A 1,052,962-nucleotide genomic window follows, 5' to 3' on the forward strand; every position below is an offset into this window, starting at 1 on the left:
TATAACTCTTCCATGTGTCTAGAAAAAGTATAATATACATATTGGTGTGAGTGCTAAGATTATCTACCATACCATGTTAACAAAAATTCTACTTTTGGGGTTAAAAGATACATATTGCAGGGCACCTGGGTGGCTCAGTCAGTTAAGCATCCAAATTGGGCTCAGGTCATGATCTCACAGTTCATGGGTTCAAGCCCCACATCGGGCTCTGTGCTGACAGCTCAGAGCCTGCAGCCTGCTTCAGATTCTGTCTCCATCTCTCTCTGTTCCTCCCCCACTTGTGCACATATTCTCTCTCTCTGTCTCTCAAAAATAAACATTAAAAAAAGATACATATTGCATTTTGTGATAGTTTACCATAGTTTTCAAAATTATTTTTTCAATGATATGTTAATTTTTAGTCTTAGTGCTAGAAATGTATTCTTTTACATTAACACTTGCTTTATTCCCAATGTTCCTCTTTTAAAAAGAACACTCTTGAAGTCTAAACTATTGACAACTCAAAAATCTTTTGGAGACAAAAAGATTATATATTATTGTGAAAATCTGTACTAAGCCCTGATTAAATTTCAGGCATCATATTTCCCTGTATCCATAGCTGAAAATACTTGAATCTTATGTTAGCTTAAGTTCAGTTTTGTCCTTAAAGCCAAAACTTCTCTGAGACAGAGTTTCCTAAATAACTGTAATCCAACATTCAATTATTAGAATTGAGTCACATGATGCTCTTTCATTGTCCTCTTTGCATCCTGGAAATGGTGACTGGATTTCCTTATTATGAGTTATTTTCAACTGTGGATTACTTTCATATAAACAAAAGTTTAAGTACCATGTGGGAGACCTGAGCAAACAAATTGCTTCACTGAAAAAAGATTTAGTGTATGTCATTTGTTAGACACTGTATTGCATACTAATTACTCTAAGGATAGAAAGGCTTATTCACGGCCTTTAAGGAGTTCAAAGTCTACGGGAGAGACTGTCTTGAAGAGTAAAATAATACCTGGCACTAAGAATAAAGTAGGTTTTAGAGGACCTCAGGATACCTAATAACCAAATCTTGATTGTTGGAATAGTCAGGAAAGGGTTCTTACGGGAGGTGATTTGAACCTGGATCTTTTGTGAATACATACTAACATTTTTTTTTATTTATTTATTTTTAATGTTTACTTATTTTTGAGAGAGAGAGAGAGAGAGAGAGAGAGAGCGCGAGCATGAGCAGGGGAGGGTCAGAGACAGAGGGAGGCACAGAATTTGAAGCAGGCTCCAGGCTCTGAGCTGTCAGCACAGAGCCTGACTTGGGGCTCTAACCATGAGCCGGGAGATCATGACCTGAGCTGAAGCTGGATGCTTAACTGACTAAGCCACCCAGGTGCCCCCTTACTCATACTTTTAGAAGTACACACTGTGTCCTTAATAACAATGTTGTTACATGGTATTTAAACTTTTGCTTACACGAATTTAATTTGCAAAATGATAAAATGGACATAATAATGATACACACACACGTGGGTGTATTAAACAAAATAATGCATGTTACATATTTAGTCCAGTGAAGGTTGTACCATGTTGGTAGTGACTTTTTTTTCCCCCAGTGTCACTTTCCTAGGCCTCAGCTCTAACCTTATTGATTACAAGCTCCATCAGACTCTCCAGGTTAAGGTTTATCCTTATTTTTCTACTTTTATTCCCAATGAAGAACTAAATTTGCCTTAACTTTAAGTCTAATAGATAAAATGCTGTTACCTTTTGGCCTGGTCATTATAAATTTCCTGGATGAAGGTTTCCCTATCTCTAGGTTCTCCCCACCTCATAGAAAATTCTCCATGGTCCTTTAATTTGAGCCTGATGACCTATGGCCTGCTTTAAGGAAAGTATCTCTTTCCATATCCTTTCATGTACAACTGGACTTAACTGACAAAAAATAAATTTGACGTTTTTCTGCATGACTGAAAATAGTTTTGGGGTTCTGTTCTCAGGTTTTCCTAATTATCACTGTCCACTGGAATTTTATGCAACCGAATGTTGTCACTTTCCAAGAAAGAGTCTACCAAAAGTTAACTTTAAAATTGCACCTAGGAGGCCTGGGTGGCTCAGTTGGTTGAGTGGCTGACTTCGGCTCAGGTCATGATCTCGCGGTCTGTGGGTTCGAGACCCACGTCGGGCTCTGTGCTGACAGCTCAGAGCCTGCAGCCTGTTTTGGATTCTGTGTCTCCCTCCCTCTCTCTCTCTGACCCTCCCCTGTTCATGCTCTGTCTCTCCCTGTCTCAAAAATAAATAAAACGTTAAAAAAATTAAAATTGCACCTAGGACTCACCATTATTCTTTACCTTTGACTAGATGGAGAAGCATATGAGAAGTGCACTGGTGTTTGAAGTGACTTTGAAGAAAAGGTAAAGAGCATGTGATTAATGAAGTGTCTAGTATTTCATTCAGGAAAGGACTGGAAACAGAAACAGGTAAGGACTAATTTCCTGGAATATACTAGCTCATGGAGCACTGGAGTGTGTCTGAATCATTGTATTAATGATTAATTAATCATTGTATTAAATGAATGACTTGGCTGAATAATTCATATCTATTAATGAAAGACAGCTAATTTTGATATACTATTCATATGAACTTTAAAAGAATTGGAACCAACATACTTGAGAACCTAACTAGATTACTTCCTAGACTAGGAGTTTTGAAATGAAGGAAAGGACTCTATAAGAAGATGCCTATGAGAATAGATACCTAACTTTCTCCACCCAGCAAGGAGAAACAACTATCAAATAAATATTTCCAGGACAACCCTCAGTTTCTTTTCCCTGGGTAAATAAGAAAGACAGAATTGTTCATAAGTAAACATAGCATCATTTCAGGGAAGTAACTCAATAAAAAAAAGGAAAAGACAAGAAAAAGAAAAGAAAAGAAGCTCTTCCCATGCTAGTTAAATAATCATATTAATTCACTTTAAAAAGAGAGAAGCCTTTTACATCACAAAGAAAAATGAGTTTTAAAAGAAAACACCAGTTAAAGTTAGCTTTACCCTAATGTAACCTGACATTCAACCAACAAAACAAACGATCTGAGAGCAAAATACTTTCCTGTTTGATGGACTCGTGATGGTGGAAAAGAAAGGAAATGGAATAACTTTTAATGTCATTAAGTGATTCTTTCATAGAGTACATAAAGCTCAATAAAAGGTATAATGAGTCAAAGGATTTGGAACTTTAGGAAATTAGGTCATGTTAAATTATTTTGAGAGCATATCTCAGTAACTAAAAAAACTCAACAAGATGGGGCGCCTGGGTGGCGTAGTCGGTTAAGCGTCCGACTTCAGCCAGGTCACGATCTCACGGTCCGTGAGTTCGAGCCCCGCGTCAGGCTCTGGGCTGATGGCTCGGAGCCTGGAGCCTGTTTCCAATTCTGTGTCTCCCTCTCTCTCTGCCCCTCCCCCGTTCATGCTCTGTCTCTCTCTGTCCCAAAAATAAATAAAAAACGTTGAAAAAAAAAAAAAATTAAAAAAAAAAAAAAAAACTCAACAAGAAAAATAATAATAGTAAGATATGATATTCATATGAAATTCAAACTAAAAAATAATTCTATCTAATTTAATCCTCAAAGCATCACTAAAATGTGTGGTGTAATTATATTGACTATAAACATGGGAAAACTTATAATCTAAGACTACTGATGCTTCTATAAGGATTGATTCTACACCCTAGTTTGCTCAGAAAGGTAGTGGTTTATGCTTATTTTTGTGAAATTATACAATAGGTATAAAATACTTAGGAAGTGGATGTTGGGCATCCCAGCTGTAGAAAGAAATATGAATGGCCTTGCCAAACTGCTTACCATTTTCTGTAATTCAAATGAGGGCATGGATCTAGGATTTATGATTTGAAATCTATAAAAATGATAGAGACTCTTTTAGAAATGTACAACATTATGAAAACAAAATAAGTACAAAATAAATAAATATAACATTTTCCCAAATCTAGAAAAATTGTGTAATACATTTATTAATTTACTGTGTGATATACTTTTAATGACTCATTTTGGATGCTAATGTAATCAGCAATTCTGAACGAAACATGCAAATGAACATACAAAGTTAATCTCAAATTATAGCATATACCAGAATAATTCAAATACATTTTTAAATTGCTACTATGTTGTTCTGAGCTGCATAACTGTTTATTCAATTAATCTTATGCTACCTACATTTACTTCTTGACAAACACATGTAGGAGACTTCTCGTTGGAGTACTTCTTTCTTCAAACCATAGTATCATACATGGTAGCATTTTGGCAGGTTGTTTGTCTGAAATAGACAGTCTTCATCACAAAGGATGCATTAGATGTACTAAGGCATGATCTGATGTGTTGAGATGAAAAATTCATGAAACTCAATGCACAGACAGGCTTGCTGTTTATAAACCCCTTCTGTTTTTTTCTTTAAAACACAATTCTGATAAGCTTTATTTTTTTCTAAGGGTGTATGTATATGTGTGTTTGTGACATTTATTGCTGCGTATTTTATATTAAGTGTATATTCCTATATTCCTCCCTGGAGAGAATTTCCATTATGACTAATGTCAATAAAAACTCCACTTACAGCTTTCCACATCTGAGGACTGGAAGAATTTTTCATAAATTAGTTTCTCATTCCTTACTTGTCAAATCTCATTTCTCCACTCCTCACATTATACTGATGCTTGGCTCGGCAGGTCCTGCTCAGGAATGTGGCCTTTGGTGCTTCACTTTTATGACGTGACATCAGGTATGTCTGAATAGTACGCAGCAGAGTTTCTATGATTTTATTCCTACACCATGAAAACACATAATAACTAAAATGTACACAAAAGGGACTCCAAATCATATGAATATAGCTCAGTACACCTTAACTAAATGTGCTTGCAATGAAAATTCTGCTAGTTTCCAGAAAAGCATGTAAGTTTTCTAACATCACCCAACAAGAGGAAAAAACTGGTAGAAGTGGGAATCAAAAAGAGAGTGATTTTAACATAGGGTGGTTAAAATACCCTACTTTTGCAACTTAAAAACTTTGTGAATACATCGCTAGAACTACTTCTAGGACATACAAATTGAAGAAATTTGAAGCTTACGCTTCATTTGCGTCATGGGGTTTTGCCACTGAAATAAATCTGCAATTCTTATTTCATTCTATATGCTGATAGCATTTTTATTTTTTTTTTTATTTTTTTTTTATTTTATTTATTTATTTATTTATTTTTTTTAATATATGAAATTTACTGTCAAATTGGTTTCCATACAACACCCAGTGCTCATCCCAAAAGGTGCCCTCCTCAATACCCATCACCCACCCTGCCCTCCCTCCCACCCCCCATCAACCCTCAGTTTGTTCTCAGTTTTTAACAGTCTCTAATGCTTTGGCTCTCTCCCACTCTAACCTCTTTTTTTTTTTTTTTTTTTTTTTTTTCCTTCCCCTCCCCCGCTGATAGCATTTTTAAATCTTTTTTATGTTACTTTCTTTTTTCAATGCTTCAAGTTTTTATTTAAATTCTAGATAATGTATAGTATAATATTGGTTTCAGGAGTAGAATTTAGTGATTCATCACTGATATATAATGCCCAGTGTTCACACTCTTTTGGAAGCAATGGAATAAAAAAAAAGAGTAAGTTTCATAATCAATTATGCACTAAATGTATTTTTCTTTACAAAAAAGAATGACCTATTCTGAAATATCAGTTGTACTGGGGTTGAGAAAACCTGATAAATCTAGAAACTGTAAGGGAATTGAGTAAAATTTGAGGACCATGATTTTTGAACCATCTAGTGAACATTCAAAAGAATCATACATAGATAACTTATTTCACAAATGTTACCCTATGAAAATATTTGTCAAAGACAAGTTTTCCAAATGGATAAAGGTAGTAGCTCTGAAAATACTTAACACTGAAATATTTACACATTCATATATAAAAATTAGAATTAATAACCCTGCCCACTTCTGTAGTAATTTCTTGAGTTTTATATGTTAGATTATCTCATTAGGAAATACACAGAATCTCAGAACCATAGAGTATGAACATGTGTAGGGCTCAATTTCACTTACATCCAGAGGTTTCTCTCAAGGGAAATAGGGTACTTAAACTGACATATTTTCCAAAGTAGCTTAGAGTCTGTCAAACAACTTTCTCTGTTTTATGACCACTCAGGAGTGTGCCTGGTTTACGCCTCCAAAGTTAAGTTTCTGAAACAAGACAGGGTTTCTAAACTCTAGTTTAACTCATTTTACTGACTCAGCATTTCTGCATCTGCTGCTGTGGAAATAAATTTAAAAAGTTAATTCCATTTAATTACTGGCTGCTTTGTTTTCATGACTATGTAAGAAAGCACTTTTTATGATACATGTTTATTCTACTGAAGAGTCTCTCCACCATAAAATAGTTTTAAAATCTTCCTTACAATATACCATTAGCATAACTGCTTCAAAGTACATTTTATATCATTTACATATATATATGTAACTGCTTCAAAATAACTGCTTCAAAGTACATTTTATATCATTTACATATATCTTTATTGACCCATTGAACCTGAAATGTCGAATACAGTAGCCACTAATTACATATTACTTTTGAGCACTTGAAATGTAGATAGTACAAACTGAGATATGAAGAAAAGAATATAAAATATCTCAGTAATTTTTATATTCATTACCTTTTGAAATAATATTTTGCCTATAGTAATAAATAATTCAAGTTGATTTACCTGTTTTACTTTTTGAAAGTTACCACTGGGAAACTTAAAATTACCTATGTGAAAAAAATAATAAAATAAAATATCTATGTTATTTTAATATATTTCTACTGAATAGTGATGCACTAAACTATGAAGTCTACAAAGTAGGGCCTAATTGTCTCAATAATCTTTGTGTTTCTCATACCTAGCACAGTAATCATCTAATTAATTTATATGTTAAATGAATTACATAGAGAATAATACTGATAGTAAAAGAATATTGATATAAAATATGTCATTCTACAGTGAAACACAAGTCAAGTTCCATGGGTTTGTTGAAATATGTGAATACTAAAAATAAGAAACTGGAGTGTAGATTCTTGAAAAAATAGTTTTGGAATTGTAAGGATAAAAATGGCTTAAAAAGAGAATGCAACATGCACAGAAGGAAAAGAAAAGCATTATAGTATATACTTTAAGATTCTTGGGATCAGACATTTTAGACCACATTCAGAACAAAAACAAATACTGCGACCCTTTAAAGATTAACTAAAAGTTACCTACTGTCTTGCAACCTTTTGACCATATTTATAATTTATAATATCAAGATGGGTAGCTTTCTATTTTTCGGATTATTTAACTGATAATATAGATCATCTCTATTCCAAATGATGGCCTTGATGAGGGTCATGAAGTTTCTTAGCTAGTGGGTTATCTCTGTAGTCTACATCCACTCATTTGCAGCCAACTTCGAATCAAGAAATAGAGAAGAAAATAAGATTCCCCATTGTCTTCCTCCCCAGTCTCCTTGGCTTCAGTTCAGGCATTTCATTTGTGGGAATGGATCCCAGTTGCCTCAAGGTAAGGACTATCTGTGGGCAACACAATAAATTGAACCGTATTGGATAAAGTCAGCATGCCATTAGCTTGCTTACTGCCTACAGAAATTGCAAGTTTTACTGAAAAGGAGATTTACATTTTAATTTGGAGTCTCTTGGTCCCAGAGCACACGCATACTTCCTGTCAGGAATCGTGGCTCTGCAAAGAGATATTAGGAAAAGCAGCAGATCACAAAAGACAAGAATGCTTAAAATTGTGGTTCAACTTAATATTCCTTGAGGGAAACCTGATACAGCTAACTTAATCCATAAGTGGAGGCTTTTATTTTGTTTCTGTGTAGAGGGGTTTGAGAAAGGAGAACAAAATAAAATTGCAGTTTGTATTATGTGTTACGTCTATCCTACATGTAATCGAAATTAATCTTTAGGACAATCCTGTGATGAATATATTATTTTAGGAAAAGCCATTGAGAAGACTTGACAGCCAGTTGACTGCTGAGCTGGACCCTGGCAATCAGAGATTTGTGACCTGTCCCAGGAATATGCATTCCACTTGCTTTTCCCGCTCGCAGGAGCTTCCCAAGAATACAGCCTTAAAATAGTGATGTGTTCTTAAGAACATCTGGAAGGCATTCATGACTTAACTCAGTTAAGTCCTCTATATAAACTTTTAAGATTTGGTGGGAAGGTGTGGAGATCTTTTCTTTTTGCAGCCGTCCAAGACAAGCTTCCTGTGTTAAGTTCCCTTGCTTCTTAAACCTGCCACTTACCAATCTTGTTCGGCCTCTTTCGTCTCCCCCTGCCTTTGCCCTGATTTCAGATTTCACCCAGGAAGCTCCAAAGGAGGTTATAAATCAATGATAGTGTTATCCCTATTTTAGATAAAATAAATGAGATCAACTTCATGCCTTGATTACCCTCCTATCTAATCTGAAACTTATTTTTCCTTTTACATCCCCATTTCTTTTAATAATAGTTTGTCTTCAGGATAAAATAGGCAGTGTGTCCCAAAACTGAAGGAATGTATTTAACAGAATAAACACCTTTTTTCTACAGTCCTGTGCTTGATTTATTTCATCTTTCAACCAGAGCAAATTGGACTGGCTTTCAGTGGAGACTCTCAGGGAAGGCTAACTGACCCATACATTTCTGCCGAATAACTTTTCCACTGAGGAGTTGGAGACAATGCTCCTATAACTCCAAACTCCTTAATAATATTATCATGCTTCATATATGGGGTTTATCTAGCACAAATATACCTACTTGGCCTGATTCCATTATTTAGTAACTTTGACAAAGATCAGCTTTAACTAATTCTGAGTAGTTTTCATCTTCTCTTTAGGAATTTATTAACTAAGCCCCCAAATAGATCAAGTTAACCAAATGGAATAAATTTGGCTTAAAAACACAATCAAAATGTGATAAATACAAAAGGATTGAACAGTAAAATAAGGGAAATGCACACTGAATCAAAGAACTGCATCACTAAGTGATATTGGGAAAACAGCTTATCACTGGTTTGGTGCTGGGAATGGCATTAGCCAAAATCATCAAACAATGAACCTCAACGGTGTTTATTTAAAACTGTCACCAGATGTTAGAATACAATTCTAGATGGCCTTCAAGTTTAACTGCAACAGGCATTTATATTTCTAACTAAAGTTCTCTTTCTTTCTTAGTTGATATTAATCTTTTACTCTGATGGTGAGCAAGATACCCAACATTGATGATTATCAGTTGTATTCTAAAACGGGAATAATAGTGACTTATGGGATTATTTGATAATTAATGTAAGAATGAACATGTAGAACCACAGTACTCTATCAGTAATTATTAGCTCTATTTCTCCATCAATATTAATTGTCATGGTTCCTCCATCCCTCAATTTCCAAGTGCTAATTTATATTCATTCTTCAATTTATACACAGGAGTACATGCATCTGTTTATAAGGTTATTATAAGGTTTCTCTCCAACATGAAATATTTAGCATGTGCTAGCAAAGGGACATTTCTCAAAATATGAAGATCACACCTTCTTATTTACATATAACTCTGATTAATATTTACTATACCCAAGATAGAGTATCAAGCCCCCCCCCCCCCATCTTCAGTCATATTCAGTAAATCACTCACTCTCTTTATATGGAGCATTTGAGTTTCTACATGGAAAAAGGATTAAAATATTAAAAATAATTGATAAAATTATATTAGATGTAGATATACCTATATGTATTGGATATTTGACAGTACAGCCATAGTATTTGAAAATGTGGTTCTGATTTCAGAAAGAAGACCTGGATCCAAATCCTTTATAATCGTTTTAGTAGCTATAGGATATTGACAAAATGCTATACATTTAAGCCTCAGTTTTCTGAACTATAAAATGGAGATAATTAACAACTATAATTTACAAATTGCTTATCATATGCAAATAACTCATTTAATCCTCACAACAGTCTTAATAGTACATATTATTACTTTCATGTTATTGATAACTAACACATAAAGTGGTAAATAAGATCACAAAGCTCATTATCGATTGGTAGAGCAAAAAATAGAGCATGTGCATCTGACTCTAAAGCCAATCTAATTAACTACTCTATTGATACCTATTGCATTAGCTTGGTTTGACTATAAAGTGAAATCATATATGTAAAGAACTTAGCATACTCTCTGGTACACAGTAAAAAACTGCAAGTACAATAATATAGATAACGGGGCACCTAGGTGGCTCAGTCAGTTAAGTGTCTGACTCTAGATTTCAGCTCAGGTCTCACAAACTGTGAGATCAAATCAGCACAGATTCTGCTTGGCATTCTCTCTCCATCTTTCTCTGCCTTTCCCCTGCTTGTTCTCTCCCCCGCTCTCTCTCAAAATAAATAGAGAAACATTAAAAAATAATAATAGCAATAACTATTGTAGTTATTATCAATATAGGATTGTGTTAAGAGCAAAATAAATCAAAAGTACAATGCTACATGTTTGTCACATCGGGAACACATCACAACAAGGCAAAGATGAATTTAGAATGGCATTTTACTAGATTATGTACGAATCATCTCTGAGTCTTTCCATTGAACTATATTGGGTTGCAAATTACAGACTATTTTGTAAGAATAATCACTGCTCTTCACACCCAGTCCTGAAAAATGCACCTTATACTTTTCCCCATATTATAGTTACTTAAGTAAGATTAGTCACAAAATATTTAATTATATTTCCAAAGTCTGAGAATAATTTAAGAAACTGTAATATTCCCTTGTTTTTTTAGTGTCAATAATATTACCTTCATGTTAGAATTTTTCCTGCCAAACTAACATTGAAATATGCAATTTACCTGAAAAAGAATTCTCAGAATGACAATTAAGTTATCCTGCAGATGCAAGAAATCCCCTTCTTCATTAACACACCAAAGAGAACACATAATCAGCTTCTGAGTGAACAACTCCAATAATATTAAATAATTCCCTGGCTCATAATTCAATGGAAGTACAATGGAACTATAATTCACATTTTAAAATCCCAAGTAGCCTTCTGCTTCTACATAAAAGTGTCATGTAAACCAGCATCATTGTTAATAAACGGCAAAGCCAGAGGTCCCTGACTGTGTGAGTGCTAGTCAGAGGCTCAGCCTCCCTGTATCATATTTCAAAATCAGTTCTTTTCATTTTTTCTTCTCTCAAGAAGCTTAACAATATAGAATGTGTGAAAATCATTCTCAGCTTCCACATGATGTTCTTTATTAATGTATTGTACACACACAATGGTTGGGCTCTGTTATAAAGCTGATGTCCAGGGACTAGCAAACTTCTGGTATACAGACATTCTCAAAAATATGGCAAGAATTTTTTTTATTACTTTAAACCCCATGCACAGAATTTCTACATCATCTGTCTTTACCTAAACTACCATCAAACCCTGGAAAGTAACGACATAATGGAGGTTTGCTACAATGAATGTTATTTGTGCAATTCTCCACACTCTTCCAGTTTGCAAGAAACAGAATCATTCAGTTTATATCTAGAAATGCAGGTTAATAATATGGATACATTTGGATATGAGGATAGCAGAAAACTTGACCCTGTGGCTAAGTTTCACAGTCTGCAATATCATTATAACACACAGGAGTAGTTCTAGAATGTTGATAACAATTCTACTGATTAACTTCTGGAGAACAATAGTTCCCACAGAAGATTGAAATTTTTATTGAAAACTTAGTACTCAAGCATTTCCCAACCTGCAAGACAATATGATTACCTAAATTTGGTTATTACCATCTTTTTGGGACAATTTTATTTAACCAGACCATTTCTTAGGCTAAGGCTAATGGCAAGTGTACACATGGATGCATACAAACATATACACCCACATTGTATATATACATGCAATCACTGCCTAGTTTTGGTGAAAACTAGCTGTGACCTGATAATAAAGTCATTCTAGAACCTAGTTACATGTATGTAAATACAAATAAACTACCACCTCTTGAGGATATTGTAAAAGCAGTTATTCTCAGAAAGAATGTGAAACCAAAGCACACAAATAAAACAAAATAGACTCTTTTAGACCATTGTCAGCTTCTGAAACCTAACTCTAAAATACTTTTTAAAATCTGTAATGTTCTAATATGATGTATGTGTCCATTCCAGTTCATTATTTTGTCTGTTCCTACACAGTAATTCTAGTAAATGAGAATTTTTAACTGTCTTTTGGTATAAAAATTAATGACCTCAAGGATTATCCCTCATTCATGAACAACAAGGCTGTTAAAATATAAAAGTGCCTTGTCAAAAGTTATGGAAATGCAGAAACAGTCTTCTTGGTGGTATGAAAATGTTCATTATTCCAGTTCATATTTGTTTTCCTCCACTATGAATCTTGCAGTTTTTATTTCCTTCTGCTTACTCTTTCCCTTTTCAATAAGCTAACAAAATATAATTGAAAAAAGCTGTAGCACTGAGTCTGAAAAGGTCTTCTATTTTATAGGTTCTTACGAAAAAATAAATTGAAGATACTTTAAATTGCTTCATTTAAGGAAAAGAAATATTTGCTTTGTCACCCACCATAGTTTTTACAGATCATATTAAATAAAATTATTCATTGATTCATTTTTATATTAAACACAATGAAATTACTCAGTTAATTAGAGGGAGAATTTAGATAATTCCTGCTATATTGCATCTAAACTTTAGTAAAGAATGTGTCAGGTTTTATTTTTTAATTCAGGGAAAATATTGTAGGTAAATGTATAACCAAAAATATGTTGTATTTTTCAAGGTATTATGTTTTTTTCTTGAACAAGAACTGTAAATTATCCTTTATAAATATATTTATATACATCAATTTATAAGAAATAAAAGTGATAGAAATTAATGGTCTGCAAAACATCATCTCTCTCAGTAACGGTGTGTAAATCATTTTAAGCTGATATCTCTCCTAAAAGACTGAGTTTTTTCGTTCAAGTTTTTCTTTGTTTAAAAGAGTCATCATCTCATTTTGAGTAATGTGGGGTTACCTGTTTTGACCCTGTGTCTCTTAGATCTTGTAGGTCTCATTTATTAGATATTTCTCAACTTTAGTTGGTGGCTAACCAGAAATGTAGAAAATAGAGTAAAAAACACCTCAGTTTAATTTTCTCTTGGACAATATTTGTATGCAAATTAGAGACCTAAATGTTGGGTATATGGCTCATTGTTCACTATGTGTATAGTGATGCATATAGTGTGATAGTTCTCAAATGTTAGGAGATGGGGAAGAAAAGGTAGGGAATTTCTCTCCAGAATATCTATGTTTATGCCTTTATGCCCACAGTGTATCTCATAATGTCATAATCATAATAGAAACTTGGGTCATGGGTATTTTGATGACACTTCCAAGGCGATGCAAAAATGCCGCCCACAGAACCTTTCTTGAGGACCACCAGCCTTGATTATGAATCGTATGATGAAACAATTATATAAGAACACTGTTAATAAACTCTGACAGCCATTGGTAGCGGCCTAGTCAAAATCTCATCTCCTACTTGGAGAAAGTAGTATGCCTACTTACTTCCAAGGCTATGCGATTGGCATAGCCATGTCACAGTCTTGCAAATGCCTTGTAAAAGAGTTGTGGGTATAAGCTTCAGGGAAAATCTTTGTGTTCCTGATAAAAAGGGGCAGATGCAACCAACACAGGATTACACTTTTGTTACTTTCTTTCTTTCTGATCTCTGAAATGCAGATAAGCTACCTGAAGGTGGAAAGCATCTTGTGATACACCTATGTATGGCAGAGGAGATAGAAGGAGCTATCAAGCCCACACCGAAGTTCCTACTTCCAGATTGCTTTTTAAGTAAGGAAACTAAGACTGTTATTTGTTTAAGACCTCATCAGGTTTCTGTTACATGCACTTAAATACATTCCTGAGTAGTACATCAACAAAATATTTTTGTTCTTTAAAGGATCACACCACAATTCTGCTTCATATCAAAATATGGGGAAAAAATCTGTTCCTCCTATATCTCCCTACTTGTCCTATTTTTAATATCCATTCCTCAAACCAGCTACATTTATCTTATTTTATTTCACTTAAGTCTTCCTTTGATATTTCTCTGTAACTAATAATTTGTACAATATTTTTAGGGGGCCAACTAAAGTGCACAGTGGTATTTAAGTCCTGTCTACACCTAAAATTAATATGAAAGAGTCAAGTTAGCCTGGGAAACCCCAGATTTCTGAAAATCTTTCTTTGATTGAAGCAGTAGAGTATTTAATTATCAATTATTTTTATTTTATTATCCTTGATTTCACTATCCATGATTTATCCATCATTTTAAATATAAATATATTTAATTATCCATGATCCAGCATTCTGGAAACACATGTATTTTGAGTATTTTTTGGTGGGGGAAGCAATATGCTGGATAAGAGCTCCTCAAAGATGCTCACATTCTAGTATCTGGAAACTGAATGAGTTAGCTCACTTATTAAAGGGGTGTTATAGGTGTGATTAATTTAAGAATTTTGAGATAAGTAGGCTGGATTATCCAGGTGGGCTCAGTGTACTTGTAAGGTCTTTGTAAGTGGGAAGGAGAAAGGAAATTGGAGTGGTGTGGCCAGGAGCCAAGGAATGCCAGCAACTTCTAGAAGCTAGAAGTAAGTAGTAGATTCTCTTGTAGAGCCTCCAGAAGGAATCAACTGTGCTGATACCTTGAGTTTAGCTCTTTAAGACTCAGTTTGGACTTCTGGCCTCCAGAACTGAAAGGTAATACTTTGTGTTGTTTAAGCCACTAAATTTATGGTGATTTGTTACAGCAGCTATTATAAACTAATATGGTGTGGGGTGGGGCAGGATGGAACACAGGAAGAACATTTTGTACCCCCAAACAGTGGATATTTTTCTATAGATGTAATTTTGTTCACAGGTGTTAATAGGTAACAAGAAAAACTATTTCTGAGCTATACAATATTTATTAGCTTATCCATACATCCATTTATTGGTTCAAACAGTGTTTGTTTTAAAACTTGTCTCCCAAAGAAGTCACTGAAATAAATATGTTTGGAAGGCATACTGGGAAAATCACTTTTGAGCCTTAATCTCATTTACCCATTTTTTTTTCTTTTCTTTTTTTCTTAATGTTTATTTTTGAGAGACAGAGAGAGGGAGTAGGGGAGGGTCAGAGAGAGAGAGAGGGAGACAGAGAATCCCAAGCAGACTCTGCGCTGTCAACACAGAGCCTGATGCTGGGCTTGAACCTGCATATCACGAGACCTGAGCCAAAATCAAGAGTCAGATGTTTAACCAACTGAACCCCTCATTTATCTTTTTTATACGTATTTATCAGACTTTTGTCTAAATTTGTAAAAATATCAGTGTTACAATATAACACATTTGTTACGCTATTCTAAGATTTTGTTTGACCATTGGCTACTTGCAATTGATTGATTAATATGAAGTGTGGCTATGAATCAACTGAGTCCATTTACTGGTACCTAACAAGAACCACTTTTATACACATAGAATTCTCAAGGCACATTGCTGTGATTTTATACTCTGACCAGAAAACTGAAAAGTTTTTCTGTAGGCAGATGACAGAAAAGTTGTATTTCTGCTGACTGGAGGAAAAGAAAAATTCTGAGATAAGCCTAGAGCAGTAAAATGAGCACCACTTTCCTTTTCTCTCTGTTACCACATCCCAGCTATTGTTAAATTAGACTGTGGAGCACACCCCTTCCCTGGGTCCTTACACTCAGTGCCTGCCCTCCAACACTCTTAACTAAACAGCTGAGTTGACATACAGGCATTCACACAAATTCACTTAAAGAGTCAAGTCAATCAACACGTACATGATAAAAGTATGAAAGAGACAAGAAAGAACACCTAATAAAGAAATGACTGGAACTACTCAGGAAATACGGCTTAAGAAAAGGTGATTATAGGTAGATTTTAACAGAGATAATGACATAGATCAGCAAGTACTGATCAGAAAGGTAATTGGTTATTTGGTGTTAACCAGAAGTAGAAAAATCATACATAAAGATAGAGAGAACAAAAATACAAGTCTCAAAAAATTTACTGCTTAAGAACTTTGCTTGTTTATTCTTTAAAAAGTTAATTTTATTTTTTGCTGTTAATTTTAATATCACCTCAATATTTGGGGGGGTGGATAATTGAGACAACAGAGATTAATAGTAAAGAATGAAGACTCTGGAAGCAGATTGCCTGGATTTGTATCCTAGTTCTACCCCTAAATAGCTATGTGTCCTTTGGCAATAACTTAATCTCTCTATGCCTCAATTTCCTCACCTATAATATAGGGATTCTAATAGTGTCTACCTCAAAAGATTGTTATGAAGATAACCTTAGTTAATATTTATAAAACACTTTAAATGTTACTGACACAGTGACTACTATTTCTCAAATAAATTTGTCAAATTTTTTGAACAATGATTTGAATGGGAAAAGTTACCTGACTTTTTTCTGATTAATATTGTATTTCTACTGGATTTATTAAGGTTTTCTCCAAATTAGATTTCTGTTTAAAAAGAGAAAATAAGAACCAATAAATGTATGTTATCCCTAAGCAAAATTCTAAATATCATTCATAACAAACTTTCATTATAAATTTAGCTAACCCTTAAAGTTATTAAGGGTTGTTCTATGATCTGTTATTAGAAGGAACTGGAGATAATACACTATAATCATATCCAAAACCAATCAATATCCATGAGTCCTTTCACTTAATAATGCATTTACATCAGTTTCTGATGCACACTTCTGTTCTGAATACCCTGCCAGTGTAGATTTTACTTAAAGGAACAAAGAACTCACAGGTTTATGGAGAAGCAGCAGCTGAGCATATTATTGCCTGTGAATTTCTTGAACTTGGTTAAAGTTTGTGCTCATTAACTGGAATGTGCTCTTCTACTTTGACTTTAAAAAGTATGACAGGTGGGAAATCCAAACTATTTAATTTATACCACAGTTTGAGATGCTGAAATGAGAAGTGACATTTGGAGTAAGTTCGGTGTCATGACCCCTTTCAGGATACAACTTATGGTTCTGCAAATGAACATGTGAATAATATTAAACAAGCTAAAACTATGCCTACATCCATATGTCTTATCCAGAAAATGAGGAGCAGTGGATAAAACTAGCATATCGTAATTCTTTATCTAGCTTATGTATGTATCTCAAAGGAATACTGGATGTACAGAAAAGTTGAATGAGCAAAAGTCAAATGAAGAAAAGCAATACGTTTGCCAAACTGAATAAAGCCAAGCATAATACATTAATACCAACTCTGTTTCAAATGTTTTGTCAAGAATACTATTGTTCAAGCATATATGTTTTGTAGGAAAAGCTTGCAAAGATATCAAAGTATAGTTACCTTAATAAGCAAATTGTGGAACAGGATGTAGAGATGACCCCATTAGCTTAGATGAAAGACCTATATGCTTGTATGTGAACAAATAGGATTTTCAAATGGATAAAATAGTTAAAACTTGCTAAGCCTATTAAAATGAAGGGACTGATGAATAAAAAACAAACAAACAACTTTAAACTTGGGGCCAGGGGAATGGGCATAGGCTTATGTACTTCTTGGATTGGGTAGCAAATTGATAGGTGTTGATTTATATTAACATATTTTAAATATTGCAGAGCTGTTACAGTATTATTTTGCATTTTTAAAATATTCTATGTTGTAGGTAAAAGAATTAACTTTTACCTCTGAAAAGATGGAGTAGATGAACTTTTCCCTTTTTGTCCTACTAAGTAGAGCTAACTCTCTGGGCATTATGCATAAAAGAGATAGCTTAAGACTCTGAAAGCTTAAAAAGAAGAAAGCATACCAGCTACGGACCTTGGGATCTGAGGAACAACACAATGGTTTGTCCCCTGGGTTTTCAGTTTTCTTCATATATCCTGGCCTTGATATTAAGGAAACCAGCAACCTGGGAATTCCAATGAGCTAAGAAAGTCCCCCAAAAGACTGGTCTGTTTATCCAAAGGAAAAACAAGAGCAGGTTTGACAAGACACAAAACTTCTAGACAATAATAATTCTGCTACAGGCAAACACCACAGTTCTCAGTAAAATCTATGCCCCCAGTTCTGTCAGCAAAGGTTGAGTAAAGAGCCTACACTTTATATCTTGCAAGATTGTAAAAGGCTTATCTCTCTTGTGCGCGCGCACACACACACACACACACACACACACACACACATACACACCACCTATGATGTCAGAGATGGACAAGTGTGGAGCTGGGACTCTTATCCCTGGTTTTTGGCAACAAACCTTCTTCTACTTTAAGTGTCCATGGATACCATGTGGGCATCCTGGAGCTCCACTCTCAACTGGAAGTAACAGTACTTGCTGGGTGTTACCAGAAGAGGCCTATGGTGAGTCAGAGCTTTCATCAAGGAGAGTAGCCCTCACCGTGTCAATGGAAATAGCAAAGGGAGCACTGAAAGGCACTCCTACCCTTCTCAGCCAAGATGATATCAACGGAAGCCAAGTTGAGACTCTCAATCAGCAGTAATGAGTTTAAGGAAGAAACTTGGACTTCAACCCTATCTATCAGTAATGGGATACATTTTGTGTACCAGAAAACTAAAATAACTGAAAATTTAAAAAAAAAATCAACAAATGTGCTGAACTTCTGAAGGAAGAAGAATCCGTGAACATGAATAGTGCACAATAGAAATTATATAATATGAACAACTGAGAGAAAACAGAATGAAAAAATTATGAACAGAGCTTCAGGGAAAAGTGGTACTGTAACAGAAGATCTAGCATTTATGTCATCATAGTTCAGAAAGAAATGAAAAAGATGGTGGGGTTATAAAATAAATATAAGGAAATCATGACCAAACCTCAAATCATGAAATATACAAAATTACAGACTCATGAAGTTGATTGAACCACAAAACAGAATAATCTCAAAGAAATTTACATTAAGACCCATCATAATCTAAAACTAAAAACAGAAACAAGTATCTTGAAAGTGAAAGAGAAATGACATCTTATAGAGAGAAATAATTTATGTGTCAGTAAAATTTTCATCAAAAACATGGAGGCCAATGAGAAGTGACATATTTTTCCAGTCATGAAGGATAATTGTCAATCCCGAACCGTATAACCGGCAAAAATATATTTCAGGAGTGAAGGGAAAATCAAAACCTCAAATGAAAGGAAAAGTGAATCTGTTGCTAGCAGACTGACCATCAAATACTTGCTAGAGGAAGTTCCCCAAACAAAGAAAATGATTTTTTAAAAAAAGAAATGTTACAAGGTCAGGAAAACAGTACCATTTACAGAGTAGAAATACAGATAAGTATAGTAGATTTTCCTCCTCTTCTAGAGTTTTCTAAGTTATGTTTTCTTGTCAAAACAAAAATTATAATGTTGTATTATGTAGTTGTAAATTATGAAAAGGAAATATTTAGGGCATTATAAAGAGGAAAGGTCAAGGAAGACAAAAAGACATAAGATTTCTACACTGCACTCAAATTGATAAATGGACACAGGTAGATTGTTTCTGTTATGAGCATGTAATATAACACATAGAACAATTATTTAAAAACTTTTACAAAAGGATACACTAAAAACACACTATAGATAATTCAAAATGAAATTCGAAAAATGTCAATCCATAGAAAGGCAAGGAAAAGAAACAGAAGAAACAAAAAATGAGACTCTAAAAAAATCAGCTAAAAACATTGGCAAAGTAGATTAAAAACTAAAAATGTAACTCAACTACATGCAGCAATAAAAAGAAACTATCAATACACCAGTTTGGATGGACCTTAAGAGCATTATCTGAGTGAAAAAAAAAAGCCAAAATCAAAAGGTTATAACATTCTAAAAATGACAAAATTTTAGAGCTAGAGAATAGATGAGTGGTTGCAGAGGTTAGGGAAGCAGGTGTAATAAAATATTTCTGAATCTTGACTGTGTGATGGTCATATACATCTACACATGTGATAAAATGCCATTGAACTACATATACACATTGTATCAGTGACAGTTTCCTGGTTTTTATATTATACTGCAGTTATATAAAACATCATAACTGGGGAGACTGAGCAAAGTTACATGGAACCCCTCTGTACTATCTTTGCAACAATTTCTGTGAATCTATCATTGTCTCAAAAAAAAGTTGATAAAAAGAGAAAAGATTATTTGAAAGCTACATAAGAAGTAGTAATAGAATGAAAAATGATAAATGTGTCAACAACATAAGAGCAGATACTGAGGGGCGCCTGGGTGGCTCAGTTGGTTAAACATCTGACTTGTTTTCAGTTCACGTCATGATCTCAGGCTTGTCATGAGATTGACAAATCCATGTTGTGTTGCAAATGCTTGAATAATACACATTAAAGTCTAATGTGAATGTGGCAGAGAATAAATGAATGTGTTCAAACTACTTAGCTTAATATTCACTATAGACTAATCTAGCATAACATTATAGAATATATAGTTAAATAAGTTACTAATTTTAAAGAGTACCTTTGATTTTTCTCTTAATCATTTCTTTCCCTTTTTAACATCTATACACTTGCCTTCCAAAGATCAGGAAAGTGCTTTTTTTAGTCGTGTGCTAAAAAGTGTGAAAACTCTGTGGCTATAAATTCAGCTATTTTAGTTTTGAAAGTCATTTTAAATGACTTTGGTGATGATAATGCCACACTAAGGAAGAAACCTGAGTTGTTAGTCAACTTTGTGCAGTGTATTAAAATGTCACTCTCCTAGGATGCAGACAATCAGATCAGAAAGAAAAAGTCTGCGTTGTTTACAATGATTGTTGCTCGAGATCACTGTTTAAGGAAGTTACATCTGTGTGCTAAATGATGTATCTGTAAAGAGCTTCTTTAACCTCTACTCTAAAATGTTTTAATCTTTTCTCCATAACAAGGATGCAAAATATCATAAGTAGAGATTTCAGTAATGATACTAATATTATTTTTCTTTACATTTCCACCCTAAATCATGCAAAAACAATCTCTATTTTACTTTGATGTTATTTTTGAGCATCATTGATTAAAGCCTGAAACCGTGAATTTGGATAGAGGTGAAACACAAAGATTGTGCATTTATTTGCTTTTTTTTCTTATACCAACAAAGCTTAACAGGAAAATAAAATCCTTTTTGCTCTATTTCTCCATTAGTGAAAAGTCCTTAAACTATTTGCTATATTTTTTATCGTACCAAGTCATTAACACACAATTTTGTGAATCTTTTACACATGAATTGTTCAATAGTTTTAAAAGAAAAAATTGAAATAAAATAGTTTCTTTATTTTTCTAATTTTATATTCTCACATCTTTTCACTTCTAGTTAAATTTGTTAGTAGGCTTTATTTGAGATAAATTATTCCGGGTAACCTATAATCAGTACAATAAATACTAGATGACCACAGGAATTTTTCATTAAACAAGTATAAATTGCTTTATGATTTTCGAATTGCAAGATTTATGGCATGTATTCATTTAAATCAAACTTGGCTTTGAGATTTTACTTGAAAAAGTTAGTGTAAAGTCTCCAATATGTACCCTTTTGGTATATTTTTACCCATTCTCCTAGGTTTAGGCGAAGACCCTGGGGCTTATCCCATAAAAAATAAAATGGAGGAGGAACTACTGGTGTGTAGTAACCATTAGTCACTGTTGAAACAGTTATTGTACAGGATCATATAGACTTTTCCATGAGAAGGACTCTGTTGGTGACATCCACTTCTCATACAGATTAGATTCACTGACCTTTACTATAGCTCATATAACAAAATAAAAAAGAATAATAACAAATGATGTTTAATTTAGTATTACTGGGATTTTGAATTAAAGACAACTACATACGTTTAACCATTTTTTTTCCTCCCACGCAGTTGACTCATGATACAGATGAATGCTGCCATAAACTCTTTGCTTACGTCATTCCTTAAAGTTCACAGCTATTTTGGAAGTTTGGAAGGAGTGTCAAATGACAAAAACTAATATTGGAATTAGAGTGGTTATTGTCTCTTTTTCCGCCTGTTGTCAAACATTTAACTTTGTTATATTTTCACATGCCTAGTATATACCAGGGGCAGGGTGGGAGAATCACAAATTGTGAAATTCAGGGCATGAACAAACAGGTGGAGTGCTCACTTCTGTTTCAAAATCAATTGGTCATCTGTACTTAGGTTTTCTTATTTGGGAATGCAGGCTTCTGCTGCATGTCCCATTTTTCATTAGCACAGCACTAAAGTAATATCCAAGTGATCTTACGGGATAATGAGAACCATCTTCTCTTGCCAATCTAATGGATTGTTTGTGAAATGTGTTCAATAAAGTTGTCCTTGACTTCCCTCACTAATTCTAATGCTTATAACCAGCTTTATGGTGAGGAGATATTGTAGATGAAATATATGTAGCAAATAATGCCACTTTTTCACAGTTGAATGAAGTTCTTAAGTAACAGAATTGCATTTAAGGATTTGCCAAGGAGATACCATACTTGTGTCCTCTCTTCTATGAACAAAATATCTGATCAATAGATTACCAGTTATACATATTCATATATATGCACTTATGTACTACACATATAATTGAAAACATACTTGCCTTTTAAAAAATTCACTGTCTCTCTCAAGGTATCACTATTTTTTCCCATAACCATTCTACCTCTTGCAATAAAGTCAATTTCTTGCTGCCTCTACTTCATTTACTATTACCTTACTTATGCCAGTAATGCCTGCTACCACTAGTTTGCCCATTGGGTGAGGTTAATGTAACATAATAAACATTCTTGGGAGATTCTGGCTTCAATTATTGTTATTGTCCACGTATCGAAAGGATTTCTAGATAAGAAAAACCCATTAGTCAACTGACAAGAAACCAGATCTCATCAAAATTAAGATCTTGGGAAATAACCTGTGAGCAGTCTTAAACAGGCCATTCCCCTTGGGTATTGTAGGTTTCTCATTTTAACACACATGAAAATCAGGCATCTGTCATGACCACACTAATGAAACTTTGTTATCAAAGGTATACATGATTTCCTAGATGCCAAACTAAATGAGCTCTGTAAGCCACTGCTTCCAATATCTACTTCCCTACAGTATCAACACCCCATTCACTGCTCCTATTCTTTGACCTTTCTGTTAAACATTTCTATTTTCTAAGGGTTTCCTTTTCAGTCTCATTTCTGTCTTCTCTAATTGAAATTAAACCAATTATATCAATCTCCTGTCTTCAGCTTCCACTGATGCCCTCATTATAACTAAGTTTATTTATAAAGCCTTCTACTCTTCCTCTGACCTAGTTCTTATGTCTCCTCCTCTCATTTTTCTTTTCCTCTACTTTTCTCTTCCTTATTTCTATGTTAAAATTTTTAATTCTGGTTATTTCATACTCATGTGATTCAAACTGTCCTTGTTATACATGGTATGAATAACTTTTTATGATTTTACCTTGCTTACTTCATCCCCTGTTTCTGCCCTTCCCCGTCCCTCTGCAAACACATGTTTTTAAGTTCTATTGACTTTGCATTATTGTATGTCCCCTAAATGCTGTATTAGATTAAGGTTTTGTCTTCTGTTCTTGTTTGTTCATTCATTCAAAAAACATTTTATAAGCACCAATTATATGTTGGGCATTTTTATTGTTGCTAAAGATATAGAAATAATTAAAATGAGGGAAAATATTCCCCTTAAAAGAGCATCCATTCCAGTGTTTGTCTATAAACAAAATGTATGCAATATTTTTATGGTAGAAGATATGAAATTCGACAAATAAAACAGGCAAGGGGAGCAAGACGGCTCAAGGGAGGGTTGCAATTTGTTTTTTTTAAATTTTTTAATGTTTATTTATTTTTGAGAGAGAGACAGAGTGTGAGCAGGGAAGGGGCAGAGAGGGAGGGAGGCACAGAACCTGAAGCAGGCTCCAGGCTCTGAGCTGCCAGCACAGAGCCGGATGCTGGGCTTGAACTCATGAACCACGGGATCATGACCTAAGCCAAAGCTGGATGCCCAACCGACTGAGCCACACAGGAGCCCCAGAAGGTTACAATTCAAATACAGTTATCAGGGAGAGTCTAATAGAGAAAGATGTGAGTAAAGGCATATGAGATATTATAAAGGCCATGTGGCTATCTATGTGAAGGAAGTTCAAGGTAGAAATAACAATGTGTTCCAGGGCCTTAATACAGCGTCATGTTTGGTTTCTTCAAATAACAGCATGAGATCATGCATGGCTGGATGAGAAGCAAGTGGAAGAATAGTAACAAAAGTAGTTACCCCAGATCCATATTGTGGGGTGGTAGGTTACTACCAAGACTCTGACTGATTCTTAATGAGATGTGGTACTATTATAAAAATTTTATAAGAAGATTACACAATCTAAATAACATTAAACAATTTTTTGTACCTACTTTTGTTAAAAATATGTTGAGATGGCACAAATGAACCAGAGAGACCAATTAAAAAGTTATTTCAATAATCCAAAAGAAGAATGATGAGCTGGATTTAAAGTGATACCATAAAAGATCAAAATCAGTCATTAATTTCTGGGTACATTTGACTACCTCTACTCCCACCCCACTTAAGTATTGTTCTCATCTTTTAGATACCCTTAAATTGTAATGCCACAAAAGAAGCCTACCAGAAGTTTACACTTTATATCTGAGTCACTGACGTTTTTCACATAGTTTATTATAGCTACAGTTACTTCATTTCCAAATTACAATATGGAAAATCATATCACACAATGTCTTGGTTCATATTAGGTATTCAACAAATATTAGTCTCTTTCCCATCACTGTCCATAATTAAAATAATCTTTACTTATCAAAGATTTTGAATTATATTTAATTTTAGAAATTGGCATTAATTGTAAATATAATATATCATATTAAATTTGAAGCCAGTCTCAAGCTTTCTAATCTCAAGAATATTTATGCTCTGAAAAATTGCCAAGGAATCCAAAGAGCTTTTGTCTATGTGGTATGTGGGTTATGTCAGTGGTGGCTGGTAAGCCAGATATCCGAAAAAAGTCCCACTTTCTAACCTCTGTGATTTGCCTGGAGTAAATCTTTGTATCATCTCAGATTTCTAGAGGCCAATAGTTTAAGAACTACCTCTTAAAATTTTGGAATATTAAGCAATTGGCTCTCATGTGTCAGTATGAGCCAACTCCAGTACATCATCGGCTATATCTACTGATATTTATATATTAAAGATAAAGACTGTGTTTAATTTATTAATTTATATGAAAATAACAGTAATACATCTATCATAAGTTGGTAAAAATGACATTAAAAAAACTACATTTTTGAAAGCAAAACATTTTTTAAGAGTGGCATTATTTTCCTTATTTGCAAACTTTTGAATGTCTGGCTTAAGAAGACATGAACAGACACTTTTCCAAAGAAGACATCTAGATGGCTTACAGACACATTAAAAGATGCTCAACATCACTCGTCATCAGGGAAATACAAATCAAAACCATGATGAAATATCACCTCACACCTGTCAAAATGACGAAAATTAACAATACCAGAAACAAAAGGTGTTGGTGAAAGGGGAACACCATTGCACTATTGGTGGGAATGCAAACTGGTGCAGCCACTCAAGAACAGTATGGAGGTTCTGCAAAAAAAACAATAGAACTACCCTATGATCCAACAATTGCACTATTAGGTAATAACCCAAAGGATACAGAAATACAGATTTGAAAGGGTACATGCACTCCAGGGTTTATATCAGCATTATCAACAATAGTCAAATTATAGAAGCAACCCAAATGTCCATTGACTGAATGGATAAAGATGTGGTATCTATATACAATGGAATGTTACTCAGCCATCAAAAAGAATGAAATCTTGCCATTTGCAACGATGCGGATGGGGTTAGAAAGTATTATGCTAAGCAAAAGAAGTCAAACAGAGAAAGACAAATACCATATGATTTTACTCATATGTGGAATTTAAGAAACAGAACAGATGAACATATGGGCAAGGGGGAAAATAGAAGAGAGGGAAACAAACCACAAGAGACTGTTAACAATAGAAAACAAACTGAAGCTTGATGGAGGGAGGTGAGTGAGAATATGGGTTAGATGGGTGTTAATGAGTACACTTGTGATGAGCAATGGGTGTTGTATGTAAGTGATGAATCACTGAATTCTACCCCTGAAACCAATACTGCACTGTATGTTAACTAAAATTTATATTAAAAAAAAAAAAACATATTCAGACAAAACAAACAAACAAAATGTCTGGCTTAATAAAGGAAAATTATGTTTTCATAACTTCATTCAATCTATACAGCATGTGCTCTTTTGTTGTTCTTGTTGTTGTTGATGATGATGCATATGAAGAAAATAACTCAGACATGTTACTTGAAATAGAAGTATTTTAGATAATGGTGGATATTGTTTTTGATGCTGTACCCCAACTTGGCAACTGCTAGCTTCTTAAAACCTAGTTGCAATGTGGATTATGAGTAAACTTTTGTTGTTGTTGTTCAGTTGTTAGGTTACATTAAAATCCATCGGCCTATCCTGCATTTGGAATGACTCATTTAGTATATGATTTTGTAGCATTAATCACCAGTGATTTTGAAAATACTGTTCATTGAGTTATTCATATCTTCTAAATGCTGACATATTTTGCTATAGAATACCAAAAATACCATATGGTGGTATCACTAGCAAGCTCATTAAAAAGGCATTTACATATTAGACAGTTCTCAAACTCAAGGTGCTAGATACATAGAAAATTTTAATTTTCACTTGAAGGCTCAAACTTTATCACTGGCAACAAATACTGCCAGGATTTTCCCTTGAAGTGACAAACTTTGTTTACTTTCAAAAACTTCTCAAATACCCAATTTTGAATAATACAATTTGTCTGATAGCCATTCTTATGAATATTGTATTTCAACAGAATAACACAGCTAGTTTAGCATGCAACTCAAACAACTGCACAAAATACTTTTTGTCAAATCAATCATCCTACTTTAATATACAACAGAAGTACTTTATGTACATTTCCATTTCAAAATACATATACCCAATGGTCACAGTTTAACATCATTAATAAATGTACTGCTTCATCAATGCATTCTTAAGTGAAACTGATTTTCTTTCTTCTTAGTGTGTATGGTAAAGAAGTATGAATGACTACCAGTTTTGTGCCCTTGCCTTTATTTGGACTAAGAGACCAAAATGTTTGTCTGCTATTGCCTTTTCACCATCAATGAAAATATTAAAATACTGAAAAATAAAAATACCATTCAGTATGATAATGACAATGGTATTAACATGCTGATCCCCTCAAAGTACATTGATGACCCTGGGAGCTAAATGGGCCACAGTTTGAGACCCACTGTTCTAAGTAATAATCCCAATTACTCATTGAAGATGACTCATTTTATGACAATAAACACAGTACATTTCCTTCCATAAACTAAATGGTTTAATCCTCAGTTTTTATTAGGTAGACAGTATGCTTATTTTCTCAGTGAGGAAACTCAGGCACAAAATATAAGGTAAACTGCTTAGTAAAAAAGATATAAGTGGTAGATCCAGGATTTGAACATATGAAGTTTGATTTAAAAGTCCCCTCTAAACCACTGTGTTATACCATCCCTCTAAATGTTTGTATGTCTGTTTCATAGTATTTCTTTGTAAATTAGGACCACATATTTCCTGCACCAACCTATTTGGTATATGCTGATGAATTACTTTTGAAGAAGTGCCTGAGATACTCTATGTTCATAATCCTTCTATTACTTTAAATGCACTTACCAAAATCATATAACTAAAAAAAAATCTGAGTCTTCCCAAGAAAATAGGAAAAAGGAAAGTGTGAAGCTCTAGACTAGAAAGATAATCCCACTGGAAGAAATATTACACATATAGTTGAAAATCTTGCTGCTATTTTAGCATTTATGACTTACTCTATCATCAAATGCTTTACTGTATTCTTCAGAAGGACATGGATCTATAGTGTTTTGTTTTGTTTTGCCTGACCACCTCTCAAAGCTTCTGAGAATAAAATTTTAGGAAGAATGAAATGTTTTAAAGGTAGCTTTGTCTTTTCACACACTTCTATACCAGTTTCTATAAAGATATGCTATGTAACAAGCCCCAAAAGATGAAAAACTAAGTAGTTCACATCAAAATTTACCATTTAGAGGTCTAATATTCAATATTAAATTTTAATTGCATCCGTTGTCTAGCTGTTACCTTTTAATTTATATGTAATATCTGTCCCATTTCCATGTAGTATCAAAAAGGTTAATGAGTGTTATAAAAATGTTTCTTTCTATGAAACCTCCCAAACTTGTGAGCAATTGAATTCAGGTAATCAGGTAAAGAAAAATATTTTAAGAGTGGAGATGATCAAGATGTGTTACAGCAATGAATATAATGTAATGTACACCATAGATACAATGCAAATATTTACCAAAAAAAAAAAAAAAAAAAGACAATAAGGAAAGCAAAGCGAAAGCATAGATACACAGTGGCAAAGGTATGAGAAGATAGCAGCTGTCATCAGTTTCATTAGCATTTCAATTATGCCCCATTATTTTAGGTAAAAGGTGGTAAGTTGTTCCCAATTATCCAACACATTTTACTTTATCCATTCCCCTTGTATTTGCCTAAGGAAATTCATGTTCGAAGTTACTAAATTTTAGTTGAGAATTTAGCGTTGCTAAGTAAATTAGTGAAATGAAGACAAATAGAAAGCGATAAACCATAAATACTTGTATGCAGTAGCTGCCATTAGAGCTTGTTCAACTATGCTCACATTAACTTCATATTTTATAGCAGTGCATGTTGGTGTACAACTGAGTGGCAATGCTGGGATTTATTCACTTTGAATGACAATAACAAAAAAGCAGAGATGTTTGAATAATAAGCAAGTCACCCTGAAATTAACTATCATATGCCAATTCTTCATGAGTTTAATTATCCATGCAGAAATCATTGTTTAAAACAGAAGATTTTGGAATCTGGAAGAACCTTGTGATTTATTTTTTACTATCCAAAGTTATTATATTTTAAGTATTAAATTATTCACAATAGGGGCACCTGGGTGGCTCAGTTGGTTAAGCATCTGACCCCCACTCAGGTCCTGATCTCACAGTTTTTTAGTTCAAGCCCCATGTCGGGCTCTGTGCTGACAGCTCAGAGCCTGGAGCCTGTTTCAGTTTCTGAGTCTCCCTCTCTCTCTGCCCCTCCTTGCTCATGCTCTGTCTGTCCTTCAAAAATAAATAAACAATAAAAAAAATTTAAAAATTACCCACAATAGGTTATACATCTCTAAATTAGTAGAAGAAAACATGAAAGTAAACAATGTTAGGCTAAAACAATAACGTGAGCCTACTTATTTGGGAGGCTATGGCACCTACCATAAATTAATAAGAAACCAGTTGTGCATGCTACCAAATGTCTTTACCTCAAGAAAAATTATCTCTATACTCTCTGATGCAGACATACATGCATTATTAAATCTAAAATGGAAAAGAATCAAAAGTTTACAAATCTCATTTACCACTCTACAACAATCAATTTAGGTATTTCAGTTACATAAGAGGAGGAATAAAAGAAGACATGTAGGAAAAGAGGTTATGTTTTCAGCAAACTGTATCATCAACTATGAAAGAATTAGAATAAATAAAACCTCAGACAAATGGAGGAATAAAGCCCTGAGTGGCACGTTCCACCCCTGCACTGGGGAACCGAACAGGAATGAACTTGAAAGCATGAGAGCAGAAGTGGCAGCCTTGAGAAAGCACAAATTTAGAGATGACAGAAGCAAGTTGAAAAAGACTATCTCTTGGAGGCTTACTCCTGACAAAAAAGGAGAGAAGAAGATGTGACGAAATTTGTGGATTCAACAGAAACAGTATCATCACACAAAAAGAACCTTCAATCCCTCCCCTCCTCTTCAATAAAGACATTATCTATTTAAGAAATTACACATGTCTATACCAACAGAAAAGTCTGCTGGGGGCGCCTGGGTTAAGCATCTGATTCTTGATTTTGGTTCAGGTGCATGATCTCATGGTTCATTAGTTAATGAAGAAAAAGAAGAAGAAGAGGAAGAGGAAGAGGAAGAGGAAGAAGAAGAAGAAGAAGAGGAGGAGGAGGAGGAGGAGGAGGAGGAGGAGGAGGAGGAGGAGGAGGAGGAGGAGAAGATGGAGAAAAAGAAGAAGGAGAAAGAGAAGGAGGTGGAGGAGAAGGAGGAGGAGGAGGAGGAAGAGGAGAAGGAGGAGGAGAAGAAAGACAAGTCTGCTAAGAAGTAAAAACAACCTAGTAAACCACCCAAAATCATTACTGCTGTCTGCTTCAAAACACCTGCTCTTACCGATACAGGGAGATTTTTCAACATTTACAAAGATAGCAGGTAACTTCTAAAGGAAAAAATCTAGGGGCGCCTGGGTCGCTCAGTTGGTTGAGTGACCAATTTTGGCTCAGGTCATGATCTCAGGGTTTGTGAGCTGGAGCTCCACATTGGGCTCTGTGCTGACAGCTCAGAGTCTGGAGCCTGCTTCTGATTTTGTGTCTCCCTCTCTCTCTGCCCCTCCCCCACTCATGCTCTGTCTCTCTCTGTCTCAGAAATAAATAAACATAAAAAATTTTTTTTTAAAGAAAAAAATCTATTTTAGAGGCACCGGGGTGGCTCAATTGGTTAAGCCTCTGACTTGGGCTCAGGTCATGATTTCACGGTTCATGGGTTCAAGCCCTGCATCGGGGTCTGTGTGGACAGCTCAGAGCCTGGAGCCTGCTTCGGATTCTGTCTCTCTCTCTCTCTCTCTCTCTCTCTCTCTCTCTCTCTGCCCCTCCCTGGCTTGTGCTCTGTCTCTGTCTCTCAAAAAATGAATAAACGTTAAAAAAATAAGAAAAGGTAACAAAACTATTTTAAAAAGAAAGGAAACATCAGAAGCAAATAAATTCTGCAACTGAAAATATTCCTCAAAAATGCCACCAAACTAAAGAAACCATAATACAATACTCTATGTAAACTATTCTTACATAATTGGATATAGGCAAATACACAAGATTATAAAGCTACACAATAATAGGAAAAAACCATAAAGTATCCAAACAGAATGAAAGAAATGAAAGTTGACAGATCTCAGAAATAAAATTTTTAAAGATTAAGATGAATTTATCTAAAAACTGAAAATTAATTTAAAATTTCCCCTAATGAGGAGAGGAGGACAATGGCCAGGATAAAAAACAAAAATGATGGAAACAGTCATAAAGATCCATCAATAAGTGGACCAAGACCCAACTATTGCATTATAGGAAGAAGAAGTAAAGGAAGAGGAGGGAGAGGGGGAGAAGGTAGGGGAAGAGAAGGAGGAAAGTGAAACAATGAGCCATAATCCCAAAAAGCTGCTAGTAATAGAAGAAAATCTGCATCTCCATATGTAAAGACTTAGTCATTTGCATGGAAATAAAAATAAACCAGTCAATTTTGAGTATATTCTAATAGAATCATTAAATTTTTAAGGCACAAAACTAAAAAAGATCCTTGAACTGACAATGAACAAAGGAAAATCATGAATTAAGGAATAAGTTTGACATGAAACTTCTTGATAGCAATAGAGAAATCATCAACAATGGAGCATCCTTTCAAAGAAAATCAAGAATGTTTGAGTCAAGGGTTTTATACCAGCTAAACTGTCTTTCAAGTATAATGGCTGCTGGAAAGTTTAAATGTGTAAGAATTTAGGGAATAGGGTAATAATTAGCTCTTTTTGAGAAATCTACTGGAATATAAACTTTATTCAATTAAGAAATGACCAAGGAAACTGGCACATAGACTGACTGTGAGTATTTTATATACTTAATTGGATTATACCATGGATTAATACCATGATGGGTATGGAGAGAGAGAATGACATGTGAGCATTATGTTCTCTAATAAAATAGAAAGTATATAGCTTAAACACGGGAGAAAAAGTAGAAAAATTCTAGTGAAGTAGCTGTATTGATTGCTGCATTGGGGATAGTAGGATTCAAAGCCGTTTTTTAAAGCTGGCAAAACAGCAATTAGAAATCTAGGTGGGTATTTAAGAGGGCACTTGTGTTGAGTACTGAGTATTAGATGTAAGTGATGAACCACTAAATTCTATTCCTGAAACCAATATTATACTATATGTTAACTAACTAGAATTTGAATAAACAACTGGAAAAAAAAAAAAAAAACCCTGGATGATGAAAGGACAAAGGCATTACAAAAGATACTGATACAAAGATAACCACAGGGGGAAAAAAAATCTTCCTTAAAAAACAACGGAATTCAGGGAAGAACAAAGAAAACAAAATTCATAGAGAAATACAGTAAATAACAATATATACCTAGTAAATATAAGACAAAATAATGTGACAAATTTGAAACATTTAAACATATCAGTGCTATCATAAATGTAAAAAAAATTGTGTGTATGTACACATATTCTTATTACAGTATGAAAGTGTATTAATATATATCACAAATGAAAGATCTTATAATATAAAACATTAATTGTGATTCTAAAATACCTAACATTGTTACAATGTACATGTTACATGTAAGGGTCAAAATGTGGTATAATATTTCTATCCTCTCTACAACAGGGACATAGAAATCTAATTAAACAGGGGGAGAAATAAACTCTGTTGTCTGAAAGCTGTCTTTTGATATAAACAGAATCAGAATATTCTGTTTTTTTCTACATTAATACCATTTATTTTTATAAAAGGAAAAAAATTAAGCAAAGTAACATATCTATCTACAGAAGTGAATACAGGATGCTACTTTAAATCCAGACTTGTGAACCTGGCAGGATATGGGTCAGGATGAGTACTGTGACTGCTTTAGAATAAATGGCACTCGACTTTGTGTGGAGCAGGGTCCTGGGGTCTCTCCTAACAGCTGCAGAAGTTTCCAAAGTAGACAGGTGGATAAACACATAGACCATACCTCTTATTATTTAAAAAGAATGTTCACTAGCTATGAGTAGATAGTCATGTATGAGGGTACTCAGAAGAATATATCCACTATATTCTCAGGTAACCCACAGAACAGAAAATAACACCCCCTTATTCAAAGTTAGGTCAATAAAAACATTTTAAAAGACAAAACATAAGAGACCAATGAGAAGAATCCATGTTGTTAAAAAAATAGAACATGCTCAGGATACTAAAAAGCAAAATATATTAGAAAAATGTACCATTAGTACTTACAGAAGGGACCTAATCTTTTTTCCCAGTGTGTATCCACAGAGCTTAGTGTTTCCCTAGAAGCTCAATAAGTATGTATTAAAGAAACAGCAAGGTGGATTTATCACTCTTTACTTTGTTATACTAGTTCTGCTTTAATATATTTGGGCCAGTAAAATACTGCCTTAATTTACTGTAGCATATAAAACATTTTAGTATCTGGTAGATCATTTCCCTCCAATTATTTTTCTTTAAAATTTTCCTTAGCTATCATTCTTCTAGATGATGTCAGAATAATTTTGTAAAGTTCCATTTTTTTATCAAAGTTTTAAATGGAATGAATTTAAATTTGTATGGAGTTTTATAGAAAATTAACGTCTTTACAATATTATGTCATCTAATTCAGGAACACAATATTCTATCAATTTCATATTGTCTTCTCATATGCGCTTAACTTGCTAGTCACCTATCAAGTGATAGAGGACACAAGAAAGGTCACACCCTTAAGACTTGGCTATGCAAGACATAAGAGGGAAACTATTTTTAAATGTTTCTTACCTGATGTTTCTAAAAATTTTTCCCCCTCCATATGAGTATTTCATAAATCTACTTATAATTGTATTTGGATAGTCTTATTAATTTTATGAATTGTATCTTTTATTATTTAATTTTAAAATATTTGTCAAGGACATTTATAAAAAAACTAATGATTTTAATAAAATATTTTTTTATTTTTTAAGCTTACATATTTATATTTGAGAGAGAGAGAGAGAGAGAGAGCGTGTGTGTGTGTGTATGTGTGTGTGTGTGTGTGTGAGCGCAGAGGAGGGGCAGAGAGAAAGAGAAAAAAAATTCCAAGCATGCTCTGCACTGTCAGTGCAGACCTTAAATGGGGCTCAAACTCACAAACTCTGAGATCATGACCTGAGCCTAAATCAAGAGTTGGATGCTTAACCGGCTGAGCCACCCAGACACCCCTATTTACTTTGAATTAAGGCATTTATCTGAAACATTTTCCTTATGGAAAACACCATTAGCTAGTGTTATGTGACATGAGTATTAATATCAGTATTAATGTTGACTAGAATTGGATCAAAATCTCCTGCCTTCTACTTACTATATAACCTTTGGCAAATAAATTAACTGGGACATAGCAGGAGAAATGGTTGAAGGACCAACTTGACTACCTCTTAGTAAACCCAATAGGATGATAACAGCAACTTAGCTCCATTTAGATGTGTATGTAATACCTATTGTCAACAGCGTATTAGGGTGAAATTCTTGAATAAGGAAAGGATACTCTCTTTAAATATTAAATTTAACTGTTTATAAATCATGCATTCCTTGATATACCTAGCTTAATCAAGTTCTATTATTCTTTTCTTAATCTATGTTGCTGGATTACATGTGATAACATTTTGATGAAGACTTTTCTGTAATCTTTCCTTTTTTGTGCTATACTTGTTAAATTTTTGTTAACAATTTATGCTTCTTTCATATAATATATATGAAATGTGTAGAGGTATTTCAAAGCTATATAATTATATACTTTAAAGCTTAAAAAAAGCCAGACAGTCCTCAAGTTTATATAAAGTACTCACATATCATCTATATTTGGTACTTCCTTTTTAATTTTTTTTTTAACTTTTATTGTTGAGAGACAGAGTGTGAGCAGGGGAGGGGTAGAGAGAGAGGGAGACACAGAATCTGAAGCAGGTTCCAGACTGTGGGCTGTCAGCACAGAGCCCGATGTGGGGCTTGAACTCACAAACTGTGAGATCATGACCTGAGCCAAAGTCAGACGCTCAACCAAATGAGCCACCAGGTGCCCCTGGTACCTCCTTTTTAAAAGAAATATATTTGTGACTTTCATGGCTACACACTTGTCTAACTTGTTTAAGTCCATTTAATTTTAATATCTGACTTCAAACATTGATCTGGGTTCCAGCAACGTAGTAATTCTTCATCTTCACCTCACATAGTTTCCCTTTCCTCCCTCCTGTATTAACTATTATATAAGGTTATGGTTATGGAGATGTTCATGAATATTAGTGACTCCAATCTTTGGCCATCATGATAAGGTTGCATATCCTCTTTCTTTTGATGTTAAATGAAGCCATGTTGTTTGTTTTCACCAGTAAAGTATGAATGAAATTGATGCATGAAATCCAGGCACAAGCTAAGAAAAGCCAACATGTGACTCTATGTTTCCAATCCTCTCTGTGTTCACCCTGCTGCGCCTTACTGATGATAATTTAGATAATTTTAAATGTTTCTTTCACTCTGGGTCCTTGTGTAAAAATAACATGGAAAAGAACCTTCTCCTGTTATAAAATAGGTATGTAGTGTGAATAAGAAATAAATTCTGACTGATAAGTTTATGTAGTTCTGATTTAAGAGAGGAATAACATAAAAAAGGTAGCACTCCTTCCAGAATCCTAATCCTCGATTTCCAAAACATCATTGAAAATATAAATCTACAGTTTTTAAATATTCAGTTAAATATTCATTTATACATAATGAATAGTATACTGATAGCATACTATCAGGAGATAGTACACTCTGCTATCTGTTTTCTAATAGGAATTATGTCAAAATACTATGGAATTACATCAGAGGAGATGTCCATTGTATGCACATTACAATGTTAACAGATCAATAATAACTTCCAAGGGGTATCTGAAGTAAATCTAAATGTCTAATATGTAATCAGGTAAAAGAGGTAAGGGAGAATTATTTCAAAGTGGGTTTGTGCAGTAGAGTAGTAATAAGGGTTTTACCAAAGTAATTATGATAATTGGTTAACTATATTTGATGGATGGATAGATGGATAGATAGATAGATAGATAGATAGATAGATAGATAGATGTCATTAGTATAATAGTATATAATTAGTATAAATATATATTAATATTTATATATTACATGAAGCTATAAAAGAACTAGATATTATACTTAAATAGTTGAGTCAATCATGCAAAAATCTTGGTGAGCATAAATGCTAAGAAAAAACATAAATGTAAATGGGAAAGACTTTTATACTTATAAGTTAACAGATTCTACAGTCCTTAAAATAACACAAACATAATTAAAAGTAAAATAACTAATTCAGAAAGTATATTTGTAATATATTATAGAGGATTAAAATCTATAAAATAGTGTATAAGTTGCTTTTTTAAAACTGACAAAGGACATGAATAGAAAATTTGCAAACTATATATACAAATATATATGTAGACATAGTTTAACTTTGCTAAAAATCAAAGAAATTAATTTTTCAAGAGTAATTTGCCTATGAATTTGACAAAGAGGAAAATATGTCATTTATGATGTTGAAGAAATGTGCCAAAATGGATATGTGGATCTTTTATGGGAGGGTATGTATGCAATCATTTAGAGAGAAGTATTGTAGTTCATAACAAAAATCTGAAACATATCCATATTATTTCACTCAATGATACCACTCCTTAGGATTCTACCCTTAAATAATTTGAGGGTATTCTCATAAATACCATTTTATTATTTTTTATCTTGTCTTTTATTATTATTATTATTATTATTATTATTTATGGAAGAAATTTGGAAATAAATTACACATAAAAATCAGAGGTATCAAAATTAATTTTGAAATATTCTAACCACAAAATGTTCTATAGCAAAGAAATACCATATACTGTAATTAATTTAAAAAAACCTGACAGATTTCCATGATGTAGAGCTTGGTGGAAAAGTAAAAAAAAAAAAAACAAGACTCTAAGCTGCCCATACTGTAGTTTGCTTATATTTTAAAAAATGGTGTAATCTATAGGATATATGCATAAATAAATTCCTATATATATCAATGCAATTTTAGAATATTTTTGATAAAGTTTATGTATTTATTTTGAGAAAGAGAGAGTATGAGAGCCAGGTAGGGGCAGAGAGTGTGTGGGGGGGAGACAAAGGGAGGGAGGGGGAGAGAGAGAGAGAGAGAGAGAGAGAGAGAGAGAATCCCAAGCAGGCTCCAAACTGTCACTGCAGAGCCCAACTCAGGGCTAGAAATCAGGAACCGCAAGATCATGACCTAAGCTGAAATCAAGAGTCTGATGCTTAATCCACTGAGCCACCCAGGTGTCCCACAATTTTAGAATATTAAACAAGATTCTATTCTATTACCTTTCACACATTTTCTTAGAACATTGTGATTTTTATCTATGAAGTCAAAGGCACGTATTTCCTCAGGAGAGGAAATACTCAGAACTCAGACATCAAAGATCTGATTTCTTTGTGTTTTACATACGAAATGGACTCTTGAAACTCATGATGATTTTGAGAAATTTCCCCCAATTTTTCATTAAAAATCTCATACATATAGAAATGTTGAGGGACACCCGGGTGGCTCAGTCAGTTAAGCGTTCGACTTCAGCTCAGGTAATTATCTCATAGGTCATGGGTTTGAACCTGCTTCAGATTCTGTGTCTCCTTCTCTGTCTCTGCCCCTCCCCCACTTGCACTCTATCTCTCTCTCAAAAATGAATAAACATTAAAAAAAATTTTTTAAAGAAATGTTGAAAAGTTTATTGGGAACACCTGCATCTACTCCTAGATTTTACCACTAATATTTCAATATATTTGCTTTATCACATATTTATCCATTTATATGTAACTCTATTCATTTTGCTTCTGGGTACTTTTGCAGGTAATTTGCAAACATCAACATACTTTATTATAGATACTTCAGCATGTGTATCACCAAGAAAAAACATTTTGAGTTTAAGGTCTAAGCTGTGGAAGATGCAGAGCCAGCTAAGCCATATCAGTACATTGGTAAGAGAACAGATGGGAGACTATAGTACTTAACCCTCCTTGATTATATAAATGTTAGCTAGGCAGATGAAGCAGATCCCTAAAGAGAGCAACAGAAGAAACATTGGTTTATTCTCAGTCCTTGTAAAGGTACCAAGCACTGATGCAGGAGAAAGCACGTGCAGTAGGAGCCCTGGATACAGGAAAGGATTTTAGGTCAAGTGGACTGCTTTGCTTTATTTCCTGTTGAGGCTTAGGGGAACTACAAACATCTGTACGAAGTTTGTTGTGCCAAGGTGATCACAGAGTCTTCTCTTTGCAGAGAAAAGTATGAGGGAGCATCTGAATGTTTCTAGTAGGGTGAAAAGTAACAAATGTAACAAGATAAGGAAAAGGAAGAGTTCATGGCTCAATGACCAAGGATGATGAGAAAACCAAGGATGGTTTTGGATCAGACACTCCTTCGCCACTGATGTATGGAATTCACATAGCTCTAATGTGCATGCCATCTTGGGAAGATAAGATAGTATGCGGAAATCTGGAATTGAATTCAATTAAACATGAAATGACTTAGAAAATACTGAATTGATCAAGTCCCTATAGAACTGACTCATTTGTGTTTTCTATTATCAGTGGGGACATAAATGTTTAAATGCAGAATAAGCCATAGAGAAAAAATTGTATATGTATTTCACGCCTGAGATTTTTTTTTGTCAGAAAATAATCTGAATAAGACCAGATTCTTAGATACATTGTGAAAACGTATTCCATAAAAGTATAAAAAAAATAAATATTAAGCTTGGGGATACATAGTTTTGCTCTTATTGATTCTTTATTTGTTGTTATTCTTATTGATTCTTTAGAAAAGAACCTCTTGGGGTCCAGCATATAGAAAATTGTTTATATTTGGGTATTTAGTTATGCAAAATTAAAGCCACTGTTGAATGAAGAGCAACAGGTGTTAAAATTCTTTGATAATAATAGTATCAGTGGAATGCTTTAAATTGTCGTTGTTTAGGGGCACCTGGGTGGCTCAGTTTGAACGTCTGACTTTGGCTCAGGTCATGGTTCCAGGGTTCGTGAATCTGAGCCCCGCATCAGGCTCTGTGCTGACAGCTCAGAGCCTGGAGCCTGCTTCAGATTCTGTGTCTTCCACTCTCTCTGCACCTCCCCTGCTTACAATCTGTCTGTCTGTCTCTCTTTCAAAAATAAATATACATTAAAAAAAGAAACCTTCAAGTTGTCTTTGTTTAAAGTTTCTCTTTTATACTCAAAGCCTTCAGGAACTTTGTTTCTTCAAGCGAAATAGTCTTGTGTTTGCTGTGTAATAAAGTATTAGGGGATAGGCCTGTATTCATGCTTGATATAAAAATCACAGGGGAGCAGCAGCTAGTTGAGTGGGCTAGATTAATGATTTAAGGAGGGAAGGAATCGAGTGCATGGCAAGGACTAATTTGTAGAATATCTAAGCATAAGCATTCTTTGACATTTCTCAAGGTTAAAGGAATAAAATAATCTTCTATAGTCAAGCAGGGTGCAAGCCTGCATAATATAAATGTGTGTATCCAAAGAAAGAAACGTGGTATTATTTTTGGCTTCAGAATAATACAACCTGTCTTCAAAAGATATTCTTCACAATAGCATTCTCAGATAATTTGATAGTGGGGGACACAGGTGATGTTTACTTTCTTGTTTTTGTTTCTTTGTTTTCAGATGATCTACAGTTAAATTGTGCTAATTTGCCATCCTCCAAAATTAAGGTAGAAGAATACCTTAAATAGTCTTTGGTAAGTTAATAACTTTACCTTTTTAATTATTTTGACCATAAGAGTTCCTGATAAGCATTATTTTAAGATAAAAAGATCCTATCAATAAGGATTTGTAGTTATATGACAACAAATAACCTCAAACTCTTAGTAACTTATATCAAAAATATTTATTTTTTTACTCAATCAACATGTCTATCCATATTAGCCTCACCCAGCTCCACTGAATCTTTATTTCATTCCCCAACCTCTGAGTACATTCAAAGTCACTGTGAATGAGTGAAAAAAGACATGGGAAATCACACAATGGCTTTAAAGCTTCTGCCAAGAAGTGACATATGGCACTTATATTCACATTTCATTGGCCAAGCCAAGTCAATCCTGAGGTCTCTAGGGCAAGCATATATTTTTCTGATTCAGAGAAGGGCACAACAGGAATAAAATTGAATATTTAGGAAACATTAATAAAATCTATCTCAACATATATTATAATTTAACATACAATAAATATGTTAACTTCACACTTAGGTAATTTTGCATTCTGTTAATATATATCATGCATATCCTTTTTTTTTCTAATTATGGAAATAGTTGTGAAATTTGGTTTCTGGTCAATTACCTCCATATCTTATTAAAGTGAACATATGCTGATTTTGCTCATCCAATAAGCATTCCATTTTCTACTAGTAAGAGTGCTTGAAATGTCTTTTAGGAATTACATCTTGCCCACTTAGGGTACATGTATTTTATTTACTATCTATAACTCTAAGTTTGGGATGTGTGACCCCACCTTGGGTCAAAGAGCACAACACTCCATAGTCACTGTGTGACACATGCCTGTCCAAACAGTGCAGTTTGATCACTCTGACCACATTGATTCATATCAGTTGATACATTACCATTAAAATGTTTCAATCAGAATGGATCCTGGACATTGTATGTAAAAGCCTGTCAGAAGAAAATAAAGTAAAACAAAACAAAAATTCTCCCCCTCCTTTTTTTTTCTTTCTTTTTTTTTTTTTTTTGTTGTTGTTGTTTTTGGACCTTGGGTCTTGGTCTACCAGCTAGCAGCCGTTTTCGTCATGCTCATGTAAGCGAATTAAGTCAAAAGATATAGACATGGTGAGACCTGATGATATGTAGAATTTTGAAGAAAAAGCTGTGTCTGAAGATGGAAAGAGGAAAAGGAGAAAGGAATAGGAAAATAGCAAGGACCCATTGTGGAATATGGAACCTATAAAATAAATTTGCTTTCCTTTTAATGTCAGAAGTAAGTTTTCTGGTTACCTGCAAACAAATGTCCCAACTGATTCAAATACTATTCCAAATAGCACATATGCTTACTAAGTGAGGTTTTACTGTTTCTGCAGCTGCTAATTTGCCATAATTGCCAAGCTCAGGCTTTTTTCATCTTGGAAAAGGCACAATAGACCTGGCTTCCATGAAATGAGACAAAAATTTTATTCATGTTGATGCTGGAGGTAGGACAACATAAATAGGCTTTCAAAGCTTTGTGAAGGGCCAACACCAATCTAATAGGATTCTAGAAGTTATGAGTAGAGAAAATTGAAGAGAATTATTATTTGAAGAGATAGCGTGCGTGGTTTTCCAAGTTAGTCTAAAGACATGAATCCTCAGATGTGAGAAACGCAGTGGATTCAAGCAAGAATAATTAAGCTTTAAATGGAAAACTCTGTCAATAAGAACCTATATTTTAATCAGGAGGATATCACTTTTTCTTTCCATAGAATGTGATAATGAAGAATGATGACCTCATGTCTAGACTTAAGCTTTTAACTCTGCTTCCGCTCAAGGGGTTCTAATGTGTTTCAAAAGCAATCAGTCATATGCCAAAAGCTGACTGAATAATTACCTGTGAGATTTTCTGAACATTTTTAATCTTTTTTGATTAGAATACAATTTCCATAAAATCATGTCATCCAGGCATACATCAGGTTTTGGGTAGCTGCCTTCTGTTCAATAATCTATAAAACCTTGTTGAGAGGGCAGTCTTTTTATTGTGATTTTCAAAAAAATTAATAATCAAATATATATTCTTAATCTTTAAACTCACATGTTCTTAAAAATCTACTGGGGACATGGTCACATCCTAAATCCAGTGAAATAAGATGTTAAACCAGTTTTAACACCTAAAATGCAACCAAGATTAACTAAAGTTTTTAAACTAATGCATTGCCCACAAAGTATTTCCTCACGGTTGGTGCATAATTAAAAAAAATATTCAAAATAAATCTGAGGACTATTATATTATCAGTGTGCGAGAAAACTAGTCAAAGCAGAATAGAATTCATATATAAAGTAAGTTTGCCTATAATGTAATGCAGTGTTACTCTGTATAAACAAAATTAGTGGAAATCAACTTGGGAGTGAAGTAAACCTCTGCCTACTTCATAAGCATGTTGGAATGTTGAACATAGCTCACCATTAAGTGGTATAGTGTATGATTTGCTGTTTTGATGATTTGGAGTAAAGGGAGGGATAGGAAAAAGGGAATGAAAGAAATAACAGGTCAAGGATTGTCATCCTGGCTTGAGAATTGTTAAAGCTAACCTTTAGTAAAATGTTTACGGATAATCTAAAATACTGAATTATAAAAGATAGAGTTTGATCTGTGCCACCAGAGATACTGAGTTGTAACTAGTAATACCGTATTTATAGTGAAAGACTGAGTACAGACTTAATCACACTTGTTAATGAATGGAATAAATGATAGACCTCACAAGTCCAAATTTATTTAACTTAGTTACTATCAAAGTTGTGATAATAAAATTGGTGCAACAGTTGCATTTTATCAGGAACCACAGACTAAGAATGGCTTATGTATGCCAGAATTTTAGCTATGTATTCTGCCGCTAAATCACACATTTAAAATTGGCGTCAGATCTTTGATGATAGATAAGAAGATATGCCATAGGTTTTTGCACTTCCTTATACTTAATTTCCACTTTACTACAATTAGTGTTAAGAAAAAATGGTTCTAAGTAGTGTTAATAGGTAAAGTTTACAAATGTTATTCCCAAAGTAGAAAAATATTTCTTTTTCAAATGATTGCCACTAAAACGTAAGCCATATTTTATTACAGGGTATCTCAGTTCTTTTAATGACCTACTATTTGTTGTGAATCTGCAAGATGAAAAATATAGAAGGGAAACACATATCAGCAATACTTTTACTTTGACCCTCAATTGTCAAACCCTCTGATAATATTGCTTAAAACTACCATCACTTAACTATGCCTTGAGCACCCTAGTTTATATCAATAACTTATCCCTAAATCATTTTGTGAGTTTTATAGTAATGTGTACGTTTTAGCCTCTTATTTATTAATCATTACTCAGTCCAGAATTATATAGCATAATCTCATTGAAAATACAAATACAATGTGAAAATATCACAAATAAATCACTGTAGTGATAATAAGATGATTATACAGAGTTTTTCTATTTCATCTTTCACAAATGTGTAGCTTTACATATCACTGGAACAGAGCATATCACACTTAAATCTAAAGAACATGCAGAGTGATTATATGGTAGATTATGTTTTTGAATTGCTAAATCTTGGTGAGAGGGAGGGGGTGCATGAAACTATATCTGGACCTTTTTAAAAAAATTACTTTACTTACTAAATACTTTATCATGTCCAAGAAGTCATCTTCTATTTCTTCCTGGATCCAAGCTTTCTCATTGGTACAATGAAAGCTGCACTCAAGTATCAGTTCAGATTATTTGAGGAACAGTCAAGTGCATAGCAAGAAAAATCAAAGGAGGCAAAGCAAAACAGGACAGAGGCTCTGGATTTCACAACCCAAGAGTTAGATACCCAATGCCCTTTTAGGATCAAGTAAAAAAAATAATCATTAACCTTTCATGCAGCCATGTAAATTCTGGTATCACGCCATTATATTCTCTGTATGAATATTTATCAAAAAATTTAAAGAAAATGTAGGGTTCTGAGCTCATCATTTTAAGCTAAACTGCAAATACATCTTCAGTATTCTTTGAACATGAACAAAATCAGCAAATGATTACAACTGGCACTTGTAATAAGCACTAGTTATGGTTGATGTATGAGATAATTACAATGCTTTGCTGGAAAATCTAATAAATCCCAGAATTGTTATTTTCTAAAATCTATTTTTATGGAAATTAGAACCCAAATATTCCATTTATTATAGCAAGAGAACTAAACAAGTTTTTCTGACAGACTCAATCAAAAGCTGTGTCAACTCATAAAAAGTAATTGTTTTTGAACACTGGGAAAAATACTTCATTTTCTAAAAGTGAATGGTTTAATATTAAAATGTAGTAAACTTTATAATTTTCAAAAAAAATGAATTTAATAAGTTTCAGACACCGTTGTGCCCTAGAACTGAGGGAAATAGTAAATATAACAACAATTTAAAATATATTTGACAAATTTTCAAAACATGATTCACTTACAGTATAATGTTTCTTGAAATAAAATCTTATATTCAAGTCAGATGGCTTATTGTTTTTTCCCCCAACATATCTAAATGCTTTGTGATTTTTTTCTAATTCCCTTTTACTGTTACTGAGTGGGTTATTCAAGCCTGTATAAAAGATTATTCAAGGTAAGATATTTTAGAAGTTTTCAGTGCCACATTAAGTCAATCTTTTTGTCTCAACCAAGTTGACAACCATGTAGCTACTTTATCATTAACTCAATTGAGCCATTTTTTTTCTCAAAATCACAATATTAGCTCAAATGAGGCCACATTTTTAAGTTAAATAACAAAAACTATATGCAAATAATATAGGTAAATGAAAATGTATTTATATGTCAAGCAAGTTGGGATTTTTTAGCTACACTGGATCTTGAAAAAGTTTTAATACATGTTAAAATGTGTTTAAATTTTAAGTAATACATGGATGAAAACAAAAAAAAGGAGAAGCTTTCATTTTTTGTCTTTTTGTTGAAGCATAGCTGACATACAACATTGTATTAGCTTCAGTGTACAACCGAATGATCTATGTGTATATTGCAACATTATTCTTCTTAAACTCTTTTAACTATAACAATGAATTTTATAAATCCATAAAATATTATCTTCTATCACTCCATAATAAGTGTTTAAGATAATGCCATGTCTTTTCATGAGTTAATAGCTCATTTGTTTTTAGCATTGACTAGTATTCCATTGTCTGGATGTGCCACAGATTATTTATTCAGTCACTTACTGAGGACATCTTGGTTACTTCCAATTTTTGGTTGTAAACATCCATGTGCAGATTTTTGTGTGGGCATATGTTCAACTCCTTTGTGTAAATATGAACTTGTGCCTTTGCTTGGTCATATGGTTATAGTATGTTTTGTTTTTTTAAGAAACCACCAACCTATCTTCCAAAGTGGCTATATCATTTTGCATCCCCACTAGCAACGAATGAGAGTTTCTGTTGTTCCACATCCTCTCCAGCATTTGGTGTGGTGTCAGTGTCCAAGATTTTGGTCATGCTAATAAATTTGTACTGGTATCTAAGCATTGTTTTAATTATCATTTCCCTGTTGACGTATGATATGGAGCATCTTTTCATCTGCTTATTTTCCATCTGTGTTTTTTCATGTGATAAGGTGTGTCTGTAATGACTTTGTCTCATTTTTTAATCAGGTTGTTTTCTTATTGAGTTTAAGATGTTTTTGTATATTTTACTTTGTTTTATTTTATTTTTATTTTAATGTTTATTTATTTATTTTGAGAAAGAGAGAGCAAACATGAGCAGGGGGTGCAGAGAGAGAGAGAGAGAGAGAGGGACAGAGAGAAAAAATCCCAACAAGGCTCCCCAGTACCAGTGAAGAGCCTGATGCTGGGCTTGAGCTCATGACCCATGAGATCATGACCTGATCCGAAATCAAGAGTCAGACACTTAACCAACTGAGCCACTCTTGTGCTCCAAGAGTTGTTTGTATATTTTAAATAACAGTCCCTCATTAGATGTATTTTTTTAACTGAGATATAATTGACATATAACATTGTATAAATTTAAGGTGTACAATATGTTAATTTGATACATTTATATATTGCAGCATGATTACAGCTGTAGCATTAGATAACACCTCTGTCACATTACAGAATGATCATGCCTTTTTTTGTGGTGAAAACAATTAGTATCTAGTCTCTCAGCAAATTGGGAGTTTAAAATACAGTATTGCTGATGATAATCCCTTGGCTGTGCATTACATCTCCACAACTTATTTATGCACTAGTTATAAGTTTTGACCTTTTAACATTTCCTCAATATCTCCAGCCTGCCAAGCCCATCATTCTACTCTGTTTCCATGAGTTCAGCTTTTTCAGATCCCACATATAAGTGGTGTCATGCAGTATGTCTTTCTCTGTCTACTACTCTCACTTAGCATAATGCCCTCAATGTCCATCCATATTGTTGCAAAATAGCAACAATTTCCTCTTTTACTTTATCATAGCTGACTAATATTCTTTTGTGTGTGTGTGTGTGTGTGTGTGTGTGTGCGCGCGTGTGTGTGTGTTTGGATCACATATTCTTTATCTATTCATCCACTGAAGGACACTTAATTCCCATTTCTTGGCTATTTTATATGATACTGCAAAAAACATGAGCGTGCAGATGTCTTTTTGATATATTGTTTTAATTTCCTTTGGATGTATACCCAGAAGTGGGACTATTGGATCATGTGGTAGTTGTATTTTTAATTGTTTGAGGAACCTTTATACTGTTTTCCATAGCAGCGGAACCAATTTACATTCTGACCAATAGTGCGCAAGAGTTCCCCTTTTTCCACATCTTTACCAACACTTATCTCTTGTCTCTTTGATGGTAGCCATTCTAACAGGTGTGAAATGATATATCCCTGTTGTTTATATTTGCATTTTTCCTTATGATTAGTGATATTAAGCATCTTTTCATGTACTTATTGGTCATTTGGGTGTCTTTGGCAAAACATCTATTCAGTTCCTCAGCCTGTGTTTTAATTGGACTCTTTCAATTTTTTTATTGAGTTGTATGAGTTTTTTTTTTTTTTTTTTTTTTTTTTTTATTTATTTTTGGGACAGAGAGAGACAGAGCATGAACGGGGGAGGGGCAGAGAGAGAGGGAGACACAGAATCGGAAACAGGCTCCAGGCTCCGAGCCATCAGCCCAGAGCCCGACGCGGGGCTCGAACTCACGGACCGCGAGATCGTGACCTGGCTGAAGTCGGACGCTTAACCGACTGCGCCACCCAGGCGCCCCGAGTTGTATGAGTTTTTTATTTTTGTGTGTGTATAATATATTTGAAAATATTTTCTCCCATTATGTAGTTTGCCTTTCCATTTTTCTTTGCTGTGCAGAAGCTCTTTAGTCTGATATAGTCCCATTTGTTGATTTTTCCTTTTGTCGCATGTGCTTAAGGTGCCATATTAAAAAAAAAAAAAAAAAAACAAAGACAAACAAACAAAAAACAAAAAACATTGCCAAGACCACTTTCAAGCATCTCATCTCTTTTCCCTCTAAAAGTGTTATGGTATCAGGTCTTATGCTTAAGTTTTTGGTCCATTTCAAGTTAATTTTTGTGGGTGGTGTGAGGTAAGGTTCCAACTTCATTTTTCTGCACATGATTATTCAATTTCCCCAACATTTGTTGAAAAGACTGTCCTCTCCCCATTGAGTGTTCTTGATAACTTTGACGAATATTAGTTGACCATACATGTGGGGAGTTATTTCTGGGCTCTCTATTCTCTTCCATTGGTCTATGTGTCTGTTCATGCCATTGCAATACTTTTAAAATTAATGTAGCCTTGTAGTATAGTTTGAAATAGGAAGGGTGGTGCCCCAGCTTTGTTTATTCTCAGGATTGGTTTGGCTATATGGGGTCTTTTGTAGCTCCATACAAATTTTAGAATTTCTTTGTCTCTGTGAGAAAGAAACTATAGACTAATATTCTTGATGAATTTGGATGCAAAATTTCTCAAAAAATTAGCAGTTAATTCAACAATAAACTAATAAAATCATACAACGCGAGCAAGTGGGATTTATCACTGGGATACAAGGGTGGTTCAACGTATGTAAATCAATAAATGTAGCATACCACATTAATAGAATGAAAGATAAAAATCATATGATCATCTCAATAGATGTATAAAAAGTATTTGAGAAGATATAACATTTAACACTTTTTCTGACAAAAACTCAATGAATTGGGTATAGAAGCAACATACCTCAACATAATAAAGGCCATATATGACAAACACACAGCTCACATCATTCACAACAGTGAAAGTTTGAAAGCTTTTCCTCTAAGATCAGGAACAAGACAAGTTACCCACTCTCACCACTCTGATGCAACATTGTGCTGAAAGTCCTAGCTAGAGCAATTAGGCAAGACAAAGAAATAAAAACATCCAAATTGGAAAGAAAGAAGTAAAATTGTCATTATTTGCAAATGATATGTTCCAATGTATAGAAAATCCTAAAAACTCAACCAAGAAATTATTGGAACTAATCAATGAATTCAGTACAGCTGCAAGATATAACATCAACATAGAGAAATCAGTTGCATTTCTATACACAATAATAAAATATCTGAAAAATAAATGAAGAAAACTATCCCATTCTCAGTGGTATCAAAATAATAAATTGGGAATAAATCAAACCAAGGAATTGAAAGATCCTTGCAATGAAAACTATATGACTTTAATGAAAGGAATTGAAGAAGACACAAACAAATGGAAAATTATCCCATGTTCATGGACTGTAAAAATGACTATTGTTAAAATGCCCATACTATCCAAAGTCATGCATTGATTTAATGCATGCATTGATTTAATTGATTTAATTTAATCCCTATCAAATTTCCAAAGGCATTTTTCACAGATGTATCTCATATAAATATTTTCTCCTACTCTGTGGCTTGTCTTCTAATTCTCTGAATATTGTCACAGAGCAGAAGTTTTTACTTTTAATGAAGTCCAGCGTAATAATTATTTCTGTCATGGATTGTGTCTTTAGTGTTGTATTGAAAATTTTGTTGCCATATTCAAGGTCATCTAGATTTTCTTTTGTTATTTTCTAGGCTTTTACCATTTACATTTTACATTTAGGTCTGTGGTCCACTTTGAGTTCAGTTTTGTGAGGAGTATAAGACCTTTATCCAGATTTTTTTTTTTTTGGAAAAATAAATATCCAGTTGCCCCAGTACCATTTGTTGAAATCATTTTTATTTTAAATTACCTTTATTGTGCTGGAAATTCTTTCTCCTAGAAACTTACATAATGGATGTAATATCAAAACAAACTAACAAAAAATCTGAGGTGACAACCAGAGATTTTTTGCATTAGTTTATTATTCTCCCATGTTCTTTAAATTATTTATATTTCCTAGGGAGTAATTTACTCAGTTTATTTTGCTTTTTTCCTCTTCCTGCTGCAAGCTTTACTCAGATGACTTGTGATTCTTGGTTTTCTTATTATAATTTAATATGAAATTAGTACAGTTAATTATAACTCAACATCTGATATATTTTCTAATAAATTAGAAAAGTAATTATTTGGCATAGTGCCCATAAATAAGTAAATTGGAAGATCTGTGCCCTGAATAATACCCACATTATCTGTGCATTTTTTTTCCTCAGAGAGTTTATTCTACTTCTGTAGAAATGAACCTCAGTGAATGGGCACTCATCTCATGATGCTGTTATGTGCGTATGATTGTAGTGATTGAGGTGATGCTCCATTTGTAGATCTTTAACTGCTATTTCAGAAGTATTTCATTCCTGCCATACTTTTAACCTTAGTTTTTTAATATGTAGGCTTCTTAAGATTCTTCAGGGCCAATGAGCTGCTTTTCACATAGATTTTGACCTCCTTACCTATGCTTCAAAGTTTACTCATCATGGTCTTCCATGTGCCTTTCATCTTACAAAATGGCTTTTGAAATATTTCATTCTATAATGGGCTTTTAAGTTCTTCTCATTCTTGAAACCTTTGTTAGAAGATTTATTTCTTTGAGAGAGAGAGAGAAAGAGAGAGTGGGAGGAGCAGAGAGAGAGGGAGAGAGAATCCCAAGCAGGCTCCACACTGTCAGCACAGAGCCCAGATGCGGGGCTTGGACTCATGAACCCTGAGATCATGACCTGAGCTGAAACCAAGAGTCGGACGCTTAACCAACTGAGCAGCCCAGGTGCCCCCATTCTTGCAACTTTTTATGATGTTTTCATCATTTTAATGTTATGTTTGTAAGGGAATGTGGATGAACACATGTCCATCATCCTAAACAAAAAAACACCATATGGCATTTATATCTTAATTATCTTTTAGATACCACTGTTACTGCTTATTTTCATGTCTACATTTAGTTTATTAGTTGCCTAATTTCATTCAGTCACACTTTAAATTCAGTAAATCCCTAATAGAATTCCTTTTATCCAAGTAGGTTCTTTGTTTTTATTCACGATGTATGCATGTGAAGCTACTCAATTTTAATCCTCTGCTTACCTCAATCTCTCTCTCATAAATATTTTTGTATCTCATTTATTCTCTCTTTAGTTTTGAATCCACAATCTCTTCATTAGAAACATATCTACAAATGCAGTAAATTGATCAATGGCACGGTTATCCTCTCATACAAAGGTAAAAAACAATTAAATATAAATGATTATGATGTAAATCACCAAATTACTGAGCCATCTTCATAAATACTCATAGATGTTGTGATGATAGAAATCGAATAGTTGTATAATCAGTGGGGGGATGTCAGGATAATAGAAATTATAATAAGTCTTCTGGTTTGTTTAGACTTCAATGTGCAGTGTTTTCATATTTATTCAATTTCAAGTACTTAATACTCTAAGGTTTAGTTTTTTAAAAAAGATATATTTTCCCCTAGAATGTTAATTAGTTGTTAAAAACTTCAAGTAGCTTTCAAAAACAATTCTCTTTTCTATTGCTTACCAACTAAGACAGAAGAGGATCACAGTGACAGATGTTTCATACTCCAGTGAGCACTCAACAAGAGTTGGAGTCTTTTAGTCCCATATTGATGGTTATTTATCCATTAACACTCTACTATAAGAGAATGTTAATGCTCTTGGCCATTTTAACTCAAACTTCAATATTTTATTTTACTGAATTTCTCAATTCAATTTACAAAGTTTAATTCCTCAGTTTCTCATAATGTGGTTTCAACATTTTTACTGATGCTGCCTCCCAGATCACTCCTGTCTTTGTATTCACTTGAATATCATCTCAGAGAAGCCTTCCTAGCTGTCTCTATCAAAAAAAAAATGTTCTCACTCTAAATATATGTTATTTTTTCTTATAGTAATTATTGCTGTGTGACATTATAGTATATATATTTTCCCTCCCTCCCTCTCACACTGAAAAGAAATGGTTTAACTCTGAGATTAGTTTTATAATAGTGCTTAAGTTCAAAAAAAATCATATATTGTATGACTCTAATTTAAGAATATGTTACAGTGAAGTGTGTGGAGAGGTGTGGGATGTAATCAATTCAATTTGTTGAATTTTTGTGTTTACTTGTGCAAAAATTTGACATGATTATAGCCATTTTAAAATGCAGCCTAAATGGTCACAGCAGAAAAACTGTCTTACCTGACTTGTTTGACTCAGGTCGAAACCTTTGGACTTAGCAAAACAGCAATTGTTTTGAGCAATTGCTTGAGAAATCAATGGGAAACCAGATATCCTAATAATAAGATTGATGGTTGTGGACTTTCTGAAGATAGAATACGTAGTCAATGAATGTAAAATCGTTGTTGTTAACATCCATAGAAAAATTTGTTATTTCCTTCAACCCATGTAATTGCTCCCTTCTTTTGCCCCATAAAATACCCATGGTTTCACCCTACAAGCAAGACACTATTTTGGTATATGCCTGGATTTGTTCTCCTTGGATTATAATTCCTTGATTCCAAATAAACACTCCATTGTCTCTCATTACACTTCTTATTTTCAGGTTGACACTTGTATAGAAGGAAATAACAGCACACAGTTGCATCTACTATACTTAATTTGCTTGGGTAATAGTTACAGATAAACAGATATACTAAATATAATTACTTATACTTTTTCATATAGTTCATATTTCAGTATACCAACACTGATGTGTTTTATTAACACTTGTATGAACATTAACATCTTTCTAAAGTCAGTGCATTTTCAACAAGTTTTATATAGTAATTTCTAAGGTAGGTATAGTTAACATCTAATAAATGTTCTGCTAATACGTGAATTAAAACATTAATTACATCCAATATAACAAACACAGATCAAATATTGATTGATTTTACTACCTGCTTAAATAAAGCATGAGAAAGGAAATTTGTTAAGAGCTTCCACTTTTTCATGGAACTAGTTCAGGTAGAAATGGATACATTATGTATACTAAAAAGGGTTGATAGACTATTCATTCTATAAATACGTGCCAGGCAGTATATTTCATCCGGTGATGTTGTGTTGAAAAGGAAAGGTCATTTCCTTATATACCCATTAGCTTACCAGGGAAGGAAAGTCCCTGTACAAATAATTTCATGATGGTTGATCATTTCTTATAAAAAGTACAAGGTAAAACTAAAATAAGATCATAAAAAACATTAATCTAAAGCCAAGTAGTACTCAAAAAATGATTACAAAGTAGTCAAAAGCAATGGTAGATAACACTCCAACAGAATAAAAGAGTATACATGTAAAGGAAAAATGTATAAAGTATATGAAGACTAAAAAGAAGTCCAATATGATTAGTGAATGAGGCTGAGTCTATCCAAATGAAAAAATATATAAATTTGTATCATGAAATGTCTTTCAGGATATATAATTATTTTGGAATTTTTTATTCAGGTGAAAATAGAAAGCATTGAAAGGTTTTGGTCAGAGTAGTGACATGGCAAGATAGATTTATTCACATTTATGTAAAATGTAAAAAGCATTAATTTTCTTCAAAGTAAATTATGGGCAATTATGATAAATTTAATTTATTGGTCATGATTCTTTACTCCTCTAAATAAGAATTGCATGTACCCACACTTGCCAAAATCTCATAGTGAAGTGTATTTTCCAGTCTCTTGACTTGGACCTGGATCATTTATCTTGTTTGGGATGATGGAATGTTAGTGGGCATGATATTTGTAGAGGTTTTCTCTGTGCTTGTATGATTGGCATTGCTCTCTTGAGCCTCTGCCATCTCAATAAGAAGGACACCATGGGTAGCAACTGGCTGCAATTTGCCCTCAAGAATAAAACGTGTATCCCAGAGCCCAGGGTAGAGTGGCACTAGCTGAACTACAGCTATGTTAGCAAGAAATAAGTGCTTATTGTGTTTATGTCACTGATTTTGCAGGTATTTGTATACAGTATTATTGAAGTAACGAAGTGATATAACATGGTGAAAAAAAAAGTTCTACTTGGACGAACTTAAAGTTAAAATAGAGATCCCGCCCCCCACAGTCCCAGATTCACTCTTCTGTTCCCAATGAGGCTCCTAGTATAGCTCCAAGTAACGTGTTTATGACTCTTTCATTATTTTGTCAACTCTAGATATTATTATTAATTCAGCAGTAAGATAGATATAAGTTTATCTTGCATAAGTTATACTCTCTCCATATTTTTGATAGTTATATTGTCTTGTTATTTTTAACTTTTTTGACACTTTATAATATATTGCAATTTCCATATTTTATTAGCTTCAGACACTATCTCTTACTCCCTTATCTATGATATATGGTTATTAGCATTTTAGATTTCCCTTCCCACTTTTACTTCATGGTTTTAGTTAACTATATTATTATTTTAATATTGATAATATAAACTATATATGCATTCAGTTCTGAAGACTGTTCCTACCATAAAGGTAGGGATGTCTGGGAATGAATGTTCAATTCACTTGGCCTCCATCTAGGTATTCATGAATATGCTGAGTTTAGTTTGTATTAATTATCTGACATTTAAGCAGACAGGTTGAGAATCTGCAAAACAGTCAGGATGGGCCAGGCAGATAGAAAAGGAAAACCTGAAAATGGCAAACCAGAGGTTTTCAAAGTATTTGAATGGTAATATTGTAATGTGAGGTCCCTTAATAGGTTTCAAGAACCATGGTAGTTTGTACCTTCAACTGAGAGTATGCACATTGTCTGGCTTTGTGTAATTGCTTCTGTACATATAGATGTTCATATCCTTTTGACTCTCATATTTTAATAAAAATACTTTCATAGACATCAATAACTTTGTCCTTTAAGTTCCTGTCATTGCTCTGTAACTGAATGCTTGCACAGTAATCATAATTAAATACATAATGATGTTTTCCTGTAGATTGTTTATAAAATCAAAATAATTATATGATTTTTATGATGTAAATACTGCACCCAAACCCAAGGCCATTATTCTGATTCAAAGCAAAAGAGAATGTTATCTGGATTAGCCTCTTTTATGTTCTGCCAATTGTGCAAAATCATGGCACATTCTAATTTTTTTTCCTATTTGGCCGTGATGCTTTTGTACATCTTTTAGTCTTATTTCTAAGTCATTTTATTTTTAAATTATATCGTTACTCATTTTTATTGCTGTTCACAAAAGATTGTCTTGGTCATAGCTTCAAGTTTATCAACATCATTAGTCTTATTCTCTGAATCAAAAGATCCATATTCTCACTGGAGTGTTCCTCCTTTTGGATACCTCTTGCTTTCTACTCCAATCTGGATCAGATATTAAAAAAGACTTCTTTCAGAATTCTACTTAATCTTGCCATTGCATTTTCCTACACTATAATACTGCATTAGATCTACTGTTTTCTAGATCTCATATTTCCCTTTTTCTTGTTGCATCTTCCATTTGATCCTTTCTTTATGAATTTCCAACTATTTGTATAGATGATCATACCTTTGAGAGATAATTTATATTTTAGAATTCTAGACAGAAAATAATTTCTATATGAGAAGGCCCATGTCAGTCTGAATCTTATTGTTTTATAGTAAATCCTTTTTTTTTCTTTGTTAACTTCTTTTTTTTGTCTTTTAAAAACTTTTAGAATTGTCTTCTTTATCCTTCAACTTTTGCAATTCCACCATAGTTTTATTTTTGTTAATTCACCCTAGTCAATGAATCGTTTTAATTTTAAAATTTGTTTCTTTCTTTAAAAAAATGTTTATTTATTTACCTTGAGAGAGAGATAGCATGCAGGCAGGGGAGGGACAGAGAAAGAGGGAGAGAGAATCCCAAGCAGTGCAGAGCTTATTAAATTCGGGGCTCGATCTCATCAACTGTGAGATCATTTAATGAGAAGTCAAGAGTCTGGCACTTAACCAGGCCACCTAACGGCCTCCCGAAATTTTTTTCCTTCTTTAGGTCAAAAGGACCTGTTTTTAACTGTTTCATTAATAACCTCCCTTTCTCAAATTAATTGTTTCATATTTCTTTGTTGAACTAATGGGAAATTTCTCTGTAACACTTGTTTTTCTCTTAAGTTTACCATTTCTTTCCTCGTTTGCTATATTCTAGACTCGTGAAGTCATTCTTCTAACCATTCTACCCAGTGTTTTATACTAAATACAAAATTACTGGGGCACCTGGATGGCTCAGTCAGTTGAGTGTTCAACCCTTGATGTCAGCTTAGGTCATGATCCCAGGGTCATGGGATTAGTTGAGTCCCATGCTGGGCTCTGCACTGAGCATGGAGCCTGCTTAAGATTCTCTCTCTCGCTCTCTCTGCCACTCCCCTACTCATGCTCGCTCTCTCTGTCTGTCTAAATACACACACACACACACACACACAACACACATATATATTATAATTTTTAAATACATAAATATTACTAATGTCAGATAGATCTTATTCTATTCTTTCTTCATAGTATCCCTATTTTGTTAACTTCTTTCTTGCTTGCTTTCTTGCTTTATTTCTTAATGTTTATTTATTTGAGAAAGAGAGAGAGCAAAGGAGAGTCAGAGTGAGAGGGAGATAGAATCCTAAGTAGGCTCCCCTCTGTCAGTGCAGAGCCCCACATGGGATTTAAACTTATGAACCATGAGTTCATAACTTGAGCCAAAATCAAGAGTCAGATGCTTAACCAATTGAGCCACCCAGTCATCTCTGAAGTTCATCTTTTAAAAAATTATTTAGGGATACTAATTCCTTTTGAAAAATTCTCAATTATTTCCCTGTTCATGTTGGTGTTTTCTTTTTAATGGATATTCCATGTATCTGTTCATGCTTATTTCATCATTTATTCTTGAAATGGAAAGAATAAGCTGGTTGGGATAGTGGAAAGCAGGAGTTCCCTTTGCTATTGTATTTACCAATGGTTTTGTTTTTTTTTTTAATTTTTTTCAATATATGAAATTTATTGTCAAATTGGTTTCCATACAACACCCAGTGCTCATCCCAAAAGGTGCCCTCCTCAATACCCATCGCCCACCCTCCCCTCCCTCCCACCCCCCATCAACCCTCAGTTTGTTCTCAGTTTTTAACAGTCTCTTATGCTTTGGCTCTCTCCCACTCTAACCTCTTTTTTTTTTCTTCCCCTCCCCCATGGGTTTCTGTTAAGTCTCTCAGGATCCACATAAGAGTGAAAACATATGGTATCTGTCTTTCTCTGTATGGCTTATTTCACTTAGCATCACACTCTCCAGTTCCATCCACGTTGCTACAAAGGGCCATATTTCGTTCTTTCTCATTGCCCTGTAGTACTCCATTGTGTATATAAACCACAATTTCTTTATCCATTCATCAGTTGATGGACATTTAGGCTCTTTCCATAATTTGGCTATTGTTGACAGTGCTGCTATAAACATTGGGGTACAAGTGCCCTTATGCATCAGTACTCCTGTATCCCTTGGGTAAATTCCTAGCAGTGCTATTGCTGGGTCATAGGGTAGGTCTATTTTTAATTTTCTGAGGAACCTCCACACTGCTTTCCAGAACGGCTGCACCAATTTGCATTCCCACCAACAGTGCAAGAGGGTTCCCGTTTCTCCACATCCTCGCCAGCATCTATAGTCTCCTGATTTGTTCATTTTGGCCACTCTGACTGGCATGAGGTGATATCTGAGTGTGGTTTTGATTTGTATTTCCCTGATAAGGAGCGATGTTGAGCATCTTTTCATGTGCCTGTTGGGCATCTGGATGTCTTCTTTAGAGAAGTGTCTATTCATGTTTTCTGCCCATTTCTTCAAAAGATTATATGTTTTTTGGTTGTGGAGTTTGGTGAGCTCTTTATAGATTTTGGATACTAGCCCTTTGTCCGATATGTCATTTGCAAATATCTTTTCCCATTCCATTGGTTGCCTTTTAGTTTTATTGGTTGTTTCCTTTGCTGTGCAGAAGCTTTTTATCTTCATAAGGTCCCAGTAGTTCATTTTTGCTTTTAATTCCCTTGCCTTTGGGGATGTGTCGAGTAAGAGACTGCTACGGCTGAGGTCAGAGAGGTCTTTTCCTGCTTTCTCCTCTAGGGTTTTGATGGTTTCCTGTCTCACATTCAGGTCCTTTATCCATTTTGAGTTTATTTTTGTGAATGGTGTGAGAAAGTGGTCTAGTTTCAACCTTCTGCATGTTGCTGTCCAATTCTCCCAGCACCATTTGTTAAAGAGACTTTTTTCCATTGGATGTTCTTTCCTGCTTTGTCAAAGATTAGTTGGCCATACGTTTGTGGGTCTAGTTCTGGGGTTTCTATTCTATTCCATTGGTCTATGTGTCTGTTTTTGTGCCAATACCATGCTCTCTTGATGATGACAGCTTTGTAGTAGAGGCTAAAGTCTGGGATTGTGATGCCTCTTACCAATGGTTTTTGAATGGGTAAATAGCTAGAAGTTTAATACCCATTTATAGTATTTTCCCCAGTAGGTTTTTCTTTATGACCTATGGGAATGTGGCCAAGGAAAAAACTGTACTCTCTAGAATGTAAAAACAGGGAGAACTTTACTCTGTAATACTCACACTAAAGTCCTTGCATCCCTGAAGTAGTTTGTTAGGTTTCCTGAGAATCTTGCCTAGAGATGAAGGAAGGTGGTAGTGCTGAGGGAGGAATGGGATAGAATAAAGATGAGGTTGATTCCGTACAGATCTTCAATTAATCACCCAATCTGCTGCCTTACTTTCAACTGTCTTTGTATCTCCTGACCCCATGCTTCTCCAGGATTATGAACAGACAGACTCCCAACTTTTGCCCTAACAAGTCCATCTTCTTTTTAGTTGTATGCCTTCAGTAAACATTGTTGATTGTTTGGACCATACTCTTCTTGAGTGTCACTTGCTTGATTTTTCTATTTGAACTATTAACAAATCACTTCTCTTTGGAATTCCAATACACAGATCAGTTTTTCCAGACTCCATTCTATTTACTTTTGCAATAGATATGGTAGGAAATGGTTATAAAAAATGGTATGATTACCATTTTACATTCTAGTTTGAAGTCAGTAGGAGTGGAGAAAAGTGGGCAGATTCAAAAGGTATTAAAGAATAAAATAAAAAAAAAGAATGTAAATGTAAACACATAGGATTGTTTTTCTAGGTAATAAAATTAAATGAATGGAACTATCATTTAACAACCTACAGAACATGATGAGTAGATTTGAAAGAGATATCATAAATCATTTTTGACCTTTTGTAGTTTGAATCCCTTGCAAGATATACATGAGGATGCAAATATAGATAATTTTACTTGTATGATGAGAATTTAGGACCTATGTATAGTGACTATAGTAAAATAAGGAATGTGTCATCTAGGAATAAAATATAGAAGGAGAAGAAAAGGTGGCTCAAGACAGGGATGGTATTGATAAAGTTCATCATCCATCATGTAATAGCCTACACAGAACCTAAGAACTCGGTAAAGGAGAATATTGGAGTATCAAAAGAAGAGGAAAAACAAAGCAGAATGTGTTTAGGGAGTTGCAGAAAGAACTCTAAGAAGCCTAAGAGTCTTAAGATCCATGTCCTGGCCAACAAAGAAAAGCATAGGCGATTTACTTAATCTATGAACATTGTTGGTCCCTACTATATTCTAGGCTTTGAATTCTAGACCCTGATAATACAGTGGAAAGAGAATAGTCCATGGTCTCAAAAACTTTAAAATGTGGCATGAAAAATGGCCATTGTGCAATTAAATGAAAGTGTGATACATACCAAAATGGACAAAAATAGTATGCTATTTATACAATGTATAAATGAGCATCGTTTGGGGTTCATATAAGCTATTTAAGAAAAAGTAATGCTTACGTTGTGGCTAAAAGGTGAATGATACATATTAGTCTAACAAAATTGGAATTTTAACAATAGTGTAGAGAAGTGGAAGACAAAAAGGAAAGTGGATGTGACCCCACAGAGAAAATCAGCTTTAGTGTGTCTATAGTTTATTAAATAAAGAAATGAAAAATGCATATTTCAAATGTCCTAGCAATCTTCATGCATAGGTGAAACTGTTTTTAATATGCTAAGGAGAAGGACAGAGCTGGAGAGGTATCGGACCAGTTTCTATAAAACTTATTGATTTGGGAACACATGCAATTATGCACTGCATGAAGAGAATCAGATGGATCACAGTCTGAAGCTTTTCAGTAGTTTAAAATTATTCATGGGTCACAATTTTGAAGATTTGATCATTAGATTTAAACTCTTACACTTTGGCACAGTATACAAATTTAAAACCCTGACAGTAAATAAAGGAGTGATTTATTTTTCAACTTTCCACTCCAATTTTAATGATAATTTATTATTCTTGCAGAAACACAGAGAATATTCAAATAACTCTGAAAAAGTCTCATTTTCTGTAAATTGAGGAATATGTATCATCTTAGATAGGTCATGTTCTTAATAACAGCTCTTTAAATTAAGTATCTAACCTATACAATTTCTTAAGTGATCTCCATAGTTTTCTTGACCTTTTAGTAGACAAAATTTGGGGGGAAAAGATCATCTTGGTAAGTTCTTAAAAGTCAAAAGGAAGTCTAAAGTCTATTTTTTAAGAATTGGAAAAGGCCAAAACACTTAAAATCTTGCAACATTGTGCTTTTTTTTTTTTTCACACTACAGAAATTATGTTCAAATGGCAGTTCAGAATGAAGTCATTTTAAATTTGTCACTATGTGGCAAGTTGCTTTCTTAAATTCTTAAGTAACTGCTTCTCTGTTAGTATGCTAGACATTTGAAAGAAATAATTTATTTCCGAGTCACCTAGCATATAGCCGACCACAAAGGGGTTAAATATTTATATATATAAAATACACATTATATACTATGTCACATGTAATCACTTATATAAATGTATGCAAAATATACACACATATGTGTTTATGTGTACACATATATGTATACATTCTCATACACACATACACACGCATTCAGAATACTAGCAAATAACTTCAGATATTTTTGCTATGGCAATTTGAATAACTAATGAAAAATTTTAAGAAAAGTTTTAAAAACTTAAGAGAAATTTCATATTTTATATTACAAAAAATAACATTATAAACAAAAATGAATTTTATCGAGAAGCCAAAAGGCTTTCTTTTGATACTTCTATAGGTCTTTTAAAGTTAAAAAAACTCGATTAGATTAGAACTTCAAGTCGTTTTCACCAAAGACTAGGATTTAATGGAGATATCATAGGGACTGCTTTAAAGGAGTGAAGGAAAAAAATAATAAATAAAAGAAAGATCAGGAGTTGTGAACATTTGTTTCTACTTTATCCAAAATAAGTAAGCTTCTTTTTATTAACATAATATACTGAGGCCCTGAGTTTCTTTTTTATCAAAAAGAAGCAGCAGCAAACAAATTCATGGAGAAAAAAGGAAAAAAGAAAACAAAATGACGTATCTATTCCAAATGTAGTCTAACATCACCACAAAATAAAAGCAAAAGCAAAAATTCCAAGAGGGTGGGACTTGAGCACCCAGAATCTTCTTGGTTATTTCACCTCTACACCTATTGCCCTATGTATTTTGATTTCCTTTTTAAGGGCAGAAAAGATGAGATGGAGGCAGGAATGGTACTTACATATGAGTACTTTTCTCTTATTAATCTTTTTAATCTGAGTGATAGAATAACCACCTGGTCAAATACCTTTGAGTTGTCCTACCTTGGTGAGGTAAATGGCCATTGATCTGATCGAAGAACAATAACTTCAATGAGGGACTCTTTCACACCTCAACCAACTGATATCTAAGACCATTTAAAACTCTGAAGTTCTGAAGGATGGGTTATCTAGATTTAGTTCAAACATTTACAAAGTTTTAAATGTAAAGGATTTAAAATGTGCAAAAGCAATAGGCGTATTTACAATGAGATTAATTCAAATTGGAATTTGCTTGACAGAATTGTAGATTAAATATTAGGACAACATAGAAGTGAGTTTACTTCTATCTAGGAAAAGGAAGATGAGAGAGAACATCATGGAGCAATCTTTTTTAAAGGCCAGTGAGTGTCCTTGACTTTTGCCCTGAAGAGACATTATCTTTATTATGATGCACCATAAACAAACATGCTCTTTGATCTGGAAGGACATACTGGGTCTATATTCCAAGGCTGTTTGTTATACAAACATCCTTGAAAAGATAATCTGGAACCAAGTTAGTCAGTATCTGTTCACAAGATGGGCAGAAATGTGAGGGACTGACGAGAGAGAATCGAGAATCATCTCCCAACAGAGGCATTGAAGCTATTGTAATAAGCCAGAGGAGAGATGCCTGGAATGAGGAAGCAACCATGGGAATTAAAGAAGAGGTGTAAAGCCCAAAACACCATATAAGTGGGTTAAAAGAACTGAATAGAGATAGTTTGGAAAAGGAAAAAGATGAATGTCTAAGGATTGGGATATGGAGAATGGATACATATACTTAATAGCAAGAATAATTACACTTGGGTAGATGCCATATATATATATACATATATATATGTATATATATATGGTTTTTTTTATTTTATTCAGGTAAAGTACATGTAACCTTTGTTATTTTAACCAATTTATTTTATTTTTATTTTTTTAAGCAATCTCTATATACAACATGGGGCTTGAACTCATGACCCCGAGATGAAGAGTCACATGCTCTACCAACTGAGCCAGCAAGGTGCTCCAAGTGGAGATGCTATCTTGATAATTAGTTGACAAATAAAAAATGGCCCAGAAATTCACAGGTAAATGATTCACAAAAATATTGTGTTTATAATCATTATTGGTTAAAATATTAAAGTTTTCTCTTAGAAACCAGATGCAGAAAATACTGTAACTGTGTACAGAATATTATCTCTGTTATTGCATCTTATATGTAGTAATTCATTTGCTTGACAATCAGTACCTTTGATGCTAAGTACATTTCAGTTGTTAGAAAAAAAGATGTTTAAAAACATTTTTTTAATGTTTATTAATTTTTGAGAGAGAGACCGAGTGCAAGTGGTGGTGGGGGGAGGGAGTGCGGTGCAGAGAGAGAAAGAGATACAGAATCTGAAGCAGCAGGCTCTATGCTCCAAGCTGTCAGCACAGAGTCCCATGGGGGCTCAAACTCATGAACTGCGAGATCATGACCTGAGGTGAAGTCGGATGCTTAACCCACTTAGCCACCCAGGCACCCTCCAAAAAAGATCTTTTCAGAGCTAAATGATAGTCAAGTGCATTTAAATAATAAATAACCTGTAATTTAGTATACATTCTAAGATATCTGGAAATAATGGTGAAAACTAATCACGATCATAAATATATTTCACTATGAGAAACTTACAATTTTTATTTACTTGTTATATATATATATGTATCTATGTATCTATGTTATATGTATATATGTATCTATATAGTGATAGATACATGATTTATTTTAGCTGCTGCAGTTGACAATTTAGTTATCAACAAGCGAATGAAATCCATTATTTTGTATATTAGTAATCTGAACTGTAAAAGCATGCTGAAGTTAACATAAAACTTTATTTGTACTTACAGAAACCCCAAACTGTGTGCCAAAGAAAAAACGTCAATACTAAGAGTGAAAATTTGGAGTGTGGTTTTGGACTGATAATTAAAATCAGTTTGAAAATATGCAATAGCAAATAAAACTTACCTATACTTTTTAAAGAATATTTACATGGCAAGTGCTTTATAGAGTAAGTCCCAGAACAAGCAGTGCTACAATAATTTTCACCTTTCCATGAAAGGTGGAGTAGTTGTAGCTCTACCTTATAACTCAAAGTGATATTGAAATATTTTACTTTAAATCGTCAATTGTTGCTCAGTTTTTTCCTTAATTTTGTGATGTTACATTTTATTTTTCCCAATTCATAATCAATAGCATTATTCCAAAATTCAGGCCAAATAACTGACATGGATATACTGTAATGGAGCTTTATCACACAAAATTCACTGAATAGGATCAAATGAACTTTCATCACCTTTAAGATGAAAGAAGCTGCCCGGTGGTACAGAGAGCTGTGCTCTATAAAATCAAGATTTCTGATGTCATGTCCAGTTTTATTATTTTTTGGTTTTGTATCTTTATCCCCTTTCCTACAGTCTGTTAGAAAATTTCATTTAGAGGGGTAGACAGAACATTAGGGCAGCAAAAGAGTTAAAAGAAGGAAGAACAAGAGGCAAGAAAGAAAACAAACCACTCTGTGCTGGTTTGCAAAAAGCTGCAGGCAACCCTAGAGCTGCCAGAGAGAGAATGAATGGGTAGGCTATGCCCTTCCCTCCTACCTTAGGACATGAAAATTCAAAATCCCAATCCTAAATAAACCTCAGAATTAAAAAACAAAAACAAAAACAAAAAAACAGTGAAAGTTGGGGTGCCTGGGTGGTTCAGCCGGTTAAGCATCTGACTTCCGCTCAGGTCACGATCTTGTGGTCCATGAATTCCAGCCCCATGTTGGGCTCTGTGCTGACAGCACAGAGCCTGGAGCCTGCTTGGGGAATCTGTGATTGATTCCCTCTCTCTCTGCCCCTCCTCTGCTCTTGCTTTGTCTCTCAAAAAATAAATAACTGTCAAAAACAATTTTTTTACACTTATGGTGAAACAAAGCTTCAGATGAAAAAACCTTAATGAGTATGATTGCCTAAGGATTATCACAACTATTTGCATTTTAGACCAATTCTCTGAATCAAATGATCAGAAAAGACATTTAAAACAAAGAAACAAAGATCTGAATGAGTCCATTGATAGTGTGTGACCAAAAAGGCCTTAAGTCATTCAAAAAGGAATGAAAAAAAAAATCCTTTTTAAGGGACAAGGATAATCCTAGTGGATAATTTACTTAAAGCAAGTTTGCAAAAATGCTTTTCTCTGTTTCGTTTCACTGTGCAGACACAGCCTCTGAGAAAGCTGAGCTTCTTTACTTCTTAAACTTTGTGGCTAGGGGCACCTGGGTGGCTCAGTTGGTTGAGCATCTGACTTTGGCTCAGGTCATGATCTCACAGTTGTTGAGTCTGAGCCCTGAGTTGAGCTCTGTGTTGATAGCTCAGAGCCTGGAACCTGCTTCAGATTCTGTGTCTTTCTCTCTCTCTCTCTCTGCCCTTCCTCCGCTTGTAGTTTGTCTCTCAAAAATAAATAAAAATATTAAAAAAAGAAATTCATGGCCAGAAGAGTTAGAAGAGGCATTGTTCCTGTACCTCCATCTTAAAGATATCTACTTATCACTTGTATCCTCCAAAGGCAAACTGTTTCTAAAAAATCTTCAGGATGCCCAACACGGCCTGCGCACTACTCCCCACTCCACAGTTAAACAAGAAGTATAAAGAGAAAAGTGTCTGTTGGGTTATTTATTTTGTTCCTTAGGAGTTAGTGCTATTCTTTTTTAAGCAAACTGGTGAATATTATTAAGAAATAAGTAGTTTCCACTCCTAAAATTGAAATTCCCAACGCCCCTTTCCTTCTGATCACATACTGAAAGTAATTAAAGATTAAAGTTTAAAAATAAACTTTAAAAATAAACTTAAAAAAAAATATTTTCCAAAAAAAAGGCAATTCTTTTATAGCTATTTCTTCTGATCTTAGACTATACTAATAATCAGAACTGAGTAATGTAACTGCCAATAATACATGCACAAAGAAGAATTTTCAACCAATGAACTGAAAGAGAAAAAAAAATGTAACTATAGCCAATTTTTGTGACACTTCCTTGGAACACCATCCTTACATGGTCAAACAAATATATTAAGCATTAAATGACAAATTTACTGTATTAAAATTAAAAGTAGGAAGTATGCATATAAATCTTATAAAGGGAATATATTTTTGACAATGGTTGGTAAAACTTGTATTTCTGAAGTAAGAAGTGTTTCTTGAAGTTTAATAATAACTTTCAAAGCACAGCACTAAGTTCCTGGAAGGTAAGTAGAGCCACTTGAAAATTTTTGTTTAAAGGATATTTTTGTTTTCTTTTGTAAGGAGATACATCCACATTGTCAATGTCAACACTGAGGAAGAAATGGAGCAGCCAACTGTTCAACTGATCAGAGTATTCAATCCACTAATCAAAGAGAGTGATACATTTAGGGGAGAGGATCTTCCTATTATAAATACCCTATATGCATTTTTGAAGGTGCTTAAATAATTTTATTTGAAGGATATATATATGAACATAAATTTTAGCCTATATGACTTGATGTGTGCCATATAAGTGCACACTGGAGATAATATACTCCCTATTATTTTTATATTTCTCTTCGCCTTAATAAAAAATATTTTCAGATGAAAAATAGAAAAGCAGATTCAGATGAAAAAGTGTTCTATTGAAAAAAGAAATACATTAAAATAATTCAATAATTCGCATAATTTATTTAATTTTGGTTTTTATACTTAACAAGTTTAAAATGCATTTTTGTCTTCCTTAAGAATGAAGCTACTTAATATATTCACCTTTAGTGTATGATTATTGTTAATCCAGTTGGTAAATTACTCATATCTATCCTCCATCTGTAATTCTGGCTTTCAACTGATCCAGCAGGTGATTATAAAGGGGTAACTGTCAAAAATGTAAATTAGAAAATAATTACTGTTTCCAGGATATTTAAATTAGTCAACTATAGGATTAAGTGTTCTACGGTTTTGCTAGTTTTTGTTAGTTTATTTTATAATACAGTTCTGGGCTAGATCAGTTATGTCCTGCAGTACCACTAAATTGGCCAAAAACCAATAACATCAAAATAAATTTAGAAATAACAAACTTAGCCATTGGTAATTTCTGTGTGATTACATTATTGACATATGATTTAAAACTATTTCCTAGAGAGGTAAGGGGAAAATGGACTTTATAAGTTTAAGGTTAAGCTTCAGGGACGATGTCAAATTTAACTATATATCTTGCTTGGGATTAGTAATGAAGATGATTTGGAAACTGTCTAAGAACAGAAAGCATGGTAGGAGTGTAAGAGAGCAGACACAGTCTATGTAATATCCTAGAATACTGGAGCATATAGAGAAAGATGATTGTTATAGTTTAGGCTTCTATAACAACATACCATAGACTAGTTGATTTAAACAACAAGAAAAACCCACACTTATTTATCACAATTCTTGATACAATTCTTAGGAATTCTAAGATTAAAGTGTTCACAGAATCAGTTTCTGGTAAGAGTCCTCTTCTTGATTTGCAAATGGCTACATGCTTGGTATACTCTCTCATGAGGGTGGTACTCTCTCCTGTACTCTCTCATGAGGGGGAAAGGGGACAAAGAGACAAACAAAAAGCTATCTCCTGTCTCTCTTTTCATAAGGTATTAATCCCATCACGAAGATCCCACCCTCATCACCTAATCTGATTACCTCTCAAAGGCACTATCTCCAAGTACCATCACACTTTTGGGGTTAAGGCCTAAACATATACTTGGAGGGAGGGGCACATTCAGTCCATAGCAATGACCAATAAATTCCATTGATGAAGGAACAAGGTGATTCAAGAATTTTTTACAAGCACTGATGGATAATATTCTATTTTTATTTGTTCCTTTTACTTCAGTATATATTCTGACTGCTAACACAATGTTATAGTAAATCCTGTTCCCTATGAATACCTCATAAGTCCCCCACTACCATGATCACCCAGTTGTAATGAAAAAAAGATGACATCTGAGTTTGTGCAGAGTAATGAAAAAATACCAGGGTGAGATAAACTCCATATCATAATAACATTCCATTAGAGCCAAGGATTGAAATCTTGGATGTTCAAGTAAAAATAATCATGAGTTTTCCTGAAAATTCCAGAAATTGTGGAGTGACTTTAAACTTCCTACAAGTAATTGGATAAAAAACTTAAATTTAGCTAAATCTCAGACTATCAAGCTAATATTTGGCTCACAGTATTTAGTTTATATTGATGTCTCCTTGTCGTTAAATTTTATAATATAAACTATTTTATAGTAACTTATAAACTGACTTACAGTAACCAACTTTTTAAAATCATTCTTAATACTTTTAAAATATAAAAAAATTCTATTACTTATTGAGGACAACACTATGCTTTGGGCACTTTTTTTTTTGCTATTTTTTTTTTTTTTTTAACAATTAGTCCAACATAGTAAAGAGTTTTTAATCCTTAACATAAATTCTTAGTTACTTAAATCTATTTAGGTACACTTAAATTTTTTTTTTATTATTTTCTTATTTTTGAGAGAGGGACAGAAAGAGCAAGCAAGGGAGGGGTAGACAGAGAGGGAGGCACAGAATCCGAAGCAGGCTCCAGTCTCCGGGCTGACAGAGCCCAAACTCAGGGCTCAAACTCACAACCCAGAGGTCATGATCTGAGCTGAAGTCACTCAACCAAATGAGCCACCCAGGCGCCCCTATTTAGGAACATTTACGATGGGAGATTTGAGGCAAGCTATAATGTGGTAGAGATAAGAAATATTTATGAGCATTTGGGTGCAAAAATCTAAATTTTGTAGGCAGATAGGGAGATCGTACTTGTAGAAATCTGGAAAGCTACCCAGATATATCCTCAGAGACATATTACCTCCTTGAATTCATTATAGTCTCAATTTTGATCCCAGACTTGTAGTTTTATAAATTCTTGTTGGAGTCTCAGAGAGTCTTTGAGAATGTGGATTCATATTAGCAAAACCCATAAGTGACTGACAGACCTATACCATACAGTATACTGCATATTTTTTATTTTTTTTTTTAATGTTTATTTTATTTTTGAGAGAGAGAGAGAGATAGCGTGAGCAGGGAAGGGGTGGATAGAGAGTGAGACAAAGAATGTGAAGCAGGCTCCAGGCTGTAAGCTGTCAGCACAGAGCCCTAGGTGGGGCTTGAACCCACAAACCTTGACACCATGACCCAAGCCAAAGTCAGAGGTTTATCTGACTGAGCCACCCAGGAGTCCCTAGTATACTGTATATTTTTTTTTTTTTTTTTTTTTTTTTATTTTTGGGACAGAGAGAGACAGAGCATGAATGGGGGAGGGGCAGAGACAGAGGGAGACACAGAATCGGAAACAGGCTCCAGGCTCCGAGCCATCAGCCCAGAGCCTGACGCGGGGCTCGAACTCACGGACCGCAAGATCGTGACCTGGCTGAAGTCGGACGCTTAACCGACTGCGCCACCCAGGCGCCCCTATACTGTATATTTTTAAGTTAAATTATGAATACAAGACCTAAGAAATTAGTTCTTTGACTATGCTTGAGTAGAATGTTTTCTGGATAGGTTACTTTATGTGAAAGGAAATTGTCAAAAAGTTTCTTAATGAGAAAGAACTTAGAATAAAAATATTAATTACTTGATTTAATTGTATATGACAATAAGATGTATCCATCTGTAAAATACAGGTAATCTTCAGATCTATCTGATAGATTCTCTATTCCTTAAAAATGATTAGAAGATATTTTTGCACTAAGACTCCTTTTGCTGCTTTGTGCTTGGAACCAGAATAGTACTGTCAAATATACAGATGGGAGAAGTAAAAAACAAAACAAAATGGGGTGGGGGCAGGCAGGGTTTTGTATGCAGTGGTCTCTTCCAGGGTTACAGAGTGGACCTATATCCATGGGCATAGATGAAACAAAGAACTATACTGTCAACACTTAGTAGATCAGCAGTGAAAAGGCATGAATTAGACCTCCCAGATCTACCTTAATTCTCACTGTAGCATGGAAGTAATGCATATGTTTCCCCAGGCTCCATAAAATTAAAGACAATGAAGCTGAGCTCCAGCACCATGCAAGAGAGTCTCTATGGCAAAGAAAAGGAAACAGACTGCAGCGGCTTTATGGGGACTGAGCTGCCCCATAGATCAAGTAGAGAATATGGCTGAAAGGCAATATGTCTACAGCACTGTGAGGCAACATCAAAGCAGCACAGACATGTTACAGAAGGACAGACACTGAGCCCTAAATAAGCCAAATAAACAAAACATGGGTTCAACACTTGAGATTTCAGTGGCAGATGCCAACAAACTATATAAAAACCTGAGCAAGGCACTAATGTAGAAGTCAGAAGGCAAAGAAGAAAGCAATTGATCCTCTGTGGATTCCAGGTATCCCCACTCCTTCCACTGCAATTTCATGCATGTGCTGAGTCTGCCAAATGTCTTTTTAGGGAACAAGAGAATATTCCAGAAGAATGGATTTTTATCTAAGTGAGTACCTAAAATAGACTATTTAAATGAGTAAAGATTGACACACTACAGTATTTTATCTAATATAAGAAACCATAATTTGCAAGATGCAATCTAATTTTAGAGATCTTAATTTGTTAAAAAAAAAAAAAAAAAAAAAAAAAGACTTTTAAGATTGAAGAAAAGACTATTAATAAATGTGCTTAAAATTGTCTGTCACCCTTTACCCTATCCTGCAGGGTATTATTCTTGGCTCTCTTGACTGGAATAAATCAAATTTAAATGAGACCTCTCAATGCTTAGAATAACGATCCATAAGCTTACCTGTCTGTTCGACCAGGAATTATTTCAGCAGTCTAAACAATTAACCTAAATTAAGTATTTTCATAGTTATTTTCTTATTACAGTTTTATTTTCTGAAATGCCCTGCTTCCCCTACCTCATATGTATCAGAAGTCAAAGACTACAGTGAAATTCTATTATGCAGTTTGTTCTAACTGCATGGAAAAGTGGCTCTTTCAACACTACTGAGGGTTTGGATATATCCATTAAGTGCACTTTAATTAACACCAGAGCATTTGCTAAGATAGTTATTTGGATTTATGATATAATTATCAATATGAGTCTAGAAATGTGTGTCAGGGAACATTTAGTAGCTTCTTTGTGAAGCTTTCCCTTTGAGATATATACTAATAATGGGAAGTTTTTCTGGGTTTATGTAGTTGGACTGCTAACTCAGATCATTTCCAATTAATCCCTATTTTCCACAGTTATCTTTCTGTTATCTAAGTTTTAAACTCATTGATGCATTCTCCTTTTATATTTGCGATACCCAGTATACCTGATGCTTGGAGGGCATTCTAGATTGTTCGCTCATTATGGAGATCCTTTGTACTCTATTTTTCAAATATTTAGAAATTGAGTTCCTCCTTTTATTATATTCTTAGGTTTACTAAACATTTAAATCTATGATTTTCATGTATGGTTTATATTGTCCACTAGGAAGACACTTTAAAGATTTGTAGAAGTGTTTTTGTTTGTCAGAATGGTTGTGAGTTCCTCTTTTATTCAATAACTGGGGAATAAAGATGATAAAAGTCTTGGTAGGTATCCAAACTGCTTACACAGATAAACACTATGCCACAGGACTTTCAAGTGACCTATAAAACATTGTGTGGGTGATAAACCTATGTATAATTTGTCCTAGCATAAGACTTACTCTGTTTCATATGTGAACGGAAAATATTTTCACATAATTTCAAAGACACTTATTTTTAAAAAAAAATTTTTTTTAACGTTTTTTATTTATTTTTGGGACAGAGAGAGAGACAGAGCATGAACGGGGGAGGGGCAGAGAGAGAGGGAGACACAGAATCAGAAACAGGCTCCAGGCTCCAAGCCATCAGCCCAGAGCCCGACGCGGGGCTTGAACTCACAGACCTCGAGATCGTGACCTGGCTGAAGTCGGACGCTTAACCGACTGCGCCACCCAGGCGCCCCTCAAAGACACTTATTAATGAAATTTCCATTTATTCATAGTATTTGTCAATTATTTCCCCAATGATGCTGCATTAGAACTCAGCCACAAATTCCATCGCACATAAATATTTCTATTAATTTTGGGGGTGCCTGAGTGGCTCAGTCGGTTAAGCACCCGACTTCAGTTCAGGTCATGATCTCACTGTTCCTGAGTTTGAGCCCCACATTGGGCTCTGGGCTGACCACTCAGAGCCTGGATCCTGCTTCGGATTCTGTGTCTCTTCCTCTCTGTTCCTCTCCCGCTTGTGTTCTCTCTCTCTCTCTCAAAAATAAATAAAGACTAAAATATATATATTTCTATTAATTTCTTACTTTTGTGTTAACTATTGAATAGTTCAGGTTTTGGATGACTTAGGGTAGACTTGTCTACAATCAGAAAATTGCAGTCAGGGCTGCTCCAACATCTTTCCTCCTTGGGCCAGAGACAATCTGAAACATATTCTTTTTGTTCAAATACAGGAGCATAAAGTATATAGCTCAAATGAATGAGCACAATTCAAATCTGTGTTCATATGGCATCTGTTAACATTAGTTCACCAAAGCAAGTCATATGACCAAACCAAAAAATCAAAGAGTGAGGATATACACACACTCATCATGAGTTCAAAGCAAGACACGTGACTATGTACAGCATTAATGCTATGGGAAAGTACATGTCTTCCATGGAAGTTGGTGGGGGGAAAGAGTAAATGTTTTCTGGAAAATAATCTAAAACAATAGGCATTATATTGATTTTTTTAAATTTGAGTGCAATATATAAATATAATAACATACAGTGTTATATTACTGTCAGGTGTACAATATAATGATTCAACAATTCTGTACTTTACTCAATGTTCATCATGGTTAAGTGTACTCTGAATCTCCTGCACATATTTCATCTATTTATTTCTTTTAATTAGATAGAGAATTAGATCATACTATTTATGACCTTAATTGAAGACAGTAGGGTGTTTAAAAAAAACTGTTGAGGTTCCTGGGTGGCTCAGTCAGTTAAGCATCCCACTCTTGATTTCAGCTCAAGTCATGACCCTAGAGTCGTGGGATTGAGCCCTGCCTTGGGCTTCATGCTTAGCGTGGATCTTAGTTGAGATGTTCTCTCTCTCTCCCCCTCTCTCTCTCTCTCTCTCTCTCTCTCTCCCCCTCTCCCCTGCTCATACTATCTCCGTCAAAACATAAAAATAAAAATAAGAAATGTTCTCACATCAAGTGCACATACATATTCAAGGTAGATTATTCACATTCAACGTGACCCATATCATGGGTTATAAAATAAACCTTTAAATTTTGAAATAATTGAAATCATATAAACTAGATTCTCTCACCATTTAGTATTCAGAAAAATGACCCTCCAATATATCCACATCCTAATCTCCTAAACCTTTTAATACGTTATCCTACACATCAAAAGGGACTGCTGATGTGACTAAGTTAAGGATTTTGAGATGGGAAGATTATTTTGGATTACCTGGATAGGCCCAAAAATCATTATAAGATAAGACAGTCAAAGTCAGAGAAAGATGTGTCTACAGAAGTAGATGTCAGTGTGGTGCCATTGCTGCAGGATGGCCACACGTTGTGGAATGTGAGCAGCCTCTAAAAGCTGGAAATAGCAAGGAAACAGAATCCTGGGAAACTTCAGAAGGAACATAGTTTTACCAAAATCTTAATTTTAACTAAGTAAGACTGATTTTGGGCTTTTGAATTGCAGAACTATACAATAATAGCTTAGGGATGCCCGGGTGGCTCAGTCAGTTAAGCATCCCACTCAGGTCATGATCTCACAGTTCATGAGTTCAAGCCCTGCATATGGCTCTGAGATGAGGTGTACAGCCTGCTTGGGATTTTGTGTCTCCCTCTCTCTCTCTGTCCTTTCTGCATTCAGTGTCTCTGTCTCTGTCTCTGTCTCTGTCTCTCTCTCTCTCTCAAAATATATACATAAACTTTACAAATATAACTTCTTATTGTTCTAAGCCACTAAATTTGTGCTATTTATCACAGCAATATAGGAAACTAATACACATCATTACCTGATTTTAAGACTTACCTTTAAGCTAGGAAAATAAGTAAGTGTGGTATTCACAAAGGCAAAGAGAAATCGATCAATGGAACAGAAGGTCCAAAAATAGACCCAGACAAACATGGCCATTTGACTTTTGAGAAGTGCAAAATAAATTTAAAAAAGAATAATCTTCTGAACAAGTGGTATAGGAATAATTTGTTATTATCATATACAAAAAAGAGAAAAAGCAAAAAGAACCTTGACCTGTGATATCTCATACAAAAATTAATTTAAAATGCATAATAAAATAAAATAAAATTAAATTAAATTAATAAAATAAAATGCATCATGCATATAATTGTATAAGAAAACAAAAAAGTTACAAAATTCTTAGGAGACCAATGTAGGAGGAAATCTTCATGACATGGACTAGGGAAACAGTTCATATACATGACACCCAAAGCACAATGCATAAAAGAAAAATGTATCAATTAAACTTTAACAAAGTTACAAATTTTTGCCACATGAAAGAGAAGAAAAAAACAGGTTTCAGACTGAGGAAGTATTTTCAATTCACATCTAAAGAAGGATTTATATAAATAATATGTAAAGAACTGTTAAAATTCAGCATGAAGAAAACAGGCAACCCAATTAAACATGGGCAAAAGTCTAAAAATACACTTTACCAAACAGGTATCAGAGATAAAAATAAGTACACAAAAGTAGGTTCAGAGGCATTAGCTATTAGATAAATACAAATGAAAACCATAAGGACACCACTACATAAATATTAGAATGGCTAAATACAAACAAGCAAACAAAACCCAAAACACAACAACAAAATTATCATCCCAACTGCTGGTGAAGATGTAGAACAATTACAACTCTTATACATTGATGGTAAGGATGCAAAATTTATATTTACGTGAAACGTTTACACAGATGTTCATGTCTATACATAATACCCCAACCCAGAAGGTATCCAAATGCCTTCCAAAGGATGAATGGATTAACAATGGTGGTACATCCATGCAATGGAATACTACTAAAAACATAAAAGTTACAGACTATTTTTACAACCAGTACTTTGGATGACTCTCAAAGGCATTATGTGAATGAAATAAGCTGGTTTCAAAAAGTACTGTTTGATTTCATACATTTTTTGACATTTTTTAAAGACAAAGCTCCAGTGATGGATAATTGATCAACAGTTACCAGGAGTTAAGTATGGTGATGGCTCTGACTGTAAAGGAGAATATTAGAGAATTTGGGGGGAATGATAGAACTCTTCTGTATTATTTGTTGTGACATTTACGCAAATCTATATGTATTAAATATCATAGAGGTTGTGGCAAGCAGTCTCTAAGATGGTCCCCAATTATCTCAGCTTCCAGGGATTCACACTCTGTGTAATACCCTTTCCTTGAATGGAGACTGGCCTAGTAAGTTGCTTCTAAATAATAGAATACAGCAAAAGTGTGAAATGTCACTTTCATGATTGAGTTATATAAGATTAGGAGTTTGTATTGATAGCATATTCTCTCCCTTGCTGACTTGAAGCCAGTTAACATATTGGTGAGGCCAGTTAATAATGAATTAGGGTAGTCTTTGGGGAATAGCCAGCTAGGAATTGAGGCCCATAGTGCAAAAGACCTGCAGGAACTGAAATTCTGCCAAACCACGTGAGTTTAAAAGTGGATCCTTCCCCAAGTGAGTGTTTCTCTCTCTTTCTCTAATATACACATATTTATGTATATATAAAGTGTTATTTTTTTTCTTGTAACAGTTTTTTTATTTAGTCTGTTAGTATAGTTTCCTCACTATCTCTTGCTTACTATTTGCATGGAATATCTTTTTTTCAATCTTTCACTCTCAGCCTATTTGAGTCTGATCTAAACTGAGTCTCTTATAGAAAGCATATAGTTATCTTTTGTTTTTCTAGTTCATTTTGCAAATCTTTGCCTTTTGATTGAAGAGTTTAAACCACTTACATTTAAAGTAATTGCTGATGAGGAAGGACTTATGTCTGCCATTTTTCTATTTATTTTTGTATTCCTTAATTACTTACATCTCTCATTCCCTCTATTACTGCCTTCTTCTGTGGTTAGTTGATTTTTATAGTGAAACATTTTGATTGCTATTTCATTTCCATTCATGTATATTCTTTAGATGTTTTCTTTATCATTGCTATGGTGACTACATTTAACATACTAAATTTATAACAATCTAATTTGGTATATACAAACTTAATTGCAATCACATATAAAAACTGTGCTCCTCTATAGCATCCATCTTTGTCTTACTGTCAAAAAGTACATCTTCTTTTGTACCTGAACAGCATAGACTGTTAATTGTATTTTATGAATTTTCTTTTTAAATCATGTAGGAAATAAAATTTCAGTTACAAGGAAAAATTATAATAATACTGGCTTTTACATTTGACCATATATTTACCATTACCAGAAATCTTTATTTCTTCATATAGCTTCACATTACTGTCTAGTGTTCTTTCATTTCAACTTAGAAAGATTCCTTTCAGAGTTCTTGTCTAGTGGTAATAAACTACTTCAGCTTCTGCTTATCTGGGAATATCGATAATTTCTCCCTAACTTATAAAGGACAGTTTTCCCAGATACAAAATTGTTTACCTTTATTTTCTTTCAGTGCTTTAAATGTGTCACATCACAGCCTCTTGCCTTCCAGGGTTTCTGATGAAAAATTGGCTATTAATTTTATTGTGCATTATGAGTTGCTTCTCTCCTGCTTCTTTCACTCTCCTCTCTTTGTAATTCCTTTTGACACTTTGATTGTAATTGGTCTAGGTAAAGACCTCTTTGAATTTATCGCACTTAGAGTTCATTGATCTTCTTAGACTTGTAAATTTATGTCCTTCACCTGATGTGAGACATATTTCTTCAAATATTTTCCCTCTTTTCCTATTTTCTTTCTGGGGCTTTCATACTATACATGTTGGTCTGATTATTGGTGTCCCATTGGTTCCTTAGGTTCTGTTTACTTTTCTTCCTTCATTTTTTTTTTCTTTCTGTTTCTCCAACTTAGCGAATTCAATTGTCCTATCTTCAAATTCACTGATTATTTCTTCTGCCTGCTCAAATCTGTTGTTGAACTCATTTACTAATTTTTTTCATCTCAGTTATTGCATTCTTTACCTCTAGAATTTCTGTTCAGTTTCTTTTTATAATTTCTATGTCTTTATTGATATTTTCATTTTGTGTATACGTTGTTTTCCTGATTTTCTTTTTTTCTTTCCTTTTCTTTCTTTCTCTCTTTCTCTTTTTTTTTTTTTTTTTTTTAGTTTTTTTTTTCCTTAGTCATTTGAACATAATTAAGACAGTTGTTTTAAAGTTGCTCCCCCCCACCGCCCCCTCAGTAGGTTTCATGTCTGGGCTTCTTCATGGATGATTTCTATCAATCTATTTTGTTCCCCAATTCTTTGTATGGCTTGTCATTTTTTTGTTGTTGAAAACTGGACATTTGTGTATAATATGGTAGCACTAGAAATAAAATTCTCTCTTTCTCATGATTTAGCTTATATAAAATATTGGAAGGCTAAGGTGGTCCATTTGTTTAGTGATTTTTCCAAACTGTTTTTTTGCAAAGACCGTATTCTTCGTCATTTGTTGTCAGTGAAGTCTAGGTTTCTTATGTTTAGCTAAGTGTTTTCACAGATATGTCTTTGACAGGAAAGAGCTTGAAAGCAAAAAAAAGAAAAAGAAAAAGAAAAAGAAAACAAAATTACCAGTGACAAAAAATTACAGAAAGTAACAAAACAAAATCAAACAACACAATAAAACAACAACAACAAAAAAACAAACTCATATCTCAGTCTGTGTAGATTACCTTTTTTTCTGGGGTATTTCTTCACCACTTATCCAGGTTCACATTGAGCCTCGGGCTCAGCACAGGTGAAAGCTTAATCTTCTCATGTCTTTTCTATGTACGAGTATTGCCCTGGGCAAGTATGTGGCTTTCTAAATTTCCCTATATACTCAGGTGTTTTTAAACATCCTAATTTTTCCAAGAATCTTCCCTGAACTTTCTTCCCAGATCTTAACTGTTCTAGTGTAAATCTTAATTTTAAACATTATGTAGGTTGTAAGATTTCCTGCCAGAATTTTATAAGCAATGCCTCTCACTTCTGGCTTGAGTTACAAGTTAGGCAAAACAAAGTTGGGTACCTTGCATTAGTCCTTCAGGTAGTTCTCAGACAGGTTAGCATAAGCATGTATAGTTATTTCTAAATAAAATATATTTACTCCAGCACCAGGAATCAGGGGTTGACACTGGGGACACAGTATGCAGCCAATTCAAGGCTGTTGTCATACTGGGAGTGGGATGAGCCAAGTACAAATGGAAATACCCACAACTTTCCTACAGTTTTCAAATTGTTTTTTTCTTGATTCAGTGTTTCACTGGTTATTGTAAATCTCTATCTTCCAGAATTCTCACAAAGTTGTTTCTGACAGTTTGTGCCTCTTTTAAAAAAATATTTTTGTGAGAAATGAGTTTTGAGCTGCCTACTCTATCAGTTTTCTGATGTTATTGTCCAAGATATTTATCTATTATATTGTTTAGGGCAAAATACCAGCCTCATACACAATAATTCCTTTACTTGGGGATGCTACTTTGGCAATTTCGTTACTATACAGTGAAGCTAATAACTTCTGGCATTTAATACTATCTTACTCTTCCTTATGCAAGCATCACAATTCTTCACACCTCCTGACATGTCGTATAAAATAATAACGGTTTTAAAAATATTTTTTCAAGTTTTTGTTTTTTATTTCAAGAGAGAGACAAGGAAAATAAGAGAGGGGAAGAGAGAGGGAGAGAATCCCAAGAAGGCTCCACACTGTCAGCCTGAAGCCCAATTCAGACCTTGAAATCATGACCCATGAGATCATGAATGACCTGAGTCAAAACCAATAGTCAGAAGCTGAACTGATTGAGCCACCCAGGTACCCTTAAAATAATGAATTTTTTAAAAATGGTGCAAATACCATTTTAAAATTTATAAACATGTTATGAACTTTTAATACATCTATTATGGTTGCTATAGCATTTGTGATTAGGTTTTACTCAGAAACGACTGACAAACACATACCTATTTTTTAATGCTTAATACCTCTAATGTAATGAATATAGAAGATAATTTTGAATATGTTATTTAAAACTTTTTGAGAAAACTGAATATGTAGATCAGCTGTATCTTTTTTTTAAAGGAAACATCATTGTTCACAACATAGTAATGATTTTTACTTAATTTGGATATTTCTACACATCTATCCTACTGAAGATAAGTTTTATTTTTAATCGTATTTTTGAACCAAACAAAAAAGAAAGGAAATGTGGTGAGTTCTTTGACTGAAAAGCACTCAGTTCTTTACTGCATCAGTCTAAAAGTATCAAAGGGGCAGGTGTTGGAGCATGATTTCAATAGGAAAAATAAAAATAGAGCCTAAGCCTTTGTGACAGATGTCAAGCATGCTGACAACTGTTAAAAGAAAAATCATTTTCCTGATCCTGTGCAAGGAGACAGCTTGTAAGATTAAAGATGTATCTCTTTATCTATGTTTTTGGCAGATCATTTCCACTGAATAGGACATGAAAGGTACTTCAGATGGAGAAAAGGACACTAGGAATTTTTATCATCTGAGCCACACAAAGGGTATAATGAAAAGTCAGAAAGTAAAGAAATATAAAAAATAAAAAAAAAACCTAATCTGACCAATATTTTCTATAAAGTTTTAAGCCCCTTATATTATAATGATAAATTCATCCTGGCTTAAAAATTCATAAAATACTCCAAGAGTAAAGATATAAATCACCAAATAATGAATGGCATATAGTAAATGTTTAATAAATAATTGCTAAATTACTACCTAAACAGTTGAATTTGATAATCTAACAATATTTGTTTATAGCTCATGGCTCACCTTTGTCTGTTTTGTCCTCCAAAACATAGTGATTGGTGGGATTCTATTAAATTCTAAATATGTACATTTAGTTAATTTAGTTATGCAAATAATTTTGTGTTTATTCAGCAACAAAAATTTATATTAGACTAAGATAAAGTTGGCAATGTCTTCTAACTCTGAATTGGACTCTCCTCCCTCTCCTATTTTCCTACATTTTTCTTTCCATTTATACAACTTTTGTATGTCCTAAAAAATACAAAATTAATACAATATTAGGTATAAGTTCGTTTAGTATGACTTTTCAATTTTAACAGTACATCTTAGCAATGTTTTTATAGTAGTACTCTTAAAGCTACACACATTTACATAGTATTCCATAGTATGAATTAATTAGAGCTTGTTTATCTATATCCCTACTGGTTGGCATTAAGTATTTACTCAATTTTTGTGGTGGTGCAAATCTGCTATATTAGACACCCTTGTATATTTCTCCTTGCAGTTGTTGGCTGTTTCCCTAACATATTAACTGACATGTAGAAATATTGGGCAACAACAAATACATATTTTAAACTTACCTCATTGTGTATGCATTTTGCCATGTATTTCATTTTTATTATTATTACTACTATTAACATGAAAACTTATCAGCTCTCTTGACATCCCATGTCTATTAAAAATGGACATGTTTTCAGATAAGAAGGTAGAGCATCAATAAACATTGATTCCCAACCTCTCTTCTCCCATGTTCTCTTACATAAATTCTGTAGCTCAGAAAGAAGTATCTACTAACTATACCTTGAATGATCTTTTGTAACTTTTTCTCCTGTGTAGTATTTTTCCTCTTCTCCACTCACATGCATCATATATTTTGTTAGGATCATTTTGAGGTTTCTAGCTTATCTGAAGCTATCTCAGTCCTATAAAAAAACATGGTCTTTTATCCTGAGATTTCTCTCTTCCAAGTGTGTAAATCTTGACTTCCTAAATATTAGGCATAGTGCTGTATTTATAATCAATATATTTTGACTTATTATACTTTAGTAAATATGTACTAAGCCAACGATATCTTTGAAAATGAGTGAATTTAGCTGGATTAGTTTTTATTAGTTTTACTGATAAATGAACCTGAAACTATTTAAAGATAGTTCAAGTTCATTTGATATTTTGGCAAGTCTATATTGAAAACATTTGAGAATATAGAAATTAATTATTTTCATAAATAACTTACAGAAAAAGATATTATTCAATTGTATCACCATGAAGGTGAATAAGTATTTTCAATGTTCATCTTCTTCCCAACTTAAATCCATCACTTCCTGTCTAAATGCCAGGGAGGACTTACGAAAGCCAGCTACTACTGTATATGTTCTATATTTGAAAAATGCTAAATATTTCCACCATTGCAGTTCCCAATCTTTTATCCTTTCAAGGTTGAGACTGTTCCCTATGCTGATCTTAAACCTTTCAGAATCATCATATACTATGTACAACAAACCAAACATCATAAACTCAATGGAAGTTAGCCTTTGTGAATCATACACTGCTTTTCTCAAAGTCAGCTATCATGTTTGCTTTGGGATTTAGCTATAGTGACCACTAATAGGCTTAAATTTGTTGTAAGTGAAATGGAACTCCTCAGTACACAGTTACTTCCCTCAATTATCCATTTTTTTTGATATTTTAAGCACAGAATACAATAACTAGAGACAATAACGATAGAGAATTATGCTGATGTAGATATATTAGAAAAGTTGTGTTTAAAAAGTCACATTAATAAAGTAGTTCTTTTGTGTTTGTTTAACCATTTTTTTTGTGGGCACAGATGTTTATTTATTCATTGGCAATGGACATATTCATCTGTACTCTCTTACCACATGAGAAGAACAGATTATATGTTTATTGAAGAAGAACCACATTATACTGGATTCTACACGTTCTATTTATCTGTTTTTTAGAAAACAGAGTTTTTATTCATGCACTGAGTCTCTAGTACCCTTATGACTTTGTAAGTTATACAATACCCAACAATGTCTTATAATCTTTAGGTATGTGGTAAAGGCCAAATTGTTTCCCACCCCTCCCCAAATTTATATGTTTAAGTTGTAACCCTTAGTACCTCAGAATGTGACTATATTTTGAGATAGGGTCTTTTAAGAGTAAATTACAATGAGGTTATCAGTGTGGGCCCTAATCCAATATGCCTGGTGTCCTCACTAGAAGAAATTAGGACACAGGCACAAACAGACGAAAGACATGTGAGGACACAAGAAGACAGCCATCTACAAGTCAAAGAAAGAGGTGTCAGTCTTGATGTCAGACTTCTATCCACCAGAATTATAAGAAAATAAACATTCACATCAGAGTACAAAAATGCTGTAAATTCTCACCTTAAAAAAACCTGCCCTTGACCCTAATATTTCTCCACATATTGCTCCTAAATATACACAAAGAGCTTTCCACACAAAAACTTCCACTTATTTATCTCCCACTATTTCTTGAACCCATTATCATCAGGATTTTTTTTTTTAGGTACAAAGCCCAACTTGGGGCTTGAACTCACAGCCCTGAGATCAAAACCAGAGCTGAGATCAAGAGTCGGATGCTTAACTAAATGAGCCACCCATGTGCCCTTATCATCAGGATTTTATGCCCATTAGAGAAACAACTCAGTTTTGTATTGAATATCTGCATTTATTCCTTAAACAAGCACTTATTCAGCATTCATTACTTGCAAAGAAACATTATGGACAATGAGGATAAGGCAGTAAACTAAATAGATCAAGTATCTGTCCTCCATGAGATGGATAATACATTTTTATTGTTATGAACAGAAATCAGACAGCAGGAAAAATAAGGGCTATAAAATCTGCTACCTCCAGTGTATTGTGTGACCCCTAGCATGGGCATCACTTGGAATCACTTGAGAAATGCAGAATATGAATCCTCACACCTTGTCTACAGAAACAGAACTTGCATTTTGTCAAGGTCCCCAGGTGATTGAAAAACACATAAATGTTTAAGAAGCGCTGGAAGGGGCGCCTGGGTGGCGCAGTCGGTTAAGCGTCCGACTTCAGCCAGGTCACGATCTCACGGTCCGTGAGTTCGAGCCCCGCGTCAGGCTCTGGGCTGATGGCTCGGAGCCTGGAGCCTGTTTCCGATTCTGTGTCTCCCTCTCTCTCTGTCCCTCCCCCGTTCATGCTCTGTCTTTCTCTGTCCCAAAAAATAAAATAAACGTTGAAAAAAAAAAAATTAAAAAAAAAAAAAAGAAGCGCTGGAAAACTAACAGAAGACACCCGCTGGGAAAATATGTAATAGACCTCTTTAATAACTTAAAGGTCAGTGTTTATCAATTATTTTAATCCATGATTGTTTCTATGCTATCTTGGCTTAGTGTTATTTCTGTGGTTTGCATTATAAATTCCTCAAGTAGTTAAGATTTCTTTCAGCTGCAAGAAACACAAAACTCAGCACCACAGATGCAAAAGTTATGCTGCTCTTTTATTTCCTCAACAACATCACTGATATTTCTCTGATTATCTTAAATATTCAGTAATGTTGCAAGGTGTTTTTCACCTTTAAGCTAGAAAAGAGAGAAGGGTCATTCATACCAGGCATGGCTTTCTTTTAACCAAAAAAGTAGAAGCTTCCCCCAAAGTTTATCTGTTATTTGTTATGTACTAAAACAGTAATTTTGCCACCACTATACGCAAGGGTGGCCAGGAAAGTGAGTATATATGGCTCTCTAGGTAATACAGAGGAGAGTAGTAGGAAACATGATTAGAAATGTCTTTAGAAAAGCAGCAGTGTCTGCCACAATATCATAGGTGGATTCAGTGTGTTTTTAAGGTTTAGATAATAACAATAGTTATCTTCCACTACAACTACCACCAACATACCTGATATCTCCACACTTTTTTCAAAATTGTCACTGTAGATTTTAAGTAGATAATCTCAGAAACTACTCAATATCTCCTAATGGATCTAGTGGTTTAGGTAATTCCTGCGAATTATTATCACATGCTAGTGGCACAAATTCCACGTAAACAATATGTTCTGCACATTTAAAGTCACATAAAAAGGAAAAGTATTTGTGGTGGACAGACTCCCCTTTCCTGTTTTTGAAGAAGGTTGCTGACATGTTTCGAGGTAGCTTAGGAAAAGATCTACATGGCAAAGGACTGGGAAAAGCCTCCAACTGATAGCCAGCAAGCAACTGAAGCCCTCAGTCTGAGACTGCAAGGCTAACACTTGGATTATGGCCCTGCAGGAGACCCAGCCAGAGTCACTGAATCAATGAGATAATAAATGTGTATTGTTTTAAGCTGTATGTTTGTGCTAATGTTTTATTACGCGGCAATAGATAACTAATACACACTTGTTGAATGCTTTAAAATTACACTTTGATATATTCCTTGTCTATAAATAACAACCGTGAAGACTTTTTTTATGAAAATACATTTATTTTGTCAATTACTTTGAAAATAGAATCACTCTATTACCACAATATGTCAACACTCACCCATAACTTTTCTGCTGTGGACAGAACCTTGTTACTGTCTCTAGAAGTGATTGTTTTACAAAGGAATTCACAAATTGGAACACCGCATATGGGTGTTTGTGTGCATTTGGAAGGTTTTTTCCAAACAAAGAGGCTTTCAAAAGCATGTCAGATGGCTCCTTATTTGGATATGTATCATCCTGGTGATATGCATTTTAATTCAAATCTAAAATTAATAGAAATTTGGAAATGTGGAATATATGCCTAATAATTAAAAGAGTAAGTTAAAAGAATTGTAAATATATCATGCCACATGGTCTAGAGTAAGTGAACATTTGGTAGATGATTTCCCCCAATAGTTGTTTCATTAAATTTGTGTTTATAGCTGATGATTCTATTTTTAATGTTCTATTAGTACTTTCAATTAGTAAGCCATTACAGTGAACCTGTCAATTTTATTTTTGTTCCACACAGAAAAGAGTTCATTCTCCTGTATCAACATTCAAAACACCTAAATTGCAAAGCTAAGTCTAACGTCTTTTAAAGTCACCTATTCTGATTAATTAAGTCCTTAGCATTATCACTGTTTACATTTACTCAGCAGAAAGCAGAGAGGAAATCTCAAAACAAAGAACTTTTGTGGCCTCAGGGAAGTGTGAACCATAAAGACAATGAAAATAAAAATAAACAAAATGTGCTCGGATTGTTATATTGTATCTATTTTAAAAGTGGCTATTGTGAGAAGAAACAAACTAACATTTTTGCATATGGACTATAATGTAGGAAATTGAATACATCTACAAGTTTTTCATGACCCCATTATTTTCTTTAAATTATTTTATGGCCAGAATTCACTATGCACACTCATGATGAATATCAGTGAAATACATTTTTGAGCAATGAATAAGTAGCTTTAGTTTATTAACCATTTAGTGTCATCTCTTTTATTTATTTATTTATTTATTTATTTATTTACTTACTTAAACATTTATTGTCAAAATGGCTAACATACAGTGTGTACGGTGTGCTCTTGGTTTTGGGGATAGATTCCCATGGTTCATCGCTTACATACAACACCCAGTGCTCATCCCAACAAGTGCCCTCCTCAATGCCCATCACCCATTCCCGTCTCCCCCACCCCTACCCCATCCACCCTCAGCTTGTTCTCTGTATTTAAGAGTCTCTTATGGTTTGCCTCCCTCCCTCCCTGTTTATTTATATCAAGAAGTTAGCTAGTTCTCACTAAAACTTAAAATGCAATCCTTCCATTGACATTATCTACATTTACAATTGTGGCACCAACATTTCTCATAAATAATATTCAAACCAGTAAGATTCTAAATGAGTACTTTCATCATAAATCTGAATTCACAAGTTATTAAATTGGTACTTTAGCTAATTATTTCTTTAGGTATCTAATTTAGCTTCCCCAAAAGGCTTACAGGCTTATGTATCATTCTATAATTAACATATAACCTTTTCCTTATGAATTTGGAAATTCATACTTTTTAAATGTGTCTTTATTTATTTTGAGAGGGAGAGAGAATGAGAGTGAGCAAGTGGCATAGAGGCAGAGTGAGAGAGGGAGTGAGAGAGTTCCAAGCAGGCTCCACTCTGTCAGCCCAGAGCCTGAGGGCAGTCTCGATTTCACAAACCATGAGGTCATGACCTGAGCCAAGATCATGATCACCTGAGCTAAGTTGTACAATCAACTTAATGATTTCAGTCTGCTTTTTATCATTGTCATGTGTTACCAATTCTAAACAAAGTTGATGATAAAGTCTTCTTCTCCCATATGGTAGATCACTTCTATAGCCCCTGACTTGGTAAGTCACTGAAGAAGATATCATTAAGGATTCTTGCATAGTTCATTTATGGAAACTTTCCAGAAGAAAAGTGTGAACTTTTCAATAAGGACAAACATGCATAATCTAAAATCATGAATAGTTTTAGTTAGGAAACTGTAACAAGATAAGATTTTAAAAAATGAAATAAATAGGAGTGAGTAATCAACAAGCAGCAATTTTGGAATGTAATTATTTGAAATTTAAAGAAAGAAAAGATGCAACTTTTATACAGCATATGCAATTTAATGGCTTGAGAATATTGTTACTATATGAATATTAAGCCTGATGTACTTGCTTGTAGTTTCATGGGTTACTTATTTATTTTTAACTATTGTTTTTTTTTAATGTTCATTTATTTTTGAGAGAGAAAGAGAAGAGAGAGAGAGAGAGAGAGAGAGAGAGAGAGAGAGAGAGAGAACAGTGGAGGATGGGCAGAGAGAGAGACTGAGACCCAATATCTGAAGCAGGCTGCAGGCTCTGAGCTGTCAGCACAGAGTCTGACATGGAGCTTGAACCCACGAACTGTGAGATCAATGACCTGAGCCAAGGTTGGAAGCTTAATCAACTGAGCCAATCAGGTGCCCCTAACTATTGGTTTTTACCCAGTGGTTAGTGGGTGTTGTTGTTGTTGTTGTTTTTGACTCAACTTGAAAAAATATTTTACTAAAAAATAACACATATCAAAGTATAAATATGAAGCATTAATAATAGTATACAACACTAGCTTTAGAATCTATTGAGTAGCTATTGGTTTTTTTTTAAATATCAATTTATTATCTTCCTGTATATGTTTTACCAGTTTTAACTATGATTATTTTTATCGTTCATATATACACCCATAGCACTGACTCATTTCCAACCTCATCAAAAGTTCTATTACATTTCTACATTACATACCTATCTTGTCACTTGGCCATAAACACACTGAGAATGTGTTTGTATTCTTCTTGAGGACTGGAATAGTGTAGTGCATATTGTTGAATAAATATTTACTGAATGATTGTAAAAATCAGTAACACATGCTCATAGTAAAAGCAGTAAAAGTAGAAAATAAAGGAAATAAAAATAAAGAAACTGAAAATCACAAAACCTCTCACTACATAGAAATACCTTTTTTATGCATGCCACTATGTATCATTCAGACATGATATCTTTATACATATGTTATAAAAGGAATCAGGATATGGATACTATTTTATAAACTTTAAAAATGTTAACATATTATTCCACGGGGAATAAAATTCTACAACAAACACATTTAATGACCACCTGTTATTGCATTATAAATATGAACTTTACACATTAAACTCACTTTAAGAAATAGATTTTTGCATTTATAAACAATACATGTTCTACAATAAGTATATTTGTCAGTGATTTATTATATTATTTATTTTCATTTTTACTATAAATTCCTATAGGTGGACTTTTCATAGCAAGGGTATATATGGTGCCATTTTATATATGAAATTTTATGGTCACCTCACACATATAGGCACCTAATACTCAAGACATTTTCAAGGCACTGGAAAAATACTTGAGTCACAAAAGAGTAAGGAGTTAGTTAAAAAATATTTAAGTAAAGCAACAAAATCAAAATTAATAATTGAAAGGTAACACTGTTACTTTATTGGTGATTGCATTTAATTTGTTAAAATATCACCTAGTAGACCCATTTTGTTGCTTAAAATTTCTTATGAAGTAAGAAATTTTATGTAGGCATAATTGTCGTATGAAAATCAGAAACAAACATATAATTACACTCCACATAGGCAAGCTATTTTATAAGCACTGTTTAAAATTATAGCAAAAATATAATTAAAATAAACAGATATATTTTAATTTATTTGATATATTATTGAATATATTTGATGTAGAGTGGGATCTTGAAAAATAAGATTGATTATGGTCTGCAAAGTTTTTATAGTAGCCCAGGGTATGTAGATTTTTAACACTGTGATATATATTGCTTTCAGAAGGTTGTATCAATTTGTAAGTATTTAAAAAAAAATGTTGACACACACAAATCAATGGGATGAATTTCAGGACTGCATTTTATCCAGATTTCTCTGAACTTTCCTGATGAAAACTCTGAAATTCACCTACATGCCAAGGAGCAATATCTTTTTAAGATAATATACTGTTGATAATGAAACAACATATTCTTTTTCAGAAGGATGATGATAGCTATCTAATAAAATATTAACACCTCATCTCACTGATTTATTTAAATGGGATTAAAAAACACCATGTGCAACTTCAAATAGCAAAGGGAATAAAAATGCAAGAGGATGGAGAGAAACTTTAACTTGTCTCCACTCCAATTTTTAAAGAGAGTATAATGTATTTGATTCAGTATAGTGTAATAGTGATTAGCATAAGATAATTATTAATTAATAATTAATTAACTGGTTAACCCATAATTAACTGGTTAATTTATCTGACTGATCGATTCTTTTCTTTCCTCTTCTATCAATGGTAGATCTGAGGAGATCTGGAAGAGAGTTGGTGCCAGCACCCTAATTCTGGAGTAGAAATGTCAAACCCGTATTCAGGAGGAAGGTAGTGGAGTGAACGAGAGAGGAGAACCTACCCAAAGTGCAAAACAACTCACCTCCTACATGTGAGGTGAGGGCTCGGGTAAAGAAAATTGCCAATTTACTTGAAATCAACCAGTGACTTTGTTTAATACTTTGAGTGAGATATAGATACTTTTCTCTGGTGCTGGCAATTTCTTCAATATCCACTGAAAGTACTCTGCTCAGCACATTCCAGCTACACTATGTTTCTTGCATCTTTGTCTTCATTACTGTATCCCTCACCTTTCCTACATAATGAATACTTTCCAATTACTTATTCCATGGATCACTGCCTAATAAAACCCTTAATATTTCTATATTCATTACTTTATTCCACTGCATCCAATACATATTTCAGTCAAAGCATCTAAGTCAGGGTTTCTCACCCTTAAAGCTATTGACAATTTAGACCAGATAAATCTTGTTTTGGACATTGTAATGTTTAGCAGCATCTCTGGCCCCTAGTAACTAGCATCCTAGTAGCATCCCACCAAGTTCCTGCAACCAAAAATATTTCCAGACTTTGTTAAATATTCCCAAGAGGCAAAATAATCTTGAATTTAAATAACTGATCTAGGCTTATTTTTTCCTATTGCACTTATTTTTCCTATTGCAAGTATGCCCTGAGGCATATCATTCCCTCATATCGTACCCTCTCATTGAGAGCAAACATCACCATGAGCACATGTGACTTGTCTCTATATCACCCATGCCTAACCCAGGACCAAACTCCTAGAAAACACTTGAGAGAAGAAAGTGTATATAATATCAAATGAATTTATCCTTAAATTGTATTGGCTATTGAAGGTGTCTAGTTAAATTCTTCCCTAGGAATTTCCCTGCCCGAAGGACACCCAAAATTATCCACTTTCCATGGGAGCAGCCTGCATCCCATGACTGGTTGATGTCCTTGTCCAAAGGCCTGGCCACTGGGACTCATTTCAGGACATGTCTCAGAGGGCATCTCAGCCTCTGAACTCTTCCTGCGGTTGGCTGGCACCTCTGTCACAGCTGAATCACAGTTCACCCTCTTTCTGCATAAGTCTGTGTTCCTATACCCTTACAGATGTTATTCTCAAGTGCATTCCCTGCTAAACCTCCTGCACACATGTACAGGGAACCCAGCCTACAAAGATGGCTCCTTTCATTGAAAGCTTACAGGGTCAGCTACTGTTTGCCCTCCTGAGTATGAAGGTGATTACTGAAAGAACACATTAGCAGCTAAGCCACTGATTGTCATATCAATAGATATATAAAATACTCTTCTTAGAAAAAATAATTGTATTGAATTAGGGTATTAGAATTTTCAGTATAAGGGAGAAATTATTAATTATTAGAAAGATGTAAACATTTCCCCCCTATTCACAGTTATGTCAAAGTAGTTAACTGCTTTAGAGTACAATATTTATTATATTAGCATGCGTTGCTTTTTTTCCAGTTGAATAATAATAAGTACATCTTAGTCTAAGATGACAATGAAGAAAGAAAGAAAGAAAGAAAGGAAAAGGGAAGAGAAGGGAAAGGAAGGGAAGGGAAAAAGAAAACAAAAAGATAAAGGGAAAAAAGTGCACCAGCCAAAATTTCTGAGTTTGGCCAAAATCCAACACAATAAGATATTTAAAGAAATAAAACTAATTCACAAATATTAATATCCATACTACACAGTCTGATTATATCTTAATCATCATCACACGTTGGTTTCAATGCTGTTTCTAACATAAAATCTCACTCCTGTGTTGCCTTCATTTCTTTTTCTAATTTTTGAATCATTTTTCGCAGTTTTGACGTTTATATTTTCACAATGCTTATTTTTAATTTTTAAAATATATCTTCTACAATGAAAAAAAGTTAATATCCCATCAATATTAAGCAATAAAATTAACATTAAAAATGCCACAGCGATTGCAAACCAGAAAAAGAGTACGGAGTTGGGAATCATCAAATCCAGTGGAACTTTGTTGTTGAATATTTCAGTGATGAGCTATTGCATGAATTCCTATTTCCTATTGTTCAAAGAGTACTCACACTCACAAAGCTAAATACAACAAAACGTGGGTAAAGGACAACCGACATAAGAAAATTAGATATATTTTTTATGATTTCATCTTTTAACTAATTTTGCTCCTATACCACTTATACACTGTATTGCAGCAAGAAACTGGCTCATTTAAAAAAAAAATGTTTATTTACTTTTGACAGAGAGAGAGAGAGAGAGAGAGAGAGAGCATGAGCGGGGGAGGGCAGAAAGAGAGGGAGACACAGAATCTGAAGCAGGCTCCAGGCTCTGAGCTGTCAGCACAGAGCCCAACATGGGACTCGAACTCCCAGACAGCGAGATTATGACCTGAGCCAAAGGCGGACGCTTAACCGATTGAGCAACCCAGGCACCCTGAAACTGGCTCATCTTTAGATATAATGATCTTTACTGAATTCTAATTTTATCACCTGTTATCAAGATAGTAAAAAAGGAGAAAAAAAATTCATCCAAATTTTGGTGGTAACATCCATGTGTAGTGTTTACACTGTACTTATACAGACACGTTTATTTCTCTTTAAATTTTAGTCTCAATGAGTCTCTCTCCATTGGGGAGGAGAATGACAGAATTAAATATATTTAGGCTTCTTGAAGAGAGATGAGTTTCTTTAGGTCTTTCTCCCAACTCCAGAGAGTAATTGTACTCATGCTTATTTTGATCCTCTAACCCTTCCCCATATACACCCACACCCACCCACTCTCTCTCTTACACAGACACACTCTGACAGGACTACATTTGCAGCTGGGTGTAGTCCTATATTTTCAGGACCACATTACATTTCATTAAATAAGAAATGTCCAAATAGACTCAAATTCTTTGTTCTCCACTAGACCATAGATTTCTCCTTGCCTCTCTCCCTCTGACACATTCTTTCCCTACTTTTCTCACACATACACACCACCTTTGATTTTCCGCACTCTCACTTGCTCTCACACTCCCTTCTCAGCTTCTTTCTTGCTTGCACACTGCCTCCTACTGGTGCTCTTTCTCTCACAGCCTTGGTGCTTCTCCACTGTGCCCTCTGGAATCTGCCTTTAGCCCCTTCTCCTCTGTCTGTCCTCCTACACATCCTTTCCTACTCTCAGGCCGCACTCTTGTAATCGCCTTCCTCTCTGATACCCTCTCCTTCCGCACTGTCTGCTCTCTAAGTCCTTCTGAACCTCCTTCACTTTCACTCTTGTGCTCTCAGATTCTCTCCTTAAGTCTTGCCTTCACTCCCACACCCTCTGCTGTCTCCTCTCTCCCCTTCTCTCTCTCCATCTCCTTCCTCCTTTTCTTCCCTGCCTCTTCCTTACTCCCATCCCCACTCTTCTGAGGCAAAAGAAGGGATGATCAGAACCTACTCCTCCTGTAAAAACCCTTCAGCTTTTTTTGTTTTCCCTGAGAGACATGTTTCATCTCTGCCAGCAAGCTGCAGGACAGAAAACACAATCACACTAATGATGAAGTAATAGTAGTATATACTATTTGTCTTGTTTTGTTTGTTTTGGGTGAATAAAGTTCCTGTGAACCACACTAATTTATGTATTATATACACTATATAATATATATTATTATATTAATACATTATTATTATATGTTATATAATATGATATATATAATTAATATAGAAAATATAATAACATAATATATAATATATTATTATATTATATTAAATATATATATACTAATTATTCTGGGGAAAGTAAATAATGCAAAACGTTTGAATCTCCATCATCTTATTATCATGATTTTTATATACATTTAACAAAAGCAGATCACCTTCAACGTCACAAGATTATGGTTGATAGAAAGAAAAAGAATACTTATGTAATTATTGATCTATCAAATGGCAGTGAAGAAAACCAAAACATAATTTCCATTAAAAGAGAGAAGAAAGTAATTTAGTTTTAATATTTCATGGACTCATTACTTGTTTTATTTGGTTAGCTGATGTTGGCATATTGGCTAATGGTATAGCTTCATCTATACTAAATCCACCAGCTTTTCTGATAGAATTAGTCAATTACATCCCAAGAAGTGGAATTTTACATATTTTGGGATTCTTCACATTATTTTAGATAAATTTGTATATAGGAAAGCTATTTTTTTTGCTTGCTCTCCTATTGTAATGACAAATTTGTGTTTTCTTAAAGATTGTCTATAGAACAAAAGTGTTTCATTAGAATGCTTGTTTATAATCCATTACATCTAAAAACAAAAATAGGAGTCTTTACAGGTGGTTATCCAGGAGGAAAAAAGCCAATAACTTTGCAGGAGGTCAGCGGTAGTAGTCCTAATGCTAACTACAGGCAACAGAGACTACTTATCTATGATAATTTTCATTTTATATCTCTCATACGTATGCTGCAAGTCCAATTTATTTTTTCCTAAATGTTTAAAATAAAGAATGACAGTGGTGCCTGAGTGGCTGTCGGTTAAGTGTCTGACTTCGGCTCAGAGCATGACTGCCTGCTTCGGTCTCTGTGCTGACAGCTTTGAGCCTGGAGCCTGCTTCAGATTCTGTGTATCCCTCTCTTTCTGCTCTCCCCCTTCTTGCACTTTAAATAAAAAAAGAATGACAACATTTTTCAAGGAAGTCAAAATGCATCTCCTTTATTTTATCTGGTTTAGAATTAATTCCTCATGGCATACCTTTTATAAAGTAGTATCTTTTATAAAGTAGTTTATGAATAAACAAAACACAAAATCAGACCTATAAATACAGAGAACTGACATTTGCCAGAGGAAAGGGGCGAGGACTAGACAAAATGGGTGAAGGGGAAGGGAAGATACAGGTTTCCACTCATGGAATGAATAAGTTATGGAAATAAAAGTTAAAGACTAGGGAAGATAGCCAATGATATTGCAATAGCCTTTGTATGGTGACAGATGGTAGCTACCCCTGTGGTGAGCATGGCATAAAGTGTGGAGATGTTGAATTACTATTTTGTATACCTGAAACTAAGGTAACATTGTGTGTCAACTACACTTAAATTTAAAAAAAATAAGTTTTAAAAAGTTTTGTTGATAGTAATCAATTTTGGTAATCTTATTTATTTATAGTTTTTTGTTTGTTTTTAAAGTTTATTTATTTATTTTGAAAGAGAGAGAGAGAGAGAGAGAGCAGAGTGCTTTCAAGCAGCTGCTCAGGGGAGGGGGAAGGGCAGAGATAGAGAAGGAGCAAGAGAGAATCCCAGGCAGGCTCTACACTGTCAGCATGGAGCCTAATGCGTGGCTGAAACTCACAAACCTTGAGATCATGACCAGAGCCAAAGTCAGATGCTTAACCAACTGAGCCACCCAGGTTCCCCTTCAGCCATTTTAAAACATGCTTCAGAAAGATCTAGTTAATGAATAAATTTTAAAGAAGAATTAATACGAGAACGTTTGATTGACTTGTTCAATGGCTTAGTTCTTCATCCAGTTGCATTCATTTGTTTCCTTTCTGTATCTAGGGGTGGTAAACCAAGAAGATGTGTTTGAATTAGACAGCATATCTATTTTAAAGGCTTGGCAATCTTCACAATTAGGTAGTTACCATTATACCCAGTGAAATCTCTCCTGTGCTAAAATATTTCCAAATGACTTTTTGATTCCAAAATTGATCATTGTGATAATACTGTGTTAAAAACACCCAAAATATATTTATTTGTGTCTATTATGTTGAAAAAAGAAACATGAGAGATATTTCCTAATCAAAGGGCTTGCTTTGCTGAGCCTTATAACCTATGTTGGATATAAAATGAAAGTATTCTACTTTATTAGAGAAGTGGTTTATGATAGCAATTCTAGATTTTTTTTAAAAATACATCAAAGATAGTCACAAATTCAGCTATCCATGTATAACAACTTTCTATATTACTTTGGTGATGTTCTGAGATATATCATAGTTACTGCAACAAGGGTGTAGTTTAGGTTACAGAGTCATGTCTGAATGAATTCCTCAACAGTTAATGTCTAAAAAGCACCATATTTGAACACAGTGGACTCTTTCTAAACCTGTGCATCCCAAGATGTAAAGATCTCTCTCTTTCTTTCTATCTCTCCGTCTTTCTGTCTCTCACTCTCCAAGTGATAAAGAAATCCTGATGAGAAAAATGGTGTAGATCTGGATTAAGATGGAAATTTTAGCAAAGTAAATGGCATATTCTTCCAGAAACATCAATGTTATATGCAGAATTTGTAAACAACTGATTTTTTTCTTTTTTATAATCTTGGTCAGCCTAATCAAAGACAGAACGCTCAGAGTGACTCCCAGATGACAGCTTTATTATTTACCACATTCCTAAATAATCAAAATTCAGTCTTTCCAAACCATTTGTGAATTTGTCATTTAATTTTGAATGCTTTTTATAAATCATATTTTGTCTTTGTTTTTCTGAAAATGTTCCATATATTAGTTTCCCTATTTATAGGTATAGGAGTCACATCAGCTGGTCTGTGGTAACCCAGAGCTTATCTCTGGTGATGCCTGAAGTCGTGGTGCTGATCTTAGCCAAACTTGATTGAAATGAACTAACCAACAATGATAATACTCCTGTACCTACTAAGGTCTGAGACAGGTTACAGAGCAGACTGAACTAGATTGTTAATGATGTTTACAGAAAATATACACATTCATGGGTTTTGCACGGTTTTCATTATGGTCTCTTGGTTTCTGTCATTGAGAATGGTTATGCAGCCTGAAGTTGGCTATATTACCAGAGGAGTCTAAAAAGGCATCATGCATGTGTCTTGGTGACTGGAAGACAGAGCACATTCTGTGTGATTGAGAACAGGCCCTGGTAACTTAACGGGAAATCTTAGATTTCTTAGCTATTTGTCTGTACTCTATTTCTCTTGCTGTACCACATTCTTTTTCTTCTTTATTAAAAAGTTTTTGAGTGTAGTTGACTCACAATGTTGCATTAGTTTCAGGTGTACAACATAGCAATTCAATATCTCTATATGCTATGCTATGCTCACCACAAGTGTAGCTACCATCTGTCACCATACAATGCTGTTACAACATTACTGACTATATTCCATATTGCCTATGCTATACCTGTTATTCTCATGACTTATTCATTCTATAACTGTATCTCCCACTCTCCTTCACCTGTTTTGCCCATACCTCCAACTCCTGTCCCTCTGGCAACCATTAGTTTGTTTCTGATGTTTATAGGTCTTTTTCTTTACAAAATCCCTACATGAGTATACTCTGTGGAACTCATGAGTTTTTTTCAATTATCTGACTGTGATAGTGGCCCCTTATATTTAAGTAGAATTTGCAGGATAATTAACTATATGTTTTCAAGTTATTCTTCTGCCTACTAACTCTTTTTCTGAACTGTGCTGATGTTTATAAATCACATTGTTGTTTTTTTGTGTGATGAGTCCCTCAGAAATGTCTGAGGGCAAAACCTATTAAAGAAAATTTTTTGTTTTGCAGAGGATTTTGACATCTATTGTAGTTGCCACCTTTATATCAAGAGGTTTCAAGAAAGAATTGGAAGATTTGTAAGGATCCTATTATAAAATAGCTGACAGATGAGGCTGGTGTCTTTGTTATAGGACATCTAAATCCTCATCACAAGTATTTTGATATTGCTGGTTATGGTAAAGATAATGCGTTTCTGTCCTGTGTGTCTTATGAGATTCTGGAAGAACATAATAAATATGTCAGCAGATGGTTTGCTGCATCCCAGATCAAACATCCCGTAATCACAGTTTTCTCCCAATTATGTGTTACCTTGGTTCAGGTAACATGTTGATTAGCTAGAGCCACTGCTGCCTTTCAGAGACATGAATGAGTCTGCTTATTTACAGTCGCCCTCTGACGCTTACAGCTTGTGGCTTTTATAAGAACACACGCCTGTTTTACATGTTATAAGCTTGTGACATAATGCAGTGATGTCTGAGGAAGAATACTATGGGCTTAAGAAATGCTCTCAACAGGCTGCTGGTACTAGAAAGCTCCAAGTTCGTGGCCCTCTGGATGAAGGCATATTCTCTTTTAAGAAAAATATTTATTTTAAGAAAATTTAAGCTAAAACAATGATGTCTTCAAGTTGATAGCTGTACTGCCTTCATAAACTCTGAATGCTTTAACTTTCTCTTTTTTGTTAATGGGATCTACGTAGCACCTGGTGTATTTCTGGGACGTGTCATGTTTTGTTCAATGTCAATGCTGGGTACCCAATGATTGGGTAGGTATGGCAGGATTTAATATCTCTCTGGCAAAAAGATATACAACCAGAACAGCCTGTTCCTAGGACAGCAGAAAATGACACTTGTTCCAGAATGTGTGGATGACCATGCCTTTGGCTGAAACTACAAAATAAAAATCATTTTAATACCATTATTACAATATTCCTGTGCCCATGAACTACTCTGTACAATTCACTCATAAATTAAACAAGGTCAGTTTGAGAGCTAACGCACATCTCAGAAATGGTCAAAAAATACAGAAACATTAGAGAAGCATAGTTTTGGCTACAAAGATTCGATGTGAATTAAAGCATAACACTGTTCTCTTACATTTGTGAAACAAGGTACCATCACTATCTGCCGGGAGTTGTACTAAAAGGTGGAGATCAAAACTGCCTTATGCCCCTTGAGGCTGAGTATTACTCTCCAGACAAAAGAAAGAATGCCTTTTGTTCCCACTAATTGTCAACCAAACCAATTTATTTTTCTTTTTCAAACATCATTAACAGGTCAGTATTCGTTTTCTCTATAAAATAGATTTTCTGAATATCGTTACTAGTTGCTTGTTTCAGAGTATATATGAGCTGATTAATATGTTGATGATTGATGATTTTTTTTTAAACATTTATTTATTTTTGAGACAGAGAGAGACAGAGCATGAACGGGGAAGGGTCAGAGAGAGAGGGAGACACAGAATCTGAAACAGGCTCCAGGCTCTGAGCTGTCAGCACAGAGCCTGACGCGGGGCTCGAACTCACAGACCACGAGATCATGACCTGAGCTGAAGTCGCCGCTTAACCGACTGAGCCACCCAGGCACCCCATGATGATTGATGATTTTAATACTGTGTCTGCCTCTTTAAAGATGTGTCTATTCATATCTTTTAAGATATCAATGATGATTAAAACTCCAATTTTATAATTTCACAAAAAAGTTGATGAGAAATTTACTTTCCTTTAAATCTTTGGATTTATCAGTTACCTAAAGCATCTCTTTTTTACTGTTTATCTTACCCAGATGTAAATACAGGGATGTCTTTTATTTCTTTTTAAATTTGAGTGACACAATATTCTTGTTTTCCTGTAATATCTGCAATTTTGTTTTATTTTTTCCCTTCAACTGCAAGCTCCTTTTTAACTAATATTGTTAACCAAAAGATCTAGTGAAGTTGCAAACTCATTCAATCATTTTCAGTACTCTCTCAAGACCCATGTAGCTAAGTAGAAATTCAGGACCTTCCTTGCTCTGATTAGTGTTAGTGATCATGTGATATAAAATATTTCATGGATCTGAATACTGACTAACTTTCCTATCTTATTGCTGGGCACTCTTTGACCCAGTCATATTGTATGTGCCTAATTCTTTAAAAACCACTAAGACCTTTTTTGTGCTATTTTAATTTTTGAAAATTATACACCCTTGAATACTTAGAAAATTTTATTACTCTTTTAAGTTCTTGGCAAATAAAAGCAAATTTTTGAGGCTCTCAGGATAATCATAAGGTACGTTTTCTGCATTTCCATAGCACATTAATCATGATTCTGGAAAATTATAGCTGATGCTAATACTAAAATAATAGCTAAAGTGTATTGAATACTTACTATTTGTTAAGCACAAAAGCATTATCTTTTTAAATTTTAAATACATTATTGAATAGGTAATATTACTAAATGTGTAAGCGGTGGTGCTACTGTTTTAATCAAGGTTTATCTGATTTTTAAGAACCTGATACACTATCCCTATGTAATAATTCCTATTATGATTAGTTTGAAAAATTTATTGTCTTGATTCCCTCAATAGAATGAAATAAACTAAAATCCTAGCAAGAAGCCTATCTATTATAGTTGACTACTAATTTCTAGACTATTGCCTGGCAGATACCTTACACTTAATAATTAATAAATGAATGCAAGAATAATATAATTGATTTCAGCACTGCCAGAAAATTGAGTATTTCATTTGTAAGAGTTCATTTCAAAAGGGGTTATTCATGGAAGCTTTAATTCTAACACTGAAGCCTACACATTACCTCATGTTCTTTCCTAGATATAAAATTCTACATTAATATACAAAATGAGAGGTATTATCTTAGGTAATCAATTTTTGACCACAAAGGATTTTTTAAATTGCTATTGAAACAATGAGTTATTTCAGTCACTTAACTGGAAGATTAGACAGACAAAGAAGCAGGGAAGCTGGATACTATATGTTTTGTGATATAAAATTGAGGTCTTAACCATTTATGGTCATTGACACTTTTTAAGGGAAAAAAACAAAAACAGTTTCAAAAGCTTATGTATATTCCAATTTGTGAAATTCCCTTCTCAACTAAATTTATCCTGAACTTTCAAGTCTTCAAATGGAATTTCTTCCTGTGCTCAGCTGTCGAGAAATTTGCAGTATGGCATTATACAGCTGTCAAATTCCACCCACGGGACCTGATTTGGCAGTTTACACAAGCAAAACTTCTACTGACACTAGGGACAGTTACCATTTTTAGCATTTGTTGGGAATGAAGAAAAAGAATTGCTTCATTTGGAAAAAGCTTCTTAGAAATTATACATAAAAAGAGAAAGTATAAAAAGAATCAATTAAGCTTTTCAAAATACATTTTTAAAAATCAAATCCCAGCACATATTTGTTTTAATTGCAAAAATTCATGAGCATAATAAAGATGTTTTCCTATTATATCTTATTGTCCAGGCAAAAGTGAATACTAAATTTCTTATTACATGCTTTAAATGTCTAAGATGTAGAGAAGGAATTGGCAAAATTAAGAATCAAACAAATAAGACGATAGAAAGTGAGTGAACTCAATGAATTAACTCTGAGTCTTGATACAAAACACAAACCAAAGCAATAACTTTTTAAATACATTCAGGAGGAAGAGTTAAAGAAATGGAAGGTTATAAAGCTATTGCAAGATTTTAAAAGGGAAATAAATGGTCAGTCAGCACCCTTGTAAGGAAGTCTCTACTCAAATGTATCACCACTATCTTTACATTTGAAATAACCTAAAGCAGGATTAGGAGACTAAATGTTGGCAATTGGGAAAATAACTTTTTAAGATGAAGTCTTCCCAGGTAAAGTCTCAATTCTGAAAGCAAAGCAGAGTGACTTTGTCACACAACAGTAGGGTTACAATGTTGGACTGAGAAGAATTAGTTGATGGAAAGTCAGGAGTGTCAGGATTCTTCTCCCCACTTCTTCTGTCTTGCGGGAGTAGTAGATCTGGCCCAAAACTGCAACTGAGCACATCATACATATCTAAAAGTACTGAACAATATATTGGGCAGGTTTCCCAGAGTGAAGATTGACTGGCCGGCATGGCCCATTCTTCCCTTTCATCGCATAATGTTAGGGAGGGGCAGACTCCCTGTTTGCTCTTTGCCAACACCCTGTTCAACGAGACCTTCAGTGTGGACTTGTCACCAACATCCATAGATCCAGTGGGCAGTCTTTTCTCACAATGAGATATGCTTAAACTGTCTATAGCAATTAATAATCATGTCCTTGAAATTTGAACATAAATCCAAGAACTGTCAGACATTTAAGGACAATCAGCACAAAAATCAGACTCAGGAATAAACACATAAAACTATGTTGGAACGCATAGTCCCTGCTTTGCCAATCACCTTTACAGTGGATGAACTGCACTTACACGTTCCCAAGTCCCAACCCCTCTAGTCCTGACCAGGATCCCAACTCTTTAATGTACTCAGAGATTTTGCTCTTGAAAGTGTCTCCTTTCACTCATGAATCCTTATTCCCCCCACCCCCCACACATGCTTACATTATTACCCTATACAAACATACTATATTTTATTGAAAAACAAAACAGAGACCTCCTGGACGTTTTATCCCTGCGTCTTCTGGGCAAGTACTAAGTTCCAGTGTAGAACCAAACTCCACAAAAGGCTTGCTTGCTTCCTGTTTCCTGGACATTCAGTCCAATCAGACTTTCCAATCACCACTTATCCAAGGTCATCAGTTAGTTCTGCATTACCAGACCCTAAAGCCAAATAGGACTTGGAGACTGGGAACTGTCTAGCCAAGCAGTGGGCACTAAGCATATGCCCATAGAGAGTAGAAGCAAGTGGTTGCCTGATCACGCCCTGTTCAATATGGCACTGTCTGCAAAGTTTCCCTGTGGTTTCAGGGGCAGCTGAAACTCTTACTTTCTCCAAGAGAACTTATCCCTCTGTCAATCACTGTAGCTAAAGCACAAAAGGAGAGATGTCACGTCTGGGAGGAAGAAACTTCTTTGACACCTACACCTTAGTGTGTTTACTATTTAACAGACAGAAATATATCTGCATTCGAGTAGATCATATATGACAACAACAATGTCATCCACAAAGATGTGATCACCAAAACGCAGCAGATGGCTTTTCAGAAAATGTCTGAGATTGCTGCTCTGGAAAAGGATATGATTATTTTGTAGAAGAGTAAGTTTTCAGCCCACAAAGCAGAAAATGAGAAAAAATAAAACTTGAATGATATTTGCTAAAACAGCAAGTAATGGATGAAGTGATCAAAGTCCAAATAGATGAAAATTAAACTTCAATCTAGGGGAAGAACAGCATTAAAAAGTATTATATTCACAGAATAAAGAGAAGCTATGTAAAATGAGGGCAAAAAAGGTAAGTTTGCACATCCAGCAAGATGGGGCTCTCACCTGGATGCCAAGGAGGAATGCATTGAGGATGCTGGACTTGGAGCCTTGTAGGAATCAAACAGACTTTATAATATTAGATATTTATCAGGGTCTGTGTTTACACCCACAACAGCTCTGGGATTGTATTGGCTAAGGATATAATAACTTTTCTATTTAAAGAATGTTTGCTTTCTTTTTACTAAAAAATAAAACATTGTCTTCCCGCCCCCCCTCCCCACTGCTTCCACTACCAAATTTTAACTTTGCTTTTGATTTTGTGCGTATTGTTTACTTGGTGCAAATTATACTTGTATAACCAATGTAAAGATGTCATGAACTTCATAACACTCCCTTTATCTTCTCTGTTGGGTTGACTTTTTATGCGGAATGTTGCTCAATAACGTGCACTCTGCTGGACCATGAACTTTGCCTCACCTGTGGTGTACAGTAATAGTAAATATCATATAATATCTACAATTTAAAATAATTTGTGTGTATAGGATTTGGATGCTCCATTTAAAAGGCAAATGTGTGCCAGCCAGAAAAACAAAATTAAGAATCATGTTGATGAAATATTACAATGTAATGGAGAATTTTTTTATTCATTTTAAAACACAAGATGTATTTCGCTACCTTGCCCATAGTTTTAGAGCAATATTTATTATCCATTGTGGAATTATCTGCTAGAAAATTTGTTAATCCTGCAAGATAGCTAAATAGAATATCAAAACTCTGGCTGAGCTACTCTACCTTACAAGGATTCAGATAATTTTAAACATCAGGCAACAGCACAGGGAAGGCAGGGGCGCCTGGGTGGCTCAGTTGGTTAAGCGTGACTTTGGCTCAGGCCATGATCTCATAGCTCATGAGTTCAAGCCCTCTTGGGGCTCTGTGCTGACAGCTCAGAGCCTGGAAACTGCTTTGGATTCTGTGACTCCCTTTCTCTGCCCCTCCCCTACTCACAATCTGTCTCTCTCTTTCTCTCTCAAAAATAAAATAAAAACACTACAATTAAAAAAAAATAGCACTTGGGAGGCAAAAGACAAAACATCTTCAGAATTTTCAGATAACAACTTTGGTCCTAAGACATGGGGAAATAAGCCATAGTTTGATATTCAAAATATATTTTTTTCTAGCACAAATGAAAACATCTTTGTCAAACACCTCAAACCATGTATCAAATAGCAAATTATTTGTATGTCCATTTCATCCAATAGTCATCCAGTTAATTCCTACTGAGGTCTCTTCTGTTACCCAACATTTCTCTTTCCCTAACTGCTAATCTCCTGATCAGTTCAAGCTGCCTGAGCACGTTCTAGAGCCTTACTGCTTAATTAACAAGCACCACCTATTTGGATGTATGGTCCTTTATAAGAATCACTAGTTTTGATTTTTGTGCTACTTTCATTATGTCGCACTGGTTTCTAGCTTAACACCTAGTAAAAGTGAAATCTGAATGTATTCATTTTTGTCCCATCAACTTGTGTTGAGAAATCACAAGTTCAAGAAGACTTGAGTCAAACCAGAAATGTTGCTGAAATATATATCTGAATCCCTTAAAACCAGACCCCTGATAATCAGGAGGTATAGTTTCTGTTACATAACAGATCGAAAGAGTTTCCTTCTAGGTAGTCACTTGGGTACCTCTTAACACCCTTTTACCTGATTTTGATGATAAATAGACAAGTTAGGCAGTCATGGCCTGAGAATATCACAACGCTCAATGGCAAACACCTCTCAGGGAAGAGTGTTTGAGGTTATTGCACCAAATACACCACACATACCCAGAGGTGCTGGCTGAGAATAAGGGGAATCTAAAATGGATACTAAAGATAGAGGAAGGGAAAGTCTAGTACTAACTGTGGTCTCAAGACCAGCTGGAATGACAGATGTTGTAGTTTGTCCCGCTAAACTCCCACTCATAAATTTCCCCCTGGGGGAAATAAAAAGCCCATTGGAATCCTATAGTTCTTCTTCTAGAAATTTTTATTAAAAAAATATGTCTAAGCAGGGCCTAGGGGGACTGCCATTGATGCTGTAATCCTTTCTCTAGATTTTCCCTCAGTAATTACCTGGAATTATTCCTGCCAGATACTAGGATACTCCAGGTTGACTGCCCTTGGCTGTTAGACTTTTCCATGAATTTTCCTCAGCTGAAGAGAGAAATCTAAATCTTGGTCATGCTCTGTTCCTAGGCAAAGGTTATATCCAATGACTGTTTGATGTGGACAGCACAGGAAAGTATACTATCAGAACTAAATGTAAATTTTTCTCTTTTTAATTTAGTGCATTAGTAACCTACAAAGATAGACAGGAGTTTGGAATTTGAAGTTGGAAATTTTAACCTATCTTCCCTTCCCCCAAATTCAAAACTGTGACTCTACAGAATCCTTATAAAATAACCTGAGAAAATATGATAAAAATATGCAACGTGATGATAAATAACATTTTATTTTATTTAACAAATGTTTATGTATTTACTTTGAGAGAGAGAGAGAGAGAGAGAGAGAATCCCAAGCAGGCTCTGACTGTGAATACGGAGCCCAACTTGGGGCTTGATCTCACAACCTGAGCCGAAATCAAGAGTCATATGCCAAACTGACTGAACCACCCAGATCACCCCAATGACAAATAATGTTTTTAAAACATGAGTAAATTTTAACTCTAGAAGGTATTAGGGAACTTGCCCCTCTTCTCTTACAAGATTATTTTACTTTATCTAACTCCAATAGAAAGAAACTGTAAACAGAAGTCAGTCATTTATAACTGTTTTTGCTATCATTCATGTAATAGGAGCATTCAATAAATAGGCACTTTGCTTTATGTAGGACTATGCTAGATTAAAACAAAATGGAGATTTGCTTTTAAATCTCACAGCTCTAGAAGTAGCATCAAAGTGTATCTGGAAGAATGGCTGGGAAAAAAATGCAGTTGAGCAAGCAAAGTGCAGGGAAAGCAAGGCGTAATCTCATATATACTCACCTGCCAACTAATGAGGGTGGAATTGCTCAGCCTGCCTTTCCTGGGTTAAAAGACAAAGAAATTGAGCTCCCAGTTAGGTGGAAGGCCACCCCACAGGAAGCCTGAAGCTGACAAGTACAATGTTACTTGAATGTAATGCAAAGGTAAAAAGTCAATCTATATATGAAACAATCCATTGATTAACCAACTTTTCTTCTTGAGTAAAAAATTTCAAGAAGTTGTATAAGGATGGTGTTTACAACGACCAATGATTCTGAACACTCCCCCTTATTTTAGTAAAATGTGGTCTAACCTCAACAGAAAGAAAAGTAACATACAAAGAGAAGGCAAAGTGAAGAACAATTCAACAACATAAGCATTAACTAGGGTCATAAGTAAGTTGTCGATATTAAAAGCAAACAAACACAATGATAGAAAAGAGCAGAAAACAATGATTTGCCACATTACACTCCCTACTTTCTATAAGGATATGAAATGCACTCCTGTGAAAAATTCACCATTCTTATACAAAGAAGATATAATGAGTTGTGCCCTCACTCTCCCCAACATTTTTGTAAATGTCATTAGTAGAAAGACACAGTGTATTTTTCCTCTGGTCCACAAAATACAAGATCCAAAGAAACCCTGTGAAAGAGAAAGTAGGAAAAATGGAGGCAACAAAGACTTTTGGCAAGAAAGGAAAGCTGGAATGTAGAGCTGAGACAGTCATAATCACAGGCTGTTAGAGCTGGAATGGTTTTTAGAGATAAACTTGTCCAAAGCACTAAATGTTTTTGTTAGCTCTAAGGAGCTGAAGTGATTTTCAAGGTGGCACAATTACTAAATGAAAGAAAGAGAATCTGAGTCCTTATCTCTTGATTCCTGACCCCTGCCCTGATCTCACATGACTTAGGGTCCAAATTGTTCCACTTGTTCTGCAGGGTTTATAGAAGAGTGGAAAACATATCTAACGCCCATGCATAAGACACTGTCCAGTGAGTCCTGACAGATTAGGCACATTATCCATTTCAATCTGATATTCTCTGTGTTTGCAATAGAGTTGCATAAAATGGCCACACACATATTCTAAGGGCCAATCTGAAGAGTTTTTACAGGTAGTGGAGGCACCTAAGTATAGCCCAGTTGGTTAAGCATTTGGCTCGTGATTTCAGCTCTCCCGGTTTGTGAGATAGGAGCCCTGTATGGGGCTCCGCGCTTGGGATTCTCAACCTCTCTCTGCGTCTCCCCTGACTTCTCTCTTTCTCCCAAAATAAATAAACATTCAAAAGGAGTTTTCTTACAGGTAAGGCCATTAACATGTTTATTCTTAAATGGAATTTAAAGAGTAACAGTAATCTACTGTCAGCATATGCACAATGTATTGGGAACTTCTTAATCTTCCCAAATACCCATTCTCTCTTCCTGCCTCTCTTTCCTTCACCTTGATTTTTAGCAGGGCACATTGCCTTCCTTCAAGCTGGTGATGCATCTTCCAGCCCTAGCAGTTACATATAACCATATGATTAAATTCAATCCAATCAAACTGAACAAAAGCAAAGTGTACAACTTCTAACTCACATCTTTAAAAACACAGTTATTTGCCTCACTCTCTCCTTCCCCTTTTGTTCTTTGAAAAAATGGATGCCACAGTAACATCCCATTTGATTGAGGAGATGAGACATATATTAAGAATGGCAGGGGCACCTGGGTGGCTCGGTTGTTTAAGCATCAGACTTTGGCTCAGGTCATGATCAGGTTTGTGGGTTTGAGCCCCAGGTCAAACTCTGTGCTGACAGCTTGGAGCCTGGAGGCTGCTTCGGATTCTGTCTCCCCTTCTCTCTGCCCCTTCCCCACTCGCACTCTGTCTCTGTCTCTCTCAAAAATAGAGAAACATTAAAAAAAAAGAACGGCTGACACTCTTTTAAGCTTAGACCACTAAGGATAATAGGGAAGTGTATTAGGAGAATTTTTTAAGTTCCCTTGTCAACAATGAAGGTGTATAAATTCAACATTTAGTTTTAGACATAGATACACATACTTTTAGTACCTAAGTGTTATACGTGACTTTTTTTTTTTCTTTTAAAATGTCTTTAAAAAGGATATAAGTCACAGATTTGTAGAAAAAGGTAATTCCGTGAATCTGTGAGGAATTCCAGTGGAAAAGTCAGGGACACTTCACTGACAAGAACAAATCTAAATGCTCTGAGGAGTGACCTCAGCAGTGAAATTAGAAGTGCCCCAGAGATGTTGGGCACTAAGGGATACCTTAGTTCAGGAACTCAGCAAATGCCCTTAGTGCAGGAACTCAGCAAATGCCCTTAGTGCAGGAACTCAGCAAATGCCCTTAGTGCAGGAACTCAGCAAATGCCCTTAGTGCAGGAACTCAGCAAATGTCCTCATTAAAAATCCATTTCTTTAGTCCAAGGAACTCAAATAAAGATGTTGATGCTTCAAAAGACTCAAAAGATCCAAAATAATCATTCATTTGGGATCATTCAACCAAACACAGTCAAAGGTATTTTGCAGTTTTCCCTTGTTTCACCTGTGGGAATATTGCTTCTAAGTTTAGATAATGATGTTGTCACATGGAGAACTTAGAATGGCATCAATAAAAATCTGCTAACATTTATTTTTAGAAGGAACGGGAATGATTTATAAGTTTCTTCCTACTTTTGAGTCATGTCATGAATCACTGTGTATGCCAGATCTGTTCTGTTTCACTTCATGCCTCTTTCTTCCATAATCACGCCCACAGACAGCAGCTGAGTAGAAGATCTGAATCCATATCTCTGTATTAAATTATAGTCAAACATATTTTATAAAATTTTGCATGCCAGATTATCTAGATGAGATCAGTGACTTTTCATAGTATAAATTATGGGGAATTATTAATATCTGGAATAGTAGTGTAGACTGATTTTAAAATGTGCTGATGAATGTTTATTAAAATATATGGAACAGATAGCATAACTGAGATATACTATTAAAAAACAAAAACAAAGGGAGAGAGAGAGAGAGTCTCTGAGTTAGGCCAGTGGATTGATTTTGATAAAGTCATTGCACCACTAAGTTCTTTTTTAAAAATGAAAAGCATGTGTAGCACCTGGGTGGCTCAGTTGGTTAAGCGTCCGACTTCGGCTCAGGTCATGATCTCACGGTCTGTGAGTTCGAGCCTCACGTCGGCCTCTGTGCTGACAGCTCAGAGCCTGGAGCCCGTTTCAGAGTCTGTGTCTCCCTCTCTCTCTGCCCCTCCTCTGTTCATGCTCTGTCTCTCTCTGTCTCAAAAATAAATAAACGTTAAAAAAAAATAAAAAAAAATGAAAAGGATGGCAGTGGTTGAATTTTTTTTCTACTTTTCTTTTTTTTACTGCAGTGATACTGAAAATATGTGCTTACTAAAATATAAAATTTATCTGTGAAAACTTGTAGAATGTTTAGAATTCTTACAGAATTATCAGTAGCAATATCATAGAATTTTTGTTACAGTTAAATGAATTAAATTATGCACATATTTTACCTGTGCATGGACTACTGTACATTTTATTCTCAACTGTATGTAACAGTTACTCTTATTAATGGAATTATTATCACATGACACTATTCAATTTGAACAATTCCAAAGAAAAAGTTATACATATTCTCTAATGTCTGGAAAACTTCTCTTTAATTTGCCTAAACCCTTTTCCTACCTGTTTAAGGCTTATGATTAGGGGCTCTGTGAAGTATAAAGGTCTATCTACGCTGTTTCTTCAACGGTAATGGATTCCCCATCTCATATGTAAGAGGAGAGTTGGTGCATAAAATTGACTTATTTTTCTCCTGTTTATTCTCTTTGCTCCTTCAGAACCATTGTGTACTTAGTCTTTGCCTTCCTCTGCTTTCATCATTTTCTGGGAGGCCACTCTCTGAGGGCTGTATCAGCAGTGTTCCCTTGCCATTTATCTTTCGGCTGAAATTAATCAAAGGGAAACACTACCAAGACACTAGAGAAGGGAGAAGGGAGAGGTCATGCTATTTATTCCTCAACTCTGCCCATTCCAGAATATCCTTTTTTGGAATGTTTGAATTATCTTGTATTTGGTCATACCTTCCGTGGTATTAAACCAGTTCAAGAGACATAAATATCCTTAAGGGGCAGGCCATAGTACTTTGAGAATGCACTCTCCAATGCAAACACTAAATGTACACTCTATTTCTTCCTTTTAGTCTAAGCTACCCTCAAATGGAGCATTGGCTATATATCAGGGTGACTCTTTACTCTGGAAAGGAAAATACTCAAAACTTTTGCCTCTGAAAATACTCAAAACTTCCTGTTTCTTGTAGAACCAAAATGCCACTATAGTCTTCTAGTTAAAAGTGTGGTTAATGGAATTCACATCTTACAAATGGTTTTGTGGAAATGTAGAAGTAAATTATAATTATTTTCTCATTACAAAATGTATAGTGATGATATGTACTTATTAACTGAGAGAGATCTCACAAGAATAGTCAAGGCTAATTTTGTAGGCAAGGTCAAGTAGAATTGCCTCCCATCTCTCACCAAAATAATAACCAAAAACATTACTATACATTTGAGAAAATTACAGATGTTAGTGCTATTACCAAAAATCTGAATGATGCCAGGGTAATAATTCCCATCATATCCCTATTTAATTTGCTTATTTGATCAGTGCAAAAATCAGATGGGTCTTGGATAATAACTGTGGGTTATTGTAAACTTATTCGGGTGGTGACATTAATCACAGCTGTGATTCCAGATTTGGTATAATAATTCTAGGAAAACAACATATCCTCTGTTTTGTACGTATTTAACTAGCAAAGGTTTTCAGTTCAATTCAAGAACTGAGGAGACAAATCTTCCATCTGTTAAACTTTTAGAATCTTGATTACAAGGAGACAAATGGAGACAAGGAGGACTATACTCAGGCCTTCAGGCATTCTCTGGCTGCCTGTTATTATTCTTGTCCCATTAAAGCATACCAAGTAAAAATTCCCAATACATCACGACGCTGAATGAGTATAAAAAACACGGAGTTCTGGTAGAAGGGCTGTGGGAATATCATCTTAGACTTGAAGACAAAGGACAGAAGTGAAGATTCTAACACTAATTATTTAGTATCTCCTGCTTTCCCCTACTACCTTATATGAAATCTTCTGGTGATTATTGAAATAAAACTTCCCTGCAAACATGCAGAGTCTAATGAGATTTTTATATTTCCTCTGGTTTGTTGACCTGATTTTTTTTTCTGTCTAAACAAAGGACAAGCACAGATTTTTATCTTTCAAATCCATAGTCCCCTACTCTCTGACCTGTTCTTTGCCTTGGGAAGTTCTCTATAAACTTTATCATTCAGAATCCTTTTTCCCTCTGACATATGGTTGGCTTTGACTAATGAGAGGCACAAGAATAAGATAGGGAGGAAGGAGGTGGAGGCAGTTATATGTCCCCACCTACATCCTTCTGTATGATTTGTTGTACTACCAAAGTCCATGTCAACCATTAAGTAGCTCCTCTCTCATTGATACAGTTCATTCTTGCCAGTGTTACCATCTAGGCTGAAGTACAATGAGAGGGACTATTGTTAAAAGTATTTGGATATTTCTGACCTTAAATACTTCAGTATTGTTGGTTCTCTTAACCTTGACTACAACAGATTAACCTTGACTGCCAGGTCTCTGACTGATACATTATTTGGGTAAGCAGAAATCAGCACTTCATTTAGAGACTACAGACTGTAATATTCAAGGAATTTTTGAGAAGTGTCAGATAAGATAGTGTATAAAACATGGTATAGAGATTGTATGTTTGAAGAGATACTAAAAAGTGTATGAAATGGCTGTCATTCTCAAATCTAAGAAAATGTGAGAAATGAATATGAAGCTAATATAAAACTTGTCAATATTATCGCCAGTGTAATTCTAATTACTTGAAAAAAACCTCTACAGAGAAATTTTAGGATATATTTTATGAAATAAATTAGTAAATAGAAAAAAATAGTAACAGAAAAACCTAATTTCTAATAGGTTATAAAGGCTTAATCTGAATTTTAATAAATTTAGTTTATGCACTATTAATCCAGTGTCTTTAAAAACTATAAATTTACCAGGGCACTGGGTGGCTCAGCTGGTTGAGCATCTGACTTCAGCTTAGGTCATGATCTCACAGTTTGTGAGTTCAAGCCCCGCATAGGGCTCTGTGCAGACAGCTCAGAGACTGGAGCCTGCCTTGGATTCTGTGTCCCCTTCTCTCTCCACCCCACCCCTGCTTGTGCTCTGTTTCTGTCTTTCAAAAATGAATAAACATAAAAAAATTTAAAAAAAACTATAAATTTACCATAAAACTCTGATAATACTATGCATATCTCTATGACAACCTCACAAACTGGAAAATAAAACAAACACATCATTTCCCCCTTTACCCTCATCAAGGGTACTAATTTTATCATTTTATTTTTATTTTTCTGTTACATAAGGATAGCTAAAATAATATGGCAATTTCCCCTTTTCTCAGTCTAGAGAATAATTATGCTGAAACGTTCATGTGTGTGTAACCACTTGAGGGAGCCACTCCAAAATGCTACTTCCTCGGCTTCACTCAGGAGATTCTGATATAATTGATCCTGATATGTGGCCAAAACAAAATCTGCCTTATTAAAATCATGTGACTTTAGACCACAAAAGTCCTATACAAGTAAGTATAAGAGTTCTGTCTCATTTGACACTAATGTATACTTCGCTTATTAATCACCTGCACATAGTAAGAGTGGTTATTATAAATAAGTCTTATTGTTGCTCCAGCAGTTAAGCAATAATAAAAAAATGACAAGTCCTATAAAGATAGCAAATCAATTGTCTAGAAAATAAAATAGAACAAAAAAGTCATAAAATTCTGAGTGGGTAAAAAGAAGATATAAAGGAGGTGAGAAGAAAAAATTGAGAAGACATTTAGTACCTACAAATGTTAAGAATTGGTGATCTTCTCTCCTTGAATTATATCCTAAGTGTACATGCAAGTAAAAACCACATTCATAGAGCTATAACCCAGACTGTTCCCTTAGTTTCCACAATTTACTACCTGGAGAAGAAAGATTACTATAGTTAAGATATTTCAGTATACAGAAATTTCCACCCATAATCTTCCCTTGAAAATATTTATTTTGCTGTCCTATGGATGAGTAACAACTTGTGGTTTTGTCAACATTTTAACTTAGAAGCTATAAAAAGTAGTTACAATAAAAGCAATAACACTATATTGCATCATTACAATATGATCCCTTCACTGTTTAAAAGATATTTTCATGTATGCTATTCCCCTTGAGACTAATATACACTTGGCATATCAATCATTTATCTGTACATAGTAAAAATTATTATTATAAATAAGTCTTATTGGTGTGCCAACAGTTAAGCAATAATTAAAAAAATAACAAGATAAACTAACAAAAAATTCTAGGGGAGACAGCAACAGATCAGTATTTAATCATTCATCTTTTCTTCCTAATTTTGTGAAAGGGATATATACCATGTCTATGTACAAATAGATCTATATCATTGAATTTTTACAATGGGTTTGAAAGAAGAAGGTTGTCACCTGCAGCATAGTGGTAACAAAATGACTAATGAAATTATCCTGAAAAATGTTGTATACTTCTACAGCGCTGTTTATCTTTCCAATATTGTCAGAGGCCCTACAGTCTCTAGCTTGCTTTTGTAGATTTTGTGCACTCATCAGCTGTCAGGATGAGGGCAAATCAATCTTTTCAAAGAGTTTAATCATATAGTCACTTGATTTCCTGACATAGAATATGGAAGAGACAAGCCTAACTGCTTAGCTTGGACAACAGTTGGCAGAGATGTAATGTAAAACACAAATTCCTATCTCTGAACATAGAGATCTCTGAACATAGAAGAGAACATAGAAGATAGAGGAAAGAGTGGATTCAGGGAGGTAAATAAAGAAAATATTTTTTTGAGGAGTAGACTCTATATAATTTGGAAGAACAAGTAGAAATTAAAGATGAAACAATGAGGATATACCTTCTGGAAGGAAGTAAATTGTATGAAAAACACTGACCCAGGTAGAAAATAAAAGAGATACAAGAAACGTTTTTAAAGAATGACAGTATTATAAACAGTTACCAGGAGATTATATACAATAGATTATTTTTAATTCTCTTTCTGATTATCTCAACTAAGGAGAAAATAAAGAACATAATCTGCTTATGAATTGCAGACACGATATAGCCTGATTTAAAGTGAATGCTTATTATGTATTTATACCTCTATGACAAACTTCCCCAAAACTTAGTCTTCAAAATATGAGATATTATTTCTCATTATTCTGTGGGTCAAGAATGAATGCAGCATTCTGCTCTACATGATTTGTCTTGGCCATGCATGAGGCTGAATTCAACATGGAACTTGCCTGGAGCTGAGTGCCCAGGAAGGCTTCATGCATTTGACTAGCAGTTGATGCTGGCTATGAGACTTGATTCCCTGGTCTTTCTTTAGCCAGTAGAAGCTACCAGACCTCATATAAGCTAGTCGTAGAATAGAAACAGTGTTACTTCAGGTTAAATCCAGACTGAAGAAAATAAGAAATGAAATCCATCTCTGGAACACAGATCATGTAAGCACAGGGAAGAGAGGAAATTTTAGCAGGTAACTTTGGAGAATATCTATCATAGCACACCTGAAATTCTGTGCTATAGATCTACTGCATGTTTTTTTACATAAAGTTTGAAATAATGCAAATCCAAAATTTATTAGAAAATCCATCTGTAATTGTATAAACTAAAAATGGGCAGATCAAATAATTGGAAGTTGCGTATATACACTATTGCCATATGAGAAGAGTCAACGTCAGCTGGAAAACATAAAATAGTAACCAAACTATGTAAATTTTTAGTTTGAAACAGGTTGTTGTTTATATGAATCAGAATTTCTACCATGATTTTAGCAAACATTTTTCTTATTTTAATATTCTTCCTTATAATTTAGATATGATGATACACTATGAAAAATTCAAATGAGCAGCATGATATGAGAGAATATTTGTGACAAAATAGCTAATTTTAATAAAATCAAAAACTTTAAAGCTAACAAAAATAATCTGCAGGGGCACCTGGGTGGCTCAGTTGGTTAAGTTTCTGTCTGACTCTTGATTTTGGCTCAGGTCATGATCTCATGTTTGGTGAGATCAAGTCCCTCATCAGGTTCTGTGCTGAAAGCCTGGAGCCTGCTTGGGGTTCTCTCTCCTCTCCCTGTCTCTCTGCCTCTCCCGCACTCACGCTGTCTCTCTCTCTCTCTCTCTCTCTCTCTCTCTCAAAAATAAACATTAAATTTTTTTTAAAAAGAATAATCTGCAATTATTTAAGATTTATGAATTCTAAGAATTCCATTTGCCCACCTCCCTGCACATATTTTAGTTGTTCCTGTGGGAAATTTTGAGTTGAAATAGAAACTAACCTATGTTCCTATCATACAAGTGAACACCCTGAACAGTAAGAAAAATCTGGATCCTCAACCTGGTCCACCAATATCAGTTACAAGATTATTCCATTTTCAAATTTTCGTAAGATTGTCTCATTACGCAATAAAGTTGAGAAAGTAAGAAATAAAACCCATGTAAAGAGTGTAAGCCTCAGGAATAAATAAGCAAATAAACCAATAATAAAGAAATTTTACTTCTTGGTCAGTCAGTGCACTGGGAAAAATGAGTTACCAATTTGGAAACAGTTTTATGATAGAAGATTGACTCCAGTAGTCATCTACACCTCGTGTGTTCAGGTGAAACCCTGAGACCTGACCAGAAATAACTTTTCACTCCTGAATTGTCTTATTCTAAAAATAAGAACCCTATACCAGTCAAAGCATGATCTAAGAGAATTCCCTAATGTTATATCTATTACCATATCTATTCTGCTTCCGATTGTAAAATCAACCTACCTTGGAACTAAAAGTAAGAGATCTGTGAGGGAATAGAAGGAGTAACATGCCTTTATGTCCATTACACACAAGTCAATATTTCTGTTTTCTTTATGAAAAAAAATATATATATACATAAATATATATATATTTTTTTGGAATGAACAACTTGATTAGTATACTTGAAACAGTTTATACAGTAGAAAAATAAAGAATATTATCTCAGGTTATACTAAGGAATTTAGATTTTAGCTTGATGGTAGTAGGGATTCATTGAACACTGTAAGAAGAAAAGTGACAAGATTTAGAGGGTAACTCTTGTAGCAGTGTGAAAAAATAAGTACAATGTATTCTGGATAACAATCTATTGCAAAATTTAAGGGGAAATAGAAAGGATTAGATGAAGGTGTTAACAGAGGATATAAAGAAGGAATGAAACTGATAAAAATATGGTAGAATAAAAAAGGAATCAATAATTTATTGAAATAGAAAGAATGAGAGGAAAGTTGAGTTTTTTAGATGTGGATGAAAGCAGCATTAATCAAGATTCATAAAACAGGAAGAATACTAGTCTTGGGGAAAATGAGCCCAAATTTGGATGTAATGAAATGTTGAAAGGAAAATGAGATGTCTTGTTAATATCCTTAGCAACAACAACAAAATTACTGTTTTCTTTTAAATAAAATAACATTAAAATACAAGATTTTGATAATTGCACAATTTCTTTAATGTTTGTTGTGGCAAAAGCAATTTATTCACTTAATAACACCTAGTGGTTACACACTGTGTGTTTTCATTGATTTATGTCTCCATCATTATAAGGTTGGCATGATTTCACTTGATTATAAGAAATTCCTGAGATTTTCAGCCTTATTTGTTTCTACAAATCTGGAAAAATACGTTGGTAATTCTAAGAGATTTTTTTTTTCTGAATATAAAACTAGGAATCTTATTTCTTCTACAAACTAATAACTCCTACTGAAAAAATAAATTTACTAACAAATTTTATTCTGTAAGTATTCGACTGAATATGATCTCATTGATTTTGTTTCAAATAACCTTACTAGTATATAAAATGCATAATTATCCTGGCTAGTCAAGAAAAATCTCACAGACTGCCATAAAAAAGAAGTGATAAAAATAAGCAACGCAATAAAATTACCCAACATGGAAATGAGGAGGAAAAATAATAGGTTTCTGATAAATAGCCAAAAATAGTCATGTATATTTTGCAACCTATCTTTTAGTAACTCTTCAATCAAAGACATATGTAAAATGTTCCTTGATTTTCTCAAGATAAAAATTATATTATTATAGTAATATTCTTATAATTAAGGGATAATGCAAATTTATATATTTCTCATTATACCCATTTTATGCTTTCTACATGAGAATGTAACTTAATTGAAGTTTGCACTTTAGGGCTCATGGGTACATGACAATTCATTTGTAGTTGTGAGCCATCATTCTGTATGAATCACATTTTGGTAAATGCTACTAAATTTAAATATCTATAAATAATCACATGAATTATTTGCAACAGCAAATCTTCAGATTATATCTTTAGAACTTCAAAAGCATCTGTTCTCCGGTGTGCATTACTTTCAACATTTGTTTGATGTACAATTATTTTTCAAAGATTTAAGATGGTCTTTGGAGATACTGTTCAAAAAAGGGTTTAATATTGTTTTAAGGACTGTAGGCTGCTGCTGTAAACAACAGTGTACAAGGGACCAATTGTTGCTTTCCCCAGAGATGAATGTGTTAACAAGAAAATGATGTTTTATGTGAGTTCCTAGGGTAGGAATTATATACAAAAAACTACTCAGAAAGAGTGATGAAGTTGTACAGGACAGGTGTGCTGAGACAGTAGAAAAAAGCGAGGTGAGATTTAGTTCCATGCAGGGTAAAGAGATGCAAAAGCTCAGAGGTAAGTGGAAATATGATGTATTCAAGGAATGACGAATTCAGCTTAGCTAGGCTTAGAGTATTAAAGGGAGTCAAATATGAAAGCAAAGGAGTGAATTAGACATGGAGGAAATTAGGAACCAGATTTTGGAAAACCTTGTAAAATAGTAAATGGGGTTTATTTTTGTCATAAGGGCAATAGAAGGTCCTCCAAAAGTTTTAAGCAGGGGAAAATATTTTCTAATTTGCATAACAGTAAGATAACTCTGACTACAGTGTGGAAGACAATTGACCACAATTAAAAGAATTGCAGATAGAAGGTCTTGTTTGTAGACCCTTAGTGGACAGAAAAAAGAAGACAGTGGCAGAAGTGGTATAAATAAAGGAATTAAATCAAAGAGAAATGAAAATAAGCAAAAATAAAACAGGATCAATGAATAGTTGTGAGGTTTAAAACTGGAAGTTTTATTCTGGATTTCTGCTTGTAGCAATACAATAGGAGTATTTCTTTCATAAAGGATAGTTTCCCATAAGTTACAAATTACAACAGGGTCACCTAAGTAGCTCAGTCAGTTAAGCATTTAACTCTTGATTTCAGCTCAGGTCATGATCTCACAGTTCATGGGATTGAACCCTGCCTCAGGCTTAGTGCTGGTATGAAGCCTGCTTAAGATTCTCTCTCTCCCTCTTCCTCTGCTCCTCCCCCACTTGTGCTTTCTCTCTCTCTCTCTCTCTCTCGCTCAAAAAAAAAAAAAACCTGTTTGAAAAATTACAAAAAACTCACCCTTGAGCCCTATCCTCACCATAGAAAGAGACAACTCTCAAGAAAACCAATCAAGTTTTCTCTCATATTGGAACAGATCGATACTTCAGTGAAAAATATGTACTCTAATCACTGGTTATTACAAGGAAAACCCAATAAGAAACAAAACAGGCCAAAAAAGAGTGGGATAATACATTAAAAATGCTCAAAGAAAAAACCTATCAATCAAGAATCCTGTGACTAGAAAAGCTACCTTTAAAAAATGAAAGCAAAATAAAAACTTTCCTAGGTGAATAAACACTGAGAGAATTATTTGGTCACAAAATTGCCTTACATGAAATACTAAAGGAAGTTTATAGGCAGAAAGCAAGTGGACCTATTATATTATTTATATTCTGATAGGATTATTGATTACTGATTATTGGGGATTATTGATTACATTATCTAAATTCATGAAATTTTACACTTAGTATTTATACTTTTCAATGTATACAGATGTACTGCAAAAATAGTAATTCAAACAACCAAATTATATGATAGGTATATTTTAAGATCGCTATGAAAATTGAATACTTAATTACATATAAAATATTTGGCAGACTAACCAAAACATAGTAAACAAGATATACTTTACATAAAAAGGAGAGATTTGATTATTTTATTTATATTTTCAAACTTTGAGATTGAACTTAGAATTAAGTGAAAAAGAATTATTTTCTAATAAAATCACAAATGAGAGAGAAAGAACAACAAACACCACAGAAATATAAACAATAATAAGAGAACATTATGAAAAGCTAAATGTGAACAAATTGGACAATCTGGAAGAAATGGATAAATTCCTACAAAATATAGACTACCAAAGAAATAGAAAACTTAACAGACCTATAATTGGCAAGAAATTTAATCAGTAATAAAAAATCCCCCAATAAAAAAAGTCCAGGGCCAGATGGCCTCACAGGTGAATTCTACCAAATACTCAAAGAAGCTATTCTTCTTTAAATTCTTCTCAAACTATCCCAAAAAGAAAAAAGGAAAAAAAATCTAGATTCAATCCATAAGGCCAGCATGACCCTGATACCAAAACCAGATAAAGATTCCACTAAAAAAGACAACGACAGGAAAATATCCTAGATGAATATGGTTAACAAAAATTCTTAATATAATACAATAAAAGCTTGGTTTGTGAGAATAATGTACTAGCAAGCCAAATCCAAGATTACATTAAAAGAATCATTCACCATGATCAAGTGGGATTTATTCCTGGGTTGCAAGGGTGCAAGTCAATCAACGTGATACACCACATAAATAAAAGAAAATATAAAAACCATATGAGCACTTCAATAGACGCAGAAAAAGCATTTGACAAAGCACATCTATTCATGATAAAAACCCTCAACAAAGTGGGTTTAGAGGGAACATTCATCAACATCATACAGGCCATTTATGAAAAACCGACAGCTAACATCATACTCAACAGAGAAAAACCGAGAGCTTTTTTTCTATGGTCAAGAGCAAGACAGCGATGTCCACTCTCACCACTGTTATTCAACATAGTACTGGAAGTCCTATCATAGCAATCAGACAACAAAAAGAAATAAAAGTCACCAAATCAGTAAAGAAGAAGTAAAACTTTCACTATTTGCAGATGACATGATACTCTATATAGGAAACCCAAAAGACTTCACCAAAAAATTCCCAGAATGGATACATGAAGTCAGTGAAGTTGAAGGATACAAAATCAACCTACAGAAATATGTGGCATTTCTATACACCAATAATGAAGCAACAGAAAGAGAAATTAAGGAATCAATCACATTTACAATTGTGCCAAAAACAAAAGATACCTAAGAATAAACCTAACCAGAGGGGAAAGACTTGTATTCTGAACACTATGAAACACTGATGAAAGAATTCAAAGAGGACACAAATGGAAAGACATTCCATGCTGATGAATCAGAAGAACACATATTGTTAAAATGTCTATACCACTCAAAGCAATCTACACATTGAATGCAATTCTTATCAACATACCACCAGCATTTTTCACAGAACTAGAACAAACAATCCTAAAATTTGTATGGAACAACAAAAGACCCCAAAGAGTCAAAGCAACCTTGAAAAAGAAAAGTTAGAGGTATCATAATTCTGGACTTCAAGTTACATTATAAAGTCATAGTGATCAAGATAGTGTGGTACTGGCACAAAAATAGACACACAGAAGAATTGAACAGACTAGAAAACCCAGAAATGGACCCATAACCATATGGTCAATTAATATTTGACAAAGCAGGAAAGAATATCCAATGGTCGGGGGGAAGTCTCTTCAACAAATGGTGTTGGGAAAATGACAGCAACATGTGAAAGAATGAAACTTGACCACTTTCTTACACCACACACAAAACTATATAAAAATGGATTAAAGACCTAAATATGAAACATGAAACCATCAAAATCCTAGAGAAGAACAGGCAGTAACCTATTTGACATAGGCCACAGCAACTTCTTACTATATATAGTCTCCTGAGGCAAGGGACACACAAGCAAAAATAAACCATTAAGACTATATAAAGATAAAAGCTTGTGCACAGTGAAGGAAATAATCAACAAAATTAAAAGACCACCCGTGGAATGGGATATTTGCAAAGATATTTGCAAACGACATATCTGATAAAGGGTTAGTATCCAAAATCTATCAAGAACTTATCAAATTCAACACCAAAAAATGAATATCCAACTAAAAACTGGGCAAAAGATGGGACGCCTGGGTGACTAAGTTGGTTAAGCATCTGACTTTTGATTTCCACTTAGGTCATGATCTCACACTTGGTGATTTCGAGCCCTGCATCTGGCTTTGTGCTGACAGCATTGAGCCTGCTTGGGATTTAGTCTCTCCCTTTCTGCCTCTCTCCCGGTCATGTTCTTGCTCTCTCTCTCTCTCTCAAAAATAAATAAACTTTAAGAAAAATGGACAGAAGACATTAACAGACATTTTTCCAAAGAAGACATACACATGGCCAACAGACACATGAAAAGATGTGCAACATCACTCATCATCAGGGAAATACAAATCAAAACTACAAGGAGATATCACTCACACCTGTCAAAATGGCTAAAGTTGACAACATAAGAAACAGCAGGTGTTGGCAAGGATGTGGAGAAAGGCGAACCCTCTTATAGTGCTGGTGGAAATGCAAACTGGTGCAGCCACTCTGGAAAATAGTATGGAGATTCCTCAAAAAGTTAAAAATAGAACTACCCTATGATCCAGGAACTGCAGTACTAGGTATTTACCCAATGAATACAAAAATGTTAATTCAAAGGGATAAATGCATTCCAACAGTTATAGCAGCCTTATCAGCAATACTCAAATTATGGAAAGAGCCCAAATGTTCATTGACTGATGAATGGATAAGGAAGAAATGGTGTGTGTGTGTGTGTGTGTGTGTGTGTGTGTGTGTGTGTGTGTGTGTGATGGAATATTACTCAACCAAAAAGAAGAATGAAATCTTGCCATTTGCAATTATGTGGATGGAACTAGAAAAGATTTTGCTAAGCAAAATAAATCAGCCAGAGAAAGACAAATACCATATGTTTTCACTCATGTGGAGTTAAAAGAAACAAAACAAACGAGCAGAAAGAGAAACCAAAGAGAAAGATAGGCAAACCAAGAAATAGACTCTTAACTGTAGAGAACAAACTGATGGTTATCAGAGGGTAGGTGTGTTGAGGGATGAATTAAATGGGTGATGGGGGGATTAAGGAGGGCATTTGTGTTGAGCACTGGGTGTTGTATGGAAATATTGAATCACTAAACTACACCTGAAACTAATAGTATACTGTATGTTAACTAACTGGAATTTAAATAAAAACTTTAAAAAATAATTATTTTCCCTGAAGGACAAATAAGTTGGCAGAAAAACTGCAAAAATGTAAAAACATTTAAAAAATCAGGTCAAATATATAAACAGCGTAATTTTCTTACGCTATATTTATTCTCTATTCCTCTTTGTAGTCCATTTCCTAATCAACACTAGTCATTGTAGAAATGCTAAATGCATTATTAATATGTCATTATTCCCAAATAAGTTTATTTTACAACAAAGTAATCATATGAGTCCCAATTTTAAACCATCTTAAGGAATTGAAACTCTGTAAACACTGTTTAACCAGTTCTAAAAATGGTCTTTTTTTTTGTGGAATTGATATCATCAACACTGTTTTAAAAAATAAAATAAATTTTCATATCTACATTTCAGAATATCCTTGTTGAAAGCAATTACATGTCTAAATTTTACAAGAAATACTATTTATACATGTATAGATGCCTTATAACAGTAACATATATTAAAGGGATTATATTCTGTCACTATTATTAGATATTTACTTTGAATTTTACAGACACTAGACTATGAAGAAAAGATTAGCTGCAAACTACAAAGATGGAACAAATATATAGGATCTTTCACGGCAAAAAGCAATATCATGATAAAATTATTTTGTGAGGGTATAAGATAAGTATATTAAACCCTACTCTGCCTAAAAGCAAGCCAACTCGCAGTGCCTGCATGGCTCAGTTAAGTTTTAGATTTTTGATTTTGGCTCAGATCATGATCCCAGGGACATGATATTTAATCCTGTGTCAGACTCTGTGCTGACTGTGGAACCTCCTTAAGATTCTCTCTCCATCTGCCCCTTCCCTACTCATGCTCTCTCTCTAAAAAATAAATAAAATCAACTAACAACAACAGCAAAAAAAGCCAACTCAGTCACTTGAAAGTCACCTTTATTTTAAACCTTACAAACTGTCATCTTTTTAGACTATAGTGGAAAATATATCTTCAGTGTTTGGCCATATCATCCTTTATGGACAAAACTGAAGGGGCTACTAAGAAGTGAATACGCCTATTGAAAAGTCTTCACAAAAAAACTCTTATATACTTGTATTATTAGAGAGATCAGAAGCAATGCTCTTGTATGAAGTGGCATTTTATTACTACTTCTAATACAAATAATAAAATTGAAGGAAAAGACTTTAAAAAGATCTAATTCATATAAAATGATAGGGCACCCAGAACAACAAAATTTTCTGGATTTGATACAGTGTTTTGAATTTCATTAGTACCATTCACACAAACTCAGTATCTACAGATTCTAAATAAGAAAAAGAAATACTGTTGTCAGTAACAATCAGCCGTTTACAATCCCTTCAAAACAGAGTCCACGACAGGTGGAAAATTACCAATGAATTTTCAGCAGATCTTGAACATCTGTTCAATGCTAAAGGTTTAAAAATTAACTGAAGTGATGAAAAAATATTTCTAAACTCTCAGATAAAAATAATTTTTCAAAGATTCTTTTATTTCTTTCACAAACCCTAAAAACATTCAGTGTTCAGATTAAGAGTTATCAGGACAATAGTAAGTATTAAGACAACTTATCTGCATAAGATATCAACTCACAATTAATTAGAAATTTGCCAAAGTTATTCTTCCTATAAATGGACTAAAAAAATGATTACAGAAATCACTTCAGTAGCTTGAGAGACAAGTTTGAGAAATTGAAACATTAATCCCCATGAATTACCAATGTTTCTTCAATTGACACCTCAAACCTAATGTTGTTTCTGTTTTACTTGTGTTGCAGCATTACTTGTGCCCTACCTCTGTCTCACTCTTGAGAGGGCTATTGGACGGTCTACAGGAGACTAATCTCTTCAAATATTCTTTTGCAGGTAACAGCTGTTCTGGCAATGCAAAAAAACATCTGTGAAAAGCATGAACAATTGTCATCATGCTGGGGTAATGAGAGTTTACAGCAATGTTCTAGAGAGTTACCAGCTGCGTCTTTGGGTGTCATAAGCTTCTCAAGTTTTCTGATATCTCTTCATCACCAGCCATTTTCTTATCATTTGATCTCATTTATAAGATGGGCTTTACTATGAATTCCTCTGAATTATAAGAGTTTTTAAAAATTGTCTTACATAGAATTGCAAAGAGGCAGAACAGGCTATATTTTTCTGGCGTTTCTCCCTTCTCGGGATAAGATCTCTAAATATTATAATCAACGAGACATTTTCAAATGCAAAATGCTGAACAGGAGTTTGTCTCATGACATAAACACATATACACACACAAGAACTTTTTGTTTAGTATACGTTTCTCATAAACTCTCACACATTCAAAGGCAATATTAGACAGTGGTAACTTCTTGCACATCTTTCCACCCCACATTTACTTTTCACTCAGTTTAGTTACTGGAAACTTTATCATCTTTTATGTACAAATTTACATATTTATATACACTTATGTTGCACTTGCAATAATTTGAACTAAAGGTTATCTATGTTTCTTTAATGTTTCTATTGTTTGAATTCTCTTCAATCCCCATAGAAATACGTCATCATCTTGTATTCATTTCATGTTGACTGAGTCACAATACTATGTCCTGTATTAGGCATTTAGATTGTGTATGTCTTTCACTGTATTAGTAATCAACATAAATAACCATCACATAGCATGACTTCCCAAGGTGAGAGGCGTAAGTAGAGAGTCACATTGTGGTTCAATTACAGTCTCCTTTGGGGTCCTTTGCAGTAGTTACAGGTAAAGTACATTATAGTAATAAAACTTAATGACATAAGGAACAGATAATTTTTCAATAGAAAAGGACACTCTGTTCTTTGCAGCAAAAATATATATAGGTACAGTTTGGGGTACCCAAAGATATATAGGAATCAAGTAGCCATTTGGGTATCTCATTTTGATATTCCAGGAAAATTCTTCATTCAGTTCCTGATACTCAACATAATTTTCAGTCAAATTCTAGAGTATCAGTGCAGGATTAGATTGAAAATCTACGGGCAATGGAAGGAAGGAAGTAGGAGCATCAGAGTTCTGTGATTTGTATGGCAAATTAATCACCATTAGTTGAATTTTTCTGTTGTAATAAGAAAGTATTCCAACTTGATGATTTTGCAGTTTGTCACTCGGTGACTTAGTGTGTGTGCACACCAGGAACTCAGAACATATGTCAGGTGAGAAAGGTAGACAAGTACAGTGTTTGACATCACAGAAGAAGCTTATTAAATAGATGCATACGTTCAATGAAAACATCAATTGTCAGTATTTGTGCACAAGTAGAATCTTCTATTTGGTAAGTGCATGTACAAATTTGATAGGTGTATCAAACATATAAAATTAAAATGATTTCAATGAATTTGCTGTATATTGTAGTTAGTGATTCAAGGTATAATTCATTTGTGTCTATTGTTGAAATTTAGTTTTTACATGCATTAATGTAATTGCAATATCAGTTTAGCTTTAGCACAAAATAGTAAAAATAATGAATTATTTGCATTATCAAACATCTATCAAAGTAAAGCATTTTCAACTTTTTATTAGAAGTATCATCATTCTCAGTTTACAGATAAGGCTATACTTTTATTAGCTTGTTATCACAGAATAATACGCAGAAGCCTGTGTTTATAAACCCTTAGCATTTTAAAAAGGAAAAAAAAATAATTCAAACAAGGAAGGTTTTCTCCCAGGCATTTGTCATTATATCCTTCCAGTTCTTATATCATTATCCTTCATCATTCACTGAAGAACATTATTTTACATGTTAAATTGAGTGATGCACTGAAATGACAAAGTTTTAATCTTCACTAAAATTTTAAAAGACGTACAGCTAGCTATATTTGGCTGGAGAAGTTGCCACTGATTCATTTATAGATTTTTTTTTCCCCAACTGCAGTAAAGTTGCAGCCTTTCTTACAAGCCTATCATACATTATAAAAGAACAGTGCTTCAATTAATTCAATTTCCAGTAGAAGGATCTGGAAATAAAATTACTTACTTGAGCAGGATGTGGTTTAGTCAGTTAAGGGAAAAATGACCTTTTAAAATTCAAAATTAAAAATATTCTATTTAAGATACAAAGTCTAATGATGGCACGTATAGTAAAATGTTACATCCATTTAGAAGTCAACATATTAAGTGTCATAAGCATGGAAATTGGAATGCACTGGTTCCAGTGGCAATGGTGCATTAGAAAGTAGACAAAATAAGTCATCTCCATATTCATAATTGACAAAGAAAAAAGAATACATTTCTCTATTCCTCTAATTTGAATACCATATACCTTCACCCCACAGGTACTCACAAATCCCATTCATGCATATAGTCTATCTTTTTTAAGCACTGAAGAAGAATTTTCACTTTCCAACTTAGGTGTAGGGCTTGCCTTCTACATATTTAAAACCAATTCAGAGAAATACGTTTTTATGTGAGTTTGTCATAACACAAAGAAGTATCACAGAGCTCAGGGAATGAGACACTAATGTCAGCCAGAGGAGGCTGGAAAAAACAAATCAGTGGACATAAACCTTTTATTGGCAGCTGATGGCCAAGTATGAGCATTAATATAAAGATCAAAAGGATAAAAACATTTCAGCATAGGCAATAATACAAAAAATGATTTTGAGTTCAGAGTGAGCATGAGATATTAAGGGTAAATGGGGACTGTTGTCTGAGAGGTGAGGAACATGTACTTGAGAACAGTGGAAATTGACACAGGAGCATCCCAACTTTGAACATAACAGATAAATCCATTATTTCCTTTGTGATGATTTAATACATTATAAAACAGCATGCACATCTTATCAGTTAAACACTATAAAAAGTTTTTGATGTCTGATTTGATTGCATACTAAATAGTAAAGTGATGTGCCAAGAAAGGCAGCATCAATTTAGTTGAAAAAGCTCTAAATTATCTCCTAGAATCGTAGGTAGTATAGTGAATTTCTCCATTGCCAATTCTAAGGAGCACACTTGTAACTGAGCTGCTTTATAAGAGGGAGAAAAGGGCTTTTTGTTTTTGTTTTGTTTTCTTTTCCAGCACGTGAAGCATAATGATCCCTTCCAATAGAAGACAGAAGAATGTGTTATGGAAAGTTGACTGACATGATGATGAGGCTTAGGTAAATGTACCATTAACAACAGAAATATAAGCAGGAGAAAAAAAATCTCATGGTGAAAAAGGTATTTTCCTCCTTATTTTTCTTACTTTCTAAATGCTTTTAATGTATTATAATTTCTTTATCAACCATTCCTACATATAATGGATTTGAAAATAACAAATATGAATGATATAACATATATTTAATTATAAGCTAAAATTGTGATGGGAAAAATTTTAATCCAATTTAAAATTATGGAGGGTTAAGCCCTCCATTTTACAGAAAAATAATATAAATAATATATAAAATATATATGATCATATAAATATAATAGAATGTTTTACATATGATATACTCATATACAAGAATATAATTGAGCAATTATTTTATGTTATTATATAAAATAAAATGTACTGTATAATTGTTAGATAGTATATTTCTAGTTAAGGGTAAAACTATTTTCCAAAAATTATCATAATTAAATTTGAAGGGACTCATTTTTTAGTTTAACAAATGAACATTAGCCTCTTTAAAAACAATGAATTCTGATCATCATTTAACCTGACTTTAAGCCATGCTCCACATTATAAGAAATTTTAAGGCTTGAAAAACTGCAAAACATTTATTTCATGTGAAATATGTTGTATTGTGTCAACTGTTACTAAAAAATAATTACTATCAGAAATTCTTATTCTAAATTTTAAATTATCTACCTTCTGAAAGTAAAGCATATATTGAACCACAGACAGAAATATATTGCCAAATCTATTCTTTAATAAATTGTGCTTTATTGGCATGCACCCATCTTTTATATTTATAATCAGTCTACTGAAACATTGAGAAAGTTACTTTTAATGTTCTTTGAAGTTGTTATTTACTGTATAAAATTACTCAGGCTTCCTCACACAATGCCAAGGAACTACATTAACTTGGAGGAAAAGTTTCCAAAACAATTTTATTATTGTTTGGATATTGGAAGTCTTTTTTTTGTTTTTTTTTTCCCCTTCAGAAGATTGCAAAGGCACTAGAATTTTAAAAATTCTATGAGGATTGCATGAAAAATCTAGTGTCCAAAGGAAATTGAAACGCTCCACTCAAGTAAAAAGATAAATGTTTCATTAATAGATATTATGCCACCTTTGAGTAAACAAAATTAAAACTTTGGAGAAAATAAGACACAAGAGCAATTATTTACAAATAGTAGGAAATGGTTTCAAAGACCCAGAAATGAATAATCACATTTACAGTAAATTAGAGTTATTCAATAAAAATAAAATTCATAGGTTGAGGGATATATAACTTAAGCAAAGAATTGTATTTATAGGTAGATGGGAAATGTAATATTGTCTGTGAAATGGTTTTACAGAATTCTATTTTGCTAAAAGAAAAATAATATTCAGTAATCAAATGTGCTTTATTTTAGTTATGATGACTTTTTCTCTGCAATGAAATCACAGAAATTTGGAATTCTTTCTCATAATAATGATATATTTATTGATTTATTGCTTTTTAAATGAAATTAGTTCCCAACATTTCTTCACATTTAAAAAGAAACAATGAAATTTGAGTGGAATTATTTTTATATCTACTTTGATATTGAAAATCTATCTACAAAGCATAAGAGACTGTTAAAAACTGAGAACAAACTGAGGGTTGATGGGGGGTGGGAGGGAGGGGAGGGTGGGTGATGGGTATTGAGGAGGGCACCTTTTGGGATGAGCACTGGGTGTTGTATGGAAACCAATTTGACAATAAATTTCATATATTGAAAAAAAAAGAAAATATATGTAGAAAATATGTTTAAAATAAAGCTTATTGCATAAATTTGTTTTCCTATTATTTTTAGGAAAGCTCAGCTTGCTTTACTTACAATGTATTACATACTGTCTTTTCTTTTTAAATTCTGCTACTGTCTTTTCTTTTTAAATTCTGCTTAAGCTACTCAAATTTATTAAACACACAAAAAAGCAGGTTTATCTTATCTGGTCATCTTTCTGAACTCTCTAACCCTAATTTTTGACATAGATTCCGTAAGATAGTTAAGGCTGATCATATGCCCATTCACTTACAGCAAGTTTTTTCAATCTTAATTCTTCTCATCTGTTTTACCTAGAACATTGGGTGTAATACTGAATAGAAGCAGGGATGGCTGGAAAACTTACACTTCTTTTTAATAAGGACAGTTTCTAAATTGATTCTTTTTATTTTTATTATTTTGAGAGAGAGAGAGAGAGAGAGAGAGAGAGAGTGTGTGTGTGTGTATGAGAGAGAGAGTAGAGGAGGGACAAAGAGAGAGAGAGAGGGAGAGAGAGAATCCCAAGCAGGCTCCACACTGTCAGCACAGAGCTTATCACAGGGCTTATCTCACGAGCCTTGAGATCATGATCTGAGCCAAAATCAAGAGTCATACGCTTTACTGACTGAGCCACCCAGGCACCCCTAAATTGATTCTTAATATTAGCAAATATCAGATTAACTTCTATTATTATCTTATTTATTTTCTTAGATGGTTTCTGTGACTCAGAATAAAACAAGTTCCATGTAATGAATTTGACTGGTGAATATTTAAAAACCTACTTCCCTCTTCACATTTATCTTTTTGCCATTTATTAGTAGAATGTCCTACATTCTGGATGTGATTGATTACCAGGCCATGGCATTGGTTCATATATGCCTCTATCCTCTATATTGCTGGTAAATTGGTATTTGGATCTAGAAATTCTATCAGATTCATTTTGGTGTTTGGAAAAAATAATTTATAGGCAATGCAGTGTATTATCTATTGTGATGTATAAGAAAGTATATGTGATGTCTGGTTACTTTTTTGTGTGTGTGATGTTGAGATTGAATAGTGAGTTCACATATTATTTGCTCTATCTACCTATTCTGAAGTTTTCCATAAACCTTCTCTATAATGATTTTTGCAACAAATGATAATTACTGTCTAAATCCATCATTTCCAAAGGACTGCAAAATGACAATGCTCAGGATTTATCACTTATTTTGTTTTCATTAGCTGGATTTTTTTTCTATATAGAAACACTTCCCCACATCAATTATTTGGTTACTATGAAGTACAATTCATACAAAGAAGATATAAATGTTGGGTTTTACTCCTTTATTCCCCCTCAGTGTTTAGACAGAATGGATGCAGCCCTAGCCATGCTTAATAGTGACCAATTGGATTATTTTGTTAGTATCATTATGAATGCATGAATTTTTGCAGCGTTGTTTTTATTCATTGCAGTATACTAAGCATTATAAAATATGTTGTAAAGCCTATTTGAATTTTCTGACAGATATTTGTTGAAAACTCATGATGATTTAGTAAAATATTAGATTTTTTTCTACTAATTTAAAAATATTTATTATTCTAGTAATACTAAATTTCTATCTGTGAAATGTTATTTTTCTCAGCTTGGCATTTATCTTTCAATCTACTTATAATCCATGTTTTGATGTTTGGCTTTTTTTTATGTGACTTTCAAATTACACTTAATTTTTTTTCTTTCCCAAATCTATGCTTTTGTTGTTGACTTTAGCATTTTTTTCCTTTTTCTGTCTAAATAACTTAATTTTATTTTATTTTAAAAGTTTATTTTTTTAATTCCAGTATAATTAACATAACATACATTATTATATTAGTTTCAGGTGGACAATACAATGACTCAATAATTGTGTACATTACTTAGTGTTTGTCTTCATAAGTGCATTCTTAATTCCCTTCACTTATTTCGCCCACCCCCTACTCACCTCCTCTCTGATAACCATCAGTTTGTGCTGTATAGTTCTGTTTTATTGTTTGACTCTTTTTCCTTTAATTGTTTGTGTTGTCTCTTAAATTCCATATATGAGTGAAATCATATGGTATATGCCCTTTTCTGGAAGTTATTTCACTTAGCATAATACACTCTAGATTTCATTTATATATGCTATTCTTTATCCATTCATCTATTGATGGACACTTGGGTTGCTTCCATAGTTTGGCTAATGTAAATAATGCTGCAATAAATATAGGGGTGCATATATCTTTTTGAATTAGTGTTTTTGTATTCTTTGGGTAAATGCCCAGTAGTGGAATTACTGGATCATATGGTAGTTCTATTTTTAATATTTTTAGGAGCCTCCATACTGTTTTTCACAGTGGCTGCACCAGTTTGTATTACCACCAACAGTGCACAACAACTACTTTTTCTCCACATTCTTGCCAACTCTTGTTGTTTCTTGTGTTTTTTATTTTAGCCATTCTGACACTTGGTGAAATGATGTCTCATTGTGGTCTTGATTTGCATTTCTCTGATGGTTAGTGATGTTGAGCCTCTTTTTACGTCTGTTGGCCATCTCTATGTCTTCTTTGGAAAACATCTATTAAGGTCTTCTGCCCAATTTTTGACTGCATTAGTTTTTTTGTTTTTTGTTTTTGTTTGGTGTTGAGTTATATAAGTTTTTTATATATTTTGGACACTAACCCTTTATATGATATGCCATTTGCAAATATCTTCTCTCATTCAATAGGCTGCCTTTTAGTTTTGTGGATTATTTCCTTTGCTGTGCAGAAGCATTTTATTTTGATGTATTCCCAATAATTGACTTTCCCTTGCCTCAGGAGCCATATATAGGAAAATGTTGCTATAGCCAATGTTAAGGAAATTACTACTTGCACTCTCTTATAAGATTTTCATGGTACCAGGTCTCACATTTAGGTCTTTAACCCATTTTTAGTTTATTTTGTGTATGGTGTAAGAAAGTGGTCTGGTTTCATTCTTTTAAATGTAGTTGTCCAGTTTTCCCAACACCACTTGTTGAAGAGACTGTTTTTTTCCCATGGCATAGTTTTGCCTTCTTTGTCAAAGATTAAGCATATACTTGTGGGTTTACTTCTGGACTCTATATTTTGTTCTATTGATCTATGTGTCTGTATTTGTGCCATTACCATACTGTTTTGATTACTACAGCTTTGTGGTATACCTTGAAATCTGGGGTGTGATACCTTCAGTTTTGTTCTTCTTTTTCAAGATTGCTTTGGCTATTTGCAGTCTTTTGTGTTTCCATACAAATTGAAGGATTTTTTATTCCAGTTATTTGATAAATTTTGTTTGTATTTTGATAAGGATTGCATTATATCTGTAGGTTGCTTTGGGTAGTATGGACATTTTAACAATATTTGTTCTCCCAGTCCATGAGCATGGAATATCTTTCCATTTGTTTGTGTCATCTTCAATTTCTTTCATTAATGTTTTATAGTTTTCAGAATACAGGGGTCTTAGTTAAGTTTATTCCCTCCTTGGTTAAGTTTTTTTTTTTTTTTTTTTTTTTTTTTTTTTTTTTTTTTTCTTTTTTTTTTTATTTATTTTTTTTTTTGTTTCACATTCATTTTTTTTTTTTATTTTTTTTTTATTTTTTAATATATGAAATTTACTGTCAAATTGGTTTCCATACAACACCCAGTGCTCATCCCAAAAGGTGCCCTCCTCAATACCCATCACCCACCCTGCCCTCCCTCCCACCCCCCATCAACCCTCAGTTTGTTCTCAGTTTTTAACAGTCTCTAATGCTTTGGCTCTCTCCCACTCTAACCTCTTTTTTTTTTTTTTTTTTTTCCTTCCCCTCCCCCATGGGTTTCTGTTATGTTTCTCAGGATCCACATAAGAGTGAAACCATATGGTATCTGTCTTTCTCTGTATGGCTTATTTCACTTAGCATCACACTCTCCAGTTCCATCCATGTTGCTACAAAAGGCCATATTTCATTTTTTCTCATTGCCACGTAGTATTCCATTGTGTATATAAACCACAATTTCTTTATCCATTCATCAGTTGATGGACATTTAGGCTCTTTCCATAATTTGGCTATTGTTGAGAGTGCCGCTATAAACATTGGGGTACAGGTGCCCCTATGCATCAGTACTCCTGTATCCCTTGGATAAATTCCTAGCAGTGCTATTGCTGGGTCATAGGGTAGGTCTATTTTTAATTTTCTGAGGAACCTCCACACTGCTTTCCAGAGCGGCTGCACCAATTTGCATTCCCACCAACAGTGCAAGAGGGTTCCTGTTTCTCCACATCCTCTCCAGCATCTATAGTCTCCTGATTTGTTCATTTTGGCCACTCTGACTGGCGTGAGGTGGTATCTGAGTGTGGTTTTGATTTGTATTTCCCTGATAAGGAGCGACGTTGAACATCTTTTCATGTGCCTGTTGGCCATCCGGATGTCTTCTTTAGAGAAGTGTCTATTCATGTTTTCTGCCCATTTCTTCACTGGGTTATTTGTTTTTCGGGTGTGGAGTTTGATGAGCTCTTTATAGATTTTGGATACTAGCCCTTTGTCCAATATGTCATTTGCAAGTATCTTTTCCCATTCCGTTGGTTGCCTTTTAGTTTTGTTGGTTGTTTCCTTTGCTGTGCAGAAGCTTTTTATCTTCATAAGGTCCCAGTAATTCACTTTTGCTTTTAATTCCCTTGCCTTTGGGGATGTGCCGAGTAAGAGATTGCTACGGCTGAGGTCAGAGAGGTCTTTTCCTGCTTTCTCCTCTAAGGTTTTGATGGTTTCCTGTCTCACATTCAGGTCCTTTATCCATTTTGAGTTTATTTTTGTGAATGGTGTGAGAAAGTGGTCTAGTTTCAACCTTCTGCATGTTGCTGTCCAGTTCTCCCAGCACCATTTGTTAAAGAGACTGTCTTTTTTCCATTGGATGTTCTTTCCTGCTTTGTCAAAGATGAGTTGGCCATACGTTTGTGGGTCTAGTTCTGGGGTTTCTATTCTATTCCATTGGTCTATGTGTCTGTTTTTATGCCAATACCATGCTGTCTTGATGATGACAGCTTTGTAGTAGAGGCTAAAGTCTGGGATTGTGATGCCTCCTGCTTTGGTCTTCTTCTTCAAAATTACTTTGGCTATTCGGGGCCTTTTGTGGTTCCATATGAATTTTAGGATTGCTTGTTCTAGTTTCAAGAAGAATGCTGGTGCAATTTTGATTGGGATTGCATTGAATGTGTAGATAGCTTTGGGTAGTATTGACATTTTGACAATATTTATTCTTCCAATCCATGAGCAGGGAATGTCTTTCCATCTCTTTATATCTTCTTCAATTACCTGCATAAGCTTTCTATAGTTTTCAGCATACAGATCTTTTACATCTTTGGTTAGATTTATTCCTAGGTATTTTATGCTTCTTGGTGCAATTGTGAATGGGATCAGTTTCTTCATTTGTCTTTCTGTTGCTTCATTGTTAGTGTATAAGAATGCAACTGATTTCTGTACATTGATTTTGTATCCTGCAACTTTGCTGAATTCATGTATCAGTTCTAGCAGACTTTTGGTGGAGTCTATCGGATTTTCCATGTATAATATCATGTCATCTGCAAAAAGCGAAAGCTTGACTTCATCTTTGCCAATTTTGATGCCTTTGATTTCCTTTTGTTGTCTGATTGCTGATGCTAGAACTTCCAGCACTATATTAAACAGCAGCGGTGACAGTGGGCATCCCTGTCGTGTTCCTGATCTCAGGGAAAAAGCTCTCAGTTTTTCCCCGTTGAGGATGATGTTAGCTGTGGGCTTTTCATAAATGGCCTTTATGATCTTTAAGTATGTTCCTTCTATCCCGACTTTCTCAAGGGTTTTTATTAAGAAAGGGTGCTGGATTTTGTCAAAGGCCTTTTCTGCATCGATTGACAGGATCATATGGTTCTTCTCTTTTTTTTTGTTAATGTGATGTATCACGTTGATCGATTTGCGAATGTTGAACCAGCCCTGCATCCCAGGAATGAATCCCACTTGATCATGGTGAATAATTCTTTTGATATGCTGTTGAATTCGATTTGCTAGTATCTTATTAAGAATTTTTGCATCCATATTCATCAGGGATATTGGCCTGTAGTTCTCTTTTTTTACTGGGTCTCTGTCTGGTTTAGGAATCAAAGTAATACTGGCTTCATAGAATGAGTCTGGAAGTTTTCCTTCCCTTTCTATTTCTTGGAATAGCTTGAGAAGGATAGGTATTATCTCTGCTTTAAATGTCTGGTAGAACTCCCCTGGGAAGCCATCTGGTCCTGGACTCTTATTTGTTGGGAGATTTTTGATAACCGATTCAATTTCTTCGCTGGTTATGGGTCTGTTCAAGCTTTCTATTTCCTCCTGATTGAGTTTTGGAAGAGTGTGGGTGTTTAGAAATTTGTCCATTTCTTCCAGGTTGTCCAATTTGCTGGCATATAATTTTTCATAGTATTCCCTGATAATTGTTTGTATCTCTGAGGGATTGGTTGTAATCATTCCATTTTCATTCATGATTTTATCTATTTGGGTCATCTCCCTTTTCTTTTTGAGAAGCCTGGCTAGAGGTTTGTCAATTTTGTTTATTTTTTCAAAAAACCAACTCTTGGTTTCGTTGATCTGCTCTACAGTTTTTTTAGATTCTATATTGTTTATTTCTGCTCTGATCTTTATTATTTCTCTTCTTCTGCTGGGTTTAGGCTGCCTTTGCTGTTCTGCTTCTATTTCCTTTAGGTGTGCTGTTAGATTTTGTATTTGGGATTTTTCTTGTTTCTTGAGATAGGCCTGGATTGCAATGTATTTTCCTCTCAGGACTGCCTTCGCTGCATCCCAGAGCGTTTGGATTGTTGTATTTTCATTTTCGTTTGTTTCCATATATGTTTTAATTTCTTCTCTAATTGCCTGGTTGACCCACTCATTCGTTAGTAGGGTGTTCTTTAACCTCCATGCTTTTGGAGGTTTTCCAGACTTTTTCCTGTGGTTGATTTCAAGCTTCATAGCATTGTGGTCTGAAAGTATGCATGGTATAATTTCAATTCTTGTAAACTTATGAAGGGCTGTTTTGTGACCCAGTATATGATCTATCTTGGAGAATGTTCCATGTGCACTCGAGAAGAAAGTATATTCTGTTGCTTTGGGATGCAGAGTTCTAAATATATCTGTCAAGTCCATCTGATCCAATGTATCATTCAGGGCCCTTGTTTCTTTATTGACTGTGTGTCTAGATGATCTATCCATTTCTGTAAGTGGGGTGTTAAAGTCCCCTGCAATGACCACATTCTTATCAATAAGGTTGCTTATGTTTATGAGTAATTGTTTTATATATCTGGGGGCTCGGGTATTTGGCGCATAGACATTTATAATTGTTAGCTCTTCCTGGTGGATAGACCCTGTGATTATTATATAATGCCCTTCTTCATCTCTTGTTACAGCCTTTAATTTAAAGTCTAGTTTGTCTGATATAAGTATGGCTACTCCAGCTTTCTTTTGGCTTCCAGGAGCATGATAAATAGTTCTCCATCCCCTCACTCTCAATCTAAAGGTGTCCTCAGATCTAAAATGAGTCTCTTGTAGACAGCAAATAGATGGGTCTTGTTTTTTTATCCATTCTGATACCCTATGTCTTTTGGTTGGCGCATTTAATCCATTTACATTCAGTGTTATTATAGAAAGATATGGGTTTAGAGTCATTGTGATGTCTGTATGTTTTATGCTTGTAGTGATGTCTCTGGTACTTTGTCTCACAGGATCCCCCTTAGGATCTCTTGTAGGGCTGGTTTCGTGGTGACAAATTCCTTCAGTTTTTGTTTGTTTGGGAAGACCTTTATCTCTCCTTCTATTCTAAATGACAGACTTGCTGGATACAGGATTCTCGGCTGCATATTTTTTCTGTTTAGCACACTGTAGATATCGTGCCAAGCCTTTCTGGCCTGCCAAGTTTCAAAGGAGAGATCAGTCGAGTCTTATAGGTCTCCCTTTATATGTGAGGGCACGTTTATCCCTTGCTGCTTTCAGAATTTTCTCTTTATCCTTGTATTTTGTCAGTTTCACTATGATATGTCGTGCAGAAGATCGATTCAAGTTACGTCTGAAGGGAGTTCTCTGTGCCTCTTGGATTTCAATGCCTTTTTCCTTCCCCAGTTCAGGGAAGTTCTCAGCTATAATTTGTTCAAGTACCCCTTCAGCACCCTTCCCTCTCTCTTCCTCCTCTGGGATACCAATTATGCGTATATTATTTTTTTTTAGTGTATCACTTAGTTCTCTAATTTTCCCCTCATACTCCTGGATTTTTTTATCTCTCTTTCTTTCAGCTTCCTCTTTCTCCATAACTTTATCTTCTAGTTCACCTATTCTCTCCTCTGCCTCTTCAAGCCGAGCCGTCGTGGATTCCATTTTGTTTTGCAATTCGTTTAAAGCGTTTTTCAACTCCTCGTGACTGTTCCTTAGTCCCTCGATCTTTGTGGCAAGAGATTCTCTGCTGTCCTGTATACTGTTTTCAAGCCCAGCGATTAATTTTATGACTATTATTCTAAATTCACTTTCTGTTATATTATTTAAATCCTTTTTGATCAGTTCATTAGCTGTTGTTATTTCCTGGAGATTCTTCTGAGGGGAATTCTTCCGTTTGGTCATTTTGGAGAGTCCCTGGCGTGGCGAGGACCTGCAGGGCACTTCCCCTGTGCTGTGGTGTATAACTGGAGTTAGTGGGCGGGGCCGCAGTCCAACCCGATGTCTGCCCCCAGCCCACTGCTGGGGCCACAGTCAGACTGGTGTGTGCCTTCTCTTCCCCTCTCCTAGGGGCGGGATTCACTGTGGGGTGGCGTGTCCCGTCTGGGCTACTTGCACACTGCCAGGCTTGTGGTGCTGGGGATCTGGAGTATTAGCTGGGGTGGGTAGGCAAGGTGCACGGGGGCTGGAGGGGCAGGCTTAGCTCGCTTCTCCTTAGGTGATCCACTTCAGGAGGAGCCCTGTGGCAGCGGGAGGGAGTCAGATCCGCTGCCGGAGGTTTGGCTCCGCAGAAGCACAGAGTTGGGTGTTTGCGCGGAGCGAGCAAGTTCCCTGGCAGGAACTGGATCCCTTTGGGATTTTGGCTGGGGGATGGGCGGGGGAGATGGCGCTGGCGCCTTTGTTCCCCGCCAAGCTGAGCTCTGCCGTCCGGGGGCTCAGCAGCTCTCCCTCCCTTTGTCCTCCAGCCTTCCCGCTTTCCGCGCAGAGCTGTTAACTTATGACCTCCCAGACGCTAAGTCGCGCTTGCTGTCGGAACACAGTCCGTCCGGCCCCTCCGCTTTTGCCAGCCAGACTCGGGGGCTCAGCTTGGCCGGCGAGCCGCCCCTCCGCCCCGGCTCCCTCCCGCCAGTCCGTGGAGCGCGCACCGCCTCGCCGCCCTTCCTACCCTCTTCCGTGGGCCTCTAGTCTGCGCTTGACTCCGGAGACTCCCTTCTGCTAATCCTCTGGCGGTTTTCTGGGTTCTTTAGGCAGGTGTAGGTGGAATCTAAGTGATCGGCAGGACGCGCGGTGAGCCCAGCGTCCTCCTACGCCGCCATCTTCCGGCACTCTGTCCCTCCTTGGTTAAGTTTATTCCTAGGTATTTTATTATTTTTGGTGTAATTGTAAATGGGACCATTTTCCTATTTTTCTTTCCATTTCTTCATTATTGTTGCATAGAAATGCAATAGTTTTCTGTATGTTGATTTTATATCCTACAAGTTTACGGAATTCATGTATCGGTTTAGTAATTTTTTTGGTGGAGTCTTTCAGGTTTCCTGTAAATAGTATCCTGTCATCTGCAGATTGTAAAACAAAAATTCTTCCTTACCATTTTGGATGACTTTTATTTATTTTTTCTTGTCTGATTGCTGTGGCTAGGACTTCCAGTTCTATGTTGAATAAAAATGGTGAGAACACTTGCACTTGTGCCTGACAGCACTCCTTGCCTTGTGCCTGACCTTAGAGGAAAATCTCTCACCTAGTATGATGTTAGCTGTGTGGCTATCATATATGGTCTTTATTATGTTGAGGTATGTTCCTTCTAAACTTACTTCATTGAGGATTTTTGTCATGAATGGATGTATTTTGTCAAATGCTTTTCCTGCATCTATTGAAATGATTATGTGTTTTCTTATTCTTTCTCTCATTGAAGTTACATATCACATGGATTGATTTGCAAATATTGAACCACCCTTGCATCCCAGCAATAATCTAATTTTATTGTGGTGAATGATTTTTTTTAATGTCAGTTAGATTTGACGTGCTACTATTTTGTTGAGATTGTTGGCTTTAACATTCTTGCATTATTTTTAGAGACATGATGTTCTGCTTTATGGAACTTGAATTTCTTAGTGGATTTCATGTGAATATCCTTCTTAGTTTGAAATTGTGTATTCTGAGTTATAATTTTCTATGTATGGTTGTTACATAATACTTGATCATTTTATATATATAAATTTTATGTATATATATTTTATGTCATTTATACATTATACCATTTATAATTACCTTTTTGTTGTTCAACTAATTTGTTGAATATTGCTATACTATTTTATCTGGTTAACCCATCCCTTAATTTAAAAAATATTTATATATTTTTATTTAAATTTTTATATTTTTTACTGTTTATTTTTGAAAGGGAGATAGACAAAGCATGAGCAGGTGAGGGACAGAGAGAGGGAGATACAGAATCTGAAAAGGGTCCAGACTCTGAGATGACAGTACAGAGTCCAACAGCACAGAGTCTGAAGCAGGGCTTGAACTCATGAACCATGAGATCATGACCTGAGCTAAAGTCAGATGCTTAACTGACTGAGCCACCCAGGCACCCCCCACTCCTTTATTTTTAGTCTTCCTTTATGATTGTGAAATCATAAAAATATCATGAAAGCCTTGAAAACATCCTATAGCTAGAATTAGTTTTCTTACCTAAACCTAGTGTGCCTTTGTGTTAATAAGGTTTTTAACTAATTTTTGCTTAATGTGATTAATGGATATCCTTGAAATTATTATTGTGTTCTTATTTTTATTACATGATAATTTCTGGTTACACACACACACACACACACACACACACACACACACTGCTCATTAGGAGAAATCTGTATAGTTCATGGTTTTATAATTAGTGCCAACTTGAGATATGTAAAACATTTCCATGTCTTATAGATAGTGTTAGGAAAGAAAGAAGTTCCTAGCAAAAGGCCATATTTGAATATATGGAAAGTGTAACATTTCTTGGCAAATTGCCTTAGAAAGTGGATTTTCCTTAAACACTTTTACAGTTTTCCCAACAACAGTCTAGGGGCACCTGAGTGGCTCAGTGGGTTAAGCACATGGGTCAGGTCATGACCTCACAGTCTGTGAATTCGAGCCCACATTGGGCTCTGTGCTGACAGCTCAGAGCCTGGAGCCTTATTCAGATTCTATCTCCCTCTCTCTTTGCTCCTCCCCCACTTGCACTCTGCCTCTCCCTCTCTCAAAAATGAATAAAAATTAAAAAAATAGTCTAATATATTCCTACAGAAGATTTCAATTGGGCAATTTGACTAGCAAATTGGTTGGAAATTAAAACCTTATTACATATTTGTGGCATAATGATTGACTAATTTTCTTCAATAACTATTGTTTATTTCCTGCCTCATTGCATGCCAATCGTGTTTTTTTTCCCATGAGGCCTTACAGAAAATTTCCCCTTTTATCTTTCTTTTCCCACAAGGAAAATCTAAGATAAATTAATTTCATAGATTTTTATTCCAGAAGGAAGCACTTTTTATACACAAACTATGGTACTGTTAAAATACTCTATTTGGGGACACTCCAAGAAAACAGTAGGATTGCCATACGATACTTAGAATTTCTATAGTTGATGTCTACAACCCATCCAAACCTTGGAAATCCATTCATCCCTCTACATAGAGAATTAAAATAAAGAACCATTTTGGCCAGGTGGGAGAAAAGGTATACAGTTCCCTCCAATGCTCTTGTGCCTACTACTTCTACATTAGCAAGCATACTTTTTCTTTTTTTTTTAAATTTCTTTAATGTTTATTTATTTTTGAGAGAGACAGAGATGGAGTGTGAGCATGGGAGGGGCAGAGAGAAAGGAAGACAGAATCCAGAGCAGCCTCCAGGCTCTGGGAAAGTTGTCAGCACAGAGCCTGATGTGGGGCTTGAACTCACAAACCATGAGATCATGACCTGAGCTGAAGTCAGACACTTAACCAACTGAGCCACCCAGGTGCCCCAACCATACTTTTCTCTTTATTCTTCAAAGTACAAATTTCTTACAATCCAATTAGCATTTGCACCTGAAAGCAGGAAGAGGCTACTTCCACCAAGAACTAGACTCAGATTTCCAGAATTTTATAGAACATTAACCTATATAAATTTGTCAATTGGAAGGATACTGCAGTATTATTGAATGAAGACACTGTCTTGGGTTGGAGTTGATTAGTTTCTGAAAGCATACACACACACATACCCATATATACATAACACATACATATACATAAACACACACACATACACACACATATGTAAGAAAAGTTGGAGATTTGAAGGAGAGAAATGAACAGAAAAAAACAAAACAAAACATGTTCTGATAATCACAAGACCTGAATTCTGGTCCTTACTCAGCATTTATTAGCCATGTGACCTTGCAAAAGTAAATTAAACCCATGTATGAATAAAAAGATAAAAATTAGATGAAATTTAAGTTCTATTCTAGTTCCACTAATAGAGACAATTTAATTTTTGAAGGAAAATATTGTTAAGCTTGCAATTTAGAAAGATCAATTAACCAAAGTTCTCTGGGGAAATATGCCACTGACACAAAAATTTCTGTGGTAATAAAGAATGGAAGTCTGTTTCCAGAACATTATAAGCAATGTTGAGCTTTAAGACATGTAGAGGTTTATTAATTTATAGGTTTAGAAAATTGATTTGAAAGCACAAAACTTTATACTCATATAAAACTATACACTTGGAATTGTTATAAAAGTTCTCCTAAGAAAATTTCGAATTAAAGGAATAAACTACATTTATACTCAGAGAAAAAGGTAAGACAACACTTCATATTAAAAAAATATGTCAGGCACCCAAAATAGGGATCATGATGCTCCCCATAGACATTAATTTAACTAGAACAAACTGAATATATACGCAGAGGTGATGAGTAACCTGTGGAACATTTTGAAATTTATCACTGATGCGCCCTCTGTCTTTTAACCTAGTTGCTGTTAAAGCTTGAACTAGCATCCTTTCATGATAAAAACCTGCATGAAAGTAGGAATAGAAGGAACATACTTCAACACCATAAGAGCCATATATAAAAGATCCACAACTAATATCATCCTCAGTGGGGGAAAATGGAGAGCTATCCCTGTAAGGTCAGGAACATGATAGGGATGTCCACTCTCACCACTGATATTCAACATAGTACTAAAGTCCTAACCTCAGAAAAAAAAGTATTCAAATTGTCAAGGGAAAAATCAAACTTTCACTCTTCACAGATGAGATGATACTCTACTGGGAAAACCCAAAAGACACCACCAAAAAATCTGCTAGAGCTGATACATGAATTCAGCAAAGTTTTAGGATATAAAATCAATGTACATAATCAGGTGCATTTCTATACACCAATAATGAAGCAGCAGAAAGAGAAATCAAGGAATCAATCCCACTAACTATGGTAACAAAAACCATAGGATACCTAGGAATAAACCTAACCAAAGAGGTAAAATATCTGTACACTCAGCACCATAGAAAGTTATGAAAGAAACTGAAGAAGACACAAAGAAATGGAGAAACATTCCATGCTCATGGATTGGAAAAATAAATATTGTTAAAATGTCTATACTATCTAAAGCAATCTACATATTCAATGCAATCCCCATCAAAATAACACCAGCATTCCTCACAGAGCTAGAACAAACAATCCTAAAATTTGTATGGAACCAGAACACACCCTGAATAGCCAAAGTGATGTTAAAACAGAAAACCAAAGCTGTCAACATCACTATTCCAGTCTTCAAGCTGTATTACAAAGCTGTAATAATCAACATAGTATGGTACTGGTATAAAAATAGATACATAGATCATTGGAACAGAATAATTAACCCAGAAATGGACCCACAAACATATGGCCAACTAATCTTTGACAAAGCAGGAAGGAATATCCAATGGAAAAAAGACAGTCTCTTCAGCAAATGGTGCTGGGAAAACTAGAAAGCAACACGCAGAAGAATAAACCTGGACCACTTTCTTATACCACACACAAAAAATAAATTTGAAATAGATGAGAGACCTAAATGTGAATCCATTAAACATCCCAGAGGAGAACACAGGCAGCAACCTCTTTGACCTCAGTTACAGCAACTTCTTACTAGATATGTCTTCAGAGGCAAGGGAAACAAAAGCAAAAATGCACTAGTAGGACCTCATCAAGATAAAAAGCTTCTGCACAGCAAAGGAAACAATAAAAGGCAACCTTTGGAATGGGAGAAGATATTTGCAAATAGCCTGTCAGATAAAGGGTTAGTATCCAAAATCTGTAAAGAACTTATCAAACTCAACACAAAAACAACCAAAAAATCCAGTGGAAATGGGCAGAAGACATGAATAGCCACTTTTCCAAAGAAGACATCCAGACGGCAAACAGACACATGAAAAGATGCTCAACATTACTCATCATCAGAGAAATACAAATCAAAACCATACTGAGATACCACCTCACACCTGTCAGAATGGCTAAAATCAACAACTCAGGCAACAACTGATGCTGCAGAAGATGCAAAGAAAGGGAAAAACTTCAGTACTGTTGGTCGGAATGAAAACTGGTACAGTCACTCTGGAAAGCAGTATGGAGGTTCCTCACAAAATTAAAAATATAACTAACCTATGACCCAACAATTGCATTAATAGGTATGGATTCAAAAGATACAAAAATGCTGATTTGATGGGACACATTCACCCCAATATTTATAGCAGCACTAGGAACAATTGCCAAATAATGGAAAGAGCCCAAATGTCCATCGACTGATGAATGGATAAAGATGTACACACACGCATGTACCCACACACACACACACACACACACACACACACACACGTGCGCGCGCATGCACATACAATGGAATACTACTTGGCAATGAAAATGAATGAAATCTTACAATTTGCAACAATGTGGATGGAACTAGAGTGTATTATACTAAGTGAAATAAGTCAGTTAAAGAAAGACATATATCATATGATTGAACTCATATATGGAATTTAAGAAACACAACAGATGAACATATGGGAAGGGAAGAAAAAATATGATAAAAACAGAAAGGAAGGCAAACCATAAAAGACTCTTAACTGTAGAGAATAACTGAGGGTTGCTGGAGGGGAGATGTATGGGGGATGGGCTAAATGGGTGATGGGCATTAAGAAGGGCACTTATGATGAGCACTGGGTGTTATATGGAAGTGATCAATCACTGGGTTCTACTCCCGAAACCAGTACTACACTGTATGTTAACTAATTTGAATTTATAAAACAAACGAAAAAACAACCCTTGAATGAAAGGAGGCTCCTTCATCTGTAATTGTTATAAATAATGCATTCATTCTATTTGTTTTCTGGGATTCCATACATTTCCACAACCTATCAGGAGAATATCCCAGGCCCATTGCAATTCAGTACAGCGTTGAGTCTTCTTTTGCAATTTCATGTACAGAATTATTATTAGGTACAGCTGATAAAACTTTTTAAAAGGTGAATGGTGGTTAAGTGAATATTTAAAACTTAAACTTCAATATAGAGAAAGAGAAGAACATCCTCTGACATTCAGGAGCTAGCCTGGTAATCACAGATAATGCGTGTGGTCTCTGTTGAGCACAAGAATTTCACAGAACTCTAGAATGCTAATATCAGAGAAACATCTATAAACAATAAAGCAAGGCTATAGCCATACCACCCATAGAGGTAAACTTCTGTGTCCCCAGTGAAGAACACTGAACATTGTACAAACCACAAAATAGCCAAAATAATTAACTGAATGGTGCCTGCTTCTTTACCATGACAACTTTAGCTCTTCTTTTGACTTTTGATTAAAATTTGGAATTAGATCCAATTCCTGACAGCATCCAATATATAGCAAGTTCCATTTCTATAAATGCTCATGAAAATTACCTTAACACAAGCACATATCCCGTAAGTCTTCTTACTGAGATATCTTATGGTATCTTCATGATGTACAGTCTCTACCTTTTCAATGATGCCCAAATTTGTCTGACCACAGTTATGTCCCTTGAGGTTTATGACAGAAGTGGCAGTTCCACCAAGACTCAGCTAAAGCCCTCACTGCCAAAGACAAATACTAATAATATATTGTGCACATGAGCAATCCCTGTGGATAGACCCAAATGAGATTAAGCCTGTAGTTGGATGGTAATCTGATGCTGATTGAGCACCAGTATTTTGCTAGGCTCTTCATTGTTGGATTTATTTTGTTTTGTTTGTTTGCCAAGAAATAAAGTCCTTTGGGAATTTTGGTTATCTGATATATATCTATGGCTTATAAATGATTTCTTTCCAGTCTTCTAACTTCTGTTATTATATTTTTTAAACTTGCCTTTTTTCTTGAGTGCTTTTTGTTTTGTTTTGTGTTGCAACTTTTAAAGAAAATAAAAATGGGAGAATGGATGGAGGTTTGATCAACTTCCTTGAACCAGCTCTGGGATTGAGAAGTTCTTAATTTCTCCTCACACCGGAGTTTGGAGATATTTGTCATCCACTCACCATTTGACACCTTACAAAGAACTTTCTCAGTCTTATCTGTATGTCTCTGAGAAATTCTTTGTTTAGGTTTACCTGCTCAAAATCAGAAGGCTTGCCAATTGGTCTTCGGTCAAGTTCCAGAGACACAAGTTTATAAAAGCATCATCCTTACAGATCATTGCAAATTTTATGTTTCCTTCTTAATATAAAGTGTAACTCTCTGAGGCCAAATATCCTCTTTATTCATGTCTATTTATTATATTGTTAAACTTTATGTTTATTTCTCGAATTGGCACAATTTCATCAAGACAATTTGAAATAGGGATTACATTTTGAAATTTGAGATGAGTAGAATTAATCTACTGAGAAGTGCTTAGAACAAACAAGAGATGAATAGCTTTGAAGCAGGAAAAAAACCATTTTGCTTACAGATGAAATGTTCCACTCATGTTTCTACTTTGGAGATTAATAAGCATTACAAAAAGTATACAGCTTGTTAAAATTTTCAAGGGACCAAGCTATTATTTCAACCATACTTTTTCCTTTCCTTTCCTTCCTTTCTCTCTTTCTTAATTTCACTCATTCTTTCTTTCTTTTATACATGTCAAAAGGCCTTTTACTGCTTCTAAACTTTCTGCTTTCTCTTAGTAGAGGAAAGAACATTAGCTTTTTTATAGTGATAATTTCATACATGTCTACGGTTGTCTCCATCCCCCTTCCTTTCTTTGTTTTACTTCTTCTTGTCCTCTTTCTGCTCACTTTTGAAATTTTAAAGATTGATGAGAGAAAAATAATTGCATTGGTATGTGCATACTCTAGGAATATCTGATTGAAAGGGCAGTCAAAAATGTCTAAAGGAAATTTGAAAGATTAGTAAATAAATTTTTTTCTTTCTTTTTTTTTTTATGACATTGCAAAATGTATTTGCATAATAGCCTTCATTCATATGGTTGCTAGATACAAAGAAAAGATCCCAAGACAGAAAAAGAACTTTTGGAATGATTTTTCAAGGTCTTTAAAATTTAGTTTACCATTTAAAAATGTCAGCACAATATTTAGCTTATACAAGATCAGTATTACCTATCTCAGGATTTAAGATTAAACTTCTTGAATTTCCTGCATTGAATTTATGAGTTAAGTAAATTATCAGGTTTCTATAACTAGTTCAAAATTATACATATGATTGAAAATAATATATAACAAAAATAAATACATTGTATGTGCAAAATATACAAATTAATATATGTAGCTAAATGGAATAGTAATGACTAATATATTTATAAGACTTTATTTCATACTATTCTTAACCAAAATGATTATGTTTATTAATATGTAAGAATTGTGTAATAGGATGATTTCTTAGTAGAAATAGATACTATAAACAATGATCACTAACATAATTGTAATTTACCTTATTTACCTGAATGGCTAAAATTAAAAAAACATGAAAAAGCCTCTCATTGTATTATATATATATTAATATATATTAATTAATAAATAATATTGTATATTATATATTTACATATATATTGTCACCTCAAAATCTGCTAAAGTAATATAAAACGAGTTCTCAGGAAGAAAATTAGTAGCTAAACAGTTTTCATTGTTTCATTTTTGTTTTTTGCGTGTGTTTTTTTCTTGTGCTGATAAAAAGGAAAATCATTACATTTGGCTGATCACTGTTTGATTTAAATTATTATATAGAGTTGATGGTAGTATAAATGAATGACACAACTAGGAAAAAAAATTACAGAGAGGTATGAATATGTAGAAAAGAAAATGGATATGATTTTCCTCTGTTTATTGGGAAAGTTTTCACAGTTGATCAAGAGGACAAATTTAATGATACATATATTATTTCATTTAATATATTGGTGGTTAGCTAAGAGCTTTCAATTTATTGTCTATTCGTATGTTTATATATCTCTGTATGTCTCAATACAGAGATATATAAACATATTAACAACCTAATAGAAATTGTTTCATAAGTAATGAATAACATATGTGTCTTTTATTTCCTATAAAATGTTATTTTCTGCCCATATGTAGAGCTTCATTTTTGTCATCAAAATGTTCTGTTAAATCTTTCTTTTAACATATTGTTAAACAGAACTGCGAAACATTTCTTACTTTTTAAAATGTTAAATTCCTAACAACCACTGTTGTTTATTACTTTATATTGTTACATTACTTTATAATGGTGTCTATAAAAGCTTTTCCCTTAAAATTTTTGTGCTTGTCTTGTCTAAAACCTATTATTAACTTTGCCTTTCTCATATTCAGACCCCAAATTATGAATAATACACATCATATATGCCTATACCTACTATGGTTTTCCTAAATTGGTCATTAGGAAACACAAAGATTTCCACATTGTTCCAGATTTTGGACATCCTAATAGGAATATAGCAGTATCTCATTATTGCTTTAACATGCATTTCCCTGATGACATATAATGTGAGCCATTCTTTCATATACTTATGCCATCTGTATCTCCTTTTGTGAAGCTCTGTTCAGATCTTCAGCTCAATTTTTAATTGGGTTGCTCTTTTTCATCTTGATTTTTAAGAATTTTTTGTGTATTTTGGATAACAGTCTTTTATCAGACGTGTCCTTTGCAAATATTTTCCTTTCAGTCTATAGCCTGTTCTCTTATTCTCTTGACATTGTCTTTCACAGAACAGCAGTGCTCAGGCACTTTTCAAGTTAAAAAAGGCATACTTATAATTGAATCCCAAAACTGGTAAATAAAGTCTACAAACTGACTTGTTTCCAGATTCTGTGTTCAATCAGTTTCTTTACGTTTTTGTTCATGAAATGTTTGGGCAGGCACTACTAAGACCCCTGACTATTACATGGAAATCATTAAAGAGCTGTCGTTTCAATTTTTCATTAAATCCAAGAGCCTAGGGCTATCCAGCTTGTATAAAAGCAGTAGCAACAAAAGTGATGAAAGCTTCAGTTGTTTTCATTTCATAATCTCCACTAAACTTAATGATACTCTATACACCCTTCTATTGACAGAAAACACATTCTTCATTAATTACGCTTCCTCCTATAGTATTGTTTCTCCTTCACACATAACTATCCATTGGTGCAACATTCTAAATAAAGCCACCTTCCTTCCCTGATAATGAAGAAAGATAAGCCAATAATTGCTTGACTATGTTTGACTACTATCCACATGATATACAACCTCTCTAAAAAATCCCATAGAAAAGCATTATTTAAAATTTTAAACTTGGGGTGACTTGGTGTCTCAGTTGGTTAAGTGTCTAACTCTTGATTTCAGCTCAGGTCATGATCTCACAGCTGGTGAGATGGAGCCTTGCATCAGGCTCTGCACTGACATCACAGGGCCTACTTGGGATTCTCTCTCTCCCTCTCTCTCTGCCTCTCCCCTACTCATGCTTGCTCTCTCTCAAAAATAAATGAATACAATTAAAAATTTTTTTAACTTAAAACAAAAACAACAAAACTAAAACTTACCAAGCAAGCTATGCTGTCACTGACATGAGTTTACTGTTAAAACATAAAATCACTCTAGAAATTAAATAATTTTGTAGTTGAATTCATTGCCCTCACCAAGATCTTCCAGCTGACAAATGACAGGAGAGAATATATTTATCCTAATAGTAGGCATGATTATGAGTTAGATGATGATATTAAGATACTTTGGAAGCAGATATTTCTTGCTATCTGTAGAAACCACCTACAGAGATCACAACAAATTGAAGAAATTTTATACAGTTGGCTATGGCTTAAGGAAATAGCCATAAGAAAATTGAAGTTGAGAAAAATGCTTGAAAATATCCACAATAGCAGACACAAATTGGCAATAATATTGAACCAAACTTGATGGAATAATATTAAGGGTATTTTTCAATGAATGTCCAATTTAGCAATTACATAATTTTGTTAAGAATTCAAGATAGGGCATAAATAAGAACCCAAATCTTAAGGCTCATTTGAAGACCTCCCAACAGATTATAACTGTCTATTGTTGATTCTTGTCGGGATGGTTTGAGGATTTTCCCTGCAGGAGAGCAATGTATTCTTTGTGTTGAGTATCCCATTCTGTATCACTACAGTAAGAGAGACACTTTCAAGTGGCATTGTTATCAAAAACTCCATAAATCTTTACCATTTACTTAGAAAGCTTTCTTTCCTTATTATTCACAAAGTTCAGTAATTGTAAAGGTAAGTAATGGAATTCTATAATTATAGAAATCATAAGTTTTAGAAGGCCTAATACTTATAAGCCCCAAAGTACTGACAGTATCCTTGATGGTAATATCAACTACATATAGGCCTCACAAATTTTCCTGAGTTAAGAGTATGTTGTCCCAAGGGGCTCCTGGGTGGCTCAGTTGGTTAAGCGTCCAACTAGTTCAGGTCATGATCTTACAGTCCATGAGTTCAAGCCCCACGTTGGACTCTGTGCTGACAGCTCAGAGCCTGAAGTCTGCTTCTCTCTGCCCTGTCCCCCCTCTCTCTGCCCCTCTCCCACTCACACTCTGTCTTGCTCTGTTTCTCAAAAATAAATAAATGTGAAAAAAATTTAAAAAAAGAATATGTTATCCCAAGAATCTGATAATTTTGAGACTTCATTCTATTACTAGTAATATGGCTAAACATGGTCAGAGATCCATATGAAACCTACAACTATAGTAAAATCATATTTAATTTGCATATCCAAAATTTGCACTTCAATAGCCTTAACATGATCTGAAAAAAGGACATTTGGTCTTCTGGGAAAAAAAAAAAAAAGCTATCAGGAAAACTGATCTTTCATGCAATGGAAAAGACCTTATAAGTTGTTATTAATAATTGACAAACAGTAAAACCCTGCACTGTTTATCCTTTGATTTATAATTTCCAGTTAAAAAAACATAAATAACTCTTTCTTGACTACCTTGTCTTTGCTATTAAGAAACCATAAATTTAGGATTGTTGGAAATTCACCAGAAACTAACTATGGAAGTAGGCTGTTTTTACCCAAGACACAGAATTAGGTTAATGACTCCAAAAGTAGACAACTTCTGCAAGATGAGAGAACAAGATGAAATTTCTAATTCTGCAGTAGCCTCTTTCTTCTTTTATTCTGTCATTAATCCTCCATATTATTACATTTTGACATGCTCTTTTTTAAAATACTTATTTATTTTGATTGAGAGTGAGAGAGAGAGAGGGAACATGCAAGCAGTGAAGGGACAGAGATAGAGGCGGAGAGAGAGAATCCCACGCAAGCTCCATGCTGTCAGTATGGAGACCGATGCAGGGCTCGATCCCACAAACCATGAGGTCTTGACATGAGCTGAAACCAAGAGTCTGACATTCAACTGACTGAATCACCTAGGTGCCCTGACATCACCCTGACATGTTCTTTCAATTAACAAAAGATATTCTTAATGTGCTCTTTTTTACCTTCATCTTGTTACCTTTTTTTAAAAAAGCTTATTTATTTATTTTGAGAGATAGAGAGTGAGAGAGCAGGGGAGGAGCAGCGAGAGAAGGCTCTGCCCAGTCAGGCTCTGTGTGGAGTATGATGTGGGGTTCTAACTGAGGAACTGAACTGTGAGATCATAACCTGAACTGAAACCAAGAGTCAGATGCTCAAAAGACTGACCTACCCAGGCAGCCCTTCTTGTTACTTTTTTTTTTTAAAGTTTATTTATTTGTGTGTGAGAGAGAGAGCACGTCACTAGGTGAGGGGCAGAGAGAGTGGGAGAGAGAGAATCCCAAGCAGGCTCCCTGCCGTCAGCGCAGAGCCACATGGGACTCAATCTCATGAACCATGAGAGCATAATCTGAGTCCAAATCAAGAGTTGGACGCTGAACTTACTAAGCCACACAGGTGCCCCTCATCTCGTTACTTTTAAACATGATGATTTGTGATTTCTCTGAATTTAACCAATTAATGTATGTGTCACTCCCTACCAAATCCTGCTGACAAAAACTTTAATAGCTGTCCTTTTAAACTTTTCAGGAGATAAACATCTTTTAAAGTTTTCTTCTGATACTAGTTTTCCTCATGTAATTAATTCCAAACTTTAATCTTGTTATTATTGAACTTTGAGCCCATATCAGCAGATATTTTTGTTGAAGAATTAAAACCCTATCAGCAAAACATAGCCCACAGCCAGGAATGGAAAAATATTGGGTTCATTCTTGCTGCAATAGTCAGTTTGTTCTCTTTAGAGATATTCCATCCCATTTTGCTAAAACTGCTTAATCCATCTTTTCCCACCTTAAGGAATGAATAATTGATTATCTCCTGATAAATATATTCCCAAAATTATTTTTCCTTATGAGAGCATAACTTCTACTCTGGGAGGCCAACAGACCAGTTTAAACTATTAGCCAAAGTTGTTATGAACAAGTACATAACCCTTGATTTCTGTTCATCTAGCCAGGGAGGAAGTTGTACTACAGCAACATTTCTTGCTGATTATATGTAAATACTGTATGTTGCATAGAATAGTCTGTGATTAGGCTAAAAGAAAAGCTTACAGGATATTTGGAACTAGCACAGCTGGATTTAGGACAGGTTTTGCTGTCTGAGTTTGGTAATTCAGGCTTCTATCTTCAAAATCTATTGCAAAGACTAAACCATTTTGTTGAAGTATCCTGTTCAGTATCTTAAATGCTCCTGTCATTTCAAATGCAACAAAAGGAATGGGAAAGACTAATTCTTTTTTTTTTTTTTTTTTTTTTTTTTTAATTTTTTTTTTTTAATGTTTATTTATTTTTGAGACAGAGAGAGACAGAGCATGAACGGGGGAGGGTCACAGAGAGAGGGAGACACAGAATCCGAAACAGGCTCCAGGCTCTGAACTGTCGCACAGAGCCCGACGCGGGGCTCGAACTCACGGACTGCAAGATCGTGACCTGAGCTGAAGTCAGACGCTCAACCAACCAAGCCACCCAGGTGCCCCGGGAAAGACTAATTCTATTCCAACAACAGACAACATTCTGGAAGCAACCTCCTGATGAGCAAAAGCTTGGCAACAGTGAAGACCTTAGATTAATACCCTAAGTCCTCACTTCATCTACCCATGGAAAAAAGCAGGAACTAAGAGAAAAGTAACACCTGAAATTTGGTGGCCTTGAGAGTTAAGACTTGGTGTTGCTGGAGTTAGTCTGATACTTGCAACTAAGCTCTGATGATCTCACGTTGAACATAAAAATTCCTGCAACCACAAACATAAGCAAGGCCACTTGTGATCATGATACAAAAAGAACAAAAGTGTAACAACTTAATAATCATGTCTAAGCACAGACAAAAGCAAAAGCATTGTACAAACTAAAATAATGGTTAAACACTCATTTTCTGACTAATATGTGACTGCTGCATTTTTATTAATTATAGCTTTATTTTATATAAGTGATGAATCACTGAATTCTACTTCTGACAGCAATATGGCACTGTATATTAACTAAAATATTTAAAAAATGAAAAAAAGAAATTATAGCTTTAACCCCAATTTGTTATTCATATCTTCTGGATGAAAATTAGGATCCTCAAAAATAAAATCACCCCCACTTTCTGAGAGCATCCAATCCAGAGCAAAATCCAGCTTCATTTACTTTTTCTCCAAATTACTTAATAGAAGCACAAATCCTATAAAACATTTTGTGGATACCCTCTTACTGAAAAACCCCATAGTTAAGCATTATATGTGGTTTCACTCAGAGCAAAATGCCAATTAATCTGACTTTTTTCAACTACAGGTGTTGTTCAACTACTTACTTGTCCTTGACTGGAGGACATCAATAAATACATACAAGGAAAGGCAATAGGCTTTCTCTTTATGGTGTGACTAAAATACTTATTTTTGTAATATAATTTACTGTCAGATTGGTTAACATACAGTTTGTAAAGTGTGCTCTTGGTTTTTGGACACCCGAAAAACAAATAACCCAGTGAAGACATGGGCAGAAGACATGAATAGACACTTTTCCAAAAAGACATCCAGATGGCCAACAGACACATGATAAAGTAATGTTAAAAATAAGTTTGTTTATATTTTTGTTTATAAAAATATAACATGTCCATTATATTAAACTTGAAAAAGTCTTACTACAATGAAAAAAAAAAAAAAAATCATGGACCAGGCTAAGGGCATCTATCTAGGACTTGCCCTTATTTTTCAACACCATCTACCACTTTAAGGAAAGTTTGTAAAGCTGAATAAATGAAGGGAATTGTTACCCTACACTATGGTAGGGTCTCAAGAATTTCCAGTTTTGTTTATTATATTAATATAACAACATTAAAACTAAAAATACTATATTTATATATAACTAATGATCCTCTCTTTTATTGAGAATCCCATACGATTTTGAATTAAATATATATGTGTAAGATTAGACTAAATCTGTTGTACCAATTAGACCATAATTGTTTAAACTCAATAAAAGTTTAATTTTCTCTGATGTGACATCCTAGATAGGTTTTCCAACAAAGTAGACCCAAAAAAGAGTGATAAGTTCCATACAGATATCAAAGGATCTGGAGAAAATATAGCTCTGCAACTCCAATGCATGACTTAATAAGGTTCTGGGTTATCATCACTGCACACCCAGGAAAGAAAAAAAAAGAATAGAGAAGAGCAGAAGCAAGGTGTTTTGAGCAGACCTGAAACTGGCCCATGTCACTTTCACTCACATTCCAGTTTGAGAACTGTTGTAGACTCTGGGTCTGGAGTTCTCTCTTGTCCAGCAAGAAAGTGGGACACGGGATTAAAAATGTAGACAGGGTAATGTCTGGTAGGAGACAAGAGACCTGAGTAAGGGTCCTTGCTCTGTTTTTATTAGGATCAAAAGGCTTACAAGCATGATGGGCGTGCACAGAGAGACAAAGAACCCATGAACTCATGGGCATGGGGGAAAGGGGGTTTTGGAGATATGTGCTGTTAGGGGTTTGGGTCAATACAAAATAAGATTCTGGTGCTGGGTGGAAGGTTGTCTGCAGCAAACATGAGGCCCCACCTCTGCTTACCTAAACTGGCATAGGGGACAAGAAAGACCTAGCATGTAACCTCAGGGTCAACAAGGCACTTTTGTTTTGTTAATTAGCTCTGCTATGGGCAACTTCTCCCTGCTGTGGTCTATAGCCCTGCTTACCTTTTTACCTAATTTGGTCCTTCCTTCCTGTGAAAGCAGCTTTCTGCTATTGTACTAAATTGGGGGGGCAGTTCTGAATATCTAATCTTGTTTACCTCATCTAGGATGTTTTCATCCTGAGATTCATTATTTCTATACCTTTGTTCTATACTGGGGGCCTTGCCCCTTTTACCTAATCTTATTTACCTAGTCTTGTTTACCCAAACTTGGGTGTGTACATCCTGTGGCTTTCTAATTCTTCATGCCTTGTTAACCCATCAGTGCAGGCTCAGGAAACTTCTAAGCTTATTCCTCACAGAGGACTTAGTCAAATAGCTACACTCAGTTGCAAAAGACTCACACCCAGAATTCTGTATCCGTAGAAGAGGTACATTGGTTTCTTCCCAACTATGTAAATAGTTATTGTCATCACATTGTCCCTACCTATCTTAATAAAACATATAATTACATAAAGTTTGTATATATGAGCTGTATATATATATATATATATATATATATATATATATATTTGATCTTTTAGAAAATAACCAGCATCTAAAGAAAACTGTTCATAGAAATGTGTTTCTGTTTCATATAAAAATAGTTATATACCCAGTCATTTGCTGAAGACTCACATATGGAATTGTCACATACTTTACATTTAAAATACTTTAAAGAATCTGTTTTTATAAAATAAAGTAACAAAATAAAGTACTACTGAAAATACAGCACAATTTAACAACAAAACAAAGGCATATTAATAAAACATGACTGAAATATTTCATTTTTAGAAAAATCCACAAATCTGTAAGTATCAACTATATACAAGACACTGCTAAACAAAATCTAGCATGTTATAAAAGAGGATGACAGGGCGCCTGGGTGGCGCAGTCGGTTAAGCGTCCGACTTCAGCCAGGTCACGATCTCGCGGTCCGTGAGTTCGAGCCCCGCGTCAGGCTCTGGGCTGATGGCTCGGAGCCTGGAGCCTGTTTCCGATTCTGTGTCTCCCTCTCTCTCTGCCCCTCCCCCATTCATGCTCTGTCTCTCTCTGTCCCAAAAATAAATAAAAAACGTTGAAAAAAAAAATTAAAAAAAAAAAAAAAAAAGAGGATGACAATATTCATTGTTAGCAGTTCAAAAGATGATTGAATTTTATCTTCTAAAGATTTCAATTTGGGAGAACACAGAGCTTTTGTCAATAGCATCTTAAATTGTGAGACTGGAAATACATCCAGCTTGAATATGTGTAGCCATAAGCCTAAAATATATTATAAAATGAGATAGATAATTATACCATTTAAAACTAGGGAAATGTTTACATTTGAGGAGATGTGAGATCAAATTAATAAATATGCGAAATCTTCATAAGCAAATATTTTCAATGGTCAAAGCGCTTTGGAGCAGACAATATTAATAAAAACTCCCATGGCATCCCTGCAGACTTATGGCTGTGGGAAATCTTTCCGTGGATTTGTTAAGCTGCTACAGATGGATAAATAACAGCATATATTTGCTGGAAATCATTCTACAAAGCCTGTAGTCTCCAGAGTGAGGATGTGATATAAAGTGGTTGAAGTTTCTTGAAAAAGACAAGTCAGTCATTATTAAAACAAACAAACAAACAAACAGATTTTTTAAAAATTAAATTAAAGAGATACAGGAGATAGCAATAATAAAATCCTTGAAAAATTTTCTAATTTAAAAGTAGATAAGCACATTGGGTTTCCCCTTGTGGTTGATGGAGTAGACACACATTTCTGTATTCTTTCCATTATTAATACAGCTAGCAAATGTCTACATTATTAAACAAACCTAAGATATCTCTGACAGGTGATGAGAAGAAGGTGGGTTGTTTAGGGACCTCAGGATGCAAGGAACAACATGGCTATGTATCCCATGGGTTTTCCTTTTGCCTCCTCTATCCCCAAAATACCAGTAGGCACAGACATATTGAGACCCAACAAACTTTAATCTGTCTAGCAAAAGTATTAGGGAAAAAGACAGTATAGCAAGTCAGAAACATTTTAAGCAACTATTCTAGTCACACACACACACACACACACACACACACTGTTCAACACCTGTGGCCCCACTTCTGTCCATGCCATCACAGGTCAACAAGGGTTTCTAGACTTTTGCCCTTCACAGATTGCAACCAGGAATCACAACAGTGGTCCCAATAGGGTCAAGTAGGAAGTAGAAAGTCAGGACTTTCATCCCCTCTGAAATGGGAGTAAAAAGTTCCACTCTCTGTATCAGTATTAGTGGAGACCACTAAGAAGCCTGGACTTACACCATTACCCAGCACTAGGGAGATGCTACTCCTTCTCCTTGGGGGTGGTGTCAGAAGGGACACAGTGTAGTGTAGGGATTTTTGCCTCCACTTGAGTAATGAGACCACTGCCACCTCCCCTCAGTGATGTCTAAGAAACAGTCATAATCAAGAACCAAGAAAAGCCTAATGAGATATAACTAATAAATGTAACATGTATATACTGAATGGAATATTGGATGAGAAACAAGACACTGAGTAAACTCTACCATGAATTGAATAAACTATGGGCTTTGGTTAATAATAATGTATCAATATTTGGTATATTACTTGTAAAAATGTATGCACCAACATAAGATAAAATATAGGGAAACCAGATGCAGGGTATAGGGGAACTCTCTGTAGTATCCTTTAAATTTTTCTCTAAATCTAAAACTGTTTGGGGTGCCTGGGTGGCTTAGTGAGTTAAACATCCATCTTTGGCTCAGGTCAAGATCTCAGGGTTACTGGTTCCGAGCCCCATGTCAGGCTCTGTGTGTACACCTTGGAGCCTGGAGCCTGGAGCCTGCCTTGGATTCTGTGTTCCCTCTCTCTCTCTCTGTCCCTCCCCTGCTTGTGTGTTTGCTCTCTCTCTCTCTCGCTCTCTTTCTCTCTCAAAATTAAACATTAAAAAAATAAAAGAAAATAATAAAATAAAATGAATCTAAAACTGTTCTAGAAAATTGTCTATAAAACACACAAACATGCACACATACACCTTAAAAGTGAAAAGGTAAGATACAGAGTGGAAGAAAATATCTGCTATACATCCATCCAACATAGGTCGTATGTACAAGATATTTAAAGCACTATTACAAAAGAGTAAGAAAAGGACAAATGGCCTATTTTTTTAAAGGCAAGAGACATGTTCGAATAAACCAAATGGCAATAACATAAGAAATAGTGCTCAATCTTATGAGCCAACAAGTAAATGCAGAATAAATCCACAATACTATCACAATCCCACAGAAATATAACAAATAAAAGACACCAAAGAAATGAAGTGTTTGAGAGGAGGTAAAACAACCAGGGTCTTCATATAATGCCAGCAGGATGATTCATTTGCTTAAACACTTAGAAAATAATTTGGCATTATCCGCTGAAGCTAAACAAATAAATATTCCAAAACCCACTAATTCTACCCTAACAGAAATATAAATGCGTATGTGTACATATGTATATTTGTGTGTGTGTGTATTTATGTCTCAGACACAAATATATTCATAGTAGCAGTTACTATTATTTCCAAACTAGAACCTATTCAAACTGCTATTAACAGTAGATTGTATAAGTAAATTATGGTGCAATCACACAAAGGAATACTAAGATAGTAATCAGAATATTCTACAATGATTCATAATAATATAAATTAATTTCACAAACATATAATTGAGCAAAAGAAGTCTGACACAAAAGACTTGAAATTTCAAAAACAGGAATTTTTACTATAAAGAAGCATGAGAAGGTGGAGTTTCCAAAGAGCTGTTAATTTTCTGTTTCTTGATTAGGGATCTGCTTACACTGAAAAGTTTGCTTTGTAAACATTCAGCTAGCTGTGCATTTATTTATATATGCACTTTCTGTATGCATATTATACTTAAACGCACTTTTTAAAAAGTGAAAAAAGGAGTCAGTTCTGTATATATTGATACAAAAGGATTCTATAATATATTGTAGAGGGAAAAGGAAGTTGTAATATACTATAAACCTATATGTATAATTTTTGAGACCATCAAAACAAATGAGTTTCAAATATGCAAATAACAAACACCTGAAAGTGGCAGAAATTACACTTTGCTATTGTATTTTCATTTTCATAATGAACTTAAATATTTTGTATTATTAATACTTTTTTATTTAACTAAATTAATACTTATTTGTTACATAATTTTGATGTTCTTCTTGCAATTTTATGTATCTCTATAAGCTGAGTTTTCCTCCTTGAAACAAGAAGGATTGTAAAAAATAATACACACCATGTTAGTCAGGGTCCTGCAGAGAAACAGAACCAAGAGGCTATTTGGACATATAGAAGAGGAGATTTATTACAGGAACTGGTTGTAGAGGCTGAGAAGTCCCACAGTCTGCTACCTTCAAGCTGGAGAACCAGAAAGTCAAGTGGCACAAACCCTTCCAAGTCAGAAGCCCTCAGAACCAGGAGCTCTGATGTCAACAGGAGAAGATGGATGCCCCAGTTCAAGAAGAGAAAGAATGTGCCCCTCCTCAACCTTTTTGTTCTATTTGAGCCCTTAACAAATGGATGATACTCACCCATATTCCTGAGGGCAATCGCTTTACTCTGTCTACTGAACCAAATGCTAATCTCTTCCAGAAACCCCTCACAGTCACACCCAAAAATAATGTTTTACCAGCTGTCTGGACATCTCTTAGGCCAGCTAAGTAGACATAAAATTAACCACAACACACATTAGATAAAATAAACAAACAAATCCTAGAGGATCCTCACTCTCTACTCAACAAATGTAAACTTCTTATTCTGGTATTATTGGACTAATAAAATAAACACACAAATCCTAGAGGATCCTCACTCTCTACTCAGCAGATGTAAACTTCTTATTCTGGTATTATTGGACTGATGTCTAAAATCCACTTTTCAAACTGTGACTCCCATTATTTCCTTACAGAATTGTCCTGATCAAGTCAGATCAACTGACTCACTCCTTCCCAGTGATATCCTGCTCTCCTGTCTCATAACTTTACATGCTCTAATTGTTTTGCAAGAAAACTCTCTCCTTTATCACCTTCCACCTCAGTTGGCTTAAATTCCTCTAAGGCCTTACCTAGGGCTACAGTAATTCCTACCAGAAATCTGATCTTCTCAATGGAATAGAATATTTGTTAACTGCTATGACACCTTAACTCAGATGATGGTATTATTGTATTCTTTATCGATATTTTCTTTTCACTTAAAAATATTATTTTATACACTTTTTTTACACTTAATTTAGGTATGATAGACATGCAAAAGCTATATGTATTTAATACATACAACCTGATGAGTTTGGGGATAACAATATGCCCATAAACCATCACCACTATCAATGTCATAAACATATCCATCACCTCCTAAAGTGTTACCCTATCCTCACTACTGTTATCAGTAGTAGTAGCAGCAGCAGCAGCAGCAGCAGAGTCTGTGTTAAGAACAATGAAAGTAAGAGCTATCCTCTTAGCAAATTTTCGGTATATGATACAGTACTGTTTGCTATAGGCACTAGCTGTGTAATAGGTCTCAGAACTTAATGATCTTGCATAACTGAAGATTTGTACCCTTTGACCATCACCTCCCCATGTTCTCCTTCCCCAGCTCCTGGCAACTACCATTCTAATGTCTGCTTTTATGAGTTGGACTAATTATATGCCTCATATAAGTGAGATCATACAGTATTTATCTTTCTGTGTCTGGCTTGTTTCACTTTTCCTTTTTGAAATCAATTAATTCATTATTTATTTATTTTATTTAGAGAGAGAAAGTGGGGGGGGGGGGTAGAGAAAGAATCCTTAGCAAGCTCCACTGTGTCAAGCTCTACCCCAACGTGGGGCTCAATCCCATGAACCATGAGATGACCTGAGCTGAAATCAAGAGTCAGACATCAACTGACAGAGTCACACGGGAGTCCCTCACTTTTTCATATCTCTTAAGATTTTATCTTATTTTGATAGGTTTATTTCATTTATTTATTTTTCCCTTTTTGTATTTTGACTTAACCCTTGAACGGTAAACAGGAAATGTTTGCATTTGAGACAAAGCATTCAGCAAGGGACAAAAGTGCTTTTATAACTAGTATAAACTCATCATGATTTCCTACTTGATTAAAAACTCAGAGTCCCAAATAAACCTTGAATTTTCCTACTGTTTCCTAAGCCTAGAATCTTCGTACATATCCTTTTTTGTCTACAGAAGTGTTATAAATCCCAATTAAAATGAGCTTTTTTCCTTTAAAATTGAGTTTTAAAATTTTCAGTCTTAAAATGTAAAGCACATATTCACTCTTTGTTTTTTAGATTACATTTCATTTGTTCAAAACATCTCAGATACTAAGATAAAAGCAGATGGAGAAAAGTGCCCAGTAATATGATCTTTGATATATTTTAGCAAATAAGATGAAATGCTTTCCATGGAATTTCGTAGAACCAATTTGAATGAAGAATTATGAATAAGTACTTAAATTTATTTTCATTTATTAAATACTTCCTTGAAATCAGTTTGTCCACGAGTATTAAATAAATAAATAAATATTTATTTTTAGTTAATTTTTTCTTTCAGTTTTATTGAGATATAATTGACATATAGCACTGTGTAAGTATACGGCATAATGACTTGATTTATATATTTTGAGAAATGAGTACCACAATGATTTTAGTTAACTTCCATTAACTCACACATTATCTTTAAAAAGAGAGAGAGAAAACTGTTTTTTTCTTGTGAGGAGAATGTCAAGGATTTACTATCTTAGCAACTTCCAAGTATGCCACCTACCTGTAGTCATCATGTTGCACCTTACATCTTCAATACTTATTTAACTTGTAATTGAAGTGTGTACCTTTTGACCACCTTCATCCATTTCTTCTCCCCACTCTGCCCCGCCATACCCACAAATCTGATATTTTTTCTTTTTCAGTCAGTTGTTGTCATTTTGGTTTCTACAGGTAAGTGAGAGCATAATACAATATTTGTTTATCTGACTTATTTCACTTAGCATAACGCCCTCAAATTTCATCCGTGTTGTTGCAAATGATAAGATTTCATTCTTTTTTATGGTTGAACAGTATTCCATTGTGTGCAACACTCTTCTTTATCCATTCATCCATTGATAGACTCTTAGGTTGTGTCTGTGTTTTGGCTATTGTAAATAAGCTGCAATTAGCATGGGAGCCAGCTATTTCTTTGACACAGTAATTTCTTCTCCTTCAGATACATACCCAGAAGTGAAATTTCTAGATCATATTGCTAGGTTTTTTAACTTTTTGAGAAACCGCCATGCTGTTTTCAATAGTGCCTGTGCCAATTTACATTCCTACCAAGAATTCACAAGTATTTCTCCACATCCTTACCAGAATTTGTTACCTCTTATCTTTTCTTGATAACCATTCTAAGAGGCTTGAGGTGATACCTCATTGTAGTTTTGATTTGTATTTCCCTAATGATTAGTGACATTGAGCACCTTTTCATGTTCCTGTTGACCATTTGGACCTACTTTGGAAAAATGTTTATTCAGGGTGCCTGGGTGACTCAGTTAAGCATCTGACTGTTGATTTCAGCTCAGGTCATGATCTCATGGTTCTTGAGATCGAGCCCCACATCAGGCTGCATGGTGAGCATGGAGCCTGATTTGGATTCTCTCTCTCTCTCTCTCTCTCTCTCTCTCTGCCTCTCCCTCACTCATACTCTCTCTCTCAAAATAAATAAATAAACTTTAAAAAAAAGTGTTATTCATTTCCTTTACCAATTTTTAATTGAATTATTATTATTATTTTTACTATCGAGTTATATGCGTTATTTATACATTTTGCATATATGATTTGCAAACATTTGCTCCCATTCTATAGGTTGCTTTTTAATTTTGTTGATCATTTTTTTTTCTGTGCAGAAGCTCTTTAATTTGGTGTAATCCCACTTGTTGAATTTTAATTTTGTCTCTTGTGCATTGTCATATCCAAAAATACATTGTCAAGACTAATATACAGAAGCTTTTTCCCTTTGTTTTCTTTTAAGACCATTGTGGTTTCAAGTCTCACATTGAAGTCTTTAATCCTTTTTGAGTTAATTTTTGTGAGTTACATAAGATAGGGGTCTAATATTATTCTTTTACATGTGAATATCCAATTTTCCCAGCACCATTTATTGAGGAGACTATCTTTTCTCCATTAAGTATTCTTGGTCTACTTGTCAAATATTAGTTGATAATATATATTAATTGAGTTAAGGTATATAAAATACTACAGGACAATTCTTTTTTTATATAGATATAATAAAGCAAACAGTAAAACATGTCTTACATTAAGGTTTATAGAAAACATAATGATGTGTACAATGTCATTGTTATAATGTGAAATTTATACATGTGACAATAAGAATTTCAGAACAAAATGGAAAAAAAAAGCTGTATCAGTGTTGGCAAATCATAGATAACATAATCTTTGATAATATTTGTGAGTATGTGTGTTAGAAATATATTCCAGTAAAAAATACAAAAGTTTATTGATATTGGGGTGCCTCAGTTGGTTAAGCATCTGACTTCGGCTCAGGTCATGATCTCATGGTTTGTGAGTTCGAGCTCCATGTCGGGCTCTGTGCTGACAGCTCAGAGCCTGAACCTGCTTCAGATTCTGTGTCTCTCTCTCCCTCTGCCCCTCCCTTGCTCACGCGTTGTCTCTCTCTCTCTCTTTCTCTCTCTCTCTCTCTCTCAAAAATAAACATTTTTAAAATTTTTTAAAAATAAAGTTTACTGATATTCATTGAAGAAAACCCCAACACAAAACTAGCCTATTACACTCACTGAATTTAAAAAACTCTGACCTGAGGGGCACCTGGGTGGCTCAGTGGGCTGAGCGGCTGACTTCAGCTCAGGTCATGATCTCACAGTTCGAGCCCTACATCATGCTCTGCCTTCAGCTCAGGTCATGATCTCACAGTTCGAGCCCTACATCATGCTCTGCCTTCAGCTCAGGTCATGATCTCACAGTTCGAGCCCTACATCATGCTCTGCTGTCAGAATGGAGCCTGCTTCAGATCCTCTGTCTCCCTCTCTCTCTGCTCCTCCCCTACCTGCACTATGTCTCTCAAAAATAAAAAATAAACATTAAAAAAAAGACATTTTCTCGTTCATGTTCTTTAAAAAAATTCTGACCTGAATAAAACCACTTTTTTTTAAACTATCAGAAGCTAGTTATGCAATATGACAAAGATATTTGCACTATTTGCACTATTCCTTAAGAAACTACAAGAGATAGAATACATAATCTTAAAAATAACTATATTAGTAATTAATAAAGTTTGCCTGGAGCTTCATGTCATAACATTTTCAGCCAATAAATTTCCCAATCAGCTTCACCTCATGCCTATTTCTTATTCTCAGTTGGACAGTTGCCTAATTAACAACTCTATTCTATGTAGATCAACTGGGACTTGCAAAGGTCAATATTTTACAAGTAACAGGATATTACTAACATGAATCTCTTAGAAATACAGAATGAACAGAAAAGAATAACAATTTTAAATTTTATTCATGGTATAAGGCCAACTAGTCACATCTGAGCACTTTATTTTCCTATGTCAAGCTTAGATCAGGTTTATAAAAGTTGCAAAATGGGGGCACCTGGGTGGCTCAGTCCACGAAGCATCCGACTCTTGGTTTTAGCTCGGGTCATGATCTCACAGTTCATGAGTTCGAATGCCACGTTGGGGTCCTCACTGACAGCTCAGGGCCTGCTTGGGATTCTCTTTCTCCCTCTCTCTCTCTATTCCCCTCCCACCTCACTCTCTCTTGCAAAATAAATAAATAAATAAACTTAAAAAGGACAGGCAAGTTGTGTCCCTGCAGTGTTGCACACTCCTCTCTCACTTCATCTCCTTTCCCTCCTCCCAAGGTGACAGATATCAATGCCTCAGCAACTCCAAAATCAGGAATATTATCAGAAAAATTGAGGAGTGGCTTTAATCTGAACCTTAAATCATTCAGATACACGGGATCTTGGGCTTTGCTCATGAGTCTAGGCATCTTAGGATATTTTATCTTTACCTATGATCACCAAAATATTTTCAATCAGATACTGAAGTGTTTTCAGATGGGTCTGGACTTTACTTGTTTATGACACCAAGGATATATTTTATATTTTTCTTCATGTCAAACATCTGCTCACTAGATCAAATTAATAAAACATTCCTTAATTATTAGATATTAAATGGATGACAGAACCAAGGAGAACTTTCTTTTTCTTTTTTGGAGTGCAAATAAACCCTCCTATTAAATATATAACATAATGGAAAGGTAAAGAATGTTAGATGCTGGAAAACAAAGAAGACATATTAAACAAAATGAATTTGACTTCAATTTGACTTTCATTGACCCCAAGTAAAAGTTAATAAAGAATAATTTTCCCAATTACATTATGGTTAAAAACACTGCATCAACACACAGTATTGTCATTTCCTTACCCATTTTAATTATCCTTCAACTCTTCTTCATATTACAATGTTTGTTCTTATCCCTTCCCCTCACACATAGTAATTCCGATTTCCTCCATCATATCATAACACCAACCTGTATCTCATTTTATACTATGATGACCTATTGTGGTAGAAAGAGTAATGCTCCCTTCCCCCCAAAAGATATCCACGTCCTACTCTTTAAATTTGGGAAAATGTGGTGTTGCATGGCAAAGGAGAACTAAAGCTGCTGCTGTTGTTTTCATTTGAATAAAATACTTATTATTTTTTTCTCAGGAAAAATAGGAAGTTAAGAAACACTGCATTGTGCAGCCAACATTTTTTGTAGTGGGCTCTAATCCTTCCTGGCTCCGCTGTCAATAGCATTAGCTGTTTAATCAGAACCAAGGTGTGTACCCCTGCTAGAAGCACATGGAGGACCCTGGAAGATTTCATGTTTTTCCTGAGAAACATAAGACAGAAGTTGGGAAGAAAGAGTGCCTCCCTTTCCATTTTAGAGGATTTGCCTGAAATACACAGCTGATCAGCACTTAGAACATTTGCTTCCTCTGCCTATAAAACTGCCCACCCTTCCCCCAAAGCACTTGGGCTTCCTACATGCTCATCGTCCCTAACCCAAAGGTTGCTAATCAATTGACTATGAAATAAATGATTGTCTCAGATTATGGTGGGTGTGGGGCAAATATTATCACAAGGGTCCTTTAGGTAAGTGAATAGGGAAGCAAATGGGGAGACTTGCAATGGCTTCAAAGAGAATGCAGTTGCTGACACCTTGATTTTAGCCCAATGAGACCCATTTAAGACTTCTGGTCTTTACCACTGTAAGATAATAAATTATCATGTGGTTCCAAAACACTAAGTTTTTGGCAGTACTTACAGTGATAACAGAAAACTATACACTGATTCGGACCCACCTATATTTACATGGACTAGATTAACTGGCCAACAGTTTTGCTATTCTACATGTAGCCTTTGGCCACACTTCACTCTAAATAAACGTGCTCATGTCCAAAGCTGTAGATACTTGTTATTCACTCAGTACTTATCAATCATCCAGCAAATATATGTCTGCATTTCTTTTTGCCTGGCTTGATTATTGCCTATTTGAATGTTTATTGTTATCATGGAAATTATTAGAAAAACATTTTTGCAACACTTTTTTTTTTATGATACTAGTGTTCATATAGAAAAAACAACAGTAAGCAAAACTATTAAATGGTCTCAATATAAATCTAAGGCTAGTTTATATTTATTCCTCTTTATGGTGCTAATGACAGAGTTAGAAAGATATATCTATTTTCTTAACTCACTTGGCCATCTTTTAATTTTTTTTTTTTTTTTTTTTTTTTTTTTTTTTACATTTCTTTACTTTTGAGAGACAGAATGAGATATAGCATAAGCAGGAGAGGGGGAGACAGAGAACGAAACACAAAATCCAAAGCAGGTTCCTGGCTCCGATCAGCACAGAGCCCGACGTGGGACTCGAACCCACCAACCGTGAGATCATGACCTGAGCCGAAGTCGAATGCTCAACCCACTGACCCACCCAGGCACCCCTTGCCTGGCCATCTTTTAAACTTTTGTAAGTAATTGTATGTATGAACTGGTTTCATAAGTATCTTACAGCTATAACAGATTAAAAGGCAATTAGTTTTTAATGTATAATAACACTTGATACCAAGTTTTCTGTGCAATGTTGCCAATGTTAAATGAATCCTAGATAAAAAATAAAATAAAATAAAATGAAATAAAATAAGTAAAATTTGCAAACTGTATTAAACCCATGGAGAGAAAATGGCAAATTTTAATAGAAAGAACTGCTAAAAAGTAGCAAATAAACCAATCATGACTTTGGAAAACTCAATAAACTGCTAATGACCTGGTCATATCATTTGGTGCTTAAGTATGAATATTTTAGTAGCAGCAAAATTAAAAGTATTTCAGCATTTTTTTGTAAAAACTTTTGGTATATATTGTTTGTTTAATCTGGTTGTGAAATATTGCTTGGAGCAGAAAATTTACAATATTATTGCCAAACAGCTTTATATATATTTTATACATTGCTAAATATTTAGACAAATCAGCAGACATTTTGTATATTATGTGCCTGAATTGTTCTATCATATTTCTAAAGGAAAGCAGCTTTCTGTATTCTAGAATTTTTAGCATTAAATTTAATGTCTGTACCAATAAATTTCTACTCTGCTTTTATTTTTCCAAATGTTTATTTATTTAGGGGCACCTGAGTGGCTCTGTCAGTTAAGCATCCAACTTCGGCTTGGTTCATGATCTCACAGTTTGTGAGTTCCAGCCCCACATCGGGCTCTGTGCTGACAGCTTAGAGCCTGGAGCCTACTTTGGATTCTGTGTCTCCCTCTCTCTCTGAACCTCCCCTGGTCACACTGTGTCTGTCTCTCAAAAATAAACATTAAAAAAAAAATTTTAATGTTTATTTATTTTGAGAGAGAGAGAGAGAGAGAGAATCAGTTGGGTAGAGACAGAGAGAGAGGAAGAGAGAATGCAAAGTAGTCTTCCTCAGCACAGAGCCCCAAAGCAGCTATCTCTCATGAACCCTGAGATCAAGACCTAATCAAAATCAAGAGTTGGATGCTCAACCAATGAGCCACCCCAGTGCCCCTCTACTCTGCTTTTAAAGAGAACTACCACTGACTAACAAATGGAGAAAAAAATAGGGAATAGAAAAGAAAGAATGAATAAATTTTCCTGTGGATATAAAGGTTGAAATTACTATTGTTGTAACACTTTCAATGATCCAGATAGAAAAAATTTTGTTTTTTTCATCAAAACAAAAAACTGAATTGCTTATACTTGCCATTACATCTACAGTGTGTGACATTTTTGTACCCTGTGTCAATACAGCAAATATGAAATAAGTGTAAAGTTTCTGAACTTTCATGAAATGCAGATAACCTTGCACAAGTTAGTAAGCTCGTTCTGATTTCTAGTAAACTACTGTCCCTCAGCTTCACAAAAATTTCCCAATTTATCATTGAAGAAAATTTAGCTAATTTGGAATAGAATCCCCTTTCTGATTTTATCAAAATCTTCCTAATGCCTCCAGATTTTTGAGAGAGAGTGTTCAAATTATAATGCTTGTAATTGTATAATGGATAACTGGTCCCAAATTTTGTATTAGTGGCAACCTCTGTATCTTGATCCTAAACAAACAAACAAACAAACAAACAAAAAGACTAATTGTGGGAACTTAGGTACGGAATGAGGATGCAAAGATTTGGATGGAGTTCTTGTTCCATACTCAGGCTTAATTAATGTAATAAGGGGAATGCCTGGCCTTATCCTTCCAGAGAGGTTATTTAAGTTTCCTTATCTATTAAATTATAGTATTACTTTAGAAATAAATAATAGTATTATAAATAAAAATGATCAATTTGAAGAGAGAGAAAAATCTCAGATTCAGATTTGAAAGCGAACTCTCATAAATATATATATATATTTTTTCTTTATGATCTTTGCATCATTTGTAATCAAGGCTCTGCTAAGCTAAGTTCTGTTTTGCACTTTATGTTTTATGTGTAAACATCAATTGCTGATGCCCAGGCTAATTCACATGAGGGTATTTGACCTATTCACAATGAATGCAATAACAAATCCTCATAAATAATACGCTCTCCTTTTACATTTATAAAATAACATAGGAAAACTGAAATTACATGATAAACATACATATATACTATCAAACACTGTTTTTGATAATAGAATACTCTATAAGATAGTCTACAAATATATACTATAAAGGACAATAATTCTGTAATAATTTAGAATAATTTTCTTAAAGAAAAGCATTTTATGAATCTAAAAATAAGAATTAAACCTAAGAAGGAATTACATTCATAAATGTATAAAATAAATGTTGTTATTATCCTTCCATTATTGTTGTTTGTTTTTAGAAAAGAATATAAACTCCCTTTTCTGTACATCCTCTCCAACACTTGGCATTTTTTGTCTGACAAAACTTTTCCTAACAGTTGTTAGGTGATGTCACTATGATTTTGATTTGCATTTTTCTGATGATTAGTGATCTTGAGCTCTTTTTCATGTACCTGTTGGCCATTTATATGTCTTTCTTGGGGGGTAAATGTCTATTCAGGTTTTCTGACCATTTTTTAGTTGGATTATTTGTTTTGCTATTGAGTTATAGTTCCTTATATTAATCCCTTATCAGATATTTGTATGGCAAATATTTTCTCCCATTCTGTATGTTGCTTTTTCATTTTGTTGATGGTTACCAGATACAAGTAGGTGGGGAAAATGGGAAGATGTTGATCAAAGGGTACAAAGTTGCAATAATGTAAAATTAATAAATTCTAGAGATCTAACGTATAGCATGGTTACTATAGTTATTAATAATATATTGTATATTGGAAATTTTTTAGAATAGATCTCAGATGTTCTCCCCACATACACACACCCATGACAGTAATTATGTGAGTAGATGGGTATGTTAATTACCTGATTGCAGTAATCATTTCACTTTGTATATGTATATCAAAACATCATATTGTACAACTTAAATATGTATAATTTTATTAAAAATAAATTATAAAATAAAAGAATATATAAACATCAAAATATTTATTTAGTATTTATTAATTATTGTTTATATTTTCGATAACTCTTTTTAACAATATTCAAAATCCTGTTAACTATGAGGATTTACATAATCTTTCAGAGGTAACCAAGCACGTTACCAAGCACGTTGTATCACGATAAACTCCAAGGAGATAATTTTTTATTTCTAAATATATTATAATTTTGAGGAGCTTAATGGATCACTAAGAACAAGATAATTATATTTTAAATATCATCCATTAAATAAATCTGTTATATAAAATTTTAAGATCTGTGCTTTAATCCATCATTTGCCAATGACTCCTGTTTTGTCAATTATAATAATTCAAGGATATTAACTTTAGTGAGTACTTACAAGCTAAACACTAAACTTTACAAATGCCTCATACTTCTCACAAAACCACAAAGTATTACCGTCTCTAGTGCATGTATTAGAAAACTAATTATCAACAGGTTATATAATTTGTCCAAAGTTAATAGTTCTTTAGTTAGGGCAAGTATTTCATCCTGGATTATTTTTTTGTTTTGGGGTGTAAATTCCTGAGGTACAAGCATGGCCACTGAGATTCACAATCTGAGTTAGAGAGACAGCCCTGAAATAATTTGTGGGGGGAAGGGTGAGACATAGCTGGCACCAAAAAATCATGTCCTGAAAAACTATCGTTCATAAAAGCTATTCAACTTTGCAGATTATTATTGGAGGCCCTATTTCCCAAACTATAATTCCATTGTCAAACACTAAACACATCTTAAGGTTCTTTCTAAATAAATTCCCAAAAGCTTTAAATATTAAACATTGGTAACTTATAAACTCTATTAAAATTTCCATTTAACTTTTTCTTGTCACCATTATTATTTTTATTTAGATAACATTAGTTTTTAGGTTTTTGTTTAAATCCCAGTTAGTTGACATACAGTGTAATATTAGTTACAGGTGTACAATTTAGTGATTGAACACTTCTCTACAACACCCAGTGCTCATCCTTAATCCCCATCACCTAGGTCACCCATCCCCCCACCCACCTCCCCCCTGGTAACCATTAGTTTCCCCTCTACAGTTAAGAGTCTATTTCTTGGTTTGCCTCTCTCTCTCTCTCTCTCTCTCTTTTAACCCCTTTGCACATTTTTTTTTTGGTTTCTTAATTCTTAGATAACTGTATTTTAGTGGTGAAAATTGTGTCTCCTGGCATAAATGTGAATGTAATGTATTTATATGACACTGATCAATTTTAAATATTCATGGACTATTGGACATGGATGTGTTTTATTTTAATATGAACTTACACGTCTAACATTTTTGTAATTAAATATTTTGAGATACAGTAATATAGGTCAAATAGGTGTTAGGTATAATAATTAATCTTAGTAAGAACATCAAAGTACATTAAAAGGAATATAAGAAAATAGATAAGTATTTAAAAACAATGTATTTTTGTATTTCTGAATTGATTATTTTCAAAAATATTTGTTCCAATCACTATTCAGTTGCTAACCCCAGGGAATAATAAGCTCATGTGTCTATCAAGATAGTCAAAATAACTAGAACTAGGTGAGACACTATGTTGGAATTTCTATATGCAGTTTTTTTTTCAATTTTTTTTAAGATGTATTTATTTTTGAGGGACAGAGAGAGGCAGAGTATGAGCAGGGGAGGGGCAGAGAGAGAGGGAGACACAGAATTCTAAGCAGGCTCCAGGCTCTGAGCTGTCAGCACAGAGCCCGACGTGGGGCCCAAACTCACAAATCACGAGATCATGACCTGAGCCAAAGTCGGACACTTAACCGATTGAGCCACCCAGGCACCCCTCTATGCAGTTTTATTTATTATTGAGGCATTGTTTGTTTTACCATAATCAAACAAATAGTCATGAATAATAAACATCTGATCTATCTGTATTTGCATGGAGTGAAATCCCGGTTTAGTAAAAGAGCATAGGCCTAGAATCTTGCAGACACATATTCAAATAATAGCTCCAGCACATACCCAAATTATTTCATTAGATGTGTTATTCACCTATTTACCTCTCTTTATTCATCAAACTTGAGTTAATATCTGCTTTTAAGATAATTAAATATATTAAAAAGATAGCTGCATAGAGCTTAGAAGCACTCAAGAAATGACAAAATTATTGTTTCATATGCCAAGAAAATTATTCTAAAAAAATGTCACATTTTACAAAACTATTCTTGGAATTTAGGATTTTGAAAAAAATAATAGAAACACATTTCTATTAATGGTAAATTTATAGTTAGAAATGATGCATTTGTATAGTTTTTTTGGTCTTGAATAAGTAAGATAACAATGATAGACTAAATTAGTTGAATACCAGATACTGTACTAAGTGCGTTATATTTATAATCTCATTTAAGGCTCATAAAACATTTAATGATACCATTTTTATTGAAATTTTACAGTTGTAGAAACTGTGACCCAGAATAGTCAAGGAATTTTTACCTAGAGTGCCCAGATAGTAAACAATAGGTCTAGAATTAAATTAATAGAAATTGAGATTTCATTCTCCTAAGCAAAATGCTACAGAACTTTCTACTAGAACTTAATATAAATTAAAAACAAATTCCCTCCCTCATTTGACAGTCAAGTCTTTCCCACCATGGTTGATGAATATTTACCAATAAGTTAATTATTTTCAGAATTATTTTCAGATTTATTTTGAATAATGTATAGTGAGTACAGTCTATTTACTATGGTCTGTATTCAGTTCTGGGGATGCGGTGATAAACGAGCCAGAGCCCCTGCTCCGATAAATCTTATAATCTCATGGAAATGGTGCTAAGGAAATGATTTTACTGTTAATTATTCAATCTCACTTTTAATAAGTGTGAAGTGACATAAAAGATTATGAGATGGGTAAAAGTGCAGTCAATCTAGTCCAGAAAGGTCACAGAGGGTGTACTTGACAATAATATGTTGGATTTTCTGAGCCAAGAACTAATGAACAATTAGGTAAACAGTGTTTAATTAAGTGGAGTTACTTCTAGATAGAGGGTAAAGGAGTACTACAACCTAACTGTGAAGGAGAAGGAAATATTAAAGAAACTGAGAGATGGCGAATTTGGACAGTAGAGAGAGAGATGTGAATGGCAAAATTGAGTGGGAGAGGTAAGCAGGGTCCATTTAATCAAATAGGTCCCATAAAGAATTTAAGCATTTCTCGATTAAATTAAAGAATAAGAAATAGCTTGTTCTGTAGGTCAGAAAATGGTTTGCTCTTAGAATTTTCATATGTTTCTACCTACAAAATAAAATGAAACACTTTGAAAACCTTTCATCATTTATAGGACATATTTGAAAGTGACAAAAAAGGAATTAGGAAAATCAGTCAGAGACTGTTAAGTATTCCATTCTCCCTCCCACCAGTCCCTGGAAACCTCCATTTTATTTTGCAATTATGGTTATTTTAGATCCCTCCTATGAATGGAATCATACACATTTGTCCTTCGAGAGGCTTGTTTTATTTAGTACAGTGTCTCGGGCTCATGCATGTTGTCTCTAATTTCAGTTATGTAAGGCGAATGAGTTCTAGAGATCCACGATGCACCATGGTGCCTGTACTTAAACAACATAGTATTGTGTGCTTCTATATGCTCAAAGGATAAATCTCATATTAAGCATTCTTACCACACACACATGCACACACAAGGAAATTTGTGAAGGTGATGGATATGTTTATTACCTTCATTGTGGTGATAGTGTCAAGTGTCGTGAATGTACGTATGCATTTGTCCAAACTCATAAAAGTGTATACATTAAAATTTTGCAGCTTTTTTAGTATATCAGTTATACCTCAAAAAAACTGTTAGGAAAAAAAAAGAGAGAGAGAGACTTTTAAATAGTTTAGAAAAATGAACCATGGATATAGTGTAGAGATACAAACAAGATCACTGACAGGGTTCTAACTTGGAAAATCTATTTTCCATTTAAAAGTAGGTTTATCATTTTCTGTGCTACTTGCTGTTTAACTGTTTCCATATATGTGTCTATTTTAGCTTGCTTTTTTATTCTTTCTGTTTCAGAAGTACATAAACAAAACGTGTCTGTCAATTAGTAAATCTATAGAATTTGTTCTATTTATTCTAACATTTTATATTGAGCCAGAATTGCTAAGTGATCTGTTTGAGCTTATTCTGTAATGTTAAAACTTGACTTGAAAGTTAATTTTAATTAGAACAGAGATGTTAGTTTTATTGACTCATTACAAAGAGCAACCAAAGGCACACATGATGTTTTGAAAATCTGATTCTTCTGAAAGATTTCCATCTTTAGGAATAAGCTTATAAAATTGAGAGAGAGAGAGAGAGGGAGAGAGAGAGAGAGTTTTAGCTACTCATGCAGTTATAACCACAACAATCAAAATATAAACAATACGAAAATGTGCTCAACATCACTCATCATCAGGGAAATACAAACCAAAACCACTATACTCCTTCACACCTGTCAGATTGGGTAAAATTAAAATCATAAGAAACAACCAGTGTTAGTGAGGATGTAGAGAAAGGGGAACCCTCTTGTACTGTTGGTGGGAATGCAACTGGTGAAGCCACTCTGGAAAACAGTTTGGAGCTTCCTTAAAACATTAAAAATACAACTACCCTACAATCCAGCAGTTACACTACTAGGTATTTCTCCAAAGGACCCAAAAATGTAATTCTAAGGGACACATGCACCCCAATGTTTATAGCAGTGCTATCAATAATAACCAAAGTATGGAAAGAGCCCAATATCCATTGACTGATTAATGGATAAAGAAGAGGTGGTGTATGTGCATATATATATATATATATATATATATATATATATATGTAGAGAGAGAGAGAGAGAGAGAGAGAGAGAGAATTACTCAGCAATCAAAAAGAATATTACTCGGCAATCAAAAAGAATGAAAGCATGGGGCGCCTGGGTGGCGCAGTCGGTTAAGCGTCCGACTTCAGCCAGGTCACGATCTCGCGGTCCGTGAGTTCAAGCCCCGCGTCAGGCTCTGGGCTGACGGCTCGGAGCCTGGAGCCTGTTTCCGATTCTGTGTCTCCCTCTCTCTCTGCCCCTCCCCCATTCATGCTCTGTCTCTCTCTGTCCCAAAAATAAATAAAAAACGTTGAAAAAAAAAAAAAAAAAAAAAAAGAATGAAAGCTTGTCATTTGCAACAATATGGATGGAGCTAGAATATATTATGCTAAGAGAAATAAATCAGTCAGAGAAAGGAAAGTACCATATGATTGCACTCATATGTGGAATTTAAGAACCAAAACAGATGAACATAGGGACAGAGAAGGGAAAATAAAATAAGATGAAAACAGAGAGGGAGGGAAACCATAAGATTCTTTAAAAACAGTATTTACTTACTTACTTACATATATATATATATTAATATATATATATAATATATATATTAATATATATATATTATATATATATAATATATTAATATATATATATATATTTATTTATTTATTTATTTAAGAGAGCACGAGTGGGAGAGGTGCAGAGAGGGAGAAAGAGAATTCCATGCAGGCTTTGCACGGTCTGTGCAGAGCCCGACTCAGAGCTCGAATTCACGAACCATGAGATCATGACCTGAACTGAAATCAAGAGTCGGAAGCTTATGGGGCGCCTGGGTGGCGCAGTCGGTTAAGCCTCCGACTTCAGCCAGGTCACGATCTCGCGGTCCGTGAGTTCGAGCCCCGCGTCAGGCTCTGGGCTGATGGCTCGGAGCCTGGAGCCTGTTTCCGATTCTGTGTCTCCCTCTCTCTCTGCCCCTCCCCCGTTCATGCTCTGTCTCTCTCTGTCCCAAAAATAAATAAAAAACATTGAAAAAAAAAATTTAAAAAAAAAAGAGTCGGAAGCTTAACCAACTGAACAACCCAGGCACCCCTACTTATTAATTTTTGGGAGAGAGAAGGAGGGGGAACAGACATAAAGGGTGAAAGGGAATCCCAGGCAGACTCTGCACTGTCCCAGCAGAGCCCGACTTGGTGCTCAATCTCACAAACCACATGATCATGACCTGAGTTGAAATCAAGAGTCAGTCAACTGACAGAGTCACCCAGGTGCCTGGAAAGACTCTTAAATATAGAGACCAACCTGAGGGTTGATGAAGGCGAGGTAGATGCGAGGATGGGCTAAATCAGTGAAGGGCATTGAAGAGGGCACTTGTTTGGGATGAGCACTGTGTCTTTTATGTTAAGTGATAAATTACTAAATTCTACTCCTGAAACCAGGAGTACACTATATGTTAACTAACTTGAATCTAAATTAATTAATTAATTAATTAGAAAACACCAATATTATCACCCCCAACAATTCCCAATGCCTTTTGTTAACATCCTAGCCCCTAGAAACCAGTGATCTGTTTTCTGACCTTATTTTCTTGTCTTTTCTAGAATGTCATCTAAATGGAATCATACAGCATATAACCTTTTGATTATGGCTGCTTTCATTTAACATCATTCATCTGATAGTGATTGATGTTATTGCATGCCTTAGTTGTCCACTTCCTTTTATTTTGTTATATAGAAGTAATGTAGTTTATCTATTCATCAGTTGAAGGATACCTGGATTGTTTTTAGTTTGGAAGATTGTGAATAAAATTTCTATAAACACTTCAAGTTTTTTGAGGTGAGAATACTTTTTTCATTTAATTTCGGTAAATGCCTAAAACTGGGATTGCTGCATTGCATAAATATATGTTTTACTTTATAAAACCTCCAAACATTTTTTCAGTGTTTTTCAATGCTGCTGTACCTTTATTACACAAAGTTAGTCAACTTAGCAGCATTTGATATTATTATTATTATTATTTATAAAGTATTATTCTGTAGTAATAACTCCAACTGGTTTTAATGTCCATTCATACATCTTCTTTAATAAAGTGTTCAAATAATTTGCCTGTCTTTCAGTGGGAATTCTCTTTTCTTACCTTTGAGACATGTTTATATACATATATAATATTAATATATTAGGGATAAAATATTTCTACAAGATATATATTTTGCAATTATTTTTCTCAGTGTGTAGCTTTTATTAACAGTGCATTCAATTAACAGTGCCTTTCAAAGAACAGAAATCCTTAACTTTAGTTAATTTTCAATTTTTAATTTTATGGAATGAACTTTCTGTTGTATCTAAGAAATCTTTGCCCATCTGAAGAAAAAACAAACACTTTTATTCTATGTTTTGTTCTAGATATCTAGATATTTTATATTTCACATTTAGATCAGTGATAATGTTAATGTTTATAAATGGTGAGATATAAGGATTGAGGCTTTTTTTTTTATAGGTGAATACCATTCACTTAGCATGACATTGAAAATGCTATTCTTTCTTCATTGAATTACTTTTCCGTAGTTGTTGCAAATTAATTGCAATCCATTGGAAAACCTATACTTTTAAATTTAAATCTGGAATCTTAATTAAATTTCAGTGTGTCTATCTTTGATTAATGTAGCTAAATCTTGGAGTTGAGTTGTTTGAAATATCCAACTTTATTTTTTTCCAAAAATTTTTTGGCTATTATAGTTCCTTTGTCTATCCATATAAATTTTAAGATTAGCTTATTAATTTCTACAAAATCACTAATAGACTTTGATAGAGATTGCATTGCACGTGTGTTTGGGAAAATTAACATTTGAGTTTCTCAAACTATAAGCATGGATAACCCTTCAATTATGTACATTTTCTTTAATTTTTCATTAGTGTTTTGCAATTTCTGGTAACAGAACTCTATACCCTTGATTGTATTCTAAGTGCTCTGTTTTATAAAATTTTAATTTCTAATTGACCATGAAAAATAGTAAAAAAATATGATTAATCTTCAAATATTGACCTGATATCCATCAACCTTCCTAAATACATTTATTAGTTCTAATGCCTTTGATTATTTGGGATTTTCTACATGGCAAACATGTTGTTTGCATATAGTTGCAGTTTTATTTTTTCCTGTCCTTTTGCAGTAGGTTGGACTTCCAGCACAATACAGAATAACAGCATTGAGAGAGGATATCTATACCATGTTTCTGACACTAGGAGGAAAATGCTCAGCCTTTCAACATTAGACTTGTTGCAAAATTAGGATATTGTTCATACCCTTATCTGGTACGTGATTTTTCCTTATAGTCCTAGCATTTTGAATGTGCTTATCATAAATGGATATTAAATTTTGTAAAATGTTTTTGCCTCATCTATTGAGATTATCATATGATTCTTCATCTTTAATATGCTGATGTGGGGAATTACTTGGATTGAAGTGAATACCTGTAATAATTTCCATTTGTTCACGATGCATCATATTTTAGATGTGGTTGGATTTAATATCTAGCGCTGTGTTGCATATTTGTGCATTTTTGTTCCTGGAGCATATTGGTCTCTAATTATATTGAATTGGCACGTTTTTTCTTTGTGAATCAAGGTGATTGCTATTTCTATAAAATGGCATGGAAAGGTTTGTCACTTCTATATTATGGAGAATTTGTGTAGAATCAGTACTACTTCCTTAATGTTTGCTAGTATTTTCAGGCGAACGCATTGCAACCTAAAATTATCTTTCTTGATATGTTTTTAATTATCAATTCAATTTATTTAACATATATAGGGCCATTTGTGCTGTTTAATTCTTCCTGATGAGCTTTGGACATTTTTGTCTTTCAACAAATTTGACCATTTAGCCTAGGCAGTCAAATATATTGGCATAGAATTATTTGTAGCATTCATTTAGTAACATTTTAATATGTGTAGCTTCTAGAGTAAGGTACCGGTTTCAATTCTAATACTTGTATATCATGCCTTGGTCAGTCTGGCTAGTGCTTTATCAGTTTTATTGATTTTCCTAAGAACTAACTTTGGCTTTTATTGTTTTTCTCTATTTTTTCCCATTCTCAATATGTTTTCTGCTTTTATTTTTATTATTTCCTTTTTGTCTTGCTTTGTGCTTAATTGATGTGCCTTTTTTTCTGATATGTTATGGTATATACTTAGGTAATTGATTAGAGTCCTTTCATATACTATAAACATGTAATACTATAATTGCCATCTACTTCTTTGAATCTAAAAAAAATTTAAGTTGTGTTTTATTTTAATTTAACTCAAAGTATTCTCTAATTTCCCTGTGATTTCCTCTTTAACCCATTGGTTATGATAGTCTACAACTGTGATTGTGTTTTTGTGTATTTGTTCTTTCTATTCTATCATTTATATTTAATATATTTTGAAGCTCTGTTCTTATGTGTATATGCATTTAGGTTTATTATGTTTCTTGGTGAATTAATCCTTTTATCATTATATAATATTTTCCTTTATTCCTGGAAATATTATTTTTGAATACACTCTGTCTGATGTTAATATAGTCACCCCACATTTCTATTGATTCATGTTTATATGTTTTATTATTCTACATCTTTTTACTTTTAACCTAACTATATTCTTATATTTAAAGTTAGTTTTTATAGATAGCTAATTATTGGATTTTGCTTTTTGATTCATTCTGATAATCTCTGCTGTTCAACAGGTATGCTTAGATTCCTTATATTTAACTATTGATATAATTGTATCACAGTTTGCCATCTAGGTAGTTATTTTTCTATCTGTTTCATTTGTTCTTTGTTTCTTGTTTTTCCTCTTTTTCTGTCCTTTTGGAATAATTGAAAAATTCTTATCATTTGATTTTACCTCCACTTTTCGCTTAATTTTTATACCCTTTTTAAAAAAGGTGTGAATATATAATATATACATATTAAGTTTTTTAATATTTATTTATTTTTGAGAGAGTGAGAGACAGAGCGTGAGTGGGGAAGGAGCAGAGAGAGGAGACACAGAATGTGAAGCAGACTCCAGCCTCTGAGCTGTCACCACAAGAGCCCCATGCAGGGCTTGAACTAATGAACCATGAGATCATGACCTGAGCCAAAGTTGGACGCTTAACCAACTGAATCACCCAGGCACCCCATATAATATATATATATATACACACATATGTATATATATATATATATTTTTTAATTAGTCCCAATCTAATTTCAAATGTTATGCTCACTTTACATGTTGTGTAAGGACCTCAAAACTGTATTTCCAATTGATTCTCTATCTTTTTGGCTATCTTATCACATACTTTACTTTTACAGATTATAAACACAAAATTCATTGCTACTATTTGTGCTTTAATCAGTCAATTATTTTAAAGCAATTAAAATATAAAAGAAAAATCAATTTTCCTTCACTAATACCATTTCTAAAGTTTTAATTTCTTTGTGTAGACCCAGGTTTGTTTCCTATGCCATTACTCCTCTGATCTACAGAATTCACTTCACTATACCTTTAGGATAACTCTACTTAATAAGTTCTCCCAGCTTTTGTATTTCTGAGGAAATCAGTACTTACCCTTCATTTCTGAAAGATATATTTAGTAAGTAAAGGGTTCTGGGTTAATCCATTTTGTGTGATTAGATAACTTTAAGAATGTTAGTGTTTACCCTCTGGATTGTATGGTTCTGGTGAGAAATGTGCTATAATTCTCATCTTTGACCTATGTGTAATGAATCTCTTTTTCTTGATAACTTCAAGACTTTCTCCTTCTCATTAATTTTCAGCTACTTAAATATAATGAGTCTAGGACCATTTTGTTTATTCGTTTTATCCCTTTTGATGTCTCTGAGTTCTCAGATCTTTGTTTTGATGCCTTTTATTATTTTTTAAAATTCTCAAACATAATCTCCAAATATTTATTCTTTCTCTCTTCTTCTGAGATTCAAACTAAGTTAGACCATTTGATATTGTCCCATCATTGTTGGGTTTTTTTCACTCTTTATTTAACTTTGTTTCAGCTTGATTACTTTGTATTGGCCCATATTGTTTCTCAATTGTTTTAACTTGAGAGTGAATTGAAAGCCATGCATCTCTTTTACTGTGTTTTCACTGATAGCATATCCATTTCCTCATTACTTTTCTCATCTCTCAGCTGAAATTAACCATTTTTCCAAGGATACTGTTTATTTTCTCCCCTATAACTCATAACATATTAATCATACTTGTTTTGAATCCCTTGTCTGAAAATGCTGACACCTGGTTCATTCTGGAATCTAATTCTGTCGATTGCTTTGTTTCTTGACAGTATAAGGATTTATTCTTGTTCCTATACAGGTCTCATTATTATTGGTTGAATGTCAGACATCTTTTGTATGACAGTAGAAAATGTTGTAAATATTATTCATTCCTGGAAATAAGCATTCATTTTCTTTCTACTGTGGGTTTTGAATCATTGACATCCTGAGTTGGATTTGGCATGTGTTTTCACTATAGTTACTCTCAGAGAACCATGACTTTAAATTCCTCTAGTGTTACTTTATGGGTACATTGAGGCTGATTTCCTATAGGATTTTTCTCAGTATTTTCTCCAAACTCAGTTTATGTCTCTCCTTGCTGTTCCCCCTCCTTCACATTCAATTGCAGTTCTTTTTCACTTAATTCTTGCTCGCTTTTCATTGGGAGTGCTGCTCTATAGCTATTGTTCATCATCAGTCTTGGGTAGGTGCTGGGTCCCTTTGTCTCATGAATGGGACTTCCTCAGTGATTTTGTCCTTCCTCTCCTAGCAGAAGGTGGTTCTTAGTGGTCTATGTCCTACTTCTGCCTGCAGTGGGTTACCTGTGTCCTGTTGGTAGTGAGGTTCAGCACCCTTCCCACTCAAGTTTAAGGTCTTTCTCCAGAAAGGGGGTAAAGGAGAAGAGGTGTACATGACTTCATGCTTTTTCGATAGCAGTTGCTCTTCTCCACCCTGAGGCTCGAACCACAAAGGTAACTTTCTTCAGTCTCTGGCTTTGACCCTCATCTTTTTGGTGTATGCCTCAAGAGTTTTGTAGAGAAGGGCCTGAGTACAGGTATGAATTCCTCTTGAGTATGCAGCTCATGAAGTTCTATACTCACATACTAGCCCAGATTCTGTCTTTAGCAATTGGTTAAACATTTTAGCTGAATTCTTCTAACCAGCTTTATTGACATCTGGTATAAATAGCTTATACATACTTTCTTATGGCTAGAATACACTTAAAATTATCTAGTTCCACCCCGTTATTTGATAAAAGAGAGCTTTGAATCTCTGAATGATAAACTGACTTAACTCTAGAATATAAGTCTAGCTGTAGTAACCCAAGTTCAGTGTTCTTTCCATGTTTTCCATGTCACAGATAGATGTTTCTATATAAAATGTGTCTATGTCTATTTTTTTTCCTATATTTGTATTCCCAGTGCCTGGAAATACACCATACACATAGTAGGTATTCAATTACCATTTACTTAATGAATGTTTAATTGTACCAAATATGCTTACTCATCAATCTAACCCCCCAAAACAAAACTTTATGGAACTCTGTGAATAAACTAAACTAAGTTAAAATGAAAAAGGAAAACATATAATGGATATAATTGTCTCAGTTATGAGCAGAATAAGGCAATTGTCTGCATATGTGATTAAATTAAGTACTAATGCCCCTATTCTTAAATCATCTGTTAACATCTCTATTCCATAAATGGACATTCATTTCTTTATTTTAATATGTCCCTTTGGACTTATTAAAACAAAAACAAAAATACCCCTAGATGAGGATGAATCATTAAAATCTAGGTTACACTAATTGGGTTTATTCAGTAGAAAAAAGGCAAGGGCCATGTGAGAGTATTGTTAGATGATGAAGTTTTGGGGTGATGGTGGGGTGGTCTGGAGCCGATGACCAGGAAAGAATTCTTGAAGATGTCTTTGATGCAAACAGATGATTTTATTAAAGCACGGGGGCATGACCCATGGCAGGAAAAGCTGCATTGGGGTTGTGCCGGGTAACTCATTATAAACCCTCAGGTTGGGAGGGGGTCAGGGATAGAGTAAGTCTCTAAGAAATTTTGGAAGCAATGTTTCTAGGACCTTGAGGGGCTGGCTGATGTTAGGGAAACACCATTATTACTGTCTAGTAAAACATTAGTCATGAGACCCTTCAGATGTATATTAGGGGGCCATAAGCTTGGAGTATGACTGCCAGCATATATCTTTGGGCAGTTGAGATAAAGGGACTTTCCAAAGGAATTTTTGTATGTTAAAATAGACTTACAGGATCCTGGGGGGTCAGTATAATGTTAAGCTAAGATTCTCTTTTGCCCCTAGCAAAGTGTCATCATGAAGGCAGATGAGCTCCTAGAGAGAGGTCACTCTGCCAGTTGCAAGGACTTGTCAGTGGGCTGTAGGCAGTAAGGGAATTTAGTTTTTCATTTGCCCTAGTTTCCCACAACACCATAGCAAGTACTTAAACCCTTTTCCTTTGTTCTTGAGTAGCCAGGAGTGTCCAAGGAGTATCACACATATTCCACCTGGGTGGGGGAGGCGGCAGCTTGCGCTTTGCCCTCAGCTGCCCCACACTCCCTCGCCATTAGGTATTGGGATTGGGTTTGGGGAAATGAGACTTGAATGAACATTCATGGAATGCATAATATGTAATTGCAGCTTTATAGGTGTTTTTTAATGTTAAAAATTTCTATATCCATCTTTTTCCAAAAGAAAAACATGGTACTCAGAAAATGTTTGGCAATTTGCCCTTCTTACTATATAGAACTAGAATTCATAGTTCCTTAAAATCCTGTATTCTTTTTCACGATTCTGAAAGGCCTTCTTGAGGTAAGGGAGATGAAAATGTAGAAGAGGAACTACAAAGACAAGATTTAGAATATTGTTCTCTGTGGTTGCGTTAGACGGGAATTTAAAAAGAAAAAAATAACTAGAGATAAATGAAGATATAAAGATACACCTTAGATTCTGACAGGTTGAGGCGTTTTTAATGTTCTTTGGACTAATTTGAAACAGAACAGTGAAAAGCAGGTTATCACCATTTTATTTAACTTTCAGGTATATTTTAACAGGGAAACACTGAAAATGTGTTTCAATAAACAATCGCTTTAATTTTTATGTGTTATTTCTTGTGACTGCAAAATATTTAGACTGGACACTTATCGGTTTTTAAGACCTTGATCGGGCATAATTTTAAAGAAATTCAAACTCTTTCCCTATTTTAACAAAATGCATATTCATAGAAAAAGAAAAGGAAACTACTTACAAAATGGGTTTTTAAAATCTGTCTGACAAAAATAGACCTTTCTCTTTTTTGATGTTTTGAATAAAGCAGCTTTGCTACTTTCCTCCTTTTTACATAAAAGGATGAGGTAGTATATTGTTAATCATTTTCATGCACTGTGACTATTAACATTCTTTAATTATCCTGTTAATCAGTGTAAATGTCACCTGTTACAATATTCATACACTGCATCTATGTCATCCATTAGTCCCATTAATTAAAAACTCAAAGTTATTTATTGATTCATAAAATAAGTGGATACAGTTCAGATACCTCCATAAAATTTGCTGAATGAAATGTCTGCATGTGAGCTACATTTATCTTTCATTTTCCCACCCTCGAGTCAGAAAATTCCAGGTTTTTTTAATATTCTTATTCCTTATTTTGCCATGCTAGCCATCACTTTGAAAAGCGTAATAGCCTTTTACTTTTGAAGTTAGGTAAAATAGGAAACAATCGTGAACAAAATAAAAGCTTGTCTTCACGGAACTTGCTTTTTAGTGGAGAAAGGCAGACTATTACAATAGACACAGCCAATGAGTAAATTATACAGTACGTTAGAAAGTAATAATTGATATGGTAAAACACAGAAGAGGTTGAGAAGGGAAACCATGAGAGCAATTTGAATACAATCGTCAGGAAAGACCTCATTAAGAAATAAAAATGAGACCTTAGACTATCGTTACCTTCAAAGGTTTTTGGAGAATCTACTCTCATCTCGATATCCAAATATTCTTTCACTCTCTCCCCCTATCTTTACTAACCAGAATCCCTTGCATATATTTAAGTATAAGAAAGAATCTATAGAGGCTTGGCTAATAACTGCTTCTGGTTTAAACCTATCCCCAATCCACAAAGCAAGGAATTATAATCCCCAGCACCCAGTTTAAACTAAAGGAGAATTACATGAGGGAGAAAACATATAATAATAGTTCAATAAATAATTATAACCCAAAAGTTTTTTACTCTCAAGGAGTTAATAAATCTAATGTGAAGTTAAGACATACACATGTAAAATAGCAATTACTATTCAATTGCAGAAAGTCTATAGATTTTATATGCCATTTAATATAGTACGTGGCAGATCAGCAAAAAAATGTGGATAATACTGATTTTATATGCTCTTTATTTCAAGCCAGGAGGAAGAAATCATGTGATTTGCCATGTTTTGGAGCCCTTCAATGATTCAATTTTAAGATTGTTGTTTCTACAAGCAGCTGTACTGTCCTAGAAATTAGACAGGCCATTTAAATAATTTGAATTTCAACTTCTTCAAAATTAAAATGGATAAAATCTACTTTCCCACATTTTACCTAAAATTGCATGGAAAATAAACTAATTTACAAAGTTATATTTTGTTTCTTACAATATGCTATATCTCTCTGAATGCCTTTTTAAATTTTATTTAAATTTATCAAGCTAGCATATTTTTATTACCTATAAAATAATATAGCATCTATATCTCATATAATTTCATCTAGCTCTCTTGTATTCAGATAAGTAAATATTGTTAAGTATGACAGTTGATTACATATTTTCTCCTTAAATTCATCCAGGGAATATTTTTATTTTTGAGAAATTAAGAGAGAAGTAGTCATATAGTTCTCTGGTTTCATAATAATACATTTTTCAATTACCTGTAAACTTTGGGCAGCTGGGGTGCCTTGGTGGCTCAGTTGGTTAAACACCTAACTTCAGTCAGATCATGATCTCGCGGTTCATGAGTTCAACCTCTGCGTCAGGCTCTGTGCTGACAGCTCAAAGCCTGGAGCCTGCTTCAGATTCTGTGTCCCCTCTCTCTTTGCCTCTCCCCCACTCATGCTCTGTCTCTGTCTCTCTCAAAAATAAACATTAAAAAATTTTAAAAATCTTGGACTACTATGAGACCATATTATATCATTTTAAAAAATGATTTTTTTACTTTTGTTAAAAAATTCACTTCGTTAAAAAATCACAATAATTAGAATTTTACATTTCCAGAATTTGAGCAAAGCAGGAATTTTGATTGTCTAAATTTTATTCAGATAGTCCATCTTTTCTAAAACATGACAAATTCACTTAAAAATACACAAACATCACTATGACATCACTAGTACTGTAAACTTTCTTCTGAAGTCTACTATGACTGTGTAAACAAGCTAGTTGAAATTGTTTTTATCATTTTGGGGAAAGGGCCATATGAGTACTGGAAATCCACTTTGCAGTCCTTGTTTTCCTGCATCTTACTGAGTACACCAAGAATACAAAGCTCTGACAGCTCTTAGCTTATGCCATTTCCTAGGTTCATGTTTGCAGTGAGCAACCTTGGGAGGTGAGGAATTAGGAAACAAATATTAGGTTTGCTTACTGCTTGCTACAAAAGCGGTAGATTCCCCAAGCTCAGTCCTCAACTATGAAGAAACCCACTGTGTATGCAGCATGAATGCTTCATTCATGGGCCCCTGGCCACTTCACATTGCCTTCATGAGCCTTGGGGGCACAGAGAAATGGCACAAATATGCTGATGGTCACACTGCTTGCTGTGCTATGGCTCTGACCCAGCACTTTCTTGTCTTCTAGCATACGTAACAATTAAGGTCCACTTATTGAGTTGTATGTAGAATAGACTCAAATCCCAAATCCAAAAATGAACAATACATAAATTACAGAAGAGAAACAGTATTACTTAAAAAAAAATCAGGGAGCAAATATGGTCCCTTTTCAGAATTTATTCATATAACTATCTATATGCAAAAATATACATTAGAGACAGAGAGAGAGAGAGAGAGAGAGAAACTGCCTCAAATCTTACATATCGTGACAAATGTATCTTATTAACTTAAAGTTCCACATATAATTTATTTGCCACTTAAAGTTTATCATGTTTTTGTCTTTTAGGTATATAAGATAATATCTCACATCTTTATAAATCTGTTTTCTTCTGTAGTGTTACTTTCAGATGGTACCATTCAGTGTAGGAATTCCACAGCATCTGAAAAATCACTCTCTAGAAAGCAATCTGTGGCACTATAAGCCTGTGATAACTTACATGGCCAATCTAATATAAATTTTTACTTTAAAAAGATGACAGTGTTTTACGTACTAGTCAGAAAATAATTTGAAATCAAGTTCGCTTTTTTTAAATGTTTATTTATTTTTTGAGAGAGAGAGAGCACAGGTTGGGGAAAGGGGTTGGGGAGAGAGAGAGGGAGACACAGAACCTGAAGCAGGCTCCAGGCTCCAAGCTGTCAGCACAGAGCCCGATGCAGGGCTTGAACCCATGAACCATCAGCTCATGACCTGAGTGGAAGTCAGATGCTCAACCAACAGAGTCACCCAGGCACCCCTGAAGTCAAGTTCTTAACTGCAAAAATAATTTCCAGGGAATGTTAATAAAACAAATTAAAATATTCACTTAGGTCTGCTGTTTGAGATATCTGAGATAACAAAGGGCGTTAGCTAATAAAGAAGAAATTAAATTTATTTTTACAAAAGGTATCTGGAGCATTTCTGTTTTTTCCTTAATCCATACTCCCTTAACTATTTTCTTTTGAAGATGCACTGAGCTATTGTAATTGGGAGACAGCCCATAGAGGCGGCTTGCTTTAAATTCAAGATGTTCTCTTTCTGCTAAATTGAATTTTGTTTTGGTATTTATAACCAGGGCCCATAATATTAGTCACCACAGACTGGCTTTAACTTTTTTATGGTCATTACGGTATTTTCTGTTTCTGTAATCATGATAAATATAGCAAAACCCACTTTTAATACTTTACTAGGGACACAGGGATCTCTTACAAAATAGGAGAAAATAAATTGGAGGGAATAAAAATCAATTAAAAAGGATGTTGCCTGAAAATTTTAATAGCATGGTAATAACATGTATTGAAACTAAAACTTATAATTTTAGTAAACAAAAACACAAACTCTCAAATTGTATAAACCCAAACGAAAGCAGGCATCTTCTAGCAAGAACATTCATGCCTTTAAAGGCTGATATTATGGTTAGAGGACAATTGAGTAACAATAACCAGCTATAGAAGAAAATGCTCTTGATCAATAAAGATAATCTTTGGGACAGCATGCAGCCAGGAAATTTTAACACTGCCCACATAAATTTCAAAAGGCCTATGAAATCATACTCCACCATCATTTAGGACTTATCACATTTCACTGGTATTTTCTCAGCTAAATGATGTATAATAGGGACAGAAATAAATACTAAGACTAGGTCATTAACAGTAAGTAGCACCAGCAGAAATGATAAGGTGGTGAGTTGGGAACCAGAAGCCTTTAGAAAATAACACAGATAGCTTGTGATTTCAGGCACAGTGGAAGGTTTACGCGTTGACATTCTAATACTACAGACAAAATGCCCGAGAACCAAACCCTTTTGTATGGATCAGAGTATGGGAAAAGCAGGTATGACATTTTCACATTCGGATGGATAGCTGGGAGAAGGGGAGCCAGCAAGAAAATGGCAGGGCTTTTCATAGTTAAACTGTAGATATGAAAAGAGAGCTATGGTAATAATAACAGACCTTCTTGGGGGGATTCCATGGTACTATTTTTAACCAGCTAATATTTTCTTTTCTTTTCTTTTCTTTTTTTTCCTAATTTATTTTTGGGACAGAGAGAGACAGAGAATGAATGGGGGAGGGGCAGAGAGAGAGGGAGACACAGAATCGGAAACAGACTCCAGGCTCCGAGCCATCAGCCCAGAGCCTGACACGGGGCTCGAACTCACGGACCGCGAGATCGTGACCTGGCTGACGTCGGACGCTTAACCGACTGCGCCACCCAGGCGCCCCAAACCAGCTAATATTTTCTTAACCTCAAGATTCACTTCTCACCTTTCCACGGACTTGTGATAACATCTGAAAGCAGGGGTAACTTTGTAGAGTGCCTCTGTATTTGAGACAAGTTATATTTGTAATAAGTTGATCATGTCTCAAGATATGCTGAAAGTGTATATAGATGTCAATACATGTGCATAGGACAAATATAAATTCTAAGTATTTAAGCCTACCTTTGTACATCCAATAATTTCTGCAAGTATCACATCAGTCAAGATACAAGAATGATATTTGGGGGTGATAGTTGTAGCCCTTGCTACAATCATAATAAAAAAATATTTAGGAGAATACATGTTTACTATTAGACATTGTGACTCCATGATGATACTACTTCTATCACTTTGACTGTTCAATAAAAAACTTGTAGAACAAATGTTGACTAATGAATCTGCATAGAGTGAAGAAGTCTACAAGGGGGCCCCCATGAAAGAAGAGTACAGAACCAGAGAATGAAGCTCTCAGTCCTAGGGTACTACCAGTGCTGCCTTATGGAAAGTTAAGTGATCCATAAAGTTGTTTGCTTTAGCTCGCAGTAGGCCGTATTTACCTGTTTTATATTCCTTGTCAAATTGTGTCATCTTCATGACTTCATTCATTGGGCATGTTAGCACTTTTCACTAATGCATAGCTGATTTTTAAATATAATTCCTGTCAGGATTTTAGAAGTACAGTTTGACGAAGTTTGGTAAAGTTTCATATAGACACTATAGTGCCAGTTGTTAACTTAAAAATATCAGGCCTGAAGCCACATTGCCTGGGTTCAAATGTCTTTCTGGTCTTGTTATTTCATGTTCTTGACAACTCTATGGATGTTGAAGCCCTCTGAATCCTCAGGCAAAGAACTCTTAGCATCACCAAAGAGTGCTAGATAGCCAGTGGGCTCTTCAAAACTCCATGACCATGTTTTAATGATGTATCCATCCAAGCCACATCAACACTTCACCTTATATATCATATAGCCTATACTATCACAGTTGAATAAACAACAACAACAAAAATGAGCCTAGGTAGTTTCTAATCTTTATAAATGCTGCTTAAAAAACAAACAAAACAAAACAAAACCAAAAAAATGTTTTTCAGAGGTTCCTGAGAGCAATCACATTAATAGTTCTGCCACTCATGGTCTCGAACTCACGACGTTGTCTTGTGTTTCCCCCTTCAGTTTACCCATACAGCAAGCTCCCCAGGGAATTCCCAAGCATAATCCCTCCAAGTATTATTATTTTGGGGGGCTCTTTTTTTGCTGGTAATAAAATGGTGACTCCCAAACTATTGTCATGAACTTGACCTTCAGTACCTGTGGTAAGCTGAATAACTACCCCAAAGATTTCCATATCCTAACCCCCAGAACCTGTGAATGTTGCTTTTCATAGCAAAGGGAACTTTGCAGTTGGGATTAAGAAAAAGATTTTGAGAGGCGCCTGGGTGCCTCAGTTGGTTAAGCAACAACTCTTGATTTTGGCTCAGGTCAAGATCTCACATCCGTGAGATCGGCCCGTATTAGTCTCCATGATGACACCAGAACCTGTTTAAGACTCTCTCTCTCTCCCTCTCTCTGCCCCTCCCCAGCTTGTGCTCTTTCTCCCTCAAAATAAATAAATAAACATTTGGGGAAAAAAAGAAGAAAAGAAAAAAAGATTTTGAGGTGAGAAGATATCTAGGTGGACCCAATTTATCACAGATGTGCTTATAAGAGACAAGTAGGAGATCAGAGAAAGAAAAAAGATGATATGATAATGGAAGCAGAGATTAAATGGTATTGCCTGGAGCCAAGGAGTATTCTTTAGAATCTAAGAAACAAGAAAGCATCATAATTGATGAAACTTTGATTCTGGCCTGGTCAGGTCCATGTCAGACAACTGATCTACAAAATTGTAAAAAAGAATCATTTTTCTTGTTTTAAGTCACAAAGTTTGTGGAAATTTGGTACATCAGCCAGTGGAAACTACAGGCATACCTCAGAGATGCTGTGGGTTCAATCTCAGACAACCACAATAAAATGAATATTGTAATAAAGCAAGTCAAATGAATTTTTTGGTTTCTTAGTACATGATAAACTTATGTTTACACTCTACTGTTCTGTATTAAGTGTGCAATAGCATTATGTTTTAAAAAACGATGTATATACCTTAATTAAAAAATATTTTATTTTAAGACTGTAACCATCATCTGAGATTTCATAATCATTGATCACAGATGACCATATGATATATAATAACAATGAAAATGTTTGCAATACTGTGAGAATTATGAAAATGTGACCCAGATATACAAAGTGAGCAACTGCTATTGGAAAAAATGGTGCCTGTAGACTTGTTTGACTCAGGGTTTGCCACGAACTTTCATTTGTAGAAAACATTATTTGCCAAGCACAATGAAACAAGGTATGCCTGTGATACAATATTACTCTTCATATATATATTTTTGAGAAAGGTAGGTGGAATAATGTTAAAGAGAAGAAGAATGAAGTATCTAAAACTTCTGTGAGGCTGATGTTGCCACATAGAAAAGCTCATGTGTTTCCTAATGTCAATTAAAATTCTCAAAGAGCTTTTGCCTAACATATGTGATGTTTGTAATAATTTTCCACCGTCTGTAGTCCTGTAGTTTCACATTCTGTAATCCCACTTGGAGATGCGCTAGAACAAGATCTTTTTGCCCTCAAATGCCTCTACAGAGGCACTTATCAAAGTTGTGAATATAGAATCTGCTTATCCTGGTTGACTCACAAAATCTTTCAAAGGGACGCAGTATGTACTGTAGGAGCTCGATATTCCCCAAGCGTCTGTACAGGAGAGATTTCGAGGGGGGCTAAAAGTGACATTGCTATGTGCAAGTTATAAATAGCTTAACGTGGGGATCTTTTTCAGTTTTTCAGAACTAACTTCACAGCAGAAATAGAAGCATTTATCAAACTTGAACAGTGAGTGTAAACTATACGAAGTATAATGCAAAATTCAGGAATTGAGGATATGTAGACACAGATATAACTTTTGAGAATAAGTACTATAATATTTGGTAAAATAATTTATTAAATATTGACAAGTAAATGGATTCCCTCAGTTCACAGAAAATGGGCATTCTCTCCATGTCAGAGAGGGATGCAAACATTTTCCTGTTTCTTCATAACTTTTAGGGAAAGAGAAACTCCCCGGAATAGAGCTTCTTAATCAATAATTTACTTACAGATATGAAACTGAATAGAGAATTTATCAGCTGGGAAGGAGTCACTACTGCAGGATATGTCAGTTTTCAGTTGAAGATTGAATGAAAGATATGATGGCTAGGACCATTTTAAAAGAATTAGCAATACTTAAAAGTACTAAAGATAGCTATATATATTTATTCCAGACACACATACAACACTACCTTTACGCGATAAAAAAAAAAAAAAAATGTGTTCACTTCCTCTAAAGTACAATTTTCTGGTAAGCAATATCATGAGTCAGATGAAAGCTGGATTCTAATGAATAAGGAAACCGCCACTAGGATGGGGCAGAATCAAGAAAGGGTATGAGAAAGACATCTAATCCCTCAGAAGACCAGCCTTCTAGGTTTTAGTCCACTACTGAAGCATCAACTCTTCTTGGGTTCATCAACTTGGTTGTATAGATGCTACTATTCCCCATTCTCAAGTGTACTTAATGATATTTCCTTAGGTTGAAAGACAAATCAATTGAAGTATACAAAAACGTATTTTAAAATTTTAGGTACTATATGAATTCTCACAATTAAAAAGTCCATTTGAAATCATGATTAGAAGAATGTTCATCCTAGATGATACTCAGAAAAGATGTTGAACACTTTGCTTCTAACCAAGTATTTTTTCTCTAAAATTCCTTTCCTTTCAGTGGGAGCACAGATGTAGTAGGTAGGTTTTACTATCATATTAGCCTCCAAATCTGTATCAGATAACACATATTTAAATTAAAAAATGAATACTTGCAATATGTATTAGTTTTCTATAGCTGTGTGACAAATTGTTTCATATTTACCAGCTTAAAAAAATACACCCATTTATTTTTTTATCAATTTCCCTGGGACAGGAGTCCAAGTACAGTTTAGCTGGTTCTTCTCTGGTCTTAGGAGATTGCAATCTAAGCATAAACTGAGACTTCAGCTCTTATTGGAAGGTCACAATCCTCTTCCAAGCTTCTGTGGTTATTGATAGAATTCATTTCCGTACCATTGTGAAACTGAGATTCTCAGATCCTGTGGTCATCTCTTTTCACAGGACATTCACAAAACGGTCATTTGCTGTCTCCCAGGTGACTAGGATGATGTCTCTGATGCTTCAGCATCAGAACTGCACCTGATTAGGGCAGGCCCACTAAGCATAATCTTTCTTTTTATTGACTCAAAGTCAACTGATTTGAGGCCTTAAATTCATATGTAAATGAGTTCACCCTTGCCATGTAATATAATCATGGGACTAACATCCATCAGATCCACAGATCCTGTTTACAGTCAAAGTGATTGAGTTATAGAGGCCACATACACCAGCAGTTAGGAATCTTGGGAGCCATCTTAGGATTCCAGCTACCACAGTGTACAATAGAATAAAAGTTCAAGCAAAGTCTCCTAACTCTTTTTCTGCAATCACCTCCTAACTCTGTCTTATTTCCAATAAGATTATTATTTTGAAATTCCCTTTCCCCACAATATAGAAATTCTGGAGTTGCAACTGCTACTACTGTGTTTAGCTTTCCTTCAAGTCGGCATTTCTCAACCTTCTTTTCTCTTTTTTCATTATCACTCTGATGGATCCTTTTTAGGCATTTGTTTTGTCTAATCATCTCACGTGAAATTTTAATATCACAGATCATATTTGTATATCTGTTTATGTACTGTATATATTCCATTCCTGTGCTTTATACCTAAAAATAAAACAAGTAAACATTCCCTCAAGAACTGGTTTGTGCTCTCGTGGGTGCAATATCGCTTCTGTTGAGAATGCACAGTCGAAGTAAAGGTCCTTAATTCTACTTGCTCTTCAGTAGAGGATACACCACTAATAACAATTTCATACCGCATAGTTCTTCGAAATGGATGGATGCCTGTGTGCTTTATAAAGCAAGCCCTGAACTTAGAGGCTGGCTATAGAATTTGTGAAAAGTGTTCTTTTCCTTTGATACCATTTCTTCTTCTTCATTACCCAAATTTGAATTATTTCATTTGTGGCAATATCCATATTCAGATATGACAGATGCAAGAACTAAAACTTAGAATATTCTGTCACTGTTTTCTGACTAGTAACAATCTAACACATGGTTGTATAGAATGTAACAACATCAGTGGAAAACAATTATTCATGCATCTCAATTATGCACAGTCTCCCTTTCTCCCAGGGTATGGATAATCACTATGTCTTCTTTATGTGAAGCACGGATTAAAAATAATAACTGAAATAGTACTTGAAAACAATTAAGACAATCATAATAATAATTTTAATCATTATTGTCATTTTCTTTACTAGAGTCTTTGACATAGTTAACTGCTATAAAAATGTCACATTGAGAACAACACTTGAAAATGCATGAGAGTATTCATGGAATGGACTGGATGGAGGAGCATAGGCTGAATGACAGAGAAAGCACTACTCTCATGCTGGTAGAGACACTGTGTTACATTGTGTTAAACTGAGCCACACAATACAAGCTCTGTCTCAGGTATATATATCTGGGTAGAGAGTGTACAGGATGTCCCTAATGTGGGGAAATATGGATTAGTCTCCGCAATGCTATCAAGAAGGAGATCAATATAAAATAATAATAATAATAATAATAATAATAATAATTAATAATACCTGTTTCCAGACTTTATGGACACCCTGTATAAATAAATTCTTAGTGCAAGATACTATATGGAACTTACATTATATGAACATATAATACATGGCTATAGTAGCCCAGAATAAAATTTCTGTGTCTTGTTTACTATCAATGTTTTGTTTTCCTCACAGTGATTGAAACATAGTATATGGCATTCTTTCCCTGTAATTATTTCTTTCAGGAAGTATTCACTGCTTGTCTACTATGTGGCAGGAACTCTCCTAGGTTTTAGAGACAAATGCTGAATAACATTGAAGTGTTTAGAATCTAGTACAACACTTCTAGAAATTTAATATCTATAACCTGTAAAGTTTGTTAAAACATAGATTCCTGGATCCTACCCTCAGAGATTCTCTTTCAGCAAATTTGAAAATGAGGCCCAGGATTCTACATGTCTAGTGGGCAAGCCAGAGTTATGTGGCTAGCCTACAAACTGCACTTACATTAGAGTTGATCAATGCCATAACATGACACATGTTTATGGCAAGTTTATTCTGCTTCATTCATTCATTCCAGGCACGCCCCTTTACTCAGATTTTTCACTACCCTGTTATTTCTACTACCTTTCCTTCATTCACAATTGCCTCTGGGGTGTTTGTCTTGGTACTTCTGAATTCTAGGATGACTTTTCAAAAACAAAACAAAACAAAACAAAGCATCTCTTCTTAATAGTAATATCTTTTCACTGACAGTGCTTTAAATACTCTGTTCTCCTTACTAGATTTATAACCAAAAAGGAAAGGAAATTTGTTATGAGAAAATGATAGATGATAAATAATGCAAGCAACAATTCAATAGAGAGCAAAGTATTTAGTCTGAGGAAGAATTCCTTGTCTTCTAAATATGTGAATTGAGGCAACCTTACCTAGGCAATAAACAGACTTTAATGTTGTTAAATAGGTAACACTTGCACCCAAAATAATCTGACATATTGGTATGCTTAATAATTATTGTAATATATGCTGTTTAGGCATGAGTACAAAGTAGTATATTTGTAATAATAAAGCTAATCCAGTATTTTTCTCCTTCTTGAATCAATGTTACTTCTTTAGAATCTATAAATAGCACCAACACAATACTTTTTCTAGTAACATGCACAATTTAATATTCCTTTCTTACCCATACATTAAAGAGACACACATTCTTACATAATATACCCATCTAATTAGGATTCTTTTTCTCATTTCTAGTCACCAATTGAACAAGTACTAGAAACATTTTTCATTATGTACATTATCTGTGTTTGTTTCTAAGAAAGAGGGGGACAGTGATGAAGGGCCATGAGGAGTCAAGCAGGAGGCATGGAGGAAAGAAAAAGAGAAGGGAAATAAAAAATAACGCCACAGTTTTCATCCACAAATAGAGTAAATCTCCATTAAGTAAACCAGAATTAACTGTATGACCAATTCACTCCTTTAATTTAAAATGCCTGATGACCCTTGCTTGTTACATACTCGTGATAAATATATTTTTTAAAGATTTGGACTCAACACAGAGACAATTTACTGAAAAAAAGTAAATCACTCAGAACATATGGTCAGTTGTTAATGAATAAGTAATAAAATGTGGAATTAATGGATTTGTAGGATAGAAGTTAGTGAGTAAACTGTTTGTATTGATGATTTTGACTCTTGTATTTCTACTGAACAGATTACATAATGTATTCTGATTACTGTAATAAATAAGTTTTAAAAACATTTTTTAATGTTTGTTTATTTTTGAGAGGGAGATACACAAATAGAGTGCGAGCAAAGAGAGAGATGGAGACACCGAATCCAAAGCAGCTTCCAGGCTCTGAGCTGTCAGCACAGAGCTCAACACAAGGCTTGAACTCATGAACGGTGAGATCATGACCTCAGCAGAAGTCAGATGTTTGACTGAGCCGCCCAGGTGCCCCAATGATGATCAAGTTTTTAAAATATTTATACCACAATGAATCTATCATGTATTTAAATTAGCACTAAGCAGGTTTCTTTAGTAAAATACTAAAATATAAGTTTCTTTCTAAAGATTACACATGCACACAAACATATAATACTTTGAAATTGTCAATTTCTTTCTTTTTCTTTGAGTACAAATCCCTAAGTCTAAAGCTAATTGCTACACATTCATATAGCACTAAGAAAGTCAAGGAATTTACAAAGTCTTGGACAGTGACTTCAAATCTTCAAAACCTCAGTATGAATAGATTAAGAAATACAATGCACTGTATATCCTTTCATTATGCTTTTATTTTATTTATCATAAAAAAATCAAGATTGTTCATTCTGTATACTGATGGAAAGGAAACTACTAACCCATGAAATACAGTTGGAATTGAATGCAGCAGTGAATGGATGAGCACTTGTCTCAATTTCAACTATAAATTAAAATGCATTAGCTCTTTCTGATGCTTGGGTCTCTTTTTTTATCTCATTTGGACAGGTGCACACAAAAATTAACACCATAGCTATCAGTGTTTAGCGTCTCACAGAATTTGTCTTACAGAAGTGTCTCTGATATATGGAGCACCTTGGTCTAGAGCAAAAGTCTCAAGTTTTGCTGTGCCCAAATACCATTTGGGAATTTCATTAAAATGCAGTCTCTGATCCAGATGTTGGGGGGTGGGGCTAGGAATTCTGCATATATAATAAGCTTAAAGTAATGCTGACACACTAGCTCTCCTAAGGGTGAAATGTGGATGAGAACTTCCTTGGGTCAGATCATGCTCCACTACTAAACTGTAGAGACCAGTTGAGGGTTTCCAGAGATTTCCTAGGAACATAATAGTGCCAGGTTTTCAGATGTGACAATAAAAACTCTCAGAGATTTTATTCGAAATAATATTTCAATCATTTTTTAGTCATGGAAAACAAATGTCCTACAATGCACACATACAACCATGCATGCTCACACACACGTATGTAAGCATGCATGCAAACATAAGCCAACAATAAAAAACAAAAGCCAACCAATTATGTAATATTATATTCAAAACCAATGCTTGCAATCTCTGGCCAACAACCTCTGTTCTATCACATGTAGTTATGGTCGAAAACAATGGAAATATTTGAGACCAGGAATTTTTGAAACCTGCTGATTGTAATTTACTGTTACTTCATTTCTTTTTACTAATTGTAGATTCAGTATATGAAAGCCTAAGCCATAATTATCTGAAAAGGGGAAAACGTTGTGCCTTTCTATATGTTGAAAAAGAGAGGTGGAAGTGGATTCAGGAGAGAGAGTCTACTTTCTATGTATGTTTTTCTATCTTCCTTCTGGTTCTGAGTTGTATAATTTTATACAAAAGCTTTTATTTCTGGTAACAACCTATCTGGAAAGGACCTTCAGCTAGTAGGCAAAGGAATAACGATTTTAGCATTTTCTTGTGAGTGGAGTGATGCCAGAAGCCATTATAACTGTAGTCAAGACAAACATTAATTGTGTTATTTTGATGGCCCATTTTCTGGCAATATTTTTAATGCAACCTGGAGGCAACGTTTAGGTCAAAAGATCAATTGAATAGTATTCAATGACTTTGCCTTCAATCCCTGGCTATTGAGAATAATTTGGGAAAGGGAAACTATGTATTGAGACATCTCAGGGGTATTCCAAACTCAAATCCAAAATTAAATGAATTAATCCTAACTCTCTCTCACTATGCAACCCAGAGTTCTCATCTCTGGCCTTGATCTCTGTTAATGACATTTTTGTTTATACATTAACCAATGTTAGAAGTCAAGAGTTTGACCCCCTTTCTTACTTGAAACAACAAAGCAATCTTCATATTGGCTTCTTAGATGTACTTTGAATAGATTTCTCCTTTCCCTGTCTACTGTCAACCACTTTCTTGGGTTCTCATCATCTTTCCTATGTATCTGGCCAGCGTCCTTCTACAAGGTTGCCTGTATTCAAGGTAAATACAGCACTGCTGCTTATCCCAGCCATCAATCAGCTCAGCCTATTTCTTTAAAAATATTTTTAACTTATATAGGAAAACAAAAAATTGATGAATTTGAAGGTTGTCTCATTTCTCTCTTTCCTCTGTTGAGAATAGTAGCAAGCAATTGAGACTGTCAAAGTACCACAGAAGGTAATAGGACGAGAGCATTGAGTCTAGGAATTCCCCAAACTCTACAAACCCCTACTAATCAAGAATTTGTTTTTCTCATGGCATTCATGTTTAAAATGTTGTTACTATTTTATATATAATTCAATCCTTCAGAATAAAGATCTTCCAATTACTATGGGTGGGTTATATGACAGAGTAGAAGTTTTTGAGTCTTTTAGTAAATAAGACCTTTATGAAACGAAAAGCATGGTCCATAACCATCATGAAGCAGCATGATATTTTCAGTTATCATTATTTCCTAATACGTATCTACTACATATTACTATGTTTAAAATTCTATCCCTATTCTTTGCAGCACATAATGAAATAAAAATAATAGTATAAATAAAATAAGGTATGGCTCAACACAGAAAGTTGCATTCTCCTGTGGTTCTATAATCTTAGGCCAAACGTCATTCCAGGGAGCACTCTAGAGGTATAAACACTATAGTTCATTCCTCAGGAAACTAGTTTCTTTGGAGTAACTATTGGATTATAATTCCCTTTACAGTAAGCATACTCAGCTAAGAAATGCATCTATTTCCAAAGATTTGGTGTCACTGAAGTGACCAGAAGTCAACCATCTGGGGTTATTCTGGACAAAGGCCATATCTGCAGCTTCAAACTGATGTTGTGTCATTTTAATTTTCCACCAAGGTTCAGACTAGGAGGATACAGGCTGTTTATAAAGAGATGTGATGCTAAATAACTTATATTCACTTTCTTTTAGTCAAATAATTTCCCATTGTTTTAAAAATGGGGCATTTGGGGGCGCCTGGGTGGCGCAGTCGGTTAAGCGTCCGACTTCAGCCAGGTCACGATCTCACGGTCCGTGAGTTTGAGCCCCGCGTCAGGCTCTGGGCTGATGGCTCAGAGCCTGGAGCCTGTTTCCGATTCTGTGTCTCCCTCTCTCTCTGTCCCTCCCCCGTTCATGCTCTGTCTCTCTCTGTCCCAAAAAATAAAAAAATAAACGTTGAAAAAAAAAAATAAATAAATAAAAATAAAAATGGGGCATTTGGAGGGCACCTGGGTGAGTCAGTCGGTTAAGCATCCGACTTCTGCTCTGGTCATGATCTCAGGATTTGTGGGTTCAAGCCCTACATCTGGCTCTGTGCTGACAGTTGGGAACCTAGAGCCTGTTTCAGATTCTGTGTGTCTCTCTCTGCCCCCCTGCCCCTGCTCAAAAATAAACATTAAATTTTTTTAAATAAAAATTTAAATAAATAAATAAAAATGGGGGCATTTGTAGAAATATGTTGACTTCCTACAATGAATATATTTTGAAGAACCATAATTACTGAAGATGGCAGAACAGCATAGAAGTTTTTTGTGTGTCTCAAGTCCATGAAATACAGCCAGGTCAACACTAAACCATCCTACACACCTAGAAAACTGATTAGAGGATTGACACAACAATCTGCATAACCTGAACCACAGAATTCAGCAGGTATAGGGTGCAGAGAGTTGAACTTGGGGAGAGAGAAGCCGGCAGCCGGCAGGGAACCGCTTTTGCGGGTGGAGAGAGGACAGAGACTGGGGACGGGGTGAGCATAAGGGAAAAGCACCCCTCCCCAAAAGCAGCTGGAGAGAAAGTGGAAAATTGGAAACAGCCACAGGGACTAAACTAAAAAGGGAGAAAGGAGAAAGGAGAGGGTTTAAATTCCATTAAGACTGTAAACAAGGGGAGCACAAAGGCTGCAACTCCGCAACTCCATACCTGGCGGTGCTCTGGTGGGAAGGGCGAATCCCCAGGAACAGAGTGGGGTCCGGGAGGTTCTCAGGCCACACGGGGAAAAGTGGTTCCACTGCTGGAAGGACATTTGGTAGAGACTATTGAAGCCACCTGGTCCCAGCAGACCCCAGAAAACGGCCACATTCGCTAGTGCTGGAACAAGGTCATTAAGGGTGAAGCCTGGTGCCAGGTGTTGTGATTTTCCATAATCCCTGAAACGCTGCTGCTACACTACCTCACGAACTTTTTCTGGGGCGGGCTGGCACCTGGCCATAGTCTCAGGGCATCGACAGCAGCAGGGTCCAGCAAGCATTCCTGGGTGCAGCCAGCATTCAGCCATTGCTCGGTGAGACCCTCCCTCAGAGGGGTGGAGTGGGTCAAAGCATCAGTCCTTCAGAAGTAAGGGGCCGTGGAAAACAGCCGAATCTGAGACAAAACTCGGGAGACAGGTACTGCCTGGGGCCTGGTCACGGAGAGTGAAAAAGCAGGGAGTGGGCAAAAGCTGAAGACAGAGGACAGGTGCGCGATTGCTGATCCTGGAGAACAGAGTGGGCAGCTGGGCAACACCATTTTCACCCCTCCCACGCATGCGTGTACGCACCTATGAGCGCCACAACAATCCACTCCAGTAGGCTAAGCAGCGCCATCTAGTGGAGAACGGAGCTATTACACTGAGCCCACCCAACTGGGCCAACTTCACTCTTCAAGAACACAAGTCTCACCGCCTGCTTAGTTTATGGACTATAAAGCGCTACATAGACTGACTTCTAGGGAAAAACGAAGTAACTTCAGTCTTACTTCAATCTGTTAGCAGGTCCATCTATTCAATTTTCTTTCTTTTTTCTCTTTTACACTACTTTTTCTTTAATGAAGAAAGAGAAAAACTTCATTTTTACTTTCAATTCCTATTAAAAATATTTTGCTTTACTTTTTTTACTATAATTTTTACTTTTATGCAAATTATTTTTCAAATTCTATTTTACTTCCATCATTTTATTTTAGGCTACAACAGTGTATTCAATTTTTCAAATTTTCAAACGATTTTTTTTATTTTTTCTTTTTCATTTCTTTCCTTTTTCTTGAATACAGAAAGAGAAAAATTCATTTTTATTTTTAAATGCATTAAAAATATTTTTCTTTAATTGTTTTACTATATTCTTTACTTTTGTAAAGAATAAGAATATTTTTGTAATTTTTGTAATTAAATTAAATTTTTGTAATTTTGTAAAGAATAAAGTAAAAATTCTATTTTACTCCTATCATCTCATTTTAGTCTACTTCAGTGTATTCAGTTTTTCAAATTCTCAAACGATTTCCTTTTCTCCCCCCCCCCCTTTTTTTCTCTAATCTGTCAAACCACTTTCAACACCCAGACCAAAACACACCTGGGATCTAGCATCATTTATTCAATTTGTGTGTGTGTGTGTGTGTGTAGTTTTTCAATTTTAATTTTTTAATTTTAATTTTATTTAATTTTAATTTTTCTACCTCTAATTCCTTTTGTCCCTTTAAAATGAAACAACGAAGGAATTCACCCCAAAAGAAAGAGCACGAAGAAATGACAGCCAGGGATTTAACCAACACAGATACAAGCAAGATGTCTGAACCAGAATTTAGAATCACGATAACAATACTAGCTGCAGCCGAAAATAGATTAGAATCCCTTTCTGCAGAGATAAAAGAAGTAAGAAATATTCAGAATGAAATTAAAAATGCTATAACTGAGCTGCAATCACAGATGGATGCAGCGGTGGCAAGGATGGATGAGGCAGAACAGAGAATCAGTGATATAGAGGACAAACCTATAGAGAATAATGAGGCAGAAAAAAAGAGGGAGATTAAGGCAAAAAGTATGATTTAAGAATTAGAGAAAGTAGTGACTCATTAAAACGGAACAACATCAGAAATATAGGGGTCCCAGAAGAGGAAGAGAGAGAAACAGGGGTAGAAGGGTTATGTGAGCAAATCATAGCAGAAAACTTTCCAAACCTGGGGAAAGACACAGACATCAAAATCCAGGAAGCACAGAGGACCTCCATTAGATTCAACAAAAACTAGCCATCAACAAATTCACAAAAGACTCAGGCAAGGAGAGAATCATGAAAGCAGCAAGGGAAAATAGTCTCTAACCTACAAGGGAAGACAGATCAGGTTTGCAGCAGACCTATCCACAGAAACTTGGCAGGCCAGAAAGGAGTGGTGGGATATATTCAGTGTGCTGAATCAGAAAAACATGCAGCCAAGAATTCTTTATCCAGCAAGGCTGTCATTCAAAATAGAAGGTGAGATTAGAAGTTTCCCAGACAAAAACTAAAGGAGTTTGTGACCACTAAACCAGCCCTGCAAGAAGTTGTAAGGGGACTCTCTGAGGGGAGAAAAGATGAAAGTATATATATATCAAAAGCAACAAAGATTAGAAAGGACCAGAGAACACCACCAGAAACTCCAACTGTACAAGCATTATAATGGTAATAAATTCATATCTTTCAGTACTCACTCTAAACGTCAATAGACTCAATGCTCCAATCAAAAGACATAGGGTAACAGAATGGATAAGAAAACAAGATCCATTGATATGCTTTTGACAAGAGATACACTTGAGACCTAAAGATACCTTCAGATTGAAAATAAGGGGATGGAGAACCATCTATCATGCTAATGGTCAACAAAAGAAAGCCAGAGTAGCCATACTTATATCAGACAATCTAGACTTTAAAATAAAGACTGTATCAAGAGATGCAGAAGGGCATTATATCATAATCAAGGGGCCTATAGACCAAGAAGACCTAACAGTTGTAAACATTTATTCGCCAAATGTGAGAGCACCCAAATATATAAATCAATTAATCACAAACATAAAGAAACTCACCAACAGCAATATGATAATAGTAGGAGACTTCAACACCCCACTCACAGCAATGGACAGATCATCTAATCATAAAATCAACAAGGAAACAATGACTTTGAATGACACACTGGACCAGATGGACTTAACAGATATTCAGAACATTTCATCCTAAAGCAGCAGAATATACATTCTTCTCCAGTGCACATGGAATGTTCTCCAGAATAGACCATATACTAGGACACAGATCAGCCCTGAGTAAGTACAAAAAGATTGAGATCATACCGTGCATATTTTCAGACCACAACACTATGAAACTCGAAATCAACCACAAAAAAAATTTTGGAAAGGTAAAAAATACTTGGAGACTGAAGAACATCCTACCAAAGAATGAATGGGCTAACCAAGAAGTTAAAGAGGAAATTAAAAAGTATATGGAAGTCAATGAAAATGATAACACCACAACTCAAAACCTCTGGGACACAACAAAGCCAGTCATAAGAGGAAAGTATATAGCAATCCAGGCCTTCCTAAAGAGGGAAGAAAGATCTCAGACACACAACCTAACCTCAGGTCTTAAGGATCTGGAAAAAGAACAGGAAATAAAACCCAAACCAGCAGAAGACAGGAAATAATAAGAGCAGAAATTAATGCTACTGAGACCAAACAAATGGTAGAACAGATTAATGAAACCAGATGATGGTTCTTTGAAAGAATTAACAAAATTGATAAACCACTAGGCAGTTTGATCAAAAAGAAAAAGGAAAGGACCCAAATAAATAAAATCAAGAATGAAAGAGGAGAGATCACAACCAACACAACAGAAATAAAAACAATAATAAGAGAATATTATGAGCAATTGTATGGCGATAAAATGGGCAATCTGGAAGAAATGGACAAATTCCTAGAAACATATACACTACCAAAACTGAAGCAGGAAGAAATAGAAAATTTGAACAGACCCATAAGCAGTAAGAAATCAAATTAGTAATCAAAAATCTGCAAAAAAACGAGTCCAGGGCCAGACAGATTTCTAGGGGAATTCTACCAAACATTTAAGGAAGAGGTAACACCTATTGTCTTGAAGCTGTTCCAAAAAATAGAAATGGAAGGAAAACTTCCAAACTCTTTCTATGAAGCCAGCATTACCTTGATTCCAAAACCAGACAGAAAGAGGTAACACCTATTGTCTTGAAGCTGTTCCAAAAAATAGAAATGGAAGGAAAACTTCCAAACTCTTTCTATGAAGCCAGCATTACCTTGATTCCAAAACCAGACAAAGACCCCACTAAAAAAGAGACCTTTAGACCAATTTCTCTGATGAACATGGATCCAAAAGATATTAGCCAACTGGATCCAACAATACATTAAAATTATTCACCACGACCAAGCAGGATTTATACCTGGGATGCAGGGCTGGTTCAATATCTGCAAAACAATTTACGTGATTCATCACATCAATAAATGAAAGACAAGAATCATACGATCTTCTCAAAAGATGCAGAGAAAGAATTTGACAAAATAAAGCATCCTTTCTTGATAAAAACCCTCAAGAAAGTAGGGATAGAAGGAGCATATCTCAAGATCATAAAAGCCATATAGACTGACCCAACGCTAATATCATCCTCAGTGGGGAAAAATTGAAAGCTTTCCCCCTGATGTCAGGAACAAGACAGGGATGTCCACTCTCGCTACTGTTATTCAACATAGTATTGGAAGTCTTAGTCTCAGCAATCAGACAACACAAAGAAATAAAAGGCATCCAAATCGGCCAGGAGGAGGTCAAACTTTCACTCTCACAGATGACATGATACTCTATATGGAAAACCCAAAAGATTCCACCAAAAAACTGCAAGAATTTATTCATGAATTCAGCAAAGTTGCAGGATATAAAATCAATGCACAGAAATCAGTTGCATTCCTATACACCAGCAGTGAAGTGACAGAAAGAGAAATCAAGGAATCATTCCCATTTACACTTGCACAAAAAGCCATAAAATACCTAGAAATAAATCTAACCAAAGAGGTGAAAAATCTATACACTGAAAACTATAGAAAGCTTATGAAAGAAATTAAAGAAGACACACAAAAAAAATGGAAAAAGATTCCATGCTCCTAGATAGGAAGAACAAATATTGTTAAAATGTTGATGCTACCCAAAGCAATCTACATATTTAATACAATCCCTATCAAAATAACACCAGCATTCTTCACAGAGCTAGAACAAATAATCCTAATATTTGTGTGGAACCACAAAACCCGCAAATAGCCAAAGCGATCTTGAAAAAGAAAACCAAAGCAGGTGGCATCACAATCCCAGGCTTCAAGCTATACTACAAAGCTATAATCATCAAGACAGTATGGTACTGGCAGAAGAACAGACACTCAGATCAATGGAACAGAATAGAGAACCCATAAATGGACCCACAAATGTATGGGCAACTAATCTTTGACAAAGCAGGAAAGAATATCCAGTGGAAAAAATACAGTCTCTTCAGCAAGTGGTGCTGGGATAACTGGACAGCGACATGCAGAAGAATTAACCTGGACCACTTTCTTACAGCAGACACAAAAACAAACTCAAAATGGATGAAAGACCTAAATGTAAGACAGGAAGCCATCAAAATCCTTGAGGCGAAAGCAGGCAAAAACCTCTTTGATCTTGGCTGCAGCAACTTCTTACTCAACACGTCTTCAGAGGCAAGGGAAACAGGCAAAAATGAACTACTGGGAACTCATCGAAATAAAAATCTTCTGCACAGTGAAGGAAACAATCAGCAAAACTAAAAGGCAACTGACAGAATAGGAAAAGATATTTGCAAATGACATCAGATAAAGGGTTAGTATCCAAAATCTACAAAGAACTTATCAAACTAAACACCCAAAAAACAAATAATCCAGTGAAGAAATAGGCAAAAGACATGAATAGATACTTCTCCAAAGAAGACATCCAGATGGCCAACTGACACATGAAAAAATGCTCCACATCACTCATCATCAGGGAAATACAAATCAAAACCACAATGAGATGCTACCTTACACCTGTCAGAATGGCTAACATGAACAACTCAGGCAACAACAGATGTTGACAAGGATGCAGAGAAAGAGGATCTCTTACGCATTGTTGGTGGGAATGCAAACTGGTGCAGTCACTCTGGAAAACAGTATGGAGGTTCCTCAAAAAAGCTTAAAATAGAACTACCCTATGACCCAGCAATGGCACTACTAGGCATTTTTCCACAGGATACAGGTGTGTTGTTTCGAAGGGATACATGCACCCCCATGTTTAGAGCAGCACTATCAACAATAGCCAAAATATGGAAAGAGCCCAAATGTCCATCGATGGATGAATGGAGAAAGAACATGTGGTATGTATATACAATGGAGTATTACTCATCAATCAAAAAGAATGAAATCTTGCCATTTGCAACTACATGGATGGAACTGGAGGGTATTATGCTAAGTGAAATTAGTCAGAGAAAGACAAAAATCGTATGACTTCACTCATATGAGGACTTTAAGAGACAAAACAGATGAACATAAGGGAAACAAAAATAATATAAAAACAGGGAGGGGGACAAAACAGAAGAGACTCATAAATATGGAGAACAAACTGAGGGTTGCTGGAGGGGTTGTGGGAGGGGGGATTGACTAAATGGATAAGGGGCACTAAGGAATCTACTCCTGAAATCATTGTTTCACTATATGCTAACTAATTTGGATGTAAATTTTAAAAAATAAAAAATAAAACAAGTTAAGAAAAAAAATAAAACCCCATAATTACTGACACTTTCCTGGGTTGGGATGGCAACATTTTCAAGATACATTGAAAATAATCTCTTTAACCTTCCCAGCAAAATTTCTCCAGGAAGAGAAAACCTTGTGTGATTTATCAAATAATGACCATATCAACCCCAAGACTGACAGCAAGGCTTAGAAACCTATCATTTTACTCAGCAGGATATGAGGCAAGTTTTATCTCTATAAGTCGGGGTATTAAGTTCTGAGTTTACTCCTAAAACTATCTCTTCTATATGACAAAATTCAAGATTTTCTCTGTCTGACACCATATCCTCAGTGAACCTGAGCTCCTGAATTATATACACTAGACCTAATATTCCATTTTCACCATTATCTGATACCAATTCCAACTTGTAAAAACCAAGAAAACTTATATGTATTTTATTTTTTTGTTAAGGTATAATTAATACACAGTGTTATAGTAGTCTAAGATATACAGCATAATTACTATAATGATAAATATATGTCTTTTTAACTGACCTTCTTGAACTTCCAACACATGGTTGGAAAAAATCAACGTGAAGAATAACAACAAACAGCAATAGGTAACAAGGGAAAGTGCATGTGGAATTAGCACAGTAAACATTCTCTCAATTCAACTATTATATAAAAGTAACTACTGGGATGCTTTGATCTGGTGTCATAAAGTCATATTATTTTGTGAAAGTGCTTTTATAATCTACTGGGTGGCTTGAGTAGCCAAGACAAAAATATTTATGTACAAATGAATCAGAGGTCAGCTGAAAATAAACTTGGAAAATACAGTAAGATCAAACAAATGTAGGAAGTGTGCATAAAACAGTATGTATAATTTATTTATTTTGGAGTATCAAATTATACATGAAATGAAAACTCTTCTACATGTTAGTGAGATAAGGAACATCGAAGTCTCCTAAATATGTACCATGGTATCTGAGGCAGAAATATTACTCGGTTCTAAAGAGCGAGTTCAAGTTAATTCTAACCACATCTTCTAGATGTGATTCAAGAAAGTAACTAAAAATTCTGAGTCAGGGCTAGAGCTATGCACAGAGGTAAAATAAAAATGTCACCGAACAAGTAAAATATATTCAAGTTTTCCCAGGAGGAAAAAAAAAATAGCCTCACCTGGGGAGAGGCCTGACTGCTCTAAAGAAATGTTACATAACACAGTATCCACAGAGGAACTAGCATAGATGATTTATGGAGCCTCAGGGAGATACAAAGTACACTGGAACATAAATATATGAGCAGGTGCGAAATCGTCCTGAATATGAAAATAGATGAGGGTGAATGGAAGTACGCCTTTCATTATGTATCACCAGTTATAATTTAATGGAAATGCAATACAGAATTTTCTTTAGATAGAACAGTAGAACTTTAAAACAGAACTTAAGACATGTAGAAAATAACTATTCATGTTAGGAGGAAAAAGACTCCCAAGAAGGCACTGCTGGTGAATAGCTTCAGATTTCGTTTTATGGTCATTAGTATATAAATATCTGTAATTAGAGGAAGAGACAGGTAAGTCAATAGCAAGATGTCATGTTTAATTTAGAGCTTTGACATTATCTAGCCTCACTCTAACTGTGAGCAGTTTTCCAGGGAATAGTTTTAGTTCTGCAAATACAAATGCTTCTGTATTTGGTATAATATGTGACAATTTTTCAAAAATAAAGAAGCGCTGCTGTTACCACTAAATGGCTTAAGATAGAATGTTTTAACTTGACTTTTTTAGTAGGTAAATAAATAAGACTTAAACATACTTCAACTGATAAACATCGTATTTTGGAAATATGAAAGGATCTCCTGGAGAATCTGACTAGTGGGTTAATATAGAATATGTGCCTTGGATAATTGATGAATATGCTCATATAACTTGGAGGACCATGGGACCATGGGGTCTAAGGGAATGGACATTTCCAAAATGTTCTAAATTCTCCAACTGGCATCAAAATACTTTATTTTTAATTTCTTACCCTGATTCTTCAGGGCAATTTAAAATGACAAGCGGACCTTTAAAAACTATTATTCTATATTTCCATAAACCCACATGTATCTTCTGATGCTGCTCTTTAAACAATTAGACCATTATAACAGAAAAGGTGTCAGTATCTGATCAAATTGAATTAAACTATGATATTCCATTGTTCTGAAAGCAGAACTGCTTGACAGTCAAGTAAAATTGCTTGATTGTACCTGACGAAGAAACTGATCAACAAATACCATATTAGTGCTGATACTGATATTTCTTTTTTAAAGATGTTTAACATATATACATTGCAAAAAAATTGTTATTCCTCTTAATGTATTTTAGTTCTGTAGCTTTTTGAGAAAAGACAGATCTGAATGTAATGAACCCTCACTCCCTGCCTCCTCCTCCTCCACACACACTAAAACTTTTTAGTACTTAGTAGAAAGTTGGTTCAGCTGGTCCCAGTTAGCTCAGTAGCACAGCCTGAATCTAGCTGCTAATTTTAGAGGCTCTTTGTCGAAAAGGCTCCCTCTTCTACCAGGGAGCCTCTATTGTTATGTAGTCACACAGAAGTTTCTCATCCACTGTTCCTATAAATATGGTGAGAATTATGGAGAAGGATTCCTCTTAGCTGAAAAGTTTGACTTTAATGCAGATAGTCCGTCAATCTCTGGAATAAGCTGTGTCAAAGTATAAGTTTGCTAAATTAGGTGCTTCATTACCTCTGTGCTAGTAAAATTTTTCCCAGTAAATCTTATTTTATATCTGGCTTATTTGCTTACTTACATCAAATCTTATTTGTACAGATGGCTTTAGTGGTGAGTGTTGGTTCGTTTGGGCTGCCATAACTAAAACACCATAGACTAAGTGGATTAAATAATAAATATTTATTTCTCACAGTTCTGGAGGCTGGAAAATCCAAGATCAAGGTACTAAAAGAGTCAGTGTCTGGTGAGAAAACTTCTGTGAGAGAAGCCATCTTCCTGCTGTATCCTCCCATGGAAAAACGAGAAGGGCATTAATTTCATTCATGAGGGCTCCATCCTCTTGACCTAATCACTCCCCCAAGGCCCCTAATACCATCATGCTAGAGGTTAGAATTTCAACTCAAGGAATTTGAGGGAACACAACATTCAGTCGGTAACATCTGAGTATCTGTAACTACTGTATAGGATGGGTATTGGCCATAAAAGGATGCACTCCAGTGGTATCAATGCTTTTGGATTTTAAAATAGTATCTGTCCAGCCCCCAAGGGTTACATCATAGTGGGAAACACCCCTTCTAGGGGCATTTGCAGGTCATATGGAATGCTGGTGGCCAAGTTCTGCAAGTATCCAAGTGGTAGGATGGTTATGAAGTGGCCCAGCCCAGCATCTTCCAAAAGAACCACTGAGAAAATTGTTCCAAACCCTATACAGAGAGCATAGGTGTGGTGGCTCCCAGCCCCAGAGCAAGTATGGAAGCAATAGGATGTGCTAACATAGGGCCATCAAACCTTCAGAAAGGTTTGCTCCAGACCCTAAGGGTGACAAAGCAGCAGCAGTCTGTCCCTCACCAAAATCCCCAAACAATAGGCAATTTGAAAGAGCATAAAAAATGTAAGGCAAATAATGTCCCTGAAACACTCAGATCATAAAAGAAAGGTTGATTTGCTATTAAAGGAAAACCTTGGGTAGTAAGATGAGTAACAGAGAAAAGGAGGCTGGATAATTTAGAGCTCAGAAAAACCCTGCAAAACACTTGCACTTTATGACAGAAGTCTGAGGGAAGGATAAGATCAAAGGGACCAACAGACTCACAGATATGAGGATTCAATGCACAACCAAGCCGATGATCTGATGCGAAAATTCAGAATGGATTTGGTTGAAGGATTTTTTACCTCAATACCTGGGGTTCGTTGTCTCGCCGCTTAGAAGAATGAAGAGGTGGACGCAAAATAAAATGAGCAGCAAGAAAAAGTTTATTAGAGTATAAGATTAGAAAGTAAGAATAGTAGGAAAGCTCTCTTTACAGAGAGGATGTATTTGAAAATGAATAACCCCAACTATGGGCAAGGGACTTTATTTTATAGGGTTTTCGTCTGTTCCCTCCTTTTCCCCCTTTGTGGGCCTGATAACTGTAGGTGCTGGGTTATTTATTTCTGTGGGAAACATGAGGGAGCAGTAGATAACGCTTGTTACATTCTTAAGAAAAGCTTTATTTCTGAGGAAGCTTATCTCATGGTCAGACCTGAGGGAGTTTTCTCCATGGTCAGACCTGAGGGAGTTTTACTCAGAAGTTCCCAGCGATGTTTTAAAATATGTGGTTTTGCTCCCAGGGACTTTCAAGCCCTAGCCTCTCCCTTTCTGGCTACTCTACCCTATCTTTCCCTATCATACTATGGAGCAACAATTACGTAAGTCAACCCTTCCCCTCGATTCTGGAGAATTAACAGGATAAGTGAGGAAGAGACAAGAACCAGGTCAGGGGATAGATCTCTGTTCTTCCTTTCAGGGGAGAGGGGGATGTTCGAAATATTCCTAAAGTAACTCGATATTGGGACTTACATGGTTCCTAGTTTACTCTTGTGTGAGGATTGTCTTTGTCTTTCTTTTGTTAAGTACTGAAATCATATAAATAGTCTAGGTGCAAGATTGCATGGACATGTTGCTTTGCTACAAGCCTTATAGGTTCTGTTTTTGGCAGCTATGAAAGTTGGAAAATTTATGAAACTAAGTGGTTTGTGTTCATAAAGTTTGCTAATAATGACAGTTATAACAATGTCTCATTCCAGAAGAAAATGTAATGGTCTCATTTTGGGTTGAATTTCCCACAAACATTTGAATTCCCACACAAATTTATATATTGAAGTTCTAACTTCCAGTACCTCAGAATGAAATCTGACCTTCAGATGGAGTCTTTCAGAGGTAATCAAGTTAAAATGAGATAATTAGTGAGACCCAAACTCAATATGACTGGTGTCATTTTAAAAGGAGGAAATTTGGACATAGGCACACAGGGAGAACACCATGTGAAGATGAATGCATAATGCTTTTGCAAGTCAGGGAACGTCAAAAATTTCCACCAACTCACTAAAAGCTAGAGGAAAGTCATGGAGCCTTTCTTCAAAAGAAACTAACCCTTCCAACACCGGGATCTTGTATTTCTAGCTTCTAGAACTGTGAGAAAATAAATGTTTGTTGTTTAAACCAACCAGTGTGTGGTATTTTGGTATGGCAGCTCTAGTAACTAATTTAGGTCTTCATCCACAAAATTCAGAATAGGAGAAAGTTCTGTGCAATGCTATCTCCAGCTTCAGAGCCCAGTCTGGCCAGTGGAAGTCCTGAGGACTAACAGGGCTTCAGTAGGAACATGGCCACCATTGCTCCTTTATAACTGAGAATTAGGACCGTTTGCCTGCAATGGCTGGAACTTGCTATGTAGCCTTGGACATTGCTAATGCGCTATGTCTTGTATCACTTATTCGGTGAGGAAAACCAAAACCAGCTTCCCTTCATCTAACAAGCCCTGTTGTATGACTTTACGCTCCTGAACTCATTAGTGATACATCACCAAAACAGTAGATAAACCGAAGTGCAGTATGTAGTGCTGGCCGATGTTCAGACAATCTGCTACAGTGATATCTACACTTTGGAATACACTGATGCTTTTTTTTCTAATAGAAACAAAAAGAAATGTGTAGGTCCTTCGTTAGCTGCTCCCACAAAATTCAGTTTTACTTTCAAAAGCATTCAGTTCTGAATATTTCATAATTTCCTTGGTGTTTCCATCTTTAATCCAGGAGTTAATTTGAGGTCTGTCACTCAGTTTAAATCCTTTGGGAATTTTCTAGGTACCTCATTGTTACTGTTTACTAATTTCATCCAGTGTGGTTACAGATCATACTCTGTATGACTTCAATCATTTAATGTTTGTTGAGGGAGGACTTTATAAATGTCAATTAGGTTAAATGGATTGATAGCATTCAGATTTTGTAGAAATTGTGCTGTGGATTATATCTTTTCCATCTTCTCATTTTCAACCCACTTATGTCCCTAAATTTCAAATTCATCTTTTGTAATTAGCATAACATTTCACTTATCTTAGGGGAAACTGACTGGCTCAGAAGGTTAAGTATCCGACTCTTGATTTTGGCTCAGGTCATGATCTCAGGTATTGTGGAATTGAGCCCTACATGAGACTCTGCCCTGACAGCATGGGGCCTACTTAGGATTCTCTCTCTCTCCATCTCTCTGTCTGCCCCTCCCCTATTTGCGTTTACTCTCTCTCCCTCTCTCAAAATAATAAATAAATAAATAATAGATAAATAAATAAATAATATAAATTTTGACTTATCCTAAAGTGTGTTTTTTTTTCCCCCACCTTCACTTTGAAGTATATATTCACTGGTTAGAGAATTCTTTATTAATAGTTTTTGTTTTTATTTTATCTTTTAGCAATTTAAGTTTTCTGTCCATTTCCTTTTGTCCTTTGTTCCTAAGTCACCTATTCTTTTTCTTTTCTTTTTTTCTTTTTCTTCTGTATGTGATAATCTTTTTATCTTGGGTTACTTTTGAGATTTAACATATAGTTTTTAGCAGTTGGAACAAAGTGTGATTTGGTATGATTTTCTTTTTAATTAATCTCTTTTGTGTTTTCTGAGCTTCCTAAATCTGTGAACTGTTTCTGAGCAATTTCTGCTAGCTTGGACCTACTTGATAGAGATCATCTCACAGAAAGAAAAGTCGTTACTCAAACATTCTCATTCTGCCACAGGTCTTTTCAGAAATAAATGCCCATAAAGTGAGACAAGTTTCACATAGTTCCATTATGAAATGGAAGCTATAACTCCAATGAAGTGCAAACCTTATAGTCCCAAGACTATAAACAGCCATTTCCAATTATACACTGGGAAGGCCTTTGTAATATAGTGATAATTTTAAAAAATTGATTCACGAAGATATTGCTTATGATACTCAGCACCTAAATTGATATCATGGTTAACTGGTATAATAGCCCACCTCTAAAGTTGTGATAAAACCAGTAGAATACTATAACCAATCATCCTAATGATGATAAATTGTTGATACCCCAATCTATTAAGTGCATTTTCTTCTAATTATCTTCCTAAAGATAGGGTAGAGTTATTCAACATGGGCACTATTGAAATTTTAGATCAGATCATTGTTTCTTTGGGGGCTATTATGGACATTGTAGTATGATTAGTAGCTTCTCTGGCCTCTAGTTACCAGGTACCAATAGCATCCCCTACCACTGCCAGTTGTGACAATTAAAAATGTCTCCAGACATTGCCGCACATGTCCTGCAGGGAAAATAACCTCCAGTTGAGAACTACTGCTATAGAGCATACCTCCCTTAAAGTAAGTCTTTATTCAGGATTTTTGGGAGAATGAGGGAAGGGAGGAGTCACTAATGGCCTATTTGAGTAGGAGTATTGGTCTGTATTCAGAACTGAATTAGTTAAAGCGTTGCTACCTTCTAGAAACACATACAACAGCTTATACATAAATTTGATCTTCACATAACACTTACAAATGCCTATGTGAATGACACATCTAGAGAAACCATCTGGACTTACAAAGCCAACTAAGCATGTTAGCCATCATCTATTCTACAGCCCACTAAACCCATGTTGTGACCCATCATAATAATGGAACCACCAGAAAGGATTAGAATGACCAGTGTGAAATTTTTCTGACTTACGTAATTGCCACTGTGACAGCCTTCTCAACGATAACTTCTATAGGACCAGCTAGTCCCATTCTAGTAAAGTGACACATGGGGGGTGCCTGGGTGGCTTAATCGGTTAAGTGTCTGACTCTTGATTTTGGCTCAGTTCATGATCTCATGATTCATGAGTTTGAGCCCAGCACCAGGCTCTGCACTGAAGGCAAGGAGCCTGCTTGGGACTCTCTATCTCCCTCTGTCTCTGCCCCTCCCCTGCTTACACTATTACTCTCTCTCTCTCTCTCTCTCTCTCTCAAAATAAATAAAATAAACATTAAAACAATTTTTAAGTGGACATGAACATACACACATGGCAGCCTTTTTATGCATCCAAGAGTCAGGGATAAAAAGATTGTGAGTGGAAACAATTAATTAAAGTGATTCTTGCACTTTTATACTGCCTTTTTTGACCTCAGCAAACAGGTAGATAATGTTGCTCAGATGACAGACACCTGATGAACATGAACAAGGACACAGGCTTTGCTTCAGATGATTCCACAGCCACTGTACTCTGCCTCCAGCTGTTATTCATAGTGACAAAAAGATAATTATTGGGTTTCTATGAAACTTATCACTCCAAAAAAGGGAATAGGAACAGTCTGTCTTACCCATGAGAAACCATGGCAGTCAATCTTGGAAAGAGTTAGGAGACCAGGGGAGTGTGGTAAATCTATCTCTCCCTTTTAACAGACAGGGACAGAAAGCTCCAATCAACCTCCCATGATTTTCCCAGGTAGTAGCTCATAAAGTAACTTCCTCATAATGTTGGCTATGTCACTTCCCTTCTGATGCCACTATATAACACCTTATTTACTCTCACATCCCAGAAAATATCTCAATTATCTCTATATTCTGAAGTGAAACAGAGATAAAAGGGAGAAAATGAAATAGTTCCATAAGTGAGTTTCCCATGAGGGCTACACTAGGAAGAGATGGATCTGGATTATGTTGGTGGCTAATTTCTTCCCTTCTTTTTGTAGATCAGTAAAGAGCCGACTTGGTAGGTTTGAGTTGGCACTAGAATGGTTTAATACCAGAAACTGCTGTTGGACATTTCTAATTTCTACCAGGCCTCCTTTACAACCAGAGAACTTCTAATTTTACATGTTTATACAACTGTTTCTAACAAGTTGGCCCAATAAATATAACTAATTAATTATAAGTAATTAATAAAGGGGGCATCTCTACTGAAAAGTTGGCCATGGTGGATACAGTCCATCTATATTAAGCCTAAACTGTGGGCTCAGGGTTAATCTTTTGATGTTATGATGTCCTTGTACTTAAACTTCATGTCAGTTTTTCCCCAATAAACCTTACTTTATATCCACACTATGTGCAATTAGTGTTGTCTGTCTGTAACACTTTCATACCATAATTTTATTCTAGAATGTCCTATAATGCTCATAATTATTATAAACACATATTAAAAAGAAATATTTAACATGTTAACATTATTTTAAGTAGTTAGTATGTTGGAACTCTCTAAAATAGCATTAATGCATTCAATCAAACTTTAAAATCCCTTGTGTAAGTACATGTAGAGTAATGAAAATATATTTCATGACATTTTGATTAAGTCTCAAAATGCTCACAGACTTTAATACTGGCATTATCATTAAATGCTTTTTTCTGTAGAGAAAAAGTCAAACTGATTTGCTAATATATTCTTGATAATCAAGGTTATTATACACAATAAAAAAATTAAAAAATGAAATGTCACCCAATATTGACTTGAAATTCAAATTCAGATTCCTTTTTCCTCATATAATCTTTACCATGTAAGAAAACTATTATTCCCAAAATTGTTTTTTAACTGATTTAATTTTAGTATATTTTATGTTCAAACCATTTTTAAGGTTTTTTTTCCCCTTAATATGCAAAGTATTGACAATGGAATGTAATGAGTTTTAATAAAACTTCCCCAAGTTTTATTATGGTCAGTCATGGGCCTAGTATGGGATCCCCAGCCACTTTTCAGATGGGGCTGTGTTTTCCCTGTCCTGGGGAGTCTGCACCTCCCTGGTCAGATCTGAAAGAAAAAAGAGCAAAGTTTGCAGAGGCTGCAGAGAGAAGACAGGAGGAGGCTGCATGTTGGGATATTTTGGATATTCAGGCTAAGGAAGTAGAGAAAGAAAAAGAAAAAAACATAGAAAACAAATTGCTGCATCTGGGCCCCTATCAGAAGGTGAACATGGGTGGACAGTTTCATAAGCATAACATGAGTGGAAAAGTCTACTGTTAATAACAAATATCTGCTACCAAGTGGACGTCTTCAACTTAATTTGTTCTCTTTGAATAAATGAAGATTCGGACTTTGTAATTTTAGTACAGTTAAATGCAATCAGTGCTTTTTCAATATGGATATATTGAAAATGCTTTTGATTTTCAAAAATAGAAAATGGACACACCTTTCATTAAATATTTATTTTCCTGCATTTGCTCTTCTGCAGGTAGTGGGTGATTTGCCATTTTTTAGTAGTTAAAACATGGACCTGAGTAGTGAATACATGAGTAGTGAATACATGTACAATGTCTGCATATATGAAAACATTCGAGTTTGCCATTGTATTTTCTCTCCTTTATAAATGACCTAGCAATCTATAGTTTTCTGCTTAGCCTAATATCTCTTTTTATTACATTATCTATGTAATATCTATGAAGGCTTTTGCTTAAACTTACGAACTTCATGCCTTTAAACTTATCATCAGGGAAAATCCTGAAAACTCACTTGAAGGGATTATGTGAAGGAACATTATAAATTTTTATAACTTACTAAGCAATATTTGTAGAAAATGTTGAATTTCTCCTAATTCATTTTCTATTTCTAAACATGGCTTACAAAATTAATTCTGTGTTTCCCTCTCTTTCTGCCCCTCCTCTGTTCACACTCTGTCCCTCTCTGTCTCTCAAAAATAAATAAAAATGTAAAAGAAATTATTTTTAAAAGGGGGAGGGGTTGCTGAGTGGCTCAGTTGGTTGGACGTCCAACATCAGCCTAGGTTATGATCTCACATTTGATGGGTTCAAGCCCCATGTCAGACTCCGTGTTGATAGCTCAGAGCCTGGAGCCTGCTTCGGATTCTGTGTCTCCCTCTCTCTCTACCCTTCTTCCTCCCATGATCTCTCTCTCTGTGTCTCAAAAATAAGTATGGCCAACTAATCTTTGACAAAGCAAGAAAGAATATCCAGTGGAAAAATACAGTCTCTTCAGCAAGTGGTGCTGGGAAAACTGGACAGCGACATGCAGAAAAATGAACCTGGACCACTTTCTTACACCAAACACAAAAATAAACTCAAAATGGATGAAAGACTTAAACATAAGACAGGAAGCCATCAAAATCCTTGAGCAGAAAGCAGGCAAAAACCTCTCTGACCTCGGCCGCAGCAACTTCTTACTCAACATGTCTCCATAGGCAAGGGAAGCAAAAGCAAAAATGAACTATTGGGAACTCATCAAAATAAAAATCTTCTGCACACCGAGGGAAACAATCAGCAAAACTAAAAGGCAACTGACAGAATGGGAAAAGATATTTGCAAATGACATCAGATAAAGGGTTAATATCCAAAATTATAAAGAAATTATCAAACTCAACCCCCCCCCCCAAAAAAAAAATAATCTGGTTTAGAAATGGGCAAAAGACATGAATAGACACTTCTCCAAAGGAGACATCCAGATGGCCAACTGACATGTGAAAAAATGCTCAACAGCCCTCATCATCCCGGAAATACAAATCAAAACCACAATGAGATACCACCTCACACCTCTCAGAATGGCTAACATGAACAACTCAGGCAACAATAGATACTGGCAAGACTAAGGAGAAAGAGGACCTCTTTTGCACTGCTGTTGTAAATGCAAACTGGTGCAGCCACTCTGGAAAACAATATGGAGGCTCCTCAAAAAAACTAAAAATAGAACTATCCTAGACCCAGCAATTGCACTACTAGGCATTTATCCACGGGATACAGGTGTGCTGTTTTGAAGAGACACATGCACCCCCATGTTTATAGCAGCACTATCAATAATAGCCAAAGTATGGAAAGAGCCCAAACGCCCATCGATAGATGAATGGATAAAGAAAATGTGGCATATATATACAATGGAGTATTACTCAGCAATCAAAAAGAATGAAATCTTGCCATTTGCAACTACGTGGTTGGAACTGGAGGGTATTATGCTAACTGAAATTAGTCAGTCAGAGAAAGACAGATACCATATGACTTCACTCATATGAGGACTTTAAGATACAAAATAGCTGAAAATAAGGCAAGGGAAACAAAACATCATATAAAATCAGGGAGGGGCACAAAACATAAGAAACTCATATACAGACAACAAACACAGGGTTACTGGAGGGGCTGCGGGAGGGGGGATGGACTAAATGGGTAAGGGGCATTAAGGAATCTACTCCTGAAATCATTGTTGCACCATGTGATAACTAACTTGAATGTAAAATACAAAAAATAAATTATAGAAAATAAAAAATAAAAGTATATCAAAATAAAAATTTAAGTACACCATATATAATCATAACCATTGAAGTTTAGAATTCAGCAAGAAGAAGTTTGGTAAATGGTAATCAGAATCAAATATTTTGTAGTTGAAGTCAGTCTAAAGGATAATATTTTACTGGAAGGTCATCATGGGAGACCTTAGAACCAGTTCTAATCTTAGAACTCAATCTGTTCACATATTGGAAAACCAGAAGAAGAAGACAAGTAGGAAGAAAATGAAATGGGATATTACTGGGGGTAAAATGAAGAACTGATCAGATGTGGTTAATAAAGCCAAGTATCAAGAACCATGATAGAACAAGGTGCATTAAATAACAGGGTGAGGGTGAGGCCCACAGACAAATTTGAAGAAATCAGTTTATGCCAACATAACGTCTGTTTTGTTTTGTTTTGTTTTGTTTTGTTTTGTTTTGTCTTTGGGTTTGTTTGCTTGTTTGTTTTTGTTTGTTTAGCCCTGAGTATCTTATCCTTTGTTGCTTTTTTGTCGGCCTTAAGGCAGATTAGTTTCAACAGTTTGTTTCGGATTTAAGGAAAATGACATAGTTTTATTCTATCTTGATTTCAGGAAGCCACTAGACACAATTTCTCATAATATCTTCAAGGGAATGATTGAATAACAAAATCTTGATGACAAACAGTTCAAATTATAACTATCTGTGTGATTAAAGTTTTTGAAGTTTATTATTATAGTGAAGTCAAGCTAGAGAAAAGATACTAGAGACAGTATCTAGCAAAGATGCAAAAGAAGACTCAAAGGGCCATATGATATTCACTATATGTTTAACTTAGATGATTACACAGAAAACATGATTAAAATTTGCAGGTGAAATTGAGTTGGTTATCTTAGTCAATGAAATGATTAATGTTAATATCTTTATCAAATAGAAAACTAATATGAAATGAACAATGAAATCATATGTATAAACCTGAACAAATATACTATCTTCCATCCAAGATGAGTGAGTTGGCTAATTTCAAAATACATTAACTGGGTTGATAAATAGTTTATGTAAAAAAGTTATCATGGTTTTTATCTCACTACATGACAATAAGACTCACATGACCTTGATGGAGGCAATCTGGATCATTCTTGTTTGTCTACAACTGACCATACCTGTGAGTCTGGGTAGCACACTTTAATAAGATTACTAAGAATTGTACTAAGTACTGGAATCAGGAAGGTAATAAAGAATGATGACAGGACTGTCAGCTATGTCCTATAAATAAAGGTTGTTGGAAGTAGAATCATTTAGCAAAGAGAAGAGAACCGTTCGGGTGAGGGAGAGACATAATCTCAGTCTTAATTTTCATACATTACTCAAGTTTATTAGCATGCAGTGAACCAATAACTATTTCTCTGATTACTTGACAACACATGTAGTCTTGTTGTTCAAGTTGTCTTAGAGTCATTGATCCCAACATCAAAGTGTAGATGGATTTGAAGGGCTGTCATGTGAAAGAAGTAGACTTCTCTTTTTACTCCAGAGTGCAAAAGTAGAATAAATGTATAGATAAATCAAGGAGATAGATATTTATCCCCATGTACTTAACAATTCTCTAACAATTCTGCCTCATCTCAGTAATATTTAAGTAAAGGCAACATACATAACTGTTTTTAATTGTATAATATAAAGTAGATTCTTTTTTAAAAAATATATTTATTTATTTATTTATTTTTGAAAGAGATGGAGGAAGACACAGAATTCGAAGCAGGCTGCAGGCTCTGAGTTGTCAGCACAGAGCTCAATGCAGGTCTTAAACCCACTAACTGTGAGATCACGACCTGAGCTTATGTCAGATGCTTAACCGACTGAGCCCACCAGGCACCCCTGTAGATTCTTGTTTTAAGAGGAAAGTAGTCTCACTAGGCACGATTAGTGTCCATTTCAAATCTAGATTGTAATTTGGTAAGAAAAAAACAAAAACAAAAACATTTTTCAGTTTTTCAGTTTCATTGAAATATTGCATATCAAATAATCACAATAATAGACTTTTTGATATTTACTATCAAATTTACAAATTACACACATGTGCCACCCTTATATTCCATACTACAGATTCTCATGCAAGTATGTCTAGAATGAGCCAAGAGCACATATTTTCTGAAAAGCTTTCCCAGAATTTCAAACTTATCGATGTATCACTTTGTTGAATTAGAGATGAAAAAAGAAACTTCATACCCTAAAATTAATCTACAATCCTAGAATTTTTACCAATAGCATCATTTTGAATAAGAAACTCCTGAAACAATAATGATACAGTACCTATTTCATTCAGAAAGAGAAGCACATGAACTCATTATACATAGGTTAATTCATCATCTGGCAGAAACTGGGCCCCGAGGAAGTTAAATTTGAGGGTTCTAGCATAGGAAGTATTACCTAAGGAAAGCAAGTTCAGTCATAGTGTTGGTATTAAGACTCACTCATTGGCTAACGTGTTGTTAAAGTTATGTATCTAGTAAAGAAAATTCAGGCAAACTATTTTTTCCACAATTTTGTCATAGTCTTGTTTCTAAAAATTAGCAAAAATAGTAACTTTTTTATTGTGGAAAGAACACTTAACATGGAATCTACTCTCTTAAATTTTAAATGCACATAAAAGTATTGTGATCTATACACACAAAGTTGTACAGGAGATCTATAGAATGTATCAATCTTGTATAAATGATACTTTATGCCCAATGAATAGCAACTCCCTATTTCCCTTTCCCCACTCCTAAAACCACCAGTCTATTCTCTGTTTCTATGAATTTGATTATTTTAGATATGTCATATAAGTGGAATCATGCTGCATTATACTTTTCTGTAATTGGCTTATTTCATTTAGCATAATGTTCTCCAGGTTCATTCATGTTGTCATATATGGCAGAATTTTCTCCTTTTTAAAGACTGAATGACATTCCATTGTGTGTATATACCACATTATTAAATCCATTCACCTATTGATGGACACATGTATGTTGCTCCTATATCTTGGCTATTGTGAATAATACTTTATTGAACATGAAAATGAAGCTATCCCTTTGAGATCCTGATTTCAGTTATTTTGGATATATACTCAGAAATGGAATTGTTGGATTACAAGGCAGTTTTTTTTTTTTTTTTTTTTTTTGAGAAACCTCCATATGTTTTCCGTAGTAACTATATCATTCAGCATTCCTACCAAAGGTACACAAAAGTTTCAATTTCTTCACCTCCTCACAAATTCTTATTATCTTTTGTTTTTTGAAGTAAACCCACATTTGTGCTGTCAACCAATATTCAACAAGTGTGTCAGAAATAAACCATGGGGAAAGTATAGCATCTTCAAAAAAATCGTGTTGGATAAAATGGATATTCATATAATAAAGAATGAAATTGGATCTTTACATTATACCATACATAAACATCAACTTAAAATAGATTATAAATGTAAACAGAAGACCCCAAACCACAAAACTCCAAGAAGATATGGGGGAAAGCTTCATGACGTTGGTCAAGGAAATGATTTCTTGTATAGACACCAAAAACATAAGCAACCAAAGTAAAAAACAGGCAAGTGGGAGGACATTAAACTAAAAATCTCTGCACACAGAAAAATTGTCAATAGAATGACATGTTTGAGATCCAACAGATTCTTTTTCCCACAAGTGCTTGGGAAGTCACAAAGCACATTGGCATATTGAAGTCTCTGAGAAGTCCCGAAATAAAGAAACCCTTTTACAGATGTCTATCTCTACATTTCCCAAACCTTATTTAATAAACTCCTAGAATCCTATCTACTAACTTTCTGAAAAATTAGCCACAAAGTCCATGAGTACACATGGGAGCATTCTACTCTATAAAAGAGCTAAGAAAATCTTTTGGAGTGAAGTCAGAACGTCTCATACAGCACTTCACAGGCAAAAAGCCTATGTAACCTATAAAAAATCTCATTGGAATAGCAATTTATAATTTTGCTAACCTTCAAGAAAATGATCCCCATTCTAAACCTGGGGGGAAAAACACTCTTTCTCTTTTTTATAGGTGAGACTATCATCTCAGAAAAATTTGGTGATGTAATCAGGGTCCTCCAACCTGTACACTGCTCATGCATCCATTAACTGTAATGTATAGTGCATCACCCGTAGAATTGTTATATTTCTGATTTATCTACTGTGAGGTACTGTTTTTTCCCTTTTAACCCAAACTCTCTTTCACAGAAGTGTTGACATTTTAAAGCTGCTCTAGTTCAATTGCATTTACTGCATCAGTGCCAAATTCTCCAATTAGTCTGACAACACATGTAGTCTCAGTAGTCAACTTGTCTTGGAATCATTGATCCCAAGACCAACGAATAAGTACTGCTGATCTTCAAACCAGTGATCAGAATGGCCTTCCTAATTATGGTTGTCCTCTTTCCTTTTTATCTGTATGACACAAGCATTCTTAACAGACTTGAGTCATCTGCCTAGAAGCTGTTGTCATTACTCATTAGAATTTCACATCCAAGAGGTGTAAACAAGTCTGGTTTCCATCTTTAGACTAAAAAGCCTTAGGAACAATTTCTTTTTTCACACTGCAAGATTAAAATTCTCTTTGTCATTTCATTTAATATTTCACAACATGTTTTTTGTTTCAAAGAGGAAATTAAAATCATTTCCTATAAAATTGTCTATGAATATAAAATTTCCTATAAAAATTTATCTTTGTCTATAAATTTACCAAGTATACTTTGGTCCCCCATCCATATATCATGGCACAATTAGAAATGATGATAATTTGACAATTAGTCTGCCAATAGATTTGTAATACCCCCATGTGCACTGTTGCAATATTATTTCTCTGGAGTTCTAAGCAGATAAAGATTGAAGAAATGTGTACTGAAATGGTATAGTTCTTTTGTTTATTTGCTCAGATTTAGTTACTTAATTGGACTTGGATATAACCACTTAGATTACTAGTTAGGTTAAAACCCAAACTCTAGGTATTCAAAATTCTCCAGTTCAATAGACTATCAAGATATTGTTATTTCTCTCTCTTTTTGCCTGACTTTTGGCCTCTTCAATGATCTTTCACACCACTAATAAAGGATGAACAGAAGATATTATAGTTAAATTAGTCTACTTGTTAGTCAGTCACTGAGTCAGCAAGGACCTGCTGGGAGTCCATAGCATACAAATTATAGCAATTTTCTCTTTGGTAATGGCTTAGTGAGAGGAAAGCTAATTTTTTTTTTTTTACAACTATACTATAATCATTATGGTTTTCATGAATTTCAGCTATGCATGTTCCCTCTATCCCAATGTGTATTGGTTGTTAATAATTTTTATCACTGTGTATAAGTGTAATTTTCTCTTAGAAAAAGGTATCACACTGTAAATTTTGAAATATAATAATTTAAGTTCTGTATAAAGATGGTACCAGACTACTACTCCTTTACAATACCCTAACTATTTTCTGTCAAAACACTGATAAGTGATTTTTAAAAATTTTATAACTTTAGTATAAAGAAAATAGTCAATATTTAGTCAATACAGAAATATTGTAGGGCTTCTGGTAACTACTGCAACCAGAAATACTGCGATTCAAAAAACATAATTGCTGACACACGCATTCTTCATTCTGGTGGACCGCAGTTTGGATTACTAGGAAATATATGGAGATGTCTGTTTATTGGCTTATCCACACCACCCTTCACCCCCATTTGCTCAGTCTCTTGAGGCATAAGCTCCAGTGACTAGAACAATCAACCCCTGAGCTTTATAAGGCTCCAGAGTTATGTGCTGTCCATTCTGTCAAATATGAATGGCTCTACCTCTACGTGTGATCAAAGATAACACAGTACAGCTCAGTAGAATGTGCAGTTCCCTAATATAAAAGACAAGAAGAGCCCCTGAAACAGAGTCTAGCCCTATATTCAATAAAAGAAGAAATTTCACCTGATCAAGAACAATTGGAGCAAAAATTACCCTTAGCCAGATACTAGGCAGGAGACAAGGTTTGAGAAAACCCGATTTCAGTTCAGCATAGTTCCACTAGTGAGTCATATACCAGACACTGGAAAATGCATGAGGACATCCTCTGGCAGCCACCTTTCAACTCTTATTCACAAAGAAAAATTCTTCTGTACCCACACAAACCATAAATATGGGCAAGAAATCTTCAAGGCATATTTGGCTACAAATGTAAAGTTTGGATGGAATTCATCTTGGTGGAAATACTAAGTTTTAAAACAAACAAAAATAATACTAGCCTATGGGTGAAAAAAACTTTCTTCCTCTTATCTCTCTCTGAATTTCTATATCAGTAAGATCTATATCCAAAGAATATAAATAGTGGTGCACCCTGAAGTGGTTAGGAAAAAAAAAGATTCTTACATTATTAAAAAACTCTCTTTTATGACCTCAGTAGGAAACAAAATGATATTTCTTTCATAGCTCAAGAACCGAAGTCTCAAAGGAAGGTTTAGGAGTTTGAAAGTTTAGGACGGAGAAAGTCTAAAAATAATAAAGTGCTTAATCTAGTCTGCAAGTAGGTTTTTGTTGCTGTTGTTTGTAAGAGGAAAGAGGTCATAAAACAATTTTGGACACATAAATTCCAAATATAGGTTGCAAAACTATATTCTAATATTTCACTTACAAGCTTTGTAATGTTGGCTAATGTTCTCTCAATGGTAAACAGTTCATTAAACTAGATGTCCCTACTGGGTGCCTTGAAGGAAGGTGCGTGTCTGCTGCAGCTCACACTAGTGTGTTTGTTTGTTTCTTGGTCAAAATATAAAAGCAGGGGATTTCATTTAAGATCCAGATTTTCCATCTCTCTTGAAAAATAAGAGTCTCTGGCAATGTCAATACTGGACCTGCATTGCCACAAGACAGCCATCTGTTTGAGGTGCCTGGTAATGGCTTTTTAGATGAGTCACACCCACCCTACTCATAACCACCACACCACCAGGTCTCTCACACTCAGATCGTTTTGCACATTACAAACCATCTAAATTTAAATTCTAATCTTTGCTCTAGTTTAGCATAACATATTTTCATGACAAATGCGTACACATTAATTAAAGCTACAGTTTTCATAGTTCCTATCATATTGCCATATATCTCCAATTCCTAAAAATAAATCAATAAATAGTTCAAAAAGTCATAAACTAAAGAATTTTTAACACACAACCTGTGTTAAGCAAGAATTAGGATTTCCAGAAATTTATTTTTTATTGTTCCAAGATTTCCTCAGAATACGATTACAATTAAGGCTGGAGGCAATCAAATTAACTCTGATGGATTTATATGAAAATAGCAAATGAAGTTAATAGTAGTTTACAACTGTATAGTGAATCCTGCATCCTATATTCTCATCCAGTTGAACACTGGCCTGAGGAAATCTGATTTACACTTGGTTAAGGATCAAACGTCCCATAAATTAACTGGCCAGAACATACTACCTATGCTGATAATCTTGATGTGATAGCTTATGGGTGATTTTGTTTCATTAGAAATGTCTGTATTTTGTGAATTTTCCCGCTGAGTATATATTCATCAAGTAACCATATGAAATAAACATTATTTCTTAATTTTATCTTTATGTGCCATACATTGAAACATCTCTATGTATAATTGCTTAATCAAATTTTATCACCTGAAAAGGCAGTAGTAGTACTTGCTTCATTTTTGATTTTAGAAGTTAGTTAAACTTAAATCTCACATGTTCATGATAATGTAATTAATCTGAACTCTTCTATTTTTTATTAATAAAAAATAATAACTAAAATAACTAAATAGAATTGTCTTAACTTCTAAAAGCAATCTTGCCACCAAAGTCAGAAACCAAAAGAACAGTTGGGATGTTAAGTGTTCTATCTGTTCTTTTGCTTTTATAGGTTGCTATAATGGAATAAAAATATATCCTTGTTAATAATAAGATTCAATAGAAGCTTTTTCTTCATCACTGACTCATCATTTTCAAGAGAAAATGTTTGATTTCCTTTTAACAACTGATTGGGTTTAACTTAAAACTTTATTCTAAAATAAAATAACTTTACTATTCATAAATAACAATATATTTAATTATATTATGGTTCAGGGTGAATAAATAGAATAAAAATTTCTAGGGGCGCTTGGACGGCTCCATTGGTTGAGCATCCAACTCTTGACTTCAGCTCAGGCCATGATTCCAGGGTGGTGGGATTGAGTCCCATGTTGGGCTCTGTGCTTGAGTCTGCAGCCTGCTTGCGATTCTCTCTCTCCCTCTCTCCCTCTCCCCTGCTTGCACTCTGTTTCTCTCTCTCTCTAAAAAAATAAAATAACATACAAAAATAAAACAAAATAAAAAAATAAAACAAAATAAAAAATAAAATAAAATAAAACCACCTACTAGTAATAAATAAAAAAGAACAAAAATGTCTAATTCCTTTATAATAAAATAAATTGTTTTAACTTAAAATACTGACTTTTAAATGTATAAAAGCTATTGACATAAAGTCTATTATCACTATAAAGTTTATACATTTTATAAATATATAAATGTGTACTTCATAAATATAAAATTGTAAATATTGAGAAATACATCAATACATAAAGAATGCAAAACATTAATTCCTAAATATATTAATAGAATTTTGTTAAAGTAAATCAATACTGAATGCGAAGAAACACCCTTCTTCACAACCATCAGTTGGCTTTGTGTTTAACAATGGCATTCCATGTTTTCTCCAACAATAATCATTTGTGTTAATGTGGCAGCATATGAGGACAGAAGGCCAGGTTGTCGTGCAATAACACCTGCCAGGATAAATAGGCTGTAGCAGATATCAGAATAGCTCTCTCTACCACCTGTCTCTGCTTACTTTTTTTCTCTTGTGTCCATAACTTGTGAGAAATGTCTTTCTTTTCTCTTTTTTTTCTTGATGGTCGTTACTGTACTTGGCCCCAAGATTTTATTCTTTAATGGTCAGCCTTGACTCTTGGATACAACTCTTTATTTAATTTTATTTTTAAACCCATTTAGGGTTTAGGCTCTTAAAAAATGAAGAACAATGCACAATTTTCTTGGTTTGAGTTGTCATTTGATACTTAATATATTAGAAATTATAACAGAACTTTGATATGTTCATTTAAATGTAATATGTTACATTTAAATGTAAATGTTATATATAAATATAACAGAACTTTGATATGTTCATTTAAAGGTAATACATGTTGATATACATAAGATAGTTTATAAAAAATAATTATGTTTTAAAAGAAAAACAGAAGAGTTGTGTTCAACATTTCTGCAAAACTCCTTTGTGTTGACTTTATAAACAACAGTTGGAATCTCATATCAGTGTCTGTGTTTTATCTGTTAAGATCTCGCATATCATGTAGTCCCTGGAGAAGATGACTGTACACTCATGAGAAAACAAAAGTGAAATTTTGGACATCTGGGTAGCATTATGAAAATAATTTGACCTTGCAAACCTCCTGAAGAGTCTGGGCACTCCTAGCTGTATCCACACCCTATTTGAGAACTACAGGCCTAGATAATTTGGTCTCAACAATGGTCAAAGGATCAAATTATACATATTATACTCTAACCATACAAATTAGACTCTTCAAGTTTCAGCTAGAGAAAATAGACTCATCCAAATCTCAGAGTAACATGAAGACGGAAGAGACAGCTCTGCAATTCCTGCAATATTCCCTAGGGTGATTTTTATATCACCATCAAAAGTATGTGAAATTGACTACTTGTTTGACAGTATGCAAACATAATATGTGAATTACTTGATAAGTGAATGACAACTATTAAAAATTGTTGTTCCTAACCATCTAAAATAGCAGCTTATTGTAAAGAAGGTAACATATTTAAAAATGAAGAATCTAAGAACTGGAGAAATGCTTACTGAGAGTAAGACTTACTCTTACTGACTTTTACTGAGTTAGATTGTCCTGACTCCAAACTTTGCCTTCCATTGAGGAGTGAACTATCTACCATCTACCATTTAGTCATATTTCATGACTACAACTGCTTGATGCTTGTAAAATAATAGCAATGACATAATTAATGAATATTCACTGAGTGTAATGCATATTAACAAGTCAGAATCTTTAAAAAAGAAGAAATATAATTATATTTAACAAGTACTCACAAGCTGTCAAGGAAGCTGATCATGTTGTTGTTGTTTTTGACGTTAGAGTACAGGTTTCTGTGTAAAATGGCAAAAAAAAACCAAACAAACATTGATCCTTAACACTAGGCATTGGCTTGAGACCTCCTTCTTTGTCGTTGGGTTTCAGAAAAACTACATAATTATGAACTGTTGGTGTTTCGCCCAGGCCTTGAAAGCCTGGGTCTTATGTAAAAATCCCATTTGATTTCATATCTGGATCTAGAAATTTCATTTTTTAAATATTTTTTATGGTTATTTATTTTTTTAGAGAGAGACAGAGACAGAGAGAGACAGAGAGTGAGTGGGGGAGAGGCAGAAAGAGGGAGACACAGAATCTGAAGCAAGCTGCAGCCTCTGAGCTGTCAGCACAGAGCCTGATGCAGGGCGTGAACTCATTAACCACAAGATCATGACCTGAGCCGAAGTCAGACGCTCAACCAACTGAGCCACCCAGGCGCCCCTAGAAATTTCATTTTCAATCAGACAAATATACAAGTATCAGGGAAATAGATTAATACAACCCAGGTAATAGTACACGTATTTTGAAAGTCTAATTATTTAATTGTAATAATTGAAAAATCTGCAACAAGTATCTTTAACCTCTGCAGATAAATTTGAAATGATTTTTATTTCATCTGGAATCATTTTTACAGCACATATTAATTCTATGACTATCAGTATATTACAATGTTGGTAAATTCATAATTTTTGAGGGAAGTATTTAATTTATCATGTATATTTTACAATTATAGCTTTTTAAAAATCTCTATGTAAAATTCAAAAGACGAAAAATGTGTTTGGAAAACTGTATAATGTAAAAGAAAATACCTCCTTGGTAGCACTATTGCATTTACGCTATGCTCCAATATGTACACATTAAAGGATTTTGTGCTTTCTTTTGAGCAAACATCTTTATAACTTGTAACATTAAGTGTATACAAACTAATTTATATTAATACTCAGAGATCTTATAAATATTTATAAATTTTAATTAATATTTTATAAATAATTATACCTCTGTTTATAAGATCTGTTTGCCCTTGGTCTCCTGTCTACCTTCACATACATACTTTACCTTATTTCATCATTATTGATATTGAAACAAATATGTGCTTCTATGCCTGCTTTATTTTTTTTTATTCAAAAATAGTTTTTGAAAGGAGGACAGTGAAAGTGGTTAAATTGTGGAAATATTCTATGAGCTTCAAAATGTAAAGATTGTGACTCATCATTTTTTCGGAGATTCCCTTTGTTTTACGATTCAAAGTTTACTTGAAAAGATAATTACATATACTAGCCTGTTTATTTTTTTTAAGTGATGTAGCATTCATCATGGAAAATGTTGAATATAAAGTCCTTTATGAATTCAATTTTAGTGGATTAAGTTTCTATATTCACTACTTATAACATTTTTTATTTAAAATTATTTTCTTTTATTTTTATTATTTTTTTTCTATTTTTTAAATTTTTAAAATTTACATCCAAGGTAGTTAGCATATAGTGCAACAATGATTTCAGGAGTAGATTCCTTAATGCCCCTTATCCATTTAGCCCATTCCCTCCCTCCCACAACCCCTCCAACAACCCTCTGTTTGTTCTCCATATTTAAGAGTCTCTTAGGTTTTGTCCCCCTCCTTGTTGTTATATTATTTTCGCTTCCCTTCCCTTATGTTCATCTGTTTGGTATCACTACTTACAACATTTTAATCCATTTTCTCAATCAGCTAGCTATAACTCAATAGTTGAAAGATATTTGAAAGATAAAAAATAATGTGATTTAAATCCACAGGGAACAGAAATGATACCATAATATGACATATTATTTTGGCCAACTGTTACTATAATACAAAATAAAACTAGAAAAAATTAATAGGATAGATGTTGAGTAAATAATTAATATATACTGTAACACATGTTATTAGATAAATCAAATACTTTGCAAATCCCTCATTGAATAAAGCACAATTTATACGAAGTCTGGGACTATTGGGAATGCAGGTCAAAGACATATAAAAGGTGGAAACTGAAAGCTGGGATCAGTTCTTCCTTGATTGTTCTGGCATTTATGTCCCTCCCTTCGCTAGAGAAATGAAGAACAGTTTCCGGAGATTATGATGACTACATCCATATTATTATTTCCCTTATAACTTGTGAAACAAATACAGCTAGGAAAATTGGATACACAGAATATTTTTCCACTGAATCATTACTTGAATTTAAACAATAGAAGACCTTAGTACATAATATGAAATAAGAATTTTACTAAAGTAGGCTTCTGAAACAATAAATTTAACCAACAACACAAGGATTACAAGAGAGAAGACAGTTATATTAAAACGTATTCACTGTCAGGGCGCCTGGGTGGCGCAGTCGGTTAAGCGTCCGACTTCAGCCAGGTCACGATCTCGCGGTCCGTGAGTTCGAGCCCCGCGTCAGGCTCTGGGCTGATGGCTCGGAGCCTGGAGCCTGTTTCCGATTCTGTGTCTCCCTCTCTCTCTGCCCCTCCCCCGTTCATGCTCTGTCTCTCTCTGTCCCAAAAATAAAAAATAAAAAACGTTGAAAAAAAAAATTTAAAAAAACGTATTCACTGTCCAAAAAAAGGTATGAGTCAAAATTAATAAGATGCAAATTAGACTTCAAGATAAAAAACAATTATTGGGGATAAAGAATTTTGTTGCCTAATATTTACCAGGAAGATATAAAAACCCTGGTTTGTTATAAATTTAACAATATACTTCTAAAATATACTTGTTACTGCATTATGGCAAAGTAAACATAAAAGTATATAAATAATGCTACACTTTTATGAACATATACATGTGCTCATAAGTATAAATGTGTTTCAATATTGAAAGTTAGCGAAGGAAAGGCAAAGCAGAATGTAGACTTTAGTGAAGACATTGAACTTAATTTAGGTCATGAAACTTAGATCTGGTTGTAGTAAAAAAAAAAAAAAGAGAGAGAGAGAAGGGAAGAAACTCTTATTTATTAATGTCTACAACATGGTAGTTAACTAATTTAATCACTAACAATTATTTCATGTGTTCTCAGTAATAAAGTTGTTCAAAACACTCTTTATGGAAGAGTTGCAATAAGCTTGAAAACAATCTTTATTATAATTTTACTGATAAGGAGATTGATACATAGCTAGGATAAAATGACTCATATTTCATACAATCATCACACCAGATCTTTAGAAAGACTGCTATTGGTCAGAAAGGTCAAACACATTGGCCAAAGACACATGCCTGGTAGGTAGTGGAGCCAAAATTTACTTTAGACTTTACTCAGTACAATATCTTGCCCTTTTTCCATTATGTTATGCTACATATATCATATATAAGTAATTCAGCATAAGTAAAAATGAGCATGATGAGTGAGGTCTCTAAGAGAATCATCTGTGATAAAAAGCCACCTTTGCTGGGAAGAAATTTAAGTCACACAATAATTGTGCATAGGAAATAAAAGATTTTGAAATCTCAGCTGAGTTTTTGTGTGTGCACTTTCAACTGTATTTCATTTTTTCTTAATTTTTTTAACGTTTATTTTGGAGAGAGAGAGAGAGAGAGAGAGACAGACAAGATGTCATGTGCAAGTCGGGGAGGGGCAGAGAGAGAGAGGGAGACAACAGAATCCGTAGCAGGCTCCAGGCTCTGAGCTGTCAGCCCAGAGCTCAACGCAGGGCTCAAACTCATGAACCATGAGATCATGACCTGAGCCAAAGCCAGATGCCCAACTGACTGAGCCACCCAGGATCCCCATCAATTGTATTTCATTTTTTTTTTCCAATTTACATTTTATTTATTTATTTTATTTATTTATTTTAATTTTTTAAATCTTAAAGCTCTAAAGTTTCATGTTAAAATTAAATGTTAATTTTGGAGTTAAAATAATAACTCCTAAGTTGTAATTAATTTATGAGATGACTTAGTGCTTAAACAAGTTTAAAAGGCAGAGATTCTTAAGTATTTTTATTTCAGGACTCCTTAATACTCTTAAAACTTGAGAACCACAAAGAGGTTTTGTTTGTGTGAGATTATAGATATAGATATAGATATATACATAATTGTTAAATATATAATTGTTAAATATATAATTGCTATATATTTGCACATAGATATTAAAATGATAAATTTTGGAAATATGTATTAATAATCATTAGTAAAGTAATAGTAATAAATCCATTATTTGTCATGTAATATATTTTTATAAAAATAACTTTACTTCCAAAACACACAAAAAATCTGATAATGAGTGCCATTTCTTACATTTTGCCAAAACTCTTTAATGTTGGCTTCATAGACCACAACTGAATTCTCCCCTTCTGCTATCAATCTCCTATTATATCAGATGTCATGCTGCCCTTAGAAAACTCCATAGTACATTTTTGAAGAATAAAAGTAAAAAATGATGAATAACAGTATAATTTAAAAATTATTTGACCTCATGGAGCCCTTAGAGTGTTCTGAGGATTGGCTCACTGAATGGGTGAATACTGATGAAAAGAGAAAAAATCCAGTCAGTAGGCTTCTCGGGATACACTCCCTGCGTTCAAATCCTGACCCATAAGTTACTAGTTGTGTGACCTTGGGCAAGGTATGTAACTTCTCTGTCTTCATTTTTCTCACCTGTAATATAGCCACAACAATAACTATACTTTACTCATAAGACCAGCATTTTGTGTTGCTATTTGATCACACACTTAAAGTAGTGCTTGGCACAGAACACTATATGGTGTTTGATAAATAAATGGAAAAAATCTAAAGCAGGGATGCATAGGGTCATAGCCCACGCACTCAGTGGAAAACAGGTCATAATATTCTCATATCCATATAGTTAGCTTGTAGATTTCATGGTAAAGAATCATTGCCCAAAGCAGTTTGACATCCAATATTTAAATAAAATTATTCATTTTAAAAATACCATTGATTAATCTTATTCTTTCATCAAACTTTCACTGAGACACATGAAAACTGGAATTTTTTTCTCCGAAAGTCAATCAAAACACAACAACATACCTTTAGATCTTGAGAAACACAACTGCCTAATGCTCTGAAAGAACTAAAAAAGAGGTGACAAGAACATCTTAAAATTAGCTATTAAAATAGCTAATTTAAATGATATCAAATATGACCAGTTGGTATGTGATATATTAAAAATAGTTATCCCAGAAATGTTTGCAGACCCAACTTATCCTTTGGGCCATATCTTATGTTGGCAAAATAGGAATTTAACTTCATCAATCCATTTAGGTAAATGCATCTTCATTCATTTGAATTGGGTAACACTGACAACAAGAACTAATTTGCATGACATCTGGTACACTAAGCCATTTTTTAAATTCAATTTTAAAAATTCCCTGACAAATGTTTTATTTTCTAAAAAATTGACCAGCAAAGCAATAGGAGATAAAATTGACAACAGCCTTTCAAAGCACCAGGAAAGATATACATTAATGAAACTTCCTATTTGAAGTTTTCTGATACCTCCACTTTATTTACCCTCCGTTGAAAGGGACTTTTTGCTCCTTAGTATTCTGATAATAGTTTATCTCACTATTTTTTCTGTGTGGAATTTATTTTAAACCTTGATATAAAATGTTTAAATGTAAAAATAATATATCTTCTACCACAAAGACTCATTGAGGTTTGGAAAAGGAATCCCCCGCAGGCCTCAGGCAGGGCTACACGCAAAGTGGGCACTTAATCTGTTCACAACAAGTAAATTAAAACCCTTATGGTAAAAATAGCTTCTACAAAGCTCCTGGAAAGAGTACTTGAGCAACAGTCATCATACTGTCCTCTAAGGAACATATTGTTGAGTAGAGAGAAAAAAGAATCATAAGTTTTCAGATAAATGCATTTTGCTCAGTTTTGATGTGATTTTTCCGTTCCTTTTGGAATTTCACCACATTACGCAAAATTCACATATTATAAATATCATACATTATACATAATGAAAAATATTTCATAATGAATGACAGATTTATTCTAATTTTACTTTATGTATTGGGATCATGTGCATTTCATTTAAAATGTAAGATTAGGGTGCCTGGTGGCTCAGTGAGTTAAGCATTCCACTTTGGCTCAGGTCATGATCTCACAGTTGATGAGTTCAAGCCCAAGTCAGGTGCTATGCTGACAACTCAGATCCTGGAGCTTGCCTCAAATTCTGTGTCTCCCTTTCTCTCTGACCCTCGCCTGTTCATTCTCTCTCTCTCTCTCTCTCTCTCTCTCTCAAAAATAAACTTAAAAAAATTTAATATAAATAAAATAAAATAAAATGTAAGATCATAAGTTTCAATGTGATTTTCTTTTCCTTAGAATGTTTTTTCTTATAGAAAACTAAATGCTCTTTTAAAATAGAAGCTCACAAAAAGGCTATTAGAAGTCAGCAGTAAAATTTGTTTTTCTTTAAAACAATGAGATCATAATCTAATATACATGAATTATTATACGTAACATGTAAAAGAACACACAGGTAAAATGTTAAACATTATTGAAATTATTTGAACATGTCTGGTTTATTTTTTGTTACAATACTTAAATATCAAGCATACCAATGATAAATACATTCTACATTATAATTAGAAAAAAATCTTAAAAATCTTAAAATTGACATACGGTATGTATACAACAGCCTGGTCTCCAGGCCTGCTTCTTTCACCCTTCCCCAATCAAAAGCCGTGCTCCCAGAGATAATGTTCTAATTAACCAAAATGAAGCCAACAGAGTGAACTCTGAGTTCGAATGCAAAGTGTCATAGCAACCAGCAGAAAAGAGTGTTTTTAGTGTGTGTTGATGTTAGTTAAAAATGAAAACTCATTGAGATAAAAATGAGAAAGAATGAAATATGGCCCTTTGTAGCAACATGGATGGAACTGGAGAGTGTTATGCTAAGTGAAATAAGCCATACAGAGAAAGACAGATACCATATGGTTTCACTCTTAGGTGGATCCTGAGAAACGTAACAGAAACCCATGGGGGAGGGGAAGGAAAAAAAAAGAAAAAAAAGAGGTTAAAGTGGGAGAGAGAGCCAAAGCATAAGAGACTCTTAAAAACTGAGAACAAACTGAGGGTTGATGGGTGGTGGGAGGGAGGGGAGGGTGGGTGATGGGTATTGAGGAGGGCACCTTTTGGGATGAGCATTGGGTGTTGTATGGGCACCAATTTGACAATAAACTTCATATACTGAAAAAAAATGAAATGGTAAATCCTCTTAAAACGGTAAAGCTTCAGCTTTTTCTGCTGCCTGACTTGATGATGAAAAAATAGATTGAACATTTTTGTTTCACTCTTTTCAGCATAAGTGATCATAATGATATATCCCCTGGGTTTCTTGGTTTCTTGGTTAGAAACAATACTCCTCCATGCCAGAGATTTACTGGAAATCACTGAATCTTCTTTTTTTTTTTACTTTTGTTGAAGTACACTTTATATGGTTAGCTCATTATTAAAAAGAATCATTGCCTTACCCATACATGATTGTTCATATATCACTATAATATGAATAAAAAAGAACTTGTCAAATCCTTTCCCAGCTTAACATTGTAGATAAAAGTCATCAATTAATACATAAGAAATAAAAAGAATATGTTTAAAAACATTTCTCATTTTTCAATGATTGTTTCTGAAGCAATTTTAAGTAAAATATAGCATCTTGCATTTTAGTGGAATCATTAGACGATTCATGAGTTACTTAACAATGTGACTCTGGAAATACAATACATTTGTAAATATAAGTGTGATAGTACTTATATTTTATGCTATCTTCTATGGTAATAATATATAATATATTAAATATATTTAATAAATAAAATATAAAATAATAAATAAAATATAAATAATAATAATACTGTATATTTTTTCTATATTTTATTTATTTTTTAAATTTTTTAAAGTTTATTTATTTTGAAAGAGAGCGTGCACTGATGTGACTGGGGGAGGGGCAGAAAGTGAGGGAGAGAGAATCCCAAGCAGGCTCCGCACTGTCAGTGTGAAACCTGATGCAGGGCTCAAACTCACAAACCCTGAGATCATGACCTGAGCCAAAATCAAGGGTCTGGCATTAACCTGACTGTGCCACCCAAGCACCACTATATATTCTAAGTAATATGTTTTAACCTGTAGAATTACTTTGTATGCTATTTTTCCTATGTGAATACATAACATGTTGATGTCAAATAGTCTAATTAAAATATAATATTTTTACTCTTAAGCATTATCTGATACTGAAAAAGTTATATTTCAGATTTGTATCACATATGTATGTATATATAAAAATATATATATATTGTATATTGTATAAAATATATATATATTGTATGTATATATAAAAAAATATATATATATATTGTATATGTGTGTATATGTACTTACCGCTGTAATATTTATTTTCAGGTAAGCATTATGCAATTCTTGTCCTGTAAGAAATACTATTTTCTAATACTATTAGAAATTTATGGTTAAATAATGCTTATATTGATAGAACATTTTTTTCTCTTTCCACATATTTAAAAGGTTGTTTTGTCTTTCCAAACACCCTGCAAAGCAAAGATAATGCATTATTAGTCCCCTTAAAAGATATAATATTCTAAGAAAAATATATATATATGTGACTATTCCAAACTAATCTAATTAATGGCAGAGACCAAAAAATGTACCTTCTGACTTCTAAAGCTAGGCGTTATGGGATTCATCATATAATTTCCAGGTATACACCAAATTTATTTCCAGGAATGCCATATCTGAAGAAAACAAATTATTTACCTCAACAGGAAAGAAAATGTAACACATGAAAATTTAAATAAATATTACATTAATGTGTAGAATAAAACTACTTGTGATATGAAAAAAAGCTGATAGTTGTTACAGTTGATGAACACATATTGATAACTAAAGTCCATGGTCTACATTAGGGTTAGCTCTTTGTATTGTACATACCATGGATTTTGACAAATGTGTAATAACATGTAACTCCCATTATAGTATTGTACAGAAAAATTTTACTGTTCTAAGAATCCCACCTATTTATCCCCTCTGTCCTTCCCCCTTGAACCCTTGAAAACCACTAATCTTTTTACTATCTCTATAGACTTCTCTAGAATGTCATATAGTTAGCATAATACAGTATGTAGTTTTTTCAGATTGTGTTGTTAGTAATATGCCTTTAAAGTCCTTCAGTGTCTCTTTGTGGCTTAACATTTCTTTTTCTTTTTTCTGGTATCACTGAGTAAATAGATGTGTGGATGTAGCACAGTTTCTTCATGCATTTACCTGTGCTGAAGGACATCTTGGTTGCTTCCAAATTTTTGACAATTATGAGTAGAACTGCTACAAATATTCATGTGCCGTGTTTTGTGTGGACCTGTTTTCAATTTGTTTGAGTAAATCCCAAAAATCTCAAAAGCTCACTTGCTATATCATACGGTAAGAGTTTGTTTACCTTTCTAAGAAACTGCCAGACACTGTTCAAATGATTATAAATTTTAATATCATTATTATAACTTTTCCCTTTCCCTTTATTTTTTTGTTTACCAAATTACTATAATTCCATTTCCCCATTAACCCTAATCAGGCACATATATTATTTATAAATAGAAAAGTGGATTTTTTCCACTGACACATCATTTATCTTACCATAATACCCCAATTTTTCCACATTTCTCTGCACTTTTCTCTCGGTAGTATAAGACTTTTTAATCTTCCCTACCACATGCCATTCCTCAAGTTCCCAATTCCCAAAGTCCTAAATGTTATGGCTATTTTATTAACTATAATCCCCCCTACAATATATTTGCTTTGGCTCAACTTTCAATATCCTATTTAGAAACATTACTTAGGTGGCTTAGTCAGTCGAGTGGCTGACTCTTGATTTTGGCTCAGGTCATGATCCCAGGGTTGGGCTTCATGCTTAGCTTAAGATTCTCTCTCCCTCTTCCTCTGCCCCTCTGCCCAACTTGTGCGCTCTCTCTCTCTCTCTCTCTCTAAAAAAAAAAAAAAATCCTATTTGGAAATCATTACATATTCTCATACAGTCTGCTTTTAACTATTACTCTCTATCCATTTCTCCCATCTCTCAAATGTGGTTTTGGAGTTTTTGCATATTTTCAAATATCTTTGTTTTACTCTGAATGACAATGTGGGTGGATAGAGGATCCCACTGCATTCAGGCTCCAGTGCTACATATCAGAAGTCTGATGCCAGTTGGACATCTTTGTTCTTTTTCTCTGTGAACTTGTAATATTTTTATCTTCTTATTTAGAGTTCAGCAATTTTAACATAATTTGCCTTCTCTGTGTGTTTTCTCATTAACTTACTCTGAGTAATGGTGACACCTTTCAATCTGTAGACTCAGATCTTTCCTACTAAAGGGAAATTTTATTCCCTAAATTGTTTAATTATTTCCTCTCCCACATCTGTTCTATTTCTTCTTTTCAGATCTATCTTTCGAAGTCTTTTTTTAAAAAATCATTTCCTTCATGATTATTTCACTTTAATGTTTTGCTTTGTGCTTTGAGATCTTCTTGCCCTTGATTTTCCAGAGCATTTATTTTAGCCTCAGAAAGGACCTACTAGTCATTTATTTCATCTACTTAATTTTAGCTTAAAAATTATTTAAGCTCTGAGGAATATTATTTTTGTTGTAGATAGTTCTGTGTGTGTGTGTGTGTGTGTGTGTGTGTGTGTGTGTGTCGAGGGTGGGGGAGAAACAGAGAGAGAGACAGAGACAGAGAAAAGCAGAGAAAGACAGAGATAGAGGGAGACAGAGAGACAGATCCATTCATTCCCTCTTTCTCCTGTTGCATTTCATTTGGCTTGCATTTTGGTTGTAATACTTCCCTGTCTGGTAGGCTATTATCTCTTTTTGTGAGCTATTTTTGTGATCTCCAATCCAATTATCTAAATATTTGTGATGGTGAATTCCTGTGGTAGGTGGGTGTAATGCAAGTGAGGTCTTAGCACAGTACTCTCTGGAAGTGCATAGAAAATGCCTATCTGCTTATTTATCTTCCTCACTATTCCAGACTCAAAGGTAGAGAAGATTCAGCCCGTATGTTCAATTCTTTCCTGAACTTTAAATGCCTGGAAACATACACACTTATGTGGCATTGATACTGAAGTTCCCCTCAGATCACTGAGAGAGTGTCAGGTTCTCCTAGGACTCTGCCATTGCCCTGCTGACCTGCCTGGGTCAGTTCATCTTCATGTATTGCAGGCACATGGGGGAAAGGAGTAAAGGCCATCCACAGAGCCAGAAGCCTATTGTCACTATTCATTCCAACAGCTGCCTGACTCAGAAAAGGCTTAGAGTTGGAAACAAAAGCAGTGGCTCTCTGAGAGTCTCTCTGAGAGAGTCAGGCATTAGGACATGAATGACATGGGAAGCGTGTGTGTTCCTCTCGCTGGTTTGTGCTCTGGGTGAACGTGGTCTGGAGCAAGAAAATATATTGATTTAGTGTAGTAATTATAGATAAGTATTTAATTTTGGATCTATATAATATCATTACTTTATTGCTATGGGATAAAAATGATAGCTAGACAATGTAGGAAATAATAATTGCAACATTTAAGTAGTGGAGGCTACTATGTATCCAACATTTCCCAAATATATATTTTTAGGACACATCATTTTCTCCATTTTACAGATAAAGGGCCAGAGAGTGAGAATCTTTAAATAACTCCAAAGTCACACCACTGATAATTTCTACACTCCACCTTTTTATTCACTGACACACTGCCCCATACCTCATATGTGTGAGAGAGCCTGACAAAAAAATCTGCCTTAATGCTTAACAAACACTCTTTCCCATATACTCCTATAATGCAAAGTCTACATTCAATTTGTCTTTCTGGTTTTCAGCTTGTTTAATTTGATTGATGCATGTGAAAATTATTTTTAACAGAAGGAGCTACAGCAATTTAAGCTTGTATTGAATGTTGAAAAACAACTCAGATTCTTGAGGTGATAAGAAATGAGACTTACTTCTAGATGCTTATATGTAGGAAAAGTCTTTTATATTATTCATACACTGCGGATATTCAAATAAATGTAGTTTTTTAAATATTTTTTAAGTTTATGCTTATTTATTTTTAAGAGAGAGAGACAAAGAGAAACTCGAGAGAGTGAGCGGGGGAGGGGCAGGGGGAGAGAGAGAGAGAGAGAGAGAGAGACAGAGACAGAGAGACAGAGACAGAGACAGAGACACAGAATCTGAAGAAGGCTCCAGGCTCTGAGCTGTCAGCACAGAGCCCAATATGGGGCTCAAACTCACAGATCGCGAGATCATGACCTGAGCTGAAGTCGGACACACAACCAACTGAGCCTCCCAAGCACCCCCAAATAAACATAGTTTTTTAATGAAAAAAGTAATCCACCTCTCTTTGGTCATTGGTACTTTAAACATTCAATAATTAGGCTCAAAAGAAATTTTTCTGAGGTCTCAGAAGCATGGAATTTTGCACTATTTTAATTTTTTATTCATTTTGGGATTTTATTACGTGAACAGGAGACTTGGGGCTGAGAGATAAGAAGAATATTTTTAGTTCACCCATTAATTTAATAATTCAGGAATATTTGAATATCTACCATCTTCCGGATTTTGTTTAGGTGATGCAGATGGAAGGAAGGACAGGAAAACATCTCCCTTACCTCAAGTAATTGACAATACTAACGTTATAGTTAGAATCATGTCTTCTCTTCCTTTTATCTTACTCTCCTAGATCCTCTCTTTAGTTATTAATGTAGAAATTAGGAATGGTTAATTTTTTACTTTGAAATATTAAAATGATAATTTACATGATTCTAATTAACTAAAATTCCAAATAGAATTCTTACTTAAAATTCAAATAGTTAACTTGGAATGTGAATAGATATTAGAATAATCTCCTTTGTAGAATTTTTAAAAAATGTTCATTCATTTTGAGAGGGAGAGGGTGAGAGAGAGTGCACTCGTGAGCTGGGGAGGGGCAGAGAGGAAGAGAGACAGTCCCAAGCCAACTCCACATTCAGCTCAGAGCCCAACAATGGGCTGGACCTCATGACCCTGAGATCATGACCGTGAGATCATGACTTGAGCTGAAATTAAGAGTCGACACTTAAGGGACTAAGCCACCCACTCCTCCTTTATAGGATTTTTTTAACACAATGATGTTAAAAAAAAATTAATGATAACAGTTGGAGAGAACCTTGATTGCAAAATCAAATCTGATAATTCTCCCTTATTACATTAGTCTTGTTGTTATCTTCATGTATTATATACTATGTTTAGTCTTTTGAACCTTTTATATTGTAGTGGTTATTATAATATTTAAGAAAAATTAACTACTGCTTTAAAAACATGAACACATGCTAGCCATCAGAATTTCTTTTTAAATCCCATCAATTCATAATCATGAATCCTGAGTGCAAACTTCTAAGCCTCAGGAAATCCAAAATGATCCTTGTAAATCTAAAATGTGGTTCCAAGTTTTGTTTGAATTAGCCCTTAAATAACAGGTCTTGTTAATCTGTAAACAGTTAAATAACTCTGTGTACTACTTATTGGTCTAAATCTTTGCTCTATTACCACCTGATCATATTTCATGTTGAAATAGAAAACTTAAAAACAATACTGTGAAAAAATTTTAGTTTTCTTAAAATCTGCACATGCCCACCTGGCAAGTAAGAAATATTAAGTTAGCAAATTCACCTATCTAAAGTAAATTTGGAGATTAAAGGTCTCATTTACTATCCCCCAACTTTTATATCTGAGGTGAGCAGCACCTCACCCACTTCCTCAGCCCTAATTTTCATCAATTTAACACTTAAGAATACCCCGTATTACTGAGAGACTGCTTTGGAATAAAAATAGAATAATTGCTGCAAATTTTGCAGGTGAATTTATAGAGCCTGATAGATTTTTAAAAATCAGTATAAATTGTCACTAATGATGTATTTTTTAAGTGTTTGAGATAAAAATGCTATGTCCACTGCTAAGAAATCATATTTTAACAGGCATTATTTTTTTTAATTAAAGATACCCATATTGATTTTTTTAAAGGCTTGCTATGAACACATATCATAAAGCAGTTAAGAAGTTATGATCAGAAAGAGTAAAGCCTGGGATTATAATTAAATATCTTAATTAAAATATGGTAGCATTTAAATAAGATGACTAAAATATAATGTATCATGATATCGAAATTTAGATATCCTCTTACTAAGGAACAGATAATGAATGTGTTTATAGTGAAAGATTTTTTAAAAATCTTAGTCATTGATTTTGTAAAAATAAATCTCAATCACATGAGAACTAGAGAATTATATAAATTGAACATATTTCAATGAGATTAAACAATTAATGAACATTTATTGAGTATGCAGAATCCTGCATTAGCAACTGCAGAGACATTTACAAATAAAAGAGGGCATTTGGGTGGCTCAGTCTTTAAGCATTCAACTCTTGGTTTGTGCTCAGGTCATGATCTCACGGTTTCAGGTGTTTGAGCCCTGCATCAGGCTCTGTGCTGGAGGCACGGATCCTGCTTGGGATTTTCTCTCTCTCCCTCTCTCTCTGTCCCTCCCCTACTCATGCTGTCTCTCTCTCTCAAAAATAAATAAACTTAAAAAATAATAAAAGAATGTGAGCTTCAAGTAGCTTACATTATAGCAGAAGAGTCACATATACACATAAGCATGCACAGACCACCTTGAAATCATTAATAAATATTTGCACACTTAATGTGACTTCATCAGGGGTGCCTGGGTGGCTCAGCCAGTTAAACGTCAGACTCTTAATTTTGGCCCAGGTCATGATCTCACGGTTCATGACATTGAACACCGTACTGCGGAGCCTGCTTAGGATCCCCTCTCTCCCTCCGTCTCTACCTCTCTCTCTCTCTCTCTCTCTCTTTCTCACTCTCTCTCTCTCTCAAACTAAATAAATAAAAACATTTAAATATAACTTGATCAAACACTGACAAACTAATGTTGGCAGGTTTTGGAGCTAGCAGGCCTGGTGCCAGTCATGGTTCTGCTACTGACTGGCTATCTGGAAGATCAATTAACAACCGGTCTAGAGCTGGGTTTCCTCTTTGCAGTATTAGGATAATTATCCCCAGGTCATAAGACTGTATAGAAGGTTAAATAAAACAAGATATGGGATATTATGTTTGTGCAGGTCAATAGCTAAGACGCTCAAACCCTACTAGCAATTATTTTTTTTATAGACACCTATGTAAAATATTTTATAAAGACTCTGTTCCTAGGTACATAGCAAAGAAGTCAACCATTGGAGAACTTTTCTTAGGAGAAATTAGTTTGCATCCAGAACATTGTAAGGTCCTGAAGGATATTAAATGCGTCAAAAGAGGAACTTCAGCTTGGAAAAGCAGCATACGCCTAGGCATGATAATAAATTATGTTTCTGGAATTATGGGAATATTATACAAGAAATTTGCTTGGGTTGATGTTGTTTCATTGTCTCAGCTGAGTGTTTGGGAAACATCTGTCTCACTATTCCCATACTCTTCATCTTCAATGAATCCATGTAAGTAATATTTTAAAAGCTACACTTTTAATCATTGTGACTCAAATGCTGGTTTAGAACAAGCTAGCTCATTATAACTGAAAGTCCAGTATTTCTTAATAACTTTATCTAGAAATTGAGATTAATTGGTCAAGTCTTACTACAAAGAAGCCTTTATGCAATATCAATGAAATGTCCCAGAACAGCATTAAAAACCACATTCTCTTCCATTTGAAAATGTTTTGAATTTGTCTTTTGGATTATGACTCTGATGTGATTGCACCATCTACTTTAAGTGAATTTTATTTCATTTTGGACTATCTTGATGATCAGTCTGTGAGTTTCCTGTGTTCATGAAAGGTCTTACTAATATTTATGTCCTGAGAACCTATAGTTGGTGTAAAATATAATTGAACAAATGAACAAATTAAAGTGTTAATGAATGTTATTTTTAATGTTTTTCCCAATATAATATCTCTATGCAACTTTTGATTTAAACCTCTGTCTTAAAGGCAGACAACCAATTACTTTCAAATTTTTTGTCCATTTTTACTAATTAACATGTAGGCATCCACATGGTCCAACATAATGCATATTTTACCGTGTGTTGTAGAGATTGTGGAAAAGAAAATTGAAAACAAAATATATTGTCTTTCACAGTAAGACAATTGCAGCTGAACACATAGCTGCTCAAGTAGAGACATTTTCAGCAACTTTTACCATTAAACGTGGCCATGGGATGAGGTTTTGCTAGCAGAATAAAGGAACATGGCAGGTACCACTTCCGTCAGGGGCCTTAAAACATTGCAATGCTCTCCCCCATGTTCTCCTTCTTCCTCCCTTACACAGGAAAGTGAATATGCTTATGTGTCATTCATATGAGGTCAACAACTTAGGAAAAGACAGAACAACCAGAAGAAAACACATTCCCAAATGACCAGGTGGAACAAAGCCATTCACGAACCATGACTGTCACTATAGATTTGTTACATGATAAGTTACATGTTACATGGTAAATATATGTTTTCTTTAAGACACTAAATTTGGAATCTCTGTTAAATCAGTTTAGCCTTCACCTTAACTAATATAAGTAGTTTGCACACACTTGGAAAAAAACAAATATTATAAATTTCTTGGTATTTTGCTGACATGTCGTACATCCATACAACAGCTTGTGAAGTAATCTCGTAGAAGATGGGGTGTAATTACAGCAAAAACTGTCATTTTTATCTTGCAAAGGAAAGGTTAGATGTTCGGCCTCAGTTAGCAGGTAAATAAACTTTGCTTAAATAAATGTAAATTCTTGTTTTTCACTATAGCATATAGATTATAAGGATAATATTCCAATAAGAAAATCAGGCAAATGATTCTTTGCTTATAGATTCTATTACAGAGGCTTCAAAACAATCCTAACTAAATGGGGTAATTTTTCTTTTGTGTCACCTCCGTGAATTCATATATTGTAATATAAGTATGCTTATTTGTATCTATAAGGCATAATATGTTTGCATATTCTGATATCCTAATTAAGAATATAATAAATGAAAGTATGTGGTAGACTGAATAATGACCCCCCCCCCCCCAAAGAAAGTCATGTCTTGATTTCTTCTGGACCCTGTGTTATCTTTGACAACAACAACAAAAAAGGGCTTCGCGGTGTGATTAGATGTAAGATCTTGAGATAGAAGATCATTCTGGATTACGTGGGTGCACCTTAAATGCACACATAGAAAGGGAGAGGCAGTGGGACCACAGACATGAAGACTGAAGTTAATGTGTCCACAAGCCAAGGTATACGGGCAGTCACCAGGAGCTGGTGAGGCAAGGGACTCATTCTTCTTAGGGCCTTTAGAGATAGTGTGGCTCTGCCTATACCTTGACCTCAGCCCAATGAAACTGATTTCAGATTTCTTGCCCCCACATAGTTATATATGATACATTTTTATAGTTATATTTTATATATACTTATCCTATAAATTTAGTAGATACATAAAAGTACTAATAACAATTATAAATTTAGAGATAAAATGCCAGCAAATGTAGTCCTGCTGAAACTAATTTTATTTTATATTATTTTTATAAAGTTTATACATTTATTTTGATAGGGGGGTGGCTAGGGGTAGAGAGAAGGAAAGAGAATCCCAAGCAGGCTCTGTTCTATCAGTACAGAGCCTGACGCAGGGCTTGAACTCATGAACCATGAGATCATGACATGAGCTGAAATCAAGAGTCAGATGCTCAACCAACCAAGCTACCCAGGTACCCCTAAAATTAATTTTGGAAGTTATAATATATGCAGGTGTCTATAATTTTCTCATATCTTAGAATATTCTTCATGTTAGAAACATAAAGGGATTATCCTGATTTTGGTCAGACTTAAAGTGGTGTGGTATTAAAAAACCCTTTGACAACCCCAGCAAAATTTACAACTAGTTTTAAATCATGGGCATTACCATTTTGATCTGGGAGTAGTAATTTACTAATCAATAAAACAGGAAAACTCTTGCTAGAGATAATGTTTATGTCAATCTCAATAAGTACAAAAAAAAAAAAAACAACTAAGCCTTATCTTCTCAAACAAGCATAGTCCTTTTTATATATTGTTTTAATTTTCTTCTCAAGAAACTACACTGCAATTTTTTTTTTGTTTTTGCTTTGCTTTACTTGCTTAATTAGATAAGAAGTATAAAAAGGAATCATTATAGGTTTGTGCCACCATAAATCTTATCCAGAGAGAGGTGTTACCTAAAGTAGAACGAAGGTAATATAATTTTTTTTCCACAAATAATGGGTAGTGTGCCTACAGGGCTTAGAGTATCAGTAATTAAGATGTTTTTCTCAATTTATTTTGGTTCATCACAAATTTTAATGTGATCTGCATAAAATATATATGTAGTGTTTCTAGGGTAATGAAAAACAAGCACCAGTGTATTGATCGTTAACTTCAAGTAATAAATTATTGCCATTATAGCAGGAGCCTCACAAGTATCGCTTTCTGAATGTGAATCCCCACATTTCCCAAAGGAACTATTCTGCTGATTTCTATTGCAACCCATGCCATGCTTTCAATTCTAGGTGTATACATTTATAAAGTATGTAAGCGTACTATTGTTTCTTTTCAAACTTTGTATAAATGTAATCATAGTGCATATATTTTCACTAAATATTATTTGAGCTTCATGTATATTGTCTACAGGTGTATCTCATTTAATTGTTATATTTTATTTTTATGTACTCTACCATGATCTATTTATCAATTTTTTTAATAATTTGTGTCAGATTTGGACAATAATAAACAATGTGTCTGTGAACATTTTTGTATATAATACTGGCACACATGTGTGGGTAGCTCAGTCCGTTTCAGCATCTGACTTTGGCTGAAGCATCTGACTTCGGGTCAGGTAATGATCTCAGGGTTTGTGAGTTTGAGCTCCACAAAGGGCTTGCTGCTGTCTGCACAGACCCCGCTTTGGATCCTGTCCTCTTCTCAATGACCCCCCCTGATTTGTACTCTCTCCAGAGTAAATGAACATTAAAAAAAAATGTTTAAAAAAAAAGAATTTATCTAGGTGTGTATCTAATAGTGGAATCACTGATCTGTAGAGTTTGTGTACTTTTCATTTTACTAGACAATGCCTAATAGTTTTTTAAAGACCTTGGACTAATCACACTCCCAGACAGTATGTTAACGTGCTTGTGTCACACTCCACTCCCCTGCTTAGCATTGCCATATGTGTTTTTGATAGTTGTTTCCTGCCAATATAGTCTCCCATTCTGTGGTTTGTCTTTTCATTTTCATTGTAGTGTCATTTGATCAACAGAACTTGTTTTTTAAATACAGTGGAATTTATGAGTCTATTTTAATATTTATGTTTAGTGTCTTGTTTAATGTATTGTTCTCTCTCTCAAGATTAAAAAAATACATACATTTTGTCTGAAAATTTAGTAATTTTTCTTTCACATTCCTTAATCTACTTGCATCTTTTGTATTATGGGAAGTAGTAGTACTATTTTATATTTTTCTATATGGATGCTCAATTTTCCCAGCCCTGTTATTAAAATAAAGCCTTTTAATTCACTTATCTGAAAAATATAGTATCTGTTCTATATCAAATTGACATAATAAGACCTTCTGGGGTTTTTGTTTTGTCAATTTATCTATATGTTGATGCTTGCAATGCAAGCCCAACTTTTTTTTTTTTTTTTGTCTTCTTTTCATCCCAAGACACATACACACATACATCTGGTGAGCCTTTGATTTGAACTGTGCTCAAAGATAAATTGGAAATATTGGACATCTCTGTTATAATTGCAACCTATGAATATGGCGGTGTATCTTGTCAGCTAGTCTTCTTTAATGTCTCTGAATAAAGTTGTACAATTCTCTTAATAGAAAATCCTACATTATTTGTTAGATTTATTACTAGTTATTTGACAGCTTTAGCTGTTTCTTGGTTGTTTCTGGAATCTTGAAATAAAAATAAATTACATTAGGATTAAAATGATAATTGAAGCCTTACTAACCCCCTTTATTAATTATGATAATTTATACACAGATGTTTGAATTTTGCATATTTTATATAATCTGTATGTAATTTTATTTGTACATTTTATATATGTATAATTTTAAATTATATGTATGTATGTAAAATCATAAATATATTTATAATATTTGTCATATATAATATAATCATTATATAATATAAACAAAATTGTATTATATATATTAAAATATGCTGTACTTACACATTTTTATATATTTAAAATTATATACTATAATATCATCTATTTTATTTATCATATAATATATTTTACTTAATATATAATATATATTATATATAATCATAGCCAACAGTAATAACTTTGAAACTTTTTATTTTGAGAGAGAGAAAGAGAGAGAGAGAGAGGGAGGGAGCATGACTGGGGGAGAGGAGCAGAAGAAGGAGCAGAGAGAGAATCTTAAGCAGGCTCTGTGTCTGTGAGGAGCCCACCTGGAGCTCTATCTCATGACCATGAGATCATGACACTTAACTGACTGAGCCTACCAAGAGTACCTTTTTCATACTTTTAATGCTGACACTATATATTATTTTTCCCTTTTTTTAGACTGTGAGCTAGAATTGCCGCATCATACACAGAAGTTGTGTTAATGAGCATTAATATCTTGCTCTTGTTATGAAAAGGTAAGATTGGAATGATCTTTTCCATGCTTATCAGCATGATTTCTTTACTTTTTCGAAGGTACTTTTGTAAGATAAAGGAGCTTCTCCATATCAATACTTTGCTTGGAGACATGTTTTAAATCAAGATGAGATTATGACTTTTATTATACATATTTTCTACATCTATTACAATAGATATATACATTTTTCCCTCTTTTGAGCTATATGGTAATTTAGATAAATTGATATTCTTTTAATGTGACTCAATCTTGAATCCTATGGCCAAATCCTATTAGTTGATAATATATTATCCTCTTTACATATTGCTGAGATTTGATAATATTTGTTGAGAATTTTTGTTCCTTTGCTCATAAGCAATAATGGTCTATAATTTCCCTTTCTCAAGCTGTCCAAGATGTTGGTATCAAAATTTTCCTACCCTGATTAAATGGGAAGTTTTCCCTCATTAGTATTTTATTTAAGGAACTGTGTTAGATTGGTATTAATTTTCTTTGAATGTTTGGTTGAATTCATTTGTGAAATTATATGTTTCTGTAATTTTCTATGCGAGGTGAATTTTTATCATTGTTGTATAATTTGGTATGTTTTGTAACATATTTTTCTAATATATATATTCTAATATATATCTAATCCTCAAATTAGTTATTCTTGTCCTTTTTCTTTTCTTTTTCCTTTATCATTCTTCCCAGAGGTTTGTCAACATACTAGTATTTTTAAAACTCTTTGGATTTTGTTCATCCTTCTAGTACTTGATCTCTTCTTATTATATTAATTTTGATTCATACTTGTGTTCCTTCCTTTCTTCTTCTCCCTTCAAATTTACTACACTCCATTTCATGCATCTTCATTGGATAGATGTTAAGCTCATTATTTTACCCTAAAATCTGCTTTTGAAAGTAGATATTTCTCTCTGATAATATTTAGATATAAACCACATTTTCAAATATGTATCATTTGCCATAAGAGGCAGGTACAAACTTTTTAATGTCCAATATTATTTCTTCTTTGCCCCTGTATATTTTTGTCTGGCTTTCCAGAAGAAAATGGTAGGCCTCCTGAAAGGCTCCAAACCAAGTAGCTATGGTTTAGGTTAATGCAAATCAGTTTAGGTCAACTACAAGAGTGGGACCAGAACCTTCTATCATTCCAGGGTAAGATTTGTAAACTCCCATAGAAAACGAACAAACACTTCTACTAACTTATCACAGTATGCAGTTGCAACTGGGAGCTTAGACTCTACCTGACTATGGCAGGGGTGGGGCTGATGCTCCCAACCATAAATGAGGAGCTGGCTGGACAAGCCTGCAGTTAAGTTTATAACATGTCTTATTGTTATCATATCTCAGCCTTGATTCCACCACCAAAGGCACCACCAAAGGAGGTGCTTGTAGTTCTCTAATTCTATACCTTAAAAGCCCCACTACTCAGTGGTCAGATTTTCTCTCTTGGGATCTAACACATAGTTCTACCAGATTGCTCTATATTGCTCTTGAGTGGGCAAGAGGTGGAGAGGGGTCCATGTACTCATTACTATTGCTGTTCTTGTGATTATCCCCAACAAGCATTGTTATAGCAGGTCTGGTGTATGATTTGCTGAAGCAATCACCTTTGGTATTTGGTTATATATATATATATATATATATATATTTTATTTTTGCCTTAAATACTGACTTGTTAATATCTAACAAATTTTTAATATTCATGGTTTGTTTACTTCCAAACTTTCTTCAATATTACATTTTAGATAGAGTTCTTGTGAATCACCTATTGACATTCTTTTCATTGAAAGACTCAAATTACATTTAATTAACATAAAAAGCACTGTGCTTTAAAATGAGTACTCAAGGGGTGCCTGGGTGACTCAGTCAGTTGAGAGTCTGACTTCGGCTCAGGTGATGATCTCACGGTCCGTGGGTTTGAGCCCCGCATCGGGCTCTGTGCTGACAGCTCAGAGCCTGGAGCCTGCTTCAGATTCTGTGTCTCTGTCTCTGTCTCTGTCTCTCTGTCTCTCTCTCTCTCTCTCTCTCTCCCCCTGCCCCTCCCCCGCTCACTCTCTCGAGTTTCTCTTTGTCTCTCTCTCTTAAAAATAAATAAGCATAAATTAAAAAAAAATATTTAAAAAACTACATATATTTGAATATCCGCAGTGTATGAATAATATTCTTTTTGTTTGTTTGTTTGTTTGTTTTTTCAAAGCTCACACTCTTAGTTGATACACTACCATATGCTAGAATATGTTACTTCTTTTATACATATTAGAGTGGAATTAAAAAGAAACCTATACTTAGCTACTAACTCAGAAATAAAATTTCTTTTCTTCTTCTAAGAAAGAAAAGTGACCTATTGAAGTTGAATTGTTCTATTCGAAAACTTTCTAGTGAATTGTTATCTTTAGAAGTATATTTTTATCTGTATCCATTTATAGTTTCAAGTCACTGACTACACCATTTTCCTGAAGATATTGATTTCAGAAACAAAGACAAAATAAAGATAATAATAAAAATCAATGAATTTGATATACTATCTTAGCAACTAGAGCAAATTGGGAATGAAATGAGCAGTTAATATGTATAGTTTGCTGCCTAACAGAAGCAGAGGGATGACCATTTGTCAGAAATATTATAAGAAGAATTCCATCCCACAGTGATAAACTGGGCTACATAATATCCAGGGGTCTAGGGTCATTTCTAGGATTTGCATTTTGTGATATCTGTATAGGGTCAATGTTTTGAAACTAAAATAAGTTAAGGGAAAGTTCCTATTGATGGATACACACACACATATATACATATGTACACACATATATACATATATACATACATATATATACATACATACATATACATATATATGTCCTTTAGCGATAGTTATCATCCTGGTAACCCCGTAACTTCAGTTTTAGTATCTATATGAAGGTAGTAGATCAAATCCCTGGGCTCTTGTGAGGCAGTGCTTTGGAATGAAATTCTACTGAAAACTGAACACTTGAAAGACTATACCCAGGATGAAACATTAAACTAAGCAAAATATTCCTTATCATTGTAAAGAGACAATTTAAAATCATTACTGATCTCTGTTTGAGCTGTAGGTTGAAAATGTTTGTCTCAGAACTAAATGTAATCAGACCCTGTGCTTCATTTGAGATTTGGTTTGAATTCCCATTGCCTCATAGTCCAGAAGCTTCAAAGTTGTCTTAGTTATATAATACAATGAGGAAATCTAAATAGGAAAGATTCTTAAAAGGCCTTATTTATCTTGTACTGTTGGTGGGAATGCAAACTGGTACAGCCACTCTGGAAATATACATATATATATATATATATATATATATATATATATATATGTATATATATATCTCCAGAATATATATATCCAGAATATATATATTCTGGATACACACACACACACACACACACACACACATACACACACACATACATACACATGCATACAGTGGAATAGTATATCTTGCCATTTGCAATGACATGATTAAGCCAGAATGTATTATACCAAACAAAATAAGTCAGAGAAAGACAAATACCATATAATTTCATTCATATGTGAGATTTCAGAAATGAAACAGATGAACATGGGGAAAAAAAGAGATGAGAAACCATAAAACAGACTCTTAACTATAGAGAACAAACTGAGCTGGAGGGAAGGTGGGGTGAGGGATAGGTTCAACGGGTGAGGGGTATTAAGAAGGGTACTTATTGTGATGAGCCACGGGTTTTGTATGTAGGTGATGAATCACAAAATTCTATTACTGAAACTAAAACTATACTACATATTAACTAACTGGAATTTAAATAAAAACTTAAAAAAAAAGAAAAAAAGAAAAAAAGAAAATCCCAGCCCAATTTTTAATGACACTTTAAATTCCCTCCTATTTACCAATTTCAAAAGAGCGTATGATCATATGTCTGGGATTTTATGAAAGTGATTTTTCTATCAAATAGAAATATCACAGTAGAAATAAATAGCTTTTATTTTTTAAAATTCCTTTTAAATGTTTATTTATTTTTGAGAGAGAGAGAGACGGAGTGCAATCAGGGAAGGGGCAGAGAGAGAGGAAGACACAGAATCCAAAGTAGGCTCCAGGCTCAGAGCTGTCAGCACAGATCCTGACCCAGGGCTTGAACTCATGAATTGTAAGATCATGACCTCAGCCAAAGTTGAACACTTAACTGATGAGCCACCCATGTCCCCAAGAAATAACTAACTTTTAAAAGCTTCTAGCACTCCTAGCTGGAGTCTAAATTTTGTAGTATGGACAACTAAATTTACAACATAAATTGCAAAATTATTTTCAAAAATAGCTCAAATTTTCAAGTAAAGACATGATATACAGATGGTCCCACACTTACGATGATTCCATTTTATTATGGTGTGAAAGTGACACTCATTCAGTAGAAATAATACTTTCAGTGATCTTTTCTCAGGCTAGCAATATGTGGTGTAATATTCTCTCGTGATGCTGGGCAGTGGCAACATACAGCTCCCAGTCAGCCACACAGTCACAGAGGTAAACAAGTGATACACTTGCAACCATTCTGTATTCACAGATCCTTTGTGTTTTTCACTTTCTGTACAGTATTTAACAAATCGCATTAGCTATTCAACACTTTGTTATAAAATAGGCTTTGCGTTAGGTGATTTTGCAAACAAAACTGTTCTGAGTACAGTTAAAGTACGCTAGGCTAAGCTGTGATGTTTGGTGGGGTAGGTGTATTAAATGCATTTTTGACACGATATATTTTTTTTAAATGTTTATTTTTTGAGGGAGAGAGAGAGAGCATGAGTGGCAGAAGGGCAGGGAGAGAGGGAGACAAAGAATCGGAAGCAGGCTCCAGGCTCTGAACTGTCAGCACAGAGTCCTACGCAGAGCTCAAATGCCTGGACCAGGAGATCGTGACCCAAGCCAAAGTTGGACGCTTAATGGACTGAACCACCTAGGTGCCCCTTGACACAATATTTATAACTTACAAGTTAAGTTATAACTTAAGTTAAGGATTATCTGTATTGTTTATATGAAATTACAGTTGTTGAAATGCTTTTATTTGGGAGGTTCTCTTTGTAAAGGACTCGAGAGCCATCAATGCCTCTCATGTTATAACTATTTGGAAAAAAATGAAGCAAAAATTTTATCTCTTTATTACAGAAAAAAACTTAGATGAACACAATATTTGTATGTAAAATTTTAATATATAAATATACAAGTGACAAAAAATATATGCATGAATATTTTTAAATTCTAAACACAGGAAATGTTTGGTGGAATTTGAAATAATATTAAAAAGCCACAAAGGTAAAGATTGATAGATGACTACATAGGATTTGTCAACTTCTGTTAAAATCTAAGAAAAAATAAATCAAGTCTACAGATAAAATAAAAATTGTAAAAATATGGGGCACGTGGGTGGCTCAGTTGGTTAAGCATCCGACTTAGTTGGTTAAGCATCGGCTCAGGTTATGATCTCATGGTTCATGGGTTTGAGTCCTGCATCAGGCTCTGCGCTGACAGCTCAGAGCCTGGAGCCTGCTTTGGATTCTGTGTCTCCCTCTGTCTCTGCTGCTCCCCCCACTTGACTCTCTCTCTCTCTCTCTCTCTCTCTCTCTCTCTCTCTCTCTCTTTAAAAATAAATAAACATTCTCTTGATGGGATCCCAATAGTTCATTTTTGCTTGCCTCTGGAGACATGTCAAGTAAGAAGTTGCTGCAGCCAAGGTCGAAGAGGTTGTTGCCTATTTTCTCCTCTAGGATTTTAATGGCTTTCTGTGTTACATTGAGGTCTTTCATCCATTTTGAGTTTATTTCTGTGTATGGTTAAGAAAGTGGTCCAGGTTCATTCTTCTGCATGTTTCTGTCCAGTTTTCCCAACACCATTTGCTGAAGAGACTTTTTTCCATTGGATATTCTTTCCTGCTTTGTCAAAGGTTAGTTGGCCATATGTTTGTGGGTACATTTCTGGGTTTTCCATTCTGTTCCATTGATCTACGTATTTGTTTTTGTGCCAGTACCACACAGTCTTAATGATTACAGCTTTGTAATACAGATTGAAGTTGGAATTGTAATGCCTCCAGCTTTGATTTTCTTTTTCAGGATTGCTTTGGCTTTTCAGGGACTTTTCTGCTTCCATACAAATTTTAGGATTGTTTGTTCTAGCTCTGTGAAAAATGCTGGTGTTATTTTGATAGGGATTGCCCTGAATATGTACATTGCTTTGGGTAGTATTGACATTTTAACATTATTTGTTCTTCCAATTCATGAGCATTGAATGTTTTTTTTTTTTCATTTTTGTGTGTGCCTTTTAAAATTTCTATCATAAGCTTTCTACCATTTTCAGTGTATAGATTTTTCACCTCCTTGGTTAGGTTTATTCCTAGGTATTTTATAGTTTTTGGTGTAATTGTAAATGGGATCGGTTCCTTGATTTCTCTTTTTGTTGCTTCATTATTGGTGTATAGAAATGCACCTGATTTCTGTACATAAATTTTATATCCTGTGACTTTGCTGAATTCCTGTATCAGTTCTAGAAGTTTCTTGGTGGTCTTTTGGGTTTTCCACATAGAGTATCATGTCATCTGCAAAGAGTGAGAATTTGACTTCCTCCTTGCTGATTTGGATGCCTCCTATTTCTTTGTGTTGTCTGATAGCTGAGGCTAGGACTTCCAACACTATTATGAATAACAGTGGTGAGAATGGACATCCTAGTTGTGTTCCTGACCTTATGGGGAAAGCTCTCAGTTTTTCTTTCATATATTGCTTTTAAGATCTTGAGGTATGATCCTTTTGTCACTACTTTCTTGAGGGTTTTTATCAAGAAAAAATGTTGTATTTTGTCAAATCTATTGAGAGATCAAAATCTTCTGCACAGTGAAGGAAACAATCACCAAAACTAAAAGGCAACCAATGGATTGGGAGAAGATATTCTCCCAATATGACATAATCAGATAAAGGGTTCGTATCCAAGATCTATAAAGATCTTGTCAAACTCAAAACCCAAAAATCAAATAATCCAGTGAAGAAATGGGCAAAAGACATGAATAGACATTTTTCCAAAGAAGACATCTAGATGGGTAATAGACATGTGAAAAAATGCTCAACATCACTCATCATCAGGAAAATAAAATCAAAACAACAATGAGATACCACCTCACACCTCTCAGAATGGCTAAAATTAACCACTCAGACAACAACAGATGTTGGCAAGAATGAGGAGAAAGAGGAACCTTTTTCACTGCTGGTGGGAATGCAAACCTGTCCAACCACTCTGGAAAACAGTGTGGAAGTTCCTCAAAAAATTAAAAATAGACCTACCCTATGACCCAGCAATTGTACTACTAGGTACTTATCTAAAGGATACAGGAGTGCTATTTTGAAGGGGCACATGCACCCCAATGTTTACAGCAGCATTATCAACAATAGCCAAAGTATGGAAAGAAACCAAATGTCCATCAATTGATGAATGGATAAAGAGGATATGGTGTATATACATATATATATGGATATATAATGGAATATTATCTGGCAATCAAAAAGAATGAAATCTTGCCATTTGCAACAACGTGGATGGAACTGGAATTATTATACTAAGCAAAATCAGTCAAAGAAAGACAAATATATGACTTCACTCATATGTGGAATTTAAGATACAAAACAGGTGAACATTAGGGAAGGGAAGCAAAAATAATATATAAAAAAGAAAGGGGGACAAACCATAGAGACTCTTAAATACAGAGAACCGAAGGTTTCAAGAAGGGTTATGGGTAGGGGGAATGGGCTAAATGGTCAAGGGGCATTAAGGAGAACACTTGTTGGGATGAGCACTAGGTGTTATATGTAAGTGATGAATCCGTATATTCCACTCCTGAAATCATTATTACACTACATGTTAACTAACTTGGATGTAAATTTAAAAAATAAAATGATTAATTAGAAAAAGAAAAAAAAGAAACATTAAAATTTTTAATTGGAAAAATATTATCAATAGTTTACCAATAACTTATTTTATTTATATAGAAAGACTTTCTAAAGATCAATAAAAAATAAAAGAAAAACCCAAAAGAAAAGTAGATAAAAAAAATATTCAGAGGTAGAGAAATCCTTATAGACAAGGAATACTTAATGAGCTATTACATAATCATTAATCAGAAAGAAATTGTTAGGAAGCCTAGGAGATGTGCTTTCAGAAATAAAACTGCTTTTATTATACTTATGTATTTAATTTTGAACCAGGGGTGTGTGTGTGGCTTTTATAATGTTAACACTGCAAATATATATGGTATAATATAAATTCTTAAAATCTGGATTTATTATCATTTTAAAACAGAGAATTTTATACAATACTGATAAAAGTGATTATCTCGATTGGAATTAACAAAAATTTTGGGAGGAATGCTCTTTTATTTTGTAAACTTTATGTTTAAAACAAGTACATACCAATTTTGAAATGTGAAATATATGTATATAGATGCAAATTCACGTGTTACCACTAAAAACTGTTGTCAACATAACTACAATCACTCTTTCCCAATCAAATATAAGTTCTTGAGCTACTGTCATAAATATTCATATTCAAAATATGTGCCTTCCAGTAAACTGCACAAGTGTCTTTTGTTCTCCCCCTTACACGGAAAGCATATAGATAACATTTTAATTAGAAAAAAATGATTGGCTATATTAATTAACTCCAGTAAATAATTATAAAGTCTCCTGAATGTGGTTCTGGAAAAAAATAAGTTTGAAATGTAATTTCCTTGGTCTTACTCATTTTTATAACTAATATAAATAATGCCCACGACAGAAGAAAATCATGCTATAAAAACAAAAGAAATATTTTTATATTTGAAGTACTCATGGGGCCTTCTAAATCTTGATGACATTTGTACTTCCCTTAGCTAATTCTCTTACTCTGCCATGCTAACACTGTCTTTGTTTCTCTATGTCCTACCACACCTCACGGCATTCTTCAAGATTTTTCATAAAGTTTCTCAATTCTGAAAGGGTATGAAGAACTGTTAACTTATTTATTTTCCTGGTAGTAACTGCTACAATAAAATCTAGTTCATGGATTCAATAGTTAAATGAATATGATTGGTTTTCCTCTACAAAATTGGCATAAAAGATTTTAGAGGAAGCATATACACAAATCTATAAATTAGACCTATTCAAAAAATCTCATAACATTTTAAGATATATTATATATACAAATATGTGTATATAAATTAAAATAATAAATATAAGAAAATCATCAGTGTATTTTTTCAAAAAGTCTATGCTTTTGAATAAATTATATATAATTATTAGTTATATATAAAAATTTATGGAAATTATTAAAACATCAATATTTTAAAAAATAGTTTATATCTTTTATTTATGTTTATGTAATTATATATTTATAAAATATATAAATACATATTTTCTTTTTATATATATTATGCTATATTATCATTTCTACACATAACAACTTCTTGATATAGTCTATACAAATAATTGAATCTCTGCATAGATAGTGTCATATCTCTTTATACCAGAACAGATTCCCTTTAAATGAAATGGTAACTCCTCCATCTGCTATGAACAAAACAATCTCTTGAACATATACCAAATTGGGCTAGCACTGCATCCTCTGAATAGGTTTATCAAATTCATAATGCTTGGCAATACATGTGAAATGTATTTACACATGAAATTGAAGGAAATCATGCAATATCTTACATTTGTTGATATTCACATATCTAGAGTTCCTTCTCAATTAATAAAGTAAGAATTCAAATAAAAATTATGTACATTAATTTCTTTTTTGTGTTTATTTATTGAGAGAAAGAAAGAGAGAGAGAGAGAATGAGCAGGAGAGGGGCAGAGAGAGGGAGAGAGAGAGACAGAAGATCTAAATCAGGCTCTGTTCTAACAGTAGAAAGCCTGATGCAGGGATCAAACTCACAAACTGCATGGTCATGACATGAGCTGAAGTCAGGTGCTTAACCAACTGAGTCACCCATGTGCCTCCATATCAGGTACTTTAATTTCTAAGAGATAAAGAGATACCACGGTAGAGAGGTCTGCCAACGAATAAAATCCAACTGTTTTAGAAACTGGACAACAGTGACATCTGACTCACAGCAACATAATGATGGGTATTCACCTTCTTTCTTACTTCAGTGAATCCGAGATTTATGAACAATATAAATAAAAATATGGTGAAACTCACATTACTACTTCAAGCTTGGAAGGGTATCTTAACAGACATCACCAGGGATTTCTGTTAAGTGCACTTAACAGGTGACAGACATCTGTCAGAGAAGAAGACACCTGATTTCATTTTGAATGTTCTATTCAAACACAGAATGCTTTATTTGAAAAAGAAGGCTATGCACTCATGAAGTAATCCTGATAAGCCCAAAGGAGGAGGACTGTGTATGGTCATTTTCTTAGCTCCAGGAGGGCTGAGAACATCTCCTTCCAAACACTATTTTCTAGCTATAGTTATGTTTCTCACATGATACAGGACATCACTAAATCTTCAAGGAATGAAAGATGTGACCCTAACACACAGAATATTTGGGTAGTAGGAATTCCTCTTAGACTAAGTAGCCACAACAAATTGAAAGCTCCTTGATCTTTGGCTGTTATAAACATGGAGAATATCAGTGGAGGTCTTTACCCAGAGTCAGCAGCTACTATAAGCAAAGAATTATTTATAGGGCTTTTACTAAATGACTACAAAAATGAAAACTATCACAATTATGTAAATACATAATAGGTGAAAAGTCAGATTCTTCTACTGTTAATCAAAGATACTACCATGAAAACATCTTGCTGCCATAACAAGAGTAAAACTTCAGAACATTTTTTATTTTGTCCTCCAGATTCAAGAGAATATATGTTGGCCAAAAAGCTAGACCAAGTAGTCATAAAGAGAAAATAGTGTAAAAATATGAAAACTTTTCTTTTTTAAAAAATTTGATAAACATGATCTTATCAGGGAAGTATCAAACAACTTATTGGAAATTGTGGAAAAATAAATTCATGATAATTGATAAATAATGAAAAAAGATAATTACAGGAAAATGTGAAAATTTGAAAGGTGAAGAGAATCCAATCTATGAACAAGATGCAACAGAAAATTAAAATTATTTATTACTCACATTAATAGAAGACTAATACGAGGTGTGCCTGGGTGGCTCAGTTGGTTGAACATTTGACTCTTAATTTCATCTCAGGTCATGATCTCATGGTTTGTGAGATTGAACCCTTTATTGGGCTCTGAGCTGACAGTGTGAGTCTGCTTGTGAATCTCTATCTTCCTCTCTTTCTGCCTCTCCTCTGCTCTCTCTTTTTCTCTCTCTCTCAAAATAAATAAACTTAAAAAAAAATAGAAGACTGACGAATCTGTGAGCAAACCCAAACTATTCTAATATCAGCTGTTATTTCATTGAAATATTTTAATTTCAAGTATTCAAAAATTTCATAAGCATACAAGTTATACAGAAAGGAAATGAGGGAAAACCACAGGGGAAAAAATGGGCTGGAAACATTAAAGGACTTTGATAATAAAGCTACAACCAAATAACTTTCTGGGGGATGGTAGGTAGGGAGTTACACAAAGAACACTAACAATTCAAGAATTTTCGACTCTGCCATACTTTTTATGCACTAAGCAAATAAATGGTCTTCTCTGATCTATAGTAGGTGCTTACAAATTATTCTTCAGTTAAAGTCATTGGAGCAAGGCTTCAGTAATTACATCACTAATGTACCTTCCTGAATAAATTATACAAGAATAATTTGTCTTTTAATAAAAAATAAAAGAAAATACAAACTTAAGAAAGAGAAAGACAATGCAAAAAGCTTAGTGTTGGCAATAAAACAAACTAAATGTAGAGTCAAGTCTACACAAGTATTATATATAGTAAGGCTATAAAATATACTGTGGGGGGGCCTGGGTGGTTCAGTTGGTAGAATCCCAATGTGAATAGGGTGAGGGTTAGGGGATCATTTATATAGGTGCACCACTACTTTTAAAATCACAGTCTCGGGGTGCCTGGGTGGCTCAGTCAGTTACGCATCTGACTTCAACTCAGGTCATGATCTCACAGTTCATGGGTTCAAGACCCGTGTTGGGCTCTGTGCTGACAGCTTGGAGCCTGGAGTCTGCTTTGGATTCTGTGTCTCCTTCTCTCTCTCTGCCCCTCCCCCACATTCTCTCTCTCTCTCAAAAATAAATAAGATTAACAAAAATTTTAAATCACAATCTAGCATATCACTTTATAATTTTGTATCCAATTTGTTTCAACAAATATTGACTTTTAAAATTAAGAGTATATACCACTAGATAGAATGCAAAATATACCCACTGTGAGACTGAATCTTGAAAATACTAGAGTTTTTTAAATTGAATAAAGGAATTCCAGTTCACTTGAGCAAAGAAGATAAGAAAACTTAAGTGAGAGTAAAAAACTAAAAAAACAAAAAAAAAAAACAAAAAACACACACAAAAATACTGAATTAATGACATAAAACAATAAGTTTTTTTTTTCCCTTTTCCTTCTCTCCTTTATTTCAGAGAGAGAGAATGTGTGTGCATGTGTGAGTGGAGGAGAGGGACAGTGGAAGATAGAACCTTAAGCAGGCTCTACGCTCAGTGCCAAGCCTGACTCTGGGCTCGATGTCATGCCCAAAAACCTTGAGATCATGACCTGAGCCAAAATCAAGAGTCAGGTGCTCAACCCACTGAGCCACCCAGGCGCCCCTAAATCACTAAGTATTTAAAACACACAAACAAAAAGATGATTGTTGTAGGACCAAGCATGTCATGAATCTCACCTTTCATCTTACTTTACTCAGTCCACTGGCCTCCTTGCTGATCCTCAGATACATCTGCCGTGCTTATTTCATTGTTACTTTGGCTGGAACAAATGAAGCTAAACCTTTTCCTAACCTCTGCTCACATGTTATTTTCCAATGAGGCTTAGTAGCACCCTCTTTGAAATTCCAGCCGAACACCATCTCCTACACTCTCAATTCCCTTCACCATGGTCTGTTCAATTTATTATCTTTAAAATCTGTCCCCTGTAACCAAATGTATAGTTCGCTATTTATGGTAATCATTTAGGGTGTGATTCTTGCCATCAAGCCATAAGAACCATATGGCAGAAATTCTATGTAAATTTGCTGATGGATGTTTACGTTGCAGTTAAAGTTGTAATTGCCACTTAGTAGACAATGTTTGTTTGTTTGTATGTTCGTTTTTGAATGGATTTTAAATAGAAAGATACCTGGCAAAGAACTTGTGTTATTATCCCCTTGCTATATACCATATAAGCAATAATCTGTACTGAACCTTAGAGTATATAAATAACTTTTTTAATAGCCTTCTTTTTTAGATCAGTTTCAGGTTCATAGTAATATCAAGCAGAAGGTACAGTGATTTCCCACATACCCCCTGCTTCCACACATGCATAGCCTTCCTCATTATCAACATCCCTCACCACAGTGGCACATTTGTTACAATTGATGAACCTACACTGACACATCATTATTACCTAAAATCCACAATTTACATTAGGGTTCACTCTTGGTCTATGGGTTTGGACAAATGTATAATGACATATTTAATGTATTCAGCCTTATAGTGTCATACAGAGTAGTCTCACTGCCTTAAAAGTCCTCTGTGCTCTGCCTATCCATCCCGCTCTCCCTTAAAGCCTGGTAACCACTAATCTTTTTACTGCTACTACAGTTTTGCTTTTTCCAGGATGTTGTATAGTTAGAAACATACAGTATGTAACGCTTTCAGATTGGCTTCTTCTACTTAGTAATATGCATTTAAATTCTCTTCATGGCTTTTCATGGTATGATAGCTCAATTATTTTTACTACTAAATAATATTCCATTGTCTGATATACCACAGTCATAAAACACCTTTTTATCCAATTGATAGTATCTTTACTATCTACTTTTTGTTCATTCACTAATTAAAACTGATAAAAATATGCTCATAACACCAAAATGTATACATCACTAATATGTGCACCTGCTACCAAAACCTCTTTTTTTAAAATCTTAAAATTTAAAAATAAATCCAAGTGGATTTTCAAATAGTAGTTTAATACATATCTAAAAATTAATTAAAAGTTTTCCACTCTGTGTCAGACCTCTTCCTCTCAATTTCCTAGCTCAAGCAGAGTATATCATATATGCAGTAATTGAAATCACAGGCAAGAGTTTCAATCATGACCTCTGTGTCCAACACTCCTCTTAACGAAGAATTTACTAAGTTGTGACAATCCTAACTACTTGGTTCTGGATCCACTGGCACTTACTCTCTGTCACTATCATCACTAAAGTAGACTAATACTCTAGCTTCCAACTAATACTTCTCTCTAATTTATTCACTTCTCAGAGCTACAACAATCTTGAAAATATATAACACTGATCTTTATGAATTCCAGGAATGGCTTCTTTTTAGCATTTCAATCCTCTTAATAAAAGATATAAATTTCTTGGCACAGACAATGAGCCACTGCAAGAGCTGACTCCTTACCTGTCCAGCATTGTTTTGGAACATCCTACAACTTCCCATAATACACTCAGGCCACACTTAATGCCTTACAGTTTCTAGCTCTTCTTTCAGAGTTTCTGCATGTGATATTTCCAGTGTCTGGAACATTCACCCTTCTACCCACTGCAACTTAATCTTGTCAAGAACTGCTCACCATTCATGTCTTACTGTGGGGGTCATTTTCTACCAAGAACTTCCTCTGGTTTTTCTTTGATTATACTGGATGGTAATTAGCAGCATGCCAGTACTTTACATATATTAACTTACTTGATCTTCCTAAATGAAATTCCCAGTGAGGGAGTGTGGCAGGTTGCTTTCATCTACAAGGAAGCCGACTTTGAGGTGCAGATTAGGATGGAGAAGATTTATTAATGTTTACTCCTGTGAACGCATCTGTGGAAGGAAAAGAAGGAAGTGAGATTAGGCAGAGGGAGAAATCAAGCTGTGAGGTAATCCCAAGAGACCCCTTAGCCTACCATATGGGGAGTTCTGAAACTAGGACAACTGTGAGAACTGTCTGAGTAGAGGTGACAGAGACAAGGGACTTAATTCCCTTGTGCCAATCAACCATGGGATGCCAGACTCCTCAGGGGAGGGGAATCGAGTGAAGCAGCTCTCTAAAGCTGAACCCCTCCCTGAACAGGCTGACAGATGAAGCAATCTGTTGACAATGGCCTCAGCAGTTGATAGAATAAGTGTTAGATAGTATTATTATCCCAACTTCACAGGTAAAGAACCTGAGGGCCAAGTGTGTTGAGTAATTCACCCTGTTTATACAGCAAATTTATTGGTTTAAGGATTAAAACCACAGAGTCTGGTCCTCTACTTCACAACATACACCAAATCAGTTCCAATGTATTAGAGGTAAATACAAAATGTAAAACCATGTTTTAAAATAACATACAGTAAAACCTTGGTTTGCAAGCATGATTCATTCTGGAAACATGCTTGTAATCCAAAGTACCTGTACATCAAAGTGAATTTCAATAACCATTGGGGGGAGGAGCCAAGATGGCAGAACAGCATAGAAATTTTTTTTGTTTGTTTGGTTGGTTGTTTTTTTTTTTTTGCGTCTGGCATCCATGAAGTACACCCAGATCAACACTAAACTATGCTGCACACCTAGAAAACTGATTTGAGGATTAGCAAAACAATCTACACAACCTGAACCACAGAACTCAGCAGGTACGCAGCGTGGAGAGGTGAACTGTGGGAGAAAGCTGCAGAGGGCAAAGAGCTGTTTTTTGCTTGCAGAGAGATGACAGAGACAAGGGAAGCACCTCCCCCAAAAGCACCTGGAGAGAAAGTGGCAAATGAAAACAGCCACAGGGACTGAAAAAAGGGGGAGAAAGGTGAGGGTTGAAATTCCATTAAGACTCTATAAACAGGGAGAGCACAGAGTCTGAAATTCTGCAGCTTGCTACATGGTGGTACTCTGGTGAGAAGGACGAATCCCGAGGAGCAGAGTGAAGTCTGGGGGGTGGTTCTTGGGCCACACAGGGAGAGGCAGTTCCCCTGCCACACAGGGAGAGGCAGTTCCCCTGCTAGGACAACATCTGGTAGAGGCTGTGAGATGACCTGGTCCCAGCAGACCCCAGAGAACAACTGCATTCACTGGTGCTGGAACAAGATCATTAAGGGTGAAGCCTGGTGCCTGATATGTGTTGTGATTTTCCATAATCCCTGAAACACTGCTGCTACACGATCGTGTGAACTTTTTCTGGGGCGGGCTGGCACCTAGCCACAGTCTCTGGGCATCAGCAGCATCATGGTTCTGCGAACGTTCCTGGGTGCAGTCAGCACCCAGCCACTGCTCAGTGAGACCCTCTCCCAGAGGATCTGAGCCTGTAAAGCCACAGTCCCTCAGAGTGAGGGGTCATGAAACAGCTGCATCTGAGATAAAACTCAGGAGGGAGGTGCTGCCCGGGGCTGGGTCATGGAAAGTGTAAAAGCAGGGAGTGGACAGAAGCCAGAGACAAAGGAGGGGTGCATGATTGCTGGTCAGCAAGAACAGAGCTCTGATACTAAAGACTGTGTAGCTGGTGACACCATTTTCATTCCTCCCATGCATGTGCATACACACCTACAAGTCCCACAACAATCCAACCCAGTAAGCTAAGCAGTGCCATCCAGTGGAGAATGGAGGCAACACTGAGCCCAGTCCAACCAAGCCAACCTCACTCTACAGGAACACCACAACTCTCTCTGACTTCTTAGTTTATAGATGATAAAGTACTTCATAGTTTGACTTATAAGGGAAAAAACTGTAATTTCAATCAAATTTCAGTCTGTTCGCTGGTCCATCTATTTAATTTACCTTTTTGTTTCTTTTTTGGTTCTTTTTCTTGAATACAGAAAGAGAAAAAAAATTTATTTTCAATTTTTATTAAAAATATTTTCCTTTAAATTTTTTCTACTATATTTTACTTTTTTGTAAATTTTTCAAATTCTATTTTACTTCCATCACTTCATTTTATTCTATTTCATTGTATTCACTCTTTCAAATTTACAAATGTTGTCCTTTTCCCCCCCATTTTTCTCCAATCTATCCAAGTCTTTTCAACACCCAGACCAAACACACCTAGGATCTAGAATCATTTATTTGATTTGTGTGTGTGTGTGTGTGTGTGTGTGTTGTTTTTAATTTTTTAATTTAATTTTTTTTACCTTATTAATTCCTTTTCTTCCTTGAAAATGACAAAATGAAGGAATTCACCCCAAAAGAAAGAGCAGGAAGAAATGATAGCCAGGGATTTAATCAACACAGATAGAAGCAAGATGTCTGAACCAGAATTTAGAATCACGATAATAAGAATACTAGCTGGGGTCAAAAATAGATCAGAATCCCTTTCTGTGGAGATAAAAGAAGTAAAAGCTAGTTGAATGAAATAACAAATTCTATAACTGAGCTGTAATCACGATGGATGCCATGGTGGCAAAGATGGATGAGGCAAGAAGGGACTCAGGGATATAGAGGACAAACTTGTGGAGAATAACGAAGCAGAAAAAACCACAGAGACTAAGGAAAAAGAGCACGATTTAAGAATTAGAGAAATCAGTGACTTATTAAAAAGGAACAACATCAGAATCATAGGGATCCCAGGAGATGAAGAGAGAGAAAAATACGTAGAGGTTATCTAAGCAAATCATAGCAGAAAATTTTCCTAACCTGGGGAAAGACACAGACATCAAAATCCAGGAAGCACAGAGGACTCCCATTAGATTCAACAAAAACCAACCATCAACAAGGCACATAACAGTCAAATTCACAAATTATTCAGGTAAGTAGAGAATCATGAAAGCAGCAAAGGAAAAGAGTTCTAAACCTACAAGGTAAGACAGATCAGGTTTGCAGCAGACCTATCCACAGAAACTTGGCAGGCCAGAAAGGAGTGGCAGGATATATAAAATGTGCTGAATCAGAAAAATATGCAGCCAAGAATTCTTTATCCAGCAAGGCTGTCATTCAAAATAGAAGGAGAGATAAAAAGTTTCCTAGACAAACAAAAATTAAAGTTCATGACCACTAAAGCAGCCCTGCAAGAAATTCTAAGGGGGACTCTCTGAGGGGAGAAAGAAAAAAACAAAAACAAAACAAAACAAAACAAAACAAAAACAAAGGTAACAAAGACTAGAAAGGACCAGAGAACACCGGAAACTCCAACTCTACAGGCAACATAATGGCAACAAAGTCATATCTTTCAGTACTCACTCTAAACGTCAGTGGATTAAATGCTCCAATCAAAAGACAGGGTACCAGAATAGATAAAAAAAGAAGATCCATCTATATGCTGTTTACAAGAGATCCACTTTAGACCTAAAAACACCTTCAGATTGAAAGAAAGGGGATGGAGAACCATCTATCATGCCAATGGTCGACAAAAGAAAGCCAGAATAGCCATACTTATATTAGACAATCTAGAGTTTAAAATAAAGGTTGTAACTAGAGATGAAGAAGGGCATCATATCATAATTAAGGGGGCTATCCACCAAGAAGATCTAACAACTGTAAATATTTATGCTCCAAATGTGGTAGCATCCAAATATATAAATAAATTAAACACATACATAAAGAAACTCGTTGCTAATGCTACCATCATAGTAGGGGATTGCAACACCACATTTACAGCAATCAACAGATCATCTAAAAAGAAAATCAACAAGGAAACATTGGCTTTAAATAATACACTGGACCGTATGGACTTAACAGATATATTCAGAGCATTTCATCCTAAAGCAGTGGAATACACATTCTTCTCCAGAGCACACGGTTAATTCTCCAGAACAGATCACATACTGGGACACAAATCAGTCCTCAACAAGTACAAAAGATTGAGATCATACCGTGCATATTTTCAGACCACAACACTATGAAACTTGAAATCAACCACAAGAAAAAATGTGGAAAGATAATAAATACTTAGAGACTAAAGACCATCCTAGTAAAGAATGAATGGGATAACCAAGAAGTTAAAGAGGAAATTAAAAGTACATAGAAGCCAATGAAAATGATAACACCACAGGCCAAAACCTTTGGGACACAGCAAAGGTGGTTATAAGAAGGAAGTATATAGCAATCCGAGCCTTCCTAAAGAAGGAAGAAAGGTCACAGACACACAACCCTACCTTACACCTTAAAGAGCTGAAAAAAGAACAACAAATAAAACCCCAAACCAGAAGACAGGAAATAATAAAGATTAGAGCAGAAATCAATGCTATCCAAACCAAAACAACAGTAGAACAGATCAATGATACCAGAAGTGGTTCTTTGAAAGAATTAACAAAACTGATAAATCCCTAGCCATTTTGATGAAAAAGAAAAAGGAAAGGACCCCATAAAATAAAATCAAGAATGAAAGAGGAGAGATAACAACCAACAAAGCAGAAATAAAAACAATAATAAGAAAATATTATGAAAAATTATATGCCAATAAAATCGGCAATCTGGAAGGAATTAACAAATTCCTAGAAACATATAAACTACCAAAACTGAAACAGAAAGAAACAGAAAATTTGAACAGACCCAAAACCAGTAAAGAAATTGAATTAGTAATCAAAAATTTGCCAAAAAACCAGAGTCCAGGGCCAGATGGCTTTCCAGGGGAATTCTACCAAACATTTAAGAAAGAATTAACACCTATTCTCTTGAAGCTATTCCAAAAAAATAGAAATGGAAAGAAAACTTCCAAACTCTTTCTATGAAGACAGCATTACCTTAATTCCAAAACCAAACAGAGACCCCACTAAAAAGGAGATATAGATCAACTCCCCTGATGAACAAGGATGCAAAAATCCTCAACAAGATATTAGCCAAACCAGATCCAACAATGCATTAAAAAAAATTCTTCACCACGGCCAAGGTAGGATTTATACCTGGGATGCAGGGCTGGTTCAGTATCCACAAAACAATTAACGTGATTCATCACATCAATAAAAGAAAGGACAAGAACCACATCATCCTCTCAATAGATGTAGAGAAAGCATTTGACAAAATACAGGATCCTTTCTTGATAAAAACCCTCTAAAAATAGGGATAGAAGGATCATACCTTGAGATCATAAAAGCCATATATGAAAAACCCAATGCTAATATCATCCTCAATGGGGAAAAAACTGAGAGCTTTCCCCCTAAGGTGAGAAACAAGACAGGGATGTCCACTCTCATCACTGTTATTGAACATAGTATTGGGAGTCTGAGCCTCAGTAATCAGACAACACAAAGAAAGTTATCCATATTGGCCAAGAGGAGGTCAAACTATCACTCTTCACAGATAACATGAAACTCTTTATGGAAAACCCAAAAGATCACACCAAAAAATGTCTACAACTGATCAATGAATTCAGCAAAATTGCAAGATATAAAATCAATGCACAGAAATCAGTTGCATTCCTACACACCAACAATGAAGCAACAGAAAGAGAAATCAAGGAATTGATCCCATTTATAATTGCACCAAAAACCATAAAATCCCTAGGAATAAATCTAACCAAAGAGGTGAAAAATCTATACACTGAAAACTATAGAAACCTTATGAAACAAATTGAAGAAAACACACACACACAAAAATAGAAACATATTCCATTATCCTGAGTAGGAAGAACAAATATTGTTAAAATGTGAATACTACCCAAAGCAATCTACATATTCAGTGCAATCCCTATCAAAATAACACCAGCATTCTTCACAGAGCTAGGACAAACAATCCTAAAATTTGTATGGAACCAGAAAAGACCCCGAATAGCCAAAGCAATCTTGAAAAAGAGAAACAAAGCTGGAGACATCATAATCCTGGACTTCAGCTGTATTACAAAGCTGTAATCATCAAGATAGTATGGTACTGGCACAAGAACAGACACTCAGATCAATGGAACAGAATAGAGAACCCAGAAATGGACCTACAAATGTATGGCAAACTAATCTTTGACAAAGCAGGAAAGAATATCCAGTGGAAAAAATACATCTCTTCAGCAAGTGGTGCTGGGAAAACTGGACAGTGACATGGAGAAGAATGAATCTGGACCAGTTTCTTACACCATACACAAAAATAAACTCAAAATGGATAAAAGACCTAAATGTAAGACAGGAAGCCATCAAAATCCTCGAGGAGAAATCAGGCTAAAACCTCTTTGACCTTGGCCGCAGCAAGTTCTTACTCAACACATCTCCAGAAGCAAGGGAAACCAAGCAAAAATGAACTATTGAAACCTCATCAAAATAAATAGCTTCTGCACAGTGAAGGAAACAATCAGCAAAACTAAAAGGTAACCAATAGAATGAAAGGAGAAATTTGCAAACTACATATCAGATAAAGATTACCCAAAATCTATAAAGAGCTTATCAAACTCAACACCCAAAAAACAAATAATCCAGTGAAGAAATGGGCAAAAGACATGAATAGAGACTTTTCCAAAAAAGACATCCAGATGGCCGATCAACACATGAAAAAATGGTCAACATCACTCACCATCAGAGAAATACAAATCAAAACTACACTGAGATATCACTTCACACCTGTCAAATGGCTAACATTAACAACTCAGGAAACAACAGATGTTGGCAAGGATGCAGAAAAAGAGTATTTCTTTTGCACTCCTGGTAGGAATGCAAACTGGTGCAGCCACTCTGGAAAGCACTATGGAGGTTCCTAAAAAATTAAAAATAGAACTACCTTACAACCCAGCAATTGCACTACTAGGTATTTATCCAAGAGATACAGGTATGCTGTTCCAAAGGGGCACATGCACCCCAATGTTTATAGCAGCACTATCAACAAGAGCCAAAGTATGGAAACAGCCCAAATGTCCATCAATGGATGAATGGATAAAGAGGATGTTGTATATATACACAATGGAGTATTACTCGGCAATCAAAAAGAATGAAATCCTGCCATTTGCAACTAGGTGGATGGAACTGGAGGGTATTATGTAAGTGAAATTAGTCAGAGAAAGACAAATATCATATGACTTCACTCATATGAGGACTTTAAGATTCAAAACAGATGAACATAAGGGAACACAAGCAAAAATCACATAAAAACAGGGGAGTGGACAAAACCTAAGAGACTCTTAAATTGGAGAACAACAGAAGGTTACTGGAGGGGTTGTGGGAGGGGGGATCGGCTAAATGGGTAAGGGGCACTAAGGAGTCTACTCCTGAAATCACTGTTGCACTATGTGCTAACTAACATGGATGCAAATTTTAAAAATAAAAAATAAATAAAAAAGATACAGGCAAATAAAAAAGAAGAACCATTGGCTAAGTTATGATCATGCAACATTGGGTGAAATACTATTGGTATTTCAAGACATCTCTCATTTATCAAGTTAAAATTTATTAAAAATATTCACTCATCTTGGGGAACGTTCACAGAACAAATTACTTGAAATCCAAGGATTTACTCTATAGGGAAACAACTTAATGCACTTGATGTATTGCAATATTTTTAAACACATGATGCTAAAGCAATAATCCGAAGGAAATACTTGATAATTTGGTCTATATTATGTAAAAATCATCAGAAGAAAGAGAGATTGACAAGACAAGCCACAGGTTGGGGCCTAATATTTAAAATAAATAGCTGAACAAAGTCTTTGCATGCAGAATACTGGTCAGAAAAATACTGAGATATCGATTTTTGAAAACTGTCAAAGATTTGAACAGAATCTTCACAAAAAGGATATCCAAATGGTCTATAAACATCTGAAAATGCTTCCACCTTCATAGGAATCAGAAAATGCAAAATAAAACTGGTCTGAAATGCTATACCCTAAGATGCTCCCCTTCCAAGGATTAAAAAGGAAACAAAACAACTAAAAGAAAACAAAGCAGAAATGCAGAAATAAAACAAATAAATTGTGGTAAGGATGTGGACCAAGTGCAAGTCTCATCCACTGCTGGGAGAGAGTGGAAATTAGTGCAGATGCTTGGGCAAATTATTCAGCAGTATCTACTGAAGACGGATGTAGAAAAATCAGCACTTCCATTTTTGTATAACCCAACAGAAATGCAGGTATGTTCACCAAAACAGTACAAGAATGTTTACAGGCAGCATTATTAAAAATGGACCCAAACTGAAACCTATCCAGTTGCTAATAAACAGAATGGATGCATAATTATTCATGGTGTATTTGCACAAGGACACACTATTTGTCTATGAGAAAGAATGGGATACCATTATACTCAACAATATGGACTGAACAGCAAATCCAAGCACAAATATATGTCCTATGATTCCAATATTATAAAATTTATAAACAGGCAAGACTAATCTATGAGATTAGAAATAAAGATAACAGTTGCTCTGGAGGTATGGTGACGTAATACTGGGAAAGAAGAGAAAACCCCTGTAGTTGCCAGTGATTTTCAGTTTCTCAATCTAGGTACTGGATACAAAGGTAGGTTCAATTTATGAGAATTCATCAAGCTGTACACTTATGATCTGTACACTTTTCTGAATGCACTTCAATTATGCACTTTAATTCAAAGGAAAAACAATCCCAGGCAGTCTGGCTACAGTGTTCAGAATCTTAAGGAAAATGTTCATTTGTCATTTTATATATGTTGCTGCTGGGAAGGTAAATTATTATAATGACTTCATTTAAAAAAAATACCTTTTTTCTTGGGCTTGTATTTTTTTTAAGTTTATTTATTTATTTAGAGAGAGAGAAAGAGAGAGTGAGAGCATGCAAGGGAGGGGCAGAGAGAGAGAGAGAGGGAGAGAGAACCCCAAGTAGGTTCTGTGCTGTTAGCATGGAGCCCAACACGGGGCTCGATCTCATAAACAGTGAGATCATGAACTGAGCTGAAATCAAGAGTCAGACGCTTAACCCACTGTGCCACCCAGGTGCCCCTGTTATAACCACTTTAGATCACAAAGTGAAATCATACAATGAAGTTGAAGGTTCAAATATGATGCATTACTTCTGTTCCTACATATGCATCTCAGAGAAATTCTTGTACCTGTGCAATGAAGACATATACAAGAATGCCCAGATCTACATTATTTGTTTAAAAAAGAAGATAAAGAAAGATGGAAAATATGGTAACTATTGATCAACAAGTTAACAAGTAAATAAATTGTAGTTATTAACACAGTAGAATGTTGTACATCAGTGAGGAACGAATGAACTACAATCACCCACAACAAAGTAGAATAATTTTAGAAATCAAAAGTTGATTTAAAAAAACAAGTTCCAGAAGTATAACAAAGCATAATAAAACTTTAACAAACCTTCAAACAGTAACAACTAAACACTATTATATTTAGGATTATACAAGAATGCAATGTAATTAATTTTCAAAACTGTAAGCTCCTGATAAACACCAAAACTAGAGGGAGGCTGTTCTTGCAAGGGAGGTAAGGATATAGAATGTAAAAGGATTACATGGTAGATAGAAAATATGAGTAATGTCCTAGTTCATGAGTTATGATTTCAGTTTACATTTGTCCATTTTACATTACGTCTATATCTCACATGGTTCATACATTTATATATGCATATATATTTGATATTTTATTTGGAAGATGTTGAAGTAGAAAACAATGTAGAATATCCTCCAAATACCTTGGCTGCGATGGGAAGGAGAAAGGTAAAATGTGAAAAGTTGGAAAATGGAGTTTAAAGAGACTTGTCTTTATATGGTTAAATAAAAGAGCCAACAGAAAGATAAAATAACAAAAGATGTTTTTATAGGTTCTTAGTGAGAGTTTCCTGGGTTCATCCAAGTGGATTGCTGAGGTAAGAACCAGACAAGCACATTAGATTTCTTCTCCTCTGAGCCCTACTTGCAGAATCCTCTGATTTAATTATATCCATTTCCTTTTTGGTGCTAGATCTGAATGTGTAGATGATTATAAAGATACTAAAGATAAAAATAAAACTTTTTTGCATTGTAACTTTGTTTATAGGACCATGTTCTCTTATCTGACCATGCTTGTCAGATGTGTTTTTAGATGTATGTTTTAGATACTCTTAATATCTAACATAATTCTTTACACACACTACATGCTTTTACAAATCTGGTAAACTGGGGCACCTGGGTGGCTCAGTCGGTTAACTGTCTGACTTTGGCTCAGGTCATGATCTCATGGTTCATGAGTTCGAGCCCCTAGTCGGGCTCTTTGCTGACAGCTAAGAGCCTCGAGCCTGCTTCAGATTCTGTGTCTCCCTCTGCCCCTCCCCCACTCTCACTTCATCTGTCTCTCAAAAATAAACAATAAAAAGTTTTTAAAAATAAAGCTAAAAAATCAAACTGATATCAGTTTAACTGATAAATTCCATGTTTATTATTAGGTTGAACCATAAGAAATTGTCGTGTTTAATAACTGATCTACTTAATGGCAAATTTATATGAATCATCCTATTATTAAGAGAATGTTATCTCTTTCTAAAAGTTGCTTTAGTTTCCAAGGCAATTACTTCAAGTTCTATTACAATGAAGACAGGGAGAACTGATGATAATAGTGAGTTAATACTGGAAGAGTGTCTGAGGATGAAAATATAAGCTCTAAGGCTATATTACAGTTTGGAATATTACAAATTAATCCTTCCAACACAATCTTGAACTTCTAACACTCTGCTAATATTGATACTCCTTAGAGGGGAATTTCTTGGTGTAGGCTATGAATAGATTACTCAAAGAAGTCAAGATCTGACCAGAAGTTAAATTATACACACACACACACAGTGTGTGTGTGTGTGTGTGTGTGTGTGTGTGTGTGTATAATGGAGATAGTATTTGAAATGTAATTTATTTCAAAAATATATAGAACTATGAGATTACTTTATTAATGCATAGGCATAATTTCAGCATGGAGAATTCTTAGTTTTGGGTTCAAACTTCCAGATCACTACTATTAAACTTTGTGTAGATAGATCGATTGACCAATAAACCAATCGACAGATAACATAATGGATCTTTTATTCCAAAAATGTTAAATAATACAGGCACTAAAACTAAAATCTCCATATATAATGGCATCTTTCTTTCTTAATCTCTATAGCATTAACTCATAAGTAAAGTTATTGGTATAACAGAGAGAATTAAACACAACTTAATGGGTGTCTTCTTTGTTTTAATAAATACTAGTTATAAAATAGAGTGACTTTATTAATTCTTTTTCTCTTCTTCAGATGCCATTGAATATTTTAATTTCTATTTTATGTAGAATTCAAATCATGATCCAGGTTTTGTGAAAGGAAATTGAAATCTTTTCACAAGGATGTATAGTTAGTAACAGTATACCAAATTCTTATAAACATCCAACTACTCAGCTAAGCAAGGGACTCCAGCTGCACATCAATTCTGATGCTTTTAATTGCAAGGTTTATACTTAAATAGCTGCTTAACGATCTGTGACCCTGGCTTGAAAACAGAAAACATTTCAGTGGTATCTGACTTCTTGATATTCATGAAATTTTCATGAATTCATGAATTACAACACCTTAAATCAAACTTTGCTTATTCTTCTATTCTTTGAGATCGATGCTACATCTGAGGCTTATTCAGAAAGTGTACATAGTGCTAGGCATTCATATTCAGTAAACTGATCGTTTGTCTCTGTGCTAGCTTGATTTCCGACTATAACTTTGGGTACTTCACTTTAACTCAGGACAGTTGGTAGTATGATACTCTGTGGTGTGTGTGTGTGTGTGTGTGTGTGTGTGTGTGTGTGTGTGTGTGTGTGTTTACCCTTTTATTCAAGAGATCTTTTCCCCCATTCCTTCTTAAATAAAGATCTACTCCCTCACAACCCAGTGTTTGAGTATAGATCAAATCAATGATCTATGATGAGGAAATCCTGTTGGGAGTTCTTTTCAAATTTTAGGAACTACATCAAGATCTCCATGGAAATGTGATACACACCAACAAAAACTAGATTCCTCTTTCTCTTACATTTCTCATATCGATGGATCATTATTGAACTAAAGTAGAAACAGCATGGAATTAATTTAAATTTCATTGAATCCATTCTTGTCCATGGGATACAGTTAATTAAATGTAATTCAATAAACAATTATATGTCATTTAACATGCAAAACACTAGTGATTCATTCAATATCTATTCAGTGATCAGCAGCAATGTACCTGCCAAATTGCTAAATGGCACATGAAGAATGAGAAGAAGAAGGAGGAGGAGGAGGAGGAAGAGGAGGAAGGGAGAAAGGGAGAAAGAAAGAAAGGAAAGAAAGAAAGCAAGCAAGAAAGAGACAAAGGGAGAAAGAAAGAAAGAAAGAAAGAAAGAAAGAAAGAAAGAAAGAAAGAAAAGAAAGGAAAGAAAAAGAAGAGGGGAGGAAAGGAGGAGGGAGGGAGGGAGAAAAGAAAGAAAACAAGAAAGAAAAATACAGGTAGGGTGTTTGTATACAGATTTGTTTTATATCCTTGGATCTTAAAATTTAGCATGCATCAGAATTACTTGGAGGGCTTATTAAAACACAGATGGTTAGGGATGCAGTCCCTTGAGTTTCAGATTCTTGATTTCAGCTCCGGTCTCTCCCTCTGCCCTTCCTCTGCTTGCATATGTGCTCTCTAAATAAATAAATAAATAAATAAATAAATAAATAAATAAATAAATAAAAATAAAAGATTTAAAAAATGCAGATGGCTCGGACCTTTCCCCAGAGTTTAAGATTCAGTTTTTCTGGGTGTATTACCCCCTGATGCTGATGCTGCTGGCCTAGGAGCCACACTTGGAAAAGCACTAATTTAGATAAATGACTGTATTCTAAATGAACTTTTCACTTATGGAATACAGTGGCAACATTGTCTGTCAAAGTATTCATTTCCTTTTCACTTTTATAGCTCTGTTACCTGTATTCACCCCAGTTATCACATTGCTCACTCGCTGAAACAGTAAGTAGGTGAGACAATTCTTTCTGGGTTGGAATGTTCAACACTTTCTTGGAGCATCACTTGTGACTATTTAAGATTATTAAAGTGCTTGCAAATTTTAATACTGCTAACTACTTATTGTATAATGTCAGGTGTACTGCATTTTTTTAATAAACTCTTTTGAAGTATAACATGCACACAGAACGATGCAAAAATCACTAGTATACAGCTTGATAAAGTTTCATAAATTTAGTACACACATTGTAACCACCATCCACATCCAGAAACAGAACATTATCAGCACCCCCCAGAAAGCTCCTTATGGACCCTTCTCGCCAGCGTCCCTTCTAAGAGTCATAATCATGCTTACTTCTGTTAACAGGTTGCTTGGTTCTTGTCCCAGACACACGGAAGTATTAGAGCCTGGGCACCAGAGTGGGGAAATAGTTTTATTGAGCAGGCCAGTATATAGGACACTTTGAAGAGTATAAGCTGGCCACTGCCAGAGCAAGAGTGGTAACAGCCCCTTTTAAGCCTGCTTTCTGCATATGTAAATTTGGCTTTGATTGACATTTTTTATTGAGAGCGGGGGGGGGGGGGTGGGGGTTGTATAACATTTTGGCTTTTGCACATGTGCCTACCCATGATGCAGTCTGTAATCATTCATTTATGCATTGTATATTTATGCCTCATGCACTTTGTTATGATGTTTGAGGTATGTTAAGGGCAAGTTGCACCTTTTGTGGGCATGTTCAGCTCTTGGAACCCCCCTTGTGGTTTTTGAGCGACTTAGTGGCTAAGCTTTTCTTGTTTTGTTAGCCCTTGAACATGGCTCTGAAGGTGTGGCTGTTAATTCTCCCTCAAAGGTGGCACCCAGGGTGTGGACAGCACCTGCTTTATCTCTTCTCCTCATGCCTAACTGCCTAACGCTTTTAGCACTGTCAATGAAGTAGACCTGCTTCCACACATAAATAAGTATAATCACAAATGTACTTTATGTGGCTGCTGGCATTTGGTGTTTGTTTCTGGATATCATTTTGGCAAGATTTATCCTATTATGCATTGGTAATAGTTTTGTGGGTTTCTTGGGTGTGTCTTCCACTGCCCTATGTAAATATGCCACAATATATGCATTCTTTTGTTGCACAGTTGTTTCCAATGTTTGGCTAGAGCTGTTATGGACATAATCGCTCATAATTTTTGATAATAATATGAATGCAATTTGATAAGGTATGTACCCAGAAGTGTGATGCTAGATAATAGGGAATGTACATTTTCAAGTTTAACAGCTACTGCCTAGCAATTTTCCAGAAGGATTTTAACAATTAATACTTTCACCAGCAGTAAATCAGGTTTGTAGTCAACATTTTGTTTAGGTGTTTTGTTTTGCTTTGTTTTTTATTTTAGCCATTCTGGTGGGTTTGTATGGAGTTCAGCCCCTTCCACATGTGTCCTGCAATGTAGGTAATAGGTATCCTCCTCTGTACAAAGCTTTTCAGTCTTGTGTTGTTTTTAGTGGTTTCCCTGCCTTCTTTTCTTACTGATTTATCAAAAAGTCCTTTGAAATATAAAAAGATGTCTTCTTCCATTTTGTGCCTTGCTTCTCTCCCTCATTTCTGTCTTGTGAAATACAAATTTCTTAATTTTAACATATTCTGTATTGTCATTTTTTTTCATTTTGGTTTTGGTTTACTGCTGTTGACACAGTAGACGGTAGCGGCCCCTCCTCAGTCCAGGGTCCAACCCTCCAGAGTTTCTAGTTTGGATCATGGCACACTTACAAATTTCCATCTCTCTTGGAGTCCTGAATCCTGGTCCTTATCTTCTCAGCACCGCAAGGCTGCCAGAAAGGTCTCCTCTCCTTTTTATTGACTTTCTGATTCATTTTTTTCAACCTCTACTTTGCACAGCTTTATAATTCAGCAAATTTGTTTCTTTAAGGGAAAAATATGCCCGTGGCCTTTAGACTCCTAAATTTCTCATTTGCCTCAACAGATTTTATAACAAGATAAACCTATTTTAAAAGGAGGAGGAGGAGGAATAGGAAGAAGAGGGGAAAGAGAAAGAGGAGGAGGAGGAGGAAGGGGGAGGGCGAGGAAGGAGAGGGGGATAAAATCAAGAACAAGAGCCAGCAGAAGCAGCATCTGGTTTCTGTCCAGCAGCAGCAGCAAAGCAAATATTCTTGGACTCTCGCCTGTCCTAAGAATCAGCAAATGCTCAGAGGGAAAGTGGTTTACCTTGTCAGCACCCATCTCTGCTTTCCAAAACCTTGGAGTCCCTTGTCCATCTTCCAGCAGTACCCTAATGTCTTTAAACTGATGATTTTTAGCTTTTATACAACTTTTCTAATTGCTTTTGGTGGGAGGGTTGGTTTGCTGCAATCTCAGACCTATATATTTCTCCCACAGGATTTTTCTTTTTACAAACAAATATTCTGTACTCGGTAAAACTATAAAGAAAAGGATGAATAAGAAATATTTGAGTCTATTAGAATTATATTTATGTCATGGTATTAAAATAAATAAAAATAGTATTTTAATATTAATACAGACTATATTTGTAAGTCACGTAATTTTTCTGTCAGGTTAAGTTGGCAATGAACTAAATCAAAAACAGCACACAAAATACTGAAAATCAGTAATAATAAGTAAATAGCAAGGAACTATTTCACATGGTAAACAAATATAGATAAATAATACCAGCAATCTACAAAGTAATTCCAATTATAAAGTGCATAGGTACATTTAAACTTTTCTATATTAGCTGAGAAGATCATGGGGCCATTGCTTACATAATCTTTCTGGGAGTAGTTTTTAAAAGCTTCAAGAGACAAAATACTTTTTTTTTTTTTTTGGTTAATAGGATTGGACCATTTTCACACCTCTGATTTTATGTAACTATTATCAATTATATAAAATTGGAAACAGAAGAAAATATATTTTAAGGATAAGTGCATGAATTCAAAGGGAATATGTAAATGTTTCGATATACTTGCTCAGATTAATGTCATTTTTGGAAGATTCACAAGAGGTCTCAGTATACATTCTGAATTATATATTACTTCTTTTTGCACAATATTATTTTTATAATATCTAATGAAATATTGGGCTTAGTATATAGTACTCAGAAATACTATACTTTCTGTATTTAATCTAAACAATTGCTAAAATGAAGCTTTTTTTTCTTAATAATTCTTAAACTGTGGCTCTTTATTGGGTCCATGATTGGGTTCTTTATTGTAAAGAAGAGTCATTGAATTTTTCCTGTCATATAGTTTTATGGCCCAGTTTTGAAAATGAAAATGTACCATTATTGAACCATAGTAGAAAAGAAGACTTTATAAGTTACCTGTGACTTGGTGTTGCTTTATTTTTCTCCAGATAAGTTTTTGGCCTTCAATTTAAAATAATTATATACTACAAAGGCAACTACAGAAAACTTACTTTAAAAAAACGTGAAACTTTGTACAAAAATGGAGAGTTTTCCAAATTTTCTAAGATCATTCCATTAATTGTTAAATATTCAAAATTAACCCCATCTCCTGAATTAGTTATGGTTTCCTTTCTATAATTTAATTGCCTTAATTTGTATGTTTTAATATTTAGTAATTAGCTTCCAACTTTCATTAATCACTAATATTTAAGAGAAAATTAAAAATAACTTAAAAGACATTGATTTTTAAAAATTATTTATGATAAAAATTATTAAAGCAAAATTATTGTACCATGTTATGCAAAATGAAGATAAAGTTACATTTCTAGAATCAGGTGTTCCAAAAAAATTATGAGAGAAGTTATTATTCAATTCTACTCTACTGAATAGTAGGTACCAAAAAATAAGGTAGAGTAATTTTCTGTTATCTTTACCACTCAGATGTTTCTTATTTTCTTTCAATGGCTTATCTAGTTCTACAAAAGAATCATATTATCTGATATGTTTTTATAAGAGTGGCTACTGTGCAGACTAAAGTGACAGACATTATATTATTCAGGATGACAACTTACACTATGATAGCAGAAATGAACTATGGATGTTTAAATGTAAACCTGAACATACTAGGTTTTTAAATACTTGAGTACACAGAGAGAATTAGTAACAGTCTCTGATGTGTTATGCAAAAAAAATAATACTTTGTAAGTAGAAATATATTTACTCAGTTATCTTTATATTTTAAGTATATTTAGTGTAAGAATGTAAGTACATGGGAGGGGAACTGTATCCTGGTATGGAGGTGAGTTGATTCACCAGTTTTTTCACTATTGTTTAAAAAAAATTAAATAGTTGTAACCATGAAGTATGTATAATAAATTCATAGCTTAATCAAATATCATCAGATGAAAAGCCAGGAAAATCTTGCTCTCATAGTTAAAAAAAAAAAAAGTGCCATGATCGAGAATCCACTTTCCATTATTTTCTACTTATTGTTATACATAGGGTGCTTTAATATTTAAAGCCCCAGTTGTCTGCAATTTCCTACTGCAATTCCTTCTAGGTCTCTTCTTCTTTTGATTGGAAGACAATGCTGAATTTGAAAGTCAAAAAAGCTTATTCTATCAAAAACCGTATTGTTTCCTAAAATGTATGTTTGGTTTTGGTTTCAGTTAATAAATATACTTCCTATTTTGCTCTAAATTCCACTGAAACCCCATTCAAATTAGAAGAGCCCAACATTAATCATTTTAGTACTCCTGGAAAAATATTTGGGTATAAATATAAAGTCATATGTTGGGAGAAGAAATGATAATGTGTTCTTTTGTCTTTATTCCAACTGCTTCCTGTGAAATACTTAATAACAAAATATATTAGTCAGGGTTCTTCAGAGAAGCAGAACCAATAGGATATACAGATATACCTCGGAGATAGTGCAGGTTCAGTTCCAGACCACAACAATAAAATGAATATTTCAATAAAGACATTACAATTAATTTTTGGTGTCCCAGCACATATAAAAGTTGTTTTTACACTATACTGTAGTCTATTAAGTGTGCAATAGTATTAGGTCTGAAAAAAGTACACACCTAATTGAAGATACTTTATTGCTCTGAAAAGGCTCAACATCATTTGAGCTTTCAGCTGGTGGAAGGTTTTGCCTGGATGTTGATGTCTGCTGACTAATCAGGTTGTTGAAGATTGGGGTGGCTGTGGCAATTTCCTAAAATAAGATAATAATAAAGTTTGTTGTATCCATTGGCTCTTCTTTTCACCAGTGATTTCTCTGTAGTATGTGATGCCATTTGATAGCAATTTACCCGAAGTAGAATTTATTTCAAAATTGGAGTCAAGGGGCGCCAGGGTGGCTCAGTAGATTAAGCTTTGGACTCTTGATTTCCCCTCAGGTGATGATCTCACAGTTCATGAGCTCTGCACTGACAGTAAGGGGCCTGCTCGGGATTCTCTCTCTGCCTCTCTCTCTGCCCCTCCCCTGCTTACACGTGCTCTCTTTCTCTATCTCTCTCTAAAAAAAAAAAAAAAAAAAAAAAATTTAAATTGAAGTCAGTCCTCTCATTTGGGTATAACTGCCATTGTTTTATCACCTAAGTGTATGTAATATTCTAAATCATTCGTTGTCATTTCAATAGTATTCTCAGCACCTACACCAGGAGTAGATTTTATCTCAAGAAACTCAGGAAATTTCTTAGCTCACCCATAAGAAGCAACTCTGCATTCATTAAACTTTTATCATGAGATTGCAGCCATTCAGTCATATCTTCAGTCTCCACTTCTAATTCTAGCTCTCACTATTTTCACCACATCTGCAGTTACTTCCTCCACTGAAGCCTTGAACCCCTCAAAGTCATCCATGAGGATTGGAATCAACTTCTTCCAAACTCCTGTTAATGTTGGCATTTTTCCTCTTTCCAGTTTGTAAAACACACAGTATTTGTGAAGTGCAATAAAACAAAGCACAATAAAATAAGGTATGTTTGCATATTATAGGACTTGGCTCACACCATTACAGAGGCCAAAAAGTCCCATGATCTGTTGTCTGAAAGCTAAAGGAGAAGGAAAGCCAGTGGTATAATTCAGTCTAAGTTTTGAGGCCAGAGAACCAGGAAATCTGATGGTGTACATTCCAGTCCTAAGCTCCAAGAATGGGGCATGAGGGTGATGATGTAATCCCAGTCTGAGACGAAAAGCCTGAGAACCAGGAGTGCCAATGTTGAGGGTAGGAGATGATGGACATCTCAGCTCCAGCAGAGAGAGTCAATTCACCCTTCTTTCACCATTTGTTTTACTCACGCCCTCAGTAGATTGGATAATGCCCACTTAGCACTGGTGATTGTAATCAGCTCTACTCAGAGTACTGATTCAAATGAAACTCTTTCATAGACACCCTCATGGACACACCCAGCAATAATATTTCACCAGCTATCTGGGCATCCCTAACCTCAGTTAAGTTGACACCTAAAATTAACCATTACACCATATAAAATTCTATAAAATCTTTCAAAAAATTAAGCCCACTTTATACTAAATACATTTACAAAGAAGCATGTAGGATTTGTATAACGAGTTAGAAAAACGTATACTAGTCACGTCAGAACTTTGAAAGTTTAAATAAAATTAAATTCTTTTGTCACCTTTTGCCCCACAATTATGTGTGAAGAGAGTTTCTACATGACTTGCAAACTCTAAGAGTTTCCGTTGGATATCATGTATATGCATGTACTACTTTATCCTGAGCACCATAATCCAGTGACATAGTGCTTCCTCTGTGTCATTTCACAGGCAAGTATGGCTCTTCTCTGTTCATGTGTAGTTTATACTTTTTCCTTTGGGTTTGATTTTAACTTACAGATTAATGGTCCCCCCCCCCCCATTTTTTTTTTTTTAATTTTTTTTTTTTTCAACGTTTTTTATTTATTTTTGGGACAGAGAGAGACAGAGCATGAACGGGGGAGGGGCAGAGAGAGAGGGAGACACAGAATTGGAAACAGGCTCCAGGCTCCGAGCCATCAGCCCAGAGCCTGATGCGGGGCTCGAACTCACGGACCGCGAGATCGTGACCTGGCTGAAGTCGGACGCTTAACCGACTGCGCCACCCAGGCGCCCCCCCCCCCCATTTTTATCCTAGCTAAGTTAATGACTTCTTGTAAATGTCAAATGTCTTCTGATTCCCTTTGTCCCTATTCTTCTGAACACAGGGATCAAAAGGACAAACAACCGCTGTGACCCATGTCGTGCTCTTCTGACTTCTACTCTGAGCCTTAACATGCCTTGGTGATGGAAGAACCCTGCTACAGATAGTGAGACAGTCCTTGTCCCTGCCTCATTTACTCTCAAAGGATCTGGGATCAGATGATACATCCTATGGTCACCTTACCTATGGTCACCTTACCTTACCTACCTGTGCCCAGCATATTTCTCCAATTCCTGGTAAGTGCATGAAATAAACGGTGTATCCTTTTTGTGTTTTGTAGCCAATCACTTTCCAACTTCAGGCTGAAACACATTCCAGAAATTATAAAATCAAGTTAGTGGGTCACAATTAGATACTCTTTCTATTTATTTATTATTAATTTTGATAGAGTCAGAAAAGCTAGATATAAAAGGATTATTGTTTCAAGAGCCAGATAGCCAGATTAAGTGTCCTATAATCTCTACCTGCCTTATTGAACCTATCTTTTTCCATACTTTAGACTCTCATCTTGGAAAAATGTTAATGTTTGGTATTAAATATCACCAATGCGGAATAAGAGGTAATTACATTACAAAGTGTTTTGAATATTTATAAGGGAGGGGAGAATCTAGTAAATGAAAATTATCTCTTTAAGACCTTTCCTAAAATTATCTTTTATAACTAACATTATGACATCCTAACTCCTTCTTCAGGAATTATCCTAGGCAGAAAGATCATGCCTTGAACAAGGTGACACATCCACTCCTCGGGCGGCCTATATCCAATGACTGTCTACTAAAGGGGTATAAAATCCTACCAATTTCGTCTCAATTATGATTTTTAAGATACGTTCCAACTCCCTGTAAGATTAATCGAGTCCCTTATTGGAACTACATCACAATTTGACTGCCCCCATTCCCAATTCTGAAATATTTTGCAATAAACCTCTTTTATGCAGATCTCAGAGTCTGTTTCCCAGGCACTTAAAGTAGATCTTTTTCTCTCCATGATTGGTGCAAATATGGGGCTTAGGAAGACAAAATAAGTAGAAAATCAAACATGCAAAGGTCATTTCTATACTATATATTCAGTACCTTTTAAGGATATTTCAAGCATTTTTTTTTTCATTTATTCATCAGATCTTTAATAGCGACTTCCTACGTGCCATATATCTCGCTAGACTTTGGGGAATGTGCAAACTGATGTCACTTTAAATTCATGTCCACAAACTTTAAGCGGATACTTGGTTCTGCCCTGCAATTAGTATAGTATATTACAGTATATTTTATGGGCTCACTCATTCCTCTACTCTCTTAGTCTATTTCACATTATATCCTCTGATATCAAATCTACAACATATCCCTTCCACTTTATCACTCTTCACTTGTGCCCATTTGTTGACCATTTCTCTTCTTTCTGACTCAGTCAGTAGAGCATACAATTCTTGGTCTCTGGGTTGTGAGTTCAAGCCCGACATTAGGCATGGAACCTACTTAAACATGCACACACATACAACACGCATGCCTTTTTTTTTTTTTTTTTGCTCTTCTTTCCCTCGTATTGCTATAAACAAACTCCTAGGACTCTTGCCTGAGACTCATCCCTTCATTTATGCATTGAATTCCATTGATTCTCATCTTGTTGAAATCTCCAGTCTGAATATCTTACCCAGTCCTATATCATTTTTTCTCACACATTTCCTATCAGCATGCAAATATGATGTCACTGCTTTTCCCATTAAAAATGAGGGGTGCCTGGGTGGCTCAGTAGGTCAAGCATCCAACTTTGGCTCAGGTCATGATCTCATGGTTTGTGAGTTCGAGCCCCGAGTTGGCTTGGAGCCTGGAGCCTGCTTCAGATTCTGTGTCTCCCTCTCTCTCTGCCCCTCCCCCACTCACGCTCTGACTCTTTCAAAAATAAATAAACATTTTTAAAAATTAAAAATGAAATCCCACTTGCATGGTATCCCCTGTCTCCAAATACTTTTCTACCATCTTTTCCCAAACTCATTCCAGGCAGGTTTTCACCCACAAAAGCAGTCTGTTAAAGTCATCAATATATTCCATGTTGCTAAATCAAGTACTCAGTTCTCAGTCATTCTGAAACTATCACTTATGTTTGCATATCTTTACACCTTTTCCACTCCTTTCTACTGGAAATATAATATAAGCTAAATACGGTACAATACAGTACAATAAATAAAATAATTCACTTGGCTCCCAGGACACCATACCCATTCTCTTTGTTCTATTCCTACCTTGGTCACTCTCTCAATCTCATATTCTCTCATATCTTCATCTCTCTAACTTTTCAAAGTTGGAGTTCTAAGGCTTAGGTTTTGCCTCCACATAGAGATTTTTAAAAAATCTTTAACATTGCACTCATTTCTTTGGGAAATGTATACTCTCTTATGGTTGTAAACACCATTGATAATCTAAATGGCTCCCAAGTTTATACTTCCAGCTCAGATGTATCACCCAAACTCCAGACTAGGATACCAGTTTTTGTGACTTTCTATTCACATATTTAAAAGACATCTTAAACTAATCATGTACACAATTAAATTTCTGACCCCCTTTTCAGATCTGTTTTAGCTGAAGTTTACTTCATCTCCATTGATGGCAAGTCCATACTTCCACTGTATCAGACCAAAATGCTTATACTCATTCTTGACTTCTCTTTCACCTCACATACAATTAATAAAGAAGTTCCTACTTTCAAAACATATACTAAGAGTCCTACTACTTCTCAATGGCAGCACTTTACCAACTGGATCTGAGCTTTCATCACCACTCTCCTGAATTATTGCAATTCGAAGTGTAGTTCGTTATCAAAACTAACAGCCAAAATAATCTTGTTAAAAATAACTCAGACGGGGTTAACTCAGTTGGTTGAGCATCCCACTTCAGCTCAGGTCATAAGCTCATGGTTCATGAGTTCAAGCCCACACGGGGCTCTCTGCTGTCAGTGTAGAGCCTGCTTTCACATCCTCTGTCCCCCTCTCTCTCTGCACCTTCTCCACTTGGGGTCTCTCTCTTTCTAAATAAATGAACATTAAAAAAAAAAAATAACTCAGACAACTCTGGCACCTGGGTGACTCAGTCAGTTAAGTTTCGACTGTTGATATCAGGTAAGGTGGAGATTTCACCGTTGTGAGATTGAGCCCTATGTAGGTCTCTGTGCTGAGCATGGAGCCTGCTTGGGATTCTCTCTCCCTCTCTCTTTGCCCCTCCCCCACTCTCTCTCTCTCTCTCTCTCTCTCTCTCTCTCTCTCCTTGTATCTCTCTCAAAATAAATAAACATTTAAAAAAATAACTCAGACAAGTCATTCCTTTGCTCCAAAAATTCCATTAAATTGATATTTTTAGTAAAAAAAATTGATATTTAGCAAAATGCCTGGTGGCCCTATGTGATCTTCTCCCATCTCCCCCGTCTCACCATTAATACATATCCCTCCAGCTTCATTTCTTGCCACCATTTCTCACTTCACTCTACAAACAATGTCCTCTTTTTTTCCCACGAACAGGCCTGGTAATTCCAACCCTAGAACCTTTGATACAGTTGTCCCCACAATGTACATTCCCTAGAAATCTGCAAGGTAACTCCCTCCCAGACGGAACTCTCCAGCCTATTGGATTTTCTCCTGGTATTCATTATCTTCTAACATATTACAACATTTCAGAATTATGTTTATTGTCTATAGACTGTTTCCCTTACTAGATAATTACTTCTTCTGTGGAAGTTTTGTAATTTTTACTCACAGATGCATCCCAAGAAACTAGAATAGAGCCTATAACTTAGTAGGCACTCCCTAAATGCTGTGGAATAAATTATTTAAATAAATAAATCATCTTATAAAAAGTAAGATTTCCATAGAGTCCCTCCATTCTCAAGATTATCACATAATAAGTTAATATATTGCATGTGACATAGGGGATATGTTATTTGTTAATATGTTATGTAACATATTAGAATATTCTTGATTATTTTAACCTATTACATTATACTTTACATCTAAAGGTGTCACCGTGTTTCATTATAATACATTCTTGTTAATGTCTTGAGATTAAAGGTCAATGTGTGGAATAATTGAAAGATAACTTCTAAATTCAGAATAAACATGAGTAAGAGCGATCTTCAAAGATTCATGCAATTTAAGGTTATAGAATAAAGAAAAGCATTCTTAACATATGTTAACAAATTAAAGGACTTTTTCCTGAGTGGAGGACAGTGTTCACTCAAAATTTTAAAATTCACTTTTATTTGAATGCTGTTTAAGAAAGAACAATTTTCCTATGAAGGGTTCTTATAAGACATACAGATTATTTAAATTGAGTTCCCATTTCCTATGTAAATCTGTTTTCCAGGAGGCCTAATGAAGCCACTAAGGCTAAGACCCCCAAAAGATGTTAAGCCAGCTGGGCAAATGTAAACTTTCAGTAAGAACAGATCTCATGCATATTTCATATGTAGAAGAAAACTATGCAAGGTAATCACTTGCCCTTTCCCTGATATTCAGGCAGTAGAATATAAAAAAAGGGAAAAGCATAAAAGAAGGGCCCCAAACAGCCCTTTGAAAGCACATCTGGTAAGACTGGAAGAATGCTGTGGTTGTTGAATCTTGTTTACATATTTATAAGCTGAATGTTTCTCAAGATGGTTCAAGTTACAAGATTCCACTTTTTTGTTATTCAGATATTCAGTCTTTGGGTCTAAACATTTCATACCTTGTAATATCAGTAAATTCTAAAACAAAACCCAAACACCCCACATTCTCTTCAAACAAGCTGTGAATGTTTTCATGGCAAACTGTGATTACTGCCATTCTTGGTACGCATGTACCTCCGACCTTCAAATACCATTATCCAAAATATATGCAGGACTAAGGAAAATATTAAGAATCATTATGGTGACCCAAGTACATATCACAACATTTATTTTTCCTTTTGGGAGCATGGTAGGGGACTCTAGATAAAACATCTAGATGAATGCTGTGCACTTAAGAAACATGTGTTTAATTGAATAAAAATGGAAAAATTGTATATTTGGTATATGATGACTAAAACAGAACAATAATCTGTGAAGGACTACTGAAAGTGAATCACTTTGTCCCTAAATATAAGACTGGTAAGCTCAGTTTCACCCAGAGTTGTAGTGCTAATTGCCATAAGCCTAGGAAGCACAAATTTTCCATTTTGTAATACCTTTAGACCCAATTTCATTTCTTAAGAAGAGGGTCATTTTGATTGAAAGCCTCAGAAGCCAAGGACAGAAGTAGAATGTTGTCTTTCAACTACCATGTCAATGAGAACCCTTAAAATTAGACCAGCAATGAAGGTTCTAAGAATTTTGAACAATTTGTAATTTTTTAGTTATCTCTTGTCTGATTTCCAAAAGTAAAACCCTCTCAATAGGTGTTTCTCTTAATTATTTATGGAAGCTGCCATGGGATTGGAGAGTTGGGGAAACACCATCTTGCACAAATTCGGGTTGGTATTGGAGAAGAGAGAGGAATCTCAAGGCATAAAATGATCAGTGACAAACACTTAAAAAAGGAAAAAAAAAAAAAAAAGAAAAGTAGACTGGGATTTATAGTCTTGCTATTAACAAACAAACAGAAACAAATAAATGTATCTGAGTATGAAAAAGGGTAATGGAACTGAACAGTGGAGAGAGCTACTAGTATTTCTCCCAAAACGTCTAAGCCCGTTTTCACATATATTACAAGGTCAATCAACAGCAGTGGCCTGCCCTGAAGACACGGCGGCAAAGTGAGGTTACTTGGTCTTGCAGCACTTCTTTTTAGGTCACTGTATTTGTTTCCTACTGTTGCTACAAACTACCACAAACTTAGTGGCTTAACACAACACAGATGTATATGATCTTATTTCTCCTGGAGGTCAGAAGTCTAAAATGGGTTGGCAAGGTTGTATTCCTCTAGATCCTCTAGGGATGAAACTATTTCCCTGCCTTTTCTGGCTTCTAGAGGCCACTACATCCTTTGGCTCTTGTCCCTGTGTCACTCCAAACTTTGCCACCATGATACATCTCCTTAGTTGATTCTGACTCCCCTGCAACTCTTTTATAAGGACTTTTGTGATTTCACTTAACGCACCTGGATAATCTAGAATAAACCCTCCATTTCAAGATCCTTCACTCAATTACATCTCTAATGCCCCTTTTGAAAGGTAAGTAACATATTCACAATTTTCAGTTATTATGGCGTGTCATCTTTGAGAGGCCATCATTCTACCTATCAGCCATTATGTTCATTACCCTCTTCTTTTCCTGCTTCATCAATCCCTTACTTATTTCCAATATGTTACTACAAATGTCATCCTTTATGCATTAAACTCCAGCAGTGGAGAGGAGGGGATCTTTGTCTCATTTTGTTTCTTAATTGGCCACGGACATGGAACTGTGCCTGAAACACAGAAATGCTTTCATTTGTTAGGATATAATGCTTTCAGTGAAACCCCAATCTTAGTGGTTCAATACAGTAAAAGTTTATCTTTTGCTCATGCAACAGGTTCTAAAAATGTGCTCCTGTCCGGGTTTATGGGGTACCCTGCTCTACACAGTGACCTTTAGTTGTACCAGCTGAAGTTCATGGTCTCCCCCACTCCTGAAGTAAAGAACAGAGGATCCTGTATAATTGTAAAGCATATTTTTATGGTCACAGAATAAAAATAGCATTTTCATCTTATTTCATATTTGATTGACCAGAACTAGTCACATGATCCTGATTGATTTCAAAGAAGGTGCAAAATGTATTTTCCTGCTAGCTCAGTAAGGAAAGAATAACAGGATATTGTAAACACTAGCACATACGATAAATATTTGTTGAATACTGAATGTGATGAGAATAGGGAACAGTAAGAGAACATAGTTATGCCATAAAAACTTCTTCCCTAAACAGACAAACCCCAGATACATAAGAAAACATTCTGTTTCTCAGACTAGAACTTTAGGGAGCTGGGGAGCATAAGGTAATATTTTTTTGTTATCACAAGATTTGTCTTAAAATGTATTACGGTGTTTTTAAGTCCTACTCTATAATGTATTTATGTCTGATTCAGTATAAAACCATGGCTCTTTTTTTTTTTTTTATTCAAGTTCCCAGGAAATGCATTATACTTATTCTACTCCTTGCATGAGTACCTAGTTTAAGAAGTGCAGATGAGCAGAAAGGGAAAACGGGCAATTAATTAATCATTATAGACAGTGAATTTCCAGTTTGGACAATTTAGGACTCAGGGTTCAGAAGGGATATATAAATTTAATGTAGAATGAGTTTAATTCACCAGCTTAAACTAAATAAAAACACCAGTTTAAATAAAATGCATTTTTTTTAACTTGACCTGTCTCTATAGGTAACAACCTATAGGTATTTCATCACTGAATCTTACTGATCCTTATTTACACATTCACTTGTACATGTCTCTTCTCTCAAATATGACTACTATGACCACCACTACCAAAATGAATTGTTCAAATTCATTTCCAGGAGTCAGAAAACTAGGATGAGATTATAGTGAATAATTCACACATTCTAGCTTTGTTCGTGAGGCTAGATCTAATTTCTATGTATTTCGGTCAAATTAGTCTAATAGTATCAATCTGTTTGTGACTGCTTTTACAATGTCTTATACTCTTGATAACATTTTAAAGTGAAATTTACCTATACATATTTAATTCAGTTCAGTCTTACGTTCCTCCTAAATAGATTTCCTTCTTCTTTTCTAGGATAATTGAAGCCATTCTCTTTCCAGCTCCAAACCACTCCCTATACTCTCATATATTCACTCTGTATTTCTAAATCAAATCTTCTTGGGGCATCATGTTCCATCTTTCATCTCCTCAGAGACATCTCTCCATATGATAAGATTAGGTGTCATGCAAAGAGAAAATGGTCATTGATGCAACTAGGCTGAGATGGATTTTAGCATATTTCCTGTCTTAGAAAAAGATAGAAAACTGGCTCTCAATTTGAAATGAGAAGACAAACATTCAACATGATGCCCAATTTGGCAATGGAGCAACTGTCAGCACAGAATTCTTGCTGTATTTCCATAAACTGAAGACAGCAGCAATTCATATCAATTTAATTTGTGTCACTAAGCTATAGGTATAAATGTGTACACATATATGCTTATGACTGAGGGAACACATGAACACAGAAGTCAAATACGTAAACACATATGGTTTAAGATTTTTATCATGCTTATGGGTACCTGGGTGGCTCAGCCAGTTGAGCATCCAACTTCAGCTCAGGTCATGAACTTGTGGCTCCTGAGTTCCAGCCCTGCATGGGTCTCTGTGCTGACAGCTCAGAACCTGGAGCCTGCTTCAGATTCTGTCTCCCTCTCTCTCTCTGTTCCTTCCCCACTTGCTCTCTCTTTCTCTCTCTCAAAAGTAAAGATAAAAAAAATTGCCATGCTTATCTAAATTTAATAAACTAATTAAAATGTATGTGTATACATATGTATTTTAATCATCAAATTTTTAATATATAAACATGCTAAGGATGTATAGTATGAGTCGCTTGAATATATATGTGTGAATATTCCATTTTAAAAATAAAATATTAGAAAAGGAAAGTAGAAAAGTTATCATTAATTCACATATAATGTTTAGTAATTAAGTTGACACACTAAAAGGAGAATGCCAATAGTATATCTTCTCTGAATCCACATAATATATAATTTACCTCAATTTATATTTTATTTTCAACTGATTCAATTAAGAAACTCATCACTAAGATACTTTATCTCTGTTTCTAATTGCTATCTCTGGGCTTCTAAGGATTTTTCCAAAAAATAAGTCCAAAATAACAACTAAGACCTGAAGTCTGTGTACTTAACCACAAAAAGTTAGTAAATGCAATTTCTTACCTTTTAATAATAAAAACATGTACGGAAATATGGTAAATGGATGTACCTATTTAGGATATGTTTTGGTATGCAAAAACTTGTCAATTAGATATTTTTTCATGCGGGTTATTAATATATCCTCAGTAATGCTAAAGGGAAGATGAATCTCTTTAGGTTATACATCTAAATAATATGTTCCTCCATCATATTATTGGATCAGTGGTTCCTTAGCTTCATATGAAACCTTCCTTATCCCTTTTCCCCTTTACTTACAACTACTTCTCTGTAAATCCATTAAACCCGCAGCAAAGTTGAATTTTATCAACCTTAGATTTCTCTTGTCCTTAGATTGTCCTGAAAGCCAGGATTGTCTGGAAGTAGGTGTTTCTTACAATGGGTTTCAGTCATGAAGTGATTGGTTCTAATTTTTATACGATCTACCACATTCAATATTTCACATTTATGAGCAAATCACTTAAAATTACTTTAAAAATTGTATCTAGTGTTCCTCTTGCTCATCTGTTTCTTGGTAAAAAAATTCAAATATTCAAAATGTAAGTGCTCAAAAATTTGGCTCTCCTTGTTATGCATCATTTCTATACAAGTAACCTCCCAATGTTCAGTTATATGGCATGAATGCTTTCAGATTTTAATACAATCTAGAATCTGAAATCTCATTGTAGTAACTCTGATTTATCATTTGGCATTAAATATGGTCTGTAGAGAAATGCAGAGAGACTTGGAATTTATTATGAAATAATACTTGATATCCTTGGTAAGTCAGCATCTCAAAGCCATATATTAACTTTCATCATTATACAGGATGATACATGGTGCTCACTTCTTCCCATTCATGTACCATTTTCAGTGTTGCACAAGTTAATGACCACTTTCATTTCTATCTCATCAATAAAAAGTACCATGGAGATTCTCAGGAGATCAAGAAATCATCTAAATCTTCAGGGCAAAATTCATAGTTTTGCACTATTTCTGAAATATAATTAAAACTTATTGGGGCGCCTGGGTGGCTCAGTCGGTTGAGCATCCGACTTCAGCTCAGGTCACGATCTCGCGGTCCGTGGGTTCGAGCCCCGCGTCGGGCTCTGGGCTGATGGCTCAGAGCCTGGAGCCTGCTTCCGATTCTGTGTCTCCCTCTCTCTCTGCCCCTTCCCCGTTCATGCTCTGTCTCTCTCTGTCTCAAAAATAAATAAATGTTAAAAAAAAATTAAAATAAAATAAAATAAAAACTTATTTACGTATGTAAAGGTCTTTATGTATGTATGAAAATGTCCACTCCTATGTAGCAACCTGTGGTTTATATTTTTTTGCTTAAATTCTGGTACTACTCTTTCCACAGGGAGTGAACTCTGACCACAAAGCTTTACTTCATGATCTAGACCCTATAGAAACGAGAAAAGCAGAGCTATAAATGAAGAAATCATTGTACCTTACTTACTAAATTGAACTGACTGACTTTTTTCTATTTTTTTTCTCATTCTGTAAGAAATATTGATATCTGAGTGAGGCAATGATATCTTGGAAATTAAACTGACCATATCTGGATGCAAACAGATTGTGTTATGGACCCTGAACTCTTCAGTCTCTCCAAATCACATCCAGTTGTGTTTCTTTTTTGTGAAAGTAATTGAAGATAATTGTAATTTTATAGTTCACTCACCATTACAAATAAACTGCAGGAAGATACAGGGGCATTTTTGAAAGTATTTGAATTGATACTGTATAAGCAATTCAGAACAGCAGCATATTAGATATGAATCAGTAAATAGAGTTCAAATTTTCCTCTCCACACATTCTTCAGAAGTGATATATATTGTAAAACAATGTCCTAAGTCTAAAGAAGTTATGTATTTATTTATCTAGCTTTGGATCAAGTTGAGCAATCAAAAGGTTATACACTTGAAGTGCATGATTTGGCTGCTAAAAAATTGTTTTTGTTTAATTTTTGATACCTCATAAGTATAGTGAGAGTTACCCAAAATGATTTGGAAAGAATATTTGCAGAGGATAAATTCCATGACATGTGAAAATCTGTAGTAATGAAAACAGCATACATTGAATATTGGCTTTTTGATGTTTACGCTTTCAAGTTGTTTTCATATAATATTGACTTTTTTTTCAATTAAGGATACAAGCTCAGAAATCTTATGTGAATGTTCTAAGGACACACAATATTTGAATCAAGTCTTGAGCCATAATACAAAGATTGCACCCATCTGACCCCAGAGACAAATCTCTTATCTCTTATAATATACTGCTTGTCATCTTGAACATATATTTTCTCTAGTTAAGAGTGGTTCCAAATCTTTGCGCAAGCACTATCTTGATGAACTAGGCATTGCTTCATACAAAATGTAAGACTTTCTCTCTTCTTCCTTCTTCTGAGCTCCATCATGATTCTCACTTAGTATTTTAAGTAGGGAGAGAGGAAGGAGGAAGAAATGGTATGTGACTCTTTCCAAATAGTAGGAGATCACAATTCTTTTATTGTATCTTCCACATGGCAAATTAAATTCAAGGACAATTTTGTTTTTCAAAAAAAAGGAAAAGAGGGCCACCTAGGTGGCTCGGTTGAGTGTCTGACTTTGGCTGAAATCATGATCTTAAGGTTCATGAGTTCAAGTCCCGCACTGGGCTGCTGGCTGCTGTCAGGGCAGAGTCCCCTTTGGATCCTCTGACCCCTTTTCTCTCTGCCCCTCCCCCAATTATGCTCTCTCTCCCAAAAATAAACATTAAAAAAAAAGAAAAAAATTGCTTCAGAATATCATTTTAATAATTTTTGATCATTTCTACTTCCTTAGTAGACATTACAGACCCTAGTTTTACACACACAAGCAAACAAACACAGACACACACACACACACACACACACACACACACACACACACACACACTTTAGCCAAAAGCAATTTAGTTGAAATAAATTGCAATAAATATAAACATATTCTTAGTAGCTAATACTTAGTTTAAGCCAACCACACACATATTAACTAGTGATGTTACAATAAAGTACTCAATTAGGTGTACCAATGGTAGGATAGTAGCAGCAAAAATCCCCTTATGCCGGCAATAAAAGAGTGTATGATCAGTTGAGAATATAAAAGCAATAATAAAACCAAACAAAGATGGTTTGCATTGAATGATCACCACACACCGGCCATTGTAAACAAAATCAATGAGAACTTCTCCTGGCAGAAGCAAACTTCGTACTGCCACCCAACTTATCCTTCACATGCACCCTCTTAAAAACAAAGAAACTAGAGAGAAGTGACCTCAGTATTATGGCGGCATAAGACAGCCTTCATTTTTGTGCCCCCTTGACATCTAAAATATACTTGTATTCGACATTCCTCACAGCTTCTATCAATTGCTACTACTCTACTTAAAATAATAGCTGATTGACTTGGGTCAAAGCTGTTGTGTGTAAGTACTTTTGGAGACAGTCATTGGAGCACAGGCACACAGTATGGATTCTCAAAAGATGTATTATCACTTTTTTACCTGTTATTTTGAAAAAAAAGATTATTAAAATGGAATGCAACAGCTGTTTTCAAGTTATGTTGTTATACTTAAAGTATATATAGAAGAAAGATTGTATCTATGGCAAAGTCTAGTTTACTGTTCACAAGAATTGTAAACGTGGGTTATCACCACAATTATTTTTCTGATGGTAGATTGAGGTCATTTTTTAAATTGTACTGACTAAACCTATTTAACATTTGGGTATATTTTAATGCCTCAAACACATTCAGCTCACGTACTCAACCCCATCAAGAGTGATCTTCCGGGGCGCCTGGGTGGCTCAGTTGGTTGAGCGGCCGACTTCGGCTCAGGTCATGATCTCATGGTCCATGAGTTCGAGCCCCGCGTCGGGCTCTGTGCTGACAGCTCATAGCCTGGAGCCTGCTTCCGATTCTGTGTCTCCCTCTCTCTCTGACCCTCCCCCGTTCATGCTCTGTCTCTCTCTGTCTCAAAAATAAATAAATGTTAAAAAAAGTTTTAAAAAAAATTAAAAAAAAAAAGAGTGATCTTCCTGTAGATCTTCACTGGTTTGCTTCTCTTCATTCAGCTCTCAGTTCCAATGTCACCGCCTAAGAATACCTTCCCTTGAGAAGTTCCATAGACTGGTAATACCCCTACTGCAGCCTCTCTGTATTCAAACAGCTGGTTTTATTTACTCTATAACATTTATTAACATCTGAAATCATCTCATTCAGTTGCCCGTCACCACATCTCTATCATAAGCTCCTTGAGGACAAGGAGTTCACTGCTGTATTTGTATCACTTAGAAAAAAGCTTGGCATATAGTAGGTGTTGTACAAATATTTGTGAATAAGTTAATAAACTGAGGAGAATTATCCATAAGCATCACCTCTGTAGTAATACATATTGTTTCACATTTGCAATCTTCAAATTTGTGTGATATAAACATAGCCAAAAGATTCTACTTGAGAGAATACTAGAAGAGTTCATATTACCAAAAGGTATGTTTAATATATAGAAGAATATTAGATTAAGTTAGCTCCTAAAACATAAGTCTTCTTACTCTATAAAGCAATGTTCATAAAATTCTGTTGAGAAAATTTAAAATTTTACATTAACACTCACTTTAAGCTTAACAAAATAAAGATCAGTTTTCTCATATCTCTAGAAACTTTCTTTGCTTAACAATAATACCAAAGAAACTTAAAATAGTCTTACACATTTTTTTCTTTTTGTCACTATATTTTGTTCATTCCTAGACAATTCCATTTATTCTCTTGTAGTTAATTTCGCTTCTCAAGTTGTCAATTAAATTCCTAGAACAATCTCTTCTTTACTCTGAAAGCATTTGGTAAATTATATACTTCTATTTGCAATGGGGTCTGCAGATGCTTAAAAAGTATCTTCATATGAAAAGATCTTTCACAGTAAATATCACTAAGATTTCTTCAGTTCACAATCTTGACCCTCTCTGCTTGCAATGTTTACTCACTGCAAGATACATAATATTAGTGCACAATGGACTGTCATCAGAAGGAGCTATACGAAACTCGAAACCATGTTTCCCTCCTAAGTCTCTGCTGTCACTTTAGAGCACCGCATCACATTATCTGTTTACTTCAACAAGCAGTAATACTGTTCTGCCATTAAACTTTATAAGTGAAGGCCTCCTGGGTGACTCAGTTGGTTGAGCGCCCAACTCTTGATTTCGGCTCACGTCATGATCTCAGGGTCCTGGAATCAAGTCCTCTGTCAGGCTCTGCACTGAGCATGGAGCCTGTTTCAGATTCTTTCTCTCTCTCCTTCTGCCCCTATCCCCTGCTCATGCTCTCTCTCTCTTTCTCTTTATTAAAAAAAAAATTACAAGTGTCAAAATATATTTTGTCTCTCAGAGATTCACATATGTGAATGGTGTGACATAATGCCCTGTATCTAAATAACACTTTCCAATGCCAACGCAATATGGCAGCTTCTGTATTATGAATATTTAAGAATCATTAAACTGTGCAATTAGCCAAATATAAATAGGAAAACTAAATATATATAAATTAAATTAGAAATTAATGTTTAAAATCATTAAAGATTTTATTTTAATCACTAATTAGTATCTGAATTAAATCTATAAAGAGAAGAGTTTGTGTTTCGATATAGCAAAAATGGTGGGAATATAAATCACTTCTGATGTAAACTGAGTAATACAGGTTTTTGGCTTTATGTTTTTTATTTAAGCGAAATTTTGTTGAAAGTAAGGATATGAAATAGGAATTATTTTAGCCATTGTTGAGTGGAAGCTTTCCTAAGACACTCTATTTTAATTAAATTGGTAACACATGACAGGTAGTACTCCAAAAAATAACTTAAAGATGACCTTCTGAGGTGGAGTAAATAATAAAGGCAGTGCCACATCCACCAACGCTGTAGAGCAAATTCAAAGTCATATTTCTTTTCCAACAAGATTACCTGATCTTTTCTCTAGAATATATTCAGCAATGATTAGCTTCATAGCTTCTTTGAACAGAGGAAGAAAAATCTTGGTTCTAACAACTTTTTATTGCCAATAATTATGTCTCCAGAACTATAAAAATAAGAACACTTGGCATTTATATAGAGTGTTACAATTTTCCAAAAGAGAAAAGTATAAGCTATTCTAGGATTTTCATAAGAAACCTAAGACAATAAGAGAAATGTGAACTGACTTATGTGGCTACAAACAAGAAATAAAATTTAAAGAAAATTATGACATTTGATGGAAGAATGATTTTCCAAATGGTGGCATTATCCAGAAAAAAGAGAAGAAATAATCTAGAATAAAAGTTAAGAAAATTTGTCTTTACTCTGTTAAGCTTTTAATCAAGGTTAAAATTTCCCAAGAGAGTTAATCAAGAATTGATTAAGTGGTAAGACAATCACATTTTAAGAATTAAATATATTATTTGTAGAATAATGATTGCTGAAGTAGAGAAATTAATGAGTTTTGTATAATAACTTTTTCTGTGTAGCCCCTGAAGCTTTTATTTGAATTTTAACTAAATTAACAATAAAACTTGGGGCACCTATGTGGCTTAGTTGGTTGGGTCTGATTCTTGATTTCAGCTCAGGTCATGATTTCACGGTTCATGAGATCAAGCACTGCATCAAGTTCCAGGCTGACAGCAAGGAGCCTGTTTTGAATTCTCTCTCTCCCTCTCTCTGCCCTCTGTTTTGTTCTGTCTTTCAAAATAAACAAGTAAACATTTAAAAAAACAACAACAGCAAAACACAAAGCACATTTTTACAATATTTTACTTATACAAACATCTGGTACATATTTTGCCAAGAAAGTATTTAAAATTATTATTAAAGCTGTATATAATGGAGAAATTATTATAGTAATTCAGATTAATATTTTAACAAGCATTCATTTTATTTGAAGATAGACTTATCGTTAAAGAACAGGTATTTTATTTGATATTTTTATAAGTTTGTTGCCCATATTGGTTCATCTGGAAGTTGAATTTCAGTTACTTTTCAATTCACCTTCCTAATTCATTTTTATAGTTAATTAAAGCAATAATATTAGGAAACCACACATTGTTATTAAATCAAATTGAAACATTTGTATAGTAAATTTAATAACTTATAAGAAAGTCTACTAACTAATGTAATCATAAAATACTGTATTGAATTTAAATTTAGTAATCTTCTGTAGTTCAAGTTTGTATTCGTAAATAATGTATGCTACAGAAACCAAGACTTACACCTGAAAAGTTGAAGTAAAATTCAAAAATTATATAATCTTGGGGCAGCTTTATAAAAAATTATTTATCTCCCAAGAGAATGAAATACCAGTCTAAAGACAGAGTCCTTAAGATCAAGAGATCTAGCATTTTCAGATACTGGCAGTATTCTGATTTGTGCTAAAATTTGAGATTATTAAATAAGATCCTAGTTAGTTCAGCTAGTCTTTTTTTTTTAAGTCTATTCATTTATTTTGAGGGGGGGAGAGAGAGAGGGAGCAAGGGGCTTGATCTCACAAAATGAACTCTGAGATCATGAACTGAGTCAAAATCAAGAGTCCAATGCTTAACCAACTGAGCCACCCATGTGCCCCAACTAGTCTTTTTACTACAAATGTTAATACTTGAGTCTGCTAATTTAGATACTAAAAGTGAGTGTTCCAGACTTCTGCTTTTGGATATAGTAGAGTAACTGTTAGCAAACCATTGACTTTTGTGTACTAGAAAAACTGTATATTATATTTTTAAAAAATCACTATAAGAGCATCTGCAAGCTTCTAAGCCCACCACTTCTTAAGGAGTCAAGATCTCCTTGAGGAGGGAAGGGAGGCTCACTGAAAGTGAGCCAATAGTATGGACCTCACTTTTGCCCTTGGGTTTTATAAAGTACTAAAAATTTGAACTACACCCCAAAAATTTTGTGTTGTATTCTTATTAACATTCAGTTCAAACTATTTTCTAATTGTTTTTGAGATTCTTCTTTGATTCCTAGTTTATTTAGAAGTATGTTGTTATTTCTAGACACTTGAGATTTTTCTTGATAAAAGATTGTTATTGCTCTATCTATCTATCTATCTAACTGATTTCTGGTGGATAGATGTTATGGTTCTAATTCAATGTGCTGCAGTTCTTAGGTCTTATTTTGTATGATGTAAATTATCTTAAATATACTGAGACTTGTTTTTATGATCCAGTATATGGTCTATCCTGGTGAATATACCATGTGGACTTGAAAAGAATGTGTTTTCTGTAGTTTTGGGGTAAAGTGTTCTAAAATATCTATTAAGTAAAAGTGGTTGATAGAATTTTTCAGATCATCTAAGATGACTGACTTTTTTTCCTCAAGTTTTATCAATTGCTGAGAGATGCATTTAACTTAAAAGTTGACGTTTTTGTCTGTTTAGTACTGATATATCTCACATTTATGTCCATAATAAGCTTGAGTATTATGGGTTAAGAGAAAGGAAAGCAAGGAGATACAGAGAAATATGTTGGCAAATACAAACACTTCAGATTAATAGTGATCACAATCGCCACCAGTAGAAGAAATGCCAGAATCCTCCAGATTCAATTCATTCTATGTAAAATGCCTGCAGGCTAAAGCACAATGACAATCATACTTTATATAAAATTAGAAAAATGGAAGCTTGGGAGATTATTTTTAAATTCAATTGTAGAAGAGATTAAAAACAGGCTCAACGGTTTATATAGATTTGGTGTGGTATTTTACTTCTGTTGAGGAACAGAAAAGATGTTAGGGAAAATAAGAGATTGGTTACTTAAGCCTGTATATCAGTTCAAGGTTTTGGAGTAACCCCCTTGACACTGAATTATGACAAACTCAACTATATGATAAAGTCTTTTATATTTGGTAAACATCCTTTTCTTTAAGAGAAATCAAACTCCTTAAGGTACTCTTGTTATTTTTACTGTGATTTAGAGTGCTCAGAGTTAACCAAATAGTACTTTTTAAAAGAGAATGTGCCTAATATTTTTTAAAACTCATTAATGAAGGACTCAGCAATATGGTGGAGTTGAGTCAAAGAGAACTTGAAAAAGAATTCTAAAGTAAAATTTTTAGGTTAAATGTTGAACTGAAAAGAAAAGTAGTGACTGTTGATGGGCCATTGGACATCTTTAATTGTGGAGAATAAAAACATTCTCATTTACATTTATTTCTGTTATTTAACTTGCTACCCCATGATGACAATTTCCTTCATAGGAAACTGCTTCTTCCTGTCAGATTTTGTGTATTTGGAGCAAAGTATTACCAATGGTGTTTACTCCCTTCTAGGGAAGAGAGCATTCTAGTCTTCTATAAATTGCATCTATTCTTACGTAGGACTTTTATTGAAAGGCTTTGATAAGCTGTTTCATAACATGAGGTACACAGGTCTCAATGGTGCTAAGTTCTGTCCTTACTAGAATTTTAAAAATTAATAAAATTTCAGCCTTATTGTCTACATATAAGATATTCTATTAGCAATAATTAATTTCTTAATTATGAAGACCAGAGTAATATAGATGAGGACTTACGAATTATTACTGTCACACAAACTATATGTGTGTATATAAATACACACACACTTTCACAAACACACATATAAAGTTTCTCAATAGCTAAAAGTTGCAAAGATCACACACCTAAAACGATTTAAATTATATAAGTTTAATTATATTAAACTTAATATAAGTTTAATTATATTTAAACTATATAAATTATATAATTAAGTTATCTTATCCAAGAGAATAAGTTATCTTATTCCAAGTAGACACAACAATTGGCTTAAATGATGAAAATAATGGTATCAATACTGACTAGGTTTTCTGAGTTAAACTATTGAGCTATGTGCCATTATTATTCTCAGAGGCATTTTGTTTTCAATAAAACATCACGCAAACACACAATTTATGAAGTTTTATGAGTGCCACTTAAAATGACCTCTCCCATATTAAAGTCCGAATCCAGGACTAAATTTTTGTAATCAGTATCATCTGTGTTTCATCACGAGCATGCTCAGCAGCAGACTTTAAGCTGTCATGATGCAAGATATAAAGCAAAAGCTCATATGCTAGGAACTAAAAGTAGAAGAACACATTTAAAGTCATCCTTAGCTTCTTTGCAGGGAAACTGATAACAGAATATCTGCTTTTATCCAACTTTCTTTTAACACATTTTTGGGCGTGATGATTCCATCTGCTAAAGGCATAGTATTTTCAAAATTACCTTCTAGTTTAAACTTACTTTGTGGCTATTTTTATGATAGTAAGCTTCCAACCTATTCTTTTAGAACAGTGTATTCACACTGAAATAGCTGATCACACATGATATGAATGTTCATAATGACGGTCTGTCCAAGGAGAGAGTTGAATGACCTCACCGCCATCTTTGGCAGCACATCTGATGGCAGGATGTGGACTATTTTGCCCTGTAATCCTCCACAGATGTTCATTCAAATAGGGATTTTTCCAAAAGTGGGTAATAGCTGGAAAATAGAAGATACAAGGAAAACGATAATTCTTGAAACATCATTCAGTGTGAGCAAATATTGTGGCCCTGGAGAATCAAACTAGGGATTATGGGTTAGAAATTACTGTGAAGCAGATTCAGTTCTAAATTAACAGAATTTACTGGCAATCAGATTAGTCAACAACTGTGAAATAGGATGTTTACAATGGCTGGTGCAGGAGGAGGCCCTGCCCTGGCTGGTGCATGCTGGCATTGCTGATGCAAAGACGAAATCTGAAGCCTGACATTTAGATAAAAGCTTCTGTGAGTTGTACAGTTTTTAGCAAGTTTCTTAACAACGCTTAGACATAATGTCCCCGATTGGTAAACGAATATTGGAAAATACATGCCTCCCACATCAAAGAGATTGACATATAATAATTTATTAAAAAGATTGTGAAAATGGAATTTTATTATTAGATTCTTAAGTCGTATTTCAAATCTTAGACACTAGGCCTCTAAGATGCTTACGTGTAAGTAATTGGAAAAAAGCTTTGTACCAACGGATTCTCCTAAGATACCTTAAATTAGTCTCTCTATGACACTGTAACCAATTAATTGCCATATTTGTTTGGATATTTGGAAAGAGAAGGCTCGTAGACATTTCACCATTTGCCCCACATTACTTAGCCAGCAAGTGGTTGAAAGGGAATTTAAATCTTGTCCTGTTGGATATTAAAGCTCATGACCTTTTCATATGATGTTTCTTTATGAGGTGATTCTTCTAAAGTTAAAAACGGAGGATAGAAGAGGGCCCATTCTTGTTGGTTAAGAAAATGCGTTTATTTCTTTGAAAAATCTATCCCCATTAGAGATGGGGAATTCACAGTAAAGTTTGAAATTTCAGTGTGTTTATAATGAAACCATTGTAATTGCCAATACAGCTCTTTCAGCCACTTTCTCACCAAAACAGAAGCCAGGACTATGGCCATTAATTTCATAGTTTTAGCAAAAACTAGGGTTTTCAATCATTACATAGTTCAGTTAATTATGGCACAGAGAAGAGGGTGGATTTATATCAGTGACATTTGTAAGTCACACAGAGAAATCAGAATTATACTGCAATTAAGTATGTTTTATTTTTTTTTTTACCTCAAATAAAATTAACCCTTATTCACCAGTTAATACTATTTTACTGCTTCCAGAATTTAAACCCATACCTAAGTATCTCCATTTTGCAAATGACTTTACACATCAAGATTCATGGAATATGCATATAAAGGACAATGGAAACATTGAGAAAGTTGAATTAGGCATAAACAAGTGTTGGACTTTAAAAAACAGTGAAAACTATCGCAGCTGTTTAGACAAGAGAGAATACAGGCTTGACCTGAAACATGGGTAGTGAGAGGAAAAGAGGAAAAGATACCTAAGGGCAGAAACCACAGAAATTGGTCATCTACTGGGCTAAAAAAGGAACATGTTAATAATAAATATTACATTTGAGAGTCCGATGTTTTGGCAAAAAATGAGTTTTATGCCATTAGCAAAACAATAAAAAAAGAACATTGGGAAAGAAGAAATTCATATGTGTATGTGAATTCTGAGAAGATGAAATGATAAGCTCAGATTTTCAGCTGGTATATGTGAGATATTTAGAAGAAATCCAGATAAAAATTTTAAAAAATTGTGTGTGTGTGTGCTCAAGGAACCAGGAAATAAGAATTGATTAAAAATATTTTTTTAAATGATAAAGAGTCTAATCTAGCTTCAAGTTATTTTTTTAGGTTCATGTATTTATTTAGAGAGAGAGAGAGACACAGGAGGGGAAGAGACAGAGGGAAAGAGAGAAAATCCCAAGCAAGCTCTGCACCGTCAGCGCAGAGATGGATGTGGGGTTGGAATTCATGAACTGTGAGATCATGACCTGAGCCAAAAACAAGAGTTGGATGCTTAACCAGCCACCCCAACTTCAAGGTATTTTAATTAATAAATGCCACATTCAAATTAGGAAATAATCTGATAAGGTCACTATTTTGAATTGGTAGCAAGCATTTGGTTTGAGGGCTATGGCTTCTCTGTTAAAATATGATTCTGATGACATTAAAATCTTATGTAATATTTGAGAGGAAGGTTTATATTTTATATTTTCTCTGCAACTCCAAAATGTTTTCTTCTTCTCTTACTGAACAGTTATTTTATTTTTATATTTCAATATGTTTGTAAAAGATAATAAAAAGGGAAATCACTTTATATTAATATCAAAGAGTAACCAAAAATAAATATATCACAAGATAATTCAAAAATATCCATAGGAAAAAAATTAAAGTATTTTAATGAGGTATAAAGGAAACATATAAAAAGAGATTAATTGCATGATGAAATATAGGAAAACTAATCATGGCATGTCATTTTCCCCCAAATTAAGCTACGGACTCAAAGAATTACAATCAAAATGCCGATAGAAAGTTATGGGAATTGATAAAATGATTCTATTTTGTGTCTGTGGAGGGTGAAGGAGATTAAATTATCAAGAAGAGATTATCACAAAGCTCATGAACAAATGGGAACAATAAGGGAAGACATGCCCTCCCGGGTATCAAAACTTATTATACCTATAATATGCATGACTATGAAGGACTCAACCAAATGACCAATTAACAGGATAAGGGTGACCAAAAATAGAATCATATATGTTTGGAACTTTGATGCATGACAGGTGTGATGGGTTGGATCAGTGGCTAAAAAGAAAAAAAAACTAAATAAATGAAGAAGTAGAAATGGTTCTCCATAAAGTAGAGGATGAAGTGAAATCATGTTTTACAATGCATGTTAAAAACAGACATCAAACAGTTTACCCTAACACAGAACTATAAACATTCATAGAAAATACAGCTAAATGTCTTTAATTCTTGGAGGAGAGAAAAATTTCCTATGTAAAATACTAAAAATATTGACTCTAAAAGAAAACAATTATTGGCGTGCCTGGGTGGCTAAGTTGATTAAGCATCTGACTCTTGATTTCGGCTCAGGCCATGATCTTACAGTTCGTGAGATCCAGCCTGGAATCAGGATCTGCATTGACCGTGTGGGACCTGCTTGGGATTCTGTCTCCCTCCCTCCCTCTCTCTCTCTGCTTCCCTCCCCAACTTGTACTGTCTCTATCTCTCTCTCAGAATAAATAAACTTAAAAAAATTAAAGAAAATAATAATGTAACTATTACAATTAAGAAAGTTGGATATCAAAAGTCACAGTAAAAGAAGTGAAAAGAAGTAAAAACTGGAAGAAGATATCGGCACCATACAAAACTGACACATCATTTATAGCAAGAATATATAAAGAACTCTGGCAAATTAGTATCACAAAACAGCCCAATGGAAAAATGGGCAAGGGACACAAACACAAATTTAATAAAAAAAAAGAACATATATGGACAATACATATTTGAAAAATATTTGACTTTAATAGTGACCATGGAAATGCAAATCAAGACCGAAATTAAATGCCATTTTAAACACAAGTGATTGGCAAATACTACTACTACCACTATTCTGACAATACCAACATTGGAGATGTTAGAGTCTCAGGATCTTGAATACATTGTTGGAAGCAGTACAGACTGTTTACAATCCCCTTGAAATATTGTTAGACATTATTATGGACTGAATATTTGTGTCACCCCAAATTCATATGTTGAAATCTAATGCCCAGGTGATGATATTAGGAGATAGGACCTTGGGAGATAATTAGGTCATGAGAATGGATGGAGCCCTCATGAATGGGACTCGTGTCCTTAGAGAAGACACCTATGCCCTCTTTCTGTCATATGAGAATATAATGACAAGTCAGCAGTCTGCAACCTGGGAAAGAGCCCTCACCGGAACCTGACTGTGCTGGCACCCTGATCTTGGGCTTCCAGCCTCCAGAGCTGTGAGAAATAAATTTCTGTTGTTTATAAGCCACACCAGCTATAGTGCTTTGTTATAGTTGCTTAAACTGACAAAGATGGGGATTTTCCTTATAGTCGAACATATATGTCTTTTATGACACTTAACTTCTGCCCTAAATATATATCCAAGAAAAACCTCTTGTACTTTTTCCAGAAATAACATGTACGATAGTAGTTGCAGCCAACATTTATCAATTAGCAAAAGAATAGGAAACAACACAAACACCTACCAACCTTAGATGCAAACACATGTTATATTTACAAAATAATTATTGAATAACAATCAAAATAAATGAATTTTACTGTTATGCAACAATATATTATGCAACCTGGGGTCAGGTTGCAACAGCTCGGCAATATAAAATTATTCTTTAAAAGAATATACATAATGGGGTGCCTGGATGACTCAGTCGGTTAAGCATCTGCCTTCAGCTCAGGTCATGATCTTGCAGTCCATGAGTTCGAGCCCTGCACTGGCCTCTGTGCTGACAACTCAGAGGCTGGAGCCTGCTTTGGATTCTGTGTCTCCCTCTCTCTCTGCCCCTCCCCTGCTCTCACTCTGTATCCCTCTATATATAAGAAATAAATAAACATAAAAAAAAAAAGAGTATACATAAGTGGAATTAAATTATGTGAAAAAGGAAACCAAGAAAAGTGACAAATATTATTCAAGGATGATGGTTAACTCTGGACAAAGAAGGTAGGTGTTAATTGGTGGATAAATCATATCCTGAGGCAAGGTTATCGTTATATAACTCAATGGTAGATGGCATATATGGATCAATGATTAGAACTAATGATTAGGCATAAGCTTGTTCTATGCACCTGAGATCTAAAAATCAAACTTTGGAACCACCTCTTTATATGAAAATATAAACAAGCTCAAACATTAATGTAAATATTTTGAAATACTTGAGTATCCATGGGCACAGTGACTTCTACTAGAATGCTTAACTATATTAGAAGTTTTAGTCAGAGTTATGTAAGAAAAGTGCTGTTAGCTAAAATACTATACTTTCAGGTAAGTGTAGGCATACATTCTACTTGATTTGTTATAGTCAAATTCACAGTTCTTGCATTTTCCTCCATAGTATCGCTTTGTATTTCTGAATAGATTCATTAATACAAAAAATATTTCATGCTTCATGAAAATTTCTAGCAAAGGCTCAATCGGTTAAGCGTCCATCTTTGGCTCAGGTCATGATCTCATGGTTTGTGAGGGCGAGCTCCACAATGGGCTGTCTACTATCATCACAGAGCCTGCTTCAGATCCTCTGTCCCCCTCTTTCTCTGTCCCTCCTGAGTTTGTGCTCTCAATCTCTCTCAAAAATAAACATGTTTTTAAAAAATTTTTTAAGTTTTTTAAAAAAGAAAAGATTTCCAGGAATTAGTCAATTGAAAAGTAGTATTTAAAATGATCTGGTTCCTGAAAAATTTCAAAAGCCACTGATTAGGACAATGGGGTCAGAAAAGGGAATGCAGAACCATCATCGGAGGTAGGTGAAATGGGGGCAAAGTGCAAACAAATTGTGAGAATTTGATGGTCATAGTTTGACTTGAAGTTGGACTGTGTATGCAAGTTGAGGTAAGAGGACAGAAAACACTATGTATAGGTGAGGTGGGAAAGATCAAATCTGGAGACATAGTATGAAGAGCCTTGAATGTCACACCACAGAGGATGTACTTTATTGTACTGCCAGTGAAAACCCAGCGAAATTTATTGACCATGGGAGTGACATAATCAGATTCAAATCTGAAAATTTCCTCTAGATAATACTTATTTACCTTTTAAAAATAATGAACTATGGATTTAGACAGTAAGTTGAATGTAAAGACCATTTTAACGAATATGTATCACTTTGGAGAAGAATATTTTATTTTTCTGAAAGGTTTCTTATTGAATGGATATAAATGACTTTCTTTTGTCTTGACTGACAACAAATATATAACCTATATAGAAAGAAGTTGCTGTAAGATCCCATATTAGTTTCCCTTCTACTCAAAAATTATCTAAATGGCACCCAAAGGTATCTAAGAGTACACAAAATCCTCATTTCAGAGTAGTAGTTGCTATAGTATACCATCAGATCACCTCTTCATGATTGAAGCACTCATTTCTCCAGGAGCCAAGAGTGTTGGCTGCTGACAGCTCTCAGACAAGTTCTTCTGGGAATTGCCACCTGTCAAAAGAAACTGCCTTGCCCAAGGTTATGTCTCATACTTGGGTGAAGCCAACATCTAATGACTGGTCATGGCAAGAATATAAAAGCCTGCCCCATCTCAGGAGGTTCAGGCTGCTATAACAGAAGTAAACTGAGTGGCTTAAGCAACAAATATTTATTTCTAACAGTTTTAGAGGCTTGGAAGTCCAAGATCAAGGTGCAAGTAGACCCAGTATCTGGTGAAGGCATGACTCCTAGCTTGCAGACAACATCCTTTTCCCTGTATCCTCACATGACTGAGACAGCAAACTATTTTTGTTCTTGTAAGAGTACAAAATCCCATCACTAGAGCTTTGCACTCATGATGCATCTAAACCTAATTATCTCTCAAAGGCTCCATCTCCTCCATTGGGGGTTAGAGTTACAATATGAAATTTGGAGAGACACAAACATGCAGTTCATAAAACCCTTTAAATTCTATTCAGAATAACTCAAAAGGACCACCTCCTCCAGCTCCAGAGTTTCCTGTTGATTAGATGAGATGTTTGTTACAATTACAACATATTTTAATGTCTTTCTAGTGTTTGTGTGGGAGAGATCCAGGTGAAGTCTGATGCCTCCCCAGTGTTCCCAAGAAGAACCTTGTGCTCAGTACAGGACATGCTGTCAAGCTTGCAATCACAATGCATGCAAAAGGCTCAGAGCACAGTCAGCATGTCACTGTTCCCTCTGTATAGGGAACATGTAAACTTTTCTTGGAACTGCTTAGCCATGCCTATATCAATGACTACCAGGCATGCTTCCAGCTTTCTATATTTCAGACCCCAAGGAGCAAGGTTGGGCTCCTTTTACTGGAGCACAAGGTAGGATACATGCAGGCACCATGCCTCTGCTTGAGCTGCAGGACAGATTTGATAACCACAAGACACTGACACATTGTGAGGAGCTAGAACTTGTACACTCTCTCTCCTCTTATAAGTAAATGCCTGTATCCCTTGAGCCTGGGATACATATTTTCTATTCTCAGTCACCTCAAATCATGCTCTGGTCTCTGCCTTGGGTGGTACTTCTCTGCCTTCTGACCTTGACTGAACTCATGTTATATTCTATCCTATCTCACAGCCCAACTACCTCATGAGACAAGTTTAACACAGCGAACAGAATCACTTTGACAACACTCAACCTTGGCATAAAGGAAGAGTAAGGGTTCATTCCCTAAACCGCATCCCAGGGTTGTGTTGGCTCTTTGGAGGGCGGTGAGACTCACTAGGAGGACTTCAGTTCACTTTGGACTACTGCAGGGGACAAATGGGACACCACTGATGGCAGGAGAGACTCCAGTGAGGTTCACTACTGGCCATGCCGGGACACTACTGCGGGGCTTCACTCCAGATTCAAGGGCAGCAGACTCAGTCGCTTGTCAGATTGCCACCCTGGGGTACACAGATGCACCCCCTCAGTCCACACCTAGCACTGCATTGTGCCACCCATACTATCAGCTGACAGAGGAGGAAAAGGGCTGAGTTTGCTTCAAGGATGAGTTAATTTGTTATGTAGGTACATGCTAAAAGTGGGTCCCTGCTGCAGTAGAGCTCCAAATTCACCATGGCTGTGGTCATGAGGGTACATTGTCCCAAAGGCAGATCTTCAAGTGGGAAACCAAATTACGCACTTTTATTGTGCAAAGGGAGGTGATATCAAGTGAACTAGTGAATTGGTCAGCAGCTTAAAAATAAAAAATAAATAAATGAATAAATAAATACATTAATTAATTAATAATAAAAAAGGAAGCTGGGGAACAAAGAAGTCGTTGGAGTAAGCTTGTAGATGGGCCTAGAGGAGTGGGTACAAAGTATAAAGAACTTTTTTTGTATGACCATGCCAAGAAGAGGCCGTCCGGTATTACCTGACCTAAACAAGAATGCAAAATGGCTGAGCCAACTGATGTCATGTAGTCATTGTTACCAGACATCACAGTATTACCATAGTGGGCATGGTGGGAGGGACAGTGACTATTCATGGGCCGAACAACATGGGCTTCTGCTCACCACAGCTGAACCAGCTACTGTAACAAGAGTCCATTCTACTAGCTAGCAATTGCCATGCTGAGGCTCTGCTATGGCATCTTCCATTGTAGAGAGCAACCATTCACATGGTGGGATATTGATTAATTGGACCCTTCCCATCTTGGCATGGCAGTGACACATCTGGAACTGAACTGATAATATTTTGGGTATGATTATGCCTTTCTTGCTCATAGCACTTTGCCCCTCACTACTGTCTGAGGATGTAGAATATTTGACTCATCAGGACATGATTCCAAATAATATCACGCTATAACAGGCAACCCACTTTACCACAAAGGAGGGAGGCAGTGCATACCTGTATATGGGACCCATGGCTTGTATCACATACTGTAATATACAAAAGCTGCTGGCCCCTTAGAGTATATGAGTTAAAATACAAGAGGTGAATGTATGAATGAGCCCAACAGTGACCCACTTGGAAACTTTGGTTTCTCTTATACACAGTTTTAGGTGCTCTGTATACAGAGATCCTGGTTTCCAGAGTGGATCATTTCCCCTGGGAATTCAGTGACTGTCCCATTCAGCTTTACACTATGGCAAACCACCTAGCAACTTCTAGGCTTCTCTTGGCAAGAAACGAAAAGGCAATGGGAAGTGAAATAATTTGATCACCAGGATGAAGCTGGGTAGCTGTTATTCAATGGGAGCAGGAAGTAATATGTTTGAAACACAGATGATCTGCTGGTATATCACCTGGTACCTCTCTGCTCAATGTTAATAACAACTATGACAAAAGTGTTGCTCACTAACTTACAGATATAATTCATCACATACTGCAAGTTAAAAAAAAAAACTCCATTGGTCTGCATAAATTCATTCCTTACCCTGTTCACACATGCACAAAATCTATATAGCAACCCACTGTTCAGCAAAAAAATAATCTTAAGGCACTGAGTAGGGATGCAAAATTGTAGGAGAAAAAAAGCTATTATGCTCATATATAAATAATTTCCCCTTTCACAAAAACATTAGTATGTATGTGAAACAATGAAAGTTTTCCCATTTTGATATCTGAAGAAATCTAAGCAGGGATAGCAATGATTTTGTGTACCAGCACTGTCCAGACACTTGATATGTCTTCTGTGTCAGCCCTGAGGTCTGACAAGGTGTCTGGCAGCTTCACCTAAAGCTCAGTAAGTAGCTGGCTACTCCCTGTGAGATGATGCCTGCTTCAGCCAACCCTCTGTCAGAGAGCAGTGATGCGGCTGCCAGGGAATTTGGAGTCAGTAATAGCATATGGAGCCATACAAAACAGAATCTGCAAGCAAAGGAATTGCTGAGCATTGATGATCTAACAGTGGGAAAGGATCAATGTCACACTGAGTGTGATGGTCTAGTTGTATACGGTGGCGTCTGGAGAAGATTTTTCGTGGTCACATTTTAATGTTGAAATCATAGTCTGGTTATTATTCAGTTACTACTGTAAAAATCCTAAAGGACTATTTTACTTAAAAATCAATAGCCCTGTCAAAAAATTTTTTTTTCCTGAGTAAATAACTTCCGTGTTAGGAAAGTCAGGTTTGCTTTTTATATGTGTAATTTCTACCTAACACAACACATTTGCTATATAGATCCTCCTATCCTGATCTATACACTCTTCAACTTCTCATGTAAAATAAACATTAAAAAAAATAAAAACGAAATCACTTTTGGGATCTGAGTTTACTAATGAAAATCAGTATCTTTTGATTGATATTTGATCTTCTCCTGTAACTTCACATTCAAGTATCCTACTTCTACTTTCCTGGTTCATGCTTAGCATCATGTGAGAAGAGAAAGCATTCTGGGACTTAACAAAGACCCATCCATGTAGAGGGGGGCAGGACTGAGCATAAATTTGTTCAGCAACCATAGAGGTAAAACATAGATATACTGATAGACAGTACAGAATGAGGAAACAGCAAAAATACTTTAGGATAGCTGAAAGAAATTTTACATAATCACAGAGTGTCTGCTCCTGAATAACAAAGAATTAGGTTCAAGCCACTTGACACTTGATGTATCTGATATAGGCAAATTACATAAACCTTCTAATCCTCCTGATGTGTAAAAGTGGGACCATAATAAAACCTTTCTATGGCTTGTTATGAGGATAAGATGAGATAATACACGCACAACTGTTTGAATTGTGCCTAAAAATAATAAAAAGACAATAAAAGTTATAATGTTATTATATGTCAATATTTCTACTTGAGAATTAAGCATCCTGGAACTGCTTTTCAACTTGACACAAGTGCTTTATCTTGAATGGTCCTAGTTCATCCATAGCACAATTTGCGAGAAGCACAAAAAAGCTGGAAAATAATGCAGGGCACATATGGACATGCAAACCTTTCCCATTTTAATAGGTATTTTGAGGGTGGTTTCTGAAGAAAACACATTGCTTTAAATGTCCAAAATGAGGGGGGCCTGGGTGGCTCAGTCATGGTCTCACAGTTAGTGAGTTCAAGCCCTGCCTCTGACTGCGGTAACGGCGCAGAACCTGCTTGGGATTCTCTCTGCCCCTATCTCTATCTTTCTCTCCCAAAATAAATAAATAACTTAAAACAATGATCAAAGTGAAAATGAGGTTTAATCCTAGACTTTAGGATTGTGTTTATTATTTCGCTTTGCATCTATCTTTAATTAGGAAAACAATCAAATGGGAAAGGTAGAAACTATTCAACAAAATTGATCATTGAAATTGGTTACACATATGGAAAAAGATACAATGTAGATCTGTTCTTCACTCTACATGCAGAAATTAACCCACACAGATTAAGGACAAATTATGAAAATAAAACTTTAGTATGTTCACTTTAAAAAAAAAAGTTCCACTGTGAATCATAGAAAGTACCCCGGACTGTTTCCTCTTCCTTCTTCCTGGATTCAGCATGGAAATTATCACTTTTTTAATGGTTTTTGTAATTCATATTTGAAATAATTTAAAATTAAATTATATCAATGACTCATACATGAAATCTATATTATTTTTAAGCAAATGATGATTGCTGGGTCAAAGGATATATGCATTTGATATGCATATATGTTCCAAATTATGCTCCATACTATTTCATCAACTTACAGTCCAGTCCCAGCAACAATTTGTGGGTGTATTTTCATCTCAAAAACTATTATCACCATTATGCAATTGTATGCCATCATATGTGACACATTTCCTCATTTAATTTGCATTCTTTTTATTGTGAAAAATGAATCAACTTGGATGTTTGTAAGTTCTCATTTTTGTTTTGTTTTGTTTTCTCCTGTGAATTATCTTTTGGCAATAGAGTCATTTGTCTTTTGGATTTTAGGAATTCTTTATATATTGGGGCACCTCGGTGCCTCAGTTGGTTGAACGTCCAGACTCTTGACTTCAGCCCAGGTCATGATCTCATGGTTCATGAGATGGAGCCCTTCATCAGGTTCTGCACTAACAGCATGGGGCCTGCTTGGGATTCTCTTGGCCTCTCCCTCTCTCCCTACCCCACCCCACCCCACCCCCAAAATAAATAAATAAACTTTGGGGAAAAAAATTCTTTGCATATTAAGAGAATTAGTTCTTTGCCTTTTGTATGTGATCTAAAATAATTTTCTACCTTGTCATTACTTTTTGAATTTTAATATTTTTTTCTGTGCTTTAATTTTGTATCTAATAGAATGTAACAAAATATAGTCAAATCTCTGAATCTTTTGTGAGATGTATCCTCTTCCTGGATATGCTGCTATATCTAAAATTGATGTTTTTGTTCCAAATTTATCATTTTAAAATCCACATTTTTTTTTCTTCTAATAACCTTCTCAGCTCATTTTGACATTTAAAAATTTGATTCATCTGGGATTACTTCTGATACAAGTAGTGAGTTCCAAGTTATTTTCTACAAACTGTTAGCCAGTTGTCATAATGAATACTTAATTTTCTACCAAACTATTTGAGATGTTTTTTTGTGCACCTATGGAATTATCACACATATTTGGGTCTATTTTGATCTTCCCATTATATCTAATTAATATATTTATGTCTTCATATGTTAGTTTCCAACTAGGTTAATTGCTGTACCATTGTGTTTAAACAAACAAAGATTACTTTGTCTCTTTGATCTACTTTTCAAAAATTTTATAAACACTATTCACACATATTTCAAAATAATTCTTTGCATGATTATTTTTCCACATGAATTTTGCATTATTTGTTAAAAGTGGCTCCTAAAGGAAGGGGCTATAATTGCCACTGAAATGTCATTTGTGTGTAAATGTATGCTGGCTAAATATTAAACTATATCACAGGGAATCTTCATATGAAAGAAAAAGTAGCATGAGTTTCCACTTATTCAAATATTTTTGTATTTCAGATATTAGTTCATGCTCTAGAAATACAAATAATTTTTGTTAAATATACACCTAAGGGTTTTGCCATGATTACTGTTAATGAGAAATATTTGACATTTTATTTGTTATTTTTGAAATATAGCAAAAACATTTTTTGCCATTTTGTTTTAAAATTAGTAAATTTGATAAATGGCCTGTTTCTAGTACTTTTGCAGTTTATTATTTTGTTTTCTAAGTAATCAATCTTGAAACACAATAAATTATTTTTGTCTCCCTTCTATCTTATATTTATAAATCTAACTCTTTCCTTTTGTACAAGTACTCTGAGGCAATGTTAATTTTCTAAATAATTCACACTAAAGATAGTGCTGATTATGTGGCTGAAATTATATATATTTTACTATACACCTGCTACCTATATTATTTTACTTCAATTATGTCAAAAGTTATAAGAAATATTAATTTTATTTGCTAATATTTAAAATGGCAAATTGTAATAGTTAATTTTCTAGCTTGGTATTTCTTACATTCTTAAAATCCACATCACAGTTTTGGATTATGGTATGCATTAATATATTTCTTGATGTTTATTTTCCAATATTTAATTTTTTACATTTAAATTCATTAATGAAGTTAGGAGCTTTTTTTACTACTATTTTTGTCATGTGAAGTAGTCTTAGCATCAAAAATGAATATGGAGAACTTTTCTCTACTGTGTATTGTGGCATTTTAAATTGTACCAGAATTATCTCATTCCTCGAATGATACTTCATTGAAATAATTCACTGATGAAAATTTCTTGTCCCAGAACTTGAGGAATATCATTCCTTGTAATTTCTTAGTATTTTCAGACATTTGAATTAAAAATATCCTTTGTTTTTTAAGATAAAATTTGGAAATCTACGTGTTCCTAAAAAATAATCATCATCAGATCATTCAAGTTTCTGTGCATAATATTAAGCACATGATAATTTACATTTATTTTAATTTTATCTGTATCTATATACCTTTATTAATTTTTATGGCTCATTTTTCAATATTCTTGAATCTTACTTTTTTTCTTTTTTTATAGTTTCATTTTTTAAATCTTCTTAATGTTTATTTATTTTTGAGACAGAGACAGAGCATGAGTGGGGGGGGAGGCAGAGAGAGAGAGGGAGACACAGAATCTGAAGCTGAGCTGTCAGCACAGAGCCTGACGTGGGGCTTGAACGGAGAGATCATGACCTGAGTCGAAGTCAGATGCTTAAATGACTGAGTCACCCAGGCACATCAATCTTACTTTTTTTCTAGAAGAGAAACACTGGAGTTTATATATCCTTCTTCATCAAATTATTGTTTCATTCATTCATCCATCTATTCATTTAACAAATCTTTTATGCATCTGCTATGATGCTATTATTTGTGCTTGAAATACATCAATAAACCAAATATACAAATGTCCTTGCACAGTGTAAATTCTACTTAAGGAGTTGGAGGGATGAGGACAAAAACATAATAAATACATAATATAGAATGTTTGAATATGATGATTGCTAAGGGGAAAAAAAAAGAAATATAGCAAGGAAAGGAAGGAGAATGTGGAAGGTGGTGTGAGGGAAGTTTGCAGCATTAAATAGGAGGGAAGAGTTGGTCACCTTGAGACGGCGACATTGAGCAAAAACGGGGAGAAACTGAAGGAGGTTGTCATGCAACCATGTCAGAAAAGGCAGAAGGTAGGGGCATCTGGGTGCCCCAGTAGGTTAAATGTCTGACTTCAGCTCATGATCTCACAGTTTGTGAGTTCAAGCCTCACATCAGGCTCCGTATTGACAGTGTGAAGCCTGCTTGGGATTCTCTGTCTGCTTCTCTCTCTCTCTCAAAATAAATAAGTAAGTTAAAAAAGAAAGAAAGAAAGAAAGAAAGAAAGAAAGAAAGAAAGAAAGAGAAAGAAATAAAGAAAGAAAGAGAAAGAAAGAAGGAAAGAAAGAAAGAAAGAAAGAAAGAAAGAAAGAAAGAAAAAGAAAAAAAAGGAAAGGCAGAAGGAACATGTAGTGTAAGGTCTCAAAGGGAAGGCATAGTGGAATATCAGGGAATATCAGATACCAATGTGGCTAGAGCTGTGATCAAGGGGATGGGGTCAGAGAATTAATAAGGACGGAAAAGATGTGAGGCTTTACAAGTAGTTCCAAAAGTTTTCTTTTTTCCTCTGAGTGAACCGGACAGCCAATGGAATGTCAGAACGGAAGCATGATGTCCATACTCACATGAATTTATAAAAACATAGACAATTATATATTTGTTCTTCTTTTCCATTGAAAAACTTCTCTATTATAGAGGAACATTTTAATTTTTATTTTTTCGGTATTTGATACTACTTTTTAAATTTTAGTATTTGGTTTAAGAACCAGACCACTTCCTTATTGCCTGTGATTAATATGTAACAACTTGACTGGGCCAGAGTGCTGAGATACCTGGTCAAACATTATACTGGGCATTTCTGTGAAGGTGTTTTTTTGTATGAGATTAACATTTAAATTGAACTTTGAGTAAAGCCAAAGTCCTCCATAATGTGGGCGGACCGTATCCAATCAGTTGAAGGCCTAACTAGAACAAAGATTGATGCCCCCTAAGCAAGAAGTTCTGCCACCTGACTGCCTTTGGCCTTTGAACCACAATTCATCCCAGAGTCTACAGCCTGCTGGCCAACTCCATCAGATTTTGGATTCACCAAGTCTCCACAATTGACTAAGCCAACTCCTTAAGATAAATCTCTTTATATTTACATCCTATTGGTTCTATTTCTGGGGAGAATCCTCACTACTATACTGCTGTGTTAACTTTTGAATGAGATCAGTTCTAGGTGGTTCAGCAATTTGCTGAAGCATGTTGTGGAGAGGGCAAAGGGCAGGATTCACAACAAGGAGCAATTGAGGACAATTGTTTAAAATACTTGCTCCCCAATTTTGTCTTGCTCATACATCTGCCCTTGGTTTTCAGCCTTCTTCCCTGTTCAGTTCTCTACGAGGTACTTTTAATGATGTTCCATTTGATGCTCTACCATTTACTATTTTAAATCTCTGATCCCCCTGCTCTGGTCAGCAATTACGAAGTCAGAAGTCACATTTCCCTTTTCCTCTACCCTGTCTCATTTCACAACTATTTCTCAAACTGAGATTGTTAGGTAATAGAAACTGAAAAGTCACATCTCCTTGCTGGTTACAGTTAGTGTCTTTTTGGTGCTATGCCTCTCACCAGAGTCTTGAACATAGTAATTCAAAGTAAATAATTGCAGGGGTGCCTGGATGGCTCACTTGGTGAATGGCTGACTTTTGATTTTGGTGCAGGTCATGATTTCACAGTTCATGGGGTCAAGCCCTGTATGGGGCTCTGCACAGAAGATTGAGCTTGCTTGAAATTCCTTCTCTCTCCCTCTGCTCTTCTCCCCCCTCTCGTGCTCTGGCTCTCAAATAAATAAATAAATAAATAAATAAATAAATAAATAAATAAAATTGCCAAAAGGTTTTTCCATTTCCTTTACTTTCTTGAGAAGTCTGCAAAGGTGACACATATATGCATGCAATGCTCTTATAATTTTTCAGTTTCATCTAAACTCTACTGCATTTGGCCAAGATGTATCATTATTCTGGTTTTTACTTGTGTGATTATCCTAGTGTCATTAGAAAAATGAGTTAGTCTTTAAGTTGTTTTCAGTCAGTTTTAGAGGATTAAAGTTATTCTTTTGTAGGGCTGCCCATGAGAAAATTTCTCCTGGAGATATAGTTCTTGTCACTAAGTAAAAAAATACCTAGTGATCACTTTTCCATAAAAACACAACTTTTAGACATTATTTTTTCAGGAATGAACTCGCTGCATATTCAAAATATTTATGAAATATGTTTTATTACTTCTATCACCAGACAACTAAAGATGATAAAATTAAGTAAATGTAACATAATGTACCATAGCTGTGATAAGCAAGATTTGAAACTGGGTATTTAAATTCCAATCCAATGTTTTTTCTATGCTGCCATGATGAATTTCTCAGTTTACTTGTTCCATGTTTGATACTCTTAATCCTGAGCTGATCCAAATTTTCCACTGAACACTCAGTAAAGTCTTACATTTATCATGTAACACTGGTTATCTCTAAGTCTTATTTTTCCTCAAATTGATAAATAGGATAAAAACAGAAGTTAACACAACAATAAAAACAGCACACTAGAACTCACTAACTTGCTAAAAGCATTCTTCTGTTGAAAGCATTGCCTGGGATTTGTTTTTAGTCTAAGCATTGCTTGTAGTTAAAGCACAAGGAAACAGTTTGTGCTTAAAATAAAATTCCAGGCATTTATTATAATTATTCATTGAATTCCTCTTTCTTAGTACCATCGATAATACTAAGAAAAATAGCGGAAATTTTGCAGCCCTTACTTTGTACCTGGTATTTTTCTAAGTTTTTTGCATACATTAAGTAATTAAACCTTCAAATAATAGCATGAAGAAGATATTACTATTATGCTTATGTTATTTACAAGGACATTACAGCATGGGGATATTAAACAACCCGTCTAGTTGGTAAGAGTTGGAACCAAAATTCCAACCTTGGCAGTCTGGCTCTAAAATGAAAAAATATTAGGAATTCATTTTATTTCCTGGTTTCCTCAATAGGATATCAAATAAATGAAAGATCACATTTAAAATTATAAAATGTTAGTAAAAAGAAAAAACACAGTCATTTAGAAAATTTGGCGTTAGTACCTCAAAATAATTTTGCAAGTTAAATTTAGGTATAAATATACCTTTAACAGATTAATTCTAAAAGCAAAATCAATCACTGGTTTTCCTGCAGATTTCAGGGGAAAAAAAATGAACCAAATTTGTCACTGCTACTGATGTCCACTGAAATAATACCACCTTATCATCATGGCTCACAATATAAAGGGTGGAAATGAACTAATTAGCTACAAATTTTTAAAATAATATCCTAAATGGGAGAATATTTTTTATTTATTTTTTTTTAATTTTTTTTAACGTTTATTTATTTTTGAGACAGAGAGAGATAGAGCATGAAAGGGGGTGGGGCAGAGACAGAGGGAGACACAGAATCGGAAGCAGGCTCCAGGCTCTGAGCTGTCAGCCCAGAGCCCGACGCGAGGCTCGAACTCACGGACCGCGAGATCGTGACCTGAACTGAAGTCGGACGCTTAACCGACTGAGCCACCCAGGCGCCCCTTGGGAGAATTTTTTTAAAACCTTTTTGTATATAGTTGCAAGGTTTGCTTTAACATTGTTAACCAGTTTTATTCATGCTTTATAATTGGACATTGTATTATACTATCCCCAGGTACAATTTGTCTTTACATCCATCACAGAGGAAAAAAGATAAAGAAATTACCACAAACACCAACTTGCTTTTTTAAAAATTACACCAAATTGCCTTCGCTACAAGCTTTAAGGAGTCCATGTTTTGTTTTGGTTTGTTTTTGACTGTTCGCTTTTCTAACACCATCTTTACAAATGTGAAAATGTCAGTCTAGGCATTTCTTTTTTTTTTTTTTTTTTTTTTTTTTTTTTTCAAATTTTTATTTATTTTTGGGACAGAGAGAGACAGAGCATGAACGGGGGAGGGGCAGAGAGAGAGGGAGACACAGAATCGGAAACAGGCTCCAGGCTCTGAGCCATCAGCCCAGAGCCTGACGCGGGGCTCGAACTCACAGACCGCGAGATCGTGACCTGGCTGAAGTCGGACGCTTAACCGACTGCGCCACCCAGGCGCCCCTCTAGGCATTTCTTAAAACATGAAGAGTTTATTATTAAATAACACATTTTTATTGAGATACAGAATATACAAATAGACAACGGCCAGATCATATATAAAAATAAAACTCTGATCCCCCAATCCCCAATCTACAGCAACCAGTCCAGGAAACCCAAGCTATTTTTTATAGCAACCAACTCAAGAAGCTGGGTCTGTTTTCTGTAAGTCTGACTTTTAGAACGTCAGGCTGCTATGTCTAGCAAGGGACCTAGAAAGCCAAACAATAGCCCTCATAATAATTGACCACAAATGACCAAAAGTTGACAATAACTGACAGCTTCCTTAATTTCTGATCCCAGTTTAAACTTAGGACAACCAGGGAAAGACAAATACACACTCCTAACCAATCACATACGATGACCCACTTCTAGTTAGTCCACCTTTGGCTTCTCCACACCAACAACCTCCAATCAGGGCATACATCAGCCTGCCCATTTTCTATTATAAAGCTTTCCCACTCCTCTGCCTGGTTTTGAGTCTGCCAAAGGGATGGTGGCTGACTCCCCTATCACAGCAAGCTGTGAGGAATTATCCTTCACTTGTTCTTACCTGGTTGGTCTTCATTTATTTCCACATTATATATCCAAATTCATGTAATTTCAAACTGTTCTGCTGAACTCAAAATACCCCTGTTTATATAAATACATGTTGAAACATATGAGCCATTTTTGTTGGTCCAAAAATATGGGGGACCATATAAAGGGTAGAAATTGCATTCTGAAAGGGTAGTTATAGCCAGTTCACAATTAACAAGGGGCTTGAAAGGAAGGGTGGGGGGGAAACAGTGCATATTCCTTAATTAAAGCTTAGTGAGTATGAGAAATTTTTACATGTAAGAATTTTTTTTCTTTTGAAAGAGAAAGTTTGAAAGAGTAAAAAACAAAAATAATTCTAACCAGTATTTATTGAATACTTATGTGTTTGGCAATGTTTCAAGCTCTTTGTTGTATTATTTCTTGTAATCCTTACAGTAACACAGAAAGTTAAACATTTTTATAAGTGTGAAGGCTAAAGTTCAGAAAAAATGATTTTTTCCAAGGTCATATGCTAGAACATGTAAGGAGTGATACATGAACAGAGAACTGTTTGATTCCCCAGCTCTTGCTTTAATCACTCTTTTATAGTGTTACCATTAACTGAGTACTACTATGTGCCATCCACTCAGGGCTGTGACATGTTCAAGGCCGAGAGCAAATATGATATGAAACCAGAAGCCAAAGTTAGTTCTACTAGAGCTGTGCTCTTTTTACTGTATTATACCACTCTGTACTACATGAAAATATTCATTCATCTCTGAGTTTATTTGTTTTCATGAAATAAATACAGGAAATTTTATACTTCTAGTTGTTAAAATTATCTACTGGAAACAACTAGATTAAGATGTTAGAGAAAAGAATCCTAATTTAGTGTTTCACAAAGTATGTTCCTAGCTTAGCATTATTGGTATTATCTGGGAATTTAATAGAAATGAAGTCATGGCACCAAGACTTACCTAATTATAAAATTTGGTAGTGAGGCACAGCAATCTGGGGTTTGATAATGTAAATCTGATGATCACTAAAATATGTGAACCTCTTGCCTAGTATTTAAGCACTAGCAGAAATCACTTCTCAAATACCCTGAGTTAATTATGGGCTCCTAAGTTCTGGTGGTCCTCCACTATTTTTTCTTTAACATCAATTTTGTAGTCAAAAATTTAAAACTATATCATGTATTACATATTCCCTTCTTTCTTTAATTTATCCATTTATTCAACAAATTTTTATAGAGTGCCATGGTCTCTGTCCCCCAAAAGCTTACAATAGAAAGGATGAAATAAGAAAAGTACAGTATGCATGTTACTTGATTTTTTCTAAAACTTTGATTATGTCTCACTGGCTACAAACTATACTCTGAAACCCTGATAAGCCAAGCCTAAATAAATCCTTTCTTTTATCCTACGTAAACTCCAACTTCAGTCACTATCCTTGCATACATTCTGCAAATCCTTTACTCTTCTCATCTTCCTCCCAAAAATAATCTCCCAAATTCTCCCTACTGATTTATTTGCTACCCATCATAACAGGTCCATGATAAATTCAAAAAATGTCTTCTTATTTCCATGTTCCATGCTCTACATCATTTTCTTTTATTATCTCTGTCACTTCTCCCTCACACTTTGTATTCTGCGGCCTCAGTTATTTTTTTTCTTTTTTTTAAGTTTTTATTTAAATTCTGGTTAGTTAACATGCAATGTGGCAGTTTCAGGTGTGCAATATAGCGATTCAACACTTTCATACATCACCCAGTGCTCATCACAAGTGCACTCTTTAATCTCTATCATCTGTTTCACCCATCACCCCACTCACCTCCCCTCTGGTAACTACCAGTTTGTTCTCTATAGCTAAGAGTTTGTTTTTTGTTTTGTTTTGTTTTCCTCTCCATTTTTATCTTCTTTGTTCATTTGTTATTAATTTCAATTTCAGAATATTTGTTCACACCATTTTCTTAGGTAAGAATGACCTTTACCATAACACAACTTCTAAGTAGCATATTTAATTTTTAAGGCACAATGTAAATCACCTTTTCCATGAAGAATCCTTAACAGAAAGGATACTCCGCCAGAATTTGTCCTAGCACTTATGGCTTCTGTTGCACACATAAATCAGTCATATGCTAGGTTTAAAGATTGTGGGGGATTTATGTATAGAACTCATCTCCTTTACTGAATGGTAAACTCTTAGAAGGCCAGCCTGAGTTTTATATATCTTGAAATTCTTTACATAACCTAGCATCATATTTTGCATAGGGGTAAGTTATGAGAACTTTTTGTAATTATTTTATTCTTTGAAAACTTACATATTTCTGTAATTTTTAAAAGGGTAATATTTCTTCTGACTTTATTTTTTTTATTTTTATTTTTTTTTTATTTTTTAATATATGAAATTTCCTGTCAAATTGGTTTCCATACAACACCCAGTGCTCATCCCAAAAGGTGCCTTCCTCAATACCCATCACCCACCCTGCCATCCCTCCCACCCCCCATCAACCCTCAGTTTGTTCTCAGTTTTTAACAGTCTCTTATGCTTTGGCTCTCTCCCACTCTAACCTCTTTTTTTTTTTTTTTTTTCCTTCCCCTCCCCCATGGGTTTCTGTTACGTTTCTCATGATCCACATAAGAGTGAAAACATATGGTATCTGTCTTTCTCTGTATGGCTTATTTCACTTAGCATAACACTCTCCAGTTCCATCCATGTTGCTACAAAAGGCCATATTTCATTTTTTCTCATTGCCACGTAGTATTCCATTGTGTATATAAACCACAATTTCTTTATCCATTCATCAGTTGATGGACATTTAGGCACTTTCCATAATTTGGCTATTGTTGAGAGTGCTGCTATAAACATTGGGGTACAAGTGCCCCTATGCATCAGTACTCCTGTATCCCTTGGATAAATTCCTAGCAGTGCTATTGCTGGGTCATAGGGTAGGTCTATTTTTAATTTTCTGAGGAACCTCCACACCGCTTTCCAGAGCGGCTGCACCAATTTGCATTCCCACCAACAGTGCAAGAGGGTTCCTGTTTCTCCACATCCTCTCCAGCATCTATAGTCCCCTGATTTCTTCATTTTGGCCACTCTGACTGGCGTGAGGTGGTATCTGAGTGTGGTTTTGATTTGTATTTCCCTGATAATGAGCGACGTTGAACATCTGTTCATGTGCCTGTTGGCCATCCGGATGTCTTCTTTAGAGAAGTGTCTATTCATGTTTTCTGCCCATTTCTTCACTGGGTTATTTGTTTTTCGGGTGTGGAGTTTGATGAGCTCTTTATAGATTTTGGATACTAGCCCTTTGTCCGATGTGTCATTTGCAAATATCTTTTCCCATTCCGTTGGTTGCCTTTTAGTTTTGTTGGTTGTTTCCTTTGCTGTGCAGAAGCTTTTTATCTTCATAAGGTCCCAGTAATTCACTTTTGCTTTTAATTCCCTTGCCTTTGGGGATGTGCCGAGTAAGAGATTGCTACGGCTGAGGTCAGAGAGGTCTTTTCCTGCTTTCTCCTCTAAGGTTTTGATGGTTTCCTGTCTCACATTCAGGTCCTTTATCCATTTTGAGTTTACTTTTGTGAATGGTGTGAGAAAATGGTCTAGTTTCAACCTTCTGCATGTTGCTGTCCAGTTCTCCCAGCACCATTTGTTAAAGAGACTGTCTTTTGTCCATTGGATGTTCTTTCCTGCTTTGTCAAAGATGAGTTGGCCATACGTTTGTGGGTCTAGTTCTGGGGTTTCTATTCTATTCCATTGGTCTATGTGTCTGTTTTTATGCCAATACCATGCTGTCTTGATGATGACAGCTTTGTAGTAGAGGCTAAAGTCTGGGATTGTGATGCCTCCTGCTTTGGTCTTCTTCTTCAAAATTACTTTGGCTATTCGGGGCCTTTTGTGGTTCCATATGAATTTTAGGATTGCTTGTTCTAGTTTCGAGAAGAATGCTGGTGCAATTTTGATTGGGATTGCATTGAATGTGTAGATAGCTTTGGGTAGTATTGACATTTTGACAATATTTATTCTTCCAATCCATGAGCAGGGAATGTCTTTCCATTTCTTTATATCTTCTTCAATTACCTGCATAAGCTTTCTATAGTTTTCAGCATACAGATCTTTTACATCTTTGGTTAGATTTATTCCTAGGTATTTTATGCTTCTTGGTGCAATTGTGAATGGGATCAGTTTCTTCATTTGTCTTTCTGTTGCTTCATTGTTAGTGTATAAGAATGCAACTGATTTCTGCACATTGATTTTGTATCCTGCAACTTTGCTGAATTCATGTATCAGTTCTAGCAGACTTTTGGTGGAGTCTATCGGATTTTCCATGTATAATATCATGTCATCTGCAAAAAGCGAAAGCTTGGCTTCATCTTTGCCAATTTGGATGCCTTTGATTTCCTTTTGTTGTCTGATTGCTGATGCTAGAACTTCCAGCACTATATTAAACAACAGCGGTGAGAGTGGGCATCCCTGTCGTGTTCCTGATCTCAGGGAAAAAGCTCTCAGTTTTTCCCCGTTGAGGATGATGTTAGCTGTGGGCTTTTCATAAATGGCCTTTATGATCTTTAAGTATGTTCCTTCTATCCCGACTTTCTCAAGGGTTTTTATTAAGAAAGGGTGCTGGATTTTGTCAAAGGCCTTTTCTGCATCAATTGACAGGATCATATGGTTCTCTTTTTTTTGTTAATGTGATGTATCACATTGATCAATTTGTGAATGTTGAACCAGCCCTGCATCCCAGGAATGAATCCCACTTGATCATGGTGAATAATTCTTTTTATATGCTGTTGAATTCGATTTGCTAGTATCTTATTGAGAATTTTTGCATCCATATTCATCAGAGATATTGGCCTGTAGTTCTCTTTTTTTACTGGGTCTCTGTCTGGTTTAGGAATCAAAGTAATACTGGCTTCATAGAATGAGTCTGGAAGTTTTCCTTCCCTTTCTATTTCTTGGAATAGCTTGAGAAGGATAGGTATTATCTCTGCTTTAAACGTCTGGTAGAACTCCCCTGGGAAACCATCTGGTCCTGGACTCTTATTTGTTGGGAGATTTTTGATAACCGATTCAATTTCTTCGCTGGTTATGGGTCTGTTCAAGCTTTCTATTTCCTCCTGATTGAGTTTTGGAAGAGTGTGGGTGTTTAGGAATTTGTCCATTTCTTCCAGGTTGTCCAATTTGTTGGCATATAATTTTTCATAGTATTCCCTGATAATTGTTTGTATCTCTGAGGGATTGGTTGTAATCATTCCATTTTCATTCATGATTTTATCTATTTGGGTCATCTCCCTTTTCTTTTTGAGAAGCCTGGCTAGAGGTTTGTCAATTTTGTTTATTTTTTCAAAAAACCAACTCTTGGTTTCGTTGATCTGCTCTACAGTTTTTTTAGATTCTATATTGTTTATTTCGGCTCTGATCTTTATTATTTCTCTTCTTCTGCTGGGTTTAGGCTGCCTTTGCTGTTCTGCTTCTATTTCCTTTAGGTGTGCTGTTAGATTTTGTATTTGGGATTTTTCTTGTTTCTTGAGATAGGCCTGGATTGCAATGTATTTTCCTCTCAGGACCGCCTTCGCTGCATCCCAAAGCGTTTGGATTGTTGTATTTTCATTTTCGTTTGTTTCCATATATGTTTTAATTTCTTCTCTAATTGCCTGGTTGACCCACTCATTCGTTAGTAGGGTGTTCTTTAACCTCCATGCTTTTGGAGGTTTTCCAGACTTTTTCCTGTGGTTGATTTCAAGCTTCATAGCATTGTGGTCTGAAAGTATGCATGGTATAATTTCAATTCTTGTAAACTTATGAAGGGCTGTTTTGTGACCCAGTATATGATCTATCTTGGAGAATGTTCCATGTGCACTTGAGAAGAAAGTATATTCTGTTGCTTTGGGATGCAGAGTTCTAAATATATCTGTCAAGTCCCTCTGATCCAATGTATCATTCAGGGCCCTTGTTTCTTTATTGACTGTGTGTCTAGATGATCTATCCATTTCTGTAAGTGGGGTGTTAAAGTCCCCTGCAATGACCACATTCTTATCAATAAGGTTGCTTATGTTTATGAGTAATTGTTTTATATATCTGGGGGCTCCGGTATTCGGCGCATAGACATTTATAATTGTTAGCTCTTCCTGGTGGATAGACCCTGTGATTATTATATAATGCCCTTCTTCATCTCATGTTACAGCCTTTAATTTAAAGTCTAGTTTGTCTGATATAAGTATGGCTACTCCAGCTTTCTTTTGGCTTCCAGTAGCATGATAAATAGTTCTCCATCCCCTCACTCTCAATCTAAAGGTGTCCTCAGATCTAAAATGAGTCTCTTGTAGACAGCAAATAGATGGGTCTTGTTTTTTTATCCATTCTGATACCCTATGTCTTTTAGTTGGCGTATTTAATCCATTTACATTCAGTGTTATTATAGAAAGATACGGGTTTAGAGTCATTGTGATGTCTGTAGGTTTCATGCTTGTACTGATGTCTCTGGTACTTTGTCTCACAGGATCCCCCTTAGGATCTCTTGTAGGGCTGGTTTCGTGGTGACAAATTCCTTCAGTTTTTGTTTGTTTGGGAAGACCTTTATCTCTCCTTCTATTCTAAATGACAGACTTGCTGGATAAAGGATTCTCGGCTGCATATTTTTTCTGTTTAGCACACTGTAGATATCGTGCCAAGCCTTTCTGGCCTGCCAAGTTTCAAAGGAGAGATCAGTCACGAGTCTTATAGGTCTCCCTTTATATGTGAGGGCACGTTTATCCCTTGCTGCTTTCAGAATTTTCTCTTTATCCTTGTATTTTGCCAGTTTCACTATGATATGTCGTGCAGAAGATCGATTCAAGTTACGTCTGAAGGGAGTTCTCTGTGCCTCTTGGATTTCAATGCCTTTTTCCTTCCCCAGTTCAGGGAAGTTCTCAGCTATAATTTGTTCAAGTACCCCTTCAGCACCTTTCCCTCTCTCTTCCTCCTATGGGATACCAATTATGCGTATATTATTTCTTTTTAGTGTATCACTTAGTTCTCTAATTTTCCCCTCATACTCCTGGATTTTTTTATCTCTCTTTCTTTCAGCTTTCTCTTTCTCCATAACTTTATCTTCTAGTTCACCTATTCTCTCCTCTGCCTCTTCAAGCTGAGCTGTCGTGGTTTCCATTTTGTTTTGCATTTCGTTTAAAGCGTTTTTCAGCTCCTCGTGACTGGTCCTTAGTCCCTTGATCTCTGTGGCAAGAGATTCTCTGCTGTCCTGTATACTGTTTTCAAGCCCAGCAATTAATTTTATGACTATTATTCTAAATTCACTTTCTGTTATATTATTTAAATCCTTTTTGATCAGTTCATTAGCTGTTGTTATTTCCTGGAGATTCTTCTGAGGGGAATTCTTCCGTTTGGTCATTTTGGATAGTCCCTGGAGTGGTGAGGACCTGCAGGGCACTTCCCCTGTGCTGTGGTGTATAACTGGAGTTGGTGAGCGGGGCCGCAGTCCGACCTGATGTCTGCCCCCAGCCCACCGCTGGGGCCACAGTCAGACTGGTGTATGCCTTCTCTTCCCTTCTCCTAGGGGCGGGATTCACTGTGGGGTGGCGTGGCCCGTGTGGGCTACTTGCACACTGCCAGGCTTGTGGTGCTGGGGATCTGGCGTATTAGCTGGGGTGAGTAGGCAAGGTGCACGGGGGCTGGAGGGGCAGGCTTAGCTCGCTTCTCCTTAGATGATCCACTTCAAGAGGGGCCCTGTGGCAGCGGGAGGGAGTCAGATCCGCTGCCGGAGGTTTGGCTCCGCAGAAGCACAGAGTTGGGTGTTTGCGCGGAGCGAGCAAGTTCCCTGGCAGGAACTGGTTCCCTTTGGGATTTCGGCTGGGGGATGGGCGGGGGAGATAGCGCTGACGAGCGCCTTTGTTCTCCGCCAAGCTGAGCTCTGCCGTCCGGGGGCTCAGCAGCTCTCCCTCCCTTTGTCCTCCAGCCTTCCCGCTTTCTGAGCAGAGCTTTTAACTTATGACCTCCCAGACGCTAAGTCGCGCTTGCTGTCGGAACACAGTCCATCCGGCCCCTCCTTTTTTGCCAGCCAGACTTGGGGGCGGGGGCTCCGCTTGGCCGACGAGCCGCCCCTCTGCCCCGGCTCCCTCCCGCCAGTCCGTGGAGCGCGCACCGCTTCTCCGCCCTTCCTACCCTCTTCCGTGGGCCTCTCGTCTGCGCTTGGCTCCAGAGACTCCGTTCTGCTAATCCTCTGGCGGTTTTCTGGGTTCTTTAGGCAGGTGTAGGTGGAATCTAAGTGATCAGCAGGACGCGGTGAGCCCAGCATCCTCCTACGCTGCCATCTTCCGGACTGTCTAGCGCTTCTGACTTTAAAAATATGTAATTATATATGGAAAGAGCCTAAATGTCCATCAACTGATGAATGGATAAAGAAATTGTGGTTTATACACACAATGGAATACTACTTGGCAATGAGAAAGAATGAAATATGGCCTTTTGTAGCAACATGGATGGAACTGGAGAGTGTTATGCTAAGTGAAATAAGTCACACAGAGAAAGACAGATACCATATGTTTTCACTCTTATGTGGATCCTGAGAAACTTAACAGAAGACCATGGGGGAGGGGAAGGAAAAAATAAAGTTAGAGACAGAGAGAGTCAAATGATAAGGCTCTTAAAAACTGAGAATAAACTGAGGGTTGATGGGGGGTTGGAGGCAGGGGAGGGTGGGTGATGGGCATTGAGGAGGGCACCTGTTGGGATGAGCACTGGGTGTTGTATGGAAACCAATTTGACAATAAATTTCATATTAAAAAAATAAATAAATAGCAAGTAAAATAAAAAATATATAATTGTAGAAATACAAATATAAAAAAAGAATAAAATGATTGCATATAATTCCAATAAAAACTGAAAATAGTTAATATTTTTATGTATCTTCTGCTTTTTAATGTTTCTGTTTCTTTCTTTCTCTCTTTATTTCTTTCTTATTTATTTTTGTTTTAGAGAGTGAGAGAGAGATCATGGGCATGAGAAGAGGGGCAGAGGGAGAAAGAATCTTTTTTTTTTTTTTGAGAGAGAGAGGGAAAGAGAGAGCAAGGGAGCATGGGAATGGGCAAGGGGCAGAAAGAGGGAGAGAGGGAACCTTAAGCAGGTTCCATGCTGAGCATGGATCTCACAACTGTGAGATCATGACATGAGCTGAAACCAAGAGTTTGAAGCTTAACCAACTGAGCCACCCAGATGTCCCAGTGCCTCTGTATATTTAGATCTATGGATTATCTTATCCATTTTCACCTAAACTTTGGTGTTGAATTTTTTACCATATCAGTAATTTTATTAGGAGCAAAATTGATATACATTTTCTTCAAAGCATTGTTTTCTTCTTACTTCTTGAGATAGTCCCCCTCCTATTTTCATTGGAATTATTGAGTAAAATGGTATGGTCTCCTGCATTATTTTGTATCTCTCATTGTGACAAGAAGAGCTTCTTAATTATATTGAGACCTGATTGATTTGACTTATTGACAAAGGTTATCAAAGACTTCAAAAAAATAAGTCAAAATCAAGTTTATTATTGGGGGAGAGGGCCACCATTTTTAAAAATCTTCACTGAGGTATAATGCACATACTGTAAAATGCATGCCTTTGAAGTAATGTTTTGTTGTAGGATATTCACAATGTGCACCCATCACTACAGTCTAAGTTTAGAACATTTTCATCACCCCTCCCATCTCCCCTCCATGTATCAATACTTCAATGATTTTTATGCCTGAAAACATTCCATTATATGGGTATACCACATTCCTTGTTTATCCTTTTATCTGTTGATAGACTTTTGGGTGTTTCCACTTATGGACTATTATGAATGATGATGCTATAAATATTTGTGTATGAAATTTTCATGCAGACACATGCTTTCATGATTCCGAGTAGAATCTCTGAGCCACTATCCTAGTGGTGAGTGTGGACAGTGGCTTGCTTTTCTCAAAGTGATCCCTGCTTTAAAAGCAGAGCTGTGGGGGGCGCCTGGATGGCTCATTCAGTTGGGCATCCGACTTCGGCGACTTCGGCTCAGGACACTATCTCACGGTCCGTGAGTTCGAGCCCCGCGTCGGGCTCTGGGCTGATGGCTCGGAGCCTGGGGCCTGCTTCAGATTCTGTGTCTCCCTCTCTCTCTGCCCCTCCCCCGTTCATGCTCTGTCTCTCTCTGTCTCAAAAATAAATAAACGTTAAAAAAAAAATAAAAAAAAAAAAAAGCAGAGCTGTGGGAGTGGTAGACTCTGGTCTTCCCAGCCTCCCTTGACTTAAAAATCTCTGCTCCATGCATGAGCTTGGGTAAAGGTGATTGGGGGCCCTCACATTATTAGCCTGCCTTACCTGAATAGAACTTCTTCCCTAAGAGTGGGGATGAGTAGATGAAGACAGTTCCAGACCTCTGAGCCTTTCTTGTCTTGAGTAAAACTGCAACATGGAAGACAGGAGACACTGAAGTACTCAAGTGAGAGCTGAGAGAAGATGGAGCTCTGTGTTTTAGGCTGCATCTACCTGGGGTAGAGCCCCCATCATGCTGAGCTCAGGGGTGAGAGAAAGGAGGTTGCCACAGACTCTCACTGCTCTTATGATGATTTATACATTTTTTAAATAAATGTTTCCTCATTTTCTTTATGCTTTTCAGACAATTTCCAGAGACTCTAAATCATTGCTATTTTTCTAATATTCACCAGTGATGGTTATTTCTATGGGGAGAGGATTTGCAGGGCTCCTCATGCCACTATTCCTGACAAACTTCTACAGGGTCAATATTTTTTTGAGCATTTTCCCTTTTCTGATACTATTTTAAGGTCTGTTGGTAAATAAGTACATTAAACTCTTCTGACATAACAGTAATACACTTATTTTATAGATAGAAAAACTGACACTTTCCCATAACTAGTAAGCATTAACATTGGAATTTAAATCCAATCTGTCTCAGTCCAAAGTTCATGCCTTTAAACACTATGTTAATATACAGAGCACAGAGTGAGGTCTAGAAGATTAGAACCTGGTCAGCTTCCAAACACTGATCTCAGGACTGAGACTGTAGGAGATAAAATATTGGACAAGGGGGAATGGTATAACTAGGCAGAGAGAGAAGAAAGTGATTGTTGGTAAGTAACCAAGAATACTCCACTCATCTTCACATTCCTCGTCAGGGTTACCTGCTTCTAACAATTGCTTTGGGCTTACTGAAATGGAATAAAAAATACGCAAAGGCATGTAACTGATTATGTAACAATTTTCAGATTCAGCAAAGCTCTTCAAATTGCCTACCTGCCTGAAAATGACGATGAGTGTATTATAATCTGTACAGGAGAAGCTCTTAATATAGCCCAAACTTTTGGCTAGTAACGCAGCACTTAAAACCATCAGCCAATTTGTGTTATTTCTTCATGTTATGTCAAATGATAGGCAAGGATTTAGAGGGAAAAAACTGAGAAACCTATAAACATTTAAGAAGGATTAATTTACATATTTGGATATGTATTTTTCAGTATTACCTCCAGAGTAAATTAGCATATGAACATTTTGAGGCATGATTTTCACCCAGTGACCACACCAACTCCAATGATAGAGTTGGTGTCTGAAACTAGATCCTGAAATAAAAAGTATTTTCCATTGATAGGACAGATTCAACAGTGATTCATATTTTATGCTGTGCTATTACTTTTGGATTCCTTTTAAACCAAATATTGCAATAGACTGTCTTCTAATCACTCCCTCAGAACCCTTTCAGCAACTATTATTTGGGCCTGAAATATTGGATAAAAAATATGAGCAATAATTTTGCCTAAAATATAACAATAAAGCATGTGCTGCTATGTTTGTTTGCTTTTGTATGTATATATAGTACAGTTGCTCTTGACCTACATGGGTTTCAACTATGCAGGTCCACTTCTACGCAAATATTTTTAGATATAGTAGAATACTGTAAGTGTATTTTTTCAAGCTTATGATTCTTTTAATAACTTTTTTCTCTAGCTTACTTTATTAAAAGAGTACAGTAAAAGTACAGTATACAATACATGTAACATACACAGTGTGTGTTAATTGACCACTTATGTTATTAGTAAGGCTGATCAACAGTAGGCTATTACCAGATTTGGGGGAGTCAAAAGTTATGTGTGGATTTTCAACTATGTGGGTGGGGGGCAGGCAAGTGCCTCTAATTCCCATGTAATTCAAGGGTCAACTGTACAATGCAACATATTTAAACCATACCCCTGGAGAAATGTGTACTCTAGAATACAATCCAAAATGATACTCTGATACAGAATGATGGTAGTAAGGAAGGATAACAGTGATCTTTACTTCCTTTTTTATGTGCAAGCTACTGTATTGTGGACACTATGTCTGATCCTCAAAACAATGTCATGAACTTGGTACCTGATATTCTCCTTTTGCAGATGTGAAACTAAGATACCAAAATCAGTGAGCAGCAGAGCCAAGCCTCAGAGCTCCATATCCCAAATCCACTCCTGTTCCCTCTGTCCCAGTCTCCAGATCACAGTAGCAGATGACATACTGGGTTACCTTAAAGTGACTTAGAGTACTTATTTCTCTTCCTTTTAACAGTGATATTGTTACATTAAACACTCTTTAATAGCAGGTGGTTAAAAGAAAGGGAGGGGTGTCTAGGTGACTCAGTCCATTAAGTATCTGACTTTGGCTCAGGTCATGATCTCATGGTTCATGAGTTCAAGACCCGCTTTGGGCTCTGTGCTGACAGTTCAGAGCCTGGAGCCTGCTTCAGATTTTGTGTCTCCCTCTCTCTGCCCCTCCCCTGCTCACTCTCTGTCTCTCTGTCTCTCTCTCTCTCTCTGTCTCTCATTCTCTCAAAAATAAAAATAAAACATTAAAAAAAAGAAAGGGAGAGTGATTTATTTTCCATGGACAAGGGGAAAAAAGGACTCTATCCCTACCCCTTTGTGCACAACAAGCGTGTGTCTTATTACAAAGGCAATAACAAGAGGCTTTTCCTTGGCTGCCTAAGTCCTCTTACTAACAACCTGCCATAAGCCAGAGGATCAGAGCCAGTTCTAACATTGGATGTAATAATGCTGCAGGGCCAGGCTACTAGGGCTGAGATTGTTCATGGGGCTCCCCTCAATTGCTTGTTATAAAAACAACTGGACTCCATTTCCTTAATGCAATTATATCAGAAATTATAAGAGTTCTTGTTGACCCTGCTAGGTTATCTGACTTAAGGAAACAAATTTAATGAATCAGAACTTTTTTTTTTTTTTGGAATTGGGATATTCTATTTAGTCCAACATTAACTTGGTTTAGAACAGCTTTTTGACAACAACCTATTCATTAATTTATGGTTGGCAAACTGATGGCTATTATGAACTGACTTTTGTCTCCTCAAAATTCATATGTTGAAGCCCTATCATCCAATGTAAGTGCATTTAGTTATAGGGTTTAAGGAGATAATTAAAATTAAATGAGGGCAAAAGGATGGGGCCCTAATATGATAGGACTGAAGCCTTTTCATAAAAAGAGGAAGAGATACCAGAAATCAATCAACCAATCCCTCTCTCTCTCTCTCTCCGTATGAACAAATAAGAAGGTGGCTCTCTACAAAACAAGAAAAGAAACCTCACAAGAAACCAAACCTGCTGGCCTCCTGATCTTGGACTTCCTGCTCCAGGGAACTGTGAGAAAATAAATTTCTGTTGCTTAAGCCACCCAGTCTGTGGTATTTTGTTATGGTCACCCTAGTTGAATAATACAATCACTGAGGGAAGATTTAACTTTACAGAAATTCATTGTTGTTTGTTTGCTAGCATTAATAATAATAATAATGATGATGATGATAATGCTTTGCATTTAAATACTTTTAGATCCAAGGCTCAATAACAAATTCTACATTTTAAAACACTTCAGCTTCTTCCTACTTTGCCAGTGTAAGAAGTCATATGAATTCACAATCTCTAAATGCAAAATGCTACAACTACTTTCAAAGGGAGAAAAAAGACTACTTAATTTGTCTTGCTATCTGTCTGGTTCCAATGAAGGAAAAATTAAAATTTTGATTACTTGAAAGAAATAATTTTTTTTAACGTTTATTTATTTTTGAGACAGAGAGAGACAGAGTATGAACAGGGGAGGGTCAGAGAGAGACACAGAATCTGAAACAGGCTCCAGGCTCTGAGCTGTCAGCACAGAGCCGGACGCGGGGCTCGAACTCACGGACCGCGAGATCATGACCCGAGCCGAAGCCGGCCTCTTAACCAACTGAGCCACCCAGGCGCCCCAAGAAATAATTTTAATAAGAGAGAGAGAGAGGGAGAGACACGAATGTAGGCTTACTCTTCCGAAAAAAACTTCATAGAAGTGGTAGCTCTTCAGCTAACTATCAAAGTATTAAAAACAAGAAGTTAGGGGAATTCACAGTCATCCATAAGGCATGATCCTTACCTAAGAAAATTCCCTTTACCTATTAGAAATTCAAACATAATCAAAAATAAAATTGATACAGTTGAAATAAAAAGAAATATTTTACCTGCATGCACAAGCCTTTAAAAAGTGCACTTCTGAACTTCTTTTGCATTGCAATCACCTAAGAATAAAACTCAGACCACTAACTTGGATGTTCTTTAATAGAGGCAATCTACAACCATCAAATCTCCAGACACAGTACAGTATGATTAAAAGAGCCATCTAGGCATTAGAGCTTTTAATTGCCTTCTTAACTTCTACTTGAACTTGGACAGGTTGAACTTTCTCAAGGTATAGTCTGTGACCACTGCAAGCGGACCTGCCTCTCTTTATTTGACAAAACTATTATTAATGAGAAATGCATGGATGTGTTCTTTAGTGCTTGTGATTTCCTCTAGAAAGAATCTTGATTACATTTAAGAAATTTAAGTTAGAATTCGATTATAAGTATTTCATGATGAAAAGATGCATGTTCTTTTTGTTCATCCTTCATATTGAACTATCATCAGAACAAATAAATCTACATTGGAATGTGAGGTCAGCCAAGATAAATATGGAAGTATGAATGCTAATACTATAATAAATGCAATCTTACAGCAGTTACCCCATCGCTGCTTGCCAATATCCTATGAGAGAGAACATTCCCATTGACTTTAAAGGGCTGCATGTCTCAAGTCCCCAAGAAATAAAGGAAATAGAAGGAAAACTTATGGGAGGTCAGAGTATATAGTTCAGGGCAAAAACCAATATGGAGAAACTCTTTCCTCAGACATATTTTGATTACTGGTAGATAGAGTAAACATTCTTCTCAGAATTGAAAGTTTAGTTATGCTAAATTAAATTATGAGACCAACAGTATTCTAATTATGTTTGCCAATCACGAGGTGGGTCATAACTCAAAGAAAAATTAAAATCAGAGGTGATACTGACAATTTAGACTAGATAAAGCAATATACACAATGTTAAAATTAGTCTGGATAATCTTACAATTGCAATTAAAAATTGAGAAATTAATTCACAGAGAATGAAATGCAATGACTTTGTGTAAGTATAACTACACAGAAATGCACACTTGAACCTAGACAGGGAAGTGTGATGCTAATCATTATACTGAAAATAATGTCAAGAACCCCTGGATTATTCTTTCCTTAAATCTGAATTGACTAATATAAAACAAAAAAAGCCATCATTTTTAACATTGTAATTTCAGTATCAAAAGGAAAATACAGAGACAAAGATTTGTAAACACCTACAATTTCCCCTCCCCTTAACTCCCAATTATGAATATTAAAATAAGCATCTCAAAAATAAAAATATTTTTTCTTAAATATAAAATATAAAATAAGTAAATCTTTAAATAATAATATAGAGAGGGACACCATGAGTATTTGTCCCCTTTCACTAAATATTTATCCAAAAACTGGATTATAACGAAGGCAGTAAGAATTTCTATATGTAGTGTGGAAAGAGTGGAAAGAACATGTATCAAAATTAACATTTTGGCTTCCTTCATACACACTGCATAACAACAGATCTTTAGGTATTTAATTATGAAGGTTAGTAGAATTATATTAATGTGAAGTGTCCGCCTACATTTCGCCTTATCCTCAATATCACTGTTCATGACTGCTTAGTTCTTATACCCTTTTCTTCCTTGTTCCAGCTTTCTTTTTCTTTCTTTCTTCATTCTCTTTCTTTTCTTTCTTTCTTTCTTTCTTTCTTCTCTCTTCCTTTCTTTCTTCTCTTCCTTTCTTTTTCTCTTTCTCCCTTTCTTTCTTCCTTCCTTCTTTCCTACCTTCCTTCCTTCCTTTTTCTAGAAACACTGAACATCACATTCCATCTTTTTAGAAATATCTTTTTAGAAAGGCTTCATAGGTTAAAGAAACAGCATTAAGTTTACATACATGCCTCAAGGACCATGTTATTGGAAACTGGAAATGTCTAATAACTTATATTATATCTTTAAAATATTCAATAAAAATCTAAATAAGCTCACCCCAGGTAAAGAACACCAAAAGAATTGTTTATAATTTGCTGAACAGCAATATGTTTAGACATATCTAATAGTTTCTATTTGACAATTTATGCTACAACAACTACAGGATAGAAACTGCTTTTGTATCCAATTTAAAAACATGAATGTTCCTCTCTTTACCCTAGAGCTTAAAGACAATTTACAGAAGTAGGCCAGTATGAAGTATTGCCACAATAAACTGTTCTTTTACTTCCCTTTTGTAGCAAAAATTAGGAAAACACTGCAATGCTGTTGAATCATAAAATATGTTAGGAATAAAACAAATAAAAGCTATCAAGTTTATTTAATTTCTACTGTTACCATCATTATTCAGAGACCTTTTTTTTTTTAATTTTTTTTTTTTAACATTTTATTTATTTTTGAGACAGAGAGAGACAGAGCATGAACGGGGGAGGGGCAGAGAGAGAGGGAGACACAGAATCGGAAGCAGGCTCCAGGCTCTGAGCCACCAGCCCAGAGCCCGATGCGGGGCTCGAACCCACAGACCGTGAGATCATGACCTGAGCTGAAGTCGGACGCTTAACCGACTGAGCCACCCAGGCGTCCCATTCAGAGACCTTTTTAAAGTCTTTCATATATTTTAAAGTAAGTTATTTTGAAAAAATATATCAGAGTTGGAGTAATAGATTTTTTTCAAAATGTTCACTTATAAGCAAAATCATCTTTTATGAAAACAAAATATAAGAAATTTCCTTTTTTGGTTTCACTGCAGAAAATATTATTTGAAGATAATCTTATTTCAAAAACATAAATCTTAATGGAAATGTTGTGACAATATTCCTGATATTCTTTTTAAAACAATAGCTACTGTTATTTCTCCTTATTAGATCATGACCAATGATATGGAGTAATCCTGAGTTAATGACATGTATACTGTTATGTTTCCTCCATTGAAAATACTCAGTTGTTAGAATGCCAAAACTCAGGCCTTAATTATTTTCATTTTTGTCTGCTATACTATAATTTTCCTATTTTAAACATTAATCTTGAAATAAAGTATATTATAAATAGTTTTTTTGTAATTGACCCAAGTTACAGGAATCGTTGGTAAAAATGACACAAAGAGTAAAACTATGAGGGAAAATCTTACAAATTTAAACAATTATTTTAAAATTGTTAAAATGTCATTTTTAAATTAACAACACACTAAAATTCTATGTAATTTTTTCTAATTAATAAATAAATAAATTTTTATAAGTATACCAACAAATATATGGAAAGTCTATAAATGACACTCTGTATTGACTTTATTTTGCAAATTTGTTGTATCAGAAATTATTTTTGAACTTCCCCCAGAGAATTAAATAATTTGACAGAGTTTCTCAAAGCTGTCAACTGGGATTAAAGAGAAGACATATTCTTTTTTGGCACAACTCTGTTAAGAGGTGTGAAAATGATCCGGCACTATGAAAGAAAATGACACCCATTATAAGAAGACAAGGAAGGTTGGTAGGCTTTGAGTAACCTCCAGCTTCCCAGGAAACTCTCAAGTTATAAGCAACAGCCAAGACAGAACACAAACATTAAAAAGTAACATTTTTCTTACTGCAAAAGTCAAGAGAGAACGACTATGAAAAACAGTATGAGGTTCCTGAAAAAATTAAAAATAGAAATACCATATGGTCCAGCAATTCTACTACTGGCTATTTACCCAAAGAATATGAAAACACTAATTTGAAAAGATAGATGCACCACTATGCTTATTACAGCATTATTTACAATAGCCAAGTTATGGAAGCAGCCCGAGAGTCTGCCAATAGATAAATGGAGAAAGAAGAAATGGTGTTTGTATACAATGGAAAGTTACTCAGCCATAAAAAAGAATGAAATCTTGCCATTTGCAACAACATGGATGGATCTAGAGAGTATAATGCTAAGTAAAATAAGTAAATCAGAGAAAGACAAATACAATGTGATTTCACTCATGCGGAAATTAAGAAATAAAACAAATGAACAAAGAAAAAAGATACAAACAAACAAACAAAAAGACTTTTAAGTATAGAGAACAAACAGATGGTTACCAGAGGGGAGGTGGTTGGGGGATGGGTGAAATAGGCAAAGGGGATTAAGAGTACATGTATCATGATGAGCCACTGAGTAATGTATAGAATTGTTTAATTACTATAATATACACCTGAAACTAATATAACACTGTATGTTTACTATACTGGAATTAAAGAAAGAAGGAGAAAGAAGAAAGAAAGAAAGAAAGAAAAAGAGAAGGAGGAAGGAAGGAATGACTGGGGGGGGGGGAGAGAGAGAGAGAGAGAGAAAGAGAAAGAGAAAGAAAGAAAGAAAGAAAGAAAGAAAGAAAGAAAGAAAGAAGCTAGCTGTTTGCAAACCAGGAAAAGGGTCTTAACCAGATAACAAGTTGATCTTGGTCTTCCCGGCCTCCAGAACTATGAGAATTAAATTTTGTTTAAGCCATCCAGTTTATGGTATTTATTATAGCAGTCCTAACTGACTAAGACAGGTTGATTAAGATTTCAGTTACCTTGAAATATTAACTTTTGGTAATCACATAAAGTGCAAATTTCACTCCTAGGTCTTCATTCCATAATCCCTATGTAAATAACAAATACATATTATAATCAGTGACCAATATGTCACTCCTCTCAAAGTCTGCTGGTGATAAGCCCCTGTGCAGCTTTTATACACTTCATGTACAAACAGTGAAGCATGCGATTGTGTTGCCTCCTGGCCTACAGGTAATAAACCAGCATGACATTTTCAAAATTGGCTAATCAAAAGAGAGAATTGGCCTACAAAGATGAAAGGCCAACAAAGAGCTAAACAGTGAAAGTGCTACATAGGAAGTTGGCCGTGATCATAAGACAAGTGTCTGTGGGGATGTTGACAAGGCTACTGTTGAAGAGACTCACCAGGCAGCAGGAGGCACTTCATGAAGGCAAACATAACAACACGAATGAAGAAAGTGATTGTGTCTAAAAGGACGTTGATGTACTAGAGAAAATGACACCAGAAAATAAGATCACATTAAAGTAATTCTTAGAAATACTTCACAACATCAAAAATACAAAGGACAGACGTTGGAAGCCAGTCCACACTTAGAAAAGAGCATGGCAGCAGATCTGATTAAAGATGGCAGCATAGGAGGACGCTGGGCTCACCGCGTCCTGCTGATCACTTAGATTCCACCCACACCTGCCTAAACAACCCAGAAAACCAACAGAAGTCTAGCAGAACAGATTCTCCGGAGCCAGCCATAGATGAGAGGTCCACGGAAGAGGATAGGAAGGGCAGAGAAGCGGTGCACGCTCCACGGACTGGCGGGAGGGAGCCAGGGCAGAGGGGCAGCCTGCCAGCAAAGCAGAGCCCCTGAGTCTGGCTGGCAAAAGCGGAGGGGCCAGACAGAGTGTGTTCAGACAGCAAGCGGGACTTAACATCTGGAAGGTTATAAGCTAACAGCTCTGCTCCGAGAGTGGGAGGGCTGGAGGACAACTGGAGGGAGAGTTGTTGAGCCCCAGACAACAGAGCTCAGCTTGGCGAGGAACAAAGGCACTCACCAACGCCATCTCCCTCGCCCATCTCCCAGCCATAATCCCAAAGGGAACCAGTTCCTTTGGTTCCCCCAAGGCTATGCTTCTGCGGGTCCATCCCTCCGGCTGCTGGTCTGACTCACTCAGGTGCCACAGGGCCCCTTCTGAGGTAGATCACTGAAGGAAAAGTGAGCTGAGCCTACCCCTCCCGCCCCTGTGCACATTGCAGATCCACCCCAGCTAATACACCAGATCCCCAGCACCACAAGCCTGGCAGTGTGCAAGTAGCCCAGATGGGCCATGCCACCCCACAGTGAATCCCCCCCCTAGGAGAGGGGAAGAGAAGGTACACACCAGTCTGACTGTGGTCCCAGCAGTGGGCTGGGGGCAGACATCAGGTCTGACTACAGCCCCGCCCACCAATGCAAGTTATTCAAGACAGCACAGGGGAAGTGCCCCACAGTTCCCCACCACTCCAGGGACTATCCAAAATGACGAAATAGAAGAATTCCCCTCAAAAGAATCTCCAGGAAATAACGACAGCTAATAACTGATCAAAAAGGATTTAAACAATATAACAGAAAGTGAATTTAGAATAATAGTCATAAAATTCATCGCTGGGCTTGAAAACAGTATACAGGACAGCAGAGAATCTATTGCTACAGAGATCAAGGGACTAAGGAACAGCCAGGAGGAGCTAAAAAATGCTATCAATGAACTGCAAAATAAAATGGAGACAACCACAGCTCGGATTGAAGAGGCAGAGGAGAGAAGAGGTGAACTGGAAGATAAAATTATGGAAAAAGAGGAAGCTGAGAAAAAGAGAGATAAAAAAAATCCAGGAGTATGAGGGGAAAATTAGAGAACTAAGTGATGCACTAAAGAGAAATAATCTACGCATAATTGGATTCCAGAGGAGGAAGAGAGAGGGAAAGGTGCTGAAGGTGTACTTGAAGAAATCATAGCTGAGAACTTCCCTGATATGGGGAAGGAAAAAGGCATTGAAATCTAAGAGGCACAGAGAACTCCCTTCAGACATAACTTGAATCGATCTTCTGCATGACATATCATAGTGAAACTGGCAAAATACAAGGATAAAGAGAAAATTCTGAAAGCAGCAAGGGATAAACGTGCTGTAACATATAAAGGCAGACCAATAAGACTCGTGACAGATCTCTCTACTGAAACTTGGCAGGCCAGAAAGGAATGGCAGGAGATCTTCAATGTGATGAACAGAAAAAAAAATATGCAGCCGAGAATCCTTTATCCAGCAAGTCTGTCATTTAGAATAGAAGGAGAGATAAAGGTCTTCCCAAACAAACAAAAACTGAAGGAATTCATCACCACTAAACTCGCCCTACAAGAGATCCTAAGGGGGATCCTGTGAGACAAAGTACCAGAGACATCGCTACAAGCATGAAACCTACAGACATTACAATGACTCTAAACTCATATCTTTCTATAATAACACTGAATGTAAATGGACTAAATGCACCAACCAAAAGACATAGGGTATCAGAATGGATAAAAAAACAAGATCCATCTATTTGCTGTCTACAAGAGACTCATTTTAGATCTGAGGACACCTTCAGATTGAAAGTGAGGGGCTGAAGAACTATTTATCATGCTACTGGAAGTCAAAAGAGAGCTGGAGTAGCCATACTTATATCAGACAAACTAGACATTAAATTAAAGGCTGCAATAAGAGATGAAGAAGGGCATCATATAATAATTACAGGGTCTATCCATCAGGAAGAGCTAACAATTATAAACATCTATGCGCCAAATACGGGAGCCCCCAAAATATATAAAACAATTGCTCACAAACATAAGCAACCTTATTGATAAGAATGTGGTAATTGCAGGGGACTTTAACACCCCACTTACAGAAATGGATAGATCATCTAGACACACGGTCAATAAAGAAACAAAGGCCCTGAATGATACATTGGATCAGATGGACTTGACAGATATATTTAGAACTTTGCATCCCAAAGCAACAGAATATACTTTCTTCTCGAGTGCCCATGGGACATTCTCCAAGATAGATCACATACTGGGTCACAAAACAGCCCTTCATAAGTATACAAGAATTGAGATCATACCATGCACACTTGCAGACCACAATGCTATGAAACTTGAAATCAGCCACAGGAAATGTCTGGAAAAGCTCCAAAAACATGGAGGTTAAAGAACACCCTACTAAAGAATGAATGCATCGACCAGGCAATTAGAGAAGAAATTTAAAAATTTATGGAAACAAATGAAAATGAAAATACAACAATCTAAACTCTTTGGGATGCAGCGAAGGCAGTCCTGAGAGGAAAATACATTGCAATCCAGGCCTATCTCAAGAAACAAGAAAAATCCCAAATACAAAATCTAATAGCACACCTAAAGGAAATAGAAGCAGAACAGCAAAGACACCCTAAGCACAGAAGAAGAAGAGAAATAATAAAGATTAGAGCCGAAATAAACAATATAGAATCTAAAAAAACTATAGAGCAGATCAATGAAACCAATTTTTGAAAAAATAAACAAAATTGACAAACCTCTAGCCAGGCTTCTCAAAAAGAAAAGGGAGATGACCCAAATAGATAAAATCATGAATGAAAATGGAATTATTACAACCAATCCCTCAGAGATACAAGCAATTATCAGGGAATACTATGAAAAATTATATGCCAACAAACTGGACAACCTGGAAGAAAGGGACAAATTCCTAAACACCCACACTCTTCCAAAACTCAATCATGAGGAAATAGAAAGCTTGAATAGACCCATAACCAGCGAAGAAATTGAGTCAGTCATCAAAAGTCTCCCAAAAAATAAGAGTCCAGGACCAGATGGTTTCCCAGGGGAGTTCTACCAGACGTTTAAAGCAGAGATAATACCTATCCTTCTCAAGCTATTCCAAAAAATAGAAAGGGAAGGAAAACTTCCAGACTCATTCTATGAAGCCAGTATTACTTTGATTCCTAAACCAGACAGAGACCCAGTAAAAAAAGAACTACAGGCCAATATCCCTGATGAATATGGATGCAAAAATTCTCAATAAGATACTAGCAAATCGAATTCAACAGCATATAAAAAGAATTATTCACCATGATCAAGTGGGATTCATTCCTGGGATGCAGGGCTGGTTCAACATTCACAAATCAATCAATGTGATACATCACATTAATAAAAGAAAAGATAAAAACCATATGATCCTACCAATCGATGCAGAAAAAGCATTTGACAAAATTCAGCATGCTTTCTTAATAAAAACCCTCGAGAAAGTCAGGATAGAAGGAACATACTTAAAGATCATAAAAGCCATTTATGAAAAGCCCACATCTGACGTCATCCTCAATGGGGAAAAGCTGAGAGCTTTTTCCCTGAGATCAGGAACATGACAGGGATGTCCACTCTCACCACCGTTGTTTAACATAGTGTTGGAAGGTCTAGCATCAGCAATAAGACAACAAAAGGAAATCAAAGGCATCAAGATTGGCAAAGAAGAAGTTAAGCTTTCACTTTTTGCAGATAACATGATATTATACATGGAAAATCCGATAGACTCCACCAAAAGTCTGCAAGAACTGATACATGAACTCAGCAAAGTCGCAGGATACAAAATTAATGTACAGAAATCAGTTGCAGTCTTATACACTAATAATGAAGCAACAGAAAGACAAATAAAGAAACTGATCCCATTCACAATTGCACCAAGAAGCATAAAATACCTAGGAATAAATCTAACCAAAGATGTACAAGATCTGTATGCTGAAAACTATAGAAAGCTTATGAAGGAAATTGAAGAAGATATAAAGAAATGGAAAAACATTCCGTGCTCATGGGTTGGAAGAATAAATATTGTTAAAATGTCAATACTACCCAAGGCTATCTATACATTCAATGCAATCCCAATCAAAATTGCACCAGCATTCTTCTCGAAGCTAGAACAAGCAATCCTAAAATTCATATGGAACCACAAAAGGCCCCGAATAGCCAAAGTAATTTTGACAAAGAAGACCAAAGCAGGAGGCATCACAATCCCAGACTTTAGCCTCTACTACAAATGCTGTAGTGTAGATTACAAAGTGTAGTGTAGATTACAAAGCTGTAGTCATCAAGACAGCATGGTATTGACACAAAAACAGACACATAGACCAATGGAATAAAATAGAAACCCCAGAACTAGACCCACAAAAGTATGTCCAACTAATCTTTGACAAAGCAGGAAAGAATATCCAATGGAAAAAAAGTCTCTTTAACAAATGGTGCTGGGAGAACTGGAAAGCAACATGCAGAAGGTTGAAACTAGACCATTTTCTCACACCATTCACAAAAATAAACTCAAAATGGATAAAGGACCTGAATGTGAGACAGGAAACCATCAAAACCCTAGAGGAGAAGCAGGCAAAAACCTCTTTGACCTCAGCTGCAGCAATTTCTTGCTGGACACATCTCCAAAGGCAAGGGAATTAAAAGCAAAAATGAACTATTGGGACCTCGTGAAGATAAAAATCATCTGCACTGCAAAAGAAACAATCAACAAAACTAAAAGGCAACTGATGGAATGGGAAAAAATTTTGCAAATGACATATCGGACAAAGGGCTAGTAGCCAAAATCTATAAAGAACTCACCAAACTTCACACCTGAAAAACAAATAATCCAGTGAAGAAATGGGCAGAAGACATGAATAGACACTTCTTTAAAGAAGACCTCCAGATGGCCAACAGGCACAAGAAAAGATGTTAAACATCGCTCCTCATCAGGGAAATACAAATCCAAACCACACTCAGATATCACATCACGCCAGTCAGAGTGGCTAAAATGAACAAATCAGGAGACTATAGATGCTGGCGAGGATGTGGAGAAAAGGGAACCCTCTTGCACTGTTGGTGGGAATGCAAACTGGTGCAGCCGCTCTTGAAAACAGCGCGGAGGTTGGTGGGGGGTGGGAGGGAGGGGAGGGTGGGTGATGGGTATTGAGGAGGGCACCTGTTGGGATGAGCACTGGGTGTTGTATGGAAACCAATTTGACAATAAATTTCATATATTAAAATAATGATAATGATAATAGTAATAATAATAATAATAAAGAAAAGAGCATGAAATTTCTTGAGACAATGAAGTGCTCCCTCCATATGGTATTCCGTATTACGATGACATATCATTATTATAAGATCAGAAGAAAGCAAGTGGTGTTTATCTACTTGGTAAGTTTTTTATAGAGAAATAAAAAACACTTTAATTGTCTATGTTTCTAATCTGTAAATTACAGTATATGACACTAATACTAGTTTTATTATGTTTTCCCTTTCCTATGTATTTATAACCAACAATAAAAGAGTTTTAGGTTGTTGACAAAAATTTTTAAAGATTAAAGAACAATGCAATTTTCCCAATGAATATTAAGTATGTTTAGTACAATTTCAGCTTGTACATTTTTATAATTATCAGCTATTGTGCAAAGTTAGGAATATATATATATAACACATTTATATATAATATTATATATTAATTTATGTGTATGCATTCATATTATATATTTATATAAATTACTATATATTTATATAAATTATATACACTTGTATATATAGATGTATAATACTGTGACCAGCTAACTTACTCGTTTACAAGTAAGGTAAAATGTCAGTCTCTGCACATTTCTTGACAATATTAGCAATAAGGATGGGATGACATACATGACTTTCTAAAAGAGAATGGACAAGGCCCTCATAAGCCAATTGGTAAGATTTGAGAGAAGTCTATCTAATCAGAATTGAAAATGATGACCAGGGTGACTGGGTGGCTCAGTAGGTTAAGTGTCCGACTTCAGGTCAGGTCATGATCTCACGGTTCATGAATTTGAGCCCTGTGTTGGGCTCTATGCTGACAGCCCAGATTCTAGAGCCTGCTTCGGATTCTGTGTCTCCCTCTCTCTCTGTCCCTCCTCTGCTCACGTTCTCTCTCTCTCTCTCTCTTTCTCTCTCTCTCTCTCTCTCTCTCTCTCTCAAAAGTAAATAAACATTAAAAAAAAACATTTAAAAAAAAGAAGAAAATGATGACCAAACTATATGGTTGTCTGAACAATACATTTTCTTCACCTTTCGCCTGTTAATGAGAAGGTGGATGTAGGCTGAGTCCCAGGATAGGTTCAAAAGTAGCTCTGTAGTTGTTGCTCTCTCCTCTGGGCAGGGAAACTTCCTCACCAACTCAGCAGTCAATCTTGGTCTACTTCACTGTCATAACAGGTACTGAGATCTGTCCCCAGTTAGCACAAGATTCTGACCTTTCTCAGATAACAGAGATGTGTTCCTACACTGCATGTAAAAGGAGGGAAAATCACAAGTGCTATAGGTATAAACAAGGAGACTCATTAGAATAATGACTGTTTCACCTGAGAGAGGAAATGACAAGATGCTTGAGGCTTCTTAAGAAAGAATGTCAATCATTGAACAGACTAACAGCTCAGACATTCCTATGGCCTATTATACCAACATTAGATACACTTGGACATGATAGTAAAATGTCTCCTTGGTTTTTTTTTGGGGGGGGGAGTTGTTGTTTTTTGGTTTTTGTATGTTTGTTTGTTTGTTTGTTTTTAGGTTTTTGCAGTGGTTCCTGACTGCTATAAGGGGATTTGGGCTCTCCAGGGGAAATTTCTCTGAGAAAGATAAGTTCCTGTGGTAAACCCAACATAAAGCATTAACTTGAATTTGGGTTCTTTTTTTCCCCAGATTGGTTTTCTAGTTGTGATGCAGGTAACTGACGGAGAAAGTGACTCAAAAAGATCTATATAAATATTTAGGTCAGGCTTGCCTCCCATCCCTGGAAAATTCCCTTGGTGCTTACATTGAAACTAGGCTAAAAAGCAGCAGATGCTCCCAAATAAAGTGGACCCCTACACAAGCTAAACCTGAGTCAGACAGAGGACTCAAACCTCAGAGTCCCTCCCAGAAATCAAAGTGACTGTGACTGTTGAGCCAAGGGGCTCCCAAACCTGAAATAGATGCTTTCAGATATGACATAGAACATTAGATAGGCTAAAAATACTAGACGCTCATTTGATTGAGTCCCAGGACATTGGCATGGCACTTGTAATAGGATGTAAAGGTGAAACCTTGCTTCCTGGCATGGAGCCACTCTCTCCACCCAACCCCCCTACCTTCCAATGCCAATGGCTCTCTCCCTTCACAGTTACTTTGAAGGGAAATTCAAGCCCATACCCATCTGAAGATATCAGGTAACTTTGGAGAATGAGGAAATTGAAATGCATTGTTCTGTTGTTAAAGATGTCCAAGCCACTGTCTTGTGCAGACCTGTGGAAGGAAAAAGTGCTGGATTTAGCAAATGCAGTTCAGTCAGTTAATCTTGTGTTGTAGTAGGGCCCTTTCAACCAAGTAAATATACTGATGTGGTTTCTTCTACATCTGAATTAATGGTATAAATGTATGTGTTATATTTATAGACTTCCCTCTCCCATAAGTGCCAGAGAGGATTCTCCCAATTGGGAACAACTGCATATAGAGAAGAATTATTGAGACAGGTAAATCAGGTAAATCTCTTCCCTAACTTTGGTCACAGCCTTAATGCCCCCTTCGAACTATAAGTTTTTGTGACTGATATAGCCAAAGCCTTAGGGCTTTGATACTTATCATTCCTTTCCCCTATAATATTCTTCCCCAAGATTTTCACAGGGCTTTTTGCTAATTTGATCTTAGGGCAACTGTTATCTCTTCAAGAGTGCCATCATCTCCAATAAATATTAGCTCTTTTATTTCTCCCATCTATGATGCCAGTCACTTTCTATTGTATCCTGAGGGTTTTTCTTTTCTTTTTTTAAATTTTAAATGGTTTTATTTATTTTTGAGAGAGAGATAGAGAGACAGAGTCCAACTGGGGGAGGGGCAGAGAAAGAGGGAGACACAGAATTTGAAAGCAGGCTCCAGGCTCTGAGCTGTCAGCACAGAGCCTGATGCGGGGCTCAAACTCATGAACCAAGAGATTGTGACTTGAGCTAAAGTCAGACGTTTAACCAACTGAGCCACTCAGGGGCCCCCCTCCCCCAACCCGGGGATTTTCTTTTAATGATAACATGAACAGGGAGCTTGTCTGTAATGGTGATTTCTAAGTCACAGTTCCTTAAGCAGTGTCTCACATACAACAGATATTTAGTAAATATTTAGTTAAAAGACGAATGAATGAACAAAGAACAACACAACTTATGCAAAATTAAATGAACTCATTTGTAAGTGTGGAAAATGTAATTGAAGTAGAGATAATAGAACATAGAATAACTGTGACTGTATTCTCTAAAGTCCATGCTCCCCTTGCCACTCCCCTAATCAAGAAGCTGAATCCATTTCTCAATCCTACTGAAATGAATCCGGTTGAATTTTCTGAATGCTTTGTTAGGTATAGGGTTAGCTCTTAAACTAGTCTGAAAGGTCTGCTTTCTATTTCTATTTCTGCATGTTACAAATGATACTACCTTGAGACCACCAGCTTCTGAGAAAAAGCTCCAAAGAAAGGGCCAAAGGATGAAATGCCACATGGAAAGGGAAAAAAAGGATGTCAAAGAGAGCCAAGGTGCCAGATATGTGAGTGAAGACGGAAACAGGGAATTCTCTGGCCCCAGCTGATACCATGTGAAATGAAGTCATCCCATGTACCTGAGACTTTCTCAAATTCCTAACTCACAAATCATGAATACTATAAACACTTATTCTAAAGTGTTAAATTTTATAAGAATTTGTTACGCAATAACTGATAAATACAACAATAACTAACATTTAATAGCAGCAGACACTGTGCTAAATGCTTTACAGGATTGTATCATTTGTTCTTTTCAATGCTCCTAAATGCTGGGTTCTGTAAGTCCCCTTTTTAACCAAGAGCAAAAAAGTCAGGATTTGAACTTGGAGAGTCTCAGTCCACATCATGCTCTTAACCCTGCAATGTATGAAACAGCAGCTAACAAAAAAATGGGAAAGAAAATATCTTATAATGATGCCAAATGTATTTGGTTGATTTATCTGCCATTTATCCCCAAGTCTCAATAAATATTGAAACCAAACATGCAGCTGATATACCTCCACAGCTCTTCAACCAAGACAAAGGAAAGTGTTGGGAAAGAGTAAGGGGAACATGCAAAGGAATTGAAAATGAGGGACAGGTGGTTTCTATTATATGTACAAAACAAAATAAAACAAAAAACAAAAACCAGATTTATTAGGGATGCTTGCATTGTTGTCTAAAAAGGAAAATATATTTTATTTAACATTTTTGTAGGAAGAAAGTTACATTTAGTCTTTGGGCTGTGGTGGTTTTTACTTGTTTTTTACTACTCTATTTTCAATAGATCTAACCATATAGAAGCCCTCCTGAAAGTGTATTTGAACTCCTTAAAATTTCTTTCTGAACCTCAAAATTCTTAAAACAGAAAAATTATATTCTAGTAGCCCTCCCCTAACCAATGTTCTGGTCTGAGAAATAATGGTATTAGGAAAAAAAACAAATACTTTTTTTTTTTTTTGAGAGAGAGAGAAAGCACCATGGGGGAGAGGAGAAGAGTGGGGGGGGGGGAGGGAGGGAGGGAGAGAGGATGGATCTTAAGCAGGCTCCACTAACAGCACACAGCCCAACATGGGGCTCCATACCATGACCTTGGGATCACTCCATACCATGACCTTGGGATCAGCCAGAATCAAAAGTCGGACACTCAACCAACTGAACCATCCAGGTGTCCCCCAATAATTCATAAAGTGTACAGTGAGTGTCTAATACAAACCAACCCACTCCTGCACTCTTTTTCACAAAATAACACTCTCTTCTATTTGCTACGGTTTTCATGGTATAAATAACTTATAGCTGTAGTATAAGGCAGTGTACATGTTAAAATTAAAAGATAAAGGCATGTTTAAAGCAAACTCATAATGAGACATTTAATATATATAATATATATATATAAAATATATATATATACACATAATAGTTTATAGACTAGTCATTCAATTCCTGAATTATAAAATTTAAATTTTGATGAGCCTCTGTTATTTTTCAACTGCCTTCAATTGTTGTTATTTTCTTTGGAGAAAAAAAGTAAAACGATAATACATACTCTGAGGGTAAGGTTTAGGAGGCTTAGAAGTCCTCAGAGTCCTTTTGCCCACTGACTTAATTTAAGCCAAAAGCACAGGATTTAATTTTGTAACTGTCATACACATTTATATATTCTGTATATGAGTGTAACAACCCTTTAAAATGTATGGAAAATTATAGGTCTCCACAGTAAAGAATTTTGAGTAATATTAAAGGAAAATTGCACTGGGCAGTTAAACAGGCAAGGAAGACTTTATCCAAGATGATTGCAAGGTCAAGAGACTATTCAGCTGCCCTGAAACAAAGGGTTTCAAGAGTTTTAAAAGCTGAATTGGGGGGACCTCCTAGGCCACCTGTGTTTACTGATTGGACTTACCCAAAGGATATTCAACTTTCTCATATCTTCAGGACAGAAAGTATTTTTATAACTTGGAGGGAGCTACCCACCAAAATTAGGCTATGACCCTCCCACAGAGACCAGGAGATAGAAGCATTGTCTTCCTTGATGATTATATTTCAAAGGGATGGTTCCCAGGTCCTTGAAGAAGACATTCTCTGGGTCATAAAAGTGTCAAGAGACTTTTAAGGGGATTTCTGTACATTTCAAAAGGGTCAAAGAAAGAATTTTCAACTACAAGTTTTCTAAGGTAAAATCTCTAAGAAAAGGGAGGCCAGAAAACTATAGCCAAGAATAAGCCTGTCTGAAGTTTAGTCAGGCTGAGGGGGACAATAAAGCCATCATGATCAGTAATGTATTGATTTATAATCTTTGTAATAAAAAAACCCAAAGTATCTATTGTTCTATTTTATATAATAAAGAAAATATCTGTGTATGCTTATGCCCTGTATGTGTGAAATGAGGAAACTATAAGGAGCAGATTTCATTGAGGAAATAGTTTGTGGCTGTAACCAAGCGTCTTGATTTTAATTAAAGACCATCTGTATTTGGAATGCAAACCCATTGGAAACTTAACTGTTGTAACAATGATACAGATACTCTGAAAGTTTTGAATCCTCTTAGAGTAATTAAGCCTCATATTTGTTGGTCAGTGAGCTGATGTATCAGGATACAGAAATATACAGAAATTTTAAGCCTTTTTATGTACTTGAAAGCACATTTAATGCCAACTCATAATGACTATGGTTATTCTTTTGGATTTTTTTTCTTTCCTGGATGTAAAAAGGGGGATTCTTAATGCCATGGGCTGTGCTGAGCCTCTTCTGCTCCATCCTGTGCACTTGTAATTTTTTATAAAGCATTTCCTCTAAATGGCTAATTAGGTCTATTATCTATGAAACTTTGGGAGGTCAAGGGACAAGCCAGTAGTTAAATCCCTACTAAATATCTTACTAGATCTATAAACTAAATTTCTCAGATTGAGTTTTCTGTCCTATTCTCTTGTTGATAAAGGTGCTAGAGATGGAGTCTTGGGTTTAAAAAAGTGAGAAGATAAGTGACAGAAAATGCAAAAAAAAATTATTTAAAGTAGCTATATTTAAAAATCTGAACTTTGCAAAGAAAGTTATCAATACATGCGGCTCCAGGATTTTTGATTGCTCAGAATGATTTTTAAAATTTAAAATTACCAAGTTTTCACATCTTTCCACCTACTCACTTTGTAATACACTCTGGAATCTTCCATCCTCTATTTGAAATACTTTGATTTGCCTTTAATATCATCTTAAATTGGATGATTTTTAAATTTTTTAAGTAAGCTCCATGCCCAGCATGGATCCCAACTTGAGGCTTGAATTCATGACCCCAAGATCAAGACCTGAGCTGAAAACGAGTTAGACACTTAACTGACAGAGCCACCCAGGTGCCCCAAATTAGATAGTTTTTTAAAGAAAATTTCCGAATAACTTTTCCTTTGGGTTTCCTCTCCTCTCTTGAGCAAATGTATATACACACCCTATATAATGTTCCATTTTTCAATCTATAAAACATTCTTTGTAATGTGATTACACCAGATACATTGAAAGAGGACTTCTTGTATCATTGTTAGGAACAAGAAATTGAAGAGGAAAAACTCAGTGTAATTGCCACTTCAACATGTACTCATTGTGTTATTTTGTAAATTCATTGATCTCCTCGAGGTACCCAATTTCTGTAATGGGACTGAGGTTCACACAGAGTTGTGACACTGAGACTCTTCTTTCCAGGAAGGAGCTTTATTCATGCCAGCAAAGATTCATTGAGTTCATACCCAGAAAACTGAGCCTCAAGGGCAGCAGGATATAGTCTTTTATACGATTTCTACTGGTCTGTCTCCCATACATGGTAACATACAGACAAAGTCTGATGGCGTGGTCTATGTTACTGAGTCATGAGGGATGTCACATACATCCCTGGCACATAGCCAGGTTGCCTTCCCTTGTCTTGAAGTTTTCCACCACATTCCTTAAGAAGGGGCTCTACCACATTTCCTCATCTATAAAATGGTAAAAACATTACACCTACGTTACAGAGCCACTGTGAAGATTATGGTTAAGAATGCATGTGAACATTTGATACAGTATCTGGAACATATAAAATACCCAAAAAGATTAGCTATTATAGTGAAAGGACTCATAGTCATAGTGCAAGCGTACCTTGGAGGTATTGTAGTTTGGTTCCAGACCACCACGATAATGTGAATATCATAATAAAACAAGTCTAATAAATTTTTTGGTTTCCCAATGCATATAAAAGTTGTGTTTACTGTAGTCTATTAAGTGTGTAATATCCTTATCTCTAAAAATATATACACACATTAATTAAAAAATACTTTATTACATAAATGCTAACTATTTTCTGAGTTTTCAACAGGTCATAACCATAATCTTTTGTGGGCAGAGGGTCTTGCCTTGATGTTAATGGCTGCTGACAAACCCAGGTGGTGGTTGCTGAAGGTGGGTGGTGTAGCCATGGCAATTTCTTGAAATAAAACAACAATGAAATTTGCCACTTCCATGAACTCATCCTTTCACAAATGGTTTTTCTGTAGCATGCGATGCCATTTGATAGCATTAACTCACAGAACTTTCAAAATTGGAGTCAGTTATCTCAAATCCTGCCAACTGCTGTATCAACTAAGTGTATGTAATATTCTAAATCCTTTGTTGTCATTTCAACAACCCTCACAGTATCTTCACCAGGAGTAGGTTCCTGCTCAAGAAGCCACTTTCTTTGCTAATGCGTAAGAAGCAACTCCTCATCTCTTGAAGTTTTATCATAAGATTGCAGCATTTCACACATAATAATAATGAAAAAGTTTGAAATATTGCAAGAATTACCAAAATGTGACACAGAGACACAAAGTAAGTAAATGTTGTTGGGAAAAAAAAATGGTGCTGATAGGCTTGGTTGACACAGTTGCCACAAACCTTCAATTTGTAAAAAAAAAAACCAAAAACCAAAAAACCAAAAAACACAATATCTGTGTAATGCAATAGAATGTAACATGCCTGTATTTAAAATAGAGTAGGTGAGTTTCAACTTATTTTTATAACATTTTATGAAACTATGTATCATTTTGTCAAACTACCTTCTGAATTTTTTGGCTCTTCTAAAATGAATTTTCTCTCTAGAAATTAGAAGTTTAGTAAAAATTAATATAACAGTATAAAATCAGTAAAAGTAAAATGAAAGAAAACTACCCTCATCAAAATAATTCTAAATGTGGGGGCACCTGGGTGGCTCGGTTGGTTAAGCATCTGATTCTTGGTTTCAGCTCAGGTCATGATCTCACAGTTCATGAGTTTGAGACCCATGACAGGCTCTGTGCTGACAGCTTGGGATTCTCTCTCTCCCTCTAGCTCTGCCCTTTCCCTGCTCTCTCTCTCTCAAAAAATAAATAAATAAACATTTAAAAAAAACATTCTGAATGTGTATAATTTGTGTTCAATATAAACATAATACTGTATATTTTTATATTATATTCTTTCTATATTCTTATCAAAATCCTTTCCATATTGTTTTTATAAAGTGCCTCTCTAGGAAAAATCTTTGGCAAAAAAATATTAAACAGATTAATTATAGTTTCAGTGATTTAATATGACATGTATAAAATATGGTATACCTAAAATTGGTTTCAGGAATCATTTATATTTTCTAATAACAGATATATTCAAGTGTCAATTTAAAATAAGTGTCATTTATTTTCTTTCATTTTTCAGCTAATCACACATGTGTTTTGCTCATGTATGCTTTTTTTTTTCCTGTTCAACAAAATTATGCATGCAAATGTTCTATGAATCAAATGGTATATAATGATTTAGGATAAAAAGGAGTAATCACCCACTTCATCTTTTCTCTCGTCTAATGCCACTCCCTAAAGAGGTTATAGTTTCATTGTTTCTGGTTTTAGTTTCTCTGATGATTGCCCTGCAATAGATTGAATTACTGACCCCATATCTGCATCCTCACTTATATGGCTTTCCATATGCTTGGCCATTAGACTTGCTCTAGCCAATGAGTTTTTGTGTGTTTTCTTCCTGTTCTCTGTTTCTATCTTCACCATGAAAAGAATTTACACCAACCAATATGTTGGTGCAGGAGGATAAGAGGCATGAGGAAGAGAGATAAACCAAACCCACAGCACGAGCCAAGTCCAAGCAGATGTACAGCTTGAAGCAGAACTGTCCGGATATCCCAGAGTAGCTCAGATGACCCCCAGGTGACTTGAAGACACGTGAGTGGAACTCTATGCTTGTTTGAAGTTGCTAAGTTTTGAGATGGTTTATTTCACAGCAATGGCTATTTTCTAGGTAAAAGATCTCTATCTCCTTCATTATAACTCCATATACAAATTATGACATTAATATTATGTATTAAAATATCAATTATTAATACAACATAATATATTACATATAATTATATTGTTATAATATCTACTACCAATATACCTATTAATATATTAATAAATTAATTATAAATATATGGTGGTATATTATCACACATATTAATATGTTATCTACATGCTAATATAATTATAATTAATATATAATGTATAATGCTAATTGTTAATTATAATATAATATGATAATATGATACACTATACAATGTATATTACAATATTGTATTATATCATAGTATAATTATTGTAATCTATAATATATTAATATATAATTCATATAATATGTAATATAATATAATATACCATAATACAAAATAAATACTGCTAATAATATATAGATAATATATTATGTGTAGCTTGCATCTGTAGTTTTTAAAATGCTACAACTTCTTGTTTTTTTTCCCATAATTTTAGTAATATTGACTTTCTACTCTGCAAGATGAAAATAGTAGTATTAATACTTTCCATTTTTCTCTCTACATTTGAGGGCCCATTTTCTTTTATCTTTTAATCGTTCCTAGGTTTGCTATGTTTTGTTCCATGTAATGTATTACAAAGCTGAAAACAAAAACAGGAACATATAAAAATAAAAATAAAAATAAAAATAAAAATAAAAAACAGAAAACAGTAACAATAAGAAATACAAAGTAGTGTGTCAGGGTTACATTTCCCTTTGTATGCATATAATGTTAGGATCTTTGGGTCACTTTAAGTAGGATTATCCTATTAGTAGTGCATTGTTAGCATATATGCTTTTAGGTACAGAATATAATTGTCAATACTCAGTAATAATTCACAACATGCTCATCTTAAAATACTTTCATTAAAAGGAGTGGTGGTGCAGGGCACCTGGGTGGGTGGCTCAGTCGGTTAAGCATCCGACTTTGGCTCAGATCATAATTGGGCAGTTTGTGAGTTCAAACCCCAGGTCCAGCTCTGTGCCAACAGCTCAGAGCCTGGAGCCTGCTTTGGATTCTGTGTCTCCCTCTCTCTCTGTTCATCCCCCACTCACACTGTCTCTCTCTCGCTCTCTCAAAAATAAATAAAGCTTAAAAAATTTTTTTAATAAAAAAATTAAAATTAAAAAAAAAAGAGCAGTGGTGCAAATTTGCTTTTCCTCGTTTTTTTTTTTTTTTTTGTTTGTTTGTTTGTTTTTATTCCCAGCCATTTAAATACGTTGTTAAATTTGGCCATCCACTTCTGTGTGGATATTGATAGACGACTGAGATCTGATTCAGACTACAGGGTGGTAGGCGATATTAATTCTCCCAGAACCCTGGAAGGTAATAGCCTAACTTCAGTCAATCAAGCTGAGTTACTTTTTAATAAATCCCATTTCTATTATATTAGAAAGGATTGGTTTATTGTATTCACAATCAAGTTCCTTGAACAGAATATATTCTTAAAGTATTTTTTTCTAAAAATCATGGTTGTTTCATCTATGAATATGAAGTGAATTTTATTATACAATCTCTATATTTAATTCTGACAGTAAGCATAATTTCAGCTATATAACTTGAATAATTCTGATAACTATTAATTTTCAGTAAAAGAAAAATTATAGACCATTTTAACATTTTGATAATTTGTATTTACACTACATTTTAGTGCAACAGGGAATTGAATTAGAGACTTAACAATTATTAACCATTTATTTTTATTTTATCATGCATTTATTGTTATTTATTAATTTAAAAATTTAAAGAAATATAAAATAGCACCTTACTCTCAAATTTGTTGTGGCCATACGCACATTTACAACTGCTATCAAACCCTTTATCAAAATTTTCAACTTTTCTCTCTCTCCATGAGTAATTTAGGAAAAGGTATGCATTATAATATCCCAGTAAATACATTCAAATTATATTGAAGCGTACAAGTAATGACCTTAGGGATTTTAAACCAATTAACAAAGTAGTTCAAAATGTCAACAGAATATTGTCATTAGGGAGAGGTTAATTTTTAGAAAGACCTACTAGATCTGTATGCCACATTTATGAGACAATAAAGTTTTTCCAATATTATTGCTATAATTCTGGTAATCTTTGGAATTTCATTCTTGTGATTTAGTTCAAGGTCAGTTTTGTGAGCTGACCATGACATTTAGTCTTATTACTTTATTTATTTATATTTATATTTATTTATATTATTTTTCTTTGGTTTAAACAGTATCTTCCAACTTAATCACTCTTTTATTTACCAAATTTGACTAAAAATCGGTTATGTGATTTCCCAAAATTGAACCTACCTTTAAATGATAAACATTTTCCATGACAGAGCATATTCAAAAGAATGTACTATAGCCTCTGAAAACTATCCCAAGAGAAGATCCAGAAATATGTAGAACAATGTCAGCATATTTAGAAAAAATGTATAATCTTGAATTGTCACTACTCACTATTCTTTCTACTATGCGTGTGTTTAATTATTTGAGGATAAATCTTATACATCTTTCACAATTACTACCTAGAAAAGACAAATTTTCTCAGCCTGAATTTATATTTAATTTTAATTTTAAAGGAATTTTTTACCTTTGTAAATTCATGAAACTAGCAAAAATGCACTTTATTTTTTTTGGCAATTTGCCCATATAGAAACAAGAATACATTATTTTAAAAGCAACAATAAATTTCATTGATTTTGAGTCTGAAATGATAGTTGCTTTTTGTTTGCATACTTATTTATTCATCTTTCTATGGGTTCCTAGGAACTTAACCCTCACTTGACTCGATTTTACTTTGTTTTCAATCCATAAATATTCATTCTACAATCTGTAATGTCAGTGATTCTGCAAGGTGAGTATAATAGACATGACCTTTTTCCTTATTGGAACTTGCATTTTAGTGTAGGAGAGATACAAAAAATAAACAAAATATGCTGATGATTGCTTTGAAGAAAATAAATGGGATTGAGAATATGGTTTCTATCCTAGAAATCCTACTGATTAGGGACAGAATCTACCAGATTCTTGGAGAAAAAGAAGCAGCCAATCAAGCATTCCAGAAGAATGTTACTCTAGGATTTGAGGAAAGACCAGTATGGATTGATCACAGAGAGCTGGTGTTAGCGAAGTAAAATTGAGTGATCCTGGAGTAATAAGCAGAATCTAGACCAGGGAGTGTCCTGTAGGAAAGGAAAGAATCAAGATGATTCAGAGTGCTCTGTCATATGATTTTAAATATTTTAGTTGCTATGAATAACATTGCCAAGAAAGATGAAGACAGACATTGTGCAGAAAGGCAGAAATAATTTGGGTTTTGGCCATGTTAAGTTTCAGAGATTAATATGTTGACACATACATATATAATATCTTTTGTACAAGTAAATGTGTGCATACAGTGTATATAGACAAATTAGATAGAAATATATATATATATATGTATAATATATATCTTAATGACAGAATAATAGAGTCAAAAATATTCATTTGGAAAAGTATATAACAGTAAAATCACAACACTCTAGTATATATGGGTTATCTTGATAAAAACTGAAAAAATCAATTGTAACTTGCACACAGATAATTAATATTTGTTTGATGCTATATACCTTCCACATAGAGATCTTATCAATTCCCCATGCTTCAACTCTTAATTTCTTGTATTGCTCCAGTTCATATTTTGCATGGCATATTTTTGAAAAAAAAAAAAAGAAAGAAAAAAATCAATAGCTCATTACCCTATTGGTCTCTCGTACATGAGTAAAATTTTAGATGTCTCCCAGAAATATACATTAATGTCCATTTATTCTTCTAATTTCAGCATTTTCTACGAAAAGCAGAAGGAATGTATTTATTTGGTTTTTAAATATGAAGGAATAAAGAAGTTAATAAACATTCTAAGATCTATTTCTGCTGAGTTTCTAAACTAATACTATTGTATGATCTTATAAAAATATATCTGATTCAACAATTCCACTCCTAGGTATCTATACAAAAGAAATGAAAACATACATCCATATAAAACTTGTACATAAATATTCATAATAACCAAAAAGTGGAAACAACTTAAATGTCCATTAATGGTTGAATAGATGTAAAAACTTGGTATATCCACACAATTGAATATTACTCAGCCATATAAATGAAAGACATACAGATGCATGCTGCCACAAAGATGAACCTTGAAAATATGATACTAAATGTAAAAAAAAAAAGATGCAAAAGGCCACAAATTATATTATTTCACTTACATGCAACATCCAGAAGAGGCAAATCTATAAAAAGTAGATCAGCGGCTCAATAGGCTTGGGAGTGCAAGAGAAATGGAGAGTGACTGCTAATTTGTACTGGAGTTTCTTCCCAAGTGATGAAAATGTTCCCAGATTGATTGTGGTGGCAGTTGTACAACTGTGAATATACTAAAAACCAACGAATGATATACTTTAAATCTAGGAATTGTATGGTATGTTAATTACATCTCAGTCAAGCTGTTAACGATTAAAATTCAAGTGCACAGAGGGGAAATAAAAGAACTCAGACATCTATTTCATAGGCTCTTATAAAATAAATTTGTATATTTAGATGAAATGCTAGTTTTCTAAAAATATGTGAGCCTCCAAAATGACCTTTAGAAGATTTAGGAAACCTGAAGAGTCCAATAACATCTAAATAAAGTGAGCATATTGTTTAAAATTTCACCTCACTTAAAAACACTGTGCAAAATTGTTTCACAGCCAGTTCTTTCAAACTGAAAGAGGAATAAATATATATGCTATTCAAAACATTTTACTACATAGACAAAGAAAATAAGCAAAATAAAGCAAAATAAAAAAAGATGATGAATTTAGCATAAGCACATACAAATTCATTTATGACCATTGTGGCAAATTATAAAGTATTATTAAATTTGTTCTCCATGTATATTAAGAATATACCATGACCAAATAGGTTTTACACTGAGGATGCAAAGATAGGTCCATAGTATTTTTAGCAAATTAATAAATCCAATAAATCCATGGGGAAGCAAGTTTATAATCTATTAATAAAATGCTAAATGACATAAATAACAACACCTAATTTTTTGTAAATCTTCTCTAAATCTAAGAAAACAAGAAATATTTATTACTATGATTGTTTCTCTCTCTCTCTTACTATGACTATATATACATACAGTAAAAACTTGGTTTGTGACCATAATTTAGTTCCAGTGTTATATATCACAGAGAATTTCAAGAACCACTGGCTCATTTGTGATCATGTGACATTCAGCATTATGTACTACCTACTTATATTACCAGACATGGCTCATTTATCAAGTTAAAATTTATTAGAAATGTTTGCCCGTCTTACAGAACAATTGCTGAACGTGTTACTCACAATCCAAGGTTTTTCTATATATATAGATCTATGTATCTATATATAGATCTATATAGATATCTATATATGTCTAGATCTACAGATATCTATATAGAGATATAGAGATGTAGAGATACTGCATATCAATATAACTTCAAATTAACATCCAACATCATGCTCAATAAGAAACACTAAAAACACAGTAAAAATAAGAACAGGAATATAATGTTCTAACTCCATATTATTTAACATGGTTCTTGACATTTCAACAACAAATTTTGACAAGACTGTGAAATATAAGTTATGAGTGCTGGAAACAAGGAAGAAAAATTAGTCATTAAAATACAGGCTCTGGAGTCATATTTTCTGTATTAGAATCCTAACTTTTGTTTTATCTCATCAAATACTGGTTAAAAACATGTGACATTTATGTTTGGAAAGACATATAAATATTTGCACACAGAGAGGATAACAGAAAAATGTCAAGCTGCTGTTTCAATTTGTCTGGTGAATGCCTGCTATAGTTTTTCTCAATCTATCTTTGTCCCAGAAATGTTTACCCTGTGAACTGACTTCTTGCTACTTTAGAGATCCATGTACCTGAGGTAAACATGGGGTACAACAATCCATGTGAGTCTCCAAACATTTTCAACATGTATTTTTATCACCTAGAAACTCGAATATGCATTCTAATAAATTGTATATGCATTTATTTGAGAATTATATCTATGTACTACTGTATTTTTTTTAATGTTTATTTTTGAGAGACAGAGAGACAGAGTGTGAGTGGGGAGGGGCAGAGAGAGAGGAAAACACAGAATCTGAAAGCAGCCCCAGGCTCTGAGCTGTCAACACAGAGCTCAATGCGGGGCTTGAACTCACTAGCTGGGAGATCATGACCTGAGCTGAAGATGGATGCTTAACCGACTGAGCCACCCAGGTCCCCCTGTACTACTCTATTAAACAACACAATTATGAGAAATTTACAAGGAAGAAAAAACATGAAAGAAATACTTAAGAGATTTTGTTTAAACAAAAGCAATCTTTTTCCAGAGAAACTATTATATTTTTATGGAGATCAATATGACTGAATAATAATTTTAAATCTCCTTTTGAGTATTTTATTATGGCATAACATGTACACCTCTAAGCTTAAAAAAATAGTTTTGGTCACTCCACATTCCCTTCCACAGTACTAATATTTTCTACCATTAAAACACTTGTTCCTATAAAATTGACTATCCATGGCGTTGGGTAGGCAGTGAAGTAAACCAGGTTAAAATATACTAAAAGAAATGACTGAATAGGGATACTCTTCAGTGTTACTTCAAGATATTCCATACACTGCTCTGACACAGGGTACTCATTTAAGAAAATATTTTTAAATACAATTTTATATTAATAGAAATTAGAATACGTACTTTCCAAATTTGGGGACCACTGACTTAAGTAGTCTTTCTAATGAGTTTAATTTCTTCTTTCTTTTTTTTTTTTTAAGTTTATTTATTTATTTGGAGAGAGACAAAGACAGTACAAGTAGGGGAGGGGAAGCAGGTGAGGGAGAGAGCAAGAGAGTGAGGGAGAGAGAAAATCCCAAGCAGGCTTCATGCTGCTATAGAGCTTGATGTGGGGCTTGAACTCATGAACCATGAGATCATGACCTGAGCCAAAACCAAGACTCAAATGCTTAACCAAGTGAGCCACCCAGGTGCCTCTAACGAGCCTAATTTCTATTTGAGTCTCCTTCTTCATGTGTCTACTGTAGATAGATGTCCATTGAACAGAATCCTTTTTTCCATACCCAGGTTTTTCTCAGATATAAGATGAACTGAACTCATACACAAAGGGATAACAACTGACCCTGCGAATCTTTAAGTCCCCTACTCCCTTCGGCAGAACAAAAGTGTTTAATAACTTTGCTTCTGCAAATGATCGCTGGCAAGTATTCATTCTGATATATGTTGCTACAATTTCTTTTGCACAATCGCAAGTATCCGTTCATTAATTTATATAACAAACACTTGAGAACCTACTTTCTAAACATCATTATTTAAATATTGTACATTTTCAATAGGTGATCCCCAAAGTCCAATCACTCATGAAGCTTATAGCCTCAGATATTTTCTATGATTTCTAGTTGCATTCTTCAATATGAAGTCAGCCAAATTATGCTATCTTGATGCTCAGAATTTTGCAAACGACAGTCTAGTCATTCATTCATTCAGATATGAGTGAGCAACAGAAGACAATAACTACAACTGTTTATTACTACCAAAGTTATATTTTTGCCACCTAGTTCTCTGAATATTTTCTCTGCAAGCATGTGGAAATTCTAAATCCAGAAACAAAGTAGTGGATAAGATGAAATGAACTTTCTCAGCACTGCTTTAAACCACCCTACCCATTGCTATATGTCTGGATAAGGCTGACTTCAGGTCCAGGACTCCGTGGATTCTCTCTAGAAATGTCAAAAGACCCTGATAACAGCTATTTCATGTTGCTCTATTTTTTATGTCTATAATGGTGGGGAGGAGGTGAAGGCTATATTCCCTAACTCATTCGTGAGATTCTCTCCCTACTGGTCTCTTTATGCTTATTCTTTCATAAGGAAACCTCCCTCTCAGGTACATTTTGTAACACAAATTATAAGTGATATAAAACTTTTGGGTATGTTTTGTTAGTACAAGGTATGCCAAAGCAAGATTATGTAATGCACCATGTTAAAATAATCAAAGAGAAAAATTTAGCTAAGCAAATTTTATTTTGCACTTCATGAAGTGAGCATCTCCACTTTCAAGAATCCAGAGAACTGAAAGGTAAGGATCAGGAAAGCAGGGTTTTATAGAGGAAGACAACTGGGGAATAAGGAAAGAGTATTTAGGTTAAATTGATTGGATAGAGTTGCATATTTTACCTTATATAAAAAAAAGGAATCATTACAGATTCTTGGCAGTTGGGCACTGGCTGGCTGGATATACTGTTTCTGGTCAAGTGAAGCATTTACAAGAACATGAAAGTTATCTAAGTTTTGGTTTGCTGATGTGGTTCCCCAAGCAGGAAAGGCTTAGAAATTTATTTCAACAGACATTTGAATTTCCCTAACACTGCCCATTTGACATTTATATCAAAGACAACTGATGTTTTCAATGCAGGAAGTGGGAGAGATGCCAGTGAAGAACAAAGATCATACAATATATTAAATATCTGAGTGGGGAAATTAATTTTAACCCACAGCATTGGATACAAGATGCAGCACACAATCATCTTTGTCCACAAGGTGCTTGTGATCTAGAAAGGTATATTACTCTTAGTCATATATAGCTCCTAAAAAAAAGCAAATAAAATACATTCATAGGAGTATGACTTTGTGAGTTCAAATGCACTGCTTCAGAATTATCCTTGACACTTTGTGTTAATTACAAACAATAGCTGTCAAGTAAACTAAGTCTTTTGCATTGGATTCTACCAGGCAAAAAAACATCATCTGCTAACATTAATGCTACAAAATAGGATTATAGTTCTAGCTAAAACACTTACCGAGAGTTAGGAAGTGGGACCACAGCAATGAAACCATATGTGCAGTTTAGTGAATTCCCTAAATCTCAGATATATTCACATTCAATAAAGACAAAGCAAATTACAAATGCAATTTCTTTTCTAGCAACAATATTATCATCCTACTCTTGAATTAATATCACTCTTATATTAGGCTGGTTTAGATCATATGCCAACAGCTAATCTTTATTGCCTGAGGGGAAAGAGATGCGTTGATTTGTTAGGACTGTATTATAGACTCTCCAGTCGGTCTATCCATAAGGATTGAGAGAGTGAGAAGATGAATCACCAAATGAGGCAATCAACTGCAGGAAGAATGGATAATGGATGCTCAGAAGAAAACTACAAATACAACATGATAGTGAAGAAATTACAGCGGGAAGTCTCTTTGCTGCCTTTTATAATTTAAAGTCCTTTTAGTTAATGTTTAGCCTCTAGAAAAAAATTCTATGTCTCTCAGATAGTCTTGCTCTTCCCTGCTTTCCTCCCAAGACAATGTCTGAAGAAAGTTGTGTGCAAACACATGTTAGTAGGAAAGAGTAGGGAGTCCTTGGTACTCTGTCTACTGAATGTTCTGGTCTCTATCAGCTTAAATGCCTGCCTCTATCTCTTGTTTTCTAATTTAGAATTTTTTTTTATCATCCCCTAATACCATCTATGCTTCACCCATAGTGAAGCAACCCTCAAGAACTGGGGCAGAAGAAAAGCCTTTGCTATCGTAGTACAAGGAGAAATCTATGTTGTGACTCCTCTGTAATATTAATGATAATAATAATAACACTTATAAAGAACTGTGTCAGACTTAGTTCTAAGCACTTTACAATTATTAATTTGTGTAATTAATTAATCACCATATTAAATCATGACCTCATACTTCTTTTATTCATTCTACAAAAAGAATGTGATTCTGTTCCCTGGCAGATGTGTCCTCTAGGTCAACTAAGAGGAAGATCTTGTAATCAAGAAGATCAAAGTGAAACTCACATTAATAATTTCCCCAAGTTACTCCTTTATTTCTTTCCTTCCTTTGTAGGCATATAGCCACATAATTATTATCTTAGTTACAAAGTATTTACATAGGCATTAATAGCAGATACTGTATAATGTAGTAATATTAACTCTGCTCTACTTGACCTTCCTTTCAAGAGCTAAGAGCATGGTCTCAGGAAAAAAGAGTTAAAAGAGAAAGAGAGAAAAAGAGCGGGGTTGGGGGGTGGTACAAGAAAGTACTGAAAAGGCAGGCAGAAAAGTGAGAAAAGGCAGGAATAATACAACAATAATAACATAGCTGAATTCATCATATTAAAACAAAATTGTGGATTTATTTTGATCTTCCCAATTTGCAACATGAATCCCACTGTTCTCTTGTCCCAGAACAAGGAGAGAAGTGAGGATTTTGAAGGGAAGGAGGCAGAAATGGGGGAGAGAAATGAGGGAGGAAAATGGAGGTAAATGAGAAGGAAATCCAACTTAATTATGGTGCAATATACAAGAGACATAAAGGCCCATGTGGATTGGGTTTATTGGTTTTTGAAACTGCCTATAATGGGAAGCCACACAGCATTATGAAAGATCACGAAAAATAAATTGAAAGACTTGACTTCTGGTTCCTACTGCTACCAAATCTTTGATCTTGGGCACGTCACATTTCTCTGGGCTTTATTTTCTTCTTAATCATAATCACACAATCTCTTTAAAATAATCTTTCTGTGTCTCAATTCAGACCTATGAAATATATATTTACTTTCCTGGGGTTAGTTAGATTGCCTCTAACTGCCTGACACCAAAAGGAACACTGGAAAAAAAAAACTTTTAGTTTATATTTGCTAATAGACTGTATTCCCAGGAGATTTGCTGAGTTATATGAATATATTTAATTTAACCAAATGCACCAGTTTGCTTTCTCATATGGCTTCTTCACCAGTCATTAGCCTTTCCAGAAGTTTCCATATATCTTCACACTGCTAATTTTTGGTATTATCCAACTTCATTTTTTCCTAGTAAAATAGGCCTACAGTTTAATTACTATTGCATTACTTTCCTTTTTTTCAAATAGTAATTATTTTAAATCTCTCTTCATAGGCTTTCTCGATTGGAGGTTTCTGGGTTTAGGAATGACCTGCTTCTAATGCATTTTTTGACTTGGGATGATGCACTTTCTTGTTAATTCGCAGAAGCTCCTTCTATGTACTAAATATTCCCTTTTTGTTTGAGGCATTATTCATAATTGCATGTTCTTTCAGCCATTTATTAATATTATCTATGTGGCCTTCCACTAAAGAGAAATAATATAACCAGACTCACAGTGCTTTACTTTCTGTTTTGTGCTTTTGAAAAATTGCAGTGTTTTCTTGCCTCTAGATTATTCAAGAGATTTTCCTATAGTTTCCTCTATTAAGTGTTTTATCTTTCAAATTTAAGTTTATAATCTCGTATAGTTCATTCTTCTACATGGCTTTAGGATCTATTTGGGGGCTTTTCAGAAACTTTTAAAAAATTCCAGTAGAGTTAACATACAGTGTTATATTAATTTCAGGTGTACAATACAGTGATTCAATAATTCTGTACATCACCCTATGCTCATCATGACAAGTACACTCCTTAATCCCCATCACCTATTTCACCCATCTCCCTTCTGGTAACCATCAGTTTGTTCTCTATGGTTAAAAGCCTGTTTCTTGGTTTCTCATTCTCTCTCTCTCTCTCTCTCTTCCCTTTATTTCTCTTATTTCTCAAATTCCACATATGAGTGAAATCAAATGGTATTTGTCTTTCTCTGACTTATTCCACTTAGCATTATACTCTCAAGATCCATTCATGTTGTTGCAAATGGCAAATTTCATTCTTTTTTATGTCTGAATAATAGTCCATTATTATTCTTTCTCCATTTATCTATCAATGGATATTTGGACTGCTTCCATAATTTGGCTATTATAAAGAATGCTGCAATAAACATGGGGGTGTATGTATCCCTTTGAGTTAGCATTTTTGTATTTGGGGGGTAAATATCCACCACTGAAATTGTTCTATTTTTAACTTTTTGAGGAACCTCCATACTGCTTTCCAAAGTGGCTGCACCAGTTTGCATTCCCACCAACAGTGCATGAAGTGTTCTTTGTACTCTACATTCTCGCCAACACTTGCTGTTTCTTGTGTTGTTAATTTTAGCCATTTTGACAGGCGTGAGGAGTATCTCACTGTGGTTTTGATTTGCATATCTCTGATGATGAAGGATGATGAGCATATTTTCATGTTTCTGTTGGCCACCCGAATATGTTAATTCAGTTTTTTATACTATCTATTTAAGAATTTACCTCTTCCTCCACTGGTTTTTCTACCTACATAATTTACTAAATACCTTAGAAATAAAATGTTTTCAAGCTTTCTTTTTTCTTTCTACTGCTTTTCTATTACCATGTCTTTGTAACATGTCTTATGCTGGGCCAAATAACTTTTCTTTATTCTACTATTTTAAAATTGAGCTAACAATTCTTGCACATTTTTTTCCTCCATAAATTTTAAAGTGAATTTATCAGATTTCTGGGGGAAAAAAGTTGAATTCAACTTTTTGTTGTTCAATGATCATAATTGAGTTGAATTAATAGATTAAATTGAAAAGAATTGAACTTATTTATGTTATCATGTCATTATGTCCAAGAACATGGATTATGTCTCTGTAGATAATCTTTTATATCCTTTATCACTTTACAAACTTTTCTCCAAAAGTGTCTTGTATTTTTTGGAAAGAGAGTTACTAGATAATTTGTGACACTATTATTTAAAAACCAGCTGTTAAAAAGCATAACTTACATTCAGTAAAATGTATGCCTTTAATGTGACAATGGTAAATAGTTGACAACTATCATCATACGTATGATCTGCAAGCTAAAAATGGATTTTACATTGTTTAACAGTTACAATAAATCAAAGGAGTAATATTTTGTGACATATGAAATTCAAATGTCAGTGTCTATAAATATATCCTGGAATCCAGCCACATTTATTCTTTTGCTATTGTCTATGGTAGATTTCACAATACGATGGCAAGGTTCAATAGTTGCAGCAGAGACCGTATGACCTGCAAAATCTAAAGTGTTTAGTATCCGTTCCTTTACAGAAAGTTTTCCAATATCTATTCCTTTTGATTCATGCTTTCATTCTACTGTATCACAATTAATTACCATCACTTCTCTGAAATCAGCAATGCTTTTTACATTCGCCTACTTTCAGCTCATGATATTGCATCCTGGTTTACTAAGAAAATCTCAGAAGAGAACTTCCACAAGTTCTCATCAATAAATTTACTTGCATATAAGCATTCAACCCACAAATATGACTGTTAATATTTTTACCACAAATGAACCAAAAGCTCTTAACTACAAACCAATCCTTGTACATGTGATCTAAATTTTGTTCTTATATTTAAAAACATTGCAGGGCACCTGGGTGGCTCAGTCAGTTGGGCGTCTGACTTCAGCTCAGGTCATGATCTCACAGCTCATGGGTTGGAGCCCTGTGTTGGGCTCTGTGTTGATAGCTCAGAGCCTGGAGTCTGCTTCAAATTCTGTGTCTCTCTTTCTCTCTGCCCCTTCCCTGCTCATGTTCGTTCTCTCTCTCCCTCACTCTCTCTCAAAAATAAACATTTAACAATTTAAAAAAAAAAAAAAAGAAAAGAAAGACATTGCAACTGCATTTCCCCCATTTTTTTCCTACAGAACCAACTTTTGACTTTCCTCTGGCTCGACAAATGATATGCTATTATGTCTCCCATTTTTAAAAACAACAACAACAACTTCAACTAACATTGTAATAAGATACCACTACTCATTTATGAGAACAGTTCTAAAAACAGAAACAACAACAACAAAAAAAATCTGACAATACCCAAGGCTCACAGGATACAGAGCACCTGGAACTCTAATACATTGTTAATAGTAACATATTATAGGCACTTTGGAGAGCAATTTGGCAGTTTCTTTTAAAAGTAAACATACGCTTAACATACCACTCAGTGAATTCACTGCCAGGGTTTATTTAAGTGAAATGAAAACTCACACTCACATAAAAGCCTGACAGCTTGTTAAATAATCAGCAAAAACTGAAAACCACAGAAAATATGTCACTTGGGGAGACACACAAAGTGTCTTACCTGGGGGCACCTGGGTGGCTCTGTCCGTTAAGCCTCTGACTTCTGCTCAGGTCATGATCTCACAGTTTATGAGTTCAAGCCCTGCATTTGGCTCTGCTGAGAGCTCAGAGTCTGGAGCCTGCTTCAGACTCTGTGTCGCCCTCTCTGTCTGCCCCTCCCCTCCTAGGGCTCTCTCTCTGTCTCCCTCTCAACAATACATAAACATTAAAAAAAATTAAAAAAAAAAACCAAAGTGTCTTACTTGAATAAACAGATTGCAGCATATCCATACAATGGGATATTCAGCAATAGAGAGAAATAAATACTGATATATGAACTAATATGTGTATGTTATAATTTCATTATGCCAAATAAAATAAGTCATATCCAAAGCTTACATACTATATGACTCCATTTATATTACATTCTGGAAAAGACCTATAGAGACAGAAAGCACATCAGTGATTGTTAGAGACTGAGGGTGGGGACATTGTGAACTACAAAGGGGGCACATGAGAAATTGAGGAGTGATGGAACTTTCTATATTTTGATTATTGTGGCTGTTACACAACTATATGTGTTTATCAAAACTTAGGGAATTTTACAGAAAGAAGGGCAATTACTATATGTAGACTATTCCATGATCACAATAATTTTTCTTTTTTTTTTTTTCAATATATGAAGTTTACTGTCAAATTGGTTTCCATACAACACCCAGTGCTCATCCCAAAAGGTGCCCTCCTCAATACCCATCACCCACCCTCCCCTCCCTCCCACCCCCCAACAACCCTCAGTTTGTTCTCAGTTTTTAACAGTCTCTTATGCTTTGGCTCTCTCCCACTCTAACCTCTTTTTGTTTTTTTTCCTTCCCCTCCCCCATGGGTTTCTGTTAAGTTTCTCAGGATCCACATAAGAGTGAGACCATATGGTATCTGTCTTTCTCTGTATGGCTTATTTCACTTAGCATCACACTCTCCAGTTCCATCCACGTTGCTACAAAAGGCCATATTTCATTCTTTCTCATTGCCACGTAGTACTCCATTGTGTATATAAACCACAATTTCTTTATCCATTCATCAGTTGATGGACATTTAGGCTCTTTCCATAAATAGACCTACCCTATGACCCAGCAATAGCACTGCTAGGAATTTACCCAAGGGATACAGGAGTACTGATGCATAGGGGCACTTGTACCCCAATGTTTATAGCAGCACACAATAATTTTTCTTAAACGAGTAAGGCTTTCAACTCGAAAAAAAAAATTGTTTTAAAGAAGCCAGAGCAATCAATCAATCTACCAACCAATCATTCAAAAAGGACAGAGTCTATCAAATGAAACAATAAAGGTTATGGCAGAAATCAATAATACAGTGAACAAGAAACATACTATAGAAAATTAAACAAACCAAAAGCTGTATCTTTAAAAAGATTGGTTAAGATAGATACACATACTGGGAAGTTGAGCCAAGAAAACCAGAGAAGAGTTGTAAATAAAATATTGAACAAATCAGGGAAAACTACTGATTCAAGAAAAATATCACAACAGGAAGCAGTTATAAGCTAATATGCAATAATAAATTTGAAAACATACGTGAACTAGCCTTCCAGTGAAATCATGATCCCAACGACCTTTTCTGTCCAGAAAAATAACTACTCTGAAATACCTCAGGGTGCAACACCCCAGTCTGTGCACCGGTGCAGGCTGGCATGCAATGCCGGGTTTCCGTGCTGGAGGACGTTATGCTCAGTGAAATAAGCCAGACTCAGAAGGACAAATACTGCATGATCCCATTTTTATGAGAAACCTAAAATAGCCAAACTCATAGAGCCAGAGAGTAGAACAGTGGTTACCAGAGCTGTGAGGAGGGAAATGAGGGGAGGTGTCAGTCAAAGGGTACAAAGTTTCAGGATGTAAGATGAAGATCTTCTGGCCACCTACTGTACAATATAGGGCCTAAAACTAACAATGCTGTATCCCATCCTGGAAAATTTGCTAAGGAAGTAGATCTTCTGTTAAGTGCTCTTTCCACAAAAGAAAAGAAGTAATTAGAAAAATAATAAAGGTGGCAGGAGGACATTTTTGAAGGTCAGGGATAAGCTTATGGTCTTGATTGTAGTGATGATTTCAGTGTTTACTTATTGTCAAATTCATCAAATCATATGCATTAAGTTTGTTTGACTTTTTGGATGTCAACCTTACCTCAAGAAAGTGTTTTTGGGTTTGTCTGTTTGTTTGTTTGTTTGTTTGTTTGTTTGTTTTTCCTGTTTAAGTGCTGATGAATTCCTTCCTATCATTATTCAGTATTGGGCTTATAGCTTCTGGGGTCACCTGGCCTGGCAACCTTCTTGCCTTAAGCATTCTCCTCAATATTCTTGTGTACCATACCAGTGTTATTCTCTATGCAGAGCATGCCAGGAACAAGGTTGGGAAGCACTGCCTTTGAGCATCCTGTAAAAATAATAAAACCCTTTGAGACAACAAAGGCATTTTTCTTTATTCTCATTAGCCTTTAAGTATTCAATTCTATCAGTTCTTCAAATCCTGTGCTGAAAATCAGCAGCTACCTCATAAACACCCTAGGGCACTCTGAATTCAGGATATATTGTGACAACTTATTAAAAATGGGCCTATTCGAACTACCATACTCTACTAACAGCCATACAACATTTTTGCTTTTTTTTTTTTTTTTTTTTTAAATGCACTTCCATGATGAGAAGGCACAAGTCTGTGGAACTTAGGGAATATTCAGTGTATCAGTATGTTTTCTGTGTGCTCACAAATTATTGATTTCAAAAAGCATAATGTTTCCCTACAGGGTCAAACATGTTGCAGTCTTATTTTATGTCACTTACTCTGAGCCCAATCCAAGATATGTAAAAGCCTTCTGTGACCTCTCCTTCTCGGACTATCCTGGAAAAAACAATTTCCTAGATTGGTGACTTTGGGAATGTTCATTTGGCAGCAACTGAGGAGAAGAGCAGGGACAGTGTAGTTTTTCTTTGTTACACTTTTATTTTCTGACATCTTCTATCCATAGAATATAGATGGGAATGACCTCTAGTGATTCAATATCCACAGCTGCCTAAAGTCCTTGGACAGTACTTCTTAAAAGTTGGAGCATGTCCTAATCATGTCTAGCATTCTCTGCATGAGCCCTTTGTCTGGATTTATAATAACAGCAGAGCTGGCTCTTCTCAGGGCCACCGTGTCTCTAAGGTAAAGACACACTTCAGTATTTGAGCTTCAAGGAAATGATCCAATCAATAACTGCCACAGGAACTGCTTTTCAGAAAATAATTTAAACATATGGCACCTGTAACCTACACCCCACTATTGCTACATTGCCTAGTGCTTCTATGAGCACTATTTCAGTTTTGGCCTCCTCCAAATCCAGGGGTTGAGGATGTCTGAAATAAATTTGGCTCTTGTTTACCCAGGTGGGACCCAGGAACAACGCACACATGGGACCTCTTTGACATTTGTGACTTGCTCTTGAGAAGCCCTCCAACACCCAAATATGTCTCATATATAGATATTTGTATTTGTGCCAGATGACAATGGCCAGCAGTGCCATTAAAAGATGCAAGCATTATTTACACTGGAACTTAAGATGTTATAAAACAGTGCTAATATTTCCCTCCTCTCTGCTTAAACTAACTTTTCAATTGTTATTACATGTATTTTTTTTTCTACAGTGACTGTATCTTGGGAAGAGCCATTATTGTGGCTTCTTCAGTCTCTGAGGTAACTGACTACTCTTTCCTCTTCTTCCTTTGTTACAAACTTCAGGATGAGGTGCAAGTTACAAAAAAAAAAAAAAAAAAAAAAATCACATTTACTAAGCACTTCAAATGAATACCTGGCTAAAACAAAATATCTTCTCAGTATGTCTCAGGAAAACAAAACAAAAACAAAAACAAAAAAAAGGAAGCATAAATGTGATCTCTAGAAAGGCATTCCTCTCCATATACTTTTTAATAGTTCTTCTTTAAATGATATCTGGAAGCCAAAGCTCACTCTCATACTCCTCTTTTATTCCAAAGCAACTTGCCAAATCCTTACTTTTCTGTTTTTATGCCTCACTGACCTATTCATCCAAGGAGACCAGTCTTACCAGCACTTAGTTCTGAAAGTTTATTAGGGTGAAGTAAAGCAGTAAACCAGTGTTTATTCTGGTGAAGACTATAAGGAGCGTATAATTAATTTTCAGTTCAAAATATTTATGCTACAGTGTGGCCATAGTCTGAAAACATAACTGAATATAGATAGCAAAATATTGATCACTATTACATTATAAGACGCAATGTGGTCAATGACATTATATTATATGCTCAATGTGTTGTCCCTTATTTTCAATGCAAAATACAATGGACTATGCAAGGTGCAATAAACTCAGTGCATTAACACTGCATTCCCTTCAATCCCTAAATTGCCTCAGATGATTTGTGTCTCTGATTTTCACTAAATAAATATGTCTTTAGTATACCACTGAAGGAATCTTCTCTGTAAAAATATATATATATGTAAATAATATCTATGTGTTTAGACCTTATGGCCAACTATAAAATTAATTCTATACATCATGCCATGTCCTAAGCACCGGAATACAGTCAAGAATAAAACAGAGAGAGTGGCTGTCTTCACGGAGTAGATTATCTAGACAGAATAAGTGCATGTGTAATGTACAGAGAGAAGCATTGTGATATAAGAGCATAGATCAGAGGACCTTAAACTAGTCTGTGGGTTTAAGGAAGACTTTCTGATAAAATGATATGCTCAGATTATAAGAAAAAGTGGGCATTTTTAAGGTGAAACTACAGAACTCGATGGATCAACTCAATCTCAACAGAGAAAATGGCATATGCAAAGCATCAGACTAGCAAAAGAATCTGTCTTTTCTGAGGCACTGTAAGAGTCTAGGATATCTGAGTGCAGAGTATGGTAAATTGGGTGTGGGAAGGAAGTTAAGGCTTCATGTGGAGACCTTATAAACTGTATTAAATGTTTCAGACTCTATAACAAAAGCAATAGGAACTCATTGGAAATTTTAAAGCAGAATTAACACAGCTGAATTTTATTTTGAAAATAGTCGTTTTATTACATTTGAGAAACACTGGATTAGAATCCACATTAGAACTGAGCATAGAACATTGCTCTAGTAGAATAGAATTCCTGACCTACTGCTTTACACAAGCCATTAAACCTCTGTGAGCTCAGTAAAATAAGGATAAAAGTGTCTGCTTGCCTTACCCTGAGGTTTGGTCGTTAATGTTAAAAAAATTATTGATAATTAAATATTTCATAAGCCTGTTTAAAAAAAAAAAGAAAAGAATGTCTTGGATCAGGGAAAGTGGATGCAGGGAAACCAATAGGAAATTGCTGCAGTGGTCAGGAAAAAGATGTGGTGACTCATGCTAGCTTATTTAATGAGATAGAGAAACCTGGAGAATGGGAAAAATGGTGAGCAAATCTGATAAATCTGAGTTTAGACATTCTGAGTTTGAGGTAAATGAGCTGTCCATTAACCACAGAGAGGATGGAATTAGGGAACTATCTGTTTATAGGTGGTAATGGTAATTGAACCTGTGGATTGAATGCACACATGAGTATGGGTTCATATGTGTGACTATGTGTTTTATCCCTTCATGTAGAAACAGTGAAAGCATGTTTAAATGTGGTTGGGATAAAACAAATGAAGGAAAGAGTTTAGGATAGAATTGAAAAGGAATAGTTTTGTAGCTGAGACATTTTTTGAATATTTGTAATTATCCATTCATCCTGAGGACAGTGGTTTCTGGTAAGTGGAGAATTCTTAGTAGAGAATTCTTAATCTATTGAGTACATGTTGTTATGGTAAAATTAGTGGCTTTCCACATAGCTGAAAAGAGTTTTGAGAGATGAAGCAAGTATGCATTTAAAATAAACCTGACTTAGCTCACCTTACTTGCATGAAATAAAAGAGAAAGATTGAGACCCAATGGGGAGCACTTGGAAGTGTGAAAAGGAGGGCCAGAACTGCTGGGTTCTTTTTGTAAAAAGCAAAGAAAAGGGACATAATGCTGGCAAAGATGTAAAGGTACTGAGATATAGACAATAAACTTTTTAAATTTGGTTTTTGAGTGAAATTCTATTCAGCATTTGACCTGAAGCTACCTTTCAATTCCCATAAAAATCCTTGGTTAAAATCATCACTTCTTACCAATACCTTCATGTAATTTGACTCTTCATATTAATTGTAATGAACCACGATTAACTGTAAGGAAGCAGCGTTCTCTGTCAAAGAGGCCCTTGGACCAGTCAACGTACACATCAATATTTATTAGATAAGCTCTTTCATGTGATGGTAGTGCAGATGGAAGTCAGAACACAGATCTATCTATCTACAGTCTGTCCTCATGTGAGATCAGTTCAATAGCCAGGGCACAGTTATGGTTGGTTGAATTCCACCTGAAGACTGATATTTTTCCATAATGGTGTGACGAAAGGACAGGGGCCAGGGAACTCACACACTCAGTTCACCTAAGAGTCCAACTCTTGGCAGAGGACATTCTTGAGATGTTTGATCTCAAGTATGTTTTAAAATACTGTTTCCATCCTGCAGAACAGCAAATTCTTTTTTTTTTTTTAAATAGTAGCTTTCTAGTTCCTCTCTTATGTGAAAAAAGTCAAAACTAAACAAGTATAGATGGATCTCTCTCTATTAACATCACATATGACTCACAATATGTACTCTTTTTTTTTTTTCTTTTTTCCTGATTTAGTTGGTCTGGAGAGGGTTTGAAACTCTCCACCCTTATTTACCCAGCATTACCAGTAAAAACACTTGCTTTCCAACTTTAATTTTTGTTTTAGAGAAACCATTTTCCCACTTTATTTTCTGAGTCAGTGGGTGGTAGTTTTGAACTTGGAACAACAATTTGTTCAAACGTACATTACTCATCTAAGCGTGTTAACCACAAGAGCTAGTAAATTCCCCAATAAAACCACATATTTGGAAACACTGGCTTCTGGGGACAACCCACACATGCTGCAATATCTTAAGTATTTCCCTACAGGCCTTTACAAAGTTTTGGTACAATGGTAATGCTAACATTTAAATTATAAGCCCAAGAGAAGGAGGCAAGATGGCAGAACAGCATGGAAGGTTTTTGTGTGTCTCACATCCATGAAATACAGCCAGACCAACACTAAACCATCCTACACACCTAGAAAACTGAAATAAGTATTAACACAACAATCTGCACAACCTGAACCACAGAATTCCGCAGGTACACGGCGCAGAGAGGTGAACTTGGGGGCAAGAAGCCACAGAGAGTAGGGAACTACTTTTGTGGGCGGAGAGAGGATGGAGACTAGGGAGGGAGGGAGAATACAGGAAAAGCACCCCTCCCCCAAAAGCAGCTGGAGACAAAGTGTTAAACTGGAAACAGCTGCAGGTACTAAACTAAAAAGGGAGAAAGGAGAAAGGAGAGGGTTTAAGTTCCATTAAGACTGTAAATAAGGGGAGCACAAAGGCTGCAACTCCGCAGCTCCATACCTGGCGGTGCTCTGGTGGGAAAGGCGAATCCCCAGGAACAGAGTGGGGTCCGGGAAGTTCTTGGGCCACACAGGGAAAAGCGGTTCCACTGCTGGAAGGACATTTGGTAGAGACTGTTGAAGCCACCTGGTCCCAGCAGACCCCATAAAACGGCCACATTCGCTGGTGCTGGAACAAGGTCTTTAAGGGTGAAGCCTGGTGCCAGATGTGTGTTGTGATTTTCCATTATCTCTGAAACGCTGCTGCTATACTATCTCATGAACTTTTTCTGGGGCAGGCTGGCACTTGGCCACAGTCTTGGGGCACCGGCAGCAGCAGAGTCCAGCAAGCATTCCTGGGTGCAGCCAGCATTCAGCCATTGCTCAGTGAGACCCTCCGGCAGAGGGGCGAAAAGGGTCAAAGCTGCAGTCCTTTGGAAGTAAGGGGCTGGGGAAAACAGCCGCATCTGAAACAAAACTCGGGCGAGAGGTACTGCCTGGGGCCTGGTCACAGACAGTGAAAAAGCGGCAAGTGGATGAAAGCTGAAGACAGAGGATGGGTGCGCCATAGCTGATCCGGGATTTCTGATCCGGAAGAACAGATTGGGTAGCTGGGCGGTGCCATTTTCACCGCTGCCACACATGCGCATACTCACCCACCAGTACTGCAAAATCCACCCCAGTAGGATAGCAGCGCCATCTAGTGGAGAGCAGAGTCGTTACACTGAGCCCCGCCCAACTTGGCCAACTTCGCTCTTCAAGAACACAAGTCTCACCGCTGGCTTAGTTTATGGACTATAAAGCACTACATAGACTGACTTCTAGGGGAAAACGAAGCAATTTCAGTCCGACTTCAATCTGTTAGCATGTTCATCTACTCAATTCTCTTTCTTTTCTTTTTCTTTTTCTCTTTTATACTTCTTTTCTTTTTCTTGAATACAGAAAGATAAAAAATTCATTTTTATTTTCAATTTTTATTAAGTATATTTTTCTTTCATTTTTATTACTGTATTTTTTACTTTTGTGTACATTTTTTCAAATTCTATTTACTTCCATCATTTTATTTTAGTCAACTTCAGTGTATTCACCTTTTCAAATTTTCAAACAATTTCCTTTTTTTCTTTCTTTTTCTATTTTTCTCTCTTTTGTTTCTTTTCTTTTTCTTGAATGCAGAAAGAGAAAAACTTCATTTTTATTTTAGTTTTTATTAAAAATATTTTTCTTTAATTTTTCCCACTATATTTCTTTTCTTTTGCATATATCTTTTCAAATTCTATTTTGCCCCCATCATCTCATTTTAGTCTACTTCAGTGTATTCATTTTTTCAAATTCTCAAACAATTTCCTTTTTTTGTCTCCCCCCCCTTTTTTTCCTCTAATCTCTAATCTGTCAAACCACTTTCAACACCCAGAACAAAACACACCTAGGATCTAGCAACATCTATTCGATTTTGTGTGTGTGTGTGTTTAATTTTTAATTTTAATATTTTTTAATTACAATATTTTTAATTTCAATTTTTCTACCTCATTAATTCCTTTTCTCCCTTCAAATGATAAAATGAAGGAATTCACCTGAAAAGAAAGAGCATAAAGAAATGACAGCCAGGGATTTAACCAACACAGATACAAGCAAGATGTCTGAACCAGAATTTAAAATCACGATAATAAGAATACTAGCTGGAGTAGAAAATAGATTAGAATCCCTTTCTGCAGAGATAAAAGAGATAAAAACTAGTCAGAATGAAATTAAATGTTATAACTGAGCTGCAATCACAGATGGATGCAGCGGTGACAAGGATGAATGAGGCAGAACAGAGAATCAGCAATGAGAGGACAAACTTATAGAGAATAATGAAGCAGAAAAAAAGAGGGAGATGAAGGCAAAAGAGCATGATTTAAGAATTAGAGAAATCAAAACTGATTAAAAAGGAACAACATCAGAATCATGGCAGTCTCTTATGAAGATAAAAGGCTACTGCACAGCAAAGGAAACAACCAACAAAACTAAAAGGCAACCAACAGAATGGGAAAAGATATTTGCAAATGACATATCAGACAAAGGGCTAGTATCCAAAATCTATAAAGAGCTCACCAAACTCTACACCTGAAAAAAAAATAACCCAGCGAAGAAATGGGCAGAAAACATGAACAGACACTTCTCTAAAGAAGACATCCAGATGCCCAACAGGCACATGAAAAGATGCTCAACATCGCTCCTCATCAGGGAAATACAAATCAAAACCACACTCAGATATCACCTCACGCCAGTCAGAGTGGCCAAAATGAACAAATCAGGAGACTATAGATGCTGGAGAGGATGTGGAGAAATGGGAACCCTCTTGTACTGTTGGTGGGAATGCAAATTGGTGCAGCCACTCTGGAAAACAGTGGGGAGGTTCCTCAAAAAATTAAAAATAGACCTACCCTATGACCCAGCAATAGCACTGCTAGGAATTTACCCAAGGGATACAGGAGTACTGATGCATAGGGGCACTTGTACCCCAATGTTTATAGCAGCACTCTCAACAATAGCCAAATTATGGAAAGAGCCTAAATGTCCATCAACTGATGAATGGATAAAGAAATTGTGGTTTATATACACAATGGAGTATTACGTGGCAATGAGAAAGAATGAAATATGGCCCTTTGTAGCAATGTGGATGGAACTGGAGAGTGTGATGCTAAGTGAAATAAGCCATACAGAGAAAGACAGATACCATATGTTTTCACTCTTAGGTGGATCCTGAGAAACTTAACAGAAACCCATGGGGGAGGGGAAGGAAAAAAAAAAAGGAAGTTAGAGTGGGAGAGAGCCAAAGCATAAGATACTCTTAAAAACTGAGAACAAACTGAGGGTTGACAGCGGGTGGGAGGGAGGGAAGGGTGGGTGATGGGTATTGAGGAGGGCACCTTTTGGGATGAGCACTGGGTGTTGTATGGAAACCAATTTGACAATAAACTTCATATATTGAAAAAAAAAAAAAAAAAAGAATCATAGGGGTCCCTGAAGAGGAAGAGAGAGAAATAGGGGTAGAAGGGTTTTGTGAGCAAATCATAGGAGAAAACTTTCCTAACCTGGGGAAAGACACAGACATCAAAATCCAGGAAGCACAGAGGACCTCCATTAGATTCAACAAAAACTAGCCATCAACAAATTCACAAAAGACTCAGGCAAGGAGAGAATCATGAAAGCAGCAAGGGAAAATAGTCTCTAACCTACAAGGGAAGACAGATCAGGTTTGCAGCAGACCTATCCACAGAAACTTGGCAGGCCAGAAAGGAGTGGTGGGATATATTCAGTGTGCTGAATCAGAAAAACATGCAGCCAAGAATTCTTTATCCAGCAAGGCTGTCATTCAAAATAGAAGGTGAGATTAGAAGTTTCCCAGACAAAAACTAAAGGAGTTTGTGACCACTAAACCAGCCCTGCAAGAAGTTGTAAGGGGACTCTCTGAGGGGAGAAAAGATGAAAGTATATATATATCAAAAGCAACAAAGATTAGAAAGGACCAGAGAACACCACCAGAAACTCCAACTGTACAAGCATTATAATGGTAATAAATTCATATCTTTCAGTACTCACTCTAAACGTCAATAGACTCAATGCTCCAATCAAAAGACATAGGGTAACAGAATGGATAAGAAAACAAGATCCATTGATATGCTTTTGACAAGAGATACACTTGAGACCTAAAGATACCTTCAGATTGAAAATAAGGGGATGGAGAACCATCTATCATGCTAATGGTCAACAAAAGAAAGCCAGAGTAGCCATACTTATATCAGACAATCTAGACTTTAAAATAAAGACTGTATCAAGAGATGCAGAAGGGCATTATATCATAATCAAGGGGCCTATAGACCAAGAAGACCTAACAGTTGTAAACATTTATTCGCCAAATGTGAGAGCACCCAAATATATAAATCAATTAATCACAAACATAAAGAAACTCACCAACAGCAATATGATAATAGTAGGAGACTTCAACACCCCACTCACAGCAATGGACAGATCATCTAATCATAAAATCAACAAGGAAACAATGACTTTGTATGACACCCTGGAACAGATGGACTAAACAGATATATTCAGAACATTTAATCCTAAAGCAGCAGAATATACATTCTTCTCCAGTGCACATGGAACATTCTCCAGAAGAGACCATATACTGGGACACAAATCAGCCCTAAGTACAAAAAGATCGAGATCATACCGTGCATATTTTCAGACCATAATGCCGTGAAACTCGAAATCAACCACAAGAAAAAATTTGGAAAGGTAACATATACTTGGAGACTGAAGAACATCTTTCTAAAGAATGAATGGGCTAATCAAGCAGTTAAAGAGGAAATTAAAAAGTATATGGAAGTCAATGAAAATGATAACACCACAACCCAAAAATAATGGGATGCAGCAAAGGCGGTCATAAGAGGAAAGCATAGAGCAATCGAGGCCTTCCTAAAGGAGGAAGAAAGATCTGAGATACACAACCTAACCTTATGCCTTAAGGAGCTGCAAAAAGAACTGCAAATAAAACCCAAAACCAGCAGAATACAGGAAATAATAAGATTAGAGCAGAAATTAATGCAATCGAAACCAAAAAAAAACAAAACACAAAAACAAAACCTGTCGAACAGATCAATGAAACCAGAAGATGGTTCTTTGAAAGAATTAACAAAATAGATAAGCCACTAGGCAGTTTGATCAAAAAGAAAAAGGAAAGGACCCAAATAAATAAAATCAAGAATGAAAGAGGAGAGATCACAACCAACACAACAGAAATAAAAACAATAATAAGAGAATATTATGAGCAATTGTATGGCGATAAAATGGGCAATCTGGAAGAAATGGACAAATTCCTAGAAACATATACACTACCAAAACTGAAACAGGAAGAAATAAAAAATTTGAATAGACCCATAAGCAGTAAGGAAATCAAATTAGTAATCAAAAATCTGAAAAACAGCAAGAGTCCAGGGCCAGATGGCTTTCCAGGGGAATTCTACCAAACATTGAAGAAAGAGTTAACACCTATTCTCTTGAAGCTGTTCCAAAAAATAGAAATGGAAAGAAAATTCCAAACTCTTTCTATGAAGCCAGCATTACCTTGATTCCAAAACCAGACAGAGACCCCACTAAAAAGGAGACCTATAAACCAATTTCCCTGATGAACGTGGAAGTAAAAATCCTCAACAAGATATTAGTCAACCGGATCCAACAATGCATTAAAAAAATTATTCACCACGACCAAGCAGGATTTATACCTGGGATGTGGGACTGGTTCAATGTCCACAAAACAATTAACATGATTCATCACATCAATAAAAGAAAGGACAAGAACTATTTATCCTCTCAATAGGTTCAGAGAAAACATTTGACAAAATACAGCATCCTTTCTTGATAAAGACCCTCAAGACACTAGGGATAGAAGGAGCATACCTCGAGATCATAAAAGCCATGTATGAACGACCCAACGCTAATATCATCCTGAGGTCAGGAAGAAGACAAGGATGTCCACTCTCACCACTGTTATTCAACATGCAGCAATCAGACAACACAAAGAAATAAAAGGCATCCAAATCGGCCAGGAGGAAATCAAACTTTCACTCTTTGCAGATGACATGATACTCTATATGGAAAACCCAAAAAATTCCACCAAAAACCTGCGAGAATTGATTCATGGATTCATTAAAGTTGCAGGATATAAAATCAACACCCAGAAACCGGTTGCATTCCTATACACAAACAATGAAGTGACAGAAAGAGAAATCAAGGAATCAATCCCATTTACAGTTGCACAAAAAACCATAAAATACCTAGGAATAAATCTAACCAAAGAGGTGAAAAATCTATACACTGAAAACTATAGAAAGCTTATGAAAGAAATTGAAGAAGACACAAAAAAATGTAAAAAGATTCCACGTTCCTGGATAGGAAGAACAAATATTGTTAAAATGTTGATACTACCCAAAGCAATCTACATATTCAATGCAATCCCTATCAAAGTAACACCAGCATTCTTCACAGAGCTAGAACAAATATCCTAAAATTTGTATGGAACCAGAAAAGACCCCGAATAGCCAAAGCAATCTTGAAAAAGAAAACCAAAGCAGGAGGCATCACAATTCCGGACTTCAAGCTATATTACAAAGCTGTAATCATTAAGACAGTATGGTACTGGCACAAGAACAGACACTCAGATCAATGGAACAGAATAGAGAACCCAGAAATTGACCCACAAACTTATGGCCAACTCATCTTTGACAAAGCAGGAAAGACTATCCAATGGAATAAAGACAGTCTCTTCAGCAAGTGGTGCTGGGAACACTGGACAGCGACATGCTGAAGAATGAACCTGGACCACTTTCTTACAGCAGACACAAAAATAAACTCAACATGGATGAAAGACCTCAACGTAAGACATGAAGCCATCAGAATCCTCCAGGAGAAAACAGGCAAAAACCTCTTTGATCTTGGCTGCAGCAACTTCTTACTCAACACATCTCTGGAGGCAAGGGAAACAAAAGCAAAAATGAACTACTGAGACCTCATCAAAATAAAATTTTCTGCACAGCAAAGTAAATAATCAGCAAAACTAAAAGGCAACAAACAGAATGAGAGAAGATATTTGCAAATGACGTAGCAGATAAAGGGTTAGTATCCAAAATCTATAAAGAACTTATCAAACTCAACATGCAAAAAACAAACAACCCAGGGAAGAAATGGGCAAAAGACATGAATAGACACTTCTCCAAAGAAGACATCCAGATGGCCAACCGACACATGAAAAAATACTCAACATCACTCATCATCAGGGAAATACAAATCAAAACCACAATGAGATACCACCTCACACCTGTCAGAATGGCTAACATTAACAACTGAGGCAACAACAGATGTTGGCAAGGATGCGGAGAAAGAGGATCTCTTTGCATTGTTGGTGGGAATACAAGCTGGTGCAGCCACTCTGGAAAACAGTATGGAGGGTCCTCAAAAAACTAAAAATAGAACTACCCTATGACCCAGCAATTGTACTACTAGGCATTTATCCACGGGATACAGGTGTGCTGTTTTGAAGGGACATATGCACCGCAATGTTTATAGCAGCACTATCAACAATAGCCAAAGTATGGAAAGAGCCCAAATGTCCATTGATGGATGAATGGATAAAGAAAATGTGGGATATATATATAGATAGATATATATATATATACACATACACACAATGGAGTATTACTCAGCAATCAAAAAGAATGAAATCTTGCCATTTGCAACTATGTGGATGGAACTGGATGGTATTATGCTAAGTGAAATTAGTCAGAGAAAGACAAAAATCATATGACTTCACTCATATGAGGACTTTAAGAGACAAAACAGATGAACATAATAGAAGGGAAACAAAAATAATATAAAAACAGGGAGGGGGACAAAACAGAGAGACTCATAAATATGGAGAACAAACTGAGGGTTACTAGAGGGGTTGTGGGAAGGGGGATGGGTTAAAGGGGTAAGGGCACTAAGGAGTCTACTCCTGAAATCATTGTTGCACTATATGCTAACTAATGTGGATGCAAATTTTTAAAAATAAAAAATTAATTAATTAATTAAAAGGAAAAAAAAATAAATTATAAGCCCAAAATGCAAGTGAGCTCTCTTTAGAAGAAACCAGTCCAAAAACAATCATGTCCTTTCTGGCTTTCTCTTTGTTTAACAGGATGAGTAACAACATTCTGAGAAGCCTGGAAGGAGCATATAAAAACATAAAGCCATCTTAGAAAACACAACCCAGACATGACCCTTCTATAATTGTAAATCCTTATAACAAAGGCAAAAGTTCCTTGTACTGTTTCTTCCCTCAGGCCTCTCATCTTTCATCAAATGGCCAAGTAGATACAATGTTTTGAGCGTTGTCCATTTGGAGATTTGTAATCTGAAAACATTTTCACCCACTGCCACTACTGAAACACAGAGAAAAACTTAAAAATAGATATTCATGGAATGAAAAGCCACATTATTCAGATGGCATTGGTTTCTAAGGCCCTCATTAAAAATAACCTATGCTTGTATTTTTATCATATGGTCCCAGAACTTTATTTTGGCATACAATAAGAACCTCTCATGTTCTGAAATGTCTAGCATGTCTATTGTGCATTGAAAAATCCTTTCCTAACTTAGAAACTTACTGTAACAGCAATAAATATTGTGGTGTTGCCAAGAAGGAAGAAACATTATTTCCTTACTGTTTATAGTGAGGTTCTTATAGCAGCATCCATAATAGATATAAATGCAAAGTGATATTTAAAAATGTAGATCATCCATCCTCAAAACAGACCAATTAAATCAGAATTTCATGGTAGAGGGGTCCAGATATCGGTCTTTCAAAAAAATACCCAAGATCATTCGGATGTGCGGACAGGTTTGAGAAACACTTACACAGACCAACAATCTGACTGACACAGTTTCATTTTTGTTTGTTGTTTCCTTTTTTAATGTTGATTGGGCTGCAGAGAACCATTGTTTCCTTTAGACTCTTAGTTTTTTTGACTACCATAAGGTTTTGTGGGGTGTTTAAATTTAAAATAGACACCACAATGAATTCAATCAAAAACACTAGATGACATACATCAGTGTAACTACTTAAACAATTTAGCCACTAAGAATTGTGCTTTACCTCTGGCTTATGCTTGCCTGTCTTTAATCAGGTCTAATTAGATCAAACCGAGTCAAATAAAAAGCAAGTGTTATAAAATGATCCTTTATATTATCACAAGAAAACTAAGAGTCAGTTTCCTATCCCAGCTAGGCTAATATTTATAAAATATTAGCACTGGGATGGACATTGAAGAACATGTGATTCAAACTTCTAATTTTCAGAGCGGCAATGCTATTTAATATAAAAAGTTTCCGCAACGGGGTAGCAAGGATGGAAATACCATGGCGGATCTTGTACACACCCATCACCAATTTCTAGTTTTGTGACCACAAACATTTAACCTCTCTGAATTTCAGTATCCTCACACGAGAACGTAGTATTGTTACAGAATTCAATCATGTCAAGGATCTGGCACATAGCAAATCATTCTTTGAACTGTTCACCATCATGTTTTTACAGTGAGTACCTTATCATCTCCTGTCTAGTTTCAAAGACAGTAGTATTCAAGACAGATCTTGTTTTCAGAGAGTTGCTGTCATTTCCTTATAGTAGAGGTTAGGTGGCTTTGGTTGGCATGAACGTGTATCACTTCTGCATTATTAGAACAAGAATGTTTCCAAAACAGGGCTTCATAAACCAAACAGAATTCATTCCTTCTTCCCTCCTCCCTTTCCCTCCCTCCTTCCTTCCCTTCTTCTTTTCTTTCTCCCTTTCTTCCGTTCTTCCTTTCCTGTGATAATATGTACATCAATCTAGTAGCAATAGAGCAAACTCTAATTTAGGCTATATGTGAAAACGAAACCATCAGTACCAAGCCAAGAAGAACCATAAAGCCTCCTGAAGAGAGTCAAAATGTAAAAGCAACACAGTTCTCTTCTTGTTTGAGACTGAATTTTTACCTTGAATATCAGCAATATTACTCTTGTTCACATGTAAGAACGACGAATATAAATGTATATTTATGCTTAGGTATGAATTATAATTAGATATAAATATTACTTTGTATTTATTGCTATGATTTCTTCATACCATTATTAAGTCATACTAATTGACAATGAGTGTTATGTAATAAATAAATACTTAAGAAAAATAAAATGTTTTAGGGGCGCCTGGGTGGCTCAGTCGGTTAAGCGTCTGACTTCGGCTCAGATCATGATCTCTTGGTTTGTAAGTTCAAGCACCCCTTCGGGCTCTGTGCTGACAGCTCAGAGCCTGGAGCCTGTTTCGGATTCTATGTCTCCTCCTCTCTCTGCCCCTCCCATGCTCATGCACTGTCTCTGTCTCTTAATAATAAATAAATGTTTCAAATTTAAAAAAGGAAAAATAAAATGTTTTAATGACATCTATCTACACTCAGCAAGTAAATATTATATATATATATATATATATATATATATATATAAATTCATCAAATAAAAATTTTTCTTTATATTTTCCCTTCAATTTCCATTGTATTTGTTACTCCCTACTTCAGTTAGGCACACTTTACGACTTTACACTGTAATAGCTCCTTGGAAGTCTCCCTTAGACACTGTCTTCACCACAGCCTTTACCTGAAAGTCCATGATTATGTGCTACAACAAAACTTTTTTATTAGATTTTCATAAGTTCCACATTTTTTCCAAATCTAACTTCACCAGCTGCCTCCCATCTACTCTCTTGTGTGAATGTTCTACCTCTAACAGCCTACTGATCTATCTCTCTTTTGAACTTGTTTCTTTTTCCATCTTTTTTCCTCTACACGCACCTTGGAATTGAATTCATCCTCTTCTTTAACAATAAAAAATTCGCCTGACCTTCACAATTCTACCCAACTTGCTTTTCTTCTGTAGTGACTTCTCTGGCTAGCCAAATCCAAAGGTTTTTCTCCTAATAAAGTCCCATGACATAGCCTTCTGTAAAACTGTTTGTCAACTAGCGCCTAGAACTTTCATTATGTGAAGTATGGTTGGAATAGTAAAGGTCCTTTAAAAATGTTCACCTCCTAATTTGCAAAACCTGTAGATATGTCATCTCACATGCCAAAAGAGACCTTGCAGATGTGTTTTTTTTTTTTATTTTTTTTAACGTTTTATTTATTTTTGAGACAGGGAGAGACAGAGCATGAACGGGGAGGGTCAGAGAGAGAGGGAGACACAGAATCTGAAACAGGCTCCAGGTTCTGAGCAGTCAGCACAGAGCCTGACGCGGGGCTCGAACTCACGGACAGTGAGATCGTGACCTGAGCCGAAGTCGGACGCTTAACCGACTGAGCCACCCAGGCGCCCCGCAGATGTGTTTAAGTTATCTTGAGATGGGGAGATTTCACTGGTGTTTCAGGTGGGTCTAATGTAATCACAAGGGTCCTTATGAAAGGAAGCAGGAGAGTCTGAGTCAGAAATAGATTTATATTGTCCAGCAATTCCTCTTCAGGTATTTCTCTGAAGAAAATAAGTCACCAACTTGAAGAGATATACGTACCCCTATTTTATTGCAGCATTATTTATAATAACCAAGATGTGGAAGCGACCTAAGTGTCCTTTGATAGATGAATGAATAAAAAAGATGTGATACCTATATATACACACATATATACCAGAATACCATTAAGCCATAAAATGGAAGAAATCTTGCCTTTTGTGACAACATGGATGGGTCCAGAAACTATGAGGCTAAGCCTTATAAGGAAAGACAAATATTGTTTGATTTCACTTATATGTGGAATCTAAAGAAATAGAACAAATGAACAGACAAAACAGAACAGAAACAGACTCATAAACACAGAAAACAAACTGTCATTTACCAGAGGACGGAGAGGCCAGGGGGCAGGCAAAATAGATGAAGAGGATTAAGAGGTCAAATTTTCAGTCATAAAGTAAATAAGTCACGGGGATGTAATGTACAGTATAGGGAATATAGACGATAATATTGTAATAACTTTGTATGGTCACAGATGGTAACTAGACTTACCACGGGGATCACTTTGTAATTATAAAACTATTAAATCACTATGATGTACACCTGAAGCTAACAGGATATGATATGTCACTTATCCTTCAGCTAAAAAGAACGAAAAAGAAGAGATGAGGGCGAGAAGGTGGAAAAGGGAAGGGAATGGAGTCTCCCCCTGAGCCTTTCCTTTCTGAAGGAATGCTGCCCTTCCAACACTTGGATTTTCACACAGCAAGACCACTTAGAACTTTTGTCCTCTGGACTATAAGACATAAATTTGTGTTGTTTTAAGCCACTCTGTGGTAATTTGTTGCAACAGCTATAGGAAAATAATGAATGAGGTCACCACATACAATAGTGAGATGGGTGCTTCACTGTAAAGAGGCACATGAAATAAAAAGCACAGGAGAGTCAGCCACACATCTTTATTTCCAGGAACGTGACCAGCCCCCACAGCTTGAATTGAAACTGTCTCATGGACTCTTAAACATATTTCAAGCATCTCCATAACAGTGGGGAAATGTCACGCTCTCTCTTTAAAATCGAGTCAGTTCTTTTTGTCTCTATTTACACCCTTCCTGTGGCTACTATTAACTCTTCACTTTTAGTCTGCATATCTATGCTGCACTTCATGGCTTTTGCTTAATCTTAGCTTCTGTTTATGCATGACTTTCCTTCCTCCTTGTAGGTTTGACACACATGTCTATCCTCTGCCATTTCTGTTTCTCTTTCAGTTCTGCTTCCAAATACACACATATATACCAGAATACCATACCTGTCCTCATCTCCACATCTCTAGGTCAGTATCTGGAGGAAGAGCATATAAGTGGTCCAGATCTTATCGGTTCTTCTCTTTGGATTCAGCTTTCATGTCAGTCCTCGTTAGGAGTCATAGCTGGCCAACAGTTACTGGCGTGGCTTGCTCTGGCACATATGTGACTTTCGGTTCACTACATTTATGTTTTGCTTCTAGAACGTGATTACAAGAACTTTGATGTCTAGGACCAAATATTATACTGTATTCAACCCATCATCCTATAACTTGGGGCCCAGAGTACCTAGGTTTTAATTAATTATTTTGTCAATTGAGGAAGATTGAGAGTATTGACATCAATCCTATTAATGAATAAGAAAATGACAAAATATATTTCTGCCAAGTCTGCCATTTCTTCATTGTAAGGTAGATGATGAGTACCACAAACTGAATTCTTAAATATTGTCATCATTTTTCATATTTATATATATACACACATATATATACATATATATAATAAATATGCACATGTATATATTAAATACACACATACACACATGTATATAGGTACATAACTGAAAAAGTATATATACATGTATATCATTGGAAACATGTTCTATAGTTTATAATGTTGCAGGTTGAACAAATATGTAAATTCTCATTGACTTCCCAGTTAAAATATCTAATCAGTTACTGTTTCATAAGAATTTTAACTTCAAAGTATCCATGTTACTAGAAGATATGAACTTTATCCCTAAATAAAGTTTACACATTGTCCTATGGTCATATTTCTTTTAAATTAATGACCATGTGTAACACTACAGAAAGTCATGTGACATGATAACATTGATATAGGTATAAACATTGATTAATTTTGCTCTATATTTTGATACTCTACTCATGTTATATTAGGTCCCATTACTGATGCCTCTCATTTAACTAGAAAATAAACAATCATAGTTTCCTAAACAATGAATATAGCTAGTTTAATTTATATGCTTAAATATTAGTTTTATTTAAAAAGGAGAAACAGACTCCAAGATAAACTAAGAATCATACTTTGTCAGGATAAATTTCATGAAACACACTAGAGAAAAATAACTTGCTTTACAATAGACATATTTTATATTCATATATAATGAAGCTTAGATTGAGTCTAGAAAATTACATTTTTTGCCAGAAAAGGAGCATGAATTCACATGAAGCACCTGTTAATAATGTCTTATTATGAAGAGTTTTAAATGATAATGTGTTTCTATTATTATTTATCAAGAATGTACCTTTCCTCTTATAGAGCTCAAATACCACTACAGAAAAGCATATTTTATAATATTATACACACAGTTAAATTCTCCCTTGGTAGGAAAATCTTCCTGAAAGGGATTTAGGAACCTTGGTATGCAAATTTCTCTTTTGTGCTATCATTTCATAAATAAGTGATTAATTAGAATATAGAGCATATGTCTCATTTTTTTTATGCACAGAGACTAGATAGTTCACCAGCTTTAAAATGAAACAGATGAGCCAATGAACCCCATAATGCTTCTTTCAAGTAATTGGTAAGTAGTGCAGAGAGTGAAATTGATAGCGTTCTCACTATTGCACAGAGAACATTATTTTTTTTAAACATGATTGGTCCCTATCATGAAGTGCTTTCTATCTCTTCTTTAAGTAGTAACAATAAAACTACTATTTAAAAAATCTAAAGAGCAACAAATAGTCTGAAGATAACTCACTCTGGAGTTAGTTGTTTTCTTCAAGTCCGTTTTTTACTTCCTTTCAGATACCTGATGCAAGGATAAGAAAATGAAAGTGAAAAATTGCAAATGAGTAACAAAGGAAGATCATAGATTTGTTGCAATATCCTCTTGATTACACCCTTCAACTTTTTTTTTTTTTTAATTTTTTTTTCAACGTTTTTTATTTATTTTTGGGACAGAGAGAGACAGAGCATGAACGGGGGAGGGGCAGAGAGAGAGAGGGAGACACAGAATCGGAAACAGGCTCCTGGCTCCGAGCCATCAGCCCAGAGCCTGACGCGGGCTCGAACTCACAGACCGCGGGATCGTGACCTGAGCTGAAGTCGGACGCTTAACCGACTGCGCCACCCAGGCGCCCCCACCCTTCAACTTTTTGTGGAGGTTAAAGACCTCATGGCACTTTCACTCACTCCATAACATTTCAGAGTCACACACTGTTGAGAAGTCCGTGTGCTCATAGCTTATAGTGCAGCTTTCCATAAGGGGTGATGTTTTTGTACCTTTTCAGTCACCTAAAATCTAAAAAGTGAGTCTTGATGTTATTATTTGTCTGCCTGATGGCAGCCAGAGAGCAGGGACTGAGGGGATGGGCAAAATGAGTAAAGCGGGGTGGAAAGTACAGGCTTCCAGTCATAGAATGAGTAAGTCATAGGGATAAAAAGTACAACATAGGGAATACAGTCAACAATATTAGAATGGCCATTGTGTGGTGACAGATGGTAGCTATATTCCTGGTGAGCACATCATAACATATAGAGATGTTGAATCACATGTTGTACACCTGAAACTAATGTAATATTGTATGTCAACCATATTCCAATGTTAAAAAGTATTGTTTGTCTACTTGTTCCAGATGTACTGCAAAATTAATACAAAAGTAATAACTCTTTTGACCAGGTTCCTTATAAAAGAAAATGCATTGTTTAAATTCAAGTGGCATTGTATTAATTTAGGGCAACAACTAGAAATAGAACAAGAAAGGTAAGAGTTTCTGTGACTGGCATGTTTTGTTTCTCTTGACTGGTCAATTTTGTAATCGGCAATAATAATGTTAATAGCGAATATTAAATTAGAACTTAGGAATCCTGATAGGAAACTTTTACATGCATATTTTTATAAAACTCTTTGAATAATTTCATAAAATAGATGTGAGAAACTAAAGCTTGGAAAACTTTGTGTACATTTATGGTGTTTTTCTGTGACTGGAGCTGTGTGAGCAAAGAGAAGAGCTAGCAGAGGGAGAGATAAGGTTGGAGAAGTGGTCGCTGCATTGAAAATAGACTGAAGCAGAACAAGTGTGAAATGGAGAGATCACTGAGAAGCTCTTGCAATCATCCACATGAAGCATGATGATAGCTGGGACACGTGATAGAAGTGGGCAGAAACTGGAAATGTTTAGAAGGTGTCTCCTATAAGAATTACTTACAGCTTCTATGGATATGAGAGAAGAGCCAAAGATAACACTATTTTTGCCCCCAAATAATTGAAAGGATGAAATTGCTTTCACTAAAATCACAAAATTATCATTCAGTGGTCTCTCCCTTGTTAGGTTCCAGTCACACTGACCTACTTTCCTTTTATCCAACAGATAAATCTCTATCTCCCTTCAGGACTTTCAAACTTTCTGTTCTATTGCTTGAAGGGCTCCCCTGCCCCTCTTTCTTTAACTAGCTTTTGCTCAACCTTCAGGTGTTAGCATGAATATTAACTCCCAAGAGCCAGGTTCCCTGATGGCCCAATCTGAAGTAGAATATTCTGTTATTTGTTAACTCACCTACCTTCCCTTATAGTACAGGCACATATCATTTCATTGTGCTTTGCTATATTGAACTTCATAGATACTGTGTTTTGTGTGTGTGTGTGTGTGTGTGTGTGTGTGTGTGTGTGTGTTTTATATTGAAGGTTTGTGGCAACGCTGTGTTTAGCAAGTCTGTTGGCACCATTTTTCCAAAATAATCGGTTCACTTCATATATCTGTGTCACATTTTGGTAATTCTCACAATATGCCAAAATTTCTTATTATATTTGTTGTGGTGATCTGTGATCAGTGATCTTTGATGTTACCATTGGAATTGTTTGGGGGCTCCACAATAAAGGCTGATGATATAAGATGGCAAACTTACACAATAAATGTACATGTTCTATTTCCCCATCTCTCTCCCTCTGCTCAGACATCCCTATTCCCAGAGAGCCAACAATATTGAAATTGGACGAATTAATAACCCTACAATGGCCTCTAAGTCCTCAAGTGAAAGGAAAAGTCACATGTCTCTCACTAAATCAAAAGCTAAAAATAACTAAGCTTAGTGAGGAAGTCGTGTCAAAAGCTGAGGTAAGCTGAAAGCAAGGTCCTTGCACCAAACAGTTATTCAAGCAGTGAGTGCAAAGGAAAAGTTCTTGAAGGAAATTAAAAATGCTACTCCAATGCACACACAAATGATAAGAAAAAGAAACATCCTTATTGTTACTAGGGAGGAAGTTTGACTTATCTGGACAGAAGATCAAACCAGCCGCAGCATTCCCTTAAGCCAAAACCTAATCCAGGCCAGCAAGGCCTAACTCTCTTCAATCTATGAAGGCTGAGAGAGGTGAGGAAGCTGCAGACAGAAAGGTGGAAGCTAACAGAGATTGGTTCATGAGGTTGAAAGAAAGAAGCCATCTCTATCACATAAAAATGCAAGGTGAAGCAGCAAGTGCTGATGTAGAAGCCACAGTAACTTATCAAGATCTAGCTAAGATAACTAATGAGGGTGGCTAAGCTAAACAGCAGATTTTCAATGTAGACAAAACAGCTTTCTATTGGAAGACAATGCCATTTAGGACTTTCATAGTTAGAGAGAAGTAAATTCCTGGCTTCAAAGCTCCAAATGACAGGCTGACCTTCTTGTTAGCGGCTAATGAAGTTGGTGACTTTAAGCTGAAGCTAATGCTCTTTGGCCATTTTGAAAACCCTAGGGTGCTTAAAAATTATTGTGAATCTACTCTGCCTATGTTCTATAAACTGAACAACAAAACCTGGCTGACAGCATATCCACTTACAATATGGTTTCCCAAATATTTTAAGCCCCATTGTTGAGAACTACTGCTAAAAAAAAAAAAAAAAAGATTTCTTTCAAAATATGACTGCTTATTGACAATGCACCTGATCACCCAAGAGCTCTGATGGAGATGTACAATAAGATTAATGTAGTTTTCATGCCTACTAACTTAGTAACCATTCTGTAGCCCATGGATCAAGGAATAACTTTGACTTTCAAGTCTTGTTATTAAGAAATACATTTTGTAGAGCTATGACTGCCATAAATAGTAATTCCTCTGATGGATCTGTGCAGAGTAAATTCTATATTCTAGGATGTCACTTTATATTCTATATGCCATTAAGAACATTCATGATTCATGCAAGAAGGCAAAATATCAACATGAACAGGAGTTAGGAAGAAGTTTATTTCAAACTTCATGGAAGACTTGAGGGGCTCAAGACTTCAGTGGAGGAAGTAATTGCAGTTATGGTGAGGATAGCAAGAGAACTAGAATCAGAAGTGAAGCCTGAAGATGTGACTGAATTGCCACAATCTCATGTTAAATTTGAATGTATGAAGAGTTGTTTCTAGGGATGAAGAAAGAATGTGGTTTCTTAAGATGGCCTTACTCTTAATAAAGATGCTATGAAGATTGTTGAAATTACAACAAAGTATTAAAAATATTCAATACATTTAATTGATAAAGAACTGGCAGGGTTTGACAAGATTGATTCCAATTTTGAAAGCAGTTCTACTTTGGGTAAAATGCTATCAAACAGCATCACCTACTACAGAAAAAATTACTCATGAAAGGGACAGTTAATGGCTGTGCAAACTTTATTGTTGTTTTATTTTTAAAAATTGCCACAGCCACTCCATGCTTTAGCAACCACCTGATCAGTCAGCGGCCATCACCATCAAAGCAGGACCCTCTACCAGCAAAAAGATTACAACTCACTAAAAGTTCAGATGATGGCTAGCACTTTTAAGCAATAAAGCATTTTTAAATTAGGGTAGGTATGCACAGCATTTTTTTTAAATTTAAAAAAAAATTTTTTTTTTAACATTTATTTATTTTTGAGACAGAGAGAGACAGAGCATGAACGGGGGAGGGTCAGAGAGAGAGGGAGACACAGAATCTGAAACAGGCTCCAGGCTCTGAGCAGTCAGCACAGAGCCCGACGCGGGGCTCGAACTCACATACCGCGAGATCATGACCTGAGCCGAAGTCGGACGCTTAACCGACTGAGCCACCCAGGAGCCCCAGCGTTTTTTTAAAATAAATGTTTATTCATTTTTTGAGAGAGAGAGAAAGAGAGAGCATGAGTTGGGGAGGGGCAGAGAGAGAGAGAGGACAGAGGATCCCAAGTGGGCTCTGCACTGATGGCAGTGAGCCTGGTGCAAGTCTCGAACTCATGAACCGTGAGGTCATGACCTGAGCTGAAGTTGGACACTCAACCGACTGAGCCACCCAGGCGCCTCAGTATATACACAATTTTTTAAAACATAATGCTATTGCACACTTAATGGACTTCAGTGTACTGTAAACATCACTTGTATATGCACTGGGAAACCACAAAAATTCATTTGACTTACTTTATTACAATAGTCGCTTTATAGCATAGGTCTGGAACTGAACCGCAGTATCTCCAAGATATGTTCGTATATTCATACATCTGAATATACATACATACATATGGGGATATATTTGCATATATTAACACATATTATATACACTTATATATGACAATCTTATAAACATTTTTGTTTACTAGATGTTTATTTGTTTATTTAATTTTTGTTTATTCATTCAATTTTAGACCATGGGGATAGGATTTACTTCTGTATCCTCAAAAATTAGCACAGACCTTTGACCATAGAATATGTGGACTAATTAATTTACTTGCTTTGGTGATATCTTGTTCTTCCTTTAGTAACCACGTTTCACTTCATTCTGTATTAAAGAGACTTTATTGAAGCTTAATCTGGTCAACCATACCTTGGTGTCACCTTCCCTTTTAAGATGACTCAGAACTCTGTTTTGATTTTGTAAATTTATAGTCCATCATTTTACTATAGGAGATAATTTTTTTTTCAATTTCTAGATTTAGGAAAACACCTGTGGCAGTTATTAGCTGATTCTATCACCTAAATTTTATTTTATTTATGTTTGTTTATTTATTTATTTATTTATTTATTTATTTATTTAGAGACAGACAGAGTGTGAGCAGGAGACAGGGATAGGGAAACAAAGGGAGAGAATCTTAAGCAGGCTCCATGCTCAGCAAGGAGCCTGATGAGGGGCTCAATTCCACAACTCTGGGATAATGACCTGGGATCATGAGATTAAATCAAGAGTTGGATGCTCAACTGACGGAGCCACCTACACACCCCAATCACCTAAATTTCAAATCAGCCTTTTTTTAACGTGACTAAAAGCTTGAACATATTTTCTTCATGATAGCCAATTGGGTGTATAGTGGCGAAACTCTGGAATGAATAAGTCCATCTACAATGCAAATACTTTAAAACAGTCCAAAGAGGGACTACATCGTTATTGGTAAAATTGTCTGATTTACCACTAGAGTCACAGAAACTTCTCTTTAAAGCAATCCTGCTGATTAATGCAAGATTAACAGAATCGGGAGATTCTGTTTAGTTGATTCTCAGGTTGTGTGCCTCTGTATAAGGAAAGATTACATCCAATTCTTTTTATTAATAACTATTCTATTCTTAATTCTTTGAAAATTGAGGATCATTTCACATAATGACAATATTCAGTGCACGAGAGCATTATTTTCTTTACCTCTCACACTTTTTCCTACACTGGCCAACTCTTGGGAAATCACTCAATTAGTATTAACAATTATGAGGTCCTTTGTGAGCCCCAAATAGTTTATGTAGGAAAAGGTAAAGGAAGATAAGACAGACTCTTAGTCTGACTTTTAGATGCTACATTGATTATTATATTTAGGTATTAATATTGAGGACAATTTATTGCAGTAAAAGACAAAGAACTGAAGTGTCAAATAATTTAAGGAGGCCATGGTAGCAAAAAGAGAGATGAATTGTAATTAAAGAATACGGGAAACTTTAACAGTGATAATTTTACTTAGAAATTTCATGGTCTGTTCATCTTGTATTCAGAAAGAACAAATGGAATAACTAATACAAAAAACTACTGGTACAAATGAGGTGAGTTCCTGCTTAAGGACTAGCACTAGAAAATTCTCTGAATTCATTTTTTTTCTTAATAAACGAAATAATCCCCATTCCTTTTGTATCTGGAAACATCATATGTTAAAATAGATTTTTTCTTTATTGTTCCAGCTCTCAGTGAACATATTTGTAAATTACATCAGCCCACATTTCCATTTTTGCAGGTAAGAGTTAATACAATGTATTTGTATTTTAGAATTTATGTTGTGTAAGTATCTTAGGTTCACATTCTTGAACGGCTGTTAAGATCACACCCTGTATTGTTTTTAGTACATTGTCTAAATGCAAAAATATTCCGTAGTTTAGAATTAAAAATCAGTCAGTTTTGTTATATTTTTTTTCACAGCTCTCTTTTGGTAAAAGAAAGAAAATTGTATTTAGCTGAAAGGTCTAGCTATTGGGGTTTAATAAGCAAAACATTAATGTTAACAGAAACATAAGATATACTTTGATTCATAATTTCTAAGTAATATAGGAAGATATTAATTATTTATGTGTTATCAATTATAATTTGACATCACTAATATATAAAAATGTTAGTCTAACTTGGGTTTGAAAAATGAAGTAATATGGCTCAATTAATAGCATTTGAGAATATTTATTTAACTTAGAATTTTACTGAATCCATCTTTGTACTTCCATATCCTTTGTCTGTGATGTAGGCTTAGAAAAAATCTTGCCCAGATTTTCTGACTTGGTTTGGCAATCTAATTCCAGACACACAGAAACATGGTCAAGTGAGATATTAGAAGACTTAACTACTTCAGCCTCTAATTCCTTCCCATCCCACATAACCCTGAATATCAACAAGAAAGCTCTATCATAAAACCTCCACTATAAGATCCTCAATAAGAATCAAAGCCCATTCAGACTCTGAAAATGTTCAAGAAGGAGAGAGCTGACTTCATATTGAATGCATGACCCACAATCTTATGTTGGAAATGTATTTTGAAACAACGCACTATGTTTCAAGAGAGTCTTAACCCTGCACCAGTGGGGCACGCAGAACAGTGTGTAGACGCTACCTCTAAGTCCCTCTATCCTAACTTACAGTGTTCCTCACCGGGTAACCTAAGGTTGAATCCTGATCGCTATAGTTCTGAGATGCTCAGTAAAGTCTGGGAGCATGCTTACATTTTCCTCTCTTGCCTATTCAGTGCCTTGCACAGAGTAGATAGTGAATAAGTGTATTAAATAATTCTCACAATGTATGAGAGAGAAGAACCTTGAAACATTGTAATTCAGCCACATCTCCATGAGAAAATGCTTTTTAAATTTTTGTGTTTTTGAGACAAGTGCTTATGACAACTATAAATAGCCCAGTTCTGTGATAACGGCTCGTGGAAACCACAGGTCCTCGCTCTCCCATGGTTTATATCACGAAAGCGGAATGCTTGTTTTCATAACCTCTTTGCTCAGGTCATTCATGTGAAGAGCAAATACGGGCAAGTACAATTTTTACTCAAAATCTACCACTGTCAAGTCTCTATGCTACAAACAGGGAAACAAAGATAACACTGCGACTCTACCTTCAAAGAGCTTATATTTCAGTAGGATTGATAAAAGATGTTCACAGAGACGTGCCACACAGACAAGATTTCAAGAGGCAATGTGCTGTGTGAAAGTTACAAAGAAAATGATGGTTTCTGACACTCTCTTGTGATAGTACCTATATTGTTGTGGAAAGGTAGAGCCATGATTATAGACACATGTCTAAGGGGCATCCATTTACCAATAAAAAAAAATTAATTCAAACAGTGCTTGAAATTTGATGACAAAAAAAGTAGTTTTTTTTCTTTTATATCACTCTTTTCTGTAGATTTAAAAAGAGGAAAATAGTTAATATGTCACTGATATATTCATGAACATATAACACTCCGGTTTCTGAGTAATGACTCAGCATTGACAATTATGGCTTTTTAACATATGGATCATTACTGATTTCATCTTAATTGATATGACACTTTCCTTTACACTCTGTAGCAACATTTGGCATTGTGGTTTTATTCAGAATAAGTAACTCAAATATCTGACAGTGTAATCTGGAGATATCTGTCAGTCTAAACTAGAACTGACTATTGATTTTTCAGCATCAAAATATTTAGAACGTAAAGTGATAAAGTACAAAATAATCTCCAAAATAATTGAACTTTGATTACAAATTATATATTCATACCAAACAGAATATTCTATGTCAAAAAGGACAATATTTTATAAATCACTTTTTATTTATAAATATTATAATTTGTCCAGTAAAATTTATTAACTATAATTTTGTGTGGAAACAATACACTTTCCCTGTCACTGAAGAGCAAATTGGTTTTGGTCCTCCTCTAATGAAACAAGATAAAATGGACTCTTCTCTTGGCTAGTTTCTGAAAATCTTGTGGTTCAGTTACTATTACAGATGATGCTCGATTTACAAATAAATACTTATATGAATATTGCCAGTAATATATTCTGTGATTTTTTTTTACCAAGATTCAAAATAGCACACTATTGAAATTAGCAGTAGTAGTGGTTGACAAAAATGACACCAAGGATTCTCAGCTAAACCAGGGGTTGTGTCAGAATGATGTAAGGAGATCATTTTAATTAAGCAGGCTCCCCATCAACAGTGTTCTTCTTATACACATCTTATATGATGCTTTAGTCAGCCACTCTTACTGACAGTGCATTCTATTACTTAGGTGTGTGGAGGGACAGGCAAATAGTTGAGAATCATTGGATTCTAATACATTAAAAATAATTTCATATTTAGTAAAAACAAACTCACTTCTTCTAATGCCATAGTATTTGGCCAATTTTCATAGATAATGAAAGTAGACATAAATTGTTTCTACCCCATTCCAAAATCTGACTTAATAGAGAAATTGGTCTTGTTATTTATTCCTTGTCTTTGCGGATATGATATTTATTCCTTGTCTTTAGCTCTTATGAGAACATATGCACTGGAATTGTTTTAAGAATTACTGTGAATTGAGCCAATTTTAATTATTACCTTTAGATGAACACATAAAGGAGTTGGTGTGAGGCCAAAGAGTGCGTGTTTCATGAATGCTGATACAAATGGTTCATAGGTCATGCGCATTGCCATGAGAGTTGAGTTGAAGGTCTTTGGACTCATACTGTTTAGTTTTGATTACTGGCTCTGCTGCTTTTCAATTGGGCCACCACAGGTATCTATAATTTAACAGAGTTCAGTCTCAGTTAATTTTTTAAAGTTTATTTGTTTATTCTGAGAGAGAGAGAGAGAGAGAGAGAGAGAGAGAGAGAGAGAGAGAAAGAAGAGGCAGAAAGAGAGGGAGAGAGAGAATTCCAAACAGGCTCCATGCTGCGAGTGCAGCGCCTGACATGGAGCTTGATGTCACAAACCTGGAGATCATGAGCTGAGCCAAAATCGAGAGTCAGATGCTCAACCAACTGAGCCCCCAGGCTCCTGGATGTCTCAGTTAATTTAACCACAAACCAGGGATAATAATGATGCTTATTTCCAGGTAAGGATGCAATGAGGTGATTCATGTAAAGCATTTACCTAAGAGTCTGGCACTAGGAAGGAGCCATTAAGTTCTGCTATCATCATCATCACCATCTAACGGGCATAGAACAGCACTCTATATTAAAGATATTTAGAAGCAGCTTCCCTTAATGCTTACTATTTCTTTTGATAATATATTATTTAAAATTTCATTTAATCTGTTTGAGTTGAGTTTTGTTTCTTGGTTGATAATTTTCTTAACATATAATATCTTTAGAGCTATTTTTATGACAGCAATTTGCATTTTTGTAAATGTTGCAAATTGCCAAGCCATTTTAGGGGAGCAAAAAATAAAATATCAAAATATGTCTAGCTGGAAAACTTCAGCTGAAATGTCTAGAAAGAGTGAGTAATTTGTTAATCTTCATGAGTGAATTTTTATTTCCTTCCTTTTGATGAAAGCACACATTACGCTCAGTGAAATAACTCATACAGAGAAAGACAAATACTATATGAGATCACTTACATGTGGAGTCTAAAAAGACAAATGCATAGAAAGAGAGAACAGAATGGTTACCAGAGGCTGGGGGGTTGTGAGAAATGGGGTGATATTGGTCAGAGGGTACAAACTTGCTATTAGAAGATGAGTAAAATCTAGGGATCTAATATATAGTATGCTGATTGTAGTTAACAATACTATATCATAGATATGAAAGTTGCTAAGAGAATACAACTAAAATGTTCTCACCACACACACACACACACACACACACACACACACACAAACAGTAATGATATGATAGAATGTATTAACTAATTCTGTGGTAATCATTTTACAATATATACTTGTATCAAATCATCACCTTATACACGTTTTGCTTACACAACGATATGTAGCAATTATATCTCAATAAATCTGGGAGGGGGGAGTAAACATCCCAAGAGTGGTAGAAACCCTTCTACAGAGAGGACCCACCCACACAGATAGCTCTTTTCTCCCTTGTACCACACATGGGAGACAACTGATAAGATGGAGAGATGTGCTGTCACTTAGCTAAACTGCATCTATCTTTCAGTTGGGTCTAACAAGAAAGGTCTCAGGTTTCACGACTTCTGCCTTGAAACCAACAAATAGATAAAGTCTATTTTTGTGCTTAAGATTAATGTTTCCACAAGAGATACTAGTTGAGAGACATTGAGGAAGTATCATGTTGCTTTATGGGGACTTATTATTTCATTAAATGTTCTACATTCCCCCCCCCCAATTTTTTTTTTATTAATAGTATTCATTTGCACAACACAGTCTCATCAGTAACACTCTACAGGCCAAGCTAGTATATCTACTCCCACCTCCTCCTTGTGATTTATGGGGAGGCATATTTTTTGAACTATACTTAATCTTGGATAGCCTCTTGTTTTCTAAATAAGGTCTTTTCCCACTTTTGTGTGTAGCATATCCCCTTACAATTAAGAACAGGTAATATAAAAAAAATCATATAATGTAAAAGTTACCTGAAAGTTTCCGAGGTAATGGAAGTGTTATCTGTATCAGTTGGGTTGTTGGCTTTATGGGTATATGCATTGGTAATAGCTCACTGATTTACACAAATGAGATCTATGCATAAATTCCTCATATATAAATGTCGTCAAAAAATAGAGTGATCTATGCTGATGTCTTTTGTTTGGATTTTAAGATAGAGTTTTACACTGGTCATTTTTCTGTGCCATAAATGATATGCTTACTTATTCCAGCTCAATCAAAAGAGTTGAAGCCTTGAAGTCTAGACTATGTGGCAATATTATCATCTAGTAGCAGCATATTACCATTCCAAAAAAAAAAAAAAATGAAACTTAAAAGGAAAATTGCAGCACATAGTTGCAAACAATGGCAAATCATGGCTTCTCAAGGATCTTATCTTTTAGTTACCATAGTTCCAAATATTTTGTTTCTTGAGACCAATGTAATATTTGAATCTATAAAGAGTATCTAGGACTTGAAGAGACCTAATAAATATTTCTGACCACCCCCAACATTCCTAGCATTGAGAAAAAGATAAAAAAAAAAGTCCAAAATGTCAGCTTTCCAAGGCTACCTTGGTGAATACAGTTTAAAAACAAGAGTCAAATGGATTAACCCTCAGTTCAGGTTTTTGCAAAAGGTTGAAGACCGTAGAGCAAACATGCTTATTCTGTTGTCTGTCTTATACTGGTTTGACGTGGAGGTGGCAGAAGAGATAAAATTCCCAATGCTTGTAATTTTTGATACACAGGTAAAACCAAAAAATTCATAATAATACCTATTATCTAGCAACCAGATAATTGGTTCTGCCTGTGTGAGTAAAAGTAGTGGTGGAAGAAGAGGAAAGAAATGTCCAGGGAACATTGAAATCAGGAGCATAAAAGAAGGCCCTTCTCTATTTACGAAAGAGGCAAAATGCATATGAAGAAAATATGTGAAATCAGGACATGAATTGTAGGCATCACTGGCTGCAGTCTTGGACCTTGTGTAACACAGATCACTATCACTGGAGTTTGGTGATATACAAATTCATCAAAAGAGTTCTTTGCAGACTTCGACAGATTTTTTAAATGTTATTACAATACCAAAACATCAACGTGAAAAATAAAGTAAAAAGACATTCATCCAGTAACGCTTGGTTAAAAGGGTATTTGTCAATCCCTGTGTATTATTTTCCAAGCCATATTAAAAGAATGCATGTGGCTATCTGCTGCTGAAGTTGAGGGCAGATACAAGGTCAGGAGACCTCTGTATGTCTGATAGGATTATTATTGCTCGCAGGTAGAAAGGCATAGAGACAGAAATCACTGACAAGGGAAGACCCTGAAGCCTGATTGTAGGTGTAACATAGGACTAATGAAATCTCTGGTCTTCTTGTCGTTTGTCAAAACTTTCCAGGGGCTTCTCATTTACTCAGGGTAAAAGCCCAAACGCTATTAATGGCCTACAAGATCCGACCTGATAAGGCTTCCTATTACCTTCTATCCTAATCTACAACTACTTACCCTCTTGTTCACTCCACCCAGACACACGTGCCTCCTTGCTATTCCTCATACACAGCAGGTATGATCCCATTTCAGAGTGTATCTGTTCAGCTCATACCCTCACTTCCTTCAAGAATTTTTTTTTTTTTTTTAATGTCACCGTCTCAGTGAAGACTAATAATTAGCTCACTACTCCTGGAAACCCTTGCCCTATTACTTGTTTCCCAAGGAACTCATCACCTATCACCATATAATATACATATTTATTATGTTAGAGTTGGATTCCCTTGACTGGAATATAAACTCCAGGAGAGAAGGCATTCTTGTCTCTTTAACTCACTGCCATATCTGATGAATGAATGAGTAGTCACACATAAGATGACAAAAGCAAAGGGCGTTCAGGATTCCCTGGTGCTGCAGGATACATGCCTTCTGTCGGCCATACTCTGTTATACCCCTGACACATGCGGCAAGCTAATCGAGCAGCAAGAAATCATCCATAGACACAACCCAGTTGTTGGGTATTTTCCCAGGATAACACTTCAAAGGCCCTCGTGCTTAGCCAGCTCTCTGAACCTGTCTTTTTTGGTCCCTGGCTTCATACTTCAGGCCTGTACCTCAGCCTCTGTTCCCTTCATGTCGATGATTTGTTTGGGCTCTAGTTGGGCTCTTTGCTCTTTCATCCAGATCTTTATATTGCATCCATGCTCACCTCCATCCAGGGTCACCCCTCATCTTGCACAAAGAGGGAGAAATAGAGAGCAGCGTACTTCCTTTTTACATTTTTAAAATATGCAGCCCTCAGGGAAGTAGTTTGCCACCTACAATTTTGTACTCATAGCCATGTCTGAAATTTTAAAAATCCCAGATATAACATGCAGAACATAAGGAGGAGAGACTTTTTTTTTTCATTTTAATCATATTATTTTCTCTGTTCTTCAATTTTCCTCTGCTCTCTATTGAGTTATTTTATTTTCTGCTTGCCTCGGGGTCTCTTTTCCTTGAAAGTATCCTAGGGGCATATTTCCCATGGCTTGCGTCTCTATATGTTAAATTTCAGAAGCAGGTGTGGAGTGCAGGCATCTGAAACACATCATCTACCAACAAGGTACAGGGGTGAACACTGAGTGGAGGCCAGGGATGAAGTGGGAGTGGGAGTTGGAACCAGGGTGAAACTGGCCTATGATGCTGAAAGGTGCAATAAAAGTCACAGAACCAAGAGAAAGAGCCAGATATAAACTTTTCACCGTACTAAGATTTTCCTTCCAGGAACAAGAAAGATTTATTTTTAAGTCTTAGTGTCATTATTTGCTAGTGGTGTAAGACTTGAGAGAAAATTTTAGTTCAGCTGTTTTCATCTGGGGATGATAAAACCTATCTCTACTGAACACAGCTGACATACTCTAAGATCCCTCTGTTCCCACACTGTGATTCCAGCCAACTGAGATCCATGCTTTTGTGGAAAACTCTCCCTCTGAGTGTGGATAGAACCACACTTGCTTCTAACCAACAGACTTGCTTCTAACCAACAGAAGCTGGCAAAGGTAGATGATGGATATCACTCCTGTGGATATGTTACATTAAATAAAACTCCGTCTCACTAGTATACTTGCTCTAGACTCTCCTTGTTGACTTGATGAAGTTAAATGACATGTTGGGAAAGCCACTGTGACTAGCAACTGGGCAACCTCTAGGAACCAGGGCAACTCCTAGCAGCTGAGGATGACCTCGAACTTTTAGCCAGCTACATTAAGAGAGGCAGTCAACCGCCCCTCCCCCGTTCATGCTCTGTCTCTCTCTGTCCCAAAAATAAATAAAAAACGTTGAAAAAAAAAATTAAAAAAAAAAAAATTAAAAAAAAAAAAAAAAAGAGAGGCAGTCAACCCTATAGCTGCGAAGAAATGAAGTCTGTCAAAAACCTGAGTGTGTTTGAAAACAGATTCTTTCCCAATAAAGCCTCCAGATGAGAATGCATCACCAGCTGACCTGTATGGCAGCCTTATGAGACTGTAATCTTTAATGATTATATCATTATAAGCAAATAGTTTATACCTTATAAGCAAATAAGGAGGCTAAGCTGCACCCAGACTCCTGACCCGTGGAAGCTTTAAGATAACAAATCTGTGTTGTTTTAAGCCTCTAAATTTGCAGTAATTTGCTGTACAGCAGTAGCTAACTAATACACTGAGTTTGCAAACCTTGGTGGTTTGCCCATGGTAAAAACATTTAAAGGATGCTGTCAACAGTGATTTTTACCAAAGGAATCCATTTCTCCTACTTTCCCAGTCACATTCTACCATACTAGGATTGGGCAACTGCTAGTTCATAAACTAAAAGATATGACTTTGGTAATCTTGCTTGAAAACTGAACTATGCCAGTTAGATTTTCTTCACCCAGTGAACACTAAAGAGCGCCTTAAATTGTCACAGATTTTTGGGAGGAAGATCAAGTTTGAGAGCATAATGAATGTATTTACTACAATATGCAGTTCTATCTACATATGAGGTATTGATAATTTATTCTTATAATTTTCAAAATAAAAGGTACATAAATATCAAATATAACCTTTACAATCAATATTAATTTATATTTGTCTCTACCCACTTGTGTTGGTATTTCCATGTTAGATATCTTTTTGACAATATTACGTAATGAATGCATTTATATTATTAAAAACTTGCTAATGACAGATACTTAAATCAGAATCTTTTTGATGGGAAGAAATAAAGATAGCACAGGGCTCCTGAATTTAGTCATATATAAAAATGTGTAGGTGGCAAAGTGGGTGTTAAAAAGTGCTGAGGGTATAGAAAAGCAAATTTGTAATTTTATTATGGTTAACATTGGTAGAAATCCAAAACCAAACCTTTTTAGTAGCCATCCCATAGTATATCTGATTTATTTAGTGTTTTTAAAATAACAATTATTGGGTAGTATCAATTATAGCAGATAACAGGTACCACTGATAGATGAATGAGACACAATACATTTAATCAAATATTTTACACTCAGAGAAATGAACATTATATATTTCAAATACATTTTTTTCAGTCCTTAATAAAATTGTTGAAATCAAATGCCACATTCTTGAGAAAACCTTGAAGGAAAGCTTGATATTATATCTTAAAATATAACATTGGATAAACATTACTTTCTTAATAAAGAAGGAAAGAAACATTAACAAATATAGCTGTCATAGTGAAATCTACACTTATGCTCATCAGAAAGTTGAATTCTATTTCATTTAATACATTTCCCAAGGTTAGTCCTAAGGACTGAAAAGTTTCCTTTTGTAGTTCCAGACATTTTTGACTAGTGCTTTGATAGATGAATACTATTCATAGGGAACTAAGTGTGTTAGGATATTTATTGAGAAGATATTGATCCACTTAAACTTGTAAACAAAGCCATAGGAGATTGGCAGGATTGCAACACGTACATGGTGCTCTGGGAACACGGAGAAAGGGGAGCCAACAGAAAATAGAAGAGCAAGAAATGGTTAAGTTTCGCTTTGAAGAATAAACATCAGTCAAAAGCAGAGAAGGAGTAGGAGAAATGGACACAGAAATGCAAAAGAATGGCATATTAAGGGCTTAAATGTACATTTAATTAAAATATATTGTCACTGGGGCACGTGAGTGGCTCAGCTGTCTGAGCACCCAGCTCTTGATTTTGGTTTAGGTCATGATCATGTTTAGGCTTAGGTCATGGGATTGAGCCCCAAGTCAGGCTCCATGCTGCACCTGGAGCCTGCTTAAGATTTATTCTCTCTTTCCTTCTGCCCCGCCCCCACCCCCGCTCACACATGTGCCCTTGTTCTCTCTCTCTCTAGAATAAAAACAAGATGTGGTGTCACCAAGTCTATTTGAGAAGGTCCCTTTAAACGTATGTGATCTATGGTGCAAACGTTTTAGTAATATTCTTACTCAAAATTAATGTACTTTTTCTTTTAAAATAGATCTAAAGATTACATACAGATTTTATAAGCAGTGTAAAAAATTCTAGACAAATGTATTATCTAGTATTTATTCAACATCTTAAAACCGATTACTTAAGTAGGCATATTAGTTCAGTTAATAGGGAAGTCATACACTTAAGACATTTTTTAAACATATACTTTGTAATGGCAATTTCATACTGAATTCCTTAAAGGGAGGGTGTTGTGTAACAAATACTTGTGGGAGAAAATATATAAAAACCCAAACAGTTCTCCAATCATTGTTAATAAAACATTGAAGGTGCAGCATATACATTAGTGTGACGGTTAATTTTTATGTGTCAGGTTGGTTCAGTGGTAGTGCCTAGAGATTTGGCCAATCATTATTCTGGAAGTTTCAGTGAAGGTGTATTTTTGATGAGGTTAACATTTAAATCATTAAATTTGACTACAGCAGATTACTTTATAATATGGGTAAGCCTCATCCAATCAGTTGAAGGCCTTAAAGGAGCAAAGACTGACCTGTCTTAAGCAAGAAGGAATTCTGTCAGTGCACTGCCTTTGGATTCAGGCTGTAGTTCTTCCCTGGGTCTCTGGCATGCTGGCCTGCCCTACAGATTTTAGACTTGCACCTTCACAGTTAGGTGAGCCAATTCCTTGAATTCTATCTGTTTCTCTGTTTCTCTCCATTTCTTTGGAAAACCCAGACTAATACAACTATCTCTGTCACATGAATACTTAATCACACTGAATACTAATTTCCCCATCAATAAAAGAACCAGACTGGATGATTTCAAAATTCCTTATAGCCAGAATTTCTATGAACCACAATTTAAGGTGAGATATGAGATATGAGATATGAAATCTTGCAGGACTTGCATTCTATTTTCATTGTTGATCACAATGTGCTTGGGAGCAAAAGTTGTAATTACATACAAATTAAGTAATTATGTATATAGACTCAGTTTCTAAGGAAATAAGTTATGTCCATATGATACCAGTACAAATGGCAAGAGACAAAAATAAAATCTAGATACAAGGACTTTTTCCCCCAAATATTGTCACTTTGTTACCTTTCTTCATACTGTTTTTCTTCATGAACTGACCAGAACAACTAATACTTGGTTATCATTTTCGTTAAGAGTCATTGCTTTGATTGGAATTATGTTTATTTTCAAGGATTACTCCATCTTTGCAATGTTATTTGGCCTTTAGAAGCTAATGATCTATGGAGACTTCACATGCATATATCATCAAGAGCATTTACATAAAGACACAAAATAATTTATTTTCTTGATAATCCATCCATATTGGCAACCATGTTTTTTAAACAGATGGCACTATGATAAATTACCCAGTATGTAGAAATCGTGGCATGACTCTGGAAACTTTGCACAGATGCTTATAATGAGATGTTCATGATCACATACCACTTGCGCATTCAGAGAATGACAGAGCCTTCTGTTGTGCAAGACACTTAAATGGTGAGATTCCCTTTAGTAATGTTTAGAGATGCTGCTTGCTTTAAGGGTGATGCATTCCCTAGGAAGTAAATATATTTAGTGGTCTCAGTCATTCAGGTAAAATATTTCTAAGAGAAGTTTTTGATGGAAAAGATCAATTTAGAGTTTATTCATTTTAATAAAGGAGATGAAAACACTCAGGCTTCAAGGAATTTACAAAACTAGCTTTCCAGATCTCAATAAGATTTTCATTTTCAACCACAGTGCTCTCCAGGCTGTCAGGAGAAAAACTTCAATTTGTTATATGGAGAAAATGTTGTTTCAAGTGAAAAATAAAATGTTGATATCAAGACATATGAATTATGGTTCTATGTTAATTCTCCTTGAAATACAGGTCACAGAATAGCAGGTTAACTGGGCCACTCTGGAAAAAATATTTTATTCCAAAAGCACAGAGGCACTCAACTTGAGTTGTAAAAGACTTTAAGATGATATTAATAGGGAGCTAGTGACTTAGAATGTTGAGTGATGATTCCCAAGAAAGGCAGATAAATCACTTGACATAATATGAATACAAATAACTGGCAGAAACATGGATCATAACAATCTATATCTTGGTTCTTTGCTATTGAAATATTTAAGAATCTAACATTCTGGCATATGAATCTTAGCTCCAAACACAATTATTAGTTTCTCTGATTTATATATGGAGAAAAACACATGAATCCTAGTATATTCTAGGCCCTAATTTACTTATATTTACTATATGTCTCTTTGCCTTTCTGTCTTTGTCTCTCATACACGTAGCACATGTACATACAAACATGCTTTCTAAAAATTCAGTGAAGCAGACATGGGACCATAAGGAACATACACAAATATTACTAATTATTTTAACTTCATTTTAAACTTGATATTTCTAAGTTATACATGAGAAATTCTCATCTGTCCATATATATATCATATTGGCAGTCATTATTGAACTTTACGTCTGCAAATCAATAGTGATGAATTGCAAACTAAATTATGTGCCACCTGTCTTTCGGTTTTATATTTCTAAACTGAATTACGAACACTTGTTACCTAGGCACACTTGAGAGTTGCTTGAACAAGGTATAAACTTGATTGACATATAATAACTTCTATGTCTCTATTATACAAATTTTAAATGTTATCAGTGACTTTCATGGAGACAAACTGTGATAGTATTGAAAACTGGAACTTAAACTCTATATTTTGATTTAATTTATGTGGACCATAAATTATCATTTTCTGATTAAGAAAAATATAATAATCCCTTACTTAGTCAATAAAAAAATGTAGGAGCTATTTTTAATTCCTTGAATTTATTGTATTTTTATTAATTTTCCTCTCTTCACTCTTTACTTTTACTTATTTTTCTCATGTTGAGGTATTGTGTTTAGTTACTATAACAAAACAAGAAAACTGTCAAGAAATAACCAAGTCAACATTTAAAAAATATGGTCTGGGGATCCCTGGGTTTCAAGGAGACTTTTTCAGGGGTTCTATAATGTCAAAAATATTTTCATGACATGGAAACTTTATTTGCCTTTTTCACACTCTTTAGCTTATGAGTGTACAGTGGAGTTTTCCAGAAGCTACATGACATGTGATATCACAGTGGATTGAATGTTGAAACAAATGTGGAAATCCTACCATCTGTTAAGACAGACATTAAAAATATTTTCAAAAATATCAACACTGCTTTTCTGACTAAACTGTTTTGTGATCTAGAAAGCTGAGTTATTTTGTTTAAAATGGATTTAGATGAAAATGTGATGGGTTTATTACTATTTTAAATGAATTAATACATTTTAAACATTTCTCTATCTTAAATTCTAATACTGTGAATATTAATATATACAAATCACATCAAAAAGCTATTTGAAATTCTCAATGATTTTTAAATATATAGAAGAATCCAAAATTCAAAAACTTTAAGAAACTCTACCATAAGTTAATCTTCAGTACCTGAGATTATTGCCATTTTCCATAAAAACTAAAGTGGCCAGGAATGCCTAGTATACACATCTACCTCTTCTGTTAATTTATTTAATTAAAAAAATGAAATTTATCATTTTAAAATCACTGTGCTAATTACTGGGTGTAGAATGTTCAACAAGACCTTATGTCTATCATTGAAGGAAACTGTCCTGCATTATCATGTTCTTACAACTAAGAGGTATCCTCTTGTGAAATTGGAGCATGTATCTGATAAGAAGCATTGTTTACTGAATCCTGCTTTTTGCATTTTTATATTAATTATTATGCCTTAGCTATTATTTAACTGGAATTATAGCAATGAATCAAGGTGACTGCCTTTCTGCACCTAACGTCATGTTGCCTTAGTTACAGAAGTTCCAGGCCACACTGGGGCTATGCATACTGACTTGAGAAATGTCATTATGGCAGAAATAGAAAAAGAAGTAAAGGAAAATATCCTTACAATATAGGCTTTGGGGAGCCTATTTTAAAGTCAAAGCTTTTGGGGCATCTGGATGGCTCAGACAGTTGACTCTTGATTTTGGCTCAGGTCATGATCTGTGCTGAGTGTGGAACCTGCTTGGGATCCCTTCTCTCCCTCTGCCCCTCTCCCACACTTGTGCTCTCTCTTTTTCTAAAATATACTATAATAATATAATATAAAATATAATATAATATAATATAATATAATATAATATAATATAGTCAAAGCTTTTGATTATAAGGGATGGGCTTTGTTAAGAGAACACAGTATTCTTGAAAAGCTAAATTGAAGGCACTTACCATAGAAGAACATAAGCTTATGTCACAATAAAATTTGAAGAGATGATAAAGAAAGACATATTACTTAGACCCAGGAAGATGTACATTATCTGGCATGGAATGGGGTTTAGAATAACACACTGCTATAAGAGATGAGACTTAATGGAGGCCATGTATGGAGAAACAAATACAGCATCATAAGCCTGGCCAGCATGGGTCACACCACCATCAGAGTTACATGGGATTCTCACCAATGCATGAAGCATTATCTGTTCCCACATGAGCACGTGCTTCATGTGTGCTGGGCTGAGGAATCATGTAGGCTATACTTCTCATCATCACCTGATAAGGGCTTTCATCAACAATTTCCTGCAGGTTGCTCGTGAGTCATCTCAGGAAAATGATTCTCATCTGTGCTGCAAGATTTTTCAGAACTCCATCCAAAACAACCAACACAGTGCTCCAATATTTATTTCTGGACTTTTTGTAAGCCTTTTGAATAACACAGAGAATTTATGAAGTTAGAATGATATGAAGGGAAAGACCTTAGCTACTGGACTATAGAGGTGTAAACATCCCAGACTTGTTACTCATGGGGATTTATGTTGGCACCACAGAGGTATTACTAATCCCCGGGAAAGAAAATAGAAGCCTAGTCATTTGAACCCAAGGTCATGACCTTTTAAGGAATAAAAGTATTATGCCAAGGAAAAATCAGGTTATTCATGGGTGGGTGGGAGTGGAAGGACAAAGAAAAAAAGGAGAAAAGAAAAATAAAGGGCATAGAAAACAACCTTTAAACTTGGTTCTTGGAATTAGAACTTTCAAAATATGGTACCTCTTTTTAAATACAGAATACAAGTTTCCACAGCTCAATCCCTTAGTGTTTTGGCCTAAAGAATATGTGAAGAGGTTAGAATATGTAGGAAAATATTGGTATTCATAATCAGCTTAGAAAGAAAATGTGCTATTGGTAAGGCAGACACTAAGTCCCTCTGGAGATGTCTTGGGAAGTCAGTGAAGAGTCTTGTCATTATTTAGGATGTAAGGTCACTTGCATTCCTCTTGAATCAGATGCAATTGTGACTCATAACTGAAAAAACGCTGCATAACTACTCAAAGAAAGTTTTGCCTGTGCTGGTGGCATAGCTACTAGTGAAGGAAATGAACATTCTTAGGCCCACTGCAGACCTACTGAATCAGAAACTCTGAGACTAGTTCGTAGGGATTTGCTCCACCAAGCCCTGAAAATGATTCTGATGTAATTTCAAAATCACTGTTCTAGGATAAGACTAATGTCCTCTAGTGTTCAGATGTTGGAGAAATGGCAAGTGATAGAAAAATCAAGTTTGACAATACTTAGCCCTCAACGTCTAGTACAAAATGGCATAAGACTAAGTATTTTACGCCTTACATAAGATTAAGGGTCTTTTTCAAGAAAATATTGTTTTACTGGAGTAGGATGAAATTGAGGTAATATAATAGAATTCTATTCCCAATACCTCAGTTGTACCTTGGCTTCCATACCCATTGATTGTGCATTAGTTTCAGAAGAAGTTTAAATTCAGCCTAAATAAAGTATGCATTGATTAATTTTGAATTTCAAGTTAGATATTTTTTAATCTACCAGAAGATAATAAACATGATCATTATTTTTTCGTGCTTTTTAAGAGCTTATTTTTAAATATCGAGATGAAATTTAGAGGTCTGAGCATGACATTTTGCCAACACCAATGCATAGAGAGAACATAGTATATAAATGATATCAGGACAGCTTTACTGTGACTTAGAAAGGAAATAAGTGTACGTAACAGTGACAGAAATATAAATATATACAATAGAAGGCTTGTTAAGTTATTGAGTAGGTCTCTGATAAGGGATCAAAGGCCCCATCGGGGATGAGGAAAAGCTGGAGCAAGCTGAAAGAGAAGATCTGGAACCTGACGCTCATTGCAACCACAGAAGAATAGAACTAGCAGCTTGACATTCACAAGCAGAAGGAGAACTGGAGATGGTGCCACTGGGATCTATCTCACAGCTTGCTTAAAGCATGCAAGAGATACAGAGCTCTTCAATTACTCTCTGAGCATGCGAACACGAGGTAACCCAGAGAACTTGTGACCTGCAAGGTGCCTCAAGTTGAAATAAGGGAGTAGCAGAATCTGGTAACCTTGTGATGTGAGGCAGTGGAGCTACCCCGTCTCATCAACAAGTACCAGCCTGATGGTCTAAAACCAGACCAAACTTGCTACACCGGGGCGGACATCAGTTCAAGAGTGACTGTCAGCTCAGAGATCAGGGAGGACAGGAAGATGTGCATAGACAATGCCTTCCACAGAGATTAAAAAGTTTCACTCTGAACCAAGGTATCAAAATGGAGAGTCATGATACGAAGAGAACTTTGAAACAGAAAATATCCTGATAGTATGCTTAAACTTTATATGGACTAAATATTTAAGGAAAACAACTATATTAAACCAAAAGAGATCAAATTATACTTAATAAGCCAATGAAAGGTCCACTCCTCTGTCAACACCATCAGCAGGAAAATATGCTCCAAGAGACAATGAGGTGAATTACAGATAATAAAGTCATGTTTTCAGAGTTAAAATGTATAACAAAACCAGAAGCAGTAGGACTCATGGACTTATCTTCCCTAATAAACTTCTCCGATCTTCCAAGTAAACCCTGCCCTTGCAGTAAGTGAGGCATTTTGTTAACTTCTCAGATAAATAGATCAATTCTATGTCCAAAGTGATATTATATTGCACCCAAGTAAATGCACACTATCTTAAAAAACAAAAACAAAAAACAGTTACACGTCATCCATGCATTTCAAATAATAGCAATAAGTTGTATTTGTTGAAGCAGAATTTTCACTAACATACCAGAATCTCTGAAAATAAATTTGAGAAGCTACAACAATTGACGAGTTTCCCAGGAATATTTTTGAAAAATCAGAATGATTTATTTGCCAAAACTAAGCTGAGTAATCTGACATGTGTATTTTTCAAATATTGGCATCCATTCTAAGGCCATCAGATAAAGCTTATAGCCAAAGTTTGAGTGCAAACAATTCAAGATATGCTATATAAAATGATGCCAAATACAATAATAAATGCCTTCTATAAAAACAAGACTTACTCATAAAAGACATTCTTTGTGGACAGATAACTCATGCTGACAGCTTGTGAACTCCAGAATTCTTCAGGCAATGCTTCTATTGGCTATTCTCTTTGGGCCAAGTTTACAATGTTGACTGATTATCACAAAAAGGTGACTAAGAATGCATTTTAAGAAGAGGGTGGATAATTTTGGATTTGCGGTGGCAGACAACGGAGACCTTTAACATGTTATATTATCCTTCTAGATGTGTAGACAAGAGGATTAAGCACTAAAAAAATGGATTCCAGCAAAGCACGCATGGTTATATAATTAAGACTGTAGCCTTATCCTACAAACAAAACTTTCCAAACAGCACACATTTAAAAATGCAGCCATAAATCTATTTAAAGGGCTTCTTCATTCAGGCCTGCAAACATAGCATTGTCTTTGTCAATTTGTCTGTAGTCCATTCTGGTAGGTGACATTGTTCTTGAGTACTAATCAATTGATGTCTCCGTGCCATCTGGCATTTTGTTGCTAAGCACAGCTGCAACACTGTACGGTGAAGTGTGAGTGGCAAGAAGCAAGGTTTGTGTTCATCACGATGTCACAGTCCAGACTACACAGTCAATAAATCCTTGGTATGCCAGGCTTATCCTACCAAGGGAAGAAATGCCTTGGCGATGCATTGAAGAAAATATGATGAAAAGTAATTGCTCCAGTGAGATTCTGAAGATCTTTTGCTTTGTTTATAGAGTGACCTCAAGAAAGGATACTGTTTTTTACATATTAACATCTAAATCACTACATAAAAGGACATTTACTAAAAAATCTGAGTTCATATTTGCTCTTTACCAGTTGGCTATATGTATAATATTTCTCAGTGACTCATTTTTAACTATCAGTAGGGGCCTTTATAATTTGTTTTTCAATTTCTGAGAGTGGAAGGCAGCATGCAGAGAAAACAGGCATATACCAGGAGTGACCTAGACAAATATAATACAAGTCTACAATTTGGGAAAATGGAATCCATTAAATATTGTAACGTTCAAGTAAAAACTTAAGTTCTTATCAAAATGTTTTCAAAATACTGATGGTTTGTTTCCAGAACTTCATAAATAATCAGCTGTCGTTAAGCTTGGGGTGGTAAAATTTTACACAAATCTTCCTTAAAGTAATAATGGTAAGGTGTTGATTTCAGTAATAATTACTAATGCATAAGATCAAGAGTTGTGGTGTACCTATCCATTCCATGAAGTCTCTCTTTGCAGTTATGTTTCATGATCACAATCAGCATCCCTACCACCTTAGAAATATGTGTGACTAGATCAAGAACATCTTGAATTTTATACTCCAAATCTCCTATTGCATTCTTTAGACAAAAGGCACAAGACTAACCTTCAAATAAATCACTTCATTGAGTGTATCCAGCTGGAATGGAAGGTGTTCAGAAAACACCTTTGGGAAAGATACTGAGAAATTCCTATAGTAGATAACCACCTATAACAGTTGAATGGTTTCAAAGAAATCCCCAGTGATGGGAAACATTTCTTGTTTAAAAAAAAATGTATTTTCTCCTTCTAACAATGAAACTCTTAGAGAGATAGGCACATTGTATATTTAAATGGTTTTGAGTAAATTGTTCTATATGTTTTATACATTCCTTTATACATTCAAACAACTACCAAGTTTTTATGCGGTACTTAGTATATACCAAGGAATTTGCAAGGTGCTGAGAATACAAATACAAACATAAACAAAATTATGCCCATTTTATAAATCCAAATGCAAAGGGTGACACAAGAAAATCAACTTAAACTACAATAAAGTATTTACTCTAAAAGCATGCCCCCTCTTTTTTTCTCTGATGCTCTCACTCATGCTGGCCTGTTCAGGTGTTTTAACTGAAGCAATCAGTGAGTACAATATTCACTTCAAGGCTACTGTTTATTCGAGTGGTATCAAAGGGAGAAGAAATAGAAATAGGAGTAAGCACCTGTCCTTCTATTTTCACATCCTCGCTTCAAAAGTGATATATTCTTGCAATATGGCCATCCTTCCTCAAGATCATTGTGACTGCCCATAAATGTGCTTATGTTTGCTCTTGTACTTTCACGTGGCTACTTCTGGAAATCCTTCAGGGACTGGTGTCATAACAGAAATGGGCATTTCTCGCTTTTGTAAGACCAAGTGCAAAGAGCGGCACTGATCCTTACTAGCACTGCAATGCTGTTGTGCTTCTGGAGACAGAGTATGATTAGCAACAGACATAAAAATATTTTCTGGTCATTTATATGTATAAACTATAAAGTTGAGAATGATAATTCACCACATCCCTTCCTTACATTACCTCATGTGATTTTTCACAAAATTGAATAAAATAGACAAAACAGAAGTACATGTTCTCTACTGAGGGCTCTTCATGTCTTATCTATATCTAGTAATAAAATTACACATCCATAAGTTAATAACTACTGCATAAAAATAAGCTAGATATGTATAATCTACTTGTAGAAGAACACTTTGCAAGGTTGACAAGTAGGTCACCATTTCATATTATATTTCTTGGTATTTGTAGTACTAATTCATGCTTTATGTCACGTTGCTTATTTAAACAGAGCCAGAAATTTGACATCAGAGGAATGATTGATGACACAGAGAAGTAAAGTGCCATCTGATGGGTTTAAGGAAGAAATCAAAGGTAGAACCATAGCTTGGAGGCAGTAAATTATCTTAAGTTTTCTCGCGGCCCCCAAAATAAGCTTCTCCATGTTTAAGACTGTACTCTGAATGAATTTCCTTTATATGGTTAAATGATTCTGTGAATGTAATCACCAAATATGAACAGACCGAAAAACAATATTAAGATGCAGACGGTACTCAGACATGGTAAGATTAATTATTAGTTGCCTGATTATATTTAGTAACTGCAGTCATGCCCCAGCAATCCAGCCCTCGCTAAAGTCAGACTCTTTCGGCAACACGTGTACACTCCAGCTGCACAGCAAAGGTGAGTCTCAGCAGTTTACAATTTCTGCATTGCGGCTTTGACTCTATTTCTCCTTACTCTCTCCAAAAATAATAAGATTTAAATACTGGCATTTGAAAAGTCATCCTGAGGTGATAAAAATAGTTGCTCTTAAAAAAAAGGCAGAAAGAGATCTATGGAAATATTGCAGAGAGGATGAAAGGAAAACAATACAGGAGACAGAAGTTGGGGGTAGGGGGAACTGAGGAGACATTACCCTGGAATGAAGGCAGGATCTTCCTGGGGAGGGGCCACCGTTGCTCTTTTTTAACTCTTGTCTCAGAAGTCGCTGTATGACTCCAAAATGTGCTCCTGTAAGGATTAAAATTATTTTATAAGAAGCTTATTTTTAATTAAACATATTATGTGTAAATTAGGAAAGTTTTCAATTACAGAAGTGAAGAAAGCAAAAGGTTACAATTTCCCACCTCAGAAATATAGTAGCATAACTATTTTATTTTATACCACATAAATCTCTCTCCTTTTTCCATCGTAGGTCTCTCTGCGTATTTTTGCAGCCAGTGTCTCTGAGTACTTACACACACACACACACACGTGCGCGCGCACACTCACACATACATTTGTTCCAGAATCATTGAAAAACAATGTTAGTCTATACTACCAAACTCAACCTTGAGGATTCTCAGGAGGGATTTACACCTCACTACAAGTATCTTCCCTTCCTGAAAGTTTTTCTTATGCATGTAACTCCCCAACAATTGCACTCTTTAGGGCAGTTCCCCAAATCACTTCCCTCTCCTTAGCTTGTTCACCTCACCCACCCTAAAATCTCCTTGCTTCAGCTTCTTTAAACTGCAACTTCTTGTTTTGTTTTTCTTTTTTTGCCCTTAACTTATTTTGCCATGAAGTTTGTATCATTTAAAAAATATCAGCTGGGTAGCTTTTCCTCTTTCAAATTCCCTAAACCAGTTAACACGCGCTAAGATCTCATTAGATCACCTGAGCGTGAGGTCCATGGCGGAATTGTTTCACCGCTATTTATTTAAATTTGACTCTCTATCTGGGTATATATACATAATGATTATAGGATTATAGGAACAATAATTTTGCATTACAGAAAACTGGAAAACATAGAGAAACAAACATTTAGAAGTAAATATTATATATACTCACTACACAGCTGCAACCACCATTAATATCTTAATGCACATCCTTTCAAATCTTTCTCTGTATATGTACGTGTGTGTGCACTACCACAATGGGATGCATTTCATAATATTTTGTGACCCACTTCTTTTAATCAAGAATTTTCACCACAGTTTTTCTCATCTAATGTAACACCCAATAATTATTCAGATTTTCAAAAATGATATTCAAACCCATTTCTATTCTGTGCCACACACTGCATCTGATTATGTCCTTTATGTGTTGTCCAATCTTACATAACAGAACCCTTCTTCACTGTTTGGTTGAAATTACCAGGCCCAAATATTCCACTTTCTGGAGTTGTCTGGTTATTTCATTGTGATATAATTTATTTTCTCATTATTTTCTTTATTTCATATAAAGTATAAGTCATATCTTAAAGCTTGGTGATAAAATATATAATTTAAAAATTTTTAAGTACACTAGATGCTGTTCTATGCCAGATGTTCCATTGATCCCACTATCCATGATGCTAAATTTGACCCCCTGCTTAAATAATGAAATTCTGAACATAATTCAGGTTTCTTGGGAATATCAAACATCCAGTTCTCCATCAATCATATACCTAATGATTTTAATATCAATTGTTAATTGTTGCCTGACTCAATATTTTCACCAGGGTTTGTCAAATTTTTGCTTCTAGCATATTATTCCTTCTATGTTTATTCGTTGTCTTTTTTTAAGTTAGCCTTGCCCCTCGATAACAGAGCTATTCAGTTGTGTTCTATTTATCACACTGCTGATTGAATTCACTTATATCAACAGCCAGAGGATTTTCATAGATTTTATAGGACAGTTTAGGGTAAAGGATATCCTTTTATTTGTTTGTTAGTTGCAAATAACACTGAAATAACTCAGAAAAAAATAAGAGGCACATATGTATACATGCACATATATTATCATATACATATATGTGAAGAAAGAATGATATTGAAATGGGTCAAAATATTAACATGTGAATCTGGGTAAAGGTATCTGAGACTTCTTTAAACAGTTCTGAAACTTTTTCATTCATTTGAAATTACATCTAAGTAAAAGTTACATTTCAGAAAACTAATAAACACAAGAAAGGCGTAGCAATAAGCAAATGAATTAAACATAATAATATTTTATGAAGTGAAATGGGAAAATAAATAACAATCCATTTTCTTTGAGCATTAGAAAAGAAACATTTTCTTAATGTGCATTGGAAATTTAAATTGATAATACTTTGTAAAGATAGTTGGTCATATATGTCTTAGCCATGAACTGTAAATTACTTTTGAACAATTTGGATTTAGGTAATTATTCCATGAGAAAATAGATGTATAAAGATATTTGCAATTATTATGTCCATTTTTATACTACTATCCATGATAAATTTAAAACAATCTACCTTTACAATGAAAATGAGTTAGTAACATTATAGTAAAACCATAAAACCAGTTAAAATACAGGCAATAAAATTAAGCTGAAAAGAAATATATGATAGCAGTTATATGAAAGCCTACTACAAAATATTATATTTGACCTATTTCCAAGTTAGCATAAAGTTAAAGATATAATTGCACATGAGTAGATAGGAGGAAAAGATAAACTGTACATATGATAGACTAACAATTTCCTGAGGAACCCAACCCTGGAACCCTGCCTCTTACAGTGTGGTCTGTGAACTTCCCTAGTCAACCCCACAGAGGAGCTAGGCTAGTTTAGAAGATCCCACTGCTGATCTTCTAAAGCCAAAGCCCAAGGATGTGGTCCAGGAATCTGGATCTTCAAAGAGCACTTGGCTTGATTCTGTGGCATGTTAATGTGCAGTTTTTCTGAAAGTAGAACTCCAAGATGAATCAAATGTTTGGCAAGAGTATATTGAAGCCAGTTCAATAACTTAGATGATAAACAAGGAAAGGTGCTGCTTCTTTTCCCTTTTTTCATGTTTAGAACAATGAGTTTCTCTTTCTTTCTTTGTTTAAGCCCTGTGTGATTTAGTTGCAGAGTGTTTTTCCTTAGAGTCTAGTGTTCTAGACTCTAACCACATTGTTGGTGCCTACAAATCTCTTTCCAGAACTCCTCTATACAAACTACCTGTATACCCATATAAATAGCACAGGGTTCCTTCAGACTCCCCTTCATCCAGTCTTCCTTAACTCCAAAAGATCTCTGTTGTAGCTCTAATTGTTGCCACTGCCTGCAGGCACTTCCATATTTGCCACCTCCACACTCTTAAATAATTTTATTGTTTGCAGGGCTAGGCTCACTTCTAAAATTTGTCCAAAAATCCACTTTTAAGCACCTTCCACACCCAGGTATTTGAATGTACTGTCTCTTGGCTCCAGAGACTTGCTCAGATTTATTCTGATTAAGAAGATTTCCCTTCTTTTTGCCAGAAGGTGGGAACTTTTTTTTTTTTTTTTTTTTTTGAGAGAAAGAGAGAGAGAGAGAGCACCAGTGGGCAAGGGACAGAAGAAATCTTAACCAGGTTCCATGCCCAGAGCAGTCTCCATCTCAGCCCTGTGAGATCATGACTCTAAGATCATGACCTGAGCTGAAATCAAGAGTCAGACACTTAAGGGACTGAGCCACCCAGGAGCCCCTGGAAACTTATTCTTATTTAAAAGTCTGTGGAGGCTCTCAGAAGATTGCAAAAAAAAAGAATTTATTTTGTACTAGTCATATTCAGTTATTCCAATTCTGGGAAAATAAATTAAGAAAATAAGCAAAAGTTACATCTAAATATCCATATACAAATATGTCAATTGTAATAGTGTTTACATAAAAAATACTAGAAAATAGTTTTATTACCTGTATGATTTTTGTCAAGTTTCTTAAAACTTTCATGGCTAAATTTCCACAACTGTAAAATAGGGATAATAACTGTCTTATTTAAAAGGTGTTTTTAAATTTTAAATGAGTTAATATATTTAAAGTTCTTGGAACCATGTTTGCAAGCAGTAGTTATTAGCTAATATTATTATAATAAATATAACAAATGTGCAATAAATTATGGTACATTCACTATAATATATCACTCGGTCATTAAAATATTTTAATAAAAATAATATCATGATAAATTTTTAAAAGGAAACAAATTATGATAACCTATTTGACTACTGCTATATATAACTCTACAATTATGTATACATTTTTTAGAATAAAATACATCACATGATTTTTTCCATCTCTGTGATATGTAAAATGTAAAAATATCCTTTCTGTAATCCATATTTTCTTTAGAGAAGGCATTATTCTTGTCAAAAAAACAAAGTATTAATAAAAGATTAGGGCATTTTGTGGCATCAGTATGCCTAAGGAAGACTAACACGTAATATGGGATTAGGATTCCCCACTCTTTCAAATCCCCTTGAATGCTGCTCTCTAGAAAACAACCAGCTCAGTGGTACCTAAGTTACAATGAAAACTTAAAAGCAAAAAGCCACCATGATAGACTAACTGAAAATGAGCATAGAGTCAAGACCACAATGGTTGTCTTGCCTGAGCTTCAGCATATGTGTGCCAAATCTGAGCAGTGTCCTATGATATTTCAGCAGCATCACTTACAAGGCATACTCAACAGATAACAGCATGAGCCCCGCTTAGGGTGAGCTCAGCCCCCTTTGGGTGAACGGGAGCTCTGCATGGGGTGAATACAAGCTCTGCTTCAGGTGAGCCCTGCTTCTCTCTCTCTCTCTCTGTCTCTCTCTGCTCCTCCTGGGATTCTCTCCCTCTCTCTGTCCCTCACTCACTTGTGCCCTCTCTCTCTCAAAAACAAAACAAAACAAAAGCAAAACAACAACAACAACAAAACACAACTCACTGCCTTTGACCTACATGGTCGGCTGGATATATGTAAAAGAAAAAAAAAATAATGACATCACAGAAGTAAAACAGCTGTTGAGCTGTTGTTGCAATAGGGTCCCCTCCCTAAGGAGAGAAAAGAGAGGAGAGAAAAGAAAAAAAGAAAAAAAACTTCAAGGTAACCTGGCTATGCGCCTGCGTGACAACATCCCTCATGACCTTGTAAACTGCGACTACTTAATCAGCCTACATGTTTGTGTGTGTTACTATGTATGGGAGACAAAGAAACAGAAAATGTATTAAAAAAAAAACTATGCCCTGGGACGTTCAGGGCTCAGTTCTTCAGGTGTGAACCTAACTAAGCAGTAATGGCAGGAATAAAGTTGCTTCCTGGAAAGAAAGGCCTCGGTGTCACGACTCTCTGTGCGAGAATCCTGCTACATTACCTGGGGGCTCGCGTCCAGGATTCAAGATGGTGTGTGTCCACCTCCTTTGCCACAGAGGATATGACCTCAGGGCACCGGGAGAGGCAGCTCACCTGGCGCCAGTGGACCATGTGATCTGCAGGAGACTATCCCTCCTGGCACACTGAGGTGAGGACCCCGTGTGCACCAACAGAAACTGTGAGGCCCAGGAACCAGCTTAAGGAGCACTGCCTGTCAGACTGGTAAGAATCAGGGTTTGTTTTGGAAGACCTGTCCCTAAGAGACAGAAGGGGAGCCTGATCACCTCCCAGAGTTGCCCTAGTAGTCCCACAAGGGACGAGGAATGAAGCTGCAACTCTAAGGCACTGGGCACTGGGTAGCAGGTTGGAGTCGCCTTGTGACTGTGTGTGGGGACTTGTCTCTCCTTCATTTCCTGGGTCAATGACAATTATAATTAGAGCCAACTGTCTCTGGTTATACTACCTTAGAAAGGGCACTTTAAGGAATATTCCTAAGCAGCTGCCAAAACTCCCTTTGTTTTGGGGAAATTCCCTATCTTCTCTGGGCTGACATGGACTGCCTAATTCCACTAATGGAAAACAAACCAAAACAAAAGAAACCTGGAGTCTGCTCCTCTGTCTGAGTTGACAAGATTTAAAACAGGGGATTCTCTTCCTCTACCTTCTGTTGGCACCTCTCCTCTTCTGCCCTCCCTTCCCCTGCTCCTTTACTGCACCACCTGGGGGGGCAGCCTGCATAACTGCCTCCTCAATGCCTCAGGCACTGTCAACTCCTCCTCCCACCCTAGAGGTCGGGGAGCAAAGACCACACACTTCAGATTTCCCCACTGATGCCCCAGGTAAAAATAGACAATGGGGAACCAATTGATTAACTTTTAAATGGACGCAGATAGAACATATTTGGTATTTAAGTGGAGTTAAGTTTGTTGGTCTTTATATATCTTTAGAGTTATCAGCATTAAATATATAAAACTTTTTTCTACCTAAGGTTTTCTAAAGGTCAAAAAAGCTCTTGTTAACTCTGTTGTAATCTGTTAGCAAAAAGGTGACTTAAAATGATGGTTAATTTTGTCTGTCTCAAAGTTTTCATGGGTAATTGTTAAGACAGCTTTCAAAGTCTTTGGTAACCCAAAATGTTAAATGTTTCCTTGCATGATAAATTAAGACTGAATTCATTGGATATCTAACGAGATAAGAGGCTAAAGCACTGATTACTAGATGTAGGTTTGTGCTTCTGACTTGCTGCAGAGAAACTAAGGATATATGGATCTATGGGAAAACATATTTTATGCTTAATGGATTTATAAGTTTGCCATCTAAAAAAATTCTGATGTAACATAGAGTTCACTATTGGTTGCTACTTAGTTTTCACTGGAGACTTAGGTTTATAAGAGTTAAAATTCTGCTAAATGTAGTTAAAATGTAGTTAAAACTGATAAAAATTTAAAAAAAGCAACTCTGTGTGTAGAAATGTAGGAGATATGAAAGAAATAAGAAATGGAAATATATTTCTGTTGAAGGTAAAAGAAAGTAATTTTGTCCTAAATGAGACTGGTTATTTGGAGAGAAATGGCTTGGGACAAAATCTAAATGCAAAGAAAAGCTGTAGAAGGTTCATGAAGGAAAATCTTTAAAAAGAAGTTTTATGTGTGGTCAGGACAGATTAAGGTTAAAATAAATGGATTTTAAAAGTACACTGGGTTAAGATTAAAATTCCTCCTGATTTGATCCAAAGGCTGGGAAAATGATGGTAACACCCTTGGTGCCAGCCTCCAAAGCCTCCACGTTTGTGTTGTTCCTGTTTAGCAGAGTAATGGATGCCTCTGCCATATGAGTGATGAGTGATAAATGAAGGGCTTTTGCTGAGATACATAGGAGTCATTTTACTAAAGTTAGCCCGCTGTATGCCAAAAATGGATATCCACATGGCTGAAACATATTTATGCGGGCATTGTTGAAAAAAGAAGTGAAATAGACCTTGATGTTGGCCCCTTAACCTCCTTCCTCAATGGCCAGTGAGCAATATGTAAGTTACTGTTGGGTCAAAGTAAAATTAGTGCATCCTACAACAGCCAGGAAAGTCTTGCTTGATCACAGTCCATTCCCCCAAGATCCTGCAGGCAGGAAACGGAGGGGTAAGAGAAAAATAGGAAAGACCAGGTCAGCTCTCCGAGATAGGGTCAAGCCAGGTTAAGAATGACTACTCCCAGCACCTCGGGAGACTGACAGGGCTTTTGGCTGCCAGTCGCATAGCCAGCCAGAAACCTCATCTCCTGGCCAGCTATAGGAAACTGAGAGAAGAGCCAGCTTTCTTCCTTTTTCCTATAGATGGGTAATTCCCCAACCAAGGCCATTATTCCTTTGGAATGCATTAGGACTCATTTTCTTTTGCACAAAGGCTTGGCCCCAATACATATTGGAATAGGGGACCTGGCTGCCCGGGGGAAATTTCACTGACAATACTGTTCTACAATTGGACTTGTTTTGCAAATGTGAAGGGAAATGGGGAGAATTCCCCCATGTTCATGGTTTTGGGGCCTTAATAAAAGAAATCAAGATACATGTAAGCAATGTAAGGTGGATCCTGATTTAATGGCAACCCTTTCTGAAGTCCAGCAATCAGGAGGGGAAACAATTAAGGACCCCTTACCTGTATCCAAACCAGACCTAGAGAAGGAGGAAGCGAAGGGAAGGGAAGGGAAGTCTTCCACCTCAACCTCCTCCTCCTCAGGTCCTGGGTCTATATTTAAAAACAAAACACAATTCTGCGCCCTGCCACCCACCTTATCCAGACCATCCCCGTAATGTAACAAACATGTTTCCCTTACAATAAGCTAAAATGCCAGAAGAAAAACCCTTTACATTACGGGGTTTAAGACAGATAAAAGAAGATCTAGGTAAATTTTCTGATCAGACAAGTATATAAATGCTTTTCAGAATATTATGTATGTTTTTGAGTTGACCTGGAAAGATACAATGCTTTTGTTAAATCAGACTCTTAATGAGACAGATGTCTTGAAAAAATAAATAAATAAATAAATAAATAAATAAGGAAATCTAAGATTTAACCCTTAAATTATGCTAAATTAGCCACTATTTTACAAACACAAAGTGAGAGCCCAAGGGCCTTCCTGGAGAGGTTGTGGGAGGCTGTCATTAAATATATGGCTATCTTCCCTGACACCCCTAAAGCTGAGATGATTTTAAAGGACAAATTTGTCACTCAATCAGCCCTAGATATTCAGAGAAAATGCAAAAATTGGCTGTTGGCCTTGAAGGGACCCTAGAGGAGCTCTTATGAGCTGCCAGTTGGGTATATTACAACCAAGATCAAGAGGAGGAAAAAAAAAAATACAGAAAAGGAGGCTTAAAAAAAAAAAAAAAATCTGAGGCCTTAGTTGTGGCCTTATGTACTATGTCAGACCAGACTTCCCAAGGTCCTGGCACCAGGTGCCATTTATATGGCCGTTCGGAGCACTAAAATGAGAATGTCCTCAGAGGGGACAACCAAAATGAAAACCCCATAAGCCATGTCCCTTATGTGGAGACAATCACTGGATATCTGAATGCCCTCGGGGACCTCTATCTGTGAGGGTTCCGATAACCAATGTCCGTGGAAAGGGACTAACTGGGGCCTAGGGCTCTTCACTGTGGCTCCCCTAAACCAACTGTCTATCAGAAACCCAGAACCTCAGGTAACTCTAAATACAGAAGGAAAACTGGTTGATTTCCTTCTTAACACCAGAGCTACCCTTTCTGTCCTCCTTTCCACTCCAGGCCAGCTATCCAAATGCAGCATAACGATTAGAGGCATCTCTGGAAAACTTCTAACTAAATTTTTCTCTCAGCCCCTGGGAGGTATATGGGAAAACCTAGTTGTTTTTTTTTTTTTTTTTTTCTCATTCTTTCCTGATAATGCCAGAGAGCCTTACTCCCTTGCTAGAAATGGACATTGCTACTAATTCCAGGACAGAATAAACAATGATATGAGTTTTGGGAAATTACTAGATATTTGAGGCTGTAGATACCAGGGTTCAGGAAAATAGTTTGCCTGCTATATCAATTATTAAAGGAGACTCAATCCGACCTACTCTCCCCACCCCTCCCCCCAAAAAACACCAAAAAACTGGAGTTTGACTCCTAGACACTGTCTCTAGCCCTTGGAATGGTTACAAACATAGCAGGGCAATTATTATTACCAAGCTCACAGGGCTAAAAGATCATTAAAACACAGCATCGAGCCTTTCATTTAGGGAGAGACAAAACTTACCAAATGGCCCAAAGGATGTTTACTGAAAGTAGTATCAGCTTGTGAGGTCAACCACAAACTTTCTCTCCCGGGCAATCAAGAAACTGGAGGCTCTCCAGAAAAGACTGACAATTAGGTTTCAATACTTTTACTAATTGGGTAAAGACCTTCCCCTTCAAGACAGAAAAGGCACAAAAAGTAATAAAAATCCTGCTTTATAAAATAATACCCAGGTTTGGCTTACCTAAAAATTTACCAATTAATAATGGTAAATAGCTGCCTCGACTCTTTCTCTAGGAGAACGCCTTGCTCTTGGAGAAGTTTTACACCTCAAAATAAAGCAAACTGTCAGCCCATACTCAGGAAATCTCTAAATAACACCTCACAAGCATTAGATGCTTTAAATTTTTTTTAAATTAAGTTAGGACCAAATTCTTAAAAATAGAATCACCATTAATTACTTACTGCTCCTGCTTCTCCATCACCTGGGTTATGAGAGATTCCCTGACATATGTTTACATAGCCAGGGTCTCTCCTAGATTGCTGTACAGGTTTGGAAACTATATACATTATCTTAAGATGCCATCTTGTTGGTCAATATAATCTTTACTTTGTTTTTCTCTTTGTGTCTCCTAACGTTTATGCTCTCTTATGCCTGCCAGCCTTCCTATAAAACCATACTGTGGGCCACTTGACTGACCCTTGGGAAGACTCTAACTGCTGTACCCTACACCGCCCCTTATCAGCTTGAAGAAGCCAGAGCGGTCATCATCCCTTTTTCCTAACAGCAGTTACAGGCCCTATTTCAGAGGAGAAATACATAGGGAAAGGGTTAACATTAGGCAGGGAGAGATAAGGGACCTTCAGGGAGGCAGACTGCAACTGCAGGTGGGAGGCTAAAGCAGATGGGGTTCTCCCCTTATAAAAGCCTTTATGGGCACCAAGGGCATAAGGCAGGGGGATCTAAGTGAGACAGGCAATCTAACCCTAAGACAACAGATGCGGGCCCTTGGCTTTATCTTAACCACCTTACACCACTGAGTCAGGGAGCGATAACATATGAATCTGACCACAGACACTCACCCCTTTAAACCAGGAGATGCAATATGGATAAAGGAGTGAAATAACCAAACCCTGAAACCCCTCTGGAGGGGCCCGTTCACTGCCATTTTGTCCACCCCTACTGCAGTCAAGGTGGCCAAAGTGGGTCCCTGGATTCACTACAGCAGAGTGAAGCTGCCCTCTCGAAACTGGGAGTGTATTCCTGATTCATCAACGCTGTGCAAGCTGACCATAGGAAGAAGCAATCTGCAACTCCCCAGGCTCCAACAGACTGGAATCCTGCTAATCTACATACGACAAAAGCTTGAGGAACCCACGATCTGGTGAAACGAAAGACTGTCCTTATTTTCTATATCGGTTTCCTTACTCTGATGCACTGTCACGCTTTAGTTCTCACTATTATTGTGATTCTTCCTCTACTCTTTGCCATAAGATTGGCCGAGGCTGCCTGGCCAGCTGGAAATGTGGTGAGAAGTTTCTGTTGACACTCACCTTCCTTTTGTGGAAAGGATACTTCATTGGCACTGACATGGGGCAACAATGGCCATTAGAGACTAGAAAATTAGATCCCCACAAACCTTATAGTAAAACAAAATACCCCAGTCCTACTACTGGGGTTTGGCTTCTCAAGAGCTCAATTATTGGGAAAAACTGTCTTTAGTAGTGGGGAAAAAGTTCATTGTTGTCTCTGTTAAAAACTTAACATGCCTACGCCAAAGATTTTATAACTCAACTACCTGAAAAACCCAATTGTCGGGGGGGACCCCAGATCACCTTGAGCCAAATCCCCACCCCTTGTCTAACTTGTCTCATCTCTGAGAGGCCTGAGACAATGTCACAGCCATCAAATGGCAGGTCCAGGTGGACTATACTAGATCTGTGGAAGGACATCCTATATAGTACTTCCCTCAGTCTGGTCAGGGTCATATGTGCTGGAAACTATTTGTCCATCTTTCTTCCTGCTCCCACTTTCCAGAGGGAAATATTTGGGAGTCCGAGTGTATAGGGACAGGGAGACTCAAAGGAAGCAGTGTGCCTTACAAATTGGCAATTAAAAAGATGATAAATGGCCTCCTCCTGAGCACATAATCCAGTATTATGGCCCTGTCAGCTGGGCAGAGGATGGGTCCTGGGGCTGCTGCACTCCCATTTACATGCTAAACCACATAATCAGACTGTAAGCAGTTGTAGAAATTATAACCAATGAAACTGCCAGAGCTCTTAACTTACTAGCCACGCGGCAAACCAAAGTGCACAAGGCCATCTATCAAAATCGCTTGGCCTTAGATTACCTGTTTTGCTTCTGAGGGAGGTGTTTGTGGAAAACTTAACCTGAGCAACTGCTGCCTACAGAGAGATGATGAAGGAAAAGTCACAGAGGACATCACAGATCAAATGGGAAAGGTTACTCAAGTCCCAGTCCAGACTTGGAATGGTTGGAAACCTGGGGAGTTATTTAGAGGATGGTTTTCAACTCTCAGGGGATTCAAAACCTTCATGGGAATTACCCTTCTAATTTTGGGAGGGTGCTTAATCTTACCCTGCTTAGCTCCCTTGGATTGTACAGTCTGTCTCCAGTCTCACTGAGGCCATGATTTAAAAAAAAGGATGGCCATTCACGTAATAATGTTATAAAAATATAAACCTCTAAACCAAGATGATGCTCTTTGACCCAAAATAGAGGGTTTTGAGCATCAAAGGGGGTAATGTGGTAGGGTGCCCTCCCTAAGGAGAGAAAAAAGAGAGAGAAAAGAAAAAAAAAAAAATTCAAGGTAACCTGGCTATGTGCCTACGTAACAACAACCCTCATGACCTTGTAAACTGAGACTACTTAATTTTGTGTGTGTTACCATATATGGGAGACAAAGAAATAGAAAATGTATTTAAAAAAAACAAAAAAAACTATGCCACGGGGATGTTCCTTCGGGGCTCAGTTCTTCTGGTATGAACCCAACTGAGCAGTGCTGACAGGAATAAAGTTGCTTCCTGGAAAGAAAAGTCTCTGTGTGAGGACTCCGTGCGAGATTCCTGCTACATTGTATGTTGAGCCACAATGGAAGAAACCTTCAAATAAAACAGGAGGAAGAAATGCACTGAAATAATGCATCAGATAATGTAGCATAGCTGAGAAATCAAAGAAAACAAACTAAAGGGGCAGTGGCTAAAGATGCTTCACTGAAGTGAAAATACTGAACTGAGGAAAAATTGCCAGGTTTTGTAGTCAGCTGATGCTGCTAGTCAGCCAACGCAAACATGTGTTCAAAATAAAAATCTGCTTGCAACAGATTATTTTATTGTTTGGCTTCTTGTTTACCAGATGAAAATGAAATATGTGTATCCATGTGATATATTTTACCTGGTGGTGAATGGATAGTAGGAGTGTGCAAAATGCTCTGCTGAATTCGCTAATATCAAAAACATCCCTTGACAATTGCAGGATTTGAGAATAAGTCATGCTGGTCCAGAAAACAGTGCAACAGAGCTGTGTTGGAGAGAGTTTTGACATTTGCATACCAAATCACATTTATTAAACCAATGAATGCTCTTTCGCCAGAATGACTACATTTTAAACAGAAATGCCATCACTTTACAAAGCATTGCTTAATTGTCAGTGTACTCCCTTTTAAAAAGCCCTCCTTCCTTTTAGATAGACCGTGTATTTTGTAACTTTTATGTGACTAGGTAGTCATTATATAAACTACATTCTAAATGCATTAGGGATCATTGTGATTGGGAATTTTTTATGTCATAAATACCTCCTGGGTAGCAATTTTTGCAGAAAAGATCATTTTTAAGACCAAAATTGCTGTTACCTTAGAAACGGTTACCGTGACATGACATCAGGCAAATCAAAGTTAAAATTTTGATTCCAACAACTACTAGCGGTAGGATATATAACAAGTTTCTTATCTTTGTAAGCCTTAGCTTCTTCATTGAGAAATATGACTAGTGATATTTAACTTATATATTTTTTGGAATAAAATAAAATAATTTATGTAACTGTCTATTATAATGACTGGAACAAGATAGTATGCATAACAAATGACAGCTCCTATGTTTGCATGTTTGATATTTCAGCACAATATTAAAAACAAAAATGGGTTTATCTATAAGTACATGCCTACTGATTAGTCCTCAGTGAGCCCAATAGTGAGAAATTTAAAAGTGAAAACTCATTTGCAACAGATAAAGAAATAACTGCACTGAGAAAGAGGCATTAAAGTTTATTTTTTTCATTTTCCTAAATATATATTTCAAGGAAGATAAAAGCCCGAAAGTTATAAATACATCCTTGGGAATTCATACTCTTCCAGCTGATAAATGTGTCTTTTTAAGAGTTTGGTGAAGATTGTTCATTGTATTTTTGTTTTGACGAGAAAATTGTTGCTTCTCATCACACTTGACTGCTTGCAGGGCCCCTGAATAGGAAATTACCAATGCTGAGATTTGTATAACTTAAAGAAAGTATCGGGGCACAGTGCTTGGAAGGACATAACTAATAGAGACATACATTCAGTTAGTATAAGCAATCTTTTGATTTGCATAGTTTTATCTACAGAGTAATTATTTTGTTTCCTATTTCCTCTTTTGCACTCCTTTATAACTACATGCAAGGCACAGATTGAAGGTACAAAGAATTTCAATACCACTCTTCTTTAGGACAATGTGCACGTCTTTAAATCTTAAAATAAGCACAAAAATTTCATATTCTATAAAAGAGGAAAAACACTTAAAAGTTCTGGTAGTGTTTAAAAAGGAAAACACGTGCATTTTCTGTTCAATATCAGCTTCTGTTAAAGAAGCTTCTCTTTTTTTCCCCTCACTCTGAAACTAGCGCCTGCAATTCGTAAAGAAATCTAGTGATACTTTTGTAAATGAATCACTATTGCATTCGTACCATTAGCCTCTGAACAGATGTCAGAGTGTAAAGATTGGCTGCCTCTAGATCAAGTTGCTGCTGCCAACTCTCGCGAGCTTTGTCAGTAACAGTTGATTGTAATGTCAGTGCAGTCCAATTTACAGGCTGGAGCAGCAGCTGCATTCTGCATTTCCCTGAAGTATTCCATGACTTCCACTCCTTGCAAACTTTATCATCTTTGTTGCAGTGAGTCAGGTAAGCTGCTCAGAATTTACGTGTTCGTGTAGAGATGCAACTTGCGGTGAAGCTCATTCTGTAGGATTGCTATCCCTTCACTTGTCTGCTGTGCCCCTTTGGTGCTCTGTGGAGGACAGTTATTGCAAATGGGACAGATGAAGCGAGCCAGCAGACACATGCATCAAATCTGCCTATTATTCAAGGAACGCAAACTGAGTCCATTTAACTGCTGAGAAAATAATGAATTTATTCAACTTTGTGTAAAGGACCGCAGCACTTGTGGAGTCACTGTGATGTATGTTCTCAGGGCACTCTCTGAAGGAAATATTTTTATGCTCTATTTTGCCCTTAAAAGCACGATTTAGTGAATCTCTCCTGAAAAGGATAATAAAAGTGGTCTTTGACCTGTCTTAGTCTATTTTTTTTCTTTTCTTCTTTTTTAAGTGGAATGAAATGAATAGTCCTCTTATTGTCTGGCTTGACAGGGTACTTTTCTTAATCAACATTTTGTCATCTGAAACTTTACCAGTATCAAACTGGCAAAGAATGAGGTGTAAGTTTCTTGTATCTAAAAGAAAATTCTGTTTTCTAATTTCATTTACGAACTCCCCCCACCTTTGTCCTGTTTGTCCTCTTTTTTTTTTTTAATATGCGCATTTAAAGTATAGCAAAATATTGGAAATTTTCTATTATTACTATTATTATGGAAACAATTAGAAATATAGATTTTCTATTCATCCTGTCGTCTGGCAAATCTACTCTTATTTTGATGATATCAGTACTTATTTAATCAGAGGATTGAACATTGAGTGTAATATGTATGAATGATAAAAGTAAACTGAAATGTGAATAAAATTATTTAATTGTTTATGATTTCCATATATAATTTCCTTTTATTTCAAGAGTAGGCCTTCCCAATCTTTATGAGTGTATAACATAGTAATACACTCAACCAGAAGTTTCTATCCCTAGTCTGTGTAATATCTTCCATAATAGAAACTATCTCATACTGATGGTAAGCTTAATTATATTTCATTTATGTAAATAGGAACTTTCTTAAGGATGAACATGAGTTTTTAAATGTCTTTATACTTTAAATGAAGATCTTCAGGAATTCTCTGTGATTTTGAAATGACATTATCTTTGAATGACAAATAAAATTTCTAATTGGATTTGCAAAGTTGTTTTATTCTCCTAGATTTGTTGTTCTTTCGTTGTTTTTTGTTTTTAATGCTCTGCTTCTTTAACCTTAAGAAACTGCTTGAGATCTATTCCACATTTCAGTTTTTGAAATACAAGTTAATAATATCTTAGCAAGTCACATCTTGTTTATAAATTTAGTTTCTGCTTTGAGTCGTTTTTTGATAAAAATTAATAACATGTTTAAATTACATGTTGTCTTCATACTGATGCTTTCATGCCAAAATCTGCTTATTCTTAGAAACTGAACTGTACAGGATGTTAGAGAATTATAGTTGAATAGATGTCAACCAAAGACCAGACTCAACTTTCAAAGAAGACCCAAGTTATCTCTCTAATATTAAATGTTTGATTTATTCACCCAAGGAAGACTTTGTGAATAGTCTTCCGAGTTGAGGAGAGATACAGATCTTACATTTCTAATACCTAACATCGTGTCTTCTATCTGTACACATTCTTTTATTGCCTAAAAGATATCAGAAAGATCCCTGAAAGGCAGTGGTAGAGTCTATTGTAAACAGACTTCCTCAATTGCCCACTTCAGATAGCCTGCAACAAAACAAGCTTTTTAGGTTTGGTATAAAGGTTTAACTGTCTTACTTTGGCCAAATACATCTTAGAGATGCTTGTTCTAGATCATATCGTCTAGATGTCTCTTGCCCGACTATTTTAAGAAGCTTTATTTTTATATAGAAATACATATTATACTGTTTTTAAAAACGGAAATTACACTCAGAGAAAACTGTTATCAATATTTGCTTGACCGTGGGTGGCCAATTATTTTGAAAATGTGTTTGATAATCAACTATGGAATATTTATGGCAAAGAAATAGCTCTTTCTATCAATCGTTTTACACCCATATCTTATAGCATACCATATTTCTTAAAATTGATGCTTTCAAAATTAAATCAAAAATCCAAAAAATGTATTTTTTGCCTTTTTTTTATTTTTCAAAGTTTTACTATTCAAAGTTTAGAATATTTTCCAAAGATGGCCAGTAGATTTTGATATCCTAGAGCACCTGATATCCTTAGAATACTATAGTCTTAAATATCTTTCAGCTTTTTCCTCTTCCCACTTCCATCATTCAATTTCTTTTGCAATTCCAAACAAAAACTCCTGCCTTTCTTTCAAAAACTATGACAGTAAGTTAAGTGATCTAAATTTAGATATTCAGTTGTTCTTGGTATGAAAATTTTCCCTATTCTTTATAGTAAACGTGTTATGTATTCTCAGAGTTTAAATTGTTTATTTAATGTGACATTAGCCAATTTGCACTAGAATTTATTGAATAAAATGGTTTAGTTATTAATAAAGATTTAGATATATATGGGGTGACTGGGTGGCTCAGCTGGTTAAGTGACCAACTTCGGCTCAAGCCATGATCTTAACCACAGTCAGACTGTGGGTTCGAACCCCACGTGGGGCTCTGTGCTGACTCTTGGAGCCTGGAACCTGTTTCAGATTCTGTGCCTGTCTCTTTCTGCCCCTCCCCACCCCTCTCTATCAAAAATGAATAAACATCAATTTGGTTAAAAAATAAAGATTTAGACATACAAACTAATAAAATTTTCTTAGTCTCCTTTATCTTTTGATTATTTAATCATGTGATAGCATATACTAAAAATACAAATATCTCTTAGTAGTAAAACTACAGAGAAACCTGTTAGACTAGAGAATACCAGATTATGAAAATGCTTATTTAGATAAGTGCTGCGGCTAAATATAAAAATATTAGCCTACACTAACAATGAGTATGTGAGCACATGAGTATTTTTGTATTAAAGTCTAGATTTCATAATATGGTGTATAAACATTCCAACAGGCAGCATGATAGTGAGTTGGAATTATATTGCCATTCTTGCAGTGAACACATGCTTACAATGAATTTTTTGAATGTTCCTAATTACATTATTTATAAGATGATGACTCACAGATCATGGTTGAAAAAGCAAGCTTAGTTATTATTTGGATGAATCATACTATACAACATTAACACCTATTCAGCACAAATATAAATAAAACCATATAAGAAACAGTTATGTAAATCAAGCTAAGTGGCATGGGAATGATATGACAACCTTTTAACTGTTATAGTAGATATTTTTTTAAATAGTCAAGGAAGATTATTGCATATATTAATTACATGCAAAAACAAAACATTTCGGTGGTATACTTGCTATGCAATAAAATTAATAAACTGTACAGCAAATGATTGAAAAGTATCAGAGACCAAAAATTATTAGCATTAGGTGTTTTGTTAATAAAGGCAAAATAATATTTATATAAAACCAAGAAAAAAGCCCAGACAATCTCTGCTTCAGACTCAGAAGAACATAGCTTGAGCCAAGCCACAGGGAGGAATGAGGCCAACCAGAGATGCTGCAATTAATCTATTGAAATGCAGCTTAAAGTAAACCCACTTGGTATCTTAATTCTTTTTTTCCTTCCCAAACAGGTTTTTAAAAAAGAAAAAAAAAAATCCATTGCAGCATTTTGTTCTCCAAATGTCACTGAAATTTATTTAAAAGAAAGGGCTTAGAAATTATCAAAAGGAAAAAAAAAAAAAAAGACTGTGGTAGCCATGCCTCTAAAACTCCTAAACTGTCAGAAATATAAAATCTCATTAGTAAGTGTCAAGTCTACAGGAAACTTTACATTATTATTACATTATCATAATAGTGTGAGATTATAATATAATATAATCATAAATAATATAAATATATCATAGTATAGAAATAATATAATAATATAGAAATAGTATTAAGATATTATATACTTCAATAATATATTTCAATGGTCTTAACACAGATTCAATTGTATCAAATTTGAGAACATAAAATAATTTCACATTTTGATTTTTTAAAACTTGATTACCATAATAATCATTATATATAGACATATATGTAAAAATATGCATATACTTATGGACATTGAAAGAATAAGATCTACATGTATAGCTATATAGATATAGACAGAAGCAGAGATAAAGAGATCTATAAGTACACTGAACAAAATACTATATACAATTGATCAATTTATTTAGATCTTTTGCGGGGCTCAAGAAATACTTTTTGATCACTAGCTGCACTATTAGCAGTGGTAAATGAGATTGATTTAAAATGTGAAAATTGTAACTCTGGCACAGTTTTCAGGATGATGCCTTCTTCTCTGCCTTCGAGATAATCTAAATTAAACACACACACACACACACACACACACACACGCTAATACAATTTCTCAATGTTCACATGATTAGCTTCTTAGACACATAGATTGTTTTACAATTATAATACCAAAAATAATAAAGAAAAAAATTTTGCACATTTATGGACCTTTGTTATTATTGTGTGGATGGAGTCAGTGTTTGTATTTGACCGTTTTAATCAGGTCTTCTTTCAATTATATAAAGATGGTAGTTTTTTTTATTGATATGGGCATTACATTTTTGTGTCCCTCTTTGTCATTTGGAGTTTCAGAATCTGAGTTTTAAATTTTATTAATTTCAAAGAAATTCGAGTGCGAATTATGAAATTTTAATAAAACTTTGATTTCCATAAGCAATCTCTTCATGTCATCAATAAATATTTTTTAAATGTCAAATATTGCTTTTTCTTCTACCTTTTCCAGTAATTTCTCAGCATTAGTTCTCTTAATTTCACTAATTTTGTCCACTATCAAAATGCAACTAATCTGATCATGTCAACATATTTATCATCACAAGTTGTTAATCAATTAACAAATAATAGATGTGCATTGAGTAATACCTGAGTGTTAAATTCCTTCAAACTATCTTCTCCCACACGATATATTATCAGCTACTGGTTCTCTCTATTGACATTGTAATTCAGGTATAGAGAAGGAATTTCTTCGTTATTCACTTTCCAGAACTTGTGTGTTATATGTCTGCAGCCTTCTCTTCCAGTTTTTCCCATAGTTCTTTATAGGGGTCACAGATGTGTTCGTTTTCACAATTTTTAAGATAAATGACAACTGCTGTATTTTTGTTACTTAGTATTCTATGAACAGATTGTTCAAATTCTCTTCTGAATTGTGTAGAGGAAGAAACCATGAGGCAGAAAGGACCACAGAAGGGACCATGGAAACAGAAAAATACAATAACAGAAGTCTAAGCTGGCCATGAATAGAACAGTGTGTATTTCAGAAAATACACAAGCTTGTATTTCCTCCTCTAATCAAGGAGGAAATTATATCTGTCATAAATTGACTACTACTTAATTCCACTTTTGGTGGGTCTGTGTATGGTGGAGAAATATATATATATATGCCTGGGACAAACTTCCTCTTGAAAATATTAAATCTTCTAGGGTGCCCGGGTGGCTCAGTCAGTTAAGCCTCCGACTCTGGCTCAGGTCATGACCTCACGTTTCTTGAGTTCAAGCCCCACGTCAGGCCCCTGTGCTGACAGACCCAGAGACTGCTTTGGATTCTGTGTCTCCTTCTGTCTCTACCCCTCCCCCACTAATGCTCTATTTCTCTCTGCCTCTCTCTCTCTCAAAACTAAACAAACACTAAAAACATTTAAATACTAAATATTCTTTGCCGACACTTGATAATGAATCTTTCCAAAGTGAAATGATTTCTGCTTTTCCATTCCACTTATTTCTATTCTAAATTGAAAACTGAAATATCTTCAAGCATTTTCTGGGTTTTTTTTTTGATAAAACCTTTATAGTGGTAGCAGATTTATTAGTTTTCATAATTGGTAGGGTTAATAAGAACTACTGTGTTTTAATTAATTATCATAAATAAAATATAATACTTGATGCATGAGGCTTTTAAAACTTCCTAATCACCTCTCTTTCAGAAATCAATATGCAGAGCAAGGGTACAATCATAAGCATCCAATATCTCTTGCGGTTTCTTCTGCTCTGGGTGCTCATTGGGAAGTCACACACGGAGAAAGACATCATAATTACAACCAAGAATGGAAAAGTCAGAGGGACGAACTTGCCAGTTCTTGATGGCATGGTGACAGCCTTTCTGGGAATTCCCTATGCACAGCCACCTCTTGGTAGACTTCGATTCAAAAAGCCACAATTCTTGACCAAGTGGTCCGATATTTGGAATGCCACAAAATATGCAAATTCTTGCTATCAGAATGCAGATCAAAGTTTCCCAGGCTTCCCTGGATCAGAGATGTGGAACCCAAACACTGATCTCAGTGAAGACTGTTTATACCTGAATGTGTGGATTCCAACACCTAAACCAAAAAATGCTACTGTAATGATATGGATCTATGGAGGTGGTTTTCAAACCGGAACATCATCTTTACCTGTTTATGATGGCAAGTTTCTGGCTCGGGTTGAAAGAGTTATTGTAGTTTCAATGAACTATAGGGTGGGTGCCCTAGGATTCTTAGCTTTACCAGGAAATCCTGAGATACCAGGGAACATGGGCTTATTTGATCAACAGTTGGCACTACAGTGGGTCCAAAAAAATATAGCAGCCTTTGGTGGAAATCCTAAAAGCGTAACTCTCTTTGGAGAAAGTGCAGGGGCGGGTTCAGTTAGCCTTCATTTACTTTCTCCTAGAAGCCAGCCATTGTTTACCAGAGCCATTCTGCAAAGTGGATCCTCTAATGCCCCTTGGGCAGTAATGTCTCTGGATGAAGCCAAGAACAGAACACTGACCTTAGCTAAATTTATTGGTTGCTCTAAAGAAAATGACACAGAGATCATCAAATGCCTTCGAAACAAAGATCCCCAGGAAATTCTACTGAATGAACTATTGGTTGTCCCCTCTGATACTCTTTTATCTGTAAACTTTGGTCCAGTCGTGGATGGTGATTTTCTCACTGATATGCCAGACACACTGCTCCAACTTGGACAGTTCAAAAAAACCCAAATCTTGGTGGGTGTTAATAAAGATGAAGGGACAGCATTTTTAGTATATGGTGCTCCTGGTTTCAGCAAAGATAATGACAGTATCATAACTAGAAAAGAATTTCAAGAAGGTTTAAAAATATATTTTCCAGGAGTGAGTGAATTTGGAAGGGAAGCGATTCTTTTTTATTATGTGGACTTGTTAGATGATCAGAGAGCTGAAAAGTACCGTGAGGCCTTGGATGATGTTCTTGGGGATTACAATATCATATGCCCTGCTTTGGAGTTCACCACAAAATTCTCAGAATTGGGAAATAATGCCTTTTTCTACTATTTTGAACACCGATCTTCCCAACTTCCTTGGCCAGAATGGATGGGAGTGATGCATGGTTATGAAATTGAGTTTGTCTTTGGTTTGCCTCTGGAAAGAAGAGTTAACTACACAAGAGCTGAGGAAATTTTGAGCAGATCCATCATGAACTACTGGGCAAATTTTGCAAAATATGGGTAAGTGTTGATTTTTGGAATTGTTTTGATTGTGATTGCTTTTGCTTAACTCTGCTTGCTCTGTGGTGTAGACTTCATTAAAGGCACAGACATGTTTTAGTTTTTTATTCTTTCTGTACCATAAGCTAGTTTTGGTTTTTATTACGTAATGAATTTCAATTTCTTGCATCAGGGTGCTTAACATAAATCATCAAATGACTTTTACAAAAAAAAAAAAAAAAAAAACATTTTCTGATTTCATTCCCAAAATACTGTGAAGTACTTCAGTAATATTAGCCAAAGTTTGTATGGAAGTGGATGTTTACCTTGAAAACTAAAGCTATTGTGACCATACTCTTGAACCTGAAATGTATAATGTTTACAGGTTTAGGGAAGAGCAGGAATATATCTTCTCTTCATGCTTCTAAGCAGAGGTAGTGAAAAAACACATTCCTGATTAGGAAAATCAAAGGGCAAGATGGTGATGGAGTTGGCCCTCAGATTACTCCAAATACAAATGCAGAGTTTGGCATTTTATCAATTTTTCCCCTACTAGGTTCGTTCAGAGTTTTCAAGTGATCTGTATTGGACAAGGTCGTCTACAAGGGTCCCCATGTTTAGCTAAGCTGTTTTGCATTTGAGCAGTCATATAGCTAACATTAGATAATCAGACATATGACAAAAGAACCCATTTTTCCTCATCTGTTATAAATATTGTGATATTATATCCTCAAGAATCAGAAGAAAATAATCTGTTCACATGTATTTTCTAATTTGTGTATTTCTCAAATATATAAATGCATGTGCATTGATATAAGGGTTTTTTTGTAATCCTAAAAAGAATTTTCTATATTGGGATACCTTGTATCCATGGGAAGAACAAAACAAATAGAAATTTGAACACCTATGTTTAAAAGAAATAGTTATAGACACACAAATTGATGGATGTGCTAATCCAATCTGTCATAATATCTTTTATAACTGAAAAAATGTTGATACTAGTATTATTGCATTCTGGTTTTCTTTTCCAACCTCCATTTGAAATTCATTGTACTTCATGTCACTATATATATATATATCTTTCTACAAAGGACTTGTATAATATAATTCTTCTCAAAACTTTTTAATACTTAGCCACTGTGTCTAAAGCTAAAATTCTATCTTTCATTAAGAGGCTTTTATAATCTCACTGCAACCCATATTCCCCAACAATATCTGGCTTCATGGCAGGGCAGTTATCTCATGAATGCCAAAGATTTCAAGCTTAATACACCTTAGAGTCTTGCTCTTGCTTTGCACCCTGTTTAAAATGTCTACCTTTCTTTTTAATGACACACGTCCCACTTTTTTTGAAGATCCTGAGCACCCACATGTTTCACCAAGCATATCTTTAATTCTTAAAGTTATAATTGCTTCAGACCTCTTTTCACTCTCCACAGAAGTGATTGACTGTAATTTGTCTCTGTGTTATTTATCATCATATGCTGAGCCTCCTAACCTAAACTAAACAGGCTTCTGAAAAGAGAAACTGGTTTTACTGGATGCCCACTCATTAGAGTTACTGCCATTGGTATATAACATATTTATCAAATATTTGGCTATCCAATGTTATCCAATGATTGAGCAAAAATAGGTACAGGCTAGAATGAGTAAATACATATATATATATATATATATATATATATATATATATATATACACACACACACACACACATATATATATGTATATGTGTATATATATATATATATATATATATATATATTTTTTTTTTTTAAGATTTGTGGGCTATTAATTTACCTGTAGTTGTGCAATATCTTTTGCTTTCTCAACATCAAATTTCTGCTGAAGAAGGATCATCATTACTGGAGAAGCATTAGAATTATTTCTATCTCATTTTGTTCTCTGCCTAAAGGCTATGCCCATATTAAATCATTTTAATATGTTTTAAATTCTTTCTTATAATTCTAGAGATTGTAAAGAATTTAAGGAGATATATTTCTTAAGATTATTGATGGGCCTGTAATTTTTAAAGGACTTTATATTTTGCATATTGAAATTACCAGAAAATTTATATTTTCTCATGTCACAATGGAGAACACTGAGAATCGGATGTGGAATATATCCTGACACACAGATAGCAAGAGTTCCAAGAAGAGAATCTTTGACACTTAATAGAATATATTGTTTAATCCCAATCTACTTCTATTATTAATATATTTTAATGAGAAATATATGAAGGTTAACACATTTCAATCATAAAGACAAGTTCATATAAGTAAGATTTTAAGCCATAAAGATTAAAGTAAACTTTTCAGTGTAGTTTAGCTATCACATGATGTCATTTCAGTTAGGGAGTCTTTACAGTTCATATTCACACAGTTAAACAGAAATAATAATACTTCATACATGCTGACAGTTAACTTGATGGCAAACATAATGTTAATCTCCTGGTACAAATTGTCTTTTTTCAAAGTATATCTATGAATAAATATAAAAGTTTAAAATAGTTAAGTAAACTCCAAAGGAAACAAAGTTGGCAAATACACAGTTTGTAAATCCATCCACATCTATCTTACCACAAACATGATGTTCTAACTCTGGTTTTCAATGCTGGGAGATTAATCCTCTACCCTCTCACGCTCTCACCGCCTCCCCCCCACCCCACACTTGGGAACATTCAATAATGTCTGGAACTGTATTTGAGTGTCACAACTGGGAGTGGGGGTAACGCTGGCAAGGAAGAGGCCAGGGATGCTCCTACACTTCCAGCAAAGCACAGAACAGCTCCCACAACAAAGAATTAACTATTCATTCCCAAAGTGAATACTTCCAAGATTGAGAAACTACAGGTTTCTACTTCTTCATAACCCAAAAACAATGCATTAAGAAAATAAAAAAAAGTAGAAGTAGGAGTTGTAATAATTCTTCAGAAAAACAAGGTATCAAGTTCATGGCTCAGAAAATGTTTTAACAAATTTAACAAATAATGTCTAGTACATATTGTACTGTTTGTTATAATTAAATTCAAAATAATTTTGAATTGTTCTATGTGATTTTTTATGTTGCCAATGGGTCATTTACTAGACTGTTATTTAACCTCCAAGTATTTGGATAATTTCTATATATTTCGTTGTTGATTTCCAATTTAGTTCCATTCTAGTGAGAGACAATACTCTAAGATTTTTCCCTGTGAAATATATTAAGAACTATTTTAGGACCCAGTATATGATCCATATGGGTGATTATTTTATGTGCTCTTTAGTTTACTTGGTATGATTCGTTCCATAAATTAATTAGTTCACAATTGCTCAGGTCTTCTAATACTCTTCCTAATAATTTTGTCTACTTGCTTCAAATGCTGAGAGAGGGGTATTAGCATCTTCAATTGTAATTGTGGTGTTACTCATTTCTTCATTTTGCCCTCCTAATTACTTTTAGTATTTTAAAGCTATGCTATTAATTTCTATGCATAGTTAGAATTATGTAGTCCTGATTAATTGGCTGTTTTACCATTATGAAATGTCTCTTCATCCTGAAGTTGGCTTTGCCTAATATTAAGATAGACAGGTCAAGGTTCCTATACTTATGTTTGCATGTTTTGTTCTATCCTTTTCTTCCACTTACATTTTTTAAGAAATCTTCCTTACAATTGGTGTGATTAATCCACCAATTTTTTTACCCTAATTGAAAGTTTTTTTTTTCAATTTAGTTTTTATATAGACATTTTAATTTGCCTTTAATATGTTTTCCAGTGGTTGCTTTAGGGCTAACAATTGTGTCTTTAACTTATGAAAGTCAACTTAGAGTTAATATCGAAACATTTTTCATTTTGCAACTGGCATTTCCCACTTTCTTCACAATTCATGCTTCCCATTTTCTATTTCACCCTTACTACCTCACAAAGTCAGGAGACCAACAATATCATTTCATGCATTCTCGATGTTTTTCAACATTGCTGCCACATGTTTAGGCAATGTGTAATATAAAATCTCTCCTAAAATCTTATTCACTTTAACCATAAGTTATATTTATGTAAATTTATGGGAAAAACAGAAAACAATATTTTGTATTTACCCACAGACTTGTCATTTCCAATGTTCTTTCTTCTTACCTGTGGATTCTAGTTTTCATCTGGTATCATTTCCCTTCATGGTGAAGAACATACTTTAGGATTTCTCATTGTGTACATTGGCTAGTTACAAATGTTGTCTGTTTTCTTTTATATGAAAATGTCTTTATTTTACCTGAATTGAAGGATTTTTTTTAGGAATATAGAATTCTGAGTTGATCTTTTTTTCTTTCTCTTTCATCAGTTTAAAGATGTGTTCCGTAATGTTTTTATCTCTCTAGTTCTTATGTGAAGCTTTTACTCATATGATTTTCTCCCTGTATGCAATATGTGCTTTTTCACCCCTCTGGTCGATTTCAAAATTTTCTCTTTATCTTTGGTTTTCAATAGTTCATTCATGACGTTTCCAAGTATGAATTTTTTTTTTATCTCGAGTTTACTAAGATTCTTCTTGTTGACTTTTAATGTCATATTTGAGATTTTTTGGGTCAGTATTTCATCAAATATTCTTTTTGTCTCCTCATTCTCATCTCCTTCTCAAACTCCATTTATACATACACTAGGTTGTTTAATATTATTCCACAGGTGACTAAATTTGTTTCTTTTCTTCAATTTTGCTTCTGTTTTTCAAATTAAATAATTTTTATTGATTTTTCTGCAAGCTCACTGACCCTTCTGCCTTCTCCGATTTGTAGCTGAATGAATCCCATGAATTTTTTATTTTACTTTAGTTTTCAGATAAAAATTTCCTTTTTTAAAAATACTTTCTTTGCCAAGAGTCCCTCCCTGTCTCCTATATAAAACATATTATTTTTTAAGTTCTTGAACATACTTAAAATAACTTAAGGTTTTGTTTGTTCATCTAATATCAGGGTTCAGTTTCTATTTTTCTATGTCTTTACATGCTTAGTAATTTTCAAGTTTATACTAGACTTTGTGGATTATATGCAGCAAAAATTCTATATTATTTTAACCTTCTCCGAAGAATGTACGCTTCCAATGAAGAATGTTTTTTTTCTATTTTACCAGGCCATTCAATTAAAGGATGTATATAGAATTGAATTTTTCTCAAATGTGTAATCAGCATGGTTTTATATTTTGTTCAAATGGATCCAGGGAAGGTCCAAGATATTTTATAGATCCTCCAACTTGGCAGGACTTAAACTCGAACGTCTGTGTTCACTGAGGGCTTTGGGGGTAGTTGGTTTAATAGTCTGTCAGGGTGGGGATACACTAGGTCTTATTGTATTCTGTACTTCTAAGGCATGACCATCCGTCCAGCTGGACATTGAACATTAAAGAGGTATTAATGAGATGTAAATTAAGTACTGACAACTTGACGATAGTTATTCACTTTCCAACTTTTCTATCTCTTTCCTGCTCTTAGCCCTGCAGCATCTTGTCTCTGGTCAGCCCCTTTATACTCTCATCCTATATATATTTAGTCCAGGCCTGAATCAAAGATCTGTAGAGAACCCCTGAAGAAAATTTGAGCCTTCCTTCCTTCTTTCTGGAGTCCTGCTCCACAGATTCTAGCTCCTTCTATATCCAGGAACTCTTATTTCTGTCTCTTGACCTTAGTGAAGCCGCTCTACTGCTTAGGCTTAAGCTCCCTGCATCTTGGATAAGAAATTATGCTCTTGTGGGGTGCCTGGGTGGCTCAGTCAGTTAAGCATCCAACTTCAGCTCAGGTCATGATCTCACAGTCCGTGAGTTCGAGCCCCGTGTCGGGCTCTGTGCTGACAGCTCGGAGCCTGGAGCCTGCTTTGGACTGTGTCTCCCTCTCTCTCTGACCCTCCCCCATTTATGCTCTGTCTCTGTCTCAAAAATAAATAAACAGTAAAAAAAAAAAAAAAAAGAAATTATGCTCTCGTGAGTAACCACGGTAAACGTGGGCTCACCTTGGAGTTCCCTCCTCTCATATAACACAGACTTCTACTGCCTATTACCTGGTTCCTGAAACTCATTGCCATTTTTTGTTTGTTTGTTTGTTTGTTTTTGTTCATTTTTTTATATAGTATTAAAGTTGTGGGGCGCCTGGGTGGCGCAGTCGGCTAAGCGTCCGACTTCAGCCAGGTCACGATCTCGCGGTCCGTGAGTTCGAGCCCCGCGTCAGGCTCTGGGCTGATGGCTCGGAGCCTGGAGCCTGTTTCCGATTCTGTGTCTCCCTCTCTCTCTGCCCCTCCCCCGTTCATGCTCTGTCTCTCTCTGTCCCAAAAATAAATAAAAAATGTTGAAAAAAAAAAATTTAAAGTTGTTTATGGTGGGAAGGCTAATTCAGTTTAAATCACTCCATCATGGATGAAGATGAAAGCCCAAACTACTCCCATTTGTATTTTGAGGGTACTCTAACCTTTATATTTTTCATTCCTTTATATGAAGTGCATTTTTTGCAGTTACTTTAGAATATTTATCAATTTCCAATACATATGAAAGCTTTTGTCACTTACTTCTTGGCAAAAATAAGAAAACATTCTTTGGTAGCACTAAATTGTATTCAAATATGGTATCCTTAGTTGTAGCGTTTTAAATTCCTTATAAAACAAAAGCCACAATATCATGTAAGACTTTGTTAACCACTTATATGTACTTTGCTTGCTCCTGCTTTTCCCTCAGTCCGATCTCTGAAAATGAATTTAAAACTGTACCCAAATAGCACACGGGTCCGTATGTGCATTACATCCAATATTCTGTGCTAATATATGTTGAAATATCAATTCACATATTTATCCATCAATCATTCATCCACGTAATAACTTGATGGTCAAGGAATTAAATTAAGCAGCACTTAATGACATCCATTCAGCACTATCCCAATTATGCAGGAAACTGGTGAAATCAAACTTAATTTACCAGGGAGGCCAGAACAGCTAAAGAGAGTAAATAGCCAAAACGTAATTAGCAGCATGATGTAAGATAGAGTAGGATCATCATTCCAGGACCCCTCCAGTTGTTTCCTACTGTTTCAGAACATCTTTTGTTTACTGTAGGCTCCCAGGTGCTACATCCAGAGCACCTCCAGTGTGCAACTTCAAGGGGAGACATTCACAGTGTAGTTACACAGTCTTCCCAATTGTATGTGACAGGTCTGATGTGTCCAGTGGTAATCTTTCTACAGATCTTGTGTTTCTATCACTTTAGGCAAATTACTTAAAATTCCTTACTTCTCCTTATAGATAAAATGGGCATATAAATATACCTCCTTCACTGACATATTTAAATATTACCTTCTCATTTGCAGGGAATTGCATTCCTCCTTCCCACTAAAAAAGTTAATCCCCCATTCGCCACCAGTCATAAACTACCCCAATCTATTCTTATCTAAAATCAAACTTGCCTTCCCCCCAAAGTGTACAATTGTTTGACATCCCAGTTCCACATTAACTAATCAGTTCAGTTTTCAAACAAATAAACTGCAAAATCAAGGCCGCTAACTTCCTTCTGTCTTTTTGTTGATAATTCGTTTATTCAGAATCCCTCTGAAGTGGTTAATGTTTCCTAACACACTTTTGCCAGAGATAAATATTATGGCACAAAACACTTTTCCTTTGTACTATTTTGATATCGTGAAACAAACAAAAAAAAAATTACTTAACAAAATATTTGTAACTTCACATAAGCTTATCCACTGCTACTCTCATATATTTTATTTATTTATTATTTAGTCCTTTACACCATAAGAAACTTTATCGCACATGAACAATTAATTATATGGGAACAAAAATGTAATACTAAACTTTCAATCGCATGATTCACTTATCTATTAAAAATAAATAAGAACTGTTCTTGATTTCTTTACTGGGAAGTAGGTGTGATTAAATTAAATGCTAAGCCATAATTTCTTAGTGCACAACAATTTTTTTTAATAATTGAGACAATTTAAAAATAAGTATGCTTCCATGTTCTAAATTCTAATTATAATGTGTACAATTACAGATTTGCCAGATTTCTAAAGCAATGACATTTGTTTCTCATCTGGAATATTTGGGATATATATATGTATATAGACACACACACATACACACATGTACAGATATATGCATACATACACACACATATATATACACACACATATACATATATATTTGGAATATTTGGGATATATAAATATATATTTAGAATATTTGGAATGTATATATACATATGTACGTATACATGTATACATATACATACGTACATATATTATGTATATGTATACGTATGTATACAAATATTCCAAATGTATATATGTGTGTATATATACATGTATATAGATATATCCCAAATATTCCAAATCAGAAATAAAGTTCATTTATACAAACACACACATGCACACACACACATCATGCACCATGGGATGTGTGTTTCATATACATTATTATAATCTCACTACACTACTAGGAACACAGTCTATAATAATATATATTCTGATATTTATAATGTGAAGTGGATTTAATAATATTATTGTTTAATAGGTATGTTTATATCTTGTTTCCTTATATATGACACAGGAAATAAAGTAATTGAAAGAACAACATTCAACCCCACTTATTTTTCAAATGAGTGTATTTTCTTTGTGTGTTCTTTTTCTTCCTCTCCTGCAGTCATTTTGTGTTTTCAAAAGATAATAGAAAAACCTAAGGAAATCAAAGTATGTGTAAGTAAAGAAGCAGTGCTTCTTCATTCTTAATCTCTCCATAGGAATTTAGTGTGTGTCCCTTTTCATTATGTAAAGTTTATACAAACCCCTTCATCAAGAAATTAATTTTCAAATTACACTTGAAATTATTTTTATTATGTTTTAACTCAACAAAGTAAATATCCTAGGACTTCATTACAACCCATTTCTTAATAAGAGATGCCTTAAGTAGCAAAACGAGAGCAGTAAAAGATTGTTTTAATGTGAATGATACCATTGCACTGACAAGGTAGGAAGTATAGGGATTCTATTATTAGGATGAAAAAAATGATGAAATGATGACACTATCTAACATTTCAGATGGGAAAAGTGTGGTCCACAGAAGAAAAGTGAATTGGAGCTAATAGGTGACAGAACAAAGATTGACTATGACTCAAGACTATTAACTTCATTTCCTTGTACTATTCATTCACCAGGCTGCCATCACCATGAATTATTGAAAGCAGTCATTAAACATTTTTAGGAAATGAATTTGGTGACAAACTAATAATTTTAACATGTTAGCACGCTGATACCTACCTGGTTAACGTTACAAGGGTAAGGGTAGAGAACAGGCTAAAATTAGACATCATGAGATATAGAGACAAGTTTAAGTTTGTGAAAGACTGTCATCTGGTCATCTACTGCAATTATTATCAGGCTTATAATTAGATTTTCTGACAGATAATAGTTCATGTGGTTTCCAGAGTGAAGAAAAAATCCTTACCCTCTGATTCTATAATTATTTGTGGTACATTATTATAATTAACCTAACTGAAACATTTTGATGACTTTGCAAAAGGGTCACGGTTCCAGTCCCCTTGGATTTATTTTATGGCTATCATGACAGCATCAGTGTTCTAGTACTTGAAGTTCTGTGTGCCCCTCCCCCAACACTTTAGGAATTAGGTGAGGAGTTACTCAGTAAGGAATAAAACAGTGCATCTTAGCTGCAGTGTTCCTGTAAAGTACCTTAAATTTAGCAGATAGAATATAAATGTATGTTAAAAAAAACATACATGCATTAGTGTAACTTATTTGAAAAGGAGGAATTACATTATGGGACAGTTTAACGTGTATATAAGATCACTTGCAAAACCATTTCAAAGTGCAGCAATATTTTACCATCAGTGACAGTGGAATGAAGAAAAACCAGATCTCCCAAAGGGCTACATCTATGAAGATAGCTATAAAACTAAAATATGTTTGACTAAGTGTTTTGGAATACTTTATCACAGTGAAGTAGGAGAAAGCTAATGCTTTTAGAGTATAAGGGGCTCATTAAAACATGGAAAATCACATTGATATGATCCATTTACTTGGAAATAACAATGTGATTAATTCTGTATTTTTTTCCACATACTTTCTGTATTTGGAAAAATTACGTTTTTCTTTAACTTGTAAATCTTAAATTCAATCTGAAATTAATCAATTGTTTTTTAAAAAAACAGTCATAATTTCAGTAACATATAAATTCAATACTTCAAAAGACTTGTCACATACAAAATAATACATGATATTTCACTAAGTAACAAAATGCAGTAACCATAGTGTGATTTTAAATATTTTACTGTATCAAATACTATTTTTCGGACTGTTTCACAATCAGATATAACTAAAATGTATTTGGTCAGGTTTGTGAGTTCCAAGAAATTATTCTTGCTCCAATTTTCCTTCCTAGTCAATAACATTCTGAGTACTAAAAAGCACAACTGCACCCTATTTTTATTTTTATATGTTAATGTTTTATCTAGATTCCTTCCTATTAGCTTAATAGGTACCATTAACCCGAAAGGATGATATGTAGATTTATTGTGAATGAGATGTTAATACTAACTTGTTCACAGACCTCTATTATATACATTGAGTATCTTATACAAATTACATTATTTTTGATGTATCTGTAAGGATTGATATCAAAGTAATATTTGTTTTAAGACAAGAGTTAAAATATTAACTACAAAAATATATTCGATCTGATAAACCTTCGCAAACCACCATAATAATCCAAGGAGGTCATAAATGTTAGAATTCCATGTTTTGCTTAAAAGCTATAATTCCAGGGGCGCCTGGGTGGCGCAGTCGGTTAAGCGTCCGACTTCAGCCAGGTCACGATCTAGCGGTCCGTGAGTTCGAGCCCCGCGTCAGGCTCTGGGCTGATGGCTCGGAGCCTGGAGCCTGTTTCCGATTCTGTCTCCCTCTCTCTCTGCCCCTCCCCCGTTCATGCTCTGTCTCTCTCTGTCCCAAAAATAAATAAAAAAACGTTGAAAAAATTTAAAAAAAAAAAGCTATAATTCCAATCATGGTTTTACTGGTTTCATAATGCTTCTGGAAGTATGAAACTTAGACATTTTGTAAAACTCCTTGATATAAAAATCTGCATTTTTTATAGAGCGCTATTAGTCACAAGTTAACCTTTTTTGTATGGTTGGGTCATATATTATGCAGGCCTGAATAGAGGGAAAGAGAGGGAGGAACAGCAGGTGGGCAGAGCAGTCAGAACACATACATTTGTCAATTAAGTTGTCTGTCTTACACAGGCAAGGTTTGTGGTGGCCCAAAGCAGTTATGGCAATAACATCAAAGATCACTGATCTCAGTTCACCACAACAAATATGATAATACTGAAGAAGTTTGAATATTGCAAGAATTACCAAAATGTGACACTGACAGAAAATGAGCAAATGCTGTTGGAAAAATGGCACCAATGGCCTTGTTGGAGGCAGAGTTGCCACAAACCCGCAATGTATAAAAAAATGCAATTATCTGTGAAGTGCACTAAAGACAAGTACAATGAAACAAGATATGCCTGTACTCTGAAGGAAGATCGGACAGGATTTGCTGATAAATCGGGTGTGGGATATGTGAGAAAAAGTAATGGCAAGGATGCTCCGAGGTTTTTGACCCAAGCCACCAGAGGTGCCATTTTCTTTTTTTTTTCTTTTAATTTTTTTTAACGTTTATTTACTTTTGAGACAGAGAGGGACAGAGCATGAACGGGGGAGGGTCAGAGAGAGAGAGAGAGAGCGAGACACAGAATCTGAAACAAGCTCCAGGCTCTGAGCTGTCAGCACAGAGTCCGATGCGGAGCTTGAACTCACTAGCCGTGAGATCATGACCTGAGCCGAAGTCGGACGCTCAACCGACTGAGCCACCCAGGCGCCCCATCCATTTTCTGAGATAAGGATACCTATGGGAGGAGGTGGTTGGGATTTTGTAACCAAATGTGATATTTTAAATATTTTTAAGTTTAAGGTGCCTATTTTTCAGACACTTGTATCAATAAAATAACAATTCGGACACTGAAGTCTAAAACTCCAGGGAAAGGTAGGGGTTAGAGATATAAATTTGGTATCTAACAGCATGAGGATGGTATTTAAAGCCATGAGACAGGATTGTCTTACTCATACGGGCTTTAGAGGGAGCAGATATCTGAGCGCTCCTAGACTAGAGGTCGGGAAGAAGAGCAACCAGCAGAGACAATGACTAGCCAATGAGTTAGAAAAGCAACTACAAGAACAAAGTATCTCCCCAGAGCAAATGAAGAAAACATTGCAAGGAGGGAGTGATACCAGTATCAAATATAGAATGAGTGTAATGAAAACTACATGAAACTTATACAAAGGCCTATGGGTTATTGGTGGCAAAGACATGATGTTTTGATGCAATGGTGGGAAGTACAACCTTAATGGAGATGCCAAAGAGAAAGGGAGAAGAGGAATTAGAAATTTCAATTTGAATCAGTTTTTGCAAAAGGCTTACTCTGAAGTGTGGCAGGGAAGCCAAATCAGAATCAGGAGATGTAGAGACAAGAGAGAGCAAGAGCCTTTCTGATTATGTTAGCTTAAAATGAAGAGCCAGGATGAGAGAAAAAGGAATGTTTATTTGGTATAAAAGAATTGCAATTTGGGGAGCACAGATTCAGGTAGAGACCCAACCAGTGTTTGACTTGTAGGTGAAACCAGGGCTGATTTATGAGGAAAACGCAAGAGGCAATTACATGAGTTGAAGGAAAGCAAAAGGTTTTCTGTGGGTGTTAACAAGCTTTCCATGTGTGTTAAGTTGCAAACCACTCTGGATTATTTTCTCTTCAGTTATCAATTGTGGACTGAGAGTCCACAGCAGTCACTCTTGTGATTGGGTATCTGTTCTCCCACTGATTCCTAAAACAGTTGTTCTTTTGCCCAGTACAACGGTTTTGACCCAGTGCAAACAAAGGCAGGTAAAGCAGTGTCTCTGCAGTGGCTGCTCGGGCTCTATTTTAAAATGGCTCCAGTCGTGTCGATTTTTTTCACAATTGTTTCTGCTTTATTATGAGAGCCATCGCAACATGTTTGTGTGCTGATGGGACCAGTACAGTGATTAGTGTGACTACTTTGGTTTTGTGTCAGCATCATAATCATCTACCTAATTTTACTCATTTATTTATTTTCTATGTTGGAAAACAATGCATCTCAATATAATGCAAACCACTTGGTTAGAAGTCAGGCCATCAGTAACTTGGATTTTGCAGAGCACACACTAAGGGAATCAAGAGATGGAAATCAAAGGGAAAATAAATAAAACCACCACCCAGATATTATGAACATCAAAAAACCTATCATGAAATATTTCTTTGATATTTATTCCACAGAAAAGGTGGTATTTCATCACTTGGAATCTTTTGGTTTCTAATGTACCCTAAATTCTGAAAGAACCATTCCTTTATTTTTTAAGAAGAGACAAATCAGAAGCAGCAGTTTCCTGAGAATTAAGGCAGGAAGTAAGCAACTTTACAACAGTCTGAAAGGTCATAGGAACAGCAAGACAAGGAGCTGGAGGGGGAAATAACCTCTGATATGAGAGCTAGTATAAGTGATAATAAAATATTGACTGCAGATCACCTAACATGTTATGTAGTGCTTTCTAGGTGTCCTTTAACATTCGGGGAAATATTGTGCAGCCCTGTTAGGAAAATTAATTTGTTAAAATAAAATTAATGTGGTTATAATTAAAATAACTGAACCCTTAAGGAATATGCTTTGCACAGGACCTATAATTAATAATAATTAAGCCTTACTGTGTGGCCAGAATCTTCTGAAGAAAGTACTGACTATGGGGCACCTGGCAGGCTCAGTGAGTTAAGCATCCAACTTTTGGTTTCGGCCCACTTGTGAGCTCTCTCTCTCTCTCTCTAAAAATAAATAAACATTAAAATCATTTTTAAAAAAGAAAGTAATAACTAAATGGCCTTGGATTAATAATTGTAAGCCTATATAGTGTTGTTTATATTAATAGCATCAATTAAAATAAATCAAATGCTAACATGCGCTGTCTTCTCAGGACTTCACTTTCATTATGCAGCTCTCTAAGGAAGTATGGTCATCGTCAACAGGTAGTGTGATAGGACACTGAAGCTTAAAGAGCTTAAGCTTCTCAAAATTCTACAGGTATTAATAAAAACCAGAGCTCCAATTTGAATCCTGTTGTCTCATGGAGGAACACAGGTACCTCTTCCCTATACTTTGATCCCTATTAGAATTTTTGTGTGCCACTGGGAAAGGGAAAGAGCAAGTAACTGAATCCTGTTTACCCTTAGTTTCCTTATCTTTAATATGGGAGTGCTAATGTTGAAGGATGTTTTACCTCAATACATGGGGTGGGGGCGGGGAGGGTCTCAGTATGATAGGAAAAGATAAGATTCAGTAGGCCTAGAGGAAAAGGTTAGGACCTGAGGTCTCTGGGTGTGGAAAAACACCTATTTTGGAACAATGATGGGAGTGTCTGACCACATCAAACCCCCTCAGTCTTAAGGTTCCACTTAAGAATGTAACAGACACCACCTAGTCCCCCTCAGGTTTCCCTCAGGAATTTGACAAAAGACCTAACTAAAAATAAGTAGTAGACCATCCATAAAATATATGACTCACAAGGAGGGATATGGCCATAGACCACTCTTCATACAATAGAAACAAGCCAATCAAAAAGTAATGACTAGGCATTTAGAGTGACCTAGCCAATAAGGGTAGAACCTAAGAAGAAACAAGGGAGGGGGAAGGGAAGGGAAGACTGACCAGAACCTTATAACACAAGGACTCTTGATGATAGTCCCAGGCAATCACTTTCAAATGCTCCCTTTCTGTAAAGAGAGCTTTCATACAATGATTCTTCCTTTCTGATCTTATACTCTAATAAACTTTTGCCTGCTGCTCATTTTGTGTCCACTTCTTCATTCTTTGAAGTGGTGAGACAAGGAACCCCAGGCTTTCAGTTAAAGAATCCTCCAACATCACCCTTCCCCCTTGTCCCTTCTCAGGTTTACCCTAATTGGCTGGATAACTCTATGTTCTGGGTTGTCCATTCCTGATTGGCTCAATTCCATTGTATGAAGAGTCAGACTACGGTCACACTGTCCCAGTATAGCATAAGTTTTAAGGTTTACTTATTTTTAGTCAAGTTTTTTGTTTGTCAAATTCCTAAGGGAAACCTGAAAGACCATAGGTGGTGTCTTACATTCTTAAGAGGATCTTATGCCTGAAGGAGTTTGCTCTAGTCAGATGCTTCCAGCATTGTTTTAAAATATGTATTTTTTCCTACCCAGGGACCTCAGGTCCTAAACTTTCCTTCTCTGCCTATTTAATTCTATCTTTCCATATCATCCTAATACCTATCTCCTGGGTTGGCATGGAAATGTGAAAAAAAACCCACAACTTTATGGAAAATAGCTGACGTATTTTCAGAAACATATTACAGGTAGTGTTGCCAGATAAAGTACAGGATGCCTAGTTAAATGTGAATTTTAGCTAAACAACAAGTAATTTTCCTTAGTGTTTAGTATGTCCCATAAATCTGCATGGGCATATTATACTAAAAAGTAAAGAAAATCACATGTTGTTTAGCTAAAATTCAAATGTAGCTGGGAGTTCCGTTTGTGGTTGTTGTTCGTTTTATTTTTGCCAAATCTGGTAACTCTAACTGCAAGTCAGATGGCTTACAGAAAATATTCTGAGTTGGAGCAGAGTTTGGCAAAAGCTGAGAAAGGTGTCAGAGGGAAGTTTGGTAAAGGCCCCATTGAGTAGGTAAGGGAAACAGAAGGAAATACAGGGCACTGTAGTGAGAGCTGGCTCTCACATCTGTATGAAACCAAAAGGGACTGGAGAATGGGACTCTCAAGGGACACCCTGCATTTCTAAAGTCCTGGCTACATTTCTCAAGATTAGTTCTAGGGCTAGTCAGAGCTCAGCTTGCAAGTTTACATTATAATACATTAAGTATTGTGAGCTGAGGTAAGTAAAGATTAGCATCATAAAGACAAAAGTTGATCTAAATAGCAATCCTTATCAAAATAACACCAGCATTCTTCACAGAGCTAGAACAAACAATCCTAAAATTTGTACCAGAAAAGACCCCAATAGTCAAACCAATCTTGAAAAAGAAAACAAAAGGTGGAGGCATCACAATCCTGGACTTCAAGCTGTATTACAAAGCTGTAATCATCAAGACAGTATGGTACTGGCACAAAAACAGACACTCAGATCAATGGAACAGAATACAGAACCCATAAATGGACCCACAAACGTATGGCCAATTAATCTTTGACAAAGCAGGAAAAAATATCCAATGGAATAAAGGCAGTCTCTTCAGCAAAGTGCTGGGAAAGCTGGACAGTAACATGCAGAAAAATGAACCTGGACCACTTTCTTACAACACACACACAAATAAACTCAAAATGGATGAAAGACCTAAACATAAGACAGGAAGCCATCAAAATCCTGGAGAAGAAAGCAGGCAGAAACCACTTTGACCTCAGCCACAGCAACTTCTTACTCAACAAGTCTCCAGAGGCAAGGAAAACAAAAGCAAAAATGCACTATTGGGACCTCATCAAAATAAAAAGCTTCTGCACAGCACAGGAATCTATTAACAAAACTATAAGGCAACTGACAGAATGGGAGAAGATATTTGCAAATGATGTATCAGATAAAGTGTTAATATGCAAAATCAATAAAGAACTTATCAAACTCACCACCCAAGAACCAAATAATCCAGTGAAGAAATAGGCAAAAGACATGAAGAGACACTTCTCCAAAGAAGACATCCAACAGACACATGAAAAATGCCCAACATCACTCCTCATGAGGGCAATAAAAATCAAAACCACAATGAGATAGCACCTCACACCTGTTGGAATGGCTAACATTAACAGCTCAGGTAACAACAGATGTTGTCAAAGATGTGGAAAAAGAGGATCTCTTTTACACAGCTGGTGGGAATGTAAACTGCCGCAGCCACTCTAGAAAACAGTTTGGAGTTTCCTCAAAAACATTAAAATTAGAACTACCCTACAACCCAGCAATTGTGCTACTAGGCATTTATCCAAGGGACACAGTTGTGCTGTTTCGAATGTTTATAGCAGCACCATCAACAATAGCCAAAGTATGGAAAGAGCCCAAATGTCCATTGATGGATGAATGGAAGAAGAAAATGTGGGGTATATACAATGGAGTATTACTTGGCAACGGAAAAGAATGAAATCCTGCCCTTTGCAACTAGGTGGATGGAACTAGAGGGTATTATGCTAAGCAAAATTAGTCAGAGAAAGACAAATATCATATGACTTCACTCATATGAGGACTTTAAGATACAAAACAGATGAACATAAGGGAAGGAAAACAAAAAATAATATAAAAACAGTGAGGGGGGACAAAACATAAGAGACTCTTAAATATAGAGAACAAACTGAGGGTTGCTGGAAGGGTTGTGGGAGGGGGAATGGGCTAAATGGGTAAGGGGCATTAAGGAACTTACTCAGGAAATCATTGTTGCAATATATGCTAGCTAACTTGGATGTAAATTAAAAAATAAATAAATAAATGTAAACATTACAAAAAAAGTTGATCTAAATATTAACATTATAACAGAAATAAGGTTTCCTTCTCCCTCAGCCTGAATCTCTAAAGCTCTGAATATGCATTTAAGTTTATTTTATTGTTTGTTTTTGAATCTTTTTTTTTTCCTTTTCCACCTAAGAAAAGATAACCTCTGGGAAATGAGTGTTTCATAAAATGTATTTATGAAGACTTTTGAATTATATTAATGAACCCTGAAATAAAGAATAAGAGAAAAATAAGATAAACCAGGAACATTATTTTCAGGATTTTTAATCTAATTCTATTTATAACACTAGACTTTGCAATCTCAAATTTAATTTTCAAATCATTTATTACTAAAAACTATTTGCAATGCTCTGTTTACTTATAAATTTGAATCATTAGAAAATAAATTATTCAGACCTTGTAATTATATAAAGGGTTTTATTACAAGGTAAACATTGTGGTAGTCAAAGAAACCTAACAGTTACAAAAATGATTAAAATTCAAGGAAGTACAAATCCTAATCTTGTCTTCTCCATCAACTTTGGATTCAGATATTCTGTTACTTAGGCCTGTGATTGACTGTGTGTAAATTAAGATTGGCCTTTGATCTCTACCTAAATTATTGCATAAAGCCAAATTGATTACTTTATATCTTTTGTATTTAATTACATTCTGATGAGGGAGCACAGGCAGTCTGAGGACAAAGTACAAGCTAGCACTTCCCTTCCACTCTCCCCCCACCACCTTCGCCCCAGGTGGGATATGTGTGATATTCCTTGGACACTTCTGCCTACCCAAAAAAGCAAAGGACAAAAAAAAAAAAAAAAAAAAAAAAAAAAGGTTAAACTGAGAAGAGTGTCCACCAGCTTATAAGAAAAAGGCAATGCCATCAATGGCCTAAAGTCCAGGAACTCCCTACTATCTTAATGTTAATGCTCTTCTAGAGGGAGAAACCTTAACTTGACAATATCTTGGCCTCCAGTAATCTGTGAGTCTTTAGCATATGAAAATCTCTTTGGAAACTTCTCTTTTGACTTTACCTTCCCCAGTCCCGTCTATGTAAGGAGCCACTCTTCACAACTCCAGTGCAGCTCTCTCTGCCTACTGGTCCTGTCCTCGTGCTTTAACAAAATCATCTTTTTGTATCAAAGACATCTTCAAGAATTCTTTATTGGCTTGTTAGCTCTGAACCCCACGAACCCCACCGTCACCCAAAACCTCATCACATTCTTTTTTTACCATTAGTACAATGGAGATCATTTATATGTAATGAATAAATAATATTAAAGTGAGAAAAATTATTAATCTTTAAACCTTTAATTGAGCATCATCTTTATAATTGGCCTTTCTTTTGTTAAAACATTTACAGAAAATTGGCTTAAAATTTACAAATTTATATTTATTGCTGTCACATGACAAAAATGAAACAATTTAGTAATAAGTTTGATGTCCTTTGTTTAAGTAATAGCAGTGCATGGATTGGGGGAGTATACAGTGCTTATCAAGCAGTAGAACATTCTACCCCCGGAGATGTTTGGATGAGAGCAAATTTTATAGAGCTTTAGAAGCAGTAATGGGAAGGCAGGACTTTACTAGCTGGGTTTGCATATCTGATTTTATGTACAAATATCAAGAAACAAATAAGTAGAGAGTCATGAGTTGACTTGGCATTTGGGGATCAGCTGACTGGGTGTTTCTGATCAAGTGGAAAATTTACAGGGATACAAAAGTTATCTAAGTTTGGTTTGCTGACCTATCACCCCAAGCAGAAACAACTCCCATTTTGGGCCTGGAAATTTATTTCAGCCTTGTGTTTTGAGTTTCCTTTCTTTTTCATTTTTAGGACTAGGGTAAGATTTTGGTGTAAATAAGCAAATCTAAATGGTGGATCCATTATGGTTTAAACAGAATATTCTCTCAACCAACTTTTCAATGGGATTAAGTTAAAGATCAATTATATTTATTTTATAAAACAGTATTGACTTTACAAAGTATTGGTATACATATTTAAGTTCTCTGATTGGAACCTACTCTTGATATAAGCATAATCAGGTATCTACAAATGGAAAATAAGATGAAAAATCAGAATTGATGTTCAATCTTTAGTGATTAGGAACTGAAAATTATTTACTTCATAAGGAAGAAAACCAGAAGAGATAAAAGACGATTGTAGTAAAATGACCAAAAATAATATTTAATAATTCAATACCTAAAAGAATATAAAGTTATTTCAACATCAAAAAGATTCTACCTACAAAGTATCTTTTAAATTATATTGGTAAATCATCAAAGTGAACTTACTTCTTGTTTATCAACATGCCATAGAGCACTGATTTATTACAATTTTGCAGTTTGTATTGTTTATTTAATTCATGGCAGCTTCTCTTTTTATCATTTTTTTTTTTCCTGGTAAAAAAAAAGTTTTGAACCAAAACTCTGACAAAACATGTATGCAGAGGACCCTCACTGAATAGTTGTAAATGAAAGTAAAGATGGTCTAGCAATTAGAGAATTGTGGAATCTTGTGACATTATGAAGGACATCTGAACATTTTTAGTAACTAGAAATGATAGACAACAGAGAAAGGGTTCTAGACAAAATCTGGAGTAACTAATGCCAATGTTCAATGTTTTGGAGCACAGTCTGCTAATGACTGGACTATACATCCGTATTTAAAAGGCATACCCTCCCACATCACATGCTATTAGAGTGCATGCTTATTCACAGTATTATGTTTCTTTCTATGGAATATTAGTTAAATATTTTTCATCATTGGAAAATACCACATTAAAGACAGTGCAATTAAATAACAATTGTATTACCAGTAACTAGTAAATAAATACATATGGAAATATGTAAAATACTTAATTTTCTTTTATTTCTCTAGTGCTTTAGAGTAGTTATAAAAATAATGCAAGCGGCGAATTAAAAAGAAATAAAGATATTATAATCCACAATGTGCCTATCTAAACACATTTTAAAGTTTGAGCATGCTGTTTATTTGAAACTATAGTAGTTTTACCGTTTTCTTTTATCTAGCATGTGAAGTAAGCATGGCTAGATTATCATGCCAAGAAAAGCAAATTAATAACTAAAACTTAAACATAGAATATAAATAGTGATAAATATGTTTGTATTTTGTCTTGTCATAGAAGCACAAAAAGGTAAAAAACTTATGAGATCCAACTTTTATCCAGTTATGGATTCATATCTAACAAATCTTTAGATAAGGATATGATAGTATTTTCTTTCTTTTCTTTTCAAACTATCTAACTATTATAAAATTATATATTTCAGATGTGGTACCAAAATGTTGAGAACGGATAAAGACCAGATTATTTATTTATATAAATTTCTGTTAGTTCCTGATAGAATTGATGTGGTCACTTATCTGTTCTTGAAAGTCACAGTATTCACAGAGTCTTTAGGATCTGACCTGAAGATCCTCTGAACTGTTGAACCAATCTATAGTAAAAAGAGTCAATAGAGAATCAATGAGAAAGAGAAAAAAGGAAATAAATGAAAAGAGGAAAGTTTATCAAGTTTCTAGCTTTGGACTAAGTGCTTTCACAATATTAACCCACTTAATTTCCATAACAAATTTGCTAAGAAATTATTATCTCTGCTAATTAAATGAAGAGGTAGGGTGAGTTAAGTTGGGCAAAGTCAGATGGCTGGAGGTGATTTGAAATGAGATACGTAAGGAAGTTGTTATGACACCAAAGCCCACTTCTTTCCACTAGGTCACCTAACCCTCTTGTCACTCTAGATTTTACCATTTTATCTATTATTATATAATCCCCATTCTGCTCAGTACTTATAATTCTGGGCTTAGATTGGCACTCTTTACAGTAGGAAGGTAAAACAATGGTTATCCATGTACCCTCCCATCTTGCTGAGGAAATAATGTCCAAATTATCAGATTAAATTGTCTTTATTTCAAATGTACAAATTAAAATTTTAATGCTAAAAACAAATCCAAAAAGGGAATTTTTGAGGAGAAAATCAAATTAATTTTTGGTCAGTTGAGGTTTGATTTTTCTGTTTTTTTGTTGGTTTGTTTGTTTTTTGGTAGATGCAGAAAATTCAGTTATTCCTAAAACATTATCATTGTTCATGCAAGACTTCTCTCATGTCAGTAAAATTATTTTATTGTTCTTTTCACTTATCCCACATTCCTGCCTCTCCTCCATACAGTTACACACTCTGTTAAGAATGTTTGCACAAGATGGGGCATCTATAAATGAATATATAGGTATATATGCCTTCACTTTTATTTCAGACTATTGTCCTTTGTCTAATGAAAATTTAGTTAAAAAAAGAATTAGACCTCCACTTGCATATGCAGAGTCATTTCTAATTTCACTTCTTCTGTGGGTATCATAACTTCATGCTAAATGGAGATCTAAATCTCTCAAGTTTAGATTCATTTGCAATTTGGGTCTTCCACTTGTGAGCAAGAACATTTCATTCATTGGGTTGTCATATTCTACTAATTAACATTCAACATTGCTGCCGTGTTACAATGAGTGACTTTTTAAATTAATGATTTATTGTATGTATTTTAGTTATCAATTGTGCAATTTTATTTTTATCATCACTACGAAATAAATTTTAGTCCGAAAAGTTTAATTTCTAACTCTTAAGTAAAATGTTTTGTTTTGTTTTGTTTTTAAAGGGAGTACTCCCTGCGTGTTTTAATGTATTAACACTGAGTTAGACGTTTCTCTTCTTCCAAAAGTTACCCCTAGTTTTATCTTCTAATCTGGCCACAGTCTGTGCTTTAAAAGTTCCACACCAGTTCTTCATTTAATGGTATACTAAAGAACAAAACTTTTCAAAAGAGATAAAAGGAATAACAGCTTGCTTCAAATACTGCTAAGGAGGGGCTTATGGGTGCTCAGTCCCTTAGGAGTCCAACTTCCACTCTAGTCATGATCTCTTGGTTTGTGAGATACAACAGGCATCTGGCGCTGTTTCGACAGCTCAGAGCCTGGAGCCTGCTTCAGATTCTGTGTCTCCTTCTCTCTGCCCTTCTCTGGCTCGTACTCTGTCTCTCTCTGTCTCTGTCTAAAATAAATAAATAAATAAATAAATAAATAAATAAATAAATAAATAAAACAAATAAATACACATTCAAAAAAAATACTGCCAAGGAAACCAATGTCTAACTGCTTACTCTTAATTTCAAACGGAGGAACTTGATTCTCTGAATGGCCAGAGGGCAGAGCTGATGACAATGCATCCTCAATCCCAGTGGCTAGAGCTGTTTATCCCCAAATCATAGCCAGACTAAAAACTGAAAAACTGCCAACAAAATAACACACCCAAGGACAAAATAGAAACAAATGTTATAAAGTGATAAAGCTGTGACAAGTATACAGAGACTCTCCCAAAATACAATGTGAGCACACAAATGAAGGAAGTGTTAAGTACTGGGAATCTATACACCTTCCAAGACACTGTATACAATGTATATTAAGATATTTTGAGAGGGCATAATCTTCCTGATAGGAACAATATGGAAAACCCTCATAAATTTTTCTCTGTGAATTGGAATCTGCTGCTAGAAAAATCACAACTTGAACAGAAAAACATTATCCTTAACTCATACTGAGTATAACTATAGACAATAAAACTTGTTATTATCAAAGACCTATTTTTCTAAAAATTCAGCATGCAAGAATATAGCCTGCCTGAAGCTTACTATTTTTGTCTCCAAAATAAATATCAATTTCTTGTAACTCATGTGAAAATAGAGATTTTCAAAAATCTAATCACCTAATACAATGTATGCCATATGGTAAGCATTATTAAAAACAGTAATTTTAATATTATGAATAATCATAAATATAGACACCATCCTAGGAATGTGTAAAACTCTGCTGACTTCTATAAAATACCAAAGAAATAGGGGTATTTTCCAATAAATTATAATAATGAAAGAATACTTAGCTTGGTAACACTTTTTGTTTTTAAAGCTTAACAGTTACAGAAATTTAACTAAGGACCATGCTCCACTAGACATGCTTAAAGTCAACTTTTAATATTAAAGTTTTAATAAATATAAAAACTTTGTCACTTTTCTTAGAGAACCTAACGTTATCATATTATGCACTTTAATGTGGAAAATAATGTAAAATGAAATTATACTATGCTTGGATTATAAAATGCATGCTAAAATGGATGAGATAGTTAGAAGGAAATATACCTAACAAATATTTGCCTTGTGTACCCCTGCTAAACTTATGCTAAATATGAACATTGGATCTAAACAGTTATGCATATGTGATTATATAGAATGGGAAGTAACATGTTTTAAATCATCTCGAATCTCAAAAAAATTTTAAAATCTACTCATTCGTTCTATGTTCTTATTATATAACAATTTTAAAAAGTTGAAAAGTGTCCTGTATTTAAGATGTATTTAGTATGCTGCACAAGAGATCCATGAATATTCCAATTTAGCAAGAGTGTAGTCTTGACCTAAAAGTTGAAAAAAAAATCAGTTTTTTAATTGAAACCACATGGAAATTGGGTCTAGCTATATTTTATACCTGAACTTCAGTATTTTCAGTTATACTGGCTTAATGCTGTCCTTCCAACTCCCCAAATAGCCCACATAAAATAATAGTTGTTTCTAGAAGATCACAGTGTTCTAGTAACGCTATTCTTTTCTAATTTAACACAATTTTGCATTCTCAATCAACACGGCCATGGGAAAGAACCCAGTTTGGTCATTAAAACAATCAGAACAATATTTGATCTATTTTGCTATTATTCAGGCAGATCAAAATAAACTACATAGTCATTATTGTAAAGATATGATTATACCATTATTTGGGCATCTGGTTCTAATATTATCCAATATTATGAACAAAAAATCTTGATTATACAAAATCAAATATTTTATATTAAATTGTATCCTACATGTCTATGATATTTTATAATTTTATTCATTGAAAAAAAAAATTCTGAGCTCCAATTATAAGCCAGACACTGTGGTGAATGTTGTAGAGTTAGTAGAAATATACTTCAGAATAAAATGCAGACCTGCCACCTAAGAGGTACCACTTACTGCTGAAAGACAGCAGCAAATAACAATTTTCCATGCACAGTGACAAGGGCTACACCATGAGTAAAAATAGGCTTCTGTGGAATAAAGCATCGAAGAACCTCAAGTCAGTCCTAGAGTCTTATGGAAACCTTTCTCAAGGAGAGAGCCCTTTGGGAAGATAAAATAGTGTTTGCAAAAACCCAAAGCTGATAAAGAGAGCAAGAGAAAGCAAGAAGGCAGGAGTGGGGAGACATGAGTCTGAAGAGTTTTGCAGAAACCAGTTCATAAATGTGTCAACTCTACTAGTTTTAGGATTATATCGGAAGGGCACCATGTGGAAATATCTTGTTTTGTTGCTTCCTTGTTTGTTTCAGTCAGGGCAGAATGCTATTAAATTTGCATTTTAGTAAGATCATCCTGTCTGCAGGGGAAAGATGGCCTAGAGGTGAGCAAGAAAGGTGACAGAATATGATTTAGAGATGTGTTTCAATGGCCCAGGGCAGCAATAATAATCCTAGATTAGAAGGGTTATGTTGAGAATGAAAAGACCTGGCAGCGGGCACCTGGGTGCCTCAGTCAGTTGAGGGTCCAATTCTTGAGTTCAGTTCAGGTCATGATCTCCTGGTTTGTGAGTTTGAGCCGCTCATCAGTTTCTGTGCTGTGTGGAACTTGCTTGGGATTCTCTCTCTCTCTCTCTCTCTCTCTCTCTCTCTCTCTCTCTCTCATCTCCTTCTATCTCTGCCCCTTCCTCCCTCTCTCTCTCTCTTAAAAATAAATAAATAGGGGCACCTGGGTGACTCAGTCGGTTAAGCTTCCAACTTCAACCCAGCTCATGATCTCCCAGCCCCGCATCGGGCTCTGTGCTGACACCTCAGTACCTGCAGCCTGCTTCAGATTCTGTGTCTCCCTCTCTCTCTGCTCCTCCCCTGCTCATGCTCTGTCTCTCTCTCTGTCTCTCTGTCTCTCTCTGCCTCTCAAAAATAAATAAACTTAAAAAAAGATTAAAATAAACAAACTTAAAAAAATTAAGTAAAAAAACAAAAGACCAGTCAGATGATCGATTTGATAGGTTCAGTGGATATGTCAGTTTGATGATTTGATGATGACATAAGACGGTTTGATGATTACTTAGATAGTTATAAAGGGTATTTGAGAAGGGGAAATCAATGAAGTTTACACAGTTTTCTGACTTGACTCAGTATCTCTTTTTTTAAAAAACAAATTTTTCTTTTTAATGTTTATTTATTTTTGAAAGAGAGACAGAGACAGAGCACGAGCCGGGGAGGGGCAGGGAAAGAGGGAGACACAGAATCCAAAGCAGACTCCAGACTCTGAGCTGTCCACACAGAGTCGGACTCCCAGCTCGAGCTCCCAAATCGGACACTTAACCGACTGAGCCACCAGGTGCCCCGACTGGTCAGGATCTCTTACTGAGTGAGATACATGTGAATGACAGAAATAATAAATTGAGGAGTTCAGTCCTTCACACATTGAGTTAGTGTCTGTGAAACAGCCATGAGTTTTCATTGTTAGGTACTTGGATATAAATAGTAATGTAATCAGCCAAACTGGGTGTGATCACTTAGATACTTTATGTACAATGGGAAACCTAACAGGACTATGATACTTCACAATATCCAATGTTAGGGAGGAAGAAAAGGACAAGCTGCCTAAAATTCAGAGTAAGAAGGAGTGGCCATATATTAAGAAAAAAAAGAAAAAAGAAAATAAATTTGTGCTGTTTCTGAAGGCATTGCAAGTAAATTTCTGGAAAAGAAAGGTAAAAAATCAGCAAAATAAGCACCAAAACAATGACCTTTATATTTAATGATCTAGGTCATTGGTGTCATCCATCTGTGCTGTATCTTAATTTTTTTAAATGTTTATTCATTTTTGAGAGATGGAGAGAGACAGAGCATGGGGCGGGGGGGGGGAAGGGCAGAGACAGAGGGAGACAAAGAATTCGAAGCCGACTCCAGGCTCCGAACTGTCAGCACGGCGCCTGACTTCGGGCTCAAACCCATGGACTGTGAGATCATGACCCGAGCTGAAATGGGATGCTCAACTGACTGAGCCACCCAGACGCTCCTGGTGCTATATCTCAGATCTTCCAGAATCATATGAAGAGAGAAAAACGTCTCTTCTTCTCCCACTATACATATGAGTGTGCACACATCAATTTAAATAATCAAAATATGTAACAAAACATCTTATACCACTATGAAACATAAGCTTGTATTTAAGAATCCCTTTGGAAATGTATTTGTGTGTCTTCAGTAACCTATACTGAAAGACACCCTTATCAAATTTCCACTTTTGCCAAGCTTCCAAACCCCTCCCACTGTCCCTTCTGGGATTCCCGGTCTGTCAACAAAATTCACTGCAGTTTCAGTTTTTAAGCATTTCTTCATTCTTTGGTCCTGAAGATTCTATTTTCCCTTCAGCCCATTCAAGGGATGACTGTTTTTATTTCAGTATTCATGTACCAGAGTCGTACAACTGTCTACCTGAGTGCTCATCACCATTTCCAAAACATCATTCCACCCACCTCCCTCATTCCACTCTGAGGCAAATTCTATTGAACAATGTCAGACAACGCTACACACTCCCCATTCTTGCTGTAGGAGTCTGCTTAAATCCTAGTGAATCCTACTCACTCACCAATTTTGAACATCTAGCTTCCTTGTCCTCTTTCTACCATAAATCTTGTAAGGATTTTTAATTATTTCAGTGTTCATAACAATAATCCATCCAATGACTCTTTTTAATCTTTCTCACCTGCAGAAATCACAACCTTCTTTATGTCTAAATATACAATTGCAACCAAACAGTTTAATGTGGCTGTACACACACACACACACACACACAGTACTAATGACTTTAAGACCTTACACTCAAGATCTTTAATGTTTCTTGCTATTAAATATTGCCAGCGAATTTATTTATTTCTCCAACTTTTCTAGAGAATATTATTATTTACTCACTCTTCAAAGCCTAAACATTCCTCTGCCAGTCACACTTTCAGTTATAAACCTGCATTTTACACACACACACACGTGTGCGCGCACACACGCATACACACAAACCCTGGCTCTATTAGCTGGCCAAATCAATCATCTTATCAGAATTCACGCCTAAGTACCCTACCTTCCTCCTTCTGTAGCTAAGTTTCTGTCTCCTGTGCCCACCGCAGGTGGGATGTGTGGAGCCCATCCACTCATGACTATGCAAGAATGTAGCTTTTATAATTATTTTCCTTCTCTTTAGGGACGCATGGGTGACCCACTCAGTTGAGCGTCCAACTCTCGATTTTGACTCAGTTCATAATCTCATGGTTCGTGAGATTGAGCCCTGTGTGGAGCTCTGGGCTGACAGTGTGGAGCCTGCTTGGGATTCTCTATCACCCTCTCTCACTGCCCCTCCCCTGCTTGCACTCTTTCTCTCGGTCTCAAAAATAAATAAACATGAAAAAAATTATTTTCCTTCTCTCTTTCATCATTTTTCTTTATATATCATTCCTATTTTTATTAATGTATAACATCTTAAAAAATACATCACATTGTTCAATAGCTACTTTCTCATTTTCCTATTCTCTTTGATAGCAAAATATCTTTACCAATTGCCTACTTTTCTTCTCTCATTCTGTATTTAGACTATTCCATTTTCCCAGCCACCTCAAATTGACTAGTCTCGTAATGGTCAGCAGTTGCTTCTACATTACCAAATTATATAATCCTTCCTCAGTCTTCTTACTTAACCTTTTACCAGTGTTTGAACTTGGTGCATTCTCTCCTTCTTGAAGCATCTCCTTCAGTTGGGTCCTGCAAACCCAGCCATCACCAAGTTTTGTCTAACCTTTCCAAAACTATTTTAGTCTCCTTTGGGGTTTCTCCTCTTCAGCTCACCTCTGCATGTTGTAGTGTTCCAAAACTTAGTCCTTGAATATGTTCTCTTTTCTGTACATTTTCATCCCATAGGTGATCCCCACCAGCTTCCTCCATTTAACTACCATCAACATAATAATGACTTCCAAAGTTGTATCTGCAGCCCAGACCCCTCCCTGATTGCCCTGGACCTTATGTGTGTATTTGTTTAGATACTTACTATCATAAACTAAATAGTCATAATTTTCTTTTAATATTCTCCTCTTAGGCTTTCTTATCTCAGTTAAAAACAACTCCATTCTTCCATTTGCATATGCCAAAAATCTCAGGATAAATGTTGCTGCCTCCCTTTTTTTATCATTCCCCATATCCAGTTTATCAGTAAATTCTGTCAACTTGACCTTTACAAAAATAAGCAAGCAAGAATTCTCTTAAGGTTACCTACTACTTATAGTTATTAATGCCCATTACATATCTTTTCATCTAAAATAGTCATAAATATAGTCTGGACATTCAGTGATATTTGGAAATTATTGTTAAATTTATTTGGTAGGACACGTTGGTTTTGGCTAAGTAGGAATATGTCCATTTTAGGGAGAGGAAGATGAAAACTAAATTGCTTAGGTGCAGACTGTGGTGTCTGTATTACAGCATAAAACAAATGAATGGATGAAAGGAGTTTAATAACTCTTGACTACTTCTGCTCCTACTACTTAGGTTCAAACCACCAACGTGTCCCATATATATTTTTTCACTAGCTTTGTGCCTGGTGTTAACTTTCTTGTGTTTGCTCAACCTTCATCTGTTGTCAACACAGCATCTCTGTTCTACACCTTTCTGTTTCCTTAATGTTTCTTGAACTTACAGGGCACACTTGATGCTGTTTATACTCAGAACTTTTGCAGAGTCTTCCTCACTGATCTCTGCCTCCTTCTTCAGATATTTCATGAATATACCCTTCATTTTCTTCAGCCCAAAATTCTGCCCAATTTTCCAGGCTGCCCAATTTTCTATACATTTAACATTTTCCTTCTCTGCATATTTTTGTCCTCTTAACACATATTATTGAGCAGATTGGTCTTACTCACCATCTCACTCTCCCACCAAAATATAAGATCCAGAAAAATAAGGCTTTTATTTAAAACTGTATATCCAGTACCTGTAACATTGTTAGGCACATAATAGGTAGTCAACGAATAATTTTTCAGTAAGTGAGTAAATGAATAATTAAATGGATTCTTCTCAAGTTTTCTACCTAAGAGAGCTTAGTTCTTAGATCTCTTCCCTTTTTTCTTTTTCTATACTCTTCCCTAAGTAATCTCATCTATTTCTATTGTGTTAGAAATAGATGAGATTACTTACTATATATGTGTGTGTGTGTGTGTGTATATATATATATATATATATATATATATATATATATATATATAGTGTTTAATATATATTATATAATACATATATATATAAACATTAGTTAAGCACTATATATATATAGTGTTTAATATACAAACATATATAGTCTTTAACATATATATATTAATTAATTAATTCCATCTGTAAATGTCTCCTACATTTCAAGTTACTCAAAACTTAAACCTTCCCTATCTTTAAATCCTTACTTTCTCCATTCTACATCAGCCAGTTCTATCAACTCAACCTTTAAAATAGATCCAAAAATAATTTAGGTCTCACTGTTTTCAGATACAAGCCTATTCTACACCACCAACGTACCTGTTCTGGTTTACTGCAATAGCCAGTCTCCCTGGTCCCTCCTTTGTCGTTTTATAGTTTATTCTCATTCTTTATAGCTGCAGTTATCTTTTCAAAATGTTAGCCAAATCTTGTCACTGCCTAGATAATAGCTCTCTAGTGATTTCTTATTTTATCTAGAATAAAATCTAAATTTCTTATCATTATCTAAAAGGGCCTCTATGAGATGTTCTTTGTCTACTTCTATTAAGATTCTGTCCCTGCTTACAATGCTCCAGCCAACCTTGTGGTCCTCTTGAGATCACTTATTAAAAATGTATGGATAAACAGGCTCTGAGAAGTTGAATAACGTCATGCGAGTTCAGCCAGTTTTTAGTAGGAGAGTATAGTTTCAAAGCTTGTGATTCCAAACCACGTTTTATGCAGCCCCTCAGGGTGTAATGTGATACTGGGAGCAAGTTGAAGACATTAATTGAATCTGAGAACACAGAGAGTGCTTTCATGGAGGTTAAATATGGTGTAGTCTCATAGAGTTGAAGGAAAAGCAGAACAATAAATGTAGGTGTATATGCAGTGTCTGGGATTTTATGACTTGAGTCCAGCAAGGTGTTGTGGATGAAAGAATGTGGACAGAGACATGTGAATTCATCATGTACAAGAATAGTTAAAACTGAAAATGGATACGTTTGTCAAGAAAGGGGACAGAGGCAAGAAGCAAATTTGAGTGAAAGTTAACACCTGTGAACCCAGACTCTGAATAGCAGTTTGATTTTTAATTTAATTTTTTTTAATGTTTACTTATTTTTGAGACAGACAGAGACAGAGCATGAAAGAGGGAGGGTCAGAGGGAGGGAGACATAGAATCTGAAGCAGACTCCAGGCTCTGAGCTGTCAGCACAGAGCCTGACGCGGGGCTTGAACTCATGGACTGTGAGATCATGACCTGAGCCAAAGTCGGATGCTTAACCAACTGGGCCACCCAGGTGCCCCTTGATTTTTAATTTATTACAAACATTTGAATAACAAGGTCTTTACTTGCCTCCAGAATATTGGGTCACAATGACGGTGATTGTAAAGATAAAGAAAAGGACTTACACCTTTATCAAAAACTCTAGGTGAGCGGATGCAATTTTAAAAGGTCCTGCAAATAATTCTGAATAACCCCTAAATAGATGTGTCTCCTTATCACCACCGTTTCTCCTCTCTTATTTCTCTTCACATTAAGAATCACTGCTTTATAGCATAAGAAACAGAAACACACTTAAAATATTTTTTTCAACTACACAGACAAAAAGCAGGTTAATATAAGAGAAAATAATGGTGGTAGCAACAGAGATATAACTTAAAAATGTGTATTAAATTAAAAGCTATTTCATGCATAATATTCTCATCAATGTGCAAATAAGATAAATTGTGGTAAATTCATGTCTGAAGGAATAGGTTTTCTAAAAAAGTGTTGGGATGAAGATTTTTTCTTTTTATTTATGATTTATTTATTTATTAAATTTTTATTTAATTTATTTTTTTAATTTATATCCAAGTTAGTTAGCATATAGAACAACAATGATTTCAGGAATAGATTCCTTAATGTCCCTTACCCATTTAGCTCATTCCCTCTCTCACAACCCTTCCAGCAACCCTCAGTTTGTTCTCTATCTTTAAAAGTCTCTTATGTTTTGGTCCCCCTCCTGTTTTTATATTATTTTTGCTTCCTTTCCCTTATGTTCATCTGTTTTGTATCTTAAACTCCTCATATGAGTGAAGTCATATGATATTTGTCTTTCTCTGACTAATTTTGCTTAGCATAATACCCTCTAGTTCCATCCACCTAGCTGCAAAGGGCAAGATTTCATTCTTTTTGATTGCTGAGTAATACTCCATAGTGTGTGTGTGTGTGTGTGTGTGTGTGTGTGTGTGTGTGTGTATACCACATCTTCTTTACCCATTCATCCATCAATGGATATTTGGCCTCTTTTCATACTTTGGCTATTGTTGATAGTGCTGCTATAAACATTGGGGTGGGTGCATGTGCCCCTTCAAAACAGCACACCTGTATCCCTTGGAAAATACCAAGTAGTGCAATTGCTGGGTGGTAGGGTAGTTCTCTTTTTAATTTTTGAGGAACCTCCATACTATTTTCCAGAGTGGCTGCACCAGTTTGCATTTCCACCAGCAATGCAAATAAGATCCTCTTTCTTCGCATCCTTGCCAACATCTGTTGTTGCCTGAGTTGTTCATGTTAGCCATTCTGATAGGTGGTATCTCATTGTGGTTTTTATTTGTATTTCCCTGATGATAAGTGATGTGGAGCATTTTTTCATGTGTCGGATGGCCATCTGAATGTCTTCTTTGGAGAAGTGTCTATTCATGTCTTTTGCCCATTTCTTCACTGGATTATTTGTTTTTTGGCTGTTGAGTTTGATAAGTTTTTATAGATTTTGAATACTAACACTTTATCTGATATTGTTTGCAAATATTTTCTCCCATTCCATTGGTTGCCTTTTAGCTTTGCTGATTGTTTCCTTTGCTGTGCAGAAGCTTTTTATTTTGATGAGGTCCCATGAAGATTTTTTTCTTAATTACAAGTATATTTAAAAGATAAAACACTGTTTTATTTTCATTACTTTTTAATTCCAAAAAGATTGAAATAAATCACATTAAAAGTTGAAAATCTAACACACACTGAACTGATTTCTTGGTTCTTCTTTCATCCAACAAAAATAGCCTTACTTTTTTGTTGAACTTCCAACTATAATGGATCAGAAAGAACATGGCCATTATAGGAAGATACACTTGATCCTTGCCATATAGTTTCCAAGGTGATTAATTCTACCATGTCTCTATTTCCCTAATAAAACCTACCTTACATCTTTATTGGGAAAACATGTCCAGTAAGTAATATGAATTCTACTGTGGAAAGCCTGTAGTCAACAGCCAGAGTGGCTTTGGTGGTTATAGGACAGTGCTGTTATCACCTTTACCATTGCTGTTGTCATCTACTTATTCATCACACTTTCCACTTATTAAATGTTTTATTAAGACTAAGACCCATTTGTTAAATACTTTATTAATGTTTACTATTAAATATTCTATTATGATTCTAAACATTCTATATAGATATTTCATGCATTCTTTACAATGAATGTGTGTAAAATGTATTAATATTCCTATTCTACAAATAAATTGATGATTGGGGAGCTTAGGCAAATTGCCCAAGATCACACAGCCAATAACATTGTTTTTCTTTTTTTTTAATTTTTTTTTTTTTTTTTTTTAACGTTTATTCATTTTTGAGACAGAGAGAGACAGAGCATGAACGGGGGAGGGTCAGAGAGAGGGAGACACAGAATCTGAAACAGGCTCCAGGCTCTGAGCTGTCAGCACAGAGCCTGACGCGGGGCCCGAACCCACAGACTGTGAGATCATGACCTGAGCCGAAGTCGGCCGCTTAACCAACTGAGCCACCCAGGCGCCCCAATAACATTGTTTTTCTGAGAGAGAGAGAAAGAAATTGTGCACAAGAATGTGAGTGGGGGAGGGGCAGAGGAAGAGGGAGAGAGAGAATCTTTTTTGGGAGGGAGGGTAGGGGGAAAGAGAATCTTAAGCAGGTTCCACGCCCAGCATGGAGCCTCATGCTGGGCTTGATCTCACACCATGAGATCATGACCTGAGCTGAAATCCAGAGTTGGACACTTAACTGATTGAGTCACCTAGGTGCCCTGCAATAGTATTTTTAGTAAATACCTTTTCCACCTTGTTTCTTGATATTAAAGTTTCTAAATTATGGTACCTGAAATAATAGTTTAGAAACTTAAACTGTGAGATAGATACATTGTAACCAAGATCACTTGTTCCTCTTCTTCTTTATATAGCTACTATTTCTATGTAGAAAATAAATTTTTCTCACCTCTCAGATTAAGAAAGTTTTAAAATTTCTAATTTCAAGTATATATTTAATTTTATATATTATATTTCATAATTTATATTTACTTCATAATTATATATTCATATAAAATGTCAAAAATATATCTGATCATAGGAAGATAATTATTTCTATAGCTATAATAATAAAACAACATACAATTTAACAGAAAATAATATATTTTTTAAATTTATGGATTTTGAGAGAGACAGAGACAGCATGAGTGGGGAGGGGTAGAGAGAGAGGGACAGAGAGAATCTCAAGCAGGCTCCACACTGTCAGCACAGAGCCTGATGCAGGGCTTAAACTACATCAGCATGAGATCGTGACCTGAGCCAAAATTCAGAGACGCTTAACTGACTGAGCCACTCAGGTGCCCCAGAAACAAATATTTGTAATTCTTTAGCATTACTTCAGATAGTTTTACATAAAATTCATGAAAAAGTGTCCAAGGAACACTGTCTTTAAATTCACAAGTTATTAAATCTTACTAGCCAATGTAAAATGATTATCTTTTTGGTTTTTATTATGATACATCTGCTTCGTATATAAGAAGTTAAACCCTATGACTGACTTAGCCGCAATTTGCAAGTCATTCAGAAATTACACTCGTCATTGTCTCAAAGGAAGTCCAGGAGGGACTGCTTGAGCTGTACTTAGCATCTATGAGAACTTCAAAGTCCACTCTGTTCATCTTAAATTTCCTTTTCTAAGGAAAAGCCAGAAAACTGTAGCCAAGAAGCAGCACAAAAAGTAAGGTTTGCTTTCAACACCTGTCAGCTCATCTCAAACTTTTCCATGAATCAATAGCCAGTTATGAATTAGTACATGCTTGTTAAAGATGTTTGGCTATACTATTTGTCTTTCTTCATCAACAATATTACTATCTGAATTTTTTATATCTATTACTTTGTTTATATATTGTCTATCTCCACAAATTAAAATAATGGATCTCTGATCAGGGACCTTATCAGTCCTATTCACCGTTATATCCATTGTCCAGAGAGGAGTTCCTGGCACACACTAGGTGATAAAATTCAATGAAGAAATAACAAACAACTTCCTGAAAAAAAATTAGCTTGATATTTTATTGTGGATTAAAAAATTCAACAAAACACTGTCTATTATGTGATACATCTCCGATTAAGAATAACCTCACTGTCTCACAAGTGAAGAGGTTACATTTAGTCTGGAGGGGAAAAAAAGGTGTTTGTTGTGGCAGTGAGTGTAGCTGGTTTCAAGAAAAAAAATTATGTCATAAAAGAGAGTTTAGATATATTCTATGTGGGCACAAAGCAGAGAACCTTTGGGTAAAATTCATATAGAGACCATTTTTAACAGTATAAAAAAAGAAAAAAAAACATATTTCTCTTTGAGAAAGAATAAAAAATATCCACAGTGCCTGGAATCCTAGCAGGGCCTGAATACAGGTCTGTTTATCAAGTAGAATTAGTAATGAATGAAGTTGTCAGGGATTGGAATGACCTGGTCCAGAATGTGACACACATCCCATTATGGAAAGTGAATGAACAGAAGCTGGAATAGCTTTATGTAGATATTTTACAGGGAATAAAATACTGCATAGGAGATTGGACAACATTACTTCAGGAAACCTTTATTTATTATTGAGTAAAAATATTAAAAAAAAAAATTTAAGTAATAGAAAAGCTAGAAAAATATCCAGAAAAGAGTTAAGAACAGAAAATCATTGATTATAAAACATTTCCAACTCCATGTTAATAAATAAATATAATTCTTTAATGAGAAATGATTGAGGCTGGGATAGGACATCATAAAAATTTTAAATAATATTTTAAAAATATGGATAGGATAATTTCTAATCTATTAATTATTGTTCAAGTAATGTAATAGAATTATTGAAAAACAGCATCCTATTTTATATTGTAGATAGAAAATATATAATTTACTGTTATCTCTCCAATGTTCATATAGACTTAATATCACTTAGATCAAATGTTTTTACCTCTCATTAAAATGAAATAAGATTGGTTTGTATGTATAACTATTTTAATGATTAGAAATTAAATATGCTTGAGTGCTCACTTTGGAAAATTCATTGAGTATAATTTGAAGCTCTGTATGTATGTGCATTGCCATAAAAGTTACTACTTAAATTATTTGTTATGCTGACAGTTTCTCCAAAAATGATATTATTGCTATCCATGTACCTTAATGTGGCACACTTGTTTCCATTACTTTACTTTCCCTAAAAACAATGCCCTGTAAATATACAAATAAAATCATATATAGATAGTTGAAAATTTATATTTTGTAATATATTAATTAGCTAAATCTTTCTTTGCACATTAGAAAAAATTCTATTTATATATTTATACATAAAATTATAATAAGTTGAAATATAATCAATTTAATGGTTTACTTACTTCAGCAAGGTCTAGTAGGCTACCCCGTGCCTTTACTGAGCACTGACTATACTAGGCTATGGGAATGAGCACACAGTCATGTTCTCCGCTCTCATGGAGCTTTTCAGTCTAATGGAAGTGATTACTCAAATATAGGGACCTCCAGTGAATAGTTATATAAAGAAAATAACTTTTAATTCAAGGAGAATTATTTGATATGCTCAAACTACCCATTAAAGAAAAAAAAATTGCAATAATTGAGATTTTGTATAATTTTCTTAGAGCATTTGATTTCCCAAGTCTCTTCTAATGTTCAAGTGTTCCCTTAAAATCAAACTATTTTAAGATATATATGCTACTACAAAACTAAGTTTCCAGGACTTTTTCTTGGCATTTCCTAGGCTTATTCCTGAAACTGTGGGCTTGCTGCCATTATCTTTATGGCAGAGACTACAGCAAACCAACATGAAGTATAAAACTGATAGAATTTGGAAGACTCAAAAGAGAAACAAATTTGTTTCCAGTTTGGGATCATTTTCTTATCCATAATTAATGTTAAGTTTGCCTTTTATTAAAATAAGAGCTCTAGTGTTGTTATGTAAAAGTGCTTCTGGAATTTCTACAGACCCTTGGACTGTAGTGTCTCTGGGAATTCATGTGATCATATAGAAATGATAGTGGTTGATCTATTGCCACTAGAAACAAAATGATAATGCAAATATAATGCATTTGGACACTTGGAAATTAGGCAAGATATATGGATGCACTTGCCAAGCTAACAAAGAGAAAAGAAGAAAGAAAAGAAGGAAAGGAGAAGGAAGAAAGGGAGGAAGGGAGGGAGAATAAGTTTCTGCTTCTCTCTAAGCTTCTGCACAGCAGAGGAAGTGATAAATGAAACTAAAAAGCAACTTATGGAATGGGAGAAGATATTTGAAAATGATTTATGTGATAAAGGGTCACTATACAAATATACAAAGAACTTCTAAAACTCAACACCCAAAGCACAAATAATCCAATTAAAAAATGGGCAGAAGACAAGAACAGACATTTCTCCAAAGAAGACATACAGATGGCCAACAGACACATGAAAAGGTGCTCAACATCACTGATCATTAGGGAAATACAATTCAAAACTACAATGAGATATCACTTCAGACCTGTCAGAATGGCTAAAATCAACAGTACAAGAAATAACAGGTGCTGGCATGGATGTGGAGAAAGAGGAAAGCTTTCGCACTGTTGGTGGGAATGTGCACAGGTACAGCCACTCTGGAAAACAATATAGATGCTCCTCCCCCCACAAAAAAAACTACCCTATTATCCAGCAATTGTAAATACTGCTAGGTAGTTCCCCAAAGAATACAAAAATACTAATTCAAAAGAATACATGCACCTCAATGTTCATAGAGCATTATCTATGATAGCCAAATTATGGAAACAGCCCAAGTGTCCATCAACAGATAATGGATAAAGAAGTGGTATATATACACAATGGAATATTAGTCATAAAAAAAATGAAATCTGGCCATTTGCAATGACATGGATAGATCTAAAAAGTATTATGCTAAGGGAAAGAAGTCAGACAGAGAAAGAAAAATACCATATGATTTCATTTGTATGTGGAATTTTAAAAACAAAGCAAACAAACAAAGGGAAAAAAGAGATAGGGGAAGGTAAAACAGACCTTAACTATAGAGAACAAACTGATGGTTACCAGTGGGGAGGTATGTGGGGGATGGGTAAAAATAGGTGATCGGGATTAAGGAGCGCACTTGCTGTGATAAGCACCAGGTGTATGCAGGTATTGAATCACTATATTTTACTCCTGAAACTAATACCACACTGTATGTTAACTAATTGGAATTTAAATAAAAACTTTAAAAAGCACTAAATAAATAAATAAATCACTCTAGTGTTCAACCCAGTTCATTTTCTGGAGAGCTGGAGGAGCCAAACATTGCCTGGTATTCCTGTTTAACTCTCCAGATAATTAAACAAATCATTCTGTCCAAACAATGCAGAGGAAAGAAGAAAGAATAATTTACCAGACCAAGAAAGCTTTGGTCATCCGTCATACCATACTTTACCAGGATAGTAAAGATCTTAGAGATCTTTTGTTTGGCAACCTTTTGCTCTTTCAGCTGATAAACAACTGAAGATGTGCAGTGCAAACCAATTGCTAAATGGGAACTGTGTCTTGGAAATCAACTTGTTTGTATGACTCTATCCAACTATTGCAGTGCAGTATTTAGGAGAGTGGGTTAAGTACAGTGGCCACATTTAAATAGTAATTAAGATTTAAAAGTTCTTACAAAACAGAAATGTGTTTTAAGTTGGGTAACTTTTTCTTAGTTATAAATTTAGGGAAAACAAAATACTACATCTCAGCAAAGGTGAATATGTGTAGGAGGACTTAGATTTGGATTAAAAGGAGAAACATGTTTGTGTGTATTTGAAACATTTTCCTCCCCCCCCCCCTTTTTTTCTTAAATATGATTAGGTTCAGCAACATTGATAACCAGTGCCAGGTTCTCTGTTAGGCACTAGTTAAAAAGAGGAAGAAGAGGAAGAAAGAAGGAAGAAAGAAGAAAGAAAGAAGAAAGAAAGAAGGGGAAGAAGAAGAAGAAGAAGAAGAAGAAGAAGAAGAAGAAGAAGAAGAAGGAGGAGGAGAGGAAGAGGAAGATGGGGAGGAGGAGGAGAAGGAAGAGGAGGAGGAGGAGGAGAAGAAGAAGAAGAAGAAGAAGAAGAAGGAGGAGGAGGAGGAGGAGGAGGAGGAGGAGGAGAAGAAGAAGAAGAAGAAGAAGAAGAAGAAGAAGAAGAAGAGGAAGAGGAAGATGGGGAGGAGGAGGAGAAGGAGGAGGAGGAGAAGGAGGAGGAGGAGGAGGAGGAGGAGAAGAAGAAGAAGAAGAAGAAGAAGAAGGAGAAGAAGGAGAAGGAGGAGAAGGAGAAGAAGGAGAAGGAGAAGAAGGAGAAGGAGAAGAAGGAGAAGGAGAAGAAGGAGAAGAAGAAGGAGAAGAAGAAGAAGAAGAAGAAGAAGAAGAAGAAGAAGAAGAAGAAGAAGAAGAAGAAGAAGAAGTTGTTTAGACAAGTTTCCTGAAGAACTCTCACCTCATGGGGCACTTTGGGTGGCTCAGTCGGTTAAGTGTCCAACTCTTGATTTCAGCTCAGGTCATGATTTCACAATTCGTGGGTTTGAGTCCCTTCTGGGGCTTTGTGCTGCCAGCCCAGAGCCCACTTGGGATTCTCTCCTTTTTCTAGCCCTCCTATTATGTCTCTCTCTCTCTCTCTCTCAAAATAAGTAAATACACTTAAAAAAAATCTTACCTTCAATATTCCACAGTTTTACTTTTTATGATCATCCTTTAGACTAGATGTTTCTTTCTTACCAGGCATCCACTTTCATAGCACATATCTAGCTATATTATATCATAATGGGCCTTTGCTTATTGCTAGTGCTGAAACCTCAGCCCATATGCTGCCTACCTTCAGTTACTACAGTTACTAATTATTCTCAAAGTTAGAAGATGATCTGCAGCTAAACATATCTCATTTAACTAATGGTATTTATTTAACTGAAATGTAATCTGTTCCTTTTTATTAATGGTGAGTGACAATAAACCTCCCTCTCTTTTTTTCTTCCATAGGTGGTTTAGCCTATTGATATGGTTTGTCTTTTGAGCAAATTTGGTAACAGGATCATACAGTTTTTTACATGGCCTTTAGGATTCTTCTCTTTTCTTCCCTTCTTTTCTTTTCCTCTTCCTCTGATCTCTCTTTCTCTCATAAATATCTGTATTCCTATTTTTCTGTGAGGTTAAGAATGTATTCCAATCCACTAGTTAGGAATGATAAATAATAAAAATTTAATAACCAACTTGACCATGGACTGTATCCACACAGTAGATTTAGATGCAAGAAGTCATTGTTAAAGAATTTCTGAATTACTGACAACTTCTGTGTTGTACTAATACAGTCCTGCCCTTCTGGGTACCCAGACTCTTGCCTAGAATAACGAACCTGTTGGAGTAAGGAGGAAACTTAACAAACCAATGAATCTAGAGACTTGTTCGTCCATAATTACTTCTCTCATCTCCACAGTTTGCACTGGAAATGTCAAGAGATGGAAGGAAGCCAACAACAAAAGTGAACTAGGTTTAGATATTTGCATTAAATATAATTTAAATTGCAAATAATCTATTTATAAAAAACTCTCTATGCACAACTACATTATTATACACTACATATTGCTTTAGTAACTAATATTTTTGCCCTTATTGCCTACAAAGGGAGAACAGTACGACCATAAAAACCTTCCTAACAAACTACAGTGAATCTAAAATGAACCTTGGAAAAGAGCTGAGTTTCAGTTTGTGAACAGGGCTTATGAGAAACTCAGAAAGTCGTGCATATTGTGACTCCTCATCAGCTGATGTAGGACTTGGACATTAAATGCATTATTACTTTAGACACTTAAAGAGCTAATGTGAGTTTTCAAGTTTTTAACCTGAGAAGAGTATTATTTACAAGACTTTTTGTCATCTTAACACATGAGAATAAAGTTAATTCCTCTCTTCTAATACTGTGAAAATTAATATTTTATAACTGATATTAAATTCATCTAAAATACATCCAAAGTTCTGAAGGCTAGTCACTTAGTTCTCATTTAAGCAAGGATTTATTGAACGTATAGTTTCTGTGCAGGCTTATGATACATGCTGAATATGCAAAAATAAGTAAGATGTTATTTACTCTAAAGCTCAAAATATAGTTGTTATCTATATAATCTGGTACTGGTACTTTTACAGTGAGTTTCAATAGTATGATATAAATTACATTTGTATATAAGTGATATTTGTTCAATTGTTTTTGGTACCTCTAATATTCGAGTTGCAGAATACATACACACACACACACACACACACACACACACACAAACACACACACACACACAGAGTCAGGAGTCAGATACATAGAAATATGCATGTTTGTGTGTTTGTATGCAAAGAAAAAGTATTTAAATTATTCCATTTGTCTTTAAAGATTCATCTTGGAAACGTGTAGGAAACGATCAAGTTCAGTATAAGTTCTATAAAATTAATTGATCAACCTAGGATACAGCCTTATAGGTTAAAATGGAGGCAGTATGTTTGAATTATTGGGAATGCATTCACAAATTAATACTAAGTTGATTTAAGAGAATTCAGTGGATATTGAGTTGGTTATATGATTAAGAATATATGTTACAATTGGGGCACCTGGGTGGCTCAGTTGGTTGAGCGTCCAACTTCAGCTCAGGTCATGGTCTTTCAGTTCATGAGTTTGAGCCCCGCGTCCCCGCGTTGGGCTCTGTGCTGACAGCTCAGAGCCTGGAGCCTGCTTCGGATTCTGTATCTCTTTCTCCCCCTCCCCTGCTCATGCTCTGCCTCTCTCTGTCTCTCAAAAATAAATAAACGTTAAAAAAATTTTTTTAAAGAATAAATGTTACTATTAATTTAATTAAAAAAGCTATTGTTTAGTTAGTTTTAAAGATTGAATAGTTTTTAGCACACTTAAATGAAATCAATAATGGCACTTTGTCAAATTTATAAATATAGTCACAGAAAATGTCTCTAGAAGGAATAAAACTACTTCAAAATGTATTTAATGTCTACATTTATCGTAAGGAGTTGCCTGTATACAAAATGAAGTAAAGAATATGATCTTGAGAGAAACAGGATTTTATTTATCCCTTGCTATGTACTAGCATCACTGTTTTACCTGTCTTCATATTTTTCTAAAACAGATTAGATTATGAATTCATGTTCATCATCATATACTTATATATGAAGAGAAAATTTGTTTACTATGTTAAATTGCTTTGTTTGCTCTTTACATAAATGTCAAAATAGAAGCAACTTGTGAAACTTTTCATTTTCTGCTACCACTACTAATCATGATATTATCTCCTTTTTAGTTTCTTTTTGATCAGTTTTGCTCAATTGGTTCCTAATTTTTTTCTAAGAATAATAAATCTGCACATCTCACTTTTTAAATGAGATCTCCTAGGTACAAATTTATACTATGTTATCAATTATGTTTATTTAAATGTTAAACTGTCATGGTAAAAAATAGTTTACATGAAAGGCATATGTTAAAACTATCCCATAGACTCTTATAGTCATATAAGTCATCTTTGAAATATAGTTTCCCATGTGGTGGTGGTTTTTAAATGTGAATATTTACTATAGTTAAAGACAAATGAGATAAACTACCATGATGTTGTGATGTTTCTTATTTTTTTCTTCATATTTATTTCCTAAATACTATGATTGAGCACAGTTTTAGGTTGTAAATAAATGATGGTTTGCATGGAGCTTACCCTCTGTCTTAGCCCATTCTTGCGATACCAAGATACCACAGATGTGGTAGCTTTTAAACAACAGCTTACACTTTTGGAGACTAGAAGTCAAAGATTAAGTTACCAGCATGGTCAGCTTCTGCCGAAGACTCTCTTCCTAACTGATAGTCAGCTCCTTCTAGTTGTGTCCTCACATGGTGGAAGGGTCAAAGGATCTCTATGAAACTTTTTGTATAAAGACACCAGTCCCATTCATGAGGGCCTGCCTTTATGGCTGAAGCACTTCCCAAAGGCTCCAGCTTCTAAGACCATCACCTTATTTTGAGAGCATGCAAACATTCAGACCATAGCACTCTGTGATGAGGAAAGGGGAAAATGTGCAGTTAAAATAAATTTTGAGAATTATTCAGCCATAAAAAAGAATGAAATCTTGCTATTTGCAATGGCATGGATGGAGCTAGAGAGTATTATAAAAAGTGGAATAAGTCAGAGAAAGACAAATACCATAGGATTTCACTCATATGTGGAATTTAAGAAACAAAACAAACGAACAAAGAGGGAAAAGAGAGACGAATCAAGAAACAGACTCTTAACTGTAGAGAACAAACTGATGGTTACCAGAAGGGAGGTGGGTGTGGGAATGGGTAAAATAGGTGATGAGGATTAAGGCATACACTTCCTGTGATGAGGATCAAGTGTTGTATGCGAGTGTTAAGTCAGTATATTGTACTCCTGAAACTAATATTACACTGTATGTTAAGTAACCAGAATTTAAATAAAAACTTAAAAAGTAAATTTTGAAGTGTGAGGAAATCGAGACTGGCCATTTTAATGGAGTCATCAAGGAAGGCCTGTCTGACAAGATGGTAAGAGGAGCATTAGACCAAGGAGCTACAATATAGGAAGGGACAGGTGCTGTGTGTCCTTTGAATTCATTTATTGCAAGGTGTATATTTTTAAATGTCATTTCTGCATTGAAATTTGGAAACTGAGTCAGAATATTGGTGTTCCTGGGGAATAGTACCTTCAAGAGCTTGTGAATCCATTTGTAAGACAGAGATTCCCTCAGTAAAATAAAGATTAACCACTAAATTCCAACTGTCTACTTCCATTCTGTATTTGGATCTCAAATTTAACATGCAAAGAGCTGAATTCTCAATATTTTCCTCCAAATATGTTTTTCTTGCAGCAGTTTCTATCTCAGTAATGGCAACTCCATTCATCCTTCCAATTTTTCAGGCCAAAATCCTTGGTGTCATCCTTGACTGCTCTTTCTCTCTATATCTACTCCATTGGCAAATTGCAAGGGTGCTCTCTACCTTCAATACACTCAAGATATGACCACTTCTCTCAACTTCTACTACTACCTACCTGGTTCAAATAACCATCATCTCTCACCTAAATTATACAGTGGTCTCCTAGGTGCTCTCTCTGATTCTGGCTTTGGATTCTCTGCAGTCTATTCCCAGAATTCCAGCCAGATAATCTTTTGAAAAATATAAGTGGATCTTGTCTCTTCTTTGTGCAAACCCTCCAATTACTTCTCCCACTGAGAGTAGACGTAAAAAGCTTACAAGGACCTATAGTTCACTAATTAATGTGGTCTCCTGTTACCTCTCCAACTTCCCCTCAGACTACTCCCTCCCTCGCTGGCTCTACTCTAGCCCCACTCTCTTACTCACTTTTCATGGAAAACTCCAGATGCTTATCTGTCTTGTAGCCTTTGCTTTCTAGCCCTTCTGTTGAAATGTTCTTCCTCCAAAAAAACTGCATATCTCAGTCCTCTCCTTCTTCAAGTCTTTACTTAAAAATTCCTTTCCTATCAAATATTGCAGCTTCCCTACCCTGAGGTAGCCAAATCAAGGTTAATGGCTCAGGCCTTCAGACTTCCAAGTTATCCCAAGATTTCTGACACTAGTTCCAAGTTCAAAGCCACCAGATCCACCCTCACTTCAGAATAGTGGGCTCTAAATTTGAAGTCTCTGTGAACTTCCTCAGATTTAATCATGCCCCAGAATGACTCACAGAACTCAGGAGAGTGCTATAATTACAATTGAAGTTTTTTTTTTCTTCAATATTTATTTGAGAGAGACAGAGAGAGCAATCTTTTTTAAAAGATTTATTTATTTTGAGAGAGAGCAGGGGAGGGGCAGAGAGAGAGAGAGAGAGAGAGAGAGAGAGAGAGAATCCCAAGCAGGCTTTGTGCTCTCAGTGCAGATGAGGGACTCAATTTCACCAACTGTGAGATATCATGACCTGAGCTGGAATCAAGAGTAGAAAACTTAACCGACTGAGCCAATTGTGAGACGCTTCACAATTGCAGTTTTTATATAATAAAAGGACATATATCAGAACCAGTCAAAAGAAGAGATACATAAAACAGGATCTGGTACTGACAGGATTCCAAAGGCAAAGCTTCTGGGACCTCATAGATGCATTACCTTCATGGCATTAATTGTGGCAATGTGTACATGGAGTATCACAAGCCCAGGAAGCTCACCTGAGCTTAAGGTTCAGAGTGTTATTGTAATTTCATTATATAGGCATAGTTGATTAAATTATTAGCCACTGTGTTTGAACTCAATCTTCAGCCCTCTTCCTCTTCCTGGAGGTCAGGTTGATATTACCTAGCTCAAAGTCCCAACCCTCTAATCACATGGTTGGTCCTTCTGGAATGGCTGGTTCCTTCCATAGATATCAGTGTGAATAGCCCCACCCTGAGTCAAGCCTTTAGCAAAAGCCATTGATGCCCATCATGAGTCGCCGTGTTAGCATAAACAGTTCGGTATGGTGCAAAATTACAAACATTCAGAGGTTACCTCATAGGAACTATGGACCAAGGCCAATCAAATTCATTATTGCATATTCCTTCACCACTGCCCCCTCTCTAGAACTATTACTACCCAACATATTGTATTTTCCTTATTTATCTTGTTTATTGTCTATCTTCCTCAAAGAATGAATACTGCAAGGGGCAAGAGTTTTTATTTTTGTCTTTGTTGATTTTCTGTGACTTAAATAAACCTGAAATCATATGCATTCAGTATTTGTTGAATGAATAGATGAATTTTTTTGCCAAATTCAGATTCTCTAATAGCCCTTCTACTCTTTAAATTAATATACAATTTTATTCAAGTGTGACTTAACATAGAATATAAATCTATAAACATTTTCATATTTAAGAAATTATCCAGTGTCATCTGTAGCCCTCTCACAGGAGTGGAATATTTCAGATGGCCTTTCAATTTACAGCTACTAATCATGCCTTTATCTTACTAGAAATATATTCACTTTAAAATCATTGTATAGCTTTCTTAGATACCATTGTCTCAAAATTCTTAATCAAAAAGAATCTTAATTCTTATGTTAAGATTGATAGGCAATCCTGGGATTTATAATCCCAAGAAAACTTGATGCACAGAGCCGAATGCATACTTTTTCTTCATATCAGGCATCCTGAGTCAATTAAAGTCTTTTTTATAAGTCTATTCATAAAATAAGACATCAAATCTTTGCTCAAATATCAATGACAAGCAGGTAATTTCCTGAAATACAGATAGGAAAATACTCTGCCTTTTTGGTTAAACAAGCTGTGTCTTAAAACTTTTCAAACCTACATAAGAGGAAAAGTGTAATGAATGATATTTAGACCGCTTCTGTATACCACAAAGTAGGGGAAAAAAATCTCATAGTAAAAACAGAGCAGAGATTTCTCTATTTTATAAAAAAAAAAAATTTAGGTATTAGCACTTTGAAGTCTCTATTTTGTGACAAGAACAGGAAATATTTTTAAAAAACAGCAAAGCCAAGATGTTTAAATATATCTTATAGTTTTGAGACTAAAATTATATAGTGTTTCAGAATTGTGTATCTGGAAAATACGTTGTATTTCATAAAGTCTTTAATTGATGCGGATAGAAAGTGAATTATATCTCTTGTTAAGTTTTAAATTCTTTGAAGATTTCTTCAAATTATACAGTAAAATGCTCCATCGCTTCAATAGCTATTCAATCACTTTTTGAAAACTATATCTGCATCCATAGGCAAAGGAATTTTATTATCTCTGAATTGCATTTTGGAATTTCATGAGTTATTTCATAGAACAAAGTTTGTCAAATGAACACAGGCAGTGCCAATAGTGCTTTGCTCTTGAACTCAAGTACGAGTCAGCTCACTTTAAGTCACCATTTGCAGCAGCCAGAAATGAATGAGCAGTTAAAATCGTGCCATAAGTTAATTAGAGTGGAATTAGAAGGAAAGTGGGCAATTTAGGAACATAAGAATTGCTGTACCGAATCAGACCAATGGTTCTCCTGGTTTAATATCCAGCCTCCAGCAGCTGTACTTGTTAGCTTCTAAAGCTTTAAAAGAAAGGGAAAAGACTACATAATTCACCTAGACAAGTGTGCCATCTGTGATCCAGAGAAATTTTCTTCATGACCTCTCTCAAATAATACCCTAAAGCAGGAGGTTTCAATCCTGTTATGATATTGGTTTAGCTTGAATAGCTCTGGTTATTAATAATTCTTTTTAACCATCCAATTCCTACATAAAATCAACTAGTCCATCAAGAAGCTATTTATCTCCAAAGCTCCTGAATTCATGGTTGAATATGTCTACTTTTATGATAAAATATGAATTTATGGTGCTTATTCGATACAAGTTCTTGATGGCAAAATGTGCCTGTAGATAACCACGCTGAATGAATGCCTGCTTCTCTTTCCAAAATCTACTGAGTTCACAGGCTTTTGGAAAACAAAACAAAACAAAACAACAAAAAAAACCCTTGTATCTGCTGTCACTACTCTGAACTTTCTATCCATACCAATCTACAGAACTATTAGAATGACAAAGAAATTTGTGCATTGAATTTTTAGAAAAGTTCAACTAGAGTTTTTCTTACATAATTTTACTTAAGGTAGACTCTAGGAGAAAGGAATGAATTACTTATCCTTATCACTTTAGTCTTCTGTTTATGATAGAAATACCTGTGACTATAGGTTCTTGATTATTCTGGATAACTTCCAGGTCAGTATTTCTAAAATGTTATGTTCAAAATAAGCCATTTAGTCAAAAGTCCCTTAAGAATAATAAATGCCTGCAGTTGTACTTCAAACCATTTTCCTAGGCTGTCAGATGTTAATGCAATAACACTGATATCCTGAAGCTGTAACTCTAATAGGATGTCCTTTATCCTATATTCCAAGAAAACTAGTTTTTTCATTGTTATTTGACCTAAGATGAACACTCATTATTTATACTTACGTTAATTGTTTTCCCCTTCTCTAGTTTTCCTAACTTCTCTTCCTGGATCAGTTCTTTATTTGCTCTTCTTATGTCAGTTAGAATCTCCTTCCTTCAGGCAATTTTCTTGCAAACATGTAGTGATTGTTCCCTCTTCTGACAATTTGTGTCCCTTTCTTTATGTTTGGTTTAGGCTACCATATATTGATTCTTTGTTTTCACGAATGTTCTTCCTTGCACATATGTACATATGTTTCCCATATTTGTTTGTATTTCTAGATCTTAGAGCAGAGTCTAATTCATAATCATAGCACAAAAGTTCATTAAAGGGAAATCTAGGGACTCACCAGTGGCTATTTGGAGTCTCAAAATGTTTACTCTTTGAATTTGTGTTTGTGTGATCTAGGTAAGAACATATTATTGAGTGCTACAAAGGTGCAAATAAACCCCAAACTATAAATTTCTAAAAAATAGAGGGGTGCCTGTGTGGCTCATTCCGTTGAGTGCCCCACTTCAGCTCAGGTCATGATCTCATGGTTCGTGGGTTTGAGCCCTGCATTGGGCTCTGTGCTGACAGCTCAGAGCCTGGAGCCTGCTTCAGATTCTGTGTCTCCCTCTCTCTCTGCCCCTCCCCCACTCACGCTCTGTCTCTCAAAAATGAATGTTAAAAAACATTTAAAATTTTTTTCTAAAAAATAGAGACAAGTGTTATTGATTTAAAAATCACAATGAAAGATATAGGAAATATCAGCACAAAAAGAGAATATAAAAAAGAATTGGAATTGACCTAGACCCATGCTATTAGGAAATGAAGGGATTCCAAGCAGAGTAGCTGTGACAAGGGCAAGGAAGTGAATTAGAGGAGGGAATTACTAAGGAACTGTCCCTAATTCCTGTTGGTTGCCTTATGCAGAGACTATCTGAAAATAAGCTTGGAAATATGGGTGGCACCATATTAATTAAATTTATCTGAACCCACAGTGAATCACTGAAACAATTTTTAATCAGTGAGCAGATCTATAAGAATGTAAGATCAACTTAAAAGTGAGACTGGGGCACCTTGGTGGCTCAGTCAGTTAAGCATTTGACTCTTGATTTTGGCTCAGGTCATGATCTCAGGGTTCATGGGTTTGAATCCCTCATCAGGGACTCTGCACTGACAGTGCAAAACCTACTTGGGATTCTCTGTCTCTCTCTTTCTCTGCCTCTCCCCCCGCCTCTCTCTCTCTCAAAAGAAATAAATGAACCTTTATCTTTAAAAGTGAGACTGAAGGCAGTTTCCTATAGTAACGAAGTTATTGCATAATAAGATGTGTAATCAGTCACAAACTCAGACAGTAATGACAGGAACAAATAGAACAACATAGATGCAAGATATTGAGAAAATGGTATTAATCTTCATTGTGAAAAGATTGGATCTGAGGTAAAGGAATAAAAGGAAACAAAAAGAATACTGACCCTTCAAGCTTGTTTAAGTGTGAAGAAAACATTAGCATTCCTGAAATAGAAAAACATTTTTTTCTTCCTTGTATGTTAAGCCAAAATGCATGGAAAAAGTTTTTCTTTAAATTTTAATTCCTACACTTTTAACTAATTTAATGCTTCAAGTTACTGAAAACATTCTACCCAGTTCATTTTTACTTGACCTCATCAAAACAAATCCACATTTTTTCTGACTTTTTAAAAGCTCTTGTTGGTTTTTGAGAACAATATTCTAACAATGATTTTAGTAGAACTATACTGTGTCTCTTTAATTTTTTAGAAATCCAAATGGAACCCAGAACAACAGCACACGATGGCCTGCCTTCAGAAGCACCGATCAAAAATATTTAACCTTGAATGCAGAGTCACCAAAAGTATACACTAAACTACGTGCTCAACAATGCCGATTCTGGACACTATTTTTTCCCAAAGTCTTGGAAATGACAGGTATGTGCTTTTTAGTAGTTGGTCAAGTAATTGATTGTGGATTATGTAAAAGGGAGAAAAGGTAGACTATCCAAGGCACAGTGATGGTATTAACTTGTGATTTTACAATTACTTGATTCCAGTGAGTAGATAATTTTAACAACTTTCTTCCAGCAAGTTTAGATGTGTTTTGAGGTCTTACTATATGAGGAGCACTTTAGTAGTAAAGAAAACTAAAATAGAAATTCAATTCTCCCGTAGAGGAACATAAAACGTGGTAGTGGAACTAAAATAGGGCACTTCTTGCTAACACACTAGTTAGTCTATGTGTAACTAATTAATGGATAAATGAACAAATAAATATATAAAGTAAGCAATGTATAGAACTAAAAATATAATTAATAAAATATAGAATGAAATATAATTTATACTCAAAGAGAGGTAAAAACAAATTTATTGATAAACAGAACTCTTGATTTCTTTTTTTTTTTTTTTTTAATTTTTTTTTAACGTTTATTTATTTTTGAGACAGAGAGAGACAGAGCATGAATGGGGGAGGGGCAGGGAGAGGGAGACACAGAATCCGAAACAGGCTCCAGGCTCTGAGCTGTCAGCACAGAGCCCGACGCGGGGCTCGAACCCACGGACCGCGAGATCATGACCTGTCGAACCCACGGACCGCGAGATCATGACCTGAGCCGAAGCCGGCCGCTCAACCTACTGAGCCACCCAGGCGCCCCCAAGAACTCTTGATTTCTAAGGGGGGAAAAACCCTCCAGAATTAAATGTTTAAAAGCAGACTCCAAAAATTTCTAAATATTCTCAGGTTAGAGATATTTATCTTGAACACATACATGTATTCCATAATACAATAAACAGACAACAATTTAGTTAACTAATCTTTAAGAAAGGATTCCATAAGCTTATACAAGGAAGTGCTAGGAAAACTGGTTCATATTATTATGTTATTTCAAAATTCATTAGTAAGAAAATATTTAAATCAACTCGAGCAATCAGCTTGAATGATCGCCTCTTCTGTGAGGAAAATGACATGTGTATCTCACTCACTTGCTGGTTTTAAAATGCCCAGCTGTTTCTAACCCATGTGACTCCTCAGGTCTTTATTTTTCAAGTAAAAGTAATTGACTTTCAACCATCAGACATATTGCTGCCCCATTCCTTTAGACTTTACCACTCTGTTCATCATAATACTCTGCAATTTTCAGGCTGTGTTAGATACCGCAATATAGTAGCTGTTTTGGTTTAATGTTTAGAGAGGTTGGGGGTTAGTTTCAGGCAAATATGGGCATCTCAGAGCTATATTTGATTGTTTAATATGTGTTTTAATCATCAGACATTACTCACCAAAATTATAATTATGTACTCCATCTGTTTGGGAGATGTTTCTGATATACCCGTGCTCTGTGTATTACCAAATGTTCTGTGACATAATATATATCCAGAGATGGGTTTCTGCATCCCTTGGCAAACCTACAGTGGTGCCCTTGTGTCCTCCGGGTGTGAATAACAATGAGGTAACATGTTTAAACTGCCAAGAGACCAAAAGAGGTACCATTTAACATATCACAGATGGCACATTCTTAATCTTTACTTAAAATATTTTTAAATGAGAAGGTTGTACTTGAGGGACAATGAAAGGGGAGTGGGGAGGATTTTCAATGACTAACTTATCATAAGCCAAATTGACTTGTTCTGGTTTGAGCTTGTGCAGCCTATTGTAATTTATTTGTTGACAAAATAAAACTTCAGTATCAACAATTTTTGAAGATGTACTTCAAAATCTCTATCTTTAAATAGTGAATTGTCATAAAGCAGGTTGAATAAACACACTGTTAAGTTTTTGGCTAGCTGCCACTCCTTCCTATCCAGTGCTGAACCACTCCCTAGTTGAGCAACACTGAGCTGTTTGGAAATACCATACCCTGCTCTGGGTTTGTACGGTGCTTTGGAATAGTTCCAAAGTGTCTTTAAAAAACACAATTTTATACTTTAGCATTTTTCAGATAATTGTCCCCCAAAAGTTATATTCAATATATTTTATAAAATTTAAAGTAAATGCATGATATGATTGTTGTAAAATCAATGTCTTCATTAATAATCAACAACTTTTTTACATTTAAACAAAACCAGTTTGAAGTTACATGTTTTTAGGTTTTATAAATAAATAATGTAGGGGGATTAAAAAGATTAAGAAAACTTGTTCTTACCATATTTTGTGTATTTCAAGTTGCAAAACCTCATACATTTCAGTCTTTGATATTTTGAAAATTGGGGTTATTCAGATGACCTGTGCTGAAGTTTCTATGGCAATATTATTAAATGCACACACACACACACACACACACGCACGCACGCACGCACACACACACACACACAAAACAGCTCTACACATAAAGGAAAAAAAAACACTAACTGGATTTCTTAAAAGGAGAAATATTTACCTCACTCAAGATGGAAACCCAATGAGCTTTATAAGTACCACTTGAGCAGTAGTTTACTTTTGAGCAATAAATGTTCTCAAATAAAATGATCCTTAAGATTTGTTTAAACACATGAATTCTAGCACTTAACTTTCAGACTATACTTCAGCATATGCCTGTGCTATTATTGCATGCACCTGCAAGAAATAAAATGTGCAGTATTTGTTTCAGATGTTATCAACAATTTTCACTCAAAATGTAACTGCACAGTACTTGATAATTGTTTGAAAAAGAAAGAAAAGGAAGTAGAGAAATGATCCATTCAATGTCAATAAGATACCAATATTTTTTCACTGAAAGTGGAAGAGTAAATTTACCTAAAGGAAAAACCACTTTGACCTTCAAATCTTCCCAATGAAGAAAAGCATTAGATCTAGTGTTGTTTTCCTTTGTTGCATTTTAAAAATACAGACATACATGGAAGATATTGCCATTTGGTTTCAGACCACCACCATAAAGTGAATATCACAATAAAGCAAGTCAACGAATTTTTGGTTTCCAAGTGCATATAAAAGTTATATTTACACTATACTGAAGTCCATTAAGTAGTAGACATAGTAGCATTGTGTCTAAAAAAATAGTGAACACATCTCAATTTAAAAATACTTTATTGCTGGGGTGTCTGGGTGGCTCAGTCAGTTAAGCGTCCGACTTCAGGATTCTGTCTCCACCTCTCTCTCTGCCCCTCCTCTGCTGGTGCTCTCTCTCTCTCTTTCTCTTTCTCTCTCTCAAATATAAATAAACATTTAAAAAATTGAAATAAAAATACCTTATTGCTAAAAACACTATCATCTGAGCTACTTGATAGCATTTGACCCACAGTAGAAGTTTCAAAATTGGGGTCAATCCTCTCAAACCCTGCTGCTGCTTTGTCAACTAAATTTATGTAATGTCTAAATTCTTTGTTGTCATTTCAACAATCTTCACAGCATCTTCATCAGGAGTAGATTCCAGTTCAGGAAATGACCTTCTTTGCTCATCCATAAGAAGCAACTCCCCATCCTTTACAGTTTTATCATGAGATTGCAGCAATTCAAATAGAATAATAATGAAAAGTTTGAACTATTGCAAGAAGAACCAAAACATGACATAGAGACATGAAGTGAGCAAATACTGTTGGGAAAATTGTGTGGATAGACTAACTTGATACAAGGTTGCCATAAACTTTCAATTTGTAAAAACGCAGTATCTGCAAAGCACAATAAAGTAAAGTGCAATAAAATAGGTATGCCTGTAAGTGATGTCTTCATAAAGCCTAGCCTGAGCTTATGGTAATTCACTCTGTAGTATTAGTATAGATATAGTTCACTCTAGTCCCACACTCAGAATTATAACAGGACAATAAATGTGTTTCTGATCTGTCTCATAAAGAATTATGCATTCCTTGGTAATTTTAGTAATTGATTAACAAATAGGAAAATAAGTAATGGGGACAAGAGAGATTTTCAATGAAATCTCAAAGTACATGAATCACTTTTTTTTAATTATAATGATCAGAACAATTCAATATCCATTTTAATCTTTTCTTCTAACTTTACCTCCATTTATAATTTTGAGTCAACTCACCTCCCCTGTATTCTTTCTTACCTCCTTCAACTTGATTAAATAGACTCCACTCTGGTGAAATATGCTCACTCTTTTTTTAATTGGCAAGACAAAAAGTAGCTTTATTAGTATTACTCTTTCTGTAAGGAAGAAAGCCTCTTTCTTTTTCCAAGTGAAACAACAATGTGGACAAGTCAAAGAGCATGAAAGTCCTGAAAAAGTTGTGTCAATATATTTATGAACTACTGGTATTGATCTAGCTGTACATGGATTCAATAAAGAGCAAAGTTAAGAATAAATTTTTGTAATAGGGCAGTAAATTCATTTTTGGAGCTCCCAATAGCTGTATCGAGCTTGATTTTATAATGTACATACCAGCTGATTTATCCTTCACAGTAACACTGCACAATAGTGAACACCAACCCCATTTACAGTTGGAAAACTAATTTGAAAAGTTAAGAATTCTTTCTATGTCAGAAATATAATAAGTGGTCAAGCTGGAATTTAACCCACATCAGTCCAAAGCCTAAATAATGTATTTTATTTCACATTATAGTACCTTGTTAACTACAAGATGATAGATCTACATCTCATAGATAATCAATCTATAGCCACTTAAGTAGTATTCCAGTTTGGAGGAAGAGGAAGAAAAAGAACTAATTTTGGTTTGATTTATGTCATGGATTCAAAATTTTTGTTATCTTTTTACTAAGGTGTATTCAGTTCTTCTGAGTTGTATTAGAAAACAATCAAATGTTTCATATTTTATTGTCTCAGTCAATGTTCAGTATTATTAAAGAAAAAAATTATTAAGGTTTACAATGCATTTGTGCACTAAAGAGCAAAGTATAGTGTTTGATTATGATACATAAGGAAATAAGTTTACATTTATATGAATTAATGGATTTGGCATCATTCTATGTACAAGAAAAAAAATTAAATCTAAGACTTTTTTTCTGAGTATTAAAATTCATGGTGTGAGTGCTAGATTACCAATCATTTATTTCTTTTTTTTTCATTTATTTCTTATAACAAAAATTTTGTTCTTTCTGAACTTTAGAGCCCTTATTTTGCATAACACTTAAAACAGCATTTAATTATAAAAAATATCATAGGAGTGGATCATTTGGCATGATATTTAGTGTCTTTCACATCTAATGTTTTTTTAGAAAAGTTCTATTATTCACAAAATAATTACAGTCATTGACCTTTTAAAAGCCATTTTTAAAATGGGAAATTTTTGTATATATTCTCAAATATTTATCCAAAGTCCAAGCATTATGAACATTTCAAACTTAAATATATCTTAAATTACAGGGGATATTTTAATAGCTGTGTAAATGTTTTAAATATTTTGATTTTCATATAAACTAAAAATAAATCACTGAATGTGCTCCATTGTTAACAGTATGAATGAAACAAAGACACATTTTCATGTATAATGTAGTGAGATCATATGAACTGCCTTCTCCAAATTAATATCTTACAAAGTTATAATTAATTTCAAAAATTCCTAACTGAAAAGTATATAATTAAAACACTGTCAGTCTTTATTCTCAAGGTAACTGAAATAACTCAAAATGCTGTTTTTAATTCAATGACTATAGCACAGCATTCTAAGACTTTAAAAAGTAAAACAACAAATGTGTAAAATACTTATAGATTTAAATAACTTAAACCATCTTCTAGCTTTATCATATATATTAATATTAGGAGGGGCTTCTGGGTGGCTCAGTAGGTTAGGCATCTGACTTTGGCTCAGGTCATATCTCAAGGTTCATGAGTTTGAGCCCTGCATCAGGCTCTGTGTTGACAGCTCTGAGCCTTGAGCCTGCTTCAGATTCTGTGTCTCCGTCTCTCTCTGCCCCTCACCCACTCACACTCCTTCTCTCTCTCTCTCAAAAATAAATAAACATTAAAAAATTTTAATATTAGGAACATATATACATAATTTCAGAAGTTTGTGTTCAAGAGTTTCTATTGCTCACAAACTTTATTCTTTAATGTAATGGATTTTCAAATAAATCAAGGTTTCAAGGTGCCTGTAGTACACATAGACTATTTTTGGTTCATTGCCTCACATTATTTCTGACATAAACACTCCTTTCTCCTGACACATGCATACACTTTGCAAGCTACTGAAAAGCAGAGATTTTCTTAGTCATCTTTCTAATTTGTAAAGCAATTAATAAACTACTTTCATGTAGTAGTTTCAATAAGCTGCTTTCAATGAGTAGGCATTGTTTGGAATTAAAATAACTCATATAGGGTGAGTATAAAATCTTCATGGAATGTCAATTACAAAGTTACCCTTATGCATTAATAAATATATATAAATATTTTCATCAGAAATAATAGTCTGTTGTATCATATATAAGTGAAATGCATTAAATGAGATTTCTGTTATGCAGAGGGGTTCAAAAAAAGATAATATCTATATATCTTCTTAGAAACTAAATATATGTTATGTAATATAATTTGACATAATATATCAATTCATGTTCACATTTTTATGATATATTCAATTTACACATATATATTATTTGCATTTCCATGTAAAGTATAAAATTTTATTAAAGCTTTTCAGGTAGCGAAAGAAGCTGATAATAAATAATGAAAAGTAAAAAATTACTGCACAGTGTACTTGGAGAAAATAGCATCTATAATCAAAATTATTTTTCAATTAATGTAAACAGATTAAAATTTAGATTAATACAACTTATTCCATGTTTTACAGGAAATATTGATGAAGCAGAACGAGAATGGAGAGCAGGATTCTATCGCTGGAACAATTACATGATGGACTGGAAAAATCAATTTAATGATTATACTAGCAAGAAAGAAAGCTGTGCAGGTCTCTAATTAATAGATTTACCCTTTATAGAATGTTCATTTTCCTATAGATCAAGGTAAAAATATCACTAGCTCTCTTACACACCATGTAAGAAAGCTATTATACTGCTGAAACAAAAATGCCAGAAGGATAATATCGATTCCTCACATCTTTCACTTAGTATTATACCTAGCATTTCAAAACCCAAATGGCTAGAATATGTTTAATTAAATTCCACAATATAAAGTTTGACAATTAATTTTATGCATATTAAAATGATTTGTAGCTTCAAACTCTCTTTCCTGAATAACCTTAAGAATTTATTCTCTCAAAAAATACCTGTATTCTATTTTTAGTTGCATATGTATGTTTATGACCACTCATAAAAAAGGTATCTTTTTAAAATGAACTAGGTCTTGAGGGGCACCTAAGTGGCTCAGTCAGTTAAGCATCTGGGTTAGGAGAATTCTTGCCTGGACCCAGAAATATTAGGATTTTCAAAAGGAAATTGTTTAATTCCAGGAAAGAAATTGTTGTACTTTCTGTAGACAAATGATAGTATTATTATAATTTAAAAAATTACAAAACTGCATTTACTAACTGGCATGGCAACTAAAGACATCCATGAATAAATTAATTGAGTAGTTCAGTAAAGAGGAGAAGTCAGAGACTTTAAGTTCCAGAAGAGGCAGTGAAAGTTGATTGTGTTAATTAAGCATTGAAAACTGACACCCAGGATAGGACAAAGTGAGTTCGTAGATCTGTAGACTGTTGATTAAAGCATGTCCCATTGTTCATTGGCCACAAGGATGTTCATAGTTAGAGACAGTGTGGTTTTGCCATCCTCACTCAAGGTCATTCAGAGTTCAGGCTACCTTATCATCTTCAGCTGGTTAGAGGGAGTTATTATACAACTCAAGTCAGTTTTGATAATCACTTCAGTGCTGCTGTAAATGGATATTTTTGCTTTATAGTTCTTCCTTCATCCTGTGATGGAAGGAAGGAAGGAAAGGAAAGCAAGGAAGGAAAAAAAAAATACCACAAATAATAGGTGAATGAGCAGGCATTTATTCCACACCACCATCTTTGTTTTGGGTGCCATTCTTCCAGGATCCATTATGTTTTTCTGAATCATTTGAGCCTCCTTTTGATGTAGAACCCTCTGAGATATGAAATGAGATGATGCCTGTTCAACATCATTAAAGACCCTTTAAAGATACTCTTGATGAGACCAATAATTAGGAAAACATGATTATGTTTATAGAATACCTGTCCTGCCTTAAATGACATGCTCCAGTCATCTGAAAAGATCACGTGGATCACTTTGCCCTACCTTGGACAATCAATTGATTTGTTCTTGAATTTTATTGACACAAGCCTTGACTTACTCCGGAAATTTTACCTAAATGCAACAAGGAGAGTCAACCAGCACATAAACTCCTTCGTGTTTGCTCTGTAAATAAACTATTATGAATCCACTGTGTCTAGCACCATTGCCGGAAGTTAGGTTAAGGCTTTTGGAGAAAACACTGTGTAGCAGCGTCTATACAATTTCTCTTACTATGAATGCCATTTAAAAGGCAGTTTCAGTGCAGTATTTTTTTTTTTAAATTTTTTTTTTTAACGTTTATTTATTTTTGAGACAGAGAGAGACAGAGCATGAATGGGGGAGGGTCAGAGAGAGAGGGAGGCACAGAATCTGAAACGGGCTCCAGGCTCTGAGCTGTCAGCACAGAGCCCGACGCGGGGCTCGAACTCACGGACCGTGAGATCATGACCTGAGCCGAAGTCGGACGCTTAACCGACTGAGCCACCCAGGCGCCCCTCAGTGCAGTATTTTAATCCAGGGACCCCAAGCCAAGGGAGAAACTTCTGCATAAAATAATGGAAACTAATACTTCTGAATAGATCTTGCAGATTTACATTTCAGCAGGCTCATAGATGAAAAAAGTTTTGATTGTCTCAAATACTAACAGTACAGAAGTATTAAAACCTCAAAATGGCATAAACCCTTCCCAGAAGCAGAGTATGGGGAGATATTAGCATAAATTCACAAAGCCATGGAGGTTATCACCTAATTCTGGTAAAATTTTAAGGTACATTTTTCAAAAGTATGAGGGAAAATTATGTCTAAGGTCACAACTGAACAACTGGAATTATTCCAACCAGTATCACGAGACTCAGCTTGATCAATTATTTAAGTGAAAACATTATTATTTCTTGTGGTGTGGAACTCTCCACAAGATTTTGCATTATAAGGTTTATTGCAAATTGATCATCATTTATGGTTTGGTATCCATGTAATACGTATAAGGATTAAGGTAACAAGTCACATACCTTAAAAAAATACCATTATAACTGATTTTGTTTCTCAAGTAAGTTGGCTGCTGAACATTATTAGCATGAAGGCAAGGTAATTAGCTTCTGACCAATCAGAAATTAAATTTCATGGATAAATCTTAACATAGTTGCAGCTGTGACATTTTTAGCAGAATATTCAAATAAATGGGACCTTCCTGACGTTGCTAAAGAAAGAGGACAGACTCATCAGCTAGTAAAATTCTTGTTGTGCCTGTAGCCTTACTGAATTGAGCAAAAGTATTCTCTTTACAAAGAGTTTGTTTTAAAATGAGGATGGTAAGAGCGGCGCTTGGGTGCCTCAGTTGGTTAAGTGTCCAACTTTGGCTCGGGTCATGATCTCATGGATCGTGAGTTCGAGCTCCTTGTCAGGCTCTGTGCTGGCAGCTCAGAGCTGCTTTGGATTCTGTGTCTCCCTCTCTCTCTGCCCCAGTACCACTCACACTCTTTCTCTGTCTCTCTCAAAAATAAACATTTAAAAAATTTTTAAATGAGGATTGTAAGAAAAATAAGGCATATGTATTTTTAAACCAAACATACTTAATGTAAATGTAAACCAGCAATGCTATTTATCAATACAATCTTGGTAGAAACTTGAGACTGTTAAAGAACAAAGTAAACACCAGATTTTAAAATACACACACACAGGTAGGTACACACATACACACATACAGGACTATTCTATTCATGTCCAGCAGGTGGTCACATTGAAGAATTCCCTGAACAGTCCCAAGATAGGGGAAAAACAGGAGGTTTAGAATACAGACAGTCCCCTACTTATGACGGTTTGACTTACAATATTTTGACTTTACAATGGTATGAAACCAATAGGAATTAGGAGAAACTGTACCTCAAATTTTGAATTTTGATATATTTTCCCAGGCTAGCAGTATCTGGTACAATGCTGTTTTGTGACACTGGACAGTGGCAGTGACCTGCAGGTCCCAGTCAGCCCCACAATCAGGAGGGTGAACATTTATAAAAATTCTGTACCCAGAAAGTCATTCTGTTTTTCACTTGTAGTACAGTATTCAATAAATTACATGAGATATTCAACACTTTATTATAAAATAAGCTTTCTGTTATGGAGTGCATGGGTGGCTCAGTCAGTGACTGACTCTTGATTTCAGCTCAAGTCATGGTCTCATGGGTTTGAGCCCCACATTGGGATCTGTGCTGGTGGCACAGGGCTTCCTTGGGATTCTCTCTCTTCCTTTCTGTGCCCCTCCCCTACTCCTCCCCCTCCCCTCTCAAAATAAATAAATAAATACACACAAAAAATAAGCTTTCTGTTAGACAATTATAGTCAACTGTAGGCCAATGTAAATGCTCTGAGCACATTTAAGATGACCTAGACTAAGCTATGAACTTCAATAAATTAAGTGTTTTAAATACATTTTTGACTTATGATATTTTCAACTTAAAATGGGTTTACTGGGATGTAACCCCATGCATGATAAGTCATGGAAGATCAGTGTTAGAAAAGAAGAGTGCATGGTGGTCATATGATGGCCATCTAATTATGCATTAGACACTAATGCGAAATGTATATTTTGTTAATACATATTTATTGTGTATTAATATACAATTATAAAAATATTATGAAATTATATAATAGACAATATATCTTATATTAGGACCAATTCTGATGAAACACAATAGTCACTTTGACATACCATTGACAAGAGCTACTGTAATTGTAAAATATTATACTTATAAATTTATTGAAGAGACTCATAACAGACCAATTATATTGTCAAATACTTTGTGAAGGATGTTGTCAATCAAAATGCAGGAAGGGCATTACAGGTTGTAGGGCATAGAAAAAGTAAAACTTTTATATAGTCAAGCCACAAATCTAATTCTATATCCCAATGTGAACAACATCTAAAGTTACAATTTTCCTGAAAAGAAAGAAAGAAAAGGAAGGAACAAGGAAGGAAGGAGGTTAGGAAGGCAGGAAAGCAGGAAGGCAGGAAAGCAGGAAGGCAGGAAGGCAGGAAGGCAGGAAGGCAGGCAGGCAGGCAGGAAGGAAGGAAGGAAGGAAGGAAAGAAGGAAGGAAAAAAGGAAGGAAAGAAAGAAGGAGAAAAGGAAGGAATTCCTCAATTAGGCCATAGCTTCCATGAGTTCAGCTTACCTTGTTCTGTCTTATCCTTGGTCCAAAATCTCACCATTAGAGTTACCAATCAATGAGATAATAAAGCAATAGAAGTGGCATAGTTATATTAGAGGTGAATTTTAACACCAATAGCCATACACACCTAACACAAAACTTACTTACCTCACCAAAGAAGTCTGGTTTTTTCTCTATGCATTGTCCATTTTCATAGGACTTTACAATTTACAAACCTACTTTAACTCTTTACAATTACCCTGAAAGTTGGAAAACCTGAATTCCCAAGGCAATTAACTGCCAATGTCTTGATGTTATGAGATTCATCACTGGATTCCCAACTAGGAACTGCATGCACAATGCTGCCACACTGTGTGGTGCTTGTTGACTCAGTGGATAAATGAAAGGATAAGAAACAGTGGAGGTGATGGGTCCCTGGGTGGCTCGGATGGTTAAACGTCCAACTCTTGATTTCTGTTCAGATCATAATCTCACGATTAATGGGATCGAAGCCTGCATCATCAGGCAGACAGTATGAAGCCTGCTTGAGATTCTCACTCTCTACCTCTCTCTCTATCCCTCCCTCACTTGTGCTCTTTCACTCTAAAAACAAGTTAATTTCTGTTACTTAAAAAAATTAATATTTATTTATTTTTGAAGGAGAGAGAGGCAGAGTATGAGCAGGAGAGGGGCAGAGAGAGACGGAGACACAGAATCTCAAGCAGGCTCAAGGCTCCAAGCTGTCAGCACAGAGCCTAACATAGGGCTCAAACTCACGAACTACGAGATCCTGACCTGAGCCGAAGTCGGCCACTTAACTGACTGAGCCACCCAGGTGCCCCTCAAAATGAATAAATTAATTTTTTAAGGAGCGTCTGGGTGGCCCAGTCAGTTGAACATCCCCACTTCCGCTCAGGTCATGATCTCTCAGTTTGTGAGTTCGAGCCCCAAGTCCGGCTCTGTGCTGACAGCTCCAAGCCTGGAGCTTGCTTTGAATTCTGTGTCTCCTTCTCTCTCTGCCTCTCCCTTGCTCATGCTCTATCGCTCACTCTCAAAAATAAATAAACATTAAAAAAAAAGAGAGTAAAATAAATAAATAAATAAATAAATAAATAAATAAATAAATAAATATTTTTTAAAAAATGGAAGAAGAGAAGGAGGAGTATGACAGCTTCCATTTGTAACCAAATTTATCCAAATGATCTATCACTTGAGCGTTTCAGGTTTGGGGTGCATACTTTCTTCCTCTACACTAGAAATCATGTTTACCAATAAATATAGGATTGGGTAGAGATATGTTTGAAAAATAAGATGGGTAATTGAAATATATAATATTTTATGGTGGTGTGTAACAGCAGTTATTACAGAAGATCATTGTTTGCATTGAGGCAACCCACATTGGCTCACTTGATAATAATTGAATATAATAATTTAGATTCAAGATAAGGAATCAGAATTTTAATTCTCATTTTCTAGTGTCCTTTTCACTTAAAAAGTGTTTTGACAGTCTTGAGAATTCTCAAAAATGCAAGTAGGTTTTCATTCTTGCTAGACTCATAAAGAGATGTTGTTAGGATTAAATGCTTAATGATTATTAAACTAGGTAGGTGAGTATTAAGAGTTGTTTTTCATCTCAGAAGAATTAGCAGAAGCCTCTTGCTTGAGGCAATTACTGTATTACCTTGTTTCTCTGAAGCGAGACCTTCCATTCTAATTATTTTGATTTCCATTAATAATTTAGGGAGAAGGGGGGGAACTTATTAAAAATGTCTCTGGAGAATAAACTATAAAAATGTATTTAATAATGTTAAGCATTCTAAAATCCTTAAAAATGAATATGCCAGAAAATGATATCTATTATCTATCTATCATCTATTTGTATCATCTCTCTAAAATTGCCACTCCCAATTTTAGCAAACATGGTCAGTGGTGACCAGTGGAATGTAACTAATAAATCTCATCTAACTTGAAATATACATTCAAAGTCCTTGTTTAGAGGAAGATGGCCTTAATGGTCCCCTCGGCTCATCTAAAATTTAGACAGACTTCTTGCTGTCTATACCCTTTTAATCTCCTGTTCCTTAGAGCATCTATATTAAAAATCTTGCAATTGTAAGTTTTTTCTCTGCCTTTTTGAAATGTATGCAAATATCCCAGCCTTTTGCCAGTGTTAGTACTAGGAAATGGCTTTTTGAAGGACCTATATACTAGGGCTTCAAAATTAAACAGTAAAAGATAGAGTGGCTCTGTCTCCCAGTCCCTCCAACTTCACTGAGAGCCAAGTACCAAACACAGATGCCCTAACCAGAGATAAAAACATTTGCAGACTCAAGAATAACTCAGTGTGCTGAATGCCTACCATCAGTCAACCCTTCCCCAAAGTCCCCTCGTACTTTTCTGCCAACTCACCTCAGCAGTTAAATACTCTTACTTCTTTAGTTTCACAGAGTTGAGTTCAGTCTCTCTCTACGACTGTAATAGTCTTGAATAAAGTCTCCCTTGCCTGTTTATTTTGTCCAATGCAATTTTTACTTTAACAGTCTAAACTAAAATCCAACACTTTTTTAAAGTGTCGGGGCGCCTGGGTGGCTCAGTCGGTTAAGCGGCCGACTTCAGCTCAGGTCACGATCTCGCGGTGAGTTCGAGCCCCGCGTCAGGCTCTGGGCTGATGGCTCAGAGCCTGGAGCCTGCTTCCGATTCTGTGTCTCCCTCTCTCTCTGCCCCTCCCCCGTTCATGCTGTGTCTCTCTCTGTCTCAAAAATAAATAAAACGTTAAAAAAAATAATAATAAAGTGCCTGGGGCACAGTCACATTTCTACCAATTTTTTAAGCAGATAATAATTTGCATTTCTGTGTTAATCTCAAGTCTTTGGTGTCTTTCATTTTTAGCATTTCTTAATATTCTAGCATTTTTTCCCCTTCTATATCAAATTTAAGTTTTCATGTTCATACTGTTTTCCTATTAGAGTGGCCATGAGCAAATGGCTTCTCTCATTTTGCGTATATGATTTCTTTTATTTTTTTCTTCTCTCCTTTACTCTTTCTTTTTCCTTTTTATTAATGCAAAGGAATAACTATAGATCTTTGTGCTGTTGTCTAGAAGCCACTAGTGATATAAAGGATTACATTTACATCTGTAATGCATATTTCCATTATACTGCTAGGCCTTTGGGAACAGATGAAAAATAACATTTTCACAGAGAAAGATTTATCATGAAGTTAATATAACTTAAGGAATCTTCACTTGCAAGGACTCCTCTGAAGGCACTATATGTAATTTTGTATTTGTAATTTCATATTATTTTTTTAAACAGGTTTACTAGAAAGATATGAGTTTTTGAGAGGAACACAACTTGGGTTAGCTTTGGTTTTTCACCACCAACAGAAATGAATCTTTAGTTTATAGTTCCACACAGAAAACAACATTTTTAATCCAAAAGGATTCTTCTCCCACTGTTCTTAAAGATATTTCCCTGGTTTTCTTTAGCTTCAATGTGTTATCTTTGTTTTACAACATTGTAATATGCTAATTTTGGAGTTACTATCTTTGTGCAAGGTAATAAGTAAGTGAAAAACTCAAATGCTAACATCTGCTGTGGTATTTCAATTTTAAACCAAATGTGTGTGTAATATTCTCTTTGGTAAGTGAATTAACATTTTCACAAAACCGTGAAAGATAAAATTTTAATAACCTCCCTTGGAGTTGTCCCTTTGAAGTCATGTGCAAAATATTAAGTTAGAATTCTAACAGAACACCATTCCTTCTTTAAGACCTTTGAAGCTTTCAAAGTCAGAGGGTGAGTACCATGTCCCCTGTCTGCTTACCTGGTATTACAGTCAGTTACAGAGGCAACTATTTATTTATCTTGGAGTAGATTGAAGGCTACCAAGGAATGCATCAAATTCCAGAGCACCTAAACTTCTTGACCAATGGTTGGCACTGCTACATAGAATTCCACTATTCCATATAAATTTTATATCACCTGGAAAACATTCTTTTTCTTTTCTCTTCTTTTCTTTTCTTTTTCTTTTTCTTTTTTTTTTTTTTTTTTTTTTTTGAGATAGAGCACAGGTTGGGGAGACAGGCAGTGGGAAGGAGAGACAGAATCTTAAACAGGCTCCATATTGAGCTCAGAGCAATCCCACCACCCTATGTTCATAACCTGAGTAGAAATCAAGAGTCAGATGCTCAACCAACTGAGCCACCTACGCACGCCTCTAAGGATATCCTTTGATCATCTTTTAACTCTTTTAAACTGTGACTATCTTTTAGAAGAACAAAATTCAAACTATTATATACGGATGTCCTAACAAGAAGTGTTTGATTTATCACATTACTATCATCATTGTCAATTTAAGTGAGTCTGGCTTGGATCCATGTAAAGAAATTTTGTAGTGGAATATCTTGCGACATTTTCCCATTTAAGGTACTCCTACTAAACAAATTTTATTTTATTTTATTTTTGTTTTGTTTTATCTTGTTTTATTTTATTTTTTAAGTTTATTTATTTTGAGAGAGACAGAGACAGTATGAGTGGGGGAGGGGCAGAGAGAGAAAGGGGGAGAGAAAATCCCTAGCAGCTGCTCACTGCCAGTGCAGAGCCCAGTGCAGGGCCTGATCTCACAAAATTGTGAGATCATGACCTGAACAGAAAGCTAGAGTCAGAGGCTTAACCAATGGAGGGTGGTGGAGTCGCACCCCTAAACAAATTTTAAAGGTAGCTTTAGAAGAGGACTCCTTGCCATATAAAATGGCAGCTACCTTCATCTTCAAAAACAACTTGATGATTGCATATCCATACACCAATTAATTATTCTCTCCTCTTCTGTCTTATTCATCTGTAAAAAATGTTAATAGCACAAGTCCTAATTTTAAAAATATTTGTTGGGGGTGCCTGGGTGATTCAGTCTGTTGAGCCCTCGATCCTTGATTTCAGCTCAAGTCATGATCCTAGGGTTGTGGGATCAAGCCCCTCATTAGACTCCATGCTGAGTGTGGAGCCTGCTTACAACTCTCTCTCTCTCTGCTTTTGCCCCTCTCCCTCTTTCATGCTCTCTGTCTCTTAAAAAAAAAAAGAAAGAAAAAAAAAGTCTGTTTCTTAAAAAAATTAAAAACTAAAAATATATGTTTATTGAAAAAACTTAGAAAATATGAAAAAGTAAAAAAAAAAACTATACTCATACTGACCAAAGAGAATCTTTATTTTGTGGGGAGAGGGCATTCCATATGCATATATTCATGAATTATTATATATTACATACATAAAAATATATATGCTTACATGACATATATATTTCAAAATGTGTTTCAGAATATACTGGGATAAATTTTTTTCACTATTTTTTCATTTAATGTGTTTATTGAAAAATATTAACAGCTGTTATTAGTTGTTATATATACTTTTAAGCCCTGGGGATATAGCAATGATCAAAAAAGAAAAAGCCTCTGCTCTTATGAAACTCACATTCTAGTGGTGTGAGATATACAATGAAACTGTAAATGAAATGTATACAGTTGTGTAATGTCAGACCCATGAACAAATTTTTGGCAGAGTGAGGAAATAGAGATTTATGGTGGGGCCTGGACAACAGGGGATATGTGAGCCAATCCTGAAAGAACTGAGGCAGCCAGCCATGCAAGTATCTGGGCGAACAATTCAGTGAAAAGGGACAAACATAAGGCCCTGGGAAGACCTTCCCCTAACTCATGTGTTAAGGAAACAGCCAGGAGGCCTAACTCTTGGAGGAAATAAGAGAGGGTGGTAGGAGATGAAGTCAGGAAGTGACAGGGACAGCTTGCAAGCCATTGCAGGGCTCTGAGCAGCTAAGTAATGCAGTCATGATCATACTTTAGTTCAGGTCACTCTGGTTCCTTGGAGGCTGGACTATACAAAGGCAAGTGTGGGTGCAGAGCAAGATGTTTAATTATTTGAGGCAAGAGAGGAGAATGGCTCCAGCTAGGTAGGAGCCACAGAGTGAGAGGTGTGATAGTTCTTATATCTCTAAACAACCGCCAATGGGATTTGCCAAAAGACAGGGAAAAATAAACAATGGATAAAAGATCTTCTGCTTAAATAATTGGTTAAATAGATTTGCCATATTCTGAGACAGGGAAAGCTAAAGGTTCACCAGGTCTAGAGACACAAGAGTTTGGTTCAGGGTGTGTTAACTTTCAGATGCCTATCAGGTATATAAGAAAAAGAAAAAAAAACATGGTTAAGTGAGAGTTGACTTGAGAGGAGATGCCTAGATTAGAAATATAAATCAGGTTGTCTCCAGCATACAGATGGTATGCAAAGTCACAGGACTGAAGGAGAATACCTAGAGACTGAGTGTAAATCTGGCCTGAGCAGAGAAGCACTCCAGCATGGAGATTTAATTTGATGTTTAAGTCTCTGTTAAGCTACAGTGCTTATTGCCAGACTTTTATAAAAAACTTCCCTCTTTTTAACTTTCTAACCTTGAATCATCTCCCATCCATCTGTAATGCAACAAAATTTTATCTTCAGGAAAACTAAATTGAGCTTTTTTAGAGCTGAGAAAATCTTCTGGTTGCCTTTGCAAATAAATGAGTATTTGGTTGAATTTGTAATACCACCATTTTTCCTCAACGCTGTAGAATTCTCTACAGAATGATAGTCTAAGAACAACTAGAATTTTGTTTCCATGTATGTAATCTGTGTCTTGTGCTTGGAGGCTTGCAAAATTTATACATACATGCATACATGCATACATACATCTAAATCACAGGCTAAATAATGGCCCCCCAAAAGACGTCCACTTCCTAATCCCCAGTACTTATAAATGTTGCCTTATATTGCATTAAGGAATTTTGCAAAAATGATTAAATTGGAGATCGAGAGAGAGAGAGAGAGAGAACACTGGATAATCTAGGAGAGTGGTAAATGTAATCACATGCATGTATCATTGTAAGAGGAGGGAACGCTGACACTGAGAAGAGAAGGCAGTGTGACCACAGAGGCAGAGGCTGGAGTGATTCAGCCACAAGCCAAAGAATGCCAGCAGCCACCAGAAGCCAAAAGAGACAAAGAACAAATTCTTCCCTAGAGCCCATGGGGCAGGTGGCCTTGCTGTCACCTTGATTTTGACACAGTGAAACTGATCTCAAATTTCCTACCTCTTGAACTGTGACAGAATAAATTTGCATCGTTTAAGCCATCAAGTCAGTATTAATGGATTACAGCAGCCACAGGAAACAAATACATAGCCATCAAAGTTCACCATGATAGGGGCGCCTGGGTGGCGCAGTCGGTTAAGCGTCCGACTTCAGCCAGGTCACGATCTCGCGGTCCGTGAGTTCGAGCCCCGCGTCGGGCTCTGGGCTGATGGCTCGGAGCCTGGAGCCTGTTTCCGATTCTGTGTCTCCCTCTCTCTCTGTCCCTCCCCCGTTCATGCTCTGTCTCTCTCTGTCCCAAAAATAAATAAAAAACGTTGAAAAAAAAAAAAAATTAAAAAAAAAAAAAAAAAAAAAAAAAAAAAGTTCACCATGATAAATATTATTTATCTAACATAATTTTCCCTAGGTTTTCAAAGGTATTTGCAACCTGCCAGTTGAAATATGTCTTTTTCTGATGAAAGTTTTCAGACATACGTCTTCGTTATTTTTATTCTGTCCACTCTGTCCTCACCAGCATGGTATGTGATACATGGGTCTGATTACCTGGATCTGCCCCACTTCAGACCTACTTTCACTTTATTTTATTCCTCTCCTCAGAAATACTCTGATTTGAACACTTTCCCTCCAGTGCCTTTTTCTTCTCCAAGATTTGTCTTCTATAGCTAATCCATTATTTTTATCACCACCACCATTATTTTCATTAAATTTTATAACACGTGTTTTGCACCATACAGTTTTTCTTATTTCACCTTTTTCTTTCTTCATGATTTATTGTTATAATTTCATAAGTGCAAAAACTCCCTTTGGTCTTTTAAAAACAGATTCTTTTATATTCATAAGTATTCTAAAAATTCCTTATTTATTTCCTAACAGAATTTCAAAAGCAGGTTGTTTTTGGATATAGTCATTTTTAGATGAATTATTTTTCCATAAGTCTATGCCAACACAGTATTATGTGATACAAATGTTGAGATTTGGGCAGAAATAGGTAAGTATTTCTAGTCTACTCCTTCAGACACAAACAAAAGGAGACAAATTATCTTTAATAGAACTTTAATTTAACATGCGGAAATCTGACATCTGGTAGGGTCTATGGAGCAATTCTTGTGGTGGGTCCTGCCACAAAAGGGATATTTATCTGGGTTCCAGAGAGTTTCTTCTCTTAGATGTGATAGACAGAAATTGCCTCAGCAATGTCCCACTCCAGTTTACTTTTCATTTTACTTATTTGTCTTATTTTTCATTATTTCCGCCTTCCATGGCCCTGGGATTGCATGAGCATTTTCCTTCAGAGAACTGTTTACTCTTTGCCTGGCTCAGTTTTTAGAACTTGAAATATGATTAGTTTAAATGATAGAGTCCAAATGCTGCCGACCTGTAGAGGTAAAGTTTAAAAAAATCCTGAAAATGTAAAGCAATAGATAGGATGGAATTATGTATGACACCAGGGCAGAAATTCCTGTGCTAGAAAAAGAAGAACAAAATTATATCCTCAAAAACTGTAGGTAGACCAGTGTGTCAAAATCTTTCATCAGAATCGCAAGGAGGTATATAGCCCAAGAAAAGTAGGTGAAATAGTGATATCAGCTGGTGATCACAATATTGATATTAATTGTTCTGTAAAAAACAAAACAAAAATGTATGTCAACACCATCACATAGGAATATAAGATTATTTTTACTGAACACAGCAATTTTCAGTTTGAGTAGCATGTCTACTAACGATTTTATTTCTCTGCAGTAGGTTCCATAGCTCTCAGAATATATTATATAATATGCTTATATGTTCAATAGCACTTGAGGACTCCCGTTATTTTTCATTGAGGTGTCCTTTTCAATTAAGAGTCAAGAGGCCTGGTGCTGCTAACCTTGAGTTGGAATAAATCAACTCTTATTGCCCAGACATATTAAATCACCCAATTCTTCTTTTCAATATTTTAAGATAGCCTTTGTCAATAAAGGCCAAGATGAACATTTGGGGACCATTAAGCCAAAAGGTGTTAAATGCCATCATTAATAGCAAAATTTATTTTGAATATAATAATTTATTTCAGTGATAAACTAAGGAAATACTGCTTTAATTTAATAATGTCCTGGGGCACCTGGGTGACTCAGTCAGTTAAGCATCTGACTTCAGCTCAGGTCATGATCTCACGGTTCATGGGTTCAAGCCCCACGTGGGGCTCTGTGCTGACAGCTCAGAACCTAGAGCCTGCTTCAGATTCTGTGGCTCCCTCTCTCTCTGCCCCTCCCCCATTCATACTCTGTCTCTCTCTGTCTCTCAAAAATAAATAAATGTTTAAAAAAATTAAAAAAAAATAATGTCCTAAGAAAAATTCCTGCCTCACAATAAAATTTTGGCAAATTATTGGTCCCAGAACTGAGTTCATTGAAATTAAGAAACAAGAACAGCGTTTACAGGAAAATGCTAGAATAAAAGGGAAGAAAATGGAAAAATGGACAAAAAACGCTAAGGAAGAAGAGATTTCATGGGCCAGATAAAAATTGTGATCAAATATATTGCCATTAGATTTAAAAAAATCTTAATGATAAAGCAAAAAATTATATGACCTCAAGTTCAAAGCAGAGGTGCAAGAATCCAAGACAGATATGGTAGATAACAGAGAAAGACAGCACGTGAGTTAGCAAAGCACAGGAAAGAAGTAAGAGAAAAAAATAAAATCTCAGCTATAAAGCCCACATTAGGAGCAACACAAAAACTATCCCCACTGAAAACATGATAGGATTGAAAAGGAAGTGAAAAAAAAAAGGAATGAAGGAGTAAAAAAAAAGACAAAGGTTAATAGGAAAAAAATTTAAAAAGAGATCTAATACAATCAGCTTGCTAAGCTTGAGAACTAAAATAGGAGAAGAAAGAGAATTCACATAATCAAGAAATTTGTTAAGTACAACTTTTTGTCTACAGATTGAGAAAGGACACAATTTCTCAGCGGGGGTGGGGGTGGGGGTGGGGGTGGGGGAGAGTACTACACATATCCTAGGAATTCCACAAGACTTTTTTTAAAAAAGTTCGTTTTTATTAGATAGTTAAAAGCACAATTTAAATGTCCAATAACAGGAAAGTATTGAAGGTAATTTGGTTTATCCATAAAATGGAATACCATGCAGCAGTTAGATAGGAAATTTATGTGTGAATATGGAAAAATCTCCAAGATATTTTGGAATAAATCAATGTGCATAATATTATAGATGGATTATGATTTCTATTTAAAGACAATATGCATGGGATATCTGCTTGGATGTACTTAGATGATCTCTGGAAGCACATCTAAGAAGAGTAACAGTGAATGCCTCTAAGGAACTAGATGGCTGTGATAAAAATGTGGGACTGGGGTGGCACCTGGGTGGCTCAGTTGGTTAAGCATCTGACTGTTTCGGCTCAGGTCATGATCTTTTGGTTGGTAAGTTCAAGCCCCACATCGAGCTCTGTGCCAACAGTATGGGGCCTGCTTGGGATTCTCTCTCTTTCTCTCTCTCTCTCTCCCCTTATCTCTCTGCCCCTTACCCTCCCCTCAAAGCAAATAAATTTTTTTAAAAATGTGGGACTGAGAATTATTTTGTATGTTCTTTGAGTGACTTTTATACCTTGCATCATGTGCATATATTATCTATTCAAAACAAATAATAGCATGTACTTTTAAAAAGGTAGCCAGTCTGTTGTTTAATTATTGTCAGGGGGAACAAAATGCAACCACAATAAATACCCATACTGTTCCTTTGGGCAGACATTGTTCAGCAATATTATGGAACGATGTTAAATAATTCCATCTGACCTGTTAATACCTTCTACTACTTAGAGCATCATCTTGCTATGGACTAATCCTGGAGGACTCCTGAAGGCAGTGCTAGTCAAAATTCTACACTGGGCAAGAGATTTACTAAAGTTCCTCAATATCTACAAATAACCAGTAACAGCTGCCTTTAACATTTCCATGCCAAAAATGACTCTTCCATGCCCTGTGGCACAGAACTCTGGGATTTCAATCAAGGCATTGATTCTTTTACAAAAAAAAAAAAAAAAAAAAAAAAAGCCCCAAAACTCCTTAAATAAAAATACAATTTATAGTTTTAATTTCCATAATGGAATGTTCAAATGGGCACTTACAGTTTGCTTCAATCAATACCAGAATGTATCTATATCCTATGTTGTTGGAATAGATAAAATGGTTGTGAGGCCTGCCTACCCCAAGCCATTTCCTTCTCTGATAAGACGGAGGAAAAGTAACGCCAACATTTTGGCATAGTAACCAGACAGAATTCCTTTGATATTCATGTTATGCATACGTGCTCCCTTCATCCCATTTCTGTTGACAAATAAAAGGAAGGCAACAAAGGGAAAAATACGTGCCCAGATAGGTGCTTTGTCAGATAATCAGGTCTGTTTTCCGATTGAGATAAAGCTCATTCTTCCCAGAATTTCCACCATACTGCCTTCTGTAATTTCTGAATAAAGCAAATATGACTCATACACATAAGATATTATAGTTCACATTTTTTTTGTTACACAACTTTCTTGATAAAGAAAGCAGTACATTGTCTCACATTCTGTTGCAATTTTCTTATTCCCATTTTCAACCACTCAGGGGTTTTACTTAGAAGAGCAGTGATAATATACTTCTGGATGAGGTAGGTTCCATGGTCAGAAATGCCCCCCCGCCCTGGCAAGTCAGTGATACCTACACCTGAGATGAAAATAACAAGAATGGGACTGTCATGCCAATATCTGAGAAAGAACATTCTAGGCTAGTGCAAAGACCTCAGGGCAAAAAATAAGCTTACTGTGTTTGAGGAAAAGATTGGAGTTTAGAAAAGATAGCACCTGCCACAAGAGATGAAGTTGAACCATGCAAGGTCTCCTGAATGTTAGGACTTTGCATTTTATTCTAGAATCTTCAGTGGACAGCTTTTTAGGAGGGAAAAAGGCAGAATAATGTGACTTTATTTCGATTTTAAAAGATCATTCTGTTGTGTGGCAAATGGATTCGGGGGAAAGGTAGTCCAAACAGAAGCAGGACGACCAATAATGAGTCTATTATAATAGTCCACCCAGTAAATGACTGTGGCTTGAAAGTGAATAATATTGGTGACGGTACAGATAAGAAGACGGAATACGCTTTGAAGATGAAATTAAAGCTTTTTAATGTTTTGATATGGGGTGTGAAAGAAAAGAAAGACTGGAGAATGACTCTAAGACTTCAGGTAGATTCACTGGGTTTACTATGGTGCAGTGAGATGGGGAAGCTCAGGAAGTGGAACGAGTTAACTAGTGTAATGTTCTGTTCTGGACATGGCCTATATTCAAATCAGCCCCATACTCCTTAGGATAAATCACTGGATCTTCATGTCTGATTCAAGACTATCTCTCCAACCATATCTTTAGTTATTCCCAACAAACACAATAAATCCCATTTTCCAAAACAAACCATTTCCCTTTGTTCAAACTGACTACATCTGTGTACTTTCCTAATGAAGTACACATCCTGTAAGCCTTAAGTACATACGTCAGTTTCTTTCTATTGTTTTCCTTGACCCTTTTCAAGCCTCTCCCCCAGCAGTACTACTTCCTTTATTCATACTTTTTAGTGGAAGGTGTCACACTGACATTCTCGTCAACTCTACCATGAGTTCCTCAAGGGTGAGTCTATCTCCAATTCATATTAAGATTCCTGGAAACCAGCCAAGTGCATAAATTCTCACTAAAGACAAATTTTCATATGCACTCATGCTGAAAAATGGCTCATGAGCAGCATTTTCATACTCACCCACATACATATAAATAGCAATCACTCTCTCCAGATACATCTTCAAGTTTGAAGGACAAAGGAATATTTGGAAAATCAAAGGTTAAACTTGAAAAATTAATAGCAAAAATATGACCTTTTTTAAAAGACAATCTCTTTTTAAGTGTATTTTTATGTTTGCTGTAAAAACATTTCATTTTGGATTCGGAAGAAAAAGTGTCTTAATTTCTACTTTTTTTTTTTTTTTTGGTAGTAAATATTGCATAAAGGAACACATTATTTCCATACTAAATTGACACATTTATAATTAAACCAAAATGGTTTCCTTACAAGTTGCAGATAGGGGTTAAGAACCTGACAGTGATTCAGGGACTAAGAAGCAATGATAGCAGTGAGTCTGGCTCACCATAGGACCCATTGCAGAGAAGGATGAGTGCCAGTTGAATGAGTATGTGCTCTCTCTTTGCTTCTTTTTACAACCGTGGGGGTCTGCCAAAAATCTGTAAATTGCTGGCCAGCAGGCAAAGCCAATCCAAGCACCTGTGTTGCAAAATGCAGCAATTGTGTGATTGTCATTACTGATCCATCTGTGAGGCTGGTACTTGCCACATGTCAGTTGACTCACATAAGGTGGGTTGGAAGAGAAATTTCATTAGATAAGGAAGACAGCAAAATTAATATATCATCTGTTCTTCTTTATGATTGGAAAAATGTAGCAAGCATGATGGAAAGTGAGAATTTTGTAAATGATTTGAACAGATTAGTAATGGCTATTACATGACAAATGGGAAACCTTTAATTCAAAAAGAAAAAAAATAATATTATACAATTTTAGGAAGAAAGTCTTTACTTTCTCTAATGACTCACTGCACACAAATGGAGTACCAGAGTTGTTAGTCCAGAGTAGAGGTAAAAGAATGATGTCTTACCAAAGACTATAAAGCACCAGGTAAGGTTCATTATCTTAGATTCTTAAATAACAAAATCTCATTTACCAAGGCTCAAAAAATCCAGGCTTTGTGGTGTCAGAACCTGTCTAAGCTAAAGATAGGATTGCATTATCAGTGAAAAAGGGCATAATAAAAATAACGATAATGTTAAAAATTATTCAAGGGAAAATGTTGAAACTTCTTTTGAGTATAAATGATTTTTGCAGTTTGCTCTGTAAATATGCTGGCAGTGTACAAATCAAAAGTAACATACTAATAGAAATTATCTCTTACGCTGACTAGGCATATGGCATATACTGGATGAGGTGCTACGAGCGTGTTATGTTACTTCTTTTAAAGCTGTTCAGGTTTAAGTACTAAGGCTCAGAGATGTTGCCTATCTTAACCATTCAATAAAATGACCTGTTTAATATTTCTTAAGATGAGTTTTATTTCCTTTATATGATTTTTATGGCACTATTCATGGTGATGCCTATTAGGCAGTACTTGATAAACACCTCAGTCCCCAAACTACTGAGAGAGTACAATCCAATAATATTGTATTATGAAATACATGTACAATATTGTAGTAGCTGAGAAAATCAATAGAACATAAAATACCCATGGAATAGGTCAATGAGAAATCTGAAGGATAAAAACAAATATTTGTCATGATAAGGTGCAAGTGGGAAATGATAAATTTGGATTTTAAGAAGCCGAGTTTCTGGCCCGATCTATTAAATGACAAAGATAATACATACTTCCCATACATTTGCTTTAGTCTCTCCAACTTTTTAAAGGGCATTTAGTAAAGCAAATTCTAGAGAAATGTACACCAAATATCTCTGAGTAGTGAGGAAACAGATAATTTATATTTTCAGATTTTGCTCTTGTGGATTTCTGAAAGACATAATTATTCATTGTGGAATTAAAAACTTGAAAGGAATAACTAAGATGACCCATTGTAAACAGCAAGTATGGTACACACTGAACTTAGAAACTTCAAAGGTAAGTGGGTTTAAAGCAACGTAAAAGAGCACTGTGGAGGTAGTAGGAATAGAGATTTTTCTAGATTCTCAAATGCATAGAAATATTGAGAATGAATTTTTTATATTATGAGGTGTCAAATCACTAGATGTTTATTTTTTCCAACATTTCATTATGATAATTTTAAACACACAGAAAAGCAGAAAGAATTTCAGAGTAAAAATTCACGTATACACTATGTCAGGGCTGAAATCAACATTTTATTATATTTGCTTTATCACATATCTATTCATCCATATTCATATACACATCCCTCTGGCCATTGACTCATCTATCTTATTTCTTGATGCATTTCAAGCAAAGTTATAGAATCAGTATATTCCCACAAAAACTTCAATGTGCATATTATTAACCAAAGCTCTAAATTTGTTTCTAGTGCTTTTTTGTTGTTTTTGAGGTGAAATTTATTTATGATTAAATGCAGAAGTCCTAATGCCCTTTCAATGAAATCTGAAAAATACATTTAGATGTCTATTTTTAAAGGGCATTGACTCATGGTAAGCTTATCTTCTTGTTATTATTTTCTCAATAACTTTCCAGATTGGTGGATTGAGGGCTACAAATGGAAATCAAATATACAACATTAATGAATTGTATTTTATGAGTACTTTCACTATTTATTAGAGTTTTAAGTTGCAAGCAACAAAAACCAACTCAAGTAGATCTGGATCTTTTATGCCTAAATAGAAAATAAATTTATTGAAAATCTATTGAGTTTATTTATTTTAATTAAAAGCATAGAAAAAGCACTAGCAGGCTAGAAGAGCCAGGCTTTGAAACTAAAGGAAACACGGGGTCAAGGTATTAAGTAGGGTCATCAGATCTGGTCAGTGTTGTTGCCATGGCCCAACACAATATCCTACTCATGGCAATTCTATGTTGTGCCACATGCAGTCCCTTATGAATGCCCCTGAGTAGCCCATGTAGGTCACATGTTCATGCTTGAGGTATTAGGGAGACTTGGAATGTGAGAATCTAGCATTTTTAACTTCTATAGTGTGAGCAGGGAGCTTAGCTTTCCAAAAAGAACCACAAAGAAAGAAATTCTTTAAATATAGTGAACAAATTCATATGATTGGTGCCAAAAAATTGCAAATATTATTAACATACATAATTTCATTTTTCTACTAATCAATTCTATAAAGTCATAACCAGGGCAAGCAAACCATTTTTGTTTTATGGATGAGACCGTTTTTGAGACAACTGATACATTATTAGCTCAGCCTTATTATTATAGTCTCTGGTTTGACTAGTGAGTACTGGTCAGATTAGAAGACTAAGAACTATAACCAAAAGAAAAGAAAAGAAATGGTAAAAAAAAAAATAATAATGTTAAAAAAATAAGAAGAATAAAGAAAAAAAGAACAGATGGGGCACCTGGGTGGCTCAGTGGGGTAAGAGTCAGGTCATGACCTCACAGTTCATGAGTTTGAGGCCCTTGTTGTGCTCTGTACTGACCAGGTGGAGCCTGCTTGGGATTCTCCCTCTTTCTTTGCCCCTCCCCTGCTTGCAGTGTCTCTATCTCTCTCAAAATAAACAAAATTAAAAAAAAAAACAAAAACAAAAACAATGAGATCTCTTTCTCTGAACACAGTAATAGAACCACAGGATCCACTGTGGTCAGACTAGGAGTGGTGATCTATTGACACCAACTGGGCTGAAGAGTTCCTTAGCAAGGAATCTAGACATTTTTTTTTGTTTAATGTTTATTTATTTTGAGAGAGAAACAGAAAGAGCACATGACTGGGAGAGGGGCAGAGAGAGAGGGAGACAAGAGCATCCCAAGCAGGCTCCGCACTGTCAGCTCAGAACCAAACACTGGCCTCCATCCCACGAACTGCAAGATCATGACCTGAGCTGAAATCAAGAGTCAACCACTTAACTTACGGAGCCACTTAGGCACCCCAGGAATGCAAACATTTAATCTCTATTATGGCACCTCTCTTCAAGGGAAAATTCTAAATGAGAGGTAATGGCAGCCATTTTCAGCTACAAGAGGTTGGTCAGTAGAAAGACTGAACAAGGAAATAGCCCAGAATGATAATTGAGAGAAAGCCCTAACAGCAATGATGTGGTGGTTCCAGTTTCTTTCCTAAGGCCTGGCCACATGAGACCCTTGAACTGCGAATTACCCTTATATTCCATCCTAGTCATACATTTCCCATTTTGACCAAGAAATTCTCAACAGGGTTTTTATTTGTAGGAAGAATGATAACCATTATATTAATTATAGGCAGATGATCCTGTTCTGACACCTCCTTTCACTCACATTGCAGGGATCGACCACAATTAATTAAACGTGGACCTCAGCATTTTTCTAACTATAATCTTTCATGTAATTAATAGTGAATTTATTCTCTCCTTAATAAGTAGTGCCATAGAATAACGAGTTTTTCTTAAAACAAGGAATGCCTGCTTGTACTCTTAGAAGTAGCTGAGAGACCAAAAAAGGACCAAAAAGTATTGAAGAGCCATCTCATCTTCATTTAAATTATTATCCGTTTTATCTTCTCCACCTCATTTCTATAAAACATTAATAAGGCTGTAAGTCTAAGCTCTTATGTCATTGTAACTGTGTGTAGCTTTTGGACTCTACAAGAGATTGACTCCAAATATGGTATTTTCTTGCTACAAGTAATGTGCATATGAGAGGCAATAACTCATCTCTGCGAGGTCTAATTCCATAATAATTTATTCCAAGGCCTTGGCAGCTAATGCTTCACTCACTATTAATAGAACACTGTGCAAGTGGTGTAGGTGGTACTTTCAGTTTAGTGATGCTGTAGTTAATTTCTTTAATTTATAAAGTATTTATAAATCTCATCTTTGCAAAGCTGCTGAAACTGTGTAGGCAGAAACCAGTTATCTCCTTATCTCCCATCCTTCCAAATTGTATCCACTCCTGTAGCCTACATAATCACTTATACTCTTACCAAATCTGCTGCATGACCCCATCTGCCACTTTGTATCTTGTGAAACAGCTGATTATTTGCATGGCTCATGATTAAGAAATATTTTGTTATTGCCATTACTCCACAGCAGGTTTTGTTACAGAGGGCCTGAAGGCTTACTGCAGTCCAGATTCCTGGGCTCTATCTCAGCAGCGCCTGCAACTCTTTCAACTTTTGCCTTTTTGAATTCTCCTTATTTGTATCTGACAAAACCTCTCAACCTAAAGCCTCGTTTATTTGATACCAGGAAAATCCTATTAGCCGTATCATGCTAAGTGTTTGCATGATCGATCTTTTCTCATCCTTTTTTTTTTTTTTTTTAAGTTTATTTATTTATTTTGACACAGAGACAGAGAGGTAGAAAGGCAGAGAGAGAGAGAGGAAGAGAGAAAAAGAATCCCAAGCAGGCTCTGTGTCCTCAGCACAGAGCTGGGAACTCATGAACCAGGAGATCATGACCTGAGCAGAAACCTAGAGTCGGACATTTAACTAACTGAGGTATCGAGGAACCACAGATCTTTTCTCATCCTTTTACTTTCCTGTGTTACAATAAAACTTAATGTTTTCTGAAGTGGAATTTTATATAATTTTAACTCGTCACACAATATTTTCTTCTTTTGATTTTTTTTCCTACCATGTACAATACAAAAACTAATCTTAGCTTTGGATCATACAACACAAGAAGTGGGCCAAATTTAGGCTAGGGGCTATGTTGACTAACTGTTACCAACACCTACTCTACAATACACAGTAAAGTTAATCCTATTTAAAATGTTGGATTAACCAAAGGCAAGGGAATTAAAAGCAAAAATGAACTACTGGGACCTTATGAAGATAAAAATCTTCTGCACAGCAAAGGAAACAACCAACAAAACTAAAAGGCAACCAACAGAATGGGAAAAGATATTTGCAAATGACATATTGGACAAAGGGCTAGTATCCAAAATCTATAAAGAGCTCACCAAACTCCACACCCAAAAAACAAATAACCCAGTGAAGAAATGGGCAGAAAACATGAATAGACACTTCTCTAAAGAAGACATCCGGGGGCGCCTGGGTGGCTCAGTCGGTTAAGCGTCAGACTTCAGCTCAGGTCACGATCTCGCGGTCCGTGAGTTCGAGCCCCGCGTCGGGCTCTGGGCTGATGGCTCAGAGCCTGGAGCCTGTTTCCGATTCTGTGTCTCCCTCTCTCTCTGCCCCTCCCCCGTTCATGCTCTGTCTCTCTCTGTCTCAAAAATAAATAAACGTTAAAAAAAAAAAAAGAAAGAAAAAGAAGACATCTGGATGGCCAACAGGCACATGAAAAGATGCCCAATGTCACTCCTCATCAGGGAAATACAAATCAAAACCACACTCAGATATCACCTCACACCAGTCAGAGTGGCCAAAATGAACAAATCAGGAGACTATAGATGCTGGAGAGGATGTGGAGAAACGGGAACCCTCTTGCACTGTTGGTGGGAATGCAAATTGGTGCAGCCACTCTGGAAAGCAGTGGGGAGGTTCCTCAGAAAATTAAAAATAGACCTACCCTATGACCCAGCAATAGCACTGCTAGGAATTTACCCAAGGGATACAGGAGTACTGATGCATAGGGGCACTTGTACCCCAATGTTTATAGCAGCACTTTCAACAATAGCCAAATTATGGAAAGAGCCTAAATGTCCATCAACTGATGAATGGATAAAGAAATTGCGGTTTATATACACAATGGAGTACTACGTGGCAATGAGAAAGAATGAAATATGGCCCTTTTTAGCAACATGGATGGAACTGGAGAGTGTGATGCTAAGTGAAATAAGCCATACAGAGAAAGACAGATACTATATGGTTTCACTCTTATGTGGATTCTGAGAAACTTAACAGAAACCCATGGGGGAGGGGAAGGAAAAAAAAAAAAAAAAGAGGTTAGAGTGGAAGAGAGCCAAAGCATAAGAGACTCTGAAAAACTGAGAACAAACTGAGGGTTGATGGGGGGGGGGGGAGGGGAGGGTGGGTGATGGGTATTGAGGAGCACCTTTTGCGATGAGCACTGGGTGTTGTATGGAAACCAATTTGACAATAAACTTCATATATTGAAAAAAAAAGATAAAGCAAGTGAAAATCCAAGCTTAAAAAAAAATAAAAAATAAAAATAAATAAAATGTTGGATTCAATAGTTACAGTTCATTTTTATTTGTTCAATTGATACTGATTAATGATCAAAATTGGGCAAAGTGTTATAAGCAGAACTCTAACAGGGAAATAATACATATAAATATCCAATATTAAATGTAAATGACAAAAGGGCATTATGTAGAATACTGGACAGTACTTTGAGGTTTTGTTATGATAGAATTTAAAAGCAATAAAGTGCAAAGATTTAAGTAGATAGCTAAAGGAGTTTGGCAAATGTGTACTTCTGTAAAACTCCCATCCCAATCAAAAAAAAAAGTATTTTTTATCATACTGAGACAATACATCTTGCTCTTTACAGACAAACCCCCAACAAAACCAACCATTATTGAGATTTTCCTCAGATGAGATCAGTATTTTGGGTTCTAGAAATATATGTAAATAAGAACATACAGCATGTCCAATAATAATGATGGATTTCTCTAGCTTTCCCTTTTGCTCTGACAGTTATTACTTTGTGCTTTGTTGAGATCTGTTAGTGGGTGAATACAGGTTTAATATTTTAGATCCTCTTGTTAAATTGACTTTTTTATCATTATGAATATTTCTTATATCTGGTAATACCCTATGTCCAGAAGTCTTTATCTGATATTAGTATAGTCATATCAGCTTTACTATACTATTTTCACATAGTGTACTTTTCCATGTTTTTGCTTTCAACTTTCTTATGTTGAAAAATCATCTCTCTCTCTCTCTCTTTTTTTTTTTGTTTTTTTTTGTTTTTTTTGTTTTGAGAGAGAGAGCATGCATGAGCAGAAGAGAGGGGGAGAGGTATAGAGGGAGAGAGAGGGAGAGAGAGAGAGAGAGAGAGAGAGAGAGAGGGAGGGAGGGAGGGAGAAAATACTAAGCAGGGTCCATGCTCAATGCTGAGCCTGATGTGGGGCTTGATCCCATGACCCTAGGTTTATGACCTGACCCAAAATCAAGAGTCTGATGCTCAACCTGACTGAGCTACCCAGGCTCCCTAAAATTAATCTCTTATAACTTGCATATAGATGAGTCTTGCTTATTTATCTAGTTTGACAATCTCAGACTCTTTTTTTTTTTAATTTTTTAATGTTTATTTTTGACGGAGACAGAGAGAGAGAGAGAGAGAGAGAGAGAGAGAGAGAGCAAGAGTGGGGGAGGGGCAGAGAGAGGGAGGCACAGAATCCAAGGCAGGCTCCAGGCTCTGAGCTGTCAGCACATAGCCCGATGTGGGGCTTGAACCCACAGACTGTGAGATCATGACCTGAGCCAAAGTCGGATGCTTAACCAACCGAGCCACCCAGGCACCCCATCAATCTCTGACTCTTACTTGGAGCATTTAGTCCACATTTATTTGACATAATTGTTGATCTGTTTGTGTTCTATTTGTCTTCTATTTTTCATTATCATTTTCATTTTTCATTCTCTGTCCCGTTGTTCCTAATGACTTCTTTTTTTTTTTTTAAGGAAACAATGAAATCACTTTGTTATTTTTCATTTTGAATGGTCAGTTCAATGTCATTTGCAAAATTCAATGAGGAAAAGAGTCACTGGATGCTGTGTCCTGGGAATCACTGGGATACATCCATCCTGTGGGAGATAAATTGACATGTGTGAGGGGGGAAAACTCCACAAATTGGCATTTCTTCTTGTTTTCTTCCAGCCCAATCCTGAGCGAGACAAGGCTGAGTGGCCTGAAGGTTTGGAAGAAACTAGGGTTATCTGTGTTGAAAGCACCTGGTTGGGGCTGGGATGCAGACCACAGGGTTCCCCTAGGCTGAATATTCAGGTAGGTGAGCCTTTAGTAGAGACCACCTGTGGACTGAACCCAGCCCCAGAACCAACCGGTGGAAGGTTTGTGGGTCCCAATATTTCCATCTACTGAAAAGTGACCCGTGAACCCTTTTGTTGGAAAACTCTCTTTCACGATGTTCTAGACTGGGACCTCGAGGTTACTTCCAGTTTCACAAAGAACTTGCCAAATGTGAAAGAGGGGAATGAGGGTCCCCACAACTGCTGCTCCCACACCTTAAGTCAAAGTCTGTGTGAGGGCCTGGGTGGACACCTCTGTTAATAGATTTTCAGAGAAATAAAGTGCAGCTCTATTTCTTATTAATTTTCAGGCTCTTACCTGGTCCCTGAGAAGCTAGAGTTGAATAATGCCTTTGGGAAGCCCTACCACATCCAATTCAAAGAAAGATCTTTCAGTGACATTCAACATCCCAAGTTACTGTCTCCAAAGGAGGACACATTTAACATCCCATTTAGAATTGCAGTGAAAGTACCCCCTCTTTGGAAGTTTAATTTCTGCAACGTAGCTCACACAGTAGTTGAATGCCTCACCCAGCTGACCTTGAATATTCTGTTTACACAGAGTTTCCCATCTTTGTATGCGACCAAGCCATTTTCTTGAAAAATATAGTCATATTCCTCAACACATCATTTCCCAGTTGCTCCTACACTTTCTCAAAGTCCTACCTGCCTAGCATTCCAATTTTCATCTTCTCCCTCAGTTTTTGTAAAAAGCCATCTATTTCTTTAGTAATTTTCTGCTGCAGGGTCAGCAGGGTTCAGTTCACCTTAAAAAAGCAAAGCACTGAGCTGGGAATCCCCGTTTCCATCCCCCTGCAGCTTTCTTTTGAAATCACTGTTTTCAGTATTCCATTTTATCTTCTATATGGAATGTTATTATTAACTCCTTCAATTAGCTTCATGGTGGTTATTTTAGGAAGTAAAATATGCTTTCTTAACTTTTCATCTACCTTGAATTAATATCATACATCTCCACATATAATGTAAGAATTATTCCCACTCAATTTTCTTCAGCCTGATTCATTTCCTATGGTGGTTCTTGCAGTAATGCCCATTCTCTTGAGTTTTGTTCATATGAACGTGTCTTTATTTTGCCTTCCTTTTTGAAGTATACATTCATTATCCTTAAAATTCTAAGTAAGTTTGTTTTTTAAAGCCTTTTAAGATGTCATTTTATTGCCTTATGTCCTCCGTTACTCCTGATAGATTAGTTATCCTGCCTATTGTTTCTCCATGGTATATATCACTCTTTCTCTTTTTCTTTCCTTTTTTCTCTCTTTCTTCTTTTTTTTTTTACTGGTTGCTTTCAAGATGTTTTCTTTATATCTTAGACTGAGTAGTTTGGTTATTTGTGACCCTGAGTGGTTTTCACTATGTTTACCTTTGGATTTCCTTTCTTCTTGGCTGTGTGGGTTGATACTTTAAAGAGTTTTTTGAGGGCAGTGCTTATATATATATATATATATATATATATAATATATATATATATATGTATATATATGCATATATATATGCATATATATATGCATATATATAATATATATATATGTATATATATGCATATATATATGCATATATATATGCATATATATAATAATATATATATTATATATATAATATATATAATATAAATATAATATAATTTTAAAATAATATAATTTTAAATTTAATTATTTTAATTAATTTAAATTTAAATTTAATTAATTTAAATTTAAATTTAATTAATTTAAATTTAAATTTAAATTTTAATATAAATATAAATATAAATTTAAAATAATATAATTTTAAAATAATATATTTATAATATAAATATAATATATATATATTATATATATTATTATATATAATATATATATTATATATATTATTATATATAATTATATATTATAGATAATATTATATATATGCATATATATATGCATATATATATGCTTATATATATATATATAACATTATATATATATATATATATTATCACTTTTTCTCTGCCTTCTAGGACACCAATTACACATTATAGATGGCTTCTTATTATCCCCTAGGTCATTGTGGTTCTGTTTATTTCTTTCAATCTTTTCTTTCTATCTGTGCTTCAGATTAGATAAGATAATTTGTGCTTCAGTTTAGTTTCTCTTTACTGGTCTCCAAGTATACTGATTCTTTTCTCCGCAGTGTTCTATCTGCCATCAGTCCCATTCAATAATTTTATTTTGGGGTGCCTGGGTGGCTCAGTTGTTTGAGCATCCAACTCTTGATTTCAGTTCAGGTCATGATCCCAGGATTGTGAGATTGAGCCCTGCATCAGGCTATATGCTGAACATGGAACCTGCTTAAGAGTCTCTCTCCCTCTGCTCCTAAGCTGCAAGCACATCCTCTCTCTCCCTCCCTCCCTCTCTCTAAAATAAATAAATAAACAAAAAAGTAAATATAACTAAAAATTAAACAATATAATAAAAAATAAATTACTTTATATATTGAATCTTTTTAGTTCTGAGATTTTCTTTGGCTGCATTTAAATTTTTTCTAAATGTTTATTTATTTTTTGAGAGAGAGAGAGAGACAGAGCACAAGCAGAGGAGGGGCAGAGAGAGAGGGAGCCACAGAATCTAAAGCAGGCTCCAGGCTCTGAGCTGTCAGCACAGAGCCTGACGTGGGGCTCGAACCTACAGACTGTGAGATCATGACCTGAGCTGAAGTCGGATGCTTAACTGACTAAGCCACCTAGGTGACCCTGGGTGCATTTTAAAGAGATTTCATATCTCTCCTGAAATTCCCTATTTACCATTCTATTCATCATTTACTGTAAATTATTTAACATATTTCTAGTAGTTATCTTGAAGTCTTTGTCTGCTAATTCCAACAAATCCACCATCTGAGTATTTTTTTTTTCTATTCACTTATTGTCTCTTTTGATTATGGATCACACTTCCCTGCTTCTTCACATGTCTATTAAGATTTAATTATTGGGGCACCTAAGGTGGCTCAATCAGTTAAACTTCCAACTTCCTCTCAAGTCATGGTCTCATGATTCATGAGTTCAAGTCCCACATTGGACTTCTGCTGTCAGCACAGAGCCCGCTTTGGATCCTGTGTCCTCCTCTCTCTCTCCTCCCTTGCTTCCATGCATTCTCTCTCTCTCTCTCTCTCAAAAGTGAATACACATTAAAACAAATATTGAATTATATGCAAAACATTATAGATGAAAAGTTGTAGGGAATCTTGATTTTGTTATCTTCACTGAGTGTTCAATTTTTCTACATGACAGTTAAATTGTTGGTGGATCTTTTTTATCCTATAAAGGTTTTGTTTTGGTTTTTGTTAGGATGAATCTATATTTATTTTATTATTCCAATAATGTATCTCTTTATTTTCAGAAAGACCCTTACTCCTAAAACATTGGCTTATCTGTGTTTCGTTTGAACTCCTAAAGTATTTGCCAAATGTCCGTATGACCTGTTCAGGCACCTATAAGAATTTGACATATTTCCATCAATGTTTTAGCATTTTTTACTTTCTCATGTAACAAGAATTTCCAGGTTCATCTTTTCTACTTTCTCTCTTCCATATTTAAAATATGCTCTAAGGAGTACTGGCTCATTTTGGTGATTCATAATATTTTAAAACAAAGATCTAGGTACTGGATATCCTTATGTTCATGATATGTCATTATTTCTGGACTCTTTCAGTGAAAAGAAATAGGACATTTTTTTTTTCCATAGCTTCAAGGGCATTTTCACTTCTGTCAATGCAGAAGCTATGAGAATGACCCTGCTTCTATCTATCTATCTATCTATCTATCTATCTATCTATCTATCTATCATCTATCGTCTATATATCTACAGGTTTCAGACATTAGACAACAACCAGAACAGGACTGTGATCCCTGAGAGAAAGGAAACAAATAAATCAACCTTATGATTAACATAGGTTATTTTCTGAAGGCAGTTTCCAGGTTGTCATCCAGGAAAAGAGAAACCAAAACAAACAAACAAACAAACAAACAAACAAACAAGCAATCTCAGTGAGATGAAGAGCCAGACATCAGAGTCAAAGGAGATAAAGCTCACCTGTGCTGGAAAGAATCCTGGAGAGGAGTCAAGAGCAGAGAGAGAGAGAGAGAGAGAGAGAGAGAGAGAGCGCTTCAGAGAACTAAAGAGGGGTCTCTTAGAATATTTACCTTATTAGTGGTCTGTAAGCGGAAGGGGTGAAATTCCATGAGGTGGTTAGAGTACAAGCAATCTAAACAAATCCTAGATTTGAAAAAATATCAAAGCAGAAATACATTTAAATTTATGGGGCCTCAGGGATAGTTCACATATGGTGATAGTATCACTTCAGAAGTTGAGCCAACTCAGCTGTAGACTAAAGACTTCTTTGAAACCACCTTCATCATGTTTAATAGCTGTCCCAAAAAGATCAAATTGACTGCAAGAATGCAAGTATGCCCCAGAAAAGTCCAAACCTCTTGAATGAAATAAGACAAAATGAATCACCCAACAATGTAAAATTCATAAGGTCCAGGATCCAATACAAAATTACTAGGTATGCAAAAAAGCATGAAAAAAATGTGGCTTTTCATGGCAGCAGAAAAAAATGAATCAAATGAAAGAGATGCAAAAATGATTAGGGATAAGGGAATTACCAGATAAGTATCTTAAAATAGCTATAAATGTGTATGCCCCAGATATGCAAGAATATAAACAATATTACTATTATGAGGAATGGACTAGAAGATAGCAATGGGATGAAAATTTGTAAAAAAAATAAATAAATAAGACCAAGCACTTTTGGGTGTAAAGCAATATTTCAAATAAATCGTACCCTAGATGGTATTAAGATTAGATACTGTGAAAGAAAAGATCAGTGTGCTTGAAGACATGGTAATAGAATGAAGCACAAAGAGCATATGGCCAGAAGAGGGAAGAAAAATTATTTAAAGAAATAATGGCCAATGACTATCCTAATTAGATGAAAACTATGAACCCACAGATAAAAGTTCAACAAGTCCAATCAGAATATAGAAAAGAGTACCAATGCACATCATAGTCATATCTTGATAACCACTGAAAAAGAAAAAGAAACTTTAAACTTTTTAAATTCAGTATTAATAAAGATTTAGTGAAAACTCTTAAATGTAGATTGATTGTTTCCAATCTTTACTAGATCAGTTTTCTTGCCAGAAAATAACAAAAGGGCCTAAAGGTGTAGAAACAGAATTACTAGATCAAAGGATAAGAAGTGAAGTAGTACAATAAAGAGATTATAATGGAAAACTGATAAGGAGTTATTGACTAGTAATTGTACTGCTTAAGGCAATATCTGTTTTGCTCACACTATTATTTATATTAATGAGCTTTTTAATGCCTTCATCTTTACTTGTGAATACCTAGACCTTAGAGAACTCTGTGTACATTTGTGATTTAACGGGATGCTATTTTTAGCATCTCCTGGAGATGCTGCAAAATTAATAATGCTGCATATATGATATAAAGAGTCCTGCCACTTTGAATTTGCTGCTTGAGCAACTTTGCTTTTAAAAAAAGTATATAAATTACACAGTGGTATTTAGTGAGTTGAGACATTTGCAATGATATTAACGCTCTAAAATCATTTATTCAGAAAGAGGAGTTTTCTAAATACATTTTGAATTTTCCTTAGAAAATAATATTTTTAAGAAAAATCTGAATACATATACTTTTAACTACCTATCCACCTACCCATCCATCAATCTATTTACCTTTTTGAGGAAGCTACACCACCTCTGAAACCTAATTACTCTGGAATTATGGAAACTATTCAGAATTAACTAAGAAATATTAGTATTTCACTTAGTAGCAATCTAGTAATAATTTTGTCACACTTGCGTTATGTTTTATACTTTATAAAGTACATGTATATATATTATCTCATTAGAATTTCACATTCCTGTGAGAGGAGAAGAGAGCTAGTATGACACCCATTTGAAATACAAGAAAGATCAACTGCAGAAGAAACAAAAGATTCGCTCATTGCCACGTGGCTAGTATTGGACTTGGAAGTCAGATATTTTGGTTGCTCTTCCAGTGTTTTTTTCCATTAGAACACAAAGGCTCTTTGGAAATTGATGCAAATTTGTGTACTGCCCTTACATTAATTATGTTTTCACTAATAGTAAATACAGTGTCATCATTATAATTCCTTAAATTAAACATACAATTAAATTTAATTACAGTTCTGGTGGGAATTCAAACTGGTGCAGCCACTCTGGAAAACAGTATGGAGGTTCCTCAAAATGGTAAAGACAGAACTACCCTATGACCCATCAATTGCACTACTAGGTATTTATCCAAAGGATACAAAAATGCTGATTTGAAGGAGTACATGCATCCCAATGTTTACAGCAGTGTTATCAACAATAGTCAAATTATGAAATGAACCCAAATGTCCATTGACTAATGAATGGATAAAGAAGATGTACAAATATACAATGGAACATTACTCAGCCATCAAAAAGAATGAAATCTTGCCATTTGCAATGAGGTGTGTGGAACTAGAATATATTATGATAAGTGAAATAAGTCAGTCAGAGAAAGACAAATACCAGCTTATTTCATTCATAAGTGGAATTTAAGAAACAAAACAGATGGACATAGGGGAAAGGAAAAAAAAGAAGAGGGGGAAGCAAGCCATAAGAGACTCTTAATCATAGAGAACAAACTGAGGATTGATGGAGGAAGGTGGATAGGGGATGGGATGAATGGGTGAAGAGTATTAAGGAGGACACTTGTTTGTTTTTTTTTTAAGGGTCATAAAGTCTGACCCTTTCTTTTTTAAAAAAACAGTTTAATGTGTATTTATTTTGAGAGAGAGACAGAACGCAAGTTGGGGAGGGGCAGAGAGAGAGGGAGACACAGAATCCAAAGCAGGCTCCAGGATCTGAGCTGTCAGCACAGAACCCAATGTGGGGCTTGAACTCAGGAACTGTGAGATCATGACCTGAGCCAAAGTCGGTCGCTTAACCAACTGCACCACCCAGGCACTCCCCAAAGAGGGCACTTGTGATGAGTGCTAGGTATTGTAAGTGATGAATCACTAAATTATATTCCTGAAACTAACATTATATTTTATGTTAACTAACTAAAACTTAAATTACAAATGGAAATATTGAAAAATAGAAACATTGTAGTGTTGTCTCAATAACTAAACCACAATAGTAATGGACATTGCGTTGGACACCGTGTTAGATTTCTATTACTGCATAACACATTACAAATATAGCAGCTTACAACTACACTCATTTATTATCTCACAGTGTTAGCAGGTCAAAAGTCAGGCATAGCATAGGTAGATACATAGCTCAGTGTATTACAAGGTTGAAATTAGAGTGTCAGCAGGTCTGCAATTCAATCTAGTGCTTCAGGTCCTTTTCCAACATGACTAGTTATTGGCAGAATTCATTTCCTCATGCTTTCCACATAGTATCCTCCATACTCAAGCCAGCAATAGCAGATGGAGTCCTTCTGTGCTTCAAATCTCTGATTTATCTTTTATCAGCATCACTCTAACTTCCTCTTCTGCTTTTAAGGGCTCATGTGATTGTACTGTGCCTACTAGATAATCTAAAATAATCTTTCTATCTTAAAGTCAACTGATTAGTAACCTTTATTACATCTGCAAAGTCTTTTTTGCCATGTATTGTAACATAGCTGTTGGTATGACACTAGGGAGAAAGGTGGTTTCTAATATAGAGATATCTTCTGATAAGAAAGAGATAGCTAATGCATTTTTGTCTGGGAATAAAGTTCTATCTACTTAAAATTAAACTTTAAATGTTAAAGAGAAAACAGGTTAAAATTTATTCAAAAAGTATTTATTTGGTGCATAGTAAGAAATAGTCAAGAAATACATATCATGTGCTATAGACCAGTACTGTTAGAATCAAGACAAAACTATATCATATTTTTTAATGTCTTAAATTTTTTTTTAATTTATTTATTTCGAGAGAGAGAGAGTGTGTGTGTGAGAAGGGTAGGAGCAGAGAGATGGAAGAGAGAATCCCAAGCAGGCTCTGCACTGTCAGTGCAGAGCCCGACACAGGGCTCGAACCCATGAACTGTGGATCATGACCTGAGGTGATAAATCAAGAGTCTATTGCTTAACTGACTGAGCAACCCAGGCTCCCCAACACAAAACTGTACCTTAATATCTTTTTGTTCCTGGTGTATTGCATAGTATCTGACAAAAAATATGCATGTATTTCTAAAATAATCATAGAATAAGAATGTTTCATTTCTGACCCCACTACTCACCATATAAAAAGAGTAATTGGCATGCAAATTCTAGTGAAAGAGAAAAAAAAAACAACAGAATCTCCACAGCTAGAGACCTTGTTGTATAAGGGACAAAAGGGCAGAGGATAAGCCTGGAAAAGTAAACAAGAAACAGATCTTTAAATGAAGGGTTTGAGAAACTAATTTTCAAAAGTGACCATGATAAAGCAGTCTAAAACCTTTTTATACTCTTTTGCCCTTTCGTGTAAACTGAAAACAATGTATTGTCTCTTCTAAGTCATATTGGGGTGGAGGGATTGGAGGAATAAGAAGATATCATTAATATGCATGTCCCGCTACATACATTATAGGCATAGATAAATAAATGAAGTCATGTATTTTAGTTTAGCAGTTTCTATTTGTCTGTGAAATTATATGATGTAGATTACCACCTGTTCGATCTACATGTAACATAAATCTCATGATACATTATCAGATTCGTGAGCAAATATACATTTTCTCAGTGACCCGTAATTAGATACCAAAAATATTTTCTAAGAGTGCAAATTGAGGAAATCATCATAATCAAACATATTTCATAATTAACACATATGACCATTTCCTCCCAGTGCTCAGAAGTGTCCAATGCCATCCTACTGTACTTAATGACAACCTCCTCACCAAGCCCAGAAGACTTTGCCCTTTCCAATCTCTGCCTACTTTTCCAATTTTTTTTCACATCAGTTATCTACCTTTACTGTCTTCACTACATTAACATGGTCATTTTTTAAAGTATACTATAATACTTTCTTCCTTTCATCTCAGAGCCTTTTAACATTCTCTTCTTCCACACAAACTTCAGCCCAATTAACTCATAATAATTATACCAATTGCAAATCAATGTTTTTTTTTTTTTATCATGGTTAGGTGTATGTGGGTTTATTTTAATAAAAATTATTCAAAATATTTTTCTTTTATTTTCTACATTGTGAAACATTTTAAATATCATAAGAGGTTATTATTTTTACAGTTTGATAAAATTCCCTTATTGGGCCTCCTGGGTGGCTCAGTTGCTTGAGCATCAGACTCAACCAGACCCTGAGCATCAGGGTCCTGGGATCAAGCCCCGCATCAGGTTACATGCTGAGTGTGGAACCTCTTAAGACTCTCTCTCTCCCCCTGTGCCCCTCTTCCCCATTCAACGCTCTGTCTCTTTCCTCCTCATACATATATATATATATGTATATATACATATATATATACACACACACACATACACATATATATATATATTTCACATTCTTTTGTTTTGGGGATTTGGGAGAGAGGAGAGGCAGTATTTTTGTATAATTCATTAAACAGTAACTTCCTTTCTGTTTTCTATGTTCCTGCCTTCTGCAAATCTTAGTAGCTGGATATTGGATATCGGACATTTTGAATCAATGGCTTAATTTTTCTCACTTTCTACTTTTCATCTCTTTTTGGTTGTCCTACTTTCTGGATTTTCAGAAATTTTGCTCAAATTATCTTCCTAGTCTTATACTGAATTTTATATATTTCTCCATGATATTTTAACTCCTAGGATCTCTTTCTTATTCTTTTTTGTTCCTTTATTTTTATTGTGATTTATTGTATGTAATATTATGATCTTTGTTTCCACATGCAGTATATTTGCTCTCTTTAAGAATATAAGCTATAATTTTTAAAAAAAATTGCCTTTTCAATGTCTCTCTCTCTCTCCTGCTTTCTCTCTCTCATTGTCTTTACCTTTCATATTGGAGCTTTTCCTTCATGTATATTTGAGGGTTTTGGAGTGAGTGAACATTAGTGCAAAATTTAATTCTCCAGGTCTAATGACTATATCTACTAAAACCAAAACCAAATGTAAGGGATTCTAATTCTCTAAAGCAGCTAATATCTCTTAATTTTACAGTTATATCTTTATCAGAGCAATTTTTAGAATGGCTTCTAATCCTGGAGAGAAATGACATTTACAATGTAATTTCCTAAATTGTATGTCTGATCCTTAAATTTTATGTAAAGAAAATGTACTCCACAGGTGATCAGTTTTATTATCTTCATTAGCAAAGTAACTAACAAAAAGATATTAAATCAAAGCTCATGAGGATTCTCATGTTACTTCTACCGAAGTATAATGAATAAATGGCCCCAAATCTTTACCCTTGTGTATGATATGTGGCGCGTGGCTGGTTTGTGCAGTCAAACCCTGAATGCCCGTGTTAATCACTATCTTGAGAATATACAGATCTCATCCTCCCTCTATATTCCAATCAAGCAGGATATGTAGAGTAACATGTTGTTCAGCATTCAAGGTCAGAGACTCCAGGGTTGCCAACCCAGAGCATGTCCTTTGTAATAAAGAATGTCCAAATGGCAGGCCTTGATCTCCTTAGAACACTTGTCATGCAAGGAGGGAAAAGATTACAGATAGTTGCTAGGCTAGTTGCTACACTATAAAAGCTTGCTGCATGTAGACCCCAGCAGTGGATGCTTTGTCCAGTCTGCTGCTCCTGGACTGACTGTACAGAAGTTCCCCGAGTAAATCTATGTCTTGATTGTTGTCTCCAGGTCATTTCTTCTGTCTTGGTGAGCCATCAGCCACCCTTGGCCTAGAATCTGCCGAGGGTGCTAAATACCTTGCCATGACCACATAATGAACATGGTGTCCTTTTCTCCCCTCTGACTTCAGGCTTAGACATGTGATTGTTCTGGCTAATAGAATCCAGATGAAAGTAGCAGTGAGCCAGTTCTGAGGTGAGACCTTAAGAAAATTTATGTTTTCTTGATAAGAGATCTCCCAGGTATATTAATAAGGGCTCTACAGAGAAACACAACCAATAGGGGGATGGATATATATATAGGCTCATATGATTATAAAGGCTGAGAAATCCTGAGATCTACAATCAGGAAGCCTGCAGCCCTGAGATTCAAGAAGAGACAATGTTTCAGTTAGAATCCAAAGACAGGAAAAGAGCTAAGACTCAGCTCAAGGTAGTCAGGAAGAGGAGTTTCTGCTGATCTACCAGTGATATTTTTGTTCAGACCTCCAGCTGATTGGATGAAAATCATTCACATTAGGGAAGACAATTTGCTTTAGCTAGTCAATTCAAATATTGATCTTATCTGAAAACATCCTCACAGACACACCCATAATAATATTGACCAAATATCTGGATACCCTGTGGCCCAGTCAGGTTTACCTAAAATTATCCAGCACACCTGGAGCTGTTACCTCCACAACCTAGACCCCAAGATGAATTCACCTAAAGTAGACCTATCCTAGCTAAGCGTAACCAGGCTGACAGTTTTAAGCAGAGCATAGCCTGTATCAACAAACTCTGAAAATCCACGAAGGCATGAAAATAAGTAATTTATATGTTAGGTCATTGAATTTGGGGTGGTTGTATGTACAGCAATATTTAACCTATGCATCTTGCATTTCCCTGTAAGATAATTGGATGGCCAAACATATTTGTGAGAAGACCAAGCACAAAGTCATACTAATGTATTTAATTTGAAGATCAGTATTGATATCTATATACACTTCTGATTTTGAATCATTACGATATTTGCTGTATTGGAAATAAATGCATGGTTTTAGAGGTAGAAAACTAGTATAAATATAAATGTCAGTGTATACTTCACAAGTGATCAAAAGCTGTGTCTTAAAATGAATAACCACAATAAGTTATTGAAGCAATACTGAAGCAATTTTGTTTTTTTTTCTTTAGAATGTGGCATGTTTTTGTGAGTATTTATTCTCTGTACTTTGTTTTCTAATATAGTTTCTTCTATAATTTATTCTTCTACAATTTTCTGTTCCTGTACTTGTCATCATGTAATGCCTTTCCAATAAGTGTGTTATGACAACCACTTTCTAGTCTTCAGGAATCTGAAGTGCGCTTCTAAAAATATCATTTGCAACTTTCTTAATTTCTGTTGCATTTACTACGAGGTCTATGGATATGTATGTCATGTATTTCCAATACATATCATTTTATTTTCCTAAAGAATTTCTGATGATACCTGAATGCTACTAGAAGATATTTTATAAAATGAAATAAATTTTCTTTTGTCTAAATTACATCTAACTTCCACTACAAATAGCTCAAATTCTTCTTGAAATAAAGACAAATCCAGTAACAATGAAATCAAGTGTGAAACCAGACAGACACTTGGATTTGAACATTGTGCTCACCACTTAGCGGTCATATAATGTCAAAGAAATGCCTTGTCTCCAGTCGTGTGTTCCCTCAGCTTAATGCCTACCTTCCAAGTATCTTAAAATGATTATATAAGATTATACATGTAGCAGGAAATTTATGAGTTGTAAGTTGTTCAGCAGGATTAGTTCTTTTATTTTTATTTACAGAGGATCCTGTTATGTGAGAGACAACTTAATGCCAGTTTAATTGTGATCTTGCTTTTTTTTTTAACGTTTATTTATTATTTTTGAGAGACAGAGACAGAGCACAAGTGAGGTAGGGGCAGAGAGAGAGGGAGACACAGAATCCAAAGTAGGCTCCAGGCCCTGAACGGTCAGCACAGAGCCCAATGCGGGGCTTGAACCCATGAACTGTGAGGTGATCTCACTTTTAAAAGAAATTTTTAATATAGAAAATGTCAAGTGGCATCTAATTTGTAATAATAATTATAAGAAAAATAAGAAGAAGAAACTAGCACAGTTATAAGACCATAATATGAATACATGGAAATATACAAAAGAAGTGTTTCTAACAGGTAAACGGTAATTTTATTATTTGTAGTCATTAGATTTCTAGTTCAACTGAGAAATTTCTACTAATTTGTTGACAATTACAGTATTACTCTTTTCCTTCAGAGAAAGATTTGCAAAAGAAATATATCTTAAAATGAGTGTATTATTTTATTCTGCTAAGAGGTAGGAATGAAAAGTTTTCTGAATTCAAGTGTAAATATAAAAGTTTTCTGAATTCAAGATATAACATAGGGAAAATACAGAGCAAAAAAGAAATTCTTGTTTTACACATAATAAAAATAACATTTGTGAGGAATTCATTACATTCTAAATATTTGCTAAACGTTTTACATATTAATTAATTTCAAACACAAGCCTGTGAAAGGGCTGTTGTTATTATCCATAGGAAACCTAAGTGCCAAGAGTTTTTGTCACTTCCCTAACATCACAAAATTGGGAAAAGACAGAGACGGTGTCAAAAAAAATAGGTGCAGCTCACTTATATCTACAGCCAACACTTACACCTTGACATTACCCTAATGTCAATGTGGAAATTGAAATCTAGCATTCTGCTTTTAGACCAAAATTTCTTAATTTTTTTTTTAGCTGAGTCAACAATTCATATCGTGCTTACACTTCCAAATCCATGCTGTTGAACCAAAACATAGAAAAAGTCCTATGCCTCTATGTTTATTTCTACATAAATCCAGGACTCTTGAGTACCATTATGGGTGAAATGCTTTCAACAATCTTTCAATGTAAAACTCCATTTGGATGTGGAAAAATGTGCACTTTACATCCTCTCTTCCAAGTCATTACCAATCTCCTGTTGCCTCAGACTTGAGTGGCACCACCCTCTCATCCCAGGAAGCAGAAATGCTTCATAATTCAGAGAAAATCGATTTTCATCTTAAATGAATAGCAGCTCCTTATTCTCTTCCAGAAAACCTGATTCTCTTTAAGTGGTACTCAACTCAGAACAGTATTAGCATATAATCACTTTCTCAAGACAGACTACTAGAAATCATTGTTTACACTTCACATTCTCTCCTTGTCATCTATATCCATTGGTAATTCTAGTGATCATATCTCTTACAAATCTCTAAATCCATCCTCTTTGCTTGATGTCCACATTCTTCTCCTCAGAACAAGCTACTATAATCTCCTATGTGGGTTATTGCCATGCAATTCAGTTAACTTGTCAGTCTGCATCCACTCCTGCCCTTTTCTACTTAGGCAATGGGTTTACAAAGCAAGTCTGATCAGATCAAAGTCCTAACTTAAAATACTTCACATTTTTAACAAAAAAATTTAATAAACCCCAGTACAGTTTTACATTATGTTTAATTTCTAGGTTCTACCACACTGGCCTTCTTTCAACTGCTTAACTGAACCTCATCCTTCACCCTCAAGCCTTTTACCTGTTCCTTTCTCTGTCTGAGATGTACTTTCCCTTCCTCAATGTGTTTGTCCTTCTTATCACAGTTTAATTTCTTTGGGGAATCTTTTCCTGGTCTCCAATAATAGGTCTTTCCCCTCTCATGGCACTGTGTGATTTATCTTCATAGATCTTACTCTGTTGTAGTTGCAATGTAGTATGTTTGTGATTTTATTAACATCTGCCTTAACTACTAAAGAGCTGTAAATTCCATGAGAACAGAAATAGTGTCATAGATTGAACTTTGAGAATAGAAAGTCCTTAATATTGCTAATTAATAGATTGATTGATATCAGTGGTAGAAGCTTCCTTTATTCTACCCCAAATTAAATTTCTTCTTTCTTCACCTATCTTCTGGAATCTGTAGTGTATTATTTCCTCACCAACTTGCTCCTTTGGTTGAAGCTTTTTCTTTCAAACTTTCTACAAGTCACTTTCATTTAATAGTTAATATGCCTAAAACTCTCATTAAAAAAATAATAATAAGAGAACATTGTTGGGTAGTATATAGAATCAGCACTTTAAGAAGGTCATCATAAAACTGTCCAGAGACATGGCAATTGGAGAAGAACAGAATGAGTCACTGTGGGTTGGGAAGCTGAATTATTCCCATAGTTAGCAAGCATTTTTTAAAAGTTGACTCTTAAAGGTCCCAATGAGGCCATGCATTATGCGGAAGTAAAAAAGCCTTGATTACAATGTATATAATTTTTAAGGATTTAAATTTAAAGGAAAGAAATAGTGATATTGCTTGAGTCTTTAAAGACGGGTCAAATATATAAGAAAAATTCAAATATAAGAGTCAATCAAATATGCTCAAATTAACCTTCCCAATAAATATAAACTAATAGATAATATCAAATGTAATACTTAAAACACTTAAGAAGCAGTACGGCATGGATGGACACTGACCAAATAGAATAGACTCCGGCTAGTTTATCCAATGGGAGCATACCTACTCTTTAGTAAACCTGGATAAAACACATTCTTCCCACTAGACACCAATGTATTCTCACTTTTTCAAAAATGCTTGGAATAATTTCAGAGTCTATTCTTTGAAGAATTAAATTCTTAGCCCCCAGTGTCTTCTTTATTTAGCCCTTTATTCTATTCTTCCCCTATACCAGGTGTTTAGTCACCTACTTAGATTTTGTATTTTCAGCAGTTTTTTAATAATGCTGACTTTTCAGAGTTTTTCACTGTAATTTAAATTACAATTTTCACCAATATTTCTTTTCAGCATTATAATGTGCTTAGTGATATTAAGAAATATAATTGCTCTTTGGCTGAAAATGCATGGTCCAATAAATATGAAGACAGTTTTATTTTGCCCTGTCAAAAACAGCTTTTGAACTATAATTACAAGTATATCCTATATTTTTTCAGAAAAATTTTATATAGTGAAATGATGTGTGCGTGTGTGTGTATTCTTTTTGTCAACAATATAATCTATGACATCTTTCCAATATGACACAGTGTCTTATTTTTCTATTTACTAACATGAATTGAATAGATTTCTCCATCTTTCTTTTTCAATTCCCTCCAAAGAACTGACAGAAGCTTTTGAACTGACTTCTGCTAAATGCAAGCTCTTATTAAAATATATGCTTTTGAGTAAAACAAGTAATTGAGTAAAAAGATGAAAGTATGAACTCTACTAAACAAAATTTTTAAAATTCATGCTACCAACCAACCCCACCAAATGTTGTATATGGATTTACTAACCCTTCATTCATTCAATCACTCAGAACTATGTTTACTTGTGAGCCAGGTATTTTCCTACATATTAGTGACAGATAAAAGATAAAGTTCCTATTCTCATGTCACCCATATTCTAGTAAGGGATCACAGTACAAATTAGCCATTGTACCTTCGAATTATAAGAAGATGATAAATATTATGGAGAGAAAGAACACAGGACAAAAAGTTGACAGGCAGTCTCTAGGATGACACCCAATGATCTCTGTCTCCTGTTATTCACACCCTTGTGTATGTCTTCCCTGATTGTCTAGTTTAATACATCCCATAAATCGTTACAATAATTGAATATAACATGTGGTACATTTACCAATAGCATATAGCAGAAATGATGGTATATCACTTCCCAAATTAAGGTATAAGAGGCACCTGCTCTGGTTTCAGTATGCCTTCTCTCTAGGATGACTTTCTCTGGAAAAAGTCAGTTGCTATTACATAACGAAGATTTTAGAGGCCCACGAGGCAAGAAACTGAAATCTTTGGCCAAGTCAGTGAAATTAACCTTGTCAACAATCACATGAGTGACCTTGAAAGTGGATCTCCTCCAAATCAAACCTTCCAAGAGACAACAGTCCTAGCCAACAGTTCGTAACCTAATGAGAGACCTTGAGCCTGAACCAGGCAGCTAAGCTGCTCCTAGATTCCTGACCCACAGAAACTGTGAAGGAATAAATGTTGTTGAAGCTACTAAATTTGGGATTAATTTGTTAATCAGTAATAGACTAATTAATTAGTAACAGAAAATCATGTAGTCGTCTATTTAAATATAGTTTAATCAATTTTTATGATTACAAAAGTAATGTAAATTTCTCATATAAAGTTTAAATATTACAAATTATGTTAATAAACCTTGTATCCACAAGATACAATTTGGTGACTATTTCACAAGATTTTATTTTATTTTATTATTACTTTTTTAATGTTTATTTATTATTGAGAGACAGAGACAGAGCATGAGCATGGGAGGGGCAGAGAGAGGAGGAGACACAGAATCCGAAGCAGGCTCCAGTCTCCAAGCTGTCAGCACAGAGCCTGACGCGGGGCTTGAACCCACAAACCGTGAGATCATGACCTGAGCTGAAGTCAGACGCTTAACCGACTGAGCCACCCAGGCGTCCCTCATAAGATTTTTTTTTTTTTATTCATCTATTAACTCATGTTATGTGTTAACTTATTTGATCTGCAAATAAAAATGGATCATGTCATATATTTTATTATTAAATTTCCTGTTTTACGTGTTATTTTGAACAATTCATATAGATATAATCCATTTTCTCCAAATACTCTACTATACTCAATTCTCTAGGTAAGCCATGATAGGATTTAAAGGTTTCTCTCCTGACATTTGGGTTAATTCTAATTACTGGGGTGCCTGGGTGGTTCAGTCAGTTAAGTGTCTGACTTCGGCTCAAGTCATGATCTCATGGTTCCTGAGTTCAAACCCCACATCAGGCTCTGTGCTGACAGCTCAGAACCTGGAGCCTGCTTCAGATTCTGTGTCTCCCTCTCTCTGCCCCTCCCCCACTCACACTCTGTCTCTCAAAAATAAATAATAAAAACATAACAACAACAACAATTATTTTGTTTTACAAGGCAATATTTTGTGAAATTAGAAGTGTTTCTTTAACAAAATATAAATCATATTATTTAGAAAATAGTGGATTTATAAGTTGTACTTACATTTGAAAAAATGAGAGTGAATTCACTTGGCTAGTTTGTAGATTTAAGTTTAAAAAAATTTTAAGATTGAATTAATCAATTTAATTGAAAAGACAAAGTTATTAAAAGCAGTATAATATATAAATATTTTATTCTAAGTTCTGTACCTTTTCTTAACAAAATAGTAATTGATTAATTGAAATTTTGATTAAAGTATTTAAGAAATTTATAATTGATTTTTTTATAAGTCTGCAACCTCATTCTACCATCCAGTTAAAAAACAAAATCAGTATTTAATGAATAAAATCACAGGTATGTTAAGTCACCAAAAAAAAAAAAAAAAACCAGAATAGCTATAGAGTTAGCTGACTTTAGTATGAATTATTTTAAAATGTAAATATATTAAATATATATATTCTGCCAGTTGAACATGGGATGGTCAGATATCAAACTATAGAAAAGGCAGAAATTTGGAGTCAGCTATAAACAATGTCTACTCCAAAGGTTTTTAGGAAAGAAATTAGCCCCCCTCTTTAAGCAGTTTGAATCATTGACAAATTACATGCAATATAGATTTATCCCATGCCATTAAATAATTAATTGGTCTAACTAAGACAAAGTCATCTACAACTCACCAAATATTCTATATGCATTTCCACATTTCTCAGCCCTTTTCCTATTAGGTGATGTGATTAATTCTGGCCAACTGGTTGAGAGCTGAAATGGTGTGTGTCACTTTAAGTGAATGCTTAAGAGTCATTGTTTATACTTCCATAACTCTAAGAGAAATTAATCCTTGTTAAATTAAGCCACCAAGATTTTAGGGTTTAACATGTGACCATAGTATTAACTGGCCTATCTGCTTAGTGTACTAATTTACCTTATTATAATTTTATATTCACCAAACAAACAATATAGTTCTGTTCTGCACATACGCCGATTACTGAGAAAGGATGTGTGTTGAGGCCAACCTTAAATTCTTGTAAATGTGACAGGTACATGTCCCAGTGTCAAGTAGGTTGGTAGTAGGACTTTATGTATCAGGCTTCTTATCTTGGTTAATTTTAGTCTTTCCAAAAGATAAATATTTCTCCTACATATAAAATAAAGTTTTAGGGGTGCCTGGGTGGCTCAGTTGGCTAAACGTTCGACTCTTGGTTTTGGCTTAGGTCATGAGCTCATGGTGGTGAGATCAAGCCCCGTATTGGGCTCTGAACTGACAGTGCAGACCCTGCTTAGGATTCTCTCTAGCCCTCTCTCTCTGCCCCTGCTCGCACATGTGAACTTTCTCTCAAAATAAATACATAAACATAAATAAAATAAAATAAAATAAAATAAAATAAAATAAAATAAAATAAAATAAAATAAAATAAAATAAAATAAAACTAAATTAAATTAAATTAAATTAAATTAAATTAAATTAAATTAAATTAATTTTAGAGTCTAAAGTACTGAATTCCTGGTACTGAAATACAGTACTTCCTCTATGAATGGTACCCTACACTTACACACACACACACACACACACACACACACTCTCCTCCATACTGGTAAAATCTTTTGTTATACTTTCATTCTGTCATTGCTGCTGGTATTCTTCATTTAACCACTTTTTGCAATATACATTTGGAAAAACATTTATTAAAATCATAGGAGGGTGTGCACAGAGACATAAAAAGACATATAAAGACATTTTGTATAGACATAAAAAGAAATACCACTTTCTTTTATCCAATAGTACTAAATATAATTCAACATGCTTAGGGGTTTAGACTCTTGCCCTCAAAATGCTATAAAAGCACCAACTTCGGAAATGATTCAAGTGTACAACATCACAGTTCATCTTTATATTTAACCTTTTTCCTTGGTACAATTTAAGAACACTTTTATATGTTCTGTTTTTGGTTCAAATAGAATTTTTAGTAACTCATTCCTCAGGATTCTCTTTTATAAGCCAACCACCTTTTTTTTTCTTTTTTAGGTCTTCTTTATATATCTTATTTTCCAGGCCATTTAATAATATCATCACTCATGGCTGCACTCCCTGGATTCTTCCCAGATATTTTTTCTTCCTTAAAATCTATACCATAAGATTCTAGAATAATCAAAACTTGATACACATGAAAACAAATCTCCATGTTTACTGATGTATCTGCCAGTCAATGGACCAACACTATTTTCCCAAGTACAATTAAGGCCCAAAAGATTGCATCACTCACATATAAGATGCTTACTTTCAAAAAATGGTACCCATAACATGGTACCACAATAATAGCATAAAAATGCATTTGCACATATTTCTGTTTTTTTCACTTATTTTAGACTGAATCTAAAATACATTGAAACTGGTCAGTGATTTTGTCCAGTGATTAAACTCCATACGTTTATGGAGATGCCAAGTAATGGAAGATGCGAAATTTTAAGTATTTTTTTTTTTATTATACATAGCTTCATCATTACTTTTTAGTCAAATCTTAAACTTTTTTTATTTTAAATAAATTAGTTTACCTAATTTAATTTTTAAAAATAATTACTATACTTGGTCTGCATTTTTGTCTGGTTTATATTTTTTATCTTACATATTTATTTCTTAATTTTCTGTGAAAATTCATAGCACAGATAATTGTGTTTGAATTTTTAACACATTCATAAAATTATATGTATTTATTTGTCAATTTCAAAATCTTTTTAATAACCAGACCCCAAGTTATACCACTATACAACTAATTGCTTCTTAACCTTCAGCTAATAAATAGACCAAACAGACCTGTAATTAGATCATAGGTCTAGATACTCATCTTTTAGTAAACATTTTAGGGGGCAATATTCATATTATTGTATCCCTTATAGTCTAAGATTCTGTTCCCAGACTCCAAGATAGTGTTTCCCAAAGTTTTCTTGCAGAACACTAGTTTCTCAACATGTTTGATCAGAAATAGGCTCCCAAGTCAATTAAGTTTGAGAAATAGGGCACACAGAATACCACTTAAGAGATTTAAAATGTCCATTAATATGTTCAAGACTCTGAGTTTCTGTAGCAAATAAACCCATTTAAATATTTTTTAGCAACCAATTTGTCCACATAGTTATTTATGTGTAAGCACGAGTGTGTGCACAAACTTGATTAATATTTTATAGAATATCTGCAAATCATGTTCTACGAGCAGCTATTTGTTGGGCACCTGGGTGGCTCAGTCAGTTAAGCATCCAACTCTTGATTTCAGCTTAGGTCATGATCTCACAGTCATGGGATTGAGCCCTGCACCAGGCTCTGAGTTGAGCATGGAACCTGCTTGGGATTCTCTCTCTCCTTCTTTCTCTGCCCCTCCCCCCACTAGCGCATGTGTACTTTCTCTCAAAACAAATAAACTTTGGGTTTTTTTTAATAAAAAAAATGAAAGCAACTGTTTGCAAAACATTGTGGGGATGAGAAAGTCCTTTGTTGCGAGGGAGGACTGCTGTCCCTGCCTTGCAGGATTCCTATTGGCATCCAGATTTCAAACCACAAGATGCCTGTAGTAATAAAAACTACCTCCAAACATTGTCAAATGTACCCACTACGTGCAAAATTGTCTCCATTTGAGAACTATTGATACAGACAATACAATTTTTTTCCACTCAGGTTTAAAGTTACTAAAGGGGGTTTGAAACATTATAATGGGTATTTGGGTAGAAGAGCTGAGAAAAAAGGCACGAATATAGAGGATGTTAGATCCTCATGGCGATGGCTTGCCAAGTTCTGAGGCTGCTAGTTCAGACGAATGAAGTGTGTGATTCTTTGTCTGCTCTTCATGTTTGTGCTGTGTGCTCTTCTAAAACAATTTTACTTCATACTCAAAGCATGGAAAGTCTTTAAGGATCTCTTAAGCTTTATAGTTTTATTCACCCTCCTACATGGTAAATATTTAAGGATTCCTTGGACCTCTTCTTAAATTACTTCAACAGTCTACTTGGATAATCTTAAGTACTGGCATGGCTTCAAATACCACTGTCTGATACATATAGGTTAGTGTGTCAGCACTCCTGACTCATCATTCTATCAGAAATTTCCATCCGAATTCAAAACTTCAAGCTCCGTATGTTATTCCCTAAAGCCTGTTCTTCAACTTCAATCTCTCCAAGCATCACTACCTTCTTGGTAGTGAAGAATGAGGAATGAGAAGGTGATGCAAGTCCCAGTTCATCCCGCCCTGTTCACATTCCCAGCGACCATATTCCACACCATTACCACCCAACCTCCTGCCCTGCTGCCTGCAGCCTCTGACACAACACACAGAGCACACAGATGGAAGCTTCAAACTGTGTGTGCGCTCAGATCTCTGTGTGCGCTCACATCTCTGTGTGCGCTCAGATCTCTGTGTGCACTCAAATCTCCGTGTGCCCTCAAATCTCTGTGTGCCGTCACATCTCTGTGTGTGCTCAGATCTCTGTGTGCCCTCAGATCTCTGTGTGCAGTCGCACATGTGTGTGCTCAGATCTCAGTGTGTGCTCAGATTGCTGTGTGCCCTCAAATCTGTGTGCACTCAAATCTGTGTGTGCCCTCAAATCTCTGTGTGCGCTCAAATGTCTGTGTGTGCTCAGATCTCAGTGTGTGCTCGGATCGCTGTGTGCCTTCAAATCTGTGTGCCCTCAGATCTCTGTGTGCTCTCAAATCTCTGTGTGCGCTCAAATCTCTGTGTGCACTCAGATCTCTATGTGCGCTCAAATCTCTGTGTGCTCTAAAATCTGTGTGCCCTCAAATATCTGTGTGCGCTCAGATCTCAGTGTGAGCTCAGATCGCTGTGTGCCCTCAAATCTCTGTGTGCCCTCAGATCTCTGTGTGTTCTCAAATCTGTGTGCGCTCAAATCTGTGTGCGCGCTCAAATCTGTGTGCACTCAAATCTCCGTGTGCGCTCAAATCTCTGTGTGCACTCAGATCTCTAGGTGCGCTCAAATCTCTGTGTGCTCTAAAATCTCCGTGTGCCCTCAAATATCTGTGTGTGCTCAGATCTCAGTGTGAGCTCAGATCGCTGTGTGCCCTCAAATCTCTGTGTGCCCTCAGATCTCTGTGTGTTCTCAGATCTCTGTGTGCTCTCAAATCTCTGTGTGCCCTCAAATCTCTGTGTGCGCTCAAATCTGTGTGCACTCAAATCTCCGTGTGCGCTCAAATCTCCGTGTTACCTCAAATCTCTGTGTGCGCTCAAATCTGTGTGCACTCAAATCTCCGTGTGCGCTCAAATCTCTGTGTGTCCTCAGATCTCTGTGTGTGCTCAGATCTCTGTGTGCCCTCAGATCTCTGTGTGCCCTCAAATCTCTGTGTGCCCTCAGATCTCTGTGTGCTCTCAAATCTCCGTGTGTGCTCAAATCTCTGTGTGCACTCAGATCTCCAGGTGCGCTCAAATCTCTGTGTGCCCTCAAACTCTGTGTGCTCTCAAATCTCTGTGTGCTCTCAACTCTGTGTGTGCTCAAATGTCTGTGTGCTCTCAAATGTCTGTGTGTCCTCAAACCTCTGTGAGAAATCCCTTATCTATCCATCTGAGTGATTCCATTTCTTTAAAGGAATGAGGAATCTCTCATCCCGATTCTACCGTCTCTTTCACCATCCTCTTTTTCATGGAGGAGTCAAATTTTCCTGTCTCCTCTTTTTGTCCATGCCTCATATTGTTCACCTTCATTTTTCAAGCCTTTATCAATGTCTGAAGCTCCCTGTCTGGCCATCCAGTCACCAAGCTCAAATTCTTTGTTCACAGGGTGCTCAGAGCTACCTTTCTAAAAAGTATCTATCCATTCATTTATCATTCATTCCCATGTACAAAAATTATTTAATAAGCATTCACTGTCTACCAGGCACCGTCACAGATATTGAAGATGAAGTGACAAAAGAGGACAAAACATAACTTCTCCCATAGAGTCGACACAGTCATGAGGGGGACAGGCAAATTGCAAGTAAGCTAAGTGAAATTGGTATAAATGATGATAAGTGCTTGGTGAGAAAGGAACAAGGAAAGCTAGGGTCTGAGGAGAGGGCTGAGGAGGGCACATTCTGAATAATGCTGTCTCAGAAGGCCCCTCAAGGAGGGATATTTAGGCTGAAGCCTGAATAAGAACAGAAGCTAGATCTATCAGGATTCGGTTGAAGAAACAGAGTCAATGGGGGTAAAAAATAAAGGATTTCTCACAGAGATTTGAGCACACCCAGTGTGGAAGCTGATTATGCCAATGTGGGGCTTCCCTCTGTGCTGTGGTGCTGAAGGCTGCAGGGAGCAGCACAGCGGGTCTGGGAGGGAAGATGGGCACAGAGTGTAGAGGGTGGGCACGAACAGAACAGGGTAGGATGGACTGGAACTCACATTGGCTTCTCATCACCTCTAAGCCACCAACTCAATGGTTCAAGTACATACAGGAAAAGACAGAACCCTTGTCGTGGACCTAACCATGGACTCCTAAACCTAGTATAGGAGTCGAAGAAACCAAAAGAGCATCTGGTAGTTTCTGAAGGAGCTACAGGCCACACAGCCACCCCTTGCTAACAAGGAGAGCAAGCCAAAAAAGAAAAAAAAAAAAAAGTATGTGACCTGCAACAGACCTGCGCACAGTCCCCTTTGACCAACAGTTTGAGTGTGAAAAAAAAATGTATCTATCGCTCCTCTTTGCCTTTCAAATCTTATGCCAAATATCTCTTGTGTATGCTTGTAATTTGGAACTGTGCAGGAAAGAAAATTCTAGGGAGTGTGATTCCCTCTTAGCTAAGCTGACATGATAAAATTCTACTGCACTAGTCAGGTATGGAGTAGTGAAAAGTGTGTTCTAGTCATTGGAACTCATATGTGTAAAATCTCTGAAGCATTCCAGTGTTTGATACACTTCATGAATAGAGGAAGGAAGTGGTTGGACAATAGTAAAGAAGTAATAGTAAAGGAGAACAGCAAGGAATTAAAGAGATAAGCAAGGTTGAGATTCTGCAATGTCACATAGGCTATGTAGACAGCAAATGGTCACCATTTCCTTCAGTCTTTTGTTGTCACTCACAGTAAACCCAAGTCTCTTAACTTTGCAACCTAGCTGCTAAAATGGGGTTACAGTATCTAACTAAAGTGAGAATGGATACTGTGCAAACTGTAATTGCCTAGCACAATCATAAAATTCCTATTCTTGTGCCTCACTGCCTGAGGTTATATTTTTAATTGGTCTGGGCTGTCTTCCTGGTATCTGCTGAACTAGAGCAGCATAGAAATGGCTCACACCAGGGTCCTTCTTGATATTTAAATTTTCATTAGCAGTTAGCCATTCCTTTTCTGCAGCTTTGAGAGTTGAAAAGTTAAGATAATAAAACAATCAACTGGAGATAAACTATTGAGTCCTTTTGCTTGATGACAAACTGAAATTTGGCAAGCACCTGCTTGTATTATAATAAAGAAAGGATCTAGGTGATTATTTCCTTTTGCAATTACTATGAGGATAGACTCAGAAAGGCATTTTCCTTTATTTCCCTCTCCCGAGGTTTGAATGATGCCACTCTCTCTCCTGCTTTCTACTCACATATTCCACCACTGCCTATGAAAATGAAATAAGGCTGAATACAATTTATGAGAATTATGAATTTTAGTTCATCCCCTATTAGATTCCTAGAGGTACCTAGCATTTAAATAGAAAAAGCCCTTGGTAACAAATCATTCCTTTTGTCCACACATTGTCATAGCAATGGGGTAATGAATAAGAGAAGAAAAAAGGATAGGATTAATTTTTAGTTTTCAAGTCCAAGTTTTAAGTTTTAGTGGGAACTAGTAGCCTCCACCATTTTCTTTTTTTTCTTTTTTCCCCCAATAAATAGATGCATTTATTTATGTTTCAGTTAATGTAAATAACTTAAATTTTAGTTTTCATAATTTTAGTTTTAATATTTTTAGGTTTCATGATTTTGTTTAAATTCTGGTTAGTTAACATACAGTGTAATATTAGTTTCAGGTATAGAATTTAGTGATTCATCATTTATCTATAACATCCAATGCTCATCCCAACAAGTGCCCTCCTTAATACCTATCACCCATTTAACCCATCCCAGTACTCACCTCCCCTCTAGGAACTCTCAGTTTGTTCTCTATAGTTAAGAGTCTATTTTATGGTTTGGCTCCTTCTCTCTTTTTTCCCCTATGTTTATCTGTTATGTCTTGAGAATATGTGTGTGTGTGTGTGTGAGAGAGAGAGAGAGAGAGAGAGAGAGAGAATGCATGCAAGTGGGGAAAGATCAGAGGGAAAGGGAGAAGGAGAATCTGAGAAGGCTCAGAGCCCAACAAAAACATGATCTCACAACCCTGAGATCATGAACTGAGCCGAAATCAAGTCAGATGTTTAACCAACTGAGCCACCCAACTGTCCTTTATATCTCTTAAATTCCACACATGAGTGAAATAATATGGTATTTGTCTTTCTCTGACTTACTTCCCTTAGTGCAATACTCTAGCTCCATCCACATTGTTGTAAATGGCAAGATTTCATTCTTTTTGATGGCTGAGTAATATTCCATTGTGTATATGTACACCATTTCTTTTTTATCAATTCATCAGTTGATGGACATTTGGACTCTTTCCATAATTTGGCTATTTTTCATATGCTGCTATAAACATTAGGGTGGATATGTCCATTCGAATCAGTATTTTTGTATCCTTTGGGTAAATACCTAGTAGTGTAATTGCTAGGTCATAGGGTAGTTCTATTTCATACTGTTTTCCAGAGTGGCTGCACCAGTTTGCATTCCCACCAACAGTGTAAGAGGGTTCCCCTTTCTCGGCATCCTCGCCAACATCTGCTGTTTCCTATGTTATTAATTTTATCCATTCTGGCAGGTGTGAGGTTATATCTCATTGTAGTTTTGATTTGTATTTCTTTGATGATGAGTGATGTTGAGCCATCTGTATGTCTTTGAAAAAATGTCTATTCATGTCTTCTGCTCATTTAAGTATTTATTTATTTATTTATTTATTTATTTATTTATTTGGTTTACTTATTTGTTTTGATAGAGAGAGAGTTCCCAATGTGGAACTCAAACTCATGAAACCATGAGATCATGACCTGAACCGAAACCAAGAGTTGGACACTTAACTGACTGAGCCACCAGGGCACCACTCCATTTTCTTAAATTCTTTAATTTCCTGGTTGACTCCTTCATTCTTTAGTAATGTGTTCTTTCGCCTCCATGTATTTGTGGTATTTCCGTTTTTTTTTTTCTTGTGACTGACTTCCAGTTTCATAATGTTGTGATCAGAAAATGTGTATAGTATGATCTCAATCTTTTTGTATTTGTTGAGGCCTGATTGGTGACCTAGTCTGTGATCTATCCTGGAGAATGTCACATGTGTACTTGAAAAGAATGTGTATTCTGCTGCCTTTAGGATTGAATGTTCTGAATATATCTGTTAGATCCATCTGGTCCAGACCTCCACCATTTTCTACACCTTCATACCACTTAACTCCAAATGATTCAATGCAACACTGAAGCCAAACTTAGGTTTGGTTAACTTTACCAATTTTGTGGTAGATAATAGTCATTAGGAGGTGGATACTCAGTATGTAGATTTGTGGAATATGTCCATATGTCCATATCAGACATACAGAAATAAGCAACATGACAATAATGTCTCTGGAGTCAAACTACTTCCTCTATCCCTTTACTGTGTGACTTTGGCCAGATCAGTTAAGTTCTTGGTCCCTCATATTCCTCATAAATAAAATAGTGGTAATAATACCCCATAGGCTTATTATGAATTATATTTATTTTTTAATTACTTTTTTTTAAATTTTAAGTAGGTTCCACACCCAATGTGGGGCTTGAACTCACAATCCTGAGATTAAGAGTCATATGCTCTACTGACTGAGCCAGCAAGGTGCCCATTACTGTGAATTTTGACAATTAAATGAATTACTCTATGAAGTAGTTAGAAAAGCATTGGACATTAAATAAAGTTGCTTTCATTATGTTGTGTGTGTTTTATATATATATGTGTGTGTGTGTGTGTGTGTGTATATATATATATATATATATATATATATAACATATATAAGCATATATATACACATATATAATGTGTGTGTATATATATATATATATATGTTTAGGCAATATATGCCTGTATTTATAATATTTTATATATTTGTAATCTTTTATGTAAAAGTTCTTAGAAGACATACACAACTGACAAGTTTTTAAATAACCAGATAACATCACAGCATATTACTCTTGAAGTATTACACAATTGAGATATTTTGGCTTGCTCAAGGAAAGGAAGATGAAGCTGTGGGCATTAAGTTTACTTATTCATTATGTCACTGAGAGATTTTAAGGCCTCATATGAAATAGAAGGAAAATACGATTCTCATTCAATGTCTCAATTAAATTTCAATTCAATTGAATTCTCAATTCAATTTCTCATGATTCAATTGTCATGTAGCAGGATAGCTACATTTCAATTATTATGCTATTTGGAAAAGGTTATGGTCTCAAAAAGGTAATTTTTATTCAGCATTATTACAGGGTATACAATTGATTCCATTCATTTCAGTAGATAGAATCAGAATCATAAGGATGAATCTTTCTTCAAAGAAAAACATTTCCGGCTTTAGAAGGTAATTTATGGGATTATATTCATGTCATGAACAGAATAAAAAAAAATGGCAAGAGGTAGTAGCAATGCCCATTATGTACCAGTGGTTCTCCTTTTTTTCCTTTGGTGTCTATTGCTCTATGAAGTCGTGTTTATCAGTTCTTATTTTTCTCCCTCATATGAGAAGAACAATATCTGTGCTCTTCATCACAAGGTTATTTTGGCTTTCCTCATTTCCCTGATGCTTTTTTCCCTGCTGCTACAAATTACATACACTTTACTAAATCCCAATGAGGAAGGAAGATCAAAATAATTGCCTCAGCTAGGAATTATTTTATTGTTGTTGTTTTATCTTTACTGTTGTTGTGTAATATTGAAATTATATTTATCCACAATATCAGAAGATATTGGATAGTCCAGCAAGGAGAAAAGTTACTTCTGATGTCCATAGTTGTTCCAGTAAGATAATAGACTCATGGAATCAGAATTTTAGAGCTAGGGCAGATTCAAGAATTTACCTAATTAAGATTCCTAATTATAAGAGGAATAATAAGAGGAATTAGAGGTGTAGGGAGGTAACAGCACAGACACCGTTGAGTTTTAGCCCCTTTCTTCCTGACAAACCAACTACTACAGTCAAAAATAAAATATCATGACCACAATAAGAAAAGACTGACAATTTACCTAAAAAGGTCAAGTAATAATAATAGTAAGGGGAGGATTATAACAGGGAATATGAGAAATGGTGGGAATAAAGAAAGAAGCTAGGGACAAAGTGGTGTTACAGACACCTATTTCTAAAGAGTCATCAGCAAAGGTAGACAGATACCCTAAGGTCTTATTAAGAGTCTTAAATCTATCCCTGCCACTAAACAAAAATATTACTCGTACCTTTATTTATCTTCTCTAAATGATCAAAGATCTAGAAATTGTGCTGTGTGGATAGAGCTGAAGAGGTTGTGGGTGCTTAGTACACAAAAAGAGGACTTTTGTCAAAACAGTATTTAATTTTTTTGAAGGACTATTTAATGAAAAGGGTATCAAATAATCTGTGCAACTATAGAGAAAACCGGGAGAAATAAGTAGGCCTAGAAGAGAGACACTTTGTAAATATAAACATACAAGAGGCAGCAAGTGAGTGATGCAATCCCTAAGAGTGTTCAAAGAAGAGGAGACCAGTATTAAGCACCAGGTGCCAGGGATGCCTTCTAGACAATAACTAATATAAAGTCCATTCAAATAATACTGAAGACCCTTCCCACAGAGATTTGATGATTGATGGCACAAAGTGAAGGACATTCATAGCTCATTTGGCAGGTGGATAGTCAAAATGGACAGTTGAACGTGAAACAACTGATTTAACGTTATCAAATGCTCTGTTCCTTCCCTTCTACTTAAGAAATTTCATTCTTTAAGATCTGTTTTAGATTCATGTCCACTAGGATGATTTTTCCAGACAGCCTGCAATTATTTTAATTTAAATGTTCTAGAATGTATTGGTTAAGCCTCTGAAATGTCTTTTAGGGCCTTAGCTTTTTGTAGCCTATGAACTCTACCAAATTCATGACCAATTTGTCTGACTAATCTATGACATTCTATTTCATGTTTCCATCTCACCCTTATGATACTTATCACATTTTATGTTAATTAGCTATTTACATTATATCTCCTCCACAACACTGGGAGAACCTTGAAAGCAAGAACATCATTTTGTTATTATCATATCCTCAGTGCCAAACACACGTGGCACATTGCAAGCATCCAGTAAATGTTTGTAGATTAATTGAATGAATGCAAACACAAATGAGTAGATAACTAAAAATATCTTATCTTAGAGTGGTGCTCTTAAGGCCTGAAATCATGTCTTATGTTTCATGGTACTCCATATTTCTTATTGACTTGCATAGCGTGTAACAAATACTAAATATCACTGCTTGCTGTAATTCAATTAAGTCTCTAGCTTATTTACACTCTGCCTCACTACAGCATCATGTTATACTACATTGTATTTTGCTTTCTATGCCTTATATGTACACCTATAGAAAATGAAGCACATTTAAAATTCGTCATTTATAACTTATAGGCTGCTACAGTCTTGAAACTCTCTATTTTCCAGACTATTATATAAATAATTTTAGAAATACAAACTGCCAAGGAAAAATTAAGTCATATGACCCTGACTTTAATGGATATTTCATTATCAGTGGAAGATCTTACTAAAAACAACAACAAAAAAAGGAAAGTCAAGAAAAAAATTACTTTCTTGATAACATTCATTGGTCATGTATTAAACAAACATTTATTAAATATCCATTCTACTAAAATCTCTCTAGCAGTTGCTAAGGCTATGGAGACTTTCTCTTTACATTTTCCTTACGCATAAAAAAACAACAGTAAGGACTAACATTTACTTAGTATTTACTTTTTGCCAGCCATTGTGCCAAGCTCCAATATAAGTCATCTCACAAAATTTTCACAGCAGTTGAATGAAGACAATTATCTCCTATATTACAGTTGAGGGAACAGAAGCTCAGAGAGGTTAGGTGCTTAATGTCTCACACCTAGTGAAGGGTATAGTTAGGATTCACACTTGGGCACAGTGACTCTGCAGCTGACTTCACAGAACTCTCTAGAAAACTCAGTTACGGCTCACCTTCGTTCACTAGGGAGCCTCTCTGTCCAGAGCACCTATTTCCCCTGAACAACCTGCCATAACTAAGTCTTGTTTAAATATATTTTATATAATATATTTTATTGGATAATATACCTGAAGTTTTATTTCTCAAAAAACTTTAAAAGACAAATTGTTACAAGCGCTTCCAAAGATCCACTTTTTCCCTTCTTTCCTCCTATACCTCAGCAGTCCTTCACTCCTTCCTACAGTTTCACCTGGACAAGAAATGCTTATACCAGGTTCTGTTAGGGGGCCTTTTATTCTCCAGCAGAGGTAGTTCAATAAGCACTGGGTATGGCAAAATATATTGTGTGTTGAAGTCCTGCCCTGCTACTTTATGTTCTAATCTGTGAATGAAACAGGAAATGTATAAAACAAAAAACATCAACTTCATTGAGTACATCTAGTGACAATGTTATGTGATAATATCAGCACTAGAAAATTATCTGATGCGCAGTCTTGCAGAAGATATCATTCATTCATTAATTCATTCAAGGTTGATGTTTAGTTCTTTTGTTTGTTTGTTTTTAGTGTAGTCGACAATCCATGGTATGTTAACTTTAGGTATATAATATAGTGGTTCAACAATTTCTCCATATTACTCAGTGCTCAGTCAGTCATCATCTGTCACCATGCATTATTACAAGATTACTGACTATATTCTCTATGCTATACATTTCACCTCCATGATAACTGGGAGTTTGTACCTCTTAATCTCTTTTATCTATGTCATCTATCCCTCCACTCACCTCCTCTCTGGCAACCAACTGTATTAAAGACTCTGTTTTTTGTTTGCTCATTTGTTTTACTTTTTATGTTCTACATGTAAGTGAGATCATATGATATTTGTCTTTCTCTGATGATTTTTAGTTATTATGCCATGATAGCCAATACTGATAATTAAAATAATAAAATACTTTCTGGTATTCATTCATTCAAAATAAAAGCTAATGCTTGCCTCAGCAGGACCTTCCAGAATCATACTCCAGTTCAACAGTTTACATCCTTTCTAACCAAGCAGAACTCTATGTTATACTGGTTGTAAATTAGTTTTAAAGGTACTCTCACTTTTAACAAATATTTCCTGAGCATACTAAGTGCCTTTTAGAATTAGACGTGCATGGCCCTGTCAGAGAATGGAAGGTTTCTGTTTAACCTTTTGGAAAAAAGAACCAGTTTGAAAGAAATAAGGAGCATTGCTGGCAACCATTTTAGAATATGATTATACGCCTGGCTTTAGAAAGAGCTCCATGTAATCAGTATGCAACAGTTTTCTTAACTGTTTATACTGTTTTCTCTACCACCTAGGTGGCTTAAGCTTAATGAGAATTGGAAATTTAAGCACTCAGTTTTTTTCCTACTGTAAGATACACATTGTTTGTGTCTTCTGAATAGTTTGTAAACTCACAGGAAGCCTTGGCACCTGGATTTCCATTAGCATTTGGTTTTTGCTGAATGCTGCATGTGCTGCAAAGTCACTTACTGCTTTACAGCAATATTCCCCTCACCTTAGTCACTAATGACTCATTACTGATCCATTATGGTCCAGCTATTCAACTTCTTTATGGCATAAGCTTGTATTTTATTTTCAAAAAATCTGTGCTTTCAATTTAAACCAGAGCAGCCATTGATGTACAGATGCAGAACATGCCTGAGTAATCTTTCACATGGGAAATATTTTTCTGCAACATAAAACTTGTTTCATTAAAGGAAACATGAAGCATCAACACCCAGAAATAAACTGATCAAAATCTTAGTCATTAACAGATTACCATATCAAGTGTAAGGATACAGGAGAGAACAATTTGAGTGGCAGACAATGTGAGTCCAAAAATATTCTGATATTAATAGTGAAATCTACTTCATACTTAATGTTATATTTACATAACAGACGTTAAATTACATGTTGAGAAATGAACTTTATTGGGAACACTAAAGCCAAGAGTAGAACCTAGATATTGAGTCTGTCATTCGTAGAAGAGTCCATAGAGAATCGGAATGCTAATGTACTTACCAGAATTGATTAGTGTATTATAACCCTGTATAGAATCTGTAAAGGCAAAAGACATCCCCAAACCATCTTCCTTGCAGCTCAGAGAAGTTCCAAATCTAATTACCTCCACAATATTTTATGCATTAAAATAGTTTTCTCCATCAAATTTCATAATTGCACTACATAATCATGAATTTAACTAAAGTCCAAATATACAACAAATATACAAGTAGATTAATTTTCTGTGTTAGCTCGGAGGGCTCTCTTTTCTATGAAGTTGAGTGGACATGAGAGTTGGAGTAAGCAAAGAGTTTGTTTGTAAATGTGAATTAAATAACAAATAAGTTTATTTATTTTATTTATTTTAATTTTTTTAAGTTAATGTATTTATTTTGACAGAGAACAGAGCACACAAGTGGGAGAGGGGCAGAGAGAGAGGGAGAGAGAGAGAATCCTCAAGCAGGCTTTGCCTGCAGTCAGCACAGAGCCCGATGTGGGGCTCGAACTCACAAACTGTGAGATCATGACCTGAACCAAAGTCAAGAGCTGACGCTTAATTGACTGAGTCACCCAGGTGCCCATAAATGCCAAACAAGTTTAAAGATGATGTCAGTCATCACTGTTTCCTCAATATGCATTGACTTTTTCCTGTCAGTTTTCAATGAAAATACATAATCAGAAAAATCTCAGTGATAAGAATGAGAAGAGACTAGTGAGAGCCCAGAAAGATACTTGCTGGTCAAAAAGAAGGAAATGGTACATAATAGAACAGATTAGGTTGAATTTGTTCAAAAACATACTGAAACTTATCTCTACATAACAGTGAAGGAAACAAAGTTTACTTTTCTGATACATGCTTTTGTGTGTGTGTGTGTGTGTGTGTGTGTGTGTGTGTGTGTGTCAAATCTCTTTCTGAAAAGACACTTCTATAGAATTTATAAATATTGGAGATTTAAAGATTGCTAGTTGTTGTTTTTTTTTTCCTTTTTGACCATTTCATAGCTCTCTTCTCCCTGAAGTAATGAGCTTGTTTTTTCATTCCTCCTAAATTGCCAAAAGACATTTAGGATGTGAAATAAAGTATCCAAATGTTGTGACTGACAAGAACATATATAATCCAACATAATGCAGAGAAAAATAGTAAGAAAACATTTACTACAAAAGGCATAAAAATAACATAAAATCAAGTAATTATTTAATTATAATAACTTTCACAAGAAGGTGTTATAAAGTGTTACAAAACAGGCATTGAGTTCTAACATAAAATGTAATGCTTATTCCTTTAACATATATTTGTGATGCCAGGGTGAACTAAACAATAGACTTTCATTGACTACTAATTGTAGGCCAGTAACTAATAATTTCTAAAGCAATTTGTGAGAGTTAAATTACCTAACCCACCTTTGAAAAATTTAAAATATGATTGGTAAACACATATAAAAAGTAATAATAATAATTCAAGATAGTATAACTGATTGTGTAGTATGTAGCATGAATGTAATGATTTTACTGATTTTTCAGAGAAGAGAATTTGAATTAGAATGAAGTACTCAGGAAAGAAAGGTAGGAAGGAAGGAAGGAAAGAAGAAAGAAAGAAAGAAAGAAAGAAAGAAAGAAAGAAAGAGAAAGAAGGAAAGAAAGAAAAAGGAAAGAAAGAAAGAAAGAAACAAAGAAAGAAACAAAGAAAGAAAGAAAGAAAAACATCACAGGGTAGGTATATAAAGTTGGAATGAATACAATGTTGACAAGTAGTAACAATGTAAGAAAGAGTTTCAATGCAGTTCACTACAAAATGGCAAATTAATAAAGTACATAGGGGACAAGAAATACAGTACAGGCATAGAACACAAGGAAGAGAAATCTAAAGAAATTGTTATCTTTAAATTGGTGCTGAGTTAAGAGATTTTGGTGTTCCCAGCAACAAGACCAACGAGAAACAGAAAGGGGGGGAAAAAGCAGGGAGGGGTCTGATGGACTATATTAAGAAAGCTAATGTGCTTACAGAGGCTGGACCATTTGGAAGCCACTAGATGGTTGAATGCACAGCATTTGCAAACCCAAAGCAAGTTGGAACATTATTTTGAAAGCCTCTGTGTGGCATTAAGTAGAAATAAATGTTCCAACTTAATATGTGGCAGAAAGTAACAGAGCATCTCACCCAGCATGTTACCCTCAAGACAAACGCCTAAAAATGCATTATCCCAAATGATCTGTCCATTCACGTGTGGACCTCAAGCTGGGTGAAGAGAAAGTAGACACTACTTCAATTTCAGAGACCAATGCCAAGAGCAAACCAGGTGTTAATTCCCTAGCAAGAGCAGCCTGTAATCTCAATGTACCTGAATGTTTATAAGAGAAATCAAAGTATAAACTCAAGTAAATGGCAGAGAACATGAAGAGAAAGAATAAGGGCAGACAAGTAAATAACCCTGAGACAGATTTTGCCTGCAGATATATTTTGTTTAGCCTACTCAGTGTTTCAAGAAAATATTGAATTCCCAACATTCAGAAATTAAAATATTTAATAACAGCACAAAAAAACACTAGAGTTCTAATTTTGAAAAACCCAGTTGCAAAACTGGGTTCATATTCCTGAATGACGAATATAATGAGTTACTCTCTTTTAGGGCACCTCCTCTTAAATTCACTAAAGTACCTATTTGATTTGCTAACACTGTTACCAATCCATGAAGAATGAATGCACTTATATTACCTGCCCAGCTCGTATATACACCAACATTAGGGATCTCCAGTTTATTATATATATATATATATATTTACATTTATTATATATATACACATATATGTATATATGTATATAAGTATATAAGTATATGTATACATGTATATAAGTATATATAAGTATATATATAAATATATTAATATATATATTATATATAAAAAATATATATACTTATTATATATATACACACATATATAAGTATATATTTATTTATAAATATATATAAATATATAAATATATATAAACATATATAAATATATATTTATATATGTATATATATGTGTGTGCATATATATATATATATATATATATATACATATAATTTATTGTTAAGTTAGCTAGCATACACAGTGTATATACACAGTATGCTCTTTCCTTCAGGAGTAGATTCCCATGATTCATCACTTACATACAACACCAGTGCTCATGCTAACAAGTGCCCTCCTCAATGCCCATCACCCATTTTCCTTGTACCCCTGCCTCCACACTCCTATCAACCCTCACTTTGTTCTCTGTATTTAAGAGTCCCTTATGGTTTGCCTCCCTTGCTGTTTTTTTCTTTCCCTTCCCCCTTGGTCTTCTGTTAACTTTCTCAACTTCCACATGTGAGTGAAAACATATGATATATGTCTTTCTCTGACTGACTTATTTCACTTAGCATAATACCCTCCAGTTCCATCCATGTTGCTGCAAACAGCAAGATTTCATCCTTTTTCATTACTGAGTAGTATTCCAGTTTAAAATACCAGTTTCCAAGCTGCGATAGACAGCTAACAGTGTTAGGGCTCACAAAAAATTTTCCATTGTATACATGGGAATTGATGGTTTTAAGAGAATCAAATTTCAAATCTTGGACAAACACGAAATTTTTAAAATCTACTTGCTTAAGAAGATAGTTGGTGGAGGTAACTAGCCTGTTTTCCCTAGCAACCTTTCCTTTCACAATGTCCATCCCTATATCTCATTAATTTCTGATCGTACTATGTCACACTGTGCCCGGGGTTTCCAAGCCTCTAGGTCAACAAACTATAGGCAACATTCACAGAATTGATATGACAGCACCTGCTATAGACAAAGTAGGACGAACCATATATACAAGTTCAAATCTTGGCCAATATTTTTTATAATGCTTATTTATTTATTTTTGAGAGAGAGAGAGAGAGAGAGAGAGAGAGTGCAATCAGGGGATGGGCAGAGAGAGAGAGGGAGACAAGAGACAGAGAATCTCAAGCAGGCTGCACCCAGCCAGCACAGAGCCCACAGGCACAGGGTTCTAACCCACAAACCTCAACGTCATGACCTGAGCCAAAATCAAGAGTCTGCCGCTCAACCAACTGAGCCACCCTACTGCCCCAAATCTTGGTCAATATCAAAAAAAATTGAAATATGGCTTATAGAAATTGTTTATTTTGTCTAGTGATGGAATTTTCTGAATTTAAATAATTTGGACAGTGAAATTTAAGGAATATGAACATTTTCATTTATTTATATTGTCTCTGTACTCCATACTGCCTCTCTCCAGTTATTGTCAAAAAATTGTTTCTTTTAAAAAAAATTTTTTTAAACGTTTATTTATTTTTGAGACAGAGAGAGACAGATCATGAACGGGGGAGGGTCAGAGAGAGAGGGAGACACAGAATCTGAAACAGGCTCCAGGCTCTGAGCTGTCAGCACAGAGCCCGACGCAGGGCTCGAACCCACGAACTGCGAGATCGTGACCTGAACTGAAGTTGGACGCTCAGCCAACTGAGCCACCCAGGCGCCCCAAAAATATATTGTTTCTGAGGAAAGACTCATGAGATCAAAGCAAAGCATTGATCAGAAATATTGGTAAAAGCATTGCCTGTTTTCATTCAGGGAACAAATTCATAGTAAGGCTCCAAGCATTTATTTGAGCTAGCCATTCATTCATCCATTCACCTTAGAATTAAAATTCAGAAGTCAAATGGTTATCTCAGAAATCTATTTGTATTGAAGTCTGATGTCATATTTTTCTTGGTAAAAATTAGTCTTATGTATCACATTGTCAAGGAGAATTTATTTGCCATTTAAGTTATATGATAGATATTATTTTATAGATAGAATGAATCAAATCTGCAGAAAAATGCTTCAATAAATACTTTAAAGCATATGTTAATATAAAAAGCATTTTATCAAAATAGTACACTCAATATATTAATGAAATTTCTAGTTTCCCATTTTTATAGAAGAATAATAGATACATTAGCTAAAATTAATTTGATGACTTAATAAAGTATTTTGACTACATCTACATAATTAAGAAAGGGGCTGAGTAATACATTCTTTTACAAACCTAATAGATTCCAAATCTTAAAAAAAAGAAGGTAAAAGCAACTGAGTTGTGTGTTGATGGATCAATGGATAGATGATGCTATATCACAATATGACTTTTGAAATATAGCTCAGAAGGAGATAAAGAATCTGTGACATTGCTAATTTTTCTCAAGCTTATATCTGCAAAACAAAAACAATAATGGGATGACACATAATGTCCAATTTTAGTGTAATATTTATCTAAACATATGTAATCTTATTAAAAAATAAAATAATCTTTATACTTCAAGTCATTGTCCTCTACCTTTGCACTATTTTTATTATAAATGAAAGCACAACATATTATTTTTTAATAAGTATGCATTAGTAATAATAATGAGAATGCCGCCCAAAATTTACCACCAAGTCTATAATAAAAATGCAACTTTTGAAATGAATTAAATTTAAATACATGCACATACTTTTAATGCAGAGGAATATGATAGGTGATCAATAAAACACTTTCAAGCATAGACACATAATGGGTAAACTCTGAATGCAGGATGGAATGGAAATGGAAGTTTAAGGAGAAAAGGAAACAATAATAAATTCATACTCTTGCTTGCTTATTCATACTTCTTAATGGATGATATTACATATCAGATCAATATGGTATTTCAATTCCAATGGATGCATTTACAAGAGTGACTTCATAGTTTTAATGGCAATATTTACATAATGTAGGAAATTACTCTTTTATAGTACTTAAACTTGGGATGAAAACTTTTTAGTTCCCAATATACAAATATATAAAGATGTATAATTTTTCAAAAACCCTTCTGAGAAGGTGACTTGTGTAGAGAAAATTGAGATTTAAAAGTTTCTTGGTTATCAAGACTCATTCCTGATAAGGTATTTACAAGTTTTAGCTGCTGGCTTTGTCTCATGGGAATCTCAGGTTTTAATTCATAGTACTTCATAATCTTGTCAAAGGTAAATTAGAAAATAAGGTAGGACTGGATTTTTGGGAGGGATACAGCTACGAAAAACTGAGGAAAACAGATGCTAATAATACAAGTAGATAAAAACAACATGAAAATATTGTGAGATCAGATTGTGGGAAAGTTTAAAAATCAATAAGAAACTTTTAGGTTAATTATAAATAAAATATTTATGAACATTCCAAATTAGCAATCTCAAAGGAATGTCGAGAAGGGGGAAAAAACCTCATTGGAGTAAATCTATTATATATGCACTAAACAAATTCTAAGTGCTGGGTGAAATAAAGAATAAACAATCTGATATTGAAGAATAGTAACAGATAATATCTTAATACTAAGATGTTAAGATTGCATTAACAATTTACAGGTAAGTTACACTTAAGTTTACTATTATTGTTAATAGCTGCATTGTTTCAGTCTAATTTAAGACCTTACAAGCAGACTTGTTGGATAATATATAATATCTTTAAAATTTTACAGAATAAAAAGAATTTTAAATCCTGATATTTAGTCAAAAAACAATATTAGTTCCAATTTACTGAGTGCCTGTTATAGACCAGGCACTATTCAAAATTTTTACGTGCATTAGCTCATTGTAATAACTCATCACACCTTTTCCAGTCAACCCTCTGAGAAAGGTATTATTACTATTATGTTAGTGATTGAAAAAAACCTGAGGTACAGTCCATGAAGTCTGAATCAAGAAAAAGAAAATACCCAAGTTAGATCATGTATCTTTTACTTAATCCATAGTTTTTTAGAATTTAAAGATAATTCAAGACTCCTTGGCACAGAATCTCATTCTATCAATGAAGCAATTGAACATTGTGCCTGAACCAAAAGCAAGACTACAATGGACATAAGGTCTCCTAACTCTTCTTCCATTGGCTTAACATAATCACGTATTTCATTACCAATATGAGGAAAATAATTATAATGGCAAAGGGTTGCTTTGAGAATTAAATTATTAAAGGATTGCTTTGTTAAGTAAATTGGTTAATTTGCATAAAACATCCAGAACAGTGCCTGGTATATAATTAGCACTCAATCAATTTGAGCTAACATCGTTGTGTAGACTAATGATTAATTTTTTCCCACCTTTAAATGCTTCATTTCATTTGCAATTCTGAGATTTCTTTCATTACATTACACCATCTTTAATCTTTACATACTTTTAAAGATACAATTACGTAAACGTGCAAAGGCTAAAATTCTTCAGTTAATGACTTAAAATACAATTATTTAAAAACCGTTTTTGTACTATTACAAGTTGAAAATGTGTGATGTTCTCATGCACTGACCCTGTATTTCTGGCAATCAATAATAATTTCTGAACAATCTAATAATGTTTTGAACATAGCCATCATGTTGTATGCCTAATAGTGCATGCAGGATTGAAGTCAACCACTTCAATATATATATTGAACTTCAAATAAGAGACAACTTCCCCCCCCACCCCCAACCTGGCATAGGATACTTTTCTAGTGCACAATTGATTTTTACTGCAGTGCTGCTAGAGATGAGAGATTAAGAGACTTTGGGAAAGAGGAACTACATATTTCTAGGAATATATCAGTCTTGGAGGGTGGATGGATTTATAGTTTGCAAAAGCCCTCACCTCCAAACCAATATATCCTCAAAAAACATGCCCCTAGTCAGACCCATTAGGAGCCTGGGCCCTAAGAATATATGATTAATACTGAGGATAAATAGGAGTCTGGGGCTATGTTGTGTATAACTGTTAGAAAAACAAAACAGTTGAATGATTAACTTTTGAATAAATTAACGAGATGTTTTAGACAATAGCCAGATGAAAATTAAAAGATTTAGAAGAAATTTTAAAGTTATGGGTTTGGTGTACTTAACAAAAATTATCCAAATATGTGTAAACATCAGAATTTCAACTGAAAATTTTAATTCTTATCCAGAGAGTTAGCATCATAAAACACAGATACTCTGGTTCTTTTAATATGGGGGTGTACAGGAAGATAGAGGAATAGAACAGGTGGTTTACAGGGAGAAATTGGTGTCATATCTATGATTTGTGGTCAGAATTATAATTCCATTATTAACATCTTCAGTATCTTATTGTCAGTTTCTATTTCATCTGTCTTTATTAATTATTTCTGATGGAAACCAGTGGTTTGTCCTCAAGAGTAGTGTAAGAGTTATCTAGAACAGTCCATGTGAAAAATCAAAACTTCCACAAGTAATTATTTAGGTGGATTTTTTTTTTTTCTGGACCAAGAGCTCAGTTTGTGCTACATAAATCTAGGGTATATCTTTCCACCATTTATATAATTGACATTTACCACAGTTGTTAAATATTTAGTTAGAATGTTCACGGTACAGTCTTGTCAACTTGAAAACTATGGCACTCCAGGTGCTGCTTGTGAGAATTTATGTTTTCAATAAAATGTCCTCCAACATGAGCAGCTGTGTTTTATCAAGAAGTTTCAAAGCCATAACACTCAGTTCCTTCTCTCTTTCTTACATGCTACATGCGCTCACATTCAGATGCCAAAATATATGTCTGAGCAAGAAAAAATGAAGAGTTCAAAAGAGGGAGATGTGAGTGGGAAGGGGGAGAGGGAGAGCAAAAACCAAAATTAACTGTCATCGATTCAGAGCATTTTCTCTTGAGCTTTTCATAAACGTTGTTTAGACAAGAGAACTAATGACACTGGTTATTTTCGTCCCCGTGAGTTATTATTGCATCATTTGGAAATATTTAAAGATTAGGAGGGAGGGATTTTTCTTAATTTAGATTAGAATAGTTCAGACCACTTTTTTGAGCATAATTCAACCAAGCAATTAAATATTCTATTAAAATGTACATAAGACATACATCTTAGTTACATACATACATGCATACATTTGTCTAGTTAAAGAAGATAGAATGAAGTCATGTGTTTATATTTGTTCCATCCTCAGAACTCTATTTAAATGGCAGAAAATAGGGTTTAGCTTTTTTGTTGTTGTTTGACAGTCAAAGCACCTAAAAGGATACGGGAACAGGAGAGGAAATTTCAAAACAACTTTAGGAGCTGTAGACAGATTTATGAATGGTAACTTAACATACACCGGGAAGCCAAATCCTAAAGCTCAATTCGAAAGCCATGGTATTAAAACAAAGCAACCGAGTTTATACTACAGAGACCTAAAGTCTCAGGGATTGTTAACATCTGGTATCTTTCAGAAAAAGGGTGAGAGTGAAACTAAACTAAACCAGGATATTTTGAAAAGGTGTTTAAGAAGTAGTTAGACCCATTAAGACTCTCCCCTAGTCTGCATTGCCAGATAATTTGTCTTCCTTTATGCTGTCTTATGCTATCAGAAGTCTGGAGTTTTATTCTCTATAGAGTGTCAAATATATCCTATTAATAAAAGTATTGCATTTGTAAGAGAAGAACAAGATGCCATACAAAGCAACACATATAACAAAAAAGAGCTCTGAGAAATCATACTTTTTAGTATAAATGAAGGAAAGAGACACAAAATTCCAGAATCTTCTAGAAGACAGAGCAAAGGACATTGAAAATAAGGAAAGTAAAAATCAAAGTTTTAAAGAACTGTTTTAGATGCACCAAATACAAATAACAGGGGCTCCATAAAGGGAAACTAAAATAAAGGAGAGAAAAACTTGGAACGAGTAATGTTAAAATGTCACAAGAGGTGAGAGACATGAATCAGCTGATTGTAAAGGATTACTGATTGCCCAGCAAAATAAATTTAAAAAATTAATGTCCTTACTTATCATCCTGAAATTTTAGAATACACAGACTAAGAAACCATTCTAAAAACTTTCACAGAAAAGCAATAATTTTAGGTATTAATATAAAGAATGTGTAGACAGAATGACATAAGACTTTTCAACAGCAACATTACAAGCTAAAGAAAATGAAGGCAAGCCTTCCAAATTCTGAGGGAAAATAACTTCCACCTGGAATTCATATCCAACCAAATTATCTATTAGATGTAAAGATACAATAAGGACATTTTCAGTATGCAAAATTCCCCAAGAATGACCTGTGTCAATTTTCTCAACCAGAGAAAAACATTTGAATGTAAACTGCATAGCTATTTTTTTCATCTTTTATAACATATAAATACTGCCTAATGTTGCTGAAATCTAGAAAAATGTGCATATGTATCTATACCTACGCCAACATCTACATAGATAAAAATAACTAACCCAATCAAAATGTACTTATAGGGCTGTATCTTATAGCTAGATCTTATCTAGTTTAGTAAATAAATATTTATTTGGAGAAATGAAACAAGACTTTTAACAAATATTTTGGGGAGAAGTTATAGAAAGTGAATACTTCTAATACTTTTATACCTTTGTACTATTAAAACGTTTTAGCACAAGCATTTCCAGAAATTTCAAAAGTGTCAAGATGGGGGGCGCCTAAGTCACTGAGTTGATTGAGTGTCAGACTCTTGATTTTTGGCTCAGGTGATGATCCCAGAGTCATAAGATCAAGCCCCACATCGGGCTCCATGCTCAACAAGGAGACTGTTTGGAATTCCCTACCCCTCTCCCTCTGTCTCTCTCCCTACCCTCTCTCTCTGTATCTCTCTAAAATTAAATAAATAAATAAATAAATAAATAAATAATTTTTATTTTAAAAACAGTGTCAAGATGACATGGTTGCTAAAGAATTCTGGACCTCTGTTTGTTAGCTTTGGTTTCAACAACACATGACAAAACAAAACTCAAATGAAATCAAACAAAATAAATAATGAATGGCCAAGTTAGATGTTTATCTCTTGAGGCAATTCAATCCAGGCCTTCTCTTCCAGAACCTAGGTTCATTCTAGCTTGGTATTTGAAGATGATTTTGTCACAGTGGGCCATGATGTCTAAATTCCAATGAACAAAGGAGTAAACAAAACCTATCATCTTATTAAGGATCATTCCCAGAGATACCATATGAAAAGATCTTCTTAATAGCCCTTACTTTCAAGGGAACCTGGGAAATATAAGCTTTACTTGGATATTTTGTTTCCATAAGTATGTATTTTTTTTAACTTCCTAAGGAGAAGAGATGATACTGAAGTAGAAAACTTTGCCAGAGATCCTTATGATTTCTTAATTTATTTTTTATGGATTTACAGACTTTTCACAGTATTCTGCTTAAATATGGAGTAAAATGCATAGAAAATGCTTATATGTATCAGTGTAAAAATTGTTTGCATGGACAAAGGCTGAAATATAAAGATGGAAAGGTAAAACCACTGTAATGGCTGGAGTAGTGAAATTGTGAATTTTTTCCCTTTCTTTTCTTTCAATTAAAGTTCATGTTCTAAAATACATATTTTTGAACATTTGATCAGGAGCAGTTGAGGAAAGAAAGAAGGGACATCAAAATTTCATATTTTGACCTTTGCAATTTATTAAATAAATTTTTCAGGGACAGTGATCATTAGAGCACTTGGACAATTGAGGGTCTTCAAATGAGCCAAAGAAAGAATATTGCACATCGTGTACTCTGTTTTATTTGTTTCTTTTGAATTTTGTCCTGTACTTATTAATAGTTGATGTTTTACTAGGGGGGTTAGAAGGCATTACCTAGAGGTACCTGGTTGGCTCAGTTGGTAGAGTATGTGACTCTTGATCTTGGGGTCCTGAGTTTGAGCCCCACGGTAAATGTAGCGCTTCCTTGAAAAATAAGTAAATTTTAAAAAGGAGGTATTATCTAAACCATTTTAGCTCCTAAAATTTTGTTGATAAATCATTTTTACTAATATCAGTAAATGGAGGGCTTGCTAGTTATAAAAACTGAATATATTTCTTCTTCTTTTTTACTGGTTTGGAAGGAAAATCCTATGATTTTAAGAGACCCCAGAATCTGCTTTTACCATTATCTAAGTATGAAATATGTGTCCATTGTTCACCAATATCTGACCCCTGTCACCTTCCAGGACATGGGAGGATATATGCCCTTTCACCCTGAGGTGGGACATGGTCGTGTAACTAATTCCAGCAGATGATCCATAGGCAGAAGCTATACATCTCACTTTGTGACTGGAAAATTTAATTTCCAAAGACTCTCCAATCTCATTTCCCCTGTGGTGATGAATGCAAAAGATTATTCACCAAGTGCCTCTGAAGAGCAAAACCCCTAAAGTTCTATTGAACATATGGAAGAAGGGAGAAATAAATCTTTGTTATATTTAGCCAATGAGAATATGGGGCTGTGTGCACCCATAGCATAACCCAGACTATCCTGATATAAGAATCTTAATATAGAAATCAACACCTATCTTGAACTAAAGTTTGTACATCTGAGGGAATTGTATTTTCTGTCCTGCATATTAAATTTTAAGTTACCTATACCGATTGCTAAATCAGTTGTTTTTTCTTCCTTTTTTCCAAAGGAAGGATCATGAATGCCAGAATTTTAAATAGATTTATGAATTCCCATTATTACACAACCTTGAACTCCACTTTCATTAAAATTCACTGATTATGTTCTTGGTACAAAATTTTATTATAAAACAAGTTTAAGGAAGAAAATGTCAACCATGATCTACATTTTTCATCTTAATATTTTTCTTACATGTTTGAATTTTAGCAACATGTATTTTGAAGTGTCAGTTCTAGTTTTAAACAACTGTATATATTTATATGCATTTTTATGAGTGCAAATATGTGTCTGTATACAATTTAGGTCTAATTAACATAAAAATATACACCTGACTTTAGGTGTTCGTTTTGTTGAGTTCTAACAATTGTACAATTGTGTGATCACTGTCCAAAACAAGAACATTTTTACCACCTTACAATTTTCCCTTTTGCCCTTTCTAGTCATTCTCCCTCCCTCCCTCACTTGCCAGGAAACCACTTTCTAATTTCTAATATGATAGATTAATTTTGCCTGTTCTTAAATTTCATGTAAATTGAACTCTTTTGTCCCTGGATTCTAAATTTAACATCATGTTTTTACAATGATCCATATTATTGCATTTAGTTCATTCATCTTATCTAGTTGTGAAATTGTTGAGGTGTATCATATGGATGTATGTAACAGTTCTACAAAGTGCTTATACCATTTTCATGCCTGCTGTGGATTGAATTGTGTGTATCCAAAATTCGTATGTTGAGTCTTCATCCCCATTACATCAGAATGGGAACTTTTTAGAAATAGGATTGTTGTAGATGCAATTAGTTATGTTTAAATGAGGTCATTAAGGTGGCTTCTAATCTGACTAGTATGTTTATAAAAAGGAGGAATTTGGAAACATATAGAGAGGAAAAATGCTATATGAACATGAAGACAGCCATCCACAAAACAAACAGAGAGGCCTGGAGGAGATTCTTCTCTACAACCCTCAGAGGGAACTGGCCCTGCTAACAGCTTGACTTCACATCTTTAGTCTCCAGAGCTGTGAAACACTAGATCTCTTTTGTTGAAGACATTCACTTTGTAGTACTTTGTTACAACAGCCTGGCAAACTAATCCAACGTTCAATAATACTTGAAAGTTTGAATTGGCTCACGTGCTTGATAATGTAGGGTATCATTACTTTTGTTTTTTCCCTTTGGTTAGCCTTTCTACAAGTGTGAATAGTATGTCATCGTTGCTTTATTTTGCATATCCTCAAGGACTGAGGATGTTGACATTCTTTTCATATATTTATTGGCCATTCACTTATTTTTGTACAGTGTCTCTTCAAGTCTTCAGTCATTTTTTTTAACTGGGTTATCCATCTTTTTATTGTTTATTTGTAGAAATATGTATATATTCTGGATGTAATTTTTTTTTACAATCTATATATTCTGAATATATTTTATAGTGTATGGATTATCCTTTAATTTGTCTCTTGGTAGGAAATCTTACCAATGTTGATGAAATATAATTTATCATTTTTTTCTTTTAGTTTTAGTACTTTTATATTCTGGCTAATAATTTTTACCTACTAAGTGCATCACATTTATCATACATTTTCCTAATATTATGACTGGAAGGTAAGTGACATGGGGCCCCTGCCAAGTCAAATGTTGTCTCAAGAAAAGTTAATATTAAGATGTGCCAGGGTGCCTGGGTGACTGGTTAAGTGGCCAACTCTTGATTTCTGCTCAAGTCATGATGTCATGATGATAAGATGGAGCCTGGCCTTGGGCTCTGCGCTGGGCATGGAGTCTGCCTGAGAGTCTCTGCCTCTTGTTGGTCCACACCCCTCAACCATGCTCATGCACCAGTTCTCTGGGTATCAAAAAAAAAAAAAAAAAAAAAAAAAAAGAGGAAAGAAAAAAAAAAAGAAAAAAGAAGAAAAGAAAAGAAAAAAAGAAAAAGATGTGCCAGAAATTTAGAAATATAGGATTTTTTTTTGAGATACTCCTGTGTACCCAATTGATACTTTCTTTTCAGAGTAAATTTAATCCTATAATTTTAAGGACAAAATTAATTTCAAGAATTCATTTAAAAATAACTGAAATAATGGAGGGATTTTTTTTTACTAGAAAGCAGAAAATTTATTATTTTTAAAGCAATTCAATCCCATCTTACTTATGTAAAGGTTTTATAGAGTTTTTCCATGTACAAGTTTGGCAACTAGGATACTAAGATACTTTTTCATCTATGTGCAAATTTACAAGTATTAAGATTTTACTATGACAAATGTGTTTTGACGATAACATAAAAAACAAACAAACAAAAAAAAAAAACTCAGGTTTCAAAGCCTGAATTTTCTATTAAGTTCATTTAAGTATGTTTTCTCACTAACCAGGGCAAGTAAGCAGTCTTAGAACATTTCAAAAAAATAGGTGAAAGAATAGATGATATCTAAAATCTCAGTAATATGAGGTGCCTGGGTGGCTCAGTCGGTTGAGCATCCGACTTTAGCTCAGGTCATGATCTCGCGGTCTGTGAGTTCGAGCCCCGCTTCAGGCTCTGTGCTGACAGCTCAGAGCCTGGAGCAGGCTTCTGATTCTGTGTCTCCCTTGCTGTCTGCCCCTCCCCCGCTCATGCTCTGTCTCTCTCTCTGTCAAAAATAAATAAAACATTAAAAAGAAATTTAAAAAAATAAAAATAAATAATATAATAAATAAATAAAATCTCAGTAATATAACAGATTATCATGTGAATAAATCAAAATAAGTCACAATATACAAACTTGTTGGATAACGATTTCTGCAAATTTATTGGCACTACTAGGTGGCAATTGTTTTGTGTCATGTGAAATCCTCTTTATTATTTTGGTCACTTATGCTCACTTATGTGATTGATAGTTTGAAGACATAAAATTTACTCATAAAAATGAGATCTCGCCGCAGCTCTGGGCTTTGCTATCCCTTCTGGTCATTTAAGGTATCAAATTTGATGCCTCTTTATAAGGTAATATAAATAAGGGCAATTTCGTGCTTAGGAAACAAAACTCCATAAACATTTACTACTTTAGCATCACCAGTAGATTAAACCCCTTTAAACTATAGTTAATCAACATAGGTACATGATTTCTATCATAAATAGTATGCTTAGAAACTTTTTCTCCCTGAAGCATCTTTTCCCCACCAACCTACCTCCCACCCCTATCTGGGCCTTGCCACCCCCCCACCCCCCTTAGATGATTTTGTTTTGAAGCTCTAAGCCCAGATTCTTCTATATATCTCCAGCTGTTTGTGGAAGAGGCAGCACACGTGTATTAGTTTGCCCAGAAAGGAATGTCTGAAGCATGGGTTTATACTTTGTTAGGGAGTGCAAATGTATAAAGCCAGAATTAGGGCAGGAAGGCGATGCGGCAGGAAAGGAGGGAGATCTGGTGTAAGTGCAGAGTTGGCTAGCACTTATTATATGCACAACTGCTTGCCTGATCTCAAGATCTCAGATTATCATCTAAGAAAATATAAAGACCACTATTTATAATGCCAGTTGGGAGGGAAGAGAGAGTTATTTACCTTCCAGTCTAGTATTGTATTGTTAGAAGTTAATTTGGAGGGCTTTAACTTCCCTCACTTCCAAGCCACAGACATTGAACAGGTCCCCTGAAATCTCATACTTAAGCATTGACAGGCAAGCCCATGTGATATGGGCATAGAGTGAAGCATGTTTCACTGGTGACACTTGTTGAAGACCACCCAGAATCAGTTAATGAGCAACGGCAGCAAGGCTGGAAACAGTGGCCCAAAATGCCAGAAACAGGTGAAGCAGAAAAGATAGAAAGTAGCATAGAAAAAGCATCTGGTACAGCATCTTAGCAAATTAATATTGTAGAAGGAAATCAAACTATATAGCTATTTCCAACACATGAAAATCTGTGAAGTTTACTTCTCCTGGACTGTATTTCTAGGGATAACCCCTGAAATTCTCTTTTGACTATTTCTCTTCCAAACTGAGGTTGTGCATTTCTTCTCAAAGAATTAAGTTCATCAAAAACTATGAGGATACATGAGGCGCCTGGGGTGGCTCAGTCGGTTAAGCATCCAACTTCGACTCAGGTCATCATCTCATGGTTTGTGGGTTCAAGCCCCATGTCAGGCTCTTTGCTGACAGCTCAGAGCCTGGAGCTACTTCAGATTCTGTGTCTCCTTCTCTCTCTGTTCCTCCCCCACTCACACTCTCACTCTCTCTCAAAAATAAATGAAAATTACAAAAATTAAAAAAAAAAACTATGAGGATACAAACACATGAATATTCAATACAGCCCTTAGTCAAAATTATCTTCAGCCAGACCTGGTAAAGTCTAATTTGTTTTACATGATCTCATATACATCAACCTGTTTATAATAATTTACAGAAAGCTTGTGAAGCATTTGATAATGCTTGGTGACACAGGCCATGAGAAAGTTAAGCATATTCTGTGATGGTGGTGGGATGATTAAAAGACAAGTGAGTCTATGGAGGCAGGTCCATCTTTTTTTTAATGTTTATTTATTTTTGAGAAGGAGAGAGACACTAAGTGTGAGCAGGGGAAGGGGCAGATAGAGAGGGAGACACAGAATCTGAAGCAGCCTCCAAGCTCTGAGCTGTCGGCACAGAGCCTGATGCAGGGCTCAAACTTACAAACAGAGATCATGACCTGAGCCGAAGTTGGACGCTTAACCAACTGAGCCACTCAGGCACCCCAAGGCAGGTCCATCTTAAGGAAGAGCTGGATTTGGGAGATAGTATGAAGTCTATGCCATTTTCACTTTTAACTTGTAGGGGAAAACCTGGATGTAAATATCCAGAAAGGAAATAGAAATGAAAGATCGATTTTACAGGAAGCTATTTGGGTTGTAGATGCAGACTCAGTACATCCATACAGGGAAGAGTTGAGGTGAAGCAGATGAGTGCTATCTCTACTGGACCAGAGGAATAAAGGGAAAGAGGACTTGAGAAGTGTCTTTATTTGGGGATAGAAAGGAGAGAAAAATCAATACAAAAATATTTAAGAAGAAACAAAAATAAAAAGGTGGTTAACTCTAATAGAAAACCTCATGAAGCTGAATGAAGAAGGGGTTTCAGGGAAGAAACAGTAATTACTTAAGAATAGTGTATGTATTTATATATATAAATATGTATATAATATATATATGTATATAATATATATATGTATTATATATAATATACATAGATATGTGTGTGTGTATATATATATATGTGTATATGTATATATATACATATACACATATATATATATAAAATGCAGAATCAGAACAACGTTCCCACTTTGAGGTTGTCAATTGTGCATGTCTTAATGGAAGATATTACTAAGTCAGAAGAACCTGGTTAAACCTCCTCCCTGCTTGGTGGCTGACTAGAGTATGGATACATAGGTTTTAAAATGCTCACACCTCCAGGTTTGAAGCTCAAAAAGGTGACCTAATGATATCGGTATATGGAAACATTTTCATACAGTATTGGCAGTCAGTGCTGTCATAGTTGAGCAATGCAGACAGTGACAAGTACTCAGTGACATTACTGCCAGGAGTAACATTCCAACCAGACTGTCCCTGAGGCATGATGCTGGCACTCTTTCCTAATACCTGCCTGCTCTTGGTATGTGTCCAATTTCTGAGCCTGGTTTTCCAGCCTTTCATTAATATTAGGAACTACCACATATCCTTCCAGCCGATTTCTTTTCTCCCTCAGGTTTTAAAAAATATAGTGGAAAGTCTTGCAGTCATTCTGTTGAGACAAGATAGACCCTCACCTAAGATTTGATTCTTATGTCAAAACTGATGACATCACAAACACACACTCATCAAAAGATATGAAAAGTTTCATTTGCTCACATTAAGAGGCTGGCTGAGGAGAGTCATGCTGGTTCTCAAGCTGGTCAGAAAATGGCTTTAGACAGCTGGGAATGGAGACTGACCTGGCTTTCATGATGGTTAGGCATGGTTAGCTTGATATAAGTTCTCACATGTTCTGACCTCAGTTGCATGGTTTGACCCTCTTACAGGTACCAAAGGAGGTAGCAGCTAAGCTTTCTATGAGCTCACCTGGGGGCAGGACAGGAGAAGAAAGAGAATGAGGGAGCTTTAAAACTATTAACAGTCAAATATCAAAAATGGAGTTAGACTCATTACTAAAGGAACTATTATAAATTAACTCAGACCAAATCAACCAAACCAAAATTACAATGGACACTTTTTAAAGGGATTAAAACCGTAGCCTCATTAAGAAAGATTGAACACGTTTATTTAAAATGTGGTGAGCGGAACACTTCAGGGCATTTGAATTAGACATGAATGAAATTCTGATCCTTCTCCACTAAGATCAGGGTGGGGAATTAGACATGAATGAAATTCTGATCCTTCCCCACTAAGATCAGGGTGGGGATTGAGAGGGTCCCCAATAAGTAATCTTGTGCTAGTTATTTTGTCTCTGTAAATTTCTGTTTCATCATCTGTAAAAAAAAGGTGTCTACCAATCTTGACAGTATCATGTGAACAGACCTTATTTTCAACCAGGTCTCAAAATAGCAGTATTGCCCATTAATTAAAAACATCTCAGAGGCACCTGGGTGGCTAACTCTTGATTTTGGCTCAGGTAATGATCTCATGATTTTGAAATCAAGCCCTCCCTTTCCCTCTGCCCCTTTCCCTTCTTCTCAAAAAATGTCAAAAAGCAAACAAACAAACAAACAAAAAATCATCTCAGGAGTCACAGTGTGTTGATTAAAATCTGGAGTCACAGTGCATTGGTTAAAATCCCCACTCTATCACTTACCAACTCAGTGATCCTGGGTACATGATAAACCTCTCTAAGAAATCAGTTTCCTCATCTAAATTGGGGATAACAATAGCACTGTTAATATTGTTAATATTGTTTGGGGAGGAATAAATTGTGACCATATATTTGTCTCAGAACATGAATTCATTAAGTATGAGCTGTTATTATTCTACCCACTAAATAGATCCAACTCTACCATGCATTAACAAGGATCACAGAGTTTATTGAAGATACTGTGGGTATGTGACCAGGTTTCATGTTACATACCACACCAAAAAAAGCTTATATTGCCTCTTTCATGGCTTGCTTCTTCTCTCTTAAGATCTTTTCTCTCCAAGTCATTTGTCTCCTCCTTTTCTCTCTACAGAACTCAACTTATTCCATGAATAGATTATTAAAAATTAGCTCTTACCATCTACTCCAAAATGCTAATCGTAAAAGCCCAGAGGTCATCAATGCATTGGATATTTATCATCCTCTAACATAATCATGGGAGAGGGTCTTATTTGCTACCACACCATTGACTTACTATATTATTAACTCAACACAGCATGCGTCTGTATAAAAGGAGATATGTTTCCTAAGATGAATATATCTAAATAATGCTACATAGGAATTATTATACTTGCCTCATGGGGTTGAGGAGAGGATTTTACTAGGTAATCTCTGTAAAGAACCTACTACAATATCTTGCTCATAATAATTGAAGAATTTATATTAGTAATTCATATTACTCACATTTGTGCTATAAGAATCTATTCCATATTTCTCAGGATAATATTTAAGCTTATAATGGATCTGATATTTTAAATCCTATTTGTTAAAATTATTTGTGAAGCTAGTTTTTTCATTAAAATTCAAATCCCAAACCAACTCTTATGCAATTGAAGGCAAAAAAAAAGAAGATATATTCTTTTTTTTAAATTTTTTTTCAACATTTATTCATTGTTTGAGACAGTGCAAGTGGGGGAGGGGCAGAATCAGAAGGAGACACAGAATCCAAAGCAGGCCCCAGGCTCTGAGCTCTCAGCACAGAGCCTGAGGTGGGGCTCAAACTCACAAACTGTGAGATCATGACCTTAGCTGAAGTCAGACACTTAACTGACTGAGCCACCCAGGCACCCCAAAGGTAGTTTCTTTAAAATCATAACAGGGTAGCTCTGGACTGATAAAATATACTCTTTTTCTAGACTTCTAAAATTTGTATTAGTGTTTCAAGTTTTCTTTCTCTCTTTAGAGCTATGGAATATAAATGAATTTGGAAAAGAGTGAGAAGATTCTTTGCTTTTATAATAGAAAATATTCTAAGATTATAAAATGTTTAATTTATTTCTCTGTCCTATGTATATTATTTTTACGCCTTACAGAGCCTCTAACTCAAAATCATAAAAAGCATATTTAACTTGTTAGCCTTTAAATGTTTTGAGGGCATCATTGATTATTTATTGTTGTAAAAAGCTGAACAATGTTTAGGGATATTTGGGAGATATACATATATATATATATGTATATGTATATATACATGTACATGTATATATATGTATATGTATATGTATATATATATATATATATCTATATATATATATATAGATATATATATATAACTTCTTCCCCCAATAAAACACAAATACGTTAGGTTTGCACATTCCCTCAGCGAAGGCTTCTAGATCTCTACTTTTAGTAATGTTGAAACTGGGGACACCTAAATAAAATCCATAGCCCTTTCTTTCTCAAAATACTAAGCCAGACCTAGGCTAAATGGCAGAGAAAAGAGCAGCAAGGATTCTTACATAACTAACATAAAAAAATGCACTATCTCATCTGCCTCAGGAAGGAAAAAGAAAAGGTCTAGGTCATTTTTAAAAGGAAATACTATTGATATTGACACAAAAAGCCTTTGGATCAGGCTTGGAGGGCATATGCATAAAAGTTAAAGCTTTGACAAGAGATGGGTAAAAGATAAGTTTTGATGAGTTATCGTCACCCTGACACCTATGTCTTGAATGCACATCCAAACACTCTATTGCTGCATTTTTGTACACTCAGTAAGATTTCTCCATTTTTATCAGAGGAAGAGTACTATGTGAAGGATGTTGCCGACGAGGAAGAATGTTTTCTAAGCCTGATTAAATCTAAGTTGAAATATAGACTTGTATAAACACAGGTACAAAGAAGGTGAAACTATTTAGTGAGCAAGTAATCAACAAGTGCAACAAGTGCATATAAAAATATTAACACCGGGAACAGGAATTTGCGAGTCATTACCAAGTACTAAAGCAATGTGTCTTAGACTCAGAAGTTACTCAGTCAATATTTGTTGAATTTAATTAAATGGATATCTTCCTAAATTGTTTTGATCCTGACTTGGAAAGTGAGATTTATTTATCCACAAATAGGACAGCGAAACAACTCTTGATGTGGTTACTATGGGACCAGAAGGGCTGATGGCTTTTCATTGAGCCTGACTAGAACACACTTAATGAATCCTAGGTCAAATGTAACACTAGTCAGTAGAGGAATTCTCCTAATTTGGAGATGACTCCAAGGCTGAAGACTTCGAGATACAGGAAAAGTCACCATATTTACAGCAGAACCAGACACCATGCACACCAGCCAAGGAGTGCCTCCTTTATGCAGTAGAAGCCCATTGTGCTTACCGAAATGGACATTTCAAGCTCCGTTTCACACATCCTGCACCATGTAGCAGCAATGAAATTTTGAAAATTGACTGCTCTACCCAGTAGCGTGACTTGATTATTCTATCCATTCTTCTTGCCTCTGTGTAGCTTATATGTATACTGAGTTAAGCCACTTTCAGCCAATGAAATGTATAGAGAATTTTGCCAGGGAAGCCATGGTGATTTGTGAAAGCCAGTTTCCCTCCCTTCCTAAATATGGATGTGGGAGCACGTTTCCTGAGTTACTGCAGTAGCCATCCTGCAGCCATAAAAGAAGTTATCCAATGATAAAGCCACTACAATGTGGAGAGTAACATTAAGAGAATCCCAAAGCAATGAAATCAGGGTTGTAATTATGGGACCCAATAAAATTCCTGTGACTTAGGACAGTTTGAGATGAGTTTCTGTATTCAAAAAAAAGCATCTTGATACAGAATGACATAAGGAAGCCTTTTCTCTGCCTGCCTCTATGAGGACTCTGTGCAGGAACACCCAGAAAATTGCAGTATTTGAAAGAACTGAGTTGAGCCCAGTCTTTAAATTGCCCCTGAATTAGTCACTTCATCTGCTGAACACAGACATAAAAAAGAAAGCAGCTGTGAGAGAAAGAGAAAAAGAGATTTTAAAAGTCACCAGAGATGGACAGTAAATCATCTAAAATAAAGCAATTAGACTGATAATCTTTTCTCAACAGCAACAATAGAAGACAGAATACAATGGATTCATTATTCTATGATTACAAACAAATAAAGTTATCACATAGTTTTATGTGATGATAGAAAATAACCATTCATATGAAACTCAATGCATCGTCATGAGGAGTCACTGAAATAAATTACTAAGATCCCATTTAAGGAATAAAGGGCATATTATACCAGCTCCTGAAAATGTGTCTGGGAGACACCTCTGACCACTTCGCTCCCTTTGGGCATTTTCTCAGCTGGTAAAAGTTGCTTTACTGAGGTCACAGCTTCTTCCTCATGCAGACCATCGCTAATGACTAATCAATGCCAAAATTCACAGGTTTGGTACCTGGCCCAACTAGAAATAGCTCTAAGGGGACATCCCATCATCTGAATTTCCTGTAAGCTTCCATTTCAAGCTTTACTTCTCACATTCCTCAATCCCATATTCTCCCCTTCCCTTCTACAGGTGTTAATCCCAAAATTTGCAATGACACCATTGCATGCTTCTCTGTGTATTGAAGTCTGTTTCTTGGTCAACTCAATATAAAACAATAGTGAAGTTCTATTTAAAAAAATAGGATAAAATAAAAATCCATCTCAGAAGAACAAACTGACTATACCACAATAAAGAAAATTCTAAGGAACACATTTAGGAAGAAAAAAAAAACTTGTCTCAGATAAAAGAGTGAAAAATTTAAGAATGAAAGGTGACTATAAATATTGCAAAAAGAGTGAAACTGACCTGATATTTACAGTATAAACCAATGTTAACAATGTCTAATCGTTGGGTTGAAAACAAACCAGAACTATAATACTGAATACCAATAGAGTAAACATTGCATGGCAATTATTATAATTATGTTTATTCACAGTATATTATATTATCTTAAATTTATATTTTTACTGTTCAAACAGGAGTTAAAGATGCTGATTAACTTCAGACTCTATTAAGTTAGCATTACTATTAAAATCATTCTTAAAAATATAGGCATGAAGAACATAATTCTCTAAAAGAAGAAAATGAAAAATGTAATGAACAAAAATTAATACTTTGAAAATCATAACAAAAAAGGGGGGCAAGACTGAAGAAAGCAACAAAGGAAAAAAACATAGAAATAACATATGGTAGAAACAAGTCCAAATATATCTAAAGTGTCACAATAAATTTAATAAACTATCCAGTCAAAGGCTATCAGACTGAATTAAGAAACAAAACAAAACACACATCTGTTGTTTCAAGAAACAAAGGACATTGACAGAATTGAAGTCAAATGAACAGTGAACTATATCACAAATATTACTCAGTGATTTTTAAGACTTCAAGGTTGAGAATAAATCTGGGGATAGAACTGCCTAAGAGTGAATGTCAGAAAGATATAGTCACCCAAATGTATCACATCAGGAAGGATGCTTACCTAATGAAACCTAGGATACCAGAAGTGTTTTCTAAACTATTATAAATAATAGCATGGAAAATGGAGCTAAGCTTTATAAATAGAGAATAAAGTGAAAACAAAGGCTAACAAATGAGCAATATGTTTCGTGTTAGCTGATGAAGTTAAAATCAAAGAGGGATCAAGCAGAATTTCTGAATTTAAGTGAAAAACAAGCTGCTTTCGGTATAATAATTCCCAGCATGCACCTGGGGTAAGCATGGTGGATTAAAGGAAGAGTTAAATTCTGAACTCTATTTCAGATATCATCACGTATTTTACAATCTCATGTATTTGTTCAATGTAAAATGTTTGAGCATTTTCGCTGTATGCAAACCCATATAAGGAATAAAAGAGAGCACCTACCCTTCAGGATGCATTTACTCAAGTTGAAAAGATTTCATACCCCGCAATGGGAATAAACAGTTCTTTTGACTCAGAGCCAGAAAGGATAAATTGTGAAGGCTTTGTGCGTCATCCTGAAGTCAGCCCCTAAATAGGCCTAACTGATTTTAAAATTCATGAAAGGAAGAAACTATGGAGCAACTGGATATAAGGAGGGAAATGAGGCTTTTTGATGAAAATGAAAGGAACTTGACTCTCCTTAAGTATTGAATTCTATGGGATGATGGGGTTCAAGGCAGACCAACCTGAAATATGCCACTTTGGCAAATTGATTATTTTTAATTAAAGTTACTTAAGAAACAGCTAGTACAAGAAGGACACTCTGGTCTTTTATTCCCCTAAAAGCAGGAAATAAATGTCCCATGTGAAAGACACTCTTCCAGTACTAGGAGGTAAAGAGACATCCTTATCACCAGACAGGGAATTTAGGGTTGAGGATGCTATATAAACAAACCTTGATACTTCTGCACCAGTTCACTATCCCAAGCCAAAACTTCTTTGTTTTGCCAATTATTCACAAATTTATTGTTTCTTTGTCTAAAAGATATAAAAGCTGCCTGCTTTGGTCACTTCTTTGAGTCTTATTTCTATAAGCTGCTATACATATATAATTAAATTTGTTTTTCTCCTATTAATCTGTCCTGGGTCAATTTAACTATTAGATCAATCAAAGACCCTAGAAGGGAAGAAAGGAAAAGTTTTACCCTCCAACAAGGATGAAGGTTTCAAGTTTTTTGTGTATTACAGGATCATGGAATAGAACACTTTTTATTTTTAATTTCTATTTTTAACATTTATTTATTATTGAGAGACAGAGAGAGAGCATGAGCATGGGAGGTGAAGAGAGAGGGGGAGACACAGAATCTGAAGCAGGCTCCAGGCTCTGAGCTGTCAGCACAGAGCCCGACGTGGGGCTCGGGCCCACAAGCCACAAGATCATGACCTGACCTGAAGTCAGACACTCAACCAACTGAGCTATCCAGGCGCCCCAGAATAGACCACTTCTAAGGAAGATCTTTAAGGAGATGGATGGGATATTCCTTCAGTGAATGGTCAGCAAGGGCCATTGCCTTAAAAAAAAAAAGCCTCTTGTAACTGAACTCTGCAAGGAGCAGCAGAGAAGCCTGATACTACACTGGCTAGTGCTGAAATGTCAGGAATTAAAACCCACTTCAGTGACCAGCTTATTCTACTTTACATAATGTTCTCCAGGTTCATCCATGTTTCACATATGGTAGGATTCCGTTTTTTACGCTGAATAATATTCCTCTGTATGTATATGCTACATTTTCCTTATCTATTTATTCACTGATGGACAATTAAGTTGTTGCCTTATCTTGGCTATTTTCAATAATGCTGTAATGAATGTAGGAGAACAGAAATTTCCTCAAGATCCTCATTTCAATTCTTTTGAAAATATACCCAGAAGCGGGATTGCTATATCATATGGTAGTTCTACTTTTAATTTTTTGAGGAAACCTCATACTGTTTTCCATAGAGGTTGCACCATTTTACATTCCTGCTAGCAGTACACAAAAGTTCCAATTTCTCCACATATTCACCAACACTCGCTACCTTTTTTTTTTCTTTTTTAATAACAGTCATCCTAATAGGTATGAGGTTATATCTTATTGTGGCTTTGATTTTCACTTCCCTGCATAAGAGTGATTTTAAACACCTTTCCAATACTCGTTGGCCATTCATATTTCTTCTTTGGAGAAACGTCTACTGAAGTCTTCATCATTTTTTAAGTGCGTTTTTTGTAACAAATGAATACTGCATGATTCCACTTAACTGGAGTATCTAAAATAGTCAAACTCACAGACATAGAGAATGGAATAGTGGTTGCCAGAGGCAATGGGGAGGAGGACACGGGTTTAGATTCAGTGGTACAACAGGAGTAAGTTCTAGAAATCAGCTATACAATATTTTGCCTGTAGTTAAAAACACTGTATAGTGCACTTAAAAATTTGTTAAGAGTATAAATCATGTTCAGTGTTCTTACTGCAATTAAAAAAAATAAGAAAATCATGGGTGCCTGGGTGGATCAGTTGGTTAAGCGGATGACTTTAGCTCAGGTCATGATCTCACAGTTCATGAGTTCAAGCCCCTAGTCGGGCTCTGTGCTGACAGCTTGGAGCATGGAGCCTGCTTCGGATTCTGTATCTTCCTCTCTCTCTGCCCCTCCCCTACTTTCACTCTATGTCCTTTTCAAAAACAAATAAACACTAAAAAAAATTAAAAGTCAAAAAAATCAAAAGTCATTTTAGATGGAGCATTAGCACCAAAATTTTGATAGCTGTATGCATGACTCCACAGAAAAATGCAGCTGCAGTGACAACATCTGGTAAACCATAGTGTCTCCAAAAAGTCCCTCTTGTGTAGACCAAAAGGGGTTCAACATAGCTGACTTTGAATTTATCTTCTATTTTTGAAAACAGGTGCTCAAGTTCGATTTAATTTGGTTTCATTACAGACCATCTAAACTGAGTTTCCGTAACAGAATTTCCTTAATGCCTGAGGTATCCATTGTATATAATAAGTTAACTCCTCTTTTATGCATCTAGAATTGTACTAATTATGTACCTTCCTTGGGAGAACTGAAAAAACAGTGGTGTTCATTTTTTCAGTACCCTGTTTGAGAAAAGCTATTTTAGAGTCATAAATAATTATGTGTCATACCTCAAGCATTGTACAAAGTTCATATATATAACGTGTATTTGAATATGTGGTGATAGTAAATATCAGAGACTACATCAGGAACACCAGTTCTTCAGTTTGACTAAATCATAACACTTATTTAGAGCTAGACACTTATTTAGGTACAAGACATTTAAAACTTTTAAAACAAGTGAAAAAAATTGGCCACCACCCATTAGATAATTAAGCATATTATAAAACATTTTATAAGAATGTCAGGAGGCTCCAGGGCACCTGGGTGGCTCAGTACATTAAGCATCAGACTTCTGCCCAGGTCACAATCTCACTGTTCATTGGTTCCAGCCCCCCGTGGGGCTCTGTACTGACAGCTCAATGTCTGGAGCCTGCTTGGGATTCTGTCTCCCTCTCTCTCTGCGACACTCGTGTGCTCTCTCTCAAAAACAAATAAACCTTAAAAAATTTAAAAAAAATGTCAGGAGGAGGCTCCTTCAAAGTGTACTGCATCAATTCACTGTGGGTTCTATGCACTCTCACAAACTCTGCTTTTTGGCCACAAAGAAATCAATTACAAGAATCCTCTAACTGTGGAAAAACGTCATGCTTCCCTTAATACGATATTGCTCAGGCTAATATGACTGGACACAACTGAGGAAAACTTACTCAAAAGTTCTAAGAATCCAACATTACTTATATAGGCTCCTTGAAGTACCTACTGCGCTAATTCCCTGTGTGTGACTAATTCTCTACTCCATCACATCAAACAGATGACAGATTTGTCAAGGAATCTAACTGTGAATTTCAGCTGATTTCACCTGTATTGATTCCTTGCCTACAGTTTATCTGTGGGGAAATGGCATGGACCTTATGCAGTACTCTGAGCTAGGTGATGGCCCTAAGGTCTTCCCGATTTTACCCAGAATAGAGAAGTAATGGGATCAGAGCTCAACTTTAGGAGAACTACTTTGATGTAACCTGGAGGAAAAATGATTACAGGTGGGGGCAGTTAGAAGGCATTTGTGCTTCAATCAGTAAGATGGGGTCTGAAATTACAAAAATTTAAGAGATGTGAATGCTTTCCTCTGAGGAATTTATAATCAAGTTGAGGACATGTATATATAAACCAATTCGTGAAAAAATATCTTAAAATGTAATAGCTCACATATTTGATGATCATTCAACAGCAAAATTTTAATTCCTGTGAGCCAAAGAAATAATTTACAATGTGCTCTCATGGTCTAAAACATTCTCTAAAATGTTCTCTTTTTCCTCTGGAAATCAAGAAGCAAAACCACTTCATCTCAGTAGCATGGCTAAATTAATAAATTTACAGAATGTGAATTATTTTCCTTTGTGGGAACAACATATGATTTTTTTGTGACCCTCTTTTTGTTTGTTTCTTTGTTTCTGGTTTTTAAATTTTCTTCCCAGAAATTGTTTTTCAGTGTTGATGAAGAGTCAACGCTATTGCTAGTTCTGGTCCAATTTGATTTGAATAAAAATATTCATATGAATTAGAAAATAGACGGGCTTCTTTATTTCTTTTGTTCTTTGAATCTGTCTTTATGAGGTTAGGCATGGTGCTGGAAATTTGCAAGTTTTCCATATGCTGCAAGAACCCTGAAGGTCAGAGCAGCTAATATATTTTGGTTGGCATTAAAATGTCACAGTATCCCAGCACAGTGGGACTTTCCATTCGTATATTAACTCGTTATCTGCAGGCAGTACTGATGGTGAATTTGTTCACAAACTATCTAATAGTGTAATTAAAAAATATTTAAGAAGTTTGAAAGGAGATTAAGCAGTGAACAGAAAACTTTGTAATTTGATCTATTTTAAATGAATAAATTAAAATTCCTCCATTTTGAATAAAATAGCATTGAAGTTAGATGGGAAATTTGGGGTAGAAATAACATTTTATAGTAAACAACTTCATACACAGCTAACTAAATATATGTATACATCCCCAGAGGGAAACAAGTGACTGAATCTAAGGCATTTAATTCAAAGCAAAGATGACTTCAGACAAAGATGATTTAACATTTAACAAAAATGATTCAATGTTTCATTTATGCTGGTGAAGTTTTAAGAATCCATTATATAAAATCTGGGATCCTGGGGTGATATATAAGCACCAAGTTAATATCTGTTTGGTTAAAAGCCAGGAGCCAGATTGAAAAGGAGATTTTCAGCTTGAATCTCCCTGTTGTCAGGATAAGCATTGTGAACTTTCCTCAGAGGCCCTCAACACAAGTACAGATAGTGTCCTGGAAGGGTCTTTGACAAATTGTGCAAACATGGTCATCCTTTACAGAAACCATCACATGACTGTCCCAATGGGTCTCGTGACCCCTTTGGGGAGTCATAACATTGTGTTTCTGGTTATATTCACCTTCATAACTCACAGACTACCCTAACTCTAAGAAACAGGAAAACTTGAGCTTCTCAGTTAATTTTCATAAGAATACCTCATAAATAGGATCCAATGATTTTGTATTTCAGATCCTCTTATATCAATATCTTTGTTGAAATTAAATCCTAAGTAAAAGTTGTATTAATATTACAATTTAAATATATATTTTCTACTTCCTCTTAAACTACAAATGAATGAACTTAGTAGAAAGGAAAGCATTCTAAATATATGTGTTAAGAACAGACATATAGTTCACAATTTTCATTATTTTTTTTCACTATTTGACCACGTGGACTTTTTAATCTAAATTACATGAGTTCCTTATATATAGGTGACGTGATATTGATCTAGAGACATTCGTACATAAATATTGCTGAATCGAAATCAATAGAAATGGTTTGTTTATTTATTCATTCTCCTTTAAAAATATGCATTTCTTTGTCTTTAATTCCCAAGTTTAGTAGAATGGATTGAAGATCCTCAATGATAGAAAAGAGATAGTCTTCTAAGGGTAAACAATGTGATTTTAGAATAAAATTAATAAAAATTGACACAATTTTATAATTATCTAATTGTTGCAAGAAATAATTTAATAAGGGCAACACAAAAATAAAAACAAAATTTTTATTTTGTGCATACAATAGTCATTTAATTGACTTGCAATTAGGAAAACTCTAGTAAATCAAAATTATTTTATTACCTGTAAGTATATTTTGCAAAAACTTTATCTTTTTTTTTAATGTATTTTTTTAACGTTTATTTATTTTTGAGACAGGGAGAGACAGCATGAACAGGGGAGGGTCAGAGAGAGAGGGAGACACAGAATCTGAAACAGGCTCCAGGCTCTGAGCTGTCAGCACAGAGCCTGACACAGGGCTCGAACTCGGACCACGAGATCATGACCCGAGCCGAAGTTGGATGCTTAACTGACTGAGCCACCCAGGCGCCCCTCAGAAACTTTATCTTGGAAAGTCGACAAAGTTACACGGCTTTACATTTTTGTTGGAGCTACCTTTATTGAGTTAATTTAAATGATCACTTACAACCTTGATTTATTTAATGTCTAATTATTATTGCAAGATTGAGATCAGGTAATGATGTACTAAAACTATTCCCCAAAAGAGACAAGTCGTGCGTTCCTTGAAGCTTCTCACCCCACCCCTATCTCAATATGGATGTAAAACATGCACGTTTGCATCCTTTAGGTCACTGTAAAATGGCCTCTGTGGATCATTATTATATTATATATTATTACAGTAAAGATGCCATTATTACCAGTATAACACATTACATAAAAATTTTTTGACACTACAGAAATCAATTCTTTAAAAACATGCTAACAGGAAAGGTTAAATTTATCTTAACTGATTTGTGTTAATCATATATGCACTAAGAATCTTTTAACTGATTGTGTTCGCTTACTCAGCTTGTCTCTACTCACCTTGACAAAGAATACAGGACTTTATGGTAAAGATTTTCTACATTAACATTTGGCCTCATCATATAATGATGTCGAGTTAGCTTTTCTTAATCCCATGGAATTGTATGTAGTCATTTTGTAAACTCTTCCAAATCACAAGATTAAAAAAAAAATATTTAACAGCTTTGTTGAGATATAACTGATACACAGTTAACTGCTCACATCTAAAGTGCACACTTTGACAGGTTTTAACTTATGTATACAGCTGCAAAACTGTGACAATTGAGATAGTGAACATGTCCATCACTCCCAAAAGTCTCTTTATGAGTATTTGTAATCCTCCCTCCCTTTCTGATTTGATCCGCCCACAACCCTAGTCAATTACTCATCTGCTTTCTGTCATCATGCATTTTCTTAGAATTTTATAAATGGGATCTCACAGTATATTTTTTTGATATTGCATATTTCATGCAACATGATTATTTTGAGACTCATAGTAAATTTTGAGATTCATATGCAAAAGTTGCTTTCTTTTATTCCTATATAGTAATCCAGTATATAGATATATCAGAATTTCTTACTCATTTACTTGTTAGTAGTCAGTCAGGTTTTTTCCAGTTTGAGACAATTACAAATAAAACTGCTGTGAATTATCAACACACAAATGTCTATATAGACCCATTTTTTTTTGTTGTTGTTCTATTGGGAGTGGAATGGCTGGGACTTATGGTAGCTCTAGGTTGGCCTATTTAAGAAAGTGTCAAACTATTTTCCAAAGTAGATATATATACCATCTTGCATTTCCACCAGCATGTATGAGAGTTTCAGTTACTTACATCATTGTTACTTTTTAATTTTAACCATCTATAAAGTGAGTAGCGGTACATGATTAAACTTTAAGTTTTTATTTTTTTTTTTAATAACTAATGATGTTCAGCATCTTTACAAGTGCTTAGAGGCCACCCACAGATCTGTGGTTAAATGTCTGTTCAAATCTTTTGCATATTTCTTAATTAGTTGTTTGTTATCTTAGTATAGAATTTTAAGACCTTTGTAAACTCTATGTATATTCTGAATCCTAGTCCTTTAGCAGTTAAATGCTTGCAAATAGTTTTTCCCTGTCTGTGGGTAATCTTTTCATTGTCTTAACAATGTCTTTTAAAGAGCTTTTTTACTTTTGTTAAAGTCTGACTTATTAACTTTTTTCCCTTTATAGATTATGTTTTGGCGTCACATCTCAGAAATCTTTGCCTAACCCAAGGTCATACAGATTTTCTCTTATGTTTCCTTCTAGAAGTTTTATAGTTTTGTTTTTTACATTTAAGAGTTTGATCCATTTTGATACATAGCCATATGGATTTGTTTATTTTTTGCATAAGGATATCCATTTGTCCCAGCACCATAATTTGGAAAGACTGTTATTTCTCCACAGATTTTTCTATTCACCATTTTTTGAAATCGGTTGTCTATATATGCATGCTTCTATTTCTGCACTGTACTCTGATCCATTCATCTATTTGTCTATCTTGATGCTAATACCACACTATTTTCATTTTGGTAGGATCTTTGTGTTTCCAGATGAACTTTCAAATCAGTTCCTCAGTTTCTACAAGAAAAACTTGCTGGGACTTTGATACTACACTGAATAGATGGATTAATTTGGAAATAATTGGCATCTTAACAATAGTCATCCAGTTTTTTATTCCATTAATTTAAGATTTCTCTAATTTATCTATACTGTGTAGTGTAGTTTTCATAGTACAGCTTTTACATGTGTTTTATCAGATGTATCCTTAAGTTGTTCATTTCTTGGATGCTATTTAAAAACAGCATTGGTTATTAAATATAAATTTCTGGTTGTTCATTGATAGTACATAGATACACAATTTTTATATATTAATCGTATATCCTGTAATATTGCTAATCTCACTTACTAGTTCTAGAACTTTTGTAGATTTTATTTTGTAGACTTCCTACAAAGATTTTTGCTTTTAAATCACTTGATCAAATGAGCTATTAGGTGTCTCACACACACACATAATAAATATAACCAGGAGTCTCTGGCCTCGTTTGCACCTTTTTTTTTAACAAATATATATGTATAACCATCATATTTTCGATTGATTTTAAACCTAATTTTCAATCTCATTTCTAGTTGTATCCTTGTTCCTTTGAAGTAGTGAAAATCTCACTTTTCTGGTTGGTAACATTATTCAGTATGTATGTTCTTATTTAATTCATTTTATGCCAATTCCGGGTAACAATTTCTCATCTTTGTTTTTTGTTTTGTTTTGTTTTTTGTTTTTAGAGAGCCTGATTCTGCCTTCAAGGGAAATTTGAAAAATCTAACTGAACATCAAACCAAACAAAATACTTTCCCAATTTCCACGATGTTTAATTGACCCTATTCATAAATTAGTTATTTCATAAATAATCTGCCTTTACTCATATGTATTAACATCAACCAGAAAGGGAAGGCAAACTGGCATCAACCTCTTTTGACTTGTGGTGTGCTGGAGTTTATCAGACTGACTCTGGTAACTAGGCAGGCATTCTCTTCCTCACAACTGTTTAGCTTTTGTTCTGAAAACTGGTGAATGATCAACATTTCCAGATAAGAAATATTGATTTTTTTTAGCCCCTCTGTTGGGTTAGTGGCAGGACTGAACAAAAATAAGTCTTAACGAATAAGAAGTGTGAGGAAATCATAGATGAAAGACCCAGAGAAATATGAAAGTAAATAAGAGGTCATCTATAGGGAGAGAGAAAAAATAAGTGTACATAGAGCATCATGGTTTCTGTTGGAAAGATGTATTGGAACACAATTCACACAAGAGTGGAAGGCCAGGAATTAATTTAAGAGTGGGATAAAAGGATAGAAGTCACAGAATGGTTGAAGGTTAAACTGTAAGGGCTATAATGAAAGCATTACAATAAACATTAATGTAGCTGCTTTAAAGATAAGTGCTTTTCTGAACTAAATTCATGCTCATATGTAAGAGCGTAAGCTAGATTGACAGAATTTATTTAAACAATTTAAGATTATTATTTTTAAGCCTCTTAAAAATATAAATAGCCTTTTGTTTCTGTTTTTTTTTTTTTTTTTTTTAACTCTGCATTTTGATTGATGAAAATCACATTGCAAGACTTCTGCGTCCAGCCAGGATGGAATAATAAGTACTGAGTTTGAGCTTCTGCCTCAAAAAAAAAAAAAAAAAAAGCCACAAATACAAAATATATGAAACAATGGTTTGGGGACACTGGACATTGGGTATCAAAGGACTACTGAGAAATGGGAAACAAAAAGATAAGTACAACAAATGCCCCAATTCTTGTGGTCTGCAGTTTCCAAACTGCACAGCTAAGGACAATCCAGGCAGAGCATGGTGGTGTCTCCGAGTTAAGATGATGTCGCTGGAAACCGAGGAAGACTAAGGCAGCTAGTTCGTGGGAAAGAGTACCAGAAAATTGAGAACTGCCAGAGAGAAAAGTTCCAGAGATCTGCGGGGGCCACTTTCTGATACTTAGTTGAGCACCAATTAGTGAATCAGTTGAGGACACCATTCAAGGTCAGGGAAGAGAATCCCTGAAAGGCTTAGTGGGAACAACCTTACTGCTTACACAGGTCTCACCACAGTACCTATTCCTACCATCTGGAATGGAAAATTTAATAATTCATGGGCATCAGGTGGAGAACTCAAGTCTTGCCACAGAAGTAGGGAAAATTTGCTTTAGCCTAAATGCTGCTCTAATCCTGTCTAACAAAATTTTAAAGCAAGATGCAAAAGGATCAAACCCTTTTCAATTAAACTTGTTCAAAAATAAAGCTAAAGAACATTTATAGCTGTACAAAAATATATAACTCTTAACCAAATAATAGTCAAAATATCTGATGTCCAATCAAAAATTACCAAGAATGAAAAGAAGCAGGAAAATAAATTCCATAATTGGGAGAAAAATAGATCAATGCACACCAACTCAGAAATTACATAGGTGATAAAATTAATATGTAAAGAGTTAATCATTATTGTAACTGTCTTCCATATGTTGAAGAAGCTAGTGAACAGCATATGCTTAGTGGACACATAGATAAAGGGTTCTGCACTATAAGTGGTTTCCAGCATCCACTGAGGGTCTTGGAATGTATCCCCACAGATAAAGCAGGCTAACACTAGAATTAGGCAAAAATACAACTAATTATAGCAACGATTAATTCTCCAAGTATTTTAATTAAAGGCAGAGATTGTCAGATTGGATTAAAAAGTAAGGTGCAATTACACTCTGCGTGTAAGAAATTCAATTTAAATATAAGGACATAAATAGATGGAAAGTAGAAAAACTTTAAAAAGATAAGCCATATCATAAGAAAGTTGGAGTGGCTCTGTTGATATTAACAAAATATATTTCAGGGCAAAGGCTACGAAGAGGCATAAAGAAGATCATTTGGTAAAAATGAAAGTGTCCTATTTGTCAATATTACATAGCAGTCTTAAACATTTATGCATAAAAGAAGAGAGTTTCAAAACACCTGAAGTAAAACTAAAAAAAAAAAAGGCAAGAAAATAGATGGATTTCTAGTTATCATCAGGTATTACAAAACCTCTCTCAAAAATGGGTAAGAAAAATAGACTGAGAATCAGTAGGGAATCAGGTTGAATAATATTTCAACCAATTTCATCTAATTGAACTTCATAGAACATTCCATGTAAAAACAACAGAATACACATTCTGTTCAAGTACACAGAGCATTTACCAAAATATAGTATATTCTGGGTCATTCTGGTTCAATTAATTTAAAAAGAATTCACACGAATGAAGTTCTCTAACCACAATAGAAGGTAAACAATAACAGTAATATATATATATATATATATATATATATATATATATATATATATATATGAAGAATCCATAAACATTTGAGAAATAAGTAATATACCCTGAAATAACACTTGTGTCAAAAATTAATAAAAAAGGAAACTCGCAAGTATTTTAACTGAGATAAAATCACAAAGCAAAATATCAATATTTGTAGGATTCAGTTAAAGCAATAGGTAGAGGGAAATTTGTAACACTGACTATATTAGAAGCCATTTAGATAGTGTCACAATTGAATTAAATTGTAGGACGCACAGCCAATGTCGCTGAATTGCTTGATATGTGTAAAAACCCCACACTTCTGGTCACAGAAGTGTTCTGTGCAAGTAGTATAGGAGAGGCACCAGAGTGTTGTTCCTTAGCAAGCACCTGTTAATTTTGATGAAAGTACTAAATGGAAAAGAATGAAAGCACTTCACTGGAAAGACAGTAACAGTACAGGAATTCTGCACTCAACCTGCCTGGGCTTAAGTTTTGGCATGGCCAAACACTAGCTGGGTAATTTGGGGAAAATTACTTAACATCTCTGTGAGTAAAGATTGTCTGTAAAATGTGGATAGTGTTATAAGGATTTGATACCTATAAAGCATTAAGAACAAGCCTAGTATTCATACAACACATTGCCTGTTTGTTAAATAAGTCTATTAGAAATTGCCACATTTTATTCCTGGGATTGTCATCAACATATTATTTGTGTATGTTGTTCAAATCCTGTTTGCATTGTTGTTTTGTTAAAATATACTCGAGGAATATGTGTCTTAAAATACTATAAAGGGGAAATGGATTACAACATTTAACTCCTAAAAATGGACGTCAAATGGGCACTTCATGTTATTTTAGGACAATCTACAATGAGATAGATAATGACCTCAAGAATGAAAAAAATTGATTTGGTGCCTTACAAAGTTCATGGCTCTACAGACTACCCAGAGCCTGAGGGGAAGAAGGGAGAGTATTCAAAAAAGCTTTAGAAATGAATAGGAAAAAAAGAGGTGGATGTGCTTAACAAAGATATATACATGAAAACCAGGGTTTGCTTTCTATCTTTTTAAGAGTTTGTTTTGTATTATTTCTTTCTCTAATAAAGAAATATAAACATGTGTTTAACATTTTGGCTCATTGCAAATAGATTTTTGAATAATACAATTACAAAATCTGTAATAATAAAGACACATAAAACAGTGTATATATTTATTAACCACCTAGTATATAATTCAAGAGAAGTAAAACAGTGATTCTATTTAAATTGAAGTATTATTAATATAAATAGAAAATAAACAGAATAAATACAAATCACTTATTTTAATAAAAAATGATTTCTTAACTCTTAATTATTCAGAAATAAGAGAACAAATACTTTCCAAAGTCTAATACATTACAACTATTGAGAATTCCCTGAACTTTGCTTCATGGGAGGAACAGAATCATATGAAACTCCTCATATTAGAAAATGCAGAATTTCTCTGCCCTTACTCATTCTTCCTTCTTCCTTAATTGGACTGGGTCCTAGAGAGGTTTTAGTAGGCTTCATATTTGGTAATGAATTGAGGCATACTGACATAATTAGATAAATATTGCCATCGATCACAATCATTAGTATTAAATCTACATATACCTCAAACACATAGATGTATGAGAGGAGTCATCAGAACTGCAGCTGAACCCTGTATATCCTAAACATTTAATATATATCTTAAATACTAATATATATTTAATGTTATTACTTATGTAAAATATTTCCATGTGAAAATATTATTTTCTTCCTTTTAATAAATTATTAGATAAACATATTTATAAATATTATATAGATGTTAAGAATCTTACTATTTTACTTCCAAGTTACTTCCTTTGTAGCATTTTTATTTCTCATTTGTATAATGAGAAAATCTGTATAATTTTCAAAATTATAAAAATAAAGAAAATACTACTATACATCACAGGTTGCAAAATAAGCAAATAAATATAAATGTACTCAAATTAGACTGTATGTTTTTTCTAGAAAATGCTAAACTTTGAGTGATTGTAGCCTGGTTAACTGACATTTTAAAAGTAACCATCATTAACATGATGCACTTTTCCCTTATTCTGTTGTCCAAGAACTTACTAATATAACAGACCCCCAAAGCCCAATAAAAATTCCCAGTAAGTGCAGATGAGCTTTTTCTTCTAAAACTACTTATTCCTGAATTTACTCCTTCTGAAAATAGCAATCGCATAAGCAGGAATTCTCTTAGACTTTATTCTTCTAACTTTTAAACTTTCTTTAACAATTAATTGACTAGTCCTTTTGATTTTATTATTTTTGTTCTATTATCGCTGCTAAAATAAGATTCCATTCTAACAATCTAACATAAGATTCCAGGTACATATTCATGAAACTCTGTTTCAATAGTGCACATCTTTCAATGATAATTATATATTCATGTGTCTAAATTCAGGGCTTTCCACAGTGTAGCACTGATCTATCTTTGCCATTTTAATTAACTCAGTTACCCCAAGAAGAGCCATGTGTTCAGCCAAATATACATAGAAGATTAGATATATAGATGGATAACAGATATAGATATATCTATCTATAGATGATAGAGATAGAGATAGAGACAGAGATAGATCTATGTATAGCTCCATATATATCTCCATCAAACCTGATCTAAGAACTTCCTTCTTTCTTCTGTTAACATTTCTCAAAGAAAATATACAGCTTAATGTATGGATATTAACCAATTATCCATCTTTTCATCACATTTTTGGTATAGTTTCATGTATCTGTATTATAGCTGGTTGTTCCATACCATGTATTGTACATACAATACACGAAAGGTGAAAAGGTAATTCAAAAGAAATAGGAGCTCTTTAGTAGAGCTAGCCAGAAGAAGCAGGTCTACCTCCATCATCCAGCCCCATCTTTTTTCATCTCTTCTCATACTCCAAATCAATGATCATAAATTTTGGTGGAGGGGCTCCTGGGTGGCTCAGTCAGTTAAGCACCTGACCCTTGGTTTCTGCTCAGGTCACGATCTTACGGTGTGTGGGATCAAGCCCCACGTCCAGCTCTGTGCTGACAGCACAGAACCTGCTCACTCAAACTCACACTCTTGCATGTGCACTCTCTCTCCAAGTAAATAAATACACTTAAAAAACAAAAAACAAAAAAAAAAACAAACAAATTCTGGTAGAGATGCTGGATGAGTCTCAACCTCTTTAAATCCTAGAACAGACTGAAGTCTTAAAGCTAATTAAGCAGGATATACTTTCTCACAAATTATTCTTTTTAAGTCTTTTTCACTTAATAATATAACAAAAGTTTTCCCTTATTTTTAAAGTTCTTTTTTAAAATTATTTTTTGGGGCGCTTGGCTGGCTCAGTCAGTTAAGCAACTGACTCTTGGTTTAGGCTCACTCAGGTCATGATCTCACAGTTTCATGAGTTCAAGCCTCCATCAGGCTCTTTGCTGACAGCGTGGAGCCTGCTTAGGATTCTCTGTCTCCTTCTCTCTCTCCCCTACTCACACTGCCTCTCTCTTTCAAAATAAATAAATTAATTAAAAACAAAGTTTAATATTTTTGTGCTAATTCATCTTCTGCATGTTGGTAATTCTCTTATATACATACTTGGATAACTTCCAGTGGGGAGCTATTATAAATAAAGCTACTATAAACATTTATACAAGTCTTTGTGTTTCTTCTTCCCATTATAAACACCCAAGTTTTGAATGAATGGGACATTTCATAGATTTATGATTTCACTTTAAATGAAACTGCCAACCTGTTTTCTAAATGGATTGTACCATATTGCATCTCTGTTAACCGGATAAAAGTAACAGTCCACATCTTTGACAATATTTGTGTTTATTCTTATTTTGTAATTTATCTAAGTACTTTTTTATCTTTTGAAAATTGAGATTGTTGTGAGAATTAAATGAGATAATGTTTTTTTTTAAATTTTTTTTAATGTTTATTTATTTTTGAGACAGAGAGAGACAGATCACGAATGGGGGAGGGTCAGAGAGAGGGAGACACAGAATCCGAAACAGGCTCCAGGCTCTGAGCTGTCAGCACAGAGCCCGATGCGGGGCTCGAACTCACGGACCGCGAGATCATGACCTGAGCTGAAGTCAGCTGCTTAACCGGCTGAGCCACCCAGGCGCCCCAGAGATAATGTTTTTAACACACATAGTGTGTCCGACTTCAATTAATGTCAGCTATTATATTTATTACTCTGGGTTTTTTTTCAGTGTAATTGTTTATTTTCTTCATATGTGCAGCACATATGCACAGTGACTTTTACGTAAGTAATCAATAAATATTTGCTGATTATTGAGGTATGAATTATAGAGGGTAAGAAAAGGCACATCAGAAGTGGTGATGATCACACCAGCGTATCTGTCCCTATGTGGCATCACCAAGCACGTAGGGAGAAGGATGGGACAACACTCTTTAAATGGTGCATCTGGGGGTCAGCTCTGGTGACTAAATTCTCATCTACATGCATGGTTAAGCACTATACTCTCCTTTTTTAAAAATTTCAGGTCGTTTGAGGTATAATTGACATATGAAATTATGGGATATTTAAAATGTGCATCATAGTGTGTGTGTGTATGTATATATATATATATATATATATATATATATATATATATATATATATCACATTGAGAAAGTATCCTCACCCACCCTACCCCATCCCTCACACCCCACCCCTGACAAAATCTAGTTAAGTTCACATCCATCACCTCACATACTTAACCTTTTCTTTGTTTTGTTTTTGGTGAGAACATTTAGGTTCCACCTCTTAGCAAGTACAATACAGCGCTATCACCACCTTTTACATTTTATCCTCAGACCTTATTCTTCTTACAGCTGAAAGTTTGCACCTTTTTATTAACCTCTGCCTCCATCTTTGTTTTGTAAATATGAGTTTAACATTTTTTCTAGTGATCCATCTTACCTAAATAATTTTTACACATGGAAATGCAGAATGCTTCTAACTCCTCAATATAATGACTATTCTGAGTAACATCTTTGGGTATGGTTTCACTGTATTTTTTTGTTCATTTCATTAGGAAAGTTTCCTAGAAGTAAAATTAATGAGTAAGGGAATGTAAACTATTTTAATACAAAAGTTATTGTTACAATAATAAACAAATGGAGACCAGTCTTAAAATTTTTCTGAGTAGCAAAACCAGTTTAGTCATACAAACAAAGCTTAATTTAACTTATTTTGCAAGAGTAATTTGACTGGGGTCATTTCTTGTTTATGTCTCTGGAAATCATAAACAAAACTTGATCTATTTCCCAATCACTGACCAATTCCCTATTATTTAAGAAAATTCTCATATTATAACCAATCGCTGTGAACATTACACAGTCACTGCTTTCTCACTGTATAAGCTGCTTTATAACAATATACCCTTGAGCTTCATTCTATGTTTTGGTTTGAGTGCTCCTGGTTTACAAACTGTCTTTTTTGTGTGTGCACAATAAACTTTTACTAATTACTACTTCAGTGATTCACTGGTTTTACTTCTGCTATGTTTGAATTTTTGACACTATCTTGCAAACTGGAATGTTCCTCCAATAACCTACTGACTTGAGAAATAACTATTTACCCTCTGCAAAATTTACATTGGTCAAATCATTCTAACATAACCACGTGTAAATTTTATGTCCGTTCCTTCAAAATTACAGAAATCTCTCTCTCTAACAAATTCCTTGAAAGTCCTTCCAGCCTGCTAGACATTATTAAAGAGAGGCTAAAGGAGAGGCAAACAAAAGTGGCGAAGCTGTGGTTCTTTGCATTAACAGGTTCACCAGTGACTCTTGAATAAGATTCCAGCACATTAAAAAAAAAATCTCACTCTTCCTGAAACTTTTACAAGTTGTAAGGCATTGTCATGTTATATTTACTATTTAAGCACATTATAATTGCACTAGTGTTGGGAAAGGTCAGCAAGAGGACATAACCCCTCGTTGACCCATGAGCTGAACCCCACAATCAGAGGCTCCTCACCCCTTTGGGGTATATATTCTTCCTGCCTTCACTGCTCCTAGAAGCTGCCCCAAGGACATAGCCTTGAGACAGTGATGTGTTATTGAGACCACCTAAATGTTATACCAGACTGAACTCAGATAAGGCCTCTATTTTAACTTTTAAAACTTGGCAGGCAGGTGTGTAAATCTAGTTGTCTTGCAACCACCGAAACAAGCCTCGTATGAAAGTTCTGTTGTTTATTAAACCTGCCACCTACCAACCTGGAGTGGACTGCCTCTTCTTCAGTCTTTTCTTGCCCTCCTTCCCCCAGAAAGTTGCCAAGGAGGTTGTGAACCAACAATCCTTGGTGAACCAGCCAGGAAACCAAAAACCTGGGGCTTGGGAAAGAGGCATCCAAGGGGGAAATCCTGAGTTGGCAGGTGACCACTATGTTGTCAGGTGATTGTGGATGGCTTTGGGAGTACAGCGGTGTCCTGGAAACTCTGGCTGCTTTAACGGGTTTGCCTGAGAAACTGCACATAGCACACTATGCAAAGAAAATCCTAGGAAAGTGATGAGAGGGGAGAGGAGGATGTTGTGGTGATTGACAATGAAACAGACAAAAAGCTTGGTGTCATCTGATTGTTAATAAAAAGGAGAGCAAAAGTCCATCAGTAACAACTCCAGCCAGTGGCAGTCCCTGGTCAGGAAATATTCATGATGAGAGAATATACTCCCTCTGATAAAACTGCTGAGTTCCAGCTAAAGGCCAGGGAACGTATCCGGGCTTGGTTACTGCAGCGATGGGACATGGGAAGACACTAGCATTTCTCTGATGGGCAGGAGGCAGAGGAAATGAGTACCATCACCACACACTCTGTTCCCCTTCCCCACATCAGTAAAATGGGCCATCACATTGATGATATAATGTTAACATGTGAAAACTTGCCCCTGCTGCAGGACACTGCAGGTTTTGCCAGAGCATCTTCAGGGAAAAGGATGGGCCCACAGAAAATCCAAGGTTGAGACACCACCATAAGGTTGTGGGAGTCATTTGATCAGGTAAGACCACGTTGTCCCAGAAGCTGTGATTTATAAAGTGCAAGGTTAAGCTGCACCCTAGGAATGTGAAAGAGGTGCAAGCTTTTGTAGGGATTTTGGGGTTTTGGGGACTTTTACTCCCCATCCGGCACAATGCCTGCATCCCTTAAACTGCCTGGTAAAGAAAAGAATGTATGGGGCTAGGGATCAGAGCAGCAAGCCACCTTTGGGAAGACAAAGAACTACTGAAACAAATTAAAGCTCTGGCATCTCCTAAGCAGAGCTACCATTTGAGTTAGATATGTCTACTACTCTAGAAGGTGTCTGTTGGGCTCTGTGACAAAGACAAAAGAAGGGGAGAATGCCCCTTGGATTTTTGTCACCCACTTGGGAAGGGGCAGAAACCCAATATCGCCCAATAGAGCAACAGTTCCTAAAAATGTACACAGAGCTCTTCCAAGTAAAGCCTTTCAGTAAAGAGATAAACCACAGCAGCCAATGGGCTAAACTCAGAGTCATTTACCTAGTGATCACTCAAGATCCCTTTGCAGTGATAGTTGGGCTATTCTAAAGCAAATGGGAAGCCTGGACAATGGGAAGTCCAAGGGTAGATATCATGACTGGGGCCCTGTGGAGTCAAGATATGTAGGAAAACATATGGGTTCACCTGCAGGACTGGGAAAAAGAACACGGCATTAATGGAGGTTCCAACTCCCCTATAACCCACAACAGCAGTGTTGGCAGAAAAGAAAAATGGAATATTAAAGCAGCAGATTAGGTTACTAATAGCTAAAACTATGTTGGTTGGGTTGACTACAATATTGTCTCAGGCTTTAATACATTTAAATGATCAACAAGTAGAGCCTATTGCCCCATATGCCAGACCAGAGATGCCTGCCAAGACACCCAATACTATAAAGGGATAGAACTTGTGGGAAACAGCCATTGCCTTGACTTTCATGGCAGATCAATGTCCCATACTGCTGAGAACACCAAGCCCTATCACATCTGGGAAAGAAATTATCTGCTGAAATTTGCAATGAGATGTCCCGCTAGGGTGGGTGCTGAGTTACTTCATACCCCTGAGTGAGGGAGAACACTCAATCTCTATGGGGATCCCATTGTCTTGCTGCAAGCTGGACTTGTTGAAATGCACTATTCCTGGAAAGGAACACATGCCATTAAAAAAGGGGAGAAAGTGAGGGTCCTGGTCTGGCATATCCCACCCCCAGTCTGTCTCCACATGTTTGGCAGTGCTTCTTTCCCCAGCCAACATGTATGGTATCTACAACCAGGTCAAGTTCCTAAAACTGCCAACCTTCCTTTTTACAAGGCCAGGTGGACATGTTCTGTTTTCCACTGGTACAATCATTTGGCTGCTGTCATTGTCTCCCCCATTAGCCTGGAGGATATTATAGCACACACAGAAGCACTTACTAAATTCACCCATCAAGCCTTGAATAGTAGCAACAAAGTATTTCCTTTATGAACACTGAGATGAATCCAATGGGAAAAGCTGTCCTCCAAAATACGATGGCCTTGAACATTATTACTGCCTTACAAGGAGTCATCTGTGTCATTATCCAAACAGAATGTTGTATGTTCATACCTGATGAGTCTGCTTAATGTATCATCTTTGTTAAATTACATGAGGACACAAATGAATGCCCTGAGTGATCCAAACTCCTGCCTAGGGGACTTAAATCAGTGGTTTGGATTATGGGGCTCTCGGTGGAAAAAACTGTCAGATTCTGGGAATCATCATTTTAATCTGTGCTTTCTCTTGCATGTACCTGTTTTATTGCTATGACATCTTCAGTGCAACCAGATCGCTGCCAAAGGAGCCACCTCCATGCTAGTGAAACACCTTGCTGCCTTCCCAGTGCATTTTGCAGAAGAGAGGGGCACGTAAGAGCTAGTCACGGAGTGGCATGTTGGTAGAGGTCATTATGAGGACCTGGCCCCCAGTTGACCCATGAGCTGGACCCTGGCAATCAGTGGTTCTTCATCCCCTCCTCTATCCTTGAGGTGTGCATTGTGCTTGCCTTCCCTGCTCCCAAAAGCTGCCCCAAGGACATAGCCTTGAGATAGTGATATGGTGCTGAGGCTATCTATATGGTATACATGACTGAACCCAGTTAAGTCCTCTATATAAAGGACTCATCTTTATCTATATAAAGGACAAATCTATAAGATTTGGCATGTGGTTGCAGATAGCTACTCGTTTTGTAGCTGCCTAAGACAAGCCACATATGTAGGTTCCCTTGGTTATTAAGCTTGCCATCTACCAACCTAGAGTGGTCTGCCTCTTTTTTTGGTCTCCCTCCTCCACATAGAGGGCTGATTTCAGATATCACTTCAGGAACTCCAAAGTAGCTTGCTAAAGGACAACTAGTATGGTCAGGAGTAATCTGTATAGCTCTGAATTTTAAAAAAGCAAGCAAAAGAAATAATTCTTTGCATAGCTGGGAATTGTAACAATACAGTTGGATATAAATTATACTGTTCAACATATAATAACTGAAATAGCACAAATGCAATAAAAATTGGTGCTTTAATATCAAGTATAAGTTTATGTGAAGTAAGCCTGGCAGTCAAGATACAATGAATCTGGGGCATTTTCAAGTGAAAATCTGAAATGTAAGAGGCAAAGAAATGCCTCTTCTTATGAAAGAAACTGGTAGCAAACAGGACCCAGAGGAACATCATCATTCAAGGCATGCCGGCAGAATAACAGCAACAGTGAAGACCAAATATAGTTCTCAGTGTTAGACAGAAACCCAGAAAGTGGAGTGGACATAGTTGGTTATCTACACAGAACATATTTCTCCTTCCTAGCAGAACTGTGCCTTCTATGATAGTCATCTTTCCTCCCCATGAAGCTGTTGTGTTGTCAGAGGAATCTACCCCAAACACAAGCCTGGGAGCTGGGCCTTGATTCTAAGCAGTCATTTATTCCCTTCCTTGATTTTGCATTAGAATCATGTGGAAGTTAGTTAGTTAGTTAGTTTTTTCAAATAGCAATGCCCAGGGTCTGTCTCAGATATTATGTTTTACTTGGTAAATAGGAACATAGAACTTCCTATATTTTTAATTATCTTCCCTTGGGAGTTCTTAAAAAAAAAAAAAACAAAAAAACAAAAAAAACAATGTGAGACTAAGTACCAATTAAATCCAGTCAAAACTTCTAAATGTGAGAATGAGATGCAGGCATTTAAAAAAAAAAAAAACTTTCTAGATAAATGTAATCTATAAAGTTGAGAACATATTTTCTAAAGTGTAGTATTACCCCCTTTTATAGGGATTGGTTTAGAAAGGGACATATAATCCAAACTAGCCAAAACATTACAAAGGGTAATTATTGGTAGGTGGAGGAAAACTTCGGTCTCACAAGAAATACCCTTTGGAGCCAGGCTGTCCAATATGGTAGCCATTGGCCACTTTTGCCTATTGAAATGTGACTAATACAACTAAGATATGGAATTTTTAATTTTACTTAACACTGACACTCAATTTCATCACTGGAAAAATTTTAAATATATTTGAAAAAAACTTTGAAATCTGAATGAATTTTCTCAACTGTACATTTTACACAGTATACATTAAAAGCTTCTGAGGAAAACTTAGTGTCCAAGTTGAGATGTTCAATGTAAATCGGGTTTCCAAGATTTATCATGAAAAAGGCAATGTAAAATATCTCAGTAATTTATTTAGGTAGATTATATGTTGGAATAAGAATATTTTGAATATATTGGGTTAAATAAAATATTGTATTAAAAAGAATTTTACCTGAATCTATTTACTTTTTAAGCTTGGCTTCTAGAAAAATTTAAATTATAAATGTGGCTTCCATTATATTTTCTGGACAGTAATGGCTAGTTTTGAGTGAAGTTAAGGCACATGGCTGCCACAGCCCTTTTGCTATCAGCATGAAGATAAAATCACAGAATATGGAAAAGTCAGGCTGAGGACACAGCAATGGAACAAGAACCCTGGTGCAAACCTGCTAACTTTGCCTGGCTGCCAGAAATTTTCAGTTATTTTTCTATTCCTCCTGTATTAGTTACCTTTTGATATTTAACAAACTATGCCAAATCCATTAATGGCTTAAAACAATAGGCAATTATTATTTCATGGTATCCATGGGGCAGGAATATAGATGTGCCTTAGCTACATGCCTCTGCTTGAAGGTGTCTCACAAGGCTGTAATCAAGAAGTCAGCCAGGGCTTCAATCTCATCTGATGGCTTGACTGGGGAAGAATCATCTTTTAAGATCACTCATATGCTGTTGTCAGGTTTCAGTTTCTCATAGGTTTTTGAACAAGAGACTCAGTTCTTCATTGGCTGCTGACCAAAGGCCTCCCTCAGTTCCTTGCCATATGGGCTCCTCCATAGGGAAGCTCATAGCATTATGGCTAGTTTCCTCAAGCAAGAGAGAAAACTCAGGATGGAAGCCACTATCTTTTTATTATTAATTTGAAGTGATAATTCATTACTTTTGCCATGTCTGGTTCATTCAGAGTAAGGCACTAGGTCCAGCCCATACTAAAGGAGACTGATTATATAAGGACATGAATATTAGGGGAGAATCATCAGGGACCATCTTAGAGAGGGCCAACCACCCTTCTTCATGCACTCCTTGCCCAACCTCAGAAGCAACCATTACCCTGAAGTTTGTAATTATTTATAGACAAGTGTCCGATTAATAATTCATAAATTATATATGCTATTGCTTTTCCCCCTCAACACCATATATATGTTATAGCCATGTTGATGTTGACATTGGACAATCTAGTTCATATAATTTACTTGCTATCTAACATTTCATTATATGAATAAGCCATAGTTAATTTATACAGTCACCTACTAAAAAATATTTAGGGTTTTTTTCACATTTAACTCTATTACAAACAGTGCTGCAATAGACATTTTTCTAATGGTCTCTATATGAGAGAGTCTCTCTAGACCTGGGATTACTGGGAAATGAAGAATATGCAACTTCAAATTTGTTAGATGTTGCAAAATTCCCTTCCAAAAATTATATTAGTGTTTTTTCTAGCAAAGTATATGAATTCTTATTTTACTAGCATTTGAATTTATTTCATTTAACTACATTTCCCCATTTTTATAGCTATAAAATCACATTTTTCTATGGTAATAATTTGCCTCTCCTTGATTGCTCATGAGGTTGTACATATTCAACCTACTTTTATATGTATATTTTGCATACCAATTCCATTATCTGAGGCTTATTTGTATACTTTGTCCCTTTTCTCCTTTTCTAGCTATGCCTGGGTGGCTCAGTCTGTTAAGCAGCCGACTTTGGCCCATGGTTCATGAATTTGAGCCCCACATCGGGCTCTGTGCTGACAGCTCAGAGCCTGGAGCTTGCTTCAGATCTGTGTCTCCCTCTCTCTCTGCCCCTCCCCTGCTTGCACTCTGCATCTCTCTCTCACTCTTTCTCTCTCATTATATAAATGAGATCTCTCAGTATATAAAAAAATTTATATACTTTGTCCCTTTTGTAATTGGTTCTTTGTGGGTCTTTTTCTTTCTTAGTTACTGGAGCTTTCCACATACTCTTGACACAAATACTTTATGCAATATATGGTTGACAAATACATGATTTGTCTTATTTTTAAAATGTTTCCATATCAATTAATACTAAATACCTAAACGTTAATATGTTCAATTGATTGTAACATTCCTTTTATGGTTTCTGTTTTGTATTTTGCTTAGGGAAATACACCTATGCTAAATTCACAAAAATATTCTGTTTTCCTTTCCTTTTTTTAACTCAATTATCCACTTTGAAAAAAAGGGTTTTTTTGTTTTGTTTTGTTTTGTTTTTTTTACTGTCTGCATCCAGTCTTTCTAGGCATTTAGTGGTAGGAGAATTTTCAGATTTGTTTTTTCTTTTGTTTTGTTTTGTTTTTTTTTTACCTGCACCAGAAACAGTCCATGTCACTCTTTAAACTACTCTGTAATATTTTTTTCATTACTTATAATAAAAAGCATCTTTAATGAAAGAGGCTAAAATGCATAGAATTTAATAAAGAATAAACTATTCAACAATTTGAAATGCTACAGAAACGTCAAGAAATATAAATTGAAAATGTGTTAACTTAATTTGTCATTGGTGACAACAAAGCCTGGGTATAGTTTGGATAGAAGCCAGATGTCAATGAGTTGAAAACTGTACCAGTAATTAGTGCTATTCTTTGAATCTTTCCACCTCTCAGCCCCAGAGAATCATGGTGAGGTTGCACTTTCCCAGCCCCCTTGTGGTCACGTCTGACTAGATTTGGTCAATGAGTTGTGAGGGGAAGTAACATGTATCCCTTCAGGATTGAAGGTGTCACTCTAACATCCAGAGCTCCCACCCTCCAGCACAGCAACCAGCAAGTTTCATGGTGTACTCTTTCATCTGGGTGGGTCCAGCAGTAAGGAAACCTGATTAAAGGAAAAGTGATTCTTTTTCATTATAAGCCATTGGGATTTGGGAATTTTATCACCATCGCATATCTTGGCCCATCCTGATAATATATAAATTGATACGAGAGAGATGTGAACTCATTCCCATAGCATAGGGATGGGCTTGCTTGTGCTGTAGTGACAAATAATGGGATAATTCAGCTGCTTTAAATGCCGAAGGTTTCATTTTTCTTTCATGCTACATGTCCGTCATGAGTTAACTGCGGGCTCTGCTCCACATTTTCCTAACTCTAGGCCCTAGGCCAGCACAGCAGCCAGTATCTGGAATACTGCCAGTTGTCAGGGTAGAGGAAAAAAGAAGGTGGCAAATCACACATGGGCCCTTTAAGCCTAAATATGACACACGTCACTTCCACACATATTTTACTTTAGTTTGGGTTCCCCAGAAGTAGGCCCTGAGCTAATGGCTCCTATGACAGTAATCTAAGTAGTAAGTGTTCACAATTAAAACCAGGAGGAGAGTGGGAAAGTGGGGCTAAAAGGAAAGGAAGCCAAGAAACGTTGCAATATTAATGTGTCCTGAGATTTTGGCTCCATCACCAAGGTACCTCTGGAGACTAAGCAAGTCAAACCTGAAATTTATCCTGACCAGAGTCACAAAACCTGCGTTATTATACACTGCTACTTGTCAGTTGCTATTTCAGGGTTTCCATTGTGGTGAGATAAAATTCCAGGCTTTTTGGGCTCCAGCAGCCCAAAGGGAGTCACAGATCTGGATTTTGGCAGTGAAAACACATGAGTCTTTGTGCACTAAAAAGGCAAGGGATCCTAGGGGATAGGACGGCACTGACAACTCCAATGCATTTCAATGGCAAGGGGCAGCACACCTAAGCTTAAGGAGACAGGGTCCCACTGTAGTAGCAGAAGGAACAAGAATTGGCCATACTCAGGGAATGGCAACAATCACAACCGCAATGAAATGAGAGACAAAATAGACTTCGAAATGAAGCTTCCTTAGAGAAATAATTGGGATGAATAGCTGTTTCCAAGGGTCAGTGGAATGGAGAAGGGAAGAGGACAGAGGAGAGTAAAGGAGAATGATGGGGAAAAAAAGCACAGGTTAAAAGTTAAAGGAGGTTTCTGTGGGTTTTTTTTTTTAACAATAAAGGTCTGTGAGGGGCACCTGGGTGGCTCTGTCAGTTAAGCATCTGGCTTTGGCCCAGGCCGTGATCTCGCAGTCCTTGAGTTGGAGCCCCACGTCAGGCTCTATGCTGACAGCTTGGGCCTGGAGCCTGCTTCAGATTCTGTGTCTCCCCCTCTCTTTGCCCCTCCCTGACCCACGCTCTATCTCTTTCAAAAATAAACATTAAAAAAATTAAACAAACAATACAAATCCTTGAAAATGTGAAAATGCTGATATGCTGTATATACATATGAATATATGTGGAAGGTGCATTTGAAGATGTAGGTCTTCAGAGATAATGGATGGGCCAAAGTTTTCTAGGAAACACAAGAGGATAAAATCAACTGACAAGTAAACACTTTATTTTCAGCCAGTTGGAAAGAAATGATTTACTTAAATGAGAAAAAATTATCATAAGACTGATTGGGAATGCAAATAAACGTGCAGGCACAGGGCTGGAGAAATAAGGAAGAGCTCAAGTTTTGGCCTCCCTGTTTTGTTGGAACTCAAATCACCAAGTCATCTCCTTGAAAGAGTAAAAGGGGAAGAGGAGGGAACCTGGGAGTAATGGTGAGTTTGGAACAAATACTAAGGGGAGTGTCACAGAGGTATCCCTAGGCTTATAATGAAGTGCATATGGCAACAATGAGGGCCAAGCGAGGATCCAGATCATGAGTTTGAAGTGAATCAACCCACATGGTTCCCCCTTACATTGAGCATATCCAGGACTGTTGTGCAGAAGGTACAGCAAGCATGATTCTGCATGAGGGAAAATGGATTCATGCTTTTGGCCTGAGAGTGATTAAAGTGAGTTGTTACACGGCATCATTTTGTAAGGAAACAAGAGAAGCTTTCAGAGATGGCTGAAAGATAGGGAGAGTATAGGGTGTTGAATGCTTCATCGGCCAGAGTAGAACTAATGGCCTAAGAGACTCATATGGAAAGAGCTTGTACATACATACAGTTTCAAACTTTTGAATTCAGAGATTCTGTCATTCAGAGTGATAACAAGATTTAGGAGATGGCATTAAGTTATGGTCAAAAATAAATATATGGGATTAAGATAGGGTGTTGGACACTTTATTCACATGTGGAACTCATCTTAGTTATTGAGATAACTAGGAAATCAGGCATAATTTTTAAATTTTGGAGCATGAAATTGTATATTGCAAAATGCACAGAGTTAATTGTTAAGCCACCATTGATGGAATCCTGGATCTCTAGAATTTAGTGTCTAAAGCTATATATTGTCATTAATACTATCTGTCCTGCATCCTACCTATTATGAAAAGTGTTAGGCAAAGTAAGCTGCCAAACTAGATTGTCTACTCAAGATCTCACACAATAACATGCATAGTACACGGCATCAGAGCTGTCTCATGTGTGCTAAACTGAACTGAGCCAATATTTGGAGGTGCCAGATATCTTTGCTCTTGTTTAAATGCAGTGTGATTGGGGAAAAAGAGGTACCTGGCCTCAGATCACATGGTATTGATGAATGTTCTCCTTAGATAAACAAGAATAATTTGATGTAAGTTACTATCTGTCTTCGTCTAGGAAATACAATTGAATAGTCAGCAGGAAAACCAAATTGCAACTCCATTTAAGTAATAAGACACAGCAGGGTGTGGTATTGTTACATTAAACACCCTGAAGTGAGTTAATGTCATTATAATGTGGTTTCTTTAAACAAACCAATTATAGCATGCACAGGTAATAAATCATTTACCGTATTAGTATATGAAGCTTAATCTTCTCACATTTCTGTTTACACATATATGAAAATTTAAAATGTATCACCATAAAATAGAAACACTCCTATTTTACTGTTTTATAGTTCACCCAACTAGAAATGTTTTACTCTTCATTGAATGTTTAATTCTTTCATTCATGTGTTTACCTTTTCATTCACTTACATAAAATACTTACCAATTAAAGCTATATAGGGGATTCAAATATGATATATGCTCTATATGTGTTTTATGATTGTTTTGTTTAAACAAGTCACATTATAAACACATTAACTCGCTGAGGGATGGGGAAGGAGGGCATTCTAATATAACAATAGCCTATCCTGATGTGTCTTTATATTTAAAAGGAGATGTCTTCAAGGAGTTTATAATCTGATAGGGGAAAGAAACGTATTCAGAACAATAACTCAAATGTCAGGGAAAAACTGTTTTAAGCTCCACAGAGAGAGAGCTGAATGTAAATGTGGAGATTTAAAGGCACAAGAAGTAGCACTTCTTTGGGGAAAGGAGAGAAAATTCCTAGAGAAGAGAATTATTAAAAAAATTTTTTTTATGTTTATTTCTGAGACAGAGAGAGACACAGCATGAGTGGGACAGGGGCAGAGAGAGAGGGAGACACAGAATCAGAAGCAGGCTCCAGGCTCTGAGCTTTCAGCACAGAGCCCGACACGGGGCTCAAACTCACAAACTGTAAGATCATGACCTAAGCCAAAGTCGGTCGCTCAACCAACTGAGCTACCCAGGCACCCCGAGAAGAGAACATTTTGAATTAACCATGAAGGATAAGCAAAATTTCTTCATAGGAAGAGTTGTGCAGAGAGGAAGAGTATACAGATCATGCTGGATAAGTTCATTAAGCAATGGGCAACCCCTTTTAAATTACTTTTATACTAAAATAAAACAGAAGCATCTTTACATGACCTTCCTATGAATACATGTATACATACGTTGCAAGCAACTCTTCAAGTAAAACATCACTTCTTCACTGAGCATTGACTATATTCCACATGCAATGGAGCGAGATCAGAGAGACCTGACTTAGTAGATCAGTGAAGAAAAGGAGAGAAGCGATGAGGTTTACAATCTACTTAAAGTTAAAAGTGACCAGCTTTGCTGATAGACTAGAAGAGCATAAGAGGAAAAGTCAAACATTACTATAAGATTTTGACTTTACCAAGTGAATGACTGGTGCTGCTATTTACTAAGAGGAAGAACACGGGCAGCAATCAAGATTTCGTTGGCCTGTAAGTCTGAGACACACGTGACCTATCTCTTATAAAAATGCTATCATGAGTGGCTTTTTTGTTTTGTTTTTTTGCATAGAGAGTTTTCCATATTTAAGGTGCTATGGACTTGAATGGGTCTGTCTTTTTACCTCTCATGAACTAGGAACTGAAGTCTGCTTCTCTTCCTGGCCATTCAAACAATCTGTCTCCAGTCTCAGTGCCATTCCTGCATTTGCAATGTAGGTCAGCATGCATGCTTGCTCAGTATGTATTGCAGCTCATAAAATGATATTGGCCAAACTTCTTAGAAATCCCTTTCCTCAGATCTGAGCAGTGAGGTCAGCCATGTGCTTCCTTTCTTTACACCCCTACAGGGAATGGGTTTTTTTCTTGTTTGTTTGTTTGTTGTTTGTTTGTTTGTTTGTTTTAACTAGGCTCCAGGCCCAACATGGGGCCTGAACTCACCACCCTGAGTTCAAGAGTAACAACACTCCATCTACTGAGTCAGCCAGGCACTGGGACAATTTGTTTTTGATAAAACGTGACTTCCTTTCTCTCAGAAATTATGAAACGAGTTTGGTCGCCCTCACACCTGAAAAGAAACTAGTACTCTCATTTTGAGAAACCAGCTTTGGTGAATTTAATAAGTTTGTTTTCCACCTGATGCTTTCTACATTGCAAACTTTATATCATTTAAGAACCTAGAAGGGGAGGAAAATATTGGTTACAATATGTACTGAGTCCTTTCCTTTTAGAAAAAGTATCTTTAAACAGATTTCTGCTCAAAATTTTACATCATCAATTAGAGGTTAGAGAGCATGGATTTATAAAGGAAACTATCCACACAGTTGATCAGTGTTTTCCTTTCTTTGCCTCGAAGTGAAAGGTAACCTGGTATTGGTTTATTAGCAGGTTTAATTGATTTGGCACTGGACACTGTCCAGGTGGTGCTTCAGGGATGAGGCCATTGGTCAGTATTATAGAGATGAATGTAAAGAATCAGAGATCACCTTTTACTTATTAAATAATACAAATGCCATGTTATTGCACATGGTACTGTGTTATAAATATAAAATGATACCTAAACTAACTGAAAAATATGATCTAATTTTGTTCTGTTAATCTTCATAGGTTTAAAAAAATATCACATCCTATGTATATTTTGCCCTAAAGTCTGTTAAAGACTTACTTTCTGGCTGGAATTAATGATTACTTAAAGGTAAGTTTTGAATATGTGTAATGATTTTTCTTTAGCATGATACTAAGGGCTATATTGTATTTGGGGGACTGTATTTAAAGTAAAATAAATTTTAGAATTTATGAATATGCATGTACAATGTTTTTGCCTCCAATGTCTACCATATCAAATGGGATTAAATTTATATCTATATTCAGGGATACAATAATGATTATTTAAACATCTTCCACTTCCCTGAAATAATTACATTTTGCTTAGACTAGATTTGTTCAGCAAAGTTTAAAAACTCCATGTTACTTGGAGTAACTCCATATATTTGAAAGTAATGGTTAATTTGTATATCTAACACACACACACACACACACACACACACACACACACACACACAAACCCTCCAAATTACTATGTGGAAGCATAATTGCCTTATAAAAATAAAGTGAGTATCCTTTAAAAACTCTCTAAGTCTGCCCTTTTGTGATGTTAAGTGAAGACAGGTCCTTCCCTTTGATATGTAAAAGTTGATTTGGAGCTAAGTTTGGGTGTAGTGATTAGAGAGACCTGAATCACTCTGCCAACAAAGTGAAAAGAATTTATATTCTTTATAGTTCCTAGCAACAAGATCTATTGAATCGGAAATGACTTTACCCTTGATGGAGTGCAGCCAGAAGGGCGTTAAGAGGAGGAGTATCTAATCTAATAAATTTTTAATAAATTTTTCACTAAAAATAGAGAAGTAAAAAAACTATAGAAATGAAAGTATACAGCTAAATTAATTTTCAATGGGAAAAAGTGTAACCAATACCCATACTGGTTACAACAATTACCATTATTGTTGATTGTCTTCATGGCCCTTCTAATCACTGTTCCCCATCAAAAATAACCATTAAGCCAAGTTCTAACATAATAATGGATTTGATTATTTTGATCTTGAAGTTTTTGTAAATGATATCAGTCAGTATAAAACTCCTGTCTCATTTCCTTTGTCCATGTGGTTATGAGTAGTTTAGTTTACTCAATAGTTCCATAGCAAGCTTTCTCAATCTTGCACTGCTCACAGTGTGGGCCAGATAACACTTTGTTAGGGGGACTGTCCTGTGCAGGGCAGGATATTTAACAGCATCCCTGACATCTAAGGATGAGATGTCAGTAGGACTCCCCTAGGTGTGACTACTGAAAATGTCTCTAGACATTGTCAAACACACTGAAAATAAATTGGCTCCAGATAAGAACCATTGCCTTACAGTATTCAACTGAATATACCAACAATAGTTAATCCATTTTACCACTGACTGATGTTAGAGTTGCTTTTATTTTATTTGTTGTTATAAACATTTTGATATATGACTTATGTAGCTAAATGCACATCTGTTGGGTATACACATCAGGGTGGAATTACTAGGTCAATGACATGTTTTAGTAGATACGTTAGTTTTCCACAGTGGTTGCGCCAATTTATTCTCTCAAAAGTTTGTGAGTGTTACAGTTGCTACACAACATTTGGAATTCTTGGCCTAATTAACAGTTCTGGTAGCTCTGACATGTTTCTTGTGTTTTTTCTTTTTCACTTTCCTGTCAGTAATTAAATGAAGTGCTTTTTTCATATGTTGAATGGACATTTGGGTTTCTTCTTTCTGAAGAATACATTTAAGACTTCTGCAGATTTTTTTTTATTGGTTTGGCCATTTTTTCCTTACAAATATATGAGAGTTATATATATGCTGGATATAAATCCATTGTTGGACATATGCATGGCAAATATTTTCTGTTAATGTGTGGCTTGTCTTTTCACTTTCTAAATAGTGGTTTTTGATGACCAGAAAAGTGTAATCTTTTATTTTTTTTTAACGTCTATTTGTTTTTGAGAGACAGAGACAGAGTGTGAGTGGGGGAAGGGCAGAGAGGGAGGAAGACACAGAATCTGAAGCAGGCTTCAGGCTCTGAGCTGACAGCACAGAGCCTGATGAGGGGCTCAAACTCATGAACTGTGAGATCATGACCTGACCCAACATTGGACGCTTAACTGACCGGGCCACCCAGGTGCCCCCAGAAAATTGTAATCTTAGTGCAACTCAACTTATGATATTTTTACTTTATGATTATTATTTTTCATGTCCCACTAGATGTATTTTGTCTACTCTAGATATTGTCATATGTTTTCTTCTAGGACATTTATTGTCTCAACTTTTTTATTTAGAAGCAAATCATTTGGAATTAATATGTTATACAGAATGAGGTAGAATAAAATTTATTTTGTTCTGTACTGATGTCCAAATAATACAGGACCATTTTTAAAAAGGTCATTCTACTCCCAATGCAATTCAGATGTATGCGATTCACTATGTTATGACATTATATCTATGTCATAAATCAGGTGACCTCATGTGTGTGGGTCTGAGTCTTGATTCGTGTTCCATTGGTCCTTTTGTCTATTTTTATGTCAATATCACACTGTCATAATTGCTGTAGGTTTATAGAAAGGCATGATACCTTCAGCTTTGTTCTTCTTCATTAAGATCATCTTGACTGTTTATATTTCCACAAGAATTTTAGATTTAGCCTTGAAATTTCTGTTAAAAAAACAGCTAAGAATTTGATAGATAATATATTGCCCATCTCCTAGCTAAAATAATAGAGTCTAGTCACACTTCTAAGGAAGTAGCCACTCATCTGTCCACAATTTTTATCTACATAAAAAGGGGGAAATTTCATGCAACAGCAAAACTGGAACATTCTTTTTAAAAAGGGGGGCTTTATTAAGGTATAATTATGTGGCAAAAAACTGCAAATATCTAATTTATGCAATTTGAGAAGTTTGGTCATATGCATACACATGTGAAACTATAACAACAATAAAGGTGATAAATATCCATCACCTCCAAAGTTTTCTTGTACTCCCCACTTTTTTGTGGTAAGAACATGTAACATGAGATACACTTTCTTAACATTTTCTATGCGCACAATATATTGTTAACTACAGATACTATGTTGTACAGTAACTCTCTTGAATTTATTCACCTTGCATAATTGAGACTTTATGCCCATTGAGTAGCAACTCTCATTTCCCCTTGCCCCAGACCCTGGCAACCACCATTCTACTCTCTGATTCTGAGTTTAACTATTTTAGATACCTCATATAGGTGGTATCATAAGGTATGTATTCTTCTGTGACTGGCTTAGTTCACTTAGTGTTAAGTCCTCAAGGGTCATCCATATTGTTACATATGACAGGATTCCCTTCTTTTTTAAAAAAATTTTTTTTAACGTTTATTTATTTTTGAGACAGAGAGACAGAGCATGAATGGGGGAGGGTCAGAGAGAGAGAGTGAGACACAGAATCTGAAACAGACTCCAGGCTCTGAGCTGTCAGCACAGAGCCCGACGCGGGGCTTGAACTCACGAACCGCGAGATCATGACCTGAGCCGAAGTCGGACGCTTAACCGACTGAGCCACCCATGCGCCCCTTCCCTTCTTTTTTAAGTTGAATAATATTTCACTTTATGTACATACCACATTTTCTTTCTCCATCCATCTACTAGACATTTTAGTTGTTTGCTTATCTTGGCTTTTGTGAAAAATGCTGTGAGGAACATGGAAGTTTAGATATCTCTTCAAAAACTTAATTTCAAGTCTTTCAGATATATACCCAGTAGTGGGATTGCTGATCATATGGTAGTTCCATAGATTTACATTGTCTCATAGATTTACATTTCCACAGTTTTACATTGCCACCATCAGTGTATAAGGGTTCTGATTTCTTTACATCCTTACCAACTTTATCTTTTTTAAAAAAATAATCATCATTCTAAACAGATATGAAGTGATATTTTATAGTGGTTTCAATTTTCATTTCCTTGATGATTAGTGATGTGACTATGTTTTCATATACCTGTTGATCATTTGTATGTCTTGACAAATGGAATAGAATAGAGAGCCAAATAAAGATACCAAGAATAAACAATGGGGAGTGGAGAGTCTCTTCAATAAATGGTGCTGGAAAAAAAAGAATAGTCACAGGCCAAAAAACAAATAAAAAATTGGCCCTTTGTCTTATACCATCAGAAAAATCAATTCAAAATGGATTAAAAACTTGAATATAAGACCTACAACTGTAAAACTCTTAAAAGAGAACACAGAAGAAAAGCTTCTTGACATCATTGGGTTTGGCAATAATTTGTTGGATATGACACCAAAGCACAGGCCACAAAGGCAAAACAAGCTAGTAAGACTTCATCAAACTAAAAAGCTTTCTGCATAACAAAGAAAACAAAGAATGTGGTCTCCTTAGCATGTTAGATTTAGAGTCCTAAACTTTTTGCATGCCAGCTCAGCATTCTATAGACACTTTTTCTAGGGTCTTGATCCAGGTAGAAAATCTATAGTCTGTCTGTCCTAAGTGAATAAGCATATGGCATCATTTCTGCCATAATTTGTTAGTCATTATATTAGTTTCTTAGGGCTACCATATCAAAGTACCACTAACTAGGTAGCTTCAAACAATGGAAATTTGTTGTCTTACAGTTCTGCAGGCCAGAAGTCCAAAATCAAGATGTGAGCAGTGATATCCTTCCTCTGAATCCTAAATCCTTCCTTGTCTCTTCCTAGCTTGTGTTGGTTTTCTCATACTCTGTGATGTTCCTTGATTTACAGATGCATCTCTTCAATGCTCTATCTTTACATGGTATTTTCCTCGTGTGTCTCTGCTTTCATATGGGAACCTTTTTATAAGGATACTAGTCATATTGGATTAGGGGCCCACACTACTCTAGTAGGACCTCATCTTAACCAATTACATTCACAATGATTCTGTTTTAATTTTTTTTTAACGTTTATTCATTTTTTGAGAAAGAAAAAACATGAGCAGGGGAGAGCAGAGAGAGAGGGAGACCCAGAACCTGAAGCAGGCTCCAGGCTCAGAGCTGGCAACACAGAGGCCAACACGGGCCTCAAACCCATGAACTGCAAGATCATGACCTGAGCCGAAGTCACATGCTTAACCAACTGAGCCACCCAGGCATCCCTACAATGATTCTCTTTTAAATCTGGTTACCTTCTGAAGTACTGGGAGTTAAGACTTTAAGATATCTCTGAGGGGGTGGGGGCGGTAGGGAGAAGGGAACACAATTTAACCTGGAACAGTTGTGACAGTCACAAAGATCTGCTCTGGTTCATGGGAAAGGGACACACACCCAGACTCCAACTCTTAATGGAGAAATGGCAAATACATTGAAAGAAGAAAATTTATGATATTGACTTAGTCATTTAGGAACACACAATTATCTATCTCCAGACATTTGACCTCTGGCTTCCTCAATTTTGAATAACTGCAACTGTATATTTAAGTAATATCATTATAGTAAGTCATTTACATGCTTATATTCAAATGTTTAGTAGGTGATTATCTTTTTCATTTACTCTTTAACATAAAGTGACACAATATAAACTTTTGGAAGTTTCATACTTACTATCAAAAGTTTCTACAGATATTGCTCCTTTAGTTTTCTGGTATTTAAGTATTTTGTTTTGTTTTATTTTAATTCAGGCACTTATAGGATTTCTGTCTCAGTAATTAAGCTGCATTATTTTCCTCAGAAGCTTAGAGGCTATATTTGAATTTAAAATGTTTTTAAGAATCCAGCTTTTGTAAGTTTATTTTTGTTAGTTGTGTCGGCATTTTGGTCTTCAGATGACTTTTTTTTTTTTTTTTTTTCTATTGGGGACATTGTTTTTAAATTTTCTTTTTTCACATAGATTTGATTTGATTTTGATTTTTACTTCAATTATCAAATAATGTTTATTATTTGTTTTTCATTAATGTTCATGTACATTTATGAGCATTGAGGACTTGCCTCCTTTAGGAACTATTAGTACTTGAATCTGGACTTCTATATTTTGTCATCCAATTATATTCCTTCCTATAATTTTTATTTCCCAAGTAAATCCCAAGATTTTTTAAATCCAAAGATTTCCTTCCTTTGCTTTGTTTGGTTTTCTTAGTGTCACTTTCACTACTTATCACCGCCAATGGTTTTTAAAACTTTTTCATATTTTTAATACTTTCAGAAATCTCCTTTGCCTCTTAGCTTCATCGTTTTGTGACTATAAGAATCTTTGCCATAGCATAAATAAATTGAACCTTGGGAGGATCAATAAATTTCTTATATTTTATTTGTGATAATATGTAATAAAGTACCCTCAGGGGTGTGCTGCAGATATAAGACCAGAAATCCTATTAATGTCAGCCATTTGCTGATTTTTCTTTACAATGGGAATAAAAATAATAATAATGTAACAAGTATTCTTAACCAAGGTAGGTTAAATCCATGATGTATGAAATCATAATTTAAACAATATATCTTAATTGTTTGCATTGAGAATGAATCAGTAACTAATTCCAATTCTAATTTGATTTCTTGTCCTATTTAGAGATGTCTTTAAACTAGCTCTAATTAGTCTCTGCCATGGTCAGGGGTTTAATATAATTACATTATGAGTGACATTTATCAATTTTACCACACATGTCAGAAAATAGGAAATGTTAGAGGAGAAATGATTAGAACACCTTTCTCCTTGCAAGGCCTATAGCCCAGGAATTTCCTGTGGATATCCGCCAGTGTCCTAAAAGCAGTCCTCTGTCCTTTGTCTTCAATAGGCAAACAATGCCAACTCTGGTCTAAAGATGTCTTGGTACCTTTGAGTTGTTTGAGCTTTAATGCATAGGGACTTAAAAGAGTCACTTTGAGTTTAATTCATAGGACCTCAGGATATGTTTGAGTTATTTGAGAATTTAATGCATAGAGACTTAAAAGAAATGTAAAACTCTGACCATTTTCTTTACCCATTGAAATCTGTATCTCAATGTGATTAAAATAAATAAAAAAAAAAGAAGTTAAAAAGCTGTTCAGCCTAGAAAGGGAAAGCATCCCTAATTTGGGTACATGATAAAATATCTTGGAAAATATCTTTCATATCTTGGATTTGAAATCATTAAATAAAATATTTAGCAACCTCAAGCTAAAGGAGATTACCTAAATCTTGCCATGATTATTACCAGATATAAAGTGATTTATTTAATCATACTTTTTAAATGTACAAATTAGAGAAACACAGAATGATCATTTTGGAAGTGACCTCAAAAACAATTATATCCCAGTTACTTTGTATCTGGAAAAAAACAAAAAATGAAAAACAAAACAAAACAAAACAAAAAAACTGATGCCAAATCAAGCTTTTAAAAGACTTGGCTAAATTGATAGACCCAAAATTATAGCAGCCCTGCTCCTATGTCCTGGGGCTACTGACAGCAAGTTAAGCTTTTTTAAGTATACCTATTTTATCACATACACTTATAGGAATGGGATATTTCAGAGTTTCTTTAAATATAAATTTTTTTCTAACTAAAGGAGTGTGAAGATTTGGATGTCTTATAATAAATCTTCTGTGTGAATCATTATTGTGTCATAACAAGTCATGTCACAAACAATGTCTTAGGTTGTTCAATATAAACATACTGAGAGATTATTTTTCCAAAACGTTATTGTAAGAAACACACCAATCTCTGGAAAATCAAAAGAAACAAATATATCATGTGTATTGATGTTGAAAATACTTTAAAAATTAAAAAAAAAAATAAAGAAAAACATCAATTGTCCTAAAATTTAACTGATAAAGCAAGATCTGTCACTAAAAGTTTTTTCCAGTTTAAGGAACAGGAAAAGGTATGGAAAAGAATAGAAATTAATCTGTCATCCAGGATTGATAACTAATTATATGTCATTGTGCATCACATTTACTTATGAGAAAGAAAGAAAGAAAGAAAGAAAGAAAGAAAGAAAGAAAGAAAGAAATCAAATTGTTTAAGTCACCTTTTTGTCTTCCCAAACCATCTAAATTCAGGTGTTTTATCTTTAAAAGGGAAAATAAAGAAAAAGTCAATGACTTCAGTAAAGCTTAATAAAATACTTTCTAAAATTTGTAATAAGGCCATCGAATGGCTTTATATATACATTTTTAGAAGTGCAAAAAGGGATGGAGAACAACAGAGAAGACTAAACTCTGAATTTCCAGACTTTGTTTTCACCCAGTTTAAAATAACCCCATGTGATCCTATCATTAACCAGCACAGCAAATCGTTCCCATCAGACTAGACTGCTGCTCAATTATGTCAAAAGTACACTGAGTACTCATTTTAAAATAGGTGACTGTTATTAGAGGTACAGGGACAGCATGCAGAAATGGATACAAGAGAAAACAAAACAAAAGATTTAAGCATTTTGTCGTGATATACAGAAAAAAGACAACTCAGACCTCAGCTGCAGCAGATGATTGTCTTTACACTGACAAAACTCATGGCTAAATGTTACGGATATAGAAATCAAGCTAAGCTCTAAGGATCCTTTCTGTTCGAGTTTCATAATAACTAAACAATAGTTAAAGTCAAAGTTTATGTTCAGTGTAAAGACTGCCATGAGACTGTGGGTCAGTGGGTATTTAGCCTAGTTGGTGGGAGACAGGAGAACTATGATGGAGTGGTTTACAAAGTATTTGCTCTAGAAGTTTTGGCTTAAGATATTTTAAAGGTATATAAAATACTGAAGGATTCTTTAAATTCACAGATTGGTAGATCAATTTCACAGCATGTAGGTATGTAACTGTATGCATGTATGTACATACAATTGTATGTAACTGGCAAGTAAGTACACTTTTAATCCTTTGTTATCTTTCCTCAACAAAGTAATTGTAGAGTAGCCGGAGACTCTGTAACAGTCTCTCTCTCTCTCTCTCTCTCTCTTTTTTTTTTTATAAAATTTTTTAACATTTATTTATTATTGAGAGACACAGAGTATGAGCAGGGGAAGGGGCAGAGAGAGAAGGGGAGACACAGAATCCAAAGCAGGCTCCAGGCTCTGAGCTTTCAGCACAGAGTCCGACACGAGGCTCGAACTCACAAACTGCAAGATCAAGATCATGACCTGAGCCGAAGTCATTCGCCTAACTAACTGAGCTATCCAGGCACCCCTGTAACAGTCTCTTTGAGACTGGAGATGAAAATGATTTTATCTCACCAGTGAAGGGAGAATTTTGGGGGATCGAGTGCTCAGGCAAGACATGCATGAAATATACAGATTAATATTACATTGATGATATCTTTGCAGATTTAGGAAATTGTATACTTTCAGTTAAGCAACATCATAGAGATAAAAGATGAAGCATAACGATGGACTGGATATGAATGGACGTTTTCACTCATCGTTGGTTTAAGATCTCTAAGTTAAGTTTAAGATCTGTAACTACGAAGTTTCCTTTGTAGTCATTCGTGTTAAAATTTTAACTCCAAAATCGCCTTTAGGAAAATCTCAAAAAATGTAGTAAATTTTTTTAGAATATGAACAATATGATATCTTGTTTTCTACTTGTATATTTGTTTTATTCCTTTTTTTGTAATCCCTGTGAAATAATGAATAACTAACCGTTTTCAACAACATTCAGAAGGCATGGATTTTCATGATAAACAATTCCAAAGACGCTTGGAATAAACAATTCCAAGACCACCATCATATACACCTATTGTAAGTTTGCCTTCTTGGATATGTATTCTATAGATGCCAGTTAAACTGACAAGTTGGGTTTGTGATTCATAAATGAAACTGTATATGAATTAATGATACACTCCCCGGATTGTTTCATTTATCAGACTAGAGAATTAGTATTCATTGAGTAGCCACTCTTTTGTTCCATGCTTATTATTTTATACATATTACCTAATTTAATTTCTCATACAATTTCAGAAAGTATATAATAATATTCCCATTTATTTTAGATTCAGCACTTGAGCTTCAAGAAAGTTAATGATCGAGGGGCGCTTGGGTGGCTCAGTCGGTTGAGCATCTGACTTTGGGTCAGGTCATGATCTCATTGTTCCTGAGTTCAAGCCCCATGTCAGGCTCTGTGCTGACAGTTCAGAGCCTGGAGCCTGTTTCAGATTCTGTGTCTCCCTCTCTCTCTGCCCCTCCCCTGTTCGAGCTCTGTCTCTCTCTCAAAAATAAACATTAAATTTTTTTTTTTAAAAATTAATCATCTACTCCAAACAAGGGGACAGTAATGAAGCCTTAATTTTCATGTAGAAAGTCCTATAACTGCAATCTTTCTTCTTTTTCTGTAGGAAGAAACAAATCTCTTAGAGTATGTAGTTTTCAGAATAAATCTGTAACACTTCTCTCCTAGTATAAACAATTGATAGAATTCGATCCATATGTAAAACAAACTTGGAAGAAATCACTTATTTCTGATGAGAAACAAGCTTCTGTCCTAATTTGCTACTTCAGAAATGTTTTTATGGGCTCTTGGTTAATTTTTTTTTTTTTTTCCCATAGGGCTTGGATTTTAGTTTATTCCTCTCTGGAAATTTCCAATGTCTGTCATAGCCTTTTTTACCAAATAGTTCAATTTGGGAAGGCAAATAATGAGGTGAACTAAAAGAAAAAGGAGAGAAGATTAGTCACCTTAGAACTTTATACTCTATAATGACTGATAAGATTCAATAATTTTCTGAAGCAAGGAGTATGGTTTCACAAAAGCCTGAATGCTAAGGGAAAAAAAAAAAAAAACACAAAAAAGATACAGAGCTCAGTTTTTCAGTTTCCTCAGTTGTTCTTTTTTTTGATCTGGCACTAGCTAAGGACCTTTCCTAACTCCTTCTGCATTTGCTGAAGATTCCTGTCCTTTGGAGTAAATATTCTGGTCACTGGAAAGAACGCTGTAATTACAGTGATCAATATATTTTGTGGAAATATTTTTGATTATGTTTTGTAAGCACATGTTGGCCATGCTCCACATACAGTCGTGACCATGTCAGGAGGATGGGAGACAATCAAATGCTTCAGGGATACCGGGCATAAATTAATTGTTTAAAAACCAGTAGTATTCCATAACATGTTAATTGATAGCTATAACATCATATATGGTGTTCAAAAAATCTGGTATGATATTCTTATTCCTTCATCATTTAATGAATTAATTCAGAAGTGATACCAGCATGGTCTCTGTAATCAAGTGAAGGGAGATGGAGATTTATCAGGTATATGCAATAGAAAATTGCAGAATTATTTCCTGTAATTACCTAATCTGATGGCAGCACAAGGTCCATTTTACCCTAGGAGATATGGATATTGGAATACTTTGTAAAGTAGAAAACTCCACATATTTTGTATCTTGTCTACAAAATGTATATAACCTCTTTTCCTAACTATTTGTCTGTAATGCTCTCCCCCATTCCATTCAGAAATACATGACATGCACCTTGAATGTATGTACCTTCAACACTGCATATGCTTTTTTTATAGAAAACAGGATCAAAATTCTTTAACATATGGTTTAATCTCTTATGTAAAGCTGACTTATTAAATATCATTGAAAGAAGGAATAATCACAGATAAAATATTTTAACACATGAAACAAAATATTTTGTTCATATTGGCTTATTAATAATCTATTTAAGTTACCATAGCTTATCAATCTTTATTTCTGAGGTGATTCATCTTTAAGATCTCATAAAGGAGTAGATTTGCTTAAAATTATGGGTCTACTTATAGTTTTTTAACTTGAGGATTGTTCTTGTTAGTGACTGTGACTTTGTTATTAGGATGTATTGCTACGTTATGCCTTTAGTTGCACTGGTATGAAAATTTTCCAAAATTACACGGTGATGGCCATGGATCACAATAGTTTCTTCTTCTAGCAAAAGCCATTAATAAATTCTGAATGAAAATCTAGCTGACTAAGGCCTATCTTATATAGATTATTATACTTAAAGGCAGAGATTATCATTTTATCTTCTGTAATACTTCACCATCTATAGGTACTCAAGAAAATTTGTGAAAATAAAGTGCATTTTTTCATATTTCATATTTGCTAACAATTAGCTTTTCCTATGCCTCACATCAGTATATTAAATAAATGTAGGAAAATTCAGAATGTGTAATAATTGGTGAACACTAATTTTATTGATCAATCTTAACCATTATACTATCTGTACATATGTAATTCTGTTCAGCTATGCAACCATCTACTCTTGTTCACATTTTTTTACGCAAGTTCAGTGTCCTCAGAAAATTTCCTGCTCGATTCATTCATTTTGTTCTATTTTTGCTTGCACTATTTATTTTACTAGCCCATTATCCTTTGGCCCCTTTGCCCTTATTTTACATTTATGAGTTTCTTTCTTCCAGAATAAGTTTTAATAATTCCAGTACCATGAATAGTCTGTTGTATCTAATGGTTCTAAACCCTTGCTGCTTTATTTACCAACTTTTCCATTACCTTTTAGGCATTTCCTCAATGGTTCACAATTCGAATGGTACTTTTGTTTCCATCACTTTATTTTTATCCTCTAAGCACCTTACCCTGAGCAGAAGTTCTCCCATATATTGCTGTTTTGTTTTTTCACCCTTAATCCTGAGTTGAATTTGATATTAAATGAAAAGATTAAAAGTTAATACTTAACAGAAAAACATGTAAATACAAATATGCAGAAGAAAATATTTTTCTTTAAATATTGGTTGAGTTGCTTTCTCTGTATTAATAGTTTCAACCAATTATTAAGTATTATGTCAAATCCTCTGTTACACCCTGTTGAGGAAATGTAACTAAAGACAACATTTCTTCCCAATCCCAGAAAAATGCTCCACAGAGGTAGAAGAGAAAAAAACAGTCTTGTTTTCTTTCTTTCTCTTTTCTTTTCTTTTCTTTTTTTGGATAAGCTTAATGCTCACAGACAATAGACTAAGACATTGTGATGTCAGAAAGAAATCTCACCCTTTGTATAGCCAAGCAGAGACATCCCACTGCATACATGGCTTCAAAATAAACAATCACTGGTCCCCAAGTAAGATGAAATTAACAGCACCACTTGCCATGCACACTTCACCCTAAATTCAACTGTAAATGGGATGATGATCTGTGTTACCTAATTGGTTTTATACAAAGGAAAAATAAACTCGTATCTTTATGGCAGGAGGTAATTTTGGAGCAAGGAGCTCACTGGAGTTAGGCTCCTACCCTCCCATAGAAATTAAGAGATACTCGATGATCACATTTCAAAGAGATGACTCCTAGGACCTTGAGAAAAACATTTCTGGTTTGTAAAGCTGACAAGAGGCTTATTTAGATTTCAAAAAGATTATATATACATCTCCAAGGGACAGAGAAAGAATTTGCAATTATAAATTTTTTTAATGAAGTGCTCTGAAAGAAAAGGGTGGGAAAAAGAGTCTCTCCTTTTGTACCAGGGAATTTTTTTTGATTTATATTTACCCTTACAACACCCTTGGGCTACATATGGTTCTTGCCAGAGAATAAATGTTAAGAACTCATGCAGATGACTTTAAAAAGATTTGCCACACACACCTGCATGTGTGTGTGCATGTGTGTGTGTTTACACACACACACATACACACACACACACACCTTTCTAAGATCTATTTGGTGCTAGTTTGTGATTTCTTTTCTAACTTTATTTTTACCTTTTAAGATATGTTCATTCTAAAGAAAGACATATACATATACATATATATATATATATATATACATACATACTTTACTTAGTGACATTTTATTTATATAAATGCATTTTATAAATGTATTGTTGTTTTTTTGAAAATTCTGTTCAACAAATAACTGGAGAATTTCTTTGTGCAAAGGATTGTCCTAGATTGTATGCGAATGAGACATTCCATACTATTGTTACTTAAGGTATCACACATTATTCTAAAGTTTGAAATAGATTTTTTAAAGTCATACATATACAAAAAGTCTATGTTTACATGAGGAACCTAAACAAATGATCTCTTAAAGAGTTTTGAATAACCGTAACATCACCTTATAGATACATTTATTGTACAAGAGTTCACTTGTCCTCTCTGAGAATAGTTTAAGGTTTGTTTTTTCAGTTTTCCCTTTTCCTTTAGTGAAAGTATACTTTTCAGTGACAATTAACACTCAATGCCAATGCTACTTCTAGATAAATTTAGAACATATGATGTAAAATCACTCACTACAAAGAACATTCTGATTCTGACAATGCATGTATTGTGAGCCCTTAATTTCCTCTCTCAAATCCTGCAGGATATAGACAACCCTGGCATTGGCATATTTACTAAGACACTCTTTTTCCTGTAGCTCGGAGGTATTTCTCTTTTTTATTTTTAAATTTTTTTTACATTTATGCATTTTTGAGAGACAGAGCACAAGTGGGGGAGGGGCAGAGAGAGAGGGAGACACAGAATCCAAAGCAGGCTCCAGGCTCTGAGCTGTCAGCACAGAGCCAGACGTGGGGCTCGAACTCACAAACTGTGAGATCATGACCTGAGCCAAAGTCAGACGCTCAACCGACTGAGCCACCCAGGTGCCCCTTGGAGGTATTTTTCTTGATAAATGGATTGGTTTATATAATTTAGACTCTCTATTCAATAATATTATATTCAAATGTTCCAATTATCAGTTAAACTTTGCTTTATAATCTCCCTCCTTCTTTTTCACATCTCTCCCTTTTCCTTCTCTTCTCTCCCTGTCTCATGCTTCCATCCTACCATTTAAACATTTAAAGACAGTCCTTAATGCACCTATGGAAAATATGTGTTTTCCATGAGCTATTTTATAGTAATTTTAAGAGCTTTGAAATCTGGGGCACCTGGGTGGCTCAGTCAATTAAGCGTCCGACTTCAGCTCATGTCATGATCTCAGTTCATGAATTTGAACCCTGTGTCGGGCTCTGTGCTGACAGCTCAGAACCTGGAGCCTTCTTTGGATTCTGTGTCTCCCTCTTTCTCTGCCCCTCCCCCTCTCATATTCTCTCTCTCTCTCTCTCTCTCTCAAAAATAAATAAACATAAAAAACAAAGAGTTTTCAAAATCCTATCTGCTCCATAAGCTATTGCCACAGTTGGGTTTTCATCGTTACTTAATTCTGAGATTTAACTGCATTCAATATTCTTTGTGTGATCACCAATTTTTTTATTACTTAATTGCATTTGTTTATCTAATTATGGTTAAAATTATTTTTCTAATTATGGGAACAATTATTACCTAAAATTATACCCAAAGTCATCTCTCTTACAAAACAAGTCCAGTTGGGTGGTATTGCTATTTTTATGATAACAGTGGAATCAACTGCAATCATTTCTCTGGTTGGGAGTGAGAAAGCAGCATTCAAAACTTTAAAAATTATGTTAGAAACTCAAATATTTATAGGTAGTAAATCCTAGAATTCTTAAGTAATTTATAAGAGGATTCAGTTAATTATGAAAACATTATGCCAAAACATAATTTAAAAATAGCAAGTCTCAAATCAGGTTAGACTTCTCCAATTGCTGGTAATTTTTTGAATCCTTGACTAGAGTAAATTGTTTTACTCTTCTAAAAGAAAATAGTAGCATAGTCCAAAACAAAACAGAATATCACTTTATCTAAATTCAACCTTTCCAAAGCAATATTTCCAAAAATATTGTAGATTTTTTTTTAGAGGCATCAATAAATTGCCAGAGGGCATTAGCCACTATTAACATGGGTACTTATGGAGTGTTTTGTTTTGTTTTTCCCCTACATTCAGAGGCAGCAAGTTAGGCAGAGTAGACACTGATGGAAAATTCCCATATTATTGAACACCTTTAACTGGATACCTCATAGTAAAATGTCATACATATTATAAGCCATCAAGGGGCGTCTGCATGGCTCAGTTGGTTGAGCGTCTGACTTCGGCTCAGGTCATGATCTCGTGGTTTGTGAGTTCGAGCCCCACATCGGGCTCTGTGCTGACAGCTCAAAGCCTGGAGCCTGGTTCGGATTCTGTGTCTCCCTCTCTCTCTCTGCCCCTCCCCCCCTTGTGCTCTGTCTCTTTCTTTCTCAAAAAAAAAAAAAAAAAAAAAACATTAAAAAAAATTTTTCATAAGCCATCAAAATATATCCTCTGGGATTTATAATCACAGCACTTTTTTAAAAACATGTTTCCACTGTCACCTGATGTTGAAGTTTCTACTCCAGTTCACTCCAAAATTGTAAGACTAAGCACAAAATTCCACTGTGGTTAGGAACTGTAATTGATCCTATATGTAAAAAGAAAAAATCAATATGCAAAACTGGATTATTTTCCTATGTGCTGTTATCAATATCAGACAAGATTCCAAAATTTCTATGGATGCAGCATTAGAGGCAATGTTTTTCAAATTTTAACTTGCATCAGAATTATCTAGAAGGCTTATTAAAACACAGGATCCTGGGCCTCATTCCCAGAGGTTCTAAGTCAGTAGGTTAGGGAGAGGCAAGTCAATAATTTGCATTTCTGACACGCCTCCAGGTGATGTTATTCTGCTGGTCTAAAAGTCACTCTTTGAAAATCACTGCATGGGAAAACTGGGTAACTTGTCATGACTCCTTTGCATAGTAACATCACTGTTATTAATTAGATGGTAAAGTTTTAAAAAAGACTGTTTTAGGGGTGCCTCGGTGGCTCAGTTGGTTAAGTAGCCAACTCTTGGTTTCAGCTCAGGTCATGATCTCACAGTTGGTGAGTTGGAGTCCCACATAGGGCTCTGTACCAACAGCATGGAGTCAGCTTGGGATTCTCTCTCCCTCTCCGTCTCTGCTCCTCCCTGCTCTTTCTCTTTCTGTGTCTCTCAAAATAAAAATAAATAAATAAATAAGCTTAAAATTTTATTTAAAAATATTGTATTATACATATTGTACATTGAAAAAAATGTTAAATGCCCATGTTAAGAATTTTTTTTTTTTTTTTTTTTTAATTTGAAGTGACTTTGGGGGAACTATAGAAGTAATGTGGGAAATGAAGCCCACTTTGGGGTTAACTATGGATTTACACTGTATTTCTTAGGGTGCTATATGGTACTAAGATTTGTAGAAAAATATTCATGTTTGATGGAGTTGACGGGATAGTATTAAAGGAAGAGAAAACTATAAAGGGCTTAGTAAACAAAACAGTTTTGGATATTAGAGAACTCATAAATTCTGAAAAACAAATGTCAACACATTTCTTAACTTTATCTCTAGTCTAACTTCTTTTTTCTCTCTTTTTTTTTTCCAGGACTGAAAAGAATGGACTCTGCATTTAAGGAGACCTATATGATTTATAAATAAAATTCAGTGAGAGATTTAAAAAAAAAACAAAAAAACAATACTTCTGCTTTACATTAAATTTTAAGTTTAATTTTAATTAAATTTTACATTTAATCTGCAGTAGACAGGTTGCACAAACCATAATAAATAAAACAATTTAAAGAAATAGACTAGCTTAATGAAACTTATTATCTTATTATTATTAAGATAATTTTTCTGCAGTCATCCAAAGTTAGCTTTAAAAGTAGAGTCATAAATTAATAGGAAGGTTAACAACCCTAGAAAAGATCTTTTTGTGGTCTCATTTTTCTTTCATTCTTCATGGCTTCTGTTTTTTTGTTTGTTTGTTTGTTTGTTTGTTTTTGCTATCCTCCTGATTTTGTCTTTTTGTGAATAATCATTTGATAATAATTATGTATGTCTCCCTCCATTTATAAATTCTCTACTCTTGCTTTATTTATTATGTATGATGCATATAATGTTAAACACAAAAAGAGATTCTTTGTGAATTAATAACTTGCAGCACTATTAACAGATTGTTTTCTTTTTTTTTTTAATTTTTTTTTTAACGTTTTATTTATTTTTGAGACAGGGAGAGACAGAGCATGAACAGGGGAGGGTCAGAGAGAGGGAGACACAGAATCTGAAACAAGCTCCAGGCTCTGAGCTGTCAGCACAGAGCCCGACGCGGGGCTCGAACTCATGGACTGTGAGATCATGACCTGAGCCGAAGTCAGCCGCTTAACCGACTGAGCTACCCAGGCGCCCCATTAACAGATTGTTTTCTTAAACAAGAAAGGACAAGTGCTCTGTACATAAACTACTGATATCTATTGTTCCAAAGAAAAAACAGTGATAAGTAAATTTTGTTGTTGTTATTTACAAAGAAGATATGATACTGAATATGCAATCATTTCAGAAATGGCCTGATTAGCAAACTCAATGTTTTCATTAAAATTCATTGTTTATAAATATTTGCTGTATTTTCCTCTAGATCAGAAGTTAGAAAAATCAAAATACATGGAAATAATGTTTTTATCAGAATTTTATTTACAATCTTGAAAATAAAATAATCTTACCAGAATAAAGGAAATTTAGAGTTGAAAGAAAACTTAGATACCATCTGGTTGAACATGTGCTTGATATAAGAATTATTTCTTTATCATTAATGCATTCATTAATTTAAAAATATTAATTGAATTCCTACTGTTTTGGGGGGTGGGAACTGTTCTATATATTAGGTCCATACAAACTAATACATCGTTTCTGTTTCAACAAATTTTCAAACACCTAGGGCAAAGTCCAGCAGATAAACTGTTATGGTATAAAGTGCAAAAGTTATGAGGCACTGAGAAAAAGGTATGCACTTAACACTGTTCACTGTCCTCTTGTCTTTTATATGAAAACTCCACTTTGTTCAGGTTATATTGGAGATCTCTTAATCTTGAGGATTTCCCTAAGGGATGGCTGATTGGTTTAGCCTAGTTGTGGTGATATTGTTTCCTTTGACCAGCCATATAATCCAGTTAGTACCAATGAGATCTAGGCAGAAATAAACTGGGTGGGGTTTCTAGGAAAACTTTTGGTTTCCAGATAAAATGAGAAATAATCAACTGGCATTGCCATCCTTTTGCCTACTGCCCATTATTCCTATTTCTCCCCTAAAATGTAGATTGAAAAGAACCATCTTGTGACAAGGGGACAAGCAGAAGAAAAATCTAAGAGGTTTGGAGATAATGTTGTCCATGACTATTCACTCATTGTATCAATCTTACAAACTGGCTATCTCTGAATTCCTTGATATCACATAACAAAATGTCTTTCTGCTTAAACTAACATTAATCAAGGTTTCTGTTACATGCAAACTCACTTATCATTCATAAAGAGAAATAATGTCCAACATATTTCCTGTAATCTCTGAATAAATGCTATTTGTTAAAAGTCTTATTACTATGACAAGGGGCTGGCTATGTCTGTTCTAAAGATCAAATAGTTTAAAGCATGCTTATCTCATTAAAATAAAGTAAATTTTGATTGCTTGAATTTCCACATAAAATAGCACTGTAAATCCACAGTTTGCAGAGCCAACAATAGCTTCAAATTTTTTAAAGATACACACACCATAGACTGTCAATAGATCTGGGCCCATGGGGTTTTAAGTTTAGATACAAGTAGCAGTAATCTTGATTCTATCAAACCCTGTGTGGTGCTGGAGAAACTAAGCACCTATGCCCCAGTAGAACACTGAGAAAGCAGGAAATAATACTGTTAAACATTCTCTCTGTACACAAGTGAGGAGTTTCTCTAGATCAGATACAAAAAGTAAAATATCTGAGTATATAAAGTGTGCTTATTTTCAATATTGTTAAAAATTGTCAGTTGCTCTCCAAAGTTGTTGTTATGATTTATACTGTGATCAACAGTGTTTAAGATTTTCCACTTCTTTATTCATAAATAGTTCATATTGTTAGATCTTTAACTTTTTTTTTTTTTTTTGCCTATGTCATGGGTGTAAAATTGTATCTTGCTGTTGTAATTTCATCTGTCTGATCACTACTGGGTTAGGCAGTTCTTCATATGTTTATCAGACATTTGTATTTTATTATCTTTGAAATATCCATACATGTTTCTCACTCATTTCCTTCTTTTTTATTATTTTTAATGTTATTGACACTAATATTTTCTCTATTAGATCTGTGGAAAATAGGTTATTTCAAGCTTTCCTTTTATTTACCTTTGCATATGTAATACTTTGTTATAAAAATGTTTAATATCTTATCAAATATATTAATTTTTCCTTATGATTTCAGTTCTGTATCTGGCCTAGATACCATTCTTTATCTTAAGTTTTCTAAGATATATACAGATTATTTCAACATTAATAATTATTGGTTTATTGTTTTAGATGTTTATCCCAATTGGAATTTATTTGATGCTTAATATGAGAAAGGAATCTGTTCTTTTCTCTAGAAGGGAGTTACTTTAATGCAGTTTATTAAATAGTACATCCATTCCTCACTGATTTTTTTTTTTTTTTTTTTTTTTACCAAGTAGCCATATATTTCTTTGAAAAACAACTGGCAATGTTTACCAAAGAGGAAAATTGCCTACTCATGATTTATTATGAGAACATCTCACTGTCTTCAGTATCTTTTCTTTTTTCAGAATTTTATTGGGCAATTATGAATTTTACACTTTTGTATGGATTTTAGAATCAATTTATCAAGATTCATCCTCCAAAATAGCTATTGTAATTTGGACTGTAATTATATTATCATATTTTAATTTAGGAAAATTAATGCTTTCAGTATTGAGCCTTAATATTCACAAACATGAGTATCTTTTCATTTATTCGAACCCTCTTTTATGATTTTCAATGATATTTTATAATTTTCTCACTAGAGCTCTTTCACTTGACAGTTTTAACCATGATTTATTACAGTACTTATCCAATTAATTTTTCTATTTGATATAAACTAAAAGTACACATAAAATATGCAGATATTTTAATCAACTACTTAGTGTTTTTTTCATGAAGTATATAGTACCCTTATGTAGAATTACTGTGAAAAGAGTTTGGATTGAAATCAAATAAGAAAAAAACCAACAGTAGTTTCAGCTGGAGATGGGAAAAAAAAAAAAGACAAACAAGGAGAACATAGATGATTATAGCTTCATCTGTAAATCATTATTTCTTTCAAACAAGAGAGCAAATAATCCGAAGTAAACATAAAATCTTTTTCTTAACTTTTGAATAGTGGGCATATGTGCATTATTTGTATCCTTGTAATTATACTGTCTTTATATATTATCTTTATTTAATTTTCTATATAATGAGGAATATATCAAGGCAGCACTTTCAAAGATAAACATAATAAAATCAAATAACAAACAACCATTAGAAATAGAATATACAACTGTGTACTAGCCATTGTTGATTTTTCCAAAAGGGGTACTCCCCTGTCATCAGAGGAGGGACTTCTCAGGCACAACAATCCAGCTCTTCAATATTCTACTCAGGATCCTAAGCAAGTGCTGTATGCTGCTAGGTGTCAGCAGATTTCACTCAACCTGAGACTACCAAGCCAGTTACTAATACCATGCTTTACATCCCTGTAAATCCTGCATAATTGATAGTCTTATTTTTATTTTATTTTATTTTATTTTATTTTATTTTATTTTATTTTATTTTATTTATTTATTTTAAATGTTTGTTTATTTTTGAGAGAGAGAGATAGAGTGCGAGTGGGGAGGGGCAGAGGGAGAGAGAGAGAGAGAGAGAGAGAGAGATCCGAAGAAGGCTCCAGGCTCTGAGCTGTCAGCACAGAGCCCAACACGGGGTTCGAATTCACAGACTGAGAGATCATGACCTGAGCTGAAGTCGGACACTTAGCGGACTGAGCCACCCAGGTGCCCCCCTTTATTTTTTTTTTAATGTTTATTTATTTTTGAGAGTGACAGAAAGAAACAGACTGTGAGCAGGGGAGGGGCAGAGAGAGAGGAAGACACAGATCCAAAGCAGGCTCCAGGCTCTGAGCTAACAGCACAGAGCCCAATGCAGGGCTTGAACACATGAACCATGGGGTCATGACCTGAGCAAAGTTGGACGTTTAACCAAATGAGCCATCCAGGAGCCTCCATAACTGATATTCTTATACCTACACTGGTCTGTGCTTCTCCCAATACCTCCACGGTGATCTCTAAAACCCCTGTTCATTATACAGAGATCTTCCTTCAACCTGATACTCCACAGAATTCACCTTTCCTGTCATTCCTGAGACTAAGACCTGACTTTTTTTTTTTCTTCCCTTCTTGAAGCTTTCTAAAGAGAAGGAGGATATTCATGTTCCCATACTTGATGTATCTATAGACAAGGAGACAATTTTTATATTTTCTTAGTGTTTCACTGTCACTTCCAGGAAATTTTTCCTTAAAAAATAGCATGAAGCTTAAGCTCAAAGACTCTGAGATCAGATTGCCTGATGGTGAAGTCTGGCTCCACCATTTCCATAGCTATTTGATTTTGGGAAATTAGTAATTCTTTCTGTATCTTAATGTATTCATTTAAAAATCAGAGATTAAAAAATACTTAACTTCAAGACTTGTGAGAATTAAATTAGTTGATACATAAGGCACATAAAAAGTGTTTTTTGCAACATAAGCTGATTACAATTTTTTTACATACATCCATCACTATAATGTTTACTTGAAGAACCCACACTGTATCTTTTAATTACCACTGTTGGTTTCACACATGATCTCTGTAATAGCACAAAATCTCAAATATTTCAATATTTTTAAGTAAAATTCTGATATTTCCCTTTAGTTTTCTCTTGGAAAATTCTAGTCATTTATTTCATACATTCTCTTGTGATATGATTTCACACAACATAGAAGCTTGTCTACTCCATATTTAATAGATCATTGATAGTGATTTGCTCCTAAATTTTAAAAAGACATGTAAACATAAAAATGCTGGCGGGGGGGCACCTGGGTGGCTCAGTTGGTTAAGTGTCCAACTTTGGCTCAGGTCATGATCTCATGACTCTTCATGAGTTCGAGTCTGACGTCGGACTCTGTGCCGACAGCTCAGAGCCTGGAGCCTGCTTCTGATTCTGTCTCCCTCTCTCTCTGCCCCTCCCCTGCTCATGCTCTGTCTTTCTCACCTTCAAAAATAAATAAACATTAAAAAAATTTTTTTTAAATGCTGGTTGAGTATAAGCAGGTGAATTGGAAAAAAATCTCATAATAGTTTAAACTATATAGCTATACTTTTCAAATGTATCAAATCAAAAGGATCAAGGTAAATACATGAAACATGATATGAGGAAAAGTAAATTCTCTTTTCTTATTATCCATAAATAAAAAGGGTATCCATTATAATACAGATTTAGATGCACTGCACTACAAGTGAACAACCCATGACTCAAGTGAATTAATTTACATTTTAGTCAACAGGATAGAATTTCCTCCTATGGGAGCTATAACATACTGAACAATTTTGGTGATTCACCCAGAGCCCACTAAATCAGAATAAAGACCAAAACCAATGAAAATATCCTTATGGCTCTGGAGATTATATCTACAAATTTATGGTTTACCACAAATTGCAAAAACTTTAATAAACATTGAAAACAAAAACCTTCATGTTTATTAAGTAGCTTGGTCTAAATCTTTCTTGATTGTTCCCCTTTGAATGAGAGAATGAAGATAAAGTACACATTCAAACCATCGTAGAGTTAAGATACTTGCACACTTTCCCCAATTCCTCAAGCAAGAATTCCAGGCTTAAGACAGTCCTGAATTGGCACTAATTCTATGATCGCTCCCAAAACATAAAAAATTAAGCTGGACCAATGTGATGTGTTACATTTGTTTTGTGAATGTCCACATTTGTTGTCCGATGCTCTGAGCTTCTTTGTCACTGACTACTTTAATAAAACCACTCTAACATTACAATAGCAGCATTAATCTTCAAGTATTCATAATTTTAAAATTATGAGAATTAACAGTTCTCAAAGTATAGACTATAGACATCTAGGTGACCCTAATACTGTTCCAGGGGAATCCAAGGATAAGAAATTTCCCTAATAATTTTTACTTGCCTCTATAAACCTTTCAGTAAACTTGGATATAATATTTTAAAGAGTTTATGATGTTCATATTCTTATTTTGTCTAATTAGGACATCCACAATTTCCTAATGTGACTTATTATGATGTTATTTTAAGTCTCATCTAGGAGAATATGGAAAGCACTAGGGTAAAGAGCTTCTAAGATGATGCCCAATAATCTCTGCTTCTTAGTGTCCATGCCCTGTGTAATTCCTTCTTTTTGTGTGTAGCCTTGACTTACCAATTCACTTGTATAGAATGGAATGTCACTTCTAAGATTAGCTTATAAAAAGACTGGTTTCTGTCTTAGACATATTCTCTCACATTTTCTCCTGGATTGTTTACCTAGAGAAAGTTAGCCACCATGACAACCCTGTAGCTAAGCCTATGGAATGAGGGATCAAGTCCTACCAATAACCACATGAGTGAGCTTGGAGGCAGAGTTCCCTCCCTGTGATGGCTCTTTCAGATAAAATCACAGACAGAGCTGACAGCTTGAGAACATCCTTATGATAGACTTTGAGCCGGGCTCTCAAACTAGCCACATCCAGATACCTGACCCACAGAAACTGTAATTTAATAAACATTGGTTGGCTTATGCTACAAAGTTTTAGGGTAATTTGCTATAGATTATCAATATAGTTATCAATCTTGGTTTTCTTATTGTAGAATCTGAATTTGATGTTGCTTTCATTATAAGTTTGTATAAATCTACCAAAATTTAAAACATTTTTTCAATGTTTATTTATTTTTGAGAGACAGAGACAGGCAGAACACGAGCAGGGGAGTGGCAGAGAGAAAGGGAGGAGACACAGAATCTGAAGTAGGCTCCAGGCTCCAAACTATCAGCACAGGGCCCAACACAGGGCTCCTACTCACAAGCTGTGAGATCATGACCTGAGCTGAACTCAGAGGCTTAACTGACTGAGACACCCAGGCGCCCCTAAATGTATCAAAATTTAAAACCACCCAAAGATTATAGAGAATGGGGCAGAAAATTTCAAATGTTCTTAGCCAAAAAACTACCGCATTAAAAGTGTTCAAGTCAAGTCTTAAAACCTACATATATAAGAGTATTTGTTACCAGAGTAATTAAAGGTAACAGTCCTTGAAGCACATACAAATGCTACAGGGTCTATTTTATTACAGTTTTACACAATTTCAGATTTTTCAGGGGCTTCTGGTCCTAATGAATATGTCAAGGGAACACTAGACTGAATTAAATTAAATATTATTTATAAAGATTTTTAGAGAGACAGTAATGTATTCCTTGCCGTTATTTTGCTAATGACAAAACTGAGTCCTCAGGAAATAAATATTGACTCTACTGCTCTTTGGTTTGGTTCATTGTTTATAATAACATTAACCACACTGATATAATGTGTATCTGTTACTATTCACTCAGTAACTTTCTGAGGTAGTTACGATGGCCACCTTTTTAAAAGAGACATTGAGATCCAGAGAGATTTAATAGCTTTCTTAGGGAATGTATCAGCTAATTAAGTAGTGAGCTGAAGTACAAACATATTTCAAATCTCATTTAAACAATAAGATTACAGTTCATTATTTCCGATCTGTTTTTTTTTTTTCCCTTTCTTAAATTGGGTTGTTTTCTTATTGTTGAACTTTAAGAATTCTTTTTATATTTTGGATGCAAGTCTCTTATCAGATATCTGCTTTGTAAATATTTTTCCCAGCATGTGACTTGTCTATATCTTCTTAACAGTGTCTGTCACAGAGTGGAAATGTCTTATTTTAATAAAGCTCAACTTGGTTTTCTTTTATGGCTTATGCCTTTGTTACTGTTTGTACCTAAACTCATTGCCAAACTCTTAGTCACCTAGATTTTTCCTATGCTATCTTCTAGAAATTTTACAATTTAATATTTTCTATTTTTGCTATAGTTTTTATTTTTAGAATTTCTTTTTGATTCTCTTATCGAGTTTTCATCTCTCTGCTTATGTTATCCATCTGTTCTTACAGACTGTCCACTTTTTCCATTAGAGAGCTTAGCATGTTAATCATAGTTATTTTAAATTCCAGAGGTAACAATTTCAAAATCTTTGCCATATATGGAATTCTAATACCGTTCTGTATCTTAAAACTGTTTTTTTTTTTAATTTTTTTGCCTTTTAGTATGCTTTATAATTTTTTTGTTTAAATCTTGGCATGATGTTTCAGGTAGCCTTTTACTGAGGTAAATAGGCTTTTGATGGGAGGTTGTATTTATCTGGCTAGACAGTAGGCTGTGTTTATTGTTTGTTGTAGCTGTGTTGGAGACTACAATTTCCTTTGATGTATTTGTGTTTGTCTCCCCTATTGTCTTTGGGTTTCTCCAGTGACTTCTTAAATAAGGTCTAAGATTTGCAATTCTTTCAATTTTAACCATTTATTATTGTAGAGATGCCCCATTGATGTGAACTTAGGTGTTGGGGAAGCAACCAATCTAAGTCCATTACTTAAATTTTAGTGTGCCTATATTCCTGAGCTGTGGCCTTTATAATAAATGATTCAAACTATCTTAATATGACACAACTGTATATTTTCTTTGCTTTGCTCTGTTAAAAGAATGGACCATAAAATTTCTTCACACTTGTACAGAAATTTTTATTAAGCTTTCCCTTCTCCTAAAGGAAAGCAGAACTGGTTTTCGGTTTATAATGTTTCCAAATCTGGATTTAATAGGCCATAAGCGTCTCTTGCCAGATAGGAAGAAGAAAATATATGTTTAGAAAAGATAAGATATATGGTTCTTCCCAGGCAAGCAATAAAAGAGGAATACTTTCCCCTACGAGAAAAGTAGGTCAGAGAATAGAGAAGAGAGCCACCAGGCCAAGGAGTTCATTGTGGTGAAGTTCGATAGTACTCAGCCTGGAAGGAGTTGAGTGAAGGGAGTAAGTAAAAAACCATTTTCAAGAGCCTTATGGGAGAACCCAGGAGCCCTACTGGAGGGGAAACATTGCCCAAACACTTCTCAGTCTTTACTTTAGAGATAACTTTTCATGTGTTAGTCCAGAAGATTATTATAATCTCTGAGTAGTCATTATCAAGACCTATTGAATAACAAACCCACTAATTATAGCATATTTTCCAAATAACTTTATTAATACAGTCACTCAGATTGAATACACTTTAAATGTACAAATTAAATCAGGACATCTGGAACTTTCAAGATTATTGCCTAGGGATCATGTATAACAACTATTTATTCAGCACATTATTACTTTTTCAAAGAACAATTAAGCTCATGATCTTATTTACTCTCCATAATAAAAACTGACAGTGAAGTACAATTGAAAAATTCTGGCCTAGGACTCAGAAATCTAAGACACAACTTGGCTTTGTTTCCAAAGTCACTTATTTTCACTGTAAAAAAGTCAGTTATATCATTAAATTCCACTTTTTTGGTAACAAAACACCATTTTGTGAAAAAAGGTTTAGAAGACGGCGCAACAGCATGGAAGTTTTTTTTGTGTCTCGCGCCCATGAAATACAGCCAGACCAACATTAAACCATCCTACACACCTAGAAAACTGATTGGAAGATTAACACAACAATCTGCACAACCTGAACCACAGAATTCAGCAGGTACACGGCACAGAGAGGTGAACTTGGGGAGAAGGCACAGGAAGGGAGGTGCTTTGTGGGCAGAGAAAGGACAGAGACTGGGGAGGGAGGGAGAATACGGGAAAAGCACCCTTCCCAAAGGCAGCTGGAGACAAAGTGGAAAATTGGAAACAGCCGCAGGGACTAAACTAAAAAGGGAGAAAGGAGAAAGGAGAGGGTTTAAATTCCATTAAGAGTGTAAACAAGGGGAGAGCAAAGGCTGCAACTCCGCAGCTCCATACCTGGCGGTGCTCTGGTGGGAAGGGCGAATCCCCAGGAACAGAGTGCGGTCCAGGAGGTTCTCGCAGGCCACACAGGGAAAAGCGGTTCCACTGCTGGAAGGACATTTGGTGGAGACTGTTGAAGCCACCTGGTCCCAGCAGACCCCGGAAAACGGCCACACTCGCTGGTGCTGGAACAAGGTCGTTAAGGGTGAAGCCTGGTGCCAGGTGCGTGTTGTGATTTTCCATAATCCCTGAAAAGCTGCTGCTACACTGTCTCGCGAACTTTTTCTTGGGCGGGCTGGCACGGCCACAGTCTCAGGGCACCAGCAGCAGCAGGGTCCAGCAAACATTCCTGGGTGCAGCCAGCATTCAGCCATTGCTCGGTGAGACCCTCCTGCAGAGGGGCAGAACGGGTCAAAGCCGCAGTCCTTCAGAAGTAAGGGGCCGGGGAAAACGCCGCATCTGAGACAAAACTCGGGCGAGAGGTACTGCCTGGGGCCTGGTCACGGAGGGTGAAAAAGTGGGGAGTGGATGAAAGCTGAACAGAGGACCAGTACGCCATTGCTGATCCAGGAGAACAGACTGGGTAGCTGGACGGTGCCATTTTCACCCTTCCTGCTCATGCTCATATGCACCCAGGAGCGCAACAATAATCCACCCCCAGTAGGCTAGCAGCGCCATCTAGTGGAGGTCGGAGTTGTTACACTGAGCCCCGCCCAACTGGGCCAACTTCGCTCTTCAAGAACACAAGTCTCACCGCCTGCTCAGTATATGGACTATAAAGTGCTACAGAGACTGACTTCTAGGGGAAAACGTAATTTCAGTCCTACTTCAATCTGTTAGTAGGTTCATCTATTCAATTTTCTTTCTTTTATTTTTCTCTTTTACACTTCTTTTTCTCTAATACAGAAAGATAAAAAAATTTCATTTTTAGTTTCAATTTTTATTAAAAATATTTTTTCTTTAATTTTTATTACTATATATTTTACTTTTGTGTAACTTTTTACAAATTGTATTTTACTTCCATCATTTTATTTTTGACTACTTCAGTGTATTCACTTTTTCAAATTTTCAAATGATTCCTTTTTCTTTGCTTTCTTTTTCTTTTTTCTCTTTTTCATTTCTTTTCTTTTCCTTGAATGCAGGAAGAGAAAAGCTTCATTTTTACTTTCAATTTCTATTAAAAATAATTTTCTTTCTTTTTTTTACTATATTTTTTTGCATTTATGTAAATTTTTTCAAATTCTATTTTGCTTCCATCATTTTTATTATAGTCTACTACAGTGTATTCAGTTTTTCAAATTTTCAAATGATTTACTTTTTTTCTTTTTTAAAATATTTTTCTCTTTTTCATTTCTTTTTCTTGAATACAGAAAAAAATTCATTTTTATTTTTAATTTTTATTAAAAATATTTGTCTTGATTTTTTTTTTCTACTATGTTCATTACCTTTGTGTATATTTTTTTCAAATTCTATTTTACCCCACCATCTCATTTTGGTCTACTTCAGTGTATTCATTTTTTTCAACCTCTCTAACGATTTCCTTTTTTTTTTTCTTTTGTTTTCTCTCCCCCCCTCTTTTTTTCTCTAGTCTGTCAAACCACTTTCAACACCCAGGCAAAAACACACCTAGGGGCTAGCATCATCTATTTGATTTTTGTGTGTCTGTGTCTTTTTAATTTTTAATTTTAATATTTTTAATTTTAATTTTTTATTTCAATTTTTCTACCTCATTAATTCCTTTTCTCCCTTCAAAATGACAAAATGAAGGAATTCACCCCAAAAGAAAGAACGAGGAAATGACAGCCAGGTATTTAACCAACACAGATACAAGCAAGATGTCTGAACCAGAATTTAGAATCAAGATAATAAGAATACTAGCTAGAGTAGAAAATAGATTAGAATCCCTTTCTGCAGAGATAAAAGAAGTAAAAACTGGTCAGAATGAAATTAAAAATGCTATAACTGAGCTACAATCACGGATGGATGCAGCAATGGCAAGGATGGATGAGACAGAACAGAGAATCAGCGATATAGAGGACAAACTTATAGAGAATAATGAAGCAGAAAAAAAAGAGGCAGATGAAGGCAAAAGAGAATGATTTAAGAATTAGAGAAATCAAAACTCATTAAAAAGGAACAGCATCAGAATCATAGGGGTCCCAGAAGAGGAAGAGAGAGAAATAGGGTAGAAGGGTTTTGTGAGCAAATCATAGCAGAAAACTTTCCTAAACTGAGGAAAGACATAGACATCAAAATCCAGGAAGCACAGAGGACCCCTACACAGAGGACAGAGGACCTCATTAGATTCAACAAAAACCAGCCATCAAGAAGGCATATCATAATCAAATTCACAAAAGACTCAGGCAAGGAGAGAATCATGAAAGCAGCAAGGGAAAAAAAATCCCTAACCTACAAGGGAAGACAGATCAGGTTTGCAGCAGACCTATCCACAGAAAGTTGGCAGGCCAGAAAAGAGTGGCAGGATATATCCAATGTGCTGAATCAGAAAAATATGCAGCCAAGAATTCTTTATCCAACAAGGCTGTCATTCAAAATAGAAGGAGAGCTAAAAAGTTTCCCAAACAAAAATTAAAGGAGTTTGTGACCACTAAATCAGCCCTGCAAGAAATTTTAAGGGTGACTCTCTTAGGGGAGAAAAGATGGGGAAAAAAAAATATATATATCTATATATATCTATATATATATAGATATAGATATATAGATATATAGATATCAAAAGCAACAAAGATTAGAAAGGACCAAAGAACACCACCAGAAACCCCAACTCTACAAGCATCATAATGGCAATAAATTCATATCTTCAGTACTCACTCTAAACATCAATGGACTCAATGCTCCAATAAAAAGACATAGGGTAACAGAATGGATAAGAAAACAAGATCCATCTATATGTTGTTTACAAGAGACCCACTTGAGACCTGGAGACACCTTCAGATTGAAAATAAGGGGATGGAGAACCATCTATCATGCTAATGGTCAACAAAAGAAATCCAGAGTAGCCATACTTATATTAGACAATCTGGACTTTAAAATAAAGACTGTATCAAGAGATGCAGAAGGGCATTATATCATAATCAAGGGGTCTATCCACCAAGAAGAACTAACAATTGTAAACATTTATGTGCCAAATATGATGGCACCCAAATATATAAATCAATTAATCACAAACATAAAGTAACTCATTGATAGTAATACTGTAATAGTAGGATACTTAAACACCACACTCACAGCAATGGACAGATCATCTAATCAAAAAATCAACAAGGAAACAATGGCTTTGAATGACACCCTGGACCAGATGGACTTAACAGATATATTCAGAACATTTCATCCTAAAGCAGCAGAATATACATTCTTCTCCAGTGCACACAGAACGTTCTCCAGAACAGGCCACATACTGGGACACAAATCAGCCCTAAGTAAGTACAAAAAGACCAAGATAATACTGTGCATATTTTCAGACCACAACGCTATGAAACTCGAAATCAACCATAAGAAAAAATTTAGAAAGGTAACAAATACTTGGAGACTGAAGAACATCCTACCAAAGTTAAAGAGGAAATTAAAAAGTATATGGAAGTCAATGAAAATGATACCACCACAACCCAAAACCTCTGGGACGCAGCAAAGGCAGTCACAAGAGGAAAGTGTATAGCAATCCAGGCCTTCCTAAAGAAGGAAGATACACAACCTAACCTTACACCTTAAGATGCTGGAAAAAGAACAAATAAACAAATAAAACCCAAAACAAGCAGAAGACAGGAAATAATAAAGATTAGAGCAGAAATTAATGCTATCGAAACTAAGAAACAAAACAAAACAAAACAAAACAGAACAAAACAAACAGTACAACAGACCAATGAAACCAGAAGCTGGTTCTTTGAAAGAATTAACAAAATAGATAAACCACTAGCCAGTTTGATCAAGAAGAAAAAGGAAAGGACCCAAATAAATAAAATCAAGAATGAAAGGAGAGATCACAACCAAAACAACAGGAATAAAAACAATAATAAGAAAATATTATGAACAATTATATGCCAATAAAATCGGCAATCTGGAAGAAATGGACAAATTCCTAGAAACATATACACTACCAAAACTGAAACAGGAAGAAACAGAAAATTTGAACAAACCCATAACCAGTATGGAAATCAAATTAGTAATCAAAAAACTGCCAAAAAAACAATAGTCCAGGGCCAGATGGCTTTCTAGGGGGAATTCTACCAAACATTTAAGGAAGAGTTAACACCTATTCTCTTGAAGCTGTTCCAAAAAATAGAAATGGAAGGAAAACTTCCAAACTCTTACTATGAAGCTAGCATTACCTTGATTTCAAAACCAGACAGAGACCCCACTAAAAAGGAGAACTTTATACCAATTTCCCTGATGAACATGGATGCAAAAATCCTCTATAAGATATTAGCCAACTGGATCCAACAATATATTAAAAAAATTATTCACCATGACCAAGTGGGATTTATACCTGGGATGCAGGGCTGGTTCAATATCCACAAAAAAATTAACGTGATTCATCACATCAATAAAAGAAAAGACAAGAACCATATGATCTTCTCAAAATATTCAGAGAAAGCATTTGACAAAATACAGCATCCTTTCTTGAAAAAACCGTCAAGAAAGTAGGGATAGAAGGAGCATATCTCAAGATCGTAAAAGCCATATAGACCGACCCAACACTAATATCATCCTCAATGGGGAAAAATTGAGACCTTTCCCCCTAAGGTCAGGAACAAGACAGGGATGTCCACTCTCACCACTGTTATTCAACATGGTATTGGAAGTCTTAGCCTCTGCAATCAGACAACACAAAGAAATAAAAGGCATCCAAATCGGCCAGGAGGAAATCAAACTTTCACTCTTTGCAGATGACATGATACTTTATATGGAAAACCCAAAAAATTCCACCAAAAAACTACGAGAATTGATTCATGAATTCAGCAAAGTTGCAGGATATAAAATAAATGTACAGAAATTGGTTGCATTCCTATACACCAACAATGAAGCGACAGAAAGAGAAATCAAGGAATCGAGCCCATTTATAGTTGCACACAAAAAACCATAAAATACCTAGGAATAAATCTAACCAAAGAGGTGAAAAAATCTATACACTGAAAATTATAGAAAGCTTATGAAAGAAATTGAAGAAGCCACAAAAAACGGAAAACGATTCCATGTTCCTGGATAGGAAGAACAAATATTGTGAAAATGTCGATACTACCCAAAGCAATCTACATATTCAATGCAATCCCTATCAAAGTAACACCAGCATCCTTCACAGAGCTAGAACAAATAATCCTAAAATTTGTATGGAACCAGAAAAGACCCCAAACAGCCAAATCGATCTTGAAAAAGAAAACCAAAGCAGGAGGCATCACAATCCCGGACTTCAAGCTATAGTACAAAGCTGTAATCATCAAGACAGAGTGGTACTGGCACAAGAACAGACACTCAGATCAATGGAAAAGAATAGAGAACCCAGAAATGGACCCACAAATGTATTGCCAACCAATCTTTGACAAAGCAGGAAAGAATATCTAATGGAATAAAGACAGTCTCTTCAGCAAGTGGTGCTGGGATAACTGGACAGCAACATGCTGGACCACTTTCTTACAGCAGACACAAAAATAAACTCAACATGGATGAAAGACCATAATGTAAGACATGAAGCCATCAGAATCCTCCAGGAGAAAGCAGGCAAAAACCTCTTTGATCTTGGCCGCAGCAACTTCTTACTCAACACATCTCTAAAGGCAAGGGAAACAAAAGCAAAAATGAACTACTGTGACTTCATCAAAATAACTTCTGCACAGCGAAGGAAACAATCAGCAAAACTAAAAGGTAACTGACAGAATGGGAGAAGATATTTGCAAATGACATATCAGGTAAAGAGTTAGTATCTAGATGGGAGTGCCGGAAGATGGCGGCGTAGGAGGACGCGGGGCTCACAGCGCGTCCTGCCGATCACTTAGATTCCACCTACACCTGCCTAAAGAACCCAGAAAACCGCCAGAGGATTAGCAGAAGGGAGTCTCCGGAGTCAAGCGCAGACTAGAGGCCCACGGAAGAGGGTAGGAAGGGCGGCGAGGCGGTGCGCGCTCCACGGACTGGCGGGAGGGAGCCGGGGCGGAGGGGCGGCTCGCCGGCCAAGCGGAGCCCCCGAGTCTGGCTGGCAAAAGCGGAGGGGCCGGACAGACTGTTTTCCGACAGCAAGCGCGACTTAGCGTCTGGGAGGTCATAAGTTAACAGCTCTGCTCGGAAAGCGGGAAGGCTGGAGGACAAAGGGAGGGAGAGCTGCTGAGCCCCCAGACGGCAGAGCTCAGCTTGGCGGGGAACAAAGGCACCAGCGCCATCTCCCCCGCCCATCCCCCAGCCGAAATCCCAAAGGGAACCAGTTCCTGCCAGGGAACTTGCTCGCTCCGCGCAAACACCCAACTCTGTGCTTCTGCGGAGCCAAACCTCCGGCAGCGGATCTGACTCCCTCCCGCTGCCACAGGGCTCCTCCTGAAGTGGATCACCTAAGGAGAAGCGAGCTAAGCCTGCCCCTCCACCCCCCGTGCACCTTGCCTACCCACCCCAGCTAATACGCCAGATCCCCAGCAACACAAGCCTGGCAGTGTGCAAGTAGCCCAGACGGGACACGCCACCCCACAGTGAATCCCGCCCCTAGGCGAGGGGAAGAGAAGGCACACACCAGTCTGACTGTGGCCCCAGCAGTGGGCTGGGGGCAGACATCGGGTCGGACTGCGGCCCCGCCCACTAACTCCAGTTATACACCACAGCACAGGGGAAGTGCACTGCAGGTCCTCACCACGCCAGGGACTCTCCAAAATGACCAAACGGAAGAATTCCCCTCAGAAGAATCTCCAGGAAATAACAACAGCTAATGAACTGATCAAAAAGGATTTAAATAATATAACAGAAAGTGAATTTAGAATAATAGTCATAAAATTAATCGCTGGGCTTGAAAACAGTATACAGGACAGCAGAGAATCTCTTGCCACAAAGATCGAGGGACTAAGGAACAGTCACGAGGAGTTGAAAAACGCTTTAAACGAATTGCAAAACAAAATGGAATCCACGATGGCTCGGCTTGAAGAGGCAGAGGAGAGAATAGGTGAACTAGAAGATAAAGTTATGGAGAAAGAGGAAGCTGAAAGAAAGAGGGATAAAAAAATCCAGGAGTATGAGGGGAAAATTAGAGAACTAAGTGATACACTAAAAAAAAATAATATACGCATAATTGGTATCCCAGAGGAGGAAGAGAGAGGGAAGGGTGCTGAAGGGGTACTTGAACAAATTATAGCTGAGAACTTCCCTGAACTGGGGAAGGAAAAAGGCATTGAAATCCAAGAGGCACAGAGAACTCCCTTCAGACGTAACTTGAATCGATCTTCTGCACGACATATCATAGTGAAACTGGCAAAATACAAGGATAAAGAGAAAATTCTGAAAGCAGCAAGGGATAAACGTGCCCTCACATATAAAGGGAGACCTATAAGACTCGTGACTGATCTCTCCTTTGAAACTTGGCAGGCCAGAAAGGCTTGGCACGATATCTACAGTGTGCTAAACAGAAAAAATATGCAGCCGAGAATCCTTTATCCAGCAAGTCTGTCATTTAGAATAGAAGGAGAGATAAAGGTCTTCCCAAACAAACAAAAACTGAAGGAATTTGTCACCACGAAACCAGCCCTACAAGAGATCCTAAGGGGGATCCTGGGAGACAAAGTACCAGAGACATCACTACAAGCATAAAACCTACAGACATCACAATGACTCTAAACCCATATCTTTCTATAATAACACTGAATGTAAATGGATTAAATGCGCCAACTAAAAGACATAGGGTATCAGAATGGATAAAAAAACAAGACCCATCTATTTGCTGTCTACAAGAGACTCATTTTAGATCTGAGGACACCTTTAGATTGAGAGTGAGGGGATGGAGAACTATTTATCATGCTACTGGAAGCCAAAAGAAAGCTGGAGTAGCCATACTTATATCAGACAAACTAGACTTTAAATTAAAGGCTGTAACAAGAGATGAAGAAGGGCATTATATAATAATCACAGGGTCTATCCACCAGGAAGAGCTAACTATTATAAATGTCTATGCGCCAAATACCCGAGCCCCCAGATATATAAAACAATTACTCATAAACATAAGCAACCTCATTGATAAGAATGTGGTCATTGCAGGGGACTTTAACACCCCACTTACAGAAATGGATAGATCATCTAGACACACAGTCAATAAAGAAACAAGGGCCCTGAATGATACATTGGATCAGATGGACTTGACAGATATATTTAGAACTCTGCATCCTAAAGCAACAGAATATACTTTCTTCTCGAGTGCACATGGAACATTCTCTAAGATAGATCATATACTGGGTCACAAAACAGCCCTTCATAAGTTTACAAGAATTGAAATTATACCATGCATACTTTCAGACCACAATGCTATGAAGCTTGAAATCAACCACAGGAAAAAGTCTGGAAAACCTCCAAAAGCATGGAGGTTAAAGAACACCCTACTAACGAATGAGTGGGTCAACCAGGCAATTAGAGAAGAAATTAAAACATATATGGAAACAAACGAAAATGAAAATACAACAATCCAAACGCTTTGGGATGCAGCGAAGGCAGTCCTGAGAGGAAAATACATTGCAATCCAGGCCTATCTCAAGAAACAAGAAAAATCCCAAATACAAAATCTAACAGCACACCTAAAGGAAATAGAAGCAGAACAGCAAAGGCAGCCTAAACCCAGCAGAAGAAGAGAAATCATAAAGATCAGAGCAGAAATAAACAATATAGAATCTAAAAAAACTGTAGAGCAGATCAACGAAACCAAGAGTTGGTTTTTTGAAAAAATAAACAAAATTGACAAACCTCTAGCCAGGCTTCTCAAAAAGAAAAGGGAGATGACCCAAATAGATAAAATCATGAATGAAAATGGAATGATTACAACCAATCCCTCAGAGATACAAACAATTATCAGGGAATACTATGAAAAATTATATGCCAGCAAATTGGACAACCTGGAAGAAATGGACAAATTTCTAAACACCCACACTCTTCCAAAACTCAATCAGGAGGAAATAGAAAGCTTGAACAGACCCATAACCAGCGAAGAAATTGAATCGGTTATCAAAAATCTCCCAACAAATAAGAGTCCAGGACCAGATGGCTTCCCAGGGGAGTTCTACCAGACGTTTAAAGCAGAGATAATACCTATCCTTCTCAAGCTATTCCAAGAAATAGAAAGGGAAGGAAAACTTCCAGACTCATTCTATGAAGCCAGTATTACTTTGATTCCTAAACCAGACAGAGACCCAGTAAAAAAAGAGAACTACAGGCCAATATCCCTGATGAATATGGATGCAAAAATTCTTAATAAGATACTAGCAAATCGAATTCAACAGCATATAAAAAGAATTATTCACCATGATCAAGTGGGATTCATTCCTGGGATGCAGGGCTGGTTCAACATTCGCAAATCGATCAACGTGATACATCACATTAACAAAAAAAAAGAGAAGAACCATATGATCCTGTCAATCGATGCAGAAAAGGCCTTTGACAAAATCCAGCACCCTTTCTTAATAAAAACCCTTGAGAAAGTCGGGATAGAAGGAACATACTTAAAGATCATAAAGGCCATTTATGAAAAGCCCACAGCTAACATCATCCTCAACGGGGAAAAACTGAGAGCTTTTTCCCTGAGATCAGGAACACGACAGGGATGCCCACTGTCACCGCTGCTGTTTAATATAGTGCTGGAAATTCTAGCATCAGCAATCAGACAACAAAAGGAAATCAAAGGCATCAAAATTGGCAAAGATGAAGTCAAGCTTTCGCTTTTTGCAGATGACATGATATCATACATGGAAAATCCGATAGACTCCACCAAAAGTCTGCTAGAACTGATACATGAATTCAGCAAAGTTGCAGGATACAAAATCAATGTGCAGAAATCAGTTGCATTCTTATACACTAACAATGAAGCAACAGAAAGACAAATGAAGAAACTGATCCCATTCACAATTGCACCAAGAAGCATAAAATACCTAGGAATAAATCTAACCAAAGATGTAAAAGATCTGTATGCTGAAAACTATAGAAAGCTTATGCAGGTAATTGAAGAAGATATAAAGAAATGGAAAGACATTCCCTGCTCATGGATTGGAAGAATAAATATTGTCAAAATGTCAATACTACCCAAAGCTATCTACACATTCAATGCAATCCCAATCAAAATTGCACCAGCATTCTTCTCGAAACTAGAACAAGCAATCCTAAAATTCATATGGAACCACAAAAGGCCCCGAATAGCCAAAGTAATTTTGAAGAAGAAGACCAAAGCAGGAGGCATCACAATCCCAGACTTTAGCCTCTACTACAAAGCTGTCATCATCAAGACAGCATGGTATTGGCATAAAAACAGACACATAGACCAATGGAATAGAATAGAAACCCCAGAACTAGACCCACAAACGTATGGCCAACTCATCTTTGACAAAGCAGGAAAGAACATCCAATGGAAAAAAGACAGTCTCTTTAACAAATGGTGCTGGGAGAACTGGACAGCAACATGAAGAAGGTTGAAACTAGACCACTTTCTCACACCATTCACAAAAATAAACTCAAAATGGATAAAGGACCTGAATGTGAGACAGGAAACCATCAAAACCTTAGAGGAGAAAGCAGGAAAAGACCTCTCTGACCTCAGCCGTAGCAATCTCTTACTCGGCACATCCCCAAAGGCAAGGGAATTAAAAGCAAAAGTGAATTACTGGGACCTTATGAAGATAAAAAGCTTCTGCACAGCAAAGGAAACAACCAACAAAACTAAAAGGCAACCAACGGAATGGGAAAAGATATTTGCAAAGGACACATCAGACAAAGGGCTAGTATCCAAAATCTATAAAGAGCTCATCAAACTCCACACCCGAAAAACAAATAACCCAGTGAAGAAATGGGCAGAAAACATGAATAGACACTTCTCTAAAGAAGACATCCGGATGGCCAACAGGCACATGAAAAGATGTTCAACGTCGCTCCTTATCAGGGAAATACAAATCAAAACCACACTCAGATACCACCTCACGCCAGTCAGAGTGGCCAAAATGAAGAAATCAGGAGACTATAGATGCTGGAGAGGATGTGGAGAAACAGGAACCCTCTTGCACTGTTGGTGGGAATGCAAATTGGTGCAGCCGCTCTGGAAAGCAGTGTGGAGGTTCCTCAGAAAATTAAAAATAGACCTACCCTATGACCCAGCAATAGCACTGCTAGGAATTTATCCAAGGGATACAGGAGTACTGATGCATAGGGGCACCTGTACCCCAATGTTTATAGCGGCACTCTCAACAATAGCCAAATTATGGAAAGAGCCTAAATGTCCATCAACTGATGAATGGATAAAGAAATTGTGGTTTATATACACAATGGAATACTACGTGGCAATGAGAAAAAATGAAATATGGCCTTTTGTAGCAACATGGATGGAACTGGAGAGTGTGATGCTAAGTGAAATAAGCCATACAGAGAAAGACAGATACCATATGGTTTCACTCTTATGTGGATCCTGAGAAACATAACAGAAACCCATGGGGGAGGGGAAGGAAAAGAAAAAAAAAAAAAAAAAAAAAAAGAGGTTAGAGTGGGAGAGAGCCAAAGCATTAGAGACTGTTAAAAACTGAGAACAAACTGAGGGTTGATGGGGGGTGGGAGGGAGGGCAGGGTGGGAGGGAGGGCAGGGTGGGTGATGGGTATTGAGGAGGGCACCTTTTGGGATGAGCACTGGGTGTTGTATGGAAACCAATTTGACAGTAAATTTCATATATTAAAAAATAAAAAAATAAAAAAAAAAAAATTGAAAAAAAAAAATAAAATAAATTTCTATTGAAAAAAAAAAAAAAAAAAAGAGTTAGTATCTAAAATCTATGAAGAACTTATCAAACTCAACACCCAAAAAACAAATAGTCCAGTGAAAAAATGGGCAAAAGACATGAATAGACACTTCTCCAAAGAAGACATCCAGATGGCCAACTGACACATGAAAAAATGCTCAACATCACTCATCATCAGGGAAATACAAAAAACTATAATGAGATACCACCTTACACCTGTCAGAATGGCTAACATTAACAACTCAGGCAACAACAGATGTTGGCGAGGATGCGGAGAAAGAGGATCTTTTTTGCCTTGTTGGTGGGAATGCAAGCTGGTGCAGCCACTCTGGAAACCAGTATGGAGGTTCCTCAAAACACTAAAAGTAGAACTACCCTATGGCCCAGCAATTGCACTACTAGGCATTTATCCACGGGATACAGGTGTGGTGTTTCGAAGGGACACATGCACCCCCATGTTAATAGCAGCACTATCAACAATAGCCAAAGTATGGAAAGAGCCCAAATGTCCATTTATGGATGAATGGATAAAGAAGATGTGGTATATATATACAATGGAGTATTACTCGTCAATCAAAAATAATGAAATCTTGCCATTTGCAACTATGTGGATGGAACTAGAGGGTATTTTGCTAAGTGAAATTAGTCAGAGAAAGACAAAAATCATATGAGTTCATTCATATGAGGACTTTAAGAGACAAAACAGATGAACATAATGGAAGGGAAACAAAAATAATATAAAAACAGGGAGGGGGACAAAACAGAAGAGACTGATAAATATGGAAAACAAACTGAGGGTTACTGGAGGGGTTGTGGGAAGGGGGATGGGCTAAATGGGTAAGGGGCACTAAGGAATCTACTCCTGAAATCATTGTTGCACTATATGCTAATTTGGATATAAATTTTAAAAAATAATAAATAAATAAATAAATAAATAAATAAATAAATAAATAAAAGTAAAAAAAAAAAACACACCATTTTGTTTTCAATCTATTAAGAGTTTAAGTTTTTCAGAGGAGACAAGTCCCTCCATTGGCTTAAGAGATGAAGCCATTGTCTCAGTGGGAGTGATTTATTCATGAACGGACATAGAAACCAACTATAACTGGCAATAGTAATTTCTGGGACTTTCGTTAGAATAGAGATGTTCTGTTCCCTTGAATTACTAATCTGGTAGAATGTAAGCTTGTAGGTCTAGAAGCCCCTGTGTAGATAGGCTTCTAGCAAACAAGGCCAATGCAAGCGAAAATATAGTAAATACTGGGGAAGCCAGAGACCTCTTGATTCAACATGAGTTCATGTATTCAGCCATGTACCCAATAATTTTTTTTTCTTTAGAGTCATTTTGAGTTGGAATTCTGTCATGTGCAAGAAGACAAGTATGAATCATATATTATCTCTAACTATAAATTATATAAGTAACTACATGATGATTTCCAAAGTGAAATCGCTATAATGCAAACCCTAAGAGGAAGTAATTAAATACAGAATCTAAAGTCTCTAAGTACAGGGATCTTTTTTCCAATGACAATTCATCAGCATCAAGAATAACACTTGACACATAGCAAATGTTCAATACATATTTGTTGAATGAATGAATGGATTTTCATCTTAAAATGAGAAAGCTAGGGGCACCTGCATGGCTTCAGTCAGTTAAGCATCCAACTCTTGATTTTGGATCAGGTCATGACCTCATGATTTGTAAGGTTGAGCCCTGGAATCTGGCTTTGCACTAAGAGTGCAGAGCCTGCTTGGGATTCTCTCTCTCCCACTCTCTGCTCCTCCCCCACCCACACGCACATGCTCTCTCTCTCTCTCTCTCTCTCTCTCAAAATAAATAAACATTAAAAAAAAGAAAAAAATGGGAAAGCTATTTTCTAATTTGGTCCCCTGTGTCAGTCCTACTAGAAGAAAATAAAATACAATATAATTTATTTGCAATTGAGTATGGTGCAATTTGGAAATCTTGGGGATCTTTTTTATCTTCATGAAATTAAAAAACACAGATGCTCTCTAGTCTTCTTACTTGTGTGGATGACCATGAATACAGTTATCATATCCATTAAGATGTAAAACATCTATTTTATCATAATTAAATCTCTATTTGAACATATATTTTTCATAGGTTTATATTATGCATGAATTTATATTATGCCTGGTTATCAAATATTTATTGAGCACTTTCTATATGCTAGAAATTGTGCTATTGCAATATATTATGGTAGAAATAGCAAAATAACTCTTCAATTTCCCAATGGATATGAATTATATAATGCTTACCTAGTAGAGTTTGTGAGGCTAAAAAGATAAAAATGTAATTATATATGTGAAAATGCATTGTAAACCAGAAAAATTAATAAGTACATCCAAGGTATTTATTAAAAGCAACCCAAATTAGGACTCAAAATTGGTTTATATTTCATGTACATGAGCAGTTGCGCTGTTCCAGGCAGAACCATATCTGTAGAATATAGTATGAATGTAGACTGTGGTACAATGCAGAATTCTGCAGAATAATCCCCCTAGAACACAACTCTAGAAAGCATCATCCAGAGTAATCATACAAAGTTGTTGTCCTAGGTCACATCATAATAGCCCATTTATACACCTGTCCCCTCATTTTGTTATCAGTGAAACTTCAGTCCCTGTCAAAGTACCCTAAAACATCCTATATTCCTAAAGGCTGCTTTATATACTCATAGATAAAGCCTGTAACCAGCCACATGGATTCTGCCCTCTTTTTCATCTCCATATTCAGCTTCTCCCAGGGATGTCTGCTGTCAAGACCACTCTGTTTGAAAACTGTAGGAAGACGCTTTGACTTACACTCTGTTCCCCATGGCTGAACCGTCTCCATCAGACATTGGCATCCCTTTTACCAATGTCTACTGCTGCTGCTGGCACTTCTGCTGGGCATTATTGTTGCTTCTTCCTCTGCCAGAAACTTATCCCTGCTGAAATGGATACCTCAGAGAGCCAATGTGGTTCTTTGTGGAAGAAGAAAAAAAAAGAGTCATTAGCTCAAGCATTTTACTGAAATATAGAAACATGGAAACAGCCATGACTTTTGTGGATAGCAAGATGCTTAAGTACTTTATAAGAATATTTGAGGATAGCTAGGCAAAATCCATTTTTTAAAGATAATTTCCACTGTCCAAATTATCTGGGGGGGGGGGCAGGCAGAGATAGAGAGAGAGAGAAAGAGAGAGTGAGTGTGAGTGGGGGAGGGGCAGAGGAGAGAGACAGAAACTTTTTTCTTTTCTTTAAAGTTTATTTATTTTGAGAGAGAGAGAGAGAGAGAGAGGGCACATGTGAGTGGGGGAAGAAAAGAGGGAAAGAAATAGAGAGAGAATCTTAAGCAGCCTCTATGCCCAGTGCAGAACCAGAAGAGGGGCTCAATCTCAGGACCATGAGATCACGAAGTGAGCTGAAATCAAGAGTAGGCCACTGAACCGACTGAACCACCCAGGGTGCCCTACACTGTCCAAATTCTTGAAAAGTATGAATAAATTGAAGTTGTGTTAATCATAAAATGTGTAGGGACCACAGGACTGAATCCAGTTTAACAGCTATCCATCAAATCACTGGGTTTAGCAATAGGTAGAGGAGCAAAAGTTGAAAGCAAAGTCTTGCTACAGTCAGGCAAAATTTTTTATTCCTTCAGTATCTCTAACATTCTGAACCCAGTGCATTCTCCACAGGCACTATGGTCAATGCAGAAGTGAAAAATGCTTCATTCACTCCTACTATTCTGTTTTACCACAGAGTTATTGTAGTGCCTCATAGTCTGCATCTCTCAAACCTCAAAAGGAATTACACATAAATCTATGGGCATCTGGGTCAGGGACTGATTTTTTGACAAGTACAATAGTGTACTTAGAACCATCTCTCCTATTATACTCGGATCTCCCCAAAATTTATATGTTGAAGTTCTAACCCCAAGTACTTCGGATGTGACTGTTTAAGAGGCTTAAGCCTTTAAAGAGGCTCAAGGTAAAACGAGGTCACTAGGGTGGGCTCTATTCTAAAATGATGGATGTCTTTATAGGAAGAGGAAATCTGGACACAGTTGCACACAGACAGAACAACATGTGAAGACAAAGGGAGAAGATGGCCATTTACAAGTCAAGGAGAGAGGCCTTAGAAGAAAGTAACCTTGCCAGCATACTGATCTCACATTTTCAGCCACCAAAGCTTTGAGAAAATAAATTACTGTCGGGTAAGCCACCGTGTCTGTTACTTGGTTATGGCAGTGTCAGCAAACTAATACATCTCCCATCTTAGAGCTAAAGTTTTGTTAATAGAGGAGCCCTATTTTGGGTGTCCTCATCACTCCTTAAAATGAATTCTCCCTCAGAAGTCTCTCCAGTCCTCTGTCCCCCTGACATATCCAGCAGGTCTGAATTCCAGTGCTGGAGGCAGCTTAAACTGGAGGTGAGCCACACAATCTTTCTTCTCAACCCAAACACTCTTATTTTACTTTTAATGAATGTCACAGCACTATTGTTGGTACCATCACTAGAACAGATGCACCTTTTAAAAGGTAAGAATAACTTTGCTATAAATCAGCCTCATTAGAGTTCACAAATATGAACTAATATAGAGCAAAAGGCAAATTCTACTTAAAAGAGAGTAATGCACTTATTCACCTGCTCCCATTTTGGAATAACAGCTTTAGGAGAACCTCCCCCTTGCTCTTCTGTTTGCAAGTTCTGGTCAATACTTGAAGTAATGGTCTTGTCATTAGGCTTGCTTAAATATAAAAGCTTTGTGGTTGTCAGAGAGAACTCTCATTGAAAAAAGAATTGACTATACGGCACACTTGAATGTGCTTGCCCTTCTAAATGAATTTGTAAGCTCATCCTGATTGATGACACATTGGGCAACATCTTGCAGGGTCGGAGAAGAAAATTAAATACATATAGATTGGACACTGATAAAGGATGAGTGCTCTTTTCTTTGCTCAGTGTGAGTTAAAGTCTTGTTATATGTTAGAATAATTCATTTTTTTCTCTTTATAAATTAATAAGTAGACTATAAACAGTGGACTTAAACAGATATGAATTTAAATACTGACTTTTCTGCTTAATACTGTAAGATCCCTCCCCCTAATACAGATTAGAATATCCAAATCTGTAAACTAGGGATAATAATGCCTGTTTCAGTAGTTGTGAGGATTATTAATGGAAATTCAGAATTGTTCAGTAAATGTTAGTTGCTTTCAATAATAGTAGTCAGCAGCGGCAAAAATTTTAGCATTACAATAAAATTAAGTTGAATATAAAAAGTGTATATATGGCATATTTTCTTTGAGAGGGAACAATAGCTTCCTGGGGATGTCATTACAAAGTACCACGGACTAGATGGCTTAAGACAACAGAAATGTATTCTCTCACAGCTCTGGATGCTAGAAATGGGAATTCAACTGTTGGTAAGTTTGGTTCCTTCTAAAAGTACTGATGGAGAAACTGTCTCATGCTTCTCTTCCAGCTTCTGGTGGTTACTGGCAATCATTGGTGTTCCTTGGTTTCTAGATGTACTGCTTCAAATTCTGCCTCTGTCTTCACAACATCTTCTGGCAAGTACTCCACTCACTGGATTTAGGGCCTACTCTAATCCTATATGGCCTCATTTTGTTAACCAATTATATCTGCAAAAATCGTATTTCCAAATGTGGCCACATTCTTAGGTTTCATGTAGACATGAATTTTGGAGGTGGAAATTACTCGACCATATACAGTGTGCCCTCTGTCTCCCCCCCCCCCAAAGCCCACAAATTCATATCTATTCCACACGTAAGACATTGATCCCACCCTAGCATCCCTGAAATTATTAGCCCATTCTTATATAAACACTACATCAGCTCAAAAAGTTCCAAATCCCATTTAAATAATCTGTATAAGTATGGTTGAAACGCTGGGTATGATCTATTCTAGGGCAAAATTCCTTTCTAGTTGTGGGCATGTAAAACTGAAGAAAAGTTGTCTGCTTCCAAAATCCAATGGTGGGACAAGCATATAACAGACATTCTCATTCTGAAAGGGAGAAGATGGAAGGAATCAAGTTCTTATGGGTCCAAAACAAGGTCACAACTTAACAGGCAAGTTCCATTAGGTTTTAAGGCCTGAGAATAATGATCTGTGGCTGGATGCTTTGCTCTCTGTGGCAGTGAAGGTCTCCCACTAGTCATGGCCTCTGCTCAGAGTCATTCTTCCTTAATTTCATCCTATTTTGGTCCCTCCGAGTTCATTGTTAGTGTTTCTATTGGTAAAAATAAAATCTCAAAAATGTTGTCAGTCTTCCATGTACACCAGGAGGATCCACACTGTTAGGATAATTTTACACAGGCTCCTTCTGGATAATCCTGTCTCTATTCCTGGCTTCTCCTGAGATATTCCATTGGCTCCATGAGTCACATACCTAATTTCTTCACCAGAGAGTTGTTCAGCCACAGTCTTAGAGTTCTCTGCAGTGAATACTTTACATTTTTTACAGTATTAAAAGGCGGAGGATTTTCCAAATCAGGTTCTGGTTCCTTTTTGCTTCATAGGTTCTCAATTTACCTCTATCCTCTTGCATTGTACAGTATACGGTGAGAAGACATGAAGCCACACTTTCCATATTTTGCTTAGAAATCTCAGCTAAGTATCCAAGGTCATTGTTCACCAGTTCTACTTTCCACCCAACACTAGGATACAATTCAACGAAGCTTTCTGCCACTTGATAATAAGAATCAAGAATCACCTTCCCTTCATTGTCCACTGACATGCTTCTCATTTGTTTCTGAAAACTCACTAAAGCACCTGCAACATTCATATTTCTACCAGCATTCTGTTCATGTATTCTCTAAGATAATAGAAACTTTCTTTACCGTTCTGTCCACTTTCATCTGTGCCTTCACCAGAATCACTTTTAACATCCATACTTGTACCATTGCCCTCAAGACAATGTGGGCTTTTTCTATGAAGCTCCATTACCCATTACCCAAATCTAAAGCCACTTCCACAGTTTTAGGTATTTTGCTACAGCAGCACCTAGCTCCATAGTACCAAAATCTGTATTAGTTTCTCAGGGCTGCTGTAACAAAGTACTACAATCAGGTCACTTACAACAGAAATTTACTCTCTCACAATTCTGGACGCTAGAAGTCTGAATTTGAGGTGTTGACAGGGCTGGTTTTTTCTGAAGACTGTGAGACAGAAACTATCTCATACCTCTGTCCTTGAACGTCGTGGTTGCTTGTATTCCCTGTCTTATATACATCTCCCTCCAATCTGTGCCTCCATGTTCACATGGACTTCCTGCCAGTAGGTCTTCACAAGGCCTTCTCATTTCCAAAAAAGGTCAAGTTCTGAGGTTCCAGGTGATGAATTCTCAGGGACACAATTCAGCCCATTTCAAGGGATTTGTGCTTCAAATCAGGACATAGATCCACAGTTAATGTAGTGTCTATAATGAATGGAGACCACTTCATAAATCATTGATTAGATCAGAATTTATCAGTAAGATGTACAGTAAAACCTTGGATTGAGAGTAATTTGTTATGTGAGTGTTCCACAAGATGAGCAAACATTTCTAATTAAGTTTAACTTGATAAATGAGAGATGTCTTACAATATGAGTAATACGTGATGCCAAATATCACATGATCACAACTGAGCCAATGGTTCTTGAAATTTGCTTTGATATATGAGTGCTTTGGATTATAAGCATGTTTCCAGAATGAATTATGCTCACAAACCAAAGTTTTACTGTATTATTCTCCTTCTACTTCCTGCATAAAAGCATTTTAGTAGAAAAAAAATTAATCTTGTTATTAATAGAAATTCAGGCATTTTAGAAATTTAATAGAAAATTTTAATCTTGTTATTTCAAAAGGTTTTCAGGTTTCCACAGAAAACTGGCATTTGAAATAAGTCACAAACACATATTGAGCAGATACAAAATAACAAAAAATTAAAAGCACTTGTTTGTCTTTCATTTCAAGAGGGGTAAAGGCAATAAATGCTAAAGTAATCTAGAAAAACAAAACTAACTATGGGCTGAAACTGTTACTCCATCCAATTCTTTGCGTTATACTTCAACCTTAATGTAGTGTTTAACTGATAGGGAATTAATTAATTTCAAGTTGGTTATTGTTTGATTTTCCAGACTAATAATCCTCCTAAGGTACTGTTTGTTTTAAGCCCGAACATTATTCAGACTTGAGGTGCAAAGGGACCACGAAGGCAGTGGAGGAACGTGCTGTTCCTTTGGTGCTGGGCAGCTTTGAAGACACTCTTCCAGCTGGTTATTCTGGGCCTTCAGCAAACGGCACTTCCTGGGGAGAAGGGCTCCAGCGGCTCTGGGCAGCCACGCTCCTAGGGCATAATGACTTTGAACAAGGACTCAGAAGAATAGTCTGACTGAAGCAAGGAGCATTGGGGTTGGTGGAATAGCGAAGATAAAAGTAAAATAAAGTTGAGTAAATAGGATGGAGTGGGGAACTGATGAAATATTTAAATGCCATCTGTTTTTTTCCTATCGCTCCCACTAGTAGCCATTCCTTCCTCAGTGAAGGGGAGCTATTCAGAAATACTTGTGTGGAACTCAGTCCTGAGCAAATAATATGCTTAATTTATCTTGTGTTTCTTTTGCCTGTAGGAGCCATGTTTTATTAATTGTATTAAAATACCTTAATATCCGAGGACTTGGCCCCAAACATGAGCTCCTGGGTAATTCTGACATACATTTTTTATTGCTAAAAGCTACTATGAAGTAATTATAATTTGTTATTCTATGTGTCTTACCATGATCCTCTATGCCCTGACCACACACTAATGCTCAAGTAGCATAAGCATTAATACCATACTTCAACTTGCTTTTGCGAAACTTCCAGTTTCCTGCCAAGTCTTCCCCAATTGCCGGAGTTACCCAGAGGTAAGGTTATAGAGGGATTCCACACATGCTTGTAAACAGTCTTGATAGCATCAAGGTGAATTCACCTTCCCACGATTTTCCTGCTGAGATCTCTTTTGTGTTATCCACTGATAAGTTTTTGGCTCCCTACCTAAAGCTACCAGTGCGTCCAGCCATATTAGTCCATTAGTCTCCATCTGGGTACTGACACCCTCCTGTGAATGCCCTAGGTGGGAGGAGCCTCCCTTCTCTACACACTCAGTGTGCCTGTGCCCACTGTCCACCATGCAGAAGAAGAAAAAGGATCTCTTATCCCCCTTTAAGTGTATCATATTCCATTAAGGTTCTGAGGTGATACTACTCAAAGTTCCAGTGCCTTACAATTTGTAGTGACACAAGCTCCCTTTCTCAATTTCATTGGGATGAAGGCAGGGTTAATAATAAATGCGTATTTCCAGACAAAGAGTTCAAAAGAGTTTGCAGTGGAAGGTACTGCTGCCTCTAAACCATTTAATTAATTTCAGTAGCAACAGCTTTTACAGAGATCTTTTGAATACCGTATTTATATGCTTTCTTGTTAAAGTCATAGCATAAAAATCATACTCCTGTGCAATATTTTTTTTAATTTAACATAACTTGGGCATTAGTACAAGTCTAGTGCATATTTACAATAGCTGCTTTCAAATATGTCACTTTTTATTATACCATATAATGGATATTTTAAAGGTTTAATCCTTTGTTATTTCCAGAAATAACCTATATATATATATATATATATATATTTTTTTTTTTTTTTTTCACTTATGGGAATACATCTGGAAGATAGATTCCTGGAAGTAGAATTCCTTAGTCAAAGCCAATGTACATTTAAAATTGTAATAGGGGTGCCTGGGTGGCTTGGTTGGTTAAGCGTCTGACATTGGCTCAGGTCATGATCTCACCATTCATGAGTTCGAGCCCTGTGTCAGGCTCTGTGCTGATAGCTCGGAGCCTGGAGCCTGCTTTGAATTCTGTGTCTCCCTCTCTCTCTGCACTTCCCCTGCTCACATTCTGTCTGTCTGTCTCTCTCAAAAATCAAATAAAAACATTTAAAAAAATTTAAAAAAATAAATGGCTTTGGATCTTCTACTATCTACAATGGAATAGCAGAAAAACTTCCTGATCAAACAAAGCTGAATTTAATAAGCTTACTATAGAAAAGGAAAACACTACCTTGAGAATCCTTAGTGGTATCTCAAAAGGAGGAGGTCAGGAAACGATATTCAGAAGGTGTTTTGGGTCTACGCTCAAATGACTTAAGGCATGTTTTTCAAGGAGGTGAAGTGGTCAGAACTGGGCCAAGTTTAAAGTGGTATACAGCAAAGCAAGAGAATGGTGAAGCAGATCTTGGTGAGCAAACTATTGCCTGACTAAATAAGGTGTTCATCTAGGCGAGTAAACTGCTTGCCCAGATGAACTGATTTGCAAGAATTTCCAACAGCAAACAGTGAAGTTATTTATCGGTTTTTAGTCTTATCTTCTTGAGTGAGACTTTCATGGAACAGGTAAATTCATGTTGACACACGTGGTCATAGTTCTCAATCCTAACAGTTAATTATAATGAGGCAGGTGGTCTCAGTTCTTGTGTTTTTTATATAATATTTACAGAGATCTTTTCCATCTCAAAATTGTTGTTAAAATATAAAAAAAAAGAAAACCAAATTTTCTTCTAATAATTTTATAGTGTTTTTCTTTCTCTTCCTCTCTTCCTTCTCCCCGTCTTCCATATTCCTAATTTAATTATTTGCTTCAACTGAAAATTTGCTTCAACAAAATTGATGATAAGAAACGAGGTTGCTGTACAAATTTATTTTTTAATGTGCCTGACCAATTGCCCCAGCACCATTATTAATCTACATTTTCTCCACTGATAAAAAAATTCCATTTTTATGATGTACTAAATCCCCATACATATTTGTATTTATATCTGGACTCTTTCTTGTTAGTATTCTATTTATGAATCACTACTATATTAAGATTTATAATGTTTCATAATATACTTGAGTATTGTTAGGTATTAAAGTTCACCTGGTTACTCTTACTTTCCAAAAATTTCTTAGCTAATTTTTAACATTTTTTTATCCACATGAATTTTAGAATCAGTTTTTCTAGCACTAATGAAACATTTCCTGTTGGTATACTACAGGAATCATCCTTGCATATCGATTTAGGATTTGTTGAAATTCTTCTTCTTCTTTTTTAAAAAATATATATTTTTTAAATGTTTATTTACTTATTTTGAGACAGAAAGAGAAGAGAGAATCCCAAGCAGGCTCTGTGCTGTCAGCACGGAACCCAACATGGGGCTGGATCCCATGAACTGTGAGATCATGACCTGAGCCAAAATCAAGAGTCAAATGTTTAACTGACTGAGCCACCCAGGTGCCCTGAGATTCTTCTAATATTAAGTCTCTCTATCCAACAAGAAGGCATTCCTTTCTAATAATTCAAGTTTCATTTTGGATCCTTTAGTAACATTATGAATATCTCTTCACAAAAAGCTGCTACATTTCTTGTTTAGATTATTCACAGGCACGATTGTGTGACTACTGTAAATAAAACATTACTTCATTATCCTTTCTAATAAACTTTTTATGGATGCAATATATATAATTATAGGGGCGCCTGGGTGGCTCAGTAGGTTGAGTGTCCAACTTCAGCTCAGGGCATGATCTCACAGTTCGTGAGCTCGAGCCCTGCATCGGGCTCTGTGCTGACAGCTAGGAGCCCGGAGCCTGCTTTGGCTTCTGTGTCTCCCTCTCTCTCTGCCCCTCCCCGACTCATGCTCTCTCTCTCTCTCAAAAATAATATATATAATAACATTAATATGTATAATTATAATAGATGTATTATTTTGGCATATTGATTTACCCACAACCACCTCACTGAAATCTCTTACTGCTTGTGATAATTTTTTATGTGGTTCTTTTGACTTTTGTAGATATTCTGCTGCATCATTATAAATGATTTCAACTTTGTCTCCTCCATTCCGATTTTTTATACTTCATTTCTTTATCATGTAAATTCCAGTAACTATTACATTAACAAAAATATTAAATACGAGTGATGGTAGACAATTTCCTTATTCTCAACTTTAATACAAATTCTCTTTTATCTCATAAAAGACACACATATGTATACACTTACAAATGTTTACATATAACATATATGTCACTCATATACACATGAAAATATACACATATAAGGAAGAATTCCCTTTATATAACATATTAAGAAAGTACATCCTTTAGGAATCTTATCTAGTATGAACATAGCCTTTGATCAAATTAATTTTCAGTATAAATGAATAAAACCTTTTCTCTAATATTATAGTAAATTGTGGTTATTGATTTCTTAATATTGATTCAATCATCTTTGAACTGTTGATATAAATATTTCTTTTAGTTATTTGGAATTATATTAAAAGATACATAATTGCATAGATTTCATAAGGAGAAAGTGACCAGATTGACTAAGAGACCCCAACAAAGGAGGCAATTCATCTACTCATGTCCACATGAAGCAATACCTTCTGTTGGAAGAGCAGGTTGCTTATAATACTGCCTGCTCAAAGTGAGGACATTGTGAGGTCCTTCAGAAATATTTCCTCCCTAACTTCCCAAGTAGGATTTTATAATTTCTTGAATCCTTCAAACTCCTGGTGACTGTGATTTGAATATCTCTGCTTATCATGTGCATATAACTGATAACATCCCATGCCTACATTTCTGGGTATTTACTGAAAACCTTGGGTTAGGAACCTCAATTTCCTAGGAAAATGATTCTCTATAAATATCTGAGGTGTATTTCAGAAGATATATAGCAATTGGATATACTTTATATATTACATAATTTTGGACTGCTATAGCTGTATTTATTTTTGATCTACTTGAAATGTCACCAGCAAAAGAGATAAATTAATTAGAATATCCTACTCCCAAAATGCTACTGAAAATTTCCTTGCAGTTTTTATTTCATGAATTTTGTTGTTATATTTACTTATACATTGTTATATGTGACTACAAAATCTCCTGAACTGAAATTCTTATTATTATGATGCATTTTCCTTGAATCAACATATTAACAGCATATCTGTGGCGATTTTTTGTGATTGTTGCTCTATTTGATGCTTTTTTAAATTTTTTGACTCTTACTTTCTCTATCACTTAGTTTTAAACATATCTCACAGCATCTTGTTTGATTTTACCTTGGCATCCAGACATTTTTTTAAAAATTACCTTAATAGGGTGTCCTGGGTGGCTCAGTTGGTTGAGCATCTGACTCTTGATTTCAGTTCAGGTCATGATCTCATGGCTATGAGATCGAGCCCCTCATCAGGCTCTGCACTGGGCATGGAACTTGCCTGATATTCTCTTTCTCCCTCTCTCTCTCTCTGCCCCTTCCCTGCTCATGCGCTCTCTCTCTCTCTCTTGATAAATAAATAAACATTTAAACAAGATTAACACATTACATTCATTCCTTGATTTTTTTCAGATTCAAAAACATCTTTTGACTCAGCTATAAAACCAGAAGACATTATCATAGTTATAATACTTCTTACTCCCTTATCTCTCACTTACTTTTTAAAAAATGTTTATTTATTTTCAAGAGGGCGGGACAGAGACAGAGGGGGACAGAGGGTTCAAAGTGGGATCTGCACTGACAGCAAAGAGCCTGATGTGGGGCTCAAACCCATGAATTGTGAGATCATGACCTGAGCTGAAGTCGGACATTCAACCGACTGAGCCACCCAGATGCCCTGCTCCCACTTACTTTTGATAATAGTGATGGTTTGATAATAGCAATGGTGTTCTCTATCTTGGAATGGTTTATGGTAGTCTGTTTGTAACTATAATTTCCACAATTGGATTAATTTTAGTCCTGCAATTAAATTGCCAATCATTTGCCTTTCTCTCTATACTCACTACTATATTGGTCAATTTTGTCACCTAGAAATTTCTTCCCCAGAACTCATGAAGAATATATCCCTATGTTGTTAGGTGTTTGAAATTGTGTATCAGGAATGAAATTTTGACTGAGTATAAAATATTCAGGTTCCTCTTTGCTTGAGAAATTAAAAAGAGCTGGGGATCTGTGAGGCCTTCTGTTCTTTACCCACTCTAGGCATCTTTATCCTTTTGCCTCAAAGCCTGAAGGATTATATTTTAACTTCTAACTCCAGGGAATATAATAGGCATTGCTGCAGTTTCACCTGAGACATCGTTTTCTCATTCAATATATGCATTAACATTTTTCTTATCAATACTTAAAGTTATACAAACTCTTTGAATTATACATTGAAATTTTAATCTTTCAGTTTTTTTTTTTTATTTTTATTTTTTAATATATGAAATTTACTGTCAAATTGGTTTCCATACAACACCCAGTGCTCATCCCAAAAAGTGCCCTCCTCAATACCCATCACCCACCCTGCCCTCCCTCCCACCCCCCATCAACCCTCAGTTTGTTCTCAGTTTTTAACAGTCTCTAATGCTTTGGCTCTCTCCCACTCTAACCTCTTTTTTTTTTTTTTTTTTCCTTCCCCTCCCCCATGGGTTTCTGTTATGTTTCTCAGGATCCACATAAGAGTGAAACCATATGGTATCTGTCTTTCTCTGTATGGCTTATTTCACTTAGCATCACACTCTCCAGTTCCATCCATGTTGCTACAAAAGGCCATATTTCATTTTTTCTCATTGCCACGTAGTATTCCATTGTGTATATAAACCACAATTTCTTTATCCATTCATCAGTTGATGGACATTTAGGCTCTTTCCATAATTTGGCTATTGTTGAGAGTGCCGCTATAAACATTGGGGTACAGGTGCCCCTATGCATCAGTACTCCTGTATCCCTTGGATAAATTCCTAGCAGTGCTATTGCTGGGTCATAGGGTAGGTCTATTTTTAATTTTCTGAGGAACCTCCACACTGCTTTCCAGAGCGGCTGCACCAATTTGCATTCCCACCAACAGTGCAAGAGGGTTCCTGTTTCTCCACATCCTCTCCAGCATCTATAGTCTCCTGATTTCTTCATTTTGGCCACTCTGACTGGCGTGAGGTGGTATCTGAGTGTGGTTTTGATTTGTATTTCCCTGATAAGGAGCGACGTTGAACATCTTTTCATGTGCCTGTTGGCCATCCGGATGTCTTCTTTAGAGAAGTGTCTATTCATGTTTTCTGCCCATTTCTTCACTGGGTTATTTGTTTTTCGGGTGTGGAGTTTGGTGAGCTCTTTATAGATTTTGGATACTAGCCCTTTGTCCGATGTGTCATTTGCAAATATCTTTTCCCATTCCGTTGGTTGCCTTTTAGTTTTGTTGGTTGTTTCCTTTGCTGTGCAGAAGCTTTTTATCTTCATAAGGTCCCAGTAATTCACTTTTGCTTTTAATTCCCTTGCCTTTGGGGATGTGCCGAGTAAGAGATTGCTACGGCTGAGGTCAGAGAGGTCTTTTCCTGCTTTCTCCTCTAAGGTTTTGATGGTTTCCTGTCTCACATTCAGGTCCTTTATCCATTTTGAGTTTATTTTTGTGAATGGTGTGAGAAAGTGGTCTAGTTTCAACCTTCTGCATGTTGCTGTCCAGTTCTCCCAGCACCATTTGTTAAAGAGACTGTCTTTTTTCCATTGGATGTTCTTTCCTGCTTTGTCAAAGATGAGTTGGCCATACGTTTGTGGGTCTAGTTCTGGGGTTTCTATTCTATTCCATTGGTCTATGTGTCTGTTTTTATGCCAATACCATGCTGTCTTGATGATGACAGCTTTGTAGTAGAGGCTAAAGTCTGGGATTGTGATGCCTCCTGCTTTGGTCTTCTTCTTCAAAATTACTTTGGCTATTCGGGGCCTTTTGTGGTTCCATATGAATTTTAGGATTGCTTGTTCTAGTTTCGAGAAGAATGCTGGTGCAATTTTGATTGGGATTGCATTGAATGTGTAGATAGCTTTGGGTAGTATTGACATTTTGACAATATTTATTCTTCCAATCCATGAGCAGGGAATGTCTTTCCATCTCTTTATATCTTCTTCAATTACCTGCATAAGCTTTCTATAGTTTTCAGCATACAGATCTTTTACATCTTTGGTTAGATTTATTCCTAGGTATTTTATGCTTCTTGGTGCAATTGTGAATGGGATCAGTTTCTTCATTTGTCTTTCTGTTGCTTCATTGTTAGTGTATAAGAATGCAACTGATTTCTGCACATTGATTTTGTATCCTGCAACTTTGCTGAATTCATGTATCAGTTCTAGCAGACTTTTGGTGGAGTCTATCGGATTTTCCATGTATGATATCATGTCATCTGCAAAAAGCGAAAGCTTGACTTCATCTTTGCCAATTTTGATGCCTTTGATTTCCTTTTGTTGTCTGATTGCTGATGCTAGAATTTCCAGCACTATATTAAACAGCAGCGGTGACAGTGGGCATCCCTGTCGTGTTCCTGATCTCAGGGAAAAAGCTCTCAGTTTTTCCCCGTTGAGGATGATGTTAGCTGTGGGCTTTTCATAAATGGCCTTTATGATCTTTAAGTATGTTCCTTCTATCCCGACTTTCTCAAGGGTTTTTAATCTTTCAGTTTTATTACTCAAGGATACCAATTACATCTGTTTTGGTGATATAATGATGATAGGCTTTGAGTTTCTTATTTATCAACCATTGCTCTGTAATTCTTTTAATTCTCTTTTTAATTCCATTTTGCTTCATTTTCCCAGTCTGACTTTTCACTTTCTTTCCAGCAGAATCTATTTCTTTCCCTTAGATATTTTCTGTGAAGATTCAGTTTTCTCTTATTCTTGTCTCTTTAAATTGTTTTAATGTTTATTTATTTTTGAGAGAGAGAGAGAGAGAGAGAGAGAGAGAGAGAGAGAGGGAGAGCATGAATGGGGGAGGGGCATAGAGAGAGGGAGACACAGAATCCAAAGCAGGCTCCAGGCTCTGAGCTGTCAGCACAGAGCCCGACATGGGGCTCGAACCCATGAACTGTGAGATCACGACCTGAGCCAAAGTCAGACGCTCAACCGACTGAGTCACCCAGGCACCCCTCTTATTCTTGTCTCTTTAGATGTATAGGTGTATGTATATATGTTTGTATATTGTAGGTATGTGTGTATCCAATGTCTTCCTCATTCTCTTATTTCTCTGCTTTGAGCTCTTACTTTCAATTGTATATTTTCCATATAGTTTGGTCAAATTTTTGTATTTTCTCCAAGGTGACATTATTCTGCTTAGGTCTTCCTAATTTGCCACTTGAATTTTTGTCTGTTCCATAATTTTTAATTTGTAGAAATATCTGTGGATGCTTAATTGAATATTTTAAAATTAACTGTGAGTAAGGTGACTTCTGTCTATACTACCATCTCTTGGTAGTAGGTTTCTGTGTTATAGGAGTGAAAAGTTTATAGATTACCAGGATGTCTTCCTGGCTTATGGAGAAATTTCTTATGACACAAGGTTTTGAGTCTCGTGTGTGTGTGTGTGTGATTATGATTTACACCAACACATGTGTACACATAGAAATATACAGAAACAGAGAGTGGTTATTTAGTGTTTACTTCTCCAACTGAAACAAATCAGCAGTCTCAGGGCTGCTTACAGTTGAAAGGCTTTCCTTTATCTGGTCTCCCTGGCAGATTGCTTTCTGTACTTTTGCCATATTTGTGTGCTTTCTTCTTCAAACATCTCTTTATTTCTCTGTGATGATAAACAAAGTCTAGAGAAGTTCCCACAGCTCATCCTACCATATAAAAATGCAATTGTTAATGATATTTTATTCCTCAGGTGACCACCTACACTGGAGACTTCTCTATGCCAGCATTACCTGATGGTACAGCTGTAAGTTTCTTTTCTCAACGTTTTCTTGGATCATATTATTATTGCCACTGGATTTGGTAGCCATTCTTCATGTATTTTTTAAGGTTATAGATAGTTTGTAGTTTCACCAAAGATGGAGCTGTGTTTCTTAATGCTTTCTTGTAATTGTCATTGTTTTAGAATGATTTCAGAGAGAAGAGGCAAAGGCAATACAGATGTTATTATTATATTTTGTAAAACACAAGTCAGTTCCTAAAATTTTGTTACATTCTTCTATGTCCATTGTCATCTGTGGACTCAGTCATATGTGGACTCAGTCATCTTCTGTGTCCATTAGTCTGCTGATGGTTAATGTGGAGGGAAATCTGAGTAACAGTAACACTGCTGTCACACCCTCACAAAAACTTGAGGCATTGCTGTTGAATCAATCAAGTATCTTCAGCATACCTGGGGTGTGTTTTTATTAGGATACTCCTGATAACCTGGTTCCAGTATGGCATTGGTTTTGCCAAGAGAGGAGGTTATAGCTTCAGTTCAAAATGAGAGCGCTATTTTTCTAGACATGCGAGAGAGGAAATGTTAGAACAACAGAAACCATGGAAGGGGAGAACGAGGCATGGCAAAAGAAGCGAGCATTGGGAGAAAGGTCTTTTGCAGAGGAAGGATTTCTAAATGAAGTAATGGATGAATTGGATCTTGAAGGATAAATAAGGAAGGATAAATATCAGGAAGACATGAACTGAAATTAAAGAGAACAATGAATGAAAGGTAAGGAGAAATGAGAACGTATGATGTATTAGTGTTTTACTGCTGCAAAACATATTACCACAAACTTAGCTCAAAACAAAAACAAAAACACCCATATATTATCTCACAGTTATGTATGTCAGAATTCTGGGTATATCTTAGCTGAATTGTCTGTTTAGTGTCCCACAAAGTTGCAATCAAAATGTCAGCTAGGATGGAGTTCTTCTCTGGAGTTTTGGGTCTGCTTCCAAATTTATTCAGGTTGTTGGCTGAATTCAATTCCTTGTGGTTATGGGACTGAAGTCTCCTATGGCCAGGAGGGCATCTGCTGCAGCCTTGTCTATCTCTAGATTCTTCTGTCTCTTACTTCCACGTCCTCTTTTAAAAGAGCTCGCCTGATTGAGTTAGATCTACCTACACTCAAAGGGAAGTATTATACAAAGTGTGGACACTGGGAAGTAGAAATCTTATGAACAATCTTAGAATTCTGCTTACTACATATGGTTTGTTGGAAGAGATTTGAAATCTTAGTTATGATTGTAGTACAAACTAGAGGCAGACAAGCTCCAGATAAGTAGGTGGAGGCCTGATGTATACATGCAATAGAATATTAATTTGCCTCTGGAGTTAATAGGGCACCACAGATAGATTTTAAGCAGGTAAGATATTTTCTGCTCTAATAGCAGTGTGGAAGATGAATTTGTGAGCATGACTGTAGGAAAACATATTTTAATAGAGAGTATTAAAGCATTCTGGAAAAAATTAATAAACTAAAGCTGTGATAGTAAATGAGCACAGAAAAGCTTACCTTTAGAGATTTAGGAAATAAATTTGATAGATTGAATGTATTCATCATATATTTTTACATACTCATTCAATGTGCCAAACAACATTCTAGGCCTTGGGTCAGAAGTGAATATAAAACAATGTTCTTTTTCTTAAAATGTAGGGAAAGAAAGAAAAAAAAAAAAAAGAAATGCACAAATAAGCAAGGTAATTCCAGATTTTACTGCCTGCACTAAGACAACTGGACTGTGTAATGAACTAGAAAACATATCAATTAAGGTCCTTTGGTCTGCAATAAATACGAGGCCCAACTTTAAATGGCTTAAGTAAGAGCGGGATTTATTATCTCACATTAAAACACAAAACAAACAAACAAAAAACAAGAAAACAAAACCCCTAGAGTTGGTGTGGTGTGGGAGTTACCTAACTCATCAATATCATTTGGATTCTGATTCTGTCTGTCTTTTTTCTCTGCCATCCCGATGTTGGCTTTTATCCTTCAGGCTTTCACCTTTCTAGGCCTAAGAAAGCTGCAATAGTACCGTACTTCACATTCTTACACAATAAAATGCAGCTGATTGTTGAGAACTTAGATCTTCTTTCATCCCCTTTTAAGACAAAGAGCGTTTCTCAGAATCCCATAAGCAATTTTTCTTTCATTTTTCATTTAATAAATTGCAGTCTGTGACCATTCCTGTACCAGATCACTTAAAATGTACTCAAAATACCATAACTGATTTAGAAAAAATGGTCTTTAACCTCAAAATAATAGTATCAACATCTCTGTGTATGGGGCTCTGTCCTGGTTGAAAATTACTGGGTTACATTTATAAAGATCTAATACCAAAAGATTTAGACTAGTGGGGATGGAGTCCCCGTCCTCTGAAACATGTGGCTATGCAAAGTGGGTCAAAAAACTCAGGGCATTGTTAGAAATGAATAGGATGAAGAGTTGTCTGTTACAGAAAGTGACAGTGAAGGGGAATATTTTACATGAGACGTTAAAGACTGGTATTTCTGAGGAGGTGATATTTGAGCTATAATCTAATACTGAGAAGACAACCAGCAGATCTGGGCAAAGCAGGAAGAATTGAAAGGCCTTACTTACATTGACTACTTTTAATTTTTTGAGGAACCTCCATACTCTTTTCCATAGGGGCTGCACCAGTTGGCATTCCTGCCAATAGTGCAAGTAGGTTCCTTTTTCTCCACATCCTTACTAACACTTGTTTCTTGGGTTTTCTATTTTACCCATTCTGACAGGTGAACATGATATCTCATGTGGTTTTGATTTGCATTTCCCTGATGATGAGTGATGCTGAGCATCTCTTCACGTGTCTGTTGGCCATTTGGATGCCTGCTTTGGTGAAATATCTGTTCATGTCTTCTGCCCATTTTTTAGCTAAAAAAAAACTTTTTAATTTTTTAGAAGAAATTTTTTTAAGCTTATTTATTTTTGAAAGAGAGAGAAAGTGTGTACACGTACATGTGTGAGGAGGGGGTGGGGAGCAGAAAGAGAGGGGAACAGAGAATCCGAAGTAGGCTCTGCACTGATAGCAGAGAGCCCAATGAGGGGTTTGACCTCACCAGCAGTGAGATCATCACCTGAGCTTAACCAACTGAGCCACCCAGGTGTCCCCCAAAAAAATAACCTAAAAGAAAAAAAAGAAAATATTGGAGGAAGATCTCAAGGTATCATTTAAAAGAACTAACATACTTAACTCATTCATGTAAATCAAACTTGCAACATGACAAAATAACACATGTTTCTAAGTTAACTACATTTTAAAATAATCCCCACACAAATTCTGATGAATGTCAAAGTTAACGACACTAGCTTATATTGGTCGTTTCAAGACTAAAAATATCTCAAATGCCCAGAACATTCTAGGAAGGATGTTAATACCATACTCTATAAATTCTTGCTGTAAGCAAGAATTCACCCAAAGTTATCAAATAGAGGCAGTCGTAGCGTATCTGACATATATAAATAGAGTTGGAAATAGTTTTGAAAAACATTGCCTGGAGAAGAAATTAGAGAAGCTCTCAGTCCATCCAGCCCATCATCTTCGTTCATAAGCACACTATTCCATATTCATACATTATACCTAACTACATTAAGGTTATCAAGAAAGAGCAAATCAGATTTTACTCTATATTCATGACAAGTGAACACTACAGAATATATCGACGACTATCTCTAGGAATATGTTGGCTAAAAGAAGGATATTTTATGGGGCACCTGGGTGGCTCAGTAGGTTAAGCGTCTGACTTTGGCTCAGGTCATGATCTTAGAGTTTGTAGATTCAATCCCTGTATTGGGCTCTGTGCTGACAGCTCAGAGCCTGGAACCTGCTTTGGATTCTGTGTCTCCTTTCTCTGCCTCTCCCCTGCTCAGGTTCTGTCTCTCTCTCTCTCAAAAATAAATACACATTAAATTTTTTATTAATTAAAAATAAAAGAAGGAAAATTTACTAAAAGCTTATTTTCTTGTCAGTAGCTAACTTGGAAAAAATAAGAGTAACCACACAATAGAAAATGTACTTTTTAGTTCCTGACATAGTGACAATATCTGCTAGTTATTCAGATGTAAAAGAATACCTATGAAATAATTTTTTTGCAAGCCTATATTTACTGACTAAAATAAAAATAAAATACCATAAATGTCATGCTCATAGAGATGTGTAATAGCTATACAATAGTTGTTTATAAAACTAAGACAATGAATATATTCCAGGGCCTTGTCCTATGACATCACAATACTGTGTTTCAAGGGGTAAAAAATTATGACTTCATTCATTCATTCATTCAGTGAATATCTATTGAGTGCTTACATTCTACAGACTCTATTCTGGGTACTAAACAAATGCATAAAATTGTTCTCATATAATTTATATTCTAATGGTGTAAGAACAAAAGCTAAGTAAACACACAAAGAAAAAAAAAAAGAAAAAAATATCCAAAATAATTTCTATGTAGGAATTAAACTGATGCAGTGTAGAGTAAATGATGGCTTCTTGAACTTAGGTCCTCAGGGAGGGTCTCTGGTCTGTGTAATTCCTCAATGAAAAGCAAAAGCCAGTCATGGAGGTACCTGGGGAAGGATACCTTAGGCAGAGGGAACAGCCTGTGCACCTCAAGGCACAACAGTACTTCATGTGTTTGAGGATCTAAAAGAAGGTCATTGTGGTTGGAGTGTCGTGGAGGATGCAAACTGTTATTAGTTTCCTGGGTCTGCTACAACAAATCACCACAAGCTGATGGCTTAAAGCACAAGAAACTTATTCCCTAGCAGTTCCAGAGACCAAAAATTCTGAAACCCAGATGTCAGCCTGGTCATGTTGTCTCTGAAGGTTCCAGGGGACAATCTTTTCTTGCCTCTTCCTAGCTTGTACTGGTGGTGGGAAATCCTTGGCATCTTTGGCTTTAGCTGCAACCCTTCAATTTCTACCTCCATTTCACATATACATCTTCCCTGTGTGTGTGTGTGTGTGTGTGTGTGTGTGTGTCTGTGTCCAAACCCACCTCTGCTTGGAAGAACACCAGTCTTTGGATTTAGTGGCCTCTCTAACCCACTATGACCACATCTTAACTTGATCCTATCTGCAAAGGCCCTATTTTCAAATAAGGTCACATTCGCAACTACCAGGGGCTAGAACTTTACAAACATATTCACAGTTTTCTTTTGTGATAATGCAAAAAATACTTTTCTCTAAGTTAAAAAATAAGTGATCACAAAGGAATACTGTAACTGCTATCTCATGGGGGCTTACTCCAGTTATAGGAGATTATGCTCCTTACAACCTCTTGGTAACTTATGTCTCTGACATATTATATTTAAAAATATGTGTATTCACTATTTTTGCATATCATTAAAGGCAAGTCAAAGACAAGGAGACAATCAGTTATATGAAGCTCTTGCCAATGAGGAGAGAATATTCCTGTTCTTCAAGAGACATACATTTTCTACCTCTGGAGCTGCTAAGTAAGCAGCTTCTCACTTGGAGATTCAAACTGAGGGCACTTAAAGTGGATATTACACTCACTGTTGAGGATTACATTTCACAGCAAGGTTCAATGCTTGTTTCATAAAGCAAGTAAAAAACCTGAGTGGAAAAAACTATTATTTAGGCAGCTAACATATGATCCAGCCCTACTTAAATCAACGCTTCTAATCTTGTTCTGTCTCTGTACCATTCACATTTGCTAGAAAGGCCTCCAAGTAAGATCTCTAATTAGAACTTATGACTCTCTGCTGGATGGAGGATAAGGATCATGGCATGGGGCAGGGTAGGAGTTGGGAGAGAGAGGACTTATAATATCCAGGGAGGTTTAGATAGAGAAAAACCTTTTCCTGGTCCTTCCTTAGATATGTCACCTTTTCACCCAGCCAAAAATCAGTGATTTAATATAATCAACGTATCCATCTATCTCACATAAGAGTATCTACATAAAAACCAAAGTAATAGTGACTAACAATATTTAGTGCTCATCATGTGTCAGGTACAGTTCTAAGTGTTTAAGTTCTTAACTCATTTAACCCTCAAACTGACCCTTGATGAGAAAACTGAGGCACAAAGAGATTAAATAACTTACCTTAGGTCACAGCTAGAAAGTGACAGATCTGGAATTCAAAATGAAGCACAGACAGAAGAGCTCATGATGTTAATCACTATACTATTCTGCTTGGGACTGCATAGAAATCCATGATGATTTAAAAATACAAATACATGGGGTGCCTGGGTGGCTCAGTCATTTAGGTGTCTGACTTCAGCTCAGGTCATTATCTCACAGTTTGTGGGTTTGAGCCTGCTTCAGATTCTGTGTCTCCCTCTCTCTCTGCCCCTCTCCTGATCACACTTTGTCTCTCTCTTTCTCTCTCTCTCTCTCAAAAAGAAAACAAACATTAAAAAATTTAATAAAAATAAATAAATAAAATACAAATGCATAACCATGGTTAAAACATATCATTATTCAACTGCGCATTCATGAATACTTTCCTATTTAGTCCATTTCTTTTAGGTGAGCTCAGAAGAATCCAACATTATATTCTTGTGACTATTTAAATAAGGCCCTGAAGCTATAATAACTCTGATTTGGATGCTGTGAGTTAGGTCCACACTTACAGGTTTACTGATCACTTCCAAGAAGTCTTGCCTCATCCTGGGTTCTCATCCTTCAAGTGGCAACACTTACTTGCTGCTCACTCCAGTAACTTCACGGATTGTATTTTGCTCGACAGTATCCTGATTTGGAAGTCCACTAGGTCTGGAAAACCTCAACGTTAACAAAGAAAACAACCCTAGGAGTCACCCACTTCCTCCTTTGCTTCCAGACTTGCATCAATATGCATCTGGGATTCAGGGCAATTAAATTCATAGGCCCCATTCTACCGCATTACAGAGACTCCTGCACTTCTGTGTGACAGTTTCCTCATCTATAAAATGCCATAGGAAGATAAAATAAATTTTACACTTAAGCAAAATAAGTTACTTTGAAATAAATTATAAATATGATAAATTAGAAGTAAATTAAAAATATGAACATAAATACTTGGCACAGTATTTGACATATGTAAATAATTGATAAATGGCTTATGTCAGTCTTATTAAACCTATGTGTCTATCAGAAACAGGTTTTTGGTTAATTTTATTGAGTACCAGCTCTCAAGGTACTCTTTATTAGAAAATAGAAGATTCTTATATTGAGATTGAATAGAAGTATCAATTATTTAAAGTAATTATGTATTATTATTTCATGTGTTTATTTATTTATTATTTCATTTATTTTTCTTATTTATTATTTATTTATTATTTCATTTTTTGTTTCATTCATTATATTTCATTACATATAATATATATTCATTATATTCATTATATTTCATTCATTATATTTCATTCATTCATTTCTTATTTACTATTTCATTTATTATTCTTGTTCTTTGCTAAATTATTTATAGGTGACAAAACTTTTGCATATCACATACCAGTGTATATGTACACACATACACACACAGACACAGACACACACACTGAATATGCAGGTAGACCTGTTTTGATGTGTCTTTCCTTATGCTTAGTTACTTATGGCACACCCTTCCTAAGTCCTGGAATTAATAACTTTTTTCCTTGCCTACTGACATTTAACGGTACTTCAACATTTTCTTTCAAAACAAAACTCTTCTCTCTGTTTGCAAAGTTGTTACTTAACTAAATACGATGAAAACATCCCTGTTAATAATGTGATGGCAATGTATTCCAGCACCTATTTCTAGATCCAGATAATATATAACAGTTCCAAATATATATAGCATGTACTTGGTAGCCTCCTGGAGACAAATCTGTTATAGTTTCCAAAAGAATGATTTCAATGGTGTGAATTTAAAAGCAGCAAAAAGAAGAAATGATAACGAGGTAGGATGAAAAAAGCGATTCTCAGGGATCCTCCAATTTCATCCTTACAATTTCTTTCATTTTAGCAATAACCATATCTTTACACTAATGTAACAAAGTTACATCATACTCACTTCAGGCATTGTCAATATAAAAAGTTTTTAGATCTTTAGCAAAAAATGACAGAGGTGCTTTTAATCACTCACACACACGCACACACACACACACACACACACACACACACACACCACGACCAGCATTTATTATGTGCCCATTTAAACACTCATTCTTTGAAAAATATATCATGTGAATGCCCCAGTGTTCAATGCATCATAAGTTATGATATGCTCCAGAATATAATAATATACGCCCTGTGGGCAAGAAGCTTACAGTCCAATTGAGAAAATAAAACAAAAAATGAAAGTATTGACTTCTGTGGGCAAACGTTAAACTGACTAATATTTCAAAGATTCTAGATAGCTATCAATACCTTACGTTTGAAAAAAATACCTTAAGTTTGATGTATCCAAATGCAAATCGCATTTTATGCTCTATAAAATATCATCATACCTGTATCCTACATTTCTGCTCTCCTATTTGTGCTCCCTCCAGGTTGTCTTGCCTTTTTGCTTTGTGTGCTTCCATCACCAACTTGATCATCAGAACAATCTAAATTCTATGTCCACCACACTGATTTCTCCTTTTCTGATCTTTATATATTCAAGTGAATCTCAAAAATCCACAGGAACTCCTTCATGACTAGGCAGTTATTGTAATATTAGCTTTCTTTGAAAACATGCAAACTTCTTTTTAGAGAGAGACAGAGAGTGAGCGAGCAGAGGAGAGGAACAGAGAGAGGAAAAACACAAAGCAGGCTCTGCACTCAGTGCAAAGTTCAACTCATAACCCTGGGGTCATGACCTGAGCAGGAATCAGGAGTCAGTCGCTCAACCAACTGAACAACCCAGGCACCCCTCATTCAAACTTCTTGAAGGCAGAAACCAAGTCTCTGTTTTTGGAACTATAACTAAGAATATCTTACCAAGTGTGTGCATACAATAAGATCTTGATAAACACATTAATTGAAAAAATCAAAGAACAGCATTTCTTTTAGCATAATTGTCAAGCTTTAAATTAGCTTTAAGAGTCTTATGTCTCAATATTTTATTTCTCCTGTTAGTAGTGCCCAAAATTCACTCAAAATATTAAGGCTAGATATTTTAGGTGCCTATGAATTCTTTATTTTTTAAAATATATTTTCAAGTGTTTATTCAATTTTGAGAGACAGAGCATGAGCAGGGGAGGGGCAGAGAGAGAGGGAGACACAGAATCTGGAAGCAGGCTCCAGGCTCTTAGCTGTCAGCACAGAGCCCCACACAAGGTTCAAATTCATGAACTGTGAGATCATGACCTGAGCTGAAATCAGACACTTAACCAACTGAGCCACCCAGGCACCCCACTATGAATTATTTCTAAAGTGGAATTATGTTGTTATTATTTGACTAAGTGATATCAAATGTATATAGCCTGAAGAATATGACCATAAATGAAAATGACACATATCCACAAGAATAAACATGATTCAGTTGGCAACCAAGTAGTAACCTAGTACCCACTGGTAATGAAGCAACTTTCATATGTCACGCTTCAATGAGAAGGAGTGCAATCAGAATAACATGCAGTTTAGTTGGCTCTGACCAGATGATGACTATGACTGACTAAATTCCAACAATTTCAGTGGATGGCCCTAGACAAAAGGTTGCCACCACCTGCATTTTCACATGTAACTAGAATATATTCAGGTTGTGTAGTATTTTCATTCTATGGTTTTTATTCCACAAATGGTATTGTAATAGAGGACTATTCCATTAGTAAATAGACTAGTCTTGCTGACACATCTTTCCTTTTAAAATATACTTTGGCTGAATTCTACCAAAACCATTTTGAATGCAAAGGGGATGCTTTTCAAGCCAGATGGTTTATCTAATAGGAATGTTTTCTGATTAGAGAAACAGCAGTAGACTCATGATCACAGCAGGTGCCAAACTGGTCCTGTAGTTTACATGAATTTGCAACTGAACAAGTCATGAACTAAAGGGAATCTATTTTATAATGTGCCACAGTCTATTCTGAGAGGAAGAGGGAGTGTAAAAGATGCTACCATATCAGATGGAGTTCATATATCATTTCTTGATATGAATGTGGCCATTATTGCATTTGGGATAATAAATTTATTTGTGTACTAAATTTCCTGAGTACATTATGGACATTATTAAGAGAATTACAAATTAATAAAAATTTGCAGGGTAATCTATGATGGGATAATAATCTAAAGTATATTTTTTATCAAAATAATTAGGAACTTATTTAAAAATGTACCATTGTTTTTCTTTCTCGTTGTCCTTATTCCTTGTACCTGCATTTTCCCTTTGTTTCAATATGTAATTTTTCCATTTATTGGTAATTAGAGATGCAGAATATATTGGTATGATAGGCCCAACTATGCCCAAGTGTGCATAAAAGTGAACCTCCCAGGCCCTGCAGAGATGGCTGGGGATGCAACTTCCTGAATAATGGAATTACTGCTTTTCAAGATAATGTAATTTGCTTCTGGGTACTAATATGACTATTGTTAGTATACTAAAGAATAAAAGGCTGTGAGCCCATAGATCTCCACTCTGTCTCGGCAACATCTCATTCCTAGTGGTTTGCCAAGACCCCCAAACTTTGAAATAACTTGATGAGGTGCAAGAGGCAAATCATGTCATTGTATCCACCTTTCTTATTTCATTTACATTAGCCGCTCTGTGTATTTACTGCTTTGGATAAAGTAAAAGTAAAAGTAAGCTAGCACTGAGTTCAATTCATCATTCTTAGATATCCTCACGCCAGACAAATTCTATGGTCTGTTCTGGAACAGTTGGTTAAACTGTGGAGATTGTTGGTAGCTGGAACATGTTCAAATCAGAGATGAATCACCCAGAAGAATAATAATATCCTAATTATTTTAGTAATTCTATAGTCTTATAAATAATGATCTCAGTTAATCATCTCTAAAGATGTGAAGCAGCATCAAAATATGTCTCAGTGTGAGTTAAAATTTGATATTGATCCATTTTTTGATGAAATATAATAATTTGACCAGTTGTTTTACTACATGGATTTGTATTACATCATAGTAATTGGAATTTTACTGTGGCTCATTATTATAAGAACTTTTGCTATAGAAAATTCCTTTACCTTGTATCATTTCTTCTAATTAATCAAACTCCCTCAGAATTTTAAAGTATTGATTATTTTTACCATTTGTTTTGGCACTTAGTCATAAATAGAGTTGAAATCCTGTACTAGAGAGCCATTTAATGTGGTAACTTTGGTTTATTTTCTAGTTTGGCTATAAACATTTACAGTACAGGAAGCATATCTTCCATAATCTCTTCAATTCCCTCATAATTCTGTATTATGCAGAGTTAACTACTAATATGCTTATTTTATTAAATTTGTTAGGTTGTTTCTAGGAAGGTGGATTTTGTTGAAATACAGAGACTTGCTTCTGAGTCTCTTAGAAGTCTGAAATAAAAGCTATTCCAGCATTAAGTAACATTATAGCATGTTCCATCCTTATTTTTCTGAATAACCAATAACCTGCAACTCCTTTATTTTGAAATATTTTCACTATGGTGTGGGTCAGTGTTTCTGAAACAAAAGAATGTTAGCAATCTACAAGTTCTTAGTGAGAACAGTTTAATTTTCCTCTTCATTTAGCAATATATACAATATAATCATGTAATATATATAATTATATACTTAGTTATATGCTCATTCAGATACGTAATAAAAGTCATTTAAGTCATTACTCATAGTCTAAGAGAATATTTTTCATCCTTGAAAGAGATTATTTTCATATTTCAAGTATAAGAAATGCCACTGTAGTTTATGTATACTCCCTATGATTTCTAGGTATTAGTTTGTTACAGTGATGGGGAAGACACAGTTAATTAATTGATTAATTAAGATCAGGAGTGAGCAAATGTTTTCTGGAAAGGTCTGGATAATAAATATTTTAGGCTTTGCAGTCCATTTAATCTTTGTTGCAGCTACTCAACTCTACTATTACAGCAAAAAATACATGACATGTAATATGTAAAAAAAGGCCAACACGCCCTAATAAAACTTGATTTACAAAAATAAACACTGGGCCAGACTGACTTTATGAGCTGTAGTTTATTGACCTCTGAAGTAGCTCAGTGGACTGAGTTAATATGTTATTAATAAACTATTTCAAGAGTAAGTCGCCTATTACTCCAACTTCTAAAAAAGGGAACCTAATGCCACTAATTTACTACTCAGAAAAAAAAAAAAAAAATGAAAGGACAAATAAAAATTTCCAGTACAGAAATAGTTTAGTATTTAAACAAGTTGAACAAAATCTACCTGAAGTAAAAAAGACAGGCTTTGTATAGGTAAAACAAACAAAAAACAAAACCAAAACAACAACAACAACAAAACCCAAAGAACTCACAATGCCCTACATTAACCAGCTTATAAAATACTGAAAAAGAAACAATCACCATTCCTAAAGCCAGTGTTTCATTTTCCTCTCTTAAAAATAAATTTTCAGAAAGTTTCAGGGCTATATTTTTAGGAATGTGCCTACTTTTCTTGGAAGAAAAAAAATGCGTAAGGTAACATATTTTAGTAATGGGAGCAAACCAGCTTTCCCATGTCAGCATGGATGTATCTAGTAATACATTCTAAGTACTCTGGGTTCTGGACCACACATTTCACATCTTTTGAACAATGATTACCCTGAGAAGGAATAAATGTAACATATCAGGTACTGACCCTTCTTGCCAACTGAAAGCTATTAATAGAAAACCAATACACAAATAACCAAGGGAAGTGCATAATTTTCAAAAATAAGTTTTCATATTAAATTTGACTAGTCCAGATGTTATGAAAAACTGATAATTCAATTATTTCAGCAAAATAGTAATTTTTCTACTCATGATACATCTATGTAATTATAAGAAAATCCTAATGCTTTGAAGAAATTCAATGAATGAAATAAATGTTATTACAATTTAATCAATTTTAGAGCAAAGTTAATTTGTTTCATTACATAATGTACATGATCAGGTTCTATTTTGCTTGCAAAATAAACAAAAATAGTAAATAATTTCCACTACTTTCAAATAGTTACTACTCCTGCCCAATTAAATTTTGATGCTTAGCTTACTTATTTTTTTTATTTTTTTGTCCTTTATAGAAGATTGTAACGTTCTAATTATGTCATACTCATTTTTCTTTATTTCCTCTGCCATTACCTTATTTTATTTTTCCATTCATTCTTTCTCCTGTTGAATCATTTGTTCACTCATTCTTTTTTTATTCATTTCATTGTTCAACATTTTTAAATCATTTTACATTGAGTTAAGCATTAAGAATATTTTGTGGTCATAACATACCTACTATGCTGCAGTTGATGGCTTAAATAGAAATTCCTATATAGAGTGCATAGAGTGATAACTACTACAATAACAGTAGGAGCATCTAATCTTACTAAGGCAGGGAGTGGAGGGTATCAGGTTTCCAGTAACACTGGCCAACAATTTAAAATAAGTAACCTTGGGGGATATCTGGGTGGCTCAGTCAGTTACGTGTCTGACTTCGGCTCAGGTCATGATCTCACAGTTTGTGGGTTCGAGCTCCGTGTCGGACTCTGTCCTGGTAGTGAAGAGCCTGCTTAGTTTTCTTTCTCTTCCTCTCTCTCTCTCTGCCCCTTCCCTACTTGTGCTCTCTCTTTCAAAATAAATAAACTTTAAAAATAAATAAATAAAATATAACAAGTAACTTTAAAAAAGTGACTGCTTATTGAAAATATGACAAGTATACAGTAAAAGTAAATTTGTCATACCTATCCTTGAAGTGCTTACACACTAGTCATAATCTGTGAGTGCACCAGGTGTACAGTTTAGAATTTGCACATGCAAGTATATATGTGTATGTATATGCATGCATACTGGGTGATAGGAAAAATACACAAGAATATATTTACTTTCACAAAATTAAACTTGACTATGTATACTGCTCTGCAGCTTTTTTTCTCAATCCCACAAAGAAAGTGCCATGGCCTTCCTTGCACACCAGACCATCTCATTCTTACAGTAGCCAACTACTCCAAATTGTAAGTAAGCCTCACTTTATTAAACCATCCTCATATTAATAAAAAATGAGAGGACTTCATTTTCTTTCTTTCCTAAAAATGATGCAATCATTAACAGCTAACTGGGAGAATTTCTATAGGATTACATTCTGCAAGTGGAAATTTTGAGACAAAGCATCTGCACATTTCAAATGTTGGTAGGAGAAGGTACTTTGTCCTTCAATTTACTTTCCATCAACTGTGTATGCTTCCCCACACTGTCACATTCACCAATCATTGTTTTTTTTTTTTTTTAAAGGTAACCTCCTAGAGAAATTCTGTATTTCTTTGTTTTCACATACATTTCCTTATCAACAGTTTATCTTGTTCTTGATTGTTACTCTTACTTATTTTTCCTTCTATGACATACTTTCACTTTCTTTGTTCACTGCTCTGGTATGTTGTTTAAATATTTTCTCACTGATTTCATAATTCATTAATACATAATGGCTATTAATGCATACTTTACTATGTTTTTTGTCATTTAGCAACTAATCATGGTTGTAGTTATCCATAAACAACACTTTTCTTCTATATTGTTTTAATTAATGTAACTGTATAGTGTGTTAGCTATCTGCCAGAGATATTCCACCACTCTAAATAATTCATTTCCAACACTTAAACAAATTCATGGCTTTCCTTACATTTCCATTCTTTTTTTTTTTTTTAACATTTATTTATTTTTGAGACAGAGAGAGACAGAGCATGAACGGGGGAGGGGCAGAGAGAGAGGGAGACACAAAATCGGAAGCAGGCTCCAGGCTCTGGGCCATCCCAGAGCCTGCCTCGGGGCTCGAACTCACGGACCGCAAGATCGTGACCTGAGCTGAAGTTGGACGCTCAACCGACTGAGCCACCCAGGCACCCCTCCATTCTTTTTTTTAAAAAAATGTTTATTTATTTATTTTGAGAGAGAGAGAGACAGAGAGAGAGAGACAGAGAGAGAGAGAGGAAACAGGGAAAGGGCAGAGAGAGAGAGGGAGACAGAGAATCCCAAGCAGGCTCTGCACTGCCAGCATGGAGACTAATGCAGGGCTCGAACTCACCAACCATGAGATCATGACTTGACCCAAAACCAAGAGTCCAATGCTTAACTGACTGAGCCATGCAGGCACCCTTAAAAATGCTGCTATGGGGGCGCCTGGGTGGCGCAGTCGGTTAAGCGTCCGACTTCAGCCAGGTCACGATCTCGCGGTCCGTGAGTTCGAGCCCCGCGTCAGGCTCTGGGCTGATGGCTCGGAGCCTGGAGCCTGTTTCCGATTCTGTGTCTCCCTTTCTCTCTGCCCCTCCCCCGTTCATGTTCTGTCTCTCTCTGTCCCAAAAATAAATAAAAAACATTGAAAAAAAAAAAATGCTGCTATGGCTTATGTCAGAGACATTTCTGCCTGTGCTCTCTTCTAGAATTTCTATGGTTTCAGACCTCCCATTTAGGTCGTCAATCCATTTTGAGTTTATTTTCATGTATGGTAAAAGAAAGTAGTACAGTTTCATTCTTTTGCATGTAGCTGACCAGTTTCCCCAACACCATTTGTTGAAGAGACTGCGTTTGGCCCATTGGATATTCTTTCCTGCTTTGTTGAAGATTAATTGACCATATAATTATTAATTTCTGGGTTCTCTATTCTGTTCAATTTTCTATTCTGTTCTATTTTTGTGCCAGTACCATACTCTTTTTATTACAACACCTTTGTAATATAACTTGAAGTCTGGAATGATGCCTCCAGCTTTGCTTTTCTTTCAAATTGCTTTGGCTATTCAGGGTCTTTTGTGGTCCCATATAAATTTTAGGATTGTTGACTCTAGTTCTGTGAAAAATGCCATTGGCATTTTGAGATGGGTTGCATTAAATCTGTAGATTTAAAACTGTTCTATTTCCACAAGATCTTCCAATCTGTGAGAGTTTCCCAGTCTTTCCGAATTTTCATGACCTTGAAAGCCTTGAGGTATACTAGGCAGGTATCTTGATGAACATTCCCAAATATAAATATGTCTTGTTTTTCTCAAGTTTGGATTGGGGTTCTGGGTTTAGGGAAAGAATACCACAGAAGAAAGTATTCTTTTTATCACATCATATCAGGGGGTCACGATGCCCACATGGTATCACTGGTGATATTAACCCTCATCATTTGGTCAAGATTCTTCCACTGTAAATTTACCACTTTTCCCTTTCCTTATATACTTCTTTGAAAGATATCAGCAAGTCTAGCACATCTTTAATGGGGAGATACAGGGAAGAGAAGAGAATTAGGTCCCACATCCTGAAGAGTGAGTATCCCCATATATTGTTTGGAATTCTGTGAAAAATATTTGTCACTTTACCTCATTCAAATTTTTTCTAATTTTATGGATTTTTTCTCCAATTGAATGTTAACTTTCTAAAATGCCTCCAGAAATGACATCAATTAAACAAAACTAAGGTTTTAGACCTAATGTGGTAAAGAAGAATACTACCTTGACAGAAAACTAGTGTAGTGTCTCAAAAAGTGAGTCAGAAGGAAAGAGATATGTTTATTACATTTTAGTGCCTGGACTGGATGATTTTAAAGTGAATCTTGCCGGAAGGGAAACCAGCTTGAATTTGGCAGGATTTGAGAAATAATAATTTTGGATTGATGGCCACCATGAAGTGAGGGTCTTGAAATGAGTATTGATGAACAAGCTATTAGTCTCCATTAAAAAGCTATTTTAGTTGGTTCACAGTCTTATCTTCCAAGAGCATGTATTTCCTAGAGCACGTGACTGACTTATTTTTGCTTGTGCTCTATATTGTTTGATAGGGAAACAAGAAAGTATGCTTAGATCCAGTTTTATTTAACATAATGACTACACATTATGTTAGTTTTGGTTCCGTCTCTCTCTCTCTCTCTTTTTTATAGTTTATTTTGTTGTTTTGCTGGATTCTTGAGATGAATGTGATTTTCATTTATTATCAGGCTTTTAAAAAAGTATTTAATGCTATAAAATTTATTTTGAGTATGATTTTTAACATATGATTTGATATGTAGTGAGGTTCATTTCTAAATAATCTATAATTTAAGTTTTGATTTCATTTTTAACACAAATAATAAAGAAAAGCATTTATCTTTATTCTCAAAACATTATTTAATTCTGGCCCCTTTGCTTTTAAATTTTAATTTTATTGTCTTCCAGTACTATGACTTCTATGAATTTTTCTTGCATTTTATTGATTTTTAAACTAACATTCTATGAATATTTGAGGGAAAATTTCTATACTATTTGTTTACTAGAAATGTTCCAATCTATTATTTTGTGAAGTTCTATCTTTTTTTTTTTATGTTTATTTAGTTTTTAGAGACAGAGAGAGGCAGAGCGTGAGCAAGGGAGGGGCAGAGAGACAAAGAGACACACAATCTGAAGTGGGCTCCAGGCTCCGAGCTGTCATCACAGAGCCTGATGCAGGGCTCTAATTCATGAACCATGAGATCATGACCTAAGCTGAAGTCGGACAGTCAACTGACTGAGCCACCCTGGCGCCCCTGAGAGGTTCTGTTTCTAACAGTTTTGCTGTATATGATTTACAGCTATGTTTTTTTCAATACATATATGCTCATGATGGCTACATATTCCTGGCCGATCATACCTTTTGCCTTCCCAGCTATTGGTTTTCCAGCTCCATACATCACCTTTGCCACCAAGCTCACCACGGCTTATACCCAGGGTCCCAGAAGGACTCTGGAAAACAGCTTCTTTGACTTTTGGTATGTAGCCTCTAATTTTCCATTCGTGAGTACTCCGAATTCTCCACAGGACAAGCTGTTGTTTCCTAGAACAGTCAAGTTTTATCCTATTAACAACAACAACAAAAACCCCAGAAATGTCAGTCTGCAAAGAAGTATGATATTGACCATATTTTCCATTATTACACAGAACATTTTTTTACGACTTACAATGAAGAGTCCAGAATAACTTCACTGATGGTAGAATCTACTTTTTTTATCTCATTATATGGTTCATTTGAGCAATTTTTCTAGAATAAAAGATTCTGTCATAAAGATGTATCTGTAGTCCTATTTCAAAATGGAAACTCTTCATTTCCTTTGAAACATCACAAGAGTTATTACAGGTTCTCCTTCCTTTAAGGTTTCAATGAATCTAAGGGCCATTGAGTTCAATTTCAAAGCAACCGGTCATATACTCTCAGAGGTCTCTAAAGAAAGAAGCTTGCTCGAAGCTTCTCCTTAAGCCCGTGAGAGCAATTTAATATAGTGAGGTCAGTCATTAAAGGCAGGTGGCACCTGGTCAAGTCCTTATTCTTCTGTCATTCACTGTGAGATCTTGCACAAAATTCTTAATTTGTTTACAACTAAATTTATTTAAATACAGAATGGGAATCATACTAGAACTTTCTTTATACCACTATTGCCAGGATCAAATGAGATAAGATCTGGAATGTGTTCTGTAAGAGCTTGGCGTAGAATGAGGACTCAATACAAGACAGCTATTATTAGCAATGGAAGCTCAATCCTGAGATGATAAATATATGCCTGGCTCTCATATCTTGTCCCAGGGATTATTACCTTCCTCCTGGGCAGAGATCACTGTTACACCTAGAAGCAAGGGCCAAGGACCTGTCAGTATCTGGGAAAGCACATGGAATAACAGAAGACAGGGTACAGGAAGCAGGTGCTGAGTGATCCACTTAATTCTGATGGATGGTATGTGTCTGACCTAGGGCTATTTTTAACAGGCCCAGCAAAACTGCGGCAGATTTCACTCTGTAGCTTCTTAAAGGTGCTGCCAGCACCTGCCAGGCTCTAGGACCGATGAGAGCTTTGTATAAAGGCATTTGTTATCCTTTCTGACCAAGGACTGTTTTTTTAATTATGACTTAAATCCCTTGTCACATTAGTTAATAATATGCTTCATTCTTACTCTCCATCTATCCATTAAAAGGTAAACAGTGGAAAATATGTCACTAGTGCTAGATATTCATTTTCTTTTCTATACTTAACTATCTGAGAGGTGACTGCTGCCTCACACAAGCAAGGTGAGTCAGCAGATCAGTGACCACATGTGTGCACTGCAAAAGTTCCTGCATTATCCTTCTGAGAATGAAAACAGTATGACCACTGCTTCATTTCTGCTTTCCATACGTAATGCAAAATAATCTTTTATGACCCATCTACAATAATTGAGAGAAGGGAATTTGGAGAAACAATTCCAGATTAGCTCAATTGATCCAACATAAACCACAATAACCTCTAATTGGATGTCTTTAGGCATCTCAATTCAATATCTCCAAACATAATCTATCAATTCCTATTATTTTCTGCCCTCGACTTTGTTGTCTTCCAGTATTCCCTCTGAAAGAAGATGGTGCCACCACTTACCTAGTTGCTCAGGATTTAAATGCTGCATAACCTTGTATCTAATCCCTCAGTGCATAGCAGCCAGAGAGCAAAGGTAACCAGAGCTACCTTGAGCATATGTTCTTATTTTCACTCCTCTCACCACCTCTACCGCCACCACCAACAACAACCCATTGAAGTCATCATCATGTCTAACATGGACAACCCCCATAGTCTCCTAACTTGCCCCATTGCTTACTTCCTTTCATCCCTCATTCTATTCACACAGCAGCAAGAATGATACTTCTAAGTGGTAAATCAGATAATGTTATTCTTCTGCTCAAAAGCTTTCAATGATTTCCCATCACACTTAGAGTAAGTTCCTCAGTTCCTATTATTGTTTATAAGCCACTGCCTGGCCTTACGTCTAATTTTCTCTGTTCTTCATCTCCTCCCATTCTACTAGTTATCTACTTCACCCTAGCAACAATGGTCCCCTTGCTATTTCTAAAGTAATGTGAGCACACCCTTGTCTCAGGGCATTTGCATTTGCTATTCCCCAACCTGAAAAACCATTCCTCCACATATTTGCATGGCAGGTAAATTCAATCACTTCATTCAGATTTCTGTTTACGTATCTTCTTACAGAGTAGCTTCTTTTCCTATATTTCCACTCCTAAGAGAAGTTTTTCTCTAAAACAGCATCCATTTCTGTCTATGTCATTATACTCCTTTATTTTCTTTCATAGAACTTATTAGTCTCCAATGTTTTGTCCTCTCTGTTTTTATTTTACTATTTTCTGCTCCTCCTCATACTAGAATATAAGCTCTATGAGAGAGAGGCTTCAGCTGTACTATTCACTCTTTAGTTCCCAACATTTATAACACAGCTTGCCTCATTACCTTGTCTATAACACAGAAGACACTCATCAAAGGAATCTTCTGTGCCTTAGCAAGTATAGGTTTATTTTTTCTTTGTAGTAATTACAGTTTGTTCTGCTGAAGACCCTAATAGAAACTATGCTATATGGAACTGAGGCAGAATCATCCGCTATAGTTTGCAGCTGGTGCACTTCAGAATGCCAGAGGCACCCCTTGGATTTTTAACACATAGAAATTCTGCAGCTCTTCAGATTGGCCCTGTAAATAAGAAAGACGAAATGACTGGACAGAGACCTAACCTTGAAGCTAACAACGAGGACCAGGGGAAACTGATAAATTTTAAGCAAATGGAGTAATATCATCCTTAAGTTCACTGTTGATGATATTATCATGCAGTTGATAATAGGAGAGGCTTGGTCTTAACAGAAGTGATATGAAGTCACTTTTCCCCCTAAATAGGTAAAGTATAATAAATGCAAAATTTTAGGGCATTAAAATGTGTGTGATTAATATTTAACAAATACAATGTGTCAGCTAAACAATATCATGTTAGGTAGATAAGATTAAATAATACCTGAAATTAAATATATAAAATGTACTTGAAGAGATAAAGAGAAATGGCAATAAATGATACAAAACTAAACATGTTGATGATATTTTTCTCCCAATATCTTAGAAATTTTATGAATTTGAGAAGCTTCAAGGAAGAGATAAATGCTCTGTACGTGTTTTTTTTCATCTGTCCCCATGCAATGAGGTGATAGAGATTTCAAATTGAAATGCACCTTGAAGTTATCAGGACAGAGGAGTCATCAATTTTAAGGTCTCCCCTCTTTTATATCTACTGTTCCTCAGGTCATTTCATGCCCTGGACCATTTAACTCCATCTTTCTTAGGTCTCTATCACTCATCTCAGCTCTCGCTAACTTCTCTATTTTGGCATTTCACCTCTGCTTTCCTCCCATTAAACCCACTACAAGGCCCACAAATCATGGCCTCTGGGGAGTCATTTATCTTCCGTACTTCAGTTTCATCATCTGTAAAATAAAAATACTACCAATCTTTTATGTATTTTACAAATATACTATGGCATAAGCCAAATAATATATGTGGAGAATGATGGAAGATGCTGAGACTATCTGAGGGTAAGGAGAGCAGAGAAAGCTAGATCAGCAGAGGAAGCTAGATCACCAGAGGAGCTGTCACTGATAGAGGAACAAGGCCAAGCAGGAGTGTAAAGAAAAAGATAAGGAATCAACAGTGGGAAGCAGGTGATAGAGAAAGTAACTGTACATAATGCTTAAGGAAATAGTATGGAAATTAATGGGACATCTTATGAAACTATAAAGTAAGCACAAGTGAATATTATTTTTTTGTTCATCAAAGAGAGGCACTGTGATAAGCTAAACATATGTTATTATTTATGTGCTTCAGAAATTGATTAGTAAAAGTGTGGGCTGACTTTACAACGAGTTAGGAATTAGAATTAAGTAATTATTACTGTTGCTGTTGTCTGTGCTTAAGTGGAATTGCATTGTGATTAGGCTAACAGGGTTAAGACATAAGCACAACATATATTGAAGGTCCAACCCCCCACTTTTATTAAAAGGAGTAAGAAAATGAGCAAGAAATAAGAGCCACTTAGAGTCTACCAATTGCTAATCCCAAGAGATTCTGTATAAGGGCCAACAGTAGAGGTTGTTTAGAACAGGGATATGGATGATCAAAGTAGAAGATCGTCTACTGGCCTAAGGCTATGACTTGCACTCCATGCTTCTCAAACCTGAAGGACCTGGTAATGCCTCTCTCAGTAGGATATATCTGAAGGAAATCCCAAGGAAAATTGAGGAAAGTTGAAAACATCATGTTATGATATAAACAGATACTCTGATTCTTTTAGGATTAGGCATTAATCCCCTCCCCAGGGAAAAATATTCCTAGGGTAATTCCTCTTGCTATTTTGAGACTCTGAAGAGGTGGCTAATTCTTGTTGAGCAAGATTATTCTAACTATACTTGTGCACTCAGGTATCCAGGCTTCATAGTGCAAAGAAGTAAAGTCCAGGTAAATAAATGAAAATCATTTTTTCTATTTTACACATTGATTAGATGGAAAGCTATATCACTATTATACAAAGGATGCACATTCCAAATTTCTGTAAATGGGAGTATTTCTCTTTTACTAATGATAACCTATACACGTTTTCCTCTGGAAAAGGGTTTTTAAACAGCTCAACACTAAACTCCAAACATGACATTAAAAAGGAAAATTTAAGAATTTCCTGAATTTTTTCTAGGAAATCGATATTATATTAAGTCCTAGATTTCTATTTTGCTCTATAATATAAAACTGAATTAACATTTACTTCCACTGGTTTTTTTCACTCAACAATATTTGTGGAATACCTACTATGCATCTAAAACTTAGTGACTTAAACCAAAATACTAATATAGTTTGCTCACAAAACTGAAGTTTTCCATGCAGCATCAGCATCAGCTGGAAGGGATTCAGTTGGGGGCTGAAAGAGTCAAGATGACTTACGCACATGACTGCTGAGTTGGTACCATTAGATGGGAACTCAGGCAGGACTGTAGGCCAGAGGCCTCTGTTCTTCACATGGTTCTCTCAGGTCTCTTAGGATTATACAAACATAATCGCTAGGATTTAGGAGCAAGCATTCCAGTGATATAGAAAGATATACCATACTTTATGACTGTTCTCAAAAGTCATATAGTGTTCATTATCACAATCTTGCCCAGGTTCAAGAGAAATGCATAGCTCCTGATAGGAGGTGTATCAAAGATGTAAGAAGAAAAAGTGAGACAGGAGGTCTTGTTACAGCCATCTTTGAAAAATATAATCTGCCATTGTTTTGTCTTCAGGCTACAATAATTTATATCCCTTTTACATGTGAAATATATTCATCTCCTTTCTCATGAATGAAGTCTCATCCCATAATTGCATCAGCTCAAAGTCAAGAATCTTATATCTAAATCAGATCTAGATATGGGGGATGTTAACTGTGCAGTTACTCTAATGCAGCTCTTTGAGCACTCTTTCTTATGATGTGATGACATGTGACACATTTGACCTAAACAGATAATTTTTCTAGGTCTCCAAATACTCAAAGTAATATGGTAGGACAGACATTGGATAACTGCTATAGATACTCCCATTGAAAATGGCAGGGAAACGGAAGGAACACAGTAATCACTAGTCTATACAGATTCTGAAATCCAACCAGGCACATGTTGCCAGTTCTTTGATTAGAGTTTATCCCTACTCTCTGGAATTTATTCTTCATGGCTCTTGGCTCAACTGAGTAAGTTTCTTGGTCCTTCCTTCTCAATCTACCTTCCTTTTTTCTAAGCCTTCTTGAGCTTACTTCCTGCTTCTCAAGGTAGGAGGGTTCAAAGCCCTTCTCAAGTTGTTTTGTTTCTTTTCCTTTTATTACAAGATGATACAATTCCCTTAACAATTTCGGTGTGCTTTTTGTGTATTGATTTATAATTCACTCCACCGACAAAACACTGTAACCATAAATTAACCATCAGTCTCTTCCAGATGAGCCATTCTCTTCCTTGAACTCACCAAGACAGGTGACATGTATATCACCATGACAAGGATGGAATAACATCCTTAAGATTCTTATAAGCTTTACTCTATAATGGACAGGTCTGTAAATTACAGTACTAGGATCCTTAGAAGGGCTTTTATCTATTTGAAAGGCTCTATGAGGAAGTACCTCATATCTTTCTCAGATCTTAATAATGGATTTTATAGTACAATTAATCCTCTCTCTTAAACCAGTCCTTAATATGAGCATCATTTGCCACCAAGAGAGATTTGAGAGGAGAAATAAGATTTATTTTGAAAGTAGGAAAGTTCTGGATCCATTATATTTAAGAGTTCATTTTTAGCTTATTTCTCTCTTCTCACATTATATCATAGATAATGAAAAAATTCTAGATGACACTTTGAATATTCTGCCTGAAAATTTCCTTAGCTTGATCATTGAGCTCACTGGAACATTTCCTATTTTCTATGTTACTTCAGGTAATACTGTTGCCAGAATTTCCATTACTACAAACATCTTCCAATCACATTTTCTTTATTTTCCTTTGAGCTGTCAGAAACAAATATTTTAGGCTTTTGCTAACATTTCATCAAGGTTTCTAGCTTCCTCTTATGGCTTGTCCCAAAGCCAATGCTACATGGTTTAGGATTTTTACAGTAGCATCCCACTTTTAGGTACCAAAATCTGTTACAGTATTTTCTATTACAGTATTAAAAAACAAACAAAAATCTATCCAAAAACTTAATGACTTAAAACAACAACAACAATTTCCTTTGCTCATCATTCTGTAATCTCAGCTGGACTTGATGTGGACAGTCCATCTCTGTTCTAGATGTCCAGATGACTCACTCACATAGCTGGCAAATTAGTAATTGGAAGTTGGCTGAGAACTTTGCTGAGGCTGGGGAGGCCTTAGATTCCTCTCCATATTGGTCTTTTTGTGGGCTGCTTGGGTTTATTCAGGCATGGGGACTAGATTCAAAAGCAAGTATCCAAAGAGAGCCAGGCATGGTTTTGTCTGATTTTATCACCTATAGAGTATCTTCCACTGGACTCACAGGGCCATCCAGACTTACAGAGAGGGGACACAGACTTTTATCTTTAAAAAATGTTTAATGTCGGGGCACCTGGGTGGCTCATTCAGTTGAGCGTCTGGCTTCAGCTCAGGTCATGATGTCACAGTTCGTGAGTTCGAGCCCCCCATCGGACTCTGTGCCGACAGTTCAGAGCCTGGAGCCTGCTTCAGATTCTGCGTCTCCCTCTCTCCACCCCTTCCCTGCTCATGCTCTGTCTCTCTGTCTCTCAAAAATGAATAAACGTTAAAAAATTAAAAAAAAAATTTTAATGTTTATTTTTGAGAGACAGAGAGACAGAGTGAAAGAGGGGGAGGAATGAAGACAGAAGGAGACACAGAATTTGAAGCAGGCTTCAAACTCTGAGCTGTCAGCACAGAGCCCAATGTGGGGCTTGAATTCACAAACTGCAGGATCATGACCTGAGCCGAAGTTGCATGCTTAATTGACTGAACCACCCAGGCGCCCCTAGACTTTCACCTTTAAGTGGTACAAGTATCAAGTCACATTAGAAGAGCAAAATGTGGGGGCCATCTTTAGAAAATAAAATTTGCCCATATGAGAAGACATTGAGTGGCTTTGAGTCAGATAAGTAATGTGATCTGATTTTTTGTGGAAAAAGACCAATCTGGCTAATGTTAGGAAGATAGGCTATGGTGTAGTAAGACTGGAAGAAAGGAAACTATTAAAGATGTATTTCCATAGTTTAAAAAAGATATGATGACGGCTTGCAGTGGGAAGAGGTGGAAATGAAGAAAAGTTTGGAGATCCATTATAGAGGTATAATCAATGGAAATAGATTAGATGTGGTCGTTAAGAAAAAGAGAATCAAAATTTACTTTTGAATTTTGTGCTTGAAAAATTGTATACATTGTAACCATATTTAGTGAAATAAGGAAGACTAGGGAATGAGGAAATTTTATTTTCTGTTTTACAGGGACAAAAGATCAAGGGCTCAACTTTGTATGTGTTAAGTGTGAATTGTTATTAAATATCTCAGTGTTGGGGTGCCAGGGTGGCTCAGTGGGTTGGGCGACTGACTTCGGCTCAGGTCATGATCTCACACTCTGTGATCAGGTCATGATCTCACACTCCGTGAGTTCAAGCCCCGTATTGGGCTCTGTGCTGACAGCTCAGAGCCTGGAGCCTGCTTGAAGTTCTGTGTCTTCCTCTCTCTCTCTCTGCACCTCTTCCACTCGCACTCTGTCTGTCTCTCTCTCTCAAAAATAAACATTAAAAAAATTAAAAAAAATTTCTCAGTGTTGATGTTAAGGGGACGATTTCATATATATGCTTAGAATTTAGAGGATCCAGAGGAGACATCAGACATAGAAATGCAATGTGATGGGGAAGAAACCATCCACATACAAATGGGCTATGATGAAATAAAGTAATTTAGATAGTGTATATAGAAAATAATGGGCATGCCAAGAGCTTTGAGTGCTCTAATTAGAATGCCAATCATGGAAATAAGAGCCAATGAAACAGAATTAGAGGGAGCAATGAGTGAAAGTGGAGAAATCCAGACCACCTATTATTGTAGAAGTCAAAACAAGTGTTTCAATTACTATGGCTGTGTAATAAAAATACTCCCAAACTTAGGCCGCTAATCATATTTTATTTTCTATAAATCAGCTACCTGAGCAGAACTCTACTCCATTTCTCATTTTACTAAATATCAGCTGGGGAAGTGTGGGGCAACAAGCTAAAATCATGTGAACGCTTGTTTCCTCACTCATGTGTCTTGTGTCTGTACCGTAAAGATTCACAGTCGGGAACTGGAATACCTGGGCTTCCTAGAGCATCTTTCTCTGTCATCTGTAGCAACTTCATGCGATCACTCCAGAATGGCTTCAGGGTAGCAGACTTCTTACACAGCAGCTCAGGATTCCCAGTGAGTGTCACAAGAGAGAGAGCAAGGTGAAAGCCACATCACCTTTTCTTATGTAGCCTCACACGCCTTGCAACACTAAGTCCACCACATTTTATTGGTCAACACTCTTTCGAAGGTCCATTGAAGTTCAAGGAGAAGAAACATAGACCCTATTTCTCAACAGAAGTGAGGAAATACAGAGTATCTCTCTCAATGCCGCTTTGTTGGAACAGCATATGAGAAATATTAATGCAGTAATCTTTGGAAAATATAATCTGTCACAATAAGTAAAGTGTATCAAGTAAGGTCAGCAATATTTGATTTCATTAAAGCATCTAGTAAACTGGGCCTATAAGAGTGAGCTCTGGATGTGTCAACCCTTAGAGGTCACTTCACTGATGACCTTGGCATGAGCAATGGCAAAGGAGGTCAAGGGACTAGTGAAAAGTAAAAAAAGGAGGGATAGAGAGAAAGAATAATGACCACAGACGACATGTTTGAGACAGTTTGCTGTTGAAGGGAGAGACAAAATACAAAAGTTGGAAAGGCACATAAGTTCAAAGGAAGTCTTTTTAAAAGACAGAATAGATTTGCATGCTGATGCAAATGATTTAGAACGATATTGATGAAGTAAAGAGTGAAAAGGTGGACACAATGTCTTTGAAAAGGAAAGTGAGCCTGAGGTTTGAGTACAGTTGAAGGAATGAGACTTTCAAGGGAAAATGGACTCTATCCATAACCTCCTAAGGAAAGTTACAGGATAAGTAAAGATTCAATATTTACCAGTTCAGTGAAAACAAATTATGGTTGTGTGAATATAGTGGAAGAAAATCCAGCCTAAGAAATTAGCAACATCATTTTGATTCATGTATTTTTAAGTTTAAAATTAAGGTTAAGAGCCATCATAGATAAGGTTATACACTTATTCCTTCACCTTAATCATGCCTCTCTCTCTAAGGATATGAAATGAAACTCCACTTTTCTCTAATTTAATTCATCTTCACTCTACTAACTCTGTGTAGTTCCTGCATTTTCGCAAAATTTTAGCTGAAGGAATACTATCTGGGAATTAGCCAAATGAGATTTCAGTCTTCAGCCTGCTACTGATTTAGTTAGTGTTGACCACTCAATTTTGTTGATCTTAAGTCTCTTCTTTTGAAATGGGATGTTAAGGCTACATTTTAATAGTGATAAAAATATCTTGCATTTGTCCTCCCTCCGGCAGCACAGATACTAAAATTGGAACGATGCAGAGAAGATTAGCACAGATGACACGCAAATTCGTGAAGCTTCCACATTTTTATATACCACCTCACGCCAGTCAGAGTGGCTAAAATGAACAAATCAGGAGACTATAGATGCTGGCGAGGATGTGGAGAAATGGGAACCCTCTTGCACTGTTGGTGGGAATGCAAACTGGTGCAGCCACTCAGGAAAACAGTGTGGAGGTTCCTTAAAAAATTAAAAGATTTTAATCTTTATTAAAAGAATTTAATAACTGCTAGGAATTTACCCAAGGGATACAGGAGTGCTGATGCATAGGGGCACTTGTACCCCAATGTTTACAGCAGCACTTTCAACAATAACCAAATTATGGGAAGAGCCTAAATGTCCATCAACTGATGAATGGATAAAGAAGATGTGGTTTATATATACAGTGGAATACTACTTGGCAATGAGAAAGAATGAAATCTGGCCATTTGCAGCAACATGGATGGAACTGGAGAGTGTTATGCTAAGTGAAATAAGTCATACAGAGAAAGACAGATACCATATGTTTTCACTCCTATGTGGATCCTGAGAAACTTAACAGAAGACCATGGGGGAGGGAAAGGGGAAAAAAAGTTACAGAGAGGGAAGGAGGCAAACCATAAGAGACTCTTAAATACTGAGAACAAACTGAGGGTTGATGGGGGTGGGGGAGAGGGGAAAGTGGGTGATGGGCATTGAGGAGGGCACCTGTTGGGATGAGCACTGGGTGTTGTATGGAAACCAATTTGATAATAAATTATACTTAATATAAAAAAATCTTGCATTTTATAAAACAATGGAAACTTTTAACATTTTTAAAAACATCTTTTGCTCTAAATTATTATACTCTAAGAGAAGGTGTACATTTATGACTAAATTCATATTTTTCAATACTTTATATTTTGACCTCATGCAATATATTATATACAGTAGAATGTTTAACTTCCATTGTTAGGTTGCAAGTCTCATAATACTAGAAAATCTTGCCTCCTCTCTCTCTCTCTCTCTCTCTCTCTCTCTCTCTCTCTCTCTTTTCCTGTAAAGTCCTGAAGCCCACAGCAGACACATAATATATGCTTAGTGAGGGTAATGAAGGCAATGTGTTAATACACAGAGTTTTATTTTTGATAATGGTGATATCACTTTGTTTATATCCAGTACTCTTGTAAGTATTTAAAATACATTAGGTTATTTCATGCTGACCACAATGTGAAACCACTGTTTCCCCTTTACTTTTGCTTAAGTGAGTTTATTTTGGAATTTGGCCACTTGTCACTGCCATAGTCATGATTAATACAGCATGAAATCGGACAAGCTGAGACTCCTGGAAAAGCAGCTGACAGTTCTAAAGTTAACTGGTATAAAGCTGAAAAATCTAATTACTAGTCAAATGTAAAGACCTAGGAAGATGTAGTTCAGGAGATTCAAGACTGGGACTTAGATCCAGAAATTCAAAGTAGGGACCACATACATTCTGAATTCTGGGCATTATGGCAAAAAGACAATACAGCCCCTGTAGCATTAAGAGATCACAGTTAGCACTTCCCTGAGATATTAGTTACGAGGTGGTCAAAGGAAAAGCCCACAGATTTCTAAAATACAAGTGACGGGAGCCTGTTTTCATTTCTACCTGGCAACAACACAGCAAATCCACCTGCAAAGGATAGAGGAGGATCTGGAATTGCACTAAGCTACTATGATTCACTTATCTGTGAAAAAGAGGTAGCATTGCCAGTAAACACCTGTGCACACTTATGGGAAATAGCTGAAATAGTATCAACCTGTTATTTATAACATATACCAGTGATTGCATATCATTTAAAAAATAAAAACAAAAGGAACCGTCTTTGACTTCAAGCTTGAGATTTGAAAAAAAAAAAAATTCTCAGGAGTATGATAAAAGCCAGTTGAAAATAAATGTCAAATGCCCCTGAACTGGTCTCATGATGGCAAACCCATGGATAGTGGATATGGCATAAAAAGAATCTATACCCACTTACTTCAAAGCTGATGGAATGCTTCCAAACTTACCTTTTTTTTTTTTTTTAAATCTGTTTTAACCCTAATCACCCATAAGTCTCCTAAAAGCCTGATTTTGCCTCTTAGCTCCATTTTCTTGCAAGATTCACTGGATTTTGTAATCAGTATTTACGTTACCTTTCACATATATAGTAAATATCAACTCTCTATCATGCTGCTTCTATTGGGTCATCATCAGTCCTGACTCCTTATCAATCCAAGAAGGGGAGAAGATAAAGTAAATATGAATATAGACTTATTTAAAAATCCAAGCACAATACAAAAACTGGAATTTGAACTGTAGTTTAGCAAAGAAGACATTTTTCTCTCTTTCAGATGATAGTGAGAGAATCTAAGAAAAAGGCAAAATACACAAATGAGATTATACAGTGAAGACAGCCATAGAGACCATTCATGCTGTCTTTTTATTTCAAAATAAGCAAAGTGAGTAGAAATTGCAGCTGATTGCTGTTCATTTAAATTTAGGATTTTAAAGAATTAATAAGACACCAAAAATGCACTCTTGCTAGTGGTTAAAATGTTTCTACTGTCATTTTGAGATGTGTTCACTCTCAGTCCCTCTTGGAGATTACTGAAGAAAAACAATGTGTCTACAAGCTTTAGGTTCAGAACAAAGAGTGTGTCTGTCAGTTCTACCCACAATTTTAGGAATTGGTGCCTGTGATCATCAATTTACTTTAGCTGTGCTCCTGACTCACAAGAACATTAAATACTCAAGGGATTAAATTCGAGTCCCTTGGGGTTCTGTGCACAAATAGGCTGATTTGGTCTAGTAATCAAATGAGATTTGTTTTATAAGAAGATACAAGCACAATTACTGAAACTAAATACAAATAGGGGAGAGAGTTGCCAACCTCAGAAGCATGTCAGTGTTTTAGAACAGGGAGATAACAGGACACCCACTGTGAATGAGACAAATAACTGCCCGATTCTAGGAGAAAGTCCTTGGCCAAAATCCTCTTCTTAAACATAGACATTTTGTGAAGTGCAGTGATACAATTCTATTTGAATTACCAACTTTTTTTACTCCCTAAAAACAAACAGCTATAGCTTAATTCAGCAGTATATAGACCCTCAGAAGAGTTCGCAAGGAACAAAAATACATACAAAATTGAGACTATTGGAGCAATATAAGTAGCTCTTCTTTTCATTCTAATTCTTTTCCTAATATCTTGTATTTGTCTAATTTATGCCCACAACTCAGAACTGTTGGAGGAGGAAAGGGATGAGGTTCTATTTAATTACTTTGCACATGGATCTCAGCCAGAAGCTAGATAATTTAATGTAAATTTATTCCATATATTAGCCTGGCACTATGCATATTGGAAGATTTGTAAAATCATATACAATTTTATAACAGTGTAGTTTATAAATATAGGCATACCTCTTTTTATTTCACTTCACAGATACTGGTTGTTTTCTTTTCTTTTCTTTCCTTTTTTTTTTTTTTTTTTTTTTTAAACAAATTGAAGGTTTGTGGCAACCCTGTGGTAGAGGTAAGTTTATTGGTATCATTTTTCCAACAGCATTTGTCCACTTTGTGTCACATTTTGGTAATTCTTGGAATATTTCAAATGTTTTCATTATTATTATATTTTTTATGGTGATCTGTGATCAGTGATTATGACTCATGGAAAGCTCACACGATGATTAGCATTTTTTAGCAATAAAGTATTTTTTAATTAAACTATGAACAGTTTTTAGACATAATGCTATTGCACACTCAACTACAGTAGAGTGTAAAATGTAACTTTTATATGCCCTGGGAAACAAAAAAAAATCATTTGACTTGTTTTATTGCAATATTTGTTTTATTGCAGTGGTCTGAAACTAAATCTGCAGTATCTCTGAGGTAGGCCTGTACGAAAGTAACATAAATAGCAATAAATTATGAGTCTAACGGCATCAAAGTGATGCTTAACTTACACATACTTCAAGAAAAAATATAAATTTAAAAAAGATTCTTTAAATATGATTACAATGAATTGTTATATAAAAAGAAACTACACATCTAAGATAGATAGAGGTATTAATTTTTCTTAATTTCTTCCTGACATTCTTTTAGGAATTTCTAAGTAACTATTTCTTATACTCTGAAAATGAACAAAATCTGTTGTAGAGCTTCTTTTTAAAAATATTTTTAATGTTTTTTTTTTAATTTATTTTTGAGAGAGAGAGAGAGAGACAGAGTGCAAGTGGGGGAGGAGCAGAGAGAGAGGGAGACAGAATCAGAAGCGGGCTTGAGGCTCTGAGTTGTCGTGTCAGCACAGAACCCAATGCGGGGCTGGAACTCACGAACTGTGAGATCATGACCCAAGCCAAAGTTGGACGCTTAACCAATGGAGCCACCCAGGCAACCCTAGAGCTTCTTAAAAGGGGAAACTTTAAAGACTTATGCTGCTAGTTTTTAAATATCAACCAACAGGTATACAAATGTCTTTGGTAATTTGGCTGGAAACTTTTTATTCTCCATGATTAAGTCAGTTATTCTTGTATATTAATAGGCTTTATTTAATATTTTTAAGAAATATTTCTTAAAACCTACTTGGAGTTTTCTTTTGGATGATTTTTAAACAAGCTAGAAATCATGAATGGCAAGATTTGCTTTAAATTTAAATATATCCTCAGGTATTGTTTGTTTAGGTAACAAGCTTACACTTTTTCCGATAAATTTCATGGTGACAGAAAACTCTCCAAATTTTAAATTTAAAACTGTGTCTAACATAACTTTTTTCCAAAAACCAATTACCTTTGCACTCATTGTTAAAATTTCACTTTTATATTGAAATGGCAGGTTGTGTTCATTTTATGGAAAATATTTTCTACTTATTATACAACAAAGCTACTTTCTGTGATAAAATGTCAGCAGATTTTAAACAGTTTCATTTGTAAATTATTAGCTCATCTTTAAATTAGAAAAAAAAGTTTATACTTTTTAAAACTTTTTTTTTTTCATGTTTATTTATTTTTGAGAGAGAGAGAGAGAGAGAGAGCGCATGAACAGGGGAGGAGCAGAGAGAGAGGGAGACAGAATCCGAAGCAGGTTCCAGGCTCCCAGCTGTCAGCACAGATCCTGACGCGGGGCTCAAACTCATGAACAGCAAGATCATGACCTGAGCCAAATTTGGACGCTTAATGGACTGAGCCACCCAAGCGCCCCTGTTTATACTTTATACAAGCAAACCTTTAAACATCTAAAATTGCAAGATATGAACACATATCTATGTGTTCAGAGGACTGTTATGGTCTCGATCCCTCTTGTTACCAAGAATTCTTTCACTATTTAATACTATAAAATCCTTATGTCTATTTAGTGGACAAGATTCACAAAAGGCAAATCAACCGCCTTTTACTATGGAATGCTCAGCTCACTTTTCCTTCAGGTATCCAGGCTAACATGCTGGATCATCTGATAAATGGTCCAAGAAAGAGTACCAGTGTCCATCTTGTAGCATTAAATATCAGTAAGTATAAGTGTTTCTTATACTTTTAAGTTTTATTTATTTATTTTGAGAGGGGGGGGGAGAGAGAGAGAGAATGAGAGAGAGAATGAGCAGGGGTGGGGGAGTGGCAGGCAGAGAATGAGGGAGAAAGAGAATCCCAACCAGGCTCCACACCAGCAGCTCAGAGTCCAACACCTGGTTTGAACCCACAAACCATGAGATCATGACCTGAGCCAAAACCAAGAGTCGGCGCTAAACCAACTGAGCCACCCAGGTGCCCCAATCCTTCTTATTTTTATTAAAAAAAAAGAATAGAAATAGTAAGGTATTATATCTAACCCAATGGATTGTCTTAGAGACCACTGAATTAGAAAAAAAAGTTTCAGGCTAATGGAAGGCAGATACACTAGAGAAGAAAAAATAAGAGCTGAGTGGAAAGAGAGAGAAACAAACATAATTATCCTGAATATACAGGTGACATTTTCTTAGTACCAGGCTCAATATAACACTCAACTCCAGAATGTAAAATTGGTGCATATATATTGGAAATGAGGTTTATAATCAAAGGAGAAGGCAGGGATAATCACATTTGGGGAAAAAGGAAAAAAAAAACCAGAAACATATGGATATGGATCTGACTCTATCCATTTGATTAGATATGACAGGGATGGACATATGCATATGTAAAATCCAACTTATTTTGATCCATCTATAAGTTCTCTCTCACTTAACATGATGCCTTTGAAGTTCATCCATTTTGTTTTATGTATTAGTATCCCATTGGTGTTGTAACAAATTACCACAAATTTACTGGCTTTAAACAACACAAATTTATTATTTTACAGTTCTGCAGGTCAGAAGTCCAAAAGCAGTCTTAAGGGGCTACAATCAAGGTGTTAGCATAAGAGGTTCCTTTTAGAGTTTCCAGGGGGAATATCTACTTCTTAATGCTTTAAGAAACTAGAGGCTGCCCACATTTCCTATCTCTTGCCTCTCATCACTCCAGTCTCTGCTTTTGTGGTCACATCTTTCTTTTTATCTTCCTTTCTCTGGTCTGCTTCCCTCTAATAAGGACTTCTGGGACTATATCAGTCCCACCCAGATAATCCAGAGTAATCTTCCCTTCTCAAGAGTCTTTTTTTTTTTTAATATTAAATTTATTGTCAAATTGGTTTCCATATGACACCCAGTGCTCATCCCAACAGGTGCCCTCCTCAATGCCCATCACCCTCTCTCCCCTCCCTCCCACCCCATCAACCCTCAGTTTTTAAGTCTCTTATGGTTTGGCTTAATCACACCTTCAGGGTCCCTTTTGACAGATAAGTAAACATTCATCGTAGATTAGGACTTAGACATCTTTTGGGAAGATGGAGGGCATTATTCAGCCTACCACATTGCATTTATCAGTGGCTAGTTCCTTTTTAACTGCTGAGTACTTTTTTTTTTTTTTTGTATGGATTTACCTCAATTTGTTCTTACATTCACCTGTTGATGGAGGTTTATATTGGTTCTAATCTTTGGGTGGTATGATAAGACTTCTTGGAGAAAGCAAAATCAATGAAGATGAGAGGTAGTAATGCAGAGAGAATACTCTCAGAATTTTTTTCCAGCCATCTCCACCGAGACACTTTCAAGCTCTGAGGTACATCAGCCTACTACTTCCCTTTTCACTAAGAATTTTGTGAAATTATTAGTGAATTTCTTAGTGTTTTAGTTAAAATCAATTTCTATAATGAACAGGTTTTTTTAAATTATTATTTTTTTAATTTTGCTTGTGTTTCTTTGTATAAACTAGTTTGGGTTGCCAATTATGTTTCACCAGGAGCCCAAAATAATACCCACAGTTAGGGTGTATAAGGATTAAATTATCTCAGTATATTAAAGATTATTTTGGGGGGGGGAGATTTTTGTTTACAGATTTGATCTTCTTACTAGTTATAGGTCTATTCAGATTTTTTTATTTCTTTATGTTCATTCTTGATAGGTTGTGTATTTCTAGGAATTTACCTATCTACTATAGCATCAAAAGGAATAAAATGCTTATGAATAAGTTCAAGCAGGTGAAATATCTGTACACTGAGAACTATTTAAAAATTGATAAAATAAATTGAGGAGCACACAAATAATTAGAAATATATTCCATGGTCATGGATTGGAAGACTTAATATTATCCATACTACAAAGTGACCTACAGTTTCATTTCAATCCCTATTGAAATTCCAATGGCATTCTTCATAGAATGAGAAAAAATGATCCTAAAATTCATATTGAACCTCAAGAGACCCTAGGTAGCCAAATAAATCTTGGAAAGAATAAAGCTGGAGGTATCACACTTCCTGATTTCAAACACTATTACAAAACAAAAGTAATCAAAACAATATGGTATTGGCATAAAACAGACACATAAATTAATGGAACAGAATAAAAATCCCAGAAATAAACCCACATTTCTTTTTTTTTTTAATTTTTTTAATGTTTATTTATTTTTGAGAGACAGAGTGTGAGCAGGGGAGGGGCAGAGAGAGAGAGAGAAAGACACAGAATCTGAAGAATAAACCCACATTTCTGACAAAGGAGCCAAGAATAGTAAAAGAGTGGTCTCTTCAATAAGTGGTATTGGGAAAAGTGGATATCTATATGCAAAATAATAAAATTGGACTTCTGTCTTACACCATACACAAAAACAACTCAAAGTTGGAGTGAGTACTTAAATGTAAGACCTGAAACCATAAAACTCCTGGAAGAAATATCTGCAAATCACATATTCATTATGGAATTAATATCCAAAATATACAAAGAGCTATACAGCTCAATAGCAAAACAAACAAACAAACAAACAAACAAACAAAACCTTAATTAAAGAATAGGCAAAGGATCTTAATAGATATTTTTCCAAACAAGAAATACAAATGGCCAACAGGTACATGAAAAGGTGGCCAACATCACTAATTATCTGGGAAATGCAATTCAAAACCACAGTGAGATATCCCCTCATACCTGTCAGAATGTCTCATCAAAAAGGCACGAATTAACAAATACTAGCAAGGATGTGGAGAAAAAGGAACCCTTGTATACTCTTGGTGGGGATGTATTATCAAAATGGGAAACAGTATGGGGAGGTTCACCAGAAATTAAAAATAGAATTAACATATGACCCAGCAATCCCCCTCTGGGAATATATCCAAAAATATTATCTCGAAGACCGTATTTATAATCCGCTCTCATTGCAACATTATTCCCAATAGCCACAGTATGGAAACAAGCTAAGTGTCCACCAACAGAGGAATTGATAAAGAAAATGTGGCGCATATATATAATGTAATATTATTCAGCCTTAAAAAAGAAGGAAATCTTGCATTTGACACAAAATGAATGAACCTGGAAGGCAGTATGCAAAGTGCTATAAGCCAGACAAATACAAATGCTGCATTATATCACTTGTATGTAGAATCTAAAAAAAAAAAAAAAAAGTCAAATTCATAGAAACAGAGAGTAGAATAATGGTTGCCAAGGAACTGAAGCATGGGGTAAACTGTGAGTGGTTTGTAAAAAGTTACAAACTTTCAGTTATAAGACAAACAAGGTCTGAGGAGCTAACATATAACATAGTGAATCTAGTTGATAGTAGAGTCTGTATCGTGTACCAGAAATTTGTGAAGACAGTAGAACTTAAATATTCTCACTAAAAGGATGAAAAGGTAAATATATCAGGTGACAGATATGCTCGTTAACTCGATGGTGAGAATCTTTTCATAATGCATATGTATATCCAATCATCACATTGTACACTTTAAAATTTTGTCAAATATACCTCAAGAAAGCTGAAATATTAATAAGTTACTCTACATTCCCTAAATTTCACCCATAAAATGTAATCCTGTTTTATCTTTTGATTTTAATGATGTGAACAATAACTCTGGTCACTAAAAAAGTAATAGGTTATATATTGCAAAATGTTATGAATAAAAAGGTAACTTATTTCATAATCCAATATATTAAATATTTCCCAAGTGGAAGCTGTGAGGTAATTTGGAGCATATATCGATGCTTTCAAGCAAACAGAGTAAGATGAAATACTTTGGAGTAATGTTTTGTGAAATATGATTTTGAACTGAATTTAATGTTCTAAACTTTATGCTTCTCTGTGCTTTTTTATTTGCAAAAAGTACAATAATTTTCACAATAAAAATAGGCATATACATATCTACACTTTTGTGGACACACACACACACACACACACACTAGCTGGATTGCTATTGTTCTAAAAAATCATTAGCTATTATTACATGAACAAATCTCTGAGGCTGCTTACAATGTGCTGCTGGGAGCCCTCCCCACCCCCCATTGTACACAGTGCAGTTAAAAATCAGCATCTGCAATTTTGAGCCTCTGCCTTTGTGACTTTGATTTTGGAAGCTTGCATTTCAAACCCTTATTTATTTTCTCTGTCCCTAATTTCTTCTTCTCTTTAATTAAGGTATGATTTTTAGCAAGATGCACAGACCACACATGAACATTTAAATGAATTTTTACATGTTTATTCATATGCCCTTATTAACCACAAAGCACATCTTTTTAATAGTTTCAGCTTCCCAGGAGGTCCCTTCACGCTCTTTCCCAGTTAATAACACCACTTCACTCTCGATGGTCACACCATTTTAATAGACACTGTCTCTCTCTAAGTATAAAAGGTTTCCTTACAGTGCCTTATATTTAGATATTCAGGTGAACAAATGACTGCATTTTGAGGTGCTTCCAGACTTACCCTTCAAATAAATTTTGTATACATTACATGCACATAATTTAATTCACAGAACTCTGAAAATATTCACTAAATTTGAAGAGAATTTAGCTTCACTTTTCAATTCTGTTGGAAGATGATTTTCTCTCTTTAAGTGTACCCTTGAGCTCCCAAAAACAAAATTGAGGTATGCTAAACGTTTTGAAAACAGCCCATCCCAAACATACTCTTCAAACGTGGTAACAATATATTTAGCTGGTTTCTAATAAGATAATAACCCATAAACAGGCTGAAATTTATAAACATGATATACATTAATTTATATCATATGCATACTATCTGTAAAATAGAAGTCAATCTGCAAAGGATAACAATTTCTCATAGGAAAGTGAAGATGGTAATAAGATGATAAAAGGATTGAAACTCATCATCATCACCATCACCTGAAACTGAAACATGAGCATTTTCGGTTAGGATTAATTAAATATTTCTCACAGTGGGAACTGTTAAATATATAGAACTTCTCTTTCAAGAGGTCTATAAAAGTAGAAAAGATACCAATCTGTTAAAGATGATTAAGTTGCAGTACTGTCTGGAAACTCTTTAATGACCCGTAGACCCCTTTTATCCCTAGAATATTTCAGGTCATTTTAAATTAAATGTTTAGCAAGCTGACTTTTAAAAAATCACCTTGTGTAATATCAAACTTCTTTTGCTCTGTTACTATCCAGTTCATAGTAAATTTATATGGAGCTATTATAAGTGAAAATTGGAAAAAACAAAGATTCAGATTTTGCAAAACAAGACAGATGCCTTAATTTGATGTAAACTTAAAGTCAACTTATTCTTCAAAGAGTAATATTTCTTATTAAATTTAAGAATAATAAACACGATACCCTTTGGGAAAGTATATACAGTACTATTGTTTTGCCACACAAAGAAGTTTTATATCAAATGCTTTGGTAGTTATTCACTAACAAATGGTAATCATTGATTATGTAAGTTATTTCCACATGACTTTTGCAGATGCATCAATATATTCACAGAATATTTTAGAAGTTTACCTTTTCCAGTCAGAATTGTAGTCATACAACCTAAATTTAAAAACAATTCATCTTCTTAAAATACTATTAGCAATAAAAATGACTACCAAAGGGGCCCCTGGGTGGCTCAGTTGGTTAAGCCTCCTACTTTGGCTCAGGTCATGTTTTCGTGGTTTGTGAGTTCGAGCCCCACATCAGGCTCTGTGCTGACAGCTCAGAGCCTGGAGCCTGCTTCAGATTCCGTGTCTCCCTCTCTCTCTGCCCCTCTCCTGCTCATGCTCTGTCACTTTCTGTCTCAAAAATAAATAAAACATTAAAAAAAAATTTAAATGACTATTAAGATACACTACCTTTTTAATTTAGATTTCAGAAGTTTTGTTTCTGTTTATATTTGTGTGTGGCTCTTCCTCTGAGTTGTCTGTTAAGAGTAGAACTAATTCAAATATATCCAACAACTATAAGCCTCAATATGATAATACAATAGGGTATATAAAATATAATAAAAGAGAAATAAAATATTATGATATGAAGCATCCTTACTTGGTTGCTAAAATCTAGAATAGGAAAGCATTTGATGGATTCTTGGTATGTTATAGTTCTCAATAGTAATGAAAATATAATAATGAGAAAAATAAGTTCAGATATTTCCATTTATAAACTCTCCACAAGGATAATATTTCACATATTTGATAAGACGGCATTGGAAATAAAGACACATTCTTGGAAAGCTGACTGGAAAAAAAATTAAAGAAAAGAAAAAGCTGATAACAGGGGCCAGAAAATAAAAAGCACAATGAAGTGTTTAGTTTGAGGTCACACTGGTAGTTAATTACTTATCTGGTAGTAGATAAAAAATGCTATAATGTTAATACTAATTTGTGATTGTTAGAATAATCATGAGTTAAATATTTGGTAGCTGCAGAATATTTTATGATGATTCAAAACAGTGATAATTACAATAATGATTTCAATTGTAACAGGCGATCACTTTATGGAAACAGATTATGAAGAAAGAAAATGAGTGAATAATAAAGTTTGCAAGACAGATATGTGCAAAGCATTTCTGTTGAAAATTTTCAACAAAACCTATTATACAACTGTATTCTTATGTAAAGAGACATTGTGTAGCTGCTGTCACCAGACCAGAGGACATCAACAAGACATCCTGAACCCAAGGGATAGAAACTAATTATGAGACTGTGCATCAAGAATTGGTATGGCAGCATCAGAAAATGCCAACCAGATAAGCACAATTTTCAGACCACACACAAAATAGAAATGATCACCTTACACAGGTATCCCTACATCTGGTAAAAGGATCTATAGATATGGTAATTTCCTGGAAACATTCTATCAAAATCCTAAAGCTATCTCTAAAAGGTAGACCTTCTGGTGAACTCATCAAGTGGGGGGAACTCCATACTGAATATATGTGTTTGTGGGGATACAATTAAGGATGAGATTTATATGTGGGGTGCCTGGGTGGCTCAGTCGGTTAAGCGCCCAACTTCAGCTCAGGTCATGATCTCACAGTCCGTGAGTTCGAGCCCTGCATCGGGCTCTGTGCTGTCAGTTCAGAGCCTGGAGCCTGCTTTGGATTCTGTGTCTCCCTCTGTCTCTGCCTCTCCCCCACTCATGCTCCGTCTATCAAAAAATGAATAAACTTTAAAAAATTAGAAAAAAAGGATGAGATTTATATGAAGGACCCCTAAAAACTGAAATTCTGTATTCATTGTTGATTATCCCTGGGACTTTTAAAAAATAACACTTGTTTAATAAATATGAACCCAGAAATAATTATATAATGAAGTGTTATTTGTGATGATGTTTCAATAAGAAAGAAAAAGAGCACTGTAAAGCCAGATGGAGGTCTTTCCCACTCTGTGAGGCAAACTTGTAGGTGGGTGGCAAATTCCAGATACCAGATACCAGATACCAGAGTTTTGATGTATTATCTGTATATATATCTTGCCTTTCCTGAGTTGTATTCTTTAGTGCATATGGTACTAAATAGATCCAGTAATTAGTGGTTCAGTACAAAGTCATAAAATCTTAGATGAAATGTTTTCCATTAAACATTCTGGATTCAGTTAGTGCAGGGTTGTGGGAAATTATTAAACGTAAATCTTCAGAGAAGACGGACTCACCTTCAAAATTAGTGGCAGCTCAAACAGGACATTTCACATAGTCAAGGAAGATGATAGAAAAAAAAAAAACTTATGTATTTAAACGAATGCTTTTAAAAAGATTATTTTTATATTAGAAATCTCTGTGATCTGATTCTTGTGAGTCCCACAGTGTAGAAAAACGGGCCTAAGGAACACACTACACCACTTGGTTCATGGTATCATTACATTCCATACGTGACATGGCCAATGATAGATGACTCCAAAGAAAATGCAGAAGCTCCATAACTCACACAATTTAATAATTCTAAACCATAGGGAAATTCCTTTTCTACTAAAGTTTATACAGTAATCCCTGGAACCACAGTTCTTACTCTGCTCTAACTATAGATACGATTTTACTTTATATAATCCTTTCATCTCTTAAAATATTCTGTCTTAATAATATTAGAGTATCTCTCAATGGCTCAAAGTGCTGCTTTAATCTTTCTATGCAACATTCAATTCCTGAATGGTGAATTTAACTCAGATCTACCAAAAATTCTACCCCAGCAACAAGAACAACAATAACAAAAATTACAAAAAGAGAAATGCCAAAAGTGTTTTAAAAGTAAATACAATTATGAACAAAGTATCAACTGTGAAACATAATATGTATACCATATTCAGTTAGATTTTTAATGTCATAACCACTCCATGCACTTACTGCACTTTATGATAAATTGTATTGTTAACTTCTAGATATACCCTAATACTGAAAATATATAAAATTTTGATCACCATCATCAAAATAAGTTCTAAGTATTTAAAAGTACATAATAGAAATATATAAATATTATTTCTTCTTATGTAATAGTTTAGATTTTTAAACCTTAATATGTTTTGAACATCAGTTAATTTGCAATAACTAATTCATATTAGCAAACCTGATATTCACATTTGCCCTATCATGCTTATCCTAGGATTTTCACACTACTAAATGAGGGTCTTAAATTTATACCCCTAGGCATAAACTTTCTGGTCTAGTCATAAAGAATGATGGAGTCAAATGTTTATTACATAGCATCAATTTTTTTTAATGTTTATTCTTGAGAGAGAGAGACAGAGCATGAACGGGAAGAGGCAGAGAGAGAGGGGACACAGAATCCAAAGCAGGCTCTAGGCTCCGAGCTGTTGGCACAGAGCCGGACACAGAGCTTGAACCCATGAACCATGATATCATGACCTGAGCCGAAGTCGGACGCCCAACCGACTGAGCCACCCAGGCGCCCCTATGGAGCATCAATTCTACTGTAATCCTCAACTGAACAGAACTACTTTACTATGAATGCTAATATCTGGCATAATCATGAACAACTTACACATTTCACAAGAAGAGGTTATATCGTTTTTTTAAATCAAGATGCTTGCATGATTACCACTATTGACGAAACCTCTATTTTTAATATAAACAACTTAATGATATTTGGCATTCATAGGAGTTGCCCCTTTAAGAGTTGTTGAAAAAGAGCTAATCTCAAAATTCTGCCAGCCCTACTACCACAATTGCCATCCCACTAATTATCCAATCTCAGCAGTGACCATAGTGAAGTTTCTTAGATTAGGTGATGTGATGTTATCTCTGTGTTTAAGAGTAATATCACAGGCAAGTCTCTATTAATAATATGAGTAGAGGATTCCTATTCTGTTCCTATTCCTATTCCTATTCTTTCAGTTCAGTTCCAAATGTCTGCCTCTTTCTCAGTCGTAAAAGTAGTCCTCATACTTTCAATAAACTTTGAAATCCTCAAACACAAATTTTCCACACGGGCTTTTATTCTTATATTAAACTACATCTAGAACCTACAGATGTCAAAATTATTTCTACTCTGCTGAATCAGCCCAAGAATAAAATTGCATTTTGGAGACAAAATTAAAATGATTTTTTCTCTTAATACATTCGAACTATCTTAAAGATATGGCGAATATAAAAATAGTGTGTTCAGTACGTTTTATAAAATCTAATTCACCCTTCAAATCTTCCTAGCATAATGAACTGACAAGTCATGTAATTTTCACTTTCATAATTTAACATTCTTGAAATATACACGTAACAATACTTTCAGAAAGCTAACTTTGCAAACAGTAATCTTGGCAAAGTATAATCAAACTGCTTATTTTCCTGCATAAACATGAAGTTTATAGGAACACTTGAAGACCATTTGAAATATCTCAACTATTCTGACCAGAAACCAAACACTATAATTGACTCAGATCCCATGATAATATCTGTTTGTGAATCAGAGTTATATATTGTTATCAGGACCCTAATATAGACAAACTACATTATACAAGATAGGCTTTCGAAATCCTTAGGTTTTGTTAAAGTGTATCACTAATTAATCTAGTATGGTGCCAGATGGTAATCAGACTTATCGTGGGGATCATTTGGTAATGTAGAAAAATATCAAATTGCTATGATATATACCTGGAACTGCTAGGATATTGTATGTCAATTACACATCAATAAAAATTAATAGAAAATAAAGTATAATACTATTTATTGGCCAATCTGATAAATGTTTGTTGTTTCTTCAGAGTGATGCTCCATTCCCAGTGTCCTTGTCCTTCTATCACACTTACAGCTAAGTAAGGGTCTGGGAAAAGAGAACCTGAAAGGTATTTTTAAAAATACCTTGGCATCAGGGTGCGTGGGTGGCTCAGTTGGGTAAGCGTCTGACCTCAGCTCAGGTCATGATCTCAGGTCATGACCTCACAGTTTGTGGGTTCAAGCCCCGTTGCTCTGTGCTGATAGCTCAGAGCCTGCACCTGCTTCAGATTCTGTGTCTCCCTTTCTCTCTGCCCCTCCCCTGCTCATGCTCTGTCTCTCTCTGTCTCTCAAAAATAAATATTTTTTTTTTTTTTTAAATACCTTGTCATCTAGGGATGCCTGGGTGGCTCAGTCAATTGAGAGTGCAACTTCAGCTCAGGTCAAGATCTCATGCTTCCTGAGTTTGAGCTCTGTGTTGAGCTGTGTGCTGACAGCTCAGAGCATGTAGCCTGCTTTGGATTCTGTGTCTCCCTCTCTCTCTGCCCCTCTCCCACCTGCACTCTGTCCCTCCCTTTCTCTCTCAAAAATAAATATAAAAAAAAACTTTTTAAACTTTAAAAAATTTTTAAAATACCTTGACATCTAAAAAGTGGTGAAAATACAATATTTAGAGGTAAATAAAATAGACACAGTGTGTCCTTAACAATTTTTTATCCTGTGATCTTCTTTGAACTGTGAGTTTTTAATCTCCTTCCCTTGTTCTGTTTTCTGACCACAGAATATCTCCCACTGAAAATCTTACCCAAACCCACCATACTTAAAGTGTTTCTCATTGTATTTGTTAACTATATATGTATAATAAATTTCCTAAAATTTCATTGTTTAAAACAAAGTGTATTTATTATCGCACAGTTCTTTGAGGTCAGAAATTTGTGTACTACTTAGTTCAGTGGTTCTGGATCAGCATCTCTCAAGAAATTGCACTCCAAAGCTGGAGATATCTCAAAGCTCAACTGGGGCAAGATCCTTTCTGAACTCATTCATATGGCTGTTGTCAGGCTTCATATCCTAAGCGACTCTTGGCTGAAAACATCAGTTCTCTGCCATATGTGCTTCTCACACATGGCAGCTAGATTCCTTCAGAGCAAGTGAGTGAATGTGCAATAGAGGAAACACAAAACAGAAGTCACAGCCTGTTTGTAACCTAATCTCAGAAGCACCAACTTTTTACTTTTGCCTTATCTTATTCATTAAAAGCAAGTCAATCAATCAGCCACACTCAAGCAGAGGGAACTACACAGAGCACAAATACCAGGAGACAGGGATCATTGGGGGTCACCCTGGAGGTTGCTGATCAAATCCATGTTCTAAAAACTGAGTTCTTGTTCCACTCCTCAATTAAATTGTATTTTAGAGTTGAAATAGAAAATTTGCCTAATTTATTGAAAGTCTACTATGTGCCATGTTCAGGCTCTAGTAAAATGGTAGAGACAAGTATAGCTTTCATTCTAGAGAGAGGAAAGAACAACAACAACAACAACAAAAAATCAGAAGCCAACAATATAAGTAGCATAAAGAAAAATAAAATAAAATAGAGTGATAGGAAATAAGCTGGCTAATAGAATGAGGGGCTAATATTTTAATTAGGAAAATTTATCTGAGGAAGTACTTTGGAGATGGGAACTGAATGGTTAGAAGGAACTCTTTGGAGGTGAAGGCCAGGCATCTGAAGCAGGTTCTGCCAATTAGATCAAAGAACAGATTGTTACAGAGGAGCAAAAAGTGAGATAAAAGTTACAAACATATCATCCAAAAAGTCCAGAGAAGAGTGTATGTCCAGATGTGAGAAATATTCAACTCTGTTGAATGCTGCCAGGAGTTTTGAATACAAAAGATGTGAATGTTCTTTTGGCAACAGAAAAGTCATCAGAGGCAAGGGGACAGGTGTCATTAGAAGCCTTATTTGAACAAGGTATGGCATAGATGAGATGTTAGGAAGAGAAAATAGTAACTATAAAGAGATTTTTATATTAAGTTTTTGTTATTAAAGGAGCAGAAAAAGTGGGTGATATTTAGGGGAACTAGAGATTCAAGGTGAGAGATATTTTTTTTCAAGATGAGAGATATTAAGATCATGTTTATATGCTAATGGAATGATCTAGAAAACAGGGAAGTGCTGATGATGCAAAAGAGGTCAAGTTCATTTTCATTTTTCAGCAACTATTTATTGACTATTACACATCAGGCACTGTTCCAAATCCAGGAGATATGAAACTGATCTTCTAGTTTGTATAAAAATGCAATAAACAAGGAGTATTAAGTAAAACATATGATGTATCAGTTTACTAAAGAGAAAAATAACGTAGGAAATTTTAGATATGGTGACCAGGTAAGGTCTCCCTAAAAAATACTTGACTAAAGGTCTGAAAAAAGTTAGGAACTACATCATGTAGGTATCTGAAGGAAGAACTTCCTAGAAAAGCAAGGGCAAAGGTTCTAAGCATGCCTTATGTGTTTGATGAAGAGCAAGGTCAATGGAGCTGAGGTTGAGTAAATGAGAGCAAGGAGATGGTAGGAAGCCAGACCTTGTGGGCTTAATAATATCATTTAAATATTTTAGATTCTATTCAGAATGTAAGGGAAACCATGAGTATGTTAAGCAGAACAATGGCCTAATTTTAAGATATTTTGAGAGTTGCTAAGTATCTCAGATATAGGATGTGAGAGAAAAGGAGTCAAGTATGATGTTTGGATCTTTTATTGAGTACCAAGAGAACGGAGTTGTCACTGAGATATGAAAGATTGAGGGTGGATGTACTTGGGACAGATGTCATGAGATCAGTATTGAATATACTATGATAAGATGCCCATTAGTAATTTAAGTGGAAGTACTGATTAGGCAGTTGTATAAAGAATTTTATAGTCCAAAGAAAATGTCTAGTATGGATATATACATTCTGATGTGATTAGCAGAGAGATCTGTGAAACTACATCTAGTGAGTGAATGGAGATATTAAAAAATACTCCAAGGCCTAAGTCCCGAGGAACATATCATATATATATCTATATAGATATCTATCTATCTAGATATCTAGATATCTAAATATATCTATATCTATATAGATATTTGGATATCTATAGCCACACTCTATATAGATATCTGGATATCTATAGCCACACTAGATATAGATATATCTAGATATCTATATATAGATATATCATATAGATACATCTATATCTATATCTATAGATATAGATATATCTAGATATATAAAATGAAGATGAATCAATAAATGAGACTGAAAATGAGTTATTAGAGAAATGTGAGGAAAATATGGAGAGAGTGATATCTTGGAAACCAAGTAAAGGTTTGGTCAGTTGTGCAGGGTGAGTAGACAAGGTGCCAAGTAAAGCCAACATTTCAAAAGGAAAGTTTGTAGTTGTGTCAAATGCTGCTGATGGGCAAAGTTAAATGAGAACAGAAAATTGAGCATTGATTTTAGCAATTAGGATGCCATTGGTGACCTTGAAAAGAGCATTTATGCTAGTTTGTGGGAACAAATGCCTGACTGGAGTGATTTCAAGAGAGAATTTTAACAGAAAAACTGGAACATTGAGAAAAGATTACTCTTTCAAGAAGTGTTGCTTAACTATTGGTGGGAATGCAAACTAGTGCAGCCACTCTGGAGAACAGTATACAGGCGCCTCAAAAAACTAAAAATAGAACTACCCTATGATCCAGAAATTGTACTATTAGGTATTTACCCAAAGGATACAAAAATACAGATTTGAAGGGACGCATGTGCCCTAATGTTTATAGCAGCATTATCAACAATAACCAATCTTTGAAGAGAGCACAAATGTCCAATGACTGATGAATGGGTGGATAAAGATGTGTTAAGTATATACAATGGAATATTGCTCAGCTATCAAAAAGGATGAAATCTTGCCATTTGTAATGACATGGATGGAGTTAGAATATATTATGCCAAGCAAAATAAGTCAGTCAGAGAAGGACAAATACTATATGATGTCATTCAAATATGGAGTTTAAGAAACAAAACAAGTGAATATATGGGAAGGGGAGAAAAGGAGGAGAGAGGGAAACAAACCACAATAGACTCTTAATGATAGAGAACAAACTTAGGGTTGCTGGAGGGAGGTGGGTGGGGGATAGGCTAAATGGATGATGGGCATTAAGGAGGGCACTTGTGATGAGCACTGGGTGCTGTATGTAAATGATGAATCACAGAACTCTACTCCTGAAACCAATATGGCACTGAATATCAACAAACTAAAATTAAAAAAAAAAAAGTTTTGCTTTAAAGAAATGAGAAAAAAATTATAGTGAGAGGTGGAGGAAAATGAGTAAAGAGTGTAGGCTTAAAAAAAATTTTTTTAATGTTTACCTTTATTTTTGAGACAGAGAGAGACACAGCATGAGCAGGGGACAGACAGAGAGAGAGGGAGACACAGAATCTGAAGCAGGCTCCAGGCTCTGAGCTGTCAGCACAGAGCCCGATGCGGGGCTTGAATTCGTCAAATGCGAGATCATGACCTGAACTGAAGTCGAATGCTCAACCGACTAACCCACCCAGGTGCCCCAAGAGTGTAGGTTTTTAAAAAGAAGAAATAACAAAACATTTGTATGCCAATAGAAATAGGCCAGTAGGTCAAGATCTTCTTCCTGCATCTCCACCCTTGTCTTCGCAGTCTCCTTTTCTGTTTCCTACTCAACTCTATGACTTCTAAATATTGGAGTGACGCAAGGCTCTTTTCTTTTCCCCTTTCACTAACTTCCTAGGCGATTTGCTCCAGATTCATATTATCTATATGATGGTGGCTCCCAAACTGGTATCTCCAACTCAATCTCTTCACTTAACCCTAGACTCATACACAATTTTGTTTTCAACACCACTACTTGGATGTTTAAACAAACACCTCAAACATAAGCATGTCTTACTGAACACCTAATGCATCCCCATCCAGGACAATCCCTGACCAAGCTGCACCCTCCACAGTCTTCTTCCCCATTATTTAAGCAAATAATCATTCAATCCTTTCAGTTGTTTAGGCCTACATACTTAAACTTATTCTGGAAGATTTTCTTTTATAACCTTTCTTCAAGTCACCAGTGAATGCATTCAATGCTATATTCAGTATAGAAAGTAATTCCAATCACTTTTTACTACTTCCACTGCTACCCTAAGCCCAAACCACCATTTTTAAATTGAATTATTACAGTAACTTCCAGCGGGGCTCCCTTTATTCACTCTTACTCATTTATAGTCTTTTGTCAACCAATAGCCAGAGTAATCTCATTAGGACATAAGTCATATAATTTTATTCCTATTTTCAAGACTCCCCAGTGGTAACCGATCTCCTTCAGAACAAAACTTAAATAACTGGCAAAGGCCTGCAAGACCTTATGTTCTTGAGAACCCTACTTTCTCTCTATCCTGTCCCCCTACCACTCTCTTTCTCCCCCATCCTGGTCTCCTTGCTGATGCGGAAACATTCTACACATGAACACAACAAAGGGCCTTGACATTTGCTGTTTCTTTTTCCTGTAATATTTTGTATCCAGATATCTGTATGACTTGTTTTTACACTTCCTTTGGCTCATTGTTCAAATGTCACCTTACTAGGGATGCTACCTTAACTATCCTACATAAAATAGTACCCCTCCTTCTCTTGGCACTATATTTCTCCCTCTTTTATTATTTTCTATAACATTTCTCACCATCTAGGCTACCATACATTTATTGATTTTTTTTTTAATTTCCCACATTAGGTTCAGATGTCCTGTTCTCTGTTACAATCCCAGTGCTCAGAATAGAGCCTCAATAAATTAGGAACCTAATAAATAACTGTTGAATGAATTAATAAATTACTATTTTAAAATACTATCTCCATTACTTGCCTTAATTAAAAATTGGTTTTCTGGGGAGCTTGTTGATAAATGAAATTTGATAGGTACATATAATTCTTGAATGGTCTGTGTCATTTGGCACTGGCTTTGATTTTTTCATTCTTGAAAGTCTCTCCTTCTCATGTTTCTGATGTTCCTCATAACTTTCTCTTACCCACCATTCTCAGTTGCCATCAAGGGATCAACTGTTTTAGCTATTCTGGTCAATCATCTTCTTTAAAGTTCTATTCTCAACTACTTCATCATTTCCTACTCTGTCTAGCTGAATTCATCTAATTCCCACAGTTTTGGCAATGTTATATTTCTGTATGTTGATATCTTCGGTAAAATTTGCATAAACATGACTCAAACTGGTCTATAAGCTGCTTTTTAATCATTGGACATGGGCCTCTAGAATCAGTGATTTAGGGAATATGGCTCTGAAGCACCATTTTAACAAGATCTAGTGCTTTTATGCACAACACAGTTAAAGAAATACTAATCTATGTCTTCATATCTGACCTCTTTTCTGAGCTTTCACTCAAATATTCAACTGACTATTCATGACATTAGGATACATCTCAAGCAGATCAAATTCCACATGTCTAATGCTAAATTTATCATCCCGTTTACCTTTCCCCCACCCCTTAGTTTTCCTCCTGCTATACCTTTATTTTGGTGAGTGGTACAGTTATTTACCTACAGAACTGAGCCAGAAATGAGGATATAATTATTATCCTCTTTCTCTCTTTTGCCCCCACATTCAATCACTCACCAGTTCCTGTTGTGTCTCAACATTCTCATAGTATTTAAACTCCCACATCATTTCTAACTGAAAATATTACAACTTCCAATGGCCTCATTCTTGTCCACATTTGTTTTCTTTTCTCCAAGCTGTTGCTAATTTGATCATGTCAAATTTGTTTCTAAAACCATTTAAAAAGAAAATACCTGTTCCATTGAGGATATAATCTTTAATGAGCATTGTCATTGACAATCCAAGTGCATTATATCAGATAACAACCCAGAATGCTTCGCATAACTTTGAAGATAATATCCAAAGGTCTTAGTGTAGTATATATTGTTCTTTATAATATTACTTCACCTGCTTCTTACTGACTTCCTCATCTCTTCCCATCTTACAGTCACAATTAAAATAAGTTGCATTACTTGTTACTCTCTGAATGAGAGATGCTCTCTGTGGATCTTTGTATAAGGTGCTTCGTCTGCCTGCACCCCCTTTCCAACCTCTCCTAGCTAGCTCCTAATCGACAGACCCCTCCTTTCCTTATGTCCATGGTCTGTGTTCAAAGACCACATGGAATGCTCTAATATTATCATCTATCTACCTATCTTACTCTGAACTAGAAAGTAAACTTAAGTGGTATAATGTTGTTTTTGTTTTTGCTTTTTTTTGATATGTCAACTTGGCAAGGCTATAGTCCCTAGTGATTCAATTAAACACTAATCTAGGTGTTGCTGTGAAGCAATTCCTAATCAGTTGAATTTAAATAAGGGAAGTTATCCTAGATAAACTGGGTGAACTTGGCTGAAATAGTTGGAAGGCCTTTAAAGCAGGTCTGAGGTTTCCCTGAAAGAGAAGAAATTCCCCTGTAGACAAAAGCTTCAACCTATGCCCATGAAGTTTAATTGTACTTGTTATCTTTCCTATTGGTCCTGCTTCTCTGGTTGAATCATAACTGATACACACAGGAACTACATTTTTTGGTATGCATGTTGTGTGAAATCCAGTTCCTGACAAATAACATGTAGTCAGTACACTTTTAAATACATAAAAATGAAAAAAAAAATGGAACAGTCAAGATTTCTGTCAGCAACTTGACCACTGCGAAACCTTGGAGAAAATCATACATCTCAGTATACAGCAAATACACATAGACACACACACACACACACACACACACACACAGTCTCTAACTTCAATGGGGTCATAAAATTGCTTGATTTAACTGTCTCTTAACTGCTCCCTCTCCAATTCTGCTCAGTGAAAATTTGCTTCATTTCTTTTATGTTCTTCAACAGTCTATGACCCTTATTTTAAACACATAATTTAGCCTTCTATTGCACAAAGAAAATTGAGGATTCTAGGCATAAAATCCTTAACTAAGAAGATATCTACTCAACTGCACTTCTTTGCCTCAAATTTTGAAGAAAGAAGTTTCTCTCTTTCAATCCAAGCCTAAGTCCCAAACTTTGTCTTACACTATATATTCTTTCATCTTCTATAAAATTTTCCTTCCTCGATTATACCATTTAATGTTCTTTTTTTTTCTGATAATCTGTTTTTCCAGTAAAATTATTAATAACTGCTTCTTTTTACTTGTATACCCATATATTATTTCACTGAAGTCTCTTACTGAGGTCAAAAATAATGTCCCAACATTGTGAACTTACCTCAAAAAACACATAATTAGTAAGAGAAAATTCATTTAAACAAACATTGTACACTATGTTCATTGCAGCATTCACACTAGCCAAGAGGTGGAAGCAAATAAATATTTATCAATGAATTAATGGATAAAGAGAATATGACATATACATACAATTGAATATTATTCAGCCTTAAAAAGGGGGAAAATTCTTTCATATGTTAAAACATGGATGAAATTTGAGGACATTATGTTCAATGAAACAAGCCAGTCGCAAAAAAACAAGTACTGCATGATTGTACATATACGGGGTACTTGCGTAGTCAGACTCTTAGGAACAAAAAGTAGGTTGGTAGTTGCCAGGGCCATGAGGGGAGGTGGGAAGGGGATGTTGTTCCAGAATAAAGAGCTTCAGTTTTGCAAGATGAAAAAGTTCTAGAGACCTGTTGCATAACAATGCACATATAGTTGATATCATACCCTTAAAAATGGTTGTTATATTTTTTACCACAATAAAACAAATAACAAAACTAAAGAAACTAAGTCCTGTATTGTCCATTAGTACAATATCCAACCCAACTCAAAACCTGAAAAAAAATGCAGTTATGGAGGCATATCAGCACGTGAATAGAAAGCTTTTGGTGTAAGAACAAATGTACCGTTAGTGGCAATCTCCTTTTGTCTTGTATCTTTCTTAGAAGTGATGAATCACTTTATCACCTACTACAACTTTTGCTCTGAAAAATAATACCACAGATATTTAGAAGTTGAGGTTTGCCTCATTTAAAAAAAAAATTTTTAAGATTTATTCATTTCTCAGAGACAGAGCATGAGTGGGGGAGGGGCCGAGGGAGAGACAGGGAGACACAGAATCTGAAACAGGCTTCAGGCTCTGAGCTGTCAGAACAGAGCCCGACACGGGGCTAAAACTCATGGATTGCGAGATCATGACCTGTGCTGAAGTCAGATGCTTGACCGACTGAGCCACCCAGGTGCCCTGAGGTTTGCCTCATTTAAAAGCCAGGGTGATCCACTGGATCAGTTGCCCCAAGTATCCTAATTTCCCAGATTATACCACTTCTTGAATTCCCATATTTATATCTATCTGCTTTTAGTCAGAATGTTCCTCAAGATATCACCCCATCTCCATAGCCAAATCTTGCTTCTCACTTTCAGGACAAAGGACTTAATGAAGGCAACATAGCGAACAAATGTGAAGGTAGTGGAGAGAAAATTTGGAAAGTGATGGCAGTTTACCCACTGGTCCAGGTCGTACGGCCTCCTTCAACGTCAGGTAAAGGTATTAACCAAAATTAGGTTCATATAATTAATTACTACTGAAGCCTAAGTGCATGTCAGTACACCAAAGGATCAGAGGAAAAAAGTATTTGAAAGAAATTCAAGCTTCAAAAGCCCATGAACAATAAAAATGTCTGAAAATTGTGATACTAGTTCCTTTCCATTTCCATTTCATAGCTTGCATGCACAATATTAAATATACGCTTATTCAGAAGATTTTGGTGTAAGGTAAGGCAACATGTCTCCGGCTGAAGGGTTCTGTTTGTTTTTTGTTTGTACTTAAAGAAATTTTTTTTAAATGTTTATTTATTTTTGAGGGAAAGAGAGACAGTGCAGGAGCAGGGGAGGGGCAGAGAGAGAGGGAAACACAGAATCCAAAACAGGCTTCAGGCTGAGACTTCAGCACAGAGCCCGACTCAGGGATCGAACTCACAAAGCTGAAGATCATGACCTGAGCCGAAGTCGGTCACCTAGTCTAGTTGACTGAGCCACCCAGGCGCCCCTCGTTTGTATTTTTTAAGGTCTTTAAACGTGCTTTGTTTCTTTACAATCTGGAAATTGTATGATCACTTTCTCAAAGTAGAAATCACAAGGGGAAAATGTTCATCCATTTTTTACTTTTGCCTATATCCTTCTTACTTAGGTACATCATCTGGGGATAACTGCAAAGGTTTAACCTCTTGGCAATATCAGTATTGCTACAAGCTTCTTTCCCTTTGGACTTCTCTGTGTGCGATTGACAACCTTCCCCACCTTAACTGTTGTGGTAAAGACTCCATAAAAATGTTAGAATTTCGTGAAAAATATTCTTTATATGTGGCTTCTAGAAGGTCTTTCAGCATTTATTGAATTCTTGAATATATACCAGAGCATTTGGAATCCTGGCCTGAAACTTTATTTCTTCATCATCTCATTTGCCATAATTTCTGAAGTAAAATTGTTTTGTAGTATATTTAATAATAAGTCTTACTGATGACGGTTTATATATTTTTGTGATAGAATAAATTCTCCGTAAAACAAGTTATAGCTCATCGTTTTGAAATTAAAAACAATGTAAAGCTTAAGTTTATTTTAAAAAAATAAACAAATAAAAACTAGACAAATATTTGCTTGGTTGATTTGATTTTTATATTCTAAATGTATAGCTTTTATTCTTATTTCAATTAGGAGAGTAATGCATAATTATCTTCATTATAGATCTTCATGGTCAGTTACTCAGCCAGATCATTGCTCAGCCCTTTATACTACTTCATTCAGTAGTAAAGATGCAACAGAAGGAATTTATAGAAAGTTCACGGGGTTAGACACAGGCTGCTAATTTAACTGGGAATAGAACAATAAATCTACACAGGCTTCATATGTCCCAATGCACCCAATTCCTGATCAAAGCAACAGACTTTACATTTTTCTGGGAACTTGTTTTCAATATAACATTCATGTATCTGTTAATAGTAGATGTCATCTGCCAAGAAGAGTTCATAAAAGGGATAGGGGATTCGCTCCAAGCCCCATACAGTTTCCTTGAAATATAGTGATCATCATTGTGTTTTTACAATGGCACTGTTTTCCTTTCTTTGGCAGATGAAACTCAATTTTTCAAATAAGTCAGTGTCCATTATCTTATCCTAAACGCAGGGGCAGCTTTATCACTGGCATTTGGCATGTAAAGCTCTACACAAATCTATCTGGCTGATTTACTTCATTTCAAAAGGTAATTTTCTGAATACCCTCTATTGGCCTGAAAGAGTTAAGGTTCTGCCAGGTGGGTAGTTTAGTTCTTTCTCACTGGCAGAAGGACATAAATGAGATCCTTACTACAGATTTCTGTGTACACAAACAAGCACAAAACCTAAATTTGTAGGCTTCTCAATCTTTGTAACCAGAATATTAATTTTAAAATATTTCTATTAGAGTCACAATCAGGATTTTAAAGTCTGCATTATAAAGTATCATATACAGAAAAGTGCACAAACCAAATCTATAGTACAACAAATTATCAGAGGAAACTATGTACCAATCATCCAGATCAAGACATAGATCCACAAGTGGAGAAGTCTACTTACAGATCTTTTCCACACTTACCATTTCCCTCTTGCCCAAAAGGAACCACTACCCTGATATCTGATCCTTTGGTTTAAATTCTCTTTAAAACTTCCATTTTAAATTGTTTCAGATTTTTTAATAAATGGAATAATGCAGTACATATTCTTTGGTATCTAAGTGGTCTACTTAAGATTTATACTTTTTTGGTAGCCATAATTCATTCATTTTCATTACTTCATTCATTGCTGCATTGGTTCTGTTGTATGAGAGCAGCTATGAATATTTTCATATAGTTCTTCATGCGTGCCTTTCTCTTACTCTATACCCAGGAGTGAAATTGTTGGTATGCGGGTCTGCAACACCAGTAGATGATGATAAACTGTTTTCCAAAATATTTCTGCCGCCCCCCCCCCCCCCAGGAATATCTGATAGATCCTGATGCTCCTTGTCTTCTCTAGTACTTTGTATTATAGTTCTTTAGATATTATCCATTCTGGTGGATTAAAATATGGTAATTCATGAAAGACTATTTAATAAATTTTTCCTTCTCCAAATATCATGAAGATACTCTACTCTATTTTCTTTCTGGCCATCCCTCTTGCATGTCATGGTTAAATATTAAAATCCACCTGTGATTGATTTGGGGGTTTAAACTGATACAGGGGTCAGGTTTAATATAATTATTATCAAATTGATATTCAATTGATTTATAAAAGAGATTGCCCTTCCTCTACTACTCTACCATAAATCAAATGTCCATGTGTATGTAGGCTTTCTATTCAATTACACTGATCCTTGTAGAGACTTGGCTTTAATACCCTATTTCCTTACTGTAGTGTTATATAGAAACTTGCTAAATGTCCTCTAACAGTGTTTTAATTCATCAAGAATGTCTTTTCTAATCTTGGCCCATGGCATTTCTCTATGAATTTTAGAATCAGCTTGTCAATTTTCACAAAAATGCCTACTGGAGTTTTCACTCAGATTGCAGTTTGTCTATATTAAAATATGTGGGGAATGTGACACCTTTACCATGCGCAACCTTCCAAACCATGAAAAGAGTATATATTCATTTATCTTTCAATAATACTTCAAGCTATCTGAGTTCCCAACTGGCATATTAGTCAGGGTTCTCAAAATTAATTATCACATCTGGTTTTGACTAATTTAATTCCTAAGTATTTGTTAAATTTTATGCCTTAAAAATGGTGTCTTTAAAGATATTTTGTCATTTGTATTTAGTAGGTAGATATACATTTTTTCTATTCCAATTATTTTTATTATTTTAAGTTATTTTTAGAATTGTAATTTCACTGAGTCTTTGGCTAACAGAAAAGATTTCCAAATATTTTTAATACCACCGTAGTCTGGCAATTCTGTATTACTTAAATGATGACTTGGCTTATTTCATTATTTTCATTTCTTTGGCTATATTTTTTCCAGTGATATCTATTTTAGCAATGTGACTAAAAATCATACTTTTAAAATCCCTGGTTTCGGGGCGCCTGGGTGGCGCAGTCGGTTAAGCGTCCGACTTCAGCCAGGTCACGATCTCGCGGTCTGTGAGTTCGAGCCCCGCGTCAGGCTCTGGGCTGATGGCTCGGAGCCTGGAGCCTGTTTCAGATTCTGTGTCTCCCTCTCTCTCTGCCCCTCCCCCGTTCATGCTCTGTCTCTCTCTGTCCCAAAAATAAATAAAAAACGTTGAAAAAAAAAATTTAAAATCCCTGGTTTCAAACTAAAATACCAATTTGACATGTTAAACATCTATTAGCATTAGTAAAACTTTATTTTTAAAGAAAAAAAATCCATTGATGTTGGGAAACTCCACAGCGGTTTTTCTGGTATTTAGAATGGGTTCCAGTTTCACAGTTTTACAAGTTTCTAGTCTGAAGTGATATTTGATCTAGTACTTTTAGTAAAACTTCTATACTTACTGTGTCCCAAATAGAATAATGCAAATCTTTTTTAAAAAATTTTAAATAAAAACTTGTAAATATTTAAGGTATATAACATGATAATTTGATATACATATACATAGAAAATGATTACTAGAGTCAAGCTAATTAATATATGAACAGTGAACATATTACCATTTTTATGTGTGTGTCAGGAGAGCCCCTGAAATCTCCTTCCTTAGCAAATTTCCCGTATTCAATATGATATTATTAACTATAATCATCATGCTGTATGTTAGGTCTTGAGACTTACTCATCTTACATAATTGTCACTCTGTGCTCTTTGAGAAACATCTCCCCATTTCCCCCACCTTTTCTCCACTGTATCTACTGCTCTACTCTCTGCTTCTATATATTCAACTTTTTTAGTTTCACCATAATAGTGAGATCATGCAGTCTTTTTGCTTAGTGTCTGGCTCATTTTACTTAGCAAAATGTCCTCTGAGTTTATCAAATTTTTGCAAATGGCAGGATTTCCTTTTTTAAGTCTGAATAATATTCTATTGTATTTTTCTAGGTCTGTCCATTTTATCTAAATTTTGAAAATTAGAGTAAAATTGTTCATGATATCCTCTTGGTGTTAATGTTTACAGTTTCTGGTATATATTCCTTTGAGTGTACACTTTCTCATTTTCCAGAAATTTTACTGAATGTTACCTCTGAGTGATAATCTTTTCATTTATTTTGTTTAGCAATCATAAGGTCTCTGTGGTTTGTTATTTGTTGTGATCAGTTTTGGAAAATTGAGAATTATATCTTTCAAATATTGCTTCTACCCCATTTTCTCTATCCCTTTCTGGGACTCCAGTATTTGATCATCTAATTTTGTTCTGTTTGTCTCTTAACCACTCCTCTGTGTTTAAAATATTTTGTTTCATTCAGGAAATTTGTTTCAAGAAATTTCCTTCTAACCTATTACAAGTTCACTAATTATTTCCTTAATATTCATTCTAATATTCAAACAATCTATTAAATTTCTACTCTTTACTTTTTGTTTCTTAAGTTCTGAAATATTCATTTAACTGTTAAACTACTTTTCTTGTAGTCTTCCAAAATTTTCAGTCTTATCAATTATCCCCAGGATTATAATAAAAATGGTTGTTTAAACTCACACACGGCTAGGGGTACTAGGACTCTGGGATTCCTTTAATTCAGTTTCAAGTTTGAAATGATTTGAAATTAAGCACCAATTCGTGGAAGAGCTAAATGACATGCTGTTCACCCAAGTTTTCCCTCTAGCCTTGACAGAGTTTTAGTAGGACTGCGTAGGTTCAAGTACTTTGAGCCACCTCTATCAGAGCAAGCCAGTGCTCCTTAGGAAAGAGTGGCAACAAACACCAAACAGCTTCAGACTTCCACCTTTCGAACCTTGGCCTTGTAACTCTTCACAGCCTTGTTAGCTCTGCAGTGCTTTCACTCAAGTTGTTTTTAACTTCATCTTAGCTTTTTAAAGTTGTCTTCAAGTGTGAAGATTGGTTCAAATTATCTGATCTGTTATTACCAAAACTGTAATCTGAATAATTACTTTAAAATTCTCTGAAGAATAACATCAAGACAAAAGACCTTTATGTCTTTATAATTTTCAGACGATACATTTCTAATATATGAAAAAATATTTCTGCAGAGCATAAAAAGTGTCAATTAGTTAAAAAAAAAACATTATAATACATGGGCACAGACATTCATTTTAATAGTATTTTCTATTATAATTTTTATGTACCTTCCTATAATATTAAACATAGCACTTGTAAAAGCATATCATTATTATTGCCGTGGTACATTAGAGAGTGCCTGATAAGTGCTCAATAAATTTTGCAAAATGGAATGTATTTGATAAAATTGGAAGAATTTTCATCAAAATAACTCAGGGGTTACTTTAAAGTGACTGCTTTTACGCTGTTTACAAAGACGCATATAAAAATACAACTAAATATCAAGGTAAAATTATATCTCTTGGTTCTATTATGTTAGGAGGCCTAGATTGTCAATGTAACAACAACACAATAAAGAAACTTGTACTATAAATTGCATATGCTAAAAATATTGTATTCATGTATCCAAATGCATCAGTAAAAATAATTTCTTTGTAATAATCTATAATACACATATTTAAATATTATATAATATTTACTGATAATTTTCTAGTCTCTCTGTGACTACCTAAAGCTCTAGTAGTCACTCAAATTCATGAACTAAACAAGTCTAAGGTTTTTCATATTCAAGCATCAGAATCACATGAAAATGTAGCCTCAATCATTATCCTTTTCAAGGTATCTGGTCTGTCTCTGCTTTCTTTTGAGTCAATAACTAGACAAGGATTATCTTTGGCAATGTATATAGTCCTACTCATCGTAGAATCACCTCTGGTCATGTTCAATTCTATCTTGATCAGCAATATACTGTCTAAGTCTTTCAACCTATGTTTAGGATATACTCAGTGGCCTGAGACTACAGGACAGTTTTGTCCCCAGGTGATGGATGGGTAAAGGATTGGTGCTCAGCCTCTTTTGGTGGCTCTAGCCCTTGAAAAGAAAGGTACTATTTCCTCTTTCTCTTTCAGTGTCTAGGGTCACTTTTATCTTTTTGTCCGATCAGCCACTTCACGTTCTCTCTCTCTCTCTTTTTAAAAATGTTTATTTATTTATTTTGAAAGAGAGACAAAGAGAGAGGGAGAGAGAGTGGGGGGGGGGACGGGGAGAGAGAGAGAGAGAGAGAGAGAGAGAGAGAGAGAGTCCCAAGCATGGGGCTCGATATTGCAAACCATGAGGTTATGACCTGAACCCAAATCAAGAGTCACTTAACTGACTTAGTCACGCAGGCCCCCTTCCACATTCTCTTCTATAGAAAGGCCCACTCTTACCTGGTCTTAGGTTGCTCTGTAAGCATATGGTTGAATCATTCTGTCACATACTTAAATGTAAGTCTTAGTATCTGCTTATCTACAGATAAGTTGAGAGGGAATAATGTGGACTTGGAAAATAATGTGAAAAAGGTGAGGAAAGTACACAAAAATGCATATTAATATTTAGAGATATAATCCTGTCATGTACCTTATCATATTTATGTATCTAAAAATAAAAAAGACAGAAAAATAGCTTTTATTTTATGACTCCTATGTGCCAGACAGCATAGAAAGGTATTCACATTTAATAAGAACCACAGTCCTTTAAGGCAGATGTTTATAGATGAGGAAACTAAACTTCTGAGCAGTTCATTGACTAGCCAAATGGAAAGTAGTAAATAAGAAAAACAGTCAGATTTTAAACACAGGTCCTGCTAGCTTCAAAGCATGGCTTTTCTTCTATTTCATACTTCTATTTCCGTAGGAGATATAAAAATCCACATGTCTTAACCTTTGCCTTTTCTCATTTTAGATGTTATATGTGCCTTCCTTCTCACAGACTAAAGTAATTTTTTTACAGGCCCAAATAACTGGAGATAAAAATTTTTAATAGGCAATGAATTAATCTATTAAACAATAAAAAAATTGGGGCTCCTGGGTGGCTCAGTTGTTTGAGCATCCGACATTGGCTTGTGTCATGATCTTGCAGGTTGTGAGTTTGAGCCCCGCATCGGGCTCTGTGCTGACGGCTCAGAGCTTGGAGCCTGCTTCAGATTCTGTCTCCCTTTCTTTCTGCCCCTTCCATGCTCATGCTGTCTTTCTCTGTTTCTCAATAATAAATAAATGTTAAAAAAATTAAAAATAAATAAAAATAAAAAAAATAAAGAAATATTTGGTATTTAAATTGGGTTAAGTTGGGACACTTTTTTGTGAACCTACTCCCTGTGCTCTAGCTATAAGAGGGAGAAAAATGGGCTAGTTCACCTCCTGATCGCTTGTAGCCTCCATTTCAAATGATTAGTTGCAGCAGAGTACCCAAGTTATATTATAGATGTTATTTAATTAGGGTTGTTGGACAAGTGGGAAGAAGAAGCTTATGTAGAGGAAGAGGCTAAAAAAGAAGAATACTGGTCACATTTACATTTGATAAGCATTGATTATTGGCCAGGCAATTCACAGAGAGCTTCACTGTATTATCTAATTAGTAATGATATGGGTCATTAAATCTTTACCTTAATTTCAAGAAATAGGTAGTATAGCGTCCTCATTTTATAAGTGATAAAACAAAGTGGAGAAGGCACAAGAATAGTTTTACTGTTGTGATAACTTTAAGTAGTTTAAAATTTTAATTTGGCTACATTTCCAATTTTTATTGTTTGTGTTTTCATCAGTGCTTCCAAAACCTTAGGGTACACATGAATCATCTGGGGATCTTATTAAAACGCAGGTTGCAGTTATCAGGTGGGACCTGAGATTCTGCTCAAACACACTCCCACAGACCATACTTTGAAATACAAATCTTTTTAGAGTACTGATTTTTCCATCAAACTAAGTCTCATTCCTAACTGACTTTTTGATGGTTGAAAATTAACTGAGTATTTAATATTTAGATTTATTAAATAAGTATTGATGACCATATATATTTCAAAATCAAAAGATTGTTTTCACAAAGATGAGAATTCAACATACAGAGAAAAATTTAAGAAGATATATTCCTTTCCCCCTCCCTCAATATGCTTTCTACATACAAAAAGTACACTAGTATATACACCCTACATTAATAAAGATGGTCATAATTTATAAAACATTTACTATGTGCCACAGACTATTCTAAGAGCTTTACGTATATTATTTTATTCAGTACTATAAGTCATCTATGAACTGCTATTAATATCCAAATGTCACATGTAGACGAGCAGAAGCATTAATAGTTTAGCTGTCCAATGTTGCTAGCACTGACGAATTTCAATATTTTCTGATTCAAACCTTATTTTGCATTTCATGTCATCTTTCTCTGAAGTTTGCAATATGCCAATCTCACTGTTTATTCCTGCTCTATACTTTGCCTCCTAATATTAAGCACAAAGATCTTTCAGAATTAGAATCTGGGCTCAGAGGTCAAGGTAAGAGTCTGGTAAGACAGGCTCAAGTAAAGAATAGAACTAACATTTGCAGAAGAATCAAAGTCATAGACTAGGACTGGATTATGTCATATCTAAGGTAAAGTTTGCTAGCCTTGTACTAGCTTTCTATAGCCACCAATTTTGTGGCTTTAAACACTACAAGTTTATTACTTTACAGTTTTATAGTTTAGAACTCTGGTGGGCTATAAAGTAGATACTTTTATTTTTCTCATTCAGGTTAGCAGAATTCAGTTCCATTCAGTTGTAGAACTAAGGCATCAATTTCTTTCCTGTTTGTCAGTTGAGGGCAATTCTAAGCTTCTGGAGATCACCTGCATTCCTTGGCTCAATGCTTCCTTCATCCTCAAAGTCAACAACAGCAGATAGAATCATTCTCATGCCCTTTTGTCATTTCTCTCTCACTCTTAAGGTGTGTGTGTGTGTGTGTGTGTGTGTGTGTGTGTGTGTGTGTAGAACATATATACATATACCTTGCTGGGAAAAAGTCTTTGTTTTTAAGGACTTGTGTAATTAGACTGAACCCACCAGGGTAATCTGGGATAACCTCCCCATTCCAACGTCTGTAATCTTAATCACATCTGCAAAAATCTCTTTACTGTGCAACTTCAGATATTCATAGGTTGCAAGAATTAGGACATGAACATCTTTGGGAAACAATTATTCTGTCTAACACAAACCTGCTATGTGAAGCTGGCTTATTGTAGTCAGGTTTATTAGTTGCAAAAAAAAATAACAAACTAGGTAAATTGGAATAGGAATGTATTAAATGATATACGCTAGCCCTCAGAAGTCCCAGGGGGGTCAGGGGGGCCAGACAACTGAGTTTAGAGATTATGCCACCAGCAATAATACCCAAACCACACCACTTAACTATTCAGAGGCTTGATTCTAGCACAGGTATTGTAAACCATGAACAGAAGATCCTATCCTCGGCTATTCTGTCACAGCTGCTCCTTGACTCAGTGTCTATGCCAAACCGTGCCATATCCACCACGTATGACTTCCTAAAGTAAGTTCTTCTATTTTTTTTTTTTCCCTGCTTAATTGAAGTATTGCGGAGGTACATTTCACTGGTGAGAATCTTGGTCAAATGTTCATCTCTTAGCTGCCAAGAAGGCAGGAAAATTTGATCTTATAATCATTGGTATCAATCTTGCCAAATATAGAAGGAAAATATACAAAAAAACCCAAACCAAACCAAAACAACAACAAAAAATGGGCCACAAATATGTCCTTACCATACATACTATAATGATCCTCTTTCTCAGATGGGTTAAATGACACTAATAATAGCTGGTGTTGCATACATTACCTTTTAGCTTAAAAATCACATTAATCACAGTAGTATTTTCTATGATATTTGGTGCTCATAAAATACTATAAAAATAATATACTTACTGCCATCTTTATTGTACTGTAGAATTATCACTTACTTAAGAGTAAGGGTCTAAGTTGAGAAGACCTAGGTTTGAATTCTCTCTATGACTTATTTTCCTCATTTCAAATTGGGAAGTTAACGTCTATTTCATAAAATATTTTCCAGAATCAAAAGAGATAATTGGTACATCATTTGATTGCTATTAATTTAATATAAATTCAGAGCCAGGCAAAAGTTTAGAAAATATCTAATATAACTCATTAATGGTGGATCAATTGATAAACTGATGATTTCAGGTTTGGAGATGGGGAAGGGCTGATGTTAGCTCACATTTAGTGCAGAATTTTTCCTTCAGAACAAGACAGGCATTTTTAACTAGAGTTGGAAGTACACACTCCCAGGGAAAAGAAAGTTTCCCTGGAAAATCTAATTCTCCCTCTGAGAATTGAATCAGTGGCCCTAGCCATGAACTCTCTGGAATCATGATATGCAGTATAAACTGTAACTTAAAGGCATTGGCATAAAAAGCAAACCATGAAATCATTTCACAAGAATAGATCTAGTGATTTGGTCAAGCTACTCACTATACACATACTTATTCAGTAGGAGTGTTTGAATTCACTAAGAAACAAATCTGTGAATTTGATGCTTGTAACTTGTCACTTACAAATTCAAAATAGTCCTTAGAGCACTGAGCATGGAGTTAGCATCTTAGACTTAAATTCTCATCCTTACCAATAACTAGCTGTGGGCCCATGTCATCCTTCAATTAATGAGAAATTTCTTATTGACTGATGGCCTACGACATTAAGGCCCTAGCTAGGGGTTGGGGTTATCGTTCACAAAACAGACACCATCCCAGTCTTCACAGAGCATAACATCTTGCAGATGCAGCCATTCAACAATTAAATACACAATTACTCAATTTCAGTTTGAATTAGAGCTACCAGAATTAAATAATATGTTCTCTACAATAAATCTATTCCCCTTTTTAAAAATTTTATTTTTTACTATTTATTTATTTACTTATTTATTAATTTATTTTTGAGAGAGAGAGAGAGCGCAAGAGGGTGCAAAATGCCTGAGGGGCAGAGAGAGAGAGAGAGAATCCAAGGAGGGGCAAAAGAAGAGAGAGAAGGGGGGAGAGAGAAGTGGGGCTAACTCAAAGCAGGGCTCGAGCTCACCCAATGTGGGACTTGAACTCAGGAACCGAGAGATCATGACCTGAGCCGAAGTCAGATGTTTAATGACTGAGCCACCCAGATGCCCTACAATAAATCTATTCCTAACTGCAAAATCTGGAAAAAATAGTATTTCCCCAAAGGAAATAATGTCCTATGCCACTCACTGTAAAAAGGATAAATGAGAAGCTATGGTTTTAAGTATACTTAGTGTGCTGAATTCAGAGGTTGTTTAAGGATGCAAAGGAATGGTAAAAGAAGTTACTTTCTAACATTTTACTAGTGAGTCCTTTCTTAAATATCACTTTTATTTTGAAAGTACCTTCTTTCAATTTCTCCTAGCTGGGTCAGAATTTATTCCACACTGCATCACTACGTGACATAAAACAATAGCTTCTTTGAAAATGTGCAGGAAAAATTGCTATCTGATCAGCAGTGATCTATGATAGTTGGACTCGTAGTGTTATTGCTGGTCTTTCAAAGTGAGTGTATCAATACTGACATATTGAGCACAAGCCAATGAAACCCTTGGTGAATTTTATCCTATTTTAGGGGCTATGGATTCCAGTTTTGTTTTTTTCAGTGCCTTAAATCAGGGTCAGCCTAGAGCGAAACCACAAGAAATCTCTTGTCTGTGCTTTGGTCTCACTTCCTTATTCGGGACTGCCCTTTTCCCCTCTCTCTCTCCTAGCCACCATTCTGTACCTCAGTGCTACACCCTGAGACCTTCCCCTCAGCTGGCTGATAAGATGTGTGATGGTTTAACCTCCACATGCTGAGAGCACACAGCAGGCCAGGAAAAGCCCGGAATGAAGAGCAGGCCATGACTCTGGAGGTTCATGCTTTCCTGACACCAGTGAAGTCTCCGTGTGAGATGTCCACAGATACTCCCATAAGATCCCCAGCATTGGTTTTGTTTGCTTGGCTTCCATTATTTTAACAACTCAGTTGTTAATGTAAATAACCTGTCTTAAAACAGCACTGTACTTTAAGATGTTAGAGTTTAGCACCCTTAAATGAATAAGGTTTAAGATGACATCTCAATGACCAAACATATGTACTTTTGCGAAAGTAAATATGATTACTACACTCCATCCAGAGTACCTTCACTAACTCAAAATTATTTTATAGCGTATAAAATTAGTCAGGATACCCCAAAGTTTGTATTTATTAAAAAAATAAGTTACCTGAAAACCTTCTGGCAAATTTTAATTCTTTTAACTTTATTATGAAATTTTACAGCTAAGTCTCCGAATAAAAATGTCTGCTTCTTTCACATTAAGTTGCTCTTGTAAAATCTAATCATTCACGTCATCACTTGTACTGATTCAACACATTAAAACTACAGTTCTCTGGCATTGACACCAAGAATCATATGCTTCTCTTTAACACCACAGTGTCTCCTTTTGAAGCTGTTACAATATTACTGGAAATGATTTAGCTTCTCTATGTGATACATTTTCATTAAAAATATCTCATTTGGAATAAATCATAGTGATTCAGCTGATGTCTGCAAAAGACAATAATGCACACAGCCAATGAGCATTAATATTATTTTTAATGCAGGGCGTTTTACTTTGCTGACAAAAAGGATTTTGTTCATATTAAAGAAAAGGTGCATTATTATTTAGTGTCACAAATATTTTGCATAATTCAAGATGTTAAACGCCCCTTTATTTTAAGGGAACAAAGCATTTGGCATTTGCGATTTTCTTAAGCATTCAAAATGAAACGTTTCTGACTTTAGAAAGAAATGTTCCTAGAACACCTCTATTTAACGTATCCATGTTTGAAAACTGATTTAAGCTTCAGCAAGCTATAAGAGAACAGGGTTATCTTTATGAGGACATGCGAGGAAAGTGTTTTTTTCCATCATGATATTACACAAAACTAATACACATACTTATTTAATCACTGCAGATGTTAGAGAAAAATAGTTAAAAGAGCTTTCTGTCATGGTAATCATTAATGATGAAATCTTTATCTGCTTAGCAATGGGAGTCTGCCAATTAGTTTCTGTGTCTCTCAAGTTCTGCATAAATATGATAAAATTTGCTTGTTTCCATCATGATTTTTCTAAGGCTCTCTTTCCTGGGCGAATCTCCAGATTGGCAAACTCAAGCAGATTTTAAAATATCCTTTCCATATATCACCCACACTTGTCCTGCTTGCGGATGGATTGACGTCTAAGCTCAGAGGGTTGCAACTAAGCTGCTTTTCTCGGCAGAAAAGTTCATTTTGCTTCAGCTGTTGCAGATACCTCCCTTACCTCCTACTAACTCAGTGTTTTCCAATTGTTCCAGTCTGCTTCCAACTGCTCAGGCACACTGTTCAAGGATCAGTGAAGAATGCCAAGTAAGGGCATCTTTTCCAGAGGGCAGGTCCAAAGTCACTCTTCTCTCTTGACATATTACATAACTTGTCTACATGGCTAAGGTATGATAATATATTGTATTTGTCATTTCAGTTCAGACAGGGAACAAATGATAGACTGGTTGCCTTAAGGTTTGTTTTTGAAATTCAGACATTTAATTTCTTATTAAATCTTGTAATTTGGCTTGTTACATAATTTAACAATACTCAAAGAACCATCTCTCTTCACTCCTTGTACTGAAGTTCTTTTCTAAGAGTTAAGGTTTCTGGAAGAGCATAGGGCAGGAAGAAGAGATTCTCAAAATAGAAATTAAATATTGGTATCTCAAATCCAACAGTATTTGTCCATCCAATGTATTTAATTTGGGCCTAATTTTGACTCTTAATACACCACTAATGAAGCCTAGGTCACAGAGTCATAGAATGTTCAAATAGACCTAGAGGGAATCTTTAAATTGATCTAGGTCAAAACCCCAACTTCCTCACTTTAAAGGACAGGAAAATGATTTTCATAGAGTTAAGTGAGTTGGCTAATGTCGAATGACTACTTACAAAGCAGACATTAAATCCTGGGCCCCCTGACTTTGGTGCCATTGTACTTTCTTCTAAGAATGATTGTTATAGCCTACACAATCCCTCACTAACTGCAAAATCAACCCCACAAATATGTCCTTTAAAAGTAGATCAATGCCACTGTCTTCATATTTAAATACTAAACTGCATTCCTCAAAAACTGATTAGGAGTCATGCTGAAACACATGATTTTCTACTCGATCACTAAATTACATCTAATAACTGTCTACATCAAATAAATGTTTGATATGCCTATGCTAATAAAACATACACTAATATGCTTGTGCTGTTATTATTACTGTCACAGCCTTCACGATTCTTATGTTCTTGAAAGATTTGTAATAATAAATTATTTCAAAAATCATGGCTATATTTTGTTCATAATAATCTCTTCTCTGTAAAGGATAAATTTCGTGAAACAAAACATTTAAGAGAAAACTGCATCTGAGGCATTTTCTGAATTGAATTTAGATCCGTGAGCAATAATATTTCAACATTAAAAATGTATTGTATATAAATGACTTTATACTGAGCTCCAACTAAAACTAATTGCAGATTAAGGTGTCAAAAACACAAAGTTAGAAAGTTATCTCATATAGATTGCCTATTCCTCAATTGACTTCATAGTCTCTTTCTCAGTTCACTTGTGCAGAGAAAAAGTATATTGGACAAGATGACCTCTAAGAAACTTCGAGTCTTAAAGCTTTATGATTGTATCTTTTGTTTCTGTCCTTTTCAAAGGGAGTTTTGTAATAACAGTATTAAGTAACCAAGTAACCAAATCTTTGCTAAGAAGTATTTTATCTTCAAATAATAGACCGGTTGTCTTTGGGATTATCTGTGATATTTTTGTATCTTTCTGAAGGTTTTGCAGAACGAAGTCTCCAAAAAGAACACTGCAGTAATTTGCCATAAGGAATAGCTCTTCTCAGAGTAAAATGCAGGGAACTTGCATAAAAATTAAGTAAATTTAGACTCCTAAAACTTGTTTTAGAATATATTATGAACTAAATATGGTGTAAAATTCATAGGAAACAAAGTTTACTGTAAGATGAGAGTGTCAAGATTTCTTTAAGTGCATATACAGCAACCTTCACAACAAATGACTGGAGCATTGGTTGGGAAAGAAAGGCTAGATGGAGACGGTATTTGTATGTAGGCAGTTTCCTAGAATATATAAAGCAGAGTCTAAATGTATAATTGTAGCAGCTGTTGTTGCCCTACCCAAATCCCTTGAGATTGCTTTTACTACTTCTCAGGGGTGCTTCTGCTGAGGCCTCACATTGAAATTTTCTAAAGGATTTCACTTAGATTGTAGAATTCATTTCTCACTGTATTAGCTAGGTTTCTCCAGAGAAACAGAACCAATCAGGGGAGCAAGAGAGAAAGAAAGAGAGAGAGAGAGAGAGAGAGAGAGAGAGAGAGAGAGGAGATAAGATTTCATAAGGAATTGGCTCAAGCAATTGTGGAGACTGACATGTCCCAAAATTTGTAATTGGCAAGCTGAAGATCCAAGTATGCCGACATTATAGTTGCAATGTGAGTTTTAAGTCCTAAGAACCAGGAAAGCCAATAGTAGCTCAGTCTGAGGACTGGCAGGCTTGAGATACAGGAAAAATAGATGTTTCAGTTCAAGTCTGAGGTAGGAAAAAACTGAATGTCCCCGCTGGAAGGAAGTTATATAGGAGGAGTTCCTCCTTACTCATAGAAAGGTGAGTCTTTTTATTGTACTCAGGCCTTCAACTGATTGGATGAGGCCCACCCATGCTGGGAGGGCAATCTGCTTTACTCTATTGATTCAAAAGTAAATTGCATTGTGTATATAAACCACAATTTCTTTATCCATTCATCAGTTGATGGACATTTAGGCTCTTTCCATAATTTGGCTATTGTTGAGAGTGCTGCTATAAACATTGGGGTACAAGTGCCCCTATGCATCAGTACTCCTGTATCCCTTGGATAAATTCCTAGCAGTGCTATTGCTGGGTCATAGGGTAGGTCTATTTTTAATTTTCTGAGGAACCTCCACACTGCTTTCCAGAATGGCTGCACCAATTTGCATTCCCACCAACAGTGCAAGAGGGTTCCCATTTCTCCACATCCTCTCCAGCATCTATAGTCTCCTGATTTGTTCATTTTGGCCACTCTGACTGGCGTGAGGTGATATCTGAGTGTGGTTTTGATTTGTATTCCCCTGATACCATGTGGCAATGAGAAAGAATGAAATATGGCCTTTTGTAGCAACGTGGATGGAACTGGAGAGTGTGATGCTAAGTGAAATAAGCCATACAGAGAAAGACAGATACCATATGGTTTCACTCTTATGTGGATCCTGAAAAACTTAACAGAAACCCATGGGGGAGGGGAAGGAAAAAAAAAAAAAGAGGTTAGAGTGGGAGAGAGCCAAAGCATAAGAGACTGTTAAAAACTGAGAACCAACTGAGGGTTGATGGGGGGTGGGAGGGAAGGGAGGGTGGGTGATGGGTATTGAGGAGGGCACCTTTTGGGATGAGTACTGGGTGTTATATGGAAACCAATTTGACAATAAATTTCATATATTAAAAAAAAAAGTAAATTGCATCCAGAAACACCCTCAAAGACATATGCAAAATAATGTTTGACTAAATGTCTTGGCATCCTGTGGCTCAGTCAAGTTGACATATATAATTAACCATCACACTCAGCTTCCTACAAGTAACTAAGAGTTAACTGGGGCACCTTATTCTTCCCTCCACCTTGCACGTCATATTCGATGATAAGCTGGGGTGTTGGAGGAATACAAACGTTCTGCTTCCTGACCCCAGGTGATGACAAACCATCTGAGATTAATTCTCCAAAGCTTCTAGGGGATTAGAGAACCTACACTTTATAAAGTTCCTTCTCCTTTCCTACCTTGCTTCTCTCATTCCCTTACTGAGTTCTCCTAAGGACACTCCCTTAATAAACCACAAACAAAATTTCCCATTGCAGGTCAGCTTTTAGAGAACCAGACATTAATAATAGTTTTTCAGCCTCTAGAGAAACCCTGAGGGAAAACTAAGATAGTAGATGGAACATCTACACTTTTTTCAATCTCTTCTCATTCAATTTTCCCCTATAATTTTTGTATTTATAAACCTTAATTATAAGAAAATATTACAGAAAAACAAATTACCGTGCACTGAAGTATGACAATTACGTACACAAATTAATATATAGTATTGAGGTACTGTTTGTAGTCATATTTCTATGCATTATTTATACATTTTCTGAAAGTGGGAAGACCATTAAACATCACTTAAAATCTAAGACCAAATGAACAAGTATCAAATGCAGAATTATGTTGTGGGATTGTACCAAAACAGAAAGAAATATAATCTGACATTCTTTAAACATTACCATTTAAAGAAGACTCTTCCAAGTCTAAAGTCAACAGATCTTTACCGTCTCTTATCTTCTGCTATGTTGTGGTTAGCTCATGCTGCCTCTCATATTCAATGTCATCTACTTCGTTTCCTGTTCTCATTTTGCTGAAGTAACTTTTTTTCCCAATAATGCCCTTAGTTATTTAACATATCACAACCATGACCTTTCAAAGTGGAAAAGAGCAACACTTTCAAACTCATTTTATGAGGCCAGCATTTCCCAGGTACCAAAGTCAAAGATACCACAAGAAAAGAAAACTATAGACTGATATCTCTGATGAACATATGAAAACCTTCAACAAAATACTAGCAAATCGTGTTCAATAGCACATTAAAGAGATTATACAATATAACCAAGTGAGATTTAGCCCTGAGACACAAGGAAGAACTAATATGAAAATCAATTAATATTATACACCACATTAATGCAATGGATAAAAATCATATGATCATCTCAAAAGATGAAGAAAAAGCATTTGACAAAATTCAGTATCTTTTCATAATAAAAACTCTTAAAAAACTACAAATAAAAGGAAATTATCTCAACATAATAAAGGCATATATAAAAAACCCACAGTATATATCATACAAAACAGTCAAAAACTGAAAGCTTTCCTCTCAGATTGGGATAAAGGCAAAGGATGCCTGGTTTCACCACTTCTATTCAACATAGCACTGGAGGTCTAGTCAGAATAATTAGGCAAAGGAAAGAGATAAAAGGTAAGCAAATCAGAAAGGAAGAAGTAAAATGTCCCTGTTGTCACATGACATGGTCTAACATAAAGAAAACCCTAAAAACTCCCCAAACAAACAAGCACCTGTTAGACACAATAAACAAATTCTGTAAAGTTGCAGGATACAAAGTCAATATAAAAAAATAAGTTGCATTTCTATACAGTAATAATAAACTATCTGAAAAGAAAATTAAAGAAAATATCCCATTTACAATAGCACCGAAAAGAATAAAATACTCAGGAATAAACTTAACTAAGGAGGTAAAAAGGAATATCATTGACGAAAGATATTAAAGAAGATACAGACAAATGGAAAGACATCGTGTTTTCATGGATTGAAAGGCTTGTTGTTAAATGTCTTGTTAAATGTTCATACTACACAGAGCAATCCACAGATTCAGTGCAATCCCTGCCAGAATTCCAATAACATGGTTTGCAAAAATAGGAAAAAAATACAAAAATTCATACAGAACAAAAGAAAAGATAATCTTGAAGAACAAAAACAAAAAAACAAAAAAAACCAAAAACAAAGCCAGAGGCATCATACTTCCTGATTTCAAAAAATATAAAAAAGCTACAGTAATTAAAACAGCATGGTACTGGCATAAAGACAGTCATAGAGACCAATAGAAAAAAAATAGAAATAGATTCATGTGTATGAGGTCAACTGACCTTCAACAAGGGTATCAAGAACATAAATGGGAAGAGAATAGTCTCTTCAACAAATGTGCTAGAGAAACTAGATACCAACACACAAAAGAATGAAATTGAATCCCTACTTTACACCATACACAAACATCAACTCAAAATGAATTAAAGACTTAAACATAAGACCCGAAACTGTAAAGCTCCTAGAAGAAAACATAGGGAAAAAGCTTCATGGCATTGGTCTTGGCAATTATTTCATCAATATGACACTAAAACCATAGGCAACAAAAGCAAAAAATAGATAAGTAGGACTACATCAAACTAAAAAAAAAAAAAAAAAAAAAAAAAGTTCTGTTGAGCAAAGGAAACCATCAACAGAGTGAAAGGCAATTTACAGAATGGGAGAAATATGTGCAAATCATATACGAGATAAGGGATTAATATCCAAAACATATAAGGAAATCCTACAACTCAACACCAAAAAACAAATAACCTGACTTTAATGTGGGCTAAAGACTTTAAATGGACATTTCTCCAAATATGATATACAAATAGCCAACAGGTATATGAAAAGATAATGTCACTAATCATCATAGAAGTGTAAAATCAAGTCAAAACCACAGGGGTTTTCCCTTCACATAAGTTAGGATGTGAAAAAAAAAAGTGTTGGGTAGGATGTGGAGTAATTGGAACGTTTGTGCACTGTTGGTAGGAATGAAAAATGTTGCAGCTGTTATGAAAAATAGTATAGTGATTCCTCAAAAATTAAAAATAGAACTATCATACCATCCAGAAATCTCACTTCTAGGTATTATTCAAAAGAATGAATTCGGTATCTAGAAGAGTTATTAGTATTCCAATCTTCATTGAAGCACAATTCAAAATAGTCAAAATATGGAAACAACTTAAATGCCCATCAACAGATGAATGGATAAAGAAAATGTGGCATAGGGGTGCCTGGGTGGTTCAGTTGGTTAAGCATCAGACTCTTGATTTCTGCTCAGGTCATCATCTCACAGTTTTTGAGATTAAGCTGGGTGCTGGGCATGGAGCCTGCTTAAGATTCTCTCTCCCTCTCCCTCTGCCCTTCTTCCATTCACGCTTGTTCTCTCTCTCAAAAAGGAAGAAAGAAAGAAAGAAAGAAAGAAAGAAAGAAAGAAAGAAAGAAAAAAAGAAAACGTGGTATCTACATACAATGGAATATTACCCATCTTTAAAAATGAAGAAAACATTCCAACGTGTGACAACATGGATAAACCTGGAGGACATTATGTCAAGTAAAATAAGCCAGTAACAGGAAAAATACTGCATGATTCCATTTATATGAGGTTTCTAAAATAGTCAAGCTCATAGAATCAGAGTGAAATGGTGGTTGCCAGGAATTGGAGGGAGGAGAAATGGAGAGTTGCAAATCAATGGCCATAAAGCTTCAATTATGCAAGGTGAATACATTCTAGAGATCTACTGTACAACATTGTTCCAAAGTTAACAGTGCTGTTTTATACAGATAAAAAATTTGCGAAGAGAGTAGATCTCATGTTCTTACCACAATAAAATAAAACTAAAGACAGTGGAGCAACAATGCACAGCATTATAGAAACAGTAAGACCACCAGTTCAGAAGGTAGCTAAACACAAGGTACACTCTAGTCCAGTATATGTCAAAGTGTAACCCACAGTACAGTAAATCCCACAAGAAGTCTTCTAAAAGAGAAACATATTTTTTCAGATTCAAATTGATTACGGAAATAACTGCTGAGTGTACATCCCTTTAGAAAGTCACATTGCACACTGGCATATTAAATATTCTAAGCTGTTTCACATTTAAAACAAAGCAAATCAAAACTAAATGAAAAACAAACAACAAAAATTCTGTTTAACTTTATTTAACCAAGCATTACCAACAATGGGTCTGGGACATTATTTTCAACTAATACTTATTTACAAAAGCAAGAGTTTTGGTTATCACCTCCCCCCCCCCACCCTTGAGCGAGAGGGAGAGGGAGAGACAGAGAGGAGAGGGGAGAGAGGGGAGAGAGATCCCCCCGCTCTCAGTAATAAATAAACTGAGTAATAATTATTAGTTTTACACTAAAAAACTAAAAATTATTAAGGATTATAGGGTAGCCACTCATTTTTCAACAAGAAAGTCACTAATAATTACTACTAGAATCTCCTTGATTCAAAGAACCAATTTAATAATATTGTAGACAGGGCTTGTTCTCAGGTAGTTTTAACACTAGAGAAAGGCAAATTCATGAAGCCATGAAGTTTATGCTTGCAGTACATATTTGCCTCAAAGAGTTGGGTATTTCACACAGCATACCATTTTTTAGACATAACTTTCATGAAATGAGGTAATGGTATTTGTGGCTTTTAAATAACTATTTAAATACAAAAATTTCTTAAATAACAGTAAATTCCAATGCTTTAAAAAACTCTATTTTATTAAAAAAGCAGGCAGAAGACCAATATGTAATCGTAGTTCTTCAGTTGATTTTATATTCTCAGAAAATTTATTTGACCTTGGGAAATTTAGCATCTACATGAATTAAAAGATAATACTTGGGGTGCCTGGGTGGCTCAGTCGGTTGAACGTCCAACTTTGGCTCAGGTCATGATCTCTCACAGTCCGTGAGTTCAAGCCCCACATCGGGCTCTGTGCTGATAGTTCAGAGCCTGGAGCCTGTTTCAGATTCTGTGTTTCCCCTCTCTCTGACCCTCCCCCGTTCATGCTCTGTCTCTCTCTGTCTCACTAGGTTGAAAACCTAGTGAATGGAAGAAGATATTTGCAAATGATATATCTAATAAGGGGTTAACATCCAAAATATATAATGAATTTATACAACTTAACACCAAAAACAAACAAACAAAAATCTGATTAAAAAATGAGCAGAGGACCTGAACAGAAATTTTTCCAAAGACATACAGATGACCAACAGACACATGAAAAGATACTCAACATCACTAATCATCAGGGAAATGTAAATCAAAGCTATAGCAAGGTATCACCTCATACCCCTCATATAATCAAAAACACAAAAAACAAGTGTTGGCAAGGATATGAAGAAAAGGGAACTCATATTCATTGGTGAGAATGTAAATTAGTGCAATCACTGTGGAAAACAGTATGGAGATGACTCAAAAAATCAAAAATAAAACTATCATATAGTCCGGTAATTCCACCAATGGTTATTTACCCAAAGAAAGTGAAAATACTAATTTGAAAAGACTTATGCATCTCTATGTGCATTGCAGCAATATTTATAATAGCGAAGATATGGAAACAACCTAAGTGCCCATGAAAGATGAATGGACAGGGGTGCCTGGGTGGCTCAGTTGGTTAAGTGTCCGACTTCAGCTCAGGTCATGATCTCACAGTCTGTGAGTTTGAGCCCCGCGTCGGGCTCTGTGCTGACAGCTCAGAGCCTGGAGCCTGCTACGGATTCTGTGTCTCCCTCTCTCTCTGCCCCTCCCCTGTTCATGCTCTGTCTCTCTCTGTCTCAAAAATAAATAAAAACATTTAAAAAATTAAAAAAAAAGAAAGATGAATGGATAAAGAAGACATTTTATATATATACATATAAACCATATATAATATATATATACATATATAAATATATATACATGATGCCATGTGATTCCATTTATATGTAGATTCTAAAAATTAAAACAAATGAACAAGCAAACAAAAAAACCAGACTCCTAAATACAGAGAAAAATTGGTGGTTGCCAGAAGGAAGGCGGGTAGGGGAATGGGCAAAAGAGATAGAAAGGATTAAAAGGTGGAGATTTCCAGTTATAAAATAAGTAAGTCATGGAGATGAAAAGTACAGCATAGAGAATATAGTCAATAATACTATAATTACATTGTATAGTGACAGATGATGACTACACTTATTGTGATGAGCATTGGGCAATATATAGAATTGTCAAAGCAATATGTTTTATACCTGAAACTAACATATGTTACATATAACATTGTATGTATATATACACAAACATAAAATTCCCAAGAATGTGAAGACACATATGTATTACATATATATGTGTGTATATATATATGTATATACATATACACATCTATATGTGTATGTGTATATATGTATATGTACGTGTGTGTGTGTGTGTGTGTGTGTGTGTGTGTGTGTGTGTATTAAACATAAACTTATATCACATGACTCAGCAATCACATTCCTGGGCATTTTACCTTAGAGAAATAAATGTGTATGTTCACACAATATTCTAATATGAATGTTCATAGTAGTTTTAATAGCCCATTAAACTATTTAGTATTAGCTAAATTATTTAATTTTAATAGTTTGTAGTAACCCGAAACAAGAAATCCATATGTCTTTCAACAGCTGAATGGTTAAATATTCCATTGTTGGCACATCCATGCAATGGAATAGTATTCAGCAATAAGAAGGAAGGAACTATTTGTGCACGCAACAATTTGGATCAATTTTAAGGGCTTTGTACTGAATGAAAAAAAAAAAAGTCAACCTCAAAAGGTTACTTAATTCCATTTATATGATATTCTTGCAATGACTGTAGAGCAGGACAACAGATTAGTGGTCACCAAGGGTAATGGAAGAAGGAGGATGTGACTTTAAAGACGTGAGTTTTAGGCATTTCTTTGTGGTAAGGAGACAATTCTGTAACTTGATTGCAATATCTATTTATGTAAGTGATAAAAGGTCACCAAATTACATGCAAAGACATATGAAAAGAAATGAGTGCATTCAAAAGCTGGTGAAGTCCCAGTGAGGTCTGTAGTCTAGTTAATTATATAGTGACAATGTCAATTTCCTAGTTTTGAGCATGTGCTATATTTATGCAATGACAGATACAGAGAATTTGTAGTATTTTTGCAACATCTTGTAGGTCTATAATATTTTAAAATAAAAAATTAAGGTTGATAAAAATGTGCTAAAATTAAAAATACAAATTGTGTTTTTCACATTGAAGCATCTTAAATTCTGCTAATCTTAAAAATCACATAGAAAACAAAATTCACTTATTTGACAAATATTTATTAAGCTTGAGTGACAACTATGTGCTAGTCCCTGCTCTAGGGTCTGGAGATACATCATGGAATAAAATAGACAAATATCACTGTGGAATTACTATCCACAGTTTCATGCCTTCATTGTTTCTGATTGGTCATAAATCTCACCAAATCCACTTCAGACAGTGTTCTCAGAGAATACATGATTGTTACATAACTAATTGTTGTACAACTAATATTATGACACAACTAAGAGAAAGCACAAATTGAACCTATTGCCTTAGGCTTATAAGTTGTGTGATGATGAAAAAACAAATTTCAATTTTAGTTTATTCAACAGTAAAAACTACTCATTCCTTCAACTAATGTTTATTCAGTGTCTAGTATGTTCCCAGTACTATTCTAAGCTCTTTAGATATATCGTTGAAGAATTAGATAATACTCCTTCCCTGGTTGGTTTATATTCCAGTGCAGAAAATATGCATACCCTATCTCCATGATAGAGATTTTGAGAAAGAAATAGGAAAATGAAAATATGACAATATGAAAAAGTGAAAATATGTACCACAATGCCTGGGGTGAAGTTGATGTTCATTAAATGGCAACTAAGAAGTAATTTTTATATAAATTAGGCATAGTTTATTATCAAGAGAAAAATTTACTGTTAATACTGATATGTGCTCAAAATGAATAGTTTTTTTAGTCATGAATTTACTCCTGTATTTATTCAAAATTGTAAAAGATTATTGGTGCAAAGCAGGGAGATACTAGGTAAATTAATCAAAACCCAAATATTAACATTTTGAAGTTATACAAAAATAAAGTATTACCAACCGAGAACTTTGTAAATATCAGCCTTTTTCTTATTATTGAGTTGGCGAATAATGGCTGTGCAGAATGCATGGTGAGATTGTCAATCAGCAACAATGCAGGCAACGTAACCATTGCAGGCAACATAACATTGCATCCAATAAGATACCAGTGCTGCAGAAATTTCTTTCTAAAGAAAGAAAATGTGTTTGTGGTAGAAAATTTTATTTGTATTGTCCAGAAGATTGAAAAAGACCACTATGCAATTGTAGGCTGTTTAACACCAGCTCTCCACAGGTGGAGGGAAAGCTCTGAATTATAGCATTTGCAAATTTCTGTGGTGTTCTGATTTTGTGCTGTTCAATTATTCTAAGGACTTACTTTTCAGCATTGCCAGGGAATGAAGTAAAATTATTATCAAAATGTAGATACACTTAAAATATTTCACACATGCAAAGACTATATAATGAAACATTCATGTGTTCACATTCCAGATAGAAAAATGTTAACTTTCTGTCATATTTTTTTTTCAGTTAAGTATATATTAGGTTTTGGAAACTATATTCTCTTTATTTATTTTTGAGAGGGAGACAGAGAAAGAATATAAGCAGGGGAGCAACAGAGAGAGAAGGAGACACAGAATCCGAAGCAGGTTCCAGGCTCTGAGCTATTAGCACAGAGCCCCGTGCAAGGCTCAAACTCATGATCTGCGAGTTCATGACCTGAGCCGAAGTCGGACGCTAAAGAATAACATAAATTAGTCCTATAATTTCTTTTAAATAAAAAAATATATACATATGGAAATACCCTTGATTATTGTATGTAAAAATAATGTAAAGCCTTAAAAAACTAAGGTAATTCCAGGTGTTATTTATCTTTACCTATGAGTCAAAAGGATAATAAAAAAGGTATATTCTGCATTTTATATATATGTATGTGCACACATTTTTTCTTGCTTTCAAGTTTTGAAGTATGTTTATGAAATAATTTCTGATACCAACTACCCAGAGTTGGGTCAAATTTCATAGGTTAAGGACACTCTTCCAAAAGAGTGCCCTCACTTCAGATACCAGCTGCAGGTTCAAGGGTCCCCAGGCCTCTTACTCTTCTAACTGACTACAAATTCAGGGAGTTCCACTACCCCCTCAGATTCAATAACTTGCTGAAATGAATTTCAGAACTCAGGAAAGTACTATTCTTATCATTACAGGTTTATTATAAACACGGAAAAGTACTATTCTTATCATTACAGGTTTAGCTTTGTAAAAAGATACGAATCAGAACCAACTGAAAAAGAAATGCGTACGGGCACCTGGGTGGCTCTGCCAGTTGAGCATCCAACCTAAGTTCAGGTCTTGATCTTGTGATCCGTGAGTTCAAGCCCCTCATCAGGCTCTGTGCTGACAGCTCAGAGCCTGGAGCCTGCTTCAGATTCTGTGTCTCTCTCTCACTCTGCCCCTCCCCGGCTCACGCTCTGTCTCTCTCTCTCCCTCTCTTTCAAAAATAAATTAATATTGAAAAAAATGCATAGGGCAGTAACAAGCTTCCATTGTCCTTTCCTCATGGAATCAAGACATGCCATCCTCCTGACACATCCATGTGCAACAATATACAGATTATTGTCAACCAGGGAAACTCACCAGTCCCAGAATTTTTATTGTGGTTTCATTACATAAGGCATCATTGGCTATAAGGTTAAACACAATCTTCAGCCACCCTCTCCTATCCAGAGGTTGGGTTGATACTCTGTGGCTCAAAACACTCAATCTTTTAATTGACTAGCCTTTCTGGCTTGGCCAATGACTGTCCTGAGTCATCTCATTAGCACTAACTATCTAAGGGTCCCCCATTAGACACCTCCTTAGCATAAAATTTATCACCAGGGCCCAGTCTGTTTGTACCAGAGAGAAAGAAATATAGAAGTAGTGCAGAATATGAATACCATTTTGAATATTAAGAATCTATAGCAGGGGCACCTGGCTGGCTCCCTCGGTTCAGTGTCCGACTTCCACTCAGATCATGATCTCGCGGTTTGTGAGTTTGAGCCCTGTGTCGGTCTCTGTGCTGACAGCTCAGAGCCTGGAGCCTGCTTCGGATTCTGTGTCTCCCTCTCTCTCTGCCCCTCCCCCACTCACTCTCTGTCTCTCAAAAATGCATAAATGTTAAAAAAAATAGTTACAATAGAAAAACACGTATAAAGCAGAAATAATTGCTCCACATAAAGTGAAATATACTATCATCCTAAAAGAGTTCAGAGGGAAACTATCATTTAAAACATCAGTTTAGGGGTGCCTTGATGGTTCAGTTGGCTAGGCGACGGACTTCAGCTCAGGTCACGGTCTCACAGATAGTGAGCTCGAGCCCCAAGTCGGGCTCTGTGCTGACAGCTCAGAACCTGGAGTCTACTTCGGATTCTGTGTCTTCCCCTCTCTCTACCCCTCCCCTGCTCACACCCTGTGTCTCTCTTGTCTCTCAATAATAAATAAACATTAAAAAAATTTTTTAAACAACAGTTTATCTTTTTTTTCTTTTCCTTCCATGCCATAACTATAACAAATAATAGTTCCATTTGGGAATGCATTTGTTCATCCGCTTGCTTATCTAATGAACATTTGTGTGTATACTTTAAGCCAGGTGTTTTTCTGTTTTGGAAAACAAAGGCAAAGGAAAAATTAAATTTCCCTGCTACTTATAGCCCAGTGAGAAACCCTTGAGACAGGCAGAGTGACATTTGTCTAGGGACTTAACTGCCTTGATTAATACTTGGCTAAGGGCAAAAGGCAATCTTAGCTTAACATTATCCTGACCTCCAGGATCCTATAAGTCTACTTTAACATATGAAAATTCCTCTGGAAACTTCCTTTATCTCTAACCCCCCAAGATATATGTTGGCGATCATCCTCCAAGTATATGGTCCATTGATATACATCTGAAGGGTCTCATGACTAAGGTTTTACTAAACAGTAATAAATGACCTCATCCTAACAGCAGCTAGCCCCTTAGGTCCTGGAAACCTTGCTTCCAAAATTCCTTGGAGACTTAGGCTATCCCAAGCCCCCTCCCAACTCGAAAGTATATAATCAATCACCCCTCACAACCCCAATGCAGCTCCTTCTGCCCAGGGATCCTGTCCCCATGCTTTAATAAAACCATCTTTTGCACCAAAGATATTTCAAGAATTCTTTCTTGACCATTTGCTCTAAATCCCAACATTTCCACATCATTTTGGCACCTGAAAATTGTCATAAGTCTTCACATCTAGACTCTGAGCCTCAGTGCAAACTTGGTGAGTATTTTCCCTTCTCTTCCTTTACTTTCAATTCAGGGGCTTTTCAAGGACTATGGTCTTATTGGAACACTTTCATGTCGACTGCTCAGGCTGCAATCCTCTAGCCAGGGCTAGTCTACAGGGAGGAGAAAGACTGACTTTTGGCTGGAAGTTAGTATCATGGCCAGAATGGTAATAAGACCCAGAAGCTTGATGCCCTCTCTTTATCCCTGTCCTTTTACAAAGTCATCTGTCTTGGACACAATATAGCCACTAAGTGACTAGCATAGCTGCTGAACTTAAGACTTCCCTGTGAGGTTTCCTCCTCATTGGTTGAATGTGATCCCCTTCAAATCACTGGTCGAGCCACTTCTGGCCATGAGCCCTCCAACAGGAGCCAGCTGAAACTAGTACCCAACTGAACTAAAACCCACTGGGGACCATTTCCTAGGGAGGCTGGTTGTAAAAAAAAAAAAAATGACATGTGTTGGAATGTCATTTAGACCATGATGGATTTTTCTCTTTACTGTTTTCTGTCAATGTCCCCTACTAACTACTTAAATTACAAAACTGTATAATTTCCCCTTTTCTAGTGTTTCCATGAAAACTGTGGGTTCTTCACAGCAAGGTAAGGCATGGCCTTCATAGCATGGTCTTCAAGGCAAGGCCCGGCATGGCCTGGTCTTCACAGCAAGGCAAAGCAAGGCCAGGCATGGTATCTCAGTTCCATACACCGGCACCCAATTTGCAGTCTAGAATGCGATATGGGAAGCAGGGGAGTATAGTGTTCCTCCTACAAGGACTTTAATGGCAAGTTCGTGATATAGCTATTTCATTTAGGGATGTCTCAGGTTGCTTTGACACCAGGAACCTCTGACATGTCCTGTATGGAACACCACCTGGGAGTCGAAGGTAAAAGAAAGTAATTTTGCTGAAGGTAAACGAAAGTAATTTTGTAGTAAATGAGATTGGTTGTTTGGAGAGAAATGGCTTGGGACAAAATCTGAATGCAAAGGGAAGGTTTATGAAGGGAAATCTTTGGAAAGGAATTTTAGACGTGGTCAGGGCAGACTGAGGTTGAAAAGAATGGATTTTAAAAGTACACTGGTATGGGATTGAAAGTCTGCTTTCTCTCTGTTAAAAAAACAAAGTTTTCTTAGGACACCTAGGTGGCTTAGTCGGTTAAGCAATCGGCTCATGATATTGGCTCAGGTCATGATCCCACTATTTTTGAGATGGAGTCCCAAATCAGGATCTGAGCTAACAGCATGGAGCCTACTTGGCATTCTCTCTCTCTCTCTCTCTCTCTCTCTCTCTCTCTCTCTGCCCTTCCCCTCTGCCCCCCCCCCCAAGTAAATAAATTAACATTAAAAAAAGACAAGGTTTTCTTGAATTGTTGGGCTGCTCTTGATAAGAAAATATAAATAATGCTTTCTCTTTACTTGCCCAGAAAAAACAGTTTCTATGTTTTTCCTTATCAGCCTTAAATGATCTGTAATCCTATTTAGACATGTACTTTAAAATTTTCCAAGGTTTTCAACAAACTTCCCAAGATTTAAAATTATAGACGAAGTCTTTTTGACTAATTAGGTATGTTTATTTGGTATGTTACATCCTGGTATAAGGTCATCACTTGAAATTCTGATTATTAACGTGCTGTGTGTCACACAAGGAAACTGAATTTCCTTGTCAATTGCATGATAATGAACTCTCATATCAGATCATTAACAATGTTCATTTCTTGAGTTTTTATCATTTATTGTTCTGATGCTCTTACAAAACATGCTTCAATTTCAAGGAGATTCATAAAAAGGACTTTTAGGACAAACACAAGTATTCAATATCTTTAGGATCATAAAACTGTAATAGATAAGAATTTCCAGAACTGAAAAGCTGCCTTCGAACTGAATAAGAATTAGTAACATGGGACTAAATGAATTGGGGGATAGATAATCATAGTTTTTGTGACTATTTTCTTTTAATGTTTATTTATTTTTAAGAGAGAAAGAGAGAGAGAAAGAGAGAGAGAGAGAGAGAGAGAGAGAGGGAGGGGCAGAGATTGAGGGAGACACAGACTCCAAAGCAGGCTCCAGTCTCTGAGCTGTCAGCACAGAGCCAGACGCAGGACTTGAACTCACAGGCTCCAACTCACAAACTGCAAGATCATGACCTGAGCTGAAGTCCGACGCTCAACCGACTGAGCCACCCAGGCACCCCTAGTTTTTGTGACTGTTATTTGAATGATTGCTAGTTCTCTAATGTTTGCTCTTCTAGATTAAGGAAACTTTCTCTTAAGATAGCTGTAATTTACAGAAATGTTATAAAGTATTCATTTTTAAACAAATTGAAGCATTTAACTTTTCCCTCTATCTGTACCCTCTGAAATTCAGAAACTCTCAGTGACTATTCTTTCCATGGATTCTCTTCCATGCCAATCATGGTCATTTGCATAAGTTCAGTAAGAATCTGTTCTCCTTGCAACAGGACACCGCTGGAAACACTGGTTATTTTACCAAGGTTTGACTGCAATGTCATATTTGAGAGAGACATGCATAGACTCAGATATGACCAGACAGCTTTCAGAAATTAAGGTTGACTTTATGAAATATGGAGCCATTAATCCCCTTGGAAACGTTGCCCTGAATACCTTGCTTACAGAGTTCCCAGAAGCCTTACCCGATGAGTAAAGAATGTTACTTTCTGTCAGGTGCAAGGACCTCAGGATATTTGAGAGCCTCGAGAAGAGGAATTTGCCCTAATCTACTAGGTATTGCAGCATGTCTGATGGCAGGTACTTGACTTGGCTTCTAGCCTAGAAAGCCTACTAATAGCTCATGTATTGACAATCTTCATGCTTATTATTCTGTGGGGATAATAACAGGAGACCATGGGCATATGATTATGTAAACAGCTGGGAAAGTGGGATGGACTCCCCAACAATTGTATAACTCAACTATCACCTTGACTAATTCTGTGTGGCTAGAATGATAAAATTGCTGCTTGAAAGCTGCAGCATACCTCACTTCATGAGATTATGTATTTATGGAGATAATGGGTGACCCCCCCCCCCCCATTCCCTATGATTGGATTAGATGATGAACTTGGGACTGCCCTTATCTCCTGAGACAAGTCTTCTCCCACTTGCCAGTGATTGCTTAGAATTAGGATAATGATAAGGCTAGACCTCAAAGAAAGCTTCTTGATGATTTTATTTCTTAGTCATATATGTCTCAGGAATTACCTCTATTGATATACAATTGCAAACAGGGGCTTTAGCCTAGCATATAATGGCCGTCCTAGTAGAAGAAACCTAAAAACTTACTATGGGACAGTCCCTGACAGTAATGACTCCATATCAAGTCCAGAGTGTCTTAGAGACCAAAGGCCACCAATGGATGATGGGAAGCCATCTTTTAAATACCAGGCTATGCTGGGGTGCCTGGATGGCTCAGTCAGTTAAGCATCAGACTCTTGATTTCAGCTCAGGTCATGATCTCACAGTTGTGAGATCTAACCCTGCATCAGTCTCCGCACTGAATGCGGAGCCTGCTTGGGATCCTCTCTCCCTCTCATTCTGCCCCTCCCCTGCTCTTGCTTTTTCTCTCTCTCAAAATAAATAAATAAACATTATAGATGATAGATAGATAGACAGATAGATAGATAGATAGATATCAGGCTATGCTTATAGATATACCTGAAATAGTACTTAAAACCTGTCAATCTTTAAACCCAGCTACCTTTATGCTTAGACCTGACCATCCTGCTTCCATGTTAAAACATGACTACTCAGGCGTGCCTGGCTGATTTAGTTGGTTGAGTATCTGACTCTTGATTTCAACACAACCATCCCATGGTCGTGAGATCAAGCCTTGCATCAGGCTCTGGGCTGAGTGTGGAAATTGCTTAAGATTCTCTCTCCTTCTCCCTTTACCCATCCCCTACCTAGTGCTCTCTCTCTCTCTCTCTCTCTTCCTCCCTCCCGCCCTCCCTCAAAAACAAACAAACAAACAAACAAACAAACAAACAAACAAAACCACTTGACTGCTCAGAGATTATTGACCTTGTTTATTCTAGCCAATCAGACTTAAAAGATTCTCCTATCGGGGTGCCTGGGTGGCTCAGTTGGTTAAGCATCTGACTTCGGCTCAGGTCATGGGCTCATAGTTTGTGGTTTTGAGCCCTGCATTGGGCTCTGTGTTGACAGCTCAGAGCCTGGAGCCTGCTTCAGATTCTGTGCCTCCCTTTCTCTCTGCCCCTCCCCTGTTTGTGCTCTGTGTGTCTCTCTCTCAAAACTAAATAAACATTAATTTTTTTAAATATTAAAAAAATAAAAAGATTTTCCTATTGAAAATGCAGATGACAGTTGGTTTATTGATGCCAGTAGTTTCATGGAAAAGCTAGGTACGCTATAGTCAGTCTAACACAGACTGTTGAGGCCAAAGCCCTACCAGCAATTATGTTTGCCCAAAAAGCAGAGTTAATAGCACTTACTTGTGCTTTACAATTGGCAAAGGGCCTCAAAATAACTATCTATACTGACTCTAGTCCTACAGGCCATGGAGCAATTTGGAATGAAAGGGGATTATTACCAAGCCATAACTCCCCAATTAAACAGGGGCCTGAAATTATTACTCTTCTTGAGGCTGCACACCTACCTAAGGAAGTAGCTACAATTCGTCTCAAGGGACATCAAAAGGACGGGTCTATAGAATCTAAAGGAAATAATTTAGCAGACCATGTAGCCAAACAAGCTTCACAAAGCCTACAGTACTCAGTCTCATACCAGTACTAACACCAATAAAATATATAATCCTGGTCTTATCAGATCAAGAAACCAAGTAACCAAGGACTGGGATTTTCAAAAACATGCACAAGACTGGTTTATAAATGATAGAGGAAAAATCTTCATAGCCAAAGGCAACCAATGGAAATTAAAGCAAGGTATACATCAGGCTACTTATTTGGGTAAAAAGGCCCTGGAATGAATGGTTAAAAACACCTTTGATGGAATTATCTCTATCACTACCATAAAAACAGATATGTCAATCATGTGCTATTTGCACACAAGCAAATCCAGAGCATTCAACTTGTGCCCCCTCCCCCCCTTTTAAGGCCAGTCCTAAGGTACCTTTACTGGGTGAATAAAGGCCTTTCCTTATAAAACAGAAAAGACCACGGAGGTGATAAGAACTTTGCTAAAAGGAATGGTCTCTAGATTTGGACTCCCTTGGTCCCTACGAAGTGACAATGGACCGTCTTTTATTGCACAAATAGCTCAGCAAATAGCTCAAATGTAATTAACTACTAATTACATTTGGCCTGACATCCATAATCCTCTGGAAAGGTTACCCTCCAAAATTGAATAGCCCTTGATATACTGCCTGCAGTTAAAGGAGGCCAAGAATTAGATGGCTGGCTCCTAATAGACCCGATAAGTAACATGGCTCTAACTTTTGTCCATGGCTTCTCCCTGGCTGGATAGGCCACTGTACTCTGAGTTTTGCCTGGATGCATGGATGCATTATTTAACCATCGCCAAGCCAGCCAACGTTTCAAATTTAACGTTTCAAATGGTGGACATATTCTTTGTTTCATTGGTAAGACCACCTAGCATCCATCTTTGTCCCTTCTTTGGGACTGGAAGATGTTGTTTCGCACATGGAAGTTCTTAATAAATATATAGTCAAATCCCTAAGTGACATTCAAAATAGCATTTCTCTATTAAATACTGAAGTAACACAAATGGGTAAAGCAGTTTTACAAAATAGAATGGCAGTAGATGTTTTAACTGCAGCACAAGGCAGGACTTGTGCTATCACAAAAACAGAATGTTGTATATACATTCCAGATTACTGCAAAAATATTTCAGGGCTTCTAACTGACATGAATACTCAAACTGGCCCTTTAGAAATGGTGCTTTAATAATTTGTTAAATTCCTGGACTGGAGGAAGACTTTTGTCAACTATCAAAGGACTCTTATTTGGGTTTTTCTTTTTGCTATTCTAATCATGTTTTTCTGTTTTCTCCCATGCCTCTGCACCTGGTGCCAAGACTTCCATAACTTCAGAACTGCCATAACTTCAAGCTGACAAATGATCCTTACCACTTGGGGATATCCATACATACTGACTCCATTGGATTCAGCTGCCTCTGCCTTACATAACTCCTAAATATATAAGCCCCCAACTGACCAATGTTGAGCCATAGGTAGGGACATCTCTACACCCTTTTTCAGCAGGGAGAAGTTACAGAAGACTAGACCTTCTACCCTCAGCAACCTTAAAGATTTAAGGGTCAAAACTGTTCAGGGGAAATGACATGGGAAACAAAGGCAAAAGAAAAAAATAAATTTCCTTCCTACTTACACCACACTGAAAAGTCCTTGAGACAGGCAGGCATAGTGACATTTTTCCAGGAATTCAACTACATTCAACATGTTACCAAAAGTTGACACTTTGCTAAGGGCAAAAGGCAATCTTAGCCCATCCCCCCAGGATCCTGTGAGTCTATGTTAAACATATAGAAATTCCTTTGGAAACTTCCTTTATCTCTACCCCCCAAGATACATGTTGGCAATGGTCCTCCAACTAAGGTTTCACTAGACAGTAATAAATGACTTCTTTCTAACAATAGCTGGCCCCTCTGGAAACCCTGTTTCCAAAATTCCTTAGAGACTTACAATATCCCTAGCCCCCTCCCAATTTGATATTATATAATCAGTCACCCCACATAACCCCAGTGCAGCTCTTTCTGCCCATGGGTCCTACTCCTATGCTTTAATAAAACCATTTTTTTGTACCGAAGAAGTCTCAAGAATTCTTTCTTGGCCATTGACTCTGAACTCCAACATTTCCACATCATTTGGACTTGAAATGTAATAACATGAACATTTTTAAGGCAGAATTTTCTAGCTCTAACATTTTTTTAATGTTTATTTACATTAGAGAGAGACAGAGAGACAGAGGGCAAGCAGGGGAGGGTCAGAGAGAGACAGAGACAGAATCTGAAGCCAGCTCCAGGCTCTGAGCTGTCAGGACAGAGCCCAATGCAGGGCTCGAACTCATGAGCTATGAGATCATGATCTGAGTAGAAGTCAGATGTTTAACAAACTGAGCCACCTGAGAGCCCCCAGGTCTAATATTAAGTCTCTGATCTATTATTTTGTCTTTTTTTTCTTTTAAAAAACCATTTCTCTTTTATTATTTTTAATAATTTCTTAAATTATTTAAAATTATTTCTGAATAATTATACTTAATTATTTCTAGTTATGTTATTATTTGAGGTAGCAAATATTTGAAAAATATTACTATTTTAAAATAAGAAGATCAATTCTTGAAAAAAATAGTTGTGAGATTTAAAAAGTCGTGTGATTTTCAAAATATATCAGAATTGGGAATATTGAGAGAGTTTAATGTAAATATTTCTATATATGAAATATTTTAATCATAAATCAGTTTTAGTTGGGCAGAGGAGAATTTAAAAGCAACCTATGTTGAAGGAAGGAAGGAAAGAAGAAATAAGGAAAGAAAGAAAGAAAGAAAGAAAGAAAGAAAGAAAGAAAGAAAAAGAAAAAACACATCTAATATGTATTCACTTTCCTCCACAACATCAAAGCAGACTTAATTGTAGGAATATAACTTTTAACCACTCAATTTGGAATTTTCTGGTCTGCACTAGTGAGATAATGTGCGATAGAGACCTACTCTTTCCCCAAAAGGAAGGTGACCTTGCCTCAAACAATCCTTTTTTTTTTTTTTTTCTTGTACTAATAACTTCTTTTTCCTGCCCCATGTCTGCCTATAAAAGTCTTCCAATTTGCAAATCTACTCCTTTCTACCTATTAAATGGCATGCTGCCCAATTCATGAATCATTGAATAAAGCCCATTAGATCTTCAAATTTACACAACTGAATTTTGTTTTTTAACATCTAAAAATGTGCTAAAGATAAATCCAAACACAATAACCATAGTAAGTGATTCCCTGAAAAATAAAGAGAATATATGAACTATTTTAAAAGCTAAACTAAAATAGCAGTGATAGCTTGGATAAGCACTCAGGAATTTCTGCACTTAAGAAACTTGAAACCAAGGGAGCCAGCAAATGTACACAAAACCAGGATCATGTGGGATTCCTACAAGTAAAACTTCCAGCTCACAGCTAAAATGTTAACTGTAGCACATAAGGAAATCTACCTTGTAAGAGCAAACACAAGAGTCAATTTCACCTTGTACCTGAAAATTATCTGTTAATATTATCCTAAAATACATTAAAAAAACTATTTTCAAATAATTACTAAGGTGACTTGATAGCCAATGATAAGTAATCGGGAGAGGTGAATTTTTTTCCAGCAACAAAATATCCAAAAAATGTGACAAGGAAGAGAGACTTACGTAAGTCAGAGGTATTTGTGGCACAGAACTGCACAAAATGTCAGAATGAGTAGAGGTCAGTGAAACAACGAAGAAAACAAAAGAGCATGAAGGGAAGGAAAAGAGATGCTATTCAGTAGGGTTATTACAAAGAGAAAACAAAAGGAAGGTACAGATGTAGAGACTATGAATTAAAAAAAAAAAATGTTACCAAAGTGTCCGATAAGAAAGACAATAATATGTCTGTCAATGACAACAAATGCCTCTGAAAGTTCTAAAGACACAGGAGAGTGAAGGAGAGAGATAAGGCTCAATTTCCCTTTAAAGAGGCAAGGCAAGGTAACCAGAGAAAACACCAGAAGAAGATGAATAGAAACAGGAAAAAGTCACATTTCCCTTATCATTAAAATTCTTTCAGATTGCATCAAACTACCAAATGTTCCCAATTCCTCTTCATCCTTTATCCACCACTTTTGCTTTCACATGCTCTTGAGTAAAATGAGCATTTATTTTCCCTGACATCACTTCACCTTCCTCTTTCTTCCCATGTCTTTCTCCTTTTCTTTCAACTGTTTTCTCTCTTAAAGGGATTCAGTGCCAGTCAGGCTTGCATTTTAATGCAACAAACCTTCAATTTTAGAGCACAAATCTAAAAAAAATGTAAAAGAAGGTGTGAATTGATGTGTAATACATGAATAGGGAGGGTGTTTTCCATATTTTAACATGGACACAACCACAAAACAAACAGAAGCATACCATTCCAATAGTCTTTGTAAAGACGGATTATGACTCTTTTCAAAGTACTTGAAAGAAAATGCAGCTGATACATATGTATTTGACAACCTGTCTTATACAATGTTACCTTAACACTTTCTTGGCTCTTAGATTTAGACTCTTGGAAAATAATGGTAAATTTTAGCAAAGTATAATTATAGGAAAGAATCAGATTACCAAACTCCAGTACATTATGAGGAAATTGTCTTTTAATCTATAGAAAAATGTGTAAATGCATGCATCACCCTATTTGCAATTGTCTTCTCATCATTTCTTAAATTACACATCTCAGGTTATAATAGTCATAACAATACTATTAAAGACAATGACAAGAAACATTCTGATATTCTGCCAAGTGGTTTACTAGAATATGAACAGAAAAAGTCAAACTCAAGTTCTTATCACGGTCAACATTCTCTTCTTAAGAATTAGGCTTTATTTAAATTTTGTAAATTTTCTTATGAAACATGCTTTGAAATTACGCATTAAAAATTAAGATATAGAGGAGTCTGGGTGGCTCAGTTGGTTAAGTGTTCCACTCTTGATTTTGGCTCAGGTCATTATCTCACGGATTGTGGGTTCAAGCCCTACAGCAGGCTCTGCGCTGACAGAGTGAACCCTGCTTGGGATCTTCTCTCTCCCCTCTCTCTCTGTCCCTCCCCTGATTGCACTCTCTCAAAAAATAAATACTTAAACTTAAAAAATAAGATATAATAATATTTCTATTGTTCTTGATGAGAATTAGCTGGCATTCATTTCATTCATAATTATCATTATGTCATATTTTCAGATAAACTGAGAAAAAGCATTGGAGGAAATTTCTTACAATGTATTTGTATATTTCTAATAATTTACTAATTTTATATGTGTATGTCCTGAACAATTAATTAATTTGTTTTCAATGATCATCTCTATCCCAGAATTGATATATTTTTGTTAGTTGTTTAAATTCAATCCAACCTAATTAAAAATTTCTGAAATGGTATATAAATCATCTGTGGGGACCCACTTGGGCTCCAGAGTTAGTATAAAGATTATTATAAAGTGAACACATTTGACTATAGAAGGTACAAAAAGAAATCTTATCTGAACTTCCTTTATCGGACCAAAGCAGAGTCTCCTGAAAATACAGCTGCCATTGACCCTCCTCTGAGGGATTCTCCAGTGAATTCAGCTGCCACAGAGACATTAGCATGAAAAAAGCCCAATAGAACCTTTCCTATCTTCCCATTGATGCCCTAAACCCTCCCCTCTTTTGTTAAGTTTGATACATAAACCTGTATCTCCTGCTATTCAGTGAGTCACTAATTATTTCTGAGTAACTCCCCAAGTGCAAGTGTAAATAAACTTTGCTTTTGTCCTGTGAATCTATTTATGGTGAGTTAATTTGTAGGCCCCCATTAATGGACCCAAATCAGAAGAGGAAAATATGTCCTCCCAACAGTTTTGATCACTAAGATAGGATGGCTGGGACTACCTGCCAGCCCCAGAGACTGCCACACCTGAGATCCTGGGCTTCTGACCAAGCCAGCAAAGGTAAACTATTTTTACTTGTCAGATTCCTGCACCTCTGCTCGGGGTCTGATTGAACAAGGACAGTAAGAGACTCTCCTTGTCTTTTCTAAAAGAGAGGTTTTTTTTTTTTTCAGATATAAAGCACAAAACTTTGGGTTTAGAACTAGTTCTTTAGCTATTGTGGCTCGTTATACATACTGTTGTTTCCCATTTGAGTCCACCTTTTCGTGTTGTTGTTTATCATAAGGAGGAGAATCATAGGGTAGAGCACAGGTGTAGGTTATATTATAAGTTTGTTGTTCGAGTGCACCTCACAGACTGGTGAGTTTGTGGGTCACCAATGAAACTGGATGAAGTTTTCCTTAACATCTTCATTTTGTATCTTAACAATTTGGTTTGGATCCAGAGAGAAAGTTCTCTAGTTTTCGGCATGCTTGGTGTGGGATTGGGGGACATAGACTATCAGATCTGTGATTGAAGGTCAGCTTGGGAGCCCAAGAATTTATAGCCATCCAGGCAAAAATGTGGCAGCTTGGACACCCCATTTGCAGGTGGCATCTTACTGACAATTGCTAGGGATTTTGTTTGAATCTAAAATAATAATAATAATAATAATAATAATAATAATAATAATAAGTACTGTTGTCTCATTCCTGTTGCTTTTGCTTACTGCCTGTAGAAATTATGGTCCTTGTTTTCTTTCTCCTTGGTTATTTGTGGGTATGGGTAGAGGGGGAGATTGCAACTTTTGTACCTGGTTTGGGGATACCTTTTGTATCCATGCTTAAGCAATACAAATGGAATATATTGGTTTGAGTCACATTTAAAAGGAGGACACACTGAAGCTGGGTTATAATTCCAGGCTTCTTTGTTTGAAGGTACCTCCGTGGATAATTTAGAAGTTCAGTGACTCCTTTAAGAAAATGTAAATCTCCCATGCTGGCTCCACTAAAACCATCTTTTCCTACTCCAGGCTCTCAGTTTTCATTAGTTATTGGAATTTTAGTCCCCCTTGCCACTCCTGAGGGGTTAAAGGGACTCAGAGAGCCTCAAAAAAAGAAAAAGAAAAAAATTAAAGAGCTAATTGGGAACAAAATTTACTTCACAGCCTCTATAAGATTATATAATAGGACAAAAGAAAATTTAAGTCTCCACAAATACTGATGGAAAGTTTTAACCCTCCTATAGAGCAGGTAACAACTTGTTCCATCTGCCAGAAACACAATTCAGATAAAAATATAAAGTGGGGCAAAGATAAGAACTAACTCATATATAAACCAGTGAATTTTGTTCTATTGTATTTATCTCTGACCCATTGCTAAAACTTTATAATGAAAACCATAATGATCTCCACTTGCATTTGTCTATCTGTATGTATATATGTTCTGTATATGTGAAATTTTCCTATCTTCAGATGGTATTGCCAAATTAATAAAGGACTTCTATTCTTACATAAATATTTCTTCTAGAACTCTCAGAAATACAGGTACTGAGCCAAATGTTTTTTAAATCCATGTGGTTTCTGATGAGTAACGATAAGGCAAGCTGAGGGCCAAGCACAAGCTAGCACAACCCCCCTCCCCAAGGTGGTATAGGTGTGATATTCCTCAGGCACTCCTAGCTGCCCAAGAACAAAGGAAAGGGTAGAAAACAAGTGGTTAAACTGATAGTCTCCATCAGTTTCCAAATATCTCATCAAAGCCTAATCAGGAACTCCCTACCATCTTAATAATAACTCTCTGCTAGAGGGAAAAACAACCTTAGCTTGACAATAGTTAGGTCTCCAGTAATCTGTAAATCCTCTTTAGGATATGGAAATCCCTTTAAGAAACTTCCTCTAGACTTTACCTCCCCCAAGACTACACAGTATGTAAGCAGTCACTCTGCACAACCCCAGTGCAGCTCTGTCTAAGGGTCCTGTCCCCATGCTTTAATAAAGCACCAAAGACATCTTCAAGAATTCTTTCTTGGCCATCGGCTCTGAACCCCACCATCACCCCAAGACCCCATCAACTTCTATAAGCCTTTGGTGAACACATCAATGTTATTTGGTTTAATAAAACAGGCATGTCCTCAGAATTGTCAACATCAGCTAATACAGACATACATTATTTTTCTCCCTGGGCTTATGAGTCAAATAAGCTAAAATTAAATCTATTAAATGTTTAAGATAATAAAATTCACAGATAGATTGTAATCAAATTGAGTCATTGTTCTGACAAACTGTATTTCTAGAATAATTTTATTTTATATGTCTGCCTAAAAGTAGTTTCCAAGATCTTTTTGGTAACTTGAAACCTTAGAGTTGTTTGACATTAAGTAATAGATGTTCGATAAATACCTAGATTGTTTCTAAGTGAGATCAAATACTGAAATATTAATTACTAAACATAATTTTGAACATATGTATTTTTTACTTTTGACAGAGAGACTAAGGATTTTTGGGTCAGTTAATAAACATGTTCTCTCTGTCACATTGAAGATATATATTATAAGAAAGCATATGCCTCTAGAAATTGTGAAATGATACATTCATAAAATTTGCTAATCTACTAAGAATGCTGGTATATGACAGATGATTCATAATTTTCTATTTTCTAGTTTTTTCTGTAAAATAAGGGTTACTAATGGTTAAAAATTATAATCAATGTATATAAATACAACTGCTATAAACAATAATGGTGAAGGGAAAAAAAATTGGTGTGAAAAGTGTTTCGTCAGGGTTCTCCAGAGGAAACAGAACCAATAGGAAATATCTATCTTTATCTCTGTATCTATCTCTGTATGTATCTATGGACTTTATTATAAGGAATTGGATTATGCAAATATGGAGGCCAAGAAGTCTCATGATTTACCATCTAGAGGCTGGAGCCCCAGGAAAGCAAATTGTGCTTGTTTTTCTAAATAATTTCAAATAATAATGCTCATTTATATGTTGGCTGGCATGAAAAGTATTGTCAAAAAAGAAGAGATGCTTAACTTTTCCCTCTAGGTTGTATTTATGTGGGTAGATACTATCAATATAAATATTTCAGGAATTATATAAAATTTCTAGATTAAAAAAAATTGTAGAGAGAATGTGAGCAAGGGAGAGGGACAGAGCCAGAGAGAGAGAGAGAGCGAGAGAGAATTCCAAGCAGGCTCCCCACTCAGTGTGGAGCCTGACATGTGGGGCTCAATCCCACAACCCTGGGATCATGACCTGAGCCTAAGTCAAGAGTAGGATGGTCAACTGATGATGCCACCCAAGTGCCCCTAAAATTTCTAGAAAATTTTCAATGCCCTAGCAGTTTACAATATGTCATTAATGCTGCTTTGTCTGATAGTAGAAAACAATGGTATAATGTTATAATTCATAATTCCATTTATTTAAAATGTTATGTCATAAAAACAACTAAATTTCCTTGTCAACTATTTTAATAAACTCTATTCAGATCTTTAACCACAGCTATTTTGAATCTCTTGTCATCCACAGATAGTTATTGTTTTACCTGAAAGCTTTTCAATAAACTATAAGCCAGAATGCTTCATCTTCAACAAAGGGACTGTCTCAGAGACCCCTGGAAAGGACTAAGACAGGTGCTCTGTGGCAGAGGATTCTGATAGCATTAATAACTTTTAGATAATACCACTGAACCAGATAAGGATTTCTAAAACTGATGGGGAAGGTGATGAGTTTGTGAAACCACTAACTCAAGATCAGGTGGAACAAAAATTAATTGTATGGAAGTAAATAAAGTGATAAATGACTATTATAAGTTTTTTTGTGAACTTTTTTGGGGGAACATTGTTGTTTCTTCAATGTTCTATTTTTCAGATTTAAGGAACTCTTTTTTTTTCATCTTAAGCTAGCCATAACTTATAGAAATTTAGTAGATTATACTATTGTAAACAGAAATGAAACATTTATCTTTTTTCCCTGCCTGATCCCTCTAGAATTCAGAAACTGTCATTAAGTATTCTTATATGGTAATCCAGTTATCTGCATAAATTCAATGAGAATCTGTTCTCCTTGTTACAGGGCACACCTGGGAAAATTGATCATATTATCAAGGCTGAACTGGAATGTCATATTTGAGAATGATGTGCATAGAATCAGATGCAATTAGACGGTTTTAAGGAACTAAGATGGACTTTATGAGGCAATGCTTGGTTATTCCCACCATATAGAAGCCTAACTCTGATGGGCACCATGTTCTCCCATCTGCATCACTACCTCCTTAAAGGAGACACAACTATTAAACTAAACTGATCTACCTATTCCCGGGACTGAGAGACTGGTTCAGTGGGATGTGAAGCAGTTTCCTTAGATTTGTCCTTTCCTTGCTTATTCATCCTTGTTCTAATCAATGCTCATTTCCCCCTCTGCAGATTTCTTACCTCGTAATTTCTAACCTAAATCTCTCTCTACACCAATCAGTACAGCTGTGTGTGCAAGCCCGTGTGTGTGTGTGTGCACACACAACTTCTAGGGAAGTTTCAAATAGGAATGTAGGGACTCACCTGGATTCTAGGAGTTGGTATAATATCATTATAAAGTAAAAACATTCAAGCTACAGAAGATGCAGAAAAATTCTTACCTGAACTTCCTTTATCTGACTAAAGCAGAACCCCTTGAAAACATACCTGTCATTAACTTCTCTCAAAGGAAGTTTCCCATGAATTCAGCCCACATGGAGACAGGCTGTCTACTAATACTATAAGAAAAAATACAGTAGAAACTTCTTATCTTCTCATTGAAGCTTTAATTCCCCCTTCCATTTTTTGTTGATTTCGTATATAAACCTTTCCTTCTGGCTATTCAGTAAATTGCTTACCACTGACCAACTACCATGCACAAGTTTGAATAGACTTTGTCTTGTCTCTTTATTTGCTTATTGTCAGTTAATGTGCAGACCCCCAAACACTGGGCCTAAATAGAGAGAGGGAAACTTTCTCCTCCCAATACAGTTAACATATAGTGTTTCAAATATTTGCATGCAGTGAAAACGATCTATCACTACCAAATATGTTTCTATTATTCAACTGTACATTTAGTAATTTATTTCAATATAATTCACACAGCCTAGTCAAAATAAAAATAAGTGTTAGGTTATAGCAGATTAAATTCTGGGTGAAAATGCAGACTAAGCACAAATGTTTCCTACTCTCAATTCTAAGTTTTTAATTTAAATGACAAAAAAGATATTATAAAAATAATAAGTTAAAAAATAATGAAACCACAATAGCACTGGAAAAAGAAGAATCACCACAGAGGACCTGAAAGATAAAAGGCATATATGTATTTGGGTGGTGGAGAAATCATGACAGTAAAATCTTAGCCTGAGAAAAACAAGGTATATACTGTCAGTTCTAAGAGAGCTTTGGGGAAGCTACAACCTCTGAATCAACAAATGCACACAGCAAGAGGCTGAGGAGTAACAGTATCCAGAGCAGCTGGGCCTTCTTCCCTTCTTAAACCATCAAAAGGAAGGAGTGGATTTTGTCTTAAGGTCAAACTCTCTGTAGAAGAAAGATATAGCCTTTGGAGGACTTCTGGTTAGATTCCCAGATGAGAGAAGAACAGAACAGATCTAAGCTACTTCATCAGTTTGGGGGGGAAAAATCCTAAAACTAAAGGAAAACAAACGCAACCAAGGAAAAATGAATGATGTTAAAGAATACCATCTAACAAATCCACTTTAATTTGGAAATGTTGGATGTCAATGACTTAATTATCTTTTTGTTGTTCATGCATTCCATAGGAAACCCTGGTTATAAAAATATACTGTCCACTTACACAGAACATACAGTCTCCATTCCATGAAAAACTAAGGGCTATTAAGGATATATCTACTAATGTCATAATAAAAATCATTGCTGGTCCCCTATACAAGTCAATACATTTCACCCATCAGTGTGAATGAAGAATCAATGATAATTGGACAGTGGAGAAAAAAAGCAATAAAATAAATGTAAAGGATAAAAATGAAAATAGAATAAATGATACTAAGAGGCACAGAAAAACTTGAGGATACAAAGATAAAAATTCCAATACTCAGTGAGATTAAGATAAAACCATAAACAAGAAAATGAATAATGGAAAAGGAACAATTTAAAATAGATCCTGGTGAAGAAAATTACATGAAATATGGAGATAGAAAAAAAAAAACAAAAAAAAAATATGGAGATAGACAAGATAGTTAAAACATGGAGATTACTAAGTGTTCGTCAGTGCTGTACTAGGCTTGACTTTTCCAGGCTTTCTATTTATAGGGCTCTTTTACACTCTAAAGGGTACCAGGTTAATGTGTGAATTTATGACTGGAAGAAATGCATATAATTTTTTCTGTTAAAAAATATCTCCCCAAAACTTAAGGTTATGGGCACTAACCAGTTTGAATCATATACTATCATTGCTTAAAAATCCTAGCTTCTGAAAAACACTCCTTTGTATGTCTTTATTACGGTGTTGGTTCCCTCATTAACTATTGAGTTGAATAAATATTTCACACGTTTATTTTATATCTGCATGAGAACCATTTTTTTTGAACCTTTCGCAATTGTGTAAGTTATTTATTGTGATGCTCCAGTGGACTCATCTGATGATGTCAAGAAAAACTGCCTCCAGACAAGTGTACCTCATGGGATGCGTAAGCCCAGGGAAGACTTTTTTAGACTCTCACAGTGAAACCCAGAACTTAATATTTCTTGATGCTCTAGTGGTGCTTTTTAATTTTTTTCCCCTAGTGATTTTGTGTTTGGTTTCGTGTCTGACTTGTGCAAAGCTGATAAGTTGTTCTCATTGATGGCTGTGCTAATTGGGAATTTGGTTTCATGGTTTGACCATTCAAAGATCTCTGTCAGATGGATGATGGTGATCCATTTTCTGTTCAATGAGAGATGACAAAGAATGTTTTGCTAGTCTTATTTATTTATTTATTTATTTATTTATTTATTTATCTCTGTTATCTGCTTATGAACTCAAATCTCAATACCCACTGGGAAGGGAAATAGCTTTTTGATATCTGAGCTGGTAGGTTTTGTTTATGGTTAACCTGTTAACTGTGACTGATATTGTAGAACTAAAATCATAAGCTCTCTGTAATTCAGAAAAACTTATCTTTCATGGTGTGAGAGTGACATCTTTTCCTACCACCAGAGGGCATTAATAAATTAGATGATTAAGTTCCTTAAAGTAGCTCTACTCTGATTGCGTTACATGTCTTAAGAATATAGATACATTCATACATAAGTCTAACATTGCTAAGAATATGAGGAAAATAGAAAATAAGGAAAGTGAGCTTCTAGTACCTTAACGATGCTAGACATCTTAAAAAATTCTTTTTACGGAAACTGCTATCTCAGAAACATTTATAAAAAATCCAAATTCATGTAATTACAGTGTTTTTTTGACAAATTAGGCTCATTTAATACTTAAAAAATATAAATAGCTCTATGTGTTAGGCTTGGGTTTATTATTATGGGCATAATATAAAAAATTGTTGTATTTTTAAAAGATGTGGATTTGTTTTTTTCATGAACAAACTAGTTCATCTGAACTTCCTAAACTTATATTGGTTTATTGATCAAATAAGCCAATATTACTCCTAAATAAATATTACTCCTAAATTTTAAGAATATAAATAGTTTATTTGTATTCAACTAAATTTGATCATAATTATGATAAACATTTTTATAACAGTAATACAATTATATAATTATACTATGTCAGACAAACCAAAATTTCAAGATTCTTAGGTAACTTAAAACTATGAATAATTGTTGGGATCTTAATTTCAGAGTATGACTAAATATTGAAGTACTGATTATTAAGCATCATTTTAAATTTATATACTTTTTGTTTTCATTTTTATATACCATAAAGTATATATAAAATTTTACATACTGTATCTTTGGGTTATGATAATGAGTGAGTTCACATTTGCAACTTTAAAATGATGTCAATTGACCTGTATGACTTCATTGAGTCAGCTTTGGTGGTCTGGCGGCTTATATTTGAGCGATCTGAATTATCAGCTTCTCAGTTTGCTGAGTGAAATCGAAATTACTTATTTTGGTTAAAAGCTGTAATTACTGCAGGTAGTTGAAACTACACTTGGGACAATGGTGACAGTGACATGAATGTGTAGACAAGGTAATGGAATGTATTTTAGTTCATCAAGATAAAAAGAGTAGTTTCATCTTAAATTGTTTGCAGTTTAGAATGTGAAAGGGGATACTGAAACAAAACTAGGGTAGCTATAAAAAGTTGTAGTTGGCAGAAAAAGAATTATTTCTACTTGCCTTGGTTAAAAATATCTGCATACATTAAAGTCTGAAAAAAAGAAATGAAATGTGGTAACATTTTGCCAAAGGTGGCTCAGTTTTGATGGGTTTATTCATAAGGAAAGAAAGCTTATATTCTTTATTCCTAAATATTGTATTTGACTTTATCTCTGTTAAAATGATAAATTGGTCTTAGAGGTTTCTTTTTTTTTTTTTTATTTTTTAATGTTTATTTATTTTTGAGAGAGGGAGAGAGACAGAGTATGAACAAGGGAGAGGCAGAGAGAGAGGGAGACACAGGATCCGAAAGAGATTCCAGGCTCTGCGCTGTCAGCACAGAGCCCAACATGGGGCTCAAACTCAGGAGCTGTGAGATCATGACCTAAGCTGAAGTCGGATGCTTAAAGGACTGAGCCACCCAGGTGCCTCTTGAGTTATTAACATAGAATGGTAGAAATTACTCTTTACCTTCTGTGTAATTTACCCAGATAGACATATGGTTTCAGGTCTCTCTAGAATAATTGTCTCTATTTCGTGTTAACTTTATCACATCCTTAAATACTTAAAATAAAGACAATGATACACAAAAATACAAATAACAAAGGTTTCTCCCTTGTGAAAGACTAGAGTTACTTATAATATTGCTACTTTCATTATGTTTATTTTAAAACATTTCATCACTTTGATTAAGTAGGTAAACAAGTATAATTTCTCAGTCACCTAAGATCTTAACTTGATTAAATGACCTCATATCATTTAACAGTTCTTTTAATTTTGTCTTCAGATCCTAAGTTAAAGGCTAGAAATAAAATTTCCTGGTTTTCTTTTACAGCTTAAACTATTTCAGAGGAAATAAGAAAACTATTTTCCCAGAGGACCCCAGGAAACCTAAAAAATTTGGTATTTCACCTTATAATGGGGGAGGGTTCTAGAATGATCAGGCTCCATATTGCTTTATTAGCTCGATACCATTGTAAGAACTACCCAGGTAGAACTATCAAGTCAGAAGAGATACTCCTAAATATCCTAAGTTACCTTTCCTAAGTTTATAGGGAAAATGATATTAATGTTAATATTTCACAAATTGTGTTCTTTTGGAGAAGGCCCTGGAGTTTTGCTAATGTCCTCATTATCCATAGGATATTCTTGCCCTTCATTTAAAATACTGATCAAACTCTTATAGTTATTTACTATACCCCAATAGAGAATTTTACTTTTCCTCATCTTCATACTCTTGATTATTATAATAAATTGAGTCTTATTATCCAACAGGTTTTTCCTTCCTGATATTTGCCAGAAGGCTCTGCTATATATATTATAAGTTTCAGACTAGAATTAGTATCTTCAACAAAGACAGTTTTAGCACCTCATAAAAAGGACTATACCAGATACTCTGAACTATTGTTACTTCAATAGTTCAAAGAATATATGCTTGGGTAAATAGCTTTAAGCTTATGCTGCTTAGAAAACTTTCAGACTGTACTAGTGGACTGAGTCAGAATTTCCTGGACCCTTGTCAGTCTGAAAGTGAACATACTCCATCAAAGTTCACTGTTAACCCAAGAGTCAATAAAACAAGAATTAATATTGGTCTGAATAAATGGACAAAGGGAATTTTATTTTGGTTATTTGTTAGGAATATTGTTAGAATTACATTAATTTATATTCTTTTCTGTATATATAAAAAGGTTTAGTCACTTTCTTCTTTACTTATCTCTAACCTTCAATTTTATAAGACCATACTTTTGTAAAGTGAAATGAAACATTTCTAAATGGTATCTGATTCTATCTCCTCAAAATTCAGAAACACATACTTTTTCTGAGTCTCATTACTTAGCAAGGTAATGTAATTGTTTATATAAATTCAATAAGAATCTATTTTTCCTGGACATATTTAAACAAATTGACTGTATACCAAAGACCAAAACCTAGACTAATCAGTGGTTTATTGATAAGTAGATTCAGTCAAAGGTGAGGAAAAGCAACTTCATTCTTTTGTTACTCTCCCTGAATATTTATTTGTGGACTTTTCCTTCTGTCTCCTGAATGAGGATTTTTTCCATAGGTTTTTCTGTCACTTAGAGAGTGAAAATTTCTGTCCAATTTAAAACCTCCAAGCGTCCACATAATTAAAGCTTACTTCCGCCAACTATAACCTATCTTAGATCAAATCATCTATGATGTGGAAGCTTGGGTGATTTCTTTTCTTTATTTTATCGGTCTAATTTCTTTTCCTTTAACTAACTGCTGTTTTAGGCCCTTCCAGGATTAGAAATGGAGCCACTCTGATAACTTTATAAAGAAATTTGCAATGGGTCTTTTCAACTTCCTTCCTTTCATACAATTTCAAGGTGAGTAAAGATCAAAAGTTAGTTAAAAGGTCAAACTCTTACTATGTCCTATGTAGATGAATTGGCACCTTACTATGGAATGAGGGGACACTGATACCTGTTGTAATATTCTTGGTTGTAGAGACCTCTGCCTAAACTCTGAGACCATAGAAAAGTGACAGCATCCTGTCACCTTAATAGATATTTGTACTTATCACAAGCTAAGCACTTTTTTGAATACTTTATGTGTATTAACTCATTTAATCCTCAAACTACTACTAAACTGAACTCATTTATTTAATCCTCCATTTTACTAAAAGGTTATATAATTACCCCCATTTATATATATTCAAACTGCAATGCAGAGACATTAAATAACCTAAGTTAGTGATAAGGTTAAAATTAAAACTTTTCCCTACACTGAATCTAAGGATAAGGTTACTATATAGAGTAACAAAAAAAAAAAAAAAAAAAAAAAAAAAAAAAAGAGAGAGAGAGAGAAAAAATAAGATGCAACTATCATGATCTCCTGTGGTCTAATGGAATAATCTTAAATATTTGAAACACTGAATTAAATTGAAGGAATTTACAATCCAAAACCATAGTGAAAGATTTTAATGCATGTCTTAGGAACTGAAAGACTAAATATGTTAAAAAAATTAGAAAGGATGTAAACTATTTGAACCACACTATTAACAGATATCACAGACAATTAGAGGATATACTTTCTTTTTTCCTTTCTTAACCATGATCCAGAAAGATGCATTCTAATTATAAGAAAGAAGAGAAAGAGAAGAATAAGGTGGAGAAGGGCAGGCTTTACATGTATTTGTAACATTTAATTGTTTTAAAAAGAAAAATCAAGGGGTGCCTGGGTGGCTCAGTCAGTTAAGCATCCAACTTCACCTCAGGTCATGATCTCAGGTCATGATCTCATGGTTCGTGAGTTCCAGCCCCGAGTCAGGCTCTATGCTGACAGCTCAGATCCTGGAGTCTTTGGATTCTGTGTCTTCCTCTCTCTCTCCGCCCTTGCCCTGCTTGTGCTCTTTCTCTCAAAATAAACATTAAAAAAAATTAAAAAGAAAATCAATCAGAAGTACAAATCTTACCATGTATTAAATCCAAGTGATGGGTACATTAATAATTTTAATCTAACATCATATTTTTAATTTTTTGGCTTTAGGGGCACCTGAGTGGCTTAGTCAGTTAAGCATCTGACTTCGGCACAGACCATGATCTCATGGTTCATGGGTTCGAGCCCCATGTTGGGCTCTGTGCTGACGGCTCAGAGCCTGGAGCTTGTCTTTGTGTTTGCCTGCTCAGGAAAGTTATTTGCATAAGTTTTCACACGTGTTGCCTGTGCAGTGGTCTCCTGCGGAAACTAAGGCTTTTGCTTCTTTATTCCTAGTCGACACAGCTCCCATTCAATGCTTGGTTCCTAAACTGTGTGTGTGTGTGTGTGTGTGTGTGTGTGTGTGTGTATGTGTGTGTGTTGGATGGAAAGGGCAGGTGTGCAAAAAAGGAAAACACAATTTGTATTATTCTTACATTATACAATACAGGTTTATAATAAACAATTGAAAGTAGACTGTAGTAAGTTAAAGATGCACATTTTTAATCCATAGATAAATATCAATAGCTCAAAAGTCAGTAGAGGAGATAAAATGAAATACTAAAAGATACTTAGCTCAATTGTGCTCACACAGATAAAAAAGAAATAAAATACAAGTGGGACAAGTAGAAAACAATTAGAGGGTAAATTCAAATTCATCCATATCAATAATTAGATTAAATTTAAGTGGCCTAGGAGCACCTGGGTGGCTCAGTCAGTTGAGCGCCTGACTCTTGGTTTTGGCTCAGGTCATGATCTCATGGCTCATGGGTTTGAGCCCCACATTGGGCTTCCCACTGTCATTGTGAAACCTGCTTGGGATTCTCTCTCTCCTCCCTCCCTCTCTGCCTCTGCCCTGCTTGTGTTCTCTCTCTGTCTCTCAAAAAAAAAATAAAATAAACTTTAAAAACATCTTATTAAAAAAAATTAAGTGTCCTAAACTTCTAAATGAAACAGATTGATAGACTGGATAAAAAATAAGACCCAACTATATATGGTTTACAAGATATGACTAAAAATAAAAAAAACTTAGATAGTAGCAAATAAAAGAATATGGAAAAAAGATACATTATACAAGCACTAAATATAAGAATCCTAGTTTGATTATAATAATATAAAACAAAGGAGACTTAAAGGAAAGGACTATTATGGAGAAGAGTCACTTGTATAATGATAAAAGTTCAATTTTCACCAAGAATAAACAACAATCTTGAATATTTAACTCTTAATCACAGTACTTTAATACATATTCAGCAAAAATTGAACTAAAGACAGAACTGAAGGCAGAAATAAACAAATCTATAATCTTAAGTATTTTTAACATCCCTCCTTCAGTAGATAACATAGACTAAAAAATCAGTGAAGGTATTGAAAATATGATTGAAACTCCCAAACCACTTGACCTAAGTATTATAAGGATTGCATATATAAAATGTTCCACCCAACAGCAGAATACATATTCTTTTCAAGCACAGATAGAACACATACAAAGAACAACTGTAATATGGACCATAAAATGAGCCTCAATAAATTTCATACTTTCTGAAGTATACAGGGTATGTTCTCTTATCACAACAGAATTAAATTAGAAATCAAGAAAACCAAGATAGAAATCCCCATATGGATATAATTTATGTAACATACTTTTATTTTTTTAATTAATTTATTTTTTATTTTAGAAAGAGAGAGCATGCACAAGTGGGGGAGAGGGGCAGAGGGAGAGAGAAAGAATCTCAATCAGGCTCCATGCTCAGTGAGGAGCCCAAAGTAGGGGTCAATACCACAACCCTGGGGATCATGACCTGAGCTGAAATCAAGAGTTAGACTCTCAAATGACTGAGCCACCCAGGTGTCCCTGAAATGTACTTTTAAATAAGAACATATTAAACAGACCAGAAGTAAATTATAATTTATGTTCAACAGAATGATAATGAAAACACATGACAGGAAATATAAAGTCAAGAGTGAAGTAGAAATCAGTGCAATAGAAAACAAACAATAGAGAAAATTAACAATGTCAAAAAGTATCCATTAAAAGGTTAATAAAACTGGCAAATTAAAGAAAAAGTGAAAAAGAAGGGAGAGGAAGAGGAGGAAAAGAATGGGGAAGGGGCAAATGGGAGAAGGAGGAGTGGGGGGAAATAAGGGGAAGGAAGAGAGATTTACCAGTATCAGAAAGGAAAGTGGTAATACCCTACATATACCACAGGAAGAATAATAAGACATTGTTTAAAAATTTTCCCCAATAAATTCAAGAATTTAAACAAAATGGACAAATATCTTGGAAAATGCAATTGAAAACCAACACAAGGGGGAGAAAAAGAAAATTTGGGATGTGGAAGATACTGAAATTGTAATTAATAACCTTTCCAAAAAAAGGCACTTGGGTGGCTCAGTTGTTAAGCATCTGACTTCAGGTCAGGTCATGATCTCAGGGTTTGTGAGTTTGAGCCCAGCATCGGGCTCTCTGCTGTCAGCACAGAGACTGCCTAGGATCTTCTTTTTCCCTCTCTCTCTGTCCCTACCCTGCTTGCGTTCTTTCTCTCTGCCTCAAAACTAAACATTAAAAAAAAAAAAAAAAAGTGAAACAAAACAAAAGTAAATAAATAAAATAAAAAACCTTTCCAAAATAAACTAGGCCCAAGTGACTTGACTGATGAATTTTAGCAAGTGTATAAGAAGAAATCAATACCAATATTACACAAATTCTTTCAGGAAATAGAGAAGGGGCTATTTTCCAACTCATTTTTTGAGGCCAGACTAACTCAGATATCAAAATCTAATGAGGACATTTCCACAAAGGAACATTATATATCAATCTCCCAAACATTTATGTAAAAATCATCAACAAAATGTTAGTAAATCAAATCCAGCAATACATAAAATAAATAATACATCATGAGAATACAGGGCTTAATGGAGAGATCAAAGATTGGTTTAGAACTTGGAAAACAACTATCACATCATCAGAATAAAAATTTAAAAATTATATTATCATCTAAATAGAAGCAGAAAAGGCATGTGACAGAATTTAACATTAATTCATGACTTAAAAAAATCTTTAACAAATTAGGAATAGGAGGAAACTTCCTCAATCTAAGAAGACATCTGTGACAAATCTACAGCTAACATCATAGCTAGTGGTAAAATATTTTATACTTCTCCAGAAGATTGGAAACAAGACCAAATATTCACTCTCATCATTTCTATTCCATATTGTACTGGGTTTCCTGGCCAAAGCAAGTTAAATACAAACAAACAAACAGTCAAAATTTGGGAAGGAAAAAGCAAACTTTTTATTCAGAGATGATTTGACCTATACTTAGAAAATCTTAAGGTATGTAAAACAATTAAGTGAATGCAGCAAAGTCCTAGGATACAAGGTCAAGATTAAAAAAACAAATTGTAGGGTTCTGGGGAGCCTGGATGGCCCAGTCGGTTGAGCATCCGACTTTGGCTCAGGTCATGATCTCATAGTTCCCCTGTTCAAGCCCTGCATCAGGCTCTGTGCTGACAGCTGAGAGCCTGGAACCTGCTTTCAGATTCTGTGTCTCCCTCTCTCTCTGCCCCTCTCCTGCTTGTGCTCTGTCTCTCTCTCTCTAAAATAAATAAGCATTCAAAAAAAAATTTTTTTTTTTAATTGTAGGGATGCCTGGGTGGCTCAGTTGGTTAAGCGTCTGACTCTTGATTTCAGCTCAGCTCATGATCTCATAGTTCCTGAGATTCCATGCTGACAGACCAGAGAATCCCTCTCTCTCTGCCCCTCTCCTGCACACATGTCCACTCTCTCTCTTAAAATAAATAAATAAACTTTAAAAAACCCCAACAAATTGCATTTTTGTATGTCAACACAAAAATTGGAATATAAACATTTAAAAATACCATTTATTAACATCAAAACCATAAAAAAGTTAGGAATAAATATAATGAAAGTTGGATTAAGATTCATCAATGAAAACTATAAACGTTGTATAAACTAATTAAGGAAGATGTAAATATATGAGCAGAGCAGATATACCATGCTCACAGATTTCACAGATTGTTAACATGTTAATTTTCCCCAGCTCAATCCATAGATTCAATGCAATCTCACTCCTCTAAATAATAATGGGCTTTTTTTTCTTTTGTAAAAAAAAAATGAGAAGCTGATTCTAAAACTTATATGGAAATGCAAAGGTTCTAGGATAGCTGAAACAATCTTGGGAAAATGGGACAAAATTGGACAATTTATATTGTCTGACTTCAAAAGCTGCACTAAATAATAAAGAAGATATTTTGGTACTGATACGAGGCAAAACAAACTGAGCAACAGGACAGAAAAAGCAAGTCCAGAAATAGATCAATATACATAAGTTTAAGCAACTTGGAAAGGAATTCAAGATTATTCCATGTTGAAAGGAAAGTATTATCAACAAATGGAACTGGAATAATTAAATATCTGTACAGAAAAAAAAAAAAAAAGAAATTACCTTAACTAAAATGGAAAACCCCACCTTTCCCTCCTTTTAATTTTTTTATTATTTTTGAGAGAGAGAAAGGGAGATAGAGTGTGAGTGGGGGAAGGGCAGAGAGAGAGGGAGACGCAGAATAAGAAGCAGGCTCCAGGCTCTGAGCTGTCAGCACAGAGCCTGACATGGGGCTCAAATTCATGAATGGTGAGATCATGACCTGAAGTTGGATGCTCAACTGACTGAGCCATCCAGCTGCTTCTGATTAATTTGATAGAGCAGATCAAAGAAACTAGTTATGGTCAGTAGTTTATTAAAGGATATAATAAAGGATACAGATGAACAGCCAGATAAAGAAATACACAGGGAGTAGTCTGGGAGGAGGGTACAGAGCACAGGAGGGTATGTCCTTGTGGAGTTGGGGTATGTCTCCCAACCCCCCCACCCATGTAGATATGTTCATCAGCCTGGAAGCTCTCTGAATCCTGTACTACAGGGGTTTTGTTTTTGTTTTTGTTTTTTTTAATTTTTTAAATTTATTTTTGAGAGAAACAGAGCATCAGTGGGAGAGGGGTAGAGAGAGAGGGAGACACAGAACTGGAAGGAGGCTCTAGGCTCTCAGCTTTCAGCACAGAGCCTGACGGGGGGGGGGGGGGGGGGGGTTTGAACCCACTAGTGGTGAGATCATGACCTGAGTCGAAGTTGGATGCTTAACCAACTGAGCCACCCAGGCGCCCCTGTACTATGGGGTTTTTATAAAGGCCTCTTCATGTAGAATGAGGGTGGGGCTGAAAATCCCAACCTTAAGAACATGGCTTGGTCTTTCTGGTTACCAGCCCCCATCCAGGAGCCACCCAAGACCCACCTAGAGTCACCTCATTAGAATAAAAGATGCTCCTAATTTGTTATCACTTAGGGTTTTCAAAAGGTTTAAGGAGTGCCTGGGTGGCTCAAGCAGTTAAGCATCTGATTCTTGATTTCAGCTCAGGTCATTATCTCATTGTTCATGGGGTCAAGCCCCAAATGGGGCTCTGTGCTGGTGGCCCAGAGTCTGCCTGGAATTCTTCTCTTTCACTTCCTCTCTCTCTGCTCCTTCCCAGCTCACGCTACCTCTGACTCTCTCAAAATAAATAAATAAACTTAAAAAAAAAATGCATAAATAAAAGGGTTTTAGGAGCCCTATGTCGAGGATGGAGTCAAAGACAAATATCAGAACAAGAGATGTTCCTAGTGTTCTTATCACTTAGGGTAGGATATCACAAGAGTTTTTGGAGCCCTGTGTTAAAAACAAGTGGCATATATATATATACATATATATGTATGTACGTGTGTGTGTGTGTATATATATATATATATATATATATATATATATATATTTCTTATTATTTCACATCAACATATACTGCACTTTAAACAAAAGTTAATTTGAGATGGAGCATATACTACATGTTAAAATTAAAGCTATAAGGCTTCTAGAAATAGGCATAGTAGAATATCTTGCAAGTTTAAAACTGGTAAAAAAATATATTAAGGCACAAAAACCACTAACCAAAAAACAAAGTGATGAATTAGAAATGCAAAAAATTTTTTAAATTTTGCTCAAAAAGATGCATCAGTAAGTGAAAACTTGCCAAATCTGCAAAAAGAAAATCACGGATCAATTTCACTCATAAATATTAATGCAATTTTCCCAAATACTATCCAGAAGCATACTATAATGTTTATTATCAGAACCAAGTGCAGTTTATGTTTATAAAGCAAGATTGGTTCAGTATTATGAAGTCTATTAAAGTAATTAATCAGATTAACAGATATAAAGAGAAAAATCATACCATCATCTCTATAAATAGTACAAAGAAATTTAACACAATTCAAACTTCTCTTGCTAAAAATATTGAATAAAATAGGAATCAATGGGTATATCTTTAACAACATGTCAGCCACAAAGGCAGGGTTTCATACAATGCATGGACGCTTATAGGCATATCTATAATTTAGCACTGAACTGGGGATATTAGCCAAAAAATTAAAGAAGAGAAAAATCTTAAAGTTACAAAAAGTGAAATAGAGACCTAATGCTCTCACTATTTGCATATGTTAACACTATGTCTGGAATATACCAGAGAGTAAACTACTCAACTGCTTATATAATAAAATAATGTGATAAAGTATTAGGGTACAAAATATACAGAAATCAATAGCTATCTTATCACACAAAATCATTATCAAAAGTATATTAGAAGAAGCAAGCCTAGGGGTGCCTGGATGGCTCAGTTGGTTAAGCATCCAACTGTTGATTTCAGCTCAGGTCATGATTTTGCGGTTTGTGAGATCAAGACTTGTGTCGGGCTCTGAGCTAATTTGGGATTCTCTCTCTCCTAGCTCTCTGCCCTTTCCCCCACTCTCTCTCCCTCTCTCTCTCTCTCAAAATAAATAAATAAACATTAAAAAAAACTGTTAAAAAAGAAATAAACCTATTGAAATAGCCACAAAAATAGATAAAATACCTAAAACATATTTTACAAGATAAGATATACAGATAACTTCTATGAAGAAAACATTAAAACATGAAGGGCATAAAAGGATATTTGAACAAACTGAAAGTCATATTCTTGTATAAGACCCAACTTTGTGAAGGTGTCAATTCTCTCTTAATTTTAAAATTTAATATTCACCAAACATACACACACATATGCACACACACAAAAATATGTATAAACTGAATCTAAATTTCACATAAAGAATTAAACTGGCAAAAGTAATTAATATTCTGAGGATGACAATTGAAGAAGTATGTCATAGCCTACCTTCAATATGGTGTCCAATGTTCCTTATATCTTAGTATTCGTGCTATTATAAAGTCCTTTCCCATACTGAATAGGGCTGACCTATACTATCAGTTGAATATATGGTTATAATGGTGTGTCATATAGAAGGATACTTTACAAAATACTGCTACTTTCTCCTTGCTGTCTCTTGGATTACAATCTCTGGGGGAAGTCATCACCGGGTTGTAAGAACTCTCAAGCAGTATCAGTGAAGAAGTACAGGTGGTGAAAAACTGAGGCCCTATGGCAATAGCTGGCAGTAACTTCCAAGTTATATGAGAACCAATCTGAATACAGATACTCTAACCTGGGTCAAACCTTAAGATGACAACAGTATTGGCCGACACCTTGAGTGAAATCTTTTGAGACTCTGAGTCAACCAAGTTGCTCCGGAATTTCTGACCCATGGAAATTATGTGAGATTTAAAGCAACAACAACAACAACAACAAGCAAACATATTTATTGCTTTAAGTCAATATGTTTGGGGACTAATTTTCTATATGGCAATAGATAACTGATTAAAAAAAAGTGGAGTAACCCTACTATATATTCAAATTCAAATATTTTATAAAATCTCGATAATTAAAGTTGTTTGGGATTTGCTGCATTCCATAATGAAATTTTTACATGATAGAACAGCAATAGCAACAACAAACAAAACAAAACCCCAAACACTCTAAAAGGTCAAAAAACAAATGATAGGACTTTGGGTTTTAGCTCCAACATGTCTTGGAAGTTGTCACCCCTGTCTTTACAATTAAGAAAAAAATAGGGCTCCTGGGTGGCTCAGTCGGTTAAGCGTTCGCCTCCTGATTTCAGCTCAGGTCATGATCTCACAGTTTGTGGGATTGAGCCTTGTATCAGTGAGGAGCCTGCTTGGGATTCTCTCTGTCTCGCATTCTCTCTCTGCCACCCCCTGCTCTCTCTCCCAAAATAAATAAACTTTAAAAAGGAAAAAAAAAAAGTGAAACAAACAACATTAATAACTACGTTTGGACCCATCGGAGAAAGAGAAACCTAGAAACCTGATGAGGCAGGTAAATATAAAGAATCACAGTTGAGGTCAGTTTACATGGAACAGAAGTGGCTGGGGCAATAAACAAATAAGAAAATAATTAATTTGACAAATTGTTGAAGGCTGACTGTGGACTAGTATGAGTGCAAGAAATTTCTGGAAGCCACAGTTTTAGGAAGGCCCTCCCTCATGCTTTTGGGCCTTTTACCTCCAGAATTCCACAAGATTATCAAAGAAAAGCTAAGAAAAATTCCCTCAGGTCTCCTGCAGGAATGGGAGGAAAACATTAAAATACAGCCAGAGTAATCTCCATAACAAAGTCCTCTTCAGGGGAAGAGCCTTTATCAGAGCCTTATCCCATCTGGGGAAAGGGCACTTACTCCATTCCAGCCCCTCTAGACTTCTTGTCTCATCTAAGGGGGAGAAAAGATGAAGAAATACTTGTAAAGGTCACAGTTCTGTGATATAGCCATAGTAAAAAAAAAAAAAAAAAGATTAAGTCATAATACCATAGAATGTTTCTCCTCTGGTACACTTTCTATGCATCGACTGTGGATTACAACTCAAAGACCTACAAGGCCAGATTCCATTTAAGGAGGATTTCTTTTGGAAACTCAAAAACAACAGGAGAGACAAAAGCAAGTATACTAAAGGAAATTGAAGCTTCCAGCAACTATAACCCCAGCTAACATTAAAAACAGTCCAACCCCTAACCATATTAACATGATACCTTACACTAAAGGCCCATTTAGTTTAGTTCCTGTTACCTAATACATCATGTCTGGTTTTCAACAAAATATTGCTAGAAATGCAAAAAAGACAAAAAAAAAAAAATGCAGTCTGAAGGGAAAAAAAAAAAAAGCATCAGATATGACACAGATTTGGGGATTATTAGGGAATATTATTTATTAATAAGTTAAGGGTTCTAATGTAAAGAGTTGACAACATACAAGAACAAACAGGTAATGTAAACAAAGAAATAAGAGAAATGCTAAAAACAAGTAAAAAAACCACTAAAAATCAAATCAACTCAAAATGATTATATACCTGGATGTAAAATGCAAAATGATACTCCTTCTAGAAGAAAACATAGAAGCAAATCTGGATAACCTTGTGTTTGGTAATGGTTTTTTAGCTGCAACACAAAAAGTATGGTCCACAAACACAAAACTGATAAATTGGACTTTAACTAAATTAATAACTGCTTTGTAAAAGACCCTTACAGAAATGAAAGAAAAGTCACTGACTGGGAGAAAATACTTGCAAAATACTTGAGCTGTTATCCAAAATATATGAAAAACTCTTAAAACTCAATAAGTAAACAACCCAATTAAAGATGGGAAAAAGATCTAAACAGACACCTCACCAAAGAAGACATAGCAATAACAAACATACAAAAAGATGTTCAATATCATTTATGATTAAGGAATTTCAAATTACAACAACAGCTAGATACGACTACATACTTATTAGAATGTCTAAAATGAAAAAAAATGACAATGCCAAATTCTAGCAAGCTTTTGGAATGATTCCTTTCATTGCTGACGGGAACACAAAATGGTATAGTCATTTGGAAGATAGTATGGTAGTTGTTGACAAGACACTCGCCAAATGATTCAGCAATCATTCTCCCAGGTATTTACATAAATTATTTGATAACTAATGTCTATATAAAAAACCTACACAAATGTTTATAATAGCTTTATTCATAATCATTAAAAACGAACCAGTCAAGATGTCCTTCAGTAGATGAATAGTTAAACAGACTGGGTATATCCATACAATGGAACATTATTCAGCAATAAAATAGAAGTGAGCCACCAGGCTATGGAAAGACATGGATGGAACTTAAATGCATATTGTTAAGTAAAGAAGCCAGTCTAAAAAAGCTATATGCTATATGATTCCAATTATATAACCTTATGGAAAATGCAAACTATAGAGACAGTAAAAAGATCAGTGTTTCTGGGAATCCTCAGGATGAGATGATTAAACAGGTGAAGCTCATGAAGTTTTTTAGGTGATAAATTTTTTAGTGATAATATTTTGTATAATACTGTAATGTGGTATAAAATTATGTACTTGTCAAAACTCATCAACCTTTAAAGTACAAAGGTGAATCTTAATGTATGCAAATTTAAAAATTCATTTAGGAGGTTGGGGAATCCCAAGAAGGAAGACAGAGTATGACAATAGAATCTAACTGTATTACAAATGTATGAAATAACCTCACTAAAGGAGATGAGAAAAAGTGCTGACCTAAGTAACTCTGGAAATTGATTGAGTCTACACAACTAATGGGAAGAGGACTACAAATAAGCAAGGTACTTTAGGCTTTCTGGGCCAGTTACAATTTTGATACTGCTATACATACATTGGAACTGAAAAATAGAGTAAGTGGATGGCAAATTGTGGAAACCAAAGTTTTCACTGTTGGAGTGGGAATTTACAGCTAATCAAGGGAAGGGGGCTAGAATGATCCATGTGGTAAGGGATTAGAGTTGGAGACATCTATATGAACTCATGGGGTTTTTTTTCCTTTTTTTTTTAAATTCATGTTTAATTAATATGGTTACATATGATTGCATATAGAAATCACACACACACACACACGCACACACACACACACAAGACAGTATACACACATATATTTTCTTACTCTGTCCCCTAAGAAGGAGTAAAGGCAACAATACCACCCTAGCAATAGTGCCCAGACCTTGGTTTCTAACATTATTCTACAATAAAAGGAACCTTCAAAAGGACTCTTTGAAGAAATGGTTGATTCTAGGACTGGGGCAGTAAATACACAAAATAAGCCTAGAGCATCTTATATTGCTAGAAAGTGAGGAAGTACTCAAACAAACCAGACATTGATGGAGTTATTTCAAAAAGACACAGGAGCCAAGTGAAAGAACTTCTAATGGACAAAGCTTTCCTGAGCAACAAAATGTATAAAATAGTATTGGTTTAACTCAAAGTACAAAAAAAAAAAAAAAAAAAAAAAAAAAGAACAAAAAACAAACAAACAAAAGCTTATGATTTCATACGGATATAAAAAATGAATAAAGGGAAGATAATAAATACATCTCCATGCAGAACAATTCTAAGTAATAGACACAGATACTCCTCTCCCTGAGTAGGAGGGTTATAACTCCCCATGCTTAAGTCTGGACTGGGCATAGTAGCTTTCTTCCAAAGAACTGGTATGGAAAGTAGGTGGAGTTAGAGAGTAATTTTATAATGGAGAAACCCACAAATGCTACCTGGGCCAGGAGATCAAGGTCAACATCAACAGTAATAAATCATGTGACAGTATATATTCTTGACATGTTATGATGAAAATGGTACTATATACCCTTGTTTTTCTTCCCAAAACTCATAACCTCAGACTAATCACTTAAAAAAAAATCAGAAAATTCCAATAAAATGGCATCCCACAAAGTATCTAAACAATACTCCTGAAAACTGTCAAGATCAACAAAAACAAGGAAAATCTCACAAACTTTCACAGTCAAGAAAGCCTGATACGGATTGACTATCCCTCCAAATTCACATATTGAAGCTTAATTCCCAATGTGATGGTATTTGGAGGTGGAGCCTTTGGGAAATAATTAGTTTTAGATCTAATCATGAGGGTAGAGCCTCATGATGGGATAAATGCCCTTAAAAAATAGGAAGAGAGAGGATCTCTCTCTCTCTCTCTCTCTCTGTCTCTCTCTTCTTCCCTTCCTCCTTTTCCCTCTCTCTCTGAGTGCACAAACCAAGGAAAGCCCATGAAGGGATCCAATCAAGAAGGTGACTCTCACCAAGAATCCCACCATATTGGCATCCTTATCTTGGACTTCTATGTGTTCAGAACTATGAGATATAAATATATGTTGGTTAAGCCACCAGTCTGTAGTATTTACTTATAGCAGTCTGAATGATGAAAGAGCCTACAAAGACCTGAAAACTAAATGTATTATGGTTGCTTGGATAGGATCCTGAAAGAGAAAAACAAAGACAAAACAAACAAAATGCCCATTAGGTAATAATTAAGGAAATCTGAAGAAAATACGGCTTTTAGTTAATAATAATGTATTGATATTAGTCCATTAATTGTAACATATGTGCCATACTATGTGAGATACTAATAATAAGGGAAACTGAGTATAAGATACCCAAGAACTCTCTGTACTATCTTCTCAGTTTTTCTGTAATCTAAAACTGTTTCAAAAAATAAAGTCTATTTAAAAAAATGAAAACTTGAAAAATGTTCAAATCACTTTGCATTTAAAAGATCAACCTCCTGAATACATTAAAAGAATTCCTAGGTATTTATAAGAAAAAGACTAACTGTCCAGTTTCTAAAAATGAGTAAAGGTTATGAACAGAGAAGGAAATACATATTTGTCTTGAAACAAATGGAAACATGCTCACTCTAATTTCTAATGAAAAATTAATACTAATGCTACCTTGGCCAGGTGATCAAGGTCAACATCAACAGTAATAAACCATGTGACAGTATATGCTCTTGACATGTCACTATAGTGACATAGCGTTTTTGTCCTATTTGGGGACAAAACCTAAATGTTTGACAATATCTGTTAGCAGGGCTATGGTGAAATAAAGATTCTAATACATTGCTGGTGGAACTACACATTAAAAATCACTAAAGAGAGTAATTTGGCAGCATCTATCAAAATTACAAAGGCATTTACATTTTCAGCCAGCAATCTGACTTCTATGAATTTTTGCTATAGATATAGCTGCATATGTTTTTCTGTTCAAGAATTACTGCAGCATTAGTTGTAATAAAAAGAAAATTTGGAAGCAACATGATTTTGTATTAGTAGAGTACTGGATAAATAAGTTATGATTCATCTATAGAATGGGATATTATGAAGCTTAGATGTATTACGGTGTAAAGTTTCAGAGCCCAAATTGCAAGACTAACAGTTTTAAATCCTTACTTTATACCTTGACATTGTAAGACTTGCAGCAAGATTCATAAATATGTCTTCTGCATCTATAAATAGGAATTAAATAAATATATATTTCCTAGTGTGGTTCTGAAGAATATGCTATTACATATGTCTTACTATGTGTAAAATACTTAAAATAATACCTTGTGCATGCTAATTACCACAAAAATTTTGGCCATTATTATGATTCTGCTGTAAAAGAGAAATGAAGATATTTTCTGCATTTTGACATGGAGTGATCTCCAAGATATAACGTTAAGTTAAACAAAAAATGTATAAGGCTGTGTGTGGTCACCATTAATATATGAAGGAAAAAGAACAATATATATTGACTTTTACTTGTTAATATTTACATAAAGAAAATGCAGAACCAGGCATATATATGCAAACAAATAAATGTAGTTGTCCACAGGTGAGAGGAAGGAGACTTGTAGGGGTAATTTTTACTGTATAGTTTTTACATTGCTTTGATTTTTAAAAAAACTGTTTGAGTACATTACCTATGGAAAATATTAAATTCAAAATATAAACATTTATAAATATAAAAACATGTAAATATATATAAGGCAGATAGCAATAAGTAGTCAGACACTTGAAATTCTGTATGTCATTTAAAATTCCTTTTTATTTGTTTATTTATTTATTTTGAGGGGGGCCTGGGGCAGAGAGAGAGGGAGGGAGAGAATCCCAAGCAGGCTCTGCACCAATGGTGCACAGCCCGACACAGGGCTTGATCTCACGAACCACAAAATCATGACCTGAGCTGAAATCAAGAGATGGATGCTTACCTGACTGAGCCACCCAGGTGCCCTTGTCATTTAATATTTTTATCCATCCAATACGGTAGGTTCTACTTTCTCCTAAATTTCTGAGGAACTGAGACACAGGGAATTAAGTAACTTCCCTAATGTTACAAAAAACAGATTAGTACTCTCATCTAGATGTCTCTGACTTCAAAGTCTATATTCAAAACGACCATCCTCTTCCTGATTTGAAAGGCACACATATAACAAGTCACAATGTCAGGCTGGGTAACAGAAATTGCCCTGAGGGGCCTAGTGCTGGTCCTAGCTCTGCTACCTACTTGGTCTTCTCTTTTCTCATTATTAAGGTGGAAGTTTTGGACCGGTGGAATCCTTCTATCTATAATCTCTTATAAACTCTGTTTTTTGAAAAATAAATTCCTTGACACAAAGCTTATGTAGAGAACATTAAGCACTAACCTGTTTTGGAATATATAATGTCACTATAATGTTAAATTTTATTAAATATCAAAATTTATAAAAAATTTTTTTAACGTTTATTTATTTTTGGGACAGAGAGAGACAGAGCATGAATGGGGGAGGGGCAGAGAGAGAGGGAGACACAGAATTGGAAGCAGGCTCCAGGCTCTGAGCCATCAGCCCAGAGTCCGATGCGGGGCTCGAATTCACCCACCGCGAGATTGTGACCTGAGCTGAAGTCGGACGCCCAACCGACTGAGCCACCCAGGTGCCCCTTAAATATCAAAATTTAATATCACAAGTTATATGTAACATTTCTCAATTTTAACTGGATTTCCAATCACTGGAAAAATATTTAATGTGCATTTCTGAATTGATTAATATTTTGTTATATTGCTTAAAATGTGAAGACAGTATTATTTAAAAATGAATTTAACATAAAATTTAATTCTAGTTAATATTGATTATAAATTATCTGCTATTATTAATTGCAACATTCTTAATTATTAACCCTAGTTACTTAGAACATTAAGATAAAAATTTCTGTCAAATATGGACTTATTCTGAAACAAAGACCAGTATTTCTCATTCAAAAGGTACTTTTTAAAAATGTAGGTTCTTGGGGTGTCTGGGTGGCTCAGTTGGTTAAGCATTTGACTCTTGATTTCAGCTCAAGTCATTATCTCACTGTTAGTGGGATCCAGTCCTGCATGGGGCTCTGAGCTGAAAGCACAGAGCCTGCTTGGTGTTCTCTCTCTCTTTCTCTCTGCCCCTCACCTGCTCTCTTCCTCTCTCTTTCAAAATAAACAAATAAACATTAAAAAAATAAAAATAAATAAAAATGTAACTCCTGAAGGTTCTTTGTCTGTAGGATTAGTGATGGGATTCAGGATTTTTCTTTAACTAATGATTCATATAGTTAGTCCTGGAACAGGCTTTCAGCAACATCGTCACAAAATGTCTCAAAGATGGAAGCAAAATTCATCCCTCCAGCCCAACATACAATTGATATACTCTCACTTCAATATCTAGTAACAGAGGAAGGTTTATGATTGTGGGTAACATGAATTTGTTTTATAATATTAAGGTGTCACAACTAACAACAAAATACTAATACTGAACTAGACATCGGTGTCTATCAGACAAGTACCCTGGAGCATGATTCTCCCTGGATAGATTATATTCGTATAAATAGAAGGCTTTCCAGTTTTTTCTTACATGATAGGGAGGGTTATATCTCACTCTCTTTTTTTTAAACAGTCATTGATTTTGTTTGGGTTGTTATTTTTAAATTGAAAGACAGATGAGGAATCATATTGGATTGAGTACAATTTCTGAATTCAATAGTGTTATAAATCAGATAAAAAAGACAAAATAAAGATTTCCATTTCTCAGCAGAGATATATAAAACTGGGTATTCAAAAAACCATAGTATATCATGTCAAATATAATCCACAAGAAATAGTGATTTCCATTCATATTGTCTGTCTTGTCTACTTTTTGATGGAGCTGGTAGATAGTAAAATATGTCTAATAGCATCATCAATTACTGAAAGATTAAAAAGAAAACTTTGTAAAGTTGAAATATATCAACTCTCACAGCTGTCTGCTTTGTTGCTTTATTATTTGAGCCTTAATGTTTTCTAAGGGTGTTGAGTGCCACAGTATACTGCCTTTAGAACTTTAAAAAAATTTTTTTAAATGTTTATTGATATTTTAGAGAGAGGGAGAGAGGCAAAGCGGGAGCAGGGGAGGGGCACAGAGAGAGGGAGACACAGAATCTGAAGCAGGCTCCAGGCTCTGAGCTGTCAGCACAGAACCCAATGTGGGGCTCAGACTTCCAGACTGGGAGATCATGACCTGAGCCGAAGTCAGACACCTAACCAACTGAGCCACCCAGGTGCCCCTGCCTTTAGAACTCTGAATTACATCACCAAGAAGAAAAATGAAATGACTCACATCATAAAATGTTTTCAATAAGTGAATTTAGCTTCCATGAATTTATATCTATGCTACATTTAGGTTTACTAATATTCTAAGTCCCTCCCTTTGCCAGCAACTTCCAAATGTGAGCTGAGACACAATGGTAGATTAAAGAGCAATCCCTGGTATCACATAATAATGCAGATTTAACTATATGAGATTTTAACACTTTTAATTTTCAGTTTGTATTTAACTCCTATCAGTTTGTAGGTAACTCCTGGCATTCAGTATTTTCAAAATAATAATATTAATAACATTATTATTACTATGACTATTACTGCTATTACAAAATATATGCAACAAGAACACAATTTGACGATCAAGATATGATTGAAAGCAATTTAAATCTTTAACACAATTTCTATAGAAAACGTCAGTAGAGTTATTTCTTTAATTATAGAGTTACTTTTAGTAATTTTTTAGGACAACATGTCATAAAATTCCCTTGTGTTTTTTTTTCTTGCCCTCATAAACAGGATAATTTCCTCAAATTTCCCTCAAAATAACCTCAAACGAACATTTTCCCAATCCACCTTGTTCAGACTCCAGCTATTCTCTCTAGCTCTGTTCTCCTTTCTCTATCCGATTATGATTATGATGAGGATGGCAGTGATTTTCTCCCACTTGCACTTCCAGTTCAGCTATTACTCTGATATAGACATGGCTTAGAGCTAATCAAGTCAAGATGAAACTCTCCAGCTCTCTCGAGTCCTTTGTGTGGTGGGGTGAGCTGACAACAGTTCTCTGGTGGTAGAAAAAAGAAATGAGAGAGAGAAGCAAAGGTGTCCTTAGTGGCCACAGGAAGGAAAAAAGTACTGAACACACATGTGAAAACCTTCTCTTTTCATCTTTCATTGAGTCAAATCACTGCAGTATTCCACAGAGGAGGATAAAATGCCAATCAGTGATAGCGAGTGATCATTTGCATCCATAGTCCCACACTGACTCTTCTCCATCTCTTTTTCTGTGTGTAGTGTAAGATTCCCTTCTGATAACTTAGGGGATGATGTGTGGCTTCCCTTCCTTGCATGTGTACATAGGAAACTCTTCTGGATAACCTCATCATTTTCAGGAAACAAGCACTTGGAAGTTAATTCATATTTCCTAGTCCAATAGGAACGTGTCTATATCCAATCTGACTTCAAAAAACTGTGGCAAATTGTTTGTCACTTCTGGCTCCCTTGGTCTATTATGATTTCTTTTTCTCTTGCCTTCATTGGCTGGCTTTACTTTTCTTTTTTTTTCTTTTTTTTTAAATTTATTTTTAAGACAGAGAGAGACAGAGCATGAGCAGGGGAAGGGCAGAGAGAGAGGGAGACACAGAATCTGAAACGGGCTCCAGGCTCTGAGCTATCAGCACAGAGCCCGACGTGGGGCTCGAACTCACAAACCAAGAGATCATGACCTGAGCCGAAGTCGGACGCTTGACCAACTGAGCCACTCAGGCACCCCCTACTTTTCAAAAGCTGCCAGAGAACTCTCTCTCCCCACCTCCCTCCTCTCCCTTCCCCTTCTTCTCCCTTGTCTTCTTTCCTCTTCTTTCTCACCTCCTTCCCTCTCTCCCCAGCAAAACTGAGTGGAAAGTACAGAGTTTCTTCATACCCCTCCCCAACACATGTATAGCCTTTTCCACTATCAACATCCCCTACCAGAGTTATACATTTGTTACAATCAAGAAACCTACACTAAAATATCACCTAAATCCCATAGTTTACATGATAGTACACTTTTGGTATTGTACATTCTGTGGATTTTGACAAATGCATAATGACATGTATCCACCATTATATGATTATGAAGAGGAGTTTCACTGCCTTAAAAATCTTCTGTACCCTGCATAATCACCCTTTCATGTCCCAAACCCTGGCAACCACCGATCTTTTTACTCTCTCCAGTAGTTTTGCCTTTTCCAGAACATCATATAATTAGAATTATATAGCATGCATCTTTTCAGGTTGACTTCTTTTACTTAATAATAATATGCATTTAAGGTTTCTCAATATCTCTCCATAGCTTGATAAAACTGTATCATAAAATGTGGTACAAGTAGACAATGAAATATTTTATCCATTCACCTACTGAAGGACATCTTGCTTGCTTCCAAGCTTTGGAAATTATGAATAAAGCTGCTATAAACATCTGTGTGAAGGTTTTTTGTGTGGACCTAAGTTTTCAATTCATTTGGGTAAATGCTAAAGAGCATGAATGACAAATCACATGGTAAGCACACGTTGAGTTTTGTAAGAAACTGCCAACTGTCTTCCAAAGTGGCTGTACCATTTTGCATTCCCACCAGCAATGAATAAGAGCTCCTGTCGTTTCTCCATTTCCTCATCAGCATTTAGTGTTGTCAGTGTTCTTAGTTTTAGCCATTCTAATAGGTGTGTAGTGATACATAATTGTTTTCATTTCATTATTTTAATGAAATATTCTGATTTGCCATATGTTTATCTTCTTCGGTGAGATGTCTATTTAGATCTTTTGCCCATTTTTTAAAATTAGGTTGTTCCTTTTCTGATTGTTGAGTTTTAAGACTTCTTTATATACTTTAGATAACAATCCTGTATCAGATATGTGTCTTGCAAATGTTTTCTCCCAGTCTGCAGTTTGTCTTCTCACACTCTTGACAGATACCTCTTTTTTGTTGCCAGGAAAAATCAGTTTCTCCAAAAGCAAGGATTTCAGCAACTGCTTAGGTTGCTGAAGGAGCCTAAGGGACTTTATCTTTTCCTTTTTTGCCTTCTTTTTAATTTGTGACTATAAGTTGTCCAGCATTGATGTCATTGACATGCAAATGTTTGTCATTTTTCCAATTCTGCTCTAAGCATCTGTGCACCACTCTTGCCAGGTCTCTCACATGGATAGGCCACGGTAGAACACAATCCCTTCCAGCTGAATACATATCTGAACATTTCCCCCCTATCTGTTGATGTAAAGCTATGAATCCAACATGCATAACTCAGGTACTTGAAACTTGAGTAATCTTTTTAAGTGTAGTTTGTAAACCTAATCCATTCCCTTCTTCTAATCACTAAACTCCCAGTGACAGAAAATAAGTAATAAAAATGGGAAGTACAGATTTTATATTAGAAAGTTATATTTCCTAAAGAAGAGACTTGTGAATTCTCTATGAAATTGATTACCTATATTTATTATAACCCAACATAGAGGGAGATATTTGAACACATTATCTCATTTGTCGTCAAACTGCCCATAGTATATTGAGAGTTTAAATGATCCAAGCTATCTTTTATATTATTTCTTCACTTTTAAAAATTGACTCAGGGAGCCTGGGTAGCTCAGTTGGTTAAGTGTCCGAATTCTGCTCAGGTCACGATCTCTAGGTTTGTGGGCTGAGCCCCATGTCGGGCTCTGTGCTGACAGCTCGGAGCCTGGAGCCTGCTTCGGATTCTGTGTCTCACCCTCCCTCTGACCCTCCCATGCTCATGCTCTGTCTCTCTCTGTCTCTCAATAACAAATAAATGTTTAAAAAAATTAAAAATTGACTCAAAATTATCTTGTGTATTTTCTTAAGTTTATTTATTTATTTTGAGATAGAGAGCATGGATAGGGGAGGGGCAGAGTGAGAAGGAGAGAGAGAGTCCCAAGCAGGTTCCATACTGTCAGCATAGAGACTGATGCAGGACTCAGACTCGCAAACCATGAAATCATGACCTGAGCCAAAATCAAGAGTCAGACGTTTAACTGACTGAGCCACCCAGGTACCCCTATCTTGTGTGTGTTTTAAAATTATGGCACCACGAAAGCTTTTTGACAGTACAAATGGAACTAATATAATATAGATGATATTTTATAAAGAGATTTTCAGTTCTTCTTTGGTATTTTTTATTTGATAATTTTAAATATTTTGGCTAATAGGCTTTATTTTGTAAATGAAATAATTATGTTCACAATGAATTGACCCATTCTAGTGAAAATATATTCCAAGTAAAGTCATTACATTCATTGTAATAGACTTGGTCATGTGCAATTTGCAATAGATCATATTTTAACATGTACTACTAGTAAGATGTTACTTATAAATTATATATTGGTATTTTAAGCATATTTAAATAGAATTACAAGTCATATCAAGTGAGTTTAGAAAATGGTAATGGTATATCAGGATGACATTAATTCACCTATGGATTTATATTTATCTTTGGTGATTTTTTAATAAAAATTTATTATGATAAAAATAAAATGCATTAACACTGTAGCTATTGAATATTTATGTGCAATATTTTACACAATGTGTCTATGTTCAATAATAAAGAGGGAATAATAAACTGAGGATAAATTTTATTTCTGAAATATGCTTTCTACCACAGTTGTTTAAAATAATAATGAAAAAGGAAACTTAAAGACACAGGAGTATACTGGAATTATTTTTATTTCTCATAAAACTAGCATTATTTAGCTGTGATCAGGGAAAGTAAATCCCAGACTTGAAATATGTTCTCTTCACTAAAGCTTTTTCACATTTTAGTTTGGTCCAGTTTAAGTGGTTTAGCTGTTGGGAAATAAAAAGTCCAATTCATTTTTTATATTCTTAAGAAATAAAGTTTACTTCTTGCTACCATAGAAACAACAAAGAAGAGATTTACCATGTACTGCACAAGGAATAAGACACATTCCATATGTGTAGTATAGTTAAGTATAGATTTCATTAATCACACACTGAAATGTTACCCTAGAGGGTGAAGTCTTAAACTCAGAGTGTGGATTATTTCAAAGTGTCCTCTAAAATTTATCTCCTAGATTTTAATTCCTTACCTAGTAATTGATTTTGTAAGTAGCACAGTGAAAGCAGCTATTATATTAACCAAGTAGAAAAGAAAATATAAAAAAATCCATTTTATATCTCTTGTATAATAACACATTTCATATCAATATCTGTTCACACACATATGCAATGGAATATTACTCAGCCATAAAAATAATGAAATCTTGCCATTTGTGACAACATGGATGGGCCTAGAGGGTATTATGCCAAGTAAAATAAGTCAAAGAAAGATAAATATCACATGTTTGGAACAAACCAAACAGAAACAGATTCAGAGACACACAGAACAAACTGATGGTTGCCAGAGGAGGAAGTGAGTAGGGGGAATATATTAAATAGATGGAGGGGATTAAGAGGTACAATCTTCCAATTATAAAACAAATAAAACTCAGAGATGTAATATAGAGAATGGGAAATATATACTCAACAATATTACAATGATTCTGTATGGTGACAGATAGTAACTGGACTTATTGTAGTGACCATTTGTAATGTATATAAATATTGAATCACTCACTATGTGGTCACCTGTAACTAATACAATATTGTAAGTCAACTATTCTTCAATTAAAAAATTAGATTAATGAGAGGGAGATGTGGTGATGCAAGAATGGTAAGAGAGATTTGACACTCCTGGCTTTTAAGTGAGAAAATTGAGGTCATGAGCCAAGGAATGTAAACAGCTTCTAGAGACTGGAAAATGCAAGGAAACAGATTCTTCCTTAGAGCCTTCGGAAAAGAACATGACTGATTTTTCGCCCAGTGGGACCCATGTTAGGTTTCTGATCTACAGAACTGTAAGAAAATAAACTTTTTTTGAATAGTTTCTTTTTTTAATGCTTATTTATTCTGAGAGAAAGTACACATTAGCAGTGGAGGGCCAGAGAGAGAGAGAGAGAGAGAGAGAGAGAGAGAGAGAGAGAGAACCCCAAGCAGGCTCCATGCTATCAGTACAGAGCCTGATGTAGGGCTCAATCTCACAAACCATGAGATAGAAATCAAGAACCATGAGCTGAAATCAAGAGTCAGATGCTCAACCAAGATAGCCACCCAGGCGCCCTTAAGATAATAAGCTTTTAAGCCACTAAGTTTGTGGTAATTTGTTATAGCAGTAATAGCAAACTAATACACCCTACAATTAGCTTTCCAGGAAGCTTCCCTAGAGTGTCTCCTAAGGATGTCTAGATACACCTGATAGCTGCCTGGATTCTAACATTAATCACAGAGTGTCAGAGTTGGTTGTTTGCTTTTTTTCTGAATTGGGGAGGGGACAGAAGAGTAGGATAATTAGAGTATAAGCTCCTTAAGGACAAGGTAATCTCTGTTGGGTTTACCTTTGAATTTCTGGGATTAATTCATTGCCTGATCCAAAGCTGGTGTTCAGTATATACTTAGTGAATGAGTGAATGAATGAAGATCTGGTTATTAGTCAGGGAGCAGGTGGTTGAAATGAATGAGAGGAAGCAGTGATTAAACATATGCTATGTTTTTTTCAGGGCTCTTCTCTGGGATAGGGCGTATCTGTAAAACGATTTTGAGCTAAAGTTGCAAAGGGCAATGTTTGTACCATTTTCATGTAAAAATTCTTCAGTAGACTTTCTTCAAAAAGATCCAAATATTTTTAAAAGGTGAATGGATATTGGAGATGGGGTAAGGAAGCTCTAAATATCTGGTGGTCAGACTGACTTCTTCAATCCCATTGAGTCCTACTCACATTGGAACCAGTCCTGCTTCTCTCTTACACCTTTTCCATGATGACATTTGAGGGATGCCTTGCTCAGGGAGAGTATTTATCCCCCTTGTGAGCTCTTGATGCTGTCCAAGATTGTTGGGCTGCTAGCCTCCCTGTATTCTCAGAGAGGAGGACCCAAGTGAAACCCAGGCTGCTCTCAGTTTGGAATTATTAGGGCCAGAACACCAGAGGAGACTTCTCTAAACAACTTCTCTGTACCATGCATCTCCCTGGTACCTTGTAATGGTCTCAGTGCCAAAGACTCTATACAGTGATGATGGAAGACGGGGTCTTTGTATAGGCAGTTACACCTTGGCATTTGCTTGGGAAGCGCTGGGAAAGCCTCTCAAAATTAAACCTTTCCTGCTGGCCTAAAATTCCACCATTAGAGGAACACCTGGGTGGCTCAGTTGAGCATCCAACCCTTGATTTCAGCTCAGGTCCTGATTTCATGGTGGCATGGGGTCTGCTTGGGGTTCTCTCTCTCCCACCCTCTCTCCCCACCCACTCCCATTTGCACCTGTATATGTGTTCTCTTGCTTTCTCTCTATCTCTCTCAAAATAAATAAATAAACATTTTTTTTTTAATTCCACCATTAGAGATGTGCTTTCTGGCTCTTCAATACAATTGTATTTAGCTCCCAACTATCAGTGTGCTTTCCCTGCCATGCACCTCTGTGGGACTCTCAGGATGAGGAAGACAAGACCTCACCATGCAGGTAGGTGTCCCCAAGTCCCTGTGAAAACAGTTTCTTCTTCAAGGTATAACAACTTAAGCCAACATTTGTCAGCTGTAGGAAGAGGACTATGTCAGGGTCCAGGTAACAATTGGTGTCACTGAGAGGGCAAGAAGGAGTGAGAATTGCAGAGACCTTTCTTGCTCCACAACTTAAAAGAAAAAATAGTAATCACTTTCAATGCCATTAGTAAGATCTATGTTTTTTGGACAATCTCAGAGTGACAACACTAAGACTAACCTGAGTATATAAAGTATAATGTGGAATATTGCTGCTTTTTTCCCCCATTATTTCAGCTACTTGAATAAAATTTTATTAAAACATCTTAGAAATTTCAGTTGCTACTTGAGTGATTTCGACCTCAAAAAGCTGACCATGGATAGTCTGAACCATGGGAAAAGGAGATTCTATTATGCATAATTAAGCAATCTGAGACAAGGAAGATAGTTTGCTATAAATGTTAATAGGGAATTAATAATGATCAATAATGGAATGCCTATTTTAAAATATTAATATAATTTCATATCAGTTAACAACATAATACATAACAGGCTACAAAACCTATCACCAAAAAATAAAAATAAAAATAAGAAAAATCTCAAAATCTCAGTTGGACTGAAATAAAACAAAACCATGACGACAAAAGAGTAAATGAGAGAAGTGTAATTAAAAGAAAAGAAGACTAGGGGCTCCTGAGTGGCTCAGGCAGTTTAGTGTCTGACTCTTGGTTTAGGCTCAGGTCATGATCTCATGGTTCATGAGTTCAAACCCTGCATCCAGCTCTTCACCGACAGTGTGGAACCTGCTTGGGATTCTCTCTGTCTCCTTTTCTCTCTCCCCCTTCCCCACTCTTGCAAGCTCTCTCTCTCTCTCAAAATAAATAAATAAACTTTAAAAAAAAATAAAAGAGAAGAAGACTTATTTGTAGCTTTAGTATTCTTTATACATGCATAAAGCGATTTCCTAATTCCGTAAGCATAGATAGAGGAAAGGCATAAGGTATTGTGGGTATAAATATTTAGGCCACACACACTGTGCTGTCAAAGAGAATAAAAAGAACCAATTTTTCTCCTTAAAAACTTCACTTATGTTATCTTTTAAATTTTTTTATGTTTATTTATTTTTGAAGGAGAGAGAGAGACAAAGCGTGATGGGGGAGAGGCAGAGAAAGTGGGGAGAGGCAGAGAGAGGGGAGACACCAAATCCGAAGCAGGCTCCAGGCTCTGTGCTGACAGCTCAGAGACTGACGCAGGGCTCAAACCACAAACCACTAGATCATGACCTGAGCAGAAGCCGGAGGCTTAACTGACTGAGCCACCCAGGAGCCCCAAAACTTCACTTACATTATAATGCTTAACTATAGATTTTACAAAGGAATTGGAGATTAATGGATTATTCTCATTTACAGATAAATAAATGAAGGTCCTGAGAAGTTGACTATTCCAACTTCTTAACTGTGGTCAACTGTCATTAAGAAGGTAATTTCTAGAGTCAAACAACTTGATTTTGAGCCCTAGATCCCCAGTTTATGGGCTGAGAAACTGTTGGTACATTTCTTTTAATTTCTTTAAGTTCACTTCCTCACTGATAAAAGAAGGGTAACAATAGTGTTTTTCACATTGGGGATGTGAAATCAAATAAAATTCTTAAGCCAGAATGCTTAGCATATTGACCAGTTTTAAGTGTTTGGCAAGTATTAACTATGGTAATAGTAATACTAATATTCACATTAATATCACTGTGATTTATCACTCTTATTATTATTAGAATAAGAGTCCAGTTCTCCTAATACCAAAGCCATTAAATCAGTATCTTAGTATTAACTCTGTAATTAGCTTCAGCAGATGTTTCCCACATGTAAAAATCTATGGTCCCTTCATACGTTAACAAAATTACTAAATATTTCTTGTTATTCTTCTCTGAGTCTGGTAACTTAGTTATTTTGAGGGTTTATATTTTAACAATTGTGGCCTCTATCTGAAATGTTGATGCAGTCAGCCCTTGGTAAAAACAAAACAAAACAAAACAAAACAAAACAAAACAGCAAAAGCAACGTGTATTTTTTATTACACAGTTTAAGTTGTTGCAATTTAAAAACTTATGTAATAGTAATGCATGGAACCATCCAGGAGGTTCTATGGAGCCCTCTTCAAGCAAAGTCAAATGCACTTTTTTCTACACTTAATGAGCTTTGAGTAAATATACTTTCCTTAAATAAATGAAGTTACCTAATGCAGATAAAGGATAGGTAGATAGGTAGGTAGGGATAGATTGATGAATAGATGGACAGATGGGCAGATGAACAGACAGATATAAAAAGTTACTATCCAAATTATGGCTTATCCATGTTTACAATGACAAAGGCACAAGTGCTGTTGAAGCCTTCATACCTTCACTATTGCCTCTAAAATAACATATTTCTAGGGAGATTTCATAGAAGAAACCATTGTTGTAAACAGTGGGATGTAGGGAAAATTCGCTTACAAGTAGATGTATCATAGATGATTTTGAATTTTCACTTCATCATAGCATAAAAAATTAAATTAAGACAATTTTTTGAAAAAGCCTAAATTTCGGGGAGACTGAGTAGCTCAGTCAGTTAAGCATCCAACTTCTGCTCGGGTCATGATCTTGTGGTTTGTGAGTTTGAGCCCCGCATTGGGCTCTGTGCTGGCATATTGGAAACTGGAGGCTGCTTTCGATTCTATGTCTTTTTCTCTCTCTGCCCCTCCCCTGCTCATGCTCTGTGTGTCTTTCTCTCAAAAATAAATAAACATTAATTTTTTTTTAATCCTAAATTTCTAAGAAGAAAGGCTAGACTCTGTGCCAATAGTTTTCTGTTTCACATATTTAACTCAGACATACTATTATCAAATTTTGCCACTGTAAAGTTATGTTTTTAAAGACAGTATATTAAGATTTGTATATTATTTATATGGCAAATAATATTTTGAAATTTATAACTATTATACAAATGCCTTTTTTTTTTAACAGAGTGAGAGAGAGAGAGAGCGCAAGCATGAGCAGGGGTAAAGGGTGGAGGGAGAGAGAAAATTTCAATCAGGCTCCATTTTCAGCATGGAACCTGAGGTGGGGCTCAATTCCACAACTCTGGGATCATGTCCCGAGTCAAAATCAAGAGTTGGATGCTCAACTGACTGAGTCATCCAAGCACACCTGGGTGTTTCTTAAGTGTATACTTTGTAACATTATGTCTTATTATGCATGTAGCTTGCTATGTATAGAATGTAATAACTAATGACATTTAATGGAAAACTTCTTTTATGATATTCAAAAAGGAAATTACATTTATAGACAGTAAAAGTTATACTGGCTTCTGAATCTCTCAGGGATTAATTGATACCCATTTTTAGTTAACAAATTTTAGTTCTGAAAAATTTGTCTATACACACACATATGCTCACACAAGCACATACATCTAGTAATTTTTATGGAAAAAATATTATACATCCCATTCTAACCCAACACACCCATATAATTTTCTACAGTTAGAAAAAATGTATTAGTTTAGCAGTGAAGCACATTTACATAAATAATAAACAATAGTTTTGATGTAAATACATTTCATATATAAAATGAAATTTACTGTGGAATAGAAGATATTTTAGTGGGTGGTGGTTGGTGGAAAAGGGGTATGAAGGACTCATCTTTAGTAAGTGATGGGTAGTCGGGTGATCTACCTTCTGGCAGGCATTTAATGTCAGAATCATATGTAATTGATGGTAATAGAAATAAAAATAAAAATTAATCATTTCTTATACTTTTTTTAGTGAAAAATTTATTCAGAGTTAAAATTTTAGCTCTTGGCTTTCTGTTGTTAATAGACATTAAAGAAAAGCGATGGAAAATATAATTCTAGATAATCACATAGGCGAACATCTGTCAGGCAGGTAAATGCCATATTCATAAGCATTACTGTAACGGTGAATTGACAATATGTTGGTTATACATTTTATTTTATTTCCACTGTTGTACTGGGAAGAGCAGAATAAGTCTGATTGTGAATTCAATGTGAATTGTTCCCAAGTAAAGATTATGAAGGAGAAAAAAAAAAGACAAAAAACTACTGAAACAAAAGAAAATATTCACATCCCCAGGGAGTTTTGATTCAATACAGATGTCTCTTGAGGACTGGTTCACCCAGTGCTTTGCAGGAATAGTTTAGCATATGTTCTAAGCAGACTGGCACACAATTTTTAAAAATTTCACAGTCGTTATACCAGTATTGACAGACCAAAGAAAGAAATTTAAATAAGTGGGGGTTTAGTATCAATGCAAAAGATACACTGCATGTGTGGTAGTGACACTGAAAGACAAAAGGAGGTTTTTGCTGTTTGACATCCTTTCTCTGACCTTAGCAGTGTGCATAATGAGATGGTTAGCTAGGGTATAATAAAGGGTCTGGAAGAGATAAAGAATCTGCTCCAGGAATAAAACTCACTTTGCGCAAGGAACTTCTTCAACTGGCCAGGATAGGGAAAGAACTCGGGTGGTACATAAAACAAAAGAGCAATTAAGTAACTTATCCAAGGTCATGTAGCTAATGGATTGTAGATCTGAAACTTGACACTGAATCTCCCTTCAATAAGTCCTCTCCTTTAGAAAAAATGGCCACTGTATATGCTTATGCTTCTGGAACCTATTAAATTGTATATGCAAACACACACCACACACACACACACACACATCGACTGAACAGTGAAACCATATTTACATAAGTAATAAACAATAGTTTAAAAATAAATTTATATAAATTTTCACTGACCGCTAAATCTTCCTGAGGCTTAGGGATATTATAATTAGCTTTCCTGGAGGATCCTGGGAAGATGGCGGCGTAGGAGGATGCTGGGCTCACCGTGCATCCTGCTGATCACTTAGATTCCACCTACACCTGCCTAAATAACCCAGAAAACCTCCAGAAGACTAGCAGCATGGAGTCTCCGAAGCCAAGCGTAGATGAGAGGCCCACAGAAGAGGGTAGGAAGGGCGGAGAGGTGGTGTTAACTCCACGGACTGGCGGGAGGGAGCCGGGGCAGAGGGGCAGCCTGCCGGACAAGCAGAGCCCCCGAGTCTGGCTTGCAAAAGCGGAGGGACAAGATGGAGTATGTTCCGACAGCAAGCTCGACTTAGCATCTGGGAGGTCATAAGTTAACAGCTCTGCTCGGAAAGTGGGAGGGCTGGAGGACAAAGGGAGGGAGAGTTGTTGAGCCCCGGATGACAGAGCGCAGCTTGGCGGGGAACAAAGGCGCTCGCCAGCGCCATCTCCCTCGCCCATCCCCCAGCCGAAATCCCAAAGGGAACCAGTTCCTGCCAGGGAACTTGCTTGCACTGCGCAAACACCCAACCCTGTGCTTCTGCGGATCCACCCCTCCAGTGGGTCTGACTCCCTCCTGGTGCCGCAGGGCCCCTCCCGAAGCGAATCTCTGAAGGAAAAGCGAGCTGAGCCTGCCCCTACCGCCACTGTGCACCTTGCCGATCCACCCCAGCTAATACGCCAGATCCCCAGCACCACAAGCCTGGCAGTGTGCAAGTAGCCCAGATGGGCCACAGTGAATCCCGCCCCTAGGAGAGGGGAAGAGAAGGCACACACCAGTCTGACTGTGGCCCCAGCGGTAGGATGGGGGCAGACGTCAGGTCTGACTGCAGCCCCGCTCACCAACGCAAGTATTCAAGACAGCACAGGGGAAGTGCCCCACAGTCCCACACCACTCCAGGGACTATCCAAAATGACGAAATGGAAGAATTCCCCTCAGAAAAACATCCAGGAAATAACAACTGCTAACGAACTGATCAAAAATGATTTAAACAATATAACAGAAAGTGAATTTAGAATAATAGTCATAAAATTAATCGCTGGGCTTGAAAACAGTATAAAGGACAGCAAGAATCTCTTGCTACAGAGATCAAGGGACTAAGGAACAGCCAGGAGGAGCTAAAAAATGCTATCAATGAGCTGCAAAATAAAATGGAGACAACCACAGCTCGGATTGAAGAGGCAGAGGAGAGAAGAGGTGAACTGGAAGATAAAATTATGGAAAAAGAGGAAGCTGAGAAAAAGAGAGATAAAAAAATCCAGGAGTATGAGGGGAAAATTAGAGAACTAAGTGATGCACTAAAGAGAAATAATCTACGCATAATTGGTATTCCACAGGAGGAAGAATGAGGGAAAGGTGCTGAAGGTGTACTTGAAGAAATAATAGCTGAGAACTTTCCAGATCTGGGGAAGGAAAAAGTCATTGAAATCCAAGAGGCACAGAGAACTCCCTTCAGACGTAACTTGAATCGATCTTCTGCACAACATATCATAGTGAAACTGGCAAAATACAAGGATAAAGAGAAAATTCTGAGGGCAGCTAGAGATAAACGTGCTATAACATATAAAGGGAGACCTATAAGACTCGTGACCGATCTCTCTACTGAAACTTGGCAGGCCAGAAAGGAATGGCAGGAGATCTTCCATGTGATGAAGAGAAAAAATATGCAGCCGAGACTCCTTTATCGAGCAAGTCTGTCATTTAGAATAGAAGGAGAGATAAAGGTCTTCCTAAACAAACAAAAACTGAAGGAATTCGTCACCACTAAACCAGCACTACAAGAGATCCTAAGGGGGATCCTGTAAGACAAAGTACCAGAGACATCGCTACAAGCATGAAACCTATGGACATCACACTGACTCTAAACCCATATCTTTCTATAATAACACTGAATGTAAATGGACTAAATGTTCCAACCAAAAGACACAGGGTATCAGAATGGATAAAAAAACAAGACCCATCTATTTGCTGTCTACAAGAGACTCATTTTAGACCTGAGGGCACCTTCAGATTGAGAGTGAGGGGATGGAGAACTATTTATCATGCCACTGGAAGTCAAAAGAAAGCTGGAGTAGCCATACTTATATCAGACAAACTAGACTTTAAATTAAAGGCTGTAACAAGAGATGAAGAAGGGCATTATACAATAATCACAGGGTCTATCTATCAGGAAGAGCTAACAATTATAAATGTCTATGCACCAAATGCCCCCAAATATATAAAACAATTACTCACAAACATAAGCAACCTTATTGATAAGAATGTGGTAATTGCAGGGGACTTTAACACCCCACTTAAATGGATAGATCATCTAGACACACGGTCAATAAAGAAACAAGGGCCCTGAATGATACATTGGATCAGATGGACTTGACAGATATATTTAGAACTCTGCATCCCAAAGCAACAGAATATACTTTCTTCTCGAGTGCACATGGAACATTCTCCAAGATAGATCACATACTGGGTCACAAAACAGCCCTTCATAAGTTTACAAGAATTGAAATTATACCATGCATACTTTCAGACCACAATGCTATGAAGCTTGAAATCAACCACAGGAAAAAGTCTGGAAAACCTCCAAAAGCATGGAGGTTAAAGAACACCCTACTAAAGAATGAATGGGTCAACCAAGCAATTAAGGAAGAAATTAAAAAACATATGGAAACAAACGAAAATGAAAATACAACAATCCAAACGCTTTGGGATGCAGCGAAGGCAGTCCTGAGAGGAAAATACATTGCAATCCAGGCCTATCTCAAGAAACAAGAAAAATCCCAAATACAAAATCTAACAGCACACCTAAAGGAAATAGAAGCAGAACAGCAAAGACAGCCTAAATCCAGCAGAAGAAGAGAAATAATAAAGATCAGAGCAGAAATAAACAATATAGAATCTAAAAAAACTGTAGAGCAGATCAATGAAACCAAGAGTTGGTTTTTTGAAAAAATAAACAAAATTGATAAACCTCTAGCCAGGCTTCTCAAAAAGAAAAGGGAGATGACCCAAATAGATAAAATCATGAATGAAAATGGAATTATTACAACCAATTCCTCAGAGATACAAGCAATTATCAGGGAATACTATGAAAAATTATATGCCAACAAACTGGACAACCTGGAAGAAATGGACAAATTCCTAAACACCCACACTCTTCCAAAACTCAATCAGGAGGAAATAGAAATCTTGAACAGACCCATAACCAGCGAAGAAATTGAATCAGTCATCAAAAATCTCCCAACAAATAAGAGTCCAGGACCAGATGGCTCCAGGGGAGTTCTACCAGACGTTTAAAGCAGAGATAATACCTGTCCTTCTCAAGCTATTCCAAAAAATAGAAAGGGAAGGAAAACTTCCAGACTCATTCTATGAATACAGTATTACTCTGATTCCTAAACCAGACAGAGACCCAGTAAAAAAAGAGAACTGCAGGCCAATATCCCTGATGAATATGGATGCAAAAATTCTCAATAAGATACTAGCAAATCAAATTCAACAGCATATAAAAAGAATGATTCACCATGATCAAGTGGGATTCATTCCCGGGATGCAGGGCTGGTTCAACATTCACAAATCAATCAATGTGATACATCACATTAATAAAAGGAAAGATAACAACCATATGATCCTGTCAATCGATGCAGAAAAGGCCTTTGACAAAATTCAGCAACGTTTCTTAATAAAAACCCTCGAGAAAGTCAGGATAGAAGGAACATACTTAAAGATCATAAAAGCCATTTATGAAAAGCCCACAGCTAATATCATCCTCAATGGGGAAAAACTGAGAGCTTTTTCCCTGAGATCAGGAACACGACAGGGATGCCCACTCTCACCGCTGTTGTTTAACATAGTGTTGGAAGTTCTAGTATCAGCAATCAGACAACAAAAGGAAATCAAAGGCATCAAAATTCGCAAAGATGAGGTTAAGCTTTCACTTTTTGCAGATGACATGATATTATACATGGAAAATCCGAGAGACTCCACCAGAAGACTGCTAGAACTGATACATGAATTTAGCGAAGTGGCAGGATACAAAATCAATGTACAGAAATCAGTTGCATTCTTATACACTAATAATGAAGCAACCGAAAGACAAGTAAAGAAACTGATCCCATTCACAATTGCACCAAGAAGCATAAAATACCTAGGAATAAATCTAACCAAAGATGTACAAGATCTGTATGCTGAAAACTATAGAAAGCTTATGAAGGTAATTGAAGAAGATATAAAGAAATGGAAAAACATTCCGTGCTCATGGATTGGAAGAATAAATATTGTCAAAATGTCAATACTACCCAAAGCTATCTACACATTCAATGCAATCCCAATCAAAATTGTACCAGCATTCTTCTCGAAACTAGAACAAGCAATCCTAAAATTCATATGGAACCACAAAAGGCCCCAAATAGCCAAAGTAATTTTGAAGAAGAAGACCAAAGCAGGAGGCATCACAATCCCAGACTTTAGCCTCTACTACAAAGCTGTCATCATCAAGACAGTATGGTATTGGCACAAAAACAGACACATAGACCAGTGGAATAGAATAGAAACCCCAGAACTAGACCCACAAACGTATGGCCAACTCATCTTTGACAAAGCAGGAAAGAACATCCAATGGAAAAAAGACAGTCTCTTTAACAAATGGTGCTGGGAGAACTGGACAGCGACATGCAGAAGACTGAAACTAGACCACTTTCTCACACCATTCACAAAAATAAACTCAAAATGGATAAAGGACCTGGATGTGAGAAAGGAAACCATCAAAACCCTAGAGGAGAAAGCAGGAAAAGACCTCTCTGACCTCAGCCATAGCAATTTCTTACTTGACACATCCCCAAAGGCAAGGGAATTAAAAGCAAAAATGAACTACTGGGACCTTATGAAGATAAAAAGCTTCTGCACAGCAAAGAAAACAACCAACAAAACTAAAAGACAACCGACGGAATGGGAAAAGATATTTGCAAATGACATATCAGACAAAGGGCTAGTATCCAAAATCTATAAAGAGCTCACCAAACTCCACACCCGAAAAACAAATAACCCAGTGAAGAAATGGGCAGAAGACATGAATAGACACTTCTCTAAAGAAGACGTCCGGATGGCCAACAGGCACATGAAAAGATGCTCAACGTCACTCCTCATCAGGGAAATACAAATCAAAACCACACTCAGATATCACCTTACGCCAGTGAGAGTGGCCAAAATGAATAAAGCAGGAGACTATAGATGCTGGAGAGGATGTGGAGAAACGGGAACCCTCTTGCACTGTTGGTGGGAATGCAAATTGGTGCAGCCACTCTGGAAAACAGTGTGGAGGTTCCTCAAAAAATTAAAAATAGACCTACCCTATGACCCAGCCATAGCACTGCTAGGAATTTACCCAAGGGACACAGGAGTACTGATGCATAGGGGCACTTGTACCCCAATGTTTATAGCAGCACTCTCAACAATAGCCAAATTATGGAAAGAGCCTAAATGTCCATCAACTGATAAATGGATAAAGAAATTGTGGTTTATATACACAATGGAGTACTACGTGGCAATGAGAAAGAATGAAATATGGCCCTTTGTAGCAACGTGGATGGAACTGGAGAGTGTGATGCTAAGTGAAATAAGCCATACAGAGAAAGACAGATACCATATGGTTTCACTCTTATGTGGATCCTGAGAAACTTAACAGAAACCCATGGGGGAGGGGAAGGAAAAAAAAAAAAAAAAGAGGTTAGAGTGGAAGAGAGCCAAAGCATAAGAGACTGTTAAAAACTGAGAACAAACTGAGGGTTGATGGGGGGTGGGGGGGAGGGGAGGGTGGGTGATGGGTATTGAGGAGGGCACCTTTTGGGATGAGCACTGGGTGTTGTATGGAAACCAATTTGACAATAAACTTCATATATTGAAAAAAATATATAATTAGCTTTCCCAATATCACTAAAATAATGAAGTGGCAGGCACAAATTTAAACACAGGTATTTCTAACCTGGAAGCCATCGCTCATATCTTTCCATCTGTTCAGACAACAAACAATATAACAATTGAGGGTTTTATAATATAGAATTCTATTTTTTCATTCTAAGCAGCCATTTCAATACACAAAACTGAAGGCCTATCTCAGGGCAGGCCAAGAGAGTTGTTTTGTCATTCTAAATTATGTTGAAATGTGCTTTTCTACTGTTAGAGTGTCCTTGACAAGTACAGAGAATTTGACAAGAAAAGAAAATGGAAGTCAGAAGGGGAGAGGTTTTAAATGCACAGAGAATAGACTCATTCTGGTTTTCCCCATTGATATTCCTTTACTTATCTCAGCAACAGCATTAACAACTCTAGATAAGCTCCCCTTCCCTATTTATATAATATAGTAAAAGCCAGATATAAAGAAAAGTTAGAGTTCAACATTTACAACTAAGTGTTAAATCACTTAAATTATTTCTTCTTTGGATAGCACCAAAATCTCTATGGAAATTTCCTATTTTCATATCTACTGTTTTTTTTCCTCATTAAGAGAATTCTAAAACTCAGTATCTTTGAGATTTTTTTCAATAATTTTCTCAACTGAAAAAAAGGAATAGAGACTCACCTGGACCCATTTATATTTTTAATAGAGTGATAGTTGGAAAAAGATCAAATGTCATCTAAATCTATTTCCATAGGTTTCAAAAGCAAATTTATGAATATATAATAATGGATATTGTACCACCTTTCTAAGAGGCAATTAATTTAGCAATGTATAAAAAGCTGAAAGAGAAGTAAGCTAGAGAGAGAGAGAGAAAAAGAAGGAGAAAGAGAAAGAGAAAGAGAATGAGAATTTAGCCTAGTAATTTTTCTTATAGGAGTTAATCCTCAGGAAGTAATCAGAGAAATTCATAAGAAAACATTTATAATGCTATTTATCACAATGTCATATAATAGCAAAAAAAAAAAGAGGAAATGTAGAAATAGCATAAATAATTCAAGATAAGCAAATCATAATAAATCCCTGTGCCAAACTTTTAGGTTGCTTCCGGCCGCGTATTTAAAAAATATTCAAATGGGCTTAACCAGTATCGGCACACGTAATCGGGTGTATAACTGAGAGCAATTTGTGAATCAGTTGGTTTAGCCCCAAGTGAGTTCACCAGGTTGTTTCTGACTATCTACCATGTCTCCTCAGTGTTGACTTTATCTTCACTTGTATGCTTGGAAAACTCAGTACAGTATAAAACACTGACAGCATAGTTAGTATATGTACAAGAAAATTAAAATCTAGGTTCAGTTAAGCAGCATATGTGTTGCCAGGTGAAGTGAGGAGACCCCTGGCCCTAAGGCCTCTGCCCAGCCCATTCCCAGATGTCACTGGGTGTCTCCTCTCCTGGTGGGAAAGAATTCAGTCGTGGACCAGACACAGTGCTCCAGTAGTATAAGTGAAGAGTTGATTAAAGGAGAGTGTGCTCTGGAAATATGACAGTGGGTGAGCTCCAGGGAGAGCTACACCCCTGGGATTTGGGTCTCTATCTTTTGTTGTTAACTAGGGGGTAGAATATTTATTACTTGGAAAAGGGGATTTCTTTGGGAGCAGGATTTTGTGGTCAGAATCTCAGACTTTCTTTGTCTTAGGCCTCCTGTGTTTTCTCTATAGATTTTTTGCCTTTCCCCATTCCAGTTACTCTATTTAGAATGTTAGCTCCTCAGGCTTCTTGTTAAACCCCAGTCACTTTTCCTGCAAAGCTGTTGCATTTTCTAGGACACTTAGTGTCACTTCCTCTGTGAAGACTTTCTTGACCCCACATATAAAGCTAACAAACTTTACTTCTCACTACTACTGGTCTAGAAGTTCTTTGAAGGTAGATAGCATGTCTTGATCTCTTCTACATCTTTGGTGCTTCAAGCAGTAACTTTATATTACAGGCATTTAATAAGCATTTTAGGAGTTCGATGTATAATGAATGAATGAAAAACATTTTCCTTTAAAATGTCTTCTGCATTTGGCAAAGTTGTAAACTTGTCAGTGTAATAACAGGCTGAGACTGTCATTGTTTCTGACTTAGGATAAAAACCTTGTAAGCACATTAGGATAAATGACACTGTTCTGTATCAGTAGAAAAATGACTGAAGAAGCCAAGTTGGGGTAAGTGATTGTGCTTGATATAACTACTGGATTAACAGAGACAGTTGCCAAATGTCTAAATGTTTCTTCCTCTACATTAATCCAACTTTAATGATTAGCTGATAATATTGTATAGGAAAAGATCGTTTCAGACTAAAAATTGACACTCAATATTTTTTACATTGTATATATTTTCTTTCTTATTGACTAGAAAAATGCACAATCCCCTATACTATTGGTGAAAGAAGTATGGCTTTTAAGTAAATAGCTTAAAAAATGTATTGATGTGACATATACTCCTCAGCATGTAATATACATATAATTATCATATTTGAAGTAATATTAAATAATTAAATAAAGAAAATATTGTCTTCACTATGGTAGCTGAACTACGTCTGCAGCTACTTTAAAACATCAAACAAGGGAGGGACTGGAGACACCAGGAAGCACCAGGAATCTTTCCCCCCACCTAGACAAAAATTACACTGGCAGGATCTATCTGATGTAATTATTTTGGATCTCTAGCATCTGTTGAGGACTTGCAAAATCCAGGGGAAGGTTTAGATGGCAAATTGGTTAATTTTAGTAAATTTTAGCTTTCAGCACCATAGCAGCTACGGATACCCCACCCCAAACTCCATGGCAGGAAGCTGAGCAGATGGTCTTGGAGCAGCTTATAAACACCTTGCAGAAGCCAGGGTAGGACAAAACAACTTTGTCCTCCAAATACTAGGGAATTGTTCTCTCAGAGCTGATTTTTGCTTTTAGTCTCAGAGATATGGACAAAGAGACACGTGGCCATTGTTGCACTTCCTCGTATCACTGCAAGACCCTCACCTCAAGCTAAAGTGACTTCAAGGAGATTTAAAGGGTAGTGGCTTTTTCTCCCCTTTATTTTTCTCCTTTTGTAGGCCAGACATAAAGATTAGGATATTCCAAAGCAGGGAAAGGCACAGGGTCAGTGTTTCCACCTCAGGGTGATTCTCAGCACAGAGACAGCCTATAGCAATAATACAAAAACAAAAACCAGCAAATTCTGGGGAAAGAAGAAAATATGATTTCTAGAGATGCCACATTATTACATTCAAATGTCCAACAAAAAATAACATGGCATGCATAGAACAGAAAAGTATAGTTCATTCAAAGGAAAAAAAATAAATCAACAGAAACTGCCCTTGAAAAAGACTTGATGGTAGATCTCTTAGATAAAGACTTTAAAACAATTGTTTTAAAGCTATTGAACGAACAAGGTAATATGTCCAAAAAGTCAAGAAATTGATATATGAACAAAGTGGAAATATCAATAACAAGATAGAAAACCTAAAAAAGGAACTGAAAAGAAATTATACAGATGAACAGTAAAAATGACTAAAATGAAAAACTCATTACAAGGATTCATAGACAGATTTGACCAAGCAGAATAAAGAATTAGTGAACTTAAAGATAAGGCAATAGAAATTATTGAGTCTGAGAAACAGAAGGAAAAAATAATAAAAAGTGAACAGAACCTAAGAGACCTATGGGACACCAAAGGACCTATGTGTTGTGCAGTCCCAGAAAAAGAAAAGGAAAAGAGCATACAACATATTTGAAGAAACAATGGTTGAAAACTTCTCAGACTTGATAGATCATGAGTAAAAACATCTAAGAAGCTTAAGAAGTCTAAGACAAACTCAAAAAAACCCATACCAACACACATTATGACCAACTGTCCAAAAACAAAGAGAAAATCTTGAAAGCAACAAGAAGGAAGTGACTCATCATATATAGGCTATCCCTAACAAGAATATGAACAGATTTCTCATCAGAAACTTTAGTAAGAAGAAGCTAGTGCGCTAGTATATTCACGTGCTAATAGAAAAAACTGTAAACAAAAAAAAAAATTCTATACCTGGCAAACTGTCCTACAAGGGTGAAGAAGAAATTAAGACATTCCTAGATACACCAAAGCTGAAGGACTTCATTATCACTATACTTGCCCTGCAAGAAATGCTTAAGGGAGTCTTGCGGGGTAAAAATGAAAGGACACTTGACAGTAACCTGAAGCAGAGTGAAGAAATAAAGATATCAATAAACATAAATACATGGGCAATTGTAAAAGCTAGTAAAATAGTAACAGTAATTTGCAACTTCAGTTGTTTTTGTACAAGTGTAAAAGACTAATACAAAAAAGAAAAACCCTAACAATTATAAGTTTAAAAGCTAGTATTATTATCACTTTGGTTTATAACACCACCTTTTATTTTCAACACTAACTTAAAAGATCAATGCATTTAAAAATTATTAGTTTATTTTGGAGTCATACAATGTATAAAAATGTGATTCTGTGTTATGAAGAACTAAAAGGGTTCAGGGAAAAGCTGTAAAAGAACTGATTTTTGTATGGTATTGAGGTTAAACTGTATAAATTCAAATCAGTGTGTTATAACTTTAAGATGTTAAATGTGTTCTTTGTGGTAGATATAAAGAGATTAGCTATGTAATATGCTCAAGACAAAAGGAGAAATAAAAATTTAAATATTTTGCTAAAAAACAACACAAAATAAGACAATAATGCAAGAAATAAGGGACAAACACTGTAAATGTCTACAGCTGTAAATTTCTTCTTTAGCATTTGCTTTCACTGTTTCATTAAATTTTGGTATGTCTCATTTTGTTTTCATTCATCCCTAAGTATTTTCTAATTTTTCTTGTGATTTCTTTGTTGATCCATTAATAATTTAAGAATGGGAGGCTTTTTCAATATCCCTGATGAATATGGATGCAAAAATTCTTAATAAGATACTAGCAAATCGAATTCAACAGCATATAAAAAGAATTATTCACCATGATCAAGTGGGATTCATTCCTGGGATGCAGGGCTGGTTCAACATTCGCAAATCGATCAACGTGATACATCACATTAACAAAAAAAAAGAGAAGAACCATATGATCCTGTCAATCGATGCAGAAAAGGCCTTTGACAAAATCCAGCACCCTTTCTTAATAAAAACCCTTGAGAAAGTCGGGATAGAAGGAACATACTTAAAGATCATAAAGGCCATTTATGAAAAGCCCACAGCTAACATCATCCTCAACGGGGAAAAACTGAGAGCTTTTTCCCTGAGATCAGGAACACGACAGGGATGCCCACTGTCACCGCTGCTGTTTAATATAGTGCTGGAAGTTCTAGCATCAGCAATCAGACAACAAAAGGAAATCAAAGGCATCAAAATTGGCAAAGATGAAGTCAAGCTTTCGCTTTTTGCAGATGACATGATATCATACATGGAAAATCCGATAGACTCCACCAAAAGTCTGCTAGAACTGATACATGAATTCAGCAAAGTTGCAGGATACAAAATCAATGTGCAGAAATCAGTTGCATTCTTATACACTAACAATGAAGCAACAGAAAGACAAATGAAGAAACTGATCCCATTCACAATTGCACCAAGAAGCATAAAATACCTAGGAATAAATCTAACCAAAGATGTAAAAGATCTGTATGCTGAAAACTATAGAAAGCTTATGCAGGTAATTGAAGAAGATATAAAGAGATGGAAAGACATTCCCTGCTCATGGATTGGAAGAATAAATATTGTCAAAATGTCAATACTACCCAAAGCTATCTACACATTCAATGCAATCCCAATCAAAATTGCACCAGCATTCTTCTCGAAACTAGAACAAGCAATCCTAAAATTCATATGGAACCACAAAAGGCCCCGAATAGCCAAAGTAATTTTGAAGAAGAAGACCAAAGCAGGAGGCATCACAATCCCAGACTTTAGCCTCTACTACAAAGCTGTCATCATCAAGACAGCATGGTATTGGCATAAAAACAGACACATAGACCAATGGAATAGAATAGAAACCCCAGAACTAGACCCACAAACGTATGGCCAACTCATCTTTGACAAAGCAGGAAAGAACATCCAATGGAAAAAAGACAGTCTCTTTAACAAATGGTGCTGGGAGAACTGGACAGCAACATGCAGAAGGTTGAAACTAGACCACTTTCTCACACCATTCACAAAAATAAACTCAAAATGGATAAAGGACCTGAATGTGAGACAGGAAACCATCAAAACCTTAGAGGAGAAAGCAGGAAAAGACCTCTCTGACCTCAGCCGTAGCAATCTCTTACTCGGCACATCCCCAAAGGCAAGGGAATTAAAAGCAAAAGTGAATTACTGGGACCTTATGAAGATAAAAAGGAAACAACCAACACAGCAAAGGAAACAACCAACAAAACTAAAAGGCAACCAACGGAATGGGAAAAGATATTTGCAAATGACACATCGGACAAAGGGCTAGTATCCAAAATCTATAAAGAGCTCATCAAACTCCACACCCGAAAAACAAATAACCCAGTGAAGAAATGGGCAGAAAACATGAATAGACACTTCTCTAAAGAAGACATCCGGATGGCCAACAGGCACATGAAAAGATGTTCAACGTCGCTCCTTATCAGGGAAATACAAATCAAAACCACACTCAGATACCACCTCACGCCAGTCAGAGTGGCCAAAATGAAGAAATCAGGAGACTATAGATGCTGGAGAGGATGTGGAGAAACGGGAACCCTCTTGCACTGTTGGTGGGAATGCAAATTGGTGCAGCCGCTCTGGAAAGCAGTGTGGAGGTTCCTCAGAAAATTAAAAATAGACCTACCCTATGACCCAGCAATAGCACTGCTAGGAATTTACCCAAGGGATACAGGAGTACTGATGCATAGGGGCACCTGTACCCCAATGTTTATAGCGGCACTCTCAACAATAGCCAAATTATGGAAAGAGCCTAAATGTCCATCAACTGATGAATGGATAAAGAAATTGTGGTTTATATACACAATGGAATACTACGTGGCAATGAGAAAAAATGAAATATGGCCCTTTGTAGCAACGTGGATGGAACTGGAGAGTGTGATGCTAAGTGAAATAAGCCATACAGAGAAAGACAGATACCATATGGTTTCACTCTTATGTGGATCCTGAGAAACATAACAGAAACCCATGGGGGAGGGGAAGGAAAAAAAAAAAAAAAAAAAAAAAAAAGAGGTTAGAGTGGGAGAGAGCCAAAGCATTAGAGACTGTTAAAAACTGAGAACAAACTGAGGGTTGATGGGGGGTGGGAGGGAGGGCAGGGTGGGAGGGAGGGCAGGGTGGGTGATGGGTATTGAGGAGGGCACCTTTTGGGATGAGCACTGGGTGTTGTATGGAAACCAATTTGACAGTAAATTTCATATATTAAAAAAAAAAAAAAAAAAAGAATGGGAGGCTTTTTAACTTCCACAAATTTGTGTATTTTCTAGTTTTACTTCTATTGTTGATTTTTAACATCATCTTGTGTGGTCAAAGAAGTTTTCTTTATATGATACCTGTCTTTTAAAAACTATTGACACTTACTCTATGGATTAACATATGGTCTCTTCTGGAAAATGTACCACTGAGAAGAATGTTGTTGAGTAAAGTATTCTGTATTTTTCTATTAGATCTAGTTGGTTTATTGTGTTGTTTAAAGACTTCTGTTTCCTACTCATCTTCTTTCTGGTTGCCCCAAAGGGAGAGTTTGGTCAAGGGTAAAAACTTTCATCTATCAGATGAATAATGTCTGAATATCTAACATAAAATATGGTGACTATAGTTGACAACACAGTATTGTATAATTGATATTTGGTAAGAAAATGAACTTAAATGTTCTCACCAAAAATAAATAAAGAAGTAAGTAAATAAATAAATAAAGTAATGGGTATGTTAATTAACTAGATGGAGAATCTTTATACAATGCACATATATATCAAATCACCACAACACACACTTCAAATATCTTATAATTTTAATGTTAATTATGTCCCAATAAAACTGATTTTAAGAAATAAAAAAATATATATATAAAAAAAATCTCAAAACTTTATAGCTTAAGGAATTATAAAAGGAAGAGCAAACTAAACTCAAAGTTAATAGAAGTAACAAGAAAGGTTAGAGCAAGGACAAAAAATAAAGAATAGAAAAACAATAGAGAAGATTCAATGAAACCAAAAGTTTGTTCTTTGAAATGATCATCAAAATTTATAAACTTTTAGTTAGATGGGTTAAAGAGAGAGAGAGAGAGAGAGAGAGAAACATTCAAATTACTAAAATTATAAATGAATGTAGAGACATTATTACCAATTTGATAGAAATAAAAACATGAGTGTACTATTGAACAACTGTATACCCACAAACTGTATAACTTAGATAACTTGGATACATTTCTAGAAATACAAAACGTACCAAGACTATATAATAAATAAATAGGAAATCTGAATAGACTCTTAACTAGTAAGGAGATTAAATCAGTAATCAAAAATCCCCTGATGAAAAAAAGCCTAGGATCTGATGAGTTAACTGGCGAATTCTACCAAACATTAGAAAATACCAATTAGGTATTATTAGAAAATGCCAATCTTTTTCAAACTCTTCTGAAAAATTAAAGAGGAGGGAACACTTCCTAACTTATTCTATGAGATAAGCATTAGCCTGTTAATGAGGCCAAAGACACTACAAGAAAAGAAACTATAGACCAACATCCCTTACAAGCTTAGATAAAACATCCTCAAAAAAGAACTAGCAAATCAAATTCAGCAGCATATTAAATGGACTGTATAACATAACCAAATGGAGTTTATTGCTGAAATGCAGAGATGTTTCAATATATAAAAATCAAGCAATATAAAATACCATTAACAGAATGAGAGAAAAAAAATGACATGATCATCTCAGTTGATGCAGAAAAAATGATAAAAACATTCAACACATTAGGAACAGAAGTAAACTACCTCAATATAATTGAAGCCATATAGGAAAAACCCCAGTGAACTTCATACTCAATTGTGAAACACCACAAGATTTTTTCCAGAGATCAGTAACACGGCAAGGATGCCCACTTTTGCCACCTCTATTCAACATACTGAGCAGGAAAACAGTATGGAGTTTCCTCAAAAATTTAAAAATAGAACTACTCTATGACCCAACAATTGCACTGCTAGGTATTTACCCCAAAAATACAAAAATACAGATTTGAATGGGTACATACACCCCGATGTTGATACCAGAATTGTCAACAATAGCCAAACTCTCGAAAGAGCCCAAATGTCTGTCAAATGGCAAATAGATAAAGTGATGTGGTATATGTATGCAATGGAATATTACTCGGTCATCAAAAAGAATGAAATCTTGCCATTTGCAATGACATGGATGGAGCTAGAGTATATTATGCTAAGTGAAAAAATTCAGTCAGAAAAAGACAAATACCATATGATTTCATTCATATGTGGAATTTAACAAAACAGATAAACAAATGGGAAGGAGGAAAAAAAGAGAGAGGGAAACAAACCATAAGAGACACTTAACAATAGAGAACAAACTGAGGGTTGTTGGAGGGAGGTGGGTGGGGACGGGCTAGATGGGTGATGGTTGTTAATGAGGGCAGTTGTTATGATGAGCACTGGGTGTTGTATGTAAGTGATGAATCACTGAATTCTACTCCTGAAACCAATATTGCACTGAATGTTAACTAACTAGAATTTAAACAAAAATTTAAAAATAAAAAAATAAATACAAAGTCAAACAAAACAAAGCAAAAAACATAACACTGGACATTCAAGGCAGAGCAATTATGTAATTAAAAAAGAAATTCAAGGGATCCAAATTGAAACAGAGGAAGTAAAATGATCTCTGTTCTCATATGATATCATCTTATATGTAGAAAATCCTAAAGATCACACGCGCACACACACACACACACACACACACACACACACAGGCTGTTAGAACTAATAAATGAGTTCAGCAGTATATATATGATAGCAGAATATGAAGTCAGCATACAAAAATTGCATTTCTATATGCTAAAAAACAATCTGAAAAGGAAAGTACAAAAACAATTCCATTTATAATAGCACCAAAAAAATAAAACACTTAGAAATTAACTTAAGCAAGAAGATAAGAGACCTGTAAAATGAAAACTATAAACCAATGCTGAAAAATATTAAAGAAGATATAAATAAATAGAATCACATCTTACATTTATGAATTAGATGACTCAATATTCTTACGATGTCAGTACTACCCAAAGCAATCTACCAAAAGATTCATGTAATTCCTATCAAAATTCCAATGACATTTTGTGAAGAAATAGAAAAACCTATTCTAAAATTCAGGTGGTATCTCAAGAGACTCTGTATAGCCAAAATAATTTTGAAAAGGAATAACAAACTTGGAGAATGCATACTTCCTGATATGAAAATTTATAACAAAGTTATAGTAATCAAAACAGTATGATACTAGCATAAAGGCAATGGAGTAGAATACAGAACCCCAGAAATACACCTTCATATACACAGTCAAATGATTTTTGACAAGATACCAAAACTTTGCAATGGGGAAAAACAGTCTTTTCAACATACAGTGTTGGGGAAACTATCCACATGCAAGAGAATGAAGTAGAACCCTTTTCTCAAACCATATGCAAGAATTAACTTAAATGGATCAAATACGTGGATATAAAATGAAAAACTATAAAACTCTTAGGAAAAAAAACACAGGAGAAAAGTAATATGACATTGAATTTGGCAATAATTTCTTGACACCAAAGGCACAGGCAACAAATGAAAAAAAAACAGACACATTGGACTTTATGGAAATTTTTAAAAATTACACATTGGAAGTTAATACCAACAGAATAAAAATGCAAACCACAGAATCAGAGAAAATATTTGTAAACTATATATCTGTTAAGGGATTAATGTACAGAATATGTAGGAAACTTCTAAAAGTCAACAACAAAAAACCAAACACCCTGACTTAAAAACTGGACAAAGTACCTGAATATTTTTCCAGAAAAGATATACAACAAATGGGCAATAAGCACATGAAAAGATGCTCAACATCATTAATAATTAGGGAAATGCCAATCAAAACTACAATGAGATACCAGTTCAGACCCATTAGGATGGCTACAATGAAAGAAAGAAAGAAAGAAAGAAAGAAAGAAAGAAAGAAAGAAAGAAAGAAAAGGAGGAAGGGAGAAAGAAAGAAAAAAGAAAGAAAGAGAAGAAGGAAGGAAGGAATGAAGGGAGAAAAGAGAAGAGAAGGAAGGGATGAGAAAAGAAAAGAAAAGGAAGAGAAGAGAAGAGAAGAGAAGAGAAGAGAAGAGAAGAGAAGAGAAGAGAAAGGGAGAAGAAAAGAAAGAAAAAAGAAAAGGAAAGAAAAGCAAAGAAAAGAAAAAAGAAAAGAGAAAGAAAAGATGTACTGGTAATGATGTAAATTTGGAACCTCTGTGCACTGTTGGTTGGAATGTGAAATAGTCAAGCCACTGTGGAAAACAGAATGGTGGTTCCTCAAAAAATTAAAAATAGAACTATTTATATGATTCAACAATTCCACTTTTGGTTACCTACCCAGAAGAATTGAAAGCACGGTCTTAAAGAGATATTGGTGGTCATATTTATAGCAGCATTATTCATAATAGCTAAAATGTGGAAGCAACCCAAGTGCCCATTGACATATGAATAGATAAGCAAAGGTGGTATATACATAGAATGAATATCATTTAGCTTTAGAAAGAAAGGATATTCTGAAATAAGCTATAGCATAGATGAAACTTGAGGACATTATGATTGTGAAATAAGCCAGTCATAAAAAGATAAACACTGCATGATTCTACTTATATAAAGTGTCTGAAGTATGCAGAATCATAGAAAGTAACATGGTGGTTACGAGGGGCTAGGAGGAGGAATGAGGAAATGAGTATAGAGTTTTAGTTTTTCAAGATGAAAACAGTTATGTAGATGGATTGGATGGTGGTGATGCTTACACAATATTACAAGTGTATTTAATACCTCTGAACTGTACAGTTAAGAATAATTAAGATGACAAGTTTTATGTTATATTCATTGTACCAAAATAAAAAGAAGTGGAAAGAATCAAGTAAGGTTTTCTTAGGGTTTGTTTTTCAAATTGAACAATATCCTCAAAGGGACTACAAAGGCCCTTTTTCCCCAATGTCAGATGATCACAAGCATTCTCTAACCATAAGGCCATCTGGAGGGTTTTCAAACAGCAGCAAGGGACCAGAGGTTAATGGAAACACGTGTTACTCCCAGCTGGCATATCAAAATTAGTATAACAAAAATAACCAACAAAAACTATCTTTTCATTATCTACTTTCTTTGCATGCATTTCCTCTGGAGCAATATGCAAAATTACTTTCCCAATAAAATCTCCTGCCCCTCTCTGTTAAAAACTTGTCATCCCCATGCCTCACCTTATAATATTCCTTATTCTCCAATACTCTTTTTTTCACCCAAAACTTGCAAAGGAGTTTTTTTAAATGTAGAATTATATTTCAATAATCCACCACTCTAAATTTTGGAATTATCGAGTATTGCCACGGAGGCAAACCTGAGCAGACAGCTGTCTCAGTCTTAACTCAATATACTTCACAGAGATCCCCATTGCTTATTACTTCCTGCAGTTATAGTAAAGAAGGCTACCGAAAGGTCATGGAGTTATGGATTTATTCATGAGATCTAGATAGAAGATATGACCTTTCATATTTAGATTTAATCCAGTGAACTACATCATTTCCATTATTTTAGTTGGCTGGTCAGAGCCCGGACTCATCAATGAAAATGCAAATTGTTATTAGTATATCACTTACGAAGGCAAACAAAAATACATTCTGTAAATACAACTATTAAATCCATGGATAAAAGATTAAGTCTGTAAAGCTGAAGTGATCACATATACAAATATTCTTAACATAACCAGTAACTTATATTACTAATATTGGAAATTGGATTTTATGTGACTTACTATTAGGGTTTTGTTCTATAGCGGCTCTGTGATCAAATTCCTAGGTTCAGTTCCTGCCTCTGGCACTTACATTTGTATGACCCTCACCAGTTAAGTCTCTGTGTACTAATCTGTAAAACGCATATTACACTTGTATCATCTCATGTGTATTACACTTGTATTTTATCTGTGAAGATAAAATAAAATGTGATTTATTTAGGAACTTAGCATAGTGTCTGACAAACAGTCAGTGCTCAACAAGTGTTGGCTATTATTATTTTTAATGAACAAAAGGGACATTGAAAGTCTGTAATTTTCTTATTAAACAGTAAAAATATGTCATAGTTTCTATAAAAGTTATGATATAGTTTCTATAAAAAGTTGAATCTATGTTGTTATAAAAGACAGAAAATACTTCTACATTACTCTTATTTACCTAGTGCCTAGATGAAAAAAAAATAGAGGTAGCCTTAAGCAAAGCTGTGTAGTCTCAAACTTCCAGATTATTCTACAAATTTTGCTTTATGGCTTACCCACACAGTTGTAGTCTCTGACTCATTATTTTTCTTCTCACTAGTCTTAAAACAACATGCGTTTCCTTCTTCAAGGCTATTTCCTAAAAATAAAAAAATATAGAAGGCAATACTAGTACTTTATTTCATTCTATGGAGATCCTCACACTATTTCCTTGTTTAGTTCCTTGCATTCATCTGACTGTCCCTCCTCTCCATTCTCTATATCTGCTTCAGGAAGTCTTAAAGTATGAACTCAGTCTATATCCTCTCAGAAGTTTAATCATCTGACTACATAGGAAGCTGTTTTCCAACACTAACACTTTCCAACACTTTTCTTTCTTTCATTATTTTTCTTGAAAGTTTATACATCAACTATGGAGTTCCATTTATTGGCAAATGCAATCTGCTTAATAATTTCCTATTAGAAATCTCTGGACCCTCCTGGTCTTTGCTAGAGTTGGCACTATTTGAAAGGACTGTCACAAAATAAAATATATGGTCAATAAGCAATTAGCCAAGCAATTTTGTCTCTGTGTTCTTCTTACTGCAGGTGATATTAGAAAGTCCAAAGTGTAGAGACTTTTGGCTGAATGAAGACTGCCACATTTTTGAATGGATAAGGCCAGTTCTATTGAAAAGCTCATGCATACAGGGAGTCCTAAGGACTGAACATAGGTGATCATCGAAAGTGGTCAGAAACAAGAAAAGACACTGGGTTAACACACGCTATCAAAGCAGCAGCATTCTAGAATGAGAAACAGGGAAGAGACTATGCCAACATCATCTAAAGCAGCATAGAAAGAAGGAAGAATATAGAAGTAAGGAATGAGGACTACTGAATAATATATAAGTTGTCTTGCTTAAAAGCATAGTTTCAAGAAGACTGTGCAAAGCATTATATTAATAAAATAATTATCATGACATTGACATAGTGTGATAACCCAATTTTGTAATCGAATTCAGTAAACATTTATCAAAAGCCTATTATGTATTATACATAGTATTAAATAATACATAAGGATTATACTATGTACTAAGGAAACAAATATGACATGATTCTTATCCTTACTATGCTTGTCGTTTAATAAAACGAATCAGCAAGGCTGTGAAATTTTATTTAATTTTGGAAAACTATACTTTCTAAGTTAATGACATGGAATATAAATTAAGCTGGACAAGTCAAAGATGATTTGCAATTTTGATGACCTACCATAAATTGCAAAATTATTATGATAAAGAGTAAAATAATTGCACATGAATTCAAAACTTTAAAGTAATAAAATAAAAACAGATATATTATACAAATATAGAAGCATGTATTAATTGAAATATATAAAGCAAATGATATTCTAAGTATAGAAGCATTTGAGGATATCAGAAAGAGAAATGATGACCAATGTGATAGATAAAATTAAACTTTTTTAATTCCTACCAATTCTTATATGTTAGTCAGATGCAACAAGCTGAAAAATATTCGTCACGAATGTGATAGAAAAATGCTTTCTATTAATTAATTAAAAAGTTTAAAAAACATTGCAAAATTTATATTAATTTATCAATAGAAAAAGTGGCACGGATATTCAAAAGACAGTTCACTGGATAGAATATGAAATCGCTGCTGAATATTTAAAAATTTAATCACATTATTCAAGAAAAGTCAATTTAAATAATAATGATATTCATTATCAATAGCTTCTATTGATTTTATCAAAACTTAAAAAAAAAGTGTGAGCCACTGATCAGGACATAAAAGAGAATCAATAGAAAAAAGAAATTAAAAATAATAGACAAAAAGTAAACAATGAGAAACACCTTTTTAAGAAAACAAAAAGGAATCTGAAATAGAGCTTAGTTAAAGATACTTGCTTTCAAGTGCTTTATTTTTCTCAGACATCATGGAAGGATGAGAAGTTCTGTATGTTGAGAGAGTGATCCATTGAAACACGGAGGTGAAATGAGAGAGCCTAAGTCATGTGTCTTGTTTTGGCTAAATGATATGCAAGACTGACAGCTAGAAATAAAGATTTTGAGAAATCAGAACAGGGAAAACACTCAGCAATTAATAAAAGAAGGCTGCCAAAGAGGAGAAAGAATGAAAGTTCTATCTGGTTTCTGTAAATTTATGGTGAGTCAAGTTTGTTAGCATGTAGAATCTTCTCCCCCCTCATCTCCAGCAGCTGCTCTGTCATCTGCCTTTAGATTGGATGCTTCAGTGATTAGAGATCAGTAGTATGCCAGGGGAGGGCATCAATAACATAACAGATCTCAGAGCCCCTGGATGGAAGGGTCCACTGAAATGAGGGGAATGCCAATATTTGAAGAAAAGGTATTGAGTCCTTAATGGTTCTGGGTGAAATGAAAATGAAATGATTTCTTTTTTTTTTTTTAACGTTTATTTATTATTGAGAGACAGAGTGTGAACAGGGGAGGGGCAGAGAGAGAGAGGGAGACACAGAATCTGAAGTAGGCTCCAGGCTCCGAACTGTCAGCACAGAGCCCGACGTGGGGCTTGAACTCACAAACCACAAGATCATGACCTGAGCTGAAGTCCGATGCTTAACCGACTGAGCCACCCAGGCGCCTCTAAAATGAAATGATTTCTAAGGAGACTAGCATAAGTTGGGAATACATGATTTGGGAATTCTGGAGGCTGAGGTGATGTCATGGTACCTTTAAATCACATCATTATGAGCTAGAATAGTTCTACTGCCTTCATTTTTTACAGATGAACTAACTAAAACTCGAACTCGTTTTTTGCTATGTTTCTTTGAGATCTGTGGGATGTTGAAGTTGAATATGCTTATATTTCCTATGTGTACTTACATAAAAATCAAAAGGTTTATGCTTATTACAAATATAGGGCAATGCTGAGGAACTGGTCAAGTACAAAAACTTAACGAGCTAAAAATCTAACCAATATCCCATTTCTTCTGAGCCCTTTGGATGTGATGTGTTTTCACAACTGCCACAAATAGTTCCAAGTACAAATACTTCCCTGGCCTGCCTCTTCCTCTTGCCTACTTCAATCACACATAGATTCATTCCTATCATTGAAATTTCCTAGATTTACTCAAGTCACTGGCCATGTTTTCCATTATCATTGGTTTACTTTTTTTGAATGTTTTATTTATTTTTCAGAGAGAGAGAGAGAGAGAAAGAGAGAGAATGAATGGGGGAGGGGCAGAGAGAGAGGGAGACACAGAATCAGAAGCAGGCTTCAGTCTCAGAGCTGTCAGCACACAGCCTGACGCGGGGCTCAAACCCACGATCCACGAGATCATGACCTAAACTGAAGTTGGATGCCCAACCGACTGAGCCACCCAGGCGCCCCTGGTTCACTTTTTTCCTTTTTTAAGTTTGTTTATTTATTTATTTAGAGAGATAGAGTGAGAGAGAGTGGGAGAGGGATGGAGAGTGAGGGAGAGAGAGAATCCCAAGTAGGCTCCACACTGTCAGTGCAGAGCCCAATGTGGGGCTACATCCCATGAACCATGAGATCATGACCTGAGCCAAAAGCAAGAATCGGATGCTTAACAGACTGAGCCACCCAGTCACCCCCAACAGATTCACCTTTTAATCCACCTTTAACACTCTAAAGAATATCAACCCACTAACCAATGGATCCTAAATTTGCCCTTGATATGTACTGCTTGTGTGACCTTAGGAAAATCATTTCATCTTTCTGTACCTCGAATTTTTGGCCTGCAAAAATGAATATTATAAATATATTTTGGATAACATATATGAAGGTACTCAACATGTAGTAGAGGCTTGATAAATAGTAGTGTTCTTTCTTCTCCCTCTCACTAGATCTTCACTGCTTAGGATCTCCTAGATTTCCTCTTCTGATCACTCTTTTCCACCTCTTTCCTCAGTCCCACATATAGGAACCTCTCAAATCACAAATCTCCTTTCCTGGAAGACTCTTCAATTCCTATAAGTTTCCCTTGGATGGATCCCCACTAAAAACATTTTACCCTTATTTCTTCACCACCTTTCACCCTTTAGAATACCAGCTCTTTTTAAAAAAAGTTTCAAACTCCTAAGAAGTACCTTATTTCTTCTCAGTTCTAAGAGACTGTCAGTCTGCACTCACCATGTGAGACTTCCTTCCAGAGATGCTTCATCAGAAAGAGTGAGAACCTGTGGCTCTTTATGGTGTTCTTTAGCTCCCAGGTGCCTAGGATTAGGGGTTAATGGAGGCGGAGGAAACACAAGTGGTCAATAATTTCACATGGTGGCCTTTCGGTTTCTTGCTGTAAAATGGAGAAAAGCAACAAATAAACAGTTTGAATATGGATTACAATATAGCAAAGTGCATCTATAGAATAAAATTGAGCATTAATTTTTTTTTTTTTTTTTGAGAGAGAGAGAGAGAGACAGGCAGCATGAGCAGTGGAGCTGCAGCGAGAGAGAGGGAGACACAGAATCAGAAGCAGGCTCCCAGCTCTGAGCTGTCAGCACAGAGCCCAATGCAGGGCCTGAACTCACAAACTGCAAGATCACGACCTGAGCCAAAGTCAGACACTCAACCTACTAAGCCACCCAGGCACCATTAAAATTCAGCATTTAATTAACTTAATGTGCAGCTTTCAAGATTTGTAACTATTTATTTTTAAGGAAACAGCAATTTCTCTATAAGATGAAGAGATTTAAACACATACACACTCTACACCAGTGCTAATAGAAATGCAATGCTAACTTCATATGCAATTTAAAATTTTCTTTTCTTTTCTTTTTCTTAGAAAGAGAGAGAGCATGAACAAGCAGGTGTTGGGGAGAGATAATATCTTAAGCAGGCTCCACACTCAGTGCAGAGTCCAATGCAGGACTTGATCCTGTGACTTTAGGATCATGACCTCAGCTGAAATCAAGAGTCAGACATGCAACTGACTGAGACATCCAGGGACCCTGCAATTTAAAATTTTCTAGTAGCTATATTGAAAAAATGTTTTATATAATATTCTTTCAATAACATATTTAATAGAATATATCCAAGATGTCATTTCAATCAATCAAAAATTATGAGACATTATGAGACTACTTTTTTTGTACCAAGTCTTCCATGTTCAAGGGCAATGTTGATCAGATAGATACAAGCTGTGGTAGGCTAATATTAGCCTCCTATCTGCAAAGATATCCACATCCTAATCCTTGGAACCTATGAATGTTACCTTTTAAGGCAAAAAGGACTTCCTAGATATGATTAAAGTAAAGATAATGAGATGGAGGTGTGATTAAATTGAAGATATTGAGATGGAGAGATTATCCTGCGTTATCAGAAGGGGTTTTAACTGTAATCATATTTATCCTATTTATTTTTATGAGGAAAGCAAAGGGAGATTTCACCACTGAGGAAGAAAGAGAATACGATGACAGAAGCAGTGATTGGGGTAATGTGGCCACATGCCAAGCAATGTCAACAGCTCCCAGAAGCTGAAAAAGGCCAAAATCAAATTGTCCCCTAGGGCCTCCAGAGGGAATGTGGCCATGCAAATATCTTGATTCAGGCTCAGTGATACTTATTGTGGACTTCTGGCATCCAGAACTGTGAAGGAATACATTTCTGTTGCTTTAAAAGTTGGTGGTAATTTGCCACAGCAGCTACAAGAAACTAATACACAAGTCATTTAGAGTAAAGTAATAACATTATACTCTCCCCTTTGTTGTCAACGTCCAAAGACCTTTGGTCCTATTCCCAGAAACTCCTCAACAAGTATCAGTGCTGAAAATGTCTTACTTTTATCTCACATGGTTTCAACTACTACCCATATGCTGAAAACTTCCAAATTTGTATTTCTGTCTTTCACTACTCTCCTGTACTCCAAAGCAATATTACCAAATATTTCGTGGGCATCACCAACTGTGTGTACCACAGTTATCAACAACTAGTGATGCCCAACCTGAATTCATCATTGTAACTAAAAACTATCTCTTTCCTAGATCCTCTGATCCTTTCTTAGATCAGCTAATGGACCGGTCTCCCATCTCTAGGGTAGCTTATGTTTTATGCTGAATATTTATAACTAATTTTTCACTGATTGCTGGAACTTTCATTTTGCAATAAACTCTTTTAAGAACCAAAACATTTAAACTATAAGAAATAGATGTTTAATATAAAATCTACTACTAAAGGTTGCTCTGAGTTGCACAGAATATTTGTGACTTTAATCATCTACCACATGTGGGGCCATAATATCACAGACCACATGAAAACCAAATCTTAAGGGGAAACAGTAGCATTTAGTTTAAAATTTTAAAAAGAAAACCATGCCAATAGATCTTGATTTAATTAATATGCAAAGTGGGTTTATATATCACTCTGTGAAATGTAGCTTTTCATTTAGATTATATGACTATTCTAGGGGCGCCTGGGTGGCTCAGTTGGTTAAGTGTCGGTCTTTGGCTCAGGTCATGATCTCACAGCTCGTGGGTTTGATCCCCACGTTGGGCTCTGTGCTAAACAGCTCAGAGCCTGGAGCCTGCTTCGGATTCTGTGTCTCCCTCTCTCTCTGCCCCTAACCCACTCACATTCTCTCTCTCTCAAAAATAAATAAACATTAAAAATTTTTTTTAAAAAAGATTCTATGACTATTCTAAATTAATTTCACTTTTTCACTCTCATTTTTTTTTTTAATTTTGGAGAGAAAGAGAAAGAGAATACAAGTGGAGGAGAGGGGCAGAGGGAGAGAGAGAAAATCTTAAACAGGCTCCATGCTCAACGCCCCTCAATCTCAAGTTTTCTTAAGCACACACAACAATATAGTAACAACTATTCATAGGTTGGCTCTATTTTCCAAAGAAAAGCTTTGCAAAGGGTTAAATGATACATGGCTTAAATTGACTTTAAGTTATTTCAAATAGAAATTTTAATGCCAATAATAGTTATAGTTTTATTTAATCAATGGACTCTAAAGCTTTTGGAAGGTAATTATTCTATGGTGAAACACCTGAGATTATTGTGACTAAAATTCTAAAATACTTAAAACTTCAACCTTGAAGGTTAAAATGATAAGCTTTAGGTGAATAAAAATATAAACATTTGTAGATCATAAAGTCATAGTAAAGGTAATATTCTTTTTTGAATTAAGAAATGTATGGAGAGTGAATATATTTGGAATTTGTTGTATACACACAAACTTAATAATTATCTCCAACAATTTGTAGTATATTGCCAGTCTAACGTATCAAGCTGTAAACTACAGCAGCTGTACATACAAAAACACACTTACAAGGGGTGCCTGGGTGGCTCAGTCGGTTGAGCGTCCAACTTCGGCTCAGGTCATGATCTCGCAGCCCGTGAGTTCGAGCCCCGCATCAGGCCCTGTGCTTACAGCTTGGAGCCTGGAGCCTGCTTCTGATTCTGTCTCCCTCTCTCTCTGCCCCTCCCCCGCGCATGGTCTGTCTCTTTCACTCTCAAGAATGAATGCTAAAAAAATTTAAAAACAAAACAAAAACACACTTACAAAAGAGACTTTCACACTTTCTTTCTTCCCCACCATCAATAAATTTGTAGAAATGTTTTAGCCTTTAAAACAACCTTATAAAACAATCTAAGTGTCTTACAATGGTATTGAACTATTTTGTAAAAGAGTTTTCTAAATTTTGGTTTACTTTTTTTTTTTCAAACTCTTTTGCTGGAAATCTTTTTTAAAAATGTCAAGTTTAACACTTTCAGGAAATTGAAACAAAATTGGAGATAGAAAGAATAATTTTTTTTCTGACAGAAACAAACAAAAAACATCTAGAAAATCAGATGATGAGAGCTCAAAAAGGGTACATAACTTATTTTTGAAAATCTACACTTGAGCTGCAGAATAACTTGGGTTCTGAGAAAGACTTTAAAAGTTCTCCTTTTTTAATCTTAATAAATTAATATTCTGTGATAGAATAGAAAGAAATTGAGACAGCTTTTGTTTACTGGAGCATCCAAGTTTGACAAGATATTGAAAAAAATCATAGAGACATATATTTGATGAATTTTGTTATACAAAAATACTTGTTGAAAAATGTTACTTTGAATAAAGGAAAAAAACAGGGCTGGTAAAAATAATTTATTTTGAGAGAGAGAGAGAGAGAGAGAGAGAGAGAGAGTTCATACACAAGTTGGGGAGGGGCAGAGAGAGGGAGAGAGAGAATCCCAAGCAGGCTCTGTGCTGTCAGAACAGAGCTCAATGCAGGGCTTTGTATCACACACCATGAGATCATGACCTGAGCCAAAATCAAGAATTGGAAGCTTAACTAACTGAGCCACCCAGGTGCCTTACTTGGGCTAAAATTTTTATGTGTTCCAATAAAAAACGTAAAATGAAGAATATTTTTTATTTAGCAGAATTAACTCTGAGTTTACAGGTACCTTAGGAAAATACAGATGATTTTTTCTCAGGTAAAAATATTTCTGTCCTATGGAACTTTAACAACAGAAGCAGCCCATTACTTCAAATTTATTAACCATAAAATACAATTCTGAGAAAGACTGCAAGCAATTTTATTTTAAAAAATTATCTGAACACATTAAAAAAATCATTCTACAACGACATAGTTTGAGACACAGATATGGCTAAGAAACTTATTAAAGTATATCAATATAAGTCAAATACAGTAATTCTATTTATGTAATTTTTCTATATTTTGCTTTGTTTTGATATATACAGGTATGCACTTTTACTTGTACAAGTAATTTTATTTGTAAGAATAGTTTTGAATAAAAGTATGTATTCACTAATACAATAGCAACAAATTCATTAAGATATAAAAGTCAACATTATAAAGGTTTGATTATTTTAGAACCTTCTTTATTTTCGTAAGTTTTAGGATTTGGATAAAAAAAAATTATGCAGTCTTCCTATTCAAAAGTGAAATCATAGGACCTGGCAGATCTTCCTTCTCTCTCACAGTCCTGACCTCGCATGCAAAAAATTACCATATCCTACCAATTTTTCACATTTTCTGTCTTTTTTTTACCCACACAATGATTTTATTTTTATTCAACTGTAAGCAAACAGCAAAATTAACACAACGTTCCGCAACTCCAGATCAGGGTTTCTTATACAGACGGGGAGTGAACAGTTTAACAGGTGCAGACTTGAGGATTTCTGACAACCTCTCACCCAGCACTGAAGCTCATTTGTATGGCCTTGCCTTAACCACAAAGCGATTCTCCCTATAGCTTTTTCCAGTATTGCTCTTTCAAAGAGCCAGAGCGGGGCACTGACCCCTAGTAAGGAGTCCGAGGATGTATCACTTTGGGAGTTAGTGGCCACACCAGTCTCTGGCTATCCTGGTGAGGGACATAGCAGTGAAAACACTCCCAAAAGTGCCATCATGCATAATTCTGGACTCAGGATCACAAAGGCAGAGGCAACAAATCTCTCTCTCTCTCTCTCTCTCTCTCTCTCTTTTAAACCTTTCTTAAGGATTCTTTGATGCTCTGCTCTGTTACTATAGACCTGGTCATTTTTTCTTCTTTAAATTCTGGATTGCTATTCTTTTTTTTTTTTTTTTAATTTTTTTAATGTTTTTATTTATTTTTGAGACAGAGACAGAGCATGAGCGGGGAAGGGGCAGAGAGAGAGGGAGACACAGAATCTGAAGCAGGCTCCAGGCTCTGAGCTGTCAGCACAGAGACCGACACAGGGCTCAAACTCACAAAACACAAGATCATGACCTGAGCCGAAGTCAGACACTTAACCTACTGGGCCATCCAGGCGCCCCTGGATTGCTATTCTTATATTCACAATTTGATGACCCCAACCTAGTACCAAAATATTCCCCAAAATACAGTTCAAATTTGTTCAAAACATAAACCTGGGTGTGAACCTCTAGAATTATTATGGTTAGGCAGAAGGAAAAGTCACTCTAAACCACTACCTGATGGCTCAGGCCTCACCTGTGAGAATGGGAAGCTGGGAAGCAGAGAAATCTACATGCATCACTGAACTTGAGAACACTGCTCAACACCTCAGGGACGATTTCTGTCTCCTAGCATGCCTCTGCTTCCTAGATAGCTGCTCATAGAGTTTGGGCACACAGTCATCTCATTCACCCTGGTAGCACGTGCCAGCCACCAGGTGCCCGCGCTCATACTTTGAATTTGCCATGGTGGTCTCCAGATCAGTTGCTGAGAATGGGCTCATCATCCTTCTGTGACCCATTCTGCTGGTAAACCAGCCAGATATAGCAATTGAAGGCTGTGCCGTTGGGAGGCGCAGAGTCGACATAATCAGAGAGGACTATGCCACTGCTGATGTCATTGCCCCTCACTCTGACCACCAGAAAATGGTGCCATTCCCTGTACTTGGGGTCCTTCCATCTGGGAGCATCTGGATCTGTCATGACCAAGGTGTAAGGTTTATGTGGCTCAAGACCACCCCATGAAGTCCTGGTGGGTCTGTTCTTATCCTGGGTGGGTGTCAGCAATTTGGCCAGCTGTTAACCTCCACCCTGGCATATTTGACCCGCAGCAGATGCTGTGGCTGCTCATCCACTTCCTATAAGCTCAGTCCTGGACCATTTGCTGAGGTCTATGGGCATCACGGGGCCGGGTTGGGCAGACAGCTGGGAAGAGTCTTGGGAGGCAAGGTACCAGCCTGCAGCACCGACTCCGAGTGGTCCACAAAGTGTTTCAACACATTTTCTTATTTTCACTTCATTGGCTTAATTTAAGTCCTCACTGTGTCTTACAAACCTATGTGGTAACTTCCTACTGTATTCATGTCTTTGCCTCTACACACTTTCTATTAGTTAGGAATTAATAGGAATTTTCAAAACTGAAAATTCTTATAGGAATTCTTTTGAAAATTCTTAGCAGGAATTTTCAAAACTGAAAATCAATTTTGTTATTCAAATGCTACAATCACATCAGGGATACTATATTTGCCATAGTCTAAATGCCAAAGTCCTTCGATGAAATTATAGAGTATTCTATGATTTAGTTTCTGCCTTTGTTTTCATCATTTATGTAGTCCCACCTCATTCAACTCAGGCTATATGCTAACTTCTCTGCCATTGCTCCTGATTTTTTTCTCCCTCCTGAAGTAAACAATTGTCTTTTAAGTGCCTAAAAATCCCTTGGTAGGCTTAAACCTAGTTCAGATGATTTTTCCTCTGTAAAGCCTTCCCTGTCCATGTTGCAAATTTGAAATTACACTTTTATTTGTCCAACACTATACATGTTGAGTGTGTGTGTGTGTGCATGTGCATGTGCGTGTAGTAGCACTTATCATACTAGATTTTAAACACTATTTTTAACTCTGCCAAGCTGTAACATTTAGTTTTTAATTGGCAATGTCAATTAAAAACAGATACTCAGATATCTTTGTTTCTTCAGTGGATGGATGGATAAATGAATGATTAGACTATTCACAGCCTATTTAAACTCATTTATATTTTAGCATGGTATGTGTTTCTTATGGCTATACAAAAACACATAAAACCATTGAGAAACTCAGAAAAGATATCATGCACCAACTAAAATGATAAAGAATGATAAAATATTCAGATATATTTATTTGCCCAGATGTGTGTTTTTTTCTCCTTTTGCTTCTTAGATATGAAAGTTAGCTCTCAACAATATTGATGATTCAATCTGTCAAGAACACTTGTGCTTGTGTATTTAATGAAAGAATTTCTGGATTCTTTGATAATCTAATTTTCTTTTTCTTTTCTTTTTTGAGACAAAGAGAGTGCTTGCATGTGGGTGGGAGAGAAGCGGAGGGAGAGGGAGAGAAAAGCTTAAGGAGGCTCCACACCCAGCACAGAGCCTGACACGGGGTTTTATCTCACGACTGTGAGATCATGACTTGAGCTGAAATCAAGAGTAAGATGCTTAGCTGACTAAGCCACCCAGTCATCTCTAATAATCTAATTTTCTAGTTTACTAATCTAATAATCTAATTTTCCATTAGATTATCATTGTCCAGCATATGTGACATAAAGGGCATAAAGTTTTGCATATCTAAACTAATTTTTATATTATATTACAATGTATTTTGTGTCATTCTTTTATAAGAACTCTAGCAAATGTAATCTCTTTGCCACTTTCTACAACTGACATAACTTCATCACTTATAATACAATGTGGGAAGTTAAATTTGCACATAAATAAAGCATCAATTTATTTGTGATTGCCCAAAGCCTCTTCTGTGATTTCAACTTGGACATGAAACAGAAGAAGCACCTAATAATTTCTTTTACTTGAGTTAAACATTTACATTTTCTAATTTATATTTCTGTATCGTTTATTTGTCTAAGACAGCAATTTAGAAATTTTGACAAGTACAAGTATAGAAAAGATAAAAAATACTCAAAATTATATTTGGCATTTGATTGTGCATTAATTCTGAATTCTGCCTTCTAACCCCATAAATAGTAGGTTCAGATTTGTACATGTTTGTGAGTGTGGAAGTTCTGAAATGTTCCGTGGACCCCATTAAATTTTGTAATAATCATAACGATGTAAATAGGTGGTGATGAAGATGATAATAATGATAATTCTTTGCATTTTGTTACAAACAACACTATTTCAGAGTCAGGTGTTATTACACTCACATCATTAACCAAAGAAGTAAATTTAGGAGAAGTGACTTGACCAAATACACTCTACCTGGACGAGGCAGATCACACACAGGGGTCAAATTTTTTTAAAGGTTATTTATTTATTTTGAGAGAGGCAGAAATAGTGTGGGTCAGGGCCGGGGGTGGGGGGCAAAGAGAGAAGGAGAGAGAGAGAATTCCAAGCAGGCTCTGCAGGGTGGCAGAGCCCGAAACAGGGCTCGAACTACAAAACTGTGAGATCATGACCTGAGCTGAAACCAAGAGGCAGACACTTAACCGACTGAGTCATCCAGGTACACAGGGGTCAAATTGAATGTTCTTTCCACTACATAATGGATATGTTTAATGAGACTGTTTCATTACATTTCAACCTTACAAAAATGAAGTTTTAATTTCCTAAATTTAAAAACACATGCTACATTGCAAGGTACTTGGGCAACTTTTGCCAATTTGGGATTTTAAGAACTATGAAAATGAAGTTCTTTCCAAACAGCATGAGACTATGACCAGCACGCAGTTGAGAGAGCAGGGATCCAGGAACTATGAACATATAGAGAAAGTTATTTAAAAAAATAATTATCTTATTAGTTCCCTTACAAAATAAACACTTAAGTTGAAAAGCTCTGCACCAAACTAAGATCAGGCCAGTCTGTTTGTACCAGAGAGAAAGAAATATAGAAGTAGTGCAGAATATGAATACCATTTTGAATATTAAGAATCTATAGCAGGGGCACCTGGCTGGCTCCCTCGGTTCAGCGTCCGACTTCCACTCAGATCATGATCTCGCGGTTTGTGAGTTTGAGCCCTCCATAGGGCTCTGTGCTGACAGCTCAGAGCCTGGAGCCTGCTTGGGATTCTGTGTCTCCCCATCTCTCGGCCCCTCCCCTGCTCATGCTCTGTCTCTCTCTCTCTCTGTCTCTCAATAATAAATAACTGTTAAAAAAATTTTTAAGAATCTATACCAAAAAATAATCTCTACATTGATATTCCCTCATTTCTGTTTCTAAGTGAGTCATAATATAATTTGTTAAAAGCTATTTTTTTTCTGTTTGTCCCCAAAAGTTTGATTGAGAAATTCGATTTTGTGATTGGGTGCAATCCCCAACCAGCTACTACTGACATCAAAGCAGAGAGATACTCTGCCTAAATCATGGGCTCCATTTCACTGCATAAACAGCCAACAGTTTTTCAGTAGAGAAACCAATAATGATCATACAGTTAAATAATAGCTATCTACCTGCCAGGTTACTGTGATTTTTGGCATCCTTGGCATACAGGCTTAATTTGGCCAAACACTATTTCAGTTGCTGCCATATCATTCCCAGAGGTACTCTTTGGCTTCTAAATTGATCTGACATCTGCAGTGTTTCCAGGAATGAGGTTTAAAAACATAACAGTGATTTTGTGGATAGGTATATAAAGATCTTAGAATTCAAATACACATTTTTTTTCATTTAGGAGTTATAATATATCCCCTATCTATGACAAACTTTCATATTTGCTCTTCATAAGCTTTAAAGCAAAGTATAAATATGTGATGAAAGTTCAAAACACTACAGCCATGAGGTAAAGTTTTATGGAGCTAAAAACAGGATTTTTTAAAGAACAGCTGTTAAAAACTATCCCTCTACATTGTGGTTAATTATAAATTTCACAGGCTTATTCCTCTCAATTTAATCTCCCTAATCTTTCTTGATTTAACTTTGAACGTCTGGTTTTACATCACTTTCCTTAACTAGAACCAGGATATTCATGTTTATGTTATCCCATCTTTTATAGACTTTGTAAAGAACAAGTTTGATAATTACACTTTTTAGAAATCTGACTACATTCTGCTCAAAATTTCCCAATATTATTATTCTACATCTGAAACTATTTTTAATTGTCCATTTTTTCTTTTTAATTTTTGCTACTGTTATTTTATGGATTTATTTATTTTAAATTTATTTATTTAAATTCAAGTTAGCTAACATACAGTGTAGTATTGGTTTTAGGAGTAGAACCCAGTGATTCATCACTTACATATAGCACCCAGTGCTCAACCCAACAAGTGCCCTCCTTACCCATTTAGCCCAACCCCCAACCCACCTCCTCTCCGTCAACCCTCAGCTTATTCCCTGTTTTTAGGAGTCTCTTATGGTTTGCCTCCCTTTCTGTTTTTATCTTATTTTTCCTTCCCTTCCTTATGTTCATCTGTTGTGTTTCTTAAATTCCACATATGAATGAAATCATACAATAATATCTGTCTTTCTCTGGCTGACTTATTTTGCTCAGCATAATACCCTCTAGTTCCAGCCACATTGTTGCAAATGGCAAGATTCCATTTTTTTTCATCGCTGAGTAATATTCTGTTTATCTATTCATCCATTGAAGGATATTTGGGGGCTCTTTCCATAATTTGGCTATTGTTGATAGCACTGCTAAAAATATTGGGGTGCATACGACCCTTTGAATCAGCATTTTTATATCCTTTGGATACATTCCTGTTAGTGCAATTGTTGGGTTGCAGGGTAGTTCTATTTTAAAATTTTTGAGGAACGTCCATACTGTTTTCCAGAGTGGCTGTACCAGTTTGCATTCCCACCAACAATGCAAAAGGATTCTCCTTTTCTGCATCCTTACTAACATCTGTTAGTAGTAACAAGTTGTTTCCTGACTTGTTAATTTTATCCATTCTGACAGGTGTGAGTTGGCACCCATTGTGCTTTTAATTTGTATTTCCTTGATGATGAGTGATATTGAGCATCTTTTCATGTGTCTGTTAGTGCATGTAGATGTCTTCTTTTGGAAAACTGTCTATTCATGTCTTCTGCCCATTTCTTCACTAGATTATTTGTTTTTTGGGTGTTGAGTTTTGATAAATTCTGTATAGATTTTGGATACTAACCCTTATCTAATATGTCATTTGCAAATATCTTCTCCCATTCCATCAGTTGCCTTTTAGTTTTGTTGATTGTTTCCTTTGCTGTGCAGAAGCTTTTTATCTTGATGAGGTCCCAATAGTTCATTTTTGCCTTTGTTTCCCTTGCCTCCAGAGACATGTCAAGTAAGACGTTGCTGCAGCTGAGGCTAAAGAGTTTGTTGCCTGTTTTCTCCTGTACGATTTTGATGGTATTCTGTCTCACATTTAGGTCTTTCATCCATTTTGAATTTATTTTTGTATATGGTGTATGTGTATGGTTTCTTTTTTTTAAATTCTGTAATGTTTATTTATTTTTGAGAGAGAGAGAACTAGAGAGAGAAAGAGACAGAGAGAAAAGGAAACACAGAATGTGAAGCAGGCTTCAGGCTCTGTGCTGTCAGCACAGACCCCAACGCAGGGTTCAAACCCACAAACCACGAGATCATGACCTAAGCTGAAGACCATGGTTAAGATCATGACACTTAACCAACTGAGCCACCCAGGTGCCCCAGAAAGTGGAATTCCTAAATTTACTTAACTGCTGTTAACTAAATTTTCTCTTTAGCATATTTTTGTCTCTTCTCTCAATGTAGCCATTTTTAATTCCTACAAAATTCTCAAAAACAAATATATCTTTCTTACTCACTGAGGCTTTTTTTTTAAACACCTTAAAAAAAGATATTACCCTATTGTTACCTTAATTCTCTTCTAAGTGGGACACTGTCTTGATTTAGATCAGCAGTTCCAAAGGTCACTATGTCAAAAGCAGTGGGGTGGGGAGGGCAGGAAACACTTTCCAGAGCCAACTAACTTTAGGATTCATTTGATCAAATATAATTAAATAAGATTCCTTATTGTAAAACTTATAGAGTAATGGACTAATTTTTTTTTTTAAATCTCTAATGGAATCTTCCAAACTAATTTGTCCAAAGAATCTTTTTTGTCTAAGAATCCTATAGATTAGAATTTATCCAAACCAGTTTAAAGGGAAATGTGGGTTAAATGTCAAGCACTTCAATATCATTTTGTACATAAACTATCTCTCTTTGTCTTTCTCTCTGTCGTGTGTCCGTACCCTCCCTGGATACATACCCAGTATGTTCCAATTACTCTTCTAGGGGTTGGAGATAAAGTGATAGAAGTATAGAAAGGTCACAGTTCAAAATGGAAGAGAGAAATTAAATATACAAGAAAGATAAATTCAGGTGGCGATGACTACTACATACAAAATAAAACAGTGGATGAAACAGAGGAACTGAGGTAGTTCTTTAGATTGATTTTCAGGGAAGGTCTCTGAGAAGATGACATTTCAGCTGAGAACTGAATGAAAACAGGAAGCCAAGCATGAAAAATTAGAGGGCAGAGAGCTCCAAGCAAAGGGAAATGCAAATGCAAAGCATCAAGGGAGAAGCAGATGCAAACTTCAAGAGTGGGAATAAGTTGGTGTTTTCCTGGAACTTACAGCATCCTAGTGTGGTTAGAGCAATGTCAATCAGGAAAAGAGAGAGATGAACAGAAAGACTGGAGACAGAGGCAGTGATCATATCATATAGAGACTTGTATGGAGCTTGGATTTTATTCTAAGTGCAGTGAGGAGCTATTGGAGGATTTTGAGCAGAAGGGTGCCATGAATTTTAAAAGATCACACTGTCTGCTGTGTGGAGAATGGCTAATTAGGGAGCAAAAGTAGAACCAGACAAACCATTAAATAGACTATTGCATTAGCCCAGATGAGCGAAGATTTCTTGGAGTAGGGTAGTAGCAATGCAAATGAGATGTATTTTGGAAAGAAACAACAGGATTTGCTGATGAGTATGGTATGGGAGCCGAGAAAAAGACAATTAATGATAATTCCTAGGTTGGTCTAATCAACAGAGTGGATGTGATGCTATTTATTGATATGAGAAAGACTGGAGGAGGAGGATGGGAGGAAAACAGGTAGATGAGAGGAAATTATGTTTTGAGACCTAAGTGGTGAAATCAGAAAAACATTCATTTATATAAATTTGAAGACAAGATGAGAGATAAAGACTGTTTGCTAGACATTAACAGTAGAAGCTATGGGACTGGTTAGATCACCTAGAGGGGCAAAGTTGATAAGAAAGAAGGGTTGTCTTAGGACCAAACCCCAGCAGATACATACATTTTGACATTTTTAAGTCTATATATTATAAGGTTTTAAATTACCTTGTGTCTTGAGAAGTAAGCATATTCAGGGTGCTTCAGTATCTTCTGAGAATTTACAGATCACAGTTCTGGGGGAAAACCAAAGAACAAAACTATCAGATGAGACCAGATCAGATTTTGCAATCATCTTCTTAAAGGGGATACCTCTGTGAAGGCAAAAATCTGAAGTTATATTACTCAGAAGAAGTATAGCTGGCATGTTTTCTACCCCCTTCTCATTTTTCTATAAAGAATTACCATTTCATTTCTGATATATCAGGGCATAACACTTGATTTTCTGAGAGCAAAACTGAAACACCATTAACACTGATCCAGGCAAGGAAATTAAGGCAAGTTATCCAGGCAGTGCACTAAGCAAACCGTTACGTTAAGAGATCTATTAGAATAGATGCTTCATTGTCTTGGGTATTTAGGGACTTCTTTAAAAATGCTGCTACTATGCAGCATATGCAATGCAGATAATAATTGATACATTCCAATCAGAGAATTCATTTCCGCAGTTAAAACTATTTACTAGAAACCCAGTATATTCACAATAATGAAATTCACCAGATATAGATATTTGTATCTATATATCTATGTATTTGTCTATCACTTAGTGCATGGATGTTACTCACAATCGATTATATTGTCTCCAAATTTGATATTTACACAGCTTAAACATCTCCAAATGTTTTCTTTTTCATTTCTGAAGAAAACATCCTACTACATTGTTCCCAAGACAACTGAAAAAACAAGCATAATGAAGTGATTCTATTTAAATATCTGCCTAAATTAGAATAGCTCTTGGGAAAACTGAAGATTTTGTCATAAGTAAAAAAAGACCATAAATATTTTGTGAGTCACTAAGAAATTAATTACTAGATACATAACAGTATACATTGTGGTGCTATATGTGTATCATACTAATATGCCTTTACTAGAAAATAACTAGTGGGTTGGGTTTTCAGCAGTTCCCATCTTATATGTGTAATCACATTCTGGCTTTGCATACTATAGATGATAATAGACTGTACATCCATAGCTGTGGGGATTTGCAAATGAAGATTGGATTTCTGGAAACAAGGAGTGCTTATTAATTATAGCAGACTCTGATTAACAGTCTAAATCTGCTTTAGATTAGGTAACTTCAGTTGTGATCATTCTTTTGAACAATGACCTAACATAGTAGTGGTGAGAAGTAGGGTAGTAGAGAAAAAAGTAATAAAACTGAGATTGAAAAGACCTGAATCACTGCAGCAGGTTTATGAAAAGGGGATCAAGTATCATCAATAACTGATCAAACTTGGTCTGAAGACATAGTTCATTTGAAAGTCAATTTCTGTGATAAAAAGATTTTTCTGCACAGAGAGTTATAAAGAAAATTAAAAAAAAATAACTTTTGTTTAATTTTATCAACATTTTCAAATAACACACCATTGCATCATCTCCACCATTTCACTGTTTCCACTTTTTCCTGGATGAAATGCGTAATCATTCACTATTAGTTATTTTTGATAGCACAATTATGTAAAAAACTCTTGAGAGCTATATTATGCCATTATTACTTACAAAGAAAACATAAACTTAATCTATGTAGGGCTCTTTTCGTGTTGAGCACTGGGTGTTATATGTAAGTGATGGATCACTAAATTCTGTTCCTGAAAACAATATTATGCTATATGTATGTTAACTAACTAAAATTTAAATAAAAACTTGAAATGTAAAGAAAAAAATATAACCCTTGTGCTTATGCTTTTCAATCCTACCTACACTCATTTTAGTGTTCATAAATCAAATCGGATTAACATATTTTGAATATTTTATTAGGCATAGCACCATCTTAGGCTATTTGGCATTGTGAGGAATAATAAACAATGGTCCTGTCCTCAGGCAGCTTGAAACTGGTTTGGAAAAAAAAAAATTAAAATTATGTGGAAATGTAATTCCAACAGAACAAGAATCATATTGCAGTTTAAATAAATATTTTTTAAATGTTTATTTTGAGAGACAGGGAGAGAGAAAATCTCAAACAGGCTTCGCACTCAGCACAGAGCCTGATGTAGGACTCAATCCTACGAATCTGAGATCATGACCTGAGCCTATATCAAGAGGTGGACATCCAACTGACTGAGCCATCCAAGTGTCCTTAAATAATTATTTTTTAAAGATAAATAATCATTGATACAATATATAAACCACAGAAAGGCTCAGAGTGATGTCACCAAGAGAGTGTATTAGGAAGTTTCAGTCCTCAACCCCCTACAGAAACACTGATTTGAAAAGTTACCCATAGACAAGAATAACTTTATGGAAGTATAAGAGTCCAGTTGAGAGAGTCAAGCACTTCAGTCGAGCAAAACATCCAAGGATAGATGCGGGGAGAAGGTAAAAAAAAAAGTTTCATTTTATCTGTTACCCCTCCCTGAATGTAGGGCAGCTAAATAGCAAGAGAGACCCTCTTGACCAGTGATTTCTCCCACAGGGGAAAGTGAATGTTATGTGAGTACCTGGCTTCTCCGGCCTTGTGGGCCACTGGGCAGAAGGTACAATTATATTAGATAGCATAGTTCCTATAAGTAATAATACTGTATTTAATACTTAAAAGAGGGTAGAAGTTATGTTGCATTCTTATTGCACATGCACACACCAATTCTGTCTTTCCCACCCAGGACACAGAAGGAAACAGAATGCCTCTATTATTTGGGGCAGCATGCAAAAGGGGGAGGAAAGGCAAGAACACTCCCAAACTCATTTTATAAGACCAGCATTATCCTGATACCAAAGCCATTCAAGGGAAAGCAAAGCAAAGCAAAGCAAAGCAAAGCAAAACAAAGAAAAGAAAAGGAAAACAAAAGAAAAGAGAAAAAGAATATTACAAGCCAGTATTACTGATATATATCCAAAAATCCTCAAAAAACGCTAGCAAATTGAAATCAACAGCACATTAAAAAGATCACAAATCTTGATCAAGTAAGATTTATCCCTAAGAAACAAGGATGGTTCATCATTTCTAAAGCAATAAATGTGGTACATTACATTAACAGAATGAAGGATAAAAGTCATACGGTTGTCTCAATAGATGCAGAGCATTTGACAAAATTCAACATTTGTTATTGGTAAAAACTTTCAACAAGTTTGAGATAGGAATATAACTCACATAATAAAGGCCATATATGACAAGCCCACAGCTAACATCATACTCAACGGGAAAAAGTAGAATGCTTTCTCCCTAAGATCATGAAAGAGATAAGGATGACCACTCTTGCTGCTCTTATTCAGCATAGTACTCAAAGTTCTAGCCAGAGCAATTAGACAAGAAAAAGAAATCAAAGCCATCTAAATTAGATATTAAGATGCAAAATTATCTGTTTTTGTAGAGGACATGATTTTATATATAGCAAACCCCAAAGACTCCTCTAGAAACTGTTAGAACTAATAAACAAGTTCCATAAATTTGCAGGATACAGAATTAACACACAAATGTCAGTCACATTTCTATGCCTTAACAACAAATGTTCAAAAAAGAAATTAAGATACAACCGCATTTATAATAGTATCAAAAGAAAAAAATATTTAAGAATAAATTTATTTTTGCTTTTAATTCCCTTGCCTTTGGAGATGTGTCAAGTAAGAAATTGCTGTGGCTGAGGTCAGAGAGGTTTTTTACTCTTTCTCCTCTAGAGTTTTGATGGTTTCCTGTCTCACATTCAGGTCCTTCATCCATTTTGAGTTTGTTTTTGTGAATGGTGTAAGAAAGTGGTCTAGTTTCATTCTTCTGCATGTTGCTGTCCAGTTCTCCCAGCACCATTTGTTAAATAGACTGTCTTTTTTCCATTGGATACTCTTTCCTGCTTTGTCAACTGGGTGTTGTATGGAAACCAATTTGACAATAAATTTCATATTTAAAAAAAAGAATAAATTTAACTGAGGAAATGAGATATCTGTACATTGAAAACTATGAACTATTGATGAAGGAATTTGAAGAAGACACAAATAATGGAAAGCTATCTCATGTTCATGGATTGAAAAATTAATATTGCTACAATGTCTATACTATCCAAAGTGATCTACAGATTATTCAGTCCCTATCAAAATTCCAAAGACACTTTTCAGAGAAATAGAAAAAAAATCTTAAAATTCGGAACCACAAAGACCCTGAATAGCCAAAGCAATCTTAAGAAAGGACACAGCCAGATACATCACATTTCTTGATTTCAAATTATATTACAAACCTTATGAAGCCAAACAGTATTGCATTGGTATAAAAACAGACATATAGATCTATGGAACAAAATAGAGACCTCAGGAATAAAATGAACATATATAGCTAATTGATCTTTCACAAGGGCTCCATGAATACAAAATGGGAAAGTACTGTCTTTTCAATAAATGGTATTGGGAAAGCTGGACATCTATATGCAAAAGAATGAAAGTGGACCCATATCTTACCATAGGCAGAAATCAACTCCAATGGATTAAAGATTTAAATGTAAGAGCTGAAACAGTAGAACCTTGAGAAGAAAACACAGAGAAACAGCTCCTTGACACTGGTCTTGGCAGTATTTTTTTTGGACATAACACTAAATCACGTCAATATAATAAAAAATAAAGTGGGATTACACCAAACTAAAAAATTTCTTCACAGCAAAGGAAACTACCAACAAAAGAAGAGGCAACCTACAGAATATAGGAAAACACATTTGTAAGCCATATTATCTAATAAGAGGTTACTATAAAAATATATAACAAAATCATACAATTCTGGTGTGGGAATGTAAACTGTTAAATCAATTATAGGAAAATAGTACAGAAGTTTATAAATATAAGTAGTTCATTTTGAAAGTAGAACTATCACATGATCCAACAATTCCACTTCTGAGTATTTATCTAAAAGAATTGAAATCAAAATCTTGAAGAGATCCTTGATCTTCAGGAGAATCTTAAGAGCACTCTTATGTTCACTGCAGCATTTTCACAAGAGCCAAGATATGGAAACAACTTAAGTGTCCATCTAGGATGAAGAGATAAAAATGTAATCTTTAATGCATCTTTATATGGAGATATATATATATATATATATATATATATATATATTTAAGATATATATATTATTTATATATTATATTTATACAGATACATATTTATTTAAGGTATATATTTATATTTACATGGACACATTTAAATTTATATTTATATATTTATATGGATATATATTTATATGGAATATTTTTCATCCTTATAAAAGGAAATCTGCCATTTATGACAACATGGATGGACCTGGAGGACATCATGCTAAGTGAAATAAGCCAGACACAAAAAGACAAGTACTGCATGATATCACTAATATGTGAAATCTAAAGTAGTCAAACTCAGAAACTGAGAGTACAATGTGGTTACCAGGGGCCACAGCAGGAGAAAATGAGACGATGATCAAAGGTATCAATGTTTTAGTTATTCAAGATAAATAAATTCTTGGAATCTACTGTATGGCATAGTGCCAAAACTAACAATATTGTATTTTTTATTGAAAAGAGGGTAGAAGTTAGGTTGTGTCCTTACCACATACATACACATATATGCGCAAATAATAAAAATAATAAAAGTGATGGGAGGAAAATTTGGGAGGCAATGGATAAGTCCATGGCCTTGATGGTAGTGATAGTTTCATGGGTGTACATTTATGCCTAAACACATCGAATTATATACATTAAATATGAATATCTTTCTACACATCAATTATACCTTAATAAAATAAAAAAAAATGAAAATCTTGACATATTTCACTCAGACAAAAATATTTAAGGAGAAACATGAAAGAATTCTCTATTCACCTCTAGAGCTGTCAAAAATTCTAAGACTTTTGTTGTCTGTGTTTCTGGCTTTCTTTCTTTATGAGGCATGATAGTGGAATAGATGGAGAAAAAGGAAATCCTACCCAAGAAAAAGGTTTCAACAAATACATCTCTAATTCAAGTGACAGAAACATCAAATCAATTAAATTCAACACCTATGCATTTTGTGTCCAATATATGCAAGGTACAAAGCTAGGTATTTTTTAAAATAAGGTTCTAAATACATTTTCTTATTTTACTAACTCACAGGGTCAAGCAAATATAGACTGTTGGAACTGTGAAAAATAGTAGTTGGCCAGACTGACTTAATCCAGAAAGGTCATTTTTTTGTTACTCCCTGTGAAAATGTTCAGGCTATTTTGCATACCAAACAGCTCTGAAATGGAAAGACTTATTAATCCATGGAAACAGGGTTAAAATGTGAACATATTACAAATTACAATTGAAGTTCACCATCATTTTCTATGAAGGCATATAGACAGAGCATCTGTCAAATTGAGCACTGATTTGAAGGCTTAAGACTTTTTTATTGAAAGAAAAACAATAAAAGTATGCGAATATTTAAATTTATGTAAAAAAAGCCATAATCTCCCTCTCTTAACTCTTTTTACACTTTCCATACTAAACATAAATGAATGTTTCATCTTGGTAGTAGAAATAATAGTGTATATGCTGTTAACAATATTTCTATGTCTTCAATATCTACCCATAATCTGCTCTGTCCAAAATGGCAGCAACATTCCATATGTGGCTATTGAGTTTGGAAAAGTAGTTAGCCCAAATAGAAATATTTTGTAAATATAAAATTTGCAAAAGATTTCAAAGACTTGGTAGCAAAGAATGGAAGAACTCTCATTGATAAGTCTTTTATATTAATTACAGGTTGAAATAATAATATTCTGGATATTTTAGTTAAATGTATCATTAAGATTAATTTTACCTCTTTCTTTTTACTTTTATAATGTGGCTACTAGAAAAAATAAAAATACACATGTGGTTCACATATGTAGTGGACTATATTTAAACAGTGCTGGGCTGTATAATACCTGTGTTTTACTTTTAATGCACAAAAAATATTCCTACATATTAATGCGTGGCAGTATTATGTACTTAATCATTCTAAAATTAAAATTCTAGTGAATTTCATCAAGTTTTCCCAATTCTGTATAATGCCATGACACAGGGCTTGTGTTTGTAAGCTTCTATTTCTATTAAATTATTTAATGAGAATAAAATGGTAGAAATATATCCAGCTAAAGGTCATTAATATAGGTCTTATTACATGCAAGTATACTAAATTTTATGAGAAGGTTATTATATACATTTGTAGTGTTAACAGTAATAAATTAGTACACCAGGTTTACTAAAACCATTCTAGAATTAGCTATTTGCTTAAAAATATTGCTACTTTAATGAATATAAAATACACTCTCAGGTTTAATTTACATTTTTAGTTTTTACAGATGAATATTATACATTTATATTTATTAGTTAATGCCTTTTATTCAAATTGTCTTTCCTATTTTTTGCCTATTTGTTTAAATTTTTATAAGCTTTTTATAAATCTGAAGGAAATGTTTCCACTTAAGTACAAGTAGTGAGTGTATGGATGAGATTTGACAATGACTGAATGCCAACTCTAGTCCTACTACTGTTTAGTAATTTTATATATTTACTTTGCATTTAATCTTCATGCTTATCTTAGACACAGGTATTATTAATTCCATTCAAGCAACTGAAACAAAGAAGTTTCAGGGCGCCTGCGTGGCTCATTCAGTTAAGCGTCCAACTTTGGCTCAGGTCATGATCTCATGGTTCGTGGGTTTGAGCCCCACATCGGGTTCTGTGCTATAGCTCAGAGTCTGGAGCCTGCTTCGGATTCTGTGTCTCCCTCTCTCTGCCCCTGCCCCGCTCACACTCTCTCTCAAAGATGGAAAAGAAAGAAAGAAAGAAAGAAAGAAAGAAAGAAAGAAAGAAAGAAAGAAAGGAAGGAAGGAAAAAGAAAGAAAGGAAGAAAGAAATTTCATAAATTTACTGAGAGTGACAAATCTGTTACAAGAAAAGCCTAAACAGATCTTCTAAGCCTGTATTCCTTCTACCATATAACTTTATCCCTGTACAGTAAGTAATTGTTTTTGAACATTTGATGTAACTATTTTCTACTTTTTTTGCTGCCATTTAAATATCCATTTTGTTATTTAAAAATAACATAGGCAAACAAATAAAAACCCTCTCTTGTACTTGTGGCTATATGTCTAATGTGTTAAAAAGTTTTGGGAAAAATCTTCAAAAAGCAGAAAATAGAGGTAAAAAAGCTAGATTTTGGAAAATTATTTTGAGAGAAAATGAGTTACTATTAAATTTGGAAAAAATTCTGTTAGGTGGACATTTTTTGAAAGACTATATTGCATGATTTCAGCAAATATTCACTGAATATATAAATAAATAGGTGCTGGAGATATGAAGAGAGTGACTTCTTACCCAGGGACTTAATCAAGTGACAAATAACTGTTAGAGCAAAACAAGTGTTGCCTAAATGTCATAGGATTCACACACGTGCACGCACACGTGCACACACACACACACACACACACACACACGACATATAAGCTCTGTATATGAGAAGGAATTTACTTAGAAACCAAGGTAGAAAAGGATATTCCAGGTAGTGGGACTACATGAACAAACAGATAAAGGACTAGACATATTTGCAAAATGCTGAAAATCTCAGTTTTTACTGATGCTTAGATTACTGTGTTGGATGGGAAAGGATGTGTTAGAACAGATTTTAATTACCATTTCTCGAACACCTCCTGTGTTCCCAACACTGTGATTGTGTTTTGCATTTATTTTCTCTAATTCTCACATTTCTTTATGATTCCATTTAAAGATGGAGGTTCTCTGCTTCAAGGAAATAAATAACTTAAGCTCACATATAACTAGTTAATGATGCAGGAAGTGATAACCCATGTCTGTCTGCCTATGTAGGGTTCCACTTTTTAAATATCATGACTCTAGGTTTATGAGAGGGACTTTCACATATTGTGATGCATTTTGGGGGCAAATTACATTTAAAATAAGATTAAGGGCACCGGGGTGGCTCAGTCGGTTGAGTGTCCAACTTCAGCTCAGCTCATGATCTCATGGTTCATGAGTTCAAATCCCACGTTGGTCTCACTGCTGTCAGCCGGTCTGCACAGAGCCCACTTCAAATCCTCTGTCCCCCTCTCTCTACCCCTCCTCCACTTGTGCTCTCCCAAACATAAATATTTTTTTTAAATTTTTTTAACGTTTATTTATTTTTGAGACAGGGACAGACAGAGCATGAACAGGGGAGGGTCAGAGAGAGGAAGACACAGAATATGAAGCAGGCTCCAGGCTCTGAGCTGTCAGCACAGAGCCCGACGCGGGGCTAGAACTCATGGACCGCAAGATCATGACCTGAGCCGAAGTCGGCCGCCCAACCGACTGAGCCACCCAGGTGCCCCATAAATATTTTTTTAAAAAATAAATTAAGATTAATATTTTAAGAAGACAAACTGAATTAATGATAATGTTTGTGGCCTGAAGACTTGGGTAGTAAAGGGCTATTTAGAAGGCCACTGTGGGAAATGTGACAAGAATCAATGAGGATCACAAACAAGGCAATGAAAGTAAGAATGGCAAGCAGGGGAGGTTTCAAATCTACATAGAGTTGTAATAAATAATACTCAGACACTACCTACATTAGACAATGAAGGAGAGAGAGAAATTAAAAATAACTACTATTTTTCTAGCTTGAAAAATTGGCTGATGACCAGAGAAACAGAAAACAAAAACCAAAGACTGAATTCAGTTGTCTGATTTTCAGTTTTTGGGTCCTGAAGAATATAAAGCTACAGACATAGAAAAGTCAGTTGAGGGCATCTGGGCAGCTCAGTCAGTTATGCATCTGTCTTCAGCTCAGGTCATGATCCCACAATTTGTGAGTTTGAGACCCACATCAGGCTCTCTGCTGTCAGCGCAGAGCCTGCTTCAGATTCTCTGTCTCCCTCTCTCTCTGCCCCTGCCTCTCTCTCTCTCTCTCTTAAAAATAAATAAATAAACTTAAAAAATTAAAAAAAGAAAAGAAAAGTCAGTTGAAAACAGAGGTCTGGTATTTAAAAGAGAGGTTAAAGTCAAAAGCGCACATCTTAGTCATTGGCCAGAGACTGTCAGAGACATTGAAAGAGGAGACCAAACACTCAACCAAATATGACCACAGTGAAGATAGGATAGGACAGATGACCTGGAAGTCCCAGCCAAGGCTCCTGCTGGCAGGCAAGGGTGTAAGAATGGTGCAGGAGATTGAGAAGGGAAGACAGGGGTCAGGGGTGCTCAGAAGAGGAACAAAGAAAGAAGGACATCAGGAAGTCACTACAAAAGAGTTTTGAGAAGTAAATAAATTCCCAGCTATAAGCTAAATAAGGTCTGGGGATCTGATGCACAGCACAGTGGCTGTAATTAATAATACTGTATTATATACTTGAAAGTTTTTAAGAGAGTAGATCTTAAATGTTACCACACTCACACACGCACACACACACACACACACACACACACTCACACACTCACACACTCACACACACAATTGTATTTATTTATTTTTATTTTTTTTAACGTTTATTTACTTTTGAGACAGAGAGAGACAGAGGATGAATGGGGGAGGGTCAGAGAGAGAGAGGGAGACACAGAATCTGAAACAAGCTCCAGGCTCTGAGCTGTCAGCACAGAGCCCGATGTGGGGCTCGAACTCAAGAGACGTGAGATCATGACCTGAGCCGAAGTCAGACGCTTAACCCACTGAGCCACCCAGGCGCCCCACACAATTGTATTTAAAGGGATAGGGATGTTAACTAACCTTACTGTGTAATCATTTTGCAATTATGTGTATCTAATCATCACATGTACACCTTAAACTTACATGTAATGTCAATATTGTCTCAATAAAGCCAAGGAAATTTATTTTAATGAGCAAATAAGCTCATTTGGTTAAACACCCAACTCTTGGTTATGGTTCAGGTCATGATCTCATGGTTCATGAGTTCAAGCCCTAAGTTGGACTCCATGCTAACAGTGCAGAGCCTTCCTGGGATTCTCACTCTCCCTCTCTGTCTGTCCCTCCCCCACGCATGCATGCTCTCTCTCTCTCTCTCTCAAAATAAACAAATAACCTTTAAAATAAATAAATAAGTAAATAAAGGTCAAAGGCCACAGAGAAATTAAACATACTGATAATAAAGAAGCTATGGAATTTAATAATTACACAGTAACTTTGATCATCTTAAGTATATTATGTCAAATGTCTTTGTGGAGAAAATTCATATTTATTTCTATTTATATAATGACAATAGAATTAACATTATTGGCACGACATTTTACAATTTCCAAATATAGCTACTGATATACTCTTGTCTGAAGAACAATCATTCTCTTTCTGGGAAAATTTCAGGGGAGTTGGAGGGCACTGAGAGAAAAATCTAAGCCTCAAAGCCAGATCCTCTAACTACAGACTCAACACCCTTTCAGATTCATCATAGAGTGCCTCTTTTATGCAACTGAACCCCAGTTATTTTGGACAGTGAATGAGATGCTGATATTCAGCAGAATAAACTCAGGATTTGACATCTGGGCTTGAATAAATCCTGGACCGGCCACACACAGGCTGTGTGAGCCTCTTTGCCTCATCTGAACCAGAGGATAATAATACCATTCCCTGAGTGTGGCTGTGAAAATTAAACTTGAACATGTGATAAGGAGCTGTCACTAAATAAATGTTTTCCTCTTTAAGTTCTGTAAAATAAATACTGTATTCATTCTTATTTTAAAGTATGACAAGTTATTAGAAACATTTTAAATTAGTTAAGCAAGTGAAATAAATATTGCTAAAACACTAAGTTTTTTTTTTTAATAATCAAAGGAATGTTCACAATCAGAAAATATCTTGTTATTTAGTCTCTGTAATTGCCTGGTAGGCAATCATGTACAGGATTGGGTATTTCACATTTTTAAATCTCATTTTCAAAATAATTTTAGGTCTGAAATAAGTTGCTGCTGTTGCTAAGTATCCAATAATATTTTTTCAAAAGCTTTCAACATTTTTTCCTATTAGAAATACATTTTTCAGGAAAACTTGTAAACATTTTCCTATAGATAGAGATGATTATATTTTCCTTTTCAGTATCTTGTATAGAAAAAAATCATTTAGGAAGTAATGACTTTATAGAAATATTTAGAACTTTTAGTTATTGTGTTGCCTAGCAGAAATGGAAAGAACTAAGATCAAGAATTATATTCCAGTTTTGCTCCCAAATAGCTATGTGACTTCTGACAAGCTACCAAGTTTTCTTTCAGAGGTTTTCTCAAATGATAATAATAGTTAAGATGTATTCAATATAATGTTCTAAGCATATTAATTTCCATGTATTAAGTCATTTAATCCTCTCAAGAGATATGTGAAGCTACATTCTGTGGATGTGAAAACTGAAGTGCACAGAAGATTTGTTTAATTCACAGTGCTAATAAATGCTAGACCAGGATTAAAACCAAGAAATTCTGACATCAGATTTTATGCCTGTGACTGCTGTTGTACTGTCCTCTGGGATAGCTAAAGCCATAGAATTCTAGGCTCTAGAAGAACACCTAGACAACGCATCAGCTACCCTTGTCATTTTATACATGAGGGCAATGAGGCGGGAAGAGGTTACATGATGTGTCAGATTAGATCAGTTAGATCTACACCTATAGCCCAGCTCCCCCAACTTTGTAATGCCTCTTTTACTATATACCACCTTAATCCCTCTCTTCTGAGAATAAAATTACAATTTTACAAAACCAGTTTAATAAGGACTAATCTTAAAATTGTAGCTTCTAAGTGACACCAATTATTATTGATAATTATTATGTACTTTGATATACACTATGAAGTATCACTGAATGGGTCTCAGAGATTTTCTGATCCCAAACGGTTGTGGTTATCTTTTTTTTTTAATATAATTTATTGTCAAGTTGGCTAACATACAGTGTATACAGTGTGCTCTTGGTTTTGGGGGTAGATTCCCGTGATTCATCGCTTACATACAACACCCAGTGCTAACACTGTTCTACTTATCTTAACAGTACAGTTTTTATGGGTTTCATCACATTTTTAAATTCAATTGGACGTTCAATAAAAAACTGTTCTCATGTGCTCCTCCAGATTTCCAATCACCCCTGCAATCATGTTGGTCACGTGATTACTGACGTAATACAGACAGAAGAGATATAAAAAACTCACTACTTTAGCCATATAAAATACCCCATCCAATTTTATGGCCCACTCTTCTGCCAAGGTGGCCTTGGAATCCATGTTCTTCCGACAGCATGGCTAAAACATGTAAACAGCTTAAATCCATGAATCAATACTTAGAGGGGAGACACCCCGCAGAGAAACCTGGCATGACAGATAATGCCTTAATGAGAATAAACACCCAGGGCGCCAGGGTGGCTCAGTCGGTTTAGGCGTACTTTGGCTCAAGTCATGATCTCACAGTCTGTGGGTTCGGGCCCGCGTCAGGCTCTGTGCTGACAGCTCGGAGCCTGGAGCCTGCTTGGGATTCTGTCTCCCTCTGTCTCTGCCCCTCCCTAACTCGTGCTCTGTCTCACCCTGTCTCTCAAAAATAAATAAATGTTAAAAAAAAATGTAAGTGTTAAGTCATTGGTATATTGGGTTTTCTTTCATTCTTCAGCACACTCTTACCTATCCTATCCTAAGCAATACATACATTAGTTTCTTAAATGGAATATGACCATAGTGAAAAGCCTACAATTTGTGGTAATTCGTTTAGCAAATGAATGGCAAATAGTTAGGAAAATTACTACCACAACCTAGAGAGACAGAGGCACATAATTTGCAATAGCAAAACCTTTAATGGTAACTTGAAAATCTGTCCATGTCTTACCAAATTCTCTCTAAGGTCAGACTCCCGAACTCTGACATCTCTATCATTTCCACCACAGGAAGTTATAGCGGAGTTTTCACTTAGACACATAATTAAATTCTGAAAAGTATATATAATCCGTATAAAATGGAGATTACAAAAGTTACTTCTCAAGATTGAGAGGGATAAATGACACAGTTTGAAAGAACTTCGTGTCAGTTCATATTTAGATGGTCTTGAGGAACATGAATGAAAGTAGAGAGAAATGGTGAGAAGCAAACTGTAAGATGAAATATATTTTATTCTGGAAAATATAAGATACTTCTAACATATATTCAAGTTTCAATAATATGAAATTGGCTAATGGAAGCAGTTTTTCTAATTATAATTTTAACTGCCATTTCTATAATTAGCATGAAAAAGTAAAGTTTTAAAAACCCATCTCCATTAATTTTTTTTTTTTTTTAAAGGTGGGGGGCGCCTGGGTGACTCAGTCGGTTAAGTGTCCAACTTCGGCTCAAGTCATGATCTCCTGGTTGCTGGGTTCAAGCCCTGTGTCAGGCTCTGTGCTGACAGTTCAGAGCCTGGAGCCTGCTTCAGATTCTGTGTCTGCCTCTCTCTGCTCCTCCCTTGCTCACAGTCTGTCTCTCTCTGTCTCTGTGTCTCTGTCTCTTGAAAATAAATCAACATTAAAATAAATAAATAAATACAAACCTACCTCATGCACTTAATTGTTCATTCATATAATATACACAATAAAGTATATTGTTACTGGCTCAATGCACAGATTTTGGAAAATGAAAGCTGATTTCAAATTAGTTTCCTACCTAAATTATATTCAGTAATTTAACTTTACTAAGCTTCAATTTCTCATCTAGAAAATGCAGATTAGAAAATCACCTCAATTATTACTTAAATAATTTTTAAAAACATATGTTAACTACTTAGTATATTTTCTGGATCAATGAAAGTGATGAAGTATTGGTAGCTATTGTATTATTGCAGCAAATACTATCATCATCATTACCATCCTTGTACATGGTCATTATCTTTCACCAAAGATAACAACGCTCAGATATGGACCCTTCCCTTAAATTTAAAAGGGAGTTATCAGGAACACATGTGTTATGGTGAAATATTTCCCTCACAATTATAAAATGACTCCATATTTCAGTGGGATAGTTGGTTTATTTGGAAAGCATTTTCAGGAATTTAAAGGATTTTATTTATTTTTTTAAATTTTTTTTTTAACGTTTATTTATTTCTGAGACAGAGAGAGACAGAGCATGAACGGGGGAGGGTCAGAGAGAGGGAGACACAGAATCTGAAACAGGCTCCAGGCTCTGAGCTGTCAGCACAGAGCCCAACGCGGGGCTCAAACTCATGGACCGTGAGATCATGACCTGAGCCGAAGTCGGCCGCCCAACCGACTGAGCCACCCAGGTGCCCCTAAAGGATTTTAAAAGTGCTTTAAGAATGATTTAAAAATCTGGTGTATTGCAAAAAAAATCAGTTATGTCATTCTTGTCATTCAATATTAATATGAAGAATAAATAGACTCTTTTTGGAAAAAGATGAATATGAATTTCACAACTAAACAAAATAATATCACCTTTAATGTCCAATGGAATCTCAGTATTAGCCATCAGTCATTACCTGTGTTATTCTGTCTTCTTCAGTTAAAATTTTAGATTTTTAAATAAGAAACCTTTGTGATAGTAAGGTTGCAAGTTAGTTCTGTATTTAGTCTTGGCAGATTGTCACCTATTTTTCTGAATGAACTTTCATTAATTTGAAGCATGAGGTTGGTACTCTGTTAGTTTTCTTCACAATGCAGCTGAAACCCCTTTTGGCTCAATTTGTGACACCTATTCACAGGATTTTTCACTTGGAGGCTTCTCAAAATTCTTAACTGGCCTCATTATTTCATTTAAAAGTTTTGTGGGATATTTTTAAAAGCACTCAGAAACCTCATGAATTGTCACAGGGTAATCTCAGAACACCTGAGCGGTACTAGACAGGAGAGAAAGAATGCTGGGTAGGGAGTACTTTGCAACAAACTGAATAGTGAGCTTAGACAGTTTCTTTTCAACTCAGAAGAATTTCTGAACTACTATGAACATAATAAGCCTCTGCCTCCTGACTTCATGACCTACAGTTTATACTAGATCATACCAAAATTTACAAGGGAATATATCTGTATGCAGGTGTCTGAATAATAATTTTTCCATTTTTTTCTCAAAAGTGTGTATATTTATCCATATTTTAAACTGAAAGATAGTTTTAAGGAAAAAGAAAACATTCCCCTCTTTTATGCATATGAATGCATAATTAATCAGAGCAAAAGTACATGAGCCACCTTTAAAAAGCAGAAAGGATCTGAGGTCACAAGATCTGATTCTATCTTGACTGAATATGTTAAAATATAGAGAAAGCATGTGGTTTTAAGAAGCAGAATTAGCTAGACATTAAATAAATCTAAAATCATTGAGCACTTATTACATTCCAGGAAGTATTCTAAATTCTTTAGATTATCTTTCATTTAATTTTCACACAAACTCAATGAAATAAATATGATTGTTACTGTATTAAAACTGAGGCACGTAGGAAAAGGAAACTGCCCAAGGCCATGCAGTTGGTTAAGTGCTGAAATCAGGTTAGAAAAAGAGTCACAGTGGGAGATTTTTCAGGGCTCATCCTAGTATCCTTCAGAGTAAACAGAGTTCTATGCAATGGACTTGGAGTGTTTCACTCCATAGGCAAATGTATTCCTACTGTGTTAACGGTAGATGAGGTTATACGAGTCTGTTGTCTTTACACATTCTTTTCTTACAGTGTAATCCATTTGTCCAGAACCCATATTTGCCAGGCAATTAATAATTTGGTTTCCCCACCTACAAGGATATAGCTCAATATGTTGAAATAAGTATTTTTATAGGTTTGATAGTTAAGTTTATCACTATAAATTTCTAAAGTGCCATTTTGAATTTATATCCAATTGCTTATAACAAGCATATTTTCACCCAAAAGTAACAGAATACCAGACCAACAGTGGCTACAACATAGGAGTTAATTTTTCTCTCATAACAAGAAAACTGAAGATAGCCAGCTGCTGTTGTTCGTTTCAGGCTTGCAAATGCCAGGACCAGAATCTTGGAGATTAATTTATCCATCTTATGATCATAAGACAGTAACCTCAACTCAAGGCATCGTGTCAGTATTCAAGGCAAGAATTAAGAGGAAGTGTATATGTCTGTAGTATTTGGCTATTTTAAAAGGGAAGAGAAAGTTTTCCCAGCAATTCCTTAGCAGACATTGGCCAGAATCTTTAACATGTCTACCCCTACCAGTAAAAAAGATGGGAAAAGTGATGGTTTATATAGGGTATATAGTAGTGAAGAGAAAATAGAAGTTGAGAAATGGTGTGTTAGCCAAATTGGAATGACATTCATGAAAGATATTTTGCTTCTAGGATTTTTGACACATTTGAGTTCTGAGCCTGCAAGCTGAATAGCCAGACTCCATGGTTGATAGATACACCAAGGTGAAGGAAAGTGCCAGGAAAGACTATTTTCTCCTGGCATTACCTCTACAGTATATTTTCATCCATCGTGAAATTTCAAAAATACAAATGAAAATTCAAAGTAACCAACTGGAAGCACAATAGAAACATCTGTCTTGTAATAATTATAATGTTCCACCACATTCACTTCTCCATATCCACATATCTATGGTCTCAAAGTTCTCCTAAGACGAGAACACACCAAAACTCTTGGCAAGTCCAAGACTCATGGGGCACTATGACCAAACAGGATTTTATTTACACAAACACCTGTGAGTCCTGTGTGAAAGATAGTAGAGCCCTATGGTGGATGAAGCACACCACCAAAAATTCAGGAACAAAAATCAATGACTCTTCATTACTGCGGTATAAAAACACTAAGAAACCACTCTTAAGACAGAGATCCCAGATGCATGGTCTGACAATGTTGGTGGATGCCAGGGACAGAACAAATGATTCTGAGAGTAGAAGTGGGGAAGCATAGAATCTGTGGTCTTAGTCCCAGTTTCCTAGAAACTAGGGAACTGTGATCAATTTAAAGAACCAATGACATGAAAATTCTGTGAATCAAGACCATTCTATTCCTTTTCATTTTATTTGCAAACTAGGGCTTTCAAGTTGCTGGAAAATAGTAGTTACTTAATAAATGCTTGATATGGGTACAGAAGGGCGTGTGCGTGCACACACACACACACACACGTACACACACACACACCAGTGCTCTTAAACTGAAAGTTTAAGGAAGCTCAATCGGGTGGTCTCACAAATCTGAGGATAATTATCTGTCTACAGTCCTGATATGTGAATGATGTGGTATAGTATTGTCAACAAAAGCAACAGCTAGACTGAGGATAAAGACTTTCAGCCTAGTGGGGGGTTTCAGGATCTGTAGAGGAGAGGGAGAAAAGGGATTTGGAACATAGTGGTTAAGAATATAGGCTTTGGATATAAATATGATTAGTCTTAATCTAGGTTCTTCCAGTACTTTGTGATCTTGGTCAAGCAACCTTGTCATGGATATGGATGTGTTCTGCCCAGGTACACTGCCAAGGAAGGATTTGCTGCCCAGATATTAGAAATATTGTTGGCAGAAAGTCTTCGGCTGTCAGCACTTAAAGGACTAATTTAGTTGCAGACCCACCTCTCCCAAGGTCATACCCTTCCTGGAGGCTACATGAATGAACTATTGGAGGCAGGGCTATAAACATGGAACCGTTTTAACTTCAGCCCAACCTGGAACAATTCTGACAGGTCTATTTTAGCTCCAGAGCTCCCTGTGGGGTCTGCTGAGACTGTCCAGCCTGCATCAAAGCTGAACTTCTTTCTCTGCTTGATTTTCCTTTTTTATTCTCTTCCACAGATGTCAATTTCAGGAACTATTCTTAATAGATATCTTGCACCCGAAGCTTCATCTCAGAATCTGCATCCTGGAAAACTCAACCTGTAATATAACTTGCTCAGGGTTGCTTAGTTACTCTCATTTGAAAAATGAAGATTGGTAACAATAGCAATCTCCTATATGGGGGCCTCATATTTTGCTAACAACTCCATGAAAGAGACCTCCAGGCTAGTTAGGTTTGAGAACATGTGGAAAAATAAATTACAGAAACACAAGTTAGTCTAGTATCACATGAGTAAATTGCTCAACATTTAACTTGACATAGATGACATCTTCATATAATATCAAATGTGTGTGCTTATTTTGCTTTAATAATCTCAAATATTAACATCTCTTTGTGTTTTTCTTGGTATTTATAACCAGGATTTTTTTCAAGATTTTATTACAATGATATAAATTATTACTACATCTTTCTTCCAGAAATACATTTTTTTAGGTGAAGAGTTTCTTTGTTGCAGTATTTTCCAGTAACTACTTTATTGTAGGACCACCATTTACCTTTTTGTAATTGATACTTCCAATGTTTTTTAAAACTCACTATATAATTAGATTGCAATCCTTTATGACATTCTTTAATAAGAACACATTCTCCTTTTTAAACATTCTATGAACTACTTTTAGATGTTTGTAATTTACACAATATTTCTATTTGTTGGAAGAGACGTATAGGTCTTTGAGATCATTTAAAAGGGTACTCCAGATTCTGGGAAGCAAATGACAATTATGATTGTTATTGCAATTCTTTTTATCACATATCACCACAGGAAGTAGACAAATTTAAAAGTAAATTCACCAGTGAGTTAATGTAACTATCATCAAGAATAAAGACTATCTTTAGTGTATTTAAAACCTCATTCCCTGAACTAAGCAGACATATAAAGAAAATGAATGACATTATATCAATAGATTCAGAATATGTGATATAACCTGAAAGATGATATAGTTGAATTAAATGAAAAGGAGACATAGGCTCAACTGAAAAATTATAGTCAGTATAACAGCAAATCTTCAAACAAATATGGGAGCTTATTTATAAAATTCCATGCCAAGCACTTGGGAGAACACAAAGATGAATGTTTGCAATTTCGTATGCAACGAAGAAAAGTGCACAAAAATCAAGAAATAGTAAGTACAAGAAACAAAGGATATGTTAAGTATAAAACATTAAAAAATGCTAGTGCGCTGGAGTTCCTGGGTGGCTCAGTGGGTTGAGCATCCAACTCTTGATTTCAGCTCAGATCATGATCCCAAGGTCACCAAATCGAGCCCTGCATCTGCTTAAGTCTCTCTCTCTCTCTCTCTCTCTTTATGCTTCTCCCCTGTGCCCACCCCCCCCCCCTTTCTGAAATAAAGTAAAAAATGCTAGTGGGGATCAAGGGAGGGAAACATCACACATGTTCGGATGAAGAATTCAGAAGAAAGTGGGAGAAAATACCTTTCATAAATGGCATCTATGACTTGAACATTTTGGATAGGAGGCAGGCAGGTTGGAGAGGACCTATCAAGCAGAGAAACAGCATGGGCAGGTTGCTCATGCTCAGGGTTAGACAAAGGAAATGTCTGAGGAAGGGAAAATGGTAAAATTAAAAGTACAGAGTATATTTAAAGTAGGTGGATATGCATGTAGTAGGGATAATCAGGTGATAAATTATTATTGAATAATGATATACATGCATATAAATGTCTTTTATTTCTAAATTTAAAAATTATCCTTTCTCAATAAATATGTGCAAATTGGCTTGATTGGATACATAGACATACTTAGAACAAGAAAACATGAATGTAAAACGATTTTTTAAACTCTTCTTCCCAGTGGCTTCCAATATCATTTAGGAGACATATTACTAAAGGGGATGGAGATGGAAAAGGTGAATTCCCAAAATACAAAACACTAACTTCTTCACTTTCACCCTGTTTGTTTCATCTGATTTAAACCTATAATACTCCTTATACATTTGTGTTCTTGCAATTTTGAAAGCTCAGGCTCTCTCTGAGGCCTCACATTCAGGTCAGGTACTTGTGATCCTTTAAGGGATTTTGTAACCTTCCCAACTACCAAACACTGGAATCCCACAGAAATGTGACTCCTATAGCTAAAACAAAATGAACACCTGGATCATTTTTCTCCTTTTTCCATGTTTCCCATCATCTTTTCAATTCCATTTTTCCTATTGCCAATCTATTTTCTACCTAGTGACTTTGTTCCTTAACATCTGATATGTTCTTCAAGCTCCACATCATACTTTCATCAGTAGGAGCATCACACAGCTCTATCTTCAAAACATCACATACATCTACCTCTACACATCCCACTTCTCTACCTTCAAAATCTCAAAGTAGGTGCTTTCTTTCCATTATGATAAACCATTTACCTTTTCTTTCTTTCAGGTTCACTAATTTTTTCTTTTTCTTTTCAGTGTGAACTCCTCTCACTCAACCCTGTCAATTTATTCAGTTCTTTAATCTCTAATGATAATTGACCAGAACTCATCATAACCTTTGTTTCCACTACTGCACCCATCCCCAGAGTTTATTGCCTTTTCTCTGCTTCCAGGTCATGAATTATTGTTGGTTAAAGATTTAAGTAGATGAAGCCAAATTCCCCCTTAAGAAAAAAGGCATAGCATTCATCTTATACTGGGAGCTCACTATTGCAAAACATTATTTAATTCACACATTTATTTTATTCCCTAGCATACATACTCCCAAGAAAGCAATGCCAAAATGTACACACGCCCATATCTTTTTAAATCCCCAATTCACACATACTTTAATAGCAACTCTCAGCATGAACTTTCACAGATAATATCCTCCCAAACCCAACCAACTACTTTTATCATACTTATCCCTTGTTCTACCATTTGGCCTAAGAAAAAGAGGTATCAAAGAAATCTCTTTCCTGACTTTCAATCCCAACGTTCATATTTTAAAATGCTTATCTTACTACACACTTAGGCCCTTCCTTGCCAATGTTTATTCCCCAAAACTGAGGTCTCCCTGAATATTCTACCACAAACCCTATCAAGACAAAAAATGTAATTCATCACCTTGCTCTCCTCTCTTTTCATTTACTTAATATAGTCAACCAGTGTTAATGTTTAGATCATTGTTTCACTTGCCTTCACATCAAAGGTAAAGTTCCTTAAAATCTACTTGCAAGGAACATATATTGTCATCCTATCCTTCACCTCTTTTCAGTACTGCTACCACCAGCATTAAAAGCGTAGGACTTGTGTGATACCTTGAGTTCAATGTTGAAGAAACGTCTTAAATAGATTGATTCTTCTCTTATTTCTCTTTCATATATTATTTCAAGTTAATCTTTTAAAAACAATGCACTACCACATTGCTTTGTTGACAGCACATCATTTACCAAATAGTCTCACTAGTCTGACACTTAAAACTCTCCTGAATTGATCAGCTGTATTTTTATAATTTTACACTATTCCTCAAAATGAGCTTTGTACTCCACCCAAACCCAGTTCCTTAATCAGATTCACTGTTGAAATGAAAGAAGAAAAAGACAAGAAAAGAAAAATTGGTGGGCCAAATGCAGGTGAGAGGGCTGATGAGATACTTAGCATTTGAAGGCAAAAATAGGAACTTCTTTTCTCCATAAAATTCTTATTTTAGTGCTCTGTGCCAACTACTTTTATTTTATTATAACCTCGTCCTTTTAATCTCAGTTTGGCTTATTTACCCACAAGTATATGAACATGCACTTCAAATCTCAAGTTACTTTTTTCTTGACCAATCAAGTGTGCTTTTAGGTTTTAACTCTTGTAAATCCTACTACAGTGTTTGCTACCACTGACCAACTCTTCATTCTTGAAAAAAGATCTTTTTTGCCTAACTGCATGTTCTTAGAACTCCTTTTATCTGACCAGTCATTAACTTTCTGGCCCTTTACTGTACACTCTCTCCTCACTAACCTCCCAAATGTGGATATTCCCAGAAGCTCAAAGAAAAAGTGATCTTCTTTTTCTATACTTCTCTTGTTGATTTAATCCTCATTAAATGTATCTCCAACATCTTTCAAGATATTGGTATTGAATATATCATCATATTTCAAAATCTCTTACATCTGGAACTTAATTTAAAAGAGCTTTCCATCCTAGCTTTATGGCTTCTATCAATACTACTATTTTTCTTCCTATAGCACCACTTTGGAATACCTATCCTCTAAGGACTCTCCAAATATGGTAGGGTCATAACTAAATTGGAATACAAATTCCATGGAATAGGCACATAATCCTTCTCCAAGGAATGAAAAAACAAGTTAATAGGTTACCAAAAACTCTCTTCTCAATCAGAACTGCCGGAAGCTGGGTGGCGGGGGCAGAGTGGTAAAAACACCTTAACGTCAAAAATAGGGAGTCCAATAATTATATTAAATGCAAAAGAAGGAAAGGTTTCCACATAATTTAGTGAAGTCTCCATATTTATTTCAAACATCTTTTAACGTTATAAAACACAATTAACATAAGCCTTCAAACAATAAGAACTATGTCAGTTTATCATCTTTTCTACATGTTGAAGGCTCGTAGTCCTTGTACCCGACTTCCCTGATTTTCACAATGTACAATTTATAATTTGCTTTCAAATCAGTAAGAGCATATAGAATAATTCAGTGATAGCTTTGTCCACTTTCTGCTTATAATAATTTCTGTGAAATACTTTGGAGATTGTGCTGTTGTACAGAATAAACTGTACTGTGTAAAAATATCTATTTCCAGATTTTGTTATTGACATTCAAAATTTAGCATGAGGGCAGGCAGAGGAGCTATAAATGAAGGAGAGTAGGAGAGACCTTGAATTGTTTGAAGAAGACACGAGGCCTACTGGGTGGTATCTGGGTGGGGGAGCAACATTTACATTCAAGGAGAAAGGTAGAGTTTTATTACTACTACAAGATAGTAGAGAGCCTAGATAAGGTATTAATTTAGAAAGAGAGAGACACAACCACATTTAGGAATAAAAGAATAAGAATAAATTACTACTGCTACCAATGGAAGAAACAATTATGGCAGTGAAACTCAAAAGATATGGCATAGAATACATTTTGGAATATATATATATAAAGAGATTGTGTTTAGAAAAGAAATGGGACTCAGAATCATAAAGAGAAGTATAAATTACATTTAGAATCACCTACTTACTTAGGTACAGGACTATTCATTGCAAAAAGATATTTGTCAAAATGAACAACATAAAGGATTGTGTAACTGAGTTGCATTTCTGGTTCCAATAATATAAATTCTAGGTATTCCAAATACCTAAAAATGTGTGTGTGTGTGTGTGTGTGTGTGTGTGTGTGTGTGTATAATTGGCAGTATAAAATTTGCCTCTCCCATTACTTAGACTGTTTAGGGTAGCAAAACCAGAACGAAAAACAAACTATAAATAACAAATCATAACTACTATTTTATACTTTCTTGTAATTTGATTATGTAAGTATCCATTCAAAAATAGAAGCATAAATAATTTTCTTATCAAGTGAAATGGTGGCATCTGGTCATTCCTATTCTTGGAAGTGGGTCAGAGCACAATTTCAAAAATGCTGGAATAAATCTCAAATTTTAATATTGGCAATGGATAGAAAATAATGTAAAACTTTAAAAATGAGAACTATATTATAATAATAATTAATAATTCAAATTTCAATTGTGTTATTTATACTTTGTTTCCATGGTGGCAGACATCTAGTATGTGTGTGTGTATTATCTTATAATACTATACAATATAAACTATATTATTTTATAAATTATAAATTATACTACTATGTATATATTTATAAATTGAGTGGCAGTTTTAATAGTAATCATATCAACTAATAGTTCAAATTAAAAAAAATTTTTAATGTATAATTATTTTTGAGAGAGAGAGAGAGAGAGACAGAGAGAGACAGAGTGTGAGCAGGGGAGGGGCACAGAGAAAGGAAGACACAGAATCCTAAGCAGTCTCCAGGCTCTGAGCTGTCAGCACAGAGAGTGATGCGGGGTTCAACTCACCAACTGTGATATCATGACCTGAGCCGAAGGTGGACGCTTACCCGACTGAGTCACCCAGGTACCCCTAAGTAGTTCAATTTTTTAATTGAAAATAAATATTGTAAAGTTCACTCAAATTAACTAAATAAAATTTTTCATTTCTATCTTTTGGTGTCTCTGAGGGTGTATTTTCTAATTCAAATTAAAAGGCACATGGCAAAATGAAATCAACAGGTTGCCTCATTCATTGAACCAATCAAGGAATGGAGTCCTGATCTTATTTCATGAATTAGTGTAAAATATACCAAAGAAAGAAATACAGGACACCCACCCCACCCACCCATAATGATCTTTAAAGATGAAACTTTCTCACTAGTTTCTGATCCAACAAAACCAAAGGATTTCATAGATTAATCTTCAAAATGAAGTAATGAAGGTGAGGACAAAACGGTGATCATAAGGTTGTCTGGATACTTAATGACCAAGATTCATTCTCTCTCTCTCTCTCTCTCTCTCTCTCTCTCTTTCTTATTTAAAGGGCTCCCCGGGGCGCCTGGGTGGCTAGGTGGCTCAGTTTGGTTGGGCATCTGACTTCAGCTCAGGGGAGCCTGCTTCCGATTCTGTGTCTCCCTCTCTATCTGCCCCTCCCCCGTTCATGCTCTGTCTCTCTCTGTCTCAAAAATAAATAAACCTTAAAAAAATAAAAAAATAAATAAATAAAGGGCTCCCAGGAATAATTTTCAAAGCAAAACAGCATTCAAGATTTCAGGAGGAACCTACATTTGTATACCATGAAAGACATCAGCTGTGCAAAAGCTTCTAACCGAAAAGCTGCTGATTGGAGTCTCACTGTGGATATAAAAACAGTCTATCAAGCCTCCCCCCATAGCTCTGGAATCATGAAAATTCTGGTTACCCGCTTAGCCTGACTCAGCTGCCAAGGCCATTTCTGACCTTAGCCAGGAAGAATTTAAGATGTTTAGTTCAATCTAATGAAAGTAAGTACGACACTATTTTTGCTGCTTGTCATTAATTCCCTCACTAAACAATGACTTATAGAGGAATGACTATGCTGAGAATGCTAGGTACTGCAGATATAGACATGACCAATACAAGTAGGAGTATAGGATGTGCTGACAACATATAGTTAGGGCTCTGACCTAGGTTGAGAGGTGAAGGGAGAATTTAATGCTAAGGAAGTGGTGTGGAAGATGAGATCCAAAAGATGAGAAAGAATTAACTAGATAGACCTAGGGGGAGAAAGAAGACAGCAGACAAGAAAGAGAGTAAGGAAAGAAAGAAAGAAAGAAAGAAAGAAAGAAAGAAAGAGGAGAGAGAAAGAAAGAAGGGAAGGAAGGACGGAGGGAGGGAAGCAGGGAGGGGAAGGAATGAAGGAAGAAGAGCACTATATGCTATTAATAGACCTAAGGTGAGAAGGAAATGCATTCTAGCAATCTGAAGCAGGTGAGTGTAACTCACTCGTACAGAACAAGGAAATTGGTATGAAGTAAGAATTTAGAAGACTAGGCAGGGAGTAGAAAACAAGGGGGCAAATCAGCCCCAGACTTTATCCTTATGGAAATTGGAAATCATGAAGGGATAGAGCATGGTAGAGACATGTATTTGCCAATTTTTTAAAGACAACTCTGGCTGAGATATGAAGATTTAGATTCTATTAGGCAAGACAAAAGAGAAAGAGAAAGACTAAATATAAGCTCTTTGCAGAATTCCGGATGAGCCTGGTGCCACAGGAAATTGCCATAAAGAAAATCGTATGAAAAGGTTTTCCAGAAAGATTCAACTAGACTTGATGACTTAAAAGTAGAGGGTAAGGGTGAAAGAGTTACCAACAATGATTCTGGGGGTTCCCATCTAGCCCTTAGGTTAGTTTATGTGCTAGCTTTTAAGCTTTGGTGCCATTACACACATAAATGCTTGTCTTAGTACTCTACCCCATACTCCAATCTTTCAGGAGTCAACTGACAGACATTTGAAGCTGACTGTCTGACTGTTAACTTACACATCCAGTTATTGTCTGTTTCTGGACTCCCCCTCTTATGCCTATTAAAGCACCCTATATCTAATTTTCTGACTTTGAGGGGCTGTTTTGTCTACTATATTTATTTTTTTCCTTATCCTTTTCCTTATTCTATTTATTTTACACTGTTGCATTAGAAAATTAAGGTTACCTTTCAAATACCTATAATTAAATCACTGAAAATTAAGGACTAAGGGAAAATGTAGATATAGATCAAGTGAAAGCTAGATCAGACTTGTGCAGGTCATTAGGTTTATGAAGTTATTTAAAAAAAGGTTGCAAATTTTAAATATCATGCCATAGTAGTCAAAACACAAAATGAAACATGATCTGCCTCACAGTTTACATTATTTATAAAATATAAACATCAATTCTTTGAGGAAAGCAATAGATTTGTTGGCACTTATGATTCAGACATCTCTCTTTAGGTGAGGCTAAATCATACAGGAATGCATCCCCTACAATCTCCTTTCAATAAATATAATACTGAGTTTTATATAATTGTTTCTTAAGATATCTTTCAATATTTCAACATGAGGAGGGAGTGCAGAGTTAGTATAAACATAATTATTAATGCTATCCAAATATATGGTTTGATTCAGGAATAAATTCTAGATATAGAAAACAGATGTGCATTGAAATGGGCAAAGATTACAAGGGAGGTGTGCTTCACCTGGGAAGAAATGGATAAGGGGAGATCAATTTCTAACTACATCCACTTTTCACCCCTGAGAGTAAAATGCTTGTTAAGAGAGTAATATCTCTGCTATGCACTATCCAATCCATGAAATATGCTGTATACTTCAGCTATGCTAGAGGGAAAAAAAGGTGAGACTGACTGGTATTGAAATATGGGTAGAAGCCACATCCATCAAACTGGTGTTTCCTCTTTCTCAACACAGCACACATGTGCCACATAAACACAAACACACACACACACACACACACACACACACACACACACAGTCTCACAATCTCAACTGGACTTCTGATAAAAATTTGGTGGCAGATAGTTCAAGATCATTTATGTAAAGCAGAATTAATTATGTGATTAAGAGCACATACTCTGTCTAGATTTGATCTTGGGCAAGTTAACCAATCTCCCTGAAGTATCTTTATCCATAAAATGGAAATAATACTGGTACCTATGTAACAAAAAGATTAAATAAATTCATTTTTATAACATGCTTAGAAAATTGATTGACATATAAATGCCCTATTCATTGTGTTTTAAAAAATACCAGAATACTCCTTAAGAGTTTGGAGAATCAATTTGTTTTTTTAATTTTTATTTTTTGAGAGGGAGAAAGAGAGAAAGTGCACAGGCATGTGTGTGCACAAGTCGGGTAGGGGCAAAGGGAGAGAGGGGAGAGAATGACTGCGAGATCATGACCTGAGCCAGAATCAAGAGTCAGATGCTTAACTGACTGAGCCAGGTGCCTCTCAACCTCACCATGAACCAGGAAAACATGCAACCACTGTTAGTTCTGATGGATCCAAGTACCATGTATATTTCTAGTAGCATTTGAATGTGACCAAAACATGCTTCATTTCAGTAGACACAAGTCACTTGTACTTGAGCATGCATAGTGTGAAATCAAGGTGTGTTGTTCAACATATGTTTTATTAGCATGCATATTTTGGGGTTCTTAGATTAAAATTTCATATTTTTGAATAAATGAATATCCTTTATGTGTATCCTGAAGGCACATCAGGAAACTAAAATTTAAATATTATTTAAATATTGTATTTTCATTTCTTGGCAGAAAAGCCAATTGTGATCTAAAGTCTCTTCCAAATTATTTGTGACATTGTTTTTTTCACTAAAAAAAAAAAAATAGAAGTACAGAGACACTCTGAGAATAAATGACATCATTATTTTTCTTAATGGAAAAACATTCATTTTAATGTCAGGATTAAAATATTAATGCCTCATATAGGAAAACATTTTTACATATTAAGGATATGAAATGTTTTAAGATGGTTATGTAAATCACTTAAAAATTTGGAAAAAACTTTCATTCAGTTTACCAAAGGGCAATTTTCAAGAAATTAAATTTGTATTAAAATAAAATTACATTTATACTCTTCAGACCTGCAATTAGTTGAATTCACATGAAATTAATTTAAAACTTCAGGATTAAAATTTTTATTGTGAACTAATATTTGTGGTAGAAAAATACATGCACTTTTTTTCAAATATATTAGATTCTGAACTAATAACTCTTTGTAAGAAATATATAAATTCTTACATGATACGTAGAAGACTTAGTATACACCCTGTAGAAGGTCATCTTACAATTTTGTTGGTTCAAAAGTATTTATTATAGGGGTGCCTAGGTGGCTCATTCATTTGAGCATCCGACTCTTGGTTTCAGTTTAGGTCATGATCCCACGGTCAAGGGATCTATGCCTGAGTCAGACTCCTTGCTGAGTGTAAAGCCTGCTTAAGATTCTCTCTCTTTCTCTCTCTCTGTCCCTCTTCCCAGCTCCTGGGTGAGCTCTCTCTCTCTAAAATAAAACAAAAACAAAAACTAACAAATGAAAAACAACAACAAAAACTCAGAAGTACTTATTATATAAAAGTGAACTTAAATGTATTAAATTTAAGAAACATCTTTTGGAAGATAGTGAGCACTTCATATATCTCAATATTTAAAAGTGCTTATAAATGTATATGTAGATTTCCATTTTATTTATATCTTTAATACCAATGTATATAGCCAAGTAGTAGATATATGTTTAAAGAAGGAGTGATCACTATGACAAACAAATAGGATTTATGTACAGATTCAGAAGTCAGACATTTTTGAACCAAGGCAAATTCTATTGGAGACCCATATGATTTCCCAACTGAGAATCTGTTAGCCTCAGATTGCTAAGAGTTGTACAGAGTATTGTGAATCCCAACTATGCCATCTCAGTTTTGGGGCAAAGTCTATAACTTGTTCTTTGACTAATGTATCTAAAAAGCTCAATAGTTTTGGTACATTGACTAAACAAGTAAGAAAACTTTTCTAAGGGTCTATTTCCTCTTTTGCAAGGTACACAAGGGGGCAATCATAAAGGTAAACATAGCTGTTCCCAATTTTTATTATTTGTATTATTATTCCTATTACTACTGGTTAGACAATACTGGGACTATGATGACTTCTAAATAATGTTTGATATTGTCAATTATTGTCAGGTCTTTCAATTGGCTGAGCAATGTTGAGAATAGCTTAAGTAAAATTAATCCCTATAATAGCCACATGAATTCAACAATACATTTTTAAAATAACAAAAATAAAATTAAAACTCTTCTGTGAAGAGGGGCGCCTGGGTGGCTCAGTCGGTTGAGCGTCCGACTTCAGCTCAGGTGACGATCTCACGGTCCGTGAGTTCGAGCCCCGCGTCAGGCTCTGGGCTGATGGCCCAGAGCCTGGAGCCTGCTTCCGATTCTGTGTCTCCCTCTCTCTCTGCCCCTCCCCCGTTCATGCTCTGTCTCTCTCTGTCTCAAAAATAAATAAATGTTAAAAAATAAATAAAAAAAAAAAAACTCTTCTGTGAAGAAGTTCAAAATAACTTACCCACATTCTTAAAGAATATCTTAGCAGTGAAATTCTACTATTACCTGTCTAATATAAAACTATTTTAAACAAATTCCATACTCATAATACTCATAAAGAAATTTTAATATATTATTTGAAAAATATTAGCATGAAATAACAAAAATTAACAAAAATAATCTTGGATAATCTATGGGGAAATCCACATTGCTGCAAAAAAAAAGAGAAAAATAAAATGAGAGCTATAATTTCTAGTAGTTTTAACTACAGTATGTATATTTGACTATTTTCCTAGAGTAACATTTTAAGATTAAAACAATTTTATTCATAATTTTTACTTATAAAAGAGTAGTAACACAGGAATGCAAAAAAAAAAAAAAGAATATCAAGAGTATATAATCTATGGTATCAGGTGAAAAAATATAGATAATAAAACATATTTACCTAATTATACCATAAATAGAATGATAAATGCCCTGTGCCCAATAGATGCTATGAAACAATTAAGAACTGGTGTTGAAATAAAAAAAATTTGCTACAAATCATTTTGGTTTTTTGTAATATTATAATATAGATCAGTAAGATAGTATATATAGATAGTAAACTACTGACCACAATCCAGATATGTTTCACCAACTGTTTTGTAAATAAAGTTTTATTAGAACAAAGCTACATTCATTCCTTTACATATGGTCTGTGGTCACTTGAGTGCTACAATGGTAAATTTGAATAGTTATAATAGAAATCATATGGCCTTCAAAACTTGAAATATTTACCATCTGGCTCTTTCCAGAAAAAGTTTGCTGAGCCCCAAAATACATCACTGTTATAGATAACCTATTGTTAATAAGATGGTTTAAATGGTATTTAAAATAATTCTTGGTTTAATGTGCATATTTGCAAAAAAAAATCATATTACTGTAGGAAGTTTTTCTTTTTTCAAAACTTCAAATTTCTAACAATGAAGATAAAAGCTCTGTTGCCTAATGTTCTCTGATATTTTAAATCTTCTAAAATAAAATGCTTTTATTTTTTTTATTTTTTTTTTATTTTTTTAACGTTTTTTATTTATTTTTGAGACAGAGAGAGACAGAGCATGAATGGGGGAGGGGCAGAGAGAGAGGGAGACACAGAATCTGAGCCGTCAGCCCAGAGCCCGACGCGGGGCTTGAACTCACAGACTGTGAGATCGTGACCCGAGCCGAAGTCGGACGCTTAACCGACTGAGCCACCCAGGCGCCCCGAAATAAAATGCTTTTAAAGTACATTTTAAAAGTATTTGGCTTAATTAATTTTATATATCTGAGTTATCACAAGAGAATTCAAACTCTGCAATTGTTCTTTGTGAAATGAATGTTGTACACTTATGGACCCGTTAAAAATATAAAATAATCTATCTGACATCACTGCTCAGTTTTATCCACTTCGCTTATTAGCAAGTAAATATTTTTTATTTTAAAAATATTTATAACAATATGTTTCTCCTATATGTGCAATTACTTATATTTTTACACTGGTTTAAACAGATGTGGACTGATTTGCACTTTTCAAAAATTTTTTAGCAAACCAAAGAAATTCTATGGTAAGGATAAGTATATGGCTTTATAAATCTATTATGATAAGACTCAGATTTTTTTCTGATTTTCTAAATTAGTAATCCTTCGCTCCCGGCAAGCCACAAACTGTTTTCATTTCAGGAATGTCACTTTCTGCTCTGCTACAGAGATATCTTTGTAAAGAGCATAATTTCTGATGATGTGGAGATTAACACATGTGTGAGAGTCACTCAAGTGGTTATTATTCAATTTAAATCTAACTTCTGCATAATTACATCATAATGTAGCTTCCGTTCAGCTGCTTAATATTCTTGATATACTGTAATCTCAAGGTAATCACTAACCTAAGAGCAGCCTCTGCTGGCAAACAGAGGCTGAGCTGCAAGCATTTGTACTGTAGTATCACAATGTCATTTGACTTTGTCTGATTACAAAGTGTATTGGGGGAAGGTTCTAACATTTTTATTATATAGAGAAGAGAGATAAATTGTACATTTTTAATATAAAATGAAGGTAACTATGGTATATTTGTTTTTAGACTAAACAAAAATCAGTAGATCTAATTTAAGGGCTTATTTCTCAATGCTCAGCTCTGTGGCTTTGATCATTTAGGAAGGACAGTCAAATAAGGATAAGAGCTCAGATTTCACAAGATTCTTAAGAGTATTGAATGAAAAGATGATGTATCAAAAAAGTTTACTGTAAAATACAAAGTTCTATACAAATAAGTTAATTCTAAATTTTAATGGTGGTTCCGGTATAACAAACCTAATGGATATGATTACCTTGATGAATATTCCTTTTCAGATAAATATAATTGTAAATGAGGGAGCATTTAGAAGGGGCAGAATAATAATTCTTTTAGAAGTGTGGGAAAAAGTGCCACCTAGATATAACTTCAAAATTCTATCAAGCACCAAATCACTCTTCCTAGTCTGTGTTACTGAAGCACACAGAATTTATAAAATAAAATATAAAACACATAAAATATGAGCTGCATAGTAATCACTAATGGTTCAGTAAGTGTATATAACTCCTTTCCCCTTGACCTGGGTGCCACGGAGGATATCATGTAAAGGCATGTATATCTAGTCTGATAAAACTAGATACACAAAGGTAACACACTTAAACAATAGTGAACAGCTCACATCTACAAACACTCTGTGGACTGCTTAATTATATGGCTTATATCCATTTAAGAGTTGTACATTTTTCTGGATAGAGTCATCCCTCTATGCTTCAAGGGGACATCCTGTTATAGCCCGAAAAACAAGTAAATTGTTAGGTCTTGTTCTATTTGTTTAATTTTTAAATACAGATCACTTTATACAATAGAACTCTATAATCTCTTACGTCTTCAAGTGTATTTCCTAAATGAATCTGCTGTTCACATTTATCTAGTCTACGAATTCTTTGCACAAACATTGTACACAATCTTTCTTCTTAATGGTAATAACAGCTAACATGAATGCTCTGTACAATGGTTCTCCAAGTGGGGTCAAGGATCCTAAAGTTCCTAAGACACTTCCATGGGGTTCATGAAGTCAAAACTATTTTGGAAATACTAAACTGTTGTTTGCCATTTTCACTGAAGGTGGGAAAGCAATGGTGGTGAAAACTGCTAGTGTCTCAGCACAAATCAAGTTACTAGTACCAAACTATACTATTATCACTGTATCCTTTACCACCACACAGAGAGTCAAAAAGACATATCATATATCAGATATATATCAGCTACAAATATCCACCTACAAATATCCACGAAGTGTTAAAATTGTCAGTTTTAGGGGAACCGGGGCGACTTAGTTAAATGTCCAACTTGGGCTCAGGTCATGATCTCATGGTTCATGGGTTTGAGCCCTGCATCAGGCTCTGTGCTGACAGCTTAGAGCCTGGAGCCTGCTTCGGATTCTGTCTTCCTCTCTTTCTGCCCCTCCCCTGTCACACTCTGTCTCTTTCTCTCTCAAAAAACGAATAAACATTAAAAAATAAAATAAAATAAAATAAATTGTCAATTTTATTGAATCACAACCCTTGAATATGTCTTTTTTACTCTTCCATGTGATAAAATGGAAAATATACATATAAGCATTTCTCCTGCATACTAAAATTACAATGGTCATCTCCAGAAATATCAGTTGTGTAAGTGAACTGTAATGGAGAGCAGTACTAGCTGCTTTTTTACTTGGAAAAACCATTTTTGCTTGAAAAAAAAACAACTGAAAAATCACATTATTCAGATGGTTATTCGGCAGAAATTTTCTTAAAAATAAACAATGTGAGTTCATACTTCCAGGAAAACAACTTGCATTTTTTAATAATAAAATTCAAGATTTCAAGCAAAAGTAAGAATTATAAAAAACTTACATCCACCATCATAAGCTCAAGATCTTCCCAATAATTAAAGACTTTTCTAATGTTATTGGTGATGACATTAATGAACATGATTTTCTGATCTTGTATAATGTAATGTCTCTATATTTGGAAGATCAGCATAATTCAGTTAACCAACCGTTTGTAAATAACCAATGCACAATGCTATAAAATTACGCATAAGTAAAGGATCCATTTAAACTACATCACAGTCACAGATGAATGGACTTCAATGTATCAGAGTTCAAAATGTTCATTGATACAGTTTCAGATTCCACATTACAATTAACCTTAAAAAAACTATCATTTATCTAGTTTTAATGTGGTATTAAAGGAGAATATCCACAATTATAAAAAAATCTCTTGAAAATATTCCCCATTTTCCATCTACGTCTTTGAATAAGACCAGATTTTCTTCATATACTCTACAAAAACAACATATCACAACAGATTGCAAGCATCAGATATGATAATCCAGCTCTATATTCATAGAGGCAAATGATAAGTGACTTAAAAAAATATAACAGTCTAAACAATGCCACTCTTTTCACTAAAAATTTTTGGCTGAAAAATATGGTATTTTTCCTTAAAAATGTTATTTATTTTAGCTTGCAGTGGGTTTATTATTATAATTTTAATTAATTCATACAGAAATATTTTAAAGGTTTTATATGGCAAATACTGATAGCTATGAACACACATAAAAATTTCCTTAAGGTGCACAATAATTTTTAAGTTTGTAAAAGGTCCTAAAACCACAAATTTGAGAAGTATCAGCCTAATACATGCTAGATACTAGTCTAAGTCATTTAATCCTTAAATCCTAGGTCATTTAATCCTTAAAACAACCCTATGACTGAGTAATATTTTCTATGATTTATAGATGAAACAGTGGTGCAACAATTTGTCAGAGGTCACGTAGATAAAATGGAATAAAGCCAGGATGTGAACACCAGATCCCATATTGTTTACCATTATACAACCTCCATGATTTCGATAATGAAGTTTCCCAGAAAAAGCCTACTTGATGGTCTAAGTCCTCCATTAAATAGCACTGTATTACAAGTAGAATCAGTAAGAAAACAGAATGCCTAAATTTGATTCCCAACTGTACTATAAAATTCCTTGAGTTTCAGCAGCTTAAAAAATGAGCAAATTAATAATGTTCATGGTTATTATAACAAGCAAATTAAATAACACATACAAAATTTTTGTACAACTGAAAAGCATGCTAAAGTTATTACTGCCTTTGCTTTATGTCCCAACTGAACGTTCAGCTCCACAAAGTCTTCTTAATTATCAAATACCTCTATGTCTGTGGTCTTCCTAAAGAATTATGGCACTTTTTAATGCACTCATTTAATAACTCACTTTTCTTTTGATATGTGTCTCCTATCTCAATACTTAAATTATAGGCTCTCCAGAGCAAGGAATCTCTAAGTGCATTCCCAGCTCCTTACCTAAGGCCCTATAACCAGTAAGCACCCAACAGACATTTTCTTATGAAATCAATGATGATTATCCTATCAGTCAGGTTTATTAAGATTAGTCTACTTCAAGCCTTATGGGTCTCACCTAGCTTCTATTTAGGGAAGAGAGCCAGTAATGATTTCTTACTGAGTTGAATAAAAGCCACAGGTAGGAGAGATTTTAGAAAGATGTTCATCTACATTAAGGGAGACAAAATGAAACCACAACTAAAAGGAAAGAGTATGAGTTATACTTATAATGATGTATCATGAAGACCTATCTACATGCATGTTTTCCTGCTTTGACACTACGTCCTTGTGTACAGAGGCTGTGAACATTTTGTGTACTATCTTTGAGGTTTGTAGACCTTGATGATTTAGTCATTAATTAATGCTCTAGAGGCATCACAAAAATTGTACTGGATCTGTGGATCCCATAGAAATGACACTAGAGAACTGAACAGTGCACACTCAATGAACTGGTTTCTTCACAAATCCTACATTGCCAATACAAGTGTCTAGTAAACAACAGGTGCTTCCTCTTCTTCACTCAGGTGGTGATGTTTTCCATGCAAATAGCACATGCTTCCCCTCCTTCTGATAGAAGGTCCTGTGGTATCTGCCAATATCACCATTCTCCCTTTCCTGTTAGCATGCTTGTATAGTTTATTTTTATTTTATTTTATTTTTTTTTAACGTTTATTTATTTTTGAGACAGAGGGAGACAGAGCATGAACGGGGAGGGTCAGAAAGAGGGAGACACAGAATCTGAAACAGGCTTCAGGCTCTGAGCTGTCAGCACAGAGCCCGATGCGGGGCTCGAACTCACAGACCGGGAGATCATGACCTGAGCTGGAGTCGGCCGCTTAACCGACTGAGCCACCCAGGCGCCCCTGTATAGTTTATTTTTAAACATTGTCCAAACTAAGGTAAAGTCGCACATTCTTCCTTCTCTTGGGTCCATGTCATTTTCCTTCTTTCCTCACGGCACGCAGAGCCCACATGTAGCATCCATAATTATCTGATTATCTCTGTAGTCTCACTAGTATGACTTGTTTATCCTTTGATCTTGTAAATTCTTAGTGTTTGGGTGTATTAACAAGAACACCACATACTTGTTACACTGTAAAATGTTTGAGTGTATGTTTTGTTTTGCTTTGTTTTTATAATTTTGGTAACTTTTTATTGATTTCCTTCCTAATATGTATGAATTACTTTCCAAAATGTTAAAAACATATCTAATTAATTCAAACTAATCACCTTTTTTTTTAAAACTCTGCATTCCTTTATAAGTCTTAACTACTTCTAAATAACATCAGTCCTCTTTCACAGAAACGTTTAATTGTTCATCTTCAGTCCACCGATGCATCAGGGTGTCATTTTTGATAAAATATTGGCTCACTTACTATATCAAAATAAAATTATTGTGCAGTAATTTAATGACATAGTTCTTCCCTTTTACGAGCTCTGAAAATATCTCATTAACAGTTTCACAAATTACCACAATAACTTATGCTGACATGCTCATTTATTCTCATTTATGAATAAATCTGGTTGACAAGTCTAATGAAATATTGCAGGGAATTCCCAGACTTTAATATGGATCAGACATCATTAGAGAATCTCAAAATGGGGAGTATTTGAGCACACACACTTCACTCTGAAAGTGGAATATTAGGTTCCGTCAAATTTTACACTAAATATGTACTTGTTAGCTGACACTTGTTCACGGTACAGCATGGAGATGTTCCTACTCCCACTCATCAAGAACCAAAGTGATCTCCACCATCTGCTTCATGCTTCATGGAAAAAAAAAGTCCTATAATTTTGAAATTTTCTGTGTTTAGAATATTATTTCATGATTTTTTTCTGCTTCTTAATTATGACAGGCTACCCCTGATGATTATTTAGTATAAATAATAATAAAATAAATACAAAATATATATTATATATGTAAAATAAATAAAAAATAAAAATAAAAAAAAATGAGAAAAAATGCACAAAATTATTTTGGAGTTGATCCAAACTTATTTTATAGAAAAGTAAAAGAAATTTTTAACATTGCTATGAAGAGGCTAATAAAAAAATCATATACTTCAATTTTTGAGGTTTTTAAAAATAATTTTTATTTTTAAGGAAACAATGGTGAACTTCAAAAATATAATTTAGGGTATATATTTTTATTTAATTAAATATCTATATAGAAGATATTAAGTAAATATACTAAAAAGCAAGCATAGTTCCTATCCTTTAGAAGATTATATAGTCAGATTCATTTTTAATATATCCATAGAATTATATTCACAAATTACCCTATTTGTTTCCATACCTTTAATACATCTCTTCCTTTGACATCAAAAGCCTTTTTATTTTCTTCTTTAAAAATTATTTCAGATCACAAAAGAGAAGTATGGATGATTAACCTGTCTATAATAATATCATTTGTAATGGCCTCAGACATATTTTGTACATTGTCTCTGATGTTAGTACTATACTATACTGCTTGCAATAGTACTTTGGCCATTATTGGATTGAAATAGTTAAAGGTTATGGATCTAAAACTATGACTCCATTTCATTTTCATCCTATGGACTTTATTACACAATTAAAATATTAAATTGATTTCAAGTCTAATTCTATTCATTTCAAAAACTTGCTGAAGAACTTCTACTAAAAACAGTTTGTATGGTTCTTGACTGCATCTCCCATGTTACCTCTGACAACGCCCCTTCACCTTCACTGTGTTTTTGTCACAATGGTCCTCTTTCAGTTCCTCAAATCACCAAGTTCATTCCTGCTGTTTGCGCCTAAATTTGTATTCTTCCTCTGTCTAAACTCTCTTCTTCCAGACTCTCACATAGCTAACACATTCTCGTCATTTAGGTTCTAACTTAAGGATCACACCCTCAGATATGCTTTTGCTGAACAGTTTTCTTAATTTAGCACAAAATCTGAATGCCTTTTTATCTTTTTATTACATTAGCCTGTTTTATTTTCTATCACAGCCTTAAATAAACTTATTTATTTGTCCACTTGCTGTCTCTTCTTCTCAAAAAAAAAATAATAAAGCAACATGAAAACATAGCCCCTTTTGTTTTCTTCATCAGCATTACATCATACAACAGTACTGCACATCTAGCACATCTTAAGAAAATATTGAATGAGTGAATGAATGATATTGAATGATTATATACTCCTGGCATCTAAAAGCACATTTTTCTAGAGCTAAGAGCAGATTATTAAACCAAAAATGTTAATAAAAATGTTAAATATTATAGCAAACATTTTTTTTAAATTTTTAATTCCAGTAGAGTTAACATACAGTGCTGTATTAGTTTTAGGTGTATAGTATAGTGATTCAACAGTTTTAGACATTACTTAGTGCTTATCGTAAGTGTACTCTTAATCCCCACAAACATTTTTTTAAACAGCCATAGGAACATAAAGAAAGAAACAAAGTCCTGTGAATGGAAGGTAGAGAAACTTTATAAATGTATTAAATGTCTGAGCTGCATCTTAATAGAAGGCTAATTATATAATTTTCATCCATTTCAGGATACATGTAAGAGCAAAAGGGAGATAGCAGGCATAAACTAGAAAATAGCAATTTGGGGGTGTGTGTGGAAGAGGGCAGAGAAACTGAAAGTGGGGATATTTTGACACAGCATACAAAACGAGTGTAGATTTTATCCCATAGGCAGTAGTTTCTGTTAAAGGTATGGGAATGGCAAGATGACATTTATGTTTTAAGATGGGGTTCAGAAACATTCACTGCCTTGGTAAAATCTCTTTAAATTCCCATAAGTCCACTTGAGAATGCAAAGGATGTAGCAGAGTGAAAAGTAGGAAAAAGCTAAGGAAAGAGATGATAAAGATGTGCTAATAGAGTCACCCTTCTGAACAACAACTGGCTGGACAGGTCCTCTGGTCTCCTCTCTCAAAAAGTGTCTGAACTGCATGTAGAGCCTAATGAGTTAAAACAAAGACCTGAAATTTCAGGATTGAGTGACGGGGAATGCCAAAAGAAAAGTCCTGGACTCAAATAAATGGGATAACACTGAAGACAACTTAAAAAAAAAAAAAAAAGGCAAAAAGAAATCCTATTTCAATAGAAAATAAAAGAGAGAATACACAAAAAGCCAGACTGTGCTTATTGTTTCAGACCTTCTGACAACAGCTAAACTGGTTGTATGCACTGCCATAATAAGTATTCAATATGTTTATAGAACAATGAATATGTAATTTCATCCACCTATTCCAATATAGAACTAGACAATACCAACAAAAAAGCAAAAACAAAAATAAGTCCTCTGCATTTTTAGTTAAATTGATGAAACAGGTGTAAATATAACTTACAGCTTTGCCAATTTCATGTTCTATTTTAAACATCTTTGACTTAAAATTCCACTGAAATTGGAGAATAAAAGCCATTATCAGGGAAGATTTTCCTGTTAGGATTTAGGATAATGAAGCAAGATAAGGATACAAAAGGAAAATATAAAAAGCATGTTGGACAGTGCACATTAGGATGGAAAGCAGGACTCTGTATCACTGTATTTCATACACTTAAGGAAATGCTAGCCTCTTTACAGACCGTATATAAAGTAGTCTTTTCTCTCTCTGTTAAAATGCAGAGCTGTTCTGTTCTGCTCAAAGAACTTTTCGCAATAATGGCATTACCAGTAGAAGTGAAGAATAATCCATCTAATTGAAACTTAGAATGCTATAGATAGGCAGAAAGTAATTACCTATGATACAAACTACCCAGGTTCCTGGAAATAACATCCATATCTTTATGAAAAGTGCTATGAAAATTATTCAAGACCATGAGCATCAGGACACCCATTTACATCTTATCTGAACCTCTCAGAGTTCTACAGGATGCATAAATAGGAATAGAGTAAATAAGAACAGCAAGGTAATCCTCCTATTATATTTCATCACTGGTGAGATCCTACTGCGTCTAGTTTCACACCCCAGAACTTAAGAAGGATGAAGACAGTTAAGGATAGAGGAAGAAAAATAACTGAAAGGTTAGAAAATGAGAATTCCAAAAAGGGTTAAAAAGCTTTATATTATTTAGTCTAGAGAAGAGCTGGTTGAAAGGCCATTATTAATGCTCTTCAATGAAGGGTTATTCCATGGATTATGGTGGCTGGCTATTTTCATTTTTGTGGAAAACATACCAGAGAAAAATGAATCTTAATAGCAAAACAAGGGAATAAAGAAAGGAGCTTTTGATAATTGAAAAGACTCCTCACCACTAAATGGGTCCCCAAGGGATTTCAGAACATTGCAATTGTGGAAATATTTTAAAAATAGAATGTCGAATATATTAAACTTGGAGGTCAAGGGAAGGACAAGATGACCTTTTAAGATGATTTCCATGACTGCAATTCAAAGACTGTATTACAAAAGAGAACAAGACACCAATTATTCACTAAGAGGGATTGTGTGGATAGCGGAATCAAAAATGAGTACAAATGTATTCAAATGGGACATCTCTTCTTGAAGTTATTTACATAATTTTGTTGTACAAAACTTTTCTTCATGTGAGGTTGAGAGAGGCACTCTATTTTTTCTTCCCTCCTTGACGTACACATACACATGCACAAGCATGTAGCATATACACAGTCTTCGAAAAAAAGAAAGCATAATTGATTCCAGCAATAAGAATTAACTAACTTAACCACCTCCCCACCCCCTGCCAATAGTAAGGTGGGAAAGTTTTGGACTGAAAATACAGAACAAGGCTTCTAAACTCTAGTGTGCATAGAAATCACCCACAAGATTTGTTAAAAACGTAGATTCAGGAGTCCAGCCCTCAGAGATTATGATTTGATTGGTCTGAGTTGGACCCAGGAAATCCGCATATTCAGTGACAGCTCAGGTAATTATGATGTAGGTTGTCTGAGAACTATGATGTAGGAAACAATGGTTTCGAAACTTTGATTCTGGTTCATGTATACATTTACTTAATATTTTTGTTCTAATAACTACCAACAGTCCCTGATAAATTATGTTTTGACTTTATAATTTTTTGATTTTATATTGGTACAAAAGCGATGTGCATTCTGTAGAAACCGTACTTCAGATTTTGAATTTGAAGTTTTCCCTGTGCTAGTGACATGCAGTGAGACTCTGCTGATATTGGACATCAGCAGTGCCACAGCTCAGTCAGTCCCACAATTATGAGGGTAAACTCCAAGACACTTACAACCATTCTATATTCAATAAATCAGCACAGTATTCAATAAATAATGTGAGATATTCAACACTTTACTATGAAATAGGCTTTGTGTTAGATAACTTTTCCCAACTGTATGTTAATGTAATTGTTCTAAGTATATTTAAAGTAGGCTAGGTTAAAGCATGATGTCAGTAGGTTGGGTGTATTAAATGTATTTTTGACTTATGATAGTTTCAGTTATGATGGCTTTATCCAGATGTAACCCCATCATAAATTGAAGATCTGCATATATAGTCTTCTCTTCTTTGACAATTAAATTACAAAGTCACCATAAAAAAGTCATGTGTAATCAAAATCATTCTTAAGGTTTCCATAAATCACCCAGAAGTTATAGCATGACATTGTGGGATATAAAAACTTGTATAGTAATATAAACAACCTGATGGCTTAAGAAGTACTTAGATATACCCAAGGCATGTTTAACTAAAAGCAATTTGGCAAAACATTACTATTCACAACAGACTGTTATTCAGGTTTAATAATTGGGGTGCCTGGTGGCTCAGCCGGTTAAGTGTCCGACTTTGGTTCAGGTCACGATCTCACTATCCTTGAGTTCGAGCCCCACCCCCCTGCCGCCCCTGCATAGGGCTCTGTGCCGACAGCTCAGAGCCTGGAGCCTGGTTGGAATTTTTGTGTGTGTCTCTCTCTCTTCCCCTCCCCCACTCGTACTCTGTCTCTCTCTCAAAAATAAATAAACATTAAAAATTTAAAAAAAAGATTTAATAATTTCCAACTGTGAATGCGGAATTGGTGGCTTAGTCTAAAATTAATATGTTTGTCAACAGGATTTAATATCAATCCTAATAGCTCCAAATGTGATGGTGAGGATTAAATGAGATAATAAATGTGGAAGTACCTAATATTAGTTCTGGTGCATTGAAGATGTTCGATAATTTTTTTATAAATTTAAAATTAAATTTTGCCTAGTTACAGTTTTTTTCCTCCTTTGAAAAGCTGAGGAGAAGTACTTGGTGACTAGATCCTTAATTCTCTGTGTGTTCTCTAACATAATCTCCCCTCTTCCGCTATCTTTTTAATGCAGTAGGGGACTGGTCTCATGACATTTTCGGCTTTTACCACAGGGCTGATAAATTAAATGTTTGATGTGACTTGTCTGTAATACCATTTGGTCATTTTGTGTCTGAGTTTTCTCAATCAGAGGGTCTGGATTACATGAATTCAAAATTTTGTTCCCAGGTTTAAATTTCCCTGATTTTATACATGATTATATACTTTTTTGTTTGTTGTCTCCCTGGTCACAAATATCAGGAGACCACTTATAGTACCTTCTTAAGCAATTAATGTCTTCATTCTGAAACATACATCAAAAAAGCAACATGGGGCACCTGGATGGCTCAGTTGGTTAAAGTCTCCAACTCTTGGTTTCAGCTCAGATCAAGATCTCATGGTTTGTGAGATCGAGTCCCACATCAGGCTCTGGGCTGATGTGAGCCTGCTTGGGATTCTCTCTCTCCCTCCCTCCCTCTTTCTCTCTGCCCCTCCTCTGCTCTCTCTCTCTCCCTCTGTCAAAATAAATAAATAAATAAATAAATAAATAAATAAATAAATAATTTTTAAAAGAAATATAGGAAAGTGGTTAAGGTCATGATTATGAAAATCACTCATACCTGGATTTGAAACTGGTTCTGACATTTAGTAACTGTGTAACATAGGGGCATTTACTGAGCTTTCCCCAAGTCATTTTTTCAATTTAAGTGGGTAAAATATTACATTTACCTCATAGGTGTTGAAAAAAATCAAATACCACATGTAAAGAACTTACCATGATGCCTTGGCATAAAGCAAGCACTCACTGAATGATAGATATTAGTTTAGTCCATTTTCTGAAAGAGTCATTATCACTACTCCTGAACTTTCTTTCTTTCTAATTTTTGTTTATGTAAGAATCAAAAATATACCATGAAAAATTATGAAAAAAAACTGCAAAATTGGAATGTCAACAACTCATTAATTAGGATCCTGTTTATACTGGTTAACAACAACGCTCATCTAATTAAACAAAGGTCTCTCAATTATTAAGATAAGTTATGCTTGTATATTACAAATATTTGATTGCACACATCATGTTTTTCCTACAGAAATCAAATTTTAAAGAAGCATTTACCTTCTGTTAATAAGTTATTGTCTCTCTTACAGTAATTTCACATAAGAAATAAATATGATAATAGCCTAACCCTGGCCTTATGTTAGCCTTGTACATAAAAAATTACATTGGTTATTTACATTAAGAACAACATAGCCCTAATAGCATAAATGATGGAATTCAAACAGAAACAATATAAGGCATTTGAATTTTTTTCTTAAGTCTATCAACTATTTATTTTTCTTTCATTTCAAAGTTTAATATAAAAGAATATGATGCCCCTGCAAGTGTGTTGGACAAAATCTTTTTAAAAGTTAGTTTAAATTTAAAAGATTGCTTTCATAGCAAAAATTTAAAAAATAAATAGAAAAACAAACTTCAGAATTATATTGAATAAATTATATAATTTATAAGGCTTGTTTGGCATAAGCAATAGTATACTCTTATTAGCCATTCTTGTAAGGAAAAGGGGTGTTCAACTTTCATATATTCTGGTTGCTATTTGCTATTTAGTTTTTATATATGTGCATGTGGTTTACTTGTTTTCATAGAATTGACTTACATTAATATCCAAGAAAAGTAAATTGAGCATAACTTAATCACTGAAGATTTAGAAAGCATCCAAGACCTTCTAGTGCTCTGGGTTATCATTTAAAAATCAGTCATGATTATAACTAGAAATTTCTGTCTCACGGACTCTTAGAAAGCACTGTTCCTGTCTATTTTCTCATTTTGACTCAGTTTCTTTCCATCAATATTCTAGGCTCATCAGTTCCTACTGTCTCTGGAAACCTAGCCTCCAATTCTTCCCCATCCCTCTTTAACATTTGCATCAGGCTTTCTTCAACATCTCCTTTCATTCCTACTAGAGGCACATTAAGGAGCCCTTCAATTTTAAAATGTTTATTTATTTATTTTGAGAGAGAGAGATGCAGAGAGCACATGTGAACAGGGGAGTGGTAGAGATAGAGAGGGAGAGAGAATCCCAAGTTCTGTTAGCACAGAGCCTGTTAGCACATGTTAGCACCTCAATCATGAGATTGACATCGGCTCAATCTCACAAACCATGAGATCATGACCTGAGCCAAAATCAAGAGTCGGATGCTTAACCAACTGAGTCACCCAAGGCTCCCCAAGGACTCCTTAAATTTTAAACATCTCAAAGGGGGGCAGGGAGCTTTTCATTTTCTCTCTATTCCAATGCTCTTTGGTTTTCTAGCAGTGACAAAACCCTTCAAGACATGAAGTATGCACATTATTTTCTCATGCTATCCAACCATCATCATCTTTTCAATGCATGAAATCTGGTTACCTTTCCAGAATCTTTTCTCTCAAAAGTTTTTATTATTATCACTGGTTTAATACTTTTCCAAAAGTACTGCTATCATGTTCAGTTCAATAATTTGCAATAGTATCCTATTGTCTACCACATAAAGTGCAGACCTTTCTGTACAGGTTTCAAGACTTGCCATAAGCTAACTTAACCTATCAAATTCAAGGTTGGATAAACAGTTATTCTCTAATATACACACACACAGCTACAATGAAGTCAATGCTTTCATCATCCCCTCTGCACATGTTTCTTTCTTACATTGCCTTCTTCTTAATGTTCTTTCCTTCTAGAATACTCCTTACCAATTCATACCTAGATATCCTTCTAGGCCAGACTGTGCATCATCTCTTTCAAGGACACCATCATTTACTCAAGTCCTCACATTTTCTTCTCTTGAATTTATTCACCATTTAGTTGTTTCAATATACAGCAATGGATTCTTAACCAATATATATACATGTATATTCCACCCAATGGTGGAAATCATGTTTTTTACCCATACTTTTTCTTTTTTTTTAATGTTTATTTATTTTTGAGAGAGGGAGAGAGACAGAGCATGAGCAGGGGGAGAGGAAGAGAGAGAGGAAGACACAGAATCCGAAGCAGGCTCCAGGCTCTGAGCTGTCAGTGCAGAGCCTGATGCGGGGCTCGAACTCACAGACCGTGAGATCACAATTCGATCCAAAGTCAGACACTTAACCAACTGAGAAACCCAGGTGCCCCTACCCTTACTTTCATTCTTTCTTTCATCTACAAGAACCCTAGGCTCCATGAGGTGGAATAGACAACTTTGTTTAGTTCCACTGATTACACTAGGGACATCATGCATACAAAGATGGGAAAGTCACTCCCTAGATTTTTGAGAAGAAAAGCCTATACTGTCATAGAAATGGCCTGATAATCATACAAGATTTCGTTAAATACATGGTTCTTATTCAAAACAAACAAACAAATGAACAAACAAGAAAACAAACATATTTTATTGTATTTGGGTCAAAGTCCAATTACAGATGAAATATTGCTCTATAACTACAAATATTCAAATATAAAGGGATTTATGTGTGTGTTTATGTCCTAGCATCCAAGGATCCACAATTCAAAAACAAAAACAATTTACTACATTAAAGATCTGTTGAGTAAACCTTAAGAATTTATAAATTTTGAATACAGCTCAGCAACTACTGCAGAACTCTGCCCACAACATAGAACCACTGATACTATAAAGGAGCCTCAAATTTCTTCTCTGCAGATTGTAGTCACTTCTTTTTTTTTAATTTTTTTTCAATGTTAGTTTATTTTTGAGAGAAAGAGACAGAGTGTGAGTGGGAAAGGGACAGAGAAAGAGGGAGACATAGAATCTGAAGCGGGCTTCAGGCTCTGAGCTGTTAGCACAGAGCCCAATGTGGGGCTCGAACTCATGAATCAGGAGATCATGACCTGAGCCGAAGTTGGATGCTTACCCAACTGAGCCACCCAGGCGTCCCTGTAGTCATTTCTAATAGAAAGGAGGATACAGGAGATCCTTAACTTACCCTTACCTCACCACCCCATCTCAGGTTCAGAAATATTACTATGAGCACTGATCCACAATCAGTGATTTATAAGAAAAAAAAAAAAATACCCTAAACTTTGGAGAGGCTTGCACGACAAGAGAGTATAATGGTCTAAGATAACTGGTGGTTTCCTAGGTGAGTAATTTCCTGCCATAAATTATCTCAAGCATAGAGGGAAATAAATTCCATTTCTTATAGTAATAAATTAATCATGGAATTTTAAAGTATTCATCTTTTTAACAAAATATCTATATTCCTTCTCTATTTTTTTGCCAAACTATTTAGAAATATAAATACAAATATCTCAGGTCTTAAGGGTTCACCATCTTAAAACATATTTTGGCATCCTTTTTGTATTTTCTGGTAAAATAATATAGATTTGAATTAACATTTCCAACTGTAACAATATGAATACATTATATTGATAGTGCTATTACAATACAGATATGAAAATGGTATTCTCATTATAACTATTCATAAAGATAATACATATCAGTTTCTAATATTAAGGGATTATCAATTCAGTACATACATTTGAATTCAAAGAGATTTATACCTGTATAAGGATTATATCAAGACCATTATTATGTTTTTGTCTTATTATATGAATTTTTTCTAAAACATTGTTTTGGTGGGTTATGATGCTTTTGTAACACGTTAACATTTGAAACAAGGAACTCAGCCTATTTCTTTACAGGGAAAAAAAAAATTAGGCATGGAGGAAAAACTTTCTATCTTTTCTCAATCCAGAAATGTCAAACGTGAAACAAAATCCCTAACTTGTCCTTGAAGAAGAAGTTGTGCTTCTGTAGGGTCTGGTTCAAGGATAAATAAGGACATTCCTGTTCTAGGAGGTAGGCTGTTCCCTGTCAGATACAAATGATCCAATGAGAATGAAGAGGGAGATGATTAAAGGGAAAAAATGTTAGCCTGTCATATGGCTAAAGTAATGTCTCAGACCTCCTGCTGTTTAGAGCGTGCATTTATGCTCTGAAGTTGAGCAGCCTTGACTAGTGGCTCTCTGTAGGATTTAGGCAATTGGGGAAGTAAGAGAGTTAATCTGAGAAAACATGAATACAGGAATGCCTCAGAGCAGAAAAGAATCCGCCCTCTGTTCATGCACAAAAAAGAGAACATTGAATTTAAATTAATAGCCTTTTCTGTAGCAAATTTTTCTTTTTCTTTTTTTTTCTCCACTTCACAAGCTCCTATTTGCTTATTTTTTTCCCTTTGGTTATGTGGGGTTTCTTCATTGTTTGGCACAGTATGAAAACAATAAAGATGGAAACAAACTAGGCATTCGTGTAGTATTTATTCCTTAGAAATAAATGATAATCACCTTACTATATGCTTTCTAATGAATTCATCAATTTAGCTTACATTTCTATTGGAAATTACAATATGTCAACTATGAAAAATGCTGTTTGTTTACAAAGCAAATTGTTTACATTACAAACAGACTTAGAGTCTGTTTGTAAATGAGAGATCCCACCATATCTTGGTTGCCTGGAAGCAAACTGCAACCAATTTTATAAAAACTTTACATCCAAATACAGTAATATTAATGTGTCACACCTTATCTTCAGGGCAACTGCAATGTAGCATTTATTAATAATACTAAAAACAACAATAACCCGGATAAATAGAATGCATTTTCTTCCTAGGATCTAAAGTGCCTCTCCTAAATTATCTCATTTATTCTTATGACATATTTCTGTAAGGAGAAGAAAGCAGATACTGTAGGTAATCTTAATCTACACTTTACCAAATAACTTTGAGAGGATCCTGTGACATTCTGGCACTGAAACTTTCAGGCTTATAGCCACCTGGCTGCATGCCTGGTAGGCCGACAGCAGCTGGGCTCTCTAATGCACATCTTGGAATTGGAGGAAGTGTTGGCTTTATAGGGAGAGTGGAGTAGGTGATTACCCAAGACACTGTGCTTGAAAAATGCTTAGAATGCATGCTAATATATGAACGCTCCCCACTACTGAAGCACAATATGTGCTAATATGAATTTCACTATTAGTTGGGGGTTTAGGCAATGACACCCTGCTTAAGTGCAAGGACTGACCTACACATTACAAATTCACTTAGGAAAAACTATAAAGATCTTAGTATGAGTTATTCCACCAATACTTTTATTAATTGCTCATTCTCAATGGAAGAGAAACATATCAATTAGGTTTAGATAGGAAGATAGATTTAATATTTTCATAAGAATTTCATAATTAAGCTGTCACTTACGGTCCTCATAATTAAGCTGTCACTTATGGTCCTAACATTATAATAGGCCTGATAAAGAAAGGACAAAGGGAATCAAGGACATTCAAGCATAGACAAGGCTCCAGAATTGTAGAGAAGTGGCAAGAAAGCTTAGGTGGAAGTACAGTAAGTAAAGGGAAGATTTATCACAAGTAAAATTTTAGACAAACTACGATATCTTTCATAATACTATATATCATTAGAGCTAGAAATGAAATCCCATAATACCCAGTTCTGTAGATTCTATTTTTTTTGTTTTGTTTTACCAGACTTTATGCTTCAGTACTGACCTTATTTAAAGTTATTACAGAGCTTTGCTGTCTGATGAGAGGAACAAATATATAACTAAATTCAAGAGTGTCCAGGAAATTTTGGCTTGCCCTCTGGGCCCAAAGCAATGTGCATGCATTTTGGAGCTTTGTCAGAACAGTGACACATAGTCTGCAGTAGCCACTATCCAGGAAGAAGTGGCTATAGAAACCAAGTCTGCTATCATTAATGATATTGCTATTATAAGATTATTTTAGATGCAACAAAAAAGCTATCCACAAAAGATATCCAAATGGCTTGTTCAAACTATATGGAGTCAATACATCAAAGGTTAAATATACCTACAACCATGCCAACCTTTCCACTTAGTACAAGAAGAAATTTCACATTGCTATATACATTTTACCAATGAGGGCAAGATATCTATCGAGGAGAAAAAAGTGACTTGTCTCTTGCCTGTCAGAAACTAGTTTATTTCTCAGTCTACTAAATAGAAGCTGATTTTTAAATATGTCTTTGCTATTGTTACTGAAGAGCATTTCTTCTCATGCTGTCAGGTGTTCCTCACACTTAATTTCCCTCAACTCTCTAATAAGCTCCTTCTATGATTACCTTTTTTTAATGCCTAAAGCAACTGGCATAAATTAAGCCAGGAATCTCTTTGGGTAGGTTCTCCAGAGACAAACTATAGTCCCATTTAATGCGTTTGGTAGAACATACTTTTATTTTCAGTATAGTCTTATTCCCAACTCCATAATAATATAATAATTTTTATTTAGCTACAGGCTTGCATTCTGGCTCACCTCCTTGTTAGTGATGTCACACAAAAGAAACTATTTGGGGTTCTGAATACAAGATAGCATATATGCTGAAATGGGGAAAAATCAGGGTGACACGATGGCCAAAGCTTAAGTTTAAAAAGAGGAGAAAAGGATTTAAGTACTATCACTTAGGAGGAATGAGTAATTTAAATAAATTTGTGGACCTTTTTTTTTCTTATGTAAAACATGGATAATATCTGGTTTTGTTTTCATTATGAGACTGTTGTAAGAAAAAATGGTATATAAATGAGTTTGAAAGCATTTTTAAATATAAAGCTTTTTTATTGTGGCCCTATCATGTACTAATTACTCTGCTGGGCATTTCCCAGACTGCAAAAAGACAGAAAGAATAGAGCATTGGTCTCTGTCATCCAGGCTCTCACCAGCAGACATCTAAAAAGATTTATTTAATGAGAAAAATTAGGTAATACAATGAGGTTAAGCTGAGCAATTAACAGATTTATAAATTCTTGATCTCAGAGCAATGTCCAGCTAGTATCATCTTCTCTGATATATAAAATCTACCATGCAAGTGTGTTAGCAGTTCTCACAAAACCACAAATCCCTATAGCCTTTGCAAATAACTTCCACATAACATACTGCTTAAATCCATCTATAGTTCCTGTGGAAAGGCTTTTTTTCTGCTAATTACATAAAAATCTAAAAGTGATCTTTCTCACTTTGATATCCAGCTGTCAGTTTCCGGGACGGACTGTGCTGGAACACTATCGCAGACCATCAACAACCACATTTCTAGGTCTTTAGCATTTATCATTTCTGACATCGCTTGGGGACGCCACCTCTACTTGCTTTCAGCCCCTGTGTATTAAACTACTCAAACATTCATTTATCGGTAGCTAAACCAGAGGTAGTGATTCTGGAGATATCATGAGATCAGCATCCATCTAAGCATCTGTGTTGAGTTTTTGCCACAGGGCTCTGCATTGATTATTAGCTGGGATAAATCCCAAAATAGCATGTTCTCTAAAGAGAATCAGAACATGGCTTTGAACCCAGAGTAGATGAGATAGCAGAGCTGTTACAAAATTATAATTCATCTGCAGCTTGCAGACCATTTTAGTCTCTTGTATTTTTTTTTCTTTTAAAATGTGAAATTTTATGAAAGATTAAGAATAAACTCATTTGCTTCTATGATTTAAATACACTTCCTTTTGGTTGTGTGGCAATTTTTCGTTAAATCTTTGTAATATATTTGTCCACACCAGGTACATATTGTAGGATTCTTAGAATCATAACACTTAAAAACCATCTAGTCTATTGCCTCTTATTTTTACAGAAGAAGAAAGTAAGGTTCATAATGACATGACTTACCCAAGACTACTCTCCCAGTTAGTAGAAACCTGTTTTCTAATCTCTAGGGAATATTGTTTTTACTGCAAAATGCTGCCTTCCTGAGGACAGGGACTTCTTTTTTTTTTAGTATTTCTAATATTACTTCCTCTTTCCCTTATACTCTTCATTGCCTATTATGCCACTAAAGAAAATAATGATATTTTTTGTGTATGTATCTGAAGTATGGCTGAAGGGATAGAGGAAGAAAATTGAAAATGTGTAATTTATGGACAAAAATTTTACATACATTTTTAACTAAAATCTGTAGAAGACATATTCATAGGAATATGAACTACATTTAAAAAATACTGATTAGAAATCTTCAATAATAATTGATGTCTATTGAACAGATACTGTAATAGGAACTTTTATTACCCCATTTAATCTCAAGAAAATTCTATGGGTTAGGTCTTATTTTTATCATTCCTTTTTGCAGAAGAGGAAAATGTATTGCTACATGGCTTCAAAATTAAAACATATATGGCATTTTAATATTATGAATATTAAACTATTGCAATATATTTACATGTTTAAAATATTTAAAATGCATAGCACGTGTATACCATATATATGGCAATTAGCAATTATCACATACTGCTATTACTATAACTCTTTGTGTTCCTGTAGTTCTTTTTTTCCCTCTACAGTCTAAGATTCTTGAGAGAAAGAATTGGATACCTCAGAAGGTCCCTAGGTAAGAGCCAGCCACATGATTAGCCTGCAATAAATACTAAAATAATGAATACATAAATGCATTAAGTAGCTCACGTTTGTTGTAATCGGGGTAGATGGCAAATAAAAAACACTGTTGAAGTAGCTGGTTAAGTTTTGTTTTGTTTTGTTTTTTTCCTTATAGAATTATTGGTCTGCCAAAGAACTTTCAGCACCACCCCACCCCCCCATCCAGACATCAAATAAAATAATTTTCTTCTTTACTAGCAACTCATCTTCACTGGGCTTAAAAATATTAACAGATTTTTCAATCCCCTCAGAATATCATTTATAATGTAATATTTTTGTGTATCTCTTATTACTTGTGTTTTACGCACTAGCAAATTGAGGTCAACCTGATTAATTTTTATCTAAAGAGACTGTCAGTCATCTAACTACCTCAGAGTCCAATGACTACAGCAGAGCACAACACTTAGAATTAAAGAAATTATGAGTAAATATTTTCAACAAAATATTGTATCCCATTTATTTTATAGTTCCATAGTCTGTCACAAACTTGGCCTACTTATCTACAGAAATGAACTGATCATCAGTCATCACACCTAGAAGAGACAACTTTTTAAACTTTCTTTGAAATGATAAATTAGCAAATATTCTCCATCTGGTTTTATGAAGGTACAGACATGACAGCTTAGTTGACGCAGAACCTAAGGACTTCAAAGCATGTCTAACTCATAATAGATGGAACATGTAGTACTGATGTTAATCAGTAAATTTTAACAGCTATAAGTTAGGGCAGAGTAGTGGAGTGAGAAGCGTTATTCATTCCTTCTCTCAAAATGAAGGGTATAGTCTCTTATTTATATTGTTAGACCTTTAACCGCCACTAAAATCATGTACTTTAACTTTTATTAGTACAGCAAGGAGGAAGTACACCTGATGACTTTCAAAGATTTGAATTCAAATTATTATTATTGTTAATACTATTATTATTGTTTTTCTTATTATTTTGCTGGTGTTCAAAATTAATTTTGTAGATCTGTGACTCAGGTACATCTGAAACATTTCAGTACTATAGTCTGCTAATGGAGTTGTCAATGTCTCAAGTGAATTGAGAACTCATGAAGTAGTGAGCCTTCCTTTACTTGAATTAATTGAACAAAGATTCTCTTACCACTCATCTCTGGCTCCCATCAGCCCCAAGTGTATGAATAGCAGGGATATGATATTGCAGAAATGTTTCCCTAGGGCATATAATAAAGGAACCACTCCTCCCTATATTACTACATTGTTCTTATTTTAAGATAGGATTATCATCACTTCCATTTCATTAGCACTGGATTTACTTGCTGTTTTATTGACACCGCTGAGTAAGAAAGTGCCCCAGGTGTTAATGGCAATGGAACAATTTATCTTTATCATTTCAGTTTAAAATTACCATGTTAAAATAAAGATACAGCAGATTAATTCTTTCTCTTTCACAAGACATAATTCTTTATACAAAAAATACAAAATATTTGTTTGAATCCCATTAAAACATCTTTCAAAAAAAAAAGCACTTAGATTAAGTTCACTGAAATAAAGCACACTTCTTTAAAGCTACATTTAGCCCTTCTTGAAAGACACAGCACCACAGGCTATCCTATGAGCCCCAGTGTCAGATTCTGTGAGTTAATCAGTCACACATTTAACATTACAGAACTACAAAGCTGGTGAAGTGAACTTTCATGAGTCAACACCATAACCTTCCAACTATGTTCCAAAATTGCATCTTGTATAAAAGGAAATGCGATTTACTGGGAAATACATATATTAAAGTAAGTTCCTCAAATTGCATTAATGTTAAGGAGAGAAAAAAGTATGAAGAAATAGTTTATTTAAAAAAAAAAATCGTTCCAAAGGTACGGAGAAGCCTGTAAGCCAGGAGCTTCACGCTTGCCTCCAACTGTCAATTCTATTACTAACTCAAAGTTCTGATTTCAACTGAAAGCAAGCATCAGAGACACATAAGTGAATAGAGTTTTCTATGTATTTTCTGTCACATCATATTACAGTGCTTTGGCTGCTATACAGATTATACCATGGAATACGTAAAAGCACAAGTTACCTAATAAGTAACTGCAACAGAACTAAGCACAACTGTTGCATACACATGGAAACATTTGCTTTTAGCACAGTTATGAGGTTGCATTTTCTGTTTTCATAATAAAAATATATTGGCTTTTATTATAACTTTTGTTTTCTCTTTGTAGTGTTGTAATAATTCATGTTGCATTGTTTCCCTTCATGTTATATTACATACAAAAAATAATATTTAGATTTGATATAGATTTTCATCAAAGTCTTCATTATAGGTTTATTTTCCTCTGTGGAGACTATGTTTAATAAAATCTAAACCTATAATTAATTTTAATATTTTAAAGCTTCTGGGGTTCCAAGAAAATCCAACTGTGAGAATATGTCCTATTAACTATTATTATAATATAATTAATTTGAATTATGGATTCTGACATATCCAAATGAATATATGAACAACTTAATAACTTCTCAAGGTTCATATTCTAGAGTTTCATTAATAGAATAGAATCGTCACAGAGAAACTTATTTTAATATTTTCCTAGTCCTCAATTAAGAAGTGAATTAATGATATGTTATTATACTTGCTAAACAAAATCACAATGCTCTAGAATAATAAGTCATGTGTAAATATACACATGCATCTTAGGAAATACTTGTGTGAAAGCACAATTTAATCAATGCCCTGAAGTATTAAATGTTTAGTATTAGAATTTAAATTTGGGAACTATGGGCTTTTCAAAAGCATTCCTGGGCACAACATGCCAATAGCCATGGATTTATGAATTAGAACCTGGGAATTTTTCAATTCTTTTAGTTGTTTTGCTTTAGACTAAGCCAGGAAATGGCTTAAGCCACCAGTATAATTCAAGTGGGAAAACACGGCATCTATTGGATCTGGGTAGAGCAAGGCAATTAAAATTGATGATTTTGATCATCAATGATATAAATGATATAAATGATATAAAATGATGATAATGATAATGCCTTAATTTAAATATGATGTTAGAGGGGCACCTGGGTGGCTCAGTTGATTAAGTATCCACTTTGGCTCAGGTCACGATCTCAGGGTTTGTGAGTTCGAGCCCCTGTCAGCATAGAGCCTGAGCCTGCTTTGGATTCTGTGTCTCCCTCTCTCTCTGCCCCTCCCCCACTCATGCTCTGTCTCTCTCTCTCTCTCAAAAATAAATAAACATTAAAAAAATTAAATCTAATGTTAGAGTGTCATACACAAGCATGCTTCTATAACACCATCCCAAGCATAACCAAGTAAATAGTAGGAAATAAATGCTAATAAAGAAAGAAAGAAAGAAGCAAGCCATCAATCCATCAATTCACTATATAGATACAAGGTTGTGCAGAAAATCGCTTTCTTTAGAATATTCCAAAAATATTACTGGTACTCAGATTTCTGATTTCATTCCTCTGCATTTAGTGATCTATATAATCTCCCTAGGTAACCAATTAATCCACATTCACTTTGCATCCTGCCAATTCTGGAAACTCTAGATGTCAATTCTGGAAAATCAATCAGTAGCAGTTACTTCTGTGGAAACTGAAGTCTTGGTGAATTAATACTTCTTTACTAGGATATTTGGCAAACTGTTAAAAGTGTCATTCAGTGTTTCTAACTAAAATGGCATAAAAGTCTAAAATCAGTAGGTAATTGTATCAAATCTGTTCTGTAGGATTGTGTTCTCCTTGTGATTGTTCTAAGATTTTTTTTAAATTTTGACAATTTATTATTTAATTTGGTTTAAATACTCTAGACCATCATTTCCAAAAGAAGTCTTCCAGCAAGGCTGGGCTCTTTATTTTAGGAAGGGCTGGCCTCTCAAGATAATTTGTTCATTCAACAAAAGTTTGATAAGTATCACCAAAAAGCCAGGTTTATAAAGCTAGAGTAGTTGCCAGTGAAAATTTATCAGAGTTCTCAGACTAGTGGTAAAGACTGGCATATAAACAGATGAGTTGCAATATAAGTGATGTTGACTGTGACAGAGGTATAAATTTAATGCTTCAGAGAGTCTACCTCTGTACAAGAGTCAGAAGCAGCCTTACAGTAGCTACGGCATTTAAGATGACACTCAGAAGCACAGTTTGCCAAGCGAACAGAGGGGAAGTGACTCCAAAAGAAAAATAGCATGGCACAAAGCACAGCCTAAGAAAAAAGATTTACTGCATTGGTAAATCAGTGAAAAATGCATAAAGAGCATAATGTTTACCGGGGAGAAGACAAAGGGTAAGACAAAGGGCAAAGAACTGGGGAAGGTAAAGCTCATCAGACTAAGAAGAAGTATTTTTCCAGCGTAAGGAATTCTGATTTTTCTTTGTTAGTTAATGGGGAGTGTACAGTGCCTTAAAAAAAGAAGAAAGAAAGAAAGAAAGAAAGAAAGAAAGAAAGAAAGAAAGAAAAGAAAGCAAGCTTGAAGAAGATTAACAAATGGAATGACCACAGATAAGACCAAAAGGACAGCACTTACTAAGTAGACCAAAGGGTAAGCAGTTACAAAAGCCCCAGGAGGGGATGGTGAGAGTTTAACTCGGTCGGTAATACTGAGAGTGGAAAGAAACTAGGCCAGAACGACTTTTCTGAGTTACAGCCCAGTCAAGGATGGGGTGAACAAAGTGTCATCTTTCTTGTGTGTTGCTATGGCTGAAATCTTTCAAGAACTACCTGATGTGCCCTGTATAAGCTTATAAAGCACTGCCATTTGGACAGTATGAGATTTCCATTTGCCTTTGCTACTCTCCACCCATTATTCTCATTTTTCTATTTCTGCTGGGCACCCTGTAAAACTAGCAGCTGTTGCAACTATAACAGAGGCAATCTCTAATCTCTGGAGAAACCCTAGTTAATTATGAACCCCAGTTAATTGTTTCTCTCAACTATGATACTTTTTTTTTCTCCAGTGAGAGAATTAGACTAAGTCCCTTTATCATACTGTCTCCTATCAAAATTTCAATGAGGATGAAAAAGTTAGGGTCCCTCAATTTAGGAATTCTTATATTGCTAAGAAGTGTGACAAGAATCCAGACTTGAGTGCAAAATTTCCCAAACAAAATTTCTGAGGTCCAAATGTAGGTAACTAGTTTTCAGCAGTACTAGAGTGGCATTTACAAATGCTAGTAGCACTACGTATTTAAATATTATCTTGGTAAACAAATGTTCTGATTTTATTGAGAGCAACTGTCATTGAAAACACACTGCAAAGTTGATGACCAATGTGAGTTTACCACAAGATTGGTGCACATATCAGATAGATGCACAAGATAAGAAAAATATTTTCCAATGTTCAACTTTCCTTTTTCTAGTAGAATCAAAATGGGCCCATGCAGGAGCTAAGCCACTTATCAATACATTTAACTAAGTGGTTCCTTTTCACATTCACTAGGCTGAAAATTTGAACAATAGATTTATTCAAATCTTGGTTCTTGGCTCACCCTAGTAGGGGTGGTAATGCCAAATAAGCAAAGCAACAAATAAAACTATTACAACTTGTGGAAAGATTGTGAATGGAAAGAGAAAGATCCAAGAGAATGATCAAATTCCAGCAGGGAGATAAGGTAGAAGGGTGGAAGAGACAACTAACAACGGCTCCTATGGCCCTCTGCCCTCTGCCTGTCTTGCAATTCATCTCCCCCCATGACATGGAGCTCATTCAGGGGAAAGCTAATCTTCTTTATTCATTCTACAAATAATTTGTTAAATTCTTATTAATCGCTAAGCTCTGAAAATTGAGACAGCTGACACCAATCACTGCCATATACTAAGTAGGTCCTCCTTCCTACTTAGGGCTATTTCCTCCTTTTAGATGCAGTCCTTACTACAAACACCATTGCACATTAAAAACAACAACAAAAACAACAACAATTTAAGAAAGTTAAAAAAGAAAAAGAAAAAAAACCTCACTCCCTTAAGTGCATAGTCACTGGTAAAAGTATGATTTGAGAGTAGACTAAACAATATAAGATCCAGAATAACACATTGTTTACATCTTACTTAAAAGGAATAAAGGATTCACTTTTACCAGAGAACACTTAAGTGGCCATAGCTTAATGTATCCAGAAAACATCTTATTTAAATATACTGCAATTTTATCTACCTTAAAAACAAAGTCAAATTTCAAAATAATAACTAAGGGAAATAAGAATGTTTTTCAAATGTAGTAAAATGATTTTAAGATGTCATTATAAGAATAACTTTTTGTGGGTGCCTGGGTGGCTCAGTCGGTTAAACGGCCGACTTCAGCTCAGGTCATGATCTCACGGTCCGTGAGTTCGAGCCCCGCGTCGGGCTCTGTGCTGGCAGCTCAGAGCCTGGAGCCTGTTTCGGATTCTGTGTCTCCCTCTCTCTGACCCTCCCCGGTTCATGCTCTGTCTCTCTCTGTCTCAAAAATAAATAAACGTTAAAGAAAACAAACAAAAAAAGAATAACTTTTTGTAATATAATGTAAAGTAGATTCATGGAATTGTAGGAAAAGAAAATTTTTCTCCTCTTCTCTTCTAGGTTCTTTGGCTGGTCTAATACATGAATTGACATTAGACAAATCAACAGGAGAAAAACAAATTTAATTTCATCTGCACCAGAGTCCCAAATATGGGACTCAAAAAACTTCCCCAAACAGGCAGCTTTAATGCCTTTTAGACAAATAAACAATTATTTGTGAAGCTCTGACAAACAAAGGGGTTTGGGGCTGGGATAGAAAATTAGTGAAGAAGTAAGGAAGTTTTTTATAGAGGCTTCTTGGCTTTGAATTTCCTAGGTTTGGTGGTAAGACCTTTCACTCTCCTGGTACAGAGAGGATACCTTTACATGGAAGATTTATTTCCTGCTTTCTGGGGGACAAAGGACGGTCAGAGTGTCTTTCTTGCACTGACTGTTTCTTAAGAAGTACCTTTAATACAAAATAATCCATATGCCAAGAGAGCATATTTTAAGGTGGCATATTTTGTTCCCTCTCAAGATTAATGTCAAGAAACAAACAAACAAAAAAAGAATAATCTATAGGAATAAAGGGAAAAAAAGACTACAGAGATGTCAATTTATATTGTTACCTTTGAAATACAGATATTTGTTAATGTATTGAAACAGTAGAGAGTCAACATCCTCTTTCCTATATGTATTATTTATTCAAATTTATCCTATTATCTATTTTAACAAGTATATGTTTTCCCAAAGTAAATCAATGTTCTATTTTCTTCTGCTAAGACTAAGAGCAATGAAGTGTGAAAATTTTGGTTAAACACTTCATTTTCTAATTTACATAATTTCCCATCTACTCTGAAGTCCTTCAAAGTGTAAGTGAATAACTCTATACAAACTACTACCAAAGTGAAAATTAGAAAACCAGTATTTTTTTATATATATAATTTATTGTCCAATTGGTTTCCATACAACACCCAGTGCTCATCCCAACAGGTGCCCTCCTCAATGCCCATCATCCACTTTCCCCTCTCCCCCACCCCTCATCAACCCTCAGTTTGTTCTCGGCATTTAAGAGTCTCTTATGGTTTGCCTCCTTCCCTCTGTAACTTTTTTTCCCCTTCCCCTGCCCCCTGGTCTTCTGTTAAGTTTCTCAGGATCCACCTAAGAGTGAAAACATATGGTATTTGTCTTTCTCTGCCTGACTTATTTCACTTAGCATAATACTCTCCAGTTCCATCCATGTACTACAAATGGCCAGATTTCCTCTTTCTCATTGCCAAGTAGTATTCCATTGTAGATATAAACCACATCTTCTTTATCCATCTGTCAGTTGATGGACATTTAGGCTCTTCCCATAATTTGACTATTGTTGACAATGTTGTTATAAACATTGGGGTGGAAGTGCTTCTATGCATCAGCACTTCTGTATCCCTTGGGTAGATTCCTAGCAGTGCTATTGCTGGGTCATAGGGTAGATCTATTTTAATTTTTTGAGGAACCTCCATACTGTTTTCCAGAGTGGCTGTACCAGTTTGCATTCCCACCAACAGTGCAAGAGGGTTCCCGTTTCTCCACATCCTCACCAGCATCTATAGTCTCCTGATTTGGTTCATTTTAGCCACTCTAACCAGCGTGAGGTGGTATCTCAGTGTGGAGAAAACCAGTATTTTAATTGGATGTAACAAGACATAAGTGTTTCATGAATATTTCAAAAGGAAAATTCACGAAAAATAAAGTAATAACTAATTCTAAGAAAGGTATAGAATACATATTCTTGCATATACTCAGAGAGGAAAAAAGAGTTGAGCTAAGAGATTTCTGAGCCTACTTAGATAAGAAATTGGAAAAAGAAAAAATGGGAAGTGCTCAAATGAAGACAGTATCCTTAATGGATTAATGACAATGAAGAGGAAGAAGAATGAGGAGGGATAGAAAACATTAAAGTATCAAGATGATCATCAGCACTCTATACCTGGATTTAATTAAACTGTTAAGGAAAATAAAAATCAATATTAAAGATGGTAAGTAAAGCATACTGTATTCAAGATGATTGTAATAAGCTATAGGGATCACCACTGCAATGGGATTTTAGGGAAAGAAAGATTTGGCTCAGTTCTGAACACAACACAGACAAGTGAGAATTTATAAATATGGAACAGGGTGGGGGTGAATGGATGGAAAATTACTAAAAGGAAACATCAAGGATAAGGGGATTCTGGCTAACCTGACCTAACAGGATTCTTGCTAAAGACAGGCCAGGGTGATCAGACAACACCGAGGGGTTGATGGAGAATGAGGGACCTGATCAGATATTCAGGATGATCAGATATTGAGGGAGAGGTGGCTGGGGGTAGTTCTGATTACACCGACTTTGCAGGGTTCTTGCAAAGACTAGATTTTACAAAAAAGTGCACAGATGGGCCTAGGAGAAGGTTCAGGAAGGAGTCTGACTACAGTTTGGTCAGCAAAGATCTTTGTCAAGACAATGAGAACTATAACAATTATTTAGTCAAGAACTATAATATTTTTGACATATGAAATATGTTGTATATTGTAACCAAGAATACAGGAGATTATAAAATAACTCTAGTTACAAGGAAAGAGATTATAAGTAATTTTGAGATGAGTAATTATTTTATTATGATCCCGGAGTAGAAAATCCCTAAGCATAAAAAAATTAGGAACTAGAGAAAACCAAAGAGTGAACAGAAATAAGTGTAGCTACCTGAAACTCACTGAGGGAAAGAGAAGTTGTGCTCAGATGGCCCCAAGCCAACATCCTTTTATCAATCAGAAAATGCCTCCTAGGATGGCTTCTGGTCATAATTGGTATGCTATACAGAAGGTAGTACTAATAGTCAGTTTTGAAAGATGGAGTTCTGGTTCTTGCTATCAGAGAAGCCTAGGTATAAATACCAAACTCTAGTATTTCAAAGCTTTGTAACTTTTGCCAAGTTATTTAAACTCTGGTCATTGATAATACATGAACAGGAATAATAATACATGCTTTATAGAGTTTTATAAAGATTCAATGTCATAATGTAGTCATGTAAAGAAAGGCCTTAGTATAGTATAAGAAATTAGGTAACATTAAATAAATATTAACTAATATTCTTTTGAAGTTCTCAGTATGGTGCCAGCCTCACATGGTGAATACTCAAAAATAGTAGTTTAATAATTTATACTAAGAAAAAGAAAGGGATTACATGTTGTGATAAGAATGTGTTGCTTTAAAGCAAAAGGCTAGATAAAGACAAGAGAGAAGCCAAAGACAACAGGAGCAGAAATTGTCCATATATTAATCATAGGCTTTAAAGCAGCATTAGGAACAAACACTTATGTTTCTACTCTTTTAAGCAATCCCCTGTCTAAAATATTATGGAATAGTTGAGTGTGTGTGGTAAGCACATAATTTATAGGAATATAATCTAGAATTTATTTTAGTTGATTCTAGAGTTTAAAAAGTAGAGTTAAGGCACAACACAGACATAAAGAGCACAATAACATACATAAATCTGTGACCTCAAAAAAATTGTGTAGCTTTTCATGTGTATTTAGAGCATTCTGGTTATGCTCTTGAAGAAAGTAAACAAAAGTAAGAAAGTAAACAACAGCTAACCTGCTATTCCATTAAAAATGCTTCAATCTCTGGACACTTCCAATTTTTAGGATAACCATAAAGGTATTGCTACCTGATGAACGGTTACCAAAATTCAAATATTAGCATCAATCTGTACTGGAGTCTCCAATTCCCCCAAAAGCAGCCTCAGCAACTGTCAGATGAATGTCAAATGCTCCCTTGACAGAATCTAGAATGCTTTCTGAAAAGTAACTCTGGTCCCTGGTACAATCTCTTTAAGAAGTTCTTGGGTAAGTTAGATATCTGGGTTTAGGCAAAATGAGGTTGTGTTTTAGATTCTGCTGTGGAGTACCCAGGTTCAGATGTCTAAGTCACAAAATAAGTTGTCTACCCAACTGATGTTAGGTAGTTATTCAAATTACATTACCCATGTAGTTGAGTAGTATTCCTTAATCAACTTATCGTAGTTACTCAACTTATAGTCAGTAACAAAGGTCTCTAACCTCCAGTAAAAAATTAAAAAAAAAAAGAAGTAATCTACTTTGTTAAGTGAGGAAATAATGGGGGAGAAACAGAAGGACTGTAGACGAAGTGCCAAAGTTTAACAGGGGAGAATAAAGGCAGCAGAAAGTCACATCATCAGAATGAAAATAAAGACTAGAAACCCCAACTGTGAGTGCAAATGGAAAGATGGTCAGAAATTATATTTGCTTTTTTTGTTTGTTTTTGTTTTTGATTTTTAATTTTTTATTTATTTTGTTTTTATTTATTTTTTTTAGAGAGCGTGTGTACAAACAGGGGAGGGCCAGAGGGAGAAAAGAGAGAATCTTAAGGAGGCTCCATTCTAAGTGTGGCTCAATCCCACGACCCTGGGATCATGACTGAGCTGAAATCAAGAGCTGGACACTCAACTGGCTGAGCCACCCAGGTGGCCCCAAAAATTATATTTGAATTTACATTAGCTTTCAGGAAACAGCCAGGAGTAGAATTGGCAATGAGGAGAATTAGGAAGATTATTCAAGTTTCAGCCAAATGAATTGAGAAAAGAAAGAAAAATCCACTAAATTTTTAATTTAATTCATTCTCTTAGTCACTGGATAGACATATAATGAGGATCTATTATATACCAAACACCATGCTATGTGGTAAATTTTCAAACATGGTCCTTGAGTTCATAGACTTTACAGTCTAGTTATTCAAAAAATTAAAAATAGATTAATCAAAACGACTATGCAGTGGCATAATTCCCAGATAACGGTGATATTAGCAAAAAAATTTGAACTGGCCTTAGCAAGTGCTAATTTATTACTATTGTGACTGTACTGCAGTCTGTATGAAATTTAGATTTGGGAGTTTAAGTTGAAAAATTGAGACAAACTTATACGTGTTCTTAAAAGTGAAGAAAATCATTATTCTATATGAAGAGATGTAATTCTTTGATTAAAAGTAATTTGTATAATTAAATTAAAATGCTCTCCTTTTAACTGTATTACTGAATTTGCCAGATTATAAAGAAATAGGGCTTATAATTAATGCAACCAGTATTATGTGGATCCTTATTTCAACAATTAGGATTCGTCTTTTTAATTTTGATGTGACAAACTACCTTACAGTAATAATACCCAGGAAAGAGTTATTTGAAGATATCATTCATAGATTTTTATTAATAGTACTGGAGAATATTACATTATATAACTATATTATATATTAGAATAACTTTCACAGGTACTACAAAAGTGTTTGTGCACAAAGTAAATGTTTTTAAACTTAACTTGTATAACTTTTTATTCATATACATCTTGTACCCAGAATAACAGGTCTCAGAAGAAACTTTTCGCCCCATCCCAGCCCCTTTACACATATTTAGCACACACAGAGCAACTATCCCATGAATGCCTCTCAAACATTTTTCAGTGTCCACATCCTACCTTGGACATTTCTCAGACATTTTTCCCCTTTACTTCCTCTATAACTAATCATAACTCAGTCCTGTTGGTTCCACTGCTCATGTTTAGCTCCATTCCTTGGCTCCTAGACTTTATCTAGCTATCACTTACTGTTGCCTGTACCTGCTTTAAATGTCTACAAGACTTAAAACATCTCTGATCTACCATGCATGACTCCATGCAACTTCCTGTAAAAGTGCTCCTGCTCCTTCTCAGCACCTAGAGCTGTTCTTAATGGGTCTCCTCCATATGCCAGGGCAGGAAGATTAAACAGAACCTGTTGCTGCTTAAATATTATAATGTTTTCTCACAGGATATACACAAAATGTACAATAATTACAGAAAATTATAGCCATTACTCGTCCTATATCTGTCACTTTTCGATTACACACCCCCATTAGCTATGATCTAACAAAGGGTCTTAAATAGCAGAGTTTTAAAAATGACTTTGTAGCTCAGAATACAAACACCATCCAAAAAGACAGTCTCAGAATCTTAACATCTTCTCTCTAATTAAAAAATTAACCAATTAGTAACATAAAATAAAATAAAGAATTTAAAATATAAAAGCAAGGCTTCAAATCAACATTAGCTGACACTATGGAAAATAATAGATGCTTCCAGTAAATGAAGAATAAAGAAGAGATACTTTAAAAAAGTATTAGCTTTATTTATCATTTGTTTCACTGAAATAAACTCATTTTTAAAAAGTGTATTTTTCAGACAATTGAAATATATCCAATTAAGAGCCAAAGCTTTATTTCTTTAATAATCTTTGATGAAATATTTTTATAAATATTATAATCTTCACTGTTTTTTAAAAAAGAATTAGCATCAGGGGCACCTGGATGGATCAGTTGGTTGAGTGACCGACTTTGGCTCAGGTCATGATCTCACAGTTTATGAGTTCAAGCCCCGCGTCAGGCTCTGTGCTGACAGCTTGGAGCCTGGAGCCTGCTTCAGATTCTGTGTCTCCCCCTGTCTCTGCCCCTCACCTGCTCATGCTCTGTCTTCTGTCTGTCTGTCTGTCTGTCTCTCAACAATAAATAAATGTTAAAAAAAATAATTAGCATCATTATGAGCCTCAAGTATTATACTGAGAGTTAATATGAAGATGCCTCATTTATCATTAAGGCCGGTATATAAGAATGATTTTCTTGGATTAAATGGCCTTAAATCACTATTTAAAATGATTTAAATAAAATCATTTGATTTTAAGCTTTTATTTTAGTGTGACGTGGATTTTAAGTGGCTTTGGGGAAGTCTTCCACATTTTTCTCAAGCTTTAAACAGGTGAGGCAGCCAGAAAAGGAGCTTCCTGACAAATGAAGTGTCACTGCAATTAATTAATGTTATAAAGCCCCATCTGGCTGACCCTAATGAATGCTCTAAGAGATACAATAATAAAATAATAAAATATTTTGCTTCTCACACTGATTATATTTAAAAATTCCATAAATATAATCAAAATTATGTATTATCAAAATGTGCAATTTAATGTTAAAATTGAATACTGAAACTTTTGGTTTCACATGTTGACCTTATTTTAGCATCACCATTTAGACTCAAATGCAGTCTACCTTTTTTTTGTTATTCTGGAAAAAAAGAGTCATAAGCCAGTCCTAGGCTCCTTTGGTCTGCTGATTAATAGGGTTTTCTCATATTTCCTATCAGTAAATCTCTTTGGCCTGATTCAATGCAGCATTATCCTTCATTAGGGAGTCGGATTTCATGCTATCAGAGAACATTGTGGTAGTATAGGGACCTCAGAGATCATTTGCCCATCCCTTTTATTTTAGAGATTAAAAAGGGATTTTAGAAAGATGCTGCCTTTTGAAAAATCTCTTTTGTTCTGATTAAAGTTTATCCTTTTTTGGTACACTTAAATAAGTTTCTTATGTCTTCTTTACATAAGCAATCTCACTGTTATATAAGGCAAGCTGACTGGTGTTGTGCTTCTAGCAGACATTATCAAGTTGGGGAAAGAAAGAAAGTAACACGTTTTTCATTTAAAATTTCACTCACAGCAGTGGTCATAAATTACATCTACAAGTTACAGTTTTATCCTAAAGAAGAAGTTCTCAACTATGACCAAAGAATCCTATCACATCTTCTCTATCCTTTATTCCATTTTCTATTCTATTCTATTCTATTCTATTCTATTCTATTCTATTCTATTCTATTCTTTGGAAGGGTAGAGGGGAAGTGATATCGAGGAAAAGTCATTTTAGTGGTATTTCTAAGAATTAAGGGATATTTAGTACTTTTTTTCTGATCCTAAAAGTAATGCAAAATATGGTAAAGACAAGTATATAGCATAAATAACAATAACTCATTATGTCACCATCCAGAGGTTGAATATCTTGAGACATTTCTATTTTGTCATTCTGCTGTGTGTGTGTGTGTGTGTGTGTGTTTTAACATGCATATATACATAAATATTGAATTTACAAGCCTGGATACTGTCTTAAAAGATAATTTACTAGATTTTTTTTTAGTTTTGATGTAATACAACAAGAATAGGCCTGGAAAGTCATTCTTAAAGACTTCTTCTCCTATGTCCACTTTTAATTCCTACCTCAACTCAGAAAGGAGACTGAATTAGAAAAAGTAAAAGTAAAGGTCACCCCATTTTAATCCTGGAAAAAAATTAAAGAAAGAAAAAGAAATGTCTGGCACCAATACCAGAAATTTCTCTCCCAGTTACCTATTTCAACCAGTGATAGGAGGTGACTTTTCAGGAAATTTCAGAAACAATCTAGGGCAAAGTGTTATTAAGGAAAGAAAAGCTTTGAATTTTAGCTTTATCAGGCTTATTTTACTTCTTGTATGGATTGGAGGTAAACTGAGAGCCAGAGAACCCACCATGGCATCTGTTGTCATGTGGTGAGATGGAATCTGTCAAACTATGTGCTGATAGCAGTGGTTGGAGTCATTAGTGCCAGGAAAAGGTGAGTCATCAATGGGAGGTGGCTGAGAGGTCTCCAATGCCCAAACCAAAAGAATAGAATACAAATTCACCTGCAAGATAAGTCCTGAGCAAGCAGAAAAGAGTCATTGCCCTGGATACCAGTAAGTCCCTTTACACACCCAAAGACCAGCACAAAGTCCCTTTATCCTCAAATTTACAAAGACACAAAACCTCACTCATTATGTTCACATAGGATGATGGTGGTTTAAGGGGTGAGGAGATGATTTGAGAAATTGAAAAATCTTCTCACAAAATAAACATTTAACAATACTTTAAATAAATGGGTTGCTCTTGACAGAATAGTTTGGGTAGTCACTACCCTTCCCCTCCACCACACACACATACTGTTCAAATGTTAGGATTCAAGAGAAATATTCACAAATTATATATAGTAAAAATCAAGCAGTTACTTTTCTTCTGTATATCCACACCATAGAATAGTTAAAATTCACAGATTTGTTTCATATGCATTTGCTTTTCTTAAATTTCTGTGGATAATGTGTGCTTCAGGCTGCCACAGCTTATTTTATTAGAGCATTGCACAATTAGTCATAGGATTAGAGATTTAAATCCAACGTCAACCAATTTTCCGTTTGCCCATCTAGATTTGAACTGCTCCTAACAGCCATTAGATAAAAGCATGCCTCTGTACAAAAAGTAATAGAACAGTGTAAACACAGATCACCTCTCCTCTTTACCAGAATGAGAAATACCAGGAAGGACACAGTCTTTCTTTGGTGAGAAATTTAAAGCAAATAGTGTCTTCTTTTATTCAAGGCTTGTGAAACCACAAAATTTTTAGTCATCGTTAAATTTACTTTATTTATTTTTTAGTTAAAACCTAAATTATTTTGCACAGAATAGCTATGATACAGAAGATAACCCCAAGACAAAGATCTCCACCACTAAAAGTGTAATATATTTTTCTATGTTCTAGCTTCTCTTTATTAAGAATTCTCTCAATTATGTATTCAGGATTCCTGATTTTAAATAGAGCACATCTTCTAATCACTTTGTTAATTGCAATTAGTTGCTACAGGTTGATACCTCAGGATACACCCCTCTCTTTAAGGAAAGATTCCAAGAAGTTACAGTCATTAAAGAAAAATCACACCTAATTGAGACTTTATGATCTGAAGTCTTGGAAGAACATTAAAAAAGGAAATCTTTATAGAAAGCATGGAGAATTGTCTTAAATATTTCATGCAAAGAACCAATATTTCATTACTTTGCTTATTTGGAGTTTTCTGTGATGAGCAGATATTCTATATTAAAAATGCTATCTTCAGAATGCTAACAGACATACAGTTTTTTGTAACTCTAGATCCAAATGTAGAAAATGAAGAGCCATGAGATAAAGCAGTGCTATTTCTAAGCACTTAAAAACTGGGCAGTTTAACATGACACCTAGAATTCTGATTCTGGGAATTATGTCACTGGATTGAGTATGGGGCATCTACAGACTTGAATGCTAATGACAATCAGCTAAAATATTCTTTTAAAACTATCATTTATAAAATGTTTCCATGGGGCGCCTGGTTGTCTCAGCCACTTGGGCGTCCAGCTTCAGCTCAGGTCATGATCTCACAGTCCGTGAGTACGAGCCCTGCGTCGGGCTCTGTGCTGACAGATCAGAGCCTGGAGCCTGTTTCAGATTCTGTGTCTCCCTCTCTCTCTTGGCCTCTACCCTACTCATACTGTGTCTCTGTCTCTCAAAAATGAATAAATGTTAAGAAAAATTATAAAATGTTTTCACAACTTCTAAAGAAGAAGTCAACATAAATAGCCTGAGTCTTACTTATTAATAATAAATAGCATTTATTTCATGTTTAGTTGATCCTATTTTTGTCCTCTATTTAAAAATAGAAAGCTCAGGATGGTTAATTAACTTGCTGTAATTTGTAAAACTTGTAAACGTTAAAGTCAGAAATCAAACTCAGGGCTTAAAGTGGGTGAAAACTTCTACTGCATTAAAAATTAAAGCCAAGAAAAAATTGTTTAAATGTGTTTATTAATTCATTTAAAATAACAAAATAAACTCATTACATGTTAATATAAAAACATTTGTAAGAACAAAAACAAAATTATGCTTTCTATAACAAAAATACTGAGAAGCCTAACATTATTATGCATTTTTGCAAATCTCTTTATTAGCTTCCTAGAAGGCAGTTGGACATATCTTTGGCGTTCAGTCAGCAAGCCCCTGAAAAGAACCAACTGAATACCCATGTGAGAGTGAAAGTAAAAAGGAAATAACACCTTAAAATTATTAAGAAATTAGTTTTGACCTCTCAGTATCCCTGAAAGGATACCCAGGGATATCTCAGGGATACCCAGAGTTTGATTATATCTCTACAGACCTGGATTAGAAGATCTCTATAGGTGTTTTCAATTCTGCAATCCCAAATCTTAATTGGTGATTTACATCTCTGAAACTAGGATTTTGCTATGAGGTATGATCAGTCATTATTATTATTTTTAAAGGTATCTTGAATCAGATTTGAAGAGAGCCTGAAAGGAACACAAGGAGAATTAAAAAAAAAAAAAAAAAAAAAAAAACTACAGTAATAAGAAATACATACTAGTGATAACAGGAGTGCAGAGTAGAATAGATTTGAAGCCAATCTAAATAGAATCAGGACCATGGTTGAAGCTGAACTGAATACAGATGGCATAAATGCATGATTGGATATTGATTAGCTCAAAGTCACCAACAAGAGGCTGACAGATGATTAAATATTTGCCAATGTAAGTCCAGTCCTATGACATTCAGCTAAATGAGGACCACAGATATTTGCTAGTGCCTTGCTGTTAGAACACTCTACCCAGTTTTCTTAGAAGATATGCTAAAATAATTGGAAATCAAGGGAAAGCAATGACTTTAAAAATGATATACCTGCCAAGCACTTTTCACCTGGGATGAGATAATATGTTTTAGTACAGAAGTCCTTGAACAGGGGACAGAAGGTCCATATCCTCTAATAACTACCTGTGAGATAGAGGTAAGTATCTTAATCTCCCCAGTTTCAGTAATTCTAAATAAGGAAGATAAACAGAATTATATCTAACATTTTTAAAGTTCAATACAGAATGTAACAAATGGTAGAGCAGAAGGCATTAGGAAACATCCTATTAGTGTTAGTAAATTTAAATCATATCATATATTTGATACCCTCATTTTATTGCAAGATGCTCTTACTATTTTATTTCTTGCTATAGCTTTAAAATCTTTTCAAAATACATATTGAGGCATATTTAAACTACTGTAAAAACAGTTCAACTTCCTTTTGGGAACTGTGAGAGGGAAGTGTTCAGTTTAAAAATATAGTAGTCCTGGGGCTCCTGGGTGGCTCAGTTGGTTGAGTGTCCAACTTCAGCTCAGGTCATGATCTTGCAGTCTGTGAGTTCGAGCTCCATGTTGGGCTCTGTGCTGAAAAGCCTGGACTTGCTTCAGATTCTGTGTCTTCCTTTCCCTTCCTGCCCTTCCCTGGTTCATGCCCTGTCTCTCTCTCTCTGTGTCTCAAAAAATAAACAAACATTTTTTTTAAATTAAAAAATAAAATAAATAAAAACACAGTAGTCCCTCCTTATCTGTGGGGGATATGATCCAAGACCCCAAGTGGATGTCTGAAACCCCAGATAGTACTGAACTCTATATATACTGTGTTTTTTCTTTACATACATACCTATGACAAGTTTAATTTATAAATAAGGAACAGTAAGAGATTAGCAACCAAAACTACTAATAAAAAACAATTATAACAATGTACAGTAATAAAAGTTTTGTGAATGTGGTCACTCTTCCTCAGTATCATATTGTGCTGTATTTACCCTTCTTGTGATGATGTGAGATGATAAAATGTCTATGTGATGAGATGAAGTGAGGTGAATGTCTTGGGATTTATAACATGGCATTACTATGGACCTTCTTATGATACATCAGAAGGAGGGTCATCTGCTTTTGGACCAAGGTTGATCTGAGGTAACTGAAACCCTGGAATGCGAAATCACAGATAAGGGGAGAAGTGCATACTAGTGAGAATTAGGGGAGTATAAAGTGGGACATATGTCCTGGGTCAGGGGAAGAAATATAAAAAATGTCTCAAGGAGTCGAAATCAATCCCTGTAGTGAGACAGCAAGCGCACACAGCCAAAGAAAGAGAAAGTAGATCCTATGAGAGATTGAACAAATAAATAGAGAGAAAATCACACAAGAATTTGCATCTCCTGTGGTCTGGAGCAAAGAAAAGGGACAGGGAATATGGGAGATGTTTCCAAGAATGAAATGAAGCAGAAGCAATAATCTATATCATTTAAATTAATCACAGAAATTCTTTAGATTAAAAAGAACTGAGAAGGCAGATCCAAACTATTATTATATTCTAAGGAAGAAATCAATCAAAAAAAGAGACTTACACCATACATAACCCAGTAAAATTTTTGATTTATCAGGATAAATAAATTTGAGAGTCATCCATATAGAAAAATAAATAAATAACAAGTTAGTTTCAGATCTCTCCTTTGCAGAAAACAGTATACTAACATGATAGGAATTTTTTAATATTTATTTCTTTTTTTAAAAAAATTTTTAACGTTTATTTTTGAGACAGAGAGAGACAGAACATGAATGGGGGAGGGTCAGAGAGAGAGAGGGAGACACAGAATCTGAAACAGGCTCCAGGCTCTGAGCTGTCAGCACACAGCCTGACGCAGGGCTTGAACTCAGGAACCGCAAGATCATGACCTGAGCCGAAGTCGGATGCTTAACCGACTGAGCCATCCAGGCACCCCAATATTTATTTCTGAAAGAGAGACAGAGAGAGAGAGGGGGGGAGGGGCAGAGAGAGAAGGGGAAAGAGGATCTGAAACGGGCTCCAAGCAGACAGCAGTGAGCCTGATGTAGGGCTCGAACTCACAAGCCGTAAGATCATGACCTGAGCTGAAGTCGGATGCTCAACTAACTGAGCCATTCAGGCACCTCCAAGTTATTTTCCATTCATATATAAAACTAAGAGACATTCTCAGATATGTATGGGCTCAAAAATAATTGCTTTAGGGGCGCCTGGGTGGCGCAGTCGGTTAAGCGTCCGACTTCAGCCAGGTCACGATCTCGCGGTCCGTGAGTTCGAGCCCCGCGTCAGGCTCTGGGCTGATGGCTCGGAGCCTGGAGCCTGTTTCCGATTCTGTGTCTCCCTCTCTCTCTGCCCCTCCCCCCTTCATGCTCTGTCTCTCTCTGTCCCAAAAATAAATAAAAAACGTTGAAAAAATTAATAGGTCTTCTTAAATGAAAAATAAAAGTGTATTTTAACTCCCAAAAAACCAGGAAGCAGATAATAATTCACAATTTAAAAATAAAAGAACTGTGATATTAATAGATTAAGAAAACTTTTTATTCTATTTGGATCCTAGAGTCAAAAATCAATTCTGCAGGCTAAAGTGTAAGGTTTAATCCTGTAATATTACCTAAAGTTTCTTCTTTTTTGCTTCTTTCCTTGTGCACGGAAATACCTCTTGAGCACACATCCTTCATCAAGAGTGCAGATGCAATCTTCCTCCTGATAGGAAGCTTAAAACATGAAATAGTGTGCTTTTTTTCCTTCAGGCACTTCTAATAATATCTAAGCTGCACAGTTGAGCTACTAGGCTCAGTGAGTTATTAAACCAAGTTTTGTTTTGTTTTGTTTTGTTTTGTTTTGTTTGCCTCATTCAAAGTATTAGTTTGCTTACAGCAACATAAAAGTAACTGTAATAGCCAACACACTTAATGACTTTTCTTGATAATTAAAACTCATATTGAATTATTTTATCTATTATGTTACTTTGATTTTATGAAAAATGAAAATAAATCACTTAGGATGTGTTATTATCTGTCAGTTAGCCCCCTTTCCATGTACTCTTGAATCTCAGACAGTGACATTCCTTCAGTCGGTTAAGCATTCCTTCTGTAAATATGTATAAGAACAGTATAAAAGAAGTATGCCAAAAATATTGGTATTTATCATTTGTAAAATTCTAGGCAGTTTTTAGTATTTTTAATGTACACATTTTTGAAGTGAAATTTTATTTTCATACATACAAAACTAAAAGGTCAATATTTAAAAATTTTGTATACAGAAAATAATCACAACTGAATATGATTTAAAAACTACAGCCAAAATATTAACAGTAGTTTTGTCCAGATGTTGGCCTTGTGAATATTTCTATTTATAAAATTTTACACCTTCTTATATTTGTCAAATTTTCCACAATGAATATTCATTTTTATAATAACAGAAATGCACTAATGAATATGTATACATTGTCATTTTAGTCCATGTTTTGGTCATGACTGGGCATAACTGGCATTTTGGAACATACCATTAGAGCCCTTTATGGATACTTACTTGGATCAATTTTGCATATCTTTCTCCTCAACTTAAACTGTGAGCTCCTAAAAAAGCGAATCTGGTCTGCCCTGACATCAACAGGGCCCAGTACATGAGTACAAATTATTTAAAACTAAAAACTAACAAACTGCAAAGTAATATATGTTCTATCCTCTTACCTTAGCAGATATACTCTTCTAATGACAACATCAAAAAAATATGTACCAAGCGATCATTTTCAGAAGATTAAGCTAGTATCGTATCAAATAAATAACTGTAGCTATCACTATCCATGTCAGGATGTTGTGTGGACAAGTTCTAGGCTGATAATGTCAGGAAGCATAAGTACATGTGCACACAGACACATAATGTTTTTCATATATACATATGTTTATATGATATATAATATGTAGCATTTATTATTTCATAAATGATTACATATCTATTTCATAAAACATTTTCTTTGCCTTCATTTTCAGCAAAATCTTTTGTTGGTGATAATAATAAAGATTATAATGACCTAAAGAAACAAATAAAATATAATTGTTCTAAAATATGTGAAAATTCAATACGTGATAATGAAATACATAATTCAAATTAAGTGCAAAAATTAAAAAAGTAAAAATATTTTCATGTTATTCAAAATTATGCAAAATACTATGGTAAAAATAAAAAGAAATATATACATTATCATTAATGAATATCAAAAACTTTTAAATATTATAGAGAATTTAATTTTATGAAAGTTTTATTTAAAATAATTATTTTCACAAAAGAATTATTCACATGTCTATAATTCAGTATCCATCTACTTACCCATGTGAAGAGTTGGATATCATGCTTTATGCATATTACAGCTAGAGCTACATTTATTCAAATTAAGAGTGATAGGAATTGTTATATGTTGAAAATTTTCTCAGTCAGAAGGTGCAACACATGTAAAAAATCTGCTTATTTACATGTGCAACACATGTAAAACCTTAGTGATTACGAATAGGATAACATAGATAGGAGATGCAAGAAAATGGACACTCAACATTCCTGGGAAACAGTACTTTATTATGTAAGAATCTAACACATGCATATTAGCCAAAAAAAAAATGTTTTTAAAAATTGTTTTTAAGTGCTTTTGTCCCCCACATTTCCCCTAAACTATGAAGGAGTATGCCAGTCTTTAACATTGGAAATGGTGGAGTCCACATGTCTTGAAAACATTTGGATACAGTCACTTTTTGCTTTAAGAATACGTGCTAAGATATGAAGTGAAGCTTTTTGTAGAATCTGAATGGTGTTAATTATGAAAGCAAATGTTGAAGATTATGTGTTGTGCTGAGCAGAAGTGTCCATGTGTTCTTTAATAAATTTATTTTTATTTGAGGCCTCTAACATGCAGAGCTCTTTTGCACAGATATAAAGGGCGTTATCAGTGGGAACCATGTCCTACCCACCTTGCCCACACAGTTATTAACACAGCATCATATAGAACACTAAGTGTTCAATAACTGTAAGATTTATTAAATTAACTTGAAATATAATAATAAACTGCTAAAGACATACATTAGAGAGGGTCTTAAACAGGTATTATGATATTCTTTAGAATCTGCCAAATGAATGAGTAAATTGACATGAAGAATGTAATTAAAGATTTAAGATTGAGTAAAGGACCAAAACAAAATGAGATACAGTGGGGGCTTACCTGCAATATTTCCTCCCTTCTTTAGAGTATGAGTATGCATCTGAAATTTCCTACTCTTAAAAATAATAAAATAAGTCTCTGGGGTGCCTGGGTGGCTCAGTCAGCTAACCTCTGACTCTTGGTTTCACTTCAGGTCACGATCTTACGGTTCATGGGATCAAGCCCCACACCGGGTTCCTCCCTGACAGCACAGAGCCTGCTTGCGATTCTCTCTCTCCCTCCCTCTATGCCCTCTTTCCCAAAAATAAATAAAACTTTAAAAATAAAATAAATCACTAAAAGTGATATCATTACAAATAATAAAAGAGGATAGTCTTTTTCAAAAGCAAGTCCAACTTCACTTCTGCAAGGGAATGTTTACGCTACATGTGCAAAGCACACATCCTTTTATGAATCCAGAGTTTATATTTTTTCTTGTTCTAGAAATGTCATTTTTAAAAAGTAAGCCCTACACCTAACGTGGGGCTTAAATTCACGACCCCAAAATCAAGAAATACATGCTCTACCAACTGAGCCAGGCAGGTGCCCCTTTATGCCAAAAATGTCTTCGTTTTCATAATCATGGAGCATTATTTAGCACAACTGTGCAACTGAGAGAAATTATGTATGCTAAAAGCTATTGATTAAGGAAAAGAAGTATTTTTTACTGCCAGTTTGTTGAAGCAAATATCAGGCAATGTCACGCTTTTACGGTCATATCTCCAAATATCTTTAGTTTTACTCCAATATAAGAAACACTCTCAAAACTATTTGTGTATTTCAAGATGATTTCACTGAAACCAGTACAGGGTTTCAATAAGGTAATCAAATCCTACAGAGACTCTTCTAAATATAATTTGTAATCTGTAAGGTATTTTATATTCTCTTTAAAATAATACCTGACAGAAATAAAATATGAAAGGATTTCCTTCTTAGTCCCCAAAGACATACAGTAGATCTGATTCTGTTTCAGGCTGAGTCAACAAAAGTATTAATGGAAATACTACAGCTAACTCAGTGTGTTCTAAAATTGACAAAAATCGTCTAAGAGCAAAACAAAAAACAACAAAAAAACTAGAATAGTTTAAATTTTAATACCTCATTGTGAATCTTGAAAATTAAGGAGCCATGAAGTTTGTATATATTTAATTATATGTATACATTTATATAGTATATATATACATATATATATATGTATATATATATATATATATACATATATATACATAATAAACCATTCTCAACAAATTTATTTTTATATCCCTTCTCAAATGGTTCCAAAAATATTTTCTTTAGTAATGAGATTTTATTTTATACTCATAATTTTTAGTGTATACGATAAAATATCATTTTCCCCTGCTGTATATACTCACTTTCAATTCCAGTTCAATGATTTGAAAAATGCCATTCTTTCAGTTTTTCTCAATAACTAAAACATAATTCTGCTTTTCTAAAACTTCTAAAACTGATAGGAACTTACAGTTTTAGAACAAAATCAAAGTCTTCAGCTAATTTATATTTGAGTTATGGCTTATTCTGAATGAGTCTTTCTCCTACAATGTATATTTTCTGTGAAGTGTATTGTCTGTATTCAATTGCTAAACAGGGAAAAAGTGTCAATATAATGTGGAAATTGCATTGATTCATACATGGTATTCCCTAGCACTTCAGTGTTTTGTGCCAAGTAACTGCTGAATGCGGTGAGCCATGAAAGAATATGTTTTTTAATGTGTTGCCTACTGATCCCACAATCAGCCTCTTAGATCACGTTGGAAAACTCTTCTGACTTGAAAAACAATTATTACATAATGCGCTGTCATAATGTGTACTGGCTTAAATGGTAGCTCTAAAATATACATCCATATACTACTTCTTGGAACCTGTGAATATTGCCTTATCAGAAAAAGGATCTTTTCAGATGTAACTAAGAATTTTGAGAAGAAGATTATCATCCTGGATGGGTCCTAAATCCAATGACAAATGTCCTTCTAAGAGCAAAGTATAGAGAGATTTGAGACAGAAGTGGGCAGAGGACAAGGCCATGTGAGAATAAAGGCAGAGACTGGAGTAAGGCAACCCCAAGCTGAAAGAGGCAAGGAACAGAATTTCCCTCTAGAGCTTTCTGGGAGGAGCCTTGTCCTGCTGACACCTTGATTTAGACTTATGGCCTCCAGAATTGTGAGAGAATAATGTTTGCTGTTTTAAGTCACCCAGTTTGTGGTAATCTGTTATGGCATCCCCAGGAAACTAATACATCTTGTAATTTTTATAACAGAGCACCCCAACACAAACCTTCCTTGTTCTTCCTTTCAGAGCTAACCTTTTACTTTCTTTTGTAAATAAGTCCTATAATGTACTGCAATATTCATACTTATTAGGAATTTCATATATTTTTTACTGCAGCAGTACATTTATAAGGAATGTCATTATTTGTTTTTATGTTCCAATTTTGAGCGGCCTTGCCTATCCTTAATTTTACTACAAAGTCATGTCACCTTTAAAAAAAATTAATGTTTATTTTTGAGAGAGAGAGAAAAAGAGAGAGAGCATGGGGAGGGGCAAAGAGCAATAGAGACACAGAATCTGAGGCAGGCTCCAGGCTCTGAGTCGTCAGCACAGAGCCTGATGTGGGGCTCCAACTGATGAGCTGTGAGATCATGACCTGAACCAAATTCGGATGCTTAACCGACTAAACCACCAGGGGCCCCCAAAGTCATATCATTTTTAATGTGAGATTTTGCAAAAGAGCTCAATTTTTTTTTTAGTAATGACTACTCTGTGAGATAATAGACATGCTCATATTTTATGTGCTTAGATAGCCCCATCAAAAAATTTAATTCTATATAAAAACTGACAGTTTAAAAGGTTATTGACTATTTAAAACTTTTTCATAATTTCTGCTATACATAATGTCATAGAAGCAGAGACCTGGATGTGATCTTGAGGATCATTTTGTCTAGCTTCCAGAGAATAATGGAGGAAACTTCTCTATGATATTTCTGTTAGATTGTCATCCAATAACTGCTTGAAGATTTCTATTAAAGGAACACTCACAACTTCACAATATAGCCCATTCAAACTAGAGTCTTATAAGCATCTATGGTTTCTAAATTACAACCTTTTGAAATATATCTAAATTTCACTTTTTAATTTTACTTCCATTTATACTAATAGTTTTTCTCTGAGTTTGCATATTTAAATTACATTACAGATTTAAAATAGCCTTCCTTTACATAAGATAAAACTTGATAGGGTGATTAAGAATTTGCTGCAGAGAAAATATAAATATATAGAAGTAATAATTCTCTAAGAATATGACCTGGATAAAACAACCCAAATGTTCATCATCTAATGAATGGATTTAAAAAAATGTGGTATAGTCACACAATTGAATATTATTCAGCAATATAAAAATGATATAATATGGATGAGCCTTGAAAACATCATGCTACAAAAACAGACACATAGACCAATGGAATAGAATAGAAAACCCAGAACTAGACCCACAAACGTATGGCCAACTAATCTTTGACAAAGCAGGAAAGAACATCCAATGGAAAAAAGACAGTCTCTTTAACAAATGGTGCTGGGAGAACTGGACAGCAACATGCAGAAGGTTGAAACTAGACCACTTTCTCACACCATTCACAAAAATAAACTCAAAATGGATAAAGGACCTGAATGTGAGACAGGAAACCATCAAAACCCTAGAGGAGAAAGCAGGAAAAGACCTCTCTGACCTCAGCCGTAGCAATCTCTTACTCAACACATCCCCAAAGGCAAGGGAATTAAAAGCAAAAATGAATTACTGGGACCTTATGAAGATAAAAAGCTTCTGCACAGCAAAGGAAACAACCAACAAAACTAAAAGGCAACCAACGGAATGGGAAAAGATATTTGCAAATGACATATCGGACAAAGGGCTAGTATCCAAAATCTATAAAGAGCTCACCAAACTCCACACCCGAAAAACAAATAATCCAGTGACGAAATGGGCAGAAAACATGAATAGACACTTCTCTAAAGAAGACATCCAGATGCCCAACAGGCACATGAAAAGATGCTCAACGTCGCTCCTTATCAGGGAAATACAAATCAAAACCACACTCAGATATCACCTTACGCCAGTCAGAGTGGCCAAAATGAACAAATCAGGAGACTATAGATGCTGGAGAGGATGTGGAGAAACGGGAACCCTCTTGCACTGTTGGTAGGAATGCAAATTGGTGCAGCCACTCTGGAAAGCAGTGTGGAGGTTCCTCAGAAAATTAAAAATAGACCTACCCTATGACCCAGCAATAGCACTGCTAGGAATTTACCCAAGGGATACAGGAGTACTGATGCATAGGGGCACTTGTACCCCAATGTTTATAGCAGCACTCTCAACAATAGCCAAATTATGGAAAGAGCCTAAATGTCCATCAACTGATGAATGGATAAAGAAATTGTGGTTTATATACACAATGGAGTACTATGTGGCAATGAGAAAGAACGAAATATGGCCCTTTGTAGCAACGTGGATGGAACTGGAGAGTGTGATGCTAAGTGAAATAAGCCATACAGGGAAAGACAGATACCATATGTTTTCACTCTTACGTGCATCCTGAGAAACTTAACAGAAACCCATGAGGGAGGGGAAGGAAAAAAAAAAAAGAGGTTAGAGTGGGAGAGAGCCAAAGCATAAGAGACTCTTAAAAACTGAGAACAAACTGAGGGTTGATGGGGGGTGGGAGGGAGGGGAGGGTGGGTGATGGGTATTGAGGAGGGCACCTATTGGGATGAGCACTGGGTGTTGTATGGAAACCAATTTGACAATAAACGTCACATATTGGAAAAAAAAAGAAAACATCATGCTAAGTGAAAGAAGCCAGATACAAACACACACACACACACACACACACACACACACACACACACACAAACATATACACACACACATACCACGTTTCATGACTCCATTTTTTATGAAATGTACAGAATATGCAAATCTATGGATCAGATATGTTTGTGGTTACCAAGGCCTGGCAATAGAGGTAAAGGGAAGTGACTGCTGATTGGTTTCTTTCTGAGGTGATGAAAATTTTCTAATATTAGATAATTGTGGATGCACAACTCTATTAATTCATTAAAAACTACTGAAATTTACATTTTAAAATCTGAATTTTATGATAAATGGATTGTATCTCAATAAAGCTCTTATAAAACATAATCACATAACACAAAACCAAACATACATACATACGTACATACATACATACATACATACATACATAAAACAAGAGCCACATGGTGTTAGCAGCTATGAGAATGGAAGCAGGGGGATGGCAAAGTGAATCTGGACAGACCTGAGAGCTTGAGAGCCTTTACATCACCTACAAATTGATGATACTCCTTAAGAACTTGCGCAGCTAATCAGCACACAGTAGCCAAAACTGGATAAGGGTTGTGCACATTCCAATTCAAAGGCATATGGAAGGACACTGTCTAAAGCCTGTGGTAGAAGAGGCTGGGCCTTATGGATTCTTGAAACCTACTAACAAGGTGTCCTTTCCAGAATAATCCTACATTCAGAGAAACAGCAGGATACAGGATCTAAATTGAGAAGGGTCTGATAGACTTGAGAAAGAAAAAGAGCCAGAGATTTCAAAAATGCATGGCTATATTTTTTTTTAACATATATAAAAGTAACAGAAGTTCCAGAACCATAAAGTAAGGAATGATATCTTGATGTATCTTTTTCTTAAGAGTATGGGAGGAAAAACTAATTTCATTTGTACACAAGCAATAGAAAAGGACCGTAGTAAAGCCCATGCAAGTATATTATTATTGAAGTATAAATAGGAGAAGAGTGACTTACTTACAGCATATAAGGTGCTTCAAAAATTAAAAAAAAAAAAACTGACTTGGTATTTCAAAACAAACTACAGAAACTTAATAAAATGATAGAAACCAAACTTTGGAATTAAAGAAAACTCATATGATGTGATTGGAGAAAACAAAATTGCAAAAGATCTTATATAATTTAAGAAATAATTAGAAGAAAAACAAGAAACCATTTCAGAAATAGAAACTAAATTAGAAGTTTTATACCACCTCTTAAGAAAAGTAGGAGATGAAAGGAGGAAATTGTTGCAATCAAAAACAAGAGAATGAATAGATACAGAGTACTTAAAAGATATTAAGAGAGGCAAATAAAATCAGAGCAATGGCATGTAACAAATACGAAAAACTATAATTTAAGAAACATTCTTCTGAAATAAAAGGAGACTTGAAACAATGTATTAAAATGGCAGACTGCTTACCTGGGGAAATTGACCCAAAAGAGTGAAAACAAGACATACACTGGTGCAGCCACTAGACCTCAAAAACAGGCACTTTTTTTTTCCTTAGAGGCAAAAATACCAAGAGACTTAAGAGAAAATAGGATTGCTTCCAGATTTTTCAACCTTAACATGCCAGAAAACAATAGAATAATATATTTATGGAACTCAAGGAAAGAAATGTGAGCTAAAGACTTTATTTACAACAAAACCAACTTTCAAATCAATAAGCTACAAACTGTTATGAACAGGGAATACTGATCTTAATGAACCCATCTGTGACAGCAAGCATCCGGTAAGAAAAATGACTGAATAAACCTGCATATAAGAATTTGTAGCAAATATTAAGTATAAACTATAACTAAAATTAAATGATGGTTATAAGGAAGTTATAGTACCTAATATCTATGTACTCTGAAAGTAAACCACTATCAATAAATGGTGTAGAGGGATAGAGAGAGTAAATGAAAAGTAAGTAAACTCACAGATTCCCTTACTGATAAAATAATAACATTTTAGATTAGGTGCTGTGGGGATTTTTTATACTTTTTGTTCTGCTTTCATATATGTTTGAAACTATTCATAATAGTACTGTTAATAAAAGAGATAACTTTATAGTTTTCAGTTTAGAGGGACTTGCAATAAGCCAATAAAGACTTGAAACAAGGCATTGAATGAGGGGAAAAGAAAGGAGAGAACAAATAAATTACTAAATAGAATTGACAGGAGCTTGTGATCTGTGAAGATAAAAAAGGACAGACGTGCGGAAGAAGACTCCAAGGCACTGGCTAAGATGAGTTGGTAGACTATGGATGTCATAACTGAGACATTAAACACATGAGGAAGATAGTGATGGAATTAACTTAGGTGGGAGCACAGAAGAATAAATTTGGCAGAGAAGATGATGAGACACATCTAGATAGATTAAATACATCTAAGCACCAAGTTAAAATGAAATAATTAGATATAATAATGTTTTAAATTCGAAGCCCAAATTAACAATAAAAGCTATCCAATAACTTCAAAATCAACTCTTTCTCTTCCTTTCTGTCTACTTTGGTTTGTAAATGTCAAAGTCTGTCAATGTCTCTCTCTTGCTTTCTCCTCTATTCTTATGTTTAAAAAAGTTATTTTTTTGGTGGGGGGCGCCTGGGTGGCTCAGTCAGTTAAGAGTCGGACTTCGGCTCAGGTCACGATCTCACAGTTTGTGAGTTCGAGCCCTGCGTCGGGCTCTGTGCTGACAGCTCAGAGCCTGGAGCCTGCTTTGGATTCTGTCTCCTTCTCTCTCTGCCCCTCCCCCCTTGTGCTTTCTCTGTCTCAAAAATAAATAAATGAAAAAAAAATTAAATATATATATATTTTAGCAGATGATTTCTGTTCTTATTTTAATAATTCAAATTATAGGAGAAAGAAGCTAAAAGATACTCAGCTTTAGAAAAACTGGTCACTGCCTTCCAGTTCTGCTCCTCTGAATTAGGGGACTTGAAGTTCTGTTAATTATTTGTCCTGGCATTTACTTTTGTATTTTGAAATTACACGCAAATTCTATCAACTCTGAATTTATCAATGAATAGACAATTGTTTTCCCATTAGTGTAAATAATGATTTAGTTTGCATATTCACTTATTCTATCATCCCAATTAAATTATGCCACATTAATGTTAAGTTAGCATTTCTCCTGTCATTATTATGAGTTGTTAAATATTGTTACTCTTCAGCCAGTCAGTGTACTCTAATTGCATTTTGTTTTTCTTTCCAAAGTCTCTTTGTTTTTCATGGAGTTTGTAATTACTACTTTTTTCATGTTTTTAATTTTCATTGATCCTTTATAATTTGCCTTCACACATCATGTAAGAGTCCCTCAATTTAATTACTTCTTTTTATATCTTTCTTTAATTGAAGTAAAATAGTGAATTCAATTATCCATAAGATCAGACACCATATATTCTATCAGTTTCTCCTCTAATGCCCAAAAGACCTAGACAGGTATACAGCTTTCAAAATCTTTTGCACAGCTCTGGCCTCAAAGATCCCATCACCATAATTCTGAGAATTTTCACCTAGTACTACATAGAGAGAGGTTGCATACTGTATGGTTTACAAACACCGATTTTGAAGTCAATTCTAACTGGGTTTAAATCCTACTTCTTAGGACTGTTATAAAATATAAGTAATTTAATATGCATAAAATGTTGAGGGTAGTTAATTTACAAAGTTAAATGACATAGAATATTTTCAAATAAAATTTTTATCCCTGTATCATATTTATGGCTTCCCCTTTTTTGGCTTCATCTACTGTTTCAGTAGGACAGATGTCCAGGAGCTTCTTGAGGAATGAGGGAAAATAAATTGTTGAAATATCACATGTTGAAAATAGACTTCTTCTTCCTTTATACTTGGTGGCTTAGTCAATTAAGTGTCTAACTTTGGCTCAGGTCATAATGTCATGCTTTGTGAGTTCGAGCCCCACATTGGGCTCTGTGCTGACAGCTCAGAGACTGGAGCCTTCTTCGGATTCTGTGTCTCATTCTGGCCCTCCCCTGTTCTTGCTCTGTCTCTGTCTCTGTCTTTGTCTCTCTCTGTCTCTCAAAAATAGATAAATAAACATAAAAAATTTTAAAAAGATATATGTTTACAGAAATTATTTTTCCACAATTGTTAGAAATAGTGGCATCAACTTAACTTTTTATGAAGCTATAGGTGATTAATACTCAGCAAAAAATTAAGAGTAGATTGTGAACTTTTTCAGGCAAGAAGTCCTCTGTATTTCAAATATTTCATGTGTGTATATGTGTGCATACATGTAATGGGAACTAATGTTTGCTGAACTTGAAAAAATAAAGAATAGTGATTAGACTTCTAAAAATTGCGAGGGGTGTCTGGGTGGCTTACTCGGGTAAGGGTCCGACTCTTGATTTTGGCTCAGGTCATGATCTCACAGTTCATGAGACCAAGCCCTCATCAGGCTCTGCACTTCTGGTATGGAGGATGCTTAAGATTCTCTCTCCCTCTCTTTCTGCCCCTCCCTTGTTCACTCTTTCTCTCTCTCTCAAATTAAATTTAAAAAAACTGAAAGAAATAAAAAAAATAAAAATTGCTGAGATACTGTATATAAGTATTTAGAAAATACTTTGAAAAGTTGAAAACAAAGGGAAGCACAAATATATTAAGAAAATTGAATTCAAAGCAAACCTTCAATAGAATGTTTTATTTATTTTTGAGAGACAGAGACAGAATGTGAGTGAGGAGGGCCAGAGAGAGAGGGAGACACAGAATCTGAAACAGGTTCAAGCTCCAAGCTGTCAGCATAGAGCCGCACATGGGGCTCGAAGCTGAAGTCAGATGTTTAAAGGTCTAAGCCACCCAGGTGCCCCAAAAATAGCTTATCTTAATGAAAGGTAGACATTACCAAAAATGTATAACATAACATTCATATACTTTTGTCATAAGATACATTATTAAATACATTTTCAATATGCATAATTTTATGAAGGAAAAAATATCCATTAATCTAATTTTATTCCTGGGGCACCTAGGTGGCTCGGTTGGTTAAGCGTCTGCCTTCAGCTCAGGTCATGATCTCACAGTTCATGACTTCAAGCCCCACATCAGGTTCTGTGCTGACAGCTCAGAGCCTGGAGCCTACTTCAGATTCTGTGTCTCCTGTGCTCTCTGTCCCTTCCCCACTCATGCTCTGTCTAAAAAATGAATAAACATTAAAAATTTTATTTTTGAATTAGATTAGAGCTAATAACATAATAACATAAATAGATGACTCTCAGAACAAAACCATAAATACATAAAAATTTGAGTGTTACAAACAATAAGCTTGATAGGTGGGAGCATTTATTTTGTATCTTAATATGGAGAAATATACTTCTTTTTCAAAGTTATGCTAACTTTACAAAAAAAGAACATGTATTAAGCTGTAAAGGTAGTCTCAAACTACTACACAAAGGAAAAAATGGAAATGATACTTGGAATGTATTGAACCAAAATAAAATGCAACTGAAAATTAAGAAATTTATAAATTAAAGTGTTAATAAAAATTAACCAAACAACCCCCAAAGACAATAAGCTTGCAAAATTTTAGAATATTCTTAATGGTTTAAAGAATAAATCAGAACAGAAATTATAGACTATTTGGAAATAAAAGGCAATAAAAATAATCCATCTAAAAAATCTATGAACCTAGTCAAGATGGTATTCAACTAAAACACTTTATTCTTAAATATTTCTCATAAAAATATAGGTTGAAAGTAAATAAAATAAACTTTTTATCTCAAAAAACTAAATAAAAAAATAGCAAAAAAAAAGTGAAAATGAAGCAACAGTAATTTTTTAAATTTTTTTATGTTTATTTATTTTTGAGAGAGAGAGCGTGAGTGGGGGGAAGAACAGAGAGAAAGGGAGACACAGAATCTGAAGCAGGCTCCAGGCTCTGAGCTGTCAGCACAGAGCCCGACACGGGACTCGAACCCACGAACTGCAAGATCATGACCGGATCCGAAGTCGGACCCTTAACCGACTGAGCCACCCAGGTGCCCTGCAACAGTAATTTTAATTAGATAACAATAATAAATTATACCAATATAATAAAATGTGGTCTTTAAGAAATATCAACAAAAGAGAGACTTTTTTTTTAGGTCTTATCAAAACTAAAAAAGCATACATATAAACTACATTAGAGGTAGAGAAAGACCGTATTTTTAAATGTTAGGGAAGGCTATGTATAAGTTTAGTTAATAACCTTGAAATTTTACATTATTAGACAATTTCTCATAACATCTGAAGTACCAAATTTGATTTTTAAAAAGGTAAAAATATCTGAATAAAATTAAAAGTTTAGATAAATTGGAAAGTTAGTCAAAGATCTCTAGCCTCCAAATAAGTACTTGATCAAATTTAGCACCTAATCCTGATATATTACATATTATCATATTATATTATCCACAAATGATAAATAAATAAAAATAATATGGAATTCAAGGATGATGGCCTTGTTTAAAATAAACATGTTTCAACCAGCGTACTGGGAATTTTTTAAAAATTCTTAGATCTTAGAGAATTGACTCTATCATACAGTGTTTTAGTGTATATTGTTATACACTTTTTGAGGGATAATTTTAAAATCTTTATTTTTTAACGTTTATTTATTTTTGAGACAGAGAGAGACAGAGCATGAACAGGCGAGGGGCAGAGAGAGAGGGAGACACAGAATCTGAAACAGGCTCCAGGCTCTGAGCAGTCAGCACAGAGGCCGACGCAGGGCTCGAACATACGGACCGCGAGATCCTGACCTGAGCTGAAGTAGGACGCTTAACAGACCTTAACCAACCGAGCCACCCAGGCGCCCCATTGAGGGACAATTTTAAATGTGCATATTCCTAGTCCCTGAAAGGAATCTCAGAAAAAGACTTGAATATATATATATATATATATATATATATATATATATATGATCAAAAACTAAGAAATACTAAATGTCCATCAACGATAAGTGGTTAAATAAAATATGGTAGATTTATCTTAGGGAACATCCTAGATTTTTTTAAAAAGTATGATATCATTTATATAAAATGAAAACCACAAAATATATTTTAATTATAAATTTTTGTGATGTTTATGTAAATTTTGGTGTACTATGATGACATCCTGGTTTGTTTGTTTGTTTGTTTGTTTGTTTTCATTAATTCAGATAAAGTCTGGTCCTGAGCCCACATGGTAAAAAAGCTAGAAAGATAAAAATCAGATTATTAAAGGTAGGGATGGGAGAGATATATTAAAAGGGGATTTATACAATGTATTCTATAATTCTGTTATTTATGTAACCATTTATTTTTTTTAATACTAAGCATGTATTTGCTTTTTACTTGTCTTAAAATCTTTTTAAAATGTATTAAGAAATATGGTAAATGTAGTTTTCAATTTCTTATCATTTTTGATGCTTCTCTTGTGGTAGTTATTATTTGGTTTTAGTGCCTATTAGCTGTTCTGCCAATTACTTTGGCACTGCCTTTGTAGGTATATGAAATGAAATAAAGTTCAGTAATGGTTAGTAAAATGATGCAAAAAGTTTAGAAGAAGTGATGAAATGAGCAATATCACTAAGCTGCTGAAAATGTGCTGAGATTCACTAAGTGCTTTACAAAAGAAAGCAAACAAACAAGACTTCATTACACAGTCCACTAAGCTCTGCAACTGATGGGCAATCCTCATTGCCTTGTGACATTCAGGCTCTCATTAGTAATATCAGGCCAGCAGAGGAGACAATAAAATTGGATGTATGTTGCCAAGGTGAAGTTTTAAGAGTTATAATTCTGAATTTATTGTAAGAATCATATAAGATGGATAGATGGCAAACAGTTTTAGAAATGTCTTTAAACAAGAAGTTAGGGGCTTTAATCCTAAGTCCAAAATATTTACATATTTTAAAAAAGGAGACAAGGAAACAGAAAAAAGAAGTTGTCAAAGCCAATTTATATTTTCAGAGCGCTTTGTATGAAAGAAAATGATAATGAATAATGGCTATGCCCATAATTCTCCATTATTTTCTCATAAATTTGACTTTAAGGAAATCATATTAATGACTTTAAGGAATAATGGGGAATGAGATATACAAACAAAACCTACACATTTACCTGAATGTAAAATAAAATTTTAGTAACCTCTCTGATTGTCTGAAATGCAATTCAAAATCCAAATCTGTATATTATTGAAGTAGTAACGCCCTTCGCAAGAGAGGCAAATCATACGTCATACTTCTAATCTTTCAGCAGAGAGAGAGGCTTGCAAAACCAGATTGCCTGCAAAGCCTTCTAAACTTTCGTTTTCCTTTTTTTTTCTTTTTTTTTTTATCACAGAGGAACAACAGCTATCAATAGAAAATCTCAACCAAAGGTTTCATAAAGCTTAATCTACTAGATTAAACTGAAAAGCAATTCACAAGGCTCTCTTAGTCTAAATAAGAGTGATATAATAATACTTTAGAGGCATTAGTGGGATTTTTAAAACCTGGTATCAGCTTTATAAAATTGTGGTTAATATTTTGGTTTCTATCAATATTTTTATAGTCATCACATTAAAATTTTTCTCTCTGAAAAATTAAATTTATGACTATGTGATACATAAAGTTCTTTGACATCCTGTTATATAAACCTAAAATGACTTTTCATTAACTTTCAAAATTCTAAGTAAACCATATTTTTTTCTTGGGAATTTTATTTTTTTAATGGATTATAAGAATTATAATAGTATACTATATGAAAATAATGAGAAAATAGTAATTCTACTAACTAAAACAAAACTTATTAATAAAAATAAAACCAATATTCCCAATAGCTAAGTGATCCAAAATTATGATATAAATATATATATATTTTTAGCCATATAACTAACATTAGATTTAGACTATTTTTCACATATACATGTGTTTTTGGAACAACATGGTTTTAAAATATACTGGTATTCAGTTTGCTTTGGTATACCAAGTGGTCTAACTCTTAAGAAAAAAAAAATCATCTGAAAAAAATTAAAAATTGGGAACCTGGAAAGTCTTAGAAGTTGAACTTTACTAATTTAAAACTGAAAAGACTGAGGCCCAGTGAGATTAAGTAGTTTTACAAAATCACATTGCTAATAGGGAAGAGACTTCATCTCTAGAACCCAGGATCTCCTGACAACCAGTCTATTTTTTCTCTCCATTTTTGGGGCTGTCATTACCATTGAATAGCTTATAAACTAAGCTGTATTTACCATTGTTAGTAATGCTATAAATATTCAGTAAAGATAAAACTTAAAATTACAAGTTTATCTGATATTCTGAATTATCATGAACTATATTATTGCATAGAAAAGCATAAATAAGATAGACACAGCAAAACTTTAACCTTTTTAGTTTAAAGGTAAATTTCATACTATTGAAGCATTACATTTAAAAATTTTATCAGCCACCACTAAATATTATTTTTTATTCACACATCTGTTCTTCTTCAGATTAATGGCACTATTTATAGGTCCTAAAATTCAACACTATAGTCAATTTAAATCTACACATTCTATTAAAATAAATAATTAACTCTGGAATTCCAAAGAAAATTTATCTTTATCTTTAAAGATAAATATAGACTAAGGCAGAATGACAATTTTGTACTTTTTCTATGAAACATAATTTATACCTTATATGAGTTATGACTGAGCACCCTCAAAGTCACTTATTTAATAAGGAACTGTTCACATCACTAAGCAAATCTCATAGCATCATACAGGTCATATCTTTTCAAGTCCTGCTTCTACCAACCTTCCACTTAGTCACAAAGGCCATTGCAGGTATAGTCCTTTGATAGAAGGTGATTTTCGTTCCAAATTCAAAGCAACATAAGCAGTTTAGCTCAGTGAAAATACTAACTCAGAGCAGTAAATGTTTAGCACTAGGCTTTTCGCTAGCAATGAAATGTGTGCTTCTGTCTGCTAGATACCAAAAAGGTCAGTGATTCTCAAGCAAACAGCTCCCTCCACTGGCTCAACCATCATCATATGCTCTGAAGTCTCAAGTCCCTTGAGTTCCCCTCCTACAACGTTTGCATATAGACCACAGAATGCTAGGGCTGCTTGAGAATTTAGAAACACCGAATTAAAAAAGGTGGGTCAGCCAGCAGCTAAGAGGTAAAAATCCCTGTAGAGTACTAAGATCTCAATGAAAATTTTATGAGATGAAGAAATACATATTAATACATATAAATACCAGAACTGCTTTCAGGGAGAGCAAGACCTGAAGTTGGGAAACTCTCAAAAGTAGCCTGCAGTTCTGAGAGCATATGATGGTAATGAACGGAGAAATGATGATCTTCAAACTCCCATCAAAGGGTAGTGGGTCTGGCTGGGCTTTTGTTTTACTGACTGGGTATTGAAATTTAGGGAGTGAACTGAACTGCTTGGGTCAGAGTCAAGACTGAATATTCTGTTATACTTGTTTGCCCTTTTCTCACAAAACACTCATCTTCTCCTAAAGAATATTTTCAATTTGAAAGAATGCTTATTATTAACCTATCTGGGATGCCTATATTTCTTTGTTATAGGTATTGTACACTGCAACCTTTTTTATTTTATAAGTGGGGAGGTTTATAAAGATGGAATCGTTTACTAAAAATATATTCACCTAGACCCTGACCAAATCACCTGACAATCTATTCTTTATAGAACACTTTTTCACAAAGTGTTGTTCCTGGACCACTAGCAGTTTCATCATCAACTGGGATTTGTTAAAAATGCAAATTATTGGGCCCACCCCAGACCTAGCAAATCAGAAGCTGAGGGAGGGGTAGCAAATCTGTGTTTTAAAAAGACTTCAGATGATTATGATGCACATTAAAGTTTGGAAACTACTCTGACAAGTGTAACAAATATTTTAAATTATTTAATAACATTACCGAAAACAAAAAAATGAACAGTATTTATTGTACTAAATTTTAGTAAGTAAAATCAACCTATAAGCTCTGTTCAGACTGATTATCTTCAATAGATCTAAGATGGACAAATTGTTCTCACATGCTGACTGTACCCCTTCCAATATCCCATTCTATTTTGGCCAAAAATATTTATTCATGTCTCAGGTTCACTGAAGGAATAATCCTGTATGATTTTTTTTTCTCCCTAATATTCAATCAAGTTCCAGATCAAATTGCTTTTCCCTTTTTCTCTAGGCATATTTTTTCTTTTTTTTTTTTTTAATTTTTTTTAACGTTTATTTATTTTTGAGACAGAGAAAGACAGAGCATAAACAGGGAAGGGTCAGAGAGAGAGGGAGACACAGAATCCGAAACAGGCTCCAGGCACTGAACCATCAGCACAGAGCCTGCTGCGGGGCTCGAACTCACAGATAGCGAGATCATGACCTGAGCTGAAGTCAGATGCTTAACCTACTGAGCCACCCAGGCGCCCCAAAGGCATATTTCTACCAAAGCTATCTTAACACTTCACTTACTCATTTATAAGAACTTCCACTAATGGATTCTATTTGGGGGCTCTGAGGCCTCAGTCAAACATCTGACTTCAGCTCAGGTCATGATCTCAGTTTGTGGTTTCAAGCCCTGCGTTGGGCTCTGTGCTAACAGCTCAGATCTTGGAGCCTGCTTTGGATTCTATGTCTCCTTCTTTCTCTGCCCCTCCTCTGCTCACACTCTGTCTCTCACTGTTTCTCTCAAAAATAAATAAACATTAAAAAAAATAGATTCTGGGGCACCTGGGTGGCTCAGTCAGTTAAGCATCTGACTTTGGCTCAGGGCATGATCTCACGGTATGAGTTCGAGCCCCACGTCGGGCTCTGTGATGACAGCTCAAAGCCTGGAGCTTGCTTGGGATTCTGTGTCTCCTTCTCTCTGCCCCTCCCCTGTTCATGCTCTGTTTCTGTCTCTCAAAAATAAATAAAAACATTAAAAAAATAGATTCTATTTATTTGAGGGGCAAAAAACATTTTATTCATCTTTGCATATCACCCCTCCCCTCAAGCAAAGTATCTAGTACAGAGTAAGTACTTAATACATGTTTGTTAAATGAACAATTGGATTAATTAACCTTATCTGGTCCTCAAGATTTTTAAGATTCTTATGACCACTGGCTTAAAGGAGAATTCTAGTGAATATTATTTAGATAGTTCTCTGCTCAACTAAAGAGCTAAAAAAGTAATGATGTCTGGATCTTTCCCATACCGCCCCACCCCACAAAGACTGAATGGTTATGAAATGCAGTCAGGTCATCAGAATTAAAAAAAAAAAAAAATCCTCAGGTGATTCTACTGTGAAGTCAAATCACTGACCTGGAATGATCTCCAAGTTGATATCGAGAATTGTATTACAATAACAGGTTCAAGCTGTACCACCACCTTTACAGCAAACCTATTATATAAACATCTGGTTTAGTTCTACAGAATTGGATTATTGAGTTTATGTACTGTCTCCATGCAAAAAGTAGGAAAATATGTTTAAAAAGTTAAAGAGTTCAGTACTTAGAAAACAATAATGAAGGACAAACATTTCTACTGATAATACTAATTGCCTCAAATATCTTACCTAAATCTTACCCCAAGTCCACAGCTGATATATTGAAGTACAATTTTCATAGATAAAAATCTCACAAGCTTCTGCCTCAGTCAACAATACTATTTTAGGATTCTATGCAAAATGTCTTTGCTCGGCTAGACAGTCTCTCAGAGCTACATTCTGGTTCTTTAATAAAAATGCTATTCTTGGAATATCAATCCTTAGTACCAACTATTTGAATATATTTACAATAGATTTCTAGTGTAATGTTAATATATTCTTAGTACCTTTTTTGAAAAATATGGAACACTTTGATCATCTGGGCCAGAAGTTTCACATTAGTGGTCCCTGATATGTATATTGTACTGAATTCAAAATGAAAATAGAAAAAGGCAAAGACAAGAAAAAGAGAGAGAAAAAACATTTTAATTCGGGTGTTTAATTTAAAGTATGAATTTATTATTTTTTTAACATAAAAACTGGAATGTTTAACAATACCGGGCAGCAGCCCTTCATGACACATGAGAATGAAAGCCAGAAGCTACAATGGCCATGTTTACTCTTTATAGGTCTCCAACTCTTGAGTTTGCCATAGTCCCCATGAAGGTTGCTTCACTCGTTTATTAACAGACTGGCTCTTTCACCCTATCTTTAGGCGGACCTCAGGTTTTATAGGTGGGGGTATTAATGCTAAGTGGGAAGATGGAAATAGGATGAAACAGATTTAAAGTTAAATTTAGTGGAGGAAGGTAAAGCGAATTCTCTCTATTAAGTCAACCTGATAACCTTATCTTTGTTAAACCCAGTTCTACAAAAAGTCAGAGTCCCATGAAAGAATCAACCTTACAGTAAGTATACACAGTCCATGTATTTTCATTTTTAAATTTTTCTTTATTTTTTAAGTAGGTTCTACACCCAGCATGGAGCTGAATGCAGTGCTTGAACTCACAACCTGAGATAAATACCTGCGCTGAGATCAAGAGTTGGACACTCAACAAACTTACTGTATTGTATTGCATTGTAATGTATTTTACTTTATATTTATATTTTTTTATTAAAGAATGTGCCAGCGGGGAGAGGGCCAAAGGGGGGGGGGAGAGAGAAAGGGAGAGAGAAAGAGAAAGAGAAAGAGAGAGAGAGAGAGAGAGAGAGAGAGAGAGAGAGTCTTAAGCAGGCTCGAAGCTCAGCATGAGCCCGAAACAGGGCTCAATCCCATGACCCTGGGATCACGACCTGAGCCAAAATCAAAAGTGGGACACTCAACCTACTGAGCCACCCAGGCACCCCTGGTCCCAGTGTTTTTAAAAATAACTAAGGACAACATGGCTGGGACAGGAAAAACAAAATAAAAAACGTGGAAGAAGGAAATTTTAATTTAGAAAAAAGCTGCCTGGATGTAGAGATGGTTTATGAATTCCAAATGCCAATATGTCTTATAAATTATAATTCAGAAAGGACTAAATAAATCAGTTTATACATGTACATAGACACACATAGTAGCAATTATTTCCTCATATTGTCATCTTTTCTCTTTGTTCTTGCTTAAATTTCATGTAATCGACAATTTCCAGCAGCTTTGTTTTGAGTACTCTGTCTTTACAAATGCTCTGATATGGGTGACTACAGCTTTTGAAATCTCTATTGTTATAATCCCAAATATGTCAGCTACAGGAATCTAACTATCCTAATTTTTCTTTCAGCTGCCTCCAACTTCACTGCCTACATTTTCTTTGACTGGCCTTCTTTGATCACTTCCTATGGCAGATTTTTAGTATCACCCCCACTTCTCCATTTAAGTTGGAATGTTCTTTGCAGGTAGTTACACAACTGTATCTATGACTCTCTAAGCTAAGAAAGAGAAGAACAAGCCCTCTCTTTCTCAAATGTGCCAAGAGAAAAAATATTTCTGAGAGATATTGTAAAGACATAACTTTCAAAGTATTCTTCTCTTTCCTTTGATTCTCTCAACACTGACAAAGGGTCAGAGACTCACACATAATAATGTTCTAGAACTTGAGGATTTAACTTTGTACTGTGTTAGCTTTATTCTATCGTCGCTTTTTTGTTGTTATTTAGGACTGGGGATTCAATATCAGAATGAAAGTTGTTTCTTTGTGTATTATAGTAACAACTAGAGAATATTTACTTCATTAGAGAATGATTGGCAAACAATATCATAACTTTTTTAGCCAGAAAAAAAGGGAAAGTAAAGAAAAATTTCCAGAATTTCTGGAGAGTCATAAATACACACCCTGATACACACTATCTAAGTATCTACACACATGAGTACATATTAACTCCATATAAAACTTATTTAGCCCAGAGATTCACAATCTCAATATCATTGATATATTGGACCAAATCATTATTTATTTTGAGAGGCTGTTCTGTACATTGCAAGATATTTAGCAGCCTCTCCAGCCTCTACCCACTAGATGCCAGTAGCACCCCCCAACTCCTGTAGTAATAATGAAGGATATGTTCGTAGATATCGCCAAGTGTCCCTTGGAAAGCAAAACTGTTCCTGTTGAGAAGTACTGATTTAGTCCTTTCTAAATGGATATGCCTGCTCATCTCTACGAAATAGATTTCAGATATGAACTTTAAATGAAACTTGAAAGAGTATAAGTATCTAGTAATATTATTTGATCCAAGTTATAAATCATTATAGTCATTATTAGTCAACAGTTATGAAGCACCAACCATATGCAAGTTCTATTCTCCCTTTTCATCCTATTAAACTCAAGGTCAGACTTACATAATGGCTTAATTAGGCATGACATGATTTCAGGGTGTTAGAAAGTTAATTTTGAACCAAAAAATGTTCACCATACTAATAGCAATTTTTCACTGTTTTAAAACTGCCTAATAGTCTAAAAATTAAAGACTTCTTTTGGTTGAACAAGCTTTTTATATACCAAATTATAAAGTATCATGGTTATGGTAGATATTTTGATTCATTCTCAACTTTACCTGGATTTGTGTATTCTGATTTGTCTTCTTACTATTGCTTTAGCTGAAATGTACACACCAGTAACACACATTTTGCCAGAGTTGGAAAAAAAAATAAGAAGGTTAAATCTTACTCTTGTAAGTCCTTCAAAGAAAGGAAAGTTGTGGTGACAATGTTGACCTTTGCCTGAGACCTATGCTTGGAAACCAGAAAAGGTTAAGACACACTCCCAATCATCTGTGTTCAGAGAAACTGAAAAAGACTACCCTTCCCATGCATACTCTAAGAAAAAAACCACCTCTACCACTCCTCAATCACATCTTTGTTTTATGAAACACCAAATGATTCCTATGCACATTAAAGTGTGAGAAGAACTCACCTGAAAGACCTTATCCTTAGTATCTGGGAAAAAAACTCCTAGTGACATGTAAGGTGTGACATTTCTTTCCCTGCTTCTACTTGTGGCCAGTGTACTTAAAAGGATAAAACTATATTCCAAAAACAGAAGAAATTCACTGGACAAAATGCCTGCATAGGAATCATTTGGTGATTTTGTTAAAATGTAGATTTTTGATTTAGGAAGTTTGAAGTAGGGCCCCAGATTTTGCATTTTTTTTAAGTATGCTCTCTGTCCAAGGTATGGCTTGAACTTACAACCCCAAAATCAAGAGTAGCATGCACTGATGACTACGCCAGCCAGGTGCCCCACATTCTACATTTTTAACAAGCTCCATGTTGATACTAATGCTGGTGGTCTACAGGCACCAGAGAGGTTTTAGATCATGGCCTAAGGTAAAGGTAGAGTATGTTAAGAGAAGGAGCAGAACTATTAAGTATTTGGAAAAGAAAATCAAAGGCTGCCATTAGTTTCAAGAATTCTCTACTGCAACATCAAGTAGTTACACACAAGGGAATAAACTTGATTATGATTTATGTAAGCTACTGGTCATTTTTCCCCCTACAATTGTTATGTTACCTTAATTCTGAAAACTTTAAGAGACAGGGAGCCTCAAAACCATGTTGAAGACCTACTGGGGGCTGAGTTTCCTCAAGTAGCCTTATTTGATATAATCACCTTACAAAACATTACTGTTGGTATTTGTTTCACTTCTTGAGTGAGTCAAAGCCAAATATATTATGTTCTCTAGCATGCTATGGTGGGGTTCCTCTAGTATGTGGTAGGGTTCCTCGACTCATGAGATCACTTACTCTTTTAAATAAAATTGATCTACCAATATGTTTGTTATTGTTGGAACACTGATAAAATTGGGAAAATATTCTGGAATAAATAAAAGATAAACACTCATTTTTACTAAAATGTCTTTAAAAAAAACCCTCAGTTTTACTTCACATATTTTTGGAATGAATAAAGTGACAAAATGAATCTCAGAAAGAATTAAAGATTGATATTCTGACTTACAATTTAATTTACTTATTTGGATCTTCATAAGGTATATCAATATTAAAGTATGGACAGTCAAGTGAAGGAATTAATCACTTTAAATTTTACCATTTCCTTTCCATTAATTGAAGATAATGGTTAAATGAATGGTTTCTAATTTTCTTCTATGGTGTTTTGAGTTTTATGATATACATTTCAGAGATCACCTTAAAATGAACATTATGTTTATGATTAAAATACTTTAATGCTACAGATATTATTTATACACTTTAAACATTATACACTCTTGGGTTTCTCTGGGTAAAAAATTCTAAATAGTATTTTGGAGACACATAGATTAATAGATTTTCTATGTTGGTCTAGCACATTTGGGAAAGAACGCAGTTAAAAATAATAAATCCCTATTTTTAGTATTATACAGGCACCCTATTATAGAAATCACAATTCAGAACAAATTGCAACAAATTCAATGATGATTTAGGGATATACAACTCTAATAAAAGTGTCACCAGCTAGACCTCAAGACCTGAACTTTATTGCCCACCTGCATGTACTGCACAACCTCTGTCCTATATTTTTTCATAAATTCTTCTTTCTGGCTTACTTCTTAACACAGGCAAATGAAACCTGAAACTGTCCTGACAGGACCTCCAGCCATCCCAGACCACCCAGACCAGTTTGAGCTTAACCCCAGACTGGCACCTGCACAGACCATGGAGTGACATCTGGAATGACCAACAATTCCCTCTTCCTCATTATAATAATAAAATCTCTACCCAAGGAGAGGCACCAGCCCCATTTATATAACATACGATGTATGTATAGGCATGTTTCCTTAAGGTGCATGCATGACCTCATGCCCACCTCTACAAAGGATGACAAGGCTTCCCTATTTAAATATTCATCCTAACCCTAAACAAAAGGTACTCATTCACCCTTTCTCAGGAAGTCAAGGCTTTGGAAATTATTCCCAGTGATCTCCTTATTTGCCTCAAATAAAATTTACTTTGTGTGACAACCCTACCTGGTGTATCTGTGACTCACCAAGGAGTGAACTCACATTGGTTCAGTTACAAAAGCACAACAGGATTTCTTTTTTCTAAAAAGGTATTCTAAAAACAGTATTAATGTCTTCATCTAACTTTATAAAAACTCTCACAAAACATCAAAATATTACTTTATGTTTGACAAAATTATAACTCATTGTCTTTGGGAGTTTTAATCTTCCTACTCATTACTGTTTTCCTATTGAAATATTTTCAAACTTTAAAACTTCTCTTTTTCATTGTTTTTACAAAGTATCCTGTATGTCACTTCTCATTCACATGAATAATATAGGTTTGCACAAAACTTTGCATGCTAAATTTCAACTCAGAACTTCCTTCCAGTTTTATATGTAGGTCAGTCAGAAAGACCTCCAGTTCACCTGAAAATTTTTCAGAGACTGTAAAATGAGGGAAAAAAAAAGGAGAGAGAATCAATTTTAAGTACAAGAATGTGGACCATCCCTTGATATCAGTGCCCAACACTGACATAACACTCATCAAATTCATCTTGGGCATATGAACCAAGTGGATCTAGTCTCTCACTTTTCTCATCATTTATTGATGAGTTGAATGAATAGTAGGTTAATCTTATGAATGACAGAGATAAGCTGGATTTCTTTCAAAGTGATCTTTAGTGATCTATTTGAAAAATAGATGTAAATCTGTGATTAGAATATGGGAGAAATTAACTAAGTGGGAAACCAACAAAAGAAAGGAAATGGCTTGAGAAATAGGAGAAATTTAGTACAAATAGGAAGTCTTATAACAAATTAAAATTTGGAAATGCCATTTGAAATCAAAATTTGGATTTTCTTTAACATTATGTATTTTCAAAGAAGTAAATGTCAATTTTGATTGTGTTGAAATATATTTAGAACATGTTTCTAGCTTCTCCAGTGTTGACATGAGTAGTTGGAAGAATTCTTGCGACTTCCCAGGTATACAAAGAGGGATTTTAAAGGCCATTTTTTAGGATTTCCATTACTTATGAGAATCATGGGAAACATCTCCTCATTTTCAAACACTAATTAATGAGTGCCTCAAATATCAACTGCTTTTAAAAGTATGTAAACAATAAGTGATCTAGATTTAAAGATTATGTTGTTCCTACATGTAAAACAGGATTCAGGGCAGATATTCATGTTTGTCTTCCACTCTCTTGTTAAATTTCTTTAGTGGGGTGTTTCTTCTCCTATCTTTGAATAAAAACTCATGCAGCTTTTTAAAGTTTTTCAGCTCACTCACTCTTAAATAAAAGAAAGTACTCTAACAAAATGCAGCCCTTTTTTTAAAAAAATAACTTTCATTAATTAAAAATGAACTTCATGACAGTTGCTTCTGGCCAAGATGGAGTTAACAGAAACTAAGTTTACCTTCCCACTTGAAACAAATGACTGGGAAAAATATATAAAACAATGGTTGTAAAGACACGAGGCATCAGGCAATGAAGGACAGTAATATTTGAAAGACAAGAACAAATGAAGTGATAAAAAATAAATTTCAATTCATACTGACAAAGATTAACTCAAAGATTAACTCAAAGTGGATCATAAGTTTTTTTTTATTAAAAAAATTTTTTTTTCAACATTTATTCATTTTTTTTTGAGAGACAGAGAGAGAGCACAAGCAGGGAAGGGGCAGAGAAAGGGGAAGACACGGAATCCGAAGCAGGCTCCAGGCTCTGAGCTGTGAGTACAGAGCCCTATGCAGGGCTTGAACTCATGAAATGCGAGATCATGACCTGAGCCGAAGTTGGATGCTTACCCGACTGAGCCACCCAGGTGACCCTGAAAGTGGATCATAAGTTAATGTAAATACTAAAACTGTAGAACTTTTAGGGAAAACAAAAGACAAAAATTGTTGTGACCTTGAGTTAGGCAAAGATTTCTTAGATATAATACCAAAACCAAGGATCAATGAAATATCAAAATGATAATTTGAACTTTATCACAATTAAAAACTTCTGCTCTTCAAAAGACTTCGTTAAAGAATGAAAAGACCAGCTGCAGACAGAGACAATATTTTGTAAATCATATATCAGAAAAAAAGATTTGTATGTAGAATACACAAAGAACTTGGAAAATTCAATAGGAAAACAAGCAACTCAATTCAAAAAGAAATAGGCAGAAGACTGAACAGACAATTTACCATGGAAGGTATATAGATGGCATATAAAGTCATGAAAAAACACTATGACAAACAAGATACATGGATAGAGGCTAGATTCATGAAAACAGGCTCAACAACATTTGTCACTAGGAAAATGAAAATTAAAACAATGAGATACTCTATATACATAATAGAATAGATAAAACTTAGAACACTGATTATACTAAGCGTTATGAAAAGACAGAACAGCTAGAATTCTCACACAGTACAGGTGGGAACAATACTTTGGAAAACAGTTTGGAAAGTTCCTAAGAAGTTAAACATGCACTTTCCATATGATTGAGCCATTCCATTCTTAGATATTTTTCTAAGAAAAAGTTAAAAATAAGTCAATGCAGGGGTGCCTGGGTGGCTCAGTTGGTTAAGTGTCTGACTCTTGATTTCAGTTCATGTCCTGATCTCACAGTCCCTGGGATCAAGCCCCACATCAAGCTCCACACTGACAGCACAGAGCCTGCTTGGGATTCTCTCTCTATTTCTCTCTCTCTCTCTCAGCCCTCTCTCTGCCCCTTCCCCACTCATGTGCACACATAATGGAATACTACTTAGCAATTAAAAGGAATAAACTGTTGATAAAATGCAACAACATGGACAAGTCTCAAGATAATCATATTGAGTGAAATGGACTAGACTAAAACAGTGTGTGATTCCATTTATATAAAACTCTAGAAAATGCAAACTAATTTAAAATGACAAAAAGAGGAACAGTGGTTGCCTGGGACCAATAAAGGAGGGAGTGGTAGAAAGAAGAGACAACAAAGAAACATGAGAAAACTGTAGGGAGTGATGGATATTTTTATTATCTTGAGTGTACTGACAGTCTCATGGGTGTGTGCTTACATTAAAACTTAATAAATTGTAAACTTCACATGAATGTGCAGTTGATTGGATGTCAATTATATCTCAAAACTGTTGAAACAGTGACAATTTTAAGATGTGTTTCTGGTTTCAATTCACAATGTTCTAAACATTCCATTTCCTTCAAACATATTCACCACTATTATCTTCATTTAAGGAAATATGATTCCATCTCTGTTTAAACAGCGAGGCCTGATAACCTTTGAGGAAGAAGATAGTAAGTTTCTTCTTTTTTTTTTTTTTAACTTAGTAGCTAATATGTATTTTTTTTAGTTTCACATTTTTATTTAAATTCCAGTTAGTTAACATACAGTGTAATATTAGTTTCAGATGTAGAATTTAGTGATTCATCATTTTTATATAACACCTAGTGCTCTTCAAAACAAGTGCCATCAACCATTTAACCCCTCTCTCTGCTCACTCCCGTCCAGCAACCATGAGTTTGTTTTCTACAGTTAAGAAACTGTTTCAAGGTTTGATTCTCTTTTTTTCTCCTATGTTCATTTGTTGTGTTTCTTAAATTCCACATATAAGTGAAATAATATGGTATTTGTCTTTCTCTGACTGTATTATTTCACTTAGCATAATACTTTCCAGCTCCATCCACATTGTTCCAATTGGCAAGATTTCACTCTTTTTTTTTGGGGGGGGGTGCTGAGTAATATTCTCATTGTGTATATATACCACTTCTTCTTTATCCATTCATCAGTCAATGAACATTTGGGCTCTTTCCATAGTTTGGCTATTGTTGATAATGCTGCTATAAACATCAGGTGCATGTATCCCTTCAAATCAGTAGTTTTGTATCCTTTGGGTAAATACCTAGCAGTGAAATTGCTGGATCGTAAGGTAGTTCTATTTTTAATTTTTTGAGGAACCTCCATACTGTTTTCCAGAGTTTGCATTCTCACCAACAGTGCTAAAGGGTTCCCCTTTCTCCACACCCTCACCAACATTTGTTGTTTTCTATGTCATTAATTTTACCCACTCTGACAAGTGTTAGGTGATATCTCATGGTAGCTTTGGTTTGTCTTTCCCTGATGATGAGTGATGTTGAGCATCTTTCCATGGGTCTGTTAGCCATCTGTATGTGTTCTTTGGAAAAATGTCTATTCAAGTCTTCTGCCCATTTCTTCACTGGGTTATTTGTTTTTTTGGGTATTGAGTTTGATAAGTTCTTTATATATTTTGGATACTAATATTTTATCAGATATGTCATTTGCAAATATTTTCTCCCATTCTGAAGGTTGCCTTTTAGTTTTATTGATTGTTTCCTTTGTCGTGCAGAAGCTTTTTATCTTGATGAGGTCCCAATGGTTAATTTTTGGTTTTGTTTCCCTTACCTCTGGAGACATGTCTAGTAAGAAGTTGCTAAGGCCAATGTCAAAGAGGTCACTGCCCATGTTGTCTTCTAGGATTTTAATAGTTTCCTGTCTCACATTTAGGTTTTTATCCATTTTTAATTTATTTTTGTGTATGGTGTAAGAAAGTGGTCCAGTTTCATTCTTTTGTATGTTGCTCTCCAGTTTTCCCAGCACTACTTGTTGAAAAGACTGTCCTTTTTTCCATTGGATATTCTTTCCTGCTTTGTCAAAGGTACATTGACCACATAGTTGAAGGTCCATTTCTGGGTTTTCTATTCTGCTCCATTGTTCTATTTGTCTGTTTTTATGCCACACTGTCTTGATCACTACAGTTTTGTAACATACCTTGAAGTCTGGAATTGTGATGCCTCCAACTTTGCTTTTGTTTTCCAAGATTGCTTTGGCCATTTGGGGTCTTTTGTGGTCCATACATATTTTAAGATTGTTCTAGCTCTGTGAAAAACACTGGTGGTATTTTGATAAGGATTACATCAAATGTGTAGAGTGCTTTGGGTAGTATAGACATTTCAACAATATTTTTTTCTTCCAATCCATGAGCTTGGATTGCATTTCCACTTCTTTATGTTGTCTTCAATTTCTTTCATAAGTGTTTTACAGTTTTCAGGATACAGATATTTTACCTCTTTGGTTAGGTTTATTCCTAAGTATCTAATGGTTTTTGGTGCAATTATAAATGAGATGGATTCCTTGATTTCTTTTTCTGGTGCTTCATTATTGGTGCATACAAATGCAACAGATTTCTGTATGTTGATTTTGTATCCTACAATTTTACTGAACTTGCATATCAATCTTTTGCATTTTCTGCATAGACCATCATGTTATCTGCAAATAGTGAAAATTTAAATTCTTCCTTGCAGATTTGGATGCTTTCTTTTTTTCTTTTTGCTGTTGATTGCTGAGGGTGGGACTTCTAGTACTATGTTAAATAACAGTGGTGAGAGTGGACAACCCTATCTTCTTCCTGACCATAGAAGAAAAGCTCTCAGTATTCATCCATTGAAAATGATATTAGTTGTGGGTCTTTCATATAGTCTTTATGATTTAGAGGTGTGTTCTTTCTATCCTTACTTTGTTGAAGGTTTTTATCAAGAATGGAAGCTATACTTTGTCAGATGCTTTTCCTGCATCTATTGAAAGGATCATAGAGTTCTTACCCAGTCTTTTATTAATGTGACGTATCACATTGATTGATTTGTGAATATTAAACCACCATTGCAGCCACCAAGGTTGCACTTGATCCCACTTGATCATGGCGATTATCTTAACGTACTGTTCAATGAATGTGTTATGAATTAATGCATATATGAAATAATACATTAAATTAATACATATGTATATTTATTAGCACAAAATCACATAATAGCATTTACAACTGATATGATGGGAGAAACAAAAATAAAACCAATATAAAATCTACCCTTCATTAATTTAATGAGTAAATTACACATTATAAGTTCATGAGTTCTGTATCTTATCAAGACATTTTGGTCTCTGTCCTAAGGAAGCTTATAATCTAGATGTCAAGTTGGTAAATAAATAACTAAAGCATAAAATGCTATAAACACACTTGACTCCTGAGTCTAACTTGTTCTATGGGTTCAGAAATTACATCTTCAGGGAAAGAAAACACTGTTGGGGATCAAAAGAAAGCAAAGAAATTGACCAGTATATTTAACTGTATGGGGGAACAGCACATGTGAAGAGCTTATTGTGCAAGAGAGTGGAGTGCATTTTAGGAACTGAAAGAAAATTATCATGGTTGGAATATATGGAAAAAAGGATAATTTGATTCATGGTAAAACTGGAGATGCAGATGGCAATGAGAATATTTAGGGTTCTGATGGTCAATGTAAGAATTTTTGAATTTAAGGAAAACTGGGGAGACAATCACATGGTTTTAAGCTAAGAACCTATGTTTCTTACTTTAAAACATTTTCGGGGCGCCTGGGTGGCGCAGTCGGTTAAGCGTCCGACTTCAGCCAGGTCACGATCTCGCACTCGTGAGTTCGAGCCCCGCGTCAGGCTCTGGGCTGATGGCTCGGAGCCTGGAGCCTGTTTCCGATTCTGTGTCTCCCTCTCTCTCTGCCCCTCCCCGGTTCATGCTCTGTCTCTCTCTGTCCCAAAAATAAATAAAAAAAAAAAAAAAAAAAAAAAAAAAAAAACATTTTCTTTCTTTAGTTTAAAAAATAAATTTGAAGGAGGTAAAACAGATGTGGGGAATCTGATTAAGTCACTTCTATAATAGACTGGACTAGAGAGAATAATAAGGGATTGGTTTCATGGTGTCAGTGTTTGGTCTCTGTGTTGAAATAAGAACACATGTATTATTTACACGATATTATATTTTCAAAAAATTGTATATACAGTAAAATTTTGGTTTGCAAGCATAATTCGTTCCGGAAACATGCTTATAATCAAAGCATTTCTATATCAACATGAATTTCAAGAACCATTGGCTCAATTGTGATCCTATATATTTGGCATCACGTACTACTCATATTGCAGAATATCACTCGTTTATCAAGTTAAAATTTATTAGAAATGTTTGCTTGTCTTTCAGAACACTCACAGGACAAGTTACTTGCAATCCAAGCTTTTACTATATAGAGATTTATATATAGAAGTGGATGAGATGAATATCGAATATATATATGGATATTTAATATACATTTATATATCAAGCATAATTTTAACTATAATTTTTATACATTCTTAATTGAATATATATAAAATGTACTCTTGTATTTGATTTGCTAATATTTTGTTGAGAATTTTTGCATCCATTTTCATAAGGAATATTAGCCTGTAGTTTTTTTTATAATGGAGTCTTTGGTTTTGGAATCAAGGTAATGCTGGCCTCATAGAATGAGTTTAGAAGTTTTCCTCCCATTTTTATTTTTTGGAACAGTTTGAGAAGAAGAATAGGTATTAACTCTTCCTTCTTTAAATGTCTGGTAGAATTCCCCTGGGAAGCCATTTGGCCCTGGCCTTTTGTTTGCTGTGAGACTTTGATTACTGATTCAATTTCTTTGCTGGTTATTAGTCTGTTCAAGTTTTCTATCTTTTCCTCTTTAATTTTTGGTAGTTTATATGTTTCTAGAAATTTATCCATTTCTTCCAAATTGCCCAATTTGTTGGCATATAATTTTTCTAATATTCTCTTATAATTGCATCTCTGTGGTGTTGGCTGTGATCTCTCCTCTTTCTTTGATGATTTTATTAATTTAGGTCATTTCTCTTTTTGATAAGTCTGGCTAGGGGTTTATCAATATTATTAATTCTTTCAGAGAATCATCTCCTGGTTTCATTGATCTGTTCTACTGTTTTTGCTTGTTGTTTCCACATCATTTATATCTGCTCTAATCTTTATTATTTCCCTTCTTCTCCTGGCTTTAGGCTTCATCTATTGTTCTTTTTCTAGCTCCTTTAGGTATAAAGTTAGGTTGTGTATTTGAGACTTTTCTTGCTTCTTGAGGTAGGCCTGGAAAGCTGTATGCTTCCCTCTTATGACCACTTTTGCTGAATCCAAAGGTTTCAGACCATTGTGTTTTCATTTTCACTTGTTTCCATGTTTTTTATTTCTTGTTTAATTTCTTGGTTGACCCATTCATTCTTTAGTAGAATGTTCTTTATCTTCCGTGTATTTATGGTCTTTCAATTTTTTTTCTTGTGATTGACTTCAAATTTCATCGTGTTGTCATAGGAAAATATGCAAGGCATGCTCTCAATCTTTTTGTACTTGTTGAAGCCTGATTTGTGACCTAGCATGTGATCTATTCTGGGGAATGTTCCACGTGCACTTGAAAAGAATGTGTATTCTGCTGCTTTTGAAATGTTCTGAATGTATCTCTTAAATCCACTTGGTCTAGTGTGTCATTCAAAGCCATTGTTTCCTTGTTGATCTTTTGTTTATATGATCTGTCGATTGATGTAAGTGAGGTGTTACAGTCGCCTTGTATTATTGTATTAGTATCAATGAGTTCCTTTATGTTTGTTATTATTTTATGTATTTTGGTGCTGTCAAGTTGGGGCATTAATATTTTTAAGACTTTCAGGGGTAGGAATGAGGACAGATAGGAGGTATAAAAAGTTCTTATTTGATTGTCACTATCATATAATGGATTGGCAATCTCTAGGTATGGCGGGAAGTTAAAACTGACTTTTGTTTCAAGGGGCATTTCAGTAGTTTCTCTAGAATTGAACTGTCCAATATGGCATTGGTCCAATTTGAAGGTACTGAGCACTTGAAATGCGTTTTCTATAGAGTAAAATACATGCTGATTTCTAAGGTTTAATATGAAGAAAGAATGCAAAGAATCTCATTAGGGCGCCTGGCTGGCTGAGTTGGTAAAGCATGTAACTCTTGATCTCTGGGTTGTGAGTTCAAGCCCCACATTGGGTGTGAAGCCTACTAAAGAAAATTATAAAATAAAGAAAGAAAGAAGAATCTCATTGAGTCTTTTATCATTTTGACTATGATGTTGACAAAAATGCATTAAATATCTCAAATTATATTTAAATTAGAAAAAATAGTTATTTATTTATTTATTTATTTATTTATTTATTTATTTACAGGGAGAGAGAGAAAGAGAGAGCACATGTGTATGCAGTTGCAGGAGTGGGGGAGGGCCATAGGGAGAGAGAGAATCTTAAGCAGGCTCCATGCCCAGCGTAGAGCCCTATGAGGGGCTTGATCTTACCACTGAGATCATTACCTGAGCCAAAATCAAGAGTTGGATGATGAACCAACCAAGCCACCCAGGTGCCCCAGAAAAAGTTAAAAATTTAAATGTTATTAAAATTAATTTCACTTATTTCTTTTTTTAAATTTCACTTTCTTACCCATTTCTTAAAATATGGCTACTAGAAAGTTTAAAATTACATATGTGGTTCACATTGTCTTTCTAATGGGCAGTGCTACTCAAGAAAATCCCCTCTTAGTCCTCTTGATACAACTTTCTTGGCAGTAGCAGTGCTCTTCCTTCAGCTTGTTACTTCAAATACAACCTTGGCTTATGCCCCAATGATACATTCCATTACACTTACTGCCAGCATCTCTTCATATTGGAAGGCAGCAGAATCCAGGCTGACATTCACTCTGTGGGTTCCTCATATGGAATGTGGGATTTGTAAAGGGTGCTGTGATGCACTGCCCAGATACCCCTTCAGAAAAGAAGGTTACTTGCAGCTATCATCACTCTGGGGATCTTTCACCTGTGGTCACATTTCCCTCCCTGGGCAGCCAGTGTCCACAGGCTGAATAACATATGGATATAAAGGACCTGTCCACTTGTACTAACTTAGGTAAACTCTAAAGTTTACTTAGATAAACTGTACTAACTCAGGTAAACTCATTCAGCTTTGCAGCTCAACTTCTCACTTAGTTCTCCCTTCCACAGGTGTTGACTCTCACTGTAGTCACTGAAATATTTTTCACAAGCTAGCTAATCTCTGTTCCAGAGTCTGCTTCCTGAGAAGGCATCATGCAACAATATTACAGCACATTAACTCATGAAAAACAAGAATAAGAATAAGTTCTTTACACACACACAAACACACAGACACACACACACAGAATTTATTTCATTGACAGTAGTCCCTTTCTTGGTCTTGCCTATAGCACCAGTCCACTAAGCCCACCTCTCAATTACCAACAACACACATCAAGCTCTCAAAGAAATCTGAATGAAATCTTTCTCATTAGGCTCAAGGTGAAGGGCAGATTTTTTTCTCTTTACAACTTAATAGGAAGATAGGATTATCTCCAAAGAAATCCTCTCCAAAAATCCTGTACTTAGCACTCTCTTGTCTCTTCTTTATCCTCCTTGAGAGTCAGTCATAGGTTTTTCAAGTTTGGGGCCATAACAATGTAGCACTGTTTTTTGCCTTTTGTTTTTTTCTTTATGCCTCAACATAAAGTGAAGCAAGAAAGGAAGAGTGGACAGTTTAATTGAGCATTCAGTTGCTTGTATAAAGTCTGAAATTCCCACATCTCTCCTGCTTTAAAAACACCAGAATAATACAAGTTCAGTAAAAATATCACAAGACTATGTGGATCCTGAGAAACTTAACAGAAGACCATGGGGGAGGGGAAGGAAAAAAAAAAGTTAGAGAAGGAGAGAGCCAAACCATAAGAGACTCTTAAAAACTGAAAATAAACTGAGGGTTGATGGGGGTGGGAGGGAAGAGAAAGTGGTTGATGGGCATTGAGGAGGGCACCTGTTGGGATGAGCACTGGGTGTTGTATGGAAACCAATTTGACAATAAATTTCATAATAAAAAAAAAATCACAAGACTAAGAGCTAGTCAAAGTTAAGATAATTTGTACTAATTCAAATTTCTATTTTAAATACTTTTTCAACATCACATATAAACTTAATAATTATTTTTAAAAAGTATTTCAGAATTCTTTTTATGATTAAATGTATACCTAAATTTCTAAATTTATAACATCGATAGAGAGAAATCATAAATACCTCCTTATAAAACAAGACAAATATGCATTCAAAATCTTTTTCTATATAGGAGTAATGTTTTAATGTGACAAAATATAACCCACAGATTTTTCTGAAATTCAAGTAAAAGAGGTAGTTATAATTAATTATAAGCAAATTCTGAGTGTCAACCTAGTATAAAGCATAAAAATACTACCATTTACCTTGATGTTATATTGTATTTGAAAATAAGCTTTTTTAAAAAAAAAGTTTTTTAACGTTTATTTTATTTTTGAGACAGAGAGAGACAGAGCATGAACGGGGGAGGGGCAGAGAGAAAGAGACACAGAATCGGAAGCAGGCTCCAGGCTCCGAGCCATCAGCCCAGAGCCTGACGCGGGGCTCGAACTCACAGACCGCGAGATCGTGACCTGAGCTGAAGTCAGACGCTTAAAGGACTGAGCCACACAGGCACCCCGAAAATAAGCTTTTTATATTACTTTTATTATAATTTTTTCCCACAACATTATGCAAAGTATACAGAGCAAGTGTTATCTTCATCAGTGGCCTAAGAAGGTTAAGTAAGTTGCTCAAGGTCACATAACTTATAGAGAGGATGAACTTAGAATTCAGGTCTTCTCATTGACACATTATCACCCATTTCATCCCCTATCTGTGATTAAACCTATTTTTCCTATTAAGCATTATGTTTCCCTCTTTCATTTATGGTTACAAGTAAATTTTATCACACCATTTAGCATTTGATTTTATATAAACAATAATTATTTTCTAATGGTTTAATGTTGTTTATATATTTTTCCTAAACAAGTTTGTTATCTATCTATTGCTTTATTGTGAGAGAGCCTAGCAAATTTAATAACATATTTGGAATATATTGTATACACTTTATTTCTAATAATTAGACACCACAGTAATAGGTTTTAAAAACCTAATCTACATGTCCCATTATTCAATACCTATTGTATAAAACTATTATTGTGTCATTATGAGAAATAAAATGTATTTAATAAAACATATGTTGTATCTGCATTAAAATTGAGAAATACTTTTAAAACTGGATTTTATACTGAGCGTCATTTTGAAAATCAGTATTAAGCCTGGCCCTTCAATTCTACTACTAGAAAGTTTTGTGACATATGAGTATGTCTCTCTTTCTCCAGAGAAGTACACAAAACATAAAACTAGTTTTTAGGTTTGGATTTTTTTATTTTGGCTCTTAATGAACTGAAAGACCACAGTGATTTAAATTTCTTCATGTTCTTGGGGCACCTGTTTGGCTCAACCAGTTAAGCGTCCAACTCCTGATTTCAGTTCAGGTCATGATCTCACAGTTTGTGGGATGAAGGCCTGTGTCAAGCTCTGTGCTGTCAGCATGGAGAATCCCTCCTTGGGATTCTCTCTCTCCTCTATCTCTGGCTCTCCCCCCTTCACATTCTCTCTCTCTCTCTCTCTCTCTCTCTCTCTCTCTCTCTGTCTCAAAATAAGTAAACATTAAAAAAATAAATTTTCTCATGTTCTATTCAAATAAATCACTGTATATGAAATAACAGGTTCTCTGACCTAGTGTTTCAAGGTAAGAAGCAGAAGATCAGTCCTACTGCTAATAAGAAGAGGGTTTAGAACAAAGAGAGCTTCTTAATAATATTCTTTGGTATAATGCTTTGGTATTTAGATTAAAAGCTATACTTCTTTATATGGTAGGACAAGAAAGAATGATAAAGTTAGAACACAAGTTGAATTTATACGTAACATGATTTGTGAGGTCAACCATAAAAATACTGCTGACTTTCCAATGCAAAGATGACATTTTCTGACCCACTACCAGGAAAGCATGTACATTAGCTTCTTTTAATACTAATGATGGATTTGCAGTAACTGATCCATATTCTTTCACAGGGTCCTTCTTGAAAGTGTAAAAATGGTCTGGGTCAATGTTTATATCCATGGAAGAAAGGAAAAGCTGACAGGATTAAATCCCCACTATTGGCCTCATTACCATGTTTCAAAGAAGTGAATCATCAGCTTCAGAAACCATATTAGCATTTTCATAATATTATTAGTAGTTGTAATGTTATATTTATTGTTTGGTGAACAGATCAAATAACCTCTTAGTTTTATAATCCAGTCAATTCCTTTATTTAATAAATCTTACTGGGTTATTATAAATTCCATGAGAGAAAGAAATAACATGGACCTGGTTTTCCAAAAACTTATAGTTCCATTATTACAGAATATATGCACACATATCATTTCAAATAATAATATTTACAGAATGGTTATTTTCCCAGCAAGAAGATATAACTATTTTAAACATTTATGCACCAACATGGGAGCACCCAAATACATAAAGCAACTATTAATGGATGTAAAGGAAGAAATTTATAGCAATACAGGAAGAGTAGGGGACTTAATATCCCATTACATCAATACATAGATTTATGACAATGGAGGCAAGAATATACAATGGGAAAAATACCATCTCCTATCATCTCCTCAACAAATAGTATTGGGAAAACTGGATAGCTCCATGCAAAAGAATGAAACTAAACCCTTTCTTACACAGAAAAAATAAACTCAAAATGTTTTAAAGACCTAAATGTGAGACATGAAACCATAAAATTCCTAGAAGAAAACAACAGGCAGTAATCTCTTTGACATCAGCTATAAAAACATTTTTCTAGATTTGTCTCCTCTGGCAAGGGACACAAAAGCAAAATTAAACTATTGGGACTACACCAAAATAGAAAGCTTTTGCACAATAAAGGAAACCACCGATAAAACAAAAAGACAATCCACTGAAAGACAATCCATTAACCCCTGATAAGGGGTTAATGTCCAAAATATATAAAGAACTTGTATAACTCAAGACCAAAAACTCAAATAATACAATTAAAAATTGGCAGAGGACATGAATAGACATTTCTCCAAAGAAGACATATAGATGGCCAACAGACACGTGAAAAGATGTTCAACATAATCATCAGGAAAATGCAAATCAAAGCTACAATGAAATTGTCACCTCTCAGAATGACTGAAGTAAAAAACATGAGAAAGAACAAGTCTTGGCAAGGATGTGGAGAAAAAGGAACCCTCATGAACTACTGGTGAGAATGCAAGTTTACGCAGTCACTGTGGAAAACAGTAGGAAGGGTCCTCAAAAAATTAAAGATAGAGTTGCCATATGATCCAGGAATTCCACTACTGGAATTTTATTTTATTTTATTTTACCCAGTGAAAATGAAAACATTAATTTGAAAAGACAGATGTATCTCTGTGTTTATTTCAGTATTATTTATAATAACCAAGATACAGAAACAACCCAAGTGCCCATTGATAGATTAAAGTATAAAAAAGATGCAGTATACATACAATAGAATATTATCCATCTGTAAAAAAGAATGATATCTTGCCTTTTGCTAAAACATGGATGGATCTAGAAGGTATAATGCTAAGTGAAATAAGTCAGTCCTACAAAGACAATACCATATGATTTCACTCATAAGTGGAATTTAAGAAACAAAACAAATGAACAAAATAAAAAAGAGATACACACACACGCACACCAAATAAAAAAAAGAAAACAAACAAACAAACAACAACAACAACAACAACAAAAACCCTTTTAAATATAGAGAACAAACTGGCAGTTACCAGAGGAAGTATGGGTGAAATAGGTAAAGGGGATTAAGAGCACACTTACTGTGATGATCAGTGGGTAATGTATAGAACTGTGCAATCATTATATTGCACACCTGAAACTAAATATAGCACCACATGTTATTACACTAGAATGTAAAAGAATAAATTAATTTTTAAAAAATGGTGATTTTTTTTTGTAACTATGTGAATTCCAAGTCTATTGATCTACTTCCATTGACTACAGCAAAGTAAGGTCCAAATCCTTGGGTAGGATATACTACACAATTCCCTAAGGTTACTGACCAATAAACTTTTACACCATACTCTTTATATCTTTGTAGGTTTGAAATACACATTCTTACTTCCAGAATTCTTATCCAGCTTTCAGACTTAGTTTACATATGACCTCTACTGAAATCATCCCCAAATACTCTAAACAGAATTAATTAAAATCTGAGCTTTGCTTAAACAACACCGGAGAGTTGCCATGATGAAATAGGAAAAACAAAGGCTTTGGTGTTTGTCAATTCTCATCTCTACCACTTACTTGCTATACAACCTTACACAATCACTTACCACATGAGCCTCAGCTTCTTCTTGTGTAAAATAAAACTAGTACTCCTATCTCACAGGGCTTGCCTAACATATGTAAAACACAGTTGCTGGTACATGATAAAATATGCAATAACATATTATTATATAATTATATATAAAATGTTTAGGATATAATAGGTGAATAGTAGTACTATTTTACAATAATAATATCATAATAATGTCATCTTTTGGACCTCTATTTTCCTTATTGGCCTTAATTAATGTATTATTTATTGTCCTTTATTAATAGAATTAAAGACAAGAATTGTGCCTTTCTCATTTTATGTCCTTGGTTCAGGTAGGTCTCTCAGTTATAATAAGTATTCAGTGAATGTTTGAAGAATTAGTAGGCCAATAAATGAATGGCACAAAATCTGAAATGATTCTGTTTTGGTATATTAGGTTGATTTGCCAGGATGTAATTCAGTAACAGTATGTTGAAAAGTAATGGATGGAGAACACAGGGACAGAGGTTGAATTAACAGTACTAGATTATGGGGACTCAGGTGGCAATGGGGAAAAATATATAGGTTTCTTTGTGGGACAGCAGTGGTTGAACTTTTCCCCTTGCTCTTAGAATTTGGGTAATTATGTCTTTTGTTTGCCATTGTATAATAGACTTAGCATACAGTGGCACTTAATATTTATTTTAAATGAAAATTTACATGCCCTGTACAAAAGGCATGAGTTAGGTACTGTTAAGATAATAGGCAGTATGGCAGAACAGAAGCATCGTAAGGCTACAGGACATACATCTGATCCTTGGCAGGACTGAGGCACCCACTGGGATTCAACCAAGTTAGTGCTCTTTTTCCCATTCCTGTTCCTTCTTATGCCTGAGCAGATAAGGAAGAACTCAGTGTTTGGGCCTTCCACAGGCAGACTTTATTTAAGGGGACTAGATGTATTTTTTTTCTTATTATCATTTATACAGTCTCTTTGAGTCTATGGCTGTGCCTGATATTAGTCAAATTTCTCCATCTGTAAAATGGGAATAATAACATTCCTGACCTTGTTGGATTATTGTGAGGATTAAATGAGGTCAACTATGAAGAACAGTTAACATTCAGTAAGCATTTGGTATACAATAAGCATTGAAATGTCACTTGTCACCAACATTAGCAAAGACCCATTCCTGTACAGGAAAAAAATCCTATTTTATTTCTACCTCTAGAACCAGAAAGTTAGTGCTTAATCATATGACTACTCTGAATTAGGAATCAGGGCACAAGAGGACTACTTTGCCACAGTCACTAACTTGTTAAGAGACCTTGATTAGGTGACCTAGCCACTCTGGGTTTCGGGTTCCTCATCTGTAAAATAAATGATTCCACTAAATGGTCTCTGTGGTCCCTTCTCATACTGTTTATAACCCATTGTGCTGTGCTAAGGACAACAGATGTATGAAGATCAGTCCTACCTATGCAAGGCGCTGACCTTTCATGAAAACAGTGGTCCACAGAGAGGTGGAAAGGAAATGAGAATGCATTTAATTAAGAAAAGGGAAGATGGAAAGGAGAAGTAGAAAGAATCAAACAACCTGACCATAAAGCAATGAGCTATAAAGACTTAACAGAATGAGATAGCAAGTCAAATTAAAAAAAAAAATAAAGTCAAAGATACTTATCTGTGGCTAAAGACAAAGGAAGATATCAAATATTCAAAAAGGTTAAAATGCATACCTTTCATATCTATTAATTTTTTAAAGCGAGGCTAATAATTTTTTTTATCATTTCATTAACTAAAAGTTTTTGTTACTGTCTCTATTAGTCACTCTTTTCAGACTTTTTTTCACTTTGTTTCATCATTTCAGAAAGCCCAATCAACAAGCTGTGAATTTTGTTGCCAACCTAAGAAAGTTAACTTAAAACTAGCAGTGTAATTTAATGCATCTTCAATGCCATTTCCTTTTTTCATAGAACCATAATCCAACCAGAAGACTTTTTATCAGACAAAGTAAAAACAGCCCATGATCTTCTAGCTTTCTGTACTGCTCTGCACTTTAAACATAATGATACACTTGCCCATTTTGGCAGAACTAAGGATGCTATAATTACTGAGGCATAAGATAAGAAAAGAAACTAGAGAATGAGTCAAATGAAGGAAAAAGGAGGTAACGGCTTAAAAATGAGGATGCACATAGACACCATGCCGTAGCTGGGAGACAATAGGTTTTAAGCAAAGGGAAGAATCTAAAAAAGAACTGGTAAGATTGGAGTCCAATGAGAAAACTGAAACTGGATGGTTAGAATATTGTACAGCCAAGATCTCTGATTTCCAGAATCTGAAATTTCCACTAAATGGAGAAAAAGGCTAGAAAAATCCCAAAGACAACTCTTAAGTGGAATGCTTAAAATCATCTACCAGAGTAACATCTGCTTTCGATAACATATATTATAGAGCTTTTCATTTGCAACAATAATATACCTAATGGTTAGCATCATCTATCTCCCTCATATCCCAAACTATAAAGGAAATAAATGTCTGGTAATTTTCCATTTATTAAGAAGAAAATATGCTTTTACATTTAATGTTATTCAGCCTACTTTTTCTTTAAAATAATTGTAAATTCATACATAAGTTATTTAATAGTATTAGCATTTTGGGCTTTTAAAGACAGTAATTGGATTCAAATATTTATCACTGAATTCTATGTGAAGGTCTGCAGGCTTTTTTTTACAAAAAAAAAAAAAAGAAAAACAATGTTTTGTTTTTGTTTCTCTTTTAAAAAAAATTTTTGTACATTTATTTCTTTTTGAGAGACAGAAAGAGACAGAGCACAAATGAGAGAGGGGCAGAGATAGAAGGAGACACAGAATCCGAAGCAGGCTCCAGGCTCTGAGCTGTCAGCACAGAGCCCAACGCGGGGCTCGAACTCACAAACTGTGAGATCATGACCTGAGTCGAAGTCGGACGCTTAACTGACTGAGCCACTCAGGTGCCCCTGTTTTTGTTTCTTTTGTCAGCATTTTTGGGGGGACACTTAACAGTGGAAAAACAGTGGAAACAGTGGAAAAACTGTTTTCATAGCCATAATTTGCTTTTTCTCCTTTATATGTGACATGTGACATGAAATTAGTGTCTTTGTATCAACTACAAAACTTTTTTCTGCTAATCCGCTGTATCTGAACCTTCTTTATAACTTGGAATTAAGTCTTTTCATCCCATTTTGACCAGCTTAAGTCTTCTTCTGTAATGAACCTGCCTTTGAGTCACTATTTCTGCCTACTGAGCCACCCAACACACTGCTCTCTCTGAATAGAAGTTTCTAGCAACTCTTCTCTAAAAAAGAGCATCCGTTCCTTCTTCCTAGACTATCTTTAAGACTTCCTTATTCCGTTAAGATTTATTATCTCATCCCACTTTACCCCACTTTTCTTTTTAATGAAAGTTAAGTGGATGTGGGTCTTTCATTCTGTGTCCACGACTGAAATCACTCAATCCAAGTTCCCTCATGTGAACATCCATTTCCTTCTTTCAGTATATTTATTTATATTACTCAAGGGGTATTATAAGGACAAGGAAGTCAAACAATAGTTTTGGGTGGAATCACATAATAATGATATGAAACACATTACCCAAGGTTAGAAGCCTAGACTATCTTAAAGAATTAAGTTAATGTTTCCCCCAAGCCTATTCCTCTCAAATGATATTCATGGGACCTTAATAATATAAAGTTAGGGGGCGCCTGGGTGGCTCAGTCGGTTAAGTGTCCAGCTTCTGCTCAGGTCATGATCTCACGGCTTGTGAGTTTGAGCCCTGTGTCGGGCTCTGTGCTGACAGCTCAGAGCCTGGAGCTTGCTTCTGATTCTTTGTCTCTCTCTCTCTCTCTCTCTCAAAAATAAACACTAAAAAATTTTTAAATTCATAAGTTAAGTCATTAAAAATAAGTCATTAAGGGGCGCCTGGGTGGCTCAGTCGGTTGAGCATCCGACTTCGGCTCAGGTCACGATCTCACAGTTCGTGAGTTCGAGCCCCGCATCAGGCTCTGGGCTGATGGCTCAGAGCCTGGAGCCTGCTTCCGATTCTGTGTCTTCCTCTCTCTCTGCCCCTCCCCCATTCATGCTCTGTCTCTCTCTGTCTCAAAAATAAATAAACATTAAAAAAAAAAGTCATTAAAATATTTTGAATATATATATGTATACATATATATATATATATATATATATGCATATACAACATATATATGCATATATATATATACATACACTTGAGTAGGTAAGAAGCTAACCGGAAGAGTTGAGCAGAGTCAGAAATACAGAACTGGAAAAAGCCAAGATTGAAGAGTCATCAGCATAGAGAAGATTTTTTAGAACACATTAATTGATATAATAAAAATGATAAAGATATAAAGAGAAAATGGGACCAAGCATAAAATCTCAGTGAATGCCTAAAATTAGGGAGCAGAAAGAGGAGGAAGTCAAATGCTGTTTATCATTTGGTAAATTATATTAATGAATCATCTGCTTCACCAAGATGGCAGAGTAACAGTGTTATTTTAGTACTTGATAATTTATAACACTATTATTTCATTTCTCTTATTTTAATTAAAAAAATAATTACCATTTTGCAAATATTGCAAATATTCAGCAATGCAATCCATTCCATATCCATGCTTAAGGTGTAAGTAATGTGTTAGGTGTTGCAACATACGTAGATGAATATGACATGGTCCCTCTCTTTAAGGATTTTATCCTGAAGGGTGACCAAACATTCCCACTACATACTTATAATGTATAATGTATAATGTATAATGACTATACTCACTCCAATTAAAGTAACTACAACTAAAACTCCTTTTCACCAATAATTTACCCTTGAATAGGAGGACTTACAATCTTTTTATGTAGAAATTTTCGCATTTATCATCTCATTTGATCTTTATAGTAACTCTGTTAAGAAAGACAAGCAGGTATGTTTCTGCAGATGACAAATTCTTCCGACTTATCCAGCCATATCTGTCATCTCTTAAGGGATCTGTCAGCAGGGCAGAGTGTTGGTGATGGAAAATCTGGTGCAACTCCAACTCCTGTTCCCCTTAGGGAATACTGAAAACCTGTGGCTTCCATAGAAGGGTTTCTCCTATCACTTAAGGTCAGGTCTTTCCCTCAAACCCTGGTCATCAGAAATACATGTATTTTCTCTCAGATTCTGTTTCTACTTTTGCTGATACAACGTTATACAATATACAAGTATATTTTAATATTTATTTTCTGCATATAAAGGTGACAATTTATCACATAACATTTGAGACTATAACATAGTAATAAAGACATCGATCATTACCACTTTAGAGGCAACTATCATTAAGATTCTGGTGTTCTCTATATCTACATCTAGAACTAGGTTTATTTCTATATCTATTACTATCTATAAATAGTGGTGTCATATTTTGTATTTAAATTTGTATCCTGCCTATATTACTTAACACTATTTTATCACCTAATAAAACCATCTGGTCCCATGAAAATTTTCCACTTCAATCTATATGGAACATAGTTTACTATTTCTGCAGGAAAATTATGTTTGGTAGTTTTATCTTGGAAAGACTGAACATAATGTTTATCTGCATGAGTCTCATTTCTATAGTAGTCCCTGAAAGTAAAAGACCTTTAAGTAAAAAATAGCTGTACAAGCACTGAAGAGAAAATCCATAGCACTATGTATCCCATTAACTCTAGACTTAACCTGCTCACATTTTTATTAATGACTTGGATCAATGTGTCTTTAAGGTATGCTGATAAACTGTGCAGATGGCATAAAACTTGGAGAAATAATAAACATATTAGATGATGAAATTCATAATCCATGAAAGAAGAGTACATTTTTAAAAGGATGGATATGAATTTTCATGCTTGGGTTAGAAACAAAAAAACATCAGTAGTATATGATATGGAATGTGATTTAACAGAAAGTTCATGCAAAATAAAAATAACAAAAGAAAAGATGGCATAGAGTGGCTGACAAAAAAGAGCTAATGTAATTCTGAGATATTTTAATAAAAATACTATGACAAAAACCAAGAAAATGATAGTTTGTTTTTTGCTAAATTGGACGGGTCAAACATGGAGTTTGTTCAATTCTCTGCTCTACAGCTATAGCTTAAGGAGGATATTCAAATGGTTGCCATTTGAAGTGCCTGGGTGGCTCAACTAGTTAAGTGTCTGACTCTTGATTTCGGTCAGGTCATGACTTTATAGTCATGAGACTGAACTCCACAGTGAGCCGCATGTTAAGTCCAGTGTTGGGATCCACGCTGAGCACAGAGCCTGCTTAGAATTCTCTCTACCTCTCTTTCTGACCCTCCCCTGCTTGCATGTGTGTTCATGTTCTCTCTCTCCCTCTCTCTCTCTCTCTCAAAATAAACATTAAAAAAATCTGTTGCTATTCAATAGAGAGTGCTCATGTTGCAAAACATCTCAAAATACAACATATAAAAGAAAGATGAAATATTAAGGCTATGTAGTCAGGAGATAATAATGTTACATTCTACAAATCTGATAGCTATATTAAAATATGTAGAGGGATTTAGGAAAAATAATCTGTCTTAATAGACTTATTTTGTGTCCCATGAAAACAAACTTAAGACCTAACAGGTTCTGATACTGATTCCAATGTGTGGAGGAGTCTCCCACACCAACAAGCCCTTGTGGAGACAACAGCTAGTGTTCTACAATTCAACTCAATTCTGACACTATTTACCTGGTGATAACTTCTTATTTCACAGTTTAAGGGCTCAGTCCCACAAGACTACCCATCACTTCAGATGCCAATCACAAGACCAGGTTACTTGTGCTTCTGACCCAACCAGTTACAAACTAGAGGTTCCAAAATCTCCCTCCAATCCCGGATCCCAATCACAAGTCCAGGTTGTTATCTGTACTTCTGACAGACTGGCCATAAATGAGAGGTTCCCACCCCCCTACCTTGGGTTCCACTAATTTACTAGAACAGCTCATAGAACTCACTAGATTACTGATTTACTACAAATAATATTAAAGAATATTAATCAATGGCCAGATAAGGAGATACATAAGTTAAGGTCCTGAGCAAAGGAGCTTCTGTCTTTGTGGAGCCTGGGGACTGGCACGGTGGTATGTGAAAGTGTTCTGTTTCCCCAGCCTAGTAGCTCTCCAGACCCCCTCCTTTTGGAGCTTTATGGTATCTCCATAACATAGGCTTATTGATGAACTTATTGGCCACTGGTAATTGATTCAACCTCTAGCCCCTCTCCTCTCCCAGGAAATTAGGGGGCAGGATTCAAAATTCCAACATTCTAGTCATGATTGGTTTTCCTGGCAGCCAGCACTCATTCTTCAGCACTGTCCAAAAATCACCTGCATTAACATAAACCCAGTTATGGTGGGAAAGGCTTGCTATGAACAACAAAACCCATTTCACCTTATGGCTCTAAAGTGTTTCTCAGCAACTAAGGACAAGAAACCAAACATATAACAAAAGATGCCTCACTGCTCTTATGTTGAGGAAATTCTAAGGGTTTTGGGAACTGTGACCCAGGAATAGTAGTTGATGACCAATATGAAAAATCTTATAAATCACAATATCACAAGAACCAAAGATTAGTTACACAAAGATTAATCTGTCCCACTACAAGGAATTTGACTCAATATGTGACAACATACAACAATAATAACAACATAAAACATTTGAAAGTATTCAAAAATAGAATAAATTGGGGCACCTGGGTGGCTCAGTAAGTTAGGCTGAGTCTTGATTTTGGCTCAGTTCATGATCGTGAAAGGTTCATGAAATCAAGCTTCATGATGGCTCCATGTGCTGACAGCATGGAGCCTGGTTGGGATTCTCTCCCTCTCTCTCTGCCCCTCCCCTGTTCATGCTCTCTCTCTTGCTCTTGCTCTCTCAAAATAAATAAATAAACTTTTTAAAAAGTAGAATAAATTGCCTCAATCTATCTCATGAGTTTAGGAATATTCAGTCTTTGGAACTATTCAAGGAAAAATGAGATAAGTATATACTTATCTACACTCTTCTGCACAATCTCATCTTTGCACATTGCTTAAATTGCCACCATTGATTTTTTTAATGTTTATTTATTTTGAGAGAGAGAGAGAGAGAGAGAGAGAGAGAGAGAGAGAAAGAGAGTGAGAAAGGGACAGAGAGAGAGGGAGAGAGAGAACCCCAAGCAGGCTCCACACTGTGAGCTCAGAGCCAGATGTGGGGCTCAAACTCACAAACCATGAGATCATGAATTGAGCCAAAATCAAGAGATGGACACTTAACCAACTGAGCTACCCAGGTGCCCCCCACCACTGCTGATTTTAAATATTGATTTCAAGTCTCATCTATATTTTAAATTCTAGACACACAACTTTACCACCCTCCTTGTTGTGTCTGTATCAATGGTTTCTCAACTGGGGACAATTTTGCCCCTGCCTCAGAAAATATTTGGAAAAGTCTGAAAACATTTTTGGTTGGCACAACTGAGATGGGTGCCAGTGGGTAGAGGCCAAGGATATTGCTAAACATTCTCACCACTACAAATTATGCAGCCCAAAATATCAACAGTACCAAGGTTAACAAACACTGCTCCAGATGTATATCCAACAGGTAGCAAACTCAGCATTACCAACTCCAACCTCTTTATCTCCACTCCACTATTCTGCTTTACCTGTAAAATCCAAAGTCTCCTCTCAATAAAGCTTAGTTGCTATTCCCTATTATGATTAATGGCATCATTAGCTACCCAATCACATGAGCTAGAAATCCTGGAGTCATCCTTAACTCCTCACTTTCCCTTGCCTATTAATCTACTTCTAAAATGCCTTTCTAAAATTTCCCCCTCCTTTCCACCACTCCTGCCACTGATTTAGTTCAGTCTCACCCACATTTTCCCCCCACAAGATTTTTTTTCCCCACTAATTCATCTTTCACCTTGCTGCCGGGATTATCATCCTAAAACACAGAAGCAATAGTCCTATTATCCCATGCAAAACCACAGTTAAGCCACCAGTGTCTAACAAATAAAAGTTCAAACTCTGCATTGACACGGAAGATGCTGAACAATCTGGCCCCAAATTCGCTCAAGAGTTTCATCCCATTCACTACCTCCTCTCCTTGGCTACTGGGTTGTAATATTTTTAATGTCCTTTTAAATATTGAGATTCCATATCTCTACTGCTTTTCATTTACAGACAAAAGAGATAGCAGTGTTCTCATTCAATATGTCCCATTACATTGTTATCTTTATATGAACATCCATTATCTTGTTTATGATGAGGCTTTAATCTGAGTTGAAATTCCTAGAGAGAATATATCAAGAACAGGAAATGTAAAATAATCTCTTCCCAACCATAGTGATTTTATATGTTTTATATGTTTGGTAGTCAAAATAAAGACATTTGCAGCTATTTACAGTTTGCTTTTTGATATTTTTTTTAATATTTAGATTTTATGAGTAAATACTTCCAAAGATGAGAAGTCCAAAATGCCAGACCATGTTATATTCTCTCACTGGATGAGTGAGAGGATCATTATGTGTGTTGTACTTTCTTTTTATTAAGTAGTAGAACTTCAGGGAAGGCTAAAAACTTAACAGTTCTTTGAGGCTGTACTGAAAGGAAAACACCTATTTGACCACTTAATGCATGTAGCCAGGATGAAACAACTGGTCATACAGATGGTTAAATGTGAAATATGTAGCTAAGGGAGACTTCGTGAAATATATTTGAGTATGTACTGCATTGAAATACAATAAAGGTACACAAATCTCCAAATCCCTTTATTAATAAGGTAGAAAAAGAGGCATGTTTTTGGATGCACCCAAACCCTTTATATTTGCCTTTGGAATTTGGGCTCCTTCATACTCTCAACACATGTACTCAAACAGTCTCCTCCTCTGTGTTGCAGTTGAATCCTTCCTAAGACGACAATGCTGCTGGCAGCCAAGAACAAAGTTAGGTGTTCCAGGCAAGCAAGTCTGGGGTGACAGCCAAGTCTCCACAAAGCAGAGTTCTCCAGATAATAAAGAGTTGACTGTGGTGGCAAAAGCCTTCTTGCAGGTGCAGATGCGTGTATTTTGGAAGACAAGCAAAGCCTTTCAGCTGCGTCCCTACCCCACCAGCACCACCCTATTTTTACAGTGCTCTGATCATACTGGAGTTTTCACTTCAGGAATTTGTTACTCCAAAATGTTCCAGGTGTGGGATGGAGGAGGAAAGCAGAGAAGACACAGAAGGGTGTAGTATAGAAATAAAAAGAAAGGAAAAGAAAAGAAAATGGGACAGGGTATTAAAGGCCTTTCTATTTCCCAAGCCTTATTCTTGCTTTTTAGCAATATAACCTGATGTATTCTATTCAAATTTAATACAATCAACCTTCATGCATACATTGCTGACATTTTGGGTAGTAAGTAAATAGACGACTCTGTCAAATTGAAGCTTCAGACATCAGTTAAGATATCTGTGTCATCACTGATGTTATTTTTTAAAGAAAACATATTTCCTGCAATTTTATTGCCTGAAATTCTTTTATTTCTGTTAGTCTGCTGCATTTCACATTTATCTTTGTAATAAACTAGTTTTGATCTAGTTTGTTATCAGATCCTAAAAGACCACAGCACAAGAACAATTCTGTAACATTTCATCCCCTACCTGTAATACAGGAAATTTCCTCTTCAACAATATTTTTTATAATAAAATGCAAACCAGTAATTGATTTAAGTAGACTTTTAGACAAAATTCAAGAGACCAATTTCTCAAGCTCTGTAGTTTGCTTATCAGCAGTAAATGAAAACTAAAAATAGAGCAGAGTAATCCGTAAAGCATCATTTTCTGATGTCTAGATTAATAATTATACAAACCTAGATTTTTCATGTTCTTCTCAATGCTGTGTGAATCATCAAAGCAGAAAAACAGTATCCTCTTTTTGTTGATAAAGTTTTTCATGTCTCTCAAACTCAGTACATTACATCTTTGGCCACTGTAATTTGCCTAATCTTGTAGTACTGACAAAGGCTACGGTGACTCTCTACTTTAATTTTCCAGAAACATTTCAACATGGAATGGTGAAACAATTTGAACATACATATGCAAAGCCGAAAAAGATGTATTCTAAAAAAATGTAATGATAGATATTACAAGTGTCTCTGAAATCGACTTATGAAAATCATAAGCATATGTCAGAATAATTCATTGCAATAAATTGTATTCAATTTTAATAAATGGATTCAAATTTGACAAAGTCAGTCTATACTGAATCTAATTTCCTTTATGTGAGATGTCCATATAATAAGCTCCATTTGCCAGTGAAGGTTGACATTAAAAGATTCTGTGTAAAAAGTGGCAATCAATAAGATCCTAGCAACCTTACCAAACTGAAAAATCCAGACACATTCCAGGATAGAATGTACCTTACAAAATGAGAAGAATGAGAAAAAAAAAAAACATGAGAATTTTGGTAACTAGAACTAGGTAGTGCAACAATATGGTGAAATGACTGAAGATGACATATTACAGGAATGGAAGTATCAGATTCAGTCTTTAAGCTAAAGGACAGAAGAGGTCTTTACTTTGACAAAAAGTCATTACTTAGGAGCCAAGTGAAATGATCAGTGTGATTATGAAGGGGAACAGAATATACCACCCCAAAATAATCCACTTTGGCATGTGGATGATTTTGAGCTGAAGGCAATCAAGTCCCAGCAAATTCAAAAACTTTTTACCTGTCCCTTAACTACCTAAAATAATTTAGATGGGGGCTTGGCCCAGAAAGAGAGCGATTGCCAGAGATCACTCTTTTATCTGAAAGACTTTGCTGCATGCCAGGGCAAATACCTGCTCTTCTTATCTTCCCATGAATTTGCCTCCTTTTTGACGCCCTAAGTTGTTATCCCATTCATTAGCTCAGAATGACCTACAAGCCTCAATTGCCTGATAGCTTTAGGTCTCATATTTTTATGGGGTTTCCACAGGTACAAAATTAAATTTGTTTTTCTCCTGTCAATCTGTCTTTTGTCAATTTAATTATTAGCCCAGACAAAGAACCTAGAAGTGTAGAAGAAAAAGTTTTCTGCCCAACAATCATTTAGTCAGACAATCCTGTTTTTCTCTCCCTGTATATTCATAATATTACCTACCATCAGGCTGTTATCAGGATTCAATAAACAGCCAGTAGGTAGCAATGTCATTATTACTGTTACATATGTGCCACAAAGGCAGGGTTTACTCTTTGCACTATTTATAAACGCATTTAACGTTTGGCACAAAGTTCTGCATATGAATACTACATGCCTAAAGGACACTGATGATAAGTGCCTCTGAAATTTACATACAAAATCATAATTATGTGCTCTTTTTAGGATTCAGCTACCATTGGTTTCTTGGTGTGGCTAGTCAAGAGTGCAAGGTAAGAAGGTAAGTAGAGAAGCTCGAGAAATGACAGCTACAAAATAATTTTTATAAAACCGAAACCAGGGAGAATGATTTTATAAACTAGAAATAAGAAGGCAAGGAGGCCTGGAAAAAGCCTTCTTGTATCTACCTGAATGTAAAGCATGCAATATCCTGATCCAGAACCTCTGCAAAAGGAAATCAGGAAAGCACCGACTACACAGGTAGCTTGCCTACAATATTTGTGAGGAAGATTTTGATAATAACCTTCTGATATCTAAATGACATGTATTAAAAGGACAGTGACTAGCTTTTCTCAGTCTTCACTAAGAGCAACCAAGAAGATGTGTGTTTATACAGCAGGAGAGATTTGGGAATGGGTTTAACCAAGAATTTCTTAACAATGCAGGTAACTGCCCATGGCAAGGGATTAACAAGGGAAAGTATGACATACCTTCTACAGAAGTACTTTGAGGGGCACCTGGGTTGATCAGTCAACATCCTCTCAGACCATGATCTCATGGTTCATGGGTTTGAGCCCCATATTGGGCTCGGAGCTGACCACTCAGAGCCTGGAGCCTGCTTCAGATTCTGTCTCTGTCTCTGTCTCTCTCTCTCTGCCCCTCAATACTTATGCTCTCTCTCTCTCTCTCAAAAATAAATAAGTAAACATAAAAAAAAAAAAGAAAGTCCTCTGAAATCATAAAGATTCTCATCTCATCCTGACAAATTACTTTTAAAGCTCTTTTTAGCCCTCTAAGATTTTAAGATTGTGTGGTAAGGGCCAATTAAAATTAGAGTTGTAGAGAATTTCTAGGTTATACTTAACCAGAAAATAATAAACTGGGAATGCCACTTTTCCTATCAGTCAAATGTCTAACCTCCCTTAAGTTTAATATTCAGTAACAAATTGATAAAATCATTTGGCCCAACTGAAAAGTTTTCTGGAACTGAAGGTACAGCAAGGGATTTAATACCTTCAATACCAATTTCAAAGAAACTAATGTCAAGCACTTTACTAATTCCTGAAGAAGAAGGAAAAAAAACACATAAAAAAGTTTTAGAGAACATTGGTGTTAAATATCAAAAAATATTTTCTTTAGAAAATCACATCAAATACTCTACAATACAAAAAACAAACAACAACAACAAAAGAACACATGTCCTAAAATCCTTGGTGTCATTTTAAAGAGTTAGTAGTAAAAAATGTTTCCCATAGAGAACTTTTTTAAAGTTATGAAATATTTCTGTCAAATATTAAAAATAATGAATACATGAGTTGAAACGTAATTCACTCAAAAAGTATTTCTTAAGAATCCTCTTTCAATGAGAGTCTTAAGTAGTAGCCAAAACCAATTTAATCAACTGTTATCCGGTATGAAAGGTTGGAAAAATCCAATAGAAATGTAGAGCATTTCTATTAGTAGGAACTAATACTAATATATCACACTTAAAAAAGTTAAATCAAAAATTCAAATCAGATTTCTTAGCTTCGGTGGTGTATTTATGATTATGATCCATAGGCATCAAGGACCCAAAGCATTTACTTTCATAATCAACCTATTTCAAAGCACATCCTACCTACGTCGGTAAATCTTGACTGTCTGCCATTTCTGTTAAGTCAACCCAGTATTATTTTTGCTTTCGATTTCAAGTGCCCATAATGTATTTCATATTTCAAATGATCTAAAGAAATGAAGCCTTCAAGCCCCAAGTTGTTTTTATATCCAGACAGTTTCCAGGCATGGTATCTCCCTGGGGAGGGCTCGGTCTACTCTCAACCAATACCTGATGACTGACAAATTTCTGTCTCATCTTAAACTTTTCATGCTCCCTCCAGACTATTTTTGCTAGTCACCTGTATCTTTGGCTGCCATTTACTATATCAACAAAATCACCAAGGGAACTTGTTAAAGCAAAGACAGTGACCCTCCTTAGATTTTGAATCTGAATCTCCTAGATTTGTGTCTGGGACTTTGGACTAACAAGCCTTCTGCCAGTACGTAAACTCCTAAGGGATTCTTAAGCTTTATCAGTTTGAGACAGTACTTCATGACATAGCTATCAACGCTAAAGCATATCTATCAATGCTAAAATTGAGTTCTAGGATATATTCCTTAGGATCTCAATATCCATATAGTATTTAAATTAATTGTCACAAAAACTCTAAGCAGTGAGAAATACTATTTCTATTTTACACAAGAGGACAGCAGGGTTCAAAGAAATTAAAGGGCACCTGGGCGGCTCCCTCGGTTGACCATCAGACCAACTCAGGTCATGATCTCAGCATTCAGCAGTTCAAGCCCCACATCAGGCTCACTGCTGTCAGCGCAGAGCACACTTCAGATCCTCTGTCCCCCTCTCTCTGCCCCTTTCCCACTTGCACTCTCTCAAAAAAAAAAAATAAATAAAATAAATAAAACATTAAAAAAGAAAAAGAAATTAAGTATTGGGTAAAACTATGAGCATGGCCAACATACTGTGTAGACTGTATGGTGGGATGAAAAAGACAAAGGACTCAGAAGTGAAACTTCTATTTGAATACCAGGAGGGCCACTAATGCAAACCGATATTTCCATTTAACCCCTTTCAACCCCCAATTAATCACAGTAAAATGGTGATTCTAATGCTGACCTTTGTAGGTCATAGCATATCATCGTTCACTCAAGAGATATTAATCCATTTCATCTGCAATTTTTTTTCCTTAGAATTTCCTTAGGCCTAAACTTATTTTAAAATGCTTCTTTTGGCCTGTTTATTTCTGAGTAGAAACACAGTCCTACCTTTTAACAACCTTATTATTAGATGATAATCAGTTATCTAAATACAATTATTTAGGAGGTCCACCTGTAATTTAAAGCACCATTCATTTCAAACCTGTTTAAAATAGAAACAATTGGAGAATTTTCAAAATTAGGAGAATATTAAACAAGTAAAAATTATTAAATAAAATTATGATACAGCCACACAGAATAATACTATGCAATCATTGAAAGTTGTAATTTTTGAAGAATTGCCAGTAACAATAAAATAGTAGACACAATAGGACATGAAATTATATTTATTACATAATTCCATGATCAAATATATGTGTACAAATGCATGTGCATGAACATATATACATGCAATTGTGTCAAAAGAGAGAAAGGAAATATACCAAAGTATTAATAGTAGTTATTTGTGGGTTGAGTAATTATAGATTACTTTTATTTTCTTCTTTGTAGTTTGTTTGGATTTTACACATTTGCTACAAAATTATATGTACTTTTTACAAAGAGAAAAAGTAAACATCATATAAATGAAATGTATAAGTAAAACAAAATAAAAAAGTGCTGTAAAGCAAGCAAAATGAGGCAATGCTATCATTTGCTTCTTTTTACCCCTGAGGTTGTAACAAGAATATATTTCTTATAAGGGTTTCTTTAATTTCTTTTATACCCAACATTATAAAATGCTCAAAGAAAGATAAAGATCCTCTCAGATTACACTCATTATAAGTTTCTCTCTGACCATATCTGGCTTCCGTTAAAATTCTACAAATACAATATCTGCAACAGAAGGCTCTAAAATAAGGGAACAAACTGTTTTTAACTGTGTGGGGTAGTTTCTCACTTACACAGAAATCAGTCTTCCCCAAATAAAACTGCGGTACCCCCATTCTAGCATTTAATACAAGTCTACTCTATCCTGGGCACTATTCTAGCTCTTCTGTTTTCATTATTCTTCCCTCTGTGGCCTTGAGCAAGTAACTTAACCTTTCTGTGCTCCTATTTCCCATATAAAATAGAATGACAGTAGTAACAACTTGATTAAGCATTTTTAATTTGAAGATTAACTCAGTTGATATTTAGAAATCCCACAAGAAAATAATCATAGTATAATAATAATGATGATGATAATAGTAACGATAATAAGTATTATTTTTAACCTTAACAGCCATGTTTAAGGAGCAGGTATATAATTGCCTCAGACAGTTGATAAGGACACTGGGATTGAGAGTTTAAGTTACTTCTCACCTTATGTGTGCCAAGAGTCGAAAGCAACTTTTGCTGACCCCACAGCCCATACGCATCCTTTAAACTATCATGCAACAGACAATATTCATAAAGAGTCACAAACCTATTATAAGCTAGACACAGAAACCGAGCAATATGGGATAAGACTCAGCTGTTGCTTTCAGGCTAGTGAAGGGAGCAGGCAGGTCTTCAAGCGGTAAGTACGATGGCAGGGATGAGAATATGAGGCTGTAATGGCAGAGAGAAAGGTGCTAAGTGTAGCTAGAGAGGTCCGGCAAAGCTACCCGGAAGAAGCAACACTTGAGCAGAGATCTGAAGAATGAGTCAGAGTTAGCCGGGAAGCTGGTAAGGAACAACAATCAGCTGGCATTTGCTCTCTGGAGTTCTGTGCTGGAACTCTGGAGCTGCCAACACTAGCCTCATGCCAGGTGACAAATGATCTGAGTGCCCACAGCCGCAGCTGCCGTTTTATACCCTCTCCCTCCTACTTCCATCGTTAATGATCCTGAGACCAGAAAAGAATACATCTTAGTAACCAAGAGCTCTTCCATTAGCCTTTAGTGCAGAGATACAAGAAACGTTCTTCACTCCTGTTAACAATACAGCTACACGACCTTTATTATTTTCCTCTAGCACTTGCTAAAATAGACATTTGCTGCTACTCACTCTCATTTGTATTCATCTTGGTGGCAGCCTGTTGTATGCTCATAAAGTCCTCATTACAAAAAATACATGATTTTTTGTCCCCCCAGGAACAACTTTAAAGCATGTCAGTGCTCTAAGGTTGCTTAAGGTTAATTCTTGCTGCCAGGAACACTTCCGATCTGCCCTAACTTTCAGCAGTTCTGACTTTGGAATATTCTACCTGCAGTTACACAACACCCCAGAGACACAGGTATGCCAGAGGTATCTCTTCCAGATGTAAATAGCTTTACCAAGTGAAGGCAAGGTTTGTGCCTTTATAGATATCTCTGCATATCAAATATTTCTTTTTAAAAATCTCATTTCAAACAGTCGATTTGAGGAGAAATAACTTTCCCTTTCTGTTGTAGTTTGTCACTCTCAGTTTACAGAGCTTCTGGAAAAATTTCCATTTGCCCCTTAGAAGTCACTGCTACATTTCTAAATCTATTCGAATTTGTGAGGGGAAAAAAGAATTTAATCTTTATATAATTGTCAGGAACTAAACTTCAGTGCTGTTTGTGGCTGGAAGTATGTTTTAAGACTCATGGAAATGGTTGCTTTCCTTTAGGGAGTTTACAGTTTGGTTGGAAAGGCAAAAGAAAAAATGTTAAACCGATTCAGTGGACTGACCAAAGGAAATAGCGACATCAGGACACCAGAGGAAGAAGAAAACTTTTCTCCATGCTAAGAAAGAGGAGTATAATATGGAATCCAGTAGCAGAATATTTTTATTATTTGTGTATATTTCGTATTTGTGTATTTTTCAATGCTTAGCTTTCCAAAGAATAAAGAAAAAGCCTCCAATATATTTTCCAAGGCATTGTACTTTTTGTACTTTCAAAATGATCATTGAAAGGAACTTCTGCCTCTCAAACAAGTTTTTTTTTTTTAACCTTAATTTAAAGAATCTTGACAAACTAGTTCCAATATACGAAGAAAAATCTATTTCAATTGTTATAAGAAACACAACAGTTTTAAGTCAACCACTAGGGGGAAAAATCTGCAGTACACAGTGCAGTATATTTCTCCGAAACGGAACCTCCAGCTTTATTTGGACAAGATATGCTTCCCCTAATCCATCGGTCTCCAGGCCAAACCATGCCCCAGGGCTTACAATAAGGTAAAAATCCTGGGTCACTGTTTCTTCCCATCTCCTCTCCCATGGGTTAAAAATAAAGCATTAACAGCATGTCCAGCAGGATAGAAACCAGAACTGGTGTGAAAATTTGTCATACTGACACGGATGAGAGAAAAAGCCTGACTCTGTGCAGATTAGGTTGAAGTGAATGAAATCCTGCCTCCTTAGTTTAACGAACATATACAAACCCCATCAACATATATTTTCAAACTGAGAAATTCTTCCCTTACGTATTTTTAAATGAATCCTATGAAAGTAAATTAAGATGTATAAATTATCATCACAGAAGAAAGGTCTCTCTTGGGCAAAAGGGGAAACTCCAGGTGTTTGTTTTATCTTTTAATGTTGCTGGTTCAGTGACCCTGTTTATTTGGCTTTTTTATTTGTAAGACACTATATACATTTATTTATAATTTAATCAAGTGAACTACATTTATAATTTCCTGTAAAATGTCTATTTATTTTCATTTAGTATCATCCTTTCAAACAACAATAACAACACAATTCTTCACTAATTTATTTACATGTATCTGTCATTGCCCATAAAAGCTATCAATGTCATTACACAGGGACAGAGAAAAGGACTACCTCCGTGTATGGGGGCTGGGACCCCAAGCATGCTACCTCAGTACCCCCTAAAACCATGGAAACAAAGAGTTAATGACCTCTGAAGTGATAACTGGGCACTCCCAGAAGTAGAAAGAGGCTCTAGAGAGTTTTCCTGTACTAAGTTGCAGATGACCAGATATTAGAAGCATTCATGTAAGGAGGTAAATATATATTTCAGTGTGCAAAGACATCCCTCAAACTCTACAACCATTTGCCTGCATTCGTTTAACGTGTTAATATCCTCTTATGTGTCTACCATAGAGATATGAAAATGAGCTGGTGAATTCTGCCTATTTGTAATTATCCTAGTAACTCCTTTAAAAATGCGAAGGGAAGACTGTTCATGTAAAAGATTAAAAATAGAGGAAGATGAAACATCAATAGTGGCTATTCTAGGGAACTTGCTTTTCATTACCTGAGCCATAGGGGGGATCCGCTGGAACAAGAGTTCCAAAGACTTGGTAAATTTTGAGGATGTTAATCATTGATGAGTAGTAGGGAAACTAAATGTAAATAATATAGAATCCTAGCCGTATCCCCATTCATTCATTCATTCATTCATTTATATAGTAGATACTTTTTTCAAGAAATGTCTAGGTTCTGTGGATATACTATTGAGAAAGACCTCCCTGTCTTGGAACTTATATTTTAATATGGAAAATATACAGTAAGTAAATCATAAAGTTATTGTGAAGCCTTACACTGGCTCTTGCTATTATACACAACACTCAATATTTCTAAAAGAGTACTTAATACCGATATTTTTAAGCAGTGGGAGTGAACTAATGATGAAAATCCAAAATGTTCAGTCTGATGTTCAAGGCCATCTCTAATACTGCCCCTGCCTCCCCCTGTATAATATTATCTCTTACTGCTCACTCCTGAGATCAATGAAGAAAGCAGTAGCCAATACAAACTAACTGCTTGACTGAACATTATCTTTACTCACCAAAATCAATCTTTCCATCCATTCCTTGAGAAGAGTGCCTTATAATGTCAAGTCCCCAAGTCAGATTTCTCCCTCCACTTAAATGCTATACATCTTGGGCATGCCCCTCTCTAATAGCATTTATTTTGATTTCTATTTTACTATATACTCATGTTCATAAAAATGCCCATCCTAGTCATTTATTTGACTGGCAACTTTTTGAGGGCAGGGACTACTTCTAACTTGTCTTGATGTCTCAGGCTATTTGGCATACTGTCTTAAACCATTAGGTCTCAATTCATACTTCTTATGTTGAATTGTGTTGTATTTGCTGTGTTCAATGGCAGGACATAACATTCAGTACCTGATTCATGTACAAATCTGTTACAAGGGAACACATACAAGTTTATAAGTAGCCTAACATTAGTTTTAGAACAATAATACAAAGAGTAAAGCCGTGGCCTGCGTTATTTCCAATGTAGTTCTGAACTTTTGGATCTTTCAGTTTGCTGAGTAGTTTCAAATATAAGCTCCCAGTCAGAACTCTCAAGTTTTCAGACTTTTGTGCATTCCAGCTATAGTAACCTCAAGTCTGGGGAATCTATATTTATATACCTATGCATTCTATTTCCATATAATCACTTCAGCCAATATTTTATGTTCAAAATATAAAAACCAAACTATTCCTCAGGATTTAAAAGTACAACTAAGTGCACAACTGAATGAAACTTGGGAAATTTAACACGTTTAACACTGAAACTATTCAAAGACTTAAACATTCTTTAAATTCAGATTTATTTTTGGCAAGAGATGATCTTCATACTAAGTTATCTAGATAGAAATATTGTGTGAAGGTGTGAAAATCTATCCACATCCAACACATGCATTTTTATAACATAAACAATTCTGCATGTAGGTGACACATATATGTTATTGTCTACACATACACAACACCCATTCACATGGTATATGAGACCATACAAAATGTACATACACAAGATATGTGTTTTTCATCACTAGTGTTTTCATAACTGCACAATATTTTTTTCTGGCCCACAGATATAAAAATCATTCATATTTTATAGGTCTGTTTATGTCTACACCTACAGTAAAAGTAACTTAATATCTAATCCACAGTAGTTAAACAGTTAAATATATATTTTTTTCTATTGCCTCTTGAAAGTCGTATCTGGTAAAATCACATGCTAATATGGTTTAGGTTTACTTTCTTCTTTTTTTTTCTCTAACAAAGAAACAAAAGTATTTTGGTGCCGTTATCATGTGTTTCTTTAGACCATTAGATCATATTTCTATCAATAGACAATGTTCTGCAACGGTTTTATTATATCATGTTGAAAAATGAAAGATTGTGACCTCAAATCCCCATGATCCAGGCAAAAATGAAATGAGTGTATACACATAGGCACAATTCAGGACACAGAACGTTTGGTACACAAAGAATGATCAGACGGGTTCCTACCCAGCACAATTCAAATTCAGTAGTTTCTCTTGCACATACCAGCTCAGCTGCCCACGATCCTTGATGCTTTTAAATACTACAAAGCAATTTACACTCCAACTGCCGCCTGCTTAAGTTCTTCCTTTTGCGCTCAGAAATGGAAATACTTGGACAGTGAGTGATGCCCTGTTGCAGCTGTTTCCCGAGTCCTTCAGCAACCCACCTCTGAGCCGCGCTGGGTTAAGCCCCGCCGCTCCAAGCTCTTTCTCCCCACCAGCAGGCAACTGGTCGGCCGCTGGGCGGAGAGAACGGGCACCAGGGCGCCATCTGGAGGCGCCTGGAGGCAGCCGCAGCAAACTTAGAACAACTGGGTGGAACAAGAATGTCAGCAAATTCTTTGTTAAAATAAGCATACTGTTTATTTACACTTTCATATATATATATGTATATATATACACACATATATATATACACATATATAAGACAAAAATGCAAGAAATCCTCATAAATGTTCTATTTCTTTCATTCTTCACAATACGGTAAAAACTGTGATCTCATTTATGTACAAATAACGAGATGACAAATTAATCTTATTTCTTTTTGACTCAACTCAAATGAAAATAATTAACACTGGCTACTATCAGAAGTTTCTATGATTTCGATATTTAACAAAAACACAGCTTTCCAAAAGAGAAATCTATGCCTCTGAACTAATACAATGCCAGTGTGTTAAACATGCTCTGCTTTTTTAAAAATTACACACATTACCTCTGGAAATGTTTAGTGTGTTCCTTATCAGTGCATTACACTGACTTGAGTATGATAACAAGAAAAAACAGTTTCGATTATAGTTCACTTGATAAAGTGTTCATAGGACTTAAACATTTCAACAAAAGCTCCTCAAATTAATTTCCCACTAAATACCTCCCTAAGCTTCTTTCCCTTAAAGAGGATAATTTGTATACCTGAATGAGATATAAGCTTAATTAATTAATTGAATAGAACACTTAAAGGCTTATCTATTGTGATATGCATTTAGAAATGTGATTATTGAGTGTTTCGTTATTCCCGACAGATCAAAATGAACATGATTGCTATTCCCATCCCCCACTCTACCTCACTCCTATGTCCATCATGCATCAAGATTTGGGATGTCACCTTGTCTTTAAAATTAAAATTTGACTTTGAAACTATTTAATAAGGGATCCATTTATTGCGATCGTACATTTTTCCTGACAAATATGGACCAGAGCTTGATTATATTATGTGGGGCCCTTTTGGGAAACAAAAATTCTTAATCACTTCAATTTCAAATCAGTGTTTGGGAAATTCTGACAGGATAAACATAGAAAAATTATTTCATCAATATTTCATCTCAAATGTTTATTTCTATGTGTTTGATACACAAATATGTCAGCTTTTCAACATATACCATTAAATTCTAAAGAAAAGTAAGATTTTTTTTTAAATAGAGACAGTATGTATCAAATACTCAAACTATATTTTTTGTGAGTTTGTAAAATGTGTGAAAATGTATGTGCTGAAAGGATTAAAAAGAATGGTAACTCTTTATGTCTCTATACCCTCAACTCCTAGCACTATGGAATATGAAAGCGTACGTGTCAACTAACTGATTCCTAAATTATATGACTTATATGTTGCACTATGGTTAGGGTTATATTGAACTTCTTAGAAAGGCAACATGCTCAAATACACAGTTTAAGATTACAAACAGAATAGCATTTGGAAACTTACATATAATAACAAATTAAACACTGACCAAACACAGATATGTCCAACTTTTACAAAGTAAAATGTGATACGTGAACATTTAGATGTAACAAACAGATAAATTAGGGGATAAAGCTCCCCACCATAAATGTTTTGACCTTACAAAATCATTTTTACATAAAAACTCACCAGAATTTATAGAATGATTTGAATGAAAAATAAATATTCACATGCATAAACATGAAAAAAAGTGAGACATTAATGAGAAGGGTAGACATGTAAACTTTATAGCCAAAGATACTGTTTCTATGCTGATCAGAATAAAAGGCTGAAAATCATAGGAGTTGATGCTACATGCAAAAGAGATGATTAGGTGGCTAGGGCAAGGAGAAGAAGCATCATGGCCATTTCATGTTGTCCCATGAAAGAGGGTCTAAAATTAGCCTTAAGACATTGAGACAAGAAAAAATATTTTTTAAAAGTGTAAATCTGGGGCGCCTGGGTGGCTCAGTCGGTTAAGCGTCTGACTTCAGCTCAGGTCATGATCTCGTGGTTTGTGAGTTCGAGCCCCGCGTCAGGCTCTGTGCTAACAGCTCAGAGCCTGGAGCCTGCTTTGGATTCTGTGTCTCCCTCTCTCTCTCTGCCCCTCCCCTGCTCATGCTCTGTCTCTCTCTCTCTCAAAAATAAATAAAACATGAAAAAAATTAAAAAAAAATAAAAGTGTAAATCCCCAAATAAGAGTGTAATAAAGAAGCAAATTATTTCTATTTTCACAATTTAGCATGTAAAACTCAAAGAAAGCAAAAATAGTCCAAGTCAAAGACCCACATAGGACTAAAGAACTAAAATAACATGGGGACTCTAAATATTTGTCTTTTACTGTGAACTAGGATGAAGAATCTGTGTATGTGTTCTATTGCTATATAGCAAATTACCACAATCTTTGTAGCTTAAAACAAAGCACACTTATTGTCTCACAATTCCTATAGGTCAGTAATCCAGGCATGACTTAGATGAGTCCTCTACTCAGTCTCACAAAGTGACAATCTTGGTATCAATTGGGCTGTTTGTTTGTTTTAATGTGAACCAGAAATGTTTATTGCAGAAATTTGGCCAAGATTCCTACTGGGTGGCCCCTGTTGCAGTTGGACTGGGGCCCTCCATCCAGGCCTGGGTAGGTAAAATAGAAAAGGTTACAAGGAGCATGTCTGAGGCCAGGGCTTCAGAGCTGCAAGATGATGTTAGGGGCCAGGCTGCAAGTGCAGCCTATACCATCTGGCTCCACATGCAGGGACTTCACTATGTCATCCTCTTCTACCATGGAAAACCTCTTAAACTGGTCTTTTCCAAAGACAGACACCAATGAATTATCTAGTAGCAAATCCATCTCCTTTCCAAAGGCCCCTGTGGGGTCAGACAAGAGCCTAACCTTGTCTCCAAAGTTGTGAGCTCATCCCCACTTTTCAGTCACAAAGACATCATTAAAACTTGACATGCTACTACCTGGACCCCTTGGCCTTCAAAGCCTTAGCCAGCTCCACAAACCCTAGCAGGTGGGTCTTGGAACATTCGGGGGTAAAGGCCTCAGGGATTCCAAACAGCACCCCCTTCATGCCCCTGAACAGCTCTGCCAGGTTCAGTTTGTTCCTAGCCTCCCCTCCTAAAACCACCACTGAAGGGATGGAATCTCCCACCTCGACTGGGGCCATGGCTGAATTGGCGCTGCTGAAACCATAGGCCCTGCCAAGCATCTAATCCCTGACTCATTGCTGGCCCCCCCTCCTGCTCCCACTCCCACCCATGCTGCAGATAATGGCAGCTGCCCAGACAAGAACCAAGCCTGCTCAGCCACCAAGAAGGTTCAGCCCAACCAGCAGCATGCCTATCCCAGAGACACTGGGCTGTATTCTTATCTGGAGACTTGGTTGGGGAAGAATGTGTTTCTAAATTCAACTAGGCTGTTGGAAGAATTCATTGCCTTGGATTCTTCAAGTTCACCAGGAGAAAGTGTCTTCATTTTAGGGAGGACACTAGTCTGTCTTTTAAGGTCGTGCACCTAATTAAGTCAGGCTGACCCAGAACAATCTCCCTTCCAGCTAACTCAAAATCACCGATTTGGGATTCTACATCTGCAAAATCCCTTAACCTTTGCCATTTTCTATTGGGTAAAAAAAGTTACAGGCTCCACCCACACTAAACTATGAAGATGAGATTATGCAAGGATGTGACACATTGGGGATCACCTTAGGTTGTGTCCACAATGGGATCTCTATAAAGACACAAGAGATTTTTTGCTTACCATGCAAAAGCTTAAGGGGAACAGCTTGGGGAGAATGGAAGTGCAAGGACATTTTGTCCCCTTTGGGAACAAGGCAGAGACATGGATATATTTATTATAGGAGTTTTACAGCTGCATAGTTATATCTAACAAAGAAATATAATGAGGAAAATATAGACAAGTCATTTCATCAGGAAGGACACGGAAGCAGAAGGTTGGTGCAATGAATTAAAGAGTGATGTCAGGCTCTTGGTCAGGCAGGAATTGGGACAATGAAGAGCATAGATGCCAGCATGACTGCAATGGCTTTGTGGACTAGATATGTTTGTGTCACCTGGAAGCCTGTCCACAGCCCCTCACACTGAATCATCCATGATCTGAACTGGCTCAGCCTTACTGGACCAGGAATACATCTGAGCAAAAAGAATACATTCAGAGACTGACCAGAAACTTATGGTCTATGTGGCCTTACTGGAAAAAAAAAATAAGCCTGTTCAATTAAATTTTCAGGAATTTGAACTAAAGTAAAAGACAGAAGTTGCCAGTTGGTGGAGAATCCTGCAGCTGAAAGGCCATGTAGCAATTATGAGCTGTATGCTAGCTGATGCAGAGAAAGCAGCTTAGCAGAAGGAAAAAAAAAAATGGTGCAGACTCAAAAAGAAGTAGAGATTAGAGAGAACATTCACTCATTTAATTCCTCTAATACATTTGTATAGAGTTCCTATTATGCACAGGGTACTGTTCTAGGTGCCAGCAATACTGCAATGAATAAAACAAAGCGCCTGTTCTCATGAAACTTATTCTGGTAGTGGGAGATAGACGGTAAAAATGCATGAGCATATAAATTATATTTCATGAGGAGAGAAAACTGTGGGAATAAAAAATAAAGCATGCCATGAAGTTTAAAAGCAATGGGGGAACTGCTACTTGGGGCAGCCATGGTCAGCAGTGCATGTTTGATGGTGTGTTCTTGGAACAGAAACCTGAATGCACTGCAGTTGCCAGCCAGCCGTGCTGATAACTGTGGAAAGGGTTTGCTGGACAGAGTGCACAGCGGATGCAAAGACTCTGAAATAGGTATGTCCTTGGTGAATCAAAGGAATAGCAACGGGCAGGGGGAGTATGCCTGGTGGAATGGGAGCAACAAACCAAATGATGGGGTATGAGGTCAGAAATGGAGTGAGCAAAAAGATCCCACTGGGCTTGTGAACCCGGGTCAGAATGTTAGCTTTGGCCCAGAGAGATGGGAAGCCACTAGAGGGTTACTAAAAGATAATAGCAGCCTTACGTTTTTAAGAATCATTCTTGCTGCTGTGGAGAACAGATGGGAAGTGAGGGAGGGAACAGGGAGACCATGTGGACCCTGAGAGATACAAAGTGTGGCCTAATTTCCAATTATGTTCCCCATGAGGTCTGGCTGTACTTGTTTCAGTACTTGAATTTCCGTGAGATAACACTGCAAAGCCTTTTAAAAAAAATATCCCCCTTTTCTTAAACCGGATTGCCAAAGACTCTAATGAACGTTAAACATATTCAAGACTTGGGTATTTTGGCTTTTTATGTATTTTGGCATAAGAGCTAAATGGTAGTAGAATTTTAAAAACACATGTTACTTTTTTATAAATGATAGAAAGTGCTTGCACATTGGGGAGTTGATGTCAGACTACTAAATTGTTGAACATAATTATTTTTCCAGGGTGTTGGCTTAAACCCATAGAAAAAAAGGTCAGCTCCCAAAGATAATCCATCTGATCTTTTGTGACATAAATGTTTCAAGAGTTTCTAACTCAATGAATATTCTCATCCAATATCAATAAAATAAATATGATGAAACTTTTATATCTTATGGATGACTATTTTGTTATAGTTTGAGTCTTTGAAACTCTGTTGCTTCCCCTATTAGAGACAAAACAATTTTAGAAACAAAACAAAGATTTTATAAAGAACCCATTATTTTTAAATTTTATATCCTCCCAACCCATACCCATACACACACACACACACACACACCCACACACACTCATATATGTAACATTTTTAGATGTGTAAACATATTTTGGCTACTTTTTTATGGCATTTCTAATAAAATGTCACAAAACAAACCATAGAGTGTTTTAATGGGCAGGCGAGGGAAGTTAGCAAACACACTGTCACTGTCTTAATCACATGAAACATTTCACCATGCCACTGTCAATGAACATATGTAACTAGTATAAGAAATTTTAAAAAAAGTTTTAGGTCAGACTATCCTTTAAAAATAACAAGGGTTCATTAAAATACATGCCCAAATATGCAAATATTCTTTATCTTTTATTTATATTTTTGGTGACACTCTCTAGAAAGTATTTTATATTTTTTGGATGACGGTAAATTAATAGCATTATAGGTTCCATATTATTTGATAATTTTTGCTGTCATTAAAAAGCAGTGAATGGCATCTTAGCTGTGCCACATATGTTTATTAAATTACGTTATTCTTATTTAAAATATTTGTTAAATGTAACATTTGTAATAAATATTTCCCCACTCACCAAATTCTTAAAAAACAGCACTATTAGAGAAAATAAAATTCAGACCATTCACCTGTGAAAAAAGAGTATTTTGTTGGATATGAAAGGGAAAGGATTGGCACCCATAGAATCAGATATTTTCCTGTGTGAAAATACACACACAACATCAATTTCAATACTCAAAAGACAGAGTTACAGATATTAGAATCACTAAACAGTAATTAACAACACAGAAATGTGCAAGGAGATTTAGATAGAACATTAAAACTAAAAGAAGCTATATCCTAAGTAATTCAACAGAGTGATACAGATGAGACAGCCAAATTCAAAGAAACTTTACTTCTTTGGATTTAAGTCACCTTAAGAATTGTTAACATTCAGATATATATTCAGTGTTTCATAACATTTTTGTTCTATTCTTAAAATGCAAAGTTGTACATAATATTTCCATTATCTGTGAATTCCAGCATACAATCATATTAAGCCTTTTATCTTGTGGTAAGAATTTTTCATAAGGTTTTATATTGAAATCAGCCTCATTTAAAAATATTCATTTCATATTCATGTTCTCAAATAGCTTTCAAAAATTCAAAGACCAGGGGAAATTTGATTTGACTTATAAATATCTATGGGTATTGTTTAGGCTTTCTGGCCTCTTTAGCTGATGCCAATACTATTCCTCTTACGATGTTGTAGTTAACTTTAAATTAGTAGATTAAGAGGACACATATACAACTTCAAATGTGGTTCCAAAGGGATTTACATGAAAACTGAAAACTAGCTAAATTATTTTAAATATTTCATAAGTAACTTTCAAGCACTATAATATTAACATTTTTTCACTTTAGGGTAGTTACCACAAATTCCATAGTTTCAATTATCTTCTCAATTTAAATGAGTCCTTTTCTAGCTCTCACTCATTTCTTTTTGTTTGAGAGAGAGAGACAGAGAGAGAGAGAGAGAGCAGAGAAGGGGCAGAAGAAGGGGGAGAGAGAGAGAGAGAGAGAGAGAGAGAGAGTATCAAGCAGGCTCCACACCCAGAGTGGAGCCTAATGGGGCAGGGGACTCCATCTCATGACCTATGAGATCATGACCTAAGCCAAACTCAAGAGTCAGTCGCTTAACTGACTGAGCTACCCAGGCACCCAAGCCCTGGCTCATCTCTTGAAGACTGTTTCTACATTTCTACCTGGCAGGTAAGTTTCTCCGTTTGCATGAAAATAAACCTAATTCGAATAAGTAGGAAGTTCATTACCTTAGGTTTGTAAGCAAATAAGACTACTTAATGGGAAGTAAAAGAAAATATATTTTTTTAAGTTTGTCTCAAATTTGTTCTACCAATTAGATTTGTCCCAAAACAAAATCAGCTGCCCTGAAATGTACCAAGCTCCACATCACAGGCAATATTAAATCATAGTCTAAATAGCAATTTGGCAAAGAATAGTGAAATTGGGATTTGAATATCACATAATTGGTCAGACTAGATAACCTTTCAAGTCCCTCTTAATTCTGAGATTCTATAATGTTATAAAATTATTTTCATTCCCTTTTCTCATCATATATTAAAAAAAAGAAAAACTCCTTTCACTCCTAAAACTTATGTGATTTACCTCTTTCCACTACATATAATATCTGTTCATTATTTCCTGATGTATTATTCAATAGTTTAATTCATTTCAACAAATATATTTGATTAATTTCCTCTTATCTTGATCTTTCAAGATTTTTTCTCAGTAGTTTTAATCTTAACATCTACAATCAATTAATTCCAAATAATTTTAGAAAATCACTTATGAAGGGAACAATAACTTTCCATGCTTAATCCAGACTACAAAAAATTTGGAGGCTTTGTTCATATTAGATAAACTCTGGGAGTTCTAAAATAGTCCACCTAATCTTTGAGATTAAAACACACGTTTACTTCAAAGATAACCTAAATTTTCATTAGGTTGGGAGTTTACAAAGTGCTTCTAAATGTTTTAGTGAAACAAAATAGAAAAGATCAATGTCTAATTGAATACCCTGTAACTACTTCTCTATATTTATAGCTTGTCAATTATAATAATGCAGGTATCACAAATATGTTGATTCACTAAATTTTACAAGATGTTTTCAAAAAAACAAAGTTATCGATTGCTTTGGAACTTATGCAAAATATAAAATCTTTCAAACATGTTTCTACTATGGAGCTAGAGGAAGATTTACACAAAGAAACATTTATGTATGTATATAACCTTCAGTGTGTATTGTTTAATCCTTTGAATTCTTGCAATAAACACTAACATTTAATTTCTGTTTTATCATATTTTTATCTGCTTAATTTTTATAGGCTAAATTTTCATTTGCAAAATTGTATTGTGTGAGTAATTGTGTTTTCAATTGTTTCAAAACTGGTATCAAAAGTGGCTCAAATGAAGAAACAATTGGCTTTTTGATAATTATCAAGCATGTAGTTTGTTGGCCTGAAAACTATTTGGAACAAACAAAAAGAGAGAGAGAGAGAGGGAGGGAGAGAGAGAGGGAGAGAGACAGGCTTCATGAATGCTTGTGCAAACACAGATGTATTGAATACGATATATAGATGATTTAGGTATGCCATACATAATCATAAATTACTGCAGAGTTTAGAACTTTCTTGGGTGAATGTTCCATGATAAAAGGAGCTCTCTACTATTACTTAAATTAGTATTAAATCTTTCAAAATGTATTTATTTTATTTAAATCAGAGGGAGTAAAATATATACTAGATAAGAAAAAATGTAACTATTGTATTCATTTTATTTTTCTATTTTTTAAAAGTTTATTTATTTATTTTTGAAAGAGAGATAGAGAGAGGAGGGGAGGGTAGAGAAAGAGGGGGAAAGAATCCCAAGCAGGCTCTGCACTGCTAACCCAGAGCCCATTGTGAGGCTTGAACCCACAAACCGTGAAATGAAATCAAGAGTCGGATGCTTAACTGACTGAGCCACCCAGGCGCCCCGACTTTATTCATTTTAATACCACTGTCTCTCTCTGGAAAATGACAGAACAGTTAAAAGGAAATTGAGAAATACTGTTGTCCTTGGAACTAAAAATACATATGTCAAATCAGCAATATAACCATATTTAATTACATTCTGAATGTTATTTCTACATTTTCCTTTCATCCTTTATGCATCACATATAAAGAACACAGTATTTTCATAACAGTTCTTCCTTTTCACAATATAAATCGATTAAAATAAAACTATGGACATGTAAATAAATACCTTTGCAAAATGCACTAAAAAATCAGAACAAAGAATCACTCAAAGGCCCGTCACAATCATTTAAAGCCCACAACATTTTTATCTGACCTGAAATATTTGTGTTGGAAGCACTCACTTTTAACTCTGAACCATTCTAGCTATTCAATCTTCTGTAGCTCCCCAGTACCAACAGATCATAACCAACATCTGCTCAGAGTTAATCTATTAACACATTCAGCGTTCTTTGATCAACAAATAACATTGAAAATCAAATAAAATTTAAAAAAAGCTCCAAAAAGTTAGAGATGCAGCTATTTCAGGAATGACTTCTTTCAGGGTTACTCTAATAGCCTCCAGCCTTGAGGCTCAGGGGCATGTGTGTGATTTCACACCTGCCCACATAGAATATGGCGTACTCAGGAGTGATTCTCCTCAAATTGAGCAACCACCTGAAACGGCCAGAAACATCTTTATGACTCATCAGCCTACTGATGTAGCTTATTTCTCTTAAATCAGACTGATTTGTTATAGGGATGACCTTTTTCACAACCTTTCCTGGATATATCTCGTTAAAACTCAATTTTATAGAACTAGTAAGTGAAAAACCCCAAACAAGTGTTCTTCTCTTATCCATGTCTCCACATATATAAAATCCACACAGACGCACTTACTATCCAAGAAAGTACTGAGGAGGGATTCAACTCTGGGCCAGCAGATCTGAAAAACTATATTTAAAAGTATAGGTTTTGATATCATGTTGTTTTTGCCACTTTCTAGGTCCCTAGAGATACCCTACTAATCTAAAAAGTCTTAACACTATTGTGGAGAACAAATTGAAACACTATGTTAAAAAAGACATCTAAATTCACTCTATGCACAACCAACAAACACAGTTGCCATACTGACTTTGGCTAATATATGTGTAAAATCCAAAGAAATTCCACAGGCCCCTGGTTTCCACTCTGACCAGTTCCATCATCTTCTCTCTTTTAATGGAGGTAATACAGACACTAGACTTGTGGTATAATACACATATAAGATAGAGTAACAATGGCATAATATAGTGTATAGTGAATCCATTAAATCAAGGCTAAAATCATACCTCCAGGCCTGTTTCTCAAAGATTTCCACATATGAAAGAGAGTACTCTTTGCCAGGGTTGAGTTAGCTCCTTTGAGAGCTTTTAAAAACAGGGTCGAGGTAGTTTATGTCTACAATTATAAACTAGCTACACAACTTGGCTTGTCTTGGATAATTTTGTTCCATTCACTTCAGTTAGGGATGGCAAGAGATACGAAGATGATTCCTGGGACTACTTTCTATTCAGTTTGAAGTTAGTGGAAGATTGCCCTCTCTCCAACACAGTCGCTGATGAGAAGAATCTATTAAACAGATCTGCGTTGGTTTACACTGCAGACTGAATGGAGCATTAAATGACTGCATTAGTATGACTGCAGTGGGGGTAATGGTAGCCTCCAGTGGGTATATAATGTTGTAATAATACTCTCACATAGGTGCGATAATTGTTCAAGTGTCCTCATTTACTTGGTCACGAAATGGTACCCAGCATCTCTCCAGCAGATGCCCCCCACACCGCCCCTCACCCTAGTTTTATTTCCTCCCTCTTAGCAAGTGTAAACAGATGAGAAAATATGTGTACTTCCAAAATGTCACCTATGTATCATGAAGCGGGGAGGGGGGGGCACTGCAAATCACTTGGAAACAGCTTCTACGAGGCGTTTAGCGATACCGCCCATCAACACAGCTCAGATGCTCTTAATTTGGTGACCCCGCCCGAACCCCTTCGAGCCTGGGCTGTAATTTTCCAAACAGCCACCCCTCATTTGCAAATAAAAGTTAAAATCAATCCACAGACACAGAATGCTGACTTCCTGCCACTCAATTTTACAAGGTTTCTCTTTGTAGAGCTGCCAGATTGTGACCGATAAAGGGGGAGGGGGGGATGAGAGGAGAGAGAATGAGAGAGAGCATGAGACAGAGAGAGAGGAGAGAGAGAGAGAGAAGAGAGATCACTTGCTTCCTTGCTTCCTAAGCAGGGATTTGCCTGCGATGCGCGGCGAGAGGACTGCGGCGGCTGATTTACACAGTTGGCGCGGAGGAGGGGCCGGGGGTGCGGGGGGGGAGGGGGGACAAGCTGGCGGAGGCTCCCGCGATGGGCTGATCTGGGGGCTTCCGAGCGCCTCTCCCTCCGTGCGCGATTTGGGGGCAGCAGCTGATGGATTTGCATTCGGGTTCCAGCTTGGCGTTTCCTATATTGCCTCCTAAAACCCGACCTGAAGCTCCCAATTTAGGTGCAGACGTTGGTGAGTAACGTGTAATCCGATTTTAGTTATTTCCTAGGCCATTAAAGTGGCACTTTTAAAGCAGGTCAGTCTTAAAAGATGCCGCTGCCGCGAGCGTCTCCTTGGCCTGAAACGTTCCGCGGTCCCCTTCCCCGCCTCCCACCCTCTCCCGCTCGAGATGTGAGGGTGCTTGAATGGTGAGCTGTCAGGGGGGCTCACTCTCTGCCCGCTGGATCGCTTCACCTTCGTGCTTTGCCGGAGATTTCCCCCCGCCCCAGTCGAAGTCGAATTTGGTGTGTACAGCCATAGCGTTGTATTTGTATCCTCTTTTTCTCTCTACCCCCGCCCCCCCCCCCGCGCTTCGCCGTCTGGCCAATGCTGGGATCTGGGATCTAGTCGCCCCCTTCCTGCCTCCTTCCCTCCCCTCCCCAACCCCTTCTCTCATCTACACACTACCCACCCCCACTCCCACCTATCCAAAGGGTCAAGAGCAAAGACACCGGGAGAAGGCAAGGGCTAGTCCCATCTCCCCAGATTCAAGGAGGCCTTGGGCAGGGATTGCACTGAGTGACAACCTTTCAGGAAGCCAGAAAGAGAAAGAAAGAAAAAAATAAATAAAACCCAGAGACCTAGCCAGGACTCTCGGGGACCACGAAGCTCGACGCTGAACCGAGAGTACCGAGATTTTAAGTGAGAGAACCCAGTCCTAGGACACTCGCGCTGCCTGCCTCCCATCGAGGGTACACAGAACTGTGATCGTGAGCTCCCTGTCACTGGTCTCGTCGCGCTAGGTGAGCGCCCGGCTCTCCCATTGGTATGCAGCGACCATTTCCCTTCGAGTCTCAAAGGTGGAAACACTTAAAAGGATTACAAGCGTGATTTGGTGGCCTTTCTGAAAGTTGGTGGACGGAGGGAGAGGAACTGCAAGCCTACGGCATAATGGATACAATTCAGCCGCCCAGAGAGTTTGCACCTCCCGCTGGGAAGCCCCTCGGAGCTCATCTCGGAGATCTAGAGCGCTCGGCGCGGATAGGTATTCGCCGCCATCCTTTCCTACTTTGCCTAATTGAAACCAGGATTTCTCGCTTGCAGGATGTGCATTGTAGAACAGAGTTTGGCCTCGGTGGCTGCTGTTCGTTCACAGGTGCTAGGGGTTTGTTGCATTTTTGAACTGGATCATTTAGTTGTAAGGACAAAGATAGAAGGGAAGGTGCTGGAGACTCACATACCCCAGACCCTTTCCTGGGGGAGGAAATTGTAAGTAACTCCAACAAATAGGCCAAGTGGCGGAGCGAAGGGCCCCTCCCCCAGTGGGTCGCTCGCTCGTGCGGTAAAAGAAGGAAAACGGCTTGGGGTTTTAATCATTTTCCATTTCTAAACATACCCATTGTGCGTTTTGCCTGGAGACAGCAGATTAGAAAAGGATCTGTAGAAGGCTCAGACCTCTTCAGAAAATGAATGATGCAGCATTTTAATTATTTGTTCTAGGAGAGATCGTTTTGCTTCCATATTGGAATATTTAATCTTAGATATGGAGAGATTAGTGGGCTCGGAGATCGGGCATAGGGGAGGGGGAGAGAGGAAGGGGACACAGTGGGGAGAAAGGGCTTCTTGTCCTCCCCGTGGACAAATGATGCCCGGCGCTCCCAGCAGGAAGCGGGCGACAACGGGCTTCAGGGCCCTTCATCCTCTAACTTTTGGGGCTCTTCCTATCACTCAGACACGCTATACGGAGATAAAGGAAAGGGAAGGGGTGAAATAGCCTTTAGGACATGGACCAGACCAAGAACTTGAGGGGATGTAGTTAAGGAGAGCACGGAGGACGATTGCAGAGATGGTCATTTACCATCATCGAGAGGCTCAGGGAAGCCTCCCTGTTGTTACCCATCGATTCCATCGCATCATGGGTTCCGATATGATCCGTGAAACAGTCACCGCCTCTGCACGTTGGGTACCAAAGGTGGTGTGTGCGGCGGAGGAGGGGGTAGGTTGGCAGCTGGTGAAGGAGATGGGATCGCTCTGGTTCTGAGCTCAGGCTGTCGGTGATGGTCTGTTCGGCGGGGACATGAGAAATAGGGTGGGTCTGGAATGTTAAGGGTGTACATATAGTGTTAGAGAATCTTGCCTGCCTGCTTACTAAGTCTGTGATCGCGGTTTCCAATCTTAGCTACCCTGGAGCGGTGGACACTTGTGCGGTCATTTTAAATGCAAAATATCATGGGAATCTCCTAATGACTGACTCTTAAGGAATGTTTTCTTGCATTAAGTGACTGACATATATTTAAAATGGGGAGAACTGATAACATGAGTTGTGTGGTTTTTCTTTAAAGTTTGGTTTTGTAAAAAGCGCTTTAAGAGAAAGCCATCTCTACCCGCTAACTTTGAGTCCTTGGGCAGTTGAGGTTCAATCCAATTCTTTAGCGGCCAGAAAGTCCCTCCCTTCCCCAGGAGTTGGGGGTGGGGGGGGGGGGAAGACACAGGGCAATCGATGCCATTACAGTTCCCGCTAACTAGACACGCTTGCTGCACACTTCCCTCTCTCCAGTTTCCCCACTAAGCTGAATTTCCTCCCAGCAGGTAGGACTGTAGAACCGTCAGTTGAGCCTTCTTAGAAGGTTCGTGTGATCTGGTGGCCCCTCTTCACTGCAACGTCTTCGCTCAATCACCCCCACTCTCACGACTCCCTACCTTCCTCTTCCCCAAAATATCACGGAGAAACATTTGGACCAAAAACAGCATGTGGGGGGGGGGGCAGGGAGGAGTGAGGAATGAGGAGGGCCGAGGGGGGGCGGAAATTATATATATATATCCTGAAATGCTGCCCCCTATCCCCGCGAGGTCTTTCCCAGTGGAAGAAAGTGAAATGTGCCATTGTTACCAAGTGGTCTGCGTTGGCTTGTCTCTTTTTAAAAAGGTGGAAGCAAACACATGGCTGTTGAATCCAGGGGAAATCGAAGGCTTTGAGCTGCAGCACAACAAAAGGATTCCTGGTGCAAAGAGATCGAAGCAAAACGCAGGAGACACTCAGTCCAAGTCCCTCAGGCTGCCTGAGCTCTTATTCGGGACACCTAAGCAGAATCAGCTAGATCCAGCTCTTCTCTGGGGACCTGAATTTCCCTTTATCCCCGCCTTTGGAAGGGGAATGTCTGTGCTATGAAAAGGATAATTCCAAAGGATAATCTTACTTTTCAACCAGTCTACACTAGAGAGACGAGCTTTGGAAACCAGAAGAGCAAACCAGTCAGATGATTTCCTTGAGAGTTAAAAACAGTATTTTTTTTTTTTTTTAAAGGGAAAAAATGCCTACACCCCTCCCCCTCCCCCTTCCCCACCAAAGGAATGTTTCCTTTAGGTTGGCCTCTGCTTCCGTGTTTCTTATTTTGACAATTTGTTAAGTCGATCCCTTCACTTCTTTTCTTGCCCCTTAAACACACACAGACACACACGCACACGCGCGCGCGCGCACACGCACACACACACACACACACACACACACACACACTCTCTATAGTCAGGGCTTCGTAGTGCTCGCTCCCGACCCAAGCTAAGCGCGTTCCCCTTCTTGGAGCTCATTTTCGTGACGTGGAAAGCCGGATCCAGGGTTACAGCACATATTTAAAAAAAAAAAAAAAAGCCAGCACAAGAGAAGTCCGAGATTCTGCACTGAGATTGAGCCTGCCTTCCTGCCTGCCTCCCTCCCGCCCTTCCTCCCAGTGCCCAATGATGTGCTGCCGGTACCCAGCGAGAGCAGCCACGGCGGCAGCGGCGGCGGCGGCGGCAGCAGCGAAGCTGGAAGCCTGCAGCAGCCCCTTCTCCTCCCTCCTCTATTGAGTGTGCCAAGCGGCAGTTCTGCATTCTAAAGAAGCCCATTGAAAGGCCCATTGCATTCCCAGCACGTCTCAAGCTTGCTGCTTGTATTTTTTCTCTTCGTCTCCCCCACCCACCCCCTCTATCCCCCTTTGCTTCAGCTTCAGCAAAAGGAAGGGAGGGAGAGAGAGAGAATCCTTAAACTCAAGCTTTTTTTTTTTTTTTTTTTCCCTTCCAATGTTAAATACTTAAAAAAAAAAACCTCCTGCAAAATAGGTAAGTCAAAAGACATCTGGAGCCTTTCCTACCTAAATCTCAGGGACCTCAGTAACAAGAAAAACATTTTAAAATGGTGAAGAAATAACTTAAGTAGATTTTAATATTTTATAAGGGAGACAGGGAAGACTAACTGATACTGCAATGTAGCCTCATCTGCTTTCTGTCTCTCTCTCTCTCTCTTTTTTCATTTAATTGTTTCTAAAAATTGAGTATTGCATGCCTGAGGCAGATTTCTCTTTGCTTTCTCATGGGTCTTCCTTTCCTTACAGCTGTGTACATTATATGCAAGTTGAATGTGAAGATTTATTCTTTTCACTCTCCCTGTAAATTATATCATTGTGTTTTCAAAGGGTTGGCAAAATATTTCCTTAATGTATGTATCTTATGTGTGGAGAGAAAATATGTGCTAAAAATTCGGGTTTATTTTTATTGATTAAAAATAATTATCCCAATTTGATATTTAAGTGACTCAGAAAGGGCAATCTAATAAAACTGCATTAATATAATTTATTTAGGTACGCATTTCCATATATTGATGATATAAGGCAAGGAAAGAGAGCCATGGAGGAAGGCTCTGTATTATTAGAATAGTACACAGTATTTGTTTCTTCTGATTGGAAAAGAATGATGTCTTTCTTTGAAATGTATTTCATGTGATAGATCAATTATCAGCAGGTAAGAATTGAGGTTTCCACCCTTTCTTGCCTTTAACTACCCAACTGTCTTCTAACCAGCCACCTGCCCATCCAGCTTTTCACAGGACTCCTCAGCTGATATTGAAGGCACAGATACACATTCCAAACTAAGCTCTGCAAGTGTTTTAATACAGACACTCCCAGGCTCAGCATCCTTTAGCTGTCATTATCTCTAACTCTTATGACTGCACGGGCCTTTCTTCAGAAAGGCTAATCACTCCTAAAGGGTTTAAACAGCCAAATGATACACTTGTGTAAAAATTATTTAATTAAAGGAGATGTTAAAAATCTGTGCTTGGGCAAAATAGGGTGGGGGGATAATGTGATACTGAGCATACACTATAATTAAGTACACTGTGATCATCTCTGAAGAGAAATCTTAAGTTTTCCAGAGATACCCAACATTGTATACATCTCAACATCTGATACTGGGCAATGAGCTCATACTTCATCACACTCTAATCTAATAAATTTGTGGTATGCCATGGCTTTTTATGAGTAGAAGCCTATAGTTTAAAGAATACTTATTTCCTGTCAGAATCCCAATCAGTTCTATAATGGGCACCTCTGAAATCAAGGCAAATTTTAACAGGCAAACAGGTGTAATGGCCAAATTACTGCCATTATTACTGAATCTGCCTATATCTAAAAGACATCCCTGTATACCAGTCCCTTGATTGCTACAGGAGGCAATGAAGGCTGCTGTTGTTTGTATGATATGTATGCTCTTTACCAAGTATGGCTTGGTTCAGGAAAAATGCATTGCATGGCACAATATTTCAGAGTCATCCAAGTTTAAATACAGGACATATTAAGCAGGTTGATAGATCATTTCGAGTGCCAGGTCAACAATTACTAAAGTTTTGTATTACTCTTAAAAAGCTCCAAATGTAGGAGTCAATTAGAATAGTGCATACGAGTGAGTAAAGGCTAAAATCTGCATCTTTATTTCTGTTGCAGTTTTGTAATCAACTACGAACGATGAAATCTTCCATAGCTGAGATGCTTCACAGAGGGAGGATGTTGTGGATAATTCTTCTAAGCACAATTGCTCTAGGATGGACTACCCCGATTCCCCTGATAGAGGACTCAGAGGAAATAGATGAGCCCTGTTTTGATCCATGCTACTGTGAAGTTAAAGAAAGCCTCTTTCATATACATTGTGACAGTAAAGGATTTACAAATATTAGTCAGATTACTGAGTTCTGGTCAAGACCTTTTAAACTGTATCTGCAAAGGAATTCAATGAGGAAATTGTACACCAACAGTTTTCTTCATTTGAATAACGCTGTGTCCATTAACCTTGGGAACAATGCATTGCAGGACATTCAATCAGGAGCTTTCAATGGTCTTAAGATCTTAAAGAGGTTATATCTACATGAGAACAAACTAGACATCTTCAGAAATGACACCTTCCTTGGCTTGGAAAGTCTGGAATATCTGCAGGCAGATTACAATGTCATTAAACGTATTGAGAGTGGGGCATTTCGGAACCTAAGTAAATTGAGAGTTCTGATTTTAAATGATAATCTCATCCCCATGCTTCCGACCAATTTATTTAAGGCTGTCTCCTTAACCCATCTGGACCTACGTGGAAATAGGTTAAAGGTTCTTTTTTACCGAGGAATGCTAGACCACATTGGCAGAAGCCTGATGGAGCTCCAGCTGGAAGAAAATCCCTGGAACTGTACATGTGAGATTGTGCAGCTAAAGAGTTGGCTGGAACGCATTCCTTACACCGCCCTGGTGGGAGACATCACCTGTGAGACCCCCTTCCATTTCCATGGAAAGGATCTGCGAGAAATCAGGAAGACAGAACTCTGTCCCTTGTTGTCTGACTCTGAGGTGGAGGCTAGTTTGGGGATTCCCCACTTGTCATCAAGCAAGGAGAATGCATGGCCGACTAAGCCTTCCTCAATGTTGTCCTCTGTCCATTTCACTGCTTCTTCTGTTGAATACAAGTCCTCAAATAAACAGCCCAAGCCCACCAAACAGCCCCGAACACCAAGGCCACCCTCTACATCCCAAGCTTTATACCCTGGTCCAAACCAACCTCCCATTGCTCCTTACCAGACCAGACCACCCATTCCCATTATATGTCCTACTGGGTGTACCTGTAATTTGCACATCAACGACCTTGGCTTGACTGTCAACTGCAAAGAGCGAGGATTTAACAACATTTCTGAACTTCTTCCAAGGCCATTGAATGCCAAGAAACTTTACCTGAGTAGCAATCTGATTCAGAAAATATACCGTTCTGATTTTTGGAATTTCTCCTCCTTGGATCTCTTGCATCTGGGGAACAATCGTATTTCTTATGTCCAGGATGGGGCCTTCATCAACCTGCCCAACCTAAAGAGCCTCTTTCTCAATGGCAACGATATTGAGAAGCTGACACCAGGCATGTTCCGAGGACTACAGAGTTTGCACTACTTGTACTTTGAGTTCAATGTCATCCGAGAAATCCAGCCTGCAGCCTTCAGCCTCATGCCCAACTTGAAGCTGCTATTCCTCAACAATAACTTGCTGAGGACCCTCCCGACAGATGCCTTTGCAGGCACATCCCTGGCCCGGCTCAACCTGAGAAAGAACTACTTCCTCTACCTTCCTGTGGCTGGCGTCCTAGAACACTTGAATGCCATTGTCCAGATAGACCTCAATGAGAATCCTTGGGACTGTACCTGTGACCTGGTCCCCTTCAAACAGTGGATTGAAACCATCAGCTCAGTCAGCGTGGTGGGTGATGTGCTTTGCAGGAGCCCTGAGAACCTCACCCACCGCGATGTGCGCACCATTGAGCTGGAAGTTCTCTGCCCAGAGATGCTGCACGTCCCACCAGCTGGAGCATCCCCAGCCCAGCCTGGAGAGTCTCACCTTGCTGGGGGGCCAACGAGTGCATCACCTTATGAGTTCTCTCCCCCCGGAGGCCCTGTGCCACTTTCTGTGTTGATTCTCAGCCTGCTGGTTCTTTTCTTTTCAGCAGTCTTTGTTGCTGCAGGCCTCTTTGCCTACGTGCTCCGACGGCGCCGGAAGAAGCTGCCCTTTAGGAGCAAGCGACAAGAAGGGGTGGACCTTACCGGCATCCAGATGCAATGCCACCGGCTGTTTGAGGATGGTGGGGGTGGTGGAGGTGGAAGTGGAGGTGGGGGCCGAGCGACTATTTCGTCCCCAGAGAAGGCCCCTCCTGTGGGCCACGTATATGAGTACATCCCCCACCCAGTGACCCAAATGTGCAACAACCCCATCTATAAGCCTCGTGAGGAGGAGGAGGTGGCTGTTTCATCAGTCCAGGAGTCAGGGAGTGCAGAACGAGGGGGTCCTGGGACACAGCCACCAGGAGTAGGTGAGGTTCTCCTAGGAAGTGAGCAGTTTGCGGAGACACCCAAGGAGAACCACAGCAACTACCGGACCTTGCTGGAAAAAGAAAAGGAGTGGGCCCTGGCAGTGTCCAGCTCCCAGCTCAACACCATAGTGACGGTGAATCATCATCACCCTCACCCTCACCACCCAGCAGTTGGTGGGGTTTCTGGGGTAGTTGCGGGAACTGGGGGAGACTTGGCTGGGTTCCGCCACCATGAGAAGAATGGTGGGGTGGTGCTGTTTCCTCCTGGGGGAGGCTGTGGCGGTGGCAGTATGCTCCTAGACCGAGAGAGGCCACAGCCAGCCCCCTGCACAGTGGGATTCGTGGATTGTCTCTATGGCACAGTGCCCAAATTAAAGGAACTGCACGTCCACCCTCCTGGCATGCAATATCCAGACTTACAGCAGGACGCCAGGCTCAAAGAAACCCTTCTCTTCTCGGCTGGAAAGGGCTTCACAGACCACCAAACCCAAAAAAGTGATTACCTCGAGTTAAGGGCCAAACTTCAAACCAAGCCGGATTACCTCGAAGTCCTGGAGAAGACAACATACAGGTTCTAACGAAAAAAGAAAAATAAATTAGTGCTTTTTTTTTTTTTTCAAAAGAAAAGGAAAATAAAAGAAATATCCCTTGCTCCCTTTACACTTGTCCCAATAACTCCATTCTCACAAACTTCCCTGCCCTGAACAGGACTGAAACCGCATGATAACTAGAAAATACAGATGTATGCTCTCCCCTCTCAGATGTGATTTGGAGGAAGGGCCATACTCAGATCATTAATCAATGAAGTGCCTTCGCAGACTTTTGCCAGCAAATGTTATCATTATTTTTTTATACTGAAACTTGAGACTTTGACTGTGCCATGTATAAGGTATATTGGGGATCGTTGTATTGATCCTAATTAAGTAAAATTCAACGTGTCTTTTTATTTTCAGTAATTTTTTTTAGTTGTAGTTTCGTTTGACAGGGAGGGGGGAAAACAAATTGACATTTGTGGCTTTCTTTCCTCTTCCCATCATGGCACAGATTCTGTACATGTATTAACAATGCAGTTTGCTGCATGCCTGGAAACTGCAAGACGGGGAGGGAGGGGGCGGGTCTTGCTTGAATGTTCTCACCCACTCTTTTTTCTGTCACACACATACCCACATGCAAATCACCAATCGCTGCAAACCATTAGGTCCCTAAACCTGCAGCCTCTTCCTTCTGGTACAGGTACACACACATGCAGACGTATAAACCTGCACATGCATACACACGCGCGTGCACACACACACACACAAAACACACACAAACATACACACCCCATTCCCTTTTAACACTATCTAATTATTTCGGGTTTGATCCATTCCTCTCCTCTTCATAGCTTCACCTTCCCTTCACCCCTAGTGTACAGCTCTCGCCTACCACCCTGGGAAAGGTCATATTCTAGGTTGGATCCTAATGAAGTGGAGGCCTGGTTTAACAGCCAGAGGCACATACCTAGGGATGAGCACCCTCTTTGTGACACTTCATCCTGATGCCAAGAGTTTTTGGAGACCATCTGCACTTTCTTATATATATATATATATATATATATAATATTAAAAAAACAAAAAAGCAACTGGGTATATATCACTAACAGCTTTGTAGGAAGCACTTTTAATGTTTTCTCTCACACACAAAGATTCAAAAGAAATGTGCATATATTTATTCTGTAATTTCAGTGATTATAAATTGTAAAGGTAATGTTTAATCATTGTATAGTGATTATGCGTCTGGTATAGCTTTCCTAATAAAGAGTTTTTGAAAAATATAATACATTATATATAGAGGACACCAAGCTTGGACCTGAAACCACAGCTATGCCGTGCCTTTTGTGCTCCCACTTTTTTGAACCTTTCTTTTACTTGTTATACAGAAAGCTGGTTTATTAATAAGTTTGATGCACTGTGATGTTGATAAATCTTATAACCCACCACCCCCATCACATGCCAGGACACAGTCGGGACTTAAAAAAATCTGATTTATATAGTTCACTTTTATTTTTGTCTTGAATTATGAATCTCAAACTCACTACCCCAGTGACGCACCGGTTTTCCTAGGCAGGCTGTGATTGGGGGAAAATAGAGTAACTAGATTGCTAAGAAGTATAGGAGTATATAGAGGAGGCAATCAAGGATCCATGCACCTTAAAATAGTAAATGACAGAAAGAAAAAGGAAAGTGAAATTGCTATTCTTTTTAAAAACATGAACCAGAATATCACACACACACACACACACACACACAAACACACACACCACACACGCACACACAATCAAAATCTAAGGCCTTGTAGCCAATTTGACTGTCAGAATGCTGTTATCTGTACAAGTGGTCACTGCTATATTTAGTTACTTGGTTTTTTCAGCCACTACTGCAACTGGCCCCAGTCTTGCTTGAACTAAGACAGGAGATGCTGAATGAGGTTTTCTTTCTGTATGATATTAAACTGTATGATGTTTAAAATTAATCTCACAATAACCCAAGTTATTATCCATTTGCATGTGAGCGAAACCAAAGAAAATTGGATTTTTAAGGTGCCAGTGTCTTGTTTGTGGAGGAAACTAAACGGATAAAAAGAAACCTGAGCTTTGAGGCAGGCACTTATCTCATTACGCCAGTAGAGGGCAGCAGAGCTTCAGAGATTCACAGACCCTGTTGCTGCAGAATTAGGCAGAGGGGCCAGTATTCTCTGTTAGTTTTCTCAAGCTGCTCTTAGTAGAAATTATCATTATGTGTTGAATGTAATTCACCACAAGTCACTAATGCCTTACATCACTTTGTTTTTTTTCCATTAAAAAGACCAGCAGCTTCTAAAGCTGTGTGACTGATATAAAAACTAAGGCATTGCACTTAAAAAAAGCCCCATGAATGTCTAGAAAAACATGTTTATAAGTATCTGTCTCTTGATTAGTTATGTATGGGTATCAACACAGGTATACCTAAAAATAAAATTAAAAAAAAACCCCACATATATCAATACAAAAATGCAACTTTTCAGGGCTGCCTTGCATTTGGCACATTGTACCTAAAACTTTTGTCTTCCATTATTTGAGGTACGGTGGAATTACTGCAGATGAAGGAAAACATGATTCACCATTTCTCTACATACAATATTGAAATGTAGCTTTCCTTATGCAAGAGGATCAAATCCACAATTAATTAGGTGTCATTCTCCCGTTTTGGTTTATGTTCCGTGTCTTTTTACTTTCCCCTAAGTTAGCTTTTTCATAGTTATCTCACTTTCCTTATTCTTTCTAATCATCTTTCCCTCCTTTGAAGCCTTTTTTTAAGCACAGAAAGTCAGTGTTTTAAACACCTTTAAATGTTTTAAAAGCTTATCTATAGAGTCCCTCTAAATTAGTGATTTATCATGTTTCCATTCCTCCTAATAAAATACTTTGGTGAATAGTAGAAAGCATGTGCATAATAAACATTCAAAATGCAAAGCTAGATATTTCTGACAGTAACCATCATTTCCTTAATAACCATGCGCACATTCATAACATGGCATGTTATACAAATCAGGTTAAAGTACAATCCCTAATGATCCTGGTGCTTTTGACATTTGAAAAATGTGTGTCCATAAACCGTATCAAATTACAATATAACTTGATAATTATGTTTATATTTTATTTATTAAATACAGAAAGAATGTCTTACCTTAAATATAGATAGTAATTTTACTCTTGAATGAGGAATAAATTTTATTTAGTGAAAACAAATTTATATGAGAATGGAATTTTGTATTCAAGGGAGATAAATTTTTGCTTCCATGGAGTTTTCTACCCCCTTCGCTAGGCTACTTACTTTAGCTGTCTATTAGAATTACTAAAGTTAGATTTAATTTATAATACCAGGTATGTTTTCATAAAGTACCATGGGTATTAATATAGGTACTATGATTAGGATTTGTTCCATATTTTTGCTGTAGTAAAACATTATTTTTGAGAAAATGATTGCTAGTTTACCTCATAGTGGTGGTCAATTAGACTGAAGCAGACCCAGATCAGGCAGAGATCTGCTATTTATTCATTGCTACTTTATTACAAATTATAGTAATAATATTTGAAATTAATAAAATGTATTGTAATGTTCTTTTACTGTAAGATGGCTAGTGGAAAATAGTTGAAAGTGAAATATTAGTATGACTCAGTAATAATTTTAACATTATCATATACCAGCACTACTTACATGGATGCTTTTGTTTTTATCTTAAAAGCTACATTATTTCCTCCAATTGAAAAATACTAAAAACTATACATACATATACATATATATGTATATATATATATGGATGATAAACACCATACTTTAAATAAAAATTTACAGAGAGATCACAAGGAAAGTTTAATGACTGAGCCTTTGATAATTTGTCCCCTCCCCCCCTTAACTAGGAATGTTAGTTTTAAACCCTTGATATCTGAGAAGAATATTTGGGTTTAGCACTATAAAAATTGATAATGAAATTGCATAACATAAGGAATTTTCTTTAACTATTGTGACATATTATTTTGATTCACTTAGTGTAAATCCATTGTTCACAGAGTCCTATCCATTTGGAATTATGTTGTCTGAGCCAATAAATGTAAAATAGCTATAACAAAGGAAACATTAATGTAATGCTTTACAAAATGTGAGACATATGACTATAACAAGATGAGAGGAAACGATAATAAAAAAACACTCCATGTTAAATTTAGTTTAATTTGAACTTAGACATTTATAACTTATACTTAGCTCAAAAATCCTCAACTGAAAATTCAGGTTAACAGATTATAAATAATATCACTAATTTCACCATATAAGAATTCAGTTTAATAATATACTATAGGCCTTTTAAAATAGGAGCAATAACACATGTGTAATTGGGCAATCATGTATATATGTGTGTGTATAACTATTATATGTGTATATACACTGTATATACATGTATATAGTTTATATATGCTGAATTATATTTACATGTAAATTATGCACTTTTTCTCACATGTATAAACAATTTCAGTTTTATGCATTTATTTTCTTTGCTTCTGTCTAGCTAATGTCCAAGTGAAGATGGATGAAATTATGAGTCTTCACTTTGGAAACGTTCACATGTAAAAAGTAACACTGTAATTAATATTTCTGAATTTAAAAGTTCTTTTATCTTTCAATTTGTTTCCTTTTGTTGTTTAGGTCATAGGGGACAAATCTCAGTCAAACTGTGATTTAAGTCCTCAACCGTAAAAAATCCTAATATCTTATAAATATGCAACACAAGTCAAATGAAAAACAAGTGCTCCTTTTCACTTTTCTATTTCTAGAATAAATTTAACAGGTGAAAATAATTTCAGAGCATTATTAGTTTGACAAGACCTTTTGTCTTGAAAAAGTGAAATCTTAAAAGCAAAAGCAAGAGAAGAAAAGTTCCTGTTTAAGACATTCATTTTCCTATTTACTTCTTTTAAATATTATCCTTTATTTAAAATGTATAATAGTAGCAATAATAATAAATAGAGATAAGCATTTCTAGTATGCTTTTATGAAATCTAAAATGAAGGAGATGATTTATCTTATCAGGAAAGGTGGATACCAGGGGTTACTGGTTGTGAAGAGGGAATAATTTGGGTAGACTTTTTAATTCTGATAATATTTACTCCTGAATATAATATACATATTTTTGAAAATATGTATCATTTCTTCTCCTTGCACTGATGTAGATGATTTTTTCACATAACTTTAAAATTCTAATAGAAAATAATACTTGTGGTAACATTAAAGACATATAGCCAAGGTGGCATTATAATAAATTTGAGGTTGACACAACCCCTACATCTTTAACATTAAAACACAGATGAAAAAAGGACGCTTTCCTCATTACGACCCAGTGACAAAAAGGCCCAGCATACCTAGTTAACTGTTCCTTTAGTATATTCAGTCTATCCACTTGTTTATTAGTGTAGGGAATTGATAGTTTGCAGTGTATTAAGTTGTATCAAAGTCAAACAATTTTCATCAAAAAATATAATCGTAAGTAAAAAAAACCTGAATAATTTTTTTAAGTTTATTTATTTATTTTGAAACAGAAAGAGAGAGAGAGCACGTGAGTGGGTGAGAGGCAGAGAGGGAGGGAGAGAGAGAGCCCCAAGCAGGCTCTGTGCAGTCAGCGAGGAGTCCAATGCAGGGCTCGAACTCTTGAACTGTGGGATCACGGCCTGAATGGGAACAGTCAGAGGCTTAACTAACTGAGACACCCAGGCGCCCCTGAATAATTTATTTCAATTAGCAGGTTGTTCCCTTGATGATGACAAGTACCACATTACCAATACTGTATTATATGTCAATACAGGGCTTTTATGCTATTACACGGTTTACTACTTTTAGGCTTGTAGTTTATTCAGATGATGGAACACGATATAATGACTTTTGTAGTATTTTAAACAAGAGCATAACTTCCCTACCTTGGGGGTGGTCAAGTTAGCTCTTTTGAAAAACGATGCCAATACAAAGATGTCATCTGAGTATGTGCAGGGACAAAAAGCAGTTCTCTTCTCCCTGGCCCTTTTCCTTTCACTATTCCTGACAGCTCTGCTTCTACGTCTGTTTCTGACTCAGCACCAAGATACTCTTGTGACTGAGGGCACATTCACTGAGCTCAAATTAGGCGCCAAGGCAAGACCAGGGATGGATGAGAGTCCTTGCACCTAATGACAGAATGTCCAATTCACTTCTCTTTGTACCTAGGCTGAGACAGTAATTCAACATATCTCTCTTCATTGTGAGATCATTTGTAAGTCTGGTGAAAAAAGTCAAAACCTGTAACAGTAAAACTACAACTACTACTGGAAATCAAGAATGCATCAGCGAATGCTTTAAAAATATGGAACCTATGTTTAAAATCTCAAAACCTTGATCTTCCTCCTTCGAAATGCCCTCTGTCTTTGCCATTGCATCCAAAATATTAGTTTAATAATTAAAATTAAGATACAAATGTAAAATATTTGTATTAAGACCACCTGTTTCTGGAACCCACATATTTTCGGTAGTTTTTCCTTATTTATAGTATAAACTTTCTGACCACTCACCTACCTGTTGCTTGGAATTCTAAGGCTGTTCCCCCTCCCCCCCCCCCCCCGAATTCTGGTAAAAAGTTTATCTTAAAATGTCTTTTTATATTTTTTATTTATTTTGTTTTTGTTCTGTGGTAACTAACTTTTAATAAAAACAAGTCTGTCAATATGTAAACTATTAACCATATACTGTAATTGGAAAAAAAAAAGAAACCCTCAAAGTCTATCTAAATTGGACATTTTATATGTATTAAATTGAATTGGGATTTTTTTCCCTACTTGTGCTCTTCTTCACCTGATTTGGATTCAAAAGTGAAATCTGTTCCTCTTTGTAATGAACAATTAACTAGATGCTTTTACTTTTCTAGCGGGCAATAGAAGGGAGGTAGGGGTTGGGGGGGGACAGAAAATGTTAACAGGTGCCTTCAGAAAACCTTCCTCAACAAGAAAAACAATGAAAGAGAAGGGGAAAAAAATGAAAATGCTCCCCCTTTCTGAAGACCATCTGATAAAGGGTTAATGGAGGAAGTTTAAATCACACATTCACATTAACTTTTGGTGTACTACGTTTGGAAGAGTTTATATTCCAAATAGATTCACTATGTCTTTCAACATGATTCTAAGCCACTTCAACTGTCATCTTTAACATAACCGTTGAACATGATATCAAACCTTAACATTAAAGTAACTCAATCAGCTATAATTAACTGTAATTCTAATGCAAAAGAAATCACAAGGATAAACTGAAGTGACAACGTATATTAAAACATTTAGCTTAATTCATGGTATGGCTGTGTAAAGTGAATTATGAAGTCTTTTTTTTTTAAATTAGTAGTTTTTCCTAAACAAATAAGAGGTCTTCGCTAGGCCTTAGTTATTTTGGGGGCCACAGTAGCATAACTTTCTCCTGAGCCCCATACCAGAATTCATTTAAGGAACACAGCCCAATTATTAATATTTAAGAAAACTTAATTATTTATTAGAAATTGAATGTAATTTATAATGTAACATACCCCTCAACTATCCAGGGCCAAACATAGTAATTTGAAATGTTTGTTCTCTATTTGTGCTTATGATTTGCAGTTAGTAGTATAAATGATACTGAAACTGCTCCTTAATTTGGATTGTATACCCTTCTCTCTTTATAAATGTAGATATGTGATAGCTGAACACTGCTTAAGTTAATTCTGAAGATAGATAGATAGATAGATAGATAGATGGATTTATTTACTAACATCTTTATCAAGTAAGTGACAGTTTGTGTAATGCAGTACTGCACAGATTAAATTTTAAAAATATTTAAATTCAAGGTTCAAAATGGAGTAAAAGATAGTGTAAAATGCTGAACAATACATAGATTCTAGCTCCTAATGTTTTATTCTTAAAGGAACCAGGTTTGAGTTCGACAATAAATCGCCTCTCATCTCATGTTAATGGCTATCCAGTTCTGAGATACTACATTTACCACTGTTACTCCATTTCAAAAAAATAAGTTAGCGTTTCTATAAGTCATTGTGTCTTAAAGAAAGGAGGGCAGAGATATTGATTCTGAAGAACTTTTCTGAAAAACTCTTCTCTGCCTATCTTAACTGCCACAAGTCCAGTTCCGCTCTTACTTGCCCTGCAAGGGACATCACAAACTAGTAGAAAGGAATGTTGCAAAACAAAATGAAGAGAGACAGAAGACAATGTGTAGTCAAAAAAAGCGCCTGATGTAATTCTGATATGCCCATTCAATAACCATCATTTTGAGAACTTAGCAAGTTCTCAGCAAGTAACTTTAGTTACAATCAAGCAAATAATCTATCTTTTAGCATGCAGTTTGCCAATTCTCATATTTGCACAAATTACTGTGGTCATTCTTTTATTTGCTGAAAATACACATCTCTCATGGGCATCAAAATTAGGTTTCAAATGTCCTCATCCAGTAGGCCTTTATTGATACAGTAACTAAATTTTGAATATTCTCTCACTTACTTATGTACACTGTTTACTTTATGATGATTTGGGTATGCTGGAATATTTTATCCTAAGTGTCCTTCAGTCACTTTGCCTGTCTGTGCCAAGAATCTGGCTTTTCAATTATATTGTAAGCACTTGAGAACACAGACTGTCTTCAAGGTCTTTTGTAGCACAGTGTCTAGGACCATCTTTTTGCACAGCTATGGAAAATATATTGTGATCAAAACTGAGTTTCATGGATCTTATCTTATTTCTAGAATAGCCACATTACTGCTACCTTTCTTCCCATTATTTCTAACACACAGCCTTAATAACACTAGGTAGTTGGTAATTATTTTTTGATGGAATGAACAGAGTTAAAATATGTATGGCCTATGAGTTCTTGCAAAAGTTGAGAGAAGTGATGAAAAGAGATGGAGGAGTCTGGAGAGCAAGGGGCAGCAAGAAATGTGAGAGCATGACAGCAGTAGTGACTTCTGTTTACTTTCCTTGGGTTTTCTATTGATAAGATACACACTGACCTTAAGGAAATAAGATTGAGGAAGAGGAGTAGTATGAGTAGGTCTCTGAGGAAAAACTAATAGAAAGAAAGAAAAATAAAGGAGAGTGAGAGACAGAGAAAGGGAGGGAGAGAGAGGGAAGGAAGGAACGAAAGAAGGAAGGAAGGAAGGAAGGGAGGAAGGAAGGGAGGGAGGGAGGGAGGGAGGGAGGGAGGGAGGGAGGAAGGAAAAGAGGGAGGAAGGAAAGAAGGAAACAGAAAAGGAGTAATTATAAAACTTAGTTTTATCTTCCTCACTGGTGGCCAAAGCAGTAAAAGGAGCATATGCCCAGTAGTATGTGCAGATGTAGTATTAATAAAGCTTGTGCTCAGTTACTTAAACATTTACAAATAAGAGCAGTAATTTAGTAGGCTTATTTGATTTCTCTATGTTAAAATTGCTTAACTGAATGAACGTTCTACCACTTTAGTGAAAATTCTACTGGAATGTTAATCCAGCTAAGAATATTAAATAAAATAGGGCATACATACAAGTATTACATGTACCACTTTCCTTTAGAGAGATAAGCAACTTAAAATATTTTTATCTCTTCTATGCCAGCCAAATGTACAAGATTTTCACACTCAGAGTGACAGGATATGACTAGCTCCATTCCTATATTTTAGACTCTGATCTTATGGACAAACGTGAGGTAAAATTAGACGATGAGAAAAGAATTGCAAAGATGATCATATGAATGAATATACAAAATATATTTCTACCTTGAAAGATCCAAATTATAATGCAAAGCTGAGCACATTTTCACTTAGGTGATGTGAGACTTTAACAAGAGAAGAAAAATCATCTGTGTTCTTTTTAAAGTTTGAATCTTGAAATGCTACTATAATCACACTCTCCTCTGTTTATAATAAAGTCATCGATGAGAATTTAATTGATGGTAAATTTAGCCCAATAAGAAACATTTAAGGCAAATTCAGGCACATACTTTTTTTAATAAACTGTGAGCATCTATTTTACTTATTTTCATTAAGGCTATGGATATTGTATGAAAAATCCGTCCTTTTTAGGTGTCTGGAACCTTGCCATTGTGGTGCTATATCTTAGCTCTCTTGGATGTCTAACTTCGTGTTAAGATTGTATATTCACGTTGACATTTTACGTTGTCTTTGAAATATGCTTGTGTTTGGACTCTAATCATTAGAGATAAAATGATCCCAAACTGTACATTTATATCTTTTAATGCATTGAAGGTATAATTCAAGTATTTTAGAAGTTGTTGTGCAGAAGGATTGCAGAACTTCAAACCACTGTCAAAGCAAATAAATGGCATGTAGTTCAGTTTGTCTCAGAAGACGTAACATAAGAATTTCCTGCTAGTCAATAGAGTTAGGGATGTAGACATAATCAATTCTTTAAACATAAAGTAGACTTATATAAAATTAAGATATAAAAATATTAATTTTAGGCCTATTAAATATATTCTGATTTTAAAGTAAAATATTCATATATGTAGATATGTGTACCAATATCCCACATACTTGCATTATTTCCCTTACTAAAAAAGCTATAACAATATTTAAGAAGTTAATATATGACTTACAAAACCCATTAACATGAGATATGAAATGATTTTCATATCTTGACCCATTGTAAAAGTTAGTAAACATTTCAACTTAAATTTTTTCTGAATAACCAGCTGTGCAGAAACATGATCTTGTACTGAGAGCAGATTTCATAATAATTAATAACTCTAAGGAAAAGCTTTTCCATGCCTTAAAAATGCTCACAAACTGTAAGTTTTATTGAGGTTTTATAAAGTGCAGATATCTAATAAACATAAAACAGCATTTTTCACTGCCTATTAAAATGTAATTTTTTGATTGTTTATAGTTCCGAAATTGCGATATCAGATTTGTTTAAATAGTTTAGGATCTCCTATTATTGTGGTATACAGATTCTATTCTGAGTCAATATTACTTCATTATGGATTATGTTCTCATTTTAAGAGACTTAAGTGTCAAAAACAAGTGAAAAATATAAAAAACTAAACCCAACAACTATTAATCTTTATCAAATGAGTACTATAGGGATTTAGGATTCCCCTGCCTTCTGCTATTATCAGGTGAAGAAATGACTGGGTAAGAAAAGACTACTTACTGTAGCTTATAATCTTATCCTTTTGTCCAAGTTTGTCCACTAAAGCTAATACGGTTTAATAGAAAGCTAGGTCTAAAGAGGATCCCATAGATAACTAAAGATAATAAGTTTCACTGTTAAATGTATTTCCCCCTGTGAAAACAGTATGTGAGATATTGGACCTTCTTTTTGTCCTAATCCTAAAATGAATAGGCTGTAATAATACAGCTTGAAAATAGTTGAAGGTTTTAAATAGTTTCAGTTTCCACTATATTCTAGAATATGGGAAGATGCTAACCTTTAGAAGGATGTCTTCATGATCCAGCTGTTGTATTATAAAAAAGGGAAGAAAGAAGTTCTATATTCAGAATTTGGACCCTCTGCTTGTGCCCACTCTGCTGGTGTATCCTTTTGAATACCCATCCCTGTAAGCCATCATGGTGAACGCAACTGTGACTACTGCAAAAACTTCAAAGGAAGACCTTTTCTCATTCCTTAAGAACATCTTAGACCCTGCATTATCTCAAATCTTTTAAAATGTAGTATAGTTGAAAAGCATAAAGGACTCTTTTTCACTCTTCTGGCCTATCAGTTTAGTTGGTATTCACAGGGATGTCTTAGGATTTTGAATCAGACCAAATTTAAACCATGAATGGGATACGTGCAAAGCTGGAAGACGATGATTTCTTTTTGTTAAGTGCTGAACTCATCACATAGAGAACTCAGTAGTATAATGTTTAAGAGACGTTGAATCTTGTCAAATGTCGGTGAGAATCCCTGTTCAGCTATTAATACCTAGCTGGTATTAATCAGCTATTAATACCTAGCTGGTATAATCTTGGACAGGTTGTTTTAATCTTTCTGAGATGCTTAAACTCTTTTAATGGTCAGATTTATATTATTAAAAGATCACTCCAGCAGCTGTGAAGAATGGATTGAAGGGAACTACGATGGAAGCTAAGAAAACTTTTTTTGTTTTGTTTTGTTTGCAACACTTTTAGATTGTACAGAAGAGTGATGTAGATAAATAGTAAAAAAGAGTTCCCTGTACATCCTTCAGTCAGGCTCCCTTAATGTTAAATATCTCACACAGTGAAGGTATATGTTAAAATTAGGAAACTGACATAGGCACAATACCATTAGCTAAACTACAGACTTTATCTAATTTCAGCAGTTTTTTTTTTCTTCACTAATCTCCCTTTTCTGCCCCAGGATCCAACCCAGGATATCACATTGCATTAACAGTGCCACTTTTATTATTTTATTTTATTTTTCCAAGTTCCATCCTAAAGATACTAATGAGCAGGACTAGCTGGTAGCAGTGAAGATAGAGGGGAATAGATGTGAAACATGCTAGAGCTAGGAACTACAGAATGGACATGAGTCATGAAGAAAAGGAAAGAATTAAGAATGATTCGTGGTTTTTAGCTTCAAGAACTGAGTGGATGTTGGTGATTTTTACTGAGACGGGATGACTAGAAGGTGGAATGGGAGCATGTTTGGAAGGAAAATCATGAGTTTCATTTTAGACTTGTTAAGATGCAAGTATTAGCAATAATGTATGTAGAACATTTAGATCAATGGTTGCCACATAGTAAGTATTCAATAAATGATGGCCACTATGTGATGTTCATCATCATCACCATCATCATGGTTACTACCATCACTACAATCATTATTATCAGAAAGGAATTTCAATATTGTTTTGGGTTGCAAAGAAACTTTTAACGAAGATGCCAGTTGAGAGAGGCATTCCTGTTTGGATCCACACTCTGTCTGTGGAGTTTTTTCAGGGACCTATCAAATAGGAGTATAAGTTATAAATGCCAAGCCTTGACTGGGGCCACAGAGGATGCGTGGATAACATTACCATCCTTCTCTATCCCAATTTAGGTCTTAAATACAGATTCTATAGTGCAAAGGGCTCCACTGTACGATGCCAAGTTGATAGGGTACTACACAATTTGGGCAAAAGCACAGGGGTATAAAAGTGGACAGAATCACACTCTCCAGTTCCATCCACGTTGCTACAAAAGGCCATATTTCATTTTTTCTCATTGCCACGTAGTATTCCATTGTGTATATAAACCACAATTTCTTTATCCATTCATCAGTTGATGGACATTTAGGCTCTTTCCATAATTTGGCTATTGTTGAGAGTGCCGCTATAAACATTGGGGTACAAGTGCCCCTATGCATCAGTACTCCTGTATCCTTGGATAAATTCCTAGCAGTGCTATTGCTGGGTCATAGGGTAGGTCTATTTTTAATTTTCTGAGGAACCTCCACACTGCTTTCCAGAGGAGGGCACCTTTTGGGATGAGCACTGGGTGTTGTATGGAAACCAATTTGACAATAAATTTCATATATTAAAAAAAAAAAAGTGGGCAGAATGTTAAAATGTAAAAGGTTTGATGAGTTGGAGGGAATTGTTAAAAATATTAATAGGCAAAATTGAGGCTATAGTGAGGACTTAAACGTATAATAGGAGTTTGAAATATATTGCAATCGAGGGGATATTATATAATTTTGTAATATCAAGCTACTTATCAGTGGAAAAACTACAACAGTGTAATAATGAATTCTAATTTCAAAAATCCTATAAACAACATGATTTCCTGTGTTCAGTCCATTCCTAATCATAGTTCTCTTCAAAGTACTAAGAATGGATATCTTAAGGGTGAGACTGGTGAATTTAGCAAAAGGACTCACTTTTGTTTTTGATAGAAATATTTAGTAGATTGCTATGCTGGAAAAGGTCCAAGGATGTTCTAAAGGTTCACTGATGATGTGTCTTACCTCTGTCCATCTTAAATCATTCCTTTCAAGTCAGAGAGATTGAGAAGACTAACATACTAAAAATGAGAAATTGCCCTTAATTTCCTATGCAGGGAGGTAAAATATTTTAGATCCACCATAAGTTTCATCTAAAGCAAAATTACAGAAGTTAATTCTGGTTGAGCCAAACAAAGTAAGGCATCTGCAGGGTGAGAAAGGGCAGTATTTGTTCATGGTGCTATGGGATACTTTGTGCTGTACATAGCCAAATGGCTCAGACTTTGCTAATTACCTGATCTTATAAGAATCAACATGTGTCTAGCCTCTGTTAATGATAAGCCACTCTGACTGGAATTTTATAGTTTACATTTAATCTTGTGGTGGGTTCATTCTTCATATGCCTTGAACATCAATGAGGGACAAAAGGGCAGCTAGAATGTGATGATGGATGTGACAACAGGAAATGATCTGTGTGCATACTAAAATATTAAACATTTAGAGCTATTCTACCTTTCATTTGATGGGAAGTGGGTGTATGTAAGTTGATAGGAGGAAGTCCAAAAAATGAGCAAGTTCCTTCTTAACTATGAGCAGTCTTTCATACTTCTCTATATATTTACCTGGCGCTTGCATTGTTGGGCTTTATACACATTACCTATAGTTATTTTATTGTGTTGCCATAGGTCCTGAGACTCAGATTCTTCAGTGCGAATGACACGGAAAAAACTGAAACTGACCTTACTTGTTTATTGTCTTATATTTATTTACTCTATTCTCTGGGCCCTCACATATATCTTTTATTTATTATATATGCTTACATTTTATTCTCTGAATGCATGTGCATTCTAAGCAGTGGAAAATAATAAATAATATTTAAAGCATTCACAAACAAGAATGTTATTAAGAAAATTAATGTTTTCACTCAGAACCAGCATGGTAGAATCCAGGTCAGGATTCCCATTAGCAGATTTTGTCCTTTAACTGCAGCCCTTGGGAACAGATGAAATGTCAATAAAGATTGATTTCACATAGGTATGTGATGGATAAGAACGTAGATGTTTAAAAACATTCCTATTTCCTCCTTATCCACAGGGTTATTAATCTTTCTGGTGTGATTTGAAGTAATGGTCTCAACTCTCTATTTGGCTTTTCCTATGCAGACATAGCCACCACAGTGCTGCATGGAGAATCTACTATTTTCATAATTTACATATTGTTAGAATAGAAATAGGAGAAGAGCCTTCAATAATGTATGTGCCATTTAAAAATATCTTTGGAAGTTCTCTGCATAAGCTTCTATAGGTTTCTTCCCTAAAGTAAAAGATGTAATTTTTCAAGGCTTACTTTTAAATGACTTTAACATTGCTGTCTGTAACACTACTGCTTGGGTTTTCCCCAGTTATAGTAGTCCTTTTTTTTGTACTAGTAATTTCCTCCCATTTTTATCTTTTTTTTGTTTTGAGTGAAGAATTTAATTCTATTACTTTAAATTTTAAGCCTGCTATAAGGCAACAAAGGGGCAGGGATTTTATGAGTCAAACGATATAACATGATGCCTCTTAAATGATGTTTAAAATGTGACTTTTAGGGGCGCCTGGGTGTCTCAGTCGGTTGGGCATCCGTCTTCGGCTCAGGTCATGATCTTGCGGTCCGTGAGTTCGAGCCCCGCGTCCAGCTCTGTGCTGACAGCTCAGAGCCTGGGGCCTGTTTCAGATTCTGTGTCTCCCTCTCTCTCTGACCTTCCCCCGTTCATGCTCTGTCTCTCTCTGTCTCAAAAATGAATAAACGTTAAAAAAATTTTAAAAAATAATAAAATAAAATAAAATGTGACTTTTAGGTATGTGCTAGGAATGATGCAAAGTTACTTGTCAAAAAGCGGGTAGGGTATTAACAAGAATTTTTGGTACTGTATTTTGCATAGAGTTATTGAACATCCCTGCCTGAAGGCAAGCTATTGTAAATACAAAACTATATGATCTCAAGGAAATGACAAACTAGTTTTGGGAGATGTGACTTAAACATGCAAGGTTAGTTTAAGGTGTTAATACTATTGGTATAGACAGGACACACAATAGCAATTAAGAAGAAATTAAATTACTGTTTGACAGACAGTCACGTGGTATCTACTCTGATGTCCTCAACACCCAGGTCAGCCCCAGCAAGAACTTCTTGGAATGCTGAAGAGCATAGCTGTAGCTCCCTGTTCATAGCTCATTTCAGTTTCAGTCTGTATGAGTTTAAATCAACTCTTAAGTTTGTAGAATAGCAAAGTCTGGAAATTATCTGAGGGAAAAGATTAACCACAATTCTACACTTAAAAGTCCTGGGCTGTTGAATCACTTAATCACACAGTTATAATTATTCAAACTATGGCAATTTTTAAAAAAGCATTCTCAATTTGGAGAAATGCTGACCTGTCCAAACAACTGCATCTGAAATCATTAAGCACTCCTTCTGGAGAAAAAAAAAAATTCATATCATCATGGTTTAAAATATTTATTTAAGCATATTTTATGAAAATAAACTCCAGCTCCTTGAATTTGGATGTACTGCCATCCTTATCTCTGAACTGATTAATAATCACTGTTTCCATGTAGCCTTTTATGAACAGTAGGAAAGACCTACTTACACTGCTATGAGAGAATGGCTGAGATTATAGTGGTTGTGCAGTTGGGGATCAGGTTTTTCCAGAATCTTCCAGGTTGTTCTCACAGCTCTTACCACTCTGCAATACTCTACTAATTTCAATAAAAAAAAATATTGATCTCTGCCATCAATCAATAAGAGTCAGCAGTATTCTGCTCTTAAGAACTTAGAAAGAGGCCCTGAAAGTAAAAATCATAAGCATAATCCTATCAGTTCATAATGGAAAATATTAGCCATCTGCAGAATAACCCATACAGTTATTTCTGTTAAGGAGTTTCTTATATAATCACATTGGTCAGAATGATTTAGGTTGGTCTCAGAAATCCGTGATAGGAACAAGAGAGTCTATTGATTTTATATCCCAAATATTTCTGGAATTATTTCTCTCCATCTCCAAAACACCATTCATTAAGTCATCATATTTTATTCCTAAATTACAATAGCTAATTATTCTAACCATATTCATTCTTGATCCTACATGAATTAAACACCTTTACGACAGCAGAAAAATAATTTTAAAAGCAATTCTAATCAGTTTCTTCCCTGCTTAAAAACCCTTCAATAGTTCCCGATGGTCTTTCTTAGAAAGTCCAAAATTCAGGAATACCCTGCATGATCTCTACCTCCCAAATCTTCACCTCTGCATCCTCACATTATTAATACCAACTCTTTTATTCATGCACTAAGCTCCAGATACATCCATTTTCTTTTTTTTTTTTTTTTTAATGTTTTTATTTATTTTTGAAACAGAGAGAGACAGAGCATGAGCAGGGGAGGGGCAGAGAGAGAGGGAGACACAGAATCTGAAACAGCCTCCAGGCTCTGAGCTGTCAGCACAGAGCTGGACGTGGGGCTCAAACTCACGGACCGCGAAATCGTGACCTGGCTGAAGTCGGACACTTAACTGAGAAACCCAGGTGCCCTAGACACATCCATTTCTATTAATTACTTAAAAATATCCAAACTATTTTCCACTTAGGACTCTCTTTTATGTCCCCACTGACTAAAAGTCTCTTCTACTTTTTTGGGTCCATCCTATCAACCCTTTAAGCCCTCACTTAAAAAATCACTCCCACAGGGAAACCTTCTCGAATTTCCCACAGAAAACCAGCTCTTCTGTTTTGCAGTCTCATAACACCAACTCAGTTTTTTCTTCAAAGTAATGAAGACAGTTGTAATTAGGTATCTGTATGTTTACCTCTTTAATAATTGACTCCATCACTAAATTGTAAGTTCACTGAGGACAGAAATCATATCCGCTTTGTTAATGTGTTTTCATGACTTAGTCAGTGCTTAGCACATGGTCTGTGTTCAATAAATATTTTTAATGAATTAATCAATGAATAAATAAGAACTAAAACATAATCAAATTGGAGGAAAAACTATTAAAACCAAGAACTAACTAAAGGAAGTCAGTGAGCAGGAACTTGTCACAACTTCTCCAACATTCTCAGGGAGGTATGTGTCCCGTGAGAAAATATCAAGGTTAAATGTCCTGCCGTGAAACAGAATAAATTAAGATTATTCAACTCTACCCCTGCCTTGATTCTATACTCCCAAAATAATATTCTCTTTTCAATTTTTTTTTTCTTTCCTTGTTATTTTTTTAGAAAGAAAAGCCACTGGAAACAGATTAACTATCCTGATCTCCATAACACAATTTTCACTTTAAATAATGGCATTCTGGTTTATACATCAATCTCTTGTTATTTTAGTTAATATGAGTCAGTCTCAAAATCTAAATATCTCTCCCTGGTGGAAAGAATGTATAATAAGTCAGAAGACAGGATTTTGAAGAATGCAATCCACTCAAGGCTACACAGTGTATCTGAAATCAAAGGCATGAGCACAATCTAACATAGGTAGGAATTTAGATCCTAGTAAATTCTATTAAAAGTTTAAAAAAGAGATTTCAAGTATGTAGAACAGAAACTGATGTCAGAGGCAGACAGAGCTAGGAATTCAATAGACAAAGCAACAGAAATGAGAAGAGATTGAGCAAAACTGGAAAGCGGTCTGAAAAAATTGCCTGCCACAAGCACTGTTGTTTATAGTCTTAAGCACCAGAAGTAGTACATTGTGGCTGCTGCTGGGTCAGCTGCACTTAAAGCACAATGTGCATCAGAGATACTAAGGACTGGACACAAAGACAGCATCACAGCAAGTAATGTCTGTTAGAAACTGGCCAAGGGAGGCAGGAGAATGTGGAGTTATAGTCTGTTGGTTAGGAGATGGGCTCTGGAGTTAGAATGCCTATTATTGAATCCCAGCACTCCCCCTAATAGTTATGTGATCTTGGGCAAATAATTTTACCTTTTTTTTTAAGCACTAATTTCCCTTACTGAAAAAATAGGAATAGTAATAATGGTATCAATTTGTGAAAATTGGATGGGAATTGTTTAGCACAATTCTTTGGCAGAAAATAATGCTTTGTAACTATAATAACAACACCCTAAATATAATAAACTGCTATGGTCAAATCATTGTAATAAGCGTTCATAGGAGGAGGTTAAGGCAGGGGTAAAGGAAGAGAAATTTGGAGATAAATGACTTTGCATTCCTATCATATAGGTATTTATGATTTAATAAGGAAGATCTTCTTTCTTTCTTTCTTTCTTTCTTTTGAGAGAGAGAGAGTAAGAGTGAGTGGGGGAGGAGCACAGACAGAATCTTAAGCAGGCTCCATGCCACCCATCACGGAGCCCCATGCTGGGCTATTTCACCACCTTGAGATCATGACCTGAACAGAAATCAAGAGTTGGACACAACCCACTGAGCCACCCAGGCACCCCAGGAAGATTTTCTGATTGAAAAAATCAAGAGCCTATCCTGTCACTGTTTGCACAGGACACATTCTTTTGGTAGACAGGCTTAGTTATACCAGAAGGAAGAAAGATAAAGTACAGAGATCAAGTTGATAGAACATGGTAATTTATTTAACGTTTTAAAAATTTATTTTGGCAAATGGAATTAATAAAACTTACTAGAAGACAATTAGTAAAGTGATTTAGTGACATGAAAAGTAACATTCCTCTTTAAACAGAGATATTATTTCATATTAAAATGAAATCTTCATGCAAAAGCTCACATCAAATAAGTGATTTGTGGTTTTGGACTTATTATTGTGTGCAACTGTACAACAGCAACTGAATGATGCGCTCACTTCCTTTGAAAGATTCTGAGCAATATTTATGGAGTGTTTATATAATGGAGAAATTTAAGACTTCAAAAACTGCATCAGAGGAAACAGAAGGAACATTGTGATAGAAATAAAAGAGTGGTTTAGTACATACACTCTTACACATATATTCTAGTCAGGTGGGTGGTCACAAACAATAGATATTGAAGTAATAAATTATAAGAGCAAGGCTATCAAATCAATATTTTACTACTAAAGCACAAAATAGTGATTTGGTAACAGGAAGCCATCTTGAGCAGTTTAAATCATGTTGGAAAGCAACCGTTACCAGTATATGCATAGGAACAAATTTAAAGTCAGCACTGTAAGAGGCTATTACACAACTAAGCCAAACATTGGTTTTGAGTTTTTGATTAAAATTATACAGATGAGCCAATTAAAATGGGACTGAAATGAAGGAACTAATATAAAAGAGTGTGCCAGGGGTGCCTGGGTGGCTCAGTCGGTTGAATGTCTGACTCTTTGTTTCAGCTTGGATCATGATCTCGCAGTTCGTGGGTTCAAGCCCCACATCAGGCTCTGCCCTGACAGTGTGGAGCCTGCTTGAGATTCTCTGTCTCCTTCTCTCTCTGCCCTTCACTCACTCTTTTTCTCTCAAAAACAAATAGACATTTAAAAAAAGAGAGTGTGCCAGGAGATCTAGCAGGTGCATGTGTGCATATATGTGTAAAATAAATACATTTGGAAGAAAACAAAAGGCTAAACAATCAACTGACTAATAAGAATAAACCAATGATAGCAAATGTAAAAATGATGTAAGGAACTTCAGTTGACCACATAAAGTGACCTTGGAGTGTGATAAAAATTTCCTACTTCTTGAAGCTAGTGTAAATAATGCACCAGGAAGGATCTCATTTACCAAGAATCGGAATAAAATTAATTTTAATTCACCAAAAGTAAAAAGATCTAGAGATAAATTTACTGATTAAAGAAATGACAAACCAGTATCAACATGTCTAAATGTTGCCAGTTATTACGGTGCTTTGATCAAGATGTTATGAGGTCAAAGCATAATCCTTAAACCTATGTGCAAAGGCCTTCGGAAAGGAAATTCTTGGGAACAGTTCACTCTCACCACAACTGAAACTAGGGCTGGCTTCTGCTTCCCTAAAGCCACAAGGATGTCTCCAAATTCTGAGCAGTAGTTAACGGTAATAATGAACTGTGTTTGATTGATGGGTGTTTGAGTATGCACAAGAGAATACAAGTACCAAATTAAAACTATTAACTTTGAATTCCAAATAACTATTTTGCCCTAAGTTCTTCTAAATATTTGCATCAATACATCTGTCCTTCTGTCAAAAGCATTTATTTTGTCTAATAAACTTTATTTTTGTGGATCATCATGTTACATCTTATCATCTTAGGTTATACCTTCCAAGATTTCTGTAGACGTGTGTGTTCTAAAAACTTTTTCTACACTGTATCATCACATTTTAAAATTTCAATTTATTAGTTTGATATTCCAGGTTGCACTGGAACCTCTGCAAAATTTTATTTAGTTCGTTTTTAATGTAGTTTGTCTCTAAAATTTATTTCAAATGAATGATGGAAGGCAATTCCATATACCCCAAACAAACTAAGTAGCAACGAATTGTCTCTTCATAGAAAAATTTATGGCAAAATTAGGCATTGGAGAAGAGACAGATACTGCATGTACCTACAAAAACAAAGGTCAAAAAATACAGAGGCCCTTTTCCCATTTCAGTGAGACAGCAACAAGAAATGATCTTGCCTTCCTTAAAAAAAAACAACAAACCAAAACCCAAATTAATACAATGTTCAAAAGTACTTGGTCAGTATCCAGCTTCACAGAATTCCTCCCCCTACCATTCAAAATGGAGTTTGAGGTTAATGAGAAGGCAAAAGATATATCTTAAGATGTATGTTCATCAGTGTTCCGTTACACTGACAAATGTACACTGACAAATTTGTCAGGAAAAAACTGACAAATGTAGTTCTGACAAAATCTACCTATATAATTAATCCTTTACATTATTTACATATTAATTATTTACATATTAATTGCACATGTAATTAAGTGAATACAATAAAAAAGATTAATTCCATATAATTAATATTTATTAATTTTTTATGATATGAAATGTCCCGAAATTTCAAGTAGAAATTTTTTATTTTTTTTGTACTTGCATATCAAAATAGTTTATTCTTTTTATTACTGAGTACAGGCATCCCTTGCTTTACTGCACTTTGCAGATAATGTGTTTTGTTTTGTTTTGGTTTGGTTTTTACAAATTGAAAGTTTGTGGCCACCTTGCATGAAGGAAGTCTATCAGTGCCATTTTTCCAATAGCATTTGCTCACTTTGTGTCTCCACGTCACATTTTGGTAATTCTTAGAACATTTCTTACTTTTTCATTATTATTCTGTTTGTTATAATAATATATAACACATACTAAATTTGTTATAATATATAATATTTATATTATACTAATAATTAAAGATATAAAAGATATATTATAATTAAAATATTATAATTATATGTAATTATAATATTATATCTTTTCTATTATAATACTATATAATAATAGAATCACTGGTCTGTACTCAGTGATTACAACTTGCTGAAAGCTCAGGTGGTGGTTAGCATTTTTTAGCAATAAAGCATGTTTTTTTCCTTTTTTAAATTTAAAATTTACTTAGTTAACATACAATGCAGTATTGGTTTCGGGAGTAGAATTCAGTGATTCATCACTTACATACAGCGCCCAGTGCTCATCAAAATTTCCCTCCTTAGTACCCATGATCCATCTAGCCCATCTCCTACCCACCTTCCTCCATCAACCCATAGTTTGTTCTCTATCATTAAGAGTCTCTTGTGGTATGAAATGTCCCAAACTTTCAAATAGAAATTTTTTAAATCAAGTTTTTTAAGGAGTTTATATTAATTGCTTACCCTTAGCAGAGAGGAGCTTCAATGGTGTGGCTTCTTAAAGCAGTGTATTTTACTGCCTTAAAAAACTAGCCATTTATAAAATATTATGTTACGGTTTAGAAAAGGTGTGATGAAATAATTGTTTTAAAACGTGTTTTACTTGTTTTAAGATTGAAATACATATGAGATGGTCACAAAACAAATGCATAAGGGAACATTTTAGATACAATTTTAAAGCAATAAGGTAATGGATGTCACTCTCTTTTCAACTATATGATAGCTCTCCTAAAGAGAAGAAATGCTAATGAGAAACTGTTTGTCAAATGTATTTTACCATAAACACGCTAATACTTTATTCATACATTTAAAGGGGAAACTTCCATTTTTACATAAGTGCTTGATATTTATTCAGGAAACTTGCTAACAATGGCTTATTAATCATCAGGGTATAAAAAAGAAATCAAATCAACATGTTTTTATTTCCAAGAAAAATCTAAATGAAAAATATAACCACTGCTATCTAGCATAACTAAAGAGTCCAAAAATTTATAAAAGTGATTCACTCTGTATTTGTACTCTAAAAGAGTGTACTAAAACTGTGAAGGCTAGGTTTTAAAGGTTCGTATTGATGGGGTTGCTATTTTAACCCCGAAAATACATCAACTATGTGGGCTGGCCTTATTTTTATGAATGCATTACACACTGAATGTTCGTGTCCCCCCAAAACTCTAAGTTAAATGCTAATGCCCAAGTGATAGCATCAATAGGTAGAGACTTTGGAAGTTAATCCATGAAGGTGGAGCATGAATTCATGAATGCAATTAGTGCACTCAAGAACAGACAGCAGTTTGGGCGCCTAGATGGCTCAGTCAGTTAAGCGTCCAACTTCATCTCAGCTCATGATCTCACAGTTCATGAGTTTGAGCCCTGCATCTGGCTCTGTGCTGACAGTTCAGAGCCTGAAGCCTGCTTCAGATTCTGTGTCTTCCTCTCTTTCTGCCCCAACCCCGCTCATACTGTCTCTGTCTCTCTCTCTCTCTCTCAAAAATAAACATTAAAAAATTAAAAACAAAACAAAACAAAACAAAACAGACAGCAGTGAACTTTCTTGTCCTTTCCACCATGTGAGGACAGTGAGAAGACTGTGGTCCATAAACCAGGAAGTGGGATTTTACCTAACACCAAATCTGCTGGTGTCCTGATCTTGGACTTCCAGCTTTTAGAACTGTAAGAAATAATTTTCTTTTGTTTATAAGGTATAGTATTTTCTTATGGCAACCAAAAGGACTAAAAAAGCAAAAAGGCTAGGGGTTGACAGGGAATATGCACATTTTGCATCATTCCATTAAACAATACCTTAATTATTCCTGTTTGAGCCAGACCTCAGGAATGATATGAAAGTACAGGAAAGGAGATTTAAAAAGATCATTAGGCTATTCAGGATAGTATGTGTCAGTCTTAATAGGCCAAAACTTTTCCTAAAAGAAAGAAGTTTGTCTGTCTCAGTTTGTCTCTTTCATGCTTTTTATCAGTGTATGCTTGTAACTTTCAGTGTACGCTTACAGGTAAAGTAAAAGATTATATAACTTGAATAATTATCCTGGGAAATTTACATTTTGGTGGGATAATTTACCTCCATTGGCTGTAAAATGTATGTCACTTTTACTAGCACAAAGAATATGAGAGTATATGATTATAAAATCAGTTTGTTTTTCAGGGGCACATGGAAAGTGGGACACATGTGAACTTTATCATAAATTCTGTTTCCTTTAAGTATACATTGAGGATGAGGACATAAGAAAAGCTATAAAGAGGGGCACCTGGGTGGCTCAGTAGGTTACAGCGTCCGACTTCAGCTCAGCTCACCATTCCTGAGTTCAAGCCCCACATTGGGCTTTCTGCTGTCAGTGCAGAATCCACTTTGGATCTTCTATTGTCCTCTCTCTGTGCCCCTCCCCCTCCCAAAATAAACATTTTAAAAAAAGCTATAAAGAAGTTTTGAGGAAACATTAGTGTTTAATGAGCCCTAATTAGAAGTTCTATAAAAAGATACACACATGGAGCACAAGGACATACACATAGAGTTGGGTCCAACTTAACTTTTGATTTTGGCTCAGGTCATGAACTCATGGTTAATGGGATCAAGTCCCACATAGGACTCCACGCTGAGAGCGCAGAACCTGCTTGGGATTCTCTTTATTCCTCTCTCTCTGCCCTTCCTCTGCTCACATGCTCTCTAGCTCTCTGTATCTCTCAAAATAAATAAATAAATAAATAAATAAATAAATAAATAAACAAACAAACAAACTTTAAAAATTTAATTTAAAAAGTTAAAAATAAAAATTGAAGGATATACACAGGAGCAATCCCGTGATCATCTATAAATACTTGGTGTGAGTAGCTTTCATGAGTATAACCTTCAGGAATCTAGAGACACCTTGTGAGAAATTAATGCTCACAGGAGTAGTTTAATGTCTTCAGTGGAGAACAAGAGTTCTGTAATAGAAACCTGAAAGCCTTTACCTTTTCCTTCTGCTCATAGTGATATTGCAATAAGTGGTCCTTATTCCAATAGTTGCCTATTCTCAATTTTATTTTTTTTCAATATATGAAACTTATTGTCAAATTGGTTTCCATACAACACCCAGTGCTCATCCCAAAAGGTGCCCTCCTCAATACCCATCACCCACCCTCCCCTCCCTCCCACCCCCCACCAACCCTCAGTTTGTTCTCAGTTTTTAAGAGTCTCTTATGCTTTGGCTCTCTCTCCCACTCTAACCTCTTTTTTTTCTTTTTCTTTTTCCTTCCCCTCCCCCATGGGTTTCTGTTAAGTTTCTCAGGATCCACATAAGAGTGAAAACATATGGTATCTGTCTTTCTCTGTATGGCTTATTTCACTTAGCATCACACTCTCCAGTGCCTATTCTCAATTTTAGGAACCTCTATCTGGAAAGAATCTGACTAACTGTACAAGACTTAAGAAATGGTGCTGGGCAAGGAGGGGAGGCAAAGGCTGAGGAAATAGTGGCAAATTTTATGAAACTAATGGGAGATACTAATATGGTTTGTTTCAGATGGGTAAGATTTCACTGATTTGGATATAGATTAAGGTTTGGAAAGTGTTGGGATGGGAAGAGCTTTCCTCAGATGGTACAAGAGAGATCACACTATTGAGATTAGACTAAAGTGAATTGGGAAGGTGTTTAAAATTTGGCCTAAGGGAATAACATAACTAATAGTTTCAAAGAAAACATGCTGAAATTAAACAGGAGTTTGTTTCAGTAGTTTTTTGTTTTGTTTGTTTTAGTGAATTATTTTGATAAATCTACGCTTCAATGTTAGAAATTAGGATGAGTAAGAGAAAGAATAGAGCTGACCTGTATTATACTTTCTGTCTCAAATTGTAAATTTCTTTTTATCTGTACTCACGATAGATTAAAATTCCATTAAACCTGCATCATATCTTAAGTCTGTGCTGGAATGCAACTGGATAAGTACCTTACTTAAAAATATGTTATCTGAATTTAATGCTCTTGTTTCAGTTTCAGAAAGTAGAAACTGACATATTTTAAAGAGTTGAGTAGTCATAAAGTGTCAATTTTGTTAAAGAAATTTAGCAGTTAAACTAATTAAAAGCCATTTGAGCTCACTAATAGGACTGTAGTGTCTCTCTTCACATTTCATTAGTATCTACTAAGATGAAAAATAGTAGGGAAATTAACTTAGATGTTTGTGTTATTTGATACCCCAACAGAAGTGCAAGTGTATTAAGTAAGAAAGAAGGATGGTTAATATAAAAATCATAGGCAGCTAGCCATATAAAAATAAGTTCTTTTAGTTAGTGCCAGAGGCCAGTAAAAGTGTAAGGCACACTTTCACTAACTATGGGCTGTGGATAATTTTGGAAGCCATAAAACAGAGAGGAGGGCCACATTCCAAAGGTTTTCTTTGACAACTGGGTTGAGAATAGTAATAAAAGGTTGAGTGATTAAACTGGAATTATTGATATGCCTGTTCCACCTCACATCTTACTTCCTAGTAGGGAAGCAGTAAGAGGAATCAGAAGAAAAACAGTCCTTATGGTTCAGAAGTCCTAGACAGGGCTGGGTTCTATCTCCTTTGACTTTGGGTTAAAAAAAATCTACTAAAAATATTAGCTTTTCCCACTTAACTTGTGAGTACTCAACTCTTTCCCATAATAAATCAGTAGGGAATAATAAATTAGTAAATATTGAACTTTGCTCCTAGAGAAAATACATATACACGTATATGTATTATATATACGTGCACACTATGCACAAACATCTCTCATATACATTATAATCTTAAATTCTAAAAGCAACTAATTCTGATAGACTAATTTCTTCATTTTGCAAAAGAGAAAAAGAGGTTCAGAAATGTTAGGTGACTTGTCTGAGGCTGCCCCATTAACAGGTGCCAGACTTGGGATCTAAATTCCATCCAACTGTCGCCAGTGCTGGAGCTTCTGGTATTGCATACACTGCCACCTACTATCTCCATCCTCTGGTCATCGCTGAATGAGAAGTGAATCTAGGCAGTGTTGCAGTGTTTGAATTCAATTGGGATTATGTACATTTTTAGCCCCACTGCACATGTCCAGCAATTACCCCAGAAGATGCCTCATGGATTTTGGGGTTACAGATAAATTTTAGTGAATGAGTGAATTGACAAATACAGAATCTGTGAATAACAAAGATCCATTATATATGAATGAACTGAACTCCATCTTCCAAAGAAGTATAATATAATTAGCTTTTCCCTACTAAGGAAATAGCAGAAATTCACTGAAAAGAACACTTTGATGGCCATCACTGGATTTAGAGAGCAAAGACTGGATTTATAGAGTTTGGAAGACCACTGAAACATTTTTGTTCTTACTGGTGAGTAGCCAGTAATTCCATTTTCTACCAATCAGCAAAAGTTTCATCAAGATGATTGTTTGGGCACTCTATCCTTTGTCCTAAATATATAGCAGATTCAGAGTACTCTCACTTTCCTCCCACTATATATATACATATATATATATATATATATATATATATATATATATATATACATACACACATAGTTTTATATATATATACATATATATATAGTTTTATATATATAAACATATATATAAAATCACACACATACATAAACTTATAAATATCATGTTTTTTTCTGACATGTTATAGACCTCAAGTAGTCAAGAAACAGCACTGCACAGTTGTTAAGCACACAAACTCTGAGATCAGTCTGCCTGGGTTCAAAAGACAGATCTACAACTTCTATAATGGGCAGGGCATCATAACAGAATCATAATAAAGTCAACCTCACAAGAATTCTGTAAATAATAAATGAATTATTTTATTGGAATACAAAATACATGTCAAATGCTTAGAACAGTACCTGAAGCACTGTAATCATTGTCTTTGTTAGCTTGGGCTGCTATAACAAAGTAATATGGACTGAATGGCTTAAGTAACATTTATTTCTCAGTGTTCTGAAGGCTGGCAAGTCCAAGATCAAGGTGCCAGACAGATTCACTTCCTAGTGAGAGCCCTCTTCTTGGCTTGCAGATGGCTGGCTGCCTTCTCACTGTGTTCTCACACGGTGAAGAGATAAAGAGCTCATATGTTTCTTCCTCTGCTTATAAAGACACTAATCCCATTGTGAAAACTTACCCTTATGACCTCATCTAAAACTAATTACATCCCAAAGCCTCCATCTCTAAATAACATCACATTAGGAATTAGGGTTTCAACATATGAATTTGGAGAGGAGGCACAAACATTTAGTCTATAATATATTCTAAGTCTTATTTACATTTCAAATATTGTTATTAATACATTTACTAATTAGAGATGGAGTAGAATCTGCTTACATTTGCAAACTGAAATGTAATTTTTTAATGGATTTTTGGGAAGAAGATCACAGAGATAAAGTGCTATGTTCATCTCACCATATCGAGGGTACATACAATCAACATGATTTATGATGGTTGCTTTTTAATTTTAGTTCTTGTTAGTTATTTACTTCTCTTAGTTTGTTTTTGTTTATGGTTGTTGATATTGCTTTTGATCACCTAGCTGAAGTACTGCCAGTTTTCTCCACTGTAACTTTATTTCCCCTTTTCTATACCATAAGCTTCGTGTAGCTTATGCTTAAGGAGTGGGCAGTTATGTTCCCACTCCTTTAGAGTAAAGTTTCTACATAATTTGTTTGAAAGTATTCTTCACAGGAGATTTGCCCCTGCCCATTTATTAATTTAATCAATGTTTGTTTATATCAGTATAGAATCATGGATATTTATTTTATACTTTTTAAAAAATGTTTTTAATTATTTTTGAGAGAGAAAGAGACAGAATAAAAGTGGGCGAGGAGCAGAGAGAGAGGGAGACACACAATCAGAAGCAGGCTCCAGGCTTTGAGCTGTCAGCAAAGAGCCTGACATGGGGCTTGAACTCAGTAACTGCAAGATCATGACCTGAGCTAAAGTCAGACGCCCAATTGACTGAGCCACCCAAGTGCCCCCGTACAATCCAGTCACAATCCAGTCACAATCTGGTACTATACTTTATTTGCTCAAATCTTTCACTTGGTTCCTGTACTCCTTGATTTGCCCCCATTAAGGTGACTTTTTTTTAGCACTTCTTAACTTTCTAACACTATAAGAATTCTACTACTAGAGGCTCAACTTGTTTATTTCCTGTCACAGTCCTAGTCTGAGAATCAGTCATTTCTGCAAGGAGCCCTCATTCCTTTTAATGGTAAATGGTATTAGAAACCAATATCTGGGGTCTAGCTGTGTTCATTGCTCCTGGGATGTCATTTCTTTTAGGCACTCCTAATTGATAGAGCAAATAAATATACCTTTGTATACTAACCCCTGTACATACACGTATCTATGAGTATTTCTATATGTATCCATTGGTTAACTCAGTTACCGATGCCTCCAACTCTAATCCATTACCCCATGAATAACCCTAGTGTCTTTCCCTTTTCTATTTGCAAATTCCCACTCCAACAGTGATAAACCTGGTTCCCACTATCTACTACACACTTATTGAATTCTAGTACACATGTACAGCAATATCAGATTGCTAACCTGTACCTCTGTGGAAAAAAAACTTTACCAATCAGTACACTGTTTATGTGCAGTTCTTTTTGCCTTTAGTCTTACAAACTCCATTCATTTCCAAAGTTACCTAGGTCTACCTTCTGCCCCACCCCCTTCAGTGGGAGGCTGAAGGGGCCTCCTAGGACCTCCTGATTTCCTAAATATATATATTTTTAATTTGCATACTTAAGTTCAGTCTTGGTGCTGTAAAGTTCCATGGGTTCTGACAAATGCATAACATATCCACTGTTATGGATTTAATTGTGTCCCACCCCCAAAATATATGTTTGAGTCCTACCCACCCCCTGAACCTCACAATGTAACCTTATTTGAGATACAATCTTACAGAAATAATAAATAAAATAAGGTCATTGGGTGGCCCCTAGTCCAATATGACTAGTGCCATAGAAAGAAGTTTGGATACAGAGGCACACATAGGAGACACCACATCAAGATGAGGAAGAGACCAAAGTGATGCATCTACAAGCCAAAGAATGCAAAGATTGCTAGCAAACCACCAGAAGCTAGGAGAGAGGCATGGCATAAATTTCTCATATTTATGCTCTCCAAAGGATCTAACCCTGACAACACCTTGATCTCAGAGGTCTAGGCTCCAGAACTGAGAAAATAAATTTACATTGTTCTAAGCCACCCTGTTTTTAGTAATTTATATGGCAGCTCTAGGAAATTTATACAACCACCATCATTGTATTATACAGAATAGTTTCACTGCCTAAAACTGCCCTGTGCTTCACTTTTTCATCCTTTATCCTCCCACCCTCAGTCCTTGGCAGTCACTGATATTTTTAATGTCTCAATTATTTTGCCTGCGAAATGTAATTTTTAAGTAGCTAGTTAGATAATTATGGGCAACTACAGAAGGAAAGAGACAGAGAAGAAAAGTACTTGGCTTTTAAATATGGCATCCTGGTATTTGTTGAAAGTATTAGGAATAATTAAACATGGAAACTAAGTAGTAAAAAGAGCTGTTACACCAAAGAAATCTTCCACTTATCATTGCATATGGAGTAAGGTAAAATAATAGGTATTGCTGAAAGATAGTAAAAACTTAGGTACAAAACATGTCAAACTATTAAGGTCAAATAAAGCAGATTAATCATCCTATCAAAGTAAGATAAATTAATGGCTTCATAGTAACTGAAAACATCTGTTACTGCATTTTGCAGTATTAGCACGGAAAATACACTTAGATTTAATTTTATTAACAAAGCATATAATATACAAAGCCTAAAAGATATAATGTTCATATATAAATATGAATTCATGCTCAGCAAAACACGTCAAAATTTATTTGCAACTTCTCTTAAAACAGGCACAGAAATGAAAGAGAATAAAGGTTATATCCTTTCAATGGGCAGCGATAACTTTACAATGATTACTAACTAAATGTTCAATCCATTAGTACCTCTTTTTCATCAATCATTTCATTGCTGCATGGAGAACCACACATAAAGTTTAGGCATCGACTGATCACTTTCTAGAGGTGAATACTGTTTCTCATGGAAAATGACTTAAAAGAAAAAAGAGTGAAATATCCTTTGGGTTTAGCAATTCCATACAATTCATTTTATTTTCTCACAAAATTAACTATTTTGTTAAGGACCAAACATATTTTGCTATCACACTGACAGTTTTTCTGCACTATAGCACAGAATCTACTATATTACACCACAAGTAATTGCGTGTGTGTGTGTGTGTGTGTGTGTGTGTGTGTGTGTGTGTGAGATTTGTGTCCTTGAATAAAGAGTGGGATTTGAAGAAGGCAAGGACAATTTTTTAAATCTATCTTTTAATTCCCAGATATTTTACATTTGGAACAAAGCAGATGTTTAATAAACACATGATTTTAAAGTTATTTTTTCTTCTTAATCTAGAATTATTAAAGAAAAATTTTGAAATATAGAAAAATATAAAGTGAAATATTTAAATAACTACTAAGATTACAAACTAAAATTAAGTACTTATATTTTGATATATTTTCTTCTGTTTTTTCTTAAACATGTACATACCTATACATCTTTTTAAAAATTTTTTTAAATGTTTTATTTATGTTTGAGACAGAGAGAGACAGAGCATGAGCAGGGGAGGGGCAGAGAGAGAGGGAGACACAGAATCAGAAGCAGGCTCCAGCTCTGAGCTGTCAGCACAGAGCCTGACGCGGGGCTTGAACTCATGAACCACGAGATCATGTCCTGAGCTGAAGTCAGAGGCTTAACCGACTGAGTCACCCAGGCACCCCCATACCTATACATTTTTATATGGATGTGTATTACATAAATTGGATCAGATAATAAATTCTCTTTAGAACTTCCTTATTTTTTGCCTAATATTATACATGCTACTTTTGTAATGTCATTAAAATCACTTAAATACACCTTTAATGGCTATATAATATACTATATATGTTCTGATTTATTTAACCATTCTCACCTTGAATAATTAATATTTTAAATAATTTATACTATATACAACTTGATGATGAAGCAATATAGTCTTAGAGTCTATGAACATAAAACATTCTTCTGCCTTAACTGTTGTTTCTAATTTCTATGCTGCATTATTTTTCATAAGATTTTTAAAGCATATTATTAAATTTGACAAATGGTAGGACCAAGACTAGGTTGAGGCAAGCAAAGTGCCAAAGGCACAAAATGTAAGGAAGCACTCACCCTCCAGTGAGAATGGTGACCCTGCACTTGCATGACCTTAAGAGTGAGGGCTTCCTTAAATTTTGCACTGGGTCTCTTGTTTCCCTCACCCAAGTCCTGGCCCTGACAAAATGTTAAACCTGATTTTTTGCAGCATCCTAAAAGTATATTGTGTGAGATGTGCTATCACATTCAAGATATTCTATTCCTGAAACCTAACCTCTAATTTCACATTTAGAAAGTGTTCTTTGTAAATAATGATTTTCCATTTGGAATTTCCTATGTGTATCATAATTTTCAAGTCAGGATTTTTAAAACTTTCTGTTACATTATTATGGACAAAACATTATCTCTAATGTGAAGCTGTATATAATAGAAGCCAAAAGCAACGTAGTGTGATTTTCCATTTTACCACTTAGGAAGCTTTAGGCAAAGTTTTAATCTAATAAAAAGGTCTACACATAGAATTTTTGTAAAACTTATTAAATGACAAAGTATATGTAAAGCATGTAGCACTGGGCTTGGCACAAAGCAAGTACTAAAACTGGAAGCTAATAGTTATCATTATTTATTAGTTATTATTGATATAAATGTCCACCTCCCTTTTGTCTATCTTGGGAGATGGTTTCTCTTACTGTTGAGCACTGAATCTACCAGGTGTGCTCTTAATGCCATGTTCTCCTGCTCCCTCATCCCTGTGATCATTGGCCAAATGCCTTAAATAGAATAGTCAACACTCATTGTCTTTACTTCTTAATCTGCCATTCATTTCTAAATGTGACTAATAGCCTAGTCCTCAAAACCAATATAAAATACACTGTCCTTAACTTATTTTTCTGTCCACAGCACTGGACAATTTAATAGTAGATTTCTCTGAACCCCATTCTTCTCCCCTAACTTCTGTCATGCCAATTAATCATGACTGTCTTTGTATCTCTAAGGACATTTGTGCTTATTTGTTTGCTTCTTCATTTTCCTTTTTTGTTTGCCTGATTTGCTTTTCTGGAATGGCAACAGACATAGTATGGGACGTGAAATATTAAGACGGTATACTTAAAAGTTTTTTTTGGAAATACTTTGTAGTGAAGAATGGGGAAATTAAAGAATAACTGGGTGGGTGTAAATTTACAGAAAAAAGTAATTACAGGAGAAACAGCTAACTTGGGAAAAGAAGTTCATTTTGGGCATGTTGTGTTTGAAAGGCCTGTAGGACATTTGTGTGGGAAGGTCAAATATATAGTTGAAATATATAGTTCTAGAAATCTGGTTGGAGTTAAGAATTTGACAGCGATCAGTATGCAGGTAATTATTTAATGACATCCCCCCAGAGATATTAAGTCCAATAAGGAAAAAAAAGAGGAAAATAGAAAACTCTGGAAGGAGAAATCTAATGGCTGGTAGAAAATTAAAATCCTGGAACTGGGAAGCACCTAGTGGTTGAAAATGGCAAAATCTCTGAAAGGTCTTGTGATAAAAGAGAAAGTGTCATTCAATTTTATATTCAAAGGCACTGAGTATTTGACCTTTGAAGTTTCAATTTCAGGGAAGGTATGTGAGCAGATATCAGAAACAAAAACTTTAGAGTAACATATAAGAAATGGAAGCACTGAATGACAGTCTAACAAGTTAAGAAGTTTTATGGTATGGAGTGAGAACTGAATGGAAAGAAGAATTTTCTTCATTAATCATTAAAAATGTGACCATATTTACAGATCTGATATTTATTTGTGAATAAATAAAAGAATTGGCTGGTACAATTGAGGACTTCTCTTGAATTGTTTATTTGACTTTATAGGGGATTCAATTAGTAATTAGATGACTTTTCTGTTGTGTTTAGAATCATGGGACTTAACATGAAGAAGAAAAATTTGAAGTTAGCGGAACTGGGCAATATAAGGAATGTTAGGAATAAGGGAGTAGCAGTGACTATTCTGAGTTTAATATCATGGAAATAGAGCAGTTCCAAGAGATAATAAGGTCAAAGAGGCAACTGTGAATGTGAGTTGTGAATGTGTGTATTAGAGGACTTCCAGGAATCATAAAGCAAAGGTGTCAGAAAGGGTAAAGCAGTATGGTAAATATAACTGGGTACGGCTGTAATAAAAAAAGAGTAACCATTCTTTTAGTGATGGAGTTTGACCCTTGGTGTTTTACCACAAACAATTATATCACTAATTGGTTTATCTGAATCATAAAATCATAAAGCCCTAGAACTGAAATGGACATCTAAAACAGACTTGCCAAATTGCCATCATTTTTTAAAAAATTTTTAATGTTTTTTTATTTTTGAGAGAGAAAGAGTATGAGCGGGGGAGGGGCAGACAGAAAGGGAGACAGAACCGGAGCAGCCTGCAGGCTCTGACCAAGCTGTCAGCACAGAGCCTGACTTGGGGCTTGAACTCACAAACTGTGAGATCATTACCTGAGCTGAAGTCAGACACTTAACCAACTGAACCACCCAGGCGCCCTATAAACTGCCATCATTTTACAATTGGGAAAGTGGGGAAAATGTGAGTTGTCTGAGATCACACTGCTAGTGAGTAACAAAGTTAAGGCTACATAGATAACTTTGTAGCCTTATGGATCATATCTTACAGGATAAATGTACCAAGTTTTCCTTCTCCTCCTGAGTTTTCTAATTTATGTTTGATTATTAAAGCAAAAATTGTAACACTGCCTGCTGTGGTTCCAAATGTTTGTAGAGGAAATATCTAAAACAATTATATTATAAATGGGAGAAAACAAGGGATATAAAAAGAAAAATATAAAAAAGGGACATAAAATGGATATGAAAATAAATGAGTTTTCTGTATGTCACAGGCACAGATAAAATGATGACCCCAGTTGAATGTAGTAATAATTATGCATATATAATGTAATACCTATAGTATCCAATTGAAAAAAACTCTACAAATATACACTCAAAAATAAATAAAGAAAAAGGCACATAAGTGGGGGGAGGGAGGCAGACTCAGGCGTTAACATATCATTATTTTGTATGTAAATGGCAAAAGTGGTCTAAATATAGCAATTACAAGACAGAGATCAGCAGACTGGATTAAAAACCATAGCTCAACTGTATGTTGTCTACAAGATACTAATTTAACGCATAATAATACAGGCAAGTTTGAAGAATAAGGGTGGAAAATATATATCATACAAACATTAATCAAAGGAAAGCAAGAATGGCTATGTGAATGCCAAATAAAATAGACTTCAGAGAAAAGAAAGTTACCAGAGAAAGAGAAGAACATTATATAATAATAAAATTATCAACTACCAAGAAGACACAGCGAAAGGTGCAAAACAAGTGAAGCAAAAATTGGTAAAACTTAAAGAAGAAACAGACAAATCCACAGCCAGTTAGAGATTTCAGCAGTCTTCTCTCAACAGTTGATAGAACAACTAGACAGAAAATCAGCAAGGATACAGAAGATTTCAACAACATCAAACAACAGGATCTAATTAAAACTTATAGAACACTCCACCCAACAGTAGCAGAATACACATTCTTTTCATGTCCCACAGCAACTAACAATAGACCATATTCTGGGCAATAAAACAAATGTAAATAAAAAAAAAAAAAAACCAAGTCATAGAAAGTGTATTCTCTGATAACAATGGAGTAAAGCCAGAAATCATTAACATAAAGATAATAGGAAAATCTCCATGTCCTTGGGAACTAAAACATTAATTGTCAATAATCCATGGGTTAAGTAGAAAGTCTCAAAAAAGTTTTAAAAAAGACATTGTACTGAATGAAAATACAGCATATCAATTTTATGAGACACGCCTAAAGGAATGTTGAGTGGGAAACTTTCAGCACTAAATGCATATGTTAAAAAGGAAAAGTCACAAATCAATAACCTAGGTCTAATTTCAAGATTCTAGAAAAGAAGATCAATATAAACTCAAAGCAAGCAGTAGTGAGGACACAATAAAGAGAAACACAGATATAGAAAGATATAGAAGAGAAAAACAGTATAGAAAATTCAATGAAGAGCTAGTTCATTTAAAAGATCAATCAATTTGACAAACCTCTAGCAAAATTGAAAAAGAAAAAAAACAGAAAACATTCAAATTATCAATATCAGGAATGAAACAGAAGATACCACTATAGACACTATAGATATCAAAACAATAACAAGAAAATATTGTGAACAACTTTACACACATAAATTTGACACAAGGAAGAAATGGACCAATTCCTCAAAAAAATTAAACGATCACTTGTCCAATATGAAGCAGGTCATTTGAACAGCCCTATAATTATTAAAGAAATTGTGTTTACAATTTTGAAAATCTCCAAAAGAGATATATCCAGGTCCATATGGTTTCAATGGAGAACTCTACAAAATATTTAAAGAATTAGCACCAATTCAAAACTATTTCTCTTGGAAAATAGAAGACAAAGGAAAATTTTCCAATTCGACTTATGAAACTAACATTACTCAAATACCAAAATCAGACAAAAATGGCCAGCGCGCACACACACACACACACACACACAAAAGCGCCACAAATGTATATCCTTCATGAATACAGATGCAAAGGTCCTGAACAAAATATTAGTCAAGTTGAATTCAATAATATATTTAAAAAGTTATATACCTGAAAGGTATCTATTCAAAGCCACCCCTACCCCTGCCACCACCACCAGTCACATTTACAGACAGAAATCACAGGTGTCTGAACTTGACCCTCTTTGCTTTTCTAGGCCACAGTGCCCTACATTCTCCGAAAATAGATCCCAAGTACAAAATATATTCTCCTCTAGCCTGAGCCCAACCTACATCCTGGGTAGCCCTAGACAGAGCCCCTGCCACTTCCTGCTTTACTTGGCTAAGAGTAGACCTCTTCACCATACGCCCCACCATGGGCAAGGCTGCAACCCTCTTCCTTCAAAATCCCTTAAAAGGCCCAGCTTAAGAGAAACTCAGAGCTGGCATTTCTCTGGATGTCTGGCCCCTCTCCTCCTTTGGAGAGTGAATAAACTCTGTCCTGCTTGTTGCTCCACTCATTGTGCAATTCTTTGCCACCGGTGTCACAGGCCACCTTGAAAAATCATAAATCAACTGGGGTTCATTCCAGAGATACCAAGCTGGTTCAATATTTGAACATCAATCAATGCAATTTACCATATCAACAGGTTAAAGAAAAGTCACATGATCATATCATTTGACATTTGACATGATCATATCAATTGTCAAAAGAAAAATCTTTTGACAATTTCAACACCCATATATGATAAAAATAAGAATAAACTTGATGAAGAACATCTACAAAAAACACTACAGCTAATGGTATATTTAATAGGCAATACTGAATACATTCCCCCCACAGATGGAGAACAAGACAAGAATGACTACTCTCACTACTCTTATTCAACATAGTACTGGAAGTTCATCATAGTACTGGAAGTGTAATAAGGCAAAAAATGGAAATAAAACTTACACAGATCAGAAAGAAAGAAACAAAACTATCCCTATCTGCACACTGCCTACATATAAAATTCAAAGAATCTACAAAAAAAAAAAAAAAAAAAAAAAAAGAATAGAACTAATAAGCAAGACCAGTAAGGCTGAAAGATACAAGATAAAAAAGTCACGGGTGCCTGGGTGGTTCAGTAAATTAAGCATCCAGCTCTTCTAAAAAAATGTTTAATGTTTATTTTTGAGAGAGAGACATAGACAGAGACAGAAAGCGAGCAAGGTAGGGGAGGGAGAGAGAGGGAGACACAGAATCCTAAGCAGGCTCCAGGCTCTGCTCTGTCAGCACAGAGCCCAACGTGGAGCATAAACTCAGACCAGGATATCATGACCTGAGCCAAAGTCTGAGGTTTAATCTTAACCAACTGAGCCACCAGGCACCCCAGCATCTGACTTTTGATTTCAGCTCAGGTCATGATCTCACAATGCGAAACTTACCTGTGCTGACAGGGCAATGCCTGGTTGGGATTCTCTCTCTCTCCCTCTCTCTCTCTCCGCCCCTCCCCTGCTTGCACACACTCACTCTCTCACTTTCTCTCTCAAAATAAATAAATAAACTTTTTAAAATAAATAAATAAATAAATAAATACCCCACAAAGGTCTTTACTAGTAATGAATACATGGACACCAAAATTTAAAAAAATAAAATAACAACTGCACAAAAAATGAAATGCTTAGATGTAAATCTAACAAAATACGTTTTGGACTTGCATGCTCGAAAACTACAGAAAGTTGATAAAAGAAACTGAAGATGATCCAAATAAATAGACAAACATAATGTGTCCATATATTTGAAGACTCAACCTAGTAAAGATGTCAAATCTCCCCGAATTGATAAACAACAGTTTTAATATAATTCCCATCAAAATCCCAGTAAGATTTTTCTGTAGAAATACACAAGCTTATTCTAAAATCTATACGGAAATAAAAAGAAATGAGGGCCCCTAAATTAATTTTAAAAAAGAACAATAAGGTAAGGTACCAATTATACCAAATGAATTATAGACTTAAACATAAGTATTGAAGGAAAGAAAAATAGAAGAATACTTTTAGGATGTAAAGCTAGACGATTTGGTCTGAGATTTGACACTAAAAGCACCATCCATAAAAGAAAAATAAAAACTTTTGCTCTATGAAAGATCCTGTTTTGAGGATGGAAAGACAAGCTACAAGGTGGGAGAAAAAAAAATTTCATAGGGCACATCCAACAAAACATGAATATTCAGAATGTATAAAGAAGTCTCAAAAGTCAACAATAAAAAAATAAAATTAGAAAATGGCCGAGAAACAAGAGACCTTTCACTGATAAGGATATACAGATGACAAATAAGCACAAGCATGTTCAACATCATTTGGGATGTGCAAATTGAAACCATAATGAGATATCACTTACGAGAATGCCTAAAATAAAAAAACATTGCCATCACTCATACATTGCTGATGGGAATGCAAAATGGGACAGCCACTCCCAAAAAGGTGTGCAGTTTTCATAAAACTAAACATGTAACTACCATACTACTCAGAAACTTCACCCCTGGTCATTCATAGCAGGGAAATGAAAACTCACCGTTCATAAAGAAACATGTATACGAATATTTATGCAAGCTTTATTTGCATCATCCCAACAATACATATAAATATAAATATCTAGTTCCAGAATCCCTTTCTTACCACCTTCATTACTGCTATTCCGGGTCAAGCCACCAGCATGCCCCTTAATTCTTGCAATGCATGTCTTTATTTATTTATTTATTTATTTATTTAAAATTTCTTTTAAATGTTTTTATTTATTTTTGAGACAGAGAGAGGCAGAGCATGAGCAGGGGAGGGGCAGAGAGAGAGGGAGACACAGAATCCGAAGCAGGCTCCAGGCTCTGCGCTGTCAGCACAGAGCCTGATGCGGGGCTCGAACTCACAGAGTGTGAGATCATGACCTGAGCCGAAGCCGGATGCTTAACCGACTGAGCCACCCAGGCGCCCCTGCATGTCCCTATTTATAAGTGATACCCTACGGCTTGGTCTCCTCACAAAAACCAGAGCCTTACTAAACTGAAACTAGACTGATAGCGTGACTTTCCTGCTCAGAACTGCAGCAGGTTCCATTTTTCTCTACGTAAAGCCAAAATCCTTTAAGAGTCTACAAAGCACAAGACCAGGCCCCCAATTTCCCCCTCTGAATTCATCTCGCTTGCACCGCTCACGCAGCACCTGATTCCTTCTTAAGGGGAGGCCACGTCCTGAGGAGCCCAATGTGCGCGCCTTCTCTTCCCCACCTCAGCTCCATCAGTAATGCAGGGACAGGCGTAGACCCCAGGCCCACCTCCGATTCCTCTAGTCACCTCCCTCAGCATTTCCCGGGACAGACTCACCTCACAGGTCCTAGGATTGAACGGAACGTTGCCCCGAAGCCAGCCAGCGGAAGCGGCTCAGGCCCTGGGGCGGGATCTCAGGGCCCCGGTACCCGGATGGAGGTCGAAGGTGGGTGCATTTCCAACTGGCACTTGCCGGCTCCTGTCCGCCACGCGTAAGAGGCAGTCAGGGGCGGTGGGGACCCAGCACTGAGAACAGAGCCTTGGGGCCCCGCAGGCAATCTACTCCACATTGCTGTTGTGCGGGTTGTTTCGGTTGTTTCTCCAGACTCAGGGTAAGTGCCTGCTTAGGTTCTGTGTTGCCTCCCGTCCCTCTACTGGGGTATTCATACCGTTCCCGCTACGCATGTGGTTCATTCGCTCACTGCTGTCAAGGCCTTGCTAAAATCATATGTTCGCCAGAAGGCTTCATCTGTTAAGGATATTTCATTGTATAATTCCTATCCACTACCTTGGGATCCATGTCCCTTAACTTTCTTTTTCTGTGTTAAAAACGCTATTCACTTTCTGAGGTAGGGTTTGGGTTTGGGTTTTGTTTTTTTGGGTTTTTTTTTGTTTTGTTTTGTTTTGCTATTTTGTTTTGTACTTTTTATTTGTTCACTTTTTTAAATTTTCTGTGACATTCTACTAGAAGATAACTTTCTAAGGGCCAAGGGAAAAAATTCTCTAGCCATATCAGCTTCAGCTCTTAGGTCACAGCAGAGGATTTTGTGTCCTACTTTAGATCTGGCCCTTTTCTTCATGCTCATTGTTCCTGTCTAGATTCAAGCAAACATCCTTCACGTGAGCTACCGCAGTAGCCTTCAGTCTTGAGTCTCTCCAGTGGCCTGTTTCTATGCATTTAGAGAATTTTCTAAAATGGAAATTTGGTTGTATTACTCCCCTTTCTGATACCATGCAATGTTTTCCCGTTGCTCTTAGGTTTGCATAAAAGTTGAGTGAGGAAGCTCATTTGAAAAGTAGATGGACAGTGGAGCATGCTTAAGGACACAATTAAGCTTGGAGATCATGGAGTTATTCCCATTCCAGTGGGGCTTATGCAAATGCTTTGGAGAGTGGTGATGGTTGTGACTCACGGCACTCTAGAATTTTAAGCAACACGCACAACTGTGTGTGTCACGCCTGATCCAGTCTGGGGAAGTGAATTTCTCTGGCATCCTTCAGTCTTTCATGTTTAGACACAGAGAAGGCAGTCAGTGGGATTCTCTGAGGGTTTTTGTTTTTCCAGTAGTTGAACAGTTTTGAGGAAGTTGCAAGTTTATTAGCATTAAAGGAAGACATTGTGAGGATTAAAAACAAACTAAAAATGAGAGAAGTGAAACTAGGTGGTGTGTGTGCAATTGTTCAGAGGGATTTATAACATTCCTTGGTATTTAGCAAAGATAGTATCCTCAGATTTTGATGGCAGAAGGGTAGACAGGGAGGCCACTATTGATCTGTACCCTAGTCTCCACGTGCTGAGGCAGGAATTTGAGATCATGTAGAATCACTAACACAAAATTATAAAGCTGGAAGATACCTTATTTATATCTTAATTTGTAGTTAGTACACTCAGTATATAATTAGTAGTATATTTATAGCCATTTCATTCTAGGTAAACTGTGAATGTTTTTGCTAATTTAAAATACCTGTATTTCAAGATGGGTGGCTCAGTCGGTTCAGTGTCCGACTTCCGCTCAGGTCATGATCTCACATTTTGTAGGTTCAAGCCCCACATTGGGCAGGCTCTGTGCTGACAGCTTGCTCAGAGTCTGGAGCCTGCTTTGGATTCTGTGTCTCCTTCTCTCTCTGCTCCTCTGCCGCTTGCGCTCTGTCTCTGTTTCTCAAAAGTAAATAAACGTTAAAAAATTATTTTAAGAGATGGAATGTGGATAAAAGTGTTGTGTCATTTTGTAAATAATGTCATATTCCTATTAATAGAGTAGACTAATTTCCATTACAACATGGATCATAACTGCCTTATTTGTTATTCTGAGTTCCTAGAGCAATATCTGGGAGCATGCTTTTTATTTTTTTGAATAAATAAATAACATTTGTCATTTTATATAATTTTTGTTTCATACAATTTTTCCATTTTGCCACACTAGTGGCCATTTGCCACACTAAAGTTTTAAAAAAATTTACCTGAGTGAGAATTTCACAATATTATGGTCTATTTATAAAATCCTGTGAAAAAGAACATATGAAGGACAGTTTGAAGGATGGTTGCTCATGGTAGATTGCCTTGAAGTTAAAAGAAAGGAACGTCCTGTTATGATGTATTATAACTTAGATTATATAATAGGTAGTAGATAGTCCTTGTTGTGCAGTGAATTGAAAATATATTTAGGTTTTATTTTATATTTCAGTGGATATACTTCTTTGAAGAACATCATTCCTATTATTTTAAATTAGAGCTAAAGGGAAATATATCGAATCCAAAATTCAGATAATAATATATGACAGGAAGATATCTGTTTTAATTAATGGAGAGTAAAATTCATTAGGGGCTGTTAAGCACTAGTAAATTTTCAATATAGGGTAAAAAAATGCAAAACTTCATCTCAAGAAAATGGTAAAGACTTGGGCATACGATTCAAAGGAAAAGTTTATATTTGAATATAACTGAAATATCAACTTAGTGAAGTTGAATCGTTTATTTTCAAGAATATATAAAGATTTTCCAGTTGAAATTTAATACTAAATTTTGAAATATGGTTCACTCATTACCTACTTACTGAGAGCCTACATTATACTAAGATATGGAATCAAAGCAAAATCCTTATCAACACACACACACACACACACCAACACACACACAAACCACATCCCTCCTACATAATATGTACATATTTATATGCATACTACATGTATACATGTACCTATATAATTACTATATCTACTTACATGTGCCTGTGAGCCTTTTACATACACACACATATATACTTACTACCTAAAATATATATATTTATATATTTTCTGAGACTTAAGGGCAACTCCTAAAATAATGGAAATTAAAACTGAAGACTCAAGCCATTATGAATGGGAAAGTAATTTTATAATTTTAATAACATATGAATAAACATGGAGGTAAAACCCATTATCCAAGATTTAAAAATAAATAAAATAAGCATGATAATGAAAGGTCTATATGATTTTATCAAATGATATTGTCTAAGCCATAGCAGGTTCAATATGCAGATTTCTCCGGAATTGTATCTTAGGTATGTAGAAGCATTCATATTGGAACATGTGCTCAATTTTTAATTAGTACTTTGTCATAATTTTAATTGCATTTCTGCAAGGTTTTTTTTCTGTTATCTCTGAAAGATTCACCTTGGTACGATGATTATTCAATTTTAAAAGCATTTTGTTTTCAAAATGTTGTGAAAGAAAAGGAGCCACATTAATAAATTATTTAGCCTATTTTAAGATGGCACTGCATAAATATTCTGCTAGACCTTCTCTCTCCTTCCTGGAAACCTCTCTTTGTGAGATGCATTGACTCTTTCAAGACTGCCAAGGTGCTGTTTAGTAAATGGCTTCATAGGGCATCAATTTTTATGGAAACCAGTGCTGATTGCTTTTCTTTTTTTAAAAATTTTTTTTTTTTTTAACGTTTATTTATTTTTGACACAGAGAGAGACAGAGCATGAACGGGGGAGGGTCAGAGAGAGGGAGACACAGAATCTGAAACAGACTCCAGGCTCTGAGCTGTCAGCCCAGAGACCGACGCGGGGCTCGAACTCACGGACTGCGAGATCATGACCTGAGCCGAAGTCGGCCGCTTTTACCGACTGAGCCACCCAGGCGCCCCTGATTGCTTTTCTTTATCAGCCATTCTCAAAAGTATTTTTCTCCTCAAAAAAAGATCAGAAAAAATTGAATAAATGAAATGAATGAAATATTTATCTTTCCCTTGGTAAGTTTGATGTGTAGATTTATATACCAAATGTATTTTGTTTTCTGGGTCTTGTTGGTTTAATTAATGCAGGTGCCCTGCAAAAGTACATTTCTCACCATGTGGGGAGAACTTGACTTATAATTGTGTGTGTTATCTAATCATTTTTATGACTGATTATCGTTGGATTTATGTACTGGGCAAAGATCAATTTAAAACATGCTGTTATAATGTAGCTTGTTATTAAATGGAATCACTTTTATGTCAGACCTTGTCCTCCAAAATATTTAAAGCACATGCTGTAAAAACTTGATAAACTGTTCACCTGAAAATAAAGTGATCATATTACATACAGATTAGGAAGTACAAGAATGAGGAAAGTGTATAGGATGGGATAAAAAGTCAAGTCAGGAGTCCAGAAGACGGGAGAAAGATAGAAAAAGAAGGATGGTAGGCAGGAAACAGAATATTATGTATATACTGAAAGAATTAAAAAAATTCAACCAAACAATGTATTGTTACTTGTTAATTAGCTAGTCTCTTTCCTAGCTTGTTCTGTATTTGTGACAGTATTTGTTACAATATTAGCATTTTAAAAATTAAATCACTGTTCTTACATATGTAATGTGTAATATTCTTCCTCCCTTACCTCTACTTTACTACCAACTCATTTCTGCCACCCCAGAAATATTCTTGAAAAACCACTTCTGAGGATGGAGTAAGGTACACACACACACACACACACACACACACACACACACACACACACATTTGCAATTGGCTAAATCAAGTGATTATGCTTTAGGAATTGTAGCATTTAAGGAAAAATTATTGCTTCTTTTAGATTGTGGCCATAGTAATTCCTCTAAAGGAGTAATCAAAAAGCAATGTCAAATGGTTCTGAGGAAGGTTTTCTAATAATTCTTTTATTATTTGTTTACTTTGGGGGAAATGCTTTTATAGATAGTCAACATAATGTCATACAGATACATCTGTGTTTCTGGGGCATGATACAGTTTCTGTGACTTCAGCGATAGTGGAAGAATCCTCTCTGGATCAAGTTTAGGGTCATTAAAATATAAAGGTTCCCCAAATGGTTTCAGCATGTGAATTGCCTAAGAATCTAGTTAAATACAGATTCTTGGGCCACTGCTTTTGAGATTTGGATCCATTGTTTCTGGGTTGGGTCCAAGAGTCTGTTTTTGATTAGTATTCGAAATAATTCTTTGTGGTTCTTTAAGGAACTCTACTTTAGTAAAACTTAAGTAAGCCTTGCTATAACAAGCCAGAAGGCTGCTTCTCTGGTAATGTCTATTCTGGGTATCAGAAATTTTAGGTAATTATCAGCATCTGTACTCATTTTGGACAACTTTCTATAACCATAACTGAAATGATTCAATAATTTTGAATTTGTGAAGAAAACAAAAATAATTAATTAAAGTGCTGAGGTTAGTTTATTTGGTGAGAGCTATATTCACTGTATATTTAACCTCAGTAAGTGTTAATAACCAAAACAAGTGGATATTGTAATGCATTCCTTTGAATTCAGAAATCAGTAACTGCTTGGACACTAGAATTCCTTTTTTAAATTAGTAAATTTGCTTTTCCCAATAGGTAGTGAAATTATATAGTGCTGTTTGTTTGGTAGTGGTGTTTGTTTGTTTTGTTTTTCTTCAAAGATATAAAATCACTTTCAAAGTCCTTAGAGCTTTTTCTTTGTTTTTGAGCAAAGTACTTAAGTTGGAAGTTAGGAATAGTAGTATTGCGGTGTTATGCCTCCCTAGGAAGGTGACATTGAAAGTGCCCATGCCATATTTTTTATTTTCTTTTACTCCATTACCTGATTGTAATGAACCAAAGTAGGAGATCTTTAGTCTTTACTTGTATTTATTCTTTTTTGAATTCTGCATTAGGATTCGTCAATGGCATACCGACATATTTGGAATTCTAGAAAACAGAAGTACATAAAACTTTGGACAATTCAAAGAGTAGTAGAAATTTGAGGGGCATCTGGGTGGCTCAGTCAGTTAAGCATCCAACTTTGGCTCAGGTCATGATCTCACAGTTTGTGACTTCAAGCCCCACATTGGACTCTCTGCTGTCATCACGGAGCCCACTTCAGATCCTCTGTCTTCCTCTCTCTTTGCCCCTCCACACCCCCCCTCCCCCATCTTTCTTTCTCAAAAATAAATAGAAAGAAATTTGGGTTGGAAGAATCTCACTTGGAAAGCTGAGTAGAAAAAATGATTATTAAGAGGGACTGGGGAAACAAAAGCTCTGATGCTCAAATGTGCTCATTTTAGGAATCACCTGGTAAAGTTGTCAAATATACAGATTCAGGAGGTCTTAGGTGGGCCATGGAATCTATATGTTTAACAATTGCACAGACTATTTTATTACAACTAAAGTTATAAAACTGGTAAACCCTGAAACAAATAGTTTTGGATTAGCTTGGTGAGGGCATGTTGGTAAAGGTCATCTCAGTTGAATCTGAGGAGTTGATGACCTGGGCCACCAAATACGGGTGAGTAATAGGTTCTTATTCACAGTGCTTCTATAGTTGCAATAAACTTTTTAAATTAAACATTATTTAGAGTATAATTTATTTACAATAAAATGTACTCATTTTAGGTTTACCTTTGTTTTGTCTCTATGCAGTTATAGTGATGAAATACTTGGTACATAATAATGTTTTGAGGAAGTATTTGTTACTTTTTAAAAATTGAAAATAATTCTCCATTTGTTTTTTTTTTAAAAAACCTCAATAACAGAAAACCTCAGGAAATGCCTTGGGATATCTGTTGATAACTTCTAGTAGTTTGATTATTTTGATAGTATGACTATCTTCAAATCTGATTACTTAGTCATGGTGTAAACAAATTATTTTCCTACCCTTCTTTCAGTGCTGAGTTGAAGTTTCACCTTTGAAGACATTATACTGTATGTACTACTGAAGTTATTCTAGTATTGAAAACATAGGATAGTCCCAGCACTTTTAGCAAAGAACTAAAGAATGCTATAGTGAATGTTTTTATAACTCTCAATCAGAATGTCTTTCATCTTACATTTGTAGAAATTTAGGAGTTTTGTCAATACTACAGAATGCTATGTATATTGCCCTGTTATTTCTTAAAATTATGTAACTCTTGCATTCCACAAGCATTTAGGGTACTCAGGACATGTTTATTCTAGGTGCTGTGAACTAAATAGGTAGTAGAGGGTTGACAGTACTATCAGGTATCATCAAATTCAGATCTTTGCCCAGCAAACCTATAAAAAAATTAGAACACACTGCTATAACAGGACTGTAATATATGGCTTTATTTCATTTATATTTGCTTAACAAATAAACGTAAGCATGAAATCTCTTTGATCCAAAAAATATTCTTGATCTATGTTTTATCATCAATTATTGCATAAGTTCAATACTTAAGAACATGTATCTAACTCAGTGACTATAAATGCTCCATGGATCTTGAAATGGTTTTCAAATATAAGTTTCTAAATTCTGGATAAAGTTTGGAAGTAAGGCATGTATTTGAGTAATTTACTTTGATTTTAAATAAATTTCTATCGACCATAATGGAGTGTTGTTTATTTTACTTCATAGTCTTACTGAAATCACTTTTTATCTGAATGGAAGATACTCCTTCTACAGTTCATTGCACATATAATTTCTAAGACTTGTTTTCCTACTCTAATCTCCAGTAATACTATTGTATTATGTTTTCCTGTTTATCAATGAGGCTTCAAATTTTTTTATTGTTGTTCGTTGGCTTAGTAATTATGGCTATAGGACACTGCCATATTTTCTCTTTAGTTTCCTCTCTTTGTTTAGATGACTTCTCAAAACCTAACTTTGATTTCTGACCATTGTTTATGTATGTGAAAACATATCGTTTGGACAATAAGAATGAAGTGTAAGGTCACCCCGATAAGATAAACTTTGAGTGTGAGGGAAGTAGGAACAAATGTCATAACCAAAGGGAAAATTTAAGCACAAAATTATTTGATGCCCTAAATATGAGTTCTTCAAGAAACCATTTGTATGAATTATTATACAGTTTCTTGGCCAAAGTGACTGTGAATTGCCAATGTTCTCAAACCAGAATCATTTCTAAAGATTATGTTTATTATCCATTTTTTGATGTATTTAATTTGAGGAAAATAAATATTCAAGTTATTTCAAATATCCCAAAAACATGTTGAAATTAAATGCATAGAAAAGGACACATTCTCCTAACCAAAAGTAATATATATCCCCATATATATTACAAAACATATATATATATAATCAAGCTACTAATTTCCAGTGCATGTTGTGCCATTCATCTTTTATTGTCCTAAAGTTTACATCCCGACCTTCCGGTCTCACAAGAATCCAAGACAAAGTTAAATACTGTACATTTTTATTTTCAAATTATTTTGCTAAATAATACTTTTATTTATATTTTTATTTATTTTTAAAAGTTTATTTATTTATTTTGAGAGAGAGAGTGCAAATCAGGAAGGAGCAGAGAGAGAGGGAGAGAGAATCCCAAGCAGGCTTCACAGTGTCAGCGTGGAGCCCAATTCTGGGATTGAATTCACAAAGCATGAGATTGTGACCTGAGCCGAAATCAAGAGTCAGATGCTTAACCTACTGAGCCACCCAGGTGCCCTGAAATAATACTTTTATTTAAAGGGACAGGAAAAGATATATTATAAAAATGAATGATACCATGTTTCAACTTTTACTGCTTTAAGGCAATTGAAGGTTTATAAGAAACTCTAAAGTCAACATCCTGTAAAGCCTCAAAGTAGTTAAGACTTTTTTAAGTTATATAATAAAAACTACAAAATTTATGTTGAACAAGGACAATTTAAGAAAATGTATATATGTACTTATCTTTTTATATTGCTATCAAGGAAATTCTGTTTGACAATATACTCTATGATGTTGTGAATAGATTATTAAAATTAATTAGACAACAGATGCAGTGTTTTCTGTCCGTAACAATCTATGTCTCTGATCAAATCATTTGTATCAAGGACACAAAGCCAAGAAATAACAGACAAAAACTTAGTCTTCGATTTGTGGCCCCAAAGCCCGTGATCTGATTTACCATGACACACTATTTTTCATGAAAATAAGATTTATCTTTGCTTTATACTTGAGGTAAACTGAGACAAAGAGAGGTTAAGATACCCACCTAAGATACAAAGCTTCTAATTCTGATTCTAGTTCCTTCTTCTACACCAAGCAACCTACCAAAGTGAATGGCTCATGAAGTTTGGTAGTAATAAGAAGGAGAAGACTCTGGAAACAATACCTGGTGTGTGTGTGGAGGGGAGGGGCGGGGAAGGAGGCTCTCAGCAGATCTAGTTCTCTCAGCAGATCTAGTTTTTTTGTGTTTTGTTTTTTTCCCCCAAATTTAGGAATGGTAACACAGGTACATAATACATATTATGCAAACTGTTTTGCTCCTGGCTTTTTTCCATTGGAGGTTCTTTCATACTAGTCACTACCTATCTGCCTTTCTTTTAAATAGTCAGTAAGAGGGAACACCTGTCCATGAAAAATAAAGATGCCACAAGTACACCTATAGTCATCTTCTAAGGATGAATCAGTCCTTAGACATTATAGCTGGTATTTGAAAATTCACAGGCTGATGTAAATGATTACCTTGGAATTTGTGGAGGTGGGTAGGAAGACTTAAATTGTACTGGATATGAAACAATATTTATCTTTTACATGCATCCTTAATTATCTACTTAATTCAAAAACTATTACCTCCCTCCTATATTTCTAGTCTCTATGATTGAGAAAGAGGTGAAATATGCTTTAATTGGCAAAGTACCTCATTGGAAACAGGTCACTATTATAGCATGTGATTCCTGCGTGTACACTCTCACAATCAAGGCAGTATCTTTGTAAATACAAATGACCTGATGAACTCTGAGACTTCACCCAGATAATTCAGATAGTACTAAGGAGTTTATTCATGCCAGCGTTTTGCATGAACACATTATGTACTGCCTAAAATATAAGATAGGCTAAGCTCCAGAGTTATTTATGCTTTAATGCAATGAGCATGGCCTTTGGAGATAAAAACCTTTGGTTCTTTTCACTGATTGTGTACGTTGAACCTTGCCTTCCTCGCCTGTTTCTCTAGAAAACCTGTTCATTTCTTTTGTGTATGTGTGTGTGTGTGTGTGTGTGTGGCCAAAATAAAATAATAGAAAAAATAACACAATGTTTTTATGTAAGGGCTTAGTAAATTAGAACTCTCTTTGCTTTTATCTCTCCCACTGGACACTATTTTCATTTCACAATACTAGATGTTTTTACCTTGCTTCAACAATGTGCTATATATAATAACTCACCAAATATATTGTTATAATTTTAAAGTATTTTTTTTCCTTGAAATCATTTTTTGTGGAAATCATTTTTAAATGTAAATTTCTTTTTTTCCTTAACAGGAAGATAACTTTATAATGTGACCTGAAATATCCAAAATATTTCAAGTGCTTAATTTTATTTCAGTCAATATATTATTTTCTATAATAAAAAGAAGTATAGAGTTATGTAATACTGCACATCTTCAGTGGTTAAATGGTTGTACTGATTTCTGATTATTTTTATTTTTGTTTTGACTGCTATTATGCGTATGTTGGATGATTTTTAGTCATTTGCCTTCACAGATTGTTTTGGCTGTTTTTCTTAAATATGTTTTGTTATTAGTGGACTTAAAAGAGAAAATATAGGCTCATGACATTTCAAACAATTCACTTAGGCTTGTTGGCATTTACTTGAGTGTTGAAGTTGCAATAATAGAATAGATTTTCTCCAAAGAAACAGCATGCATTCCTCACTTATTGCTCAAAGTGACCAACAAAATTCTCAAAATGTATTTAATATGATGTAATTGCAAACATATTTTTTGCTTAATGCAGAAAATGCATTTAGATGTTATTTATCACAATAAAACACAAATAGAAAAAGGTATAATTTAAATTTATACCTCCCTACATGCTTTTTTTAATGTTTATTTAGAGAGCAAGAGAGCACCAGTTGGGGAGGGTCAGAGAGAGAGAGGGAGAGAGAGAATCCCAAGCAGTCTCCATGCTTAGTGAGGCTTAATCTCATGACTGCGAGATCTTGACCTGAGCCGATTTCAAGAGTCTATCAGGAATGAGGTTCTTAACCGACTGAGCCACCCAGGTGCCCCGCTACATACATATTTTTTTATTGTTTCCTCTCTTGAATTCTTTTGTGTCCTGAGGCTAACCTTGAAACCAAGAACATGACAATTTAAAGAACTGAATATAGTATTTGTTCTGCTGATTTTCTTTGTTGATTTCTATTATCAATTCCCTTGAATTCTTTTTTAATTTTTATTGTCTCTTCTGTTTACTTTAGAATTAATTTCCTCTTCTTTTTATAGTTTCCTATGGTAGGAGTTTAGATTGTTAAATTTAATTTTTCCTCTTTTCTAATATATGCATTCAGTGCCATAAATTTTCATCTAAGCAATACTTTCACTCCATGCCACAAATTTTGATGTTGTATTTTCATTTTCATTTAGTTGAAATACTTTAAAATTTCTCTTGAGATTTCTTCATTGCCCTATTTGTTATTTAGAAGTATGTTGTTTAATCTCTAAGTGTTTGTAATTTACATTTTTCTGTTACTGATTTCAGGTTTAATTCCATGTGGTTTGAGATCATACATTGTATTTTTTACATTCTTTAAATTTGTACAGGTATGTCTTATGGCCCAGAATGTGGTCTATCACTGCAAGAACCTGTTTGAACTTCTGAAAGTAAAACTCACAAAACATTGTGGGCCCCTATGACTGCTCCCCTGGAATTTTATCTCTCAGACTCACTCACAGTGAATCGCCAGCAACTGTGCACATACAATTTAGGTTTTCCCATCCGGTCCTGGTTTCCAGGCAGGTTTCTGCTCTGGCAGGTTGTGACTCTCTACTTGCCTGCCTTTGTCTCTAGTTTTGGCTGTTGCAGTTTGTCCTGTGACCTCACTTCTCTGATGAATCAAAGAAGAGCAGTTGATTTTTTAGTTTGTTTACTTTCTTTTTTGTTTTGTTTCAACTTGTTGTTAGGATGGATTGATGACTTCCAAGCTCCTAATGTGCTGGACTAGAAATTGAATCAGCACATGTATTTTAATACCTAGGAAACCTACTTGAATAAACCCACTTGAATAATAACAAAGAGATACACTCAAAAACACAATAGGCAATTAAAGTAGAATGCAAAAACTCGTAAAATAGTCCAAAAAAAGGCAGAAAAGAGGAAATAAGTAAATGAAGCATTGAGGTAAAAAACAAAACAACTAATAAAATACTATGTATTAATACCTCCAATCAGTATTACATTGCATGTAAAACAAAACAAACAAAAAAAGGTAAAACAGTGAATTGAAATATTATTGTGTGAAAAGGTTAATAAGTCTGCAAATGAGAAGAAAGAGAGAAAGAATATGAATAAGAATGTTAAGAATGGAAGAGAGGATATCGCTATGTATACCAGACGCATTAAAAGAATGCTAAGTGAATGTTATGAGCAACTATATGTATATAAATTAGCTTAAATTAAATGCACCAATTTGACACAAACCTCAAACTATTGAAACTTAGCCAGATGAAATACATAATCTAAAAATTTGTATAGCTACTTAAGATACCGAAATTGCAATTAAAACATTTCTCAAAAAAGAAGTTTATATGCCCATATATTTAAATTGGTGAATTCTCTCAGCCATTTAAAAAATAAGTAACATAGGGGTGCTTGGGTGGCTCAGTCTGTTGAGTGTCCAACTTTGGCTCAGGTCATGATCTGGCAGTTTGTGGATTCGAGCCCCGCATCAGGCTCTATGCTGATAGCTCAGAGCCTGGAGCCTGCTTCAGATTCTGTGTCTCCCTCTCTCTGCCCCTCCCCTACTCACATTCTCTCTCACTCTCTCAAAAATAAATAAACATTTAAAAAAAATTTTGTTCTTATTTTTTTATTATATGAAATTTATTGTCAAATTAGTTTCCATACAACACCCAATGCTCATCCCAAAAGATGCCCTCTTCAATGCCCATCACCTACCCTACCCTCCCTCCCACCCCCCATCAACCCTCAGTTTGTTCTCAGTTTTTAAGAGTCTCTTATGCTTTGGCTGTCTCTCCCACTCTAACCTCTTTTTTTTCTTTTTCTTTCCTTCCCCTCCCCCATGGGTTTCTGTTAAGTTTCTCAGAATCCACATAAGAGCGAAAACATATGGTGTCTGTCTTTCTCTGTATGGCTTATTTCACTTAGCATCACACTCTCCAGTTCCATCCACGTTGCTACAAAGGGCCATATTTCATTCTTTCTCATTGCTACGTAGTACTCCATTGTGTATACAAACCACGATTTCTTTATCCATTCATCAGTTGATGGATATTTAGGTTCTTTCCATAATTTGGCTATTGTTGAGAGTGCTGCTATAAACATTGGGGTACAAGTGCCCCTATGCATCAGCACTCCTGTATCCCTTGGGTAAATTCCTAGCAGTGCTACTGCTGGGTCATAGGGTAGGTCTATTTTTAAAAAAATTTAAATAAAATATAAGTAGCATTAATTCTATACACTATAGTATACTTACCAAATATTTTTTTTATTAAGCCAGCATAATTCTAATACTAAAACCAGAAAAATAAGAAAAACAAACAAACTGCAGAGTAGTATCTGTCCTGCACAGAGGCAAAAATCCTCAGCAGAATGTTGGCAAGTTGAATTTAGCAACACATTAAAAACAAAACAAAACTCAAAGACTAAGTTGAAGTGGGGGTTTATCCCAGTATGTAAGAATATGCTATATTCAAAAATCAGTAATTCATGACATTATATCAATGGTTTTTTTGACAACATTCAGCATGCATTCATGACAGGAATGCTCAACAAACTTGGAATAAAAAGAAATTTCCCTAATCAGATAAGGGACATATATTTAAAAATCTACAGCTATCATCATTCTTAATGTTGAAAGATTGAATGTTTTTCCTTTAATAACAGGGAAAAAGTAAAGATATGCACTCTCATCATTTCTATTCGACATTGTTTTGGAAGTTTTAGCCAGTATAATAAGATAAGAAAAAGGAATAAAAGTCACACACATTGGAAAGGAAGAAATATAACTACCCTATTCATAGATGATATTGTCTACCTAGAAAATCCCAAGGAATCTTGACAGTTTTATGTGTAAACCTGGCTGGGCTATAATATACAGTCATTAAATCAACACTAAGGTGTTGCACTGAAGATATTTAGTAAATGTGAATAACATCTACAATCAATTGACTTTATAAAGATTATTCTTTATAATGTGGATGACCTCAGTCAATCAGTTGGGAACCCTTAAAAACCAAACTGAGGTTTCCCTGAGGACAAGGAAATTCTGCCTAAACTCCCACCTGAGAATTTCCAACCTACTGGCTTGCCGTACAAATTTTGGACTTGCCAAATTAAAAAATTGTGAAAGTCAGTTCCTCAAAATCCATCCATACATATGTACATATATACATGCACACACATATATATAAACACACACAAACATATATACATATATATGTAATTTTTTTCTGTTTATCTGAAAACCTTGATACAGAATCTAAAAAAAAAACTAGAATGAATGAATGCAACAAAGAGTGTACAAGGTCAACACATAAGAATCAATCATATTTCTATGTACTAATAATGAACACTTGGAAACAAAAATTTTAAATTCAGTACTACTTACAGCACTAAAAAAAATGAAATGTTAAGGTACAAATTTAATAAAACATGTAAAGCATCTGTATTCAGAAAATGCACAGTAGTGACGAGGGAAATCAAATATTTAGAAGACCTAAATATCTGGAGAGACCTATCATTTCATGAATTGGGAGACTCACCATAATAAATATCTCAAATCTCCTCAAATATATGGATACAATGCAATTCCAATTAATATTGCAGAAATATTTTTATTGATATAAACAAGCTAATTTTAAATTTTATATGGATAGGCAAAGAAAAATCACTCATGGGAGTGCAAAATGGTATAGCCACTGAAACAGTTTGGCAATTTCTTATAAATTGATACATACACTTGCTACATAATTCAGTAATTCTACTCCTGAATATTTATCCTGAACAAATTAAAATTTGTATTTACTCAATAAATTTGTTCTTCATCAGCTATATGGATAAGCAAGCTATGATACATTGACACAATGGAATACTACTCATTAATAAAAATGAACACAGCATTAATATAAACAATTTGGATGAATCTCAAAGACATTATGCTGAGTGAAAGAAGACAGTATTAAAAGGATACACAGTGTATGATTCCATTTATAAGACTTTCATGAAAATTCTAAGCTATGGAAATGGGGAAGAGTAGAATTGTTTAGGGATGGGGGAAGGTTCGACTACATAGGGGCAGCAAAAAGGAGTGTTGGTGATTTTTTTAATTGTCCGTTACCCTGGTTGTGGTTGTGGCTATATGAATCAACACATATGTTAAAACTCATAAAAGTGAGGCACCTGGGTGGCTCAGTCAGTAAAGCGTCTGACTTTGGCTCAGGTCATGATCTCGCGTTTTGTGAGTTTGAGCCCCGTGTGGGGTTCTGTGCTGACAGCTTAGAGCCTGGAGCCTGCTTCCGATTCTGTATCTCCCTTTCTCTGTGCTCCTCCCCTGTTCACTCTCTGTCTCTGTCTCTCTCAAAATAAACGTTAAAAAATTAAAAAAAAAAAAAACTCATAAAAGTGTACACCATCAAAAAGCGGGTTTACTTTATGTTTATTAAAAAAAAGACACAAAGAAAAAAAAAATTCAACAAGATTTCCCTCTGGCACACAAAATCATCTTCCACTCCTTTCACCCACATAGCTTTTACCATGTTTTAATATACTTTAAAACATACTTATTTGACATGTTTGTTGTGTTACTTTTCCACTAGGATGTAAACTCCAATGTATAACAGGGATTTATCTTTCTTTTTTTTTTTTTTCCTAGTGATTTAGGTCCGATAGCTGAAGAGTGCATTACAATAATATATACTCAATAAATATTAGTTGGGTGAATAAAGCATTTTAGAACATAGTAAAAGTGTGTTTAAATATTTCCATTTTAATTCAAAGGGCATAATGATATTTCAGTGAAAACTGATACTTTCTGCTCAAATGTTTTCATGAAGTATAATTGCTGTAAAATAGATAATTTAGTGGAAAAGAAAGACTTGTTGCACTTTGATCTCTTATCGTAGTGAACTTTGTGTTGTTGATTTATCACAGTGAACTTTATGTTGTTAATCTGTATTTTATGTTTATACCCTTCATAGTAGGAAATTAGTTACTGTAACAATTACTGTAGTATGTCAGTGCTGTATTTTATCAAGAATGCATGAATTCAAAATATTTCATTGTATTATAGTGTACCAGCAATTATACAGTTATACATTTTTTCTCCTAGAGACATTTAATTTTCTGAATTATAAATGGAAAACGCTGAAATTTTTTCATATAAAACCAAATAGACAAAGGATAAAACACATTATCTTTTCCAAAATATTTCATTCCTATAACCCATGTGCTGCCACTTAAAATTAAATTGGTGTCTAGTTAGTAGTTTTAGGCTTATTTCAATAACTCTCTTTAGCGTTTCCATTCCTTAAATATTAAAAAACAACAAAAAAATATTTTTTTCTTTTTCTCCATAACTAAATCATGCTTCACATTTGTCATTTACTCTCTAGGTAGTAAAAAGTTTTGTCAAATCTTTTTCAAATTAAAAAAAATATATTGATCATTATCAGAAAAAAATAGTTTACTAACTAGCACAATATCTCACTTTTTAACAGGTTGGTGTGTTATAGAAATTTCTTTCCAATTTCTACCAGACAGCTTTAGCTACTCAGGTATATTTTTCTCTCCAACTTCCTGGGAAATATTTGCTAATATTTTTTAACATACTGGGATCTATTGTTATCTCTAACACCTAACACAGGGCTTATTATGTAATAAATGTTTGTCATATGAAAAAAAATACAATATGTACATTCATCACTAAATAGCTTCCTTTGCCTTTATTCCTAAAGCCATATCTTGTGATCATACTAAGGATGTGTAAGGGAAATATAAGAACATATAGGGATAATGTAAAAACAATGTTAATTATGCTAATAAAATATTAAATATTAATAACTGATTTTATTAAAAGATCACAATGTCAGGCATTGTGAAAACTTTGCATACTTGCTTAGCTAAAATTCTATTTATATACTCTTTAAAGTATATTTTTCAGTATCTCTTTAAAATTATGGAGTAAGTTAAAATTATCTGTGAAAGGTAGATGTATCAAGTGATGCATCAGTGTAGTGCTTCTCCAAGTGTGACCAATCAAGGCCTCCATAAATTAAAACCTTTTTATAATAATACAATTATATCATATGCCTTTTTAATTTCTCACAAGTGTATGGAAAAAGTAGTATCATAACAGGTTGAAATCCAAGGCAGGAATGAGACTCTATCTTTTATTAAGCTAAACGTTAAAGAGATTTGCAAAAAAAAATGTAAAACAATGTCACTTCCCTTATTACTTTTTGTTTTGGACAGTATATTTTTCCAAAAAATATTTTTATGTTAACATGCAATGGATTATTAACATGTTTTGATGACCGAATATTTTTAATTCTCATTTTTAGTATCAGATGTGATAAGTATTTATATATAAAATCCACATAATCAAAAGCTCTTTGGGAACTTCAGTATCTTTTAAGAGGGTAAAGGGGTCCTGAAAGTAAAATATTAAAGAATCACTGGTCTAACTAATACAGAGAGCATAGCAGATTAAGAAAGTGCATATGTAACAAATTATAGGTCTAAATTACTTAATCATATATTTTGATTTATGTTATTTGGAGATAATAAGACAGCCTAACTCAGAGGGTGTTGTATTATTTACATTAAGTGATTCATGTAAATCCCTAGTAAAGTGTGTGATACATGGTAGAGGTTTAATAAATATTCTCAAATGAACCTTCAGAAAGTCTGGATTCAGTAATTTGAGTTCTCACATAACTGTGTGAAAAGACAATAGTCTGTGTTATATGTGAATATATACATACATACATACATACATATATACACATATATATGGAATATATACACATTCCTTATGTGAAGGTAGTGGAACAGCCCTAATAATAAAGTAATTGACATACCCTTCCTAGATGGAGAAGTATTCTATTTTTGCTTTGATCAGGACTTCAGTAGTTTCTTCCCATTAAGTTTGTTACTCCAACAATACTTATCAAGAACTGGAATTATTACTTATCTATGATCTAGGATTCTGAATTTTAAAGTAGTAAAGAAGTGATTTTGACGTAAACATTTGTATTAACTTTTATTTATTTACTTTAATTAAAATATAAATGACTCCTTGAAGATATTTAATT

The 1,052,962-nt window shown here is 35.3% G+C and overlaps 3 protein-coding genes, 1 long non-coding RNA gene and 4 pseudogenes across 9 annotated transcripts; 5 read left to right on the forward strand and 3 right to left on the reverse strand.

Moving 5' to 3' along the window:
- The first annotated feature begins 99,254 nt into the window (after window positions 1-99,254).
- Window positions 99,255-100,747, forward strand: LOC132684259 (mitochondrial calcium uniporter regulator 1 pseudogene; annotated as a pseudogene).
- A 332,735-nt stretch (window positions 100,748-433,482) lies between these two features.
- BCHE (butyrylcholinesterase) lies at window positions 433,483-501,779 on the forward strand. 2 transcript variants are annotated; one of them, XM_078432188.2, is made up of 5 exons: window positions 433,527-433,601; window positions 438,844-438,936; window positions 439,613-441,137; window positions 491,001-491,167; window positions 497,930-501,779. In XM_078432188.2, the coding sequence occupies exons 3-5, from the start codon at window positions 439,621-439,623 to the stop codon at window positions 498,052-498,054; spliced, it is 1,809 nt and encodes a 602-aa protein (XP_078288314.1). In that variant the 5' UTR covers window positions 433,527-433,601; window positions 438,844-438,936; window positions 439,613-439,620; the 3' UTR covers window positions 498,055-501,779. The 2 variants fall into 2 exon arrangements, with proteins under 2 accessions (XP_078288313.1, XP_078288314.1); XM_078432187.2 differs by lacking the exon at window positions 438,844-438,936 and having other exon boundaries at window positions 433,483-433,601.
- On the reverse strand, window positions 498,914-973,839 carry LOC132683338 (uncharacterized). Of its 2 annotated transcripts, none has more exons than XR_009612169.3 (7): window positions 973,636-973,839; window positions 839,148-839,215; window positions 825,600-825,759; window positions 686,918-687,100; window positions 658,662-658,858; window positions 654,274-654,434; window positions 498,914-499,012 (listed from the first exon to the last, which is right to left on the reverse strand). XR_009612169.3 is itself a non-coding variant. In XM_078432189.2 (7 exons), exons 2-5 carry the CDS (start codon window positions 839,168-839,170, stop codon window positions 658,822-658,824), a joined length of 327 nt encoding a protein of 108 aa, XP_078288315.2. In that variant the 5' UTR covers window positions 839,171-839,215; window positions 973,636-973,839; the 3' UTR covers window positions 498,914-499,012; window positions 654,274-654,434; window positions 658,662-658,821. The 2 variants fall into 2 exon arrangements, 1 of the variants encoding a protein (XP_078288315.2); XM_078432189.2 differs by having other exon boundaries at window positions 825,600-825,683.
- Window positions 697,240-697,333, forward strand: LOC132684448 (U6 spliceosomal RNA; annotated as a pseudogene).
- LOC132683339 (uncharacterized) lies at window positions 797,123-822,399 on the forward strand. Its single transcript, XR_009612171.2, has 3 exons — window positions 797,123-797,235; window positions 798,662-798,731; window positions 822,054-822,399. It is a non-coding gene; the product is annotated as an uncharacterized LOC132683339 (long non-coding RNA).
- On the reverse strand, window positions 831,457-832,036 carry LOC132683337 (phosphatidylethanolamine-binding protein 1 pseudogene; annotated as a pseudogene).
- A 2,689-nt stretch (window positions 973,840-976,528) lies between the features above and the next one.
- Window positions 976,529-977,022, reverse strand: LOC132682727 (peroxiredoxin-5, mitochondrial pseudogene; annotated as a pseudogene).
- Window positions 977,023-985,299: 8,277 nt separating this feature from the next.
- SLITRK3 (SLIT and NTRK like family member 3) lies at window positions 985,300-995,987 on the forward strand. 4 transcript variants are annotated; one of them, XM_060639138.3, is made up of 3 exons: window positions 985,300-985,645; window positions 988,539-989,707; window positions 991,366-995,987. In XM_060639138.3, exon 3 carries the CDS (start codon window positions 991,387-991,389, stop codon window positions 994,324-994,326), a length of 2,940 nt encoding a protein of 979 aa, XP_060495121.1. In that variant the 5' UTR covers window positions 985,300-985,645; window positions 988,539-989,707; window positions 991,366-991,386; the 3' UTR covers window positions 994,327-995,987. The 4 variants fall into 4 exon arrangements, with proteins under 4 accessions (XP_060495121.1, XP_060495118.1, XP_060495120.1 ...); XM_060639137.3 differs by lacking the exon at window positions 985,300-985,645 and adding an exon at window positions 986,029-986,657; XM_060639135.3 differs by lacking the exon at window positions 988,539-989,707.
- Window positions 995,988-1,052,962: the final 56,975 nt, after the last annotated feature.

Source organism: Panthera onca, chromosome C2, assembly GCF_046562875.1.
Source record: "Panthera onca isolate mPanOnc1 chromosome C2, mPanOnc1 haplotype 2, whole genome shotgun sequence".
Taxonomy (NCBI): Eukaryota; Metazoa; Chordata; class Mammalia; order Carnivora; family Felidae; genus Panthera; species Panthera onca.

Excerpts from the sequence above, each read along its gene's own strand:
- BCHE (XM_078432187.2), top strand. The coding sequence starts at position 433,487 with ATGTCAGTGCAGTCCAATTTACAGGCTGGAGCAGCAGCTGCATTCTGC. Across the intron at positions 441,138-491,000 it reads GCAAATTTTGCAAAATATGG|AAATCCAAATGGAACCCAGA; the intron begins GTAAGTGTTGAT and ends TTAATTTTTTAG. Across the intron at positions 491,168-497,929 it reads CAAAGTCTTGGAAATGACAG|GAAATATTGATGAAGCAGAA; the intron begins GTATGTGCTTTT and ends CATGTTTTACAG.
- LOC132683338 (XM_078432189.2), bottom strand. The coding sequence starts at position 839,170 with ATGCTTACTTCTCAAGACACAAG. Across the intron at positions 825,684-839,147 it reads CTTACTTCTCAAGACACAAG|GCACCTGGGAGCTAAAGAAC; the intron begins GTAATTTAAAAC and ends CCCTAATCCTAG. Across the intron at positions 687,101-825,599 it reads CTGGAAGGAAGTCTCACATG|GAAACAACAGCTTGTCCTGT; the intron begins GTGAGTGCAGAC and ends TGACTGTTCTAG.
- SLITRK3 (XM_060639138.3), top strand. The coding sequence starts at position 991,387 with ATGAAATCTTCCATAGCTGAGATGCTTCACAGAGGGAGGATGTTGTGG.